This window comes from Canis lupus, chromosome 21, assembly GCF_011100685.1.
Source record: "Canis lupus familiaris isolate Mischka breed German Shepherd chromosome 21, alternate assembly UU_Cfam_GSD_1.0, whole genome shotgun sequence".
Classification (NCBI taxonomy): Eukaryota; Metazoa; Chordata; class Mammalia; order Carnivora; family Canidae; genus Canis; species Canis lupus.
Genome location: NC_049242.1, coordinates 7,762,527 through 8,915,959, shown reverse-complemented (window position 1 = coordinate 8,915,959; position 1,153,433 = coordinate 7,762,527). Strand labels below are relative to the sequence as shown.

The 1,153,433-nt window shown below is 39.5% G+C and overlaps 3 protein-coding genes, 4 long non-coding RNA genes and 2 pseudogenes across 11 annotated transcripts; 2 read left to right on the top strand and 7 right to left on the bottom strand.

The window, feature by feature from the left end:
- Positions 1-96,109: 96,109 nt before the first annotated feature.
- LOC100682679 (60S ribosomal protein L22-like) lies at positions 96,110-96,587 on the bottom strand. Its single transcript, XM_038568138.1, has one exon. It carries the CDS (start codon positions 96,548-96,550, stop codon positions 96,164-96,166), a length of 387 nt encoding a protein of 128 aa, XP_038424066.1. The 5' UTR covers positions 96,551-96,587; the 3' UTR covers positions 96,110-96,163.
- An 8,449-nt stretch (positions 96,588-105,036) lies between these two features.
- On the bottom strand, positions 105,037-142,081 carry LOC111091595. Its single transcript, XR_005375349.1, has 6 exons — positions 141,978-142,081; positions 127,754-127,818; positions 127,123-127,232; positions 108,061-108,119; positions 105,624-105,718; positions 105,037-105,248 (listed from the first exon to the last, which is right to left on the bottom strand). It is a non-coding gene; the product is annotated as an uncharacterized LOC111091595 (long non-coding RNA).
- A 5,019-nt stretch (positions 142,082-147,100) lies between these two features.
- On the bottom strand, positions 147,101-167,495 carry LOC119864871. The gene is made up of 3 exons (XR_005375348.1): positions 167,405-167,495; positions 154,175-154,234; positions 147,101-147,212 (listed from the first exon to the last, which is right to left on the bottom strand). It is a non-coding gene; the product is annotated as an uncharacterized LOC119864871 (long non-coding RNA).
- A 125,386-nt stretch (positions 167,496-292,881) lies between these two features.
- On the bottom strand, positions 292,882-426,009 carry LOC111091627 (annotated as a pseudogene).
- Positions 426,010-426,418: 409 nt separating this feature from the next.
- Positions 426,419-457,986, top strand: LOC119864870. Its single transcript, XR_005375347.1, has 2 exons — positions 426,419-426,594; positions 457,499-457,986. It is a non-coding gene; the product is annotated as an uncharacterized LOC119864870 (long non-coding RNA).
- A 28,678-nt stretch (positions 457,987-486,664) lies between these two features.
- FAT3 (FAT atypical cadherin 3) lies at positions 486,665-1,129,666 on the top strand. Of its 5 annotated transcripts, XM_038568332.1 has the most exons (28): positions 486,665-486,757; positions 628,718-632,026; positions 788,593-788,907; positions 950,112-950,173; positions 1,005,745-1,006,059; positions 1,008,451-1,008,661; positions 1,017,994-1,018,133; positions 1,031,291-1,031,566; positions 1,034,177-1,034,387; positions 1,039,120-1,043,193; positions 1,046,829-1,047,025; positions 1,048,042-1,048,195; positions 1,050,459-1,050,692; positions 1,070,752-1,071,141; positions 1,073,890-1,074,104; positions 1,075,356-1,075,493; positions 1,076,860-1,077,003; positions 1,080,052-1,080,249; positions 1,083,092-1,083,890; positions 1,094,629-1,094,763; positions 1,096,833-1,096,990; positions 1,103,760-1,104,228; positions 1,117,853-1,118,006; positions 1,119,859-1,120,514; positions 1,124,164-1,124,277; positions 1,125,899-1,125,958; positions 1,126,511-1,126,546; positions 1,127,191-1,129,666. In XM_038568332.1, exons 2-28 carry the CDS (start codon positions 628,735-628,737, stop codon positions 1,127,811-1,127,813), a joined length of 13,770 nt encoding a protein of 4,589 aa, XP_038424260.1. In that variant the 5' UTR covers positions 486,665-486,757; positions 628,718-628,734; the 3' UTR covers positions 1,127,814-1,129,666. The 5 variants fall into 5 exon arrangements, 4 of the variants coding, with proteins under 4 accessions (XP_038424260.1, XP_038424261.1, XP_038424262.1 ...); XM_038568333.1 differs by lacking the exons at positions 1,125,899-1,125,958; positions 1,126,511-1,126,546; XM_038568334.1 differs by lacking the exons at positions 1,017,994-1,018,133; positions 1,031,291-1,031,566; positions 1,034,177-1,034,387; ... (17 more) ...; positions 1,126,511-1,126,546; positions 1,127,191-1,129,666 and adding an exon at positions 1,012,653-1,012,874.
- LOC106560156 lies at positions 637,892-647,235 on the bottom strand (annotated as a pseudogene).
- On the bottom strand, positions 1,001,932-1,014,409 carry LOC119864950. The gene is made up of 3 exons (XR_005375496.1): positions 1,014,247-1,014,409; positions 1,004,329-1,004,450; positions 1,001,932-1,002,728 (listed from the first exon to the last, which is right to left on the bottom strand). It is a non-coding gene; the product is annotated as an uncharacterized LOC119864950 (long non-coding RNA).
- An 18,348-nt stretch (positions 1,129,667-1,148,014) lies between the features above and the next one.
- On the bottom strand, positions 1,148,015-1,149,377 carry LOC485131 (elongation factor 1-alpha 2-like). The gene is made up of 4 exons (XM_038569335.1): positions 1,149,182-1,149,377; positions 1,148,675-1,148,901; positions 1,148,265-1,148,491; positions 1,148,015-1,148,135 (listed from the first exon to the last, which is right to left on the bottom strand). The coding sequence occupies exons 1-4, from the start codon at positions 1,149,375-1,149,377 to the stop codon at positions 1,148,015-1,148,017; spliced, it is 771 nt and encodes a 256-aa protein (XP_038425263.1).
- Positions 1,149,378-1,153,433: the final 4,056 nt, after the last annotated feature.

Here is a 1,153,433-nt window from a genome sequence, read left to right as displayed (position 1 = left end):
TATGATTTCTCACATTTGTAGAATTTAAGAAACAAAACAAAACAGACAAAGAGACAAACTAAATACAGACTCTTAACTATGGAGAACAAACTGAGGGTTACCAGAGTGGAGGTGGGTAGAGGGAATGGGTGAAACAGGTGACAGGGATTAAGAGTATGCTGATCACAATGAGCACTGAGTCAATGTATGGAATTGTTGAGTCACTATATGTATACATGAAACTAATATAATACTATATGTTAAGTATACTGGAATTTAAAAAACAAAAACAAAAAGACTTGGGCTTCTAAATATATGAAACAGAATCTTTAATAGAATTGAAAGGAGAAATAGACAAGTTTATTTGTTCTGTGAAAGACACTGTTATAAGAATGAAAAGATAATGCACAGACTGGGAGAAAATAATTGCAAATTATATATTTGACAAAGTATTAGGATCCAGAATATATAAAGAATTCTCTAAACTCAATAATAAAAGACAAACAATCCAATGTAAAAAGCAGTCAAAAGATTTGAACATAAAACTTCACCAAAGAAGATATTTAGATAGTTTGGGAAGTTGTATAATGTTCCCTCAAAGATATCTACAGTCTCATCCTCAGAATCTATGAATATATTGCCATATGTATGGCAAAAGGGACTTGGAAAATGTGATTATATAAAAGATCTTTAAATGAAGAGATTATTTTGGATCATGATGGTTCCTATAAAAGGGAGGATCAAAGTCAGAGATGGATGATACAAGTATGAAAGTGGAGGCTATCAAGGGGAGACTTAAACTGCTGGCTTTAAAGACAGAATAAAGTGTCACAAGTCAAGGAATACAAGCAGGCTACAGAAACTGGAAAAGGCAAGGAAATAGATATTCCCATAGAATTCCAGAAGGAACAGAGATTTCCCAACACCTTGATTTTAGTCCAGTAAAATTGATTTCAAACTTTTAACCTCCAAAACTGAGATAATGAATACATGTTTATTTATTTTATTTTTTTTAAGATTTTATTTATTTGAGAGAGAGCATGAGCCGGGGGGGGGTGGGGGGAGGCAGTGCAGAGGGAGAAGCAGACCCCCCCCACCGAACAGGGAGCCTAACATGGGATTCCATTCTAGGGCCCTGGGATCATGATCTGAGCTAAGGGCAGACATTTAACCCACTGAGACACCCAGGTGCCCCATAATCTGTGTTGTTTTATAATCCACTAAAATTGTGGTACTTTGTTACAGTAACAATATACAGAAACTAATACAAATAGTATATACTTAAATGAAAAATCATCAATATCATTTCCATCTGGAATATGTAAATTCAAATCACAGTGAAATATCATCACACAGGTACTAGAATGAAAAAAATAAAACAACAGCTAACCCAAGTGCTGATGAAGAAACTGAGCAACTAGAATAATCCTACATTGCTAATAGGACTGTAATATAGTACAGCCACTTTGGAAAACAGTTTGGCAGTTTCTTCTAAAATAAAACTTATACCCACCATATGACCCAGCATTTCCGTGCTGAGGTATTTACCCAAGAGTATTAACAACTTATGTTCACACAAAAACTGAAAGCAAATGTTTATGGCATCTTTATTCATCATCTTTATAGCATCTTAAATTGCCAGAAACTGGAAGCAACCAAAATGTTTCTCAACTGGTTACTAGATTTAAAAAAATCATAATACATCCAGAAGTAGAACACTACTCAGCAATAAAAGGAGTGCATTATTATTTTTTAAAAGATTTTATTTATTTATTTCATGAGAGATGCAGAGACACAGGGAGAGGGAGGAGAAGCAGGCTCCTTGCAGAGAGCCTGATGTGGGACCGGATCCGAGGACTCCAGGATCACTCCTGAGCCAAAGGCAGACGCCCAACCACTGAGCCACCCAGGTGTCCCTCCCTCTTTGCTTTAAATCACTCTTAAAGCAAATCTCATTGTAGCTTCCACGGACTGTACTAAAAAATTCCATACCCCTAAAAGCAATGAGCTACTTAGATTTTATAGAAGAGAGCTCATAAGGGAGAAAAGGAGATATTTGCTGTATAGTGTCTTAAATATTCATTTTTTTGTGTCCTCTCTCAAATTTCCCTGGACTCAAACTTGAATCATTCCTTCTTTACCTATCCCTATTAGCCCCCTGAAACAGCCCTAAACCAGCTTCTGAGCTGTGGAATCTTCCTCTAGAGTTTCTTAATTACTCCCTGTGTTCTTAGCCAATGCAGTTTGAGATTTGCCTGTTAGAACACTTGTGTGTAAATGCATGTGAAATTCCAATAGACTGGCAAAACCAGCAATCAGATTAGAGTATTTTGAGTAATGGAAACAAAAGAAATTAAAGGCAAGAACTAAAAATGATTTTAGGAAACAGCATTGAATAAACAAAACTTTATTCATAAAACCACTATAGAATTTAATCTAGAGCCTACAAAAGTGGTAAATTGTAAATATTAGTTAAGTGATGAGTGATTCCAAAGAGGAAAAAATTGGGGTATTTGTTTCACTTTTTCTTTTTTAACCACTACATTAATCAATCTATTGATTGATTAAATGTCTACTGGATACTCAGCATAGTCTTGTATTATGAACAATCACTGCCACTCCCCACTCCAACTTACACACCCACACACATCAGTATATCAGTGTGTGAATCAGTCACCTAGTAATAGAACAGGAATGATTAAATCACTACTAGTTTGTGACAGAACTTTCTATCACTGGTTGGCCAAGAACCAATTTCCTTTTGGAGAAAAATGAAATTATTTGCTTCCAGATGGAACAGAGATATGCACCCAAAAGTTGGTCCTCTCTCTTTATATTGCCCACAGTCTTGAAAATAACTTATACAATTTATGCTACAGATTAGAAGGAACAACAGTTTCCATTCACTCCAAATAATGAATATCAGAATTTAATGCTTTCAGACTTAGATTTAGGAAATATTCATTATAATGAAAAAAAGGGGAGAAAACCTTGAAACCCAATAGTTAGCAAATGAGCCTGAAATAATAGTTATCTTGCATTGAAATTAATGTAATACAATAATTTAAGCCACTTATTCAGAGATTTTTGATTGAGTATCAATTATGTACGATGCACCATGTAGCAGGTAAGTTAATAGAGGATATAATTGGGCACCTAACATTACTGGAATAATGTAGGGATCAGCCAAACCACGGCCTGCTTTTTCAAACTTTATTGAAATGCAGCCACACCCATTTGTTTGTGAATTGTCTATGGCTGTTTTTGTTTCCCAGAGGCAGAACTGAGTCAATGTGACTGAGACCATAAGCTCATAAAGCCAAAATATGTCCTCTCTAGCCCTTGAAAGAGAATGCCACTGATCTCTGGAATAAAAAAATTCCAGTGTATGTTTTCTATGTGCTTGTTTAGAATATATTTTAGAAGTAGAGCAGAAAGGATTCGATGAAGAATTGGATGAAGAAAAGGAAGGAAGGACACCGCCACCTTCAGCCCAGGGCATGATCCTGGAGACCCGGGATTGAGTCCGCATCAGGCTCCCTGCATGGAGCCTGCTTCTCCCTCTGCCTGTGCCTCTGCCCTCCCTCTCTGTGTCTCTCATTAATAAATAAATAAAATCGAAAGAAAGAGAGAAAGAAAGAAAGAAAGAAAGAAAGAAAGAAAGAAAGAAAGAAAGAAAGAAAGAAAGAAGAGAAAGAAAGAAAGAAAGAAAGAAAGAAAGAAAGAAGAGAAAGAAAGAAAGAAAGAAAGAAAGAAAGAAAGAAAGAAAGAAAGAAAGAAAGAAAGAAAGAAGAAAGAAAAGGAAAGAAAAAATAAAACTGAGGATGGTTCAATTTTTTTTTTTTTTTTTTTTTTTAACCTAAGCGGGATCCCTGGGTGGTGCAGCGGTTTGGCGCCTGCCTTTGGCCCAGGGCGCGATCCTGGAGACACGGGATCGAGTCCCATGTCAGGTTCTCTGCATGAAGCCTGCTTCTCCCTCTGCCTGTGTCTCTGCCTCTCTCTCTCTCTCTCTCTCTCTCTCTCTCTGTGACTATCATAAATAAATAAAAATATATAAAAATAAAAATAAATAAACCTAAGCAATTGAACGAAACGTGGTACCACTTACTTGGGAAGGGAAATTTTTCAGGAAAGTCACGCTTGGGGGAAAGGGCCAGAGCAGGCCAATTGTTCACAGCAGTAATCCATTTATGGGCCCCTGAAATTTCTTTCTTTGTACCTTTGACATGTTTTTAATCCAAATAGTTAACTCTGTGGCCACACAAATGGTAAAGGTCCTCTGAGTCCCCATTCTGGAGCTAGACTTACCTAGGTTGTGATGTGGTTTTGGAATATAGGTGAGGTTTGGTGGGGTGATCTGGAGCTGATGACCAAGAAAGAATTTTTAAGAGGTGTTTGCTCCAAAATGGTGGTTTTATTAAAGCACTGGGATAGGACCTGTGGGCATAAAGAACTGCTGCTGCCCCAGGGTTGTAAGAGGTGGCTGATTATATACTTGGGGGTAGGGGGATGTAAGGAAAAGAGAGGTTTCAAAAGGATTTTCATGTGTTAAAGAAGATCACAGGATAAGGGAGTCCTTGCCTTTGTCAAGTTAAGGTTGTTTTTCCTTCTAGCAAGGCATTAGCATTAAGATAGTTGGAAGCTTCCTGGAAGAACATTATACTTATCTGTCAATGAGCTGCTGTATATAAGGACATTTAATTGTATCCACATTTCCTTTTGGAAGCTAGGTTATTGATAAAAATGCTTAGGGCAGCCAGGAGTGCCTAAGGAATGGCACACATTGAGGGGAGGTCCTTTGTGGGGTGTCAGCTTCTGCTTAATCCTCAGCTTACCTTCCCTTCCCTCATCAGTTGGAAATCCACCCTTAGCAGAAGCTACCAGATGTACAGCAAGTTTCTTGACTTCTTTTTGCCTCAGTTTCCTTATCAGTAAAAACTGAAGTGACAATAATATCTGACTCAAAGTGTTGCTGTGCGCTTGCAATGATTTAATATTTAAGAGTTTAATAGGTAAGTAAAAGTGAGAGTGTCTACCTTTAAAATAAAACAGCTAAGTTATTTTACTAGCAATATGAACTTATTTGGGAATAGTAGAATTGCCATTCTTGACAAGCAAACTTGGGCACATCACAGGCAAGCCTGAAGAGACAAAGGGAAGACCAGCTTTTATTAGGTTTTAGTAGCAAATTGGGAGGGTTGTTTGGAACAAAACCTTAAGGAGAAGAACAGGAGTGGCTGCAGGTGTTGGTCACTGCCTTGTTGCCCAGGCCGGGAGCAATCTTCCTTCTTTGTCATAAAGGCGCGAGACCAGGAGACAAAGTTCCTGTGTAGAAAGGGTCCTCCTTTGTCAAGAGTTATCTTTCTGCTGGTTTGGAGGATTACAAAGCTGTGGTTCCTGTGTGAGAGCTCCCCTGGCAAGGCTTCCTGACTGCATTTTATTTATTTATTTTCTTTAAAGTTTTTATTGAAATTCCAGTCAGTTAATATACAATGTAATATTAATTTCTGCTGTATAATTTAGTGATTCAACACTTCCGTACAACACCCTGTGCTCATCACAATAAGTGCCCTCCTTAATTCCCATCAACTATTTCATTCATCCTGCCACCTAGCTCCCTTCTGGTAACCATCAGTTTGTATTTTATATTTAGTTGTTTTTTAGATTCTCTCTCTCTCTCTTTCTTTCTCTCTCTCTCCCTCTCTCCTCCCTTAGTTCATTTGTTTTGTTTCTTAAATTCTACATATAAATTAATTCATGTAGTATTTGTCTTTCTCCGACTGACTTATTTTGCTTAGCATTATACACTCTAATTTCATCCAGGTCTTTGCAAATGTCAAGTCTTTCTCATGGCTGAATATTCCAGTGTGTGCATGAATATACATATATTCATATTGATATTCATATTGATTCATATCGATATATATATATATATCAATAGACAATTAGGCTGTTTCCGTAATTTGCTATGGCAGATAATACTGCTATAAACATCAGGGTACATGTATCGCTTTGAATTAGTATTTTTGCATTCTTTGGGTAAATATCCAGTAGTGCAATTGGTGGATCATAGGGTAGTTCCATTTTTAACTTTTAGAGGAACCTCCATACTGTTTTCCAGAGTGGTTGCACCAGTTTGCATTCCAATCAACAGTGCAAGAGGATTTCCCTTCCTTTATATCCTGGCCAATACCATTTTGTTGTTGTGTGGATTTTCGCCATTCTGAGAGGTGTGAGGTGAAATCTTATTATAGTTTTGATTTGTATTTCCTTGATGATGAGTGATATTGAGCAGCATTTTTTTCGTGTGTTTGTTAGCCATTTGTATATTTTCTTTGAAAAATGTCTATTCACATCTTCTGCCCATTTTTAATTGGATTATTCATTTTTGGGGTGTTGAGTTTTATACGTTAATATTTTAGATACTAACTCTTTAACAGGGTTTGTTGATTGCTGATCATTTCCTTCACTGTGCAGAGCTTTTTATTTTGATGAAGTCCCAATAGTTTATTTTTATGGTTTCAAGTCTGACATTTAGGTCTTTAATCCATCTTGTATTTATTTTTGTGTAGTGTTTAAGCATTTTTGGTGAAAACATCTCTGCTTCAGTGATACTAGGATCAAATGAAAATGATACGAAGAGCTTGGTTCTTGTCTCACAGGGTTGAAGAATGAAACTCACGGACACAGGAGAGTAAGTAAAGTGATAGAAGTTTATTAAGCAAAGATACAGAGAAAGCTCTCAGAAGTGAGAAGGGTCCCAACAGGGTTGCCACTGAGGACTTATAGTGGCAGTCTTTTGTTGAGAACTGACTGGGCCTTGAGATTCTTGTGCTGTATTGGAGTTAGGACTGGTGATAACATCTTATGGCTTACTTCTTCTTTGGGGTCTGGTTATTCTTTGTTGGTCACAGATAACTGTCATAAAAAAGACACCCTCCCTGCCCACACCTAGGGCAGGGTGGTCTGGCTTGTTCCTTTATCTTTGGTTTCCTTACACCTCAGCATTTGGGGGATTTTTGTAGCCTGGCCTCCTGTTTCCCTGGCCCCCTACCTAGCCCTGCCTAGCCCTGTTTGTCCCTAGCTCAAGAAGAGGCATGGAAGCTCTTCTGGGGAAAATTATCTCAATAAAGAATTACTAATTCATTTCCTTTTTAAAATACATAGACGTTTTCTTGTGCCAGACGCTGGTGAGGCTGCACAAAGATAATGAAAAAAATAGAGATGGTCTCTCCTTCATGGAGTTTATAGTCAGACCACTAAACAAATATATACATGAAAACAGTTAAAAAGAAGATAACATGATAGGAGATTATACAAGGCTTGATGTGAACCAGGAGGTCACTGGAAGGTTTCACTGAGGAAGTAATATTTAGGGAGGGTGAATTAGAATTAGAAAGGTCAAGAAGAATGGCTAGTTGAGTAGTAAGGTATTGGTGCTGGAGGTAGAGGAAAAGGAAATACTTGAGGGGATTATGCAGATTTAGTGATTAATGAATGAGGAAGGCAGAATGCAAGAGAAGTGTCAAAGGATATTTCAAAGTTTTATGCCTGGAGTTTTGGTATATTATTTTAATGTCAACAGAACTAGAGAAATTAGGAGTGGGTGAGGAGGAATTTGATTTTATTTGCATTTACACATTAAGTTTGGGATGACAACAAGCCATCCACATGGTTAATGAAGGCTAACCAGTTGAAATGCAGCATTGAGAAAATCAGAGTCAAGCCAAAACTACAAAATTTATAGTCAAAGACTGTTAAAGCCATGAGAATGGGGAGCATGAAGAGAGAAGGAAAAAGTTGAAAATCTCTACTGTGAGAGGTGGAAAGTCAAAGTTTAGTAAAGACCAAGAGATTTAGTACTACAGTAAGGAAGTAAGGAAAGAATCCCAAAGATAGGGGAGCTGATATTACTGATGATTCATTTATTCATTCAATGAATATATAGTGAATACTGTGTCCTTAGTTTGTGCTAGGCTCATGGGGCATCAAGGTAAACCAAGCAGACAAATGGCCGAAAACAGGACATTTTTTTTAAAGATTTTTTTTTTTATTTTTTTTTTTATTTGAGAGGGAGAGAGAGATTGAGCACACAAGCAGGGGGAGCTACAGAGGGAGAGGGAGAAGCCGAGTACCCACTGAGTGGGGAGCCCAACTCAGGGCTCAATCCTAGGGCCCTAGGATCATAACCTGAGCTGAGGGCAGAAGCTTAACAGACTGAGCCACCCAGGTGCCCCTAGAACAGGACATTTTTAATTGAGAAAAAAAAAAAAAAGGAATGTGGTAATTTTAGTGGAATCAATAGGCTGAAAGCTAAATCGTGGGTGGTTTAGGGGAGGGATGATGGGGGAAGAATAGAGGACACAGCTATGGCTTATTTGGAGAAATCTTCAGAGAAAGAGGGGAGAAAAATAGTATGTGACCTGGATGGGTTTGTGAGATCAATACTTCGCATCCTTCACCTTTATCATCATAGCCATTTTGATGGTTGCATACTAATATATACTTGTGGTATAATCTGTATGCCCCTGAGCTTCTGGAAGCTGTGGTAGGTACAGAAAGGAACTGTATAAGGAAGAGATGTAATTTTTAGACCTGAATCCATGAGGCAACACATATGGCAGAATGCTAACAGACAGACATAGGCTAAGACAGAGAGAAGAAATATTTGATGGGGCAAGGGCTGGAGGAGATGTGAGGAGAAGTATGAATGAGAGCCAAAGTCCCAGCCTGGAGCCAGAACACATCTTGCTCTAACATGGGAGGGACAAAGAGTAGATGCAGGGACAAAGGCAGGGCTAGGAGTGAGGAGACAGAGAGACAACGTACAGTTGTACAACTTTCTGATGTGTTTCCTGTTCAACCTTTAAGAAGGAGGAAGTTGTCTGCTGTGAGTCAGTGTGGAGGTAGGTGGTAGGGCTGGTGAAGTGAAACTCTACTGTGGGGAGCATGGGAAGCAGAGCAAAGTACCTTTTTATATCCAGCACATAGAACAACACCTAAATAATTTGGACACACCTAGAATAGGCCTTACCAAATAGACCTTATATCATTAAGATGTCTGTCTCTCCCACTGCACCATAAAGTCCCTTAAGGTGGGGACCATATCACTTTTCCTTTCATAATATTAGGGTCTACTATAATTTCTGCTGTCTAGTAGGTATCTAACAAATTTTTGTTAAAAATTTTTATAAGAAAGAAAAGTGTGTATTAAACCATTCTGTAATTACCCTTTAGAAATGTCAGGGCATTTCTCAAAAAGGGATAGGGAAATACCACAAGGCTTCATTGGCTTAGAGTACTAACAGACTTCCTGGGGTTGCAGAACAATCTAGGCAGCCAGAAGTGGGAGCTGAACTGAAACAAAAAAAGATCATTGTTCTTCAAGTTGCCATCCGAGGTTAAGCAAATAGTCATAGTCAAATGAGAAGAGGACATGATAGACAGTTGCAAGGATGAGCCCATGCATTTTTAGAAATGCTGCCTGCATACCCCCAGAATTATTTTGTGAAAGTAGCAGATGTGGTTTCAGCAGATTAATAAGAGAAGGCCCATGAAATGTCACTTCTCTTTTTTTAAGAAAATATTGTCCATCAAAATGGTGACATTGGTTGTTCCTGACTTCATTTCTCTCCTAAGACCAACAAGCAAGTTCTGAAGGTAAAACATGAATGTGAAAGTCCTAGAAGCAGGGATAAGGCTCAAGCACCCCTGGACAATGGAGAATAAAAAGCACTGCACTGGAAGGGTAAGAGGAACAGCTACAATCAGACCCCATCTCCCTCCCTCAGGCTGGCACAGTGACGGAGCAAGAGGGGTCCCTGGGCCTATGGTTTCTCTGGTGGGAAAAGAGAGCCTGAAGTGAGCATCCAGCTCCCCTAACCTTGGAGGACACTTCCTCAGAGGCCCACGCAGGTGTTGTCCTATAAGAATCACCGAGGGAATCTGTGGGTGTCAACCACTGGGGATCAGATAGGATGGAGAAAGAGTTTGAGGCTTCCAGGAGTCAGCAGTCAGACCTAGGTGGATCATGCTGCTGCTTGCAGCAGTATACAAGCAGCTCTCTCCATCTTCACAGCCGAGGGTGGCCCTGTATGCCTAGGGAGCTCACTTAGTTTTGCCTATGGAGCCTTTTCTATCACTCTGCTTAGGAAAAGAAGCAAATCCACTGCCCTCCCCAGCTACAAGTATAGCCTCTAGTCTCGCCTGACCAGAGAACCCATGCAGCTATGGAACTCATCCTATAGCCTTGCAAGGGCTGAGAGCCAAGCCAGCAGCCCTCCCCAGCTGATTACTATAGCTTCTGGCCCTGCATAACCACAGAGTCTGAATAGCCCTAGGCATCATCAGAGACCAGCCTACAGTACCCCTGAGTGGCACAGCCCAGCCTAAATGTGAACACAGCCAGAATCCAGCCTACAACCCTACTCAGCAATAAAGGTCAGTCTATAGTCCTTCCTCGTTGCTCAACAGGGCTCAACAGAGCATAACGTGCAACCACATCTAACAAGGGAATGGAACCCTGATAGCAATCCTTCCCTACCACACAGCACAAACTTTAGGCCCATCCAACTGCTGGAAATAGCTGGGGCATCTCCTGACCAGAGAAACCAGGCAGCAGCCTTGACAGACAGGAGAGAACAGCCAGTGTCTTGTATGATCACAAAGCCCAGTCTGTAGTCCTGCCCAACCACAGGGACAGCTTATGGCCCTGACTGATCACAGAGCACAGCCTGAGGCCTTGTTCACCCAAAAAACCCTCCCTGTAGACACACCTGAACATGAACATCCAGCCAGAAGTACCATCCAGTCCAGGAGTACAACCAAAGGCAATTTTTTTTCCATTTGATTCAAATATCCATGTAGATACATTATGTCATTGGAATTAATTTTCCTCATATGAAAAACCAACCTTATGGTATTTTGATCATTGTAACATGTTGGATATGAAAATATTCCCTCTTTTTTAATTACTACTAATGGCAAGGAGAAATTTATTTGAAAAGTAGCTGTAACCTCACTGTAATAATATCCCCAGAGTCTAGTCTCCAGCTGTGGTTTAAAGATGGCAATGACAGGTTAATAATGTTCTTTACAATTCCATTTGTATATTCATACATACTAAATCAACTCTATGCAAGGCACTGTGTAATACTCCATGGAAGATGCAGAAATGAAGTAGGACCAGTTTTCCTTTAAAAAATACTAATAACGGATGCCTGGGTGGTTCAGTTGGTTAAGCATCTGCCTTCAGATCATGTCCTGATCCCGGGGTCCTGGGACTGAGCCCCATGTTGTCTGGCTCTCTGCTCAGCGGGGAGTCTGATTCTCCCTCTCCCTGACTCTTCCCCTGCTTGTGCTCTCACTCTCAATCCCACTCTCTCTGTCAAATAAATAAATACATCTTTGAAAAAAAAATACTAATAAGAAAGAGAAGGAAGTTATGCAAATATATGCAACACAAGCTAAATGTGATGGGATATTTTTGTTCCAAGAACCCTGTATAGAGGAGCCAACTCATTCTAATGTGTTTCTGTGACCTCCTCATATATACTCACTTATTAAAGTATACCAGAAATCATTTTATTTTACCTTATTGCAAGATTTTCTTCATTAAGAAAAGGAACTTGTATCATGTGCTATAAACATTTATCTTCCAAAAAATGGGTTTTCATGGTAGACTAATTGTATTCCCCTGTTATGCCTCTTTTCCCACCTCATCTCAAGACCTTATAGTATTAGTTTACAGATATTTATGTACTTGCTCCAAATGTTTTATTTGTATGTAGGCATGGAGTAACATATATTCACAAATTGTGTCTTCCAGTTGTTTTAAAAAAGTTATATAGAGATCTCTTGCAAAAAATAATAAAGAACCTAATTTTTCAAGAAATCTGAATTGACAATACACTCTAATGGTTTAACGACTCTGTTCTGTCTGCCCACAACATATTGGAATTGCAGTTAACTTGAAAGCATCAATGCATAAACAATAACTAAGATATACAAGTAATTCCAGTGGAATTGCTAGGTTATTCTGTTTTACAAATGTCACGAGCAAATTTAACAGCAGGTGTTCAAAGAGTATCAACCTAATTATATATATATATATATATTTGTGTGTGTGTGTAATTCCTCTGAATTTAAAATATAAAGTTGAGAAAAGTAGGTTTCTATCACCAAGATTTTTCAGAATTACAAATTCTAATATTGAAAATAAATTATCCAAAGTTAAAAAATGACCAAAGAACTTAAATCTAATGATTTAATAATGTAATGGGACTGTAAACCCCCGATTCCCATTTCTCAATTTCTATTTCAAATGAGTATTAATGCAAAACAGTAATAAGAGTCCAGGTTGTATAGCAAGAAGTCTTGACCATGGGTCACATGATCTGGCAACTCCAACAGCTCGTAGAAGCAGAGCAAAAAGACTGGCTTGAGAGGTTACCAAGAGTCCAGTCTCTCTGCTTGACTTCAGTGAGGCTTTCCTGTTTATATTCAAAATCTGGAACACCCTGTGTGATAAAGATGCCTCTAGTGTGGGCATGGAGAACTGATTCAGTGCTAGTCCACATTAAAAAAATTACAAGAGCTTCATTAGGAAGCAGCATATTCCTCAGTGGTTTCATCTGTGTCATAAAATTAGTATTCTAAGGCTCAGGAAATCCTCTGTGTGCAAATAGAATATATAATCCTACATATACAATATTTCTAATATGCAACAGATAGAAAGTTCATAGGAATGGCAAGTCATGACAAAACCTAAAGAAATTCAGCTGAGGAGCTTCAGTTTTACTGACTACCAAGACACCAAAGCAAGGGTAATGATAAATCACAGCCCATGTCTGCCCTCACTCTCTGGTCAGAAACGAGATTTATTCAGCACATTAAGAATGGAGTCATTTTTCAGGAAGTGACTCATATCAGCCAGGTCTATATGTACTGATGTATAAAATCATAGCTAATGAGTAAGAATAGAATTACAATGTTCAAAGGCAATAGACATCCGAAGAGAACAGAAGAAAGAGATTGTGGTCAGTAAAGCCTCTCTGGGTAGGCAAGTTACATAGCAAGCCAAATTACTATCAAAATTCCAGTTTATTAATTGATACAGGATTTTAATTACCAAGTGGGCCAAACATAAAAATTCTGTAGCAGTATATTTTCTTCATATAAGGAAGCTCCACTGTAAAGTAATTGATAATCAGATGTTTGCTTATATACTGCGGTCTTCAAATAAAGTGCAATTTGCAGTGTTAATGTTTATTGATTCAGCACTGGAACCATGTAGATGGTATACTTGGAAGTGCACCCTCTCGGACTATGCTTGGAAAACAAGAGCCCCAGTTGCTGGTTGGACCTTCTTTCTTAAGGCCCTCTCCCTAATATTTATGGATGGTTTTTGGTTCATTCCCTTGGCTTTCAAGTTAAATGGGTACACCAGTTGCTTTCTTACACGTTATTGTTCAAAAACTGAAATTCCTTCTCAGTGTTATACTTCAAGACCCTGGGCATTTGAGGGTGATGAATGAGCGAAGTGTTACTTAATTTTATGCATTGTTTCTCATTTCCTTTTGCAAAACTATACCATTTAAAGTTGCATAGTATCTCAAATAATTTCCCCCTAATTCTGCTTTCTTATCCTTGGGTCCATTTTTATTCTTTAAAAACTGTGTAGATCTCTCATGATAACTTTTAGGAAACCTCACACCTTTTGCCCAGAATCCATTGCACACCTCCCTCCCTGGCAGTGTATTTCTACCTGGAACACACTAAGCAAGCTAGTCTAGTGATGATGTTAGACTCGTAGACCTACAAACAATACATTTTTTTATGTTTACTTTAAAGATCACTACACTAGTACAATCTCCAAAATGCCTTCTGATTCTTGCAAAGTACACTGTTGGATAGTATATCTGAGATGTCCTCCCAAAGAAAAGCATTCATTCTAGAAAGATAAATATTTGGCTAACTCTTCTGTTATTTGCAAAGCCACTCACCCACACTAGAGTTTGCTCTTATGATTGTCATGCAGAGCAGTCTTACTGCCTTTCTTCTACCTCCATCCAATCTTTCCCCCACCCTTATCTTTCAAATTATGCTTGCTGAAGCCTAATGTATAACAAAAAATTTAAAAATAAGCGTATGGCTGGGGCATATGCATATTAATGGATGCTCATTAGCTACACAAAAACTCAGCTGAGGTTTTAAAAATGAACACTCAAAAATTGTTAAAATGTTGTCTTGATATTATGTATATTTTACCACAGGGGGAGGAAGAAAGAAAAAGAAAGAAGGAAGAAAGAAGAAAGAAAAGAAAGAAAGAAGAAAGAAAGAAAGAAAGAAAGAAAGAAAGAAAGAAAGAAAGAAAGAAAGAAAGAAAGAAAGAAAGAAGAAAGAAAGAAAAGAAAAGAAAGAAAGAAAAGAAAGAACACATACCTGTAAAGTATTGATCAATTAGCATCTGTCTTCCCAGATTGAGGAAGGGGAGGGGGTTTCCTTAGCTTAATACCACCTCTTTAATTCTCCTTTTTGTGTTGTTTATCTCCATTGCAGAATAATTTCCATTATGATTGACACATTCTTTCTTTAGATATGTTAATGCCTTAACAATATCTTAATGCTTACAACTGCATAGTTTAGCTGGCCTGGAAATCATACTCTTTTAGAGAGGATACTGAGGACATAATTATTGCTAGTGTCTCAGAGTTATTTGGGGACACTTCACTGTTATTCTAGTGCATCACTTACTTTTGCATTAGAACATTTTTTATTATTTAATTTCTCATATATAACTTTCTTACTGTATTCATTACAAGCATGGATTCCAGAGCCGATTTCCTGGGTTTGAATTCAGCTAATCCACATATTAGCTGTGTGACACTGAATAAGTTACTTGATCTTTCTTTGTCTCAGTTTCCTTAGGTATAACATAAAGATAATAATAATATCCCCCTGGTGGGGGTTGTTGTCAAAGTAAATGAGTTACATGTATAGTATTTGAAACACTACATAGCACATTCTTATTGATTGAGCTTAACTACTGGCTGGCCACTAGGAATACAGTGGAGAGAAAGAGAGAGAAAATGCAGTTTCCCTTCACACTACTACTGCTGTGTTCACCACTCCTCCTGGCCACCAAATGTATAGGGGTATATTCCTATACTGACTGGGGGGGGGGTGCCCTACAATTCAATTCAGTTCTGACACTATATACCTGGAATTAGGTTCAGATCCCTCAAGTTAAGGGTTCAAGTCCCACAAAACTGTCCTCCCTGCACATGCCAGTCACAAGTCCCAGCTTGTCCCCCATACTTCTGACTGACAGCTATAAATCAGGGTTCCAAGCCCCTTCATGGGTTTTATAATTTGTTAGAACAGCCCATGGAACTCAGTGAAACACTTACTTACATTTTTATCTGTTTATTATATGGTAAAGATTGTGATAAAGGATACAGATGACCACCCAGATAATGAGATACATACAATAAGATCCAGAAGGGTCCTAAGCACAGGAGTGAAGATGGTGTACTCTGTACTGGTGAAGATGGACTGTGCCACCCTCCTGGCACATGGATGTATTCACCAACCCTCTCTAAACTCTGGGATTTGGAAGATTTTTATGGAGGCTTCATCATATAGGTATAATCTATTAGTAGATTATAGTAGTCCTCATTTCTAGTCCTGCTCCCCCCTCTCTGGAGAATGGAGGGTGGGGATGAAAATTCCAAGTTTCTAATCCTGGCTCAAACTTTCTGGTCACCAGCACTCTCCAGAGAACAACCCAAGAGTTGCCTTATTAGAATAAACGATGCTTCTTGCACCCAGAAAATTCCAAGCCAGTTAGGAGCTCTGCACCAGACACCCTCATCACTCAGGAAATTACAAGGGTTTTAGGAGCTCTTCGTCAGGAAACAGGTTCAAAGACCAAATGTTAGCTAGAACTAACAGAGACAAATATAGTCTTCTTATTATTTCACAACTCCTTTCTCTGGAGAATATACAAAGCTTATATTCTACTTAAAGAGGCAGACAACTCCAAATACACAGGCAAATAAACAAAATAACTGCTTGCTACAGTGGGGCTTCTGAAGGAAAAAGGAAAAGAGTTGTGATAATAGTGATAAAGGGAAATTGGTTTAAGATAGAGCAGTCAGGCAAATCTTCTCTGAGGTGATAACAGTCATGAAAATGAATGATTACCAATTCAGAGAATGAAGGACAGAACATTCCTGGCAGGGGGAATAGCAGTACAGACAAAGGATTTGAGGTAGTGAAGAGCTTGGTGTTTGAGTAGCTAAAAGATGATAGAGCATTAGGAAAGGTGGATGTGTCATTTGGTATTCTTTCATAAAGTCAATCATCTGCAAATATTAATGCAAACTTTCTTGCTACATTCATGAGCTGTGTGGCTCAGCGCCTGATACCCAGTAGTTTTTTATGTTGTTTTTTCATAATTCAAGGCTTCCATTATCAAGTTCTCATATGGAGGTAAAAGAGAGATGCCAAAGAATTACGGTGCCAAAGAAATTAATTTTGCAAATTTACTGTTTTAACATGTATTTTAAACTAATCTGACTGCCCAAGTTTCTAGCAATTTTACAAGTTTAGTCCCAATTCCTCTACTTGCACTTATAAAATAATCTAAATCTGGATGGATGCACCTGTGACACTACAAATGGCATATAAAACTTGCTGACAATGATGCCCTGTGAGAAGCAAAGGGAAAGAGATAGTCACAAAAGGACCCAAGAAGGGGAAATAAAAAAAAAAAGAAAGAAAGAAAGAAAGAAAGAAAGAAAGAAAGAAAGAAAGAAAGAAAAGAAAGAGAAAGAAAGAAAGAAAGAAAGAAAGAAAGAAAGAAAGAAAGAAAGAAAGGAAGAAAGGAAGGAAGGAAGGAAGGAAGGAAGGAAGGAAGGAAGGAAGGAAGGAAGGAAGAAGAAGAAAGAAGAAAGAAAGAAAGAAAGAAAGAAAGAAAGAGAGAAAGAAAAAAGAAAACCACAAATGGTTGGTGGCAGGGGGGAATGGACTGCATAAACTAGGCAAGTGTGAAAAGATCTAATGATTTGGGATGAGAGAGAAACTGCCAGAGTCCTGAAGGGCCAGAGGAGGTCATCCTCCCTGGATTGCTCTCATGACAATGCCACACAGCAGCACCAAATTATACTTTGATATTGAATACCTCAGTTGTAATTCTAGCATATTTTCATGTCAAAAATATGATCTTCAGGTTTTCAGAGAAGAAATTCTGGCAGATGGAGCAAATGCCTAGGCTTAGGGTTAACACCAGAAGCAAAATCTGGCTAAGACCCAGGAGCAGTTCGGCATCTGTAGAGGTGACATGATGATTTGATGAGGTTGCAAGGAAAACACAAAGGTACAGGAGGAAACACAATTGCAGTGGCAAGAGAGCATTCTGTAAGAGGGAGTGTCTAAGGGCACATCCAAATGTTCCTGACACAGTAGTCCTCATCTTTATCAGATGCAGATTACTGCCTTAAAGTCACAGGCAGAAGTGTCAGTCACCTCCTAAAATAAGAGTAACCAAAGTAACCAGATACCATTTGTACAAGAATCTCAACATGAAACAGAGAATATTGGTGGCCAGAGATTAATAGCAGTGTTTTGAGATGTCATGAGATGGGGTTAAGAGAATATTTTTAGCTAAAGAAATTTGAGCAATGGCAGGTGCAGGAAGAGCTCTCTAGCCTCTCCCACTTCTCCACTGAAGCAGGTTGTAAGACCTCCATGTGAGAACATCCTCCCTTTACACAGAGGAAAGCAGCATCTTTATCTCCAAAAACAGAGGCGAAACAGCAGGCCTCACTGAGTTCCCCCCGCTCGCTACCCAGACTTAGCTCATCCCCTTTTGGTTTTATCTGGCTTTTCCATAATTTTCCACTCTGCATCAAACCTAGTATAAAAATGGTTAAGCTTAACAGCTTTTTGGAGTCTTCATTTCCTCATGAGGAATCTCATGCCATGTAAAATTTATATTAAGTAAATGTATGTGTTTTTTTCCCTGTTATTCTATCTTTGTCAGTTTAATGTTTAGGCTCAGCCAGAAACCCTAAGAAGGTCAAGGAAAAGTTTTTCCTCCCTTATACATGGAAGAAGAAAACTAGCAAAGGAAGCATTCATCTTTTTAAAAATTCATCCATCCATTCATTTATTTATTCATTAATGTATAGTTGATAAACCACGTTCTATTAGTTTCAGACATACAACATATTGATTCATCAATTCTATACACTGCTAAGGGCTCACCCCAGTAAGTGTAGTCACCATCTGTCACCATAAATGTTATTACAATATTATTGATTATATTTTCCATGGTGTACTTTGCTTCTCCATGACATATTTATTTTATAACTAGAAGTTTGTAACTATTAGTCTCTTTTATCTATTTCACCCATCCTCCCACCCACCTTCTCTCTGGCAAACATTAGTTTGTTTTTAGTATTTAAGAGTTTAATTTTTTTGTTTATTTGTTTATTTTGTTTTCTAGATCCACATATAAATGAAATCATATGGTATTCGTCTTTCTCTGTGTGACCTATTTTAGTTAGCATAATGCCCTCTAGTCCCATGTATATTCTCCCAAATGCCAAGATCTCATTCTTTTATATGGCTAAGTAATACTCTCTTTAAAAAAAAAAAAAGATTTATTTATTTATTCATGAGAGACAGAGAGAGAGAGAGAGAGAGAAAGAGAGAGGCAGAGACACAGGCAGAGGGAGAAGCAAAGCAGGCTCCTCACAGGAGCCCAATGTGGGTCTGAATCCCGGATCCTGGGATCACGACCAGAGCCAAAGGCAGGCACAACCGCTGAGCCACCCAGGCACACCTGGCTAAGTAATATTCCATTATATGTGTATACCACACCTACTCCCTATGATTCTTTACTATTATTATTGAAGTATAATTAACATACAATATTGTATTAGTTGCAGGAGTATTTATTCTTCTTTAAATCTACTAATTCATCCATTCAACAGATATTTATCAGCTTGCCTCCTATATATAAGTCAGGGGCTAGGATACAGTAGGGATACTCTCCCTCATGGTCTTTAAATCATCATTTCAAGAAATATTTATCAAGTGATTCCTCTGTCTCAGATACCATGCTAGACTCTCAGGACATAGTTAAAAGCCACAATTGCTGCCCTCAAGGAACTCAGTATAGTTGGACAAATATATAAGTTGACAAGTAGAGCATGAACAAGGAATGCTATGATAAAGATGTACACAGGCACAAGAGAACCCTGCTCAGGAAAGCTGTGTTAAGGAAGTTTCTCAAGTTGAATCAGGACTGGATCGAGTCTTCAATGATGATGAAGAATATTCCAAGTTAAGACAAAAGGAGTTATATTCCTAAAAAGTTACTCTACATGAATAAAACCATAGAACTATAAAATATAATAATAGCTAATATGTATTGAATGCTAAAATGCATGTGTCAGGTATATAACCAATCCTTTACAAAGATTATCACCTTTATTCTTTGTAACAAGCAATAGAATAGAACTAATATTAGCCTCATTTTGAAAGTGAGCAAACTGAGGCTTAGGGAAATTAAGTCACTTAAAATTAACTTCAACATTTAGTAAAGTAGAGCCAGGAATTGGTTCTATCTGTGAAACTCCAGAGCAGAGCTTCTAATCGCTGTGCCTGAATGTCTGGCATGATTATGAGGTATGGGTTGAATTGGGAAACAGAGCAGAGAGTTAGGCAGAAGCCATATATTGCAAGAATTCATAGGTCATATTGAGGACTTGGATTTAAATCTAAAGAAAAAGAACAAGTAAAAGATTTGGAAGGGAAGAGAATCAAGATCAGATTCATACGTATAGTTTTTTACTATACAATTTATAGAATAAATTTCAGAGGATAAGACTCAGGAGAGGAAGGACCCTGTAGGGGCCACCATGATATTTTAGGAGGGAGATGGCAATGGTCTAAAACCAGGCCATGATGTGTGGGATAGGAGACAGATGTGAGTAAGGGGTAGTTTATGAAATTAGCAAGACTCAGCAGTTACTCTGCTCTGGGGAGAGGGAGAAATCAAGAATGATTCTAAAATGTTTGCACCAGATTGACTGAAAAACTGGGTTTTCCATTAGCCCAGATGGGAATACAGGAGGCAAAGCAAAGTTGAATGGGCTATAATGAATTCTGTTTTGCAAAATCTGAGGTTGAAGCCCCTGACTAGCACTCAAGGAGAGAGTTCTAGCAATTGGACACATGTATTGGAAGCTCAAACTAATCTTGAAGACAAAAGATTACCTGACCTTAACCATCAGACTAAGCATATAAAGGAAATGGTGGTAGTATAATGCAAAGTGACTGATTCAAAGCTGAGGTCTGCCATTTACTAGTCATATAAACTTGAAGAAATCATTTAGTCTCTCGTCTCCTTGGTTTACTTTTCTTTAGGATGAAGAAGACAGGAGCAAATAATCTCTTAAAATCCTTCCAACTCTGAATTTTCAACACATTGTCATGATATGGTTTTCATTTATTTTTAAAGATTTTATTTATTTATCTAAGAGACAGGGAGAGAATGGGCATGAGCAGAGGGAGAGGCAGAGGGAGAGGCAGAAGCAGACTCCTCACTGAGCAGGGAATCCAACACTGGGCTCGATTCCAGGATCCGAGGATCATGACAAGAATCATGACTCAGGTGCTTAACCAACTGAGCCACCCAGACACTCCATGATAGTGTTTTTAAATGTGTTTTCACTTGGTCTTGCCTCTTAATGAGTTCACAATTTATGAGAGACAGTAAAGTACTAGAGGGAGATGAGGGAGATGGACCAATGTTATAAAGGAAAGGGAAAAATATTTAAATTAGAATAAGTTAAACCTAAATACAAGTTCATCCTTCCATTCATTCTACAAATATGTATGAAGTTCCTACTATATGCCAAACACTATACTATGCTCTCTAAATAAACATTGTTCTTGCCCTTTTGAATCTATGTCCTTGGGCAAGTCACTTAAGTGTGTATTTTTTGTCAGGTATAAATTTAGGCTAATAATAATTCCACCACCACTGTGTTAATTAAGTGATACAACGTACGTGGGAACTCTTTGTAACCATGACACAACTCATACATTCACATTATTCTAATTCTTCTCTAAGAACTTCACCATGCCAGGCACAAAGCATGGTACTCTACATACCAGGAGCATTAGAATACTATATTTCATCAAATCTTTACTGAATCTTACTCATCATTATCACAGCATCACTAAGAAGAAAAGCTTCTGCCAATTAAACTACGACCCAATGCTAGGATGCCATCATTTGTAAGATTCATCTGATTTTAGCAATGTTAAAATATGAAAAAATAAATAAATTTTATAAAAATGTGAGCTAGTAGCCTTCTAGCTGAGTACACATTTAGCAGGGAGATAATAGGGCCTGAGCAAATGGAGCTGTGTGACAAACTAATTTCTTATTATAACAGGAAAACTCTGTAATTAAGTAGAAATAATACATACATTTTGTGGGATGTAATATGGCATTTGTCATTTCCCAAGTGGTGTTTTTACTAGCTAGCTCTGAAGATATGTTCTATCATGCTATGCTGATTTGGTTTGTTGATGTTGTCTTTATACAGCCATGCACTGAAAACATACCATATACAGACACTTCATGGACCCAAGATGTAAAGAGGGCTGACACTCACAACTTGTACTCAAAAACTTCAATACTGGGGTTAACTCCAAAGATTGGTTAGTGAGTGACTGGGGCTATCTTGAGGAAAGTTTTTAGAAGCATGAGTGGAGGTAGAGAGTAGAATCTGGGATCTGAGTTGCTTGAAAATTTTATCAGTGTCTTAAATGAAGGATGCCTTCATTATGTTTGCAAAAAGTGACAATTTTTTTTAAAGTAATTAAACCAGAAAAGAATGAAGCTAAATGCAAAGTGGACTTGATAAAGTAATTATCTATTCAAACATGCTAATAGTCAATGGCTGATAGTGTAAAATGATTCAGTCTGGAAATTAAAAACAACCATCTAAATATAGAATTGGAAACAATATGCAAAATAATTTAGATGGGTTGTGATGTTGAAAAAATAGAGAACATCAGTGCTGTACTTCAGTACCTGCTTTAAAAGGATGTGGAGAAAATCACAGGAGAAAAAAAGACTAAAGGGAAATCTTAAGGGGATGGAAGCCTTCTGGACAATTGCCTGGAGACAGCCTAAAGGGAGAAGTCTCCTCGTTTTCATGTGTAAGAAGGGTTATTTTCAGCACAAGTTAATCCCTTTCTGTAGGCTCACCAATACAAAATGCAGCCCACATCACAGAGAAAACGACCGCACCAATTAAAAAAAAGGTAGATATAAAATTATCATCAATTAAGGGTGCCACCTCATTCTGTGTGATAAGGTAATTAATTAAATACTCATCCTCATCTTTCTGCAATTCTTTGTCAATGATGGGTATATTAATGCTTCCCAAAGTACATCCAACAAAACAACAGTTTCACATAATGACAATATATTGTAGCTGGTGGGGGGGGGAGGGAAAATTGGGGTTAACATTGAGTTAAACAATAGGTTAAACATGAGCAAACAAGGGACGCCTAGGTGGCTCAGCGGTTTAGTGCCTCCCTGCGAGGAGCCTGCTTCTCCCTCTGCCTGTGTTGTGTCTCTGCCTCTCTCTCTGTGTCTCTCATGAATAAATAAATTAAATTTTAAAAAATGAGCAAACAAGATTCTTTATCATGAAGCTTCTCATAATTTTTATGAGATTGTACAGGAATCGAACATAATCTCTAAATTAAATTTGATGGTGCTACTACTTTCAATCTCATAAAGCATATTAAGGAGCAGCTAGAGTTCTAGAGAGGTCAATTTTGAAAATTCTGGTATAGGTCAATCTCTGCCATAAAACAGAGGTTGAGAAGATATCTTCTTCAAATCCTAAAATTTCTCTTTTTAAAAAATTATATGAAAACATTGTTTCACCAAACTGAAAGTTTGGAGATTCTTCTTAAAGAACCAAAGGAAGGCAGCCTAACTAAAAAGCTCTAAAAGAATAAGGCAAACAAAGCACTGAAGTGCAAGTTGTTTTTTACTTGATACACATATAAGAATTTAAAACAACAACAACAACAACACTTTGACATCGACATCAAGGCACAGTTCTAATTCCCTAGAAACCTAGTGGCTAAACTTGACCATGAAATCTTTTCCTGTGTTTTGTTTTAAGAAGCTACTTCACAAACATCACACTTGAGAGACTGAGTCACAGTCTCGCCGCTGAACTTTATAGATTTTATTTTCTTAAATGGAATAGTCCTAAAATGTATTTATTAGTGCATCATGCAGTATTAAGCTGAGTTGTGATAAACACTGGCTTTAAGGGTCACTTCAGCAAAACACTGTCACAAGTTGCTGTCTAGATCTATTTGTAAAGAGAGCAGAGACATTAAAATTTCTATATGTCTACATCTTGCAGAGTCATCTTTTGGTAAATCCCGCAGATTTACTAACTGTATCTGGTGAAACGATATGGTGTAAAAGCAACAGATCTCTGCTGAAGCCATGAGAACATCAAATTAATATAGCAATCTAAAAAAACCCATGTTTTTGTTCAACTCTAGCTTCAAAGAGCACCTTGGAAGACTGGCTATTTTGCTCTTCTTTGCCTATCTCTCTTACTTGCTTATAGAATATGGAATACATGCCCCTTAATATAGCCCAAGATCATATTCAAAGGGTCAAACTATTTATTTATATACTTATTTATTGATGCTTCCTATATTCTAGGTAGTTTCTTTTTTTTCCCCCCCATTTAATCAGAAAACCAAGCCTGTGAACTATTATTTTTATCTTAACGTAATTAAAGTGTAGTTTGGAAGGGGTTGAGTGAAGCACCCAAAGTCATAGACCTAATAAATGACAAAGCTGGATATAAAATTTATAACTTTCTGACTTTAAAGGCCATGATGTTAGGAACTGAGCAATGGATCTTCAGAAGATGAAGATCAGCACTCCACATACTCGAAGCTAGATGGTTGGAATGATCAAATTCATGTGCTAATGATCCCCAAATCACAGATTATTGTCAGGATGGTTACAGGTTTCACAATTGGCCTGTGAACAGGTAAAAAGTTTAGGCTCAGCTAAGGTTAGTTGAAACTACAGAAGAGAATAGCTCTGAAGTGGACAGTCCTTTCTGATCACAACTACACATGCCCTTAGGCATTTTGTCATGATTTTTGATGATTTACAACTAGAACCATAGGTCAACTAACCCAATATAAAATTGTAGAAGCTAGAGGTAGAGTCTCATATTCTAAATACACCCATCTTCATATTTTGTGCTTCTTCTCAAATAGCCCACTTTTCCCAATGCCAAGGCATCTTCTGTATCCTTACTTAATCTCATTTATACTTCTTAAATGTATGTCATATTTAAAAGTGATCATTTCTGCACAAGACAATCTGTTTTATAAATATAGCCTAGCCCAACCTATGTCTTCACCCTCATTCTCTGCCCCCCCAGCTTTAATGAGGTATAACTGACCACAAAATTGTAAGATATTTAAAGCATACAATGTGATGATTTGATATATGTATGTGTTGCAAAAGGATTCCCTCCATCAAGGTAATTAACACATCTGTCACTTCACATATTTGTTTGTTTCTTTAAATTTTCGTAAGAATATTTAAGCTCTGCTTACTAAATTTCAATAATACAACACAATGTAACAACTATAGTCACCATGTTACACATTAGATCCTCAGACATTTTACATCTCATAATTTAAAGTTCGTACCTTTTTACCAACCTTTCCCTATTTTCCCTGCCCCAAGACCCTGGAAACCACTTTCCTACTACCTGACTTTTTTGCAGGGGCTCCACATATAAGTGATGCCATGTGATATTTGTCTTTCTCTGTCTAGTTTATTTCACTTAGCATCATATCCTCCAGTTTCATACAAGTTGTCATAAAAGATAGGATTTTCTTCCTTTTTATGGTTAAATAATATCTTATTATATGTACATATTTTGTTTTTTAAAGACTTTATTTATTCATGAGAGACACAGAGAGAGAGAGAGAGACACACACACACAGGCAGAGGGAGAAGCAGGCTCCACGCAGGGAGCCCAACATGGGACTCTATCTGGGTCTCCAGGATCACACCCTGGGCTAAAGGCAGCACTAAACCACTGAGGCACCCAGGCTGTCCACGTATGTACATATCTATCTCTGCCTATCTACTATCTATCTATCCATCTATCTATCTGTCACATTTTATCTATTCATCAGTTAATGGACCCTTAGGGTGTTTCCATACATTGGTTATTGTGAATAATGCTGCAATGAATGTGAAAGTACACGTATTCCTCTAAGATGATTTTGTTTCCTTTGGATATACACCTATAAGTGGTACTGATAGATCAAATGACTATTCTATTTTTAATTTCTTGAGGAAAGTCCATGCTGTTTTCCAGAGTGGCTGTACCAGCTTGCCTACCCACCAACAGTGCATGAATGTTCCCTTTTCTCCATATCCTCACCAGTATTTGTTATCTCTTTCTCTCTCTCTAAGATTTTATTTATTCATTCATGAAAGACACAGGCAGAGATATAGGCAGAGGGAGAAACAGGCTCCCTCCGGGGAGCCTGATGCAAGACTCCATGCCAAGAGCCCGTGATCACGACCTGAGCCAAAGGCAGATGCTCAACCACTGAGTCATCCAGGTGCCTCAATATTTTTAATCTCTTCTCTTTTTGATAACACCTAACAGGTGTGGGGTGATACTGTGGTTCGGCTTTGCATTTCCCTGATGATTAGTGATGTTGAGTACCTCTTAGATATTTGTATGTTTTTGGAAAAATGTCTATTCAGGTTAGTGCTTATTTTTTAATGAGTTGTTTGGTTTTTTGCTATTGAGTTGTATGGATTGCTTATATATTTGGATATTAACCCCTTATCAGATATATGGTCTGCATATATATATCAGATATATGGTTTGTTGATTTTCATTTCATGTGAAGAAGTTTTTTAAATTTGACATGGTCCTGCTTCTTTATTTTTCCTTTCACTTCCTTTGCTTTTTGGTGTCAAATCCAAAAAATCATTGCCAAGACTGATGTCAAGGAGCTTACTTACGATATTTTCTTCTAGGTTTTACAATTTTAGGTCTTACATTTGAATCTTTAATGCATATCAAGTTAATTTTGTGTACGTTCACCCTCAGTGTTGACCTATACGCTTGTCATTCTTTCCCAAAAGAACCTAAAACATCTTATCTTTCCGCATTCCTTGCCCATGGTTATGCTTTTCTTTTCATTCCTGCTCTACTATTCCTATAATCCTTAGAAAGAGTCTATGAAAAGGGCACCTGGGTGGCTTAGTTGATTAAGCACCTGATTCTTGATTTCAGCTCAGGTCATGATCTCAGGTTAGATCGAGCCTTGCATTGAGCCCTGCATTTGGGGTGGCACCTTGTTTATGATTCTCTATCTCTCTCCCTCTGCCCCTCCTTCCCCTCTTTCTTAAAAAAAAAAAAAAAAAAGTCTATGAAAAAATATTCTCTGATCTATATCCAGGAAAGAATTGCAGTATTCATACTTTTTCTGATTACCCCAAGCCCTACTATTCCACTTCTCTCTATCACACCTAGCAGATTCTAAGACAAAGATTTTATAAAATTCTTAATTCTAATAAAAGACCCATTTGAGGCACTAAAACTTCTTTACTGAAGATATCTATTGAGACTAACAGGAAACTGAAATGATGTGTTAATTCAGCCATAATATGCTAATTAAAAAAGAAATTTTTAAACATTCAGAAAGCCTCCATACAATGTTCATTTCAACAAGAATCTGAATATAGAAGAAGCTCTGCTAAAATGTTTACCACAGTATTCTTTTCATCGAAGTGTCAGGTTACAAAATTAAAACACTCTGCCAAGTAATTCCATTAAGCAAAAGTCACTGTGTGTGGTTTTGAGATTATTATATAATTATCTCTATGCGTTTAACATTCATTATCATGGGAAGATGAATCTGTGCAATCAACATTTGTTTAGACACGATGTTTTGTCAGTACTTGGGTAGCAAATGTCACTAAGCTAAATAAAAGCATTTCTTACATATGCTTATGCAACAGGAAAGACACTTGGGAAGTTAATTCTGTCCTGTTGCTGATTTCGAATGTCAGCTCTGACAGCCACAATAACAATTGGTTCAGGTAGTGTTGACAGCTGGTAAGGATGGGCTAAAGCAAGCAATGCATTGTAGGTTTAGAATCTTACCACTGTAGTCCTTGAGTTGAGGGAGTCAAGTGACTGACATGTAACTCAGTAAGTGCTAAAATGAGTTATGGATCACTTTTGTTAAATTGATTCAGATTTTTGGATGACACCAAATAGTGAAAGATAATCCTCTCATGTCACCTGGACACTTTGTTAAGGCTCCTCAATGTAATATCTTAAACCACAAGTTAAGGGCAAAACAACTGATGAAATGTTTTCAAAGACTGTCATCACAAACCATTTACATGGAAAACTGACACCAAAGATCATGCTATATGCTGGACCCTGGGTCAGGATACGTTTTCTATAAAGGGCAAGATAGTAAATACTAAGGGTCATGCAATCTCTATTACAACTACTCAGTTATACAGTCACAGCATGAAAATGGCCATATACAATACATAAACAAATATTGGATAGTTTCAATAAAACTTTATTTATAAAAATGGGCAGTGGGACAAAATTGACCCATAGGTCATAGTTGGTTGACGCCTATACTAGATTATGACCTTCCAAAAATGCTGATGGTTGGTATTAGAACTGTGGTATTTTCACTAGCTCAGGTGTGTGTGCATGAGAGTTCCTTCTAGTCATCTTTGAAGGGCTCTCAGTTTTTGGGTATGTTTAGACTGAAATCATACAAGTTTATTATCAGTCTTGATGAAGGCAAAGAAGCAGAGGAGAAACTATATCTCACGTGTAATTCATGTTTATCATAGACCTCCTTCCAATTAATAAGAGGAAATCAAATCAGCTAATATTTAGATTTAAACATTCTATCCATGGCAGTATTCTGTTTAAAGGTTTATATTTTTGTGAAGTGCAAAAACCACTAAAGACATAATTAAGAGTCCTAATGCTATGCCCAGTTTCTGATAAATAATTATACAGTCCTGGGTACTTCATTGTACATTTTCAGACTATAGTTTCTTCTGTGCAATAATGGCATTTATTTGATCATTTCAAATGTTTCTTCTAGGTTGAACATTCTATGATATTTGCAAGTTGATTTCATTATTAGTAGTTATATTCTATGAAATTGCTACGAACAATGAATTAGCAAATGCTGAACCATTGCTCCAAGGGGAAAAACAGGGTTAGGTTCCTGAAAGCCTCTGGCCACATTTTTGTCAACCTGTCAATATGTAACCTGGTTTTATGTGTGTTTCTGTTTAAGGACACCATATTTAATAGATAGTATTGATTCATTAGCACTGGATTCATGGCCCAACGCACTAAAATTCATGTTTGAATAAAGCGTATCTGATACACATTTTCTCACTAAGGCACTCCACAGCCTTCTTGCACTTAGGAGCATTAAACCACACGTCAGCATTATGCTTGGGAGCCATTTTAAATGGTGCAATCAACAACAAAAAGCACAAAATGTGAGAAATGTGGCACCAAATGGATTGCGAAAAAGATACCTGTTTGCAGTATAAAAGCTAAAAGAAGGTCGAACATCACCTTATTCCATTTCAGCTGGTACCATGCATGCTGGGCAACTCAAATTTTTTGCCACTCAATGCATATTTGTAAATGACCCAAAGTGCTGCAAGTCCAATAATGCTATTTTATTTTCTTATGCTTTTCATAATATGTCACATACTATCCCACCTAAGAACTCATCCATATCTAACCACTCTGAGTCCCAAACCAAATGCCCTCGACATTTACGCCGAGACAACTACAGTAATATTCTGTTTTGTGTCTCTTCTGTAGGTAGTCCTCCTTCCACACTGATTCCAGAATTGCCTTGCTAAGAACAAATTTGAGCTTTAACTTAACTGCTTAGCTATCCATGTTAATTCCTCATTAGCGGGAGAATAAAATCCTAAAATTCCAACTTCTTAGCTCACTATATAACACCCTTCATAATTTAATATAAATCTAACTCCTCTCTTGCCACTGTTTTCCTTATATTTTATATATTAACCACTCTCTCATTCTTACTCACTCATCCTTGTTTTTGTATGAGCCTGTGCTTTGCAGTTGCTATTGTCTTTGTTTGCTATGCTCAAAGTCTACCAATTCTAGAATTTTGTCCTTTATTAAGTTAGATGTTGCTTATAGCATTCAGATTACCTGTTTACATCAAATTTGATGCACTAAACTGCTATTTCCTTAAGTACAAGGAAAATCTCTTATGGCTATTTAATGTTCTAACACACCTCAGAATGAGGTCAGAGGATAATAAGTGCTCAATAAAGCTGTATAGTATGTACAGAAGCAGTATGCACTTATTACTCATTGAAAATATTCACTACTTAGTGTTTACATTTGTTGGTGTTGAGGAGACAAGTCAAACAAGGCAAAACAGACACTGCTTGAGGGTCAGGGGCAAGTTCTCTCTTTAAGTCTCAGTTTTCTTCATCTAGTAAATGAGAGTAGAAAGATCCTTTCATCAGAGGGTTATTCTAAAGAGTAAATGAGATTAAAAAAAAAAAAAAAGGTCAATGCCACACTCTGCACAGTACCGAAAAGCAGAAAATGCTCTGCACAGTACTGAAAAGCAGAAAATGCTCAAAAATGTTAATTTTACAGGATTTAATATTGAACAAATTATTAGTTATTTCTAGTGGTGGATGCCAGAACTTTTATAGCAGTTCTTAAATTTGCTAGAGATTCAGAACTCTTTGAAATATGACAAAAGTTATAAAATCTCTCCTAGGGAGGGCAGAGAGGTTATATGCTCACATACTCAATATGATTTACATGTGTCTCGGAGTCAGCCTACTAATTTCTGACTTGGAGTTATTTTAGATATTTCTCCCTATTCTGTGATCACATTCTCAACTTCCTTTGTGAAAGTTTGTCTCAATTTTTATTCAGCTGAGAAGTCCCTCTATCTTTTAGAAAAGAGTATAATCTCCTGTGGACATTTACAATAAGCCCAGTCTATTATCCCGCTGCAAGCTACAAAAACAAAACAAAACAAAACAACCCCAAAACCAAAAAAGCAACTGACTACATTGGCTTGAAAAATACGGGTTTGTTTTTCTCATAAAATGAAAGTCTGGAAGTAAGTGGCTCCTGGCATCGGCTCAATACTTCAATGTTAGAGTAAATGTGTCTGATTCTCTTGACCTTTCCATCACGATCTGTAAGTGGCTTCTGCAGATGAGGCTGCCAAGTCTGCATTCAAGGTGGGAAGAAGGGAAGGAAGAGGAGACAGCATCTGAGCCTTGAAGATCAATCTTTCTCAGAAAGTCCTGTGTAATCCCATTTACATCTCACTGGAGTTGATCATATCTCATATCTATCCTGCAAGCTGTTTGCCACAAAGACTAGGACAGCAAGGAATTTTAGTTCGATCCCCTCATTACCATCTTAAAACAGTTTCTATTTTTCTATTGGTAAAATAGGGGAGGAAGGAATAGATATTGCAAGCACTCACACAGTTAGCCACACCAAGGAAACAGCCTAGGGCAGGTTTCATAAACCCAAAACGAGTTAGAGAATAATCAAAAACTATGGTCCTCTCTCAACATATTTTTAATAAATGCACTTTTATTTCTCTGACTCTAAAGTCCTCATTAAAAACATGAAATATAAGATATCTTCTTGTATTTGTATCCATAAAAATAAAAATGTACCTAATTCTGGTTCTCCTAGAGATTGTTTTAACTTCTGTGCCTCTAGGACATGAATTCTCAAGCCTTGTTTTAAAATTTAAGTTTCCCTGAAAAACATAAATTATCTCACAAATAACCATCACTTGAAACGAGAACAGGTGTGAAAGATGAACGAGTAAAACATGGGGGATGTATCCTAGAGGTGCTAAAGGAAACAAGATGAACCACTTGCATGGCCAGCTCCCCATGTAGGTGCTAAAAGCAACAGCTGTTTTGGTTGAGATACAGAGAGGCGCAGACTAACAGGTTGACCACTTTTGTCAGTACAGGTAGGATGGCATCATCTGCCTGAAGCATGGTATTGAGGAGTGGGAGGCTGAGTCTAGGCTCAGAGGGAAAGACCCAGGTCATTTTTTAAGCAATAGTATCACAGCTTGGTGCAGGTGGGGTGGAGCCAGAGTATTTTCTGTGGTGTTTGCAGTAGAAGTTGATGTTTAAACATTTTCTACTAAGATGTCCCTTTGGCTAGAAGAGCGGGCCTTTGATGGGGCTGTTTGTGTCTATACTCCCTCCGTGTTTCTGGAGATACTGGATTCGTCAACTCTAAACCCAAAATAAAGGAGATTATTATTATTATTATTTTACATTTCTTTAACTTAAATTCAATTTGCTAACATATAGTATAACACCCAGTGCTCATCAGATCAAGTGGCCTCCTCAGTGCCTGTCACAAAATACAGGAGGTTAAAAAAGAGAGAGAGAGGGACGTCTGGGTGGCTCAGTGGTTGTATGTCTGCCTTTGGCTCAGGTCATGATCCCAGGGTCCTGGGATCGAGTCCCACATCAGGCTCCCTGGAGGGAGCCTGCTTCTCCCTCTGCCTATGTCTCTGCTTCTTTCTCTGTGTCTCTCATGAATAAATAAAATCTTAAAAAAAAAAAAAAAAAGAGAGAGAGAGAGAGAACTCATCACCATATTGTTCCTTTGGTTCCCATATTCCTAGCAGTCTGTCTTCTTTTCACTACCTTTTAGAGTCTCCTCATATTTGTTTTATACATAATATCCAGGGATTTTAGTTCTACTTAGTGAGAGGAATAGAGAAAAGGTCATCTACTTTATCTTCCTAGAAGGTGAAGTTTCCTGCGTTGAATTATCAAACAAACTCATAAAGATAGCTCCTATGGCCAAAGCTGCATCTCTCTCCTAGGCTTCATTCAGTCTGGATATCTGTTCCTTATGAAAGCAACTTCTTATCCCATGACATGGGTTACAAATTGGAGTTCTTAAAGCACCTTCCTTCCACTGATTTCATGAGTTGTAAGAAATAGTTCAATTTTCTCATGGATGTGTTTATTTATTAAGTAAATCACAGTGCTTATACACACTACAGTGAAATTCTCACTTGTAGGTAGTCAATAAATCTTTAATAATTATTTACATGAATTAATACATTAATGAACCAGAACTACTATATATAAACCAGCAAATAGATCACAAGACTTCTTTTGAAAATTATTTAAGCCACTCTTTTTTCCCAAGCCATGAGGAAGAGAATGCTGCTTACTGGAGAATAATTCCCCCACTACTACTGAAATGAATGATGTCAAGAATTAAGGACAAGGGGACTTTCCTTCCCAAAGCATGCTTGGGGATTCATGCCTTAATAAAATAACAATAGAAAATATTAGTGAGAAATCCCAGTGGAAAAATCACAAACTGGGAAAAACTTGGACTGCAGCAGGAAAGGCAATGTACATTAATGATAAATTCAGGTGGAGGCAGTCAGTAAGGCAAAGCAGAACCAAGCATTCTAGAACCTTCACCATGTCTCTTCAGCACTGTGCTTTTTAAATGTCAAATACAAGGTTACAACGACAGTTGTCAGCAGAGAGGAATTACAGAGCTGCAAAACCACTCACTCAATCTCAATGATTTAGCCCTCTTCCCTCAGGGAACAGTCTAAGTAAACAACACACAGATAACATTTACCTGACATTTTCTCTTTCTTCACCTTGATTGGTAATTCGCCAGTAATTCGTGTTCCCTTGGGCACACCTTTTGGTATCAACATAATTCTCAGAAATCTTGAGAAAAAGAGAGAAAATGGACAACTTCCCTCTGCCCCTGGTCTTTTTTCAGACTGATCACTAAATGACCTCCCTCTCACCTTGAAAGACTAAACACCACTGGCAGACGCCACATCTCAGAGTCCATGAGATCCAGCTGCAAACTAACATGATTGCCTTCACTCACTGTTGCCAATTCTGTCTGCTGGGAACAAGTGGCCTGTATCTTACCTGGATAGGAAATCACTACATTGCCACTTTTTTTAGAGCTCTGAACATGTGAGTCTCTCTCAACACCCACCTTGATAATTCCCATCAGAATAGCAACTTGGTTGCTGAACAAAGTATTCCAGAGACACTCTGACAGCAAACACTTGACTCATGAAAACGCTGTAGAAAAAAAAGAAGAAGAAGAAGAAAGAAAAGGAAAGGAAACAGTGTAGAATGTGATTTTGCCAGGCTCAGCCCAAGGTCTTCCAAGATGTATCCTCTCACAAAACTCAGTGCAGCTGAGTCCCATTCTCCAACTGTGGATCTTCATTTCTGACAATGCTCTGACTCAGTTTCATTTCATTTCCTACCCTACCTGACCCACAAAGCTCATGATTGCTTTGTCTCCCATTTCTGACACCTTATCATTCACTGATTAATAGCTGACATTGACTTCCTTGCTTTTGACCCCTTTTCCCTCTAAGGAACTCAAAACTGTTTTAAGTCCTTTGTGCAACTGATATTTTTGGAATAATACCCACCAGCTGAGGTTCTCAAATTCTTGAAAGCGTCAGTGCTTCAGCTAGACTCTCTGGCCCCACTAGGATGAGTCAAAATATAGTTAATAAAAATAATTATCTGCAAAAAGAAGTATCTCCACTATTATTTATATATTTCTATAATACTCTTCTGATCTTTGTCATTGTTCAAATTCTTAAAACTACTGGAAAAACAGGGGCACCTGGATGACTCAGTCAGTTAAGCATCAGACTCCTGGTTTCAGCTCAGGTCATGATCTTGGGGTCATAGGATCGAGCCCCATGTCAGGCTCCATACTGGACATGGAGCCTGCTTAAGATTCTCTCTTCCTTCCTCTCCTTATGCCCCTCCCCCATAGTGTGAACACTCCCTCTCTAAAAATAATAAATAAAAAATAAAATAAACTGAATATCAAAATTATTAGACATTCCCAAATTTTAAAATTTTGACATTTTATTATTTTTTTAAATTTTAGTTTAATCCATTAATTAACATATAGCATTAGTTTCAGAGGTAGAGTTCAGTGATTCATCAGTTGCATATAACACTTATTGCTCATTACAACATGTTCCCTCCTTAAAGCCCATCACCCTGTTACCTTATCTTCCCACCCACCTCCCTCCAGCAAGCCCCAGTTTGTTTCCTATAGTTGAGAATCTCTTATGGTTTGTCTCTTTCTCTGATTTCATCTACATTTTATTATTTTTAATTCCAACTGAAACAATGGAAGAATATGATAAGAATTTTAAATTCTATTTCTCTATTCATTTCCATTCTACTCCCTACCTCTCCAAACACAACTGCTTTTATTAATTTGGTATGAAGTCTTTTACATGTGCATCTGCATATCCATAAATAATGTGGCATTATCTTTCATGTTTTTATTTTTTTAATATTTATTTTATTTTATTTATTTATTCATGAGAAACACAGAGAGAGAGGTAAAGACACAGGCAGGGAGGAAGAATCAGGCTCCATGCAGGGAGCCCGACATGGGACTCGATCCTGGGTCCCAGGATCACGCCCTGGGCTGACGGCAGGCACTAAACCACTGAGTCACCCAGGCTGCCCACTTATAGGTTTGTATTTATTTATTTATTTATTTATTTATTTATTTATTTATTTATTTATCTTTCATGTTTTTAATAAGGTAAATACTACTGTATGTTTTATTTTAAAATGTGATTTTTTTCATTCAGCATTGTCTTTGACATCTAGCCATCAATCTACTTATCTACCTATATATTGGCTTTTAATGTATTTATCATTCAGTCATTTTAAAGCAATAAACAATATTCTAGCATATGAACAAATATTATGTTACACATTTAATTCCATGTTGAGGGACATTTGAGATATTTTCAAAATTTGCTCTTACAAACAACGCTTCAGTAGACATTACAGCACTCTTCTATAATCATGGTCCATATGTACTGGTTTTTCTAGGGCATTGTTTGTGTTAAACCCATTAGAGTGTTATCAAGTCAATGTCCTCTATCAAGAACATCATTCTAAACAATGCCAAAATAGATTAAGACAATGAAATAGAATAGAATAGAATAGAACAGAATAGAATAGAATAGAATAGAATAGAATAGAATAGAATAGAATAGAATATCAGGATTCATAACACATAATGTTGTAGATGGTCCATTCAGATGATCATCAACATTTCCTCCTGGCCCAGTATATTCATGCCTCCTCCCTGTGTAGAGACAGTATCTATTCCTTTTACCCTTAAATATGGCCAGGCTTTCTGTTGCTTTAGCCAATAAAATGGGATGAGGTGTGTTTTCCAAGTTCTGAAGGCTGGCTTTGAAGAGGTCTGGCATATTCCTCTTTTATTCTCCGAGACCTAAGCTACAATGTGAAGAAATCCATTTATGCTACATGAAGAGCTGGAGTTTCCTATATTCCCAGATAGTTCAGCGATTTTGATTGATGCACATGGAAGAAATCCAACTTTGATCAGATATCCCATCTAACCTCCAGGTGACACTTCTTTATGAATGACCTGGGAGACTAAAATATGACCTTCCCAGTAGGGTCCAGGTTAGAGTATAGAATCGAGTAAATAAATGTGGTGGTTTTTAAAAAAAATATATGATAAATTTTAGGTCAGTTGTATTAGTTCTTGTACATAATAAAAGAAAGAATATTGTTAATATTCAGTATGGGCTATGTAATACTGCAAGTTCAAAACCTTCAAAATCTTAGTGGTTTGTAAAATCAAATCCTTATTTATTAGTCAGTCTATATGTCCATTTTGAGTTGGTTGAGGGCTCTATTCTATGTGTTCTTACTCAAGGACACAGGCTGAGTAAGCAAGCAACATCTCAAAAGTTTCTAGTTGCTGTGGCAGAAAGAAAAAAAATATATAGAAAATCTTGCAGACAATTAAATGCTTTAGCACAGAAGTGATACACATTACTTCTGTTCACAATTCACTGGCCAAAACTCATCATATGATTCATCTAGGCTTAATGGGACCAAGAATTGTGAGCAGAGAGGCCTTATATAAAGATCCTGTATCAAAAAGGCAGGGAGCTAGTAATATCTGGTGAACTACATCACATCTCTGTGTTTATATTTACATTGACGCAACATGGATTTTTTTTTTTTTTTTACTGTATGTTGTGATTTCAAGAAAAAGTTTGAAAATAAAAATAGATCTAAGGTATAATTCTCGGGATGAGATTACTAGGTCATAGAGCAGGTACATTTTCCACTTTCCTAGGTTTTATTAAAATGTCTTTCGGTCTCCTGGGTGACTCAGTGGTTGAGGGTCTGCCTTTGGCTCAGGGTGTGATCCTGGGGTCTTGGGATCAAGTTCTGCATCAGGCTCCCCATAGGGAGCCTGCTTCTCCCTCTGTCTATGTCTCTGCCTCTGTATGTCTCTCATGAATAAATAAATAAATAAATCTTTTAAAAAATTGTTAAAATGTCTTTCAAAGTGGTTGTATCAATTTATACTTTGAGTTTTGCAAAGCAGTCATACCTAACAATATTCTCTGAGAATTCTCATTCCCTCATATTCTTATCAAAATTTAGTATTGTAAATCTAATAATTTAGTTAAATTTTTAATTCAGGTAATTCGATCACCTTAAAATATTCTGCTTTCCTTTGTATTTACATATCTTTAATTATTAGTGAGTCCTTAATTGTAATTGGTGAGGTTGTGTATCGCTTCTTATGTTTTTGGCTATTCTGGTTCATTTTCTGTGACTTGCCTATTTATATCCTCTGCTTATTTTATACTAGATTGCTTGTCTTTTTCGTACTGGAATTTCTAATACATTCTGGATACTAATCTTTTGTCAGTAACATCTTTCTTTTTCCCCTCTGTTCTCAGCAGAGTTAACGATGTCAGTCTTTTCCGTAATGATGTGTGATTTTGTCTAAAAAAATCATTTCTGACTCTGAATTTATAAAAATGTTTTCTAATACTTATTTGATATTTTCTACGTGAAAATATTATCCCTTAACCATTTATAGACTAATCCACATTCTTTTTCCACCAACATATAATGCTGTGATTTTATACTAAGCTTCCATACAGATGTGTACCATGTTTCTGGTCCACCAGGAGGGAGGCAAGGGTACAGACTTCCATTGGAGAAAGCAAAAGAAAAAACTTTTAAATCAATAATAAAACTGGATCTAACTTCTTCTTTTTTTTTTTTATCATGCATAAACAATTTTAAACAAAGTCAGTCACAAAATACTCCGGACTGCCAGGGTAGGCTGTGCCTCTGCTCTCCTCCTCTATCTTGCTATATATGCACACAGCTCTATTTTCTCCTATTGATAAATTTGTGCACCAAATCTAAAATTTGAAATTTGTACAAGTTTGTGCATATGAACACATATGCCACATTGTTTATTTATTTTTTATTTGTATTTTTTTTTTTTGCCACATTGTTTAAATCCTAAAATGTGTCAAAGGCATTGATATCTGATAGGACAGATTTCCCTTCTTTGCTTTTTTTTAAAAGATTTTATTTATTTAGTCATGATAGACACAGAGAGAGAGAGAGAGGCAGAGACATAGAGGGAGAAGCAGGCTCCCAGCAAGGAGCCCGATGCAAGACTCCATCCCAACCCCAGAATCATGCCCTGAGCCAAAGGCAGACACCCAACCACTAAGCTACCCATGAGTCTCTCTTTGCTTTTTTTGAATAAGCCCTGTTCTTGACCTTTTCCTCATCCATTGATTTTGGTATCACTTTGTCTAATTCCACCAAACCAAAACCAGTTGATGGGTTAATTGCATTGGATTGAATTTATAGATCAAGTTTAGGAGAATTGTCATCTTCTGACATTTTTGAGTATTCTTATCCATGTGTATTATTAATCATTTTCATTTTCTTCTGTCTTAATACTCCCAATACTATTTTGCAACTTTCTCCAAAATAAGTCCATGAATCCTAGTTCATTCCTTCACACCATGGAATTTTAGTAGTTATTACAAATGGAATTTTTTCCTGCTATAAATTGGTTATTTCTGGTGTGTTGGACTGTCAGTGATTTTTGTATAATGAGCTTATATACCAGGAACAATGCTGAACTCTGTATTTCTAAAGTTTGTCTATAAATTCCACTACATATCTTCCTCTAAGTTCTGTACTTTTACTTCGTCTAACTGCAAACCTAGGAGAAGCAAATAACAATAGGCCGCATTCTGATTTTAAAGAGCATGCTTCTTAAATTTCATCATTGAATATGATCCTTGCTATAAGGATATATTTATCCATTATAGAGATAAATATTTTTCCTTCTTACCCTACTTAAGAGTTTTTAATCATTAGTAGATGTTGAATTGATATTTTTACATGTAGTAAGATGATAAGATGTTAAAATAGAAAATTGAAGTAACAGATTGTCTAATATTAAACAATTCTGGCATTCCTTGTGTAAGCCCAATAGTGGTGTATTTTGATATATTTTGATATATATATATATATTTGATATATTTTGATATATTTTTACTGATTCTTTTTCAGGACTTTCCATCTATATTTGTTAAGTGAGACTGATCAGTATTTTTCCTACTTTCACTCTAATTGTTTGGTTTTGCTCTGAAGGTTTTATGACCCTGATAAAATATGACCAATGTTCTCACTTTTTCTAGTCTCTGGAATTATTTGTATTACATTGAGATTGATTGGAGCTTGAAAATTGGGTACAAAACTTCGTGACTTATGTGTAATTTTGAAGTATGTTTTTAAAATCTTCCAATGTATACTTTTATGTCATCTTTTTTATTATTGACTTATAACTTAAATGCTTTAAAGTCAGAAAATGAAAGTTTAAAGAGCAATCTTTAATACCTGTTGAGCCTTGCTTTATGGCATAGAATATGGAAGGTATGATTATACACTTGAGAAAAATGTGTAAAATATTCTTGGGTGAACTGTGCTATGAATATTTTTTTGAATTTTTATATTTTCCTTACTCTTATTAATGATTTTATCTATAAGATCTGTCAATTTTTGAGAGAAGTATATTGAAATCTCCCATAATGGTGGTAAGTTTGTCCTTTTCTCTGTGTGTATCTGTCAAGTTTTTGCTTTATATATTTTAATATTATGTCATTTCATGTATATAATTTAAAAATGCTTTGGCTTCATAGTGATAAATACCTAGGAATTAATTTTGCCTTAAAGGCTACTGTCTGTATATTAAGTAAGCTACACCATCTTTCTTTTGGTTAGTATGATTTAAACTATTATGGTGCTGCATCCTATTTAGGTTCATCAGTATGGCAAGTTAACCCCATAAAACATGTAAATATGATTCTAGAAAGATAATAAAATTTTATGAACCTCAAAAAAAAATAAAAAAAATAAAAAAAATTATGAACCTCAATTTCCTCACTTACATAAAGAGTGTTTAAATAATTATGATGATCTTGAATATCCTTTACCACTCAGACATTCTATGATCTTCCACCTTTTCTTCCTAGATTTGTACTGTGCCAAAGTCCTCCATTTATTCCACTTACATTTGGCTAGCTGTGGAATAATGTAAATGTCCAGATATTCCAGGTAATTCTATCTTGCCAAGTGGAAAGAGAGGTCACAAGTCCATGCTATTCTGAAATTACAAAACAAACAAACAGGGATCCCTGGGTGGCGCAGCAGTTTGGCGCCTGCCTTTGGCCCAGGGCGTGATCCTGGAGACGCGGGATCGAATCCCATATCAGGCTCCCGGTGCATGGAGCCTGCTTCTCCCTCTGCCTGTGTCTCTACCTCTCTCTCTCTCTGTGACTATCATAAGTAAATAAATAAAAATTAAACAAACAAACAAACAAATCCAGTTACTTTTACAACTGTGGCTTTCATCATAGTCATGCAAACAAAATATCCAAGTTGAGATCTGTCTTGGATTTTGGTCTGTTCTATAAAATCTTTGGATCATTAATGACTAAATAGAAACAGAGAGAAGAAAGTTCAATGTGAGAGAAACAAGGGCAGAGATGATGCCTTTATCTCAGCAGGAGAAGGCAATTTACAATAATTTGTACACCATTGCCTGTATTCTTGCCAAATACATTTCATTCAAAGGCTGCCGGCCAGCAGGCTTATCATCAAATATGACATAATCCAATAAATAAATATTAATGCTTTATGTCTAACACAAAGAGTAGTAAGAACTTAAAGCCAGAAAAGATACTAGGAGTCATCAAGTCCAGACTTTTCATTTTAGAAACAGAAAATCTGGGATGCCTACATGGCTCAGCGGTTGAGTGTCTGCCTTTGGCTCAGGGCGTGATCCTGGGGTTCAGGATCAGGTCCTGCATTAGGCTCCTTATGAGGAACCTGCTTCTCCCTCTGCCTCTCTCTCTCTTAAATAAATAAATAAATAAACAAATAAATAAATACTTAAAATAAAGAAACAGAAAATTAGAACCCAAAGAGTGATTTACCATATTGTTTGTTTTTAACATAGTATACTTCTGATTTTCATGTATTGATCATCAATTTCTTTTATCTAGAACCTGCCAGAGAAGTCCTCCCTTAGGCCTATGTAGATGTATAACTCCCTTTTACTACTTCAGTATATTTTGCATTATAAGAACTTATTTTTGTTTACACAATTTTTGCTACTATATCCTTACATACATTTTAAGAAAGATTCAAAAACCATATTGAGACATTACAAATACTTTGACTCAAAGATTTTGAAAATCATTTGTGATATCAACTTGAAAATATTTCTTCTTAATTTAACACTTTTCCTCTTCCTGGGGCTGACGGATGCCGGATTTTTGTTCCTTATCATTGACATAAGTGAATATGACTTAGGACTTTTCATATTATAAATTTATGTTGACCCTACTCTAGTTGGATTGTCTCCAAAGTACCTCTTCAAGACCTTGTGGGCTTTAAGTTTTGAGGGGTACATATACCTGGCATTGAATTATATGACTTTATGTACTCATTCTTAATAGTTTAAAATATGATTGGAATTATAAAACAACTAGCATTTTTAAAAATTGATAATAAAACCACCACATCAGAGAAAACATTTAACTAAAAGACTGGCTTTTGGAAACTTTATGATAGCACTATTTCTTGTAGTGCATAGCACTTCAGAGAAAAAATATTCCTAAAGATTGTCTGGGTCAATGGTTCACAGAGTGTGCTCCAAGACCAGATTCTGTATCAGAAGCTCTGTGGGGAAAGTAAGGGGATCCATCAAACTATGTTCTAACATTCTCCCAGGTAATAGACACACAACCAGGTCTAAGAACCATTAATCTAGGCCATCCTCTACCTATCTTTTTGTAAACAAGGGCAAGCAAAGTACAGAGAGATACTACAGTCCCTTGTGCCTTGAATATTCTGATTCCTTGACTTTCTTCAGGTTGCACAAACACCACTAATAGACCAAAGATGAGAACATGTATCTCCTTACTCATGTATAACTGAGGTGTAGAATGATAGAATGCTAGAGGTAAAAAATATCTAAGATCAATGTATTCAATGTGTTTTATGTTCCCCTACACTTCTATTTACTAGCTATTATACTCATAACCGTTAACGTCCATCTGTCCTACTAAATTCAAATATCGATAAAGCGATAGACCATAATTATTTTGATCATCATGGATTCTCCAGTGCCTTCACAGTAATCTGTAATGTGATATCTGCTTAATAATATCTACTGATCAAATAATGATTGACTATATAAACATAATTTCAGAGAATAATGCCAGGATTCCCATAATCATACTGAGTTTCAATCACATCTTTTTTCTAAACTGGTAAACTTTAATAAAACCATTTATATTCTGCTAATCCTTATACAAACATAAATTGAGAGATTTGGAAGAAGTCACTGGCAGGTGGGGAAGAATGATTTATATTAATTAGAAGTATACTCTAAAGTGTCCTGAAATAGAAAATCCATGGCACATTTGACTTACCTCTGACTCACAGAGACCCTGGAACAAAGGAAAACTACTATGCTTGTATAATAAGAACAAATCAGAAGAGAGAATAAACAATTTTTAATATGTGTGAACCTCTATTACTTAACCTTTTCATTTACAAAAAATGCATCTTCTCTTTAACAGATAAATCAACTATAATTCATCTTGACACTAATATGAATGCATATATATGTATATTCATCATATGTCAATTTCTCCCTCTTTGGGTTAATTGAAACCTGTAATTCTAAAAGAAAATCTGAGATTTTATGGGAGTATGTGGAATAATCCTTTGGTTTTTTGTTTTGTTTTGTCTTGTTTTTTTTTTTTGAAGAGATAAAGATCAGGCTTCTAACAAAGAGGAAAGCATGAGAGTTTAGACAGGAATAAAAACCAAAAATGTATCACATCATAGTTCACCAGGTAGGCTCTGCATCCAGACATCTGTATTCAAATTTCACCTCTAATATGTACCAGTTGTGCAATCTTGGGCTCATGCCTCCTTTTTCTTTCTTTAAAATGTTGGGTAGTAATAGTATCTTCCTTGTAAGGATAAGAGGATCAATGCATTAATACATACATAAAGTACTTAGATATAAATATTAGCTATTATTATAGAGAACAGAGTGCTAATTTAGGACCTAAACTAGGTTCTCACTATTAAAAATGAATTGGCAACCAAGAAATTCTTTCAAGTAACTAGATTTATGTTGCAAGTATGGATAGCCCCCTATTGTCTCCTCTGATCATCCCACCTGAATTCACAAAATCCAGGTCAAAAAAGTGACATTTTGTATGAAAGTACTTTGAAAATGGCAAAATACAACAGAAATGAAAGTTAAAAACAAAGTAACAAATATTCAAATTCCTTTTTTTAATTTAAACTCAATTAGCCAACATATAGTACATCATTAGTTTCAGATGTAGTTTTCAATAATTTTTCAGTTGAGTATAACACCCAGTGCTCTTTACATCATGTGTCCTCCTTAATGCAAGTTCTTTACATAGCTTTCCATGCCTCTCTGGCCTCTTTCCTTGCCACTCTCCCCATCCCTTGCAAGACATCAGGCCTCTTAGAGGTCTGTGAACATGTTTCTCTTCCCTCTTCTTGGAAAGCTGCCTCCCAACAAATGTCCTAATCACCAATGCCTTATCCTTTAGGCTCTGCTTAAACATCATTACCTCAAAGAAGCCTTCTTTGGGTAGAAAGGGTAGGGAAGTAGGTCCCCTTTTATATCTTTTCATATTTACTGGACTTATGCTATATTTATGATAAATTATATGTGTAATGTCTATCTACTATGAAGACCTCAAGCACCCCAAAAGTGAGATCTGTGTCCATCCTGTCTTTCACATAGTAGGAACTCAAAACAACAATAACAACTGTTGACTGAATGGGTGAGTAAAACATTTGTATAATCTAATAATAAATAAAGTAAAAGAAGAGGTTAAGGAGAAAAATCAGAATCCCCATGGTTCTCCAACACAATCCTTTTATTTTATGGACCTTAAAAAAATCTTCACTGGGTTTTGTGGGAAAAGAAAATGGTTCTGAAGTTAATCCACCATAAATAGCTGACAAAGAAGACTGGTGCTAGATTTTTCCATAAACATACTGAAAAATTAAGCTGCTTCTGTACACATATTTCTAACTTTGTATAAATACACAATGAAGACATGTTTTCCTTTTTTGTATCTTAGTATGACTATAAATATTGTTTTTGAAATCAGTAATCATTTGATTACTAAATTAATTTTAGATTCTAAAAATAGCTCCCTGGTTCCCATTCTCATTGAAACTCCAGTGGAGTCTTTGCAACTATGCCAGACCCACCACACTTAGCAGATGCACCACACTTAGCAACTGCCAAAGGATAAAGCAAGGATTCAGGTACCTTCTCTTGGGTTCTTTATAGTTCATTGACAAAACTGTAAATTTGGAGGTTGCCCAAATTTAGAAGAAATAGCAAGATTGTTTATTTGAAATACCGTCTTGGGCCCAAATAGTGTCTTATAAGAGAAACAAAATCATTTATCTAAGAAAGGCAGAAGGTACATTTTATCCTCAGCAAGTGTTATAGTAACAAGATTCAACTTGCAGAATGATGAGAGTTGATGTACCTGGGGGGAGGTAATCTAAAACAGAGCTAGTCAATTGCTATAAAGAAACTTGCAAACAATATCAGGGAATAAAACCTGGAGTTAGTAATGGGGAACAAATTGATAAGAATTAACATCAAGACGGTACAGACTCTGCAGAAAGTCAGTTAGGAGTAACTGCAGAGCTTCAGGAAAATGAGGGACCCGAGTGGTTCTGCAGCCACTCCTCCTCTACAAAATGTCCCTGGATCAACCAGTATGTCTTTTTCTTGTTCTTCTCTTTGTATATCTGTTTCACAAAGCACCTTGCACCTTTTTGGTATCTAGCTTCCCCCCACCAACAGATGGGGAACAGTGTAGAACATCAAAAAGATGCAAGAGAAGACAGTGTAGAAGCATGGAGGCAGGAGGAGAGAAGAAACACATTCACTGATTTTCTATATCATTTATTTACAATTTATTTAAAGATTTATTTATTTATTTTATAGAGAGAGAGCATGAGCAGAGGGGCAGAGGGAGCAAGAAACTCAAGCAATGTCGGTAGGGCCTTTTATAGGTGCCATTCAAGGGAACCAATATGATTTTTGGATTTTTCTGGAGTTTTCTTTACTGATATAATAGTACATCAGGTTATCTCAGCCTCCTACCATTAAATATTCAAATCTTGTAATTAATTCCTCTTGTTGATTTCCTGCTTGACCAGTAAACTTCCAATAATTTGGTTTCCATAGTGGCTTGTTCATGGGGATTGAAAGTAGAACTCAGTTTAGTGCTGGCGCGCCTGGGTGGCTCCGTCAGTTAAGCATCTGCCTTCAACTCAGGTCATGACCCCAGGGTCTTGGGATCGAGCCCTGCATCAGGCTCCTGCTCATCTCTCTCTCTCTCTCAAATACATAAATAAAATCTTAAAAAAATACCTCAGTCTTGTCCTATTATTTATTATCTTAAGCAATTACAGTTTTCACTATAATTTAAGAGTCTGGCCTTATTCTCCTGAAGCTTTGTTGTCACAAGCCACTGTTCCACAGGTGCACCCATCTCTGGAACACTGACATGAACAGGTTTTTGAACATGAAAGCCTAAGTTCTAAACCTTGTACAGCAGTGTGTTTCCTCAAGATGAACATGGAACACTATGAACGTAAGTATTCCACTACTGGGAGTTACCTGAGAGAGAACAGGAAACAGAAGTTTAGTCCATTTTCCCTGCCACCCTCCCCTATGCAATTATTCTGGTAGGAGAGAGAAATGCATGGCAGAATCTAATCAATGAGTGAGTAGAGAAGGATGGTCCAGTCACGATGAAGACCATAATTGGCTATTAGAGAAGCAATGTGCAGAGATTATCTATGTCTTTGTTTATGGCTTCATAGACATTGTGGAGTGGTATTAGGTATTATAATTGAAACAAGATTATATTTTTTATTTATTACTATCATAATTACCAAAGTAAAACATGATTCTTGAAAAAAATAAAGAAAATATTTATGAAGAACTTCAAGATAAATGTAGTAAACTAAAAACGAGACCTTATATACGTATTCCTTCTAAATCCCACAAATATTATATTAAAGAAATTGCCATGTTATAACTCGACAATGCTAAAGAGAGCAGACAGAGTGGAATAGCAAAGCAGAATTTTCAACAAAATTCTGAAAGAAAGAAAGAAAGAAAGAAAGAAAGAAAGAAAGAAAGAAAGAAAGAAAGAAAGAGGAACTAGTGCACAGTTAGTCTTTAACTTTCTTAGATTTGTTGTGTGCAGGCAGATGAGGAAGGCAGAAAGAAACTCATTTTTTTTCTCCTAAATACAAAATTGAACCTCAGGAACAAGAGGCTCCAGTTATTTATCAATGCAAGAAGATATGGAGAGATCATAAATAGGAGAATAGGCTAAAAATTTGTATAAGAAGTTATTAGAAACCAGATCCCCTCTGCCACCTGAAAGAAAGATGGAATTTATTTCCTCCAAGATCTCTGGTGACTCCTTACACCTAGATAAGAAAATGGAAGATTTGTATTGAGAAAAAGCACCCACTGATACGCTCAGAAGTGATTCAACAAAAAGTCAGTTCTCCACCCATCTATTCACAGTGAAGCCTATGAATTAAGAAGCTCTGTACCATCATAAAGATCTTACAATAACCTTTTGTTTTTTAGCAATTCCAACTTAATTATAAAGACATTTCCTATCTCAAGAAAGCCTCTAACCTAAAAGACAGAAGCAAAAGGGAAGAGAAATAAGAAACAAATAAAAAATATGGAAAGCAAGCAATAACTTCAAAAATTAATCTGCCTATTTTCAGAAAGATATATACAAAGTTGAAAGAATATGCTAATTTCTTTAAAAAAGTAACAGCATAAGAAGGAAGCTCTTGAATTAAGAACTATGACTAAAACAGTCAATAGAGGATTGGAGGATAAACTTGGAGAACTCTTCCAGAAACCAGAAAAAATAAAATAAAAAGAGATAGAAACCAGATGAGAAAATCAAAAGCTCAATTCAAGAAGTCCACCATCTAACTCAAATAAGAAAGAGAGAAAGTACAAATAATGAAGTTTTCCATAACTGGGACATAATATTTTTCAGAATAAAGAGATCACTAAATATCCAACACAGTAAATGAAAAAAAAATGTTCAAGAAAGCTCACTATTGTGAAATTTCAGGATACAAAAGTCAAAAAGAATATTCTAAAGATACCTAGATGAAAAAAATGTATTATGTGCAACATTAGTAATTATAATGCCACTGGATATTTCAACCCCAAAAGTGGAAGCTGAACATGTAAGTATGTCTTCAAACTTCTGAGGGAAAATTATTTCAACACTCTAAGATTCAATATCGAACCAAATTATAAATCAAGTATTTGAGCAGAATGACTGTTTTTTCAGATATGAATAATTTCAAATAATTTATCTCCTATGTGTCCTTTGACATGGAACCACTAAAGATTGCGCTTTACTAACACAAAGCAGCAAGCTAAGAAATGGAGAGGAAAAAACAAACAAAACTATTTCAAGTAGGAGAGAATAAAGAAAGTTTCCAGAATAGGAATAAATAAAAGTTCTACAACAGCCGTGAATAATCCCCATCAGTTCATAACAATTATATAGAAAGATAGAAGATTCCAGAAATGAAGTCTCAAAAAAAAAAAAAAGAAAAACCCAACAAAACAACAAAACTGGTATGTTATTATATCTGTGCATAGAAAGAGGAGTTCTATATTTCTATCAGAGAAGTTACAAAGATTAGGCTCATGAAAAATTAACAAGACAATTACTAGCTTCAAGAAAAAAAAGTATGAATAAGAAAGACTATGTAATCATAGTAAACTATGCAGTTTAACAATAAACATTATTTTTTACTATAATAAATTCAACACAGAATACTGAGCATTCAAAGTTTATGATATAATATATTGATATGGTTGATGGAAGGGGAAGTGTTTGTGATTGTTGAGTGAAACAAAAGGAAGATAAATCCTAATGTGATTTTATAAGAAGTCAATAGAATACATCTGGAATCAACAACAGAGTCAAGAAATAGCAAGTAACTTACATGGAGGTAATCACAAGGAAAAATAGCTTTAAAAAGTTGAGTTGTTGCTTCAGGGAAGTTGAATAAGGAGGTGGGGGAAAAGCAAAATTTTATTTATTTTTAATCCACTTAGTGTTATTTGAAATTTCAAATTATGCATGTGTATTGAATGGATAGAAAAAAGTACTTAATTAAAAGGAAAGAAAAAAACAGTTGAGAAATGAAAAGACAAAATTATTTGCCATTTCCCATTCATTAACAATCATTCTAAAGCATCCTTGTATGAACCCTTTTAGTCAGTTTTGTTTTGTGTATAAGTGCTAATATACATCTTGACAAAGTGACAAGAGAATGAAATTTCTTTTCAATTACAGAATAGTGAACATATTCTATACCACACATATTTCTTTCACATACAGTGAGTGCATATCATTCTACTTTAGGAATATGTCACAATTTATTTAATCATCCTCTATTTTTGGAAATTTAGATATCTTCCAATTACTTATTATTATAAATAGCATTACTATGAAGATTAGCCCTATATTTGCACATCTTCTAGGCATTCTCATTAAAATTAAATTTTTATAATTTTCTAAAAGTTAATATATTTTTTCAGCTATTGACTTCAGGTGTAAGTCAATGCTTCTGAACATTTTTTTCATTATTACTCACCAAAGGGTTTTTTAAGATTTTTTTTCCTAATCATTTCCTCATGTAATTTTAATATTCCTGATCACCCCCTCATGTAATTTTAATATATATATAAATATACACATATACACACACACACTTCATACATTAAAAGAATTAAAATAATTAGATTCCCCCCACCACAAATTTGTCTCCTAGTTGGAGGTGATATCACTGTTGAAAATTATGACATAAACATTCATTGGTTTTCATCACATATTACCAAATTCTCTTCAAAGAGATTATCAGTTTCAAGTTTTATCAGCAACATGTGGAAATATGTTTTTCCACTTTCCCAGCAAATAGGGTTTGTAAAATAAATACATGATATTTTTAAAAATGGAAGTTTCTAAATGCAAAGTTTAAAATTACATAATTTGCTTATAAATACTCTTTAGCACTAAATGCTAAAAATTAAAATGTTTACTTGCTTCCCATAATAATGGGACAAAGGCTCATTTCAAACTTTCAGGCAATTTACATTTAGAAAGTATGCTTCTAAGTGCCATCATGGTTCTCCCTATAATTTAGACTGTTTTTAAGTCAATTTGCTATCGATTCAACCAGAATGGTCAATTATATCCTGTAGATCTTCTTTAGTTCTCAAATTACTGACCTGGTCAAATCAATTTGTAATTAGACAACTTTTTAAAAAGTGCTTTCTCTCCGTAACTATAACGGCAGCTATCAAACTGTTGTGAGTTCTCTCAGACTTCATGATTATCTGGGTCTAATACTGTTTTTATCTACAGCAATTATTTTTTAATGAAGTATACCTTCTGTCTGTAAAAGAAGTTAAAAAATTTACTGAGAACACTCCAATCCTGGACCGGGTTGGGTAGTTCAGTATTAGGTAAAAATCCTATGAAACTGTCATTTTTGAAGTCAAAATGATTAAATACCAGCAATTCCATATGATTCAACCTAATAGTTTACTCTCCTTTTACATGCCCTAGAAAGGAAATGAGTGTGTATGAAGTATTAGAACTGCCCATGCCCTGACATAGATTTTAAATATTATGTTGAGATTTATACTCTTTATAAGGACACAACAGCCAAAATAGCCAAACTAACCTAACAGTAGAGGATTAGAGATGCTATTTACTTCCAGATTGATACAGCTACTGCACAGTCTCTGTCTTCAGAGTCAGGAAAGTAGTTGCAACTCCATCAACCTTGTGTAGGGAAGTGAGCATTGCAACAAAAAAGTTCAGGAACCTGAAACTGAAATGCATTCCAGGCTTTTCCATTTCTGCCTGTGGGAGTATGGGCCAGGCCCCACTGCTTAGTCATACTTCAGGTCTTAGTAACAGGATGGGTATTGGCTCCCCAGAGAGGCCTTCCCTGGGTCTCATTTAGGCTGAGCACTCCATAGTACCCTTTGCTTTCCCTTTTGTGAAAGGGAAACATACTAAACATCATTTATGTCCTGCCAGTGCTCCTCACTAAGTAAGCAGCATGAGGGTCAGGAGATGTTTGTCTTGTTTATTCTTTTATCCCTGGTCTCTAATACAATGGTTGTCACACAATGAATGACCAGTGTGCATCTGTTCATTGAATAAGTGAATGAAAAGAATCTAATGGTTCAAAGCTTCAGTTTCATCATCTGTAAAGGACATAATAGTTCCAACCCTACCACTCACAGAGTTTCTATGGTGTTGAGATAAGATGATTGGGTAGAATGGAGTGAACAGAGGATATATATTTCACTATGACCTCTACCCAAATTGAAGAGAGTTAATGTTTGTGGAATTGTTTTGAAAACTGAACAGCTCTATAATGGGTAAGATTTACTACTGTGTTTCCTATAAGTAAAGACTTTATTATATCCATCATATGAGGATTTCCTTAGAGTGTCATTCCACTGGACTAGGCCTCATGACTACATGCACATTTGCTTTTCCCCAATTTGTTATGTGCACCAGTTCACACCAATCCCCTAAGCTCTACACACTTTGGTGTTTTGTTTTCTTTCCCTGGGAACACATCCCAATTACAAAGACCCTTTATCAATTGGTGCTCAGGCAGCAAAACAGAAGCCATTATGGATGGCCCAAGAAGGAAGGGCTTAATACAGAATTACAGGTTTATTCAACCATCAGAAGGGCTGAGAACAAAGGTCAGAGGAGTAGCTACCAATGAGCCTAGCTACTTACAGCACTGAAGTGGGCTTCCCAGAAGGCACTGCAAATGTCAAGAATCTCCAGGAAGCAACCACCAATGGTCCCAATGGTGTATAACACCATTGATACATCATATACAGGATCGTGTCCAAGAAGCTGCTAAAAAAACTCATGCAGCTTCTCCTATATCTGCTGATAATTTCTCTAGGGAATAATGGTTTCTAAAAAAACTTTAAATACCATGAAAACAGAAATGAAACTGTTTCAAAGATATTGACTAGAGGTAAGCATAGCCACTCCCATTTCTACCTCTTGCTTCCTAGATCCTCATATTTTGGCAATGGGAGAAATTATTTCATATGTAGGTCACCAAGTATAAACAACATATTGATAATACCATTGAGTGGCAAGGTGCCATCACATGACCTGAGGTATAACTGTATCTTTAAGAGTTGCTTTGGCGCAAGAGGCTACCTCTAAGGCCTGTGAAGTCTCTAGGCATGAGCCCAATACTTCTCTACATCTGTTACGTCAATGTTTTTGGAATGCTATGACACAGTGAATAAAATTTGGAGGGTTTCCTATCCTTCCTCAGAAACATATGGGCTTCCTCCTCCAGGGGTAAGGGGTAAGAGGATGTATCATTCTCTTACACTACCACCCCACAAGGGTCTTAAGGCTGTTTCTTAAGAAGAAAGAGTCAGAGAAACAGATATTATGGTCTGCCTGTCTCCCACATCTGCCCATCAAAGGCAGGCTCTTTCTGATATCCAAGGCAGTGATTTTTATGTTTTATTCAGTCTATTTCTATACCTAAATACTGCATGGCTAGTACATAGTAATACTTGATTTTGAGGATTAGATGAGTACATATTAAATAAGGAAGATGGCCATAATTCAAATGATATAATTTAAATTCAGAAAAAAATCCTTAAGTTTGAAAATGTTTAGATAATCTGGCAATTTTTTCTCTATTAAAAGGATGTCCTCATACCTTTCCTGACAATATGAATATCTTACTAACTTGTATATAAAATGTATTATTTTTTTTCAAACCTAAGTTGAAAACATTCACTAATGGCCCATACCATTTACTGTCATTGATATTTTAGTAAGAAGCCCAGAATTTTACACTTACTCACTTGCAAAACTTGCATGGCAGAGCTTGCACAATTGGCCATGTGCAGACTGGGATTTAAATCTCAGATCTTGGGGTGTCTGGGTAGCTCAGTTGGTTAAGTGTCTGCCTTCAGCTCAGGTCATGATCCTGGACCCTGCTAATCAGTGAGTCTGCTTCTTCTTCTCCCTCTCCCTCTGCACCCCTCACTTATGTGCTCTCTCTCTCTCTAAGAAATAAAGAAAATCTTTAAAAATAAGAAAAGATAAGATAAGATAAGATAAGATAACATAACATAACATAACATAACATAAAATAAAATAAAATAAAATAAAATAAAATAAAATAAAATAAAGCTCTGATCTTTCTTGGGGTACCTGGGTGGCTTATGAAATTGAGTACCTATCTCATCAGGCTCCATAGCGGGTGTGGAGCCTGCCTAAGATATTTTTCTCTCCCTCTGCCTCTCCCCCACCTCTTTTGTTCTTTCTCCCTCTCTTAAAAAAAAAAAAATCTGAGATCTTCCATATTCTAGTTGGATTACTATGAATAAATCACCTAACCTCTTTAACCCTGTTTTCCCTTCTGTGTAATTTAGGTAATTACAATATTTACTAGGGTTACTGTGATTTTTATTTTAAGAATTGTGAACATATATACATACATATATGCACACATTTAAAAACCCATTACAATATTTATTAGTAGTGAACAATAAACAAAACGTTTATTTATCTTGGCTTTATTTTTCATGGTTCTCTGTAAATATATCTTATCTCTATAACAAAACTGTAAATTCTCTAGGATCAAAGGGCTGATTTTGAGATTGTGTAAAATCCCCTCAACAGGAAAATCATGTGTTCTAGGTCCATGATTTTTCACAAATGAATCTTATTGAATATAGAAATGTTAACATGGAGGGCAAAAGTGTTTTCTATTTTTCTCCATTTCTATTCCATATAGCCCTCCTTCCATTTTTTATTATATCACTTTTTTATTGTATCATTTTTTTATTATATCATCCATTTATTGTTCTGATAATTTTCATTATCTGAATTAGAATCCAGTTGAGAAACATTTGTTTTATCTTAGCAGAAACAGAACTAGCACTATCCTCCAGGGAGTCAAATTCCTTTCATTCCACACCCACTTACCTGGTTTTCTCTATGCAAAAGAAACAACCATGAAACAGACACATTTCCTATACCTAAGATCCCTGGGCATTGGGAGTCATTAGGAGCTTGGGCCTGCAACATCCTGACCTTTCCTGCAAGGACAGGAAATCTGTACTCTAACTGCAAACCCCCATGAAACATTTCATCATGGTTTGTTCGCGTTTTTTTCTTTTCTTTTTTTTTTTTTTAAACTTTATATATTCATGAAAGACACAAAGAGAGAGGGAGAGACACAGTCAGAGGGAGATGCAGGCTCCCTGTGAAGAGCCTGATGTGGGGCTCAATCCCAGGACTCCGGGATCACACTGTGAGCTAAAGGCTAAAGGCAAACACTCAATTGCTGAGCCACCCAGGTGTCCCTGTTCTTGCTTTTTCAAAATAATGACACTATCTTATATTGACATGGTGATTCCAGTAACTGAAGGCACATGTTCTACCTCAGTTCATCTTCACCTCACCATATTGTGTGGAACAAATGCTTTTTTTTTTTTTAATGGAGAAATAGAGGCTCAGAAGGGTTACATTTCTTTAAATGAATCACACAGGTTATTATTGCATGACCTGGCGCCATGTTTAAAGTCTTCTGACTTCTTAGCGTATGTTCTTTTCCCAGCAATGTGATAATTAGAAATTACTTCAAACTCTGTAATATTGAAGGGAGGAAAGGTAGGGTGCAAAACAGTAGCATAACTGAGGGTTCAGAGGCATTGTAGTGCCAGTGATCATGATCTTCCTGGGGCAGGATCTGGTGTAGTAAAGTGAGTACAAGAATTAGTGTCAGGAGACTACATATTAGTGTTACCATTTCAAGTAAGAAAATAAAGTGCCCTGGGGGATCCCTGGGTGGCGCAGTGGTTTAGCGCCTGCCTTTGGCCCAGGGCGCGATCCTGGAGACCCGGGATCGAATCCCACGTCAGGCTCCCGGTGCATGGAGCCTGCTTCTCCCTCTGCCTGTGTCTCTGCCTTTCTCTCTCTCTCTCTGTGACTATCATAAATAAAAAAATAAAAAAAAAAGAAAATAAAGTGCCCTGACATTAGAATGGCCAAAATCTAGGACATGAACAATATCAAATGCTATTGAGGATGTAGAATGATAGGGTCTCTCTACATTGTTGGTGGAAATGTAAAACAGTACAATAACATTGAAAGTTTCTTGAAAAACTAAACATACTCTTAGCATATAATATGGCAATCACATTTCTTGCTATTTACCCAAATGAACTGGAAACTTATGTCCACACAAAAACCTGTACATGTATGTTTATACCAAATGTTTATACCAACTTTATTCGTAATTGCCAAAACTGAGGTGTCTTTCAGTAGGTGAATGGATGAACTGTAGTACATCCAGAAAATTGAATATTATTCAGCACTAAAAGAAAAGTTTTCAAGACATGAAAAATATGGAGGTACCTTAAATGCATATTATTAACTGACAGAAGCCAATGTGAAATGGTTATATACCATATGATTCTACTTATATGACATTCTGTAAAAGGTAAAACTCTGGAGATGGTAGAAAGATCATAGATACAGAGAAGAGATTGGTTGTTGTTGTTGTTTTCATACTTGCACCCATCTCAGGATTGCCCTTAGCTAATGGGAGCTACCTACCCCAGAGATGCCTAAGAGGCTCCATTCTGCTTATTCCAGGGAGTCACTAAATTCTCCAAGGAGCCTTGATTCATTGTAATGGAGACCAATGGAAACCAAGGTCTGGGTACAGGGAGCACTCATTTCTTCTGAAGAATGAGTTTTATTGCTAATACCAATTCTGATTCATTATCACAGGGTTCATTCTGACTTTACTCCTGTCCTTTTTAGTAATTTCTTTCTCAGATGGTGAGAAATATGGCTTCTAATATCTATAATATATTTATTTATTTGTTCAACCCTAGTATATATATAAAGTAATTTTGGAATTACTAAAACATACCCCTCTGAGAAGTGATTTTTACCAATTAGAGTACACGATTGGTGGAGAATTTTTTGTTTAATTGTTTGTCTTTAGCTTTTAGTTTCTAATCAAAATACTGCTTTTCAAAATTATGTGGGATGGTTCCTTTTTTTCTTATTCCCTTCAGTCTGGTTATGAGTCATTTGTAACATAGTTAGATTCCTTGGTAATAGTCTGCTTTTCATTTTAGGTAGCTCTCATGACCTGGAAAATAGTTTGCAATTTTCATACAGTAAAATTCCCTCATTGTGACACACAGCTCTATAGGTTTTAATAAATGCAAGGAGTTGTATACCATCACCACAGTTCCATAAGGAACATTTCTGTTACTCCTCAAATTCCCTCACAATGCTCTTTTATAGTAAACTAATCCCAGGCCCAACTTCAGTCAACCACTGATCTGTGTTCCATCTCTACAGTTTTTCTTTTTCCTGGAATGTCATATAAATTAAGCCATGCAGTGTATAGATTTGAGCCCTGTTTCTTTCACTTAGCCTAATAATTCTTGAAATTTATTCACATGGTTTTACATTATCAATAGTTATTTTTTATTGTGGAGTAGTAGTCCATGGTATAGATATTATATAATTTATTTAAACATTTATATATTGGTGGACATTTGGGCTGTTTCTCATTTTTACTATTATGACTAAGGTTGCTATTTAGATTCATATACAGGTCTTTATGTGGACATATGTTGTCGTTGATCTTGAGTAAATAATTAGGAGTGGGATTGCTGGATCATAAGGAACCTCCATGCTATTTTCCAAAGTGCCAATTTACATTCCCACCAACAGTGCACAAGGGTTCGCTTTCTCCACATCCCAGCCAACACTTGTTATTTCTTGCCTTTTTTGCCAATAGCCATTCTGACTGATGTGAAGTGATATCTCACTGTGGTTTTGATTTGCAATTCCCTGATGATTAATGATATAGAGCATCTTTCACATACCTGTTGACCATCTATATATCTTCTTTGGAAAAATGTCTATTCAGATCTACTACTCATTTTTTTTAATTGAATATTTTTTGTGCTGTTGAGTTGTTTGAGTTCTTTATATATCTTAGATATTAGCTTGTCGGATGTATGATTTGCAAATATTTTCTCCCATTCACTAAGTTGCTTATTCATTTAACTGGTGGTTTCCTTTGCTATTCAAAGGAAAACATACATAGATATATATAATGGATATCTATTTATCAATCAATCTATCTATCTATACAGCTATTGAAAGGTTTTTAATGAAACTCTCTGAATTACATATCACTTTCTTCAAGCCACAGGGATCAAGTGAAATACAAAGATGGAAGCCGTGTTTGTTAACAAACTTTATTCTATTGTATTGTCAGATGAGAAGTAGGATCCAAAAGGTCAATAATCCTTTGAATGCTATTAGCAAATGTGGCAACAGAGTGTCATGTTCTACATAGACAGAAGGTCTGAGCGACTCTGTGTGTGTGCACGCATGCATGAGCTTACACACATGCATGAGAGAAAGAGAAAGAGGTCTGGAAAGTGACTAGCATGGAAATCCTTCTTTCATAGTAAACTCCTGAAGGACAATTCAACCTCCTGATATAGACTGTACTGTACTCTCAATTCTTCTAGACTCCTACTCCACTAATTGACGTATTCCCTTCTGTATATTCATACTACTCCCCTGTTGCATATAAATGAATAACTTCTTTTATTTTAAAGAAAAGTAAAGGCCTGCTATTGACTTCATGACACATAGCTCCTTTCTTTTCAGAGGTACTTTTCTGTAAAGAGTATTTTCTGCTTACATGTGGAAAAAAAAAGCACTAGTTGTCAGGGGTTGGGGAAGTGAGGGATGAATAGCCAGAACACAGAGGATTTTTAGAGTAGTTAAAATATTCCATATGATATTTTTGTGATGGATATATGTCACCGTATATTTGTCTAAACCCACAGAATGTACAATACCAGGAGTGAATTCTAATGTAAATTATGGATTTGGGTCATTATGATTATGATGTGTCAGTGCTGTGGATCTTGGTTTTGGCATCTGAGAAATACATGCCTCACTCCTCACAGGCTTGTTATAATGATCAAATAGCATCATATATGTTAAAGTATAAATGTAAGCAAATAGATATGATATCCCTAAACAGGTTAGCCATTGTTACTATGACTTGGCATAGCTTGTGCCTGATATCATAAATTCTATGAAAGCACAAGCAAGGCTCACACACTGCCTCGTGCTGCCAGTGTAATTACTGTTCCAAAGTCGGGACATAAAAATAGTGGGAGAAAAAAAACAATCCAGAACAACATGACAACAAAAAAAAACTACATTGTGTCAGACTGACTTGGACTAGAGTTCTGGTTCAGAGATACCTGAGATGGGTGGTCTGGAGAAAGTTCTTAAATTTCTTTTAATGTTTTCTGATTTTTAATATGAAGATGGAATATACTTAAAAATATATATTTTTTTATTTATTTGAGAGGGAGAGAGAGCACAGAGGGAGAGTGAGAGGGAGAAGCAAACTCCCCACTGAGCAGAGAGCCTGATGTGGGGCTCACTCCCAGGACCCCGAGAGCATGACCTGAGCTGAATGTAGATGCCCAACCAACTGAGCCACCCAGGGCCCCCGAGATATACTTTTTTAGTATTCTTGGGAGGACTAAAAAGAAATGTAAATAAGACCTTCACTATCATGCCACAGATAGATGTTCTAAACATATTAGCTTTATCATTTTTGTTTTTATTTGTTTATATGTTTGTTGAGTCATATTTGAACACCTGCTTTGTGCTGGACACTGGCCTTTTGTCTCTTCTGCCTCTCACTTTAGAAATGACGCTTCCAAAGGCTAAGAGCCCTTATCAATATCCTGCTTCCACAGATTACGATTCAACAACTCAAACCCTCTCTTTCAAAAAGCGTCATTGATCAGCAAGTCCAATGACAAAATGTATTGTGATTTGGCAGAAGAAACACCATGATTAAAAGAGAAGAAGAGAAGCAGGTATACTCAGCAGAGCATGGGAAGAAGGTCAGAGATGGGAGAAGGAATAACCAGGTAGCAGGCAGATCGAATACGCCACACCCAGGAGGAAGTGAGAATCTGAAGAGATCTCAGTACAGAGGAAAGAATATTTTTCTCTTTGTTCATCCTTTCACTGAGTATCTATGTATTGAGTCCTATTTTTTGCCAGCCTTCCTCAAGGTGCTGAAGCTAAGACACCCTTATTGCGACCAGGTGGTGATGTCTGAGAGGAACTTAAGATTTATTACAAGCCATGGCTTCAAGGTAAAAATTTTCAGATGCCATTGCCAATCCCTGAAGTCATTTAGTCATCAGTATGGGCTATAATGGATTATTGATCTTATGGACTATAAAAGCTCTCGAAGATCTATCATAGGCTATTGGGTTAATCTGGCAACTGAACCTGCATACTTATTTGTCCATTGTCTGTCCTCATTCTCATGTGTAATTCTCCATTCTGGAGTTAATGGGAGTCATGTGCCTGTTTCCAAGGGGAAAGAAACACTTTTTTTAGGTTTCATGCTTCAAATCCCAATGAAATAATAGCTCAGAGAATAAAGCCTCTGAACGTTTAAATTTAAGTCCTTCAAATGTTGCATTCATTTATGTGTCCATCATCATTAAAACAATGGAGAAATAGGGGTCTGGCAAATTTAATTTTAATTCAGATTCTTTGTGAAGCTATAGCATACACATGTACTAGATGTTGTATCTGTAGTGGTTTCACGTCTTTGTTTTTAATTTGTTTGTGGGGTGTGTGTGTGTGTGTGTAAGAGAGACAGGGAAAGTGAGAGAGTACTGTGAGGCTTTCTGCCAACATTCTAAAATTAAATATCCTTAACCAAGAGCCCGTGTCATGATTTGCCAAAAGTGGACCTTGACTGAAAAGGTCTAAGCTCTTAAAAAATGAGCTACATAATGGAATACCTGTGCAGTTGTCACCATAAAGCAGCAAATATGCATCACCAATAGTCTTGCTCTACATGAGAGAGACATCTCAATAAAGAGCACAACAATGTCACAGTGAACACATCTTTTCTGTATAGAAAGTCAATCAAGTGGCAAATTCATCCAAGCCAAGCCATTGAATTAAACAGGAGTGATTATGTATTGGGAATATCTATCTGTATTTCAGAAATTCCTTGTGCAATATCCCAGAAACTCAGGAAAATCATGACATGAGGTACAGGGGTTGTTTCCTCTCAGTATCACTCCAGGCCGAGGCAGGACAAAGGAGGCTCATAGATGCTCTAACATCGAATCAAAAACATAGAATCATGATCTAATCTTTCATTTTGTTGATGTACTGCAGACCCAGAGAGGTCATGGGATTTTCTATTTCCAGAAATGGGGCAGATTTTAGTAAGAATTACTTCTCTATTTCTTAGACCATTCTTCTGTTCCCTCTCTTATATCTCCTCTCAAGAAGGATAGTCTGAAGAAAAAAAATACACATATTTATATAAATGCATTTTATATATATATATACATATATGCATATATGTATATATGTGTGATATATTTTACATATATACATACAGACATATTATATATGCATATATATTATATATACATATTATATATGTATATCATTTATGTATAATATACATATTATTTATGTATAATATACATTAATATGTATATTATTTATATGCATATTATATGTATATATGTATAATATATACATATATAATTCATATATTTTATATATATATAGATATACCCATATCTTTAAAAAATTTTATTTAAATTCAATTTGCCAACATATAACATCCAGTGTTCATTTCACCGTGTGGTGTCTTTAATGCCAGTTACCCAGTTACCCTATCCCACATCCACCTGCTGTTCTGCAACCCTTTGTTTCATAGAGTTAGGAGTCTCTCATGGTTTGTGTTTCTCTCTAAAGTTTCCCCATTCAGTTTCCCCCCCTTCCCTTATGGTCTCTTTCACTATTTCTTATATTCCACGTGTGAGTGAAACCATATAACTATGGTTCTCTGATTGACTTATTTCATTCAGCATGATATCCTCCAGTGCCATCCATATCGATGTAAGTAGTGGGTATTCATCCTTTTTAATTGCTGAGTAATATTCCAAAGAAGTACCACATCTTCTTTATCCATTCATCTGTCAAAGGACATCATAGCTCCTTCTTCAGTTTGGCTATTGTGGACATTGCTGCTATGAACATTGGGGTGCAGGTGTCTGATCATTTCACTACACTTGTATCTTTGAGGTAAATACCCAGCAGAGATATCCATCTATCTATCTGTCTATCTATCTGAAACCAGTAGTTTCAGAGAGTCTAGATACAAAAAAAAAATATATTGGTTCATCTGTTTCTATTCTTCATTTTCAAAACTGTAGTATTATTATGATATGCTATTTGAAACCAAGAATACTACTATACAGTAGTATAAGATACAATGTCTATTTATTTCTAATAATCGTACATAAATGTAGCCTTTCACTAATTTTTAAATCTATACTAGAGCATCTAGAATATTCTGAAGAAATCTGGTACAGTTTTTATTTCCAGTACAAATCAGTAAAAATATCCTAAAGACACCTAGTCGAGGTCCAGCTTTAGCTTCATCTTCTCCATGAAGCCTCTCCTCATTTCTTCCCGCTCTAATCTGCCATCTATACCCTATAGTCATACCTACAGCTTATGAAAACAGTGTGCATTTCACTGTTTTCTGGTGTTTCATGGAGAGTCCCTTTGCCTTTCAGACTAGTGTGATTAGAAGGGAGAAAACATTCTCTAGAACTCAGGACCTGTTCATCTTCACCAGCTCTATGGCATCACAAGGTTTTCTTTAAAAAATATGTAAATTGGGCTTTCAGTACACCATAGGGATGAATATAAGAGACATTGTCACTGACTCTTTTTATGGATCCAAGTACTCTACTTGTTTTGACCAAAGACATTTTCTGGCTGTAGACTAATGGGCCATGACTAATGAGCTTGTTCATCCAAGCATGGGTTTAGTTACTTGAGTATGCAGAAGAGGAGAAATTAGCTTGGAAAAGCAAATACTAGTAGTAGTAGTAGTAGTAGTAGTAGTAGTAGTAGTAGCAGCAGCCGCAGTAGTAAATATGCCTCACACTTCACATTAGTATTTATTTTGGAGTTTAACAATCACTTATATTTTCCACATTTACATATCACAATTAATCCTTCCAATAGCTGTTGAATAGGTGGTATAAAATAATGAATCAGATTGTGAGTTCTGTAGTCAGACAGATCCTGGTTTTAATCTAACATTCCCTATGATTTTAGTTTCTTCAATGGGGGGTAATCATTCCCTTATAATAAAGTGAGGATAATAAGGTCCTTAGTTTATGGTAAAGGTTAATAGACATAATGTATATAAAGCAAATAATTCATAGCAGAGAAAAAATGATCAGTAAATCTTAAATATTATTAGCGTTTTCCTTGCAATTATTGATCTGCTGGTATCACAGAAGAATTACTTTCATGCCATTCTTCTTATTTATAAAGTTCTTGGCACCTGACTTAGAGTCTACACTAACCAATTTCTGCAGATATCTTGTGTGATTGTAATATCTACCCACACTTCACAGTTTGTTGACCTTCTCAGGCCTGAAGATTTCTCTTCCACTCACCTCAGCATCCATAGTCATAATTGTGTCTCTTCATTATCCAAATTCTCTGCTCCCGAATCACTAATTTAAGCATCCTTTTTTCTGACAATCATCTCCTGTTCTATCTTGCTTACTCAAAGTCATGTGGAATCATCAGCACCTCCACTTCATTTATACTTCTGCCTAAAAATTTTATTCTCCTCCTGCCTTTAATTACTTTTAATCCAAGTTTAGAACTCATACTCTTCATTTTAAAACTCCTCTGCCAAATCTAATCTTTCCTTCCTGCTCTATTTTTTTAAGTCAAACCCATCTAGAAAATCCTACACCATTTCAAACCTCTTTTCTCCATTCTTATGCCTAAGAAGTCAAACATTGGTATGAAAAATTTACACAGATTTAAACTGGTTTAAATTTGTGATGAATAACCTCAATAGGTCTAAACACCTAAACAATTCTGTGGTATTTCTTAGATAATTCTTAATCTATTTTCTGCAGGACCTTTCTCAGACCTCCTCAATTCTCCTCAAATCTCTGAATATATCAGTTCTTTCTTACTTTAATAGATACCCGTATTGCGATTTACACAATCACACACACACACACACACACACACACACATGCACACCCTCCTCCTGAAATGTTGATGTTCTTTAGGCTTTGGACATATGTTCCTTTGCCTACACTCTCTTCCTTCTGACTATTGTGCAATGCTTTTTTTTCCCCTCAGGATACTCTCAACATCTATGCCCAAAGCATTACTTACTATTCATATATTATCAGCTTCTTATATATCTCCAGCTAAGATCTTTTGAGTTCCAAACCTAAATTCCAACTTGGTTCCTTAGTATCCCCACTTGAATGCCTCAGTGGCATCTCAAATTTAGCATGCTGAGAACTAAATTTATCTTCCTCTTCAAACCTAATTCTCATTTATACTTTTCCATCTCAACAAATGGCAGAGCCATCTATCCATTCCAATACCTAAGTCAGAAATCAAAGGTGTTTCTTTAATCCCCTTTCTCCTTCGTCAAGTCTCACTGAGGATACCTCAAATTTTTAAAATCTGTCCATTTCTCTTCATCTTCAAAAACACCACTACTACCTGTGCCAGACTTCAGTCTACACTGTCATTGTCTCTCACTGCAACCATTTTTTGATCATATGCCTCCTCATTCATTGGTCATTATCTAGCCAGACTCCACATTTACATAAAACATATCTGATCAAATCATTCTTTTTTTTAAAGATTTTATTTTATTTATTTATTCATGAGAGACACACAGAGAGAGGCAGAGACACAGGCAGAGGGAGAAGTAAGCTCCGTATGCAGGGAGCCTGATGTGGGACTCGATTCTAAGATCAGGATCATGCCATGAGCCAAAGACAGACCCTCAACCACTGAGCCACCCAGGCATCCCTGATCAAATCATTCTTATACTTAAAATCTTTCCAAGGTTTCTTAACCATTTTAGAATAAAAACAATGTTCTTAACATATCTTGAAGGTACCATAGGATCAGGGCCCTATCTATCTTTCTGACACATCTTAGCTTATATACTCCTCATTCTCTATGCTTTCTAGTCTGCAGTGTCTGTGAGGGAAATGCCAGGCTATTTTGTTCCCATCTTATTCTTAGTGTGTTCCAAAATCCCTAGAACCTGGGTGGTGCCAAATATATAAAAATTGATAAATTAGTAGCTAAGTGACTTATTCAAGACTCTTAGTACAACAGTAGGAAAGACCAAATCAAAGACCCTAAAAATTTTCTAGCAGAGTCCAGACTAATCTCATCATTAACATATTAGAGATGAATTGAGCTAAATATGGACCAGGAAAAAGAAAGGCAATAGTATCTTTCTTGCCAGATGCATCCACAATTCCTAATCATTAATATCATTAACCCAGATTGAATTGGCATTTCTAAAATATCACCAGAAAAGGAGGAAGAGGAGGAAGAGAAGAAAAAGGAGACGAGGAAGAGGAAAAAGGAGGGGAGGTAAATAAAAGGCGGGGGGAAGAAGACTGCTGAGGCTTTCAGAATGCACATCTGAACTCTAATTACAAACTATTCATTAGGAAAAAAAAAAAAAAGTAAGATGACCAAACAGAAGAGAGCTTAAGAAAAGCAAAACCAAAACCATTTTGTTTTTATTTTCCCCCTTGCTTCTCTTTCATTTTACCTTCTTTGTAATAAGTCTTGAAAATCATCGTTTTTAGCACAGCAAACTAAACAAGCTCTTGGCATTTCTGATACAAAAGAGGTGCCATAATTTCATGCCTTTACAAACACACACTGTGAGCAATCAAGGGAAAAAGGAAATTAAAAACTAATTCTGGTGTTTATTCTACTCATTTATTTTATCAGTCATCTCAGTCTCACACTGAATAACAATCAACAGTGTTTGACAGACACACCTAGGGGAGGCGAGACATCTTCTCTCAAAATCTCCAGAAAGCTTGGAAAGGAAAGCCAAATAGCAATGCTTCAGGGGGCCGTCTCTAATTATGCGATCAAAAAGCATCAGCACTAACATTTCCAGTAAGTGTAGAACTACTAAAATCAGAAGTTGCAATGAGATATCAACAATTTTAAAAACTGGAGTTCCTTTATCACAAACTCAAAATATTTGACATCCCAAAACCATGACAAGGAAGACTGTCTCTAGAAAAATAGACACTTAAAGGAATGGTAACCAATCACTAAAGTTTATCTGTGGCCACACCTAAATATAATTATGTAGTTTGAAGTTCATCTTGAGGCCCGTGGTGATCCCTTTAGTGCAGATTCCATTTATGCCTCACCAGCATTATGGAAGTGATTCATAATGCATAAAACCAAATTACCCATCAGAGGAGAGCTAGTCATTTGCTGCTTTTGAAACTCTACTCAAGAGCTTGAGGTGGGAGCTAGACAGGATGGGAGCCATTTACTTTAATTATCCTTAAACATCAACATTACAAGTAATAAGGAGGCCTAACTTTACTCAAAACAGTACAAAGATATGCGCAGAACACACAACACAAAAAGAATGCTACTGAGGCATATGGATTTCTGTCTTAATAATCTACCTCTAATATTTGTAGCAGTCAGTAATAAGTACAATGTATGCTTTATTCCAGTCTTTATTCCTAAATAAATCTTAGCAACCAATGAATCAGTAAGTATTTATTGAGAAGTGGTTGCAGGTTGGTTTCCCTGGAAGCAAACTCTGTGATGGATAGTTGCAGGCAGGAATCTATTGAAGATCAAAACTTGTGAGGGAGTGAAGGTAACAGCACTGGATGGAAAGAGAAGCTGAACAGTTAAGTCACAACTTAGGCCTTTGATGATCCTAGATTCCATGTAGAGCCCTGCACTGGAAGAACTTCACCTCCAGAGAGAAACCTTCAGATGGAGGCAGGAAAACTGGGCCTTTTGTATCTCTCTCACCCTCAACAACAAGTTTTTGAATACAAGCTCTCCTCAGTAAAGAAAGCTCCAAAAGAATGACTCCTTGGAATGGTATTGAAGGTCTGGGTGACACGGCATAAAACTTACTAAAAACTTATTATGTATCTGCTCTGTGAAACCCCTGATATTAGTAAAATTATAGGGAACACAAATTGACATCCAGCAAATTCGTACTTACCCTTTGTGTCCCAGCCCAAATATTTACGAGGCCTGTGGAGATTTTCTAGACAAAAAACATTTGCTTCCCACTCTGTTTTCTCATCACCACTGTTTGTGGTAATCCTTATCAAACCCAATCACTCGTCATTGATTCCTGGTCTGTGTCCCACACTGGCCTATGTGTTCTTTGAGGGTAGGTTGCAATTTAGATGTCACTTTCCTAATGAAAATCTTTCAAAACACCCTAAGTAGCCATACTTCATTTGTGATTCTCAAGAACATCAAGCTTATGTTTCTACCTAGCTTTATCCTGACTCATAATTTTTAGGTTTATTTGCCTATTGTGAGACTACTGATGAAACCATCTAAATAAAACTAATCATTTAAATGTTGATGGTTTTATATTTGTATTGGATCTAATTAGTGACCTACAACAAATCAAATTTTGGTTATGTATTTAAACACTGCTGGAATTTAACAAAACTTCCATTTTTTATACCAAGAAGCCAGTTTCTGTATATATATATATATATATATATATATATATATATATATATATCTTGTTTATTTCCAAATCTCAATTTGAGGTATTTATTTCATGGCTGCTCCTTCTTTAAGACTATTTTTTTTTAGAAGAGTTTGTAAGTTCAAAGCAAAATTGAGGAGCATAGAAATTTTCCAGTTACCTCCTGCCCCCACACATGCTTGATCTCTCCCATGATCACCCCCACCCCCAGAGGTGTACATTTCTAATAACTGATGAACCTACAGGGACACATCAAAATCAATCAAAGTCCATAGTTTACACCAGGGCTTACTCTTGGTATTGTACATTCTATGAATTTGGACAAACGTATGATGACATATATCTATCATAGCATATCATACAGAGTATTTTTCATTGCCCTAAAAATCCTCTGTGTCCTATTCATCTCTACTCCTCTCTATACCTCGCAACCCCTGGAAACCACTGATTTTTCACTGTCTCCATAAATTTGCCCTTTACAGTACACTATATAGTTGGTATCTTATTGTATGTGCCCTTTCAATATTGGCTTCTTTCACTTAGTAATATGTATTTAAAGTACTTCCATGACTTTTCATGGCTTGATAGCTCATTTCCATTTAGCACTGAATAAATATTACATTTTCTGATTGCATCACAGTTTTCTCACCTACTGAAGGGCATTGTGGTTGCTTCCAAGTTTGGCAGTTATAAATAAAGCCATCATAAACATCTGTGTTTGTGTGGACAGAAGTGACCAATTCCTTTGAGAGTGTGATTATTGAATCATATGGTTAGATTATGTTTATCTTTGTACAAAACTGCTAAACTGTCTTCCAAAGTGGCTGCATCATTTTGCATTTCCGCCAACAATGAATGAGGGTTCCTGCTGCTCCACATCCTTGCTAGCATTTGATGTTGTCAGTGTTCTAGAGCTTGGCCATACTAATAGGCGCATGGTGCTATCTCACTGTGGTTTTAATCTGCATTTCTATGATGACATATGATGTGGACCATCTTTTCATATTTGCCATCTGTATACCTATATTGGTTAAGGTTCACTAAGGTGTTTGGTCTACTTTTTAATCAGCTTGTTTATTTTTTTATTGTTGAGATTTAAAGTTCTTTGTATATTTTGGATAATAGTTCATCAAATGTGTCTTTGTAATTATTTACTGCCAGTCTGTAGCTTGCCTTATTTTCTTGATATTACTTTTGCAGAGTGAAAGTATTTTAGTTTTAATAAAGTTCAGCTTATCAATTATTTCTTTCATGGATCCTGTTTTTGGTGTTTCATCTTAATGCATTACCACATCCAATGTCATCTAGGCTTATTCTATTAATATTTTAGTTACTGATGCATTTACTTAAGTCACTTGCTTCAACCCCCAATTAATACATAATTAAGCTGTGAGTATTAGAAAGCATAATTGCCAAAGTGTTTGGATTTCTACAATTCAATGTTTCTCCTCTACAATCAGGATTTATAAAACTACTAAAACAGTAACTTTTTTAAAAAAGACAATCAGGGTAACTCATAGATATGTAAGAGTTTGTCTACTAGATCTTGTAGGTGATATTGCCTTTGGTCATTCAGAGGGAGTTAAATATCATAAATTGAATATATTCAACAGGTGTTTGAAATTTAGAAAGGGGAAATTGGAATCTTTTTTTTTTTCAGTACAGTCCCTTATTTCTTCATCTTTCTCTGCTACAGTAGTATATTTTGGCTGCAAAGCCCTCTGTCCACAGAGATAAATTTTCCTCCAGGTAAATTAGGCTGTTTTATTATTAAACACTCCCTCAGGGATCCCTGGGTGGCGTAGTGGTTTGGCGCCTGCCTTTGGCCCAGGGTGCGATCCTGGAGACCCGGGATCGAATCCCATGTCGGGCTCCCTACATGGAGCCTGCTTCTCCCTCTGCCTCTCTCTCTCTCTCTGTGTGTGTGTGTGTGACTATCATAAATAAATAAAAAAATTAAAAAAAACTCCCTCTACTATTGCTAAAAAGCCTCTAAGAGCATAAGTAGATTTAATGATATCAACAATTACTATATCTGAAATTTAGGTCATTGAAGCTGAGCTCAAGGTCAAAACCAGGCCAGTTTCTGATTTATAAACATTCACTTTGCAAAAAAAGTTTAAAAGGTCGTTGCCCACCTGGTGTGAGATTTCCTATCACCCATCACTCAAGCTTTGTGAAAAGCAATTCTTTGAATTCAGAAATGGAAACTGAATGATATGAAAATAGGAACACAAAAAGGAACTTGATCCTGAAGTCTAGGTTTGGGCTGGACGCATGACATGGTAGTCCACTTACCCCAAAATATCTTCCACAAACTGCTTGATATGCCTAAAATGACAATAATTTATTCAGTCTAACACAGGATAACACAATGGTTAAATGTTTTGACTCTAGAATCAAACAACCTGGATTCAAATCTCAGTTCTACTCTCACAAGGTATTTGTTATAAACACACTTTTATATTCTTCTGTGTTCATTTGCTCACCTGTAAAAAGTGATAATAAGAGGACTTGCCTCATTGGATATCTGTGGAACTAATGAATTCTTCTACAGAAATTGCTCAGAACCATGCCTAATATGTATGAAGTGGTATTAAAGATAGTATGTGAATTACTGTTATTGAACCATGCTTCTATCATCTCTATTTTTTAAAATTTATTTATTTGAGAGAGAGTGAGAATGAGAGAGCACAAGCAGGGGGAGCAGCAGAGGGAACAGCAGAGGGAGAAGGAGAAGCAGGGCCCCATGTGGCTGATCCCAGGATCCTAGGTTCGTGACCTAAGCCAAAGAAAGGCAGACTGAGCCACACAGGTGCCCCTGTCATCTCTTTAGTAACAAATTAACTGAGGCAATAGAAATTCTAATAGAAGGAAAGAAGGGAAGAAGGAAAAACTAGAGTGATATAGAATGAAGAAATATTTATTCAGAAGTGAAGGAAGGTACAAAGTGAAAGAAGGAAAGGCACCAGAAGAAAAGTACAGAGTGGGATGTGGCATGGTGTCAAGAAACATTTAACCTGATCATTAAAATCTTGGCCATGACTGAAATTATATCGGAAGGAAACAGCCACTTCCTTACCCTTCTATATCTTCCTTTCTTTTGCACAAAATGAACCAGTGAGTCTTAAGGTGCAGAACTCAATCTAGGGCTAAGGCCTTCAAAGATCTCTCAGATAATATGAGCCAAATGTTTTTAACATTGTTTCTATTGCAAATCTAAGTTTAAATTATAACTAGGATTTCACAATTCAAAGTTTGGATATAGTCTTTTGCCAAACCTTATGTAACTCCAAGCAGAAATCTGTGGAAAAACCTCCATATGAAGCCCAAGGAATAGAAATACAATGAAAAGGACAAGAGTCCTGATGACAACAGCTGATACACAGAACCCAAAATGGAAATATAAAAACCATCTGTTAAAAATTCACGTTTGATGAGTTGCAAGCCACTGGGACTTTTTAGGGCTTTACTATCTAAGCATGGCTGGAACTGCACTGGTTGCTGGATGCTCAGAGAAGAAGCCGACTCCAGTTTACCTGGAGCTTGGGCACTAGTAGTTAAGCGGAAGCAAGAATAAAGGGAAGATGACCATTAAGTAGCCCTTCTCAGAGAGCAACACAGGAGAAAGAGGAAGGAGGCTGAACAGATCTATTTCCCTAAGAGTGCAGATTCTGATACCTTAGGCCAAAGGGAGAGCCATTTCAAACAAGGTCATGTTAAAGCAAGAAGAGAGAAACTCTTTTTCCAAAAATTATGTAACTCAAGCTTTCTAAGAATCTCTAAGCTTCTTATATTGAGCACTTAGTCTGTGCCAGAATGAAGGCAGATCACTTACATGTAATATCTTACTTAATCATTATTAAAAAATTTTTTGATTGACTGATTTTTTTAGTCCATTTTATAGATAAGGGAACTGAGAACCACAGTGAATAAGATAGTAAGTGGTTTTAATAAGGTCACAAAACTGTTTTGTGGTGAAACTTCAAATTCCTCATTAGAACCTGAAAAGCAATATAGTTTATACTAATAATAGGATATTCCATAAAATTTTTTGTTCTCTATTTCCCAAGCAAAGAAAGAAAAAGTAATAATAACAATTTAGAATTTCACCAGGAAACTCAGACTTGTTTCAAACATAATAAACTTCTGCAATTTCAGATACACTGATGATTCTTAGAGGCAAATAATCACCTCTTGCATATATAATTCAGTAAATTATCTCTCCCAAGTAGATAGCATTACAAAGCTTTGTAACAGATCATGTGAGTTAGTAGATTCAGAAAAAAGTTTATTTTTTCTTTAAAAAAATAAAACTACTTAAAAAAGTGATATAGTCTTGTTTCCTTTCCCAATACATATGATTTCACAGATGCTTATGTACACACACACACACACACACACCCTCTTACATCTACTCATCTCCTCAAGAGAGACAAGAGTCCATTATAAACACATTAGATTAATTTAGCCCTGTCTTTTCTGTATCGTTAACTTGTTTTATTCTGGCTGTCTATATGTCAGTGTACATTAACTTCTAAGAGAAAAATTAGAATATCCATCCCAAAGCTTAGCTAAACTTCATCATCATTCTTCCTTGACAACTCGGTTCTTTGACCCCTTTTTAATCTATGTCCCAAGTTTACAGTTAGAGAAAGAAGCAAGAGGGTGAAGTTGATGTTAAGTAAGAAAGCATTTTTGTCTTTCCAGTGTATAAAATCATTAACTTCAGGAACCAGAATAGGGTATAAAATGCCATCTTTTAATATTATTTTCAAAGATTTTTTTCAAGCAAGCCAGCATAAAAATAGAAATGGTGCAAGCAGACTGATGGAGACATATCAGACATGTAATTAAAGCTATAGGTGTGCAGAGTACTGTCAGCCCAGACATGTATTGTCACTGATAAAGAAAAAAGAAAAGAGCTACAGACTTTTAAAAAATCTTTTACCAGTTAAATATATCAAAAATATTTCCAAGACTTTGGAAATGTTGTACAATATGTGTCAAAGAGAAGTCTCATTCTCTCTACAGCTCTGCTTAATGTTTTATGTTCCCATCACTTCTGTTCCCTCCTCTTTTGGTGATATACATGTTGTGTCTGTGGACCTAAAGGGAAAAATCATGTAAACACAATGTCTGCATTGATATTTTTATAGTTTGTCCAGAGTGAAGACAGCATCTATTGAGTGTGATGCTATTCCATGGCAGTGTATCAGTGAGAGACTTTGTAAAAAAGAAAGGCTAGATGCTAAGTTCCTATTCTGCCTACTAGGTAAATTATGTATATTGCCTATTTTTTAAAAATTCTAATGCCCCAGTTAGATAAAAAATTAGTAATTAAAAGATTTTATGTCATTTTTTAAAATGCCATGACTGGATGTGAAATGGGATAGCCATTCATTGACCTTGTGTGAAATTCCCATTTGGAAAATACTGGAAGTTAATTAATGCAATATTATTCTATTTTATTTTATCAATTTTTAATTTAAATTCATTTTAGTTAACATATAATGTATTATTAGTTTCAGGGGTAGAATTTAGTGATTGACCAGTTGCATATAACATCTAGTGCTCATTACATCAAGTACCGTCTTTAATGCCCATCACCCAACTGCCCTGTCCCCCCACCCACCTCCTGTCCAGCAACCTTCAGTTTGTTCCCTAGAGTTGAGTTTCTTATAGTTTAGGCCTCTAGAATATGCCATTAATTGAGATTTTACAAATCTAGCATTTACATGGAAGGCAACGAAGATAGCAAATATTTGACTAAACTAAATGATCCTTTGGTCAGAAGTGACAAAAATCCAACAAGGCTAGTTTAAACAATACTGAGGAAAGCAATGAAAAAGAATGATTATTGAGAACTTTCTGTATTCTAGGCATCTAGCTAAGTATTTCTCATATATTAGCTCTCAGAGAATATCCCATGGAGCAATGACTATTGTTATCTGTTTCTTGACAGATGAGGAAATGAGGCTTAGAGAGCTCAAGGTACTTGTCCACACCCACAGCTAGATAGTGATGGTTTGAGTTTAGAAATGAGATAGTTTGATACTGATGCCACTGGGAAAGAAAGGAAATGTAGTAGAAGAAAACTAGAGATGTTCACAAATCAAAGGAAGAACATAACAATGCCTCACAAAGGCAGGAAAGAGGACAGGAAATAAAATCAAGAATTCTTTTTCACCAAAATCTTCTTGTATCCTCTCCTCTTATACATTAGCAATGACCACATGTCAAGGAGAGCAGGCTCCCAATTACCTACTTTCACTACTAAACTGGAAAGGACACAGCCTCACTATGACCAGTACCCAGCATTAGAACATTCTAGGGAAAGGTCTATGAATACCTGCCCTTGGCCATGACACTATGCTGGTGAAATGCTACAAATGGTCCATTTGCAGGTTTGAAGGAGGTGGGAAGTGTTTGGAGCCATCATGGAATCTCATGTAGGGAATTGGGAAGGAGAGGTTCCCCCAAAAAAAGAAAAGTAAAAGTGCTGTTAACAGAGAAAATAAAGATGATTGTATTAGAATGGAAATAACAGTGGGTGTCCATTATGCTTGGGCTCAGGTTCTAGATTCCAGCTTTGGCTTAAGTTTGATGTGTCAGGGGTCTTGGGGAATACAAATGTCTTTGCAAATGTCTTGGCATTCCCCATGTCTTTTAAATTGTCTATAAAAGAATAGTCATTCCTATCCAACTTATTTCACAATCCTTTCCAATAAGAGAATGTTTTTAAAAAAATAAAAACCATTCATGTGATTTATGATCATTTCAACAAGGCAATACTTTGTACTATTTATGGAGATAAAAATGTTTATGAACTTAGTAAATTGTGTACAAGATTTTGGCTTGCTGAAGAGACAATTTCTTTCAAGGGCTTTAATAATACCGCATAAAATACCAAACTCCAAGTGTGAAATGTATACTAAATATAATTTTAATTTTTTTTATGAAAGTAGATATAGAAAGCCTTTAGCTGACAGTAAATCCTATTAACACTTTTCATACTTCTATATTAAAATAATCATAACAAAATCTTCTATACACTTTTCACTAAATATTTTTGTAATTTACTCTTTAATTCATCTATGCATGTACTTACTTGTTCATCCAAGGTGTATTAAACTCCTACCACAATGAGCTCAAATTAATAAGTCTGACTCTGTTAATAAAGACACAGCCACTAGGCTCTGTTGATTTCACTCTAACAAATCTTACTAGTAAAAATGACCTCAAATTTGTCTGCTTTACTGATTCTAATAGTCTTGCTCTGCCATCAAATATAATTTTCCCCCCGAGGCAATGAGAATTTCATAATAAAAGTTTAATTTTCTAGAATCACAGGTAGCCTGTGATTTTGTTTTACATGTTACCTTAGCATTCTACCCAAAACTTGGTAGGTCAAACACCATACTACTAGATGGCTCAGCCCATATCAGTCCACTGGAAGAGTTAAAACATGTTTTAACAGAGAAGAGACAAACTCTCCCCCTGGGTTTGAGAGTTTCAAGAGATAATCGGACATTTATAATAACAATTTAAAAATTCCTTGAACCATTTCATTCTTCTAACCCCTCCTAAAATTTACCTAATCATGAGGGTAAATGTCTACTCAAAGAATTAAAATGAGGAAAAAGCATTCCTTGCTATCTCAATTAGTAATATCCAACCTAGGAACAGAAATAACAGCAAAACATAAACATCCTTTCTATTTGTTTCATGCACTATCATTAAACACCCAAGATTATGTTTGCCCATTTCCATAATACTAAGTCTTTTCTTATACATAAATGACCCACATAAATATTATTTTTCTTTACTCAGTGGTTCAAGAAAAACTTCATTTCCACTGCCAATTCTTGCATACATGTCACCATATAAATAAACAGTTCCTATGGATAACTTTACATGTCACATAAGCAGACCTGCATATCTTGAAAGAATAGGTATAAATATTGAGGCCCACTGGGTCCACATTAACAGGGAATCAAAATAGGATTAGAAAGAAACTTCTACAACTCAGAAAGTTCAGCATTGGTTTCTCCCATAGTGACAGGGGTCAGAATAGCCAGTGCATCGTCCTGTCTTTTAAACTTATTTTACTCAGTGGCTGGGAAGAAATTACAAATACACCTTGAAAGTAAAAATAATTCTGAAATCAAAAAGAACCACCCAAATGAAATTTGATGTGAAAGCTCCTGACCCCATTTGGCAGAATAGAAACCTCTGCTCAGATTTGGTTATCTCTAAGGCAAATCCCCTAGAGTAGTCCAATCTATGTTCCCAGAACATTTAAATTTAGAATGTAATTTACACAGGAGCCCTCCAAATCTGACACATTCAGAAGCTCTCACTGAGTGGAGTCATATTTGTATTCAGCACTGGAAGATGCTAACTGCTACTTGCTAAAGTGGTGCAATTTGCTGAAATTTCTATTTTAAATCCAGCATCCTTTATTAAAGAAGTTAGTATGTGGCATTGTGTTCTTAGTTACCTGCCAAAAGGCAACCCCCATTTTCTGGAAGTAGCTGACAGATGCTTCCTTCATGATAGAACCTGACTGCCCATCAATGTGTTTTAAGATGTCCTGTTGAAAGTTGGGCTTTCCCATCAGTTTTATGCATCTCTCCTGACAAAGGAGAAACTGTAATGATAAAAAGAAGCTACCAGAGAAGGGAAAGAGCATATTGTCTTCTACTTGAAACTGAAGACTGCTATGTTTGTTTCTACATCCCCAAAAAGCAGCTGAAATCTAAAAAGAAAATGGGAACAGATTTTTCTTAAAAGTATTTCAAAAGAGTGATAAGCAGAGAGGAGAGCTTATCATTCAGAATAGAATTTCCAAATGTCTGAGTATCATGTCCATTTCTTTTTTTATAATTTTTTTAAATTTTTATTTATTTATGATAGTCACACACAGAGAGAGAGAGAGAGAGAGGCAGAGACACAGGCAGAGGGAGAAGCAGGCTCCATGAACCGGGAGCCCGACGTGGGATTCGATTCCGGGTCTCCAGGATCGCGCCCTGGGCCAAAGGCAGGTGCTAAACCACTGCGCCACCCAGGGATCCCTTATGTCCATTTCTAAGAGTGTTCTCTGACATGCTCTGTCCCTGCCTACTCACTCAGTATCCACACTGTCAAAACTCCTACCTCTCCTGACATCCAGGCTTGCAAGACACAAGGCAAACCCTTCCTCCAGCAAAACCGACAAGGAGTGAAAGTGTCCCTAGGACTTCAAGTCTCCACAGAAGTGGCTCCTCCTCAGAGAAGGCCTTCCCTCACATGCAGACTTGATTAGCTCTCCCATTATAGGTTTTATTGGAATCCTGCACTTTTCCTTCATACTACTTATTCTGATTGCACAAATGCCATTAAATGATTATTTATGATATTATTTGCTTACTGCAGATAGTTTGAAGGAAATGAATAAGCAAATGTCACTAAAGCGTGGGGAAATACCTGGGTTAAAACTATGAGAAATTTAATTATTTAGTATGCTTTTCTACAAAACACCTAATAAAACAGAAGAAAAAGGAAGAAGGAAACAGCAGAGTGAGAGAGAGAAGAAGGGAGTGAGGGAGAGAAAAACAGATTCACCTGAGGGAATAGCCCATGGTAAATACAGTTTAAGATGATGGTGCATCTGGAGTTAAAACAATGTGACCACATCTGGATTCCCTCTCTCTTTTCTGAGCTCTGTTTCTACAGGTTGGCTCCTTTTGGTGGCCTTGCTTCATGCTTTCATGCTTACTGGTTAGTGCAAATAAAAGAGTCTAGTGCAAAAATAAAGAGTCTGCTTCTTTAACAGCAGCTGAAGTCATAGAATTGAGTCCTTTTGGCCATGAGTTGACTTGGCACATGTGCCCATCCTTGAGCCAGTCACTGTGGCAGGGATTTGTGGACATGCTAATTAGCTTAAGCCAATCAAAACTCATTCTCAGAGCCAAGCATAGGCTATTCCTTTCCAAATCTCATGCTTGGAAAATTCAGGGAACTATTCAAAAGATCAAAAGTAAAAATGGATGCTCTGAGCACAGGAAACAAATGTTTGCATCAATGACCTATTACATTTTGCACTGGAAGCCACAACAAGGTTTTCCATGGAGAAATAGCTAATCCAGATTCAGGTTTTTAACTGGCATCAATGTGAAATAGGTATCAAGGGAAGAGCATATTCAAAAAAGCACTGAATTCCAGTTCATTGAAACAAAATGCCTAACTCCATTTCCCCGTATTTTAGAGAAGGTGTCAAAAACTAGGCTACCTTTGAGCAGCCTTTGAGCTGCAGCCTTTTACTAATGTAAAAGCTGCAACTCAAATAGATGCATCCACCTAATTTACTACGGACTGAATATTTATGTCCTCCTCCAAAAATTCATGTGTTGAAACCTGGTCCACAGTATGATGGTACTTGGAAGTAGCCTTCTGTATGTGATTAGGTCATGGGGGTGGAGCCTCATAAATGTGATTGGTGCCATTATAAAAGGGACCGCAGAGAGCTTCCTTGCCCCTTCTGCCATGTGAGGGCACAGTGAGAAGATGGCTGTGATCCAGGATGTGGGCCCTCACCAGACACCAAATCTTGTACTTCCTGGCTTCTAGAACTGTGAGAAATAAATGTTTAGTCGTCAGTCTATGGTATTTTTGCTATAGCAGCCCTAACAAACTAAGACATAATTCCAGTACTATTTGTGCTACACACAGGAAGAAGGGGAAACTTTCCTATCTCAGCTGATGTCACACCAACTAAAAAAGTTTATCAGTTAGCTTTGCTGCATAAAAATTCACACCAAAAGTTAACGGTTTAAATAGCAACCAAATATTCAGCACACAATCTTATAGAATGCAATTTGAGCTAGGCTTAGCTAATTTGGGCCTACAGAGTTAACCTTAGCCAGGAGTCACTAAAGCCAGCTATCAGGTCATATGGGGTCCCTTATTTCTCCTTAATGTTATCTATCAATGTTCAGTAGGTTATCCCAAGTTTACAAACAGAGCAGCAGTCTTCCAGGGGAGGAAGAAACCAAGAACCAATGTGCAAGTGCTTTTCAAATTTCTAGTTACATCACATTTGCAAATATCCATTGGCTACATCAAGCCACATGGTCAATGCCCAAGTTAGTGTGAGAAACCAGTACTCAGAGGCATGGAGAGAGGAATATGTGAACAAACTGGGGATATCTTGACAAACAATCTACCACAGTGACCAATAATTTGACCCAAAGTATTAACCACAGGATCGCTTCTTACTTTTAAACTTGAAAAAACATTATTTCTAAGTACGACTTCATAAATTCTTAGTGCTGTCAGGATTTAGAATAGTATTTCTTATTCAGACAATTACCCTAAGACTCCAGTTCTGGAACATTGGAGGGATAAGTTTTCGCTTTACTATCTCACTTAACATCACTGCATTAGCCCTCTCTGACACAAATATTCACAACTACACTGCTAGTAAAATTCATAAGGCTTTTTTTTCCTTAGCTAAAAAATATAACATAGAAATTATAATTAGTGCTAATTTAATTTAATTCTGATCTTAATATTATCAGTGTTGTTTTCATTATTAATCTGCACTCACCAGTTTCAATCAATTCTCAACAGTGAATCTCAATCTAAAAGCTCATGATAACCTGTTCAACTTGCAAATCAGGTACGATTAAGTTCCTGACAATAACAAAGTCTACTAAAAACTCCATGAATCGGGTAAATTAATATCTATCTTAATGAAGCTGAGAAAGTATTAAATCAAGAAATCTAAAAACCCAACTTTCCTTTTTAGCCATGAGGGAATGACAAGGACCAGATTTACTTTCTCACTTGAAATAACTAAAAACCATAGAAAATGTATGAAAGAATAATTTTCAGATTTCAGACAACAGGTAGTGCAGGACAGTGATCCTTTAGAGAAAGGAAACATACAAACTAAATCTACTATTTCCCACTTAGTGACTGAAGAGAGTTTCCGGGTTGCAATACAAGGGAAGAGAACCCAAACAGAGCCTAGAGTCTTCCTGATTTAGAGAGAGAATTGAGAATTCAGAAAGGCCATGGTGACTAGAATTTATAGGGCAGAGTATCAGAGAGGACAGGTATACAGATGGGTGAAAACTAGAAAGAGAACGGGATGGTGGGAGTTTCAAAGATTGCAAAGTTCCTCTCATGTCTTCAGCAGAGCACCTAAGGCCAAGTAAAGAACTACCAAAAAGGAGCAGATGAAATAATCTGTAGGGTTCACAGAAAGCTTGGAGGGGTTTGTGTTCTCATCAGCTAGAGTGGAAAAACCTTGTGATACATGAGTAGGGTACTGGGGCGGGGAATAGCCCTAGGTTAAAGATTTCTCTGGTTATGCCTAAAAAGGCTTAAGAGCAAGCTGTAAAAGAATCAAACTGTTTCTAAGCAATTGAATTACATTCCAGAATATGATCAAGAATATTTATAAAAATGCAAAAATATCCAAGGTTAAATTCAATTCTTCATTCCAAAAAATTATTAAATTTAAAAAAAATTATTAGGCATGGAAAGAAGCAGCAAAATCCACAATAAAGGGGTAAAACATTAATAGAATCAGGAATGTAAATGGCACATGATAAATTGGTAAACAAAGACCATAAAACAGTTGTTGTAATTCTAATCCATATAACTAATGTCCATACATTAAAGAGGATAAAGGAAATCATGAGCTCACCGAAGTTTTTCATAGAAATTGATTTTAAAATTTATATAGAAAATCAAAAGACCTACTGTACCCAAAATTATTTTAAATAATTGTTAGAAAATTATTCTAGCTGATTTTAAGATTTACTATCAAGCTACATAATAAGACAGTGTGCTAGTGATATAAAGATAGACAAACAGACCAGGGGAATAGAACTAAATTATACCCACATGTACATTGTTATGATCGTTGACAAAGATGCCAATGCAGTTAAGTGGGGAAAGGATAATATTTTCAACAAATGGTGATAAAAATATATATACCATAACCCTTACATCATTTATAAAAATTATCTAGAAATAGACCAGAGACTTAAATGTAAGAGATAAAATTATTTGAGGAAAGGAAAAGGGACATTGGTTTTGCAGAAGTTTCTTAAATGTGGCACAAAAAGCCTAAACTATAATAGAAAAAATGTTTAGGGGCACATGGCTCAGGTGGTTAAACTTCTGCCTTCAGCTCAGGTCATGATCCTAGGGTCCCTGGATCACCCTTCATCAAACCTGCTTCTCCTTCTCCTCCCCACTTGTGCTATCTCAGTTGCTATCTCTGTCTCTCTCTCTGAAATAAATAAATAAAGTCTTTAAAAAGAGAGAAAAATCAATAAATTAGACTTCATCAAAATTTTTAAACTTTGGTTTTCAAAAGACACTGTCATAACAATAAAAAAGCAACTCAATGTTTATGGGGAATATTTTTGAAACACATATCAACAAAAGACTTGTATCTAGAATATAGAATAAACTCCTGCCACTCAATAACAGGAAAATTTGAAGAGATGCTTCACCAAAGAAGATATACTGATGGCAAATAAACAGATACAAGTCATTTTGAGAAATGTAAACTAAGACTACAATAAGACAGTAGGACAGATCCACAAGAAAGGCAAAAATTAAAAAGATTGATCATATCAATTGTTGGCAAGGATGTGGAGCAACTGAAACTCTCAAACACTGATCATGGGGATATAAAATAGTTAAGTCACTTTGGGAAACAGTCTGGTAGGTTTCTTTCTTTCTTTCTTTCTTTCTTTCTTTCTTTCTTTCTTTCTTTCTTTCTTTCTTTCTTTCTTTTTCTTTTTCCCCTAATAATCTTAGTCCTAATTTATGTCATTGAACCAACTTTGATTTAAAAAAAATCCAAAACAAAAACAGGAAATGTAGGAAGAAGTAGAGGAGTAGAAGTGTTTTTCCCTATTTCTACCACTGGGTGCAACTGAAATTCCCAGACATATATACAACAAACATGAGAAGACCAAAATGTAGAGAGAAAAGATAGATGAGCTAGAGGCTATAGGACTCAAGCAAGGAATGACTCAGTGATAAGTCTCCTGGTTTTCTTTTCCTTTTTTAAATTAATGAATTAATTGTTTTATTGAAGTATAGTTTTTGTTTTTGTTTGGGTTTTTTTGTGGGTTTTGGGGGAGTAAGCGGCCTGGCTAACAATAGTTTGGCAGTTTCTTTAAAAAATACATCTACCAAATGATCAAGCCATTACATACCTAGGTGTTTATCCCAAATAAATAACAGGATATGTCAAAATAAAGACTTGTATATGAATTTTTCCTGGTAATAGACAAAATGTGGAAACAATCCAAATGCTCATCAACAAATACATGGATCAACCAGGTATCATAGGTCTATCCATTCAATGAAATATTACTCATCAATGAAGGAATCGACTATTGAAAAATACATCAACATGGATGAATCTCATATAATTAAACTAAAAAAATACATAATGTACAATCCCACCTATATAAAATTCTAGAACAAATTGATCCATAATGATAGCAGGCAAAACAAAGCTAGTAATGTGTTCTTTTTATTTGCTGAATATATTCTATTGTACAAATATAGCATGATTTGTTTATCTACTCATTTTTTGATGAAGGGTTATTTCCAGTTTGGGATTATTAAGAATAAGAATATTATGAATTTTCTTATACAAGTGATTCTGTGGACAAATGTTTTCATTTATCTCAGTAAAAAACCCAAGTGGAATTTCTGGGCTGTGTAATAAGTATTTGTTCAATCTCACAAGATATTGCTAAAGAGTTTCTGAAGTGGATGCACCATTTCCATTCCCTGAATGAAACTGAATATATGAAATATATGAGTTTCAGTTCTCCACATCCTCATCAACAGTTAGTGTTGTCAGTCTTTTTCATTTTCACCATCCTAGTGAGTGTGAAAGGGTGTTTCATCATGATTTCAATTCAAATTCCTCTGATGACTTATGATGTTAATAAATTTTCATATGCTCTTAATTCATTCATATGTTATCTGATGTGGAGTACCCAAGTCTTGCCCATCTTAATTGGGTTAGTTATACTTTGATATTTATAGAAGTTCTTTATATATTCTCAGTCTCAGTCCTTTGTCAGATGTATATGCTATAAATATTTTCTCCAGGCTAGTTTACCTATTTATTTCCTCAATGGTGTGTTTTGATAAGTACGTATAATTTTGATACTAAAAATTATAATTTTTTTTACAGTTAGTACTTTTATGTGAAACCTAAAAACATTGCAAGATGTACCATATTCATAAATTGGAAGGTTAAATATTGTTAAGATGTCAGTTGACTATATTGCTCTCTGGGTTCAACATAATCCTACTGCAAAATACAGCAGTTTTTTGAAGAAACTCACAAGTAAATTCTAAAATTTTAAAGAAAATGCCAGCTATATACCTCTAAGCATCAGATTAGTATTGAAAAAAGAGAACTAGTTTAAATCACCAATACCATTTTATTTTTTTAACTTTTTAAAAAGATTTTATTTATTTATTTCAGAGAGACAGAGAACATTAGCACAGAGAGAGGCAGAAGAAGAGGGAAAAGTAGACTCCCCACTGAGTGTGGAGCCCAATGCAGGGCTTGATCCTAGGACCTCAGAATCATCAATGGAGCTGAAAGCAGATGCTTAACCAACAGAACCACCCAGGTGCCCCCCAATACCACTTTATCTTAATAATTGCTATAAAATCACAGTAATCAAGCCAGTATGATATTTTAATGAGGACAGAAAATAGATCATGGGACATTATAAAGAGTTCATATTTTGACACACATAAATATGGTCAATTGATTTCATCAAGACTCCTAGTCAGTTAAATGGGGAAAGAAAAAGGATCTTGAACAGTGTTAGAAATCTTAGGTGTACATAAGGAGAAAAACAAAACAAAACAAAACAAAAACCTTGATCACACTGTATTCCCAAGAAGTGATTTAGAATGGATAGCGAAGGTAAACTTAAAACATAGAACAATAAAGCTACTACAAGAAAACAGGAGAAAATCTTCATGTTCTTGAAATAGGCAAAGATTTCTTGGACAGAAATCTTAATTATACTTTTTCAAATTCTTCCCAGGCTATGGAATGAAACAGATTGGATTCATTCATCTGAGCTCATTTGTACATGATGTATAAAAGGTGTAAAACATGGCCTCTCAGAAAACAGCAAGAGAATATTTGGATAAACTAATCTTAAGAGGAATTTAGTACATAAGATTAAGAAGAAATTATATTGAAGCAGAAGAAACCTCCCCAGGTGCCTTTGTAATAAAAAGACTGCTTTCTTACTTTTGGGGCACCTGGGTGGCTCAGTCAGTTAAGCACCTGCCTTCAACTCAGGTCATGATTTCAGGGTTCTGGTATCAAGCCCCACATCAGCTTCCTGCTTCTGCTTTTGCTTCTTCCTTTGCCTTCCCCCCTACTTTTATCTCTCAAATAGATAAATAAAATCTTTAAACAGGAGACTGCCTTCTTACTTTTAAGTTGTATCTTGCTGCATGAATAGTTATGCTGCAGTGACTAATGTACTGTGGAGACCTTCCAGGACTGATCTGCATTATTAGGGTTAATGAGTGAGATTTCCTGGAAAGAGAGGTCATTTCCCAATGTCAATCATCTGATAAGAGGTGGGTCATCAGGTAGGAAACAGGAACCAGGAGGCATGGTGAATTTTCTACTTTTCTTGGTTTAGATAGAGACCAAGAATTTATCAAGCAATGGCAAGTACCTAGTACATGGTGTCTCATTTAAATCTTTGCAGTCTTGGGCGGTGGCCTAGCAGTTTAGCACTGCCTTCAGCCCGGGGTGTGATCCAAGACCTGGGATAGAGTCCCGCATCGGGCTCCCTGCATGGAGCCTGCTTCTCCCTCTAAATGTGTCTCTGCCTCTCTCTCTCTCTCTGTCATGAATAAATAAATAAAATCTTTAAAATAAATAAATAAATAAATAAATAAATAAATAAATAAATAAATAAATAATAATTCTTTGCAGTCTTTAGAAGACACAACTAATCTAACATGTATCTGTCCAACTGAGTTCAGAAATGGGTTCAAAAATCTTATTGCATATAATGGCTTAAATGATAACCACATATTAGACTTGGCATGTAATATTATATGTTGGCAAACTGAATTTAAATAAAATATTTTTAAAAACTCAGGGACATTCCTGGTCTAAATGATTAGAAGAGGTCTCCTAAGTGGTATGTTTTAAGATAGTATCTATTAGGTGAAGTCCAGCTGTCTCTCTTTCCTAGGGAGAAACATAGAGAAGATTTTTCACATGGATGGTACAGACATTAGAGGCTCAAGAAAACAAATTATAACATTCCAGACTTCTGACACTCTGTATTGATTGGTTTTGGTTATTTCCTAGATTTTAAAAAATTTTACATTTTAGCTCGGTCTATGCAATGCAATATTCATTTCCCATCTTCTTTCTGCCTTCCTAGCAAAACCCTGTTCTGTTGTATAACCTAACCTATTTCACATTGCCTTGTGCTTCAGACAGTCTATTGAGTCCTGATTGGTCGAAAATAATTATGGACAGTCTCAATTTTGTTATCAGTGATTGGTGTTTGGATAGGTATGTGATACAGGCTGGCCGATGAGACACAAAAAATCTGAGGGCATCTAAGAAAGACTCCCTTACTCTTTAAAAGGAACACATGAAAAGCTAGTTCTCTACTTCCCCTGAATATCCTCATGCCTAGAAATGACTTCTGAAATTGTTGCAATTATCTTGTGACTCTAAGTGACACCAAACTTAAGAAGATGAAACTTGATGATATCACTGAATCTCTGATCATATGGTGCTGTAGATCTGCCTTCCTCTGGATTTCTTGATATAGTCCCATAAATTAAAGTAACTTTGAGTACAAAGTTACCATTTCTTGCTACTAAAGCCACTCTAAATAATATCCTTTTTTATTAAAAAATTCTCATCCCTATCCCCATTTTAACAATTAGGCCATGGGGATATATGAAACGGGCTTTGGTTCATAAGTGATCTGAGTTAAAAGTGGAGTAGAACAGTTTCATGCCTTTCTGTCCCTGTCCTCACTTTGCCCAAAGACAGTGCCAACTTTGGAGAGTTTCAGTTTTAATTAAGGAAGACACTATTTCTGCTCAGACCTCCAAATCACACTAACGAGATCATTCTCTGGCAGTTCAGCCTTTCTGCACGTGGCCATTCTGCTCCGTAGCAGTAAGTAGGAGGGAGAAAAGAAAGCTACATAGATGTCTGCTGGCTGAGCAGGTACTTATCCAGGGAAGGAAAGTCAGCTTCATTAAACAATGATTATCAGATTCCAAAAAGTCACTCCTATATTTGCTTTTGTGTTTTAGAAGTTAGAACATTTAGGAGGCAAGATGGTTTTTATTTTAAACTTTCTTTTTTTTTTTTTTAAACTTTCTTTTTTGATGCTAATCACTAAATAACATTTTTTCCTTCTGGCCTGAGGTTTTCCACATTTGGTCTCTGTCTTCTTTTTGGCTTAATTAATTGGAGCCAGAATACCTTTCCCATCTGCCCTGTGTTACCCACTGATTTTCAGAGCAATCTTACAGAGGTGAAACAAGAACAAGAATGTGGTTCTTGGCTGAATGTGGTTCTTGGCTGATGTAGCAGCCGAGGAACTAGAAATCTGGTGGCTGGAGATATTGCTGGCTAGAGACCACATTATGAACATTCATAGGGAACCAATGGACTCCCCACACTGCTCTTACCCTACAAAACTCTGGTGTGTCCCAGCAAGTGAAGAGGCCACATCTGAACATGTTTACACATCCTAAGGTTAATCCTTTCACATACTGATGATAGTTATCATTCATATTGGCCCTAAGTGCTTTCAATTCAGCATTCCACTTATAGTAATGGTCCATCTTTGAACACTGAGTATGTGCCAGGCACTATGCTACCTGTTTTGCAGGTGATTAATCTTATTCAGTCCTCACAGCTGTCTTGCATAGCAGAGATTATATTTCTTTTATACCTGAGAAACTAAGTAAAGGAGAGTAATCTGCCCAGAGTCCCATACAATCTAAGTAGCATAGCCTATATTTCACTTTAGTCCTATCTGACTCCTAAGCCAATTCTCTTAAGCACTAAACTTCTTTCTTTTTGTTTGGCATACCTCTCCCAAATATATGTCCCTGAGGGTATATACTCAACAATTAGCTCAAACTAAGTAGGCACACAAATGCTCAATACCCAGTTGCTGTTATTAGTATGGGATAATGTGAATAATATAGGAAAAAAAGCAATTTTATTGATCCAGAAACAAATCTGGCTGAGTAACTCCTGTCTATGATGAAATTATCTTAAGTATGGCACTTATCTTGGTTATTTAAAATACAATTTTCATTAATCTAGGTCTAGGAGTTGGTGGCTATAATAGCTGCTTAGCCAAACTGTTCTTGGTAACAGGCTGAATCTAATTTGTGCCTTTGTCTATTGAAAAGAACATTAATTGATTAGTAGGTCACCCTATTACAGTGTTAATAAATGGGAAAACCTTGAGAGTCTACTGTTGGCAATTCAGTTCACATTGTTTTTTCATTAGTGTATATCAACAACTAGAATCTAAGGTTCTTGTGAGACTAAGATTGTCCTAAACGATGAGCCCTTTGGTGGCAAGAACTATGTCCAATTTATCTCATTTCCCCCAAGAAATAACACACTGCCTGGCACATAGAAAATACTCAATAAATATTTGTTAAGTTGAATAAAATGTTTTACTTAGGTGGAATGAAAGTACATTTTATTTCTATAATGAAAATAATTTTTAATATAAGTATAAAGGGACTTTTAGCTGAATTTCTATTTTAAATGTATTTTGTGAGTCTGATATTAAAAGAGAATAGAGGTTGGCAAGTCAGGAACATGTGCTCAGGTCTTACTTCTTTACTAAGAATTTTTTGATTCTGAATAAAATGACTAACTTCCTAATCCTGTTTTCATAGAAATAATATAGAAAATAATACCTCGTGGAGTTATGATTAGAAAGATAGACATAACAGTTCATTCAGATTATATAATCTATATGTGTAATATATGTATAATTACATATGTATACATACATATGTATACATATACATATGTATATCATATGTATATCACATGATGACACAATATATAACACCATAGCACGGTGTGTTTGGTCTTTTTTTCTTTTTTTGTAGTAATCAATTCTAAAATCTCAATGATCTACAGTAATGAATATTTACTTCTTGCTCACTTTACAGGGGGGCTTTGAGATGTAGGCTATAGTTCTGCTCTAGGTTGGATATAGACCTATACCATGTGTCACCCAGAACCCAGGCTGAAGGACCTACCTGAAGGCTCATGGAAGAGAGAAGAAACACAAAGGACTAGTAGAAAGTTGCCATGTTTCTAAAAGCTTTTCCCATTTAGTTGTTCACATGGCCAAGCCAAAATCAGCGCGTCAGGAAGCATCCTCATCTACAGGGAGAGAGGAAATTAATAATTTGACTAATTATGTCTACTATGATGTATTTTAACCTACTATATGTATATATGATGTACTATAAAGATGAATTTTAAAATTTAGTTTCCTTTTTCATTAACAATCAAACCAACCACGCACCTCTTGAGTGTTAGCTATGTTCCAGACATTGTGCTGGTGGCTAGGAGCCACCGGATTTAATTCTGTTCTCAAGGAGCACAAAAATGTTTCCTAATTTTTACAATCTTAGTCTGGTACTATTGTGTTCCAAGCTATGCAAAGTGTTGAACAAGAAAATAATATTTTTCTAGTTAGTGTCTATTAGAAAGTATATTTTTGCTAACTTCTCTCACTTTAAAATTTTCATCTAAGTGACCTGAAAGAAACAATGTTGCTGAAAAACCATTTGACATTAAAGATTAGCAGGCAGCATCCAAGTTAGGAACTAAGTAGTTACATAAGTTAGCTCAATTTCTCTATATTCCATATTTTCAGCTACTTACTATCTTGTTAAAAGCTTTTGAATACTACCTGTTAAAGATGATTGTATTCAAATTGACATGAAAGACACTATATTTCCTTATTTTCCATTTATAACTTTTAAACATTGTTCAGAAAATAGTTTTCCTATTTCATTTCCTAATGAAAATGTATTGTTTCAAAAGGCCAGAAAGCTGACAGAACTGCTAAATTGGAAATGTGGTCTGGGTTTTGTGAAGTTACTCTCTAAAAGCAGTGCTGAGCTTGGAAGTGCACATGTGTATTTATAAACACATGCAAAAACTTTCAGCAAAAAAGTTTTAGGCAGGTCTTGCATCAAATTACCGCATTTCGTGAGTTGCTGTGGAAACAGATTAGCCCTCTGGAAGTGCAAAACCGTGTTTAAGTCTAATGCAAAGAACAATCCATAGCATGAAAGAGAAGAACAGCTGGGAGCTGAGGTAGCATAAGCTGACATGTCAGACAGTAGCCAGACAAAGTGAGCCAGGCACTGTCTGGAAAAAAAGGGCAGTGGGGGTTGGGAAGAGCAACAGAACACTGTCAACAGAGTCAACAAAATGGACCAGCTGTTCACTCTCATCATAACAAGAAAATATAGAGAATTCCAGGGATGAGGGTTAAATGTGCTGAGAGAATAAAAATTTTAAAAATCAAATGAATAAACAAGATTACCCAAAGCAACCTCTACTGAGAAGCTTCTGACAGGAAAATGCAATGCAAGACTCTAGGTTCTGGACCCTGTGCACTCACTGTTGACTTGTTTGGGATATAAACACTGATACTAGTTTCTCTCTCTTCTTAGGATATTACCCTCTTGCTTCATGGCTCTTTGGGAAATTGCCTACTTCAGAAAAGTCATGCTGCAGCACCTCTCTTCTCGCACCATCTCGAAGAGGAGAGGAAATGTCTATACTGAAATTGACTCAAGGAGGCATCTTGGGAGCATAGTATTGATAGAGTATTTTGGCAGAATTTTCTGGGAGGCAGGACATCTAGAGCTAAGTTAACTTGCTTTTCTGAGTTGCATTTTCCTTGCTGGGCAAAGGTAGGACAGCATATGTCAAGTGTGCTGGTGTCAGAGAAAAAGATTTGGGGATCAAATGGGTTGAAAAACATTATCTTCTTGAATTCTAAAGATTCACAATATCCTCTTATACACTAAATGTGCTAAGAAATCTCAAAGAGGGGAAAGGGCTGTTCAACTATGTTTAATCCAATGTGTCTCTCATTATTTGGCCAGAGAAGCTTTTTATTATTTAATATCTATTAAGATCCCCCAGTGACATTGTACCCTAGAGTTTGTGTTGGGAAATAATGGAGTAACTTTTCTCAAGGACATTTGCAGCTCTGAAATCTGCATTCTAGTCTATATTTTTCAACAAAAGTTGACGTGTGTCAATGCTTAAAAGCCCAACCTTGGCTAGCACATGAGAGAAAAGATTCAGTATCTTTGAAATGATCATTAAAACACAGAAGATGGCGTTGGTTTCACATATAAAGCATGGTCAGGTGATAAGTACAAATAGATTATTTTAAGGAGTAGGTGCTCTTCCAGCCTCCAGAGTATAATTGAAATGCAAGTCAAGCTCTTATCCACAGGCAGCATCAGGATAATATAGTTTAAAAATAGCATAAAGAGCAAACACTCTACAATCCCACAGTTTAAAACTTAGCTCTATCATTAATTAAGTGTAACGATAGGCAAGTTACTTAACCTCCCTACATCTCAATCTCTTTTTCTAGAAAATACAAATAACCATAGTGTTCACCAACACAATACCTGACACATAATAGTTGTTTGGTAAAGGTTAAAAAACACAATTCAATTAATAAGAAATTAGGATGAACCTTAAAAAAATAAAAAAAGAAATCCTTAAGTCAGACCTTTTGATGACTTTCTTTCCAGTTTGAGTTAAGGAGGATATCTAGAGTTAACAACCAACACTGAAGCCACAAAACTGGTTTTTTCTTTTACTTTTACATGTTCCCCCTCCAAATTTATTCTCTCAGTGATACTCTTTCTAAAATCCAAATAAATATAATTGTGTCATCTGCCTACTTAAAGTCTTTCAATATCTCTTTATTGTCTGAAAGGTGAAAGTTAACTCATGTCACAAAGGACCTCACTTTCCTGGTGACTGTCCTCCCCTGCACGTCACGTCCCTGCGTGCTGAAGTTCTCACCTAACCCCCTGGGATATTCTGAATGCACTGCCTGTGTCCTAGGTGGATGTCTTTCACACTTGCTGCTCCATTTGCCTGAAATAACCTCACACCCTCACTTGCCTGCAATTTTCTGAATTCCAGACTCAGCTTCCATCACCTCCTCTATCACCCTTCTCAGAGCTTCCTCCCACTCCAGTCCTCCCAGAGTCAAGTCTGCCCTCTGGGTGTCCTTACTAAACTCTCATATCCCATTGCATCATCCTTGGGCTGCACTGAGCCCATCTTAATATGCCAAACTTTCTGCTCTAGTGTTCCTCCTTCTAGCGATGCCATCCATCTACCTCTAGACTATTGAAAAAAAAATCTGCTAACTGAAGACAGAAAGTAATAGGGAAAAATTTCTCGAAACCCTTATCCTCGATAAATGTCTTTATGGCATGGAAAGATGTTTCCCTGAAATAAATGTTTGTATGTAATAAGTGTTCATAGAAGAACTGGAAGCTCAGGCGGTGCCTAGGTTTAAATCCAGGTTCCTCTTCTTCCCAGCTCAAAAAAAAAAAAAAAAAAAAAAACCTTGAGCATATTCATTTTCCTCTGGGCCTGTTTCCATTTCTGTAAATTATCATACCCACTCCAGTCTTTGTACAAGGTCAAGTCTAAAGTAACTGCTTTTTAGTTGTTAGTTGTGCTGTTTTTACTATTAGTTGTAGAATTTCAAGTTTTTCTTTACTATAAGTTCAAAAGATTCAATATATCATCCCCATGTGAAAGTGTCTACAAACTTTAAAGAGCTATTGAACTGTTAGCTATTGAACTCAACTATTGAGTTGTTAGTATTGCTTATTTTATTAAACTCAACAGAATACTCAGTCAGTTGTGAACTGGCCTCTAGGTGTGGTAGTTTGGTTTGGGGCTGTAAGTATCATAAATAGTGTAGGCTACTTAGAAATTAAGATTGGGAAAGAATTTCTGAAATATCTCACCAGCCTGAATATTCAGTGTTGGGAGCCCTCACTGGTTCTGTGGCCTTAAGACTATTGTTCCCAGATGGCATCCCAGATTTGCTCTAAGCATTGCAAATTCCATCTTCTCTAAAATGATGGGTAATTGAGTAAAGAATGAAACTGACACCGCAACTGTCTGGCTCATCCATGTTTCCTCATTCTCAGTAATTCAGTAATTTAACAGAGAGCAGATGAAGGTTGAAGAACCAAATCCTGAAACTTCATTCATTCAGCAAACAGCTGTGACCTTGGGAGAAAAGTAAATGGGAACCCACATATAATAATTCTTTTTTCAGTTTGTTTGTTTTTATTTTCCCTTTTAGTAATGACGTGGCTCTGGAGAGATTCTCTTGGGGGAGAATCTGACTAAATGGTGAGCTGGGTGATTAAGTAACAAAGTGTTGTGTTTCCATTGTCTCACAGATGAGCACAACTCTCCTGTCCTCTAATCTGCTAATTCCTACATCAATAGGGTATCTTATAAGTCATGAATAAACATAAAATTTACAGAGCCCAATTAAGGGATTTATTTTATTACTTACACTGAATTATAAGCACAATTATTTCCTCCCTTCAACTATAACCACAAAGGACATTTTAAATTAGGATGCCTAGACTGAACAGCCCAGAAGACCGACTAGCAGGAAACAGGGACAAACCTAAGGCTGGATTTCTAGGCTGGCTTCCAAGTTTATACTCCTTCCAGAGATCAGAAATGAGACCTGGGCAGCATTTAGACTTTGAGGCCTCAGACAATAGATTTTTCCCGCTGACCTTTGAATTTAGGTGGCCAATTGGACGGCTATCAGTTATAATTAGGAATGCCAAGTGGAATACAGAACATCTGCTCAAAAATAAATTTCATATAAACAACACTTTTAGTATGACTAGAGACATACAGTAAAAATTTGGAATATACTAAAGAAATTGTTTTTCTGAAATTCAAATTTAATTGGGTCCTATGCATTTTTATTTGCTAAATTGACAATCCTGGTTATAATCAAACTAATGGCCTTATCCAGCTCCCTACATAAATTTTCCAATAAAGAAAAAAATAGAAGTTAAGTTCTTCCAGATCGTGGAGTGCTAGTCCCTGGCCACCGCCTCCCTTATATTCTACTTTCAAATCCAGAAAGAAATAGTTCCTTCGATGGTAATAAGGTACCAGTTACTTCCTTTGCCTAACGGACCTCTTCCCCAGTCTTCCCCTTAATTCTTATTCAGGTAGGAGTAGAGAATGGGAAGGTGATGGAGTATTTCAGCCAACGTGAAAATGTGCAAATTGCAAAGCAAACACTTGTAACAGAGAGAAACTGTTTCTAGATTTCTGTACTTTCCTTCTGAATAATTTATCTAGGCAAATAATGTAAGAAGATACTTTCTTCTTTTGGGAGATATTTCAATATGGAAGAAAGAACATGAGTTTGGGAATCAGGGAATATCGTTTCAAATCCAGCTCCCGTGATTTACAAGCTGGATGAGCTCTGTTTCTCAATATTTTTGATCTATAGGGATGCCTGGGTGGCTCAGTGGTTGAGCTGCTGCCTTCAGCTCAGGACATGATCCCGGGGGGTCTGGGATCAAGTCCCACATTGGGCCCCCTACATGGAGCCTGCTTCTCCCTCTGCTCATGTCTCTGCCTCTCTCTCTGTCTCTCTCTCTCATAAATGAAATCTTTAAAAAAATATTTTGACCTATTATATGTAACAATAATACAATATCAGTCTTATAGGGTTATTGTGAGGGTTTACATGGTATGATGTAGGAGAAGACTCAAAATGTTGGTTTTAGGTTCTCCTCCTCCTTTCCCATGAGATAGTAGAAAAAAATATGTATTTGTTTCTGCTCTGGCTTCTGACATAGAGCTCTTAAACCCCTTGTAATTTCTTGGGTGATAGGACTGTGTATTGTGTTTTAATGAGGTAACTCTGGATGGGCTTTTGGAGGACTCCTGGATGGGGGCTGATCAGTTGGAAGGCCAAGCTGTGATTGGAAGCTTCAAATGTAGGGACACCTGGTAGCTCAGCAGTTAAGTGTCTGCCTTCAGCTCAGGCATGATTCTGGGGTCCTGGGTTCGAGTACCACATCAGGGTCCCTGCATGGAACCTGCTTCTTTCTCTGCCTATGTCTCTGCTTCTCTCTTTGTGTGTCTCTCATGAATAAATAAATAAAATCTTAAAAAAAAAAAGGAGCTTCAAATGTTTAGCCCCATACCCTATTTGCTTGAAGAGGGTGGAGATGTGACAATGGAGTTAATGACTGATCATGCCTACATGATGAAGCATCCATAAAAATCCCCAAAGTATGAGGTTTTGGGAGCTTTTCACATCTATATACTGAGAAAGTGACCCATCCTAATTCTGCAGGAACAGAAGCTGCAGCACTCAGACCCTCATAAACCTTGCCCCATGTACCTTCTCCTCTGGTTGTCCATCTATATCTTTTATCAAATCTTTTAATGAACTAGTAATTGTTAAATGTTTCTTGAGTTCTGTGAACTGCTCTACAGTTTTAATTGGCATCTAAAGTAGTATGAGGACGAGGGGGTCAGGCTTATGTGACTGAGTCCTTACCCTGTGGGATCTGACATTATCTCCTGGTAGACGGCATCAGAACTGATTTAAATTTATAGGATACCTAACTGGTATCACAAAGAATTGGTTGGATGGGGGCACATCGTTTGTGACCAGACGTGTCAAAAGTGAAGTGCTGTCTATGAAGGTAAAAGAAGATACACAGTCATTCTGACAGGTGTAAGGTATATGCCATCTATGTTTATTGCAGCATTATTTACATTAGCCAAGATATGGAAGCAGCCCACTTGTCCATCAATAAATGAATGAATAAAGAAAATGTATAAACACACACACACGCACACACACTATTACTCAGCCATAAGAAAATAATAAAATCTTGCTATTTTTAACAATATAGATGGATCTAGAGAGTATAAATAAGTCAGTCAGAGAAAGACAAATACCATATGAATTTAAGAACACAAAAAAATGAACAAAGAAAAAAGAGACAATCCAAAAAACAGACTCCTAAATGCAGAGAACTGGTGGTTGCCAGAGGAGAGGTGGATGAGGGGAATGTATGAAATAGCTAAAGGGAGTTATGAGTACTATCATGATGAGCACTAAGTAATGTATAGAATTGTTGAATAATTATGTTACACATCTCAAATTAATATGTTTGTATGTTAATTATACAGACTTCAATTTTTAAAATTATACTTCAATTTTTAAGAACAGGAAAACAGAGGAGACACACAGTGAAGAAAGACATAGATAGGGAAGAACTGAATTTTTCCCCATGCAGAAAGGTGGAAAAGAGTTTTCCTTCACATTCTCCTTCTGGATTCTTAATTCTTTAGAGGTTTATTCATTCATGAAAGAATGAAAAGATGAAACTTTTCATCTTTTAAACATAAACATAGCACTGCTTCCCTATTAATCATAATTTCTCCTATTAATCATAATTTCTCACTATATTTTCCTAACTTAGAAATAAGTCCATCCAATCAGGAAAATGTGAAACTATCCATTCCCTTTGCTTGTCTATCAGCATATTTTCATACAGAAGATTTTGATCTTTGTTATCACGGCTGCCTCCATTCTAATATCCATTCTGCCATAGCTAAATACCACTTACACATGCATAACAATCTCATGTGAGCACTCAGAGAGGAGTGCTGCCTTAGAGATAATCTCTTCTACACCCTGCCTAAAGCACAAATGCTTTTAGATGTTCGTCCAACTTGGGCCTGAAGAAGATTAGTGCCAGGGAATTGCTATTTGGCAAAGCCGTTTGGAATACAGGAAATGGTTAGAATATGTTTGCAAAATTAGGCTGAAACCTGCCTAACTGCCACTTGTTCAGAGGTAAGCTTTCTGGACTCATAAAATTCTTATCTCTTCTACTTTAGGACTGCCTTTCAAATGTTTTTAGACATATCAGGAATTGCTAAATGATTTTCTTCCCTTCTTTTGGCTAATACTGTAAAAAATATTAAGCCTCCTCCTCAACTCTCATCTTCATGTAACTTTTGATTTCCTACCTTGTTTTTGGTATCTTGAAGTAATATGAATATATTAGAGTGACACCAGCTGCTATAACAAGCAGATCCAAAAAATATACGGTGTCTCAAATACATCAGAAGTTTATTTTTTGCTAGTGCAACAGTCCAAGACAGCTGTTCATGGCTGGCAGGTAGCTTTTCCCAACTTGATGTTATAGACACGCAGGATCTTCACATCACTTGACTCTCCGATGCCCTAGACCTTCATTAGCATTGTCTGCATCCAACAAATGAAAGGAAAAAGAAAAGTGTGGAGAACATACACATTTTTCTTAAAAACCCTTTCCTAGATGAGATAATCATCACTTATGCTTATATTTTAAGTGGGAAAAAAATCATATGTTCTCATCTAAATGCAAGGAGGGGATGAAGATGACCTTGGGAGGTATGGCCTCCACCTGGGTTGTCTCTTTCCTGCAACAACCTTATATCGTTGCAAAACAATTTTTTTGCCACAATAACTATTTCTGCTATAGTGTGGGCGTAAATCAGATTTGGCGATGGAGTCGCAAAGTGCTATGAGCGTCAGATGACAAGAACCACTCCTCTATCGGCCTTCTTTCTTGGCTGTGGCTGTGCTACCATCACTTTTACCTTCACACTCCTTCAGTATCTTCTACTCTGTTCCACCAAAAGACTGACCCATTTAGCCCCGGTGGCGTAGCTGCTTAGTGCTGCCTGAGCCCGGGGTGTGATCCTGGAGACCTGGGATCGAGTCCCACACTGGGCTCCCTGCATGGAGCCTGCTTCTCCCTCTGCCTGTGTCTCTGTCTGTCTGTCTCTCTCTCTCCCTCTGAATGGATAAATAAATATTTTTTTTTTTAAAAAAAGACTGACCCATTACTTTATGTGCCCAAAAGACAAGAAAAATGCTGTTAATTATTCTGACACAGTAGTTTCATAGTATGACTATATATCTCAATTTCTAAGATTTTAAAATTTGAAAAAAGAAGAATCTTAAAATCATCACATATGTTATCTGCTGTTTTACACACACACACACACACACACACACACACACACACATACACACACACACACAGCAATGCATACCTTACTTTGTTGGGTCTTTTTTCCCCCCTTTACTTCAGAACTTCCATGTATTATTCCTCTTATCCAATATACCTACAGCACATAGGGGATTGTTTTAGCAATTTAAGAATCTCCTAATCACAGGATATTCATTGATCCATTCTGCCAAAACTGTGTTATAAGAAGTGTGATTTGAGATTGGGATTTAGAGTGTTTATGTTTTCTAACCTTATCACTGCAGTTAGTCACATTGAGCTAAGCAATGACCAATGTAAGTGGCCTGAGAGTTTGAAACTCTGTGAACTCTCATCTCACGTTTAGTTCATTAAGATCAAACCACACAAGCAGTCGTGTCATTCACTTTTAATTTTAACTGAAGATAAAAGTTATAGTGAATTCCACAAAATGGGACAACCCTTCTGCATAAAAAGAATTGAGAACTTTCCTTCTGCTAAGTTTTGCAAATGATGAAAAAGCCTCTTTGGGCCTCACAGATACTCTTTCAGTGGACTCTCATGGGCCATAAAGATTTCACTATAAATCACTACATGGGACTGAGGCATGGAAGGATCCAATAAAGTGGAGATATGTTATTTGTGAGGAGTAAGTTCCTATGAAACTTTTTTTTTTTTTTTACCAGCCAAGTCAATAAATATTTATTGAGAAAGGTCTATGTAAAAAGACACTCTTTCAAGTGTTGTTTTGAATAGTAAGAGAAGGGAGTTTCAGGGACAAGCAAGTTGCAGGGATCTGGCAGGGGTGAAATAGGGCTCTCTGGGCAGTCAAGGGGGAACATTGTTTCTTTGTTTTTTAAAGATTTTATTTATTTATTCATAAGAGATACACACAGAGAGGGGCAGAGACACAGGCAGAGGGAGAAGCAGGCTGCCCACAGAGAGCCCAATGTGGGACTCCATCCCAGTCCCCAGTATCATGCCCGGAGCCTAAGACAGATGCTCAACCATTGGAGCCACCCAGGAGCCCCTGTTTGTTTTTTAAGTAGGTTCCATGCCCGGAGTGAACCCAGATGCGAGGCTTGAACTCATGACCCTGAAATCCAACACTTGAATTGAGACCGAGTCTGATGCCTAACTGACTGAGGCACCCAGTTGCCCTGGCAGTCAAGGAGAAATGGTAGCCCCTCCACGTCCAGACAGGCAGTGTGGAGTTCACTCCAGTATGAATTGCACTATTATTATAAGGCTCAAAACTCAAACAGCAAGTTTGAAGATTTTCTTTTAATTAGGCTAAATGATCGTAAATATTATTATTTTTTTGGGGGGGTTCCAAGTTTTATTCAAGAACTCATACAAAATATTTGAGGTAAATGAGTTTTAATCCTCATCTTCCTCCTCTTCCTCGTCCTGGTTAATCTGGAAGTAACGCAACTCGTAACTCTCTTTGCTGTTAGCAACTACGCGCAACCAGTCATGGAGGTTATTCTTCTTCAAATATTTTTTGGTGAGATATTTCAAATACCTTTTGGAAAAAGGCACCTCAGAAGTTACAGTAATTTTGCTCTTGCTTCTTTCGATGGTTACATCCCCTCCACCGAGATTCCCAGCTTTTCCATTCACTGTGATTCTCCCTTGAAGAAACTGCTCAAAATTGGCAGCCTCCATGATTCCATCTTCTACCGGGTGGGTGCAATCAAGGGTAAACTTCAGAACTTGCTTCTTTTTTTTACCCCCCTTCGCCACAAGCTTTTTCACGGGTGCCATGGCGGCAGCAAAGGCAGAAAGGGAGCATGATCTGTAAATATTAAAGCATCTTGGAATTCCTTAGCCAAACTTATGGCCCAAGGTTGGTCCTGTGTTCAAGCAGAGGTGGATTGCTAAAGGACAACACAGACAACGTGGAACTGCATTTGAGCCAGCAAGGAGACCTGAAGAGAGCAGACAATACAGGTCTCTAAGATGCCAACCATGCCCAGTATACACTCTTGGAAACAAAAACAAAAGACAAACAAAAATAACTGTTTCCTTTAAATTATTCATTCTCCCAATGCTATGGATATGAGCTAAACCTTAAAACTGGAAAATCCAGTTTTAAAAAAAAATCCTCTTCTTCTCTTTTTTAGAGATGAGACAGATGAATACTGTTAAACTCTCTCATTTTCCCCCTTGCCCAGTCACTATTTATTCATTCAGCCACCTACATTTTTGCAAAGCTTACTTTTTGCAGTAAAGGCCAAAGGCTTCCTAATGGACTCTGAAAATGGCTGCATAGCCATGATGAGTGATCAGAACTCCTTGTCTCTGTCAGGAAAACAACCCGGGAGCTGCCTGCCATTTCCATTGGGGAGTTTTGGAAAGTTTCACTTCCAATAGCCCTATGAATGCATTGTTTTGGGGGCAGAGGAGAGCTCAAGAGGCTTGTGGAACATGAGCCCTGGCTTTTGAAGTTACTTTTTCCTGTACATTGATTTTTCAGAGTTTGATTTTACTTTTAAGACAGGAAATATAGAGCTAGGTTCCATTCACACTGTAAGTCATTTACCAGAAGAAAATCAAATCAGAAAGCAACAGAGTTGCCCCAAAGGCCCTAGGGCAGGCTTGGGGGAGAGGGACATGGGAGCAGTGGAGGAGAGAGGGAAGAAGGAGGAAAAGAAAAGGAGACTGGAACTCCAGACTGCAAGGAAAGCCTATAAGCCTTTAATCTCTTAAGCACTGCAAAATGATTAAACTCACCTACCCAACACCTGCCTTAAAAAGAATGCAGATATGTGGAAGAAAAGAAAATTCAGAAATTTACAAAAGTGCACTTTGGACATCATGAAATATTCATTTGGGATTCAGAGGGCTGATCCCACTTAGCATGTTAAACACATATAGGTTCTGCTTGCAGAATTGGAGAAGAGTCTGAGCATTTATAAAACAGAACCCTGTCTCACATTTTTCCAGAGGGAGTGGACTAAGAACAATCCAAAGTAGTAGGTGGTTTCTGGAAGGACAGGTCTGCAAATGGAGCATAAAAGGGCATTCCTTAGGTTGCTGAGGATTTTCTTGGATTGTACTCTGCTAATATGTGCTCAAGGCAGATATAACAGATGTGTGGGGAGACTCTAGAGGCATTTCTTACAAATTTTGTCTGGTTTTAGGGAGGATTTTTCCTCCCATTACAGTGTCATTATCACGGGTTGGATTAAGAAGGTTAACATAAGGGCTGTGTGTGTCCTTTACAGGACCATGTTCACTGTACCAAGAGAGATGAGTTCACTGCATTTGCTTCATTTTTTGTGATGGTTTCATTTTGTCCTCTAACAAGTTCAATATGCATTTCCAAAAATTAAAAATGCCATTCAACATAATCTTATCACTCTTACTTTTAAAACTTTTCCATTATTTTTCAAGTGATAGAATGGTTAATATAATTGTTTCAGTAGATAATTAGGCGCAGAATACAATAAGCAGCTGGAAACTCAATACACCAGTGACAAAAGAATATGATGAGGGAAAACTAAACAAGTGCCTGGCCAATAGAAATATATGCAGTAAAATTAGAATTATTAAATGGTCTTCTGCAAAAATAACAATCTGAAGACTTTGCATTTCTATACCATCATTATCATCATTATTAAGATTTTTATTATTGGGTCTGATCCTATGAAGAGCCAAAGAAAATAAACTACTATCTGGGAGTAATTTGTTCCCCCATATGATGTGAATTAACTTTGCTTGGAAAATAGGGTCCCATTCTGAGCACTGGGAAGAGATCACCTCTAGGGAGTCCATCCAATGTGAGTGCAGCAGCAGAGGCAGCAGCCAGGAAAACAGGAAATTATGAGGCCAGCCCTTGACCAGAGGGAGTCCCAGTCTGCTACAGCTCACAGAAGCTGTGTCTGACAGTATATTCCCATGGTACCGCAATCTCTCCAGGACTCCCAATGGGCTACATTACTTCAATATTTATTGCAGGGATTGCAGATCGTAGAAAGTTCGGTTTTTTCAGGAGTGGCACAGAAGAAAAAGCAAGGACTTGATATCCTATGTAAGCCCTCATCTATTATCTGAGCACACAGTAGGGAAGGGGAAAGTAAAGAACAATTTTTTTTCTTATTTCAGGCAGCCTCTCCCTTCTATTTCTTTCCCTAGAGAGGTCTCAGACCCTTTCTACCCAATATATGCCTTATGCATGCTTGCCAAGTCAGTGCAATCATATCACAACTCAATCACTGGCACAAAAACTATTGACTCATGATTGAGATAGTCTAGTGGTCAAAAGCCCAGGATTTATCATGAAAACAACTTTACCACTTATGAGCTGTAGGCAAATGGTGTAATAATCACAAAACTGCCATTTTCTCATGTGTAAATTGGGTGATATTGAATTTAAGTTAAATAGATGAGGCACAGCATATGACCCAGTGTAAATACCCAATAAATGGCAGCCTTTAATATTATTTGATGCAGTCTTAAGAAATGACATAGAAGCCCTTTAGGCCTAGTATGTTGCTTCATTTGACAAAATTTTCTCTGTCCATCAAATGCTTTATGTTGGGTATATGAAAGGGATCATTGTTTCACCAAGGATCTTTTGTTTGCGTTAACTTAAACGAACTTGGTCTAGCTACAGCAAAAGAAAAAGGAGAGGAATGGAGAGGTGGAATATATAAGTGGTAGTACTTCTTAAAATCAAAGTAGCTACATCACCACAGAATCCTATTTCCTCAAAGCACCAAAAGTGACCATGTTGATAAAGAGACTGCTTTCAGCTATTTCAACTAGAAGATGCTAGTGTCCTGGATTATACGATTTAATTGAAGGAAATTCTGATGCAAACAAGATACATTTTGAGATGGATGGCTTACTCAGTGAAAGAATGAGTTTGTCTCTACTTGCTGGTGAGGTTTCAGATGATATTAATACTAGAATATATTAATAGTATACATGTAATATATATAATATATAGTAAGGTTATATTAATAACAGAAAAAAGAAATTTCAGGTGTTGTAGAAGGAATGAAACTAAATTCTTCAGTTATAGCAAAGAATGTTTTGATGAGGAGCCCTGAAAAAAAAATATACAATCACAAAATAACATCTCACAGGAAAAAGAAACTAAGATTGCTCAGAGAGTACCATCTGAAACTAAAAGTCTCACTACTGAATGCCAACTTCTTGATTCAACAGGCCTGAACTGCAGTAATACATTCACTCTGGTGGAGAGGAGACATTACCAGGCCAGACATTTCCTATGGTGATAACCTATTTACCTTTGTACTTCTAGGCCCTCAGTGAAGAACAACCAGAAGAATTTTGAACTTAAAAATAAATCCCAATATTTTTCTTCATATTATCCATGCAGTGATATATTCTTAGCATATGTAAAAATTGAAGAGTATTTGTGTTCAATTCTGTTCAATGAATTTGTATGTCATCATATAATGTTCTAATATTCAGTGTTCATCCAAGTATATTTTAGATATGATACTGTTTCTTGAGGGAAGTAGGGATATTCTGCACATTTACCATGCAGAATTTAAAATGTATTTTAAAATTTCTAGTAGGCACATTTTTTAAAGTAAAAAAGTCAGTGAAATTAATTTTAACCTATTTTAATATATTAATTAATATAATAATTAAATATTAATTATTTAATATATTAATTTTAATATATCCAAAGTATTATCATTTCACATGGAATAAGTCTGAAATATTGATGATATATTTTGTATTTTTTGTACCAAGTTTTTGAAATTTGGTGTACATTTTACACACACGCTATAACTCAATCTGGACTAGTCACATTTCAAGGGCCTAATAGCTACAGGTGGTGGGTGGATACTGTATTGGAGGGTAGCTCCAGTGTCTTCCCGAAATCAATCACTAGAAATCTCTCAGTAACCATGTACTAGTCTCTCTGTCTGATTCTCTTTTGCTCTTTGCTCATTTTCTTCTCCCTTTGGGATCATCTTTCTCTGATTTCTCTGTGCATGCTTAAAATGACTGACCCACAGCAAGAATATTTAACTCTACTTAAAATCTAACCACACTCAGATGCTAACTATAATCCAAATCCCTAATCCATCAGGAAAAAAGAACCTAATTACTTAACTTGCCATGTGTCCACCCCAGTTCCTATCAACTAAGAAGGACAGGAAGAGGTATAATCACTATGGTTATCCGGTTTGAAATAGATCGCTTAAACCTACAATAAAGCGCTAATTGACTGTTTTCTGGGATTCCTGCCAAGACTAACATTTTCTGCAGACAATAGCACCTACCCTGAATAAAAATTGTTAAACTATGTTGGTGTTTGATCTTTTTTTTAAAAATTGAAGACATTATTTTTTGTTTGTTTGTTTAAGGCCAGATAAATATTGTAGGCTCCGTGGGTCAGGAAACAAAATTAAGGACATTATATATATACTGTGTAACCATTTAAAAATAGTAAAGAACATTTAAATTGGGAGATACCGTGTTCTGGTTAAGAATGAAAAAGTCACAGGGAGGAAAGGCACCGCACAGAGAATATAGTCACTGATAGTGTAATAGTGTTGCATGGTGACAGGCAGTAGATAGATACACTTGTGGTGAGCACAGTATAAGGTATAGAGTCCTTGAATCACTATGTTGTACACCTGAAACTAATGTAACACTGTACGTCTATGTACTCCAATATAAATGCATACATAAGTGCATACATATCATTCTTGGTTCAAAGGCTGTGCCAAAACAGGCCAGGTTTGCAGGACAGGCCATAGTGTGCAGACCTTTTCCCTCCTATCTCTGTAACGTACTATTACTAAATGATGGCCTAGGTTAAGCCTGATTCTTTCATCATCCTGTGAAACCTGCAACAGCCTCTAATGCTAACAGTATGATGAATTTTAGCTCTGCTGTTCAGAAATTTAAAAGAAAGAGACTGTGCTCTGTTGCAGCCAAGTGATCCCCATGATTAAGTGGGCCATGCTTCCTCCCATTGCTTTTAGGTTCTCTACAGTCAGCTTTCGAAGGGGCATTTCTCTCTCTCACACACACAGAAGGTAGAGCTACTGAGGAAACCCACCTTCTAACAAGCCACGCCTGGTCACACAGATCCTGGCTCACCCCCAGGTAAGCTACTGCTACAAGTTTCACACTGGCAATTATCCTCACTAGCAATGAAATCAAGCTACTTTCCAGGACAGGCAGAAGTACCAGAGCATCTTCTGTATTTAGTTCCTTGTCTTGGACACGTGGCTGAACCTGAGGTCATGTTCCATTATATGAAAATTAGAGTTGGGATGCCTACCTCACAGGGTGGCTCTAAGGACAATATGACTAATGCAAATAAATCCCTCAGTACCATGATTGACTGACATATGTGAAACCTCTGAATATATGCAGCCATGATGACAGTGGTGGTAATATGACAATGTATGATGACAGTACTAGCGATTAAAATTAGATAATCAAACCAAAGAGTTTCTCCTAGGAACACATGAAATCACCTTCACATAATCTTAAGTTCCAAGGCCTGTTGCCCCATGAGCAAGCATGCTAATATCTGAGACTTACTTATATGATTCAGATCTGGAATTCCCACATCAGTGTCCATTCCACACATTTCCAGTCATTCCCACTTCAAATATTCTAGTGAGGGGCAGCATTTGCCAGCAATGTGTCCCATGAAAATTTAATTCTGTAAGTCAGACATTTTATACCACACATGTGCATGCATGCACCATATATATACAACTTCTCTGGAACAAATGAGTTTGGGAAATATTGAGCTAAATTAAGTTAAACATGTTTCCTGAAACAGACTTTTAAAACACTTATACTATGATAGTATACACTGTGACTCTGTATGAGGGTACTAAAGAAAAGTATCATTTTCCAAATTTATTTGACAGAGATAGCCTCACTGAGCTGCTGGTAGTGCCAGCTTTCTTTAAAATACCATAATAGACATTTATTGATCAATTAATATATGCCATGCTTTCTACTAGAACTATTATTTTACTCTTAAAATAATCCTATGAGGAAGGTACTATTCTATACTATCAATTCTGAGGGGAATCTGAGGAAAACTCTCAGATAATTTATATTCTCCAAGCTCAGATAATAGAACACAGATCTGAACCAGGTAATCTAATTCCAGAGCCTGTGCCCTTGATCCTCACTAAATCATTGAGAAGACCAGTATGTGATATCCTATAGTCCAGATTAGGAGCTAGATAAAGGCAAATCAACAGGTAAAAGTGGATGCTTTAGACTCATAACAATAACTTCCAGAGCAGCCCCGGTGGCGCAGCAGTTTAGCACCGCCTGCAGCCCAGGGCGTGATCCTGGAGACCCTGGATCGGGTCCCACGTCAGGCTCTCTGTATGATGCCTGCTTCTCCCTCTGCCTGTGTCTCTGCCTCTCTCTCTCTCTCTGTCTCTATGAATAAATAAATAAAATCTTAAAAAAAAAATAACTTCCAAACTCTTTCCCTTTTCTTTAAAATGGTGACTTTCTCAAAGTCCATTTTTTTTTTGACAGTATGAAGCTCAACCCACTTTTGCCCTGAGCCATTATATCGAATAATATTGAATTCGGATTCTCAGATTAAATGGCTTCTATTTGGATTGTGGGCTGTCTGCTGGAGTGCTCATGGTATAAGATCATATTCTTAGAGATATACAACCCTGCTTTCAGGTACTGGTTCAACCACTCAAAAGCTATGAGACCTTGAGCATATTATAAAACTTCTCAGAGGCTGGTTTCCCCATCTATAAATTGAAAATAATAATAGTTTTGAGCATCTTTCTAGATAGATCTCTGGAGGCAAGGAAAACAAAAGCAAAAATATACTATTGGGACTACATTAAAAAATGCTTCTGTATAACAAAGGAAACAACTAACAAAACTAAAAGACAACTTACTGAATGGGAGAAGATATTTGCAAATGACATATCTGATAAAGGGTTAGTATCCAAAATATATAAACTTATACAACTCAACACTCAAAAAACAAATAACCAATTAAAAATGGGCAAAAGATGTGAACAGACATTTCTCTAAAGAAGACATCCAAATGGCCAGCAGACACATGAAAAGATGCTCAACATCATTCATCATCAGGGAAATGCAAATCAAAACCACAATGATATATCACCTCACACCTGTCAGAATGGCTAAAATCAAAAACACAAGAAACAAGTGTTGTTGAGAATGTGGAGAAAAAGGAATGTTCCTGTATTGTTGGTGGGAATGCAAACTGGGGCAGCCACTGTGGAAAACAGTATGGAGGTTCCTCAAAAAATTAAAAAACAAAACAAAACAAAAAAACTAACCTGTGATCCAGTAATTTCACTACTAAGTATTTACGCAAAGAATACAAAAACACTAATTTGAAGGGATACATGTGCCCCTATGTTTATAGCAGAATTATTTATAATAGCCAAATTATGGAAAGAGCCCAAGTGTTTATTGACTTAAGAATAGATAAAAAAGATGTAATACATACACACACATGTGCACAGACACACATGCAATGAAATATTAGCCACAAAAAAGAATGAAATCTTGCCACTTGCAACAACATGGTTGAATCTAGAGAGTATGATGCTAAGTGAAATAAGCTAGTCAGGGAAAGATAAATACCATAAGATTTCACTCATATGTTTAATTTAAGAAACAAAACAAATGAACAAAGGGGGGGGGGAGGAGAGAGAAACCAAAAATCAGATCTTAACTATAGAGAACAAACAGATGGTTACCAAAGGGGAGTTGGGAGGATGAGTGACATAGGTGAAGGAGATTAAGACTACACTTATATTGATGAGCACTAGGTAATATATGAAATTGTTGAATTATTATATAGTACACCTGGAATGAATATAACACTATGTTAACTATACTAGAATTAAAATTAAAAAAAAGAAAAGCCTGTAAATTGGGAACAAGAGTGACACAGGAGGGATAAACTTAAAACTTCTCTAATTTCAGGATCCCTGGGTGGCTTAGCGGTTTGGCGCCTGCCTTTGGCCCAGGGTATGATCCTGGAGTCCTGGGATCGAGTCCTACATCGAGCTCCCTGCGTGGAGCCTGCTTTTCCCTCTGCCTGTGTCTCTGCCTCTCTCTCCCTTTCTCTGTGTATCTCATGAATAAATAAATAAAATCTTTTTAAAAAATGCTCTGATTTCTTTGAAATGCACATCAATTTCTATAATTATTAGCAACAGATTACTAGCGATACAACTTTTATTTGAGACCATGAAACAATGTGTCCTGATTCAGAGGGTGTAAACCTCTGCTTACAAAACTTGCCAGAAGAGTTAGGTGGTGATGGGAGGAGCCATTAAACTTGGAACATATTTCCCTGACTACTCATGTTGCTAACCTTAATTTTACTTGACAAAGTGATAGGTATGATTTTTCATTATTCCAGTAATGATGTTTGTACACACAGCAAGTCAAATTGCAGCATTCAATAAATCCTATGTTCCTGTTCAAAACAGAAAACAAATAAATACATAAATTACATATGTATTTATTTACATAGATAATTTCATATAAAATAATTTTTTTTGTAAAAAATAACAGTTTTGAGAAGTGAATGAGTATATGCATGTAAATATTCATTGGATTTAATAAGTTAATATTGGTATATAGTTCAGTAGAGTATCTGGTCTATAAACAAGCTTTATGTAAGCATTAGTTAAATAAAATAAACAAATAAATACAGAAAGTCTTTTTTAAAGTACACAGTGACCATTTGCTAATATTAGATATTACTATTATTGTGTTAGGAGAATTCATAAAATCTTACCAACTATAGATAATTAGGAAGTTGATAATTACTTTCATTAATAGAGAGTACCTGTATCCTTAAGTCTTTTGTAACTTAGTTCCTTATATACCAGCAAATTATTCTTTTTGTCTGGACACATCAATCATTATTAGATCCTTTGGGAACTGGAAAATAAAAGAAACTCCTTAAATCCTGAAATAACTGCTTAAATCCTTTGTACAAAATTTTAGTATTTTGTGGAACAAGAGAATATTCTTTCCATTTACACACAAGCCTACATGTCTCAATCACCTGAATTCTCACAGTTGCGCAGATTAGGAATCATGCATTAGAAGGCAGATTGCTACATGAGGCAAGCAGCCAGACCCTACAAATAACAGGACAGCTACAAATGAGAAAGAGAACAAAACTTATCCAATTAGAACTTGATGCAATTACTGATTGCTGTAATGCTCATTTTGAGTCAGTGAAAAAATGTCACATTATGATCTATACTTTTAAGAAAACATGAAGTTAAACAGTATAGAAAAATGTCTTCCAGGGACGCCTGGGTGGCTCAGGGGTGTAGCATCTGCCTTCGGCCCAGGGCATGATCCTGGAGTCCAGGGATCGAGTCCCACATTGGGCTCCCTGCATGGATTCTGCTTCTTCCCCTGCCTGTGTCTCTGCCTCTCTCCCTCTCTCTCTCTCTCTCTCTCTCTCTCTCTCTGTCTCTCATGAATAAATAAATAAAACCTTAAAAAAAAGAAAAATGTCTTCCAAAAATGGTTGAAAACATTTGGTCAAATGGTAAAATTTCAGTTACATCAGAACTTTTATTATCCCAAATTGCTCTGCAGTGACATGTCACTGTATTTGATTTGGTTAATGAGGACATGGGTTTACAGTATAAATTGTAACTTTTGTAACTTTGCCTACTAAATAAAAGAGAGATTGGTTGTTTCACCTGTGTAAAATTCTATTTGGGCATTATCTGGAAAATAATAAGATTTCTCTAAGCATAAGCCAAATACTTGGAAAATGGTGTGCTCATGAAATAAGTTTCATAAAAGTGATGAGTAAAAATATACCCCTGGCAATTATGTGTGGAGGCCTATTCACTAAAAATTGAAATTTTAGCAGGGTTTCTGGAGTGGTTTATTAGGTTAAGCAACAGACTCTTGGTTTCAGCTCAGGTCATATCTCAGGGTCATGAAATCAAGCCCCATGACAGGCTCTGCACTTAGCACAGAATCTACCTGGGGACTCTCTCTCCCTCACTCTGCCCCTCCCCCCTGCTCGCTGTCTCTCTCTCTCTCTCTCTCTCTCACTCTCAAATAAATAATATTTAAAAAATTGAAATTTTACCTTTTTTGCAGGTTTTTAAAGGCTCAAATTACAATGGATTAAATTATTGAACAATATCAAGTTGCTACCCAGTAATTATAATGCATAAAGAACTTTACAGGATGCTGTTTAGCTATTGTTTCATTTGATTTTCAGATAATAATCACAATAATAATGATGTTAGCAACAACAACAGTTATGTGTGGAACACTATCCTAATATTTTATATGGATTATCTCACTTACTACTTCAAAATAATCCTAAAGCTAAGTATCATTTTACCTAAGAAGAAACAGGTTTAGGATATTAGGTAACTAGTCACCCAGCTAATTATTTGCAGAGATTACATTTCCAACATAAGCAATACATTCTACATCACAATATACTATTAATTCCCAAAACTCTTTTTAGTATGATCATTTTTGAGAAAAATTAATTGTAAAGAAATTAAATAATTTCCAAGATAATTATCAGCAAGTAAACCCAAGCTTAAACTGAGACCTTTTTGACTAGTGATCCCATGCTTTTGTTATGTCCTTTTCACTTTCCCAGTTCAAGGAAGCACCTTATGTTTTCAAATTCTTAACTCAATAAAACCTCACACAAATAAACCCCCGCAGCACAGCTACAAAATGCCAAGCGAAGTGATCTCTAGGGTTTATAGGTAAGAACTCCTTTAAAAAAACAGAAATGCAGAAGTGACTTGGTCAATGACAGCTAGTGCATCAGGGGCTCTCTAGTTAAAATACCAGTCTCACTTACTCTGAGGCTTTAGCTCTAACTCCAGAAGCACACTCCTTTCTACATCTGATCTCAAATCATTTCTCATGAGCAGACAATTAGCATCAAAGTATCATTTACATAAGACAGGAAGGGAATGTGCTTATTATTTCGAGCCTGTTCCTCCTGCTGCAAATTTGTTAAAAGGAATGCCACTCTTGGAAAGGAAATTTATAGTCTGAGGACCAGTTTAGAAGTAATAGGAAAAAAAATGTAACATAATATAAAACATAATCCTCTACTTTCTGTTTGTCTCTGAACTCACTGGACGACTTCCCAGGTGAATGGGACGGACAGAGCCAGTGGTGGTCATTATGGCTGCTCAGGCTTTGGAATGATTCACAGCCTATACTCCACTTACCCACAGATCCTTATTAGACAGCCAAAGTAAGAGACTCACAAAAATCAAGGTGGCTGGGAGGTATGTTTCCATTTCTGAAGAGATATTCGCCCACCATCCTATGTAATTAAGACAAAAAAGTAGGTTGTTCATTGATAAGTCCACTGTGATATACTTCAGTGTTTAATTATGACATTCATCACCATTTGCCTTTGACTAAGAGAAATCCTGCCATATTTCCAGAGGCAACTAAATCCCAAGGTTGTATTAAACAATGCTTCTGGCCTAGGTAAAAACAGCATGGACTCTGGCTATGTCTGGTTCGTTAAAGAGCTCTTCCTGCGGCTCAACAGCAGGAGCCATGCACTGTGCCATTAGCAGCAGCAGTGGTACGCGGCCATCGCGGTGCGCAGCTGTGTGTATGCATTATGAAGCAGAGAATCCCTTTTCTGTTAAAGCCAGAAGGGAAACAAAAGAAGCTTCCAAATGTAGAATGCTTTCTCGTTTTCTTCCTATATTCAGCTCTTCACAGGGGCAAGTGGGAAAGAGGGAGACACAAAATAAAATTTCTAAAGCATAACAATTGTCCTGCAAATTAACAAGTCTTTGGTGACTCACTGGAAGAGAAAGAATTCTTCCATTTAAAGTGAATCCAATATTTGTAATATCATTTTTATCATACTAGAGCTACCTATTATGAATTCAAAAGTTGCCTTATGTTAACTTGTGTTATTTCATTACTGTATCACTTGTTTCGATTTTCATGAAGAATTTTCACAGGAAAGTTAACCCTTTACATTATATTTCCCTCTTGAATTTTGAAGTTTCAAACCAATAATATTGTTTTTGTTTTGCTGTTTTGTTTTGTTTTGTTTTGTTTTTAGTTTCCCCAAAGCACTTGTGGAGACCCTCTGTTCAGGTACCTTGGATTTGGAAGCTTTGGGGTATGCTCTGGTCATTGTTACACTAAGTGTACAATTTTCTAAGTACTTTAGGGAGTTCCTTTAGTTCATATAATAATGTTTCCAAAAAGTGTTATGTTAGGTACAGACAGTAGTTTTAAGCAAACGGAACTCCTTTGCAGCATTTCAAACTTAGATTATAAACTGAGTAGTGGTTAGGATCACAGTTTACTTAGTTATTTTTATGTAACATTTAGCCAAATACAAGTGTACCAAATACAAATATATATATAATATGTACAAGTCACATGTTTATTGTGTATTTTTCAATAGTAGGATGGTTTGTTAGTTTGTTAGTCTGTCTCCTCCTAAAACTGAAAAATACATATATACCTCTGAATCAGATATTCGTTTTATTAACCAAAAGGTAAATAATATTAAATTTAAGTAATATCTGGCCAAAAGAATGTTATCAAAAGAAGTTTACCACCCATGATCAACATTGCTTAAGACCAGAATTTAGGATGGACATATAAAACATTGAATGTGAGCCCTGTGATGGCAGAGAACATTGTCTATTTTGCTTACTGATGTATCACAAACCTCTAGAACCATCTTTGAAATAAAGTTGGCACTCAATTAAATATAAGTTGAATTTTTGAATGATTTTATTCATTTATTTATTTGAGAGAGTGTGTGAGTGGGGCCAGGGGAGGAGCAGAGGGAGAGGGACAAGCAGACTCAGGACACTGAGCACAGAGCTGGGCACAGGGCTCAATCTCACGACACTGACATCATGACCTGAGCCAAAATCAAGAGTTGCATGCTTAATTGACTGAGCAACTCAGGTGCCCCTAAATATAAGTTTAATTGTATTGATTTTTTACCATTTTTTTCAATCCACTTACAAATGCACAGGTTTTTATGATCCTGTGTGTGTGTGTGTGTGTGGCTTCTTCATCTAGAGGGACTCTTAGAACGGCTCTGGACCTTGCCCTTCCTGATAGCTATCTTTTTTTTTTTTTATTGCCTTTGCTTTATTTGTCAACCATCATCACATACTTCTAATGACACCTTCATGGCTTAAACTAGCCAGAATTCACATTTGCAACTTGCATCAAGGATCCCTAATAGAAATATTAGTTTTGTCACAAACTATCAGTCTCAAAACTCTATCCAATAGATGTAGTAATCCAGGACATTGTTGAAGGGAGGGGAGTGTGTGTGCATGTGCTAGGGAAAGTGGTTACTTTTTGTTTTGATGTTTAACTCTTTAACGTGGACCAAATGGGATTATATTGCTTACAACCACCTGGATGTGAAGTGAGCAGCCTTACTGAATAATATTTAATTATTGCTTAGACTTAGAGATGTGCCATATGGCTGCTCATTAATTGCTCATAATGATGCTTTAACTACAAATAATTGAAGTAACCAGGCCTTGGAGCTCTCTTAATTTATTTCCCAACCACTTCAGCCATTCTCTCGGATTCCTCTCCATACGGCCACCTCACTCCCTCAACCAGCCCATTCTTCCAGGCCAGAATTTCAGCCAGCCATGGGAGGAAGCAAGCCCAAACAACTCCTGTTTTCCTACTTTTCCCTTTGTAAGGTAGCTAGCCATTTACCATCTGAGAGGTCAGTCTCCCAGAAGGTCTCTGAAGCCAGAATACTTAAAAGGCCAGTATTCTTTTATGAGCAAAAAGCACATGCAGAATAGCCACATGGGCTAAATCCTATGCTTTTGGATCACTATGTTCTGCTCAGAAATCATCAAAGCCTTTTTATACCAGAAAAGTAACTACAAAACCTGCTGTGTGCACACAGGCTGGGTTTTCCTTGAGAAATTGGATATTATTATCAGTATCAGGACTTTAAACAATGGGTCATGACCCATTAGTGGGACTTAAAAATCAATTTAGTGGATTGAAGCCAGCATTTTGTTAAATGTTACTTAAAGTTTTGGAATTAGATTCTGTTGCTCTAAAAAAAAGAATCCTCATTTCACTTAAGCTTCACAAAATAGGTAAAGCTGAAACAAGCTATATAGATGTTCTGCGTAGGCAACACTCACAAAACGTGCCAAGAAGTCAATTTTGTGACCATGTTATGGTTCAAAGACATGTAAGCAATGCTGTGTGCCCTCCAGTGGTGCCTCATTCTTGGAAGGATGCTGGCTGATAGGCTCATTTGTCCTTCTATGCTGCTGAAAGAATGAGCATGCTGTGAACATGTAAAAATATACTCAAGTGATAATCTTTGTATATAACTATTTATATTTTTGAGCCATGGATAAGTACCAGATTGCCTTTCTAGGTATGGAGCTTAAGATGAGTATTAGGATTATCCTTTTTTTTTTTTTTTCAAATGAGGAAACTGAGGACCAAGGGGCTAGATAACTTGGCTAATAAGCAGCAGAGCTTAGAGACCTTTGGTCACCACAGCTCTACACTGCTTTTTTACAAAACTGTTCAGGGGTCAAGCCTATGACCTCAAAGCACAGCACCGAGTTTATTCAACTGTGTAAAAGTGCTCCATCAGTGCATCCTGAGCAAATGGTCACAGCTCAAGAACAAAACAGGGGAAGGAGTGTGGATCTCAGACGTTTCTTTGCCCAAATTCTCTTTTTCCTGAGCTGCTCTTTCTCTCTCTCTCTCTCTCTCTTTTTTTTTTTTTTCCAGCTTCACCAAAAAGAACTGCCTTGTGTGGGGTAACTATAATTTAATTTAAAAAGTTTGCTGAAACTCTCTCACCTTTCTTTTTTCCTTTGTGTAGTCTTCAAGATTTCTAGCTCTCATGAATTTCCTGATATCTTTTGTCTCCTCCATCTAATACAAAACTGGTTCGCTCCTACTCTGAATCACACTGTTTTCACTTATTAAATCTTCCATTTTTAATTTGCCTACTGAAGGCATTTGTCTATTACAGCTTAAAAATGCCATGACTTAATGACACCTAATAGACTGAGAAAAAAATTAAATCTAAACTATTGAAAACAGTCAGCTTTTTAAAAATATATATCATAAAACCACTCTCCAAGAATGCCCTGGAGAGCAAATTAGATAGATGGCTGCAGTTCAATAAAAACAACTTTGAAATGTATTGGGACTGGGTTATTACATGCTTCTGCTGCTTACAGCCGGCATATTTCCTCTTTACTGTAACTCGTAAGTTCAAGCTACAAATACTTCCTATTGACCTGAACTTAGCTGCACTTCAGGGTCCTTCTATCTTGACTGCCAGCTGCCTGCAGTATCTGCTAGAGGGATTTGGTAAGCTTTTACGATGACTCAGATTTTTGTCCATATAAGCCATGTTTTACGTTGGACAAGTGGATTTTATTTTATTACGTTATTAAGATCCTACAGAGTGGTAAGAAAACAGATGACACAAGAAGGTGGATGACATGGCACAGGGATAATCGTTTGCATCAGAAAGGCAAGGAGAATCAGATTCAAATTTTTGTTTCTCGCTATAACCATGCTACTTCCCACCTGGCCACTCCTTCCTCCACCTCAATGACTCTTGCCCCCTATTTCCCTTTGCCTTCACCATTGTCATCTGCATACTTTCCTTTCTTCCCCTATTTCAATGTTGAGGTTGAAAGGGAGCTGAATAGTCCAATTGGGGCTAGGATTGAAAAATGAGAGGGAAGTATTGCATAGTTCATGTGGGTACCCATTTCAAGGTACACATTCATTTGTTATGTAGACCCTCTAATCCTGCCAGCCACACTATGCTATGGTTTAAAGTATAGGACCATCTGTATGAGAGGCAAGATAGCATTGGATAGAAACGCTCTAACTCTGGAATCAGATGGACTGGGTTCAAATTATATTTCCATTAATTACTAACATGACCTCAGACAGGTTACTTTGCTTCCCAAAATCTCATTTATAAAATAAACAATAATAGGTACTTCATAGAGTGTCTGAAAATTAAATGAGGTAAGAGATATAAAATGTTTAATAAATGGCATATTGTGAGGACTCAATATATGCTATTTGAATTTTGTACTACCACTTGCCCCACCATCACTACTGTACCACACACTAGTGGAGTGATAGGAAGAAAACAAAGTTAGGTAGAGCTGTGACCACAACAGAAAGTCCACTACTGGGAGGAAAGGCAGAGAGGTAGATAAAATCATGGAAAAGGCAGAGAAAGATGGAGCTCAGAGGGTACATGTATGTGGGCTACAGTTCAGATGAGGTGGGCAAGATGAGAGAGCACTTGCCTCAGAGGGGCTTAGCAAAAAGAGCCCTGGACTCTGGTCACAGATCACACACTAACTGGTGAGAGCGCCAGGGCAGTCTCAGGTGCTTTGCCTCTTGTTCAACTTAGAGAACATAAAATGAAGGGCTAAACAGACCTCTGATGCCCCTTTCAGCAGGTGGATATTGTGGCACACACCATGAGTGGGTTATAGTCAGTGAAGGTGTGGAGAATCTAGAGGCAGGGGAAGAAGGAACACTGCAAGGCAGAGACAGAAGGGAGAAGGTATTAAATACATTGGATAATGGGAAATATGGGAGGTATAGAGACATCCAGAAGAAAAGTAATGAACACTGAATGCAATTTTTCCCATTTTCTTTAATGCCAGTGCATTTGTAGGAGGAATCATCCCACATGGGTACATCAAGGGTAGTTCCTCAAATATCTGAAAGTATATAAGGAGCTTTCCTCACATGAGTAACTGCCCTCATGAAACATAAAACAGTTCTGTGGTTGTTAGATATGGTATCACCCAGTGGCCTTAGGTTAAGCTACACACACACACACACACACACACACACATTTCTGGAAAATACATTATCCCTAACCCCAATCAACCACCCTTATCTAAAACTAAACTTAATTACTTAAATTGAAGTTGTTAAAACTTCTAGTTAATTAAAATTTCTATATAAATACAAATAGGATTTCACACATATCAGCTGGCTGGTTCAAAATAAGAGGCTCCCGAACAGCATTTTAAAATATTCTCCCACAAAAATAACCCTGAATAATTATTTAGTCCCATAACATTCTGTTGAAAACTATCTTCCTGGAGCGCTCAATGAGCAATATTAAAACAGTAATATGCTCAATCATTTGTCTTTTTCCCCTTTGACTTGTTCCTCTCACATACACAAATAAAATGGCATTAGGAACACCTTAAAGTTTTCTTTCTTTAGCTTGCATTGTATTTTCTTATAATTATATATGTATATATAAACACATTGTGCGTATGCATGTGTGTATATTTTTTAAGCCATCCAACACTCATGCACTCTTCATCTGGTATCAGATATCTGCAGATATACCCTTCTTGACTTTATAGACAATATGGGATCCAAACCAAATCAAAGCAGAACACATGAATCAGGCGTACAAAAATCAGCACAGTATGTGACTTCCAGGCAATTCTGGTTCATTAATGGGCATATATTGCATCAGATCCTTTGAGATACAATGAGGATTTTGCTTGGACATTTGAACTTGAGCAGAATACTGGGACTACTTGTAGTATCTTGCCTCCATTATAGAAATCTTGCTAGGGAAGTAAGCATACACAGAGGAAACAGGCCTGAGAGATGGAGCAAGAGACTAATTGATTCCTGTTCCTACCATTTGAGCCCTTACCTAAAGCTTGAATGAGGTCAGCCTTACCCTCAAATTTTTCAACATACTCACTTTTTGCTTATAAGAAAAGACTGTTGAAAAATAAAAATAAATAAAAATTTTAAAAAAGAAAAGACTTATTTTAAAGAGATGAATATATAAATATATCTAATACAAATGAGATAAAAAAACACATTAAGCTTTATTAAATAAAATAATTATTTTCTAGTTGGAAGATACACTGAAATCTGACATTAAATCTGTGCATGCTCTTCCACACATGCACACACCCATCCATGCACACATACAACGTGGGCTGACTTTGAAGTTGAAAAAGGCCTGTGATATTTTTTATTTCAAGCATCAGTGACATTTTATTCTTTCTCACTAAAGCCTTGATGTGGTCTATTCTTTTTTTCAAACTAGCTTTTCATAGATATTCCTATTTCTTGGCTTACCAATGACAATTACACCATTCTGAGATATTCAAAGCATGGCCCTTCCAGCACGTAAAGACCTTAGGTTTTAGAAACCTAAATTTTCAGTTTGCCTTTTTATTCAACAGTCACTTAATTTTGCCAGTGATATTTCCTTTGAAAGAAACAGTTCACACTTTCTTCCTATCCAGTTTTTTAAGCCAGATATTTTTCAGGTAGATCACAGAGATAGCTAGCCTCAGATGAGAAAATTGTTCATTTTGAGGATTATCACAGGAACAATTTTCATTTACAGATGATTTTCTCTCCAAAATTTAGTCCCTCTCTGAATGACCTCTCTCTGGTAAATAACCCCAGCTAGTATGTCCAAGTATATCTGTAAGAAAACACACACATTTATTCAGATTTGTGGGGTGTCCCCAAGCACCCATCCTTGGCCTTCTTTCCCTTACTACATGTTCCTTTCTGGATAATTTCATCTATTCTCATGGCTTCAACTACCACCGAAATGCTGATGATGTGCAAATATATTTATCTGGCTCATTGTCATTTTCCAAATTCAGTTCTGAAATTTCTGAGTTGTCCCAGAGAATGCAAACCTTTAGCCAGACTCAGCAAGAAAAAAGAGAGAAAGGACCTCCAAAAAATAAAATCAGAAACAAGAGATGAAAAGCCAAAACTGGGCAGCCCAGGTGGCTCATCGGTTTAGTGCCGCCTTCAGCCCAGGGCCGGATCCTGGAGACCCGGGATCAAGTCCCACATGGGGCTCCCTGCATGGAACGTGCTTCTCCCTCTGCCTGTGTCTCTGCCTCTCTCTCTCTCTCTCTCTCTCTGTGTGTCTGTCATGAATAAATAAATAAAATCTTAAAAAAAAAAAAAGAAAAGAAAAGCCAAAACTGACACCACAGAAATACAAAGGGTTATAAGAGAATACTATGAAAAATTATGTGGCAACAAATTGGACAACTAAAATAAATGGAAATATTCCTAGAAATACACGATCTTCCAAAACTGAATCAGGAAGAAATAGGAAATCTGAACAGATCTATTACTAGTTATGAAATTAAATCAATAATTTTAAAAAACTACCAAAAAATCAAAGTCCAGAACCAAATGGTTTCACAGGTAAATTTTTCCAAACATTTAAAAAAGAGTTAATAGCTATTCTTTCCATTAGGTTTCTAATAAAACTTCTCCCTATAAGTCAGGCAATATAATAGTTTTCTAGAGCTTCCATAACAAAGTACCACAATCTGTGTGGCTTAAACAACAGAAATTGATTTCCTCACAGTTTGGGAGGCTAGAAGTCCAAAATCAAGGTGTTGAAAAGTTTGATTTCCTTGGAGGTCTCTCTCCCTGGCTCATAAATGGCCATCTTTCTCTGGTGACTTCATACCATCTTCCCTCTATGGGTGTCTGTTCTAATGAACTCTTCATATGAGGATACAAGTTATATTGGATTTGGGACCATCCCAATGCCCTCCTTTTAACTTAATAACCTCTTTAAAGACCCTATGTAGTCATATTCTCAGATACATAGGGTTAGAACTTCAATATGAAATTTGACCATAACAGGCAACATAACAGGATTTTTTTTTTCTGAGTCAAATACCTGAGAACAGGGTGGATCAAGGGCAGTGTGATATAGTGAGAACTATCCGTCTCAGGTATAGTCAATTATGGGGTGCATTATATGGAGAGAATTTAAGCAAAATAGTACACTGGACTAAACATTGATTTTTTTTTAATCCCCATGTTGTGGCAAGTCTAAATAATGCCAGTGATAAAATTCTCCTCCTTCAAAAAAATTTTCTAAGTTCTAAATAATTGTCATGCTTATTCTTGAGTTTTAATAATATATGCACAAGTTTCAAATTAGCCTATTTTATGACATACTATAATAAATATTTTATTCTTCATGGAAATTAACCTGAGAATCTAGTTACATAGTTAACTCTCAACATACGCAGATACCTACACCTGTTTCTTTTTTTAAAGATTTTATTTATTTATTCTTGAGAGATACACAGAGAGAGAGGCAGAGACACAGGCAGAAGGAGAAGCAGGCTCCATGCAGGGAGCCTGACGTGGCACTCAATCCCGGGACTCCAGGATCACGACCTGAGCCAAAGGCAAGGCGGACACTCAACTGCTGAGCCACCCAGGCATCCCTACACCTGTTTCTTTAAAAAGTAACTTTGAATGAAATCATATGGCATGTCCTTCTCTGAGCTATTTCACTTAGCATAATACTTTCTAACTCCAACCATGTCATTGTAGATGGCAAGATTTTATTTTTCGATGGCTGAGTAATATTCCATTATATATATATATATATATATGAAGATGTGATATATATCATCATCATATATTTGTATAAATGAATATATATATAATATATATATATATATCACATCTTCCTTGTATTCATCAGTCAATGGACATTTGGGCTCTTTCCATAGGCCATTGTTGAAATGGTTCAGAAGCATTCAAGATTATTTTAGGTATAGTGTATATCCCCATTTTCCAATGATAACACATATTCTTGCATTAAAACAATAGATAAAAGTAGCACATTGATTGAAAAAATAAAGCAAGAGAACTTGAGGCTTCAGGTCTTTCATTAGAATGAAATGACCACTTGGAGTTGTCATTTGTGTTAAAAATTTAAAATATTGAAATAAATACGAACTGGGTGATACAATATTTTTGTTTGGAAAGCACAAACAATAAATATTTAGCAAATATATATAAAATATCTTGATGAATTTGAATAATGACTTTAAAATTTAAATGCATTCTTCTTTTGTGTATTGTTTTCAAAGTACAAATCAAGAAAGTAATGATGTATCAATTATTACATGATCATTATTGAAAATGATTTTATCATACAAAGAAAGGAAAGTTTAAAAATTATCTGCTCTGTGTGGCAAGAATTCTAGATAGGTAACTGAGAGACATTCATGATCCATCTCTTATTCTCCTTCCCTACCATTTAATATTAAATCCATACAGTCCTTTGGATTTTTGTTTTCAAAGCCTGTCTGATCTCTCCCTTCCTCTGTGTCCTTACTCCACCGGCCTTGTTTCAAGCTCCTACCACTTTTTGTTCAGGCTAATGCAATGTTCTTCTGTTTAGTCTTCTGATCTCGTTTCATCATATGTAATCATTGAAGAGAAGTGGCACAAAGATGTTTTGCATTTCGAGGTTAGGTTAGCAATTGTTTGGAGGGCTGTGAGAGTAAATATGAGTGACTATTTAAGGGACAATAGTAATAGTTCAAGAAGGAGATGATACTGCTTTTAGCTAGGGTGGTAGCAGGAGAGTTGGAGATATATGGACAATAGAAGTTCATAGAAGATCATATTCATTGTCTAAGGCTTTCATGACACCGTACCATAGACTGAGTATCTTAAATTATTTTTTCAGGTGTCTGGAGGCCAGAAGTCTGAAATCAAGGTATCAGCATGGTTAGTTTCCACTCAGGGCCTCTAGATGGAGATTTTCTCCCTCTGTCTTTTTATGGTCTTTCCTCTCTACATGTCCTAATTTCCTCTTCTTATAAGGATACCAGTCATACTGGATTAGTCATTTTAATGATATAATTATAATTTGATTACCTCTTTAAGATTTCTATCTCCAAATACAGTCACATTCTAAGGAACTGGCAGTTAGCATTCCAACATAAAAATTTGGGGGAAGAGGATGCCTGGGTGGTTCAGTTGTTTGAGCATCCAACTTTTGGTTTCAGCTCAGGCCATGATCTCTGGGTTATGAGACTGAGACCCATGTCAGGCTCTGCACTCAGTGCTGAGACTGCTTGAGATTCTTTTGACCTCTCTCTCCCTCCCCTTCTGCTCCTCCCTCTGTTTGCAGGTGCTCCCTGTTTCTAAAATAAATAAATAAAATATTTTTAAAAATTAAAAAAAATTAATTTAGGGGGAAGAACAATTCAATGACAGAAATATACTTCAGAAGCCTACTAGACAATAAAGACTACAAGAAGCTGTTGCATGAAATGCACTTACATCATGTCCAGTGTGCAGTGAGTTGCTCAGTAGACACCATAATAATGCCATGTGTCTCAGACATAACAAACTTCATGCAAATTTCAGATCACATCATGCTTTCTCATATGACTAGCCTGAATATGTCTATATTTCTGCCTAGATTGTCCTCTGATTCCCTCACCCTCCCACCATTCACCTTCAACTTTTATTTTCCCACTGAGTTCATTATTTGTCATTTAAGACTCAGTTCGAACATCACTTCCTCTTTGAAAATCTTTCCCTCTTCTCTTCTTACAATAAAAATGTATCACTCCTTCCTTTACAAATCTTTTGTAGCTGGTATGCTATATAGTGACTAATTTTATCTGGTGGTATTGTGATAATTATTATAAATGCCTAAATCTTATAAATCTCCAGCTTCTCAAGGCAGAGCTTTTGTCTTTCTTACTTTACTGGTCAAAATCTAGCAATGTGCCCTGTACACAGTAGTCACTCAGTAAATGTTTGTTAGATGAAATAACATATACTAAGTGCACAAATAAAGCTATAATCTATATAACAGCTTGCATCTTCACAAAGTACTTTTACGTATAAAATCCTTGAATGGCCCAATAAAGATGGTACAGAAGCAGAGCAGCATAGTGCAAGGGACAGCTAATTGTGATCTGTGAGGCCAAGTTTATCCCACCATCTGTTTCTATATGGCCTGTGAGTGGTGTATATATATATATATATATATATATATATATATATATATATATATATATACTTGCAGGTGGGGATGAGGGAGCTTACATTTTTAAACACATTTAATAAACTTTTTTCCTTAGAATAATTTTAGATTTACAGAAGAGTTGCAAGCATGTCACAAATGCTCCCATATTCCCCACACCTAGTTTCCCTTGTTATTAACATCTTACATTACTATGGTATGGTTGTCACAACTAATATTGAAACATTATTATTAACTAATGTCAATATTATATTATAATTTCTTTAGATTTCTTTAGTTTTTGCCTAATGTTTCTGTTCCAGAATCCCATCCAGGATACCATAGTACATTCACTCAACATATTTCTTTAGCTCCTCTTGGGTGTAACAATTTCCCAGACTTTTCTTGTTTTTGATGACTTTGACTATTTTAATAAATACTGATCTTGTATTTGATAGAATATATTCTGATTCAAATCTAGTGTTTTTCTCATAGCTATATAGGGTTTACAGGTGGTCTGGAGGAAAGACATAAAAGTAGTCCCATTTTCATCATATATCAAGTATACTGACATGCTGGTTGCATAATTTTCCACTGATGATCTTAACTTTGATCACCTGGATGAGGTTAAAGAATGATTTTTACATCATTAAAGGTTGGAAAAATTTAAGTGACTGTAAATAAATTTTATTGGAACCCAGCCATGTTCACTTATTTACATGTTGCCTATGGCTTCTTTGACATTACAAAGACAGCAGTGAGAGTTGCAAAACAGACCCATGGCCCACAAAGCCAAAAATATCAGCAATCTGGCCCCGTATAGTGGAAGAATAACTGGATTGAATCACACATAGTTGGGTTCAAATTTTAGCTCTGGCATTACCATCTATCTATGTGATATGTGGTCAATTGCTTAATATCTCTGAAATGTGGTTTCCTTATCTGTAAAACAGGAATATTAATGCCTATTTTAAGATTGTAATGAGGATTATGGATAGCATTTATAAATATGTCAATAATTAGCATCCATTACTCATCAAATAGAAGTTATTATCCCCCATTAAACAGAGAAAAAAGATTCAGAGAGGTAGAGTGGTTTGCATACCCCCTGAAAAATGGCAAACTGGAGTTCCAGTTTTGATTTTTTTTAATAGGTGCTTCAGCAGAAGGAATACCACAAGCTTTAAACCCAGCCTCTGCAATATGACTCTAGACTCTGGGTCTTACTAACTGTGTGTCTTTGGGAACGTTAGTCTTCCTCCCTGAGACCAAGTTTATCTACAAAATGGGGCTAAACACATAATATTTATTACAGAAGACTGATGTGAAGATTAGCTGAGCTAATATATATAAATTCACTGTCACATGGGATAGAGTCAAGAAACATGAATTCAATTTTTCACAACATCAAGCTGCATTTATGGCAATAGAAAGCTATTTGAATAGCACTTCAAGGAAAATATTAAAAAGAGGACAAAAACACCAAAGGCAAAAAAACAAAACAAAACAAAACAAAACCCACAATAATCCCCTGATTATCTCTTGTTTGGATTATTTGTTTTGTACATTTTTCTATGAGCCCAGACATCGGGGTGACTACTAGGTATGAAGCATGGTGGACAGAGAAATAAATGTGATGCAGCCCCTGGCTGCGGCAGTTCTGAATTTTAGTTGATTGCAGTATAAGACTGGAAATGCATACTTCCTGTGAATTAAGAAATCCACAACTGAGGGGCAGCCTGGGTGGCCCAGCGGTTTAGCGCCGCCTTCAGGCCGGGGCGTGATCCTGGAGACCCGGGATCGGGTCCCACATCGGGCTCCCTGCATGGAGCCTGCTTCTCCCTCTGCCTGTGTCTCTGGCTCTTTCTCTCCTCTCTGTGTATTCTCATGAATAAATGAATAAAATCTTAAAAAAAAAAAAAAAAGAAATCCACAACTGAGATATAATGATAAATACATTTCTTCACGTGAGATACTCCACTTCTTTGAAGCACTTCGCAATTCCTATTGTCCTTACCTTCTCTGAATTCACCTCCAAACTATCCATGTATCATGATGTCATTCACACATATGCATGTTTTTGCAAACTCTTCTTTCTTACTCCATAAATGCTTTAGAGAAAGCCCCATCCTGGTTAAGAAGTTAGCTTTTAGAGTGCATCCTAGAGAAGCGTTTTATTTTCTTTCTGGATCCTCCCTTGGCCAGAGTGTTGCCATCAAGACATTGCGGGGGCTTCTCTTGGATGGTACAGGCATTTCTATTTTTTATTTTTTTGGGGGGCGCATTTCTATTTTTTAGATGCTCATCAAATATTAGAAACACTCTGAAAAGAGTAATATCTTACAATATTATAAGTAGTCCATGAAAAAATGCTTACTTTGATCAGCAAAATAGGAATTCAATGAATTTTTAGCTTGATCTCACTTGGTGTGTAGAGTGTATACTTCTTTAGGACAAGGATATGATCAGTTTTCATCTCTCTTTTATCCCCATGCCCAGAACAGCACTTGCACATAGTAGACTCAGCAGATACTTGCTAAAGGATCACTTATACAACAATCAGAAGGAAAAGATTTTCAGTGCCCAATGATTACTACATAACTTAATCATCATACTGTCATTTTCTTTCCCTTTTTTTTCCCTTCTCTGAATATTTAGAATACATATTCTGTACCATTCTAGATGCTAAGTGCTGGAATACAGTGATTAAGAAAATAGATACAGGGCAGCCCCGGTGGCGCAGCGGTTTAGCGCTGCCTGCAGCCCAGGGTGTGATCCTGGAGACCCTGGATCGAGTCCCACGTCAAGCTCCTGTAAGGAGCCTGTGTCTCTGCCTCTCTCTGTGTGTGTCTCTGTGAATAAATAAATAAAATCTTAAAAAAAAAGAAAATAGATACAGGCCTAACCCATATAGATATTACAGCACAAGGGAGGACAGAAACAAAGGTGCATTTACAATATAACTTGGTAAACGCTGTGATAGGAAGCATAAGTCACAGGAGATGCATCTAATGCAGACTCAGAGGTAAAGAAAAGCTTTCTGAAGGATGTGACTTATCTGAAACATGAAGAATGAGAAGAAGTACAATCTGAATGCAAGTTGGAACCTGCCACGGCCCGGTTTCTTCATAGAATCACAATCAGAAATTGTACATAGCACAGCCCATCAACAAAAAGTAATTAAAAATGAATTCTAATCTTTACTTACATCTCACAAAGAACATTAACATAGTCTGGTTCATTATGCACAGCACACATCTCAAAATACACTATGCTCTCCTTCCCAATTCTGCAAACTTGCACTATCTACAAAGCTATATAAATGTAAAAAATAAAATAAAATCTCCCTTCAACATCAGGCTCTCCACTGCTTCTGTGTACATGTGTCTCAGTCTACATTCCATTCTCCAACATAACTGGAAGATTCTCAGCAATTTCTACTTCTACCACCAGCAATGATGGGTCATTTCAGTAGATCCATGACTAGTCCAGCTTGGACAAAAGTTTGTGTTAAACTCTGTGAAGTATGGTTCCTCTCTTGCTAAATGAGATTAATTACTTAATTACTAATAAAAATAATTTTTAATTAATAAAATTCCCATAATCATTATTGGAATCAGTCTTGCAAATGAAAGGTGGTAGATACTGGAGGAATAATCTGAGCAGAGGAATCATTTTGGGGTGCCTGAAGTATGTTAGGACAATAAGAACATAGCATGCACAGTACAGAGGTACACAAGAGAAGACAGGGGACACAAGTAGAGCCCCTATCATGTAGGCCATATTACTTGCTTTAATAAATTTAAGTAGAGGAAATTAAGACTATCCTATTACTTTCAATTGATAGACACTAGCTCCCTTCAGTGAATGTTGTCCCTTATCATCTAGCTTAATCTCATCTGTGAAAAAATTTAAATCCAAGTATTAGAAAGTTAAAAATAAATATGTTAATTAATTAATTTCTTTATTAGTCACTGGGAACATTAATATCTCAGCTGGCTGTGACCAGCTTTGGCTCCCTCTGGCTTCCTCTTTCTGTTGCCTACAGTCTTCTCAAACACATTCCTTCCACACCAGCTTCTCTATGGCAGAGAACTACACTTTCCATGTCTAACCCAAAGTGCCTTCAAGGAAATGTCATGACAATTGACAAAATGAGCAAATGTTTTAGAAATAAACTAAGTAAAATTAACCCAAATGTAGGCTACATCATTAACTAACTCAAAGATATTTATAAACATGAAAGAGCTCTTTAACAGCTTACAAAGTATGCTCAGAGTTCAATGATATCAGCACATGGTATCCCTCTTACACATTCCATACATCATGTCTCCTACTTATGCTTCCACTTTGTGTATGTATCCCATGTGTACCGGTTCTATCAAATAGCCCTAGTCAAGTCTCCTAAATGTAATTTCCTCACTTATAAAGTACAGATAACAACACTTATCTTGGTGGTAAAAGCAGTGTGAAATGATTGCTGTGTAATAACTGTAGTATGTGAAATACCTGGCACAGGAATTTAACTAATGAATACTTAGGATATGCTAATTTCCTTCCCTTTCCTTTTTTGACATGTGGAAGAAACAAATTCAACTTTTGTTCTCTGCTTCATTCTTGGGAAAAAGAATAAAAATCTGACATTGATCTTTACCGTAGGGTATGCCATAGGTCTGAATGGATACAGTGCTATGGAAATGCTAACTCTTCCATGGGTCAAACTTTCACCTGTCTGGACACACACTTTAAAGGAATATATTATCCCAAAATGCTACCTTTCATCTCCATTGTCAATTCTGAGTATTTGTTGTGCTCAGAATGAGAACACATCTGTGAAGGCATTCTCATCTATCCATCCATCTTATCAGTAAAGGATTTATGAGAGGCAACTGGCTGGAGTTTAGCAAAGGCAAAGCTTCACTTCAGCTCCTTTTAGGCCAGGCAAAAAGTCCAGAAGTCCAGGAGAACAATGAGTTCTTCAGTTCTCTCATCTGCTCTGCACCAGGCTATGATTCATGTCATCCAATTCACCCAATGTTCTATATTAGCTACAAACGCAAGACAAAACACTTCATAGGAATTGAACTGTATTGTAAAATGTGGGTGGGACTTTGAGAAGAGATGGCAGAAAAGGACATTCTAAGTAGAGTAGATGCCATGAACAAAGGCCTAGGGGGAGAAGAAAACACAACATTATCTTGAAACAAGGATTAGCCTAATATAGAACATGCAGTGTAGAGTAGCTGCAAGTTTATATGAAGGAGAAAAAATAGAATATCTATTCTGAAAAAGAAAAACAAAATTAGAGAAATCAAACTACATGATTTTAAGACTTACTATAAAGCTACAATAATTAAATCAAGATCAGACAGTAAAGCTTTGCTAATACCAGAGAGATAGACACATAGATCAACAGGAGAAAATTGAGTCCAGAAACATACCCATAAAAATGTGGCCATTTGAACTTGGACAAATGTGCAAATATAATTCAATTGAGAGAGGATAACCTTTTCAATAAATTGGAACAAATGATTGTCCATATATAAAAAAAGAACTTTGACCTAAGCCTCATACATTTTATAAAGTTTAACTCAAATCATAATTCTAAATGTAAAACATATAGTTACAGGATATTTAGGGAAAAAATAGGATAAAATCTCTAATACATGGAATTAGGTAAAGAGTTCTTAAAAATGACACAGAAAAAAAAAAAAAAAAAACTGATAAACTGAGCTTCACCCAAATCTGAAGCTTTTGGTTTGCCAAAGACACTTAACAAAAGAATGGCAAGATACAGACTGGGTGAAAATATTTGTGAATTACATATCCAACAATGGGCTTTATCTAGAATATATAAAGAATTTAAAAAACTCAATAATAAGAAAACAAACCTAATCAAAAAAGGTCCTGAACTTTACAAATAGAATATAAGAATGGCAAATAAGAACTCAAAAAGTTCAACATCATTAGCCATCAGGACAATGCAAATTAAAAACCAGTTTTTTTTTTTGTTGTTGGTGGTGTTTGTTTGTTTGTTTAAGTAGGTTCCACACACAGCATGGAGCCCAACACGCGGCCAGAACTACAACTCCAAGATCAAGACCTGAGCTGAGATCAAAAGTTGACTGAGCTACCTGGGTATGCCTAAAAACCACTGTTTTAATAGCTATATTAACACTATTTGAGCAGCAAAAATAAAAATATTAAATACCAAGTGCTGACAAAGATGCTAAACAACTGGAACTTTCCTACATTATTGATGAGAATGCAAAGTGATACTGTAAAATCACGAGTGGCTGACTGCTGGTAATTTTTGTGTCAACACAGATGGGTCATGGGTGCCCAGGTATTTGATCAAACATTAACCTGGATGTTTCATTGAGGGTGTTATTAGATAAGATTAATGTTTAAATTGATAGGCTTTGAATAAAACAGATTGCTCTTCATAATGTGAGAGGTCCTCATCCAGTTGAAGGTCTTAGTAGAACAAAGACTGACCTTCTCAGAGCAAGAAGAAATACTTCTAGCAGACTGCTTTTGGATTCAAACTGCAATTGTTCCCTGAGTCTCTAGTCTGCTAGCCTAGAGATTTTGGATTCACTAAGCCTCCACAATCATGTGAGGTGTAGTCAATTCTTTAAAATTGACAGATAGAGGGAAGACTGGGTGGCTCTGTGGTTGAGTGTCTGCCTTCGGCTCAGGCCATGATCCCAGCGTCCTGGCATCAAGTTCCGAATTGGCCTCCCAGGGACAAGCCTGCTTCTCCCTCTACCTATGTCTCTGTCTCTCTCTCTCTCTGTGTCTCTCATGAATAAATAAATAAAATCTTTTTTTAAAAAAGATAGAAATACACGTGTGTACGCATGCATGTTAATATTCATATATGTGTACATATGTATGTGGAATACACACACATGCATATGCATGCACACACATGTTAAATGTAAAAAAATAAGTGATAAATTTCTGAAAGTTTCCTTAAAGGAGCTAAGTGGTTTAGTCACTCATTTACCCATACCAGAGATACTTTTGAGATGACATGTGGTACATACTCTTGCCAGTCAGGGGAAAGGAAATTGTCACAGACATCAGCCTACCTTTCTGAAACTCAGAATTTAAGGCCTTAAGCTATGGGAATAAAATATCTAAAAATTATTGACATTTTCACATAACCTCATACTTGTACTTTTGCTAAGACTTTGATCTTCTACTCTTGTTCCTAAGCACCAAGAGTTATTAGGCGTCCTGCATGGCCATTAGTGAATGGGCTTACTTGTATGAATAATGCAGCAGGAGAGACATTGCTATCTTCATCTCACTCTTTCACTAAGCTCACTGCTGGCTTTAGCTGTCATTTCCAAGGACCACAAGATCAGCAAGGATTATGTACTTAGGACTTCCTGAAAAATAGCACTGAGAATCAATAAAAAATGATTGGTCATTTAGCATAACATACCTTGGAATAATAGGAAGTTTCCCATTTGGTAACAGCTCGACGATGAAGCCCTGGTTTTTCGTGCAGCTTGTTGAGATGTATCTCAGGAGTCATCTCTTGGATGACTGGATCTGTCATGGGTCAGAGAGACAAGGATTTACTTTAATACCACAGACACTTGATGATGCTATGGCACCGTGATAATGAACAGCTGTTTGCAGCAGCTCTGCTTGCAGGCTGAATGGGCAGGCCCTTCCTTGGATTTTGGAGTTGCTTGTTAGGTGGATGAATATAAATTTTGAAGAAGACTTTCATCTGCCTTTAAAACTTTTCAAAAACTCATTTATTTCTTATCCTCACCTAGATAGTGGGCTCACAAAAGTGGTTTGTTTGTTTTTTTAAAACAAGGACGATAGAGATGGATAGTCTTATTTCCCCAACATTCTGTTACTAGGAGAGACTCGCTATTCTGAGTCCACTCAGGCAGATTTTCCCATTCTCTACTCCATTCCCAGCCTGCATGTATGGGGAAGCTCTTAGGGAGACAATGTGTTGAAATCCAAAGAGCAAAGGCTCTGGAATAAAAAACAGCTCTGACTGAATTCTGGCTCTGAGGCTTACAGACACTGGAATCCTTGGGAGACTTGCTTACCCCTGAGCTCAGCTGCCTCATATAAAGGCATAATGGTGATACTGCCTTATAAGGTAGTTCTGGGCCTAAAAAAGAAAGGAAAAATGTATATTAAAAGAGATGTCACATCAAACACACTTAACAAGTAGAGATTAGTATTGTTCTATTGAGGGGCATAATTGGATGATCCCAGGTTTGCAAGGCACTTCAAACCAGGTAGTGGTCCCAGGAAACAGCAGAGCATTCCTTTGTATGGGGCATCTCCTCTTTCCCTTAGGCAACTAGGTGAAGTATAATTGACTCCAGAAGTGTCATTCCATTTTCTCTAGGTAACCAGTTTACTGATACGAAATGAGAAAGTGCTATTCTTATCCAAGAATTGTTGGTTGTTTTTTCTTTTTAATAGAACAAGTGTTCTGTTAGTTTCATTAATGAGGCTCCACTAAACTTAAGTCAACAATTATCAATTGAGTGCTATCTTGTCTCAGACCATTCTGTTAATTTGTGAACAAGCCCGATATGGTCCTCGCCTTAAGAATCCCCAGTTTCGTGGGGTTTAGATAAAAATTAGCACACAATTTAAAAATTGAAATATGCTACAATAGAGAATATGTAGAATGCTATACAAACAAAATATCGGATTTAGGTAGAGGGTAGGGCAATATAGAAGATATTTAAGAGTTATTTATCTGTGGAAGTAGGAGAGCATTACATTATTCCAGACAGAAGGAACAGCAAAGGTGGGTGGAGTGGCAACAAAATAAGGAGCATTTTCTCTGGAGAGTGGAGCTATGAGAAGATAAGGCAGGGTCTTCTGGCTCAGTAGGTTGGACTTCATCCTAAGAACAGAGATAAGCCATCAGAGTGCTTTAAGCAAGGGCAGGCACAATCTTATCTGTGCTCTAGAAACTAGATTACTGTGAATGTAGGATGAAGAATGCATTCAAGGCAGCAAGGCTGAAGGCAGCACAATAGCTAGGAGGCTGAAACAAGCCAAGTGAGAGATGGTGTTTCACTAGAGAAGTGGCAATGGGATCTTGGAATGAAAAGGGCTTCATGGAAAATACTAATTCTACATTGTACACAAATCTTAGCAAATTTTACCAAAAAGTTAAGTTAAATATTTTAATTAGTTGTAAACACACTTTGTAGTTTCATTTTAACTGGTAAAGCATCCTCACACAAATAGGCTCTAGCTAGGGAATCATTTATTTAAAAAAAATCTGTTAGAACTTTTTATCCTGATGAAGTCCCAATAGTTCGTTTTTGCTTTTATTTCCCTGCCTTTGGAGATGTGTCTAGCAAGAAGTTGCTGCAGCTGAGGTCTAAAAGGTTGCTGCCTGTGTTCTCCTCTAGGATTTTGGTGGATTCTTGTCTCACATTTAGGACTTTCATCCATTTTGAGGTGTGTGTGTATGTGTGTGTGTGCATATGGTATAAGAAAGTGGTCCAGTTTATTCTTCTGTATGTGGCTGTTCATTTTCCCAACATCATTTATTGAAGAGACTTTCTTTTTTTGCATTGGATCTTCTTTCCTATTTTGTTGAAGATTGGTTGACCATAGAGTTTAGGGTCCATTTCTGGGTTCTCTATTCTGTTCCATTGATCTATGTGTCTGTTTTTGTACTAGCATCATACTGTCTTGATGATTATAGCTTTGTAATATGGCTTGAAGTCTAGAACTGTGATGCCTCCAGCTCTGGTTTTCTTTTTCAACATTACTTTGGCTATTCAAAGGAAATAGTTAACATAACTAAAAGGCAACCTACAGAATGGGAGAAGATTTTTATAAATGACTCATCAGATAAAGGGCTAGTATCCAAAATCTATAAAGAACTTCTCAAACTCAACACCCCAAAAAACAAACAAACAAACAAAATCCAGTCAAGGAATGGGTAGAAGTCATGAACAAACATTTCTCCAAAGAAGACATACAAATGGCCAGCAGACCATGAAAAAATGTTCAACATCACTTAGCTTCAGGAAAATACAAATCAAAACTACAAGAGATAGTATGTTACACCAGTCAGAATGGCTAAAATTAACAATAGATGTTGGTGAGGATGCAGAGAAAGGGGAACCATCTTATACTATTAGTGGGAATGCAAACTGGTATAGCTACTCTGGAAAACAGTATGGAAGTTCCTCAAAAAGTGAAAAATAGGGTGCCTGGGTGGCTCAGCAGTTAAGCCTCTGCCTTTAACTCAGGGCGTGATCCCAGAATCTGGGATCGAGTCCCACATTGGGCTCCCTGTGAGGACCCTGCTTCTCCCTCTGCCTGTGTCTCTGCCTCTCTCTCTTTCTCTGTGTCTCTCATGAATAAATAAATAAATATTTTCTTTAAAAAGTTAAAAATAGAACTGCTCTATGACCCAGAAATTGCACTACTAGGTATTCATTTGAAGGATACAAGCAGTGATTCAAAGGGGCACATGCGCCCCCACTGTTTATAGCAGCAATGTCCAAAATAGTCAAAATATGGGAAAAGCTCAGAGGTCCATCAACAGATGAATGAATAAAGATGTGAGATATATATTGAAATATTAGTCATCCATCATAAAGAATGAAATCTTGCCATTTGCAATGACATAGATGGAACTAGAGGGTATTATGCTAAGCAAAATAAGTCAATCAGAGAAAGACAAATACCATATGATTTTACTCATATGTGTAATTTAAGAAACAAAACAGATGAACAGAGGACAAGAGAAAGAAAAATAAAATAAGATAAAAACAGAGAGGGAGGGAAACATAAGAGACTCTAAACCAAAGGAAACAAACTGAGGGTTGCTGGAGGGGAGGTTGACAGGCTGATGGGATAACTGGATGATGGGCATTAAGGAGGGCATTTGATGTAATGTGAGCAGTGGGTGTTACATGCAATTGATGAATTACTGAATTCTACTCCTGAACTAATAATACTGAATATGTTAGCTGAATTGAATTTAAATTAAAGATTTTAAAAATAAATCCATGAGAATTGGCATACACAAAGCACTCTAGACTTACAAAGCTGAAGCTGCCACTGTCACATAGGACAACTGTGCCAAATAGAAAAATAACAGGAACAGAAAATAAATGTTTTTTGTGTTTTATGAAAAAGTTTTCATCAAATCTTGGTCAAATAAATGAACAAACAAATAAATAAGTGATGCTGGCTTGTATTTATAGAGTGGAGATGGCAGGGAAGTTCTGAGAAGAAGAAATAAGAATGAACATCCACGTGGAGGAGATGGTGGATGAAGATTCCAAGGTAGGAAAACACAAATGCTGAGGAGCTCTGAGCAGTGTGGTGCATGTTGTATGCATGGGCAGGGGCTGGTGTGGTAAAGAATGGCACACACAATACATGTAAGAGTTGGCAGGCAGAAAGTTTGGAGGATGGAGAGTTTAAAATTCTTTTATAAAAGTGGAAACACTTGAGGTTTCTGGGTGTGAAAATAGGTAAACAGTGCCAGACCCACCATCTTAATTTCTTCTTTTCTTCTCTTTTAATTTTTTATTAATTTTTAAAAACCCATCACCTGTTTCCCTTTTCACTCTTTATCTCTCTTTTGCCCCCTCATGTCCTGCTGTGTCAGTGTATGTGTGTGCACGTGCACATGTGCATGCATGTGTGTGCATGTGTGTGCACACATGTTGTAGAGGGTTATCAGGCTTATAATACAAATATCTCTTTCAAGGAATTGATCCCTCCATGCAAATCCTCATGATGTTTCCTTACACCTTGCACTTTCTTATCTTTGCTATTTTTTTTTTTAAACAAATGCTTCACTTCAAACTCTTCCATTCTTTTTCTCATGCTGTGGGGCTTCCAACTCTCTTTTTGATCTGGTTGCTTTTGTGGTTCACATGACATCCTTGATGAGGCACAGGTTGTCATACACTCTCCAGGGCAGACTCCCCACTGCTCATGCTTCTGACCACAGTCCTCTCCATGGACCAGCACTCCCAGTACAGACCTCAATCTCTGACATCTAGAGGAAAAGCTGCATTTCATAGTAGAAGTGATGTCTATAGTTCTGTCCTAACTAGAAGTGGTAAGAACTAGTAATCAATTCCTTGGGAAACCCTGGCTTTGAAGCAAGAGCCTGGTTTCTTTAAAAAAAAAAATCCCATTAGGGGATCACTTTTCTAAGAGGCAAGACAACTAACTATGCCATACATGGTGCTTTTTGATTTCCTCCAAATGTCTCTAAAGCATCTTTAAGCAAGACTGAAATGGAGTTTTCTTTGATGGAGATCTACATAGCAGCAGAAGGAAATTAGACTCTTTGCCAATAGTGCTCACTGGATACTCAAGACCTAGTCTAGAGTAACTCTTTCATATGGATACTACTCAACTGCACCTACCCCAAGCCCCCACATATCAAATATTTCCTTTAAAGAATGGAAAATCCTTTTGCAATATAGAAATGGAGTACAAGAGGGCCTTAATATCTCTTGACCCCTTTCAAATTAAGACACACAGAACAAAGCTTTCTGAGCTATGTACTACATCCTAGAATAGAGCTTTACAGTTGCCATCAGTTCAGCAAATACTTATAATTCACTGTGTGCAAGGCCTGGAGAATCACCAGCAATGAGGTCTCTCCTCTCAAAGACCTTATAGTCTAATAGGAGAAACAGGTAAATGAAGCCACATCATAAGGCACTGTAATAAGTGTTCTGATTGCCAAGTAAAACGTTCGTTAATAATTAGTACAGACGGCACAGAGGCTTAGGCACCAGGAGAAAGAGGAGATCAGAATTTCAGCTTAAATACTTCTTACCTTTGTGACGTTGGGCATATTTCACTCTGATTCCCTCCACTCTGGTGCCCTTTTACTCTGATGGCATGTATTAAAATCCTACTTATCTGTATTGGTTTTCTATAACTTCTATAACAAGTTGCTATAACAAATTACCACAAAAAAGGTTGCTTAAAACAACAGAAATTATTCTGTCATAGTTCTGAAGGCAAGAAGTTTAAAATCAAGGGGTCAGCGGGGCTTTACTCCTTCTGGAACTGGCCAGGGACCCTCCTCAGCTTCTATGGCTGTCCACATTTTTTTTTTTAGGTCCACATCGCTCCAATATCTGCTTCCATGGTCAGATTGCCTCTTTCTCTTCTGTCTGTCAAATTTTCCTCTGTCTCATTCTTATAAGGATACTTGTAATTGGATTGAACAGGTCCCACCTTGATAATCCAGGGGAAGTTGGGTAAGGTCCTTCTCTCAAAATATTTCAACTCACATAACATCTTTTGCCATATAAATTAATGCTTATTCTTGTAACATATAAAGTAATATACAAAGGTTCTAGGGATCTACACATAGACACATCTTTTGTGACCACCAGTCAGCTCACCTCTTAAGACCCAAATAAATACCACTTCCTGCATGAAGCCTTCCATGGTAGCCTCCAGCTCAAAATAGTCTTTACACAACCTGAGAATCCATAGCAATTCAATTTTATGACTCCTAGCACTTTATTATTCCTTAGCCTTTAAAAGTAATAATTTCTCTGCAAATCAAATTTGCCCTACCAGACTTCTTGATAGTTAGACCACATAAATTTAAACTTCCTTTCAACCTAAAGAGTTTATATTTCCTTTCTTGGGGCTCTTTGACTTTAGGGACCATGATGTTTCAACTCTATATGCCTAGGATGGCTATCAAACTCTTCCCCATATAGTAGTAGATGGAAGTAAATCTTTGTTGCATGAATGGATCACTGGATAGATGGATGTATGTATGATTGATGTTTTCAGCTTTTGAAAGTACTGTTGTTTCAGAAGCATTCAGAAGCAAATATTAACCACAATATTTGAAAGAGTGGTTCTGTGAAGATGTAATAAAAAAGAACAGCTTACTGACATTAGGCTGCATTTTTTGGATTCTGAATAATTTCTCCACCTATCATCCAGAACAAGAGATTATTCACCAATACAGCATTTTTTCTTCATGTCATTTAAAATGGAAAATGCATGTTCTTCTTCTCAGTGGCTAGAGATTCCCTTACTTCTTGGGCAATACCAATTAATACTCTAGGCATTGGCTTGAAGTTAAGGAAGTCCACTTTGCAGTTGGCAGGACACATAACTGAATCACAGGATATGCCTACTGCCCAGCTAGCTTCTAATTATCTGTGATCATGTTGAAGCCTGGAGGGCGAATTGTAGTTATAAAGTATGTATGGTAATACAGGTGTCCTCGGTTGGACCATCGTTTTGTAAAGTGTAAGCAGTGATTGATCTGACAGGCTAAACCACAGGCCATCTGCAGCCTGTCTAAAGGAAATGTCCAGCTCAAAAATCAGACTCAGACTACTCTCCAACTTGACCTTTTGCCTGAGCAGCTGGAAGGAACACGGGCTCATGGTACTGTGAACCAAGTGCACATTCACTCACAAGCTCCTTGGGTGAACACTAAATATGCTGATCTATATTTATTGCTGCTTACCAAGGTCTCAGTACTTGAAAGACTGTCTAATAGCTGCTCATTGTGTTAAACATTTCAAGAGAGAATGTAGACATTGCAGCAAGGGAGAACTCACCAGAATTATAAGGGGGAGTTCCATATAGATCTCTGAGGCTCCAAATCCAGAACCTTCTGTGGGCACACATGGGCATGCACCTGACTGCCAGGAAGCACAGAACCAAACACAGAGCTCAATCCTCTGTCTCTGGCTTCAATTCATAGCTTTGGATCTAACTCCCTATCCCCTCTCACTTTATTATTTTTTCATATCTTTTAAGTGACAAACAATAGTATATTGGATGGCTTTTCATGAAACAGTTTTTTGGAAGTAGAAGACATTTACAAATATAAATAAATAGAAATAATACAAACCTCTTTTCAAAGATTAAAATATGGAGAGGGTATTTTTAAAGGAAGAAAACCTTCTAGAAAAAGAAATGCCCTTGGTTTAAAAGAGGTAGGTAGATCATGGTTCAGCTCTGCCACAAAATCTGGGTCCTTAAAGAAGCCAGTCATTTTTCCCATGACTTGTGTCTTCTTTTGTCATTGAATAAACATATTCAAGCATCTTCTATGTGCCAAGAAATGTGCTAGAAAACATTATTATAGCTAACGTTTTCTGAGGATCTCCCTATGTACCAGAAACGTCTCCTACAAGCATCATCTCATTTGATATTACACCTACTCAGTGAGATCAGTGCTATCATCACCCCATCTTACAGATGGGGAAGTTAACATTAAAGAGTTTGTGGGGTGGTAAGCTGTGGAGCTATAATTCAAATCAGGCTTTAGAGCTCCAGAACCCTGAGCCAACACAACAGACCACCTTCAAGAAGTCCAGGACAGACAACTACCATGCTGTCTGGGACAATGTTTAGGAAAAAAAAATTGAGGAAAGGAAACTTGAAAATGTGTTTTGGTAACCTAGAAGAAGAGAGATTAGTGAAAAGATACAACAGAAAGGAAGAGGAAATAAACTTGTGATGATTGTGCTGTTTGAAGAGTTATTTATAAATCCCGCTGTAGGATACTAAATGTCTCCCTCATATGTGTAATGACTGCCCATTTATTACTTAGATCTACGCACAAACTCCTGCAGTACCAGCAGGGAATCTCTGTAAACATTCTTGAATGCGCCATAGCCCTGAGTGAGTAACATGGTCCCATAAAGACAACTCTAAAAATGTACTCTGCCCTTCAGAAGAGATGTTTGACAGCTTTACTGGAACTGTGTTACAGTCCTTTATTCAAGGTTTGCATGAGAATACTTATACTTTTCATTGGCAACAGATGGACCATCAGACGGTCCATCAGTTTAACCATGAAAATGAACCCAGGCATAGCAGCCAACGGTATTGTCGAAATAAGGCAGGTCCCAGGGAAGTATAGGAGGTGATGGGCACTACTATAGCTAAAAGAAGCTGCACACACAGAACACATTTTTCTGCCCACCTGTTATTTGCTGAGAATTAAAGTTATTTTAATACACAAAGCAGATGAGTACTTTCTTTACAAACTATTCCTTTTTTCTCCCAAAGATTTATTTATTTTGAGAGAGAAAGTGAGTAGGAGGGAGAGACAGAGGGAGAAGAAGAGGGAGAGGGAGAGAGAATCTCAAGCAGACTCCCTGCCATGCATGGAGCCCAATTGGGGCTCCATATCATGATACAGAGACCGCAATCGGAGCCAAAGACAAGAGCCAATTGCTTAACTGACTGAGCTTCCCAGGTGCCCCTATTCCTCATTTTTTAAATTGACCTATCACTGACACACAATGTTACTTAGTCTCAGATATAAACTATACCTCATTTAAGGCACAATTTGAACATCACCTCCACACAATTTGAACCGTTGCTGCCTTCTCTGGTTAAAGAGTTAATTAGCCCCACCAGAGCTGTGTAACTTCTATTAAAGCACTTATATCATTTATTATATTTAATTATACATTTACAGTCCCTGAATGGGTTATGAACCTCTGATACATGTATGCTCTAATAAGAAGAATATGGGTGTTAAAGTCAGAAAGAATCATCCAAGGTCAGAACTTGATATCGATAGAGTTAATTTAGTTAACCTTTTGAGCCTTCTTTCCTCCACCTGTCAATTGAGAGATGGTGATATCTACTTCTTAGAGTTCATGCAAGGAGGAATTAGGAGAATAGGTGGGAAGTGTTAGCACATTTCTAGTTACTCAACAAAAGATAGCTGTATTTTTATTATTCTTGTGTTGCTGATACCAAGTGCCACAGAATATATGTGCCCCCAAAATGTCCATTATTAACTGAATGAATATCACTTTCCTGTGGCTAATAATTAATTGATATGATAGAACATTAAAAATAAATTGAGGATTTATGAAATCTGTTCTAAGTGGTTTTTCCATGTCTTGGTGGCCCTATTTCAAGGGTAGTGGAGTGAAATAGGAGTTCAGACCCCCCTCTCCCTTGGCATCCAATGCATTCATAATATTCTTCTCCTATCCTCAATGAAATGTAAGCACTAAATGAAAGTAAGCACTAGAGAGTGCCTCCAGTTCTACACAGCCCTCAAGTAGCACTGTGGCCTTAAGCAAATTACTCAGTTTCTGAATCTTTAAAGGGGCAATCATAAATCTTGAATTATAAGAATCTCATAAGGTTTAAATTTGAAAATGTGACTAAAACAACTGCATAAAATATACTATCAAGGTAAACTTTTTCTCCCTATTTCCCACCTTCTCCACCTTTCTGATAAGCTGATGTGATTAAAACAAAACAAAACAAAACAAAACAAAAAAAAACGACGAGAATGATTGATTCAGCCAAACCAAGGTCAATGACTAAGGACTAGTTATTCAAAGTTTTTCTTTTTCTGGTCCCTACCTCTTTGGTTTGCTTCTCCCCACAGCTGAGACCACTTAATTCCCACATGCACATTGCTTCAGCTCCAGGAGGATTTAAACACCTCTCTCCTGATGTGGGGCCAAAGGATAGAAGGAAAATAAATCATTCATAAATCCACCCATCCATATACTCATGCCATCATTCAGTAAACACTTAAGGAATAGATATCACAGGCCAGGCTCTGAGCTAAGTATTGGAGACATGAAGATATAAAAACAATACTAGTAATAATAATAATAATTAATAATAAGAACACAGGGCCCATGCTCTCAAGTTGCTCACCATTTAGTGAAGGAGACAGAAATATAAGCAGACCACTGCAATGCAGCATGATGACTATAATGCAAGAGGCCAGTTTCCACGGGCAGATGCTTGAGCTGTGTCTGTGTCGTACACAAAAACTGCAGCACGTCAGTCCCCATCCCAAGTGCTAACTCCTGTTTCTGAACTTGGTCTCACTCACATTCTTGGCACCCCAGTGCTCCAAGGACAAGTGTCCTACTTTGTTCTAGTCAACCTGTAATCCAGGAACTCAAGTTTCTCCCTCATGTCCAATCCCATGATTAGGACCCACATCATGTTAATAGGCTGCCCTGATGTTTCTGCCCCTCCTGGATTCTGACACTGTCACCCTGGAGGCCCTGTCATAAGTCTGCTGAACACATTTGGCCTCTGCTGCTTTGTTAGCATTACCTTAAAATGGCCTGCACACTCCTGCAGACTAGGATTTCTCTCAGCACTTTGTCTCCTCCATCCTCACCACCACCTCCAAATACATCCTGACATATTTTCCACATGATCCTTCTATACTATAAACTCTGAAAACCACCTACAAGGAAGGTCAGTGGCATACTTTACTAGGGCTGGGAAACAAAGACTCTTTTGGGATTCTTTCCCATGACTCTTCTCTCCCTATCAAGTGATAGAAAGCATTCAAGATCAGTAACTTCTGAGTATTTGCTATATACCTGGCACTGTGGTAGACACTGGGGAGATATTGGGAAGTGAGCCGCATAGATGTGGACCCCCTCCAGTCACATCTATGACCCAAACCCCCGAAACAGCTCTTGCTACGGTATGAACAGCAGTGGACACGGAGGGGGTCGTTGGCTCCAGTGTCCCAAGGGGGGGGGGAGCTATTTTTGCAGAGGTCCTAGTATCTGAAGGTATAATTAAATCTTTCTCATCTTTGCTCTCTGTTTCTTTCCCATCTTAACTCTCTGATTCTCACATCCTCTTACGAGAGACATATATTAAATGTAATTATACTTTACAAAACTTTCAAACTTTCAAGAACAGCTGTGTTAAGTGCTAAAAATAAAGTGTCTCCTATATGCCTGGCATCGTGCTATATACAAAGCCCAAAGAAAGGTACATTAGAAGCAATTTCTGCCCTAAGTAGCTCACAGTATAGGGGGAAAAATGCAATATAAAAATTACCATAAAATATAAATTATAAAACGCACTATGTTCAAGTGATTGATTCTGCTTAAGAGTGGCATGTGGAAGAAGATTACATATGCCTAGAATCCAAACTGAAAAATGAGTCCTGCATTTCAGATACCATTGATGTGGAATCATAGACACCTAGTCATCTCATCTACATATCAGATTAGCAACATTCTGGACATATCTCAGTGTCAAAGTATTTCTCAAGAAAAATGTATTTTCAAGATCTTCACATATCTGTTGGAAAAGAGGGAAGTACGCAGCTACATAAAAAGTGCTACCATTTGCTGGTGCTAACATTCTGCTGAGCTTCATGCTAAGACATAGGACTGTAAATAATTCTCACAGCTGGCCTACAGTGTTGACATTAGTATTTTCCCCAGTCTTCTGATGAAGAAACTGAGTTTTGGAGATAATCCTTCGCTTGCTAGATCAAGTGCCAGGCAGTGACAGAGCTGGGGGTTAAACCCAGGTCTCCCTCCCTCAGAGTCTCAGCTACTTCCTGCTATGCTTTGCCACCTAGAAAGATTTTCTTCATCCCCTCCCAGCTCTGTCTTTTGTTTATTGTAGTATTTCTTTGGTAGAATTTTTCTGGGTGCTTTACATTTACATCATTTCATATTTACTCCTGCCAAGTGCTCAGCTGGAGACACAGACAAAAGCAAAACCTCCATTCCTGGAGGAAGTCATTTAAACCAATCCCAACACCATGTGATTAGAAAACATGACCCTACTGGTTATCAGGTGCTCCAGAGCTTGTCTTTCATTTGATAACTGAAACCCATCAGGAGCACCTACTTATTCCAGCTACTGGAGGCACACAAACTTAAAGAGATGGCCTCTCACCTCAAGGGGCAGAGAAGGCTTCTTGGAAAAGGAGGCACTTGCATGGAATCCAGAAAGGTGAGGAGAAACTGGGTAAAGTTGGGAGTGTGTTGTGAGGACATTTGAGGCAGAAAGATAGCAATGTGTGAAGGCCCTGAAGAAAAAGTCTCTGCCAAAAACAGGAGAACCATGCCTAGATTAATATTAATTTTCCTAACTCGTTATATAAGTGCTGAGCATAGGGTTAAGAAAACTGGCTTTAGCATTAGGCAGATCTGGTTTCAAACTTGGCTCTCTGTACCTTGATCCTTCACCTATAAAATGGGGATAATACCTATTGTGAGGAATGAATGAAACCACAGAGTTTAACAATGGTAAGCATTTTTTGTGTTGTTATTGGCACTTCTATAGCACTGGGTGACAGAAGAGACCATTACCATCCAATTAGGGACTTATATTATACGTTGTTTCAAGCCATAAAATACTATTGCAGAATCCCCCTCATAGTCTCCAAGGGAGGATATGGATCAGCACTGTTTATGGTATGAGAGCCATAATTCTCCTGTGATCAGGCCAGACACATCTATGAACAACGCATACAGGAGCAAGCAGTAACTGACATCCAGTTTTGCTGTGTTTTCTAAGAATTATAATGGCCTCAGCTTCCTTCCTTCCTCTCAGTGAGCTTGAGCAGAACAAAAACAGAATTTATTTCATTGTACTGCCAACACTTCATTTCATTTCCCTGGAATAATTCTCTGGGCACATCCTTGGCTGTTTCTTATTTGTCAGTCCTCTCCCAGTGCAGCTTAGGAGATCTTAGAGGAGAGAAGCCAAATCAATATTTGAGCTTTATGTGGGCCCTGAAAAAGCCCTGAATACACAGCTGAGGCCCAAAGCTTCCTTGAACACAGCCCTGTCCCACTGAGTAGGCTCCTGACCTGGAAGTGAGGCAGGGTGGCAAAGGCTACTCCACTGTGGTTTGCGCAGGACCCCAGAAGACACCAGATGCCTGGCACTCAGAGGTTATACAATGGCTGTCTCGTATTGACCACTACTGCCATACCCTCTTGACATCTGCAACTGCCCTGTCACTCTGAAGTGGGAGTCAGTGGGCCTGAGTTCTAGTCTTAGCTCTGCTGTGTGACTTTAAGAAAATCGTTGACTTCTCTGATCTGTTTTCTTGCCTGAAAATGGGCCAATTGGCCTGGTGAGTCTCATTCTGTGCTATTTAGAAAAATAAGAATGTTCTTTTTCATTATTTTAATAGCAATGTACTCATTCAATAAGTTATCCATGCATTCCATGAACATTAATTGCATACTTACACATACCAGGCCCTCTGCTGGGGATACTACTGAAAACAATGTATTTCATGGACTTTGCCACTCTTGCTGTCTTGCTTAAGAGTATGGACACAACACAATTACCTAATTGCAAATGTTATGAGTTAATATAAGGCAAGAAGGAAGTAATAGTAACTCTTTCCTACCCTTCTTAAAGCAGAACAGGCTTGGAGGCTTGCGCAGAGCATTGAGCAGTGTGCACAGGCTCATGAAGATGAAGTGGGTATGTTTAGATAGGCACAACATAAGGAGAGTCACTGAGATCCTAAAGAGACTTGAAACTCTCCACATGAAGGACTATAGAAGTATAATCAGAGAAGACCTGGTAGAGGGGATAGAAATTTTTTAAAAGTCTTCAAATAATTAAAGGATTATTACATGGAAGAAAGATTAAACTTGTTCTATGTGGTCTCACAGAGTAAAATTGTTACTGGTGACTGGAAGCTGGAGGGGAATGGATTTGGCTCAAAAATAAGAAATCTCACAAACTAAATACATAACAGAATAGTCTGTTTCAGGAGGTGGTGAGTTCCCTGTCACTGAAAGTATTGAAGCCAATGCTAGACAGATGACCGTAAAGGCAAAGCACACTTCACTGTAGTGAGTATCTAGACAGAGTCAGTGGTCCATCCACAGTGAGTGAACGAAGGAGTAAAGTAATCAATGTACCAAGGCCCAGAACACATACTGGTGCTTTGCCAGTGGGGCTGAAAAAAATTACCTGTAAAATTCTTCCCATTCTGAGAATCTAGAATTCTATAGATCTATGGTTCTAGTAGAAGTTTGCTGGGTGAAGAGGGATTGAGGAAAATAAAGGAAGTTCCCATCATACCAGATCTTTCACATCTGCTTGAAATTGCAAAGGCTCTCAATTTCTGACTGTGAAATGGGAGCAATAATACTTGTATCATAAGGTGTGTTTTTTAAAGACAGAAGAGAAGTCCTTAATATAGTGGGCTTAAATGAATGTATCCATGCAAAGCATTTAGAATAGTGCCCGGTAGATATTCATTTTAGCTTTGGGTAATGAGATTTTGTTCCTTTTACACTCAGAGACTTCTTTAGGGGAACAGCATGTTAACATGGTCGTTATATGAACCCTGAAAGAACTGGTTGGGGAAGGAGAAGGAGTGAAAGCTTGAATTCTCAAACTGATTGAACTTGAAATAGCTGAAAAGTCCCAGACAAAAGAAGTGTCCCTAAATCGGAACAGATAGGGAAACTACAGGAGCTTGGGCAGAGATGAGGAGAAATAGGAAAGAGAAAAATAAATGCAAGTTACCAAAGCAATCTCCTGAGTGTGACTAAGTGGACTAAGCTAATGGACTGTGCCTCAAAGATGTCTCTCCAATCTTTTTCTCCTCTTGAATTGCAGGGCTGCTGTCCTGAGGACAGAAAAAACACAGGTTAAACCAATGAAGCAGGAGCCAGAGCAAGCAGGCAGGGTCAACACTAAAGGTAGGAACCTAGAATGATTTCCTGAGGGATTAGAGAGCATATAGCTGCAGACCCATGTTGCTTGGTGAAAAAGGGAGAAAAAAAAAAAGTGTTAAGCTGATTCAAACTACAGAAAAGTCTTCCACTTGGTGCCACTTGCCTGCTTCCGCCCATCCTCCACATTGGTTAGTAGAATGGATTTGCAGGAAAACAAAGCTGATTATGTCTGCTTAAAAACTCTAATGAGCTCCCCATGACTGTAAGATACATTAGATGCCTTAGCTCCGGCCAGCCCAGGACCACTTCCTGGGCTTCATCTTCTCCCTTTTCACCACATATCACAGCATGCTCCCATCATGTGAGGCATTCCATCATCAGACCCTTTTTGGTCTTCCTGCCTTGAAGACATGTTCCATTCTCTCCACCTGGCTTCTGCCCACACAAACCCATCTTCTTCTTTCTTCTTTCCTTAAGACCTCATTTGGGAAGCCTTTGTCCAACACCTCCAGCACCTGAGCCCAACTTGAAGCCTCACTAGAGTTCGTTTTTCCCAGTGTTCTTCAAATTGTTACAGAGTTTTTAGAGTGAAGCCAGAGTCCCACTCCCCTAATTTGGTAATGATATCTTCAAAGACAAGGGAGTATATCATTATATCCCAAGTGTCCAGTGCGTGCCTGGCACTTAGTAGGTATACTATAGATATTTGTCAAACATTCAAACTGAACTTCTTGGAAGCAAGACTCTTTATAAACAAAATAAGATTGCTTGCATATCTGCTATAATTTGTCATCTCTTTTATTTATCTTTTCTCTCTCTCTACCTTTTTCTGTTCTTTGTACATCTGTACACTTATTTCAGCTTCACCAGACACTTATTCATCTCTTTTGATTTAATTTATCCCTCAAAAGATCTACTGTGCATGGGCATCTCGGCTACAGAGCCTCTCCTTCATAAATATCTGCTAGATAGTTTTACGGTTTGGATGCCTTCAACATTTTAACAGAAAATGCTTAAGAAGACTGCTCAATAAGCTGCATCATTTGCTCACACTCAAAAGGGACTGAGATGTGTCCATCAATAACAACTCACATTGCATTAAAATATAGATTAAAACACATAAAAGTAAAATAAACTTCATTTAGACTTAATAAAATTTAATGCATTTTTCAAGAGGGCCAAATATTTTCAAAGGTGGACACTTTCAGAAAAAGCTATCCTGACAAGGAAATGTCCCTCTGGAGGTTTGTTATTGGGATTCAGGATTGGTTAATGGCTTTGTTCTCATCATTTCATGATTTAATGTGCTAAAACTGACAGCTTTATCTCTGGATTTTTCAGATGGGCAGCAGCACTTCCTTAAAGGGAGGAAAAGGCACAGACACATCCTAGCGCCGAAGGAGGACCTGTGTCTTGAGGCACTGTGCCTTAATTGCAAACTTATGTTAATGAGAGAAGCAGGACAGATGGGTGTGGGGTGGAAGAAAGGAGAGCTTGTACACCATTCAGACCAAATTCATTCTCACCTAATTGAAAAGCAGAGCTGTTTCTGGCTTCCCTTAGCACTCAGCCCGGATGATCCAACATGTGGATTCTCTATTAACTGTTTCTGCCTGTGATTTTTGTGAATTAAGAGAGGAGCTGACTATGTTTTTCACCACATTAATAGCAGGGAAACATATGATGAAGTGCCATGCTCTTTTCTAGGACCAGCTGCACTTCCAGCCAGACTCTGGATGGAGAGGCCCACATGACCTCAGATTACTCAACTGTCTCTCCCCCACTGACAGTGAGTGTCACTGTGACCAGCAGCTCCCTGCTGGCCTGGGGCCCAATCATGGTCATGACCACACTGGTGACTGGGCAGAGAGATAAGTGTAGGCTTCACAAGCCACTGGGTAGATTTTCCAGGAAGAGAGAACTACTTGAATTCCTAGCCTCACTGACGTTTTTCTTAATGTTAAGCTGCACAGGAAGCTTCTTCAAATCATTCCTAAGGCTTTAAAAGAATAGCACTGCAATTCTAAGAAGCATCTCTGGCCTGTTATAGCATCTGTACAGGCGTAACAGTATTAGGTCAGTGAAAAAAGAAAGAGAAAGACACATAGGAGTCTGATGGCACATATCTCAGTAGTTTTCTCATGCTTCCTCTTATTTCTGGTAGATCATAATGCCTCATGACTCCAGGATGTTGCAGCAAGGTTTTATTTTTCCTTAACAATGTGGACATCTATGTGCACTCAACTGTGTGTATGAATGTATATGCAAATGTATATACATGCACTCATATGCCCATGAGTATCTTTACAATGACATCCAAGTCAAGGATCATTCCAAAAGTTGTATAATCCCCCCCACCCCCACCCCCAAATATTTCTATGGATTGGAATTACATTGTGACATCATCTACTTCAGGGACCGCAGCTGGGTTTAACCACAAGGACCACTCAGATATTTGACACTTGCTCCCCACAGACAACTCTACCACCCTGTCATACTTGTCACTGTAAAACCTGAATAAGGAGGTGGAGTCTGAGCACTCCTCTTCATCTTTCTTGCAATTCTGGTCTCACATAATGTGGAAGATGAGGCTGAAGTTTCTAGAGACAGGCAAGTATACAAATTTGCTAGGGCTACCATGACAAAATACTATAGACTGGGTAGCATAAACAATAGAAACTTATTTTCTCATAGTTCTGGAGGCTGGAAGTCCAAAATCAAGATATTAATAGGTTTGTTTCCTCCTGACGCCTCTCTCCCCACCTTGTAGAAGGCCACCTTTCCCTGTGTGAAAACACAGCCTTTTCTCTCTGTGTGCAGCCTTGATGCCTCTACTTCTTCTTATAAGGACACTGGTCATATGGGGATATAGGTCCACTCTAAAGGCCTCATTTTAACTTTATCACTTCTTTATTTTTAAGATTTTATTATTTATTTATTTATTTGTTTGTTTGTTTGTTTATTTATGAGAGAGAGCGCATGTGGAGGAAGGGGCAGAGGAGGGAGAGAAAGACAGAATCTCTCAAGCAACTCTGTGCTGAGCACAGAGCCTCATGTGGGTTTCGATCCCACAACCCTGAGATCATGACCTGAGCTGAACCAAGAGTCGGATGCTCAACCGATTGAGCCACCCAAGTGCCGTCTTAACCACCTCTTTAAAGACCTCATCTCCAAATATGGTTACATTCTGGGATACTGAGGGTTGGGAATTATACATATAAAATTTGAGAGGACATACTTCAGTCAAGAACACCAGGTTTCTTCAGTGATATCACTACAAATATCATCATCAAAGTTTTATTCAACTTGAGACTGCTGGCTTCTGGAAACTCCACATTTTGACAATGATATGCTTATATAAATCATTCTATAGATACCTAGTTTAGGGCAATAGTCACCTGTCTCTTGTTCATGGACAAAACAGAAGAGAAGATTTTAAGTTTAATCCACTTTATGTTTTGTAAGGGGAATATGTCAAGTGGTATCTTTTTTAATGAGACCATTTGAAAAGCATTTATTGTGACTAAAATAATAATTTGAAAAGAAATGCAGGCCATCCCTCATATAAAACTGGAGAAGCTCTCAGAGCTATATTTTTCTGACTCATTGAAATTTCTTCATCTGTTATCCTGCCTGCTCCTTTATTCCCAATTCACTTGTGATACTGGAGAAAATAAACTTTTAAAAAATCTTCAGCCAGACAATGTAGCTCAATCAAAATTAGAAATATGCAATATTCTTAAATAAGTTATAAAAGACTTCTTGGAATACTTCATCATAGTAAGATATTTTCTTCCTTTGTGCTGTCTCAATCATACTAATATTAAATACATTATTATTATTATTGCAAAACAAAAGCAACACTGTTATATTGTTGAGTTAAAGACACTTTGCTGAGAGCTTTATATTTCTTATTCCGGTTAATTTTCACAACAGCCCTATGAAATATGTATTATCAGTATTCCCATTAAGAAGATGAGAAAACCTAGGCTCTATTCATGGTCAAATTCTTAACTACTTGTTTTCTCCTTGGTCCCAAATCTGTGTCCAACTCCTGATGGTCCAACAAATCAGTCTTCTATCCTACTTGATTAAATAATTCTGTTGCTGAGCCTTAAAACAGCCTCGCTCACTTTTGCTGAAAATCTGACTCACTAATCCAATCAAGCCCAAAGTTCAAGCTGGTCCACTGGATTGGTGTCTTCTTAACCTTCCCCATCTTCATATGCAGGAATGTTTGAAAGCTTGAGACAAGGGTAATTTTTTGACTCTTATACTAGTTGAGCTCAAGAAGAATTTTGATAAATCAGGATATTTTTCACTATACAGGTTTGGAAAAATCTTGTTATTAACAATATAACAAACAAGAGATGATCAGCTGATGAAATTTAATATATTTCTCTCTTTTCAAAAGCATCCAATTGGACCTACCCAAATTGAGCAGATTCTCAGATTAATGTCCCAATAAAAAATAGAACAGAATCTCTTACAGAAGCAGAATGTCATCAATAAAATAAAGACATTATCTATAATATTAAGAGGCCACCAAGTTCTTTTTCTTCTTAGGCCTTCCCAAAAGGAATTGTAGTCAAGTGTCCAAACCTTCAGCAACTCTGATACTATCTTTCTTTCTTTTCTTTTTTTAAAATTTTATTTATTTATTCATGAGAGACACAGAGAAAGAGAGAGACAGAGAGAGAGAGAGAGAGGCAGAGGCACAGGTAGAGGGAGACGCAGGCTCCATGCAGGGAGCCCGACATGGGACTCGATCCCGGGTCTCCAGGATGATGCCCTGGGTCAAAGGCAGACACTCAACAGCTGAGCCAGCCAGGCGTCCCTGATACTGTCTTTCTTTGAAGACACCACTCTGTTGCTCTCTTACGGGGCCAACACAGACCTTACTGAGCATGAAGACCACTCAGAACAACCTAGTTGACATTGAACTTCTATTTATTCGTTTGCTTTTTTTGTGTCTTTATTCATTTTTCCCTTGAATCAGGAATGAAAAGTGAGGCTATCTTAATTACATGAAGGTATTCTGAGGGACTCATCTCTCCATCAAGATTCCATGCTTCTTCACAGTCTGGTAAAAAAAAAAAAACTAGCTGAAAACTATGTGGGAATTATTAAGATCATCGAGTAAATATCAAAGCTGGAAGACTGCTAATTGACTTTATTTAGTATGTTCACCTCAATGTTGACTAAAAGTTTGGGAGTAAGAATTGTTAATAAATACATATTTATTTAAAAAGTGGGAGGAGGGAAACAGCATTTCTAGCAGGTAGGAACACTGCTCAAGGGTTACAGACAGCAGTGTGTAAATTCACACAAACTCATAAAAATGGCCTAACTGTATGTAATAGAACACGAGGTTTAGGCAAGCTCAGGCAACACCAGGTGCGTGGCACATGAGAGAATATTCCATATTGCAAATAAATTCAAGTGCATGCCCCCAGTGGAGAAAGTAAAAATGCAGACCCCATTATTATTAATAGAATTACTTTATGCCTCCCATCAAAATATATTTTTCTGCACTATCCCAGAGCTGATAGTAACAACATGCACGTTTTGTATCATTTCAGAAGATTCTCTTGTCATCTCCCACAGCTATGAAATGTCCACTCACTCAGAGTTCAATTATTAAAATGTATTTGTCAGTACTCCAGTAGCTATAAATCAATGCCAGGCACCTCAAATGGATATATTTTTGGTTCATGGTATGCTGCATGAGTCTTTCTCTGCACATACAGCGGGGAGAGGTAAAGAATAGAAGGAAGTAGGCTCTACTTCCAACTGATTAGAGATATTCCCACACTAGAACACCAGCACACTTACTATGTCCTAGACATTTTTCTAGGTGCTTATGTTGATTTATTTAGTCCTTGCACCAAAACAACAGGAGTAGAGTTATTATTATACTATGTTGCAGATAAAGAAACCAGGGCACACAAAGGATTAGTAATTTGCCAAGGTCACTTCTAATGGTAGGTGGAGCTGGGACTGAGCCAGGGTGATCTGACTTCAGAGCTTGTGTGTTTAGCACTCCATCCTATAGAAATGGCCATGGTGCACCCAGTACTCATCTACTTGGAGCTCCTTGCTAAGCAAAACATGACAGAACTATTCTCACATCAGAACACTTGAGCCATGTTCCCAAATCTATCATCAACTCAATGCAGGACCTTGGAAAATGCCTTTTAAACTACTTGACAATTAGTGTTGTCATGAGAACACATAGCAAGTGTGAAACATATTTGCACAGCTTTAAACAGTATATAGATACAAAAGGCCCAAATTTTGTTTATTAAAAACATAGAGTTAAGGGGAATATTTCATTCTACCTTTGCTCAAACTTCATTTATTTATATAGTGTTGTCTTATTTATGTTATACATATGTAATATTTTTCTGTAACTTAGTTTCTAATAATTAAATACCTTTTAAAGATCCATCATGAGGAAAAATGTCATCTAATAATTTGCATTAATTTACATAATAAGTAAAATAAAAAGCAGTTATCAACATACTACCTAAAATCATTTCACATACCACTGGGGTTCAGGGTTGAGGGGCACGGAATAGATCTTCCAGAGATCTATTATGGAAAATACACATATATGGAAATTTTCTTATTTTATTTTTTTATTTTTCTTTTCTTCTACCTTCATTTCTTTCTTTTCTTTTTTTTTATTCTTTCCTTTTTTCCTTTCTTTCACAAATACTTAATGAGTACATATAATGTGCCAAGCAAGGTTCTGGAAAACTAGAGAGAATTCAGAATTAAATATTTCATCAAGTTCCCTTCCTACCATAAAAATAATAAACTAACCACAGCTAGCATTAAGTATGATGCTGGAGGCTCTAAAGCAAGTATAATGAGGCAAAGAGAGAGCGAAGTAGGCATGGGGAGATCTTCTCCATCCTCTCCAGATCCCCTCTGAACACATTTCCACATACTTCTTTCCGTTTGGGGTCGGCCAGTGGGAAAGGCTCTGACAGGAGATGGCAAAGTAGAGTAAGGGGGTCTTTCTTCCCACTCTTTCCCTGCAAGGCCATTGGGTGGGGAAGTGGGCTTTGGTGTTCCCCAGTCAGCTCTCTGCATGCTGGTCACAAGGACCTGACTGTAAGGGGAAGGGGATGCTGTTTCAGACAGGGGGCCACAGAAGACCCCTTGAGATGCTGACATTTCTTCTTTGAAGCAAAGAACGTTGAAGGACAGAAAACAAGATAAATACAGATTTTCACTAAGCCATAATTCAAATCAGGTTTTTTCCTTCCAGGTCCCTTGGATACAAAATTCAGAGAAGAGTCATCAGAGAACCAAGGAGAGTGAGCTCAGGCATGTAGATTAAAAGCAAGAAAAGGGACATAGGAGATGAATAGACAGAGAGAAAAGCAGCTCAAGAAAGAGAGAGTGTGGAAGGGGACAGAACTTCTGCTTAGGGCCAACCATGCCATGGCCCAGTCTAAATCCTCCACTCCCAAGTTTATGAAGACCAAAGATTCCCAGTATCTGATGACCTGGTTTATCCACACATACAGCTACCATTTGTTACCTGCACATTAAGCCATAATTTTATTTTTAGTTTTCCAAGAAATGCTACTTGAAACTAAAAAAATAGTTTAGGTATTTTTGAGCTAAAAGTATTCTCCTTTTAATTCCCTTTGCTTTAGTTTCTCTTTTTCCTTAATTCTTTATGGCTGGAAGAATATAATTAATTCAACATGGTTGCTTAGGGACATTTTCCAGGTCCTGCTAGGCAAACTGTAGACATTTATTCAAAATTGGGCCTAGGGAATAGAATCTCAAGTAAATAATTTATTGTATTTGATATTAATTCCTCTAGATCATCTTACTTTTGTGAAAAACACATGCTAGTTTTCTTAGACAATGGGAAATATTTGTAGCATCACCTATTTCTGGAATATCTTTATCACCCCACAACTTGTGCTTAGACAAGCACAAATTGGAGTTCAGCATCTCAGGGCATTATTCTGAAAATGTGCTCATTTGACAAGGTTTTTTGAGCCTTATGGACTTTATCCAGAGCACAGTAAATTAAACTTTCTAGGATGAGAGAGAAATACATTTTTTATATTATAGTTATCAGGAACCTGCCTTTTGGGGAGCCCTTCACTCTAAAATTGGTGGCCACTCATTTGACCCATCTTCTGTGGTTAATCTGAAATTTTAAAATGTATGTTTTGCTGAATTTTGATATGGCAACGGTTCTTTATTTTTCTAAATAACCATTTTGAAAGAATGAGCTTGCAATTTAAAAACTAGTACTTATTATTTCAGAGCTTTCTAACATATGACTCAGGCTGAGGGCTTGCCACTCACTTACTTTTGGCCTGTGTGAACATTACCTCCCGAAAATCTACAGAAATGTTTATACATGCTATGTTAACTGTGGGCTCTTCTGAGGATTGACTGGAAATTAAATACTCTATGCCTTTTTTTTTTAGTTTGGATTACTATAAATTAAAGCAAAAATAGAAACTGTATTTTTAGAGTAAATTAGAGTTTACTTTGAAAAATGTACAGGAGCAAAAAAAAAATCTTTGCCACATTTCACAATAAATAAAATATTGTTAACAAATGTGCCAGTGTTTCTGTGGGCAGCTTATATTTTATTTGGGAGTTTTCATATAAGTAAGTAATCATAGAAAATGTGGCTTTGCTTAGCTCAGACTTTGGTTCTGTAATGGGCCTTAAAAACTATTTACATAAACTCTTCATTTTACTGACAAGAATATCCAGAGCTTGAAGAAAGGAGTGAATTGGCCAAGAATGGCTTAATCTCTTCTGAATTTATAGAGAGGCACCCCAGAGCCTCTCTCTCTGCCCTCCTCAAAGCTTTGATGAGGACAACTGAAGTGGGTCAGACCAGGGAGAATGACTGGCAGGAACAGCAGAGACCCTCAAGGACCAATGAAGGGGAAGATATCCATGGTGACACTCTAAGAAGACAGGACCCAGTAATTAAAGCTGTACATTGTCCCACCTAACCATAACAGGATCCCAGAACTGTAGTCTCCTCTTACAATGAATCTCATTCTCTGCCTGGCACTTCAATATAGAAGCTAGTGAGTGGTTTATCCTCTCTAAGGCTTTCTGTACAGCTGTGTTGAATGGTCACGGCACAGAGTGTTCACCCACAGGGGCATAAGGACTGAAGCTTAACATTCCCATCCCCCACTCACTAAGGCATGCTTTGTGGCATAGAAACATATTGAACCACCACAGAAATACTAAATTATGATCTTTCCAAATGGGGTACCTTAATTCACCTACAGAAGTCATATGAACTGGTGGAGTCCTAGATAGATTCCATATTTGGAATGTCTTTTGGAAAAATCTACCTTTCAAGTGGGTAACGGCTAAATGACCTTCATTAACAAAAACGTTGACTTTTTTTTTTTTTTTTTTTTTTTTTAGTTGTAGGAGTGAGAAGGAGGGTATCTATTCCTCCTTCTTTATGCCAATTCTTCATAAAATTTCTAAAGGAATATTTGGCCAGTTGACAGAATGTACAGGGCCCTGCCATTATAAATAGTCATTCGTGAATTTATAACCAGGGGCCATTTTTCATATTCCAGTAATGATTATTTCTATGAGATACTGTGGCATTTTCTTAAAGAAGGCACTTCTACAAATCCATGCCCTTGGACATGTTTTAATGCTTCAGTTGTGTTTTGACATTTTCATGTCTTCATTAGTGAACTCCTGCAAATCTCTTTTCCTTGAAACCATTGCCTGCCTCTACCACCTCTCTCAAGAGTCATTTGCTCACTGAAGAATTAGGGCAATTTTTATTACTCCCAACAATAAAATAATGTGATGTCTTTCTTTGTATGAACTATGAGGGCATCGGTTATTCTTATTTATCCCCCCATCACACTGAGAATTCAAGTCAGTTTAATTTAATTCAATCCATTGAATCACAGAATGTTAACCCTGGAGCAGTATTTATAAAGTGGCAACCACATAGGCAGGACATTGTGCACTGTGCCCTCCTCTGTGGCCACCATGTACTTTTCCAATTTTCCCTTCATCTCCCGTCCACTGAAGATACCCGGCAGATACTACTAGGATATGTGTTGAATAACAGAATGAATGTATAAAATAATTACTTTTCTTTTCATCAATGGCACTTTCAAGAGCCCCAGCGTGAAATTGCTCTATGAGCATATGGCCCAATAAAACACAGCAAGGCAACAAGAAAAATCCAGAAAACTTGCTGGAGCTACATTCAAGCTGATCTTAAGCTTCTAAACCCCACATCTGCCTGTATATTGTTTCTGCAACTGGACTAGAGGCCGCTAGAGTGGCTGTTGTGAGTGCTGCCTACTAATCCTAAGTAGCCCAAACTCTCCCTTCCATCTGCAACTCTCCTCCTTCCCCATAATCAAACAAATCTCATGGGTGGTCATTAATACCTGATCTCAATCTTGCTTTCTTCCATTTTCACCTCTACCAAGATCTCCAAAATCTTTATATTCTAGGTTATTTATTACAATATAGTAGGAAAAAAAATACATTCATAAACTAAAGCACTGATCTCAACTAGGTGAGAAAGATGATGGAAACAATGAGGTGGGGGTGAAGAAAATAATAAGATCAAATTAATTCCAGATTGCTATTTAGGATCCTTTGCATGAAATGAACATGAGATCCTCTAACACTAGAGCTCTGTTTCACTTCTTTACCATAGACACTAAGGTCGTCTCTGAAGTAATAAGTGCTCTGTTGGCCTGAGGAAGTTAGTACAATTGGCACACCTTACACCAGAACCTGTGCAGGCTTTGTGAGTGATTAATCACCTCAACTAATTTTATTCTGATTATGATGACTACCTATAGTTAATTCCCCACATACATATATAAGACTTTCAAGGGCAGCTGTGGAAAGACATTCTTTGGTAATCTCTTCCTCTGGTCATGTAACCAATGGAGTCAGGAGCTTCTCCACATGCCTGAGATAAACTTGCCTGCTGAAGGCATAGCCCTTTTCCAGAGTTTCTATGCTGGATAGAAACAAAGATAACATGGACCTCTGTATTCCTCCACTTTCCATCTTCTGCAGCAACTTAATAATCTGATTTACTACATTTTCATTTTCATGGGTGTGTTAAGATCTCTGAACAGAGCAGGATAATCAATGATTCTCTACCTTAACCTAAGATCTGAACGAATTAAGAAATGAGTGAAAGACAGTGGTCAAAATATCCCTTTATGACTAGTAATGGCTAAGGGAGAGATTTAACCCAGTATTAGAGTAAAACAGGCTTCTTAATACTATACCTACAAGTCAGGCTCCTTCCTCTCTATACCCTCCTCTGAGTCCCAGACCACGCAGGTAGGATTTGAGGAATGGAAGGGCAATGAAGAACCGCAACTCCCTGTGGGCACTTGTTCCCAAGAGGAGTTGATGAGCTGAGCTTTATTTTTCACATATTTCCTAGTCAGATTAGGCATTGGCCCTCCCCAGAGTGCTGAGTGAATAAAGGAGTGGAGAGGAGCCAGAAGTATTTAAGGAAAATCCCTTCTAATGTAAACCACAGGTTGCGAAGAGGCAAATTGACCAGTGGCCAACCCTACAGACAGAAACTGAATCTGTTTCTAACTTTACATTCTCATCTAGAGTGACTTGTCTATCATTTTTTGGGGTCTATTTGGCCATTCCAGGAGCAGTCTCTGCCATTTCTGAGATAGAGGCAGCCATGGGTAAGGGTTTTATTTCCCCTTCAATAATATTTACTTCTGAACATTCCTGGCTAATTATACCACTTGGTCAACCAAATCAGGCTGGCCAAACCTCCCACAGGAGCCACTGTAGAAACTGCCCAGAGACTACTCACTTCAATAGCCTGAAAGCTGATCTGGAGTCACTGATCAGTCTAGACCCTCTGGCTCAGCACATGGAACCCTATGTAGGCTGGGCAGTTAACTTGTTCAGAGCCTTTTCATTTTCCAAATTGCTACCGTGGCACTAATTCCACTCTTCAGTTGAGATGGCCAATGGATGATTTGGCACACTTACCACCTCTGCTGTCTTCTGAAAAGCTCACTGGGTAGATGTTAGGGTAATAGTGTTAAGTTCCTGGGAATAAGGTAGAATGAGGATAAGTTAGACTGACATCCACAGGATCAGTCTGTATCAGATAAACACACAGTGACACCTATAGATGTGTTGCTAGTTATCATAGGTATTTTTGTATTATACTATATTATACATTCCCTTAGGACAGGGATGGATGTCATTTTACTTCACAGTTTCTTCTCAGTGTCTTGAAAGCTTCTTATAAGAGGAAGGACCTAGTGTGTCCTGGAGGGAACATGGGCTTCAGAGCTTAGGGGTGGGGTTCAGCTCTCTTAATGGTTTGGGGGCACATCCCTCCACCTTCCTGATCTTCAGCTTTTTCATATGCAAAATAAATACAAAACTACCTCCATGTTCTTATGGTGAGAATTGAATGAGATTACTTAAATTGTTTAGTACACTACCTGAATCACAGCAGCAAAAAGTTGATTGTACCAGATAAATTCTTATTATGATAATCGACCACATAATCAAAGAGATGGCCTTCAGGTTCACACTTTGGGTATCTTCTAAAGCAAAAATTTTGACCAAGGAGCTTAGCCTTCAAAGAATAGGCTTTACTCTAATTAGCTGAGTTATCATTCATTCTTTGTGCTTGTTCTCTGGTCTTGACCCTGTTTTAATGGTACCAGCCTAGAGTAGTGCCATCTTACAATGGAAGCAGAAATAGGAGCCATGTCAGTGTGAGATTTCCAGGGGGAAATAAAAGGAATAGGACTGCATAGTTTAAGAACCTACATGGGACAGCTGCTCACAATTCATTCAGTTAAAAAGTAGCAAACCAGCAATTTGAACCCATATCTGTCTGCTTCCAAAGCATTTACTCTTCCCACTAAACCATTTGCCAGGCTAGTTAGTAGGTATCATTCAGATAAACAAACATGGCTTCCATGGGTACATTAGCAAACAGAACTCTTAAATTAATGGTAAGTCTAAATATACTGAATAGTAATCTCTTACGTCCGTAATATTTTCTAGGCAGTCATGGAGCCATGGGGGGAGGGGAGGGATATCAGATAAATGGACTGACTATAAATAAATTTTACTTCTTTTATTTGTGCCTTCTCAATCTTTATTCCAACATTCTCCTAAACTGACCTCCCTGCCTCCACAACAGTGTCTTTCCAATTCATCCAAATTTTAAATACTATTGTGCTTTGATATATAGTAAATGCTGGGTAAGTACATGCAGGATAAAAATATGAACTTATAGCCAGCATATTCTAAGTTAAAATCTTGCCTTTATGCTTTCCTTACAACATACTGATACCTCTTCATTGCCTTTAGGTTGTTGGAACTCAAGATACTCATCTGTAATCATACTATATGTCCAAGTCATACTGAAATTTTTACATAGCCCCAAACATATTTTTCCTCAATATCTTTATACATGCCTATTCCTGGGATACTCTTCTCACATTCTCTTTGTTTCCTATTCATTGATTTTCCTATCCATTTAATATAGAAGGAGGCCTTCTCCAAACTCTTATAAGACGAAGATAGGTAACTACTTTTTGCTTTTTCGTTAACCTATCTAGTGATATTTATCAACCTCTATCCTCTCCATATCTACCTATCTCCATTAAAATACAAGTATTTTGGTTTTTTATTTTTTTAAATTTTATTTATTCATTCTTGAGAGACACACAGAAAGAGAGAGAGAGAGAGGCAGAGACACAAGCAGAGGGAGAAGCAGGCTCGATGCAGGAAGCCTGACGTGGGACTCAATCCCAGGATTCCAGGATCACGCCTGGGCTGAAGGTGGTGCTAAAACACTGAGCCACCCGGGGTTCCCAAAATACAAGTATTTTGAGAGCAGCTATTCTTTCTGGGATAGCACTATGTCTAAGCTCAGTAAGGGTTTGTTGAATGAACAAATAAGTCAGTCACTGAGCAAGGTCACAGACATGAATATGAAAGTGTTTGGAAGAAATTGGCAGGATAGTACATGTGCACTGAGTCCAAAATCCTGGGAGGGTTCAACCTGATAGTTCCCCTACAGTCTTTGCCATTTTACACATGCATCTCCTAGGGAGTTTTTAGGCCATCTTTATCAACAAGAATCAAATCAACAAGTAAGGAAATTAAATGTATTTGTTGAATTAAATTTGAATTGAACAAGCAGGAACTTTTTAAAGACATAATCTTTATATTCAAACGTTATAGATCATTTTAGATCTCAACAATAAACTGGTAGAAGTTATCTAAGAAGACATTCATCCAAAAAATATTGAGTGCCTGCTCTGTGTTAGCAGAGTGCTAGAAAATGAGGTTATCAAGGTGAATAATACTCACTCTACATCTGTAGGTTTCATTTTTCTCACCTTAAAATAAGGATTTTAGAAAGTACCTATCTCATTGAATTACTGTGAGGCTGAAATGAGTTTATTCATATAGTTGTTTAGAATAATGCTGTCTCAGAGTAAGCATTCAATAAATGTCAGCTATGGTGAGGTGGTGATGAAGATAAGATAAGTATGATGACGACGATGGTGCTACCACATGCAGCTTACAATCTCATAGGAATGACACACTTAACTGAATTACTGTTCTATACTGTGAAAGGACCATAGAAGAGGAATTAAAAATGGTAACAGCATAACAAAGAGAGTAATCAGTTCTGCCTGGTGCTGGCAAAAAAGATAAAACTGATCAAAAAATCTTCATTGAAGAAGAGACAAATCTGACCCTTAAAGAATTAATAGGGAGCAACCTAAGTGTCCATCAACAGATACATGGATAGAGAAAAAATGGGTACATGTACATATATGCACACTGGAATACTACTCAGCCATAAAAAGGAATGAGATTTTGCCATTTATAAAAACAGGGATGGATCTAGAGAATATTACACTAAATGAAAGGAGTCAGAAACAGAAAGACACATACCATATGATTTCACTTACACATGGAATCTAAAAAACAAAACAAATGAATAAACAAAACAAAATGGAAACAGACTCATAAATGGTGATTGCCAAAAGGGAAAGGGTAGAGGGATGGATGGAAAAATAGAAGGGGATTAAGAGGTATAAACTTCCAGTTATAAAATAAATAAGTCAGTAATTTAAAGTACCGCATAGGGAATACAGACAATAATATTGTAACTTTGCATGGTAACAAATTGTAACTATACTTATTATGGTGAGCATTTCATAATGTATACAAAGTTGAATCACTGTGTTGTATACCTGAAACTAATATAATACTGTATGTCAATTATACTTCAATTTAAAATAAAAAGATTTAGTAGGAGTTTGCAGGCAGTTGAAAAACTTGTCTTCAGGTTCTCAAGGATTTCAATCCTGTTTTTAATCCCTCTATAATAAGAAGAATCTTTTCCATATATGAAGGTCTTAACAGCTGGGCTGCTCATCAGGAGAAAGACAAATGTAGAGGTACAGGAAATAAGTTTCCTCCCCACTAAGTTTTATTTGTCTATTCCAATTTTTCATAAAATATTTTTTATTTGAAATTCTTTTTTTAAAGGATTTTATTTATTTATTAATGAGAGATACAGAGAGAGCGGCAGAGCCACAGGCAGAGGGAGAAGCAGGCTCCATGCAGGGAGCCGGAGGTGGGACTCGATCCTCGGTCTCCAGGATCAGGCCCTGGGCTGAAGGCGGTGCTAAACCGCTAAGCCACCCAGGCTGCCCTTCCTAAAATAATTTTAAAGTATTTCAATAAAATGTGTTAATTAGGTTGAAGTCTGGATATATTTTTAAATTTAATTTTTTAATGGCTCACCTATCAAAAAGAGATTATCTACCTAATTATTTTCATGGCACCTATCACAGGTATCTTCTTGCTTTGACAAATGCATTCTAGTTTTAGGCAAAACATATGTGCCAAGAAAATTACAGTGTCTGTCAAGCGTGGAGGAATCTGGAGTACACACTTTGCTATGGAATCATTCAACATAGAGTTTAAGAATATGGACACTGTCCTAAGATGAAATTGTAGGTCCTTGTGAAGATTTTTCAACCCCTTTAACTTTGTATTTACTGATATTTAAAAAAAAATCAAATAGATATCAAGTCAAAGAGGTCCCCTCACTCCATGTTATTCAACTGTTTTAATTCTAATGTGAGGATTGCTGTAACAGTATTCATATCCCAGGAATGAGCCTTTCTCCTGCTACAGCAATAATACTTCATCTTTAACAAGTATGGAAAGTATGATGGTCCAAACAGGTCCCCCTTTTCAGGAGGACAACTGCCTCAGAGCCAAGCTTGTAAAGCTATAATAGGCCTTAATTAGCCTCTAGTATTTTCACCCTTTCATTTGAATGTCCTCACTATCTAAAGTTTGTTCTATTGCTTTCTTTCTTTTTTTATTTTTATGTTGTAAAGTCATTATAAATCCACAGCAAATAAACTAGCCAGAGATTAATACCACTGGCAACAATATAACAACAGTAGATATAAAAAATACAGCTGGAATCCACCATAAACGGGTGAAACTGAGCTCCAAAGAGTGCTTCACTGTTCAGTTCATAAAAGGCTAAATGCTGTCAGCCCAGCCACAGGAGGACAATGAAACTGGCTTTCCCGGACAGGCACAGCAACTCATTGATCAACTCTGTCACTTCAGACAGAGTTAGCAAAGGGAAATAGATCTCTCTCCTTCCACTCTGGCAGTAGGAAGCCAGGGAAGGCATGGAAAGAGAGAAGAGGGCATGATGTGTAAATGTTAAGGCAAGCAGCCAGGCTTGTGGAGAACCATCGGGAAATCTCAGATGAACCTGCTTTGGGATACTCAGTATAATCCATCACTCACTACATGGAACCCTGCTGCACCCTCAAAGCCTGTTTCATAGGTGGCTAAGTGATACAGTTTAGAGACCAGGAAAGTGAGGACCAGACTTTTAAGTTGGTAGTCAAATATAAAAATATATATTTATAGGAAAATTAGAAAATGTACTGCAATAGGATTGTTTCAGAAAGTCTAGATACCATGGTTGGCAAATCCATGAGATACTAAATTTTCCAAACAGATTAAAGTATGTAAAAAAATTGCTGATGGCAGATGTCTATTTATTTCATTCATGGATTTATTATATGTAACTATATAACTAACCACACACACACACACACACACACACACACAATGTGCTTAGCCTTTTCCTAGATACTAAGATTTAGGCTTCACACAAAGCATAATGAAAGTGTGGCAAAACAGAGATAACTAACATGTTTTGAGATTAGCTCAGGCAGGAAGCTTGAGGGACTCTTGGAAGACAGAGCATTTAAGTTGGATAAGTTGGATCTTAAAGCCTAAGTAAGATTTCAATAGGCTAAGTGGAAGGCAACAGGATGTTTCAGAAGAAACAGCACAAGGGATGCCACAAGGCTGTGAATGTGCATTCAGATAGGAGCAGACCGATAAAGTTAGAGCATGGGTAGGTAGAAGGGGGCAGTGGAAGGTAAAAACAGAAAAGTGAGAACACGCACCACACTAGAACTTTGAAATTTGCCCTCTAGACAGTGGAAGCAGTTGAAAGTTTGTGCAAGAGGACATGATATGTTTTAGGATAGGTATACATCAGTAGAAAGGATCAATTACAGGAGCAAGACTGAGAGCAGTAAGATCACTTAGGAGGTTACTGTGATATCACTGAAAGAGGGATTAAAAGACAAAATAGATTGAACTAGTTATTCATTAGATCTGGAGTTTGATGAATGGATAAAGAAGATGTGGTCAATATATACAATGGAATATTATTCAACCATTAAAATGACAAATACCCACCATTTGCTTCAACGTGGATAGAACTGGAGGATATTATGCTGAGTGAAGTAAGTCAATCGGAGAAGGACAAACATTATATGGTCTCAGTCATTCGGAGAATATAAAAAATTGTGAAAGGGATTAAAGGGGAAAAGAGAGAAAATGAATGGGATATAACAGAGAGGGTGAAAAACCATGAGAGACTCCTAACTCTGGGAAACAAACAAGGGGTAGTGAAAGGGGAGGTAGGCGGGGGATTAGGTGGCTGGGTGATGGGCACACGGGGGCACTTGACGGGATGAGCCCTGGGTGTTATGCTATATTTTGGCAAATTGAACTCCAATAAAGAAATACACACACACAAAAATGATCTGGAGTTTGAAGGAGAAGAGAGTTTTAGATCTACGGCTCTCAAACTTTGATATGTTTGTGAATCATTGGTCTTGTTAAAATGCAGATTCTCATTCAGTAGGTCTGGGTGGAGACAAAGACTGTATTTCTAACAAACTGCTTGTTCATTAGTCCCATACTTTGAGTAGCAAGGTTTGGGACCACCCCAGGGATACTATCCTTGAGAGGCTGGCTCCATGATGTTTCACTGAATGAGATATGTTTGGATCGTATGATGCTACTGACTTCATTACTGGACACTCAGTGTGAGGCACCCCAGCCAAGAGTTAGAAATTGGATTGTTTAGAAGGTAAAACTAAAGCTTGACTTTAAGAGTTGGAAATCATGGGAGGGGAAGAAAAAGGCCAAACCTGAGTGGACAAGATTGTCCAGGGAGAGAGAATGGTGAAACAAGGATTAAAAACAGTGCATTAGGGGAAATCTAGAACAAAAGGAGCACTTAAATAATTACTCATTGATGGAATGAATGAATGTGTCTATATTTAAAAAGCAAATGGGAAGGAAATAAAGAACCAGAAAAGAGAGAAGAAGCAGTTAAGAGGAGCTAGACAGGGATGTGTAGGTGGCTCAACAGTTGAGCATCTGCCTTTGACTCAGGATGTGATCCCGGATTCCCAGAATCAGGTCTCACATCGTGCTTCCCACATGGAGCCTGCTTCTCTCTTTGCCTGTGTCTCTGCCTCTCTCTCTCTGTCTCTCATGAATAAATAAATAAAGTCTTTAAAGAGAGAGAGAGATTGAAGCTCGACAGCTGAGTCACAGAAGGCAAAGGAGGGAAGGTGCCTGCTGAACAAGAAAAGCTCAGGAATCCTAACTGTCAGAGAGGGCTGGCATGGTCTTACACACAGCTGTACTGGTCGTGCGCCACCCAGACTTCTCCAGGATTGGAGCTCCCATGCTCCCAGATGCTGATAGAATTGGCCATGATGACTCAGCCGAATCTTTTTCTGCAAATTACCTTCCCCAGAAAACAGGAGCCCCACTCGTTTATCCCCCTTTCCTTATCCCTGGTAGGATAGAAAGGCTGAGACCCTTGCCTCAAAGTGCTACTCTTCCAAAGGGGCACCCAGCTCTCGAGAAGCTCATGGGAATCAGTTGAAGCCTTGCTGAACCTGCAGGACAGTCTGGCTCCTCCTGCCCAGGCCTGCTGCCTTCACTCCCTCACAGGTGGTGTTTCTAAGAGCACTCCCCAGTAAAATTTCATCACATAGTCTGTTTCCCAGAAACCTGACCTGAGGCAGATGTGGAGTTTATTCCTAGAGATTAAATTGCAGAAATCATTCATATTTGGAACTGCATCTCCTTTGGCCTTTTCCTGAACTGCGATCTCACTCCTTCACCTCAATCGCCCTTTGTGTTTCTGCTTTTGAAACTGTCCCAGTTAGGTGCTACCACACCATATGTGCAGAACAGCCTGGCAAACTTGGAGGGGGGGCATTTACTACAATAAGGTCACATTCCCAGCTGTTGTGTCATGTCTTCCACATCTTCTTTCATCCTCCTCCGCCTCCTTATTTTACAGAGAACTGTTTACGTACAAACTCCCTCCTTCCTTGTTTCTATTATCCACCTGCTGTTGCAGAAAACTGCCTTTATCTTATGTACACTTTAAAATGGAAGGACATGCAGCCCACTAATTAAATTTGCAGATCAAGCTAAAATGAAAGGCATAGAAAAACCACTAAGGACCAGCAAGTAACATAAAGGAGCTGCACAGCTTAGAAATATGGGCAGGAAATTACCAAATGAGCCTCAGCATGGAGACCTGAAAGCTAATCCAGCTGGAGGAAAAGAACCTGAAACACGGCTATTTAAATTTCCAGGGAGAAACCTGGAAAGCACAAGACCAGCAGGAAGGGGAGAAAAAAAAAAAAAAAGAAGAGGAAGGTGATATTTAGACACTTCAACATAAGCTTATGGTACAGTGAGCAGAATAAAAAACAGAGTGCATTTCTTGGCTGTATTTTAAGTCACATTACCACACATGGCTGCAAGGTGATCCCTACACGGAGCTGCCATGTGGTAGCACGAGGGTGGCTTTCAAGGGCTTGGGTAATTGACTGAAGTAGACAAACAAGGGGCACTGGAAAACAGGAACTGAAACAATCGAGGGATGGGAGTGACTGAACTGCAAGAAAAGGAGATGTGTTTGACATAGGTAATTCATCTGGTGCCAAGGGGGAATAAAGATGAAGATGAGCATGGGAACAACATGGGCCCTAATGAGGAGAAGCCTCTGCTGGAGTGTTGCATGTCAAAATGGGACTAAGGCTGGGAGAAGAAAAGGCAGTTTTGAAAAGCTGACAAGTACTTTCAAATGGGTGGCAACCATGGCATAGTCATCCAAAGGGAGCTGTAAGAGAAGCCCCTTCGATGATGCACCCAAGACTGTGAAAACAGCCTTTGGAGGCCAAGTCTGAATGAATCTAAGACCAGCTTCTGACATTCTGACAAGGTTCCATCATCATCAGTCCAGGTACAGAGTCAGTCAGATAACATCTGGTCTATTTTCATATTTTTAATAGATTCAAGAAAAATGGTTTAACAAGTAGAACATGTGTCTAGAAGTACAGTTGATGTTTCATTAGCCCAGAAGCTTATATAGGGCTGGCACCTTCTCTCACTCATCTCTGTATCCCAAGTGTTTAGTGCAATAAATAGACTTATTCAATGTGTTCTGAATTAATGAATGATGGAAAACTGGGTTCAAAAAATATATATTCTTGCAGGGAATTTCCAGCCCACATTTCTGGCAGTCTACAGGCTCAGCACTTCTGGGCTCTTTGGGAATTTTCCCCAAAGCGGCTGTATTCCAGAAAGAGATTTGTGCTTCTTTTGCTGTCCTGGGCTCATAGTATCCTTTTTCAGGGGTAGAAAACCCCTCAGCATGAGGTTGGGCAGGCTCCCACATTTAAAAATTAGATAGCTTCTTCCTTTCTAAAGTCCAAGTGAGAAACGGAAGAAGTTGATGGGAAGTGTTCATTAATTTATTGAACAAATGTTAGGATGCTGTACAGTTAAGCAGTTTAAGAGCATGGGACTAAGAGCCAGATGGCGAGATTTCAAATTCTGTCTCCGCTACTTCCTAATTGGTTATGTCCTTTGGCAAGTTATCCAACCTCACTGTGTTTCAGTTTCTTCATTTGTAAAATAAGAATAATAATAGCTCTTGATGAATGAGGTCGTTGTGAGGATTAAATGAAATAATCCATGTAAAGAATTTAGAATTCTGATCAGTAAATCTTTCCTGTGTGTGTGTGTGTGTGTGTGTGTGTGTGTGTGTGTGTTGAGCACTTACCATGGGCTAAGGCACTCCTATACACTCCCACACACTGAGGAGACAAGGTATTAGTCAGACTCTAAGCAAGGAAGTAAGTAAAGACTATAATTTCAAATGGAGATGAGTTCCATGAAAAAAATAAAATGACATAAGGTTCTGGAGACTGACTCAGGTGCCATATTTGAATAGCCAGAGAAATAATCTGAAAAAGTCTGACTTGAGATCTGAATGACCAGAAGGAGCCAACCATGGTCTGGGGCAGAGGAACACCATGTGGAGATTCTGACTTAAGGGGGAAATAGGCTTGTCATATTCAAGGAAGACAGAGCCACAAGGCCTTATGACGAGAGAGTATAGGTAGATGAACTCCAGGAGGTAAGCAAGGGCCAGACTATAGGCAGAGTCTCATCACCCAAGATAATGACTTTGGATTTTCGTTTTAATGCAATGGAAAGCCACTGGAGACATTTGAACAGAGAGTAGCATGATCTGATTCAAATGTTTAAAGGATCACTCTAACTTCTGTCTACAGAGTAGACTACATGGCCCAAGGGAAGAAGCAGAGGAACGAGGTGGAAGTGACTGGCTATTGCAGAATCCAGATTAAATACCATTTGAGATAGGGTATAGCAGTAGAGATAGAAGAATATGATACGTTTAAATATATTTTAGAATAGAACTAATTGGACATTCTCTCAGATAAAATGTGGTAGGAAGTTGAAAATAAAGAACCTATTAATATCTTCAGTGTCCAGAACTTGATTAAACCCAGAATATTTAATTTTTTAAAAACGTTCAAAACAATGATTATATATAGTGCCTAACTTTAAGTAGCTTTAAAACTACATTCCTCAGGATCCTGGCAGGAAACAGCATCCCACTCAGACTTTAATAAAGAAATAATCTACAGAGGCATGAGCAAAATGAAAAGAACCAGCAAGGTGGGTAGAGAACATGGAAACTATCAAAAGTGAAAAGAATTGGCCACCACCACTTCTACATCTGAAAAGGTAAAGGGAGGAAATAATATTAACAAGGTCCAGTGAAACCTGGAGCCATGGAACTGAGCCACCTGGCAGGAGATATAGTCCTGGAGGGACATGTCACTGCCACAAGCTGTGGCCCAGAGCACAAAGGATGTGAAAGTAGGGAGTAAATGTTTTGACCTCTCTCCTCTCACACTTTAATCTCCAGTTACTGCCTTCCATACCCAAACCCAACTGGAATGCAGACAGCAAAGAGCCTGCATGATAATATGTATTGTCAGCCTCCCCAAAGTACAGAACAGGATAAAAGAAAGCATAGGATAGATATGGGCTCATTGAGAGCACAGAGCAAAAGTTAAATTAAAGCATACAAACATACAAAATTGTTAAAGAAGAAAGAAAATACAATCTGGAACCAAGTATAACCTACCTTCAGGGTTTTTACACAGGCTCAGCCTAGATCCAGCCAGTGTCCAATGCAAATTCTTCCATGCAAAGGACTCAAGGATACAAGATTTCCCTTCTTCTCAAGGTAGCCACTACCTGTTCCCCTTCAAGGGTGTGGTGGGGTGGGGCAGAACCATGGCTACAGAGGGTCTTTTAATATCCTTGTTATCTCTGAGGCAAAATGCAGAGTTATTATTGCCAGTGGCTATGGGGAAATATATAGGGGATAATACAAAATAACTAGGACAAGGAAGTTATAAAACTCACAGTTCTGGGGCACCTAGGAGGCTCAGTAGGTTAAGTGTCTGCCTTTGGCTCAGGTCATGATCCTGGGGTCCCAGGATAAGGTCCCGTGTTGGGCTCCCTGCTCAGCAGGGATCCTGCTTCTTCCTCTTCCTCTGCCCCTCTCCCCTCCTCATGGGCACCCTCTCTCCTTCTCTCTCATAAATAAATAAATAAATAAATACATACATACATGCATACATACATACATACATACTCTTAAAAACAAAAACAAAAACCTCACAGTTTTAACTGCTATGGCCATGAATCTATGGTGCCTGAATCCCTGTGAGACTATAAATGAAAGACCCAGGGATCTGTCTTTTGCTTTTTTTTGTCTCTATCTCTCTGAAGCAACATAAAATCAGCTCAGTAGCCCCCTCCCTCCTAGCCTAGATAATACATAACTCCATGTTTTAATAGAACACCTTGACCAAAAAATACCCATCTCATCTCTCCAAAGAGCTGGAAATACCACTATGTCAGGATTCCATACAACTGTTGGTGAAAAAAAGTTTTCAGGACTCTCTGGGCTCTTATTCCTCTCATCTGTATCACCATCCTTATCCAAATCTACATTTCACCCAACTGCCTAACACTAAGCAGCTGTGCATGTTCAGGTCATAGTCTCTGAGGAGCTCCTTGTTTTCCCATGGAATGTGACTTGCCTCATCATCTTACAGCCTGCCTCCACTTTGTCTTCTTATCATATCAGAGGCTAGGGATGCCTGTATGCACAATAAATCAATGGCATTTTAAACTTTCCCTGTGGCCTCAATTACTATGCATCTTGGTGCAGCTTGCTGTGCTGATCATCTTTATGATTTAACCTAAATTTTTAATGCTCCATCTCAGTGCAAAGAAATAGGATTTTTTTTATGAAAATGTAACTTTTAGTTTAGCCCACCAGACAATTGCTGAATAGGTCATGAAATCCTGTTAGAATTTACCATCTAGACTATAAACTCAACGAAGACATAGATCATGTCTGCCTTAAACATTACTATATTCCCTAGAGCTTATCAACATACCTAGTATACAGTTAGTGCTTAATAAATACTGATGAATACTGAATAGCAAATTAGTTTGCAAATGACATTTTCTAGCATCATTCCTGCCTCTGCCACCTTAAGTTGGTACAAACATGCATGCACACACATGTACACTCATTCTTTCTTCTTACTCATACACATAAAATGCCTTCGGTGCTACTTAAAGCCATGTTTAGCTAAAGGTATACAGAGACTTATCAATGGAAGAAAGCAGAGAATATTCCTTTAAAAAGAATGAGACAACAAAGCTTTCCCTTGGCAATGGTCCCAGGAATAGTACAACCCCCATCACTCTCAAGCTCTGTCTCTGCCAGTTCAGAGAATCTGTGCTCTGAGAGCCTTTGCCTATTTGCTTCCTCTCCACAATCAGTGGGAGGAATTCAGTTCAATCTCTTCATTCACTACTACCTTTGCTTCATCAAGTTTTTAATAGAGTAGGGCTTTTCCTCTCAAGGAATTCCACAACTTTTATTGGACATTCCAGAGCAAGCATCTGTATATCCTTGTTCCAATCTTCCTCTCCCCAAAAGCCTTTCCTGTATCTCCTCCCTCACCCTACGAAGGCCCATTTTGTATTTCTCCCACCTATCCCCACCCCTAGCCCCATCCTTACTCTGCATGTGGTATATTTGGTCCTTATGTAGTGATTATCTTTGCCTTGCTTAACTGCATATCTATTTCATAACTAGACTATAAACTCCTTGAGGAAATGCCCTGTCTTTTCATCTTTATATTCCCCACACATATGCCGCCTCCAATCAGAAATATGGTCTTCTCTTTGGTCCCAGAGCTGCCGTTTCTTTCCAGCTTTGATCTGTCAAAAGAAATATTATTTGGAAGAGGGATCTAAAAATAGAAAAAACAAAACAGTCAGGTTGAACCCATGAAAGTAAAATGCTCCCTGAGAAGTGCACTTGCAGAGCTCTAGGTTAAATGCTATTTGAATCCTGGAGATGGATTTCCTCTGGGAGTTCCTGCTTACCTTCCTCAGGCATTAACCGGTGTTGGCCCAACACCAGAAGCAGTGTGGTCCCTGTCTCCAAGCAGCATAGCACAGCAGGCTAGGGGCTGGACAGAGACAGCAATGATATATCAACAGCATCCTCATGTTGTAGTCTGTGATTACACCTTGCACATACTGGGTGGTGAAGAAAGAGTCTAATAATACTTAGAAGAAATAAAAAAATAGAAAAGAGAGACCTTGCATTTATATATATGGCTTAATATTGAAGAGTATTTCCATTGTTATAGCTGATATTCACAACAGCTTTGTGAAGCAGGCTGGTTAGTTATTATCTCCCATTTTATAGATGAGGACACTGAGGATTAATATTTTAATTACTTGCCTAAGGCTACATAGCTATAAATGGTAGAGTCAAGTTTCAAAACTAGGCCTCTTGACTCCTAGACTTGAAACTACCACACAAGTTTCAAATCTTTTGGGAAGATTTGAGAGAGGAAATGAGATTTCTCTAAAAAATTCTACTTCACTTCCTAAGTAATGTAAGTAGGCAAGGAGAGTGGATATCATAGAAATGGCCCTCCAGGGGACAGAAGACTAAGAAACTTCTTATTATGAATTCCAAGGTCGGGCCTCTGAGATCCACATTTGAGTTCGCGGTGCCACTTAAAACCAGAAGCATTTCCACCTTATTGCTTCAAATTTTACCAGAACTGGGACTATTCCATGAACAAAAGCTGCTCTAGAACAATAGAAGGCTTCTCACAGCATAAACCAAAATGCAGATGCCTACATAAGAGAAGCTCTATTCTAGCCCAGACCTCAGCAGTAAAGGCCAACCAACCACTCTTTTATCCTTTATGCACTAGTGCCATAGCTCATCTGCTTCTACAAAGCAATGGATAATTTATGCAATTTCCTTATGTAAGATCTTAAAGAATATCCAATGTAAACCTGCACATTTTCAGGTTCTGCTACTTAGAAATGCAAATTATTTACATGCTTGCCTTTGATATGTTGTTATTATATCTCATTACCAACAATTGGGATTTCCTGTAAGAGAAAATTGTACATCTTTCCTATGAAGATACATTTTAATAAAGCATAAAAATTTTCAACACTCAATTATTCATAGTTGTATAGGGAATACTTAAGATTCTATTTACCAGAAAAAAAAATCTATGCAGAGATGTATGCCTGTATTTTGTTGCCCAGGGGAATAGCATGTGCAGAATTCAGATTTGCATAGCCAGAGATGTTGCTAGATCTGAGACTTTTTCCCTCCTCTTCCAACCGTCTAAAACTTCTGGCTTTTAAAAATAGTTGTTATGTGTATGGATCTGAGATGAGGATGACAAAATCCTTCATGGTGTCAGAAGAATGCCATTTGCTAATCTGAAGTAATGGAGGCTACTTGGACAGAATTCACATTCATTTAAGCTGTACAAAAGGAAAGGAAGAAGAGACTTTGAATTCAAAACATTAAAGAGAAATTGGTAGAGGTTTGGAAGCTTGACTAGAACACCTTAAATTAATATTTAAACTGAATACTGAATACTAGCAGGGCCATGAGAGAATCTACCAGAATTCAAAAGTCTAAGAATATAGAGCAACCTAGGATTTGAGCTAGACCACCTGGCAATTCTTCTGCCTTCACTCATTGAATGACAAGCATTAGGTGGATTCTATGGAAAAGAAATAGAATAAACAAATACTTGGGCTCAGAACCAGCATGCCAAAAGGTAAACTGTTATTATATTTGGCTGAAAAGTTCAGTACCTAGAACAAGGGGTGAGAGTCAAGGCTAGAAAGACAGGTGGGGAATGTCTCAGGAATCCCCAAGCCACTTTCAGTTTCAGTAGTTTGCTTAGAAGAACTCAGAAAAGTTGGTTTAACTCATGATTTCTGTTTATTTCAACAAAAGGATACAGACTAAAATCAGCAAATCTTAGCAAGTACATGGGGCAGAGTCCAGGAGAGACAAGGTACAAACTTCCCATTGTCCTCTCCCAATGGAGTCCTAGGGACAGCACTTAATTCTGCCAGTAGCAATGTGTGACAACAGGTATGGAGTATGACCAACCAGGGAAGCTCACTCATGCTCTGATATCCATGTTTTTTTTTTAATATAAAGATTTTATTTATTTATTCATGAGCGACAGAGACAGAGAGAGAGGCAGAGACACAGGCAGAGGGAGAAGCAGGCTCCATGCAGGGAGCCTGACTTGGGACTTGATCCCGGGACTCCAGGATCACACCCTGGGCCAAAGGTAGGCGCCAAACCGCTGAGCCACCCAGGGATCTCTGATATCCATCGTTTTTATTGAGGGTCAGTCACATAGGCCTACGGCACCTTTCTGATGACCTTAATACCCAGTTTTCAGCCTCTCCAGAGATAGAGAGCATGGCCTAAAGCACCCACCATAAATCACACTCTTAGCACACACTATCTGTGCAAGATCCGCAGATACATAAAAACACTCTTGTCAGGCAGGATAATCTAAGGACTTAGGGGTTATCTTCAAGACACTGTCAAGTGCCAGTCCTTTCTTTAGTATGTACAGATTTGAGAAACTCAGAGCTCCTTAGTTAATTCTTTACTGCACAGGGACTAAAACATGGAGGGCTTCACGGGAATCCTTGAATGCCAGAGGGAGAATAGATAGCTTACTCTAATAACAGAATTTATAATGGTTAAAGGAGAAAAGGTAAAAAACTAGAGAACCAATTTTAAATGTTTGTACTTATCCAACTAAGATATTCTGAAAAAGTATAAGTTCCAAGGAGCATTTTAAAACAGGAATTACATGATGACATTTATGTAATGTTTAATCGGGCAGCAATGTGCAAGACTGCACTAAATTATCAAGAATAGGAAAGCTTCAATCCCAACATATTAAAACTTCAGTCAAGAAAGCACAGTAAACTCTCACCACAGACCATTGCTTGTACGTAGAGATGATCCCAGCATTTGGCAAGAGGCTATAATAATTGGTCTCTTGAAATGATTTCTAACTCCATGTGTTTAAAATGATATTCTACTAAAAATAAATGCTGCAGTAATATAATAATTTTTAAAATAACTATTTTTCCTGATTTCTATTTCTTTTTTTTTTTTCCATTTGGCCTGTTTCACCATTCCAGCTGTCAAGCTGTTTTCAAGGACTTAGGAAATGACTGTGACAGTCCCAAGAACAGAGAAGGGGAGAAGGAGAGAGAGGAGGGAGCCTCTTCTTTGATTTTTATGCATTAAAAGCTTAGGCACTTGAAAAGGTACATATAAAAATATATATACATTTATAAATAATATATAAATAATTTTATATATGTATATATAAATAGTATGTAAAGATATAAAATATTTTTATATATATAAACAAATCAGCTTGACCTAGCCTTTAGTCTCAAGGACTACTGAAAGGAAAAAATGTCAGAAATGAAAAGGGAGTCATGGTTTTGTGTGTCCCAGGGGGAGGAGCTCAAGACCAGCTCCGGAGGTGGCATGTGCTGTAAAGAACTGAATAGATGGAAAGTAGGATAACTCCATGATGCCTAGAAAAGTTCTTATAGATAGGACTTAGAGAACCTCAGAGACTTGCCTAGACCTCAAACACAGTCTAGAAGAATGACATGCATACCTCTAAGAGTAGCTGGAATGTGGCAACGCTAGTGGCCAGACTGAAAGTTGCCAGGTAGATGTAAACAGATGTCTCTAGGGACTCTTCTTTGTACCTCACACCAAGCCCTGGATGGAACAATAGGGGTCCCAGAGGAGGCCTGTATAACTACATGACAAAGAGGACCCAGTGGGCCTTGTGTCATAATGTTTTGCTATGAAATCAACTCTCTGGGATGTAACAAAATTCAGGGAAAATTTTAGAGTTTGACTCCCAGATTGAAATGATTTTTCTGACACTCTCCAACAGAGTGGCACATTAAAGAAACTGTCTGGTTACAGGAACAAATTAAGCTATACCTCTCACACATGTTAAGCTATACTCCCACATATGTGGGGCCAGATCCTATACTGGCTCTATGACTTCCTTACAATTTGTAAGGAAGTAAAGTGAGTTCCCCCATCACCCTGTGCCTACTGGCCTCCAGCGCATCATATATAAAAATTGTTTAGGTATCTGTCTCACTGAGATGAACTTTCGGAGGGAAGGAATTAGGTCTTACATACCTATCTTCAACGATCAGAATGCCTGGATGCCTTAGTAAATTTGATGAATGAATAAATGTTATTTCAGAAAAATAACAAGTATGGGAAACTGAAGTGGGTGAAAGCAAACCACAGTGCTGCCCATTAAACAAAGTTATCCAATCAGGTTTCTGCCAAATTACCAGTCAGAATTTCTTAATACAGTTTGACAGGGTTCTTCAGAAAATATATTTATCAATGGGTTGTTCTAGATTTGAGTGGACACAGTCTGACAGCCAGTGATAAAGTAAGCCTGACAAAGGAGGAATTTTTATTTTAAGATGTGGGAAATATACACTAGGATGAAAAGGCCCTATTTCCACTAGAGTTTATGGAAAACAATCTCTAGGCTGCCAATATCTCACTTCTGTGGTGAGATATTTCCAGGTTTCTCCCCTATTTATGTTTCTTGTAGGTTCTAGTATGAAAGACTTCAAACATGTGCGCGCACATGTACACACACACATACTTTTCATCACAGCCAGGTTTCAGATAGGAGTCATGTAGAATTCATAACAATCAAAGAAGAAACACAGCAGAGGCCAAAAAAAGAAAACAAATTACCCAAGTTTATAAAAACCAAGCAGTGTCCAACCTACTGCTGAGGAGCAACACTCTCTGGAATAGCAAATGAGGCAATGTTCCTTTACCATTTTGCAGACTGCTGAAAGGCAAATGTATCCTTCCAAAGTTAAATATCACTCCTTTTTTTTTTCTTTGAATTTAAATTTAACTTTAATTTCTGATCAAACTGTCTGTGGAATGAAAGAAATTCATTATCATGGAGAAAAGCATTTCTCTTGGTGGCATGTATCTAGGCAAGGAAGAAAAAAAGAACAGTTACATGAAAACCATAAGGTTCAGGCTCATGGCGAGTTCTCTGTGCACATCACAGAGGGCTGTGATTTATTAATATATCCAAATTGGTCCCTAATTTGTCCCATGGATATTTAGCTGAAAAAAATTAAATATGGCCACAGAATGCCATTTAAGGAATGATCAAACCAGTTCTAAGACCTGAGGTGTGCCCTTGGCAGAGTTTTAAACAAAGCTTAAACCAGGCGTTTTCAATCTCCTCATGAGATAATTTAAACCCACCCGAAAACTGCCCTTCCATGCCTGCACACAGAGATCCCTGTGAGGAGACATGACTTCTCTCATCGTTTCCAACACTCAGAACTCCAAACCTGATTCTGGTAATAATTTCTCCAGACCAAGAGCACAAGGTATAGTTGGAAAGCCCATCATGACATTGTGGTTTTTGGAAGTGAAGTGAAAGGTAAGTTATTCCAACCTCCTATATGATACTGAAATCCCTTCTACATTATTGCCAAGTAATTAGGTAGTTTCTATACAACTGAACAAGTAGTATAATCCACCTTTTAAGAGGAACCACTTGTTTCTAACACTTAAATTTATAACAGAAACCTCCATTTCACAGATTGTTATATTTTGGGAAATTGACTTCTGATGATGTTGCAATGGCAGCATCAGTATTAGTTGGTGTTTTCAATGTGCCAGGCTCAATGCTTTTTACAAATTTAGAATTAAGTACAACGTAGATATTTATTTTACATTATTAAATATGAGTTCGAATGCAGAAAGAAATCACAATAAGTTAAAAACTTTGAAAAAAATTCTAAGTGCCAAAGATATGAAAAAATCCAGAAAGCATAATATTTTTCTTAAATACCTTCATTACACATCTCGATAGTATATTTATGCTTTATCTAAACTTTATTTTTTGGCTACATGCTCTTTGATCACATAATTACATGACAATAATTTTGTAATAACTTTGATGGTGGTGATAGAGTAATAATTTTGCCATTTCTCTAGCATGGTTGATTAAAATGTATTTTTATTATTTATAAATTAGAAAATCTTTTTGAGTAGTTCCACTACCTATTAATGGTAATGTCAGCAAAATTTGTAGAATTGCTATCATCTCTGAGAAAATCTGGATCAAGTTTTTTTCATGCCTGAACTGCAAGATCCCAGCCTGACTTTTGGGATGTCAAACATTCTTTCTCCTCTACCACACATGAAACACAAAAACTTGTAACTATTTTATGAATCTGAGAATTAATATTTCTGTCATCCATACTGGAAAATTCTGAGTCAAAATCTCTCCTCATTCTCTCTAGTCTCTCCTTCTAGGACTCCTATTGGCTTTGCATTAGACAGAAACATTCTACTTCTCTTTCTCTAATATTCACATCAAACTTGTAAGAAATTTTGGCTCTACTCAAAAATATGCCCAAGATCTGGTTATTTGTCTTTATTTCTGCTGTTACATCCTGGTCCAAAATATCATCATATGTTTCTTAAGTTTTTGCAAGTTTCCTCACTGATTTATTTCTCCATTTTCTCCCCATCGTTTATTCTCAAAACAGCACCAAGAAGAGTCCTGGTAAAAATATTTTTCAGATGATTTAACACGTAGTCGAAAGCCTCCAACGGCTTCCCATTTCACTCCAGATACAAGCAGAAGTCCTTACAGTCCCAAAAGGCCCAAAAACATCCCCATTTCCCAGCCCTGTTTACCTCTGTAGCTTCTTGTCCCTCTGCTCTGCCCCCCAGTCCACTACCAACCGGACTTCCTTCTTGCTCCTCTATCATGCCAAGGGTGTTCCCAACCCTTTCCCTTAGCCTAGAAACCTCTTTCCCAAGGTGTGTGCATCACTGATTTCTCATCCCAGATGTCTGCTCCAGTAAGAGTTCTCAGTGAAGATCTTGACTACTCTACTAAATTTGCACAACCATACCATACTGGCTCTTCATCTACACTTGCTATCATATATCTGCCCTATCCCAGGACAGTTACCAATATCTGAAATGCTGTGGATTTTAGTTACCAAAGTTCTTTACCATCTCTCTCATTTTCCCTATAAAATATATATTCCATTGAGGACAAGTATCCCTCTCCTCCTTCAGTTACATTTCCCAGCATTTAGAGAAATGTTAGAGATGTAGCTGGTGCCCAATTACTAGTGCTTGCAAAATGATCCGATGCATTCTCTATGTCTTTTAAACTCTCTTTTATATTTTTTTCTTTTCTCTTTGTGACCCATATTGGTTACTTTCTTCATATAAATCTCACATTGTATTGAATCTCTTCAGTTATGCCTAACATGCTCTTCAGACATAATGATTTAACATTCAGCATTGTTTTCCAATTTTATCAAAGTCTTTTAATAATAGCTCTACTGAGATATAATTTACATACCATAAAATTCATCCGTATATATTTATTTAATCAAGTTTTGTCATTTTTTCCACTCCATTTGGAATTTTTCATAGTAACCTATTATTTTCATTATGATTTGTATTCTTTCACATCTTTTAAAAATTATTTTAAACATAAGTTTATAGCCCTTTATGTTTTCCCATTATCTGAAATTCTTGGGTGGCTAATCCTCTAGGTCATTGTACATTGTATAGCATGTGGTTAGTGATTTTTGCTGTGAGCTTATCTTTCCTATAGAGTCTTTCATTGTGTATAGTCCATTTGTTCTGTGTCCTGGGAGCATCCCTACAATAGGTTTTTGTGTGTGCATCTGCCAAGAGTTCTAAGGCTTTCTCTGGTTCAGTACCAGACTTATATTAATCTCACAAAACCAGTACTGCAAGAATTGGAATCTGCATCCACATATGAAGAAGCCCTGAATTTAGAAATGCTCATGGGTAAATACTGCTTTTTTCCCCATTCAGAGCCAAAAAGTCACACTTCCAACAGCTTTATATTGGCTGGTAGAAGGTGTTTTTCTTGTCATCTTTTGGTATAAGGGCAGCCTTCCCAGGACCTCAACTCTGCCTATATTAGGCTCCCCCAGGGTCTTTACACTTCCAACTTGAGCATTTGCCTGGTTTTAAATTCCCTCTTTGTTTCTAGCATGTGAGAATTTCCAGCTTTTTCTTTTGAGTTTAGATACTTTTTTTTTGGGGGGGGGCCATGTTACATGCACCATTTCTATATGTTTGTAGTAAGGGAGTCTCTGTTAGCTCAATCCACCATACTGGAATTAAAAGATACCAGTTAAAGGGTTTTTTTTTTTAATTATTCACTTAAAAATTAGTAGAAATAAACTCTAAAAGAACTCAAAAACTCAACCTTAGTATCTTGAATTAAGAATCAATTAAGGGATCCCTGGGTGGCGCAGCGGTTTAGCGCCTGCCTTTGGCCCAGGGCGCGATCCTGGAGACCCGGGATCGAATCCCACGACGGGCTCCCGGTGCATGGGGCCTGCTTCTCCCTCTGCCTATGTCTCTGCCTCTCTCTCTCTCACTGTGTGCCTATCATAAATAAAATAAAATAAAAAATTAAAAAAGAAAAGAATCAATTAAAAATATAGGTTCTGGAGCTAGACTACCTGACACTGAATGTCAGCTCTGCTTCTACTTGTCTACTCAACTTGAGTAAATTACTTGACTATCTGTGTCTCCATTTCATCAAATTTAAAATATGGATAATATAGGACCTACATTTTAGGGTTTTCTGAACATTATGTGATTTTGATACACTTAAAGAACATAGAATAGCACCAGAAACACACAGTGAATGCTTGATGAGACTTAGTTGATAATATCATCCTCTTCATCATTGTTGTATTAAATTATGCACATGGAGCCCATCCCGTATATTTTTGTGGCCAATTACAGTCAGATGTCATATTCTTTTTGCCTACAAAAATGTCTGGCAAATAATTGGTATTCCTAAAATATTTGTTGAGCAAGAGTTGTTTTTAAAAAGCATTTTAATCTATTCAAAATAATGACACATTTTTGAAATGAGTGCTAGTAAAAACCAAGACAGTATGGACTGTTTATCAGTTCCTCAAGTCATACTATTTTAGATTCCAGCTTTAATCATATTAAAATAATACCTTCTAGATAAATTACTCAGAGAGGTTTTATAGCAAAACTAAAGACAAATATAACTTAAAAATTTAATAACAGAGACATTAGGGGAAAAACTGGTGGTAAGAATTTAAATCAGTTAAATATAACAAGAATAAACATTTGATATAAATATGGCTATAAATAGAATATAGATGAAAAAATGAAAGATGTACAAATAATGTATTAGTAATAATCACTGTATCTAAAAATCCCATGTTATACACAAAAAATAAACACAAAATGGATTAAAGACCTAAATGTAAAAAAAAAAAACATAAAAATCCTAGAAGAAAACAAAGGCAATAATCTCCTTGACATCAGCCTTAGCAACATTTTTCTAGACATATCTCCTCACACAATAGAAACAAAGGCAAAAATAAACTATTGGACTATACTAATAAAAAAGCTTTTGCAGAATGAAAGTAACCATCAACAAAATGAAAAGGTGATCTACAAAGTCAGAAAAGATATTTGCAAATGATTTATCAGATAAGGGGTTATTATCCAAAATATATAAAGAACTTATACAACTCAACATCACAAGAACCACACAAATAATCTGGTTAAAAATGGGCAGAGGACCTGAATAGACATTTTTCCAAAGAAAACATACAAATGGCCAACAGACACATGAAAAGATGTTCAACATCCCTAATTATCAGGGAAATGCAAATCAAAACCACAATGAGATATCACTTTGTACCTGTAAGAATGACTAGAATCAAAAAGACAAGAAATAACAAGCTTTGGTGAGGACATGGAGAAAAAAAGACACTTGTGCACTGTTGGTATGAATGTAAATTAGTACAGCCACTGTGAAAAACAGTATGGAGTTTCCTCAAAAAAATATTTATATATATAAATACCATATGATGCAGTAATTCCACTACTAGATATTTACCCAAAGAAAACAAAAACACTAATTTGAAAAGATACATACAACCTTATATTGATTGCAGCTTTGTTTACAATAGCCAAGATATGGAAGCAGTCTAGGTGTCCATCCATTGATGAATGGATAAAGAAGACATGGGATACACACACACACACACACACACACACACACACACACACAATAGAATATTACTCAGCCATAAAAAAGAATGAGATCTTGCCATGTGCAACGACATGAATGGACCTGGAGGATGTTATGCTAAGTTAAATGAGTCAGACAGAGAAAGACAAATACTATCTGATTTCACTTATATGCAGAATCTAAAACACAAACAAACAAATGAACAAAAAACTAGAAACAGACCCATAAATACAAAGAACAAGTTGGTAGTTGCCATGATGTGGGGAGGGGAAACGATGGGTAAAATGGGTGAAGAGGAGTGGGAGGTACTGCCTTTCAAGTATGGAATGAGCAAGTCAAGGGAATGAGAGGTACAGCACAGGGAAAACAGTCTCTCTCTATATAGTCTCTCTCTCTCTCTCTCTCTCTCTCTCTATATATATATATATATATATATATATATATGAAAAAATGAAAGATGTACAAATAAACATATATATATGAATAGATTTATTTATTGAATAGCAAAATTAAAATAAATAAATAGATTTATTTATTCAATTTATATATATATATAAAATCAATGTTATTCGTAATAAAAATTAGGAAGTGGGTAGGGGAAAGGTGACAAGACTAAGGCATGCTACTTTTTTTATAGAGAAAAGCTAAATAGACTAAACCAATATTTTTCAAATTGTTCTCTGACTCTAATCCACAGTATCACATGCATTTTTCATTACTCTCCAGCACAAACGTATGTCCAACATCTTGATGTACATATACATTTGAGTGTAAAATAAAATGAGTTCTTAAGGTAGGCCATAGCTAAAAAGATTGAAACACATTGCACTAAATTGGTTTTATGTCCCACTATTATGCTGTGATGCACATTTTAAAGAACATTTAAAGAACATTTTAAATTTGACCTTGTGTTTTCTTAATTTTGATAATTAAAGATATGTTGGTTCTAGTGTTACTTTACAAACACATCTTTGAAGTACAATTTTTTATAAAGATGTGTAGGATATATTTCAGTAAAAGAAATGAATCAACAAAGAAGCATAAATGGAAAGCATAAATCAAAATGTAAACCTCAAATAAAACACATTTGTTCAAAATAGATTAGAACAGGTTAAATGCCCAAACGATAAGAGAAATAATCTGAAACCAGGTTCAAATGATCTAATCATGCGCTGCTAACTGCAATAACAAAAATCAACAAAAGTTTGTGATTTTAAGGTCCAGTAAAGATGTATTAGGGGAAAAAAGAAAAAAAAATGTAGTCTAATATATAAAAAATCAGCCCTGGTAGGATTCCAGAGAAAAACTCACTTTAAAAGACAAGGGACATGTCATATAACAAAGAGTGCAATTCAGGGGTGCGTGATCCCAGGATCCTGGGATAGATCCCAGGTCTGGCTCCCATCTCAGCAGGGAGTCTGGTCCTCCCTCTCCTTCTGCCTGCTGCTCCACCTGCTTGTGCTCTCTCTCCCAGTCAATAAATAAATAAAATCTTTTATAAAAAGTTCAATTCGAATTAGAAAAAAATTTTATACCATATAAGTGTATAATAAATAAATATAATAAATTTTGATGCCATTAATAAGGTTTTATTATTTTTATATATCATTTATATAAGAAGCTTTTATAAATCCTATTGTATTAGTTATCTGTTGCTAATTATTCCAAACTGAACTGCTTAAACAATAAGTCTTTATAATGTCACAGTTTCTTTTTTATTTTTTTAGGGTTTTATTTTATTTTATTTTTTTATTTGAGAGAGAGAGAGAGAGCAGGAAAGACAGCATGTGGGAGCAGGGAGGGCGGGAGGAGTGGAGGGACAGGGAGAAGCCGGCTCCATGCCAAGCAGGGAGACCGATGAGGGGCTCGATCATAGGACCCTGGGATCATGACCTGAGCTGAAGGCAGACACTTAACCAAATAAGCCACCCAGGCGCCCCAATGTCACTGTTTCTGTGGGTCAGGAATTAGCCAGATGATTTTGCCCCAAGTTCTCTCCTGAGGTTGCAGTCAAAATGTTGGTAGAAGCTGTTATCATTTGGAGCCTTCCCTGGGACTGAGGATTGATTTCCAAGATGGCTCATTCACATGACTTTTTTTTTTTTTTTTTAAGATTTTATTTATTTATTTGACAGAGGGAGAGAGAGAGTGCACACAAGCAGAGGCAGCAGCTGGCAGAGGGAGAGGGAAAAATCAGGCCCCCCATGGAGCAGGGAGCCCGATGGGGGCTTGATGCCAGGACCCTGGAATCATGACCTGAACCGAAGGCAGATGCTTAACCAACTAAGCCACCCAGAAGCCCCCATTCACATGACTATTGACTGAAGGCCTCAGTGCCTTACCCTGTGAGACTTTCTGCAGGACTGCTTAAGTGTTCTTAGAACATGACAGCTGGCTTCCCCTAAAGAGAGTGATCTTAAAAAGAAGGAAAGGCATAAAACTGTGCTTTATGACCTAGCCTTGGAGATCATATACAATCACTTTTGCTACATTCTATCAATCACACAGAGAAAATCCTGTAACAATGTCAAAGGAGACCATGTAAAGGCATGAAATTTAGAAGCAGAGCTCATCTTAGAGGCTGGATACCCTTCACACCCCCCCCCCAAAAAAAAAAAACCCAAATGCACAAAGGCTGTAAAGTTTCAAATCATAAAGTAAAACACACAATTAAACATGAAAAAAATCACAAATAATTTTTTTTTAAGAGATAGAGGTAAGGGGGAGCGGCAGGGAGAGAGCGAGAATCTTAAGCAGGCTCCATGCCCAGTGCAATGCCATGGCTCATACTGACCATCCTGAGACTATGAACTGAGCCAAAACCAAGAGCCAGGCACTTAACCAACTGAGTCACCCAGGTGCCCCAAACTCACTAATAACTTTTAAAAGCAAATATTTTAAATAATATCTCTCAGACTGTCAAAAAAATTATAAGTCTAAAAAACCAAGTGTTGGTGAGGTTTAGGAGTAACAACTCTTAAATTGCTTGTAAAAAATATAAGTGATTTCAGCCACATGAGAATTCAGAATTATCTACGAAAGATAAATTTCTTTCTTTTTTTTTAAAAAAGATTTTATTTATTTATTCATGGGAGACACAGAGGCAGAGACACAGGCAGAGGGAGAAGCAGGCTCCATGCAGGGAGCCCGATGTGGAACTTGATCCCAGGACTCCAGGATCATGCCCTGAGCCAAAGGCAGGAGCCAAACTGTTGAGCCACCCAGGGATCCCCCGAAAGTTAAATTTCTGAGTATCCTCAGATCTATCAAAACACCAGAATTCATTCAATTCTTCTCTTTGTTCCATAGAACTTCTTGCTCTACCCTAGAGAACTTCTTGCACCTGAGGATGTTTCCAAGAATATTTTTTGCTACATAATTTGTAATAGCAGGAAAAAAAAACCCCTAGAAATAAGATAAGTGATATTTATCTTTGTGTACTGAATTGTGATTGACTTCTAAATTTTCTTTTTATAGCTCCTTATTTCCCAAATTTACTATAATGGAGTCGTATTAGAAACAAAAATGCAATGGCTAATACAATCACGGTCTAGAAATAATGTAAGTAAAAGGAAGACAGAGTTAAAAATGTGGGTTTGATATAAATACTTTCTGGTACAATACAGAATATATAATCCCTTAGCTTTCTGATCACATGTCGAAATGTAAGAAAAAAGATCCAAGTTTAAATCCAACTTAATAGTGCTTGGGTGGCTACAGTGACCTTGCTTAAGTGTCAGCTCTGCAGATTAAAAGGGCAAAACTGAAATGCAGTTTTGCGATGACCCTGGACCTAATAATGAGGTTGACACTAAATAATGAAACCTTTCCCAGAAGATATAACATTTCCAAACCCTGCATTTCTCAGGAGCTACTTTGACTCAGACTTCCTGGAATCTCGAATACATACAGCTATTAGGCCAAAAATAATTTTCAAACACCTCAATGGCTTATAAAGTGTGGTACCTTAAGGCATCATACATCTGTTGCTGCAGTTATGAACTGGCTGGATGGGATACAGAGAGGTGGATAAAGTGTTTTCAGTATTCTACTTCCCTTCTCAGTACCTTCATTTCCTGAGCTTTCAGCCGGAACTCTCTGCCCAGTCCCACTTTTCCGTGTCAGGACTTACCCAGTACAGTCTTCCTGCTCTGACCGGCTCTGGCCTGGACACCCCTGATGCTTCTGGCATAGACTCAGTGATGCAAAGGCTCACATTAGGCCTTGAGTGTTGCTTAGAGTTAACGCATGTCCAGCTCCATCCTTCTTTGGTTGCTGCAGGCCACTTTCAGGATAGGAAATGCTTCTCCTTTTTGAGGGATGATGAACCCTCTACTACTTCATGAGTTTCCACTTTCCTGCAATTTCCCTATGGATGTAAACCCTTGTTTTTGATACATGCTTCAAAATACATCAGCTTAGAGTCTAACAGTGGATATAATCAAGCCCGCAATTACTGTACATTGGGATGATCATTCAGCAAAACAGCTAACACTTCCAGAACACATGTTCCAGGCACTGTAATAAGAGCTTAATATATATATTATATATATATATATATAATATATATATATAAAGTAATAACATATATATGTTTTATATATATATAAAGTCATAACATATATATGTTTTATATATATATATATATATATATATATATATATATATATATATATATATAGTGACTCTATGGTGACTATCCCAACCATCCCATTTGGGATGTTATGACATATATACATATATATATATATATATATATATATATATATATATATTCAGTTAAGCTATATAAAAATTCAGCATTTTGTAGATGGGAAAATTGAGGCATAGAAATATCTTGAGTCTTTGCTCTTACATAGTACTTGATATTGCTATGAGCTCTGTGGAAGCACAGAGGATGTACATTAATTCATTTTTGGATTTCCTTCAGAAGCTCTAAGAAGACAATACAAGCAACAGAATTTGAACAGCATCTCTTACTCCATGAAACACCAGGGTTCATTCAGCTTTTCTGACTCGTTGGACAGAGATCCCTCCCGTCTCACTCACAGCTACCACACCCAGAGATGCACTCTCAAAGAAAATAATCTTCCCTTAGACAAAAAGGCTGTCCTTATAGCACAAAGGTGGATGACCTGCTGGCCCTCCAAATTAGTCCTCATTGTCCATTTATAGAAAAATGGGGGAGGCAGACTTTGAATAGAAAGATATCCTGGGGATGCCTGGGTGGCTCCGTGGTTGAGCGTCTGCCTTTGGCTCAGGGTGTGATCCCGGGATCCAGGATCGAGTCCCACATCGGGTTCCCTGCATGGAGCCTGCTTCTCCCTCTGCCTGTGTCTCTGCCTTTCTCTCTCTGTGTGTCTCTCATGAATAAATAAATAAAATCTTAAAAAAAAAAGATATCCTACATGATGACAGTTCAAATACCTCACTCTCAACCAATGCTTTCAGTGTGGGACATAGCTCTCTCTCCATCTTGAACATTTGAGAGTAACAGCAATAACACAGCATCAACAATAACATCAATAATTATATTCCTCAGTTACTGAGCACTTTCTGTGTGCCACGTACTAAGCACTTTACACCAATGATATCTATAAATCCTCAGAGTAATACAATAAAGAGGCCTTGGTTATTATAACTTTCCAGATGGATACTTTTAAAGAAGAGAAGAACTATTTTGTTTAAAATGACACAGATAGCAAGTGATAGACTTGATCCATAATGAGGCCCATCTCCAAAGCCTGTGCTCAAAACTGTTTCATATACTCCCTCCCTTCTATCCTTCTACTGACTCTGGCACTCCTTTTAGAGAACACTATAAGTGATTGGGGGCCATCAGCTTCCCACTCCAAATAAGCCTATCATTCTTGCACACATGAGTCCTTTGAGCTCTCTGGCACCAATTCTGATAAACTAAATCCCAAAGAAAGACACATATTTACTTTCTGTAAATTGGCTCCCAAGTACTACCCTAATAGATGGTCATACTGGTTTCACAGGGTTTTTTTTGTGGCTTTTCTCAAAGAGTTTTCCCAATTTTCCAGAACTAACAAATTGCTCAAACAACTAAATAAATGACTTTGAGAAAAGGAGCTAATATATCATCAAACATTGCTAAGAAACATGAATAGTGCTGGACTTCTATCAACGAATGTCCAGAGCTCTCAGCATCCATTCACTTACTCTGATGCCACTCTTGGTCTTCAGGGCCATGTTCCAGGAATACTAACACATCCCCACTCACTTCAGATAGTGGGCTGTTTCTCTCTGCCATAAGATTTTCATACTATCCCCTCTATTAGAAGTGCCCTTCTCCCTTTATAGACATTTTCTGTCTGAATCAACCCATTTTTAAGGCCCAGTTTAAATTCATCCTTCTCTATGGTGATTATCCCAACCATCCTATTTGGGATACAACTGCTTTCTATTTCACACAACCATTGCATTTTCTGCTTCTTTATTACCCCTGTCACACTGTGGTATGTAGACTGGTTTAGAGTTATTTATTCATATGCTTATCTCTTTTACTGGATATTAATCTCCTTATATAAATTTCCAGGTATGTGTGTGTGTGTGTGTGTGTGTGTGATTTTATCCCAGAACTTTCCTGTTCACAATTTCTAGACCATAGCAGAGACTTAAAATAGATGTGCTAAGCAAGCAGAGAGTGAATGAATGAATGAAATTTTCTCTCTAGTGACCCTTATTAAGATTAAGAGTGTAAATCTTACCTAAGGAATTGGCTAAAAGGCCAAAATTTCATCTCAACTACATATTTAAAAAAATACAGAGAGAGAGAGAGAGGTATGAATATAAATGCATACATATGCTTTCTAGTCAGATAATAATAATAATAATAATAATAATTAATACATAATGAATAGCATATGCCAGACACTGTTCTAAATGCTTTACCTATGTTAACCTATTTAAACCTTACAAAGCCCTAACAGATAAATACTATTATGACGTACACTGTAAAGATAAGAAAAAAATTAGGTGCAAAGAGGTTAGTAATTTGTTCAAGATCTCAAAGCTGGAAAATGGTGAGTTGAAGCCTGCATTCTGTACTCCTCCAAGCTTACTGCCATTGTCCATCCATAGAAGACTGAATGTATGAGCATTTAGTTATTGGGCTGATGAATTGGAGAGAAACACCATTTATGTTACATTTGATTTCTCATACTTGTCACAGTAGAACTGCTTGAGGCCATTGGCTCTCTTACTAATTTTTGTCATCCACCATGATTCAAAATAAAATACTATAAAAACTCATTATAAAAATTGAAGAGAGAAAAATCCCATCAGAGTTGATAAGGAAGATACCTTAGTATACCTCTAGGTAAAAGACTTGTGGACAAGCTGTAGACCCTCTCATGTACGATTCAGCATCAACAGAGCATGGGTGAACTGACTCAACTGATAAGGATATTTGTTTAAAAGTAGCAATTCTTTTTTTCCAGGTTGAAAGGAATTTTTTAAAAATTATCGCTTTTTGGATCTTTTAGGAACTATTGCTTTTCAGGCCAGGAAAACCTTATTATTTAGGTCATGACCTCAGCTACCCAAAGAGAATTAGAAACTTTTACCTAAGTGTTAAATTTAGAATCAAAGAATTATGAAAGTCTACCTCCATCAGTACTTATGAAAAGTGTTTTTCCCCCTGAATTTTTCTTTGAGCCTCTCTTTATATTATCACACACATTAGCCCTCAGACTCCCATTTAGCATTTTGAGTTAAGGGACATTCTGCTTCAAAAACATTCTGAATACACTACACAAGATAGGTTCTCACTTTTCCTAAATGTGTTAGCCCATCTCAAAGATGACCTCCAATGAGCTCTGCCTCATAGCATTCTCACTCTTATGTAACCCTCTTCCTCCACTTTGAGTGGGGATGACTGGATATCATGGAAATGGTGGAGTGTGACTTTCAAAACCAGGTCATAAAAGACATTGTGGGCTAACATCTCATTCTCTTCTGGATCACTTGCTTTGGAAGAAGCCAGTTGCCATGTTGTAAGGATACTCGAGCTGCCCTATGGGGAGGTCTATGTGGCAAAGAATTAAGGCCTTCTGCCTATACACAGCAAAGAACTAAGGCCTCATGCCAACAGCCAACAAAGAACTAAGGCTTCATGCCAACAGCCAGCAAAGAACTAAGGCCTCATGCCAATAGCCATGTGAGTGAGCCACCTTGGAATTGGATTTTCTAGCCCAGTCAAGTCTTCAGACTTCTGCAACCCTGTCCAACATCATAACTTCAACCTCATTAGTGACCCAAGCCAGAACCACCCAGGCAAGCTATTCCTGAATTTTTGCTCTAAATGTTTATTGTTTTAAGCCATTAAATTTTGAGATAATTTGTTATACAGCAATAGGTAACCAAAATACAATTTTAGAATTGATGACTGATCTTGCCAGTGCCTTTTTTATGCATTATTACATTTTATCCTCTCAAGAAGTCTTAGAAGTATTATTATAGCAAATTAAGGCTAAAAGTAATTGCATAGCTATGAAGTGCCTGAATTGGCCTTGAACCCAGGTCTGTCTGCTTCCAAAGTCCAGTTTCTTAACCATTATAGTGAATCATCCAATGCCCTCTTTTTGTTAAATGACCAAAGTAACTGCCAAAACAGATGCCATCAGTCCAGCTATTGGTCTACAAGGGTCTCTCATACCAGGAAATCTAAACTTTTAGGCAGAGTGTTCAGTGCTTCAAAAGATTGCCTATGGTTTTTACTAGCTTATTAACTACTGTGAAAAAAATAAGTACTTAATACAGCCAACATAAAATTCATATGTTCTGTATTAGGTGCTGGGTTACTCAATAACCTTCTCTCTCCATAGTCACTATGGGACTGTTATCCGAGGAAGTCATTATTCCAATACCACACATTAAATTAGAGTAGACTTATGAGTTTAGATTTGGATGCCAATAGGAGGGTTCTTTTTATCACCACAGTTTTTTCTTGTTTAAGCCAAAAGCAACACCAACTGGTAATCATCATAAGCAATATAAGATCATCTAAGTGAGAGAGAATTATCTAGCAAGTTAGTGAGACTTCCAGAAAGAATAATTTCTAGGTTTTGCATTCTTAGCTCAGTACCATTTTTCTACAGACTTGAGAAGTCCAGAAAGAGCTGACTAACAGAGGAGCAACTTGTCAATAACATGTGAGAGGAAATAAATATGGCTTTAAAATACTAATGATGACGGGGCACTGGGTAGCTCAGTTGGTGAAGCTTCTGCCTTCAGCTCAAGTCATGATCTTGGGGTCCTGGTATCAAGACCCAGGTGGGGCTCCCTGCTGAGCAGGGAGCCTACTTCCCTCTTTCCTGTCCTTCTTTCTCATACTCTCTCTCAAAAAAATAAAGAAAATAAATAAATAAAATACTAATGATGATGAATAACCTTATCTATCCCTTTAAAGTTTATAAAATCTCTTTACATATATTTGCTTTCAGGACATTTACTATTATATAAGGGATTATGACAATGTCAGAGATGATATAAATGTCAACTATTACTACAACTCTGTTTTACAGAGGAAACTGAGGCTCAAGAAAATCAAGTAAGTCACTTTCAGTGATGAAGCTAGTCATAGAATCAGGAACTCAAATCTGAGGCTTGATTTCATACCCAATGCTCTTGCAGAGCCTACGTATGTGTCAACCATCTTGGTACATGTCACTCAGGTAGCACGCTGCCTTGTCAACAGTAGACTCTCAACATATTTTAGTGCTACTTAAAATGGGATGCAGCTCATATTGCAAGTGGAGGAGGAAGGAGAAATGGGTTTTCACGGAGCAGTCCTACTGCATGCTTTATTTCCCTTCTTCCTTCTATGAATTTTGAACAAGCAAACAAAAGATTAAAACATAAACTGTCATGAAACTAGATTCCAGAATGATGCCCCAAATACAGACACATTTTCTCACCTGCTTTGTTTCATTTTCCTAGTTATAGAAGGTGTGACTGCTTCGTGGAGAATATTATGCATAATTAATGGATCATGTATTATAGGCATAAGGATCATCTTGATACTCCTTCCTGCACATTTCATTTGAATAGTCAGAGTGAAAGGTGGACTATGGCAGCATTGGTATTCCTGGCTGGGCCATTCCTTTCTGACCACTCTCATTTCAGTGCAGCACAGTTTAGGTAATAAACAGCCCACAAAATCAGTTGCTTTCACTCAATTCAGCTATATCTGAGTCCATTAATTAAAGCCAGATTCCGAGATAATCTCCTGATACTTATGTCAGGACTAGGTCCAATTCTATTTTAAGATGTAGACTGGAATTTAAATGAAGGTGTGGGTCCCTTCTTTTTCTCTCCTCCTTCCTCTTCTCCATTCACCCCCTCACCTCTCTTCCCCTCCCTCCCCTTCTACCAGAAGTAACACAGACATTGTTTAATGCATCATTGCTAATAGTAAAACCATATCATTCAGGGTGCTTGTTCTGGGCTTTTCCTGTCAATTTGTTTACATGAGTAAAGGCTTTTTAAAGAGCTAATAAATGCTTTACCTGCATTTTCTCATAGAAAAGTAACATCTGAACCTAAATAGAGACAGTCTCATGAGGGCGTGTGTGTGTGTGTGTGTGTGTGTGTGTGTGTGTTCCTTTGCGACTGCACCAAAGTGTGCATCCATTTTGTCAATAAGGTTACTTACAGAGTGTGCTGCTGTTTGTCTTTTCGTTCTTTGTTACTTTAGAAGGTAATATTTTAATACATACCTTTTCTTAAAAAGAGGGAAAACACACTGTGAGAGAGACCTTGGATTAACATTACTTTGTGTGGATGGAAACACATGCTGATTTAAAAAAAAAAAAGCACATTTCCATGAAAATATGTCTAAAAGCTGGTCTGAATTGTTCAGCATCAGTATTATTTCTTACTGATTGACATACTTTTCTTTTCTTTACTTCCTTCCTTCCTTTTCTTTCTTTCTGTGTTTCATGAAGTTACCTTATTCTCACTGAAACCAAATTGTGATTTTTCTCCAAGGGTATTAGGTTTTTAGAACTATGTGTTCAAACTATTAATATCCAAAGAACTCATGGTGAACTCCACAACAGGCGGTTCTGATATAAATTGTACTCTCCATGTAAAAATATAGTCTTCAGCTATTAAGTACAACGGATGTGGTTTCCTAGTGCATGTTTAAAATGATTTAAATGCTTCATAATATATGACTAAATGTAAATGAATACACTTAATATACTGCAAGCACATTCATTAATTAGAGTAACCTTTAAACTTCTATTGTTAACTAGAATCCCATTTTGAAATTTGGACTGAATTTTCCATGGCTTATTATAGTCATTGTAGCCTATCACTGAGATGTGATATGCTGGAATTCCATAAGCACATACAAATTGTACAGCCCTAATTTTCTCAAAGAAGGCCAGCCTCCCTTAGTATTTTCATATATTATTATGCAGCCATTGTGAAAGTGTAGAATTATGCTGAATTTGACAAATGGTTACTTTTTAACTATAGAACTAAAACAAGACTCTAACAAATGTGTTCAAACAAAATGTGTTTGTAGACACTAGCCTACATGATAGGCTACCCTGATGGTAAAGAAAGTCAGATTCTTACCATCAAAGTTAATGGCATTTGTACCTGCAGTCAAATGATGTTATGCCAATGGAATATTCCCCCATATTATTTTTCTGTGTGTCAACAAATGGGCATTTGAAGAGATTCTTACAGAATTAGAATTGATAATGAACAATAAGTAGAGAATGGGACCAGAACTCATCACAACAAGTTCACTCCTCAATTCCCATTACCTATTTTATCCACCTCCCCACTCACCTCCCTTCTGGTAATCATCAATTTATTCTCTATAGAGAGTCTGTTTCTTGGTTTCTCTCTCTCTCTCTCTCTCTTTTCCTTTGCTCATTGTTTTTGTTGTTTCTTAAATTCCATATATCAGTGAAATCATATGGTATTTGTCTTTCTCTTACTGACTTATTTCACTTAGCATTATATTCTTTACCTCCATCAATGTCATTGCAAATGACAAGATTTGATTCCTTTTTATGGCTGAACACACCATTGTATATACTACATCTTGTTTATAACACTGTATGTTAACTATACTGGAATTAAAATTAAAAATTGAATATACAGAAACTTTAAAAAATAAAATGTAAATCATGATACTTCCCTGAGTGAAATATTGTGAGAAATAAATCAAAACTGTGAGAATTTGGGATGCCTGGGTAGCTCAGCAGTTGAGCATCTGCCTTCGACTCAGGATGTGATCCTGGGATCTGGGATCAAGTCCCACATCAGGCTCCTGCAGAGAGTCTGCTTCTCCTTCTGCCTGAGTCTCTGCCTCTTTCTCTCTCTGTCTCTCATGAATAAATAAATAAAATCTTTTGCAAAAAGATTTTTTAAAAAACTGTGAGAATGTAATGAAATCAAATGATCTATGTTAAGCACTGTACCAGTTATTTAGGACTTTGAAAGAATATTGCAAAAGATTAAGGATCATTCATTTGTAATACTTTACTTGATTGACTTGAAATCAATACAATAATTTTATAAAAACTTTCTTTTTAAATCTTTGCATCATGTTTTTAGAAAGAGTAAAACAGCTTTATAACTTTAATAAACGGAGTATCACTTAAACTCAGTTTAAGTGTGGAGATTTTACTTCATTAGTTACTAGGCGTCTGGGATTTAGAGTTAGCCAGATCTGGTTCACACTTGAACTCTACACACAAGGTAGAATACCTGGAGCAGGCTGCTGATTCTTCCTAACCCTTCAGGTCTTCATTAGGTAGATGGGGATACAACAAACTTCAGAGGGCTATTATGAGGCTTAACTGAAGTGTGGTATGCAAAGGCTTTACACAGAGTTCTTGGCACATAGTAAAGTACAAAATAATAAAAATTATTATAATGGCAGTGAGTCTACTTACCAATATACAAGTGGTTCAGTCATCAACAAATATTTAAATATGCCCATTTTAATTTCATAAATAACATCACTTCAAGTATCACACGATCTGCCACAGAACTCTGAAAAGGTCATATTTAACTCATGAAGAAGTTATCCAAAATATAAAACTAAGAGATGTCTTTCTTAGTGTAGTATATCACACACAAATGTGTGCATACACACACACACACACACACACTCTTGCAAATAGTAATTCCCAATTTCCTGTAAATGCACAGCTATCCCCAAAAGAAAATCTTAAGAGACTACAATCAGGTCTTCATGAAGGGGCTAAAAAATGTAGATTCTACTAGGCTAATTCATGTTTTTTACCTGCTAAAAATACAACTCAGCTGACATGGCCCAACCGGGAGTGATTTCTCCTCCACCCTAAAGCTCCCTCAGAAATTACGGTAGTTTTAGGTTATTTTCTATTGTCCTTAAACATAATAGTGTTCAGAGTCAGCTCTGACTTTTAATTTTAGTCACTAGCTTGATGTGTGACTTGGGCTAGTTATTTAAACCATCAGAGCCTTTGTTTTCTTATTCAGAAAATGGTCATAATAGTTCAAGGATTTTGTGAGAGTTAAAAAGAAATTCATTTAAAAATATTTCACTGTTCTACACACAGTGAATTATAGTCTCTTTTCTTTAATTAATAGCAATTGCTTTGAGGTGTGTTGAGTTGACCAAGCTAACCTATGTTCCCCAAATCCCCCCTTCTAGTATGTTTCTAGATAGAGTGAGCTACAAGAGAAATTTTTTCAGAAGAGTCAAAGAATGGAAAGTAGCATACATACATCTTCTTCCGATTATTTAATCAGAACTCTAGAACTCTAGGTCTGCTGTGAAAATGTTTTACTGATGTAATTAAAGTCTCTAATCATTTGACTTTAAAGTAGATTATCTTGGTGGGCCTCAATCAGTTGGAAGCCCTTTAAAAGACTGCTTCGCTTTCTGAGAGAGAGCAATAGACACTCCTGTGGATAACAAACTCCAGCTTGTGTTCATGAACCTCAAGTCTATTCATAATCTTCCCTTCCTGACTGCCCTATGGATTTCAAATTTCTCCCAAATTAGTTGCATAATATGAATTAGATGACAGATAAATAGATAGATGATAGATAGATAGATAGATAGATAGATAGATAGATAGATAGATTTACTATATATCTATATACAAAGAGTGATAAGTTGTGTGTGTATGTTTGTGTACAATACTGGTTTTGAACTCTGACCGATACAATACCCAACTTGATGACTATCTTTTTCATTTTATTTGGGTATCATTATTGTTCTGGTACACAGGTGCAATGATGAATAGAAGAAAGGAAAATAGATTTAGATTCAAAATAGAAGAATGTCCCAAGCCAATGCCTTAGCAGTATGCAAATGTCCCAATGTCTTCACAGTATGTAAACATAGGCAGTAATTTAATCTCACATGTGCAAATGTGAGTGAAATTGTCACCACATTGTCTACTGCATAATAAAGGCTCAACAAATGTTATCCCTTTCCTTTTCTCCCTTCAGCTCATAAGATTTAAGAGGAATAAAACAAACTATGGCATACATTTTATTTTATTAATTTGAGGAATACCTATTTAGAGCTTACTATGTGCCAAGCACTGATAAGTAATTTACAAACATTAACTCCTTTAATCTAGCTATCAATCCTGTGGCGTAGGTATTGTAATCATTTTTTAGATGAAGAAACCTTACCAGGGAGGTTAGGTAACTTGCTTGAGGTTAAGCAGGTGGTAGATTAAAATCCAGGAGGTCTGGCTTCAAAGACGATATGTTTGGCATAATATGCTATACTATGTATGTGAAAACAATGTGAAAATTTTAGAAGTATAAATACAATATAAACATAAAATATTACTGTATTAGTTTGCTTGGGATGCTATAATAAAATACCACAGACTAGGTGGCCTAAACAACAGAAATTTATTTTATCATGGTTTTGGAAGCTAGAAACCCAGATTCAAGGTATCTGAAAGTATAATTTTTCCTGAGGCCTCTCTCCTTAGCTTGTAGACGGCCAGCTTCTCACTGTGTCCTCACATGGTCTTTCCTCTTTGCCTGTATACCCCTGGTGTCTCTCTTCATTTCCAAAGTTTCCCTTCTTATAAGGACCCCAGTTAGGTTGGATTACGGCCCATACTAACAACCTCATTTTAAGTTAATTATCTCTTTAGAGGCTTCATCTCCAAATACAGTCACATTCTGAAGCACTGGCAGTTAAGGCTTCCACATATGAATTTGGGGGGGAACATAATTCAGCCCATAACAATAGCTGTTGCTGGTATATTATTACTGCTCTAATAATAACCTGCCTATATTAGGTATTCACTAGCTGTACAGTGAGAGATTGAGCAAATGAATAAATAAATGTGGAATAGCTCTTCCTGAGCAGTGCAAGGGCCTCTGATCATTCCTCTATGATTTGAATTCTGGAAAATTGTAGATCATTTTGTTATTTCCTACCTAATAAATATCATATCTTTTTTAGGGAGAATTTAAGAAACTGAAGAACTGGTTATTTATTTATTTGACTTTAAATTCTGCTGCCATTTCCAGCCAAAGTGCTTTTTAACCCAATGAAAATGTGGTCTACAGAAACCTAAAAGTTTTAAAGTTGCCATAAGAGAAATCAGTGTCTTGAGGACCTTGAGAAATGTCCTCATAAGAAAGAGAGAAGTAAAACCTCTCTCTGTGTACACCAGTTAGGGTATTCAGTGTGCCACTAGAAGTGTCGAAGGCTTTAAAGAATGAATCTCTGGCAGCAAGTTCTTGCTTTCCATGGGCTGCTGGGTGGGCCAGAGGTACATGCCTTTCTAGGGTGTGTAATCAGTTTTCAATTTCAAAGTTTGTTCTTGGGGCGCCTGAGTGGCTCAGTCGGCTGAGTGTCCAACTCTTGATTTGGGCTCAGGTCACATTCTCAGGTTGTGGGATGATGACTCCTGTGTCAGCTCTGAGCTCAGAGTAGAGTCAGCTTGGGATTCTCCCTCTCCCTTTCCCTCACACTGCTCACATGCACGTGCATGCATGTGCACTCTCTTTAAATAAATACAACCCTTTAAAAAAAGAGAGAGAAGTAAGGCAAAGGACAAAAGAAGATAATACCCAGAAGGTTTTTCAAAATGTGTCTGAAGCTGGAACAGTGATAGGGGATAGGCAAGGTAGTTTGTAATATCAATAACTAGAAGACTGTATTATTAGTAACTATTCTAAAGAAAGGAGACTGTCCTTTACCTTGGCAATTCCAAGCTTCATAGCAAAGGTTGGAACTGGCTAAGTCAGCAAATGTTCCTCTGTTTTGTAGATATAAGGTGTTTTCTCCAATATTCTAAGAATTGTTTTGCTCAACATAGCAAGAGAAACTCTGAAATGTTATATAAGGGCCTACATGGCGAAGGAAAATGAGAGAAGCTTCCATTTATTGAGCACCTGCTATGTGGTCATTGAAATAGCTAATATTTACTGCACGTTTATATTATCCAGTTACTCTGTTTTTCACAGATTTGCTCATTTATCATCACAAGAAGCTTATAAGGTAGATGCTACTATAATTCTCATATTATGGATGAGGAAAGGAATTTAGAGAAGTAAAATATCTTGACCAGAATATAAAGAGGATTTGGATCCATGGAACGTAATTCTAGAATGCCTGTGCTTAAAGATCTTAAGACAAATGTCACCATTATCTTGCTTGATTATCCCACAATACTCTAAACAACAGACACTGCCATCATACCAATGAAGAAACCAAACTCAAGGAAGGCTGGATAATAATTTGCCTTAGGTCACACAGGAAATAAATAACAGAGCTGGAATTCTAGGTATCCATAACCCCAAACTCCATTTCCAAGCATACCTTTCTCTGTGGTTCTCTCAGGATGATAGAGAAAAATAACAGCAACATTAAAGCATCATTTCATTCTCTGGCTAAGAAAGCACTGAATCCTAAATAAACGGATATTTCTGACTAGAATATTTATAAAGGTTAATGAGAAACAAAATGAGCTGAAAACGAGTAGGGAAATAGTCCCAGCTGCAAATACCAAACTTATACATATCTAACTATATAAGAAAATATTCCAAGCTGAAAGTCAAATTTTTTCATCAAATGCAGATGAATCTGCTAAGCAACACTTTTACCATTTTATATCTATATTTTGAGGTTAACTGAATGTTAGCAACATAACTCTACCTAATCAAATGTTGTTAGGTTATGATGTAGGTGCTCAAAAGGGGAACTGAAGACTCAACTCCTACACTGAGGAAGTTCTCACAAAATCAGGGAAGATAATCTGTAGTTTCTTCATCTTCCCCCTTTAAAATTATAAGGGTGTTTTATTTTTTTATCAGAAGGGAGGGAAAAAAGGGAAAAAAAAGGAATGGAGTCACTTGTACCTTTTTTTAAATGGAAGTAGGCTTTTGGAAAGTTGACAGCATGCATCTGATAGAGGTCTCCTCTTCACTATGTCTACTGTGTACTCATGATTCACAAGCAAAGGCCCTGGTGGCACCTGTGAGCATCAGGTTGGGTAGCCTTGATGATCACAGTGTTTACAAATCTCCAAGTTTGGGGAGGGACCATAGTGACATAACAGCATTCATCCAAAGTGAATAGAGAATCCAGGGCAAATTCCCTTGGCCCATGAGAAATCTCTCAACAGGTTCCAGATCACTCCCTATCTGCCATGGTTGCTGGGTTGCATCCTGCTTTCTTTTATGAAGCCAGTTCTCTCTTATACTGGCAAGGAAAATGAAGATCAGAGGCAGTCGTATAATAACCTGCCCTAAGTCACAGAGCTGGCAACTAATAGGATTCCTTGTCTATCGGGCTAATGGCATCCTCTTTTTTAGCCACATCTGTCCTAATTTATAATAGTTCCCTACTTACCAGACTGGAGAGATTTCAGTGTCCAAACACCTAAAAACACCAACATCCAATGTTACTATCTTTCTCCCCTTACCTCTCTATGGCACTCATCATCCTGACTTCCCTATTCCTGTTAATGTCACTAACTTTTTTTCATGTCATGCAGGCTCAAAATCAGAGGCAGATGCAATTCCCCTCCTTGTCAAGTCCTACTAATTCTGCTTCCACAATATCTTCAAAAATTGCATGGGAGAGCTGGGTGAGTCAGTGGTTGACAGTCTGCCTTTGGCTCAGGGAGTGATCCCGGGACCTGCAATGGAGTCCTGTATCGGGCTTCCTGTGGGGAGCCTGCTTCTCCCTCTGCCTTGTCTCTACCTCTCTCTGTGTGTCTCTCATGAATAAATAAATAAACAAACAAACAAATAAATAAATCTTAAAAAAAAAAGTTGCTCCATTCTAAACATTCCAGTTGCCCACATTAAGTTTAGGACACCATCATCTACTTGCATTTAAACTATAAAAAGGGCTTCATAATCTCTCCCCTCTCTTCTAGAAATGTTGCATTCTAATTCATCTTTCCTTAAATCTATCATTATACTACATCCAAATTAACACACCATCCTAAACATGTCCTCCCTAACATAACATGCCTTCCTAACGTGTCATCATATCACTCTCTTGATCAAAAACCGTTTATACAAACTTAGTCCAAGTGATTTCTACTTGTGTCTCCCACCCATTTTAGAAGTCATAAATCAAATCTTCCATGAATCTATTCCATGTGATATAAATTGGGTGTGATCCTTTTAAACTCATTAGTTTAGCTTATAACTTTTAAGTGGCACATCTTATTTCTCTTCTTATTTCTCTTAATTTTCTTCTCTCCCACCCTACTATTTGTTATTTGATAGGAAACCACATCACATTTTCTCAGCTTTTATGATACTTAATAGTTTCTTTACCCAATAAGTAATCCATAAATATTTATTTCCACTGGATCCCACTTAATCAAATAGACCAAAATTAAAGTGTCAAGGCCTGCCTAGAGCTAAATCCTTAAATTTAACATATAACACATTATGATGCATCTGCTAACTGCTAGGCCCTGAGTGAGATCCTTAGGAAGAAGAGGAAGTAGGACACATGTATGGGTCCTCCTGTTAGCTGCATCCACTCTTGGGGGAAACAAGTGAGGATAAAACTATTAGACCAGGTAGAAACAATAAGTCACATTCAAGGAAAGAAAACCAAGATGGATCAGAAAAGAAAGACAAACCAATGTCTTGGGAAGTGCAAACTGACATTCTTTAAGCCAACTCCCTGGTGACTGCCTGACTTATGTTTTAGAGAGCGAGAAATATAGAATACCAGACTTCTATCTAATATTTACTTTCGAGGAAGTACACACAGCTTGTATCTTCCCCTACATGTTTCCCTCATGTGCACGGTGTAAAAATGGCTTTCTCACTATCATGTTGGGCAACATGCCTTCATCATGTGGGCTCTAGCTAGGAGAAATCACAGGGGGCAAACCAGTTTTCTAATGCAGGGAATCTCATACTTAACAGGTTAATACAGTAAGAGCTCACGTGAGAGGGATAAGAAAGGAAGCACATTACAAAGGCTACACAGTATTGCAAGTAATTCAAATAGTTGTGTTAAAATGGAAATCACATAAATATTAGATGTGTGCTTTTCCGGGTAAAGGCTCTGCAGACCAAATTGCCAACAGGAATGAATTTTAATGACTAGTTTATAACCTCTGAGATGCTTGAAAATCTAACACAGTTGTAGTTAAAATGTAATACTATTATAGCATCAGTGCAATTAACAATTCTGCAGGGAACACTCCCTGCTGAAATTTTAAGTTTGCCTCACTTTGGGAAACTAAGCTCTTTCTGGTCATTTAAGATAGAATGTGTCTAATTTATTGATCTATAAATGTTACCAAAATATTTGACCCCAAATATTGAATCATATTACTAAACAATTCAGTCTCTCCATGGGATAAATGTAAATATCAACATAAAAACTGACATTTATGCTGGTTTACAGTTTCCTGTTTTTATGAACACAGTCAATTCTTTTTAAATCACTTGGGTCTTGAATGCACAGTTAGGAAAACATTACAGACCCAAAATGCAGGTGCCAATAGAAACGTTAGGTCACGGAATGGCTGCTTTGCAGCCTAAATACAGCTTCATTTTCCATGTTCTAATGTGAAGTCCCTCGGTAGCACCTCCATTAAAAAGTATGGCTTTGGTAATGGTTTGCTTATTAACAGGAGAGCAACTCCTGATATTATATAGACTTGTAAAGAGTTAGTCATGACCACTCTTAGCTTTCACTAAGATCAAAAACCATATCTCATAAACTTGTGGACAATAGGGAGTAAAAAGAAAATGGCATTTAAATCCATACTTCAAAATATTCTTTTTCCTGTTCAGAGAACACAAAATCAATGCTTCATATAAGATCAAAACTAAATTTATCCCTCAGACCCATGGCTGACCATGTACAAAGGAAGCATACAGAATTGTATATATATTCTTGAAATCCCAAATTCCTACCATTCAGGTTATTCTTTAGGTTAAAGTAGCTTGTCTTCAAAAGGTCTCTCTTAAAATAAGGTTTTATTTTCCTTGGTGAGTCACCCATCTATACCTTCCTATTAGCATATTTTAATGCCAATTTTATTCCTCAGGCATATAAAACAGAAGGACTCTAAGAGATTAGCTGCAGAATAAGTGGTCTTATTTCAGAGTAAAAAGGCAGAAAGCAATGGGCTAGAACATAGCATAGGGGCAAATCAAGAAAGCAGTTAAAGATCAGGCTAGAACCATTAAACAGTGTAAGTCCTGAATGTGGGGGATTGCTTAAGGAAAAGTGATTTCCATAGGAATATGGGGTACACAAACAAAATGGACCCATCTGTAATACTGCCCCGAGGCAACCATGCTAAATTCTCCATGAAGCCTTACAAAGCCAAAAGGAATAAAATGTACATGGAATATTAGCTATATAGTATTCTACCAGTAAAAAATGCCCCAATTAAGGTGTTTGGCATTGGTCCTAGAACCTAATATTGGGAAAGGCAATCTGCCATAAGCTGGGTGTACTAAGAAGGCAAAATCTAAACGCTCTTTACTCAAGCATTTCTCAGAGTTGTTTTGCAGTGAGCAACTGTGAAAAATGAAAAAAAAAAATGTCTCCTTCTGGGATTAAGAGCACACTGTTCACTTTTAGCTACAAAATGGTGAGTTCCCCAAATTTGGTGGTCCTTGGCTGTAATGAAATCTGAATCTATTCACAGCCCATGTGGGCCCTTATCACATTGTCCTGGTGGGACTCAAAGGACAGGGGGAGGGCAGGGAGAACTGCCCACATGCTGATGCTTATGATGCTTGTTGCACCATGGGTAAGAAAAAGTTCTTTGTCTCTTATCCAGCAGCCTTGTGTCTTCTAAGCATCCATGAAAACAAACTAACGAGTAGAGTTAAATCTCAGAGCACACACCTAGGAACTGCTCAACAGAAGTAGTCATTACTACTTCTTGAAGTACACATTTCAGCAACTCCACCAGGAGAAGATCTTCGATATCCCTAGAACTAGGGATATATTCCAAGAGTTGAAACTAAGGATAAAGGTCTTAAATACAATACAATCTTTACACTACAGTACAATTCAATTAAGCCACTGAATTTAAGGATTTTATGACTATTCTGCTATCAGTTTAAAAGAACAAAATCAAGTCTACCTTTACAGTTAGCTTCATGGATAGCCTTATACAATTTGGGACTCTTTATTACTCTAAAATTTTGCTTCCTTTATTAGCATAGATAAGATTTCTTACCATTCTTAGAAATAATAAAAACAGGTACTAATATGCCTCCCATTGTTCTAAGTACTGTATAATTATTAACAATTCAATCCCTACAGCAGCTCTATGAGGTAAGTACTATTACTATTACCCTTATTTTTACAGACAAATAAAATGAGGCACAAAGAGGCTAAATAACTTGCTCTAAGCAGCCAGCTGATAAATAGCAGAGCAAGGATTTGAACTCAGAAAGTCTGTCTCCAAAGACTGCATTTTTTTTTTTAGATTTATTTATTTATTCATTTTAGAGAGAGAGAGACTACAAGAGTGAGAGGAGGAAGGGACTGAGGGAGAGAATCTTCAAGCAGACTACCCTCTGAGCACAAAGCCCAACATGGGACTTGATCTCAGGACCATGAGATTATGATTTGAACCAAAGCCCAGAATCAGATGCTCAACCTACTGAGCCATGCAAGCACCCCCATTATAAGTCTTTCTAGAAAAAAAAATATGGTTAATTATGGGCTGAAAAAAAAGAAAACTAACAGTTTTGAACACCTCTTCTTGCCAGAATTTTTAATTATCTCATATAAACATCTCCTTGCAGGGAAAATATTATCAACATTTTTACAGATAAAGAAACAGTGCCTCAAAGAAGACACACAATTCTGCCAAGATCATAGAAATAGGAAGTTGGAGAAACCAGAATTTGAATTCAGGTTTCACATATTCCAAACTCTGTGTTCTTTCTATTACACAATGGTGCCTTCAAGACACTTAAAGAAAAGGCTATGGATATAAGACACATTTTTCCAAATGAATAATATAATAAGTCCTTTTTGACTTAAACAGAAATGGAAACAGATTGAAACTGCTCAAGTGACAAGATAATCTTGTCACTAAATGCTTCCCATATTAATTGAAGGTTTTTGTTTTTTTTTTAATATGTTAGACTTTGTACAGAGGAATTCCATTCCCTGAGTATTGGCCAATCACATTATTGTTCTTTCATTTTAATGGGCACTTTGTTTTTAACCCCATACTTTAGTATCACATAATTAGCAACGCACTGGATCCTATGACTAACTCTCTGCTAACTATATAAATTATTCTGGTATTTTAGCCTGTCTGGGGCTCACTTAAAATGACAGAATAGTGAGCTTAAGGAGATTCCAAAAGCAATTTAATCTCATCTTTGAGGAAATAAAGGCCCAGAGAGGCAGCTGACTGCCCTAGATTACACAGAGAGGTTAAGGTAATGCTGAGTCCAGACCACTAACAGCTCATCACTGAGATCTCACAAGGCCTCCATTTCTGTACTTCTGAGAATCTGTGAAATTCTTTATCTCCAAAAGTTTACATCCATCACAAAAACCTCAAAATAATATCTTTTGTCCTTAGCATTTTTTTAAGTTTTCCAAATTAAATCAAAATATTTTTTGTAAGTACAGTACAATGAATACTCACATATCCAGTATCTAGAGCCACTAATTGCTAATGTTACATTTGTGCTCACTTGCTTTGGCTTTATGTATTTGCATATGAGTGTGTTTGTGTACGTGTGTGTGTATGTATATGCATACAAACATATTTTTGTCCATGTACAGTCAATTTATGATACATGATGTAAATGTGTTCTATAATGTCACTGCAAACACTAAATTAATGAATACTGAGCCATCATTCTAAGGGGAAATACAGGATTAGGTTCCTGCGAGCCTCTGGTCAAATTTTTATCAACAAATCAATATAGAACTTTGTTTCATTTGTATTTCTGTTTAAAGTCACCTTACTTGATAGTGTTGTAAATTCAGTGACAGTGAACTCAGAGCTAGAAGCACTATAACTCATGCTGAAACAAAGTTCATCTAACATAGGTATTTTCTCCATAAGGAACATCACAGGCTTCTTGCACTCAGGCACACTAGACAGCACTTCAATACTATGCATGGGGGCCATTTTTTTGTATATTTTTTTATTGGAGTTCGATTTGCCAACATATAGTATAACACCCAGTGCTCATCCCATCAAGTGCATGGAGGCCATTTTAAAGTGGACCAACATTAAGCACAAAAAATATTTTTAAAATGTGGCACTAAACGAATGGCAAAAATGACAATTATTTACAAAATAAGAGCTGACATAAGAAGGTGGAGAGACGCCTTGTTGATCTCAGCTGAGCACATGTATTTCAGGAGATACAAATTTTTCATCACTTGGCACATGTCTGCAAATGACCATGAAATCACCATGAATATTGGTCTTAGGGTTACAAATAACTTAACCAGTAGGCAAAATTTCAAGTACGGAGGCTCAGCTATATATATTTAAATTGAACCATTTAAATTAAGTAGCAAACTTCATGACATTTTACCCCAAATTCGTCAAAGCTGGTTAATTTTGAGTAGTGTACCTCTAAAGCAAAAGTGAAAATCAATGCACAAAAATATTTTGGAAATGGAATATCTTGGAAATTTATAAACTGTGGGTTCCCAGACCTCACATTTTGAGGAATCATAACTATCATTTTTGGCCTCTTTGACCCATCTAAGCCATAACATACTGTTCTCAAGTTTGTGACCTGCCTAATAGGTAGGGCCAATTATAGGACACTACCTCAGATATTCCTGGAATGATCAGCAAAACAGTTAAGTATCTCAATTATCTCTATAGTCCTGTAGCAGAGTTATATGCCTCTCTGCCAGTGTCTTTTTTATGTTAATTTTGGATTTCATCCTCTGATATACATGATTTCCCTGAGCCCATCTCCAGTGTCCATGGACCTGACATTCTTCATAATTGCTCTAAAGCTTGCCCCAGTCCACTACTGTGGACTGCAGTGAAGCAGGATGAAACTTTACTCTATACCTCGTCTTGAGCACTGTTTCTATTTATGCTGTATTGCTTATGTGACCACATGTCTCAGAAGCTAGAGCCAAATGCAGGTATGAAACATCAGCATTAGTCTCTAATCAAGGCTATCCTTTTGTTTAGCAAGGACTATTGATCATCCCAGGCTTCTGTATCCTCTCCCAGGCATCATCATTGAGGAGCAAGGTTGCTGAGGACTGCATGGGAATAGAATGGGGAGATGAAGCATTGATCCTGATCTAGTAAAACATGTATTGCTGAGACAGAAAGGACTTCAGGATTCTATGTTATCTGCATTCATTGTTGATGATAAAAGACTCACGGTTCTTATGTGCCTTGTGCTTGGTTTAGTTGATCTGGAGGAAGCTTCTGAGGGCCACTTACACCATAACTTGAAAATTGTATGTGGCCAAAGACTTTAACAAGGAAAACTTCAAACAAACCAACTAGCTGCTGCCTCCTCTAGCGCCCTTTCTGGAAATTTCTGCATTACACTCTGAGCCCTTACACAGTCTATAGAGTCCTCCAAACAACTGAACTCTCTCCCCTCCAGTATTTCATGCCCCTGTGTTCCCCTCTGTTGGCAGCATCCTTCAGCCTGTGTTGTAATTTTTTGTCCACAAGTTTGTCTCTCGTGCTAGACTGTGAGCCTTTTGTAGCCTAGTAAAGTCTGTACCTTGTTCATCATTTAATCCTCTATGGCTAGCACAGTTCTTAGTACATAAGAGAGCTCAAGGAATATTTGATGCATGAAAGACTGAGTGAATTTGAACTTTCTCTTGCTCTAATTAAAAGCACCATTTGTCCCATTAGAAGCTGTAACCTCTTATTTTATAAATTTGGAATTTTTATAATTAATTCATAAATTTGGTTTTCCTCACATGATTGCATATTTCCCCTAACTTCTTGGTTTTCCTCGGTTCCCCCATTCAGGAAGGAAGCTAGATATTAACTTAAGCCAGCTTATTTTTAATTATCTGCAAAGTGCAACTTTTCCACACTGCCATAATCCCCCTGTAGGGCAGAGAAGCTCCTAATAAGCACAGTCTCTGGGGTGCACAGAAAGATGAAGCAAGGAAATGGCTGCTAATCAACTCACATAACTTCGTTGTTCCTCAGCTGACTTGGAGGAGTGCTGACTTCTCTTGGGAGGTCACATATGTCCTCTCGATCTGCTGAGCATCTGAGTATATGTGTGCCTCTTGGGGGAAGTTGACACAGGTCCTAATGAATCAGTTTGAGTGGGCAAGGTCTGGGACCCATCATTTGACTTCAGCCACACTTCATCTTTCATGAATCACAAGTGAGCTGCAACACACTTATTTTTTTTTCCAGAGGAATGAAATGCCTTTAACAACATTCTGAACAAATCGGTCTCACCAGGCTCCAAAGTGCTCAAACATTCAGCTCATTTCTCATAATCCATAATTAAGCCCAAGACCTACTTGGAATGATAAAGAATGGTATTTGTACATGCTCAGCAACATTAGCATGGGAAGAGTAAACAGGGAAATTGGATACAACAAACTCAGCTTCTCAAGGTGAATAAACATATGGAATGATTTTTCTGGCCAAGTATTTGGAGCCAAGGGCAGTTAAAAAAAAAAAAAAAAAAACTCTAGTGACATTTGCCTGGTTTCCAGAAACTTTCAGGTGAGAATTAGATGAACTAAATAAAAATCATGTTAAAAAATAAGTTAATTAGACCCAGCAAATAGCTTCTCTGCCATAGATTTCTCCATATATATTTTCACAGGATGAGATTCAATAAATAACTGATGATAGTCATCATCCACTTGAACTAATATTTATTTGGTGACCTCCAAGTGCCAGGTGCTATACAAGGAAACTGTATAAATGCCATCTTATGTGATTCATACAACTCTACAAAGTGTTATTATTAATTCTCATTTTACAAATGAAGGAACAAGCTCAGAAAGGTAACTGACTTGCCTCTGATCAAAACCATCTGTATCACTCTGTCATAACCTGCATGTACTTTAACAACTTTGGCTATAAATCAATCATCTTACAATTTCCAAGGATGGGGAAAGATTATTTCAGGATGGGCAGACACGAAAACAGAGAGAATCCCTGGGAGATGTCAACATCTGAATGCATTAATACATAGTGAGCTCAACCATCCTCAAGCATCCATCAACACCCATAAACTGACCTTTATATGCTACTAGCTACATCTCCAGCTAAGTTCTAAGTGCTCATAAAATACCTCTACTTGCATGTTTGCCCATTGCCTAGAGTTTGACATCCTCAACCAGGTGACCTTCTTAGCCACCTCACTCTAGAGAAATAGGTAATCTGTATATATAAGGATTAATCCATGAGCCAGCGTTAGGTGAAGAAAAACAGTGGACAGAGAAATAAGTATTTACAATGTAGAGCCTGGGATGCCTGGGTCACTCAATGGTTAAGCATCTGCCTTCAGCTCAGGGTATGAACCTGGAGTCCTGGGATTGAGTCCCACATCAGGTTCTCTGCATGGAGCCTGCTTCTCCCTCTACCTAAGTCTCTGCCTCTCTCTCTCTCTCTCTCTGTGTGTGTGTGTGTGTGTGTCTCATGAATAAATAAATAAAATCTTTAAAAAAATAAAAATAAAAATAAAAAAATAAAGTAAAAGGTAGGGCCTACTTGCCTGGCTGGAGAATGCCTTCTTAAACCTGACCTCCTTCTGCCATGTGTCTTGAAAAAATGTCAAGTTGCCTATATTTCCATAGTCTGATCTCCAGTGCTTCTGACCTCAGAGCTGACTCTGCTCTTTTGTGTATTCTAACCTTATTTCAATAGGTTGTGTCTATTCCTACCCTAACATGATACAGGTCCTATTGTTCCCTTCTCAGATAGTTTGTTTTAAAGTTCTTGACTTGGAATGCCTAGGTGGCTCAGTCAGTTAAGCATCTATCTTCAACTCGGGTCACAATCATGAGGTCCTGTGATCAAGCCCTGGGTCAAGCTCCCTCCTCTGTGGCAAATCTGCTTCTCCTTTCCCCCTGCCATCCTTCCCAACCCCCTCTCATGCTCTCTCTCTCTCTCTGAAATGAATAAATAAAAAATAAATAAAATTCTTGACTTGGACTACACCCATCTCCAACTAAAACAATCAAGTATTAATAACCTATTGCTATTTAGGGCTTCTTCTCTGCCAGTCAAACTAAAACCTTTATATATATTATAATATTTACATTCTATAGATAATGAAATCAAGATATAAATATGTTGAGTAATTTGCCTAGTATCACATATGTATGAATCCAGAATTGGAACCTGCCCACTCATCCTGCTACTAGAGCTCATGCTCTTAATCATTGCACCTCAACACCTCTCATTAAGTAGAAAAACCCCAAACCTAACCCCTGAAAACTGTTGGCTATAACAATTACTTTTCCAGTGTCCCTGGCCAGAATTCTTTGAGATACTTTTGGATTGCATCTCTCCTCCATCTCCTATAGCCATTTGTCACCCAGTACTATAATTCTTCCATCCAAGACTTCACTTTATTCTTCATTTTCTTTCTAGTTCTCTCTAACCATAATTATTACAATACCATTCCAACTAGTATCCCCAATTTTGATTTTCCCCCTCCTACTCCAACTCAACCTACATGTTTGCCAATCTAATCTTAAAACATCATATTTATCAGATTGAAGTCTGAAGATACGTAGCCCTTAAGGAGATAATTTAAAGGGGATATAATGGTTATTTTTAATCACTTGAAGGACTATCAAGTGAAAAAAGGATTAGTTTATTTTGTGTTCCAGAGAACAAAATCATGATGATCTACATGGGATGGGAAGGTGAACTTTAAAAAAATAGATTAATCTTCATATGACAAAGTAATTTTTAGCAGTTAAAGCCATTCAACAGTGGAATAGTTTGCATATTCCATTGTGATTCCCCACTAATGTGTTCACTAAAGCATAAAGTAAATGACCACTTGCCATAAGTATTGGCATGCTAGGAGTTTGGATCAAAATCAGCCCAAATATTATACAACTTTGGTTTTGTTTTTTTAATTCTGTAAGTAGTCCCTGTTCAAAGGCCACCAGTGGCTCTCAAATTCATCACTACCCATTAACCTTGCACTTCAATACTTCCCAACATGAACCTCCAACTCAGGACAGATAATTAGGACACACACACACCAAGCTTATCCCCCAGCTCTAAGCAGGTTGACCCAGCCAGAATCCCTGTCTTCATACCCTCTACCCCATTAGATCATCTTTTGTTAACAATGTAATACTCCTCTTAGAATTTCACCAAGAATACATATTATCTCATTTTGTGCTTTCTTTTGCTCCCTACATTCAAGTCCTAATTTGCTCACACAGCCTACCTTGAAGAAAGTATTCCATACTACACATGTTTTATCTAGTTACCTACTGTATAAGCACCTAACTTTGGTGTCACCAAAAAATTTAAAAGTTTCCCTGAAATTATATTCAAATTTTTATGTGTAAATTCTCATGTGCTATTTTATAGTAGATATAATTAACCTTATATTTTATTAGAGACTCAGGGAGATCTTTGTACCAAAAAGGTTAAGAAAACTTTTGTTTGGATTTCTAGTCACCCTTCAAATTACACCATTTAGTTGTTTCCTCTCTTACGAATTTTCCACATGCATTCTGCCCTACATTGTGCGATAGTGACCTGGAGAATAGTGACCATTTCCTTTGTTTGTTAATCAGAGGCTATGAAGGGGATCCCTGAGTGGCTCAGTGGTTTAGCGCCGCCTTCGGCCCAGCGGGTGATCCTGGAGTTCCAGGATTGAGTCCCACATTGTGCTCCCTGCAAGGAGCCTGCTTCTCCCTCTGCCTGTGTCTCTGCCTCTCTCTCTCTGTGTCTCTCATAAATAAATAAATAAAATCCTTAAAAAAAATTAAAGGCTATGAATTCTTTTATAAAGGGAGAGCATCATTTCTGCAGCCCAAGTACTTGGTACCTAGCAGATATTTTAGAAATGCTTATGAATGAAGGCCTGAAAGAAGGAATGTCATATCCTTTACTAGAGAAAATTTCATTTACATCTGGTAGCCCTCAGAATATTCTAGATTTGACCTGAGGTCTTCAAAATAATCACTAAGAAGTAGGCTTCTTAATTCCTAATATACACATGAGATATATAAATATATCATTGTGTTTTATCAAATTCATCCATCAAATTATCTGCTTGGGATATTGTAGTGCTAGAACTAACTACATTCACTTGATTTCCTGTTTTTTTTTTAATTTATGCTTTTAAAGATTTTATTTTATTTGAGAGAATGAGTGGTGGGAGGGGCAGAGAGAAAAAAGAGAGATAGAGAAGCAGACTCCCTGCTGAGCAGAAAGCCCAATGTTGGGGCTCCATTCCAGGACTTGGAGATCATGACCTGAGCAGAAGGTAGATGCTTAATTGATTGAGCCACCCAGGTGCCCCTGATTTCCTGTTTAAGTGAAGCATCTTTGATACACTTCTGATCATTACATGTCTGTCCCTCTCTTATTCTTCAGTGAAAGGCCCTAGATATGGTAATATATAAAGAAACTCAGGGGTGCCTAGGTGGCTCAGTCAGTTAAGTGTCTGCCTTTGGCTCAGGTCTTGATCCTGGGGTCCTGGGATTGAGCACCCCAGGTCAGGCTCTCTGCTCAGCAGGGAGTTTGGTTCTCCCTCCTCCTCTGTATGCGCTCTCTCTCTCTCTCTCTCTCAAATAAATAAATAAAATCTTAAAAAAAAAAAAAAAAAAAAGAAGCTCAAAGGTATCTATGGTGATCACCTATCAGGATCACAGAAAGAACATCCTGGAAGCACAGCCTAGGAAAAAAGTCATCTACCACAAAATGGCTGATAGGTCACCCTGGATCCATTCCACTCTTATTTAATGGGTTAAAAAAATAATAATCAAATGCAATTTTGTTTTCTATTCTTACATTTGTGCTCAATGGAAGATCAGTTATTAGGCTTGCCCTTATAACTCCTAGGAGAGTTCTGAGCACCTATTAGTTTCATTTTTAATATGGATGATGAACTGAGCGGAAATTCACTCCTTAACATTGTCAGTGAAGCTCTGTGCTGAGTACACCATCCAACATTTTAAAGTGTGTTCTCTCTTCACAGAGAACATTCAACGCAGTGAACTCATTTTTGTAGCAATTCTTTAATAATGGTGTCTGTATGTTAACAAGAAGAGAGAATGCCTGACTTTTGTTAAAATTTTTCTCTTTATAATAGAAGCCACTCTATTTTAAGTATCTAATATTAACATTCATTGAGCTCCAACAGTGAGCTAGAAACTGTATTGCATATAGACACATTTTCCTTCTCACTTGCTGTACTATATTGGTCAACAATAGAACAATTAAGTAAGTGGCAGACTTGCAAATTGAATTATATAAAAAGGCACAAACCTGGTTAAGCCTAGAAAATAGTCTAAAGAAAAAGCAAACTGTCTAGCATCAAAACACACATGTTTGAGCACTGAATCTATGCCTGGAAACCTCCTAAAACTGTTTTCTTTTCTTTCATCTGATTTCCAGCATCTGGTACTGAGTTTGTAGGTAGGAACCAAATGCTTCAAAGTAATATATGCTTATTGGTGACAAACTCAAGTCTTGTCTGTTATTTCAGAATGGTGACAAGAACAACCAATACTAGTAGTAATAAATTTTGCATTATGCTCTCCAATGTATTTTGTTACTTAAACCTCCCAAATCTGATTTGAGCTAGGGTTTGTTACAGAAGAGGAGTCTGAGGTCCATTAAGAAGTAACTTGCTTAAAAAAAAAAAAAAAAAAGAAAGAAATAACTTGCTGGGAAAATTCAGTTTAGGTCTTATAATTCCACATCCTATCCATTTCCCATAATTTTAAGGATCCTCAGGAAACACATATTTGTGTTCAGCCCTTGTATAAGCAAGTCAGTGATCTTGTTTTTGGGAATGGAAAAGCAAAAATTTGGATAATAAATAATGGCTCCTATAAAGAACCTTACAATTTAGTAGGAGTAGTAAGAGAAATAAGACATGACCATAAATATCCATGACACAAGGCAGTGTGATATAAATGACACATGAGCTATTCAAACCGGCAGTTATGTGCAATCAGAAGAAAAAGGCAGCATGAGGCAAAAGCTTCCTGGAGAAGGTGGTGGATAAACTGAACAAAATTCAGTAAATGCATAGACAAACAAGATGGAAATATAAAACAAATAAAGTAGAAATCTCAAAAGAATGGAAAAATTTTGCCTGCAACTATGGAGAGATGTAAGAGACACATAAGATATAATCCCTGTGCTCAAGAACCTTACAATTAAATTAAGTAGCAAAGAACTACAAGTTCAAAATCACTGAATAACAATCTAGAGCATCACACATAGTAACTGACTGGTGAACTGTGGCACAGGCAACAGAATGCAGATGGTGCTCAGAGAACAGGCTTTACAGGTCTTAAGTCAAGTTTGTCAACAAAGAGAAAAAGGAATGAAGCAAATATTGCCAAAGACAAAGAGAAGAGAGCATGAAGGATAAGGACAAAAATGCTTTGGAGATTATTTTTCTTAATATTTGTCAGTTTCAGTGTACTTAATGCACATAGGGCTAGGTATTCACTCAGAAGTCACAAGGAAAGTCACAAAAATGTGACTGAAGAAAAAAATAGCCAAGAAACTATGGTGACTGCTAAGCCTAGGAAAAGGAGCCTACACATTTGAGTTGAAAAGGAAGGCCTGAAGAAGCAATAGAGCTCTGTCACTAGTTGAATGGTCTTGAATAACTCTTAATCTCCGGTTCTCAGGTTTATCATCTATCAAATGGAGCTAAAAGTACCTTTCTTGCCTCAATATCAAGTTTGCAGTGAGAATATCATAAAACTTATTGATTTCAATAACCAAGCATTGAAGAAACTTTAAGCACCACCAACACAATGCCAGATGCTAGGTGGAAATGCAGAAATACTAAAATACTGCAACCTATGTCCACACAGTCTATCCAGGCATTCTAATGCATCCTGCTACTAATTTGACCAACGTATTTTGAGAATCTACTAGATTCCAGACATCATGCTTTTCATCAGGGATTCTAAATCAAAAGAGACAAGTTAGAAGACTACATAGTCTACAAGTTAGAAGACTACATAAATCTTTATGACTTTGGATTGTCAATGGTTTCTTAGATATAATACCTAAACTACTAGCATAACATATTACATAAAAACATAGAATAAATAAAGTTGATTTCATTGGAGTTAAAAACTTGTTTTTCAAAGAACTCTACTGTAAAAATAACAGGCAACCAAAAAGAATGGGAGGAAGTATTTGGGAATCATATATCTGATAAGACCTAATATTCAAATATATAATGAACTATTATGATTCACTAATAAAATGAAAGATAACTTAATTAAAAATGAACAAAGGATTTGAATAGACATTTCTCCATAGAAGATGTACAAATAGTCAATAGCATGTGAAGATATTCTCGACATTATTAATCATCACAGAAATGAAAGTCAAAAAAAATTTTTTTAAAGATTTTATTTATTTATTCATGAGAGAAACAGAGAGAGGGAGAGAGAGGCAGAGACACAGGCAGAGGGAGAAGCAGGTTCCATGCAGGGAGCCTGACGTGGGACTCGATCCCGGGTCTCCAGGATAACGCCCTGGGCTGAAGGTAGAGCTAAACTGCTGAGCCACCCAGGCTGCCCTGAAAGTCAAAATCTTAATGAGATTCATACCACTTCATACCCACTAGGATAACTATAATCAAAAAGGTGGACAATAAAAAGTATTGGCAAGAATGTGGAGAGATTGGAAACTTCATTGATCAATGGTTGGAACGTACAATGATCTAGCCATTTTGGAAAAGTTCAGCAGTTTCTCAAAATAGTTAAACATAGAGTTATCATATGACCCAGAAATGCCACTCCTGGGTATATGCTCAAAAGAAATGAAAACATATTTACATAAAAACATATACCCAAACATTCTTATTAGCATTATTCCTATTAGCCAAAAAGTGAGGGGAGAAAGGTTCACCAACTGATGAATAGATAAACAAAATGTGGAATATTATTTAGCCATTAAAAGGAATGAAGTACTAAAAAAGAAGAAATGAAATACTTATATATGTCACAGTATGGAGGAACTTTGAAAATATTATGCTAAGAGCAAGAAGTCTGTCAAAAAGGGCCACATTAAAAAAGGGGGGGCCACATTTTATATCATTCTGTTTACATGAAATATCCAGAATAGTCAAATCCATAGACCTAGAACGTAGATTAGCGCTAGAAGGAGGAAAAATGCAAAAGGATTATTAATGGGTGTGGGTTTCTTTTGTGTGTTGTGGGGGGGATGTTATGGAATTACATAGCAGTGGGAGTTGCATAAGTTTGTGAATATATCAAAAGCCACAGAAGTGTATATTTGCAAGAAATGAATTTAATGGTATGTGAATTTTATTGCAATTTTTAAAAAGACAAAACTCCTTCTAATTGCTGAGTTTATAATACAGTGGGAAAGAGAAAGAAACTACTTACAGTGCAAAATAAACATATTTGTTGTTCAATATAACAAGCTTCAGTGAGCTGTGTCATATATATAGAGAGATACACAACAATAGTTAAAATTTATTGAGCACTTGTTATATGCCAGATACTATTCTAAGCATTTCACATGTTACCAACTCATTTAATTCTCACAGCAGGGATCCCTGGGTGGCGCAGCGGTTTAGCGCCTGCCTTTGGCCCAGGGTGCGATCCTGGAGACCCGGGATCGAATCCTACATCGGGCTCCCGGTGCATGGAGCCTGCTTCTCCCTCTGCCTGTGTCTCTGCCTCTCTCTCTCTCTGTGTGTGACTATCATAAATAAAAATTAAAATAATAATAATAAAAAAAATTCTCACGGCAAACCTTGAATTAGTATTTCTTCATTTTCCTGATAAGGAAACAAAGGTACAGAGTTGTTAAGAAACTTGCCCCAGATTCTACTACAAATAAATATTAGAGGTAGGCTTTGATCCCAGGAAGTCAGGCTATAGCATCCATATTCCTTACCATCAGGCAATACCACTTTTTAAAGAAAATATAAGGCACTATATGCAAAAAAAAAAAAAATACTGTTAACAAGTTTCAGTTCATGACATCATTGAATCTTGAAGTTAAAGTTTACCTAGTGCCTCCTCCAAGTTCATGCCTGAAATCCCTATACAACTCTCTGCCCAAATGATCTTTATATCCAGTCTATATTGTATACTTCTTGAAAGAGGGAACTCAATTTTGACCCAAACAATTTATTCCATCTTTGAATAGCACTGGCTATTTTCAAAGTTCTTCCTTACATTAATATTGCATGCTTCTTGGAGGAAGAAACTCTCCCTCGGTCAGGTTGCCTAGAAGCAGAGGCTGAGATGGGCATTTAGGTGGATGTGATTTATTGACAGAGTGCTCTTAAGGATGGACCTGCGAAGGAGGGAAGAGAGTGGTATATGAAGTGGAAAGTGGTCACAGAGCAATATGTTCTTGGCTGTATTCATAGAGCTAAGGCTTTCTAGAGCAAAAACTGTAGCACAGGGTTGCCTGCCTTGAAGTACCAATCTGTCATGAGCCACAAGGCTGGGGAGGGATGAGTAATGCTGGGCAAGGCAGCAGGACAAGGGGATGGGACAGTTGCAAGCCATTAGCAGGTAACACAGCTGCTAGGGGTAGGGTGCGTATGCAGTCCAGTGGAAGGGGATCTGAGAAGGCACCACTGTATTTCCTACACTTCCACAGGCCTAGCAAAGCAGTTGAACACAGTGGATGGGACACAGGATAGAGCCAGTTCTAAAATGTAAGTTTACTCTTAAGCCCCTTACGCCAAATCACTTGTCATCTCCAAGCCTGGTTCATTATCTGGAAAATGGGCACAATAACACCAACCTCATAGGAGTATAATGAGAATCAAAAGACATGAGAAATGAAATGTCCATATGCTTAGCACATAGTTAAAGCCCAAGTAGCTATTACCTTAGCAAGTATATATTACACACTTGTCGATAGGAAATTTTGCCCATTTCCTTCCAAAGTGAAGTGAAAGAAATCGAATTACTTGTTTAGTCCATCAGCAATTTCAAACTTTACAATTTACAGCCCCTATAATATAACACTTTAGTATTTTCTCACCATAGTTTGAATCACACAGTGAAAATTTGAATTTTGTTCTGTAATCTTCTTGCTATTCACTGAAGCCATCACCTCTGGAGGAATAGTCTTTCTCTTGGCTTTGCCTTTTTGTCCTGAATTAAGTTTTATTCTGGACTATCAGAAATCCATCACTGTCTGAATTTTTCCACTGTGGTGTGAATACCAAAGTCTGACTGTGAATCTGTAGCCTGCTATAATGATTTCAAATGTATTCTAGGTCCAAGGGTTATCCCTGTTAAAGGCATTTTTATAAGAATCTGGTATTTTGCCAGGAAAAGTCCTGTGGTCCAGCTGCCAAAACACATGACAGCAAGCATCTGACAGAAAGCCAGTGATGGATCTGCTGTCTGCTAGATTGGCAGCTCTATCAATGACAGTGGAACCAGACAGATTGGAGTTTGACCCGGGCTGGGTGAAAAACTGGTGCTATATCACAACCAATACAGAGCACTGTGGAGAAAGCCTTCTCAATCGCTAAGGGCTGAAAGGCCCATGCCAACAAGGAATCAGCTACACTGTGCACAGCACTGGGAGTGTATGTCTCAGCCATAAAGCTGCACTCAATAACTCTATGGAGATGAGGTCCAGAAATAAAGTCTTTCTGCAAAAACATGTCCTGGCACTTCAGGGCATGTAAGTTGACTTGTCATTTTACTATCCTCCCATCCCCAGCATCTTTCCAGTGTTACATATATTCTCCCCCAGCTTTTCCTATACGGAGGCTAGTCATGTTATTTTGTTCATTTTGTTCATAGCTCATTCATTTATTCATTCAATGAATATTCACTGAGTGCTTGGCAGGTACTAAGGATACCAGGTTGAAGATGGATATAGGATAAAGGTGACCAAAGGTAGGTAATTGAGTTCAACCCCTTATACTACAAACTCTGCCCCAACCCTTTTAAATAGTCATAATATGTCTCAATATATGACTATTTAATAATATGCCATAATATATGACTATTTAAAAGAGAAATTCTAGAGTAAGCCTCCTGACTTCAAATACTAAATCAATAATGGTTAAAATGCATAAGGAGAAAATATGGGGCCTCCCTGGTCCTTCTCAAATCATGCTATGTAAGCAGCTGGGTATTCAACCTAGAGAAAAGTTAGGCCTGTCTCTGCTTGCGCAACATAGAGAGCAGCTTGAAATCCCACTGCCTTGAATAAAACTTTAGCAATGCCCATCTACATCAAAGTCATCCTGTGGAGTCAGCATCCTGTGACCCCATTTCCCACTTTGTGCAACGGGGATGCTGTCATATGCAAGACTGCCAGGCACCTGGGCAACAGGAAATACTGCTATTTGCATATCTAATAGATTCATTTCAAACTGTGTTTTTCTTGTATGTTTCGAATACCCAGCCAATAATAATGAGATGGGATGTGACAAGTAAAACTCTCCAATTTAGCAAGATTCATTTTGCAAAATCATCACAGAGCATCTGAATCACTGCCTAGCAGAGTAGAACAACATCTGGCAAACAAGCGGTGATGTATTATAATGTTTTTAGCACCATATGGCAATATGTCTTCAAAGTCACCTACAGGTTGAAATGAAAACCTATTTTATAACTACCTCAGGAAAATGAGGGGGCGAGGAATCAAGGGGTGCATTGGAATAATGCTACATATGCCCCCAAAGCCTGTGCTGCTAAATATTAAAGTAAACGGTGAAAGAGCAACATGTTATTAAGAAGCTAAAATAACAAGTTGTCTAAAGCTTTTAACTGCTGTACAATGCAACAAACCAAACACTCATCTACTGCACCACCAGATAACATTATCCAGCCCCAATTAAAAATGATTAATAGTTTGTGGTCAATCTTAATTAGTATTCTTGCCCTTTGATATGAGAAATGAAATTGAGAAGTCAGTGTCTAATATGAGCATAAGGGTTCGGTGAGTTAATTTTTTTCTCATTTCTGTTAGAGAAATAGACATAGCAACTCTAACATTTTCGTTCCTTCTGGTAAAGGACAGTCTTGCCTACCCTCTGGGGTGGAGAGAAGAGCGTGAAGTATTGAGAGAATCAGAGAACTCCAGCCTCTCTCTTAACCCATTCCACTGCCTGCTCCTGTCTTTCTAAGCATAGTTGTGTTCCTCCTCATCTCAGTACAACCAGCATTACATCACGCCAGTTTGGGGGCATGGGAGAAGAGGTGCAAGGAGAAAAGAAGCACAAAACAATAACTAAATAATACTTAATTGGCCTCCTCCTCTAGCTTCCTCAAATTCCTCTTTAGAGTTGTCAGTGTTACCAAAGAGGTGCTTTCACATCACCCCTCAAGTTCTACCCTCAGCAATACACTGCCTTCCACCACTTTCCTCCCTTCTCTTCTGGACCCTTGAAGTGATGCTGCTGTAGGAGCCACCTGCAGCCATGACATTTTCCTTGTTCCAAATGTGGCGTGTGTGATCAGTGGCTCTGACCATCAGGTGACATGATCTATGGGCTCCAATGGACTTCATCTTCAAGTGTCTCAACAATCTGTTATGTGGGCTATGACCCTGTATTCCCTTGTGCTCCCCACACCTCACGAATTCACTATTTCAATTTTTACCCATTGTACTATTATCACATCTTTCCCTAGGTCTCAGGCATGACTCTGTGGAGCTGTGATACCAGAAAACACAACTGACCAATAGCTCTGTACCCTGATGCTGGCCCACTTACTTTAAATCAGGCATAGAAATAATTATAATAATAATAATATTCATAACTTGTTAAACTTGTGGTAGTTTCCAGGCACTCTATCAAGCACTTTACATTCATTACATCAATCATTATCTCAATCACTTAGAGAAGTTGTATATCTTATCGGGGCTAAGGAGTCAAGGTTCAATTCCAGGTCTGACTTCGGAGTTTATACTCTTAACCACTAACCCATAGTGCCTTTCATTCTTCAAATCTCTCTTCCTTTAGAACGTGTTCTTTTACAGATAAATCTTTAGGCATTCATGGAAATATATTTCTGGAATAAAAATATGGCAATAAAGGCATGGATGAATTCTGAGTGAGGAACGAATTCTGGATGAGGAACACAGCTTAGTTTCTCAAGCTGGGACCTCACTACAATGGGAATGATGATTTTTTTACAGGTGTGTTTCTTCATACTTTACAAAGTCTTACCTCGTTGGCTCCTCACACCAACTCTCAGTTCTGTGAAAAGCAAAACAGTTATTTTAGTGCATCCTGAGGGGCAAATATTGGGTCAAAATGTTGAAGTAGAACCTGAGTCCAGGACTTCTGAGTCCCAGTACTTTGCTCTTTTCAAGTTCTACATTGCCTCCCTTATGCCCATTGGCAGGTAAGTTCATCCAAACCTAGGTACTCAAGTTTTATTCTGACCAGTTTTCTACATGTATCCTATGCTATAGCCAGAGTAGACCATACTATTCCTTTCACTCCATACCTTCTACCTCAAGCCTATATGCTCCTGTTTATTCCTTGTTCCTAGAATGTTTCCTGCTTCACTACAGATCCCTAACACCACACCACTTGGGATGAATAGTCTCTCATCAACTCTATTGTATGAAGTTTTCCTCTTCTACTTTTTAAGTTGTTGTATGTATCCCTCAGATGTTAATTCTAATTTTAGGGTTACTGTGATTATTTCAATACTCATTTTATCATTTCTACCATTCTAAATTGTAAATTCCCATAAGGAAAGCACTCAGCCTTATATTCTATACGTCCTTGCAGTTCTTAGGAAAGGGCTCCATTCCTAGAAAGAACACTTAATAGTCATTTGATGGATTAAAATAACTTTAATTTGTGCTCCTTATTAACAGATTATATTTATGATCAACTACTATATATTCCATTTCCAATTGAGAGTCTCTATATTTTCCCCCCAAACAAGGGCACTGTCAAGTTTTTCTGAGCTTTTAATTTAATCTTCCTTTAATGGGGTTTGCCTCACATTTAGTTCAATATCTTCTCTAGAAATCTGTTCCTTTATATATTTATAGCCTTGAAAAGCTTTCTTTTTCCTACCTTAAAAAAATCTCCTGGATTATTTATTGGGGCTGATTCATATCTAGTACATTTATATTGTTTTCTTATCAAAAGAGACTATCCTATTACCATTCAGCCAAAATATCTTCATTTTCTTCAAGCTCCAAGTGATTAATGATGTGTAACGTATATGTGAGAAAATTAAAGTTTTCCTATAAACCTACCAAATATATTTGCATTGACTATTTCATAAGTCTTGCATATCAGAAATTTTCCCACCTAGTTTTGGCCTTCTGCACTGTGTTCAGTAGCAGCAGACTATGGTTCACAGCCAGGGTGACTAAATTAGACAAATGGTATACACTTGCCTCTGTAACAATATTTCACCACCAATAGATCCACTGATTATTCTGTTGAGAGTTTTTGGTTTGCCAATACATAAAAAGAATTTGGAGAAAGACTGTGGGGGAAAAAAGTACACCCTTTCATAATCATATAGCAGAGTTTTTGTTTTTCCTTTTAATACTTGTTGCTTTTATTTATAAGTTAATGTATGAACATGGTTAAGTTATTTATACCAAAGGCATGCAAAGAAAAGTGTGCTTCCTCCCACCTACCTCCCAGTCCCACATTCCAAAGATAACCATTGGGGTTTTGAAGAAAAAGCAAAGGAATTACAATCAGATTCAACAACAGTCAATTAATAGTTATATGTTGAGCACCCATTAGGCTCCAGGCATAATGCTAGTGCTGCTAATGGGCTCCACCCTGTTTCACAAGGTTTATAGCTTTGGGCAGTATAATAAGCAAGTGTAATCAGTGCTATAATGGTAGAAGTCCCAGGTGCTAGGGGAAATCACAGGCTTCCCAGAGGTGGTAAAAACCTTTATGAGGGCTCCAGTAGGGAGAATTTTGTTTGGCATAGAGAAAGGAAATAGTGATCTCCAAGAATAACCTTTGTGAATCTAGGAGCATGAGAATGCATGGCAAGCTTGACAAACAGAAAAATGGTCAATTTGGTTACAACTTATGTTTGAAGTAGTGACCACTGTCTTTGCTATTGTATTGTAGAAAGTATACCATACATAAAATAATAAGAAAATCTAATTTTAAATACTGGCTAATTATCTGAACACCACAGTTGCCTCATGTATAAAGGAAGAGAAATAAAAGCCATTTCATAGGTTGATTGAGAGAGTTAAAGTCAATTACATAATTCATGCAAGGGTGCCTAACATGGTGCCAGGCAAATAAATACTAATAAAACCCAACAAATGTTAAAAAGAAAAAGAAAAAGAACACAAAATAACTATTCTAGGTCAATGAAATTTCTTCTGGTACATCTTCATCTGACCAAGCCTCAAATGTAGAGTTCTGAACTGTCAGGGGACTCATCAAGAAGGAGAATGGCCCTCTGCATCCCACACTGTGGGAAATCCCAAAGACCATATTCCCCTACCAGCAGCCTGATTTCATCTTGAAGACTGGGCCACTCTGAAGAATTTTTAAAGTGTATTATAAAATGCCACATTGCTTGTCTCTCAAGGCCTGATATTACTTGGGATATTACTAATTGAACTTATGAATACACTTATGCTCATAGGGTGGGGAAAAGTATCATTTGGGAGGCATATTAAGATATTATGTATTTATATAAATCTGTTTTTCATACTAGAGTTGTAAAACTGTCAATGGAGTTACTTTTTAAGATGGCCTAAATTCTTGCTTATTTTTGTATCAATGGATAAACAGGAGTCCTAGAAGAAAGCTCATTTTAAAATGGATTACCCTCAGAGTGACAGAGCACTTACCTTCTTTAAATGGTGGTACTCAGTCTGGCATCTTCACTGAGAATCTCTATGCAGCAAATGATATGGTATGGAAAACTGAAGCATAATGTAGTAGTGTATTTTTACTCCCTATTTACTAAATTTGCACTTCAGTGCTTGCAGAATGAGTGTGAAATATGAAAGTTGAGTAACAATTAGAGGGTAAGAGACACGCTTGTGTGATTCTGATACCCAGCACAGAATTTTGATAGTAAGGGCAAATTAGCTGTGACAGTTTGGGCATCTGACTCACTTTGGGCCTATAGAGAGAGCACTTGAAATGCCAGGAGCTATAGTTTCAAAAGACTTGGAGAGATCAGACCTGACGCTGAAACGTAAGAACCTATCAAGTCCACAGGTTTCCACTAGTAGAATCCTACATAACACCTTTAAAGAATTTTGTAGGCATTATCTAGGCATACCAAAGTAAATGCAGACTTCTATCTAATGTGGTATATAATCTCTAGCATGCTAAAAGTCACTTAGTAATCAATCTTGGCCATGCTACAGATGATGATCTATCCAATCTTTCATTCATTCAATTCATAAACATTTCCTGGAAATCTACTAAAATTCAGGCAAAATAGTAGCCCTAGAGATTCAAAGATAAGTAAGACATGTACTTGACTTCAAGGAACTCATGGTGTAGTGTACTAGGTACTACAGAAAATAATAATCATTACAGAATAATTGTGTTATATAGAGCAGAGGAGGGTTAAAAATTGATCTGCTTTAAGTAAATCAAATGCTCCAAATACTCTTGGTAGAGATATAAAAATAATTATGAATGCAAATCTATGATAAATGTGTGGTTAGTATAATTTTGACTCCTTTAATCAGAAAATCAAGGTCATTTCCCACCCACATTGGCCAACAGAAAAGAAACAGCTGATTGAGGTGAATTAAGTATTTAGTGGCTGTTACAGTTTCAACAGTCAGTCTAAATTAGTCAAGGAAAGACTTGATTTATTCTTTGCAAAACAGGGTTTGGTGCTGAGGATCTACTATTCAGCTATACAGAATTGCTTCAACTGGAACTCTTTTGACCTCTACAACCCATGGTTGAGTCCTCTATACACATGGTCACTACTGAGGGAGGGTGCTGCTGATTTTCAAAACCTGAGATGAAAGAAGATGAAGAATACTTATCTTGGACAAACAGAGTTGTTTAAAAAAAAAAAAAAAGCCAGTATGATATAATGAATGTCACTGCATATTACCCAGACTACTAACCTTTTGCCTTTCTTTGAAATAATAAAAATGTCTCTGACCATCAGCCAAAAATTCATAGTCTGGTGAAATCTTAAATTATACTCTGAAAAGCAGCAGATTTTCCTTTAGATTAGCAAGAAAAAAATCATATATTTTCTGATTTATTTTTGCTAAATTTTCTTGGCATAATTTAGATTCCAAAAATTCCTTTGAAGGTCTTTAAGAGTCTCCTAAAGCTCTTTTTTCCACTTTGAATCAGAATACATCTTTTCCCAAGATGGGAGGAAATTCCTACTTCAAAAAGAAGGTTTGAAGATTCAAATTTGGCCTTCCTTCTCAAGGAAAGTACTGGTAAAGGGATGTATACATGAGATACATTAACAACATACAACTCCTGAGTAATCTAGAGATTTGAAATTGCAAAAAATGATTTTATTAACTCTGTTATATCATGCTTTCACAATCTCTCAGGGTGATGCTTAGAGTTACTAATTGCTCATTTGATGTATCTATAGATGTGTAGTTAGTGATCCATAGACAAAAAAGGGACTGCAACACAAAATATCCCTTGCATGCAGGAACTACAGTGTAATTGGAAAGCTGAAGTATATAAATATGATATGTAAAAAATTAAAGACATTAGTGGCATATAGCCTCTTAACAGGAAGCTATCTTACAGATTATATAGACCCCTCATTTTAAAAATAAGAAAACATAAACCAAGGGAGGGAAAAGTCAATATTTTGCCTAGGGCTACACATTTAGCTCAGAGCAGAGCTAAAACTAGAATAAGGTCTTCTGACTCCTTATTCTACATTTGAACTTAGTTCTACCTTACACAGCATCTTCTACTTAAAATAGTTTAGGATGATATATTTCAAAATAACCTCTAAATTAATATGCAATGCTAAAACCAAGCACTAGCAATAAAGAAATTCAAAGAGAAGATCATTAAATGATGGGGATAATGAAGCAAGATTATATAAAGAGATTGTCTTTGTGGTTACTCTTAAGGGACCTATAAGGTGCACGCTAGTTAAAGAGAGGGAGGAGAGTATATTAGATAGAAACAATTCAATGCCATTCAACAGATATTTTACTGAGTGCTTCTTATTTTTTTTTTTTGAGTGCTTCTTATATGGCAGGTAATATGCTGTTAGCTGGAAATACATTAATTAAGACAAGATCTTTACCTAGCAAGTAAAATAATCTAGCAAGTAAAAATGCAACAGATCAAAATTCTGTTGAGGACAAGTGGGATGCAAGACTACTCAGGCTACTCTGGAACCACAAAGCAGGAATAAATAAACCAAATAGAGAAGATGTCCTAGAAATAGAAATATTTGAACTAAGTTGAGGGACAAGTGATCTTCAGCTGAACAAAGATGGTAAGAAGGGAATTCCTGGCAGAGGGGATACAAAATATGAAGGTACAGAGGCATGAAAAAGCCACATATCATTGGGAACCTCTGTGCCTGGAGCCAAGTGTCTATGTGGGGAGACAGCAAGGAGTGAGGTTGGAGACTTTGAATGTGGTGATTCATAAGGGTGGCAAGGTTGAGCTCCAGGAACAAATGGTTAATTGTTTGCAAATCTTTACCTATAAAATTTTATTTTCCCTCATATTCTTAGATGATTTCAAGACCTAAAAAGACTTATACCCAGTGGGGAGAAGGTTAGGTAGGAGCAAGAACATGAGATGTGTGTACTACCATGCTACATTTGAACTTAGTTCTGAAAAGTATGAGTCATTGAAGTATCTGAAGCAGGGAAATGGCATAATCAGATTTGTGTTTTAGAAACTTCTTTGGCAGAAGAGTAGAAGATATATTGTCAGGGTAACAGACTGGAATCAGTGGCTCTAATCAGTAAACTGTGACAATAATCCAACTTATCAGAGATTGGGATCCAAAGTAAGGCAGCAGCAATGCTACAGAGATTCAGGAGACAGATGGTACAGGACCAGAGGGATAAGTAAATGTGGAATATGAGGGAAAGGATGCAGAAGAAGGGAAAGAATGCATCTTGTCTAACTTCCAGTTAGAGAATGGTGTTGTCATCAACTAAAATGAGAAGAATTTATCAGCAGACAGATGGTGTTAATGCCCCGGAAGTATATGGGATCTTCCAAGGATTATTTCGAGTGAGAAGAGATCTGAGTGGGGTGTCTTTCTGGAACTTGCTTTAAGAGACAGAATGACGCTGTGAGGGGAGGTGAAAAAAAGAGTTGGGATGAAACCAGAAACAAAATACATGAAAACATATAGATAGGGAGGAGCAAACTGTGTTGTGGAAAGAAATATTGTGAGACTAGCTTAGTTGGAACAAAGTCCAGGCAAGAGATTTGTAACAGTGCCTCATAAAGTGAAGTCTAGTTCAGAAAAGGACTTGGAAGCCTGGGGGAGGAGTTTATGTTTGATACAGAAAGCATTGTGATGCTAGTGAGTCCATCAATTTTATTAGCAGCCATGATAATAATGTCTTTCTCTTGTGCTTTATACTATTTTGAAGTTCTTTCACATTCATTAATGTTCTCATTTGGTACTCATCATCTCTTTGAGAGAGATAGGGCAGGACTAATTATTCCTTCTTTACAGATAAGGAAACCAACTCCCAGAAAAGGCTGAGTGATTAGACCTCCCTTACATAGCAATTAAAGGCAGAGCTGAGACTAGAATCCTGATTTCTTATTCCCACATCAAGAACTCTCCAATTTATAATCCTGCCCAACCTCAGGCCTCCTGCTACTCTGCTCACTCTTCCATGGTGGTAGGAACTATGTGAAGCCATAACCCCACTTGGCGTCTTGAGAAAAATCTAACAGAACCTCCACCCTTAGTCTATGCTCCCTTCCAGCTGCTCTGGATCCCCTCCAGAAGGGTTGACTTAGCAGTCACTGCTGCTGGTTTTCACATCCTGCCTTATAAATGGCAAACAGCCGCTAACTAAACGTGTGGTGAGCAGATCTGTTTTAGAGATCACTTCAGGCCAACTCACAATTCTGCTTAGTCCAATTAACAAGGTGAAAACAAAGCTTAATTCTTCAACATAATCCTGCATGGGCCAGTTAGCACAGCTCTGCCCCATGGCCACACTCTCAAGCCAACCCCTATTTGCTCAACTGCACACCCTTGGTCAGAAAGGTTGATAGGTGAGGGACTGAGGGAAGGTTATTACACGCATGGAAATCCATTCCCACTACTATAAAAGAAAAGTGCATAACTTTTTTAAAGTGTCAGAATTTTTGGAAGGAATCCAAAACTCTCTGTCAAGTATTTGAATCTGGAGCTAAAAGCTCTGAACTGTGCCTTTTCTATGTTGAAACCACAATGAAGTAACTTAAAATCTGGACAAGGACTCTTCAATGTTCCGGTTTCTGCTGTGGTGATTCAGGGGCTAATAAATCTAGAGAACCAAATGGATTACATTCCTGAATCTTCAATTAAACCTTTTAATGGCTTAAAGCTATATGCACCAAGTCAAACTCAATTTCAAAAAATAACCAATAAAATACAACCAAAGTTTTATATGTAAAGTAAATGAAAAATACATAAAAATACTAGCTGGGAATGCAAGCAATCTTAATCTATATCTTGTCAAACTAGAATTGGCCAAATGGGGAAAAGGTAGAATCTGGAGAGTAGGCCCACTGCACAGGATGAATGTAGATCTGTTCTGACACCAAGGAAAAAACAAGGGGATGAAATTCAGAGTAACAGATAAGGCCTACAAGAATGTCCAGGGGAGGATCTTATAGGAAAGAGAGGCTCGTTCATGCAGGTACCTTAGAAGTCCATTGGAACAGGTTAGCTGATTTCATCTGTCTCAAAAGTGAGAGCGTCTGCTACCTGTAACCTTGGTCCCACTAGGTTCCTGAACCAAATTTAACTGGAAAAAAAACAGTATTTTAGCAGTATCAACACTCCAGCCAGGGGTGTCTGAAATTAATCTCGTAGTTATAGATTCACTGCTGTAAATCAGTTTGCCTGAAGGTAAATCCTGAGCACAAAATTGCTAACTAATGCTCATAGTATTCGCCAGTTACTGCTGGATTGGCCTAGTCTATATAACTGCCCTTTCTATTCAATTTCCTGTTTTTGATTCAGCTTTTGCACAGTAGGGTCATCTGAATCCTGTTTTTTTTTTTTTTTTCCTGAATCCTGTTCTTTATTTATTTTTTTTTTATTTTATTTTATTTTATTTTATTTTATTTTATTTTATTTTATTTTATTTTATTTTATTTTATTTTTATTTATGATAGTCACACACAAAGAGAGAGAGAGAGAGAGAGAGAGGCAGAGACACAGGCAGAGGGAGAAGCAGGCTCCATGCACCGGGAGCCCGACGTGGGATTCGTCCCGGGTCTCCAGGATCGCGCCCTGGGCCAAAGGCAGGCGCCAAACCGCTGAGCCACCCAAGGATCCCTGAATCCTGTTCTTAACCTACTTTTATAAATAAGGTTTTATAGGAACCCAGGCACATCCATTTGTTTAGGGGTTGTCTATGCTGCTTTTATCTCTGAGGAGAGTTAAGTAATTATGATAAAGACCACATAACCTGCAAAATCGAAAATATTTACTATCTGGCACTTGGCAATTTGCTAGCTCCTGCCATAGTGACTAAAACTGTCCTAAATTTGAGAACATAGACCAAATGCCTCAACATACCAGGGATTGTCTTATACATACTTGCCACCAGGAGCTGGCTCTATTTCCTATCCCTCCAGTCTCTCACTAGGTGACAGCACCGAATGGATAGATTTCTGGAGTCAGGTCCTAAATTTAATCCTTTTAGAAAGCAAGTCCAGCCCAAATCAAGCTGTAATATACCACAAGGCACAAACTGAACACTTCCGTATCCACATTCCACCCAAGAAAATTCCCCTGTGCTCCAGAAGGCTGACTTGTAAGGGCCACATCACTGAACTCCTCTTCCTTCATGTTAAGTTTAGCACACAAGGAACACCTATAGGAGGAGATCAAAGCTAGGGATGAAGATGAGATAGGATATATATTTTCCTGTCCTTAGTAGTCCTGGCAGTCAGCTATGTCCCTGAACCAAAGGTCCCAGACAGTTAAGCTCAACAGTCCTCTCTCCACAGAGCTCTCTGTCTCCTGGCTCTGCCAATCATTCCCTCCCTGCACCCCTTCAGCCTTGGAGATAGTAATGGCCTTCACTATTACTAGCTCTGTGAACTGCTTTACCCCTTGTCATTTCCCCACACTGCCCATATCTTTATTAGTAGTCTCTTTATCAAATTCTTCTCAAATTAAATTTTAGGTAATTTATCTTAAGATATTATTTTAGGGGCAGCCTCGGTGGCGCAGCGGTTTAGCACCGCCTTCAGCCCAGGGCGTGATCCTGGAGACCCGGGATCGAGTCCCACGTCAGGCTCTCTGCCTGGAGCCTGCTCTCCCTCTGCCTCTCCCTCTGTCTGTGTCTCTGCCTCTCTCTCTCTCTCTGCATCTCTATGAATAAATAAATAAAATCTTAAAAAAGGTATTATTTTAGGGTGCTAATTTAGGGTGCCATTTATTTCCTCTTAGGATCCTCACTGGTATAGTCATTGAGATCAGGATCCGATGAAATAGATCAAAAATATGGTATTTGGGTATTGGGTTACTTCTATAACTGTGGAGAACATCTACCACCTTCAGTTGGGGCAACTGGATTTGAAGGATACACAATACTGGGGCAAGAAAATTACTCATATTATCTTCATTGGTGGTGTGGGATGAAATGCAAATAGAGGGCAAGGTTTTGGGCTATCAACAGGCCTCTAACCTAGTTGCTATGCTAATCACAGAAATTAGAGTCACCTTACTTCTGCTTATGGCCCTAGACAGCTAAAGGATTAATTTGAGAAAAATTGAAAGCTATACAACTAAAATACAGTGAGGAAGATCATAAAGCTTATGGTATCACAGAAGGATTTCTTCTCCTGCTATATGTGGACACAGGGCAGCTATGACTGATAATCCAGGGCCTAATTGTAAGAGGTGCAAAATAGCATTCCAACTGAGAGCTGACTTCCACGAGACCTCTTATATACTGATTAGAGAAAAGTAGGACTCTAAGATGCTGAGAGGCTGAGAGCTCTGAAATATGTTTGAATCATTTATTTGCACAAGGGATCCCCCTGAGCATACACCATGAAGGAACCTTACCTCCCTGAAAAAAAACGGTTCAATCATGAAAGCTGGGACAGTGGCTCACCAACCAAAGCCAATTTTTCTGAAGGAACCTCCCCACAGCATCCATTATCACCTCCAGGTCTATATTTAAGAACTGAATCCCAATAGAGTCCACACTTAGAAATACATGCCCTTCTATGGGATAAGATAGCCCCTAATCAGAAAGACTTCTAGAACCACGCTACTCTGTGTCACAAACAACACCTGGAGTTTGTATTATGGTAGTAGATTCTAAGTTCATTAAATGACAGACAAACTAAAGTCATGAGTAGCCCCAATACCCTGAGAGATATCCATTCCCCAAACATTGGCTCAAAGGTATAGGATTAGTATTGATCAATTGCTAGGTGGTCTATAGTTAATGAGATCAAAATGCCAGTACTGTCCAGGGGCACCTGGGTAGCATTCCAACTGAGAGTTGACTTCCACCAGACCTCTTATATACTGATTAGGGAAAAGTAGGACTCTGAAAGGCTGAGAGCTCTGAAATATGTTTGAATCATTTTTATATGCACAAAGGATCCCCCCCAACACACACCATGAAGGCAATGAAGGCTCTGTATCATGCTTCTCCTTTACTCTTTCTGTCTCCTGTCTCATGGGTCCCTACATAGCATGATATGTCTCTTCCTCTTCGTAACTGTGAGTAATAAATCATCCTTCAAGGCAGTTTTCTCATGCCTGTCATCTCACGTGTGATTAAAACAAAATCCCAGGCCCATTTCAGAACAAAGACTGAAGCTTCAAGGAAAGGGGAGCAATGGGATGAATCAGTTCTGTGCCATCCATTCTGCAAACTATATCTCACTGGATGATCCAGAAGTCCTTTTTCTTATTATGAAAGATATTGTTTGTGTGTGGGGGTGGGAGGAGTGCTAGTTTTCTGGAAGAGCTCTATGTAGTTGCCTTCCATAGACGAGAAAATGGTGGAGCCTGTCACACTGGACAGTCCCTCACTTCAAAGGAAGTACTGGGATGCTAGAGCAGCAAACCAGACAGTGGCACTTAATTCTCAGAATGAAGATGAGTGCAATTATCACAAGATGAAAGAAAGCGGTGATCAGATGTTCTGACCCCAAGGGATCTGCAGCAATGGTTAATTGATCACAGGTTTCCTAGAAACAAAATAGATAAGCAGTCCACTGAGATATAGCTTGACACGTAGAGGTCTGGTGGATTAGAAACCTAATTTCACTCTTAGTAGTGAGGACTCAGAGCCTATGTAACAGTTTCCAGATCTAAGCCAGTTCATACACCTACGTACATCCAACTAAGGGAAGGCTGGAGGCTTTCCTCAAGAGATGATGCCAATTATAGGTGTGTTTTTGGATGTGAAATTTTCAATGAATAAATCAACACAGCCTTTTATATCTGATATGTAACTTTCAACTTCATGAATGCATTTTTCCGCATCCCCATCAGTTTTTAAAAACTATCGGAAACAATTTTCCTTCACATGCAAGAGTAACAGTATATGTTAACTACTGGCCTTAGGGCTATATCAACTTTCTTATTTCCTATCATTTAGGTTAAAGGGAACTATATTATCTTAATAAATAACACAATACCAAGCTGGTCAATCACATCAATAGCATTATGCTAACTGGACCTGTGAAAATGAATACATACTTTGTATAGTGCAACCTGACAATATATACCAAAAGCTAAAATACTATAGGTTTCTTGTGATCCAATAATCCTAAGGTTTTATATTCAAATTTACACAAATGCATTAACTGAGTACATGTAAGTAGATATACAACCATGAATGTTTATTGTATCATTGCTCTGTAAGTGTGAAAAATAGAAATAACCTAAATATGCTAAAATAGAAAATAATTTAAGTAAATGATGGCATATTCATATTCTGGAAAGCTACATAGGCATAATAAAAGAATAGTGTAAAAATAAACTTATGGACATGGAGACGATTTCTCAATATATCAAATGGAAAAGTATGTTATAAAATAGTTTCTGTATTATGATAGTACTTGATCATAAAATGCTTATTTTTTTTAAAGTCTACAAAGATATATACCAAAATGTTAACAGAGGTAATCTCCAAGTAGATTATGGGTGACTTTACTTCTTTCCTTCACATTTTGTGTTTTATCTGAATTTTTTATGATAACTATATTTTACATTAATAATAAAAAAAGTAAAATAAACTCCAATTTGGATAAACAAAAGAGCTACTACTATCCATAAATTGAGTGTTATGTGAGAAAGCCTTGCATCAAAGCTGAGCATGCTGATCCCCCAGAGAATTTTACCAAACTTTATATAATCTCCCTAGTAAATGATTTAGGTCAACATCTAGAGATGGACTGAAATGCAAGTAATGATTCAATGGATCCATCTAGGATGACTGGGATGACTATTGGCATACTTAGGCCAATGCACCAACAAAGTGAACAGAATCATGAATAAAAATAAGGAAGAAAATAGATGTGTCCCTCTGATTTAATGATTCCTGGTTCCCAAAGTAATGAAATGTAAAGTTATTTTAACATTTGTACATACCTTGCTAAGATTAATTTGATGTTACTCTGTGACAAAGCGCTGGACTAGACACCAGATATAAAAAGTTAGGACAGAACTAGTCTTTGCCTCCATATTGTAACCAAGTCTAGGACAGTCTGACAAAAGGAAATTTACATGTAGGAAAAGTGAGATAAATCTAAGAGGCATAAACAAACAACTATGTTGGGATGACTAGCTGGAGAACAATTCCAGAGAGTGGTAACATTTAGTGTGACATCTGAAAAGTAAGTAGGAGTAGCTAGCTGAAAGAAGAAGGGTGTAGAAGGTGATGTTGGGGAGGAAGTGGAGGTGAGTTTTCTAAGCAGAGGAAATTTGCAGTTATCAAGTCAAGGTCTTACTCTGCATTATGGATCTTTCTGTAAGTATTTATGCTAGAATATTTTTAGCCATGGGGAATTGCCTCTTCTCAAAGTAGTCAGTTCCATTTTGGACAGCTCTAGTTGTGTAAAAGTACTTCGTTAAATAGAGTCCCCACATTGCCTTTCTATAAACTCCATCTATTGGTCTATTTATGCATAGAATGAGTCAAATCACTCTTCCACATGATATTCTTCCAATGTTTGAAGACCATTATCAAAGCCTTTGCTGGCTATTCCTCTAACAGTTCTTTCCTCCTACTTTTTCATCATTTAATTTCAAATTCCTCAACATCTTAGTCATTCTCCTTTAGACATGCTCTAAGATGCCAAGGTCTTTTGTATATATTAAAAAATAATAATATCCCAATAAATATTTATTGATCATGTACTAAATGACAGGCAATTTCCTAGGCTCAAGTAAAAGCACAGGCAATTAAACAGACAGAGCCCCTTGACTTTGTGGAGCTTATATTCTAGTGAGGAAGAAAGAGAACAGAGAAACATTGGAATATGAAAACACATACATAATATTATATTGGAATATGAATAGATGTAGTATTAAATTAGAATATAAATAGATATACTGGAATATGAAAAATATACATATACATATATGCATATTAGAGTATATTCTTAAAAGTAAAATTCTTGGGTTAAAGCCTTTAGAACACTTTGCCAAATTGCCTTCCAGAATTTTTTCCCAGTTTCATTTCTCACCAGCAATATACAGGAGTTTTAATTTCCCACTACTTCAGACTTCTACTTAATCACTTTAAAGTATTTCCAATGTGGTTGATGAATAATCATATCTCATTTTAATTTGCAACTTTTATTACTCATGAACCTAAGCATCTTTTTTTCCATTTTTTGTGAGCTGCTTATGTATATCTTGCCCATCATTCTAAAAAGTGTTTTTCTTGGGACACCTGTAAAGTGTTAAGCTCAGTGGTTGAGCATTTGCCTTCAGTTCAGGGCATGATCCCAGAGTCCTGGGATCAAGTCCCATATTGGGCTCCCTGAATGGAGTCTGCTTCTCCCTCTGCTGTGTCTCTGCCTCTGTGTGTGTGTGTGTCTCTCATGAATAAATAAATGAAATCTTATAAAAAAATAAAAAATAAATAAAAGTGTTTTTCTTTAGGTCGAATACTTGTAAATACATATAATTAAGATATATTAACCTTTTTTTCTCCTGTTACTATCTGTTAAAAATAGTTTACCATAATTCCATAAATTTCTTAATGGTATATTTTTGTCTGAGATGGTGCTTCTAAGCAAGGGTTGTTTAGTAGTCAAATATCCATCATTTTCTTCATGCTTTCTGGTTCTCTGCTGACAGAGTTCTCAGGAAATTTTTTCCCACAGTGTCAGATAAATCTTCAATTATAATAATTCCTAGTCCTCTCATGAATTTTAAACCCTAATAATTAATTAATTGTAATTTAATTAATAATGATATTCTGGTATCTATAATTTTTTGGTGAATGGAATAAACTAGGAATCTTCAGTTTTCTCTTAGAAAAATCTAGTATTTTAATAACATATCCTCATTTTATTTTTATATGCCATTGATCCTTCTACCTACCATTCCATCTGAACAGATCACATGTAAATCGAGAGAACTATCCATCCTGGCTCTCATTCCTCTCTAGATGTTCTGAGTAGCAGCTGCTTGTATTAGAGGAAGCATAGCTCTCTAATTTGCTTCCTTGCTATACATTTACACTCACCATTCCGGTTCCACATAGGCATATAAGTTTAGACTTCTCTCCTAGGACATTCTCCTAATTATCAAATCTTGTAACTCTATTAAATATCCATTTAGCATCTTTCCCCCAAATACCTGCATTTCCTAAATCTCTTACTGGTATAAGTAAAAATGCTGAAACCTCTGACAGTAGCAGCAGCAGCAAGCATCTGTAAACTGGGGAAGAGCACCTCAGGAGTCAGGTCATGCCATTTGGTCTCATAGAGAAGTGGATGTCCAAGAGGCTTCTGAACCAAAAAGAAGACTGCAGCCAAAATATCACGCAGGTGTCTAATTTGGTTCTACAGAATAAAGTGGAGGATAACACTAGATAACAATTGCAAGTTGGTATTTTTCTCCTCCTATTTGTTTATATATTTTCTCTATGTATGTACCTAGAGGCTGCTGCTGTGATGTATTCTTTATCAGCCCAGTCACAAAAGTGGCACGTTTGATGCAGGCAAACATTTCCAAGCTCTAGGGATACCAGAGAGACATTAAAGAAAGATAGATTGTGGCCTACACTATGATAGCAATCAGTTACGGGGATTAAGGAAATAAACAAGGAAGTAAATAGAAAACTACCCTCTGTCTTCAGGATCAGCAGCCTATGCATCTCACATGTTTGCTGAACTAAGATTCATGTGAACTTGGCAATGGTCTATACAAACCCTCTTTTGAGAATAAAATAAACGGAGGTTCCTGGATGGCTCAGTCAGTTAAGCATCAGACTCTTGGTTTCAGCTCAGGTCATAATCTCAGGATTTTGAGATTGAGTCCCATGTCGAACCCCATGTCCAGCAGGCTCTGTGCTTATTGGGGAGTCTTCTTGAGATTCTCTCCCTCTGCCCCTCTCCCTGCTTGTGCTCCATATCTCTAAAATAAACAAAATCTTTTTTTAAAAAAAAAGAATAAAATAAATGACACCCTTAGATTACAGATGCTTTAGAAATATCCTTCAAACAACTAATTCTCATAAAATAGAAGCAAAGGCAGTTAAGTTATACAGTAGATGAGTGGGAAGGGGGTTGTAGAATACTCCTTACTCAAAAATCCCTCTATAAACTTGCCAATTGGTCAGCAATTATAGTATTAAAATGCATTATCCAGAAATATCTGGTAAAGAATATAATGGTACTATTATTAGTCAACTTGGAGGATATTTTTGGATGAGATTAACATCTGAATCAGTAAACTTTGAGCAAACAGACTGCTATCCGTAATGTGGGTGGTCCCCAACCAATCAGTTAAAGGCCTGAATAGAACAAAAAGACCTGTCTCTGAACAAGAGGGAATTCACAAGCAGGCTGTCTTCAGATTTCATCTGCACCATTGGTTGTCCTGGGTCTTTACCTACAATCCTTCAGACTAGAACTGCACCACTGTCTCTGCTGGATTTCTAGGCTGCCAGCCAATACTGCGGATTTGGACTTTCCAGGCTCCATAATTTCATGAGCCAATTCCTTAGAACATATCTCTTTATAGAGATTTATAAATATATTTTATTTAATTATATATATATATATATATATAATTATATATAAAGACAAACACACACATATACACTCATCCCTTTTGTTCTATTTGTCTGGAGAACCATGAGTAATATGGGCAATTTTTATTAAGAAAAGAAAAAATTCATCAAATTTCATTACCAAATTAGCTATTCAGATCTCTAGGTTCTGAGAAAATGGCACACAAGATAAATGAGTTTAATGGAGAAAACAAAACAAAACAAAAACCACAAACAAAAAAATAAATAAAACTGATTTGCATTGAGTGCAGATATCTAAGCATCTGAAAGGCATCAGGGAAATGATGGGCATGGTCAAAGAAAAGGAAGAGATGGACAGAAACAAGGACACCAAAGGTAAGCTATTTTATGTTATTTTTCTAGGAGTAAAGCCTAAACGTAGTAAATAAGCTGAAATGCCTCAGAGGCAAGCACTACTAGACTGTGCAAGGTCCAATGATAAGAGTTATATGAGTCACAGACCAGAAAATTCATAAATGTTTGATCTGTGTTAGAGTGAGACCACTGGACAAGAACACGATTGCTAAAGGAACAGGGGAGAGTGCTCAATCTTTAAGAAATCTTATTTTTAAAAAAATACAGAAGAAAAAGGTAGAAAAAAATCAATGTTAGGCTCTTTGGTGGTCTGAAATGCACTGAAATTATAGTAAAAGATGGTTCTGTCATTTACCAACTGTGTGACCATGAGCAAAGTGCTTCTCTCATCTATATATGATAACAGGAAAATAATTCCTATTAAGGTAAGTAAATACTATAAATTAATTTATCTAATGTTACAGACTTTCAATAAACATCAGATTCCTTCCTTTTGATCCTAGTATTAAAATAGATAGCCTGGTATTTTCTCTCTGAAAATTATTTGGACTAATTTTGAATGAATTCTCTCCCAGCCTAAGAATAAATTCATTTTGAGCCTTTCAGTAATCAAATGACTGGCATATTATGCCCTTCCTAGAGAAAGTAGTTGGTACACTCCCACAAATTCAAAGGTACCAACACAACTAGCTGGTAGAGATTAGTTTATAAATATAAATCACTATTATCCTTCGAGTCCCCTAGGTTTAAAAGCCCAAGGAGAGTTGGTAACTGCCCCTGCCTGTCACCCATATTTTGTTAGTTACTAAATCCTTACAGGTGTTATTTCCATGATGTTGCCCATATCTGTCCCTCTCCCCTTCACCTCATTCCCAAACTAGTTCAAGCCTTTATTAGCTTTTGTGCTGAATACACCTTGACACTTGGGCTCTCAAATATAGCATAGGTCAAGTAATGTCACTGTACTTCTCAGTCTCCTTCTCTGCAAAATGGAGATAATATTAGTACTATATTGTGGGGCTTTTGTGAGGATTAATTAAGCTTATATATATAAGCTCATATATGTTATATATATGTTCTTTTTTTTAAAAAAGATTTTATTTATTTATTCATGAGAGACGGTGAGAGAGAGAGGCAGAGACACAGGCAGAGGGAGAAGCAGGCTCCATGTAGGGAGTCCGACACCGGACTTGACCCCTGGTATCCAGGATCAGGCCCTGGGCCATAGGCGGCGCTAAACCGCTGAGCCACCCGGGCTGCCCTTAAAGAGTTCTTAAGATAGTGCCTCGCTAGAACTCATTTGGCTGTCATTTTTGTTGGTAGTATTACCATCATCATCATCATTATCATCATTATTGCTATTACAGAATAAACAGTACTCTGTAATAGTACTCCTAGTACTCAGTAGTAAAAATGACATAGCCTCTTTTTAAAAAACTTCCAGGATCCAGTCTCAGCCTATCTTCTCACTCTGGAAACCCAACCACCCAATATAGGAACAGCATTTGATAAAGGTGTACAGAAGAGTTCCAGGTACCCTGGAGACTCACACAGAACAATGTCAGGTGTCAGGTAGATTGGGAAGGACACTATTAAGTGTCAAAGTTTCTACACTCAGGCAGAATCTGAATCCCACTTATCAGTCCAGTGAAATGGGGGTGATGGTACTATTCTGATCATGGATGGCTCTATTATTAGACAGAAGGGGCAGTGGGGGAGACTTCGGAGTATCTGAACTCTTCAACACCAGGACACTCTTACTTTTTTGTACAGGAAGATAATAAAGACAGGTACACATAAGTAGCTCTAGAGCCAAACTGCCTGGATGTGAATCTGATTTCTGTAGCTCATTATCAGTGTTGGCCTTGGACAAATATTTAACCTATGATTCAATTTTCTCATTTTTACAGAGTGGGTAACAATATAAATTAGCTTATAGAGTTTTGTGAGAAACAAATGGTACCTAAGAGTATAAAGTAGTACCTGGTCTATGGTCAGAGCTCAAAAATATTATGATTATCAGGAAGATGACAAATATCTAGAAGGGATACAGCTGGATCCAACAGTACATACATTGCTGCTAAATTGATCACTGTCTCATTCCCTTGTCAGTACTAAATAATATCAATCTTTTAATTGTTATAAATGTGATAGGAAAAATATTGTTTTAATCAAGTAAGTTGGGGCATTTTTGTATATTTATAGATGCTTCTTTTTATGTATGTGAATTTACTGTTCACGTTACTTATTTTTCATTTACAAAATCTCTCGCTGTCAGTTGTGCCCGTTTTCACTCCACAGAAGTGAATCAATGCCCATGCCCCTCTCCAGCACTTTCCCATAACTATAGCCTGAAGAAAATTAAAGGACACACAAACCTTCAAACTATTTTCATGCTGGTGGAACAAGAGAATTCCTCTGGCCCAGCCCAGCTAAGGCTTAGAGCCTGAACTCTAGCTCACAATGGAGTATGTGTTTACCAGATCTGTGTGTAAGAACCGAGCAAGGCAGCAAGGCAGTGGTTGGAACCAGCCAAGAATTCCAGGTCCTTGTCACATTTATCAGATATGCCAGTAACACCTACAAGTGCAAATAAGTACTGAAGAAAATAGATTGAGTTCATATATTTATTCAGCCAGTTATCTATTAATTTATTTACTAAGCAAGCTTTTACCAACTATATATTGCAATAACAGCCCAGTGCTGGGAATCATTCAGGAAATGAGGAAAGTATACAAATAAACCGCATGCTTTCAAAGGAAATTGTAATACCAACACAAACTGAAACAACCAAATACAGGTCTCAGTATGACTTCCCATGATGGTGACCAATATGAATCCCAACACTTGCATTTAACTAAACTTCAGGTCATGTGTGACAAACCTACTTTCATAGTATACTGCCAAGGCCCCTTCAAAGGATGTGAACTCTATGGAAGGAGTTATTTTGAGAAAAATAAAATAAAAACTAGCACAGACTTTTGGCACATGAGCAGGTGACCGTGAAGAGCCAGACTTGTAAAAGTTCTGTGACGCTTTCCTTTTCTCTCAATTCCCCACTAGATTATTACCTATCATTTGGCATTTCCTCCTTGGTATCTCAAATACATATTGAACTAACATGTCCAAAATTGGATCATTACCAGATCTGATGGCTGCCAGCTACTGTTTCTTACTACCTGGCTTGGCACCATCATCCTGCCAGTCATGATACAAACAAAACAGGAGTCATCTTTGATCCCACTCTTCCTAGGCCTCATATCATATAATTCACTTTTGGAATAATGTTTCTCCATTCCCACCACCATGTTTCAAGGCAACCTCCTCTTCTATCCCTGTTTCCTTTATTTTTTTTTTTTATAACATTCTAATTTGTATATCTGCATCCATTGAGTCCTCCACAAGAGTCTGAATGATCTCTTCAAAAGGCAAATCTTTCATATCTATGCCTCCAAGTGTCCAAACCTTTCCACTGGAAGGATTAAGGTAAAATTTAGAATGGACTTCCAGACCCTGCACACCCGTTGCCCATGCCACCCCTTGAACCATACCCTGCATAACAGCCACCTAATCTGCTACACCAACCACAGAGGCCTTTTCTCAGCCCATCATGCTCCCTGGGCCACTCCTTCCACAGGCCCTCTGCACCCATCCTAATTCTCTCTGATGGGCCTTGTGGCTCTCTTGTTTATATTATCACAGTTGCCATTTTTTATTTGTATGTTTAATTGTAGTGTTGTCCATATCCCCAAGTAGACTGGAAGTTACATTAAGGCAGGGGTCTACTTTCCCCTCTGCACAGCTTTATTGACATGGTATTGACATGTAAAACTGTGTAACTTTAAGGTGTACAACTTGTTGATTTGATACACCTGTATGTTGCAAAACAATTATCACCATAGCATTAGTTAGCACCTTCATCATGTCACATAATTATTATTTCTTTTTTTAATATAATTATTATTTCTTTTTTGCAGTGACAAACTTTAAGATGTACTCTCTTAGCAACTTGCAAGTATATAACACAATAGTATGAACTGTAATCACTACACTGTAAATTACATCCCCAGAAAGGAACATATTTTTTTGTTCACTGTTGTATATTCAGTTCCTGACCCCTAGTAGGTAGTGAGAAAATAATACTAGAAAAACAGATAAATGAATAAATGAGCAACTTGTAAAAAGGAAATAATTCTAAAATGTGTTATACTCTTTCCTATTCTTTTAAGAATATGTTCATATAAATTGCAATGTATCTCTTTAATGCTTTCCTTAGAAAGTATATAGAATTTCTTGAACAATATTTGTCATTTTTAAACATTTATTCCATGCCAGTGCATAAGTAATATGTGGTTTTGTTAAAAAGGAAAAAATAAAGATGAGTATAAGAAATGTAAAAGCCAGTGGGTGGAGCAAGATGGTGGAAGAGTAGGGTCCCCAAGTCACCTGTCCCCACCAACTTACTTGGGGACAGTAACTTTCAAATCATCCTGAAAACCTACGAATTCGGCCTGAGATTTAAAGAGAGAACAGCTGGAACGCTACAGAGAGAAGAGTTCGGGCTTCTATCAAGGTAGGAAGATGGAAAAAAAATAAAGAAATAAAAAAGCACCCAATGGGGAGGGGCCCCGCGAGGAACCGGGCTAAGGCCGGGGCGAGTGTCCCCAGGACAGGAGAGCCCCGTCCTGGAGAAGCAGGAGCTTCACCAATCTTTCCGGGCAGAAAGGGGCTCGCAAGGGAGTTAGAGCAGGACCCAAGGAGGGCGGGGATGCCCTCAGGCTCCCTGGGACACTAACAGACACCTGCGCCCTGGGGAGAGCGCGAGGAGCTCCCGGAAGGGCTGCAGCGCACACGGCGGGACCCGGAGCAGCTCGGAGGGGCTCGGGCGGGGGCTCCGCGGAGGGGGCTGTGCGGCTGGGAGCAGGATTCCAGCGGTGCAGGCCCGGGAGCACAGGGCGCTGGGAACACGGCCCAGGATCTGGCCTCCCCCCGGGACAGGCAGAAGCCAGGGGTGCCCAGGACAGCAAGGACGCTCCTGCCCCCCGGTGGCCCCAAGCTGAGCAATCAGCGGCCCGCCCCGGAGCCTCCAGGCCCTGCAGACGGAGAGCTCTTTAGTTACTGCAGGAGCTGACTCCAGGGCTCCAGAGCTGGCTGCCGCCACTGGGGTTGTTCCTCCCCGTGTCACACTGTGCCTGGGATGGAGCAGGGCCACCAGGGAACAGGGGCCTCACAGGATAAACAGCTCCCACTGAGCCGTGCACCCGGCAGGGGGCGGTGCAGCTCCCCCAGGTGCACACATCTGAGAATCACCACAGCAGGCCCCTCCCCCAGAAGACAGCTGGAAGGAAAGGGGAAGAGCAGGTTCTGGACCAAGCAGCACTGGAAAGCTCCAGGGGAAGTCGAGAGATTCACAGTATATAGAACCAAAGGATACCTCTCCTTGTCTTTTGTTTTGGTTTGGTTTGGTTTTTGGTTTTGGGGGTTTTTTTCTTTGTTTTTTTTCCTTTTTCTTTCTTTTTTCTTCCTTTTTCCAGTACAATTTGTTTTTAGCCACTCTGCACTGAGCAAAATGACTAGAAAGAAAAACTCACCACAAAAGAAAGAATCAGAAACAGTACTCTCTCCCACAGAGTTACAGAATTTGGATTACAATTCGATGTCAGAAAGCCAATTCATTAGCACAATTATAAAGCTACTGGTGGCTCTGGAAAAAAAAAAAGCATAAGGGATTCAAGAGACTTCATGACTGCAGAATTTAGATCTAATCAGGCTGAAATTAAAAATCAATTAAATAAGATGTAATCCAAACTGGAGGTCCTAACAATGAGGGTTGATGAGGTAGAAGAAAGAGTGAGTAATATAGAAGACAAGTTGATGGAAAGGAAGGAAGCTGAGGAAAAAAGAGAAAAACAATTAAAAGACCATGAAGAAAGGTTAAGGCTGTCAAATAAATGACAGCCTCAGAAGGAAAAAATCTATGCTTAATGGGGGTTCTAGAGGGTGCCGAAAGGGACAGAGGACCAGGAAGTGTATTTGAACAAATCATAGCCGAGAACTTCCCTAACTTGAGGAGGGAAACAGGCATTCAGATCCAGGAGATAGAGAGATTCCCCCCTAAAATCAATAAAAACCGTTCAACACCTGGACATTTAATAGTGACACTTGCAAATTCCAAAGATAAAGAGAAAATCCATAAAGCAGCAAGAGACAAGAGATCCTTAACTTATATGGGGAGAAATATTAGATTAACAGCAGACCTCTCCAAAGAGACCTGGCAGGCCAGAAAGGACTGGCAGGATATATTCAGGGTCCTAAATGAGAAGAACATGCAGCCAAGAATACTCTATCCAGCAAGGCTCTCATTCAGAATAGAAGGAGAGATAAAGAGCTTCCAAGATAGGCAGACACTGAAAGAATATGTGACCACCAAACCAGCTCTGCAAGAAATATTAAGGGGGACTCTGTAAAAGAAAGAGGAAATCCAAAGAAATAATCCACAAAGACAGGGACTGGGCACGTATTATGATGACACTAAATTCATATCTTACAAAAGTAACTCTGAATGTGAATGGGCTTAATAATCCCATCAAAAGGCACAGGGTTACAGACTGGATAAAAAAGCAAGACCCATCTATTTGCTGTCTACAAGAGACTCATTTTTTGACCTAAGGACACCTACAGCCTGAAAATAAAAGGTTGGAGAACAATTTACCATTCAAATGGTCCTCAAAAAAAAGCAGGGTAGCCATCCTCAGATCAGATAAATTAAAGTTTATCCCAAAGACTATAGTAAGTGATGAAGAGGGACGCTATATCATACTTAAAGGATCTATCCAACAAGAGGGCCTAACATTCATGAATATTTATGCCCCTAATGTGGGAACTGCCAAGTATATCAATTAATAACCACAGTTAAGACATACTTAGATAACAATACACTTATACTAGGAGACTTCAACATGGCACTTTCTGCAAAAGACAGATCTTCTAAGCACAACATCTCCAAAGAAACAAGAGCTTTAAATGATACACTGGACCAGATGGATTTCACAGATATTTACAGAACTTTACATCCAAATGCAAATGAATACACATTCTTCTCAAGTGCACATGGAACTTTCTCCAGAATAGACCACATACTGAATCACAAATCAGGTCTTAACCCATAGCAGAAGATTGGGATTGTCCCCTGCATGGTTTCAGACCATAATGCTTTGAACCTAGAACTCAATCACAAGAATAAATTTGGAAGAAATTCAAACACATGGAGGTTAAAGACCATCCTGCTAAAAAATGAAAGGATCAACCAGGAAATTAAAGACGAATTATAAAGATTCATGGAAACTAATGAGAATGAAGATGCAACCATTCAAAATCTTTGGGATACATCAAAAGCAGTCCTGAGAGGGAAATACATTGCAATACAAGCATCCTTTAAAAAACTGGAAAAAAACTCAAATACCCAAGCTAACCTTGCACCTAAAGGAACTGGAGAAAAAACAGCAAATAAAACCTACACCCAGCAGAAGAAGAGAGTCAATAAAGATTTGAGCAGAACTCAATGAAATAGAGACCAGAAGAACTATAGAACAGATCAACAAAACCAGGAGTTGGTTCTTTGAAAGAATTCATAAGATAGATAAACAATTGGCCAGCCATATTAAAAACAAAAGAGAAAAGACTCTAATTAATAAAATCATGAATGAAAAAGGAGATCACCACCAATACCAAGGAAATACAAATGATTTTAAAAACATATTATGAGCAACTATATGCCAATAAATTAGGCAATCTAGAAGAAATGGACACTTTTTCTGGAAAGCCACAAACTACCAAAACTGGAACAGGAATAAATAGAAAACCTGAACAGGATGATAACCAGGGAGGAAATTGAAGAAGTCATCAAAAACCTCCCAAGATACAAATATCCAGGGCCAGATGGCTTCCCAGGGGAATTCTATCAAACGTTTAAAGAAGAAACAGTACCTATTCTATGAAAGCTATTCCAAAAGTTAGAAAGGAATGGTATACTTCCAAACTCGTTCTATGAGGTCAGCATTACCTTAATTCCAAAACCAGACAAAGACCCCACCAAAAGAGAATTATAGACCAATATCCCTGATGAACACATATGCAAAAATTCTCAACAAGATACTAACCAGTAGGAATCAACAGTACATTAAGAAGATTATTCACCATGACCAAGTGAGATTTATCCCTGGGATGCAAGGCTGGTTCAACATTCGTAAAACAATCAATGTGATAGATCATATCAACAAGTGAAAAAACAAGAACCATATGATCTTCTCAATAGATCCAGAGAAAGCATTTGACAAAATACAGCATCCATTCTTGATCAAAATTCTTTAGAGTGTAGGGATAGAGGAAACATTCCTCAGCATCTTAAAAGCCATCTACAAAAAGCCCACAACAAACATCATTCTCAATGGGGAAACACTGGGAGCCTTTCCCCTAAGAACAGGAACACGACGGGGATGTCCACTCTCACCACTGCTATTCAACATAGTACTAGAAGTCCTAGCCTCAGCAATCAGGCAACAAAAAGAAATAAAAGGCATTCAAATTGGCAAAGAAGAAGTCAAACTCTCCCTCTTTGCAGATGACATGATACTCTACATAGTAAACCCAAAAGACTCCACCCCAAGATTGCTAGAACTCATATAGCAATTCGGCAGTGTGGCAGGATACACAATCAATGCCCAGAAATCAGTGGCATTTCTATACACTAACAATGAGACTGAAGAAAGAGAAATTAAGGAATCAATCCTATTTACAATTGCACCCAAAAGCATAGGTGCACCTAGGAATAAACCTAACCAAAGAGGTAAAGGATCTATACCCTAAAAATGACAGAACCCTTCCTACAGAAATTGAGGAAGACACAAAGAGATGGAAAAACATTCCATGCTCATGGATTGGAAGAATTAATATTGTGAAAATGTCAATGCTACCCAGGGCAATCTACACGTTCAGTGCAAACCCTATCAAAATGCCATGGAGTTTCTTCAGAGAGCTGGAACAAATCATCTTAAGATTTGTGTGGAATCAGAAAAGACCCCGAATAGCCAGGGGAATATTGAAAAAGAAAACCAGATCTGGGGACATCACAATGCCAGATTTCAGGTTGTACTACAAAGATGTGATCATCAAGGCAGTGTGGTACTGGCACAAAAACAGACACATAGATCAATGGATAGAATAGAGAACCCAGAAATTGGCCCTCAACTCTATGATCAACTAATATTCGACAAAGCAGGAAAGACTCTCCACTGGAAAAAGGGCAGTTTCTTCAATAAATGGTGCTGGAAAATTGGACAGCCAGATGCAGAAGAATGAAACTAGGCCATTCTCTTACACCAGACACAAAGATAAATTCAAAATGGATAAAATATCTAAATGTGAGACAAAAATCCATCCAAATCCTAGAGGAGAACACAGGCAACACCCTTTTTGAACTTGGCCACAGCAACTTCTTGCAAGATACATCTATGAAGACAAGGGAAACAAAAGCAAAAATGAATTATTGGGACTTCATCAAGATTAAAAGTTTCTGCACAGCAAAAGAGACAGTCAACAAAACTAAAAGATAATCTACAGAATAGGAGAAGATATTTGCAAATGACCTATCAGATAAAGGGCTAGTATCCAAGATCGATAAATAACTTATTAAGCTCAACAGCAAAGAAACAAACAATCCAATCATGAAATGGGCAAAAGACATGAACAGAAATCTCACAGAGGAAGACATAGACATGGCCAACAAGCACATGAGAAAATGCTCCGCATCACTTGCCATCAGGGAAATACAAATCAAAACCACGCTGAGATACCACCTTCCACCAGTGAGAATGGGGAAAATTAACAAGACGGGAAACAACAAATGTTGGAGAGGATGCGGAGAAAGGGGAACCCTCTTGCACTGTTGGTGGGAATGTGAACTCTTGCAGCCACTCTGGAAAACTGTGTGGAGGTTCCTCAAAGGGTTAAAAATAACTATTCTATGACCCAGTAATTGCACTGCTGGGGATTTACCCCAAAGATACAGATGCAGTGAAATGCTGGGACACCTGCACCCCAATGTTTATAGCAGCAATGTCCATAATAGCCAAACTGTGGGAGGAGTCTCGGTGTCCATCGAAAGATGAATGGATAAAGAAGCTGTGGTCTATGTATACAATGGAATATTCCTCAGCCATCAGAAACGACAAATACCCACCATTTGCTTCAGTGTGGATGGAACTGGAGGGTATTCTGCTGAGTGAAGTCAGTCAATCGGAGAAGGACAAACATTATATGGTCTCATTCATTTAGGGAATATAAAAAATAGTGAAAGGGAATAAAGGGGAAGGAGAGAAAATGAGTGGGAAATATCAGTGAGGGTGATAGAACATGAGAGACTCTTAACTCTGGGAAATGAACAAGGGGCAGTGGAAGGAGAGGTGGGTTGGGGATTGGGGTGACTAGGTGATGGGTACTGAGGGGGGCACTTGACCGGATGAGCACTGGGTTATATGCTATATGTTGGCAAATTGAACTCAAGTAAATAAAAAAAATTATTAAAAAAAAAGAAATGTAAAAGCCAACCACAATCTAGTATTGAAAGATTATTAGCCATGTTTTGACATACATTTTTCTTTTTCTGTGTGTTTTTAAACAAAAAAAATGAAGATATGCTAGTAATTTTTTAACCTGCTTGGTTTTTTTCACTTAATTTTTCAAAAATATCTTTCATATCAACAAATAGTTTCTACATCATATTTAGTGACTACGTTGTATTATTTTTCTTGGCTAGGTCATAATTTGCTTTTAGAATATCACAGCTTTTTTTCTTTTGCAACTAAAATTTCTCTACTAACAATATTTGAACTTAAAATCTATGTTATTACTTTGTTAGATTAACAATTGTTAAGTGGAGTACATGGTCCTGGGGGGTGAGACTGCTTCAACAAAAGACCATACAGACATTGAAACAGAGAAGATTATCATTCATAGATACTGAAAGAAGCACATGGCATGCCTCAGTGGCCATATTAAATGACTGAGGAAGGGTACAGGCAGAGAGAGAGGCAGGATCTGGGGTGCCTGACTTTATTAGAGTCCATGCTTGAATTAAGTGTCCAGGTTCCCAGGCTAAGGTCTGAATTGGTAAACACAAATCCAAAAGAGCAGGGTTTTGTTAAGCTCCAAGGGAGCTTACCTAAGTGTTACTCAAGGAGAGGCCCTGGGAGGTGGGAGAGGCTGATGATCAAAAGGGCTCTTGGGGCAGTCATATCAGGAGCTTACATTTGCCCATGACTCTGTGGGCTAGGGTATAAGCTAGTAATGTCAGTTTAAGCTCCCCCCAAAGCCACTTGACCAAACAAAATGGATGCTGAAACAGCAATAACATGTATCTTAGCTAAACTCTTTATGAACACACATAAAACATTAATGTTTTCCTTGGGATAAATTCTTATACTTAGAAATGCTGGGCCAAAAGAGGTACAAATTTTTAAAGCTTTTTATATGCACTGTCAAAGTATCCATTAAAAAGTTGTACCAATTTATGTCTCCACCCAAGACAGCTTACTTTCTTATCCCTTTGGCAACACCAGACATCACCTGGTTTTTAAATCTTTGCCAATTTGACAGATAAATAATATTGCTTTCACGTTTCATTTGCATTTCTCAATTACCTGTGGTTAAACATTTTTTCACTTGTTCATTGTCCATTTACAGTTCTATTGTGAATTAAATTGGTTCTATTCTTGATGATACAGGTTGGTAGTTAACAATAAAGATACTTTAGGGTGAAGTCTTTGCAAGTGAAGGGGATATGGAAGTTTCTATCTCTATATTCTCAGTTGTTTTACATTGACTTTTAGACTTGCTGTGTCTGGTCATTTTAATCTCTTTTAACCTTGTGTCAGCCGTCACTTCCTGCTACTAACTACATATCTCTGGCAGTTGCACTGTATTTACTTTCTTTATATCTTACTTTTAATCTTTCATGGACTAAAATAAGCAAATAAATAAACAAATTGGGAAAAAATAGAAAGATAATCAAACTTGTTAGAATTTTGCCAAACAACCTGACAAAAATTAACTCTGGGCACCTATCGGGTATTCAAAGAACTTCAGGTTCTGCTTCTGGGTGTTGACTGTTCTGCAAATAATGGATATTCCCAGGAAAATCCACTGGAATGACCAAGAAATTGGTGCACCTTTTTCTTTCTTGCCAATGGGAATGATCTGAGCTCTTCAGCACCACAAAACTCTGGGAAGTTTGAGTCAACAATTGTTGGGAAACAGGCCCAATTAGAGCCAAGAAGTCCTGGGAATCCCCTGACAGCTTGTCCACGAGAACCATCTGGCCAAACCAGGGAAAATCAAAATAACTCTCTCTGTCTTCATCACGAGTCTAGATTAGCAAAGAAGAAAAAATTTCCTTCTCAGGAGGACTTTCCACTAAATTTAGTCACTGCTTTTCAGACACCTTCACTGCATAAATAGGCTAAGACAGATTGTTCTGAGAGCTTCCAAAAAAGTCAGATAAACTGTAACAAATTTGAAAATGAGCCAAAATAATTAATAGAAACTGTTTCATTGCTGTCTTTTTTCTCTTCCTAATTAATATTTATGTGCATACATTCCAGAGCCATTGCTGTTTGTTTAAGAATACATTATTGCAATATTGTTGGCTACAGCTGTTTTTGCAGTAAGAAGTAGTTGAGCAGCCTAAAATTGACAGATTAATACCCTGGTAATTAAATTTCCTAAATGGGAGGAGCTATTTCTCTCTTTCTAAAAAATAAACAAAACAAGTACAGCAACAACAGTAGGTGAAGAAATACCAAAGATCCTAAAATGGCAAAAGGAGTTTAGGGAATCAGAAAGTATGATAAGGTTTACTCTTCAAAGAGCTGTCACAGGGTGAAGAATTACCAGACTATGAGGTCTTGTTTCTAGGGGAAGGTGGGGCAGGTATCCATAGGAAAACAAAGCCATTTGAAGGAGGTAGCGTTTCTGTTGGGGGTAAATGCTGGATGTCTTTACAATGACTTTGTTATGACAGCTCCACACTGATGAATCACATTTAGTGCAGCCTCTAATCAGGAAGTTTCATTCATACCAATGGGTCATGTGAGCTTGTCCCTGCAGTAGGCCAGTTTTAATGCAGTGGCAAAGAATCCAGAAGAGTCAGGAGTGCTCCATGGAGTGCAATACCCCTAATACAGCACAGTTAAACAGCACTTGATCCCCTACCACCACCCAACACCACCCCCAGCCACATATGTGGGCATTCCAGTTGTGGTTTACAGAGAAGGTCCTGGAGTGACCCCAAATCCTCTGAACAAATAACCTCTCTAGTTTTCTGCTGGCAGTCTAGATTTGGCTGCAATCTTGAGCCAAATCCTAGCATTTTCGTTATTTAGCATTTATATAAAACTTACTACTTACTACCTTCCAAGGGCTTTGCAATCATTGATTAGTTATTAGCCAGCTTGTGATAGATGAGTATGCAGGTCCTAAATTATACTCTGTACCAAATAAAGCAATACGTATCTCTCCTTCCCTCCCTTCTCCCTTCCTGCCTTTCTCTCTATATCACCTTTTCCCTCTCCTCCAACTCCCAAACCTCCACCACCAGTCCATCCTAATCATTTAGGTCAGGGTCTTGCTCCTGTGAGAAGTTTTCCTCCTGCTAAAGTGGGAGCTCTGTGACCACTTCCCTTCAGCTGCTCCCTGATGCTACACAGAAAAGTCCTCTTTCATCACCAGGTCTGTCAGTCACACTAAATCGGTAAATCATTTCTCTTGTCAGAGGTTTCAGCTTGGCCTCCCCTGCCCTCCCAGACTGATAGTTGGGAACAAATAGTGCTCTAACTGCCTGTTTATTAATAAAACATTTGCCTCCTCTAACACAAGCGGTAAGTAATTTGAAGTGACATTGCTGTTATGTTCCCTGTTATTTTTCAGTGCCACCGAGAAATGCATATGTTTGTCTCTGTTTTGGGAAGCTCAAATTTACACCTTTGGTTTTTTGTTAAAGGCACTCGTCTTCCCTTTGTAGTTTGCCTGCCTTTCTCAGCTGCCTGTTTTGGTTTGTGTAATGTCTATAGGTACCTGTCACCCGGGAGACTTGAGGCAAGCCAAAGAGAAACATTGGACATTTTGAAATCCTGCCAAAGGCACTGTGCCACCTTTCACTCTCTGTTCAAACAGGATTTCTTAGTCACATAAAGGTGCCAAATCCTAGTCAAGGTATTATTTTGTTATGTACCCTGAATGATCTTTGATCTAATCTTACTCTTTGTCTAAAATTTGGTTTAGTACCGATTACAGTTGCTCACAGCAATTCCGACAGAGCCCACTGGCTCCAACCCCAACTTCTGGGCTCAGCATGACTGGTCTTAGTACTGTGTAAGGTAACCCATATTTGCTCATCGATGTCCTCCTCCAGGCTTCCTCCCCTGACCTCCACCCAGCTGGGCCTAATACCACAATTCATTACATTTAACCAAATTGTCAGGCTTTAATTTTTTCCCCCTTTTGCTAGATAATGCCAAGACTTTAATTCAGGGAAGCATTCCTGCAGTATTCTCACTGACTCCAATTAACGTGCATCCATAAGGGTCTTACTTTCTGGCATCCTGACTAATTGCTTATACCCAGTTTCCACTTGAACCAGGCCAAAGAAACAAAACAAAGAATAAAAAGCAACAACAAAAAATCCTATCATAAGGAAAGCTTCATCAATGCTTTCTGTTTGAGATTTTTAGCATATTGAAGCTTCTGAATGCTCTTTTCCCAGGATTCCAGACAAAAGGAATCACCCTTAAAGCAGAGATCAGTTGCATCCACAATACTTCCAATAATAAATGCATTAGCAGTGCTGCCCACTAATTAGCCAGGACTATACAGCAAGAGCACATCTTGCTGCTTCAACTGCACACCAAGGAAGCATCTCTGCTCCCCTGAGAAAACTGATTAACCTTTATCTCCCAATTTAAGAATCCAGAATGATGCTACAAACAATTACCTCTTGAATCAATCATTATTAATCCATTTGTGTGCAGTGCAACACCTCCAAATTCTGGTATTTTAGTATATTTATTAATCTGGTAAAAGTTTTTATTGAGTGTTCACATTTTTAGGAATAGATTAGATGCTAGATCTAATACAAAAATTTATGCAGCTAAACTATTATGTGGCCTAACAGTAAGTTTATGGAAATAGAATAAAAAAGAGGGAGTGGTATGCAGAATAATGCCCAGCAAATGTTTATATCCTTATCCTAGGAACTTGCAAATATATTATCTTACATGGCAAAAGGGACTTTGCAGATCAGATTATGAACTTTGAGTTTGTCGTGGGCCCAATCTAACTTACATGGGTTATTAAAAACAGAACTTTTCTGAGATGCAGACAGAAAGTGATGTGCCCAGAAAGGATAAGAGAGATGCTGGGTTGCTAGCTTTGAAGATGGAAAAAGGGGGCCACAAGTCAAGGAATGCAGGTAGTCTCTAGAAACTGGAAAAGGCAAGGAAACCAATTCTCCCATAAACCCTCTAGAAAGTTAAGCTCTGTAGATAACTTAATTTTTAGTTCAACAGAGCCTGAATGTTTGGATTCCTGACCTAAGGTAGATAATTAATGGTGTTTTAAGCCACTAGGTTTGTGTAATTTGTTATGACAGGACTGGAAAGTAATATAGGAGTTTGTGTTAAAAGTATAGCTAGGCCACTTATTAGCTGTGTGATTAGAGCACATTACTTAATGTTCTTAGTGCCTCAGTTTCTTTTTAACCAGAAAACATTTAAGCTGGCAGTGATCTTAGAAGTTTGGAGGTTTAACCTCCATGAAAAAGGGGAGAGGTTCATAGTTGTTCAGAAGAAACTGCTGAGTCTCTGAAAGGTACAAAATGTTGGTAAATTTGGTGAGAGCTTTCTCTGTGGGTAATTTGAAGGTTAATAGCTTAAACTTCAAAAAGTCCATAACCTTTAGTGCCTATGAAAGTCATATTTTACTAAAGCTGTTCCAGATGGAATATATTACTTATTAGTAATAAGAAGTAGAACATTTAACAAGAGAAACATTAGCGATAATGCAGAAAACATTTCTGGTTAAGAGGATCAGACAAGATGACATCTAAGATAACTTCCAGAGCTAAAATTTTACATATATCTTCAGTCATTCGAGTTTCTACACCCAGAAGAGAGCCAATATAAATAAAAGGCTTAACCTAGTGAGGTATTTTCTTAAGGAACAATATGCAACTTTAAGTTGCCTTTGGAATTCTCTGCTGGTTTAATGTTAAACCCTAGAAGTAAAAGGTGGATAACATCCTGAGGTCTTAGCACATACAAAAGTTCTAACAAAAATATTCATTTCAAGCCCTTTTGGAAAGAGAGGAAAATAATCAATATTGGCCAAATGAAGCAGTACATATTTGCTGGAGAAATACTATCACATGGGCTGGAACATAAACTGTTTAAGGGAGAATGAACAAATTTTGCTTTTTATAAGTGATATTAATTATGCAGTTCAAAAGCTTCAAGCATGTACTTTCTCTTTAGATCAAACACCTTTGCAAACTGTCTTCTATGACCTTCACAAAAGAACTACTCTGGAATTTCCTTTCCCTATAGTTCCCATGATCCCTGTATAGAAATAAAAGTCTTATAATTCCATTTCTTCCATCTCTTCTTCCCACTCCAACTTTTTATGCAATTTCCTAATCTGGAAAATCATTTCTTTTTCCTAATGGCAAGGTATTACAAATCTCTTTATAACCTTACTTAAAATACATCACTTCCAAGATTAATATAAAAATGTCTGTAACTGAATTATTTGAGTTCTTAATTCTTTCTATAAATGTTAAAATGTTCATTCAAAATAGTCTATGAATTAATTATATTTTGTCAATGTATGATTTAAGTTCCAAAACTAAGAGCTTTCGCTGCTTTCCTTGCTTGTAATTAGACCCTTGAATATGTGTACAAGTTTGTCAAAGGGTTTTCCAGGACACCGTCTTTAGAAAAATTTCCCTGTGTTCTTTGACCCAGATCTTTTCCCCTTCTTGCTGGACACCACTGATTACCTTTATTGCCAACAACCACTGAGGTGTCACTGCTGCATGTACACAGTTGTCCTTGTTGTTTACCATACCTGTCACTACAGCTCAGGAGAGGTGACAAAGCTATTCCTTTATTATGTTATTCCAGCTATAGAACATGCCCTTCCCCTTACTCTCACAAAATACGCAAGATCATCCTGTAACTCTTATTGAAGATTAATGGATGGTCCAGGAATAAAGGAAGAGTAGCAAGTAAGGCACAGAATTATTTACAATGAGCTGCATGATTCCAGACAACCCCACTGTTCCTTAAAGGGCCACCTCCCTGCCCCACCATGGGTGCCTCCCTGTAGCAAAGTGCAGTTTCCCATCCCCATTGCCAGAAAGGCTCAGGTCATTCCTCTGACTCAGTATCAAGACCAAACTATCTCTCAGCCTCAGGGAAAGAAAAAAAAACACCTTTTTTCTCTTATTGCATCACAAAAGCTGGCTCCTAAATCCTCATTTCCCATGCAAAAATTCACTTCCTTTTAGAATGTTTAACAACAGATATAGTTTGGTCCTTTGGAATTCCAAAAAAGGCACACAATAATCTCAAATCTGTACATTTACCAAGATATTTATTATCATCCTTTAAGTTTATTATTTAAATTATTAACCTAATGAGAAGTATGTTGCCCTAATATCCATCCAGTTCTTTTCAGTCTCTCTGTGTTATTGATTCAAAAACATTGAATTTCTAATGTCATTCATATCACAAAGTGTCATCTTGATACATGAGTAAAGATCTAGGTATGACATGGATTATCCCAGGTTTGTGACCAAACTGGGTGTAGAAACCATGTTGGGCTTCACAATTTTGTCAATGAAAGCATTAGTATTCCTTTTAATAACACTAAAAAAAATGCCAAATGGTTTAAAATTATTCTATCCATACAATTTTGATCACATGTATGTTTTCATGCTAATATTCTTTGATGTAAAATTGAGATTCAGAAAATCTGTAGATTGTTAGGCCAAAACAAGTGGCCAATGTACAAGATAACTATTTTTGGTCATAAGACTGTTTATCTTCTAAAATTCAGTAGATTTTTGAAGTCGTTATTCAGCAGCTTATATCAGCAGCATATTCCATTTCCAAATGGAAAAATGTAAAAGGAGTAAATAATTTGATGACAACCAAACTTACATCTTTACATAGGCTATCACATTTAATCGTGACAGACTACTTGAAAGGTAAGCATTGTTATTCTCATATAATGAGTAAGAAAGATGAAACTCATAAAGCATATGTTGACCTGAGCAATGTCATGAGTAGTAACTAGAAAATTCAGAAGTTTTACTCAGTTCTTTTTGGCTGCAGAGCCCATGCTCTAACTTTAAAAATTGATTAACAAAAGCCTAGTAAGACATGAACTTTAAATGAGATCTATGGCAGAGGATAATGAAATTAAACTTTTTGCAAAGCTTTTTTCCTTTGAGAAACATCTATTATCAGGTTAGGCATAAATAACATATGCTCCCACGTGACTTGATTAATATGGGATAGTCTACTGGCTCCAGATGCCTAAAGGGTGGTGTGGGCTCTCTTCTCGAGATGAATTACAAAAAAAATCTTAATTGTTTTATAAATCAAATCTGGTGAATAAAGAATCCATTATTTCCAGATTTCCTAACAGTTAAGTGACTAGGATTTATAGCAAATTACAAATACTACACACTTACTAAGAGTTCCTACTTTGGCTCATAAATCCTGCAAGGTACCTACCTACAAGGTATATATGAATGATAAAGTATGACTTGAATGTTACAAGTGAGGAATGTGTCTTTCAGAGACTATTCAGCTTGCAAGTAATGAAGCCAAGAATCAAATCAGGTTTATCTGAATCCATGTTCAGTGCACTTTCCACTGTACCTTACAGAATCAGAAGGTTCAAGCACCATTTAAAATTTGATATGACTGAAAATAGGAAGTGTTTAAATGTATGTATGAGAGAAAAATTTAGTCATGAAGCTGAATGATCGGTGTGCAGTGCTGAGTCAGTGTAACATGAATAGATTTTTTTCCAAGAACATTTCAGGACAGAAAGTTTTGCTGGCTTGTTAGTTGGTGGACTGTTGAATCATTTATCTTTTAGAAACAGAGAAGGGGGGGACACCAGATTAAACAGTATGCTATGAAATCAGAGGCAAGAGTTCTATTAGTTTTTTTAAAAAAATGAATATTAGTAATTCATAACTTATGGTTTTCAATGCTTTCTTGCCAAGAGGTTTATGGGCAAAGATACAAAGTACTTTAATATGAAATAATAAATACTATGTTCAAAAAGAACAAAACTCTTTGTATATTTTCAAAAGAAACAAGCCAATAAAATGACAAATCGTTATCCTATGTATGACTTAAAAGTCCACTGCATAGACTTATTTGATTTAACATTAAAAATAAACAGATATTTTTCTTTTTTTTTCAGGCACTGCTCTTCTAGATCTGTTTTAGAGGCTTAACTAGATGTATCCATCAAATAACTTGTCAGAAGGAAATATATTTTACAGTTGATTTGAAAACTGATTTAGAAGCGTTAAAATTTCTTTAGTAATATGCTTGATCTAGTGGTTGGTGAAGATAGACTAGAGTATATAAAGCAAGGAGATATAAAGCAAATTCTATACCAGTGTGTTTCCAGTGATTTATATTAAAGGTAGATCAAAAGAAAAATAAACACATGTGACGAAAAATATAATTAAAGGGAAAGGGCAAGAGGGGGTGAGGAAAGGATTAGTTAGTTCATATAGGTTGGCAGTTAAGTTTTCCTGTGATAGGTGACAAAACATCTTGACCATTTCCTGGCTTGATCTCAAATGTACATGCAAAAATCTGTCACAGAATGAAGAAAACTGTGTAATGTGGATATAAAAGAGAAAAGATCTGAATTTGGAAATATAATTTATTTCAACTATGAACAACTTCATTTAGTTGGTTACAAATATTTCTGAGCGCTATGTGCCATAGACCCAGATCCTTGAACTTATAATTTTTTTCACTCAAGGCTAACATACAACAAAGTAGCACATGAAGTGAGTTAGTGTTTATGTGAATTCCTATCATCAACAGTAGTGCTTACTTGAAGGATTCCCCCTGCCAGCTATATTGGCTTAACTAGTATCAGACTTACCTCCCTGCTATGAACAAACAAAAACTGGACAAAATACAAAAGGCTGCTATTTTTAGGCACTGGATAATGAACAACACAGTACTTCAATTCTTGAGGGAAGGGAAACAAGAGGTAAGCCTCGTGATCTACACTGTTTTCCGTCTGGATAGATAAAATTTCCCAACCATAGCACAAAGAAGTAGAGCCCAAGCACAGCCCAGTTGGTTGCTCAGAACTGAGTAGGTAAAGTTCAAGAGCGCAGGGCCCCTGAATAACCTGGAAGCCACAGTACAAAGCACAGAGGAAGAAGCTGTGCAGTAAGAGGCAACAGAATTTAGAATGGTTGGGTAGAGGTAGAGGGCAGAGCATTGCTATAGATCCCTGGACAATGACATATTCAGGCTGCACATGTTCAACATAAGACTCTGTAAGCTTATCAAAGAGTGGCTGCTATAAGGTCAATAGTGCTATGGATATATTTCAGGAAAGTTTCAGTCAGAGCTGAAATACCAGAATGGCCACACCTCAGGAATAAGAACCACATTTTAGTGTAAAGCTACTCTAGACCTGCCCAAAAAAACACTAAAGAGAGCTTCAATAGGAAAAAGGAAACCTTCTAGTAATCAGTTTCCTGTCAGAACAAAACTCAATGTTTTTTTAAGGAAGACAGTAGGGGTGGGTTAACCCACCTGGCTGGCATGGTGGGTTAAACGCCTACCTTTGGCTTGGGTCATGATCCCAGAGTCCTGGGATCAAGTACCATGCTGGGCTCCCTGCTGCTCAGTGGGGAGTCTGCTTCTCCCTCTCCTTCTGCTGCTACCCCTGCTTGTGCTTTCTCTTCCTCTGTCAAATAAATAAAATTTTTAAAAAATAAATGAAAAATAAGGAAGGCAAAATATCCAAACTCTGCACAATTTATTATCCATGATGTCCAGCATACAATTTAAAAAAAAAAAAAATCCATTCTTGCAAAGATGAAGGAAAATGTGATCTATAATCAAGGAAAATATCAACCAAAAGAAAGACTAAGAAATATCCCAGATGTTATAATTAATAGACAATGACTTTAAAGTAGCAATTAAATATGTTAAAGGATTAAAACAAAAAGATGGTCTTTATAAGAGACTGGATAGGGAAATCTCAGCCAAGAAATAGAAATTATTTTTTGAAAGCTGAATAGACATACTAATGCTAAAAATCATGATTTCTAAAATGTTTAAATTTTCACTGCTTGACATTAATAAATTATTGGAAGTAGCAGTAGGAAGAGTCAATAAACTTAACAACATATTCATAGAAATTAATCACTCTGACTGAAAAAGAGACAATATAGAAAAAAGAGCCTTACTGATCTGTAGGACATCAAGGAGTTGACATATATGTAATTAGAATTCCATAGTACAAAGAAAGAGAAAGGAGGCAGAAAAAAAATATTTAAAGGAGTTGTGGTCTAATTTTCCCCAAATTTGGTAAAAAAATATCAATGTAAAGATTCAACAAGTTTATCTAATTTCCAGTGATATTCACATCACAGTTATACCACTGAAAATCAAAGATAAAGAGAAAACTCTTAAAAGCCCTCCAGAGACAAATGGCACACTATATACAAGAGGGAAAAAAATAGTGATGATGGACTAGAAATAATGCATGTCAGAAGACAAAGGAGTGACACCTTTAAAGAACAAATTTGCAGAAGGGGAGAAGGAACAGAGGGAGGGATAGTCCACTCAGAATTATATGTCCAGTGAACATATCCCATGAAAGTAAGGATAAAACAAAGACATTTTCAGATGAATGAAAGTTGAAAGAATGTATTGCCAACATATCTGTACCATAAAAACTGCCAAAGGAATTTTTGGGGGGCTGAAAGAAAATGACAGAGGTTGGAAACTGATCTACATAAAGGAAAGAAGAACTTAGACAAGAGTAATTTGTGCTGAAATGAAAGATTAGCATTTTTCTTATTTTAATTTATTTAAAAGGCAAATGACTGAAACAAAAATAACATTGTACTACATGTCTTTTAATGTATGAAGAATTAAAGTATATGGAAACAATAGAATAAAGGATAGGGTAAGTGGAATTAAACTTTTATAAGATTTATACACTTATGAAATAAGATTTTTGAAGAGTGAAGTGTTCCTTTTTTTTTAAAGGATTTTATTTATTCATTCATGAGAGACACAGAGAGAGAGAGACAGAGACATAGGCAGAGGGAGAAGCAGACTCCCTGTGGGGAGCCTGATACAGGACTCGATCCCAAGATCCCGGGATCATACCCTGAGCCAAAGGCAGATGCTCAACCACTGAGCCATCCAGGTGCCCCAAAGAGTGGAGTGTTTCAATGTAAATTTCTAAGGGCACTGCAATAATTTAAGATTTTTATATTGTAATGTTTAAACTAATTAAAAAGAAAGTAATTAAAAAGCTAGAAACAATCCAAATATCCTTTGATAGGTGAATGCATAAACAAACTATGATATATTCAAATAACTGAATGTTACAAATTTTTAAAAAATAAATTTCTGGTAAACAAAACATCCTGAGTAAACTTTATAAACATTATTCACCCAAAGAAGCCAAACACAAATTCTATAAAGTTTATAGTGCTAAAAATCAGACCTGTATTTTCTTGGGGCAGAGGAGAACTTATAAAAGAACACAGGTGAATATCTAGGCTATTGATAGGAGTGATGTTTTCACAGGTACATAAGTTTGTCAGAACTGTGACGCCTGTGTGGCTCCATAGTTGAGCATCTGCCTTTGGCTCAGGGCATGATCCTGGGGTCCTGAGATTGAGTCTTGTATTGGGCTCCCCACAGGGAGACTGCTTCTGCTTCTGCCTGTCTCTGCCTCTCTCATGAATAAAATCTTAAAAAAAAAAAAGTTTGTCAAAACTGATTATAAACTGTGTACCTAAAATCTCTGCACTTCATTATGTAAGTTGTATATCCATAAAGTTGATTTTAAAAACCATTTTGTAAATATGGAGGAAACTAAGAGAATCAAAAGGAAAAGGAAAAATTACTCATAATTCCATCACCCACAGGTAATAATTTAAGTTTTGATGTATAACATTTTTGTGCTCTTTTTTTACACAAATTTTTCACATTATAAATAGCATTCTGTGGCCTTCTTTTCATTTTAAACTTTAACAATGTAAAGTGTTTTGTATCAGTAAGTGTTCTGTTCCAGTAATTTATAAATGATTACATAGTATAAATGTAGCTGGATTAAAGGTTTGCACAAATGTACAAAAATCTTAAATATAGCCATGCGTATCAGAAGACTTCTAATCCAGCACTGCCACTTAAAAAAAAAAAAAAAAGAGAGAGAGAGAGAGAGAGAGAGAGAGAGACTTCTTTTAGTTTCCATTATCCCTTTGCATTGTTGAGCTCTCATTCCCACTGAAGATTACACATTAAATGTGTGAAGTGTAAGTACTGCTATCTTCCTACCTAAAACATTCACTTCCAGGTAATTCCTTTGTCTCTCAGCGTTTCTCCCACCTTTCTTGGGTTTCTCCTTCCCAGGAAGGTGTCTCAATGCAATGATGACATTCTGGTAGCATTACATGAAAGGCATCTGGGCTTTTTGATGTCTTTCAGATGCCTGCAGTATTCATTCCCTAGAGCACAGCTTAGGCTGACTAGTCACTAGCTGCCCTTCACTGGTATCTGTCTGAGTATGGCTTATACCATCTCACCTTTTGGGAGTTGTATTATGACTCACTGCTAGTGACTGCAGAGCTTGCCCTTAGCTCTGCTCTTAATCACATCATTGTACCTTTCCAGTCCTAAATCCCAAATTCTTAAATACCATTGGTCTTACCGTAACTACACTCTACTTAAAAAGCTTGAGAATTCTCAGCTGTTTATTCTACTTCACGATAGAGTATTCATGACACTGTGAGAGTCTCTCAGCCCCACATGCCTCGGCACCTCCCATACTCATTTTATCATTCTGATGGCATGTTGGAAAAGGACTGTGATGAGCTGGAAATGCCTCTGAGAAATTTTCATCCTTCCCAGATTATGCCAAAGGCTTTAGGATACCAGCCCTGATATTCTTTGAATTCCCCCAATTTAAGGATGTTTCCCCCTCCACCATAAGGATTCAACTACAAAGGAAAAAGAAAAAAAAAAAAAAAGCCATAACATTTGCTTCTCTATTTTTGACCTAATCTTCTCTCTTTGGCTTTATTCTAGTCACCCACAATTCTCTTTAATAGGTGGCAAATTTCCCTTTAATAGGTGACAGAAATCTCCTTTATATCACATTATCCCCTCAGTTTTTCTTTGATTTCTGGATAGTCAACCTTATAGGCATTGGTTCTTCATATATAAAATTCTGCCTGAGTTGAAAATCTAGCTACTAATTTTAAAATAGAATTGTTTGAATCTTAAAGCAATGACTTCTTATGTCTCTGTTTTCTTCAAAGGGGCCATAAGCTCAACCTGAAGGCACAGTAGTCATGGAGGAAGGGCAGGGGCAGATAAGAGCCAAGAGAAAATGCCTTAGGTCATATGTCAAACAGCATCTAGCTTTAAGTATTCCATTTTCATGTATCAAAATGTGTTTAACCAATCTCCTATTGTTGAACATGTTAGTTTCTACCTATTTTTTAAATTACTATTGTGTTTAAGTTCAAAAAGGAAATTTTAAGAGGACTAGAAACCAGGGCTTATATAGAGAAGATATAAAGATTAGGAAGGAGAAAAAAACTGGTGCCACTGCTCATCTCCCTTTCTTTTCCAGATGACTCATTGTCCTTACTACTGGAGCTTTGATTTGCAGCACAATAAAGAATTCAGGGTAGCAGTGTGTTCATTCCAAATTCCATCAGAACCTCCTCTAATGAGCTCATCATGAGTGTTCCTGATGTATGCCCACTTTCTCATACAAGGCCTGAAATATCTTGGCAGCTTAAGTCAGCAGTTTCCTATCTAGGAAATAAATAAATAAATATGCTATCCATGATGACTTACTATTTTTAATAAACTAAATGTCAGGATGGAACCAATAGACATTTTTGAAAGCATTTCAATAATCTATAATTCTTTTATTGAAAATCTAATTTCTATTGACTCTTCCCCTAATCACCACACCTAATCCATCACCCAGTCCTACGAGCTCTGCTTTCAAACTCCTCAAATCTTGTCCAGTGCTCTTCATATGTATTTCTTCCCTGAACTTTGGCAAAGTCTGATGACGACTGTTATTCTTACCCACTATAGCCTTTCACATAGCAGCCAATCATCTTTTCAAACAAAGTAGATGACTCTCCTCTTCTGCTTAAACATGTCGTACTCTGAATAGAATCCAAACACTGTATAGTCTGTAAGACACTAACTAGGTGGTCTGGCTCCTGCCTATCTCACTTTATCTCCCTTTGTACATTCTATCCTTCCTTTGTAAATTCTATCCTGAAGCCAAATAGGATTTCTTAGTGCTTCTTGAAAAACCCAGGCTCCGCCCTGCCTCTGAGACTTTATACTTGCTTTCCCCTCTATGAACCTCTTTTCCACACTCTCAAACACAGTAGACAGACTCCTTCCTATCCACAGGTCTTAAATATCCCCTACTCAAGACAAGCCTTTCCTCACCAAAATCTAATTAAGGACTCCTCAAAAAGCTCTCTATCACTCTCACATTGAAGTATTCTTATTGGTTTTATTATTAATTTATTACTTTACATCTACTTCCAACAGAGATTTTTAAGGTCTCTGAAGAAAGAAACTTTGACTTAATCACTCCTGTATCTCTAATGCCAATCCACAACTCAAAGATATTTAATAAATATGTGTATAATGAATATATGAATCACTTTGTCATGAATCTCAAATCATCATGATTCTCACAGCCTGGGTACATATTAGAAACGTAATTCCTGTACCCCACTCACTTAGATCTACCAAATCTGAAATCCTAATGTGGCCCAGCCATTTGTATTGTAACATGCCCTCCAGTCACAATTTTTTTTTTAATTTTTTACAGATAAAGAAACTAAAAAAGTTGAGTAATTTGCCCAAGTTAATAAGCAAAAGATCTAGATGCTAACTCTGAAGTCTTAAACCTTAACCATTAACCCATTCTTCCCTAAGTTTCAGAAATTTAAATAACGTGAGAATGAAATTTTTGCCTTCAGGGTCAGTACAATGAGTCACAAATTGTAGAATTGTGTTAAAATGGCTCTTATTTATGTACAAGTTCTAAAAGAACACAGAGGCAAGACACTAGAACTCCACCTGGAGTGGTAGGCAGAGCTTCTATTCCAAATTCCATTTCAGGTGTGCCTTTCATAATAAGTGAAAATTAGCTGAATAGTAAAGGAAGGGCGTGGGTGAATCTGGCTACCAAGGAGTGTGGTTTGGGGTGAATGGGCAAAAGAAAGAGGATAAGTTTGAAAAACTACAGAGATGGGTGGCTTAGTTGGTTAAGCATCCAACTCTTGATTTTGGCTCAGGTCATGATCTCAGGGTCATGAGATGGAGCCTGCATTGGCCTCTGCACTCCTTGGGGTGAGGAGTCTACTTACCTCTTTCCCTGTGCCCTTTACCCCATGATCCCTCTCTCTCCCTCCCCTCTTTAAAAAAGAAAGAAAGAAAGAAAGAAAGAAAGAAAGAAAGAAAGAAAGAAAGAAAGAAAGAGAAAGAAGAGAAAAAGAAAAGAAAACCTACAGAGATAGCCAGATCCTGTACAGTACAAACTTGTTTGAGCCAGCTCAGGCTGCCATACACATACATAATACATATACACATACATAATACCATAGACTTTGGTGACTTAAACAACACATTTTCATTTCTTCTCAGAAATGGAAGATAGAAACCTGAGATCAAAGTGTTGGCATTGTAGGTTTTATTTTGAAGGAGCTATGGTGTTTCTTCTTACAAGGCCCCATCCTTGTGCCTGTATTTAATTTTATTTATTTAATCTTAAAGATTTAACTATCTTAAAAATCTTATCTTCAAATACCTTCACATTGTGAGTTAGGGGGGGACAAAATTTGGTCCATAGTACCTAGATACAGAGTTTGTCTTTTACCCTAAAGGAAATAGGGGATTGTTGAAAGATTGTAATATAAGAGCAATGACCAACAGTCCTCTTCTTTCTCTTTCTTTCTTTCTTTCTTTCTTTCTTTCTTTCTTTCTTTCTTTCTTTCACGATTTTTACTTATTTATTCATGAGAGACACACACAGAGAGAGAGAGAGGCAGAGACACAGGCAGAGGGAGAAGCAGGCTCTATGCAGGGAGCCTAATGTGGAACTTGATCCCAGGTCCCTAGGATCAGGCTCTGGGCCAAAGGCAGCGCTAACCCGCTGAGCCACCCAGGCTGCCCTCTTATTTCTTTCCACCCAGGATATATAATTTACATATTTTGAAGAGGAGTTCAGTATAATTTCAAAGAAAAGGTAAGTCAGCAGTGCAGTCAAGGATAGTCTTACCCAACAGGAGGATGAAGCAAAATTCTCTACCTGTCAGCAGCATCTTCAGTCACTTGAATTCTGCTTTGACTCCTCTATAAATTTTTTATTGTATCCTGCTTCTAATTGGGATCTGTGTGTTATTTTGGCATTAAGCTTGAATTAAATATCATTTCACACACACACACACACACATACAAACCCTGACAATTGATGATAAAGGGAAAGTTACAATTATAGATTATTTGGCACATGCATGGTAAAGAAGACTACATAGTAGTTGAGTTTTCCAAATGGATTGAGTTCAAGATTTAGAGTTTTTGCTTTGCAGCCATGGAATGATATTTTGAAATGTACGTGCATAAAGAATTACATGTCCTTTGCAAAATGATTTGACGTATACTTAAGCTTGTATGTATAGCAAAACCTGGAAGTGCTTATCCCTAGTTCTTAATATTCAGTCTACACAAGAGGTATCTCATCAGCATATGTTGTATGCTCCCTAAATTAAAGATATACCATATTATCCATAAAATGGCTTGAAAAGAATCTGGAAAAACATTATACACACAAAAGTCTTTAGTATCAGGCATTTCTATAGATCACAGATCTCTTTGATGCCCTGTGATTATGGGTTTATGTAAATTGAGAAGAGGAATCCTATCATTGGATAGTATGAACATCTAATTTGTGGAGATTTGATTCAGTTGTAAAGCAAAAGCAATGAAAGACATTAATGAGCTCTGAAACTCAGGACTACATTGAAAACTAGAATACAACCATGGAACTACATAAAATTAAAACCAGTTTAACCTCCAGACACTGAAAAATGCATGGCTCATCAAGGGCCATTCTCTTCCAAAAGAAGTTCTTCAGGTTCATGCTGAGTTTCAATGAAGCATGCTCCTAAACTGAGTAGCATGAAGTTAAAATCAATTTGCAGGTGGACATTCTTGGGAATTTACTATGAAAAATTGCTAGTCTCTTTCACCGTTTTTCATGTCATCTACACAGCTTGGTACATTGAGCAAATAGACACTTGCTGAAAAAGATTGTGAGTCAAAATTATTCAAATAATTTTCACATAATTAAGTGGGGATATACTAACTGAAGAAAATTGCCTTTCCCCCCTAAAATTAAAATTAAAGTATCATTGGTTTAAAAGAAGATAATAATAATAATAATAATAATAATAATAATAATAAGCCTGCTGAGACAGGCTTGAAAAACTGACTATACCCAGGGTAGGAAATAAAGACAATGAAGTTCAAGAATAAGTAGGCCACCTTTACCTTCCTGTCAGGGTTCTTTTGCATCAGTCTTACAGCTTCATTTTTCTTTCTATCACCTTACCTTAACCTTTTTTGTCACCCTAACTTTCTAAGAATAAGAGCTAAAATATTGCTAACATGAAACTGAATGAGAACTTGCTATGTACCAACTCTATGTTAAGTTCATTTAGTCCTTAAAACAACCCAAGGAAGTTGGTGCTAATATTTGGTATTTAACTGAACATAAAATGCCGTAAATTAATGCATGTGTCTTTTTCTTGGACCCAGTTGTATTCTTCATCAGATATGCTCAGTCTCACCTGCCTCCCAAGCCTAGGCTGCTTGTCCTGCTTCCAGGTCCAGCGACATCTCCAGCAGTTGCCTGGTTATACAGATGTGACCACCTAAGCCTAGTGGGGCACACAGCCTAGAAAGTGAATCAGTTTTCCAATATGCAAACATCCAGCTTCAGCATGGCCTCTATCATGTTCACTATGGTGTGACCTCCATAGCTCCAGCACTCAGGTCCAATCCACCCAGACCCCTGTAAGCTCTCTTTTCCCCAGGGGAGACATCAGATAACAAACCTCAGGAATGGGGGGAATTAAACCAAACTTTGACCAGTGAAAAAACAAGAGAGAGGAAGGAAATTGTTCACCATTCCCCCATACATACCAAAATGTGAGATGCAGTGGTTCCATAAGGTTTTTCCAGTCACATCCTTTCTGACCTAGAACTGTCTGGGTGTTTCGTGAAATTATAGCCAGCATGGTAATGGATCCCCTATTTTTGCTTTTTACTTCTCTCCTTTCCTGACTCACTTTCTTTTCTCTCTCACTCTTTGGGACTGCAATCTACACCTCTCACCGCTTCCCTACCCAAAAGAAAATATATAATTTTGATTTCAGGCTCTGTTTTCTAAGATACTCCAGCTAATTGAACTGAACATGTTATTGATTGTAAGGTGCATTCTGAGTTCAGAGATGTTAACATAAACTAATGCTTATACAGTGACCGTCAGGCTGTGTTCTGAGCACTTTCTACGTAATCAATTGTTTTACTTCTCCCACTGAGGTAGGTACCATTATCCCACTTAACAGGTGAGGTAACTGATGCTTAGAGTTTATGTAACTTTCCTGAGATCACAAAGAAAATAATAGATGGAGCCAGGTAAGAACCCAGTTCTTTCTAAGGCCAAAGCATAGGCCTTTAGTCACTATACTACACTCTCCACATTTGCCCTTTTTTGTTACAAAGCTGCATTGGTTTATCTACGGGAGAAAGTGTCAATGTCTACTTACTGGGGGACTCTCTTGTTTTAAAGATCTATTCCAAAAAATGTATAATATTGAGTTTGTCTTTCTCTTAAAGTATCTTTAGCAAAAGCATTTCTATTTCATTACCTTCAAATCTTTCCCTTCTGAGGACTTTTAACAATCACCATGTGCTATCCATAGTATTATTTAAAAGAGAGAAGAGAATTTAAATTTATGGAGCGCTTACTAGGTATGAGGCACTGTATGAGCATATAGACACATCATAAAATTAATTGCAGGAAAAATCTTTTTTTTTGCAGACACTGCTATTCCATTTATAGATGAAGAAACTGAATATAACTTGAATATAACTGTAAATAACTTGCTACAATCAAAGTGTTTAATAAACACTAGCAATTTACACTGGTCAGCACATCACTTTACCATTCTTTTTTCTTCCAGAGTAAAAAAAAACAAAAAAACAAAAAAACAAAACAACAAAACAAAACAAAACAACAGGTTTTATACTTTTCTATATTCACTATAGTGTCTAGTACATCACCATCATAAACACTCAACAAATAGAGCGATAAATGAATGCAATGCAAGTATGCCATAAAATACAGCAATGAAGGATGGGGATCCCTGGATCCTCAGACAAATAAGCGGTTTAGCACCAGCCCTTGGCCCAGGCATAATCCTGGAGTCCCAAAATCGAGTCCCACATTGGGCTCCCTGCATGGAACCTGCTTCTCTCTCTGCCTCTCTCTTTCTTTGTGTCTCTCATGAACAAATAAATAAAATCTTAAAAAAAATACAGCAATGAAGGAGAAGAAAAGTTATTTTACTACAATAGTGATTTTCCTACCAACAGATTTTTGGGGGCTCTATTGCATTTAAATTATCTAAAACTAGATCTCTGTGGTCACTTTTCTTGAATAAATAGAAATCCTTAAAGACATATTCAGTATGTAATTGCTTCATTATCTTTCACCCTCCTATAGAAACTTTGTTCAGAATTCTACACTTAAATATAGCAATATTTTAGACTTTGGAGAACAATTTCTATATTTATTATTGTACATATATAAACTACAAAGGGCCAAATAAATAATTGTTTCTATGCAGTCCATTATCATAAACAATCTGTGGATGTCAGTGTACAGCTGACAAAGGAATTACCTGGATCTTTTTAGTCAAATCAAATTTGTGCTCTCAACTTTCTAAATCCAGTCACTAATTCTTTAAGACAAGCAAGAGCTCTAGGTCAACCATTTACACACCCTTTGGTATTGGCCACAAACACAAAATCCTAAATCTCCTCTATTGCCAACTGGCACTCAGACTTATGTGAAATGCTGGTGGGCTCATGTTGACTCTTCTACAGAAGTTGGTCTTTTCTTACCCAGAATAAGGTTATTTCTTCACATCTAATTAGTAGGGAAATGAAATTACTTACTTCAGAAAAGATGGATCTGCTTTCTTTTATTTCATTTTTGTTAACTGTGAAGTCATTTTTACCTCATTAAATGCTATATGTAAAAGCTGTGGAATGAGATGCCCCAGAAATAAAATCCCACACTCTGTCAGCCTTTCCCCCCCAAAAAACTAGCAATATTTCTAACACTACAGAAAAATCCAGGGTAGGTGGTCTCCATAAATTAAGGAAAAGGGAATAGTAGGATAAGAATAATTGTTTTTTAAAAAAAGATATGAGAGTTATATCTCAAATACTGTGGTTCTTGACTTACTCCCCATTGCCAACAACAGCATGAGCTTATTTTGCTTGCCCCTTACAAATCCATATCTAATTTATCATCCACTAGCAAGACTCCAAGGTCTTTTTTTGTTTTTTTTTTTAACATCAGTACTTTCCAGGTTTTCCTAATCCAATCCCATTCTATCAATTCCTACTCCTGTTACTGACTTCCTTCAGGTTCCTTCATAAGACTTTTCCATATAAAGCCCCCACTGCACTTCAGCACAAAGGCCCTGTCATTTTTGATGCACTGCAATGTATTTGATGAACAGTGACCATGTATATATAATAGGAAATATAATAGTCATTCAGCCTCCATACACTCACTAAAGTAATCCAGGTCCCTGGCCACACATCATACATACAGAAATCCATGCCAGGCTATTTCCTTCTGAAGATATGCATGGGTATGTACTCTGGAATGAATTCCCTGCCAAACCATAAGGATTATCAGAAATTGCAGCTCTAAGTAACAATCACTGACCTTGCAGACACATTTAGCTGTAAAAACAAAATGACTTTATTGTAAGTTCCCAAATCCTAAAATTAAATATTCTATAAGCCTTCCAGTTCAAGTTTCAATTATCACTCAATGTCCAAAGCTTGGGAACAAATAAGCATTGACTTAAATATTTCCTTCCCAACTCACACCACATATTAACCATATAACCCCCACATAAACCAAATGATACAGTGACTAGTAATCTGTAAATGTAATAGAATTATTTAGGTGACCTGACAGGCTGGTACTCTACAAAAGACTTCAACACAGTAATTGATGCTGAATCTTCCAATTATAGAAATGTATAGATATCCACTGTGAGTTGAGTTAATTTTCTAGTTGCTAATAATTAAGTACAGGATATATTTCATGACTAGCAGTTACCTCAACAGATTGAGAATAAAGACCATCATTTACATGAAAAAGAACAGTATCAGGATTCAGAAAACCTGGGATATCTTTCCACCCCTGGCATGGACTTCCTACCTTGCTAAGAAAGTTAGCACTTCTCTGGGCTGCACGTTCATTGTAACTACAAAAAGGGATTAGATCATTAAAAAGCAGACAACAGTGTGGAATTCTACAATGTACTTTTTATCTACTAATTTCCACAATAGCTTAGTAATACTGGATAATTAATTTCTCATGCACATAACCAGTGCGAAACAAAAGTAACTTCAGAAATGTAGGTTTATGTCTTTTATTGAAAACTTCTTGGCTTCTTTATAAACCAAAGTTATAAAGGAAATAATATCAATATTATAGCCACAGGGTAATGAGCCCTTGTTATATAGAAATAAACCTTGAATTTGAAATGTTTCTCCTGGTGAAACTTCATGTAAAATTCTTATGATACTTGTTCTTATGGGGACATGGTAAACAAGAATACAGATACTGTGTATATGTATCTGGCTCATTTTAGTTAATGACAACAAAAATACTCTAACTATATTGTCTGTGAATTGAATAAAATGAAATCAATTAATCTATAAGATTCATATTATATTATATTTATTTAAAGACTTTATTTATTTATTTATTTGACAGAGAGAAAGGGAGGGATAGAGAGAAAGCACAAGCAGGAGAATGACAGAGGGAGAGGGAGAAGCAGACTCCCACTGAGCAGGGAGCCCCCTGAGGAGCTGGATCCCAAGACCTTGGGATCATGACATCTTAACGACTGAGCCACCGAGGTGCCCCTCATATTATATTCTAAAACTCTAGTTTATTATACTAACAATTACAACCTATCAGATTTCAAACTGAATCACTGTATAGTCCCTTAACAGAATGATACTAAAAGAGACAAAAGAATACTTGGGAGAGAGAGACAGAAACATCCCACTGTTATTCTGGATCTTCAAAGTAAATTCAGGGGAAGCAGGTCAACTTGGATGTGATCCACTTGTGTTTCCAGGTTGTGTGGACAGACAGCCAAATCTAGTAGTTGATGTTCTGACATTCCGTATTGACATTTGAGGGTAGTGCTGCACAGGGGACAACCCTTGTAGAGCAGAATCTTAGGGAGCTTTGTCCTTACTTTCATCTTGTGCAGACTCTGGTTAAAAATGAATAATGGAATGAAGTTAAATGCTGTTTAAGTTCAGTCACATGCCAGGTGCCTTTCATAATATTCCCATTTTATGGGTGAGCAAACTGAGGGGTTTCAAGGGTTTAGAGTAGTATATGACAGAGCTGGAATTCTGATGCAGGAACTCCAAATTTCCATAAATACAGTTTCCTCTACACTTAGGCCCCATACTTTCTAAGCAGGTCTGGCGGTCTGGTGCTTGAATTTAGTTCAGTATCTGCTTTTCTTGTTAAGTTCTGGAATAAGCCCTGCAAGAAGAAACCAGGTAAGCGATATGAAGTATTTCCCATAGAAGAGTTTAAGGGATATTTTGCTTGCAAATACTTGATGTTGATTTTGCTTGAGTCTTCTGAGGGCTGAGGCTTACCTGTAATGTCAGTCACCAGCCAAACTTGTTGTAAACATTCAGATTTCTCTCCTTTCCATGTTTATTATAAGAATTTTTTTAAGACAAAGTAAAGAAGCTCAGCTTTTAAGCTCTTTATTCATGCTAGAACTGAGACTTGGTTCTCAGTCTAACTTCTAGTACAGTTGATTTAATGTCTCAGAATTATTTTTCAATGTAGCGAAATCTATCAAAAATTTGCTGTTTTTCCTTTAGAAGGGCAGACTCCAGTGGCCAATTCTTCGTCCTTCCTTGTAAAGTAATAAAAACTTTTAAGCATAAAACCATCACTGCAACTATAAAAGCTACCATCTTTCACAGCATTCTTTGCAAATCTGGGCCTGGACTAAGGTACCTGGGCAGTGCCATTATCACCCAGCACAGGGGGTCCACGATCAGTAATTCAGCCCTCAGTGGATCTTCTGTGGCTCCTAAGGTTACTGCTAAGCCACCTCAGTGTACCAAGATCCTGTGGCTAGAACTGACAACAGAGTGCTGTGGTAAATATTCTCCCTGGAGCCTCCATAATGCCTAACTACCAGAACAGACTTCAGTGGAGGTGAGTGAGAAGACAAGACAGACAAAACCAGTGATTATCATGTCTTCTTCTTATCCTACCCCACAAAGAGTGTGATAGTATCCCATGACTCAGGGATATGGACTAGGCTCTGCAGGCCAGAGAGGACAGTCTATGGCTCTGGCTATCCTAGGCCCTTCATGGCTACCTCAAGAACAAAGTCAAGATCTTTCTATACTTGTCACTCTTCTAGGTCACTGGTTGGGAAGCTCCATAGTGGAGAATTTGCAGGTCCCCAACACTGGCTACTACTCTTCTTCCTCCCAATATACTTTTTATTCTGTGGCCTTGGACACCTAACCTAGCCCATGATGATGAGAAAAGACTCCTCCTTGGTTTATGTCTGGCTTGCCTTGAATTTTTTAGGGAAAGAATATAAGAGGTTAGAAGGAGTCCTGCATGAGATTTCAATACATTTCCCTAATTTTACCTTCAAAAATAAGGAAGAAATAATCAGAATTTTCAAGTCTGTTGCCTTTTTTCTTTAATAGACTTTATTCTTTAGAATAGTTTTGGGTTCACAGCAATATTAAACAGAAGACACAGAGATTTCCCATATATTTTCTGCTTCCACACACGCATTGCTTCCCTATTATCAACATCTTCCACCAGAGTGGTAAATCTGCTACAGTTGATGAACCTACACTGACACATCATAAGTATCCTCAAAATCCACAGTTTATATAAATTTTCACCTTTGTTTTTGTACATTCTATGGGTTTGAATAAATGTATAATAACATGTACCACTATAATACCATACAGAATAGTTTCACTGCCCTAAAACCCTCTGTGCTCTGCAGAATCATTCCTTCCCCTTCTCAACCCCTGGGGACAACTGATCTTTTTACATCTTTACAGTTTTGCTTTTCCCACATGTCACATCATTGGAATCATATAGTATGTAGTCTTTTCACATTAGTTATTTTGCTTGGTAATATGCATTTAAGTTTCCTCCATGTCTTTTCATGGATTGATAGTTCTTTTTTTCAGGGAAAAATGATATTCCATTGTCTGAATGTATCACAGTTTATTTATCCATTCACCTACTAAAGGATAGCTTAGTTGCTTCCAAGTTTTGGCAGTTATGAATAAAGCTACTAATAAACATCCATGTGCAAGTTTTTGTTTGGACATAGTCTATATTGCCTTTTGACAGATGAGGATGGAAGTCTTAGAGAAGATATGTGACTTTCCTAAAACCACCTGATTAACAGGCAATAAGAACAGAATCTCTATGCACATCTGGTTCCCAGGCCTCCTCTCAGTCAGGTAACTAAACTCTATCAGCTATAATCTCCTTTAGCTGTGTGATAATGGGGAAAGAGCAATTAAAACTTCATATCACTTACCTGGTTTCTTCTTGCAGGGCTTATTCCAGAACTTAACAAGAAAAGCAGATACTGAACTAAATTCAAGCACCAGACCACCAGACTAGCTTAGAAAGTATGGGGCCTAAGTGTAGAGGAAACTGTATTTATGGAAATTTGGAGTCCCTGCATCAGAATTCCAGCTCTGTCATATACTACTCTAAACCCTTGAAACCCCTCAGTTTGCTCACCCATAAAATGGGAATATTATGAAAGGCACCTGGCATGTGACTGAACTTAAACAGCATTTAACTTCATTCCATTATTCATTTTTAACCAGAGTCTGCACAAGATGAAATTTTATGGGCTAAAATATATTTTAACGGTAGTCCATAGTCATACACTAGAATCACCAAGGGGGACTTTAAAAATTGTTGATACCCAACACCAGAGATTCATATTTGATTGGCTTGGGGTATGGCATGGGCACTGGGATTTTTTAAAAACTCCTCAGATAATTCTAAGGTGCAGCCAATGTTGAGACTGTAGTTTGTTAAAAGCCACTATTAATGAGCACTTACAGATGCTAAATGTCACATTGTCAGGCACTGAATTCTCACAATGCTACATGGCAAGTGCTATAATTTTACTCAGAAGAAATTGAGACTCAAAGAGATAAATATTTTTTTCCAAAGTCACTTTTGGAAGTGACAAAATACTCAGGTTTTTCACTTAGCAGAGACCCAAACTGCCTAGATGTCCTTCTAATCTTCTCAGACTGCTTACTGATCACCTTTTCCTATCAGTTCATTCCTCTTTCAACCACACCACAATGGATTAATCAAAACTTATCATTTGAAATCACTTACTGTCACTCCAACTATATTTGGCAGGAGGAAGGGGAAAGTAATTGGTGGCAAATGAGACTGAATGACAGTCGCCATGTCAGAGAGACTCATAACCAGGAGGCAACTGATTAATGTCCAAGCCTGACAAGAAGCTGAAGGTAGAGACACACTGCCTGACAGTATGTAATAGACCCCCATTACTTCTAGCACCTGTCATTAAACTTCTGAGTCTCCCCTGCCCAGCTCAGTCTAGTTTCTGTTCATTGTTTAATGCAGATATGGTAAGAGAAAAAAAATTGTAAGGAGTTAGCTACATTCAGAAAACTGCTTTTTGAGCTTCATTCATCTCAGAAGTTTCTCTCTACATTTCTGTGTCTTTACTCCCAATCATAAAACAAAATTAAAACTTGCTAAGAGACAAGGGCTACATCATGCAGGAGAGTAAGCCACAGGTTACCTTGGCTTCTTACTCATTAACATTTATATCTATCAATAGGAGGGAGAAGGAAGACCCTGACCCATCAGAACTGAATCCACTGGAAGACTGACATTCTTTAGCAACTTTCATTGGGGAAAGGAGTGTTAATTTAATGAAATAATCTTTGTCATTAGAAAATGTTGGCATGCATTCTAGTTGACTATACATTAGTTCTGTGAGCTTAGACAAGTCACTTTCTGGGCCTTGGCTTCCTCATATAAATTAAGGATTAAATAAATTCCTAACAGAATTATTGGGAGGAACAAATAGACTAATGTATAAGAAGGTTCTTGTAAAGCACTTGCCATCATAAAGATTAGTTGGCTGTCTCCTGTTGCTAGAAGGACTCATTATCTTCTGTTAGAAGTCCCTATGGCTAGTCACCCTGGAGCAAGCAACACAGAGATGCCCAAACTGAGAAGCCACTCAACACAAATCAACGCTGACTATTGAAAGCATCTACCCTAGTGATTTTCACTTTGGGGGTCTGTTTGAAAGCACTATATGTTTTCTCATGCATATGCCATGTCTCTCAGGCATCCAAAATCCTATGGACTCTTCTGTGCTCCTCAGTTTCAACCACTCCAGTATAATGACTCTTTGAGTTTCTTCCTAGGACTCCTCCAAAAATAAATCTTGCATATGCTACATATCTTTTTATTTTTTTAAAGATTTTATTTATTTATTTATGAAAGACACAGAAAGAGAGATAGAGAGAGAGAGAGAGAGAGGCAGAAACACAGGCAGAGGGAGAAGGGACTCAACCCTGGGCCTCCAGGATCACGCCCTGGGCTGAAGGTGGCGCTAAACCACTGAGCCACCTGGGCTGCCTGCTGCATGTCTTTTTAAATTCACATCACAGAATTACATAGTGTCAAAAACTGGTAAAAATCCATCTAGCCGTTTCTCTTACATGCTGTGGCAATAGTCAAATATATAATAAAATTAACTTCAATTATGTAGACATTCAGTTAACTTTAATAAATTTTAATTGATTATCTATTCTGTGTCAGACATTGTGGTATGTGCTAGGAATACAGCAAGACAGGCTTTCCATCCTCAGGGGCTCCCAGTATAGTTGGGAACACTTACACAAAGAAGACGGTTTTATGCACTGTGATATATTCTGCACTGATACTTGTCCAAAATGCCATGGGAACATTTTGGTAGGTGGAAAACACTGGGACAGTCAAGAGCCAGCCTGAATTGATAAGTTTTGACTGACCTGTTTTTGAATTCTAGAGTGAATCTAAGCACATAATATAAATAGTTGGATATATCTAGATTCAGAAGAAGTCATCCCCTTAGAAAATTTCAGGGACTTTTTGCTATTCCATTCATTCATTTGACAAATAATACTAAAGATCCACTTGGAACCAAGAACTGTGCTAAGAATCAAAGATAAAGACAACACTTTCCTTGCCCTCAAGGAGCTTACTGTCAAAGGACAGAGTCAAACATGTATTTTAGTAACAAATACAGTGAAATAATACCGAAATGTATAAAGCGCACAAGTGGCCAAAAAAATGCTAAGATTTGGTCTACTTTAGGTAGTCATGAAAGGCATACCTCAGAAATGGACTTTTGACTTGATTTTTTGAGGCCTGGGTGAAGTAGGGGTGGAGGATGGGGCAGGAAACATAGAAACCAGCACAGTAGGACACAGAAAGCCACACAGTATTTCCGAAGATGAGAGCCCCCAGTCCAGGAAGGGAGTTGTTTGTTTGTTTGTTTTCTGTCACCTCATACTTGGGAGCATTTCCCACTTCTCTCAATGTGTAACAGTAGGTTCTTCTATACAGCCTCAAAAATCATCACAAGCACTAAAACATGTGAGGGGGCATCCTTATTTTGACCTGCTCAGTCAAGTGGCACACCTAAATCCTCTTCTCCTGCTAGGTCTTAGTTTCTAAAGTCTTCTAAAGTTTTAAGGCAAATATTTTTTGATAGATTAAAAAATGAAACTCAGAAATAACTAAGTGCACCCATAGCTAATGACATAAGCTATGACTAGAATCCAAGTCTTCTGACTCTTGAGCCGATAATCTTTTTGTCATCCTGAAGTGACCAACCTAGAGTACAGATATTTATGTTGGATACTCTCTGTTCACCCTTGTCCATCTTGTTATACTCTTCTCTCTCCAGGGGAGGCTGATTTCTAGGAATGGTATCAACCAGACTGCCCTGCCGCCAAGCTTCCACCTGGATTTAACAGGAATCACAGAAGTAAGATAAGAAGACAGAGGGAAGCAGAGGCCACGGTATTCACACTCCTGGCTCCCTTCCTGTTGAGAATATTCCTCTACTCACAGCACTTGTTTAGGGTCTCCCTGCTAGGGCTATAACCAGAGCTACAGCTACAGCTCTCTCCAGTTGCTGGTAGTCACTCCTTCCACTGACACTCCAGACCTAGTGGTGCTAATAGCTTCCCATGATTGCTAGCACAAAGGTGCTATGTTGCATTCTTGTAGGTGCCCCAATATTATCACAAAATTGGGCTTAAAACAACAGAAATGTATTTTCTCACAGTTTCAGAGGCTAGAGTCTGAAATCAAGATATCAGCAAGGTTACACTCCAGAGGCTATAAGGGAAAACAGATTCTTTGCCTTTTTGAGCATTAGATGGCTGTCTACATTCCTTGGCTTAAAACCTAGCACTCCAAGCCTTGCTTTCACCCTCACATTGCCTCTTCCTCTCATGTCTATGTTACCCTCCACTATCTCTTTCATATAAAGATACTTGTGAAGATACAGATAACATTCTCATCTCAACATCCTTAACCACATTTGTTACCTTACAAAGTAATATTCACTCTTCTGCTATTTAAGGCAGTTTTCAGTCCTGGGAATTGGAATGCAGTATTTTGGGGATACCATTCAACCCACTGTAGTGGGCTTGTTTTTCTTAACTCTGCCTGTCCTGGTTTAAAATAATGCCTTCAAAAAAATAAGAATGCCTTCATTGGACTTTCTCCTCAATTATTCTGCTTGTCTATGCCATCTCTTTGATCCAATCTAATACAAATGTGCTTTGGTAGCTTTGCAGCATATAAGGGAGTATGCACATAGGGAGCCAGGAAACAAAAATAATACATAAATTTTACTTAATAGAAAGTAGTTTTAAATATAACTTTTCCATTTTAAGCACAGACGTAGGGGCACCTGGCTGGCTCAGTGGTTGAGTGTCTGCCTTTGGCTCAGGTCATGATCCCGGGGTCCTGGGATTGAGTCCTACATCAGGCTCTCCACAGGGAAGCCCTCTGCCTATGTTCTCTGTCTCTCTCTGTGTCTCTCATGAATAAATAAATAAAATCTTTTTTAAAAAAAGCATAGAAATAATGTGGAGTAGAATGCAAAATTCAAATGAATTGTATAGACAAAACTTATGATTTAAAGGAAGTTTATAATCCACTGAAGGTCATTTTCCTGATTCTTATAGCCAGCCACTAGGACAAACTGATTCTTCGGTGCTGTAAGATCTAAGAGTTTTAAACACTAATTACTCTACAATAGCTCACCTTAATTTCTTAATTTGATTTCTGTTTTTAGTGATTAGCCTCTAGGCTTGAAGAAAAAGAAAATGTCCATGAAAAACAGAGGTTTTGTGTTGCTTTGACCCTATTCCCTTGGGGGCTAGAAAACCCATTTCACCTCTCTCTCCAGTTTACCATCTGTGCAGTGGTAAGATGATCAAGTAGTGAAATGACGTTATGTTGATCAGGTTAATGAGATTTGCAGTATTGGACCATGCACATACCTTCATTAAAGAAACTTGAAATAAGTATCCATTCTAATATTATAGCCATAGCTCTGGTCCCCATTGATGGCTCTGGGTGACATGTGAAAGGCAAAAGTGAAGAACCTTCAACTTAGCAGACTATTGACAAATAATCACATATCTTTGCAAAACCTGAGCAGTAAGGACTTTTCTGACTACTCTTTATAAAAGAGCAGCCCCTCATTCCCAGGGCTTTCTTCCTTATCTTACTTCTCCAAAGCACTCATCACCTAGCTGATGGTATCTACATTTTACCTATATATGTATTTTCTTATGATCTGCTTCTGCCAACTGGAATATAAGCACTCAATATGTATTTGTTGACTAAATGAATGGTAGTTCATTTTAATTTAAAATGCTAATTTAAAATATAAAATTTTTAATTTCTAGGGGTTGTTTTCGTTTTTTAAGTCATCTTTTTTTATAGCATCTTGGTTTTCTTTCACGAATGCAATATATTTTCATGACTTTTCAAATATTAGTGGCAATTTTCATTGGTTTTTAATATTTTATTCTTCCTAAATTTTCCAAATTACTCCAAACCTTCCTTTACTCATTCATTTATTTACTATCTTAATCTTCTTATTTCATGTTAGAGACTTCCTCAAATGCCTTGCCAGCCTATGTTTTTCTCAGCAGGACACAAAAATGCTAACTGGATATCCTGTGAGAGGATGTAAAGCAAAGCATGTCAAGTGGTGTATGTTGGTGTGCGGTGATCTGGTGGCCAGCTCCCTTCTCAATGAGGATAGCCAAGGGTTTGCTGGTCTTTTCTCTGTAGAAGTGCCAGTTTTCCCAGGGAAGTTTCCTCTCAACCTTCCTGAGAAATATCAGCCTGGCTACTAAGCTCTGAAACTGGGTGCTGCTCAAAAACAAGACTTGCATTAATCCAACTATTTGCTAACCCAGGTTCCAGCTCCCCATTTCTCCATGCCTGCCATTCTCTCCAGCCTCTCTGGTTCCATTCCACTATAATCACTAGCTTATTCTGGCTAGGGAGTGAACATCTTGGGACCTAATTACTCTTTAAAGAGGCTTTCAAGCAGATCTTATTTCCAACAATGTGTTCCTAGACACACATCCACAAACACCCACACACTTTCTCCTTAACTTGTGTTTGGTTGCTCTAATTCCAGGGCCTTACAGAAGTTTGTGGGGTAAATCAGAGGATTTCCCTCCCATTGGTGCCACAGTCTGTAGGCATTCACCCCTAATTTTCCTCTGTGCCACAGATAGAGTTCCACTAAAGATGATATTTGTGTTGTTTTTAGTTCTTATTTTGGGTGCAATTTATAGTAGAGGAAAAAAGTAGAAAGTTCTTTATTTCACCATTTTGAAATCATTTAGCTTCTGCAATGGTTTATAACAGCACAAAAGGGTTTTGTTTTGTTTTAATTTTATCTAATCAAATCTGTATTTCCCTTGATTTCTTCACTTGGTCTAATAGTTTCTGAGTGTGTCAAGCAATGATCAGATAACTGAGGTAACAGCAATAAGCCAGACAGATATAGGCTCTGCTGTTACATAAGCTATGGTGCACTGGGGTGACAGACACTAACTTGCAGTTATATGTGTGAGGATGTTATGAAAGGAAAATTGCAGAATGCCATACAATCCTACAGAAAAGGTGTTTAACATTATATAACGCATAAGAAATGAAGGTTAAACTGACTTACTAAGCAACGTTTAAGGTTGAGGGATGGAGATGACTGTGGAGAGGAGAAACAGAGCATCCAGATAAGGTAAAAACAAAGTCAAGTCAAGTAGGTAGGACAGAGCACAGCATATTCAGAGAACTGAAAGAACTCCCTTAGAGAAGAAACACAGAGTGTGGAGGGAGAGTGATTCTGAGTAACAATGGAGAATTAGGCAGAGACCAAAGAGTCTCTCAAGCTGAATTAAAAATTTAAGACTTTCATCTAAGGGCAATGGGAAGTCATCTCTCTAACCAAAGAGTAAGTATTAGGTTATATTTGTTATCTGTGCATGGATTTAATATTTAAATGTTAATCCATAGGGATTGCAATTTTCCATAGGCTTTGAAAAGGGAGTATATGTTAATTTTCTTTTCAAAACAGCTAATTTTCCAACACAACTTATTACATAGTCTGTTCCTTATTAATTTGTGATGCCTCCTTTATCATATATAAAGCTGCTCTATAAAATAAAGTTGCCTCTGAATTGTTTATTCTATTCATCGATCTATCTATTCTTTTACCAACATCTCAAGATTTAAATTATTTTGGCGTGGCTCTGCCTTCAACCCAGGGCATAATCCTGGAATCTTGAGATTGAGTCCCACATCGGGCTTCTTGCATGGAGCCTGCTTCTGTCTCTGCCTGTGTCTCTGCATATCTCTCTCTCTCTTTCTCTCTCTCTGTGTCTCTCATGAATAAATAAATAAAATCTTCAAAAAAATTATTTTGGCTTTATAATGCCTCTTTATATTGACAGAGTATAAGTTTCTGAATTTGCCTTCCATACAGCTTTGAAATGAATTAGAAAGTCCTGATTTTTTTTTAAAAATTGCATATTTTCATACTGTCACTAAAATACCTTGGATCTAAATTTTACTAAAGTAAAATTCTATCACAGTCTGTACAATTACCAAAAATATAGGTACATTATACACTTCAGGATCATCTCACTATTAGATAAGAGCAGCAATAGCAAATATTTATCCAACATAACCACTGTGCCAGGTGTTCTGTATGCATCAGCCTATAAATCTAGTCCTCTTAGTGCTTGGTGATCCTTCATATGGTCCCTGTCAACTCCATTCAGAGACAAATACTTTAATTGTCCCCATTTTGCAGTTGAAGAAATCAAAGCTTAGATGGGTTAATTCACCTACTTAGGGTTACTTGGCCAAGAAGAAATAGAGTCGTATGATTTTTCTGCTTTACCATTTATCTAATACATAACAAGTATTAATTGTCATTACTCTATTCTCCTATAACAATCTGTACAAACTTCTAACGCTGCCTTTATAGCAGTCTTAGGATTGTGTGTTTGCCCATCTTTCTGGTCTAACATGAGAAGGAGGGCCACTTGTTTATGTATATGCCCCAGTACCTGACACAGTGATACCAACTTCAGTGGAATAAGTAAACAGTTGTTCACTGAATTAACTATTTACCTTTGCTTAATCTGTACCAAAAAACTAAGAAGATGTGAATGAAAGTCAAGGACAGGCATAATGAACCACAAGAAAAAAACAAAAATTAAATCTACACAATCTTACCATACTTAAAACTGATGGCCTAATACCAGTGATTCTGACTTAACCTCACTTGCACCTTATCTGATATAAGGTAAGGAATGAACTTTAGCCTCAGAGAGAAGTTTCTTGTTGGGGCGAATGCAGATGTGCCTCTAAGGACCAAACCCTAGGAACAAAAAGAAACCTCATGTGACAGCTCTGTGCTGACCAATACTAAGAATGTTCTGTGATTGGCAGCTGCAGACTTGAAGTTTATTTAAGTTTAAGTCCTGGGTAACTAAATACGCTTCATGACTTAGTTGGTGCCCTGTACAGCTGTGACCCACAAAGAAAAAGGAACTTACTATCTTCAGTTAAGATGTGTTGGTTATATTAGTTTCAGTGTCTTTTTAAAAATTTCCATCACCTGGCAATCATAGACACTTTATCTTCTCCTCAGGGCCCATAATTGTCCTATTAAAACCAATTATGAGTTTTAATATCTCAGGAAATCTTCATCAGCTCAATAAAATGTTTAAGAGGAAACTCAAAGCTGACACCATATTTTTTATTTCTAAGAACAGTTCAGACCAGAAAAATAATCTAACAAGCTTTCTTCTGAGAGACATCTCAACCTCTTATGTAACAGAAAAGTAAATTTGTTCATTTTTTATACATTAAACATATAATTAGCACTTACCATGTCCAGTTCATTTGTGAGGCATAATGGGTGATACCTATATAAATAGACAATGCCCCAGCATGTGAGTCCTTATAATCTATAGGAAAATGAAAACATAAAAGTACTTAAATTCTAATGTGATAAGGAATTTTATAAAAAATGAATCAAGTTCTGCAAAAAGACAAAGGAAGAATAGATTCATATGGATTTGGCTGGGATTAGATGAAGGCTTCACAGAGAAGATCCATTATGGTATATGTACAAAGAATGGATAAAAGTTTGGCTAGCAGACATAAGAGGAAGAAGTCTATTGAGTATGTTCTCATGTCTAGACACTATCTTAATAACAGAAATAGCTAATTTTTATTGAAGAGATTCCAAGTGCCACACACTGTGCTAAGGGCTTTACATGCATTATTTCATTCAAGGCTCAAACAATCCCCTATGAAAAATATTTTGATTCATTTAACAAATAAATGCCTTTTGAATACCTACCATGTGCTAGGTATTGTTCTCATTATTAATATTACTCTCAAAAATGAAGAAGTTGAAGCTTAGAGATCAGTAGAGCTGGATTTGAAACCCACATCATCTGCAGTCTGGTAGTAGAGCACTTTATAACCTCTCATAGTACAGCGTTCTAAAGTCAGGCTATCCAATATGGTAGAAACTAACCACATGAGCCACATGTGGCTATTGAGCCCTTGAAATCTGGCTTGTCTAAATTGAAATATACCACAAGTATAAAATACATATGAGATATTGAATACTTCATATTTTAAAAAATGTAAAATATCTTTAATAATTTCTTATATCATTTACATATAAAAGTGATAATAATTTGGAGTATTAGCTTAAGTTAGTATGTTATTAAGACTAGTTTCATCTGGTTTTATTTTAATTAATGTGGCTTCTAGAAAACTATAAAACTATATATATATATATATATATATAACTATAAATTACAAATTTGGTTGGCATTATAGTTTTATTTTATTGCTCTGGAGATTACAAAGATGAGTAGAAGGATGCCCCCAAGGTGACTGTGTTGCAGTCTAGTGGGGGAGATGGGACTGTGTATACAAAGCAGTACAATGCAAGGCATGTGATAATTGCCAGAGGGGAGCACACAAATTCTATTTCTGAAGAGTTCACAGAAGACAAATGTTTCTTCTGACTAGGATTATTGGATATCTTTACTGGTTTGGTTACAATTGCATTTTCACAAAATACAAATCTGAGTATTTTCTCTAACACACAGCCTAAGGTAGAAATATGAAGAACTGCTGAAGCCCATAAGAAAACCTCTAAGTGTGACTTCTGATGGCTCAATCAACTACCTACATAGAGAGTGAGAATAAAATGGATCAACAAAATCCATGGCAACTCCAGAACTCAATTAGCTCAGAACTCCTTCATAAGTAGCAGATTTCCTTCATATACTAAACATTTCTTAAATGCCTAACTAACTAAGATATTAGATTCCACTCATAGTTAACTTATTGGATCCCTTTTGCTTCTCTACTCACATATTACAGCAGACATGGTTAGGCAGAAAGCTAACCAAAAGGTAGACAATTGGGTGTGAGTGGGGAAAGCAAGAATCCTACAAAATCCACAAATTAGTAAGTAGCCTCTGAATTAATTACATCAACATAGCTCCATTGGGAGTCCACTGGTTTTTCATCTTTGATTAATTTGAAAAATCTCCATCTAATTTATGAACCAGCAGGATGTTTTGAAAGATAAACAAAGCTGTCTGCAATTTTAATTTCTCCTGACTTTGTCTAGCTCCAATTTCACATTTACCTCATTCTCTCAATTGTTATGGACTACTTGCTCTTTGACAACTCAAAGAACCAGATGTGCTTCAAACCAAGAGGCCAAATTCTTCTCCTGAGAATTCTCCTCCACGAGAATTCCTATAAAAAGTGCTATAAAAAGTGAATCTTCCTGGCAGCATTTTGAAGGGGAGCTCTTTGCTCCACATGGCATCAAGTTACCTGGAGACTGTTCAGCATTTATGGTTCCGGAGCTGTAACTTTCAAATACAAATGTGATACAAGCAAGACTCCTTGAGACATGAGAACATATTGAGATGTCATTGTAATTACATAGGACGTAGACCTGGCCAGCGAGCCAGGACTATGTACGTGCAGAGATAGTTTGCTTCAAGCCAGTTCTTCTCTTTACTCAATTCCCAGGGGCCCAGCCAAAAATTGAGACAAACCACAATGGTGTGAGCACCTTCCTGGAATTGCAAACATTGACAACAAACTCTTCCAGTGTGGGAGCCAATGCTGAGTTCTCTACCGTATGGTAGGCATGCTATTGACTTCAATTCTTACAGTGGTGCTAAAGAGACATTATTCAATCCCATTTTAAAAATTAGGAAACTGAGGTGCAGAATATTTAGCAACCAGGATAACAACCAGAAGGGTAAAGTTGCCTGCCCAGACTAGAACAAAGTTTCAAACACAGGCTTATCTGAACCCACATGTTCATGCTCCCAACTGTGGGACATAGTTCTTACTATAATATTTTCTAATACATCCTGTCCATCACTCAATAAAGTATTGATATAATTGGGCAAATCAAGACATGACTGTTAGCTATGTTTTTTCATCTACAAAGTAGGTTAATGATAACAGTCCCATCATAATATCTTGTTGTTAAGTGGTCATGCGTGCTTCTTTCTACAAATGTTTTATTTTGTCTAACTAATCTTCATCTCATTAAACAGAGTTTTGGAAATGGCTTGACATGTTATCTAACTGCTCTAGGTCTCCATTTTCCATCTTCAAATATCACTAGCCTTGTGCTAGCACATGGGGTTGGTGGAATGAAATAATGGATCTGAAAACTATTTATTGCTAGGTGCTATACATATGACTTTGCAAGTAAGCACTGTAACTGAGGAAAAATTTAAGAATCAAGAGTTTTATTTCTTCTTTTCACTCATAAGATAACAAAGTGAAGACAAATAAGTCACTTTTTCCCCTTTGTTCTAACTTTTAGTTACCCCAAAACTTGAGATGTGCTTCTTCTAATTAATTCATCATGAGACGCCTGGCTGGCTCAGCAGTTGAGCACATCTGCCTTTGGCTCAGGGCGTGATCCTAGGGTACCAGGATTGAGTCCTGCATTAGGTTCCCTGCATGGAGCCTGCTTCTCCCTCTGCCTATGTCTCTGCCTCTCTCTTTCTGTGTCTCTCATGAATAAATAAAATCTTAAAAAAATAATTAATTCATCCTGTTCCCAGTGTTCACAGCTTCAAGAGTCAAAAAAAAAATTAAAAAAAAAAAAGATAGCAACAGATTTCATGTCAGAACCTGCTACCTGGAAAAATCTTTCTGGAAAGATGGGTGAACACTGAGTGGTCAGCTTTGGGGATACTTAATAACAATCCCCAAGGTATCATTTTCTGGACAGCTCCATTCTATGAATCAGGTCAGAGAATAAAGTGAAACCCTCACAGGTAAATATTGAACCAGGTGTTAAAACACCATCAGACACCATCCATAAATAGCAGCTGCTGGAAGGAATGTGGAGATCTCATCACCTGGCAACAGCCTGGATTAAGGCTCCCTCATGAGAGCTCGTGAGAGAAGGAGGGAGAGGGAAAATCAAACATCCATGGTGTGTGGCCAGGCCTCCAAATCTGCACACATCAAACCTTCCTCAAAAATGTAAAAGGGATTACTGAAGGACTGTTAGAAAATAAAAGGACCAGGGAAAGGGATTCTTCTGGAACAGGAAGTGGGAAATGGAGTCAGTCTAGACTCTTCTGCAATTATGGTCTTCCTATAAATGTTTAATAATACAGAAATGTCATATGAAGAACTTTGTACCAACATGGCTCAGCTTGTCATTCTATAAAGTTTGTGTAAGTCAGCCACTTAAGACAGAAGAGAAGGAAGCTAGCACTTGAGTACCAACTGTACTTAAGAACCATGTTCTTTTTTTTTAAAGATTTTATTTATTTATTCATGAGAGACACACAGAGAGAGGCAGAGACACAGGCAGAGTGAGAAGCAGGATCCATGCAGGGAGCCAGACGCGGGACTCGATCCCAGGACTCCAAGATCATGACCTGGGCCAAAGGCAGGCACTAAACCACTGAGCCACCCAGGGATCCCCAAAAACCATGTTCTGTGTCATATGCTAGGTGATTAGTTTCCATTATCTCACTTTATCCAAAAGTATCACAATTACTCCCAAGTTACAGAGGAGGAAACTGAGGCTCAGAATGATGTTCAAGCTATGTAACTAGTAATTTATCAAGTCATGATTCAACTCAGGGATCTGTTATTCCAAACCTCATACTTTTTCTGCTTTACCAGGCCAACAGTGTCCCAGCTATAGTTATTTTTAATGAAACTTGCTCCATTCCTGCTCACCCACCATGAAGCACATGGTACTCCAACTAAACCTGGCTAGTTTGAACCCAATTAAGTCATGAACCTGTGCCCTAAAGATTTTCACTGATAACACTCAATTCTCTATATTCTTTTTTTCCCCTTTGGTACCCAAAGAGAATATAAAATAGGACTTCTTAAGCTTTGTGTGGATACAGAGATTAGTGCTTAAAAGAGTTACTAAAAGCAAATGGTCCAAATACTTTAATTTTACAGATTAGGAAACTGAGTCACTTAAGGGTCAACAGTATTTGTTTAAAGTCACACAGTAGTGAGGATCTTAACAGAGTCCAGGCCTATATCTGTTTTAGGATATCGTGAGATTCTGAGTCCTATAATGTAAGAGTTTTAGAAACAAATAGAATATATGTATATTTCAATCAGACAATGTTATGTTTATTGTTTCCATCTAAAGGGGTGACAAGATAAAGCAAACATGTATAATCACAAGGAAGGCCAAATATTTGGATTTAAATCTTATCTTCACTTGCTTTGTGATCCTGAAAAAAATTATTGAATCCCTTGAAACTTTGGTTTCCTTATCTGCAAAATGGAAATATTAATCCCTACCTTAAGGATTTTGAGGATTTAATGAAAAAACATAGGCAAAATACCTAGCACAGCCCGGCACATAGTAGCCATGCGATAAGAATTCAATTTTTCTCATTTCTTTCAAATTTAATTAAAAAACAAAAAGCAATAACAACACTTTTGCATGACTTATTCACTTACTTTTTTTCATCACACTTAAATCCTAGAATTGTGAGTCATACTTGAAAGAAACAAAAGACTCAAAACAATGTTACACGTCTAAACAAAATATACAATCTGGTCACTACTCTAGCATAAAAATTTATATAAAAACATCCACAGCTACCACATTATTTACTCATGTTGTCATCTGCCCAATAGCACCATGTCTCATATAACTGTTTACTGCCTATGTTCATCACACACTCACAGCACTGAGTTCTCCTGTGATTCAGTCAACACCACTCTTCCTTTGGCATAGGTTGGCCTCATACTCATCTTTTTTCTTGCAAAAATTTCCACTTAATCCCATACTATACTGCCCTACTCTGTAAAACAGTATATATAGTCAGGTATAGCTAAAATTAATGTACATTAATTCAAATATGGCTGTATACCTATGAAACCAACCTGGTACATGGCTAGGACCAGCCTGTTAGTGGGCTCAGTCTGCTACTGGGCTCCAGATAGATTAAAAATCTAAGCCTGAGAGCAGCCTGGGTGGCTCAGTGGTTTAAGCGCCTGCCTTTGGCCCAGGGCGTGATCCTGGAGTCCTGGGATCGAGTCCCACGTCAGACTCCCTGCATGGAGCCTGCTTCTCCCTCTGCCTGTGTCTCAGTCTCTCTCTATCATGAATAAATAAATAAAAATCTTAAAAAAAAAAAAAGTCTAAGCCTGGAGTTCTCTGCTCTTCCATTATCAAATCCTGCTGTCCTAGGTACCTAGGCTTGAAGCCAAGAAATGTACCTCTTTCCACTTCCTACTTTTCTTTAAAATGAATAAGAACATGTCATATAATAATAATAATAATAATAATAATAATAATAATAATAAATAGGTACTTCAAGACTAAAGTCTTCTCAGGACACATGTTAGGAATTAAGATTTGTTTTTTTATTATATGGATTATGTCTCCAATTTAACAGTGTCTTCTTCAATCAGTATCACTGCATCTGACTCATAAAAAAGTGTCAGGCCACTCTTTCCTTTCTAGGATATTAGTTCAAATCTCTGTGCTGATAATGACAGGCAATTGTCTCCAACTGTGTGTGTTCTGTCTGTTGGTTTTAATTGAGTGTATATTGAACAAATATTCATTGTCCCTAAATTAATTCTGCTCTATATTTTTGACATTTTCAGGAGGGAGAATGAAAACAAAAAAAAAAAAAAGAGGAGCAGGAGGAGGAAAGACAGAGGGCAGGAAGAAAGAGAAAGAGGAAGGAAGGAAGGAAGGAAGGAAGGAAGGAAGGAAGGAAGGAAGGAAGGAAGGAAGGAAGGAAGGAAGGAAGGAAGGAAAGACTTCACATAGATCCACAAAATGCTGGATGTCATAGGAAAGACAGTAAAAACAAAATGGAAAGTATGGCCCCACACTTTATATGGGTGACCACAGGTCACTTTATAGGGACATGGTTTCTTCTTTAGCTCTGCATCATCTGTGCCTACCCTTTTGAGGCCATGGGAGTTAGTCCTCAGAAACTCTAGGCCAGGGAACTCAGCAATAAGCCATGTCACTGTGAACCCTCTAAACCTATATCATAGTTCTAATTTGGGGGCTTCTTTCTTCTTCCCATGATGAACATCCACTTTTGCCTTCTAACTCTAGAATTTAGATTCACATCACTTCCATGGTTAAATCCTTATCCTTTCTTGATTACCACCCAATGAACCATTTCCTTATAGAACAAAGTTTTTATTATGAACCAAACATCATGAAAATTAACACTTTCATATTTTATTTTAATGCCTACAAAATCCATTCAATACACATGTAATTATAAGAAGGAAACTAAAGAGAGGGATAACTCATCTAGGGTCATGCAGTAGTAAGGAGAGAATGGAATTTGACATTTTTCACTCCAGAACCTACTCCTTTAAACTAATGTCTCCCTTATTACTGCCTTAAAGACACTCATAATCTACCTAGCAGTGTATGGAGACAAGAAAATAAGTAACACTGGTACATAACAACACATACACATAAACTGTGTTACATTAACTGAGGAAGAAACAATCCATTCTTCCTGGGGTTGGGGGGGGGGCTTGTTTTTATGATAAGTGCAAGATTTTATTTTTATGATGAGTCTAGGGAAAAAAAGAGGAGGAAGAAACCTGAGGATGAGCTTTCAAGAAAAAAGAAATGCACAAATGGCCAGTAGTAGTTGATGGCTAGAATTAAGGTGTTTGGTAGGAATGAGACAACAGAAGAAGCTAAGAGGTTACTGGAGAACTTAATAGAGAAGAATGTGAAATCACACTAAGTTAGGACACTGTCCTAGAATGATGTTTTCAGTAAAAATTACCTTTTCCCATAGTTTGGAGAATGAATCAGAACTGAGAGAAACCAGAAGCAGAAAGGCCATAATTACAGTCCAGACTGAGCTGATGGAGCTTGATCCAGGTCTGTATGGTTGGTGGAAGAGAGACAATCTGGAGGTAGGATTGAAAGTTCTATACCTAATGGTCAGTCAGGGGTTATGAGACTTAAGAGTAAAGGATGAGTTGAAAATTCTAGTTTAGGTAATAATTCCAGAAAGCTCATTATCCTCAAACTAAGTGATACATCTTGAAGCATTAAAAAGTACAATTAGACCAATAAGAGAAAGTAATAAACCATACAGTACGTTTATACAATGTGTAAGATCATTTACAAGTAGTCTAAAATAGTGCTTCTCAAATTTTAATGTGCATACAAATCACAGGAATTTCATTAAAATAGGGATTCTGGTTGAGTGGGCCTGGTTGAGGCCCAAGAACCTGCATTTCTAACTAGCTTCCAGTGATGCTGATGCTGATGTTGGCCCACAGACCACACTCTGAATAGCAAGAGTATAAAATTCAAAAAGGAGATCTTTGAGATGCTTTTAGACAGATGGCTATTATTACAGATGACTAATGTAATAAATCAATAAAGAAAACTGGAAGATTTGAGGGTATGTGGGGGGGGGGGGCGTGCAGGATGCATCTTATTTTTTGCAAGTACTGTATGAAGGCGAGCCACGCCTTCAACAAAGTGTCCTGAGTGCTCCTTGCAGAGGCCACAGGAACTCCAGATATCTTGGCAGCTCTCCTGGGAGGTCTTTTCAATGTGTGAGATGGAAAGAATGAGGCCCCTGTAACTGCCGAGTTACTTCCATCACAGCCAAGAACATTCACCTTCTATAGAATAAAGGTTTCCCTGGCTTCTTCCTTTGCCAAGACTCAAAGACTCAAACTGGAGATGGAGATGAAAACATTTTGCAGTCAGCTCCTTAAAGAGTGCTGAAAATACACACAAGGGGTCTTTGTCCAAAAGTAAATAATTATTGTTTGTCAAGTATTTACAATAGTGGATGGGACAATACATAAATCCTGTTCTCTCTTTACCAACAGCTGCCTGCCAGCTTTTAACTTGCAGGTGTGTTGTTTCTTGTTTCTGTTTTAATCTAGTTTCATAATGAAGGTATTCAACAAAATTACTTTTTAAGAAATGCATTCTAGCTTCCACTCAGTTAATTTACTGCTGTTTCTATAAAATTAAACTCCAAATATTAAAAGGAACTTTTAAAAGTCAGCTGAGACTCCAGTGGTTCTACGCTGATATCCAAGTAAGTGATTAACTATCGTCTACTTGAATACTTTCAATGCTAGACACCTCACCACCATTCAGAGATCTCAGTACACCTGACAGCTCTATTGGAAAATTCTAACTCTCGTTTATTAGTCCTAGTTCTTCTTTGTAGAGTCACAAGGAAAAATGTAACCCCTCTTTCAAACAATATTTCTTCAAATGTTGAAGACAACTATCATAGGCCAACAGATCCACAGCTGTCCAGTCAAAAATCCTCAGTTCTTCTGACTGTTCCTCATGTAAAATGAATTCAAATCTCTTCTCCATATGAATAACTGTACTCTAAAAGTACTTCAGTTTTCCTCTTAAACTTTGGTGTTTCTCAAAGGGAAAACCCCAAATGAACTCAGAATAGCATAAATTAAAATGTGTCTTTAACATTCTTTATGTTAGTTATTTCTTTCCACCTTAGTGCATCCTAAGATACAAACAATGCAGAAACGGAAAGAGACAATGGATATTGTGAAAGATGGATGTGAGATCTATGATCTGGTTTCAACTCTTACTAGCTATTTGAGCAAGTTGCTTAACCTCTCTAAGCTTAAAATTTAAATTTACAAAATGGCAAAAATTACACTTACAAATTAAAGATAGACATGAGATTTACAAATAAATGCATGCATAGTTTCTAACAATCTATGCCTGGCACATAGTAGACATTCAATAAACTATAATTATTATTATTAATTTTTATGTTTTGGTGAGGCATGTCATGATTAATCATTTTATTATTTTATTTTATTTTATTTTATTTTATTTTATTTTATTTTATTTTATTCATGAGAGACACACAGAGAGAGGCAGAGACATGGGCAGAGGGAGAAGCAGACTCTCTGTGGGGAGCCTGATGTAGGACTCGATCCCAGGACCCTGAATCATGACCCGAGACAAAGGCAGATGTTCAACCACTGAGCCACCAAGATGCTCCTCAATGGTTAATATATATTCCATTTACAATCACCTTAAGATTCTTAAATCCTTTTACATATCACATTTTACTAGAACAACTATTAAAAAAAAAACAACTATTTTATTGTGAAACCAGTGACATAAATTTACATTTATCTATTTATCTTTATTTCTTCCAAACATTTATCTATTATTTCAGTTGCTTGAATTCTTTATAGATGGCAATTCTAAAATCAAATATTTTAACTAATATTTTTCTCAATTTTGAACTACATAAAATTATGATCATTAATTGAATGGCATGTCATTGTTTAAAATATTTTTAAAATAAATAAATATTTTTAAAGAATGCAAGAACTCATTTAAAAAACAACATGGCATTGTTTAAAATGTAAAAAACAAACAAAAACTATACACACACATATATACACACACAAAAGGTTGAAGGAAGAGTCCTATCCTCTAGAAATATCCTTCAGATAAACACTGACCCTTTGCATCTAGAGTCTAGGAAACTCTGACATAATGAAATCCAAACATGTATCATATATACACCCACCCACCAAAGAAGGAAATGATTCTACCATGGGTGATTTATTCTTGGTGAACCCACAAAGTCTAATCATAATCATCACTTCCTTTTCTAAATGCTTATAACATCTCTCCTTTCTATTTAAAGATCCTACTTGTTTAGAGCAGCTTTAGGTTCACAACAAAATTAAGAGGAAAGTACAGAGTTTTCTCACATACCTCCTGCTCTAATAGCCTCCCTCATTATCGATATCCCCAACCAGGGTGGTACATTTGTTGCAACTATTGTTTGTAACAACTTATAGTTGACATCCTAATAACTCGAAGTCTTTAGTTTTCCTCAAGATTCACTCTTAGTGTTGTACATTCTATGGATTTGGACAAATGTATATCGAAGTGTCATAGAGTATTTTACAGCGCTAAAATTATTCCATGCTCCACCTATGCATCCCTTCCCTCTCCTCAGTCCCTGGCAACCACCAATCTTTTTACTGTTTCCACAGTTTCGACATTTGGAATGTCGAATGTCATATGTCCTATGGTTGGCATATGGCATATGTCATGGTGAAAAGCATATAGCCTTTTCATATTGGTTTTTCACTTAGTGATATAAATTTTAGTTTCCTCCAAGTCTTTAATGATTCAATAGTTCATTACTTTTTAACACAGAATAATTTTCCATTGTCCGGATGTACCACAGTACTTTTATCCATAAACTACAACATCTCTTCCCAATAATCCCTTCTCAATTCTTGCCCATTATTGGAAAAAAAAAAAAGTCTTTGTCATTAACATGAAACTGGGGAATGATAAGAAAAAAATTACTTCACATAACACTTTCACAGAATGGGTAATTAATATAGGGAAGTATTTTTCAAATATACATTGCAGAGAAAATTATTCTAGGAAGATGCTCCATTTAACAGTTGGGGAATGGCTAAAAACATGACAGTGTCTTGGAGATTTTAAATTAAAAAGGTCTACTAAAGACTCTAAGAACTCTTATAGAAAAAAATTCCCATTTGTTAAAATTGAAAGTTCCTCAATATATTTAGTCACAAAATTATTCTCCTTAGGTCACAAATGGAAACCTCCCTTAAAACTTTTTTTCAAGTCTCTTTTTCAAATCAAAGGTATTGAGGAATAAACATCCCTTATACAATAAAAAATAGCTATTTAAAGTATAAAGTTTGATTAGTTCTGACAAATATATGCATTCATGTGTAAGCACCACTATAATAAAGACAGAATATTTATATCACCTAAAAAATTTGTCTTGTGTTTCTCTACTCTCAGTCTCTGAAAGAATGACAACTTCAGGCAACTACTGATTAGATTTCCCTTTTCTAGAATTCCTTGTAAAGGAAACCAAGATTCAGTCATGATTTTATATGTACTGGTGGATAATTCCTACTTTGCTGCTGAATAGTATTTAGTATTTCATCATACGAATATACCAGAATTCGTTTATCCATTCACCTCTAAATAGACATTTACACTGTTTGCATTTTAGATTATTATTAATAAAGCCTCTGCATAATTGTGTATAAGATTTTGTGTAGAGGGGCACCTGGGTAGCTTAGTCCATTGAGTATCTGACTTAGATTCAGATACTGATCTCAGAGTCCTGGAAACAAGCCCCACCTCAGGCTTCACACCCAGCAAGGAGTCTGCTTCTTCTTCCTCTGTACCTACCTGCTGAACTGTGCACTCTCCCTCTCACATAAATAAATAAAACCTTATTAAAAATTTGTATAGACATATGCTTTCACTTTCTTGAGTAAATAACAGGGAGTAGAATTACTGAGTCATATACTAGGTATGTTTCACTTCAAAGAAATTGTCAATTTTTTTTCCAAACTGGGTTGAACCATTTCACACACCTTTACATTTTACATACATGAGTGTTCTAGTTGCTTCATATTTTTACCAAAAATTGGCGTAGACAGTATTTTTCAGTTTTAGAGTTGTATGTTGTTTAATTGCTAATTATTCAGTTTTATCATGTATTGTTACTGATTTCTCATTTAATTCATTTTGGTGAGAAAGCAGACTCTAAGATTCAAATGTTTTAAATTTAATTGAGACCTGTTTTAGAGACCAGCATATAGTCTATCTCTATCTTACGGACTAGCATATAGTATATTGGTGACCATTTTTCACACAATCACCCAGATTACATATTCCATTCTCACTAGATAGAGTATTCTATAACTACCAAGTTATGTCGGATAATAGTTACAGTCAATATTCACCCTTAGTGTACCTCTACTTTCAATTTATCAGTTTCTGAGAGAGGATTTTGAAATCTTTAAATACAATGTTAGCTTGGGCAGCCCGGGTGGCTCAGCGGTTTAGTGCCACCTTCAGCCCAGGGCCTGATCCTGGGGAGGTGGGATCAAGTCCCACTATGGGCTCCCTACATGGAGCCTGCTTCTCCCTCTGCCTGTGTCTCTGCCTCTCTGCCTCTCTCTCTCTCGGACTTACGGACTTAAATAAATAAATGAATAAATAAATAAATAAATAAATAAATAAATAAATAAATAAATAAATAAATAAAATAGATGTTAGCTTTAACTTATTTCTACTTTCAGCTCTGTCCATTTTTGCATCACATATTTTGAAGCTCTAATATTGGGTGTATTGAAATTTGTTAGGTCTGCATAATGATTTAACCTCTAAATCATTATGAAAATTCCTACATTATCATGGGTAATATTCTCTATTTTGGAGAATACTTTGTCTAATACTAATATGGCTATTCCTACTTTCCTTCGATCACTTTTATTTACTTTTAAGCCATGTATGAATTCATATTTAAGTTCTTACATGTAGATGAGCTTTTTATGCAGTCTGATAATCTCTGCTTTCAAATGTTATATTTACATGACATATCGTTAATATAATTATCAATATGATTGATTTCAATCTATTATTTTCTATTTATCTCTTCTATTTTTTTTCTTTTTTTCCTTTCTTTTCCTGTTCTGTCTTCTTTTGGATTAAATGAACACTTTTGTGATTCCATCTTATCTCTGCTGTTCATTTATTAGCTATATATGTCTTTTTTTAGTGGGCGTCCCAGAGTTTATTTACATCCTTAGCTTATCAAATTTATGCCACTTCACATATAATGTTAAAATGTTCACCTCCTCATCTTGCTGTTCTTTGTGTTATATGTTGTCATATATTTTATTTTTGTTCATGTTACAAACCGTATGATATACTGGTGTTTTTGGTAGTAAACAGTGAATTATCTTTTTAAGAAAAAGAAGAATCCCTAATATTTAATATTTCTGTTGCCTTTTTTTCTATACATCTATGTTTCCATCTGGTATTATTTTTCCATCTGTCTGAAGAACTTCCTTTAGTTTTTTTTTTTTTTTTTTTTTTTTTAATAGTGCAGTTCTGCCAACAGTGGATTCTCTAAGTCTCGGTGTCTCGGTGTCTGAAATTTTTTTTTATTTTGTCCTCATTTTTGAAATATAGTTTCATCAGATATAGATTTCTAGGTTGAAGTTGTTTTTCTTTAATAGCTTTAAAAATATCTTTCTATGGTTTTTTGTCTTCCTTTGTTTTGGAAGGGTAGTGTAAAGACATTCTTACCTTTTCTTTTCCTCTACATAAGTTGTCTTTGGGTTTCTGGTGTATATCCTGCTGGTAGTCCATCAAAACTTTTGGATTTGTGTGTTTATAACTTTCAACAAATATGGAAATATCTTCAACTGTTTTTCTCTAATCTTCTTTTCTACACTTTTCTCCCTGAATTTCAATTACATATTGGCAAAGTTAAATGCCTTGGTATTGTCTACCAGATTACTGAGTCTCTTTTAAATTTTTTAATTTTTTCTCTCTATGCTATCTTTCAGATTTGTTGTTGTTGTTGTTGTTACTGACTTCCAGGTTCAGCAATATTTTCTTCTCTAAAGTCTAATCTTTTATTAAGTCCATCCAGTAAAGTTTTCATTTCACAGCTCCACAAGACACCATGCATGCTGTGCCTGACTTCTCCCTCCCGAAGCCATGTCTTCTAAAGTGTCCCCAGGCAGAAAGCCAAACCAATCACCTCTCTTTTAGGAGTCACAGCATGCAAAACCACTTTCTTGTCCAATGGCTGAACACAATTATTTCATGGATTTCACCCAATGTTTCTAATTGTTTACAGTGGAATGTCAAGTCCCATATCAGTTTCTCCTTCATGGCCAGCAACAAAAATCTCATCCTGTGCAATTTTGGGAAATGCTAACCTAGAAAATTTATGTGAATACTTTAGGCCTGTTTTTATATTTCTGAGTCATTACTTTCCAATAATTTATTAAGAGAATGATAATTAATTCATAAGAATTTAAAAATGAGAAGTCTCTAACTAAAATTGGTATTTAATAGCCAGAAGACAAATTGCATGTATATCATTTTAGGAGGAAAAAGCTTAAATTAGGTCAGAATATTTTAAGTACAGTTGATACAGGACACACAATGAGTAATATCATATTGTGTTTAATTTATTAGAAATTCTTACTTCTATATTAAAGAAATGGCTCTTTCCTAGTTCCCCAATTAAAATACTAAAACATGTATCAAAAGATCATCTAATACTAGAACTAGAAGGAAATTATGCACCACCCTTTCCAAACTTCATATTTTACAGCTTTGGAATGTAGAGTCAGAGAAGGTAAATCACTTTTTCACTCACCCAAACCAACATAGCTTGTAGTTGGAATTGCTGATAATACCTGATCCCTAGTCTCATATGCCACACAGGCTTTATTCCCTCCTCCCTCAAAATGTAGTCTTTTATAGACATCTTTTATACACAACTATTGTTTTTACAAAAATCAAGCAACTAAATTACGGTACAAAGGAAGTGATAACGAGATATATATTTTATAAACCATTTGTTTCCCCTGTCTACTGTTTAGCACTATACACTATTACATTGAGTTAAAGTCTTAGAAAATAGTTATTATTTGAGCCCGTGAGGAATTTACAAAGAATTACAATTTTTTATCAAGAATCTTAAGTCCTTATAAAATATCTGATCTCTTCAAGAGGTCCCTTAAGGTTTTATTTTTACAATCTTACTTAGCAAGCATTTAAGCAAATAATTCATCTGACTGAGTTGTCTACATAGTTGAATTAATCTTCAGCAAGCTTGTGTTAGATTAAATAATGACCTGAGTGATGTTCAAACAATTCAGAATTAACTAGCATAAAATAAGCTTATAATTCCTTTCACTTATTACTAATACTGTATTACCTCATCTGCTTGAAAAAATGGGCATTGAGTTCAAAAGGAGAAGATGCCATAGTAAATGTAAGCTAAAAAGTGACTCATAGCTTTTGATCTCCAAAATACTTTCCACTGATTTTACCAATGCTCCATTTCAGTCATTCCTTCTGGTCCAGCATTAACCAAAAAACCATTGTTAAAATGCATGTTTGTGAAAAAATGCAATAGCTCAAGTTTATTATCAGATGGAAAAAGCAGAGTATCAAGTTCAGAGGAAATGAGTTTGCAAATATGCATTTATACATTTTAGTTGCAGATAATTATTGAGTACCTACTATATGCCACACATTGTACTAGGAAATACATAATGTACAAGCCAGAGTGATGATTAGTAATCTAACTTATTTTGTTCGTTTGTTCAGTTGTTGCCTGTTTCCTCCATTTACCACCATCAGCAAACACTGAATAGAAATTCAATCAACATTCTGTAAATCTTGCTCATCCTTGTATCCCACTAGATTTGTTCCTGCCATGTAACAGTCACCTCGTCAATATTTGTTGATTGATTAAATGAATGGCACTACCCTGCCCTCATGAGAGTCTGATGTTAGGGAGGTGGTTGAGGAAGCTGATAACACAAGACATGGTTCAGTAAGGAAGTAGCTAGAATGTTTTACTTTGATATATCAGTATTTTATGGCTCTGAATTTTCTGGGTTTCATGTAAGTACTAAAGGAGAATAATTTATTTTCATATATTTATCAATTTATATTTTAGTGATTTTTCCAGATCTCTATTTTGTTCTATTCTCACAGTAATAAATACACCAGAACAAACATTAGAATCTCAGAACTAAAGATTAGAAGGGGAAGGAGAAGGAATTAGAGCAATCTGGATTCGACCAGGCCCCAGACAATCTCTTCCCTTACTTTGGGTCCACCTCAAGGGCAGATTCACCAGTGTGTTCCTTCTTTTTTTTGCCCCCGGGGGGCGGGGGGACTGGCAGCAGCTTTATTTGGGAAAAGACATTTGAATTGGCTTTCGGTTGGGGGCATGACCAAGAAGGGGTACCCACGGCAGTAGACTCCCCCTAAGGGTAGGTTGGGGACCAGGGCTGAGCCTTAGGTGGGTCTATTGCACGCAAGGCTCCCCTGCACAGCTCCTTCCCCCAAAGGCTTCATGGGGCTACAAGAGCAAGGAGGCTGAGAGGGCCCGCGGTGGCTGTTCACTTGGGCAGGACGTCAGACGACTCAGACACCAGCTTCCCATCTTGAGTCTCGATCTTCTTCAGAACCACAGCCTTGGAGGAGCTGCTGCGGCTGAAGGAACCGCCAGGGCCAAAGCTGGACTGGAAGGAGCTCTGGCCTAGTTGGGGCCGGGGCTTGTGAGGCCCCCGTAGGCCAAGTTCAGGCCACCGGAGCAGCCGCTGGTGGTCTTCGTATGGATGCTCATGTTCTGCATCCCAGACTCCAGCCGGCTCTTCTTGCCCTCCAGCAGCTTGCAGTCGGTGGCGATCTCGATGTCCAGGGCCAGCCTGACGCTCAGGAGCTCCCGGTACTCGCGCAGCTGCCGGGCCATGACCTGCTTGTCCCGCTGCAGGGAGGCCTCCGGCTCGGCCACCTTGGCATTGGCGTCCTTGACGGCCAGCTCCCCGCACTGCTGGGCGTCGGCGATGGCGGCCTCCAGGGCAGCCCTCTGGTTTTTGAGGGTCTCGATCTCAGCCTGGAGGCGGCTGATGCTCCGGTTCATCTCGGAAATCTCAGTCTTCGTGCGGCGGAGGTCATCCCCGTGCTTCCCAGCCAAGGTCTGCAGCTCCTCGTACTTGATCTGGTGCATGGTCTCGGCCTCTGCCCGGCTGCGGTTGGCGGTTGGCGATGTCCTCGTACTGGGCCTTGACCTCAGCGATGACGCCGTCCAAGGTCCAGGGAGCGGCTGTTGCCGGTGGACAGCACCGCGGACGGGTCGAGATCTGGGACTGCAGCTCATGGGTCTCCTCTTCATACAGCTGCCCTGAGGACTTGATCTCGACGGTCAGCCCTTCCAGGCGGGACTCCAGTTCTATCTTGTTCATGTAAGCTTCATCCACATCCTTCTTGATGAGGACAAATTCATTCTCCATGTCTCCACGCAATTTGATCTCATCCTCGTATTTATTTTTGAAGTCCTCCACGAGCCCCCCTGTAGGTTGCCAAGCTCCACTTCCAGCTTCAGCTTCTCCTGCCCCGGGGTGTCCAGCTGCCTCCGGAGGTTGTTGATGTAGCTCTCAAACATGTTGTCTATGTTGCTTCCAGCAATTTTCTGCTCCTGCAGGAGGCCCCACTTGGTCTCCAGGATTTTGTTCTGCTGCTCCAGGTGTCTGACCTTGTCGATGAAGGAGGCAAACTTGTTGTTTGAGGCCCTTGATCTGCTCCTTCTCCTGGGTGCGCACTGCCTGGATGTTGGGGTCCACCTCCAGCTTCAGGGGGCTCAGCAGGCTCTGGTTCACTGAGACGGCCCCGGGCTGCCGTAGCTCCCGACCACACTCATGCTGCTGTTCAGGCCACCCCGGAAGCTGCTGCCGCTGCCGCCCACCCGGGAGAAGGCGGAGGAGCTGATGTGCGAGCTGGCCCGCTTGTGTAGGAGCGGCTGCTGAAGGCCCAGGGGCTGGAGGTGGACACCTTGTAGGACTTCTGGGTCACCCTGATGGACATGGTGGAGGCTAGAGTGGAGGCGAGGAGGCGGAACCTGACAGAGGTTCCAGAAGGAGCGCGAGGAGCCGCTTCTAGGTGGGCCAGTGTGTTCCTTCTAAAGAAAAAAGAAACTCCAAATTCAAAAGAATTAGTGAATAATATAGATTTTATGGACTATTTCTTGGGAAATAAAAAGTAAAAGTTACACCACACCAAAATATTATTACCATCACTAATTAATACCTCTTTCTTCTCCCGAAATACTTCCTCATCTAAGATATTTATCTCCTGAGAATCAGAGAGATGAGTATCTTTCTGCCCCTGTTCAATCTCTAAAATATATCCTCTCTCTTGCTTCAAATCATTAATTTCTCATGCTCAATTTGCATGTCACACTAAACACGGCAGAGGTCACCAACAAACACCTATGTTCCTTGGTCACACCCTTCAAGGACATCCAAGTCATCTGGCCCACATGAGCACACTTTGAGTTCAGGGACAGGTTCAGTCTGTGTTTATACTTCTTCCTGTAAAGAACCTTTCAAAATAATAGTATGTTTACTTTACAGCTAAGGAAACTGAAGCTTGAGAGTATAGATAACTTGGCTAAAATGAGATAGGGAGCAAATAACAGTAGAAATTAAAAACCACATGTACCTGTCTCCAAATTTCTGTGCTACTTACTAGTTTCTATATGTTTCATAATAATGGCTACTACTAATTGAACATCTGCCTTTGGGAAGCACTTGTGCTATACATTTCATACACATTATGTAATTTAGTCTTCATTTTAACCTGACTATAAGTAATGTCACTAGCCCCATTTTACAAGTGAGAAATCTAAGGGTGAGCAAAGATAAGGCACTTGCCCAAGGTCACAGAGCAAGAAAGTAGTAGAGGGAAGATACAATCAGATCTATTTGACTCATTTATTTTGTTACATTCCCCCATACCACACTGTTGAAAGAGAACATAGTGATGCCTCAGTTCAACATTCTACATCAATATAGTAAGTCCCTTTGCATGCATTAATGAAATATAATTTTCTACGTAGATCTTTACAGTGAAAAGGTGTTCACTACTCCATAAGGACCATTTCTAAGGTAGATATAATTTGCAATAAGAAATGTATTTGTTTTGAAATAAAGGTTGCCCTTATTTAACTATGGATTCTATTGTTCTGTCAGATAAATAAATAAATAAATAAATAATTTTCTCTAGCTCTCTTCCACAGCATAGCCCTTCCAGTGCTCCATTCATTTTCAACCATTTAGAGTATACTTACCATATGCTATACAGTGTGCTCAACACTGAATATAATGATGAGAACACAGACAGTCTCTTATAGCTTACTGATTTAAGCAGACACTATACACAAATTGATGTATAATTGCAAAATCATGGTGAAAATGCAGGGACTTATAAAAGCGTATTCTGAGGGGCCTTAGTGCAGTTGGGTCGAAATGGGTGTTCTGGAAGAACTCCCAGAAAAGGGGATATTTAAAGAGTAAGTAGGAATTAACAAAGCAAAGATAGTTAAGGAGCAAAGCAAGGCAATAAGATTTAGTATACAGAACAGTGTACACATCACTGTGGCTGGAGAAAGCATAGGGACTTCCAATAATGACAAGAAGGGCAGTGAAGCTGAACCAAGGGAGTAACTGAGAGGATCAGTGAAGTTAAGGTAGTAAAATAATACAGGATCCAGTTAATACATGAAAGTCCATACACACACCAGTCGTAATTTTGATCTTCAGTAACAAGTACTGACACACAGATCTTGGTTTCTAATACCATTCCTCAATAAAGGGAACCACGGCTCCTTGGAGAAAGGATTGGGGTAGGAAATATACTAGGTGAACCAGTAGCAAAATGTGGTGTGAGAAAGAAAGGAAGTGCTCAAAACAAACAACAAACAAACATATGGAAAATGATGGATGTAGGTCAAAGGGACACAGGAGGCAAGTGAAAGAACTTTTAATGGCCCAACCTGAAACAATTTGAGCGAAACAATAAACAAAGTAGCACTGGATTATAACTCAAAGTAAAAATAAATATCCATGAGTCCATGTAAATTAATAAATACATAAGTGGGAAAAATAGACACATCTCCCTGTATAGAAGAATTCCAAATAATTTATGTAGATACTTGCCTTTGTAGAAGTAGATCATAACTCCTATTCCGTAAGAGTGAGCTGAACATAGTTACTTCCTTCCAAAGAGTTCAGTATGGAAAGGCGGGGAAGAAGAAATTTACAGAGTAGAAACCCAAAAAGCACTAGCTCAGCATGGTGGTCAGGATCAACACTGACAGATGTAGAGCATACTGATAGCATATATCCTTGATATGATGTGTTGAGAATGGCACTTAATGTCTGTGGTCTTCCTTGCAAAGCCCATATCCCCACTCTAATCATGAAAAAAAAAAAAAACAACAACATCAGAGAAACCCCAATAGTGGAATAGTGTACAAAATATCTGACCAGTAGCCTCCATAAATGTCAGGGTTATTAAAAACAAGGAAAGTCAAAGAAACTGTCACAGCCAAGAGGAACCTAAAGAAACAGAATTAAATACAATGTGGTATCCTGTATAGAACCCTCAAATGGAAAAAAAAAAAGACACAGGATGCAAACTAAGAAAATATGAAAAAGTATGAATTTTAATTAATAATGAGGTATCATAATCAGTAGAGAATTGTGACAAATGTAACATACTAATGTAAGATGTTAACAATAGAGGGAATTTGATGTGAGTATATGAAAACTCAGTATCATCTTTTCAATTTCTCTGAAATTTTAAACCTATTAAAAAATAAAATATTTTTTAAAAACAGAAAGAAAGAAAAGAAAAGAAGAGAAAAGGGGAAAAAAGGAAAGCAAAGCAAGCAAGGGGAAAAAAGACCTTTAATCTGAAGTCACAGCCTGGCCTATGGTACAATCAGGACTCTGGCTTAAGAGTATTTGCATAAGATCACTCTGTAGTAGAAGAGAGATGTCCATTTATCTATCTTACCAGTGACCTGGGCAACTTCAATGTCTCTGTAAATTATCCTTTTGAAAGTACCCTAGTCTCACAATTGATGAACCTGCTAAACTTCAGAGATCTCCTGTACTTCATGCCCCTATGAAACAGGAAATGATCTGCTATAAATACCCCAAACATCCTATTATTCTACTTCTACTTTCTGAACCCAATCTCCACATCATAATGAATTCCTATTTCTTGTCACTTCCCTGTATCCCATTCTATCAACTCTCTTCCCACACTGTGCCTCTCCAGAACTTGCCTGGGCCCCCAGAACACCCATTTACTGCAAATATTTCCCATCACCTCAGATTCTTTTATGCTTTTAGCATTCAGCAACTGCTCCTTCCCCAGACCCCAGCCAGTTGATCTTCCAGTCTTGCTCCCAGAATGCTCAGAGCTATCAACAATACCAAAGTACTCAGTGGATTGACTCCAGAATAATAATATCCCACTTCTGTTGGACTCCTAATGGGTTCCACTGATCCCTTTTCTCTGAATGCTCTTGTACCAAGTGCTCTCAATTGGCTTCCTAAGGCCTTGTCCACTTGTTTTGAGCCCCTAGCTTACACATTTCTTCCTTCATTTTCTCACACAGAATTGCCTCCAGCCTGAGGAGATGGTGGTCATCAGACTCTAATCTCCTCAGCTTCCCTCTCCGTACTTTAGAAGGTACACCTTCCCTAACTCACATCCTTACCACTTTGTCATCCTTACTCTGACAACGTGCTTCCCTCTTTCCACCTTCTTCTCATTTTTCCCAAAAGACCACCTACCAGAGATCTTCACTGTACCACCTCTAACTATGGTATAGAATCCCTCTCATTTCCTGAGAGGCCTTATCTCCTTAATTACCCCTTCTCTCTCTCCCTCTCATGACTTCATGTCTACTTCTCCCTGGATATCAAACATTCCCCCGTCCTACAAACAAGTTTTGCTTAACCTGTAATATTTGATTGCCAAAGAACAATACTGCATTCATTTATCACTTGTAACTTTTCCTGATGGGCAAGTTTTTTTTTTTTTTTTTTTTCAAAATGTGAGCTGAGGCAAAGAAAAAAATACAATAAAGCACATCATTGGCAGTGAAAATACAGGCACTACTAGTCAAGATGCTCTCTAGATGTCAAGATGGTTTTAATTTTCTATGGTTCTCTAATTCCTCTGTCATTTTCTGTCTTTCTAGAGCCTCTGGGTAAAGATTCTAACAGAGTTAACTTCATCTTGTCTTCTATTGTACCAGATTATTGGCTTGCCTAAAATTTTCTTTTTTTTTTTTTTTAATTTTTATTTATTTATGATAGTTACAGAGAGAGAGAGAGAGAGAGGCAGAGACACAGGCAGAGGGAGAAGCAGGCTCCATGCACCGGGAGCCCGATGTGGGATTCGATCCCGGGTCTCCAGGATCACGCCCTGGGCCAAAGGCAGGCGCCAAACCGCTGCGCCACCAGGGATCCCCCCCTTTTTTTTTTTTAATTTTTATGCCTAAAATTTTCTTGAGGGAAGATTTCATGTTTAATGTATCTCAAACAATGTTTTGTGAATAATATGTATTAATTAATTGTTAATACTCTATTCCTAAAAGAATTTGAGGCATCTCTTTTCCTTGTTAATAAGTATAAAGAAATAAAAATAAAGAACATAGCCTTAGGACCTAGATGATATGGAAAATGATACCAGCAATTTATTTGATATAGGTTCTAAGTGCTACCAAGGTAGGTCCTTGAGAGCAAGGTCCCATTTTGATGTATGTTTTGTATAGTGCCTATGTCAATGGGAATTGATGATGAATAAATTGAGTGTGAAAGCAATATGACTTATGGATACAGTGAAGAACCAGACTCCTATCATCTATTATCAGCTCTAGAATTACATAGATAGCCTTTAGATATCTAAATAGTTGTATTTGTACTCCTCCATAATTAAGAGTTTCTGGGATTTCATAGTTGCTTAATTAAATTAAAGGAATAGACATTCCGTGACACCTTTAGGAAAATGATTCCAATTATAGGGCCAATCTGTCAGTAAAAGTCAAGAGGCCAAACATCTTAATAGCAAAGTTTCAGGGAACAAAGGATGAATATAATAAGAAGGAGGCATACTTAGTAATTAGTATTGCTATCAGCTAAGTTTCATAGAAATTGCTTATAATCTTTGACTTAAGAACTTTGGATGCAAGGCAGGGTATGTAATTCAGCACTCTCAGCTCAGATGGCTTGGGTAGCCATTTGGCCTCTGTTAGAGACAGCACCATATTGAAGACTTAGCTTTGCCTTTGCTGTGACAAATCAGACATCAAGCACCAGTAGCAGTCAGGTCAGCTGTGGGGTGGGTGAGCCCATACTGTTGACCTCATGCATATTCTCCATCTGTGCCACCCTGACTACTCTGTCACTGACCCACTATGAATTGCAGGTGGTTGAGGACAGAAACTGGCTGGCATTATCAAGAAAAGTCATACTATCCACCTGTTTTTTCAATGCTTCCTATGTGATATATATTTCTATCTTGGTAATTGATTGCTACATAATAAATTATCCCAAAACTTAGCAATTTGAAATGATACACATTTGTTATTTCCACTTCTGTAAGTTAGGTATCTGGACACTGCTTATATGGGTCCTCTGTGTCACATAGGGGTCCTCTGCAACAAAGTGTCTACCAGGGCAAGAATCTTATCTGAAGCCACAAATAGGGAAGGATCTGCTTTCAAGTTCTAGTGGTTGTTGATAGGACTCAATACCTTGCAGTTGTCACACTGAAGGTCTTGATTCCTTGTTGGCTGGCTGTTCGTTAGAGACTGCATTCAGTTCCTGGTGCATGGGCCTTCCCACTATGGTGGTTAGTTTCATTGAAACTGCAAGATAGAAACTGCTAGCAATTTGGAAGTATTTTTCTTACATGACAATCTGGAAGTGACACTGCATCATCTTTGACACAATATATTGGCTAGCTGCAGTAGCCAGGCCAACCCACAGTAAAGAGAAGAGGACTACACAGGACACGGATAACAGGAAACATATATCACTAGAACCACCTTAGAATCTGCCTGCCACAATCTCCACTGGGTATTTTCATAAAACACAAAGATTCACATATTCTGTGTCCATTCCTATAGGTCCACCCACTCACCTTTTCCCTAGACCTGCTTGACTCTGATCTTCCTATATTGCTCTTCTCAGAGGGCTGACCAACTAGCTCAGTCATTTTATATTTCCCAGGAATAGGTATAGTATTATCCTTACCTTCTGTCAACAGAAAGTTGATGGCCAGATAACTTCAAAGCTCTGCCCACTAAGAGAATTTCCCTTCGCCATTGTCTTTCACCTCTGAGTTGGGGGCAAAGCACTCTATTTTTAGCTTATACCAAACATATTAAGCTAAATTATTTATTAATCAGGTCCAAGTTTTGTTTTGGACTTTTTTAATTTTAAAATTGGGATCCCTGGGTGGCGCAGCAGTTTGGTGCCTGCCTTTGGCCCAGGGCATGATCCTGGAGACCCGGGATCGAATCCCACGTCGGGCTCCCGGCATGGAGCCTGCTTCTCTCTCTGCCTGTGTCTCTGCCTCTCTCTCTCTGTGTGACTATCATAAATAAATAAAAATTTAAAAAAAAATTACACTTACTGCTTTATTCCTGATTGCAAATAATATGTCAATAGTAAAAATAAGGAAAATAGGGCTAAAACAATGGAAATTATTACTCGTGAGACTATAGTTTAGAGGTAATCATGTCTGTGTATATACATATGCAAATGTATAAATATTCATTACACATATTTGCAAATATGTAGATAAAGATACACATATTACATATATATATGTTATTGGATCTGGTATTCGATTTGCCTGCTACTGCTGCTGTTTCATGGACATAGGCAGAAGACCTAACTCCTGGAACAAAGACAACTTTATTGCACAGAGCAAGGAATAATGAATGTGTAAGCCCAGATTTTTTACTTTTCCTTCAGGCCATAGAGAGCCTACCAGGCTATAGGTGTAAACTGAGGGAGAAATGTCAGTGCAACAGATGTAGGTAATTTGGGATTTTGTGTTCCTATTCACATAAATTACCACACCTTCCAGACCTGCTTAGGCCAAAGCAGTAATTATCATTTCTTCCATATAATGGATTGCCACTTTACTTACCCAAACTCATGACTTGTTCTGACAATACTTTTAACAGACAACTCCAGTTATATGGCCGCTTAACATCTGGGGATCAAGCACTTAGTCTCTATTAAGACCTAATAGCATAGCACGAGTCACATTTTGATCAGTGACCAGTTTTTGTCATAGATAACATGACCTTGCTCAAAAACTCAGCAGTACATGCTATGACTTTCCACTCCGGCCTTGCCAGAGATTCCACTCAGCTTTATTACCTAAGGCTGACACCTTTAGCACCATTGGATATACCCGGTCTTACGGTCCAAAAGGCAGAACTGCTCTTACCTTGATAGAAAGCTATTTGTTGCTCTGGGTCTGACTCAAAACTGACAGCCTTCTGAGTCACTTCATAAATGGGTTAGATCAGTTTTTTCAAGTATGGCACATGCAGTTTCTAAAATCCAAAAATGCTATAAGCTTGAGACTTCTGGGGAAGATGGTGGCATAGAAGGACCCTAAGCTCACATTGCCCCATGGATACACTTAGGTAACAGCCACATCAATGTAAAAAAATAACAACAACAACAACAACAAAAAAAAAAAAAAAAAAAAAAAACAGAAAATGACCCAAAGACTGGCAGAACAAACTCTCCAAAACTAAACGTAGAGAAGAGGCCACATGGAGGCTAAATGGACCACCAGGATTGTCCCTGGGAGTAAGAAATGCTGCAGGAATGGAGAGGAGAGAAACACACTCTCACACCAGGGAACCTTCATGAGGACAATGAATCCCCATAACATTTGGTTTTGAAAACCAGCAGGGCTGAATTTCCTGAGTTCTTACAACCCAAAGGGCTTACAACCTGGAACTTTAAAAATCAGCAGACTCTTAGGAAAGTGGGAAGTGCTATAGGAAACTGAGTCAATGCCCTTAAAGAAATAGCACAAAACCAGCCTCACAGAGATACAGCATAGAAACAGCTTTTTAAAAAATATATGGGGAATACAGCAGGGAGATTTGTTTATTAATCTCAGAGCTCTCATGCTAGAGGGGCAGAAGTCGTCCTAGAGACTTCTCTAGGAATAAAGGAGCTGTCAGGTGCCATTTCCTTCCTCTTCCCCACGAGCCTAAACACATGGACACCTATGGGAACCAACACAGTGCCAACATCCCCTACCCCTTCGACCCCCATGTTCTCCTGTAGACATGCCCTCCTACCCCAGCCAGGCCTCAGCTTCAGGTCCCATCCCACACAAAGCTTCCTAATACCAAGCATACCCCTGCATGCTTCTGTGGATCCACCCCTCCAACCAGCTGCTGCTTGGTCTCCTCCCTCTACCTCAGACATTATTGAAGCAGCATGCCCCACCCACACATTTCTGCAGTACTGTCCTGCAGATACTTGGTCTGATTCAAGCCCAAGGAGGCCCCAGACTGACCCACTGACAACACAGAGACCAAATATTGCCCACAGCAGACAAAGATTGCCATTGCAGATGACTAGACTTAAGGTAGAAGTGGCTCAGTCACAACAGCAGTGCACATGTAACACACATAGAAGATTCCCCTAAAGTGTCAGGTTTTGGTGAAGAGAGGACATTGCACTGTTGGGCACTACAGGACCTCCTCTTCATAAGGCCACTAGTTTCAAGAGCAAGAGACGTAAGTGACTTTTCTAACAAATAGAAACAAATACAGAGAGTGAGACAGAATGAGTAAACAGAAAACAAAGTCCCAAATGAAAAAACAGGACCATATTAGAGCAAGAGAGCTAAATAAAATGGAAATAAGTAACATGCCCAGTAGAGATTTAAAGTAATGGTCATAAAAAATAAATTAGTAAGTAGGTAAGTAAGTAAATAAATAAATAAGTAAATAGATAAAGTAAGTAAGTAAGTAAGTAAGTAATGGTCGTAAAGATAGTTACTGGACTTGAAAAAAGAGTAGAGGAACTCATTGAGATTCTTAACAAAGAGATAGAACACATAAAAAGAACTAATCAGGGATTAAGAACTCAATAAATCAAATTTAAAATACACTAGATAGAATAAGTGTTAGACTAGAGGAAGCAAAAGAATAGATCAGTGACCTGGAGACAGAGTAATGGAAAACAGTCGGTCTGAAGAGAAGAGAGAAAAAATTAATAATAAATGAAAGCAGACTTGGGGAACTCAGCAACACCATTAAGCATAACAACATTCACATCATAGGACAAGAGAAGAGAGACGACGGAGGACAGAAAATTTATTTGAAGAAATAATAGCTGAAAATTTCTTGAATCTGGGAAAGGAACAGAAATCTAGATCCAGGAGACACAGAGATCCTCTAACAAAATCAATCTAAGGAGGTCCACACTAAGACACATAGTAATTAAAATCGCAAATCTAGTGATAAAGAGAATTTTAAAGCAACAAGAGAAAGAAAACAGTTACATACAGGGGAAACTCCGCCTATAAGACAATTTTTCAGAAGAAACTTTGCAGGACAGAAGAGAGTGACATGATACATTCAAAGTGGTAAAAGGAAAAAAAACTTGCAGCTAAGAATAGTCTATCCAGAAAGGTTATCAGTCAGAACAAATGAAGAGATAAATAATTTTCCAGAAATAAAAAAGTTATGGGACTCGGAGTGAAAATTAAGTGGATCATAAGTAGGAGTAAGAAAAGTAGGAAACACAAAAGCAGTGTATCTATAAAAATCAGTCAAAAGACTCACAAAAGGATGTAAAGTTCGATACTGTAACCTAAAATTTTAGGGGAAGAAGAATAAAGAATAGGTTCAAACATAAGCAACCATCAACTTAATATAGACTGCTAAATGCAGAAGCTGTTATATACAAACCTAATGGTATCCACAAATCAAAAACCAAGAGCAGATATGCAAACAATAAAGAGAAAGGAATCTAAGTATGCCACTAAAGAAAGCCCAACACACTATAAGAGGAGAGCAGAACAGAAAAGAACTACAAAACTATCATAAAACAAGTAACAAACTGTCAATAAGGACATAAGTATCAATAACTGCTTTCATAAATGTACAAATGCTCCAATCAAAAGATAAGGTGACAGAATGGGTAAAAATTTACATGCTGCCTATAAGAGACCCATTACAGACCAAAAGACAAGAGCAAATTGAAAGTGAAGGGATGAAAAAGTAATTATTATGCAAATAGATGTGAAATGAAAGCCAGAGTAGCAATACTTATACAAACTAGACTTTGAAACAGACTGTAACAAGAGACCAAGAAGGACATTTTATCAATCAAAAAGGGAATAATCCAACACGAAGATATACTAACGGTAAATATTTACCCAACCAACACGGGAGTACCCAAATGTATAAAGCATCTAATAATAAACATTAAGGTACCAATTGATAGTAATATAATAATAATAGGGGACTTTAATATCCCACTTAGATCAATGGATAGATCATGCAAACAGAAAATCAACAAGGAAACTGGGGCTTTGAATGACACACTGGACCAGATGGATTTAACAGATATATTTAAAATATTCCATCCTAAAACATCACAACACAGATTTTTCTGAAGAGCACATGGAACATTCTCCAGACAAGATTACATATTAGGCCACAAAATAAGTCTCAATATGTTAAAAAGATAAAAATCACACCATGCATCTTTTCTGATCACAAAGCTATGAACTAAAAATTAGCCACAAACACAAAAATCAGGAAATGTACAAATACACAGAGGTTAAATAATATGCTACTGAATAATGAATGGGTCAACCAAGAAATCAAAGATACATGAAAACACATGAAAATGTAAATACAATGGTTCAAAAGCTTTGGGATGCAGCAAAAGTAGTTCTAACAGAGTTTATATTGATATAGGCCTACCTCAAGAAACAAGAAAATACTCAAATATACATCTAATTTTATGCCTTCTTGAGAAAAAGAATAAACAAAACCCTAAACCAGGAGTGGATAGAAAATAATAAAGATTAGAGCAGAAATAAACAGACTAGAAACTAAAAACAAAATTAAAAAAAAAAAAAACCCACAATAGAACAGATCATTGAAACCAGGAACTGGTTTTTTGAAAAGATCAACAAAACTGATAAGCTTTTAGTTAGAATCATAAAAAGAGGGGGAGGAATAAAATAAAATCAGAAATGAAAAAAGAGAAATAACAACTGACACCACAGAAATATAAAGGATTATAAGAAAATATTATGAAAAATTATATGACAACAAATTGGACAACCTAGAAGAAATGGATAAATTCCTAGAAACATTTAACATCACACAACTAAATTATGAAAAACAGAAAATTTGAACAGATGGATTACCAGTAATAAAATAAATCAGTAACCAAAAAACTTCCAACAAACAAAAGCTCAGGACCAGACAGCTTCACAAGTGAATTCTGCCAAACACTTAAGGAAGAGTTAATACCTATTCTTCTCAAACTATTCCAGAAAATAGAAGAGAGAGCAAAGCATCAGAATTCATTCTATAAGGCCAGTATTACTGTGATACTGAAACCAGATAAGGACACTCCAAAAACAGGGGGAAATTACAGGCCAATATCCCTGATGAACACAGTTGTAAAAATTGTCAACAAAATATTAGCAAACCAAATCCAACAATATATTTAAAAAATCATTCACCACAGTGAAGTGGGATTTATTTCTGGGATGCAAGCATGGTTCAATATTCACAAATGAATCAACATGATATATTACATCAACAAGAAAAAGGATACAAACCATGTGGTCATTTCAGTAGATACAAATAAAGCATTTGACCAAGTACCAAATCCATTCATGATAAAAGCTGTCAACAAAGTAAGTTTAGAAAGAACATGCCTGAGCATAATAAAGGCCATATATGAAAAAGCTAATACCATATTCAATGGTGAAAAACTGAGAGTCTTTCCCCTAAGGTCAAGAATAAGACAAAATTGTCCACTCTCACCAGTTTTACTCCACCTAGTACTGGAAGTCTTAGCTACAGGATCAGACAACAAAAAGAAATATAAGGCATCCAAATTGGTAAGGAAAAAGTAAAACATTCATTATTTGTAGATGACATGATACTATATATAGAAAACCCTAAAGAGTCCACCAAAAAACTAGAACTGATAAATGAATTTGGTAAGGTCACAGGGTACAAAATCAACATATAGAAATCTGTTGCATTTCTATACACCAATAATCAATTAGCAGAAAAATAAATTAAGAAAACAATCCCATTTACAATTGTAACAAAAATAATAAAATATTTACTAATAAACTTAACCAAGGAGATGAAAGACCTATAGTCTGTAAACTATAAAACAGTGATGAAAGAAATTAAAAGCAACACCAACAAATGGAAAGTCTTTCCATGGTCATGGAATGGATAAAAAATAATAATATGAAAATGTCCCTAGTGCCCAAAGCAATCTACAGATTAAAATGCAATCGCTATCAAAATTGCAACAACATTTTTCACAGAACTAGAACAAACAATCCCAAAATTTGTATGGAACCAAAAAAGACCCCAAAATAGCCAAACCAATCCTGAAAAAGAACAAGACCCAAATGTGAGATCTAAAATCATAAAAATCCTAGGAGACAGCATACACAGTAGTTTCTGTGACATCAACTATAGCAATATTTTTCTAGATATGTCCTCTGAGGGAAGGGAAACAAAAGCAAGAATAAAGTATTGGGACTACATCAAAATAAAAGGGAAAGATTTATCAAATCTAAAAGACAACTTCCTGAATGAGAGAAAATATTTGCAAGTGACATAGCTAATAGAAGTTTATAGTATCCAAAATATCTAAAGAACTTATACAACTCAACACCCAAAAACAAATAATCCAATTAAAAATGGGCAGAGGACATCAACAGACATTTCTCTGAAGAAGACATACTGCTGATCAACAGACAAGTGAAAAGAAGTTCACAATCATTCATCACCAGGGAAATACAAATCAAAACCACAAAGAGATGTCACCTCACAACTGTCAAAATGGCTAAAATAAAAAACATAAGAAACAAGTGTTGGTGAGGATGCAGAGAAAAAAGAACACTGGTATACTGTTGGTGGGAATGGGAATGGTGCAGCCACTGTGGAAAATAGTATAGAGGTTCCTCAAAATGTTAAAGAAGAAGTACCATATGAGCTAGTAATTCGACTATTGATTATTCAACCAAGGAATATGAAAAGACTAATTCAAAAAGACAAAGTCACCCCTGTGTTTATTGCACTATTATTTACAATAGCCAAACTATGGAAGCATCACAAGTATCCACCATTAGATGCATAAAGACATGGTAAATACACACACATACACACACACACACACAATGGAATTTGACTCAGCCATAATAAAAAATGAAATCTTGCCATTTGCAACATGGATGGAGCTAGAAAGTATAATGCTAAGCAAAATAAGTCAAAGAAAGACAAATACTACGTGATTTCACTCATATGTGGAATTTAAGAACAAAACAAATGAACAAAAGAAAAAGAGATAAACCAAAAAACAGATTTTTACCTACAGAGAACAAACTCATGGGTATCAGAGGGGAGATACGGGGAGGATGGGCAAAATAGATGAAGGGAATTAAGAGTACATTTATCAGGATGAGCACTTGTATAATGTATAGAACTGCTGTATTGTATACCTGAAACTAATATAACACTGTAAATTAACTATACTGGAGTTTCTGTATTGTATACCTGAAACTAATATAATACTGTAAATTAACTATATAGAGCTTCTATAACTCATTCCTAATGGTTGAAAGTGAGGGACCAATAACTTTATCTTTAAAAAGATGTCTTGATTTGCCCCCGACTACTTCATCATTGTGCAGATCTCTGAAAGATTATATGAAGTTTACTTTCTACTCTCTGGCTCCTTACAAGGGAATTTATACTGCTTGCCACTTTCTACTTAGCAAGTCAGATTAACTTGATGTCATCAATATAGTAGACAGGCATAATGTTAGGTTGGGATGAACAGGAATGGTGAATACCAAAGGAATACCAAAAGACTGTAAAGACAGTCTCTAGCCCTAAGCCAATTTAGAGAGAAGAGAAATATAAAAATCAAGTAACCATAGAAGATTTTATATTGTATTTATCAACTTTACTGTAGGAGCAAAAGAAATGGTGTAAGAGTTTAGAGAAAGCCAAGAGCATTATATGTCAGATGGTTACTATAAGCCAATTCATAGACCCAGAATTATACACAGACTAAAATACAAATAGATATGTTTATTATTCATGTATGCTATGTCTACAGTCCAAAGAGTTTTCATATCAGTTGAAAGACTTGGTACCACAGGGCCATTTAGGAATCCGGACAAATAGAGGCCTTATCATCTTCAATACATGCTTTCCTAGGTCTCCTCAGACTTTGATATGCCATTAGAGGAAATTAATGTTTCATGTGCAGAAGTTTTATGAACCTGGAAATGGCACACATCTCCTTTTTAAATTCTATTTGCAGAGGCGGGGCAAGATGGCAGAAGAGTAGTCACCTGTCCCCACCAACTTACCTAGATAACTTTCAAATCATCTTGAAAACCTACGAATTTGGCCTGAGATTTAAAGAGAGAACAGCAGGAACACTACGGAGACAAGATTTCTCGCATCTATCAAGTACAACCTGTTTTTTTTTTTTTTGTTTTTTTTTTTGTTTGTTTTTTTTAAGTACAACCTGTTTTTAGCCACTCTGCACTGAGCAAAATGACTAGAAGGAAGAATTCACCACAAAAGAAAGAATCAGAAAAAAAGAAAAAAGAAAGAATCAGAAACAGTACTCTCGCCCACAGAGTTACAGAATTTGGATTACAATTCGATGTCAGAAAGCCAATTCATTAGCACAATTATAAAGCTACTGGTGGCTCTGGAAAAAAGCTTAAAGGAATCAAGAGACTTCATGACTGCAGAATTTAGATCTAATCAGCAAAATTTAGTTTTTTTTTTTAATTTTTATTTATTTATGATAGTCACACACACAGAGAAAAAGAGAGGCAGAGACACAGGCAGAGGGAGAAGCAGGCTCCAGGCACTGGGAGCCCGATGTGTGATTCGATCCCGTGTCTTCAGGATCACGCCCTGGGCCAAAAGCAGGCGCCAAACTGCTGCGCCACCCAGGGATCCCGAGGGCAAAATTAAAAATGAATCAAATGAGATGCAATCCTAACTGGAGGTCCTAACGACGAGGGTTAATGAGGTAGATGAATGAGTGAGTGACATACAAGACAGTTGATGGCAAGGAAGGAAGCTGAGGAAAAAAGAGAAAAACAATAAATAGACCATGAGGAAAGGTTAAGGGAAATAAATGACAGCCTCAGAAGGAAAAAATCTACATTTAATTGGGGTTCCAGAGGGCGCCGAAAGGGACAGAGGACCAGAAAGTGTATATGAATAAATCATAGCGGAGAACTTCCCTAAATTGGGGAGGGAAACAGGCATTCAGATCCAAGAGATAGAAAGATCCCCCCCTAAAATCAATAAAAACCATTCAACACCCTGACATTTAATAGTGAAACTTGCAAATTCTAAAGATAAAGAGAAGATCCTTAAAGCAGCAAGAGACAAGAAATCCCTAACCTTTATGGGGAGAAGTATTAGGTTAACAGCAGACCTCTCCACAGACACCTGGCAGGCCAGAAAGGGCTGGAAGGATATACTGAGGGTCCTAAATGAGAAGAACATGCAGCCAAGAATACTCTATCCAGCAAGGCTTTCATTCAGAATAGAAGGAGAGATAAAGAGCTTCCAACATAGGCAGACACTGAAAGAATATGTGACCACCAAACCAGCTCTGCAAGAAATATTAAGGGGGACTCTGTAAAAGAAAGAGGAAGTCTAAGGAAACAATCCAAAAAACAGGGACTGAATAAGTATTATGATGACACTAAATTCATATCTTTGAATAGTAACTCTGAACATGAATGGCTTAATGATCCCATCAAAAGGTGCATGGTTTCAGACTGGATAAAAAAAGCAAGACCCATCTATTTGCTGTCTACAAGAGATTCATTTTAGACCTAAGGACACCTACAGCCTGAAAAATAAAAGGTTGCAGAACCATTTGCCATTCAAATGGCCCCCAAAAGAAAGCAGGGGTAGCCATCCTCATATCAGATAAATTAAAGTCTATCCCAAAGACTGTAGTAAGAAATGAAGAGGGACACTGTATCATTCTTAAAGGATCTAGCCAACAAGAGGACCTAACATTCATGAATATTTATGCCCCTAATGTGGGAACTGCCAAGTATATCAATCAATTAAACCAAATTAAGACATACTTAGATAATAATACACTTATACTGGGAGACTTGAACATGGCACCTTCTGTAATTGGCAAATCTTCTAAGCACAACATCTCCAAAGAAACAAGAACTTTAAATGATACTCTGGACCAGATGGATTTCACAGATATTTACAGAACTTTACATCCAAAGGTAACTGAATACACATTCTTCTCAAGTGCACATAGAACTTTCTCCAGAATAGACCACATACTGGGTCACAAATCAGGTCTTAACTGATAGCAGAAGATTGGGATTGTCCCCTACATGTTTTCAGACCATAATGCTTTGAACCTAGAACTCAATCACAAGAATAAATTTGGAAGAAATTCAAACACATGGAGGTTAAAGACCATCCTGCTAAAAGACGAAAGGGTCAACCAGGAAATTAGAGAAGAATTTAAAAGATTCGTGGAAACTAATGAGAATGAAGATACAACCATTCAAAATCTTTGGAGTATGGCAAAAGCAGTCCTGAGGGGGAAATACATCACAATACAAGCATCCATCAAAAAACTGGAAAGAACTCAAATACAAAAGCTAACATTGCACCTAAAAGAACTGAAGAAAGAACAGAAAATAAAACCTACACCCAGCAGAAGAAGAGAGTAAATAAAGATTTGAGCAGAACTCAATGAAATAGAGACCAGGGGCCCTGTGGAACAGGTCAGCAAAACCAGGAGTTGGTTCTTTGAAAGCATTTTCATAAGATAGATAAACCATTAGCCAGCCTCATTAAAAACAAAAGAGAAAAGACTCAAATTAATAAATTGTGAATGAAAAAGGAGAGATCACCACCAACACCAAGGAAATACAAACGATTTTAAAAACATATTATGAGCAGCTATATGCCAATAAATTAGGCAATCTCAAAGAAATGTACACATTTCTGGAAAACCACAAACTACCAAAACTGGAACAGGAAGAAATAGAAAACCTGAATGGCTGATAACCAGGGAGGAAATTGAAGCAGTCATCAAAAACCTCCCAAGACACAAAAGTCCAGGGCCAGATGGCTTCCTAGGGGAATTCTATCAAACGTTTATAGAAGAAACAATACCTATTCTACAAAAGCTGTTCCAAAGATAGAAATAGATGGAATACTTCCAAACTTGTTCTATGAAGCCAGCATCACCTTTATTCCAAAACCAGACAAAGACTCCACCAAAAAGGAGAATTATAGACTAATATCCCTGATGAACACAGATGCAAAAATTCTCAACAAGATACTAGCCAATAGGATCCAACAGTACATTAAGAAGATTATTCACCATGACCAAGTGGGATTTATCCCCGGGATGCAAGGATGGTTCAACACTCATAAAGCAATCAATGTGATAGATCATATCAACAAGAGAAAAACAAGAACCATATGATCCTCTGAATAGATCCAGAGAAAGCATTTGACAAAATACAGCATCCATTCCTGATCAAAACTCTTCAGAGTGTAGGGATAGAGGGCACATTCCTCAGCATCTTAAAATCCATCTACAAAAAGCCCACAGCAAATATCATCCTCAATGGGGAACACTGGGAGCCTTTCCCATAAGATCAGGAACATGACAGGGATGTCCACTCTCACCAGTGCTATTCAACATAGTACTAAAAGTCCTAGACTCAGCAATCAGGCAATAAAAGGAAATCAAAGGCATTCAAATTGGCAAAGAAGAAGTCAAACTCTCCCTCTTTGCAGATGACATGATACTGTACGTAGAAAACCCAAAAGACTCCACCCCAAGACTGCTAGAACTCATATAGCAATTCGGCAGTGTGGCAGGATACACAATCAATGCCCAGAAATCAGTGGCATTTCTATACACTAACAATGAGACTGAAGAAAGAGAAATTAAGGAATCAATCCTATTTACAATTGCACCCAAAAGCATAGGTGCACCTAGGAATAAACCTAACCAAAGAGGTAAAGGATCTATACCCTAAAAACTACAGAACCCTTCCTACAGAAATTGAGGAAGACACAAAGAGATGGAAAAACATTCCATGCTCATGGATTGGAAGAGTTAATAATGTGAAAATGTCAGTGTTACCCAGGGCAGTTTACACATTTAACGCAATCCCTATCAAAATACCATGGACTTTCTTCAGAGAGTTGGAACAAATCATCTTAAGATTTGTGTGGAATCAGAAAAGACCCCGAATAGCCAGGGGAATATTAAAAAAGAAAACCAGAGCTGGGGGCATCACTATGCCAGATTTCAGGTTGTACTACAAAGCTGTGGTCATCAAGACAGTGTGGTACTGGCACAAAAACAGACACAGAGATCAATGGAACAGAATAGAGGATCCAGAAGTGGACCCTCAACTCTATTGTCAACTAATATTTGACAAAGCAGGAAAGACTCTCCACTGGAAAAAAACAGAGTCTCTTCAATAAATGGTGCCGGGAAAATTGGACAGCCACATGCAGAGGAATGAAACTAGACCATTCTCTTACACCAGACACAAAGATAAACTCAAAATGGATGAAAGATCTAAATGTGAGACAAGAATCCATCCAAATCCTAGAGGAGAACACAAGCAACACCCTTTTTGAACTATGGCCACAGCAACTTCTTGCAAGATATATCCGTGAAGGCAAGGGAAACCAAAGCAAAAATGAATTATTGGGACTTCATCAAGAAAAAAAGCTTCTGCATAGCAAAAGAAACAGTCAACAAAACTAAAAGATAACCTACATAATGGGAGAAGATATTTGCAAATGACCTATGAGATAAAGGGCTAGTATCCAAGATCGATAAATACCTTATTAAACTCAACAGCAAAGAAACAAACAATCCAATCATGAAATGGGCAAAAGACATGAACAGAAATTTCACAGAGGAAGACATAGACATGGCCAACGAGCACATGAGAAAATGCTCCACATCACTGGCCATCAGGGAAATACAAATCAAAACCGCACTGAGATACCACCTCACACCAGTGAGAATGGGGAAAATTATCAAGGCAGGAAACAACAAATGTTGGAGAGGATGTGGAGAAAGGGGAACCCTCTTGCACTGTTGGTGGGAATGTGAACTGGTGCAGCCACTCTGGAAAACTGTGTGGAGGTTTCTCAAAGAGTTAAAAATAGATCTGCCCTACAACCCAGCAGTTGCACTGCTAGGGATTTACCCCAAAGATACAGATGCAGTGAAACGCCGGGACCCCTGCACCCCAATGTTTACAGCACCAATGTCCACAATAGCCAAACTGTGGAAGGAGCCTCGGTGTCCATCGAAAGACGAATGGATAAAGATGATGTGGTCTATGTATACGATGGAATATTACTCAGCCATTAGAACTGACAAACCCACCATTTGCTTCAACATGGATGGAGCTGGAGGGTATTATGTGAGTGAAATAAGTCAATTGGAGAAGGACAAACATTATATGGTCTCATTCATTTGGGGAATATAAAAATTAATGAAGGGGAATAAAGGGGAAAGGAGAGAAAATGAGTGAAAGTATCAGTGAGGGAGACAGAACATGAGAGACTCCTAACTCTGGGAAATGAACAAGGGGTATTGGAAAGGGAGGTGAACAGGGGGATGGAGTGACTGGGTGACGGGCACTGAGGGGGGCACTTGGTGGGATGAGCACTGGTTGATATGCTATATGTTGGCAAATCGAACTCCAAAAAAATAAATAATATAATAAATAAAAATAAATTTTAAAAAAATAAAAAAATTCTACTCACTGGGATTCAGACACATAGATATACCTAACTCCAATCAAGACTGAAAAATATATTCTAACCACAGGACTGATTACATAATTAACAGGACTCTTCAAAATGAAAATAAGGGAATTCTTGTTCAAAAAGCAGGGAAAAAAGTTCTATTAAAGATACTAAAATATAAACCTTTACCTTTTTCTATGGTCTCTGTCTCAATTTGCCATGGTGGTTTTTTTAATTTGATATTGAATGTCATTCTAAGAATTAAGTTTTTATTTTATTATCTTGAATTTTGCCAATCATCTTTGTATTGCGCATCTTTTGATGTTAATATGAGTATTTAATTCAGATGCAGAAGTATAAAATCTCATAAATGTTTTTTATAGCTTAGGTAAGTATGCATATTACAATGGAAACACTGTGCAAAACAAACTCAACTACTTTTATTTCACTTCTTGATACATTCTGTCAACACGCTATCTTCAGTTTATTGGTGAGTAAGGAAGAACCAAAAGGAAAAGTCACTCTGGGTCACCCTATCTTTCCTTTCCTTTCATATCATCATTTTCAGTGTAAGTGGCTGGCCAATATAAGGAAGTAATATGAGTAAGAAAGGATATGATAGCATTTCTTTGTCATTTATGTTTCTTAGGACATTATTGCCTTCTACTTTCAAAGCAAGTTCAGGTTCAAAGGGTGTCCCAAGGTGGCCTTTCAAGGTTGTCAGTGACCCTGCTTCCTTAGTCACAGATATAACACATTTGTCTTGTATTTGCTATGAGACTCACTCAGCTCCCACAGATGGTGGGTGCACCAGAATTCTGTGCTTTATAAGACATTACAAACACTATATCAATTGGGTCAGCAAGGGACCATGGATGTGCATTATTGTGTATAGTTCCTCTGCACATCTACATGCTCTATTGTCCCATTGGACTTCACCTACAATTACAAGGTCAAGAATAAAATTACTAAGAAACTTTAGGATGGTGATAGAAGAGCCTTAAACCAAGCACAGGGCCCCATGAGCATGGTGTCCAGTGAAACTGCACAGATTGCACATTCAGGAAGCCATCTCTGTCTGCTTATCCAGAAAAAAGTTAAGAAGAATTTGGTTTTATGAAAGGAAAGCTTTGTGAAAGAGTTAATGCTTCAGAAAATCTAGGTGCATAAACAATATGGCTTCTGTGGTTTATTTATTTGTTGTTTGCAATCATGGTAGTCATATACCAATATATATGCCTAATATATTCAGGTATCAGAACTTTACAGTTTGTCCTTTTTTCTAATCTGTACCAGGCAAAGAGAACCTCAGTAAAGCTTATGGAAGTGCCCTTTAGTCTAATCAAACTTAACTCTAGACATAAAACATTATTCCCTTCTATAACATCACTACATGGTTATCTATCCATAGTTTGACTACTACAAGCACTAGAGAATTCTTTTATTCTGGAGCTGTCATTCCATTTGCAGAAAGTCCTCAACAAAGTAAATCTGCATCAAATCAAGTGCTATAAAAATGTTAGACTGCATATTTTCATGGCATAAAACACTGTTCCATTATAAAATTAGACTAAGGAAATATTACATTTAAGAAACATCTAGGCAATAATATTGTTTGGGAGCACAGAAATATTGTCTTCCATTCATGATTGCTGATACACAGCTGAATAACTTCCCAATAAGGAAATATCCTGACCAGCAGACAGCTGGGGACAGGTGAGTGCGCCCACAAAGCCTGCGGTTTCTGGTATGTCATGTCTTTCATTTTGATGACAGGTCATCATTTTGGTGAGAGGTCATATAAGCAATAGATAATGAACAGTGTAGAGTTTAACAACATCTAAATTCAAATCTCAGTTACATGATTTGTTCCAGGTCTCACTATGTGAAGGTAAAGTAGAAACTTAAGCTCTCCAAGTCTCTGTTTTCTCATCTGGGAAAAAAGAATAATAGCTACTTCACAGGAATGTTAAGAAACCCAGACAAATCAGGTGAGCTGATATAGAGCAATGTCATTTATAAAAAAACAAAACAAAACAAAACAAAAAAAAAACAAGGGGCTATACAAATATAGATATCGTTATACCTTCCAGTCCTTAAAAAACATGAGTGAATGTAAATATCAGCTGGAGTTGAGAGAGCAATTAACTAAAAGCAAAGCAAGATATATGAAAAATGAAGAAAACAGTGAATGAAACAAACACTGTTAAAGAAGAAAATATTTTGCTTTTTACATTGAAAAGTACCATCTTTATACCCAATTTAATGCTACATGTTATCAGAAATTGTTAAAAAATAATAATAAAGCAGTAGAAAAACTGATCCTAACCTTTCCAAGTGCTTCCTATTACAACTTGGAGTCAGAAGACCTGGTGGCCTTACAGTTTACTTGACTTATCCTGTTTTTGCTTTTGTTTTTGTTTTTTTGGTTGAGGATATGGCCAATTTGAGGCTCATTTTCCCCATCTGTAAAATGGGAATGATAAATCTATATCTTCCCACACTGTTGATGAAAATTAATCAAGAAAGCATCTGTGAAAATATACTATGAATATGTGAGCTGTTAGTGTGATTCTGTTCACAGATGGGCTGGTTACAAATATTGATAGGATAACAATCCACAGGCTCCACCGGGGATTGCAAAACTATGCTACCACTTATTGATATTTGAAGCATGAACGAGGAGAACAGCAGAGCAATAAACAGGATAAAGAGTCTTTGAAAAACCATATTTATTTTCCTGTAGAAATTACAATTAAGACTTTAGCTCAAGGAGAGACAGCGAGATCTGATGCCATCAGACTACATTCCAGAGTTTCAGATTCCCCATCATTTATATTTGACAAATACAGCTATAAACCTGAAACAAGACAGTCAAACATAATTAAGTTAAATGACCATTATTTAATGAGAAACTAGCTCTTTCTTAACTCCAATAGACTTGAGTGTTGCAGAATGGCTCAAGGAGTTTAGCATGGAAATACAAAGCAGGTGGAGAAATGGTGACTTCAGCAGAAGTTCCTTTTAAACCAAATTCTTAAACCTCAGTCTCCCCTCATGAATGGGATGGTGAAAACAATAAAGTCACAATACATGGACTCTTGGATTGATTGTTTATTTGTTTGTTTGTTTGCATGTTTATTGTGTTTGCTGCATAGCATGCTTCCTTTCCCTGGAACGAGCAGACCTATTTTATTTGGTAGAATTGGCTTTTTGACTCTATGCAGTCTTGGTGAATCTTAAATAAAGTTATTATTTCTTTCTTGAAGAGAAGGTTCATGATTCAAGCTTGGCCAATAAGACACTGAATGTGAAGAAAAAGGACTTGAAAAGGTGGCTGGACCTGACTCATCCTACAGTGTTATCTGATGAGACTGTGATTAGCTCCTGCTACCTGATTTCCCAAGAGCTTTCTTGTTTACAAACCTTTTCCACTGTGGCTCCTCAAATGTCCCTTTGGTTCTGTGAGACAACTCATAAATTTTCATTCTGTCTCAATTAGCTAGAATGAGTTTCTGTTGCCAGAAACCAAAACCAAAACAAACATCTCAAAACAAGCAAAAACAAAAAAGGCCATGATACTCCAACCATGTGGTGCTTAGAGGAAATTATTTCATTGAACTCTAAGACTTCGTGAGAACAAGTGTTCCTGATTTATTTTCCGTTGTGCCTTTAACAAAAGAGACAATTTGAAAGTAAACCTACCCACCTTAACTAGGCAGAAACTCCAGCTATTCTTCAGCCTCACATAGGAAAGAACATTCCTTGGTGGAATTTAGACCTACTACAAAAAGAAATTTTGGTGTGGTCCACTTTATCTATTTCTGTTCTTGTTTCACTGTCTGTGCTTTTAAGGTCATATCCAAGAAATCCTTGTTAAACTCACTGTCGTGAAGCTTTTTCCTATTTTTCTCTAAGATTTTTATAGTTTTAAGTCTTATATTTAGGTCTTTAATTCTTTTCAAGTTAGTTTCTGCACAGTTTGTAAAGTCAGAAATAGAAATTTAAACATTATTATCCAAGAAATCTTGACATCACTTACTGGAAGTTCTAACCAAGGTAGTTTACTAAGTCAGAATTCCTGAATAGGAGGGAATATTGGCAATTCAGGCACATTGTATGGAGAACTATGGGTTTGGTAAAGTTTAGTTTTGGTACCATCCCACTTTCTTTATAGCAACCCTCTTTGCTCTTCTATCACTCAAGGCCATCAGGCCACATTCCAGAGTTTCAGATTCCTCATATATGCTTGGAGCTCATCATTTATATTTGACAAACACAGATATAAACCTGAAACAAGACAGTCAAACATAATTAATCCTGCCCTCTTCAAACTTCAAACCACCACAACCAAGGTATGTGTTGGGAAAAAGAGCTGGCCTTTATGCAGTACCTGCTGTGTACCAGAAACTATGGTATTATCTCATTTCACAGCATATGAAAAAAAGTTAGCTCATATCTGCTCAAGATATGGGTCCATTCAGGGGCTCCTGGGTGGCTCAGTTGGTTAAGTGACTGACATTTGGCTCAGATCATGATCTCGGGGTCCTGGGATCAAGCCCCATGTTGGGATTTGCACTCAGGAGAGAGTCTGCTTCTCCCTCTCCCTCTGCTCCTCCCCCTGCTCATGAGCTCACACCCTCTTTCTCAAATAAATAAAAAAATCTTTTAAAAGCAAAAAGATATGGCTCCATCTGCACTCAAATGAGGAATTCAAAGACTAAAAACCTTTCAAATCTGTGTATTCCTTTACTCATTTGTTCATTTACTCTTGTTTTCTAATAGCTACTAAGCACCAACTATGCACCAGGCATCATTCTAACAACTACAAATATAGCTATTAACAAACCCACAAAGTATTCAATACCTAATGTGGAAGGCTGAGATAATGCACATGATTCATTAAATAACTTCAAAGAGATCATGAAGACTGGTAGGATCCCATTTAATATTTGGAAGTAAGCAACTCCTTAGCCAAAAAGTCTTGGATCTATATATTATAGGATCCTATTCATGAGGCCATTTCACATTCTCCTTAGGTCATTTATAATACATATAACTTGATTTGAAACCATATTGTTTGGAATTTTGATCAGATGAGATGCCAGCTGGTGTAAGTACAGGCAGAAAAAAATGACACCACATTGTCCCCTGTGGAATCTAGTGACAATTAAATAATGTCTCATTCTCACCCTCTCTTGCTCATCAAAAGATGATTGCCCATTAAAATCCAATAAAAACAAATATAGAAGTCCATTTCTTTGCTAACTTCAAATGGAGCCACAGATGTTACTTGCACGAATGTCTGATAAATTGTTGATTTCCCACAATTTTGCTACCCTCACTGTCCATACATTTTCCAGTTGTAGTCTCGGGCATTGTAAGAACATACCCTGATCTCTGTATTTTTTTTGATCCCTGTATTTTAAAGCACACGTACATTTATGATGTAGACTGCATTTACAATTTCATGAAAATTTTTGCCTGAGGTAGGCAATAAATTGTCGTTTATTGAGGTTTTAATTTTTTTAATTGGGATTTGTTTTTGTTCTTGTTCCTCTGTTTCTGTTGCAGTACATTTTTGATTGGGATTTTAGTCTTGGTTCACTGCGAGTTTTTCTCAGAAATTTCAGTCCACCTCCAGGAGGTGGTGTCTTTAGCATTTCCCATATGCCAATCTTCTGTCAACTTAGAAAGGACAAAAAATAAAACTGAACTAGATGACTCATTTTTATCAGAAAGTGAGCTAACTTTAAGCCTAACTGCTGTCAACTCCACTGGGAAGGGAAGGGTCTCTAAAGAAAGTTTTTTAGAGACAGTGAAAGATATCTAAAGTGGATCAACAGGACAAGTGCACCCATACCTTGTGTTTTCTGACACGAACAGACACTTTAGCAGCACAATAGCTTATATTCACAAAATGTCAGGCTATTGAAAGATTTCTTCAGACTTTTGAAATATCTCTCTAATGAGAAATTAAAGCTGAAAGAGTGATAGTATCAGAGAGTGCCCCCCCCCCCCACTTTCTTTAGCTTGAGAAACAAAATCCCTGAATACTCTTTTGTGGTTGGACTTATTGGCCATTTCTGGAGGCTTGGGGGAATTTCTTTACTATTTAGAAAACTCAATTCAGGTGGGGAAGGTTGGGACCTGTCAGCTAACCCATCCTCCCTCAGGGGGAGTTCAAAAGGAAGAAGAGAGTGAACACTGATATGCAGCACTTAGGAAGTGCTATTCACTTGGGTTCAGAGGTTGCTTTACCTTGATAATACCTATTTTCATTTATTGAGCAACTGCACTCCATAAGGCACCTGATCAAGCATTGACTCACCTGAGATTTCAGCTCCTACATCATAAAAAGGAGGCAGGAAGCAAAGGTAGAGAACGATGAGAACATGTAAATTCAATCTACCTCATCATCAAAGATACTAGGTAAACCATAGAGAGCCCACCTTTTGTCTGTTTCCCTAGGATGCAAGACATATAAATGACCCAGTATGGAAATACAGCAATTCAAAATTCAACTTACTTTTCTTCCAAATAGATAAGAAAGCTACCATGCAGCAGCCTCGTTTGTGGAAATCTAACACATTACAACTCAAATTCATGTATGCTCTCAGAATACATTTAAGATTCTGAGGTTTCTTGTCTATGACCTAGTGTCTGGGGCCTACTTTGTGACCTGCAGAGATCCTGATTGTCTCATTCATCATTGTGTCCCCATACCTGGCACTGTGCCTAAAACCAGTAGAGTCTTTATACGTATGTGATGAATGACGGAAAGAAAAAGGAAAAATAAAATAAATTAAAGCCAAAATTATTATCAAAATATGTTGTATGTCACTTCTATTTAATTAGGATTCTGGTTGTTTTTTTTCTGTTTTGGCTTTCTATTTTGTCTGATTTGATAAACTGAATGTTTGAGGCTTTTCTCTATTTTGGTTTTTAGATTAGGGTTGAGGGCAGATCATAAATGTAATATTTTTCTCTCCTGCTGTTAGCCTCTAGCAGGACTTTCAGGATTCTCTCTGTTCCTCTATGTTCTCCCTCCTCTCTGCCCCAACAATGTAAACAGGCTCATGGTTCCAGAAGGAAAAACCTTATATAAAAGCACAGCCATCAGGCCCTATTAGGCAAACACCTCCAAGGGCCAAAGCAGTAACAGTGCACAAATGTATTCTGGCCACCTCTCTTCTTGCCCTGCTTCTGCACTCTCGGGACTCACTTGCTCCCTAGCGAAGGCAGTACCTGCTTCCCTTTTCCTCATTCCAAGTCCCATCCTTTCTCCTTCCTCCTCCCCTGCTTCATGCTCTTTACTTTCTTTTTTTTTTTTATTGGAGTTCAATTTGCCAACATATAGCATAACACCCCATGCTCATCGTGCCAAGTGCCCCCCTCAGTGCCCGTCACCCAGTCACCCCAACCCCCTGCCCACTTCCCCTTCCACTACCCCTTGTTCATTTCCCAGAGTTAGGAGTCTCTCATGTTCTGTCTCCCTCACTGATACTTTCACTCATTTTCTCTCCTTTCCCCTTTATTCCCCTTCATTAATTTTTATATTCCCCAAATGAATGAGACCATATAATGTTTGTCCTTCTCCGATTGACTTATTTCACTCACATAATACCCTCCAGTTCCATCCATGTTGAAGCAAATGGTGTGTATTTGTCAGTTCTAATGGCTGAGTAACATTCCATCGTATACATAGACCACATCATCTTTATCCATTCGTCTTTCGATGGACACCGAGGCTCCTTCCACAGTTTGGCTATTGTGGACATTGGTGCTGTAAACATTGGGGTGCAGGTGTCCCGGCGTTTCACTGCATCTGTATCTTTGGGGTAAATCCCTAGCAGTGCAACTGCTGGGTTGTAGGGCAGATCTATTTTTAACTCTTTGAGAAACCTCCACACAGTTTTCCAGAGTGGCTGCACCAGTTCACATTCCCACCAACAGTGCAAGAGGGTTCCCCTTTCTCCACATCCTCTCCAACATTTGTTGTTTCCTGCCTTGATAATTTTCCCCATTCTCACTGGTGTGAGGTGGTATCTCAGTGCGGTTTTGATTTGTATTTCCCTGATGGCCAGTGATGTGGAGCATTTTCTCATGTGCTCGTTGGCCATGTCTATGTCTTCCTCTGTGAAATTTCTGTTCATGTCTTTTGCCCATTTCATGATTGGATTGTTTGTTTCTTTGCTGTTGAGTTTAATAAGGTATTTATCGATCTTGGATACTAGCCCTTTATCTCATAGGTCATTTGCAAATATCTTCTCCCATTATGTAGGTTATCTTTTAGTTTTGTTGACTGTTTCTTTTGCTGTGCAGAAGCTTTTTTTCTTGATGAAGTCCCAATAATTCATTTTTGCTTTGGTTTCCCTTGCCTTCACGGATATATCTTGCAAGAAGTTGCTGTGGCCAAGTTCAAAAAGGGTGTTGCTTGTGTTCTCCTCTAGGATTTGGATGGATTCTTGTCTCACATTTAGATCTTTCATCCATTTTGAGTTTATCTTTGTGTCTGGTGTAAGAGAATGGTCTAGTTTCATTCCTCTGCATGTGGCTGTCCAATTTTCCCGGCACCATTTATTGAAGAGACTCTGTTATTTTCCAGTGGAGAGTCTTTCCTGCTTTGTCAAATATTAGTTGACAATAGAGTTGAGGGTCCACTTCTGGATCCTCTATTCTGTTCCATTGATCTCTGTGTCTGTTTTTGTGCCAGTACCACACTGTCTTGATGACCACAGCTTTGTAGTACAACCTGAAATCTGGCATAGTGATGCCCCCAGCTCTGGTTTTCTTTTTTAATATTCCCCTGGCTATTCGGGGTCTTTTCTGATTCCACACAAATCTTAAGATGATTTGTTCCAACTCTCTGAAGAAAGTCCATGGTATTTTGATAGGGATTGCGTTAAATGTGTAAACTGCCCTGGGTAACACTGACATTTTCACATTATTAACTCTTCCAATCCATGAGCATGGAATGTTTTTCCATCTCTTTGTGTCTTCCTCAATTTCTGTAGGAAGGGTTCTGTAGTTTTTAGGGTATAGATCCTTTACCTCTTTGGTTAGGTTTATTCCTAGGTGCACCTATGCTTTTGGGTGCAATTGTAAATAGGATTGATTCCTTAATTTCTCTTTCTTCAGTCTCATTGTTAGTGTATAGAAATGCCACTGATTTCTGGGCATTGATTGTGTATCCTGCCACACTGCCGAATTGCTATATGAGTTCTAGCAGTCTTGGGGTGGAGTCTTTTGGGTTTTCTACGTACAGTATCATGTCATCTGCAAAGAGGGAGAGTTTGACTTCTTCTTTGCCAATTTGAATGCCTTTGATTTCCTTTTATTGCCTGATTGCTGAGTCTAGGACTTTTAGTACTATGTTGAATAGCACTGGTGAGAGTGGACATCCCTGTCATGTTCCTGATCTTATGGGAAAGGCTCCCAGTGTTCCCCATTGAGGATGATATTTGCTGTGGGCTTTTTGTAGATGGATTTTAAGATGCTGAGGAATGTGCCCTCTATCCCTACACTCTGAAGAGTTTTGATCAGGAATGGATGCTGTATTTTGTCAAATGCTTTCTCTGGATCTATTCAGAGGATCATATGGTTCTTGTTTTTCTCTTGTTGATATGATCTATCACATTGATTGCTTTATGAGTGTTGAACCATCCTTGCATCCCGGGGATAAATCCCACTTGGTCATGGTGAATAATCTTCTTAATGTACTGTTGGATCCTACTGGCTAGTATCTTGTTGAGAATTTTTGCATCTGTGTTCATCAGGGATATTGGTCTTTACTTTCTTTTTCTTTCTTCCTCCTGGCCAGAACAATTGTATTTGTTTCCCTGTTCTCAGACATTCCTCCTCCCAGAGGCTAGGTAGCACAGGCTGGTACAATTGTCTCTCCAGATCTCTGTTGTTCACCTCCAAGTTGTTTACCCCATTCAGATCAAAGCATGGGCAAATTAGGTGGCTATCCTCAGGATGAAATTTGGATTTGCTTAAATCTCTCCTTTACAAAAATCTTTTCTCATCAAGCTGTCATGACAGCATGTTCTCTTCCTAACTAGTTCAATAATCTATCATTCCTTCCCTGAAGCAACAGTGTAAAAGACCATTATAAAAAGATCAATGTGATTTGTGATGGAAGGACAGACTATTTAATAGATTGGTTCATTGTCAACCAATATTGTATAATGATAAACAGAATGGACTATAGAGTCAGACTGCCTGAGTTTGAACCCCAGATCTTTATTTATTAGCATTAAGACTTTGAACATGATACTTCTGTTTCTCAGGTTCATCATTTGTAAAACGGAGATATTTTTAATACCTATCCTATAGGGTTGTGATTCTTAAGAAAGCACCGATAGATGATTGGTAGAAAAATAATAAAAAGAAATTCTCCTTCACATTTGGAAGCTGGCCTGGTACTCATAGTTAAGCTATGCTATTCTGTTGGACATAAAAAATCTCACAAAATACTATCTTCAAACAAAGTTGCTCTGAGATCATGATAAAGTAAGACAAAGCAAACTCACTAAGAACAGACAAAATCAAGGTCACTGTGCTGCCTATAAAATGCTAAAAGTCCCCCTTACCACCACTTCCTTTGGCTAAAATGAGTAACTGCTACTTTTTTTTTTTTTTTTAACCAATGACAGCTTTATCCTGGCTCTAATCTCCACTCCCCAAAGATAAGATTTAATGAGATACTTGATCATAAAATTGCCCCTTCTTTTTGACAGCATTCAATTTAACAGAAATTCCTGCTTCCTTGGTCCTTTCCCCAAATCTCTCAATTGGATCCTAAATCCTTTAAGTTTTTTCTAACACCCTGGTATTGAGACACCCTACAGTTCCCTTCACATGTTCTCATGTGTTCTCCCTTTTTGGAACTAGAAATAAACTCAACTTGTTCAACTTCTGGTGTTCCTGTGGTCTTTGGCTGAAGGGCACTGGTGATAGATGGATGAGAGACAGAGAGAAGGATAGTGAAGGATAGTGCCTGCCTTCGGCCTGTTGGGCATATCACAAAAAAAGCATTTTAAAGTCTTTCCTGGCATTATTATTATAAATACCTTGAGAATATTAAGTACAGGACAGGGAAATCATGTGCAACATAAGAACCAAGGAGATTCAGAAGGTCAGGCCTATCAATCAAATAATAAGAATAAAGCATGTATCTATGACGGAAAGTTAGTCCTAAGACAATGAGACAACTGAGTAAATGACAAAGAGCTCACAGGTATCTCTGGTCAGTAAACAAGGTGTACTAGGAGTGTTAAACACAGTGCCCGGCAAATAGAAAGTATGCAAAATACATCTTTTTCATCATCTTCATCAAATATTTGCCCAGGGCAACCAACTGGAAATAAGATGATGTTTGCTCTCTGTTTATATGGTGTGAGTTCACAAAGGACAAGAACACTCTATACCCTGAAATATCACATGACTAAGTACCTGGAGTTTCTACTCTTAGAAAGCTCTTGGCATTCCTGTCTGCAGCTGGAAAGCACAAATATGTTTTTGCACAGCAATCATATCACCATCATTTGGCATTCTGTGGTATGGCCCATGACAGCCATTTGCAGTGTAAATTCGAGTCACATCCCAGCAATTTTGCTATCACTCTCACTGTAAAGTCACCTTGCAGGCTTTCTCTATGAGGCTGTGCTTATTTTTCAACTTTATTGCTAAGCTGATTTGTTTTCCATTTGCTTATTGATGAATTTTGCTGCTAACCAGAAATATTTGTTCAGTGGCTAGTAGCTAGCCCAGGGAATCTTTACAGGACAAACCTTAGCAGCTGGCAGGAATAACAGGCAAAACTAATGTGGACCCAGCTCACATTGTTCATTTCCCAGCCTGTGTTCCAGGCACTTATCAATTTGTTCCACTGATAAGAATGGCAAGCTCACAACAAAGTCATAGGGAGTGGAAAACAATATATCTGTGTCCATTATTTATTCATGCCCAAGTCACATGGATGAAAAATACTAACCATTAACACAAGAACAGCAATCTTTTATGATAATTGTGCCATTGCTTTCTTTACCATTCATTCTGTAGTGTGCTGCATGCAGAAAACAAATGGTAGTTTGGTGATTAGTTCTTAGTGACTTCTCCCTCAGAGCATAGGCATGGAGATCAGAGCAAAGTTTCTGACTTCTAATGTAGATGTTGCAGGAACCAAATATATACACAGTGTTAAGTCACTTCACACCAGTTGCCAGGGTTAACAGTAAAAAAAACTATTATTTCACATCCCTCCAAAAAATACTCACTGTTAATTTTTGAATGTAATGTAAATATTTTTGAATGTCCACGGTTTGTTTCACACACGCACACTTATATAAACGTGTGGATAGGTATGTATACCTGTAGACTTTACATATATAATTTTAAGAAAATAAATTTCCCCATCTAGCATATTCTGGCCACATCTTCCAAGTGCTTGACTGGAAGCTCCAGAATACCCCTTGTGCTACCCACATTTTTTTTTTATTTTGCTCTTTCTTCACATGTTTATTCCTCTTATTGTATATATTTTTTTAATAGAATAGGACTTTGTGGGCAGCCCAAGTGGCTCAGCAGTTTAGTGCCACCTTCAGTCCAGGGCGTGATCCTGGAGACCTGGGATGGAGTCCCACGTCGGGCTCCCTGCATAGAGCCTGCTTCTCCCTCTGCCTGTGTCTCTGCCTTTCTCTCTCTCTCTCCCTCCTTCTCTCTCTCTCTCTCTCTCTCTGATGAATAAATAAAATCTCTAAAAAAAAAGAATAAGACTTTGCTATACCTTTTTCATAATATGTTATATCCCCCAAACACATGTACCTTTATTTTTTTTAAGTAGATTTCATCCTCACATAAGCGATAGATCCTCTTTCTCAAAACACATTACTTAACAACATTGGGGAGAAAAATCATTCACATAATTGCCTACACAGCAGTAGCAACTTCAATACGAAATCTTGCACTTCTGTGTGTGCCATTGTTTAAAGGAGGAGAGCACTGGCTAAATCTCCACATGGGTAGGCAAGACCTGCAGAGATCCTGTGAAGGACACATGGAGAATCACATCAGTAAGGTAGAGATCACAGTGGGAAATAATGTGCAAAGAACTGGAGGAGGGGGCGTGTAAGGAAAAAGGCAGAACTGGAGAATAATTTCTCAAAAAGAAATCCAACAACCCAAAGGAACACTGTAGCTTGTTACACAGGTTCCCATAACTGGAAAGGATTAGAAAAGTTCTGTATAATGAGGGGGCAATTAGAGTGCGTTTAAGGCAGCCTTGTTATTTATGATTGAGCAAGGTCAACGTGATTAAGTCTCTTCCATTATTTATAAGTTTGTGTGTAATTACTATAAATTCTAGGTGTTTTGTATATTATAATAGAACTCATGGTAATGTTATTTTAGATCCTCTTGATGTGTGCATCTGTCCCCCCCAAAATTTCAGTCATTAAACCAAAAATATACCCAGTATGCTTTGACACTAATCAGGAGAAAGAGCAAAATAATTTTTGGCATATTGAAATTTTTTGAAAAGTGTATAGGATAGTGAAAAGCATAGTCAGTTTCATTCTCTATCTTTGCTAATGGAAAACAATTTTTAAAAGTAGTTTACCCTACACTCTTGGCTTTCATTTTTTCTGAAATATCTCTTTTGGTGGCCACTTATAATTAAATACAACTCCTACGATTATTGTCAATGTTTGTGGCTAAATGAGTTAATTGTTAAATCTGCTATATCTGGAAGTGTAGGCATGAACAATGAAGGAACTCTCTCTTCTAAATTTGCATGACTAACATTTCCACTTTGATGGAAGAGTTAGCTTATAGCATCTGTTTCAAACACATGAAAATTCAATTAAACTATCAGCTATCAGAATTACCGTGGAGCAAATATCAACATAGGAAACCATGACCTAATTATATTATGAATTTTAAACCAGAGATAAAAGCTACATTCCAAGTTAGTCACATTGCCTGACTCATTTCCCAGAAAGCTAAAAAATATTTTTAAAATAAAATATTCTCTGGAAATACAGGCAAAGGAGAACCTTCTCTCATGTATTACTAGTTTTTATCAGACTCTTTTAAAACATAATTTATTAATAACAAAAATAAAGTTTTAGTAAAAGAAGATCAGACATTGGAACAAGAGAAAAAATTGGAAAATACAGTAGAAGTTTGTACAGTTTTGCCCTAGGTCATACGAAGGACATTGAATCAAGATTTTCACAGCCTTGGAACTCTATTCACACTTGCTCTCTGACTACAAAGGAGAGGAGATATGCTATGTGAGTGTGAAGGACACAGCCAGCTCAGAGAAATGGTAGATCCTAGTATGAGGGAAACTACCCAGGCAGAGTTAAAGCTAGATAGTCTGTGGGCAGACATGATACCATATTGGGAGTTACTTCCATTGGAACTGAGCTAAGGAGTTAAGAAGAGGTTACCTGTCACTCTTCCTATTTAAATTATACATGTAGTTTGGTCAAAAAGGCATGCAGGCAACACTGGGATGTGGAAGCCTGATAGCAAGAGAGAGCACCAGAGGCTGACTGTCATGCTCATTGAATATACCAAGTACGGTCTTGCCTTCTCATCCTCCCTGACCTATAGTAATTAGGAATTCTATCTTCCTTACCTATTGATGCTCCAAATTGTTTAGTCTCTTACTAAACAAATGACTAAAATAGTTAACTGAGGATAAAAGATTTTATGAAGTGACAACACAAGTCTCAACCAGATATGGCTCTCATGTTACTACTGTACACAGTCATTTTATGCACCCAGCGTTCCAGCCACACTGGACATTTTACATTGCTCAAGCACAAGCACATATGCTTGTCTCCAACTCAAAGTCTTTGCTCATGTTGGCTGCTGATTCTTTGCCAGATGTGTCCCTGTGCCTCTTGTCCACCTGATCAATTACCAATCTTGCTTTAATATCTTTATTTTTATTACTTATTTAAAATTTAGTTAGTTAATATACAGTGCAATATTGGTTTCTGGAGTAGAATTCAGTGATTCACCACTTACATACAACACTCAGTGTTCATCATAATAAGTGCTCTCCTTAATACCCATCACCTATCTAGCCCTCCCCCCATCTATCTAGCTCTTCCCCCACTCACTTTCCACTTCCAAACTAAGATCAACCCTTAGTTTGTTCTCTACTGTTGAGTCATGTATAGCTTGTTTCTCTCTCTCCTTTTTTTTTCTTTTCCCCTTCCCATATGTTCATCTGTTTTCTTACTTAAATTGTAAATAAGTAAGATCTTATGGCATTTCTATTTCTCTGACTTATTTCATTTATCATAATACACCCTAGCTCCATCCATGTTATTTAAAATGGCAAAATTTCATTCTTTTTGATGGCTGAATAATATTCCATTCTGTACATATACCACAACTTCTTTATCCATTCATCAGTCAATGGACATTTGGGTTCTCTCCATAGTTTGGTTATTGTTTTTTTTTAAGATTTTATTTATTTATTCAAGAGAGACATACAGAGAGAGAGAGGCAGAGACATAGGCAGAGGGAGAAGTAGGGAGCCCAATGTGGGACTCAATCCCGGAACTCCAGGATCACACCCTGAGCCAAAGGCAGGCACTCAACCACTGAGCCACTCAGGTGTCCCAAGTTCAGCTATTGATAATGCTGCTGTAAATGCCAAACTGCATGTATCCCTTCAAATCTGTATTTGTATAACCTTTGGGTAAATACCTAGTAGTGCAATTGGCTGGGTTGTAGGGTAGTTCTATTTTTAACATTTTGAGGAACCTCCAAACTATTCTCCAGAGTGGCTGTACCAGTTTGCATTCCCACTAGTGGTGCACCAGTCTTGCTTTAATATCTAATTCAAGTGTCTAACAGCACATTGTTATCTATTCTATGCTCCCAGAGAATTTTCACAGTCTAACTCTATCACAGCCCCTAGTATATTCTATTCTTACATAAATATGTACCTAGGCTTTGTTGATTATGAACTCAATGATAAAAGAGACCTAAGAAAGATGAATTATTGATTATGAACTCAATGATAAAAGAGACCTAAGAAAGATGAATTAATTCATTTAATAAAGTCTTCAACAGAACTATCTTTAGCTGTTCTGGCATTTGAATAGGGTGGGAATACCTGCGGGAAGAAAAGGGACTTATTCTATTTCCTTGCATAGACCCTTTTCTTGAGAATGAGGAGACCAAGTTTCTTTACTGGAATAGGAGCAAATAACAGGATAGTCCATTATACAAACTGGACATATGTAGGGGAGAAACCATAGTTAATACTCACAGAGGTACTCATATGTTCAGTTTATTTCCAAGAACATCATACAGTGGAAATGAGGGGCTGCAGACTAATTCCAGATTTTTCACTCTGGGCAAGATTTTTCACTATTAGAGTTATAATAGTGTCTATTATAGGGAATGATACCTATCGAAATAATCTAAGAATGAAGGCCCAGCCCTGAGTCAAAGACAATCGTTAAACTTTGTCATTGTGGCACACGGAACTGATTAATACAGTCATGTGCCTATTTAAGAACTGTTACAAGAACTAATGAAAACTTACAGCATTTTTCCATTCCTGTAACAGTCCATATTGTCTTCTCTAGGATGGCTAAGTCATTAAAAGAGTTGAACTGACAGAACAGTTATCAGATTTCAGTGGAACTAGACTGGGGAAATGAGAGACCTACAGTCTTCATGGAGACACTGATATTTTCTTCTGTCTATATGTTCATGGACGATCCTATCTTAAATAAGATCTCTATAGCCAGCAAGCTTGTAGGTGGGTCGTGGGAATCTTAACAATCATTAAAGTCCATATGCTTCCTCACTATCGCTCATGTATATTATATTTTTGTTACTAGGAAAATTTTCTTTTCATTGAAGGTAAAGTGACTCTAGTTCCAAGGAATTTTTAATATCTAAAAACCCAGAAAAAAGATCCTTAAGAATTGGGTCAGAAACTCCTTTAAACATATGATATTCTATATTTATCATATATATCTCTGATTACAGAGAGTTGCCTACACTTTCAGTCTACAATCCCTTTCCTCCCAATCTCTCTTAAACCCAGTCAAGATCTTGCTCTGTCATCTTCCATTATTCTCAAAGTAACCAATGACCTCCATGTTTCCATCTCAGGTGGTCAATTCTCAGTCCTCATCTTACAGATTTACCAACAGTATTAGACACAATTGATCACTTTCTTCTCTGTGATACACTTCCCTCACCTTACTTCCTGGACACCACTCTCTCCTGGTGTTCCTTCTTCCTCACTGGTGTCTCCTTCTCAATCTCCTTTCTCACCAGCCTTTATCATTGGAGTGCTCCAGGTGTAGATCAGTCTTTACTCCTCTCCCCCTCTCTATTTGCTCTCATTCCTCTAGTAACTGACCTAATCTCAGAGCTCTATGCACTATCTGCATGCCAGTGAATCTCAAGCATCCACAAACACTATAATCATGGCACAAGCTTCTTTCCTAAAGTCCAGACTCACCTATCCCCTGCCTATTCAACATCTCCCTTGCATATATCAATAAAAATGTCAAACTTAACATAACTGCGGCTGAATCTCTGATCTTCTCCCCAAAATCTATTTTATCTTCAGCCTTCTCTCTCCCTGTTGTTAGCAATGCCATCTGTCCATTTGCTCAGGCCAGAACTTAGAGGCATCTTTGACTGATTTCTTTCTCTGGCTCCCACATTCAATTAATAAGCCAATCTTTTTGGCTCTACCTTCAAAATATTATTCCAGAGAACCAAATATCCCAGAAATATCTATGGAGAAGAAAACATAGTTCATAGTAGTGAAATATAAGCATCCCTCCGTACCCATGGTCACATGGATTTCTATACCATGTAATGAACCTAGTAAAATACAGATGTTACCTGAAACTATTGTTTTTGAGTTTCTTCTCTGAACATACTACACAAAAAAAGATTAAGTTTTGGTTTAATTTCTGCTTTATTTCTTTTCTAAATATTTTTCTCCACAGATGCTAATATCCCACAGCTAGTTCATTAGTAGAAATTGACTATTTTTTTTTTTGCCCAGGAGAGCATAATACTATTCATGTGGCACTCCAGACAGCCTATTAATACAATTTAAGGTATGTGAAGATAATCAAGGGCAAACCATTTTTAGCTTAGTGTGTCTGCATGGTAATTAGTAAGAAAAGAAATCATTCGTTTCCATCTCTTACTATTTACATGTTTCTCCTTTCTCTCTTTCTTATTTCTTGTTTTCTTTGTATGTATAAACACATTTCTCATCAGATAGGGGTACAAAATTGAAAACAATGTATAGTAAATTCACCTCCATGTTCTAATCCATTCAACTAACATATACAATGTCCCTGGCACTTTGCCAGGCACTGGTGATTTGACAGTGGTCAAAGCAGATGTAGCTTCTGTCTCTTAGAACAAACTTAGTCTAGGGACAACTATAGACAAGAGAATAGCCTGTTTACTGCAATTTAAGATCTGCTGATATAGATGAGGAACAGAGTGTCACAGGAATGCTGAATTGAGGATGCCAGCAAAGGCCTCTTAGAGAAAGCAAATCGCAAGGCATGCTCTGAAGGATGAGCAGGAAGAGTCAGTGTGTCAGGGAGGAGAGACTACTGTTCTCAGGACAAGGAATGTCAAATGCAAAGACCTAGAAGTGGAAAAACTTCTAAAACACTGTGGAAGATCAGAGCGTTCAAGACAGTAGTAAGGAAAAGAATCAAACTGGGGCCAATTCTAAGAGGGGGCAAAAGGCCTACACCTGATTGTAGGAACAACAGAGAAACCACCTTAGTCTGTTCGAGGTGTTGTAACAAAACTACCAGAGACTGGGGGACTTAAACAACAAGCATTTATTTCTCATAGTTTTATAAGCCAAGAACTCCAAGATGAAGACACCCACAGATTTGGTGTGCAGTGAGGCCTCACTTCCTGTTTCAGAGATGAGCATCTTCCCCCTGTGCCCTCACATGGAAGAAGGGGCAAGGAAATTCTCTGGAATCACTTTTATAAGAATGCTAATTCTATTCATGCAGGCTCCATCCTCATGACCTAATCACCTCCCAGAGGCTCTAGCTCCAAATATCATCACCTTGGGGTTAGGATTTCAACATATGAATTTGTGGGGAACATAAACATTCAGTCATAAAACATCCAAATATTCAAACATAAACTTCCAGGGGGAAGAAACCTGAAGTGTGAAAGTGTGTTTCAGAAAGATCACCCTCATAACATTGTGAAGATGATACTACTAGAAGGGCAAGATCCCAAACAGGAAAACAGGTAACAGCTAACATAATCTTGGAGAGAAATAATGGTGGTCTGAAGAAAAAGAATGAGAACAGGAATAGACGTAACAGACAAGAAAGAACCTACAAGTTTAGATCATTGCCAAATAGAAGTTTGGTTGTATTGGTGGTTTTAAACTCTTGGCACATTCACTCAGCAGTACTTGTTGAGTGTCTCTTATCAAAGTATGCAAACCATTATCTGGAAACTAAGACCCAAGGAAATTAATTAAATTAATTAAGGTCACACAGATAATTACTAGTATAATAGAGTCTAATATAGGTCTTCCAGCCCAGTGATTACAGCTCAACGTTATATATGTAAGAATCCTCCAGTTATCTCAATTAAATGAATTCATATCTATCCATCTAAAATGCTGCAAAAGCAAGGTTATGAACTACAATGTTTAAAGGGAGCTTAATTCTGATCCTTACAATTCACATTTTAGAAATGTAACTTGGTTAAATTTAAGTCCTTTGAATTAGGCTGTATATACAATTGTATCTCTAACCAAGAAGAGCCTAATATTGTTTGCCAGAGGCTGCCTCCAGCCATGCCACTCAATTTGGTACAGCCATTAGCAGACAAATTTATCATATACATTAACCTGCTGCCTTGAATGGAAGGTTACTGAAATAATGACTAGGAGTATCAAAATCATGAATAAAATATGGGAATTGGGATTGCAAGTTATAAAGTTCTCTTATCAAGTCTGCAGACTAAATGTGCTCTCAGAGGTGGTGCTCCCACCTTGGGTGACATAGATGAATAATGACACTGATTTTAAAAAGGAGAGAAGAGCAGATTAGCACCTTAGGTTGAATTTTGTTGGCGTTGTTATCAGCTGGATCCAAATAAAATGTGTTAATTTTTCTGTGTTTTCTCGGAGTTCAGTTGTGAAAACGGAGGTGTCTAATAGAGCAGAAGACAAGAAAAAAGTGAAGATAAAATACGTTTTTTTTTTTCAAGAGACAGAAGTGTGGCAAGTGAAAAGAGAGGAAATCTTTGTTAAGATCAAATTCTTCTTGGTTTTACTTAGAGAAAGTGAGGCATGGAAAATACAATATTATTTATTGGGATTACATGTGGTCGGTGGAGAAAAGAGTGGAGTATTGCCCTATAGAAAGGGAGGGGATGTTAAGACTAACATATAGAATATATGTTTAGACTCCTGGGTTTAATTATCTAGATAAGCCTTGATGAAGCTGTATTTTTGAACAATTGTGTCACATCTCTCCAAATTCAGTCATAATTTAAACACTACAGAGAAGCTAGCAATTTCAAAAGGCACTGAGTCTTACTGAAGGGGTTCAAAGTAAGCCAACTCTGACTGACCCTTACCAAGGACCTCACTGAGGTTCCATAATAAGGTTTGCTTGAGATCAACCTGACTTCCTGATCAGTTCTGTAATGCTTCACTTGGGAATCTCATCTTTTGTTTGCCAAGTAAGTGCTGAGTAAATTACTATTTACAGAGGAAGCAAAAATTCACCAACTCTTTACTTGTTTTGAGTGTGTGACTATTCATCTTTCAATTGGGATCTTTGTGCTTAGTAAAGAAAACAGGCAGGTAAAATAATCATGTGCCTAAAATAAAGAGAAAGAATTTTTATATTTCTCTAAGGAACTAAATGCCAGCAAGCACTTTAAATCACCTATTTGTACATTAACATAAGAATGTAAGAGTTTGGGGGTGCCTGGATGGCTCAGTTGGTTAAGCACCAAACTCTTGTTTTCAGCTCAGGGTTCAGACTGGGATTTCAGGTTTGTGAGATAGAGCCCCCTGCAGGACTCTGCTCAACAGGGAGCCCTGCTTCTCTCCCTCTCTCTCTGCACCTCCCCCCCCCCTTACTCTCTCTCTTTCCCAAATAAATAAATCTAAAAAATAAAAGAATGTCAGAGTGGTCATAGTCAACTCAAAGAGGAATGTCCAGTCTTACTTCTCATTAGACAGTAAAAAAAACACTTGCTCCTGATATCTATCTCAAAAGTTTATGGTTTAAAGAAAAAAAAAAAATTCCAGATCTTTTTTCTAACTGAATAAAAATTTCTTTCATCTGTTTAAGAGTCCTATTATATTTTTATCTATTAACTCATCATTTAACTATTTCATTTAATCCTGATAGCAATCCTAAAAAAAAAAAAACAAAACAAAACAAAAAAAACAGATCAAGTGTCATGAGGCTAGAAAACCAGATAGCTTCATCTGGGAATTTATTCACTCAACAACTACTTATTTGTCTGGTTTGTTGGAGGTCATAAAATGAATAGTTGAAACTATTGCCAGATCTGGTTTTGAAAGTTTAAGAGTCAGACAGACTTGTGTAAGAATATCCCTGGTTTACTAACGTGGTTAATTTAGTAAATTTCCTAAATCCTTTGAAACTCAGTTTACAGATCTGTAAAGTGGGTTTAATAATAGTAACCACTATATAACTGGTGAGAAAATGTATGTAAATGGTTCTAGAAGTGGCCTTCAGGGGGGATTCTAGGACTTCCATTAATTGCATCCCAAAAGGAAAGAGACTCACTGTTGTTACATAAGGTTTTATGACATTTTTTTTGGCACCAAGTCATTGAGTGGAGTCACTTAGAATTAATGATCCTTGTTCTTATTTGACCTCATTGTCTTCTTCATTTCTTCCATTATATCTGAGTGGGAAGGATATCCAGGGTTTACTTGTTCTTACTGTTATTCTCTCTCTCCTCCTCTCCCTTCCCCCATGTCTCTTTATCCCTCACCCCCTCTCCCTCCATCTTTCCCACTCTTTCCCCTCACCCTCACTTCCTCCCCCCCACTCTTTGTCTTTCTCTCTCTCCCCATTCTTCCTTCCCTCTCATCATCATCTCATCCTCCTGAATGCTGCAAGAGTGAGGGAATGAGCCCAGACCAGTTCAGCTCTGGATGCTGGGGATGCTAACCCTCTTGGTTTGTCTCTAGCACCACTTCCTGTGCCTGCCTAATTATTTTGGATGTTCTATCCTCCCACTAATGAGAAAGATAGAAAGCTCTGGTTAGGGCTTTGGGGAAAGTAACAAGAACAAGTCTTGCATTGTTTTCTTTCTGGGCTACTTAATCTTAAATAGCTTAGGAAAGAAACAGCCATCCTTATGGTCCAGCCGAACATATTGGACCAAAGTCCTGAGTAATAATAGTGTGCCCTGCTTTAATTTATTTGTACATGGACTTCCTTCAGAGACTTTATATCAAGGAAGAAAGGATAGACCAAAGCTGAAGTCATGTAATCCTTAGTGTCTGGCCATAATAACCTTCACAATTATTTCAATATCTGTTACAATTATTAATCCATTATTTGTCTCCTATTCTTAAGTTCTTTGATATGGGGCAAAACTCAGGAATTTACCTTATCTACATATATTATGATTTTAATGACTGCTCTCGTAGGAACAGTGCTGTATAAAAAACAAATTAATTTTAAATCCCTTTTATTATCAAATAATTTACAATGCAGAACATATGTATGTCATTGGAAATAATAATGCCATATTTTCATACTAGATATTCAGATTTTTCACTTATTTACCCGGGCCTTTTCCCTAGTCCATCCTAAATAATGTTATATTGATTCATGGTCTTTTCTTTGACTTATACTCATTTAATCACAGCCTCAGTTTTCTTATCCCTAAAATAGGAATAATAGAATGGTGCTTATTTCCTGGCACTTGGAATTCATTAAATAAGAAAAAAAAATAATGTGTTTGAATAAGATGCTTTACAGTAAGTTTAATGTGACTGAATGAGGCATGAAGAAACAATCATACACTCAGACCTTGAATAAACAAAATAAAACAGGCATTTCTGTTAAAATCACCTTCTCATTAAAGATACTCTGCTGACATAAGCTCTGTTCCAATTGTGGCAAACTTGATTTTATAATCAAGTATTAGTCTTATGGGTTTTCCCAGCAAGCTGCAAGATTTCATAGTATCACTTTTAGCTTATAATCAAATGGCTATAACCCAAGACAGTCAGGAAGTTTTAAAAGGCATTCTTAAAACAAAGTCTTTCTAAATTATTATTTTTAAAAAATAACAGCTCTGAAAATGAAAGGGACTCAAGAGATAAGATCTAATCTGATGGTGAAGAGATTCAAATGTCTTCATAAAAATAAAGTCATTGAAGTACTTGGCATATAGCAATGGTATTCTGAGATTGAGATACCCTTTAATTTAACAAACATTTATTAAGTGGCTCAACATGGCAGGCCAGAACTGAACTAGGCTCGAGAGATACAAGAACCAACTGTCCATGACTTCAGCCCTCAAGAATTCCTAGTCTGGTAGACAGGGTTGGATGTGTACAATACACTGTTTATACCTGAGGATGGAGAGTAAACTGGGCCTGGTTCAGGATTTTTATACCAAGAGTCACATATTTCTAAATATGCTTTCCTAGGTAGTAAAAGAAGTGATATAAAACTAAGTAATTCCTTGAGGTTGAGGAACAAATATTTATATAATTTATCTCATTTCATTCTCCCAGAAAACCTCAGGGGCAGAATTGTTATCACCTCCTATAGAGGAGGTAATAGAGACTCTGTGGCTAAAAAATTGTCCCTCATCACCTGCTAATATGTGGCAGGACCAGGATGCTTACCAAATACATCTGATTCGAAAGCTTGGGTACTTCTGTTATACCACATGGCTTCTCTTTAAGGTTATGAATATCAAGCTGTATCTGAACAGTGTCTGAGCTTCCAGGAAAGAGAACTCTGACTCTGCTTCAGAGGACAGACATAGTAAGTTGATCGAATTGGCTACAGCAGGAAAGACAGTCAAGTAGCCTGAGTGACTGCACTGTGAGGTGTAGGAAAGAAGCTGGCTGCTAACACAAGGACCACATGCACCAATTTGCCATTCTTCCTTGCCCAGACTGTGGTAACACACTGAAGTAACTCTAATTACACAAAAGGGTGGAGCAATGGCAATCAGATTTATGCATAAGATTGTCCATCACATGAGTCACAGAGATGAAAAGGTAGTGAATCACTGCATCTCAACTGTGAGCTCTGTATACAAGTCCAGGATTTGTGCCTGGTTCACTGGTATAAGCTCAGCACCTGACACAGTGTCTTCATACAGTACAGTTTCAATACTTGTTGAAGGAATGAATGATAGCAGCATACAAAAATCCATATATCTCAATGCAAATTATAAGCCAGGTCTTTCTTTCTCAGTCTGATTATCTGAGGCCAGAGGGTGGGCCTCAGAATAAGCCCTGGACTCTGATGGAGAAGCTCCTATTTACCTCCTGGGAACACCACAGTCTTCCAAGTGAACTCAGTGTCTTCATATAATTTCCCCAGGGCTCAGATGCAGCTCCTGTTCAAAGGGAAGCCTTGATGCCTGCCTCAGAATTTAAATGCCCAGTGGCCCGGAGTATGCTCTGCAAGCTCATCTGGGTTTTATTAGAAGGAGTCACTGCTTTCTGTCTATGCATACCTAGTCTACAGATCAGCACAGATGAATAAATGATGTAGTGCATGAGTGCAGTGATTCAGAACCTCCACCAGCATGTGGTGTCTCTCTGCTCCATCAATTCCTAAGCATCACTCTAACTGTCATGGCGAAAAAGCAGAAGACCTGCCCGATGTGAAAGAGAATGGGAGCGGGAGGGGCGGTAAAGGAAAGCTGGCAGGCAGGGTGTGTACGTGGGGGGAGAGGTGTGTGTGTACATTGGGGAGTGTTAGTCTCAATGTGTTTAAGAGAGGTAAAAAGGAAAAAATAAACATGTCAGAAAGGTAGTGAGATACAGGAGAAGCATGGACTTTGGTGACCAACAGGCTTAAGTTTAAATCTTAACATGTACTCCAATATTTACTTTGTCATATGACCTTGGACAGGTTACTTCACTTCTCTGGGTTTAAGTGAACTTATCTGTGAAACACATCAGTTGTATGTACCTTCATTGGTTATTGTAAGATTTAATTGAGAGAATTATGCAAAATCTAATGACAAAGTGCTTAGTACTTCACAAACACTAGTGCCTTATTTTCCTTTTTCTCCTTTTTGAAAGGGGAAACATCCCTTGCTAGTATGCTCCTTAATTTGGGAGTCTTCTCTTCTCCATTCATCTAGAGTCATTATCTAGTCATTAAGAACTACATGACAAACCCAAACAACCAGGGTGAATTTTCTGGTTAGTTATTAGAGACATTGCCCATCCTGTCTTGACTATATGAGACATACTGAAAAAGCCCCCACCATAAAGCAATGCCGTTATAATTTTGATTGTCAAAATACTTTTATGTGAAGTTGGTCATGATAGGGGTGGCTTGCGTGTGTGGAGTACAGATGAGGGAGGAAGAACTGCACAGGAATTGGGAATGTGGAATTTGAAGTCAGAACCCCTGAGAACCCTACCTTCTAACTATATGATTCTGGAAAATTGATTTTACTTCTTTAAGCGTTGGTTATAATATCTATAATATGGGAATAATGATAGTATCTATTTTGTAGAGTTTGTGAAGATTAAATGAGATGCTTATATAAAATAGCAGTTACAGTTAAAAGCCGGCCTGTGGTAAGCACTCAACGTTTGTTCAATTTTATTGTTTTATAGCTGATGCTATATAGAGACTTCTCTAATGCAATCCTTTCATCCCAGGGCAGTTGAGGCAACTGAAATTCAGAGAAATTAAGGAAATGTCCCAGGTTCTCACACTATCTTAATTTCTTTATTGATTGTGCTTCCCTCCATATGGCAATTTTGTCAAACCTGCCTAGAGCAGGGAAGCCTCTGCGGCGTGGGCAGAGAACTGGATGAGGATCCGTGAGAGACAGTTTAAGCAGTGGTAACTCCACTTATCAGCTACACAAAGCGGCAATTCACTTCACCACTCTGTAAATGAGAAGGGTTGACAAGGTGTTTGCTAAGGTCACTCCTGGCTCTGACACAGATTCCACGTGACAGGCTGGACACAGAGAAGCACATGCATCTCATGGGACCTCAGCGGGCCTAACCAATAGTGATGACATTACTGGGATCATCACCCTGCTTCCTTCACTTTTCCATTCACAAGGATGGCCCTGTCATCCCTCTTCCCACAGGGAACTGAATGAGGTTCTCATTATAATTCAACTTCCTCATCTGGAAAAGTATACTCCCAAACACCAATCATGTTTCCATATGTACAAAGAATAATTCATTTCCTCTTTTTGCTTCCTTTGATTTGTCATCTTCAGTCTGGGTTGTCACAAGGTAGACTTCCTTGAATATTTTCAGGCCATATCTACTAAAAATGATGACAAGAGTCAGAGGCTGTAAATATTGAAATCATAAATAACATTTTGAATCCTAATTCTAAGGGCAGACTTGAATTGCATTGTTTCTGTGTAAGGGTTCCCATATTTATACTGAAATGATATGTGTAAATATAGTATTTTAGAAATTTTATTTAAATTAAAATGCTGATAATCTCATTGCACTGGCACAAATATATTTATTACCTTGCAGTATTTAATGTGTATTGCCCCCCTGTTGTGTCGGGCAATGTACTAAGAACTTCCTAGGACCTATCTCATTTAATACTTAGAGAATCCTGAGGATACCTGAACTATAATTAACTCCACTTTATACATAGGAAAAGTGAGGCTTAGACTGGTAAGGGAAGAAAATCCCCAGCTCACACAAAGATAACTTGGTTCAAGTTTTAAACCCAGGCCTATCAGACTCTAAAGGCCAAGTTCTAAACGGTTGAGCTATTCTGCTTCCATTTGTAGTCATTCATATTTTTATATAGTTCCAACAACAGTAAGCACAAGATTCTGGTTTTTTGCTTAATATTTTCATAAACATTTTCTGGAACCACTTGGATTTGTATTTAAAAACAATAACAATCAACATCAACATTGCCAGACACTGTGATAACTGCTTTACCATCACTCTCTTATTTGACCTTCAAAATAATCCTGTAAGGTAAGGAATCATGAATGTCTCCATTTTATAGGTAAAGGAACAAGCTCCAGGAGGTTAAACAACTTGCCACAGTCATAGCACTTAAGACACAACAGAGCCACACATTAAACTCAGATCTGCCTGATTGTAGTAGAGCCCAAGCTATCAACTAAAGCAATATGCTGAGTAACATTCTGATAACACTAAAACATTCTCAGTTTTCTAAAAGGTGCAGAGACAGCAAGAAAGAGCAGGACTCTCTCCAGAAGTGTTATTTCTTTCCATTTAAACCTGCCTTTATTCAGGGACTCTGAGCTTCCAATAAAGACCTAGGACCTCTGCAAACCACAGAAAAGATTATAAGAAGCTCTGGTTAGAAAGGGACTTGTGATGGTAACCACCCACAGCACTGCTTCAAACAAAATAAGGCCACCAATATCTGTCCACGCGGAAGTCTCCTAGAACTCAAGAGGAAGGCAAGGAAAGTGATTCCTTCAGTTTGGCTCCTCAGCTCCTCCTACTAGCAAGCCAGATGTGGCCCCTCACAGATTTCCATGTTGGTCTGTCCATACATACCAGTTCTCTCCACTGGCAGAGATGGCCTTCTAATCATTTTTTTCCAGCAGTTTAACAGAAGAAAAATGTCAACAAATGCCTACCGATGGAGTCTTGAGTTCTAGAGACACTGTTTGTGAAAGAAACTGTAAGGAAAGTTCATGAAGTTAAAGAAGTGGGTTTCAATCTCTGTCATACCAAGTGACTTCCTATGCATGTCACTTCACCTTTTGGATATCAGGTTTGTCATCTATAAATCTGGCCAATAATGCCACTCTCAAGACTTTGCAGGGATTGAAATAATCTACACAAGACAGCTAGAAAACTCTTTGCTCACCATACACAAAGAACACAAATTCTGGGCCCTCATGCAATAGCCACCCTTCCACATGAACATGCATCCCTAAAATCAGAACACATCTTAGTCTGAAGGACCACAAAAGCTGACTCACAGCCTTGAAACCTGCTGAGCTATCCAGTGGTACTATACACTGTATACAATTTTATGGCAAAAGGTACACTCATATTCTTTGTAAAATCATCAGTTTAGAGCCTCTTGTCCAGCTCCTATTAATTTTCTTGTCCAGACAATAAAACGGAAGAGAGCTCAATAGTGCCAAGTCTTCAGACAGCAAAAGCTGAAAGGCAAACTCCCTCTCAGCTGAATTCACTTACACACAGATTATGCTTAAACACTGGTCATTATGCAGGCCTAGATAAGATTTCCAGATGTGCACATTTGGGAGACCAATCGTGTGTTTTGGAAGACTAAAGTGAACTGTGTTTTTAGTGATGATGAATGATCTCTTCACCCATGGAATAACTCACATGGAAGATAGGGACGAGCATGTCTGGTCACCACAGGGCTAATCCCCAGTTTTCAGGCACATGTGAGGCTCCTTTCTTGGCTGAGGCAAGACCCTCATCCATCAATGGAGGGAAATCTGTGTTCTTTAATACTTGAAGTTACTTCTGAAGCTTGGAATGCAGGATGGTGGGATGGCTAGGATTCTGCATCAGGCCCTAGTATTCCCTCTCCTTATGCAGACTCTGAATCATTCAAGGAACAAAACATTACCCTTTATCTTCTCTGCTACTTTTTATCCCACTAATAAAACTGGAATTGTAATAGTGATACCTGTGTCTAATTATAGCAAGGGCTAGGATTATGTAGCACGGTTCAGCCAGGATGGTAAAAGCATTTTTCAAAATAGAGTTCAGCCATTCTCTCAAGCTTCTTCCACTATCATAAGCCAAATCCTGAATGCTAAAATTATTTGAATAGGCACAGAGTATGGTGCATTAATAAATGATCAAAGGGTGTGCATTTTCTAATGTCCCTTTGGCCTCAATAAAGAAATTGGCAAATATTCCATTAACCACAACCCATGAAGTCATTTTTTGAACTTGAAATATATTTCCCTCATCTCATGCTGGAGGTGGGTCACCAGGATTGCTTAGTTTACGCACTTGAAAAGTGGATTCTTAAAGAAAAAGGTTGAGATGGATTATTTATGAACATGTGTAAATTATGTAGTGATTTCATTGAGATTTCTGGGATTTGTATGAAGTGGAATGTCCCCTGCGGTGGCCACATCTCATTTAAGTTATCCGTTTCATCTTTCGTCCACTTCAGAGACTTCCCATATTTTAAGTTTTACTTTGAAACATTAGCTCATTTTGAAATGCAATTTAGAAATATATTTATTATTATGTGTTTCTGTATAGCACAAAATGTTGCCGTGTGTGTGTGTGTGTGTGTGTGTGTGTGTGTGTGTGTGTATGTGGGTTGGTGATGCTGGAGGGGAGCATAATAATACCAAACAAAATCACAATAAAGAAGAACAATGAGAAAAACTCAGAAAATAATAGCCATGAAAACTATATGTGGCATCAATCTTCTCAGTGCTTTAGGATACTTTCTTATCTTCCACAAGGGCAGAAGCAACTATTATTACCTCCATTTTATGGATAAAACTTTAAGAGCCATAAAGTCAGAAGTCTTACCAATCCTACCTAAATGAATCACTTGCAAATGAGCACTAAAAATCTGCAAAAAAAAAAAAAAAAAAAAAAAAAAGTATTATTTTCATCTCAGCTACAGAACTGGAAAACATGAAATCATTGTGTCCCTTTTTTTGGTCAGTATTCCAAGCAACACATCCACATAAACAAGAGAACATTCTAAAATGTTTTTGTATGGTTAAACTCCAAACAAATGTATATGTATATAAGTATGTGTGTGTGTGTGTATATGTATGTATGTATATGTATATAAGCATGCTATCACACAAATAATATCCATACAGATAATATAATAAAAATTTTTATGTTTTAAAATTTTTCATTACAATTTTTGGAAATGACTTTAATATTTAATAGTAAAGGATAATATCCATATAATAAAATACCAAGTAGAAAACTAAAAATAGCATTAAAGCCAAATGCAAAAATGTTTTTCTTACATTGCTAAGAGAAAAACAAAATAAGCTTCAAATAGTGCTTAAATCATAATATTTTTATAAAGAAAAACTCTGGGAAATCCTGAGAGATCAAACACCAAACATGAACAGTAGTTATCTTTGGTGGTAGAATTATGGCTGATTTTGTTTTCTTTGTAAATCTCCACATTTTCTAGTATTATCATATTGAGCTTTACTATAATTGTGATTAGGGAAAAATTGCAAAATACTTTTTGTAAAGAGGCCACAGCCAGTAGTATTTACTACTAAATGAATATATGCATTCTAGGTACTTTCTTCTAGAACCTGCCAAACTTTACACCAGGTTAAACACACACTTTGATGCTTCGATCATCAAGTTCAAAATGGGAATATCACATCTGAAAAGGTCTTTTCCTTATTGTCAAAATACACGTGGACTCTAACATGAACATGTAATGAGGATTTTTGTTTTGTTTTGTTTTGTTTTTTTAATTTCTTATTTATTTATGATAGTCACAGAGAGAGAGAGAGAGAGAGAGAGAGAGGCGGAGACACAGGCAGAGGGAGAAGCAGGCTCCATGCACCAGGAGCCCGATGTGGGATTCGATTCCGGGTCTCCAGGATCGCGCCCTGGGCCAAAGCCAGGCGCTAAACCGCTGCGCCACCCAGGGATCCCTGTAATGAGGATTTTTCTACAGTTCTATAACTCAAAAGAGTTGGAACCCAAAACACATGAGGAGATACAGCATAAGGTTTAGAGGTTATCACTCAATGTCTAAGTTGAATCAATAGTTTAGTTTAATTAAACGAATATTTACTGAATACACAATATATGCCAGGTACTCTGCTGAGTGAAAGGAAAACAAACATGAATGAGACATAGTTGTTGAAATTCACAGTCCAGGGTGGAAGGCTGTGTGTGCTACAGGAAAGCAGAAGACCCTATGTTAAACCAGAGAACAGGCATCCAAATCATACAAAAGATTGAGAGGCAATGAAGATTCCCTGAGGGAAATGATGCTGAACTGAAAAATCAATAGAAAATGAAGCAGTAAAGAGAAAAAGGAAGATCATTCCAGGCATAGGGGACTACACAAGAAAAAAGGAGAGAGGGAATTTTTAAGGCAACAAATATCTGAGTCCTGCTAGAACATAACTCATTATGCAAGTAGTGATGGGGATGCATCCTGGATAAGCAAAGACAAGATCTTGAAGTTAGTTGGTTATGGAGGAGAAGGAGGGGCTTGGGGCAGATGGTAAGATTTGGAGATGACTTTTAATATCTTGGCTTGGGTACATGGTTCAGTGATACCTCTCACTGAGATAAGAATAAAAATAGTAATAATAGCATACATTTGTTTAGATTTAAATATTTGCCAGGACCTGTGCTAAACACATTCACATACTGACTCACTGAAGCCCTCACAACTAGCTTATGAGCCAGAATGATGCTGAGATGTTAGGAGATAGATAGTAACTAGAGGCAGGTGAACAGGCTGCATGGGAGAAGCAGAAATTGAAATCGGTTTACACATGTTGAGTTCATAGTAAATACAGAGCCTCCAGATGGAAAAGTCCATCATGAGGAGGAAGCTGGAGTCTTATACTGAGAGGAGAAATTAGGGGCAAAGGTGTAGACTTGAGAACAATTTGTATATAATGATTCCTTAAAAACCATATTCAAGTTGTCGCTATTGTGGGTGAAATATGTAGTATGAAAGAAGGTGGGTTATAGACAGAGCCTTGGGTGATGGGACATTGGAGGGACACCGAAAAGAATTTTTAAGGATCCTGCAAAGGAAGAACCAATGAGTTGGGGGGGAGAAAAAGTAGCAAAATACCAAGGCAAAGGCAGTTCTAAGAAGATTAGTACAAAGCGCCAATTCTGACAAAAGATCAGGTAAGATAAGAAACAAAATATGCCCACTAAATCTAACATGAAGTCATTGTTGACTTCACTGTCAGGATAGGAAGAATGGAAGCCACACTGTTGATGACTGAGGATTCAAAGGGATAGGAGGAAGTGAAGCCAAGGAACTCAGAGACTCACACTTCTAAGATGTTTGCATAATGAACAGGAGAGTAAGATAAACCAGTAAGGTAGGAAAGTAGTAGCAGGGGGTTTTCTGGTTTGTCTCACTGGGCTGGCAGAAAACAGTAAAGGTTCCTGTTGGAGAGGAAAAGCTAATCTAAAGGCAGAGGGTAGAAGCTGAAGGGAGGAAATGATTTTTTAACAGACTTCGTTTTTTGGAGCTGTTTTAGCTTCAGGGCAATAATGAGCAGAAAATACAGAGATTTCCCACATACTCCCTGCCCCCCACATATAAAAAGTTTTCCCCTCTATCAAAATCAAGAACAAGAGAGTTATATTTGTTACAGGTGATGAATCTATCACCCAAAGTCCATAGTTTACATTTGGGTTTACTCTTTGCATTGTATATTATATAGGTTTTGACAAATATATAATGAGATGTATCCAGTATTATAGTATCATACACAGTAGTTTCACTGTCCTAAAAATTCTCTGACCTCCACCTATTCATCACACGCTCCTCCATGGCCCCTGGAAATCACTGATTCTTCTACTCTGTCCATAATTTTATCTTTTCCAGAATGTTATATGGTTGGATTCATGAAGTACACAAGCTTTTCAGATTGCTTCTTTCACTTAGTAGTACACACTGAAAGTTCTTCCATGTGTTTTCATGACTGGATAACTCATTTCTTTTCAGTGATACATCATATTCCATTGGCTGGATGTACAACAGTTTGTTAATCCATTTGCCTTTTGTAGAATATTTTGGTTGCTTTTGGGTTTGGGCAATTATTAATAAATCCACAATTAACATTTGTGTGGACATAAGTTTTCAACTCTTCATTTGAGTCAAGGAATACAACTGTTGGATCATATGGTAAGAAAGAAACTTTTGTAAGAAACTGCTAAACTGTGTTCCAAAGTAGTTATACCATCTTGCATTCCCACTAGCAATGAATGAGAATTTCTAGGAAACAGTGAAATTAAGAGGTATTAATGCAACCACATTTTTGTTCAACAATCACCAACAATTATCTACTTCCTAAATTATGTCATCACCATGAACAGAAATATTGTACCCATTAAGCAAAAACTTCCCATTTCCCCTAAGTCTGTAGTAAATTTGGATCTACTTTCTATCTCTATGAATTTGCTTATTCTAGATATTTTATATCTAGAAATATACATACATTTGTCCTTCTGTGACTAGTTCATTTCACTTAGTACAATGTTTTTAAGGTTCATCCATGCTGCAGCATGTACTCAAATTCATTCCTTTTTATGGCTGAATAATGTTCCATTGTATGGATATGCCAGTTTAGTTGTTTATTCATCTGTTGAATGGACACTTGGGTTGCTTCCACCCTTCTGTTACTATGAATAATGCTACAATGAGCATTCCTTCCTGTAAAGGTACCTGTTTAAGTCCCAATTTTCAATTCTTATGGATATATATGTAGGAGTGGAATTGCTGGGTCATGTGGTAATTTCACATTTAACTATTTGAGGACCCATCAACCTGTTTTATATTGAGGGTACAGAATTTCACATTTCCACAAAGCAAATGAAGTTTGAAATACAGGCAGGTATTACACAGGTGAAAAATGAATCAGAGGACATTCCTTATAGAAGTAGATAGAAGTAGATTTCAGTGTAAAGCCACAAAGATGAAAGAAAGTATGGAAATTCTTGGAAACAGATGGACTTCAATATAGATGAGCACCATCATGCATCAGTTAAGGAATGGCTATAGAAAAAGGCAAAGACTATTCATGAACAATGTTATGCTCTTTCTAAGGAACTTAAATTGTTTCCACAAAGTAAGTGATATATTTTGAAGGATGTGTACTTTAGAAATGCTATTTTGTTAAATTTGTAGAGAATAGACTGAAGGAAAACTTAGAATGTAACAGGTAGACCTTTGTGAATATCAGGCCCTCCCTGTGGGCTTAAAGACTACTTAAAAAGGAAAAAAGAAGAGACCTTAGCATTATAATTTTCTAAAGCCCATAATGTGTATAAATAAATTTGTTAAATTATTTCCTAACCACAGCATGTTATTCTAATTGCTAATAGTCTAAGGAAAGAATCAAGAAGTCTACAAGTCAACATATCAAATCTCTCATGAACCATGCTGATCTTTAAAAAACAGACATTTTCTGAGGCCAAAACAATAACAAAATTCATAAAAAGATAATGCTACATCAAGTTAATAATCCAGGGTTGGTTAATGAGGCTGGACCTAAAGTGGTGAAGACGGCCTAAAGTAGAGATAAAGATGGAAAGGAATAGAAACATTACTATCATATAAAATTAGCAAAAAGGAGGGAAATATGGAATAGACAACATAGTTCCTAAACATCTGATACCCTTTATTAAGAGAAGGGAAACAGAATTTAAAAAAAGAGCTAAAGGTGGAGCCGGACCAAGAACCAAGTATTGGTTCATATATGATTAGTTTACATGCCTGTGGGTCAGCCTCCTGGAAATTTCCAATGACAGCTACGCATGACTAGATTTCAAGAGAACATTGTGGACAAAAGATGCTGGGAGTTATTACAGTAAAGTTTGATAAATCTACTACTAGCCCTGGAGAGGGTAGAACCAAAATACAAAGACAGATGGATTTGACTCCAAATGTTACATTCTTCCTTCCAAACATTTGCACTCCCAGTCATGCTATCACAGCAAGAGTAAATTTTAGCCTGATTAAATCATTTATGAAATATACATAAATGGGAAAAGAGAAGAAGCCATAAATGAGAATCCTGGGGAACACCGTAATTTAGGCTGAGTGGAAGAAAGGAAATACAGGAAAGAAGAGAAACCAGGAAGATGTGGTTTCATAAACACAAAGAGCTTTAAGGTTTCAACAAGAATTGTTGCCACAGAAAGCAGTAACATAAAGACTGAGAAGGCTCCCTTGGATGGAGACCACTCTGCCCTGGGGGAATGTGGGGGGGGGGGACTTTTCCATGGAGAACAGAAATGACAGGCAGATTGTTGCAGGTTAAGGAATAAATGAAGAAGGGAAAGACAACTTAGAAGTGAAGGAAAAGAGACAGGACAAAAGAGAATTAGCAAAATAAGGTAAAAGAAGGATTTTCTTATGATTTTTGTTTTATACTCATGGAGGGACAGGAGTTTTTTACTAAGAGAATAGGAGAGGCAGAAGTTGCAAAAACAAGTCAGGGAATAATGGATTAATTGAGTCTCTGGGAGGAAACAGGTGCCAGGGCACAAATGGTAGGATTAGCCTTCACTTCTTGGAGCCCCTTCTCATCTACCAAGATGAGAATGAGATAAAGAGAGACGGGGAGGCAGATAAGACTCTTCCCCCATATACAAATTAACTGCTTCTAATGCTACATGGATTGTACTACACTTACCAGATTCTGTGGGTTTAAAGATTACTTAAAAAAGAAAAAAGAAGGGACCTTAGCATTATAATTTTCTAAAGCCCATAATGTGTATAAATAAATTTGTTAAATTATTTCCTAATTACAGTATGTTATTCTAATTGTTAATAGTCTAAGGAAAGAATCAAGAAGTCAACAAGTCAACATATCAACTCTCTCATGAACCCTGCTGATCTTTAAAAAAACAGACATTTTCTGAGGCCAAAACAATAATTAAAATCATAAATATGTATTGCTGTATCAAGTCAAACAATTGGAAAATGCAAACTCATTAAGAATATTTTAATCATCCCATTACTTCTGTGTCGTCGTTGTATACAAATAATTTTAATTGTTCTACAGTTTATGTGAAACATTTCAAAAGACAGGTTGTGTTTTTTTGTGTGTCTTTTTTTCCCCAAAGCAAAGCAGAACCTGACTGAAACTGAGATACTTCCTATGGGATAAACCTTTCACAAGGAAATAGGATATGGAAAAGCATATGGATGTAGTGACATTTTGGTTTAATTATTGAGACCACTGTACAAACAACTGTTGTGAATAACAAAACAAATCTAATGCCAGGTTGCTATAAACAGAGAAATGAAAATCTCATCCACAGATGATACCTCTAATACATAGTGCTGAAAGTGGCCTTGGAGAGTCACTTCTAGTTACCTTCACCTTCCAGTCACTGGTCTCTGGGAAAGAGGTGGGAAACAGACCCATTCATCCGAATTGCATCAGCAATCAAGGCGATGGATGGCGGCATACATACATCCCCTATCTCTCCATCACACCTCTTCCTCCTCACTGCCCCACTCTAGGCTAGACTTCGGTCATTGTTTCCAATCTCTGACACACACAAAAAGGAGTAGCTTTCCAAAATGACAAATAAATATTCACACTGAGTTTCAGTCTTTAGTTTTACAATGTACTGCATTATGTTGCACCACTGGCCTCCAGCCCAGTGCAACAAGATGTATTTTCAGAGCTGGTGGGCAGCAGGGATAATGGGAACGAGGCCTTGCTTCATATTCACCAGAGAAACAAGCTAGACACCTCTCTTTTAGTGAACCCAAAAGTGTCACTGCCACAAATCAGCAGCAACTCTCAGCCCATGCAGAGCAAGGCAAGGATTCATAGGAGAACAAGTGGTCAAAATTTCACTGTGCCCACTGCAAGCCCAGATAAAGATTTCCTGCTTTCATTTATTTTTTCTATTTTTATTATTTTTTATTTTTTAAAATACTTTATTTATTTATTTATTCGTGAGAGACACATACACACACACACACACACACACATACACACAGAGGCAGAGGCACAGGCAGAGGGAGAAGCAGGTTCCATTCAGGGAGCCCGATATGGGACTTGATCCCAGGACTCCAGGATCATGCCCCAGGCGAAGGCAGGCGCTAAACTGCTGAGTCACCCAGGGACCCCCTCATTTATTTTTTTAAATTCCAATCTTCTCCACAGCCCAAGGGCTGTATAACAAATATGCATATTTTAAATTTGCTTTTATAGACTTAGAGAACAAATTCTATGTACATTAAAAACATATTTGGCCATAGCTTCCCACCCCATCCCACCAATCACGCCTTTACTAAGAAGGCAACACAAAGACTAACCTAACCTGTGACCAGCCCAGGGAAAGTTGTTTTCGCATAAAAAAAAATATTCTCCAGGGAGGCCTGGGTGGCTCAGTGATTGAGCATCTGCCTTCAGCTCAGGGTGTGATTCCAGGATCCTGGGATTAAGTCCTGCATCGGGCTCCCCACAGAGAGCCTGCTTCTCCCTCTGCCTATGTCTCTGCCTCTCTCTGTGTGTCTCTCGTGAATAAATAAATAAAATCTTTTTAAAAATATGCTCAAGAATTAAAAATCACCACATCCTACAGCAAAAAAAACCAGAAGGTGATAAAGGATTTTAGCTGCAAATGGGAAAACAAAAAGTGCATGTGTCAGATGGGGAGCAAAGGAATAATTTTTATTCCATAGCCAAAGTTGTTGAAGCACTTGATGGTGGAGACAGCAAATTCTGTTCAAAGATGCTTGCAGGCCTAACTTTAGCAGAAGGCTAGGCCTTCCTGTCTACCCTCTCACTGCCATCTCACCCTCTCTCCTATGATCAGAAGAGGCTCACTCATCAACCTGAGGCAACCTGCTGAGCCAATGCTCATCATTCCTGAGAGGGCAGAGTCATCATTAGTCTAGCATTTTTCTGAACACCTAAAGAACAGCCAGAAGAAACCTGAACCATGCCCAAAATGTGTTCATTCGTTCAGTCAGCAGACACTTCATCTGAAAATATGTACTACTCATGATGTGCTTGGCACAGTGCTGAAGCATGGTGAGAAAAATAGATACAACTGCTACCTTGACAGGGCTTACAATTTAGTGGTATCAACAGGTACTAATCTAATAAAATAATTCAGGGGCTTTGAGTGCCTAAGGCTCTGGGCTCTCCTTTCAGCTGTGATGGAGTACATGTGGGGATTGTCAGCAAACATAGCTCTGAAAAAGCTAAATTTGAACTGAGATCTCAACAAGGAATAGGAGTGATGTAGCATGAGTGCCCTGGGAAGAGTAAAGCCAGGAGGGAAAAGCCTTGAGATATGAAAGAGCATGGGACAGTCAAGAACTGATCCAAGGGACTGGAGAGCAGAAAGGCAGAAAAGAAATAACAGTAGACACTCAGTAAATGTTTCCAGTGAACAGATAATGGATGAGTGAACACATGAATGAATAGTTGTCCAGGTACATAAGTATCCAGCATTCCAGCCATTCCTTCACACAAGGATATTGAAGCAAATTCCACTTGTTTATTCCTTTTGACTTCTCCTCCTCTAACTTTGTAAAGTTCAAGTTTAAAGGAAGTGGAAAATTAGAGGAGAAAAAAAAAACAGAGCCATCCTCTCCAATATCTTCAAAATGAGTTTCTTGTATTATCACCATCACACTAGAGGATAGCAGTGTGCCAGGCTCCTTACTAGGGGGTTTTATATACATTATATTATTTAATCCATACAACAACCCTAAAAGGTAGCTATTATTCCTCCTTTTTTTTAAAGATAAGGAACAGAAATATTTGATTAACCTTGCCAAAGTTCTGAAATCTAAGTCTATACTCTCACCTTTAGACCAGTGATTCTCACCCAGGTCCAGTTTTGTCTTCAAGAGAGTATTTGTCTGGAGATACTTAGGATATTACAACACGAAGGGAGGGTACTATTGACATCTAGTAAGTAGAGGCCCAAATGCTGATAAACATCCTATAATGCATAGGACAGGCGCTCACAACAGAGAATTATCAGACCCAAAGTGCCAATATTGCTGAAATTTAAAAACTCTGCTTTACACCATTATGCCTTTGAAAAAAAGGCATCTCAATTGATGCATTTATCAGCACATATGAGCAATTATGAAACCATTAAATGGTGGTTTTATCCAAATTGTTACTCTCCAGGAGTAAATACAGTACATAGCACAAAGTAGATGGTCAGTTGTCATATGTGTTTATTGCTATTGAAGTTAGGTAGTACTTCATTATGTGAAATATGATAAATATGATAAAGGGAATCAGTGATGTCCAGTGGAGAAAGAGTATGGGAAATAATTTCAAGGTCAAGTGGCATGCAGTTCCCTAAGGCCTTCTCTCATGCTTTGGCATGGACATTTTCTCTTTATAATCAAAATTCCTAAAAATTTTCATGAGGGGGACCTTGGCAAGACAGAAGGAAGAAAGCCAGGATGGTAAGATCTAATATCCTCAAAATGTGATGGATTTTTCAAAAATATACCTACAGTGACAACATGGTCTCCAGGACAGAATAAACTTCTTCTTCTACACTGGAGATTAAAAAGATGTTATGTAAAATGGCACAGCCACTTTGGAAAATGGTTTGTCAGTTCCTCAAGAGGTTAAACAGAGTCATGTGACCCAGTAATTCCACTCCTAGGTATATACCCAAGAGAATTAAAAACATATGTTCACACAAAAGCCTGTACATAAATGTTCATAGCAGCACTATTCAAACAGCCAAAAATTGGTGGACCCAAATATTTGCAACTGATGATTTTTTAATGTGGTTATATCCATACAACAGAATATTTTCCATATAAAATGAAAATGTACCATACATGCAACAACATTGATGAATTTTGAAATCTTTACGCTAATTTTTCAATTAGCATATAAAGCCAGACCTGAAAGACATATATTATATGACATCATTTATGAGAGATATCCAGAATAAGTCCACAGAGAAAGTAGATTCATTGGTGCTAAGGGCTAGGGAAATGAGGAGTGACTGCAAATAGGTATGTGCTTCTTGAGGTGGGGGGAAATGAAAATATCCTAAAATTAGATAGTGCTGATGGTTGTACAACTTTGCAAATATACCAAGAAACACTGAATCATACACGTTAAAGGGATTTCATGGTATGCAAATTATATCTCAGTAAAGCTATTACTAAAAAGAGACATTTAAAGTATTTTACTTCCGGGATCCCTGGGTGGCGCAGTGGTTTGGCGCCTGCCTTTGGCCCAGGGCGCGATCCTGGAGACCCGGGATAGAGTCCCACATCGGGCTCCCGGTGCATGTAGTCTGCTTCTCCCTCTGCCTCTCTCTCTCTCTCTCTCTCTATCATAAATAAATAAAAATTTAAAAAAAATAAAGTATTTTACTTCCTTCACTGATGGGATACACTATCATTTATATCATTCTTGGTACTGTATCTTGTAAATATTGTTTATCTTTAGATAGGTAATGGAGTGATTGCAAATTCACTTAGAGATTATATGATTAGAAGGGACGACTTCTGAGGGCAACTTTGCCTGCCCCCTTGGGACTGCAAGTTCTGCAAGATGTCCCTCTCTGCTGTTTAAGAGTTAGGTATTTGTTTGCTTTCCTCAAGAGTCCACACCTTCAGCAATATCACCCATTATGAACTGGCATGGGTATATCACAGGATCAGATTAGTCAGAACTGAAACTTTTTAGTTTTCTTTTTAGAAAGGACCTTATGTTATTTGATCAAATATCTCTAACGTTTTCCTTGCAATTTTTAAAGCTCTGCCTACAGTGAGAGTACCTGTTTTCTTTCTACATCAATGCTCAAATCCTTTCAGGATTACCAGGAAAACTGTGTTTTGAAAAAAACACATCTATTGTCAATTCCAAAATAACTCTAATCTCCCTATGTTCCCATCCTAGTTTTCATTAACTACTTCAATGCAGACAGCTTTAAAGATTAAAATTCGGAGGACACTAGGATCTTTACAATCTTCACTCTTTCTCAGGAACCAGAGCCTTCTCTGCATCCTCCACCTCATACCCTCATCAACCAAAACCTGCCAGGGAGGTAAAAAAGAAGAAACAGACTGTTTGGTTTCCTTAAGGTCCTTTTCTGAGCCCAGAATGTTTAGTTCTTTTACCCAATTCAGCAGAAAAAGGAAAGACTAGCACAGATAGGTAAGTGGATTCTAAGATTCTAATTGATTTCCATAGCCAAGATAATGACTACAGGAACATACTAGGGGCAATAGATTTTGCAGACCCTTGGACAGCTCAATGATATCACCTGGAACTCTAAAGTGCTTATCACACTTGTGGTCTTAGTGATGTCTGGAGATACAGAGCCTCATAGGACATGAGATCTTTTCATGAAAATACAGAATCTCATAGCTGTGAGAAAACTCAATATGAAGTTTTGTATTTCTCCTCCAAAAGTAATTATCTGGCCCTTATTTGCATAGCACCATTAATGAGGAGCTCACTACATGGAAAATGATCTGAATTTCATTCCCTGTTTTAGGATTAGTGCTACCAAAACAAAGAGCATGTTCTAGTCTAGGCTATAATTGTAGCTTTATCTCTTATTGTGTCATTAATATTACTATATTTTTCCATGACTCCCTTTCTGTCATTATTCCCATCCTCCCTCTCAACAAAGTATTATGGAGCAGATAGAAAGGATAGAAATGCTGTTAGACCATCTTCCCACCTCAAGCCCTGAATTCAAATGCCCAAACAACAGAGCAGGGCAGCTGGTTAGCAAACACTAAAGACTACCACACATCCTTAAGGAGGAAGTTTGCTACAATCTAAAATTTATCCAAGAGGGCCCCTGTGTGGCTCAGCCAGTTAAGTATCTGACTCTCAGTTTCAGCTCAGGTCATGATCTCAGAGTCATGATACTGAGCCCCAGGTCATGCTCAATATTCAGTAGGGAGTCTGCTTGAGATTCTTTACATCTGCCCTTCCTCCCATGTCTGAAATAAATAAATAAATAAATAAATAAATAAAATCTTTAGAATTTATCCAAGAAACCAAAGGCACCAAGCTATGACTGCCTGATGGTTTGAGTGACACTACTCAGAAGCCTAAGTGCAAGCCAGTCTTTGTCCTTGAGAAGATGCCTTCAGGAGATATGGGATAGAGCATGCATAAGCTCCCAGAGATGACTCTGACCTATGGCATCAGTGCATATCACTGTGTTTCAGGATTTCATTTAGATTTTGGGAGAGGGAGGTTATTTCTTTAATGATATCTTATATTAAATGGTCCTAAACTTGTTGAGTTGAAGGAAAGAAAAATCAATCTCATTTTTACTGAGAAACTACAAAGTGCCAGGCCTGATGCCAGATATACCACCATTCATTCCTCACAAAAGCAATGACTAAGTCTAGAGGTAGAACTGAAGTCTGGCACTGAGCCAAACCCAAGAATCTGCTTAGTTATTAAAGTGCTTTCCAGTGCTCATTGTCCTCAGAAGAACCAGTCAGATAAACTGGTGTCAGCCACCCCATGGCTCCCTGGAGGTCTCTTGGTTTAAAGCCATTGCAAGCAAAACAACTTATGTAAGTATCCTAACAAGAGCCCTAATTCTGAGACGAAAAAAATCCCAAGAGGAATTCCTTCTACATGCTTGTAACACCAAAATGAAGCATAGAACTCCAAATGAGCCATTCCATGAAACCAGCAAACTAAGCACCAAATCAAGAATCACTATTCTGTCCCTAGGACAGTCTATGCTCTTTATACCATTCATTTAATATTTATTAAGCCCTACCATGTGTTCAGGCATTGTGATACAAATGGGGCATTTAATGATTGGTAAAGATTAGTTTGTGTCCTAAGGAATTCATACTCTTTTAAGGAAGTATGAACATATGGCAAACTCTATGAGCTGAGATGTTGCTGAAGATTGTAATAGAATGAAAATGGGGTGGTAAAGCAACCTACAGGATGGACAGATTAATCTCCAGACTAGCTTCCAGATATGGAACATCCAGACTAGCTTCCAGATATGGGCATTAAGGCCAAAGACTGTAAGGCAGTGCAGGACATTCCATGTAGACAACATAGCATAAGAAAGGCACAAAAGGGGACTCCTGGTTGGCTCAGTAGTGAGCATCTGCCTTCGGCTCAGGGTGTGGTCCTGGTCTGGGAATTGAGTCCCACATTGGGTTCCCTGCAAGAAGCCTACTTCTCCCTCTGTCTATGGCTCGCCTCTTTCTTTGTGTCTCTCATGAACAAATAAATAAATAATCTTTTTTTTAAGGCACAAAAATATATAATACGTGTGAAAAATCATGTAGATGACTTAATTAGTAAGGGCATGTCATGCTAAAATGTTTAGCCTTGGTTTATGAGGGAATGAAAAGCCAGCAAAATTCTTAAGTAGTGTCTTGACATGATCAACACTATATTCAAAGGTCATGAGCCAGGAGAATCAGGGAGGGCTTAACAGAGGAGGTGACTTTTCAGTTGGGTCTTGAATACTATTTCAGAAAATAGGAACACTAATCAAAAGAAAAGCAAAGCTCCTTCCCTCAGTGATGAGTAAAGACACAAAGGCAACAGAGTCCAGGGCACATTCTAACAATATCCTGGGATCTAGTTTATTCAAGTTTTAGACATTACCCAGGGCAAGAGGTTTAGAAACAGAGCATGAAACACCTCGAATACAAAAGCAAAGTGTTTATTTAGAATTTCTCAAGAGATGCTGAAAAGCTACCAGTGTTTTTGCTTGGATTTTATTAATTAAACTTTTGCTTAATGAGACTGAAACTGACAGCCAGAGATAGGAAAGTTTAGAGAAAAACAATGGGAAAGAGGAGGTCAATGGAATGTTGTAACAATAGCTAACTTTTATTGAACACATAATTATCATTATGTGCATTGTTTTATTCAACATTCACTGATGAGGTCAAAGCTTACTTGATCTGAGTTAAGGAACTAAACATTTGAAATACTAAGTTTTACTATGGCTCACAACTAGAAAACAGCAGAGCTGGAATACAATCCCATTCCATCTGAAACTGTATCTCCAGTACTTAGGATAGCTCCTGACATATGGTAAGGATCTACTAAAAACTGGGTGATGGACTTTTGCTGAATTATCTCAACTTTGAGGCCTAGATTCAATACCAACATTTCAAAAAGTCTTTTCAGGTTGAAACGGATATATTTTTTGGCATCTCAATTCTGTGGATTATATTCATTTTGGAGTATGTCTTGCCCCAAGTTTGGGGTAGGGAGGCAGGAAATGCATCTCATTTATCCTTGTATTTCTCACAAGATGTCCAACACACTGTCTACTCAGACAAGAGGGCTGATGTATAGAATGAATGAATGGATGGATGAAGGAATAAGTAGCATTTGCTAAGTAGTCTATTCTCCATTTTGGCACAAGTAAATTTCAATGACTTATGAAACACTCAAAGCATTTAACTGACTCGGGGTTCTCAATCAGATAATTCCTCCCATTTTCTTTTCTGATGAGAATCTTTATTGGTTGTGATTTAATTTAATCATTGCACTCATATTCTCTTCATAGAAGCCCAGGGGCTCTGAGGTGGTGGGTTCTTTTTAATTAAATTTAATCAAATAATAATGATCTTTAATTTCCTAAAATTGGGATCATTGAGCATATAAGAGGCCTTATTTAATGCAATTTTAGGATGATGTTCTTATTTCTGTGTTAAAAGAGACATGGATGGACTCGGTATCCTCACTGCAAGATTTAATAGAACTGGGAAGTCTCTATTTAAAAATAACTCTCACACCAGCCTGCTCAACTCACTAAAATTCCAGCATCGATATCTTATTTCTTTGGGTCAGCAAGGGCTCCCTTTTAAAATGCAAATGACTCATGCCTGGGAAAGCAAAACCTTAAGTGATCCCTTCCATCTCTTTTATCTTTTCTGTGCAGGGAAAAAGCAAACTAATATTTGTAGACCAACATCTACACATGAGGCACTGTACTAGGTACTTTACACACATTATTTCATTTAATATTCACAAGTCTGAAAAAAATAAAAAAAAATATTCACAAGTCTGTGAAATACTTATATACAGATGAGAAACCCAAAATTCAAAGGAGATAAGAAATTGGACAAAATCAAACAGGAAATAACAGAGCTGGGATTCAGGATTTGGTATTTCTCATTCAATAGCTCTTTCTACTTTTTTATGCTGCCACATCTTTGAGAGAACGGAGTTGTAAGAGGAAAGGGGGTACATGACATTGTGATACAGGAATGACATAGCACACCTAAGTGTGTGGCAGGGTCATGACTGGAGGAATGGAGGGGATTCTAAAAGAAAGGGGAGTGGTTACCAAACTTAGCGGCCACAAAATGCTCTAGGCCCACTGACTATAGGATGGCTTATGAGCAGTTAATTTGGAAGATGATGCTTGCTGACAAATGCCACTTCTTATATATACAATAAATCATATATTAGAAAAATGCATATACTAAAGTACTATGTCTCCATTTAACTTTTGTTTTTAAACCCATACATTGAGAGATTTTTCCCAAAATGTTAACGTTTGCACATTATCCATTATGAAATAAGTGTTTATGGAAAAAAAAAAAAACTTTAGAAATCTACATGTCAATTATGAAGGCAGAATTCAAAAGTCTCCAGCCATATAAAAAATTCACCAGCCTTTTGATATGATATGATATGATATGATTTGATATGATATGAATCACAGACCTCTTAACCTGTTTCTGAATGATATGTGACATTTGGTCTGAGTCTTACAGATCAAACATGCCCCAGAAAAGACTGGTCGGGGTAAAACACACATGATATTATATATATATGTTCAACATTAATTCCTTAAATAGAGATGCATTACATCAGTCTGCATTTTTGCCAACTGCAATTTCTTGGTGGCTTTTCATCTTCAATTTTAGAAAAAGTCATTTTGAGAAAAACTGTGATTTTATATTTTTTTTTGGTGCAAATTAATTCTTCACTCTTTAATTTTTCTGCTCACCCGTAATTGTTGTAGGATGGGGGCGGGGTAGAGAGATTGTCAAGAAACCAGTGAGATCCACAAATTTGAAGGGAAAGGAAAACCTAGATAAAAATATATACATAATTTCATTCCGACTCATATTTTACATTTGAATGGATTGTCTCAAGTCCCCCTGCAATGCACGACAATGAGTGGGAGATGGCTCTATTGAAACACATACATCTTTTTGTGGCAAATGCACTGTGAGTTGTTGCTTATAGAGACACCACAGGATCAATAATGCAGGGCACCCCAGTGTACTATATTATTGTTAACATCCTGCTGGCTAGAATTCAGGTTTCCATTTAATTGTGTTCTTATTTAAAATGTCTACTGCACCTACAGCTGATTTGATCAGTATTAGCTATTTGCCTGGTGTCATGTACATTTAAGAACAATGAAAACTTTAGAAAAATTGCCAGCAAAGATAAACAGATCATAAATCACAAGATGATAACATCTCATATGAAAAGAAAGTCTCTGAGAAAACAGCCCCAGTGATGTAAATATTGAATTTACCAGCCATGCCACATCCCTATGGAGGCTGGACAATAGGCTGTTTCTTAAATGGCAAAAGGGATGAGCCCTCTTCTTTATCTGTATTCACTTTTCCTTTTATTTCATCCCTGGGAAAGAGAAATGCCAGAGGAGAAGCTTAAAACAGATTAGACTGTGAGTACTGTATATAGGCTATTACATCATAACTGTCTTTGAAAACTCTCAAACAGCTGACCTGTTTATATTACAAGACAGGGTCAATTTCCATTCTAGCGACTCTTTTGAAGTTGGTGAATGCTAATGCTCTCCCCAGAATGCTGGCTTTAGAATAACAGCAATTGAATCATTCAGCCTTCTCTGATGCAATCTTTCTGCAGCTAGATAGGATTCTATACATAGATTTCATTGAGCCACACAGCTTGGCATGATCAAAAGCTTTGCTGGAGCCATCAGTAAATGATGTTTCAAATAATAAAGTCACAATGATGCCTAGAGTTTCCACTCTCGTCACTGAGGCTGTATGTATGGGTGGGATGTGTGTGTGTGTATGTAACAACAAAGCCACACTTTTGCTTCTGGTGGAATGCAGAATGATTAAACATCAAAGTGAAACAACAAAGACATTTTCATAGTAAATGTCTGTGAAAGCAAGAGAGTGCTCTACAGCCACATAGAATACTAAGGAAACTGTTATTGCTTTGGTGTGAGCAGGACATGGATTTGACTTCCATTGCCACATCTTTCCAACAATGGGAACTCAAGCAATTTATTTGACCTAGGTCTCTGATGCCTTATTTCTAAAATGTGGATGTCATCATCAACCTCACAAGGTCATAAGGTAGAATGAATTTACATACAGTAACAACAAAAACAATAATAGTGATTAATAGTCATTGGGAAATTATTACATGCTAGGCACTCCAGACTTTATGTGCATCTTCTGAAACCAACCTTCATAATAGCCTCACGAAGTAGGCATCATATTTATCCCATTCCATATATAAAGAATCTGAGACTTAGAAATAAAATTTGTTGGGTGCCTCAGTTGGGGTGACTCAGTTAAGAGGCCAACTCTTGATTGTGGCTCAGGTCATGATCTCAGGGTTGGGAGATCCAGCCCTGAGTTGGGCTCCAGGCTGAGCATGGAGCCTGCTTAAGATTTTCTCTCTCTCTCCCTCTCCCTCTGTCCCTCCCCACCCCATTCTTGGTCTCTTTCTCTCTAAAATGAATGAATGAATGAAGATTTGTAGAGATGAATAAAAGACCTTCAATATGTACCAATTCTTAAGACAAATCAAATGAGTAAGGTATGATTTTTTATCTGAACAGATGCAAGTCAGCGCTTATTTTTAATGGAAAGAGTATTCTTATTAACATTTTATCCTTGAGTATTAGTAATAGAAGAAACTCTAAATTTTGTGCAGTCCAACACCCCATACACTAAAGTAAGAATTTAGACATCAGCATTACTGGTCACCATCCTGGTCACCCCCTTTAGCACCATGAAGACCAGACCCACAAACCAATCTGGTTCCAGGTTTGGACAGTGCTCCTTGTTACCAAGGATTTTTATCTACTCCCATTTATACTTTACCCATCAGTCTTCTGGAGCTAAACACTGACCCTTCAAATAATGAAAAGTAGTTTCTTGTTTTCTGTATCTCTTCATCAGGCTAAGTATCCCCAGCTCATCAACTGTTTCTCCTTAACAGTCTCTTCACAATCCTAAACTGCTCTGGTTTGTCAATATTCCCCCTCAAAATATGACAACCAAATTCTAGTCTCAATATAAACTGCAGTCCCTGGGTACTTTAATTTTAAATTAGTTTGTAAGGGTGGTTTACAGATTTATAAAGGAAAGATATCAATTCCTCTTGTTTGCCACAATCTATATAGGAAATCAGATTCCAGACATTCTTCCCTTCATAACTCACTCAGCCTTCTATTGAAGATGTTACCACTACTTCCACTTGCACAAGACAGGCCTTACTATTCGGAGGGAGGCAAATTATGAATTATTTAAAATTTATTTAAATACTTCCCAAGTTTAATCTTCTTCAGCCAGCTGGGCACCAAATGCTTGATAGATTCAGTTTTGTACTGGCAGGTGAATCAGACATAGAGTCTTCCAATGGAAATACTGACTCTAAAAGCTTAATCACTAAAATTATAATTTGCTCCCTTTAGGGCAGGAAGGGGACCTGAATTAAAGACATTTCTTCCTGCAAAGTAAGAGATTCATTTTTTATGGCAATGGTCTCAGGGTTCAAATTGATTAAATTTTTATAGCATTTTTTTTCCTTTCACTTTGATATAGTGAAAGAATGTTCCAGCTCTTTTGTTATCTGGCCACATTACTTTGGGCAACTCTACATGTCAATTCCTCATCTGTGAAGTGGGTATAATACTTATCTAACCAAATGTGCTCTGATGATTAAATAAAATACAGTTTATGGGAGTACAAGTGTTTTAGTATAATTACCACTGAAAAGGATATGGAGTATGAGGTGAGAGAAACAGGTGGCAAGAGGAAGAGGAAGAAACTAATACCTCAGGAAAAAGAAAGCCTGACCCATTCTTTGGGAAAAGTTATGAAGCTAACTTTTACTTAACAATGAATTATATCTGCGTGATTGTTTTGCTTTCACCTATGCCTTTCCATCGAACCTTAAAACAATCCTATGATGTATATAGGTCAAGATCCATTGTTACCACAGTTGACATACAAGGAAAAAGACTGAGGGAAGATGGATACCAAATCCTAATATCATGCAACTCAATGAAACGAGTTTAACTAGAAAGATTTCCTAACTCCAAAAAAGAGCTGCAGAGTAGAAAGAGCACGGTCTGTCTACAGACCTGGTTTGCCACGTATGAGCTGTGTGTCCTGAAATCAGTTACTTGCTAACCTTGTTTAGTTTCCATAAAATAATGATAATTACTACCTTTCCCAGTCAGGGTACTCCAGAGAAACACAACCAATAGGATAAGAAGATGAAGGAAGTGGGGAGGGCATGGATGTGGGTGTGTGTTGAGAGAATGAGAGAGAGAGATTTATTTTAATGATTAGGCTCACACAACTGTGGGAGCCCACAAGTCCTAAATCTGCAGGCAAAGGCAGTGGCTGGAAAACCAGGTAGAATTTCTAGTTACTCTCTTGGGGCAGAATTCCTTCACCTCCAGGAAACCCTATTTTTGCTCTTAAAACATTCAATTGATTGAATGAGTTTCACGTACATTATTGAGGATAATCTCCTTTACTTAAAATTAACTGATAGTAGATGAAAAGCCTATCTACAAAATACCTTCACAGTAACATCTAGATTAGTATCTGCCCAAACGATTGGGCACCAAAGCCTAGCCAAGCTAACACATATAACTGATTATCATGCTACTTCACAGAGTTTTTGTTAGCTTTAGAAGAAAAACTATGCATCTTGTTCAAGGTGGTAAGCTCTCAAGATTAGCACAGGGCAATCTGGAAATCAAGGGGGTGCTTAATTAAGACATGGGGTATTAGGACAGAATTCCCAAAAGAAGGCAAGCTTTAACAGGCCCATTCTCCTCTTCCCAACATCTAGACAGGAATGAATTGAGGTGTATGAGGCCTGAAGCTTCCACCATTTGGACGCCCTCCTTTAATAGCTACAAAAGTGACAATTTACAATGAGAAAAATAATCACCATCATTACAAATTTAAAGTAAGTGAGAAATTATACACAATTTGGTCAACATGGAAGCATATTTTCTTTGTTTTTTATATTCACCTATTAAGGATGGAGAAAATCAAATTAAAAGTTAATGAAATATAAAAGGAAAGCAAACAAGATAAGCACTGAAATCAATAGAAACTGTTTTGACACAGAGAAGAAACCTGAAAATTTATTTTTTTCAGATCATACCCAAGGCAATAATTTATTAAGAGAAAGAGATGAATTTTGAATAGCAGCAATAAATAGACTTCTGGGCTGGTTGATAATCCAATTAATGAAGAGAAGTGAATCATATGAAAACACTGGCAAAAGATTTTAATTTCCTGATGATTTGATACTTAAATAACAAAACTATCATGCTATTTTTTTCTGGATTTTGTAATGCTTGAGCTATTCGTCAGCTTTTAGTTATTTATGTTTAAAATTGTATATACTGCATTATTAAGAACCTTTCCAGTAGGAGAGGCCTTCTCTTGACCAGGTGTAAGTGAAAACAGGATCCCTAATTTATAATTTCAAATGGCTCATGTTTAGAAGAATTTTCCACAGAGTAGCCCCTGGTTCCATGCATATTAATCCTTGCTTCTTTTCCACTTCCCATGTACTTCCAGAGGTGGATACTGGGTATATGGGATGTGCTCTTACCACGAGATGGCCTATAGTTCTGAGCTTTGGTTTCATGACACCAGTTGAATCAGCATGTGACAGCAGGAGTATTCCTGAGAACTGTTCCCACACCAGTGTGACTAACAATAACTTAGCTTTACAGAGAATTAACTGAATATGTTGAATTGAATGAACCACATATATAAGACCCACTAAATTCAAACCAAAAATACCCTCAACTTAACCTCCTCTGAACCAGATACCAAAAATGTCATGGCCTCTCCAACATCACTGGACAAGAGGGGAAGAAAGATGGTGTGGAAGTTGGAACAGAAACAATTTTGGTAAAGCATCTAAAAGGATATAAGCAATTTTAGTTAAAATATCCTACTTTTCAAAATTCTCCTATATTTAGTATAAAAACTAGAACACCTGTAGAGCTCCAGCTTTGATTAGAAGGCTGTCAAGACAGTTGTTTTAAGTGTTGCCTTGTCTTTCATTTTGTTTAAAACTTTTAACCCTAATCATTTTGTTAATAAGTAAAATATTTATTGAGTGCCTACTCATTGCTCAAAACTGATCTGGTTGCGAGAGGTACAGAGTGAGCAGTAATAGTCTCTGGCTTCAAGGTGTATTGCAACCAGGTGATTGCAACCAGGCCTTTGAAAGTGAAGAGCGCTGAATCTTAAGCTTCATTAATTTAAAGTAAATCAGCCAATGATAGTTCAAAAACGTTTTGCTTTTCTCCAAATGGAGAATACTTTTAAAAAACTGTATGGCATCTCTGCATCACACATTAGCTGGCATCTTAGTCCCAGGCCTTGTTCTTCTTTGTATGCAGATAGCCTTCCTCCCAACTGAGCTCTAAACCTCATGAAGGCAGGGACTGTTACTGCTCACTCTGTATGTCTTGCAACTAGATCATTTGGGCAGTGAGTAGACACTCAATAAATATTTTATTAACAAAATGATTAGGGTTAAAAGTTTTAAATAAAATGAAAGACAAGGCAACACTTAAAAGAACGATCATGACAGCCTTTTAAGGAGAGGGCTCCACAGGTGTTCCAGTTTCTTAGCTGAGAACAAATCACTCCAAAACTTAGCAGCTTAAAACAATAATCATTTCTTTTCACTCAAGGTTTCTATGCGGTGGGAATCTGGTGCAGTCAGATGGTTGTTGGGGCTGGGGTCCTCTCAAAAACTTCATTCACATTTCTGGTACCTGGGCTGGAGGAACCCCACAGCTGAGGCTGAAACAGCTACAGAAACTTGGGCGTCTCTCTTCCTCTCCATCCCTCCCTCCCTTCTTCATTTCCTTTCCCTCTCTCTCCTTGTCTCTGTCTCTAGCACTCCCATTCCCTCTCTGGTTTCTCTGCATAAGCTTTCCAGCAGGTAGCTACTAGGAAACTGGACTTTTTAATGTTAGCTTATGCTCTCAAGGTGCATGTCCCAAAGAGAGCTATGGGGATGATATTTTTGCCTTTTATGACCCAGTCTTGGAAAACAGGCATCATCACTTCTGTTGCATTCTATTGGCTGAGACAGTTACAAAGATCCCCCCAGTTTTAAGAGGGTGGGAACATAGACTCAACATCCTTACAGAAGCATATTAATGTCAGGCATATTAGTTATAAGTAGATCATCTGGGATAAGATATATGTTGGTGTGGCTATCATAGGAAATATAATCTGTACTATAGGAGATAGAAGCTTCTAAATTTATAAGCATTTAAAAAAATACTAGAAAAATTTTATGCTAATACTAGCTACCAGCTACTGTTCTTTTTATGCCAGACCACTAGGTGCCCCTGCTAAGGAAATAAAGTATGCACACATAAACACTGGAATGGCCTTGTTTCTGGATGCACATTGGTAGATGATGATGTGTCTCAGAATAGATGATACATGTGATGATACAAGTGCCTTCTAGAGTTCCATACAGCATCTCTCTCTGTTGCTACCACTATTCAAGACATGGAGGCCACATGTAATAACTAATATTAATATAGCACAGCTATATACTGTATGTGTCTCCGCCAAAGTCATATGTTAGAATCCAATCTCCAATTCATATGTTGGAGATACAATAGGAGGTGGGACTGTTGGATGAAAGTATGTCACAAGATTGAGGCTTCATGAATGAAATTCATGCCTATTTAGAGACCCCAGAAAGCTCCCTTGACTCTCCTGCCATGTGAGCACACAGCAAGAAGATATACATCTATGAACTAGGATGCAGACCCTCACTAAATAACAAATCTATCAGACACTTGATCTTGGACTTCTCAGCCTCCAAAATGGTGAAAAATAGGCTTGCTTAGTTTATGAACCACCCAGTCTATTGCTATTCTGTTGTGGCAACTCAAACTAAGATAAGCTCTATGTTCTGTTTTAACCTCTGAGGATATAATAGGCACATCTTATGGATCTCCTCAGATCCCTGGTCTCCAGGTTCCTTTGTTGTCACCTGGTACTGCTAGAACAAGCATGCAGATCTGGGAGGTTCTGCTTCCACAAGGTGATGAGCCTCATTCCTGTAGTTGCTAACTATTCCCATCACTTCTACTTCCAAACTCCAATAAATTGCCATGCAACAGCATATGACATCTGACTTTCTGAGTGGCTGCCAAAGTTAATTCCCTGTAGGAGAAATTGTGACCAATTGCAGACAGGATACAGAAGGGAACCAGCAGATATATTCCCTCTCCCTTCTTCCCACTGATGGTCAGTCTGGAAGCACACTGTTATTTGTCTGGAGAAATTCTGCAAGGCCAAACTAGTGCACCTGCCAAGGGACTGGCTGCATCTCTGCAGATCATGCTGTTGTGCCTGACAGAGTACTGTGTCCTGTTACATAAATTCTTTTTCTTACCTGCTACTCTTCCTTTTTCACTCTTAATGCCCTGAGATGACAGCTCCCAAATAAAACACAGCAACTAATCCTTTACCCAGACTCTGTATTTTAAAGAACCTAGGCTAAGACTGAAGCCTTTCATATTATCATCACTGTCTTCATTTTAAATACAAGGAAACTAAGATTTATAGAATTTTCCAATCGCTCACTGCTGAGTGAAAAACAGTGCTTGAAATAAGGATTTTTTTAAAGATTGATTTATTTATTTTGAGAGAGCAAAAGAGTGGTATGAGAGGGACAGAGGAAAAGGGACAGAGAGAATCCTAAGTAGACTCCCACCAAGCCTGGAGCCCAACTCAGGGCTCAATCACACAACCTCAAGATCATGACCTGAGCCAAAACCAAGATTTGGACACTTAACTGACTAAGCCATCCAGGTGCCCCTGGAATAAGGACTTTTCCTCAACTACAAAGTTCACATTTTTTCTTTTCCACCATGATACTTTTTTAAGAAGTATAGGATGTAGGAAAGCTGGAAAACAGGGCTATAATCCCAACTGCACTGGTGGATTATAAACACTGGAAGTTTGGTTATATAATAATAATTATTATTAAATAATAATTGATAACATTTGTTGAGTCCTTACCATGTGCCAGACCCTGTTCAAACTAATTTATATGTAATTTCTTTAATAACAGAAGTTCCTTTATGATTTAAGTAGTATCATCATTACTACTTTATGGATGAGGAACCTAAGGTACAGAGATTTATTACCAAAGGATCCAAAGGTACTAAGTGGTGGAGTCTTTGCCTCAGTCTACCTATCTGTCAAATGTAGACATAACTCCTCTCATGCCTCACAGTGTTTTCATAAAGATTAATAATGAAATAAAAATGCATGGAAAAATACAAATATGAAGCATCTTTGATACTATATCTGTTCTTTTGATAAATGGAGTAAAAGACCAATGTACATGCAGCATCAGAAAGCAGCTTCTAAAGTGTGATCATTAGCCAACAATAGGCACTACCAAGTGTGCCTTACTGGCTCAGTCAGTAAAACATGTAAGTCTTGATCTCCAGTTTGAAAATTCGAGCTCCACATTGGGGGTAGAGATTAGTTAGAAATAAAATCTTTAAAAGAAAAAAAAATAGGTCTACCAATTAGAGCCACATCCCCCATTAGGCATCACCCAGGAGTCCACGCTCCTGTGAGGAAAGGGTCTCTGCTCTCCCTCTTGTCTTCATATCTCAACTATTTACATGGAGCCTTCTATTCCTCCTCTGAGTTCAGCATACCCACTTCCTGCTGATTTCTACTTATTCCAAAAATCACATTATATTAATAGAGGTCACTTAGAAGGAATCAAAAATCACCCTCAACCCCATCACCCTAGGAGATCAGTTATTTTTGTAGGTCTGATTTCCATTTGTCCTTATACATGAATATTTTTTACACAGTTGTAACTACAGTACAGGAAAAAAATAGTTTTATTTTACTAATATATAGGATAATATTTAACATATCACTAAAGAATCACTGTTACCAAGATTGAGCAGTTACTAGAAAAGAATTCCATCATTAAATATAGTTTATTTTCACTATGAATTTAGCAAGAGACAAAATCAAGGCAGTAGGCAATCCCTAACCAATCCCTTTCCTAATGCCCCTGAATCTGACCTAACCAATTATCCTACTTCCCAACCCTGAAAGTACATCACTGCCTAATCAACCTCACCCTAATTTCTATGAGAGGAGGGACCATATCTGTCTTGTTCATCTATGTTTTAATAAATCACCTGAAAGGGTTTGCCACTCAGAATTTCCCTTCCCTATACCTCAGAAATTGTTCAAAATCCCATTACACAGCATTTTACTTGGAATTTCCCTAGCAGCTGCATCACCCAAAAGCACACAGCAGAATGCTCCATACGCATTAGAAGTAAATACTGTGGGCTGATTATATTTGAAAAGATATTAACTTGGAAATCACTGCTTAATTATATTCTGTAACCTCATGATCTGTCTTTGGAGGCAGTTATTATATTTCCTTCTAAGTATGGAAAACGTATGGGATGCCTGGGTGGCTCAGTCAGTTAAGTGCTTGCCTTTGGCTCAGGTCATGATCCCAGAGTCCTGGAATGGAGCCCTGAGTCAGGCTCCCTGCTCAGTGGGGAGTCTGTTTCTCCCTCTCCCAGAGCCATACCCCCAGCCCTGCTCATGCTCTCTCAAATAAATAAAATCTGTTAAAAAATTAAACTTAAAATTGAAATGTAACATTCAAATAACATGTAAATTGTTAAGCTCTCTGAGGGCAGAGATTGTTTCTTTTCTCTAAAGTCTATCCAATATTACTATTGATCCCGCTTTTCGTTTCTTAATCAATGTTTGCATGGTGTAACTTTTCCATCTTTCTCTTTTAACTTACCTGTTATTATATTTGAAGTGAATTTCCTGCGGGCAGTGTATTATTGGGTCATGTTTCTTTATCCACTCTGGCAATTTTTGTCTATTAATTGAATTAAGTTTAAACTATTCACGTTCATTACTAATATGGCAGAGTTTTAGTCTACCATTTTTTACTTTGTTATGTTTGTTTTTTCCATTCCTCATTCCTGTTTCCATTTTCTATGTCCTATGGGTTATTCAAACTTTTTTTTTAGGATTCTATCTTGATTCATTTTTAGTACTTTGGGTTTTGTTTTGTTTTTTCATTTTTAGTGTTTTTGAGTATATCACCTGGTTGAGTTTTCCTATTGGCTATTTTAGGTATTACAATTCACATACGTAATTTCTCTTGGTCTACTGGTATTCACATTTTACCACTTCAAGTGACACATAGAAATCTATTTTCATAGAAGTCTCTTAGCATTTCCTCCTTGTTAAATATAATTGTTTTAAGTATTTCCTCTGCATACATTGAGAACCAGAACAGATGTTTATAATTTTTGTTTCAATAATCAAATAGTATTTAAGAAAATCTCATGGAGATAGTCTATTATATATATTTTTGTCTATCTGTACCCATTCTGATGTGTTTCTTTTTTTTTCTTTCTGAAGCTTCTACCTTTCTTCTGCTATCATTTTCTTTCTGTTAAGAGACTTCCCGTAACCATTCTTCAAAGACAGGTTTTCTAGCAACAAATTGTTTTCCTTCATTCCAAAATGTCTATCTTTCCCCTTCCTTTCTGGAGGATATTTTCACTGAATACAGAACTCACACTTGACAGTTCTTTCCTTTTAGTACTTGGAAACTGTTGCACTTCTTTGTTCTTGGCATTTATGGCTCCAGAGGAGTAATCTACTGTCATTCTAATTGGTGTTCCCTTTTAAATAATGAATGCAGAATTTCTTTCTGCTGATTTCAATTTTTGTCTTTATTTTTAGAAGTTAAATTATAATGTGTCTTTGCATAGCTTTCTTTGGGTTTATCCTATTTGAGGGTTGCTAACCTTGAACTTACAAGTTTTTGTCTTTTGTCAAGCTTGGAGAATTTTCATCCATTATTTCTTTAACTACTTCTTTAATACCACTCTTTCTTCAGCTGGAACTCCATGACATGGCTGTTAGCAGTTTTGTCATTACACCACAGTTTCCCTGAGACTACTAATTTTCACTCAGTCTACTTTCTGTCTTCAGATTAGGTAAATTCTATTCATCTATCTTTAAGTTCACTAATTCTGTTCTGTCATCTCCATTCGACTTTCTGAGCCCATCCAGTGATTTTTTTTTTAATTTGTTATAAAAAATAAGAAGAAGAAAATAAAATAAAAAATAAAATAAAATTTCAGTTGTTGCATTTTCAGCTTTTTAATTTCTATTTGGCTCTTTTACAAGATCTATTTCTTATATATTTGCTGAGATCTATTTTCTTAATATACTTCAAGATAATTGTTGAGACTTTCTTAATTGAAGTATGGTTGGCACATAATGATACATTCATTTCAGGTATACAACATAATGGTTCGACAACTCTATATGTTATATTGTGCTCACCACAAGTGTAGCTACTGTCTGCCACCACACACTACTATAGGACCAATTACTATATTCCTTGTGCTATACTTTCGTTTCCATGACTTATTCATTCCATAACTAGAAGCCTGTAACTCCCACTCCCCTCTCCCTTTCTGCCCATCTTCCTATCTCCCTTCCCTCTGGCAACCACCAATTTGTTCTCTGTTTGTGCTGTTTGTTTATTCATTTGTTGAAGCATTTTTTATTGCTACTTTAAAATACTTGTCAGGTAGGGTACCTGGGTGGCTCAGTCAGTTAAGCATCTGACTCCTGATTTCAGCTCAGGTCATGATACAAGGGTCCTGAGACTGGGCCTCACATCAATCAGGCCCCATCTTGAGCATGGAGCCTGCTTAAGATTCTTTCTCCCTCTCCCTCTGCCACCCCCACTCACATGTGCATTCTCTCTCTCTAAAAAAATAAATAAATAAAATAAAATACTTCTCAGGTAATTCTGACATCTGATTCATCTTGGTATTGGTATCTGTTGAGTGTCTTTTCTCATTCATGCTGTGATTTTCCTGGTTCTTGGTATGACACATGATTTTCTATTTTATTCTGACATATTGAATATTATAGGACTCTGGTTCCTATTTGATCTTTTTTTTCCTTTGGTACTCAGTCCCTCTATTAAAGTGTGGCATGAGGACCAAATGGGTCCCACCAACACTATCCAGCAAAAGAGGGGCACTGACTCACAATGCCTCATAACAGTCTGGTAGAGTGGACTTTCAGCTCCCCCCTTAGTCTCTGCTGACTTCTTTCCTTTAAAAATGATACACTAATAGTCAAATTACTTATTGTCTCCAAGTGGGAGTTAAAATTTGGGCCCTATTGTCATCAAGTAGGGGTAAGCAGAGAATCAACTCATACTTTATTGCTGCAGAGTGAAGGTAGAGGCTCAGGTCCCCAGTGGGTCCCACTGACATGGGGTGGGGAATACGGGAGAATGAAGTCCTTACTATCCTCAACTTGCACCATCCTATTCAGTGTCACTGATGCCATATAAGGCATGAGGGTTCAGCTTAGCAAAAGATCCAATGACACCAATCTGGTGAGAGAACCAGAGTCCTGCCTGGTTCTGTTGGGTGGGGGATGGAAGTCCAGCTGCTCCCTCAGTCCATCTGACTACTGCCACCTGCTTCTGCCAAGTAGGAAATGGGAGAAGGTCTCTGCTCCACCCAGTTGATATCAGCCAGTGGGAAACTGGTGCACAATATCTGCTTCCACAGGGAAGGGGCTGAGAGATAAAATGAAAGATCAGCTCCTCTCTAGCAGCCTGACACTGTGGGGAAGGAATAGAATGGTTTCTCTGTTGGTGTTTGATGGGAATAAGGTGGTTATTGCCAAAAGGATTTCCTACTATTAGCCTACCCTTTTTCTGGTCCTTTGGCTAAGGGGAAGAGGCCTTGCTTGGAGATTTTTGGCTGTGCTTCTTGGTAGTTCTGAGATGGAAACTTCTGCAGCACTCTGTTGAGAATATGCTGGAGGCTCAAAGGAAACCCAGGGAACTTACCATAATGCCGTTCCTCAAGTCCTAATGTCCCTAGGTAGTCTACCTTCTTTCCACTTTGAGAGTCTTCCTGACCTTGTTTGTTATGTTATAGCCATGGTTTTTAGCCGTAAGAAGGACCTGGGAGGAATGAGTCTACTCCACCTTGACAAAACGCCAGAGACTGTTCCTTGTTCTGCGAGTATTTTGTATGTTATAAAAGTGCCTGGCACAGAGCAGACATTTTGACGAGTATTCGGCCTATGATTGAAGGAGTTGCTAATGCAAAGATGGATATAGTACAGTCCTTCCCTACAGTAGTTCAGACCTGGATTCTCAGTCTTAAGTTCACATTCTACACCTGCCATTTTCCAGCTTAGGCAAGTTCTCAAACTCTTCAAGATTTATTATCTCTGAAATGGATAATCCAATCACTCCTGTTGGAAGTAAATGGTTTTCCCCAATTCTGATATTACTTTCTGTGTCAAAGTAGCTTCATTAACATGTTAGTCCTGGCTTCTCTCCCCAGTTTCTTTCACACCAGGCAAGTAAGGTGACTCACCTGATTGGTGAGTTTGGAAGGAGAGACTGAACATGTGTACTGAACTTCTAAATTATTCTAACTTATCTATGCAGAGGCTAGCAGCATTGGATGGGGGCATGTCTCACAGGAAGGATGAGAGATAGTTGTATGTCTCCACTGCGCATCTCACATCCAATGAGAGAGAAGTTTCATTAGTTTATAAACATGTATCTCCTAATTCATTGTAATATTATTGAAACTAGCAAGGAATATTCAAAATACCTCTTAAGCACTGACCTTACGGGCCAGTGTTGTGTCACTGAACAAAGACGAATGATTTAAGGGGCCTGCCTTCGAGTAGCACAGTTGACTACTTGGAAAATTGGAAATATAAATAGTAACAAACACATAACCTCTAAAGTGCTATAACAGAAGTATGAAAATATGGTGAACTGAAACAAAACTGTGGAACACATGTAAACTTTCACAAAGTTTGGTCTAATTAATGTAATATCAGGAGAAAAAATCTGGGGCATTAATCATAGTAATAACCACGGTAGCATACACTAGCACTTACTGGGAACCTACCATGATAAAGTGCTGAGTGTTTTACATGTATTATCTCCTTAATTATCAGAGTGACCCTTTAAAGAACATGCTTCCCCACCTTCATTTTATGGCAGAAAAAACTAAAGCATAAAGGGATGAACAAGCTTTCTCGGGATCACACAGGTAGTTAATGATGAGTCCACCAACCTCAAAGCCTTAATCCTAACCGATAGAAAATACTGCCCACTCTGCAAATGAAGAAATTAAGGCTTAATTTTATTTAGTGTTACATCTCTAACACTTTACATCATGCATGGCAAACACCAAGCACTCAATAACTACTAGGGGATAAAAATAAGATAGGAAGGGAGAAAATAAGGGAGGCTCTTTGACTTAGGAAAAAATCACCCATCAGAAAAGAAAAATGATATATCACTGTGGCTCACAGTAGTGGTAGGACTGTTGTCGCCAGGAAGCAGTCATTGAAGGGCAATATACTTGTAAATACATGGAATTCTGATTTATCTTAAAGAGGGCAGCCTGAATACATAGCTGTATTCACTCCTATATATTTGTTTGGTCTATAAATAATAGCAATGTGGTGACGGTCCAGAGACTACCCAAAGAAAGCACTCCTGGGTGACTTATCTCATCCCAGACATCCCAGGCTTCTGAGACCAGGTCTGTGTCATAAAGCAAGGGCTTTTCATTCCAGCTGACCTTAGCCAGACAGTCAGGGCAACAAAGACAACACAGGTCAGAAGAATGAACAAAGAGTTGGAAAACAGAAACGATTATTAGTATTTGATTATCATTTTATTTTTTAAAAAGCATTTTAGTTCCAGAGTCATATTTTTGTATTTCTTCAAGATCATTGTGATTTTAAATTGTTAATACCAATTAGAATTGGTTTACTTCTCAAAGAAAATGTAATAATACCTTCATTATTCCTCACAGCCTTCCTGTACCATACACTATATAATTGTAATCTGCAATGTGCCTGACATTCTAAATATACACACTTTATGGGCAAAAGCATGTTGCTTTTTAAATCTTATTTCTTCATCCTTAGTTTCTTGCATAATAAAGATATAAAATGGCACATGAAAACTCTGAGCAAATGACTGAGAAATTGATGTTATCTTTAAGTATTCCATTTTTCCTCATGCTACCAAAACTAGAGTATTTAGAGATGGAGTATTCTAGTCAGAAGGGAAAATAAGATTTAACCTGTTGCCAGCTTCTTCCCTGCTCCTCCCACCCCAATCCATCTAATCTTCTCCACCCACTTCCTGTTCATCTTCTTAAAAGCAGATTGGGCTGCTTATTGTTTAAAGTGTGCTTTCCAGTACAGAAGCCTCTAGCCACAAATATCTGTTTACATTTAAACCAGTTAGCATCTAATTAAAGATTCAATATTTCCTTCCCACTTGCTACATTTCAGTGGCCAATAGTCTCACAGTAGCCACTATATGGACAGCACAGATACAGAACATTTCCATCCTCACAGAAAGTTCTCTTGGACAGTGCTGCTTGAAAGACCTCTTTCTGCCCCCACCTTTTAAGGTAACACCTTTATCAAGAGTCTGACTCAAGCTTCCCCTAGCAATACCTCTATGTTTTAAAATGCACACACATGTCTGCTGTGATTTCTCAGAATAATCTGGAGGCAGGCACAGAGCTGGTAGGAAATGTCTAGGGGACTATTGGTAAAGGAGTAGACTGATGAAAGTGTCTAGAATGTGACTATGCCCCACATAAGAATCAGCTCCCTAGGACCTGTGCTGTTTGAGCAATTACATGTCCAGGGTTAGATGATTTGCATTCTGATGGGGTTGAAAGGGTCAGGTCAGAAAACAGTACATCTCTCTATTCTTCTCCTAGGATGTGAGGGATTGTGTGTGAATCATTTATATGCTCTCCATAAATATTTATAGAAGATAATATATATGTATACATGTATATATATATATTTACTCTATGCATATGGTTAAAATTCATCTACATTAGACTTGAAAGACCTAATGTTTGCCATACTAGAACAACTGTTATGCAACTAGAAATCATTCTGAAGAAATGAGAGCAGGGAGGATGCCTTTGCTGAGGCAGAGCAGCCAAGGGTATGCAGCTAATGAACAATATGCCTCCTCTCTAGCCATTTACTTTCATCCAGCCACTGCTAATGCAGAGATTCATTGCTGTGACACTGTTGAGTCCTGCTGTCTACTTCATTGGGGGATCTCTCTGATTGTCAGGCTGCTCTCTCCTACCTGTTCTCATTGTAGGAACGAACCACACCACTTTTTTAATCAACCAATTTAAATACCAGTGTAATGATAAAAAAAAAAATCTTTACCAAAATAGGTTGATTTTCAAAGTGCATTTATCTGCCTCAAATGGAAATTTTGCTTCATTATTATTAATTTATTGAACGCTTACTGTATACAAGGCTCACTCTTTCCTTTAGCTTATTTGATCATGACAATGTTGTATAAGAGCAGTACCTGTAATATACCCATTTTAGAGATGAGGATATTAAAGCTGAGATAAGTTAAGCTCTTTGCAAAGATCACATAGCAGTAAGTTTTAAGACTGGTTCAATATGGAGAACATCATTCCAAAGAAGCTGGGAAAGAGTGCATTAGGATGAAGGGAAGAAAATCTGATGTTGTATATCTTAATGATTTATGTTTGCTGCAGATCTGCCACTGTCTAGGGACACTTATCTATGTGGAAAGGCCATTTGTGCTCTAAACTTGACACTCAGTAGCACACATTCCTGCTCTGTTATTTCCCTGTGGACATGTTCATTTTCCAACTAGTCCTCTTTTTCAGCTCTAAAACTGGGATTGTGCATAGTAGCAGGGCAGGACACTAGGTTTTTAGATTGGTGAATTCCCTGTGCACTTCCCTTAATTTCCTCAGCTTTCATTTTCACACCCCTGGAAAGAGGTACTCACAAATATCCAGACAGAGCAACCAAGCACTGAGCCATCTCTCATTTTTAGATAAGAAGATTCAAAAAGACAAAAGCCTGGAACATTTAACGAATGCAAGTGTAAGCAGTGAAAGCAGCCAGTTCAGTCTACCAGGGGCAGGGAAAATATATTGCAGTGTCAACTTAATCAATGGTTCATCGCTGTACTTTTTCAGTGCTTGAACCTTATTAGGATTGAGGCTGCATTGCTCGGGTGAAAATCAATCTGGAATTTCTCAAACAGCTGAAAACTGTAGAAATACAATTGCAAATAATTTGATGACTTTTCCAAGCACCTTGGGAAAATCCATGCAGAACTAAGCGGGGCTGGTACATGGATGTGCTTCTGGCTGAGGCAAAGTGATGAGGAAGCCAGAAGAATGCTGGGGTTCCAAATCCAGGACAAACTGACTGAACTCGTGTCTGACGTCACTTTGAAGATTCAGTGACTGAACACAGCAGTATGAATGTCAGACTCTCTCAATACAGAAACTGACTTCAGGCTAACATTGGTATAACAGAGCATATACAAGAATCATAAGAGTTTCTCTTTGGGACCACACCTAGCATTTAGAAATGGCTTTAGGGATGACATGGACTACCAGGACAAAGGGAAAGAAGAAAAGGGAAATTGACAGATGAGTCAACTAAAGAAGGGGTGAAACAGTCTTAGCAAACCTAACCAGGCCACAATATATATAGACCTATGTGTCTGGCCCCGGTTACCTTGCAGCTGAATATATGATAGAACAATGCTTAATGCAGACATTAGGCAAAGAGTTTCTGAAGTTTTAAGATACAGGGAATCCCAGAATAGCTAATAGGCTCCTAAGTATAAAAAAAAAGAAATACTTGCATTGTGGTTAAGCACATGAACTTTCCTATAAGTGAAATCTGAGTTAAATCCCACTCCACCATTTAGTATAAGACCTGGTATGAACCTCCCTGAGTCTCAGTTTCACAGCTGTTTACAATGCTAACACTTTCTACCTCTCAATCCTATTGAGAAGATAAAATGAAATCATTAAATGTCTTGTACCATGACTGACATGTAATGCATGGTCCCAAATGGTAGAAGTTGATGCTATTATTGCAAGGAAGAGAAAAAAATACAATTTTAGAACAGGTCATTGTTATAGGTTGAATTGTGAACCCCCCAAAATATGTGTTGAACTCCTAACCCCTGATATCTGTGAAAGTGATCTTCTTTGTAAATAGAGTCTTTGCAGATACAATCAAGTTAACCTGAGATCATTAAGGGGGGGGGGCCCTAATCCAGTATAACTGGAATCCTTATGACAAGAGAAGAGACAGAGACAGACATGCACAGAGGAAAGAGACACACAGAGAGAAGACCACTATGTGAAGCTGGAGACAGAGATTGGAATTATGTCCCTGAAGACGCTAGAAGCTAGAAGAGGCAAAGAAGGTTCATCCCACAGAAGCAACAGAGGGAGCATAGTCCAATTAACACCTTGATTTCAGACGTCTGGCCTCTAGAATTGTGAGAGATCAGGTTTCTGTTAGCTTAAGTAACCTGTTTTGTGGTACTTTGTTATGGCAGCTATAAGAAACTAATACAGTCATGATTCATACCCAAGGAGAAGAGTCTACTTAGTGGACATTTTATTAACTGTCAATCTTAACTAACTAGAGATGCTTTGCTCCAGTAGGAAAGTTCACAACAAATCCAGAAAGACTACAAAGTTTTTTTTTTTTAATTTTTAAAAAATTTTTATTTATTTATGATAGTCACAGAGAGAAAGAGAGAGGCAGAGACATAGGCAGAGGGAGAAGCAGGCTCCATGCACCGGGAGCCCGAAGTGGGATTCGATCCCGGGTCTCCAGGATCACGCCCTGGGCCAAAGGCAGGCACCAAACCGCTGCGCCACCCAGGGATCCCAGACTACAAAGTTTTGAATGCTGTAATTTTGTGAAAGAGTTTGTGATTTTCAATACAGGTATAAGTTTAAAAATATTTTGTTAGTTCAGGCTAGCAAAACAAAATAGCAAAGGTAGGGTGGCTTATTTATCTTAAACTGTGAGAAAATAAATTTCACAGTTGTAGAAGCTGGAAGTCTGAGATCAGGGTGCCGATATGGTCAGGTTCTGGTACAGACATTCTTTGTGACTTCTAGAAGGTCACCTTACTGTCCTCACATGGCCTTTCCTTGGTGCTATATGAGAGAAAGAGCAAGCTCTCTGGTGTCTCTCCTTAGAAGACCACTAATCCTATCAGATCAGGTCTCATCCTCATCAGCTCATCTAACCCTAACTCCCAGTGGCCCCCTCTCCAAATAAATACCATGGCATTGGGGGTTAGATCTTCAACATATGAATTTGGGAAGGGACATAAATATTTATTTCATAACATATATGTTAGACCAGAAAGCTATATATTATTCACTTTCTCCTTCAAATATATCATGAGACCAGGTTAATGCATCTTGGGTGAGAAGGGACAGAATATGTCCAGTGATTAGTAAGACATGGCCTCTGCCCTCAAGCATCTTACAGACTAATGGGAGAGACAGACTGTCAATAGGACATCCTAATTTAATATGGGAGGTACAGTGATGAAGGTGAGCCTGCAATACAGCAGAAAAGGTGCAGGGAAATCTTCTTGCAGGAGACCCGTGAGTTCAGGAAAGGGGCCATATCTCATTCCATTCCCTGCATGGAGAGCATAGCACATTGCAATAAATAAATTAGTGTTTAATAAATACTTGTTGAAGAAGTAAATGAAAGAATAAATGAAGCATATTACTATTAACTAGAACACCAAAATCCTTCCCATCAAGGATGGGATATTAGAATTTCATTATAAAATTCTAAAATATAAGCTGAGGTACTGTTTAGGAAAAAACATTGGATTAGAAATCTAAAGAATAAGTTTTACTCCTCACTGCCTTACACTAGCTCTGCAACTTTGGATAAGAGCCTAAGAAAGAATACAACTGAGAGCAAAGGGTTTCATCCAGTCCCTGTTAGCTCTAAAATTCTGATTCTGGGATTCCCTTTCTAGATTTCATCTCAGGAACGTTAATAATAACATCAGGAGTGCTAAAAGTAACTCATTACTCTCTGTAAAGTTAAAAAAAGGACCCAATGATCCAAATAATAGCCACAGAATATTTATTGAATTAAAATAGTAAGTAGTGGGATGTCTGGGTGGCTCAGTAATTAAGCGTCTGCCTTTGGCTCAGGGCGTGATCCTGGAGCCCCAGAATCGAGTCCTGCATCGGGTTCCCTGCATGGAGCCTGCTTCTCCTCCCTCTGCCTATGTCTCTGCCTCTCTCTGTGTGTTTCTTGTGAATGAATAAATAAAGTCTTTTTAAAAGTTAATGAATTAATTTAATTAAATAAAATAGTAAGTAGTATATTGCCGAAGTGCCAATGGGTTTTATTTATTCATTTGAAGGTATTTATTCAACTACTACTAAGTATCAGCCTAGATACTGGGTAATGATATATTGAAATATAAAATATATATGTAAATTTAATATTATATATATAATTTTTAAAAAAATATTTAAATCTACTTCTCCTGAGCAACCTTCTAATAAGCTTTTTAAACTCTTCAACCTAACTGCTCTGTTGCCCCAATCTCATGTTAGCAGTGCTCTGTAGAAAAGAATTTTCTCTAATGCTTTTAGTAGTGCTTGGCTCTTATATCTGAAACCTGGGGTTATTTTAGTTGACAAAAGCCAAAAATAGCTTCATAAAATGCAGCCTCTTTATTCCCCTTAGAAATCTGGAGAGTTTTAATAAAGTTTCATTCACTTCCACTTTTGGGGGAAGTAAGAGTATTTTTTAATTCTTCCTGAAGTCAAGTCCATCCCAGTATCAATCCAGGATCCCTTCCCAGACTTTCCTACACCCTAAACAGATAATGTCCTAGCCTCAAGTTCCAAAGAATTGTAGAATGTTAGTGACAAAGTGTCCATAGAGCTGACTTAATCCAACTCCTTCATTTTGCAGATAATGAAGACCTAGAGGAACGAAATGATTACTCAAGGTCATTCAGCTAAGGACTTTGTGAGGTTGAGACTATCACCCAATTCTCCTGACTTAAAGTTACAATTGCTCCACTAAACTCTGGAGCCCAATTGCCCTGTTTCTTTTTTGTCCTTCACACGCCTTAGCCCATAGATGTGGGCATTCTGAGAACTCTGTCATGCATTCAACTGGTTTCTATCTGTTTAGATCAAGGGCCAGAAAACTTTTTCTGTAAAGGGTCAGATAGTAAATACTTTAGGCTTCGATGGCTATATGGTCTTTGTAGCAACTACTGAACTCTCACTGTAGTGCAAAAACTGCCTTAGACAATATGGAAACAAATAAAAGTAGCAGTGTTCCAATAAAACTTTATTTACAAAAACAGGCAGTGAGCTGGATTTGGTCAGTGGGCAATGGTTTACCAAACTCTGGTCTAGATAAATGTGTCTTCCCTACTCCTGATCCTAGAAGCCTACTTCCCCTGATTATCAGGGTAGAATGAAAGATATCGCTTTCTTCTCTTGTAAAAACAAGATCTTGTTAATTTTATACATTAATCCTACAGAAATATATTGAATATTTACTTGAATATATTGAATTGAATATATTACTTTATGGAAAAAGAACAAGGGATAAAATAAGCTGTTAATAATAAGGTATGATATCTATTGAGAATTTATTATGTCCCAGTTACCAAAGTACTTTTATGTATAGGCTTCCCATTATCCTTACAAAATCCCATGTGACTGCTAAGGAAAATAAGGCCCAGCAGGAGTATGAAATTCATCCAGGGACACATAGTTAGAAAGTTGTAGAAGTAGGATTTGCATCCAGACATGCATGACCCTTATCACTGCCACCTTCTGACTTCCTGAGATCTTGGGGGATCTGGCCTCTTTGTTACAAAGGAAGTATGCTCTGACTGGGGTCCATGTTGTCTTCACTTAGTAGCAGGGATCCCCCCCTCCATCTACTCCTCTACCTCTGCTCTCTTGTTTGGCAGTGATTTGTATTCTCAGAGATAGCTGTGAATGACACGAGTTGCTGAATCAAAAGAACAACAAGAAATTACAGTGATATATTAGTTTAGGTTTCAAAATAAGATTAAAAGCCAAATTACACACCTTTCAAAAACAATTAGTCTTTCAATTTTTCAGTATGTGTGATTTGCCCCTCACCCTCACTGAGCTAGGCACTGCTGCTCATGCAAGCAAGATTTTGGAGACCTGAGGTTAAGGCCTTACTCTTCAGCTAAGTAGCTGAGATAATCTTGGCTAACTATGGTCCTTACATTCCCTTTCAGTAAAATAAGGAAGTTTTATTCAACACTCACCAAGGCTCATGGTCTAGCTAAAGAGTCTACAAGGAAGGTAAAATGCCACATAAGCAGCCCTCAGGGTTTGAGTATTCTTTAAAAAAAAAAAAAAAAAACTACTTCTGCTCTGTAAGGTTCATGTGAAGGATGTTTCTGGGAACCAAGATTTAAGTACGAGCACTGACTTGACACAAAGATATGCAACTGCATTTGTGTGAGTACACATATGTGCATGTTTGTCCAACACTATAATGCAATGCTGAGGACTCAGGCATAGGTGTCAAATAACCCTGGTACCCTATTTTGATTTTATCATTTGTAATTGCATGGGACCCTGCAAAGGGAGGATTAATGTGGACTGAAAAACAGGTTTTCTTTAGCTAAGATATAAGAAGGGGGAGAAATAGAGGTGAGGGCATTGGAAACTCCATGGAGTAATAAATTGAAACACTGGTGACTATAGGGGAGATGTTAGATTCAAATAAATTTAAAAAGGAAATAAAATGAGTAGGAAGGCAATGAGCTCTCTGTCCATGGAGGGACTCAAATAGCTCCTGGACATTCACATTTTTTTTTTGAAACTTACAAAAAAAGGAATTTAGTTACCAGATAAGAGCTCAGCCAGATAGCCTCCAAGATTCCTTTTGACTCTGAAATTCTGTGACCCTACAAATATGTGAAAAGGATTTGTTTGCTTATCCTCTGTTAAATGTAGAAATAGTCCAAGGATCCTCTAGGTTTAGCTTCCACTCTTTTTGGAGTATCATGAAGAGCACTTAGTCTAGCCTTTCAGTATTCCCAAAGGACATTTTCTTCCTTAGAGCCTAGACAGTCGCTCAAGCTATTTATTTGTTTGGAATGTACGCAGTTACCTAGAATTCATTATTTTTTCAAGCAAGATAGACTGAGAGCCGTCCAAGTGGCTCCTTGGAGTTCCCAATTCAATGTTCCCTAACTGCATAGTCACAATCCACAAAAGCTTACATCACTACTTAGAGTATCCCTGTGACTAATTAGAACCCTCAGTGGAATGAGCTGCCTCTACAAGGTGTGGGTAGTTGGATTAAATAGTCTTTCATTTGTTTAACAGACCATACTGTTGCACTTTCTAAATGACAGGCTTAGTGCAAACCACTGGAAATATGGGAGCCACTTGCCATTAGCCCTGCCTATACCTAGTACCCAGCATTATTGTTGTGATTGATAATACCTTGTATCTGGATCTCTGTGAAGGCGATGCCAGTGCTGAATGCAACAGAGAGAAGCAATACTACTGGAGCCAAGTGTGATGAGATGAAATGGGATGCAGCATCAGCAATAGAAGTACACAAGATGATGTCCTCCTTAGCAGGTGCATCTCTGTCTCTGACTTTTGTTTTTAGCTGCTTTGAGAGACTTAGCAATAAAGTGTCCATGAATGCCTATGTCCCAGATTTTGGCATGTCCTTATCAAAGTCAATCATTTGAACTCTGTTTTGGAGCTTGCACATTCCTCCCTACAGATTATCCAGCTAAGCGTCCAACTCAGCATTCTTGAGAAAGGCTGTGGTGTCCACTTCCATTTATCATATCCTGTGACCTCCCTCTCAGTAGATTTCCTTTACTTGTACAAGATTTATAAAACATAAGAAATGAAGTCATTGTATTCAGCTATGTGCAGGCATAGGGGCATGGACAGTACAGCATATTTCCAAATGCTTTCTGGCAAACACCTGATAATCACCCACTTCCACGATGCTGGCAGCTGAGACCAAAGGTAGTGGCTTCCCTTTTACTCCTCAACATCAGTGTGTTCTGAAATCCAACCCCAGCCCTCCTAATCTTTCCCCAGTCCTTCCAAGTCATATAAACCTCCCTCTGGGCCAAAACTATAAATCGTAGTAGAGTTTAACTATGAAGAGGCAAAGTCTTTTAAGAACTTCACTACCAGGAAGGACAGCAAAGCAGGAACTCAAGTATGGGCAATGAGACTGGGATAACAGTAACCATTCTAAGTGGTCAGAGCAGAACAATGCCTAATAGAAAGAAACCTTCAAAATATGAAATGTGATGACATACTCTAGCAGTTTCTTAGCTATCCCTCTTTAAACCATCCTGGAATTAATCCAGGATTGTCCTCAGAGACTAGTGAGAAAATTAACTTTGAAGTGGGTGTCAAGAGGCCTAAGTTTTGGAGTATGTAAAACTGAAAAGACAGAACTTAGTTTGTCATTACCATAACATGCTTTATTCTTTTCCCTTATCTTTCAGCCATTGTGTTGTACAAAGAACCATGGACACAAAAGAAATAAGGAATGAAAGCTATTGGGTGTGTTAGAGTTCCCTAAATTTTCAAGTGATTCATTCAGGAAGTGTTCTCAGGAGAAGAGGTGAGTGAAGGGAGAAAAGCCAAATGGTCTCATCTAGAGACTAGCTTCATTGTCACAGGGAAGTTCTGGAGAAAAAATTGCACTACAAACTTAGCCCCACCTTGTAGCAAGTAGGATGGCCTTTGTATGACTATGCCAGTCAGACCTTTGCCCCAAAAGAGAAAAGGAGGGATAGCCTCCAAGGTGAAGTGTTCCATGTTAGTCTAAAGCAATTCTCCAAAGAAGGGGATAGCTGTGATCTATTTCCAGCTAACACTCCCAGTGGATGGGTTATGGGCACCCTTGTTGATTCAAAACATCTGGGCAAGGCCCCAACAGCATCCACTTCAGTTTACTGCTTATAGCACTTAGATCCATTTGTTTCCTACATAACTTCACTCCTTCTGAGTATGGCTTCTAGAATTCTCACATGTCTCAATTTCTTGGAGAACTTATAGGAAGATAGTGAATTAGGATGAACTATATCCCCTGCTACTGCCACCGCTGCTGAGGCATAACTGATACTCATCATCCCTAACTTCTAATGTATGTGTTAGATTTCCTTCTCCTTGGGCCATATTTCTAGTCTAAGTGGCTTGTGTGATGGATTACCACAAATTCTCATCCCTAGAGGTCTATGCTCTTATTAGACAATGGTTGCTCTATGTGTCAATTTGAAATTACAAGTGGGCATGAAAGTACAAGAGATGCTTAAGTGGATTATCTCTATGTTAGAAGTATGAGGAATATGTTAGAAGTTCATACAAGTGGGCATGAAAGTGCAAGAGATGCTTAAGTGGATTATCTCTATGTTAGAAGTATGAGGAAGGCAAGGAGAAATATGTTCCTTGCCTTCGTTATGTATGAGCAATCCTACCACTTCATGATAATCAGGGTTAAATACCTCTGCCACTATAGTGACTCCTTTCTTTGGCTGATGGTCAACTAGCTTGAGGATCCCAAGATGACCACATGGCAGCCATAATTTTAGGTTAGTAGTATTCTTACTATGTCTCCTGGTAGCAACAATACCCTCTGCAACCTACGACCTCTATACCCACAGAGCCTAATTTTACAGAAAAGGTTTGCAAAAATTCCATAAGTGGCTTACGAGGAATCAAAATGAATGGTACCTATTTCTACTTCTACTCTTTGATTCTCAGGCCCATATATGCTACCAACTGGGAACATAATATCTTATAATGCTTTATGGTTTAAGGTATATACTGGTAGCACTCCATCTTTGCATGGTGTCTTCTCAAAGCTGGTACTTGAGCTGTGACAGCAGGAACTTATTTTCATTACTCCTCTAAGCTGTAATCTTCTGGATAGTATAGCATGAGGGAAAAGCTGTGGATGCCATAGTCATGTACTGTTTATTTCCAAGATTTTGCAAGCCATCCCAGCACTCCGGGTCCTTGCCAAGGTACTAAATCCTATGTCACAAGAGATTGCCCCCAATACAGATACTCCCTCTTATCTAGTTTTATATTCTACTCCCCATGATCTAGTATCAGTTCACTCACAGATACTCTCCAGTTCCTGCCAGTACATGTATACCAGTTCTGCAGCTATTATTGGACACATTCCTGTTCTGTCTCAGTAGGATGGTTAAGTTCCACTGCAATTTGACCTTAAGTATGCATCTGGGACCAGAGGAGATAGGACAGATCCCAAGTTGTCTTGTAAAGCTCCTGCCTCCTTTGAAACCTCTCAGTCTTCAAGCAAGGGGGCAAGGTTGGTAGCACTCTGTCTCTAGAAGCTACTTCTGCCAGCTCAGAGAGTTCCAGGGAATCTGGCAATTCTGGGTTCTTAAGCGCATCTTACCAGCGATCCCCATCCTACGTCTCACAGCGTCACTCATTCCTTATGAGGGCTATGATTTTGGCATAGAAGACTTGCCTCAGCTGAGATTTCAGGCCTCTAAGAAGTTCTTCCCTCTTCTGAGTAAGTTTTATTCCTGACCTTCAGCTGTGCTTCTCCTCTAGCTATTGGAGATAAGGTTCTGTTCTTTTTTAAAACTTCCAACAAAATTCCCTGCTTCTCACTTAGCTTTAAACTATTGATAGCTACATCTGAGACTATCATTTTCTGAGTAAACTGATGATGGTAAGAACAGCTACCTAATTCCAAAGTCTTTGGATTAATTTTTCCCTGCACATCTTAAATGCCCAATACAATGCACCAGGTAAAACAACTTTTCCACATCTATCCCAACCCCAGTTCAACTTAGGTGAATGTCTTAGCAAGTGCACTGCTACTGATGGCAGAGACTATCAAGACCTCACTTATCACTAGTGACAGGGGTCCTCATTGCCATCCAACCAGTGAGGGAATCAACTCCAGAATCCCATCCCAGGACCATTTGCAATACAAACTACCTCAGGTCCAGAAGCAGAGCCCAAGAGCAAAAATAGGAGTGCTCTTAAGAAAAGAGCAAGGGAACAGCAGGGACAGGAATAGGACAATTGCTAAGCAAGAATGTAATCACAGCTTATGGATCTGATTCCATAAGCACATTCTGAAACACAAACTGCACCACAGAAGCAATCCTACCCTGAGGCAAGTGGCCCAGCCTCTCAAACATCTTTGCCAGTCTATCTGTCTACAGTTTGCAGTAGGTGTGCAGGGGAGCACACAGCCAATTGCAGCTTACATTTAGCCAATGGTACTTCTCTAGGGAGAGAACAGCTACAAATGGTAACCAGCCAACCCTCACAGCAGCTAGGGAAAATGAGTGTGGGGAGTGAGGTAAAAGGGATCTAGACTGGGCCCAACAGCATCCACTACACAGGCAAGTGGAATTCTGCTCAAGAAAATGTGAACGCTTCTAATTGAATTATGTAGTTATTAATTCATTTTTAAAATTTAATGAGTAGTCACCAGTATGGGGTAAATTCCTTATCACTGGAGAGGTATGATCTGAGCTGGTTGGTCATTTGAAACTAGTGAGGAGCCAATCCATTGACTTTGAAGTCCCTTCCACATCTGAGATGCTATTACTGCACTCAGTGGTGAGAAAAAGAGTCAAGAAAATGAATGAGGGAAAAAGAGGCTGAAAGAAAGAACCAAAAAAGAAATCGATGCCCTAGAGAAGAGGGTAACTAGCTGGAACAATTGACCATGGACAAGTTTGAGGTGCTTGTGAACTCCTGAATCTCTATGTGAAATTCTGTGTGTATGGGAATGTGCTTTTTGCTAGGAAAATGGTGTGTAGCTTTCACTATATTCTCCAAAGGGTCTGTTCTATAAACAGAATTAAGTGAGAGAGAATGGGTCCTTCGTAGAGAAGCAGAAATCCCTCACTGGGAATTCCCTACATATTCCATGGCTGAGTTTTCCTTGTACTGTTTTGAAAATGCATTAATTGAATTTCTACGAGAGGAGACTGAAATCAAAACACCAGAGAATAAAGACTGTACCTGATATTCAGCTTAGAAGTTTTCAACTGGCATTCTGCAGGGCTAGTCCTCCAATGGAAAAAAGGAAACCAAAGTAACTGAGGAAACTTCATTTGTTCTAAGCTAAAATGAGGCCATTCCTGGTGACTATCACAACCTTATCATAACCCATGCCTTTGCCACATATATTTTGATTCTGACTCGAGAGAGAGAAAGTTCAAGTTTGGGAAGAAAATTACCAGAAGAATGAGGAATCACCTCAGAGGACAGAAAAGTCCTACTGTAGAGGTAACATATTTCTCCGGAATCCAATAAACCTCAGCTCCATGTCAACAGCTCACAAAAACAGGAAAAGGCACACAGTCCTTATTACTAACCGAGCAGTCCCACATCATGATTCAGTGGTGAGGATGGATCTGACCTGCAGGACATGCCCTTATGTGATTTTTATTATGACAACATTGATTCACTCTATTGCATAGACTATGGAAGGGATTTTATGGTTTATCTAAACAACTTCCTCATTTTATCAATTAACAAGCTGAGGCCCAGAGCAGAGAAGTGTCATGCTTGAGAGTGGCAAAGGTGAATCTAGCTCCAAATAATACCGCACAGAAAAGAGAACTGAGATTCTGAAACTAGGTTGCCTCAGGCCAAATCCTGACTGCTGCTTACTTGCTGACCTGAACCAGGCCAGGTAACCTCACAGTTTACTCACCTGTAAAAGGAGCATTATGTTATTGCAGATGTAACAAGTTGGTTCCTAAAATTGCTTAGCACTGACCTGGTATATGATAAAGGCATAGTTAACATTATTAGCCCTACTGATTTTTTTTTTAAGATTTTATTTATTTATTCATGAGAGACACAGAGAGAGAGAGGCAGAGACACAGGCAGAGGGAGAAGCAGGCTCCATGCAGGGAGGCCGACGTGGGACTCAATCTTGGGACTCTGGGATCACGCCCTAAGCAAAAGGCAGATGCTCAACCGCTGAGCCATCCAGGCGTCCCTTTATTTTATTTTATTTATTTATTTTTAAAGATTGTATTTATTTATTCATGAGACACACAGAAAGAGAGGCAGAGACCTAGGCAGGGAGAGAAGCAGGTTCCCTACAGGGAGCCCTACACAGAACTTGATCCCAGGACCCCTGAGATCAAACTGGGATCATGACCTAGCCAAAGGCAGATGCTCAAACACTGAGCCATCCAGGTGCCCCTGCCCTACTTATTTAAACAAAAGTCACTTGGCTCCAAATCCAGTATTTTATTCAATAAAGAACACGGGATTCAAATTCTGAATATTTTACCTACTAAATGGAGCATTTTAGACATGTGACTTAACCTCTCTGTGGACTCATTTTCTTATTTGGAAAGTGACAATAATAGCATATCTATCACACAGAACTATATGAGGACAAAACAAAACAATGAGTATAAAGCACCTCACGTTTAAGAAACACCCCACCTCCCATGACCCTTTGCCTGAAAGCCTCTGATTTAGAACTTCATATTGTGAGAGAAGAGGGTAAATGGTTAAGAACTCACAGAAAAAGTAATGATTATATTATTTTATATAGTATATTCACTTTTATGTATATCATCTTCATTATCCTCAATCCAAAACTGCATCTAATATTAACCTAATTAACTAATTTTACAGATGAAGAAAACAGTGTCAGGAAGCTTGAAGAACTTACTCAAGTCTGCAATGTCAATATGTGCTAAAGTCAGGAGTCCCACCAAGGTGCCAGGTTGCAGAGCTTTGGCCATTCCACTCCCTCACACTGGGGTAATGGGAAGTTAGCATCACATCCTCAAGCCCCTCCCATTTGTACTGCTCTGTGCTAGGCTGTGAGGGGAATACAGACAAAGGGAGACGAGTGAGAACTGTCATTATTGGGTGCTCCCATATCCAGGGTTTACCAATGATATTCCACTTAGGAAGACATGATATCCTATGAGTCTGGAAACCTGCTTCAAGAAGACAGTACAGTGTCTCATTGTCTTGTCTTTCAATTTAGCATTGATTTTTTTTTTAATACTAAGGTAAGCAACACTGGTGAAGAGGCTCCTAGGTCTGTCCACACAGATGTTGACTCAGTCACCATTCCTCAAACAATTATATTAAGTAAACTTCGAGGTGAAGAATGAACAGCCAAAATCAATTGGAGTTGCAGAGTCCAAACAGGCTATCTGCACAAATATTAAAAAGCCTTCCATGAATTTAGATTTAACTTCTAATCCAAAGGTTATTGTCTGGAATTCACTGGCCACCCCAGTTCAGAAACTATAAGCTGGAAGAACCAGCACCAACACAGATTTGGCTGTAGATAATTCAGGTTTAGAAAATCAGCTTATCTGAGCTGTGAAAAATTGCTAGTTTAGTCCATTTCTTGAAGAAACCATAGTTCTTATAATTATGATGATTAGGCTGACGTGCTCCTACTGAGCTCCTTTCCCTTATCTGTGTCTACATATTGCCACACAACATTTTAGAAACTAAAAAATAATTATACCCAGATCATTGGTGGTTATTTCAGCTACACATATCCACATAAATGACTTTTTACCATATTATAATAATTAATACATGAATATTACTTTTCCAAAGGACACTCAAATATTTTATTTTATCCTCACAACTCTAGGAAGTGGGCTTAAATTATTCCCAATTTCAGACAAGAATATAGAGATATTCAGTGATTTTATCCAAGATTACACAGCTGAAAATTCAAGCATATGTAAGGTAGTCTGAGTGTCTTTACCTAAAAGCTAGCTTTTATGCTAAGAGACCAGATGTTAATGTTCAAACATCAGTTTTCTCATCTGTAAAACAGGAAATTAATAGTACCTAAATCATTACATTGTGAGAATCAAATGAGCTTATTCATGTAAAATCACTTAGAACAGTGCCTGAAATATTATAAGGACTCACTAAATTCTAAATGTATTTTAATATTTCATAGATGTAGCAATGGGCTCAAAAAGCACTCAGGTTCAAATACTGACCCAATGCTTTCTAACTGGATGACTCTGGGAAGCCTAAATATAATATGTTAAATAGGGTTAGGTTATTTTTACCCTAGTATCTTCACAGGATGCATGACATAATGTAAGTGGAAATACTTTGAAATTTGCAAAGTGCTATGAAAACATGAGAAGTTATTGTGTCAGTGCAATAAAAACTCTTCAGGCAACAGAAATGATACTAGTTAACAAATACTGACTCCTCGCATATGTGCCAGACACTGTGCTCAATGCTTTATAAGCTGAGTCTCTTGTCATTCTCACAAAGACCTCAAAGGGCAAGTATTAACATCCCAATCCTATGGATGAATATGCCAAGGCTCAAAGCAATGAAGTAATTTTCCCAGAGTCACTCAACAGTAAGTGATGGATGGCATAGGACCCAAAATGAAATCTAGATCTAAAGCTTAAGCTTTTAAGCACTATACTATGAAGATGAGCTAGTGAACTTTATAAAGTGAAGAAAGGTCCAACAATAAAAGAATAGCATATTTTTATAAATGCAAGTCTCATTTATAAAGTATCAATTAAACTGAGTAGATGGGCTTTGCCTGGCCCTGAATGCATTATCAGAAAATAATAAATTACTTTAGCTAATAGTTTTGTCATCTTCACATACGGACGTTCTCCCCATTTGGGGATTCTACTGGGGAATCCCAAAGTGATTTCTAAATAATCTACATAAGTATTTATACCTCTTTCAACTAGAACCCACCACTCAAAAGAAAATGAAAACAAGAAATATCTAAAGACAGTGACTCTCTCTCCCTCCAACCAGGGTATTCCAGGGAAGGAAATTAAAATGCCACTTCAATGGGGAAAAAAATTGAATATTTAATCTTGGGTATTTCAATCTGTTCTTTTGGAACTTGGCAGTATTACAAATTTATTGGCATTTTTTTTTAAGGAAAATACTGTGGGAGGTCCGATTGGATTTATTTTTACATAGTCATACCCCTCCCAACCCTATTTAGAAGAGGCCAATCTTGAGGGATGTTTATTTTTTAAAACTCAAAAACAAATCAGAATATTTTTTCCTCCTTTAAAAAAAGTTTTCAATGCATTTTAATAAGGCTCAAACTGTCTCCCTATGAGTTTCCCTCAAGTTATCCATTTTTAATTGTCCTCAGATCTTGGCATCTTGATGCCATGGATAGGAATTGTGGCTCTGTTCTGCCAGTCTCTCCCACCCCCTTCCTTGTATGCTCACTGAAATAAGCTTTGCAGCCATCTGCATCTCCGTGTGGAGGCAGGCTGAATGTCAGCTCTCCCGCAGGCTCCACACAGAAGAGAACTCCAGAAGACCTGCTGATCTCGCACCCAAACTGCCATGCCCTTGACTTGCTGTCTTTTCCTATTAATATTTCAGCACTTGGGTTGCATGGGCTTGGGAAGCTCTTTTGTCTCAATAGGGAGCAGAAAGCAAGCTCCATAGAGGGTCTTTTTTCTGCAGACAGTTTGAGAACAAGTATTTAGTGTGACTAAAGAGAACCCTTCATTAATGACTTTTTGGTAGGCTAGAGAGACTAGATATTCATGCTAAACTTTAAGAAAGACAGAAGAGAAAAGTACAGGTTGGGCTGAATGTTGAATAGAAGGGAAGGATAGAAAAGGGAGAGAAGACATAATAAAGAAAGAGGCTAAGAGAGAAAAAGTTGAGAAAGAAGAGAGAATTTGAGGGAGGAATAAAGAAAGACAAAAAGAATATAGGGACTGTGCTTAGTGTTGGGCTTGCCATCATAGGTAAATCTATAGTAGGAAGGGGGGATTGATAAGAGAGACGGACGAAGGAAGAGAAAAAATAAAGAAACCTGTAATGCCTCCTGTGTATCAAGCATGCATTTGCTTTGGGCTTTCATATTCACTCTCTTAATTGCTCTTTACTAAAGTCCTATCTGGTAGGCATAAAGAAAACTAGGCTCAGAGTGATTTTGAAAGTTGCCTAAATTTCAAAGCTAATAGTAAGGTACAATCCTCACTGACCATTACATCATTAAGCAAACATTTGTTGAGTATCTTATGAAGAGATGCCAAAAGGTATGCCAGTTGTCCAAGTAAGTGACGTATAGTTCCTGCTCTCCAGAACCTCACAAGAAATTATAACAGATTTAGGGGTACCTGAGTGGTACAATTAGTTGAGGATCCATTTTGGCACAGGTTGTGATCTAAGGGTTGTGAGATCGAGCCTCAGGTCAGGCTCTGTGCTCAGCAAAGAATCTGCTAGAGACTCTTTCTCCCTCTGCCCCTCCCTCACACTCTTTCTCTCTCTCTCTCTTAAATCAATCAATCAATTAATCTTTAAAAAATGATTAACAAAAAAAATGATTAACAGATCCATTTGACAATAGAATGGAGTCTAGTCTCAAGCTGACTTGAAGAGATCACAGTTTAGAGAACTCCATATAATAGAAACCAATCTCTGAGTTTCAGAATGAAATCAGAAGTTCATTCTAAGTTGACTAGAATGTCTCTCAACTCTTTAGACTGTTGATGGAAGTTGCTTGGATGTAGTGCTCATGTGTCCCTCAGCTGTCTCTCAATCTAGAGATATTTTACTGAGGTCAATGTTTCCCACACCTATTTGGGTCAGGTCTGAGAAGATCTAGTTCTGAAAAAACATCAGCAAGATGATGGGCTAGGAGGCCCCAATTCTTGTCTCCCCTACAAAAACAAAACAAAACAAAACAAAACAAAACAAAACACAACAATAAATAAACCACAAACTGACAAAAGTAGCTTTGAGAAAGCTCTGGACTACAATGAAGCAGCAACAGAAATCCTGCAAAGCTCAAAAACTAAAGATGGCTGCACAGACAAGCATAGAAAACATTTTATCTGCATCACCCCAGCCCTGAGTCCAGAGCAGCCCAGTGCCCAGAAGGATTTCCTCTGGAAGACTTAACCCCAAAAGGAAAAGGAGAACAGGAGAAACACAACAAGCCACATCACCACTGTGAACACTTGTAACTTGTAGCCTTTGCTACTGAGGAGCCCCACAGTTTTCACCAATGCAGATCTAGCTGATGGAGCCACCGGGGGTCCTCCTCTCAGGGATGGAGTTATAGCTACAGTGAAACCTACTCTCAGAGACTCTGGTTGCTATAGTGAACCACTTACCAAATCAGAACACCATAATACCTCACTATCTACAGGACCAGAACTGCCACTGCTCAGCAGCCTACTTTTTGAATTCTAGGTCAAGGCTTTAACCTGCCAAAACTAGGTCCAAGCTGCCACTGCTCTGCCCCGTCCTCTGAGTCCTGACATAAGGCTTCAATGGGCCAATGTTGGGGCCATTCTGCTACTATTCTATGACTACCTCCTGGGTCCTAAGTCACGGCTTTGACACAGCATCACCAGGCTGCACTGCTGCAGTTCAGTGCCCTACCATGCTTTCTGAATTACAGCTTTGACACATCATCACCAGGTAAAGCTGCCATTGCCTTGTACCCCACCCCATGGCTGCTGCTTTGAACCTCTGTCATAAGGACTATGCTGCTTTGCTGGTGCTCTGTGCCCAATTCACTGGGTCTTAAGTTGTGGCATTAACCCACTCTCACTGAGGTGTGCTATTCCAGTTTTGTGTTCACTTTCCTGGGACCTGAGTTGATGCTTGGCCCAGCATCAATGTCCTGTGCTGCTGCTGCTCTGGGCCTCACCATTTGAGTCCTGAGTTAAGGCTCTGGCCAATATCACTAGGGCCAAGTTGCTGCTGCTCTGCACACTGCTATAGGCCTAAGCCACCACTACACTGCATTCTAGGGTCCACACTAGTACTGCAGCTTTCCCCCAGAGCCTGAGTCACTGCAGAAAGCCCCAAAGACAGAGACCCCAGTTCCCAGGTGGGAAGCTCAGTGAGATTCAAGAGAATACAGATAGACAATTCAATGAACTCAGGAAAACAATGTATGAACAAAGCCAAAATTTCAAAATAAAGAAAAACTATTTAAAAGAACTAAACAGAAATTCTGGACATGAGGAATTTAATAAATGAAACTAAAAATGCAATAGAGAGCTTCAACAGTAGACTCAATCAAACAGAAGAAAATCTCTGCAAACTTGAAGAAAGATATCTTGAAATTGCCCAGTCAGAGGAGGAAAAGGAAATAAGAAAGAAAAAGAGTGAAGAAAGCCTTTATGGATTATGGGACACTATCAAAACAAATTATATTTGCATAATGGAAGTCCCAGATGGAGAAGAGGGAGAAAAGGACAGAAAACTTACTTTAAATAAACTGGGGAGAGATACAGCCTTCTAGATACAGGAAGTTCAGCAATTCCCCAAAACTATTCAACCCAAAGAGATCTTCGCTGAGATACATCATAATTAAACTAAAAAATCAAAGACTAAGACAATTTTGAAAGCAGTAAGAGGAAAAACAACTTCTTGTGTACAAAGGAACCCCAGTAAGGCTATCTGCAGATTACTTAGTGGAAATCTTACAGGCTGAGAGAGTAGGAAAATATACTCAAAATGCTCAAAGAAAAACCTGCCAACCTACAATACTCTACCCAGCAAGGTTGTTCTTTAAAAACAAAAGAGGAAAAATGACTTTCCAAGACAAAGTTGAGGAAATTAATTGCTACTGGACCTGCTTGACAAGAAATACTAAAATTTCTTTAAGCTGAAATGAAAGGATGGTAATTATTAAGATAAAACATATGAAAGTACAAAATTCGCTGGTAAAGGTAAATAGTGAAATTCAAAATACTCTAGAGTACTGCAATGATGATGTGTAAAAAAACACTTGGAACTCTAGCATATAAGTTAAATGACACTGGCTAAAAAAACTAAAACTGCTATATTTTGTTTATGGACATACAATATTAAAAGACTTAAATTGTGACACCAGCAACATAAATGTGGGGAGTGGGGAAAATAAATGCATAGAACTTTTGAATGTACTTGAAGTTAAGCTGTTATCAGCTTAAAATAGCTCATGACTATAAAATATACTACTAAAGGAATCCCTGGGTGGCTCAGCGGTTTGGCGCCTGCCGTTGGCCCAGGGCGTGATCCTGGAGACTCGGGATCCAGTCCCACGTTGGGCTCCCTGCATGAATCCTGCTTCTCCCTCTGCCTGTGTCTTTGCCCCTCTGTGTGTGTGTGTGTGTGTGTGTGTGTGTGTCTATCATGAACAAATGAATAAAATATTTAAAATGTATATATATACTACTAAAGCCTTATGATACCTATGAAGTCTATATTAGATACACAAACAAAAAAAGAAAAAAGAATAAAAGCAGACCACTAATGAAAACAAAATCATCAATATATAAAGATAGCTAAAGAGGGGATCCCTGGGTGGCTCAGTGGTTAAGCACCTGCCTTCGGCTCAGGGTGTGATTCTGGAGTCCCAGGATCGAATCCCATGCCAGACTCCCTGCATGGAGCCTGCTTCTCTCTCTCTCTGCCAGTGTCTCTGTCTCTGTCTCTCTCTCTCTCTCTCTCTGTGTCTCTCATGAATAAATAAATAAAATCTTTAAAAAAAAAAGATAGCTAAAGAGGAAGAAAAGATCAAAGGAACTACAAACAATCAGAAAACAATTAATAAAATGGTGATAGTAAGTACTTACTACCAGTAACTACCTTAAATATAAATTATTTAAAATCTCCAATTAAAAGACATAGAATAGTTTAATGGTTAAAATAAAAAATAAAAATAAAAGACCTAACTATATGCTGCCTACAAAAGACTTGCTTAAGCTTTAAGGATATTTATAGGCTGAAAGTGAAGAGATGGAAAAATATATTTTGTTCAAATAGAAACCAAAAGAGAGCATGCATAGTTACAGTTATATCAGACAAAACAGGCTTTAATTCAAAAGCTATAACAGGAGACAAATTTTACTATATAATGACAATGTGGTCAATCCATCGAGTGTATATTACAAATATAAGTATATACACATCCAATATCATAGCACCTTAAGATATTAAACAGATCTGAAGGCAGAAATAGCAATGCAGTAATAGTAGGGGACTTCAACACCACATTTTCAACAATAGGTAGTGTCCAGACAGAAAAATCAACAAGGGAAGAGAAGACTTGAATAATACATAAACCAAGTGGACCTAACAGACATAGAGAACATCCCAACCAATAGTAGCAAAATACACACTCTTCTCAAGCACACCCAAAACATTCTCCAGGTCACAAAACAAGTCTTAATTTTATGAAGACCGAATTCACATCAAGCATTCTTTGTGACCGCACTGTAGCATTAGAAATTAGAAATCAATAACAGCATTAGAAATCAATAACAGAAAGAAAGCTAGAAAGATTGCAAATAATGTGGAAATCAAACAGCATGCTTCCGAACAACAATGGGCCTAAAAAGAAATCATAAGGGACATCAAAAATAACTTGAGACAGACAAAAATGGAAGCCCCATACTAAAATTTATGGAGTGAAGCAAAAGTAGTTCTAAAATGAAAATTTACAGTAATAAATGCTTACATTAAGAAAAAAGAATCTCAGATAATCTAATTTTACACCTCAAAGAGCTAGAAAAAACAAACTAAGACCAAAGTTAACAAAAGGGGAAAAATTTAAGATTAGAGGAGAAACAAATTAAATAAAGACTAGAAATACAATAGAAAAGATCAAGGAAAATAAGTTTGCTTGTTTTTTAAAAGATGTATTTATTTGAGAGAGAGAGAGGTAGGGCAGGGTGAGGGAGAGAAATCCCAGGCTTGATCTCACAACCCAGATATCATGACCTGAGCTGAAACCAAGAACTGGATCCTTAACCAACTGAGCCACCCAGGTTTTTATTAAAGATAAACAAATATGATACACTTTTAGGTAGACTAAGAAATAAATAAAGATGAATCAAATTAATAAAATTATAAGCAAAAGAGGAGACATTACAACTGATACCACAGAAACACAAAGGGTTATAAGATACCACTGTAAAAAATTAATGCCAAAAAATTACCTAATTTAAAGAAGTGGATAATTTCCTAGGGACATACAATCTAACAAGATTGAATCATGAAGTAATAGAAAATCTGAACAGATCAATAACTAGCAAGAAGATTGAACCAGTAATCAAAACTCTCCCAACAAATAAAAATCCAGGGCCAGATGCCTTCACTGATGAATTCTACCAAACATTTAAAGGAGAATTAACACTAATCCTCTCTCAAAAAATTAAAGAGGAAGGAATACTTCCATGCTCTTTTTATGAGATCAGCATTACCTTTATAACAAAATCAGACAAGAATACTAGAAGAAAAGAAAATCACAAGCCAATATCCCTAATAAACATATTTGTAAAAATCCTCAACAAAATGCTAAGAAACCAAATGCAAGAGCTTCAAGAGCATATTAGAAGGATAATACATCATGATCAAGTGGGATTCAAGGGTGGTTCAACATATGCAAATCAATAAATGTGATTTGCCACATTAACAAAATCAAGGATAAAAATCATATGATCATGATTTAGATGCATTTGACCAAAAAAAAAAAAAGCATTTGACTACATTGAACATTTTTTCATGATAAAAGCTATCAACAAATTAGTTATAGAAGGAACATTCCTCACCATAATGGAAACCATATACGACAGTCCCATAGTTAACATCATACTCTCTGGTGAGAAGTTAAAAATCTTTCCTCTAAGATCAGAAATAGACAAGGATGCCCACTCTTGCCACTTCTCTTCAACAGAGTACTGGAAGTTCTAAACACAGAAATTGCACAAAGAAAAGAAATAAAAGGCATCCAAATTGGAAGGAAAAAAATAAAATTATCTATTTTCAGATGATATGATCCCATACAGGAAGCCCTAAAGACTCCACCCCCAAATAAAACCCATTAGAACTAATAATTCAATAAAGTTGCAGGATGTGAAATTAACATACAAAAATCAATTATGTTTCTATAGACTAACAATGAACTATCTGAAAGAGAAATTCAGAAAAGTAGTCACATTTACAATACCATCAAAAATAATAAAATACTTATGAATAATTTAACCATAGAGGTAAAAGACTCATACCCTAAGAACTGTAAGACACTGAGGAAAGAAACTGAAGACACAAGTAAATAGAAGTTTATCTTGTATTCTTGGATTGGAAGAGTTAATATAGATAAAATGTCAATACTACCAAATCAAAAATACTACCATCAAAGAGGTGATATATATATAATGGAATATTATTCATCCATAAAAGAATGAAATTTCGCCATTTGCAATGATATGGATAGAGCTAGAGAGTATAATACTAAGCAAAATAAGTCAATCAAAGAAAGACAAGTATATATGATTACATTCATATGTGGAATTTAAAAAAACAAAAGAAAAGAACATAGAAGAAAAAAAGAGAGACAAACAAGAAATAGACTCTTAACTAGAGAGAACAAACTGATGGTTACTGGGGGTGGGATGAGCTAAACAAATCATGGGGATTAGGAGAATTAAAAATGCTTGTTGTGATGAGCACCGAGTGTGTTATATAGAAGTGTTCAATCAGTGAATTCTATACCTGAAACTAATATTATACTGTATGCTTGTTAACTAAGTGGTATTTAAATAAAAACTTAATTAAAAAAAAGAACTCAGAGATACCTGAGTGGCTTAGTTGTGAAGCATCTGACTCTTCATTTCATCTCAGGTTGTGATGAAACCCCAAGTCTAGCCCCCCATCAGGCATGGGGCCTGCTTAAGATTCTTTCTCCCCCTGTTTGTCTCTCCCTTCCTCTTAAAAAAAGAACTCATACAACTCAATAGGAAAAAAGCAAATAATCCATTTTATTTTTTAATATATATTTTTGTATTTATTTGAGAGAGAGCGAGCACAAGTGGGGCAAGGAGAAGAGAGAGGGAGACAGAGAAGCAGACATCTCGCTCAGCATGGGGTTCCATTCCAGGGCCCCAAGATCAAGACCTGAGCTGAAGACACTCAACTGACTGAACCACCCAAGCACCCTGCACATAATCCATTTTAAGTGGGCAAAGAACCCAAACAGACATTTTCTCAAAGAAGACATATAGATAGCCAATAGGTATATGAAGAGGTGTTCAACATCACTAATTATCAGGGAAATCCAAATCAAAACCACATAAGATATTAATTCACACCTATCATTATAGCTATCATAAAAAAGACAAGCAATAGCCAATGTTGACAAGGATGTAGGGAATGAGGTACCCTTACACACTGCTGCTGGGAATGTAAATTGTTACAGTCATTACGGAAAAACAATATGATGATTCTTTTTTTTTTTTTTTTTTTTAATTTTTATTTATTTATTTATGATAGTCACAGAGAGAGAGAGAGAGAGGCAGAGACATAGGCAGAGGGAGAAGCAGGCTCCATGCACCGGGAGCCGGATGTGGGATTCGATCCTGGGTCTCCAGGATCGCGCCCTGGGCCAAAGGCAGGCGCCAAACCGCTGCGCCACCCAGGGATCCCTATGATGATTCTTTAAAAAATTAAAAATAGAACAACCATATAATCTAGCAATCCCACTCCTGGGTATATATCTGAAGGAAATGAAATCAGTATCCCAAGGAGATTATCCGCACTTCCATGTTTATTGCAGCATTAGTCATAATAGCCAAAATATGGAAACAACCTTAGTGCCCTTTGACAGATGAGTGGATAAAGAAAAAAATGGATAAAAGAATGGGTAAAATGGAATATTATTTAGCCACAGGAAAAAAGGAAATTCTAACACTTGCAACAACATGGGTAAAAGTGGAGGGCATTATGCTAAGTGAGATAAGCCAGACAAAGAAAGATAAATACTACACGGTATCGCATATATGTGGAATCTACCAAAGGAAAAAAAAAAAGCCAGTTTCATAGAGACAGTAAATAGACAGGTAGTTGTGAGGGGCTCAGGAGATCGAGAAATTGGAAACGCAGGTTAAAAGCTACAAACTGGGTCGCCTGGGTGGCTTGGCGGTTGAGTGTCTGCCTTTGGCTCGGGGTGTGATCCCGGAGTCCTGGGATTGGGTTCCACATCGGGCTGCCTGCATGGAGCCTGCTTCTCTCTCTGCCTGTGTCTCTGCCTCTCTCTCTGTGTCTCTCATGAATAAATAAGTAAATTCTTTTTTAAAAAAGAAAATAAATAAAAGTTACAAACTTCCAGTTATAAGAATAAATTCTGAGGCCCTAATGTACAACATGCTGACTACAGTAAATAAATACTGTGTTGTATATTTGAAAACTGCTGAAAGGAATAGATCTTAAGTGTTCTTACCATAAACAACAAAAACAAACAAACATAACAACAGCAAAAGAGTAACCATGTGAGATAATGAATGTATTGTCTTGATCTTGATAATCACCACAGTGAATATGCATATAAAGTCATCATATTGTACACCTTAAATACAAAAAATTATGTTTGTCAATTTTGCCTCAATAAAGTTGGAAAAATAGAAATTTTAAAAAAGAATAGGAATTGAGTTGAGCTACAAAAAAAAAAAAATCTATCTCATGCAAAAATGAAGACCTAGGACCAAAGTACTGTAGGCAGAAGGAAAACCACAAGCACAAAACTCTAAGGCCTGTTATGTGCTAGGAAAGACAGAAGTCTAAAATGGACAAATTTAAGAAAAGGGAAGAATAGGAACTGTAAGCATGGATTGTAAATTGTAACAAGGATTTTAGATTTCATCCTCAGTGCAAAAAGAAGCCATGAAGAGTTATAAGCAAGTAAATGGTGTGATCTCATGTGTTTGAAGAATGGTTTAGGCTGGTGGGGAGAAGAGTAGACAGAAAGTAAGGGACCAGATAGTTGATCAATTCAGTAGTCCAGATGATAAAAGAGGATAGTTAGGACTGGTAGTGGCAACAGAGATGATGAGAAGTTCAGATAAAGAACATCGTGTAGGGGCATAGTCAGTGAGACTGTCTCATCAATTAGATGTGCTACAGAGGGCAGAGCAGAGAAATGGAGGACAACTGCTCTGTCTCTAGTTTAAGCAGTACAGTGGAAAGTGATATATTTACCAAGACTGGGAGGAGTAGGTAAGAAACACGAGTTTTCATTAAGTTGTTGGCATACAGAAACGATAGTTATCTCTTGGATGTTATAGTTTGAGATGCATTAATTAAATATATACTAGTGGTGATGTCTAATAGACAGTTGGGCATAGAAGTTAAAATTCAATGGAGAAATTGGGGCGAGAGGCACAAATTTTTAGCACATACAGGGAGAAGCATAAATAGATAAAAGAAGTGGTCTAAGATCTAAGCCATGAGGTATTTCAACATATAATAGGCCAAACAGAGAAGAGGGAATAAGTTCAAAGGTTAGGAAGGAATGACCTATGAGGTACAAAGAAAATTAGGACTGTGATATCAGGAAAGCCAAGAAAAGAGAGTGTCTCTATAAGAAGGGTCAGAAGAGTTATATACTGCTGAGAATTCCTATAAAATGAGAACAGGAGGTAGCTATTGAATTTGGCCAGATAGAGGTCACTGGTGATACTGAAAAGAACAGTTTCTATGGAGTGTTTGGTAAAGAAGCCTAATTAAAATAGTCTGAGGAAAGAAATGGAGAAGAAGGAGAGGCACTACATGATTCCTTTGAGAAGTTCTGCTTTGAAAGGGAGCAGAGAAATGGAGCAGGTTTTAGAGATGGACCTCAATCAAGAGAGTAGGCTTTTCTCCCCTCATAATGTGAAAAGCCTAAGTTAGGTTTCCCTGAGATGAGAATTCATGTATGAATAATTTATTTTTTAAGGATGGATGGATGGATTGATTGACTGATTGACTTATAAGATTATGCATGAGCAGGGGAGACAAGCAGAGATAGAGGAAGAAGCAGATGCCTCGCTGAACAGGGAGCCCGATGAGGACTCAATCCCAAGACCCCGAGATCATGACCTGAGCCAAAGGCAGACACTCAACCAACTGAGCCACCCAGGCGCACCTTGTTTGAGTAATTTATTATGAAGACAGTGTCCCCTGAATACTAGCAAGGTAATGGGAGTAACAAAATGGGGAGAGAAAGAGGGCCAGCAAAGGTGGGATCTCTGACAAGGTCCCACTGGAAGCAGCTTCTGCCTAATACATCAGGGGAACTGTGTGGTGTGAGGTACCTTCAGACTCTTCACACCTGAAGCAGGGGATACTGGGCTCTCACAATCACCCCTACCATCTGCCCCCTCCTTCCATTGCAAATAAATTCCAAGAATTTCTGGATTTCTAAGAAGAAATTAGAAGTAAAAGAGCAGGGAAGTGAGTGGGGAGCTCACCAAAAAAGAGACAGAGCAGAGGAAGGAAGGAAGGAAGGAAGGAAGGAAGGAAGGAAGGAAGGAAGGAAGGAAGGAAGGAAGGGAGGGAGGGACGCAGGCAGGCAGGCAGGCAGGCAAGCTGAGAAGTGCACCATCTAAGAGATGGCTGTCCTCTCCTGAAAGAAGTTTCATTGGAGACTTTCATAGACTCTGTAGGAACCTGTTTCTGTTTTGCAGCATGGAATTTCATGCCAAAGATATTTACTGAGCACCTACTACATGCTTATCATGATTCTTCAGTATTGATTTTCAGGCAAGGATGGAGCCTGGGGCCTTTCTGCAATAAGCTGTGTGGTTTCCATAATGGACGTAAACTTATCATATACAATCCAAACACAAAGACTTGTAAGGACTGAAGGGCTTTACTTATGCTTTCAATATCCATTCAACAATCATTTTTTCAACCTCAAGCCCTGAGTACTTACCTGGAGTTCAGTAGAAAGCAGATTGTTTTCTTCCTGCCTCTGACCAGAAATAGAGATTTTGCAATGCAAACTCTGATGACAGTTTGGTTGTTGGCATGAGTGAGATCATGGATTTCTCTGCTCCTACTGTTCTACTGATGGAAGAAGAATATGGCTAACACTCACAACTTGCAGGAAGAAGACAGGGGATTACACAGGCCAATTTCATAGACTCCGCAGCTCTAAACACGTATTCAGTTCCCAGAATTGTTCATCCTGCTTGGTGCTGAGACTACAGAAATGAGTAAGAAAGAGTCCCAGCCTCTGATAGGCTGGACAATATCCAAAGGTAATACAGAAACACATAGAGTACCAGCAAACATCAATCTAAAATTATGTGAATCTCATGCCCATTTCTCTTTAATCCTGACGGAACTGCTCAGCTCAGTAAATTAGCATTTACTCTGAGCCATATTGTGATATAAAAATTCATTGTCACTTTTTGATACCTCCTTCCTTCTCCATAGCCAGGACTGTTGTTATATTTTAAAATCTCATTTCCTTAAACAGGCTCATCAAGCTGACAATGCAAGAGCGGTAATAAGCCCCAGAACGGTTTGAGCCCACCTTGAGACCCAACTCCATAAATATACCTGGTTGCTAGGGCACCTCAGATTCAGAGTGTTTTCTAAGCACGTGCAGGTCCCTTTGTCAGTTTCTAGATACAGTTAGCCTTATAGGACTGGGCATTTCATTGTATTGAGGTGTGAGGATATAATTGGATGGAAAGACCAGTCCATTATCTAGTTAGTAGAATTCTTTCAGGGAGAAACATGACCCTACATTGGTCAAAGCTAAAACATGAAGGCTCCTTCACCCCACAAACATCATGGAGTTCTGTTAGTAACACTGTGCTATGCCATAACCACCACCACCACCACCACCACCCCCAACCCCCCTTCAGAACTCAGGCACACACCGTCCTGCTGTTAGAGCATTGGCAACTCATTTATTTGTCTCCCAGGACTGCTGTAACAAAGCACACAAACTGGGCAGCTTATAAGTAATAGAAATGTATGATCTCAAAGTTCTGAAGCCTGGAAATTCAAAACCAAGGTGTGTACAGACAAGTTCCTCCTGAGGGCTGTAACGGAAAAATCTGGCCCTAGCTTCTCACCTAGCTTCTGGTAGCCCCAGGCATTTATTGGTTTGCAGATGGCAATCTCACTGGGCCTTCACATTGCCTTCTCTTTACACATGTCTATGTCTGTGTCAAAATATCCCCCTTTTTATAAGGACACAGTCTTATTGGATTAGGATCCACCCTAATAATCACATCTTAACTTGATCATTTTGATACTCTGTGAAGACCCTATTTCATAATAAGGTCACATCCACAGTATCAGGGGTTAGGACATCAACAATTTCTGGAGGGACACAATTTTATCCATAACAGCAACTGAGAGCTTGCAGCTAAAACTCCACCTGAGATTTCCCTCAGCTGAAGAAAGGGACCTCTCCCAAGTCATGCACCCTTCCCCATTTCAACTCTCATGTATGATTGATCAAGGCAGGGAGTAAAAAAGCCCAAACACCTTGCCCCAATTTAAGACAACTGCAGGGTGGGGATCCCTGGGTAGCGCAGCGGTTTGGCGCCTGCCTTTGGCCCAGGGCACGATCCTGGAGACCCGGGATCGAATCCCACATCGGGCTCCCGGTGCATGGAGCCTGCTTCTCCCTCTGACTATGTCTCTGCCTCTCTCTCTCTCTCTCTCTCTGTGACTATCATAAATAAATAAAAATTAAAAAAAAAAAAAAAAAAAAGACAACTGCAGGGTATCTCAGCTCCAAAACTCCCATAGTGGTGGCAGAGATCTCTGCCTGGCCCTTCTTTCTTCACTCCCCCTGCAGCCATTAAGCTGACAAATGCACCCCAATAAACTTCCTGCATGCAAATAGTCAAATCAGAGTCCACTTCCCAGGTCATACCACTTGTAGCAGAGCCTCTCTGAGCCTGCCCTGTGCCAGATGCTGGGGAATCAAAGACAGCAAGATAAATCACTGCCCTCCAAGAACTTCCTCAATATAAGAAAATGTTATAAAGAACAGAAAGGCTTACCTCAAACATGTCCTGCCTTTAGGACCACCATTCTCTATTTTTTTTTTTTAAGATTTTATTTATTTATTCATGAGACACACATAGAGAGAGGCAGTGACACAGGCAGCGGGAGAAGCAGCCTCCATGCAGGGGTCCGGTCTCCAGGATCCCGCCCTGGGCTGAAGGCGGCGCTAAAATGCTGAGACACCGGGGCTGCCCCCATTCTCTATTTTGTCATTTGTCTCCCTTATCTGCTTCTCTCCCACATCTCAAACAATGGTCACACTCTTCCTCTCCTGGTGAATTGTGCTCTAGAAGAAATAATGAGGAAAAATGATTGTTTATTAAGTAGGATTGTGAGCTAGACATTTTGTATATTCTATCACATTGAATCCTTTCAACAACCCTGCTCTTTTACGTTACAAATCGGGAAGTTGAGATTCTAGGAGCACCAATAATGGCCCAGTTCATCTGGCTTCTAGTAAACTTAGCAAGGAAGGAAATTCAGGGGCTTCTAATTTCAAAGCCTATGCTTTTTCTATCACACCAGTGGTTCCAGGCTTACACTGCACAGGTCAGTAAATTAAAAACAAATAAAAAATTGGCAAACAGAAATAGAGCTAGCAACCTCAGATATTGCCAAAAACATTAAATGTAGAAACTTCAGTCACTATTACCACCATTTCATAATAAAAGGGACATGGCAACACAAAAAAATTGTGATGCTTGAATCTCAAAATAGAAGATCAGCACTTAGAATTAAATGGATTTAGCTTCATGGAAAATATACTACATTGTCCTTCATTTTTTTTCATTTTGCTAAATATTTGTGAAAATTGTCAAGAACTGGAACAAATCTTGAATAAGAGAAAAAGCTTAGTAATTACTTCTAAGTGATCTGGATTGTGTTCATACTGAAGTGAAAATGAACTCTCTAGGTTACTTAGCAAAATATTTTGAGTGCTTCAGAAGCTATATCTAACCTAGCTTTGTTGTGATCAAACATAGCTACAGACTACATGGGAATGTTACATTTGAAGAAACAAAGTGAAAGCAAAAGGAAATCATATTTTATAACTTGGCTATTTCTCCTCAGGTCTCAGATCTCCCTCAGAACTCAAGAGCTGGCAAGGGTCCAGTTTCCAATCAGAAACATTTCCTTTGGCCCTATCCATTCACATTTGAATGCTGAAGTTATATTCCACAATTTTCATTCTGCCATCAGTTACTTCTGACAGGGACAATAGTTAAAATTCACATGTTAGTAACTGAAAGCTTGTAACGTGCCAGCTCAGGGGTTGAAATACATACATTCTATAATGCGCACATTTTCTCTAATTATTTGGAAGAAGTGTAATGAACTAAAATACTCAGTAGTAGCAACAAATATGTCATGTGAAGAAACACTAGCTTGCATTTACAAGCATCCTTCATCTAGAGTGTTCTCATAGCACCTCATAGATGGCATAAGAATCAGCCGCCCACCAGCAGATGCCTCGAGGGTGAAAACCCTTGTGTCTGAGGTTTTAGCAGTGCAGAGAGCACACTGTAGCATTACATGGGATGAGACCCTAATTCCCCAAGTATTACAGATTTAGAACTGACATGAGGTATTTCGTTTGAAGAACAGAAGTATTTTAAGAAGGCTGAGTGCAATTTTGAAGTGGCAATCATTCCTTACAGGCAGCTTGTCATAGTGGAAAGAATGAAGTCTCAGGAGTTTATCAGAAATAAAAAAAAAAAAAAAGAAATAAGCATGAATCCCAGTTCCACTACTTATTCAGCTGAGTGACCCCAAATACAACCCAGTTCCTCTTTGTAAAAGTGGGAATTGATAATGGTACTTCCCTGCAAGCTTGCTATAAAAATCAAATAAAAGATTGCACCTAATATATGATAGTCATTATATTTTATCTGTAACATGGAGGTATCATCAACCTCTAAGTATTGTGAAAATAAAAATAATAATAAAGAACAGGTAATGAGGAGGTACTATGTGCTGGGGAATGTGCACAGTGCTTTCCACATATGATCTCATTGTATCCTGATAATAAACATATCATTTTACCAGGTGAAGAAACTGGAATTCCTGAGAGAGAAAGTGAGATGTCCAAGGCTACTGGGCAGTTAATAAGTAACAGATAGTACATAGTACCCAAATTTGTAGTGTTTAAGTGGATAATTGGACCAAACAAATGGTATTTAGTTGATCACCTCTTCTTGGAAGAGGAAGGTATTACATCTCTTACACAGTCATTTTTTTTAGATCATTTTCAGCTATGTCAGCAGGCCCTGAGAATGTCAGCACACAGGACCCACAGAGAAAAGGAGCAGCAGGACAGGAAGGAAACAGGAAGCCATACAGAGGTGAGAGGCACAGTGGGTAACCTTCAACTACTTCACCAAGGTGCAAGACTATCAACATGGAGCATCTGACACACTGCTTTCTTGGCAGGGGAACAACACCCTCCCCAAAAGTAATAGGCTGAAGTATCAGAAGTCATAGTATGTGTTAGATATGTGATAGGACATTTCCAAACAGCATCTAAGGTTTCCATTCTAGAGTCAGTTTACAGGAGCTTAACTGAAGTCTTCTGATTTCTGCACAGTGGGCAAGGAACTGGGGCAATGCATTGTTTGGGGGCTTCTCAGCTCTCTTTAGCATCTTATTGCATAAAGGCTATTCTCTAGGAAATTCACTTCAATTTCAGAAGATCACCAACATATCCAGAGGAAGGAAGATAGTTTTTTATTTAAAAAAAAAATCTACCCGAAGCTATAATAATGTCATAGAAAATATGAGTTTGGAAGTCAAACAGGCATGGGAATCCATTTCCTACAGCTAAACCTTACAGATTCCTAGCTGTCTGACATCTAACGAATTTATGTGTCCAAGCTTCAATTTCTCACCTGTAAAGTGGGAAATATATTATCTACCTAAAAAAGTTGATATAAAATAACATGCAACACTAGAATATAAGTCACATGAGGGAGAGATTCTTTCTTTTTTTCTTCAGTGTTGCATCTCAGTGTCTAGAACATTGCCCAGCATTTACTAAATGTTTCATTTAGTGAATCAATAATATCCACTCAAAACCTACTTGTGCTAGATATTGTTCTAGTAACTGAATTCCTATAATCAATGACATGATATTTACAAAGCTTTAAGTATGCTACATAAATGTTGTTTCTCTTTATGCTATCTCAAACAAGAGCAGTGGATAAAGGAAGAGAGAATCTACCCAAGCATCAGTGCCTGGCCCTACACTCTCACTGATGTTCTGAATTGATATGGAGGAGATTCGAACCCTGATGCCTACAATTTGGTTTCACCAGCTGCTGTCCCTTTATCAACAGCTGAAAATCCTTAGATCTTCCTTATTCAAACCCTACCACACTTGCAAATCAAAGCCTTACTTAAAGCAAACTCTAAACATCTTTTCCATAAAAGGCTCACCCTGAGATAGAACTGATTTCTTGCCAATGCCTATTTTGAACAGACATATATTTTAAGCTCCTCAGGTATGTTTTTAAGTCTTCAGTGTTCAGAAAGGCATTTAGTCTTCACACAGTGAACTGCTCAGTGAGTGGAGTGTTTCTTAAAAGAGAGAGGGAGAAGATGGAAGGGGAGTAAAACATACAGAATAACGGGAGCTGGGGAAAAAGTGAGGACATGAAGGAGAAGGAAAGGCAGGAAGGAAGGATCTTCCCTTGCTCCCAAGCCTATCTGTCCATTTAAACACTCCTCAGGTCAGTGGTTCTTGAACCTCAGTCCACAGAGGAATCACTCAGGTAACCTGCTGAAAATGCAGGTTCTTGTCCCCAGCCCCCAATATTCTAATTCAATAGGGCCCAAAGAATATGCATTTTAACAAATCTCCCCAGTCATTTCTTTTTTTTTCCTTTTAGGATTTATTTACTTGAGAGAGAGAGAAAGAAAGAGAGAGAGAGAGAGAGAGAGAGAATGAACAGGAGATTATGACCAGAGCCAAACCAAGAGTGCTTAGAGTGTATACCTTATCTGCTTAACTGGCAGAGCCATTGAGGAATCCCTCCCGTCATTTATTTTTTTTTTAAGATTTTATTTATTTATTTATAAGAAACACAGAGAGAGAGGCAGAAACACAGGCAGAGAGAGAGGCAGGTTCCATGCAGGGAGCCCGATGCAGGACTCGACCCTGGGACTCCAGGATCATGCCCAGGTTGAAGGCAGGCACTCAACTGCTGAGCCACCCAGGCATACCCTCATCCAAGTCATTCCTAATGCAGGTAGCCTTTGGTTGCTCTTTTGAGAAACACTGTCCTAGGAAAGGCATGATACAGAATGCTGTAAAGAAAGGAAGCAGTTCAGAAACAGACCACCCATATGCTGAATTCAAAAGCCTCAGGAGTAAGGAAGGGAGTGACTATTTTCTTTGAAATCTCACCACTATAAAGAACAGAGTTAAAACATTGCTATTATTACCATGCTATACTCTTGCTAAACATTACAAAGTGTTCTTCACTGCCAGTAAGATAATTTTAGCAAAGCACTCCATAATCTGGTTCCCACTTACTTTGCTAACTGATCCTTTTCCTCATGCATTTATCGTTCATTGCAAGCAGAAAAATTTATGCATTATCCCAAGTATACCATAAACATCACCTCTACATCTATGATAGAATATTAAAAATCTGTCAAATAATCCACAACTTGGAATGACCTAACACTTAAAATTTCTTCCAGACCCAGGATCTATGGCACCACAGATCTTTTGGACAGCTCCTCATGCCTGTCTCCTAAGGCCTTCAAGCCAGACTCTCAAGACTTCTGGCAAGTCTATGAGTTCCTAAAAGTCTTCAAATAAATTCTCATTTGTTCAAGTTGTTGAGAGCAGTATTGTTGATCTGAATCAAAGAACCCTAACTCATACATATTCTTCCCTTTAACCTTTACTTTCTGTAACTTTCACTGGGCACTTTACATATACTGCCTTATCCCATTAATTTTTCATACATCTCTGAATTTTTCTGCAAATAAATGCAAGCTCTTTTGGAACAGAGATTGTATGTTATAATTTTTTATGTGCCCCTCTAAAGGCCTAGGGTAGTGTCTTGAATAAAACATCTGTGGTTTGGTTGAGTAATTGACTACCCTCAGAGGTACAAAGTCACCTTTCTGGCCTTAGCATAAAGTGTTCCTAACATTCTGACATCAAACTTAGTTCTGGAATTTTCCAAATCATTAATAATCCTTTGCCAAGTCACTCTAAACTGTGATAGACAGGAAGCATTCCTGTCTGTAACATTTCCCTGGTGCTGTTACTTAATAAAGATTGCAGCCCTGTAAACATCTGCTTAAAAACAAAAACAAAATTCCTCTAGGGTAACTTGATTTCTGATCTTCATCAAGATGTCTTGGACTCCAGCACTCATGGGAGCATTAGCAAGGCCCACACTTTAATTACAAAATGCAAACCAACCCTTTTCCCTCTGTTTTGGAGGTAAAGGGTGGGCTTTGAGTCACACATCCTCTCAGTGGCTCTCCAGGCTCTGTTCTCTCGCCCTATTCTTTCTAATTATCTGAAATATGAACTCTTCTGTACCAAGAGTACAGAATGTATACCAAGGCTGCTATTCATGAGTGAAAGAATACTGTTAAGTCAAATGAATTTACTGTGAATGTTGCCTTTCTAATTTCCACATGGAAAGCACACAAAAACACACTATATAAATAAAATATTGTTAATTTGCCCTTTGCAATATGGACAGCCTCCAAGTCAATATGGTTTGACTTCAAAATTTTTAGACTTTACAATGATGCAAAGTGATACACATTCAGTAGAAACCATAGCCCTAATTTTGACTTTTGATATTTTCCCAGTCCAGCGCTATGTGGGACAATCCTCTCTCAATGCTGGGCAGTGGCAGCAAGCTGCAGCTCCCAATCACTCCTGTGACCAAAAGGGTAAACAACTAATATACTATACTTATAACTGTTCTGTACCCATTCAGTCATTCTGTTTTCCACTATCAATATGCTATTCAATACATTACGTGAGATGGTCAACACTTTATGATAAAGCAGACTTTGTGTTAGATGATTTTGCCCAAAAGCAAAATAATATGAGTACTCTGAGCACATTTAAGTTAAGCTATGTGAAGCTGTGCTGTTCGATAGGTTAAGTGTATTAAATGTATGTTTAACTTATGATATTTTCAGCTTATGATGGGCTTATTGGGATATAACCCCACCATAACTCAAGGAAGCTCTATATTTTCATATATTACTTAAAAAGTTACTTCTTATGTAACCTCACATATAATTTAAAAGTACCCATTCCTTAAAATAAATGGATATTTGGAGAGGAAATGATGAAAGGATTGAATATAAGCAACTGTTTTGGGATCCTGTCCACATAGCCAAAAGCTTATGATCTTTCTTTGCAGAGACTCAGGGATATGTCAAGCAGAAACACAGAGATCTTTACTATATTTGGTCTTGGAATATATTCTCAACCTTTTTTATCATAAGAATAATCTCCTTTCCTCCCACTTTTAGTCACTAGTCCTTTAGTCCCTGCGAACCCAAAAGAATGGAGTATATATGCAAATACCAGTAACCTTCAAGACTGGACTTAATTTTTTGACAAGAAAAATGTGCTCAAGCCTAAAGCAATCTCAGGGATATTTTCCACTTTCAGGTGACATTTCTTCTATGATAACCTAAGAGAATTCAGCCTGAGGTTACATTAAGAATAAACAAATTATCTTCTAAAGATCTTAATGCTAAAACTCAGACAGTGAGTGACACAATTTAGACTTCATATGAAGTCTGTCTCTATCAAGAATTCCTCAGACAACAAAGTACTACATTTAGAGCTCCTATTCTCTCCAACACAATTGAAAATGTCACATGCACAAGAAAGCCAAAGTTTTTAAAATCCTGAGAAAACAATGTGACAATGTCTTGCCTTCAACTTCTTCAGTGGAATACCTCACTGCTTATTATTGATAATAAGCATTTCTGTGCCACTACAATATTCACAGTGCTCCTTATAGTCATTCTATGTATAAGCTGCTACTCAACCCCTACATGAGATGAATCAATTATATCCTGATTTTAACAATAAAACAAAGATTTCGAGTAAATAAGTAACCTACTCCTTCTGAAATTCTTACTTAGCAGAAATCAAAACTCATATTTTTATCACGCATAAATATCCTAAAAACACTATGTAGATAAAAGCACAAAAAATTTCTACCTACACTAGTATAATGATTTTTCTGCAAATATCCTAAAAGGTAGTGTCAGAAGTCTAGAGCTTTAATTTCTTTGCAGTTTTATCAAAGGAAACAAATATTAACCTTGTATTTATGCTTAATTTAACCTTCTTCAAGCAATTGCCAAAAACTTCTTTGGAAATGCTGGGTTTTATTCTAGAAATTAGGATATCTGAAGTCATGTGTGACAGAAACTTTATTTTACTAAGAACAAGGGAACATTCTTGCTGTGAAACCAACTGTCTTGCCAATGTATCACCAAAATACATCCACTAGCCACAGATGGTAGGTTAGTATTATATGGGAGACAATTTTCAAACTAGCAAATTTATCAATTGTATATTTCTAATGAAGCCCCCAACATTGAGAGCAGAACTACGAGGTTATTTTCCCCACTTTTAGTTCATAGTTCATTGAAACACAAAACTTCGGAGAGGATCTTGGGAAGGTGGTGGAATAGGAGGACATTAAGCTCACCAGAAACCCGTATTTACAACTAGATTATCACTCATATCCGTGTAAATAAATTGGAGAGCAATCCAAAGACTGGCAGAACAAACTCCACAATTACGTCTAGAGAAGAAGCCACATCTGAGAGATTAGGAAAGATAGAAACAGAGGTCAGGAGCTGCCCACAGAAGGAGAGACCTGCAAGCACAGAGAAAGGAAGAAAATGGTCCCTTGTACCAAGGAGATTGCCCAGTGAAGATGAATCCCCATAGCACCTGGCTTTGAAAACAGAGCGGCTGAATTCCATGAGTTTGTCTAACAAGGGGAACAAGGAGCCTGGACTTTTAAAAGTCAGCTGACTTAGCATGTGGTGAGCCAAGATGGTAAATGATAGCTGGGTCCCCACCCTTAAAGAGATAGCAGCCCATGGAGAGACAACATAAAAGGGACAGTTTGCATACCTGGAACAAATGGGAGGGAGATCTGTTTATGATGATTTTGGAGCATGTTGGAGGACTTCTCCCAGAACAAAGGAACTAATTAGAGAGCACCATTCTCCTCCCCCAGCACTCTGTACTGAGCCACCTGCAGGAGGCAGCACTACACTTGCTACCTGACCTGCTGGCAGTGCACCCCACCCATGCATTCTCCCGAGAACCCTCCCACCTCAAGCCTGATGGCCTTGGCCCTGGGATGAGCACAGATTTTGCTACTGCCATGTTCCCAAACATCCTGCCCAACCACTGTACACATGACTGGAGCTGCCAAATTCTGTGACCCAAGCCATAGCATCTCTCAGAAACCCAACCTAGGAGTAGTGGCTCAGTGCAAATTTTGCTAACATCACTGCCCTGCCTCCAAGCCCTCCTGTGGGTCAGAACCCCTCAGAGCTGGCCTACCTGGGCTTCACTAACACCACAGAGCAAGCCCAGCCCACAACAGGCAGAGAGTCAGTGAAGACATCTGGACTGAAAGAAAAAATGACTCAAATACAACAGCAGGACACAAGCAACACACCTAGGAGACTCTAATGAAGTGCCAGGTTTTAGTGAATAGGGAACACTGTACTGCAAGGCACTGCAGGGCCTCTTCTTCATAAAGCCACTACTCTCAAATACAGAAGATGTAGCTGACTTTCTTTTCTTTCTTTCTTTCTTTTTTTTTTTTTTTTTTTGGTAGCTGACTTTCTTAACAAAGAAATAGACATAGACAAAATGAGGAGAAGAGAAACATTTCACAAATGAAAGAAATGGACAAAATCACAGGAGGAGATCTAAGCAAAACAGACGTAAGTAATATGCCCAACCATGAATTTAATTTCCTGGACTTCAGAAAAGGGTGAAGAACATCAGTGAGATCCTTATAAAGATAGATAGATAGATAGATAGATAGATAGATAGATAGATAGAGATAAAGATATAGATATCTAACTATATATATCTTTTTCTCAATATAGATATCTATATCTTTATCTCAATATAATGAAATAAAGATATCTATATCTATAGATATATATCTATCTCTCTCTCTATATATATATCTCTATTTCAATAAAATGAAATAAAAAATACAATACATGGAATAAATGTAGACTACAGGAAACAGAGGAACATATCAGGAACCTGGAGGAGAAAGTTAATGGAAACCAATCAAGTTGAAGAGGTAAGAGAAAAAAAAGTGCTCTAAGTGTTTCTTGGAGAACCCACAACACCATCAAGCATAGTAACATTTTCATTATATGGGTCCCAGGAGGAGAAGAGAAAAAGAAATGGAAAATATATTTGAAGAAATAATAGCTGAAAACTTCCCAAATCTAGGACAGGAAACAGAGACCCAGATTTAAGAGTCACAGACAACCCCCAACAAATTCAATGCAGGGAGGTTCATACCAAGCACAGAGTAATTAAAATGGCACTACTTCAAGGCAGTCTCTTGTTTGCTGTCCCTCCTGACACTCCCTTATGGTATATTCAATTTAAATAAATAAATAAATAAATGACAAAAAAATATGATAAAGCAAGAATTTGAAAGGCAGCAAGAGAAAAGGAGGCAGTCACATACAAAGGAAACTCCATAAGCCTATTGGCTGATTTTTCAGCAGAAACCTTGCAAGCTAGAAGGGAGTAGCATGGCATCCTTAAAGTCCTGAAAAGAAAAATCTGCAGACAAGAACACTCTATCAAGCAAGGCTATCATTTGGAATAGAAGGAGATTTAAAGAGCTTTATAGGAAAAAAAAGAGTTAAAGACTTCATGACCACTAAATCAGCCCTACAACAAATATTAAGGGGGACTCTGTGAGTGGAAAACAAAACCACAATCAAGTGAAAAAAAATAGGAAGCACAAAAGAAAAAAGTAAGTATATCTGTAAAAATTATTCAAGAAAAGCACAAAGTCAAAGGATGTAAAAGATGATAGCAAATATCTGAATGGTGGAGGGGACAGGAATAAAGAATAAGTTCAAAACTAAGTAACCATGAACTTTATGTAGACTGCTATATGCAGATGCTACAAATAAACTGACTGGTAACAACAAATCAAAAATCATTAAGATATGCAAGAAGTAGAGTAAGGAATCCAAGTATTTCACTAAAGAAAGTAAATTAATCATGAGAAAAAGAAGAAGGGAAGAAGAGAACAGAGAAGAAATACAAAACAACCATAAAACAAGTAACGAAATGGCAATAAGGACTTATATATACTAAATGCTACAATAAAAAGACATAGGGTGACAGAATGGATTAAAAAAAAAAAAAGACCTATCTATATGCTGCCTACAAGAGACTTATTTCAGACCTAAACACACATGCAGACTGAAAGTGAAGAGAAAGACATTTATCATGCAAATGGAAGTGAAAAGAAAGCCAGAGTAGCAATTCTTATATCAGACGAAATAGGCCTTATTACAAAGACTACAACAAGGGACAAAGAAGGACATTATGTAATCATAAATGGTACAATTCAACAAGAAGACAACAATTTGGGAGCACCCAAAAAAATAAAGCAGCTAATAACAAATATAAAGGAATTAATTGATAGTCATACAATAATAGTAGGGATTTTAACACCCCATTTACATCAATGAATAAATCATGCAGACAATCAATAAGGAAACAGTGGCTTTGAATGACACATTGGACTAGATGGATTTAACAGATGTATTTAAACATTCCATCTTAAACCAGCAGAATATGCATCCTTTTCAAGTGCACAAGGAATATTCACCAAAACAGACTACATATTAGGCCACAAAACAAGTCTCAACAAATTAAAAAAGACTGAAGCCATACTGTGCATCTTTTCAGACCACAAAGCTATGAAACTAGAAGTCAACCACAAGAAAACAAACTGGAAGGCACACAAATACATGGAGATTAAATTACATGTTACTAAACACTGAATAGGCCAATCATGAAATAAAAGACAAAATCAAAAAAATGCATGGAGACCAGTGAAAATGAAAACACAATGGTCCAAAATCTTTGGGTTACAGCAAAAGCTGTTCTAAGAGCAAAGTTTATAACAATATAGGCCTATCTCAAGAAGCAAGAAAAATCTCAAACAACCTAATCTTACATCTAAAGGAAATAGATAAAGATGGGATGCCTGGGTGGCTCAGCAATTGACCTCTGCCTTCAGCTTAGGGCGTGATCCCGGGTCCTGGGATCAAGTCCCACATCAAGCTCCCTGTGGAGAGCCTGCTTCTCCCTCTGCCTATATCTCTGCCTCTCTGTGTCTCTCATGAATAAATAAATAAAATCTTAAAAAAAAAAGGAGATAGAAAAAGAACAACAAAAGCAGTGGGAGGAAGGAAAAAATAAATATTAGAGGAGAAATAAAAGAGAAACTAATAAAACAATAGAACAGATCAATAAAATCAGGTGCTGGTTCTTTGAAAAGAGCAACAAAATCAATAAACCTTTAGCTAGACTCCTCAGGAAAAAAAAATGAAAGAAAGAGAAAGGGGGTGGGGGGAGGTAGACTTATACGAACAAAATCAGGAATGAAAAAGGAGAACAACCAGTACCACAGAAATACTAAGGATTATAAGAGAATATTATGAAAAATGATATGCCAACAAATTGGGCAACCTAGAGGAAATGGATAGATTCCTAGAGACATATAACCTCTCAAAATGAATCAGGAAGAAAAAAAAATCAAACAGATTATCAGCAATGAAATTGAATCAGTAATCAAAAAACTCTTCAACAAAAGTCCAGGACCAGATGGCTTCCCAGGTGAATGTTACCAAACATTTAAAGAACAGTTAATACCTATTCTTCTCAAACTATTCCAAAAAATAGAAAATGAAGGAAATCTTCCAAATTCATTCTATGAAGCCAGCATTACCCTGATATCTAAACCAGATAAAGACATTACAAGAAAAGAGAACTATAGGCCAGTATCTCTGATGAACATAGATGTAAAAATCCTCAACACAATATTAGTAAACTAAATCCAACTCTACATTTAAAAAATCATTTACCGTGATCAAGTGGGATTTATCCTGGGATACGAGTATGGTTCAATATCTGGAAGTCAATTAATGTGATATATCATTAACAAAAGGGGTGCCTAGGTGGCTCAGTCAGTTAAGCATCTGACTCTTAATTTCAGCTCAGGTCATGATCTCAGGGTCATGGGATTGACTCCTACTTTGGGCTCCATACTCAGTAGGAAGTCTGCTTGAGATTCTCTCTTTCTCTTTCTCTGTCCCTCCCCACTGCTCACATGCAATAAATAAATAAATAACTTTTTTTTTTTTAAAGGAAGGGATAAAAGCCACATCAGTAGATACAGAAGATGTATCTGGCCTACAACATCCATTCATGATAAAAGCCCTAAACAAAGTAGGCCTCAACATTTTAAAGGCCATAAATGAAAATCCAACAACTAACATCATACTCAGTACTGAAAAACTGAGAGACGTTAAGGTCAGGAACAACACAGGGATGTCCATTCTCAACACTGTTATTTAATATAGAAATAAAGGTGGGATCCCTGGGTGGCGCAGCGGTTTAGCGCCTGCCTTTGGCCCAGGGCGCGATCCTGGAGACCTGGGATCGAATCCCACGTCGGGCTCCTGGTGCATGGAGCCTGCTTTTCCCTCTGCCTGTGTCTCTGCCTCTCTCTCTCTCTGTGTGACTGTCATAAATAAATAAAAAATATTAAAAAAAAAGTTTAAAAAAAAAAAAAAAAAAGAAATAAAGGTCCTAACCACAACAATCAGACAAAAGGAAGGAATAAAAGGTATCCAAATTAGTAAGAAAGAAGTAAAACTTTCAGGGCATCTAGATGGCTCAGTTGGCTAAGAGTCCAACTTTTTATTTCAGCTCAGGTCATGATCTCAGGGCTGTGAAATCAAGCCCCATGTTCAGCACCATGCTCAGTGGGGAGTGTGCTTCTCTCTCTCATCTTCTCCCTCTGCCTTTCCCTCTGCTCTGTCTCTATCTCAAATAAATACATAAATCTTAAAAAAAAAAAAAGCAAAAATTTCACTATTTGTAGATGACATGATACTATAGAGAAAAAACTCAAAAGAGCCCAACAAAAAACTACTAGAACCGATAAATGCATTCAATAAGGTTTCAGGATATAGAATTGATATATAAAAATGCCACACATTTTTATAATAATAGTGAAGCAACAAGAAGAGAAATTAAGTGAACAATTCCATCTATAATTGCACCAAAGATAATAAAATACTTAAGAACAAACTTAGTATTGTTTGTTGATCAAAGAAGTGAAAGACATGTACTCTGAAAACTAAAACACTAATGAAAGATATTGAAAAAAGAATGATACTGGAGACAACACAAACAAGTGGAAAGATATTCATGGTCATGGACTGGAAGAACAAATATTGTTAAAATGTCCATACTACCCAAAGCAACATACAGATTTAATGCAAAAATATTTTTCAAAATAGCAACATTTTTCACAGAACTAGAACAATCAATCTTAAAATTTGCATGGAACCAAAGAAGACCTAACACTACATCTTTGTTTTTTCCCTAAGACAGGAAAAGCCAGACAGCACAGCTGAACCCCAGTCCAGAAGGAGTTATCAAAACTACATTGGCTTTAAGCAGTATCTACCTCATGCTGAACAGTTTATAGGGTTACCATATGATGAGTCTCCAGGAAGAACCATTCCTGTTGGTGACCATTGGAGAGTTCCCTGGAGTTGGGCAGTGAGCAGTGTGGCCATACGGTAGCCCTGATCTTCAATGCTAGTAACTGGATTAGAAACACGGGGACCCATGGAGCTGATACAACTTTCCTCATTGTTCACAATGAAACAGGTCAGCTAGAGACAACAGAAAGGATTGTAAATAACTCAATTTGGGACAGTAGACTTTCTGTGATCCTATTCATCTTTATTTTAATTATCTATCAATTATTTAGCACTGTCTGTAAGCCATACACTGTGCAAATGCTTAATACATTACCTTTTGCTAGAGAAAAGTGCTCATCACTGCAAGACATAGCCAAAACAAAGCTTATCTTTTTTTTTCTCTTGTGTTTATTTTTTTTTACTTTTATTGTTTATTTTAATCCCAATATAGTTAACATAGTGTTATATTAATTCCACACGTACAATATAGTGATTCAACAATTCCATATATTACTCAGCACTAAGGTGCACTCTTATTCTCCTTCATCTACTATGTTCATCCCCCCACTCACTTCCATGAGATAACCATCAGTTTGCTCTTTATAGTCAAGAATCTAGTTTTTGGTTCTTGTCTCCCTCAATCTCTCTCTCCCCCTTTTCCCCCCTTGTTTGTTTTGTTTCTTAAATTCCACATGTGAGGGAAATCATATGGTATTTGTCTTTCTCTGGCTGACTTACTTTACTTAGCATTATTCTCTAGCTCCATTTATATCCATGTAACGGCAAGATTGTTTTTTAATGGCTACATAATATTCCATTGTATATTATATCACATCTTCTTTATCCATTCATTTGTTGATGGACAATTGGACTGCTTCCATATGTTGGCTATTGTAAATGATGCTGCAATAGGCATAGGGGTGCATGTATCCTTTTGAAGTAGTGTTTTTGTATTTTTTGAGTAAACACTCAGTAGTGTGATTACTGCATCACAGGGTAGTTCATTTTTAACTTTTTGAGGAAGCTCCATACGGTTTTTCATAGTGGCTGAACCAATTCTATCAACAGTGCATGAGGGTTCCTTTTTCTCCACATTCTCTCTAACACTTGTTTCTTGTGTTTTTGATTTTAGTCATTCTGACAGGTGTGAATTGATTTGCTGTAGTTTTGATTTGCATTTCCTTGATGGTGAGTGATGTTGAGCATCTTTTCATTCTGCCTGTTCTTTCTCGGTGGCATCACAGTCCCATACCAGAGGAAAAACAAAGTCTGGATTGAGACAAACATGAGCCTAAAAGTCATGAGCAATTGATCATCCATCTACACATTTAATCCTGGAAATTCAAGTTACTAAAGTAAAAACTGGGGACCTCCTTTGGGTTTCATTATGGAGTTCCAACAGTCTCAGATCCCAGATCCCAGATATTTCAGACTCAGAGATCCATTACAGCTTAAGATATTGCTCAGTAAATTATATAGCTTCATGTATTGGAAATTCCCCAAGGCCTTCCAATGGGACTCCAGGAGTTAAAATTTGTTGAGGTCCAACTCTCCTGTTAAAATTACCAAGGACGGCCTATTTCTCTGGCCAAATATGCTATACTCCAACAGCACTTATCTTTTCAATATACCACGCCCTCTTGTAATTCGGGACACATTTGGGTTTTATCAAACCCTGTTCCAACACCACCACTATTAATCCAAAATACACACACATGCATTTCTTCCTATGGAAAATTCTTAATCACCTTTAAGAGTTCAAACCAAATACTGGCTCCTCTGTGTCAACAGAGGTCTATGGGCAGAGGTCCCATATCATGCTGTTCACAATTCCATTTTGAAATTTAACACATTATATTGTAAGATAAATATTTACATCGTTTCCCCAACTAATCAATGAATTCCTCAAGGATAGAGGCTGAAACCTATCTTCTTGCCACAAAGCCTTACAAGGTGATAAGAACACAGTCAGATTAATAAATACTGAGTAAATAAAAACATGGTTGAATGGAACAAACCGTACCCCATCCTAGACTATTTCATAGCCACACCACCTCAAGGGTCACCTATCAAGATAATCATCCTCAAGTGGAACCAGTTTACTTTGGATCTGAAGTTAATCTTTAAAAGGAAACTCTGGGGACATTTAATCCTCCATTGGTTTAGGGATGTTAGGAGAAGCCCTAAGTTTTTTTGAATTACAATGATAGATTAGATAAATAGATAGATATTCCAAGAAGCTCTGGGGTTTTGGTGAAATATCTGTGGTTTTAAGGCAAAAGAAATATTCCATCTCTGGCACAACCTCAAGTACCAGGAGCTGACTTCTCTTAATGAAGTGTTAACGAAGTGTTAGCACAGACCAGAACATTGCTGATTTGTATACTGCTTGGCTAATAGTGTTAAAATAGGATGTTAAATTCTCTTTTATGTCAAAGAACTAAAATGCCCGTTGAGATTATTGATTCTTTTTTTTTTTTTTTGAGACTGTTCCTACAAAATAATCTGGTAAATTAAAAGGGATTCATTCGATCACTCAGGGATGGTTACAATTCTAATTTTCAAACACAATGCATTTCTTCACTGTACCCAGAAACTAAAAGGTTGGATAGCTTTGAGTTTCACAGACAACTTTCTGGTCCTGAAAAGTTGAGATTTTGTATACTAGAGAAAGAGTTAATAAGCATTAGGTCCAAAGTCACTAAACCCAATCATTCACTCTTGACCATACTGGGAGTAAGGCATGAGTGCTAATGGTCATGTCGCATCACTGTTTTTTTAAAATACAGTGCAGGGATCCCTGGGTGGCGCAGCGGTTTGGCGCCTGCCTTTGGCCCAGGGCGCGATCCTGGAGACCCGGGATCGAATCCCACGTCGGGCTCCCGGTGCATGGAGCCTGCTTCTCCCTCTGCCTGTGTCTCTGCCCCTCTCTCTCTCTCTGTGTGTGACTATCATAAATAAATAAAAATTTAAAAAAAATAATAAATAAAATACAGTGCAACTACCTTCTAAACTATGCTCGATCAGCAAAGTAGCTTAAATATAAATTTATAGCTATATTAATACATAAATACCTACACATTACATAAAGTCATTTTATAGCATATTTATTTAATATGGATATCTATACATTTAAACACTTAAATGTGCATATTAAACAATCTAAAATGAGGTTCTTCTCATGATTTCAAAGTATACACTGATGATAAATACAAATTCACATCTGCATTTTATCTTCCTACTAGTATTACACGCACGTATCCGCCGGGAACGTCAAACTCAGCAACTCAACAACCACAAACCCGTACTTTCCATCTTCTTTCAGGCCGATAGCTAGCTGCCCGGTGAACCGGCTAAAGGCACCCCGTTTCTCCATTTCCCACCGCTCGCCACGTTGGAATGAATCACCAATTCCAACTGGACCTCCCGAATGTTTCCCAGAAGACGCCCCGTATTCCGTGCCTAGGACCTCCTCCCCGGTGTAACCCCCCCCCCCCCCCCCCCGGCCCCCCTCTGGATCGCTCACCGACTGCTGAGCGCGCTCTTCTCTGGCGGCTGCCCTCCACCCGCTTCCGCCCGCGGGTCCTGGAGGCTCCCAGCGCCGCCTGGCTTCGGTCCGGGGTCGGCGGCGCACGCGGTGGCGGCCCGGCTCGCTCGCGCCTCATCCCCGCGGCGGTCTCGCCCTCTGCGTTCCCCGGCACCGAAGCCCTCGGGCGCCGTTCCGCACAGCACGACGGCTGTTACCTGCCGTGTGAGGGGGGCTGCGCTGTGTCTACGCTTCCAGGCCTCTCCCCGGAACTCTCCGGCCGTCGTGGCCCTCGAGAACTCCCGTCTGAACTCGGACCTCCTCTGCAAAGCCTTCCGTGCCTCGGCTTCCGTCCACGTGACTACCTTGAAGCGAGGCGCAGCGTTACTCGCGCTCCTTTGCCGTGTCCGGTTGGGGCGCCGGGAGCGGGGGTTCCGGCGAGGCCCGGCGGCGGCCGGCCCGGAAACAGGAGCCGGCGTCGAGGTTCCGCGCGCTGCCGCCCTTGGCCGCCTGCCCCGGCTTCGCAGGGCTGTTCCGCTCGCAGGTCCCCCAGCCGGAGCCGCTTTCCGGGGCACAGCCCCGCGCTGGTCCTGTGCGGCCGAGACCGCGGGCGGCCGCGTGCCTCAACCCGGATGCGGCCTCCTAGAAAACCCTGACTCGGGGCCGGTGCAGCGGGCCCTCGTCTTGCCGCTTCCCTCCCGCAGCCTGGTAAGTCCGTCCCTTACTTAGTAACCTGCCACGTACGGATGTGGGCTGGCGGGCTCTTCTGTGGCCCAGGCCACGTGTGGGACTGGGCAGGCCCCAGCCGGCCGCCGACCTCTGACCTCCGACCTCTGACCTCCGTGCGGGGAGGCTGGACGCCGCGCGACGCCCCGGGGAGGCGGGCGGGTTACCACGGAGGCCGAGGGTGGCCGCGCGGAGGGGAAGCGCCGCGGCCACGGCCCCGGCCACGCGGGCGGCCTCTCCCGGGGGGGTTCGCGGGCGCTCGGGGCAGGAGGCTGCGCGAGCCAGGGCGAGGACGGCCGGGTGCCCGCCGGCGGGGTGCAGGACATACCTAAAAACCAGGCCCTGGTGGCCTGAGACCAGACAGTTGGCTCCGTGAAGGCAGGGGCTGTGTGTGTTTGTTGTTTATATCTCCTAAGCCTGATTCGTGTCCTGGCAGAGAGTGGTTGAATGAATGAATGAATGAACTTTCTTGTTCGCTTCTAGTTTCTCTTCAGAAATTCTTTCAGTTCATAGGCAGGAGTGACTAAGCTAACGTCGTCCAACCTGTTCTTGCTTTCTTCTTTTCCACACTGTTCATTTACTTCACTAATTCTCATGTGATACCTTCCCCTGCCCCTCTTTGCATGGTTCTTAAAACTAATTCCAGAAATTGACGACTTCAGGATGGTCTCTATTACCTGTTCTATTAATTCTGTGCCTGGCTGTACTTCAGGTTCTACTGGATGGGTCTGTGTAATGCAGGAACATAGGGCTCACCTCTCTAATACATACATGGTGAAACTACTTGCTTTAATTTTCTCTCTCCACTCAGTTGTGGAGGGAAAGGACCAAAAACACATTCTGGGCTTCCTGTTCTTCCTGATATAACATCCAACTTGAATACCTGAGAAACCTTCCCCACAGAGCAGAAATAATTATTTCTGCCTTATTTCTTGTACTCTGTTAGTGTACGAGGAGCTGTAACACAACAGTGAACCGCATATAATCCTGCCTTCAAGGGCTGTGGAGATGTGTGAAGAAATAAGACAAGAAACCAGACTACAGCTCAGTTGTGGAAAATGTTGTAATTCCCTCAAGAGCATTACTCTCAGACCGGGGGTCTCAAGGGCAGGACACCTGCCCAACTCCAGAAGAAGTGGAACTCAAGCATTCCAGGGCTGTCTCTGCCCTGCGCCTGATGCAGGGGTGCCTGCCAGTGCCCTGGAGGCAATTAGCAGGTGTGTTTGTAGCCGGCACTGCCTTGATGGGATTGCCTGTTAGGAGGGCATTTAGTTCTTGGGATAGAATTTTAGGCTACTCAAACAGGAGACACACACACGCACACCCCAAACTCCTAACTGTACTTGTTAAGAAGAATGTCAGAGTTATCAGGCCCTGGTTCAACACAGTGCATAGCTCAAAAAAAAAAAAAAAAATAGCTCCCCTCTCTAAGAATCATGCAAGTGGTGACAACTGAGCCATGCCTCAGAAAAGAGCAGGCTAGCTTTCTTAAGTATGTTAACCAACTAGTGTGGCAGTTAATAAGACTTTGAAGCTGGAGCTTAGAAGCCTTTAAGGGGATGGAGAACTTAGTAAACATTTATCCATGCCTTGATGTATTCATTCATTCATTCATTCATTCATTCAATAAACACTAATGGGGAAACTACTGTGTGTGAGGAAATATACTAGTACATAGAGAGACAATTATGAATAAGGCCAACCCCTACCATCAAAGGGCTTACCATTTAGAAATTCAAGGAACCTTCACTTATGATAGAATGTTCCATGTGCACTGAATACCAACGAAATGGAGCAGAAGCAGTTAACCCAGGTTTGAGGGATCATGGAAAGCTCCTTGGTCAAGTCAGCTTCTGCACTCAATCTTGAAGGATTTAGAAGAAGGCTTGCATTTGCATTGGTTAACTCAGACTTTCGTGCACACCCCTCTGCATTAACTCTGTACTGCAGGGGTTCTGGTGGTCCTCCCCTGAGAAAAATGGAGATGTGTTGTAGAAGCACAGAACAGGGCTAGATGGCATTGGCTCACTTGTGTGATGGTGTTATTAAGTGAACATCAGTCCCAACGGCAGTGTTTACAGAGTAAATAAAAATATGCAGATGTTTCATTCATGCAAACTTATTGCTGAAGGTATTCTTCATTGGGACCACAGACCTCTCCTCTAAGCTTTTGAGGCATAAAAGTCTCTGTTTCACACCTGGAAGTCTGTATCTACTTGTGCCTGATTGAGTGATCCTGGAACAACAGAGAATAAGATTACTTCTCAATCTCCTTACTGGTTGGTTCTGAAATAGAGAGTTGTTGGAATAGACATACTTCATGTTCTTCTAAAGGAGGGTTTTAATGTCATTTTTATTTTATTTATTTTATTGACTTTTAGTCACAGCTTAAAAATCAGACCTGCACATTTAAAAATACTTTTCTCAATAGCTGCCATTGTTCCCAGCACAAAATCTTTGTGTAACCTTTTGAGCCAATATATTTATGAACATATTCTGTTTGTGATGGACGTTTAAATTGTTGGGACTAAGCACACAAAGTGTTTCCTTGGGTTACCCCCAAGGGAATAGTGTTGAGATGAGGACGAGCTCCATTTTTCACTTTGAACATTTCAGAAGTTAGGGTTTCTTTTTTTGTAATATAAAATACAATAAAGATGGAGGCTATCACTGCCAAATTGTGATACTATGATGAGACCCAGGAGAATATGATATATTTCCATGTCTGGGAAATTTTCTCTTACAAAAGACAAATAATGATAAAGAAATACTGCATAACTAAGAGTCCAGGTGCAACAGTGGATTGAAAATTAAGCTCATGTGTTATTGCCATAATCCCCCTTTGCTGTGGGTGTCAAAGGCATAGCACAGAGAAGCTGCAACATTGTTAGTAATCTTAAGAATCAGTGAGCAAATATTGTACCAACATCAGTTTAATCTCCCAAGCAAACACCACCTGCACAGACATCACTCCATTGATGAGTCAAACATGTGAAACTCTAAGGCACATTCTGTTCTCCAAATCTTAGAATTATGGTCTCTTAAAGAAGAACCATAAAAATACATGGAAATATTTGTAAGAACAACATAAATAATGTTAAATAATTTTTTCTCCACAATCCAGTCCACTCCACATGACTGGGCCAAAGTCCTTGAAAGCATCTATTGATATCAGAGAAACCAGCTGAGTCTTTGGAAACACACATCCAAAATAGGATTTTGTAACATGAAACAAGATTATTGACAATTTAATCTGTAATGGATTAAACCAGAAGAAATGGCAGAAGCAACATGCTGAAGTAGAATCATGATTAGGTTGTTTCATAGGTTATGTAGTGTATACTACTGTAAACAACTCTGATCCAGGGAATCAAAGAATGGAAGTTCTAGGAATGCCTATGTTGCTAACTGCAGGCAGGAAAGTCACCTCACCTCAGACAAGATGATACTTGCCCTTATGCATTATAAGGCACAGGACTTGAAGAATGCAACCACAGGATTTCCTGCAAACACTTGAGAAATGTCAGAGCTCTTTTGTAAGGAAAATACCATCCCCACCTAAAAATACTCCTACTTCTGAAGCCTCTATGGGTTGTCCCTCTGACTTAGCAAAAATATAAGTAAAGTTCTAATGTTTTATAACGTAATGACAGCTCTGCCTCCCTCATGTCTAGTGTCTAAAGCATGAGTTTCATATTAGCCAATATCATGGAATAGCTGTACTGTGACTGGTTGTTAAGTAGTTCGATCATGAATTGTCTGTGAGCCAGCACCTGCCAACAGCTGGCCTCAGACATCTGATATTTGAAAAAGACAGTCTAATGGGCATGCTACATACTCCTTCTCCTATAGGTTCCAAGCTTGCTGCATTTTCAGCTAAACCACCAAGAAGAAATGTACTCAGACCAAATGATCTCAGTTCTCTGTAGAAATGCCTTTACTGATTGTTGATACAAGGTTTTACCCTGAGCCTTTACAAAGGGTCAATATGAAAACTTTCTCATCAGTATTTCTGCTGTTTTTGTACAGCTGTAGCCAGTGTCCACTGTGCTTGCAAATATCACTTTTAAAAGGCACGACAGAAAGCCATCCCATTTAACTTAATTCTAAGAAAAGGTTTCTTTCTGTCTGTAAATGTATATGCTTTCATTTGTCTGTAGTGAACATGAAGTAACTCATGAGGTTTCCTTTTAGAGCTAAATTTAGACATACCTTAGAAATGAACTCACCCTGGGTTTATGACACTATTTTGGAGGAAGGGCTGGGTTCAGATAGCGTTTCTTCTGTTCTAGTCATCAACTATCCATTGTACATGATGTTTAACCTGGAAGTTGCTTTCTATTATTTTTCAAATTTTGGAGGCATAAAGCTGAGGGTAAGTAGAAAAAGAACCACAATACACTGAACATTTACTCTCTGCCGGGTACTTACATATATAACCTTAGGTGATATTCAATACCATCGTAATCTATATTAAAGATGAAATTCAGATATGTCAAATAACATAATCAGTGTTACAGAGCTAGTAAGAGTGGAGCTGATATTTGAACCCAGATCTTTTCTGCGTTTGTCCAAAGTACATGCTCCTATTTAGGACTCTGCTGTATATTTATTAAACATTAATTTTTAAATGAAGCTTTTTTTAAGCATGACTATTAAGTTAATAATTAAGTACCTATTCTTCTTTGCAATACCATTGTGAGGGTAAAATAAAATTAAAGCATGAAAGTACTTTGAAAGAATTTTAAAACCGTACACAAATGTGAAATGTTTTATTATCTATTACTCCATTATACTCATCATTGTAAGATTTAAATTTCTATATTAAAATCTAAGGGTTGTATATAAGTATGCAACTCTAAGTCTTGAGTGCTTCACTGTTTATTACAACTGGCCTTTGAACAACATGGCTTTGCATTGTGCAAGTCCACTTATGCATGGATTTTTTCCCCCCGGTAAATGAGGTACTGTAAATGCGTTTTTTTCTTATGATTTTCTTTATGATATTTTCTTTTCTCTAGTTTACTTTATTATAAGAATACTGTATATAAGACATATACAAAATATATGTTAATTGTTTATATTACTGGTAAGGCTTTTAGTCAATGGTAGCTATTAGTAGCTAAGTTTTGGGAGTCAAAAGTTATACATGGATTTTCAACTGCAAGGGGGGTTGGCACTTCTAACCCATACATTGTTCAAGAGTCAAATATAGTATTCAACAATGATTTTTAATCAATGGAAAGCTGAAAAGAACTTTGGTAAAAGTGCCTTGGATGTTAAGTAGTTTACTGAAATTCATTAATAAATGACATTCTAAATTAAACTTCATCTCATAAAATTCCTATTCTGATAAAGAAATCATTCTTATCCCATACATATAGCACCTTCCTATGAACCACATGAAAACATTCATTTGAAAATCCTACAGTGGTCCTCTGACCTGAAAATAGCTGTTTCAAAGAAAAGATGTAGAGAAACTATTTTTTCCTATGTCCTAAGATACACCTTTCAGACTTTATGAAATGATCAACTATCTCTACACACAGACAAGAACAGCCCATTCATTCTTTACCCCAAATCCTCAGGCAATAAAGTACAACCTCATCATGCCTGATCTTATTTCATTAATACCTCTTTCTTCTCATTTCAGCACTTTATCCTTCCAGAAAATGACTTCTGCTGCTATTTCAGCTCTGGATACTAATTATATTTTTCATTTTGTCTGTTAGTCCTACTTCCTTTGGCTTATCTGTAAGAAAATATTTTAAAACATACTGCATTATAAAACATGAATATTTTCTAAGCATCAGCTGCAAGTATAGCACAATGAAGACATCACTATATTAGAAAGATTCTGGTGCTATTCCATTATTAAGAAGGTAAACAACTCAGAAAGAAGATTGCAGGACTGGATAATATTTACATAAAGCTTAATTCCTTCAGTAGGACGTTTAGCAAACTACAGACAAAATATTTTCTCTATCTTATTTTTAGCTTCATGAATTACAAGAATGTCCTCACCTAACTCTTGCCCACACTTTATCATTACTGGTGGTCAGAGTACATATTTTTGTCTTACTTCACTTGTATTTTTAGAGGTCCTTGGCATCTGCAAAATCAGATATTATGGGGTGAGATGTGTCACAGAAGCTTTTGGTGCTCTATAAATGATAAATATAAATAAATAATAACATATCACCCTTAAATCAGGGTAACAAAGACAATTCTAGGCAGCTGCTGACACTGTTAGAGAAGTGGTAGGAAAAAAGTTGGGTTTGCAGAGACAAGACATGCCATCCTTTTCTGAGTTCTATGTCTGATCCAAAAGACCATTTAGGAGGGACTGCCTGTTGAACAATGTTGACACATCAGTCTGGAAAATATCACTACTCCCTTAAAACCAATACAAATGGAGAAAAATAGTAAAAAAAAAATAAGGAAGCATCTGAATATACTTGACAGTTCCCCTTATCAAAAAGCAGAGCCTGAGACAGAGATTTGGATGCAATCTAGAAGGCACAGAAGGAAGCAGAATGGGAGAGAGAGAACCAAGGACATGGTATCAAGTGAAGCCTAGCGTTGGCCTGGTATATTACTGTTAGGTGAGACTATAGAACAAAACTTGGCAGGATTTTCTGTAAAGGGCAAGATAGCCTCTCATAACTACTCAGCTTTGCCATTATAGCACAAGAGCAGCCACAGACAATAAAATAGATGAGTCTGGCTTTGTACCAATAAAACTCTATTTACAGAAGCATTCAGTGGGCCAGATTTGGCCCCCAAAGCCATGGTTTGATGATTCATTCTCTAGAATACAAATCATAACCACAGAATTGCCTACCCCTTCTTCCCACCCCAGAGGCAAGGAGTTTGGCCTTTTGTCTCTATATCAGTCATTCATCAGCCGTGGAGCTGTCGAGGTCCTGCCTAACCCCCCAAGACAAGATGGTCCCCATCAACTTGGACAGTAGTAGTTCCCAAACTTCACTCAGAATCAGAATCACATAGAGTTCTATGGAACACTTATTTCTGGGCCCCACACATAGGGTATCTAATTCAGTCTAATTCAGTAGTTCTGGACTAGAGTCTGAGAATTTGCATTTGTAGCAAGTGTCCCAGTGAGGTTAATGCTACTTTTTTGTGGAATCACTCTTTGAGATCATGAAGTTCAGACAGTTCTCCAAAAGAGGGGAAGTTGTGAGCCTTTTGCAAACAACACTCAACAGCTAGAAGCCTGATGCATTGACTTAGTGGAAGGTGTCTTAGTAGGGCATCAGTAGCATCTAATACAATACTTTGACAAGTGTGCATCAGGAAAGATACAGACTTGTAAAAACATACTTCTGAATAAGGAAATGTTTATTCATGACCATTCTCCTTTTGATGAGGCTATCATTCTTGAACTGTCTTTTCCTAGCCTATTCTGATCCAGCCATTTCTTGATACTAAGTTATATTCATCTGGGTATTTTACTTATTTATATGTGTTTTCTACCATGTGTTTATTGATGCATTCATTGGTATTGGTTGGGCTACTAATCTTTGTTAAATTCTAATCTCCTAGAGAGCACAGACCATGTTTTCTCCTAATTGTATAGCTATCAAGGGAAAAGAATTCTATGCACTTCATGGCTGCTTTGAATCAATATTTCCCTAGGGAAAATGAAACTCAGAGCATAGAGAAAATAAGGGTTTCTTTATTTAATTCTTCTCATAACTTCTTATTCTTAACCTGTATTTCTGTTATCATAAAATATATTCCCAGACAATTGATATTAAGAGTGTAAACACTGAATCTCTCACTAAATTTGTTCTTATGCATATTATGGCCCAAGTATTAATGCCTTCCTGTGCATACTCTAATTCTGGCTCATAAAGTCATTGTCAGGAGACCAAAGCAGAAAGAAAAATCTTAATCTGTACCTTATGAAGTTCTCTGAAGCACATTTAGTTTGAGGGCAAAGAGTAGATCACTGTGTTGTGATCTACTTATCTTTCTTACTATCCTTGAAGATAGTAAGGAAGAGAAATGAGGAAATAGAAGATAGAAAGGAGAGAAATGAGGCTTGCTGTTGTGACTGGTTAACTACTTAACCACTTTCTAGAGTGAAGTTAAGTCTACATAAAGGATAATTATTGATGGAGTTATTTCAAATGCAAGTGTTTAAATAAAAACAAACACAGTAGGCTGGGGAGTGAATACTGAGTTAGATGCTGGCTCATTTTAGGCAAAGCTAGAGATGGGGATTTGAGCTGCTGAATAAAATGTGGGATATTATATTGTATTAGTCAAAGCAATACAAACTGCAGAAGTAAGTCTAGCCAAAATATTTTAAGAAACAACAAGGGTCAAAAGTCAAGCAAAGGGAACTAATAATACCAAGAGAAAAAGAGCTGGATAAATAAAAACTTGATATCAGAGATAATTCTTTGAACAAACATACCAGTAGACTGCGTATGAACTTCGGGATAGGTCAATTAAAATTAACCAAACTTAAAGACAAAGATGAAAGAGAGAGAATCAGAACAGAGCATCAAAGAGCTACGGTACAAAATCAAATGGTCTAACATATATGTAATTGGAGTTATAGAATGAGAAGGGCAGACTTCTCATCAGAAATACTGTGACCTAGAAGGAGATAGTACATTGCAATAAAAGTGCCAAAAGCAAGAATCTGTCAGTTCAGAATTCAATTCAACTCAGCAAAGTTATCCTTCAAAAAGGATAGGCAAAACAAATACTTTTTCAGAAAAACAAAACAAAATATTGCCAACAGATTTGGATGGCAGTAATTTTAAATGAAGATGGTATGGAGAAATCTAAAGCATGAGAAATGATAAAAATGAGAATAAATATAAATATATATAAAATAATGAATATATGTACTGTCTAAGGCATAAGAAGTAACAATATATATTGAATGGTTTGTAGCATATGAGAACCAAGATGTATGTACAATATATATTGAATGGTTTGTAGCATATGAGAACCAACAATAGCACAGAGTGAGAGGAAAGAAATTGCTTTAAGGTTCATATACTCCATATGAATTAATATAATATTATGTGCAGGTACACTATTATGAGTTAAAGATATATTGTATATATTGTAAACCTAGAGTAATCCCCAAAAACTTTATAAAGGTGAGTTAACTGAAAAACCAAGTGGAAGTGAAAAATAATCCAAAAAATGTTCAATTAATCCAAAAGAAGTCAGGAAAAGCAGGAAAAAAGGAACAAAGAACAGATTGGACAAATAGAAAGATGGTATATTCAAATCAAATCATCCTAAAAATTACATAAAATATAAACTGAATGCTCTAATTAATTAACGAATGATAATGTAAAAAATATAACTACAACATGATAGCATTTTTGTAAGCCTCAAAAATGAGCAAAACTAAACAAAACCCTTTCTAAGGATGTTTTTAGGAGCACTTGGATGGCTCAGTTGGCTCAGATTGTGATCCCGGGGTCCTGGGATCAAGTCTTGCACTGGGCTCCGCACAGGGAGCCTGCTTCTCCCTCTGCCTAGTTCTCTGCCTCTCTCTTTGTGCCTTTCATGGATAAATAAATAAAATCTTTAAAAAGAAAAAGGATATATTTACATGTATACATATTTAAAATGTAAATAATAAAATTCACAATAGAGATTACATACAGAAAAGAGATCAAGAACACAGAATTTGAAGGAAAAACAGCAACTTCAGTGATATAGTAAAATTCTGGTTCTTAAGTTGGTGTTGAGTATACACTGCATTACTATGCTCTAATATTTACATATGCATTCCTATATTTTGTCATGTGTGTTAAATAAAATAGTTTCAAATACAAGATTGTATGAACAACTAAATATAGAAAGGGCCCTCAAAGTAAGGTAGACTGATTTTCAAAACACAAAGAAAGAAAGGGTTTCTAGAACTATACTGAAGTGAGAGATCCCATAAAAATTTAGTTAAACAAAAATTTTTGAACATATATTGTATCTGCAAGATGCTGAGCTATGCTGTGTTCACAAAATTATGAATAAGACACCGTTCCCAACTTTCAACAACTTACAGTATAGTGGAGGAGTTCTCAAATCTCTGTCTAAAAATAGTATGTTATTTGGATATAACTGGAAATAACCCAGGGGTAGGTCACAAAAAGGGAGTTAGTGAAGATACAAATGAGGTAAGATTGGCCATGAGTTGAAAACTTTTGAAGCTCTGTGATAGATACAGTGTGTTCATCGACCTGTTTTTCAACATCTATATATGTTCAGAATTTCTCCTAATAAGTAGTTTTGTTCTGTGTGTTTTACAAAACCTATCTGGTTCCATACTTTAAAATTAAAAACTAAGATGAGGAATTGGTGAACTTTTTGATCAACAGTGAAAAAACAAAGTGACAATTTCTTGATTCTAAAGTTCTTGACAAGCTAGAACCATAGGCTAAATAAAAGAGGAAAATATAATAGAGATTCAAGAAAAAGAAATAAAAGGCATATGTGTTGGAAAGGAAGACATAAAATTATCTCTTCTTGCAAATGACATGATTGTCTATGTAGAAAATCTCAAATAATTTTTTTAAAAAGCTATTAATTAGTGAGCAAGGTTGAAGAAAACAATGTCAATAAAAAATTTAATCATTTCTATATTCTAGCAGTGAATAATCAAATTTAAATTTTTTAAAGCACCATTTTTTTAAAGATTTTATTGATTTATTCATGAGAGACAGAGAGGCAGAGACATAGGCAGAAGGAGGCAGCTCCTGTGGGGAGCCCAATGCAGGACTCATTCCCAGGACCCCGAGATCATGACCTGAACTGAAGGAAGATGCTCAACCCCTGAGCCCCAGGTGCCCCTGAAGCATCATTTTCAACAGCTTCCAAAAAATGAAATATTGACGTACAAGTCTTATAAAGTAAGTGGAAGATCTCTATGCTGAAGATTACAAAACATTGACGAAAGAGATCAAAGGGGATCCCTGGTGGCTCAGCGGTTTGGCGCCTGCCTTCGGCCCAAGGCATGATCCTGGAGACCTGGGATCGAGTCCAACATCAGGCTCCCTGTGAGGAGCCTGCTTCTCCCTCTGCCTGTGTCTCTGCCTCTCTTTCTCTCTGTGTCTCTCATAAATAAATAAGTAAAATCGTTTAAAAAAAAAAAGAAAGAAAGAAATCAAAGAAGATCTAAGTAAATGGAGAAATAAACCAGTTTGCAGAATGGAAGGTTTGAAATTGTTATGTCACTTCTCTCCAAACTGATCTATAGATTCAAACATAATCCTAGGTGAAATCTCAGAAAGTTTTTTTTTTTTTTTCAGAAATTGGCAAACTCATTCTAAAATTTATATAGATAGGTAAAGCAACTAGAATAGTCAAAGCAATTTTGACAATTTTTCCAACTCTGTTGGAAGTTTTACATTACCTGATTTCCAAACATCATATCAAACTCTGTCTTTAGGTTCCAGTACCAATTCCAGTGTGGATGTCAGGAGCCCCACACATGTAACAAGCAGTGTGCTGACAGAAGCTGAGCATCCTACATTGAACTCAGTTCTGACACTGTCTACCCAGAGATAGCATCAGACCTCACAAGTGGAGGGGTCTTTCCTTCAAGACTGCCTGACAAATGCACTTCATATACCAGTCCCAAGTCTGGGTTGTTCCCTATACTTCTGGCCAACTGCCTATAAATAAGAGATTCCCAAGACTCCCTCCTCAAGTTTGCTTCACTTAATAGAGGGGTTCACACAACTCAAAAAAAAAAAATTTACTTACTAGAAGTATCAGAGGAACACTTATGTTTTACTTTCACTAGTTGATTACAGAGGGCTGTAACTCAAGAACAGTTAGGTGGAAGAGATGCTTAGGGCAAGATGTGGGGCAAGGGGCTCCCTTGCCCTCTCCCGGTGTGATTCTCTCCAGTACCTCCCTAGTTCACCAACCCAGGAGATCTCCAAACCCAGGCCTTTGGGGCTTTTATGAAACTTTCATTGCACAGGCACAATAGATTAAATACTTGGCCATTGGCAATTGATTGAACCACCAGGCCCTCTGCCCTTAAGGTCTGTGGAGTGGGACTGGAAATTCTAACTCTTGAAATCTTATAGTTGGTTCCTCTGGTGACTAGCCCCCATCCTCAGGTGATCTAGGGGCATTCCAAAAGCCACCTCATTAACATAGCAAAAGAAACCTTTATCTTTCTCAACACCAAGGATCTGGGGAGCTGTGAGCCAAGAACTCTGGAGGAAAATCAAATACATACGAGAAATATATTTTAGTCATCTAGATAACCAAATATATACTCTTATAATTTACAATATCATACTATAGAAGTTAAGACAGTCTGAAGAGTCCAGAAATAGAAGCACACACATAGTATTAGTTTTTTATGAAGATGCAAAGGCAATTCAGTGGAGAAAGGAAAGTCGTTTCAACAAATGGTGCTGAGACAACTGTATAACAATGGGGAAAAGTTGGATAAAAAATGGGTTATTTTTTAAATGAACCTCAATCCATACTTCTCACTCTACAGAAATTAATTCAAAACAGATCATAGCCTAAATGTCAAACCTAAAATCACAAAATTTCTAAAAATACAAAGGAAAATCTTTGCATTCTTAAGTTAAACGTTAATTTCTTACATATAACACTCTAAGCACAACCCATAACAGAAAACATTTGATAAACTGGACTTCATCAAAATTAAGAACATTTATTCTTCAAAAGACAATATCGGGAGAATGAAAAGACAAACCACAGAAAAAGGAGAAAATGTTTGCAAATCACATTTCAAACAAAGAACATATCCAAATTATATAAAGAACTCTCAAAATTCAATAATAAATGGGGGAGATATTTGAATAGACATTCCATCAAAGAAGATATAAAGACTTCAAATAAATATATGTAAAGATGCATAATATCAGTAGTCACTAGAGAAAAGCAAAGTAAAACCACAGTAAGATACAACTATATATCTATTAAAAATCAAATCTAATTAAAAAGAATTCTGACAGTGCCAAGTGCTGACAGGATGGAGAGCAACTGGGGACGTCTGGGTACCTCAGAGTTTGAGCCTCTGTCTTTGGCTCAGGCATGATCCAGGGGTCCTGGGATGAGACCTGAATCAGGCTCCCTGCAGGGCACCTGCTTCTCCCTCTGTCTATGTCTCTGCCTCTATATGTCTCTCATGAATAAATAAATACAATCTTAAAAGCACCTGGAACTCTCATACATTGCAGGAAGTAAGGCAAAATAGTACAGCTAGTTTTTGGAAACACTTCGGTAATTCCTTATAAAATCAATATACACTTACCAAGTAATTTAGAAATCCCAGATATTTCTCCAAGTAGTTAAAAGCTTAGGTTAAAAAAAAAAAAAAAAGATAGTCAAAAACATTTTTAGCAGTTTTATCTGTAATTGCCAAACTCTAGAAACAGCACAAGTGTCTCTCAACTGAGGAATAGATAAACCTGATGGTAATATATCTGTATGATGGAATAGTAGCAATGACAAGGAACAAACACCTGATACATGCAACATACTATAACTGAATCCCCAATGCATTCTGCTGAAAGGAAGAAGCCATAGTCAAAAACCTGAATGATTTCATTGAAATGACATCCTTGCAAAACCATAGAGACAGAAAACCAGAGCAGTGGTTGCCAGGAGTGGGAGACTGGTTGTTTACAAAACTGTTCTGGGGAATATTTTGGAGCAATAAAACTTTTCTTTATCATGATTGTAGTAGTGGTCACATAAATTTGTCAAAACTTGCAGAACTGTACCATAAAAATAGCAAACTTTATTATGTGCAAATCATGCCTAAATTTTTTAGTGGAAAAGATCCTCCTCCCAAAATAGAATAGGAATACTATAAAATATTTTGATTCACAAAATTCTTAAGCACAAAATGAGGAAGATATGGTTTAAAATACACCCAGGTAGAAAAAGACAAGAAATAATTATAAATTCAATAGGAGTAAACACTTTGGCATGGTTGACCCAAAGACATTTAACCTTTTTTTTTTTTTTTTTAGAATTTTATTTATTTATTTGAGAGAGAGAGAGAACCAACATGAACGGGGGGGGGGGGGGGGGGGGGAGCAGAGGGAGAGAGAGAAGCAGACTCCCTGCTGAGCAAGGAGCACAATGCAGGGCTTGATTCCAGGACCCTGAGATCATGACCTGAGCCAAAGGCAAGTGCTTAACCAACTGAGCCACCCAAGCCCCAAAAGTCATTTAACTCTTAACAGATGCATAGAATTCAAAATATGCCAGGGTTTAGTGCCCTATTATTTTGTACTACTGAGATTCTTCTGGGGCAAAAAAATCAAATCTGGGCCCAAGTGGTAGGAGGGATATGAACCAAGTACCACTATCTATAGTTGAATGGCCTTTTTCCAATATCACTTTGCTCAGAGAACACTGAGATCACTTTTGAAGTGACTTAGTCAGAACTTTAGGAATTGCTTCCTCCCTCCCCCCAGAAAAGTATCAGTAAAGCACCTACTCTGAGCCATGTACTGTATAGACATGGGAATATGACAGTAAACAGATAGATGTGTTTCCAGCTTCACAAAGACCTAGTTAAAGTTATGAAACTCAGTACTCTTTTCTCCAAACTGCAAAACCTATAGCTAGGAAAGTAGAAATGCAAAGAACAATACTGCTTGTCTTGTCTTATGTCCAGGAAACCCTCAGGTAGCCATGATCATGAGAAGGCAGCAAAAAATCTAATTGACTGCCTATTCCTAGAATTCAGTTCTGTTTGGTTCTGTTTTGTTTTATTTTTGTGTCTCGGATACTAAATCTGGACTTCTCAGCATGGTCGCTTTACCTTAAACCTCTCTCAATTAGTATTTGAAATGATGTGAGTACAAAGACCAGAGACAAGTAGTTCATCATACTTCTGTATTTACTAAGCCTCATGGAACACAAACCTAATAATGACTTTGTCCTATAGTTTTGACACTCCGAGACATATTTGCATCTTATGACAGATTTGTCATATGTATATTGATATATTTTGCATGTCAAGCCATGACTTTCTTTTCCATATCTCCTTAAGCAATCATGTGCATGCTCTCAAATAATTTATTAATTGGGCACCTGGGTGGCTTGGTTGGTTAAGCGTCTCCCTTCAGCTCAGGTCATGATTCCCAGGGTCCTGAGATTGGGCCCCTGCTGAGCAGGGAGCCTACTTTTCCCTCTCCCACCCATCCCCATTCGTGCCCTCTTTCACTATTTCTCTCTCTCTCAAATAAATAAGATTATTTTTTAAAAAATTAATAATTTCTTAATCATTCACAATTCATTGACTCCCTTAACTAATTACCTTACCTCCATTTACCAAGCATCTACCGTGTGTCATTCAGCACATAGTGTTAGGTGTTACAGTTACAAAAATGGTCATTTATAGTTTTTTTTTTAATTTTGTTTATTTATTCATAGAGACAGGCAGAGGGGCAGAGACAGCCAGAGGGAGAAGCAGGCTCCATGCAGGGAGCCCGACGTGGGACTCATCCCAGGTCTCCAGGATCACGCCCTGGGCTGAAGGCAACGCTAAACCGCTCAGCCACCCAGGCTGCCGTCTATTTTTTTTTTTTTTTAAGACTTTATTTATTTGAGAAAGCAGAGAGCACAAAAAGTGGCAGGGAGAGGGGCAGAGGGAGAGAGAGAATCGTAAGCAGGCTCCACATGCAGCATTGAACCCCATATGTGTCTTGATCTCATGACTATGAGATCATGACCTGAGCTGAAATCAAGAGTCACCTAACTGAGCCACCCAGGCACCCCAACTCTGGGAAGTTTTGTTCTGTTTCTTTTATAACTTCCTCCTCTCCTTTTTTTGTCCCCTTTTCTTTCTGAACATTTTATTTTCTCTTTCTGCAACACTTCATTTTTTGTTATCTTTACCAAACTATAAACTTCTTGAGGGCAGAATTCACAAATTACTTACCTTTCTGTCTCCTGGCACCCAGCACAGTAGCTGGAACATGAATGGCACTGGGAAAATGAGTTCTTTATTGAATTAAGTCTAAACAATTTTCTATTTCAGTGTGGGTTTCCTTTACAGTGTTTAATCATGAAAATTTAGAAGAGAAAATCTTGCAGCAGCATTTCCTTTTCTTTCACTCTGCTGTTTCGCTTTGATATCCACACTGATAAAGAAAAAAGCCCCAGGGGATTTTGTTAGATTTTTTAATTAGGGTGAGGAATGAATGTATATTCTATTTATTGACTTAAAATGTTCAAAACATTAAAACATATAGCTCTTTAATAAAGAGGTAGTAAACAAACAATATGACCAACAACTTAATTGAATTTACATTTAATTGTCAATACACTGGAATTTTTAAAAAGATGCTACTGGGCTTCTATGTTACAGTTTTAGGTAGCATGGTACAATTCATGGGTAGAACCCTTCATTATCATTTTCTTTTTGTTGTTTAAAATTTTGGGTTTTTCAATGCCAAGAGTTGTTTAGACGTCAATTTGTTTCTGTCAGAGGACAATGGACCATATAAATTCTCAAACTCCTTGGAGTTAGAGAGACTAACTCCAACCCAAGGTTTACAATCTAACTTCACCACCGACCAGCTGATTGGAAATGGGCACATTATTACCTATGAACTTCACATTCCTTACTTACAAAATAATGCCTTAGATTATGATGACAATTAATTTAGATAATTCTGAAAATACCTTATTGTCAGTCACCATACCAGGAAGACCTATCCTCACACATAGTCTATTGGAGAAGACAGACAATTAAATAAAGAATCATTCAAAAATTTTTAAAAAGTGCTAGATTGGGGAATTCCAGGGATATATGGGAGCAAAAAATAAAGGAATCTTACTTTGATGAGAATAGAATGTGTAATAAAGAATACGACAAGTAGAATAGGTCAGGAAAAGTGTATTGGAAGCAGATGGAACCTAATGTGTCTGGTATATGGTAGTTGCTCAAAAAAAAAAATGGTAGCAAATATTATTCAAACACTTGGCATAGTACCAGGTGCAAATGTAACCAGTAGGATTGACTGAACTCAGAGGCAATGAAGGAGCCCCTGCTCGGCCTTCAATAACCCATTCTGTGGGGTTGGTTCTTCTCCTGCCATTAGATGGCAGTCTCCATACTTGTTCACTCCTCCTTAAATGATATGTACATACATACATACATACATGCATACATATTACATACACTGGGTACTAGCAGTTAAAAAAATAGTCTTGTTTCACTAATTAACATGTCTATTTCAGTATAATAATGTCATCCAAAGTGAAAACTTCTCCTCATTCAGGAGGATAGGTGTTGTTTCACAACCTAGGGAGTTCTGGATTGAAACTGAAAACCAAGCAGTCTCTGTACATATAGGGCAAGAAGACACCAAAAAAAGAGGCAGGCCACTCCAGACTGATAGGTTACAGGTTTCATAATCAAGAGAACTTACTTAGGAGCCTTGTCCTGGGCAACTGCAAGATGAGTTGGTCTCAACACCTGCCAGCCAGAATCTTAAAAGTTTACATAAAGACCTTAATGAGGTTCAGCCAGGTACCACATCCAGGCAGCTCAACAGTGCATGACTGTCTCAAGTCCTTCAGAATGGCTCCAATTGTGGAATGATGGATGGAGCATACATTCCAGGAACAAGGGAGGGAGGAGGAGCCTCCAGCTGCCTGGGCCAACCCAAGGCAACTGGTGGATATATCCTCTTAATAACCTCTTCCAACAATGAAGTGAGCTACTTCTTACTTTCCCACCTCTTTTCTACCAGCCCTAGGCTACACATGCTCTTCCAAGTCAAAAGCCAAGGGAGAGAAAAAAGGTAAGGAGCAGGAAAGGTGTTACTTTCTGACATTACCAATATATTTTGGTTTCCTCTGGACTTGTTGCAAATCTAAAACTTAGTCTCTTTGGGCTTGGCAGAAGTTTAGGAATTTTTCCTGGATTCTTTGCATTGTCATTGCTGGGATCTTTTACTTCAATTACCACAACTGAAATAATGTGTCATCTACCTGTTTCTTTAAAAATCCTCCCATCTTAGTGATCTATGCTGTACAGACTCTCCCTTTTGAGGACACATCACTCTTCTTAAAGTCATTTCAAACAGCTCTGTGGATTTTGTCTCTTACTGGCCCACATCTGCTCATCAAGCAATCCTCACTCATCCTTTTGCTCAAACTGAGCAAACTAACACAGCTTCCTCTCCTCACTCTGCTGTGAACACAAGTGACCAATGATAGCATCATAGCTGTAGGCCTTTCTAGGTTTCCTTGAAGCAACTTTCACTCAACTTGGGGTGAGTGTGGGTATAGTGGGGATGAGTATGGATAGATATAAGAGAAAATGGCTCAGTGCTGAACAACTTTTCCATGTACATTCTCTAACTGCTCCCTTTTCTTTCCTCTAAAGGTTGGTGTTAATTCCAAGCTACATAACTAGAGTTTGACAACTCTTTTGTGAATCCCGAACAGGTGACCTGGTACTTCCCTCCATTATAGGAATATAATGGATCTGCTTGCACCTGCTGATTTGCAGCCTCAGCCAAAACTGAGGCAGGAACGGTCCTTTGTAACACCCTGCAACCTGTAGTAGAGATTCAGTTAAATGATTACCTGGCAGCAATTTGTGTGAGAGAAATTCTGAATACAAGATAAGCACACTATGAAATAAAGCAACAAGAAGATAAAAATGTAGTAAAGCACAAAAAATAGGTATTTTAACAAACCTTCTTGGGGAAGACTCGAGATAACAGAATGACAACACTGACTTTAGTAAATAAAGTATGTAATAGTTACTAGTTATTAAAGGTTTAGTCTATGCCAAGCACAGTGAGAAACACTGTATAAACAGGATCTCTTTTAAACCTCAAGCAACCCTATATATTAAATATTGTTTTCTCTACAATTCACATAAGGAAACCAAGGCTGGGAGAGGCCACGTAACTTTTCCAAAGATATTCCTCCCTGCTATTATGTGTAGTTTGTTGACATCTGTCTACTTAAGCATACATATTGGATGCCCTCCTGAAGTTCCTCATAAGGAACATTTCAAGATCTTAGTAAAGGGAAGACTGCATTTGTAGGACCTAAATGACCATCACAGTCAGGATTCTGGAGCCCAGAGTATACAGATCAGATTAGAAGCACCAGTAACCACACAGTAACTAAATCAAGTTTATCCATATTTGAGGTGTCACATTGCAAAAAGGACTTTTATTTTTAGAAAGGAAACAAAGTATCTTCATAACTTATTCAGAGGCCTCATAACTCAGATCATCTAAGATCTAACTTCAATATAAGCTAAATCACTTGTAACCAGGTTTTTCCACATTTGTGACACTGTTTAACCCCTAGCCTGTTTCATGGTTTAAGCAAAAGCCATTTTTAATAAGTAGAGGGGAAAATCACATACATGAAACTTATAAGCTTCTAATCATTTTATGCCAATAACTAGGTAGTCCTTGAAGAATTTCGTAACGTATTTCCAAAGGTTCTTTGTGACTTGACAGTAACTGAATTTTTCTTCTTTCTTCCTTCTAGTAGTTTCCAAGACTCTTTCGTTTCTCATGTATTTTGTGGCCTATCAGATTGATTCTTTAATTTGCTTTCTTTAAATTTACTTTTTATGTTAGTCATCAGAAAATATGCAGAGATTAATCTCACTTTACCACACTTTGAAGTACTGAATATATTTAAATAAATTAAAAAAAAAAAAAAAAACTCTGAAGCCTTGATCCTCCAAGGCCAGGTACCTGCCAGTCCCTGCAGTGAGCACCTCAACTCCTCTCCTTTTTGAACTAGGAATGGTTTCATCCACCTAATGTCTCAGACCACTCTATCAAATCACCTCCACACCAAAGGACATCTCAGATGTCTCCACATACCTCTGTCATCACAGAAAACACCCTGGTTCAAAGCACCAGTGTCTTCCCAACCTTCAAAGTGATCCTTTCACTTTTGTCCTTGCCCCATCCAGTCCATTCTCCAAATAACAGCCATACAGAGCTATTAAAAATAAAAACTGAATTCCATACACCCTGACTTAGAACCTTCAAAAGCTTCCTATTACACTCAGAATAAAATCTAATCTTCTTAAAATTGCCTACAAGACCCTATATGGGGGAGGGGCAAGATGGCGGAAGAGTAGGGTCTCCAAATCACCTGTCTCCACCAAACTACCTAGAAAACCTTCAAATTATCCTTAAAATCTATGAATTCGGCCTGAGATTTAAAGAGAGACCAGCTGGAATGCTACAGTGAGAAGAGTTCGCGCATCTATCAAGGTAGGAAGACGGGGAAAAAGAAATAAAGGAACAAAGGCCTCCAAGGGGGAGGGGCCCCGCGAGGAGCCGGGCTGAGGCCGGGGCGAGTGTCCCCAGGACAGGAGAGCCCCGTCCCGGAGGAGCAGGAGCTGCACCGACCTTCCCGGGCGGAAAGGGGCTCGCGGGGAGGTGGAGCAGGACCCAGGAGGGCGGGGATGCCCTCGGGCTCCCTGGGACAGTAACAGCAACTGCGCGCCCAGGAGAGTGCGCCGAGCTCCCTAAGGGCTGCAGCGCTCACGGCGGGACCCGGCGGGACCCGGAGCAGCTGGAGGGGCTCGGGCGGCGGCTCCGCGGAGGGGGCTGCGCGGCCCCGGGAGCAGCTCGGAGGGGCTCGGGCAGAGGAAGAGGCTCCGTGCGGAGGGGCCTGCGCGGTTCCAGGAGCAGCTCGGAGGGGCTCGGGCAGAGGAAGAGGCTCCGTGCAGAGGGCGCTGCGCGGTTCCAGGAGCAGCTCGGAGGGGCTCGGGCGGCGGCTCCGCGGAGGGGGCTGCGGCCCGGGAGCGCGAATCCAACAGCGCAGGCTCCGGAGCACAGGGCGCCGGGATACAGCCCAGGATCCCGCCTCCCCCGGGACAGGCAGAGGCCGGGAGGGCCCAGGACAGCGAGGACGCTCCTGCCCCAGCTGAGCAGATCAGCGGCCCCGCCCCGGAGCCTCCAGGCCCTGCAGACGGAGAGCTCCGGAGCTACTGCGGGAGCTGAATCCAGGTTTCCAGAGCGGCCCCGCCACTGAGGCTGTTCCTCCTGCGGCCTCACAGGGTAAACAACCCCCACTGAGCCCTGCACCAGGCAGGGGCACAGCAGCTCCCCCAACTGCTAACACCTGAAAATCAGCACAACAGGCCCCTCCCCCAGAACACCAGCTAGACTGACAACTTCCAGGAGAAGCCAAGGGACTTAAAGTACACAGAATCAGAAGATACTCCCCCGTGGTTCTTTTTTTTTTTGTTTTGTTTTGTTTTGTTTTGCTTTTTGATTTGTTTCCTTCCCCCACCCCCCCTTTTTTTTCTCCTTTCTTTTTCTTTCTCTTTTTCTTTTTTTTTTTTTCTTTCGTTTTTTTTTCTCTTCCCTTTTTTTTCTCTTTCTCTTTTCTTTCCTTCTTTCTCTCCTCTCTTTTTCTCTTTTTCCCAATACAACTTGCTTTTGGCCACTCTGCACTGAGCAAAATGACTAGAAGGAAAACCTCACCTCAAAAGAAAGAATCAGAAACAGTCCTCTCTCCCACAGAGTTACAAAATCTGGATTACAATTCAATGTCAGAAAGCCAATTCAGAAGCACTATTATACAGCTACTGGTGGCTCTAGAAAAAAGTATAAAGGACTCAAGAGACTTCATGACTGCAGAATTTAGAGCTAATCAGGCAGAAATTAAAAATCAATTGAATGAGATGCAATCCAAACTAGAAGTCCTAACGACGAGGGTTAACGAGGTGGAAGAACGAGTGAGTGACCTAGAAGACAAGTTGATAGCAAAGAGGGAAACTGAGGAAAAAAGAGACAAACAATTAAAAGACCATGAAGATAGATTAAGGGAAATAAACGACAGCCTGAGGAAGAAAAACCTACGTTTAATTGGGGTTCCCGAGGGCGCCGAAAGGGACAGAGGGCCAGAATATGTATTTGAACAAATTCTAGCTGAAAACTTTCCTAATCTGGGAAGGGAAACAGGCATTCAGATCCAGGAAATAGAGAGATCCCCCCCTAAAATCAATAAAAACCGTTCAACACCTCGACATTTAATTGTGAAGCTTGCAAATTCCAAAGATAAAGAGAAGATCCTTAAAGCAGCAAGAGACAAGAAATCCCTGACTTTTATGGGGAGGAGTATTAGGGTAACAGCAGACCTCTCCACAGAGACCTGGCAGGCCAGAAAGGGCTGGCAGGATATATTCAAGGTCCTAAATGAGAAGAACATGCAACCAAGAATACTTTATCCAGCAAGGCTCTCATTCAAAATGGAAGGAGAGATAAAGAGCTTCCAAGACAGGCAGCAACTAAAAGAATATGTGACCTCCAAACCAGCTCTGCAAGAAATTTTAAGGGGGCCTCTTAAAATTCCCCTTTAAGAAGAAGTTCAGTGGAACAGTCCACAAAAACAAAGACTGAATAGATACCATGATGACACTAAACTCATATCTCTCAATAGTAACTCTGAATGTGAACGGGCTTAATGACCCCATCAAAAGGCGCAGGGTTTCAGACTGGATAAAAAAGCAGGACCCATCTATTTGCTGTCTACAAGAGACTCATTTTAGACAGAAGGACACCTACAGCCTGAAAATAAAAGGTTGGAGAACCATTTACCATTCGAATGGTCCTCAAAAGAAAGCAGGGGTAGCCATCCTTATATCAGATAAACTAAAATTTACCCCAAAGACTGTAGTGAGAGATGAAGAGGGACACTATATCATACTTAAAGGATCTATTCAACAAGAGGACTTAACAATCCTCAATATATATGCTCCGAATGTGGGAGCTGCCAAATATATAAATCAATTATTAACCAAAGTGAAGAAATACTTAGATAATAATACACTTATACTTGGTGACTTCAATCTAGCTCTTTCTATACTCGATAGGTCTTCTAAGCAAAACATCTCCAAAGAAACGAGAGCTTTAAATGATACACTGGACCAGATAGATTTCACAGATATCTACAGAACTTTACATCCAAACTCAACTGAATACACATTCTTCTCAAGCGCACATGGAACTTTCTCCAGAATAGACCACATATTGGGTCACAAATCAGGTCTGAACCGATACCAAAAGATTGGGATTGTCCCCTGCATATTCTCGGACCATAATGCCTTGAAATTAGAACTAAATCACAACAAGAAGTTTGGAAGGACCTCAAACACATGGAGGTTAAGGACCATCCTGCTAAAAGATAAAAGGGTCAACCAGGAAATTAAGGAAGAATTAAAAAGATTCATGGAAACTAATGAGAATGAAGATACAACCGTTCAAAATCTTTGGGATGCAGCAAAAGCAGTCCTAAGGGGGAAATACATCGCAATACAAGCATCCATTCAAAAACTGGAAAGAACTCAAATACAAAAGCTAACCTTACACATAAAGGAGCTAGAGAAAAAACAGCAAATAGATCCTACACCCAAGAGAAGAAGGGAGTTAATAAAGATTCGAGCAGAACTCAACGAAATCGAGACCAGAAGAACTGTGGAACAGATCAACAGAACCAGGAGTTGGTTCTTTGAAAGAATTAATAAGATAGATAAACCATTAGCCAGCCTTATTAAAAAGAAGAGAGAGAAGACTCAAATTAATAAAATCATGAATGAGAAAGGAGAGATCACTACCAACACCAAGGAAATACAAACGATTTTAAAAACATATTATGAACAGCTATACGCCAATAAATTAGGCAATCTAGAAGAAATGGACGCATTCCTGGAAAGCCACAAACTACCAAAACTGGAACAGGAAGAAATAGAAAACCTGAACAGGCCAATAACCAGGGAGGAAATTGAAGCAGTCATCAAAAACCTCCCAAGACACAAGAGTCCAGGGCCAGATGGCTTCCCAGGAGAATTTTATCAAACGTTTAAAGAAGAAATCATACCTATTCTCCTAAAGCTGTTTGGAAAGATAGAAAGAGATGGAGTACTTCCAAATTCGTTCTATGAAGCCAGCATCACCTTAATTCCAAAGCCAGACAAAGACCCCGCCAAAAAGGAGAATTACAGACCAATATCCCTGATGAACATGGATGCAAAAATTCTCAACAAGATACTGGCCAATAGGATCCAACAGTTCATTAAGAAAATTATTCACCATGACCAAGTAGGATTTATCCCTGGGACACAAGGCTGGTTCAACACCCGTAAAACAATCAATGTGATTCATCATATCAGCAAGAGAAAAACCAAGAACCATATGATCCTCTCATTGGATGCAGAGAAAGCATTTGACAAAATACAGCATCCATTCCTGATCAAAACTCTTCAGAGTGTAGGGATAGAGGGAACATTCCTCGACATCTTAAAAGCTATCTATGAAAAGCCCACAGCAAATATCATTCTCAATGGGGAAGCACTGGGAGCCTTTCCCCTAAGATCAGGAACAAGACAGGGATGTCCACTCTCACCACTGCTATTCAACATAGTACTGGAAGTCCTAGCCTCAGCAATCAGACAACAAAAAGACATTAAAGGCATTCAAATTGGCAAAGAAGAAGTCAAACTCTCCCTCTTCGCCGATGACATGATACTCTACATAGAAAACCCAAAAGTCTCCACCCCAAGATTGCTAGAACTCATACAGCAATTCGGTAGCGTGGCAGGATACAAAATCAATGCCCAGAAGTCAGTGGCATTTCTATACACTAACAATGAGACTGAAGAAAGAGAAATTAAGGAGTCAATCCCATTTACAATTGCACCCAAAAGCATAAGATACCTAGGAATAAACCTCACCAAAGATGTAAAGGATCTATACCCTCAAAACTATAGAACACTTCTGAAAGAAATTGAGGAAGACACAAAGAGATGGAAAAATATTCCATGCTCATGGATTGGCAGAATTAATATTGTAAAAATGTCAATGTTACCCAGGGCAATATACACGTTTAATGCAATCCCTATCAAAATACCATGGACTTTCTTCAGAGAGTTAGAACAAATTATTTTAAGATTTGTGTGGAATCAGAAAAGACCCCGAATAGCCAGGGGAATTTTAAAAAAGAAAACCATATCTGGGGGCATCACAATGCCAGATTTCAGGTTGTACTACAAAGCTGTGGTCATCAAGACAGTGTGGTACTGGCACAAAAACAGACACATAGATCAGTGGAACAGAATAGAGAATCCAGAAGTGGACCCTGAACTTTATGGGCAACTAATATTCGATAAAGGAGGAAAGACTATCCATTGGAAGAAAGACAGTCTCTTCAATAAATGGTGCTGGGAAAATTGGACATCCACATGCAGAAGAATGAAACTAGACCACTCTCTTTCACCATACACAAAGATAAACTCAAAATGGATGAAAGATCTAAATGTGAGACAAGATTCCATCAAAATCCTAGAGAAGAACACAGGCAACACCCTTTTTGAACTCGGCCATAGTAACTTCTTGCAAGATACATCCACGAAGGCAAAAGAAACAAAAGCAAAAATGAACTATTGGGACTTCATCAAGATAAGAAGCTTTTGCACAGCAAAGGATACAGTCAACAAAACTCAAAGACAACCTACAGAATGGGAGAAGATATTTGCAAATGACATATCAGATAAAGGGCTAGTTTCCAAGATCTATAAAGAACTTATTAAACTCAACACCAAAGAAACAAACAATCCAATCATGAAATGGGCAAAAGACATGAACAGAAATCTCACAGAGGAAGACATAGACATGGCCAACATGCATATGAGAAAATGCTCTGCATCACTTGCCATCAGGGAAATACAAATCAAAACTACAATGAGATACCACCTCACACCAGTGAGAATGGGGAAAATTAACAAGGCAGGAAACCACAAATGTTGGAGAGGATGCGGAGAAAAGGGAACCCTCTTACACTGTTGGTGGGAATGTGAACTGGTGCAGCCACTCTGGAAAACTGTGTGGAGGTTCCTCAAACAGTTAAAAATAGACCTGCCCTACGACCCAGCAATTGCACTGTTGGGGATTTACCCCAAAGATACAAATGCAATGAAACGCCGGGACACCTGCACCCCGATGTTTCTAGCAGCAATGGCCACGATAGCCAAACTGTGGAAGGAGCCTCGGTGTCCAACGAAAGATGAATGGATAAAGAAGATGTGGTTTATGTATACAATGGAATATTACTCAGCTATTAGAAATGACAAATACCCACCATTTGCTTCAACGTGGATGGAACTGGAGGGTATTATGCTGAGTGAAGTAAGTCAGTCGGAGAAGGACAAACATTATATGTTCTCATTCATTTGGGGAATATAAATAATAGTGAAAGGGAATATAAGGGAAGGGAGAAGAAATGTGTGGGAAATATCAGAAAGGGAGACAGAACGTAAAGACTGCTAACTCTGGGAAACGAACTAGGGGTGGTAGAAGGGGAGGAGGGCGGGGGGTGGGAGTGAATGGGTGACGGGCACTGGGTGTTATTCTGTATGTTAGTAAATTGAACACCAATAAAATATAAAAAAAAAAAAAAAAAAAAAAAAAGACCCTATATGGTCCTGCCTCTGTTAATCCTTCCGATCATATGCTGACCTTTTCACTCAGCTTTTATCCCAATTTGTGTGTTTGGTGCAATGTTTCTCTCCCCAACTAGACTGTGTGTTGCATAAAGGGGGAACATCATGCATCACTGATCATTTTCCAGTACCAAAACACCTCATATAGGTTCTCCATAATTTTTTGTTAAACGAGTAAATAAACTTAAAAAATACTGTAATCAATAGGAAATATTCTATTATATGCAGCCAGTAAAATGGAAACTACAAACACAATAGGAAAATGTTTACAATATATTATGTTGGAAAAGCACAAAAGCAAACATTATGTAAAATACAGTTGTATATAACATTTATAGTAAGATTAACATATTTACAACATGTATATGTTGTAGATATTGTAGGTATTTATGTTGTAGATATTTATAATATGACTGAGCCCATTAGAACATAGAGTAGACTTGCATATTTTTAAAAATAATCCTGGTTTTAAGAGAGAAAGATCTATTTAGAAAATTACAAGAAGGGTCTACCTTCAGAGATAGAACCTAGAGTTTGTTTTTGGAGAAGATGATTTCTTTGTTTGGAAGGAAATTTTTTGGTGGCCCTTTTGGTAACATTGAGTGGAGTAAAAATCCTTCTCTGAAATAGGAAAATATGTGGAACTTAACTGCTCTGCATAATAATGAGTTTGCCTTTATGTAGAGGTGCATCTCTATGGATTGCCTTTCCTTTTTGAAAAATCTCCTGAGCCTACCCTCCCCCCTTCCCCTATGAGTAGCAGTGAAGGGGAGGGTCTTTCTAAGATGCTGGAACCTGAACAAAAATGTGGCCTAGGAAATAGTGTGCTGAAGGCAGCTCATGACAGCTTCTAAGACCCAGTTGTTAAATTTTCATGGATTTTGTGAGATCATTGTTAAGTGCAGACATTATTAAAAATCCATTATGTAATCTTACAATTAAATACATTTTACTAAAAATGAAGGTAAGAAATATACAAAACCACTTTTATTATATTGTACTATCACTTTTGCTCTTCAAGTTACTTATCTCTCTTTTTCTTTAAGGTTTGTTTATTTTTAGAGAGCGTGAGGGTCAGGGACAGAGAGAGAGAGAAAATCTCAAGCAGACTCTGCTGAGCATGGAGCCCCATGTGGGGCTTGATCCCAGGATACTGGGATCATGACCTGAGCAGAAACCAAGTGTCAGATGCTTAACCGAATGTCCCACCCAGATGCCCCTACTTACATCTCTGGTATCAGGAGGGTAGAGATATTGTACAAAAGAATGCTACTGCATAAGTCTTCTGAACTCTATGTTTGATGATGTCATGTTGATAGCTTTTACAAGCCATGGAAATGGGCAAGTGCTACAAAACAGGGCTTGATTTATTATTTTGTTGACTTTCTAGATGTAAGAAAGTGATACAGAAAATGTTAAAAATCCAGATATACTTAAAATTGGGTCATGTCTGTAGCTATTACATTGTGAATAGCACAAAATGCTCCTGAGGACCGAATGAATAAAGCTCTGACATGTTTTCATTGTTTCATTTTTGCTGTATTTCTTTTTTTTTTTTAATTTTTATTTATTTATGATAGTCACACAGAGAGAGAGAGAGAGAGAGAGGCAGAGACACAGGCAGAGGGAGAAGCAGGCTCCATGCACCGGGAGCCCGACATGGGATTCGATCCAGGGTCTCCAGGATTGCGCCCTGGGCCAAAGGCAGGCGCTAAACCACTGCGCCACCCAGGGATCCCTGTATTTCTTTATGTAAACCAAAATATCAACCAGCATTTGTCAGAGCCACACTTTTTTATAGGTTGCAACCATGCTTTCTATGGGCACAAAAGTTCTGCAAATATCAGTGAAATCATTCTGTAAGAATCAATTGCTACATGGAAGTACTGTGAAAACTAATGTATATTTTATTATAATGGTAAATTGTGTTACACATCTTTTATATCAGTAAAGTTAATGATAAATTTATATTTATTTATATACTATTTTTTTTTCTTGGAGAGCCAGTTGTGAAGCCAGCACATCACTGGGTCTAGGCCACTTCTGTAGCAGAATGGGATTTTTAAAACACTAAGCATTCTTTGGGATACATGGAAACTTTTGAGGAGACCTTAACAACACACAGCCCTTCCTACAACAGATGAAAACTCCAACTATTGGAATCTGAGTATTAAAAGTAAAAGTAATTCCTGAAGCCTGAGACTATCTGGTACACTTGTGTTACCTTTATGTAAAATATATATGCATATAGACAGTGACTAGGGAGTGATTAGAATCAGGAAATAAAATACAGAATAATGGGTTTATGGGTGATTCTTTTCTCCTTCATTTTAAAGGTTTTTAAAAATTATCTTGAAAATATATGAAACAAAACAAATACATGATTTTAAAGATGATCAGTTGGCTCAAAGAATTAAAAAATACCAAATTCAGAAGATTTGAAGTCTACCTTTTAACCTGTAACTAATATGTGTTAAATGCTTTGGCCTCACTGATTCTGTTTCTCAAATCCAAGGAGTAAAATAGCTACCTGGCTCAACAGGTTGCTATGAGGAATGAACAATGCAGTAGCTTATCACCATAGTTTCCTAAAAGAATGATACATGAAGCAAAGAACACTGTACATTATAGAAATAACTAGAGGTAAAGCTAAACAGTACTTAAACCTATCATGTTTCCTTGATGCTCAGTTGACATTCTTTATCACATCTGATGCTTTGATCATGTCTATGATCTGTCTCTGGACAATCCTTTATTAATTCTCCTAAGTGTTATCTCTGCCATTAACTTCAAAAGTAAGAAATGCATTCTAATGAGAGTGTTAATTATAGAAAGTGCTTTATTTCCTAACGTGGCAACCTTATAAATCAAATGCATTATACTCTATAGCAACAAAGATACAAATTTGTTCATTTTACAAGGCCAAAAGTAACAAGCAAAATCTCTAGAAGTGACACCAGGGGTTGTGAGTCCTATTAATGCTCTGAGAAATCCAGAAGATCTCTCCTAGTGTAATAGCACTATATTTCTCACATACAATTTTTACATAAAATAAATTGGTGACAGTGTTTTAAAATAATTGCAGTACTAGATGAAGATAGTGTCAAACTGACATTTCTATAAGTAAAGGAAGGTTGCAACTCACCAGGGAAACTGTTATTTATTTTAATAAGTGGCCTTTCACACTCTCATTATTTTTGTTACCTCTAATTGGTGTCAAACTGAGATCAATATCACATCCTTACCTCACAGGACTCTTAAAAGGGTTAAATGATATATAGAATGCTTAGAACAATACACAATACACACTATAGAGATGTTGCTATCTTATTATTGTTACACATGTTGGCTATGAAAATTTGATGTCAGCTCTGTACCACCTGGTGTCTTCCCACATTACATTTTTACTGTATATCTTATAACTTTATGACAGTCCATATTCCCTAGCTGTTTTCTCTTCTCTGACTTCTTTCTTGTTGTTTCATCCAGACTTCTCCAGGAGTCTCCATATCATAGAAATTAGAAATTGATATTTAGCCCACTAGTGGTATCCAGGTAGCAGATTTTCCAGGATTTTATGCAGTTAGATTTCTCAAAGCCCAGTAGATATGTCGAGTGTTTCTCAGGTTCTCGTCTAATGGTCATCTAGAGAATGTTATTACCAATAATTTACTTTTCCTTATTATGTTTCTTCATTCATTTTTCTTAATACTAAACATTGATGTTATATAATTGCTAAATATATAATGTTTATATAAATGTTATATAAATGTTAAATATATAATGCTATTTCTACTTGATGTATATTTAGAACAAATGGCCAGTTGTTTTATAATTGTGGAACTAAAGGAATGGGAAGAACCTGACAGATTGAGAAGTCAAGACTCTCATTAAAAATTGTGTGTGGCATTGCAGAACTTCCACTGTGAATCTCTCACCTCTCTACCACTTTATGGCATTTATACTGGAGTAATAGGCACCACTGCATTATTGCTATTTTTATCTCTCTACCTGCCCACTTAGGAGAGGTCAAGTGACATAGGATGTCAAAGTATCCCATCACTCGGGACATTGTCATGGTCCAGGGGTGTACATGTGGCCAAAACAGAGCTGATCCGTGTTCTCTGGAAATTGTTATTGATACTGAGGGAGGAGATTACCCTCTTGTCTATGGGATCACTAGCAGAGAGGACAGTTCAGATCTAGAGTCCTCTTCTTACCACGTGGAGAAAGCCTTGATGGGGAATTCAGTAACTTTTCATTAAATAAAGAAATTATCATTTGTTGCATTGGTAGTTATATGCAAGGCACCAAATTATTTTATTCAATCTTTGTAACCATCTTTTGAAATTAATATTATCTCTTCATTTGTAGATGAGATATTTCAGATTCAGAGAAGTTACTTGCCCCAAACCAAATTACCAGTAATTGGAAGATCAAGAATGAAAAGGACTCTTTCCATCACACCACATGATGATCTGTACTCTCCACAAAAGTGAAAATTGTCCAGTAGCTGGAGCAGATTTCTTCCCCCAACAAAGAAGATGGGTGTTCCTGTGGTGAGAGCAGAGTTGGGGAGAAGCCAAGTCTAATCATCTCACTACCTAGAAGAGATGAAGTACTGCCTTGAAATGTGCCCACTCCACAGCTGTGACAAGAGCTGCCACAGTCTAATTGCTAGTCTAATTGCTGTGTCACCAGATACACATATAGAAGAAAGAGAGCCTGAAGGTTGCATGTAAGGATTCAAAGTGAATCCAGGCTGGTACATGTTTCCTATGTCTTTTAGCCTGTGCCCTCTAGAGCTGCCAATGCTATGGTCAAAACAGCCATGTGGATTAAAAAACAGTGACACAAGGAGACTGTGACAGTTGGTGTGACTGAGTTACAACACGCCATGGAGTATCCCATAAAGTTGAGAACTCTGCCTCCTATTCTTATTTTAATGTCATTCTCTTGGATTAGGTTTTCCTGAGATAAAATGAGTGAATTCTCTTTTAATGAATTATTCAAAACATAAAAATAAAATATCATCTTCTGTACACCTACATATGCATGCATGCACACACAGAGCTCTACTTCTCCTGCTTTTTGTTCCCTTTTCTTCACTTGCTCATAGAAATTCTTTCAGGCATTGCTTCATTGAAGATCCTACTTGTGCTTCCCTACCTTCCTCAGAGCATTGCTGAAGACATGCAGTTGGAGCAAACCAGTGGCAAACCTTGCCTATCCCTGTCCCCAGCCCCATGCAAGCTCTGACTATGGAGTGTGGCAGCAGTTTATACTAGATGTTTCTTCCAAAGGGAAGGGTGATTCCTTTTCTCCTGCTCAGAATGCTCCTTTCATAAGTACTTTCCACAGGGAGTTTCTCTGAGCCTCTCTCACCTCTTCATTTGGTTCCATTCCAGCACAACTCATATTAAAGGTCTCCTCCTTGTCCCTCCATTTGCTCAGTCGGCTTCACAGTATGGAAGCCTTCCTTCTATTGCCATTCGAGGTTCAGTGAAAAATGTGCAAGCAAAACCTGCCCTCTCTGGCCGTGCAGTTTGCAGGCTGCCTGTGGTAGCTCCAGACCGATGCTGCCCCTATATTACTCTTGCCTAGAAAATCCTTACCTTAAAGCAGTAACTGAGCTGGCCTATTCGTCATAGGCCAGCTACTGCTTTAAGTAGAACATGCCATCTCAGATGAACCTCCAAGTGATCCTAACTGATAGCTATTATTATCATTTGCAGACTAGGGATCCATGATTATAAAAGAGAAACATCTTAGTCAAGATCACAAAGCAAGTGACATTGTTTGGATTCAAACCTCAGTCTGGCCCTTTCACGAAGATGGCACCGAAGGCGAAGAAGGAAGCCCCTGCCCCTCCCAAAGGCGAGCCAAAGCAAAGGCTTTGAAAGCTAAGAAAGCAGTGCCGAAAGGCGTGCACAGTCACAAAAAAAAAGAAGATCCGCACGTCACCTACATTCCGAGGACCCAAGACCCTGCGTCTCCGAAGGCAGCCCAAATGTCCTTGAAAGAGTGCCCCCAGGACAAACAAGCTTGATCACTATGCCATCATCAGGTTCCCCTTAACTACTGAGTCAGCCATGAAGAAAATAGAAGACAACAACACACTTGTGTTCATTGTGGATGTCAAGGCCAATAAGCACCAGATCAAACAGGCTGTGAAGAAGCTCTATGACATTGATGTGGCCAAGGTCAACACCTTGATCAGGCCTGATGGTGAGAAGAAAGCATATGTTCGACTGGCTCCTGACTATGATGCTTTGGATGTTGCCAACAAAATTGGGATCATTTAAACTGAGTCCAGCCGACTCTAAATCTAATTTTTTTTCACCATAAAAAAAAAAAAAAAAAACCCTCAGTCTATCTGATTCCAAAGCCTGTGTTTTGTTTTTTTTCTTTGTTTAGCCTGTGCATCTTACTGCTTCCCAAGGGAAATACTGGAAATTTGATACCAGAAGGCCTGATTCAAAATCCCTGTTCAACTATGTATTTGCACTGTGGATCTGGATCTCATTCACCCTCTCAGATTCACCATTAACCTCCTGTTTCACCTACAGTTCTCTAAGTCTGCCACGTCCTTGCTGTCTTTGCTCCTTCTGTCTGGAATGCCCTGCCACCCACTCCGTGCTTAACTAAAAACTACCTGCCCTTCAGCCTTCAGCCTTCAGCCTTCAGCCCTGATTTCCTCTAGGCTGGATTATCTCCACCTCAAAGAAGCTCTCTATGTCTCTATGCTCTCCTGTCAGGTGCCCCATCAGAATGCACTGTAAGCATCTCCTCCCCTGCGTGATGTACATATTTATTTGATACTAGTGTCCCTATCAGTAAGACATGTTTTGATGTAGATAGAATGTGTTCTATGTATGAATATAAATATATGTAGATATATATATATCATATATAAGATTTATATATGTATAATATGTATATACAATATATAATACATATATAAACACATGTATTTATAAAACATATACAATCATATATATATATTTATATATATATGTATGTATTTATAAACTATTTGCAGGAGTGCCAGGGTGGCTCAGTTGGTAAAAATTGACTCTTGATTTCAGCTCAGGTCATGATCTTGGGGTCTTGAGATTGAGCCCTAGGTCAGGCTCCATGCTCAGTGGGGACTTTGCTTGAAATTCTCTCTCCCTCTCCCTTTGTCCCTCTCCCCTATGTGCTCGATCTCATTCTCTGAAATAAAATCTTTAGAAAATCAGTTGCAGTAGTATTTTTCTGATGTATAATGTATATTATAAAATCACACAGAAAATATAAAACTCTAAGAAATTTTAATGATGTGCTCAATATCTTGATAATTGTAATGTCTTCAGATTACCAATTTGCTAATAGTTTAGGACACAATGTGAATTTGGGGCAAAGTTCATCATTAAGAGAGTGGAAATAAATATTTCAAATTGTCATCTTGATATATTTTTATGTGGCTTCTCAACAGATCAGATTAGTTTGGCATTGTTTTTACCTCCTAATGTGGCTGGACAAGAGAAATGTCTGCCTTGCCATTTCTTGCTATACACTTATGTTTCTGCTATTAGTATTATCTTCATTCTTTCTTTGAATGGATCTTTTTAAGCCATTTCTCCACTTTGTGAGGGTTAGACAGTTATAAATCCACTCAGTGGACACCCACTATGTCAGTGGACACAGTAATAGAGGGGACAGTAAATAAGAAGGAAAGAACCCCTCCTTACAGGTTGTAGAACTACCACTCTTCCCACAGCACACTCTCAACTGAGCCCAGGGAGAGTCCACACAGCAACTATGACAGCCTGATGCATGTCCTTCTTTAGATAAAAAATATTAATAAACATCTGTTCCCACCGTCAGAGGACTACTGCTCTGGACAGGTTCCTGGAGGGTAAGGACCATGTTTTCTTCCCTTCAATCAGACTTATTACTATTTTAATAATAAACAGCCAAATACTGTCACCTTTATTAATCCACACAAGAAAACTACAAGTTGGATATTATTATTACTCCCAATTTATACATGAAGGACCTGAGTGATTGAAAAGGTAATTAACTTGGCTAAACTCACACCCTTAGCAAGTTATAGATTTGGGATTTGAACCCAGGTATTAGGGTTTCCAATCTCATCTTAAAAACTTTATTCCGCCTCATCTATGCATGTGTTTGTATATTACATAATGTCATATAACATAATGTATATAATGTATATATGTGTATATATCCATCCATATGACCTTCCATACATTTGTCCATCCATCTACTCATTTAGTCACTCATTCAACAAATAATTACTCAGCACCCAGCAGGAACAAGGTATCATTCTAGGCGCCAAAGATACACCAGTGAATAAAGCAGACAAATCTTCCTGCCTTAAGTGGGAGGAGACAGCACATTATAATTAATTCTATTATTTTTAAAGATGGCAAATGCTATAGGAAGAAAATCAGGAAAATAGGGATTTTGGAGTACTATGGAGATATAATTTTAAATAGGGTCATTAGGGAAGGCCTTGAGGACAAGGAGCAATTGAACAAAGACTAAAGGAGTTGAGTGAGTGAGCCCCAGGATATTTCACAGGAAAGCATCCTGCGTGGAGGGAACAGCCAGAAGTGATGAGGTAGGATCATGGCCAGAGCACCTGAGGAACAGTAAAAAGTCCACATGGTGGGAGCATGGTGAGTGTAGGAGGCAGAATCATGGACTCCTAATCCATATTCTAGTCCCAGGAACCTGTAAGTATGTCACCTTACATAGCAAAAGTGATTTTGCAGATGTGATTAAGTTACTTTGAGATTGGGAGATTATTCTGGATTAGCTGGCTAGGCCCAGTATAAAAATAAGCATCCTTAAAAGGGAGAAAGAGAGACAGGAGAGTTAAGGAGATGTGGAAGGACATGATTCAAGATATATGGGCAGCCTTAGAAGCTGGAAAAGGCAAAGGATGGACTCTAGACCCTCTAGAGGAAGGTGGCCCTGCCTATGCTGTAATTTTAGCCAAGGAAGACCTTAGACCTCTAGAACTATAAAATAATGTGTATTGTTGAAGCCACGAAATTTGTGATAATTTGTTAGAGCAGCAATAGGAAACTAATAGGAAGGTGGAAAGCATTAAGTGAGGCAGAGGAAATCACTAGAGTCAGACCATGTAGGGTCATTTAGGCCATTCTAGGAATCTTAGCATTTACTCAAAGTGAGGAAATGACCATTGAAGGCTTTCAGCTCAGAAAGTACATGATCTGAATTACATTTTAAAGGATCCCCATGCCTGATTTTGCAAGAAAGACTAAGAGAGAAAGAGCCTGAAGCTCAGTGTGAGAGGAAGAATGGCCAAATTGGAAACAAGAGGCCAATTAGGAGACTATTGAAATAATCCAGGCAACAAATGATGGTAGCTTGTCCCAGGGTGGTAACAGTGAAAGAATGAAAAGTAATCACATATTTGAAATGTTTTTAAGGTAGAGTCCAAAGGATTGCTGGATATGGGATATGGGATACAAGAAGGAATCAAAGACGATTTCAAGGTTTGGACTGAGCCACTGGAGGGATGGAGTTGCCATCAATAAGCTGAAGAATACTTTAGGTCTAGGTTTGAGGTGGGAGTAGGAGTGGTGCAATGAAGATCAGGAATTTATTTTTTGATACATTAAATTTCTCATTTGCAGTAGACAGTTGGAACTTTATACATTTATATTTACCATGATTCTTGATATAATTGAAATTATTCTTATATCTTCCAGTTTTTATAATTTTCATTCACCCTGTTTTTCCTTTGTTGTTCTTATTGTTTAACTATTCTGCCTTTTGTTTGAAGTGATACATTTTCTACCTCCTTCTATTATTTTTTAAAGATTTTATTTATTTGTTTATTTAGAGAGAGAGAAAGTGTGTGTGTGCGAGCAGGGAATGGGGCAGAGGGAGAGAGACAATTTCAAGCAGACTCTGCACCCAGCCGTGAGCCCAATGTGGAGCTGGATCCCATGACTCCAAGATCATCACTGAGTCAAAATCGAGAGTCAGAAGCTCTACTAATTGAGCCACCCATTGCTCCTCTACATCCTTTTAAAAGTTCCTCTGTTGGTGTGGATGGTGTGGAAGCTATACCTTAGCCTTTTATTCTTTATTGTCTACCCTCAAAATTTTAACATCTATTTCTAAATACTTCTAAAAATGTCTTAGTATTTCTGTCTCCCAAAGAACTTGAGGACCTAAGTAATTTTTATGTTGTAACTATTTACTGAAGATCTCTCATCTCGCCACTGCTCACTTTTCTTATTGTAGTTACCTAGAGTCTTCATTTTGATATAAAAAATAACAAAATCAGTAATATTAAAACTTATTAATTTCCCAACATTTTACCAAAGTCTGTATTGACCAGTGTTTCTGCCTTTTCGTTTCTTCCCTCTAGTTTCATTTTTCTTCTTTCTGGGGTGTCCTTTCAATGAGAGTCTGGTAGTAATAAACCCATAGTCTAGTCTTCTCATATTTGGACATATCTCTTTTTTGCTTGTATTCTTAAATGGTAGTTCATCTGGGTATATATCACTTAAAGTATACTTCAAATCTGAGGGCTCCTGTCATGTTTCTGTTACAGAAAATTTCTCCCCATCATGTCTCCAAATACTCCCTGTAAGGCACAGCTCCAGGTGCTCCTTTCCTCTCTGGCTCCATTCCATTACACCACAGGAATTGATAACTTGGGGTCACAGAACACAGGCAGTTTCCTTCCATTCTCTCCAGTCCCTTTTTCTGAAATTTCTATTAGACATATATATATATATTTTTTAGGATTTTATTTTTAGGCAATTGCTACACCCTCACAAAACTCGAACTCATGACTCTGAGATCAAGGGTCACATGCTGTATCAACTGACCCAGCCAGGTGCCCCTCTATTAGAATATTTTGGAGCTTTGTGATCTATCCTCTATCTTCCTTCGTCTTTTCTTTTATTCACTTATTATTAGGAATGTCATACATACAAAAGAATATTACAAGGTGTACATTGTATACAGGTATAATTTATTGGTACTCATGTATTAAATAATCTGGTTGGAAAAAAAAATAAGACAGGCACCTGGGTGGTACAGTCGGTTAAGCATCTGATTCTTGGTTCATGATCTCAGGATCATGGGATTGAGCCCTGCATTGGGCTCAGCACTCAGTGTGGAGTCATCTTGAGATTTTCTCTCCCTCTCCCTCTACCCCTCCCACTTGTGCTCTCTCTCTCTTAAATAAATCTTTATTTTTATTGTTATTTTTAAAAAGATTTCATTTATTTATTCATAAGAGACACAGAGAGAGTGGCAGAGACATAGGCAGAGGGAGAAGCAGGCTCCCTGAGGGGAGCCCGATGCAGAACTTGATCCCAGGACCCTGGGATCACGCCCTGAGCCAAAGGCAGATGCTCAACCACTGAGCCACCCAGGTGTCCCAATCTTTTTAAAACATAAGCCTTTTAAACCTTCTGTTATAGCCTTTCCCATTGTTATTCCCATCTCTCACAAGAAATAAACTAGTATTCTGAATTTTGTGTATGTAAGTTCTTGATTTTTCTTTATAGTTTTACTATAGATGTATATATACCTAAAATATTTTTACACATTTCAAAAGTGCATACAGATGGTATACCCTTACTGGCTACTCACTCCATAGTGGCATCTTTTTTTTCTATCCCATATTTTTAAAAGAATGCCCTACTGTTTTATTAGAAGGTACGATATTTGCTGTAAATTATTTTCACATCCACTTATTTTTGTTTTATTTCTATTGTGTTTTAAAAATATCTTCCTGGGGACACCTGGGTGGGTTAGTGGTTTAGCGCCTGCCTTCCTTCAGCCCAGGGCGTGATCCTGGGGTCCTGGGATTGAGTCCCATGTCGGGCTCCCTGCATGGAACCTGCTTCTCCATCTGCCTGTATCTCTGCCTCTCTCTGTCTCTCTGTCTCTCTCAAGTATGAATAATTTTTTTTAAATTTTTTTTAAAAAATAAAAATATCTTCCTGGTCTTTTCTTCATATTGGGGATATTTTTTTCATTTGCTCCTTTAAAAACAACGAACATATTTATTATATAACCTTTATTCAAATTCTTCTATTACTCCTGTTTATTCTGTGGTAAATCCTTCCTCCATTTGTGGACTTTGTAGATATCCTTGTTATTTGTTCTGTTTATTTTAAATGTATTTTAGAACTGGAGTTGCAGATTAATCTCAGGAGAGATGTTTCTGTAATTCTTTCCCTCTCTTTCTCCCTCTCCTTCTATTCCCTTTCTTGTTCCTTCTCCCTTCTCTTCTCTCTTCTGCTTCCCACCTCTCCTTGTCAAAACCTTGATTTTGCTTTTGCTCAATCTCTTGCAGGACTAGTGGCCAGCTTGACTCCATTCTTAGTCTTGAGGCTGGGACAATGTCTTTCAGCTTTCATAGCTCTGTAGCTGCATATAAATTCCAGCCTAGCAGACAGGTGACAAATCTTTTCCATTTTATTTCATCAGTGGGAGATGCACCCCTGCCACTGATTTCAAGCAGTGAGGCTGGCTCAGGTCTTCACCACTTTGAGAAACATTTTCACTCCAGCTGTCCTGCAAAAACTGGACTCCTGGCTGACCCTGCCTATTTCTGACCTGGAGGCTGGGAGGCCAACAGGGCATCCTCTTAGCTTTGTTCTCCTTAGCTTTCCTTTTCACATGTCATTTCTCATCTCTGGAGAGACTTACCTTGTTTTATTTATTATTTTAAAATATCGTATTTATTTATTTTAGAGAGAGAGAGACTAAGCAGGAAGGAGGAGCACAGGAGGAGAGAGAGAGAGTGGGAAAGAATCCTAAGCAAACTAGCAGACCACACTGACTGTAGAACCTGACATTGGGCTCGATCTCATGACCCTGAGATCATGACCTGAGTCAAAACCAAGAGTTGGAGCTTAACTGACTGAGCCATCCAGATGCCCTGCCACTTATCTTGTTTTAAAGCACAAATCTGTCTTAAAATTTCTCATTACGTGTTTTTCTTTCTATCTGGGGGAGAAAGAAGGTAGTGTTTGCACAATTTACAACATTACCCTGATATAAGTTCTTTTATCTTTGTATTCCCAATAATGAGCACAGCTCCTGCAGAAGTGATTGATGCATCAATGCAGACATGCATGACTCCATTCAAGGAGAAAATAATGCCTACCTTACAGGATTGTCTTGAGGCTTAAAAGTAGTTGGCTCTGACTCTCGTGTTTGGTGTTTGCATTTTTCAACTAGCTTTATTCCATCTGAGTTAGTACCTTGAAGGAATGTCTGATTGTTAGACAGGAGTTTGTGGGAGGAAAAAGATTGCACAAAACCTCCCTAATCTGAGCTGGTTTCTGCCTGAGGGCAGATTTTGGGAGAAGAGTCAAGTGACTTCATAATTGGAAGGGAGGCGTATACACCAGACTTATAAAGGAAGCCTCCTGGCTCTGGGATGGGAGAAGGCAGTGTGGGAAGGCTAAAGCCAGATCATCTGGGCTAGCATAAAGTGAGATGTACTGTGTAAAAGAATTCAGAAAAGTATAATCCTAAACCTATGATTCAGGGTTAGTAATCGGGAGACTTCCCTAACCTCTCTGTGGTCTGGTCTACCCATTCACAAATCAGGAGAGAGAAAGTGTGTGCTGCCTGAAACCCATAGCACATGTTAAAGGTTGGCTGAGAACACCCGTGAAGCATTTTCAGCTTCCTAGAGGGAAAAAGGGCAGCACAGGGTATATTAATTTTTAAGTGTTTTTCTATTAATATTATTAGTAAAAGCTTCAAAATATTATTTTTATGAGCCTTTCTGATTTAGAGGTGTTTATTATATGTGCTCTACAATTTGGTTATTTATATTGCTTTTCTTTAATTTTATTTTTCTCATATGTAATTTAAAGAATTTAATAGGAGAACTTGGTTAGGAACGGCACTAAACCTCACATTCTCTTTTTTACACACAGTAAAACTTAATCCTCTAGGGGTAAATATATTCTAAATATATTTGTATTCACTGTAAGGCAAAGCTCTGTTTGTCTCTACTCCCTCTTTGAGCCTGAGAAGAGTTGCCATCTAGGTGGTGTTTTTGGAGTAGCTGTTCTGAGTAGAGGCTAACCCAACAGCTGTGTCTAGCCCCTGGCATACCTGCCAACCTGTTGCCAAATCTGTTTGGCTGCCAGAATATCTCCTCAAATAAATAAAAATAAATGCATACATGGAGGAACCAGGCACTATGGAAATAATCTTGCTCAGTTTGGAGAGGGTTTTCAGGAACTGCAATTTTTAAGAACAAGAATTTGCCTCTGAACATGTTTTAATAATGGAAATTGAAATAGTTCTAAAGACGAAAGGAAGGTTATTGTGTTTAAATACGTATAGAAAGATGTATTTCCTAATGTGAGGTGACAGGTATGAAATGAGACCACAAAATTGTTGGCATTTATAAATATATTATTTATATTCTTTCCTGAATCCAGGTACCATACTATGATTTTTATCCAACAGTTAAAAAGCTGTGAGCCCTGATAAATATAACCAAGAGTTATACATCCATCATTACAAAAAGAGACCCCCTTTCATTGCTTGGGTTAAGGGTCTGTCCACTGTCATTTTCACCCTGATTTCTATAAGGTTTTCATCTATAAAATTATATAAAGGGTTGAACTTGACTTTAATTCCTCAGAGTTGTAGGGTTTGCACCATTTTCTTCTGTCTTTAATCACTTTCATATATTTTACTGTGATTATCACAGAATAAGCCAGTGTGCTCTGAAGATCAGAATGTTCTAATCACTTGCCTGTGTTGCAACAGAGGCAATATTCCCATTCTGGGTCGAATTACGAATTGAGTAGGCCTAAAGCAGGAAAGCTGGCATTTAAGAATGCCTACCATGCACCAGGCTTTTTCAGGTTGTGTGTAACATATGTTCTGCACAACTGCCTTATGAAGTAGGAAGCACCTTCTCATCTCCATCTTTATTATTTATAAACACAGGCTTTAAAAGAAATAAACACAAGCTTAGAGAAGTCACACAATTGGTATGAAGGAAATTCCAACCCAGGTCTTCTTGACTTCAATGACCCCACAAGATCTTCGCTCTCCAATCTGAGGGCTCTGAGTGGGGTGGTGAGAAGGAGGCTTTCAGCTGTCTTTGTTCTTTTCCTTTCCATTAGGAACTTCTAGTGTGTAGATAGAACCAGAAGTGCACTTTAACTCACACTTTTGCTGTGGGGAGAGTTGGACTCTCCTTGAGAAGGAGCTTAAGTAGCCACTCTCTATCCTCCTGAGCAGTCCACTTTGCCAGCCCTGTGGACGGCTCTCTCCCCACAACAACAGTGTCCCTCTGGCCACCTCTCAGGTTTTTAATTCTCAAAGGAAATCCTCATCCTTTAAACCTCTATGGTCTGTCAACAGATATCTACCAAAGGCCTATACTACCCAGGAGCCATAATAGAAAAGGAAAATGTAAGGAGAGAGAAATAATACATAGTTCCTGTCTCCCAGGAGTTTATAGTTTTGGTGTGTGTATATGTGTGTGTGTGTGTGTGTGTGTGTGTGTGTGTGAAGAGGGGAGGCATCCAAACAGGTCATTAACTACAATGTGACACATACCTTAGGAGAGCTGTGAAGCAAGGAAAAACGAGAACAGAGTAGAGCCAGAAATGCACTCTCTGTGGTATTTGGACCAGGCTTTTCAGAGGAGACGAGCTTTCTATTGAGTTCTGAAAGTTGAATAAGAAGTTAAGTAGTTGAAGAAGAGAAAGGAGAGAATTCCCCAACAGAGGAATTGTATGGATAAGGGCAGAGAGGAGTAAACTGGCAGGGAGTGGCATAGCATGGTGTGGCTGAAGTAGAGAGTGGGCAGCAGAGCAGTGAAGCATATTGGTTTCTTGTGACTGTCGTGATAAAGTACCAAAAACCAGGTGGCCCACAACAACAGAAATGCCTCCTCTCACAGTGCTGAAGGCTACAAGTCTGGAATCAAGGAGTTACCAGGGCAACATTCTGTAGTCTCTAAGGGTGGCTGTCTCATGCATCAGCCTAACTTCCAGTGGCTGCAGATAACCCCGGTGTTCCGTACTGTGTAGTTCCTGCATCCCAGTCACATGGACATTTTCTTCCTTGTATCTTTACATCATCTCCCTCTTTGTATGCCTGTCTCTGTATCCAAATTCCACCTTTTATTAAGGACATCAGTCATATTGGGTTACAATCTATCCTAATGATTTTTTTTTTAACTTGATCACTATTGTAAAGACCCTGTATCTAAATAAGTTTACATTCTGAAGTACTAGGGGGTTAGGATTTCAACATCTCTTTTTTAGGGGGAGATCCAATTTAACCCATAACATAGAGTCAAGGCTGAAAAGGGAGGTTGAGACATATTGCAAAGAATCATTCATTCAATAAACATTGCCAGTCATATACTCTGTGCTGGACATTTTGCTGGAGAAAGGATAGTTCCTGTCCACAGATGTTCAAAGTTATTTGAGCTATCCTACAATGAACTTAGAGTGTAGAAACTCAAATAGCTTTATATCAGCTATTGCTCTGTGATTGGTCACCCCAGAATTGGTGGTTTAAAATAGGAATCACTCACTCTTGATTATGCATCTGCAGGTCACATGGGGGTCAGCTAATCTAGTCTGCATTCACCTGGGGAGGCTCTGTTTCAAGTATCTCTCATCCTCGTTGGATCAATGGGCTTGTTGGGATCTGCTCTCCTTATGACAGTGGCATGGAACAAATGGAAATAACCAAGGGTTTACTTCTCTTTATGTACCTTTGGTCCAAGCAAGACTTATGGCTTGGAGCTCCAAGCTTAGAGGGAACAACTATAAAGTCACATGGCAAGGGGGAAAAATATGTAAAAGGTGATGAACTGGGGGCAATTTACCATATGACTTTTGCAGTCAAATAGAACTGAAGTTATGCTTGATGGATGGATGGAGATTAGATAGGTAGCTAGGTAGGTAAGCAGGTAGGTAGGTAGGTAGATGGATAGATATTAGCTATCCACACTACTTCCTTTATAGTAGTAGGCAATAACTTGCTTCTCTAAAGTGTCTGATGCCAAACTTTCTCCTTTCTTTACTCCTTGTTCTTTCAATCTGCTGTTAATTTGTTGTCAAAGAAGTAAAAATCCAACATTTAATATAAGATGATAAGGACAAATAATGGTATAATATTTTCTCAGGAATACACTGAGGGACTTTACCTAACCTGGTGGTGGATATTACTTAATCCATCACACTGAGGAATTTCAGGCATCTGCAATAGACTTCTCACTCCCTACATAGACAGTCTCACAGGCATAATCTTCTCACTGCCCTACATAGACAGTCACCTACTTTCCCTGTATGTAAAACAATTATGATGCTAAGGATACAAAACTGTCTCTGTACTTATTTCTCTTTAGCAATCATCACCAATTGAGGATGATGTTAAGGGCTGCCAGGATGCCTTGTAGAAATGGAGATTAAATCTAGGCTTTGGGGTCAGGTCCACTTCTGAGCTCTGACAACATCTTTATGCTGTCAGGACTTACTTGGTACTCTGCCCCCATCATTATTGTCACTAATATCATCCTCCCACTAGTAAATGTGTACTCAGCCTCACTGCCATGGCAGCTTCCACAAACCTGAAGTGTGAAGCCCTTTCTGGACTTCCGTTGGCAATTGAATTATAGCTTAAACCATACCAACTCTTGATCTGTGAAAAAGACAAGGACCTGGATGCCACCGTGCTTTAACAGGCAGAAACACACATTTGCTTTTATGGAGAAAAAATTTTTAAAGAAGGAATAAATGACTCTTTATGTTCACTTTTTTTTGTTCACTTCTAATAACTGTAATTTTTTCCTCTAATTTTAAAAGTAAAGCATGATCATAGACAATTGGGAAAATTCCAGAAAGACATAAAAAAAGAATAAAGACCATCCATAATACCACCACCTGGGGATAATCATAGTTAACATGTTGGCAGGGTTTTTTCATGCCATTCTTACATATACATAAATACATATTTTATGTAAAATTAGATCACAGAGAATAGATGCATTACTTTTATTCATCTTTAATATTGTGGGCATTAACCCAGGTCATTTTTATTAAATATTCCTGAGGAACATGATTTTTATGTCTGTAAGCTGGTCCAACAAATGAATTGATACTTTTTTCACTTTTATATTTCTGGTTATCACATTTGTTATCCATGAGTCAAAAAATAAAGGCCTCGTTTTAAGGATATCGACTGCTAAGATGTTAACCTTCCATTCTCAGTGTTTGCCATAACCTATGTCCCCCAGAAAGGAAAGCCTGTGGCAGGGGGTGTGTGTGCTATTAATTTATTGGAAACACAACTCAAGAAAGCAAGAGTCAGGGGATGAGGAGGAGGACAGGGAGAGAGATGCAGGGAAGAAAGGAGAGACCACACAAAATGTATTATCAAGCTGGTCCCGTCATCACTGGACAAAGATTCACAACACAGAGTGTTAATTCTCCTGCACTTCAGTGTTGCACACACACGGACATCGGGTGGAGTGTCTGGTCACTTGTGTGAGGCAAGACCTGGTCAGATTTGGTGTGCATGAAATCGTGGGAGCTGGGGCAGAGTGTCAGCAGAAAAAGAAACAGGCAGATCTCAAGTGGTACACAAGAGGTGTCTGCTATAAGGCCTGGTCTACTCTATGTTTGCTACTTTATGACTACTTAAACCACAAGACAAGATATAGAGGAAACCCCAATAAATGTTTAAAAGAAATATTTTATTGTTAGTTTTGCAATGTTAGGAGACTGAGGGCAGGGGAGTAGAAAACCAGAGGCGAGGTTTTGATGTATCATATCCTAGTAGGGCATTCACAGCCACCTGCCATTTCTTTCCTTCGAAATCCTCCTAAAAATAACCACTCTGGGATGCCTTTCTTTATTTTCCCTGAATGAGCACTGTTTGCCTGGTTCTCCCTTGGCATTTTTGCACTGTCTTCATACTGCGGTCATGACAATATGTAGGATGGATTCTTAGCTTAAAAGGGTAGAAATTCCCAGGTATGACTGTTTATATATATATATATATATATATATATATATATATATATATATATATAATATGAATGTACTCAAAATTGTGAAGTAATCTAAAACAGAATTTTAGAGCTAGGGGCACTTCATTTCAATGCATAAATAGTATCAAATCCCCATTCTGTAAATAGCAACATTTGGGGCAGTTCTGTGGACATGGAGATAAATTTGGTATGGCAGCAGGGCTAGGAATAAGGTAGCAAGCCCAAGTATACAAGTGTTTTCTCCAGCAAATACTGTTTGATCACCTACTCATTCATGCTAAGCATGAGTGATACCTGAATCAGATACAACCCTTTATTTCACCTTTATTTCACCTTTATTTCAAAGGTTTTACAGTGGGGGAAAAAAAAGAGCACCCTCTACATTTGTTATGAACTCCAACGTTCTTTAACAGATATTAACTAATTAGCTGTTTACAATAAATAACTTGGGAAATGGAGGGTAAGCCTTCGAGCTCTGGATTAAGAAAGATGTAGCTTCCACTTTGGTTTTTCTACCAGTGGTTGTGGGGTGGAGGGCATTCCAAGCCTCGCTCCACTCACATAAAAAGGAAAATAGTGATATGTGAACTTCGTTGAGAGAATAAAATAATATATGTAAAGCACCTAGTACATTGCCAAATGTATAGTAATTCAATGAATATTAACTGTTTTTACATTGTTCTGATTTCACATTGAATTTAAATGTGTTGTTCAGTATCATGTGTCAGAGCCAAGACTAGAACTCTTGTTTTCTGCTTCCCAGTCTAGCGATATTTCCTCTGAGATATAACATTGAAGAGTATGGAGCCTAGCTCCAGACTTGCAACCCTAACATCTAGCACAACGTTCTTCCTATAATGGATAGTCAGTAAATACTGTTGAATAATGAACTGGCAGCAGACTCCACGTCAAATTATAGAGTTGCTAATGTATAATAAAAATAACATGTATTTCAGTGCTTTGCTTGGCATTGCTTTAGAGAATATTAAAGACACCAAACATAGTTTGTTCTCTTGGTCAACCATCTGGTGACAAAAACTGTAGGTGCTCAGATCATGAGCAAATCCTTCAAGGACACATTTTGCTTGAGTAGAGTGGGCCTGAGCAAAGAGATGTTGAGCAGATAGTTCCAGTTCTCATCATTAGGTGGAAAGCAGGAGGTGATGGGAGTGGCTGAAGGAAGAAAAAGCTTTTTGCTTTGGGCTAAGGAAAAGAGCTATGGCTGACTCCAGAGCCCAGGCAACAGGGAAGGGGGAGCCGTTCCTGGATCACCAGGGTCTGACTGAGTGAATCTATAATAAGCAGGGTATGTCCATGCAGGTGGGAAACGTACAAGTTATTGAAGTCTAGCCCAACTGGAACCAAAGGACAGGTGCTTCCCTGAGAAGAAGCCAGTGGGAATGGAACCCATAGCCTTAAATGTTTACTGGTGCTTATTCTCTGGCAAATAATTGTTCTGGAAGAGCACATTGTTGGAATTTTTCTATCTCATAACCAATTATTGCTACAGTGGACTTTCTAGTCACCATTTTTTGAGTACCTATGATATGCCATGGATTGTATATACATTACCTCATTTAATCCTTTGGATTCTTTTACTTCCATGGCGCACTGGAGCTGAATTTGTTATGTTCATGCTTATATCCCCAGTGCCTAAAACAGTACCTGGAAGAGTAGGTCTCAATAGTTTTTGCTGGATGTATGAAGAAAATAGATAATATTATCCAACCTTAGAGCTCAGAGAGGTTAAGTGACTTGCACATGCTAGGAAATGGGGGGATGGGGTGGGCAGAGACTGGAACCCAGATCTATCAGATCCCAAGTCCTGCCCTCTCAGCCACTCTTACTGATTTCCCTGTCTTCCTGTTTCAAAGCAGATCATATATCACCACCAAAAGTACCCTAAACACTATCTTCATCTGTCACTTCTCAACTAAAAAAAGTCCTTGGTATTTCTCAGCTGCTTTAAGATAATGTTCAGACTCCCTTGCCTACTGTCCCAGGTCTGTTAAAATCTGATCTTCATGTTATCTACCACAGAAAAACTCTAGCCCAATATTTTCACTATCCCTGGAACAGGGCTTATGCATTTCTGTCCTCGATCTTACTGCCTTTATATATGTCATTGGAAATTACCAATTCATCCTGCCCACCTCTCTGGGTCCCCTCCAGCCCTTTAGGATTCAGCAAAAGTTGTACCTCTTCAATGAAGCATTCTGACTATCTCAGCATGCAATAATTTCTCATTTCCCAGAAATTACAAATTTCTCATTATGTGCCCTACTCTTTAGGCAGTTAAATAATGTTCCTTATCATTCCCAGTCTTTATTATATTCCTATTTCTCTACGACTCAACTCTCTTTCTACTGAGAGCAAGGAACATGGCCAGAAGCAAGCAAAACAAACAGTATATCTGGCATATAAGATTATCAGTTGAATGGTTAATGCAACTAAGTATTTTAGGTTACACTGGCTAGATGACATATATTTCATATACATATACATATATATACACATACATATATATGAGGCTATTGATTTAGAACAAAAAAGGGCTAACTCTCATACTCAGTACTGTAAAATATCCTATCCCTTTTCTCTTTCTTTGCCTCCTCATCCTTTCCTTTCAAGAGGGTCCTTTTGTGTCCCTCTTGCAGTGCAGAGAGTGACACTGTTGGAAGATAGCATGCAGGGTCAGAGACAAAAGTGAGACAAATGCAAAGTCACATCAGCCTTGAGGCTGGACTAGAGTTCAAGGATCCTGGCCAAGATTTCAAGCTGACTCCTTTCAAGAACTATGGCAGATTTTGCTGCAAGATTACTGCTGATGATACAGTTTCTCAATGACTTCAACAGAGACATGATGGAATGCCAGGCCAAGTAAGGGACTGGCACCATGAAAAGCAATGTTTAGAAAAGATGGTTATTTATCAACTTTTGTTAATGCAAAACCAGTGATACTCTTCTTATACTCAAGAAGGGAGGATCATTCAGACTAAATACTACTGTTTCTTCCAAGTCAATCAATTGTTAGGGAAATGCTAATGAATCTGGCTAAATCTGCGCTGCCTTAGAGGGGCGATAGGGAAGAGATGTCTCCTTCCTGCATTGGCATATGTCACCACAACAAATTAAAAGCGCCCAAGTCCATTCTCAGGAGGGCCATTTCTAACCCTTTGGGGGCAAGAGAATGATTTGTGCTGAGCAGTCGCTCAGCAGCAGCTGTTTCTATTCCCAGAGGAATCCCGTTGCTCCAAGGGAAAAAAGAAATACCACCGAGAACAATCTCCTGAAGATTGTTCAGGAAGGAGTCTGAGGCCTCCACCATGTGAAACAGAGACACACACCTGAGATCCTAATAGCTGCTCTGGAAATGCTTTTCAGTTAGTTGTTCAGTTAAAAACAAAACAAAACAAAAACGATTCCCTTTTCTTTGAACAATAAAAGCAAATTAGGGACCTCGAGATACTCTGACAGGGAAAGCCCCCTGGAAAGAAAGCAAGTGTTAAGTATTACACTGCATTTGATTACTGCTGACTTGTGTTCTTGGGCACAGTGAAGGGGACTAGATACAACTGGAGCAGAATGCAAGCTCTTTGTGGCAGGAACTATGTCCTGTTAACCTTTATGCCCTCTGCTTCTGGAACATAATAGACACTCAGAAGGGTTTATGGAATGCATTTCTGTTTGCACAAGTCAATAAATGGGCTAAGAAATGAAAAAATGTAGTTGTCTTTTTCTATCTTGGTTCTTCTTGAATATTATTTTAGAATATTGTTACAGACCCCCTCCTATAACACTCACATTTACAGTAATTAACACTTAATGTTTCCTGAATTCTCTATGGCTTCCAAATACCTGGACCATAATGGACTAAAGCATGCATGTTTACTCAGAGGTTTTTTTTTTTTTTAAGATTTTATTTTATTCATTTATGAGAGACACACAGAAAGAGGCAGAGATATAGGCAGAGGGAGAAGCAGGTTCCCTGTGGAAAGCCTGATGAGGGACTCAATCCCATGACCCCGGGATCATGACCCTGAGCCAAAGGCAGACACTCAACTACTGAGCCACCCAGGTACCCCTTACTCAGAATTTTAAAATAAAACACTCTGCCCTCTGCTAAAAACAAAAAACGAAAACTGAAAAACTACACAATTATGATGTGACCTCTAAATGTTAGTTGTCAATATCCAGACTGGGCGGGCTTCCTTGACTATGACCACTAATAAAAAACACTCTGTGCTACTACCTTCAGGAGCTGGAGGATGCTCGCCAGATTTGCAGGAGATTTTCACACTGCTCTGGCCTCTCTCCTAGCTTCTGGGAGCAGCGCTCCAATACCTTGTAATGCCATTACTGTCACTCCCAAACAAGCTCAGAAATATGTACTAAGAAATGAAATTTTCTGCAGACATTCCTTCATCTAAGCCTTCCAACTCACAAGGATAGAAGGTTCTATCAAGCAAGTCAATTTTGTCTTAAAGGCAAATAAAAAGTTATTGGCACAAGGTTTCAAATATCTCAGGGAAAGTAATACCTGTAGCACAGCTTAAAACCCCCCCCCCCCCCAAAAAAAAAGGTGACTGGTTTTAGGTACAACTTGAAGAAAATGAAAATACTTTCCATGTAACTCCTTAAGCATTCTTTCATTCTTGGAGGTGCCCTAATCTGATTACTTCTTTTTTTTTTTAAAGATTTTATTTATTTATTCATGAAAGACACAGAGAGAGGCAGAGACACAGGTAGAGGGAGAAGCAGGCTCCATGCAGGGAGCCTGACACGGGACTCGACATGGGACTTGATCCCGCGACTCCAGGATCACGCCCTGGGCCAAAGGCAAGTGCCAAACCGCTGAGCCACCCAAGCATCCCTGATCTGATTACTTCTTAAAACCAAAAGAATTACTTGTAATCACTTGCCTCAAAATTCATGTCTAAGGTTTTGAGAAATTGTGTGCCTCTGTGACTGTAATGGCAAGAGTATACGCACGGTGAACAGACTTAAGTTCCAGTTCACATCCTTGCACTACTGTCCTTAATGTTGACAGGAGAATCAAAGCTGCTGAGGCAACAGGCAGGAGAAGCTGCCCACTTTTCCTATGTGTGTGATTCTAACGATGGGCAAATGCACCCACAGTGTATTCTTATTGCACAGGAAAGCACTTCCTTCTATTACATGCCCAGATGTCGGTGGCATGAGATCCTATGAACCAGGGTTTAGAAAAGAAACCTGTGAGAAGGCAAAGTAGATATAGAGACCCATTCTCTTCCTTCCCCATGTGGTTAATTTCCCCTCCCTGGCAGGTCTCTGGTTGGCTTCAACCAAAGGGGAATAAGCTAGAACACTTTTAGGATACTGTGGATGGTTTTACCACCAGCTGTGCTTACCTAAGCAAAATGAATTGGTTAATTGAAGCAATTACCTGGCAATTCAAGCCCAAATACCTCCCTGTGAGAAGCAAAGGAGGATAATTTGGAGTTTTTGCCAAATTGAGCTAACTGAATACATCCTGAACACCGATTTAAAGGTTGAGTTAGGACCCGGGGTGGGGTGGGGGTGTGGACAAAACCAGCCTTCTTCAAGGGCTTACTCTGAACTGTGAGGACATGTGTATATGTTAAGAGTAAGGAAAATCTATACTCCTGAATTAAAATATTATCTTTTTTAAAAGTACACCTTCAGGTATACTTTTATACTAATATAACACTGTGTGTTAACTATATTAGAACTAACATTTTGAAGATTAAAAACGAGTGAGGAAGATCTAGTTTAGTGGTTCTCAAATATTAGCAAGCATCAGACTCCCCAATAGAGTTTGTTAAAATTCAAATTGCTGGGCTCCACCTCCAGAATTTCTCGTTCACTAGGTCTAGTATAGAGCCTGGGAATGTGGATTTTTAAAGATTGTATTTATTTGATAGAGAGAAGGAGCCAGGGGCGGGGGGGGGGGGTGGGCGGTAGGGGCAGAGGGACAAATAAATTCTGCTGAGCGCGGAACCAGATACAGGATGCAGGGCTTGATCCTAGGACCATAAGATCATGACCTGAGCTGAAGTCAGACGCTTAACCAACTAAGCCACCTAGGCATCCTGGAATGTGCATTTTTAACAAGTTCCCATTTGATGTAAATGCTGCTGGTCCAAGGGACCACATTTTGGGAACAACTGAATTAGTCATCTCTTTCTCTCTCTCTCTCTCACACACTCTCTCTCTCTCTCAGGAGGATGAAAGCAATGTGAGGCTTCCTATGGCAATTACATTTTCTCCCATCTCTCGAAAATCCAAACCACTACTAATATTAGTAGTATATATATTTGTTCATTTAACAAGCAAGTGTTTTGTTGAGCATCCACTGTGTGATGCTTATCTTGGTGATACAGAGATAAAGACCAGTCTTTATCCTTAAAGGGGCTCCCAGTCTGCTGAAGAGACAGTCACAACCAGATGAAGATGAGGATGAGGCAGCATGAGAAGTGATACCACAGAAGTAAAGACTGGGTGCCATTGGGAACACAGAAACTCCAGGGAGACCAGAGGTCATCTACCCCTCTGCGCACAGTAGGTTTTCAGCGTAGGAACGCATTGCTGTCGATTCAGCAATTATATAGATACTATATAGTGACTCAATCTGCTCAGTGGAAAATGTACTGAAGAAGTAGCTTGTTTCAAATTGACTCCTGAATCGGAGCCAAAGGAAAAGAACTTTTAATCATCACAAATCTGGTCTGAATTTAGGCTGGCAGATTTTGAAATGAAAAAAAAAAAAAAACTGAATCCTATTATCAACTCCTTGAACCTGCTACTTCCTCATAATCAGTAGCTTTTTCACGTTACTGAAAAGCAACTGTATTTGAGGAGTAGTTATTTTCGGGTGAACAAAGTTATCAGGTATTAAAATAGATGAAGTTCTTCCAACTCCTTTGACAACAGCTCTGGGCAGCAAGGTGCTGGTTCACAGTAGCATTTTTGTTATGCAGATAGTCCCATGCAGCTCATTTTTGAAAGACTACACTCACATTCACGGCTACCATGTGGCCTGGTGAAATGGAATAGGTACTAGCTTGTTTAGCGAAAGTATTAAAAAAATAAGAGTAAATAGACCTTTTCATGAATTCAAAACGCAAAGGAGGGGTTCTGTGTTCCTTAATTTAGGGCAATATGCCAACATTTATTTTTAATAATACTTTGCTAGTTCAATTAAGATAGGTTAAAAAAAATCATTTGCTAAAATTTGTTCACCAATCTTTCAGAAAGGCTTTTTCCTTTGGTTTTGGGACTCCTTAGTTTAAACAGATTTATTTCTAACTTTTCTTTCTGCATTAGTCAATGAATAAAATAGAAGACCATGTATTTCTTCCTTTTAGCAAGTACACAAAATTCTCCATTCTGTGCCAAGACGAGTTTTTGAAGGTATACTAGGGGAATAATGCTGAAGTTATAAACAGCTGTGACATGTAGGTAAATTAAAAGACAGTGAGGGGTGGCTCAGCAGTTGGGCGCCTGCCTTTGGCTCAGGTCATGATCCCAGGATCTAGGATCAAGTACCACATCAGGCTCCCTGCGAGAAGCTGCTTCTCCCTCTGCCTGTGTCTCTGTGTCTCTCTCAGTCTGTGTCTCTCATGAATAAATAAATAAATCTTAAAAAAAAAAGCGAGGCAGATTAAGTTCTACTTTTCTAAGATTGGATGGAACTTACAATAAACGATTACCTCACTTTTATATTATATAGCAACTTTCCCTTTGATTGGTAAAACAATGTCCTAATTTACAAATAAGTAATGTTATAAAAATCTGTAAGCCAGTTGTGTCAAACAGAATGCTTTTCCCACAGAAATATGTTATAAATTGTGTTCTATCCAGATAAGCCCACATAAGCATTTTTCATTCATAACTTACATATTGTACTGAAATATAGGGGAAGATATTAAGTACCCTAGATTTATAAATAATTTTAAAAGCAATGCTTTTGAATAAAAACTCTAAAGTTTCATCTCAGGATACTTGAGGGAAAGAAGGTTTCATGAGAAGTCAAAATGGTAGATAAAAACGTTTGGTGAAGATGTTGACGTGAGATCCTGGAACTATGAATACCTTAGTATTTGATGGCATTTGTCATTTATAAGATTATGTCAAAATATGTGTCTGATATAGCATTAAATATCCTGTTTACATATCGGCCATGGTTACTGTTGAACTTTAGCTTAGTATAGTTTATAAATACACTGTATATAGAGAGAATGAAAAGTCCTCCTTTCTGAGGTGGTGGTGATCATCAAACAAGCGAAGCATTCACTTGTAGGCCTTCTTTCTGTTATGTTTCTTTATATGATCATCTGATAAATAGTAACTTCTCCACTGGTCGACAGATCCAAGAAGGCAGATATCTTATAAGATTTTGCTAAGCATTGTATCCCCAGCACTTAGCAGAAAGCCAGCTATATAGCTATTTGAAGGTATTTTTTGAATGAGTATATGAATAAATGAAGAAGGAAAAAAGGATTAGCCTAAAGAATATAGAATTGTGTTAGGGGTCCCTGGGTGGCTGAGTGAGTTCAGTGTCTGCCTATGGTTCTAGTGTTCCCAGGGTCCTAGGATAGAGCCCTGTGTTGTGCTCCCTGATCAGTGGGGAGTTGGCTTCTCTCTCTCCCTCTGCCTCTCCCCACTGCTGGTATTCTCTCTCTTGTGCTCTCTCTCTTACTCTCAAATAAATGAATAAAATATTTTTAAAAAAAAAAAAAGGAATATAGAATTGTGTTAAAAATATAGATGTAGGGGCACCTGGGTGGCTCAGTGGTTGAGCATCTGCCTTCAGCTCAGGTCGTGATCCCAGGGTTCTGGGATCAAGTCCCACATAGGGCTCCCTGCAAGGAGCCTGCTTCTCCCTCTGCCTATGTCTCTGCCTCTCTCTGTGTCTCTCATGAGTAAATAAGTAAAATCTTTAAAATATATAGATATATATATTGAAAATGAGTGTCTGAAATTACATTTATTATTAATCTTTGTGTAGCCAAAGATAGGAGAGTCATATTTTTATACCCCAAAGATTGGGGTATAAAAATAAATTTTCCCAAGGATGAGTACAGTTGGCAAGATAGTTTTATTTGGTGAAAATCAAGTAGTTAGGTCTGTCCAAGCATATTTGGTTGTTGTTTCAAAATAAGAGGGATTGGGATTGATCAGCCTTGGGAGTTAAGGGGCAAAGAAGGCCCCTGCAGGTATAATCAGTGGTGTGCATTCCAATGGTAGAGCAGTAGAAGAAGTCTGAATGGTGTACAGGTAATTGGTTGGCTGGAAGCATTACCTGTAGAGAATTAAAAAAAAGAAAATTTAAAAAGAAAAATCAGTCTGCTTTTTTATATACTTTTTCTATTATACACCTGCAATTCTAAAAAACATCAGTAATAAAATATTCCGTTGTAATAGATCATTTTTATCTAAGTAATAAAAAAATCTGCAGTTATTGTTGTTTTAATTTAGTTACTGTTGTTTTTAATTACTTATCTTTTAATAAGTTTTGTAGTCTAAGTGGAAGTTAATTTCAGAGAACTTCAGGTTGTATACATTGGGTCCCCAACAAAGATGGCCTTGCCTACAAATACTTGCTTTAAGAGTGAATTTTTAAGAGCAAATTTGGAATTATCTGATTCATTTCAGGTATAATTTATACCCCTCACCCCTGAGGTTCTATATATTTCTTCCTTTAAATAGCAGATTTTGAAAAAGCAATGTTAACACAGGAAGTAAAAACTTGAAGAAACAGAACCTGAGTTCTGAGTTCTGGGCTAAATATTTTCATGCACAAAGTTTTCCTTAATCTGGATTCTATGGAGAGGACCTCACAGGGACTTGGAACCTACTGACACAAATGCAAAAACATACGTGTGTGTGTGTATGTGTATTTTTAATAAGAGGTTCCATAAGTGTCATCAGAGAGGTTTATGACCACACAAATATTAAGAGCCACTGGGATAAAGTGTATCCAGGGTATCTTTTGCATTCTCCCATGTTTTATAATGAGGAAGAATGAGCAAGTCAAATGAGGAAACATTTTCCTATGAAAACATTTAAGTTACAAGTATAGTCATATATGAAGTATATGGTATATGCATCTTAATTATACAATGTCACTTTGCAAAAGGTGAATTGGAAATCTAAGGAGGTTTATTAATAAAGAGCAAAAAAAAAGGATAAATAAATGTTCCTACCCACTATATATAATACATATAATGGATTGCATGATACTGAATATCATCATTTTGCTGTATTTAAACAAAAGTCTGCCCTGCAACTTTGTGGATAAGAAGATGTCATATCAGACCTGGGGTTAGAATCATAAAATTTTAGCATGGAAGTGATAGTGGCAGAGTCTGAACTTTGTTCTGACTTCTAGCACTGACCTTAAGCTGAGAAGATATAAAAAAAAAGTTGCTTTATGATTTGTCTCTAAAAGAATGATAATAATTGAAAGGTGTTGGGTGTTTACTATCTTTTGGACACATGGTTTTATGAATGATCTCATTTATTATGATAATCTTACCAGATAGATAACATTATAGGCCCTATATTACATATAAGGAACCAAGACTTAGGGAAAGTAACTTATCCCAGATAATACTGGGTAAGGGTGGAAAATGAGAATTCTAACTCAGCCTCCCTCTGTCCAGAGCCGGCTCATTTAATGACCGCTTAAACCTGTTATGATATAACTTGACTTTATGTTTTCAAAAAATTGTATTACCAGAGCTTCGTGACAGAACTAGTCCTATCCCAAGTTAATAAGCACCTATCCTTTGCTTAAATACTTCCAGGTAAGGAAATTCTACCACTATCACCAATAGCCCACTATGGTAACAAACTCTTCCCTAAAGGAAACCATTATTGAATGTTTGTGGAATTTTAACAATAAAGTAGGCACTGCCTCAAATATCACTCTAGACAATTACTTCCCAGATCATTGATTTCATGAACACAAAAACAAAATGACTGGGATTAATAAGAACAAATCTGGGCAGGATATAAGTGATCACAAAGAGGAGCCTGTGTGTGTGTGTGTGTGTGTGCTGCGTGTGTGTGTGCTGCGTGTGTGTATGTGTGCTGCTAGAGGGCATTTTGAAAAATCATTTCACTATTCCTTGATATAAATATTTTGGATTGGCAGCAAGCAGATGTTTAGCCTGGGATTTCCAGAAAGTAGAGACTGCCTGATACAAGGACTTACTGAACATATTTTACTGGGGAGTGTGATCCCAGGGATTGAGCAAGCAAAGGATGAAGAACCAGTATGAGGATGTATTATCAAGCTGGACACTGTTTTAGGTGATGAGCTGGCTGCTTATTTCAGCAAACCACCTAAGGAGCTCTGGCTTACACATTTCAGGGTCCTTTGTCAGAGGATAAAAAGGGGAGAATTTATTCATGGGCCCCTATCTCCCATTGGGCAAAGATTTACCATGGGGTGTTTAATCTCTCATTCTTTCTGGGTTTTCGTGTACACAGAAATTTCAACCAAGAAGTCTCTGGGTGGGAGGAGAGATGTAAGAGGCCCAGAGCAAGGCACTGTCAGAATGGATCTGTGCGAAGCTGGCTGGATCCAGCTTAGAACTGATTGCTCTTGCAGTGTCTAAAATATACAGGTAGGCTCAGAGGATTTGAAATGGTACATGGGAGATGTGATATAGAAAGTAGCATTATTTTTTCACAGATTCCTTTGCTGAACTCCTTTGTTTTTCTTTGCTGAGCTCCTTTCCTATAAGGACTTCAATGTCCTATCTATCATATTCAGTGGGCCTAGCAGAAGAGTCTTAAGCTTTCATTATCTGTTCATTCTTGTAATATTTAGGTTTTACTAATATTCATTGAGTGTCTCAGGCCTTGTGAAGGGAACTGGGGATAGAAATATAAATATGATAAAGAGATTCTCCTCTGTCATGAAGCACTGTATTATCAAGTCTGTGCCCACCTCAGGACTAGCACACAGTAGGTATTTTTTAAGGAAGGAAAATGGTCTTCTAATACAATCAGTATTAAGTGAGTAGTAAGTACTATGGAGGTCTTAAAAGACCAGAGGGATGTCCCACTAGATAAACCACTCTGTCATCCTTGCAGGAAATCTCTTACCCACTGGCTATAAGGGCTTATGTCTGCCCTGGGAGTAAAGACTGTTTACTTTATTATAAATGTACTGCCTTGGGATAAGGAGGATGAAATTTAGACAGATTTCTATACTTTTCTGTAAGGTGCCTCCTAGGCATAAGAGAACATTCTGAGGAGCTGGAATCCAGGAGCATCACCAGCAGCGGGCCACACCTACACACAACCTGGCAGTCTTCCCAGGCAGGAGATGGAAGATGCCCTGTCTTATTGCCAGTGCTCTTTTCTTGAGCATCCCACTGGCCAAACAACCACCAGCTGACTCTACCCAAAATGCCCGGTTTCAGGAGCCAACTTGTCTCAGTACTTCCACAGAAGCACTCAGGGGGGAAATACATTGATTCATTAAAATCTCTGATACACAGCTGCATTCCGTTGTAGAAAGGAAAATGCCATGCCAGAGACATATTTACATGATACTAAAGTTTTCAATGCCTTAGGAAGATGCTGATTTAAAAATAAAATCAGAATAAAATTATTCAAATGTTAACATTTTAGAGGGCAGGTTAGGTCTTGCCAGCCCTGACGTGGTTTCCCTCACTGGAGACCCATCTTCTGGCTTTCTGTGACAATGAAGCCGGAGGTTACATCATGCCCATTACCTCGGAATTAGCTGATGTATGGGGAGCTGTCAGCGTTCCTTAGTATTCACATTAAACTCTCTGGGCAGAGTGACCAGAGCATGCCGGTGCTTTATGGAACAGCCTAGGCAGCGAGGCTGCTGGAGGCTTTCAAGGGGAACTCTCTACCTGTGTGTGTGTGTGTGGGGGGGGGGGGGGGGGGGGGGCTGGTGTGGTGGCATCAGGGCAGAGGCCCCAGGCTGGGAGCTGGAAGGACAAACAGACTCAATTGGCTCTTCAAAGGGCTTGCTCTAATGACTGAGCACAAAGCCCTCCAGTAACAACTTCCCCTTTGCTCCCCAGAAAGAATTTCATGGTTCAAAAATAGTAAGGATTTCTTCTGGAGAATAGATCTGCAGGCCCAGCGCGCCTCGCGCCAGGTGCCAATGAAAGAGTGGGGGCGAAACCGCCTGGGAGAGAGCATCTGAGGCCACACGGCTGCTTGTGTGCTGCTTTAAGGGACAGATGTGCGTTGCTGTGCGTGTGGGAGTAGGTGGGGAGCGGGAGGCGGGTGCTAAGGCTGCCTCTCAGCTTTCTGGGGAAGAAAGGCAGAAGTGCGAGGATACACAGAGCGCAGGGGCCAGGGTAGGCTCCGCTGCCTCAGTGTGTGGACGTGTGGGTGTGGTCTGCGAGTACTAGGAGGGGGTGCGGGCTCAGAAGTTACTGGAACGGGCTTCTGACAGGTTGGAGTTGCAACTCAAGCCCCAGAAGAATAATTCGTTCTCTTCAGAGTACCTCACCTCCCCTTTGACAAAAACGTTAAAACCATTTGGGATCAGAGAAGGAGGGAAGAGAATGCACCCCGTTGCCTTTTTAGTTACTACCCCCTTCTCCACTGGGAATCAGATGACCCCAGGATTCAAAACTGTTCAAAGCAGCACGTAGGAGCCCTGTCTGGGAAGCACATTTGGAATCCAGGCACAACGGTTGATGATTTAGTCTTCACGCTACAAACCAACCTTGGGACCTTGGAGAAGCCATCTTAACCTCGACGTGCCTCAGTTTCCCCACCTGTCCTCGGGGAGGTACGCCAGCCGGGTCCCTGCGCCGGGCGGCGGTGCCCCGCCGACTGCAAGCGCTGTGCGCACGCCCGCTGGAGCCGGCACCGCGCTCCAGGCGAGGCAGGGAGCGCGCGGTGTTATCCTCGAGCCCCGGGAGGCTGCGGGGGGAAGACTCGAGCTCTAAAATTAGTCCAGCTTCCCCGCCCGGCGCCGGGAGCGCCCTCCAGCTCGCCGCGCCTCCCCCCCCGCCCGCCCCCTCTCCCCCCGCGCGGCGCTCCGAGATCGCGAGTCGGCCGGGACGCCGAGGCTCCTCTCCCCCTCGCCCTTTTCACTCGCGGGTTGGGAGGAGGAGACAGCGAGAGGAGAGCGAGAGGGGGCCGCGGGAGAGGGGCTCGGCCGCGCGTCGGCGTCAGCTGTGATGGGGAGCTGCGAGCAGCGAGGCGGCGAGCAGTAGCGGCGGCGGCGGCGGCGGCGGCACCGAGCAGGCACGAGAGCCGGCGCTGCTCCCGGCAGGCTGCGCTGTGCTCTGGGCTGCGGCTTGGGATCTCGCGCCCCGTCCGCCTCCTCCCGCTGCCGCTCTCCTCCTCCCGGCTCCCCTCCTTCGCCTGCGAGCCTCCGGACGCCGAGCGCCTCTGCCCGCGGCTCCAGTCCCGGAGAGCGCGCCGCGGGCACTGCGGCGGCGGCGGCCGGGTGGCCGGGTGGCCGGGCGGCCGGCTCGTCCTGGGCTGGAGCGCTGGGAGAGGAAGACCACGGAGGCAGCGCCCGGTGGAGCCGTGGATCGCCGGCGAAGGCAAGGGTGCGTGGGGATTTTAGCGTGATTATTTGGCTGCCCGGTGCACCGGCTGAAGCGCGCCTCAGGAGCGCAGCTGCAGCTGCTGGGTGCAGATGGGGGGCGACGTGGGCTCCGGGAGGCGAGAGCCGGCGGAGCGCGTGGGGAAACTTTTCACCTTGTAAAGTTCCCGCCTCGGCACGGCTCCGAGCCGCCGCCGCCAGGAGGGAAGAGAGGCTCGGTCCTGCGGCAGGAGCCGGCAGGTTGGCATGGAGAGTTGGCCAACTTTGAGGCGGAGGATTCGGGGAGGGCCGCGAGGGGGCCGGCGGATCCGTGCACCTCTCCCTGGGCCCCCAAGCCCTGGCCGCCGGTGGCAGGTGGATGAGGGGATCCAGGCGGCTAGTGTGTCCGGTGGCCGGAGCCTGTCGGGCGCAACGGGGATGTGCAGATGCCGATGGATGCACTTGGGTGACCTGGAGGCGCAAGTTGGGTGGTTGCTTGGCGAGGCGCAGCGCAGGGCGGAGCAGGGCACCCAGACTCCGCTTTCGCCGGGGAGGGAAAGGGCTTTCGGGACTGTCCGCAGGTCAGCTCCACGCGTGAGTCCGGCTTGCGGGGGTCATGGGCGGGCTGAAATGTTCTGAGAGGCAGCGGCTCTCGGACCGGGGCGACGGCTTTGAACAGAGCGGCGGGGAGGGAGGATTTTCCCTGCTGCCTTCCCAGGGAGAGGCTAGCAGCGCCTGGGGAGGGTGCAGGATTTTTGGCGCGCGGGCTGGCACGCGTGAAGGTTGCTCGTCTTGGGAAAGAAAGCAGCGCGGGTCTGGCCGCTCCGGGGGTGCGCTGCCTCCTTCTCGGGGTCGGGAGGCGGGAACGCGAGGGCGCGCCAGCGTCGCGCCGGGGGCCCTTCCCGGGCGGGTGCGGGTGCCCCCCCTCCCCCAGCCAGGACGAGTGTGGGTGCAGGGCCGGGGCCAGGAGGCAGCGGAGCCGGCGGGGACCGTGGCCGCGCCGCGCGCCCTGCGCGCCGGGTCCCGCCAGTGGGGGTCGCTGAGCTAAAGTGCATCCGGCCCTCGGGCGTGCGCGACGCGCCGAGCCCGGGGATTTTTAGCGGTGCCGTGGTCCAGTCCTCCCTCCCCCGGCCCGCTGACTTTCGCCGCGCGCGCTCTCCGAGGTGGTTAAACATTGACCTGGCTCAGGCCTCGCGGGGAGCAACTTTTATTGTGCACTTTGCCCGGCTCCGCGGTGGTGGGCGGCGGCGCGCTGGGGGCTGGGGCGGCGGCGGCGGGAGTCGGGCGGCGAGCGGAGGGAGCCCCGGGTAGCCTGCGACGGGGCCGGGGGCGCCCCGGGTGTGCGTGCTGCGGGCGGCGGCGTCCTGCGGCGGCAGCTCCGCGGGATCACGGGGCCACGTAGGCAGCGGCGGGGTCCCTGGAAGGCTGGGAGGACAGCGCGAGCCCGCGGCGGCCGGGCGAGGGGGCCTCGGGGGCTGCGACGCGCTCCGGGCCGGGAGAGGCGCCTGCGGCCCGCAGCGTGGGCGGCCGGCGGCGGCGGCGGTGCGGCCTCGGCCCGCCTCGGCCCGCCCCGACCCCCCGCCGCCCCGCGCCCCCCCGACTCGGCTTCGGGTTCGGGGAACCTGCAGCAGCCCGGGCGGGGCGGGGCGGGGGGACGGGGGAGCGCGGACCGCGCGAATGATGGAAGAGTCTTTTCTCCCGCTCTGCCCTCCTCCCGCTCCTCCCCGCCCCCAGGCTCCGGCGCGTTTGTTTTCCAAGTTGGATCCCACTTGCATTTACAAGTGTCAGACAGGCCCGCGCGAGCCTCCCCCCACTCGCCGGGGCCGCGGCCAGACGGGGGCGGGGGCGGGGCGGGCCGGGGCGGGGCGGGGGCGAGCTGTCTGCGCGGGCCGTGGGACGCCCCCTCCCCGGCTCCGCCGCCCGGTTCTCCGCCGCGGGGCCTCGTCTAAAAAGATACCCCCGGAACAGACAGCGAGACCCAGACCACTCCTGGCCACTTGGTATTCCGTCGCTTTTCTCCGCTGGCTTCGGACGTATTAATTTTCTGGCCCCAACGCTTGTCTTTTCAAAGGCGAGTCGCGGGCGGTGGGAGGGAAGGGGCGGGGGAGCGGGCAGACCAGTTCCTCGCGGTGGGTTTGTGCGTCTGGCTTTGTTGCTTGGATCAGATTCTCCGACTGCGCCCCCCCGGGTGAAAATAGACGCGGAGACGGAGAACCGGCCAGAAAGACCGCAGACGACTTTGCCTGGGCTGCAGGCGGCAAGTCCAGGTGGTGGCCCTGGGAAGCCCGCCATCCAGGAATCGAGGGCTGCGGGTGCCCCCTTGTCCTGCCGACCGGGAGAGCCCGGATTTTGCCTCTGCCTTCAGGCCCTGAACTTGTCTTAGCGTTTATTGAACGCTTGGATGCTGTTCTGGGTTGTGACGTGAAGATTTGAATCTGAGAAAGCGAGGAAGGGAGTGGATGGAGGAGAAAGGAGGAGGGAGAGAGATGGAGATTCCGCATCCTGGCAATTGCACAGAGCCAACTGCTCCTGCTTTGCTTCCTTTCTTTTTTTTTCTTTCTTTCCTTCTTCTTCTTCTTCTTCTTCTTCTTCTTCTTCTTCTTCTTCTTCTTCTTCTTCTTCTTCTTCTTCTTCTTCTTTCTTCTTCTTCTTCTTCTTCCTCTTCCTCCTCCTCCTCCTCCTCCTCCTCCTCCTCTTCTTTTTAGTTCTCATTCCTAAATTGGAGCAGTTGAGCAGTGAGAGAATAAAGAACAGCCAAGAAAACCAGGGCGCCAAGAGACAAAGACAAAAAAAATGCATAATAACTTTAGCGCTTTGATGTGCTTTTTTTTTTTTCCCCCTAAGAGGGTTGGAGTGGGAGGAGGGTTTTTAACACTTTACAAGGAGAAAAGTTTTCTCTAAGAATTAGGCCGAATGCTGATATTTAATCATGAATCCGTTTGGTTGCCTTTTTGCCTTTTTGGAACTTGGGCAATGAATGGCGCTGGGGCCAGTATCCATGCACAGTGCACTGGGATGCGAAAGTTCCCAGAACTATCCAGCTATAATGTCTTCATATCTTAACCACACAGAAAACTCCACATGAAAGGCTGCTGGCTCAGAGATCAGAAATCAGTCGCTGCTGGGCTGGCTCCACCTCTTGTAGCTGCAGGATTTTCACAGCCAGTGTTTGATGACCATTGACTGGCTATCAGCTCCTCACCCTGTTTTTCTTTTCTTTTTTTCTTATTTTTATTTGGGTTCCTGGCAGAGTCATTTTGGGAGTTTTTTTTTTGTTTTTCTTTTTTAAATAGTCAGACCCAGTCTATCTGTTAACTAGCAATTACACTTGTGCTGAGCTACTCAAAAATGAAATGAGTAGCAATAAGCAGAGTGGATGCCCACTGACCTGTATGCTATATGGTTATTTTGCCAGCTCACAGCTTTTTGTAAAGCAGCTCTTCAGGCTGCTCGCAGAAGAACATTTTGATGTGTCAGGTTATGTTATCCTTGCTTTCTTCATATGTTGCAGAATGACCTGCTGTAATCTGGCTGATGAATTATGTCAAATAGAAAGAAGTAGGCGATTACCAGAGAGGAGAGGATATTTAGTCATTACCAGCTGGACCAAGGAGTGCTCCCAGTGGCTGTTGTGTGGTTATGCTGTATTTATAGCTCATAATGCAAATAGGAGCATGGCGGTTTTATCTTACCTTTTGTGGAGTTGGGTGTGGCATTCAATGATACCCCACATCTGTCCAGTTAACTAGTGGGTGGGCTTTTTCCTCTGGAGCGAGAAGGAACAATATTGGGGGGTGTTTGGTTTCCATTCTCAGGCTTTTTCCTTGGGCAGGAGGAGCATGGAGTGGGGATCATCTGATGGGATCAGGTGGGCCGGGCCATTCCGATTGATTGCCTTTGATTGCTGGGGAAGGACTATTGATGAACCCTTGTCTTTGCTGATTGTGACGAACACCAGGGAGGAATGGAAATTTCAAAGAAAGGGACCTGACAGACCTAGAGGAGGGCCATGCCTTCTGCCTAATTCCTTCCTGCAGAGAAGAGAGCCCCTGATTTCCATAGATGTTAAAGGCAGAAATGCAACCCCTGTGTGTATATTGCCTTGTTTACAGATAGAATTTTCTGAAATAGTTTTCAGTCTGTAGTTGTTGAATATGTCATTTTGAGAATCCTTCTACCCAGTTGTGGGGGTTGGGTCTGTGGTTTTTTTTTTTTTTTTTTTTTAAGATTTTATTTATTTATTCATGAGAGACACACAGAGGCAGAGACACAGGCAGAGGGAGAAGCAGGCTCCAGGATCACCCCCTGGACTGAAGGCGGCGCTAAACCGCTGAGCCACCCGGGCTGCCCAGGGTCTGTGTTTTATAAATTTGTCCTGTTGAGGTTGACCACTGTGCCTGCAGCCTAATAGGCACAAAATAGATAACTTGAGGCTTAGGTGACTTCCTGGGACTCACCTTGAGAGCAGATATCTTTTCTGTATTTTGGCCAACTGGATTCTACAGGCTTCTCAAATGCACTGATTTTCTGTCAGTTGAGGAGTATCTACTCCTCTAATAAGCTCTTCTCTTTCTTTGTTTACATTGCCTCCTTTCCCCCCCCAATTTCTTTCTAAGACTAATTTTAGGACAGCTGACCTTTCCTTAAAGAAACAAAAATGAAAAGATTCAGCTTAATGCCACAGATTGAATTTATTGAGAACATATTTGACACTTGTCTAGTGGCTTCCAGCCAGTTTCTGGTCAACCAAAATAGTCTGTCAGTTACACGTAACAGTGACAAATGACCATTCTCCTAGCTCTGGATTGGAATGGCACTCCCAGGTGAGTCTTAATTTTAGCCTCCTCTAGGATTGAGACATATTCATATTAAGCAGAAGCGATGAAAATTTGAGAATGGGAAGGGTTGTCCTCCTTTAGATGATGTTTTATGAGAGTGTGGCCTTGTCTGGGGCAGAAAAGTTGTGCAAGGGACCTTGAGAGGCTTGACTTGAACTTTCCGGCTTTCAAGACGACGATTTTAGCCTCTGTTTAATAAAGGAAATTTGTTTAATTAACTCTTGCCCTTGTATGTATTAAATTTTACCCCTTTGTTTATTCTATAAAGTCACATGGAATTAAAAGTCATTTCCTTTATTTTTATTTAAGAAAAGCTTCACTTTTCTTTTTTCTTTTTCCTATTTGATTCTTCTTTGTTTTTTTTATCTCTTTAAAAAATTCTTTTTTTGGGAAACCTGGGTGGCTCCGTGGTTGAGGTTGAGCGTCTGCCTTCGGCTCAGGTCCTGATCCCCGGGTCCTGGGATCAAGTCCTGCATCGGGCTCCCCATAGGGAGCCTGCTTCTCCCTCTGCCTGTGTCTCTGCCTCTCTCTGTGTCTTTCATGAATAAATAAATAAAATCTTTTTTAAAAAAATTAGTTTCTTTTAAATTTCTTTTCAGTGCTATTTACTCAGCCCACCTCCCTTTGCAAGGCAGTGGGCAGGATTCAGATAGAGCCTTTGTAAAAGTTAACGTATATCCTTTGCTTCTGTGTGCTTACTATTCTGTTGGGAAGATGGGAGCTACACGTGTGCAGACTGGAAATCAGCACATGGCCATTTTTGTTAATTGGCAAAAGAGTGTCACCGAACAGGATCCTCGAGGACGAGGGAGAGATTAATAGGAACAGAGGTAAACTTTTAGGAGGAATATAAAGTAAATATAATCCTGTTTAGTAATTCTTAGTGAAACTTTATATGAGCAAGATACAATGGAATTAATTCTTTCATTTCTTTAGGACAGGGCTCTTTTTCTGGAAGAACATATTCACAGAACAGGCCAAATAGGCCCTTGAAATGTTATTCAGTATTTTGGGAAGATACCAGAATTTATTCAGGCCCTTTTCTTCATTCTTCTTTTGTGGTTCCTCCACCTCCAACTTTAAAGAGGACTCTTAGGTGCTTTAATGGTGTCTGGGAGTCTATCTGCAGGTGCCTTCCAATGCTCCCACTTCCTCCCCGACATATACACACCCTAGCTTTCTAGTGGTTATATCAGTGATTCTGGGATTTCTTAATTGGCCATTGACAGTATCTAAAAACTACCGATGTAATTAAATTACTCTTTAGTAGACCCTTTAAAGAATCCTTCATTTTTGCTGTTTTCATAAAATTTAATGGATTGTTTATGGCACTATATGTTATTATTCACTGTTAACTCCTTGAGGCTTCTCACACCACCCAAGGCTCCCAGAAGTGATCTGAAAGCAGTTCTCAGCCTTGACCGCACTTTAGAATCACCCAGAAGCTTTTAAAACAACTGATGCACAAGTTGTATCCAGACCATTTAAAGGAGATTCTCTAGGGAAGGATCCAGGCACCAGGATCTTTTAAAGCCTCCCAGCAGATTTCGTTAGATAGCCAGGTCAGAGAAGCACCACTCACTACAAAGGTTGTGCATCAGGTATGGAGTTTTGAGTCTTGGCCAAAGCTCCCAGACCTCAGTGAATTTGCCTGAAAATCTGGTGGAGTTGTACTCTGTATTCTTCTGCTGTGAAGGTAGCCCCTGGGCATCTGTAGGGAGTTGAGCCAGCCTGGCCCTGAAGGAGGTGACCCTGAGGCTCAGGGCTCTCATCCTCCTGCATTTTTTGGTTCTCAGTTTGCCAGTGGTTAACATACCTTCTGTCACCTAATGTCAGTTTATCTTCCCTTTTACTAGACTTTGCCTCAGTTCCTTCTCCAGATAGTAATCATAGGTGGTCCAGGAGTCTGTTTTTATGTACTTCTGAATTCAGGAAATGAATTCAATATAACCCATCAATATTTGCTCAATTCTCTTTCTATGTATAGGGGTTACAAGAGATGTGTTGCATAGAAAAATGAATCATGTTCTCAAGGAGCTTATAGTCCAGTTGAGGCTAAAGATGTGTACATCTAAGGAGAAAAAAAAATCACAGCACCAGGACGCCTGGCTGGCTCAGCGGTTGAGCGTCTGCCTTCTGGCCCAGGCCGTGATCCTGGAGACCCAGGATCGAGTCCCACATCGGGCTCTCTGCATGGAGCCTGCTTCTCCCTCTGCCTCTGTCTCTGCCTCTCTCTCTCTGTGTCTCTCATAATAAATAAATAAAAAATTAAAAAAAAATCACAGCACCTTTTAATGTTGGAGGTTGGAGGAACCTACCGAGTTTGGCAAACATCATTCTGCCACATGCTAAGAAGAAACTTTATTCCTACAGGCTGATGTACTTGGCATATTCTTATTTCCCTGTGTTCCTCTGTGGCTTAGTTATGAATTAGCTTTGGCACAGGGAACTCGGAGGTGTTCTGTCCTTTGGGAATTTAGCATTCGTGTCTGTTGCTTGCTTTATTATAACATTAAAAAAAAGTCAAGTAGATACTATACATGGTAATGCTGGCTTCCAGAACGTGCGTGGAAAGGCTCAAACTTCCACCTTGGATGTTCACCATGACTTGCTGATATTTATACTTTGCAGAGCAGGTGCAAAAAATATTTCATTTATTCTTTATTTCTTTTCATTTTTGTGATGTCAGAGATAAGCCCAGCTGTTGAATGAGGCACAGATATGAAACTGGAAGTTTAATTGTAACTTCAGGACTTCAATTAAATTAAATTTCAAACAATCTGATAAAAATTATAGCCTTTCAGTACTGTGAAAGGTTAAAAAGTGAGCAGGTTGGAGCAGCGAGTACGTTTCACATTTTGAAATAAACCCCAAATTATTAATGCTTCTAAATATCATTGAATATTACTTAACACTTGTAAACATCTGAAAGCATGCCAGTAATGCAGATTAAACCTAGTGACAAATATGCTTAATGATAGTATAAGTGTCATTTGTTTCTATCAGAGAAACACTGCATGCATGCGTGTGCATGCGCACATGTTCTTCTAAAGCAGAATGAGACTTAATCTTGGAACGAGTGGTAGAAGGGTAGGTTGGTCTTTTTTGAAACCTAGACCATCTATTACAAATGACATTTTGTTGATTTTTTAAGTCTATGGTTAATATATTGATCATCAGAAAAAATATTTTGAACATCTAAAGTCTGTTTCTAAGGGTGTAGTTTGAAATTCTGTGTTTGGCTCTAAGTGGTGGCTAAATGATGGCAGTCGGTGCTGTGATTGGTTGAGCAGTATGTTGTGTGACTTTTCTGGTCATGGTTCCATGCTAGGCAGCGGTTCATAGCTATGCTTTCATGAGATTGGCCTGGCTGCAGAGAGCCCCACTGGCAAGAAATGTACACAGCAAAGTGGACCAGATGCAGATAGATGACCTTAACATTGCTAGAGTGATGGACGAAGTGGGGTATGGATCTTTTCCACATTTCAAAGAAAAGTTTCAGAATAACAATTTCAATCAGATAAATCAGAATTCAGAAGTGTGTAGTCATCCCCTTTGAGAATTTGGTACCTATCTGATAGGACTGTAAAGGCATTTCAGAATGTCAATTAAATGGAAAAATATGCCTGGAATTGAATATAATTACGAAATGTTGAAGTCTGGTGTCTACATATTCAGACACTGTATTAGATGGTTTAATTAGTGAACCAGGATCTGGATTTATTGACAGAAGGTCTCTTTCTCATGGCATGTTTCACTCATTAAAAGCTCATAATGTCTTGGATCTTTTTAGCTGTTGGAACTTGATCATTTGCCATTTTGTGCTTCTTGACTTCAGTGATGTGTGCTTTTTTTTTTTTTTTTAACTTTGCAACTGCTTAGGATGATTTTGCTCTTATTGATGGCCATGGAGTGAGCCCATGATATTTTCTAACATTATGAAGTGTCATCAAAACATTAGGCAGGGCTTTGTACCTCTGAAAAACAAGGATGGGGATGTGAAACTAATAATAGTGGAATTTTTGCTCTAGGAGTTTAAAACTAATTTGTGAGGTTAATTTCTTCTTCGTAACTATTAGGCCTATATTGTATTGATCTGAAACCTGAATTTCTCAGTTTCCTTTTTTTTTTTTTTTTTTAATTTTTTTTTTTTTTTTTTTTTTTTTTTATTTATGATAGGCACACAGTGAGAGAGAGAGGCAGAGACACAGGCAGAGGGAGAAGCAGGCTCCATGCACCGGGAGCCCGATGTGGGATTCGATCCCGGGTCTCCAGGATCGCGCCCTGGGCCAAAGGCAGGCGCCAAACCGCTGCGCCACCCAGGGATCCCAATTTCTCAGTTTCCTTTTCAGTTTTATGGTCCATAGGTTAGTGCTATAAATCCTTTTTACCTCAGGTTGTTGGCATGGAAAAGTTTCCAATCATATAAGAGATTGAGAGAATCTTTTCTTTTTAAATATACTGGTTGTGGGATAGATTTCTTTTTGAACTGCATTTTATGATTATAAATGCTCAAAAGTGCCACAGTTAGTAAAGAAATAAATAGGGAATGTTGACAAGTGAAGATGCGAGAAACATCACTCACCAAATCCTTGAGGATTTGTCACTACCTGTTTACAATTTAAATTTTAGCTGTCTCTTGTAAAGGTATTAATGCAAACAGCTAGTTTTATAAGATTTCTTAATTCCTCATCTTCATAAGTATGTTTCCTTACCTGGGAGCCGTCTAAAATAATCTACCTTTCCATCATTCGTGTAGACGTATCGGATCATTCAGAGTCTGGGTGAACTAAGATATCACACTGCTAATCTTTCTGAGGGCCTGAGTTAGTTTTTCAGATCCATGCCCTTGTTGGCAAAACTGTACTGAGTTCTCTAATGACCTTGGACTGATTCTGCATGAAAGCATATTAAACAAATGTGATGACTGACCCTTAAGAAGAAGTTAGCTTTTTCAACCGGATGATGTTTACCCAGGTAGGCTCAGAAAAGGACAGAAGGCATGTGTGCCCTAAGTCAGAGAGATGACACAAGCAATCTTTTATTCAGTTGAAGTGACCTCATCTGCTTGCAAGTGCCTGGATTAACGATGAGACCTTCATACCTCATTTACATTCAGAAGACAACTACTGCAATGAGGGAGTTATGCAATGCAGGCAATTGATTGGGAAATGTGAGATGAAAACATATTATATTGCCAGATCAATTTCCTAGATCTCCCTGAATTATCCAATAATTAAATAATCTTCTTTGACTTTAGAAGTGTTGAGTTTGTATGTGTCATTATTGACATTTGTCACTTTATTCCCAAGTTTTATTCAGCAGTGCACACAGTCTGTTCGATTTATACCCTCTATATTTCTGTTAAATAGGTAGGATTAATAACATATTATACTTCCTCTTCAAAGAGAGGGAGAGAGATACAGGTATTTTATGAGATTGCCATTTTCATACGGCTCATCACTGGTTATTATAATAATCAAAGCGAATAAGCCTAGATTGCTCTTATACAATAGATACATTTTTAAACATGAAGGTAAATCACATTTTTCAAAGCAAATCACACTTTAAGTGCATTCAATTAGGGAAAAATCACTATTTAAGCAGATCCTGGGGGCTCATTCTCTTCTAAAGAATATTTTGTTTTCCCTTAATTTGTCGCTTTTTAACTTTGAATTTTTGTATATCAGATTTCTTAGAGAGAGGCAAGAGTGTACACACATGGGAAATATATTTTATTTCAAATAGGTGACGTGACGGTCTGAAAGTTGGAGTGTGACCTCTTCCTTCAGCATTTCTTTGAGGGGAAGCGTCAGAAGGGAAGCCGGTGAGCAAGACGGGAGTGGAACTAGAATTAGGATACAAGAGTCCACCTCATTTATGGAGGGGTTACGGAAATGGGAAAACTGAAGAGTTTCTGGGCATTGGACTCAGCCAGTCCCACCCAGAATGACAGCTCTGACAATGTCAGCTCTTTTGTAAGGATACTAAATAAGGATCGCTCCTATTCCCAGTCTTGGGAATGTCCAGAGAAGTGTCCTTGTCACTTGGAGCTTCTTACGTCCTGCAGTGCCCCCTCCTACTTTTTGTCTCCTTGGTTCTTGTTGACATATGTGTCCACCCTGCTCAACCCCTGTAATCACCTGAAGCCCTACGCCATCCTGCAGGTTTGCTTACACCTTACCTCCTGTAGATAGACCTTACCTCCTGCATTGCTTTTCCACATTTCTGCATTCAGATCCCCACCACAGTTTGTATTACTTTTGTGGCGCTTAATACCATCTGCCTTGTAATGAAATCACCTTTGCTAGTCTGTCTTTCCTCCTTTAGACCATTAATCTTTAATCCTCCACTCTTATTATTGTTGGATCTTACTAGTGTTTAATATTTAAAACTGAATGACCATATTTGTTTATGTTCAACTTGAATAGTGTATCATTGACCTTCACAGTGGAACATCTGTGACCAAATACTGAAAAATATCCCTGAGGTATGGGGGCTGTATTATGATTCCGGTGTGGGTAGGATAGAGTATATTTGAGGTCCACATTTTCTAGTCTGAGGAAAGATCTCCAGGCATAGACACCCAGGTTCTTGATTCGCTGATCTGTCAAAGCTGTGGCTCTTTCCATAAGTTTTCAAGGAGTGTGGCAAGTTCACCAAAAAGGCATCATAGACACATCCAAATACCTGGGTACCTTTCAGTAGCACTGCTTTGTTTTCAAGGAAGTTCTGATAAAGGAATTTGTACCTGATGGTACATATGTGTGAAGATTAAGGTTCACTTAAGATTAAGTCAAAGGTAAAATAGTGGGAGGTGGGAGCACACTTCAGTGCGGAGTCATTTCTGACTCCAAAAAGCAAGGAATAAATACCTTTGTACATAAGGATGCTGTTATTACAAGGATCTTTGGAGTCTTTCTAATTTACATTTAAAAACCAAATCATTTGTAAACATGTGTGCTAGAACTATTGTTATACTAACCTACAATTAACACACCTTTCCAGTGGCCACTGAGACATGGAGGGAATCCTACAGGTACTGCTTACTCAGTTCTGACCTTTGTGGGCAAGAGAATCTTGCTGTAAAGCATTGGATTTACAGTGTCAGACACATAGTGTGTATAGACAAATGTATGAAATTACCTGGCTGATAGTAATAGAATAGATTAAAATGTAAGTCTTGTAAAATTCCAAATACTTAGTTTTATTTTGTTATTTTTTTTTAATTACACTGCAATAAAGCATTATTTGAGGGGCGGGCTGGTAAGATCAGTGTGTGAACAGGTGTGTATATTGGGAATGACTTACTACAAAAAGTGCTCAATAACTATTTCTTGAATGAATGGAAATTGGAAAAGGCAGTGTCTGTCTTTTAGACACTTTGTCATTCTGTGAGCTTAACAAACAAAATCTCATTAACACCAAATCCATGGGAGCATGAGAAGTGTGTAATGCTCTTAATTTCTTATTAAGTGATTTGTGTTTATTGAAAATTGGCTTGAAGGTACACTGAACATAATTCATAATATTGGCTTTAGGTGGGTCTAGATATCTGAATCTTTTCTGTACTTAGAATGTGATCTCACAGGTCAGTATTGGAATAGAAAGTGTGAAGAGTGATACCTTATTTCTGGAAGGATTTACTGAAATGAGATGACAAGTTAGACTTTGGAGATTTTTTTTCTTATGTCCCTGTGTCTTTTAGGTTTGTGTGATTATTCCAGGCCCTTATTTCTCTAGGCACACTTTGTACGTGTCTACAAGCAGATGAGAGAGAGAGAGAGGGCACTTAAGGGCTGGTAAAGGCAAATGTGAATCCCGTTTTTTCCCTATTAACTCATGAGGCCTGCTGGGTAGCAGCAGGCATTACCAGACATTTAATTGTGTGCTAGGTAAGGCTGGCATAACTCCAGCATCATGGTGGAGCAAGAATTATACTAATCAGCTGGGATATACTGCATATATTGATTAGAGTTGGATTTTGTTATGCAAAAAAAAAATCCTTATAAATAGTGGGAAAGTAATTGAGAGTAATTAAAAAGGCAGAGAGTTAATTCACAGTTCTTTAGATGAAAAGGCATTTTGATCCTTGGCTTCCATGCAGATTTCCGGGCAGGCTGGAGCAGTCTGAGTGCTGAGTCTAAATGGTGTGAGCGCTATTACCACTGAACTGGAAAGAGAGTAAATGGTCAGGCTGCAGAGATGAATCGCTGGTGACCAAGTTCCCGCAGTTTCTTCTTGGTGGCACTTTGCTGCTGGAATCCTTCTTTGTTTGGGTCTGGGGGCCTTTCATTTCTTTTCCTTTGCCTCACGAATAGCTTTTGGTTATTATTAATATCCCTGATGGGAACTGAATTGGGACCCTGGTGTCCTAGTGAACGCTGGTGAGAACATTAAACTATGCTGGAATTACCTGGGATACCAGCATGTTTTGTCATTGCTTCTCCTTCCCCCAACTGAGAAGGCTTCTTCAGCCATTTGCTGTCATGGGAAACACTTCATCTGTGAAGTGATGACTGGGAATGGTGTATTCTCACACCCTTTCTTGCCTCCTGAGCCCTTTACCTCATAGACCCTGCCTGTCAAAAAAATAGATGCTTAATGAATATTTGCCGAATGGATAAAGAATGAGATGTTAGATTCACTTAGCATCTTTTATTTTTAATTATTTTTAATTTTTTTAGTTTTTGTTTTGTGTGTGTGTGTGTGGTTTTTTTTTTTTTTTTAGATTTGAGAATGAGAGCTTGAGTGGGAGGGGCAGAGAGAAAGGGAGGGAGAGACTCAAGTAGACTTCACACTGAGTACTAAGCCTGTCCTGGGGCTCCATCTCACAACCCTGAGATCATGACCTGAGCTGAAACCAAGAGTCGGATGCTGAATTGATTGTTCCACTCAGGCACCCCTGATTTAGCATCTTTAAGAGAAGTTACAGGTGATGGCTGTTGGAGTTCCAAGCATTATTATGTTCTGAGATCCTAAATAACCAGTAGTAGGAAAGGGGGAATGGCAGAAGGAGAAGAAAATGGCTAAGATTTATTGAGCATCTACTGCATCAGGCTCTTAGTATATATACTTTTGTCTCAGCATCCCCTGTGTTCCAGCAGGTGGGTGTTAGCATTATTAATTCCTCGGTAACAAAGATACGGTTAGGAATTGAACCAAGGTCATGGACCTTAATTGACAGGACTAGGATTTTGTTTTGTTTTGTTTTGAAAGGAGGAAAGAGAAGCTGTTTAATGGTGGCGGTACTCTCCTGGCGCTGTGGGGGATCCTCAAGAGCCCCTGGGCCCACCCGCACCCACTGCAGAACACCCGGTCCACCTGCCAGCAGGGCCTGAGCCGGGTGCCACAGGCTGCCTCCGAGTCCTCCCCACAGAAGCAGTGCTGCTCAGAGGACACATGCCTAGCAGGCAGCCCCTCAATCCATGGGCCGTGCCGGCTACCAGCAGAGGGTGACACTGTGACGTGGTGTGGGGACGAGCTGGCAGTTCCTGCTCCGTGTAGGAAGGCTGGGTCACCTCTGAAGGATGATGTAGGAATTCATCCGCTAATGGACAGGGTGTGGAGGTTGCTGGAAACATTTTTTGCATCAACGTTTGTGACAAAGTCAACCTCTTGATTGCATATAAACTACTTTTCTTTCAAGAGAGCCCTTGTGCTCTGGTTTGATTTTGTACACACTGTATACAAAATCTATGGCTATGGAGTTGGAGTTAACAACTCTCTCATCTACAACCAGGGCTGCTCAAGTGTAGCCACACAAATCCCTGTACCAAAAGAGGATGATGGTCTCATGCTCTCAGAACTTGGTGGTGGGCCACAAAGACAGGCCATGGGTCTCAGTCAGATTTCTTTGAGGGCTATTTTTTGTAAAGCTTTATGTAACACAGTCTATTGGTAATGTGTTTATTTAAACGTGAAGTAATATTTTAAATTACTTAGTTATCAGTGTACTTAAATTTTTTTCCCCAAAAATCTTTAATTAAAATTGACACAACTAAAAGTTGCTCCAAGTACATCCTCTGGGACATCTTTTTTTTTTTTTTTTTTTTAAAGATTTTATTTATTCATGAGAGACACACAGAGAAAGAGAGAGAGAGGCAGAGACACAGGCAGAGGGAGAAGCAGGCTCCAATGTGGGACTTGATCCCGGGACTCCAGGATCACGCCCTGGACCGAAGGCAGGTGCTAAACTGCAGAGCCACCCTGGGATGCCCTCCTCTGGGACATCTTTAGAATTTCCAAGTAGAGAAAATCAGAGGTGGCAATTGGGTTGGAAGAAAGACTGGACACCTATTTTGAAGTTTTGTTTCTATAGCAAGTGTAGTTTTTTTTTTTTTTTTTTTTTTTTTTTTTAGATTGCATACTCGTTTGCCATGGTCAGGGCCATTAGAGATGGGGATGGTGCTAAAACTCCCCATGATTTCATCCTGTTTATTCAGGCACCTTGAGGACTATTGATGAACTGCTGTTAATCCAAATTTGAGAAGCAGGCACAGAGCCATACTGGCCTGCATCGTTTAGATAATAATGAGGACAACATGACAAATACTATGCATAAGGTTAACTACAACGGACTGTTTTATTTCCCAGTTTTACTATATAGATAATCAAGTTTATGGGAGAAACTTGAAAAAAGGAAAATGTGAATAAAGAATCCTGAAAAACAGAACACTCTCAAACTTCCTGCTGGTCAGTAGGCATTAAATTGATAGACTATTAAAAGGAAACTGTTGATAATGTTAGTAACAGTAAATTGGGTTTGTTTATTACAATTTCTTTATGCATTTTTGTTTTTGTTAATAACAACTAACGTTGATGAGAGGCTTACAGGGTGCCTAGATGGCTTAGTGGTTGAATGTCTGCCTTCGGCTCTGGGGTCGTGATCTTGGGGTTTTGGGATCCAGTACACATCCTTGCAGGGGGCCTGCTTCTCCCTCTGCCTATGTTTCTGCCTCACTGTGTCTCTCATGAATAAGTAAATAAAATCTTTTAAAAAAGAGATTTACATATATTATCTCATTTGTACACCCAAAATTCTGAGGCAAGTATTATTATCTCTACTCTACAGGTGAAGAAATTGAGGCACAGAATTGGTAAACGACTTGCCCAAGGTGACATGGTTTAGGAGGTATCAGAGTCTGGATTCTAACTTGGCTTTGTCTAACTTTGCAGCCTGTGTTCTTCTTCACACCTCTGCTGGCCCAATACCTCTTTCTCTCCTTAGTGGAGTTCTGAGTTCCTGGCCTGTCTCTAGCCTTACTCATAATTACAGTGACCCCATAATGATCCTGCTGGAAGCTTCTCTAGACCATATTGCCCCCTGAAGACCCCTGCCAGTACAGGGCAAATATGGTTTCATTTCCTAAAACTTGAATGTGCACCCAGGTCAGCAGGAAGCAAATTGAGTGGGTCCAGAGAGTCAGGGCAACAGGTATGGATGCTCCCTCTTGGAAATGACTTTTCCCTTCCAGGCTAGTCTGGTAACAAAAGGAAATGGAAATGTTTACGGGTGCCCAGTCAGTGTGGATTATTGCACCCTGCCTGAGTCGTTTACCATCTGCTGGAACTAACTTCAGGATAGCCGGGATGTTCTGAGTTCTGTCCTGTTACTTCTGGGAGTGGGGTGTCATATTCCCAGTGACTGTCTCGCAGCATTCCAGGACTGTGCTTGCACAGGACAGGTTGGATCAAGAAGCCGGAAATCTGCTATTTTCTGATTTTGGCTTCTCAGCTGAATGTAAATAAAAAGATGGAAGATAAAATGTAGAAAATTGCATTAGCATGATTAGGGGACTTATTTGCATAAAAGAGTCTTTGAATCACAATTACCCTCTGGCTTCGGACCCTCCTTTTCTTGCCTTTCCTATTATCTGGTCCAAGGTCATTACTAAAAGGCTTCCTGTTTCATGGAAGAAGACTTACTGAAATATTAATTTCATTGTCCTAAGTAGATTCATATGATCTGTTGAATAACTTGAGATTCTGTCAAAAATCACAAAATGAGAGAGTTATTTTTTATGCCTTCGGAAAGGTGGTTTAGAGATTTGAGTAACGGGCAGCCTGAACTTCATTTTGCCTATCCTTTGACAGAAATAGTAAAAATCTCTATGTTCCTTGGTAATTACTGCAGGGAAACAACCGTAACTGGGTAAGTTGCATGTTCAAGGCGTCATAGAGGAGTTTTTTTTGTTTTGTTTTGTTTTATTTTATTTTGTTTTCAATTAATTGCACTGTGACTGGGTTTGGATTTGATGTGTAAGACTCTGGGAGAGAAATGAACTTAGGGTATTTGAAGCTTAGAAGTAGTATCCTTTTAAAAAATATATAGGTAGAGCTTGAGTATTCATGATTCTGTTGAATGCCTTTTCATTTTGTAGCTGCTTTAACACAAAAGCTTGATTTCAATGCCATTTTCTTGCTATTCTCATTGCAGCCTTAGCTGTATGTGTAATTTAATCCCGTATATTAAAAAGAAGTTGCATTCCTCAACATTCCTTTTAAGGAAAAAAAAATCCCTTAGTCTCCGCTAATGGTAATAATACTTGCAAGCTCAATTTTTGAAAACAAAATAAGACAAAACAAAAACAAATGCCAAATTGTAACTGAAGGCTTTCGCATCATTATAGGCAACAGCCTGAGGGTGTAACAGATACACTTTGGGAGAGTTTGCCTCATTTTATTGATGTTTTGTCTGTTGTGAGCAGACAACATTATTATTGGCCCAAGTAACACATATTAGTTGACAAAAGCCAGCAACTTACTTACCTGCCGCTACTTTGGAAATATCCTTGAAAGTTATTATTCTACTGCTTTTTTTTCCCCCAGCTGATTTTGCTCCTAGAATGACTTAGTAGCTCTTTGCATAGCTACTTTCCAGTCTATTTTATAATCTATACTTGTTCCCCCTTCCCTGCGCCCTCCCCCATGCCTGAATTGCTGGAATCATTTCTGTTTTACTTTAAAAAGCAGTTTGCTTAATGTCACAACAAAATAAAGCATGGATTAGAAACAGCATTGCAGTTTCAGACTTAATGCCTTTGTGACATCTCATTGCTATGCAAATAAGATTCAAGGAGGTCATCCCTTTAGCAGTTGCTCTAGCCCTGGTTCTACTTGATATTCGTTGGCCAAACTTACTAAGCATTCATTACAGAGCTAGCCTAGGTGTTTAACTCTTTCTTGGCTTTGAACCTGCTATTCTGAGGCTGCCGAGCTGAACAGCTCCGCCTCAGTAGATGTCTTCATTTTAGGGACCTCCTTGCTTCTCCCTTCTGCTTCTCAGCACTGGCATTATTGGGACCTCAGGAGACTTGGTACTCCTGTTTGCAAGATACACTTGTTTGTATGCCAAGACGTGTTGAAAAAGCTCATTTGTGATGTGTTTCCCTTGCTGTCTCAAATATTTTTATCATTGCTAAATACTGTATTTTTAGATAGATGTTTTATTCACTTGCATCTGTGACAAATTCTTGCAGCTATTTCATGGAAGATGTAGGGTCTATGCTGCTAAGTGTTCAGGTAGTACTTATTTTAAAATTAATTGTCTGCAATTCAAATTTGATTTCATCTGATTTCACAGCTGTGTTAAAAGTAAGTAGTTACTGAAGGTGGAGGAAACTGATTTCAATTTGGTAAGAACCAACTACTTTTAATGAGTACAGATTATTGCTGGTGTTTTATTTGCTTGGTTAAGGGATTTTTTTTTTAACTCACTAGTCAGCTAGGTATTTTTTAATGTGGTTATAAATATAATCATTTATTTTATAATTGCAGTTACGAATGAGCTTTTTGCAGTTTGAGCAACTGGCCATATTTAAACAGTTAACTCACTGAGTAATTATTCCTTTAGTGACTATTTCAGTACAGTGGATTTTCTTTACACATCTGCAGATACAATGCTGTTTAGATACTGAGTTTGTTCTGTGATTTTGGCTAAAATAAGTACTAGCTAAAAGAAAACACACCTTACACTTGGCATAAAGTCTTATGAACTGTGGAGAAGAACATTCATTCCACACATTAAGAATTGAAATGATGGCATTGATAGAAGGGGGAATTTGAGCAACTTTGTGTTTTAATACTGAGAATTCTAGAATGAGATTAGACTCCTTTCAAGGATTAAGAAAATGTCTCTGGATTAAGGTATTGAATCAAATAAAAATCTTTTTAAAAGATGCTACTTTGGCTTTTTATAAACCAGCACCTGAGTAGGAGTGCCTTATCTGACTGCCTACTGGCGTGAAGGACTGCTCAGACATCTGATAATGACAGGTTATCTTGATTTGTGCTGAGAGAGGCATTAGTCCTTATGATTTTGATCAGTGGAGCAATATTTTTTGAAGGGCCAGTAAAGTAAAGTGGAACTTTGAAGTGAAGGCTTAGAACCACCTTTCCTGTGTGGTTCCCCACCTCTCAACCTGTTCTTTACGGGCTCATAAATATTCACGAAGACCCTGTTATCCTGTGAGTCTAGGAGATAAATAAACACAGTTCTTGACCTCAGGGAATTTAAGGTATGGGAATGAGGTGAGGCCCACTGGTAACCACTACAGAGTAGAAAGTGGTATTCCTGCAGTGGGTGTGTTCTGCTGGTTTGCACATGGCAATGCCCTCTCTGAACTCACCTGAGTCTTCCGGTCACTTCTGTGAAAGCAGGAGTTTCCGAGGTCGATGCTGTGCCATCCTGGCACAGGAGCTCGGGGTGGCTTGTTACTCAGTAATTTACTACTTGAAGAGTCAAGGTCCTCAGCTTGATGCTTCTGACCTATCATGGAAATTCTTATTTATTCAAGGAACAGGTAGAAGGTAATGCTATTTTATTTAGTAGACATGTTTTGAAAAGCAGGATGTGTCCTTTTCAGTGGTGTGTTTTTTAAAAACAAAATTGCGAAAAAAATCAAAAAAAAAAAAATTGCGATGAGATCTTCTCACTTCAAGAAGCCTTACAAGTTGGGGCAGCCACGGTGGCTCAGCGGTTTAGCGCTGCCTTCAGCCCAGGGCATGATCCTGGAGACCGGGGATTGAGTCCCATATGGGGCTCCCTGCATGGAGCCTGCTCCTCCCTCTGCCTGTGTCTCTGCCTCTCTTTCTCTCTGTGTCTCTCATGAATAAATAAATAAAATCTTGAAAAAAAAAAAGAAGCCCTACAAGTTATACTTGAGTAAAGAAACAAATGTAATTTACGAGTTGCAAATTTGGATTTACTAAAACAACCTTGGGAATTTAAAATCGGGATAGTTGTATGTTTAGTTTTGCAGATTATCTTGGTGCCTGGCAGCTACCTCTTCTCTGTTATCTTCCTTTTTCCACCTAAGCCAGATGTGGAGTGTAGGACTTGTTGAATTGAAATCAACCAGTATTGATCAAGATGAGAAGAGGAGACAAAGTGGAAGAGTATGTATTAGCTAAAAATGAGAGGGAGTCTGAATGTCATTGTCTCTGCTGTCATTGTTTTTATTACCACAGCTGATTCCATGGTCTGTGTCAAGCACGTGTGAACTAGAGTAGCAGTAAGTTTTCTTTTGGAACTTTTGGAGAAAGTTTTAAAAACGAGTTTGCTCAGAGTGAGATGGAAATGTTCTTTGCTGGCAGTTTGGATTTTTTTTTTTTTTAAAGCCTTGTTCTATGTTTTAAGAAATTGTCTTTTTTTCCCTAATTAGAACACTGTCAGAATTCTTTTTTTAATTGGTAGGTCAGACATTTTGCATCCTCCCCAGTTCATTGTTTTAAAAATCTACTTTCTTGTTACAAAGGACGCTGGTTAATAGAATGCTTTCCTCTCACTGTTGTCATCAGAGTTCACAAACCCAATGTGGAAGAGTTCTTCCTGGATCCTTGGCTTGTTAATGGGGTAAAATGCTACCAGATGAGCCTCTGTGCTTTGGTTTGTGGTCTCGACCCATAAGCCAAGGACTTTAATTTTAGATCCAGATTCCAAACCATGAACTTTTCACGGGGTATCATTTTTTAAAAAATGGACCCAATTTTTATTAGCCTACCTTAAAATAGTAAACTTCAACTATATTACTTATTGCTCATTATATATAATAGTAGATAAAGATCAAAGTTTAGAGAAATGAGCATCTAAGTATATTTAATGTCTTTCTTATCATTCCATTGTGACTCATTTTGCAATCTGTTTCTCATATACACACTTGATTAGAATGTTCCTCTCTGCCTTACAACTTTTCCCTCCACTCCAGGGTCAGAATCCCCATTTCTGGGTATTTAGAAGAGGCTTTTGAAATAGTGTAGCCCCAAAAGACCTTGCAGCTGTTAACTGACATGGGAAGAGGAGAGAGAGATTTTTGAAATGTGAGATTTTGAGGTTATCATATTGTTTTGCACTGTGTTTATATCATTGGCTCTCTGAATGAATTCTGTGCTACTTTTGGGTAAAAACTCTTTCATGTTCACTTTATGGCCTGCATAGTGTTGCTAGGTTGAGTAAATAAAAATACAGATCTCCAGTGAAATCTGATTTTCAGATAAACAATAAACAATTCTTTAGTATAAGTTATGTTCCAAATATTGCATAAGACACATTTTTATCTGGAACCTTGACTCCTGCATAGATTGTAGCTTATCCTATAGAGGGTGTTGAGAAGGCATTTATTGAATGAGGAGGATGGAGCCTCTGGTTGGAAATAATCCAGTAGTTGAAAATACTAATTTAGAGCACAATAGAGCTTAATTCAAGAGTCACCATCACATGCATGGGTGCTACTTGAAGCCCTGGAGATTGTCCAGTGTCATCATGTGGCCCAGTGGTTCTTTTTTCTTTTTTTAAAGGTTTATTTATTTTTTTGAGAAGGAGAGAGAGAGCATGCATGCAAGTAGGTTGAAGGGCAGAGGGAGAGAATCTTCAAGCAGACAGCCTGCTGAGTACAGAGCCCAATGCGGGCCTTGAGCTGAAGACCCATGAGATCATGACCTGAACCAAAACCAACTTACCTGACTGAGCCACTCAGGCACCCCTGGACCAGTGGTTCTTAAACCGCATTTGAGCATCAATCATTTGGAAGGTTTGTAAAACCTAGATTCCTATGCTTCCCTCTTTTTTCTCATTTGTTAGGCTTCAGGTGGAGCTCAAGGACTACATTTCTAACACATTCCCAAGTAATGTCAATGCTGCTGGTCTGGGACCACACTTTGGGTGTCACTGTGTAGACTGTCTAGAGAGGAACTGGCATATGTTTTATGGAAAGGACCAGATGGCAAGTATTTGAGGCTGTGTAGGGCATACCATCTCTGTTATAATTACTCACTCAACTCTGCCTTGATAGCTTGGAAATAGCCATAGGAGATATGTAAATGAATGGGGTTCAGGTATGTTTCAACAAAATTTTATTTATTAAAACATGCAACTGGCCCCATTTGGCCCATAGGCCAGCTATGGTTTGCAACCCCTGCTCTAGGGTGATAATCATGCAGCTTTAAGAATTGAGAAGAGAAGGAACCAGAGAAAGAGCCATCTGAGCAGTCGTGGAACACCCAAAGGAGGAGAGTGTCCCCAAAGCCCAAGAATTAGATTTTCAAGAATGGAGGCATGAGTCACTCTCGCCCACTGTTGGCGGAGCAATTTTGGATGCAGGAGTAGACGGCTGCTGTAAAAGGCCATTGGATTTGGCCATGAGGATGTGATGCTGACTGTCGAACAGAGCAGTGGAGGGGAATCCTGCCAGATGGCAGTGGGCTTACGCGAGGGAAGAGGTGGTGGCAACAAATTTTGAATACTCTTGCAAAGAGTTTGGCAATGAGGGAAAGGAAGGGGTTGGGGCTGACATGATGCCTAAGGAGAAGTTTGGGTAGTTGGGTTTGGGGAGGTTTGTTTTGTTTTATTTTAATGAGGATAAGAGGAAAATAAATATCTTTTTAGGCAGAGAGGAAAGGGCCAGTAGAAACAGAAACCTGGCCTGCAGACACATAGTCCCCTAAGAAAAAAAGGGGAAGTCTTTCCAAGACAGGAGTGTGTGAGGATGGCTCCATTCAGAGGAAGGCAAGTAAGGGAGATCCCGGAGGCTGGCCTCTATTCCCTTGGGGAAGTTGGAAGCTGGGCTAGAGTGAAAAGATGGTGGACAAAGTAGGATCTTTAGGAAGTCAGTGAAGGCTTAGGGTAGGCAATGAGGCGGGACGTGCCAAAGATAAATAGCAAGTTTGCCAGGCAGCACTGAGGGCCCTGCTGCGGTCGAAGCCCATCTCTCAGTGGATGTATTTCATCCTGTGCATGTATGTAGAACTCTCCTATGGTCCACAGAAGCCCGGGAACCGCAGGAAGCCAGCAGACGGAGGGGTGATTCAGAATTGCAGATTGGCCAGAGATATGGGTCCTGGGGGTCGGAAAGGACAGAGAGTGATAGAATTTAAGATGCCCCATGAATGGGACTGTTAAGAAAAACCAGGTGTATGAGAGAATGAAACCGAGAGTGATCTAGGTATCACATGAAGTCTCAGTGACGATGAAGGACAGGTTTAGAGAGAGACACTAGGGTGTTGGAGAAGATGGGAAATTATTGGAGATGTTGGCATTTCTTAGTGATTTCAGAGATGGGACAATTCCATGGAATGACAGAGACCTAGGCTGTAGCTGTAGAATTAGACTCTGAAGTAGAGTTGAAGGCAGTGCTGTCTGGAATTGAGGTGAGTCTGTGGGATAGGTTAGCAGAGTTTGGACCTTGAAGTCACACGAGATAATGGCAGGAGAGGAGAAAGCTCTTGCCACAACAGAAAAGACCTAATCCTCCACCTGCCTTAACCTGTGCTACCTAGCTGAGCCTTGAAACCTTGTCTTCTCTTTTTGATTTTTTCAGGGCCACTAATGCTTGCTCATTTTTGTTTGCTCTGCCCTTGCCAGGTGTGACATACATCTTTCTGTGACTGCAATTCACACGTTTTTCACTCTCTCTTTCCTCATTTTTTTCTACCTGGCAGAAGCAAGATTGCAGACATATAGGGTTCCTCTCTGTTGGTAACTTGAACTTCTGTGACTGTCCATTCCAAATCAGAAGGGTGTCGTTTCCCGGTTTCTCCTATGCAAGAGAGAGTCAGTCTTCCTCTCTACCAATTGCTAGTTGTGAGGTGTTGCTGGTAACTTACAGTTTTTATTGTGGCTGACGTCTTTGAGGAAGCTTGTCTGTCATAAAATATTTGGACTCTCCTGTCTTTTTTTATTCATGCTTCTGATTTCAGATTCTTCCAAAAACAAACTGGATCCCTTTCCGTTAAAAAATTCAAGCTCATATAGATGATGAACTTTAATAGATGAAATAAGAATAACATTTTTTAAGATTTTATTTATTTATTCATGAGAGACACACAGAGAGAGACAGAGACAGAGGCAGAGGGAGAAGCAGGAAGGCTGATGTGGGACTCAATCTCAGGACCCCAGGATCACGACCTGAGCTGAAGACAATGCTCAACCACTGGGCCACCCAGGCACCGCCCCAAATGAAAATTTAAGAAAAGTTTAGAACAAGTGGTTAAAATGGCTTCACCATAGATGATTCGTGCTTCAAAAGGATTATCTTGCCATTGCTCCAATCCCTCCTTCCTTTCCTCTCTCCTTCATATGCAATCATATTCTTTTACCTACAGAAAAGAAGACAAAGTTTTAAATTGGTCTTTGTCTTTGAAGTTTTCCTTTTTTTTTTTTTTTTCAGGAACGGCTTGATCTATATCTTATACGCTCATGTATCAGTTGAAAAATCAGAGAAAATAAATTGGAAGAGTATATCATTTTTTGTATTTGAATCAACACATCTCACGCTAGATTTCATATCTCACGCAGATAGCATTGCCCTCTGCATATTTTCCCTCCAGTTTGAAATTGTCAAAGGAAAGATGTAAATGTGAAAGGTAATGGATGTTGGAGAAAGATTATTAGGATAGCTGTCAGATGTTCTGGATACCCTATCTGTTTTGCTGGAATATATACAAATTTACCTTTCGACTAAGTGTGCAGAAAAGTGTGTGACATCCATCAGTATTTTGAGAACTGAAACATTAAAAACAAGTTTAAACTATTTTTTAAAAACCCTGGTCCAACTTTGTTTGTTTATATTGTCATTGTGGGAAATAATAGATATTGGTAAAAGAGAAACAACTGCTTGGCCGTCAGATGTAAGGTCTCAAACCTTACTGCATGACAGTGACGTTGCCACATACATTTTGGTGAGGCATATGGTTTGGTATTTAAATAACCTATAGTAGATAAACAGTTTCTAAGGGGCAGAATCAATTTCAGTAATGTAACTACATTAATGATCCTGAAAAGATCCACGACTCACCAGGTGTTAGGGCTGGAGGAAACTTCAGAGTAAATCTGATTTAATCTCTTTTTTACAGATGAACTGAGGTTCAGAGAGCGGGAGAATGAATTGTCCAGGATCAACATAGCTAATCAGGGACCGAGTGAGGGGCAGAGTCCAGTTTTTTAAATCCGAATACTATGCTCCATCACCAGTTGGCCCTCTAGATTTAAACACTTCAGCATTTTCAGCATCTAAGGCTGTATTTTAAAGTTGTAGTGGGCATTCTGAAAGACTTCTTTGTGGCTTAAAAGTAAGTAAAAGTACCTGCATTTTGCTTGTGAAATATGGAAACATTTTGACGGCTGTGTCACTTTGGAAACAAACATTATCACCTTGGATGAACTGGTAGGGAGTAATTTAGATAAAAATGATGAGCTGAAGGGGGAATGGGAGATTGTAAGGAGGCAGCCAGTGTTTGTAAGTACAGACCCACCACCTGTGACTTGGAAGTGAACGCGCAGAGAGGGTGCATGCAATCTGAAATGTGTCTCTCACTCATCAATCAGTGTTTATCAGAATTGGAGGTCTTAGTAAGTGAACTGAATGCTTTCAATCCAGGCATGTCAGTAATTGCCATCGACCAAGCGTTCCGTCACACCTGCCTGCTTTTCTTTCTTTTTCTCTTTACTTCATTACATATTGATTGACTTCTTGGGTTTACAAGTTCATAAATCACCTTCTTTTAAGAGGTTTTTTGGCTTTTGTCTGTGTAGACTGAGAGTACTGGAAAAGATGGATACTCGAATCAACAGTAACAAAGAACTTCATCTTCCCTCCTTCAGCTTCATATGCGAGAAGAGTGAAGCATCAAAAGACAGTGTCATTATGATGAAACAGATTTAAAAGCAGTGCAAACACCTTATAAAAACCTAGGGCATTAGCAGCCAGCTCTCCTCGATTTGATGGAAGCTCTTGCCTTGCAGGGGAGTCATTGGAGAGGGCTGGAGAGACTTTACAACCAGGAAGAGCTTTTAATATTCATTACATAATGACTTGCCACCCTTGCAAATTGCAACAGATTATTACCCAGTTGCAAATCTATAATCCTGATACAGAATAGAATAGATTCTCATCTGTCTTGCAGGGTTACATTTTATATTGCCTGCAGAATGATAGATGAGTTGGGAGTTGGTATCTGTGATCTCTTCTGCTCCTAAAATTTTCTGAACACGGAAATCTTAGGAAATGAAGTTTTGTTATCATTATTTTCATGAAAAAGTTCATTGTTTTCTCTGCTATAGACATTCTAAATTCCTGGTTCCTGATACGTTCATTTCTTACCTTTTTGGGATACAGACTGATACATAAACTCTATTTTTAGTATCTGAGTGTTTTTGGTTTTAATATAAACCAGTCGTATAACATTTTAAATTCTTGTTTTATAGATGAATACTAAAACATTTGTTTTTTTTTCCTGTTTACAGAGAAGGCTTTGTATATGAACACTGAAGGGATGGTTTTCTATTTTTAACATCTAAGCATTTTTTATTATAATATAAACCAGTTATATGATCCTTTTTCTGGCAAGGCCTATGCATTTATACAATATTAATGCCCATTGTCCTCTTAAATAACATGGAAGTCAACTTTGTAGGCTGGTAAATCTAGTATTAGCAACAAAAATCATATTCTAGGCAGTTTTTAACAGTTGATTTAATTTGGAGATATTCAGTCATTTCTTTCTGAATTAATTTAATTTCTGACAGCCAGTTTAATACATCAAAAGGGAAAAAGAAAGAAAAACTGCATTTGAGGATGTCTGTAATTAATAGAGCTGACTTCTGAAGAACTCCAGACTGCTAAACTCTTACATGTGAGAAGTGGCTGATTCTGAAGGGACAGTGCTTTGAAAGAACAAAACAATTGAAGCTTGAGGAGAGAGTCTCTGAACCAATTTCCACTCTGGTGATTCAGAGCCATTGCTTACATGTTTCTCTGTGAGGATGAGGCAGGAGGAGGACAGGAACAGCTCTGGGAGTAACTGTCATTTCTCAACAGAGTTTGCAAACAGAATTTACAGGCATAAGTGTGTCTTTTGCACGAGTTTAGCAAAGTGACATTAACTTTCACAATGTTGCTACAGAAAGTCAAATCAAACAAAGTGATGTGATAAAGATAGCCATGTTTATGTGAATCACTCAATTTCTACAGTACATGTGGTGTTTTCTTGAGACAGTTTTAGTAAACACACACATCTAGAAAAATTCCCTTTAAACTACAATCTAAAAAACCCAAATGAAATATATTTCAAGTTCTTTATAGCAGTAAGCATCAGTGTTCATTGGGAGCCAGTACTTTGCTAAGTACTGCATGGATATAGTCTCATGTAAGCTTCCTCATCTCCGGCTTCTAACGCAGGTGCAGGTGAGCATCCTGAACTTGAGTGAGGCTCAAAACTTGCTGACAGCTGCACCCACAATAAGGAACGGAACCCCCAAGTATGTTGGAGATTACAGTTTTCCTTTAACAGCTGTGGTGTGTGTCATGTTTCACTAATTGAATTCATCCAGTGATTTGTCTTAATTTCTTTAGGAACATTTAGAATGTTACATTTAGACGGAAAAGCAGATGCTTAGTTCTTAAAAACAATGAAAATTAGTTGATGAAATTGTTGAACTAAAATTACCTCCTGATGATCTGATTGTAGATTTTCCACAACCAGCTATTTTTCCTAACCTCTATTTTCCTTATCTCTTACTTCTCCAGTAATGTGCTTGAGGAATTCATATTTATTTTAGTATTAATTGAAGGAGAAATCTAACTTTAAAAAGATAAATCTGCTGGGTTAAGGCCCACAAATTATATATAGTAATTGTAAATTACTTCTTTTTTCATTTATTTATTGAATAAATAAGAAATGAGTGCCTACTGTTTGCCTGCCCTTTTGAAACAGTGAGAGACGAAGACACGCACAGTTCTGCCCTCATGAAACTTATGTTTTTTGGGAAGGATAGCTAATAGACAAGATCTGATTAGCTTTTATCCACTTTCGAATTATCTGTGACCTAGAAAGACCTTATGAACAAACTGATGTGTTGAAATACTATTGGTTTACTTTGAAAACTGTATGTGTCTCCTATTTTCCTCTAACAAAATTTATAATTCCACACAATAACTCACCGGTTACTTTTAAAAATGCGATTCATTTATCTGGGGTTATATATTATTCCAATTTCAACAGTTATGCTTTATGAAATATCAAGGCGCTAAGGCCCCACGGCCTGATCAAATGTGTAAATGGATTAGAAGCCACTTGGCTGGGTGGAGCTTCTGGAGAGGCCCCAGGGAGACAAGAACCAAGTTTGCCGGTGGGAGTGTATGTGTGTGTGGGGGGAGATAAAGAAAATAAATGTAACAGCTTTGCCACAGACCATTTTTTTTTGTACAACCCTTGGCACCAAGAGCTCTCCCTACTAATTGTGTATCTGTGTCAGTGTTGGGTAAGTGAAATGGAATCAAACAGACTGAAATTGTGTAGGTTCAGCTGCTGTGGTGACCATCTCAATCATACTAGCCAACTGTCAAATCACATAACCAAATGGCAGCATGGCATAGACTGGCATGCTATGACTATTTTTCAAGACTCCTGTGCTTATGGGTGGCTCTTCTTTGAAGTGACCTCAAGGATAGAACAGTCTTCCTCTAAAGCATGCCACCTGAACACCTCAACGAATTTACTTGGCCACAAGCGCTGCATCGGGACTGTGTATCATTTCCTTTTCTTCCTGCTGATGTTTCTCGACTCTCCCCACTTTAGTCTCTAACAGTCATGGGCTAAGGTGAAAGCTATTTCCTAAGCTGTGGTTCCCAAACCTGGCTGTGCCTTAGGATCAGGGGAACTGTAATATACAGATTCCTAGGTCCTCTTGACTTAGGCCACTTACTTGGCAAAGAAGAAGCAAGTAAATGCTGGCAAACCTTCCTCCAGGAGCAATCTATAGTAATTCTCTCTGAAATCTACACCATGAATCCGCTGGCAAGACATCTCTTCCCCAGCCCCCTTCTGCCCTCCTGTCCTATAGAACTTCAGGTAGGGAGGCGTAAACAATAATGCATGTTGCTTTTTCCAGGGACTTGACAGTCACTCTGAGATAGCCGTCAAGCCTAAGTACCTCCAGCTCCTTCTGTAATTATTGCCTTTTCTTCCACTGGTGCCTGTTTGCCTGAATCAAGCAGTGTTTTGCAGGAACCTGGGAGCAGCCTTGCAGTGTTTCTTTTCTTCTCTGTAGGCAGTGTGAGGAGGCTCTGGGCAGGACCATCACAAGTTTGGCCAAGTTTCGTGTTGCAGTGTTGAAGCTAGTTCTCCCTGTACCCTGTTGCCGAGTGGATCTGGGTGATACATGCACTCCCAGGGAGCAAAAATGGTCCATCACAGGAGAATAGGGCTGTATTCCTATGTATCCCCTGGACAGCATCTGTTTCCCTGACTCCTACTAAAGCAATTTAGATTTGGCCCTTACTCTTTTTTCAGGTGGTCTTGTTAGCTGATCTGTCTTTTCCTTGGTATATTTAAATATGTCAGGCAAAATACTAACTTCACAGCTGACAGCATTTTCCTTTATTCTTATTGGTACTTCCTGCTTATTTCCTTGCTTTCTGCTCTGAGTTTTTCCTCCTTGGAATGGGACTCATTTGCCAAGGGCACCTAGGACATATTTATTGGCTCTTTTGAAAGGAAACCAACTGGAAAGCTTAAGGATAATTATTCAGTACTTGGGATTTATAGAGACTATTACTTCACAGTAACTGAGGTTTCTTTTAATGCAAAGTAATTCTGTTCTTAGACCAAATTGTGACCATGATTTACCCATATTTTTCCTCCCAGTTCTTTTTTAAGAGGCAAGTCTTAAGAAAGTCAGCCTTTGTGAAGAATTTGTTTACTGTGGAGATGTCCAAGGTAGTGGTCCAGGCTGACAGGAGATTCATTGAATTATAGAATCTCAAGTTGGAAGAGATTTAGAAAAGATTCCCAGTCTTCTTCTACTAGTTTTTTTTTTTTTAAGATTTTATTTATTTATTTATTTATTTATTTATTTATTTATTTATTTATTTATTTATTTATTTATGAGAGAGAGAGAGAGAGTGCACAAGCAGGGGCAGTAGCAGAGAGAGAAGGAGAAGCAAGCTTCTTGCTCAGCAGGAGCCCAATAAGGGGCTCAATCCCAAGACACCAAGATCATGACCTGAGCCAAAGGCAGACACTTAACCTACAGAGCCACCCAGGTGCCCCAGATTCCCTGTCTTCTGCTATTGATGAAATTTGGACTGAAAAGATCACATTGCAAATTCCTAGGTCACTCTCAGATTTAATTCATTTGGGTTGGATACTTGAACTAATTCAAATCAGGTATTAGTAATTCTTTAACCTTTAAAGCAATGACATCCTATCTTGACATTAAAATCCTCCATGGAAGCTGCAGATTTGAAAAAGATAAAAACGAAGCTTCTCCAGTTGCGGGGGAGGGGGGGGGGGGCGGGGGGGGAAGGGCTCTGTACTGTTGTAGGCTTTGGGTTAATAAGAGTTCTTACATTATCACCTTGTCCTTTCTATCTGGTATATCACGCTTCTTCTTCCTCTTTTGTTTTTCTTTTGTTTTGTTTTCTTTTCTTTTCTTTTTTTTGAATATTTTATTTATTTGAGAGAGAGAGAGAGAGCATGAGCTGGAGAGGGGCAGAGGGAGAGGGATGAGCAAACTCCCTGCCGAATGGGGAGCTCTATGTGGGGCTCAATCCCAGGATTCGAGATCATGACCTGAGCTGACGTCAAATTCTTAACCAACTGAGCCACCCAACAGCCCCTGGTATACCAAGCTTCTTAGCAAGAGATGGAAAGTACAGGCAAAATACAAATCCAGTGACTCTGCCTTCTCTGTCATCTCTTAAAGCTATACTGCACTGTCCACACCAAGGGACCTAGTCTTCACATCCAATTGTGGGCAATGAGGCAAGATTAAAGAAATGTTGATATCCTGAGAAATCTCACAGAAGGATCCAAGAGTCTGAGTTTTATTTTATTTGCCAGATTGCTACTAAGATAAAACATTATATCAATGCATTTTAGAAAGATATTTAAGGACAAAATGCAGAAAGAGAAATTTCAAACAATTAAGTTCCTGATGGCTGGAAATATTAACCCTTGCCACTGAGCATTTGAGAAAAATAAGGCATTCCTATATTTAAAAATTCATATGTAAAAAAATTTAAGTTCTTATGCAAAGAGGAGCCTTAGGCAAACTCGAAACCAGTATTAGATGCCAGGCTAGAAGGCAGAGAACTGCTTGAGATTCTGGGGCTAAGGGAAGCATTTTATGACATGTTACTGTATTGAAATTTTGTAGGAACTTACCCAGTTTCTTGGCATATGCAGAGAACCAGGGAGAGGTGGAAGGAAGGTTGGCATTTGAAAACTTTATTGGCAACTATCTTGTATTATTAGAAAAATAAGCAGTTGGCTGCACAATATCACTGGGCAAGACTCAAGAATCCACATGTTATAGAAACAAAGCTATGGCCCCTTTTGCATTTATAGGTGCTATGGCTATAGTTAACCCTGGCCAAAGCCCCATCAACAACATTGGAGATCTCTTGTTTTCTCGTCCTCCAGACCAGGATGGGTCCCTCGCTGTCTCCTTTCACAGGGTCCTCCAAGGGATTGTAGCCATGATCCTGACTCTACTTAACTAAATCCTTACATCATTTTTAATTTTAGGGTGTTCTTTGGTAAATTTTATTTAATTATTTGGATAATTTTTAATTTTAGGATTTTTTAAAATAAAAATTTCTCATTAGCTTTATAAACACCTTGTGGGCAGATACAATGTTTGTCTTTTTCATTAGTGGATTCCTACTGTCTAGCACAGTTCCTTCCATAAAGTAGGGGCTTAATTAAAACACATTTTGAAGGAAGGAGAAGAAAGGAAGAAAGGAAGAAAAGGAAGGCAGGCTGGCCGAAACAATCAGGTTTTTACATGTTTATCAGTCAAGAGGAGCTATTGTGGGCACGTTGGATATTAAGGAGGACATTTAGTGCAGTAATTAAATACATGCTGCCCTGGGTTGAGTCTGGCCTTGTAATACGCCAACTCCTGGGAGATTGGGAATTTGCTTAACATCTCTGTGCCTTAATGCCCTTCTCTGTAAACAGATGATAATAATAGCACTTACCTTTTAGAATTTTATGACTATGAGTTAGGCATCTGAGACACAATGGATGTTCAACATGTGAAAAGAGGGGAAAGTATGAGTGAACTTCCTCTAAGACTATGTAAAGGTGAAATTTTGCTGCCGTATATATTTCACACTGTCACCAATTAGAAGCAAGGCCTCTACCATGACAGAGATACCAGGAGTGGATAAAACCAGAGAAACATGCATTGTCCAAGTAATTAAAATGTAGAGATGACATCTACCCCATTACAGCAGAGAAAATCAAGTAAAAATAGAAAGTATTTGAGCTCTGATGCAAATACTGTTGTCAAACACTGATCTAAAAAATACAGTAATCTATCATTCTCTTCTGAATATTGATGCGTGATAATGGATACATTTTGTTGTTGAGCCTAAAAGACACAGCTAAATGTTGATAGTTTTGTTTCACCTTTTCCCATTCTACTTTGAAAAGCTTTGGCATCCATTTGCTGTCACAGCAGATCTTTTATGGAGCAGAGCACTTGCTAGGGAGAGTGTACATTTAATTCACAAATACCGTTAAAATTCTTATGGTATCCCTTAGCTCAGAGGGAATCCTTTAAATTTTTGGAATTTATAGTCAAGGCATTTACAAATGAGCAAGATATTAAATCACTCTTTGGAAGCTTTATATAAAGCATTTGGGGTCATAAGATAAAAGATGTCTACATTTAAGGTTGTTAATATTATAAACAAATGAGGAGATAAAGAAAAAGGAATGAAGAATAAGAAAACTCAGTGCAAAATCAAAAAAAAAAAAACACACACAAGCAAAAAAACAACAACCTGGGCATAATTTGACATGAGTAAATTAGGTCTTTTCTAAATGCAAGGTACTGTGGTTCTATTCAGGCTAATAGTAATTTAAGTGCATATATTACCATTAACATTTACTGTGGATTTCTTGTGGACCCCAGGATGCTCTGTGCAAAGCACTTTTACATGTATTGTGCCACGATCATCAGAATTCTCTGAACTAGGTATTATTTTGCCTGTTTTATGGTGGAGAAACAGATTTAGAGACATCACTTAATTTGTCTGGTATTATAAAGTCAATAAATTGTGAAGCAGGATTGGAACCCAGATCTGCCATGATCCCAGTGCTATACTCTTGACTGTAATTAAGCTGTAAATCATATAGTCAGCCTTCGGACAATTTGGATTCCTTGCAACACTAGCTACAGGTCCTAAGTTGGTAAGTTTGCTAGTCTACTTTACTGATTGAGAATTCTAGAAGTTGGTAGCTTGCTTTTGCCATTTTGATGATGGAGAGAGATTCATGAAAATCTTGTGCCCAAGCTGAAAAGTTGTAACTTCTGAGACTGACAATACTAACTATTCCACAGGTTGAGGCTTGCTGGGGAGAACAACTAAGGTGAAGCTAACTCGGAAATGCATAGAAACCTGACGTGCGTAGGACTGTTTTGCCCCCTTGCAAAAAGCAGAGATACTGGTTTTCATAGTGCTTGCGATTGCAGCTCAGGTCTTGTTATAAAGTGTACATTTAAAGCTTTGCAGTGGTACCAGGCATTTTCAGGCTGCATTTGAAAATAGCTATAGGAGGGGCAACTTTAACATTTCCCCAGGGAAGTGGACTGGAAAATTTCTGGAGAGTGAACTGTAGGGAACAGTCTTGAATTGGTCTCTTGAGTTGGTCCTAATTACCTAATGGGTTTTCCATCTCTTTTTAAATTTTAGGAAGGAAAAAAATTCCCTTTAAAAAATAACAACAAGAAAATGAAACCTACAACCTCTTCTAAGGACTGTAACTCTCCTTAGGACTGTAACCTTCTACCCTCCTGTCTAGGCTTTGAAGGATGGGTGTGTGCAGGGATAGAGACAACTGAGGAGAGACACATGGAAGTGAAATCAGATTGATGTGTGATTGAAAACTCACAAATTATAGAGCCCCATTTCCCCCCTCTAAATCATTGCTGAATGCTGAGATTCAGCTCCTTTCAGGCTTGCTTTGGGTGCAGCTGGAACTATATTTTAATGAACAATATAACCTAATTATGATTGAGCATTTTATTTTTCCATGGGCTAAAGGTATCTGTTGAGTGGCTTCGCTGTTTGTATATCATGGTTTCCTGGTCAAAGGGGCCCATTATATAATCAGTTTTCACCCAGAACACCTCCTATGATCTACCTCCATCTTGCTTGGAAATTGTGGAACCAGGAACATTAAAGCCAGCCCTCTCCATGCCCCTCCCCCCCAAGATATAGCCCAATACCTTTTCTATTTTATTTTATTTTTAATATTTTATTTATTTATTCATGAGAGACACAGAGGGAGAGAGAGGCAGAGACACAGGCAGAGGGAGAAGTAGGCTCCCTGCAGGAGCCTGATGTGGGACTCGATCCTGGGTCTCCAGGATCACACCCTGGGCTGAAGGCAGGCGCTCAACTCCTGAGCCACCCAGGGATCCCCAACCTTTTCTATTTTAATGTATTTTTTTTATTATTTGGATTACCCTAGGATGACAAAGTGTTTTCTTGCTCTTCTGCCTCTATTCCTGGCTGATGTGTGTTACGTCTGTGCTTGACTGCAGGAATATATATGCTCTAACAGGGGAAGGCAGCCTCTGGGATCCCAAATGCATTCACTGGAGCAATCTATGTGAGTGCTTGCTGTGTGCCCGATGTTGTGTTAAGTCTGAGATGGACCCACAGTGATACAATCACTGACTCACTGCTTTCTTGATTGGGAGAGGAAGTAAGTCATGTATTGAAGAAATGAAAACACCAGGTATACTATGGCAAGAACTGTAAGGGATCAAAATACTATGAAATTCGGACAAGGGAGATTTCACCCTGGCTTGAAGGATCACAGGAGTGATCATTTGAATTAGCTCCAGTCTTGGCTGTGCCAGGAAGGGCTGTTCCAGCTGGGCACAGCAGCATGAGGAGAGGCCCAGGACTGGGGAACACAGAGGTGACTGGCAGGGGACTGTGCATGATTTCATTAGTATTGGTTGTGTGAAGGATGGCAGTAGGGGAAAAAATGGAGCCAGATTTTGAAGAGTCCTGGATGTCAGAGAGGGAGCTTGGATTTCATTCATTAGGCAGTGGAGCTTCATTGAAAAAATGCAAGCATTTTGGCATCATGAGAACTGTGATTACTGTAGAGTTATCTGGAGGTAGTACAGTGTGAACTGTGGATTAAAAAGACATGGGGGCAGAAGGAAACATACAGAAGAGGCAGGTGGGTAAGGATGGGGGTCATGGACCTAGAGCAGGTGGGATGGAGATGGGACCAGAGACCAAGCAGATTTGGAGAAAAAACCAACAGTTGAAGCACTGATGAGGTGTAGGGGAGGAGGATTAGGGTTTGGGTGACAGGAAAATAAGGGTATTAGGAGAATTAGGTGAGAAAGGAGGAATGTAGTTGGGATGTGTGTGTGTGTGTGTGTGAGTGTGTGTGTGTGTGTGAGTGTGTGTGTGTGTGTTTTATGAGGTGGTGGTGGTTGAGTGATGTTGGGCAGGAAAGAACTGTGGCCACCTTTCAAAACCGGACCTGACTCCCCCTTGGCTGTGTAATCTTGGGCAAGCAACTTCAGCCCTCTGAGCATGCTTCTGCAACTGTAAAATGAATCTTTTAATTTTTATGACTCACGATTCCAAATATTATTTGTTTAAGAGAAGTAGAGAACAGAATTGTTCAAGTAGTTTTCAGAAAGTAAGAAAAGAGAAGGACAGGAAATACAATATGGAAATCTTCTGAACTTTCTGCTGCTGCATAAGATTTAGACTCTTGACATTTAAAGCGGAAAAATGCAATTTAAATGAACAACAGAAGGGTATGTTAATTAATGAAGAGGAAATTCTCCCCTTTGACACTTAAAGATGGCAATAATATGGGTGGTGCCTACACTGGCCACATTTATAATCAAAGCTAGTTGTTCAATGGGTAATAAATAGAAAATGGGTTGAAATTTCTAAAGAGACCACAACTAATGGCAATATAATGAATATTACAAGCTATAAAAAGAGGACTGTAGGCCATATTCCTAGTCTTACCTTTATATACAGTAGATGACACAAAAAGACGTTTACCTTGGAGTGGTAGTATAGGTGTATTTGGTGTTCAAAACTCAGCACTTCAGAAAGAACTGAAATCTTTCTCTACATATGATAACTTGTACATAATCTTATAGTATCTAAATTACTTGAAATTTTGTTGAATTGAAATAAATTGCAAAGGAACAGACCTATCATTGAAAACTAATGGACTGAGCTCTCCTAAATGCTGGAGGAGACCTAAATGGCCTGCCCAGTCTTTAAAGAAGAAGGTTTTCAGCATGCTTTCATCTCCTCTTCCTTGGGCTATTTTTCATGTAAGAAATGGAGAGCAGAAGATGTGGTCAGGATGTTTTTAAGGTGGGAATGCAGTTTGCCCTCAAGTCTTTCAAGGATAAGACAGTTTTACTTATCGGGGATGGGATCTATTATACCCTGAGCCTCTGCTATTTTTGAGGCAGGAAAGTGAAGCTGAAGAGCTTTGTACAGCTGTCATGCAGAATTCTAAGCACCCATTTTATAAAACCTGTCAGTGTGACCCGGTTTCTTAGGCAGATGCAGCCTTTGGCTATAGCCTTTTTCCTTGCTACCCCTCTTTCATCAGTTTCGTTTCCTGTTAAGAATGTTCCAGATTTAGCAGCTTTGGTGTGTGTGTGTGTGTGTGTGTGTGTGTGTTTAGAATATTCATTTATGTGCTTGAACTCAGACTCCTGTTCATCTTCCAGGAGTCATATACAAAAAAAAAAAAAAAAAAAAAAAGACTCAGGGCTTTGGAAATTTTGCCCTACAGGGAAAAAGAAGAGCAGGAATCCTTATCAGCTTTCTCATTTGGTTTTAGAAGTGGTAGGGCATGAAATTGGAACAGATGGCATAAAAATAGCTAGACTTACCTCCTTTAGTTGAATTTTGCTGATAATTAAAGAAAAAATCTTTGTAAACTCCCACTTTCAATAGTTCTTTTAGGGTCTTCAAGGCCCTGTGGGTATATGTATCAGTGTAGCAAGCTCTTATCCAGGTGTGTTATCCAGGAAATAGGCTGTAAACTCATTCAGGAACCAACATCTAGACCAAGAAGGCTATTTGATGTATCTGTAATAAGTAGCTAAAGCTAATATATCACCTGGTCCCTTACCTGTACTGAAGTTGAGACAGCGTAGTTTCCATCTTAGGTGGTACCCAAGGGGGTAGATGCAATAGATGGTCTGTTCTTTGATAAGTTAAAGTAGACATTAGAATATCCTCTAACAGAAGAGTAGAGAAGATTTGAGAATTGCAAGCGGAGTATGCCAACATGTAGGACATCAAATAGACAGCAAAATAACTTAAGTAGTAGGTATCCTATTCGGTTTTTGTCTGCCCATATTAAGTAGTATGAATAGCTGGGAAAAATTGTTATATCATTATCTGTGGGAAGTGTGGTGATAGTTTATTATAGGGCAGAGTTACTGAAAGAGAAAGAGCTGTATCATTACTCATATTAAAAAATGCTATGACAATGTACTACTTCAGATGAGTGTTGTTTCCATAAATCATCTCAAATCCCTGTACTCAGGGGATTTTTGAAAAGATAGTATTTTCAGAGGCAAAATTATTTGAGTTTCTTCATGGGAGGAATTTCAGAATGTAAGGAGGAATTCATCCAAGCAAGAAAGCCATTTAATGGGTTCATATCATTAAATAGGAAAGGTAAGGAGGAGTATGCCCAGTTTAAAGATACCTTAAAGCAACTCTCCCCAACGTGGGGTCTCAGACTTCTGGGTATTTGGAGTGTGTGACAGACCTGTATGTTTGTAGCCTCAATGAAGAAAAACCTGGATTCCTCTCTATATTTTGGGTATAAAAATGACCTCATTCCTACAAGGGTTTAGAATTGTTCTCTAAGCTGTTGTTTGCTCTCACTTTTTGTCTTTTATTTTGGCTATTTTCTTATTTGTTGGAATGTATCTTAGAATCTTACTACATGACACTTTAGCCCAGCTCAGAATAGCACATCCAAGTTATAGCCACCAATTGGACTTAGTTCAGTGCAACATATAACCTAAGAGCCTTGTAGCTTCCAAACGTTTGTGTTATTCCAACCCCTTGGTGGCTATGTAACTTGAATATTAATACCTGATTCCTCAAGATATTTCTTTCTAAAAGCAGAAAAATGCCACAACAGAAATTAAGTGCAATTGTACATAGAATCTCCAAACCATTAGTTCTTTGACCTACTCCTGCTGGCTAGATGCTGAGACATTTTAGCCATTCCTTTTATTAAAGATTCTTCAATTAGTGCCTTCTAATTAATATCCAATTACATCTAATATCCATCTAATTAATATCCAGATTCCTTTTCCCCCTGAATCCCAGGTTTTCTTATTACTATATTGCTTCTTTTGCATATATATTGACTTTTTTCTTTACTTTTTTTTTAATTAAAAAAAAAAAAAAGGTTTAATGCCTCAGTCTCCAGAAGTGTGAATGACTCAAGTATTAATTTGCTTCCATGTGACCTAAAGAATCTTGGACGAAAGCCACTGTATTAGATTAGCTTTTGCTTACCAGAGGCATCTGAAATGATGGAATAGTGATAAGAACCTTTCTGAGAAGGAACGTTTAATTGGAAATTCTACTATTGAACAGATCATAAAATAGAAGACCTCTTTAGCTGCCTTCACTTGGTAATAACTGCTCATGGGTGGTTTTAATAGCCTTCAGAATTCCTTGTCTTTCCTTTTCTTATATTTTCCTGAAAATAGGTATCAAGAAATAGTTTCAATGAATCTTTTTAGTACTGGAAAGGAAGAACATGTATACACCCACTTTTACTTGGGTTCAAAGGAGTTGCCTGACATATCAAGTTCTTTCCATCAGCTGATGAAGCCTTAGCTCAGAATTTGGAGAATCCAGTCCTTGAATGGTTATGAGATACCTGAAAGGCATTCTTGGCATGGCCCTTGTCAGAGCTTAGGGAAGGTCATTGGACCCTTTAATGATCCATCCAGGGTCTCAAGAAATCAGAAAAATCTTTTAACGCATCCAGTGGAATTTTTGCAGGTCCTTTGAAGGGCAGAGCATGATATATTCTAGATAATTTAGTGCAAGAATTGAAACAAGTTTTATTTTTTATAATTATTCGGGAATTTAGTACATACCCTTCTTGAGAAAATGAGATGATTTCACATGGGACTGTGATAGGACCAGAATGAGAAAACGCCCCCAGAAAAAGCATTGGGGTGGCAAAAGCTATGTCTCTGAAGCTGTAGCACCTGGCCAAAATGCAGGTGATTGTAAATGCTTCTGAAGGATGAATGCCAGTTCTGCTCCACAAAGAACAGAATAATAGAAGTAGAGAGAAATGGAGACAGTTGCTGTGGTCAGAGTAGCTACTGAAATGCAAGTATTCGTCTTCTGGTCCTTGTACCCCTGGAGAGATATCTTTTATCTTACTCTTCCTTCTTAATTCTCCCTCCTTTGTAGTTGATTACTATGGCCCACATTGTTTGTTGTAATAAATAGAATATTGATCACATGCACTTGGGAATCCTTGATGGCCTTGTACCCAGTGTTACCAGTGCAGTGCTGAGGGGCCTGACCATTCATGTGGTGGAGCATCCCGGTGTTAACTCAACCAGGTTCCCTGTGCCCCATGCTTCTCCAGGTTCTGCCCATCGTTTTCTTTTTCAATTCATTGAACTTGGTCTTCCTCAGGGTTTTTGGGTCATGTAAGAGTCTGGAATGTTTCATATATATATAAAATTGATTTCTTGAAAAATATTTCATATCATCAGTATTGTGGTGGCAAAAACTGTTTCACTGCATATAAAGATTTTAAGGGTTTGCAAAAAACTGTTTAGTTGTCCTTGAAAATTTCCTTCCTCATGTCTGCACAAGTTGTGAAGATTGGATCTGCTAAATAAACTTCCACACATTCTAAAATGTTGTGTGATAAATGTGGTATTTGAATATAAGTATATATATATATATATATATATATGCTTTTTATAATTTTCATTTTAATTCTAAATGCTTGAAAGTGAACAAATCATGCAGCATTTCCCCAGTGTGTCATCTGTTGGCATTCATCATATCCTGTTGCTTTTAATCTTCTTTCTTTTTTTTTCATCTTTTTTTATAATAAATTTATTTTTTATTGGTGTTCAATTTACCAACATACAGAATAACACCCAGTGCTCATCCTGTCAAGTGCCCCCCTCAGTACTCGTCACCCATTCACCCCACCCCCCATTTTGTTTTGTTTTTGTTTTTGTTTTTTCATCTTGACTTTTATAGTGACATTTCTGAGGCCCCTAAGAGCAGGGTTTGCATTTGATACTAGCTTTTAGGATGAAAAAAAGCAGACATATACTGAACAACCACTGTGGACATTGTGTGTAGCACTGGACATTGTGCTAGGAGGAAGTGTGACAGGGCAGGTATCAGAACCTCCATTTCACAGATGGAGAAACCGAACAGCAGAGTGTTAAGTGCTAGAGGCACAGAGTTGGATGTGAGCTACTGACCAATCACTGCCAAGCCTATAGCCTCATTTAAATTTCACCATTATGCCTCTCTACCTTATGTATTCTAGGTCTCATTTTGTTGACTTTGGCTAATTTAATTATAGAAATGATAAATAATAGAAACCAGGCTACCTTGATATTTTGCCTGTCTCATGACAAGCCAAGGGATATTATAATAATGTTGATATTTACTCTTATTTGAATATAGAACAACTTGAGACTTATATTTTGAGCCTTGTTTTTTTAACTGAAATATAATTGACCTACAGTATTACATTAGTTTCCAGTGTGCAACACAGTGATGTGATATTTATATATATTGTGAAATGATCACCATAATTTTAGTTACCATCTGTCACCATACTAAGTTAGTGTAATATTATTGTCTATATTCCCTGTGCTATGCATTGCATCTCCATGGCTTACTTATTTTGTAGCTAGAAGTTTATACTCTTGATCCCCTTCACCCACATTGCCCACTCCCCAATAATCCCTTTCTCTGTCAATCACCAGGCTGTTCTCTGTATCTATAAGTCTGGTTTTGTTTTGTCTCTTTCTTTGTTTTTTTTTTTTTTTTAAAGAAATAATATGGTATCTGTATTTCCCTGTCTAACTTATTTTATTTATCCTCAAGGTCCATCTATTTTGTTTTTTTTTCATGGCTGAGTAATACTCCATTGCATATATATATACATATATATATACACATATCTTCTTTATCCAGTCATCTCCGTCTCTTTTTTTAAGAATTACTTATTTGAGAAAGAGAGAGAGGTTGAGTCTGAGTGGGAGGGGCAGAGAGAGAGGGAGGAAGAGAATCTCTATCAGACTCCATGGTGAGTGGGAAGCCCAATGTGGGGCTCCATCTTACAACCCTGAGATCATGACCTGAGCTGAAACCAAGAGTTGGACACTTACCTGACTGTGCCACCCAGGTGCCCCTATCCAGTTAGTTATCTCTTGAAAGACACTTAAATCACTTCCTATCTTGGCTATTATAAATTACGCTGCAGTGAACACAGGGATGCATATATCTTTTGGAGTTACTGTTTTATTTTCTTTGTATAAATATCCAGAAGTAGAAATGCCGATCATATGGTGGTTATTTCTAAGCCTTGTTTTCTTGTTGTACATGTTTCAGGATAGTGGGGCTTAATGCATTAATATGAATAAAGAGGAAATATGAATATGAATAAAAGAGGAAAATGGTTAACTGTAGCATAAGTGAAATGTGTATTGAAATGGTTAAACTGTAGAAACTAATCTTGTGTTGTTTTAAGGGCATTAAAGTCCTCTCTGCCCCTTGCCCTTTAGAACAAACTGTGCATTTAGAAGGAGCTTAACTAGTAATTCAGCATGACCACTATCACATACCATACACTTACTGTGGGTGAATCCAGGTTGCTATGACAATGGAAATATTTTTTCATTTTCTCCTTTTTTGATATAAACACATGAAGCTTGAATATTGCTTATGTTTGCATTTTATACTTATCTTTTCTGACTTCGTGTTAGAAAGGCAAAGACTTAAGGAAGACAGTAGCCATGCTTCTTCAGAGTTATGCAATTCTCTCCCTTTCATTCCCGACTCCTGGTGGTGGTCCTGGCACTCAGTGTGGCTGTCACTAGGCTACGTGCTGGCATCTTAAGGGCAGTTATGGAGAGAGATCAGACATCTTTCCATACTGTTATTATTCAGAGATTAATGTGTTTATTTCAGCTTGCGTTTGAAACCTGTGTCTCCTTGAGTAAAGGGGATTCAGAGTCAGTGGTACTCAGTGCCCACCATTTATTTATTTATTTATTTATTTATTTATTTATTTATTTATTATTTATTTATTTATTTATTTATTTCAGTGCCCACCTTTTAGATTGTCAGGACTTAATTCTGTGAATATTTTATAGGGACCTTTTTTGGCATTCAGTAAAGAAAAAAAAGTGGGAGACCCGGGAAACAAAACAAAACAATTGCCAAGCCAAGAGTCTAGAAATTACCACCGCTCCCTGGAGGTTTTTGTCTTGGGGTCCCTACTTGGGGACCCACAGTGTGTGAGTAAAGACAACCACTCAAGAGTCAGAGATGGTTCAGCAAGTTGTGGGTTGTCCTGGAGCTGAAACCCTGTATTTACTTAAAAGATAGAAAACTTACTGCTTTCTGCTCCACCAGGCTAACACCCAAAACTGTTAGAGATGAAAAAGAAACAATTCTGGGGCTCCTGGGTGGCTCAATGGTTGAGCGTCTGCCTTCGGCTCAGGTCATGACCCCAGGTCCTGGGATCGAGTTCTGCATCGGGCTCCCCACAGGGAGCCTGCTTCTCCCTCTGCCTGTGTCTCTGCCTCTCTCTGTGTGTCTCTCATGAATAAATAAAATCTTTTAAAAAAAAGAAGCAACTCTGCCTTGTGCTCTCATGTCCTCTCCCATGTAAACTGAGAGCCAGGCACTGTATTGGGCATTGCACATAAAATGCTGAATGGGGTGGGCCTTTTACTCTGCCTTCATAGGGCCCAACTGTCATGGGGAAGACAGAAGAGTAAACATTACAATCTGGTACTGAGACTTATCAGAGAAGGCCAGGGGAGCACTACCTTTGGGGAACACTTCCCTGGGAGTGGCTAAGGTTGGGGGCAGGGCAGGAGGTTCCCTCCCTCCCTCCTTCCTTCCCCTTCCTCTCCATCAATTCTTCTGGTTTTCTGGGATTCACTTTAGCAGTTGTCCCAGCTGAAATTATGGTTTCAATAACTAGTTTTTATTATTAAACATAAGATACAGTTTGTAATATTCTCCTCCAAATCTTTAACTTGGAAGGAGATTTATCTCAGATTCTAAATGTCTCTTTTAAAGAAATAACCGACTAGTTTTTCATTAAGAGAAAGGGGTAATAAATAAGCTACATTTCTTTTCAAAACTCATCAAAGTAGCTCCCTGAACAATTCATGCTGTTTATTTCATTCTCCAGTTTGGGAACCTGGCCTCACAATGAAGAATTATGTCCAAATATCCTTGAAACTGTATTTTCTCTTTAGTATGGGCAGGAGCTAAAGAAGTGTCTTCAGAACCAAAATGCTATTTATTCCCTGTTTGACACGTACAAATCCTCCTTGTTAAAATGTCATTAGGGAGGCATATTGAGCTGTGTGGCCTTGGTTGATAGGTACTTTTCAGCTTTTATCACTGTCTGTGTCAGAAAATTAAGTACAATCTAGGGTGCTTTCATTTCTTTATTAACTGTAGTGGGTATATTTTATATTAGGGAATATAGTACAACTTTTTGCCTTGGAGAAATAAATGCATGTCCCTTTCCACTCCAACAACTTCAGCTCTGTCTGGTGGTTGTGGCTGAAAAAGACATTTTTGCCCACCTTCTGGGATAGCAGGAATTGTTCTCAAAGACTCACTTCATTTGTACTTCATAGAATGTATCCTCTATTTGTTGAGTGGTTCTTTGCCAGTTTATGGAAACACCATTTGAAAATTTGAGTACACTTCTTGAATATCTCTTCTTGATTTTACCTGATGATTTTCATAGGGACTGTGATTCATGCTCATAATTCTCTGTTAATGCTGGCACATCACCTACAGAGTTGCATTTAGCATGTGTCTGCGTGCTGCCCTGTGCTGATATAAATCTACTGGGAGAACTTTAGACTTTACCACTGCCCTACTCCAATGTGGAAGAGCATCAAAAGGCTGCCTCCCTGATACTGCCATGCATGGCACCCACCACTGCTCTCTACATTCCCGCCATGCCAACTCTTTATACCAACTCATTTATCAAAAACATTTACTGGAAAAGTAATCCACTTGGCATCTGTGAGTTTATCATATTACATTTTATTTAGGAAGGAAGAAATGGGACAGAAAACAAATTCTTTTTTTTTTATGCACCTATACTTCTCAAGAGGAAAAAGAAATTACTGTAGGGACATTCCTTCATGTTTGTGAAGAATTTCTACATAAATGCTGAAATCTCCTACCAGAACTCTGATGGGTTAATTAGTTCTGATGAGTTAACCTAAAGTATCAAAACAAATGGTGGACTCATTACGACTGAGAACAGGAGAATAAGAACACAGAGCTGGAGGGGACCTCAGAAGGTGCATAGAGTTTGGAGAGTGTCCTTGGGCTGAGAGTGGCATCTTGGTAACCTTTGCTTTTAGGAATGAACAACCAAAGTGTTTGAACGTCTGGGAAAAAAAGCAGTGATGGTGATACGAAATAATCCTAAAGAAATAGATCTACCAGTTAGACCTCTGACCTGCTGTCTGTTTTTTATATCTTCTCATTGAGTGGCTAAAACATAGTTTTACCTAAAGTATATTAAAAGAAAGTAAAAAAAAAAAAAAGTCATGTTTAATTCTGATACTTCTCAACAGAAACCATTGCTTAACATTACTTATTTGGAGATATTCCCTTTTTATTCCTGGAATTCTTGAGTAATCTGAGTCTATAATAATCCCATATGGAACTGCATGAGTATATGCCCTTTGCAGAATGACATATATAAGCATTAATTTATTAGGATCTGGGAAGCTGGGTCTTCCGATTTGATGAGGTAGCACTTTATGCAGTTGCTTAGATGACTAGAAATTTTGAGCTTCTTCCTTCAGTGTACATTACTACCATTAGAGGCTTTTACAGTGTAAAGGGAATTTTATTTTCTGCCCTAAATACCTCATTAAAAAAAAAAAAAAAACAACACACACACACACACACACACACACACACACACACACACAGTAATCAGTTCAGAGAAAGAAAGGGAAGAGAAAGAAATCCTGGTACAAGCTCCGTGCTAATCACTTTCAGATCATTAACTTATTTAATCCTAGCCCTGAGTGATAGCTATTATCCCCATTTCATGTGTGAGGAAACTGATATTCAGAGAGGTTGAAGAGCTTGGTCAGGGAAACATAGCACTAGGCATAGATGAGTTTTAAATTTAGAGCTGTCTGGTGCCAATGCTTGTGCTCTCTTTCCACTATGCAAGTTAAGGCCATTTGTCTAGTTAGTCATAAAGAGAATGGACTAGAACCTAAGTATCTTACTCCTCCCTAAATATTGATCTTTTCAATGTATCATACCACTTAACTTGAAATAATTTGAACAGATATGCTAATTTTAAAAAAGATTCGTGTAGAATTCCTTTCCTTGATTTTTTAAAAAGTAAAAATGATTTTCCTTGAGACTATGATTTCACAATCCTCTCTCCCCTTTTTAAAACTTTGGTTCTTTGCATAGCAGCTAATTGAACTTTCAGATCCATCACTAACTCAATTTTAATCTCTGGTCACTCTTCTGTGTGTATTTCTTTTCCATTCAGATGGTAAGTATGCAATTGCGGTTACCCTGATTAATGTTTTACATATTTCCCCAGGCATTCATAGAGAATTGACTAAAATATAAGTTACCCTTGGCTTCAGAAACTTCTGGCATTTAGAAACATGCACAAACTATACCCCTTGGTGAATAGTGTTCCAACTTACAATTTTCTTCCTTTTAAGGAAGGGGGGGAGTGGAGGAGAAAGAGAAGATATTTTTAAGGGAGATTTTGGTTACAGTAAAGAGAGACTGTGGTTTGAAACCATTATTTTTTTCCACTTCAGCCTTCAACTCTGCATGGGAAAAATTAAAAATGATTGTTGTATTCAGGTGTTTTTAACATGATGAGCTGGAACGGGAAGCAGAATCAGCTCTTTTTTCCTCTTCATCTCACAGCAAAAATACCACCATATCTTAAATTGCCTTGGGTCAGAACAGTGTTTGTTGAATTATTCAACAGTTTGAACTGGTAGAATTAGAGGATTCATTAGACTGAAGGTCATAAGTTAAGTTAAAAACATTTCCTTATCGTTACGATATGACTCGCAATGTTGACAGATTCCAGAAGGGCTGCAGGAGCAGAGAGTTGTGTGGTCTTAATGAATGAGAAACATTCTTTTGCCTAGCCATTTAACCCCCTTCCATGCCAAGGTGCCCTGAATTCAAATCATTTTGGTCTATGTTCGGATCTGTAGGCAGGTGTATACTGGATAAGACTCCTACTAGTTCTTTTCACAGAATATTCAGATGAGAGTGGAAATTATCCTGTTGATGTATTTTCGTTTTCTTGATTTTATCCACATCCCATGAAAACATGAATTGGGGTCATGTCATTTAAACAAACAGAACTTGTTGCTCTTCCATTAATTTTTGGTTATATGTTGTAAGAGCCTGTGGCTTGAAGTCATATGATGGAAACTAGATTGAGTGGAATTTTTGTTAGAAGTGATGGCAAAAGGAAGGATAGCAGTACTGTGCCTGTTGAGAGCACCCAGCACTCTTGGGTAATGAAAGATTTACCCACCTTCTTCCTAATTCATGTGTAGATAAAGGGTACTTAGTGTTGAGTATCGTCATATCAGTGATGGAGAAGATGATTTTCAGAAAAAGAAACCCCACGAATTCTGTTCTCTTGACTCCAGTGTACTTCCTGGCCCTGACTTCCCCCTCCCATTGGCAGCCTTGCAGGGAACTGAGACCTTAGGAACTGTTCTATCCTACATCCTCTAGCACCACCAGAGACTTCAGTTTTCTTGCTATCTGTCAAAGTCCACTTCTTTGTACATACTTTAAGTTATTGGTTTGGATACTTTAGAAATAATTGATGGTGGAGCCATCTGAGGATTAAGGTGTTCATTTACTACTTTGGCTGTGACCACCTTTTCCTCCATGAAGGCTCTTTCTCTCTAGGTGATTGATGACATCTTGTTGATTCTAAGCTGCCAGAGGTGAGATTTCTCAGCAGCATTTGGAATAGGTGACCACTTCCTTCATCTTGAAACACTTTGATTTCTGGTCTTAAGTTACTTTTCCTCCCACCTTACTGGCCATTCGGAGAAGGCCATATTCTGTTCTTTATTGACACTCCTACCCGCCTGTAAATATTGAGGATATCTCAGGGCTTGAACTTGGATTCTCTCTCTTTGTCTACATTCTCTTTCCTTACCCCTACTGATGTTGTTTAGTCCATTGATTTTCATACCATTTATAGGTTAATTACTCTTAAGTTTATATGCCCAATTGGCCTCCAATTGGATATCTCAGGGGTATCATATACACACATGTGTAAGGAGAACTAATGTTCTCTCTGTCACCATCCTGAAACCTACTTTCACTTGTCTTTCCAATCTCCGTGAATGGCACCACCATCCACCAGTCTGTCAGGCTAAAATGCTAGGAGTCATCCTTAATTTATCTCTTCTCTTCATTTCCCATATCTTACTCATTAGCAAGTCCCGTCTGTTTTACTTCCAAAATTTATCCCAAACCTAACCACTTCTCACTATCTCTGTTGTGACAACCCTTGTTCAGCCTATCTGTATCTCTCTCCTGGACTGAGCCAGAGTACCTATCAGGTCACATCACTATCTTACTTAAAGCCTTCCAGGGACTTCCTATTGATGCCAGTCTAAACTTTAAACTCCTTTCCATTGCCTCAAGGTTTCCTGTGACCTGGTCCCTGTCTCTTTCTCTGATTTCATCTCCCTCCACTTTCCCTTTGCTTATTGTGACACACTGGTCCTCTCTCTGTACCTTAAACCTTCCAAATGTCCTACCCCATGACCTTTGTCTCTACTGATGCCTCCTCTTCTTATCCTTAGGATGGTCCTATTTATTTTCTTTATATACATTTCAATACTTTAAATGATCATGTGTATATTCTGCTCTCTTTCATCACAACAACTTCCTGTTCTTGGGGGCAAGGAGACCATCTGTTGTATTCACTGCTGTACGCTCAGTGCACAGAACAGTGCTAGGCACATAGTAGCTGCTCAATAAACACGAGCTGACAGTATTTGCCTCTTTTTTTTGTAGCTCTTTTGATTTTTCATTTAAAGAGAGACGTAACAATTCCCTTTGATGTGCTGGACTGAATGATTTGCTTTGCCCCATTCATCTGAATAAACTATTTTGCCAGGTCCCATTAATCTTTCTAAAGTAACTTGGCTTTCTTTGTCTTCCTCTAGGCACCCATTTTGGAAGTAGATTTTCTTTATGTTACAAAGCTTTTGTTCCATTTTTTAGCCCATGAATGACAACTTCTGGAAGAAGTGTATACTGATTCCTTCCACTTCTCTTGGGTTGGGAGTAATTTACCATGAGACTGCATCTTTTTCATTATATGGCCATATGAGAATTTGGATCAGCTCTCCCAAGTAATCACTGTCCTCCACCTTACTTCTCTGGGGTTGCAGAAGGAAAAATCTGTGGCTTCTTCATCAGAGGGCTCTTTTATTGATGTTCTGAATTCCTGCATGTGTCAGATGTGCAGGTGATGATGCAAAGGAGCAGTGAAGCCATCAAAAAGGAATCAGAGGGAAAATTGGCAGGGAGGTTGCTATTGTTCATTGTGCCCTGGTTCTATGGGAGTCCCACCTGGTTGCAGATCACCAAGTGACATAGCAATCTACAGGTCAGTCTGTGCCAGTTTTCTGGTTAAGGATTCACTTCCAGCATAGACTTTGCATTCCCATGGCATGAATAAACTGCTTTCTGAGTTCCTAATCTGTGTGTGACATTTTATGAGTTACTGAGTAGTGGTGGTGATAGTGATTGGAAAGGTGATTGAGACATGGATCATGTGTTCAAGGAGCTCTTAATTAATAAATATGAAAATAGCCAGCATAAGAGGCAGAATCTAATTGGGGCCAAAAGAAAGGAAGAAGCCCAATACAGTGGGTGTTTAAAGGGTGTGTGCCTGAGATCACATGTAGGGTAGAGGGAGGGGATGGGAGGGAATGAAGAGGGGGAGCTGCATGGAAGACAAGTTATTTGAGGAGCACATGTCCTGTGGGGTTGGATAACCCAGGGAAAATGTGCTCCAAATGACTGAAATGTGAAAGGGTAATCCCCAGACCTCTTTTACTTTTGTTGTCATCTGTGACCTTGGACAACCTTATTAAGTAAGGAAAGGATTGCCAAGGAAGCCTACTAGATAAACCTTTTGTAAAAGTAAAATCTGGTGAGCCAAATAAACTATTCATCTGCAAACCTGTTGTATGGCTGGCAGACAGAGATCTGATCCACACCTTGAATGGTGTTGTGTTTGTCACAGGGAAACCAGGGGGAAGCCCACCCCTACGGGTTCATCAGATTTTCACACCTCACCTTCTATTAACATGCTATTGCTTGGTACCCCTGCACCACCCCTTATCATATAATATATATATATATTTTTTTTTAATTGATCTTCTGTTTTACTTCAATAAATCCCATCCCCAACAATAGTATATGTGAAATCATGAATCTGATGTCCAGTGGTACGTTTTCCTAAATTATATATGACCTACATCTACCTCATGTATTTTATGTTGTTATTTTATATTACTGTATTTTGTGTGTTTATAGAGAGCTTGTTTCTTCTGCCTTTAAAATCATATCAGCTTTTGGGGAAAAATAAAATTTCTTCGACATCTTTGTAGCAGTCCTATTAAGATCTTCATTTCCCTCCCAGTTCATCCCCGCCCCACCTTCCAGATTCTGTAGCATTCTGAGCCTGTAGGGATTGTAGAAGACATAATAAAAAAAGATCTTGAGTATTTTAGGATTTGAAGTGCAATGAAAGGAAATTACCAACACACTGAATCGCCATTTAATAGGAGATGGTGATATCGATCGGCTAATGTTTCTTGCAGTCCTCGTTGTAATAACTGTATAATATCATACACTTTATCAAAATAATTTAAAAGCCAGCAAATGAAGTTATTATGGAGCCTCTGTGTAAAATGAAAAGAAAGTCAGAGGGTCTAGAAGATGGTGGAGGAGGAAGAACAGAAAGGCCTGTAGGACAAAATTAGGGGAAGACTATAAAGGTCTGTAACCAGAATAGATTTCTGAGGATTAAGTAAATTCTTGCATGGAGCTTTGAGTCATTCGGACCCTGTTATTTTAAAGAGGGCAAAAAACAATGCCTTCATTCCCTCGTTTGCATTATTATTCTTCTGAGCTGACGGAAGTTAGCACACAAAGTTGCTTGATTTGTAGAATATGATTATGTTTATTAGAACATTTCTGGTATAATAAACTGACTTTATGAGGGGTCTGCTATCAGCGGGTTGCAAGTTAGTGCACAGCTCGACACATTGGTTTTTATAGCCCATAATGAAATGTCTACTGTTATCAAAAATTTAATGAAAATTATGATGGTATTTCTCAGCTTCCTTATTAAAAAATCAAGTCTCAGTATTTCTAAAACTTTCATTATTACTTTAATCAGTTGTACTCCTATTATCTTTCTTGGGCACTAAAATTCTTGAAATTCCACGTTTCTTTTAATATCCTTTCTTCACATGCATAATCTAGATCATGATTATAGAGAGAGAAATGGTTGAGCATAATTAAAATTTGTCTTTCTTTTTTGGAAAATAAGCACAAGTTGGAAAAAAAAAACATTCTCCGTGTTTTCCTTTACTCTCACATGGCTACCTCCCTTCACTTCTGACACCTGATGTTTGGGTTTTCCACACATCAAGTAATTCTCCGACACCAGCTGGGTGTCCTACAGTTCAATTCATATAGGTCAAAGGACTCAGTCCCACAAGACAGTCAACTCTTTAGATGCCAGTTAGAAGTCTCAGGGTGTCACCTGAACTTCTGACCTATTGGCTATAAATCAGGGTTCCAATGACCCCCTTCTTGTGTTCAGTAATTTGTTAGGATGACTCAGAGATCTCAGGGAACTATGTACTTATGTTTACTGGTTAATTATGTAATAAAGGACATAAAGGATACAGATGAACATCCAGATGAAGGGATGCCTAGGCAGAGTTGTGAGAAGGGATGTGGAGCTTCCGTGCCCTCTCTGGGTACACCATCTTCCCAGCACTTCTGTGTGTTCATCAAGCTGGAAGTTCTCCAAACCCAATGCGTTGGGGATTTTTATGGAGGCTTCATCACATAGGCATGATGAATTATTATCTGAGTCTCTGATTCTTCTCCCCTTCCTGGAGGATGGGGGCATGGGGTGGTAAATTTCAAGCTTCTTATCGTGGCTTGGTTTCTCTGGTGACCAGCCAGAAGCCATCCAGAAACCTACCATGATTTGCCTCATTAGAACAAATGGCACCCTATCACCCAGGAAATTATGAGGGATTTAGGAGTTCTGCATTAGGAACCAGGGCCAAAGAATCAAAGATATTCTTAGTGTTCTGATCACTTAGGAAATTAGAAGGGTTATAGGAGCTCTGTGCCAGGGACCAGTATCAGAGACCAATGTATGTATTTTCTGTTATTTCACAAAGCAGCTCTTTTTATGACTATAATAATAATGCAAAACCTTGGATTTGGTCTTCAATTAAAATTTTGTAATAACTTGGAGGGTCACTGATGTTTGATTTTGAATTATTGATACAAAGAGTTTTCTAAGAAATTAAATAGTATTGCAAGTAATTGCAATTAAATAGATTATAGATATTAGGTGTAAAGTTAGAAACCCAGATTTTTGAGCACTTTAGAAACATGAATTTACTTGACCGCTTCAGGTTTATTTTCAAATCTCATCTTCTGTGACTATGATATGTCTGTTATAGAGCACTCTTAAATAATTAAACTATACAGGACTTGTTCTTCTAGAAAATATTTTGGCTAAGAGTGGGCATATAATTTTTAAAAATATTTTACACTTAGTGAAAAGGTTTTTGTTATTTCATTAGATTTCTGTGCTTTCTTTACCACTTTAGGGACAAAACTATATAGTATATTGATTTTAATATCATTGTAACAGCCTAGTTTTACTCATTTCTTTAAACCCGGAGGAAAACAGAACACTGAATTCTTGACCTTTCCTATGACCCTGTGAGTACCCACATTTGTCTGGCCTTTCTTATGTGTTTATCTTTCTGTGCTATTTGCTTTTATGAGTGTTTAATATAAGGAGCTTTTCACAGCTGTTGGAAGCCCTTCGATCCCTATGAAAGAACAGCGACTTTGTAAATGGGGATTGTTAAGCGACATCTTTAAAACGTGGCCCATTTACATGCACATGTGATAGTTACTTGCATATCTTAGTGTATATGTCAGGTATTTAATGCAAGACACATAAACACAACAAAAAGACGAGGGAAATTGTGCTGCAGGATGGGCCATGATTCCTAAGTCCTTGCTGTTCCAGTCTTCTGGGTGCCACCCTGCAAGCAGGAGCCTTTTGATGTCTCCATCTGTCCATGAAGGGTGCTATAATCCTAGACCAGACCCTCCTCTCCTTGTCTCATATTGCATTAGAGCCATCGCCATCCCCAAGACTTGCCTTCTTCCTTTCTTTTTTAGCAGTCCATCCATGAAACTTCTTACTTTTCAGCCACTTTCAACATTTAACTTTTTGTTTAACGATCTATTTATCTATTTTAGAAAGAGCAAGCAAGCATGAGTGGGGGGAGGGGCAGAGGGAGAGAGAGAATCTTAAGCAGACTCTCTGCCAAGTGCAGAGCCTGATGCAAGGATTGATCCCAGGACCCTCAGATTATGACCTGAGTGGAAACCAAGAGCCAGACACTCACTCAGGCACCCCTCAACATTTAACTTTCTCACCGTATCAAATCAAACTCCTGTGTCTGGATTTCAAATGCTGATGTAATTGACTCCAGTCTTTGTATTCAGTCTTTTTTTTTTTTTTTTTTTTTTTTGTAAATGCCTACAGGTCTCCCTGTTCATCTCTGGTTCAGTTGATTGACAAACATACCATGCTGTTTCTTTCCATGATATTTAGTTATGACTCCCTTTCACCAGCTTTTCCAGAATGTATTTCCTTATTCTTCTTCACTTGATCAAAACCTGTTTTTCCTCCAAAGTCCAACTTGAGTTCTGCCTTCATCTTGTATCCCAAATCACTGCTTTTTCCTCACTTTGGAAGACAACATGTCTGTGCTACCAATTTAATATTTATCTAGTAATTGATTACTTTACTTTTCAGGAGCACACATGCTGTATAAAGTAAGAAATATCTCTAAATGTTCATTTTGATGATAATGACTTTTAAAATTGAGATTTATGTACATTTATGCTTATTAATCACAGTATTTTAAGAATTTCTTAATGTAACCTTCCTAATTTGTAAAATGAAGGAGTTGGATTGGGTTTCTCATCTTTAGAATATTTTCATGATTAAAATTTGAACTAAATTTAAGAGTGCATAGTTTTTCATATATTTATTATGTTATATATGTGATACATACAAAGTAGCAGTGTTTTCAAAAAGAACCCCATATCTTAGTAAATCAGTTTATGAGTGTGAAAAGGAAACTACTTTGCAGTCATATGATGGAATATTTTTTCTGCTAAATTGTAGTTCTGTGTGTTCAAATCTGCATGAGCAACTAGTCCTGAACAAAAATGTTTTTCTTTAAACTCAGACTGTTTAACAAAACAATATCTGAAGCATAATTCATTTTTATTTCTATCAACATCATCAATTAATCTAGCAGTACATTTTTATCAGAGTAGTCACAAACTTGTAACATCATAGAAAGAGCTGAAAGTGACTTTGAAAATCAGTTTTAACAGAATTTTAACATATTCAGGGCCATAAGTCAGCATTTCATTTTGGTCTGTGTGATAGACCAGATTATTGCTGAAAATATTCACTTGTTTCCCTCATCTCCACGGAAGTGTATTTTCTCACTCTGGGATCTCAGACTTGGCCGTATGACTTGTTTTGACCTCAGGGTTGATGGTGTCTGCTACCTGTCCTTGAAGACTGGCATGGTCATGTGACTTCCTTTGGCCAGTAGGATATTAGTGTTCATGATGTATCAAGAAGGGGCTTATGTGGTGTCTTATACTTTGCCATTGCCTTGAGCAGAACTTCCCCTTGAATAGCTACTTCCTCTTGGTGCCTCAGTGCATGAAAAGGTATGTGTAGAGCAGACCCACCCAGCCAAGTCTGCATTGAGGAATCAAGCTTAGTTGACCCACAGCTTGAACCAGGGGTGCTCACTCACCTGTCTTGATCAAAGCTGACTTGGGTAATCATGAGATGAGAATAAAATGCTTATTATTGTATGTTATTGGATTTGGTTGCTTTATTATATAACGTTGTAGCCATAACTACTAACTAATTGGTCTCTGAGGACAGCCCTATTTGTTATTAAATAATTTCTATTTGTGGTCAAAACTTTCTTAACTATAACCCAGCTAAGTTCCTTTCTGGGTTCACAGACAGTCCATTCCCACTATGGAACAGACTGATGCTCATGACCCATTGAATATCTGCAGCTAGCTTACTGTTTGGTGTGTCCACATAGTTCTGCTCCCACTGGCTGTTAGGTGCTTATAAGAATAAATTTTAGTTGTCCTCAAACTTCCTGATACCAGTTGGACTTAAATGTTTTAATTAGGGATCCCTGGGTGGCGCAGCGGTTTAGCGCCTGCCTTTGGCCCAGGGCATGATCCTGGAGACCCAGGATCGAATCCCACATCGGGCTCCCGGTGCATGGAGCCTGCTTCTCCCTCTGCCTATGTCTCTGCCTCTCTTTCTCTCTCTCTCTGTGTGACTACCATAAATAAATAAAAAAACTTTAAAAAAATGTTTTAATTAAATATTATGTAAATTAGTATTATATGTCTGTGTAAAGATAGCTGTTTCTGGGAAACTAAGTGAAATGCTGGGAAAAATATAGTTTCCAAAATATTTCTGTGAAATTAGGCAGGTGAGATAACTGTATGAGAAGGGAAAAAATTATAAATCGAGAAGTTGCTGTGTAAGTTTAATTTACATTAAAGAATGCCTGGAATGCCTGTGTGGCTTAGCGGTTGAGCGCCTGCCTTTGGCTCAGGGTGTGATCCTGGAGTTCCGGAATCGAGTTCTGCATTGAGCTTCCTGCGAGGAGCCTGCTTCTCCCTCTGCTTATGTCTCTGCCTTCTCTCTGTGTCTCTCATGAATAAATAAATAAAATCTTTTTAAAAAATAAAAAAAATAAAGAATGCCTAACTGGGATCATAGGGAATGACCTATGTGTACCAGATATAAGAGTTGAAATAGGCATTGACACTTGCCAGATGATTGGTGAATATATATTGTTTATGTATTTTATGTTAAAATTAAATGCTTAAAGCATTATTTTTTACTTTAATTCACCTTTTTTGATTAATTGACCAACTACTGAATTAAAGAGCAACTTTGTTTGGGATATTCCACTGGAATTTGCTCCCTATAAAAAAATGTTGGGACAGTCATTAAATGTTTTGACTATATTCTTCATGTTTGTGTTTTACTATAACCCTGATAGGTTGCATATTAAGGTCAGCATATATTTAAATGATCTACACATTTAGAATTTGTTAGGTCTCTTTAGATTTCCCATATTCAATTTTAAGGGTCATGTTTTTTTGATTGCTAAATCTAGAAATACATCATCTGATTCATGGAAGCTGGAAGCTGTAGTGGGTGGATAATATTATATATATATATATATATATATATATATTCTCTGTATGTTCTTCATGAAGTACATGGATGTGTGTATATATACATATACGCTCATATGTATATACTCCATAACATTTATCTACCTATCTTTAAATACATATTTTCCCTATGTAAGCAGATTATAAGCAACTGTGAAAATAGATGGAAGAATAAAAACAAAGTGTGACTCAGCTCTTAGTTTTAAATCCTATTTGTACAAAGTTAATTTGCAACATGCAGTGATTCAGGTTGGGTCTCCCCAGCCACAAGTGCAAATTAGAAAAGATAGGAGATAGAGCGAGGGGCATTTTCTGCAGACCAGCCCATCTCAAGAGACAGTCTATTTCGAGTATGATAAATATAGTGTTTGTTGATTAAGTGTGCTCTGTTTATTCCTGTGTTTTTCCATCATGGTTGGCTTTCTGTCCTCTGTGGTGGGTACTGTTGGATTCTAAGAACCCCAAGAAAAAAAAAATAAGAACCCCAAGAATGCCAGGAGAAGAAGAAAGGAAAACGATAGGTCTGAACTGGGAAATGCATGTACCAGATAGATGAAATCCTAGCATGAGTAGCACAGAGGTGAGTCCAAAGAAAAGTAATGCCATTTAAAATCATACTACTGCATCTTTTACAGAAGACATTATAAGCCCTTTATACCATGCATAAGATGACCTTAGGGCATACAGGTTTGCCTCAGGACCCATGAGGGCCCACCCACCTCCTGTGCTTGGTGTGACTTGTCCCTGTGTGTGGCTCAACCTCTCCACTAGCCCGCTGCTGAGGCCATCATGCCCATCATAGGTACACAAAGGGCAAATGTAGGTGCATTTAGAGACAAAACTTTATGGTACTAAGGACATATCATCTGTCAGAAGTAAGTGCGAATACTGTAAGTGTTGACCTTTTTGAGGAAGAACCTGAAGAGCATATTGGATATGAAGGATGTATAGATTCCCTGTGGAACTTACATCAGTCCAATTCAAATGGGAAGGATGGACTATAGTTCTCCCTGACAGGGGTACTTCCCTGTCCTTGAAATCAGTCACCATATTTTGTACATTTAAGCAATTTAATATCCCTTGTTCATATCTCTTTTTGTACATGACTGTCACAAACCATTCTTCCTTCACTCCTGGATTATTAGAGTAGCTCTCAAGGGCATCTTTTCTGCTTCGATGTATGCCCAACTGTCACTGCTATAAGGGCGGCCTCTCTAAATCACAAATATGATCATGTTCCTCTTTTCCTTAAAATATTTCAGAGTTTCTCATCACTAGCTCCACGATGGAGTCAAATCCCTGCAACTCAGCTCCCGAGACTATTTATGTTTATGATTTGGTTCTTGTCCATCTCTTGAGCTTCATCTCAGTTCAGCCACGCCTTCAACCCAACATACAGCCCCCTTGGATGTAGCCTCACCAAATTGCTTGAAGTTCCTGGAAGCATGCTGTCCCATGTACATGAATCTTCATTCATGCTATTCCTTGTGCCAGCAGTACCCTCTCTTTTCCTATTACTTTACTTCTATTTGTTCTTCAAAACTCAAGCCTCTTTAAAATATGCATGTTCTCTTTGACCTAATGATTCCACTTCTAAGGGTTTCTTTTAACAAAACAAACAAATATTTATGTATGGATATGCTCATTGCAACTATTTGTCATAGCACAAATACTGTATTTGAGGTAACTTAAGTATCCAATAGTAGAGAAATGGCTTAGTAAATACTATGCAATATTGCATAGACATTAGGTTTATATTTTCATATATTTTTGATAACAGAAGATCTGTAATATTAAATAAAAAGCATATGAAGCACAAACACATGTAGATATGTTTTCTGTTTTCATTCATACATTTTAGTGTTTATTATATTTCATAAGGAAGAGAAGAGAGAGATTGTAAAATATCACTGGCAGGAGGGCTGCCTGACTAGCTCAGTTGTGACCCTTTAACTTGAGATTGTGAGTTCAAGCCACACCTTGGGAGTAGAGATTCCTTATAAAAAAAAGAAAAAAGTACTGGAAGGAAATAATCTTAAAATTGTAGAAGCTCTTTGGGTGGTAGGATTATTTTATATTTTCTTCATATTATAGTTTTTTATGTTTTCCAAGTTTCCACAAGGCTATGTGTATTTTACAATCAAGAAAACATTTCTAGTTAAACAACATATGCAAATGGATTCAAGGATCCCCCCACCTGGGAATCTTCCATGAACTACTGGTTGGGATGCCTATCTTCCAAAGGCATAACTCCTAAGTGACTTTTTCTCAGTGCCCAGCACAGTAACTGCTCTGTGGCAAGTGCTCAATCAAAGGTAAATGAATCAAGAAATGAGAAATGAAGCCTCTTCTGGAGTTAGGCAGACAGACACTCTAAATTCTCACTGGGCCACTGTGTGAGAACAGGAGACTCACATAGTGGAGAGTCCTGAGACCTGAGAGAAGATGTTGCATGTCTGGATTATTTCTTTTCCTAGAATTTAAACTAGCGTCTTTATATTCAAGGATCCTACTGTACAAATCCTCCTCCCCACCCTCTGACCTGTAGAAACTGTGCCCCTTCTTTCAGGTATGTTTCAAATGTCATCAGCTCCTTGAAGCCCTTCTGATGTCTCTCGTCTGATGGGAGATTTTAAGTCTCTTTGGCAGGACTTTTTGTCTCCTGCCGTGTATTAGTCATTGTTGCTCCTACCTTCTCTATTCTGAGACTTGAAGAATCTTCAAAGATAGGAAGCATATCTTGTTTAGATTTCAGTATTTAACAGTGCCTAATGATATTTTTGTACATGGCTGGTACTCTGCAAATGATTGTTACCTTGTATCACCAGTTCTGTCTTAGCAGTTTTTCTCACTAGGGCTCTAAAATTGAAACCTTGTCTTTGCCCTGGAACTACACATGTCTCCGATCTGGTTTCTATTTTATTTTCTTTGGCTATAAAGTGATCTTCATCACCATCAGATATACTAAATAGTTTACTTACTTTATTTCTTTATTGTAATCTCCAATAGATAGTAGAGATGATGAATGTTAGTTTCGTTAGTGTTGTGTCTCCAGAGCCTGACTGTCCCTGGCTCATACAAGGTATCCAGTAAATATTTGTGGGATAAATAGTTGAAGGACAAGTAAGTTCAGTTCTGTAGCTTCAACAAACAGTTACTAAATGCTTAGTGTTTGTAAAGCACAACAAAAAGAACTTCAGATAAATCCGAGATGACAAAGCATGGCTTCTCGTCCACAGAATTATTTTTCAGTCTCATGTAAGAGAAAATGTCACAGACAGGATGCAGCGTGAACTTTGGTAAGTGCAAAGACAAAACTTTTGACAGTGTCTAGGGGGAGTGTGAGGAATAGAAGACTTGATTTCCCAGGAGCTGTATGTATAGTGGCTTTTTGAAGGCTGTAAAAACACGAATAGAGTCTTGAAACATGGGTAAGATCTAGAGAATAATAGATAAAATTGTCAACGTATGGATGGCGGGAATGGGAAAAACAGGAACTGATGAAAGGAATATTGAAAACAGTAAAGATGTCATTTATCTTACTTGTAAAGAATGGGATGGCAAAGAAAACTTTGGAATTTGACTTAAACTCATGTGCATCCCTGTGGATATTGAGCAAGGCAATGTTGTAGTCTTGGGAAAGTTAATTGGTATGAGGAAGACCAGAGTCAGGGGGAGGTTTGGAGAGCAGAGCAGAGAACTCTTGGGAATCTCCTGAAATTCTCCTACTGTGGATTGATTAGGGGCTGGACTTGGTGGCGATGGGTATTATATCTGTGAGGCTTGAGAATTTACCATGTAAAGTGCTGCAAAGAGGCATTTTGAAGATAGAACCAGTAGAACTCAGCTTCTTACTCTGTTTCTTCATTTGTAGAACAGGAATAGTAATTCTGTTTGGCCTACTCGAATGAGGCAGTTTATAAAATATAAACTAATCCTTGTTCAACATCAACTTTTGCTATGAATGTAGGTAATCTCAGCATCAGATGGGATTTCAGTAACCAGCTCTGGCTTTTACCCATTGTGTTTACTTGAAATTTACGATCTGACTTAACTTCTACAAAATAAGCCTTTCAGGTCAACATGCCTATTTGTGTTTTATAGATGAGAAAACTAAGGTATAGAGTTTGAATGATTTCACCATACTCATAAAAATTAAGATACAAGGCTGGTACTGGAACACGGTCTTCAGAATCCTACTTGTGTGCAAATCCCAGTTCAGTGCTCTGTCTGCAACCTACACCAGGTCTCTGGGAAACCATCATGGTGTTATTGCCGCAGGAAAGATCGTACCACCTACCATTTTATTCCTGTTAAAGCAGAATCAAATCTGAGACTTACTTATTGGTGGCAAGCTTTGCTCCTGAGTTGAGAGGCAGTCAGGTTTTCTACTTGACATGTAGTTTGGAGTATTATAAAGTTCATCAGTCAAAATTTTTGACATGAAACTGCCACCTCAAGTATTAAACCTTAAATCATTTTCTAAAGCATCCTTGGTACTGTGACAGGTAAGCCTGGTTCTATCAGGACACTGGCTCTGTAACACCTCCTAGATTCTCTACTCATTAGTTTTCATGGTTTGGGTTTCACAGACTTTTTAGCTAGCAGTTCAGTGAATGCCCAAAAGAGTTGAATCCCGTTTCTTTTGCAGCTTCTATAGTTAATGATGGCCTATTCGCTTGAATAAGCTTCTGGTCTAACCTTCCATTCAGGAACAGCTAAGTGATGTACTTCTACCCCATCTCATGGAGATTGGAATCCTGGTGCTTTCTGGAAGTATTTCTTAAAATGGCCTGCCTAAAGTGAGAGCCACGGATGAATTTGATTATGTCATTCATTCATCTATACCTTTATTCCTTTATCTCAGCCTGTTTATTGGGCACCTGGAGGAGCAAGGACTAGATACAGACCTTGCCTTAAAGTAATTTAAAGACTAGAAGGGGTGATAAGACCTCTTCATAGAAGCCTTTACTGACCCATCCAAGCAGCTGATATTCTTTCTTTTGTGTCTTGGGACACAAAAGGTTTTTTGGGACTTTATGAGATCTCTCACCCTATTGTAATGCATCTCTATACTTGCATGTCTCTGGGAGTGCCCTCAGGGCTTGGAGCAAATTCTATTCATTCTAACTCCCTAGTACAAACCACAGCACAGCACGGGATAGGTTTTTAATAGAATGTGGTGGATAGATAAATATGTAAGTAGGAAAGTTAGGTACAGGATAACTCCTGGAGGATGGTAGAGGATGTGGCATTTGAGCTGGCTTTGAAGGATAGAAAAGGCGAGGAGGCATCACAGCAGTGGATGCAGTATATCAGTGATATGTAAATGGAAGACATAAAGCCTCTGTGATTCCAGAAGTGATTCCTTTTGGATGGACCGTGGGGTGCACAATAGTAAAAACTGGAAATAATGTTGGAAAAGGAGGTTGGGGTCCGACACCAGTTGTGCAGAGGAGGCAATGAATGAATAGGCAGTGATGTTGCTGCTCATGGGCCTTTGCACCACCTCTTAAGATTCTGTCTCTTGGACTTTCAGGTAACAAAGGTAAGGGGAAGGATGCGAATATCATGTTATGAGAGTTTGAGCCTGAAAAAATCCTTCCTGTAGCTCAGGACTGGGTATGGCTAAGATGGGAAGGTAGCCAGGCTTTTGGAATGGGCCTATCTTACCCTAGGATTCTGCGTAGTGTTTCCAGTTGTTAGTCCTGGGCCATGCTGTGTTTGAACAAACCTGGCTTGGACTTTTTTAGATGAGTTTTACAGAGGCTGAGAGGTAGGAGGACTTCATTACTCTACCCCTTAGCTCTTTGCATATGCTTTCAGCATGGCACCTCAGCTATTTTCCTAAGAATGCATGCAGGTCAGTCTTCTCCACAGATGGCTGCAACTGGCTAATGCTCCTTTGCTTCCCCAGATGGAGTGCAGTGCTGGCACATGGAAAAGCCTCTATAAATATCATCTGAGTGGAATTGAACTGCTGAAATATAGCCAAAGATAGTATTACTCACATCGGGGACATCAGAAAACAGGAGATTTCGTCTAGATTAGAGTTAGATGCTCATAGCCCATGGTTGATAGAATTTTATATTAGGAGAATAGCATTAGAGGTATTATCTTCCTAGTTTCTTTATGCAGTGGGAATGGGAGGGAGCAGAAGCAGGAAGGCAGTAGACTCTCATCAAATTAGTGGGTATCTCTGGGACAAGAATTAGGGAGTGTTCAGGAGAGTTGAGGTTGCCTGGTGAAGTCAGAGGCTGATGTCTTCCAATTTTAATAGGGTGGGAATGGAAGAGTATAGAGTGTTTAAGACAGCTCTGTGGGCTCTGCTTGAGTTGTATGTGCACAGCTAAGATTACAACTTTTGAAAACTCATGAGTCTTTTTTTCTGATTACGCACACACTTATATGCATGTGCAGCCTTTTACTAAGGGTAGGCTGTTATCTGTTAACATCACCATGTTATAATAATAATAACATATTATTATTATTATTATTATTATTATTATTATTATTATTATTATTTTGCCAAATGGTTAGGCATTCTAGAATGGAAATTAATTGACAATGCTGCCCAAGTTTTTATGTGTGGTAGGATGTGAAGGAGTTAGGATATTGAGTAGAAGTAACACACATTGCAGATTGAGAAGTGCTGACCATGTTCTGTCCAGAGGATCACCGCCTTCTTGCAGCTCCCATGTAGCTCATTTGAGGTACCTACTCAAGTGGCTGATCATCTGTGTGACATCTGGGGACGGGCAGTTAGGTCTCCTCTGTTTTAACGAAATTATCTAGCTTAGCCAAATTTGAAATGATTTCTTTTATGCTTGGGGAAAAGCAGTCATCTTGGCAGTAGGATCATATCTGGTTCTGTTGTGCATGTCAGTGTTTTGTCTCCTAGAGGAGTCATTTGCATATTTATAATTCAGTGCCAAAATTAAGAAAAAAAATCTTTTTAATCTCTTGCGTATTTTTCTATTTGTGTTTAATTGAGGCAGTAGAGGAGGGAAATGGCAGCGTAACTTATTTGGGGGATTGTATATTTTGTTTTGGAATGTTCCACCCTGTTTCCCTGTCCCACCTCAGAGGATCATAGGTATGGTGGGCAGGATGGCAGGCAGTGGGTAAACAGGTTGGCAGCACTCTTGAGTGCCACTCCTAATGCTCTTCCCCAAGATGAGAGTGTTGGCAAAAATTGCTGCTTAACAACAGCGTGACTCCCCTTCTCTCCCCAGAGATTGACTGCTTCCCTTTGCTGTTGGCTCAGGGCTTTAGATCAGAGACGGTTCCTAATGGGAAACTCTCCTCAGTTTTGGCAGTGGAGATACACATTGCTGGTGATGCTTTGTCATTCCAGCAGCTGATTTATTACAGAGATTCAGTATGCGGTGTCTGTGGATTGGAAAATTCAGGGTTCAAGTCTGTTTTATTGACTTCTAGGCAGGCAATCACTGCCAGTGACAGGATCAGCTCAGGGTTTTTGATTATTCTAAATCTCATGTCGCAGAAGCCTGGATAATCTAGCGGTGAGTAATGAATGTGAGTGCCCAGATCCTGGAAATAGGTTTGAGAAACCTTCCCTTAGACACACAGAGGGAACTTATTACTCCATTTGCTCATGGCGTCCTTTGTGTAATCAGCAAATAGTTACTGGAGTGGAATGGGTCATGTTATTCAAATATAGAAATTGTTTTGGGGTAGCTGTTTTCCTGAATGACCACACTTGAATTAGCAACAGTCTATGAAAGCTAGTTCATTTAGAAAAGCTTTCCTATTCCCTTGTCCTCATAATATATAAAACACTTAGGATCTGGTTATGAGCATTTTACTATAGTAATAGCACAGGAGAAAAAATAAGCCATTTTTTGGTTATGCACTTAGAGCTCATTTGCCTTTTGCTATTTAGGCTTGTGGCATCTGTTCTAGAGAAGCCTCTCCTGGTGGTTTGGACTGCATTAGGGGGTGTAGCCTGAAGTATTCAATGAATCAGGCTGTGACTTCAAGTTGGCTTGTTACTCCCTCTTGAGCAAAAGACAATATGTGAAGAATTCTGATTACAGCTCAGATCTTCGGCTTTACAAAGTTGCCCTTTGAGCTTGCTCTGTAAATACTGATTAGTTGCAAACCTTCAATTTTGGTCCTTCACCACCCAGAATGGTGCCTGGGTGGTGAAGAAAAGTGCTTTTCCTACTGCAGAAGCACTTTAAACAGTTAGATTCTTTTGCGGGGAGACGAAAATAGGTTTCCTATTGTTCAAATGGGTGTTTTAAGTGCTTTGCAGGTGTATCTTAGAGAATGGAGGTATTTATTTTTAATGAGAAGAACTGAAGAATAAAAACAATCACAGCCTTGGAGAATTGCAGATCAAAGCTTTTTTCATTATAAAACAAATGAAGGCCTCCATCCTAGGAGCTAGTAAATTCATTAATTTTTAATAGAGAAATAGGCTATAAATGGTAATTTAATTCTTTGGGGAGAAGATCACTTAAGTGGTATTTAAAAATCTACATACTTAGGTGGTTTAGAGTGAAAACCTGCTGGGATATCTAAGGTAGTAAATGTATAGTGTGGTTGAGAAACTTGTTCAGAAACACTGAGGGTCCTTTATAACTGTACTTTTTCTACTCAGTGTATAGTATAATATGGTGTAGTGTAGGCATAGTTAGTTCTTATTTTGGACCTGGGTTTCCTCTCGCTGTTTGAATCAGAAATGCCTCTGTCAAGAAGCAGAATTGTGTGCAGAAATACTAGGCAAATCCCAAACCTGCCAGATCTCCTATTTCACATTTAAAAAAAAAAATTGGCCAAAATATCTCCTTGCCCTAGCAAATACTTGTGCTCCTTGCTAAGCAACCCTCATGCCATCTTTCTTTTAATCTTCCTACTGGCAGCCATGATATTTATTTAAGAAGCAAGCCGGGCTCTCCATGAGTTGCCTGGTTAAATTGAGTTTTTTAAGCTGCTGGTTTTTGTGACCATTGACTGTCACCACTCTCAGCTTCTTGAGCATTTTGGTGCTGGCTTGGAAAGAGTCCGTTGGCTCCGAAGTTCCACCTGCGCCGGGGGGGCAGTGGAATTGGGGGCATTTGTTAAAGTGGCCTGATTGTGAAGCCAATTTGGCAGGCGGAGAGATGCTGCAGAGCCAATGAGTGGTCTATGATAGAGACATGTGCATGGAAGCGTGTTTCTTTGTTTTTGTTGTTTTTTTAAGATTTTTATTTATTTATTTATGAGACACACAGAGAGAGGCAGAGACATAGGTAGAGGGAGAAGCAGGCTCCCTGTGGGGAGCCTGATGCAGGACTCGAATGCAGGACTCGGGATCACGCCCTGAGCCAAAGGCAGATGATCAACCAATGAGCCACCCAGGTATCCCTGGAGGCACACATTTATAAAACAGAAGTCACCATTAGGCTGAGAAATGCCTTTTGGGAAATAAAGTGAATCACAAAGTCAAAGAAGTATTGAGGTAGAGGCCCTGAGATCCTCTGGTTCTGTCTCCTCTTTCAGAGATGAGGACACAGGGGCTCAGAGTAATTGGGGCATCCCACGCGAGCCTAGAGCTGATCAGTTTCCAGGTCTGCTTCTTGCATCTCCTGTCCTTTAGCTCTATGGGCTGCCTTATATATGCATTTCCTCATCTTAAGTCTTTCTTGGAACAAGGCAGCGCATAAAGAAGTGAGTGAATTCATGCATTCTGTGTTTTCATGCATTCATTTTTATCACTCTGCTTGTTTACCATATTATAAATCGGCATGTTTGCCTATCTTGCTTGCCTTCCCTTCTCTACCTGTCAAATTTGAAGTCTCTTGAAGACCAGAACCTTGTTTAAACTGAAACAAATCTATAGTGTCTATCATGTGCCTATGAATTCTTGAAAAAAATGTTCCTAGGGAATGAGTATCATAAACTGAATATTTGCATTTTTCATTTTCCAGGTTTGTTGGACCACACCAGGTTAGCACTTTGGCTAAGTGTAGTTAGTGTACTATGTTCCTACCTCCTTTTCTGTGCCTTGTGAATGTGCTGACACCCCCACCTCAGAACTGCTGGAGCCTGAACAATAATATGCTGTTAGCCTCAGGCCTGCTGGCAGGGCTCAGAGGCCAGAGGGTTAGGGCAGGCCCCAGCAGAGGTGCAGGGCTGTGCAATCATCTGTAACCCTTCTGGGGTCCACCCAGGAACCTGTATTCTCTAAATGATCTCTTTGGTGCTTTTAGTGACACATGTTGGCTGGTGGTCTGGAAACTTCCAGTGTCTGAAGGGCTAATCCTGCAGGTCCGACTCCTATGCTTATCTCCATGGGTAAAGTCCATTTTCCTTGCCTCTTACTGTGTCTGTTCCAGGTTCAGGTATGGGGCCCCATTTCTGGCTCTCTCGATTCTGAGCGGAAACTCCTGTTGCACTGTCTCTTTCTTGCATCATTCATTGCTTTCTATTACTTCCTAATGGCATGCATGTGTGTTTTAATCCCTCTCATCGTTAAGAAACATCCTTTATTTGATTTCACATCTCCCAGCAGACACTGCTTCGTTTGATGCAGTGTTTGATGCTCCTCTTTTCAGTAAAACTCCTTGAAAGAGTTGCTTATCCTCATTTCCCTCACTTTCTTTCCATCCAGATTCTCCTAGCTCTGAGCCAGTCAGAGTTTTGTCCTCATCACTCCACTGGAACTATTCTTGGCTGTGTCGTCAATGACCCTTGTTGCCACAGTCATTGGTCAGAGCTCAGCCCTCTTTGTTCGAGCTGTCAGCAGCATTTGACACCACTGATCATTCCTTCCCTCTTCCGTAAGACACATTTTTCATTAAAGGACATGCCAGTTTTCCTTTCCAGTACTCTCTCCATGGTCCTTCTCAGCCTTCTTGGCTGGTGTCTCCTGGCCCCCTTCTCACTGAGCATAGGAGTGCCCTAAGATCAGTTCTCTAACCTCTTCTAAAACAAGACTCACTCACATAGTAATCCCTTCTAGTCACATGGCCTTTTTTTTTTTTTTTAAGATTTTATCTATTTATTTGACAGAGAGAGAGTGAGCATAAGCAGAGGGATCAACAGGGAGAGGGTGAGGAAGCCCGATGCGGGGCTGTATACCAGGACCCTGGGATCCGTGACCTGAGCCAGAGGCAGATGCCCAACCAACTGAGCCACCCAGGCGCCCCTATCACACGGCTTTTAATGCCATCTCTGCATCCTAAATGTAGAGCTCCGGCCTGACTCCCCCTCATGCTCCAGACTCACCTACTCAGTGGTTTATTCAGCATTTAAATGGAATCTCTATAGGATATCTAAATCTTCAGGTGCCTGGGATAAGTCTCCCATTCTTTACCCCACACACTTGCTTCTCCTACCGTCTTCCTTGTCTCATCTCGATGGTCGCACCACTATTCTTCTAGCTCAGAATCTCCATGACATAGACATACTACAATATGTTGCAAATTCCTAATTATATTATAGTTAATTATATATAATTACAACATATTACAAATATAATTAACTGGTTTCCTTGCTTTAACATTTCTGTGTTGTGGTCTCTTTTTAACACCCCATTCACTAATATTGCTAAACATTAGTCCGATTGTACACCAAGGGCTCCCTACCTAACTTCACAAAAACTCTACAGAATCTGGTCCCTTGTTTTTCTCCCACTCTATTGTTCTCCAGCTCGTTGACTCTCACCACACTGCCCTTATCCTTGTTTCTTGAGCGAACCATCCTGTTCCCACTGGAGTGCTGTTTGCAACACCAGACTGGTTGCTCTTCTTCACATTCTCACTCCCTTACCTCCTTCATATATTTATTTAAGTGTGGCTTTCTCAGTGATGACTTAGCTGAATGGTCTATTGAAAATTGTCACCTGCCGCAGTGCTGCCAGTCACCTTTTACTGCCTTCTTTTCATACTCCTTATTATCCTATATTTTTCGTTATTATCTCCATTTCTTTTCATTTTACCCCTACTAGAATGGAAACCCCTTGGGGGCAAAGATTATCATCTGTTGTTTGTCTGATCCTGTATCACTAGCTCCTTAATGGTGCTTGACTTATAAGAAGCCATCAGTACATGAACAAATGAATGAATGCTTTCCAGCAAAATCTGCCTTTTTGTGGCCCAAAAGTTCAGTTTCCTGTGATGTTAGTATTTAATGAGAGATATTCCAAGCTTACCAGCAGAAGGGATGGATGTAGCCATAGTTTATATGGCTTTCTTCAGCCGCACACCAGCCACCTCGGAACAACAGTGTGATGTCTCTTGTGTAACTAATCAGAGAATTTTCACATAATTACTGTAGTGACATTATAAGCACTCATTTGAAAGATTTGGCTTGCAAAGATATATGAGAAGCTGCATGCCTCTTAGCTGTCTTTTTAAGGGACCAGAGCAAAAATATCTAACATTTACTGAGCATTTATTTACTCTGGGTTATGCTTGGCGAAATGCTTTTTATTATCTTTCTGTCTCTGTCTGTCTTTTTCTCTTGCGTGCACACACACACACACACACACACACACACACAAGGGAGATAGGTATTTTCCCCATTTTGCACATGAAGACCCTAAAGTTTAAAGGCTTATGTAATACATCAAGTTCAAAGGTTAGTAGGTGGAAAAGTCAGGAGGGATTGACTCTTCAGACTTTCACTCTGCTCTGTTGGAGGGATTGACTCTTCAGATGTTCACTGAGGGTATCTTTCCTTTCTTACCAGGTAGGTACACCTGTGTTTTTATGGAGGCCTCATGCTTGCACTGGAGAAATCAGTTCCAGCCAGGAGGATGGAGAGGGGGCAGGGTGAGGGTAGTATGTACCCCCTCCTCAAGGGTTAGGACAGTATCCAATCTGTACCCTCAGCTTTGGCACCCAACCCTGTGCTTCAGGCTGGGGAGGGGAGGAACATTAGCTAGTTAGAAACTCAGATGGAAAAAGGAACCTAGAGTTTCTGTCTTTCCTGGACAGGAATGTAGGGGGTGCTATATTTTGTCTGGACAAGGAAATTTGGTTTAAATGGATGCATATTCTGCTTTGAGGGTCAAAACTTACTTCTGCTTCCCTAGATCTGAGCCACAAAGAAAACCCCAGTGTATTATGATCACCATTATCAGAGGATTTCAGAGCTGAAATGGATTTTAGAGAATGTGCAGCACTTCTCTTACCATGTGTGCTGCAGCCATGAAGAAGGCAAGAGAGTTCTCCACCATGTTGTTCTCTTCTTCACTCTGGACCTTTGCATGGCCTGCCCACTCTCCTGTCAAATTTTCCTTCAGTGCTTCATGGTAAACTCTATTTGCACTTTAAGATTCAGCCTAGGGGGACACCTGGGTGGCCCAGTGGTTGAGCATCTTCCTTTGGCTCAGAGAGTGATCCCGGGGTCCTTGGATCGAGTCCCGTGTCAGGTTCCCTACAGGTGGACATAGGCCTCTCTCTGCCTCTGTCCCTGCCTCTCTCATGAATGAATAAATAAAATCATAAAAAAAAAAAAGATTCAGCCTAGGAGAGAGAATACAATGGGAAATTTGCAATTATTTTTTTCTAGAGTATGTAAGGACAGTTAGAAGGATCATGGTTTGCTTTTATTTGCAGTTTATTCCCTGAAACAAATTGATCAATTTCTATAAGTAATACTCTGTGTGGATGCTGTCATGGGACAGTTTGGTCCAATTTTTAATCCCTCTTATTTACTACAAGGCAGAATTTAACCATGGATGTGAAATCCAAGCAAGTGTATTTATTAATGCATAACAATGGCCTGTAATCAAGGCACAGCTTGTTGGTTAAACATATTCCTAGATTAGTAATAAACAGAAGAATAATTTAAAAAATATGCCAAATGTGTATCTTTAGCATAAGTGTGTGACTATATTATATGGGTTTATCAATATTATCCTTAGGGAGAGACAGATTATTTTTAATTAATCCAGATGTCCAGAACTGTATTTTCCCTGAAATTTAAACATACCTCCAGTGGTAGTTTTAAAGCTAGGGCTGTTAAACATGACCGTGGGGATGGTAAGTGAGGTGAGACAGCTGCTTTTGTCTGTGAGGATACTTAATTTGTGTGACACTTGCCTTCTGTCCTCTAGAAAATTAGCGTGCATAGTTTTAAAACACAGAATGGTAATGCCACAGTGTTTATCAAGTAAGTCCAGTTTATGTCTGTGCATATCTGTGTGGATGTGTGTATAGTGTTTTATACTACATATGGCAAATATCTATGTACCTGAGATGACACTTTTATTTAAAAGGGACATGTAAGTAGCAGGAAGTGGGCAGTAGGATGGAAGAGAACTGACATCTATTGAGACCCTTCTATATGCCTGGCAGTGGGTTAGATGCATGCTTTGTGCACAGTATGTGTGTGTGTGTGTGTGGGGGGGGTGCATTTCCTTCTGAAATCTGAAATCAAGGTATTTTAAGAAGGCCAGAGCAATAGAGTTGGGACATCCTGAACACTTCTGGGTAAAATCAGCTTCCAGTGACCTGAACTGATGGAATAAGAGCAATTTGGGAACTGTGACAGATAATTTCATAGGACCTTTTTGGTTTTCTGGAGAGAATGAGCATGGAAAGCATAGAGGAAGGTAGGGCTGGCTGTGGAGGAGGGGTGAGGGCTTCCTCTTGCACCATGGCCCACTCTCTTCTCTATTCTGACAGGAGGGAGGGAGCAACTGGGAAGTTATTGGGCATGACATCAGTCTCTTCTCTGGGAAAGTTAACAACCTTTACCCTATGTTCTTTTTCCTTTCTCTCAATTCAAAAGTAATTCAATTATTTGTTGAAAATTCAAAGAATATAGAGCAGATCGTAATTATCCCCATCACCACTTGACCCTGGTAATATGGTAACCACTGTTATCATTTTGAAGTGGAGACAAAAATGTTGCATAAATGATTCTTTCCTTATCAAATTTGAATATACAGTATAAACCCTTTTACTTAATATATTAGCTATCAGTTTTCTTAATTGAGCACTTAAAAAATAATGGCCAGAGAGTGATATCACCAGAATGATGAAATACATTGTTCCTGACTTTATTCTCCATCTCAAGAACAACGAATAACTATTCAGGAACATGATACCACTGAGAGAATCCTAGAGCATGGGAGTGAAGCTAAAGGAGCCCCTGTACCACAACCACCCAGACAGACTGCATTAGGAGGTAAGAGAAGCAGCTTCACATTGACCACATTGCCCCTCCACCAGGCCAGTGCAGCACCATGCCAAGAAATGTCCCCTGAACCTCTGGCTCCTCCTGTGGTAAAAGAAAACCCTAGGGGACAACCATCCCCTGCCCTCTAGCACTAGGTTTGCTTTGTGGGAGCCACTACTCTGATCTTGTACCATGGCGATTGCAGGGGAATCTTTAGGAAGAACTACTGGGAATCTGATTGTGACAAGGAAAGGATGGGATGAGGGCGGGGCAAGCAGTGGGGGAATGCTTACAACAATCAGCACATGGATCTTGGCCAGTGGGGTTTATACCTGAAATACCCAAATAGTAATCCCAACCAGTGGTTTTGCTCACTTGCAGAACCAAGCTGGAGGCTCACTCTGACCAAGAAACTTGGTGGAGTGCAGATCTTCCTGATCCTGATCCTTGAATAAGTTTGGCAGCTCTACATCCTGATTTGTCTGCCCCCAGACAAGGAGCTGAATCAGTTCTACCCCCTCTGGAGAGTTTCTTCCAGCCCCTTCTTCCAGCCTCCTCTTCCACCAGAAAGGCTGGTGACAACTGGAGGCTGTGTGGCCTGGTGATGATCCAGCAAAGAGGTGGGTGGACAGAACTGATAACCCCCAGAGCCAAGCTCATACCAGGCATGGTGTGTGTCCCTGTGCTGTGCCCAAGCAAGGGGATTCATTCCTGTTATTCTAGCCATAACTGTGGATAGATCCCATCCTCTTCCCACTAGAGAAGCAGTTTGGGAAATTGAGAATAGCCTGAAGTGGCCCCTCCATTCCCCTCTCAGGCAGAGAGGCTGAGACGTAGCCCTATCCTCTGTGGAGAGTGTCTTCCAGCTCCATCTGACCAGGAGAGCTGATGACAACTCTCGGAAGTTGTGCAGCCTGGCAGTGCTTAAGCCCAGAGAAGGGCAGGCAGAGTCAATAGTTTGCAAAGCAAAGCCAGTGATCCTGTTCAGATAAGGAATTTGGGGTCTGGATTGGCTTTAATTAGGACAACAATAACCTTGACTGGCTTTAGAGCAGCTTCTCCCACTGCATCCAGGCAGGGAATCTAATTGGTAGCCTGACTCATTGCCGAAGATAGCATTAAGCCTGTCTGAGCAGAGAACCTAACCAGAGCCCATGGGAAGCTGCCCATTCATAACTCTGCATACAGTGGCACTTGAACCTAGAGCAAAACTCATGGCTTTCCTTACCTACAAAGCAAAATCAGTGGCCTCACCTGATTCTGGAAGTTAACAGCACACTCTGGCCTGATGGGGCTTCCAAACAGTGAGCTATGTGGCTCTGGGTTCCATCATGTTGCCTACCAGGGCAGGGAAGCTAATTCACAGACCCAACTATTACTGAATATAGTACCCATTTCTGACCATCTAGTAAGCCTGACCAGAGAATGCATCCTACTGCAGAGCCCATCCTACAGCCTCACTTAGTTAGGGACCAATCCAGAAGGCCCATTCAACCAGCTGTTCTCAGCCAAATGTGCACTCCTCCAACTCCATCCTTAGAGTTTAAACAGTTGCTTCACCCTAAATAGACCCTAGTAACATTTTCCACCTGTCTAGGGACGTTACCAACAGACACTGAGAAACCCAAACTAAGTTGACTGGTGAAAAAAGCAAACCTGTAAAATCTCAAAGAGGAGTCCGATTACTCATATGCACAGATATAAACATGAGGAATCAATGATCACAAAAATTAGGTAAATATGACTCCACCAAAGGAAACTAATAAAGCTCTAATAGCTGACCATAAAGAAATGGAGATAAGACAAATAATTCAAAATAATCCGCTAAAGGAAGTTTAATGAACTACAAGAAAACACAGATAACCAAATGAAATGAGGAAAACAATGCATGAACAAAACAAAAAAGTTTGACAAGGAAACAGCAACCATCAGGTAAAGAAACACTAAAACAGAAATCCTAGTGCTGAAAAATATAGTAAACGAACTGAAGAATGCAATAGTTTCAAAGGTAGACTCAACTATGTAGAAAAAGAATTGGTGACCTGCAGGATAAGGCATTAGAATAATCCTTAGAGGAACTCATTACACTCAGCAGAACAAAAAGGAAAAAAAATGCAAAAAAGCAAAAAAAAAAAAAAAGCCTCTAGAATTATGGTACACAATGAAAAGAAACAATGTTTGCATTATGGGAAATGCCAAAAAAGAGGAAGAAGAGGGACAGAAATTTCATGTAAAGCAATAAATGGTTGAAAACCTTCTGAGTTTGGGGAGAGAAATGGGCATCCATTTCTATGCAGCCCAAAGGATGCCAAATAGATTGAGCCCAAATAGGGCTGCACCAAGACACATTATAATTCAGTCATCAAAAGTCAAAGACAAAGATTTTTAAGAACAGCAAGAACAAAGAGAGAAGTCATATACAAGGGAACCTCCATAAAACTACTTTTAGATTTCTCAGCAGAAACTTTTCAGGCCAGGAGAGAATGGGATGACACATTGAAAATAAAGAAAGTAACTGTCAAATAAGAATTCAATACATAGTGAAGCTGTCCTTCAGAAATGAAGGAGGAATAAAGACTCCCAAGCAAACAGAAGCTGAGGAAGTTCATTACCACTAGATCTGCCTTAGAAGACACACTAAAGGGAATTCTTTTAGTGGAAGTAAAAGAGCACTAGCTAACATCATAAAAATATTTTAAAAGTAGTGCAAATTTCAATGGTAATGTTAAATGTATAGTCAGAGTTAGATTCTGCAATATGGCAATAGTGGTGTATAATTTATGTACAACTCTAGTTCAAAAATTAAAAAAACAATGTAGCAAAAATAATCATAACTACAATAATCTGTTATTAGATACACAAAGTGAAAACATGTAAATTTTAACAGCAGCAACCCAAAATGTGAGGAAGAGGAGAAGTAAAAGTGTAAAGTTTATGAATTTTCTTGAAGTTACCAGTTTATTTTTTTATTTTTTTATTTTTTATTTTTTGAAGTTACCAGTTTAAAATAAGTTCAAGATGTTTTATGTAAGTCCCATAGCTTTCACAGAAGGGAAAATTTTGTAGTAATTACACAAAAGAGCATATAAAGAACTCAAAGCATAATGATACCAAAGACATCAAAACACACAAAAATATAGCAGGATAAGAAAGAATAATGAATCCATAGAACAACCAGAAAAAAATTAACACAATGGCAACAGTAAATTCTTACCTGTCAATAATCACTTTAAACATAAACATATTATATTCCAACAATATCCTGCTTGCAAGAGACTCACTTTAGCCTTAAAGACACACATAAACTGAGAGTTAAGGGATGGAAAAAGACATTTCAAACAAATGGTAACCAAAGAAAAGCAGGGGTAGCTATACTTATATCAGACAAAATAGACTTTAAACTAAACATGGTAAAAAGAGACAAAGGTTATTATATACTGATAATAGGGGTCAATATATCAAGAAGATATAGCATTTGTAATGCTTATGCACCCAGTATCAGAACACCTAAATATTAAAAGCAAAAACTTTAAAAAGAGAAATAAACAGTAATAATAATTTAGAACTTTAATACCCCACTCTCAGCAATGGATAGATAATCCAGACAACAAATCAGTAAGGAAACAGTGGATTTTAACAACACTATAGACCAAATGAACCTAACATACATATACATAACATTCTATCTAGCAGCAGAATACACATTCTTCTCAAGTGCACATAGAATATTTTCTAGGATGTCATATGTTAGACCACAAAACAAGTTTTAGCAAATTTAAAAGATTGAAATCATATCAAGTGTCTTCCCTGACTGCAATGGAATAAAACTAAAAATCAATAACAAGAAGAAAACTAGAAAATTCACCAACACATGGAAGTTAAACAATATTCTTCTGAACAACCCATGGATCAAAGAAGTGAATAAAAGTGTTTCTTGAGACAAACAAAAATGTAAATATAACATACAAAAACCTATGGGATGCAGCAAAGGTAGTTTTCAGGGGAAAGCTCATGGTAGTAAGTGCCTACGTTAAGAAGCAATGAAAAATTCCAAATAAATGACCTAACTATATGCCTTAGGAACTGGAAAAGGAAGAATAAACTGAGCCCAAAGTTAGCAGAAGAAAGAAAATAGTGTAGATTAGAGCAGAAACAAATAACATACAGAAAAGAAAGATAGTTTAAAAGATTAATCAAACTAAGAGTTGGTTCTTTGAAAGAATAAACAAATTTGACAAACTGTTAGCTAGGCTAACCAAAATAAAAGGAAAAGGGGCTCAAATCAGCAAAATTATAAATGAAAATGAGACATTACAACTGATACTACAGAAATTCAAAAGATTGTAAGAGGCTACTGTGAACAACTATATGACAACAAACTAGACAACCTAGAAGAAATGGAAAAATTCTTAAAAACATACAACTATCAAGATTAAATCAGAAAGAACTAAAAAATATGATTAGATAAATTACTAGTATTTACTAGTAAGGAGAATGAGTCAGTAATTAAAATATCCCATTGAATCAAAGCCCAGGACCAGAAGGGTTCATTGATAAATGTTACCAAACATTTGAAGAATTAACATTACTCCTTCTCAAACTCTTCAAAAAGAATCAGAGAGAAGGAAGCACTCCCAAACTCATTTTCCAAAGCTAGCAGTATCCTGATAAAATCAAAAAGGGCACTTGATGGGATGAGTGCTGAGTGTTATACTATATGTTGGCAAATTGAATTTAAATTTTAAAAATGTAAAAAAAATAAAATAAGAAAGAACCTATCTCAGAAAAATCAGAAAAAGATATTAGTATAAAAGAAAATTCAGGCTAAAATTCCTGATGAGTAGAGATACAAATTTCTCAATAAAATACTGGCAGACTAAATTCAGCACATTAAAAGGATCATTCACTGTGGGTAAATGAGATTTATTCTGGAATGCAAAGTTGGCTCAACATACATAAATCAATCAATATGATACATTACATTAATAGAATGAATCATATGATTATCCCAATAGATACTGAAAAAAAAACATTTGATAAAAGTCAACATCCATTTATGATTAAACTCAACAAATTATGTATAGAAAGGATATATCTCAACATAATAAAAGGCACATATGACAAACCTACAGCTAACATCATACTCACTGTTGAAAGGTTGAAAGCTTTCCTCTAAGATCAGGAGCAAGACAGGGTACTCATTCTCACTATTCCTATTCAGCATAGTACTGGAAGTCCTAGCTAGAGCAATTAGATAAGAAAAAGCAATAAAAGGTATCAGAACTGGAAAGGAAGAAGTAAAATTGTCTTTATTTGTAGATGGCATGACTTTACATAGAGAAAATCTTAAAAGACTCAACCAAAAAAACCTGTTAAATCTATTCAATGAATTGAATAGGGTACAAAATTAACATAACAAAAATCAGTAGTTTTTCTATACATCAACAATGAATTTTCTGAAACAGAAATAAAGAACTTAGAGGCACCTGGGTGGCTCAGTGGTTGAGCATCAACCACCATCCTTTGGCTCAGGTCCTGATTCCAGGGTCCTGGGATCGAGTCCTGCATCAGGATCCCTGCAGGTTGTTTATTTCTCCCTCTGTCTATGTCTCTGTCTCTCTCTCTGTGTCTCTCATGAGTAAATAAATAAAATCTTATAAAAAAAGACAGACCTTCATACTATTTACAGGAGCATCAAAAAAAAAATCAGGAATAAATTAAACTAAAGAAGTGAAAGATATTTACTCTGGAATATATAAGACAATGATGAAAAAATCCAAGAAAACTCATATAAATGTAGGATATCCTTTGTATATGGATTTGAAGAAGTGATATTGTTATAGTGTCAGTACTACCAAAAGCTATCTGTAGATTCAGTACAATCCCTATTAAGATTCCAATGGCAGTTTTTACAGAAGAAGGAAGAACACTCCTAAAATTTACATGGAACCACAAAAGGCCCTGAACAGCCAAAGAAATCATGAGAAAGAAAAACAAAGTAGGGGGCATTACCCTTCCTGTTCCAGGCTATATTATAAAGCATTAGTCATCAAAAAAGTATGATAGTGGCATAAAAAAGGACAGATAGACCAATGGAACAGAATGGAGAGCCCAGAAGGTCAACTAATTTTGACAAGAAAGGCAAGAAAAATCAAAGAAAACATGGAGAAAAGACAGTCTCTTTAATAAATATTGCTATGATATTGGATATTCACATGAAAAAGAATGAAACTGGAACAGTATATTACACCACTCACAGAAATTAACTCAAAATGGATTAATGATTTAAATATAATACCTGAAACCATGAAACTTTTAGAAGAATGTCAAGGAATAAGCTTGACATAGGTCTTGATAATTTTTTTTTTTTTTGGATATGACACCTAAAGCACAAGCAACAAAATAAGAAGTATGCACATGGGACTACATCAAACTAATAAACTTCTGCACAACAAAGGAAACCATCAACAGAGTGAAACACATGCATGCTCGCACACACACACACACACACACACACACACAGAGGAACACTATTCAGCCATAAAAAAGGAAATCTACCCTTTGTGGCAATATAGATAGACCCCAAAGGCATTATGCTAAGTGAAATAAGTCATACAAAGACAATACTGTATGATCTTACTTATATGTAGAATCTAAAAAAGAAAAAGACCAAACTCATTAGAAAAAAAGATCAGACTGGCTACTAACCAGGGGTGGGGAGTGGGAGGAAGGAGATTTGGAGGGAGGTGGTTGAAAGGTACAAAATTCTACTTATATAATAAATAAATGCAAGAGATGTAATGAACAACATGATGACTATAGTTAACACGGCTGTAAGCTATATATAGGGAAGTTGTTAAGAGAGTAAATCCTGTGAGTTCTTATCACAGGAAAACATGTCATTTTTTTTTTCTTCTTACTTTTATTTTTATTTCTTGTATGTATTTCTTTATTATATTTCTTTTTATTTAATTTTTTATAGGTGAGAGGATGGATGTTACTTGAACCTCTTGTTATAGTTTCACAATAAATGTAAATCAAATCTTCATGGTATGTGTCTTACATTTATAAAGTGATATGTCAAATATTTCTCAATAAAATGTGGAAAAATGAGGAACCTTGTTAAAACCACTTATATTTCTTCTTGGAAAAAAAATGTCTGTGAGGGTAGAGATAGAGGCCTCAAGAAGAGGATTGGGAGCCATTCAGGTGGTCATGGCCCCTGGAGACCACACATGGGAAAGGATTCTAGCAGTGTTTATAGCAATAATGCCACACAGCCCTGCATTCTTAGCTGTTTAATCCTTCAGAGGGTCTCTGATTCTTGTAGTGTCACTAGAGTAAAGGATGTTCTCTCTTGTCCATGTTAAGGAGGAGGAAATGAGGTACTGGGCTATAATACACTTACCTCCAGGTACATAGTTGGATGGAGATCCAGATTTCCAATGAAGTGGTTTTCTACCACATTATTAACTTCATCAATTTCTTGCTGTCTTAAGCTTTGCCGTCACAACAGAATACGATAGACAACAGAAATTAATTTTCTCACAGGTCTGGTGGCTAGAAGTCAAGATGAAGGTTTGAGGTAAATCAGTTTCTGGTGAGAGCCATTTCCTTCCTTGCAGATGGCTACCTCTCCTTTTGTTCTCACATAGCCTTTCCTTGATGAGTATACATGGAGGGGATAGAGGGCTGAGCAGAAAGAGAGTTGTGAGTTCTCTAGTGTCCCTTCTTATAAGAGAGCACTAATTCTACTGGATCAGTAGATCTCATTTAATGTTAATGACTTCCTTACAGGCTCCATCTCTAAATATGGCCACACCCAGGGTATGAATTTGAGGAAATACAACATTCAGTCCATGACACTTGTTGAACAAATATTAGGTACTTACTGCTGTTGTGCTAAGGGGTTGTAAGGAGAAAATTTGATGATATGGTATCCATAAGCGATTTCCATATCCACTATCGTGGAATTAATTGTGAACCTCCATAAGAATATACATTAGGTGGAGCATTCATTGGGAAGTAGCATGAGAATTACACTTTGAGATATGACTAGATCTCAGGCAGAAGAAGTTATAGCAATCAAGGGCTGATTCTATGTTGCTGTCTTCTTCTAGCACAAAGAAGTAGAACTTAGTTTAATTTTGCCTCTTCTTTCTTATTTTGTCCTATTTCATATCATCTTGCTGGATTATATGAAGTTTTTTAAGTCATACAAATCCTCTACCTTATCCCCTACCCCTCAGTTTTGGGAAAATGGAATATAAACAAATAAAATGCAGAGCCTGGAGTCAGGTGGTGATCATGATGATAATTCCAGACATGTACTCCTCTCTGTTTCTTTCTTCTAAGTTTAAATATTTAGTAGAGCTTGCATAATCTCTATCAATCCCTATTGATCTCTCATAGTGTATTTTGCTTGCTTTTTTCAGTGGCCATAGGCCTGATTTCTTCTCTCAAGGTCTTTCTGATCACCTTGTTAGAAGCAAACCTGAAATCTCAGTTTGCAGAGAAAAGAACATTCAGAGAACTGGAGATTTTCTGTAAAATGCATTTCCCATGTTGCTGTTTCATTTATTCATTCAACTCACGTTTACTGAGCATTTACTACTTGGCATAAACTCTACTAGGTGGAACTAGTGGGTATGAGGCAGGGTTATAAAATTCTTTACCTGGAGATGTGTGTAGGCTTGCACAGGGATGGAAAATACTGTTCAATTCATACACAAACTTGGTTCCACGGCTGTGAGGAGCACCTATGTTAGGAGTTTCTAAGGCTGCATTCAGGCTTGGCCAGGAGGTTGTGCTGGATTAGTGGGGCCACTGTGGGCTGGGGCAGAGAGTTCAGCAGTGGGCAGTAGTGTTGCATGTTTGCTGTCCTGTGCTGAGGAATATCTAAAAACAGTTCTTTCACTGAATTCAAGATGTGAAGTCAAGAAAATACCTCCTCTCTGTTGGAAAAAGAAGCCTCCCATTATGATCAGTTATTTTATGTTGAAGTTTTGGTTAGAAATACATTTCAGTTTTCTGAAAAGTTTTACCTCTATTCTTTTTCCCCCCTTACTCTTTAAAGTTTCGATTACAGATGGAAAGTTGTTCTCTTAAGAGACCAATCCATTGTCAGCAGGGATATATATTAATGAGTTCCACAAAAGCATCAGAGGAAGCCAGGTGTTATGCTGACTGTAATGAAGGGGCCTCAAACCCTTGACTTTTTTTCTTTTAACCCAGTAATTACTATCTTGGATACACATTAGAATCACTTTAGATAATTTAAAGAACCCAAATAGTGGGGATAGGAAAGAAGGAGTGGAAGGGAAGGAGGAGGCCACGTTAGTACTTTCTCCTGGTTCAGTCGTCAGGGACAAACTTATAGTGCAGAAGTATAGTTGAGATATTTTTGTCTGGTTCTACACCCACAATTTGAAAGTGTCCTTTGAATCAAAAAGTCATAATACCATCTCTAATTCCCATGTAGTCTTTGGGAAATAGTAGAGAGTTGTGGCTAAGAGCATGTGGTTAAGACCATAGGCTTTGGATTTGGAATGAAGTTGATTAAAATCCTGACTTTTATACTTATCAAGTGTGTGGCCTTAGCAACTTACTTAATGTTATTCTGGCTTGGTTTCTACCCCTAAAAATGGTGGAATAATACATGTGTTTAAGGATTATATAATGGTTAAATTAGACTGTACCCATAGCATTTTGTACCCATAGGGAGGGTCCACTAAACATTGATTATCATGGTAGTTAAATATCTAGCATGAAGGTCAACCATAGCTCTTGGACCATGAGTATCACCACAGCACTAGGAATGCTGGGGACTATAATCTATCTTACGACCTAGGAGTGGAAAGCAAGTTCAAGAACCTGCTAGTGGCTGAGTGCATGTCTGGTCCAAATGTCATAGCCCATGTGTTTCATAGACCTTCAACAATCAGTGAAGTAAATGGATGAAATATTTAATGGATATTTCAAAACTCAGAATGAAATGGAGGTGATCTCAGAAGTTTTCCATCTTGTCACTGACCTCCCTGTTTGTTAGGATGGTGCATGAAGGAATGGCTCCATTGCACATGTTGCCCTGACTAGTGGCAGTCCCAATGTCATAGCATTTTCCAGGCTCAGAACCTGAAAAGAAAGACTGACTTCTTTTCTGAATTTGAATGCGTTTCCTGTGCTAAGTATTTAGTTCACTCTTTGACCCAGAGCTGTGAGTATTGTTACCCCTAGTTTTTTTGTTTGTTTGTTTGTTTAGTAATTAAAGACTCTATATGCATCACAATTACCTAGACTTCAAAGTGACAACAAAATTGGAGATTGATTCTAGTTTTCTTGCTTCTACCCTATTCTCTAGAAACAAGAGAAGCAAAGTATAAGGAGCAACCAAATGCTAGATGGTCCACAGCATTGGCATAGTAGTTGACTGGATGTAGTTCATCAGTGATAAATCCTCCTCCAAGAAGCTCTCCTTGAATTCCTGTCCTTCATTCAGATGCAAGATTTTGCCTCCTCTGAATTCTCATAATGTTTTGCTGACATTTTGATGATAGTTTTTTCTTTTATTGAATGTCTTTATGTACATATTTCTATAAACTTTGTACAGGAGAGGTTTTGTATTATTTTTTACCCCCCTTAACATCTAATATAGAACCTTTTACATAGTAAGTACTCCGTGTTTGTCAACTAAAGAGGTATATGCTTTGGACACAATCACAAGAAATGAATGTGTACCTTCAAGACTCATCACTACAATCCTGACCAATGAATAACAATCGTCATTTATTCTTTAGATATTTAATGTCAATACTGACTATGAGACCTCTTAGATTCTTTTTAGGAGTCTTTGATATGTTACTTTTTAAATGTCCGTTCTCTGGGGAGAAAAAAAAACATAGCCAAGAGCAGTAGAGAGTGTCTACCATTATTTTTTTCCTTCCAATATCACAACTGGTATATAAGCATGCATTTGCAAACATACTGTTTTCTGTGTTCTCCTGGTGTTTGAGTGTAGTTATCATTTAGAATTCTTCCACCTGCTTCCAGATGTCAAAGGAGGGAGGTGGATTGCTCTTGAGAGCTCATCAATTCTGCTTCAGTGGACTCTGGAAAGATGCATGATGTAAATTTTCTTTTGAAATCTTAAATTGTTCACAATCTGTGGCAACACTTGCTTTATTTGAATATGTTGGGACGATGGGATGGCAGTAATTTGAGTTAGAAATTCTGTCCAGCAAAAGCTGGACATAAAAAAATGAGCATATGCCTGCCTGGTGGTAAGCTCTTTTTGGAAGAATAAGCTTGTTTTTGTGTGCACAACAAGGAAATGGGGGTGGTGAAGACATCCAGGATAAGACAAGTGGTGATTGACAGCCCAGCTGGTGGAGATGGGTAATTGGAAATTCATGGCACATAAATCTCCCAACACTTATCTTGAAGCACAGGAAAAGAGGAGATCTGAGCATGGAAACGTTTAACTCTTTCAAAAGGATCTAATAATGTAGCGAATCTTTAAATTCTTCATTTTAACTCTAATTAAATTATGGTTTTCTGTCTTGGAGAGATAAATGCATTCTGCTTAAGTAAATGACTGTGCGTAGTAAATGGAAAGCTATAGAACTGCTGAAGAAGTTCTTCATTTGTTAGTTTACTTAGAATATATAGTTCTTTCCCGTGGGTCCCCTTCCTTTAGAGAGCAATTATTTCCTTCTCTCTTGATGGGTTTCTGGTTTCTCTGTGTATAGTGATGTCTCTTTTATGTGACTTAACTTTTTGATTTTCAAACTAGTATTTTATAAAATGAGGTGATATTAGATCATTAGCAAGTAATGTGGATTAAAAATAGCATAGTGTAGGGGACATTTGCCATATTTGTTGAAGTCTCATGCTTTTTCTGATGATTTCATTTTTGGTTCAACAACTTTGAGCTGGACAACTACTTTTTGTTATCTTCCTCATGATAACCCATTAGACTATTAAAGAGAGTGTTTAAGTTACCTCTTCTAACTTTCTTTTTCTAGGTCAGACAACCTCATATTGCATGACAACCCCAAATCCATATATGATTAAAATTTTTCAATTCCAACAAAATGGAGTGCTTTGGGTTTCTCAGGGTGAGTGAGATTGGCAACTTAGAGTGTCCACTTTGGATCTGAATTTATTCTTTTCTGTAGGTGGGATGGATCTTTTAAAAGAATGAATCTATTTCATCAGTTGGGCTTCCACTGTCTCTGCTCCATTTTTGTTAATATTAAGACGCTTATCTAATCTTACTGTCTTGTGTGCTTGAAGATGTGTGGCCACATCTGTGTTATTTCTGTGGCAATGCCAAAGTTCCTGCTAGTGAACAGAGCTACACTGTAGGGGGCCAGCCCTCTAGGTGGCTTTCAAGCTTCCATGAACATATTGCCCTGACATATGACTGAAGCCTAAAAAGGGAGTAAAGATTGGAGAGGTACTTGGGTACACAGATAGAAATGAGAGTGGGGTATAGAATGGGTTAATTAATCTGAGAGAATCCATTGAGTCTTGGAAGTGTTTGAATACTTGTGTTAGGCATCCTTGGAAATGTCCAAGAAGGACAAACTGTGGTCCCCTGATGACCTGAAGTCAGGAAACCAGAGTTACTATCTGAGTTCATTTAGAAGCCAGCCTAGGTACCTGGATTGAGCTAGATTTTTAAGATGAATTGGGAAAGAGTTGGACTAGATAATAAAGTATAGTAGGGACACAATGCCATAAACTTTTTTGCCCTTTTCAAAGGCTACTTTATGATCCTGATGTATAAAGAATATGTGATCTCACATGATGCTCCTTGCTGTGCACAGAGGAAGAAGACAATAGATACATATGTATTGACTGATTCAGTGTGGAAACGAGGTAATGGCAGGGTGTGGGTAACAAGGAATGGGTGAAGACTTATATTTGACAATCACAGCAGGAAACCTTTAAGCAGAAGTGATTATCAAGCTTTTAAAACCATGTTTCATGTCTTAAAAAGCACTATAATTAATATATGTCTCTTCAGTGAAGGAAACAAAAAGCCACATCTTCATTGAAACAACATCAGCAGCAGCTGTCAGCTCTACCAGTATAGGCTTTATATGGGAAGGCTTCTGGGTTCAGTGGCAGGTTAAGTTCATTTTTGCCATCCTTAAGGTTTCTTGTGAATTGTAAAGCCTTTAATGGACCCCATACCTACAGAAAGATGTCCAACTCTGTAGCCTGGGCCATTCCAACCTTCACAGACTGTCATTAACCTGTCTTTCTACTCATCCCATTCATTCAACGATATTAACTGACTCCTTGTGCTAGGCCTTGTGCAAGAAGCTCAAGATTCAAATTCAAAGAGACTAAGTTTCCTGTGGCCAATGAATGAACGTTCTAACAGTGGAGGAAAACATGAAACAAATCCATACAATTAAGTGCTGAAATGTTATGGGTGATTTCTACACAGTACAAATGTGGTTCAGACACTTGTCATACATTTTCATATTCCCTGCACATTTTATGTCCTATGCCCAGAATGTTGTTTCTCTTGCAGCAAATCCAACTTTTCAATCAAGTCCACACCCAAGTCCAAAGATATTTTTTTAGAAATTGTCATGGACTCTTCCCATTGGTGTTTGTGTGGGAGTTTAGGTGTGCACTTGCTGTGTTACTGGGTCAGTAGTGCTCCCCACTATATGTGGGAACTTTGAAGGCAGAGGATTTGTCTTGTTCACTTTTGTAAAGAGTAGGAGCTTGATGAGAGTTTACAGGAGTGCAGGCCAGCTGTAATGGTGGACAATTGCTGTGGACAATTGTGGACAAATGGTGAACAATTGCTGTGCCCTCTGTCTAGACTACTTCTTCCAAACTCTTTGAATTTAATTACTCTGACTCTCTTACCTAAAATAGAGCCTTCTCAAGGCACCTGGGTGGCTCAGTGAGTTAAGCTCTTGATATTAGCTTAGGTCATGATCTCAAGGTCATGGGATTGAGCTCCTCATCAGGCTGCTTGTTCAGTGTGGAGTCTCCTTGAGATTCTCTCTCTTGCTCTCATCCTCCCCTTGCTTTTTCTCTCTCTCTTTTCTGCTCTGTCAAATAAATAAATAAATCTTTAAAAATAAAATAAAATATAAAATAAAATAAAATAAAATAAAATAAAATAAAATAAAATAGAGCCTTCTCTTTATCCAAACTTCTCTTTATCACCTTGTCAACTATGTTGTTTCATAGCATGCATAGCTATATGAAACTATCTCTTATTTGCTTTTTTCTTTTGCTACTAAATGTCTGCTCTCTAAGAGCAGGGATCTTGTTTGTGTTCCACTACTGGGTTACTTGCACCCAGAACAGTGACTGACCCATAGAAAGGCTTAGTATGTATTCGTGTAATACATGAAAGACATTCCATTTCTTTTTTACCTGATTTGTGTTTCTGGACAAGCACATGTTTTTATTATTAAAAAATGAGCTCTTCACAGTTTTTTATAGCGTTTTCTTCTCTCTCTGGGCTTCAGTTCTTCTGCTTCCTTGAAGATAATGGTGGCCAGATGATGTTTCTCTTTGGCCACATTCGGCTTTGTGCCCGTGACCTTTCGTGGAGTTTTTCTCAGTAGGAGCCACACAGAAAATGAGTTCTTCCTGAATCATGGAGGCCTTAACCCTCCCCTCCTGTGCTTTTGGTCGCTGGTAGCCTGAAGTCAAGGTTGGGCTTCTTGAATGCCTTTGTCTTTCTCAGCTGTTTATCTCCATCAAGTTAGCTGGCCAGCTCAGATATATGAACTACATTTGAGAGAGAAGAGAGTTTCTTATTTCCTCAAGGACTGCTGACTGCTCCTTAGGGAAGAAGAACAGCTTGTTAAGGAAAGAGTATGGGTAGATGGCACAGGGAGAAAGAATACTGTAGTTGGTAAGCATGTGACTGGGAAATCCTGGGGTTCTAACCACTTGAGTGTAGTGAGTGCAGAGGGCCCTGCTCACATGACTGGAGGTGGCTGGGTGAAGAACTCTCTCCCTCCCCCTGTAGAATCTGCTTCCTCACCCATAAGAAGGGAGCAGAATTGGGCACAGAATGCCAACCAATCATCCTTTTTTTTTTTAATATTTTATTTATTTATTTATTTATTCATGAGAGAGAGAGTCAGAGATGCAGGCAGAGGGAGAAGCAGGCTCCATGGCAGGGAGCCCAACGCGGGACTCGATCCTGGGTCTCCAGGATCAGGCCCTGGGCCGAAGGCAGGGGCTAAACCGCTGAGCCACCTGGGCTGCCCCAATCATCCTTACTTTAACCACCCTCTTCTTTGTAGACTAGAGATGGGCAATGGGGTAAGGGGTGCAGAACTAGCTTTGCTGGATGCTGAGTCCAGCGCCAGTCTTCAGTGTTTCCTCAGCCTTGGGACTCACAACAGATAGTTAAGCTACTATTATTGTATATGTATGCTAGAGTGAGCTTATAATGTGTTACAGTTATAGGGGACCAGGGTATCACAATGATTAAAATGTCAGATGTCATAAATGTGTGCCTCATAGTATGTTGCATGTGCAACATGTATTTTAGGTTAGGCTGTAAGTACAAGAATCCACAAAATGCCTTACCTCTTTCCATAGAGCACAAAGAAGTACTGAAGCATTCAGTGTACAGCCCACTCTGTGGAACCTCTTAGAATTCCATTGGCACATCCTAATAAAATGTGTGAGTGAACTTCTCTAGTCTCTGCTTTGGGGATGGACATGCACACGCACATACACAGACACATATATACTTACATACAATAGGCCTCTCACTATAAGAAAATATGGTTGCCTTGTTTTTCACTGGTGATCATTATTAGCATAAGTGGTACAAACTGCCTAGCAAAAGATGAAAGTATTTTTCTGTGAAGTTTTAAAATATTGCTGGATAATATTTAAATCTCCTGGTGGTTTTATGTCACAGAAACTGAAATTCTAAGAAAGAAATGGCCTTTGTCTGTAAGCATAGCCACATAATGAACTAGAGTAGCATTTAGTCAGCTGAAAAACTCTAGCAGTTTATTGTGTAGATGTAAATTATAATTATCTACCTAGCCTTTTCTCATGTTAAGCTTGTTATTGAAAAGGTTATTTTATTTCCTAAGTTTTTTTTTTCCTTTCAGTCTTGGCACCATTTATGTGTATATTAAGTTTAATTTAGGGAAAAGAAGAAAAAATTGCTAAAACCAATTGGTAGAAATCACCCCTTTGTGGAATATTATCTAACCTCTCTAGTAGCATAGAAGGCACTGGATTTACAAACAGTCTCTACATTTATAAACATTTTTTTTTTTAGGCTGGCAGGAAAATCCAAACAGAATTCATAGACCTACTTTGAATGAGAAATAGTCTCAAGTTGGATTTATTATTATAATCACTGTTTTTATTAATCATTTAACAATTGTTAGTGTTGATTAATTTTCCGGCAGTGTTATGTTAATAAGATTTCAGGGAAGGGAAAGAAGTCATTTCATGTATGTGGGTTTAGTTTAATTTTATTCACCAAAATGGTATTTACTTAATAATAACTATGGGAATAAGCACAGATTCGGGCTTTGTCATCTTCTATTTTAGTGCCTAATGAACAGAGTACGTGCTCATGGAAAAATAGGTTGGTAGAGCTATATAGGGTGTGAGTCACAGAGGTGCATTCTAGCCTCATTAGAGTGTTTGAGGTTTGGATCAAAGAAGTTTAGGGATCCCTGGGTGGCTCAGCGGTTTAGTGCCTGCCTTTGTCCCAGGGCATGATCCTGGAGTCCTGGGATCGAGTCCCACATCATGCTCCCTTCATGGAGCCTGCTTCTGCCTCTGCCTGTGTCTCTGCTTCTCTCTCTTTCTCTGTATCTCTCATGAATAAATAAATAAAAATCTTTAAGAAAAAAAAAAAAAGAAGTTTAGCTTCTACCATAGTGTGATGTGTCCATGGATGCTTGGTCAAAGTGAACTAATGAGGAGGATTGAGAGCACCTGTATAATTTTAAATTTATGCTGATTCTTAATGCACAGATGAGGAAACCCCTTTAAGTGGAAGTCAGTTTACTGAGGAATTTATAAATTTGGAGGTAAAAATAGATTTTTAAATTAGAATTGATCTGTTAGTTTTTTAATTTTTAGCTTTTAGTTTTTATTTTTTTTTACCTGTTTGTCAGAATGAAGATCTAAAGCTCTTGTATCAGCCCTTGTGGTTATGTCTTGTGAGTAACTAAAAATAAGTACCATCTGGAGATGCCTGGGAGGCTCAGTCGGTTAAGTGTCTGACTCTTGGTTTTGGGTCAGGTCATGATCTCATGGGTCCTGAGATCTGAGATGGAGCCCTACATCAGGCTCTGCTCTCAGCAAGGAGTGTTCTTTAGGATTCTTTCCTTCTGCCCCTCCCCCAATTCTCTTTCCCTCTCTCTCAAATCAATCAATCAATCAATCAATCTTTTTAAAAAATAAGGGCTATCTGGATATTTAAACTTTAAGGGACTAATATAGTCCTGATCACTTTAGAATTTGAAGAATTGAGTCCTATACATTGAACCAAGTGGTAGGCATTGCCTTGGTATTTTGCTCTTGCAGAAAGAGCCTAGATGGTCTTTGAAAATCTGTCCATCAAAATAAATTTAAAAATAATAAATTTATTGTTTAACTCAAAATTCTGGTAATAAAGCTTAGGTACTATACTACCTTTCTATTTTTTTTTCCTTTATGAAATATTTATATTTGGGTCGGATAGGCAGAGGAACAATAGTATATTAACAAGAGTGGGTTGGATTCACACAATCATTTCATTTTGGCTGAAAATTTCAAACCTGGTGTGCAAACCTTGAGTAAATGTTGATGGCCTGTTGAAGTGTAATTTAGAAGGTATCAGATTCCAATAATAAATAATAAATATAGTCTTTTTAGCATTTGTATGGTTAAGTAAAGATTTCAATCAAAAGCCCATGGGATATGATGGTATACTCTGTTTGGTGTTCTAGTGATTTTAAAGGGTGTTTGTAGAGCATTCACCTGGGAAGTAAGGGAGCTGTGTGATGTGGTTTTCCAGCCACTCTAATCTTTTTCTCTAAGATTAAAAAGTCTTTAAGACTTTTTCCCTTCATTATAATCCTCTCCTGGTAGTTTTCTGGTCTTCTGCTCAAGGAGTGTGCCTCAGTACACTCAGTGCTCAGAAGGGGTCCAGGTAGCTTCTTTGTTGGGCTCCAGCTTTCTTCCTGCATAATAAATCAGGATTCCTCCTGGGTTGGGATGTCACTTATGATGACTTCTCTGGAAAGTGATGGAACCCATGTTTTTCTTCTTAGTCCCCTTCTTACCCTTTCCAGCAGAGTGTGATAGAGGCCCAAACCTCAAGGCTTTTCCTTCTGCTTTACAGATGCAGGGAGAAAGGATTGACGAGGACTTGTGCACCTGGTGAAAATGTGCCCTGATCTTGGTGACGGTGTTGTCATCTCTTTCTAGAGTGAATATTTACTCTTTGCTCTCAGATTTTCCTCTTGGTAGAATTTATTTAAAAAAAATTTTTTTTAAGATTTTACTTATTTATTCATGAGAGACACAGACAGAGAGGCAGGCAGAGACATAGACAGAGGGAGAAGCAGACTCCATGCAGGGAGCCCGATGTGGGACTCGATCCTGAGACCGTGGGATCATACCCTGAGCCGAAGGCAGATGCTCAACCGCTGAGCCACCCAGGCGTCCCTGGTTTGTTTATTTTTACTTGTGTACTTTGCATGACTGAAATTTCAGTCTCTAGGTAGTATGTTAGATCAGTTGCCCCTGCTGTTTGTAGACATGAAGGGGCAAAGATGGCTAGGATCTGGGCCCTGCCTGTGATCAGGACACACTATAGGGGGCAAGATGAAGTCTATCCTGTTCTAACTGGGAGGATATTATTTGAAGAGTGAAAGTGAAGAGGATGTCCTCGGTCTGAGACTTCCATTGACCTGAGAGTGTGGTGAGGCAGGGCCCAGATGAAGCAAGGACATGGAGGTCACAAGTGCAGGGAGAGCTGATTAGCAGATAGGCAGTGTCAGGAATGGCCATCCTATCGGTTCTTTTGTCAGGGCAGGTGTATCATACTGATCCTTTCAATGGGTCAGATCAACCTAGGCATGACAACTAAATGCAGTGCGGGTTGCTGAATTTAATCCTGGACCAGAAAAAAAGACATAAATGGTACATATTGGCTAAGTTTGCATAATAGACATTTGTAAGAAAAGCTATCCGTTTGTTTCAAAGTTCTCTCATTATAAGCCATAGTTGGAAAGAGGAACTGATGGTTTTTCTCTGACCTGCCATTCATTGTGCTCTCTTCTTTACTGCAGTGGAGTTCCTGAAGAATCTTGAAATGCCACCAGAATGTTGAAAGAGAAGGGTTCAGAATTTTTGCATCATCAAAAAATCTGTTAACCCAGAGAGGTGCTATTTTATACTTAAAGCAACTGTGTTGATTTAAGAGCAATTCAATTTTTAGAATTTTTTTCTTTTGAAAGTCCCTATTCTAGAAGGGACAATTCCTTCTTACAGTACCATGCAAATGAGTAAGTGTAGAAAGAATAATGGAAATAGAAAAATCAGCATTTAGCAAACAGCACAGCAGTAATTGTCAGAGGCAAGAATCATCAAGGTACTAAAATTAGTGGGTGAAAGTATGATAAGAAACCGTATATTTGGGACACCTGGGTGGCTCAGCAGTTGAGTGTCAGCCTTTGGCTCAGGGTGTGATCCCGTTGTCCTGGGATCGAGTACCATATCGGGTTCTTTGTGTGGAACCTGCTTCTCCCTCTGCCTTTCTCTCTGTCTGTCATGAATAAATAAATAAATAATCTTAAAAAAAGAGGAAGTATATTTGCATGGTCCCAAAATTTATTAATAATAGTCCCCACAAGGAATGTATAGGTTAAAAAGCGAAAATAGTAATTGTATATTGGAGAAACCTAGCATCTATCGCTTTAACCAAATGATCAAAGTTAGTATCAGCAGTAATGGGACACATCAATATCATATACTTCTTGAATACGATGCAGGAGAAAAGAGAACATCACTTCTATGATATCCGTCCCGAAAATGCACATCCTGAATTAATCATGAGAAGACATCAATACACCCAAATTGAGAGCCATTCTACAAAATAACTAGTTAGTACTCTCCAATAACAAGGTCATGAAAGACAAAGGAAAATTGAGGAAATGTCACAAACTACAGGAGACTAAGGAGGCGTGACAACTAAATGCAGTATGGGTTCTTGAACTAGATTCTGGTCTAGCAAAAGGACATACCTGTGATAATTGGCACAAACTGCATAGTCTGTTTATTAGTTAATAGTATAGCATCAATGTTAATTTCCTGGAGTTGGTATATGGTTGCATAAGATGTCAACATCTGGAAAAGCTGGGTGAAAAGTATATGCAAACTCTTTGAACTAGTTTTTTTTTTTTTTTTAAGATTTTATTTATTTGTTCATGAGAGACACACAGAGAGAGTTAGAGACAGGCAGAGAGAGAAGCAGGCTCCTCTCAGGGAGCCTATGCAGGACTTGATCCCCAGACCTGGGATCCTGCTCTGAGCCAAAGGCATATGCTTAACCCCTGAGTTACCCAGGTGTCCCTGAACTAGTTTTTCACCTGTTTTTTGCAAACTTGAAATTATTTTTAGAAAAACCCCAAGCTCTCCTTTCTTTTAGAGACCTTATGCTTCTCTAAATTAATGGATTCATTAATTCCCTCATATCTTGTCTCTGCACATGCATAGTCACCTTGCTAAGACAATAAAACCTTGAGGAGACTTCCCTTTGATGTTATTATTTTGAATATTCAGACTACATTTTTAGCTCCCAAAGCACTCTCTTCTCTTATCGAAACCAATAAGAAAAGGTACAGCTCCACTACGTAGGCAGAAGGAAGTGCCAGCTTTCCCCAAGACCTGGCTCTTCCCACCCTTGAGGTGCTATTAAGGAGGGCATTGATAGCAGGTATATTCACTGTGAAGTTATTGAAGCTTGTTTCAGACCCTTTCATTCTCAAGAGTCTTCTTCCAAGCTCTCTATTTAGTTTTCAATTCATAATTTTATGCTCTTTTTTTTTTTTTTTTAAAAAAAAGAGCTTTCCAAATGGTATAACCTTCATACCCCACAATACCTGGAATGTCCTACTTAATGGGAATATTTTGCCTGAGGCAGCCCCTTATGAGACAACACAACCCATTTACCTGCTGGCTCCCATTTCAAAACAGCAGAGTAGAAAACAACATCAAGCGGAAGCTGGAATAGAGTATTTCAAAAGTTTCCCCTTGTTTGATTTGGCTCAGTACCTGGTGAGGCAAAATTACAATAAAATAAAGCCAAAGTAAATGCAAATGGAAAGCATCCTTGTAAGCAGTCTGAGATTGAATTTTGCTACATCTAAAAAGATCATTGTGCAGAGGATCACCCTTTGGGACAATTGGAAGCAACACTACTTAGACTGTCATGCAAGTTGCAGCTGTAAACAAGGGTCATACTTGCAAACTGCCCACCCCCAGCAAGGCCACCAGCTCACGGCCCTGTATTATATCTCTCAGATACCCTAACAGCCCAAGGTTCTTTAGTCTTAGATTTTAAAGTACTAGACCTCACAAGAAGAGTCCAATTATTCATATGCAGAAATCTGTGTTAAATAAAATACAGGATCAAGCCAAGGAGCATGAAATCTGGAGTTGGTGTTGACAGCCCCTCATTCCTATCACTTATTAATTTTATTTCCCTCCTCAGCCTGTGTCATTGCCTATAAATTATTTAAACACAGGTTTTCATATTCTGTGATTTAACTCTTTAAGCCCTTTTGTAACACATGGGAATTAACGATCTCTTTTTCTATGAACAGTTCAAATTGAGCTTATTCTTATGGAAATGTGATCTTTAGTAGTTTTATTAGAGGAATTCTCTTTCTTTCTTCTTTTCTCTGTTTGTTTGTTTGTTTGTTTGTTTTACTAGCTGTAAATGTGGCTATTTCAGCCGTGAATTTATCATGGACCTTTTATTTTTCTGGTCATGCATTTCTGAAATCAGAAGTTTGGAGTTACGACACAAGAAACAAGGCACTCATTTTGAAGTTGCCCTCTTGTCTCCTGACTTTCACAGTTTGTTCAGTGTGTGTATTTTTGGAAAGTTTTACTACTATCTCTTTCTTTCACAAGTTGGTTGAATTTGTTTCCAGAGTAAGCAAAGGACAGAATGTCGAAATGGTTTGAAATAAAAAATTAAATTAGTTGGACTAGAAAGAAGATATTGTTAAATACAGAGCTGCTGGGGGTTGAAACCGCACTTAATAATGATTCTCTTCTTTTTTTAAATGAAATAATTAAATCTAGTAATGTCATTTTTAATATTGTTTTATTTCTGGACTTTGGGGGGAAAACCCAGTTGTTTGATAATAAAATGAAATCTGAACTACAGAGACCATTTTTAAGAAAGACTTGCTATGAAAATTATTGGGGGAAACCAAGTCGGGTTTACCAGACAAGATTCTCTAAAATATGTATGAGTGAACTAAATTCCAGAACATTAAAATTATGAAGAACCCAGCAATCATTAGAGTCTCTTGTTTCACAGGAGAAACAGCCTGCTGGCCATCAGAGACCTGAGGATACAGGAGAGATGATTTCATCGACTTCAAAACTCTATTATATACTTAAGGTTTTAAAATATGTTCAACAGAGTCATCATGCTTTCTCGGTGCTCACTTCGTGTCTGATCCACGTGTGGCTCCTGTCACCCCTAGCCTCCCCAGTTTGGCTGTCACTCTACAGAGGAAATAAAAAAGCAGCAGACCCAGTTTCCTGGCTGTTTTATTTTATGGAGATGCTAAAAGGAAGCTTATTTCATATTGATCATACCAGGGAGCTAGCCAAGTATGGTGTTAATTGGGTCCTCTGGAATTCTAAACCCCTGGGACAAGAGGCTTTCTAGGAAGGAGGGGGAAAAACCCACAAGCTGCATAAAAATTAAATCCAGGAGCCCACAATGTCCCAGTTGCTGGTGATTTGGACAGCTCGTTTTGTATCCAGTTGCTTATTTCAATTAGCTTGTTTTGTGTTATGTTTCCCCACACCCCCTTTCCTGCAAAGCTGTGAAGCCTTGTTTTGAAAACTGCTGCCCCAGAGTGCACTGGTTTGGCTGTCCTGTCCTCATTGTTCTAATGCTCATTCCATATGTGGGTCACATACTAGCGCTCTCCCCCACACCCCTCCACCTCCCTCTTATCCCTCCAGCCACCTCCCCTCCTTTTCCCTTCCCTTCTCTTCCTTTCCCTGTTGGTGCATTGACTCTCTGGCTCTCCTTCTCCTGTTCCACTTCCCCCCACAATCTATCTCTGTCTGTCTCTCTCTCTGTCTCTCTCTGTCTCTCTCTCTTTCACACACATACACACACACACACTTTTCTTCTCTCAAGAGGCAGAAGTAGGGGCCAGATTCTTTCAGGATCTTTGCACACAGAGCCATTCAAACTTTAAAAGCTGGTTACTGTGCATTTATTTTATGGAAAACACCACTTCACCTTCCTGAAAGTAATTATTCTGTTCCTCTCCCCTCTACTTCCCTCTTTCCACTCCTTGCTCTTTTCCCCTCTTTTTCTAGGACAAAGGTTTTTTAAGAAACTAGGATTGCTGCTTCCTTCTGCCCTCTCTTGTTACCGTGGTAGCGAGCATCTCAGACAGTGAAGGATGGAGAAGGCAGGCTGGGGTTTTATGCACAGTTCTTTGGGGGCTGCAGAGGAGTCCCCTGAGAAATGTGCATTGCAGGCATGCCTGCTGAGTTTACTATGCTGGTTATCTGTCACTTATTCTGACTAAAAGGTAAGGGCTTCTGCAATCTGCGGCTGCAAAGAATTGGCACATTGTTTTATTTCTAAGGTCTTCAACTAATTGGCTCTTGAGAGAAGATTGGAATGAGAGTTTTTGCTGGACTTCTGTAGCTTATCCTATTAGATCTCTCTGATTTTTTGAATGAGGGAAAATAATTTTGGCAATCTTTGGTTATTGATGGGATGTCTATTTACATGTGTTGAGGGGGAAAAAAACACCCAACTTTTAATTCCATGTTGCTTTCTTCTTTTCATTTAAAACTTTTCATTTACCAATGAAAAGATGTGTTATATATGTGGTCCATATTTTCATTGGTTTCTGTAAACTTTGAAAGAGTTTTGAAATCATCCCAAGCAAGATAAGATTTTAACTCAGCAGATTGCATTTTTACCAATTAAAAATTATTGTGCATTTGAGTAATCAGAGTAAGGAAAGTTTGAGACTATTTAGATGAATAGTAACATTTACATTTATTAGTCTGTTACTCTAGAATGGATAAATACATATTGGTAAATATAAATAACCATTTATGCCTCTTGTTTTATGTGTGGTTAGAGGAAATTTTCTGCATTTGTTCAGAATTCTGACTGAAATACAGGCAAAGGAATCTTAGTAATAAGGACTACATAAAAGTATATAGAATTTTTAAAAAGATTATTTTATTTTAGAGAGGGAGGGAGGGGCAGAGGGAGAGGGAGAAAGAAAATCTCAAACAGATTCCCTGTTGATGGCAGAGCCTATTGCAGGACTTGATCCAAGGATCCTGAGATCATGATCTAAGCTGAAATCAGCAGTTGAACACTCAACCGACTGAGCCACTCAGGCGCCCCCAGAAAGTATGTAGACCTTAAGTTTATGTTTTTAAATTTACCTACTTGAAGTAATTGAAACTACAATATCAATTGCCTGTTATCTCTGGGAAAAAAACTTATCTTTGATTAAGAAGCATAATTTCAAAAACAGATTGTACATCACTATGGAGCTTATACAGTTGGAAACCAGCTGAACTTTATTGAAAAAAAAATGATTATACCTTATTTTCTTAAGTGGTGGTAATTTATGAAGACTCTTTGGTAGGAGTGTAGGAGGTATTTTATTGGAGATGGAAGGTCCTTTTAATGGTATTTTTCCTTTATGGCTGCTGTTTAGGGCATGTGGTGTGTTGCTATCCGGTTCTGTTTATCAATCCGTCTCATGAGCCATAAATGAAAGAAAGGTGTATGTTTGGATATCCAATTTAAGTCAGCTAATTTTATTTATGACTTTATAAAATTTGGGTCAAAGAGCTGTGGGAAAGGTTTCTTGCAAAAGGACATATGGATGCATCTGCTTATACAACCTAGTGCTATTAACAAAACAAGCTGGGGATTTTTTTCAGTGATTAGACATTGAGTGGATCTTGAGGAAAGATGGTATCTATGAAGGGAAGAAGCTTTATTTCTTTGACTCTGACTCAAAGGTTCTTACTGAGGTAGAGTAGGGCCTAGATTTTAGGGTCTGTTTTTCTTCCACAGTTATCCCTCACCCCTATCCCCTTCTATCCAGTGTCTGTCATTAAGTCCCTCTTGTTTCTTTATGCAGTAGGATAGCTTTACATTCCTTTCAAAATCACTAGGTGATAATTCAGATGAGCATATACTCAGGGAGAATTAAAAAATTTTCCCTCCCATTTTTATCCTACACATCTCCTTCTTAGTACAAAGAAAAACACACCAGATACTTCTTCATCTGCAGTTTTTCTTCTCTTCCAACTTTAAAAACTTTCTAAAATGTCAATTTTAGAATCCCTTCATAAAATAGGATACCTTTTCATGTGTTAAATCAGTGACTGTCAACCAGGGGGTGTTCAAAGTACTCGCCTGTGAAGTATTTAAATAATGCAAGTTGTAGGTGCCACCCCCAGGGAGTTTGTTCTGAACTCTGTATCCATACCCGGTACTTGGTAGGTGTTCAGTAGTAGTAGTCACTGAATGTTAATTACTGAAATGTTTTCCAAGTAGAACTAACAGGCCACACTGAGTAAGACTACAAAATCTTTTCCTCTTCCTCTTTAGTTGAAATTGGAAAGAGGCACTTCTGACTTCTCTGCTTCCTACTTGTATATTGAGAAAAACAGGGCTTCTTTTGAAAGGAAGGGCTTCTTTTGCAGATGTTTTCAAAACTCTGAAAGTAAATTAATCATCCTTAAAAAGGCTAGTAGGATCCTCTACTCATTTTCCACTACCCAGACGAATAGTCCTGTAGCAGTGCTACTAATCACAACATTCTTAGAAATTACTTTGCACCCCAGTCCCATGACTCTCTTATGAATCTCAAAATGATATTATGGAAAGAACTCAAGGAATTGAAAACATTGTCTTCTCACATGTATGTTTTTGAGTTGGGTTTATTTTCCCACTTGAACCAGTAGGAATGTGCTTCTTGGATATCAATTATTATGTGCCTCCTAAACAACTCTTAAGACACCCAGGCTGATATTACATATCAGATGAGGGACTGTATTCATGGATCTGGAATTGGTCTGTGATCCTAAGAGTTTGTTTTTCCTATGAAAGCTTCTCTCCTGCTACCTTGGATGGAGTCTTGAAAAATTATTGGTCCCTAAGCTATAGGAGCAAGATTTTTTTTTCTTTTTAAAATTTTTAGTTTTTTTAAAGATTCTATTTATTTATTTGAAAGAAAGAGCTAGAGAGCACCAGTAGGTGGAACAGCAGAGGGAGAGGGAGAAGCAGGCTCCTCACTGAACAGAGGAGCCTGATGTGGGGCTCGATCCCAGGATCCGGAATCATGACCTGAGCCAAAGGCAGCCACTTAACCAACTAAGCCACCCAGGTGCCTCAGGAACAAGACCTTTAAAAAAGAGAGTTCAGCACCCCTGTATTTTTTGCAGCATTATTTACAATAACCAAGACACAGAATCAACCCAAATGTCTGTTGATAGATGAATGGATAAAGATAATATAATATTGTATACAATGGAATATTATGCAGCCATAAAAAGAGATGAGATCTTGCCATTTGTGACAACGTGAATAGACCTAGAAAATATTATAGTAAATTAAGTAAGTCAGATAGTTAAAGACAAATACCATATGATATTACTTATATGTGGAGTCCTTTTTTTGGTTTTATTTATTTATTTTAGAAGGATTGAGAGGGAGAGAGACAATCTCAAGCAGATTCCACACTGAACGCAGAGCCTGATGTGGGGCTTGATCCCACCAACCCAAGATCATGACCTGCACCAAAATCAAGAGTTGGACACTTAACCAATTGAGCCACCCAGGTGCCCCTTTTATGTGGAATCTAAAAAACAATACAAAACAAAAACAAAAACAAAAAAACAAAAAACAAAAAATAAATAAAAAATAAAAAACAAAACAAAATAAACATGCACAAAAAAACCCAGAAACAGACTCATAAATGCAGAGAACAAACAGGTGGTTGCCAGAAGGAGGGAGGATTGAGGGATGGATGAAATAGGTGAAGGGGGCTAAGAGATCCAAACTTCCATTTATAAAATAAGCAAGTCACAGGGATGAAAAATACAGCATAGGGAACATAACAATAATATTATATTATTGTATGGTGACAGAAAGTAACTATACTTCTCATGGTGAGTAATGTGTAATGTATAAATTGTCTAATCACTGTATTATTCACATGAAACTAATACACTGTCAACTATACTTCATTAATAAAAAGAGTATATTTTTTAAAAAGAACATTAAAACAAGATACTAATATCTTAATATTATCTGCAGTATAAAGACTTGAATTAGAGTAGATGATCCTTAAATCATTCCTAGATTTCTGACCTCTGAATTTTAGTCTTTATTTCTTTTACACATTTAATCAACTCTCAGAGTCAGTTCTGCTGTAATACTTGTTTTGAAAATGAGAATTTTTATTATATGTTAATGTATGTAATATACATATTAGAAACCAAACATAAAGCAAATGGTGCATTTGCTTATGTGCCATTTCTTTCTAGAGAAGCATTAGATGAATGCAGAAAAGTGCAGCCAGCTGAAAGGCACTTAAGACTACCTAAAATGCACATGTGTATGCATCCCAGTCACCTGTAGACTTAATTTATCTGTGTATTATGAGCTACACCTATGCACATTTGGTGTTATAGCTTTGTGTTTAATATCAGATTACCCTCATACCATACAAGATGCATCCCTTTCTGCACCCAATTCTAGTCAAACTCTAGGTTTTTAATGAGATAAAAGTGCCATACTGATAGTAGTTTTGATTGTATATTTTAACTATTTAACCTGTATAAAACTGCTACCATTTTTATTAAGATCCTGCTTTTTAAAAAAACATCATTGGTATCCTTTTGGGGTGCCTTACCCCTAACCACATGTTTTGCATAAATAAAAACCCTATGGTTTTTATTGCATGATTTGCATAGCATAGAGGTTTTTAGGAACAAGTATGTTTTGTTACAGCAGAACTGGCTGTAATGGATTTTGGCATCATAAAATTCTTGGTGGCAAGGTGCAGAGAACAGTTAGTGTATCCTAGGATTGTTTTCTGTGAATGTTGTCAACTTAGCATGCTTTGTCCTACTTTGCATTTTTTTTCTAGTGCCTCTATAGGAATGCCTTGGAATAATCATTTCTCAAACCTCAAAACCTTAGGGAAAGTTTTATGACATTCTCAAAACTGAAGACTACTGTGAATGATTAGATACTTGGTTGAACTCTAGAAATAAGAATTTTGTTGTCTTGGCTAATTAATAATTAAAGTTATTGGATATATAATTTTTAACAGATTCTAAGGTTCAGATTAAAATATGGCTATGGTGGGGTACCTGCCTAGCTAGTCAGGAGGCCATGTGACTCTTGATCTTTAGGTTGTGACTTCAATCCCCAGGTATGATGTGAAGTTCACTTAAAAAATTTGTTTTAAATAAAAAAAAAAAAAAAAAACCCATGGAGATGGTGTCATACTTTTTTGGTATAAAACATTATCAAATGAATCCAAATGTGATCATTTTTACATTTGCCAAAAAACTCACTGACTCCTCATTGTATGAAACAAGGAAGAATGTTGGTCTGGTTTGGTAGAAGGGAAAGGAGATTTTAGTCTTCAGAAGTGATAGAGAGGTGGTGTATACAGTCAAGTTTGTTTGTTCTTAGAGTCTGCTTATGGTGGGCCTGGGAATTGGAGTTTGAGTTTTTGTTTTTGATTCTCTTCAGGGTTCTGACTTTTGGCCAAAGCAGTTACCACCTGATGCTGTTCTGGGTATCCTCGTGCCACTCCCTGCTGGGATAATGTTTGTTTCACCCCTCACTTTGCCCTTTAGAACACTGCATAAGTCCTCCAGAGAATTGAACATGATTGAGCAGGAGTTTGGAGTTGAATTTGGGCGGAGCCGTCCTAGGGTCCCCTGCTGGCTTCTAGCTGTGTTATCTGTCAAGCCACATGGCCAGAGCTTTTGTTCCAAGTTGTAAAATGAATTTCCTTTCTAGCTCCTTCACTAGAACTTTTTCCTTTAAAATGCAGCCATTTGAAAGCTTCCTGGGCACATTGAGGTAGTTAGAGAAGGTCGTATGATCATGCTTCGAACTTATTCACTTGGCTGTTGCCTTGAGCATTATTATACTTAACCCATGTTTATTCTTTTTTTTTTTCAATAGATGGAAGCGGGGGAAGGGCTGAGTTAGAGGGAGAGAGAGAATCTCAAGCAGACTCCATGCCCAGCACAGAACCCCTCTCAGGGCTCAATCTCACCACCATGAGATCATGGCCTGAGCCAAAATCAAGAGTCAGATGCTTCCCTGACTGAGCTACCAAGCACCCCAAACCCATGTTTATTCTTAAACATGTAGTTAGGGACTGTGTACTCCCAAATTCATATGTTGAGGTTCTAACCCTCAATGTGACTATTTGTGGAGATAGGGCCTGCGAAAAGATTGGTGGAAGTTAAATGAACTCATAAAGATGGAGCTCTATCAAAGACAGGGCTGGTGTCCTTGTGAAAAGAGGAAGAGACTCCAAAGCTCTCTTTCCCCTGATGTGAGGACACATTGAAAAGCTGGTAGCGGTCTGCAGGCCCAGAAAAGAGTTCTCACTATGAGGGGAAACAACCAGCACTTTGATCTTGAACTTCCCATCCTCTAGAACCCTGAGAAATAAATTTCTGTTGTTCAAGCCATCCAGCCTATGGGATTTTGTTAGTGCAGCCCATGTATACTCATTCACATACATAGTTTCATTTATACCCTTAGTGGACTTCTGGTTGAAGAGAAGAAATAATACAAATATGTTGACAAGAAGCATGAAAATGAAAGTCCTGCTAATAACCTTAAGATTGTCTTGGGCAGATAGATCCTAAAGCTAAATTGATCAGGGTTCTTATATCACATATCAGTTGCTAAAAATATGAAACACAGTATTTATTCCATCTACTGGGTCTTCATTTACTGAGAATAAAAATTGTACTCTGTATAGTTTATTTGTCAAGATGTGTGCACAAATAGAAACCTGAAACCAAAAAAAAAGAGAAAGAAATTGAAACCATGAAAATTACCCTCCCAAAAATCTTTTAAGCATATGATGCAAATATTTCACCTATCAGATCACAAAATTAGTTTGCTTATTTTTTACACAATATTGTGTAGCTAAACCTCAAGTTATATGTTCATATGATTAATCACTTAATTAATTGAGTAATCAGCTAAACCTCAAGGTATATGTTTGTATGTGCTTGATCCTAAAATCTAATATAATGTTATTTTATTTTTTATGATTAATCACTTTCTCTCAGATTACACACAATAATAACAATACTACTACCACCAAAATATTTACTAAGAATAATTAATTTTTTAAAATTTTGCTTATGATGTTCCCAAACTATTTTATACTTGTCCTTTGTCTGCATTGTTTGAATATATAGTAGTTGCATACTGTATATCTTATTCTGTCTCTTTTAAACCTCATTTAATTTTAGCTGTATAAGTAACAATGTTTTATGCTCACACAAGCCCTTAATGTTGTCTCTATTTATCTTGGTTGTCTGAAACTCATTCTATAATAGATTTGGAGTAAGATCTCATTGTAAGGGTGCCTGGGTGGCTCAATAGGTTAAAGAGTCTGACTCTTGGTTTTCGCTCAGGTCATGGTTGTGAGATCCAGCCCAGAGATGGGCTCCACTGAGCACCAGTCGGGAGTCTGCTTGTCCCTCTCACCCTGCTCCTCTCCTGCTGACTCTCATGTGCACACACTCTCTGTCAAATACATACATACATACATACATACATACATACATACATACATAAAATCTTTAAAAAGAAAAAAAAAGATTTCATTGTAACAGTATTTCCTGAGTTAACATAGGACTTTATCTGTGAACTTTATACTTGAAAGTAATTTCTGTGAGTTATTAACTCCTTGGTCAACATTTTTTTTCATTGACTGTCTTAAACACAATACTCCATTTTGATCTGTAATGAAGCATTGCTGTCAAAGAGCCTAATGATAGCCTAATTTTCTTTTGTTTATAATTCATTTCTGTTCCTGCCTAACTATCTCCTTCCTGAAATTTTTTTCTTGTTCTGTAAAGACCCGTAATTTTGTCAAAATAGGTATTGAAATAGGCTTTTCTAGATCAATATTCTCATATGAAGCATGTGGTATGCTCTTTTATTATGTAGTTTCATTTTTTTGTTTATTTCAGGAATATTTCTTACAACTATATTTTTAGTACTAGTTGTATTTCTTTTTATATTATTTTTTTACATTGCTATATTAGTTTTGGGTATAAATATGGTGATTCAACAATTCCACATATCACCCAGTGCTCATCACAACAAATGCACTCCTAATCCCCAGCACGTGTTTCACCCATTCTCCCTCCCACTGGTAACCATCAATTTGCTATCAATTTACTGTTTCTTGGTTTGTCTCTCTCTCTTTTTTCCCCTTGTCATTTATTTTCTTTCTTAAATTCCACATATGAATAACGTCGTATGGTTATTTGTCTTTCTCTGATTGACTTATTTAGCTTAACATTGTGTTCTTAGCTCCATCCATGTCATTGCAAATGGCAAGATTTTTCTTTTTTGGCTGAATTATATATATATAATATTTATTATTATTATTATTATTAATTATAAATATATAATATATAATATTAATAGACATCTTCTTTGTCCATTCATCTGTCAATAGACACCTGGGCTGCTTCCATATCTTGGGTATTGTATATAATGGTACAATAAACACAAGGGTGCATTTATCCTTTTTAATTAGTATTTTTGTGTTCTTTGAATAAACACCCAGTAGTGCAATTCCTAGATTGTAGGGTAGCTCTATTTTTAACTTCCTGATGAACCTCCATAGTGTTTTCCAGAGAGGCTGCACCAGTTTGCATTCCCAAGAAGAATGCCCTAGGGTTCGTTTTTCTCCACATCCTCACCAACACCTGTTGTTTTTAAGTGTTGTTGATTTTAGCCATTTTGACAGATGAGGTGATATCTTATTGTGGTTTTGATTTGCATTCCCCTGATGATGAGTGATGTTGAACATCTTTTATGTATCTGCTGGCCATCTGTATTTCTTCTTCTGAGGGATGTCTGTTCATGTCTTCTGACAATTTTAAGAGGATTAATTGTTTTTCGGGGGGTATTGAGATGTATAAGTTCTTTATGTTTTGGATACTAACCCTTCATTTGATATGTCATTTGCAAATATTTCTTCTCATTTAGTAGATTGCCTTTTAGTTTTGTCGGTTGTTTCTTTCACTGTACAGAAGCTTTTTGTTTTGATGGAGTCCCAGTAGTTTATTTTTACTTTTGTTTCTCTTACCTCAGGAGACATTCCTAGAAAAAATTTGCTAAGGTTGATTTCAAAGCAATTACTGCCTGTGTTCTCTTCTAGGATTTTAATGGTTTCCTGTCTCACATTTAGGTCTTTAATCCATTTTGAATTTCTTTGTGTGTATGGTACCATTTGTTGAAGACACTTTTTCCCACTGGATATTTTTTCTTACTTTGTTGAAGAGTAATTGGTCATATAGTTGTTAATTAATTTCTGGGTTTTCTATTCTGTTCTATTGGTCTTTGTGTCTCTATCTGACCAGTGCCACACTGTTTGGATTACTACACCTTTGTAGTATGTATAATGTTACTTTGAAATTTAAATTATAGGCAGATCTTTTTTCTTATAAATCTAAAGTAAATTAGATAGCATATATTACTTATTAAATGGAAAAGGCTGAAATTTGTCTTCACACATAATGAAAATTATTAAAATTGTATTAAATGAACTTTATGATAATATCTTTCATAATATATTGATCTCAAATGAATGCTTTATTTTAAATCCCTTATCATATACCATGCAAAGAGGATGAAATGATTAAAAGATTTCCTAAGGGGTTTCCAGTTTATACATGATGGTGGAAAAAGGGTTTCTGAGTAAAAAGTGAATACACAATGCTGGGCTGAAAGATTGCCTTTCTTTTGAACAGAGCAGATTTAGGAATATAGAAGTGGATAGAAGGAAGAGATTACTTAGAAAGTGTAAACACTCCACTTGGAGCTCAGTAAGTACAGAGGCCTCATTTAGCTGAAAAAGAGTGAGGTTTCAGTTCTCAGACAGTCTGCATCATAAGATAACATGCTTGTTGGCAGCAACAGAACTGTTGGTTTTTGAAGAAACATATACAAAATACATATTTATTAGTTGCTTTGATTAAAAACAAAACTCTTCTAAATGTCTGTTTTTCTCTTCACAATGGCCTTCTTAATGTCATGCCAAAAATATGCCCCAGCTATCCATGCTTAGCAAGTTGAATTGGAGATGGTTTACATCTTGAGTACTTCACAATTAACTGCTTTGGTTAGTGTTGGCAAATTACATAACCAAATTGTTGATCTGTTTTCTAATGTCTCTACAAAATTATGCAGAAAAAAAAAAAGTGCGTACAAAGTAAATTGCATCTAGAATTGCGTGGTACCCTTGTTCTCTTTGTGTTGAGGGGGGAAGTGATTACATCACTCTTTGGAATCATTCTATTTCAGTCAACTTTTTGATCATTGATCTGGTTAGGGGTTAGTAAATGGGACCGATATGCTGCTGTGTGCTGAGTGGAGTAGACTATTTAATAGCCTTATTGGAGCTCTCAGGCGATGATTTCTCAATTTCAGTCTTTTTTCACTTTGGAGCCACTCTGAGAAAAGGGAGACCCAGGGTTTAATTTGAATAAAGAAGGAATTAACCAGTCATCATTCCATGTAATCCTAGGACACAAAGAAGATAGAGCTGTGTTACCAAGAAGGTAGCAGTTGAGGAACTCAGACATCAGGATTGATGATCCTGAAGGTAGGCAGGTGGGTAGGAAGAAAAGAAGGAAAGAAGAAAGGGTGGATGGAAGGAAGGATAGATGGATTAAGAAAACTAAGAGCTTACAAATTCAAAATGTTTCCCTCTTCTTCCTCCATATGGGGGACACAGATTCAGGTAAACTCTTCCTTTCCTTTGGTTGTATTCTTTTGTTTTAAGGAATATCATGGTTATTTATTTAATTTTTTAAATGTAGGCTCTTTCATTTAGCCTGCTACAGCTCAGTGACCTTAGGCTATTAAGCTTAAAAACCAAAGGATTTGGTTGTTGGAAAGGTATTAGCATCAGAAAGGAAGGTTGCCTGGTGTGCTGGCTAAAATAACCCCACAGAAAGAGGTTGGGCTGGTGATGAGGGTATTTTGATACTAGAGAGTCTTTGTTTAATTGTTGAGCAATAAATAAAGTTATGCTCTCTGGTATTGCTGAATATCAAGCTCTCTTCTCTGAGTTGGAGTGAAGTCTATTATGAGTGTCGGTGGCTTCTTTGTGGTTGTCAGTAAATGTATGCTCGAGTCCAACTAGTGATGTCTTATACTTTTTTAGTAATCACAACTTTTTCAAATCTTTTCCTGTCTTCATACTTCTAGAATTATATGCTGTGTATGGGATGTGCTGGAAGAAAGAGTTCTGGCCAGAGTCAGGAGACTGACCTTTAGGTGCAATCACTATTCTTAATGGACTTCTTTTGAGTGGTTCCTTTTCCCTAAGTGACCTCAGCCTCTTTGAGCTTTAAAATATGGTGCCTTGATTCTAAGAGTCCTTACTTTTCTGTTTGCATTTATTTAGTACAAAATCTCCAGCCTGTGATGAAAGTTGGCCTGAAGTGACTGGAGGGAAAGAGTTATTCCAAGTTATGCGCCATCATTAGAATGTTTTGTTTTCTTTGTTTGTTTTTAAATAACAATTGTTTGCCTTTACCTTGAAAATACTTTGCAAAGCCCAACTCTTATAACATCCTGTAGTATAGAGGGGTCACCATTTCAGGCATTGATTTCTAGAAATGGGCAAACCGAAATCTAGAGGGGTAGCATGGCAGCCTTCATGTCTCATCCTGTAGTGACTTGCTGGTAAGAGAGGAAGCAGTCTTCTTTCTGAGGTTGCAGAAGAAAAGTTAGCATTTCCTTGGGAATTCTGACATGGCCTTTTGTGCCTCCATTCTTCCTTTCCCTACTCCCCTCTTTCTCTTCCTTTCACTTGGTCATTTACAAGCATTCTCTCACTTTTGCAGCTCTAAAATTATGAGTGTTGTCTTGAACAATGATAGTGTATTTGTAAAATAAGGGATATATGAACAGATGAAGACATGGAAAGAGTTTTAATCCTGTGAGATTTGTATTTTAGAATGTATATAATTCTAAGAGAAGAGTCCTCTTTTTTTTTCAAGTTGTTTATTTTAGCCATAATTACCTATTTCCCCTTTGCTCCTCAGACTCCTGATAGACAAGCTTCTTGAGAAAAAGGTTCAGCTTATGGAGAGAAATTCCTTTGCTCAGAGAACGAAGACATTGTACTTTCTTGAAGTTGAGAGATCCATAGAGTAGAACTATTATTTTTCATAGAGGTATTCAACACCAGTGACCAAATGCACAGGTCTTTCCTGAATGAATACAAGCTCTTGTAAGTCTCAATGAAGGCTCAATGTCTGGGGACAATGTTGGGGGGATCTGGTGGTTTCAAATCTTGATTAGACAGGAAAAGAGGACTATGGTGAAAACAGTCCAAGGAAGTAAATGCAACCTCATTCCCAGCAAGTGCATGGGATCATGCCATTCCTTAATTCACTCATCTACTGCAAATGATCCCTGTGATTTGTAGAGCTCTATGCCAGTACTCTCTTACAACTGGAGCTGCTGCATTATCAGTCAACAAAATGAACCTCTTCCTCTCTTGGGACCTTTGTTCTAGTGGGAGAACTTTGGTCAATTGCTTATAAATACACATACACATTGTCTAAAACAGGATGTACTCTGAATGATTACTGGACACCTCTAGGAAAAGTATAGAACAAGGAAAACAGGATCTTGCCCCCATGTAATCGGCGTATTTCACAAATAAGGGATAGACTATCAAAAAAACCTTCCCTGGGGTATATGTTAGTTTTCCTTCCACCTTCCTTGATAGGGTATAATTGGGTAATAATTTGGAATGGGTCAAACGTGGCAAGTGGTGAACAATGCATGTTCAACAGATGACATGAAATGATGGGAAAAGTACAAAGTTGTGGACCTTAAACATTTTTTTTTTTTTTTGCTGACTGAAATTTTAAGCAATGATGAATCATTTGTGCTTTAACTCATGCTGTTTAAAAAAGTCTTTGTAAACTGCTTTAATCCCTTCTTGTGTTCAGTAAGTGTAATAGTGTGAATCTTCATTTTAACAGCTGCAGCAACAAACATTGATTCATTTCATACCCTGTGCAAAGTGTTGCTGATACAAAAATAAATAAGAAATGATCCCTACCCTTAAGGGCTTATAAAATGAGAATTTGGATGTATTGTGGAAATTTTCTTCTGAAAGTCTTTTTTTTTTTTTTTTTTTTTTGGCATAGTACTGCAGGTATATGAGATAGGGGATAAGGAAACTGAGGTCTGAATATGAACCACCCAGTATATATCCAGAAAGTCCTTTTGCAGTAAATTTCTACTCTAAATGTGTTTGCTAGTGTCACCATTTCTAGTTAAATATATATATATAAAATACATATATATATATTTATATATGAGATTTTGAGGATACAGGGTCATGAAAACACTGGATTTACTTATATTAGTGTTTTCTGAACTTTCTTCCATGGGAGAATGTTGACAGTTATGGGGAAGGTGAACAAAGTGGCAGGAGAGGAGGAGTTTCCATGTCAAGTGAGTTTGGCAAACATCCGGGCCAAAGGAAGGAAGCAGGATTTTTAATGTGTGACTTTCCATAATCTTTAATTTTCTTTTTTTTTTTTTTAAAGATTTATTTATTTATGATAGACATAGAGAGAGAGAGGGGCAGAGACACAGGAGGAGGGAGAAGCAGGCTCCATGCTGGGAGCCTGATGTGGGACTCGATCCTGGGACTCCAGGATCGCGCCCTGGGCCAAAGGCAGGCGCTAAACCTCTGAGCCACCCAGGGATCCCCCATAATCTTTCATTCTCTGATCTGCCTTGTGAATCTCCAACATGGGTTTTAGCAGTGGTTTCCAAATCCGGCATCATAATCACAGTATCCGGACCTCCACTCATTCATTGAATCACAATTGAGGGAGGTGGGAATTGGGGATTTTTATTTAAAACACATTTGGGAGACTATGTCAAGGCAGGCGGGAATTAGTCTTTCCCAGCAGAGGTCTGAGGCACTTTTGAAGTATGGGATGCATCCCTCCCCAGTTTATTTAATGCCAGAACTCCTCTTATCCAAGAAATACATGTTGACATTTATGGAACTAACAGTTTAGAAAATGCTGGCCCACACATTCTCCTACTAAAGGCTGAAAGAAAAAATGAGCCTTTTCAGGTTTATCAGTTTGGGACTGGACTTTGAGTTATATATTTGGGTTGTGGGATAGCACTAAAGGTTAAGCCTGTTTTCTGAACCCACATTGATGTGTTATTTATTATTATTATTATTATTTTAAAGATTTTATTTATTTATTCATGAGAGACACACAGAGAGAGGCAGAGACATATACAGAGGCAGAAGCAGGCTCCTCCTGGGGAGATGAATGTGGAAATCGACCCCAGGACCCCGGGACCACGACCTGAGCTGAAGACTCTCAATCACTAAGCTACCTAGGTGCCCCTGTTTATTATTTTTTAAAGTGGTACTTATTTCATTGTATTATCCTTAGACCTTTTTTCTTTCTTTTTTATAATAGACATTGCCAGAGAGGTTGAATGCAGCATGTAGTACATTTTGATTTGTTCTCTCACTTTGCTAGGCAATAATACTTAAAGGTTTCATGTATGAAACCCAAATCACCAGAGATAGGAAATTTTTTTATTAAGGAGTATTTGCTAGTATTGTCTTTAAATAGATGTGTCTTCAAAGAGAGAAGAGAATGGAATTATCTTATTTAAAAAAATTTTTTTTATTGTTTTTGGGACTGGCTTCTAGATCATAAATGTATTATGCTGCAGAGGTTACAGTGGCATAATTAAAGTGATACAAGTAGACAGATATCATATGAAAAATACTAGTCCTGGAAAGCAGATAATTTTCCTGAAAAAAAAAAAAAAAAAAAAAAAGGTGAGCAAGCCCTCCACAGAGGTTTAACTTCGTCTTCTTAAACACCTGAAACACCTGATGCCACATTTGAGAAGGTGGCTGTGGGGCGGTGTGTGTTCTCTGCAGACTTCAGGGTTCTGTGTGGACAGCCACCACGGCATGGGGCTGTGGCTGTATGTGGAATTGTGATAATAAGCTCCAGGGGTGACCCTGGTCACAGGCATTAGCATCAGACTAAATCTAAATACAACCTTCTTTTCATTTTGAGTGTTCTGTGTGGGAAACTTTTTAGTAAACCCACAGTTGAGTTTCTGCTCCCTTTCATCCAAGATACCGAAAACCAGATTACCATTTTTGTTCAAGCGACTGGACCTCTGAGATTATAGGGCTGTGAAAAGGCTGTGAAAATTTTTGTACAGTCATTAGAAATCTTAATTGCTGAAGTGCCAACTCAGGCTAAATGTAGGCCTTGTCGTCAGGCCCAAGGAAACCACGTGAATGTCACATAACAAAGTGCCATAACAGTACATGAACGGTGGCCTCTAACCCATGGCGTGATGATTATAATGGATCTAAAGATCCTCTGAAGGAAAGACCAATTATCTCCGACAGTCCTGCAGGCTGGATCTCCAGTAGGTTAGATGGAGGCTGTACCTGAAGACTGCCACCAGGAATTTGAAGATGATTCTCGCAGAGATATTTTAGGAACCAAGACCTTTAATCTGATAACATTTAAAGCCCATTTCAAGCATGTTAGATAAATTATGTCAAGGCTCTAGGGAGGTATCTCTGGAATCTGAACATTCTCTGGGGATTGTTGTTTGACATTTGGGGCAGGTGAGAGTCCTACACCTTGTGAAGTCATTAAGGTGCAGTTATGACAGGCTTGACTTGATCCTTTTTGATTTGTCTGCCAGCCTTGACAGCTCCAAACAGTTGTAGGGACCTGAAGACACTTCTCTGGCTTCTAGTAGCACAAACAGTGAAAATATTCTGCTCCCTGTGGCTAAAGCTGCATGAAAGAAATTTTTGCTGAGAAAAGGTGGAAGGCTCTCAGGTTGATGGCTGCTATTAAGTTAGAAGCCTGGGCCCTATTATCAATGACTCCCTAGGTGTACTGAATGGATAGGATTCCTTTTCTTCTTCTTCCTTTTTTCTTTCTCTTTTTTACTTGTGCTTTAATTGAAGGAAGACATTTTTCTCATTCTGCCAGGTAACTCCTTATCTTAGCTCTCATTTGACATGTGCGGCTAAAATGGTGCTTTTGGAAGGCAGGACTATGGCATGTCTGCAGCAACTTGAGGGACAAAGATTAAGGGTCCTTCTTCATTTTGGGCTTGTGTATGTTTCTCTTGTGCATGCCTAAGCTGTTGTAACTTAAGGTCTGGCTCCTAAGCTATATCCATTGTTAGCAAAATAGTTTATTTATTTATTTAAACATTTTTAAAGGTTTATTTTTATTTCAGAAGGAGAGAGAGAGGGAGAGAGAGCATGAGAGTGAGTGGGGGGAAGGGTAGAAAGAGAGGGCGAGAGAGAATGCTCCAGCAGACACCCCCCCCAACTGAGCGCAGAGCCAGACTTGGGGCTCTATCCTAGGACCCTGAGATCATGACCTAAGCCAAAATCAAGAGCCAGCTGCTTAACCTGACTGAGCCATCCAGGTCCCCTGGCAAAATAGTTTAAAACAGAACAGAACTTACTGAATAGGCAACATAATATTATGTGATCACTGAGCACAGGGGTCACACAGGGTCCATCATAATTAACTATGTGATGTAGGACAAGTAATTTAGCTTCTATGCCTCAGTTTCCCCATCTGCCCATCTGAGAAAACTGACTAGTTAAACCTACCCCATAAGGCTAGCTTGAGTGGAATGAGGCATGATTTAAAACACCCTTGTCAGGTACATAGTAAGTACTTTATAAATGATACTATAATTATTTCTTGGAGTTAACTGCATTAACATAAAATGTATGTATTTTTTATCTTCCTGGAAAACAGAGGTCTTTTATTGATAGCCTTTGTGATAAATGATTTGGATATGAACATGAACTAAATTTCTTTTTTTTTAAGATTTTTTTTTTTTTTTATTTATTCATGAGAGACACTGAGAGAGATGCAGAGGGAGAAACAGGCTCCCTGTAGGGAGCCCGATGCAGGACTTGATCCCAAGACCCTGGGTCATGACCTGAGCCAAAGGCAGACACTCAACCACTGAGCCACTCAGGAGTCCCTAAACTTCTTAATTAATGCCTCTGCTCTCAAGAAATTATCTTACTTTGCTGGCTATGATTGAAAACAGAAGAAAGGGATCCCTGGGTGGCGCAGCGGTTTGGCGCCTGCCTTTGGCCCAGGGCGCGATCCTGGAGACCTAGGATCAAATCCCACGTCAGGCTCCCGGTGCATGGAGCCTGCTTCTCCCTCTGCCTGTGTCTCTGCCTCTCTCTCTCTCTCTCTGTGACTATCCTAAATAAATAAATAAAATATTTAAAAAAAAAAAAGAAAACAGAAGAAAGAGATTGGCACTTGTCACATAAACAAGGTTTAAATTATTGGAACGCTCACATTCTTAAATCTCTGGTATTCCTTGACTTCTCTTTTTCACTTTGGCTATTAGAGTTCTTTTCCTCTTTATTTATATGTAAATATATTTTATCTAATGCCTCATTTTGTAAGAAAATAGAAAATGTTTGTATTGTTTAGAAATGCATTAGGCAGCAAGTAACAGAAAACCCAGCTACAACATCTGCTTATCATTCTAATTTAACAATAGTCCAGAGAGATGAAAGGTTGCTGGCTTTTGTTCAGGACCTCAGTAGTAATATTAAGGCTAATGTTTCTGGGATTGTTGTAGATTTTCCTCAACTTTCCCCCAATGTGGTTGCAAAGTGGCTGCTGTATTCCAGATATCACATCCTCCTTCAAGGCAGGAAAAAGCAAAGCAGAGGGAAGACCCATGCTTTCTGCTGCTTAATATCTGAAAAACAGAAAATGTCATACCCTTTCCTCCTTCATCCATATGTCTGCTAGTTTCATTGGCCTAAACCAAATCACATCCTTGCTGCAAAGGAGGACAACAATTATCATTCCCTGGGGTTGGGCATAGTCTATCAATTATTTAAGCAGGATAATGATTACTGTGTAGGCAAAAATAACCACAATATTGTAGACGCCAGGTTAGGTTTTATGCAAACTGCCTTCCAAATTAGAGGAAGTAAATGCCAGGGGAAATGGCTGATCCCAATCCTTCCAGTCCTCCTTCATGTGAATTGAACATGCTTAATGTCTGTATTATTTATTTGGTATGATGGGCAAAGTAGTAAATGTTGGAACCAGCGAGTTGTTCTGCCCCAGTCTCCATCCTTGGCCTCAGAATGGTTTCTCTTCCCTTCATCACATCTATCAGGATGGTTATAGTTGGTGGCGGATATAATAGATGTGATGTTGGACCATGTTTGATGATGGCTGGGTGCTCACCAAAGGCATCTAAACAAATAAGCATGAAGCCTGTTTTTCTTGACCCAAACTTTCAAGACCAGGCACAGGCCCTGGTATGTTCTCCTTGCATAGTCTGTAGTCATCAAGGTGAGAGCCCACCCATCCCCATCCCTACTCTCTCCCCTTTTCCATACTCAATTTCTGCCCTATCCAGCCCCACCTTCTACCCCTACCCTTACTTCATCAGAAACTGGGACTTTATTTCCTATTGGCTTATTTACTCCCAAAACTCACTTAGAAATAGCCACCTATATTGACTCAATTAATACCTGGATTCATGAGTCAAAGTTGAATAATTCTGTAATATTTTTGTGGACCAAAGCTTTCATAGAATCAGCATGGAATAGCCCAGTACAAAGTAGCTGCTTTCTTATCCTGATACTGCATTTGAAAAGCAAACCTGAAGTTCACTTTCCTTTGCTCAGTCATTGTTCAAGGTGAAATAGGCATAACCAAAATTTTAGATATCCCTTGTGCAGTGCAGATAGCTTTCCAATAATATTTATGAAAAGATACGGAGTTGCTTTTGCTTATCATGCAGCTTGCTACTGACTTTTTATTTTCTGCATAAAAAGGAAAAAAAATAAGACTTCTGTAGGCTTCCTATTAAAAGACACCTAGACTGAATGGAAGATTTCCTTTTGTTAGTATTTTTTCTACTTGCAGAGCCAGGAGTCAAAACCATAGAATAAGAGCATTCAAGTTTCTTTATAGTTCAAGCAGAGGGAAGCAGGGAATGGACAGAAGTAGGTCACATTGTGTTTGCAAGACCAGGGCAATGTGAAATTTCTTGGAGTAGTCAGACCCTGATGGATTCTTCTTTTGGGGAAGAATGTTTCAGAAAAGTCAGAAACCAAGCAATATAGTGTATGGCAGCCTGCAAAATATTTTTTTTTTCCTAGTAAAAGGAAATTATTCGGCAATTTAAGAAAATTCTTTGTCAGAAAATGACAAGTGGCTTTTCCCAAGATAATCAGAAGGTGGGTTAGACACGTCTCTGCCGTTGCACAGCACACAGCCCTTGAGTGATTCTCAGCTGTCACAAACTCCCACGTGCTCAGGATAGGGAGACAACAGTGGTGCTCTTAGCCCAGAGCAGTGCGTCCTAGTCACCAGCTTTGCCAGCTACTTTACTAGCTATTTAGCAGTGACTTCGAGGAAGTCTTAGTCCTTAAAACCTAATCTGAATGTTTTCACCAAAAAAACCCCACAGTGGGTCTGTTTGGTCTCTTTGACTCCTAAAATCGGGGTGTTGCTTTCAGTGTGGGTCGTGCAGTTTCAGGATAATCTGGGAATTCTTGGGTTATTGTGCTGGCCCCTAACAGATAGTAAAAATGGGGAGAGAAGAGGTGGGAGCTTCTATGGGTCCCCGTCTCTACCTTTCTTTTCTTCTTTCCCACAGGAGGACAGGGCGGTACCAGGAAGGCTGTGATTTTCAATCTTTTCATGATTTCAGTGTCCCATGACCTCTAGTTGTTCTTTCTGTCTCTCCATCTCGGATTTAGGTGCATTGTTCCCTCTCCCTTTCTTCTCAGTTCTGCCCAGAGATTAAGTGCTTTGAACTCCTCTAACCCACTCAGGCATGCCCTCCTGCTGCAAAATGCCACTCCCCCCTCCCAGCAGCTTCTCCACTCTGGACACAAAACCCAACTCAGCTAGTTGATTAAAGTGATGGACATTAGGTTGTCAGTTGGTGCTGAACTTCAGCAGGGGTATTTGCCTTTTTAAAGAGCATCATGTCTCTCTGAAAAGGATCTCCAGTTGGGATATGTGGAAGAGATAAGAGTAACATCCTATAGTATTATGCTAAGTGATACAAATCAGCCAAAGAAAGACAAATACCAACTGATTTCACTAAGATGTGGAATTTAAGAAACAAAACAAAGAAAAAAGAGACACCCCCCCCCCCAAAAAAAAAAAAAAAAAAAACAAGACTCAATTACAGAGAACAAATTGGTGGTTACCAGAAGAGAGGTGGGTGGGGGATGGTGAAATAGGTGAAATAGGTGATGGGAATTAAGAGTACATTTATCCTGATAAGCACTGAGTAAATAGAAATGTTGAATCACTATATAGTACACCTGAGGCTAATATTACTGTATGTTAATTATCCTTGAATTACACACAAAAAAAGAGTAATGCTTTGTCTACTGCAAAGGCATTCACATTCTTCATCACATTTATCATAATCCTTATACCCCTTTGGGATTTTATGTATTTCATTTTAACTGTTGAGACTCAGAGAAGTTGAGCAGAAATTATTCAGTCATCTGGCTACTAAGTGAAAAATCAAGAACTTGCACCGAGTCTTCCCATCTAGGGCTGTAGCTTCTGTAAGAGCCACCTGTTCACAAACTCACTTCCTACTCCTCATCTTCTTTTTCCCTGTTGAGTCAAGTGTACTGGCCACAGGACCACCATGTATTTCACAGACATGCTGAATTTAGAACAGGACTACTGACTTAGTAACTTAGCTCAACTATGTGTAGGCCCAGCTTTGCAGCTGTAAAACATCTGTAACCATCTGCTTTTTTGGCTTTACCCATCTTTTAAAAGTGGATTCAGTGAAGACAAGTGTTGAACTGTATGGCAGAGAGAAGTGAGGACATCGTACACCATGACCTGGGCAGTTGTCCACCTGGTGACAGCACTTAACATGACAAAGGACAGTTCAGTAGGGTGGTACAGAACCAGCACCTGTTTTCATGCTTTAGAAGATTGTTTAAATCACCAGGTAATAAATGACAATTCTTTATTCTTCAAATAGTTTTTCAAAGAATTCTTTATTCTTCAAAGAACAGAAAATAGAAAATAAAATGTAAAATCTCTCTCTTACCTCATTCAAACCCCTCTTTTGGCTTACTTTTGAGTACATAATTTTCCAGATCTTTTTTTTTCTACCATGAAGATGTATGTATGTACATATTTTTTAAAAATTTTATTTACGTATTCATGAGAGACACAGAGAGAGAGAGAGAGAGGCAGAAACTGTAGGCAGAGGGAGAAGCAGGCTCCCTGTGGGGAGCCCAATGCAGGACTTGATCCCAGGACCCGGGGATCAGGACCTGAGCCAAAGGCAGATGCTCAACCACTGAGCCACTGAGGTGCCCCTGTGTGTATGTATTTTAAATAACAAATCCTAGTTGCTTTAAAAAAATCTTTCCCTGGGACACCTTGGTGACTCAGCAGTTAAAGGTCTGCCTTTGGCTCAGGGCGTGATCCCGGTTCGGAGATCAAGTCCTGCATCGGGCTCCCTGCAGGGAGCCTGCTTCTCCTTCTGCCTATGTCTCTGCCTTTCTCTGTGTCTCTCATGAATAAATAAATAAAATCTTAAAAAAAAAATCTTTCCTTTTTGGTAAAAGGAAAGTTTTTTTATTCTTCTTAATGGGTACCTGATATTCACTGGATGGACTCACTGAAAGTCAGCTACCTCTTCTTTACTGAAAAACTTTTAGACTGTCTTCACTTGGTCACTATTATGAATAATGTAAAAAGTATAATGAGGGGCACCTGAGTGGCTCAGTAGGTTGTGTCAAACTCTTGTTTTTGACTCAGGTCATGATCTCAGGGTTGTAAGATCAAGCCCTGTGTTGGGTTCCATGCTCAGCACACACTTGAGATTCTCTCTCCCTCCATCTGCCCCTCCTGCTCATCTTCTCTCTTCTCTCTCTCTCTCTAAAAATAAGTAAATAAATAAATCTTAAAAAAATGGAAATATTTTGAAAGTATTTCTGGGAGAGTCAAAGAAATGAAATTTCAGGGTCAAAAACTATGTCCCATTTAAAATTTTAATAAGGGCTGTGCAATTATCCTCCAAAACTATCATCTCAAATTATTCTTCTACCAGCAGTGTTTGAGTGTGCCCAGTTTCCCTCACCTTCATCAGCACTGAGGAATATGAGCCTGTTTCATTTTTGCCAATTTTATAAACAAAAATAGATTCTTAGTTAAATTTATGTTTTCCTGGTACATCTTTTTTTTAGGGTTGGGTGTTTTTTTTTGTTTTTTGTTTTTTTTTTCTGAAGTAGTTGTTTTCCTTTTAGTGGTAAGTAAGAGTTCTTCCTGGTCTGTTGTTAGTCTTAATTTTGTTTATAGCATCTTCTGTTGCTCAGAAATTTTTAATTTTATGTGGTCAAATATGTTAGCTTTTTTTCTTTATGGCTTCTAAGTATTGTGTCATCTTTAAGGAGGACTCCTCCCTGCCAAGATGATAGAAATGCCCTAAAGTATTTTTTCCTAGCATTTTTAGAGTCTTTGTTTTTTAAACTTTTGTTTGTTTTTTAGATCCCTGATTTATGTATGACTCCAGGGAGACTTCTAATTTAACTCTGAAGTCCTAAAACTGGGCTATTTGGGGGAAGAAAATAAGATACAAAAGTCACCTGGAAACCAAAGTGAACTCCTAGTGGCCCAAGATCTGGAGAACAATTCAGAGTGGAGTTGGGATCCAAATCACCCACCAAGTGCTGGAATCCCCTGAAGCCATTGCCCCATGGAGATCTCATGAAGCTGTACACTATCTCCTGTCCCTATTTTAAATCCATCAAGGCATATTTTTGTACATGGGTTTAGTGATTAGCAAGAGATAACAAGTCAGTCATATGAATCAGTTCCTTTTCAAACAGTGCAAAAGAATAGCCCTGATGACAGAAGATGCTTGATAGAGGAAGCACTTTAAGACAAAGGAGAAAGTTGAGTGGAGCACAGCAGAGACCTGAAGTTAGGCTGGATCGCAGAATTTATATTTCCTTTCATGTGGAAGTGAATTCCACCATAAGTAGATGCATTGTTGAGGATGCAAAATGGGAAGCCAGCAGAATTCATGGAAAATATGTACAAATAGTGTGAGTGCCCATGTGGCTTAGGGAACATACATAGATGAATGGCTTAGAGGATTGCTTGTAGAAGTCATGGTGTCAGGGAGAAATCCATGCAGCAGGAAATTAGCTTCAGCAAGTTTTTCTTAAAAAAACAGAAACCAGATCTTTGGATGGTGAACTTCAAAAGGTAGTTGATCACTTGTGATATTTTTATATATTTTGAGTCCCTTTTGCCTTGAGATGATACCTTTAGATCCATGAAAGGGAACAGAAAAGGATATGAGGATGTGATAGACATAGTCATCCTAGAGGTCACTGGTGAGCTGGAGAAAACCGTAAGTGTCACCTTGCCTTTGTCAGAATGGAACAGATTCTGCACATACAGGTGTGCGGTACATCACAAATTTTCTTAAGAGAAATTTCCCAAGATTAAATTTCCACTAAACCAATTATGACATAAACTAAAGTCTGTTGGAGAGAACATAACCTTCTTCATGAATTAACGCTTGTCTTTTCTGTCTTGAAACATAGTGGAGATTATTTATTTTATTTTATGTTTTTGGTGTCTATAATAAGTGTGGCCATTGTGAGGCAAAAACCTGGGATGCTAAACCTTGCTCAGAGCCCTATGGGCTCATTGATTTGCCCCCAACTCATTTAATGTCTCCTGAGCCTCAGTTTCCCCACCTTAAAATGAGAAATAATGCCAGCTTCGGAGAGTTGCTATGGAGAAGAAGCTGGAAATCCCTGTGCAGAGGGAGAAGTTATGAAACATACAAGTGCGTTGTGAAGCTTTTTTGGACATCTTTTTGATACAGGTCAAGTTTCTTCTCATGTCAGTAAAATATTTCTCTTGACTCATTGACCCCTGAAGCGTTTGACATGATAAATCCATTTTCAGGAAACAACGTTAGAAGGGAAATTTGAATTGTGTTTTCTGTGCTATAAAGGAGGGTGTGGTGAATTAAGGTTTCTAGGGCAAAGCTCCCATTGTATACTTTTGTTTACCCCTCACTGACCAGCTAGCATCCTGCTGGGTGCATAGAAGACACTGAAGAGGGGTTTGGCGGTGGTCACAGATCATCCCTGAACTCTGCTTCAAATCTACCTGTGACAGTCGAGTTGAGGTATCAGTATCCCTGTTGGAACTCAGAGTGCTTCTGTACTGCTTTGGCACCAGCTCAAATTAAAATGCTAGAATTCCAGATGGATTGTCAAAAGTCTCCCTCCATCTCCCATTTGGGGAGATGAAGGGTTATTTAGGGACAGGCACTAGAGCATTCATCCAGACTGATGCATTCTCAGCTATCTACCACAAAGGCCTGTGACTATCTCATTTGCTCCAGAGCTTGCATTTCTGAAAACTAGACCTTGGAGAACTATGGGAAATGGATCTTTGCAGGCAATTTCTGAATGGGTACTAGTCTTTTCACTTTCTGCTTTCAGATGTTCTTAAGAATTATTTGTACCTAACACCATCTCGACAGTTAAAACTTCAAGCCCTCTGAGCCCTGAGGATCCAGGGAGTTGCTGAGGGTGGAAAACTGCTTGTTTGCTAACATGTTTTAACTCCAGCCTCTGAAAGTTGGGGGCCGACTGAATTCTTCCAGCTGCGCTTCTGTTGCTGGGCACCACCTATCTTTCTTTGTTTCTGTCTGAGACAGTAAACAGAGGGTAATGGTTGCACAAGCATCCTGCTCTTTTGTAACAGCCTGGGAGCTTCATGCAAGGAGTTCTGAACAGGTTGCAAAAGGGAGACTACTGTTGAATGTCAAAAAAAATGAAAACACAAAAAAACCCAAAAAACAAATAAACAGCAACAACAACAAAAACCATAAAAAACAAAAACCTTTCCTGTTCTAGTTGTTAGTTTTTTTTTTTTTTCAAGCCTTTGTGATCCTTACCTATCAGCAAGTAAGAACCTTGACAGCTTCTGCAGTAGTCAACTGCTGGGTAAGATAGAAACTTGGTGATTTTATAGGCAGTTCTCACCTGTATTTAATAAACTTTAGCTTCCTTTGAACATATTTTTCACAGTTGCTAGTATCAGGCATGTTTTGAAAGTCACACATTAAAATAGATTTGTACTTTTAATGTTTTGGAGCAAAGGTTGAAATTTTCAGCATGAGAAGAGAACTAACAGACAAACCCCAAAGCAGTTACAGTGTAGAGGAAAGAGAACTGAAGGAAAAAGAAGACCTGAATTATTTTCCTAACGAACATTTGAGACCTTCAAGTTGCCCTAAGCATGGAAAGATCATGGTATACTTCCTGTCTGTAAAGTGCAATTAGATGCTATTTTTCACAAATCTCATGACTCCATGTATTTTGAAGTTAAAATAAGTATTTCTAGATTGTATGATTGCAGAATTTAGTGTGAATTCATAGGAGCTGCACTCTCCTTCTGTGCTTTATTGATGCCCTGACAATTGTGAGTGTGCCTGTAGGGGAATCAGCCCAGCTATCTTGGCTCTGTTGCCCTCTGGCTTTTGACTCTGGGCAAGACATTTCTCTTGTCCTTGGCTTCCTTATCGGTACAATGTGGGACAGTTTATGCATTGAATTTTAGGGTGTTTTCAGATACATGATTTTATAATAGCTCCATGAGGTAGGTGAAGAGGAACAAGATCAAAGAGTAGAAAAAACTTTTTTTAAATTGAGGTATGATTGCCATGTAACATTGTATTCGTTTCATGTGTACAGCATAATGATTTGAAATTTGTATATACTGTGAAATGATCACAAATCTAGTTCCATCAGACACCATACGATTACAATTCTTTTTTTTTTTTTCTTGTGATGAGAACTTTTAGGATTTCCTCTCTTGGCAACTTTAATGTATGCACTAGAGTATTTTTTACTGTAGTCATCATGCTATATATTATATTCCCGTGACTGATTTTATGATTGAAAGTTTCTATCTCTTAATCCTCCTTCAGTGTTTTGCCCAATCCCCATCCTTCCTCTGCTCTAGCAACTGCCATTCTGTTCTTTGTACCTATGAGTTTCATTTCAGTTTATCTGTTCATTTGTTTTATTCTTTACATTCCACATATGTGGTATCTGACTTTCCCTGTCTGACGCATTTCACTTAGTATAATTCCCTCAGAGTCCATGCATGTTGTCACAAATGGCAAGATGTCATTCTTTTTTATGGCTGAGTGGTATTCCATAGTGTGTGCATGTATCACATCTTCTTTATCTATTCATTCATCAGTGGACACTTAGATTGTTTCCATATATTGGCCATCATGATAATGAAATAGTGAACATATCTTTTTGAATTAGTGTTTCATTTTCAGAATTGCCAGATTAGATAGTATTTCTATTTTTAATTTTTTGAAGAACCACCTTACTGTTTTCCATCCAATTTTTGTTACCACCAGCAGTGCACAAGGATCCTTTTTCCTTCACATCCTTGCCAACACTTGTTATGTCTTGTCTTTTTGAGGATAGCCCTTCTAACAGGTATTTCATTGTGATTTTGAGTTGCATTTTCCTGTTGATTAGTGATGTTGAACATCTTTTTATGTGCTTGTTGGGCAGCTGTATGTCTTCTTTGGAAAAATGTTTATTAGGTTAGATGTTTTCTCATCTGATTATTTTTCTATTGAGTTTTAGGAATTCTTATATATTTCGGTTATTAACCCCTTATCATGTATATGATTTGCAAATATTTTCTTTCATTCTGTAGGTTGCCTTTTAATTTTGTTGATGGTTTTCTTTGCTGTGCAGAAGCTTTATAGTTTGATGTAGAAAACATAGGCAATAAGCTTGACATTGGTCTTGGTGATTGGTTTTGGGCCAGGCTCTAAAAACAAAGACAATAAAAGCAAAAATAAACAAATGAGAGTTGAAACATATTGTCCAGGGTTGCAAGGCAAGCAGGGGTACAACTCACAGTTATTTTCCAAACCCAGTTTCTTTAGCACCACTGCTTTCTGGGGTTTATGGCAAAGTGTAAGGACATGACATTGGATAATAGACAAAAATATGCAAATAAATGGAATATTTTATTGCTTCATTGTTATTTATTTGAGTAATATTCATTTGAATGTTGCTGTTATGCCTCCAAATGTGTAATTGTTTTATTATTAAAAACGTTAGCACTTTTGGAAGGAAGACTTTAAATATCTGATAAACATAGCAAATATTGAATAATGTGAAGTATTTTAATGAGTTTCCATTGACTTTAGTTTGCAAATTATGGTAATGTAGTAAAGGAAGGGATTTCTTGTTAGTGGGACTGCTAGGAATACAGTGTGTGTGTGTGTGTGTGTGTGTGTGTGTGTGTGTAAAACATCTACAACTACATTTACAGCTTCTCACATGTTGTTACTGAACTCTATACACAGTTGTGTAAATAGATATTAAGAAAATAAAACCTATAATAAAATACTTTATCATGTCAAATAAAATGTATACTTAGGAGTGCTATTTGAGATAAATTTTCAGCCTATCTCTAGATATTGCAGATCATGAGTAATTTAACATTATTTAGCACTCCTGTTGCACAGTTAAGCATTATCTATGGTTGAATGAATAATGAAATGCAGTGCACATGAGGTATGTTTTCTCTCTTCCCTTTTTTTCTAAATGAGAGTTCCACTGAATCCTCTCTAAGATATTAAAAGTCCTTCTCTGATCTGAATAAATATTTTCTTTTCAGGCAGGTCATATATCATAGTTTGTTTAACTAAATAAAAGCTTGTGGCAGAGGCCTATGAAATACAGAAAATGGTAAAAAAAAAAAAAAAAAAAAAAAAAGCAGTGGACATTGCTCCCCCTCCCAGGGCAGGTGCAGAGTGTTATTTTAGCAGTAAACCCCTCCTTATTAAAGTCTCTGTCATAGGGCTTTAGAAGCAGCTGATGGCCTTTTAAGCCAAAGTGGCCTTAGAAACTACATCCTCATTTCTTTGCCTTGACCATGGGCTGAGATATCCAGTAGTGAGAGACGAACTTTCTTTTTTTGGGGCTTTGTAAAATTCATAGTACAATGAAAACCAAGTGAATGAAAAACTGAATTTTAACTGTACTTTTTTAAAAAATGGAGTTTTCTGTCCTTTAGATAGAAGATTGAGTTTTTCAGACTCAATCTTTTTAAAAATTTGCTGAATAAAGATAGTATTGAAATATAAGAAGGGGGAATTGATAAATGGAAAAATAATACATTAAATAATAATGTATATAGAAAATACTAAAGGGGGGAAGGAATTAACTAAAGGCCATTATGTTTTCTTTAGATGGTTTTTCCTAGTTTGCTGTGCCTTATCAGACCTCCTTCCTTCTTATCTATCCATTCCTTCAATTATATCCCATAAACGTTAGCTACAAAGCTGTAATTTTTCTGGAGTGGCTCATCCATCATAAGGTTTCCATGGTCAACAAAACATAGCAGGGAGTAGGTTCCAGAACTACCTCAGAGTTAAAGTTCATGGTCTTCAGGCTGGTATTTAAGGTCCAGAGACCTACCTTTGAAGCTTTCTGTGCTTCTTTCCTCGTTGTATCCTTGCTTTCCTCCCAAGTCTGGCTAACCTGGGTCACTGAGGCAGTGGCTCATACTTTCCCACATCTCTGTTTTTTCTTTCTTTCTTCCCTCTGGAATTGGGACCGAAAAAGATTCCAATCAGTCATTAGAATTTTTTCTGCCTACTGTGACCCACTCAAATGAGTATATAATATCGTGATGGGTGAGAGCCTGGGCAGTGAAGTCAGGCAAAGATTACAGCTGTCGTAAGTGAGTGAGAACATGAGCAAGAACCCCGAACTCTTGAAGCCTCAGTTTCCTCATCTGCAAAATGGACAGAGTGATGCTTCATGAATTTATTGTAAGAATTAAATAAAATAATATATGTAAGGCATTTATGATCACAATGCCTGGTATTTACCAGGCACCCGGTAAGATATTATTAAACACTTTCTCTTCCATGATGTTTCTCTGGTTTCCTATACCCACATGGCAATTAGCACCCCATTCCACTAACGTATTCTATCCTCACTCTGTAGCATGTGCCATGTTCTGTTCCTTTTTTTCCTTGAAGTTTGTCCCTGCTAGGTGTTTTACAAATGTTGTTGAAGTGACTTGAGTTGCTGCACTGTTGTGCAACTGCACTGCACTGCACTGCACTTAGTAACAGTGAGGCTTAAAACTATTTCATTGTTAAAAAATGGGAATTTTGTTGGTTTTTTAATTAATGGTTCCTAGGTCATGCCCCAAACTCAAGAATAATATTTTTATGGTATGATAACTGGAAACCAAGCTGAAAATAAACAGAATTGAAGGCCAGATACTTAAATTATAAATAGCTGGGAGGTCTGTAGAGGTCAGATAGCTGATAGAAAATCATTCAACATGGAAACATGTCAGGGGTTTTTGGACTTTGGCACCAGTGATTTGAGCTGCATTCTTTTTCAAGTCACAAGTACTTACTGTAATAGTGATTTCTCTGTGTTTTAGATTCTCATTAAATCACATAAGCAGTGTTAACTTTCTATTAACCGTAACAGTCGACTTACCTGAATCATTGAAATACTATTTAAAGAGTTAAGCCATCAAGTAATGCATCAGCTGGCACTTTGGCCTGTGACCAGGAGAAGGTGTAGTGAGTGCTCAGTGTTAGACTGTCACTCTGCACCTCTCCTCCTCCCCTTTATATGGCTGTGTTTTCTCTCTAAATCCTCTTCTCTGGTGGGGAGTTTAAAGTCACAAGTCCTAGAACATAATCCGAATCCTCCAGATTCTCACCGTAAAGTATCAAAGATGAAAGCCATGAAAGTTTCTTTACAACTTTAATTGTGTTCAGATTATCACCGTCCCCACTTCTACCTCATAAATATATGTCTGAATGTAATGGTATTTTTTTCTCCATTGAGGCAGCAAGACATTTTTGAAGACAGGACAGGATGTCGGAGTGCTCCCTAGGTGTATTTCTTACATTTGAGCTACAAAGCATTAATGCTTTTCCCAAAGGCCTTTTCCCTCAAAAACAGTGAAAAGGGAGAAAAACTTTTTAATTTTCATCTCAGTTAAGTAGATGACAATTGGTAAGAGATCATAAGGTTGAAAGTTGAGTTCTAAGCAAAGTAGTGGACCAGTATTCCAGGATTTATGTATTGCTTTTTCTTCTAGTCTAGGGTGACATCCTGCTGACAGGAGAATCACAACTTAAAGGAAGTAACGCCATTATATTTGGTAGATTGTGAGAACTGTCTCACTGATGCCATATTGACTTTGTCAGCCCACTTTTAGCAGGATTCATTTTACACCCCCACATAAGAGACCCTGATTTGCCAATGACTCTGTTGCCAATGATTTTCTTTCTTTCTTCATTTTTTTTTTTTTTTAATTTCAGTCATCCATAGAGGGATTCCAGAAAGTGCTGTTTGACAAAGGCATGATTCTTTCTGTGAGTTAGGAGGGCACAGCCTATGTTCAAATAATGCCATTCATCTCCAGCTTATAATTCTTTCCCTGGTAGAATATGAAAACACCACCTTGAGGAGAAAAGATAGCAGCTTCCATTATGGAAAGACTTTGAAACCGCCCCAGGCGAGCATTTGTGAAACCTGTTCAGAGCAACGGCTCTTCTGTCAGTGAAGAGCTGACTCAGATAAGAATTGGTCACAATTAAATTAGGCTTATGTGAGGGGATGTCAGGCTGGAGGGACTGCCCTGTATGTTCACCATTGATTAGACCTGTGGAAATTCTTATCCTGAAGGGACTGTGTGCCAGGATCTTGATGAACTCTGCATATATTAGAAAGGAGAAGCACTTACTACAGTAAAATTCTGATGATGCCACAGCGGGAGCATTAGACACAAAGCCATCTCTGTCATTGGCTTACTTTGAATATCTCTGAGAGTTGTCCTTAGCCCATTTCCTCCCACCCTATGTACTGGATCCATCTTCTGGTGATCTTACATCCTAGTTTTGTTTAAAAAAAAAAAAAAAAAGGGCAAAAAGTCCCCGAATGTCTTCCTTCCCCCTCACACACTGAATATATGCAAAATTCCCAAATGACTTGAAATGGAAGGTTTCACTCCTTGAAGTTTTTATTTAGGTTTAAGTAGATGATTATGGTTTGCTTGACAGGCAGGGGAGTTTTGAAATCAATTGGTGATGGACAGAAGTGATGTATTAGAGTTACTGTATTTCCTGGGGCCCGAGTAAGGTAATTGTTCACAATTATGAAGTCTGGGATAACCACCCCTCTCCCTTTCCAAAAAAAATTGTACTTTCGCTGAAAATCTCAAATATTCTGCATTGTATGCCAGCATATAAATCTGGAGTGAAAAAAAACACAAAATTTCTGACTTTGAAGAAGGCTAATTTTAAAAAAATGTGATAACATGTAAAGCAGAATTTACCATTTTATCCAGTTTTAAGTGTACAGTTCAGTAGTATATTAAGTATATTCACATCGTTTTCCAACTGTAGGCTAATAGATTTCAGGTGATCCTAGTGCAGAATCCAGTGGACACGCTGTGCCACATAAATTGTGACTATGTGGTAGAGAAAAAATTATTTAGAACTGAAATTAAGTTGAATCAATGAAGAAGGAAAAAGTAGCTAGAGCAAGAAGGTCATTCCAAAATCTCCAAAACGAGATAGACATAAGTTTCAAAAGAGGACTGATATGTGTTGAATTATTTATATTCTATAAAATCTGTACCTGAACTGTGAAGGGCAGAACTATGTAAATAATTTATTCATTTGCCTGACTTTACTTAGTGGAGGGATTATGATGATCTAGACCAGAGCTGATTTCTTTTGGCCATTTTTTATAAATTCAAATAACCAGGGGTGCCTGGGTGGCTCAGTTGGTTGGGCATCTGACCCTTGGTTTTAGCTCAGATCATGATCTCAGGGTCCTGGAATCAAGCCCTGCATCTGGCTCTGCACTCAGTGGGGAATCTGCTTGTGATTCTCTCTGTTCCTCTCCCACTGCCCCTCCCCTGCTCACATTTTTTTCCCCTTTCTCTCAAATAAATAAATCTTTAATAAAATAAAATAAAATAAAATAAAATAAAATAACTGGTAACTATTTGGTTGAAAAGCCAAATAATCTTAAACTACTAAATAACATTTTCTGACTGCTTCCTAAGCATTCTCTGTATACTTCCAGAAACTTATTTTAAAATACAATAGTATTTCAACTGTTGCTTTTGATATGGAGCTTGTGTTCTCATCCTGGCCCTACTAAAAGCCCGTGGGATGCATACTGAGTTCTGAGCACCATAGTTCCACCCTTCATGGCAAGGCTGCTGAACTACTTCTGAAATTCCTTGGTCTTATTATCCCTAACTCTGGAAACACTAACCTTCAAGTAAGCTGAGATAATAGCAATGCACAAGATCCAGCAATGGGGTGAGCACTCATTCTGCATTGCCTATTATTTCTATTTCCCAATTCAACAAGTATTTATTGAAAGACTGTATTTGACCTTGCAAATTACATAGGAGGCAAAGGGTAGGTCAATGCCTAAAATTCTGGTTAGGGATATTTAATCTAACATATCATCTGTTCTTTCACCTAAAAACACAGAAGAAATGGAAGGATGGTATTGCTACTCTAATCAGGCCAAGAACTAGCATCTTTCTTATTTATTTATTTATTTATTTATTTATTTATTTATTTATTTAAGCAAGCAAGCAAGCAAGCAAGCAAGCAAGCAAGCAAAAGCAAAGGGGAGAGAGACACCATGAACAAGGGGAAGGGCAGAGGGAGAGGGAGAAGCAGACTCCCTCCTGAACAGAAACCCTGACTTGTGAACTTGGGGCTGGATCCCAGGACCCTGGAATCATGATCTGACCTGAAGGCAGGTGCTTACCCGAGTGAGCCACCCATATGCCCACCAGAGTTTTCTTTTTGATGTGGAAGATAGAACTTCTTGAAAACAGTAGTGTAGCCTAGTGGATTCTTCAAGCTCAGAACTCAAAGTGCTTGGTATACAGACTTTTCTGTTGCTAAATTCTTTGTGAATAATGTTTATTTTTGTCTGTTAGCATTTACTAATAGCACGTGGACACCGAAAAGCAGACTTCTGTGCTGACATTGGAAATGATGAAATGACATTTGCTCATAATGGTCAAACCACTAGGGCCTCTTTCTTTAGTTAAAAAAAAAAGGATGTGGGAGAAGCATGTTAAACACAGCAATAGAAATCTGTTCTTGAAGGAAAATGCAGATCTGAACCCCTTAGGTGGAATGGTTTGGTAAAGGTTAAACAAACCTTCTTTCACCCTTGTGGGACTTTAAAATAAATTTCATCTACATTCTTGTCAGCTTCCCTGTACAGCTGTCCCTAAACATCTGCTGTGGATGCTCAGAATGGCTGCTTCCCCCTTTCACAGTTTACATATGCTGTGTAAACTATTTATTTGTAATACATAATTAGTGGCAAAGTATACTTGGTTCTTAACTACATATACTCAGGGGTGGACTAGAGAAAACTGTTTACGTGGAATGAGAGGATTTGGTTTAAGGCTTGTTGGAGTAAAAATCACATTTACTTTCCAGCAGCTGTTGATATTAAGAGGCGTTTAAATATCTGTTTAGGTTCTTGTAGCTTGCAAAACTGTGGGAGTTGTGCTTGGTCTCTCGATCCACGGTAGGGTATGATAGGCCTGTCTTGTACACCATGTTACAGATGATTCCCCCAGAGCCATGCATGGAAAGGTGAGGCTGTTTGAATACTTGGGAGGCTGTGGTCTTAGTAGCCAAGCAGAGAAAATTATGTAAACCTCTAGAGAGGTGGCCCTCTATTGACCTGTAAAGATCAATCTTGCAGGGTCTTGATTTTGTTGGCAGAATAAATGCTTCCGTAAAGAGTGAGATCCAAGTCAGGGTGGTGGAAAAGTGAAGAACATTAGTCCTTGGGAGCAAGCAGGGATTCTGGCTGTCAGGGTGACTGATTGCCTTGCCACACGTGAATACTTCTTGGAGAAATCAGGTCACATGGCTCTACCACTGAAAGGTGAAGGTTTCTTCATTCTGTATTGTGGATCAGGAGCTCAGAATGCAGCCAGATTCATATTGTGGGGACAGGAGCCCTCCCAGCCCTAGCAGAGGGGAGCCCAATTCTTAGCACCAGATACCCACAGCTGATCTCCCTGGGGCTTATCTGGGGACCATCTCAGTGGCAGCAGAGGAATTCTGTGTCGTGTCTCTGCTGTGAACCATGCTCCTTGGGAGTCATTTCTTTTTATATACTTGGCCTACCCTTCTCAAAGTAATTGCTCTAATTCCTGTAATCTAGGTGCCACCTCATCACTATCAATCTTTTAGACTAGAAAAGTCTTTGCTTGGGAGGCTGTCTTGTGCCTTGTATGATGTTTGCCAGCATCCTACCAGCTTGTACCCTCTGGATGCCGGTAGCCACCCTCTCCTTATTGTGATAACACAGAATTATCTGCAGACCTTGCCATATGTCCTCTATTGAGGACAGTTGGGAATCACTGCTTTAATTCTACATTTTCTTGGGGTTTCATAAGACATTTATAGTGCATCCAGCAGCAAATTCTTCTTGAGCACTTACTATGTGCCAAGCAGGTGTGGAATGATGGTGACCATCGGAGATAATTCCTTCCTTCAGATAGTTTACAGTCAAATTGGGATAGCAGATAGTAATGAAATAGTTTTGCTAAAATATAATTTAGTGGTAAAAGGGTACGAAGGAAAGGTCCTGGGTGCTGTAAGGACATCTAACAAGAGGCCACAGCTCACCTTGAGCACCAGAGAAATGTTCCCTTAGGATAGGGGTATAAGGATATAGAAATTGGGGTTACTGACCATGTGCATGTTGTTTCCATGATGGGAAACCAAGAATGGGAAGAGAGCAGAACTCAGGTGTAACAACATGAAAAAACCACCTGAGGCTGAGGCGGGAGGTGGTCTATCAGGAACCGAACAAAGGCCAGTGTGACTGGAAAGCTGAGTGGTTAGAGATGATAGGGAAGAAGTCAGGGCCAAATTCGTCAGACCTTTCTCAAGCATGTTGACAGTTTTGGTCTTTGCAATCCTGAAAGCCAGGGAAGATGTTGCAGTGAGCCAGGAGGGGTAGGAGATGCTCAGGCTTTAAGTATGTGACTGGGTGGTTGTAGGAGAATGCTATGGAGGTGCAAGAGTGATGTGTAAGGCTGGCCAAGAGGTTGATGCTATAGGGTTACTGTCATGTCTTCACAGGCAACCAGTGCCTAGACCTTGGAGACACCTTCCTTTTCCCCATTGGCCATGAACTTTGATCTACTCCACCCCCATTTTTGGATCAGCCCTGGAGCTGATCTCACTGGGTTCTTATATATTCATTTTCTTTTTGAACCTAGTACATTTGACTGCCTTTCTCATGTCTGGCTTTCAGTTTCAAAAACAGTATCAGGATTCCAGGAAGGGGGGTGAGGGAGTATCTCAGGAAGCCACCTCATTAGGCACACCCACCACACTGGCTCCTAATTCTTTCAAAATTGCAGTGTGTAGTAGTATTCACAGAGACGCAGAAAGTACTTCAGTATCTCTTAGGCAGAGCTCACGTGATCAGCCTTGTCTGTGTGTGCTTAGCAGGTATTCTCCACAGATAGGCTTTGCCCTCGGCCTTTGCCTTTTCTGTGTGGCAGCACCTCTAGAAGGCACAGCTCTTGTCAGGCCAGCTATGATGCACTGAGTGATCTCTCACTTAATCCATTTATGGCTGCTTTGGGAGAATCAGCCTGTCCTGGATCCAGTAGTAGGGCTCAGATTGGTTATGCTGAGAATTGCTAACCAGGTTCTCAGAGGTTCTTTGATCACTCCTTCATTCTGTATCCTCAGAAATGTCTCCAGATGTCTTGCCCCTCTGAAGAGATATGTTTTCTTAAGTGAACATCGGGACTCCACCGATGCCTGATTCTGTAGTTTTGACTTTGTAGTCGAGATGGAGAGTAGTTGATGCTCACCTATTCTTGTTGACCTGTTCTCAGGCGTAGACCTGTGTGTAGCCCCCTGTGGGATTGAACCTGTGACCCTGGTCTCATTAGCACGGGGTACTAATACAGGCCACGTCGGCATAAACCCATCAGTCAATAATAAATAGGCTTAATGGGGAGTGTGGGAGAGCTGAAGGAGCCAGATTTGCATTTTTGCCTTGTTTGCTAAGACACAGTTGTCAGCAATGGCAATGTGAGGAGACGTGACTGACAAGATTTCTGGACTGTCAGCAAACTTCCAGACAGCATTTCCTGACCCACATGTGAGCTCTTTAAAATCCTGGCAACGCTTATTGTTGCCTAGTCCCAAATAATCTTCTTTGCTTCTTCCTTTTTTTTTTTTTTAAGACTTTATTTATTCATGAGAGACACACAGAGAGAGGCAGAGACTAGGCAGAAGGAGAAGCAGGCTCCATGCAGGGAGCCTGGTGTGGGTCTCGATCCCAGGAACCCAGGATCATGCCCTGAGTGGAAGGCAGACGCTCAACCACTGTGCCACCCAGGCATTCCTGACTTGCCTCTTCCTATAATGTAATTTCTACCTCTCTCCCTAGCGTGTTCCTCTTTCATATGTCAAGCTGTTTTGTTATCTCTTCTCCTTTTTGAGTTTATCAGGATTGCTGTCTTGAGATACTTTTTTTTCAATTCTCACCAATTTCCTGATATATTGTTTCCTTATTTCTTGCACACATATTCCTTGTATTCTTTGTCCCCCAGTCTTATCTGCCATTCCCCAGCCTCCGTGAGGTGACATATTAGCATTAGCCTGTTGTACCGTGTTGAGCGTGTATCTCTTTTCTCATTAGATTCATTTTGTGGTTCTATACTGTGAACAGTATACAGGGCTTGGTGCTGCTGCTTTCCCTTCTGGGGAAACATTTAGCCAAACACACCTACGTTTCTGGAACTGCCGTCTGGAGCTTGTGGGCTACTTGGTCCAGAGTAAGACCTGATCCCGTGTGTACCCTTGGAGACATTTGGAATTGAATTATATTCTCCCAAAAGTCATCTGCAGTCTTGAGGATGTTCTGTCATTTATCACATCTTCCTTTGGCAGTTCAGATCTTTTGGAAAAGGGAAACCTGATACTTCCTTTCCCCTATTAGATTGGGGCTCTGGGTCCGTCGCCTCCCGCCACAGCCCTTTCACAGATGTGTTGACTTCCGTCTTGCCCTGACATTACCACCACTCACCAGGGCAGGAAAAGGATGTGCTGAGGGAAGCTCCGCCTCATTCTGCTTTCCTGATTCCTGATTTTACTATATACTTTTCCTTGAAGGAAAATCACTTTTAAAGGACAATGGCCATTGGGATGGTGAAAAGGATGTCAACTTTTGGAAAGTGGACGGACCGCAGGGACTTAGCATGGTAGTGAATGTGGATTGTATCAGAATATAGCAAGCAGAGGGCAGCTTGTTCCCTCACCTGCATTCTGTCTCCCTAACCCTTGGAATGAACACTGTTTAAAGACATTGTTCCATTTGAAACTGGATTCTTTTCTCTCTCAGGCGGTTATTCCATAGTAAATGCTGTTATTTGGAAAATATTGGGTTTTTTTTTTCCCCTTGCTATTCTTCTTTTTTAAAGAAATCTTGAGTATAAGTGAATACTAATGTATTTACCCTTTGGTTTCTGTCAGCAAGACCCACCAGAGAAAAATTGAAATCATGCATTTTTCTGGAACATTTTCTTAGACAGCCAAGCATAGGAGCAAATTATATCCTCTTCATACATTTTTTTTTCTTTTACCCTGTGACGAATTTCTTTCTCCAGAGGGAGAAATGATTTTTTAAAAGGCTTGAACAACATGATAATCTTTCCTCCTGATAGCCTCTGGTTGAATTACCCCTGAATTTGAAGCATTTACTGATGAAATGATACTTGACATTAACCAGTGTTGTATGGAAATATTTCTAGCACCTGGGGAGAAAATAAAGGAGGGTATTCATAACACTGCCGCTGTGTGGCTGAATCTTCCATTTTTCTCAGAGCCACCTTGAATTACACTTGCTTCATGCTGATTGACTTTTCTCCTGAGAGACACTTTTAGACAATAGAAAGATTTGCACCACTGGAAAAAAAATGAGAATTAACCGTATATTATAGTAAATAAAAAGATTGGGTTTGGGTAATGGTCTGCTTGGCTGGTTGGCAGAACCAACTGGAGGCTTTGGTTTGGGATTTTTGTCCTTGTGTAGACTGGCAGAGGGTGATAATCATATTCTGGTCAATGAAATACTCTTTTTGCTTATAAAGCTCTGCTTAGACGTGGGGCTCAAGCAGAGAAGTAGGATTTTCCAGGGAGGAGTGTATATGAATTTGGTTTTAGGTTTTGCATCTCAAGGATACTTTGGATTTGGCAAACTGCTTTATACCACTCACTTTAGTGAAAATAGATAACAAAAACTATGAGACTATGTGGATGATTACTTAGCATTAATAAAGTTCTTCCCCTCGTGCCAGTCTTTGCCATTTATAGTCTTTGAAAATTCTGTTCTTTTTTAAAGATTTTATTTACTTATTTTTTAAAGATTTTATTTCTTTACTCATGAGAGACACACACACAGAGAGAGGCAGAGACACAGGCAGAAGAAGAAGCAGGCTGCATGCAGGGAGCCCAACGTGGGACTCGATCCTGGGTCTCCAGGATCAGACCCTGGGCCGAAGGTGGCACCAAACCGCTGAGCCACCCAGGCTGCCCAAGATTTTATTTTTAAGTTATATGTACACCCAACTAGAACTCACGACCCCAAGATCAAGAGTTGTGCACTTCACTGACTAAGCCAGGCGCCCCTGTTTGTTTTTCTTTTTAATGAGAAAAGAGAAGAGCGTAGCCAACTATGGAACAGTTGTCTCATTCTTTTTTTTTTTTTTTTTTAAGAACCAAACTATTTTTTTTTAAGATTTTACTTATTTGACAGAGAGACGGAGAGAACACAAGCAGGCAGAGTGGCAGAGGGAGAGGGAGAAGCAGACACTCTGCTGAGCAAAGAGCCCAATGTGGAGCTTGATCCCAGGACCCTGGGATCATGACCTGAGTTGAAGACAGATGCTTAACCAACTGAGCCACCCAGGCACCCAGTTATCTCATTCTTAAGTTGGAACATGGAGATGTGTTTATATAACAAGTATTGAAGCCATTTCTTCAAGGATAACTCCCAGCTTAGTTGAAATGGGAAGCCATACCCAGTGATATGGTGTAGGAAGAATAATGAACTCATTTGAAGAATCCTGGGATTACATCCCACCTCTGAAGCTTTCCAGGCAGCTGTTGGACCTGTCTGGGCCACAGTGTCTAGCTTGGATTCAGTCAATGTCTCCCCAATTGTATTCTAGAAAATACCCTTTCTTCTCCTGTAGGTGCCTGTTGTGGGGGCATGGGGGATGGGGAGTAAATTAATAATAAAATAGATTTTAGGAACTGTGCTTAGAATCACAGTTTGTGTAGTATATTTGTGTGTGCAACAGGTATTCACTGAATTCTGACCGTGTGTCAGGGAACTTTATTTTTGCCACTGTAGATAAACAACAGATACTGTGCTTTCACAAGGAGACAGCAAAGTGGGATAAATTATTAGAGATGACTAAGGATGAGAGAGGGGGAACGTTTATTTTGGTGCATACAGAAGACTCCACGAAGTTCTAAATTAACAAATCTGTTCACCTTTGTTCAACCTGCATTTCCTAAAATAGATGCACACCTATTCATAGGTCATAACGTGATGTGTCATAGGACACAGTTTGGGAAATGCTGGACTAGCTATTTACCCAGGGTCTGTAAGTTTTATAATCGTCATTCCTGATTAGTCTAATGATTCATTTAGATCTTCTCCCTGGAGCATGTTGTAGAGTTACAGTGTATGCTGACCAGACCAATTTTATTCCATAAACATTCACCAAATATTTGCCGTTTCCAAGCACTTTGTTAGATAAAAACTATAAGAAGAAGAAAGAAGGGAGATTATTGTCCAGTGTGTAATTTAAAAACACACATAAGTAACTTTAATACAAGGAAGAATGTGCTATCTGAGAGGTACATACAGATAAAATATAGACAAGTTCAGAGCACTAGTTTTCAGAGTATGGTTGTGCCAGGCCCTGCATCTCCTGGGGACTTGCTAGAATTATAAATTCTCCACCTAGTGATCTAGAAACTCTGAGGTGGAGCTTAGCCCTACCATGATTCTGGTATTCAATAAAGCTTAAACATCACAGCTTTAGAACTGGAGCTCACTTTGGGGGTGCCTGGGTACCTCATTTGGTTGAGCCACTGACTCGATTTTGGCTCAGTTCATGATCTCAGAGTCTTGAGATAGAGCCCCGCATGGGCCTCTGCAGTCAGTGCAGAGTCTGCTTGAGATTCTCTCCTCCCTCGGCTCCTCCCTGGCTCACATTCTCTCTGTCTCTCTCAAAGAAATAAAAATCCTAAAAATCGAAAGAAAGAAAAAAAGAAGAAAGAAAGAAAGAAAGACAAGAACTGGAGCTCACCTTTGAATGAGAATCGAGAATCTCTGGGATGGAATCACAGAGTAGGTACTGGTTTAGTTAAATCTAAGAAGGTGAGTGCAATTTCTACAGATGAACAAGTAGAGACCTGTATTCTTAAAGGAGGCAGTAGCAGTGAGTCACATTCACAGGAGAGACCTTAGCTCCAATTTTAGCTTTTTTACCGGCAAGCTGTGTGACCCTGTCCAAATCACTTAACCTTTCCCGATGTGCTCCCTCCACTTTAAAACTAGGGTGTTGGACTAGACAATTTTATGATCCTTTCCACTGTAAAACTCAGTGAGTTTACATGGTCCAGGTTCAGTATATCATGATATAATCTGAATAATGGCATGGCATGAATTATTTGTGACCTGAATGCCTAGTATATTATCCTCTGCACTCTCTAGCTACAATGGTTTGTATTAAGAAAACTACAGAGTAAACATTTTTTCTTCTCTTCAGGCAGCCATTAGCGACAGCCAGAGAGTAAAACTTTATTCCCAAATGTGTCATACAGACAGTCTATAACTGATTTCAGGAGCAAGAACCCAGAACATAAAGTAGTGCCATGAGGATGGTAATTTGAGCAGTATCAGAATTGGCTGCTCTGGAAGATGGGGCTTAGCAGTATCTGGCTGTTCTGGGACTCATCACAGCAAGGAGAAATCCTGCTAGAACTCCTCAGGAATTAAATGCCAGGTCTGAGGAGTAGCTCCCTAATGAAGCTATAGTTTCCTGAGTTGTAAAGTATACATGCAGACATTGAACTAGGCTACAGAGCTGTGACAACAGCCCTCGACCCATGCCATTAAGCACATACCTTCTCTCACACTGATCCCAATCCAAGGTGGGCGTCTGGGGTCTGTGAAAGGATGGCTTCTGTATTAGGGCTAGAATACCCAGGGATGGTCTACCTCTTAACCTTTTATCCTTAGCCCGGTTTTCTTTTGTTTTCCATCTTGTATCCCTTCTTCTGAATGCCTTAATAACTGTAATGTCAGTTAATATTTATGGAATGTTTACTGTGTCCCAGACACACTCATAAGCCTGTTACATGACAGTGGGAGCTCTTCTAATCCCTAAGCTGAGACTTAAAAAGGTTTAAGTATTATCCCAATGTCACCCAGCCAATAAGCGACAAAGCCTGGGTTCAAGTCTGGTTTCTCTGACCTTTGGGTCTACTGTAATAAACATTTGCTTCCAGTAAAGATAAGACATCTTTTCCTTTACCTTTGATGTGCCTTTTTCTATTAGAAAAAGAAGTATCAGAGGAGGTCGTAAAACACATCCCTATCTTGTGACTTGCTGATTTTGTCTTCACTAAAAACTGCCTTTTTAAATGATATTAGTAGCTAACAATCATATACTTAGCATGTGACGTGCTACTGTTTTAAATGCTTAATATTTATTACATCAAATCTTCCTTGGTTGGCACTATCATTCCCATTTGAGAGGAGAGAACACGGAGGCAGAGAGAGGTTAAATAACTTTTCCAGTATAACACAGCTAAGGAATTGTGGAGCTGGGATTCAAACCCAGGCAGTCAGGTGCAGAGCACGTGTCCTGGAATCACTGCGCATACATCTGGTGTGTGTGTTTCTGACTCAGTTGCCTTGCACAGCTTCTAACACAAGTCATCTTCATTAAGGATGCCAGAGAAGGGGAGGCCTTTCAGAGAATGACTTTGTTCTTCGTTTCACAGCCTATTATAGCACATTTCCCAAGCACCGTCTCTGTCTGCCAGTAAGACCCTTTCAAAATATACAAGATAAGAAGAGATGGAGTGAAAATAGAATGTTCTTGTGAGATGCCTTTTCTAGTGTTCAGAAATCCCAGTGATTTAAGAAGGCCAGTTTAGTGATGGCAGAAAACAGCTTCCCCAGGTTACCCAAGCAAACAGAGGCACTCTTTTGAGTCCAGGCACTCCCAGAGAGGTGGCCTTTGCAAGAGCTGTGAGCTGCCCCTGAGGTCACCTATATTTATTCATCCCTGGAAAGAAAAATCTGCATGCTCTTCTGAGTCTCAAGCTAAGATCCACTCTCTCAGAGCTCACAGGGCAGGATGGGGGAGGCACATCCAACTGCTCTGAAAAATAAATGTCTCCAAGAATGATGGCTTGATGATTTCTTTGGAGATTATATCAAAAAATATTGATTATGTTACTAAGTCGTAGAAAATAGGCTCTAAGGTTGGGAACTAAGTGGTTTGTTTAAAATAATCCAGAAGCAATAGAATAAATCAATGTACAGAGCATCTAAAATACTATAACTATCATATTGGCTTCACAAATAGTTTGGCTTCAGTGTGGAAAAGCGTACTTTTTTTTAAAAACAGCTTAACAGTTGTCTTAGCGTGCTAAAGAAAGAAGCCAAAATCTTATTCTAGTGTTTACTTTGCAGAATTTTACAGAATTCCTCACTTTTAGCACTCATTTATTTTCTACATCAATGGAGAAAGCTACAGGTTTTTCAATTAATTGGCGCCAGATAGGACTTTTCTCTTCTTTCCAAAATAAAGATGCTGAAACCTGATGACATATTTTGGTCTCAATAACTGAAGCTGACAAGCTTAGTCCTGCTCAGATTTTTGGTGTTAAGTCCAGATTTCTGTACACAATAATACTATTTCCATTTTGGTGTAGTTTGTGGTGCTTTCTACTTGCATGTAGGACCACTTATCCTATTTTATAAGAAAAAATTCTGTTTTATGAGAATAAGATTATGGTTTATAAGAATAAAAAAGTTTGTTTTTTTTTGTTTTTTGTTTTTTTTACAAAAATTGCAGCAGTGTATCTTGCTGAAAGAAAAACTTGGTCTGGAAAAGTACTGACTTTCAAATAGTTCAATTGAATGCTGTTTTTGTTTTTGTTTTTTTCATAAAATGACAGCATTCTGTGCTTTGAAGGATTCACTGGAAGGGTTTGTAGAAGTAACTATCCCCCAGGGCACTTAAATGTTTGTTTACAGTTAACTACTTAGAGGAGGTAGTAGCACTTGGGGATTAACAAGGTGTCAGAAGACAAAGATCCCTGCAAAGTGATGATAAACCACAGCCCTAAAATTGTTACATAACTCAGAGAAAAACTAATTCAGCTGACACACGTTTCCATTTGGTATCAGCTCTGACTCTGGGAGTCCTGAGACCTGGTATTAGTGAGTCTCTTTATCTTTATGGGTCTCAATGTCCTCATCTATAAACTCAGGAAATCAAACCAGATGATCTTTAAGGCTTCTTTGAGTTCATATAATGTCTTGGTTCTGTTTCCTGGAGTGAGATGTGTGTATTTTCTGGGGTTTGGAAACCGAGCATTTAAAGGCCACTGGACTTCCGGTTAGGTTACATTAGTATCTTGATATACTGTGTGCCTCCTGCATGGTATGTGTGGTACTGGGTGCTATTAATGGATTGATGCACAGATGCAGCTCCTCTCTGCAGTCAGGCTTTAAAATGGGGATGGGAGATGGACTAAGAAAAGTTCATCTGAACTGAATTTACCATCAGGGATGTTTCCTTCCCCAAAGACCACGGAGTCCAGACTCCGTGGGCAGTGTATCAGCAAAACCATGCTTATAGGCTTTTTGCCTTTGGCATAGAAGAGCCAGTGGGAAATGAGGTAGAACCTGTATTTCCCTGGAGATGCCGGGAGTAACCCCAGTTTTCTACTTTGAGAGACTATACATGGCCTTTGGTCATTCCCTATAAGAGCATTCCATTATGTTCATAGTGAACCGAAAAATACCTCTACTTTGCAGCATTCTCCAATGATGACATAAAAGAGTCTATTGAGTTATATGAGGTATTAATGAAGCTTCTCCTGGTTTATATCTGTGCTCCCTCAAGAGGTTGTCTTACTCCTGCGTGTTAGCCAAGTGTGCTCCTCGAAGAGGCAGCTCTAACTGCCCTGGTCCCATGGGGCTCTTTCTTGTCCTGGGCAGGAGATTTGAGCCTACCACATCCAAGTTATTGCTTCGCACACTTAGCGTGCGAGCCACTTCCTAAGGACAGACAGCCAAAGCAATAGCATGTGAAATTAACTTCTTTCCTTTTATAAAAAGTTATCTCCTCTTTCTTCTTTTCATTTGTACTGTCTATTCTGCTTAAGAAATCCCTATATTAAACTGTACTCTTTCTACTTGTTACACGGTTCCCTAAGTTGCTTCAACAGATGACAGCAGAAAGGCATATTTCATTCTCAGTTGGAACCAAGCGAATGCAGGCCCAGAAATTGGCTTTAGAGTCTTCTGTAAGGCAGAGTTGGAAAAAAAAAAAGGCATGAGAAAGCCTTGTGGGGTGTGGAGAGGCTTGGGTTCTAATTCATACTCTGCTACTAGGAAAATGAAGTTGGATATTCTCATCTACTGACATGTGCCTTGCCAACCGTGGGTATGAGAGTGTTTTATAAATGGCAAAAACAATTGATAATATTTAAGATGCTAAACTTTTGAAGGAGGTTTTTCAGCTGATAGCCAGTAATTGGAACTAGTTTAAAACCTGAAAGAAGATAACCACATGGAGATGCTAGGTGGGTTTTATGCTTTTCCATCAATGATAAATGGTGACAAGTTCAACAGAATTAAATTGTGTCATATGTGCTTCTCGGGGGCCTGAATTCTTGGTTATAGATAATTTAGAGACAGTGATGGTTTGATGGGGGAAAGCATGCCAGGGTTTGGGATCCTGCTCTGTTACTTACGAGCTGGAAATCATTGGTTGGGTCACTGCTGCCACCACCTAGGTTAACTTCTCTAACTTCCAGTTTTCTGACATATAGTTGGGTAAAACTGAACCTGTTGCCTGGGGTTGTAATTCGGATTACATATAACAACGGGGAAATGCCTGACACAGTGCCTAAGTCAGAGAGTGCAAAAGGATTCATTTCCCATCCCCTCTTATCCTCACATTCTGGGGAATGTGAATGTCCTGCAGCAGCTGTCTTGGTAAAAGAATTACTAAATTGGGGGATTTTAAAAATCTGAGCTCTCACAGTGTGTAAATAAACTTAGCCATTCCTTGTTAAGGAGCGCTTTGTCCACCGTCTATTTTAAATATCTAACAGACTTTATTAGTTAAAATAGGAAGTGTTTTTATCTCTTCATCTATGTAGTCATAGAGTTTTAGTGACTATGAAAATTTAATAGTGACTGATGAACCTAATTGGAAGCAATTTTTAAAATTAGTTTTAAGAAATAAATCTCTTATAATTCTTTAAATTTTCCTAGCACAAAATCTTTCTTACCTCCCTTGTTCTGGGTAGCACGGTCCATCATGGATCTTCCTTAGATTGTGCAGCTCCTTAGGGACTGTATGGTCTGTTTTGTTCCGTGATGCTTTCTTTATTCTCTCTCTTGGTATTGAATTCTGTATAAATCATGATCAGTTTTAAAGTCAGCACAACAAAAGATAATGCCTTATAAGCATTTCTTTAAAAGTTCATAGTTCTAAAGATAATTCTATAACCATTGATGAACAATGTTAAATGGGAAAATATTAGAAAATGCAAATAATCCCCCAGATCCCACAACACAGTTAATCCATTTAAAATGTAAAATTGCAGTTGTGTTTTTAGATGTTCAAGTAATAATACAATCATAACCACACATACTGTTTTATGATCTTTTTTCCATTCAGCATTACTTCTTACCACATGTACATTATAAAAATAATTATGTTTAATGGTTGCATAGTATTTCACTTTACCAATGCACCACAAATTATTTGGTTCTCTATTGATAAGCAGCTGGTGTCTTTTCAATTCTTTTGTCTTTTAAACTGTACCTTATGTGTACACTTGTCTAATTGCTTCCACTGGATAATTGCCTAGAAGGTAGTTCTAAGTGAAAGGTAGAAGCATTTTTTTTAAAGCTTCTAGTACATATTTCTAAATTGACTTTCAGAATGCAAGAAATCTTGTAACAATGAACTATTCTACCAGCAGTATACAAGTGTGATTTTATTTTATTTTATTCTTTTAAGAATATTTATTTATCTGTTCATGAGAGACACAGAGAGAGGCAGGGACACAGGCAGAGGGAGAAGCAGGCTCCCTGCTGGGAGCCCAATGTGGGACTCGATCCCAGGACCCCGGGATCGGGACCTGAGCCAAAGGCAGACACTCAACCGCTGAGCCACTCAGGTGTCCCTGAAAGTGTCATTTAAAAGACCCAAACGAGGTTAAATCCTAATGATTTTGAACTCCTTGCTATCTAGTTTGGTGAGGTCTGTAATTTTTCTTTCTTGTATTGATATTTTGGTAAGAAGATTTTATAATGAAGTTTTTAAAAAGCACTGTTTCATCACCGTGAGTTCCTACACCTTCTCCCGCTTTCCTGTGGGTTAATTTATCTTTTCTCTCTCTTTCTCCCTCCCTTCCAGGATGGAGGTATGATACGATGGATATAACTATGGGATACTGTGTGGGTACACGGCCTCCCCCTTCTTGCCTCATCCTCCTGCTTCTCAAGCTTTTGGCCACAGTGTCCCAGGGGCTGCCGGGGACCAGGCCCCTGGGCTTCCACTTTACGCACCCCGTGTACAATGCTACCGTGTGTGAGAACTCAGCAGCAAGGACCTACGTCCACAGCCAGGGTAGAATGGGCATCACCTTGATAGATCTGTCCTGGGATGTCAAATACAGAATTGTATCTGGAGATGAGGAAGGCTTCTTCAAAGCGGAGGAAGTCATCATTGCAGATTTCTGCTTCCTCAGAATAAGAACTAAAGGTGGCAATTCAGCCATATTAAATCGGGAGATTCAGGACAATTATTTATTGATAGTAAAAGGTTCGGTCAGAGGAGAGGATCTGGAAGCATGGACCAAAGTGAACATACAGGTTTTAGATATGAATGATCTGCGACCTTTGTTTTCACCCACAACCTACTCTGTGACAATAGCAGAAAGCACACCTTTAAGGACTAGTGTTGCCCAGGTGACAGCAACAGATGCCGATATCGGCTCCAATGGAGAATTCTACTATTACTTTAAAAACAAAGTTGACCTCTTTTCAGTTCACCCGACAAGTGGTGTCATCTCTTTAAGTGGGCGGTTAAATTATGATGAAAAGAACAGGTACGATCTGGAAATTTTGGCTGTGGACCGGGGGATGAAACTCTATGGAAACAACGGAGTGAGCAGTACTGCGAAGCTTTATGTTCACATTGAACGTGTAAATGAGCATGCCCCAACTATCCATGTGGTCACTCACGTTCCTTTCTCGCTGGACAAAGAGCCGACATATGCAGTGGTGACAGTCGATGACCTAGATGAGGGTGCCAATGGAGAGATTGAGTCTATTTCCATTGTGGCTGGAGATCCTTTAGATCAGTTCTTCCTGGCTAAGGAAGGCAAGTGGATGAATGAGTACAAGATTAAAGAGAGAAAGAGGGTCGACTGGGAGAGCTTTCCTTACGGCTACAATCTCACCCTTCAAGCAAAAGACAAGGGGTCACCTCAGAAATTTTCAGCAGCAAAAATAGTCCACATTGCCAACCCCCAAAGAGATACTGTCCCAGTTAGATTTGAAAAAGAAATGTATGATGTGAGCATTAGTGAATTTTCCCCTCCTGGTGTCGTAGTTGCTATAGTAAAATTAAGTCCTGAACCGCTAGATGTGGAATACAAATTATCTCCTGGTGAGGATGCACAGTACTTCAAAATTAATCCTAGGTCAGGTCTGATTGTCACAGCACAGCCACTGAATACAATTAAGAAGGAAGTTTATAAACTGGGAGTGACAAACAAGGAAGGAGATTTAAAAGCACAAGTCACCGTTGGCATAGAAGATGCGAATGACCACACCCCAGAATTTCAGCAGCCACTCTATGATGTTTTTGTGAATGAAAGTGTCCCGGTGGGCACAAATGTTCTCATGGTTTCAGCTTCTGATAAGGATAAAGGAGAAAATGGGTACATCACCTACAGTATTGCCAGTCTGAATTTGTTGCCATTTGCCATTAACCAGTTTACAGGTGTTATTAGCACAACTGAAGAATTGGATTTTGAATCCTCCCCAGAAATTTACAGGTTCATTGTAAGAGCCTCCGACTGGGGTTCACCATACCGCCATGAAAGTGAAGTGAATGTGACTATTCGAATAGGAAATGTCAATGACAACAGCCCTCTCTTTGAGAAAGTGGCTTGCCAGGGAGTTATTTCATATGACTTTCCAGTTGGGGGTCACATCACAGCTGTCTCAGCAATTGATATTGATGAACTTGAACTTGTAAAGTACAAAATCATCTCTGGAAACGAACTTGGTTTCTTTTATTTAAACCCAGACTCTGGTGTTTTACAGCTTAAAAAGTCACTGATGAATTCCGGCATCAAAAATGGTAATTTTGCCCTCAGGATTACAGCAACGGATGGAGAGAATTTTGCGGACCCCATGTCTGTTAACATTTCAGTCCTACATGGGAAGGTGTCTTCAAAGAGCTTCAGTTGCAGAGAAACTCGTGTGGCTCAAAAGCTGGCAGAGAAACTACTCATTAAGGCAAAAGCAAATGGGAAACTGAGCCTGGAAGATGGATTTCTCGACTTTTATTCAGTTAACAGGCAAGGGCCACATTTTGACAAGTCTTTTCCTTCTGATGTGGCTGTGAAGGAGAATCTGCCTGTTGGTGCTAACATCCTGAAGATTAAAGCTTATGATGCTGACACTGGCTTCAATGGTAAGGTGCTGTTTACAATATCTGATGGGAATACGGATAGTTGCTTTAATATAGATATGGAGACGGGGCAGCTTAAAGTCCTTCTGCCTATGGACCGAGAGCACACGGACCTCTATCTCCTTAATATCACCATCTATGACTTAGGTGATCCACAAAAATCTTCATGGAGGTTGCTGACCATCAATGTGGAGGATGCTAATGACAACAGCCCAGTTTTTCTCCAAGACAGTTATTCAGTTAACATTCTCGAAAGTTCAAGTATTGGTACTGAGATTATTCAAGTGGAAGCCAGAGACAAAGACTTGGGTTCTAATGGTGAAGTGACTTACTCAGTCTTGACGGATACACAGCAGTTTGCTATCAACAGCTCAACTGGAATTGTTTATGTAGCTGACCAATTGGACCGGGAATCTAAAGCAAACTACTCTTTAAAAATAGAAGCCAGAGACAAGGCAGAAAGTGGCCAGCAGCTGTTTTCAGTTGTTACCCTTAAGGTTTTTTTGGATGATGTCAATGATTGTTCCCCAGCTTTCATTCCCAGTAGCTATAGTGTGAAGGTTCTTGAAGATCTCCCTGTTGGCACGGTCATTGCTTGGCTGGAGACGCATGATCCAGATCTTGGGCTAGGCGGTCAAGTGCGCTATTCTTTGGTCAATGACTATAATGGGAGATTTGAAATTGATAAAGCAAGTGGTGCCATTCGCTTGAGCAAAGAGCTGGACTATGAAAAGCAGCAGTTCTATAACCTCACGGTTCGGGCCAAAGACAAAGGGCGACCAGTCTCTCTGTCATCTGTTTCCTTTGTGGAGGTGGAGGTGGTAGATGTCAACGAAAACCTCCATACTCCCTATTTCCCAGACTTTGCTGTTGTTGGATCCGTAAAAGAAAACTCACGCATCGGAACAAGTGTACTGCAGGTGACTGCCCAAGATGAGGACTCTGGCAGGGATGGAGAGATCCAGTACTCCATCAGGGATGGCAGTGGTCTCGGAAGGTTCAACATAGATGACGAGAGTGGTAAGTTCACTAGTTTGTGCCGGAGGTGTTGTTCAAGTGTCATGAATTGTAACATTGGAGAAGAAAAGGAACCTTCTCGCACTGAAATAGAAGGACGAGTGAGTTTGCATTTGGTGCATAGATGACTCAAGTGAAAGCTTGATCTCAGATTGCATTGGTTTGTAAGAAGACGTGTTTATACAGTGGTTCTAACTCCGGTTTTCCATGGGAGCCCTGTTCTCTCTTTTTCTTGTTCAGCACTATTACCAGGTTATCTTTTGATAAGCATAATTGTCACCTCTGTTGATTGCACTTCTGACCTTCACTAAATTAAGGGCCCTGATAAAGTAAATTACATTTGAATTGGCTTTAAATTAGAAGTGTGAAATGGATTTTCAAATGGGTCTTATACACCAATCTTTCCCTTTCTAGTAAAGCTTTGCTGAAGTGGCTTTATAGCAATTGCTTGGCCTTTCATGTTTCACAGGCACATCTGGCCTTTGAACGACAGGGATTTGCACTGTAGATACTCAATGAATATATGGCAGTATGCTTCTACAAATGTTTTCATGAGAGGCTGGAGGGAGCATGTTGTGGATTTTACTCATAAAAACCTGATTTTATGATTTTATTTATAAGAATTGATTGTTTCGTAGAAAGATTTTAAAATATGGGGCAAAATTGCGCCAATATTTTCACTGTCCCCCACCTTCTTATTTAGTTTTCATCATAGATCCAGGTACACACACATATTTTTCTTTCCTGTTATTGTTGTTATTTATCTTTAAATGGGCATGTGCATGTGTGTGCGTGTGTGTGTTTCTTGATTAGCACTGTGTGTTTTCTATAAATTGTAGTCATCTCAAGACTGAGGCTATGTCTTCTCTATTCTCAAGTAAATGGTAATATTAGGTCTTCACAGTTTTCAGGGTACCTTTATATACATTAACTCATTTCCTGCAACACTCACAGGGTGCTTTGTTCCCAGTAATGATAATGATAATCAAAACAGGTGGTAGGAGAGTGGTAATATAGTGGTAGAAAAAGTCCTTGAGAAATTGTATTGAATACTGGATAGAAGTTACAAAGCTGTATGTACCATCAAATTTAAATTGTAATATTTATTTATATGCAGAGACTCTAATTATGGCCAGTGTAAATTGTACAATTGGTCTCCGTAGCCATAATAAAGGAAAAGATAAATGTCAGGAAAATGAGACTCTGATTTAGCCACATATTCTATTTTATTATATATCATTTTTCATTCAACTGGAATATCTTTTCATCTTTGAAATACAAAATGAGAAGGGAATTATCTTACTGAGTTTCTACTCTGTGCTAACACTTTGCTATACTGCTAATGACCTCATGGAGTACTTAACGTGGACACCACTACTTCCAATTGCTCCATGAAGTACAACTAATAATCATCAACTCATGAACTGATAAGGAGAGCAGATAGATAACTTGGAGCCTCATTTCAAACTCAGCTCTAAGTAACTGCAGTGTACTATTTTGTCTCCCATCTAAACACACTTTTGGGCTTCCTCATGTTCCTAGATACGCTTGAATCTGGTGTTAATCTAAAATCTGTTAGGCAGTAAGTGTTAAACAGTTTTCAAAGTCCTTACAGCCCTAGGTTCATTAACTGATGGCACTGGCCATTTGTCACCTTTTCTTTTTCCTCCTAATCTCTTGTTTGTGGCTCTCCAGTGACAGGAGTTTATCCTTGGGACCCAGGCAGATGTGGGTAAGGTGGGTCAAACAGAAGGGTGTCTGGTGGAATCATTAACCACTGCTATCTAGATGACTGCATCATCATCCACGTTGAGTTACTGTTATTTGGAAGTTTCATGTTGGTGTAGCTTGGTGCAGGGAAGAGCAGGAGCAATTTGGTGAGAGTGGCCTACATTTTCCTTATTTGTACCGTATTATTTTGTTCTCATCTTGGGTGTGATTTCAGAAAAAATGTGTGTATAGTTTCATCTGATGATACAGCTTCCTTTATAATTCTAGACTTCTGTTTAAAAAAAAAAAAAAAAAGACAAAACCACTCACTGCTCTGACTTTGCTGTGTTAGATTCTGGACCATACAAAATAAATTTTGCCATGGATGATAATAACACTACTTACATTTTGACATTGCTTTGTGACTTAAAATGCTCTTTCTGATAAACATTAACTCCTTTACGTTAGCGTAGCTAAGTGAGTTCTGTGAGGTTACACACCCACTGGAGAACATAGATGTATCTAGAACCAGCACCATGCCCCACCCCCCACCCCCGCCCATTTCCTCGGTCCTAACTTGGTTACCCTTTCTTTGCATTCACCACGCATTCTGATTTACTTCCCTAGAGGCTTTTTAAAACTATGGTAGTAACTTTTTACCCCCTTTAATGCCGTTTTTACCTTCTCTTAGAAAGCAAAACTATGTTTTTCTATATTATAGGAATAGATACGTTATAGGATTGGATGTTGAAATTTTTTATGAAGTTTAGAATTTCCACATAGTAATATCCTTAACCATTGTAGTTCCTTCCATCGCACCTTCTATGTATTTTAATTTTCAAGCCCAGGAAACTGATGAGGAATGATTGCCAGGACTTCTGCCAGGAGGTTGCTGGGGTTGAGGAGAATTTTGGCAAATGTATGTCCAACAGGAGAAGCCATCACCATGGTGCTGTTGGGTTTGTGTTACTGTGGAAGCATCCGTCAGCTCTTTGCCTCCAAGTGCTAAAAATCATGGCTTGACCTGCTGGCAGAATGAATGGCTATTTAGCCCTGCAGCTGTTACTGAATCTCAAGGCCAGACTCTGTTGTCTTCATTTGGTCTTTTGGCATAGAATGGGCTAAACTTGTGTGGGTTTTTGTCTTTTAAGAACATTTAAGTCAGCTGCCAAAGGTTATTTAATGACTTGCATTGTCTAGTGGTTCTCAAACTTAGGAGAGCACATGAATCAGCTGGAGAGTTTGTTAACAAATGCAGCAGCCTGGGCCCTTTCCCTAAAGACTCTGAGTCACTAGGTGTGGGGTAGGGACCCCTGGGGGATCTTCATTTAAGCTCTCCAAGCATTCCTTCTATATGTGGCTTGGAAACACCAGCCTGAATTTCCTTGGGTTCTTTAGAGAATGTCTACCACATTATATCTTTTCTGTAAAGTTCCTTTCCTTATTCTTTTGAAAGGCAGGAAATTGAGCTCATATTTTAGATAAATTTCTTTTTTAGTCAAGTTTTACAATCCAAATAAATCTTCTATTATTCATTAGTGGTGATAGTTTTCTGAATGCCTTCCCAATGGATCAAAAATCTATTTCTGTGCTTCAGTAATTGTGGTGCTCCTGTTTTGTGAAACTGCATATGCTGGGAGTAGTTGATCCATTTAGTAGTTTTATGTTCTTGATTTTTTTTTTTTTTTGAGGGGTACTCAGTGAACAAAACCATACCTTTGAATTTTTTTTTTACCATGCAAAAGCATTTAATAAATGTTTAATAATGTTCACAGTAAATGGATTAACTGGGAGGCCCCCAGCTACAGTGGATTTGATCACAATTTAAATTGCTAGTCTGGAAGATGCAATTTAATCATTTTTCCTTCACAAAGAATGCATTCTTATTCTTTGACACAACAGGAATTCATATTCTTGACTACTCAGAAGTTTCAGAAGGTTTAGAAAGAGCACATTGTATTTTTTTAAACTGTGATTTTCTATTAGATTCTTTTGTAAGCTGCAAACTGGAGCAATGATTTCATTATTTTATTTACCTGAAGCTAAAGAAATCTTTTAATCGGGATAAACAGTTTCTAGTTCAGCACATTCATCATTGATCATTGAGAATATATTTTTGCTGTCAATTACTGTTAATTATAAAATCTCTTTCGTTTACCAAGTATGTATTATGTGCCAGGCATTGTGCTAGGTGCTTTGTGGGTGCTGTTTCTAATTGTCACAGGAATCCAGCAAGGTAGGGTTTCACGAGGCTTGTTCATTCAGGGTCACGCATCTGGGAGTTGTCAGGCTGGGACTGGAACTGAGTGCGGTGGACTCCAAATCTCCTGGGACCCCGTCTTTGCCACCCTAGCATGCCATAGTAACTTTGTTAAGCATGTGTATTATTTCTGCATAACAAACAACCACAAAATCTCAGTGGCTTATGGGAAAGGACAGTTTTTCTTCCTGCTCCCAGGTCTGGGTAACAGTTGAAGCAGCATCTGTGGATTGAATTATAGCCTGCCCCACTGGCCTTCCCATTCTAGGACCCAGGCTGAAGGAGGGCCCACTGTCTGGGGCATGATGTTGTTCTCAGGGTAGAGGTCAGGAGCTCAGGAGGGCTGATGGAAGTTTGTGGTGCCTCTTAAAACCTCTGCTCAGAACATTCCATTAGCCAAAGCAGGCCATAGGGACAAAGCTCAACATTGGAATGGGGCAGAGAGTATTTCTCTTATAGAGGAATGGAGAGGAGTGAATAATCACTGCATCTTAATATAGCCTGGCATAGGATCCATTTATATTTATCTTTCTTTAAGCTGAAGCTGCAGCCAGCATTTCTCTAACATACACGAGCATAGAATGCTTTCTCTATTCCAAATGTTTTGATGGAATCAGTAGAGGCTTAGGAGACTGAAAGTACACGTGGGTTCACAGAGACACCCCAAAGAGGCATCTCACACTTACCAAACACTGTAAAGGTAATTATTATTTTTAGTGTATATACTATTCCAAAAATAAATAAATTTAACTTTATAATTGTGTTCAGTATCTGAACTAGCTCTCTCCCATTTACCTCTCCAGATCCATTTTCTACCTTTCTCTCTGCTTTGTGTCCAGGTCCTGAGTTCTTGGCCTGTCAGCTCCTTTGCTCCCTGACACCTGTTGGTTCTGCCACTGGGAATGTAGAGAAGAGGAGAATTAGGTCAGGGTATTTATCCCTTTGATTCTTTCCATACTGGTTACTGTGGTCTGGCCGTATTCTCTTAGGGGTAGAAACAGCTCCCTGCTGTTGCCAACCCTGGAATACTGCATCATTTTCTCTAATTCTTGTCCACACCTTTGTAAATAATCTGTTTATTAAGTGCTTCTCAATTACCCAGTTGGGAGTATGCCATCTGTTCTCTGTTAGGACCCTGACTGATAAAATATTTTTTATGTAAATATTTCTAAAACAGATTTTAAGTTTAAAAATCTTTCTGAGGGTGATGTTTTCCTGCAAATCCTACTAACTCCAATATCTGCAGGACTGCCCTGTGTGTCGGCACATTTCACTGGAGGCCCGGAGAAAGAGTAGACAGATAGTAATTATCCACTACTCTCATTTTGCAAGAAAAGAAAGTGAAACAAAAAGATTCTGTGTCCCCACTTAGTTTATACTTCCCTTGTCCTGTCTACAATGAGAAGACAATTTTTGCTTTGCTGAAGACCGTCTCCCACCAGACATGGGAAGAAGAGGGATTTGGCTGGATGGTCTGGTACTAGGATCTCTCAAGCTCTCAAATGTTGTGATGCTGTACCTTGGTCTTCTACAGGGAGAAGGACACATTTCAGCTGGTGGCCAAGGAAAGAATAAAGTTCTACAACTGAGTAGTTTTTATTGAGTTAGTTCAACTAAAGAGTTATTTACTAGTGCCAGTGCTGAGTCTAATACTCTTACCTGTAGTCTCTAATCCTCAGATAGTCAAGAGGGGGTGAATGAAAACTAGGAATAGGAAAATTGGTATTGTGAGAAAAATGAGCTTTCTGTCATTGCAGAAATTGTTAGTCCTTGCACAGGTATTTAAAGGGGTGGGTAATTCCTGTAGTAGCATATTTCTTTATATAACATAATAATACATAAGCTTACTTTTCTTCGAGATTTCAGAAATCCTATTTTGTTTTATGGCTGGCTGTCAGTCATTCCAGCCTCTTTTCCCCAAACTTGCATGTTAACTCCTCTTTGACAAGCTGAGAAGTAAGACGGATGTTATTTGGTGGCTTTGGTGCAATTCCTGACAATTCCAGACTAAAAGGCGTTCTCCATCCTCGTTCTTTTTTCAAGGTGATATTTTTACCTCCACCTATCTAAGTCAAAAGAGGCGTATTGAATTTTGGCCCAAGCTTGCCCTTAAAATTTCCACTTGGGACCAGAGGAATGAAGTTATGATCAAGTGACAGCAGAAACTTTTCTTGGCTATGGATTTTTAACCTTAGCTCTAGACTTTTGATCATAATTTTTAAGGGAAAAATAATGTTTCCCAGAGGAGCCCTGAACACTGCACAACATTCAGATGAACTTAGCAGTTATCATGTAAGCCAGGTGGGAGAGAGGATTAGAAGCTTCTGGAAAATAATGAACAGCATTTTTTTTATGATTCTTTTCAGCAGGTGCCTTCTTCTTGACCCTTTCTTAACTATTGGCTGAAGGCAATTTAGGTTTTGATAGAGGATTGTTGGTCTCAATCTGTAATTATGTCGGGGCTGTGTCTCAAGTTTGAGCTGCTTTTATCCTCTGTATGACTAGTAAATTATAAAAATAATGACCACCATGAAGAGGAAGACAAATAGTGTAGCAAGCCAACCATCTGAAAACTTGTGTGGTTCTTTCCTTTGAAATCAGTCTTCCTTTTTTATCAATGAGGAAAATTTTCAGGGGTTTGCCTGGCTCTTCATTTCAGGGATCCCAGTGTGACGTGATGCTGAATTGTTTTTATTTCTTAGGTTAACAGAGAGTAACACCTCAGAAGCCTCATAAGCAGAGGTTACAAAGACTATCAAATGATTACTTCATCTGTTACTGGTTCTGATTTCTGGTAGCTTGCATCTCATTTCAGTGTTCTAAAAAATGTTTTTTTGCAGGTGTTTTGTGTGTACTTTGAAGGATACTTTCATTTACCATTACATTTGGAAGAATTATAGAGTTTGATAAATATTTATGTGATGCCACAACATTCACAATGTATCATTGAAAAGAAAATGAAATGAAAATGAAAATGGGCTGTAGTCTGTATTTTTAGCTTGCTGGTTTTTATGAAAGCCTGTCTTTTTTTTATGAAAGCATGTCTTATCGACAGACAGAATCTACAAAGAGTTGTGTGTAGGATTCAGTTCAATTTATATTAAATTCTGGGCACTAGTATACGAATTATTGAATATAATAGGAGTCTCCAATTTTCTCTTTGGATGTTGGAGGATTTAGTGGCTCCTCTTGGGCCACTCTGTGATTAAATTCACATTTTCATTTGCATAACATAGTTAATATTCTAGTTGCTTTTAAAAAGCAGTATGTTGGTGAGAGTAATACTGAGCTAAAATAACATTGAATATGAAATGTCTTGAGTCAAAAAGTGAATAAAAGTTGAAGGAATTAAGCTAAAAAATTGAGGTCTTTCTCTCTCTCTTTCACACACACACACACACACACACACACACTAAAAGATATTATGGTGAAAACATAAAGCCTTTGTGATTTATCCCCAAGATTTATAAAATACAGATTAAACAATTTTCATGTTTTTTCCACTTGCTTCCTTAAAAGTCTGAGTCTTCTCCCTCCTTTTCCCTTCTTCCTTTTTTCTTGCCACCTCTTTTCCCCCTCATACCCACATTTGCAGTTCATTGATTCCCTTTAGGCAGAGTACTTTGCACTAAAAAGGATGCACAGATGATTAAGTCAAGGGCTAGTAGTAGAGACAGAAAAGCATGTAATTGCAAACTGTGTGATGCATAAGTGACACAAAGTAAGTGAGTGCCTTGTGCTTGTCATTCATCATGTTTATTGTGGCCTCAGCATCACCCTTTGGCATTGTGGGATGATTTTTACAAATTCCAATTGGAGACAAGACAGTATGAGAGATAACCAGAGCATTAAAGTGAGTTGATGATGATATATAAGCCAGGCTTAATTGTCACGAAATGTCTAAGCCCAGAAACAGATCCAGGTTTTGTGAGGCTTGAAGTACATACTTTGTATCATTTTGGGTGTCTGCTTTGAAGAAAAGTGTAAAAATTTATGACTACAAAATTACTGTATTTATTTGAACCGAGGATAGAAATCACAGCAACTCTCCAGTTTAAACGTCAGCAAACACCACAAATATCACAAAATTTAGAAAAATAATATATTTTGTTGATTAAATTCCTGACATACCTCTCTAATACTTTGTTTCCCCTACATCTTTCTGTTGCATTTTTGGTTTGATTGCCTCTTCAGGGGATAACAATTTTGTAATTGTTTATTTTTTTTTAAGATTTTATTTATTCATGAGACACAGAGAGAGAGGGAGAGAGGCAGAGACACAGGCAGAGGGAGAAGCAGGCTCCATTCAGGGAGCCCAACGTGGGACTCCATCCCCGATCTCCAGGATCTGGCCCCGGGCCGAAGGCGGCGCTAAACCGCTGGGCCACCCGGGCTGCCCGTGTAATTGTTTCTATAGAAAGTATAGAAAGATTATTTCATTTTCCTTCACTGCTGGTGGATTGACTTTTATTTTATTTTATTTTAGTTTAGTTTTAAAGATGTTATTTATTTATTCATGAGAGACACAGAGAGAGGCAGAGACACAGAGGGAGAAGCAGGCTCCCTGTGGGGAGCCCGATGCAGGACTCGATTCCAGGACCCTAGGATCATGCCCTGAGCCAAAGGCAGATGCTCAGCCACTGAGCCACCCAGGCATCCCAGAATGTGTTTTTTATTATTGGGAGTTTAGGCACGTCACTCCATGGTTGTGACTTGTTATTGTTAATGCTGTGTAAATTTTCTACATTGGTGTCAAATTTGAAAAAAAAAAAAAAAAAACTCTTGAATTTTTTTTTTCATATGAGCTATAACAGATATATTTTCTGCTAATACTGCTACTTGTCTGTACTCTTTAGACAAAGAGTCCAGTAATTTCCATTTTGAGGAATCTAATCAACAAAAGGAAAAAAGTCATGGTATGTTTATAATTAGTATGCTACATTTCAGGAGAGAACATTCATTTTGACTCTGGAGGCAAAAACCAAGTCTTCCAGTTACAAGTGTACATATCTAATAATTGGGAAGTTTTCCATAAAGTAGCTTCTGGCTCTGTACATTTGAGCTCTGTTTCTCCTCCCCCTGGCCATAATTGTCATCATTATTGTGACCATTCATGGAATATGTTCATATACTAACATAAGTTCTAGGCTTTCGTGTCCATGCCACAATGTTGGGTCTCTCGGTCCAGTAGGCAGTAGGAGTGTTTTTGGAAGCCATCTCTGCTCTGGGACAGCTAACAACAATTTGTCTATAACTGGAATTGATGGGGAACCACATAAATATATGCTACTGAATGCAAACTAAACATGTCCTTAACTCAATTCTGCCTTATGCCTGCAGCCATCCTATCTGATGATGCAAAATGTAATAGAGGAGAAGTTGGAGGGGAAAGAGAAAGAAGTTTTAAATTATTGTGGTTGAAATATATTACTTTTGCAAAAAATGTATAAAAATGTATAACCACGTGAACATTGCTAGGGTCCTCCCTGGGGCTTGGAAGCTTTGAGTATGATAGCTTCATGTTAAATTAGCATCTGCCTACCAATGCTAGTAAATGAACATTTTTTTTTTTTTTCTGAGAGAAGGGCTTCAAGGTCAATGTAGGGAATGACTGAGCTGGACCAGACCACAAAGGCTAGTCCTGATTTGAGGTTGGTGCCAGTGACACTTGCACCAGGTTTAAGATCTTTATCCCACTCTGGTATTTTTGAACCATAGGATAGAAGATCAAGGCTGCATGTGAGTGGGTTCAGCTCCCTAGTGTGTCCAAGTATCTCAAGGAGGTGCTTTGGAAGTTCTGTATCCAAAGCAGCACTTGATGACTAGGAAATCTGCAAGGTCAAGATGTTTAGTGTCTTGAGCTCACTGCCTTTTTGGAGCAATTGCCTGGTGAGAGAATTGCACTGTTCCTTGGACCCACTCTCTTTTATAGCACCCATTTGAGAATTCAATGATAAGATACACCAGGATCCGGAAACAAATTAAAAGGGCCTTCGAGAGCTGTGCTAGTAACTGTCAGAGTTCTTTTATTTAGACTCCTTATCTGTACCCTAAAATCATGACTTGGGGATTTCCCCTAAATCTTGAGGGTTTTCGTTGAACCATCATGTCCACATTAATATTAAAATTTATATAGAAAAAAATAATAAAATTTATATAGATAATCTAATTTATTGCTATTCTAATGTATATATCAGTAGCACACCTCACAGCAATTTACCTCCCCATGGGCTGCTGGCATTGATAGGATGTTTCTGATTTCATTGACTGGAACCTGATAAAGTCCTGAAATTATTAAAACTCCACATTGACTTGAGGTTAGTTTTGACAGGGAATTCTATACTTGGGATATCATATCAGCCAGGATAAGGCCCTGAGATCCTGATTGAGGTCATGGAGATGAAACATAATGTTAAAGTCTTCTCCGGAAAGTCCATGCCCACCTTCATGCAGATCACACATCTCTCCCCAGACCTGGGTAGAGTTGATATATTTCTCTCTCACCCCTTGAGGATACTTCTAGAGGAATGTTCACCACATGGTTAAACCGAACGAGCTTGGAAATGAAAACACAGTGATTTAGTTTTGGATAACAATTTCAGAAAAACATTGTTATAGTTGCAAAACATGCAGGTGTAGTCCTATCTATACTGTTCCCCCAAAGGGCGAATAATCACGATTGGAGTGGGTGAGAATTCCATTTATGGTCACTAAATTCTTGTGTTTCTTAAGTAGGATAGTGTACATACTTCAGGGTGTTAATGCTAAGTTAGGATTCTATATTCCACAGTGATACAGCACAGCTGCATAATGTATAGTAGTAATACCTTGCTAATTGGGAACTTCCTAATTTGGTAGGGTACATTCAAGAATTAGGATGTAAGCAAAAAATTGCTGTTGGAAGCCTTGTAAATAGCCTTTAAAAAGAATTTGCGCTAACATCTCTGAACTCTTGTTTTTTGCCCAGACCTTACTTACTTTTACTTTGCACATAATTCTAATAAGCTATACTTCCTGATCCCTGTCATACAGTATTTTAGAAATTGCAAAGCAGAGATATTGCTGTAGAGAAAAGGCTTAATAACGACAGTGAGAAGTAACCCTGTTACCCTGTCTGTAATCGGACAGCGAGAGAAATAGGTAGCTAACCCACATTGTGTGTTTGTTAAATGCCAGACATTAAATAAGTATTAACTCATTTGCTTTTCACAAGGATTCCATGAGGTGGTACTCTTCCTATCCACATCTTCTGGATGAGGAAACAAAAGCTAGATTTTAAATGACTGACCAAGATCTCATAGCCCTGCTAGAGCTAGGATTTAAATGAGGCAGGCCAGCACTGGGTCTAAGCTCTTAATCACTACACTTCAGACACTCTCTGGATAAACAGCCCTAAGTGTCTCCTTAAGGGCTATAACCCAGAGGGAGCCCATCGCTTCATTACCACGCGGTATAATAACTGATCATTACAGAAGAGCCCCAATCATTGGAGAGGCCCAGCTCCCTAGAAAACAGACCCTGGGGCGAAAGTTACAGTGCAGGCTAATGTTTTATTAAGGGTGTGATCCCAGGGGAGCTCGGGTGAGGGTGGAGGGAAAAGGAAGCCAAGCCTGAAGGAAGGGAGACCAAATATAAATTGATACATTATTAAATTGGTTACAGCTTCACGACAAAACCCAGTGTGTTTCTCAGGCTCCCTGTGTCTCCAGGGAGGCCACTAGAAATGCTACATCTTAGACTACTCGACCTGGAAGGGAGGATAAGCAGTTCCCCTGTTGGCCCTTTCCCATTCTTGACCTCTTACTGAGCAGCTTTGCCCACCCGGGCATTAAGTCCTCAACTCTTCTGTGTTGCGCTTGTTGTGACTGGACAACTGGAAGAAACCAGTGCTTTGTTGGCATGTTCTCTTTTACCTGGCAGTGCTCAGGGTTTGGGGGGGAAGCCCACATTTTTCTGTTGTAGTAGCAGGCATTCCTGTTGGGAAGGTAGGGGACAGGTTGAGGCCTGGTGAAATGGGCAGGGCTGAGCAAATCTTGGCACCGCACAAACTGGATTTGGGCACGGAAGGTGAGTATCTGGGAAAGATTTTTCACCCAAACCACAAAAGCTAAAGAAGCAAAACTCAACCTATGCAATTGTAATGCCTACCTGGGCAGATGCTCAAACACTTAGAGAACTCAGCTACGCAAAATGACACATTTCCCAAAGGCTCTGATTTGTCAAGGCATTGTGATTCCTGTTTCCCTGGCCCTTAGAACTACAAGGGAAGAGTGCCAGCACTTTGTATTCTTCGATTGATGTGGGCAAAATGTCTTTTTAGTCTCTCTCCTTTCTTGTGAGCATGTGACATCTGAGTGCTGTTTTATCAAATGCGTGTTCATGAACTCATGGGCTGGAAATGCAAAGGGAGGTAGAGGAGCTGGAAGGGGGGAGGGTCTTCTGAGAGTTTTGTCTGCTGAACTGACTTCCCCATCTTGATTCCTTGTCACAGAGTAATAATCACCTTCGTTATCCTCCTCCTCAGCAGCATCCCCACTCTCAGCACTCAAGGAGGGTCTGCTCTCTGCTAGATGCTCTGCAGGGTGTTTCTCGTACTTGAGCTCACTCAATCTTCGCATTAAACTTATGAGGCAGGTAGTGTTATTATCCCAGATTTATGACTGCTGGAACTGAAGTTTAGAGAGGTTAAATAACTTGCCCAATTGCACAGAGCTAGTAAGTAACAGAGCCAAGGCTTCGACTCATATTGTCTTATTCTGCAGCCTGGCTCTTGTCCTGACCCTACGTTGCTCTTGGGGTCTGCACATCTGGGATCTCCCAGAAAAATGCCACTCCACCCCACTCTCTGCAGCCCATTTCCTCATGTGCCTCTGTTGTTAGGAGCTGAAAGGGAATATCTGGAATATACAATCATTATAATAGGCATTGTACATTATATTATGTAACATATAATGTAGACTACGTAAATGTATTCAATATAACAAACGCACCATATATAATACAATTTATAATATAAAATAACTACAGTAGTATATGTGTTATACATAATTTATATGATATGTTATATGTTATATCATATTTATTATATTAGTTGAGCACCAACTCTGTGCCAAGCATTGTTCTAGGCACTGAATTAGACCAGTGAACCAAATGGACAGAAGTCCTTTTCTTTGTAATATTCGAACGGGGAAGTAGATAATAGTCAAGATAAGTATAATGAAAAAAAAAAAAAGAAAAAAAAAAAGAAAAAAAAAGATAAGTATAATGTGTGTCAGGTGGAGTTAAGTGCTAAGCAGAAAAGTAATGCAAGTAAGGGAGAAAGAAAGTGTAACAGATGATAGTGGATTCCAAAGAAGGCATCCTAAGAGGACAACCTTTTGATAATGTCCTGAAGGACTTTTAGATTTGTAAGCTGGTTATTTCAATGTGAGAAGGCAATAAAAATGGGGAGCAAACTTGGTTGATTGCCACAGACATACTCAGGTAATTAACAAAACCACTATGAACTAACTGTAGGGAGAATATAATATGAGAGACAATTATTATAAGTGCAGATTTGTTAAATGCTGAAGTATCCTGTTTAAAAGTATTTTCCAGTTAATCAAAAGGCTTACTGTAGATGTACCCCATCTAGATGTCCTTTAACTCCAGCACACCTACCTCATAAGAGGAACAACTTTTTTACTGCCCCTTCTCTTATTAATTATACTTATTTCCCATCTTCCTTATGGAGTCCTGTTTTTCTGAGTATGGTTTTGTAGCAATTGTATTTTTATTATCATTGATTTTATTGTCTTTAAATCTATTGGATTGAGTGTCTGCTGTGTCCTAGCTGCTGACATGGAGGTTGGTCCCTTACTCAGAGGACTTCCATTCTGATGGGGATGATAAAGCATTCAGGTATTTTCAAGGAGTTACAATAAATTAATATACTTTCTGCTAAAATTATAATTGAACTGGATTTTCTTTTAGAAGTCTCATTACCTTGGAGTTATTTAAACTAAGAGAAAGAGGCTATAATGTTTGCATGCAGTACATATTTGCTTCTTTACCAATTATGACAAATTGCAAGGAATTATGTAGTGCTGCACTCGTGATCCATGCTAAACCCTGGCATTTTCAGTTGTATGTAATTTAAAGAAAGGTCTCAATACTTTGAGTAGTAGCCAATATGTAGTAGTAGCCAATACATAGAGGCATGCCCTAGGTGGACATAGGAATGTAGTTTAGAAAAGAAAGAGAAATATCACACTGGAAAGACTCAATTTCTTCAAAATCATTGAGCAAGAAAAGCAATGTTGAACTTCCATACTGATTTTACACACCTTCTATACAGTACCTTGCGTTATATCCAAGAGCAAAAGTTAAGATTCTCCTCTTCTTTTTTTTTTTTTTCTCCTCTTCTTATTTTTTGTAAACAACTATAGACTGTACTTGGATGACTTTCCCCCTGGATTTTACCTGGGACTAGCCACTTAAGTTTTTCTTTAAAAGAGGCTAGGTTTGGCACTTTTATACTGATGTCACCTAAGGTTCATATTTCTTGAGTTCTCAGGAAGATTCATATTCTTTATAGCTGATACAGCACAAGCTGGAGCTCCCACTAAGCCAACCTGAGGATACAAAATAGGCCAGTGTCAACTTTTTGCTCAGATTTCTCCAGTTTATTTTGTGCATCAATTTGTGTAACAATCTCATTCATGTTGGTCTCCAGTACCATTCATACCATCACCATTTCTGCAGAATACTGTGAACCTTGTCTACATGGAAAATTAAATTCACTTTCCAGATATTTTCAAAAACTTTGTGTGGTGTTTTCAAAAAACACCTTGAGTTCCAGAAACAATATGAAAGATTTTTAGGAAGCAGGGAGGGGTGGGTTTGGGAGTCAGATCTGGTTATACATAGTTAAGCAATCCATGATTCTTGGGCTGCTTATGTGATTGAATGAGGTCTAAAATGCCAGGTTTACTTTCTGAAGAATCCATACAGAAGACAAGATATAATGCTGCATGGGTCTATAAATCAGTTTGTTGTCAGATCTTTCAATTAACAATCCTCCTGCCAGGAAATCACATTATCATCTCTCTTAGATACCAAATGGAATGCCTCCCTGATGATTTGCTGTCATGTGTCTTCACTGATAGAACTTGGAGAGCCATGGCTTCCCTTAGGTGTTGAAGATGAAGATCACCTTGAGGAGGATCCTTCCCCACCTGATCCCTCCCACAGGTGGACACATGTGCACACGCACTTCTGAGTGGCTGCGTGAGGCCTTGAACTGGATTTTTAAAAACTCTTTGGGGCAGGCACCTGGGTGGTCCAGTCAGTTAAGCATCTGACTCTTGGTTTCCTCTCAGGATAATGAGATCAGTCCTGAGTTGGGGTTTCATGCTCAGTGTGAAGTCTGCTTGAGATTCTCTTTCCCTCTCTGTCTGCCCCTTCTGCTCTCTTAAGTAAATACATTTTTTAAAAAATAAAAACTCTTTAATGATTCTTTGGAGCACAGTTAGCCCACTGCTCTGAGTTGACAAATGAGGAAGATGAGACTTCCTGAGAAGAGTGACTTTTCCATGGCCCTACAGCTCATCAGGGAGCCTTGGATTCAGGACTTGTAAGCATGAGTACTGTTTTGCTCAGAGCTGTCTTCACAATTCAGGAGATGTTTTTGATGTTTTGGGTTGTCATCGTTAACCATATTTATTGCCAAGAGGTATGGTTACTGGCTTGGCTGTAAGAAACATCATCACCTTTTACTAGAATGGCTGATGTTATAGTTGACTCTGTGTGCATTTCATACATGGGAAGTTTTTAGATGATCATCCTTTATGGAGTTTTACAACTTAATCTTTTACATTCTGTTTTCTACTGACCTAAAAACATCATACCTAACATTTGAAGCAAAGATGAAAACACTTTTTTTTTAATCCCTCATCCTCAGTTTTTAGTCACAGAACTCTTTAAATTAAATCATTAGTATATACAAACACTCCTTTTCCCAAAGTGGTTTTTCTACTCTGCAATTATTGTGTTGTTTTGGGGAAGATAAATAAAACCAACATTAAAACATTAGACACTAAAATGAGAAACAGTAGCATTGCCATTATAAAATATTAGGGAGCTATTAAAAACATGAACAAATACAAACCATCTCCCTGTGGCTCCTGGGCCGGGGTGTGTTGAATGAAGTGATGCCCTCTGGTACGCTGGCTTCCACATGTGAACTCTGGGATATTGGAAATTCTTTGCTGGGATTGACTGGCCAGACCACTTAGATAGGGGTGGGTGTGAAAGAGAGGCTTCTGCATTCTTTTGTTCATTCAAAACAATGCAGTTTCTCCAGCTGTGAGGTCAAATTTCCAGCCTTTTGTAAAATTAAATTGTCTGCTTTGTATAATACTGTTTCAAGCAGTTTTGTTTTCAGGCAGACAGCTACAAGTGGGAAAGCAGCCCATATGAAAAACAGGAATATGGTGTTGGTTCTTGGGCAAAGAGTTCATCATTCGGGGGACCTCGAATGCTAACTTTACATGCAGAGCTTGGTAACCAGGTTTGGGTAGATGGCCTGTTGCTTTCAAGATTTCTCTCTGTTGCAGGGAAATATTCCCAGTTGGCACATGGGATTCTTAATAAAGAGGTTGGAATCACTAGCCTTTCTGTGTTTTGGCTTCTCACCAGAAGGTAAATAAAGATGAGAAGTTTTCTCTCTCTCTCAGATGGATCCTAGAATCTCCCATTTTGGATAGTCAAGTGTGGTTTTGTTCACTTGGGTGTTTGCTGTTACTGTTTTCTTTTAGTGTTTCTGAGTTACTCTGACTTGGTGAATCCTGAATAGACATATGAACCCCAAATAATTGTACTGAGAAATGCAGAAATTATTGAGCAAGGGCTATTGGATTTCCGTAAGTAAGCAAATATATCCTAAGAGCTCATGGGTGAAAATTGCTTTTTATTTAATGAGTCATTTTTATTGGAAGGTAATGATTATGTCCAGGCCATAAATACAGTGTAAATTCCTTTCAGTGAACATTAAAAATGACTTTCAATTGGAAGCAGCTCTAAAGGCTTCAGAACATTGAGGCTTCAAAATTTCAAACCTGTGCATTCTCTACTGTCTGAATATGAGAAAATGGATGAAACCCAGCAAGAGCTCACATGCAGGAAGAGATGCTTATGACCGTGCAACAGCAACCTGAAGAGAACATATAATGGTTAAAAATTTTAAGATGTTGCATGCATCATCTTATTTTACTGTCACAGGCACCCTGTGAGTGATCTATCCTCTTCACACTTTGTAAGTAAGAAAACTGGGGCACCCGGGGTTTAGGGACTTGACCAAATACCTCATCTTTCCTACATATCATACTACCTCTTGTGTTTATGAATGTGTGATTTCTTAGGACTAGCAATTTGAGCAATTTGTCTTCCAAGTCTGAATAATTTTTCTTTCAGGAATATTTATCCGGGAACAAGAGTTATTCCTGGTGGTTAAACTTCCTTGCTTATTTATACAGGATGATTTTTAAAAATTCAGCTGTGCTCCACATATACCTGGGAAATAAAAACTGTTGCCCAGTTATTTTAAATCATATTCAGACTATGCTGTCTGTATTGATATTTTGTTCAGCTGCTCAAAGAGCAAATGATAGAACTTTTCCAGTTGACATTTATGCTACCAAACTCTCCAACTGGTGCTTCTAACTCTCTGTATGAGAGCAGCTGGTTTTGTTAGAATTGCTGTGTGTGCCTGAGATATGGGTGTATAGGCCTTGCTAGTCACACCCTGGCAATACTCTATTTTTGTTCAGTGTTAGCAGCATATTTGTCTTATTCCTTCTGCTTGATTGTAAGCTCCTTGAAGGCAGGATGTATTTCTCTAAATAAATATGCACCATTGTGTCCTGTGCCTTTCCTGGTCAGAGCTTGGCATATGATCACTGCTGAGTAGGTACTTTTGAAAAGAGAAAGAGAAGGAGAAGCTGGGCTGTGTATATTCAAATGCTACTCTCTGTTTCTGTTTCATTCCTTTCTGGAGGTCAGGTTAGATGGAGATATGTTTCCTGGCCATCAGCTTCACCTCTGAGCATGTGGAGATTTGTTCCATTACCTTCTTTTTTCTTCTGTGGTTCAAAGCTTTGAATAATGTATATGTAGACAAAGGAAATTAAGATACAGATGATCTATGAGGAGCTTTAGTCAAATACTGGAGTTTGGGGTTTATTTTTTTCCCCAGCCATTTAAGGAAATGGCAAAAATAATGATAATAGCTTACATTTTAAAATATATTTGGTTTTCAATCATTTTCTATTCATCTCATTGACTCCATAGTAAGTAGCTTATGGCTTCTTTCTTCCTAACAGAGTCAACAAAATGTTCGTGGAGCTGCCTATCACTTTCTTATACATGCAGTCATTTCAGATTTCCAGTGCTTTCTTTAAAAAGAGAGATTTACTTTTTATTTTATTTTATTTTATTTTATTTTATTTTATTTTATTTTATTGTTTTAAAAGATTTTATTTATTTATTCATGAGAGAGAGAAAGAGAGAGAGAGAGAGAGAGAGAGGCAGAGACACAGGCAGAGGGAGAAGCAGGCTCCATGCAGGGATCCCGATGTGGGACTTGATCCCGGGTCTCCAGGATCAGGTCCTGGGCTGAAGGCGGCACTAAACCGTTAAGCCACCAGGGCTGCCCTACTTATTTATTTTAGAGAGAGGGAGAGGGGGAGAGCACATGCACGCTTGGGAGAGGGACAGAGGGAGAGAATCCCCAAGCAGACTCCCTGCTGAGCTCAGAGTCTGATGCCAGAGCTCGATCTCACAACCCATGAGATAATAACCTGAGCCAAAACCAAGAGTCAGATTAACCTACTGAGCCACCCAGGCGCCCCTCCAGTGCTTTCTTGTCACCTGGCTCGTTCTTTTACAGTGTGTTTAAAGCTCTCTGGGCCAATTCTTAGGCTGCTTTTCTGATGGACTTAGTCCTCAACATAATTTTTTTTTTATTAACTTTCTTCACTTCTATCTTTCAATAAAGTCCGATAAGCCTATTACTGATAAGTTCAGCTCACCAGGCAGCTTCAGCAGGTGCTGCTTCCCAGATCCCATTTGGAACTTTGGGTTCATTTCCAGCAACAGTTTTCTATATAAGGTGTTCATGTTATTTTCAATGTGCCAAGAACCTCGAATTTCTTCTTTAAGAACTCCTCTCTTAGAGATGTTGTTAATATATTAATCTTCAGGTCCTTCAACTTCTATTTTATATGCACTGCCCTTTTTGATTTATCTTTGCAAAAGTACTTTAGTGTTTTTCCAAGTTAGGTCTTTGGTCTTGTGACCTTTCTATTGCCCTCCCATCCATATGCTTTCTGTAGACAAGAATTTTCTGACTTCTTTAGAAATTGTCTCATTTCGGGGTGCCTGGGTAGCTCAGTCAGCATCTGATTCTTGATTTTGGCTCAGCTCATGATCTCAGGGTCATGATCTCAGGGTTGTGAGCCTTGCATTGGGTTCCACACTCAACTGGGATTCTCTCTCTCCTTTTCCTCTCCCTCTGTCCCTCCCCCTGCTTGCACTCTCTCTCAAATAAATTGCAAAAAATAATATTTGATCTTCTCTTTCATTCAGTCTTCTTGTTCATGAAGAAATACTCTTTCTCCTTGAGAAACCATAGTTTTAAAGCTTGATCCACAACCAATTAATTCATACTAAATGAGTTATTTTATATATAGCATAGAGCACAGTGTTTCTATTCCTTATATATTTATTTCAGCTTCCTCACTCCAAAAGGAATTTAATGGGCATTACTGATGATCAGTAGCACCTGCCCTTTACCGTCAGACTTTCATAAGTGTAAACACAAATGCATTCATTTATCTAACATTTCTGTATTTGCTGAGCCATGGCTTCATTTTTCTTCTGACAGGTAACACACACAACTTTTGATGGAGTTACCCTGTTGGATGGGGCCAAGAAAATTGTCCCCACCAGCAGGAAATCATCTCTTCTGTATATATCAGGCAATTCTAAGACTCTTCGGTGGTAATCCAGACCAAGGGGGATTATTCTATCTTTGCCTTGTCAAAATCACTTTGCTTGACTGTAGATGAGAAAAACGCCTGAAACTTTGGACTGGGACTGTTTATTTTCTGATAGCTGGGAGACTCTTATGAATAAATAATAGAAAGATTTGCAGGTAAGCTCTTGGCTTTGGTGTCCACATCTGTTCATATTCAGGGCCAGAATCTTCACAAATATGATCAAAAATATCCTAAGTACTAAAGAAAAAAAATCAAGATTTTTTTCATTTAGGTTCAAACTTTCTATTTGTTACTATTTCAGAAATGCTAAAATTACTAGAAAAGAGTCTTTGGAGTGTAAGAATGTGAGCTTCTTAGTTCTATCCATATAAGGAAGAAACTCAAGGAGACTCAAACCAGGTTCTGGAAGATTAATGTCCTAGAGTGGGGCTGTGAGGTTAGATGAAGTTGAAGGCCAGCTCAAAGGGATTGATTAGGTCATTAACTGCAAGATTATTTAGAGGAAGTAACTGTGAGAGACAACAAGATGGATAGTGCCATCACTTGATGATATTGTTGGGTTGGAATTCCATCGTTTAATCAGACTCTTGAGTGTATGTGTGCGCATGCATATGTGTGTTTAAGGAGGCTAGTTACAGGTGAGGTCTTGTTCTCAAAATAAGTGGTGTTAACTTTTATAACAGGGATCATATATAGGAAATGTTAAATTTTAAAACAAAAGTGCATATGCACCTGTCACATAGAGGATCTCATCTTCAAAATCCCAATTTGTGGTTAACCTTTCTTACTTATGGTGTATCTTGCTAATGCCTAGAGTGAACAGTTTGGAGCTGGTATGTGAACATTCCACTTCTCTGTGGCCCTCAGTGTTTTGTGGTCCTCAATCGGTTCTGTATGTCCCTGTCATCTTCCTCCAGTCAGACTTGGCTGTCTGCTTGATCCTCCAGCTGTGGTTTATACAGTTGTTTCCTTTCTTCTTTCTTGAACACCCCAAAGGACATCATGTTGTGTATGCTCCATCATGTGAGGGACTGCCCATGTGATCTTCACAGCCACCCTGTGAGGAATAATTGTCCCCACTTCAGAGACAAGGATACACAGCATATTTAGCTCCCTTCATAATGCCGAGGCCAAACCCAGATCCTTTCACCCCTAGGCCAACTCTCTTTTGAAGGGAGAACCTCTTGGCAGTGCTTCAGTCTTTGGTTTAGCAGCTAGGATTTGCCTATGAGTTGGGAAAGACACAGGGTCACATTTTCACGAGTGGGTGCCATAACAGAGTCCTACCACATGCCCTCATGCCCTTAGCTGACTTTTCGCTGTCAATGAGCTGCTGATGGGATGTTGTACTTAGGGAAACCTTGGAATATGCCTATTTTTGTTTTTTGTTTTGTGGAAGTGAAATTCACATAACACAAAATTAATCATTTTAAGGTGCCAAGTTCAGTGGCATTTAGTACCTTTAGAGTTGTACATTCACAATGTTGTACATTCAAAACTGTGAATGTAGTACCACACAACTACTTCCTCCCTTGAGTACCCAGCTCCCTATTCCCCATTCTCCCCAGCACCTGGCAACCACCGGTCTATTTCGTGTCTTCTGTATTTGCTTTTTGTAAGCGTAGATTATAGCCGTAGTAAAGAACGGAATGCAACATGATTCAATTACCCCAATGTTAAAAGAGAAGGTAGGATCTTAGGGACTGGGATTTCTTTTATGTTATCATAAATCCAGGAGGTGAGTTTCAAGAATAAAACTGCATTTTGATTTATCTTCCCTTTTGTAATAAAAGAAAGATGTTAATTTTCTAAAGCACCTTTGATCTGACTTTTAAGATGTAAACTCATATATTTTTGCTCAAGCAGATAGGCAGCTAGCTGAGGGATAATTAATTGATGAACTATATATTTTTTTTCATTTTAAAATTTCTTTTGGTGAATCCTAGTGACAGTCTGGGAAATTTATGGATTAATCTCCTATTTTAAGTATCCCATTCCATTTTTTTTTCATTAAGGGAAATACTTTTGAAACATCGAATGTTCATTATGGGAAAATGAGAGTACCAAGCATTAAAAACGGAAGGAAACATGAGATGCTATCTTTTTCTCAAACATTGGAGTTTGTGTCCCTTCAGCAGACTTTATGCTTTATGAGTTTTTGTTGCTTCTTCATTGTAGTATTAGTTACCTTCAGAGGGCCAGATAAATGCGAGGATATCAAGGAGAAAATTGACCTCTTTGGCTTAAATCAAATTGCAAATTATGTTAGGAGACTGGAGACTTCACCAAAACGCCTTGTATTAAGGGGCAAGAGCTGGGTTTTCCTTTGATTCCAGATTTTAATATCAAGTTCCAGTTATTTAATAGTAAAAAAACATGGTTTCACATGTATTTTTAATGTCTTCAAGTTTAAAAGTTGCATGAGGCTTAAACTGGCCCTTACAAGTGGATTTCAGAACTGGTATTGAAAATATAAAAATCACTGCAACTCAGTGGAGGGTTAGCTAGAGTATCATTTTCAGGAATAAGCAATATTTACATTGTATTTTTTTCTGTATTTTCTTCAATTTTCACTTGGTAAATCTGGTTGGTATTAAAGTGACAAAGCTCCTGTAGTTACCTGCTCAGGTGCTTTCTCCTAGAAGGGCACCTTTTGTTTAGAAGGAGGCCCATTATGAGCTGCCTCACGATGGAAACCCAGAAAGGAACTGCCACGTCCCTCCAGAGTGTCACTTGGCTTTCGTCCTTCTGCCACCACTCAGATGCCTGTCAAACTCCAGCTTAAATTTATTTCAAGAGCTACTCCTTGGTCTTTCCCTTTCTAAAACAACAGCCACAACAGCAACAAAGTACTTTCTGGAGGTTTTTTTCCTTCTTCAGGTTTTGCTATTCTCCAGATAGCCATAGTTTGATGGCCTTTTTTGTGTACGTTTCCAGAAGGATGTTCAATGGACACACCAAATTACAGGCCCAGATCTACTGTTTTCAGTGACTGTTCTGGTTCAGTGTTTCTTAGAGTGGTCTGCCATGAGTCAGCAGGTGTGTGTTGGTGGGGTGGGGTGGGGGGGGGGCAGGCATTTGCATTTTAAACCAGAAGATTCACTTTAAATCAGATGATTCAGATACGGATGATGTACACAACAACCACACTATGAGAATTACCATCTTAGCCTATTGAAGTCATCTTGCGCCTAACTTTGTCATCCAGCATGTTTGTTGTCCCTCCTGGTTTTGAGTCATGTAAAAATTTGGTGAGATGTCCATGACCTAATCCCAGTCATTAGGAAAAATGTTGACAGATACAAGACTGAATTCAGAGCCCTGAGGCAAGCCACTGGAGACTTCTCTCCAGGTTGACACTGCCTTGTGTGTACTGAAATTCAATCAGTTTTAAGCCCCCTTTCCCTGGCTTGTCATTCAGCCCACATTTTCCTTGTCTTGTCCTCTGGGATCTCATGAGAGATTTTGTCAAATGCCTTGCTGACAGCCAGCTCTACTAGATCTACAGAATTCCCCCAATCTGCCAGTTTAGCAAACACATCTTTAAAGAGGAAAGAAAAAAAGAGAAGGGAAAATAAAATTTTTAAAAAGAAGAAAAGTAAGATTAATTTGGGCAAGCTCTCACTTTTCCTGTTGATCCAAAGATACAGATTTGAATCAGAAATTTGTTTTGGGTAGTTCATCTGGAACACTCAGATTGTAAGAGACTGTCCAGGAGTCATGACAGCCTGACAAAGAAATGCACATGCATTTTACAGAGAGGTTTCCCCTCTCCATAGGAAAATGTACAGATACAAGTGTGAGGAGTCATTAATGCCAGCCTCTCTCTTTATGTGATGGGAAGTGGGAGATGGACACCTTTGCACCACTTATTTTTGGGAAGGGTATAGAGATGGGTATTCCTTGTAAAAATCTTGAAAAGCCTCTAACTGGCCATCCCTCACTTCTTAACTGAATGCTCCCTCCTCCTGTTATTGCTAAATGGATGGCCCCGATACTTTACCTGTATCTCTCATGCATCAGGGAGGAAACAAGTAGAGGGTTGCTACCAAAAAGAGGAGGAATTACTATAGCACATTTAAGTGACAAAATCCTATTTCTCAGGGAGTTCATTCCTAGAAAAAGGAAAGAGGGTAGTAGGAATATAGGTGTCTCAGAATTCTGACCATGAAACTGCAGCAAAGAATTTCAACTCACAACTGGTTTAAACTATTCCTCCTGGCGCCGCCACCCCTTGATGTGGTGATTCCTTGTAAAAATCTGAAGAGAGCCAAATTTAAGCACATGCAGAAGCTGGAGTGCCAGGCATCTGGGACATTGCCCACTGCCCGTCATCCCTCGAAAATTGAGGCTTCAAAAGCAATGCCCTTCTGATGTATAGATTTTTTTTTAAGTGAGGAAAGCAAATTAATGATATTCAAAAGGAATTTAAAGTGGGCTAATCAGCACAGTGGAAGAGACCGGGAGCTGTTTACAGATGTGCTGATGTAGAAAAACCAGCGTTGGCTTTGTCTGGAAGAAAGAATGGGGGGAGGTGGTCCTCTTCTCTAGCTAATTAAAACGGACTTATCTGTAAATTTAGTTATTCATAAAGCTTGCTTCCACGGAGCTGCTGTTTCTCTAATAGGATGGGAAGGCTGGGTTTCTGTAAATGTGGGTCAGCCATGTGATTGAGTGACCCAGATTTCTCAGACACCCAGAAGACAGAGCAGAGAGAGAGGAACTCCCAGTTCCAGGCTGCACAGCACAGCGTGGGGTACACCTAGCGCCTGGTCCTAGTGCTGCCTTAGAGCTCGAACCTGAATGTTTTCACTTGGAAATCACGCTGTAGATTCCTCCCAAGAAAACAGCCCCAACAGCCAGGGCTTCCTATTTATTCTTGGTCACATCTCCTTCTAAATTCATGAAGAGATCTTGTAAGCATTTAAATCATGATAGCATCAGTGGTGGCTGTGGCTGTAGCTGGGATAGCTGGCAGCACGGGGATGGGTTCATGTCCCTGAGTGTCCCATCAGTGGAGAGTCCGGAAGCGAGCTCATGCTGAGTTCACACAGCTCCTCGCATTAGCATTTTATTATCTCTCTGCACATTTTCTCTATAACATAGCAACTGTTTTCACTGCACGGTCAGCCAAATTTTTCGTTGTTATAAATTATGTTCAAGATCGTATGCCTCGATGTGGAAAAACTAGAAAACATGAATAAATAAAAAAAAGGAAAATTTGAAAGTGAGAAAAGAAAACTCATTCTTACTGCTACCGCTCAGAGATAAATATGCTCATTATTTTGAGGCAATGAGCAAGAAGATGGTTTTGTTTAGTGCTTAACAAAAGGAGCTCTGCACTGGGTGTTGTATGGAAGTGTTGAATCACTCTATTGTGCAGCTGAAACTAGTATCACACTCTATGGTAACTAACTGGAATTTAAATAAAAACTTTAAAAAGGGGGGAGGGGGCTGTGGGGTCAGCTACCTGGATCAAAATCTTGGCTCTGCCACTTCTCTGCTGTGGGATTTGGGAAAGTTAATTGATGTCTCTGTATCTCAGTTTCTCCTTTGATAAAATAGGGATTTATTTCTCAGGAAAATGCCATGATACACCTAAAAGACTTTGAGCAAAGAGAACACTGAACAAGTGTTGGAGACGATAGTGAATGAATGCTTAGGTGGAATATTTCCCATGTGGTGTGAGGTTGTTTGTGTCTCTGGTCTATAGCTGATTACCTACCTCAACACCAAAAACATCCTGGAGCTTGCGTCAACCCAGTGCGTGCACGGTAAGTACTGGAAAAGTGTCAGTTATAATTATTGACTGGCACATTACTAGTATTCATGAGATATTTGTTGAATGAGTGAATAGCAGTCACTGCTCTGAGGTAGTTTGAACTTGAGAGAGAAAAAGGAGGAGATTCGTGAAACAGTAAATAAATTGTGAGCCACTTGGTAACCAATTTGAAGGGAGAGCTGTCTCATGTTTGGGAGGTTTCCTTGTGTTCGGTGGATTAAACTGTTTCCATTACAGCCTTGGTGTTAGATCAGGAACCTACTCTGGAACCAGTGCATTCCATCACAGAATGGAAAATTCATTCATTCATTCATTCATTCATTCATTCATTCATTTTCTTTTTCAACAAGCATTTCCTGAGTGCTCACTGAGTGGCAGAAACCATGTCAGATTCAGCAGATCCAAAGACAGTGGGAGAGGATACAGTCTTGTTATGGAAACCTGTGACTCAAAGTGGAATTATAATGTAGTGTGATGTATGCTGTCAGCCAACAATGCCTGGGGTGTGGGAGCTGGTGTGTGTATGTGTATGCACACATGCAAACTGTGTGTGGTGGGGGGAGGGAGGAGGGAAGGGAGGGGTGTCAGAGCATCATTTCTCCAAGAAGGTTCTGTTGAAGCCAAGTCCCAACCAGGAACTAAGTTTTAGCTTCACATGGTAGGTGAGGCTCATTACCAACCAATGAGCATTTGCAAGGATTAAGGAGACTGAGCAAGCTGGGAAGATGAGTATTCAGCAGAACTAGAGCTTTAAAGTGAGGAAGGGTAGGAGTCTTCGATTTTAATGCTGAATGGTGTTGGTAGCCATTGAATGATTTTTAAGCAGAGAGTGACATGATCAGAGCTGCCTTTTAGAAAATAAGCCCAAAGCCATATATGCATGGACTGCAGTCAGGAAGACTAGTTGTGGGAAATCCAGACAGAAGGGGCTGGAGCAAGGGTGAAGGAATTGATTTCCAAGGTATAAGGAAGGAGAATTCACAGGCACAACCAATTGGTGTGTCTATGTTGGGGTAGCGGGGGGTGGTGGAAAGGTGATTAGGAAGGAACTAATAATGTTTCTTCACATTTGCTTGTCCTGCTATGCATGGACCTTTTATTTAGATTAAAAATACAGGAGGAAGGCCAAGGTGAAGATGGGAAGATAATGTACAAATGGCTTGTGATGAGCCTCTGACACACCAGATGGAACTTCTTAAAAAAAAAAAAAAAAGATTTTATTTATTTATTTGAGAGAGAGAGAGAGAGAAAACAGAGCATGAGCAGACGGGAGGAGGTAGAGGGAGAGGGACAAGCTGAGGAGGGAGCCTGACATGGAGCTCGATCCCAGGACCCTGAGATCATGACCTGAGCTGAAGGGAGACATTTATCCGACTGAGCCGCCTGGGTGCCCCTCAGATGAAGCTTCTGAAAAGGAGTAGCATAAAGGAGGAACTACAGTGGATGCGATGCTAGAGAGAACACAGATTTCTTCATGCAGATTATCTTAGTTTCATTGGATCAATATATTATCTCTTGATTTTTCCTCATTAAGGAGCTTCGGGAGCTACCAGCTTACATTAAGTTCTGTCTTCTTAGAGTAATTGTCCTGTCAATAAAGAACCATGGTATGCTGTCCTTGTTTTAAATACAGTACAAAGATCTTTTCTGGTGAAGGGAATTAATCTGAACAACTAATTTTCATTTTTGGGCTTTTTGCCAGGCTATTTGAGGCAGCTTTTAGAAGCAGAGAGAAATAGATTAGCACTGGCTACAGTTTTTGATGCTTTGGATCCAAGCTGATAAAGTAATGAAATTTTTATGATTTCAGCATGGTTTTGTGGATGTGTCACAATTATTTATCTGTTTTTTTTTTTTTGAAAGTAAAGGAAATACCAGTTCTTAGAGGGAACTGTGCTCTCACCTTGTAGCTGCTGGATCATGTACTGCGCCTACCCCCCCAACACTTGGTCAGGTCATATTAATACACGCTTCAGGGAAGTTGCCTCCTGGTCTCCTGACCGTCACCGAGGGGAGTGGAAGGTAATACTTACTGTCCATTTGCTTTATAGTGCTCTGTGCCTCTGTTAAAGATATTTCCTGGAAGAGAAAATGATGGGGAAGCAGTATTCAGAAAAATGAATATGGGACTAGCTTTTATTTCTTAATTGTTATGAAGTCATATATTTCAGATATGGCAAGATATAGAATTAGGTTCATGTTTCAGCAGCATTTATTTAGGGCTAATTATTGGGTACCAGCTATTGTGATAAGTTTCCTGGTGGGAGGATCTGTAAAATATATATATATATATATATATGTAAAATAATAGGACCTAGTGGTCCTGACCTGAAGAAGCTTATTAATTTCCTTTGGAACATGGTTTTCCAAACAAATGAATGCAAAGCAATGAAGAAAGTCCTGTAATAGAAATATATCCAGAATAGTTTGGGGGTTCAGAGCATAGCTGCCCAGAAAGTGCTAAGAAATTCTTTATAACAGGAACGCTATTTGGGCAGTCTACATGTTTGTTTACCTTGTTTGAACCAATGGCAAACTTGTTGAAGGTTATGTCCTTTTCCCTGAACTGGACTTTCTTTGTATTTTATATTTTATCTGTGCCTTTTTTAAATGCATTTTCTGCTTTGGCTTTGTATTGTATTTTTTCTTTTTTTATTTATGAATCTTTTATCCTACACTATCCTGGAGCCTCTTAAGGGCAAGATTCTTATCTGTTCAACTTTCTATTCCCTGCAATGCTCAGCAAATGCATAGTAACACACTGAAAGTTTTCATTTTATTCTCAGATTAGCACTGTGGCACAGATGTTCTCATTAGTCCCATTTTTATAGATAAGAAAATTAAGATTCAGAGGGTTGAAAACTTGTCTCAAGGTGCCTTAGTTTGGGTTCTCATAACAAAATACTGTGGGCTCAGTGGCTTACACAAGATAAATTTATTTTCTCACCATTCGGAAAGTTGGAAATCTGAGATCAAGGTGCCAGTATGATCAGGTTCTGGTGAGAGCCCTCTTTCTGGTTTGTCTTCTCAGTGTGTTCTCGTGTGGCAGGGTGGAGGAAGATGAGAGAGAGGAAGCAAGCTTTCTCCTGTGTTTCATACTACTACCACCAATTCCCATCATGGGTGCTCCACCCTCATGACCTAATTATCTCCCAAAGTCCATCTCCAGATGCCATCCCATTGGGGATTAGGGTGTCAGTGTATGAATTTTGGGAGGATACAGTCAATCCATAGCACAAAGATCATGCAACTAGTTAAGTAAAAGCCAAGACCAAATCTAGATCTTCTGTCATTAACTCTTAGGCTCTTTGCACTAAACTGCCCCCCTCAGTAGCATCACTATACTCAGAGAGAGGTGTGGGACTATCCTGTGGAAGCTCTGTGAACAGTGGGCCAATACACATAGGAGTCCCTACTGTCTTAGCATGGGGTTCCCAGAATTTGAAGTCAGGGAGGTTATTTGAGGGAAGCAAAGAGTGCTGGTGGGGAGAGAGAAGAAATGCAAGAAAGGGAGGCAGCCAGCAAAGGACATTATTAGCCATTGACCACAGTGAATAACTAGGGCTGATTCTGAAGAGAAGTCTGGGAGATGATATAAAACATATTTCAGAATTATTGTGTTCAAAGGGCGAGGGAGTTGAGGTATTGAGGTGCCATGTTCATTCAGTCATTTGTTAGGGGCTGCAGCTAACAGTTAGTTAATTGCCTGGCACACTGAGTCTGCTATGGTGTGAGCACGATGACCTCAATTAGTTCCAGAAAAGACCCTCAGACCCAGAGATGTAGCAGGAAGTCATCCAAAGCATTCTGAGATGGCCAAATCACCAGGTGGAGGTCCTGACAGTATCTCTTAGGCCTGCCACTTACTTTGCATGGATCCACGCTCATAGATGTGTTTCTTAAGCACTTGGGTTTTGCTCTAAGGGATAGAGCAGTAATGGCTACTGTCCCCTGCCCTGAGATGGACTGAACACTCATGACCAGCCCCAGTAATGCTTACAGCTTCACAAAGCACGTTATTCCTATTCTTGTTTTACAAATGAGAAAATAGTGGATGAACTTAATGTCTAGCTTAGAAGAACAGGCTTACATGCAACGAAGTGAAATAAAAATATATTTAAATAATAAAGATTCATGATATTAGATATACCTCAAGGCAGAACATGTTCAATTGTTAAATGCATGGTATGTAATAAAAACTACTATTTATTGGGTGTTATGGATGTGACAGGCTTGGTGAAGCATTTTGTAATAATTTACTCCTCACAGTAGCAGTTAGAAGTGACTATTACTTTTCCCTTTTCCTCATGATGAAATCAGCACAGAGAATTTAAATGCCAATGATCACATATTAGTAAGTGCCAGAGTAAATGTCAGGTCTGTTTGTTTCCAGTGCTTATTCTCTTAAATACAATGGGATTACAGCAGTGTAACACCCTGAGATATTAAACTTTTGAGTTTTTCTTTTTTACTCTGTCTAACATATGGTCTTTCTGACCAGCTGGTGGTCTTCACATTGCCTTGTGGAAAATTAGGGGCATTCTAGGCAGGGAACAGAGGAAGCAGGAGGTATGTCCATAGAAAAGCAAAGAAAGCAAAGGAAAAAAACGCAATTTTTTTTTTAACTTCCAAAATAGGCTTTTGGAAGTGCACATCAAAAATGACAGTTTTAAAAGCAAAGTTTTTGATCTTAAGAGCTAAGTTTTGTTGGGAGAAGAAAAGGCTCCTGAGAATAAAAAATGAAGGTCTCTGAAAAGCTGGCCCTAGAGTTTATGCCATGAAAATAGTTTGAAAGGAGGCTGGATGAAGATCTAGGAGCTTTCCTTCCCCCTCAGTCCTCCTAAGACTAGCCGAGGCTCTTTGAGCTTGTAGAGAAAGAGAGTTAGGGCTTGAGCAGGGAAGAGCGAGAAAGGGTCTGGGGCCTGCAGTGATGGCGCTGGATCTAGACTAGCCCTCAAAGTAAGAAGCAGAGTCAGCAGAGAGTGTACCAAGCGTCAGCCGAGGCCCTCTCTGGGAGCCAAGTTCAAACCTTCTCTTTTTCACCTTTGGAATGGGCACCATTTGTCAGGTGCATCAGGAAGCCCCGGGGACGGCTCACCACTGCTTCTCAGGCCTTCTTCACTAATGGCTTGAATGCTTCTGCTTATGGGTCATCCACTAGAATCAGTATTTCCTCCCTGTGTCCTGAGATTTCCTGAGCCTTGATTTGAACCACCCATTTGGCACAGTCCCCTTTTTTAAGACCCAGGAGAGTCAAAACCTTGCAAAGGAGACCTCGTTCTTACCTGGGGAGGACTTATTGTACTTCAAAAGGAGAAGTGAAGGATATTCTAAGTTGGCTTCTGCCAGCAGGTGAGAACAAAGCAGTATGTTAAAGAATGGGTAGAAAAAAAAAAAAAAAAAAAGAATGGGTAGGAGCCAGGAAGACTAACTGGATGAAGGAAGCTTGTGAGGGGGTAGAACAGAGCTAGGCTGTTGAAGGCATGGCCATCAAAAAGCATAGTTAGTGCTGTGGAAGTACTTAAATCCTGTAGCTTCTAGGTTCGGGCCAGAATCTGGCATAGAAAGTCTTGAATGTGAGGTTAGAGTTTAGACTTCAGCTTGTATGCACTAGGGAGCTGTTGAAGCTAACTTTTGGTTGTTTTTTGATCTTTGTAATGGCCTGATGAAACCCTTTACTAAGCATTTTACACAGACATATGATTCACTTAATATTCAGAAAGAACTCCAGGGTCTAAGTAATTGGCCTAAGACTGCATTTCTAGAAAGAGATGGAACCCAACAGATTTGAAGTCTGGGTTTGTCTACGTGAGACAAAAATCTTATGCCTTTCCAACTCTACCAAGCAGTTCTCAACCCCTCCACCTCCCTTGGTAATGGTTGACTCACACATAGTCAGACTCCAGACTCTACTCCAAGGGGATAGACTGTGGAAAGTCCCATGTGTTCCTGTAGCCTTGCAAATGAATGTAAGTTCCCAACACTTCTGTCCCCCAGAAGTTATTATACTCTAGTTATTCCCAGGTTGTGTGGCCTCTCATTCTCCTCATTTCTATTTTTTTTTCCCCTGATTTCTATTTTGACTGAAAAGTGAAATCAGTGTCCATCACCCATAAGCTATGGCCCCAAGGCCTATAGCTCTTGTTCTGAACATCTTGGTTTCTGGATCTGGGCTCTGTGAAAGATCTGAGGGTATTATTTTCTCTTCTTGATTCTTCAGAGAAACTTAGTTTCAGTGGAGGACAATGTGAATGCTTACCTGGAAGTTCTTATTATTTATATGTAGTTCAGATCTGTGTTCTATCAGCTCATTAATTTGTCTACTTCTCATTCAGTTAATGACAAATGTAGATTATGGAAATGTTTGACATTCAAAACAGACAGCTCGGCAGTTTTGTGCTTTTAGCTCCTTTACTCACTCCAACTTGGAGATTTATCTAAATTAGCATGACAGGGTTGCCTTTTCTTATACTTGTACCTGTCGTTTCTGGAGTTGTTTTCCTTGGCACCTCAGGGTTAGCAATGGGATCCCTTAACATCAACAGTCTTTGAGATTGGCAGGACAGGTGTGCTAGTACACTCTGCCTAGACGAGGAATACACAACACACGGAAGTCACATGGCTGTCCAGTGGAGTGGGGATGGTTCCTTGGAATGCCCAGCAGTGTTCATTCCATTGGCTTTCAATGTCATACTCAAGTTGGAAGCAACTCAGACCTCTACCACCAGATAATCCCACTCTTCTCTCCCCTACCCCTTTCTCCAGCTCTTCCTTTCCTTCTCTCTGTCTCTCTCTCACACACGCACACACACACATTATAGTCCAGCCAAATTGATCCATGTTAATTTTCCAGAATGTTCCATATTTTTTTTTTACTTCTAAGCATCTGCAGATGTTGCTATTATTGTTGTTATCAATAATAATAACAGTAGTAATGGCAATGGTGACTATCCGTATTAAGTCCTAAGTTCTTTACTCACATTTTCTCATGGAGTATTCTTATTTTCCCATTTAAGAAACAGAAAACTAAGGCTTAGAGCATTTGAGGAACCAGAACAGATTTCTGTCTGACTCTAACACTCTTTTCTCTGCCTTGGCTCTGTTTCTGTCTAGTCAGCTGGGTAACTACCGTTTATCTTTGGGAGTCTGTGTGCTCCCTCTCTACCCCCTGCCATGCATACACTAGCCTATGCCTCACTGTACCATGATGCCCGCTGCACAGTGTTGGCCAGCTTCTCTGGCTAACTCCTTTACTAGAGTCAGGGCCACATCTGTCTTGCTCAGTATTACATTTCCAGGCTCAGTATTGGGCCAGATTGTCCAAGGATGGAATGAAGATGAAAGGGATTTGTTAGATATGGAAGGAGTGTGCTCTGGAGCACTTCAAAGCTGCTTTGAGGTTCTGACTCCTGAAGCCTTCTCCTCTTCTAACCCATAGAGGGTGACCAATAAATATCTGCTGACCAATAGAATGAGTCTGATTGATGAGGATGAATCTGGAGCAATTTGTGAAAAGAGCTTTTGGGACCTAGGAGTGCCAAAGGCTACCAGGGAGACCAGGGGGCCCTGATCCCATCTCTCAGTTGCTAACAGGCCATCTTTTCTTTGACTGTGAGTTTGGTGGAAGGATGGTGGTGACTTCCTGTTTTCTAGGCGGGACCTACATATCAGAGCTGTATAAGTAAAGAACAAAATAGTGCTGCAGTTGCTACTCCCTTTCCAGCAGTGTTACACCATTAGAGACTGATGAGATTTCTAGAAGGCAGAGCTTACCTGATTTGATGTGTACCTAATTGCACATGCAGGCATGCTGTGTGTGTGTGTGTGTGTGTGTTTATGTGTATTCATGCTCATGTGTATTGGTCTGTGCGAATCGGGGAGGGGTTCTGTTTTGCCACCGGCCTCTCAGGGAAAAGGCATTGCTGTCATCACAGTGAAACATGTGGCATCAAAGCAGCAGCAGCAATTATGCCACCATTTGGATGTCTGTGCTATGGCAGCATCTGCTGATGCTTTGAGACTCTTCTGCCAGGATTTCGCCTGCCAAACCACCCAAACCATATGTTCTCATCACCAGTAATACCCGCATCCCCAAGCCTTTTAGGGGTGAGGCATCATAGATCAATGACCGACATCTTGGTCGGGATAAGCACAGCTTGTGCTTGGCTTTGATCACTGAGGGGAGGAGATTGGATGACTTGCCATTTTGATTTCAGAAATAATAAGTGTTAAAAATAATGTTGAATTTACTTCTGATCCACAATAATTGACAGTGTAATTAATGGGTTAATTAATTACAAAGAGTGCAGTATTTTTCCAAGGCCTAATCTACTGGCCTGTTGTAGTCAGAAGCATCATTAAACAGAATAGCATCGAAGAACTCTGCTTGGAAGCAGTTGTTTTCCTAAGTGGCAGAAGAGCGTTTCTTCACTTCTAGTTGGGGGGATTCCACTTTCCATCAGCACTAACACATGAATTTTATATGCTACTGACTTGTTATCCAGTATTTCAAGAATTCAGATGTGTATGTTTTATTTTCCATCTCATCTTCCACCTTAAAAAAGTGATAATCTTGTTAAGGGTGTGAGCTATGTATTTTCCTCCCTTCCATTCCTAGAAACCCCCATAGTATTGGACTGAGGAGATACCCAATAAGTCACTCGATGAAAGAATAGCATTGACAGGTAAGATTCATTTGGGAGGCATGACAATATGGTTAAATCACCAACAGATTGTAGAAACTTAAACTTTTACTGAATGATCTGCATGTTAAAGGAATTATAGCAGAAAACTTTTTTGTCCAGATTCGATTGACAGTCCTTTTGTTCTTGGACAATCTGTAATTAATAGGAAAAAAAAAAAGTTTTGTTCTTTAATATATATGCCATGTAGTATTTGTGCCTACCTATTCAGATGTAGGCTATAGGACTCTTTATTTATTTGGCTATTGGAAACTTTGAAAGGCATACAAATTTTTTTGGTAGTTTTCTACTTTTCCTCAGTTTTTAAAATTAAAACACAATAAATATATTTCTAGAATTCAATTCCTATTAGGGCACAGATGTTTGTGTTTTGTTTTTCTGGCACACTCATTGGCTAGGAGGGTGCTGCCTGGCACATGGTAGATATTGAATATTTGCTGGATGAATGACTGAAGCCCAAATTTTTTTCTAAAACCAGTGGACAGTGGTATAAATAACAATTTTTTTTAGTTTAATGCTATTAATAAAAATATTGTCCATTGTACTAAATACTTTTTTGCTATAATTTCTTTAGATACATCCCCTTTTTATCCTTTACCAACTTCTTTTTTGTCTTTTTTTTTTTTTAAATAATACTTAGAGTTCAAAGATACTCTTGAACCATTGGTAGCATTGACATTAGCAAGCAAGTCCCGCCTATCACACTGTGGGTCTCAGTGAATTTTTTGGAACATTGCAGCCTGTCTGACTGTCAGTTCTCTTGTATATATGGACAGTTTTGTGTTCATTTAGTGTTGAGAAAGCAATACCATATGCAAGTAGACCCAGGCCTTACCATTGTTTGCTAACAGTCCTGGATTTCTGCTTCAACACATTTCTTGCTGTCCTACAAAATGCTCCTTTATTCATGCTTTCTTTTTCCTCTTTACTTGCATCCTTATGACCTAGATTCAGTGTCACTTGCTCTGGTCCTAGGCATCCTTTTTTTTTTTTCCCTAGGCATCCTTTACTTCTTTTTTCTCCTTCAGTTGTAATATTTAACCAACTGTACTGTAGTATATAATTCCCTGGGTGTCAGTCCCTTTAGGTGTCATGCCTGGGCAGCCCAGAGAAGCTAGCTTTTTCACCTTTGTATCATTCCCTGTCTCCCTTCCCCAACAGCCATCCTACCCTGACACGTAGTCAGTCCCCAGCACATTGGAGACACAGTCAATGTTTATAGAAGAAAGGGATGCTGGATTCCCTCACATACAGCGATAAGTTTAAATTGGAGTTGCATGTAATACATCCGAGGGGAACAGAGCACATCCATGAGCCAGGCATTATACGTTACCATCTCATTTAATTCTCAAAAACTCTGTGACATGAGTATGATCACAAATCTACTTTATTTCTGAGGAACTGGAGACATTGGAGCTACTGAGTAAAGTGTTGGAGTGGTTTGTTCACTTATCTAAACCCTTGTCACCCTACTTGCTCTGCTGATTTGCTATCTCAAATACAGGTATTTTATACAGGCCAAAGGGCAGAATTTAATAATCCAAACGCTTATTTTCATTCAACCTGTCAAGAGGAGAGCCAATTCACATGTAGGGATAGAAGATGGAGTGGTTTATTGTCAGTGTGTACTGGGAATCGAGGTGTGGTATGAATTGGCCCCCTCTCCTAGCCCAGAATGAACAACTAGGGGACTCTGGGAGTCCTGTGCTTAGATGACAAGCAGCAGCATGAGTAAATCATGCTGACATTCCTCATCTCAATATTCTGTTCTTAGTAACAGAAGAAGTCATTAGGTTTCCTTCTGTTGTCCCTTCCACACCTTTATTGGCTATACATGTTTACAAATAAATGATACTTGATAATAATGCAGTTTGTCTTAATGATATGGTATGATCCTATGTGACAAGGATTTTGTGCCACTAAACTTGTGTCATGATACGCATTACAAGAACAAGACTAAAACTGCTAACAAAGTGCTTTTTGGTTTGGCTTCTGTTAAAGGAAAAAATTAACTGGGATTTTTGGGATTTGGGCAGATGTTAAAAGTTAATTTTTCAAGGGATGGGGAGATCTTGTTTATGGTATGTGAAGGAAGCTTAAAGGGAATTAGTTTAATTGTGTAAGAATATTAAGCAATCTTCTTCAGTCTGCTGTCAACAGCACAGGGCTTCCTCAAGGTCTTCTTTTTCATTACCCTGATTTTCTCCCTGTCTGGATGGAGTTCCCAATATCAATAACATGCCTCACATAGTTTCTTTTGAAGCTTGGGCTGGGTTAAATCATCTTACTTATATGCAAGTGGATTGGCTAAAACCTTTTCCCCCAAATACCTGCCCCAAAAGGGCTATTTTTGTTTTCTCTTGCCAGAGACACCAGTCAGTCTCACACTGTGCATTGCCCGATCACCAGGATCACCAGCTACTCTAATTGTGCCGCTCTCTCCACCCATCTTCCCAGAAAAAGCTCATTTTGTTCAGGAACCACCTTCCATCCCCCACCGTGCAAACACTCCACCTCTTTTCTCTTTTCCAACAGTATTTTGTTTTGCTTGCCTCCTGTCTTAAGGAGATCGTGAGAATAGATTTAAATGGCAGTAGATTTGCCTGTGCTATGGAACATGTTTCTCAGACTGCTCTTGACAGCCATCCGCAGTAGGAATTAAGTTTACATTGTGACTCAAGAATACACACCTACACCCACTCCACAGAGGCTTTCACAAAACAATACTGTATTCATTTCCTGGGGCTGCTGTAACAGTCTACCAAAAACTGGGTGGCTTAAAATAACAGAAATTTATTGTCTCATGGTTCTGGAGGTCAGAAGTTTGAAATCAAGGTTGGCCTGGGCCATGTTCTCTCTGTTGACTCCAGGAGAGATTCTTTCCTTGCCTCCACCTAGCTTCTGGTGATTTATGACTTATAGATGCATCATTCCAATTCATGGCAGTCTTCTCCCTCATGTCTTCTCATCATCTTCCCTCTATGCTTATCTGCCCCTGTGTCAGATTTCCCTTGTTTATAAGGATAACAGTTATATTAGATTAAGGCTCACCTTAATAACTTAAATTTAACCTGACTACCTCTGTAATGACATTAAATCCAAATAAAGTCACATTCTGAGGTGCTCAGTGGGGGATACCCTCAACTAGCTCCCATACCATTTTCAGGGATCACAATTCAATTCATAACAAAAACTAACCTTTAAATAATGCTTCAATGTCTATTCCATTCTCTCATTAAGAAATGTTGATTACTTAAGTGATTACTTTAATTGATTATATATATCAGTTTGAAAGTACCGTTTAATATAATAGTTCTGATTTTGAACCATGTCTTCTCTGGTTTTCAGTTTTCTTTTAAAATTGGAGGTTATAATCCCTGCGTTCCAGGCTTGTAGTGAGTATTAAGAAGAAAATATTAAAAGGTACTTGGTAAGTTAAATATAGTAAAAGCAAATAGGTAATTGAAGCCATGCCTTTTAATTTGTTCAGTGAAACTATAGAATTTTTAAAACTTATTTTTAGGGAGGGGAAGGGAAGAGGGAGATAGAATTTTTTTTTTAAGATTTTTTATTTATTTATTCATGAGAGGCACAGAGAGACAGAGAGGCAGAGACACAGACAGAGGGAGAAGCAGGATCTGTGTTGCGAGCCCAATGCGGGACTTGATCCTGGGACTCCAGGATCACGCCCTGGGCCAAAGGCAGGCGCTAAACCGCTGAGCCACCCAGGGATTCCCAAGAGAGAGAATCTTAAGCAGGCTCCATGCATGGAGTCCAACATGGGGTTCCATCTCACAACCCTGAGATCATGACCTAAGCTGAAATCAAGAGTTGGACACTTAACCGATTCAGCCATGCAGGTGCCCCTCCATAGAATTCCTTATATCTAAATGAAATGGGCAAAATTCTTGAAAATATATAGATTACTAAAATTGACCCAAGAAGAAATAGAAAACCTGATAGAGCTCTAGGCTAGCTCTAGACATGTAAAGAGGTTCAAAGTTGTTACTCCCAACACTACAACAACAAAAAACCCTGGAGAAACAGGATAAACTTATATTCTTGAGATCTGGTTACCTGGCACAAAAAGTACCCGATGCCATCACTGGGTAGAAATTTTTAATGGTGATTTTGACAAATTGCTGGAGGCTGAATGCAGACAAGTGGGAGATTGAAAAGCTCTTGAGGGTCATGGTCTGAATGAGTCACTACACTTTCACAAGTGTTGTGCCTGGAATCCCACCAGGTGTTCAGGGAGAGGATCCAAGAAAACTCTCATGTCCTTAGTCATGGAACCTTCTCAGGTTTTTCTTCCCAATAAATACCTCATCTCCAGGGTGAAGAAAGAAGTGAAGTTCTTCACTTCTCCAGAGGGCAATTCTGAAACCTTAGCCCAGCTGTGGGAATAGAATTCAGCCCCCAGCCTCCCTCTCTTATCTAAGGGGAAAGCCAATAAATAGAAGCTATGGTCAACAGGGGAGAGACTTTCAAGGAAATACATTGGGAATATCATAGCCAGAAAGTGTTACTGGTGGGGGAGCAGGATAGAAATAAAGTTCTGCTCCTAGAGAGGAACAAAAACATTTCTGAAAGTCATACCCTGAGACATAGGCCACTAAGACTAGGACTTAATTAGAGGATTTGAGGGGATCCCTGGGTGGCTCAGTGGTTTAGCACCTGCCTGTGGCCCAGGGCATGATCCTGGAGTCACGGGATCAAGTCCCATGTCGGGCTCCCAGCATGGAGCCTGCTTCTTCCTCTGCCTGTGTCTCTGCTTCTCTCTCTCTCTCTCTCTCTCTCTCTATCTATCATGAATAAATAAAAAATAAAATAAATCTTAAAAAAATAGAGGATTTGAGAACACCCATCCCCCACACTGTTCCATCACATTAACAAGCCTCCAATGATAATAATATTGGAGTGCAGCTGAAAAACTGCACAACACAGACTGTCTCTGAGAAACAGAAGAAAAGGAAGCCCCAAAGCCAAAAGAGGAGGAACAAAGAAGCCCACTATAGGAATTTGAAGCCTTAGGAACCAGTCGTCACACCAAACATTAAATGCAGCTCATCTCCCAGCCAAGTTAATATAAATTCTCATACTAAAGGTGCCTATTTACTTCAGTACCTCTGATCCTATACAATGTGTCTGGCTTTCAGTAAGAAATTACAAGGCAGGGCAGCCTGGGTGGCTCAGCAGTTTAGCGCTGCCTTTAGCCCGTGATCCTGGAGACCCGGAATCAAGTCCCACGTCAGGCTCCCTGCATGGAGCCTGCTTCTCCCTCTGCCTGTCTCTCTGCCCCCCTGTCTGTCTGTCTCTCTCTTTCTGTGTCTTTCATAAATAAATAAACAAAATCTTAAAAAAAAAAGAAATTACAAGGCATATGAAAAGGCAAGAAAATAAAATCGCACACACACCACACACACGCGCGCGCACAGAGTTTGAAGAGACAGAGCAGTCATCAGAACCAGACTCAGATTCTCCAATGATCAGAGAATTTAAAATAGTTATGGTCAATATGTTAAAGGTTCTAATGAAAAAATAGGCAACATGCAAGCTCATATGTATAATATAAGCAGAGAGGTAGAAACTCTAAGGAAGAATCAAAAGGAAATGATTATAAAAAGGGCAGTAACAGGGCAGCCTGGGTGGTTCAGCGGTTTGGCATGATCCTGGAGTTCTGGGATTGAGTCCCATGTCGGGCTCCCTGCATGGAGCCTGCTTCTCCCTCTGCCTGTGTCTCTGCCTCTCTCTCTCTCTCTCATGAATAAATAAGTAAAATCTTAAAAAAAAGGCAGTAACAGAAATAAAGAATACCTTTGATAGACTCGGGTAGATGCAACATAGACAAGAAAGAGGAATCACTGAACTAAAAATAAATCAATACAACTTCTAAAACTGGAATGTAAAGAGAAAAAGAAACTGGAAAAGAAAAAGACAATTCCAAAAACTGTGAGACAGTATAAAAGATATATCTTTTAACAGAAGGAGAAAAAAAAAAAAAAAGGACAGAAGTATTTGAAGTAATAATGGTTGAGAGATTTCTAAAATTAATGACAGACACAAAACCACAGATCTGGGAAACTCAGAGGATAACAAGCAGGTTAAATACCAAATTAGAACCAAACCAACCAATCAACTAAACAAAGAAACAAAATACCAAAAACCTACACCTACACATGTCGTATTCAAATTACAGGAAGCCAAAGACAGTGAGAGAAAATCTTGAAGCAAGTTAGGGTGGGAGGAACATAAGGAAGTAGAATCGAAGTCAAAACTTTTCCACTCTCTTCCCATGTCCAAACTTGCCTCTTTCATTAACAAGTTACCAGATCCATGTTTTACATGCAAGTTTACCTGACTTTCAAGATGTACATGAATCATATTTTATGCAGTTTTCCAGGAAATGAACAGAGAGGGGAAGGGAAGTAAAGCAAAGTATACAATTTGCTTTTTTTGGAGAGAGAAAGAGTGAAAGTGTGCATGCTGCAAGGAGGGGAGGGGCAAAGGAGGAGAGAGAAAATCTCAAGTAGACTCCCTGCTGAGACCAGAGTCTGATGCAGGGCTTGATCTCAGGACCCTGAGAGCATGACCTGAGCTGATGTCAGCTGATGCTGGGATGTCTGGGTGGCTCAGTGGTTGAGCATGATCCAGGGGTCCTGGGATCTAGTTCCACATCAGACTCCCCATGGGGAGCCTGCTTCTCCCTCTGCCTACGTCTCTGCTTCTCTCTCTGTGTTTCTCATGAATAAATAAATAAAATCTTTTTAAAAGAGTTGGATGCTTAACTGACTGAGCTGCCCAGGTGTGCCCCACAATGTGTTTTATAAGGTTATCCTTTTTCACTGAAACTAAACAAGCACAGGATAAGAAAACTACGGCAATTCCCACTTGTTAATATAAATGTGAAAATCCTAAACAAAATATTAATGATTAAATCCAACAGCATAATCAGAAAAAAAAAAAAAAGCCCAGTATGTTCAAGCAGGATTTCTCCTAGCAGATATTTCAACATTAAGGAATTTGTCAATTAAAAAAAAATGATTAGCAGATTGAAGAAAAGAGCATTATGCCTTCTCCTGGTACTCTCATTAGTTAGGCAACTAGCTCAGTCATATAGCTATTAATTGGTAATAGTGTGGTTTCAGCTGGCCTGCTCCAGACCCTGAGCTCTTCCCACTATTCTGTCTCTGAAGAAAGACAAGAAATGGTGATGATTGGGAACAAAGAAAGCAGTACTGGCAAAAATAGGAAAAGACTGTGGTAGCTGAGCAAGATGGCTCATTACATTGATGTTTTATTTGAGGTTTTGTTTCTTCTTTTTGTTTTACCCAATCTCTAAATTTCTACCCTGAGTGTCTTTTCAAATTGATGCATTCCTAGGTTTCTCCCTGATGTACTGTGTTTCCCAGAACCAGTCTTACTCTCTCTTTCATAAAAAGGAGGGTCACCCTTTGGAATGAACGTAGAGAAGACTTCTAGAAAAAGCAAGCTGAATACAAAGCATCACAACATGTGATTGTCATGTGGATATTACAGACCATAAGTACAGTAGGAGTTTAGAGATGAAAGTAGGGGGTATAGTCTAGGAAGATAGAGTATAAGGAATGAGATTTGAACTAGACTTTGAAATTCAGTGTTTCCATTTGCAGGGGGAAAACCTCATTCATAAGGGTGCTCTAGATCAGGGCCACAGGGTTGTTTGAAGCCTAGAGGTAGGAATTTGCAGGTTCTGATCAGTCTGCTCCAGATGGAGGGAAAAGTTTGTATTGAGGAGCTGTGGAAAATAGGTGTGTTAAGGATTTTATATTATAAAGAAAAATGAGCAAAGGTATTAAAACTTGCATCTGTGAATTTATTCATTCCCTTCTTCAGTCAACAAATAATGATCATCTTTTCTGTTCTATGCCAGTCCCTGTGCTACCATCCAGAGTACATGTATTAAAAGGACATGGTTCCTGCTTTTTAAGGAGCTTTGAAACTCAAAAGACAGATGTGTCTATAATAAAATACCCTGTGACAGGTGCTACACTGGTGGAATGTATGACTGGGTATGGGAGGCCCAGAAGAAGGAGTGATTAATTCTGTCAGGCAAGAGGAAGAATAACAGAGCCGAGAGAATGTAATCCCACGTAAACTACCCTGGATAACTCAGAGTAGATGATCCATCTTTGTTAAACCCTCAGCACTGTTTCTCACCGAGTGCTCGGTGGATGTTGGAAGTCTTCCGTCTGTGTTTATTCAAAGCCTGACCCCATTGTGTGTGGGTCATGCCATCAGAACCCAATATGGCAGATACATGAAGCTAGCTGACTTGCAGTTGCTCCAAGACATCTCTTTTTTTACTGCTCCTTTGTGTTTTTCTTTGTGGCCATATCTCTCTAAGCAGAGCCTTCCTGTTTGACGGACAGGCATAGGGGTTGCATCTGTTTTCCTTGTGTGTGTATATCTATCTTCCTTATGGTGGGTGCTTTCCTGATGCCTTCCCAAGATGCTCAAGAGAAGCAAAGGGTGCACCTGGCACATTGTTGGCACAGTACCTGTTATAACATGAAATACATTGTGGCCAGCCTCTCTCAAGACCTTATCCAACCAAAGAGGTTTATTATTTGGCAAGAACTTGCTATACAACATGAGCTCACCAAATATTCCTTTGAGTGGTATCTAAGGATGGCACCAGAATGAGGCTCCCATTTATACGTTAAGATCCACTCATCAATTGGAGAACTTTTAGAAAAGTATATGTTTGAGGGGTGGAGAGAGTAAGGAATGGGAGTGGCTAGAAATGTTTTATCCTTTGGTGATTTGCAGAGATTTTAAATTCTCTCTGGTCAGTGACAGTTTGGTCTTTTTTTGTTTGATACTTTTCCCAGTTTCCAAGTTAAACATACAAACATTTCGAAACTTTGAATATTTCAAGAAATATTCTTGAAATTTGAAATATGTCTTGTTATTGTAAAAGCTAAAAAAAAGTAAGGTTCGTTCCCTTGGTTCAGAGTACATGTTGCTTGATTTACGTAGAGCTGCTTTTATGTCCTTCCTAGTCCCTGCTACAATCTCCATTTTTGGTTTGTAATCTGGATCTGGCAGCAGTAGAATTTTAAAGGGATTCTCTTACCATTTGAGCCATACATTCTATAACTATAGAATGACCTTGTCTTAATATTTCTATGGAGACTCTCTTGCTCCTTGAGAAATAAACCATTTTAGGAGTTAGTAGTCTAGAAAACTGGAACTATTTTATCCCTGGTTCCTTGTGTTATCCCAGTCCCTGACAGAAGTATATTTTAGTAGCAGTTTATATACTTCCTTTCTAATTGTATTTTTAGCACCTAAGGGATTCTTAAAAATTCCTTTGTAACTAATTGTACCCTTTCTCAAATAAGTACCCTCCTACCTCTGACAATAGAGTAAGTGTGGGCATAGCATTTCATTTCCCCAAACATAATCTGATTTCCTTGCTTCATGAACCTGATTAATTTGCTGGCTGGAAAGCTATACAGACTGCCTCGGACTTCCAGAATTGTTTCCAAAGAGAAAGATAACTTATGTGGAGTCCTTCCAAGTATGTGCTGTGTGTGAGCCTGGCCTGGAAGACCAGTTTGATGTCAGTCCCTTTCCAGGAACCAGAAATAGCACAGCAGAGTAGTTCCCCAATGTGGGGGTTCCAGGGGCCTCCAGAATGTAAATGGCTGAGCTAGCCAAATGTGTATTACATGGATGCATCCATATAGGCATCAGCAGATTTCTGCAGCCTTATGTCTTTTACCTGAGCACCTTGCATGGCTGGAAGAGACCTCTGGGTCTTCATCATATGGTCATATGATTTAAAGTTTCTATTAATAGGGGTGCCTGGGTGGCTCAATGGGTTAAACATCTGCCTTTCCCTTGGGTTATGATCCAAGAAACATGGATCGAGCCCCCATGTCAGGCTCCTTGCTCAATGAAGAGTCTGACTGTCCCTCTGCTCCTCCTCCTGCTTATGCACTCTCACTCACTCTCTCTCAAGTAAATAAATATAATCTTAAAATTAAGTATCTTTTCATATCTTAGAAGGCTTGACTCATGGAGACAAGCAGAGAAAGAGGTTATGGAAGGCTAAATTTTTGGAAATTGAAAATTATTCTGGCTGCCAGTAACCAGTCTCATGGGTACTGTCTCTGCTCAGACTTAAAACGTGATTTTATTTTATAGAAAAATTATTTAGGAGACATTGCGAGAGAGGAAGAGAGATAGGTGATATGTTTGAGAAAGAAAAGGAGATGGAGATTGATTAGTAACACATCACACATTCTTACTTAGTATGTCTCCACAGCATCTAGAGCCCTGCCTAGCACGTAGTAGGTACTCAATAAATATTTATTGAGTTAAACCATAAATAAATATTAAGAATAGATTTCTCTGAGATGATCAGCAGTGTGTTATCTTTAAAGTTTTTCAGGGCTCGTACCTTAGCTTTCATTCCTGTGTTTGGTGTAGTTTGCCTGCATAATCCTTGGTTGATTTGAGAGGAAATGCCCTTGATTAGAGACCTATAACAAGTCAGGACTGATCAGATTGAAATCTAATGTAGGCACCTAATTTAATGAGGAGAAAAAAATTACCCAAACAAGAGCATGTGTAATTATGCTAAATTTCATGACTTCGAGGTCATAAATGGATTTTTCTTGATGTTCATCTGACACGAATTAATTCCAGTTGTTGCTGACTGTTAAGCAGAGGCTTGTAGGGTCCTTTATAATAAGAGGACATTAATTCCTGTTACATTATGATGAGCCTCCTGCAGAATCATACATTTTATTCCTATGGATGCAGCTAATAAGGAGACAATGAAAGACCAGGAGGATCAGAAGGAGGCTGTTGCTGCAGAAATCAAGGAGGAATGAACCTTTTTAACCCATGAGGCAGGGTAGTGGCGAAGAGCTTTAAAACGGTTGTCTTAGTGAGCATGGGCCACCATAAGGAAGTGTCACTGATTATTGGGCTTAAACAACAGACATTCCCTCATAGTTCTGAAGGCTGGAAAGTCAAGATTAAGGTTTCAGCAGGATTGAGTTTTTGGTGAGAGTTCTCTTCCTGGCTTGTAGATTGTTGCTTAGTCCTCACATTACCTTTCTTCTGAGCAGAGAGGGGGTTGCGGGGGGGAGAGATTGAGCTCTCACATCTCATTTTGACACCAGCACTATTAGAACAGAGCCCCACCCTAATCATCTCATTTAATCGTAATTACCTCCTTAGAGGCTCCACCTCCAAATACAGTCCCACTGGCGATTAGGACTTCAACAGAAGAATTTTGCAGACGCAGTTCAGTCCCAAGTAGTGGGACAGCTTCAGGCTTGAACTCCGCTTCTTTTCTGTGTAGTTATTTTGACTCTGGCCAGTTGAATAGGCTCTCTGAGTCTTAGTCCTCTAACTACAAATATGGGAGTAATAATCACAGCCTGAGTTGGGAGATGACAGTGAATTGAACAAGTGCATGGAAGACCTTTGCCCAGGGCAGGACTCATAGGAGCTGCTCACCAAGGGCCAGCCCTCCACCTTCTCCCTACCCTGTTATACCCACTCAGATTTTGTCTTTTGTCTACCAAGACTGGGTTCCAGGTTTGCAGGTGGCATGATGTCTCTCTCAGTGATTAGTGGATCCTAGTCTAGGAGAGCAGGAAAAGTGTTTAGAAGCATGGATCAAATACGGAATGTGTGACTGTCTAAGTGGAGATGTTGAGAAAATGAGAGGATTAGCAAGCACATTAACTCCAGTGGAAATTATGGAATTGTGCTGCTTCGGAAGGCATTAATGATTCAAGTAAATGAGAGAGTGGCCTTAATTCCATTCTTTCAAATTATGGGATTAGGCGAAGGGCTCTCTTTGATGAGAAAATAAAATGGAATGATTTTCAGCTGAATTCCGTTTTAAAATTATGCTCATCTTTAAATATTTTTCTTTAATAATCCTGTCAACTGTTAATGAATTAAACATTATGTGTAGAAGTGTTGTTTTTATTTCCTGCACTGCAAATAAGTCTCATGAGAAAAGATTCTGCATCTTCTCTGGGCTTTCTTCTTGTGGTATTTCAAATTAAATTCATCTAACCAAATGTTATATATAATTCTTATTCATGATTTTTTGCATGGATGTTAGTAAATGTCACCACAGTATATTCGCTTTCTTTATTAACCTGAATTAACGAGGTTTTCAGATATATACATATGTATATAAATTACATACATCACTACAGTCTGAACACTGACACTTAAAGAGATAAGCATATTTTTTCTCCTTTGTGTCGAAGAAAAGCATTTCATCCTGTGTTATCCCAGCTGCCTTCTACTACCTTTGTAGTTTTTTTTGTTGTTAAATATGCTGTTTATGCCCTGCGTATTAAGCCCTCTAATGAGCTAATATCAATCCTCCACTACAGTTTATCTGTGGCTTTTCCTCAGCTCAACAAATGCATTTTCTTTCACTCATTCAGCCCATGAAGTAGTTGTCAGTTGTTGCTACTTAGTATGTCAGGAGGGAGGAAAGTAAGCTGTGCTTTAAAGTGCTGTCAAATTATTATCTTTTTTTTTGGTTCCAGTCCTTGTATTTGGTATTCAAAAGAAACCCTTTATTTTAGGGCATTGAGTACAAAATTAGATCAGTTCCGTAAGATAATGACCATATTTCACAGTTATGAGCCAGTGTGATTGCTGGGTAGTGCTTACAGCTTAGAGGCGCTCCTTGTTGTAGTTTCTAGATGAAGTGTACTTGTATTTTGTATTTTCTTTTGTGTTTTGCCAGCCTCAGACAGGATTTTATTTTTATTTATTTATTTATTTATTTATTTATTTATTTATTTATTGAGATGCAGAGAGAGAGAGAGAGAGAGAGAGAGAGAGAAAGAGACACAAGCGGAGGGAGAAGCAGGCACTATGCAGAGAGCCTGACGTGGGACTCCAGGATCACACCCTGGGCTGCAGGCGGCGCTAAGCCGCTGCACCACTGGGGCTGCCCTCAGACAGCATTTTAAACTGGTGGTTGGGATAACAGATCTTTAATTTTTCTGAATGGGGTGTAGTGGAATGGGCATAATCTTTCTGACTGCTAAATTTTACTGGAGCGTTGGTTTATCTACTCAGTTGTAAGAAGAGGTAACAAAGAGCATGCATTGTTTGATTCTAGGAAAAGAAAAAAAATCACATGGAATACACAAGGGTGAAGAAGTGAGGAATGATCATTTCTGAAAGGTCCCACTTTTTAGATTTCTTTTTCTTGAGGATCTCTCTCGGGCTAGGATCGTACATGCTCTGTGGAAAGTAGTCAGTGATTTCTTTTTTCAATCGTCACATGTACTGATGTGGATTCCAGAAATCCTCTGTACTGTTGACTGACTGACCTGGCTTCGTCACCTGCATGCAAATCGAATTATCTAGCCGTTTATAAGTTTGCTGTACTTGATTTTTTTTTAATGGTGTGTGTGTGTGTGTGTGTGTGTGTGTGTGTCCCTCGGGGACTAGTCTGGAGGGAGAGTGGAGCTCTTACCATGCTTTTAGGCATCTGAGGGATGATGATGTCCCAGAGCCAGGCATACAATCTGATATTTAACTTTGTTGAGTCGCCTTGAATTAACCTGGAGCCCAAGAAATACCCCCCCCCATTTTCTTTTTCATTAGGGGGTCTTTGTTTCTGCTATTGTGTGTATTATTCTGTTTTTTCTTGCTTTTAGTCCTTAGCCAATAAGTAAGCATGGTAGCTGATGGGAACGAGGGGTGAGTTTTACTGAATAATTTTCCAGATCCGTTTCTGGCCCAGACTTCAGCTTCACCCAGTGTGATTTCAGACATGCCAGGTCCTTATTTGCTCATTGACCTCTCTGGCCTCCCTGCCAGAATCAGGCAAAATAAACAATAAATAAAAAATATGGCTCTTTTCCTGCCATTTTCTTGGAATATAGTCTTGGGGACATAAGCCAAAACTCTACTCTAATGAGGAAAAATCAACCTTATGGGAAGGAAATTTTCATACATTGCACTCATTTTTTTTTTTTTTGCCTTAGTTTCGAATGTTAGGTACAGTTGGTATATGTGACAATTTCACATGATACATCAGCACATCAGCAGGTCTTAAAGCTGTGGAGTCGCCTAGGCAAGGAAACAGGATAAAGAAATACACGGAGAAATGATAAAGGCAATGAAAACGTGCAGGCAAGTTGTAATGACCCACTTTTGAAGGAACATGTACAATATGGTCTTTCTTAAGCTCTGTGTGTTACTGGCATTGTGCTAGGCACTGTAGAGACATCAAAGTTGAATCAGACCAAACAAAGTCTAGTAGGAAAGTACATAAAATTCTATGGATAGGAACAGTGACAAACGCCCTGAGAAGTACAGATGCATTTTTACGAAGTAAGAGTAAGTAGGGAGTGATTGTGTGTAGGCCATTGCTTCTGAAGATGTGTCTGCAAAACACACCGCTTACTGGAAATGCAATTTCCCGGGCCCCACGGGAACCTCTTCTGGGCTGGGACCCAGGAATCTGTATTTTGATAGTTCTTCAGGTGACACTGAGGCTCACTAAAATTTGAGAAATATTGGTTCTATCCAGTGTCGAAAGAATGAAGGGGTTCTTGGCGAAGGTGGCATTTGATTGGGCAAGAGGAGCCAAAAGAATATGAGTGGGCCCTGCTGGAAAGAGAAGTCTCCACAACCCGTAAGCTGCCTCCAAGTTTTAATGCCTCCAATTCTTAGAATGAAAGATTTATCTTATATTGAATCTGGATTCGTCATGCCTTTCCATAATGCTGTTTCCTCTCTTTTTGTTCTCAGTGGAATAGTGAATCATGGTGATCATATTCTATGTGATAGCTTTTGCTGTATATCAAGAAGAATATTAAGTTCCCCACTGCCTTTTCTTCCTCAAGCTAATTAATCCTTATTCTTCAGCCTTTTCTCTTACCTTCCCATGCTTTCATCATTTTCATAGCTCTTGTCTGGCCTTTCCCCAAATTTCCCGTGTTTTCCAGAGTTATAAAGACCCAAGCTATGCTGGTGCTGTGTGGAGTTTTTGCCCCTCTCTGCAGGCAGAGTGAATGGATGTCTTAGCCTCTACATGTTCGTTTCTCATATGAGAATTTACCTAGAGAAGTAGCAGAGGGTAGGGTAGTGTATTGAACGTATTGTCCTTGGACTCATAGAGGACTGGAGATTGTTGACATGGGATTCTTAGATCCATATAAGTACCAGCCATTGTCTGGGGACTCAGTAACTGAGTAAGGATTCCCACATAAATGCATTTCTCTTTGTTTCTTATTATACTTGGCTATAATAGGGACTAGTAAAATTCAAAATCTGTTTCATCTTCCTGTGTTTTCTTAACAGAGTAAGAGTCCAACTGTCCCAGTGGGAATGTATGCAATTTGTAATGTCAACAAAGGAGCCCTTTTGTGTTTGAAAACACATTTGTTGGGGCAGCAGGCCAGTCAGTGAGCATGATGGCCTGTCCTCATCTGTACAAGAAGGGAGAGAAATATCTTTCTTTCATGTATGGACTGTAATGGTAAAATGGTTACCGTTTGTATAAGAACATAGTAGGTGTTTAGCAAAAAGAAAAATAGTATGGGGTGGGTTTGCTGAACATCACAAAGTTGAAAGTTTAAGACAATTTTCTATATGATCATTGGACTTGTTGCCAAGAATATCGTTTCCCTTTATGTTGACAGCCAATGGAGGACAGTTTCTGACCTGAGAGTCTTAAATGTGTTGAAGACTAAATAAATGTTCTTAGTAGATGGAGGCGAAGGTGTGGCTGGACTCACTAGGGCCTCTTATGAAGGAGATGCCTTTTTCTTGGTCCAGTCTCCCTGTCACCGTGGGATCTGTGTGTCTGTGCTGGTGATGTTGGCATCCATTTTCCTTTCACCTGTCATTATAGAAACAGATTACACCACACCTGCCTTCTCTTCCTGCCTTGCATTTTGTGGGAGAAGATCTGAGAATGTCCTTGTGTGTATGCTTCTTTGATGAGTGACTGCTCAGTTAGTGATGCTCACTTGTTAAGATTCCTTCCTGTTCTGTGTGCTGGAATACCATTGCCTATCTTCATCATTTCTCTTTGTCTTATCCTTAGGCTTTGTGTTGAGTTATTTTGCTTACCACAAAATTCAGGAAAGAACAAGCTGGGAGAGATCATCATTCCCCATGCCCTCAATTCATGAGCAGGGAACTTAGACCTCTCAGGAAACCAAGACTGCCTCAGAAACTAGTGAACGAGTGAGAGTTTGATGTTTAAGGGGAGACTCCTTGGGCTTGGGGATTTGGCCAATACAGGATACCTGAAGTTGATTAGAAAGTTGGACCTTCTAGGGGCACCTGGGTGGCTCAGTAAGTTAAATGTGTAACTCTTGATTTTGGCTCAGGTCATGATCTCAGGATCGTGGGTTCCCTGAGTCGGGCTTCAGGCTCTGTACTCAGCGAGGAGTCTTTCCCTTTCCCCTGCTCCTTTCCTACATGCAGACACTTTTCTCAAACAAATATAATAAGTACAGTCTTAAAAAAAAAGAAGAAGAATAAGAAAGTTAGACCTTCTAGATGATTTCCCTTTTGTCAAGCCCTGGTACTGGTGGCTTTCCATTGCAAAATTAAATGCAGTTACTTTCATAGAATCTTATTTTAACTTTAGGTTGTCTTTTCTAATTTTGCTTTTTAAAAGCATTACATCAGTTTCATATTTCTCTGCTACCTCTTGGCCTATGAGAAATACAACACATGGGCTTAGATGATTTTCTTTCTTGGAAACATGCTTGACAAAGCTGCTTATAATAAAAGCACAATTTTCTCAGCAGGAGAACTAAACACACTATCCTCTCGCAACTGAGCTTTAAAAATATCCAAAGAATACACTTACTTAGATAAATTTGGCTTGTATTTTAATATTTTTTCAGTGACATCTTTGCTTCAGAACATTCCCAGTTGAAAAATACAAAACTTTTTTTTTTTTTTCCTGATGTGCTGGGGGAAAAAAAATAGATTCTTCTGCCAATTTCAGCATGAATAACTGTGGTGCCTGTTTAACTTGTTCTCTTTGTGAGTTTTAAGCCTAGAATAATTCTGCCGTTGCACAATTTAGAATGCGTTCTCATTTGATCTAATTTATTCAGCAATCAGTGCCGATGGCATTCCACAGATTGATCAGCCTCTTGGTTTGTTATATGCCTTGGATACTATATTCCTGGGCGGTTGTGTGTTCTTGGCATGTCCAAAGCAGAATGGGTATAGAGTCAGAATTCTTGGAGTGGGAACACATGCCCCAAGACATTAGTTAATCTGTCCCCTTGCACCACCAAATGAGCAGAATTATATTTTATTTATCTCATGTTGGCCACAGTTTCAGGAGAATGAAATCTCACTAGACATATTCTACCTCCATGCTTCAAATATCAATGGCCATGATTTAGGAAGATGCTGTCATAGTTGAAAACAAGAACACATCCATTGTCACAAATGAACAAAATTATCACCAGGCATAAGTCCATGTGCCAGAAGATGGTTCAAAGCATCTGATGTCCGGTAGTAACTTTGGGGGCTTCCCTGGTACCATTGGCTTTTGCAAGGTCCAAACTGGCCTCTGAAATACGTTCTTTTATAGCCTCTGCCACTCTGGTAGAGGGTATATGGGTAAATGTACTCATCTTCTAGTATTGAGTTTTTGCTTCACTTTCAATGCTGTTCTTTAAAATTTAGAGCAGACCATCTCTACACAAACAGGATTCCTTGAAGCCATATTTTTTAGGCTTTCCATGTTAGCATTAATGATAATTAATTTATATGACATTCAAATTAGTGTTTCTTATACATTTTTCTCTAATTGGGAAAGTGGATATGCTGTCTTTTCTTAAGGATATGTAAAAAGATCAAAGCCACCTGGATCAGATTATTTCTGAACTTTGTTAGAGCTTTTTCTTTTTAAAGATTTTATTTATTTATTTATTTATTTATTTATTTATTTATTTATTTGAGAGCACAAATAAAGTGAGGGAGAAGCAGACTCCCCACTGACCAGGGAGCTCAGTGTGGGTTCCATCCGAGGACCCTGAGATCATGATCTGAGCTGAAGGCAGGTGCTTAACTGACTGAGCCACCCAGAGGGCCCCATAAACTTTGATAGTACTTTATCTACTACACAGCGCTGCCTTGGCTTGAGACATAAACAGTTCACATAAAGAGTTTTTCCGGTCCCTAGAAAGAAGTTCATATTTTAGCAACTCCCCCAGAAATTTTCCCAATGGATGAGATTTTAGTGAGGTGTGGATTCACCTGGGAAATACCTTGCTATTAGGTCCCAGTTCAGAGGGCAAACACCCAGAAAATAAGAAGATTCTCTCTTGGCGGCTCCCCCAACATCCTTCACAGGTGCAGATCTGTCCACATCCTGCTGAGAAAGATTGATGTGTCTGACCTTCAGTTGGAGCAGAAGATGATACCAGGACAGATGCTGGAGGTTAGGCAGTGTTCTGAGGAACTTGGCCAAGGCAGCTTGGATGTGTGCCCTGGAAAATACCAGCCATGCAGAACAGTCTTGGGGCTGCCACAAAGGAATGGGGAGGGTAAAAAGAAGATCGAGGCAATTGTTCGATTCCATAGGTTTAGAAATGACCTTCTAGTCATTATTGCTTTTGTATGACCTGCTGTTTTGGTAATTCTTAAGAATCCATCGTAATTTTGTTGTCATTCAATTTCTCCTTTAAAAATGTTAACACGTTATGAAAATTTTTTTCTAAATCACAGCTGTGGGGAAGAGTTCACTGTCAGTTGATAACAAGATTGTGTTTCTCACTAGATAATTAAACTCATTTTAGGAATTCAATTTTGAATTGCACATTCTCAAATTCATCCTAAAAATACTTATATAATGTATACCTTTTCGATACTATGCTGATTCTGGGGATACTAAAATGTGAAGAAATGGACTCTGTGCTCCTAGAATGCTCCATGAAGTAGGAAGACAGATAAACCAACAGCGGCACTCCTACAATAAAGTAATCAGTGCAATGAAATACAAAAGTTTGGTGAGTGAGGGTAGCCTCAGAAATGCATAAGGTAAACAATTAACATATAAGAGGTCATGGTTAACTTTCCTGAGGGAATGTGTTAACCAGGGACATCTTTAGAGAGGAAGTGATATCTGAAGTGATTTGACAGGTGTATAGGAATTCACCAGAAGGGGAAGAGGTACATAGGGAGAACGTGCTTGTCAGACCAATAGCTTGAGTGAAGTTGTATAGATGGGGTTATCACGTAACTGAGACTTAAATCACTCTTTTTTAAAAGTTGTATTTACTTTTTTTTTTTTGAGAGAGAGAGAGAGAGAGAGAGAGAGAGAACAGGCAAGCAGGGCAGAGGGAGAAAGAAAATCCTTAGCAGATTTCCCTGCTGAGTGTGGAGATCCCAGGACTCTGAGATTATGACCTGAGCTGAAATCCAGTCAGCAGCTTAACCGACTGAGCCACTCCGGTGCCCGTTAAATTACTCCTGAATGAGAAGAATCGACTAACAGAATATTTAAAAACAAAATTAATTTAAAAAACAAGTAAATTAATAGAATGATTTTAGTGATAATGGCGTATAACTCCATTTATGTTCTCAGTGGATTTTTAGGAAATAGCTGTCCTTAAACCTAAGTAAGAACTTTTTTTTTTTTTTTTTAATTTAAGAGAGGAAACAATAGCAGGTTTGGCAGGTAGGTGCATGGTGAATACTGATTGCATGGGGATTCTGAAGTGGGAAGTGTGGCCTCGTTTCACACAGTCCCTGACTGGGGTCCTAGCTTAAGCACATCACCTGCCTCGTGATCAAAATGAGCTGTTTGTATGTATAGTATCTCAATTCTCTTCAAATCTGATTTCAGCACCAATCAGAACACTTCTAAATAAACTTTGACATATAAAAGAGAATAATTCATGTGTCCAGAAAATTCCCTCCTACTGGATAACCGAGGTATTTTTCCGTATCACTTCATATATCCATCACTTAGCAAATGTATTATATGCAATGGTCATCTCATAGCCCAAAGGAGCCAGCTTTTACTAGGCTAGAGGAGAAATTGATTTGAAAAATAATACTTAGGAAGAATTACAAAGACAGCAATGAACTGACAACCTTCCCTTCCCTCAAAAAGAGAAAACAGACCTTTTAGTCTTAATATCACCAGGAGTCCCTTAGCCTCTGTGCCTTGCTGCAGTCCTCACCATGGCTCTCCACATGTGAGCCCAGGTGCCAAGTCATCAGAACGCTTTGAGCACCTTTGGCAAAAACACAACTTCAAGCAAGTCACAGCCGTGATCACTGTGCGGGAAGGTTTCTAGGACCCATGTGAAGTGCTCATTGACCCTACTGCCCCGGGGAGCTCTCCAACCAAGAGTGCTCATCCCTGTCTGCCAGGACAGATGCATGATGCAGTTTGCTTAGGGAATTTGGTTGGATTCTTTTTCTGAATGAAAGTTCTGGTTTCAAAAAAGCTGTTTTTTAATAAATATATTAATTATTTTTTGTAGTTTTTAGAACATTCCTGGGCCTGGAGAGAAAAATGTTTTTATAAGATCTGGACCTGTGGGCCAAACATTAATCCACTTTTTAAAAATTACCAACAAAGCAAAGGGGTTTTCAGAAGAGACTCTGGCCTTTCTCGCCAGACTCCTGGCAGATTCACTGAATGAAGGAAAGCCCTCGAGTGTAGGCTTCTTGTTCCCCTAACTCCAATTTATATTCTATCTTAAATTATTAGTGCTCTCTATGGAAATTCCTTTGGAAGCCAGAACCCTTTTTGTGACCTCTGGGTTTTATTTTCCTTATGTCAGCATTCTAATTATAAAACAGCTTTCCTGAAAATTTCACGTTTTCAATGCTGTTAAATTTTCTTACATTTCTCGGTGGTGTGCTCAGGTGTTATTTTCATCCTTGCATAGCATTCTTAAAAGTTTAAGGGTCTTTCGCATTTCTAAATAGACCTGACTTCCAGGCCAACCTTGTAATAGGTTGCAGGTGATGGACATTTATATTGACCTACAAAGATCCAGGAAATTTATGAGGCCCCAGTTTTTGTTAATCCCATTATAAGAATGCCTGAAGCAGAGGGTCTGGTACTGGGAAACACTGTAGATCTCCATGAAGATTATAAGATAGAAAGCAGAGATAGGAGGAGTTATATTTTATTTCTTTTAGACCTTGAATTTCTTTAATTCTTCAGTGGGTTGGGATAGTATATATCTTCATGTTTGGATTATCAAACAAATGGAGGCATTGTGAATTTTCATTTTTTGCCTTTTCAATAACTGTATTTGTGATTGGTGTTACTGTTGTATACTTGTTTGTCTCCAACTGTGTACCCGTCCCTAAAGCCAGGACCCCTGATCAGTTTTAAATGAGGTAAGTGACAATCTGGAGCTAGTGAGTCCATTTTAGTTGTACTCTTTTTAATTTATTTGAAAGACCTCATGCCATCCCTCTGGCTAAATGACCAAACAAAATCCCATGTTAGCTCAAGGGATACTGGCCTCTTAGAGTCTTTAAGGAAGAGGGAAACTTGGTTTACATGAAAGATCATTCCCTTAAGGGTGTCCGAGGCAGGAGAAACATGGAAGGTTCATTTAGCTATTAAGCCCACTCTGGTTTCTGCAGTTGGTTGTAAGTGCAGGCGTGGGTAAAATCCAATCTGCAGGCTGGCCGCCTGATGATGTAAAGTTTTAATGCAACACAGCTTTTGCCATAGAAGGGCAGAGGGGAGTAGTTTCCACAGAAACAATGTGAATCACAAAACCTAAAATACTTATTATTTGGCCTTTGACAAAGAGTTTGCCAAATCCTGCCTTTGAATATTGCTAGTGCTCAATATTTATTAGGATAATTTGGCTGATAAATATTCATTGAAAAAAGAAGGTGTCTTATCGATAAGTCCATACCTTATATTTGCTGCTCTCTCAAAAATGTTTGAACTTTTTGTGACCACTCAAAAAGGATGCAATGTTAGCAAAGGCTGACAAGATTGCATGTGGGTAGCTATGCCCAGCGTCAGGTCAGGGACATATCACGGAGCCCCTGTTCCTATCTCTCGCCCAGTTTCCTATCGAGTAGGATTTTGCATCCAAGTTCTGGTTCCTGGAGGATTCAGCAGTTCCAGAAGACATGGCTAGAATAGGCTCTGATCAGTCTTTCTGATCTTTGATGGGGCATGGGGGTAGAGAAAACTATCATAACTAAATCCTTACTAATAATTTAAATTCTACAAATTCCAGGACTTTGGCAGCTTGACTCAGTAAATCTTTCCTGTCTTTCCTTTTTTTAAACAAGGGAAAAATACACAAACATTAAAGTGCACTTACAAACCCAGCTGGCTTGTTTCTGTGTTCCCAAAGGACCACTTGATTTCCAATTACACTATTTTTTCTTTTTATCAAATTGCTGAGAAACAGTAACTCAATTGATTTAAATGATTTCTATCACACATAGCCTTTAAGACAAGTAATCGGTTTTATTATGCTCAGTCATAACGATGGTATTTTACTTCTATGAATTGTATTTTAGCAGTGCTCATAAAATACCCAGTTTGACTTCGTTTATTAACTTTCTCATTTTCCATTAACTGATGTTTTCCTGTCTCAGATCATTTTCCTGCCTGTTGATATTGCATAATTCAATAGAAATGTGTCTTTCAAAAGAACAAACAAAATATTCTTTGCGGTTTGGATAAGCTGATTTTATCTGAATATATCTTGAAGAATAATTCTTCGGTTTATGTTTGTCAAAGTTCACTTCCTGTGTGGTAATTTGAATATCATTTTGAATGTAATCGTATTAATTTTCATGGCTTGCTATTTAATAGTTTCATTGCTGAGAGCCCAGCCATTTAAAAAAACGCATTTTATTTTCTATATTTTAGATAGGAAGATATGACTCAGTTTGCAATCACTCGGCTCTACAAAATCAATTAGAAAAAATATCTGGTCCTATATTAATAAGTTTCAATTTGTTGGGTAATTCTCTAGTGAGCCCCTTCCAGTCTGTCGCTGGAGCAGTCTAAGCCTGTGTAAGGCATCTGCATTATTTTTTTAGCTTCCTCCTGTTTTGTTGGCAAGTGACCATGTGTATGGTAATTGAGCAATTGTGTGCTTACATGAGTTTATGGAATTTGCATCAGCAACTTTTGGAGATCTGAGATTTTTGTCTCTAAACAGACTTGAAGAGGAAGCTTTCTGAAACACTGTCTTTTGGTTAAAAATATATTTTGCATTTTATTGAGTGACAGTCTACCTCAAAACACTGAAGATGTATTTCCTTTTTCTCTTGGCCATCTCTTATGTTTTTGTTCTTTTGGAGCTGAGGCTTCCATTTGTAAGGGGAGGGGGAGTGAAACAGATGAGAAGGAACATGTTCACTGAGCCCCCAGGCAGAGGGCCCACAGTGAGCCAAGCCCCCACAAGCATCATGGCAGGCAGCTTCCTGCTTCCCTTTTTTGATGGCTGCTGTTTCGTCGTCTCTGTTTAACATATGAAGATACTGAGTACAGAGGGTGAATTGACCTTCATCTCAGTCCCCTAGCAAGTGTGACAGGTCAAAGTTTTGAAAGCAGATCTACCAGACACGGAGGGCCTTGAGCTGTCTGTGCTCCTTGCCCACCTGTCACAAACCTTTATGTCATGTTTTCCTTGGGCTCTCCGGTCAGATTTGATTGTGCCATCAGGAGAGCCACCTAGTTTTCTTTCGTAGCCTCTTTTCACAGTGATAGTTCCTCCTTGTTTGAGTACCAGCCCATTCATTCCCAAACTCGACAGTGCAATCTTCTTCCCCCTCTTCGCCACTGCCAGTCCTATTCCTGCCCACTGTTTCTTGCTTGTGCTACCCTGGCCTTCCATCACTTGCTCAGTAAGAACAACTTTGTTTGTTTGTTTGTTTTGTTTGTTTGTTTTTGGAGAGAGAGAGAGAGAGCAGAAGGAGAGGGAGAGAGAGAATCCTAAGCAGGTTTCATGCCTAGTGTGGAGCCGGTTGCAGGGCTTGACCCTACAGCCCTAAGATCATGACCTGAGCTGAAATCAAGAGTTGGAGACTCAACCACCTGAGCCACCCAGGCATCTCCCAGGAAGAACAACTTTTGATGGAAAAGTGCTTGTTATCAAACTTGGGCCCCTTTGGCTTGCACCAAATCCCAACCTGAAGCTCTGGGATCCCTCCAGTGCCTGACAGCATCTGGAAGACCCTGGGAAGGGAATGGGATTTGAGTGTGGCTTTGACGCGGAGGACCTCAGCAGGACATGTGGGGGTGGAAGGGGAGAGTGCTGGCCAGAGGCACTAGGCAGGCAGTTAGGGAGTGAGGGCACAGGCGCGTGGATGAGCATTGGGCATGCTAGGGTGATGAGTGAGAGAGAGGAGAAGGCTGCAAAGGAGGCTGATGCTGGGCCAGATGGAGCCTGTCGCTGGGCTATATGGAGCCTGCAATACTAATGCGGGATTTGGAGTTTATTCTCTTCACAGCTGAGCACTGCAGGGACTCAGTAGCAGGGGAAGCTGTGCCTTGCCTGTGCCTGGTGCAGGTGGTCAGCAGATGTTTACTGGGTGGCCAGTGATCAGATCTGGATTTTATGGGTCCTCCTGCCAGGGAAATAAGTGACTGGCAGAGAGTGAAACTAGAGGCAACGCAACCCAGTGGGATGCTAGTATTGCTCATTCTCCCTCTTCTCTCTGTGAAGGAGTCCTAGGAAATGGGTGATGCGCTGCAGAATACACTCTAGAACCATACTCCTGTACGATGTCTTTAGGTTTGCTATTGGCTCATTGACATTTAAGAGAAATCATATTGCATGGAGTACAGAGTGAACTCTCTGATCCACATGCCTTTCCCTTCCCCCACCCTGTCCCCACGGTGTCCTGTCCTGAGACAGGAATGGACACTGCAGGCCAGTAAGCTCTGGACTCCCCTAAGTCAGTGCTTTTCAAACTCAATTATTCATGGATCATGCTATGAAATTAGTGGGTTGCAGAGAGCATTTGAAATGACACATTAAAAAATATAAAACAGCCTGTGGCATTGCACATATTAAGATCAGTTTTGTTTGTAACATGAAATATATTTCTTATTGTGTGTCTCCCCAGAAGTTTGAAAAACAGCATTGTAAGTGAAAGGAGCTCATTACCTTGGAATACCATAAATCTGTCTTTAATTCTGCATGTAAAGTGATCATGTAATTAATCATCCCAACCAGGACACATTTCAGAGGGAAAGAGGTGGCTCTTAATTACATGAAACAACAGGTGTAAAGCAGGACCGCATCGAGCTACTAAGAAATATGGTCACTCTTCCTATATTAGACAGGATTCTCTAGAGAAATCTAGAGAAACAGAACTAATGGGATATATATATATATATATATATATATATATATATATATCCCATTCCCACTGAGCAAGAGATAAAGAAATACTCATTTTTTAATATCTATTTATTTTTAGAGGCAAGGAGGGAGGGGAAGAAGGAGAGAGTCTCAAGCAGACTTCCCACAGAGCACATCTGATGCAGGATGCAGTCTTACAACCCTGAGATCATGATCTAAGTTGAAACCAAGAATCAGATGGATGCTAACCGATGGAGCCACCCAGGTGCCTCAAAGAGATATCTGCCTTAAGGAATTGGCTCACATGAATGCAGGGCTGGCAAGTCTGAAATTCATAAAGCATGCCCGCAGCAGGCTAGAGATTCAGGTTAAGAGTTGATGTTGCTGTCTTGAATCCAAATTCTACCGCGGGGCAGCAGGCTAGAAACTCAGACAGGGTTTCTATGTCTCGGGCTTGAAGAAAACACCTCCGTGGGGAAACCTCAGATTTTGCGTATAAGGCCTTCAACCATTGAATGAGGTCCCCACACATATGTTTATCACATATAAAAAAATACCTTCACAGCAACATTTAGACTGGTGTTTGACTAGACAGCTGACCCACTGTAGCTTAGCCAAATTGTCATACAAAGTTAACCATCACACACCTAAGGAGGACAGGTGGTGGGTGAATACAGGTACAGAGCTTTTTTTTTTTTTTTTTTTTTTTTTTTTTTTTTTTTTTTTTTTTTTTTTTTTTTTTTTTTTTTTTATAGTATCCAGAGACTGTGCTGGGGCTGGACACTTTGTCAGGACTTCTGTTGTGCTGATTACCTACATTCCTAGTTATTAGCAGTGAGCTTGTTCAATGTTGACATTGTAGCCTGTGGCTTCTTAAAACAATTTTTAAAAAGTTTAACATATCACTTTGTTAATTTAAATAGCTTTTTAAACTAGATGTGAGTTACATATAAATGTATTTAAAGCTTTTGAGTATTTCATGAAGTATTCTGTGAAATGTTTGGAGAAAAATGTTCCTGAATAGCTTGTTTGCTGGGGATACAGTTTATACTACAGAAATTGCCACAAGCATACCTTATTTTTTAAGGATTTCATTTATTTATTTGAGGGAGAGAGAGGGAGCTAGAGAAAGCATGAGCAGGGGGAGGGGCTGAGGGGGAAGGAGAGGAAGAGAGGGGGAAGCAGATTCCTCGCTGAGCAGAGAGACCAAAGTAAGGCTCGATCCCACGACTTTGGGATCATGACTTAAGTTGAAGGCGACTGCTTAACTACTAAGCCACCCAGGCAGCCTGCCACAAGAATATTTTGTAAGTACCCTTGCCATTTCTCTTACTCCAGGTTAAACTATGAATGATCTGCAAAGTGTCTAGGGAGTTTGTGAAGGCTTTGATTCTGACGCAGAGGCAGAAACTAACCACTAGGCATCTTTTCCCTATCTTACACTGCCACAGAGTAAGCTGGTAAATGCTCAGCAGAACCTTGGCCTTGGTAGGATCTTCAAAGAGGAATAAGGATTTCTCACATTTCTGTACCAAAAAATGTCTAAATAAAACTCCTGTCCTTTCATTGTTGCTGACCTAGTGCTGAATTCCCTAAGTTATGCATTGTTTTTCTAGCTTTGGAAGGACTGCTTGCCAATTATAGAAAACTGGGAAGCTCTTAAAGAAGTGCGAAGATAGAGAAGAAGTTGAAAATGATAGCTCATCATGCGGCATAGGCATTCACTTTTGAGTATTCTCTTTCTGTCTTTTCTCTGTGAGTGTCTTTAAGATCGCACTGATGGTTCACTTCCATGCCTTGTGTTTTTGTTGGGTGACCTAATAAAGTAACACTTTCCAGTGACAATAAGTGCTTTATAACTATGTTTACAGTCTGCATAATACTGTGTCACATGGGCATGTCACCCTTAAGTTGTATGTTGGAACTTCAAGGTCCCTGGTGGACTTTCATGTTGTTTTCTAAGTATTTCCTGTTGTTGGAAATAATGGTCCATCAAACAGCTTTGTGAATGAAGCTTTTCTGTTTTGTTTTTTCTTTTTAATTATTTTTTAAAGCTCTCTTTCTGGTTGCTTTCGAACATGAGGAATATAATGTTACTACTGGGCCCTGCTTGTTTGGGGTCAGGAGGTTGGCCAGAGAAGGCCCAACCCTCAGCATCCTTGGAGACCTTCAGGAAGGCTAAGCTACTTTCAAGCGGCAGTGAAAAGCTACCTTTTTTTTTTTTTTTTAAGATTTTATTTATTTATTCATGAGACAGAGAGAGGCAGAGACATAAGCAGAGGGAGGAGCAGGTTCCCCATGGGAAGCTCGATGCAGGACTTGATCCCAGGACCCCAGGATCATGACCTGAGCCAAAGGCAGACACTCTACCACTGAGCCACCCAGGCACCCCCGAAAAGCTACTTCTTAAGGGGAGCCATTATCTTGGGTTGAGAAGGCTGAACTTCAGAGGAGAGGCATTGTTGGTCTTAGAGTATCTCATCATGATGGATTAATGGAAGCTGGTGAGTCCAGCACTTAGAGATCTTATAGTCCAGAAGAGTAAGGTACAGGGCAGTGGAATTACCTTGCTGGGGGAGCTTGTGGTCCTCACTGGCAGTGCATCACAAATGTGATGTTTAGCATTGAAGACCACAGAGGACCATAGCTCTCTTAGAATTTTATGTACATGTCTGTGGGGTTTTGTTTTGTTTTTATTTTTTTAGAGAGTTTATTTATTTATTTGACAGAGAGAGAGAGAGAGAGCGCACAAGCGGGGAAAGCAGCAAAGGCAGAAGGAGAAGCAGGCTCCCCACAGAGCAGGGAATCTACCAGAGGGCTCGATTCCAGGACCCCGGAATCATAACCTGAGCTGAAGGCAGATGCTTAACCGGCTGAGCCACCCAGGTGCCCCCTGTACATGTCTGTTTACATCATTTCTGCTGACAGCCAAAATATAATAAGGGCTCACATCTTTGGCAGTTCTTTCTACTCTTTGCAGTGAACAAGTCGTGAATGTAATCTTCATCAGCAGCTAGTCTGAAGAACCCTCAGTTTGCCCTATTTCTATAGCAGCTTGTATGACCCCTCCAGATACCCGTGATCATGATGCAATGTGGAAAAACCTTGAATAAGATTCAAGGACTTGGAATCCCATCCACCTCCTCCTCCAGCTCCTGCTTCTTTTTCTTGAGGTATAACTGACATATAACATTATATTAGTATTAGGTGTACAACATAATGATTCTATATTTATACATTGCAAACTGATTACTGTAGTAGGTTTAGTTATTGTGAATCTTTCCTGATTCTGCCATTCTAGGGACTTTGTCCCATTCTGGAGACGTTGATGCTAGTTCATAGCACTGGTTCTAGAACCAGGTAGATTTCTACTTAAAATCAGCCTTCATTACGCACTAGCTGTGTAATACAAGCTGCTTGATGCCCTGGGACTCTGTTTGCTTCTGTATCCCATGGATATGTAACATCTACTTTTCAGAGTTGTTTTGGGGATTGTATAAACATAATGTGCTTCTGGCAGTTTATACATTACTTTGCATATTGCTGAGTATTATTCATTAAATGAAGCTGTTGTTGTTTTTATTAATGGGTGGCCCAAATGATTTCTAAATCAGTGCCACAGTGGTGGCTCTTCCCCATTGTCTGTATTGTGACTGATACTAAGTGATACTAGAATCATAAGAAACAGGAGCGCCTGGGGGGCTCCGTTGGTTAAGCATCCAACCCTTGATTTTGACTCATGTCACGATCTCACGGTTGTGAGTCGGGCTCCATGCTCAGGGGGAGTCTGCTTGAGATTCTTTCTCTCCTTCTGCCCCCTCCCTCTAAAATAAATATATGAATCTTTAAGAATTACAAGAAACAACCAAAGGTGAAAACTCAGCTCTTAAGGATTTTATTCTTTAGGACTTTCTCTCCCTTCATATTTTTTTTTAAAGATTTTATTCATTTATTCAACAGAGAGAGAGAGAGAGAGAGAGAAAGAGAGCATAAGCAGGGGGAATGGCAGGTACAGGGAGAGGGAAAAGCAGATTCCCTGCTGTGGGGCCCAATCAAGAGAACCTGGGATCATGATTGGAGCTGAAGGCAGATGCTTAACCTACTGAGCCACTCTCCCTTTGTATTTAATTTGTATTTTCATAATCTACTCTGAGTCTAGTACTATGGTACATGCTGGGGATTTGAAGTTAAATAAAACATCATTTTTGACCTCACGGTCCAGTATTCCCAGATTTGCAGTCCAGTCGTTCCCCGAATACTAACATATAAATGCATAAATTAAAGCAACCTGATGATGTTTCACTCACCTGTGACATACCCTAACTAGTCACGGTTCTGAGGGGCTCTTTATCCTCTCTTTAATATTCAAGTTATCTCAGCTTTGACAAGCATCCCTCCTGAAGGAGAGAGTTCCCACCTTTTGGAGTTCAGACATGGCCTGTCAGCTTAGTCTAACTTCAAGGACCTGGCTCTCCATAGCCTGGGTCCTAGTCACTTGAGTGACTGGGCTGGCATCAGGCACCACTCTTCTTATGGGCAAAGATGAACATTTGCTTCTCACATCCTGGAGCAAGGTCCCATCAAGAGAAGCTTCTGGCTTGTTGCCCTGAGCCAGCTTTGAGGCCCATCTGTTCCATTTTGGCCTCTGAGTTCCCAATTTCTGACAGATCCACTTTGATATTCAGGTTCCTGTTCTGTGTTGCTTTGCTTCCTGAACACAGCAACCTTCAAATGAAAAAAAAAAAAAGTCAAGAGCCGGCATATTTCTGCTCTGGCTATGGAAGCCTTTGGAAACTCCATTTTTGCATGAAAAGTAGTTTCATGACACTAATTTCCCAATGCTATTTTCAAAGTCCTATCTTGGCATTTTTTGTTAATATTTATGCTGCCATTTTTGTCACTGGACTGATCCCTGAGAAGTCATAATAGCAATGGCATTTATTCAGTATGTTGTGATTTTTCATTCTGTCTCCAGTGAACTTAGAGGACCAAATCTTATTTGTTTAAGTAATGTTCTAAGTGGGCAGCAAATAAACTCTCATCCTTATTTTGAAGGACGCAAAGGACTTGAACTCAGATGCATGAAATATTGAAGAAACTCTTAAAATCTCATAGTATATTAGAGTTAAAAATACATTCAGGGTTATTTGACCTACTTTTACTCATTTTTTTAAAGAATTTTATTTCTTTGAGAGAGAGAATATGAGGGGGTAGGGTGGGCAGAGGGCAAGGGAGAAGCTGACTCCCTGCTGAGCAGGGAGCCCTGAGGGGATCACACCAGAGCCAAAGGTAGAAGCTGAACCCTCTGAGCCAACCAGGCATGCCTACCTTCACTCATTTGAGCAGTGAGAAAACTTAAAGCCAGGTTGAAGTCTTGCCTAGTTGTGAAGTGCTTAGTGATTAACTGGAGGCAGAAGGACTGAATTTAAATCCAGCTCCCCCTCTTATTGACTGTGTGACCTTGGGCAAGTTGTGTTACCTCTCCAGGCTTCATATTCCTCATCTAGATGGAAGAGGGATTATCTCAGTGAGATTCGCTCACCGCTGGACAGTGCACTTTGGTGAAGGTTAGCTGTTACGGTGATAGAGCATGGAAAAAGGCAGGAACAAATCCACTTTGAGCTCAGCTGTGAAAAAGGAACACATTTTCGACAGGTGTCAGTGGTGGGTGAGAGTATTCCAGGAAGGAAGGGCACAAACAGAAGCAGGGAATTTCGGGTCTTAATGGGAACATTGGGAGTGATCCAGCTTAGCCCTGCTGTGTGCCGCCTGAATGCAAGAAAGGAGAGGTAAACTGGCAAAGTAGTTGAAACCTGATCATGGATGGTCCTGAATGCCAGGATGTGGAATTTAAGCCTCAGGACTTGACTGGGGGAAGGATGGGGGTTTCAGGCTGGCTTTAATTGGTGTGAGTATAAGAGAGAATGTGACAGACACACAGACAGGCTTTTAGACCAGGGCTAAGGGAGAGTAATCAGGTGATGATGTACAGGAGGGGGGAGGTTTTCTTTTTTATTTATTTATTTTTAAGATTTTATTTATTTATTCATGAGAGACACAGAGAGAGAGACAGGCAGAGACACAGGCAGAGGGAGAAGCAGGCTCCATGCAGGGAGCCTGACGTTGGACTCGATTCTGGGTCTCCAGGATCACACCCTGGGCTGAAGGTGGCGCTAAACCGCTGAGCCACCTGGGGCTGCCCGAGGTTTTCTTTTTTAAAAGGGGAATTATGATTGTAATCTGGCAATCTATGTTGAAAACGTAAAAATATGCCTGCCTTTGGCCTGGCAATTCTAATTTTAGAAAATTATGCAGAAACAGTGGTTTAAAACTAACAACCTAAATATCTGATAACAAGGGCTTGGTTAAAAAATGATACATCTATATAATTTAATAGTATCTATCCATTTAAAATAGTGTTATTTATCAACATAGGTCATCAAGAGAGTGCTGAAATGATTTGGAAAATATAAAATATAATGTTAGTGTGATCTCATGTTAAAAATATATGTCTACATGGAGAGGCCTGTGCCTTCATTCAGTCATCCAGAAAGGATCTAAACCCAAATGAAAACAGTGGGTATCTTTGGGTGGTTGTGTCCTAGGTGATTTTTTTTATTATAGTAAAATATACATAACATTAAATTTATCATTTCACTATTTTTAAGTGTACAGCTCTGTGGCAGTAAGTATATTCATGTTTTTGCAAGCATGGCCATTCTCTATCTCTCAAATATAGGCGATTGTGTTGCATTCTTCATACTTTTACGTGTTGTTTGAATTTTTAAATTTTATAGCTGAAAGACAGTTTTAGTTTAAAAGTACAAAGTGAGGACTTGAGACTAGCTGGGATGTTATTGCTGTGATGCAAAAATCATATCCTGACTCAGGATCACACAGTTGGAGTAGAAAGAAGTGCAGAAACTGACAGGGGCAAGTTGTCCTAATGTTTTCATTTAGGGCATTTTATCACTCTGGATTAGGTGGTGCTTTTCCCTGAGATAAATTTGGACTGCCAAGTTTGTGGTAACAGGACTGAGGAACTATTGAGGACCTGCATGCACGTTTCTGGTATAAGCCAGTAGATTGTAGTACCGAGGAAACTGGCTAAAATGCCAGATCCATAACCAAGCTGGTGGGTGCACAGTCATACCAACTTCAGGAAATCAAGAGACCCAAATCAGCTAAGGTTGTGTATATGAGGAAAGCACAGATAGAGGCAGAAGTCCTTGTGTTGGCATGTGGCTGACTGTGGGAAGCCTTTTTTGGTTTTAGCATCAAGAATCTCCATATCAGGGGCACCTGAGTGGCTCAGTCAGTTAAGCAGCCAACTCTTGATTTCAGCTCAGGTTGTGATCTCGGGGTCTGGGGATCCAGCACCCGCACTGGGCTCCATGGTCAGCTGTTTGAAGATTCTTTCTCGCCTTCTCCCCCTGCTCCTCCTCCCACTTGGCCTCTCTCTTTCCAAAATAAATAAAAAATTTTTTAAAAGAATCTCAACATCAATTTCATGCTGTGTAATTAGATTCTCTGATTTCTAGATTCCTTCACCTACGCCTTTGTTGCACTAACATTAACAAAAAGTCTCAAAGTAACAAAACATAAAACTCTTTTGGTTTAGGCTGCATTTCTCCCCAGAAATACTACTCCTTTGTATCTAAATGGAGTCTGCATGATATGAATGTAGGAGGAGATATGATCTCTATCCAGATGCCCTGGGAATAAATCCCCCTGCATGCTTTTCTTCTCCCCTTTTCTTCTTGCACATCTCTGGAAAATTATCTCAGACAAATGATAGTTGGGAATTGGGTGGACCATTGGCAAGTTGGAAAAATCACGTTATGGAGGGACATAGACAAAGGTCTCAAGTGAGTCTCAGTTGGCAACTCAGGATGTAGCTAATACTCATGAGATTCCTATAACATGCCAGATTCTGCATACATGATGTAATTATTTTTTAAAAAAGAATAAGTCAATTTATTTCAACTTAAAAAACAAAACCAGAAAGAGTTCATTTATTTCTCCCACTCCCTACCTCCTGCCTCTGGTAACCACCACTCTACTCTCTATATCTATTATCTTCATTATTTAGTTATTTAGTTATTTTTAGGTTCCATATATGAAATATCATATAATATTTGTCTTCCTCTGTCTGACTTACATCATTTATCATAATGCCCTCCAGGCCCAACCATGTTGTCACTAATGGCAAGAGTTCATTTTTTATGACTGAGTAATATTCCATTATACAGATATGTCACAATTTATTAACCCATTCATCCATTAATGGACACTTAGATTGTTTCTCTATCATAGCTATTGGAAATAAGGCTGCGATGAACATGAGGGTGCATATATCTTTTTGAGTTAGTGTTTTCATTTTTTTCAGATAAATACCCACCAGTCGAATTGCTGGATCATGTAGTAGTTCTATTTTTAAAATTTGGAGGACCCTCTATACTGTTTCCCTGTATAGCTGCTCTTACATTACCACCAATATTGCACTAGGGTTCCCTTTTCTCCACATCTTCACCAGTGTGGAGAAATGTCACCATGCTGACCGGTGTGAAGTGATCTTTCAATATCGTTTTTATTTGCATTTCCCTAATGATTAATAATGTGGAGCATCTTTTCATGTACTTGTTCATCCATCTCTATGTATTCTTTGGGAAAAAACTGTCTATTCAGATCTGCTCATCCTTATTTTTATTATTTATTTATTTATTTATTTATTTATTTATTTATTTATTCATGAGCGACACAGAAAGAGAGAGGGAGAGACATAGGCAGAGGAAGAAGCAGGCTCCTCAGAGGGAGCCCGATGTGGGACTTGATCCCAGATCCCGGGATCATGCCCTGAGCTGAAGGCAGACACTAAATCACTGAGCTACCCAGGCATCCCAACTGTTTTTTTTTTTTTTTAAGATTTTTTATTTATTTATTCATGAAAGATACAGAGAGAGAAGGGCAGAGGCACAGGCAGAGGGAGAAGCAGGCTCCTTGCAGGGAGCCCGACATGGTCTGTCCATTTTTAAATGGGATTGTCTTCTTTTGCTATTGAGTTATATGAGTTATTTATATATTTTGGATATTACCTCCTTATCAGACAATATTTTCTCCCATTCATTAAGCTGCCTTTTAATTTTGTTGATGGTTTCTTCCACTGTGCAGAGGCTTTTTAGTTTGATGTGGTCTCACTTGCTTAGTTTAGCTTTTGTTGATTTTGGTTTTGGTGTCATATTAAAAAAAATCCATCACCAAAACCTATGTCAAGGTACTTATAGGTCTTATATTCAAGTGTTTTTTTTTTTTTTTAAGATTTTATTTATTCATGAGAGACACAGGAAGAGAGAGAGAGGCAGAGACACAGGCAGAGGGAGAAGCAGGCTCCATGTAGGGAGCCTGACGTGGGACTCGATCCCCGGTCTCCAGGATCGCGCCCAGGGCTGAAGGTGGTGCTAAACCACTGAGCCACCTGGGCTGCCCACATTCAAGTTTTTAATCCAGTTTGAGTTCATTTTCATGTGTGGTATAAAATAATCGGCCAGTTTCATTCTTTTGCATGTGGCTGCTAAATTTTCCTAACACGGTTTACTGAAGAGCCTCTCCTTTCACTGTGGTATATTATTGGCTCATTTGTCATAAGTTTATTAACCATATATGTGTGGTTTTAGATCTGGGCTCTTTGTTCTGTTTCATTGATCTATATGCCTATTCTTAGGCCAGTACCATGCTGTTTTAATTACAACAGCTTTGTGATACAGTTTGAAATCAGGAGGTATGATGCTTTCAGCTTTATTCTTCTTTCTCAAGATTACTTTGGCTATTCTGGGTCTTTTGTGATTCCATACAAATTTTAAGATTATTTGTTTTATGTATGTGGAAAAAAAAAGGAATTTAGATAAGGATCTCATTGAATCTTTCATTACTTTGGGCAGTATGGACATTTTAATGATATTAATTCTTATACTCTGTGAATATAGAATTTATTTGTGTCTTCAATTAATTTCTCTACTATCTTATAGTTTTCAACATACAGATTTTCTACCTCCTTGGTTACATTTCCTAGATATGTTATTCTTTTTGATGAAATTATAAGCGAGATTGTTTTGTGATTTTCTCTTTCTGTTAGTTCTATTAGTTGGTGTACAGCAGTGCAACAGAATTTTGTGTATGTTGATTTTGTATCATACAGTGTTACTGAATTTGTCTATTAGTTCCAACAGGTTTTGGAATTTAGGGTTTACATATATAGTATCATGTCATCTGCAAATAATGTCAGCTTTACTGCTTCCTTTTCAATTTGGGTGCTTTTTATTTCTTTTTCTTGCCTAATTGCTCTGGCTAGGACTTCTAGTACTAAGTTTAATAAAAGTGGCAACAGTGGGTATCCATCTCTTGTTCCTGATCTTGGGGGAACAGCTTTCGACATTTTACCATTGAATATGTTGTTAGCTATAAGCTTCTCATATATGGCCTTTATTATGTTGGGATACATTCCCTGTACACCTGCTTTGTTGAGAGTTTTTATTATAAATTGTGTTGATTTTTGACAAATGCTTTTTATGCATCTATTGAGATGATAATATGATTTATATCCTTCAATTTTTTTGATATCATGTATTGCATTTAATGATTTTCAGATATAAATCATATTTGCATTGTTGGAATGAGTCTCAGTTGATCTTGATGAATGATCCTTTTAATGTATTGTTGAATGGAATTTGCATTCATTTGAGGATTTTGTAAAATCTATGTTCATCAGGGATACTGGCCTGTAATTTTCTTTTCTTGTAGCATCCTTGTTTGAATTTGTTATCAGAGTAATGCTGCTGTTGTAAAATGAGTTTGGAAGACTTCCCAATCTTCTCTTTTTTTGGAAGAGTTTGAGAAGGGTTGGTATTAATAATTATTTAAATGTTTGGTAGAATTTACCAGTGAAGCTGTCTGTTCCTGGACTTTCGTTTATTGGGAGGTTTTGGATTACTGATTCAATCCCATTACCAGTAACTGGTCTGTTCAGATTTTCTGTTTCATCATGATTCAGTCTTGATAGGTTATATGTCTCTAGGAATTTATTAATATCTTCTAGATTATCCAATTTGTTGGCATATAATTTTTCATAGTAGTCTCCTACAATCCTTTTTTGTATTTCTGTGGTACCAATTATAACATCTCCTCTTTCAGTTTTAATTTTATTTACTTGAGTCCTCTCTTTTTTTCTTGGTGAGTCTAGCTAGAGTTTTGTCCATCTTATCTTTCCAAAGAACCAGCTCTTAGTTTCATTAATCTTTTTTGTTTTGTTTTGTTTTTGTCTGTATTTCATTTATTTCTGCTGTAATCTTTGTTATTTTCTTCCTTGTATTAACTTTGGGCTTTATTTTTTCTTCCTTTCCTAGCCCCTTGGAGTATGAGGTTAGGCTGTTTATTTAAGACTTCCCTTGTTTCTAGGCATGGATCTCTATGTACCTCCCTCTTAGAACTGCTTTTGCTGCATCTCATAAATTTCAATTTTTATTTTCCTCAAGGTATTTTTTAAAATTTATCTTTTGATTTATTCTTTGAACCAATGGTTGTTCAGTAGCATATTGTTTAACCCCTACCTATCTGTGAATTTTCCAATTTTCTTGGTGTAATTTGTTTCTAGTTTCATACCATTTTGGTCAGAGGAGATGCTTGATATGATTTCAGTACTCTTAAATGTAAGACTTGTTTTGTTGCCTAATATATGATCCATCCTGGAAATTTTCCAAGTGAGCTTGAGAAGAATCTGTATTCTGTGGCTTTCGGATAGAATATTCTGTAAATATTTTTAAGTCCATTTCATCTAACATGTTCTTTAAGGCCAGTGCTTCCTTATTGATTTTCTGTCTAAATGATTTGTCCAGTGATATAAGTGTGATTTTTAAAGAATTCTTTGTAACAAGCAGGCTCCAGTGCCTCCAATCCAAAACTAAGAGAACTGAGAGCATTTTAGCATTTTTTTCTCATCTATTCTACCTTATTATGCGTATTCATTCCAAAAATGTTAAAACCAGAGCTCCTTGTAAGATAAGAAAATAACCTCCATAAGGAAGAATCTTTCAATAATAAACACATGGTTTTATTTAGGGACATTTCTAAAGTTCACCTTTGTTCAGCAGACAATTAATGAATGCTTACCACATGGAAGCACATTTGCTCTGTTGGAGGTGAGAACAGAGATGACAGGGTGTCTGCCCTCCGGGAGCTCATAATTTAGTCACTGGATTGTAGTCAAAGTAAATATACATGTAAACATTTTCATATGAGACATGCTGTAGTGTACTGTTGAAAGTTACACGTTTCTAGGTTTGGTGGAGTTCTTCCTGGGTGAATGTCTTAGGAGTATTGGTAGCATTGAGCCTGACCTTGAGCCTTGAAGGGTGTGTAACACTGATAAGAGTGGATATGCTGAAGGATAAGTTCTGGATGGAGAGAATGGCCCCAGTCAAAGTGCAGAATTGGAGATGTGCAGCATGGTACTTAGATAATGTCATGTCATGGGTTCCCCTAGAGGCAAAATTGGAGGCAAGGATTTGAATGCAAATCATTTATTAGAGGGTGATCCTGGGAAACATTAAGAAGGGGTAAGGACATGAGGTCAGGAAGAGAAGTAAGTCAATAGAGATTGTGTTATGAAGCCAGTAACACCCCTGTGGGCCATGGAGGGAGCTTTGGAAATTAGTTTGCTGCGACCTCAGATTTATCTCACCTGAGAGCCAAGGAACCTGGAACCCATGTCCACAACTCTCAGACCATCATTGATTGAGAACAGCTTTCAGGGGCCCTGGTGCTGGCCCATCCAGCTTGCCTTGCACAGGTGGAGTATGCTTCTGTGACTACAATAAAAAACACTCAGGCAGTGTGTGGTATTCATAATAACAGCCTTCAGCATGTAGAGAAGAAAGAGACCAGAATGTTGGAGTGCTTCTATTACATTAGTAGTCAGTGGTGGAGGTGTGCGCTGATGAAGCTAGGGACAGAGAGACACAGGAGAATGCCATCAGTGTCTTGGGAGTCAGTAGGAGGGAGACTTTTAATAAGGAGAGAAAATCAGAAGGAAAGCAATATTTTACCACAGTATAGTAATAGTTGGGCTTTCAAACCCCAAACTATCCAACAATGTGTTAACCTGAGTGGTATAGGCTTGGAAATAGGCTTGCTCTGTAAGTTGGTCCTAGTTCTGGCTCTGCCACTATTTAGCTGTGTGATACAACCCTTTCTGCACCTCAGAAAGTCCCTTCACCTTTCTGGGTCTCAGGCTCTGGTTGTGTCAGGTGAGGTATTTATTTCCAATCTCTCACAGTGCGAAGATGCAATTTGTATGGATTCAAAGATGTGGCGTGACTCCTACTTCACTACTTGTCTTTTATTAAGTTCCTAAATGTATCGCATGTTAAACAGAGAAGTAATCTAATTTCACAGTTAAATAAAGAGCTAATTTAAATTACTTTTGAAATTAAAATGTTCGTAGAATAAATTTGATGGGTCTAATAAATGAACTGGCAACCATTCCTCCCTACCCCCATGCACCCTGCCACCATCTACTTTGTGTCTTTTCTCTCACTCTCTGCTCCTGTTTTTCCACTACATTTTGGACTCTAGAACTATTTTTATTTAGTGTTGGTTTACTTTTATGTATGGCTGTTTTGGCAGCAGGAATTATATCCATTTTCCTGAGAGAGGGTTTTACATGGAGCATGTGTTTGAAAGATTAATATAAGCAGTTGCTTCTGAAACAATTTAATCTTGCTTTCCATAGTAATGAAAAATGAATAATCAAAAGCTGTAAATTGTGTCTGAAAGATGATAAACACTTCTTAAAGCATTTTAGCATTGACTGAATTGTTGCTGACCCCCACATCAGGAGGGGTGAATATGACCAATTGGGGCTCCACGGTGGGTGTCGGCCTTTAATATCAGTCTTCCACTGCTTGATTCATTTCATTCCTCCCAATGAGAAGCTGGAGAATCTACTGTCTGTCCTACCAATTTAAAACTAAAAGTGGCATCTCATGCCAATTAGGGATGTCTGTGTCTAAACTGCCATGAAACAGTGTTTATCTCTCTCTGTCCCTTGACCATCACATAGACTCAAGTGGACCTGGGTCAGGATTCGAAGTATAAATAGTAATGACCAAATAATTCTAGAGCCAGACAGTAGAGACAGGGAAACTCCTTGGGAAATAGCTTTTCTATGACCTCATCAATTTCCAGGATATGGATACAAAACTTGACCAAGCTGTAGAAAGAGCCCTCAGAAATTTACTTGACCTCCAACTTCCCACCTTCTACAGGCACATTCATAACCCAGGGGTTACTTTACAAGTGAGATGTTTTGAAAGTCCATAAATGTACCTCTTTAATCAGACATTCTGTAAGGTATTGATATACTGAAATGAGTGATTAGCTTTTTTTTTTTTTTAGATGCAAAACCTAGGAAACATATTTTCACATATCTGATATTCAGATTGCTATATGAAATGCCAGCCAAAATAGTAAATAAATTAGACCAATACAGCTATACTCTCGATGTCTTGAAGAAACTTAAAATTTACTTGGCAAATAGAGATAATGTACTTTACCAAGCAGCAGTCGGGCAGAGATGCATGGAGTTTCCTTCAAAGCTGATGGCAAAGAGAAACAGATCTTTCTGTGGTCAGGCATCTTCACTCTGTACATCTGCCTGCATGTGATGTGCCTGAATATGTTTTTATCTGCCTGCTGCTCTGGTACTGGAGGAGGCCATATTTTCACAACATGGAACTAAAGAGCAGGCTGCATCCCTCTTCTCTGATGAAGCTTGTCAGGCAACTGTCCGTGTCTTGTATAGTAAAAAGATACCGAAGCTGCATCTTTAAAAGTCCTGAGGTTCAGTTTCTCCTGAATGCTACCTATTAGCTGAGATACTTGAACTGAGGCTCTTAACCTCACTGAGCCTTGGCATCTTTTAAAAGATGGAGAAAAAAAAACACTTCCTTTTCTATTTTTAAAAAATATTTCTAATCACAAATGAAATTGTGAAATGAAATGAAAATGCCTTTTGAAAACTCTATAGCGACGTGCAAAGATAAATAAGGGGCTGGCTATTGATTGACCTGCCAGGATTTGATTCCTCTTTTGTGTCCGTTTTGGTTTTCTTGTAATTTTCTTGTAATTTAAACATTACTGTTTAAAAGGTTTAGTTAAGAAATGTTTTCATGTCTTGTATGTTTGCACAGATTTGTGTTTTCAAACCTAGAGGTATAATTCTGAAATCTCCTTCATAAGTGAGAGGCAGACCAAGTGAGCAAACCAGTCTTTTGACAGAGGAGAGGTTCTTTCTAGTTTATTGTTTCTAAAAATAAGCTTTCCTAATTTGGCACAGCTGTTGGGAAGCAGGGATGGGATGTCAGTAGCCGAAAGTCCCCAAGTGCATGCTACGTGCACTGTATGGTCAAGTGTTTGTAGAGCTACTGAGAAAATTCCTGGCATATGTGTTTTGTTCTAACAACTTAACACAGCATGCTTTTTTTTATTTTGTTTTTATAGAAATGTTCAGGTTCTCCTGGAGTCTTTTGAACTGTTGCCAGTTTATGATTTAAGCCCTTGACTTGGGCCTGAGAACAGAAGTTGAAAACCAAAGATGAATAGCCATGCAGTCTCTTACACAGGAGACTAGTCCAGTTAATATTTCAAGCCACCAAGGCCAGTCTAGCAGGAAGCATGTATTTTATTTTCATTCTAAAATATCACATTTTGAGATATTTCCAGAAGGGCTTTTGTAAAAATCAATCCATTGTATGTGGGCAGATGGCTATCTCCCAGTGAGCTCCTGACTTTTAATCCCTTGTCCCAGAGTGTCATACTGATGTTGGTGGTGTAAGAAGAATGAGCAGAAGGAGAAAAGGAAGTAGTTGGGAATTGTCTATTCTATTTTACAAAATGACCATGTGTTAGTATCTAATTTCCATGTTTCCTCATAACACTTAACATACCTCAGTAAAGTCATTGATTTCATACATGAGGAAATGTAGCTTTAAAAAAATACTTTACCTTTTATTTACTTTATTAGAGAGAGAAGAGTGTGTGTGTGTGTGTGTGTGTGTGTGTGTGCAAGGGGGAAAGGCAGAGAGAGAGAGAGGGAGAAAATCTCAAGCAGACTACCTGCTGAGATCCTGACCTAAGCAGAAACCAAGAACCTGAAACTGAACCACCCAAGATCCCCACATTGCTTTTTCTTAAAGACACAATTTCCTATGTATCATGTAACTTAAAAGTGACAGAGGTAGGACTTGAACTTCTGATTCAAAGTCTGACAGGTTTTTTTTTTTAATTTTTTTTACCAAACAGTTAGTTGATTCCTTACCTGCATTCATAGCTCTATGTGTAAAATATGGAGCTTACAATGGAGTTCATCTCTTTGCAAAAATTATTGAACCAGTGTCCTGTACAGTATGAGTACTATATTGAAATTTGAGAAATAAACGAAGTAAAAGGTTTGTCATGAGAAGAAAGAATGAAACATAGTGATCGTTAGAGTCCATCTCAGATATAGGGGGGAAATGTCTTCCAAGGTCCAAGAAGAAAAATACTTCAATGATATTAATGAATATTATTGGAAAAATGATGCAAAATATGTTTTTTGTTATTTCTTAGAATCTCACCGATTTTTAAGAATGGATGACATAGTTTTACAGGGGTCAGAGAAGAATGCTCTGTATATCTGACTGTGGCAGCTGTCATTGAACAAACCCTTTCCTTTTTCTCAAAGATATATTGACTGGAAATGAGCAGAAACTAATAATTGAAATGTAATGACTGCACACTTTCAGTGGATTCTCTCTTAGAAGGAAAAGGTTCTGTCACATTGATGGCACAGTATATAATTTCAAAAGTCACAGACTGTTATGGGCTGAGTTCTGCTTACCCCCACCACACACAACCCCATTCATATGTTGAAGTCCTAACCTCTAGTATCTCAGAATGTAACTAATTGGGAGATAAGGTCTTTGCAGTTAGTTAGATTAAAAGGGGCCTTTGAGATGGTCCCTAGAACAAACTGAACTGACTAGTGTCTTTATAAAAAGAGGAAATCTAGACTCAGACATACATAAAGAGAAGACATTGTGAAGATGGGGGAAGATGGCCATCTACAAATAAAGGAGAAAGACTTCAAAACAAAACAGCTGTAAAAGAAAAGAGAAAAGAAAGAAAGAAAAGAAAAGAAAAAAAAGAAAAGAGAAGAAAAAAAGAAAAGAAAAAAGAAAAAAAGAAAAGAAAAGAGAAGAAAAAAAAGAAAAGAGAAAAGAAAGAAGAGAAGAGAAGAGAAGAGAAGAGAAGAGAAGAGAAGAGAAGAGAAGAGAAGAGAAGAGAAGAGAAGAGAAACCAACTGTGCTGACACCTTGATCTTGGACTTCCCAGGTTCCAGAACTGGGAGAAAATAAAATGTATTGTGGAAGCCAATCTGTGATACTTTGTTTTAGCAGCTCTAGTAAACTAATACACTATATTATGTCAGTATCTCTCAAACGTGGCTGCATTTTAGAATTACTTTCTTCTGGGATGCCAGGGTGGCTCAGTGGTTGAGCATCTGCCTTTGGCTCAGGGCATGATCCTGGGGTCCTGGGATTGAGTCCTGCACCAGGCTCCCTGCAGGGAGCCTGCTTCTCCCTCTGCCTATGTCTCTGCCTCTCTCTGTGTGTCTCTCATGAATAAATAAATAAAATCTGAAAAAAAAAGAACTACTTTTGTCTTTTCAACAGTATCGATGCTCAGGACACCATCCCAGAGCATTGGGGTCAGAATTACTGGGGATGGGGCCTGGATGGCTGTGTTTTTCAGAACTTTGCAGGAGATGCTAGTAAAATTCAAGTTGAGAGCCACTGATGTACATTATCCTCCCAGAAGAGTTCCCAACTGGTTCCTTTTAGGGAGGGAAAACAAATCTTTTATCCACTGTCTGGGTGGCTGAAGCTCCTTATTCACTGAGTAAAGGAAGACCTCCCACATGGATCAGTAATGATCCAACCTGGCTGATCCTTAGTTGGAATCCTCTGAATATCTACTTAAAATTTCACAGAAATTCTGAGTCCTATGTAGTCTTTGGACCTCTGGGACAGGGCACAGGAGTATGTTTAAATCTATCCATAAGTGATTATGATGATATTTCAGATTGAGAATGGCCTCATGTTTTTTTCTATGCATCCATGTGTGGGAGATGTGTGTGTGTAGGCACGTATTATCTTCAACAAGGAAAATTGCCTATAGTGTCACCAAAAGGTGTTTATTCATACTTCTGGAGAAAAAAAAAACAAACTTCCTTTTCTATTTTTAAAAAAAATAGAAAAAAAAACTTGTTTTTTTTTCCTTGGGTCTTTTGTGATTGTTTGTTGGGTCTTTTTCTGTCATTAGACTTTTCAAGACGAGAGTGTTAAGGATACTGGGAATGATTTTCACAACTGGAGGTGGAATTTCATGGTTTGGTGTTTTGTAGTAATGACCTCAGGTTAATCAGTATTTTCTCCTTTCGAAACCTACTGTTAGAGCAAAAGGTCTGATGCTAACAAATTATGTGGTTCACAATTGAAGTGTAAATTGAACTTCTAATTCATTTGTTTGCTAATCATTCCTCCTTATGAATACCCTAATCATCCTCTTTGGGGAATTCACCTGAGCAGTCATATGTACATGCAACATTTTGTTGACCTGAAAACACTGATCCCCAGCCCAACAAGTTAAGATCAGGTTAGAAGAAAAAAAATACAGAAAGTCAAAGTCAGTGTTAAAATAATAACTGACGTGTCAGGAATAATACCGAGTGCTTGTATTCATAATCTCAAAACTTCCCCCTGTGATGTGCTACTATACCTACTTTGCAGATGAGAAAATTGAAGCCGGGTCAGAGATGTTGGGTAACTGCCCCAGCATCCCTGGGTCAGGAAGTGGCAGAAGCATTTGTGGACTCCAGAGCCCATGCTCAGGGTCTTCTCTACTGAGCTTGCCCAACAACTCCTCCCTGAGCCCTTCTCTAAATTTCTTTTATACTCTTTCAGCCCTAATTCTAGCAAGTTTGATATTTAGGTTTCCATAACAAATATCAGGTTAGAACAAGCTTCCTGATCAAAATACCAAAGCCAGAAATTACAAAATAGGTATTTTTGGGCTAACTAGCTCCTTTACACAATTCTTTTGTTTTCATTTACAAAAAAATAATAGACTGATTTCCTTGAATATAGCAGGCTTTTGTAATAATCTTTTTTTTAAGATTTTATTTATTTATTCATGATAGTCACAGAGAGAGAGAGAGAGAGGCAGAGACACAGGCAGAGGGAGAAGCAGGCTCCATGCCGGGAGCCCGATGCAGGACTCGATCCCGGGACTCCAGGATCGCGCCCTGGGCCAAAGGCAGGCACTAGACCGCTGCGCCACCCAGGGATCCCCTTTTGTAATAATCTTATGTATAAAACTATAAAAGTAGCCATATGTCCATCGGCTGTATTCATAATCTCATCCTGACACAAAAGCTATTTTTCTTTGCCTCCTATCTTCTGGTGTTCAGCCTCCTGGTGTTTTTGTATCATTGTAGATTAGCATATATATTTTTCTTTTTTAAAGATTTTATTTATTTATTTGAGAGAGAGAGCACAAGCAAGCACGGGGTTGGGAAGAGGGAGAGGGAGAAGCAGACTCCCTGTGGAGCAGGGAGCCCCACATAGGACTCTATCCCAGGACCCTGGGATCACAACCTGAACCAAAGGCAAACATTTAACTGACTGAGCCACCCACGTGCCCTGCATATATATTTTTCGTATGCAGTTTTTTTACATAGTTCCAAGTAGTTCTACGTAGTCATCAAAGTAAATATCTGCGCATGGTCCCTTAAACTGATCTATCTGGGTTTACAATCTTATGTCTTAGGACTGTCAATGTTTTCTATCTCTTAAAATCACCTGGATAGCAAGCTTTCTGAAGTTGACTACCCTGTCTAAAATTCTCTCAATCTGCAGAGCTTGGCATACTGCAAAATAAATTTGGTAGCCAGGAAACATTGAATGTGACCTAATAATTGTTACCAAAATATACTCTAACTGGCACACACACATACACACACATCCCACATTCTTGATAGATACACAGATAGATAGATACATATATATACATACATATATGTGTAGGTAGTGGTTTCAAGCACACGTTTCAGAATTATGCTGCTTTGGACTAATATTCTTGCTCCTCCACTATTCACACCCTGAGTTATCATAGGGGAAGCTATTTAACCTCTTTTTGTGCAAATTTTCTTTTCTCTAAAGTGAAGACAAGAATATCTACTTGGAAGTAGAGATTAGATGACAAAATAAAGGTGGTGCCAGTCTGGCTCACTAAATGCCAGAAACAGCTCAATGGTGTTGTAATGCAAACTTGATTCACCGCATTCTAAAATACAGTAATTGTACGAAGCAAGGTAACACATGTATATATGAGAGTCACGAAGAGAGTCTGACACAGGAAGAAGTTTCCCTCGTCCTGTTTGGAAAGTGGCAGAAGTGCACTTGTTTTGGTGAATCTGGGTGAGACTTCCCTCTGAATGTTGCCAGAACAAGTGTCTTCATGTAAGTACGTCCATCTCCTGCCATGAGCCAGGACCACTAGTCGGGATGTAGAGATGTTTCTGGAGCAAAAGCAGAAAGAAAAGAACCAGAATGGCTTCTTTTGTCCAAGGCTAATCCCATGAGCAGTAGGAGGGGAGGATATTCAGGCCTCTCTAGAGTAGTTTTACCTTTGCCAAATAGTGGATACTTGCTAAAATCTTGTACACCCAGGGACTGGAAGGCAGGATTCAGGAATAGATTCACATCAACTTGAAGCTGTAAAGGTACATTCTTTTATTTTAAAGAGTTTATTTATTTTTTTTTTTTTGACACACAGAGAGAGCACAAGCAGAGGGAATGGCAGGCAGATGAGAGGGAGAAGCAGTTTCCCCTGTAGAGCTGGGAGCCCGACAGTGGGAAGCCCGATGTGGGGCTCGACGTGGGGCTCGACCTGGGGCTCAACCCAAGGCCCCTGGGATCATGACCTGAGCTGAAGGCAGACGGTTAACTGACTGAGCCATCCAGGTGCCCCTGTAAAGGTACATTCTAGAGCTGGGAGAGGGCTTGTGGGAGGGAGCCAGATGAAGTCATTCGGGGATCACATGGCCCAGGGTCGACTCCTGGTTTAGCCACTGTGTTGACCTTGGACAAATCTTTTTTGCTTTTCTGTGGCCAATTCCTTTAATTGTAAACTGTGAATAAAAGTAGCACTTACCTTCTAGGGTTGCTGTGAGGATTAAGTAAATTAATCTATGAAACTGGTTAGGACAATATATGGCAAAGAAAAAAACATTTAGTAAATGTTAGCTGTCATAACCTACCTACGTTTAGAGGGCCAGATGGTCAGTCTTGTTCTTGCCAAGGTTCTTTTCCTTCCCTCTCTTTTATTTTCATGATGACACCTGGATTTATGTGTATTTTTATTTAAGAAGTTTTCGATTTTCTGTGGGCAGATAAATATATGACATTATGCATAAGTCCTGAGCCTGTTCTGTTATTAAATTAGAATTGTGGGCACAGCTACTTTATATATTAAGAATTGATTGTCATCCTTATTATTTTTTAAGATACAAAATCTGCAGTTGGCTAGGCCTGGACAGCAAAGAACACATTTGCAGGCAGAGTACAATTCTCAACAGTCCCCATACTTCTAAGAGTAGGGCATGAATCAGTTTTTAGCAAAGGTATTTGCTCAGGATTCCAATTCCAACAAGAAATGTTCTTTGTGATAAATTCATCTAACCACAGCTGGAGTTTTGGTTAGGTCTGGACTCCCTCCACCTTCATTAATTCATTGTCCTTGTTGCCTGCTGAAAGTGTGCTGGCAGAACAGGACTGTGCTTTCACACTTCTTTTCTCTCTGCTCTTTTGCATTCGGAGTCTCGGGGGTTTGACTTGTCACTAAGCCCAGTTTAGAGCCACTGATCTCTGAATTCTGCTAAGTTTTTTATGGTGTTACTCCAAAATGTACTACAAGGCTCACAGATGTTCCTACCCGGGTAGTTTCCAGGGGCAGCATGGAGCTGCTCAGGTGCCAGCCTCTGTCTTGAACCTGGATATGTGTGTGGCTGGCTGGCACATTGGTGCTGGACCCACTCAGGTCACCAGTTCAATGGCAAGGGAGTACAAGATTCCATTCAGGCAACATTTAGTGACGTTTTACATTGGATAGGGACCTAGTGCTAGGCGCTTCATGTGCCTCCTCATTTATCATTGCAACATCCTGGTCCCTATTTTGAATATTTTTTAAAATATTTTATTTATTTGAGAGAAAGAGAGAGAGAGAGAGAGCACAAGCAGGGGACGCAGAGGCAGAGAGAGAAACAGGCCCCCCGCTGAGCAGGGAGCCTGGTTCAGGACTCGATTCCAGGACCCTGGGATCATGACCTAGCTGAAAGCAGCCACTTAACCAACTGAACCACCTAGGCGCCCCCTATTTTGCAGATTGTTGAAGGTGCCTGAGGGAGATCCACAAAGAGCATCATTCCCCTCAGCATGAGTTCTGAACAATTTGAGAAATAAAGCAAAAGAGCAAACATGGAAGCCAAAACATCATCTTCATTGTAGAGATGCTAAGTTGGCAGGTGTCAGAGCCAAATGAGCTTGTAAAGGTTGAATCCTAGAATCAGACAGATGTACACACCAATTACATCAGTAGGAGCCTCCTCACCTCTCCCTAGACCCCAGCCACATCTGAGCTCTGGGTCAGGCAGTCAAAATAGGCTTCACTATGGGTAGCTCAGTCCCAAAAGGAAGAAATGTAGAGCTGAATAGAGCATGCCGAGTTACTCTCCCCAAATGTAGTAAGCCAATGAATTACCCCTCCGGGAGCTGAATGGAATGAGTCAGGTGTTGGAGAGAGGCCAGGAGTTTGTTTATGGAAAAATATGTCTTTATGAAAACCAGTGTGGAGGAAAGTTCAGATGAGGAAACTAGAGCATAGAGAAACCCAGTAACTTACGGAAATCTTCAACAGCTCCATAGCAATGGAGCTGAAATTTAAATACAGTTTTTACAGTCTTCCACCATAGGCTGAATGAGAGCTTTTCTCCAAATTGGAAAATTAGAGTTTTGACAGAGGAAAGAGCTGTGAAAGGTCATTTATCCTCTAGAATCCCAAACAAGATTTTACATAAACGATCCAAGAATGATAGGTAGGTTTTTTTCCTCCCTTAGGTTTGCTAAAACCTCTGTACTTTTGTTAACTCTGTTGAAAGTTCTAGTGGTCTTGTCTTTCATAGTATGGGTTGCTTTCTTCTTGTGAAGATATCCTGGGCACTGGCCTTCTTCCTCCCAAATCTGGCTCTGACCTGGTGGTACACCAAAGTCTGTGTCCTGAAAACTTGCTTTCGGACCACTATTTGGAGACCAGCTTCCTTCCCCATGCTTTGTCTTACCCACTTGTAACTACCTCCATAGCCAGAGGCAAATGCTGCCCCAACACTAAGGGACTGAGACAAACTGTCTGCACACTGCCTGCCTGACCTGATGTACTCAGCATTAGCAGGCTCGCTGAAGGTCTGCTAAGCATCTTGAGGACTTGGGGTTTTTGTTTGTTTGTCTGTGGGTTTGTTTTTTTTTTTGCTTTTTTTGAGCGGAGTGGGGTGGGGTGGGGTGCTCATGTGTATGGGGGGCAGTGGGAAAGGGAGAGAGAGAATCTTAAACAGGCTTTGTGCCCAGCATGGAGCCCGACTCAGGGCCTAATCTCACTACCTTGAGATCATGACCTGAGCCTATTAATAGTTGGATGCTTAACTGACTGAGTCACCCAGGTGTCCCTTGAAGCCTTGTTTTTAAAACATACTCCTTCAAAATGTTATTAGGATGTTTACTATTTAAACATTCTAATTGCATCTTTAAACTTTTGAAATTGGAAAGCTGAATGACATTTTCTTTAAGGACAGCTTGCATAGCTTCTTGAAGGCTTGAGACCCATGTCTCAAATTGTATTCCTATTCAGAGATTGGCTTCCTTGTGGCTGTGTGTGTGTTTGGGAGGGTGTGTATGTGGAGGGATTTATGGATGCAGTTCTACTAGGAGACTTCCTGGAAGATCATTATGAATGAGCTACATAGAGATCCTGAAGGAGACATAGTATCACAGCCACTGGTTCCCATATATGCCTTAGGAATTGTACACGGCTGGAAATAATTAGCAGCTGCAAGATTTAAAAACTAAGGAGGAAAGAGGTAAGTCTTGTGCCCAGAGTCAGACACGGGAATTTGGAATTATGTCTTCTTCCTGTGAATCAGAAGTCATATTCCAGAAGCCATGAAATCCCAAACTCTACTTCTTACCTCTTAGGTAATGATTTTAGGAACTTAAAATATCCTTTGCCTTTGTGGTTATGATAAACTGATAATATACCTTTTTTAGGTTCTGTTCTCGAAATATTATTAATGAGGTAGGTTTTCATTGTTTAGAAACTTGTCCTTTAGTATGGCCCATTTTACTTGCAATATCGAAAATCCTGTATGATCCCTGCTGGTCAGTCTCCTGAAATTTACCCTGCAAATAGTTTTTGCAGCAATTGTAGAACAGCTATTATTTAAAATTCTACAAAGCACTTTCTTTCTTACTTTTTCTCCTTCCTGTTCTCATGAGTGAAACCTCAGTGGATAAGCAGGGAGGTTTAAGTAGTTTTGAAAGAGCCTTTGTCAGCACTTGCATATCAGGAAGAAGCTGCAGCTTTGAGGAACATTGAGAAAGAGAGTTGCCCTCCCCGAATGTGAGGAAAGAGTGTTTCCTGTTTATGGCCAGGTTCATTGTCCAGTCACTCCAGGGGAGCTTGTCCTAGGCAATTTAATTCAGGTTGGGAAGGTAGTGAATGCTCAGCACAGCTTCGTGGATGAGGTTGTAACCAGCCTTCCATAACACGTCCTGTCTCTAATTCCCTTGAGCTAGCGTTATTCTTTGGACTGTCAAACTAGCACCTTTGGATATGTCTGTGACCTTGAAAATTAGAATAATTAAGTTTCCTCTGGCACAGCGGGACTTGATATGCGTAATTAACAGCAGCCAGCAGTCCCTGGAGACCAAATTTATGAACGACATTAAAAGACGAAGAAGCAAACCTTTTTGAATGAGGGGAAGTGAACATTAGTTATGTTAGCACGGCAGTACTTGGATGTTGCTACATGCACGTAGATGTTTCTCTGAAATTTAGTAACGCATTTTCCCTTTATTTTTCTTGGTAGCATACATCATCTGAAAGAGAGGGAAAGTGAATAGTTGGCCACCGAATTAATGAATAGAGGCAGGAACTGAAAAACTATAGGGAAGAAAAAATTTAGTTGTGGGCTACATTAACTTTTTTTGCAACAAAACCAGTTTTTAGACCATGATCGCTGTGTATTTGCATTTTCTGTCCCTAATCTGGGACCATGCCTAGCCACAAATACATGCCTAAAAAATGTGCAATGGATGTTTTTGAGTGGATCTCTTTTTAAACACTTTTTCAAATAACTCTGGTTCTTTATAGCACTGCTTTCTCTAAAATTTTCTTTACGTATACAAGGATAGGTAAACTGACATCCACAGGGGAAGGGAGACAGAGGAAGAGAGGCGTAGAGGGAGATGTAAGGACAGGAGAGAGAGGAGTAGGACAACCCATTAAGAAGATGTAGTTCTTCTAGCATATTGGCTGCTCTGAGTATGGGAGTTTGCTTTTACTAATGGGAGTTTAAAAATCAGACAGTAGCTACACTCGCAGCTAATGAAACATTCCATCTAGAAATGCTGTCTGCTGAGGAGTTCTTGTAATGATGTGGTCTTCTTCTGGATTCATTCTAGTCTTTATTTCATGTTGGAACTAATGCCAAAATGTATGCAAGTGATAGTGTGTGACTGTTCACAGAGATAAAGAGTATCAGTCTGACTGGAAAAACATGGATTTGCAGTGACCTCAGACACCTATAAGGAAAGATCCTGGCATCCAGGACCAATAAGTGGTTAGAGATGACTAGAAGTCCTTTGCCATTATGAAGAGCATCTCAAATACCTTTGCCATTTAGGAGGGGTTGATCTGTACCTTAGGAGTGGTAGTTGGTAAAGAATATGGCAGAGGAGAGATTTTCTGAAAAGCACAGAAGGATTGCAGAAGTCTGTGATGGGAACACATATGCATAGGGACAGTGCTCTCATGACCTTGGATACTGTGATTCAGTTAGAGCTAAATGGAACAAGCACATATTAATTCTTTGACAGAAATGACTAAAAGAAGGACAAGACGATTAACTGTCTGTAAAAATAATCATGGCAACTCTAAACCGATAATCACTATTTTTGTTATTGATCTCTGCCTACCCACTACCACTCACCTCATAGCCAATTAGCTCCTCTTCTTCTCTCCCAGAATGAATCTGCATTGAGAGGATTTGAATATTAAAAAATTATCCAAAAGATATTCTGAGGCCTGGATTCAGTGAATAGGTTATGGTAAGAAACATTATTGCTCAAATGCTGCTTTTTATATGTTCATTAGTAAAACCTAATGTTGTAAGTTAAATATTGATCATGTACCATTATGTATTATGTACAGTGTAGATTAGGCCAGGCCAATGGTCGCCCTATTCTTTAGGTCTTTTTGTTGTGTTAGTCATATTCCAAGTTCTCTGGTCCTGAATGGAAGACTCCTTTTTTTGTACCTCTCCAGATTCCAAATTAAGAGCCATTCTCAAAATTTCTGGAGAAAATAAATAGTTCTACGAGTGGCTCAATTAACTAACCAAATAACTAACTAAATGAAAATAATGTGACAAATGAGTCTGAGAAACAATGACTGCTAATCTTTGAGAATCAGATTCCACAGAAACATAGAGTAGTAGCTCTGAGAAGTCCTGAACTAAAGAAGCTTACTTTCTTTATACTTAAGTTTTTACTAACCATATTCAATATGATCAAAACTATATGTATAAATAGCTAATATTTATTGAGGGACTCTCTTGGCCAAGACATTATTTTATTGCCTATCCCTGCATTTTTTGTAACCCCCTATTAACTGTCTAAGTAACATGTGAAACCACCAAATACCCATTGAAGGATATGGTATGACTGTATCTCATTTAAACCTCATAGTCAAAATTGGCACTATCCAATATATATATAATGTAAACCACATATGTAATTTTAAATCTTCTAGTAAAAAGGGCAAAAAAAAACCCAGGTGAAAATAATTTTGGTAATATATTTTATTAACCCATTATATCTGAAGTATAAAAGTTATTAGTAAGATACATGACATATTTTTTCAAAGTCCAGGGCATATTTTGAACTTAAAACATTCCTCAATTCATAGTAGGTCCATTTCAAGAACTCAGTAGCCATACGTGACTAGTGGCTACTACTCTGAACTATGCAGGTCCATGCAAAGACGATTCACAGGAAAATGTCTGCCCGTCCTTCCAGGAGTATAATGTAATCAGTTCTCATTTAATCCCAACAGCATCATCTGGAATTAGGCCAGCCTCTGTGAATTACTTGGTAAGACATTTAGGCACACAACATTTAGATTTCTTTGACATTTCTGTTTTATTCAGCTCCAGTGTCAAGTTTGCTTAATGCGGAGGGAACACAACTGATGAAAGTCTCCATGATTTAATGAAAGTCAACAGGAAGGCACCCAGAAACCAAATTTAACCTTATCAGGATAAAATTTAATTTTATATAGGGTAGATCCTTGGGTTGACTTTCTGTGTTTTGGAACCTTGAAGGTATGTGGATATGGGTTGTTTTTTTTTTTCAAGATTGAGACTTATTAGATGAACATTGGACTGATCTTTGAGAGCCAGATAAATTTAAAATAGAGTGTATTTAAAATATATAATTGTGCATGTCTTTAGTAGGAAACAGATAATAATAGTAATCTCAACATCTCCATATGCTAAGGCCTACTTAATATATGTCACATTTTAATCCTTCCCGTTCCATGAATTGCCTCATATATGATTGAGAAAATAAGACTTTGGAAGTTTAGGAAAATCTGACTAAGTTTCCACAGTTGTCAGCTTTGTTTAATGCCAGAGCCCATGCTCTTACAGAGCACCAATTCCTATGTGCCTCTGCATCCAAGAATCCACAGCCTTTGGGGTCAGCAGACATTGGGCATAGACAGGGTGGGATGGCTGTAGACTAACCATTAAAGGAGAATGAGCCCTTTGGGGGAATATCTCTGAATATCCTTGACACTAGGATGGTGTTCAAATGTTTTCTTCATTTTTGTGAATGTGAAGATTATAGCATTTGTGTTTTAAAATTGGAGGATATTTTGAAACTAGTCCTGGAGAATCAAAATTATTCCGAGTATAGCTTCAGTTTATCCAAGCCTTGCAATTTCAGCATGATGACTTTCTCTGTTCCCAGAAATTGTGGCTCTGACAAGCTCCTGCTGCAGTCACTTCATTAATCTGGTTCTAGCAGGACACCTGTTCACTACTGTGCTGTGTCGGCTGATATCATGCGGTAGTTATGCTGTTAATTCATGGGCTGATGTCTTCCAGACTCAAGCAGGCTTCCTGTAGGTAGTGATCTGGGAAATCAAATCAAGGAGGCAAGGAAAACATTGAAAATTGTCTGCTTCTGCTAGCTTGATTGTATGACATGTTTTTGGGAGGAAAGAATACCATTTGGTGAATATGGTCCTTGTCACTGGGCCACTACTCAGCAGGAATTCTGTTGCTTGAATGGCAGTAGAAAACATGAACTCTTGAGTGAGATTTAACATGACCTAAATCTCATCTACTCTTTATTCTGGGGTCTTGAAGTTACTTAACCTCTCAGAGTCCTTACGTGCATGATAGAATAAATAATAGAGCAGCATTATAAGATATAAACTCTTACCCAGATAACTACTCAACAAACTTATTTATTAACTTCTATTACCATTATTTAGTATTAGTAAATAGGTGTCAATGCCTGTTTTTCACTTACAAATATGGAAAAGCTTCTTGAAGAATATTGTGCTCTGATTCAGTTTTGTGTGACAGAAATAAATAGAAATAATATAGAAGGTATTTCAGATGGGAGAGAAAGCTCCATGAGTAGTCTGGTGTAGCTTGGACCCTTGAGTCCTGAGAATCTGCAGATGAGATTTTTGCTTTTCAGTTCTATGTGATATTGTGATTTCTGAAGGACTTAGACTAGAAACTTGGCTCTACTACTTAACTGAGAAACTTTTTAAAAATATTTTATTTATTTATTCATGACAGACAACAGAGAGAGAGAGAGAGAGAGAGAGAGAGAGAGGCAGAGACACAGGCAGAAGGAGAAGCAGGCTCCATGCAGGGAGCCCGACATGGGACTCGATCCCCAGTCTCCAAGATCACACCCTAGGCTGAAGGCAGTGCTAAACCGCTGGGTGACTGGGGCTCCCCTTAACTGAGAAACTTTGAGCAAGTTACCTGACCACTTGGTGTCTACACCTATAAAAGTGCAAATAACAGTATCAATTTCATAGGGTCATGGTGAGGAATAAGTAAATCTAGCATATCAAACACCTGAATAGTACCTGGCTCATGGTAAATATTCAGAACTAATTAGCTACTGTTTATAATAATCATATTACTTTTAGAATTTATAGGTTCACTGGGGAAGCAGACCTATTAGCACATGAAATAATAACTAACCTATGACCTACTGCCACATGTATGATATAACTGGTCAAAACCAGTAATTTCCAACTTTTTCACCCTCAAACACCTTATCATTTCTTCCCCTAATAACAGTTAAAAAGACAAAGAAAACAAAAACACCAAAAAACTTTCAATTTTTTCTTAGTATAAAAGCAATGAAAGAACAATGTAGATAAATTATAAAATATAGATAAGCAAAGTGGGAATAAAATGAAGTCCCTAGTGACACCATTCAGAGCTAACTGTGGTTAATATCTTGATGTACATAGCTTTTCATGTCTGTCTTTGTGTATGCATATATAAATTTTCTAAAGATGGAATTATACTATCCTTATTGTTTGTAACTATTATTGTACTTAAATTTGTGAATGTTTGAGGCACCCGAGTGGCTTAGTCAGTTAAGCGTCTGCCTTTGGCTCAGGTCGTAATCCTGGGACCCTGGGACCGAGCCTTGCATCAGGCTCCCTGCTTGGAGGGGAGCCTGCTTCTTCTTCTTCCTCTACCTACTGCTTCCTTTGCTTGTGCTTTCTCTCTCTCTGTCAAATAAATGACAAAATCTTTTTTTAAAAAATTGTGAATGCTTTGTCTACTAATAAATGCCTCTAAACAATTTTTTGAATGACTAAATACTACTCTGTTGTATGGATGCACAATAATTCATTTGCCAGTCTCCACTGCTGGACATATATGTAGGTGCTTTTATCTGTGTGTGTATGTGTGTGTGTTTGTGTGTGTGTGTGTGTGTGTGTGATGGCAAACAGCAGTATGACACTATCTTATACCTAAATGGATGCAGCTTGTTACAGTGTTTTGTTTGACATATACTTCTGAGTAAAGAGGATGGTTCTGAGTGTTTTGCTGGGAGGTAGGGCCACAACAGAACTGCCATCTGCTTCCTGAGCAGAGAAGGATTCAGGAACAAGGCAATCCCAAGCAGCACATCTAGCAATGGGAGGCAGATGGAATATAAAACATGTTATAGAAGACAACAGAGCCTGCAGGTCCTATAATTGAAGACCAGAAAGAACCTCCATTAGCAGAGAGGCCTCCTTCCCTGAGCTCCTTTCCCCTTTGGATCTATGAACAATCTCTGTAACTGGTCAGGGAAGGACCAGCTCTGAGAGCTGGGAGAGGTAGGAAGCAGGTATTATGATGATACATACAAACAGGTCAAGAGGAAATATCACTGTTTCAGATGAGAGGGTAGCGTGTGTGATCTGGTGTGGCTTAGACACACGAGATCTGAGAAGTTCATAGTCCATCTTCACAGTTGTGAGCACTCTGGAGAGCTTTCTGGTAGCTGCCTGTGAGCTGCTTTGTAAAGAGGACCCTGGCCCACCAAGGTTGCCCAGAGAAATGGGTAGAAAAGCTTATTAGTGAATATCAGTGGATCTCTTGACTTAAAAAAAGTTCATCTAAAATTGCCTTATCCAAATCAGTCTAATCTCCCAGAATAAGACTATTTAATGTAATGATACATTAAAATGAACAACTGAAATGTCTTAGACCACTGGGTCAGAAGTAAACCAACAGTCCACCTGTCTCTCACCTGGCTAGTAGCTGAGATAAAAAGCACCATCTTCCTCTTCAGAGCCTCCTACTGAGGGCCAGAAGAAAAGCTCTAAGTTTTTTCCAACACAGCACCTATTATTAGGTGGTTTCCATTTTTTTTCTTCTGTAGTAAGTAAGCAGCACTATGATGAGACCGTCATATTCTAGCTCAGTTGTTTTTAAATATTTTAACTAATGGAATTTTATTGTATTTTTTCCCCTGGGGACTTGAAGCAGTAGGTAGAACCATGTAGGGCCAACTGATAAATAATAAATGCTCTAATGCCCATTAATCTATATTTAGAAGCAGCGTTCCCCTCACTCCTAGGTTCTGACATTTACTTGTACTCTTCACCCCTGTATACCTAGGTTTATATAGCTCCATTTTCCATGGAAACACGTTCTTTACATTTCCAGACCCATAAACATATATTTTTCTCTGCCATTTACCCAGCAGGGAAGAATGTTTGTTTAAGAATGAGGGTCCCACTTGTTTCCTGTAGTTTGTCATGAAATTTTGAGAAACCCAGTGCTGTTACATGCACTCCTTGTTTCTGCCATCCTCCTCCCCAGCCATAGTGGAGTGACCTTTTTTCTTCATATATAGTCCCTCACCTGCTAGGTTTCCAAAGTGCTGTGGGCCATCGTGACTGTCATTTTAAGGATGGATGGCTTTGCACTGGCTTCTATAAAGATGTTTTACATGGTAGGCTTTTAGAGTGTGTGATAGACTGCTGAGAGAAATGACAAGAGGCAGCACCATTTTGCATGGTCTTGAGCCTGAGCAGGCTGTGAGACAGAGCTGTGCCCAGTGCCGTCAGGAGCAGGAGATTCCTTGCTTTGATTCCAGGGTTTAGCTTGGAGCCTTCGTTCAACAAGATTCACCAGCCAGCACTGTACCTGCCTTCCGGGGCTCAAACACACGGCACTTGATTATGGTTTGCAAAATGTAAATTTAGACAAAATTTGCATCTGCCTCTTATAATGTGTCAAGATGGTCTATTCTGTTTTCCCATATCCAAAAGGCATCTGCTGACAACTTTGAAATGCAGATAGTCCTGTGTTATAATCCTTTGACCCTCCCTGCAGCCTGGACTGCTGATGTGTGTGTGGTCCTTCAGCAGTATGAGAATTGTGCGAAAGCACAGCCCAGGAAGGCTGGGTGCTTATGAGCCTGTAGGATAGATATTCAAACTTTGGAGAGCCTGCTGGAGCCATTTCAGACACCTGGAGGGCTATGTGCATCCCCTTGCCCTGGGGCCTTCCAATGGGCCTGACAGCTGCTCCTGTATTGCTCACGGGGCAGAAAAGCATGGAATGATGGAAAGGGAGGAGCAGCTTTCCATGCCTGACTCAGCCTCATGCTAGCTTTGCAGCTTGGTTAAATCTGAATGTGTCTCTGAGCCTAAGACTATTCTGGTCATCCCTATTATGGTAGTAATCCTCTGTGCTTGCCTATGTTCTGGGCTATTGTCAGGTTCCATTAAGTAAGCTCCTCACGTTCTTTGAAACTTTCTCTCACTTCACAGTCTATGCCTGAAGCAGAGGCGGTGTTCAGAAGTATCTGATGATTGAATGAATATAAACTACTATATGGATGATTTTGGTCAAACCTGTTCAAATTTGAGCAGATGTAGCTTCGTTCACTTACTGCTCCTTGGAGGGAAGAGCTGTTGCCTTACTGACTTCATCGTGGGAACAGCCAACAGTGGTTTGATGTCACCATGCCTCTATCTGGCCAAACATCAAACCCATGCTTCCCTCGGGATCAAGAATGGGAATCTAGCTATTGCAGGGCATGACGTGTTTTTGCCGTTGCTTCAAATGCTGGTTGATCTTTAACTTTGCATGCCTTGTCTGCATGCCTGGAGCCCCTTCAAAGTGTAATATTGAGCAAGAGGAGCTATGGGTTGGTGCAAGGCAAAGAAAAAATATGTTTTTCTTTGTTTTGTCTTTAGCCCAGGGTTTATTGCTGCCAGAGTCCTATTTATTAGCCAGTTTTAAAAAGCAGCTGTTCTCTGTCTTCTTTTCTTCCTCCAGTGATGCCTGCTTTGGATATTTGGGCACAGCTTAATTTTAGCAATGCTCTGTAAAAATGAGTCCTGGGAAATAGATTCTGTATCTCTATCAGAGGTTGGAGAAACGGAAGCATAAATATTGAATCCACATATTAAAGAGAGGGCAGATAATTAAGCTCTCGCCTGGTCCCTGGCAGCTTGTTGATGTGTTTTTATTTTCTAGTGAATGAGTGATGTTTTTCAAAGGGAGATGCCATTTGGGAAATCAGATCTCTGCTGAAGCATAGCAGTGATCCCTGCATTGTCATGTTCCACACAGGTCCGGCTCTAACCCACCGGCAGGCAGAGGGTTGGACTAATTACACAGCTGTCAGAATCCCACAAATGAATGGACCGGGAGTGCCGCTCCCTTATCTGTGACAGCGTGCATTGCATTGGATTTCACTCTTTCAGTGGTAGTATTTTTGCAAGCAAGAGCGCGTTCATATGCAATTGAAAACTTTTCTGAAAACAGCATTAGAAAGTATATTTGTACATGCATGTGGCCCAGCGATACAGAGCTTGCTACCAGCCTAAAGCCACCATGGCTGGTAAGACAAATAGATGGAATTTAGGATCATGCTGAAAGGCAGTGACCTTTCTACCCTGCAGAAACGTTCTTGTTCCTACACACACAATGCATGCACCCAGTACCTCTACGCACATTAGATGAATGTTACAAGTGTCATCTAGCTAAAGTATTGTTATGTTGCAGACATATAATAGGGAGCCTTATGAGGGAGCCTTATGATATAAGATGTTTCTCTGTAAGTAGGGAAGGGTACTCCTCTCCTAATAAACCATCACCACGGCCCTGCAGATTCGCTGTGAAGTCATCCAGAAACCAAATAGGAGATCCTTTTTGTTCTGAGCTGTATGAACCGGGGAAATGTTTGAAGGGCCGTAGTGTGTTAGCCATATAAGAGCCTGTGGCTAAAGGAGAAACCAGCAAGACTGACCCTATTTTTAGTTAAAATTTGATCTTTTGTTTATCATGGATTGCAAAAAAATGTTTAAATATTGCAATATGATATTTCTGTCTAGATTATGGTTTTTGTTTTGTTGTTGATTTTTTTTGTTTTTTGGCTCCTCTTCAGTTTTGCACCTGGGGCAGATCCTTACTTGCCTCACCCTTCCTGGCTCCTTGGAAGGTTTTCTTTGCATTTGCCTATGAGACGAGAGGACAGAGAGAGGAGCTTCATCCACGTGTCCCTGCTGCCTAGCACACTTTCTTCTGCTCCCCACAAAGCCTGGTTATGTGATAAAACTGAATCACATATACTCCTCATAGTCACCGAGTTAATGGTCTAGAAGTAATGATAGGCAAAATCAGATTAAACATATTTATAAAATCAGAGTAAACACATTTATAAGAAATAGTGTAAACACATTTATAATTTTTTTGACAAAATGCAGAACACCATTAAAAAACAAAAACATTATGGGGCACCTGGGTAGCTTGATCAGTTGAGCATCCCATTCTTGGTTTTGGCTCAGGTCATGATCTCAGCATTGTGGGATTGAGCCCCGTGTTGGTCCCTGCACTCACAAGGAGTCTTCTAGAGTTCCTGTCTCTCTCCCTCCTCCTCTGCTCTTCCCCATATTCATGCTCTATCTCTCGCACGTGTTCTCTCTCTCTCTCTCTCTCTCTCTCTTCCTCAAGTAAATAAAATCTTTAAAAAGAAAAACAAGCACATTATGATGAAGTGAAAAGCATGGCGGGCATGGTGATGGAGAACTTTCCTCAGAGTGGTTAGAAACCGGCTCATGAATGAGCTGGCATCACCTTGACACCTGATGGAAAAAAGCCATCCATAAGATGAGATGGAAGATAGAACTCCAAGCAAAGGACACGTGTGGTGTGAGGGTGAAGAGCCAAAGTTGGAAAGAAAAAAAAAGAAAGAAAAGGTTGGCTGTTTTAGTGCAAAATGAGTGGCTGGTGGGCAGGGGTGCAGTGAAAGAGGTGGGCTGAGTCAGGGCCCAGGGCCAGGTTATGGAAGCCTTTGAAGTTTGAACTCTGAAGTCTGGCAAGGGCAGTGATGAGTGTGGAAGGCGTCTTCTCTGAGTGGCTTCCCCTCTCCCTCTCTCACAGTACTGATCATTTATGGTGCAGTGAATGCTTGTTTATATATTTAAATCCCCTTCTAGTTTGAAAAGTCCACAAGGACAAGGAATGGATCTTGACTCTTCACTTGTTTCCTGTGCCTGGCATGGGGCTCAATAAATATTGTGACATAAACTAATCCTTAGTGACATGGTGGTAGACACAAATCAACCTGGCCGGCAAAAAGAGAAGGGGAAGCCTTGATGATACCTTTACCCTTTGGGACTGAGGCACTGTGCCCTCAAAGGGATTTGGGGCTCAGGAAAGTTCCTTGCTGTATCACTGGGAATCTTAGGACCAGAATCTCATACTCTGTATAGTGAGTATTTTTATACTGTATATGTTTTCTTAGTTAATCTTTTTCCCTTGGCTTATAAACAAAATGCCAGCTCATCGCAGCTTTAGGGAGATTTTATCTGGAGTGTTAAGGCAGACTCATCCTTCTGTGTTTAGAAACGGCAGGGAAGGTGAAAGCAAAGTGAATACAATAACAAAGGGAAGACAACCCACTTATAGAACCCCCACAAAGCAGAGCTTCCTTCCTTTTCCTTCATTGAGAAAACCCAAGATATTTAGTGAACATTGTGCCAGTCCTGCCTTTGCTCATGCTGGAGAGTTCACAATCTGAATTATTCATTAGTTTTCAAGTGTTAACATGCTAATGCACTGACCGATTCTCCTTTATTAACGCGTTTCATTAGGAATTGTGTTTTATAGCCAAGACATGGAAACCACCTCAGTGTCTGTTGATTGGAAAGAGCCGACAGATAGAGAAAATGTATATATACAGAAAATACATATACACAATGGAATATTATTTATCCATAAAAAGGAAGGAAATCACTGCCAATGGCAATAATGCGGATAGACCTTAAGGGCATTTTGCTCAGTGAAATCAAACATAGGAAAACAAATACTGTACAATCTCATCTATATATGGAATCTAAGAAAAACCAAACTCAGAGAGACAGAGAGGAGGTTGGTGGTTGCCAAGCTGGTGGGGTAAATGGGGAGATGTTGGCCAAAGAGTACAAACTTCTGGTTTTAAAAATCAAGAAGTTTTGAGGATCTAAGGGACTGCACAGTGACTATAGTTAGCAATACTATATTGTGTACTTGAAAAGGTGCTAAGAGAGTAGATCTGAAAACCTGTCACCCCCCCCCCCACACACACACACAGGTAAATATATAAAGTAGGCACATGTTAACTAACCTTATCATGGTGATCATTTCATAATATATAACATCTATCAAATCATCAGGTTGTATTCCTTAAACTTCCACAATGCTACATTGCAGTTATAGCTCAGTAAAGCTGAAAGAAGAAAGAATTGTGCTTTAGGAATTGATACTGTGACAAATTATGAGAGGTTAAAAGAGTATTTGTCTTTTTCCTTGGCCAAGAGAACTTCCAGCACTTCTTGTTCTCTTTGTCTCAGAAAGAAATAGTACTATCCGGCAGCCGGATCTTTTGTCCATTTGGCACCTTTTATGCCCATTATTTTTTCCCTCTATAAGCACATGTTGGTGTCTGCTGTGGACTGAGAACTGTGCTGAGCACCAAGCTCCACGAATTCTATGGCCTACATGGACAGGCCCCATCCTTGCTGGTTTGTGGGGTGAGAGAGTGTGTTTCAGTGTGCTTTTCAGGAACATGGTAGGGTAAGAAGTTTATTTTTCATGAGTATTTTGGGAAGCTTCACAACTGTGCCAGCACTTAAAAGATCCTTAACAATTGTGTAAGACTGACTAAATTTATGTCCTATTTGCTCAATATAGTCTCTTAAATAGGTAATGTAGCACAGTGGTTAAGAGTTCTGGTTCTAGGGGTGCCTGGGTGGCTCAGTCTGTTGAGTGTCTAATTCTTGGTATCAGCTCAGGTCATCATCTCAGGTCAGGCTCCACACTCAGCAGGAAGTCTGCTCAATATTTTTCTCTTCTCCTCTCCCTCTGACCCTCCCTCTTATCACTTGCTCTCTTTCTAAAATAAGTAAATCTTAAAAAAAAAAAAAATAAAGAGAGAGTCTTGGTTTTGGAACAAAATGGCCTGTGCACAATTTCCAGCTCTGCTAGCTGACAGCATTATGTAACCTTGCAGAAGACTCCGAACCCCTCCAAACTTAGGTTCCTTATCTTTAAAATGGGGATAATACTAGAAGCTACTCATAGAGTTCCTATAAAGATAAATGAAACGTCTCATGTAAAGTACTTAGGGTAGGGGATCCCTGGGTGGCTCAGCGGTTTAGCACCTGCCTTTGGCCCAGGGCACGATCCTGGAGTCCCGGGATCGAGTCCCACGTCAGGCTCCCGGCATGGGCGTGGAGCCTGCTTCTCCCTCCTCCTGTGTCTCTGCCTCTCTCTCTCTCTCTATCATAAATAAATAAATAAATCTTTAAAAAAATAAATAATATTTAAAAATAATAATAAAGTACTTAGGGTAGTAACTGGCAATTAATGTGTTAAAAAATAGTAGTTATTTTTATTAGTGTCAGAATTGACTCAGATTTTGTTAAAATATGTGTGGGTCCCACAGAGACTCACTCCATCAACTTTTCTAGGTAATGTCTAGAATCTGTGTTTCCTGCAAGCACCCCAGGGTTACTCTTACATAGGCAATTTGTAGTTATATCTGTACTGGGGTTTGCTCCAGGACTTTCCAGGACTCCAGGACTTTCCAGTTAGAAAAACAGGGGCTGAAATTGTAGTTCTCAGCCCCTTCCTGTCTGTGTGACTTTGGACTGTGGCCCTTGTTCATAACTTGTAAAAAAAGAGATAATATGTACCAGGGTTTTGCTGAAACTACGTGAGTGTTGTGACACAGTGAATGTCACATACTTAGCACATAGGGAGTGCTCACTAAAGCAGGGCCACTAGTTTCACAAGCATGTTACCCACTGTGTTAGATACTGGGTATGTGGAGACAACAGTCACCTTCCAGTTTCCAGTTAGAAGTATAAAGTGGGTGCCTGGGTGGCTCAGTTGGTTAAGTGTCTGCCTTAGGCTTGGGTCATGATCTCAGGGTCCTGAGATCAAGCCTTGCGTCAGGCTCCATGCTTGGCAAGGAGTGTGCTTGTCCTTCTCCCTCTGCCTGCTCATGCTCGCTCTCTGAAATAAATAATAAATAAAATCTTCCAAAAAAAGTGTAAAGGATGACTAGTGCTTTAATGAAAAATAACACCCAATAGTTAAAAGGGTGTAATTGGAAGGGCAGTTAAAAATTACCTAGTCCCATGAGGTGGAGGAATTAATCCTTGAACACTCCCTGCAAGTGGTGGTTATCTAAATGGCACACAGCTCTGTCACAAGTGCTTTCTCTAAAAGTAAGCCAAAGCCTGCCTCATTGTGTATTATAATTATTGATCCTTGCATAGAGGTTCTTCTGGGTCCCTGAAGAGTGAGTCTTATCCTTGGTTGAAGTTACCACCCTGAAATATCTGAGGAAGATGTCCTGTTCCCACCGATTTTAATTTCCCAGGTCAGTATCTTCAACTACCCCAGTTTTTTCTCATATAGGATGATTTGGGACTGCCCCCAAGCCTACATTCTGCTCCCATTAACAGGAATACTTTCACCCAGGGGGGAAGCTCAGAGAACAGCTATCATGGATGGCAGGGATGCCCCAGGAGAAGTACATGTAGAACCTCTTAAAAGGCCCATGTGGGGACTATTTCTCATAGAAAGAATACCACTGCATCTGATGATCATGGCTTGACCAATAATGCTAAAGTGGATGAATCAGATTGTTGTGGAAAAAACATTGAAAAGACTAATAGAAAAAAATGAATGCTTCTGAACAGCTCTTAGAATACCCTAAGCCGGGATCCCTGAGTGGCGCAGCGGTTTAGCGCCTGCCTTTGGCCCAGGGCACGATCCTGGAGACCCGGGATCGAATCCCACGTCGGGCTCCCGGTGCATGGAGCCTGCTTCTCCCTCTGCCTTTGTCTCTGCCTCTCTCTCTCTCTCTCTCTCTCTGTGTGACTATCATAAATAAATAAAAATTGAAAAAAAAAAAAAAAAGAATACCCTAAGCCTTAATCTCAGGCTCCAATTTCTGTTTAAAGTTATTTCTTTGGGATGTTGAAATATCTCTAGCATAGAAAGCTCGTCTGACTTTGTTCTACTCATAACAAATAAAAATGCTCTGGGACCTGTTTGAGAGGACAATGCCATTTAAACCCTGAGAGCTAATGAGAAGGCCAAAGCATACATTTGATAAGCTTTGTCATCTTTTTGTCTGCAGATCATAGACCTTGCATTTTAATTTTCTATACATAATGCTTTCTTAATGAGTTCCAGTGGATGGCCATTGAGACATACTGGAGCAGCTGCCGATGTGATTAAGGGGGGTAGAGTATCGGGGGGAGGCATTTATTTGATTTACGTGATACGCAGTTAGGGTAACTAATATTTGCAGCCAGAGTACAATAACAGCAAGGGAAAAAAATCTTCAGTATTACTGTGGACAGGAGAAAGGTGCTAAATCAATTTATTTTTCCGATACGTGTGAAAACTACTAATTGCAAGTTAATGGAATTGCATTTTAAATGTGGAGTGTCTTGCTAGAATACAGTTTACTTTATGCCAGGAAGTTCATAGTAAGCCAATGCAATTATCAGAATTATTTTTAAAGTGAAAATTGAATTGAGGCATCCTAGTACTGATTCTGGCCATGTTATAAAGCACTGTTTTCAGAAATAGATTGTGGCTTGGTGGGAGAGGAAAGTATTGGAGATAATTCCTAAGAGTAAACCATGTGATCGCTGATCGCCATGGTCACAAGTGCTAGTTATAGGGCTTTACCGTCAGCAAGTGTTGGGAGGCACTTTCATGTGTATCACCTCATTTAATTCTCTTAGCAAATCTGTACAGCAGTTATTATTGTTTTCATCTTCCAGATGACAAAACTGAGGCTTTACTAGCGTAATTAACTTATCTAAGGGAGGAATCATCAAACCATGATTTGAACTAAGTTTTTGGCTCTAAATTTCTTTTTTTATGGATAATAATATGTCAATGTTCTGTTCTTAGAACATTGTTGTCTCAAAAAAAAAAAGTCATGTTGGGCAGCCCGGGTGGCTCAGCGGTTTAGCGCTGCCTTCAGCCCAGGGCCTGATCCTGGAGACCTGGGATTGAGTCCCACGTCGGGTTCCCTGCATGGAGCCTGCTTCTCCCTCTGCCTGTGTCTCTGCCTCTCTCTATGTCTCTCATGAATAAATAAAATCTTAAAAAAAAAGTCATGTTATGAAAGTATTTGTTAAATTGTAGATACTATCTATATGCATGTACAGGATGATTATTACTGTTATCAATTATACAGGTAAGCTAGAGGGTGAGAAAAGAAAATGGAAAACAATCAATCAAAAAGCTGAAACTGAGGGGTATATATAAATGCGAAGAAAATGTTACTGGATCTGTTTTTAGAGTCTTATCTCTTAGTTCTGAAGCCATGATTCAAATCGATCACTTCTCCACCCAGCATCTCTCACAGTATCCCTGTGTGCCTGTCCACTTGGCCTGGCCAAAGTGCCATGTCTTTAATTTCTTCCTTAATGTCTTTTGACATGTATAGGCTAACTCATAGTATGATGCTTCTCTTTACATACACAGACACACCCATGCACACTGGAGACTTTAATGATTATCTCGTTTTTTCCATTAATCCTCCCCTTCCTTGGCTTATTCAGAAGAGTCATGATCCTAACTTCAGTCCCTACTCTACATAAAGATGCAAACTCATGACAACCCACTCACCCATCCTTAATGCCCTTATTCCCTTGGCTGGTACGTAATTTATTTCATCATAAGTGTGTCATGTGCCCCAAATGAGCCATTCACTTAATGAGTTGGTAAAACCAACCTTTCCACCTAGCCCTCTAATCTGGAGGCAACGACATCAGCATTTTTGAACATTTGCCTGAAATCCCACTTTCTCCAACCCTAGGACTAAAAGATTAAGTTCGTTCTCTTTCCCTAGAAAAGAATATACAGATGTTAACACAGGCTCATTGTCTTGTATCAAAACCCTTGGGGTCAGGATTCAGAGTACTTCACAATTTTTAAAATGCAATAGGGAGGAAGCATATACTGTAACATATGCATGATGTCCTCAGCAGGGTCTAGGGCAGTAGCTTGTAATCAAATACTTTAATATTTCAGTGGCAAAACATATGGAGAGGCACTCTGGTGGGCTGAGTATAATAGCTTCACATTGGGCTAGGTTGAGTTTAATCATTAAATGGTTTCTAGTTGGACCAGGTTTTGCAGTTAAATGAGTTTTCAGAGCTTTGGGGATTTTAGAACTGCAGATATATCAGGGATTGTAGCCCTGTTAATAACAGACAAGTCACTATGTAAAGTAACTCTCCATGCCATTGTGCCTTGTTAAAGAAATTTGATTTTTCTAAGTAGAAAACAGTACATATCTTCTTAAATGCACCAAGTTTGAATACGGTTGGTCCAATTTGGTGCTTTATAAACTTGATAGAAATCTTAGAAAGTTCTGTCCATGTACCCTTTCTTACAGTATCTGTAATGCACTGGCTCTCAGTATATTCAATAGAGGTATAGCATAATCATCCTCTCCTTTCCTTCTGAAAGGTCAGCACAAAGACAAAAACGTTTTGGAGGTTGTGAGGGGTATTAGAGGCTTTGTGCCAATCTTTACATATCATTTTTTTCTCCCCGATCATTTCTTTTTCCTGGATGTAAGGCCACAGCCAAACTACCAAGGTGTCTTGTCATTCCAAAGTCATTTTCAAATATATTCTGGGTTTTAACGCTGAATAGTAATTTCTCAGCATGGTTTCATTGTCTATTAGGGTCAGAGCTTAACGGACCAGAGGGCTGATCAAGGTCATTGTATATGTTAGTGATGATTAAAAGAGAAAAGGGAGACATGTGGGATCTTGATTGTTTCATTGAAAAACCCAAAATTGTTCAGGAACTCATAAATTAGCCCTGTTTAATGTTTATAAAGATAATTAGGGAAAGATTGCTTCAAAGTAATAACTGTTATAAAAATGAGCCCTTTTTAAAACCCTGATTTATAAAGCACTTATTTGCCTTCAAGAATTTTGGGGGCTGATTTATAAGCTGATGCACCATCTGTCTCTTCTTGGCAGAACAGGAGAAATGGTTGGATACTATTTTAGGAGCTAGATTAAAATATTAATTGTATATTTTACATGAACGAGAAACAGGAGGAGGTAGTAGTTTTGCCTTTGACTATGGGTGACTCCTTTTTATAAAGTATCTTTTAAATTCCTCTCCTTTGTGATTAGTTAAGATGAAAAATACACTATAAATAGAAAAAGTAAAGCTTGAAAACAAATGGTGCTGTTAGCAAGCTTTCTTTTAAAGATTTATTTATTTTTATTTGGGGTGAGGGGCAGAAGGGGAAGAAGGGAGAGAGACAGAGACACAGAGACAGAGAGAGAGAATCCTCATACAGAGGAGCCCAATGCAGAGCCTGACCTGGGGCCTGATCCCAGAACCCTGAGATCATGACCTGAGCTGAAATCAAGAGCCAGAAGCTCTGACTGAGCCACTCAGGCGCCCCTGTTAGTGAGCTTTTAACCAAAGCTTTTAGAGTTTCATTCATTTTACACACTGCAACAATTAAATATGTGGGGCATATTACCTAAGGATGCTCCAGTTCTGGATGCAGAATAAACTGTATTTCCGGGATTAATATTTCCCATTTATTGAGGGCCTCCCACATGCCACACATTGTGGTTATTTTTACTATCTCTAAAGGTCCGGCAGCCTTGCAGGGTTCAGGTTGTGTCGTCTTGCCACGTTGATAAGCAGGAAATTGAGGGTGAGGGGACTGAGGATTGTGCCCACACTTCCCTAAGCTCTGTCTGACTCTGAAGGATATTCTCTCTCTTCTGTTCCACACTTGACCTTTATCCTTTGAAAAATATGGATAATGATAAGCAAATACTTTATAAACTAAAAGCAACTATACCAGTGATCTAGACCATCAGACTTTGGGATGAGGGTATTTTAAAATCAGTTGTCTTGTTCTCAGTTGGTGTCTTCTACCATCAGCGACATAAAATATGTTCATTTTCTAGCCATCAGAGTTCAGTGCTGGCTATATTTTCCACCTAAATCTGTCTTGACTCTCCTTAAACTGTCCTAAAATGTCAGCATAGACCTACAAACCATATGCCTACTCCATGACTGGGGTACAAATTGCTTTTCCCATTCCTTGTCTGTTTGTCTTAATTGTCTCATCTGTCTTGCTTAGATTGTAAACCCTTTGGGAAACACCCAGCCCTGCTGTGTATGGAACCCACAGAACTTCTCAGGTTATTATTTTCCATTAGGTGAGACAGCAGTGATCCAAGAGTGATCATTTTCTGTGGGTTTGGCTGAAATATCTGGCCTTGGGAACACGGGTCCTGCATACACACGCACACCAGTCTTGTAGCTCTCAATGCCCCTTGCAATCTGATGCTTTCCAAAATTCTACCTCTTAGATTAACTTTCCTCCTGATAGCCTAATTCTGAAGGAATCTCCATTGTGTTTCTATGCATAGCTTTTTAAAAAGTATTTTATATACTTTATAGAAATTCTAGAAAAAAACATAGTAATAAAAAGAAGAAAATATAATCCTATAAACTAGCATAACTTCACTTACTGTCATATTTTTCCTTAAGAATATTTTGCAGCCTGCTTTTTTTTTCACTTAATATATTTTTAACATTTTTCTATACATTAAACGTCTTCTATACATGCTGGTTTTAATGTCTGTAGAGGAGTCTACTTGACGGGTATGGCAGTCCCTTTTTTCTGTTGGAGGATTTCATATTTTTTTCCTTTTTAGAGCTATTATTTAAGTATACGGCGTGTCATATTTGTTATTATAAACAATGCTTTGATGAACATCTTTGATGAACATCTTTGATGCCTAAGTCTTTTAGCTTATGTTTATTCCTTTCTTAGCTTTAATCCATTAGGTGTGTTTTATTTGGTCAAGGTGGTATGAGCAGTTTAAAAGCCTTAGTAGGGGATCCCTGGGTAGCTCAGCAGTTTGGCGCCTGCCTTCAGTCCAGAGCGTGATCCTGGGGTCCCGGGATCGAGTCCCACATCGGGCTTCTCGATGTGAGAAGCATGGAGCCTGCTTCTCCCTCTGCCTCTCTCTCTCTCTATCTCTCATGAATAAATAAATAAAATCTTTAAAAAAAAGCCTTAGTACATAGCAGTAATTTGTTTTCTATTTTTTTTTTTAGCAAAGGATCAGTATCAACTTGTAAAAAGAAATTCTACAAAAAAAAAAAAACCCAGTCCAATAGAAAAATTGGCAAACGTCTTGACGAGCAATTTTATAGAACAGTAAACCAAAATGTATAGTAAATGTGAGAAGATGCTCACCTTTAGTAGTAATTGGGGAAACAATTAAAGCTATAAGAACTATTTCACACCTTTATGGTTGGCAGAAATTAAATTTGGCTCCCTTCAAGTGTTTGGAGGCTGTAAAGAAACTCATGCACTGTTGCGGAGACTGTCTGTTATTTCAGCATTGGAGAACAATGGACCAAGATCTCCTAAAGGAGAGAAGAGAATGCACTTAGGCTAATCAATCCTGGAGAGAACTCTTCTGGGAAGTGTATGCAAGTTTTTTAGTGTTGCTTCTCATGGCAAAGGAGCTGGAAACATCTTACAAGTCCATCTCTGCAAGAATGGATAAGCATAGTATAGTATATTCATGTAGTTGGATACTCTATATTTGTGAAATGAATAAACCAAAGCTACATTTATCAGTACAAATCTCAAAAAAACGTGTTAAGAGAAAAAGGCTTCAAAAGAGCCCGCTTTTTGTATTTTATGTATTTCACTTGAATAATATTTAAAACATACAGAAATTATATTATGTTATTTTTGTAGATATTCAAATGTAGTAAATATATCAGTAAGCATGCATTGAGATGAGAAATCCATGGTAGTGATGTATGGAGGGAAATGGGGTGGAACGTCTGCATATGACTTTCAGTTATATCCGAAGTTGGAGCTCTTAAGCTAAATGAGCAGTACATAGGGCATGTTATCTTATTTCTTTCCATTTCTTTATTGCTCTGAAATGTAAATGAACCATTTTCCTTCCACCAGGGCTAAAAAGTGATTATCCACTCCTCCTACCCTTCCCTGCACTGACCACCCCTTTGCTGATGGCAGTTTGGTAACTTGATCTCCCTAGCTTCATTTGGAATATTTTCTACCAGTCATGATGGGTTTGATCTCATTGGTGGATTCACAGGACCTAGTTTGTTCTACCTGATGATAACCACCAGGCAATTTGAAGATACTGGCAAGAGTCGGGGTATTTCCGAAGGCAATAGAACATATTGAAAAAAAAGAAAAAAAATAGAACATATTTTTTTCACTGTAAAAACTATCTGGCCCCGGTAGACTCCCAGATTGTTTCTGGCCAAGCTAATAATTCAAGATATGTTTCTGAATATCTACAGTATATTTTTCTGTATATCTACACGTTTCTGAATATCTACAGTATATTTTTCTGATGAGGCTAGATGATGGTCAGCAACTTCATTTGGCTTTGGAGGTCTGCCATTCTCTAAGCTCCCCCCCGACGCACCCACCCACCGCACGCCTACCCAGCTCCCTGACTCTACAGGCCATATTTTGTGGTTTTGAGAAGGCCACTCCCTCTTTCACTTTTCAGTGACTTCAGTTTGGTCTTTAGCATGTTTGGAATTTTCTTCTGTCTTTTTTAAAAATAATTTTTATGTATTTATCCATGAGAGATACAGAAAGAGAGGCAGAGACACAGGCAGAGGGAGAAGCAGGCTCCCTGCGGGGAGCCTGATGCGGGACTTGATCCCAGCATCCCAGGATCATGCCCAGAGCTGAAAGTAGACCCTAAACCACTGAGCCACCCAGGTGCCCCTTTCTTCTGTCTTCTCACTATTTGACAGACCCCACTTATCCTATAAGAGCTTCACTGTAAATTCCTGGGGACAGTCGTCCCTGATCCTCAGTGTCGCCTTTGTTTTCCCGAGTCCCCATGCACATCAACATCTGCACACTTTGTCCCTCACTTGTGACTCTTAGTGTGTGTATCTATCTCCCTAATTAGGCTTCTAAGCTTCTTAGAGTCAGAGACTATGTTCTTCATGTTTGTATACTTAATTGGCACAGTACTTACCATAGAGCAGGTACTCAGTAAATGTTTGTTAACTTAATTGGAATTAGCACTAATCTCAGTGGTGTGTGTATGAGAGGGAGGGTGTGGAGAGGAGGAGGGTCGGTATGGGAAAGATAGAGAACAGAAAAAGAGACAGGGAACAGCCAGCCACCATCTTATTCTGTGTATCTTTTGCAGTCTACTTTTTTTCCCACTGGAGTCCTTTCTTAGTAGATTACAGTAACTCTGAACTTTTTTCCATTTGTTTGTACTATTGGAACACCACCTAATTGAACATCACCCGAACATTTAATAAGCACATCTTTGATTCCTTCATCTCAGGCATTGATACAAGCGGAACAGCTCATATTTTACATGTTATTACTGCATCTCCAAGTGCCTCTCATTGGTTTTGTCTGAGGTTGAGGACGAACTCCTGAAGCCAGACTCCCAGTAAACATGTATTTTATGCCTCATACAGGAGATTAAGAGGGATTTGGTCAGCAAGCCCCCTCCCAGAGGCAATATTAGATGAACATAGGGTCTGGCAAGAAATTCGGAATGTTTTGTCCACGTAGATAAAGAATATATGCCATTTCTGCTATCCTAATCTAAAGTGATGTGGGCCCTTCATGGGCCTTTTGTATAGAAAGACTATTAAAGAAGAGGCCTTGGAGGATCCCTGGGTGGCTCAGCGGTTTAGTGCCTGCCTTTGGCCCAGGGCGTTGCGTGATCCTGAAGTCCTGGGATCGAGTCCTACATCAGGCTTGCTGCATGGAGCCTGCTTCTCCCTCTGCCTCTCTCTTGTGTCTCTCATGAATAAATAAATAAAATCTTAAAAAAAAAATAAAGAAGAAGCCTCCTTAGACATCTCTAGGATTTTGTGTCACCTGCTAACACTTAAGGGCACTTCTGCCAGCATGCTTGTGAGGCTGAGGATCCCCAACATTGCACAGATACCTTATTGTTAGGTGATGGTAAGTCAAACTGGAGAATGTTGGATTGTCAGAAGATAAAGGAACAGCCTTTTCCTGTGGGCTGAAAGAGGTACTCCTGGACTGCTCCAATGGTCTCTTGTGAACCCTGCCCTGAGGGGCACCGGTGTGGCTCAATTGGTTAAATATCTGCTTTTGGCTCAGATCATGATCTCAGGGTTCTGGGGTTGAGCCCTTTGTCCAGCTCCTTGCTCAGCAGAGGGTCTGCTTCTTCCTCTCCCTTTGCCACTCCTCCCATTTGTGCACAATCTCAAATAAATAAATAAAATCTTAAAAAAAAAAAAAAACCCCTCAGCCCTGAGGTCAGTCTTCATTGTTTCCACACAACTGCAGTATCATCTTGCATCAGGAGGGCTCTTAGGCCAGTTAATAGGCTACTATAATCTCTCAGCTAATGAAGTTGTGCCAGTGGACATGTTTCTTTATCAGAAGTTTGTTAGTGGGGGAGATACTGATAGAGGAGATATACAAACATGTTCCCTAAAAAGAGTATATGTAAAGTAACAAGAATAATGAAGGATAGATTGTTCCCATGAAAGCCATGAGCCACTATAGCCCAACTGATTCTGGGTTTGAAAGTAGTAGAATGGCTTAGATTCTACCTTAATTGGTTGGAACTTATGAGCGAAAATGCTCTGTGTGCTGGAAGCACGGAGGTGATTAGGGTATAGGTGTCAGCCCTGCCCTGCAGATGCTTGGAGTGGTGTGGCTGGGGCCAGAGGCCTTGGACATGGGGTCAGGATGTGTGATGAGTGTCTCTGTGGGAAGAGGAGACACTGGATGACTGCTGTAAACCAGGGACCCTAGGAAGGCTTTCTGAGGCAAAAATCAAAATTAAAGCCAAAACCTGGGCAGCCCGGGTGGCTCAGCGGTTTAGTGCCGCCTTCAGCCCAGGTCGTGATCCTGGAGACCCGGAATCGAGTCCCACGTCGGGCTCCCTGCATGGAGCCTGCTTCTCCCTCTGCCTCTCTCTCTCAATCCTCTCTGTGTGTTCTCATGAATAAATAAATAAAATATTTTTAAAAAAGCCAAAACCTGAGTTCTAAGCAGAGAGTTATCAACTGAAGATGTAAAGAGAAGAGTGTTTCTTTCAATTTAGGTAGTGCCAAAAGATATCAGAATGCTCATAGGCTGGTGACAAAAGATTTAGTTAAGAAGCTGGAAGATGGGAAAAATGCTGGGCTTGCCTAAAAAGGTGCTTTGTTGTCTTTATCGTGTATTGTTCCTCAGTGATTCTATTCTGTTGGTTCTCCTTAGAAAAGTACAAGCAGTCATGGCATTCATATGACCTACACTAGGAACATTGCCCTTCCTGGATGTTTGCTGATCTTAAATCATTTTCCACTTCCCATCCCCCACTAGAAATAGATGGCTGTTTTGAGTCTGAGCGTTGTGTGTCTTGATTAAAGGCTATTTTTGTATGGGTATATGTCACCATCTTCATGGCAAGGTCCTTGAATGTGGGGATTGTGTCTCTCCTCCAGTTTCTGGGATACTCCTGTCTCTATGGAGATTCGAAGATTCTCTGTATCTTTTTTATCCTCGTGATGTTTTTAGTGACCTCTCCCAAGCCATTTTGTTCATCTCCTGCCAGAGAACTCCATATACCAGTAGCACTCTGATGGCTATTTTGTGTGGGCTGTCTATTTTTTTGCCTTTGGGTCACTGATGAACAATAGACATAGACATACCCTAGGATGCCCCTCTGGACTCTTTTCTTTGTGAGGAGCCCAGAGTCAGGGGGGTGGTGAAAGAGCTCAGAGAGAACCTGCATTTATACGTGTGAAAAGCTGGCTATATGCCCACACAGAGACAAAGCCTTACAGTTTTTCGTTTCTAACTTTTCAAAATAACTGACATTCTTTGTTAGTTTTTCCGCAGTCACTTGTTGACCAGAGGAAGGCAAAACAAGGAAACAAAGTACTTAGCATAACACAAAGTACATGGGAATACTCCAAATTCTTAAAAGTTTTAATTATCATTAGTTTACTTAATGCCAGTGTATTTGAAACATGTGGTTTAAAATCTAAAGTTAGGAGCTAGAATCATCATAGTCAAATATAAAGTGAAATTTCTTTTTAGGGAGTCATGTCCATACAAATCTTTATAAAGAGCTTCTATTGAGAGAGCAGGTCATAAAATCAAGTGAAAAGGAAGAAATTAAAGACCAAAGGTTAATGTGGAGTAAAGGAGGAAGGTTAAGTGATTTATGAGACAATTCAAGTGAGAGAAATCTACTGCCTTTCAAGGTTCACATGTCGAATGGAGGCACCAGGCCGCCAACAGCAAGTTAGTGAGTATGTGTATACACAGGCATGCAAGTGTGGGGGAGGAGAGAGGGTTCTTGGACTGGACAACTGGGCAGTAAAAAGGTGTCTACAAAGTACTGAGAGTATCCTGGGAAGACAGGTAGCAAGGGGGTGCCTTTAGCCTCTTTTATGTTGGCTAGATCACCATCTTTTTGTTGAAGTCACCTGACCAGTTCAGCTGCAAGCAATTGATCATATGGCAATGTCTGTCAGATTGATGATATCTCTCATTTGTGTAAACCCCATTTCAGAACCATTCATCGAAGCCGTCTGAGTACAGTCGGGTCATAAGAAAAATTACATAAAAGTCAAGTCTGCCTGAGTGCTCCAGAGACTATCTCTTACTATACAGGCAGAATAAGGGTTTGAAATTTTATGAAACTTATCAGCAGAGCAGCGCATATACCACACACTCCATACCTATATGCATGCAGAAGGCACAAAACAAGGCAGTAACATAAATATTGCAGAAAGTGAAGAGTAGATGATTCCCTTTGAGTGGCACAGAAGACATTTAAATACACAGACTCGGGGATCCCTGGGTGGCTCAGCGGTTTAGCACCGCCTTCAGTCCAAGGCATGATCCTGGAGTCTCGGGATCAAGTCCCACATCGGGCTCCCTGCATGGAGCTTGCTTCTCCCTCTGCCTGTGTCTCTGCCTCTCTCTCTCTCTCTCTCTCTCTCTCTCTCTCTCTCTGTGTGTGTGTGTGTCTCATGAATAAATAAAATCTTAAAAATAAATAAATAAATAAATAAATAAATAAATAAATAAATAAACAAACAAACAGACTCTCAAAGCACATTGAGTGGGCTGTGTGGTCGGGGCTGAGCTCTGTGAGAATGAAAACCTAACCCCTGCCTTCATGAAGCCCGTAAGCTTTATAAACTAGGACACCAAAGAGCTCGGGGTGAGGCACCTGGGTGGCATGGTTGGTTAAGCATCGGAATCTTGATCAGGTCATGATGTCAGAGTTATGAGATTGAGCCCCACATCGGGCTCCACACTTAGCGCTGAGTCTGTCTGAGATTCTCTCTCCCTCTCCCTCTGCCCCTCCTGCTCAGATGCTCGCTCTTGCTCTCTCTCTACCCCCCGCCTCAAATACATAAATCTTAAGGGGAAAAAAAAAGAGCTTGGTGTATAGAGAAGTAAAACTCACATTGCTAAAATGTGCCATTATTCTGAGTTCTAAGTATTTCACATTGGAGGATTGAGTTTAAGAGTGGTACGGAGGGGCTAAAAAGTAATTAAATTCATTCTGGATGGTTGTAGGAAATTAGCCATTTCAAGTGTATTTGTTGTGACCTTCTCCTTACTTGTTTATTCCTTCTGCCACCTTGATCACCACTTGAGGCCTTTTGTGTAACTGGTTGTTTAGTTTTGTTCAGATTGCCAGCAGCCAAAGGTGGTAGTGTACAATGTAAATGGTGTACTTTAATTGCACTGAAAATTCCTCCATATGCTACCTTTTTGTTTCTGAATACCTGATGGGAAGTTCATTGATGAACTTTATTACTGAATCCAATGGGACCATAATTGGTCTTTCGTTTATTATTTTTAATTGAGACTGACAGCTTTATTTAAAATACTTTCCCACAGAAGAGAGTAGGGATTTCTATGGTAACTTGAAACTATTTGTTCCGTATAGCAGATGACATTGTAGATTTCACTATTTGGAGGTTTCTGTTGTGAAGTGTATTTTTGTCCTTGCTTTATGTAGTGGCAAATGCAACATTCTAAAAATATAAACTGTCAGACTTTTAGTTCAGGGCATTGAATAAAAAGGCATAAATGAGATCTGCAACCTAAGCCCCAGAGCAGAGTGTGCCTCTCCTTTCTTTTCTGAGTAATTCTTGTACCCATCCTTTTGTAAGCACTTGCTCTTCTAGATACGTCTTTAGATAGATAGATAAAGATAGAACTTTAAATGTTCTACTTCAGTTTAAATGTTCTTTCCCTGAGCTTATTTATTATCTCACTGGAATCAACTGTTTTCTCACTCCTTAAATCTACATCTCCTCTAGTACTTAATGTGTGTTAGGGTACCTCTTTCTTTTATTATCTGTTTGGGCTTGGATGAGGGCTTCCTAAAGGCAGAAAATGTATTATTTAGCTTTGGAGCTCTTCAACTTACCACAGCTGGCGCCAGACCCCAGAGCAGATGCCCAGAAAATGTGGAAGTTGAATCCATTCAAGGTTCACTGAGTTTTTCTATGTCTGTATTAGAACATGAGGTCAGTTAGACAGCTCAGGGTATGGGAGTCGCAATCGGCCCTGACCTTGGGTAACTTACAAGAGCGTGCTCTGGGAGGTCTGTCAGAATGGCAGCGTGGCATGGGCCCGTGAAACCATGTGGCTCGTTAGAAGTCAGTAATACTAGCCGGTAATAGCCATTAGTACAGAAGCCAGAAGGGCTCATACACCTATGAATAAGATAGCAAGGCACATTACTTTCCTGATGCGTCCTTGGGGAAAAATTGTAGTGTAGAAAAGTTATTTAAGGCAACTAGCTATAGGTTAAACACTGGCTATGTGAGGCCAGGCTAACATTTTAAAAATTCTTTCTTAGTCCTGGAAAATACTATTCAAGATATTTATGTATTCAAGATGCTTATTCAAAGAGAGCATTTTGAGCTGGTAACCATCACCTGGGCTCTCTCTAGAACCAACTTTACTCTTGACTCTAAAGTTTCTACAGATGACAACATCTTTTTCCCAGTTACCCAGACTCGACATACTGGAGTCCTTTATTCTCTTTAAAAAAAAAAAAATCTTACTACAATTTCTTATTTAAGCAGGTGCCAGCCAAATTCTGTAGGTTCAAGTTCAGCATGCGGCTTGGTATTCATCTCCTTCTTCTAGTTCTACGACTGTTGTCTTTTGGCTCAGCTGGTCCTGCTGACTACCTATTATTGCCTACACCATTAAACCTAACCTCTTTGCCTAGGAGGTAGCCTGTAAATCTGGTGCATTACCATATACTAGCTGAGGATTCATGGGGATGTCTGTGAACTTCCCCCTCTGCAAGGCTGAAGCCCCCACAGCTGTAAGGCTGAGAGAGGGGAGACAGGGTGGAGAAAGGGTATAGTGGGTTTTCCCCACAGTTGGAGGCAAAAGTCATGTTTTTCCAATTGTGTGTAGTGCTTTTAACTTCTGAGTGTGCTTTTGCAAATGTTATCACATTCTTTTCACATATTCCACCCCCCAGACATTTGTTGAACACATACTGTGTGCCAGGCATTTAAGAGACAGACATCAAAGAAACAATTTCAGCTTGAATTGTAGGCAAAATTGGGGATGCTTTGGAAGTATATGAAGAGTGTATCTTACTTACTTATGTTGCTCACGCATGGAGGCTGCGAAGCCAGCTATTGAAAGAAGGCCAGTGTGTCTGACATATGAGGGAGATGGGTATAAAGGATGACAGGTAGTCAGTGGAGGGCCTTTCCGGTCTTTTGACGAAATTAGGATGTTACTCAGATATGTTAATGATTTTATTCCCTCAAACTCCTGAGATAAATGGAAAAGATACTACAATTCCCATTTTATAGGTTTTATAAATTTTTGCAGTATAGCTAGGATATTCAGTGTCTTGGCGAAGGTCATAGTATACTCCAACATTTCAGAATGGTCCCACTTTCAATGCATTCATTCATTCATTCATTCACTCTCCTTTAGCATATTTATGTGTTTAGGCTTCAGGTGTAAGGCCTACAACTGAGGCTCAGTATTTTGTGCTGCACTCATAACATTTGGTAAAACCAGGAACACCTTGAATGGCCTAACTTTAGTTCCCATCCCACTCTGTTCATGCAGTTAAGGTCCCCTGGTCAAACATTCTCCCCTTATCAAAGGGACCAGGCACAGTTCCTGCTTATCCCTGTCAGCCCCCAGAATTGTTCAAATAAGCCAATCTCATTGTGCCGTGAGAAATGGGGCACTCTACTCTCTTGTTACTACAAGGCCTGCCATCCACAGCTGTTCCTTGTGTCCCCAAGTGCGAGCCCCACTTGGCTCTACGTGACATGCACTATCCTCCTCTCTTGGGAGGATGAGTTTATGTGACTAATGAAATATTATTTATCTCATCCATCCAGTATTGAGTGTTGTGTACCAATCATGCTCATGATCCTAAGGTAGGAATTCTTCCCTTACCAATATGGTGAATAGGAAAAACCATGCCAGAAACATGAATTTTAAAGGAAGTTTAAAGAGTTGATATATTTTGGCAGCAAATGCCTTTGCATACCTTGAAGTATGAAACAAACCAATACTAGAATGTTTGCTTTGGAATTAAGAAAAGCATTTGCATTAAAGGACTCCAACTACCAAAACTGCACTGGCGAGTTGTTTTTGTTGTTGTTGTTTGAAGGCAACCTACAAGGTGAAGGGCAAGAGGAACTACTGAATTTCTAGTCTGTGCCCCTGCTTAGTTCACCTGAAACAGATTTTCTACTTTCTACAAAGGTTACCAGCAAAAGGCACCTAATCCAACATGCATTCCCTTTGAGTAGCATTCTGTGATGTAGGCAGATTTTCGTGGGAGATCACAAAGGCTCCAGGGTCATGTAAAGTGAAGCAATGCACATTTTATTGTGACTATAAGTGAATGTAAGTGCTTAGTTATAAACACAAGGGGAGTCAGCCTGTTGTTGATTTTGACTTTAATAAAATAGTTCCATTGAACGCTGCATAACCAAAACATACAAATAAATAAACCATATGGAGTGAAATTATGACTTTCTGGATGAGGCGCTAAGAGAAGATATTTAAGCAGTTCCTGAACACATTTGTTGTTGAGTGAAGCTTAGGGAAGCTGCTAAACTGCTCTTATATCCAGTCCCTTTTGTTCACTCAGATTGGTGACCAGACACTGTTGCACACATAGGAGTTTATAAGAGTACCTTATGTATATGAAGCTGAACTAATGATCAGTAAGGCAGACCTGGATTGTCAATGTAATCTTTGCTTCATTTTAGCATTTGTTAAATTGATGTCCCATCTGTGAATGCATTGCAAAGAAAGTACTAAATAATTCCAATCAGTTAAACTGGAGTCATGCTGTTTCCACTCCTTGCTCATCTAAATAAAATATCTGGGCACTGATGATATTTAAATTACATATAGTTTGAAAAATTATGTTTGTGTAGACTACTTACCTGTTTGTATTATAATATTGGGATCCTAGTGATGCTTTTAGCTTTGCATTAATTGCTTTAGAAATCAAATCCCATAGGCACCTGAGTGGCTCAGTGGTTGAGCATCTGCCTTTGGCTCAGGTTGTAATCCCAGGGTTCTGGGATTGAGTCCCCCATTGGGCTCCCCGCAGGGAGCCTGCTTCTCCCTCTGCCTGTGTCTTTGCCTTTCTCTGTGTGTCTCTCAAGAATAAATCAACAAAATCTTTTTAAAAAATAGAATCAAATCCCAAAGCTATAAAAAAACAAAAATAAAAACAAAAAGCACCAATCAGAGTATAACCTGCGAGGTTATAGGAAGCTTATACATTCAAGGGAATAGTATTTACCTATTTTAAGGCATTTGTTCATAAATCCAGTTTATATTATTTAGAAAATTTTTTGAAGAGCATTTCTAACTGAAGGTAGATTTTGGCTTGTTCACTTGGTATTATTCTAGACAACTACAGAGTAATGTCATCTTAATTCTGATAATTTCTCAGGATCTTAAGGATCAAATTGACTAATGAAGTGAATTGAGTAAACATCTAAAATATAAGTGTCTCATGCTTGCAGCTGTTGCTCTCTCTATTACTGCACCTTCTTGATTTCTCTCCTTTGTGAGATTTCAGAGCACATGAGGCCTTAAATTGCATATTAGGAAGCAAAAACAAAAACAAAAACACCAGACATTGGATTCTAGTGCCCCATGGAACACCATGTAGGAATTGGACTGTTGGGGAGTAAACTGTGAAGAAAAAGTGCAGCCGTCTCAAAATCTGCCTTGTGAAAATAATTGTGAAAATTATTATTACAAATAATTTGTTAACAAACACAGAGCATAATCTTTACTGTCTTTTGTTCCACAGAGATAGCAACTTTTAATTACTTGAGGCTTATATTTTTCAGATTTTTAAAAATGAATTTTACTTAGGAATGGGATGATACGAGTATTGTTCAACTTGGTCATTTTTTAAATTTAAAAGCAATTAATTAACGTACAGTTGGTATCAGAGGTAAAGTTCAGTGGTTCATCAGTTAGTTGCATATAATACCTGGTGTTCATTACATCATGTGTCCTCCTTAATGCACAGCATCCAGTTACCCCATGCCCCTCCCCTCCAGCAACCCTCAGTTTGTTTCCTATGGTAGAGTCTCTTTATGGTTTATCTCTCTCTCTGATTTCATCATGTTTTGTTTTTCTCTCCCTTCCCCTAGGCTCCTGTGTTTTGTTTCTTAAATTTGCCTATGAGTGAAAGCATAGGATAAACTTTCTCTGATTGACTAATTTTGCTTAGCATAACTGCCTCTAGTTTCATCCACATTGTTGAAAATGACAAGATTTCATTTTTTTGATGGTGGAGTAATATATGTATATATATATATACATATCACATCTTCTTTATCCATTCATCTGTCGATGACTATCTAGGCTCTTTCCATAGTTTGACTATTGTGGGCATTGCTGCTATGAACATTGGGGTGCAGGTGCCCCTTCGGATCACGTCATTTGTATATTTGGGGCAAATACCCAGTAGTGCAATTGCTGAGTCATAGGGTAGCTCTATTTTCAACTATTTTGAGGAACCTCCATACTGTTTTCCAGAGTGACTGTACCAGCTTGCATTCCTACCAACAGTGTGAGAGGGTTCCCCTTTCTCCTTATCCTTGCCAACATCTGTCATGAACTTGGTCTTTTTATTTAATTATACATTTGGACATCTGCCACAGCCATGCATATAGATAGATCTCATTCATTTTAAAACAGTAACAGTACCATAAACCCTAATTTTGTTAGTGAACATTTGGATTGTTTTCCATTTTTCATAATTTCCAACATATTACAGAGGGCAAATCTTTTCCACCTATGAGTGTATTTCTGTGCATTAAAATTCTTATAGTGGATATTACACATTTAATTATAATAGCAGAGCTGTTGGCAACTTTTGGGTCCTTACCCTATGACAAGTAATCTGCTGAAAACATACTACTGTAATCCCTTCTAATCCTTAGGACAACACAATTAAGCAGGTTCTTCTGTGTTTCCCCATTTTATAGCTGACGAAACCTAGCCTTACAGAGATTAAGTAGCTCCCCAAAGTTATGTAGCAAATAAGAACAGAATCTAGACTTAAACCCAGGTCTTGGGGCATCTGGGGGGCTCAGTGGTTGAGTGTCTGCTTTTGGCTCAGGGCACGATCCTGGGTCCTGGGATCAACTTCTGCATCAGGGCTTCCTGTAGGGAATCTATTTATCCCCCTGCCTATGTCTCTGCCTCTATGTGTGTCTTTCATGAATAAATAAATAAAATCTTAAAAAAAAAAACAACAGGTCTTTCTGATTTTACAGCCCATCACTGTCCTTCTGGTCTCCATTACAAAGTCTGTATCAAGTATTTAACTTGCTCCAACCAAATGCATTCTCTTTTCTCAGCTGGAGCTTCTGTTCCAGATTCCTTCCTGCTCTGCGGTTCTGGCAGCCAGGTATGGAAATCTCTAAGACCTCTCCTTTTGCCCTCCTGAGACAGGCCACAGCAGCCAGTTCTTCTTTTGCTGGCTCCTTCCTGAACTTCTTATCAGGCTCCGTTGCTGAGACTGCATTCCTGGTAGAAGGCACAGCCTTCCTAGGTCTGAGAGAGAGAGAAGGAGAGTTTCCTCTAGGTTTCTTGGATTTATAATTCCTTTGCTGTGAGCCAACAGAATCCAGCTGACCAATAGTCTCTGAAGCAGTCACAAAGAGCAGTTGTCATCATAAAATGGTGGGGGAGAAGGAAAAGAAGAATTACTGCATGTACAATACGAAAGGAGTCACAGATAGTCTCTGGTGCTTTGAATTACACTGGTATAACCAGGTCATGGGGATGGCCAAGTAAGTGAACTGGGAGATGCTAGCATGGCATTTGGTAAAACTCATATCTCAGAAATAACCGCCACTCAGTGCTGATGCTTAGACAAGCTACATGAACTACAGTGTACAGAAAATATGGTATTTTAATGACTTCTGGGCATCATGTGGGAGGAGTACCTTTGTCTAGACATTTTCTGTATGTGCATCAGAACCCAGCTCCTTCTTAATCTTTCCCCACTTCCTGCCACAAATGCTTCTATCCTTTATTTTCCTTTATTACTTGTAAACAAAGTTGTGTTCTGACATTTATTTTTTGGGCTCACTGTCTGTTAGCCTGTGAGGTCTGTTTGGGTATGAATCCTATCTCATTTATCTTTAATGCTTACTTATATTTTCTTCCACAATATTTGTTTCCTTTCTTCCATTCAAGCCCATTACACACCTTTTCTGTGTCAAACACATCATGCCTGTAGAGGTGCAGTGATATGTGTGGAAGATACAGCTTCTTTTCTCACCAACTCATAATCTGATAGGAAGTTTTCTTCTAGGAGAACCTAGACCCTTGCATGGTATCTGACACAGGGAAGGAACTCAATAAATGCTTATTTATTTGTTAAATGGATAAGGAATAAGGAATCTGACTCTCATGGTTATTAACTGATTTGTCTGCTCAATCATAGAACTTGGGTTTCCACTGTCTGTCGCTATGATGCTGTTCCCAACGGATCTGCCCAGTTAAGACCACGATTAATGCTATGCACTAAGAGGAGGGTGGTATGCCACATGTCATAATCAGTGCTAATGATCCTAATAATTACCTTGTAAGACAGATAAGTGGTCAGGGGCCACATAGAGTTCCTTCACTTCTTTGAATGTGAATAACTGCATGAATTTTCTAAAAGATTATCTTTTGTCCCAAGGTATGCCTTCTTGACATAGAGCCCCCAAACTGGCCTTAGGCCTAGGCTACGTAAATTATAAAATGAATTCTTGTTACTTCACAACTTCCATTGTGATATTTTTCCCCTTACAGGTTTTATTCTTTCCTTTGTTTTAGTTTATTTTTTCTTTTCTTTCTTTTCTTTCTTTTCTTTTTTTACTTATGCTAGAACTGTTATCACAAAGTAATTGCTCAGATTGGGCAGCATTTGCCAATGTCTGGAAGTTTCACTAGTATGTGACCTGTATAAGGAAAAGAGAAACCTCTGGAATATATTGCTCAAAGGATGTTGATAAGGGTGCCTGTTCACACTGGGTGCATAAATACAAGGATTGCATGCAACTCACACAGAAATAGACCTGGAAGCAAAGGAAAATTGCTTGAGAACAATGGGGTATAGCCTTCCTTAGGCAACCTTAGAGAAGGAAAAACAATGATTTAAAATGTTGGAGATAGAAGCTGATAATAAAAATGCATCCATTTTATCTTATGTAAATTATTGAACTACAGAAAAAAAATCAAATCATTTAATCTAAACCCTACAGCATATTGGATGTAAGTTCTATTAGAAGACTGAGTCATTCATGCTATCTCTTTGCAGAGCAATAACTGTAAATTTCATCCTATATGTTCACTTCTACATTGCTTCTCCAGCTAATAACCACCATTAATAATATTCTGAAATCAGACACCCGGGTTGCTAGACTGTAACTGTAGCTTGTCTATAGGTGAACAGAATTTATTTGTTCATAAAGAAGTTAATTGGACAAGTAATTTTTGAGAAATGTCTTTGGCAATGGATGTGCATAGAAAGGGAATGAGTGACTGTTCACATATATATTTATACGTCCTAATGGTTTATTTCATGTGCAATTTTTGAAAAACCAGATATACAAGTTAAAGAATATAGAAGTAAGTGTATATGTGCACCCCTCTATGGAAAAAAACAGATCATTTTTAATCTCAATTGACTTCAAATAAAACAATTTTTCAAATTAAAAATAAACTTACAGGTGTCATGGGAAGTCAATAGTGTAATGAAAACAGGGCATTTTAACTCCTTGGAATCCTGTGTTGGCTTGTATGTGTGCTCATTACTTACTCTCTAAAAACTATAGCATGTAGTAGTTATTAAATAAATTTGGAGACTGACAAAATTGACTTGCCTTACCTCTACCCCATCTGCTCATTGGGTGATTTCATTTTGGAAGACATACGGGAGACTGGAGCATCCCAAGTGTCCTGAGAAAAGTCCAGAAAAATAGATCTCCAAAGTAATGCTGCCCTAGAGACAGAAAAGGACCAAACTAAAGCTGTAGTTAGACATTTGAACTAATTGGACCACATATTGATAGACTGGCTTATTTTAATCATCTTAATGAGGACACCAAATCCAACAAATTGCGCAGAAATGAAAAAGCCTAAACACCAAATTAGCATCTGAACAGCTAATTCTATGGTCATGCATGTATTATGTGAATGAAAATATTTGTCCCCATCCTGCCATCCCCCCACACACACATAAGCACACAAATTCATATGTGCTAAACAACCACGGGCCCTGTGGGACTTCTTGTCAGCTGCTGGAGCAAACCAGAAAGGCACAGAAATAGTTCTCAATTATGACGAATAAAATACCATTTTTATGTACCCTAAGAATTGTACTGTTTTAAAATAATCATTAATGAATTGATGAAAGGCCTTCTGATTGCTTAACTGGCTAATTGCAACCTTATCAAAACCCTGGATCTGTTCTTAGATTCATACTGCTCATGAATAGTTAAGTTTGAACATATTCTGCATGCAGGGACTAGAAAAGGTAAAGCTTTTAGCCCCAATTTCATACACTGTAGCTGTACTTGAACAAAGGGGTTTTTAGGTTGGTACTGTACAATGTAGGTAGGAGATATGGGAATGATATGGATAATTTCCATGAATTTCTCTAAGGACTCATATGTGAAATAGAGGAGAGTCTGCTGTTTTTTTGGAAGACTCATCTTTGTTTTGCTTTAATTTGCTCTCAGAATAAAACACTCCAGAATTGTCCTTTGGGGGGCTGTTACTACGGATTGGTTAGTTACTTTATTGACTGTGTATTAACATTCTCTGAACTACGTGTTCTGCCTGTTTCTTTACTAAATTATACTTTCCAACCTAGGCAGATGGCAGTGCCTGTTTCCAAGGGACATTTTGCTGTGCTTTTTTTTTTACACATGAGTCTGCCAGTTTGGGGAGCCATGTCCTTCTCCTATCTTAGTAGTCAGTAATGGGAGATCACATTACAAAGTACAGGGGAAATAATAAAGAATTTTATTTCATTCATTCATTTATTCTATAAGCATTTCTTATGCACTTTCTTTGCGCCCAGTTCTGTAATCAAGTGCAACAACAACAACAAAAATCCCACATACTTTGCTTTCCTCTTTGCCCTACCCAAATAACATGACCTGGACTCTACAACCAGTAACTGTAAGCTTGGTATCCTCCAGAAGTTTCATCATGTCTTCCTCTGTTGTATCTTCATCCCTATTCTCTATATCTTTGTTTTGCCTTTGATTTTCCTAGATAAACTTTCTTGACACAAAGATGAACCCTGACCTTTGCCTTGAAGATCATAGAGAACCAGAGGAGGGTTTGATATTAGTTTAGCTGTATATTCTACCAAGATCTTGCCCCAGTGTCCAGCTCCCTTCTGATTTCTCCTGGCAGGTGTTCTGTTAAGTGCAGAGCTCTTCCCAAATGTTGGAGAGTATAACCTTGTTTGGAGAAGAGGAAGGGGACAAGAGAGAACAGAGGAGAGAGAAGAGTGGGGAATAAAAGAGGTATAGCCTCTTTCCAGAGGAAGCTTCTCCTTCCCTTACCCAGGACAGTAAGATAGGGTCCATGCCTCCGAGGAGTTTTTATTCTAGTGAGGAAGAGAGAAAAGTAAGTCCACAATTACCATATTGTGTGAGAAGTGCCAAAAACATAAGTTTCCATATATTGGGATCCCCACTTAATAATTGTTTAGAAACTACCCTTAGGGTATTTCTAATGATTCAGTTTAATCTGTTTCATATTTTGTATTTCAAAGGAGGCAAGTATAGTTACTGAGGCCCTGGAGGGTATTCCAACCATTCAGAAAGTTCCATATGGAGGATATTTTTCTAGCAAATGAAAGGAGGCTGGTGGTGGCTCACTTCCAGTACTACAGGACACTAAAAACATAACAACTAAACAACAAAAAAAGCAACTCATAATCTCAGTGTTGCCATTACTTTTCTAGGTATCAGAGAAAAAATACACCCTTCTCAAAAGCAAGATTTTTTTTAACTATAATATTTGAATTCTTGAATCAAGAGTCATTCATATTAGACCATCTAATCCCATTTTGCATAATAAACTGAATCCCACAGATGTTTATAACAGTAGCCTACTGTTATAGCACATCCAGACATGTTAACATTGAAGTAGTTTCCATGGGAGCGCCATATACACATAAAGAAGCTGAAGCTGTGTGAGGTTCAATAATTACCCAAGGTCACACAATCTAGAAAGTGGCAGAGACTTGAACCTGGATCTTAGTGGCTCCAAAGCCCATGTTCATAACCATACTGACAATCTGCATAATGTAATATAGCCATTATAGCTCCGTGTTCTATTGATCTTGTCTTCTAAATGTCTCTCAAATCCATAGTCTGGACTGGTGGTTCTTAATCTTGGGTATACAATTGTCTGGAAGACTTAGACTTAAAACATAGACTACAAGGTCTGTGTGGATTGACTCGAAGGTGGTTCCCCACAATCCTTGCTTCCTTGTGTTCATACCTTGATATAATCCTCTCCCTTTGTGCAAGGGATCTGTGATTTACTTGCTTCTAACCAGTAGAATATGGCAAAGGTCATGGAGTGTCACTCCCACAATTATGATACATTATATAACAGGTAATCTGTCCTGCTAACGGATTTGCTCCAGAGACTCTGCTGGCCTGATGAAGAAAGCAGCCATGTTGAGCAAACTCATGTGCCAAAGATCTATGGGTAGTTTGTAGGAGCTGCAGATGGCATGAAGGACCTAAGAGCAGCCCCCAGATAATAGCTAATTAGAAGCTGGGGCCCTCAGTTCTACAGTCATAAGTAAATAATTCTAACAAATTCAGTGAGCTTGGAGGCAGATTTTCCCCCACTTGAGCCTCCAGATGAGAACACACCCTGTCCAGCACCTTGTCTACAACCTTATAAGACCCTGAGCAGGGGACCCCCCCCCCAGCAGTGCCAAGACTCCTGAGGCATAGGAACTACAAAACAATGAATATAGTTTTGTTAACTGTATTAAGCTGCTAAGTTTCTGGTATTTTTTTATAGATAACTAATACATCCCCGAAGTTTCTGATTCATTAAGTTTGCAGTAAATCCCAAGAATTTGAATTTATAAGAACCTCTCTGGGCTCAGTCATGCTGCTGGTTCAGAGACCACACTCTGAGAATCACTGGCCTAGATCCTAGACAATTGCATTATATCTAGCTTGTTTTCATATGCCCTCTGAACCTCTCTGGTTCCACACCACAGCCTGAGAAGTTCTTACGTCACAAATCATATTAGTGCTACCTACAAGCCTTTCATTGCTGTAAAATAAAGACCCAAATGTTCTGCTCCTGCAGCTACCCCAGCCCTGTATCCCTGCATCCCCTCACTCTACCCCCGAGCTCAGGGACCTCCTTTCCTTTGATCACTTTCCCTCCTCCACCTTGAACCACTCTGTTCCCGCAAATTAACACTGTGCTCTTCTCTCTTTTGATGGACTCATACTCAATCTTTGCTCCCTCCTCAGAAAAGCCTTCTATGACTCAGCCTGGATTTGGAGTTTTTGTAATATGTTGACTTGGAGATTAAAAGTATAGGCTCTGACCTCCATCTTTCTGAGTTTGGACCTTAGCTCCACCATTTATCACCTCTGGACCCTTGGACAAATTAACCTCTGTCTGTACTTCCTCAGCACTAAAGTGTGACACTAAGAGTATAGTTGTTTCATCAAATGAGGAAAATTAATACCTTCTCCATTAAAATAAGGTGCGGTAGTATGTTCCTTCATTAAGTTGGAAGAATCAAATGATTTAAATGCATAGAACCATGTCAGGCACTTAGTATGCTCTCTGTAAATGGTGATGGTAGCTGCTTTTTGCTTCTACTGTCATGATTTCTTATAGACCCATATTCCTTTACTTCACTACTTGAAATTTTGTATTTGATAATGTGAATGGCCATTGCCCCTTCTAGATTATAAGCTCCATGAGAGTAGGAACCACTCTTGCTTCTCATTTTAGTCCCCAGGTTTCATGCAGTACTTGGCACGGCTTGGATAGTCAGAAGATATAGTGTATATTTGATGAATGAATGAATGAATGAATGGTAACAGGGTCAGGACCCCACTCCAAGAGGCCTATTCCCAGATCACTATGTATTCTTTCCACTTGGGTGGAATGTGGTTTATAATGTATTTCAGTCTCTAATTGTACCAATCTTTGAGCCCCACCCTTCACCCACTGGGTTGTGATGAGATCATATGGACAGTTAGGCTTGTCCTTGATCTTGGATTCCAGTGAACTTGGTACCATCAGGTATAATTTTCTTTTGTCATGGAGCTTAGAGAAGAGTTAGTCTTGAATAATTATGCTTAGGTTAAACACATGAGCATCTTCACTTCTTGAGATTTTCCTTCTTTCTTCAATGCCTTCTAAAGTTGTAACATGCACCAGGTGCTAAGAGGACACCATCACTCTAAACCAAACTATATTAAAAAAAAAAAAACTATATTAGTGTCTGCCTGAGGTTGAGTACTCTGTGTCCAGAGCTTGGCTCCTCTTCCTCAGGGCTGGTCAGAGTGCTGGAGCATACATTATACACCACAGCTCTCTTTGCAGTGTGCTGGAGGGTATTCCATTCTTGATTCCAAAAAGAGAAATGTATTTTGTAGATTTTTTATATTATCCTGAGAGCAACAAAAGAGCTGGCCCAGAAAACTAAAGTCTGCAAGGTTCTCTGGAGACGTTCTCCCTCCCTACCCCATTTCATTAACCTTTCTTCTGAAACTACTTTTGCATGTCTGGGTTTAATTAAGAGTTTTTGCATGCAAAACTGGAAAAAGCCCATCTCTCCCCTTGGTTTATTCCTTCATCTGATTTGGGTTGAACATATACATTTTTTGAGAATTAATTATAATTGCTTTTGACAAAAGAAATAGCTCTTTTTCATGTCTTCAAATCCTTAATGCTGGCTTATATGCAACTAATGATGATAGCCGTCGACATAATCAGTTCTAATGGTCTCCGCTGTCTACCTAGTTTTGCATATAGGAATGTAATTCAAATTTCAGAAAGCCTGGGCTGAATGGCTCTTTGTTCTGTGTTTAAAACATTACTTCAGTGTTCATTGGAAAGAGGTCTGTTATTGCAAACTGGATTTGAGTTCTACTTTCCAGCTCTGGGAACATGGGGAGATTCTTCTGTCCCATAGGCTGACTCTTTGCCTTTCAGATAACACTGCCCTGAGCAGTGGGGAGCACCGAAAAGTATCACCTGTGTGAAAGGCCTTTATAAACTGTGAAGTGTTCTTTATACTGTGATTATTATTTCTAATTCAAATCATCCTCACAGGGATTTTTTTTTTAATTTGCTTGAATTCAGAAAAGAAAGCTCAATTTTTATTACTGATTTTTAAAAATCCAAGAGTAACACTTTACAGCTGTTGAGCACTTATAATTTAACCAAGCATTTTCTCACACATTAACCCATTCCTAACCTGCTGGTGGAAGGAGAAAGGGATTCTTGGTAGGCAGCGCGATGTGTATATTTCACTTAATCCAGAAACCTTGTGAGAAAGCCAAAAGTAGCTCCACATTTTAGATAAGAAAACTTAAGATCAGGGTTATACAGCTTGAACAGAGGTCTTTATAATTAATTGTTCTCTTGTCCTTAGGCATTGTTCCTTTCTGTGAAGAAGGTTGTAAATAATATGGTACAGGGCCTTCAGTTTGCCAGAGTGGACCACTCACTGTACAAATTCTGCTTTTTAGATTTTAACCTTCACTTATATTAGCAGAGAAAGATGGAACTAAGAAAGTTCCTTCAAGAATTTATTTTTCAAGGGGCACCTGGCTGGCTCAGTTGGTAGAGCATTTGTGACTTTTGATCTTGGGATTGTAAACTTGAGCCCCATGTTGGGTATAGAGATTACTTAAAAAATATTTTTAAAGAGTTTTAAAAAAAGAATTTATTGCTCTACTTAGATCTAAGGCTGGGCCAGTGTAACCAAGATACAGAAGTAGCCCAACAATAGACTAGCTCAGTGGTTCTCAACTGGTTATGGTTGTCCCTGCCTCAACATTTGGCTATATCTGGAGACATCTTTTATTCTTGCCAACTGGCCAGGTGCTATTGGCAGCCCAGTGGCTATAGAGCACTGATGCCAGCAACACTACAATGTGTAGAACTGTCTTACCTTTCACCACAAAGAATTATGTGGCCCAGGATGTCAATAGTGCCGAGGTTGAAAAACCATACTCAAGCTGGAGTCGAGGAAGGCTTCCTGGAAGAGGTGACACCAGAACTGGGATTTAAATGATAATTAAAAATTCTCCAGGCAGACAAGGGAAGGAAAAGGCATTCCAAACAAAGAGGGTGGCATTCGTACAAGTAGAGAGGCCTGAAGTTGTGCCTCATGTGTAGGAATTTTTTTGCTCGTTGGCATTTTTGTCTCATTTCTGGGAGAAGTAGCAGGGTAACACTAGAGAAGTGTGCTAAGTTCTTTTTTTCCAAGAGTAATTCACATTGAGAGTTGTATTGCAAACTTATCTCGTTCCCCAGAATAATTCTTTTCTGCCAGACAGCCTGTGAATATCATCACCAGTTCTTAAGAGGATCATGTAGAGATTACTCTCCAGTAATGATACAAACAGATAATCAAGCCCAATTTCAGGTCTTCACAGGCCTGTGCTTGTTGCCCCTTGGTGAGTATCTATACAAATTGAATCACACATAGGTGAACACTTGAACACCTGAGCAGAACAATTCTTTCCTTGTTTTTGTATCCATGGCGCCTGTATAGTGCCTCCCACGTGGTCTAAGTGCCAGAGAAATTTGATGGGGCAGCGCGTGCGAGTGGTACTCAGAGTGTTCTTATGTAGTAATAGGGGGCTGTGGGTCTCTAGCCCCTGCAATTTGCTGGCTTTATGTGCTTTTGAACACACTTATGCACACCACAGATTTTCCTCCTTTGTAGCATATCACAGCTTCAATTTGGTTAAAATCAATTCTTTTCAATGTATTCATTAACTGTGTGTGCACATGCCCACCTGGGCATGTGCTGGCAGACTTTGGTTTGAATCCCGACTTAGGTTTTTGTTGTGGTGTGACTTCTGGGCCATGCCTTCACCTCTCTAAGCTCCAACTTCCACACCTCTAAAATGGACACCATAGCACTTAGCCAAGTTGTAATCAGGTTTAGAGATAGGATGTAAAGAATCTAAAACAGTGATAGTAGATATGCTTAATAAATGCTAGCTTTATTATTACTGCTGTTATGACAGTGGTAATGACAATGTCAGAGCTTGGAATCTGTGGTGTGGAGGACATGAAGGTTGACAAGATGCATTCCTGTCCCTTGGAGTTCATGGTGAAGACCAACCCACCCTGCAATAATTATGCATTATGCAATAATTATGTATTATTACTACATAGTCCCACCCTCTAGGTCCTGTAATAACCCTGCAGCCACAGTGGTTAAGACTGAGCTTTGTGACCTTGGGTAAGTTATTTAACTTCTCTGAGTGTCACTGAGTGATTTGCAAGAACTAAATGAAATAAAACATTTAAAATTCTTGGCACACAGTAGACACAGAACAAATGCTGGTTCCCTCCTCCCTGAGGCAGTCATCATCAAGATGTTCTGTGGATTTTACTGCTGGCAAAAACAAATGAGACTAAATAAAAGTCAGGGGTGAAAATAAGGGGAATTACAGAGTTTTTGTTTTGTTTGGCTTTGTTTTCTTTAAGTTTTGCAAAATATTCAGAGATTCTTCCGTCCCTTAACCTTCAGTAGATTTCAGATGACTTGTCATTCTCCAAGGTGAAATTTATTTTTCTGCTTTGATCTCTAGACATCTCTAGACATTTCTCATAGATGGCTTTGACCTTGGTTGGAGATGTCTTAACACTGTATGCACCAATTCTGGTTATGGCCCCTCCAATCCCCGCTTGAATGCCTAGAATTTCTTCTCTGGCTCGGTCACTTCTGCCCTGGCTTGTGGGAGTCTGCTTGCACTAGGTCCCCAGGAGAATTTTCCTGTTTGTGCCCAGAGCTCCCGCCCTTTGGCTATTGCCCTTATTCTACGCTATAGATACGGTCCTGGCACTTTACTGAGGGTGTGTAGTTTCCTGCCTCAAGCCCTGAGAGATCCCCTGGCCCAGAGGGAACTCCATCTAGAGTTAAGGTCTCTTAGGTGAGCTTCTTCCCAATCTTTTATTTCTTCACACACCCAAGCTCCTTACTGTTCCTTGAATTCTCAAATGGTAGCTTCCATTCTGATTGCATTGTCCTTCCACCCACAAGCATGTCACTTCCAAGCCACAACCCGAGAGAACTTGGCTCCCTCCTCTATCATAGTGTTTGCGATCATCTTTATTATAATACTTAAAACGCATTGTTAGTTTTATGTGTGTCCCCAGCAAGATTTTTATTTCTTAGGGTACAGGGGCCATGGAAAATGCATCTTCATCGAACCTGGGGCAACTAATACAATGTAAGCATAGAGTGGATGCGTCCCAATGCATATACTTAAGGAAACAGGAAGAGAAGCAAAAAGACCCCGCAAACATGCTGAAGAAAAATGGCAGGAATGGGACTAGGGGTAGATCCTTCAGACTTCCTAGTCTTGGTGCTGCTGGGAACTTACCACATGGGAAGTAAAGATACCAGGAAGTCTGGGGTTTTCAGAGGCTGAGCCTGAATCAGCAGTAGACTGGGGCACTGGCCTAGTGAAAGGAATAAGAGCCACACAGACCTGGGGACCAGTCTTCATTCCAGCACTCAGTGGCTCTGTGATCAGCTACAATTTGTTTCAATTCTCTGATGCTAAATTTGTTTTAGTAGCAACTTGGTTAGTATCTTCTACTGAGAGATAATGCATTTGGCTCACAGTAGACACTCCATGAATTGTCCTTATAAACATATCACATATATTAACAATGTCTGAGTGACTTCAGTGTCCCCCACAGCATCTGTTGCACTGTCTTGAGTATACTGCCCCTACTACCCTGTTCTTACTATTAGTGTGCCAAGCACCATGGTGGCTGCTTTCCATAGATTTTCTCATTTAATTTTTTCCTCAATAATCTTGTAAGATGAGAGGTTTTCATGTCATACATGTTATACAGATGAAGAAATTGGGGATTAAAGAAAGTAAGTGACTTGCCCAGTGTTTCCCATAATTAGTAATTGGGATTTAAAGCCACCCACTCCTACTGCAGAGCCTGTGTTCTTTGCCTCTATCCTCTATTTTCTATTCTAGCATTATTGGGAAACACTTAATGTATTTATGTGAAGCTGTCCTGACTCCGGAAGTCTTAAAAGAACATGTGAAAATACAATTTCTGTATTTAAAAACTCTGTATTTCAGATTCCCAAATCTACTCCGCAATGGACCACAGGGCCGGGTAATTCTAATACAGTAATAACCCTAATACATAAATTATTATGCTTAAATAATGAGACCACTGAGCATCATTTCAGGGAAACATGGAAGCTGGCTCAGGAGATGGATTTTTGATGTCTAAAGTTCTCAGGTTAAAAAGAAATCTGTGCTGTGTTTCAATGAAAAAAAAAATCCGTCATCTAGTATTTTTTCTACTGATCCATAACCTCCTCAAGGACAGGTAGCATCTTCCGTTTAATAATAAATTATTGTATTTGTCTGGCAAATTATACTTTCCAAAGTGCTTTTGTAAACCTATCTCATTTGATTTTCCTAGCAACCCAGCAAGGTAGGCAGGCCAGAGGACATTCTTCTTCATGAAAGGATGCGGTGGCTGAGGCTCTTTTTGAGGGGAGTTATCTTGGGTCACACACGTAATTGGTAACAGAGCTGGGGCTAGTATCCCCGTGTCTTGGCTCAGTGTGCATCTTCTCCCAAATGCCTGTTTCAGTGAGATCAGACAGCTGCGACAATTTGTACACAATGAGATCTTCAACAAACTATTGGCTGATTCGGCTCAAAACAATTGAAGATATTTCTCACTATGATTTCCATTGATTCTCTAAAGTAGCTGAGAAATGTATTATCTGTAGTTTACCTGTGTGCAGGAGACAAGCATAAAGCAAACCATTGATCAGTCTTGAAAGTTGTTTCCTCAGACATCTGAAAAGTTTTCAGAGCAGGGAAGTTTGCTGTTTCTGCCTGTGGCACTTTCTTGATGCCACTGTATCACGGACTCACAGACTTGCCTCTCTTAGTCATCATGAAAATAATCTCCCTGTAACTGGTATAGTGGATTTCAGCCTCATATTGGAGAGGATGCCCATCCAACCCCAAGAACTTCTGAGATATAACACCCACTAGAAGGTTCTGAGAGAGTAATGAAACTCGGCACACAGTATACAGTTTTCCATTTTTTGATGGAATAATTTAACAGAGTTCTTTGTAGTGTAAGCCACATGAGCCAGAGGTGATTTGGTCATGAGAGTTTAGCTATTTGAACCCAAATTAGCTGGTTTCAATCAGAGTTCAAGAGACATTTACAAGTTTTTTGGTGTTTATTTTGGTAATCCATAAATCTTCATTAGATATCCATTTTATTTGGTGTCCATCCATCCAAAATATAAGCACTGACAATTTTCTTTGAAAAATTTGGAGATCATAGATTGATTAAATCTATTGTGCAGAGTATTGGTGAAGGTTTGGATTAGGGTCACTCTGCCAACATATAACCATTCTGTCAGCTGCCCTGTCTACCAAGTGGATAGTTAACAAAAGCCAGCGGATCATACAGCATACGTAGCCTTCTGCTTAAAGAATATTTGGGCTGAATCGAGATTTTGCTAATGAATCTATCCTCAGTGTCTGGCATACGATAGTTAGTAAATTTTGTTGCATGGATGCAGTGTAGCCTTGTAGACCTTTGCATTCTGCTTCCTGCCTCTCCATTTCACCTGTGCCGCTGCCTGCCCACTTTGTAACATGGGTTCTCTCCATTACAAATATGCCATCCTTTCTACTGCTTCTTGCAAAACCTCTTCTCCTGCTGCCCCCTCTCCTACTTGGTGATCTTATTCATTTCATGAACCCAGATCACGTGTTTTTCCTCTGGGAGAGCTTCTGTGACACCTACACAAGTCAGAGTTCACAGTGTGCCTCACTTTGTGCATCCCTTTCTCGAGGAACACACTTCCATGGTCATGATGACACACATCATTGCCATATACCTGTAATGGTGTTGCTGGGCAGACTGGGGAGACTTTGGGCTGTGAGGCCTCCACCCAGCCCAGTCCAAAGATGTCGCCAGAGGCTCTTGGTTTCCTCAGGAGAAAGAATTCAAGGACAGATACCACATGGTGGGTGAGTAGCACAAGTAGGCAAGTATTAGAAGGAAAATACACTCTTGAGCTGTGAAAGCAGATGAATGCAAGGGAGAGATGCACCCCCTAGGGTTTGAGTTTCTATCTTTTATTGACTGGTGTTAACAAGGAAGTGGGATATTCATCACTTCAGGCAGGCATTTCTTGGAAGTAAGGTTAACGACTGTTGTTTCTGTATTTGGTCAAGGGTTTCCTGTCATGGCACCCTTAAGGAGGAGATTTTAGTATGCTAATGTAGTATGGTGAAGGAATAATGTGAACTTTGGCCACTTTGTCAGCCATCTTGGGCCTCTCTGCTTCCATCTGGTTTCTTGTGTTTTGGTTGTGGTGCACTGCCAGGACAGGCCTCTAACTTCTTCACAGTTGGCCAGGGCTTCCCACTGCCGGGCCTCCAGGCATCCTGTTAGAACCTAGCTAACTGCCTCCTCTAACAGAAGCTCTGAGTTCTCTTCGGCTGTCACCCCCGAGGGCAGGGCCTCTGTTTTACTCACACTGGAGTGCTGCTTCAGACAGTGGTGGGTACACGGTAGACACTTGCTAATTCCTGGCTGGAAGGAAGGAAGAAAGGAAGGAACACTGTGTGTGGACCAAAGGTATGAGACTTGCAGACAACTTTATGGGATTCAGTCTCTTAAATTCTGAGAGTTGAATTTGAAGAGACCCTCCTGGGCTGTTGGAGAGAGTCTTCAGAGAGCACTGAAGGCAACAATGCTCCAGAGCTGGGAAGCGCTCAAGATTCTGCCAGACATTCATGGTGATAATCATTAAAATGATTCACATTGACTCCATATTCCATACCCTTCACAGCAACTATTGAAACACTTAGCACACCACAGGCCCCCCGGTGCTCAGCCGCCTCACTTGGTTTGTCCATGTTCTGCGCTGAACCTCACTGTGGTGGCAGGATTCAGTAGCATTTGCCTAGACTTCATCTAGAATTCTATAGCCTAATTTGGGTCTTTCTTGTACTTGTTCCCATAGATCCCTAGGCTTCTTTCATAATGAACTGTATTTCTTTGCATTTTGCCACAGCGGTGAGCTTAGTTTCTGCACAGAACCCCTCCACCCGTCAGCCTTTCCTCTGCATCAGAAAAGGGACCGCAACAGGCTCTCTGCTGCCTGGCACTGACGTCTGAGAGCATTTTTGTTACATAAATGAATCTGTATCGGGAGGGTTATTTTTACAGAGAGGGTTCAAGTTCATGTTATGTTCATGCATTTTAAATACCACTAGGAGAGTGCCTAGTGCGGAGTTTGGGTTGGAAAAAAGTTTTTATCATAGCATGGAAAATTTTACACAAATAAAAATTAAAGCGGCTATAGCTTTTGCACATACATTTTTCTCTGAACTCCCGTGTGATGTGGGTGCCATTCTCCTTTCAATTTTATGAAGACGAAAATTGAGGAAGCCGGAAATTGAGGAGGCTCCTGAGAAATTTAGTCGTCGGCTGGAGGTCACACAGCTGGTTAATGACAGCGTCAGACCTTGACCTAAGTCTGTCTCCAGATTTTATGATATGACATCATCTGGTAATTATTGAGGTGATACAGCTTAAATTGGTCAGAAACCATCGATCAATAGGACAAGGATACTATATAAAGGAATCTAGTTTGTGGTCATTTTTGAAAGGTCTTACTTAAAAGCAAAAGGTGAAATAAAGGTTTTTGTTGTTGTTTAAGTTTCCTTCTCTCCTTCCTGCTCTGCAGTTTGATGCAGCTTTGAATGACTTGTAATTTTGAATACAAGCGGTATGCCTATAAAGAAGACTATTCTATAGGTAAAACACACATTTGGACAAGAGAATCTGATTTTAAGATCCCTTTTAATAATTGTAAGTGCATTCCACAGCCTTTGTCGGGTGGGGAGCAGTCTGCCAAGCCCTGGGAGCACAGCTATGCAATAGGAAAGGACGGACCTGCTTCTGCCCTCAAAGATCTTGCTCTCTAGCCTTTTAAAAATAACATTAAATTTCCCATGTTTATAGAGTAGCAGTCACCTATGCTATTCTTTTTGTGCTATTTTGGTATCATTCAGTTAGCAAATATTTGTTGAAGACTCATTGTCTTCTTGACACACAGAAGTGATTGCTATCTAAACTGTGACCTTGAATAGATATGTTCACAGGGAAAATTGCTGTGGAGTCTGTGAGCACTGTATTAGTGATGCAGAATTTAGTTTGGAGGTCTCATGGATAGAGTTACAAATTCTGCTGTGGAGAGGCCTGAAAGGAATTGGGAAGGTCCCCAAATGGTGTGAGGAGACTCAATCATTTAAGTTCATTTTTGGAGTGGTAGCTCAGGACCATATATTTTATCATGTTATATAAAGTGCAACTGTATTTACTATTCAGGTGTTAATTTTACATTATAACTGAATGAAATCTTGCTAAATGATATCCAGCAGAGTATATATACTTTTAGTTTTCATGGATTTAATATCAGCAGTTTTGATTATTCAAGAACTATTTTGAGGGTTCCTGATTGAGCAGTTTCTAATTTTGCTGAGAATCTGCTTTTAATCACCTGGCTTTGTTTGAAATGCTTCATGGAAGCAAAGGATTTATAAAATTAGTGAGTCTAGCGGACTGCCCAGCCGTTGCACCTGAACCTGGCTTTGTTGTTCTCCATATAATCTTTTTTTAAGACGTATTTATTTATTTGAGAGAGAGAGAGTGGGGGAGAGAGAGAGGGAGAGAGAATCTCAAGCTGACTCCCTGCTGAGCATAGAGCCTGACTTGACTTGGGGCTCCATCTTGTGACCCTGAGATCAGGAACTGAGCTGAAACCAAGAGTTGGTCACTTAACCGACTAAGCCACCTTCGCACCCCCTTCATGTCATCTCGAGTCATCTTGTACACTACTAGCAAAGCCTTGATTGCTTTGTTGGAAATGACCATCCTTTGAAATATTAAATCTTGAGAAATTTAGAAAGGTAGCTAACTTGTGTTAGAAGAGGATACATAGGAAATATCTTCTCTCAGAAAAGTGATAGCATGGAACTAGAAGAGCCTATAAAACCATCTGAGACTTGGAGTATTAATGCAGAGTATCCATTCCCTTCACATTAGAGTGTCAGGTGGCCAAAAGATATAGAAATGTTTGATGTTAGATTGGGACTGTACTAACTAATATGCCATAATAGGGTAAATAGTGTTGTAAAATTCAAAGTGCTTTTAAGCCTCTTTGGGCTTTTCATATTCCAGACTGAGAAAGTACCCATAATGTAATAAATGCTCAATACATATTTGTTGTCTGGAATTTAAAAGTCTTATGGACATTAAAATGCTAATTAACACTCATCCAACACATTACATCTTTATTTTTTCCTTGAAGGATCAATTCCCAAAGATTTTGACTTTAGATCAAGCTCTTATATAATTTAATTTGAGGTATCGTATTATCTATAAGGTATTTGTGTTCTCCTAGGAACATATTTGTGTTGGAGATTTTAAAAATGCCTGTATCTGTTAGGACAGCATTGATTCTCTAAAATGCTGGCCAACATGATTAGGCTGATGGTAAAAAAAAAATTTGGAGGAAAAATATAATGAAATGTTTCAAAATAGTGACATCTGTTAGCTCACATTCAGTGCCTACTGTACATTTTTCCTTTATGTTTCTCTGTCTCTGTCTCTCTCTCTCCCTGAAAATATCCTACCTCCAAGTTTTCCCCTTAACAGAACAAAGTAGTAAGAGGTAATTTTTTCAAGCCAAATGTGACAGAACACACATCAGCATTCAGGAATGAGGTTTTTGCAATGGGTAATAGTGTAATCGGTTTTGCCAGCAGCAGAATGTACAATCCTATTAGAGATGGGGAAAAGGAAAAGTATCACCTTAATTTACCTCTAGGCAATAGAGCAATAACTTGGGGTGCCTAGGGCTGCCTGTGTAAAGATACTTTAATCATATAGTAAAAACATTTTTAGTCTGCTGTCTGCTTTAGATGAGGGAAGACTCTCCCAAGTTAATAAATGAAATTCATTCAGCATTCGGTCTGGCAGTGATGATATGCTATTCTTAATCTTTGTCAACATTAAATCTGTTAAAGAAATTTAGCAGACTAAGATGAAATCAGTTTCACCCCCCCTCCCCCCCAATATTCCCTTTACAAATTGGACTGTGGCCTTTGGATGGGGCTGATACTGCACAAAAAGGGAGTGCTTCAAAAGGAGGGGGAGCCAGGGCTTCATTCCACAACCTTGAGACAGAAGCTGCTTTCTATTGTCTTGTACCTTTGGGACTGAACTCATTATAGTAACCATCAAAGTAGAAAGTCTTCAGCTGGGGGTATTTCTCATGTTTGCTTTCTGGCTGTATGGGGAATGTGATCTTTAATTAGTTCAGGATATAAAATATTGCAGAGAATTTCCCAGGCACACTCTGCTTTGTCGTCTAGGTCAGCAAATGCAATTCTGTATTAATTGTGGCTGAGCTATTGTCTTAGACTGGTATTCCTAGAGTGCCTTTTACCAATTAATGGTAATATACTACTGGGAAATCATGTTGCCTTGTGGAAGCCCGTAAATAGCAATGTGCTAATAGGCTGTCTATTAATAGTAATACAAAGTCAAGGATATAATGCCATTAAATGGTAGGATTCATGTGTGAAAGCCTTCTGGTAAATACTGGAAAGAATGTCACCAGTCAGTTGTATGTGTGAGAGCATGCATGTGTTCTTGTATGCATGTGCACATATGTATTTTCTTCTGGTCTCTTTTTCTGTTCTTTGTGTTTCTTTTGGGCTCTTTTCTACTGTGAATTTCTATTTTCTGTCAACTCCGTGATTGATTGGGTTCAGGGATGCAACATGTACCAGCCGTTGCCTTTGAACCTGTACTTCAGATGTGTGGTGTTTTATTTCCTCTCCTGCCTCTTGGCTTATCATCAGTTCTAGCAGTGAATTTTGACATGTGCAAATTAATAATCATTCAGTCAAAATGAATATGGTGACCTCTGTGCCCACACAGTGTACTAAAAGGAGAAGGATGTGGTGTTCATGAACTCGAGGAGTTACAATTTAATGCGAGAAGCAAAAATGTATGCATTTGTATGTATATATATTTTTCCATTTGTCTCTCATAGTCTATCAACTTATTATAGTCTAATGTAACCACATACTTTTTACATTTTCATGGGATAGACTCCTGAGAATAATAGCTAATTTTATGGAAGGCAGAATTAAGAATTGAAGTGACCTCTCTAGGCTGGGAAGCTGAACCAAAGGCAAGGCAAGAAGTATTACAGGGATAACATTAAAACTTTAATTGAGGTACAATCATGTGATTATAGAAATGCAGGATGGAAAGATAGCCCAGCAGTGCACTGGAGAAAATACCTTGATGTTTTAGTGAACAAAACCTAGAGATGAAGCAGAGTGTGAAGTAGTTTGTTTCCAAGAAGCCTGATGCACTCTGAGGACAGTGATAGACAAGTATGGATTTTAAATGAACTGGTTTCCCAATACCCTGTCTGAGCAGGCCACATGCATCAGGGATAATCCATTAAGGGACATTTTCAGACTGAGTACCATCTAGGAGAATGTGAACAATATGGAAAGCATTGGGTAAGAGCCATCTCATGAAAGTGAGGTCCAAAGACAACTCAGAATATTGACTACAGGATGAGCACTGGGTGTTATTCTATATGTTGACAAATTGAACACCAATAAAAAATAAATTTATAAAAAAAAAGAATATTGACTACAAAAAGGAAAAGGTAGGAAAGAGATAAATCCATTCATTATGTTAGGACATGTGGACTAGAAGAAGCTCAATACGTAATCTGTGCTGTTTCAGGGAGTCAGTGTGCAGGCTGGCAAATATACAGGCTGGCTCTGAAAAAGAACTTAGTAGTCTCCACTGCCTACTGGTAGAGCAGAAAGGCTTGGGAGGTAGGGAGCTCATGGGGGATTGAGCCTTCAACCCAGACCAAAGGAATACTCAAAGTTGAGGCCTGCCACAGATGGTTGCTTACATTTAATGATCATGATATACTTACTCTGTTAAGGTTCTCAAGACATGCCAAGTGGACAGAAAAGCAAAGCCTGATTCTATTGCTGACTAATAATGTGATCATGAAAAAGTCACACAAACTTCAAACCTGTTTCTTCATCTTTAAAATAGATTTAATACAGTGCCTTAAGTACAGTGTAATAAGCACTCAATAAAAAGTAGCTATTATTGTTCTCACCTTATACACCAACTCTTCCTTTTTTTGCTTTAGCCTGAGAAGTGAGCTTAAGATCAGCTGGTGAGGGGTGCTTGGTGCTTAGGCCACTAGGAGGCTGCTTTCCAGCTTGGGTCATAACTCCAGGGTCCCGAATCCAGCCCAGCATCTGGCTCCCCACTCAGTGGGAAGCCTGTTTCTGCCTCTCCCTCTGCCCTTCCCCAGCTCATGTTCCCTCTCTTGATCACGCGCACTCTCTCTCTCTCTCTCAAATAAGTAAGTAAGTAAGTAAGTAAATAAATAAAATCTTAAAAAAGAAAAAGATCATCTGGTGAAATCCTGATTAAATTCTCAGCTGAATATCAGGAAGTTTGAATCAGAATGTGTGGCAACCACAAACAAGTTCCAATCTCCTTTGCTTAGTTATGCCTGTATGTCTTAGTTAGGACTTGGAAAATAGTATTTGGTTCTTATATTTAGGAAGATTCCTGATTATAATATTCATATTGCCTTATAAAACAATAGTAACAATTTTAAAACAATAACATTAACAGCAATAATTGCTAACATTTAGTGAGCTCTTGTTATGTACCTGGCACTGTGCTAAAGCATTTCAACAGTAAACAATTAGTATTCCCTATATTATCATTATAATAGGTGAATTAAACACATGATATTCTTTAAACCTCAAGTAAATTTATGAGATGCCATCCCTATTTCATAGGTAAGGAAAACAGATGGAGAAGTTGTTACTTGCGCAAGGGCACAACACTAATAAATGTCAGAGATGAAATTAAGATTTTTCACCTGAATTCACTGTGCTTCCTCAGTTCATCAGCTCTTTCACACCTTTTTTGGCCATGATCCTCAGTGAGAAATACATTTTGTATCATATCACACTGTTCTCTCTCTCTCTCATTTTCTCACACACTGGTCTTACAAAGCACCTTTTATCCTTATGGCATACAACCCATTCCGATTTTCCTATTCTGTTGCATTTCATTTAAAAAAATACACAGGTCAGACCTATTAAATTGATTTTACATCTTACTCGGTGATCTCTACTAACTATAATTTAAAAAATAATGCACACTTGTTCTTTCTCTTCCTGTAGGAATAAAAATTCTGTGCACTGGATAAATTATAGTACTCATATATGTAAAAGGATTTACTTCTTACTCTTTTGAGATGGCCCCATGAAACGGTGTCATTTCCTAATAGCAGAGGTTATGGTGAAGGAGAAGCACATTATATGAATCATGTTGTCCAAATGAATTACTGCTGTCATCTGAATTAAAACAGATACGTTGTTCCAAATCAGAGTCCTAAGTGACTTGAACATTTCCATCGGAGATTGTGAATTATTATGTAATGGAAGCTAAATAGTTGTAGTTTTTCATTTTGAAACAGCCATAGCTGTCAGGTCCAGATCATACACAAAAGCCAACTTATGCCATGAAAAATACCGTGTGAGGGCCAGAGAGCCACACAGATTCCATGAACGAGCCAGACTTCTTGGGAGGTCAGTGCTCAGACCCAGGCATGGAGTGAAGAGTGCTCACTTATTTTTGTGATTTTTTTCCCCCATCCATCTCTTTTGGATGCTTCCCAGTGACTATGCCTATTTGTTTAAGGGGCATTTGAAACCTTTCTGTTCTCTGCTCGAGGCTCGACTCTGATAATAGAAACAGAAGTAAGGTATTCCAGAGGTCTATTGGTTGTGAACAACTGTTACTTAGGAGCCTAATATTGGTTCTCTGCAGGAAATCATACAAATGGCTGATTAGCTCTATCCAATAAAAGAAAGCATTTTTATGGCTGATTTTAAAGTCATATGTTGGCTATGTCTTTAAAGTATTACTTTAACTGGCTAGGAATAAATATACTATATTTTTGCCTTTTCTTCCTTGCTTTAATTTCTTTAGTGCAAGGATAGCTACCCTGCTGGGCTCTGCCATCTTTCTGACAAGATTTACCTGGGGGCACCCGGATGGCTTAGCGTCCAACTCTTGATTTGGGCTCAGATTGTGATCTTTAGGGTTGTGGGATCGAGCCCCACATAGGGCTCTGGGCTGAGCATGGATCCTGCTTGGGATTCTCTTACTCCTTCTCCCTTCACCTTCCCCTCTCTCTCACTTAAAAGGATTTACCTGTTCCTGGCAGGACATTTCTGTGAAGGTCTGCAGGTCAGGAATGTTTCTCTTTCATCCAATACACATTTACTGAGTGATTATGTGTATATTATGTGTGTCAGTGACAGAAAGCACAGAAGATGCATAAGACATTGACCCCCTTTAAGACACAGAGGAGAACCTAGCTGGCTCAGTTGGTAGAGCATGCAACTCTTGATCTTGGGGTTGTGAGTTCAAGCCCCATGTTGGGTATAGAGTTTACTTTTTAAAAAAAAAATTGTAAAAGACACAGAGGTGTCAAAACATTTATTTTTTTTTTAAGATTTTATTTATTTATTCATGAGACACAGAAAGAGAGAGAGAGGCAGAGACACAGGCAGAGAGAGAAGCAGGCTCCATGCAGGGAGCCCGACGTGGGACTTGATCCCGGGTCTCTGGGATCATACCCGCAGGCCGAAGGCGGCGCTAAACCGCTGGGCCACTGGGGCTGCCCAGGTGTCAAACATTTAAAGAAAACTGCAAAATAGTATGTTAAGTGCCATAATAATGGTAGATATAAATAGAATGTGAAATGGTGGCCACATCTGTTTGAGAGGTTGATGGTTTCATAAAGCAGGAAGTGCTCATATTGTGTCTTAGAGGTGGGGAAGCATGGTTATTCCAGGCAGAGGGAACAACATAGAGCAATTTTGGGGTGTCTGGAGTATTCAGGTAGTGAGTGAGACAGGAAATGGAAGGAGATGAGGGTGGAGAGAGGAGTGGACACATCATGGAGATGGCCACGGGTGTGAAGTGGAGATGTCCAGGTTCACCTGCTACCTCGTTTGAACCGACTCTGGGTGCTGGAGCACCCATTTGATTGTTTCAGGCCAGGTTTTTCTGCAGAGACTGACTCTGTCTGGTGCTCCTTCTGCAATTGTTCTTGGACTTGCTGAGACTTTCTGCTGGAGACTGAGCAGACATTACACTGATTCATGACTTTGGGTATCTGTTTATATCTCTGGTCCCAGCTCCTGTTTGTGCAGCAGATGCATTTTTGAGGAGCCAAAGCTGAAAGTGCCAGTGTGCTGCTGGCGTATATCACTACCTTCCCTGGGCTGTTCCTGCAGTGGGGTGAGGTTACAGATCTACATCTACTGCAGCTTATGGGTTATGTGAATATTGTACCAGTTGGTGAGAAGCTTAGATTTTCTCAGCTGGGCCTCCTGCTATTTTAATTAAACTCTGCTTTTAGCAGCTTTTCCTGTTTCCACTCTCCCGGGGCTAACTAGGTACTTTTTTTTTTTTTTTTTTTTTTTTTTTTTTTTTTTTTTTGGTTTTTTAACTCCTTGCCACATGTTGGACACTGTTAATGGATATAACAAATTATAATAATTCTCAGCTGGGCTCTTCCTGCACAGTCATCAAAACTCCATTGGAGGTAGAAACACCATGCACTCATTGAACAAATATTTATTGTTCATGTACTATGTGTACAAGCTGTCATGTGTTCTGTAGGTGCTGGGGTCTGTTGAGTAAGGCAGGCAGGATCCTCTCTGCGTTGGGGGATATTACAGTCTAGTCGGGGAAATAAGCTTTAACCACCCCCCCCCCCCCCATCATCAAGATCACTAATGATGAAACCCATTCCTCAGAAATACTTCTGTGGCTGTAGAGCATGCCTAAGATTTTGAGCAGGCAGCTGGTCAGAACTGATTCTTCAATCAAGAATTCCCCATGCAACCTACAGTCTGGCATGATCCCTTGAAACTCTAGGCTATGCCTCCATTTTCTTTAATTTTTTTTTAAAGATTTCATTTATTTATTCATGAGACACACACAGAGAGAGAGGCACAGGTAGAGGGAGAAGCAGGCTCCCCACAGGGAGCCCGACGTGGGACTCAGTCCCAGGTCCCCAGGATCACACCCTGGGCTGAAGGCGGTGCCAAACCGCTGGGCCACCTGGGCTGCCCTTTCCATTTTCTTTTAATACTGCCCCTCCTTTGTTGTTCCTTTCTCTTGCAACCTTCCATAGGTGCCTGGAATTTCATCTCTGTTGGACTCTGAAGTGTAGATGCATAAAAGGAAGAAGGGTGGATATAGCCATATCCCATGAGAACCCAGGAGCTGTCCTTTCTGGACACATTCCCTCTTTTCTCTTTGATCCTAGTTTATCATAGTATCCAAGAAGCTATCCTAAGTTTAAGCTAGAACTCTTTGTGTTGAGTAATACCTTCTGGACACGAGTCTCATACATTTTTGGTAGCAAAACAACTTTCCTTTAGATACTGGATACTGATCAAGATCAATAGTGTATGTATACTGTCTATACCTACCAACAGAATTCTTCATTCAGCCATTCACACACATTTTTAAAACAGTATGCTGATATATTATAATTTTCACATTATCTTAAATTTCAACAGTAATACAGATACCATGTTATGAGTGCCTTTTTTTTTTTTTAGAGTTCCTAAAATAATCATTTCTGATTCTAATGTCTATTACTTGCTTCACATTATGGGCCATGTCTCAGGGTTCTCACCAAAATCATGCCAATTTTTCATCTCCGTCTTGAGGAAACCACATCGCAATTTATTCGCAAATCTCAATCATTTGTTCTAAAACTAACATTTACCTGTATTTCCATTTGCACAGCTTAGAATTCCTAAGCCCGTTTAAACAGAGACATTCTAAAAAAGCTCTCTCCTATCTGCAGCATGAAAGTGCAACAAAACAGTCTCACGATGGTTTTTCCCTTCCTCTTTTACTGTCTCGGTGCTAGTCAACAGCTCCGAATTTACCAAAAATGCCAGCCTTGTGCCTACGCGCACTGAATTTCAGGGCTGTAACTAGATGAGGATTTGTCTTTTGTTTTCTTGTCAAAGCTTGGGCTGAGAGAGTGAGTTAGTATTTGTCTGTGTCTTGTCAGTGCCTCTGGTTCTGTCCACAGAGCGAGTGGGCACATTTCATCTCAATTACGAATAGAAGATGAATACAGGGTAGTGTGTGTGTGTGTCAGAGGTTAGAACCATTTAATAGGATGAACTGCGAATGAAAATTGGAAGACAATCCAAGATATCTATAGAAGATGAGAAAGGGAGAAACTCAATTAGAGAAAACCATACACTTTCCTCCTTCTGGGCCCCGGTTTCTTTACCCTATTGTAGTCGCTTATTTGGTTTTAAATGGGAAAGCAAAGAGTTTATTGTTTCCATTGTGGAGAAAGGTAAGGTGGTTTCAAGGATTTCATTCATGTGCTCTAATGCTTATGTATAGTCTCTATAACCTAATCAACCTAACTTAATTACCTAAGTATGGCATTGTCTGTGTGATTTTGACAACACTAGTCAAAGGAAAAAGCAATTTTGTGAGATTTAACCTGAAAGGGTGAAAGAGAACAGAAGTTCTGTAGGGTGCTTTTCCCATGATAAGCTTTTATAAACTTGTCATAATAAATGCAAGTATGGGTTTGTAGCTCCCAAAGAGGAAAAACAACAATAATACTAAACTTAGACCCAGATCCATCTTCCTTTGTGTGTGTTTCTCTTTTATCACCTAGAATGTGTTTTTGCCAAGGGAATAAATTCAGCTATTTTGGGATCAGATGTGCAGTTATCTGTGCAACCTCAGTAAAAATATTTTCTTGGTAAACATCAAATCAGCTGTGAAAGTCAAGAGTGCATTCACTTGAGAAAAGAATAAGTGAGCTTTATGCTTTCATTATTTTATTAGGAGGTTCTGAAGGCTGGTGCTCCTTCTGGGGTAGTAGATATGCGATTTCTGTCTGAGTGGATGCCTCTTTACTCAGTTTTTATATTCTGATGTGGGAGAAATCAAAAGAAAAAGAAAGTGTTCTCTTCGATGTGGAAAAGAAGTTCTCCCCAAAGGAAAATGTTCACAAAGTTTTAGCATAAAAGCAGACATTCCAGTGGATCAGTCCCATTTTAAAAAGTGGACTTTGTACCATCCTACATTACTTACAGAGTAAACGTATGAACTTTTGTGGGTCCCTGGGGGTGCACACACACTCCAAAGCTCTTATTCCAGTTATGTTGATGTAGGGAGTCTTTCTTGAAGTCCTGTTTTTTGAAGGTAAAAAGCTTTTTCCAAACAAAACTCAAATTTCCAATCTAAATGAAGACTCACAGGGGTGCCTGGGTGGTTCAGTCAGTTAAGGGTCTGCTTTCGGCTCAGGTCATGATCTCTGGGTCCTGGGATGGAGCCCCCTTTTGGGGTCCCTGCTCAGCGGGGAGTTTGTTTCTCCCTCTGCTTCCTCCCCCCTGCTTATACTTTGTCTCTATCTCTCTCTGAAATAAATAAATAAAATCTTTTTTTTTTTTTTTTTTTAAAAAGACTCATGATAGCTAGTCTTCTCAAAGATCCCAAATACTCTGTGCTGGGTTACAGTCAGTAGTAAATAAGCCTAAATATTAGATTAAAGTATGACCAATATCTGACAGCACATTCACCTGAAAATGTTCTTACTTGAAGAGCTAAGGGTTATGGTCTGACATTTCATTGAAAAATCCCACAGCACTGTTCAAGACAGAAGAGTTTGATTTTGTGGACAAATTTTAATTTAATTAAAGTTATGCCTTCTATACAGTCTGTCTTTTCAACAAAATTTTCAGCACTACTTCTCTGTCAGCAATGTTTTGTCTTACCACAAAAACATGGCATTTTGTCGTGAGTCAAATGATTAAACAACAATGGGGAATTGTTTAAAGAGTTTTATATATGAGGTCTACTGTTATTTCCATAGATGGAAAATTGTAGTGTTGTGTTTTTTTTATTTTTTTATTCTTCTCAACAATAATACAAGATTAAATCTTTACAAGATGTGTATCAGAAACTGCTGGTAGGCATATAATTGGTAGAAACTTTCTGGAAGATAGTTGATTCAAATGCTTTAAAATGATATATATGCTTTGTCCCATCAACTCTACTTTTAGGAGTTTATCCTAAAAAGTGTTGAAAAAAGATGTAGTTACAAGGTTACTCATCAATGCATGAATTATAATGGTGAAAAACAAAATATGACCCAATTAATGACCTAACCAGTGGGGTCTCATTGAGTAAAGGATTAACTTCATAAGGGCATTTCAATAAATATTTTTTGAGCGTCTAGTGTATACTAGGGTATGCAACAATGATGGAACCGAGGAAATTCTTGCACATAGGGAATGTAGATTTTCTTGTGTTTGTGGCCTAGTGGCAAGTGGGCATTACTGCTACATGGTCATTAAAAAGCAATCACATAGAACTTCAGCTATTGATGTGGAAACAAGTTCAGTAAGCAGTGGTCAGTGAGGATTTTCAATGACAGGAAAATATACTGCTTTAAGGTGACAAGAATATAGAACAAAGGCAATGCACCAAGGATATTAACAGTTATTATCTCTAGGCCATGAGCAAATGAGGGGAAATTTTTAAAAATTCATTTATATTACCTAATTTCTTCTATAATGAAGTCTTAAGCATTTTTTAAAACAAAGCTTTACCTAGTTACCAAATGTGAATGCTCCCAAACTTCCTGCTAGGCCAAAGATCCTTCCTTCCTTCCTCTCTTCCTGCTTCTTCCTTCTTCCTCCCTTCTTTCCTGCTTCACTTCCTGCCTCCCCCGCTCCTCTGGATCCATCTATCCATCTACCTACCTACCTATCATACATCACTGAAACATAGGAACAAAAAATAATTTCACTTCCCCTCAGATACCAATTCCTTTGTTTGCCTACCATTGTTATCAGAAAATAGTTCTAGGTATCTAATCAAAATCCTTTGTACTGAAGTTTGTGCTTCCTTCTTCTTCTAAAGAAATAGAACCTGGCTAATTGCCACCCTTCACATAAATGTAATAACCTCCATGTGTTCAGACACTTACCAAAATTTCTTTTTCACTTTCCTGGGTTGTCTGAGAGCATTTTGCCACTGCTTTAGATTTCAAACTTCTGTTCTAGTCAGCCGTGAGGCTCTAGATCATTGCCCTGTGCATGTTGGTTATGCCAATTAGCACAGACCGCAGAAAGGGTTTGAGGCTGGGAATAATCTGGATTATAGGAAAGGAAAAAACAAAACAAAATAAAACCGAATGCCAGATGATGTGTTACTCACAGCTTGGTCCTCTTTCTGCTTCCTATTTTCAGTCTGCTAGTGCCTGGTGCCTGCTACCCAGACTAGAATTACTGTAAAGAGAGAACAGGTATACATTTTTTAATCTATTAAAAACTGGTCCCAAAGTGTTTGCCTAAAAAAAAAAAAAATCAAGGACCACATGTATGTTTACTGAGCCTCCAGAACTTCATAGCCAGGGAGGCTTTCAAGCTTGCAGCTAAGTTTTAGAATTCTTGAATTCCAAACAGACCAGGAGAGCTGTCAGCTTGAATTAAGCCCTTTGCCTTAATCTTAGCTCTCCAGCTTCCAAGTCTTGGGAAAGAATGAGGAGTGAAGGCAGCTTGTATTTCAGGACATAATTGTTCCCAACAACTGTGTTGTGAGTTTTTCTTCTCCTCTTGCAAAGATGAAAGATCTCTAATCAATAGGAGTCGGCATGAAGAGGAGGGAACAAAGTAGAACAAAAGTGTCCAGGCTGCATGTGAATCCAAGGACTAGAGCCCACAGAGAGGGAGCGCCTTGCTTGGGTTTTATCTGGGAGCCTGAGGCTTTGAATCTGACTGCCCACAGTGTATACCTGGGAGCAGTGCCGCATTTAAGTGCATGATAACATCAACTGATGTCTTCATCAAGCTTTGTTTTTGCTTCAACTCTTGAGGATATTAACATGACACCATGTGCATGCTAGGTAGCAAAGGGACAACCCCAAACCAGATGTAAGTTCTAAGAAAATTTGTCTTTTAAATAGGATAATTTGCAGATGAGGCTTTGAATTTCAGAGCCAGTTGACTATCAATTCTGCATATATATTAGAGAAGTCTAAAATCAATGACAAATTCATTTTATTTTGCCCACTGATTACAGGGTAGTGAAAATCTAGTTGACTTAGGTTTTGTTTGTTGTTGTTTCTGTAATGTGGGTATTTTTCAGAGTTCTTGTCTATGAAGAGCCAGATATCCCCAACTTGCCTGCATCTGCCAGACATCTGCTATCCTTCATTTACTTACTCAGCATTTATAATGTTCCCTAAGATAAAGGGACAAAAAAAAAAAAAAAAAAAAAAAGGTGCTAAGGAAGAGGCAGAAGGGGTGAGTCCCAGCCCTAGCCCTCTGAATGAGAGGGTTTTCTCTGAATCTGAAACCTCCTTGAAAAGGTGAAGAACAGAGAGGTCTATATGTGGAGGCAGAGGACAAAGAAGCATCATGCATGTGCAGATGTACACAAAGGCAGAGGAATGATGGACTTTCAAGGAATGCTCGGTCCTCCAATTCGCCTGGTCTCAAACCAGTCCAACATCGGAGAATCTTCTGAGAAGACATAAAAATGGATTCTGAATAATACATTGCAGTAACTTTTAGAAATTGAGGAAAGGAATGGAACTATTGAATTTCCTATTACCAAAGAGCTGATACCAACCCACTGCAAGGAGCACAGGGGCATGGAATTGCCTTCTTTTTCATGATAATGGACACATGTGGATAGATCAGCAGGCAACTTCTGTAATGAAAAGAGTGTGTGACTCCTATTCAGTGCTCTAGATTCCAGGCCTGACTTTGCCACTTGATTAGCTGGGCGATTCACTTAAAATCACCAATTTAAAAAGTACATTAAAGTGTGTGTTTAAATATATTATATATCAAGTATGTGATATAGAGGGTACATAAAATATATGTATATGTAATATGTTCACACTAAAATTCTAAGCATTTTAAGCATCTAAGTTAAGATTCTCTCCGCTCACAATTTCTCTGTTCATCTTGCCTCATCCCATTTCAGCTCATCGGGGTTGTATGTATATTTTAGACTGGTAGCAATTATAGATATAACCACAGTAGTGCATTGAGTGACCCTGGCTGGGCCTATGAGGATAAAATCCCCATTCTTCCTTAATTATTACCACCCTCTGCTCAGAACAATGATCCCTGTTAAGGCATTAAGAGCCTTATACAAGTCCAGGGATGAATAGGAACAGAAAGAAAAATAGTATCTCTGTGATCCTGCTGCCAGCAAGCAGGGGTTGGATAAAAGTGGTTATGGATCCCATGAAGGAATTCCATGTGTTCTCAGAAATAACTCCAGTAAGAGTTTGATTCTTGAAGGAATAAGCAATTTAAAAATGCCCTTAGATGCTAACAACAGGGGAGGTTAGCTGAAGGGTGCCTGAGAACTCCCTGTACATTTTTTTTTAACCTTCCTGTGAATCAATCATTACTGCAAAATAAAAACTTAACAAAAGTGTCCAATGCACTGAGAATTGGCAGTTAATATTTTGACTAATTAAAAGTCATAATTAAACATATATGCACAAATAGACCTCATTGAGGGCATCTACAATGAATATGCTATCAAGGTTTTTTTTTTTTTTTTTTTTTTTTAATTTTTATTTATTTATGATAGTCACAGAGAGAGAGAGAGAGAGAGGCAGAGACATAGGCAGAGGGAAAAGCAGGCTCCATGCACCGGGAGCCTGATGTGGGACTCGATCCCGGGTCTCCAGGATCGCGCCCTGGGCCAAAGGCAGGCGCTAAACCGCTGCGCCACCCAGGGTTCCCAAGGTTGTGTTTTTCTTTTAAGATTTATTTATTTATTTTAGAGAGAGAGAAAGAGCACAAGTTGGGGGAGGGGCAAAGGGAGAGGGAGAAAGAATCCTCAAGCAGACTACCCCCTGAGAGCAGAACTGGATGTGGGGCTCATCCCAGGGCTTGATCCCAGGACCTCAAGATCATGACCTGAGCTGAAACCAACAGTCACTCCCTTAACTGACTAAGCCACTCAGAGGTGTTTTTTTTTTAAGTTGTTTTGTCTGTTTGTGTGTGTGTGTGTGTGTGTGTGTGTGTGTGTGTGTGGTGTTTTGTTGTTGTTGTTGTTGTTATTTATTTATTTTTTTGACCTGCCTCAGAATCTGTATTATTTACTTTGGTGAGGGAATTTTCATCATGTGATAAGCTCACTGCCCCAAAGCATTCCCTGAACCAGTTGACGGCTGTTTGTAGAGCTACTGGAGGTGTTGGGGTGTCATTCTTTTGGGGTTAGATGTCATTTGAGACCTAGGATGTGGCATATGGAGATGCGGCTGATGAGCAACTCAGCATATAATGGTCACCTGATTATGAACAACTACACACAGTTTTTCCTTTCATATCAAGTATTGAGAACTTATTCAATGAGAACAATATACACATATTTTTTTCTAATATTTGTGTCTAAAAAGGAACAATTACAGCTAAATGCACTTCATGCGGGTCTAATTCTAGTTTAAGCTGTACGTGGTTCTGTAGCAATTAATTACTGTTTGCGCATCTGCCCATACAACTAAATATTAAGATGCCCAAAGAATTCCAGTCCTCTGCTACCTTTATTATACAGCAAATAATGATGAAAGAGGAGAAGAAAAAAAATTATAAACATATCTCAAAAACAAAAAATCATTTAAAAATCCCAGCTGTATTTGTTTAAAGATTTTATGTTTTTATTTATTTAAAAGAGGGAAGTGTGTGCATGGGGGGAGAGAAGCAGAAGGAGAGGGAAAAGTCAAGCAGACTCCCTGCTGAGTACAGAGCCTGGCACCAGGTTCGATCTCAGGACCCTGAGATCATGACCTGAGCCAAAATCAAGAGTCAAATGCTTAACTGACTGAGCCACCCAGGTGCCCTCAACTGCATTTTAAAGACTTTATTAAATGACATTTTCATAAATATCAGCATAAAATTTGAGCATCTCAGTTGCGTATACTTGAAGCGTTTCCATGGTAGATGAAAATGTGAGGGATAAGATGTGTCCCCATCTGGGATATTTTACCTGAGTCCTTTCCACTGAGCTGTACTACCTGGAACATGCTAAAAGCTCACTGTGGATAGTTTATCTTTTGAATAAGATTTATTATTAATCACCCATTTCTACCCCCACTCAGTGCACATTTGTGAATGGACAGAGCTTCGTGTCTTCTTGATTCAGAGGCAGAGATGGGGAGGAAGAAAGGACTAGAAGCCTATGTGATATTGTGAGGACAGAATTCTTAGACTGGAGAGGAAACACCCTGGAATGAGGGTGTCATCTTCTGATATCTTATGAAGACCTACCACAGGTGGTTTGCAGACTTGATCTGTATTATTCTGGGATATGAGCAGGGGTGCAGATAGGAAGAGCATTCAAAACTAGAAAGAGATGGGACTTTTGCCTCAGTGGGAAGAACTTCGTATTACCTGAAACTCCCTAGTAAATAGTGAGAGCCCTGTCACCAGATTTCAAGCAGAGGCTGGGTGTTCAGGTCAGAGATGTTGTGGGAAGGCTGTTTTCATTAGTGGTCGGTAATACTTAGTGGTCTTTGAGGTCCCTTTTGGGTCTGATCAAGTAAGGCTGACCTATCTCATCAGTAGGTAAACTAATTTACTGCTGATTCGATGTTAGGAACTAAATGCTTTTATGAACACATATTTCTTGTGTGCCTAGTATATGCCAGACACTGTTGTAGGCAGTGAGACTGTATAGCAATTAAGCAACCAGACAGAGACTCTACTTCTAGGCCTATTTTCTATAATGGGCAGATGGAAGGAGGCTCCTTTCTGGAGATCAATGCTCCAGAACTATGTTAGCTAATGGACTAAAAATATGCATATCCTTATACACAAAACAGACTCTCTTTGCAGAGAATCAATACTGTTATTTTTTAATAAAGTAATATTTTTTAAATATTCTATAAGGATAGACTAAGAAGAACCTTTTTAATGATTTTTTTACAACCAATATGGAGAAGTCAACTAGAAAAGTCTAATATTACCTTAATATTGTTTGCTCAGTTAATAACTCTATCAGAAGGGGAAAAATCTTTGGACATGAAATACTATGTGGATTTGATATCTATATGGATTAAGAAGACAATATAATATTTTGATTAACAACTGGTCTCAAGTTTGACAGACCAAGTTTTTAGAACTGGATTTTCTATTTATTGGCTGAGTGACCACTGGCAAGTTACTTAACCTAAACCTGCTTCCTTATCTCTAATAAGGAGATAAAAATAGCAACTTCATGAGTCTTGGTACTAATAAATACTTGCTGAATGAATGAAAGGGTTTAGAGATGTTAATGAAGAATGCATTTATTATACCTGTCATAGTACCAGGCACACCATGATTAAATAGTGATAAATATGGAGGTGTTGGTTGTGATGACAAGGGTTGTGAAACTGTTCCTATTTGGAGATGATATGGTCATATATGTAGAAAACTCTATGGAATTTATAAAAAACCCATTACAACTAATAAGTGAGTTTAACAAGGCTGCAGTATATAAAATCAACATTTAAAAAATCAATCATATTTTATATATGAACAACAAACAATTGAAATTAAAATTAAAATAATAACATCATTACAATAGCAATAAAAAACATGAAATGTCTAGGGATAAATTTGATGAAACATGTGCAAGACCTGTATACTAGAACTATAAATAACGTTATTTAGAGAAATAAAAGAAGACACAAATAAATGGAGAGATACACCATTGTCGTGGATCAATGGACCTAAAGTTGTTAAGATGTCAGTTCTTTCCAAAATGATCTATAGAGTTAACATAATCCCTGTTAAAATGCTAATAGATTTTCCTAAATTTTATATGAACTCTAAGATGATTTCCATTTCATATGGAAGCACAAAGGATCTGGAATAGGATCACAAATAGACTGGAATAGTCTGAAAAACAAGAGCAAAATTGAAAGTTATGCTTCCTAATTTCAAGACTTACTATGAAGCTACATTAAATAAGACAATGTGATATTGATGCAAACATAGCAAAATAGATCGATGGAACAAAATAAAGAATCCAGAATTAGACTCATACATACATGATCAATTGATTTTTGACAAAGATGAAAAAGCAGTTCAGTGGACAAAAGATCATCTTTTCAACAAGTGGGAACCATGAATACCTACCTACAAAAAAAGAAAAAACCTCGACCCATATTGCACCATGTATAAGCATTAATTCTAAATTGATCATAGATATAAATAGAAGACCTAAGACTTTTAAATTGTAGAAGAAAATGTAGGAGAAAACCTTTGTGACCTTGGATTTGGCAATGATTTCTTAGATGCACAAAAAGCATGATCTGTAAAAGAAAAATTTAAAAATTATTTATCATTAAAATTAAAAATTTCTGTTCTTCCAAAGGCTATAATTAAGAGAATGAAAAGACTAGGTGCAGCCTGGACAAAAAAAACTTACAAATCATATATCTGATAAAGGACTTTTAGCCATATATAAAGAACTCTTAAATTTTAGTAATAAGAAAACAAACCTCAGTCAGAAGAATGAATAAACAGTCTGAACATTTATCCAAACAAGAAGTGCAGATTGAAAGTAAGCACTTTTAAAGATGTTCAACATCATCAGGAGGATGCAAATTAAAACTACAGGCTACCACTACATAGCATTAGAATGTCTAAGGCAACTGATCATGCGAGGTATGACACAACTGAGGATATACAGCAACTGGAATGTCCTATATTGACTGCTAGTGGGAATGTAAAATGGTAAACTCATATATTTGCCATGTAATATAGCCGTTCTACTCCTAGGTGATTACTCAAGACTAATGAAAGTACTTATGCATAAAACTTGCATCTGAAGGTTCTTAGCAGTTTTATTTGTAATATCTAAAAACTGAAAGCAACTGAAATGCCTATCAAGTCAATGGTTGAAACAAATATACAATGGAATACTACTCAAAAATTAAACGAAGTGATGCATTGATATATATAGATATAGATACAGATATATATCTCAACATAGATGAATCTTAAAATAATATATTCTGTGTGAAAGAAGCCATTCAAAAAGAGTACATACTGCATGATTCCATTTCTGTAAAATTCTAGAAAATGGAAATTGATCTGTTGTGACAGCTAATCTGGGTTGCCTTGGAGTAGGGAGCATTTTTAATTGGGATTAAAAATGGGAAGGAGAATACTTTTGGGGATTATGATTATGTTTGCTATCCTGATTGTGGTAGTGGTTTCATGGGTAACAAAACCGACTGCATTGTTTATTTTATATATGTGTAGTTTACCATTTGTCAGATACACCTTCAGTTTTAAAAAGTAATGTGTGACAGTTGTCACAAAACTAAGGGCTCACGACGTGGTTTTGGAAATCTTTGGTCAACCTCAAAAGTGAGTTTTTGTTTAATAGAAAAGGTCATGTGTGTTTACATTTTTAGTTATGACCATATAGGTCATAATTAGCTATGAGAGCATAGTAGGATGTGAGGAAATGCTGTCCTTGGGCATTGGTTGTATTAATCTGATTAATATGGATCCTTGGATGAATCTTAAAAGTAATTTTTAACACATTCTTTCATTTTGTCCTCACAGTTTTGGACCATGAGACTGATATCTGAACACTATGTTCCAAGATACTCATTTGCACTTCTAGATAGTGAGTAAATATAGCCATAGACATTTTATTTTAATGAGAAAGAATTCTAATTTCTAGGGACATGTCTGATCCTTTATTTAAAAATAAAGTAGAATATTCCACTCATATATTTTAATTGGCATTAGTGGATGCCTTTCATCCAAGGACTTCTCAGAATCATTTAATGTCCAAAGCCTGTAATATACCATCTTCCAGTTTGACAGGTGCAAGAAAAAGGAATTAAGTGATTTCCAGGGATCACAAAGCAATTCTTCAAATCCGTATGTGTATGTATGTATGTGAATATGCACATGTGCACATGTGCTTATGAGTGCATGTGAGTGCAACAAGTGCGTGCGTGGTAGGTGTTCAGGCAAAGCATAAGCAAAGCTGACCCAGCTTCTTTGATTTTGTTGCTTGTTGTGTTATGTCCTCTTTTTAGTGGACTTATTTTACTGTTTCCTGAATAGCCCAGATATTTTCACATAAAGGTATGTCATGAGCAAGTCACAAAGGCTATATATGCAAGAGTGCCACACAACCAGAGAAAAGAAAAAAATCCAACACATGAGTCCATATAAAACTTCTCTCCTCTTCAAATTGTCCCTTGCTTTAGAGTGTGATTACTCTTGACAAGGCTTTTTGGTGTTGCCTTAGATTCACACCAGTATAACATACTCAGCATCTACTACATTGCAAGTATTTTGCTAAGCTCTTAACATACATTTAATTACATGATCACCACAACACTGAGATATGGGTAGTAAAACTAGGCTAGCTTGGTTTAAACACCTTGTCCAAGTAATACTGTCTAGGTTTGAAATTGGAGCATTGAGGCAGGCTGACTTCAGTTCTACAATTAGCCATGCGACTTTTGGAAAGTTACCTACTCACATTTGAGACTTAATGGCTCATCCATAGAAGAGAATTATAAAGCTCATATTATAGAGGAGTTAGGTTGCAACCTCACAGCACATTATAAATGCTCAGTAAATACTATTCTACTTGCCTCCCACCCTCTTCTGCTAGGTTTTTTTGCCCTTCCTAGTATATCAGTCCAACCCAGATGAAACCTGGCTGTTGGCTATGCAGTTTTCCCCTCAGAGCAGATCTTCTCATGAGAGATCTGTCTTCTCAGCAAGACTATGAGTCCCTTGAAGATAGAGATCTTCTCTGTTACTACTATTCCTCCAATGTCTAGCACAGGGGCCAGTGGATGCTTGTGAGTTGAATTGATAGGTCTCATGCAAGATGTGCTTCTCAGCATCTCTAGAGCATTTTTTGTAACCCATACACTGCATCCCAGATCCTACCAGCCTACTTTTTGTCTCCATTCCAGAAACTGCTTTGTTTCATGGCACTTGACTGTCCTCTAACTTGAAGAGCTCTAATTCCCCCGGGTTCAGTGTCACTTGTATCTGCATGGCGGCTTAGGGCTTTTACTGCTGTGAGTATTCCAGGAAACTTGCCATGGTGTCTGTGGTAGACCTGAGTCCTTTGCTCACATTTGGCCAGGTCTCTGGCCCTCCAATGTCTCCAGACCTTAGTGCCATGTTGACATTCTGCTCTATCTCAGTCCAGTTTATAAGGATGTGTGTTACTCATTTAGTCAATGGACACATAGCAGTATGTTTATAATCACTGTATTTTGCTCTTCCTGTTTTCTTCCTACCCTGTTATTTGCTGTCTATTCTTCTGATGCCATATTGGCATCTCTATTTTGACTTCTAGGTAACACCCATGAATCTACAAGAAATCCAATATGTTTTACATATTCCATTGAGAATATTTAAGATTATCTTTTGTCAGGGTGCCTAGGTGGTTCAATCGGTAAAGCATGTGACTCCTGATCTTAGGATGTAAGTTCGAGTCCCATGTTGGGTGTGGAGATTATTTAAAAATAAAGTCTTAAAAAAAAGTTATCTTTTGTTCCATTGCATAACCCTATGCAGGGTTCTTTGCTGGTTAACTTTGGAGTTAGAACTTCACCATCACTTAGGTTCCTTCCCTTAGAAGATTAGCCATTCTGAGTTTTAGGCAACTTTGAGTATTCTGACCTATTTCTGGACAGATACCCTCCTCTGTTCCAATTGCTATACTTGGCATTTTGCTTATATAGGGTCTGTAGGCCAAACTATATGCCTAATACAGTCTAAAGTCTGATGGGAATTCAGAGGCTAGAGGATTCAGTCCAGAATTGGAAAACTATTTCTTGATTTTTTCCATGGCTGTCTTTTCCGGTATAAAAATTTACACAGGGACATCTGGGTGGCTCAACAGTTGAGCATCTGCCTTTGGCCCAGAGCATGATCCTGGAGTCCTGGGATTGAGTCCTGCATCAGGTTCCCTGCATCAGGTTCCCTGCATAGAGCCTGCTTCTCCCTCTCCCTATGTCTCTGCCTCTCTCTCTCTGTGCCTCTCATGAATAAATAAATAACATCTTTAAAAAAAATAAAAGTAAAAATAAAGATTTACACAAATTGCATGCTTTCCACAAGTATCCTGACTACTATAAGAGATTTTATAAGCTAAGCCCAAGTTTTCCCACCCCAGTGAAAGTGCTTAAGAGCTCCTGTAGCAAGTTTCTGTAACCCAGTGTTTTGGGTGAGTGCTGTGAAGATAGAGCACTGTGTTTTCTCTCTGGCTTTTCTGACAGACACCTGATTTCCTGGTTGGCACTTGTTTCTACCCTGAAACGGGAAAGTTGAAGGGAGGAGATTGGACATTTTTCTGCTCCTAATTTAAAATAATTGTCCATGAGTATCTCTCAGATACTCAGAATTTATTTAGAGCCCTCTATAGGGTTCGTTACATGGTAAAGATCATTCAGAAAGTGTATCGGTCTGGCTGCTTCTCTCATTCTTTTGGAATAACTGTGACATTGGATTTTCAGGGAAACGATGTGAAGGAAGCTTATTACATCTTTGCATACAAAATATTTTCCATCCTAACTGGCAAAAGAACATTTGAAAGGTCTTTTTCATTTTTGTGAATGAACAAATAAAATAATTTACCCTGGGAGAGCTTTCGGTTGCATAAGCAATGAACTCAATATCAAGGTCAAATGGAGATACTGACCTGATAGTGCCCTGACTTCCCATGCATCTCTGGAAGTATTTTGACCTCTGGCCTACTCTCTTACCATTGCTCCCTATTGTCTTCTCTCTGTTTGTGTGTGTGTGTCTATGTGTGTGTGTGTGTGTGTACGTGCATATGTATTGAGATATCCCTTCCTCCAAATTCAAATAGTCTTTGTGAATGTTATTATATTTCTCAAATGGTAGGACAGCTACTTAGTATGGTTTTGCAGAAAATAATTTTCTTACATAAAAAGAAACATCTTATTTGAGTCCTACATTAAGGATTTTTTTATATGCCAAGATTATTTAGCGAGGCCCCCCTGAATTGGGGACAATTTACTTAATGTTTTGCTGTAGCGGTCTCTCTGCTTTTCTTTTAGGAGTCATCTCTACTGCAGACATTCTTGATCGAGAGACAACGGGTTCATACTGGCTGACCGTGTATGCCACAGATCGGGGCGTTGTTCCGCTTTATTCTACTATTGAGGTCTACATTGAAATTGAAGATGTGAATGACAATGCCCCCCTGACCTCAGAACCTATTTATTATCCTGTTGTCATGGAAAACTCTCCAAAGGATGTATCTGTCATTCAGATCCAAGCTGAGGATCCTGACTCCAGTTCCAATGAGAAACTGACATACAGGATTACAAGTGGGAATCCCCAGAATTTTTTTGCCATCAATACCAAAACAGGTAAGGGAATGCTCATATGACTTTTTTCCATTGGTTGCCCAGCTTTTAAACCCATCAGCCTGACACTTGTTTATTTAGATCATTTTATCTTTCCCCTGATTTACTTTATGATGTAGAGAACAACATTCTTCTTTTTTCTGTGGGTAGTTTCTGAAAAGGTGACCATTCTACTTGGTATATTCTGGTTGGTGTGTTTTAACTTCAGCTGAACCAAGGTGAAGTGATCTAATAGAAATTAGAGGCTTTCACAAAAAGCTTCAGATTTGCTTTCCTCATAATAATAAAAGTGGTTCCCAAGCCACTCAGAAGGCCAACTGTCCCCTTTGTCTTTCTTGGGAGGGAAAAAACTGGCCTAGGCTGGGTTCTGCGGATAAGCTGGCTTTGTGACTCCTTTACTTCTAGGAGTTTCTCCTTCGCTTGACTTTCATCTAGCTTGTTGTAAATGATCTCCTGTAAGCCTTAAATTTAAGCCCCAGATTTTTTATGATTCTTGTAGTACCCGTGAGTGTAGTGTCAATATTTCGAAGAACTTCCAGTGTCTCAATTTTTACATAAAATGTACCACCTTTAAGTTTTTGGGTCTTTTGCTTAAAAAAATTTCTAGAAATTGGCCCTACAATTTGTTGGCTAAGGCTCAGGCAGGGCAGGTATCAAATTTGGAGGAATGCATTCTGAGACAATTACATATACTTGGGAAGGTCTCAGAGTTTTCTTGCTTTCTTGTGATTTGCCTTGTTTAATCTGAAAAAGAGAGTCAAACCCTCAGTGAGAATTGTGGCAGATAGAGTTTGTTTGAATTAATTGGAATTTAGAAGAATGCAAAAAAGATGGCATTGCTGTTTCACCCTGGGCAAGTGAATTGACAGTGTCAAAAGCTAGACTAGTTGATGTTTGCTGGTGTGGACATACTCAGGTTTCCTAATAGAGTTGATAGTTATTTCTTTTGTCGATGTTTGTTAAAGAGGAAACATACAGCTGACCCCATGTATTTTATAAATGTCAGATTCCCATGAACATAATTTGGAAAGGATGCCAAGTTTTAGGAAATAATTGATTTTCTCCAATTATAAGTATGTTAGTCCTCTTGTTAGGGGGACTCTCACATTTTAAGAGTGTTGAATCAGGAATTGACTTGCATTCCATTATTATACAAAGAGTGGCCATCCACTATCAAGGTCATATTGAAGCCTGCTGGAACTTGAAAGAGAAAACTTGGGGATTTGGAGACTAGCTCAACCTTTCAGAGCTGTGTTAAGTTGGATAAACTGCTCAAGGACCTGAGCTGGGTCGAAAGCCCCTCCTGATTCACTTTCTCACTATAGCCAAGGGCTCTGTGGAATATGGTGGCAGAGGAATGAACTCTGATACTTCAGAAAGTTGAAGGAGAGAGAGGATAAAGACAAGAAAAATGTCACAATAAAAACGTAGAGGGCACAGATGTCTTCACGTTTCACAGCCCTTGTGGAATGTGAACCCCACCCATCACCTTCTGCCTTCCTTCTAATTCCATTGCTACTTGAGTCATTCATAGTGAGCCCACCACCCTCTTTTTGAGAAGTTAAAAGACACTGCAGAAAGGCAGTTTCAAATTCTTCTCTTCCTCTTCTGACCATTGAAAAGATTTTCAGAATAAAGTCACATGGAAGAATTTGGGTTGGATGTGAAGAATGTAGGCTGTACGTTACATGCAAAGAAGAACATAGAGACTCATGTAACTGAAGCTGTATTTTATGCAGATTTTAGAAGTTGGCATGAATTTTCAGAGACTCTTGTATTATCACAATTTAGCCTATCATGCATAATAATAGCCTTAATTAGATTTATAATTTCTCTGTCCTTGCCATAGATTTTAAAAAAAACATTTGTGCCAGGAATGACATTTTAGACTAACTTTTCTAATTGTCTAAAAGAAATACATAGCATTACTTTGTAATTCTCAAGCACATGATAAGAAAACACTAGATTTTGTTTGTTCACTTATTCACTCACTGAACATTTATTATTGTGCCTACTAGTTTCCAAACAAAATCTAGTAACAGTTACAAACGTACGATATGGGTCCCAAGCCTTCCTGGGACCCAAAGGTACATGAAATTAACAAAGTGACTAATATCTATTACAGAGCAAGGATTGTTGCAAGAAAAATAGGAGTCCTATGTGAAATGCTTAGCATAGTGCCTGAAATATTGAAAATGCAATAAAAGGTGGTACCCCATCTTGACTTCCTTACCTCTGCTTATGGACACATCATTCATTCTCCTTAGACCTCAGGTTCTTATCTGTAAAATGAAAATGATACTGCTTACTACATAGGAGGTTTATTTATGAAGACAGAAAGTTGTAATGTGTTTGAAAGTTGTTGGTAAACTACAAAGCTCTGGAAGAATCATGTTACCACTATACTTATTTCTGTTAAGATTCACAGAACCGCAAGCCTGGTGTAATTCTTGTGAAGCACGTTGCTCTGAGTATAACGCTGCCAATGAACAGTCTGTAGTCAGCTCTCAAAACTCTCTACAGAGACACTTCACGCTTTAGCATTTCTTCCTGTCTTTCTAAAACCATTTGTCTGAAATAGTTATGTTAATGTAACATTCTTTATTAATGAAGTGGGAGATGCATCCAACCAATATACTTATTAAAGATCTTTGCTTTAGATTTTTTCAACTGGATGTAGACTCTAGTAAACTGACCTTTCATTCCTTCCTTTGTGGTCGAGTTGAAATTTATAGTTTTGTTTTGCCTTGGCAATGTGATACATGATAAATAAGATTTAATGATTTTTAATGCATAGTCAAATAATGTCAATACTTATGTTCCACAGCTTGCGGAAGATAACGGATGTCCCAGACCCAAGAAAGGGGAGAGATTTCTCTACTGAATAGCATTCTCTACCCAAAATGCTATTTTTTCCCTACCAGACCTAAAACCACAGTAATTTCTACTAAAAACTCAGTAATTTCTGTGGCTTAAGAGTAAAAACAAAAGCTGTACCACTCTGAGGTCCTTTCTGACCTGCACAGAAAACCCATGCTAAGCAGTTGAATTCAATCCAGTGCAGTTTCTTTGTGTATGTATGCCTCAGCTCATAAGTAACCAGAGCCCTACCAAAGTGTTCTGAGCTGGAGACACCCAACAGGCTGGTGTCCACTTGCCTCTTTGGGTGAACAGGAATGCAAATGCTTGCTTCTAGCCCTTGTAACAAAATCCAAGGTGGCCATTAACTAGTTATCCAGTCTCAATTGGGGAACAGGTGTGAGTAGTTCCTCTAGGGTTTTAGAATGTTTATTTTAGTTCTATCTATAGTATGGAAACCACTTAGCCCAGTACAAGCATTCACTCACTAGATTTTAGCTGTTGTTGTTACTATTATTAATCATCCTATATTCCCCACTAGAATAAAGTTTATGTAAGTGGCACATACGGTACTTCACAATTCCACTGTCTTTTGAGGAAGGCATACTTGAAAGGCAGAAAGGCAGCAATGTTTTTCCTCATTACATATTGTATAGCACTGGAACCTTCCATTCAGGCTTAGAAAGTGTGTTGTGCACTATTGTCTACTGCTGTCTTAGACCTCAGGTATTGCAAGATGGCAGATATAACAGAGGCATGAGATGGTTTCTGCATTCAGGGAATTTATTCTCATGGGAAAAATGGGACCATCACACATACAATGTACTTTAGCAAAGAATGTAAGGCAGTTTATAAGAAATAAATGGTCAAACTCTGTGGAAAGGGTAACATGTCAGAGGGGGCCTGGGGCAAGGACTTCTCAGATCTGAAGTGGGCCCGGAAGAATGGGTCCATCTGCAGAGAGAGAGCGAGAGAGCGAGCCAGAAAACTACCTTGGGAATATAAACAAGTTAAACTAACCTTGAAAGCCCATCTGCTGCTACTTAAGCTAGTTTGAGAGGCATTATACCATTAGAAAGAGAATTTTAAAAGACTCATAAATGTCTGGAGTGTTGTAAGACATTAGAAGTAACAAATATGTATATATCTCTCTCTTTGGTGATATTTGGATTTTTATTTTTATTTATTCATTTTTTTAAATATTTTTTTAAGATTTTATTTATTTATTCATGAGAGATACAGAGAAAGGCAGAGACACAGGCAGAGGAAGAATCAGGCTCCATGCAGGGAGCCTGATGTGGGACTCGATCCTGGCACTCCAGGATCACACCCTGGGCCAAAGGCAGGCGCTCAATCGCTGATCCACCCAGGCGTCCCAATATTTGGATTTTTAAAAGCCTTGGGTTATATATCTTTCTTTTGGGAGGCCAACTTAATACTTTTGGAGGGAAAAAAAACATAAATAAAAAGATCCCTTTCTGTTTTCCTTTGCCTCTGCTCAGCATACAACCAGGATTAGCATACGCTGCACTGAGAGCCCCTGTCTATGAAGGTGATCCTTGCTTTTTCCAGATCTTCTGCTGATCGATTATCTAGGGCATAAGGCTTTCTGAATTCCTCCCTGCAGTGTGACATATGTCTCCTTTTGGTCCATGCTTTGGTCACTGGCATCTCCATCTGTGTTTGAGTGGTGAGAAAGCTGAACTCCCTTTGACTTTCTGTGAACATCTTGGGATAAACCTGACCGCAATATGCTTTATGTGTGGGTAGACTAGCTACCCTGCCCACCACGTGGGTAGAGAGGAAGAGTTCCTCTTCATAAGTGTGTCTGCTGCAGAGGTACCTCAAATTCTACCCTCAGCCATTGGTATCTTTGGATTTAGACATTTTTTCCCTATTTAAATGGGAGGGATAGCTTATTAAAATACTGAACATCCTCTGTTTTTTAATCAACTCCAAATACTATCAGCATGTCTTTTGGTGTATGGTATAAGACATAGTGGGTAAAAAACCAGGAAAGGTAACAGAAGGAAAAGTCTAAACCACACTTCAACATGATAATAATCACTTGGCTATCTTGTTAGGCTACAGATTCCTGAGGTGGAGCATTTCCGACAAGTTCTCAAGGGAAGCTGATGTTGCTTTCCTGGAGAACTTAGAAGGCTCTAGACTTCAGTACCCAAACGAAACAAAAGAGGGAGGTAACACTGTGCTGAGAGATTTACCTGAGGACAAGGTAGCCCACCTTATAATTTATCCATTCACTCTTGCCTCACATTGCTGGAATTTTGAGGTGTGACTATGCATTCCAAGTAGTCTCTTTACCCACCCCCCAAATCAGCTCTCATAACCTGGCTTATACTTTGTATTTTATGAAGTGGAGAGAAATGAAAATCCACTCTCTTTAATCATCCATGAAGAAAATATCACTGATTCGTAAGACTTGTGGTTAATAAAAATCTGCGTTATATAATGTTTGAATGCAATTGTATTGTTTCCAATTATATGGAATGAAGCAGAACTTCTTCCTAAGTGGAGGTCAGACCTACTTTAATGAATAAACAAACACTGGATATTAGTATGTCATTATAAAAAAGGGTTAGTTCATAAGATAGTGGTACTCAAAAATAATTTAGTATCTTAAGTAACCTAATCCTTATCTTTATGCATGGCCCTGTTTGTTGGTAATCTGCTTAGGAAACTACCTTTTCCTGGAAACCAGAAGGAAACCTTGTTTTGTGTATAAAACCAGAGATTAAAAAGAAAAAAACACAAGGTGAGGGGCAAGGGTACAAATATTGGTGCTTTTTCTTCAGCTTGAATGCTGTGCCAATCTCTTGTTACCGTCTCTTATTCCTTATTCCTTCCTAATGGAAAGCTAAATTCTCCTGAATGGGTAGAAATGGCCGCTAGATGATGAGTTGATATTCATAAGTACAGGCACAAAGCAGATAATGTAGCGAATGAGTATGTATGAAACTGTAAATCACCCTCGCTCCTTCTTTCAGCCATGAAAGGAGGCCTTGTCCTATAGAACATTAAATTGTGTTCATTTAATCCAACAAGTCCAGTAGAACAAATCGGGCTCATGCAGATTTATCACAGGGGGGTTATTTAAATTCAGCAGTGACCTTTGCATCTCTGTGAATGTGCTCCAAATGAACAAGGACAAAGGGAACTTTCCTACACTGTCATTATGTTCCCTGGGAGGCTGCGGGTTTCCCCATTTGATCAAGTCACAACTATGGGCTGGAAGGATGGGGGTTGGGGATTATGAGGGTGCAGAGGGCTTGGTCAGGGCTGTCCATCACAAGGGAGAACATGCTCTTTCCTGTGGTGGACTCTGGCTCTTCTTCCTGTGGCTTGATTTTGTCTGTGTGCTGGTTAAGATCGTAAGTGCTAATTTCAGAGTTTCTCAACCTCAGTGCTGTCAACATTTTGGATTGGACAAGTCTCAAGGTGGGGGCTGTCCTATGCATTATTGAGTAGGACAATAGTTGTGACAGTCAAAATACCTCCTGGCATTGTTGAATGTCTCCTGGGGGTTGAGAACTGATGAATGAGTATGGAATATTTTGTAGGATTCTTTTCCATATGGCCCTTACCAAAGCATCCTGTACAAAATGAATGACTGGGTTTGAAGGTGTGATGGATTTGTTAACCTTAAAAAAAAGTGTGTACATCTATACCTATATCTACATATATATATATATATATATATATATGCATGCATATGTATCATTAATAATACAACGAAATAAAAATGGAAAGAAATCTAGAGCTGCCCTCTGACTCTGAGTTCTTTGTTTTTTAAAGGCTCTCTGAATGCTTGAAATCAAATCCATTAGGAAAAGAACAAAATAATAACAAATCTTCAAACATAATAAATGTGGATACAGTTATCTTTTTCTCTGCTCATTATTTGGAGAGGATTTGGCTGTAACAGAATTTTCGTTAGAGTCAGTTTTGAACAGCGTTTTTCAGAAGATAGCATGAAGAAATTATTTGAGGTTCCCAGGGTTTATTCCCTTAAAATACTTTTACAGCTCCAAATCCTATTTCTGCTTAATGTCAGCCTTCTGATGGATAAATATGGGGATTGTTCTTTCCTTGAAATAAAGGTAGATGAAAAGGAAAAAAAATCCTTTTGACTTCCACTGAGGATTCTGTAGTCCTGTACCTAGATGAAGGCTCTCTGAGGTCTTTGGCATCTGTTGTAAGTATGCAGTGTTCATTCACAAGCCCCACCCGACTGGTAGATTTGTGAGGACTTCGACTAGTGTCCCAGATCTCCATCTTTAGATACAACATAGGATTGGAAAGACTTAGTGAAGTGAAAACTGGTGCCCCATTAATAATATGAAGGAAATCATTGACCTGCCCCTGCCCCTGCCAAATTAAGTCAAGTTTCAATGGACAGGATTACTAGTTGGTATCTGTTTCACCCATTTATGAGATTCAGATCTTTGAGTTAATACAACTGTTACATGGAAAAAGGATTTTATAAAACTGAATGACAATCAGGAATGGGGAAGTTTGGTAAAAGGGACAGAGGACTGAGCAGGCAGTCCTGGAGGGAAGAGAATGATGCTGCTGCCTGGCTCGGGACCCACCAGTTGTGTAAGAGGCTCAGAAGTGCCTCCCAAGGGATGAGGTGTTGGTCATTCAGTGGGGCTGGTGGTCAGTCTTCCATGTCGCTCCCTGTCCTGCTAACCCACCAGGAAGGGGCATGGAGGAGGGGTGGCGCTCCTAGATACACAGCCAGCAGCTGCTGGCAAAGCTGCTGCTGAAAATTACTGAGAATTATTTGGGAGGGTGTAAATAAAGCAGATGATGGAGTTGTATATATGTATATATTTTTTAAGAGATTGATTAAGGTCATAAATTTCTCTTTTATTTCGTCTATCTGGACATTAATTCCACAGCACTAATTTACTGCATTGGTTTATTACTTTCTTCTGTTCTGAAAGAAACAGTGAATTTTAATTGAAACCGCTGCTTGCTTCTCTACATTCTTCGCCACCATCGTTAGGGAGACTCCTGGATACGGCCTGGGTGTGTGCCTTTCTCTCCCAGATATGTGACAGGAAGGTGAGAAGAGGAACCTTCCCCAAAAGCACAGGTCTGCTCTGTGCCCCCAGCCATGCTGGTATCATCTCCCTTAGCTTAAGAAACTGGAGCCCTGGACTCATGGGCAACTTGCCAGGGTCACCCAGCTGGTCGGTGCAAAACTAGGGTTTGTCTGATTAATGATCCATAGGGCTAAAGACAAAGGCTATCTAATTTGAAAAATGGGAGCAAATTCAATAAACACTTTAATGAGCCTAGAACTTTGGATCTGGGAAATCTTTCAGATGATTAGGTGCACACTTCAAAACAGGTGTCTTACAGGTTGAATTGTGTCCTCCCCACCCTAAAAAGATGTTGAAATCCTAATTCCCCTGTGCTCATGAATGTGATCTTATTTGGAAAGAGGGTCTTTGCAGATACAATCAAGTTAAAATTCGGTAATACTGGATTAGGGTGGACTCTAATTCAGTAACTAGCATCCATATTAGGAGAGGAAAATCTAGACACAGAGACACAAACACAGAAGACAGCCATGTGAAGTTGGAGACATAGGAGTAATGACATCACAAACCAAGTAATGACAAGGACTGCCAGCAACCACTGGAAACTAGGAAAAGATAAGGAAGGATCCTAGAAGGCCTAGAGTCCTCAGAGGGAGCATGACCCTGCCTACACCCTAATTTTGGACTTCTGGCTTCCAGAGCTATGGGTGAATAAACTTCTGTTGTTTAAAGCCATCCAGTTTGTGGTACTTTGTTACAGCAGCCCTAGGAAACTACTATAAGGTGTAGTCTCAGGGTACAGATGAGAAGATTGAGCTCTCATAAAGGGGTGAGGGAAGTGCGGAGAGGTAAGGGTCACAGATTCCTAGTTCAGTGCTCTGATGACTAGACCAAATATTAAAACTTCTAGCAATTTTTATGCTAGTCAAACCTGGCATTAGTTAAATAGTTTGTTTTTAGTTTATTTTGCAGTACTTATGTTCTACTTAAGTTTATTTATTTGGTAGTTCTGAAAGGGCTAGGGGTTTTGATGAGAAACTGGTGTGACATTACATCACTCTGAGTATTTCAGAACTTCTGGAAGATCATCCTCTGATGGTGCTCTCATACTCCTTGGGGCCTGTGGGGCCACATGGAAGTTACTCTTGACTGGCACTCAGTGTCCCTCATAAATCCGGATCTCATGAGTCTTGTTAATTTTGTCATTTCTTAGTCTTTTAAAGCTGATTCTCTGGAAGCACAGTTCCTTCAAAGTACTGAAAGTTTCTACATGAGAAGTTACTACCAGGTGAAATGTAGTCTCATCATTAACCTTGAGAGCCAAAGTCCAGTTTTGTTACCACTTTATATTCTGGTCTTGTGATTTTCTGTCATCTTTGTATGACTCTGTTCCTAGCTTCTTGACATTCTTACAAAAAGATATATGTGTTTCAGAAATCTATAAGTTTTATTCAGCCAGAGGTAGATTATTCTAGGAAAGCACATGGAACTCTAACAAAATTCCAAAACCAACATGTAGTAAGTTATTGATGGCAGTCATGTCATGTTTTTTTTTTTTAAGATTTTATTTATTTATTCATGAGAGACACAGAGAAGGAGGCAGAGACATAGGCAGAGGGAGAAGCAGGCTCCCTCCGGGAAGCCTGCTGTGGGATTCGATGCTAGGACCCTGGGATCACGACCTGAGCCAAAAGCAGACACTCAACCACTGAGCCACCCAGGCATCTCGGCAGTCATGTCATGTTGTAACAAACTGACAAATGTTTTTTAAGCACTTTGCTACGTGTAGTCATAGTTAGGCTTCACAATAACACTGGAAAGGAGAGAAACCAAGTGGAGTAATGCTCAAGAGCTTGGACATTAGAATCAGATGTCTTTGCATATGAATCCCAACTTGACCACTCCTTAGCTACATGATACTGGGCCCTTTACATAACCTCTCTGAGCTTCAGTTTCTTGTTCTGTGAAAATGGGAGTAATGATAGTAACTAATGAATTGGCTTGCCACCAAGATTAAATGAGTTAATATGTGTAAAGTAGCTTAAAAAGTACTCAGCATGTAGTAAACTCTCAATAAATGTTAAATGACGATGTTTTTATGGGTAGAATGCTTTAGCTAAATCAGCATCCACACTGTATGGTTAAGGCCTTAGGCAGTTGGTGATATCAAACTACAAATAAATATAACACTTTACCTATCAATTAAGTTTTCATCTTGTGAGACTGTGTCCCTCTGCCCTGCTGACTTCCATATATGTGACTAGGTTGTGGCTGAAAAGTGGACTGTGTTGGGGCTCTCTTAGGCTCCTAGAAGCCCCTCTCTCTATTTTAGATATGTCTACTTCCCAAGAATAAAATAGCAAGATGCCTTGGAAAGAGCACTAGTAGTAGTAGTTGTGTTATCCAGATTTTTGCCCGACCACTGCCACTAACTTCTCTTAGAGCAAGTTTACCTTATTCCTGTAGGCCTCAGAATCCTCATCTGTCAACAAAGAATCAGAACCTGAGTCAAAAGCATCAACATCTGACTCACGTGCTGACACTGTTTTTCCCCATCACAGACATCACTAATTGATTATAACAGCCTTCCGTACTATGCCCACACTTTGCATCCATTTCAACCTAGCACTGATGGGGAGTTGGTATGAGAAAGGATATTTATTTGCTGTGGAAGGTCCTGAGACCATCTCTACCTCTGACTAAGTCCTGGAGTCTATCAAGGACCATGGCACTATAGAAAAGGAATAGGATTACTAATGGGAAAGACTATGTAGAAATAATTACCCAGGATTTGGTGACCCTGAGAATGTGAGAAGTGAAGAGTCCTCTCAGGGAAGATACTTTGTTGTAAATAACTTTAGAAATATCTGACCAACCTAAAAGATTATCGCATTTTTTTTCTGAGTGTTAACCCTCAACCCTTCTTTCCTTGATACTAGGATCGATATTCTCTCTTCCAAGAATTTGTTGCTGGGATTCAGAAGTAATCTCTGGCTGTGGCGAACTTGAGGAGCTATAAAACTGAGGACTCTAGGGGAATGCTGATCTCTCTCCAAAATTCATATGTTAAAATCAAATCACCAAGGCAATGCTATTTGAAGGTGAGGCTTTGGGAAATAATTACATCATAAGGGTGGAGCCACCCCTCAGCAATAGACTGAACACCCTTGTAAAAGAGACTCCAGGGAGACTGTTCCCCTTTTCTGCCATTTAAGGACACAGATAGAAGGTGCAGTCTTCAACCAAGGAAGTGGGCCTTCACTAGACATCAAATCTACTGGCATCTTAACCTTGGGTTTCCAGACTCCAGAGCTATGAGAAATAAATTTCTGTTGTTTATGAGCCACCCAGCCTCATAAACATGGTATTTTGTTATGACAGCCTGAATGGACTAAGACAGTGACTGTGTGCATGAAACAGCTGACAGACAGACAGACAGACAAGCTCTGATAGGCTTGATCCTAAGGACTTTCTGATGGCTGGCTCTGGTATTAGTGAAACTTAGCTGTGCTCTTTGCCTTTAAGTGCTCGAACATACCTTGTAGTAATAACACATAACTGCCGTCAGAGCTTGAAACGGGTTTCTCTTTATGCAAGGAAGGAGCCATAAGAGACTATTGCTGTAGAAAGCCAAGCAGGGGAGAAGCACAGAAAGAATAAATGTTCTCTAATACTGGTTGATGCACAAAGGTTGAAAACTGGAAGAGGTCTGTAGGTTTGGTAATTAGGGGAGAGATCAGTGAAAGGTTATTTGTCATTATAAATCATGTTATTTCTGGGATTTTTCATCTACATTAGCTTGAACGTTGACCACTACCTTTTCTCTTTCATTTATGAAATTCTGTGGGTCATGACCAAAAATATTTGTGGTCTCCAGCATGTGCTTGGATTAAGCCGTGTCTTTCTTTATTAATAGTTCTTAGGTAGATATTTACTGTTTTATATTTTATCTATAGGATTCCACAGGAAAATTGGCCAACAATTCTGTGAAAAGTGAATTATAGTCTTTTAGACAACTCTGCTTATCCTTAGCCTATTGAACAAGATGTGCATGATAGCCACCTGTCCTCCAGGAATTCACTCTGTGAGATTCACACAGTATACCCATAAGAAGCATGGATTTCTTCTTGGAGGGGAGCCCCATCTTATTCACATACCAACCATATGGCAATGGACACGTTTTTAACTTCTTGTGGTTCAGGTTCCCCTTTAGTAAAATGGAGATAATGAGTTGTGAGAATTAAATGGGTTAATGTATTTTATAAAGTATTTAGCTTAGTCTTGTCTATACAAAGTGTTCAATAAATATTAACTATTATAGTTAATATTAAATGCACTCAAAATTCTTGCCTTTCAACAGAATTTGTTTTCTTGAAAACTGATGAAGAGTATGTCTGATTAAATGTGTTGGAGGTCTCAGATATATATTACATATTTATGTTTTATGAGTGCCTATAGTATACCAGGCACTCTGCTAAGCAGAGGGAGTCCGGGACTGATAACACAAGGACCCTACCCTTTAAGATCTCATAGTCTAGAATCATTTCACCATCATCTGTTATTTATTGCTATTGTCACACAGCTTTAAAATGAAGAGATTAAGTAAATAATATTAAGGTTCTTTATGGGACTTTTTTCTGGCAATAATAAATGGTTATAATATTTATTGGTTGTTTTAGGAAGGAAAACATCCGAGAACATGAGCGAGGAGATGTAAAATAAATCCATCACATTAGAAACAGACAATTACAGGCCGACAGTGCTGAGCCTTTGCCAATGCACCATTTTTAAATATGGTGCCATTGCAGTTAAGCAAGACAAATCCAATTTTACCTCCTACCACTTAAGTTAATTTCTCTTCTCTGTAAAATCTCCCATTTTATAAAGACATACTTCATCTTTGCTATGTACATACTAAATTGTTCATTTTTTACTTAGTTAAATTGTTTTCTGTCATAGTGAGAAATGCTTTCCTCTTGAAGAAATGATGTTCATGCACGGGAAATAGGGATATTTATTAAAATGGTTTATTATGAAACTAGATTTGGACATATTTCTGTAATTTTAGTATTTAAGTAGTTTTAGTGCCCAATGAAATGACTTTCAGTGTAAAGTGGGCTTTGATAGTCAGAGTCTCCAAAGTCTCACCATCAGACCTTAATCAAATATAGTCAGTGGATTTATATTTACATGCATATGTTTAGAAATAGTGGACATGTTTTCAGTGGATATCCATTAATGCATTGTTGGGTTATAATGACTAGTGAATGACTTTGTGCTTTCATCTCTCTCTGATTTAATAAGCCTTTATGGATTTTGGATTCTTTGCATAGGCATGGGAGGAACATGAGGAAATAGGAAACTGCTCAGACCCAAAAGAACAAACAGGCTGTTTATCAGACAAAAACACTTCAACAAAGGAAAAACTGGGGTTGAGGGGGAACCCTGAGCTGGTCGTTGAAGGCGCATGTTGGAATTGTAATGATAGCTGGTAGCTCCTGAGATGGAGGAATTATACACAAGTGGTTTTCCCAGATAACTGAAATTCAACATTCTAAGGGCCAAAACAACAATTTTAAAAAAGAACTATATTTCTGTGCTGCTTTTCATAGCCTGTTATCTGTGTCTTTCACTTTCTCAGGCTCTCATGCTGAACATGATGATACAAGCTGGTCTGGCTTCACAGCCATGCTACCTATGCAATCATATAGGACCTGTGCTCAGAAGGGCCACATGCTTGGTTTAATGCTCTGCTGTCATGTCTGGAAATTCTTAATACTTTTTTGAATGAGGGGCTTGGCATTTTCATTTTGCACTGGGCTCTGCAAATTATGTCACCTGTCATGGATTTAGGGTTTCCATTTGGACTGTTAATTACTCTCTGGGGCCATCAAATGTAGTACTGTTTGGGTCTCCTTACTTGCACTCAGCTTGCCAGCACTCACTTCTGTTATCAGTATGCCTCTCTCTTCCAGGGCTCTGCTTTCTAATTTGCTGCTTCTCATCTGCTGAGACATCATATAAATAAGGTATTAGAATAGTAAGTAGGTTGAGAACCAGTAGGCTCTAAAGGGTGACCTTGAGGGCTCCTCCCACAGGGGGAAAGTGCCATAGCGTCCTTCCCCAGGCTTTGTGGCATTTCTGGGGTCACATGCTGGTTTTCTCTTCTCCTGTACTGCTTGCATTGGTGAAGAGGCTGTTTCTGTATAAACACTGTGTGTGTGTGTGTGTGTGTGTGTGTGTGTGTGCGCCCGCGGGGGGGGGGGGGGGGCGATCATACAGCTCTGACCCATTTCTCTTAAGGGAAAATTGCTATAAACAAACTATTTTATTTTTTTTTAATTTTTTTTTTATTTATTTATGATAGTCACAGAGAGAGAGAGAGGCAGAGACACAGGCAGAGGGAGAAGCAGGCTCCATGCACCGGGAGCCCGACGTGGGATTCGATCCCGGGTCTCCAGGATCATGCCCTGGGCCAAAGGCAGGCGCCAAACCGCTGCGCCACCCAGGGATCCCTAAACAAACTATTTTAAAAAGCCCACTTCTTTGAAATTAATCATAGACGATAAGAAAGTAAGTGAACTTTCTTTTGATAAGATTCCTGTTACATAATTCGTATAAGCTATGAAGGTTTTATCATTGACCATTAGAAAACCTTTTGGGTTCTAGTCATTTGTGTCCCTTCAGATTGTTGGTGTATCTTCAAAGCAGTGTTCTCACTGGGCATCCCCTTGTCCTAAAACAAACCTTTTAGACACAGGTCACAGTTGCTAGGGTTTTCTCTACAATTGCACAATTTCATTTTTTGTGTCTACTTAGACTTAACCAAATAAAGTGATGGTGGCTCTGCAGTGACTTTTATTTATTTATTTTTTGCTGGGGTACTTTTGTGCCTTCCAGGCTACCTCCAGCAAAAGGAAGCAAAACTAAATAAATGTTTTGTTAATTTTTAAGGCCATTCATAGTATAGTATAGTATAGTATAGTATAGTATAGTATAGCATAGCATAGTATAGTGCTGGTATTTGTATTAAAAGAAAATACGATCCTTCAAAGTAGGAAAACGGTTGTTACCAACTCCTCATCTATTTACTCATTTATGTATTCAGCATTTAGTGTGGTTTATTGAGCACTTACTGTGTGCCAGGTACCAAGTTAGACACCAGAGTACAGTGGGGAATGAGACAATTATTATTCATTCCGAAAAGAGTGCTTTCCACATGGGAATGCCCTAAGGAGAGAGAGAGAGAGAGAGAGAGAGAGAGAGAAAGAAAGAAAGAAAGAAAGAAAAGAAAGGAAGGAAGGAAGGAAGGAAGGAAGGAAGGAAGGAAGGAAGGAAGGAAGGAAGGAAGAAAGAGAAAGAAAGAAAGAAAGAAAGAAAGAAAGAAAGAAAGAAAGAAAGAAAGAAAGAAAGAAAGAAAGAAAGAAAGAAAGAACAAGCCTTGGATAATGTATGTCACTTATTGATACTGCACAGGGATTTCTGAATTCCTTTTGTAACAAAAAAGCGCTTACAGCTTTCTGAAATCCAAATATGCCTGAAATTTTCTCAACTAGTTGCTTTTGTTTAAACTCCCATTTGACATTTGAACTGTTTTCAAAATGTCATCTCTGGATTTACTTGTCTCTGAGGAATTAATATAGATCTTATATTGACATAGTCTACAAGTTGTCAGAATGCACACTGTACTAGAAATTTCCTAAGTGTTCATAAAGGCAAATTAAGGGGTCATTAGTCACTTTTTAAATCAGTTTATCCTAGGTTATGAAAGCACTTTAGATATTACAGCATCAATTCTGGGCCAAGTCTTACTTTACATGAACAGAAATGGTTAAAGATGTGGCCATGGTTAAAACAATGTCACAGTGACCTTGTCACTGTCCTCCTATTATATTTAATGTTAATGTGATTTGATATGTGGGGGAGAAAGCAGGCAATTATTGGGAAAACGCCTTCTACTTTCATAAACAGGAAAAATATGGGAGTTGGTCTTTGCTAATAGATGTCAGAATAATAATTGCAGTCATAATTGTAATTTATGTGATACTTCACAATATTAAAACTCTCACATACTTTATCTGTGATAGGCTTAGAATAACTTCTTTCACAAGATGAGAGTCCACCTAGGGAACTTGTTAGAAAAATTCTCTGGAACTAGAATCTTCTACCTCAGAATAAAAAGCAATGGACAAATCTAGGTTATGAAACTATCCTCCTTAGATCCTTTATTTTTAAGGAAGGCCAACCATAGTATTGATAGTTAAAATAAAGGAAAAGGTGGTAGTAAAAGTAGAGTCAGATGTCTGTAAACCTTATATTGAGAACAAAATTTTTTTAAGTAATGTGTTGTGTGCTTATGAATTCAGTCTGTATCATGAACTAATCATCAATAAATTCAACATTCTCTGGCCTTTAATGAGCCGATGACATTGTGCCTTGTGTTATGTATTAATTACAAACTAATTAATTCAACAAACACATATGGAAAATTCTATATCAGGTACTGCGCTCAGTCCTGGAAATACAAGAGCAGTAACAACACATCATATCTCAAGGTAAGCAGGGTCTGTCCATCACAACTCACTAAATGTGGACTTTCAGTATAGTTTCTGAGGTATTCCATCTCACTTTTGTTGATTCATACTGAACAAATGGCTCCTTACCCTTTATGGCTTTAATTTCTCCAACATCCTAGGTTCTTTGTCAGGACAAGAATAGTTATAAGCCAACCCTGTGATGCACTCGGGGAGGTACTCTTTGTGAAGCTAATTGTTACCTTTTTGTGGGGAGAAGAATCTCAGATGATTCTGTTTCAGGGTATACAGTGCCCAGTTAAACATTAAAATGTACACATTTCTCAGAGGATGTTGGTGGGGAGACACTAGGTTTCTTTTCAAAAATAAATATAGAGGGACGCCTGGGTGGCTCAGTGGTTGAGCATCTGCTTTTGGCTCAGGGTGTGATCCTGGAGTCCCGGGATCGAGTCCCACATCGGGCTCCCTGCATGGAGCCTGCTTCTCCCTCTGCCTGTGTCTCTGCCTCTCACTCTGTGTCTCTCATGAATAAATAAATAAAATCTTAAATAAATAAGTAAATAAATAAATAAATAAATAAATAAATAAATAAATAAATAACCATCCATCTGTTATAAGTTCCAATCAAATATGACAAGGACAGACTGTGCCTATCACCATCTGACCTGCCTCCCCCAACTTAGGAAGTAAGTCACATTGTGAGAGCTAGACTTTTAACAGGGACAGGTCCAATCTTCTCCCTCTTTGCCCCCTTCACATCTCATTCTTCATCACCCCCCTTATGTCATGTGAGCATTGGGGCACATTCTGGGCCATGGCTGCTGCTGGCTTTGCTGCCTGGAACACTCTTCCCCTTGATCCCCACGTGACTGGATCGCTAGCTCCCTTCAGGGCCTTCCTCATGTATCACCAGCTAACATAGCCTTTCCTGGTTGCCCCCATATGCTATTGTAATTCCTAGTTCTTGGGTGCTTTCTTTCACTCTTTTGCACTTATCACTAGCTAACAAAGTATATATGTAATCTGTTTATTTTTCTCGTTTTTTATTTCCCCCACTAGAATAGAATCTCCATGAAGGCAGAGCTTTTGTCTTTTGTTGACCATTGTATATTCTGCCTTGAACAGGGACAGCTAGTAGTAGGAATTCAGCCAGTATTCATTGAATGAATACATGAATGGATGGGTGAACTAGTGAAAGAATCAATTTGCCAGAGTTTTCAGAGATAACGATGATGTCCAAATTTGACTCACTCTGTCTACAAGCTGTATATTAACCTTCTAAACCAAGAGGCCAAGGAGTAGGTAAAGTTATGAACTGGAACTCAATCTCAAAAATTGTGTAGATGTTGGCAAGTTGGTCAGAGAGAGAAAATACAAGGTATACACAAAGGTACACAAAATACACAGGCACATGCTTTTCTGTGCTGTCTTGGGTTGCTCTGGGAATTTGCTTGCCAAGCCTCTCTATAAAGATAGCCTGTTCCCTGCTCAGGCATGGGAGTTCCATAGCCATATAGCAAAGTCATTTCAGAGCAAGCTCAGGACATGTTGTTGGTTAGAAAATAACCTTTCCATCTTGAGATTGGAAATGATAGTTGGATGTGACCAGACATTTCCAAAATTAAGCTTTTAATCCTGGAAACATTCACAACTCTACTTAGAGAAATTGTTATTTTTTCCCCACTCCTCTTTCCACGTGCCTGTTAGATTTTTCCATACGTTGTTTATAATAACTTTTCCCTGTGGTTGAAGATAACAGATTTTTGCTTTTAATTCAAGAAATGTCATCTGCTATAATGTTGTGCAACAAGATACTTTCCAAGTTTCAAAGCGAAGAATGTGTTGTTGGATTGTGTTTTTGCATGTGAAACCGTAGCTGTGGTGAAAGTACCCCCGGAGCTATGGTGTGCAGAATGTCTGCCCTTCCATCTTTGTCACTGTGCATAAGTGAATGTAAAGGTTTTTTTGTGTGTGTCATTTTAATTTAAATTCAGAAGGAGTCTATTTGTATGGTAATCATAAGCTAAGGAAAACAGTGTTTCATTCCTCTCTGGGATTTGTTCTCTGACATCTTCACATTCTCTAGTACTTTAACCTGGCAACAGCATATTAACAGCAATTCATTTGCTGTATTTTAACATGTACAACAGTACCCAGAAGATTAATACATGATGAAGAGAAGGAGCTAAGAAGGGATGTTGAGGCCATAATTAATTTTGCTTTCATATACCATATGCTAGTACTTTTTGATCTTAACTGAAATTAGAGTCACTATAGAGTTTTCAATATTAAGGTTAAAAAATGATTGTACACAGTGAAGCACAAATAGCATTGCCCTTCTTTTAAAGATTAAGGTTTTGACATGAGAGTACTAATGATATTCTCATTGTTTGGATTCATTATTTTTCTTTCTTTTTTTTTAAGATTTTATTTGAGAGAGAGAGAGAGGAAGAGAGCACAAGGGGAGGAGGGGCAGAGGGAGAGAGGGAGAAGCAGACTCCTTGGGGAGCCCGTGAGGGACTTGATCCCAGGATCCCATGATCATGACCTCAGCCCAAGGCAGGCTCTTAACTAACTGAGCCACCCATGTGCCGCTGGATTCATTATTTTTCAACAAGGACTTTTAAGGGGGTAATTTTCTTCTTGTGAGCACAATCAGGAAGGACTCCCTTCACTAACTGCTTGTCTGGCATGCCTTGAACTGAAAAGATAGACAGTTAAAGAGATTTCTCTTCCAATTCCAGTGATTACTGCATGTTCTTGTCTTAAGTGTGAGAATCGTGAGGACGTGGGTTAGATCTTCAGTCACGCCAAATGACACTGACTTGTTCAGAATACCAGTTCGATTAGATTAATTTCCCCAGATGATCCTGTTAGATGAGGTGATTCAGCTGATACCTAAAGGTTTCTTCACATCAGGGGTCCAGTGCTCAGAAGTCTACACGGGCAGATGGGCAGATAGCTAATGTAAGGGAATGAAATGGGCCCGGGTGTGGAAAACAGGACATTGGCTATACAGTTCCAGGGAAGTTTTACCTTCAACCACTGAATGTGGCCAAGTGGACATTCCCTCCCTGTGTAAAAGGCTGCAGCTATTTAATCCCAAAGGATGACTGAGTCCAGAATACTGCACTGGAATGTCCAGATCTCTTCCTTCAAGAGATGCTGCCAATTACTGTTTTCATGCAAAATCCTGTGATTGTTATAGGGTGTTAGTGCAAATCTAAAAGCAGCAATCCTTTGCACCAGCCCAGTGAAATATGCCTATGACATTGGCATTTGCAGGTCTGAGATCAAGAACAAATAGGAGCCACGTACAAGTATACATATTTAAAAGTAATAAGTCAAGTTAAAAAAATTTGTTAATAAAATGTGTTCCATCCTCCAATTTGATCAATATTCAAATCTGAAAGGCCAGATTTGAAACTAGAGTTCTCTGAGTCCTGTGAGTACCACATGAGGTGGAGCTGGGAGAGCAGGCCCAGCCTACCCGCCTACTCATGCCCAGCTTCTCTTCTCACCCCCGGCTCACTCCCATGTGCACGTGTCCCTCACACCCTAGGCCATGTGTCCAAGCTCTGGTCTCCTACTCCCCCATGCTCCACCCCTCTGTGAACAGCTCCTCGTAACCAATCCTCAGTCTTGAGCACTGGACAGGCATGATCTGTCCTAAAGGAATGGATCCAGCAAAGACACTCACTCAGGCCTTAGCAACAGGCCAGGTAGTCATTTGGGCAGAGAATTCCAGAATGTCTAGAACTAGTGTTTGGTCTGTCTCGAATCTCAGCCTTAGAATGTGTATGGATGGGCATGTGCAGACACCAACTGGGCATATCTCCTTGGCTTCTCAGGCTCCAGGTTTTGTGAGGAGAGGCATAGCAGAAGGAGGGCCAGGGGTATCTTCTGCCTTGTGGGAGCAGAGGCCCTGGTGGCTGAGATCTAAGGGCAGTGTTCAGGTCCTTGACTTATGGAATATTTGCTCTTGATCAGATCTTAGAAAATACTTTATTAGTCTCATGCTATGAGAGGCAATACATATTCCGCTCGAATCACAGGCTTTTTATTTAGACATATTGGATATATCTGAATCTAATCCCATGTCCAACACTTGTGGATCAGTGACATGTGACTTAGCCTTGATTTGCTGCTCAGGAAAGTGGAGATGAAATCTGTTTTATTCTGTCACATCAGGGGCTTTTCTGATCAATGCTGGTTGCGGTATTTGGGTACAGATTCATCCCCACAGAACATCCACCCTGGGGAATATAGATTTTATGGAACTCTCTCTGTTACAGTTGTTTTCTAATGCTCTTCTGGTTAAATACAAGGACAATCTTAGCCTGCCTTGCTAGTTCTTGAATTATCTTTCACTTTTCCCTGAGGAAAAGAACAGAGAAAGGAAATTACCAAGACAATATTGTTTAAACTTGAAAAAGTTCATGTCTTCTCTCTGAATCTGATGGTGATAACTTTAGCTTTTAGGGTCTTTATTTTCAAAGCTACATATAATTCCTAAAATTAATTTGTTCGCAAGACATGGCGTGTAGATTCTTTCCTAAATTTCCCTGGAAACTTAGGTAACTTTTTTGAATTACCTTAGTAAGAGATGTTTTCAAAGACAGCTTTTTGTTTTTGTCTTAGGAAGGAAGGAGAGAAGAGAAGGAAAAAAGATTTCTTTACTAAAAGGAAAATATTTTAAGCATGATTTAAACCAAAGCTTTTCTTAAAGTGTAAGACTGGCTACATGTGTATGGAATTTAGAATTTATTACTGAAGTGAGGGAAGTTGGCATTGGCAGCAATGACCAGTGAGTGTTGGCATCAAGCTTATATTCTCTTCATGTAGTATATTAAGTCAATTGCTTAAAAAGGAAAGTCTGGCTAATTAGCCTGCCAAGATCATAAAGCTAACTGTCTGGTTCTCATGCTGTATACTCCTGAAAACCCCATTAGAGAATACTTCTTTTATGTGCAGAATAGTTGTAAATGCCTAAAAATGTCATCATTGCCTTTTCATCTTGGAAAGGTAGTAGATATTATTGGATACCCACTTCCTCATAGACTCATTCACATTTTTCTTATCCTTAAGCATTGTTCCCCTATCAGGACATTTTTGATTTAGGACATGCAATCAACCATATTTTGGTACACGCAGAGATCTAGTTGTATATAAGAATATTTCAAACCAAGAAACCCATTCAAAATGTTTTTTTGCTGCTTTAATTTTAGAGAAATCACTTGATTTTATTATATTAGAGGTTAAGATTTTATTTTTACTCACCATCAGCCTGTCATTGAAGTACCTTCTCTCTTCATCAGTTACGTGGCTCCAGCAGGTTGAAAGATTGTGTTGTGGATCTCAGGTAATGGTAGAAGAAGATAATATGAGAATGTTATGATTTGGGCACTTAGTGAAAATACAGATTGATGATGGTGACGATAATGGTATGGCAATTTATATTCTGGTTAATCTTTGCCAAGCATAGTTAACAGCAGTTATTTCAGACTCACAATAGCACACTAAAGTTTGTGATATTAGTATTATTGTTTCCAATTTATCACTAAAGAAAATGATGCTCAGGAATCTACCTTGCCAGAATCACTGAGTTAGTAAACATCAGGATCAGGACTCAAGGTCAGATTTCAGTGCCTCCAGAGCCTGTGTTTCTGTCCAATACACCATGGACAGAGAGATAAATGACAGCCAACATTTTTTAGTAATAGGAACGCTTTACACATATGCTTTCATTTCGTTTAATGCCAACAAGCTAGAGAAGGGTATTATGATTAGCTGCATTTTATAGATGAGGACACTGAAGCTTAGAGAGTTTTATAAATGTGCCCAAATCATACAGCTTGTAAATTCAAGAGTTCAGATATACTCCAGAGATTTGAGATTGTTTTGCCTTTTGACCAGAAAGTGGAAAAACCTTCAAGAATTAAAAGCCAATTTTTGTTTTCATTTTCTATGGTATTTAGTGGATAACACTAGGGAATTAAGCCATAAAAGAGATGCCAAAGTGTTTATATTTGAGCTCACCGAACCAAAATTTCCCAATGGATCCTTTTATCTAGTTGTGTGAGCTATTGTGCAGTGTATTACCACCCTGCTTAAATGAATAGACTGCCCGCCAAGCAAGAGAAGCCAGCAGACTGCAAGCTGTGATTTTGTAAATGTTCAGTGATGAGAGTGAATAATTACTAATATTATTTTTTTATTTATTTTTCAGAAGATCTATCTTTCTACACACATACATGCTAGCTAAAGAGTCAGGAAGTTTTTCAGGGAAATTTTCATAGGTGTCTCAAGTTGTTCTCTTGTGACTTCTCTGCATTAAGCAGTGATGACCACTGGGAGTATTGGCCAATTCTGCTTCCCCGCTGACCTGAGTAGCCTCTCCGCAGAGTCCCTGCTAAGACAGAAATTCACAAACAATAGGTGGCCATTGCCAGCAATTTTGAACACAGCAGTCCTGGTCCTTGGCAGTAGTAACCAGCAATTGGCAAGCGATTACCCAAATCCCCTGCCAAGAGAAAGCTAGGATTTTTGAAATTACCTTGTTCCTTTCACCTGGTTGCCACATTTCTCTTTTTTAAAAAAGTAGGTTTTGTGTGTGTGAGTATGTTACTTTATATCTTTCATGCTGAAACTATCCTTGGCATAAGCAGATTTGGGTCTTTATAGATGCTTAGAAAAATGAGTGCCCTTCCATATTGAAATGCAGTTCTTTCCTTGGGTATGGGATTTAATTTGGGAGTCCTTGCTTTTTGATATTTTATTGGTGCCTTAATTGCAAATGATAAGAAGATAGATTGTGCATGTAGGTCTGTGCTGTATATCAACATGTTGAGTAGTAAAACATACTTGATTTTTCCTTTTAGTTCAGGCATAGAATCAAAGATATTCAGAGCTTATGTAACATAGCCTTCCCATGTTACAGAGAAGGGAACTGAGATACACAAAGTTTAACTGATCCACCAAAAATCATGAACCTAATTTAATGCATTGAGGGTTCATTGACCTGCTGCTATGTGTGGAAGGGGTAGCATTGAGGCAATAAAAAATTAAAAATATTTGTATGTGGTATACTTATATACATTCAGGGCATAAACAATACCATGAATCTGGGTATAATTAAGAAATAAAATATTATCATGGAAAATAGTTAATTGAAAAAAGGAGAACTCAACATGATCTGAGAGATCATGGAAGATCTAGAGCCTGAACTCATTCAATCATTTATAATTCAGCGAAGATGTACTAGATACTTAGTATGTGCCAGCCACTTCCCAAATTTGGTGCTTAGCCCAGCAAAAAGGTACATGTGGTTGCTGACATTATGGAGCTCAAGGTCCAGAATATCACATAGTTAGATGGGGAGAAACAGTACGGTGTGATGAGTACTCTGACAAGACAGCGTTCTGGGAACTGCAGGGTTGGGGAGCCATGAACCCAGATTCCAGCGGGCTGGGGAATAGTTGTGTATAAACCAATGGAGATGTGATAGAAGATGTTCTGGGAGGGACCCAGCATAAAGAGGAAGAGAGCATGAAATGTCTGGGGAAGAGCCGTGTGTTGGGCACTGTGCTAAACACTTTGCATAGAGTATCTGTTCTAATTCTCACAACAATGTTAAGTGGTATGTGTATTGTGAGCTGAAGTCAACTGACTTGCCCAAGGTTGCATAGCCAAGCAGATGGAGAAGCAAGATTCTGTCTTAGGTCTCTATGATGTAGAGTTGTACCCTTAAGAAGCCACTATGGAAAAGGATTTTAGCAAACATTTGAAATGAGGTGTTGGTTTTTTTTTTTTTTTTTAAGATTTTATTTATTCATGAGAGACACAGAGAAAGAGACAGAGACACAGGCAGAGGGAGAAGCAGGCTTCTTGAAGGGAGCCCGATGCAGGACTTGATCCCAGGGTCCTAAGCCAAAGGCAGACACTCAGCCGCTGAGCCACAGAAGTATCCCTGAAATGAGGTTTTAAACATGGCTTGATATGATGGTGAGTCTAAGACAGTGAGCCACTGGGGTATCCAGGACCCTACATGATCCAGGAGACAGTTGTTTTGGCCCGAGCTGGAGAGTGCCTTTTGGTGCTGGTAACCTCTGCTTGCCCCTCTGACCTCCCTCACTGACATTCAGGCTAAGCTGCTTCTGTAGTGCTGAGGTCCTTACCCATCCTCCTTTATTACTGGTCACCTGCTCCATGAACCAGCAGTTGTTTTCTGCTCTTTTCCCCCTAACTGAGCTACCACTTTGATCTGACCTCTGCCCCTTCCCTCACTGGGAAGTGCACTAGCCTCAAATCTTTGAACACGGCCTGGCCTCCAGATTCTTAAATTCCGTGGCTCAGATAGGGCCAAACCTCAGACAAAGCAGGTTTTCCTGTCCATTTGTTATCGTCTGTCTGGGCCTCTAATCTGATTTGTTGGGGGCAGGGCCCCAGTGGTTTCTATAGACCAATTGGAGGCCAGTTTCAGGAAATGTATGGGTTCAGTCTGGGAGTCACCCTCTGAAAGACCCTGTAGTCGAAATACAAGGTTCAAATTTGTGTTCATTGAGACTTTCTGAATCACTCTACTGTAGGAAAACTGTGCTGTCAGCCAACCCTTTAAAACATGGGCTCTCATTACCCCCCTGCCATCCATATTTGAAACAGGGAGACCTTTTCCTTTGGTTTTCTCCCACCTGACCTTTTGATTACTGCAACTTGTCTAGGTATGTTTTGTCCTTTCTGGTGTGTGTGTGTGTGTGTGTGTGTTCTCAGTACAAACTTTTCTTCATCCCTCTGCTGTAATTTAGATAAACAATTTTCAAAGACCCTGCAGTCCAGCCTCCCATATTTTACCATATTTATAATGACTGCCTGATATTGCAGAAACAAGGCAGGCCAGCCATTTTCCCTTTATGATTTTATATTATGTTGGAACACTCAAGGAGACCATTTCTTAGTGAAACTGCTACATTTGGCCATGTTATTGTAGGAAACACATTATGGGCTTGTTGTTTTGACAGTGAGGCATTTTTGGACTACAATTTTAAATTACTCATGCAGCTAAAGTTTGTTGCTGTTTAGTAATACTTCTCAGGTATTGTTTCAAATTTTAGAATTTTTTCTTAAACTCAAGTAAGAATAGAATGTGACAAATTTAGTGACATATAAGATAAACCTGTTTTTGTTTCTCAGAGCAAATCATTTTGTCGAAGTGCAGCCTTCCTGCCTTTGGTATGCTCAGAGAAATTAATTTGACTGTTTATGATGTTATTTAATTTTCAATAATTATTCAAGCATATATAACTACAGACATCTATGTAGTAGGCAGATGGATCAGCAATTGTGCATGTAATTAGAAATAACCCTTGAAATACAAAAGTAGATTTTAATATTCAGCATCTAAAGAATTGCTAACATTACAAATTGCCTGTACCCTGAGGTTGCAGCTAGTGATGTAAAAATTTAAATATAAAAATTTAAATGAAAATTTCAGCCTCCTCAGCACTAAGCAATTATTGAATTACATTAGAAAATCACGGCAAAACCACTTAAAGGAACACTCTTTCTTTAACATAAAAAATGTGATGTATTTGTACTAATTAAAAGAAGTAATTTTAAATAATTTTTTTAACCAGGCACATACTCAAAAGGAAGAAATCAAGTTTATGGATCATATTAGTAAATACTAGTTCACTTTAAGATTCTTATGGAGACAAACCAAAATATTTTCATTTTCTGCTTTTTAAAAAGATTTTAAGTAATCTCTATACCCAACGTGGGGCTTGAATTTACAACCCTCAGATTAAGAGTCACATACTGTACTGACTGAGCCAGCCAGGCCCCCCTCTATTTTCTGTTTTGAGAATGAAGGATAGCACCCTTATTTACTATTGCCAGTTAATATAAGGAATGTGCTTCATTTCATGTTGAGAGAGAGGGAGAGACAGAATCAGATGGTGAAATAAGCTCAGGTTTTAGATTAATGGGTTCTGGATTCAAGTCCATGGTTTGCTGTTTTATAAGATTAATAACTTAATGTAAAACCTTTAATCTTGAAGTCTCAGGATTTGTCGATATTTTGCTGCACTGGCTACTGTTTTCTTTTAATAATATCTAACATGGTTCTTAACACACTCTTAATGTCTTTTAAGATTTTATTTATTTATTTATTTATTTATTTATTTATTTATTTATTTATGAGAGTGAGTAGGGAGGGGCAGAGTAAGAGGGAGAAGAGGAGGGAGCAGGAAGCCCAATGTGGGGCTGGATCCCAGGACCCCAAAATCATGATCTGAGCCAAAGGCAGACACTTGACTGAGTCACCCAGGTGCCCACCCCTCCCCCCCCCACCAATGTCTTAATAAGTCTTTACTGAGGAAGAAAAGAAATTGGAAACATGGAGGGGCATAAAAGAAGATGGAGACAGAACGAGGAAGAAATGAAGAAAACAGTCTTCAAGGGATACTATTACCACTTTATGGCCTTTAATAGTATTATAGCTAAAAATTAACATTCCTATTGTACTTTTGCAACTATAAGCATCATGTCTATATACTTAAGTCAAAGGTTAATATAAGCAAAAGTCTTGTTCATATGCCAGATGTTTTCCACCTTTTCTTCTTGAAGTAATAATTATGTTTGTGGACTTCCTACTTTGTGCCAAGAGCTTTGTGAATTAGGAAGATGAATGAGACACAGGTACTAACTTCAAAGAACTTCAAAGATTTGAAGAGATTGATTCGTCCAGAAAGAAGAAATTCACAACAGGAATACTCTGATGTGGCTCTGATGTGGGCATTTCCATGCATCTGTTTAGCTTTAGAATGTGGGAAGGCTTATATTACACTTGAAAACCAGAAGTTTATGTGCAAAACAATGAATAAAGCTGGGTTCATTGCCACCTGAGGAGCAGATCTAAGCCCTCGAGGGACACTGATGGAGACATTGAGGACATAAAGTCTAGAATCCACGATTTCTTTATCATAGTGAGAGGCAAGGTGTGATAGGATTTGGTTCAGGAAAGAAAGGAAATGGAGGACCTGACAGCATTATCTATCTCCAACTCGTAGTTAGAAGAGGCAGTACAGTGCAAGCAGAAAGAAGTGACCCCTGACTTAGTGAATGATATCAGTGCTTGTAACAGCTACCCCCTAACCCTAGTTCCACCTTCGCTAAGTGTAATCTCTAAGTCCGGGAGGATGTCCTCCTAAGCCCTGTTTTTGTGCCAGACCTTATATTTCCTATGGCCCTTGTGTGCTGGTTACAAGGCAAAGAAGTCCCCTTTCCTTAAGAGGAACCATGTGCTCTATGTGTTATGGTGTGTTGTTGCCAGTCTCTTTGCTTGCTGTGTGTACTTCCACAGCTGTCACTGGAGAAAGAGTGAAACATCTCTAAACTTCCTGATTTGGCATGTTTGTCGCATAGAGATTCATAATTTTGGAGAATGATGCCACTGGGGGTTATAGAGCTGAGAGCATCTTTTTATTCATTCACCTGACTGTGCTAACTCACTAGTATCTTAGAAAGAGAATACCTAATATTCTTTTTTTTTTTTTTGGCATGTTTTCTTTTTTTTCTTTTTAAAGATTTTTTTAAAGGTTTTATTTATTTATTTATTCATAGACACAGAGAGAGAGAGGCAGAGACACAGGCAGAGGGAGAAGCAGGCTCCATGCAGGGAGACCGATGTGGGACTCTATCCTGGGTCTCCAGGATCACACCCCAGGCTGCAGGTGGCACCAAACCACTGCGCCACCAGGGCTGCCCTGAAGATTTTATTTATTAATAGAGAGAGCATAAGTGGTAGGGAGAGGCAGAGGGAGAAGCAGACTCCCCCTGAGCAGGGAGCTGGACACAGAGTTTGATCCCAAGGCCCAGAGTTCATGACCCAAGCCCAAGGCAGAGGCTTAACCGACTGAGCCACCAGGCGCCCCTAGAGGAATGTTTTCAATCCTGTGCTCATAACAAAACTCTGAGATTAAAAATAATAATCATTTTATTTTTTCCCATGATTTCTAGAACTAGTTGTTTCTTTAGATTGAAAATTTGCAGTGATACCACCAACCCAGACACATTTTCTCTACCTGGGAAACAATGACTTGATGAGATGATTTTGAGATTCTGCAATTGTTACTATCATAGTGAAATAGGGATTGTACTGCAGCATTAAAAATTTAAGTAGCTATGTGAAATGAAAAAAAAAATAGGTTTCCTTTGGTTATAGTTAAGGAATAATATTCTTGTGCAACTTTACATTGGAAATAACTTGACCTGCATGCCATAAAATTAGCTTGAAATGGAAATGGGAAGATGTGGTTGTTTGAAGATGTTTTCCTTTTTTATTAAGCCAAGTGCTGTCTGGGATAACAATTTGTGTACCTTTAACTCCTGGGACAAATTTGTTTTTTTCTTTAACACTTATATTGCTTTGTTTACTCAGGCATGTCTAGGCCACCTGCTGGTCAGTTCATTCTCAGCTAACACCCAGAGCCCAGTGGAGCAGGGAGACTGCTCCCTTATCGCTGCCCCTTTGTGCCTTGTGTTCTGAGCAAAAAGGGAGAGCAGTGGCCTGTGTTGACTAATCCTGGCAGCCTCTCATCCTCCTCAAGACTGGTCCAGAGCGAAACTCAGCTCAGCCATTGGCAGAGTCAGCAATATTCACAGATTCATTTGAGAAGTTTATGACATTTTATGTTTTTAATCAAAAGCACACAAACACACATAAATTGCTACACTCACCCCTAAAACCCTACATTTTATCATCCTTTTCTAGAACCTGTTGGTTAAGAGTTTGCACTTTGTGTGGACAACTTGGTTCTGCTACTACTGGCTTGTGACCAGGCAAGTTAAACACAAACCCTGAAAGCCTCAGTCTGCTTGTTTAAAAATGAGACTAATAATAATATTGTCCATCCTGGGTTACAGTAATGATTAAATGGGGTAATGCATCCATAGTGATTAATTCAACACCAATTCAATACTAAACAAATGTTAGCTATAATTATTTTCGTTTTTGTGAGTTTAGCTATAGGCAGCTCAGCTCACTGTAGAGGGCTTCACTTCTCTTCTCACATAGAGATTATTCTCCTATACTGCATAACGTGGAGGAGGAGGATTGAAGGTAACTTGTACTCAAGTCTTTTGCCCTAAATTTCCTGCTTTTTATTTTTTAGCTGTTATCTCTCAGTCTCACAGATGTTTTCTTACCAATTGTATACTCTGTCTCTAGTTTATAGTCATCTTCTCTATCCTTGCCCCCACCATTACTCTCAGGGCTTACAGCATCTTCGTGAGTAGTTATCAAAAGTTCATCATTTCAAACGAAACCATTTCTCTACTCTTTATAGTTCACTTACCTGGCAAAGCTAGTGTGTTCTCATCAGTCCTACCCCTGAAACTGAATGCTCATAATCCTTGGGTCCACTCTCTCTTTTTACATGCCTTCTTACTCTGTGAAGAGCTTTGGTGATTTACTGCGTAATTCATGTTCTCACCGTCTAATTCCAAAAGCAAAACAAAAGTATAGAGGTCAGACACAGAGCCTGGTGCTCTCCAAGGTGCTGAAACACAAGGAATAGTACCATCATTTCATGAGCACACTGTTTCTATGTTCAATTTATCAATTTATAACTCTGATTCACTGAAGCTGACAGTTTTGTCTGCTACTTTTAGACTTCTAAGCCCCATTAAGAGAATCAAAAAGTCACATAGTTGCTAATAAGCTCCATTACAGATCATTATTCACAAATGCCCGGTGCTTGGCACCATCAGAGCACTCACCTTTCATTAAATTGTGACTTTCTATGTACTTTGGCTTTATATTTTATCACTTATGTGAGTTCCCTTAACTTCCCCCTTATTTTGCCCCTACCTTTACTGCACCCCACTACCACCCATTATGAGAAGCAATGGGAGGTATGGTGGGGTCCCTCTTCCTCCTAGGACTCCCCTCTACCTCTATGCTGCCTGGTGTGCCCAGGTCATTTACCTGCAAAATAGCACAGATTCAAAGACAGTTTCTTGCACTAGGTTTATATGCAACTGATGAATCACTAAAATCTGTCTCTGAAACTAATAATACACTCTATGGTAATTAATTGAATTTAAATATTAAAAAAGGAAATTTGTTACATTTAACTGTTTAACTTCCTTCCCAAGTTGCTGTCCAGAGTACTGACCTTAAAGCAACTGAAGTTGGCATCATGGATTCACACTTTGACTGTCTGCATCTTCACTACCTGGCTTGGGCCTTATGGGCTGTAACCAACCCTTAAGCCAGAAGTCAGTCTGGATTTTTCTCCATTTAACCCCAGCTCTCTTACTTCTGCAGCCCTATACTTGCCACAATAGGATTGGTTCATTCTTGATCAACTCCAGTGTTGGTGTCGGACCTACCCTGAATCCACCACGGTGTGGTGAAAGTCTGCAACTCTCTGCCTCAGTCAGACTGCAGGAAGCCTCTGTAAATTCCTGAGCAGTGGAGGAGCTGATAAAACTTGTGCTTTGATAAGGCTGTCCTGTTTTGTAAGGGAAGAAAATAGAATCATATGATGCCTTAAGAGGTCTTGAAATCTTGGCCTCTGATGTGTTAAGAACCTAGAAATGTTCTAAATTTAAGGCAGGAAATTTAAAAAAAAAAAAAAAGCTTATCCTCTCTCCCTGAGGGTTGACTTATTTTGGGATGAAGATTCACCAGGATTGCCTTTGACAAAATGTGGAAGTTTCATAGGCCTGAAGGCTTTTACCACATATTTTATGGGCCTTATTTGGAATGGCTTCTTTTATTTGGCCAGGGTACATGTCTCATGCTATCATATCAAGCATTTTCTGCCAGCCTCTGGCTTGTGAGAAATTCTTTAAGATATGAAGCATCCCATAAAGTGCTATCATTCTCTAAGACAGGCCTGGGCTTGCAGGGTAGGCATAAGACTTGGATCTCTGGAAGAGAAGGGTGTATTTTCAGAGGCACTTGGTTGTCAGGGTGTTTTTCAGGAAGCATAATTACTAATTACTAACCACTGATAGGAATTCATTTTTAATAACTCCAGAAAGTGTTTGTTTAGGTAAGAGGGAATTTTTTTTCCTGGAGATAAGCTCTTGACCAACCAGCATTAAATTACATTTCAAATGGTCTCTCAGAAGCCAAAGTGTGAATGCAGTATGATGGATTTGTATGTGCATGCGTGCGCGCTTGTGTGTGTGTGTGTGTGTGTGTGTGTGTGTGTGTGTGTGTCTAAGCTGCTGAGTGCTTAGACTTGCTTTTGTATTTTGAGGGTTATTTCTAGTAGGAGATGAGCCTGTCCAATTTATCTCTGGCACTGAGCAAGCCCTATTTGTCTCTGGCATGAAACAGGCTTAGCTCATCTGGTGCCGTCTCTGGTTATCATGCTACTCAGCAGGGGTAATTTGTTTTGTTTTATTTCTGTCCCAAAAGGTAATTAATAATACAGGGACAAAATTGTCTGTATGGTGTTTTTATATTTTTGATTACCCAAAGAAGAATTTTTTAGGAGGCTTTCCAAATAGCTGCTTTGCACCTGGTTGGAAAACTACTCTCCTCGATGACAAAGAGCTAACTTTTGGAAACCTTCCAGTGTCTATTCCTTCACCTTCACACACCTCCAAGCCCCATTTAATGTGGGTCAAAGAGGATTTCAGAGAGTATTAAAACACATATCAGTGTGTAGTCTTTGGTGCATAGTAACACTGAACCAGCATCATTTTCCAGCACAATTTTATGGCTTCTACCAATGATTTAAAGAAATCTCTGAGAATACTATTACACGCTAGGTGTTATGCTCAGTTCTTTCCATACATCTTACTTAATCTTCCTAACAAAACCAAGAAGTTCTGTTGTTGTGTACAGAGTTTTTGGTGTATTCACAGAGTCATGCAACTATCACCGCAATCAGTTTTAGAACATTTACATCACTTCAAGAAGAAACCTGTACGTTGTAGCTATTGCCCCCCTGTCCCTTTGTGCCCCCACCTCTCAGCAACAACTGACCTACTTTCTCTGTGTATTTGTGTATTGTGGACATTTCATATAAGTTAGATCATATCATATATGGTCTTTTGTGATGGACTTCTTTCACTGAGCATAATGTTTTCAAGGTTCATTAATGTAATGTGTACCAGCATTTCATTTCTTTTTTGGCTGGATATTATAGGCATATACCATATTTTGTGTAGCCATTCATCAGTGAATGAATATTTGTATTGTTCTGGCCATTATGAACAATGCTACTATCAAACAATGCTACTATATATGTTTTTGCATGAATATATATTTTCACTCTCTTAAGAATATACCTAGCAGTAGAATTGCTCAGGTCCTATGGTTACTCTATATTGAACTCTTTGAAGAATGTCCTATTCTTTTCCATAATGGCTGCATCATTTCACATTCCCACCAGCAGTGTGTGTTAATGCCAATTTCTCCACATCCTTTGTCAATACTTATTATTATCTGACTTTTTGTTTTTAGCCATCCAGCTGGGTATTAAGTGGCATCTCATTGTAGTTTTGATTTACATTTGCTTAATGGCTAATGGTATTGAGCATCTTCTCTTGTGCTTCTTGCCTATTTGTTAATCTTGTTTAGAGATGTTTACCCAAGCCCTTTGCCCACTTTATTGGTGTCATATCTGAGGACCCATTGCCAAATCCAAGGTTGCAAAAATTTACTCCTTTGTTTTCTTACTTACTTTAATTGCTCTAACCTATATTTTTTGATGGGTATATTCCCTGGTTCTGGAATACTGGAATTTGTTTTAAAATACAGCTCAGCTATGCATGATCACAAAAATTTCTGTTACCCAGTTTTGGCATTGAGCTTTCTAAAAGTCGCTTTACTACCAGTCAGACATCACTTTTGTTCTTTATATGTGCCAGGTGTCCTCTGGTTGAGGCTTTGCTGCTGTTTATTGGTCCATTTGTGAATGAATTATATATTTTATCTTCTTTGTTTTATACAGTTTGTGTGTTTGTTATTCTGTTGCTCTCACAGATTGGTCTTACAAAACCTTTTGTAGAAATATAAGAATATTCACTGTAAAAAGTTTTCATGCTTTAAAAATTCTGAAAGAAGCTTTCAGAAAAGGAAGAATACCTATCAATGCACTACCTTCTTATATTGTCAACTTTTTTGACAGAATACTTAAAGGTGATTTAAGACTAGTTAGGCAGCACATATCAGTAGGAAAGAAAATTTCTCTTTCAGTTACTTAATAGCCTATCTGAGGCACTTGTAAGGAAAATTCTCTAGGTTCCACAGAGGTTTTTGTCACTACAGTACCTTTGTGTATACAGTGTGGCTGACACTTTTAAAACTATACTCCTTCAGTATTGACAGTTTTTCAGATCCTTCTACTTCATGTTTGTTTCCATCCTGATACTTTTATCTGCCTTATTTTTATTAAGAATGTTATCTGCCTTATGTATTAATAATGTTCTAAGAACTCTTTGAAAGAAAGTATGGCATTTACAGAAGGAAAATTCAGTTATTTATTTGTTTAATAGTCATAAAACTTCCACCAAAATCCATGCAGTTTAAAGTATCTTAGAGTGGGATATATTTCTGCCCACATAGGACTTTGTCCAACCCCATAAAAGATCTTGTCTTTCAGAGTTCCCACAACTTTGTCCTTTTGTTTTCTCAGAGGGAGTATTACACTTGTTGCCAATTAGCATTAAGCATTTGATAATTTTAAATGTCTCTTGCCTGTGAAGAGTATTTGGGGATGCTGATTTCATAGTGTCTATATTCATTCACTAGGTTGGGTCATTAAATCCCCTATCCAGGGTCGTTGTCACCTTCTACCCTTCTGCCTTGTTATCTGCATTCTTTCACCCCACCCCCCCAGCAGTATCAACTGGTCCCTACCTGGCTCTGTTTAATTCTGATTATCACTCTTCAGCCTTTTACCAACTAACAGTAAGTTTTTACATATGTGAGTTAGTTCCTGGGTATTTATATTCATATGTAATGTGTTTATATGACTGAGGAGATATTTATAGGAGATAAATATATATTTCTTATTTTACTTCCTGTTCTCTCAGTCACTCCAGTGCTATACTGTATATAGAATATGAGAATTGAGAATATGAGAAAATTCCTATGAACAGCTTTGATGCCTGAACTATATATGGAAAGAGGTGGAGAATGGGGCTTCCGCCTCTTGTTTCTTCTAGGTTCTGCCTCTCTGTCTTCCACCCATATCCTTCTCTCCCAAGTCCAATGTCATCTGCAGAGTAATTGCTCAGAAAATATTTTCTGATGGGTTTCTGGGAGTTTACTTTATTCTCTGAATTGAAGAATAATCCTCTGTACATAATACTAGCTATACAGAAGCAACAGAAAATCTGTGAGACAGAAGGAAGGACTGGAAGTAATCATTTTGATTTACTAACATAGTGGTCTCCTAAGTTTTGCTCATGCACTCCTCCTCTCAGTAAATGTTTTTGAGCAGGCACCCCAGTATTTTATGATGGGTTGAAAACAAATGTCAGCCAACTTCAAAAACTAAAGAATTAACCAAATACATTGTTTCTGTTATTAACAGTAATAGAAGTCTCAGTATTTTTTAAGTTTCAGCCAAGAGATATGAACAAGGATAGGCATCATGATAAATTACTCATTTTAACCGAGAAATTGAAGAAATTCTTGAGCCTGACTTTCCCTCAATCTAACCTACTTTGAAACACAGCTTAAAATTCAGCCAAGTCAGTCAATACAAAATATTATTAAATGTCTACTTGGCCATTTATCACTATTATTGGCACTGGGAATATGGCAAGGAACAAATAAATACAGTATCTGTCCTTAGGCGAATCAACCAGTTAGTACTGAAGCAGCAGAGTGGGGCAAGCAACACACATTTTGTAATTTCCAAATTCATTTAGTTTCACGCCGCCCACAAGATTAGAGGAATTTATTTTATTTCATTTTAAAGATTATTTATTTATTTTAGAGATAGGGAGGGGACAAGGGAGAGGGAGGGAGAGAGAGAGAGAACTTCAAGCAGACTACACTGAGTATGGAGCCTGACATGGGGTTCCATCCCAGGACCCTGAGATATGACATGAGCTGAAATCAAGAGTTGGAGGCTGAACCAACTGAGGCATCCAGGTGCCCCAGATAAGAAGAATTGAAACATTACTGATACATAATATGCAAATTAACATTACCACCACTCCCGATCTATGAATTAGATGGTGACCTGCCAGAAGGAGTAGTCATAGTGAAGAGCATCATCAAATTCTGAGGAAGTGGACTATGCAGCAATTTTTATATTGTGCATATGCTTTAGAGTGAGCCAAAGATGTATGTGACGATGCTTAGTTGGGATTAATGCCAGCCATGTGAAGCACAGAAAATGTGTCCCTAGTAGGCCCACATACACAAAGCTGTCACAAAATCTTAGGATGGTTATATCGTTGTGGCCAGACTGATTATAACATAGTTCTTAAAGATCTGAGTAGCTTGCGTTGCCAGCAAGATATCATTTGTGCTTCTTGGGTGTCTGGGGACCTTTGCTCTCTGGCCTCTGCCTGCTTTCTAGTTTTGTTAGCTATTTTTTTACACTTGCACCTGGCTTGAATGTCATTTTCACCCTGTTGACCTGCTGGTTTCCAAGTTGTCCTTCAAAACTCTGTCAAAAGATTGTCTCCTCTATGAAGTTATCCCGGACACTTCCAAACAATTACACTGTGCTCTGACATTCAGGGGCATCTCCACCTAGATGCCAGTCAACCCTCAGGTCACTGTGTTCTGATGTTCTTTCCTCTTCCTCTTGCTAAACTGTGAACTAGTGGTGCCACCCTCTTCACGTGAAAACTAAAGTAGTTTTGCTTTGGGCGGCATCCTGGATATAGCCTGATTTTCAAGAGTTAAAAGGTCTCCCCCCGCACCAGGGTGTCTACCCCACCAGTTGTCACATGGCTGAAGCTCACTGAGCAGAGATGCAAACCCTCTGCAAATAAAGTAGAAGCTTCTAATGGATGCAGTACAGTCAGGGGCAACGGGAGGCAGTGGGGGCAGGGGATGTCATCAGTGGGGATAATCTTAGCTCTGCTTCATACTACTCCATGATTTTGTGTTATTTAACTTATTTTATGTTACTTAACTATGTGCCTCAGTTTCCTTTTCTGTAAAATGAACATAAAAGGCACACCTATTTTATAGCACTTTTATATGTTAAGAGGAATGTAATATCAAAGGCAAAGCTCTTAGAACATTCAATAAATGTAACTACTACTGTTAAAATGCAAAGTCAATGCAAGTACACTTACCCTTTAGTCAAAGTATACCTAACATAGCATTGACGTCATTATATGCTCACTTGTTTTGACTAAAGAGGGAGGGAATGTCAAGCACAGGAAGAAGAGTAAAGAAATAGGAGTTTGAGACCCCAAAACACTATTACCTCCATTTTCCTGCTATACTGGTGGGGAGTCTGGCTAACACACTGCTGTTCATGTAACTTTTGTTGTCACAGTTCTTGTTGTGTTAACCTAAGAGAAATGGTTAACTTTGTTGTTGTCTTCCTGAGAAATTTGTGAACACATCCCTGCTCAATTAAAATCTCCCCTTTCATTTGATCACTTTGTATATTTAATAAGGCTAGAATGCTCGCTGATTCATCAGGAGCCTGGTGTATGCTGTGGGAATCACAAGCCTTTACCAGCTCAGTGGTTCATTGCAATAATTGGTTGGAAAAGTGATTTCCAGCAGCTCCTGTTTTCTGGCGCCATGACTGAGCATTTCATCTCACCATGGGCCTCCCCAGCAGCCTGTGATATTCTCTCACTCTCTTTTGTCTGATTGTAAATGTTCCTTTAATGTTGCTGACAGCCAGGCATCTGAAATCTGTCATTTCCATTGGTGATAGGTGCTGTGGTTGGTCCTTATCAGGTATTTTGCCATCATATAGTAAAACTGGGTTTGGCTGCTGAGTAAAGGACAGAGTGAATTTGCAATAGTTGGCTAGAGTTAAAACAATATTCAATTTAAGTTGAATTCACTCATTAGCTCTGTATTCCCTGGCAGCACTTTTCAGCTTCTGCCATGTAATCGTAATCATGGATGCATGCATTGTATCTCTTCTCTAGATTGTAAGCTCCCTCTAGGCAGGCTTCATCCTTGCTCATCCTTGGGCCAGAACGTAGAACAGTTTCAGCATATATTACCCCTCTATAAATGTCTGATGTTGGACTACCTGAGTGAGAACCTAAGCGTGGTGTTAGATAGCAATTAGTGATGTTATCTTGGGACATTTTCATAAAGTTTTGATTATGAAACTTGGCAAACATATACAAAAGGAAAGAGAATGGTATATTGAACTCCTGTTTACCCATCATCCAGATTCAAGTCATCAACCCTTGGCTAAATCTTATTTTATCTATACCACTAGCATTCCTTTCTCCCATTAGACTATTTTGCAGAAAATGTATAAGAAAGATTTTGACACTTATATGCAGGTAATTTAGTATATTAAATAGATACACAACTTATTTTTGCATCCTTAGCTTTCAAGGAGTATTTGCTAAGAGCAAGATCTGCATAGCATTTTAATGTCACTGATTCATAGAGGCACAGTCCCTATCTATTTGGTCCCTGTTTGACCACACAGAACCATATTTTTCAGGGTTTCTCAAGATTCTCATTGTTGAATAGCTAATGAAACTAAATGACCAGCAAGTTATAATTTCAGTGTTGAAGCCTGGAAGCTCGTTAATTTGTTCATTCGTTCATTCTCTGAGTGTTCAACAAAGGTTGTTGATTTATAATTATTCTATGCCAAGGGCTGTACTAGGTGCTGAGATTAAAAAAGCAAACTTCTTAGCCCTTTCTGAAACTCTGTAGGTAGAAAATTAGGATATTTCAGATTCTATCAAAAGAGCATAGAAGGGAAGACTGAAAGGAGGGCAAAGAGATAATGACCTAGAGCATATAAAAGGGAACTGGATGAACCAAGCTAGATGTAGTTGGAGGGAGCTCCCAAAGGATTCCCTCTGCTGTTCCTTAAGGATAAGGCATCATCCTCCAAGCCTGTGCTGCTCAGTTCTGGAACACAGGCAATCAGGGTGAAGAGGCACAGCTAGCCGGCACAGCTAGCCAGTGGCTTTCACAGTCAGTGACAAGGGGCAGCCACTGCCCATAGGATCTTTACCCAAAACCTAACTAACCATCAGCAGCTGCCTTGCTGTTATAATGGAGCTCAGCTCAGCCTGCGGAGCCTGAACATAAAAGTTGCCCTTTCATAGAATGAATATCACCACCGTTCAGTAGCATCTTGTTTCTCTTTCCAATTTTCACCAAGACTTAAGATAAATTCTGTGAAATGTCACGTTTGAAATTCAAATGCTTGATACTGTTGCAAACTCACTGTTGTGTCTTTTATACCAGGGGTGTCAGATGAGTACACCGTCACTGTCATTCATCTCGCTTCCATTTCTGTCTTCTTCTCCTTTAGTACTTAGCTCTTCTTTTCTTGTTCTTGGTTTTCTTTCTCTAAATCTCACTTTTCTTTTGTTGCTCCTTCCACATGGGAACTTGCTTCCGCATTTATCTTCTTTCTTTTTTCTAACCAACTCTCTTCCCTTTTTCTCCTGGCTTTTTCCTTGGGTGACTGTGTGAAAATATTCAGAGATGGAACATTTTTGCATGTTCTGAAAATGTCTGAGAACTTCAGCGCATTGCCCATCATATACTTGGGGTGGAAAGAGCCTGAAATCTCAGCCTTAAATTGATGCTTGTTTCTTACAGCCCTAACAGGCATACCTGACCATAAGTTCCCTTGTTCATCCAGTGCTGGCTGAGTGTCTTTTGTGTCCCTGGCACTGGATTTTCATATGGATGGGTGTGAAGGTTACACAGCCCCTAGCCTTATGGGGCTTACTATACCCAGTGTGCTTATGGTGAAACAGCACACCCCCAAAGACACCATTCAGTGTAAAATTTCAATTGAATGATCATACTGGAGGTCTACAATTTTAAGGATATTATTTACTTAAGTTACTGTATCGTTCTATCAACAAGTTTCATGGGTAATTTTTATGGGCCAAAAGCTGATAGATTCTGAAATGAGATTCAGCCTGAAGTCAGTCAGGATGAAATGATAACCCTGAGCATCTGACGATGAAAATAAAATGAAATAAGCACTACAGATAGTTCAGCATTTTCTCATCCACGCACTAAATGTCAAGGGATATCTTCAAGAGTATGGCTCTCTGTGCTACTGGAGCAGAATATTAATATCTGGCCGTGGTTTTTAAAAATCTGTCAATATTGCAACCTTAATAATATAGTTAAATGAATGATAGCACGTGGCAATGCATCATTAGAACTGCTGACATGTCAAGAGAGATCTAAAAACTGAAGATCTCACAGAAATGAAAGAATTAAAATGACCATATACATTGAGGTACTTTTAACTAGCTAACTAGTAATTGAAATAGCTAATTGCTGAATGAGTGAGTTGTCTGTGTTCAGCCTATTCTGTTACCATGACAACAGAACCCTTCGTCTTCCCTAATATTCATTGAATTCTCAGTACTTATAAGTTAAGCATTTGATTTTCTCATGAGTTAACCAATAGGAATGCAGTGTCTTGCTATCCTAATTAAGAAACTGATGCCATGTAAAAGTGCCTAGAATGTAGTGAAAAAAAAGGCAGATTGTTGGAAATGAATTAATGTCAAAAATGAGAAATGCCAAAACTTGGGTTGTGGCAAAAATGAATCATTCAAGTTGAAGTTGTTTCATCTTCTGTCTTCTCTTCCAATTCCTTTAACTTTCCCCCATCTTCCTCGTAGCTTAACTGTGTTAATTACTGTGTTCCAGGACATATGCAGGTAGTAAAGTTACAAAGACGAAAAAGAATGGCTCTGTTTCTCATAACCAGCAGACCAGGGGGAAGCAGCTGCTCTATTACTATCTGGGGTCATTGATGTTTAAACACATGTACTGTGAGGGATCCCTGAAGGAGTGGCCAACTTTGCTTTTCCTCCCTGGCCCCCGAGGGGTGACTATACTTGTGGTGAATAGAAGTTTCCCGGAGAGCTTACACCTTATCCTGGCAGGGAGACTAATTCTTCAGGATTCCTAGAAACATCCCTCTTCTTTCTGTTTGTTGGAAGTGTACACCAACACCCACAATCATCACTGGCGGCAATGGGTTGCATCATAGCCCCCAAAAAGATTTGTCCAAGTCATAATCCTAGTACCTATGAATGTGACTTTATTTGGAAATAGAGTCTTTGCAGATATAATTAAATTAAGGACTTTGAGATGAGATCATCCTGGATTTAGGGTGGGCTTTAAGTCCCATGGAATATTCTTAAGAGAGACAGAAAAGGAGAAAACATAGAAACATCCAGAGAGAAAAAGGCCATGTGAAGACAGAGGCAGAGATTGAAATTAATGCCGTGCCAAACCAGTGAATGCCAAGGGCTGCCAGCAACCCCTGGAAGTGAAGAGAGAGGCTCAGAACAAGCTCTTCCTCAGAGCCTCCAAAGGACACCAACCCTACCAACACCTTGGTATTGGAATTCAGATCCCTGAGAGAATACACTTCTGTTGTCTTAAGCCTCCAAGTTTGTGGTAATATGTCACAGCAGCCCTAGGAAACTAACACACCGGTCAATTAAAAAAACTAATAAAGAAAATTGAAATCATCTACAATGGAAGTTCTCCGGTCAGCCACGACATATAACTGCCACATTCCTCTCAAGGCAATTTTAATAAAAGAGCAAACGTTTGTTTACAAGGCCGATGTGCCTGGAAATATCCCAAGGGCCTTTGGAGGAAAGAGAAATTTGATTTATGTCTCCATGTGGGTTGACAACGGCACGCCAGTGGTGAGGCCTGCTGTCACAGAGCAGCTCGACGCACCTGCTTCCAAGTGTTATGATCTCAGATGACCGAAGTTGCACAGAAATATCAGAGATGACACTGTATTCACAGCAGAACAGGAAATAAAAATCCCACCCCAGACTCTGCATTCCTACCTCAAACTTCAAAGAGAATTTGAAATGCATTCATGGGCATGCCAGAGATGACGGAAGTTTCTGCTCCCATGATGGCATGGCCCTGAGTCTCTCACTGGACTGTGTCTTATACTGGCAGTGGGCTCAAAGGGTCCTTTGCAGGCTCAGCCCCTAATGTGTGCCTCTGAACCCAGAGTTTAACTTTGCAGGGCTTTGTTGCTTTGTCAGTAAAAAGGAGATTCGCATGCCCACCGCAGGAAATGTTCCTAACCCGTCTACTTAACAGGAGCGGGGAGCAGCTATATTTCTCCTCAACGGTTGACTTGTTTTTTTTCTAATACAACCTGTAAATCTTGAAACAGATCTTTTTTTCCCTCTTACTTTAATGGGTCTGAGACTGAGCCAAATCACAGTGAGCTCATAGAAAATGCGCTGGGTCTTTGGCACATACCTCTTTGTGTCCTGCGCATTGTGTACTATTTTTGGCATCGATGGCTAGTGTTTGTGGAGCGCTGCTTCATTTTAGGCACTGTGCTGAGTATTCAATATATATTCTTGGTTTTATAACTTATAGCAGCCCGCTGTGGGGAAGTGATGCTCTCTTTGTCATCTTCACTTCGAAGAGAAGGCAGCAGGCTTTGAACGTTTCTGTCATTAACTCCAGATCCCGTCCCCGTGGAGGAAATGGAGTGGCTGGCCTGCCCTGGGGTTCCGACCTGGTGGCTTCAGAGCTGGCTCAGCAGTTGAGCATCTGCCTTCAGCTTGGGGCATGATCCTGGGGTCCCGGGATCGAGTCCCACATCGGGCTCCCGTCAGGGAGCCTGCTTCTCCCTCTGCCTGTGTTTCTGCCTCTCTCTCTCTCTCTGTGTCTCATGAATAAATAAAATCTAAAAAAAAAAAAAAAACAAAACTGGTCTATCATTGCTATCTTTGTACCTTGATTTTTCTCATCTATTAATTATTCTCCTGTTGTTTTCCATATGAATATCTTTCAGCTAGTTCATGAATTTGGAGGGATAACATGTAAGACTAATACAGGTGATAGAAGGATTACTCGAGATAATATAGGGAAGTTCTAACCAGTTTCTGGCAAACCAGAACCTTCAGTTTCTTCTTCACTTCCCAAGCAACATGATAAATTTATTTGATTGCAGAAGATGTGGCAGAAACAATAATAATAATGATACATTGTGTGTGAGTCTGTAATTAGATGTCCTAAAATGAATCAAATTTACATTTAACACTATTTTTGTGTCTCATCTCTCATACAACTTAATTATCTCAATATAAAATACAAAAGGCCCTTCTAAAGACCTTGCAAAAGATTTTTTTTTTTGAGTGTGGGTGGAGGGGTTTTCTCTTTAGCAGTATTAACAGTTCTCTTCCATTGTCAGTTCTCAGTTTACAATCTGTAAAATGGGGTTGATAATTTTTACTCCACAGAGTTGTTATTGCAACCTAGTGCTAAGAGCATATGCTAATGCCTTGCTTGTTGCTTGTAAATAGTAGTTTTATTTATTTATTTTTAAAGATTCTATTTATTCATGTGAGACACACAGAGAGAGAAGCAGACATAGGCAGAGGGAGAAGCAGACTCCCTGCAAAAAGCCTGATGTGGGACTCGAACCCAGGACCCCAGGATCACGACCTGAACCCGAAGGCAGATGTTCAACCACTGAGCCACCCCGGTGCCCCAGTAGTATAGTTTTATAACCAACATGGATAAACATTACTTGCCTCTCTCCTTCCCTGAGAGTATCTCCTACCCAGCTCCTCCTCCTCCTCAGCAATTAAACAAGGCAATTAAAAGACAATTAAAGAATTAATTGTTTTTTTCATTCAAATGTGTTAATAAGCAGAAGGAAGAAGGCTTTTCTTCAGGACCATTAGCAGGTTTTTGAGACTAGAAAAGAAAAGTTACAGTTTGGAATAAAAGAAAGATACTTAAAAGAAACAGAGATCTTGCCTTTTAGGTTGTGCTAAAATGTGTCATACTTAGTTTGAGGTTTACATACTAATTACTTGAGTCTAATAATTAGCTGTCATAAAATGAATTATTAATTGGGATTTTAAAAGTGTGTGCTGATCCTAAGTACCATCTCTGCCAATGTAGGTAATTGCTTAGACCTGACATTAGATCCCGCAGCACATGCAAATTATCAGGAGTCATTTCTAAAGGAAGGTCTCGAGGTCCTTTGGTGGTGACTAAGGAGGCAGTGCTTTCCTCAGGGGTGGCAGCTTCCTCACAGAGCTGCAGCCACTTCTCTGTAACTGGGAACTCCTTACAGTTGCTTGTTTGGGATTCAGTTACTCGTTGGTCTCAACCGAATCATGACCTTGCCTGTGTCGATAAATAGCCTCTTGTGGTGAATTCTTCGGGACATTTTTACAAACAGGTGGTTTGTATCACAAGCAAATTTATAAATCTTCAGCCGGAGAGGAGAGGTCATATTTCTGTGTTATAGATCATGTGTTCGTTCTCAAGAAGGATGTATTCACTGTTTTTATTTCAGTTAAGTAGTTTGTGAAACATTTTTATGCCAGTGGGATAATCCATCCAAATTCTAGCCTCTGCGATCAAATGCTAACAATTGCAGATTTGAGCAAAGCACGCTAAGTTTACATACTTTGAGGACTACCTCCTCTGAAAGTTGGCAGTAACTTCAAGGCAAAAGTTCCAGTCAGTTGAGTCTTTGTCACATGGAAGAGGGAGAAAAACAGAAGAATACCTTTCTGCACATGGTAAAGAAAACAGCCTAAAAAAATGTAAAAGCTTTTGTTCTCTAACTTAGATTTTGCTTTTGATAACCACCACAAAGAGAAAAAAGCAGTAGACTCATTACAATAAAATTTTTGACTTCCTCAAGAAAGAGAAGGCGCTTTAGAAAATAATTAGGATCGTGGCACAAAAATTAATATTCCCGTAGGCAGGCTGCCTCAAGCTCAACAAAGAAATTCAGAGGGCATCCGAATATTGGGAGATAACTAGCCATTTACAGAGAGCACAGACCTATTTGTGATATATAGTTTTTTTCTCTGTGTGATATGATTTTTGGATTGTTTTATTTCCTTCAATTGTATCTCGTGGGAAAGCTGACCTAGAAGACACATGCTGAAAATTAAACTCACAAGTAATATATGTATTAGAAATAAGTCAACAGATGCTGATGGTACACTTGTAGTAGGCATGGTGTGACGGGACAAATAGCTAGTTTGTAAACTCTAAGATTTGCATTCAAAAATTATGTGCAGGCTAAGAAACTGTTGACTCAAATAGATACCAAAATAGTTGCCAGCAAATAACTATTTGCATATTAAATGTCAAGGATAAGAAAAAAGAAGAAAATGGTAATTTGACCAACACCGACTAGTAGCAGTTGTTCACAGGATTATGTCACCAACATGACGAATAGCATTCATAGAATTACCTGGTTCTCTTTATTAACAGATTTTGTGTGTGCTAAGTAACTTTAAATAATTATACAGTGCATTAAAAATTCAAGGGTTTGAGGGTGGTTTGCCCATTCGTAGTGATAACTTCTGTACCCAGTTGGGAAGTGTTGATATGTACTCTCTGATGGACCCTGTGGGTCACAGATTGTGATCAAGACTATTTTGCAAATCAAAAACCCAGAAAATGTAAGTGATGGAAGTCACAGATCTAAGAAATGGTGACCCCTTGTCTTTAGATGACACACCACGTGGGCTTTCCACCAGGCGATGTTGCCTGCAACCATTACATGGCATTTCCTATTTTGATAATGGACTGCAAATTTGAGAGAGTTATTACACAGTGCCATTCGCCAGCTGCATTAGGCAACAGAGAGCCTGGGACACACTCCCCAGTTCTTGCCCCTGTTTTAGCAGTCTGTCAAACCTTAATCACGTCATCTTCTTAGGCCCCACTTTACCTGTTTATAAAATAAGGAGTGATAAAACCTTCCATCTCTCAGATGAGTGTTATAAGGATGCATTAGATCACTTATGAGAGAAGCTTTATGTTCTTTAGAAGAGAAGTACATGGCAAAGTAACATTTTTCACCATAATCGTCTAATATGTCATAAAAACCAATGCTGGAAAGGTAATTAAGTATGTGGCTTTGACAGAGGAGTTGAAAGGCATGAAAAACTGATGAAAATAAAAATAGTTATCTTGGTGACTGAAGCAGTTCTTACCTTATAAGGACATTTCTGAGCCCTGGCTTCCCTAAGACAATTCTTTATTAAAAACCCGATGAGTATCTGTAGCTCCATTTAATTGTGTTGCAAGCTAAAATCCAGACTAATCTGGGAGTCAAATGTGTAACATAAAGATCAGTGCTCTGTTCTTATTAAATTGCTGTGTCAGGACCCTACAGCAAATGAAATATTTGGAAAAGGTCAGGAACAGATCAGTGAAAATGACTCCAGAATGAGGAAGCAGAAGATTCTTAGGAAAAGGTGGGAAGGAGAGAATAAAACAGAAGACAAGGCTGAAGGATGAGAGAAATATGAGAGGTGGATGGTGACAGGAGGACAGAATCAAAAGAAATGGGTTTAAATTATGACCAGAGGATTATAGCTAGTGCCCAGGGTAGAGCCTGATGCATCTGAAGGCTGTAAGCTACTGCAATGTACTATTGATTGAATTCATGGAATCTCTTTTTTTTCTGGAGATGTATTTAATAACAAGCCACCTTTCCATCTCAGCAAATTGCTAGAGGCTGTGGATAAGAGGGTACATTCTATCATGGAGTGTGATTATGCCCTAAGATAATTAAATTTGGGGACAGAGTGCTTCAGTATGTGGAATCTGTCACTGGAAGAGCTGCAGTATTTCAGGACCAAAATCAAATACTGCTTGGCATTAATTAAGTAAAGATCTATGTTCCATTTTCAAGAAAAAAATAATACAGTTACTCTTTGTCATAGCTACAGAATTCTGACTATTTTAGCAATGGCTCCAGAAAAGTCCCCCATACAGGGGTGCCTGGGTGGCTCAGTTGGTTAAACATCTGCCTTCTGCTCAGGTCATGGTCCCAGGGTCCTGGGATTGGAGCCCAACAGAGGCTCCCTGCTTGATATGGGCGGCCTGCTTCTCCCTCTCCACTGCTTGTGCATATGCATGCATGTGCTCTCTCTCTCAAATAAAAAAATAAAATCCTAAAAAAAAAAAAAAAGCAAATTCCTCCTGTAATCCCCCTACAATAAGCACCTGTTATGGAAACATATTGGGGACTGGTTATATGGTATCATCTTATGTAACAACTCTGTACCTCAAATGGCAAAGAGTTTTGGATGCCTTCTTTGAAAATCATCGTAAGTTTATAAAAAGCAGTAATTATATGATCTCTGAATATTTCAATATAATTAATAAGCTTTAAATGCAACGGTAGTTAGGGTAAACAAATAATTCGGCATAAACTAGACTATTACATAAGCATAGTTATTCAGGATGCATTATATGCCCAATAACTGCTTGAATTGCTTAAGGCATTCAAAGCAGCCTGGGTTGTAATCTTGTTTTTGTTATTTTTGTTAACATGGAAAAATATATATAAGCTTCTTGCTTGTGGTAAGAAAAAGATTAGGTCAGGCTGAATAGTGACTCATCTCTCTTACTAAGGTTTCTGCTTCTCTCTTTACCTCTAGTTTTGTTTTTTCAGCCAATTCCAGAACATCCTTACTCAGATGCCTCAGTATATCCTGGGCACAAGGTGCCATTTCAGCCCCTGATACCACCGTGACTTTTTGATGTCACCTTTGTTTGAAATGCTCTTTTCCCAGCACCAGCTGCACCTATTAAAATCCTTTAAAGATTTTACTCCATCTATAAGATCCAATTCAGAAAACCTTTCTCCAGTTTCCTCCTCACCTTCAACTTGGTTAAGATAGTTTCCCACCTTGGGTGCATCCGTGGCTCATGCCCTCTCCTGGCCCTATCAGAATTTGGCTGTTTATTGTTTTCTATCTTGTGTTCATTCTTCCTCCTTTTTATCGGGAGCATTTTGAAGGCATTGATGTCTTACTTTGCCTTCTTTGCAAAGCCGGAAGCATTATCTTGCACATATTGGGTACTCACTAGTTATCTGTTGACTCTACTTCTCGTCCATCTGCAGAGTACTGTTCTTTACGGCTTTGAACTGATGTCTTCTGGCCATTCTCATTTTTACTGTTGGAAGCTGGGCTTCTCTTGGTGATTCATAGCTGAATTCCTGCCCCAGCTACCTCATCTGAGCACGTTTGGATTCCTTGGCAGTCTTGCCCCTCTGCTAAACTTTGGGAGCCCATCAAAACCTCACAGCTACAATTTAGTAGCTCAGGGAACTTTTCCAGCCATTACCTTCTTCTCTCCATTCCATCTTCCCGTGTTTGCTTAGAGGTTCCTAGTTTCTGACTTGTTTCCACATGCTTAGTCTTGGCCTCACAGCTGATTGCATCATATTATTGTTGCTGGACAGCTCTTGGCTTTGTTCTCCATTTCAGTTCTGCTCAGCAACTGTTCTTGGCTCTTCTTTCTCTGCATTTGTTTCAGCCCAAATGCAAGTCATTATCTAGTATTCCCCAGATCCCAGGAGGGGCACTTCCTCATTATAGGAAGGGGAATTATGGCCCTATAGACCTACCAAGTCAGCTTCCTACATTGGCATCCAAAACCCTGTATAATCTGCCCTCACCCATTCTGGGGAAGCTCCATGTCCTGTTAAAGAGCCCCCTTCTCTCAACTGGTCTGCTCTTGTGACCCTTGAGGATGGCAGGCTCATTACCCCCTGGGGCAGTTGCTTACACTGAGATAGTCTCTCCTCTAGAACACTCTCCTTACTCTCACTGCTTCTTAACAATTCCTTTAGGAGTCCATTCAAGATCTCTCTATGATTTTTTTTGTCTGGCAATTCAGGCCATCTGATTTTTTCCTTATTCTCACTCACACATTGTATTTATGATTTGGGCTTGGAATTAACTTCCATCCTATGTTTGTTTCAGGAATGGCTCTCTCATGTCACCAGCTAGTCTATAAAGTCTCCCAACGGGGAGATGATGCACTGAACTTCTCATTTGCCATTGTACCTTCTTCATGAGAATTATTTAACTTAAGCTATACAACTAGGGTTGCCAGATAAAATATAGGATACAAATATTAAAATCTGTAATATTATCCCACATATTATCTGTTACTTATCTGATATTCAAGTTTAACTCAGTATCCTATATTCTAGTTTGCTAAATCTAGCAACTCTTTATACATATGCCTAAAAGATCAGTATTTACCACTTCCATTATTTATTAAATGAAGAAATTGAGGCTCAATGACATTTAGTAATTTGCCCACAGCTCGATTTCAGGTGAAATCTGTTGGCTACAAAGACATATGTTCTCTAAGTGTTATTCTTAGCTTAGTAAATAGAAAATAATACGATGGTACATAGAATGACATGACATCCTTCAGGATAACCTAAATTCCACATTGTTTAAAAGGAATGAATTATATAAGCTCTGAATCACCTTCATGTCTTCTGTTGCAAAGATTACAGGCCTATTCAGTAGTTGGAAAATTTATTTCTCTAAATATTGTTTTAACATTGAAATGGACCTCTTGACCATTGAGCATGAAAGCAAAACCAAGATCCAAAACATAGCCACAGTAGGTACTGTAGAAAGCAGTGGAGATAAAATATATTGTATATGACAAGGCACCTTTTAAATACTCTTTAACTTTAACAATTTTGTGTCTCACTTAATATATTTCCTGTAAATATTGGTTTCCTTATTAGACTGTTATTACAGTGAAATCACATTAGCACTTTGCAGAATATTTTTTTAAAAACCACCCATCTCCTACAATTACATTAAATTAAATTTAATTCTGGCTCCCTTGTCTAAAAGAAAATATCTTTGCATTTAGTGGATCTAATTAGCATTACATAGAATTTTCCCATTAATGGAGGGGGCTTGGAATATTCCCCTTGAATAGAGATACTCTTTTCTTTCAATGAAGAAGAACAGGGGGAAAGTCCAGGGAGCTTTACAAGAGAGCCTTCTCCTCTCTTTGTGTTTCCCTCTTTTCTGTTGACTGAAGGCAGAAATTTGGTGCAAAGCTGTGCTCTAGACTAGTGTGAGGAAATCAGATTTCATAGAGGAAAACAGAGATCTATCTGGAGCTTCTCAAACTAAGATACTAATACATTAGCTCAGATGTGACCAGCCTAAGACAACAGTCATCTGACAAATTGCCTGCCTTTAAGATCTTTGGCAAAAATGCATAGTGTAAATGATACATCTTTTGGGCCGTCTTCGTCGTCTTCTGAGTCTTTCTCCCTTCCTTACCCCTTTTTGCCAGAAGCTCTAGTGATGATATTTGGTTTGGAAAGTTACCCAGTTTACCCAGTCCTATTCTCTAAAGCTCCAGAAGGACCTCATGTACTGTTCAAACTCTGACCACACCCCCACTGTCACTGTCACCAGCCATATCTGAAGCCCATACTCTGCCTCATTTGTTGGAAATCTTAATCCCAGGCAGTTCAGCATCTGAAGAGTCCCTTCTCCCTCCCTCCTTCTTCCCTTCATTGGAAGGAACTTTGGAACTGGGTTTACCTGATACTACTTGCCTACAGAATATGGTTTCAAACAACATATTGAAAACCAGAGAGTCAGTAGATGAAATATTTTAATGGAGACATTGAGGTTAGACAAAGTCCTTACCGGTACCAGGCCAAAAAAAAAAAAAATGCAATTCTTATTAGGATCACCCTTAGATTAAAAAAAAAAGGGTTTGAATTCCAGCTCTGTCTTGTGCTATCTGGGCAGCCTCAGGCAATTTTTATAAAGTCTTTGATTCTCCCTTTCCTTGTCTAAAAAATTGTGATGCAATCCAGCTGCCTTTCTGTAGTTCTGAGAATATTAAAGGAAATTATATGGCTTGGTTAGTTTTGTGTCTCCATAAATAATAGCTATCACTATTATATTTATCATGTGTGATGCAATTCACCTTAGCAGCCTTTTAGCCACAGCTTCATCCTCTCCCTCTCAGGACACAGCTACATTATTTTCATGACATTGATGATCATAGTGGTGATCTTTGGATTCTGCAAAGATCCAATCTTTGTATTTTTCGATCATTTTTAAAAATTGGTTCAACTGTGATTTGTGGGATTTATTGATGTGGTTTTTATGATACGGAAAGCCTCTTTTGCACTTGATGTGTAGCTAAGTCTGCTTCTGAAGGCTAAGCCATACATTTAGGGGCTTCTTTGCCTCATCATTTTATCACCTGAATGCACTTGTCTTAGTCTGCTCAGGCTGCTGTAATGGAATATCATGAACTGGGTGACTTATAAATAACAGATATTTATTTCTCACCGTTTGCAGGAAAAAATATATAGGAGTTCCAAGATCATGGTGCTGGTGGATTCAGTGTCTGATGAGAGTCCATTTCCTCTTAGACAGCCATCTTCTTGCTGTGACCTCACGTGGCAGAAAGGGCAAGGTGTCTCCAGTATCTCTTCCTGTTCAGTCACCAATCCCTTTCATGAGACTGCCCACATGAACTAATCACCAACCAAACTAAACACCAACACACTGAGGGAGTAGCTTTCAACATGTGAATTTTGGGGGGCACACAAACATTCACTCAGTAGCAGCCCCTGAGCCCCTTTGTAGAGCAAAAGGTAAGAGCATATGCTGAGTTAGTATTCCATCCTGGGGCCATGCTGGAGCCGTTGCTTTATGAAACAGCTTTGTCCAGGAATATGAAACAGAAGCTGAACCAGATTTTCAACAGGCTGCCAGCTTGGTGATGATGATGGTAAAAAATTTTAAAAAGGGAAATGTTACCAAGGAGTGGGAACACAGGTATTTTGATTCTTTGACAGAGCATGAGCCTCACAAAGGTTTGTGTGGTAACTGTTTATAAATTAGAATATTTTTTAGGGACCACTTCAGTTTTTAAACATGCTGAGAAATAGTTTCAGTAGATTGGAGGACAAAAAAAAGACTGATTGGAAAATTAAGTCATTATCTCAGCTGGAAGACAGTATTTTGCCTTGAGCTGTGTTGTGAACAGTCTGTGGAATTTACTTAGATTTTTTGAGCTAGAGATTTATAATTTAAAATGATACTCCTTCATATTTATGTAGAGCTTTTCCATCTTAGCAATGCTAACTGCTGAAAGAATACCTTATCTAACATCCCATAGGAAAGAAAATGATGGAAACGGTAATAGCAGTCATTGACAGGGAGTTATTGGGAGAGTAATTAATATTTGCAAATCTTTGATAACCAAGATAACCCAGACTCTATTCTTAAGGCGTGGACATTCTAGAGATGAGAGGCTGGAGAACAAGGAGTTAGGGATGGATAGGATAATGAGTTTCATTTCCAGTGTTTCAAATTCTGGTGACTGAAAATTTACTTTTGTACTCTCTCTCTGTGGTTCCCATCAGCAGCACTCTTGCCAGGACATCTTAGGGTAGGAAGCTTGGTTGAACTGATTTGTGTCTAAAAATGGTTGTCTCACAGTGTGACATCTTTTCTTAGTACTACCTTAAGGAGAGAAATTATGAACTTCTATAGATAAGTAATAAAATATTTAGTGTTCAATCGTTCTTACAAAAGTGCCAGATGCTGTTCTAAATGCTTTACATATATAACACATTATTCTTGTAAAATAGGTACATGATTTGTGTTTTAAGGATAAGGGAAAACAGAGGCTCAAAGAGGCAAAGGCAATTGCCCACATTTTTATAGCTCAAAAGTAGCAGATTCAAGAGTCAAGCCCAGGAAGGTTGATTCCAGAGCTCAAGCTCTTAGTCATTATTCTCTGCTGCCTCTTTTCTCTTCAACTTCTTTTTTCTTTTCCTTCCCCCATTAAATGCAGCATTCCTGCTGCTACAGTTTTTCTTTCCTTCCTTCCTTCCTTTCTTCCTTCCTTCCTTCCTTCCTTCCTTCCTTCCTTCCTTCCTTCCTTCCTTCCTTCCTTCTCTCCCTCCTACTTTCCTTCTTCACTCACTCACTTCCTCCCTTCCTTCTTCCCTCTCTCCCTCCTCCTTCCTTTCCTCTTTTCCTCCTTTCTATTTACGTTGAAAACAAGTAGGCCCATGTGAAGTGAGCTGACCGGATGGGGCTGAGCTCACTCAAGGAAGCTTCCTGAGCAAGATGACCCTTGGGGATCAGAGATAGAAAGAGAAAGGTGCTGAGAAAATTGGTGGCTGGTTAAGTTGGTAGATGAAATTGGTGACGTATTAGGTTATTGAACAAATAAGTAAGTGCATAATGGAAGACTGTTTTGTTGTTTCTTTTGTTTCCTTTTGTTTTTGTTTTTGCTTTTTTACTGTCAGAGGAGAAGATGTTGCAAATAAGAAAAGAAGAGGCGTATAGACTGATGATGATGTGGGGTTGCAATGACAGGTATCAGTACATTTCCAGGGTATATAGTTAGTTATGGAAATAAATACAGATGCTAGGATGTGTGTATGTATATCTCTCCAGACATTTCTTAGTTCTGTCCAGTAAAAAAAACTTGAGAGGAGGAACATATCTGTAGCAATAAGCCCAGCGTGCATCATCAAAATCATCATCATCAAAAATGATAAGGTTATAAAGGTCAAGAGGACCGAGGAATGTCTTCCTGATGGAAGAAGATGAAGGAATCTTGACCACAAAGTACCACATGTGATCCTGGATTGGATCCTTTTACTGTAAAGGAAATAATTAGGACAGCTAGTCCAATTTGAATGGGGTTTCTAAATGAAGGATACATGAGAGTTATTCATATTCTTCTTGTAGTTTTTCTATAAATTAGAAATGATTTTTTTTAAATGAAAAAAAGAAAGAAAGAATAATGGCCAGCATAATAGTTACTACTTTCTAGTTCTTTTTGTCAGTAAATTTAAAATTTTGGAACTTAACCAAGTCCCCAAATCAGAGATTATTAAACTCCACTAATTGTACATTAAGATGAGTTTCTGTTAATTAAAAATAATGGGTCTGAAAATAGCAACATTTTTATATGCTTTCTTTTGGAAACATACTTTGAATCATTGAAATACCATGCTTTTAAAAAATGGGCTGCATTTCAGCAACTTCTCTCCCTGAATCACTTTTATACAAATGTGTTTCTGAATGATAGTAACTAGAGAATTTTTTTGAACAGAGGCTCCAGGTAATTAAGGGAAAGGTGTTTTCCTTGTCTTAGAATAATTTCAAATATAAGAGGTACAGCAGAAGTAAACTGCACTAAGCGACAACTGATTTTCTATTATTATATGTTTTCCTGGATTAGTAGCTGTGAGAATCTTACATTTGGTTTTCTTTTCTTTACTTCGCTGTTTTCCAGAGATGGGATACTAATAGGATATTTTCGAAGTATCATTTTATTCGATGTTAAATTAGGCTCACTTTTACAATCCTCTTAAATTCAAGTGAATTCATTAAATTGTATTTAGGATTCTCAAGACCTTGATCCACAGAGAGTGAAATATTTAATTATACTAAATTAGTTATACATATAATTTTATTATAGTAGATCCCAAGTACTACTTTTTCTGTTGTATACAAGAACCAGGGTGGTTCTTTTTGTTTTTGTTTTTGTTTGGTTTTAAGTTTTTTACTATTTTTTAAATTTATTTTTATTATTATTAATTTTTTTATTTATTTATTTTTTAGAGAGGGGAAGACAGTGAGAGCAAGGGAAGACAGAGGAAAAGAGAGGAAGAAAATTAGCAGGCTCCATGCCCAGTGCATGAAACCCAACACGGAGCTCAATCTCATAACCCTGAGATTATGACCTGAGCTGAAATAAAGAGTCAGACACTTAACTGACTGAGCCACCCAGGAACCCCTAATTTCTTGCTATTATTAAAAAGATGCTGTGATCATCGTCTTTGTAAATTAATCTGTATTTTCTCTTTAGAATAAATTTCCAGAAATAGACTTGCAGGTCAGAAAAATGCACATTTTTGAGGCTTTTGATAAATGTTGCAAAATTATTTGTAGTCACACAAGCTAAATAAAACACCTCCCATTCAGGTTAGCTATTTATCTTATTTTCAATATTAAAAATGCTAAAGTAAGGCAGCCCCGGTGGCTTAGAGGTTTAGCACTGCGTTTAGCCCAGGGCATGATCCTGGAGACCCGAGATTGAGTCCCGCATTGGACTCCCTGCATGGAGCCTGCTTCTCCCTCTGCCTGTCTCTCTCTCTCTCTCTCTCTCTCTCTCTGTCTCTGTGTCTCTAATAAATAAATAAATAATCTTAAAAAAATAAAAATGCTAAAGTGTAACATATTTAACTTACCAAATTAAACCTGATTTTGACTACTCCATTATGTTTTTAGAATGGTGAGTCTGTTGACCCAGATCACATCATGGTACTGGAGAACGGAACTCCTCATTTCTGAGGAGGCTTCAGAGAAGTTGGGAGTGCAAGCTCTGACCCCCGAAGAGGGCATAGGAGGGATAATTCTCCTTCCTTTAAGAAACTCTTGGCACTTCTTGCCACTTCTTTGCCTTTTTGCTCTTTTATAGGCCTAAACTAGAGGCCAAATATCCCCTTTCCATTTTAAGCTTTTACCTAGCTCTATCTAAAGCCACATCTCAATAAGGGACAATTTTTTTTTCCCCAACAGTGGAATTGGAGTAAGGTTGGCCAGCAGCAGTGACTAACAACCCTCCACTTACTCAAAGTCTGTTGTAAAGTCCCTTACTACTTCTCTGAGTCACCTAAAGACTTCTAGAACTTTTGCTTCATCCTCAAAAGGATGACGATCTAGGTCCACGGATCTCTGTGTTCCTATCTTTTCCAGTAGATTTCTACTTGAGGCTTAGAGAACATGCATATTTTCCACAGTAGTTTCCTTTGTTCACTATTTACCCTGAGTCCATTTTTAGAATAGAATGTTTCTAAGGATGGCCTCTGTTGCTATTTATTTATGTCATTTTAGAAGAAGTGTCTTAACTGTTATTAAGATTCACAGATTTTTCATTTGCTTCTTGCAACAAGATGCTGTTCCAGGACAGAGAGGAAATGTTTTCTTTTTCCAGTAACTTGCTAGTGTGGTACATCCATTAAGTCCAGTTACACATGTACTATTGTTATTGGCAGTGACCTCACTGATTAATTACAGGCTGACCCTCCTGACAACTTCCTACTGATTTTACTTCCTGAGTGATTAGTTCCAGTGTTCCTTATGCAGTTGGAGTAAAGGAGGCTTACAGTAATAGTCCTGTTTTGGAACACTTTCTGCTCTACCAACATTAATTAACAAAGCACTTCATTGAGGAAAATGGGTATATATTCCATCACAGATGAAAAGGTTTAAGAGACTTATTTCAGACCATTCAGCAAGTCATTGGTACCCATCAGATGGATGGGGAAAAAATCAGTTATTCTTTTTTTAGACATCAGCTGGATGAGTTTGGGTGAAGGTAGACAAAGATCTACAGAAGAGCAAATAGTATGTGGTGCATTTCCCATAAAATATGATCATAACTGGGTTCCCATTCTAAATCTAGATGGAGAGGCTAAATGCAACCACCCTCCAATAGTTCTCGGGCACTTTATAATAGGGAGTTAATGAGGAATTATATTAGTTAGGATAGAAATTAAGCTGTCATAACAAAGAAACTCCCTAGTGAGGTGGCATAAGGAAGACAGAGGATTTGTCTCTCTTTAATGTAACAGGTATGAGGTGACAGTCCAGGTAGATGGGATGGTTCTATTCCATATAATAAATCATGAACTAGGAACTCTAATCTTATGACCCACCATATCCTTGGGTATATTCTTTATCTTCATGGTTGAAGTAAAGTCTTATGCATGTCCATTTTCTAGCTCACAGAAAAAGGAAAGACAGGAACTCCAGGATATATGGCTTGACTTTTTTTTTTTTTTCGTTAGAGATGACCTGAAATTTTCATTCCACCTGCCTGAACTAGCCATACCCAGCTGTGAAGGAGATTAAGAAATATATGTGGTTTCTGGCTAAGTGGCCATGATTTTCTGTTACTGTTAGTCATGGAGAGTGGCAGTCCCCACCACAGATTCATTTCCTAGAGCACTCCTCCTTGACTATTGAATGTTTTGTCAAACATCAGATAGCTGGTGCTTATAGGCACTCAATATATTTTCACCAAATGAGTTGGTTCAGGTATGAAGAATTATGGCACGTTCCACTCTACAGATACCAAGTCCCGACCCTCTCCTCATGTGCAAACATGTACCATCTGGGCACAATTTTCTCCTAATTTATTTGTATTGCTTACTTAAACCTAAACCTGCTCACTTGCAGCAAAGTGGATAGATCATATTTGCTTTACTCAAGTAAGCTTGCCTTTTCAGATGACTTTTGGTGCTCTCTCGCTCTCTCTTTCTTTGGTCACATAAACCGTGTGTGTTCCTTCCCCTCAGATCTCAGTAACAAAGATGTGACACGTATAACTGAGGCCTAATTGAGGCTATTCATATTGTGAGGCTGCTGTCTACTTCTATATCAGGCACCGTTTGTCATAAAAAGGATGTTTAAATACAGGAAATCAATCTTGTACCTTCAGCAAACACACGGAATACTAGCCTGCTACATCAGACCAATATAAATGGATGCCTTGACACTCCTGTTTATTCCAAATTAAATTCCAGGAGATTTTTAAGTTGGAGCAAACTTTTCTCCCTATGGAACTCACTTTTTCCTTCATTGTAGTGTTTTGGTGCCAGTTAATATCATTTCCATATATATTCTTAAAGCGGCTCCTATAATTTAGGTGCTATGTGTGATTCCAGTGCTTCAGACATGAAGGACGCCACATAGAGAATTTGCTTTTAGTCCAAGGAACTCACCCATTAGTGATATAATCAGGATATAAACAATATACTTTAAGAGTATGGAGGAGGGACAGACTAATTCAAAGTGAGAAAGAGGCAGAAGCTTCTTAGGAGGAAGGTTTAAACTTGACCTGTGAACCTTAGAGGAGCACATATAGTAGATTGGCTCTGACTGGCCTGGCCAAAGAGCTGAGCTACAGAGATGCAAATGTGCAGAGGGACAGTGCACTAGTGTATTCAGTGGCAGTTGAGGGTCAGTGAGAAAAACTGTGTAAGTAGGTAGAGGCCAGATTGTAAATGGCTAAGTATCTGACAAGTTGTATGAAAGAAAGTGGTCAGGCTCCTAAAAGTACAATTTCTCATCTTAAAATCCAATTCAGATTTTAACTGGCCATCGCTATTTCTCTGATACACTACACACAGCTGACTATGTAAAGTGGTTAGAGAAAAGAGTGCTTGAAAACAAATGTTTATTTATCCATAGAATAGTCCTCTGGATTGTACCTTCATTTTCTAGCTTGGTCAGGTACAAATGTTTCAAAAGCACTTGCCTATTGAGCATTCAATGCAAGCTTACTCGCATTCAGTATATGCTGGGCATGATATTCTGAGGTTGAGATTTAAAAAAAAAAGAGAGATTTTAATATTTTTTCTTTTTCCCTTTGTTCTTTTCCTAAATCTTTTTTTTTTATTTTTTTAGATTTTATTATTTATTTATTTATTTATTTATTTATTTATTTGGAGAGAATGAGCAGTGGAAGGGGCAGAGGGAAAGGGAGAAAGAGACTCTCCACTGAGCAGAAAGCCCAATGTGGGACTGGATCTCAGGACATTGAGATCATTATCTGAACCAAAGGCAGATGCTTCACTGACTGAGCCACCCAGGCGCCCCTTTTACTTAATCTTTTTAATGACAGTCCTTCTCTCCATCTCCATTTCTATGGTCAGAGGAGATAGAATTTTGACCCAGATCCTAAGTGTGGTAAGTTGGTTGCAAGGGAGAATGAGCTAGAAATTGGGAATAAATCAACAGAACCTGTTTTAGGGAAACAGGCCTGAGCGATGGAAGGTGGAGAAGGTCCACAGCGAACCCCTGGCTGAACACAGGCCCATCAGGCAACCCACCTCAAAATATCCAGAGGCCCTAACTGACCAATGGGCTACTTAATACCAGGCACAGGTACCAAAAAGGGGGAAATTCCATACATGGCCATACCTCCTCATCTTCCTCCTAAAAACAGCCTCCTTGCTGACAGTCTCTGCTTTGCTGTCCCTCATCCTGTCCCCTTATAGTGTATTCAATAAATTTCTATCTCCTTTGTTCTGCCTCAGGTGAAATTTTTGATCACCTGCACTGCTTCCACCTGATTGATGCCCCACATTTGGGGGCCCCCATCCCATCCAAGTGACACCACACCATTTCCACTACTAGACAAATAATTCAACCACAAGCCTACCTGAGCTGACCTTTGTCTGTGTTCTAAATCAAGTACAAAAGAGGAGAAGCTAAAATGCTGTTTTATGGTGGCATCTCCAAAATGCTAATTCAAATTCAGGACCCTTTGAAAGAATTCTATTACCAAGCCAAATGTAAATTTACCTGCCAGTAGGAACAAAACAATAAAACTCACTTAAGTACTTGAGATGGCCTGCTGGCTTTGAAAATGTTGTTGAGGTGACCTCAGATCCTCTTAGGCTGAAGTTCAATATCCCTCATGTCTGAAATGAGTGCCAGAATAATTTATGGTTAGTCACAGGCCCTTGTGCTTGCACAAATGGGCTTCTGCTTTGGGTTGGTTTCTGCAGTACAGGCCTTCCATAAATGGAGCACTATCAGAGAGGAACATTCCAGGAGAGGTGGTTTTAGAAATATTCAAGAACACCGTGGAACATATTCATATGTTTCTATCCATCCAAAGAATCCATTAGCTTAACATAAACAACTGCATCACACGACAGAAGCAGAGAGGCTAGGACAGTAAGCAAGCTAATGACATCACTCTTAATCTCCTTATTTCACCTATAATGTTATCTTCTCAGAAAGTTTCTGTAAATGCCTAATGCAGCTTCGCTATTGCAGAGACTGGAAGGAACACCAAGTCAATTTTTGCCACACTATAAGCATACCAGCTATTTTACAAAGTTCGTGACAGGGGCTTAAAATATTTTTACTCCTAAAAAGGCATAGAATTTTATCATTTTAGCCGCAGGCAGAATAGCAGGCCTCTAGCTTCTGACTTGTGAATTGTTGCAAAGGAAAATGAACATTTTCTCTGTTTCTTTGGACTTGTCTTGTTTCAACAGTAGTTAAACCGAAGAAGAGTGCACCATCTGGTCATTTATCCAGCATTGTTTCTTAGGCTTTGGGGACACGGAGTAAATAAGACACAGCCTCTGCCTTCAAATCCTTCATGGACTTGCGGTCAGGGAACGTGTATCATTTTAAAACTTATCTAGCTACTGATTCTTTCTGGACAACAATATCGCCTGCAACAGATCAGGAAACTTATCGTTCTCATTTTTAATAGTGGCAATATTTAAAACGTGTGTTGCATTTATGGGACAATTGAACATTTGGCTACCGATGGATATTTGATGTTAAGGAATTATATGTCTGTAGGGGTTATTGGTATCTTTTTTGTTTCTATGGACTTCCTTTTTTTTAGTTGTGGAAAAATACAGGAATGTAAATGTCACCATCTTAAACATTTTTAAGTGTATAGCTCAGTAGTGTTAAGTGTATTCACATCATTTGGCACCAGTGAACTCTGTTCATCTTGAAAAACTGAGCCTTTATACCCACGAAGCAGGTCTTGATTGCCTTCTCCCACAGTCCTCAGCAACTACTATTTTACATTCTGTCTATATATTTGACTATTCTAGGTACCTCATTTAAATGGAATCACACAGCATTCATCTTTTTATGACAGGCTTATTTAACATAACATCGAGTACTCAAAATTTATCCATGTTGTAGCGTCAGAACGTAGTCAGAATTTCCTTCCTTTTTAAGGCTGAATAATATTCCATTGTATGTGCATACCACATTTTGTTTATCTATTCATGTGTGTATTGACACTTGGGCTGCTTTCATCCTTCAGTTCTCGGGAATAATGCTGCTATGAACATGGATATACAAATATCTCTTCAAAACTCTGCTTTCAGGGATCCCTGGGTGGCGCAGCGGTTTGGTGCCTGCCTTTGGCCCAGGGTGCGATCCTGGAGACCCGGGATCGAATCCCACGTCAGGCTCCCAGTGCATGGAGCCTGCTTCTCCCTCTGCCTGTGTCTCTGCCTCTCTCTCTCTCTGTGTGACTATCATAAATAAATAAAATTAAAAAAAAAAAAAAAACTCTGCTTTCAGTGATTTTAGGTATATACCCAGGAATGGGACTGGTGGATCATATGGTAATTCTATTTTCTTTTCTTTTCTTTTTTTTTTTTTTTTTGAGAACTACCATACTGTTTTCTATAACAGCTGTACCATTTTCTATTCCCACCAACAGTACACAAGGGGTCCTATTTCTTTACATCCTTGTCAAAGGTTATTATTTTCTGGGTTTTTGTTTGTTTGTTTGTTTGTTTATAGTGGCCATCCTCATGGGTGTGAGGTGGTCTAATTTTATTAATTTGCTATTTAGCAAATGTTTATGGAGCACCTACTGGGTAAAGACCCTGGGTCTAGGTTGTCTGGAGCTCTGAGAGTGCTTCACAGTCAGTTCACTGATTCTCAGTTCCCTAGTGGCAGCTGCCACCAGTCAGGGACCTTGTGTACCTGCCACATCTTAGAAGGGTAACTAACATAAGGTTTAGGACTCCATGGCAAGAACTAACACCCGGTCTCAAGACTTCATTGAAAGGAGTCCTAAGGGGCACCTGGGTGGCTTATTGGTTGAGCGTTGCCTTCTGCTCAGATTGTGATCTCAGGGTCCTGGGATTGAGTCCCACATTGGGATCCCCATGAGGAGTCTACTTCTCTCTCTGCCTATGTATGTCTCTACCTCTCTCTGTGTGTGTCTCTCATGAATAAATAAATAATATCTTTAAAAAAAATAAAGGAGTCCTAAGATTATGAGCAGATTATATTTAGAATGTATTTACTAATCTCCTCCTTGAACACATAGCATATGATTTGATTACCTGGATTGGCCAGAAAAGCCTACTGGAGCAGAAAATGATAGCCAGGTTTTCTTATAAAGCATAGTTTTAGTCATGTGTGTTCCCACTTGCAGGTTATGGTGTCAGAAACACATGGTCCCTACTCTATGTCTCACCCACACCCTTAACAAAAACAAGAGGAGGGGAAGTCCCTTTCCCTGCCTCTGCTTTCACCTACTTTTAAGCGGTGCTATATGTCCTAGTGAAAGAGTGTAGAGGCAGGAGTCAAGGAGCTGAGGGTGGGTGTGCGCTGTGGAAACTTCTAGAAACCAATCATTTCACTTGTACATCTGCATAAGAGAATGCTTTAGTAGTTTTTCTTATTCCCTAGGCATTCAAAACATGAAACCAGGGCCATTTTTCACCCTGTGTACTAATTCCCCTCACACCTTAGTCATCCTTCACTCAGTCAATGTGCCAGGCTTGTGTTGAACACATCTTTTCAATACTTAGTGTGGGTCAGGCACCGTGCTGGGCACCGACAATATGGTTGTGAAAAAGATAACAGTATCTGAACTCATGATGGCTCTTAGGGTGTACTGGTGTTTATGGATTATTCATAAGGAAAAGCCTCTGAGTTGAAAGACTGCCTATGCATTTTGCAGTAGTACCCAGATTGCTTTACTGTAAAACCCAGCCCCCCTTCCCCCACCCTTGATATTTGCTGCCAAAATCCACAGTATGCTTCAGAATGCTTTCTATTTTGGTAGTGCTTCTAAACGGGTGTGAAGGGAATTGCTTAGAGGAAGAAAAAAAAAATGTGTGTGTGTGTGTGTGTGTGTAGAGAGAGAGAGAGAAAGAGAGAGAGAGAGAGTATGGCCTTAGAAAAAGCATCCATATTAAAGTACCATTCATATATTTATTTTCTTTGGAGCTAGAAATAAGGATCATCTTAATGTCCACATGTACTTAGCATAAACCATGTGGGCTCTTTAATTTTACTCCCCCATTCCCTTATAAGATGAACGCTTCTCTTTGGCAGGAAGGATGGTACTTGACAGGGACATGAACTTCTTGGTTGAATCTGATTTTAACAGCACATGAGCTCAGAAGAGAGTGGTGGAGGCAGAGTCTCTGGTGAAGCAAGTAATGAACCAGTATCCCCAGTGGGGCTCCTCTGAGAAGTTTCCACTCCCCAGCCTGTGTGTCCTCTTTGGCTTCACCTTAGATTGCATTTCTGAGAAGGCTGGAATCTGTTGAATTAAGTACAGGGATGTGGGCAACTGAACAAAAAGTGTTTTATTTATTTCCTGACAGACTTTTAACAGGCTGTGGTTATAATGGGAGAGAAATGCATTCTGTCCACAACACAAATTGCTTTTCTTCCCGAACATTATAGTAGTACTTCCTGGCCCAGGATTTCCATGGTTGTTGAATTTGGTCTCTCTTTTGTTGGTTTGTGAACTAAGAAAGAAAAGAACAAGACCTTTGTAACTGAAATAACGAAGTTATAATTAAGTCCTTTATAAAGGCAAGCTTATTCCCACATCTGATTCCAAGGTACAGGACATACTTTCCCATTAGGGGACATTTTAAGAACTTAGTGGTAGTGCAGCAGGCATTAGAAAGAATAAATAAATATGACCTCATTCATAGGAAGCTTCACCCCAGAGACGAACACCTTATGTACATACAGGCATATTTTCAAATGCTGCTAATATTATATAGTAACAGCGCTGGTCCGACTCCCTAGACTCTCACACCACTATCATGAGATCCACATTCCTGGGGCCTGGAGGGGGAATTGACACTCACATTTTATTGATTAGCCTAGAAAAAGAGAGAGCATTGAGCAGTGTTTGTGTTTGCAGCCCAGGAAAAACTGGGGGGTCAGGGTGGTGGGGAACTTGTTGGTGTGAGAAGGCTTATGAGAGTGGCGTTTCTCAGGTCATCCTTCTCAATAAAAGCTCCCACAGAGCAACCGCTTTTTTGATAAGAAATATACTATATTTTCAAGTATGTTCTTCTTTCAAACTTCATGGGGCAAGCTTGGCCATGTTGGGTCAGTGCACAGTTTGTGAGGCCTTCCCCCTCAAGTGACCTAAAGAACCTAACTCCATCTCTAACCCCACCCCCACCTCCACCGCCAAATCTCACTTTCTAAGGAACCCTAGCAGCAGCTCTAGAATTTTGACAGAGGATGCATTTGTGGGTCCAGTTAGATCAGTAGGGACTCCAGGGACTTGCACTAGTGTTGAAGGGACAGTACCACGATTTAAATTCTGAGACATAGTTTTAGAAACCAACACAGTATTCTGTTCAGATTGTAGTATCTTGGAGGTGTCTCATGGGGCTGATGGAGGTTGTGGGCACCATGCTTTGGTGAAGTGCTCTCTGACCAAGCACTCTTCTGACCAGTGTGCAGATACCGTGCTTCAGCATACCAGGCCACCACCCATTTCCTCTCTGATGAGAGACACAACCATTGTGCTGTTGACCTTCTCATGAACAGTACAAGAGAATGAGCTCTTGGTACAGTGAGAATGAATGTACCTTCTTTCCTCTATTCTGTGGAGTCAGAGACCATGCTCTTTGGTATCCAATTATAAGAACAACAAACTTTCTTTCCTCCCAATTTCTTAGTGGTCATGATTATCAAACAGGTTTGACAAAACAACCCACAATGGGCTTCAGGACTCATCGAGCCTGTCACAATACCATGAACTGCTGGTGCCCAGTTTCCCCCAAGTCAGACCAGCTGAGTTATCGTCAGCCTGATCACAGTTACCATGTGGTTCCCTCCTCAGGCACCCACCCTGTATTATTAAGATGTTTTGAGGTTTTTTTCCCCACCACTCCTCCCCTTTGTCACTTGAATGACCAACCTTGACATTTGTGTGGATTTTGTTCCCTTCACTTTTTATTCCTTCCTTCTCTCTGTCCCTCTTATCACCTACAACCTCCTCAACATTTTTTCTCCTCAAACCTGTCTCATTGCATCCTCTTGGATATACTGACAGTTTCCAGAGGGTTTTCATAAATTAGCTCTATTTTTGAAGACTAGTCTGATGTCACATATAACTGGGTCACTTATGGGTAGTGTTCTGATAGACTCTGGGGGGTGGGTTGTATACCTAATTTGAGCTGTAACTTAACCCATAGCCTTTTACATGATGATCCATCAGATCTTTTTGAAGTGAATAAATACCCCCTTTTTTCTTGTTAACATTTTATTGAGCACTTACAAGTAACAGGAAACTTACAGGATATCATTATTTCCATTTTACAGCTGAAGAAACCGAGACTCAGAGTTTAAATCTTTATCCTAGACTTGCACTAGTGTTGAAGGGACGGTACCACGATTTAAATTCTGGTCCTTATGGCTTTAGCCAAGCCCTACCATTTGTGTTTTGGAGGCCCCTTCATGGATGGATTATTTGTTCTTAGAAGCTCATGGACTATTTCTCAAGCAATCTTCCTTTTATGCTTAGATGCGTGGAAAAGAAGAGTACAGAGTTTGGCATATTCCTTGCCTCCCGGGAGATTGCTGAAAATGTTTACTCAAAGAAATGTAGCTTTTCATCTGATGTAGATCCTATTATATATTATTGATAACAGGATCCAAAACTAAATGACCCAGGGTTGCATGACTAGTCTTGAGTTTTTAACTTGGTCCAACATGCCAGACCGATAGGAATCAAATGGAGGAAGGCCTTTGGGAAAATGTTTGAAATAGTAGAGCAAAAGGGGGGGGGGGGGAGGCATCAGTAACCCATGAGAATAAAAATGGGCTCATTCATTTAAAAATTTTGTATTTTGGGCAACCCAGGTGGCTCAGCAGTTTAGCGCTTCAACCTAGGCCTGATCCTGAAGATCCCACGTCAGGCTCCCTGCATGGAGCCTGCTTCTCCCTCTGTCTCTGCCCCTCTCTCTCTCCCTCTCTGTGTCTCTCATGAATAAATAAATCAAGTCTTTTTTAAAAAATAAATAAATAAATAAATAAATAAATAAAAATTTTGTATTTTATTTGGAGTTTCATAAAAGAACAATCTCTGAAGGAAAACTTTTTCTTAGAAGCTTATATTGGAGAAAACTTTGAAAACCCATATTGAAGAATCGGGGGGAAATAAGCATGTGAACTTGTGGTATAAAAGCTAGATAGCATTTTCTTTTTCAAAATGTGTTTTCTTTCATTTCAGAAAAACATGTTTTTTTCCGTGCTGTGTAGGTGTTCACACAGAAATCATCTGCATAATGGGACATCTGGGTAGCACAGTTGGTTAAGCATCTGACTCTTGGTTTCGGCCCAGGTCACAGTCTCAGGGTTGTGAGATCCAGCCCCCTCTCTCTCTGCCCAACACACCACCACCCTCACCCCCAGCCCGCTTGCACCCTCCCTAAAATAAATAAATAAGTCTTTTTAAAAACTCATCTGCAGGGGATCCCTGGGTGGCTCAGCTGTTTGGCGCCTGCCTTTGGCCCAGGGCACGATCCTGGAGTCCTGGGATCGAGTCCCACGTCGGGCTCCCAGCGTGGAGCCTGCTTATCCCTCTGCCTGTGTCTCTGCCTCTCTCTTTCTCTGTGTGTCTATCATGAATAAATAAATAAAATCTTTTAAAAAATTATCTGCATAATGATATCTATAGAGCTTACTTTTGTGCACCATGTGTAAGTTTCCACAGGGATTTAAGGCATCATTTGAGCTTCATACATCTCTGTGAAGGAGAGACTATGGATCTACTTATTTCCACGTTCCAGCTAAGAACACTGAGGCCCAGGAAGTTTATGTGATTCATAAGACATCCAGCTAGAAAGAGGCAGGACCAATAGAAGCCAGACCTTATGAGGTATTGTGGTGTACTGGGACTTTGGAATTAGGCGGTCAGAGTAGAGCTTGGCTCCTATATTTACCATTGGGTAACCTTAGTCAAGACTAGGCTCTATCCTCATTTTTCCTCTATGTGTGGTAATGATGATGATGGTGATACACAAGACCTAACAACTATTTTTAGGTGAGGTAAGGATCAAAAAGTCCTCAGCACAGTCCCTAGCACAAAGTATACAACAAATGTCATTCCTCTTGCACTGGTTTGAACTCCTAACTCTGCTCTTTCCTCCATACCATCCTGCATGTGCTGGCCATAAAAGATGCTTTCAAGGGGCACCTGGCTCCGTGGTTGAGTGTCTGCCCTTGGCTCAGGTCGTGAGCCCAGGGTCCTGGGATCGAGTCCTGCATCAGGCTTCCCTCAAGGAGCCTGCTTCTCCCTCTCTGTCTCTCATAAATCAATCAATCAATCAATCAATCAATCAATCTTAATTTAAAAAAAAAAAAAAAACCCTTCTAAGAATAAGATGTCCCCTCTGGACTGCTTCATATCTAGAGATAGGAATAGATCCTGGGCTCTTTCTCACCTCCCTGCTTGATGTTACTATCCAGGGAGTTAATTTCTTGCCCAAGGGAATGATCTCAGCATCCCAGGAAGAAACAGTATAAAGTTCAGAAGTTCCAATCACCAAGCATCACCCCCTCACTATGGTAGTAAATACTAGACCAAACTGTTGTCCCTTAGCAACATGAACTATTAATTGCAGAAATTAAGTAACATTCTACGCTGGTTTCCCAAATAAATAGTTCTCTCAGTAAACATTATGTATCCAGCTCTGTGCTAAGTATACAACATAAGAATGCCTTATTTATTTGGCCTCACCAGGAAAGAGGTGCCCCACACAAAGGGAGGATATCTGGACAACTGAAATCTATACCTTTAATTGCTTATTCCTCAAAGAGCTTTCTTTGATTATAAACTTTTCCAGGATATATGATATTTTCCTGGGCCTTTTAAAACTAATCCTGATGAACAAGCACATCAAGGATCACACTTTGCTATAATGAAGTAGCTTTCGTGACACCTTAGGCTAATAGGGTAGGGTGTTGGCACTCACCATGAAATGCTGTTCCCCTACACATGACTGTGCCTTTGACTTCTTTTTTTTTTTTTTTTTTAGATTTCACTAATTTATTCATGAGAGACAGAGAGAAGCAGAGACAGGCAGAGGGAGAAGCAGGCTCCCCATAGGGAGCCTGATGTGGCACTCGATCCCAGGACCCTGGGATCATGCCCTGAGTCAAAGGCAGATGCGCAACCACCCAGGTGTCCCTGTACCTTTAAGTTCTTATGCCTACTCTTCTTTTTTTTTTTCTTTTTTGTTTTATTTTCTTTTCTCAAGTAGGCTCCACACCCAGTGTGGAGTCCAAAGCAAGGCTTGAACTTATTTATGACCCTGAGATCAAGACATAAGCCAAGATCTAAGAGTTAGATGCTTAACCAACTGAGCCACTCAGGTGCCCCACTTTTCTTTTTATTGCTGTCTTCCTTACCTCTTATTCTTAGCTATCTCTTCTTGTCAGAATCTGCCGAGTTACTGGAATCATTCCTAAAATAAGAGAATGTAGGCGCTTAGTGAGGCCCAGGCAGCCTCTCTTCCAACTTAAGTGCATAAACTTCTGATTCCTCCTGACTTACACTGCATTTGGGGTGGTCAAGGTTACCTCTCTCAAGGGAGTAAAAGCCAGCTGGAGGGAGAAGACCTATTTCTACAGCTGAAATTGGACAAATATGTTTATATTTTTATAGGGAGTGTAGTAGGAGTTCAGATTAAGTGAACCCATTGGAGAAGGCTTTGTAGAATAAGGGCAATCTAAGGCAGACCCCAAAGAACCACTTAGAGAGGTCTATTAACTCTTGTGCTCACTCATTCATTCATGCCTTCAATAATCACGGAGCAAGCAGGTCTTGTAGGTGCAGAAGACATAATAGGGAAGCCAAGCAAGGTTTCTGTCCTCATGGAACATATATGTAAGAATAGAAAGACAATAGACAAATACACAGAAAAAAAAATGAGAGCATATCAGAGGGGCGTAGGTGCTGGAAACAAATAGGATAGACAGCAAGGAAAGAGAATGATAGACTGGGTAAGGACATCATGGGCTACCTTAGGAAAGGCGGCTGAGAAAGGCCACAGCAGAAGTGAGGTTTTAGCTGAAATGTGAATGGTCAGAAGGAACAGGTCATGGCAAGAACAGAAACACAGAACTGCAGTAGAGGGAACAGAAATTCAAAGCCCCCGAGGGTGGAGCAGACCTAGCAACGTTAAGGACCAGAATGAAAGCTGCTGAAACAGGAGGCGAGGAGGGAAGGAGAAGGAAGGCCAGAGCACATTGGGGTTTGGGTTTTATTATAAGTGCAGCAAGAAGCCAGAAGGTTTTATGTGGGGAGAGACGCAAACCAACTGTTTTTTTCTAAAGGATTCCAGCCAGGTGTTTAGAACACACTTGATTTTGCAACTCCCTCAGTAAGAGTAATAGCTTACATTTACTGAGTTCATGCTGTGTATGAGGCACAGTCCTTCGTGCATATGTGTATTATTGTATTTAATGCTCACCTCCCCTCTTATCCTGGTTTTGCAGATGAGATGAGATAGGCACTGTCAGCTAGTTAACTTGTTCAAGGTGACAAGAGGTGAAAAGGAGAGGTGTGTCAGGATTTGAGCCCAACCAACTTGACTTCTGAGTCTGTGCTATTCACCATTCTACCTCCGTCAGGCCTCATGGGCTGATGGCATGTTTCTGTGATAATATTTAGGAATACAAATGTAGATAAAGCATGTGGGAAATCAAAGAGATGCAGATGAGCTGCCACTCAGTGCTCTGGAAAAGGGCTTGCTATTGAGCTCAACCACCATCTGTTTGTCTCTTGTTTTTTTAAGATTTACTTATTTATTTAAGAAAGAGAGAGCATGAACAGAGGGGCAGAGGGAGAGGAAGAGAGTGTTGTGCCCAAGATTGGAAATCTGAGAAACCACCAAGGAGCCGACCCGGATGCAAACACACGAGGGTTTATTTATAAGCTCGAGCTTGGGTCCAAGTGTACCGGACACAGCGGAGCAGGGACTTGGACCCCGAGGCTAAGAGGCGTAGCAGCTTTATAGGGGCCAGTGGCTAATGGGATTGTAACATACACAGAAAGTTGCACAGTCATGTGGGTCCACACGCAGGTGGCCAATTGAATCACAATTTACCCTATAGTGACCATTTGAACTAGCCTATCACTCTGGTCGGAATTCACGCAGTTTTGGTGGGCACAAGGCGGGGTTACATTGTTATGAGCGGGTTTCCCATAAGGGTGTGCTCAGGGGCTGGACTAGGGTGGGGAGCGCCTTAAGCAATAAGCAGGTCATGTGGGGGTCATACGGGAGCCGAACAAAATGGAGTTAGTCCTGCTCTGCTTGTCCAGGGGTAGGGGATTTTTGTTAAATTTCCTGGGTCCCACAAGAGGATCTCAATCAGACTTTGCACTGAGCACGACCCCAATGCAGGGCTTGATTCATGACCCTGAGATCATAACCTGGGCCGAAATGAAGAGTAGTTAGAGGCTTAACCCATTGTGCCACCCGGCCACACTAGTTTTTTGTTTTTGTTTTTGTTTTATCTTTTTTTTTTTTTTTAAGATTTATTTATTTTAGAGAGGGAGAGACGGCGCACAAGCAGTTTTTCTCGTTGATAAACAGCTACTGTAATCCATTCCAGCCCCAAAGCGGCTTCTTAGTAGAAAAATATGGTGGCTGTTTATTGTTGGGTTTATTTTTTAAAAAGGAAGAATATAGAGCCAGCTTTCTGAACCCTTGAACAAAAGATGCAGTAGACCCACGTGTCGGGGAATTTTAATTTCATTTATTTTGTTGGCACTGCCAGGTATCAGCCAAAAAATAAAAGTAATCAGCCTGGCAGGTTCTACATGCTTTTCAACAAAGATTTAATAGCCTTGTGCTCTAAGGAAAGTTCATATTGCAAAGACTTCATTACTTTCAGTGTGCATACTGTGAGATGGGGTGATAAATCATTAACCCAAACATTGCTAATCAGACTAAATGTACACAAGTCATGTTGCAGTGGCTTGTGTTGTCTCGGTAATTCCCGAGGTTAAGGTAAGCTTCACTGTGCTTCCGAGGCATTAGTGAGAATTTCTGGCTCTCTCCAGCGTTCTGCTGCTGCCGCCAGTCTGCCCCTGCCATAGCGATATGCTTGTCACATGCTGCCCTGGGAAAACGTTTGCAGGACTGGACACTTCCATAGTAACTCTGCCTCCTTCCAAATGACTAGATTGTATATGAATGAATTAGGCCAAGAGCCCTCAACTCTTCAAACTCTAAATGACAGGAGAATAATGAACTGTGTTCATCTGCTGTTCTCAAGGTTAATTCTTTGGTCATTTCAGTAAAAGGCTTTTGCTTTTTATTAGAGCCCCTTGAGATAAACCTGTGCCTCAATTTCAACAAGGAGTCAGAATTTCAGAAGTTGCATGTTTCTTATTGGAGGTATAGACTGAACTTAAATCATTAGACATTTGGTTTGAAAGCTCTTTATTTTTCCCCTCAGAGCCCTCACTGGGGTATGCTACTGTCTCACTGATCTCTCCAAGCACCCAGGTCTTGCTTTATCTTTGGATTGTCACAACTAACACCAAGCTTTGGACACAGTACGTGTTTGTGAAATTGAACGCCTTTGAGCAGTTCATCAGATTGCACTTGCATGACTGGCATTGGACATATCATACCAAAAAGAGGCATAGTTCATACTTTCAACATACATTTTTTCTTCTGGACTTTTTGCTATTCCAAGGTCTCTGTTTTCACATGGACTAGATTCTCATATTCTGCCTCCTAAAAACAAACTAAAATGCATACTTCATTTCTTCCTTAATGCTCAATCTAAAGTACTCTCCCAACTATTAAACTTAAAACGCCGTGATATGCATCAGAATTTTCCTATGTGGCGGAGGTCAGTGCAATTGTCATTGATAATAAAATGGATTTCATATACATATTTCCTTGAGGACCCTCAGTATTTGTATATGCTCAGAGGTTCTGTTTTGTCTTGCGAGTCGGCCCTTTATCAGCTGTAATGTTGGGTTTTCAATATTCCCACCAGAGTGTATCTCCTAGAGTAACACTGCTGAATAGACAGTAAAATGTTCAAAAAAAATACAGTGTAAAAAAGCTGTGTTGGGGCGCCTGGGTGGCTCAGTGGTTAAGCATCTGCCTTTGGCTCAGGTCGTGATCCCAGGGTCTTGAGATCGAGTGCCACATCAGGCTCCCTGTGGGAAGACTTCTCCCTCTGCCTGTGTCTCTGTATCTCTCATGAATAAATAAATAAAATCTTTTTTTAAAAAAAAAGTAGTGTTAATATATATGGACCAATTTGCTGGTTAAGGATTATTTTCTTCATTTTTATTATGACTTTGTGCCTGAGGAGTACAGAAAAACCTTTTAAACTTAATTATATTTAATTATACTTCAATATCTTCTATATCTATTGCACTGGGGTGGGAATCATGAAGAAATCAATGAAACAAGAATTGTCCTTCTCACAAGTGGTTAGTTTATAATCTTCTCTAGGTGGCCTGCAGCCCCACAGTCTTTCCCCCAACCCAGACCAGGCTGTACTTCATAACCACATCACTGTGCCAAGAGGGACATTTTGGCATTCGCTGCTCTGTGGTAATCGGCCCCTATGTATATACCCATCTTACATCATCTCACTCTGCATTCCTACACCCCTCACTGGTAAGGCACCCCCATTCTCCAGACATGCTGAGGAAAGGCTGAGGTGCAAGGTATGGTTGGAGCAGAGGATTCAGAGCTAGGCAGGTCTGGGTTCACATCTGGACTGTTATTACTAACTGAGTGCCCATGAACAAGTTATTTAAACATTTCAATGAACTTGATTATCCTCGTCTGTAAATGTAGTGCCTCCCAAGAGATGTTTATGAAGAGGGAAATGAGTTTAAGTATATATGTATGGAAAGCACCAAAAAAATGCTTGGCGTGTAAAGCTCTAACTTGTGAAGCCTTCCCCCGTGCCTCCAGCATCGTTAGTATGTTCTCCCTCCAACTGCCTCCCACACTCAGAATCTGAGTCATGGACTTTATAATAGGCAGAAGCCTGAATTTTGTCTTCTTTTGAATTCCCACATGTCACCTCGTCTGATAGCCAAGAGGGACTTGACAAATACTTACTGACTCTTATCTGAGTGACAAAAGCAATCCTAGCTCTTCCTGCCAGGGTTATAAATCAGCAGCATGTGCGACAAAGGAGGCCATTCTGGAGGACCCATTACCGTGCTTCTGTCACCGCTGGGGTAGGCTATGTGGTGACTGGGGTCCTTGGGTGTCATCCCACGGTATTTGCCAATCACTGACTCTTACCAGTTGTGGGCATGGCCCTGCAAAGAGGCAAGAAACAGAACAGGCACAGACAGGTAATCATTTGGGAAAAACGTGCTTCAGTACACACATTAGTGTATATATTGAGGGAAAGAAGGTGCCATGACAAAGAATAAGGGGAGAGGTGATGAGTATGATTTGGAAATTCAAATTCAAATGTGAATTCAATTCACATCCCCTCTGAATGGTACAAATGGTGCACTGATAGTTGAAATGACTTAGAGGTTACTTTGTGTACTCTGTGCACATCACAAAAATTAAACCTTACAGTAATGCAACCAAATAACTACTGTTGTCCTCCTTTGGCAAATGAGAAAAACAAAAATTTAGGAAGAATAATTCTTACCAAAGTCAACCTCTGTGAAGTGACAGGGCCTGGACTGCGGCCAAGGCTGTCCCCAGTCCTGGCCCTTAGTTCAGTGATCAGTGTGTAATGCTCCTTGCCAGGGCCCCTTCGCTAGCTTGCCTGCAAGTGTCAGCTTTTGGAATGGGTGACCAGCCAACGAAGCCTGCTGGAGCGGGGCAGGCTGGAAATTCAGTGAGCCCTGAGTGTCATCCTTTAACCAAGAACTCCCGTTCTCTCCCCATTTACAAGCCAAATGAGTTTAGTCACCTGATGAGCCTTCTGCTTCCTCCCCTCTTTTGGCTGTCAACAACTGGTGACTGATTCCCAGACCTCCCCTCTGTCCTGTTTACTGACTTCTGTAAAGACCAGAAAGCATCATGGTGTTTTCACCGTCAAACTAGTTGTACAATTTCTGTTACTGTGCTGTGGGTGCCTCCTACTTCCATCCCAGGAGTTGCCTAATGAGGTTTTATTTTTTTAAAAAATTACCAAGCAGAAAACTCTGTTCTCATCTGGGATGGAGCCATATCATGCTTTCCAAGCTCATGGAGTGTGCGATCATCCCTCCTCCTTCCAGGGACCAGGGGGCGACCCACGTGTCCTTGCGGGAGAATGAAAACTTCTTGAGGTCAGAGACCCGGCCTCCAGGAGCTGAGCATTGCTTGGAGTTCTGGCAGGCAGGGGAGGTGGTCTGCTTTGGGCTGCTTCTGCCCTCTGACCTCTTCTTTCCAGCTCACCGATGAGCAAACATTTGCTGAAGATGATAATAGCAGAGATGAGAGCACCCATCCATACCTCACTGTGATTTCTTATCATTTGGATCACTGTGGGCACCCCTTCTCGGCTAGACAGTGAAGCAGGGAGAGTGGAAGCATGACCCCACCATGTTGATACAACAGAGCGGCTCTAGCAGCTTCCTGTGTCTTCATCCTTTCTGTTCCAAGCCACTCCACCATTAGCAGTGAAGAGGTGACTCCTAACCATCACATCCCAGTGATGTCCTTAATTTTCACCTGTAGAGTCTGTCATAATGTTCTATTTATCTCTTGGTGGAAAGATTTCCAGTCGAGAACCCCATTCATATTTTTGGTAGAAGTGAGTTTTCTGTGATGTTGGGATTGTTCACTGGTAATCAGTGAAAGTACTCGCTGGAATTTGCCTCGAGATCTTTTCCCACAGAAACCCATTCTTCCCCTTGCACTCTCTCACCTCTTCGTGCTCCGCCCTGGTGAGCAGGGCAGGGTGGCTGCTGCCAGGGGAGACTCGGGAAGACAGGGACAATGATTTGCCCCAGCTCATGCAACTGACTTACTTGTTATCCATTTGGTCAAAGAAACATGGCAGCAATTAACATCAATTTTAAAGATTAACTTCTAGAGAAAATTTAATATGACATTTGGTTAGTAACAGAATATTTTGTCTCCTTCAGGACCTTTATCTGTTTCCCCCCGACTATTTTCAAACCGGCTTTGAAACAAATGTTTAGGAATTTCTTGTATATATGAAGGGATAATTATTGCTTTGCTGTTCAGTCTGAAAACAAATTAACAAGGCAGAACTATATTTTAAACATGTATTTAGCTGTAAGATCAACAATTCAGATGTTGAGAATCCTTTTGAATACCACGTGATTAAAATTGTCCTCGTAGTTTATGTACTGCACATCATCATAATCTTGTCTTTGCATGTGAGTTACTTTATTTAGTAAAAAAAGTTATTACCAGTTTCTCATTTACCTTGAAAGTGGAAAAGGCAACAGTTTACTCTGTTGCTGATTCATTTTTGAGGCAAATTTTCTCTATACCTATGCCTAAACATGAGTATGTGTTCGGTCACCCTTCATACTTTGACTTCATACATTCACTTTCTGTAGCTCTGTCCAATTTCCGAATAAGACTTTGGACCAACATCTCTCATATCCACCCAGATTTCCTTAGATATGTTGGTCAACCGGGATCGAACCCCACGTCGGGCTCCTGGTGCATGGAGCCTGCTTCTCCCTCTGCCTGTGTCTCTGCCTCTCTCTCTCTGTGTGTGTGTGTGACTATCATAAATAAATAAAAATTAAAAAAAAAAGATATGTTGGTCAAGTCAACAGAGTGTGGTCTATTTTTGAACACTTGTTTTTTTCACCCTAAAATGAAATACCATGACATCTAATGTCGAGGTTGAGGTTTTAAGATGAGCTCAGGAAATTAAAAGCTGGGATCCCTGCAGGAACCACAAGATAATGATGCATGGGTGATAAGTGTAACACATTTCTACATCTATCTGAAAGAGCTGAGTCATCTTGACTGGCTTTTTGCTGTGAACAAATACCAATTCCCTGACCTTAAAATCTTCAAACATTGAGTTAATGCATTTTATTTCCATTTCCAGTGAGTTGTGTGAGGCAGTATTACACACATGGGTTCTGATGGGTTTTATATTACCAGGATATTGATACTTGCCAACGCTCAGTTAATTTACTTTTCATTTTCTACTCCTTACGGAATGATATGCTGTTAGTTGTTACTTTTCAATCTTGTGTTCACGCTTTCATATTGCAATTACTCAGCTTTTAATAGAAAACTAAATGGAAAAATTCCACTTGGGTGTGAAATATGCGAATTTGCAGGTTACATATTTTCTGCCTGTTTCTTCTCCTTTTATCATACCTCAGAACTTCTCCAGCCTATCCCCTCTCTTCCAACAGCATAATGAAACAGGATATAGCTTTTAGAATGGGCTCGCTGATTGCATGCTAGTATTCCTAGGTAATTATGTCTGTAACAATCAGAGAATTAAAAAGAACCTGGTAGTGAGATAATGTTCTCTGCGAAAATACAGTCCTGAGTTCAGCAATTAAAAAAGCCTCATATCCAGCCCGGCAGTGTTTTAGTGCAGCAGTCAATGCCTAGGGAACAGCATCTCTGCCAGGGAGGGTGGAAGTAACTTTGGAGAGCCAGCCAGGCAGGCAACACTGCGAACCTCCCCTTCTCAGGAGCCTGGTGGGAAGATGGGAAGCCAACTGTTGCCACGGCCCGGCTTCACGGCACAGAGCAGGAAAGGGAGACTATTAAGATAAATGGGAACCTTTCCCGGAGATACTTCCCGATTTTTTTTTATTTTTGTGTCTACGGGTTTATGAATGCCACCGTTTATGAACACAGCTGTTTTGTTTTGCATACATTTTGAATGATGTATCCTTGAACACCAACTGAGCAAAGAGGTCCTTTCTTTCTCGCTGATATCTATTCATGATTGCTGAATAATTAACTGTGGGTCATTCACACTCAGAACTCCAATGCACTGCGTACACCTCTTGCTCTCTGGTGTCTCTCTGCCTCTTCCAGAGCAGAAATAAACTTTTAAATAATTCCTTGATAATAGGAAAGCACTTCCAGAGGCACAAAATGGGAGTGGGAGAGTGTCTAGTTAATAATTAGTGTAAATGGGGGTTAAAACCTGTTTGGAACTTGCAGGTAGCTGTATGTATGTGCTTTATGTGAGTGAGGGTGTGTGTATGTTTGATGTGATGCATATGTGTTTGTAAACTGTGTTTTAAATGTGCACTTCACAAATCCCTGGTTGAATCTAAATTTGGGTTTGCTTTATGAATTCATGAAAAACAAGTGTACCAAAAGCTCATTATAGCTCAGGTACTGTCAAAGCTGAATGAGGTGGTGGGCAAAACAATATATCAAAGCTTGCTTGGGGATTAAAAAAAAAAAGAAAAAAACTAGACGTCAGATGCACAAGTGAAAACCAACAATTATCAGGGCTGCAAATAAAATATTATTCATCTTGTGAATAAAAGACACACCAGAAAGATAGAGTGTGAGTGTGTGTCTATAATATAAGCACATCGTCTCGTAGTGAGACTGTTTTCAGTTGTGCTATACAAAGAGACCTGGAAGCTGTTTCCTTTATCAGTTTATAGGTTAAGACGTTGGATAATTGACATTGAACTACTTAAAATTGGCAGACTAAAGTTGTCTCTTCGTGTTAGTAAGTGAAACAAAGAAATATTTATTAAGTTTGAAACTGTCAATAATTCTAGAAATAAATTCCAGGCTGATTTTTCCATATTAATAGTGCACAAAGAATTTTAAAGCAGATTCCTTTTGAATTTCTTTTCTTCATGTAATATAAACTCTAGTAAGTCAATGTTAAGTGAAAATTTGAGGTGATTTAATTGTGATTGAACAGTCATTTATGAACACACTGGCATGAAAGTTTGCTGACTAAATTATTACACTAAGATAGTAGTAAAAACCATATAAGAAGGGGTGTTTCAGGCACCCTTTCAGGAAGTATTTATTGAGCAGCTAGACTGTGTACAGCCTTTTGTCAGACACAGATTTTTCCAGAGGATGTTACCTTTTAAATTTTGTTTTAGATACTAATGGGATTCTGTAAAGTAATTATAATGAGTTCTCTCTAGTCCTTAAAACAAGTTTGTGCTATCTCTGAAAATACTCTCGTAACATTTATGCTGTAATATATGTTTGAAAAGTACTAAGCTGTGCTCCTTTAAAAATATTCTAAAGTCCAATCATTTCTGTATTGCAGACCAGGATTTAGGTCCAACTTCTCTTTTTTAAGTCTATTTAGTGTCTTTAAAATTTTTTTTCCTTTTAAAGTACAGCCTTTAGATATTCGTCTTTTTTATCCATGAAATCTCAGTAGAAGTATCTTGCCCTTGGAAGTGTTCTTTGGCATCTCAGGTGAAAAGGATTTCCCTCTTCATCATCTCAAAGCATCCTAGATTTCTTTAGAGCACTTACCATAATGGAAATTACAAAATTAAAGGTATTTCTTTAGTGTTTTCTCCATCCTAAACTCTGCATGGGACAGACTATGTTTATTTTGCTCACTGCCAATGCCTGCCATACAGTAGGCCCCTAATGGATATTTAAGGGGGAATAAGCAAATAAAATGTTATTTTATTTTTATTATTTCTATAACATATGATAAAATTATTATAATTCTATAAGTATAATATATCATATTATTTTTTTATTATATGCAAAGATAGTTGCGGGCTTCAGTTCTCTGCCTTCTTCACATGAGATCTTCTTGTCTGAATACATTGAGACAGGAGAGTATTTCAGAATCCAGAATTAAGAATGGATTACACCACATTTACTTCCTTTCTTTGACTTTGAATCTCCAATATATCCTATTCTACTGGCCTTTTTTTTTTCTTTTTTCTTTCCTTTTTTTTTTCTTGCTTCTGATCTTTAATAGGTTTTTTTTCTTAATTCAAGGAAAAAGTAGTAACCATCCAAACAAGATGATTGAGGGACTGCCTTCTTTCTGCTTTTTAATATATTCCCCTGGAGCAGGAATAATTTGGAGGGGGAGAGGACTACATTCCAAAGGTCTCAACAGAAGTTACTCAGAAAATATTGTGAAGGGGCCCCAAAAGTCAAATATCTGTCACCTCATAACAGAGAAGGGTTGAGGAATTAGCTAAGACTGTAAAAAAGTTTGATGAGCACATTTGCTCTCATTGCATGAACTTCAGCATATTTCTTAACTTTCTTGTGGCTCAGTTTCCTTATCTCCAAAATGGGGGAAAACAATAAGGCCTACTTAATAGCGTTGTTAAAAGATTTAAAAAGATAATATATCAAAAGTACTTAACACAGTACTAGGCCCATTGGGGACACTCAAAAAATATTAGCTGTGTTATTGTTTTTGTCGATTTAGAGTTCACCCAGAGTGAGAGCATCTCCACATCTTTCTTTCCTTGTTTAGCTTATTACATTTTCTGTTCAAAACCATTTCAATCTTATAATAAACATTAATTTTCTTTGTCCCAGAATAACCATAAAAATGACAACTGGTTACTTATCTCCCTGCTCCAGCCGCACAAAAGCCCCCATTTTTCAAATTGACTCTGGGTCCACACCTAAAAAAAAAATGACAATGGCAAGAAGTGATTTTATAGTCTTACCAATGGAATTTTTGCTCAATTAGAGGAATGGGAAAAAGTTGGAGACTACCAGGGCTTTGAGTGCTGCTGGGTAATATGGAATAATGGAATATGGACACAGCAGGATAAGAAAAACAGGAAGAAATGAGATCAGGGCCTTCTCTCATCTGAATAAAGTCAGCATTTAGATGCAATTCTGTCAGAAGACCTGCCTTAATGTGAGGAGCTGAATTGATAAAGATTCATTGAAGAGAAATGACACAGATCATGCGGGAGAAGTTGATGGCCTTCTTTCCCATTTCACAAATATCTGAGAGTCTGCTCCGAACCAAACTGCTCGCTAACTTCCTGGCTAGTGAAGGGACAGTTTAAGTACATACTTTCTGTAATGCAAAATTAAATAAGAGGTGTGCAAAGAAAGTGCTGAGTGAAGTTCCCAGGGTGGAGTGATGGCAGTCCTTAGAGAAATCAGGAAATGCTTCCTGATAGGTAATGGCTTTGAAAATGGACCTGGGCTGATGGATGCGGTTTTGACAGGTAAAGATGAAGTCAAGGGGGTTCTACAGAGAGAGTGATAGTATGAGCATGGGCACCAAGTTGAGAAGATGTGTGAGGGATAGCGATATTCCCATTAAGCATGGATGTCTATCTACTATACTGATGTCGGGAGGAAGAGACTAGGTAATAAAGCTTAAGAGGTAGGATGGGGTCATCGAGGACTCCTTACTCACCACATTGAATACGTCTCCTAAATCTGGAGTCATTAAAGTCATTTTTTTAAATGAAAGTCATAGTCTATCACCTTCTTCAATCCTAAAACCATTTCCTGCAGCTCATTTTGGGAGTATATAACTGAGTCTGTGCGTGCATCCTTTCTACTCCATCCATCTTAAATGGTTTTTGTTGTGTAGGGTTGTTTGTTTTTTTGTTTGTTTTTAAGTAATGTTTCCTGGCTTTCTTTGGGCAAAAAAGACTTTGGACTCACGAGACGAGGTCATTGTCACGTGGTACTTCTGACCTATTCAGTTATCCCAATTTGTGGAATTCAGGAATCCTTCCAGCTATCAGGTTCAGGGCTTAAGAAAACCTAAGAGTTCATTTCAAAATTCTTTTGTTGAGGATGAAAACATTGAGTCCAAAAGAAATGAACTGTAAAAAATTGAACTGAGTTTACAAATATTGCAGTTAACTTCTAAACCAACTTTGGATTGATTTTAAAAGCAATGAGGAAAAAATGCTTGCAACTTTTCTTTTAATCACTGTTTTTCAGCATTCATTTTTTAAAACCCAATGAGCGTGCATGTGCATACACACACACACACACACACACATTTAATTATGCACCAATTATCTCTCTCTTTAGTCTTTGGGATTACTCTTCAAACCCAGCTTTCAGCCTCTAGTTGGGAAGTGGCCAAGAAAAATGAGGCAGCTGATTGCCTGAGAACTTTCTTCATTGAAGAGTCAGACACCTTTACTGAGAAGTTGATAATTGCTACTTTGGGCATAAAATGAGTGATGGAGTATGTGCCTTGTTTGTTTTTTAAATTGTACAATTTGATCACTTTTAGTGTACTCACAGAGTTGTGCGTCTGTCACCACAACCAGTTTTAAAATATTTTCATCACCCCCAAAATAAACCTTCCCCATCTCCTTCAAATTCCCTTAGTCTTCAGCAACCACACATCTGCTTTCTAAATCTTTCTCCTTTGACCTGCTCTGAACACTTCATATCAATGGAACCATGCAATATATGATTTCTATGATTGGCTTTTCTCAGTTAGCAAAATGTTTTTAAGGGCCCTTAATTTCTTTTTATTGCAGAATAATACTTCATTGTATGGAATACTGTATTTATCCATTCATCAGTAGATGGACATTTGGGTTGTTTCTTCATTTTTTTTATAATGAGTAGTCCATGTACAACTTTTTGTGTGAACATGTATTCTCACATCTCTTAGGAATATTCCTAGGAGTAGATGAGGTCATCTGGTTACTCTGTGTTCACACGTTTTGAGTAATTGCTACCCTGTGTTCCAAAGGTGGTATGCCATTTTACATTCCTGTAATAAGGGTATGAGAAGAGTTCCAGTTTCCCCCTAATCGTCACCAACACTGGTCATTATCAGTTTATTTTGATTCTAGCCATACTGAATTTGAAGTGGTATGTCATTATGATTTTCATCTGCCTTTCCCTAATGGCTAATGATGTGAAGGATCTTTGGTGTGCTCATTGACCATAAGTATTTCTTTCTGAGAAATATGTCAATTTATATTCTTTGCCATTTTAAGTTGCATTGTTTGTTATTTTATCATTGAATTATAAGAGCTCTTTGAATATTCTGGATACAGTCAGAGAAAGATAATTATCATATGGTTTCACTCATATGTGGAATATAAGAAGTAGTGAAAAGGAGTATAAGGGAAAGGAGGGGAACTAAGTAGGGAAAAATTAGAGAGGAAGACAAACCATAAGAGACTCCTAACTCTGGGGAACAAAGGGTTGCAGAAGTGGGGAAGGGTGAGAGGATTGGGTAACTGGGTGTCAGGCACTAAGGAAGGCATTTGATGGGATGAATATTGGGTGTTATACTATATGTTGGCAAATTGAATTTAAATAAAATATTTTTAAAAGGAGAGAGAATATAAAACATACACACATACAAGCTTTTTTTTTTTTTTTATCAGATACATGATTTGCAGATGTTTTCTCCTAACCACTAGGTTATATTTTCACTTCCTTGATTGTGTTCTTTGAAGAACAAAAGTTGTGATCTCCAATTCAACTTTTTTGTTTTGTCACATGTGCTTTTGGTATCATAGGTAAGGAGGCTTCACCTCATCCAAGGTCACAAAGGTTTAATCCTGTATTTTATTCTAAAATTCCACTTGAGTCTTTCTGGGTTTTTTTTAGATAGTGTGCGTAGAGATCCAACTTTACTCATTTGCATGTGGAGATCCAATTGCCCCAGAACCATTTGTTAAAGAGACTGTTACGTTCCCACTAAATTGTCTTGACACTTTTTCCCCCCTGATATGGAGGTTAATTGTATTTCCTTATTTGTTTTTCATTTTAAACCCATTGTCATTAACATACAATGTTATAGGAGTCTCAGGGGTACAATATAGTGAATCAGGAATTCCATACATTACTCAGTGCTCATCAAGTGTACTCTTAATTCCCTTCACCAACTTCATTCATTGCCACACCCACCTCCTCTCTGGTAACCATGAGTTTGTTCCCTGTAGTTAAAAGTCTCTAAATTGTAGAGAGTTCCGTTTGTCTCTGTTTTTGGTTCTTTTTTTGTTTTGTTTTCTAAATACCACATATGAGTGAAATTATATGGTATTTGTCTTTCTCTGATTATTTCACATAATATTTTCAAGATCCATTCATGTTGTTGCAAATGGCAAGATTTCATTTATTTTAATGGCTGAATAATATTCCATTGTAAAAATATATATACCACTTCTTTATCTATTCATGTAATTGATGGACACCTGGGCTGCTTCCATTTGTTCGGTATTGTAAATAATGCTACAATAAACATAGGGGTTTTTGAATTAGCGTTTCATGTTCTTTGGCTAAAGATGCAGTTGTGGAATTACTAAATCATATTGTAGTTGTGTTTTTAATTTTTTGAGGAACCTCCATACTGTTTCCCACAGTGGCTATACCAGTTTGCATTGTCACAATCAGTGCACAAAGGTTCTGTTTTCTCTGTATCCTCACCAACACTTGTTTCTTGTGTTGTTGATTTTAGCCATTGAAATAGATGTGAGGTTATATCTCATTGTAGTTTTATTATACATTTCCCTGATGACAAGTGATGTTGATAACCTTTTTATGTGTCTGCTGCCTATCTTTATTTCTTCTTTAGGGAAATGGTCTGTTTTTGTATTGTACCCATTTTTAATTGGATTATTTATTTTCTGGGTGTTGAGTTACATAATTTTTTATGTATTTTGGAGACTAAGCTTATTGGATATGTCATTTGCAGATATCTTCTCTTACACACTAAGTTGTCTTTTAGTTTTGTTAGCTGTTTCTTTTGCTGTGCAGCAGCCTTTTATTTTAATATAGTGCCAGTAGTTCATTCCTGCCTTTGTTTTCTTTGCCTCAGGAGACATATAAAGAAAGATGTTGTTATGGCTAATGTCAGAGATAATACTGCCTGTGCTGTCTTTAGGATTTTTATGGTTTCCAGTCCCACATTTAGTACCTTAGTCCATTTTGTGTTTGTCTTTGTGTATGGTGTAAGAAAGTGGTCAAGTTTCTTTTTTTTTTGCATATACCCATTCAATTTTTCCAACACCATTCATTGAATAAACTATTGCATATTCTTGCCTCCTTTGTCAAAGATTAATTGACCATATAATTGTGGGTTTATGTCTAGGCTCTCTAATCTGTCCCATTAATCTATGTGTGTATTTTTGTGTTAGCACCAACCTGTTTTGATTACTATAGCTTTGTAATATAACTTGAAATCGGGGATTGTGATACCTCCAGTTCTGTTTTTCTTTTTCAAGATTTGCTTTGGCTATTCAAAGTATTTCGTGGTACCATACAAATTTTAGGATTGTTTGTTCTAGTTTTGTAAAATATGTTGTTGGCATTTTGATAGAGATTGCATTAAATCTTTAGATTGCTTTAGGTAGTATGCTCATTTTAACAGTATTTGTTCTTCCAGTGCATGAGCATGGAGTATCCTTCCATTTGTTTCTGTCATCTTCAGTTTCTTTCCTCAGTGTTTTCTCATTCTCAGAGTACAAGTCTTTCACCACATTGATTAAGTTTATTTCTAGGTATTCTTTTTAGTGCAATGTAAATGGAGTTGTTTTCTTAATTTCTCTTTCAGCTACTTCATTATTAATATACAGAGATGCAATGGATTTCTGTATGTTAATTTTTGTATCCTGCATCCTTATGGAATTCACTTATCAGTTCTAATCGTTTTTTGGTGAAGTCATTAGGGTTTTCTGTATATAGTATCATGTCAACTGCAAATAGTGAATGTTTTGCTTTTTCCTTACCAATATGAGTGCCTTTTATTTCTTTTTGTTGTCTGATTGCTGTGGCTAGGATTTCCAGTGCTATGTTGAATAAAACTGGTGGAAGTGGACATCCTTGTCTTGTTCCTGGTCTTAAAGGAAAAACGCTTAGATTTTCCCCATTGAGTATGATAGTAGATGTGAGTTTTTCATGTATGGGTTTATTATGTTGAGATATGTTCTCTCTAAATCTACTTTGTTAAGGGTTTTTGTCATGAATGGATGTTGTACTTTGTTGAATACTTTTTCTACATCTATTAAAATGATCGTGTGGTTTTTATTCTTTCTCACATTGATGTGATGTATGGTGTTGCTTGATTTGCAAATTTTGAACCATCCTTGCATCTCAGGAATGAATTCCCCTGGATAGTGGCGAATGATTTTTTTTAATGTATAGTTAGATCTAGTTTGCTAATATTTTGTTGAGGATTTTTGGATCTATGTTCACCAGAGATATTTGTCTGTAATTCTCCTTTATAGTGGGGTCTTTGGTTTTGGTATCAGGGTAATGCTGGCCTCATAGAATGAATTTGAAAGCTTTTTTTCCTCTTCTAATTTTTTGAAATAGTTTCAGAAGAATAAGTATTATGTTTGATAGAATTCTCCTGTGAAGGCAACTAGACTTTTGTTGAGAGACTTTTTAATTACTGATTCAATTTCATTGCTGGTAATCAGTCTATTCAAGTTTTCTGTTTCTTCCTGATTCAATTTTAGAAGTTTATATGTGTCTAGGTATTTATCTATTTCTTCTAGATTGCACAATTTGTTGGCATATAATTTTTAAAGGTTTTATTTATTCATGAGAGACACAGAGAGAGAGAGGCAGAGACATAGGGAGAGGAAGAAGTAGGCTTCCCATAGGAAGCCCAATGCAGGACTCCCTACCCACACCAGGGATCATGCCCTGAGCCAAAGGCAGACTCTCAACCACTGAACCACCCAGGGGTTCTGGCATATAATTTTTTTTCTAATATGCTCTTATAATCCTTTGTATTTCTGATACCAGTTGTTATTTCTCCTCTTTTATTTCTGATTTTATATGAATCTTCTGTCTTTGTCTCTCTCTTTGTCTATTATGAATCTGGGTAAAGGTTTTTCAATTTTGTTGATCTTTTTGAAGAACCATTTCCTGTTTTATTGGTTTTATTGGGGGGGAGGGTTGTTTGTTTTTTGTTTTTTTGTTTTGTTTTGTTTTGTTTTTGTATCATTTATTTTTGCTCTAATCTTTATTATGTTCTTCCTTCTACTTCTTTTGTGTTTTGTTTATTGTTCTTATCCTAGCTCCTCTGGGTTTAAGATTAGGTTGTTTATTTAAGATTTTTCTTCCTTCTTGAGGTATATCTGTACTACTATAAACTTCCCTCTTAGAACTTTTGCTGCATTCCAAAGATTTTGAACTGTTGTGTTTTCATTTTAATTTGTCTCCATGTATTTTGTGATTTCCTCTTTGATTTCATGATTGATCCATTCAATATTTGGTAGCATGTTATTTAACCTCTGTGCATTTGTGGAGTTTTCCCCAGATTTTTTTCCTGTGGCTTATTTCTAGTGTCATAGTGCTGTGGCCAGAAATTATTATCATATGACTTTGACCTCTTTGAATTTGCTGAAACGATTTGTGGCCTAGTGTGTAATCTCTTCTGGAGAATGTTCCATGTGCATTTGAATGTGTTTGTATTCTGCTGTTTTAGGATGGAATATTCTGAATGTATCTGTTAAATCCATCTGGTCCAGTGTATCATTCAAAGCCACTGTTTCCGGGATCCCTGGGTGGCGCAGCGGTTTAGCGCCTGCCTTTGGCTCAGGGCGCGATCCTGGAGACCCGGGATCGAATCCCACGTCAGGCTCCCGGTGTATGGAGCCTGCTTCTCCCTCTGCCTGTGTCTCTGCCTCTCTCACTCTCTCTGTGTGTGACTATCATAAATAAATAAAAATCTTTAAAAAAAAAAAAAAAAAAAAAAACAAAGCCACTGTTTCCTTATTGATTGTCTGTTTGGATTATCTATCCATTGATGTAAGTGGAGTGTTAAAGTCCCCTACTATTATTATATTACTATCAATTACTTCCTTTGTGATGTTATTATTTTATGTATCTGGGTGCTCCCAGGTTGTTTGCATAAATACTTCAATTGATATATCTTTTTGTTGGATCTTTCCTTTTATGATAATATAGTGTCTGTCTTTGTCATGTTATGGGTTTTGTCTTAAAGTCTATTTTATCTGATAGAAGTATTGCTACTTTAGCTTTCTTTTCATGTTCATTTACATGATAAATATTTTTCCATTCCTTCACTTTCAATCTGCATGTGTCTTTAGGTCTGAAATGAGTGTCTTGTAGGCAGCATGTAGATGGGTTTTGTTTTTTATCTATCCTTTCACCCTGTGTCTTTTGATTGCAGTATTTAATCTCTTTATATTTGAAATAATTGTTGATAGGTATGTATTTATTGCCATATGTTACTTGTTTTATGGTTGTTTTTGTAATTCATCTCTGACCTTTCTTCTCTTGTTCTTTTCTCTCAAGATTAGTTAGTTTTGTTTAGTGATATACTTGGATTGCTTTCTTGCAATTTTTTGCATATCAATTATTTTTTTCCAGAGATTTTGTTTATTTGAGAAAGAGAGAGTGGGAGAGCACAAGCATGGGGAGCAGCAGAAGAAGAGGGAGAAGCAGCCTCCCCACTGAGCAGGGAGACCAATGTGGAGCTTGATCCCAGGACCCTGGGATCATGACCTGAGCTGAAGGCAGACACTTAACCATCTGAGCCACCCAGGTGCCTCAATTACTGATTTTTGATTTGTGCTTATCATTCGGTTTATGTATTACATCTTCAGCATATAGCAGTCTATATTACATGACTGTCACTTCAGTTTGAACCCATTTTTTACTCCTTTCCTCCTCACATCTCAGATGTATGGTGTCATACTTTACGTCCTTTTATTTTGTGAAGCTTTTAATTGATATTTATAGATATGCCTTTTTTTTTTCTTTTTTTACTGCCTTTGTGTTTCCTACTTTTCTTATTCCTACTTATGGTCTTTCCTTTCTACTTAGAGTCCCTTTTAATATTTTTTGTAGGCCTGGTTTATCATCATGAACTCCTTTAACTTTTGATTATCAGAGAAACTTTTTTTTCTCTCCTTCTATTCTGAATGATAGTCTTGCTGGATAGAATATTCTTGGTTGCAGTTTTAACATTTCAGCACTTTGAATATATCATGCCACTTTCTTCTGGCCTGCAAAGTTTCTGCTAAAAAATAAGATGATGGTCATATGAAGTTTTTTTCTTGTATGTGACTGCTTTCTCTTGATGCTTTTAAAATTTCTCTCTTGGAACTTTGGCATGGCTCAGTGGTTGAGTGTCTGCCTTTGGCTCAGGGAATGATCCTGGGGTCCTGGGTTTGAGTCCCACATGGGGCTCCTTGCTGGGAGCCTGCTTCTCCCTCTGCCTATGTCTCTGCCTCTCTGTCTCTGTGTATCTGTCATGAATAAATAAATAAAATCTAAAAAAAAAAATACTTCTCTCTTTATCACTACTTTTTCCCATTTTAGTTACTATTTGTCTTGGTGTGGATCTTAGATTGATTTTATTGGGGATTCTTTATACCTCCTGCATCTGGCTTTGTTTCCTTCCTCAGATTCAGGTTGTTTTCAGCTATTATTTCTTTAAATAAAATTTCTGCTCCCTTTTCTCTCTCTTCTCTTTCTGGGATCCCTATAATGTAAATGTAATATAAAACGTAAATGTAAAATCAGTGATGGAGTCACTGAGTTCTCTAAGTCTATTTTCATTCTTCGATTTTTTTTTCTCTCATGTTATCTTGATTGCTTTCCATTACTCTCTTCTCCAGATCACTGATCCATTTTGCTTCTTCCTGTCTACCATTAATCCCATCTACGACATTTTTAATTTCATTTATTGCGTTTTCATCTCTGATTGGTTCTTTTTTTATCTGTGTTTTATCTCTGTTAACGATCTCACTCATACCTTACTCTTTTCTCAAGTCCAGTGAGTATCTTTATGACCACTATATTAAGTTCTCTATCAGGCATCTACTTATCTGTATTTCATTGAGCTCTCTTGCTGTGATTTTGTCCCATTCTTTCATTTGGGATTTATCCCTCTCTCTCCACATTTGGGTTAACTCCCTGTGTTTCTGTGTGTTAGGAAAGTCTGCTACGTTTCCTGTACTTGAAAGTAGTATCCTTACGAAGAAGAGGTTCGTTGGTGTCCTGCAGTGCAGTATCCCCTGTTCACCAGAACCTGGCACTTCAGAGATATCGCCTATGTGTGTTGCATGCACCCTGTTTTTGTGGCTGAGTTCTTTTGCCTTCAATCTAGTCATCTGTAGTGACTCTTCTTCCCTGTTGTGGGCAGGGTTTTGTCCCTGTGCTCTTACTTTGCCAGTCTCAGACTACCTTAGGCTTGAGTGGAGTCAGACTAGGTATTTGCCAGTGACAGTAATTCTGAATGCAGGGGGCTTTCCCTATTTTATCCCCTGAGAAGCTTTCATGGGTGTGTGGGACCTGCAATCAGACAGCTTTCTGGCCCTAGCCTGCTGCTGGGGCCAAAGTCTGACTTGTATGCATGGTTATCTTTCCCTTTCTGTGAGGTGAGAATCACTTTGGAGTGGTGCTGGCCACTGTCAGGGTTGCTTGCACACTGCCAGGGTTGTGGTACCACTTTGGATGGGCTCTGGACAAAAGTGTCATGGAGGAGGTGGATCTGCAGAAGCACACAGAATAGGGAGGTCTCAGGGTATTAGCAGTATTGAGCTGATTTGCTGTGGGAGGAGACCTGGAATTGAGGCTTGGTTGGAGGAGGTGTGTGCACAGGAGAATACAAGGGCAGGGCTGTGATTCAGCAAGGTAAGTAAGGAGTATCAGCACAGGCCATGTACCAAAGCTGGAGGAGTGGGGAGAGAAAAAGTGCTGCCAGCAACTTTGTTCTTGGACAAGTCTCATAGAAGTCCCTGCCCCTCCAGCACAGGCTGTGTTAGTAAATAAATCTCCCTCCTGTATGCCCCAGGCATTTTTCAAAGTGCAGCTTCTTTTTTTTTTTCTTTTTTTTTTTTTTTCTTAATTTATGATAGTCACAGAGAGAGAGAGAGAGAGAGAGAGAGGCAGAGACACAGGCAGAGGGAGAAGCAGGCTCCATGCACCGGGAGCCCGACGTGGGATTCGATCCCGGGTCTCCAGGATCGCGCCCTGGGCCAAAGGCAGGTGCCAAACCGCTGCGCCACCCAGGGATCCCTAAATCAAGGCTTTATCTTGAAAACTACTTCCGGATTTGGTTCCAAAATTTAACTCTGCCTTTTATCCCTATCCGAACACCTCCTTCCCAGTCAACCAGAGAATGCATTTACATATGCTATAGGTTCATCGGGGAAGCATTGGATCCAAACAAAAAGAAATGGAAAGAGCAGAAAAACTCTTTGTCTTATGCAAGATATCACAAGAAAAGAAAAATTAGTGTTAAGATCTTTGAAAAACAAGTGTTTCCCAGTGGATTAAGTCACCAGAACTTCTTGCTTATCCTTGAGGCTTGTATTTCATTCCCAAATCCTCCTCCTTGAGATGTTGAAGCTCATTCAACCAGATAAATTATTTTGGGGAAATGGAGAAAATTAAGTGTCCCACGAAGACTTCTGGCAAAAGCTTCACTGTGTGATCTGCTCAATCCTCCAGATGCCACTACAACATCATCAGTTTCCACAGCACATTTAGCTCGGGATCATTTTCTTTCTTTTACCATTAATGATTAGGATTGTTCCTCTACTTGGTTTTGTTTTGTTTTGTTTACTGTAAAGGTGTATCCTTCTAATCTATGCTGTTCTGTGAATCTTGTGACTCTGAAAGTCTGTTCTTTGACTTGCTGAGTTCATATGATAAGAATGTCATTAAATTTGTATGAGCATAAAATAAGAGTCAACCTGAATGAATATTCAGTGTTGTTTCTCACAGCTTGATCTGAAAAGACCCTGTATCAGAAGCCCCTGGGATGCTTGTTTAAAAATCAGATTTGGGCTCAGTAGTTCTGGGTTGTGTGTAGCCCAGGAATCTGCATTTTAACAACCCACATAATTCTAATGTATTGAGATATTAGAATCGTGGCTTTAAGGGGCTTGTTGAGTAGGTATTCCATTGTAAGTAATAATTATGTCCTTAATTAGCCCCTGGTTAGTTTCTCCCAGCACCTCAAAAAATTTGGTACAACATAAGTATACAGAGTTCCTGAGATATTGGTGTCTCATATTTTTTTTAAAAGATTTGATTTATTTATTCATGAGAGACAGAGAGAAAGGGAGGCAGAGACAGAGGCAGAGGGAGAAGCAGGCTCCATGCAGGTAGCCCGACGTGGGACCCGATCCTGGGACTCCAGGATCATGCCCCAGGCAGAAGGCAGGTGCTAAACCCGCTGAGCCACTCAGGGATCTCTGGTGTCTCGTGTTAATACAGTTATCTTTTGAACTAAATATTGTTTATTGGTCATAGACAGTATTCCCAAAACTTCCTTTCTGAGCAGTTCTTTGGAGGTGGTAAAGTGTATACACCAAGTGTTTACACAAGCAGAGAGACAGAGGTGAGATCATTGTTGAGTGAGATTTTATTGTGAATCCATCTTGCTACTTCCTCAGTCTTGACTCCTAGAAACATCTGAGTTTTTTCTTTGTGATAAGAAACATGCATGCTGTGTGTATTTATATTTCAACCTTCAAGTGGAAGCATCACACATCAGAAGTTATGCATGACCTGTTTTCATGAGATTTAGGAAGAAGCAGTGAACAATCAGCTAAAAGACGAGGGAGGGCTTCCCAAGTGCGGGTTCACATAGAGTTCTCATCTGAGCCCCACTAGTTTCAGAGTGAAGCCACAGAGGTTAATAAAAAGGAGTTTAAATATCTGCCTGAAATTAGGCTGTTCTTTCCCAATACTCCCTGTAAGAAACTTGGCTGCAAAAACATGTCTGTCTCTGCTGTATGAACAAGCTTCCTCCAAAAGAATTATGGCCATGTTCCTGGATGGTTCTGTGATCTGTGGGATACTGACCGAGCACCCCCCAATAGTGGCCTCCCAGCAAGTTTGGATTCAAGGCACCTCCCATAACAAGGCTATCTCAGGAAGTCTGAGTATCTTTCACTACTCACTGTTGAAAGCCTCAGTGTTCATCTCTAACATCATCTTAAAAACTTAGAAAAGAACCCAAACACAATTCATTTCTGGCATGCTGGCCCTCCATAGTTCCATGTACCAGCCTAATTAAAAATTGCAGAGAAGGAAGTACACCTTCCCCGTGATCTGTGTGCTTACTAAAGATGAGGATCTTATCTTGTTCATTTTAGTATTTTTAATCTTCCCCATACCACCTGCCTACCTCACTCCCACTCCCCTCCAATGTCTCAGTGTTACAACATACAGCAGGACTCACAGTACATATGTGCTGGTTAGATTTGCATTGAGTTGACTTAAATCAGATTGGTCTTAATTAGTCTTAAGTCAGATGAATTAGCAGAAAACATGTGAACTCAGGTTTTTTGTTATATATACTGTAAGAGAATGGGGCTATGCCATATCAATATTGTATGAGGGAAAAATAATAAATCACCTTTTTACTGCTTTATAAAGCATATGAAATTGTGGTGGGGGAAGATACTGTGATTATTTTTGAATTGTAACGTTTAGAGTGTTACAGAATTCATATCAGCTGCTTTTAAGTATTGAAACTTTCTACCATATGGAACAGATATGTATGAAGCTTTTACTATGTGCCCAGCACTTTACTACATAAACAGAGATACAGAGGTGAACAGACATGCCCCCTACTCCTAAATCATTCATAAGCATGACCCTATTACCGTGCAATGTGGTAAGTCTTTTGACAGAGCCATGCACAGGTGCTAGGCAACAGTTTCAGGTAGGAAGTAAGCCCAACTGAGGTCAGAGAAAGCTTTCAAAGAAGTCCTTAGAAGTGATGACACCTGGGTGGAGTTGGGCAGGATTTTATTAGGTAAAGAACAAGGGGAAGGGTGTTCCCTGTAGAGAGGGACATAAACAAATGCAAGAAGATGGATGAGCCTGGCAGGTTTAGGAAATCAGTAAGGCTGGAGCCATGGATTTGAGGGAGAGAAAATTAACCAGATGAACATCTAGGAGAGGTAGTCTGAGTCAGATCCTGAAAGATGTGGCATGCAGAGTATAGACTAAGCACACTTTCTCAATCCTGATGCCAGGAGGCATGCATTGAGGGTTTAGAATCAGATTTGGTTGTAGAAAGACCACCTTGGCCACAGGGAGAATTGGAAAATGTTGAGATTTGAGGCCAGCCAAGCAGCTGGCCTGTGGTGGTGATCCTCATGAAAGATGATGTGGGGGGCTCCTGGGGGACTCAGTTTGTTAAGCATAGGATTTGGCTTGGGTCATAATCTCAGAGTCCTGGGATCAAGCACCACATTGGGCTCCCTGCTTGGCCAGGAGTCTGCTTCTCCATCTGCCTCTCTCCTGGCTTGTGTTCTTTTGCTCACTGTCTCTCAAATAAATAAATAAAATCTTAAAAAAAAAAAAAAAAAGAGATGATGTGGTCTGAACTGAAGTCTGATAAATGACGTAGAGAGAAGTGAATGCAGTCTGAAAAATCTTTCTCTCTCTCTCTCTCTCTCTCTCTACTCTCTCTCTCTCTCAGGTACTCTGTTGTAAGTAACAATTTTCTCCTTATATCATTAGCCCCTTGTTAGCATGTGCATGCAAGAGAGAGAGCGCTTGAGAGAGGAAATGTCAATGTCTGGCTTGGTGGGTGTTTTAGTTTGCTAAGACTGCTATAAAAAGTACCACAAACTGGATGCTTTAAACAGAAATTTATTGTCTGGTAGTTCTGGAGGCTAGAAATCTAAAACTAAGGAGTCAGCAAGGCTGAGAGGGAAGGCCCTGTTCAAAGCCTCACTCCTTGGTGTATAGTTGGCCATCTTCCCTTTTTGTTGCTTTACATGGTCTTTCCTCCATGTATATCTGTCTCTGTATCCAAATTTCTCTCTTTTTGAAGAGCATCAGTCTTATTGGATTCCCTGATGACCTCATTTTAACCAGATAACCCCTGCAAAGAGCCTACCTCTAAATAAGATCATATTTTAAAGTACTAGGTGTTGGAATTCCAACTTTTTTGTGTGTGTCTGGACAGAATTTAACCCATAACAGTGGATGTGGGGCCATGCCCTGAGAATGCAGGAGGAGATTTGGTGGGTGCCACCAGGATAAGAGGATGAAATTGATTTCATGCTAGCTGCCCATACCTCATTTTGCTTAGATATACTGTAATATCATAGTCACAGAAGCTGCTTGCTTTTGTGACTTTTACTTTATGCCTATGCAGCATCTTCATTTCTGGGTTTATCTAGCTTTATTGGCTTAGTCTTCTGACAATGCCTTAGGGAGTGGCGCTGTGGAGAAACCACAGGCTGTCCAGCTTACACATGGGCTGTCAGATTCCATAGCATTGGAGACATTCTTCTTGGATGACATTAATCCACGTTTTCAACTCCCCCCCTCCTCAGGATAGTGGCTGTCATTGCTGAGAATGACACCTGAGGCCAGCAAAACCAGCCTCTGGAAGCTCTCCACAATCATATTGTCAGCTGGAGCCCCCAACAAAATGCAAACCGATAGTCCAGAGAGCAAAGATATTGCTGTCAAATTTAGCAGCTAAATATACTCAGACAACATACTGATTCTTTATTTTCCCCAGTGTTGTCATTGGCTATGGTCATTTGATGCTCTATGGGACAAGGTAGAGTGGGTAAATTGTCAGCCCCTAAGCCAGTAAACCAAGTTATGTCCTTCAATTATTTTTGGTGTTTTGTTTTGTTTTAAAGCAGGATACTCAGTATTGTCCAAATCCAGAAGCATACTTAGCTAACCACAAGCCTGTGATTCCTCTCCTCTGTCACTTTGAAACATTGGGTCCTGCTGACGGCCGAGATGAATTGTGACCCAAAGAGGAGAATCACATCGGGCAGAAGGACTGCCTGGGTTTAATTAAAGCACGGAAATTGATGAGCATTGTAAGTGACTTGCCAAATTACCTGACAAAATTATTTCCACAGATAACTCCTTGTTTTCAGAAAAATGCAAAAAAGTAGTCAGCTTTGAAGTAAACCAAACAAATGACATCCTAATGGAGGATTAGCTGGAAGATGCCTGAGGTTTGGAAAACAGTCAAGTATTACTCTGGAAAACTCCTTTTATGATAGCCCCTGGAGCAGCCTCAAAGACTGAATTGAACTCATCTAAGGTCGTTCTCCACAACTGAAAAAAAGGCACTGGAATTATATGTGCCTAAGTTATTATTATTGAGAATTCATTTTTATTTATTTTTATTTTATTTTATTTTATTTTATTTTATTTTATTTTATTTTATTTTATTTTTAGAATTCATTTTAAAGAAAGACAATTGAGATAGTAGTTGCAAAAGTTGGGATTTAATCTGGTAGCCTGACTTAATTCCCTGAGTTTATTAGGGAATTTAGAAAAATAACATGCTGGGAATTTTTATGTTGGAGAGGTCCCCAAAAAAGAATGTATGTGTGTCATTTTTTTGACTAAGCAAAAAGTTTTTAGATCAAGGAAAAGGGAATTTGACATTGTCATGGCATATCCCAATTTTTTGATTCTTCAAAAAAAGGAACCTTAGGCTTTTCTTAATGAGTTTATTTGCCAAATGACTTCTGTTTTTCATACTTGCTTCGGTCCTTTATTGGGCTGATTATTTCATCCCAGAAGACACTGAAATTTCACATACATGGCAGCTTTGCAAATGGGGAACAGTTCTGGAATTTTCTCTTGATGGAGAAATGAAGTGAGTTTTCACAAGGACCTGGGATGATTGTGAAGAGGTTTCGGTTTTCTCCCCAGCCCTCCAAAGCGTTAGGGAGAGTGTGGAGGAAATGGGATAGCTGTCACAAGGCTGTCAAGGCAGATCTACTCTGCTCCATTGGCTCTGCCACCTATTAAGGTTGCTTATTTTACTTCTCATGAACTATGCATGGTACTTGTTCTGGTATGGAGGGCATCCCATCACTAATACTCTCCATCCTAGTAAGAGGATGTGATACAACTACACTTTTTAATTCAGCCAGTAACATATACTCAAGAAGAAAATGAGTAAATTTTACTAATGAAGCTGCAACATTGTTGAAATAGTCATAGACTTAAGCACCCTGTAAATTTTAATCAGCTTACAAATCCCTATTTTTTTTAAGATTTATTTACTTATTTATTCAGAGAGAGAGAGAGAAGCAGAGACACAGGCAGAGGGAGAAGCAGGCTCCATGCAGGAAGCCTGACGTGGGACTCGATCCCAGGTCTCCAGGATCACACCCCAAGCTGCAGGCGGCGCTAAACCACTGCGCCACCAGGGCTGCCCACAAATCCCCATTTATTAGTGATAGATAATCCACTGATGTCTTACTTTGTAAAGGCCTTCAGAAAAAATTTAATGTTGTTGAATCATTGGGGTCTTCTTTGATATGCGTGGAACTCATGTTCACATTAATCAGTGCTCCTCACAAATTAATGAGAGAAACCTCTTTATATATAAAGATTGGTAAGGAAGGGCACCCGGGTCGCTCAGTAGGTTAAGCATCCAACTTGTGATATTGGCTCAGGTCATGATCTCAGGGTTGTGGGATCGAGCCCCCTGTTAGCTCTGGGCTCAGTATAGAATCTGCTTCTCCCTCTGCTCCTCCCCACATCCCCCGCATCACATGATCATGCTTTCTCTCTTTCTCCCTCCCTCTCCCTCTCTCTCTCTCTATCTCACAAATAAATAAGGAAATAAAATCTTTGTAAAAAATAAAATAAAGATTAGTAAGGAAGACACACAGTGATTTCAGTGACCCTCAATGAGCAAATACAAAGTGACTGGCTTCTCGGATTCTGTTGCAGAGAAGAAAAATACGAAAATACGACCTGAGAAGTACAACTCTGAGATCAGCAAGGAATGGGAAGGGGGGATGAGGGGGTGATAAGAGGCAGCTGCCTCCTCTGAAGCTCTCCTGGATAGCAGTTAACAGGGTGGAAGGGAGTCCTTTGTGAAACCGTTCCCTGGGATTTAAACTTTTATCATAGAAAATGGCTCTTAAATATCTAGGAACTTACAGTTGAAAGGGGCGAAGAGTGAGGAAGGCAGAAGGAATAGAAATGCCACTTAGCAAAATAATTTATCTACAATAAATAACAAGGATTAGGTCACAGAGGGTACAGGCTGGGGAGAAGCTGTGGTTTGAGAGCCAGACCAGCCTGCGACTCAAGTCTCATTTCTGTGCACAGAATTTATCCTCTTTGGCCTTTGGTGTCCTCAGCGGTAAAATGAGTTATCTGGACAGGTTCTCCTGCAGTCTCCCCTTCCTGCATCAGTCAGTGATTATAATGTTGAGAGCCAAATGTGCATGGCATTGATAAATATGGTGATGGCAATATAAGGATGAGTTGACATTAATTGTGAAAGGAATATAGGAAGAGGTGCACTATGGATAGCTTTGTAAGTGCAGGAGGGTGACAGAGCCCAGTGAAGAGAGTGAGTGAGGGGCTATGGTGTCAGGAAATGGGTCTGAATCATAGCCTACACCTACTGTGTCCTGGGGAATGTTCTTTTTGCAGCCCCCATTTCTTCATTTGACCCCCAGGACCATATGCTCTTCCTCATCTGGTCGTTGACTGAGATAGTTCAGATGTTGGATGGCCAGGGCACAGCATAGCGTCTGCACGTAGTGGGCCATCAGCAGTGGGGCCTTTGACTTCTCTGAGTGATGCGTATGTGACCTGGGTCATTGGCATGGTTAGCAAACAGTCCCTAAAATTGTGGTTTAAGTAACTCTGAGATTGTAAATTTTACCATATGCTCACTAGGGAGCTTACTATTTCAAAGGAATCAAGCTCAGTTCTCTTCAGAAAGGGATTTTTATAATGCTCATTACCTATTCGTAATTTATCTGGCTTATTAAGTTTGGCTTCTGTTCTTCGGCAGTTTCTTAAAGTGAAGCAAACCCAAAAGCTTCCTAATATCTTGCTTCATTCACATTTGCCCTCTTTTGTGAGCAGCCATGATGATATGTGATGACTGACTTCAAGAAAAATGCCTCTGCCCTCCTCTCTTGAAACATTAAACCAGGGGAAGCTTTTCTTCCAGCAATGATTCTCACAGGTTGAATGTTCTTTAAATTGCAATTGACAGAGTGCTTAGTGAAATGCTATATTTAGGAACTATTGTGTACCTACGTCTATTGTCTGTGTTTCCATCTCTTTTCCACAAGGCGGTGTTTCCATGGAAAAAGAGCATTTGTTGCTTAGGAGATGTCCACTCTTGTGTTCTTGCTTATCTTTTCCATTTGATCCCAGACAGGTTTGTAATATCATGCACGGTTGCTGTGGAGACTATTATGATGTCATATATGTGGAGCTATTATTTAAAGTGGTGACTTAGCAGCCAGATCTTCTGAAATAAGAAGGGTGAATACAGGGGATCCCTGGGTGGCTCAGCGGTTTGGCGCCTGCCTTTGGCCTGGGGCGGGATCCTGGAGTCCTGGGATCGAGTCCCACGTCAGGCTCCCGGCATGGAGCCTGCTTCTCCCTCCTCCTGTGTCTCTGCCTCTCTCTGTCTATCATAAATGAGTGAGCCTTTAAAAAAAAAATTTTTTAAAGGAAGGGCGAATGCACGCACGTGCGTGTACACACACACTACACTGCAGAGGTCTTTTGAAATGATCCTGTCAGGGGCTTTTTGAAAAGAAAAGTGTATTAGGTTTCCTTTTCATAATTTAGTCAAACTTAGACTCTGCTCTCAGCTTGGCTTCTCAATCATTCAGGACTTAACTAGTGACAAGAGAAAGGATGTACAACTTTCCTTACATAAGATACAACTAAAACTGCAGCACTCTACAGCAAACCCAATTAATCTGTAGCATGCACACAGACCTTTCCCTATAAGCTGGTCATTCTTTATTAATCAGTGTAACTGGAAAGGAATCCAGATGTGGTCGCAGTGAGAGAATTCAGTTACTCATAACTGTGCTGGAAATTTCATTCTCCTAAAGGGAAAATGAAAGGAGAAAGGACTAGCATTTTATTGAGTTCTTACTATGTGATAAGCAGTTAACATGCCCAGGATCATCTGTCTCTTCCCTCCTGGCTGCATGACCTCTCCTTCCTCTAACCCAACACCAGCCTATAAATAAGCTCCTGTGTTTCAAGTGCTGATCTCTGCTTCTCACTCCTGTCCTATATCAGACTCAGACTCCCTCTCGCTCATTCTGTTTAGTGTCTTGAAAGCATAGTCTATTCCCAACCAACCTTCGCATCAGAATCACCAGAGGAGCCTGATAAAATATGGATTCCTAGGTTCCCCTTCGGAGGTTTCGATTCAGAAGATTCCAAGTGTGGCTCAGATATCTGGTTTATTTTTTTTTTCTGGTTTATTTTTTAACAAGCTCCCTGAGTAATTCTGTTGTGCTCTCGGGTATTGGAACACTAATCTTTTCTCATTGCCTCTTATCCCTTCTCTTCCTATTCACTCATCAGCCCTCCTCTGTTCAGCTTTCATCCCTCTCATATTATGGCCAGGGTCACCATGGTCCTTCCCACCTGCTGAGTGCAGTGGCATGGTGGCCCACCCTGGAGCACTGGGCATGGTGGGCCACTCCCACTTTGGAACTCTCTCCCCATTTGGTGCCCAATCATCCCTCCCACCTCTTTGGAAGCTCCTTCTTGGTATCCTTCATGGGTTCTAATTCCTCATCCTAGTCTTAAATGTCATTGCTGTTGTTTTTCCCAGGATATTATGCTCAGCCTTCTAATCTTATTTCCCTACGGATGCTGAGCAGTTGCATCCATTCTTATGGCTTAAGTATCAGATGTGTTGATGACACCCACATGTACTTCCAAACCAACTGTCTCTTAACTAAGCTTTCAGAACCACAGATCCCTCTGTGTCCTGGACACGTATGTCCCAAGGTCCTGTAAGCTCCTTACATTCAGTTTGTCCACACCTGAAACCGTTATCTTCCTCACTAAACCTTACACAGCATGTTTTCTCCCAGGAAAGATCCCTTTGTCAATCAAGCCAAAAACTTGAACTCACTTTATGTAATTTTTCTTACCCTCAACATTAAACATTACCAAATTCTTGCGATTTTTCTCCGTGTGTGTGTGTGTGTGTGTGTGTGCATGTGTGTGTTTCCTCCAGACTTCAGCCCCTTATTACGCCTTGGATAGTCTTCTAACAGGTTCTCCCAGATTGCTAGCAGGAATTTATGTTCTTGCTCTCCCTGTTGGATGGTTAGCTCCATGAAGTTAGAAAATACGGCTTCTTCATGCTCTATTCTCAGCATCTAGCTGAATGCCTGGCAGGTGATCAATAGAGTTAGATAAATGAAAGCATGAGCCTTCCAGCACATAGCTTCTTTGGTAATTCTTACTTACAGATCACATATATAAAGCAATGAGCTTGAGGGCTAGAGTGTTTAAACACCAAATTGCCGGCAACCTGGTTGGTATTGGTATTAAGTGGAGAATTTTGAAATTTATTTCCCTCCTTCAGGTCTTCAGCACCAAACTAGGTCAGCTGGAGTCTTTCCCTCACACTGAAGGAGCCAGCTATTTCCTCTAAAAGTGACAAAGTTCACTTTACAGAAAGTACGGATTCATTGTCACCACTCTCAACCGTACAGTGAGTCACTCAGTTTTGTATATTCTCTCCTGATCTATTCAGATTAGCTGTGAATTACAGGCATGGCCAGTGTGGCTTGGGTCTTCTCTGTCACAGAGTCACTATGGTAGTCTCCTCAGTGGATCTCTGAATCCCCCATTGGATCTTTCACAAAATAGGAATACTTGCTGTAATAAAACATCATTGAAAAATTAAAACCTGCCATTGTATTTTCCTGCAGTACATCACACACAGGCAGAAAGCAGAGCTCGGGGCAGTAGGCGCTTATCCAATCAGCTGATGACTTGGGAGCACCAGGAGCTTCCATCTTCTTTTTTGACATTACGGAAGCCATTCAGATTTCCTGTGACTCTGTGTCACCATCAGTAAAATCTGCTGATTTTCTGGCCCTTCACTGGGCCAGAATAGCTGCATTATGTATAAAAGCATTTGTAGTTTCTTGGGAGGAAATATGTCAATCAGAATAAGTGGTGATTAGCATAGCTATGGGTGATAGGTGACATTTGAAAGTCTATATTTACTGCTACTGTTTTTAGGATTCTATTTGGACTATTTTTCTTTGCTTCAGCCACTCCCTATGAAAGATCATCAACATGGAACATCTGTGAAAACTTGTAGGATAGTTTGCTGCATTACCTACCATGTAGTAAATATAACCATTCTAGGAAGACCTTGACTATCCATGCTAATGAGGACTAGGTATGGTATGGATAATTTAAACCTACAGATAATATAAAAATCTTGAGTCACTCCATATTATCTACCTTTTCCTGCTGTCAAATCGGCAGTCATTTGAATTTCACATTCTATTCCTTCCCAGTACACTTTCATGAAAGGCGCTAATGAGAGGCAAAATGGCCAAGAGGCAGGCCAGTTACTGGAGAAGGAGCTGTAGCTGGGGGATGAGCTGAGGCAACAACTAGATAATCAGCTTCTGAAAATCAGCTTCAAAAAGCATTATTAAACTCGTCTTGACTGCTCCTGAAAGCGAGGCAGTCACTTCTGTTCTGCAAGGCATTAACTGAGGCCTCCTTGGAGCCAGGTTCCACACAGGGGCACACAGGAGAGGAGAAGTTGAGAAGGTAAACAAGACATACACAAAACTGTACACAAATTGCTATAATAGAACACAACCCCTGATCAGTATCATGAGGGAAGCTCCGTGTGCTACAAGTTCAGAGGCAGGAGGCAAAGAAGCATTGACAGGATTTCACCTTCTGGCCTGTGAATTTATTCTTTCAAATTTCACTGTGGATGTGGAATCAGAGGTTAATTCCTATTCAGGGCCTAAGGTCAGAAAGCAAATGCCTCTCTTATCCCCCAGATTTTCTTTGGAGAAACACGTGTCTTAGAGCACATAGCAGCACTGGCCTGGTAAGTAGGTACAGTTACTTTCACTGCCCCTGAACAAGTGTCTCATGTTTTATGATACATTTACTGGCTCATCTTCTCCGCGTTTTTATTTTGCACCTGCTGCCTTCACTCACTGATAGTGATGAACTGAAACCTTTGTTTTACAATTTACTGGGTATACTTAATAAATGAGTTGTTTATGTTCCTGCTCATTTTCTTTCTTTCTCTGATACTTTATGGCACATTCATGGGTTTACTCAGTGTCTCCAGCTCTATATGTAAGTAGCTTCACAAACAAAAGGAACTTTTTACTCACAAGACAACTTCGATTGAGGGCTTTTTAATCCCTTGTGGGTCAATAGTTTTTAATGTGAAAGAGAGTTTTCCCATGTTGGATATGAGAGAATCATGGCTCCATGTGGTCTTGGTCTCAGACAGCCATTTTCTGTCTTATGAGTATTTCTAAATAATAATCAGTGTGATGGTTATATTTTCCAAGCCAAGATAAGCCAAATATGTTTTCAGAGAGTGACTTTAAAATGCATTCTTCATTTTCCAGCATCCTGAAAATTGGAATAATGCCTCTGTGAATTCTATAAGTGTCAATGATTGAGTGGAGGGCCAACGTAGTCTATAGAACACTGAAAGATTCCACAGGGTGTCATTCACTCTCTGTGTGCTCAAATTCGGGAGACTGACATAGGGAGAGGAGAACAAAAGGTTTCATTTAGGCACGAGGATGAAAGGCAATGAACAGCGTCCCGTTTTAAAGAAAACATTTGTCAGCAAACCATGTTCTATCAGGCTTTTTGCTCATCCTGCTGTTTATTAATTAGCTTTGGGGGTAAAAGAGAAAATATAGCACTAAATAAATATGAGTTTGATCTGCTGATCTCCTTTCCAATGGTGTTTTTCCAAAGAGACCTTCAAAGCACAAGGTTAAAAATGGAGTAAAATGGAACATGTCAGGGTTCAGTGGGGTTCATCCTCTGCCTGTAGGGGTCACTATTTTTACTCCCAGACATTAAGATAGATTTATCTTTGTCTGTATATATGGAGTCCTGTGCTGAGTGCTGTAAATATAGGCATTAAACAGACTTCCTTCTCTCAAAGAGCTCGGACTGAAACGAGGATGGGTACAAGAGCATGTAATGATCAGGATATACCCATAACATTTTATTCCTTCTACCAAGGAATTGAGGCCCCTCTGTCCCCTGCTTGCTAGAATACAGTGTTATAAACAGCCATCTTCTTGACCATGGAAGCCCTGCCCAGCCTGGGACAGATGAAATGCAGAGATCTTAAAAGTAAAGTCTTAAATGGGTAGCATTTCAAAACAACAGAGTCCTAGATAAGAGCTGACATAACAGGCTCTGTCTTGCTCCTGACCTACCAATATTTCTTCTTGTCATTTTGGACTCCTGTCTATTTCTTTTTTTTTAAGATTTTATTTATTTATTCATGAGAGACCCTGAGAGAGAGGCAGAGGGACAAGCAGGCTCCCTGCAGGGAGGCTGATGTGGGACTCCATCCCAGGACCCCAGGATCACGACCTGAGCCAAAGGCAACTCAACCACTGAGCCACTCAGATATCTCCCATGTCTATTTCTTTTACCTCCTGAGAACCCAAGTGCCCCTTTATGATCTATTTTCCTACTTTGTAATCCTCACAGATAGGCAACAAACTTATACTGTCAAGGAGTCTAACCAATATATCTCATTTAAATCTCTACCAGTCTTGTAGCTTACTCCTGTTTTCCTCTGGCTGGTCCCCCATAGCCATAGAGAATTTCTGGTCAGAATTTTGTGCAAGGTGTCTCTTCCTGTAATGAAAATTAGTAGTCATCTCCATCTTCTGTCAGCTACACAATTCATGTTCCTTTGATCTTTCCTCATACGTTTCTTTTTCTAATCCTTGAATTGTGTCCTACTCATCTCCAGGGAGTAGAGTGCAGGGCTTTCCAGGACCTCAGAAAGCCAGGTGAGATCTTTCCCAGGCCCTCATCAGCCAGGGCCAGTTATGCACACTCTGAGGACCTGGCACCCCACACAGAACAGGGATGAGATGAGCAGCATTATGGACTAGATGTTTGTGCCCTTCCAAAAATCATGTTGATGCCCTCCTCTTCAACATGACAGAATGTGGAGGTGGGGCCTCTAAGAAGGTAATTCAGTTAAGTGAGGTCATAAGGTAGAGCCTTGATGTACTAGGATTAATACCCTTATAAGAGGAGGCCCCTGAGAGCTTGCACTAAAGAAAGGCCCTATGAGGACACAGCAAGAAGATGGCCATCTGCAAGTCAAGATGAGAGTCCTCACCAGAAAATGACCATGGAAGCACTTTGACCTCCAGCCTCCAGAACTGTGAGAAAATAAGTTTCTGTTGTTTAAGCCATCCAGTCTGTGGTCCTTTTATGGCAGCGTGAGCAAGCAAATGTAAGCACTTCTTGGGCAGTCCTTGTACCACAGCTCTGTGCCTCGACCCTCACAAAGTTTGCTCATGAGTGAGCCTACCGTGATGCTTAGACTTCTCCCTGTCATTCAGACTCACTTCTCCAGGAGACTGTTTAGCACAAAACCTTCAGCAGGACATTTTCATGTCATTGCTATTGAGGAACCTATCATATGGAAGAGTTCATTGGACTAGGCTTTTACTGGATGTTGCCATTATTTCTCTACTGGAATTGGTTTAGTCTGTAGGAGCTTTACATGTATTTCATAGTAAGCCATATGATGAGGGCATTCTACTTTATTATTAAAATATCAGGAATCACTGTCTGATGAGTCTTCAGCATTATGTTTTAATTATATATAGAGAAAAAAAGTCAGGGTGTAATTTTAAAAATTTATTTAAATTGACTTTGAAGCACCTTCCAGCCATTTGTTCAACAGTTAAATTCCCCAGAATGCCTGCTGTTTTCACTCTAGTTTTTGACATTATTATCTTTCTGGAAACAGAGCTGCTATTTAACTCAGCTAGTACTGAACAGAAACTGATTATTCTCTTTTGATGTAACTGGAGTGACTTAAATACTTACAGTCTTTTGTGTTAAAGGAAGATTAAAGCATTGGAGAAAAGTGTTCCGTCTTACAGCTCAAAATAAATATTTCAGTATGAAGTGGCTATAATTTCGTTAGGAAAAGTGTATTGGGTCATTGGGTGTTCAGTAACAAAGCCTAAGAGACAGATGTTAAGCGGTTCTTACAGGGCTCTTTGTTCTTAAAAGATGCAAAGGCGTCCTTTGACTTTGGTCATAATACATGATTGAGCAGAAGAAGGTGAAGCTAAGTTATAACCAGAGACTCTTCTTTTTATAAATCAGAGGCTTGTCATTACTTTATCCATAATCCATATTCCTGTCAGAGTTCTTCAGAAATTACCATTCCTTTCAGTCATCACATCTTCTTAAAGCACTTATTGCATCACAGACAACTAGGGCTTGAGAGGTTCAGGTAGAATTTAGACAATTAGATCATCCTAAGTATTGGGCAGTGAGTCTTAGCAGCTCTCAGAAACATCCTTGGGCATTTACTAGTTTCTGAGAAACAAAGATCCAAAATAAAGGTGAAATCAATGACTTATTAAAAAATAATAAAGTCAGCAAGATTCACACAGCTCTTGGGCTTTCTATTGATAGCACAATTTGGAATTCACTAAGACTCTGCTTGAACCCGATGGACTTCAGGCTTCGAAACTCTTCCTTTTGTTTAGGTGAAGGGTGCAAACTGGGTTGCTCATAAGCCTATTGCTATCAGAAAGAACCACGATGACAATCCAGCTGTATCCTTTTCATTCTTCAAAGGACCTAATAAGCATTCCTGAGTAAAATTAAGTTATCTGGCTATAAATATCAGTATCATCTGGGACTTCAGTGCCAGTCCCATCTAGGCTCTCTACTTGGACATCTGGCTGTCTCAGCAAACTCAACATGTGCCAAGCCATTCACATTTTCTTCTCAGAGCAATTTTTCCAGCCTGGCCATTTTCGTCAAGATTCAAAGGATCTCTCGTTCAACTACAGCAGACCCTTACTCAGTGCCAGGTGTTATGTCGGAAGAGTTAGGACCAAAGTGAGAAAGAGATAGGGCACCAAGATACATGAAAAGGAAAAGAAAGGCTCTGCTCCGGTGGAACTGACAGCCTGTTGAGTAGGTGGTGTGAGGCATTGAATGAATGATTGAACAACCAATGTTCCACTGAATACCGGTTTAAGACAAAATGCCAAATTTCTTGAGTATCCTTTCTTCTTAAAGCCCCATCCAAATCTATTGTCTTGTCATCTGAGAAGAGAGTAAAGACATTCATTTTACTAACAACAAAATAAAGGCCATTTACCCTGCCTCATATCTTGCTAGAAAGATTGTTACTTTCTCTCACTTTTGCAATGAATCATTGCAAAGAATAAGAACTAGATGATATGTCTGTCATTATTGGCACTGGAGCCACCAATGCTTTCCTCTCAGCAGGGCTTGACAAATAACAACACAATTTTCATTTTCACTGGGCAGCCAAGTAACTTACAGTCTGGTATCAGCATATGTTGTTAAGTGCTATAAGAGCTATAGGCATTTTGTCACCTCCATGTGGTTATGAAAATCTCCCAAGAAAACAAGAGCAAGGTAACTGTGAATAATGGAGTTTATCTTACCTTGCTGAGCTTCCAAATATTTTCTGTACTGTGGAAATAATTCAGACTCTATTATGTGTGTGGATAATGATATCTCCTTATTGTACAAGGAGCTTTTGTTTTTAATGTAAATGAACTAGCATGTCAGGTATATGAAGCAACTAGAAATAAATGTTACTCTGAGCAAAAGCTACATGTTGGAAAGAAAAAGCTGCATTGTTGTTGGATTATTTACTTTTTTTACTTTAATATATTGCACATTCCTCCTTCAGGTGGCAGGTAGGATTGAGATTTGGGAAACCCATGTAGTCCATGTTATGTTTAGCACATCTGGTGGCACAGATCACAGTCATGTGAAAATATGAATGTCATCATATTTCAATGACTGCAGTTGGCAACAGATATCACTAAAATGCTTTTCTGAAAGGTTGAGAGGTACTCATGTGATTGGGTGATAGGGTGACTATTTGCATATTATTTAAGCTACATTAAATACTACGAACAATAAATATGCATGAATATTGCAAGTATATACATAACCCTGAACTCCTGTGTCTTTTCATGATCTATTGAACATGACCTTGACCTAAATGCGATAAAATAATCAGAATCCTAACTTAGAACTTTTGTTCTTGATCATTCTTTACTCTTGTTTCCATGTCAGTTTGCCTGTGCTAAGATCTCAAGTATGCCCCATTGTGACTGTGAGCCTTGATAACATCTCTGTGATTCTCTCTTTACCTCTAATTGAACTGAATAAACTTACTTTGCTTTGTCCTAAGTTTGGACTTCATGGAGTTCATATTTTATGAATAGGGAAGGCAATATTCTGCACTGTGGTATGTAAATCTTAGTGAATGTGAATTCTGAAGTTTGGCTTTTCCACCTCTTTGTACACACCTGGACCCACTATTGACTTTGCAGGTGAATTGGAAACCTGTGAGCATGCATCACAGCAAATGTCAGTGTCAGTAACAGTTTTCAGAAGTTATGAAGACATTCTGCTGTGAATTTTGCCTTCTGGATTATATTCATGAAAGAATAAGTGAAACTTAACGAATTATGTACAGCATACCTGGTTTCCAATACTCCTTAATCCTTCATCCAGAAGTTCAACCTGATATAATAAAGCAACTCCATGATGATTGATCTGGTAGTGACATTACTATGTTTCAAACTATGATACTTGCTCATTGATTCATTTTTTTTTAAGATTTTATTTATTTATTCATGAGAGACACAGAGAGAGAGAGAGGCAGAGACACAGGCATAGAGAGAAGCAGGCTCCATGCAGGGAGCCCGACGTGGGACTCGATCCTGGGTCTCCAGGATCACAGCCTGAGCTAAAGGCAGATGCTCAACCACTGAGCCACCCAGGCGTCCCTCATTGATTTATTATTAATCTCTTAGAGCCATATCTAGCTGAGAGGGTGCAGATCTTGTACTCCCAAGCACAATATTTTGTTCCCAATGTGCCTACATTTCTTCAGATTATCTCATTAATTAGTTTTTATAATATGATAAGTATATATTTATGCTAATTGCTTGAGGCACAGAGTGCCTTCCTGATCAAGTCCCCTTTTCTTTTGGAATCAACCCTCTCGCCCTTTCCTAATATATGAATCAGCATATGCATGTAAGGGGGAGAGATAACAGCAATGCCATCACAGCTTCAGATTTAGTATCTGCTACTCTAGAGTGAAATTCTCTGACATTGTCTTTAATGTTTCCCCCATTGTCCTTGTGTTCGGGAACAAATGAACCTAATTGCTCTGATCTAATAAATTCTACTCTAAGGATCATGAATACAAAGAATGATGGATGCCTCTTCCTGCAGTACAGAGAGCACCACAGCATCCTGTACTTATCAGCAAATAGCTCTGCAGTGTGGTTGTGAAAAAAACAGTATCACTTCTTGGTTTAATTAAAAATGAATTAAAAACCTAAATGTGAAACTTGAAACCATAGAGAACTTAGGCAGTAACCTTTTTGACATTGGCCATGGCAGCTTTTCTCTAGTTATATCTCCTGAGGCAAGGAAAATAAAAGCAAAAATAAACTCTTGGGACTACATCAAAATAAAAAGCTTCTGTAGATCGAAGCAAATGATCAACAAAACTAAAAGGCAGCCTATGAAATGGGAGAAGATATTTGCGGATGACATATCTAATAGAGGGTTAGTATCCAAAATATATAAACCAGTTATAAAATTCAACATCCAAAAAGCAAATAATCCAATTAAAAATGGGTAGAAGACCTGAACAGATATTTCTCCAAAGAAGACATACAGAAGGCCAAAAGACACATGAAAAGATGCTCAACTTCACCTGTCATCAGGGAGATACAAATCAAAACTACAATGAGATATCACCTTACACCTGTCAGAATAGCTAAAATCTTTAAAATACAACAAACACCAAGAGTTGGTGAGGATGTGGAGAAAAAGGAACACTCGTGCACTGTTTGTGGGGATGAAAACTTGTACAGACACTGTGGAAAACAATATGGAGGTTCCTCAAAAAGGTAAAAATAGAGCTACCTGGGCAGCCTGGATGGCTCAGCGGTTTAGTGCCACCTTCAGCCCAGGGCGTGATCCTGGTGACCCAGGATCAAGTCCCAAGTCAGGCTCCCTGCATGGAGCCTGCTTCTCCCTCTGCCTGTGTCTCTGCCTCTCTCTGTGTGTCTCTCATGAATAAAGAAAATCTTAAAAAAAAAAAGAGAGAGCTACCCTATGAACCAGCAATCATGCTACCCTTTACCCATAGAGGACATAAACAGTATTCCAAGGAATATATGCAACCCTATGTTTATAGCTGCATTATTTACAATTGCCAAGATATGGAAGCAGCCCAAGTGTTTATCAACTGATGAATGGACAAATATATATATATATATATATTTGGTGTATATACACACACACACTCAAAAATACACACACATATGTATATATACATACACATATGCACACACATACAACAGAATATTATTCAGCCATAAAATAGAATTAAAGCTTGCCATTTGCAATGACACAGATGGCATTAGAGAGTATAATGCTAAGCAAAATAAGTCAGAGGAAGACAAATACTATATGATTTCAGTCATATGTAGAATATAAGAAACAAAACAAACAAGAAAAGGGACAAAAGAGAGAGAGAGAGGCAAGCCAAGAAGCAGACTCTTAACTATAGAGAACAAACTGATGGTGACCAGAGGGGAGGTGGGTGGAGAATGGGACAGATAGGGGATAGGGACTAAGGAGCACACTTGCTTGATGAGCACCAAGTGATGTACGGGAAAGTTTAACACTATATTGTTGAGACAAATATAAAACTCTATGTTAATTAAGTGGAATTTAAAACAATTTTAAATCAATATCACTTCTCTCTTTTTCCCCCTCCTGCTCCCCTTTTTTCTCCCTCTCCCTCCCTAATCCACCTGGTCTCCCCACTCTGCTGGAAGCCATTTGATGTCAACAAATGGTACCTGATGATATACCTGAGTATAGAAGCAACTCTGCAACAGAAACGTCTGAGTTGTGTGAATCTACTCTACCAGAAAGGAGCATGAGTTTGAGGGCCTTAGAGGTGGAGGGTTGGGGGGGGGGGGACTTCTGTGTCCGAATATATTATACTCTTCAGTTCTTTGCCAGCCAGTAGTGGTGCTTATTTACAGGTAGATTCTGTTGCTGTTGAGAAATACCACTTTGTCTTATGAGCTATGTGGGTTTTACTCACACTTAACCACTTTACAAGTGTGTTTTCTAGAGTGGACTGGTAAACAAGATATATACATAAATGGTTTCTCCTGAAACCAGAATCATAGTAAATGCTCAGTGATTATTAATTATAACCATATGACTGTTTTATTTTTATTTATAGAATAGATTAGAAATATATAAGAAAGTTTTACTCTAAATTCATTCTGATATAAAATAAGGACATGGAATTGCAAAATAGATTATATGAACCATTACTCTATGTTTCATGCCACATCTCTTTTTAAATATTGAGCATACTGAACCTTTGCATTTGAATGTATATTTTATTAATATAGCTAGTTCAAATTCTTTTAGGTAGCCTCAGCTAGTTTAGTATTTAAGGATTCTTTCCAAATGAAAGATAGCCATATATTATTTTCTTTCTACTAAGTTCCTATTTTAAGGGCCCAATGTAATTAGTTCTTTCTCCCATGTAAGCCACAGCTGTAGAATGTGGTTGGCCAGAGGGGCACAACCTCTCATTTTCTACTCCTCATGCAAGCCAGAGTGATATCCTATATGATATCCTATATGATAAACCAACACATTCATCACGTAATACATGCATATACTAGACAGACAGATAGATGAAAATAGAGACATAAATGTAGATTAAACATGTACAGGTTATAAACATACTATATTAGTTTTCAAGGACTGCTATAACAAATTATCACACATCTGATGGCTTAAAGCACCAGAAATTTACTCACTTCTAAAGGCCAGAGGTCTAAAATCAAGGTGCAGTAAGACCATGTTCTCTCTGAAGGCTCTAGCAGAGAATTCTCCCCTGCTTCCTTCAACTTCTGGTGGTTGCCAGATTTCCTTGACTTGTGGCTGTGTCACTCTGATCTCTGCCTCCATTCTCAGATGACCTTTCCTTCTGTGGTTCACATCTCCCTCTACTTTTTCCTTATAAGGACACTGGTCATTGGATTTAGGGTCCAGATAAGCCAGGATGATCACATCTCAAGATCCTCAACTTGATTATAGTTGCAAAGATTCTTTTCCCAAATAAGGTCCCCTGGACAGGTTCTGAGAGGTAGAATTTGTACATAACTTTTGGGGAGCCAGCCTTCACATTCTAACCATTCTGTATACCAGTTAGAACTATTTGGTTACTCTATCATTTATATTAATTTTGGCAGTGAAGTGTATTAATACAACTTTAAAGCACAAACAAGATGGTAGCTGTTAAATTGGCTGAAAAAGTGTTCCAACACACTGATTACTACTAAGATACTGAGATCTAAAGTACATTGGATTGAACAAGATCACAAAACACACTCTGAGTCCTTGGAGGAAGACTGAATTCTTATGAAAGGCACTGGTCTAGCTGGGACCACATGTCTGTCTTCCCAAATTGGAACAGCTATAGAAAGTCAGGAGATGCATAGATAGGACACAGGGGCCTGTGAGTCTTCCTTTGTGATCCGCCCTTGTGAAACCTCAGAAACTGATCTGAGGCAGCCATAGATGCTGGTAGAGAAAATGTTCCTGCCAGATCTGCCCAGGCCATAGACCTCATCCTCTTTCCCATCTTCACCATGCACCATGATTTCCTTTGGGTTCCTGAGGACCCCGACTCAAAGATGCCCTCATGCAGGAGCAAGGCCAGCCTGCTCCTTTAGTTGTTATCAGCAAAGCCCAGCATGTTGACAGGGTACATCACATCAGGACACAGAGCTGATAGAATTTGATACTTAAACCTCCGGTGCAAAACCGACTGTCATCTCAATTATTGTCTGGGCCCCACACAACCACCTGGCAGGCAGGAAGCCCAGTCTCCTAAGCAGATGTTAGAAGGTTATTTGGATTTCATTCTAACCAGAGAACTGAGACTATATTTAAATCAGCAAGAAATACTGATCATATTGCAGAGATAGTTGCTAGTATTTTCCCCTTTGATCCACATCTTTAAACAAGGGGCACACAATGAAGCAGTACTGCCTCTTTGAGAATTGGCTGACCATGTCTGGATAGCACCAGGCCATGGCTTCTCTCACCTCATTCCTGGGGAGGCAGCAGACTATGTCATGCCTGGCACTTCCTTCTGGATTTTTCCCTGCCAGTGAGCCACAGCAAGGCTTTCTCTGGATGCCTAGAGTTTCAGGGAAATTTTCATGGTGGGAACACTCTCCTCTTCCTTTACAGAGGAGAACAAAACCCACCAGAGAGTCTGATAGAGTGAGGAACAAAACTAACCCTTACTTTGTGCCAGGCTTTGCACCTGTGTATTATCGATTCCAATGTCATGGTGGCCCAGTGAGGTGGTGTAGGAATCAGTGAGTGCAGTAGAATACATGATGTCAGTGGCAGGTTGCTTATGATTTACTACCAATTGCTACATAGCCTCAGGTATGATTACCTGTGAGGAAGCCAAGTCTCAGAGAAGTTAAGAGGTACTTGGTGAAGCTTTTCTGGGCCAGGCTGAGACTGGAACCTATGTTTGCCAGCTGAAATTCTTTGTTCTTTCTGCTGTATCAGGTTGCAGGTTAATTAATGCAGATAGGTTGGGCCGGCCTTGACTCAGATTCCTGGGCTCTGGACCTTCAACCTTGAGAGCAGGAGGGATATTTGAGATGTCAAGCAGCCTAAGTCAGCCAAAAAACCCTGCAGCAAGCTGCCTTGGCACCCAAACTTCTGTTCTTGGTACCCTTCTGTTCAGAGGCGTCAGCAAAAGCCCCCATGAGACAGTGCAGTGTCTGGAAAGTCTGGTTTAGACTGCAAAGACCTGTGTGTGCGTCCTGCTTAGGCTTCTTACTTGCTGTACGGCTTTGGGCAAGTTCCTCAATGCCTCTGATTGGTCTTGTGCATCTGTAAAATTAGAATGACAATACCTGCCATGCTTCCAACAGGAGAGATGATGGTGGTGTAGATACAATGTAAACATTGCTGTACAAATGTGAAGGTGCTATTATAAGCAGTTGCTTGAACTCACAGTCTTGTGCATTACAAATATCCCAGCCAGGATCACAGTTGTGAGCATGCCAGGCTGGCACAGGAGCCCCAGAGGCCAAGACCACACCACTGCTGTGCACACACCTTCCAGGCCATCAGCACCGCTCTGTACACTCTGACTCTGGCATAGTGCTGGACCAGATCTCTAATGCCTTTTACAGTGGGAACCAGATGATGCTGTTTGTAAGGCCAGTGTTTTATTGACACTCAAGCTTGCATAAATCACCGTACACAGTGCATAGCACTGAGTCAATACCTAGGAAATATTTGTTGAATGAGTAGAAGAATAAATGCAAGCCTCTGAGATTCTTTACAGTGAGCTGTGAGGTTATGGTGATCCTATCAGGGAGGATAAAATGCTGACCTTGCAGCCATCCTCGTCAGTGCCTGGGCGCCTGAGCTGCTGCCTGCCAGGTGAGCCCAGGGCAGTCTCTGGGCTGGAGGGTGGAGGTGGCAGCCTCAGAGCCACCCTTCTGTCAGGCAGCCCAGGGGGGCCACCTCTGAAGCCTGCGTTGACATTTATCCCTCTATAGTAAAGTGCCTTCCCAGTGCCAAGCACCCCACCTCACCCTCAGTTTATCATCTGGATTCTTCCCTCTGCCAACTATTTTTGGATTTTGCCCTCTGGACCAGTAATCATGATGCTACGTTTTGAGATATCAGCCAGACATTCTGAGTGCTCTTGACCCTCCTCACTGGGAGCTGTTGCAGAAGAGGTGATTCCTGACACCTGTCACTGTCCATGTTTGGTCCTGTCAAGGAAGACACACGTATCCCTCGATCACCTCTAATCCTTGGCCTTGCACCTGAAATAAAAACAACTGCTTCCTAACACCCCTTCTCGCGGCCCTCTCACTGGAGATAGATTTTGATGAATTCTCTATTATGAGTTCACTGGCACACGATTACATCTCCTCACCTTCCAGTACAGAGATGTTGTCACCGTGTGACTTGACTGTCCCGAGGCCAAAAATCCAATAAAGGTGACATTCCAGCCTTGTTATGTGCACTGCTACTTTTCTGTAGCTCGTCGCCAGCCCAGATAGTGCACTTTGGGGGCAGAGTCGGAAATTAATTGAAATGACTGCCACATTGCATCTTGCAGAGAATCCTCTCTCTAATGTGTGTGACTGGCTATGCCTCCATGTAGAAGTTCTTCTCTTTTGCTGCGCAAAGCATAAGTGCAAATATAAAGTCTCGGGAACAAGGACTTTCTCCTTGATTGGAGTGAAAATGTGACAGAAACAGGACTCTCCCTGAGAAAGCGCGTCAGTGGGTGTCAGCACTTTTCCTCAAACAGAGCGATCCATTTTTTTTTAATGTTTTTTTATAACCCTCCTGCACTTTATTTACTTCAGTCCATGTGAAGAAGTTTTCTGAGGAGATGGCAAAGAACAATTCTTAAAATGTGTGAATACCAAATGTAAGATAAAAAACATAATTGCAGTTTAGACTTCAGATTTATTTGAAAAGGGGATAATGATAGTAATTACCCAGTTTGAGTTTTGTAGAAGGCTAATTAGATCCCCAAAGCATTTGTATGCACAAGGAAAACCATAAATACAAAAGACCATCTGGTCCTTATCAGCTTACAACACTAACACTGTCTGTAATTATTTTTTCTATATTGTTTTGATGTTGACATTTTATGGAGCAATACGTTCTACCCTGGTTAGAGAATAACCTACATTTCTGAAAACCTGGGGCTTTGCCCCCTTTTTCCTAATAAAAGTTTTAGAACTCCACAGGAAAGAAACACTGCTATTGAGAAACAGGTAAACATCCTTTCATTATACCCATTGTTCCAGAAATGTGTTGTTTATAAACTTCTCTGGCTTATCTGACTTGTCTTGTTAGTAACTTAGTCTTCCACATACATGGATTCAGTTAAGTTTTTTGTTGTTGTTTTGTTTTAGGTAAAATTGAGAATGACACAGTTTGCTGTGTTGTATGAGCACAGAAGTGCAACATTGATTAGTCACTTTCTGTAGTTAGCACTCTTCCTGGTAATTTGGGTTTTACAAAAGTAATGTTATCTGCTTTCATATTCAGCAATTTTCTTCCTCACTAGAATGGAATGTTAGCTTCAAAAGGGCAGAGATTCTTCTCTTATTCATTTTATTGTACCTCCAGCTCCTGCAACAGTGCCTGGTACATGGTAGAGACTCCAAGGTGATTTATTGAAGTAAATGAAGTAGAATACATGATTTCAGCCTCAGGATGATTATGATTTGCTATCAATTGTTACATAATAAACCACCCCTGAAATGAAGTGGCTTAAAACAACTAACACTTCATTAAATATCAGAATTTTGTTGGTGAGGAATCTGGGCAGGACTTACCTGGGAATGAGTGTTGATGGAGCTCACTTAGGTGTTCAGTTGATAGATAAACTGATCTAGAGAGGCCAGGACATGTTCACCATATGCCTAGTCCTTGACTGAGATGGGTAGAAGCCTGGGGTCAACTGAGACTATTGACTTGACCTTTCCTGTGGCTTAGGCTGCCCATGGAATGGCAATCTGAGTTCCAAGAGGGCGAGACAGAAGTTGCCAGTTGTCCAAGAGATCAGGCCTGGAACAGGCATAATGTCATTTTCACCATATGTTTTCATGTAAGTGCATCACTAAAGCCAGCTCAGACTCCGTGAGAGGACAATATAGCTCCTCCTCCCAATGGGGAATGTAGCAAAAATAATCACAGCCATCTTTAATATACCATACTAAAGATGGTATACTTAATATACCATCTAATTGAAGAGAAAAGTACACGGAACAACCGAAAAGCAATATTTAGACAAGAATGGCAAGTCTCTTATATGTAACCATCACATGGATGCAGGGTATGAAAATCTGCATGCTGAGGGAAGGTTTTGTGGAAGTCATGCATGAGTTTTGAACTGAGCGTGGAAGAAAGGATAAGTTTCAAGACCTGAAGATAGTGGAAGGGGATAATCTCAGAAAAGGATTTTTTACTTAAATATGGGTGTAGAACCAGGATTGTCAACACTGATGACATTTGTTGATCTGCCAGCTGTTGGTTTGCAGTAAATTAGAGATAAAAGAACATGACCATCACCATTTTTTGAAAGGCACTGTTGGAAGCAGTGTATACAATTTCCAATTGTAGTTCCTGTGAAATCCTGATTGCATTTCTCCTTATAGAATCCCTTGTTGAAAGTTATCTTTCAGAATTATGCTAAGAATAGGCTTTGTTAGATCTGTTGTGCTTTCTTCCTTCTGATAAGAACTAGGACAATTTCTATTTTCTTTTTCCTATTGGCTTCTGGGAGGCTTAGATGCAGAATCAAAACTCAAGCAATTATGTCGAACCATCCATTTAGCATTTTTGCAGCATCTCCTTATCTTTGATCCTAATGTTTTAATTCTCCTTCTGGTTTGCTAGTTCATTGTCTGAAGTTTTTGCTTTAATCTACCTCAAAAACTGTCCACAGAATAAATTCAGCAAACATTTACTGAGCGCTTATGCTAATTGTTAGAGTTAGAAAAAAAATATATGTAAATAATTATGAACAAATAACAGATCTTATTTAAAAAGAATCACGTAGTTATGTAATTTAACTCAGGACCCAGGAGAATGTTAAGAGCAATAGCAGATTTGAGGAATGGACTTCCAAAGAGGTCATTTCTTAAAATAAGATGAACAGGGTGAATTGTGGTCATCTGAGTTCTTGCATGCTAGACTAAAGAGCCTGTCTTACTTGGGAAATTGAAAAAGCCTTGACATCAGTATGACAAAGTATTTCAAACTCATACAACATATGCTTTTCTAAGGAGTTGAATTTTTCATGGATATTTTCTTCTAAATTGTTTCCTCATTCAGAGAGGAGGTCAAAATTCTTATAACATTTTTCAGTTCATCAACATTGAGGGTCCAGCATGAAGAGCAACTTCTGCTTAGGGAGTCTGGAGACATCAGGAGCAGCAAAATACATTTTGTACTTCTGGCAAGCTTATCGTAGAGTTGGGGAGACAACCCTTTGGTTTATTAGCATCCAGCAGCCAATTGAGCTATATTTCCCCGATCCTATTTCTGGATCTAATTCTTCTGGCTTTCTAAACAAGGAACACTGGAAATAGACATTTGTCTTAGGTTTGGAGGGGGAAATAGACCACTCCAGCATGAACAGGGTTTCTTATTGTTAAATGTACAGAACAGGAAATTACTAAATGAAATGATAATGTACTTATTTCCCATGCTATACATTCTCCCTGGGACAGAGTATGCCCACTCTTTACTTCACCAGTACACCTGAATTTCAGGAGATTACTTTCACCTCCCAGGTGTGGAATGGCCTGATCTGAGATTACAGTAGAATTCACCTGGCCATGTCCCAGGAAGAGGAAAGTGGTCAAGAGACCAGGGGGGATATTAGAGGCAGAGAAGGCATTTCTATCTTCATTCTGATGGTTTGTTCTGCCATATTAGATTCTGGTAAGTGGAGTAATAAAGCGGTAGGAGAATTCTTTCTGAGTCACAAACAGCAGATAAATCAAGTAGACATATATTAGTTTGGAGAAATGTGACTTTCTGCAAAGAAGACACATGAAGATGGCTACTTGAAGGGTAACTAGCCAGTGACACCACTGAAAACCAGAAAAGGCACATGGGTGACATCTTTGATCCCTCTTAACTACAGCCTCTGGCCGATGCTGTGGTGCGCTGTGCCTCCCCTTCAGGGTTGAGACAGCATTCCTCCTGCTTCTGGGAATGCTGGCAGCTGATGACTCTAAATTGATTCCAGCCCTGGGAATAGTTTTAGCTGAAGAGAGCCACCTCATCGTCCCCAGGGATGGTCCCCATCCAAAGGTATATAAAGGCTTACTCCTCTCAAGAACAAACAACTCTGCAGGGTCATCTTAGCTCCAGAGCATTCACTGGATCAGCAGAGGCTCCTGTCACATTTCTGTTCCTCCATCTGCCTAATCCCACTCCTGTCACAGCCCCATGACTATTGATCCCACCATGGTCCCCAGGGAACCTCCTACACACCGCTCTTTATCTTGATCTGCTTCCTGGGGGAGCTGTCTGGTTGTCCCACAACCAGGACCCATCAAATAATGGTAAATCCTATGCTTTCTGCCAGGGATTCATGGCAGGTATGGAGATACACATTTAAATGAGACCTATGGCAACTCCACTGTCTGAAGCTGTCGGGAAGCAACAGGAATCTGCCAGGAATGCTGTGAGCATCACTGGATGACTTCCTCTGGAAATGAATGATGGCTCTCCTCCCTTTTGTCTCCCATCCTTTTACTTGGCAGTCCTGAGTCTCTCCATCTCTATTTGTCTTTATAATTCAGCTTCATGTACCTGCCCAGTGAGGCATAAATGGTGATATTTGTCTTTCATATCCAATATGTGGAAAAGTGCCTGGACACATGATGAAACAGGTCTCACTCTGGATTGTGATGAAGACCAGCATTTCTCACTAATTAGAAAGAGTATAGGATCGCTTGATCTATTGATTTTCATTAACTTGTGTGAAGTTGTGAATCTTAAAATGGAAGTCCACAGTTATAGATACCTTAGGATAGTGTTTTATAGCAAGCAAGACTCTAGAGAGTGCCATAAAAATCAGCTTTTGATGCTCATCTGAGGGTTTATGGTTTAAAGAATTGCTTGTGCTTTCTCTGCAAATGTTCCCCGGTCATACTTTGCAGTACTGGCCTGATTGAGGCAGAAACTACTACTAAGTTTAATGCAGAGTTCTAGAACTCTTCTTAAATTGGCTATTTTCTTCCTTTACTTCCCTTTTCTTTTACCTGTTGTTGAAGAATTATCTCCTTGCCATGTTGCCAGGAGCTTCCCAGTTTGGACACCCATTACCCGTCTTTTGGAAAGATCCTCTCCAAAGCCACAAGGTAGGCATTGGCATTTTGGCTGAGTGCTTTGCTAGACGCTCATCTCAGAGGGCTACCCAGATTGCTGTATAATGCAAGGGATATCCAAAAATGGAGAATGGGCCTTGGAATGTCCCAATAAAGCCAGGTTGGTCTGTCTTAGATACATCTTGATGTCAGAGATCTAGATATTAGATGATTAGAGATCAAATTAAAATCACGGGTTCTTTATTATCTTACTGCATTTATTCAGCAAGCATTTGTTGAACGCCCACTTGGTATCATTGTATATATGTTCCTCCTTTCCTTTGCTTTCCCTCTTCTTTCTTTCTTCTTCCTTCATTTCCGCAGCACATAAATGAGGAGGAAGTCAGGCCCTTCCAAGGAGACTGCTAGATTATTATCTTTGTTTTTGGAGAAGAGCAGTTTTATTAGTTCATTGAAGAGAGATCAGGTGCACAAGGAGCTGATAAAAGTCATTTTCTGTCATTACAATCAAGTATATACCTTTCTAATGAGCAGGAAGCTGGTGTCCTTCCTCCCAGGTATCAGAAGGCTGCTAGGAAACAGAGAAGGGGCACTGAATGATTTTGAAAGGTATTTGTTCTAGCCTCTGGTGAAAACTAATGAACTATTCCTTCTGCTCTGCGAACAGCCCAGAGGAGAGCCTAGTTTCTTTTGGCTTGGGTCTTCTAGATAACCTGTTTGTGTGCTGTGTGCCCAAAACTTCCTGACAAGAGTTAATAATCAGTGCTCTTTCTTCTGGGCTCCCCACATACCTCTGTCCTTCTGTTTGTACTCATTACACAATTGTCCTTGTTTCAGTGGAGAGCTATTGCTAAGGCCTTGTACTATTACTTAATCGATTTGTGGAATAGTGGTTCACTAGCACAGAGACTTAAAAATCAGATAGCCCTAGGTAGTATGTGCACTGGTAAGAACTGGCTCTCTCTCTCTCCCTCCTCTCTCTCTCTCTCTCTCTTTCTCTCTCTCTCTCTCTCTCTCTCTCTCTCACACACACACACACACACACACACACACACACACTCAAAACCCTGATTTGTAGTGCTTGCTGATTTCCATGGTGTAAATACTCCCACCATGGCCACATTCAGGCTACCAAAGGGAAATCACTGAACATGGAGCTGGGAAAAGATGAGAGCAGTTGTTTCTCATGAGCTGGTAGCAGACATCATCAGCTCATCAGCCCTAGGACTGAGCCCAGGAAACATTACTTGTCCTCTCAAACTCTGAGCTTCCTCATATATGACATGGAAGTGGTATGAAAATAATTACCCTAAAGTGCTATTGTGAGACTTGATAATAATTCATATATAGAACTTAACTTAGTAGGGGAAAATACTAACCATCCAGTGAGGGATACGTAGTCAGTTAGGTATACCAGGTACCTTAACCTCATCAGTAATCCAACTCTGTCTCTGGAATAGGCATTCCTTTTGTGGAACTTTCCAGTATAAACCAACCCAGTTCATGATGTTGGTTTCAGCTTAGGAAAGGGACTGACCTGGACTGACCTCCCTTGGCTTAGGGGAGATGCTTAGCAAGTTGGGCTGGCAGCCCTACTTATCTCCTATAGCTCCATCATCTTGTTTAATAACCAATAGTTGATTATTATCAATCTTATGATTGATCTTCATAAGAAAGTACATCGTGCTAGATAATGTGAGGAGAAATAACCTGAGCAGGTCTAGACCTTGCTGAAATAGTTTATAGCCTCGTGGAGGGGGGCACACATGTACAAGTAACACAGAATTGGGAAACCAGCTGTGCTGAAGTAAATCAGGACAGTGTTCTTGGTGCTGCAGGATGATTCCTCCCAAGAGAACTACCGGGCATGGTGAATACACCCATCTTCAGAGACAGGCAAAATGTGGAATATGCTTTGCTGGTGTGTGAGCCCCACCTCAGTGTGGAGTGAAAAAGGCCCACTGCTCTTCTAATCCAGGGATGTGTATTGCTTTAGACTAGAAACTCAGTGGTGTCTTTTATTTTTATTTTACTATTTTATTTTATTTTATTTTATTTTATTTTATTTTATTTATTTGTGAGAGAGAGAATGAGAATGAGAGAAAACACAAGTGAGGAGAGATAGAAGCAGACTCCCTGCTGAGCAGACCCTGGGATCATGACCAATGCTGAAGGCAGATGTTTAGCCAGCTGAGCTACCCAGGAACCCCTGAATGGTGTCTTTTAATGTGAGTGGAGACAGTTGTTTTCATTCAGAATCAAACCACGTGCCCCCGACTCCACAGAGTTCCACCCCAGCCATTGAAGTCAAAAGATGCACACTAAATACTCTGAAATGATGTCCACAATGAGAGCAGATGCCTCTGCAGAGAGAATAGGTGGCTCCCTGCACACCTCCCACTCTCCCAGGCTCTCTTCTGGTCTGTTCACCTCATCTGTTTTGTGTGGGAAAAGAACATCTAGCAGGTCAGCATTTGTCTCCCTTGGGCCATGCCCAACCTGTTCTTGTCAGCTTTTTCCTATCGAAGTCTTACATTTCTGAGAGAACAGATGTCATATGAGACATTCCGGGGATGCTTTGGTTTAAAGAAATGGAAAGTGATAATTTGCATAATCTATTCATTTTAGTGGTCTCTCTTCTTATCTGGACTGTAAACACTGTGAAAGTAAGGGAGCTCACTCTTATCTGGCCAGCCCCCATTGTTGAACATGTGGACTCCCTGTGTCCACTGTAACAGTCCTGTGGCATTGTGACCCCTCTCACATACCAACTAAACATAGGCTCTCTATCCTCCCTGATGCTCCACATTTCCAAAGTTCCTGTAGGGCAAAGCCAGTGTGGCCTGATGGCAAAGCCCTGCTCCCAAGGCCACTCTGTCTCTGGGCAGCAGGCACCACCTCTGGATGCTCAGGTCCAGGCCAAAAGGAGCTTGGTTCTCATCAAAGCTGTAATCCGTACACAGACACTTACCTATCTACTTAAGAGGGTCAGATATTCAAATTAACTTAATTTTTAAATAGTTAATTCCACTCTGCTTGTAAGGGTATCAAGCTGATTTTGCTTTCAAGAATTTACTAAGGCACTTTGAAGAAAAAAACTTATGTGAAACTCTGGCCCACCTTTTCCAATAAAACCCATTATATTCCCTCGGAGCTATGAACAAGGCTTTGATTAAAACTCAGAAACGAGTAGCTTACCTGGAATAAAGAACCTCCAAATACCATGCTTCTCCTGTTCTCTCTTGGTTCCCCAAAAGCCTGTCTTCTTCATATGAAAGTTTCCCTTTCATTGCTCCTCAGAAACAGAAAAGAAAAAATGCAGGTGGGGATCTGAAGGCACTTTGCTGGGAAGTGATAGCTCTTCTCTCATGTATATGTGTATTAGTATAAGGGCTTTGAATCTCCCATTTAAATATAAGAGTTGGGAAATTCTCCCTTAAGTGCTACGACCTCTTCTGGCCCTGGCTCCTACATGGTTTCCTGTGCTATATTCTACATTTGGGCTCAAAGACCACTTAAAATCTCCTTCTCTATTTGTAATAAGGTGTAGGTGTGTGAGTATGTCTCTCAGGATCCTATTAAGTTGTTCCTCCTTCATGAAACTTATTCTCATCCCCAAGCCAGAATTTATTGAACCTGCTTCTGTGTCCCAATGGCCCCGTCTGCCATTCCAGTGGCCTTCATCTGCTGCCTTGTGGTATTGCAGGTGGGGGTGTAGCTGACTTCCTAAATACCACTCTAAGCTGATGGGTAAGCTCCTATGAGGCAGGAGTCCCAAGCCACGTATGCAGTCACCTTCCCACCCATTGATGCTTTGTATATATCAGTGCTCAGTAAAGCTATCAGATCAGATCTCTGCTTTGCAAAAATGCACTAAAGTATAAATGTGTTGGAGAACACCCAGAACTCCTCTCCTAAAGCCATTGGCAGCCTCTGGCAATATTAAGAAGCGATGGGGTCTGGTTCAAAATAGATCTTAAATCATTACATTGGTCACTGTTTCTATATATAGTGGTTGGAAAGTCCACTTCCTTGTTATTCCTTCTTGCTGTGAACAAACCTAACGAATTACATATCCTCTTCTTGGCTGCCAAAGTATGGGCCTAATTAGCATTAAGTCTTCAGTGAATTTTAAATATATCCACTTTCCTTTTTTATTTTTCACTGAAATAGACTATTTGTGCTGTCTCTAAAGCAGGCCTTTCGTGGCTGTAGAAAAATAACTCCCACACATATTGCCCACCAACTACTCAAAGCTTTCCATAAATCTCATGGAGATAATGCAATATTTCTAAGCCTTTTGAGATTTTGTGTTTAAAATTGCTTATAAATTACTAAATTATTCCATTTTAAGCCATTGTTTCTTTCTTTTCCTGTGGCATATTTTCAAATTAGTTTGGATATCTTTTTTACCAATGATGGCAGAAATCCACTTACATAGGGAACTCCAGGTGTTACACCCTCTGTAGAATTCAGGAGATATACTGATAAAGAATGAACTCATCATATATTTCCTTCAGAATTCCAGTCCAGAGGAAGGGCAGCAAGAGTATTGGTTTCATTAAGCTATTTATATCCACCACCTAGAACAACTTCTAGTACTTTGTAGACACTCAGTAACAATGAAGGAAGGGATCAATGAAGGAGTATTAGTTCTATCATCTGGTGTCCATGCATATATTGCTTAATTCTGCTGCATTTGTTTCTTTATCTATAAATGGGGTTGTTGTCAGGATAAAGTATAATAGTTGTACAAACCTCTTAGCAAAATAAGCAATGATAAATGTTGTTATTTCTGTTGTTGTTTCTCTAAGCATTTTTTTTCCCTCATCATTCAACCTGTCCACTCTAGCTCATTCAGGCTCACCTGACATGTTAAGTGGGAAATGCCTTCTCTGGACTCTGACTTCCCAGAGTGTTTACCTTGAACATGGCATTTACCTCTCTCTGCCTTACATTCAGCTATTCAGCATTCTTTTAATGCCCACAAGATATTGAACATTGTCCTGGGTGCAAAAGTATTTATGTTTGTATGTCTTTTTTTTTTTTTTACTTCCTTTCTGAAGCTTGACTGGACACTTCCTGAAAGTAGATCAGATTCAGCACGGTAGCCTCACTTTGCCCAGCATTACACCTCGCACTTAGTTATCATTTCATATATACTGAATCAATAGATGGATGAGTGAATCATCTTAACAGAATCTTAAGAAACTAGATGAACTAAGTCTATTCTGTCCTGCCCATCAATGAATTTCTTGGGGGCTCAGGAGGGACTGGGATGTGCTTGATATCTTTGCCCACAAAGGCCCACAAACCTCTGAATTTTGATTTTATGAGCCCCTGGAATTCAGTTGCTTGATCTCACATTTGATTCAAGCCATTTACTCTGCTTCCTTTGACAAACGTTTCTACTGGGAGCTATGATTGCTAGATCATCTTCGGTATAGAAACAAAATTATAGTATTCAGTGGTATGAAGATGGAGCTTGGGTGTCAAATTTCCCTTTGTCTCAACTGTAATATACAGAAAACCAACTGCTGATGATTTTCCTTTGTTCCATTAAAATCCAGTCTATTGCTGATCTAGTGACTTGATGGCTCAGAAGTATTCCTTGCCCTGAGCTAGGTCCATCAGCCTCCAACATACAGATGACTTCTTTTTTACTTTATTCTTTGCACCTTGCATGCATGCATTTTTTCCTACATATTTGTCTTTATAACCCAAGCCATGTGCTCATTGCATATAGCCCATCTTTTTGATGTAATGACACAACCAAACCACCGGATACTGACATAAAATTCCCACTATGATGGCTTAGACCACCATTAGTTCTGCTTTTTTTGCCATCCTGATAATGGATTCTCACGTTTAAATTTACTTCTTTAATTCAGAGCAATCATAGTTTTGCTAATTACTTTAAATGGTTTCTGTGTAAGAAATACTTAGCATTAATGGCATTCTTTGGATTTTTAAGAGTGAGTTATAGTCATTAATTAGCCAATTAATAACAGCATCCCTGGGTGGAAGACTTTATCAGCCTGGATTCCATTTTATAGATGGAGGAACTAAAACAGATTGACTCAGACTCGCCCCTTGGAGTTCCATCATTTACCATTTATTTCTCTGCCCCCTCCTTCACTGCTTATTTTACCACATGTTCCCTCCTCCTAAACACCTGGCTTACAGATTGCAGTGTATGTGTGTGTCTGTGTGTAGTGGGACAGGGATAAAGGTACAGAATAACTATGGCACAAAAGGAAGCTTGATGACTACCACCAAGAATAAAGTTAGAGAAGACCATGCCATAGGAAAGAAGATGGGTTGAAACAAGAGCTTATATTTCTGTAGGGAAGTCACATTGTTAAGCCTTTTTCAGATCTCTTTGTATGAGGCATGTCTGTTTTCCAGTGGCATCCCTAGAAGACCCACTACCACCCCCAGGATTGAATTGGGCTGATCCTTCTTGGCCATCCCCCCCCAGATAGGTCTTCTGTAGTGCCTCCAGTTATATGCCTGATAAATTTTGCAGAATAAAGATAATCATGACAGGGTAAATTTATTCATTTAATGTTTTTGAGTAATAATCTTGATGGTAAAAGTTCAGTAGGCAGCATTGATATTATATGCACTGTGGGCACATAGAAAGGCTCTGGACTTTGAGGTTTATATTGAGGGCTGTGAAATCAACATCCATAGTACAGAAAGGCCCTTTTAATGTGACTGTGAGAAGAGACGTCTTCACTGTTAAAAATGATAGCGGGAAGTTGGAATGTGCTGTGGAATTCGCATGTCTTCTTTGAAGCCTTCCCAGATAAATTTCATAGCATTTTGTTATTGAATCAAATAGTAGAGGAGCTATTTATCAAAGTTTCAGATGGTATAAAGATAAAAGGGAAAGCAAATACTTTTAAATATTACGTCAGGGCTCAGGGAGACCTCAGACAGCAAAAATAGGCTGATGATATCTAAATTAGTAGAAGGCAGATTCAAATTCAGCTCTTAGCTCCAAAGCTTGTATGCTGTTAGACCTGAGAAATCCATCATAAACAATATGATATTCCCAGCACATTTTTAGCAGCCAGACAACATTTGAAATTTTATATCCATTTCTGGAGTGTATAGACGAGTGCTATCAAATAGAAATATAATATGAGCTGTATATATAATTTATTTTTTTTAATTTTTATTTATTTATGATAGTTACAGAGAGAGAGAGAGGCAGAGACACAGGAAGAGGGAGAAGCAGGCTCCATGCACCGGGAGCCCGATGTGGGATTCGATCCCGGGTCTCCGGGATTGCGCCCTGGGCCAAAGGCAGGCGCCAAACCGCTGCGCCACCCAGGGATCCCTGTATATATAATTTAAAATTTTGTAGTAATTACATTAAAAACGTAGAAGTAAATAGACAAAATTAATTTAATAATAAAGTAATAATTATTTTTTAAACTTAATATGTATTAAAACATAATTTTGATATGTAACGTATAAATACTAGTAACGTATAAAGACTAGTGAGTTGTTTTATGTTATTTTTCATGCTAAATCTTCAAAATTCAATGTGCATTTTACACTAACGGCACATCTCAATTTCAGTGCTATTTTCATCAGAAGTACTTGCTCTCTACTTAGATTTCATAAAATTTATAGTCAAGAAAAACTGATTCATGTATCCAAGTTGTTCCAAAGGTACTTAAAAGTTTTACCCAAAATAGAATTAAGTGGAAGTTTTTAAATTTAAGTTGAAACTATTTAAAATTGAGTGGAATTTAAAAGTCCACCCCTAGGGGCTTCTGGGTGCCTCACTCTGTTATGTGGCTCAGCCTTTGATGCAGGTCATGGTCTCGGAGTCCTGGGATGGAGCCCCACGTTGGGCTCCCTGCTCAGTGGGGAGTTGGCTTCTCCCTCTCTCTCTGCCCCTGCTTGTGTTCTCTCTTACTCACTTTCTCTCAAATAAATAAAATCTTTAGGGTAGCCCGGGTGGCTCAGTGGTTTAGTGCCTGCCTTCGGCCCAGGGCGTGATCCTGGAGACCCCAGATCGAGTCCCGTGTCAGGCTCCCTGCATGGAGCCTGCTTCTCCCTCTACCTGTGTCTCTGCCTCTCTGTGTGTGTGTCTCTTTCATGAATAAATGAATAAAATCTTTATAAATAAATAAATAAATACTTTAAATAAATAAGTAAAATCTTTTAAAATAAATAAATAAATAATCCACTCCTCAACTGTACTGTCCACATTTTGCATGCTCAGTAGCCACGTGAGGATAGTGGCCAGCATATTGGACAGCGAAGGCTAGATTTATAATCATTTCCAGCATGGACATCAGGATGAGACAAGGTTGTAATCAGGAACAAAAGGCAGAGCAGAAGATGTTGTTTGGCATCCATCAGAGAGACACAGTGGAAGGAAACTGAATTGAATGACCACTGCCTTGCCCCACATTTATCCAGTTCAGTAGCTCCCCCATCTTGTGGTCTTGACTTGCTGCCTTCCCAGAGGCATTGCCTTGGTACTAAGTAAAACAGGGCCTGAGAATTTCACAGTGCCACATGTTTTCTCAAGTTCTTCTCTAAAAGTAGACATGATTGTTACTCCTCAAGGACCCATTGTATTTTCTGAATTAGATAAACCCTCTTTTGGAGAGACAGCTGGCTAGACCTGTTCCTTCAGCTGAGTCTATAGCTTGTTATGTTAAATGAGCTGTGAGCACCTTGTAGGTAAAGGGGCTAAAAGTAGCTGTTGTCTTCATTGTCTTGGCTACTGTCATCATCCTTCTCTTCTTTCTGTTCATCATCAATGCTGCCATCTTCCCTTTCTCCCTGTCAAGCCTTCACTATACAACTGGAACTCCTGTTCTGGGGTAGAGGAAATGAGATTCTCATACCACCTATCCAACGATGGAGTTGATGGAAAGAAGAAACTAAAATGAACTAGGCATTCTTACATAACCCTCATGGAGGGAAGGCTGGTTAGCTTTCCCCTCCCTTGTTTAGAACAGTTGAGAAAACTGAAATTCACAAAGGTGAACTAGCTCACCCAAGATCACATGATAGGGGCTCAGGTTAACTCCAAGTGGGGCCTGACTCCCAAATCCGTCCATTTCTGCTATCCACCCCTATTGGAAAATAGCTCTCAGGGAAGGTAATAATACATCCAGTTGTCATTGTCACACAATTGTGTTGTACGTTGAGTTTCTACTGCCAAATGAGGGTGTGGTCATTGGACAACATAGCTGATGGCAAAACCTTCCCAACTCTTTGTTATAAAGTCATACCCTTGAGCTTCAAATAAGGATTCTGCTTTTGCTTTCTCTTCCTAAGAATGCTCACAAATATTATCTCATGGTTATCCTCATTGTTTCCTCATAATTACCCCAATTTGCTGATGAAAAATTCAGGAAGTTTCTGAGAGGACAAATAGTCAAGTGTTAGAGTGGGGACATTGGATTCTGAAGAAATACTACCTCAGGAGGGCTGCTTGATGCCTCTGTTCAGACTCCCTATTGTAAAGTCAGGAGCAAAACAGAAAAAAAGTGTGAAGCTAATGGTAGAAGATGGCCTTGTTCCCTAAATATGAGTGACGACTGCTGATTGACAGTGATGAAGACACACTGCAGGGAGTAGCCAAGCAGGAGAGATGATGGAGTACCTGTCAAGAAATCTCACACTGGACCTCCTGGGGGTGTGGACACCAGCCCTGTACATATGCTGCTCTTACATAGTAACTGAGGAACTGGAACGTACTAGTGGGAAAAACATCAGAGGTAGCTGCCAAGATATAAAGCCCTTTTTGGGGGGATTTCACTCAGCCACACGTTGAGTATATGGTTATACTTTCCAGGCGGCATACAGAAAAAATATAAGAGAAAATAAGGCAAAGATTTTGTAGCAGTGATGTGCACCACTTAAGATGTTTTTGGTTTGTTTGTTTCTTGGGATTTTGTTGTTGTTGTTGTTGTTCTGTCTGAGAAACTGTAGGGAGCTCCACATAGGAATAGCATACTGTAATAAGAAACCCAAATAACTCATTGGATTTCTACTGCTATTTATTTATTTTATTTATTTTTACAATGTGTTTTAGCATCCAACCTAAGAGTAAATTGCTAATTTGTAATAGATGAATATTGGTGCTGGGGTGGGGGTGGGAGGCAGGGTTTATAAAGGTGTTTTTAAATCCATGAAAGAGATGATCCCCTAAATTAACATTAGAACCCTGAATGAATAAAGATACCCAGAGCATTTCATTTTCTTCGACATCTTACAGGTGGTAGGAGCCGGAGCAGCAGTGTAAGTAGCCAGTAGGAATGGGTGATGAGATTATCAAAACTTATCCTTTTGAGGTTCAGAGCAGAGGTCTGTCCACTAAGATGTCCAAAAGTGGTAGCTGGTCCTACAGCCAAGAATAGTCATGCTTGCACCAGACTGCATCCCACTTGCTAATGAACCCTTGTTTTAAGTGTGACAGAGAAGTGTCCCATGGACATTTTTTGAGAGTCATGGTAATTACTGTGAGCTACTGTTATGCAAGAGAAGAATAGGGGATGCGAAGTTTGGGTCTCTCATGCTGTGATTTAAACTGTAATCTTAAACTGTGGTCTTAGCCCTTTCTTGCTCTGTGTTCCACAGCATTGAGACAAAGGTAAATAAAGTCAGCTATCACTGACCTCCTGGGGGGAAAAGCTTGCATCATACAGCTTTCACCTAAAATTTGCCCCAAAATCATAAGCACATAAAATACATCTTGTTCTAGATTATGTCTTAAACAGCAACAGCTGTCTTCACAATGGGGCTTCTTTCACATTTAGGTCCAGTGGCAATAAGAGTAGCAAGAACAGACCTGGTAAAAGCTAATCTTTTCAAAAATGTTATTCTAATTCTCTATCTCCACATATGTTTTTTAATCTGGACCTTTCATTATGTGTGTAGTTGATAATGAAGCAGAAATAGTCATGGGATTGAGCCAAAAAAAAAAAAAGAAGAAGAAGCGTGTTGAGTGAGTGGTGTTGGAAGTGCCTGAGAACCCAAGAGGAGCCGGTTGTAGTTAGGACAAGAGGCAGAGGTGAATAAGGGGAAGGAGGGTAGCTCTCCAGGGAAGGCCTACATGGTAAGCTTTTCAGACACAGCTTGTCCAAGTTCACATTCAGTACACAATTACATCTGAGTCAAGGGTACGAAGCAATATCCATGGAATAAATCTGATGAAATGTTACATTAGGGGTACAGATGGGTGTGAGGTCCTTTGAACCTTAGTCCTGGTCCATAATGTGACCAGAACTGCCCCACAGCTCTGAGGGGAAATGCTGCTACCATATGTGGTGAAGCTTTGAAATGAATGCAATTCCAACATCCACATCCTGCCTCTAAGGACCCCCTTGAGTCATGAAGACAGTTTCACACATGGATTCCAATGCATAATGGATGGGCATTAAAGTGTATGGTTGGCAATGCTCCTGTGATGCACTGGTGTCTTTTTTTTTTTCTTTTTTCTTTTTGCTTTTAGAGCATGTTGACACATATCCACTCAAATAAATATTCCCATCTCCACTAATCTGTTTGGAAGCATCAAGAAATTCAGGTGTGGGGGGGAGCTCATTTGTCTTTAGAAATTGTAAAAGCGAATGTCTTAGAAAGAACTGGAGAGAGGGGGGAGAGGCGTTTTTATAAATGATCAATAAATCAGCATCTAATTTTTTACTAAAATAAGGCCTGGCTATTCATATAATCCAGTGGGAGATTGTGAGAAAGGAATTATAAGATGGATATATACAAAGAATCTTTGTATTTTGTTTGACAGCAGAAAGATCTTCAAGCAGATGTAAGTTGCATGCTTCACACATCTGTGAATGTGGGTGATTATTATACAAAAAAGTGGCTCCCTTGGTAGCCAGGCGGATGATCTGTGTTTCTCTTACCCCTGTATTGATGTTATTAGTGATGATACTGTAATTTTTTAGAATGACATTAACATGCCTGGCCAGTATAAATATAGAAGGAGCTATGTTTTATGAGCATAATCTAAGGACCTATCTATTCACGTTGACGTTTTGAATCCAAGTTGCTAGAGTCTTGTCAACTAACGTGGAGTGAGAAGGGCATCTTACGCCAGAAGCCATTATCAGGAGCAGGGACAAGTGTGGTATCAGCTTTGCAAACAGCAGAAACTACAGGCAAGCGGTCGGGGGATAGAGTGCATCTCCCTACTTGTTTCTGCATCCCTAACTCCCAGGTGGTGAGAGAAGTCACAAAAAAGAAGCTACTTTTACTTTGACATCCACTCCTGTTTAACCTGATTCCTTTCTAGAGTAATTCCTTGATAATTAGAGGTCGAGCTGTGTTGTTCTGGAAAGATCATCAACTGTTGACAGCTGGGGTTGCAGCCTGAATTTAGCCATAGTCATGGTGGCAGATGCTTGTGTTTTCATGCAAGTAGCAATAATCTTTTTAAAGTGTAATGAATACAGAAACACAAAAATATGGCAATTAAGTTGCCAAAGAAAACACATGTCCTCTCTTCATGTGCTCTGCCCTCAGAAAGTCTTGATCCTTGGGCTTGGCAGGAGGGGTCATGACTAGTAGAAAAGCCGGATGACACAGAAAAGAAGGAAAGTCTAATCTGTGCAATTTTGTCAGTTCACTAAGTCATTTGTCATGTTTCATCACATCACCCTGAGTTCTCTGTTCTGCACCAGGCCCAAATGTTCAGCCCTGAAGCTTTTAGCTTCCGAGGTGATGACAAGACTGTGTACCCAGGATGGGAGCAAGGATATTAGATGCTCTAAGCCCAAGGAGATAGCCATTTCCACTCAGCCTGCCTTTACTGAGCATGTCCTATAGGATGGTCCTGCTCCAGATAAACTCCCAGTGCAGCACAGGACAGTAACTTATGAAGATGGTGAATGGGACATGCTGGAAGTGGCAAGACATTGGAGGTGTAAGCTCCATGTCCCAGGAACCCAGAGGAGGAGGTTGTTTATCATTGAGGGGTGCTTTTGGAGGAACACTTAAGGCCAAGATGGAATTTGGGATGAAACCTTTAATGGGTCAGACTTCAACCAGTGGAGGGAATGCTAAGCTGAGGAAGTGGCAGTCAATACCTAAGGATGTGTTCAGGAAGTGATGAGAGGTTTACTTGCCTTGAGGATTCAGGTTGAGGGGTGTTAGACTGGAAAAAGAGGTTGAGACTAGACCACAGTGGCCTTTGAAGGCCTGGATAAGGAATCTGCACCAGATTCTATGGGCAGTGGATGAGATGAAAGGAGTTAGTGCAGACAAGTGACAGACCTGCAGCTTGCAAAGAGAGTAGTCTGACGGACTCCCAGATATACCACCATCACCCCTGCCTTCTCTCCTGAGCTTGAGACCAAAATATCTAACTGCCTCTGGATTTTTCATGTAAAATCTTACATCCATCATATCCAAAAGTTTTTACCAATATAAACTCAATGGTCTTTTTTGAGAAACAGCACGTCTACCCACTCAGTTGGTCAAACTAAAAGAAAAAAATCTCCTCCTTCTCAAGTGTCCTGTCTTCCACTTCCCACATCAAACCAGTCATTACATCTGTTAGATGCTCACTCCCACTTCATGCATCTGTTTATTTTCCCTTACTCATTGCCATCTCACTGCCTTAAAGCAGGCCCACATCGGCCAATTCAGTTATACTTTTTTTTTCAACTCTTCAGTCCAGGCTTTGTGTGGCTGCTAATTATTGTTTGAAAACAGAGATAAGCTCATATGTCTTACAGATTCTAAAATCACCTTTGTCTCTCCATTACCAAAGGGCAAAATCACACTTCTTAGGGTATCAACAAAAAAAAAAAAAAAAAAAGCCATCCCAATGTGCCCTCCTCTACCTTTTCTCCTTTCAAGCCTGATACCTCTAATCAACCCACCCCTCATCAGCGCACACACACACACACACACACACACACACACACGTGTCTGGCCTTGTGTTTTCCATATGCACATGCTTGTTTTCTCATCTTTAGGCTTTTATATAAAATGCATGCTCAGCAGGGCATATCCTTTCCTGCTTGGCAAACTCTTTACCATCCTTCAAAACCCACTGGACTCCTCCCTTTGTTTCCTCTTGAGACACTACTGAGTGTATGTGAAATGGATGAAGGACACGGACAACCATAATCAGAATCTTCGTATGTGATTGGTTATTGACATCCTGTTTCTTAACTAGGCTCTCCAGTCTCTTTTAAATTTATTTTTAAAATTTTTCTGTAAAATGAATTAGAATAAAACATCTTGCACATCATTTGGGCATATGACTCTTGATTTTGGCTCAGGTCGTGGTCTCAGGTGGTGGGATCAAGCCCCCAATCAGGTTCCTCACTCAGCCTGAAGTCTGCTGGAGATTTTCTCTTCCTCTCTCTGTGCCCCTCCCACTCATGCACTCTCTCTCTCTCTCTCAAATAAAAAATAAAATCTTAAAAAAAAAAATCTCATACATTCCCTGCACTTGATGAATGTGTTATTCCCACCAACATGTACATGCATGCATGTGTTTTTCAGAGATAATTTCTATTTCTCTAAAGAATGACAATTGATCGAGGTAGCTTATGAAAGAGAACATAACTATGTAATCAATTTGATATATATTTCCATCCCAGAATTTTAAACATGAGATGGACTTTTGAGCCTTTAGGAAAATATCTTTCTTACATAAAATATTCAAATATTTGAATGTTTACTCAATTGCTTGCCATTTGAAGTGGGCATTTTTATTAATTCCTGTTCCTTTAGTTTGTGTTCTTTCCCCAATCTTTCCTCCTACCACCTTCACCCCCAACAGGGGTGGATTGGTTATTTGTTCTGAATCTTGTTTGCAGTATTAGATTTAATGCAGAAGAAACAGTTTGCATTTGGTCGTCTTTTTTATCTGAAATTTCTACCCTAAAATCCCCAGCAAGGAATCGCATTTGTCTCATTTGTCATCCATGACAGTTGCCATGCTGATTTGTGCTCAAACTCCTCCAAGAGCTTGTTAGGTCGTTTTTATCCAATTATGTTCTACAGTCAAAATCATTTTAATACTGTGACACAGAAGAGCTTTAAAGAGTCTCTGTTTGCCTCAGAAATAAATTAAGATTCCCTCTGAACCTCCCACGAATGCATGTTGGCATTTGGTTTGAATGCCATGGCCCCACCATACCTGACCTCACATCATCGCCGTTGTGCTATTGCCAGAGAGGAATGGTTGACCAGATGCATCTCACAACGTGATGCTGTCAAGTACAGAAGAATGACTCCGGTAAAAATAACAGATTTTTGAAAATTTAACAAGTACCAGCTGTAGTTATGTTCATCGGGTTCTACTGACAGCAAGGTTTCTCTTTTTAATTAATAAAAAGAGGAAAGAAAATACCCCAAATAGGGAAGGCTAGGGTTTGCATTAGATGTGTTTCTTAAAGAACCTCTGAGAGAACTCAAGGGTTTCTGTAACTAGCCTGAACAGAATTGTAGCAAGAGTGGTGTCATCTCAGTTGTTGGTCCCTAAAACCCTAAAAATGGAAAAAAGACTAAGGATCACTCAAGCATGAGCTCTGTTATCCCCATGTCCTGGTGTGAGCTCCACACTTCTGGGGGGATGGTCTGTGTGCACATATTCTCCTTTCTGACTCATTATGGCCCTCCCTCCTGTTCTTCTCCACCACACTGCCCTGAGAACTCCCATTAGTGCTCTTGTATAGCCCCGATCTCATGAGGATGCCTGCATTTTGTGTGGTGGGAGGATGCAGGTTGCCCTAATTGGGTCTTCCTTTCCTTCCACTTCAAAATCACTCGCACTCCAAGCTTATCTTTGACCTTTTAGCACTATATTCTAAAACATCTTCTGGGCAGCCCTGGTAGCTCAGCGGTTTAGCACCACCTTCAGCTGAGGGTGTGATCCTGGAGACCCGGGATCAAGTCCCACGTCGGGCTCCCTGCATGCAGCCTGCTTCTCCCTCTGCCTGTGTCTCTGCTTCTCGTTCTCTCTGTGTCTCTCATGAATAAATAAATAATATCTTTAAAAAAAAAAAAAACCTTCTCTGCCTCATTTGGTGCAAGTTTTAGAACATTGCCTGTTGGCAACTAGCTGCTGAAAAGAGGCTCCAAAAAAAGGTGAGTTATGAAAATAGTGAAAAGAGTGAACCAGAACATCAAGATTGAGAGGGGTCTGCCTAAAACATCTGTGAGTGATGATGTAATGGATAAACATGTTAATTTGGCAAGAAATAGAAAAGGCTTGGTGGATTAATTTATCTGTATATTACTTCTAATCCAGAGTTAAAGATGAATCTGAAGGCCATTCAAAATACATCCTTAAGGGGCAGGTTGCTGGTATAAACCATTCTGCTAAAGTGAGAGATTGCAGCATGACATAGCACTGAGGTGGGGAGGGGAGGGGGGTGGAGAGCTGAGCAGTAGTCCAGCCTTATCATTGACTGTAGTAAGTTTGCAGAAGGGGAAGGAGCCTGAAGCCAGGGCACAGAGGTTACCAGGGTCAGCCTGAAAGTGGCACACATCCCATGTGCACATATTCCATGACCATACTCAGCTACAAGGGAAGCTGAGATGGCTAGCCCAGCTCCGTACCCAGGAAGAAGAGGAGACCAGCTATGGTGAACAGCGAGCTATTGTCAACATGGGACCAGGACCGAGACACATCTCTGGGCTTCAGCTCACTCACCTATAAGATGAGGGGGTGATGTCTAAGATTCTGTTTATAACCCTAACATCTATGATTCCACTCAGTGGCAAATCTGAATCTGCTATGCTATTTGCAGTTAATTCTTAGAGGAATTTTCCAACATCTAAATTTAAAAAAAATAAGAAGAAGTAGTGGAGAGAAGCAGGCTGCAGCACTTGTGTTAATAGGAAGTGTTCCATCTGACCTCTTTCCTATTCCCAACACGTGGGATGAGGTGGGCCTTTCTTGCTCTTCCCTCCAACCCCTTCTGCCCTTTCCCCCCCTCTACTTAACTCCAGTAGCCTTGTAAACAAACACAAGGGAAACAGAAAACCAAGAGGACATTAGCACATCACCCTCACCCCTCCCCTCCAAGGTAAATTTGAATGTGGGCCAACTCCCTTTAGGATGGAGGCCAGGCATTTTGGCAGATCCCTTTGGAATTTTGAAGCGGGAGTGCTGACAGTTGAGACCTTAGTGAATGGGCCCTGCAGAGGAGCCAGTGCTGATTAACGACATACACACAAGCTGCCCAGAGAATGTTGGCTCTTGCTAGGGCGGTGATGTCATCCCTAGCAACAGGTGGCAGCCCTCTTTCTCTGAGCGCTCCTTGAGAAGGTCCTACTGTTCCCAGTCATGAATAAGGAACAATAAGGCGACCACAGGGTTAACTGCCACTTTCACTTGCTCTTTTGTGGAGCTGGGGCCTTTCCCATAGAAATGTCATTGGCTTGAACTGATTTCTTTTTTTCTACTGCCCAAATGTCAGACACTCATATAAAAGTGGATCATGAGCAACTTTCGCCACCAAGGCCTTTTCAATAGTGGCGTAGTTATGTGTGTGCTTTCCTTGTGCAAATAGAAGTGAACCCGCCTCTGGGAAGGGTAGTGGGACGTGAGCCTGCCTCGGGCTCCCCATTAGGAAAGATCATCAGGGCAGCATGAGACCTGCATTGATTGCTAGGTTGGTATTTTGCCTTTTTGTCTCTTCTGGTTTGGGAACACAGCTTGTCTTCATGACTGGGTGGCAGGACAACAGAGTTAAAAGAACTCCCTTGGAGTTCTTATAGAAAGTTGCCAATTGGGACTTCCTCATTGTAACCTGTATTAAGATTGGGGTTAGCTGAACATGACCTAAATGAATTGCTCTCAAGCCCGTTACACCAAAGCCTTTTACAAATGCACATCCTTAGTACCTTCCACATACTCAGGAAGACAGAAGGAAGAAAAAGACATGGTCCTTGCCCATAGAAGATTGAGTATGTCAGGGATTTTGTGTGCAGGCCTGGGAATCTCTATATTTATAGTGACCCAGGTGGTTCTTATTCACACTGGCCTCGGGAAGTGGTCTGGGCCTCCTGGGTCGAAACAGAGATTGCAGTCAGGATGGAAAATACCAGGGGCTTTGGACTCACACAATGAGGGTCTGAATCTGGACTCTGCTGCCTGCAAAAGCTGTGTGACAATATCAAGTCATCTGACTTTCCTGAACATGGCTTTCCAACAAGGAAAATAAGTCCTTTCCTCAAGGATCATTGGGAGGTTTACAATATATTTGTGTTGAGCTCCTAGCCCTGTACCTGATGTGGTGTAAATTGCTTATTAGTAAGTAGGTTTCTTTACACGAGACCTATTTTTTAAATCTTTTATCTATAGAATGTGAGGGTTGGACCACATGACTTCAAAGCACCTTCTAAACTTTACATTCCATAGTACTACTCTGGCACTAGTGTCAACTTTCAGAGGAGGTTGTGTCCAAGGAGCCTGAAATGTTCCCCAGCTTGGGAAGGAGTCCCCTTGGCTAGAGTGAAATGTGGAAGATGGAAACCAGATAGGGCAATGAGACATCTGCACCAAAGGCTATCTACATGCCAACATAATTGTCTTCACTGACTTCGATTTATAAGATTATGTAAAACATAATCTGTAAAACATCCTGTAAAACATCCTTTGCTTTCCAAGACACCTTTTACAGTACCAACAACCATGATTAATCTAGATCCTTTTTCAGCTTTTTTATGGTTTCATTCTATTCTGTGCCCTGGGATAAAGAGTCTAAGTTGACTCTTGCCATCTCAAGTAATACTTTCTTTGCCTTATTGTCGAACGCCTTCTTTCATCTTTCAGAGCTTGAGTTCGATTTCAGACAGACAGATCCCAGCTTGAAAGCATTCTGGCTTTGTGATCTTGTATAGTCGCTGAGCCTCTAGAATGGGTGACCACAAAGTCTACATGGTACAGTTGTGTAAATTAAATGAAACATTTGTGTCCTGTCGTCTGCAAGCACATTGTGTCAGGGAGCTCAACACACAGTAGTCCCCTTCTTAACTATATAGACCAGCTCAGTGTTTATCGTGAATAGACAAGTTTTGACCACATCCCTTCTTGTGCCTGTTGTTCCCAGACCTAGTCTGTCTTACACAGAATTTACACTTTAGATCCATTGATCACCAGTCCCTAAGTACTTAACCTGTCTTTGTTATGTCCCCCATGAGTACATAACCCATTTGCCCATTCTGGGTGAGGATAAGATGGTTAGCCCTCTTATAGAGAGGCTGGGTGGCAATATGACAATGTTAAGAGGATGTCCTTTGGAGACAAGCAAGATCTGTCACTTACTGGCTACTGGCCTTGGGGCAAACCATTTAACTCTGTTCCTGGACCATAAAATGGGAATAATCATGCCAGCCTTGCATGTGATTTCGGAGATTATATAAGAACATGTAAATGAATTGCAAGGCAGCTGGTATCACTGTCGTTCAAAAAGGCAGCCTGGGCTAGAGATGGAAAATGGATCAGAAGTCAGACTTGGTTTTACCACCATCTGGCCACGTGACTATAGAGGAGCCATTTAACCCTCCTGTATCTGTTCTCTCAGCTGGCAAAAGGCGTAATTCTTTTCATATGGGCACCATAGTGGTGTTTTCTGGTTACAAGGAAATAACATAGAAGTCATGTCAGTCTTCTTATTAATGCTCTAATTATTATTTTTGGCACTGCCTAGAGGTGGCTTTTGTTCTTAATGACCTGGCATCTGCTATTTGATCAATATGCTTTTGAGGCATGGGCAGTCTCCAGTTTATCTTCAGTGAAAATGTTTGTGATAGGGATGTTTCAGTCATTTTTGGTTAAGATAACTGATTCCATCCTGCAACCATTCCTTAAAAGCAGACTTCCCATTCACAAATTTCTTTTGATTCGGCGCTGATCACCACCAAAACTAGCGCCTCTCCCTGTGCTATTAGACAAAAACTCGGTGCAATCTTTTCTAGATATGGATCTGCAAACGCCTTACATGTTTCTTTATTAATGAAACATGGCAAATCACATCCTTTTAGAGGATACTCGAATTACCTCTGGGAGGAAGTGCTTTGTTAATGAGCCGAACTGCCTTGCTCAGGAGGATGAGTTGTGTTGACATATCAGATATCCTTTTGAGCCAGCGTGCCCAAGTGCCTGAATTGGGGCCAGTCAGTGTTTCATGACACAAGTTTCCTGAATTCCATCGCCTGGAAGTTTCTGTAGCAAAGTGGGAACTAGATTATTTACACCATGATAACATCTGCAGAAGAAATGGCTTGAATTTCAAAAGAGAAAAAGCATTTTATAAATGGGTCACACCTGTGGCAGGAAAGCGAGACAGGTGAGGGTGGACAAAGTGTCTGGACACAGAAACACTCTGTGTCTAGTCGGAGCTTACTCATAAGACGACAGGAAGGATCAGGAAACCTCCAGATCCCATGCTGATAATCAATCACGCCACTCTCTTTCTCAAAAACTGTTAAGTAGCTTTCCATTGCTATAAAAGTAAAGTATTAAAAAAATCCTAACCTCAGCATTCAAAGCCCCTGCCTACCCGTCCAGCTTCATCCCAACCCATTAGTCATTGGCTCACTCTTCTGAAGCCACAGTGGCCTTTAATTTCCACTGATTCAGCAAACTCTCCCCACCCCCACCTCACCCCAGCTTGTTACCACATGCTGGTTACTGGCTCTGATGTTTCCTCCCTACTCAGGTTAACTCAACTGTGCCCATATTCCAGACTTCACCTCTAAGGGCTCTTACTCAAACTGGCCTTCCTTCCCTGTACACTCCAACTGGAATTTGGTCTTCTTTTATCCATCTTAATGCATTCACTGGTTTTCCTTCAAAGCACTGACTAGTTTCCAATCCTGTATTTGTGTGCTAATGTGGTTAATATGTGTCTTTCCTACTAGATTTCATTTCCTGTGAGGGTAGGCATTGTATCGGTTTTGCTCCTCATTATATTCCTTTGTATCTGAGTAGAGTGCTTATAGCAATAGTGGCTTATTAGTAACTCTTGGAATGAATTAGTTAATGAATGAGGTGTTTGGCAAGGTTAACTGTAAAGCAAACAGGACAAAATATATAGGGGTGCCCTCCTATGCCCAGACTTATCATTCATCTAATCATGGTTGTTGACCTGACCTGGTGTCATTATTATATTTGAGAGACCCTTTTAGGCTCCCCATCCACGTGGTCTACATACAACCTGCCCAGTGTTGGATGGAAAAATCTAACAAAAGCATCTTTGTAGCAGAAATGGATCATGCAATGTTTCCAAACATTGGAGTCCTTGAAGCAAGTAAATACTGCTAAGATTGCCCTTTGTTTTAAATAGCTGTGATTTTTGATGGATGGAAAGTCTCTGGCAACCATATTGTTGTTTAGCCCCCAGTGACTGACATACCTAGAAGAATGAGGGCAGGTCTCAATACTAATTAAAATTCCTAAAAGACAAACAGGAAATGCCATCCAGCACAGTTTTCCTGTATTTTTGCCTTTTTGTGATCTACCAGGTAAACAGACTGGGGAGCTTGTTAAGAATAGGATGACCATGGAACATGGTCTGAAAGGCTTGAATCAAAGTGAGGAACTGGAACAAGGATTATTCTTGAAAGACAAAGGAGAGGTCCAGTGTTTGTCATTAAGTATTCAAAGAGATGTATGTAGAACAGGAGAAAATTTTCTTGTGTTTTGCTGGAGGGCCCAATGAAGAAAACATTATAAGGATATGCAGTTCAATCACTACAAAGAGGAAGGCATGGTCCCTTTGTAGATTCAGAAGTGAAGATGACTTGTCATGAAGCTGTGGGAATAATTCAGGTAGAGATTGGTTGACTGTCTGGTAGAGATATAGGAAAAAGTATTCATATTGATTCTGAGATGAGCTCTAGAGGTCTTTCTATCTCTAGGAGTTAGTAATTTTTATTTTGCCTGGGGTTATTATTAAAAACTATTCGTTACTTTGATTTAGCTTTGGTTTTAGATTAATTTAGGCCTTAGGATCAGAAGGTCAGGCTAATTTTCTAAACTAATTTAAAAGAGGACTTGAACTGAAATTAGATTATTTCTTTAGTTTTATGTAAACAGCTTTAGATTATTTCTTTAGTTTTATGTAAATAGCAAACAAGTCATAACGTGAAAAGCTTTTCCCAAGTGTCATTTTTATCTGTATCTTTACTGTTGAGTATTCAATTATGTTCAGTTAAGCAAACACTAATGAATACCTACTATTTGTATTCATTCTACAAACTTTTACTGCATATTGACTATGGGCCGGACTGTATTAGACAGTGAGAACATAGACCTTGTCATTAGGAACTCATGGTCAAGTTCATACAAGTATGTCAGCAGTAACAATCCCTGTGGTAAGTGCTATGATAGACATTTGCCTATGGCACTTTGTGCATGAAAAGAACAGTATAGAAACCACTCTGTGTGAGAATATGGCGTTAGGGAAGTTCGTGAACTGCTAAGTATCCAGATGAAAAGAAGGATGAGACATGTTTTTTCCTCTCTACAAGGTTTCAGTTAAATTGGTATTTTGTCCAGAAGATGCCTAAATGTTCACAAGGTGTAATGTTAGTCCTTTGTGTTGGGACTGTCACCTTACTTTCTTAGCTATGATGTGATCACTATATATTATCTTTCAACCTAATCTGGACTCCAGTCTTGTGATAAAAAAAATTCTTAAGAATCTGGGATGGGTGTAGCCCCAAATCTGAAGATTGCTGTGAAACCAGGGGGCTGAAGGGTACCCCTTGACTTCTCCTGGACTCTTCTACATTTACCGATAGAAACACTTCTTGTTGTCCAGACAAGATATGGCCTATGATGGGAGAATTGGAGAGGAACTTGGAGATGTAAAGGAGAGAGCACTTGACACCAGTGCTCCTAAGAACTGTGAGCTTCTGAGATTTAGAACGAGGAAAGAAAGGAAGAGATTTACTGGTGTGTGCTGTGGTGCACAGGGAAGTGTGTATCTTAGGCAAAAACATTATGAGCCTAGAGTCAATATGTGACTACTCTCTAATTTCTCCCCTACGCACCTCAACCCTGCCTCTTGGTTCTGAATTGTGTTACTTTACCTTGCTTCTTGAATGCACAAAAGGATCTGAAAAAATATATATAATTAAGGGTTTAGGAAGGAAAAGATAAATAAGTTATGTTCATTGAGACGTCTTTATAATTAGCACTTCCCGCTGGGAATGAGATCTGGTGGGTTTTATTCCTTTTTCCTCCTCTGAAACTAGTCTTCTTCTGACTCAAGTTTTCTTATCATTTTAATAGTATAAGAATGCTTGTTACCCTCACAATGTAAAGAGGTGACCTGAGAATTTATTTCCTACAGCTTGAGTAGTCAAGAAGTATAATTCTCAAGCAGGAAGCATGAATGTTACTCTCTTTGTGATCCTTGAGAAACACTTATCATCCATTTGCTGTACCAAGAAGCCAAGTAAGCAGTGAGAAAAACTCATCTTCTTAGGTTCAGAGAGAATCTCATCTGTTCAGTTAGAGAAAGGAAGCACAGTGAGGTCATTCGAGAATGTGGTCTTTGCGTTTGTATAGTGGTGAACTTCTCAGTACAGAATAAGGACCTGGAGTCCAACTCAACAGCACTTAAACTTGGAACTCAATGGGTAGCAATTAGGAGAAATTTAAAGCATACCTGGGAGGCTCCAAAAGTAAATATTTCTCTGGGCAGATGTGTTATAGCTGAATTAACTGGGTGTTTGTGCAACTGCAATGAATCGGAGAGATAACAGTCTTTATTGCCTGTAGATGTAGCCTGTGATTTCAAAATACAAGTGGTGTTAAATGTTCCCAGTAGAGGTTCAGGCAGTTTGCTGAACAAACCATTGCTGCTGCCAGGTTATAATCATACTGCCTTGGGTTATTTGTCCAATTCTAAGTAATGAGGTTCCCATCACCCTCCATTTGAGGTGTGTTTATGTTACGAGAACTTGGGTCAAATTGAACTTAAATTTCATTTGATTGTTCTCTGCTAAGAACCATTCCTAGAGGAGTAAAGCAAGATTCATTTCTCTCATATTATTCCTTATTTAAAGTTTTTGCAGGAGGAAAACAGATGATCTCTCCCTTTAGGTTGATTGGGTATTTTAGGAGGATGCCTTCAGCCTCTCACTTTCACTGGTGAGAAAGCTGTAGAGGATGCTCTGTCTGGATGTTCTGATCTTGTCTGTTTTCATCCTGAGACCACTTGACAGGAAGAAAGTTTTGTGAGTTTCCTTACAGGGTATAATAAAGAGGGAGAGGGGGCAATGAGGGTTGAGATTGAGGCCACAGGGGCCAGAAAGAAAGAAATACGGAATGCCAGTATAGCAGTGAGCAGCAAATACATGTACTGGCTTACAATAACTGTTATCTTTGCTGTAATACAATACATTTCACCAAGATAAAGACTCTACTACAACTAGGATTGGTTTTGGTTTTGGTCCAGCCAAGGCCAGGATAAGGGAGGTATTCACAAGGGCTCATCCTCTATGATGCTTCAACCCTCATGCTACATGCTTTTGTATGCATGATCATAATTTATATTACTAATGATTATGCAAGGTTGGTATTCTTCCCCACCTAAGAGATAAGAAAAGAGAATCTGTCTAATGTCACATGGAAAGCAAACAGCACGGACGCCTAGGTGCTCAGCCATTAAGCATCTGCCTTTGGCTCAGGGCGTGATCCCGGTATCCAGGATTGAGTCCCACATCGGGCTCCCTGCATGGAGCCTGCTACTCCCTCTGCCTGTGTCTCTGCCTCTCTCTGTGTGTCTCTCATGAATAAATAAATAAAATCTTTAAAAAAAAAAAAAAGAAAGAAAGCAAATAGCAAAGCTTGGGCTGGAATCCAGTCTATTTTATTCTGGTCATCTTAATGTAGAGCTGGCTGAGGTCAACATGATTGCCATGATGACATTTCACGCTCAGGCACATAAAACAGCGGGCATTACACCCAAAGGGTTGCACATGAAAAATTCCTGAAGGTAATGATCCCTGGTGCACAGCCTGAAAGCATTCAATACTTTTTTGTCAAGTGAATCAATAAACGGGATGAAATTTAAACCGGGTTTTGAAATGGGTAAGGTTGAGAAGCAGATGCCAGTCAAATCATGACTAATTGTGGAATAGTTGGAGAGTTTATCATTACACATCCTTTTTATTCACATCTCTGTACAGAGACCTGAAATATGAGAGACTCTAATCATTATCCTATATTTGTTAAAATACTACTTTTTATTGGAAATAGCTCTTTTAAAATTGTCTTACTTGGATGCCCTCATTTTCATTCATTCTCTCAGCTGGTATCTGTGAAAGCAGTATGTCCAGGCACAGGGCACAGTAGAGGTAAGGCTAGAAAAAGTCTGAGGCCTGACACAGAAGTCCCTGAACATCAGGTTAAACTGGGGTTTTACTCAATAGGCTACTAAGATATGGTGGTAGAGCAGCCATGGACGATGATAAATGGATGGGTGATGTGGTTGGATAGGTATTACCATCCCTAGTGCAGAGGCAGACATTAAGTCACAGAGTAGTCGTGTGGCTTGCATAAGACCACAGAGTATCTCAGGGGACAGACTGACAGAGCCTCATTCTCTGGACTCTGGAGCTTTCTCCACTACATTCAAATGTCATCTTTCTTAGCAAATGGCACAAATGCCTTATCACAAAACAGGGACAGGGTAAAAGAAAAGAGATAGCTGGAAGCTTCTGCCAGTTGACTTGCCAAGAAAGAGCCTCATTTGTCCACGTGTGGAAGAATACAACTGAGCAGAAAAGATACAGAGGCAAGAGATGCTTGCCCTGAGGAGCCAAGAGCTGTTCTGATTATCCCATTTGCAAGAGATTGAAATCTACTCTGAGATTTGAATTCAGTGAAATAAGATTAGATCTCTTAACCTTCATGCTAACCTCTTTGGTCCAATGGTAGAAGTGACATCCATCTCCCTGGAATTTCCTGCCAGCAGGGTGCTGACCTCTGTTCATTACCATGCAAGCAAACTCCTGACCTCCCCTGTCCTTAAAGGCTCCAGGGTTTTAGAAAAAGCATAGAGAATTATAAGACTTTCCTGAACTTCCATGTATTCCAAGGTTTCTGTTTTCTTTTTAATTTGTTTTTAATTTTTATTTATTTATGATAGTCACAGAGAGAGAGAGAGAGAGAGAAAGAGAGAGAGAGGCAGAGACATAGGCAGTGGGAGAAGCAGGCTCCATGCACCAGGAGGGCGATGTGGGATTCGATCCCGGGTCTCCAGGATCGCGCCCTGGGCCAAAGGCAGGCGCCAAACCGCTGCGCCACCCAGGGATCCCCCAAGGTTTCTGTTTTCAAATTAACAAATTAATTTTTAATAGTTACAGGTAATTAGGTGAAATTATAAAAGTGAAATATACTTCAAAATGACATGAGAGGATACTTGTTGCATGGCAGGTACCTTTGTGTGTATATCATTTTATATGCACAGTGGTCCTATGAGACAGATAGGAGTATTCCTAATTTATGGGCAAGGAAGTTTGAGTCACCTTTTCAAGATCATTTAGATGGGAAGCAGGAAAGCTTAGAAACAAACCTGAATCTTCCTTGACTTCTGTCCACTGTCCTCTAGACTGGTTCCCAGATGGAGGGACTTTTAGTCGCCAAGTCAAAAGCAATACTGAAAACATTCATTGTGAAAAATATAAAAGAACCGAAAGCAAGCTAAATATTTAAATGCAAGGACAGGAGGACTTTGACAATGTTTATAAGTATTTTGCATAAAGTCATTCTTTCCATTCCATAGTAGGCACATGACCTACTGTGTCCTGGGCACGCTCCTAGGTACTGCGGGTAGGGCAGTACATATGACACTCCTATATTTGTAAGGCTTACATTCTACAGAAAGAGATAGATGATAGATAAGAGAACAGGTATGCAAACAGGACAATTTCAGACAGAGGGTCAGAAGAAAAACCAGGAAGGAGAGACTTTCAGTAGGGTGACCAGAGAGGGGAATATCTGAACCGAGGTCTATGTGATAAAGAATGGTAGAAGTGATATCTATCTTCCTGGAATTTCCTGCCAACAGGGTGGATTCCTCCTCAAGAAGGGATATTTGAACCAAGGTTTATATGATAAAGAAGGGAGCGGGCATACAGATATGGAAGTGGAGTGCATGGAGAAGGATGCTGCCAAAAGAAGGCTGAGAACAGAGGTCTAAAGCAGAAGTAATCTTTACATGCTCAGGGAACAGAAAAAATTGTGGAGTAGCTGGAACCTGGTGATAAATATCAATACTTTGGTGAATTAAATTGAATTTGTTAAGTACGAAGATTTTCAAAAGAAAGATTAGCAAGAGGGCAGCTGGAGGAGGATATAACCAAAAACAGAAGAGCTCAGAGAAGTACTAGTAAATCCAAATGGTGAAGGTCTTGGCAGACCTTTTAAGAGAAGCATGGCACTTGGATTCCTTTAGGATCTCTTTCAGTCGATGGTGGGTCATTGACATTTAATTGGATTGATCCCACAATAGCTCAAGGGCTTAAGACAAAAACACTGTCCACACAATGAATTTGCATTTTTCTGAAGCAGTTCTCCAGTGGGAAGATTTGATGCAGCCCCAGACCCACTGGGAACTGAAAGCAAGTGAAGACTCTTATCTGAAGACACTTTTCTGGTGAATGAAAGAATCAATGAGAAATAGAATAAAATGTGGAGAATGAGAAAACCATTCCTGTGCTTTTTCAAATATTTTGGTTAAATGATGGAGTAATTTTAAATGAAATAGAAGATCAAATTGAATAGGAAGAGGAGTCTAGTATCCTTGTGATTAAGAATAAGGATTCTGGAATCAGCTTGATGGAGTTTCAAATCTTTCTCACTAACTGTATAACCTTTAGCAGATTCTCCTGGTCTTGCTAAGACTCAATCTTTTCCATCCGAAAAAAATGGGAGTGACAATAGTATTTAGCAAGCTAGTAACAGAAATTTATAATTTGGAGGAGGATTAAATGAAGTGTTGCCTGTCAAGGGCTCAGCATACCCTTGGCCACATAGAGAATAATCAGAAAATGGTATCAGTTGTTAGCTACATCAGGAAGAAGCAGAGGGGAATGTTTAGAAATGTGTGATTACATGAGGAAGACAAAAAGAAATCATAAAGCAGTTCTAAGTGTTTTTGAGCAGGGGCATTACCTAGTCAGAGCTAAGCACTGTGGAATCTTACAAGGCGCTGCCCCTCTCTGTGCCTTGGTTTACCCATCTGCCAGTGGAAGTGGATGCCAGGGCAAGATAGCAAATGTTCTCACTTGCATCCACCCTTGAAGATGTGTTTGATAAGTTAGTCCCAGAGACGTGGCATTCAGCTGCGGTCTAAAACAAGGGTGACCAAGTTTCCTGTTTTTCCCAACACTGAGGATTTCTGTTACATGTAGAACTAGGATTTCAGTGCTACAACGGGACAAACTCTGGCAAACTGGGATGGTACTCACCATACAAAAGTGTTGTTCCCAAGAGGAAGTGAAGGGAGTGGTGAGGAAAGGCTCTAGTTCAGAGGTACCTGACTGGCATTCTCCTTGCATCCCCTTCTCTTTGTTAGGCTCAGGTCCTTGCTTATAATGCAGTGCTGGTGTCTGTATCGTGAGCCTTGCAGGAATGGAAGGAGACTCTTGCCATTGGCATCTGCAGTGCCGTCATATGACGCGTAGAAATGAAAACCACTGCCATGTTAATGAGAGAGCACCTTGCAGTGCTGTGTCCCTAGGGGTAAGATGTAAGTAATACAAAATTCAGAGTTGCCCCTAAGGCCTCTTGAAGTAACTTTGGGACAGCACTGTAGTCCTTCTTGCCTATTTGTGTACCCTGTCCCACCAGAATACAGTGGAAGGCCCTACTCCTCCTTGTCTACCTGACAGACTTCTCTTTCCAGCCCAGGAGACCCCATCTTTGGGAGGCTCTCCTTGTACTCCCAGGAGGAGTCCAAGCAGATCTCTCTGGGTTCTATGTTACCCTGTTGCATGGTTCTACCTGAGTCTTTAATGGCTTGGCTATAGCTACAGACTCACTACCTGCTCCCCGTTACTCCCAGCTTCCTCTGATGGCACTTACCTCGGTGCCAAGTCAACAGTGGGAATAGACTGTATGTGCTTCACGTCATATTAAAAACCCAGAGCCCAGAATGGCTGTTGAGACTGTGGAATGCATCTTGTACTCTCTCCTGTCCACTGCTCTGGCTCATTAATGCAAAGCCTTTCAACAATTTTTTTTCCACGGGAAAAATGAAACCCATTAATGTAATTTCAAACCTAGTCTCTCTACCTTGAGCCCCAGGTTTTCTAGTGTCAGAGCACCAATGTGATGCAAAAGAATTAAAATTGCAGCAAAATTAAATAACGTTGTGGAATGGATGCTAAACCAGGCACCAGTTCCATGACATGTAGCATCAAAATGTACAAGTACTAATTATCCACTAATTACAACCACAGTAGAACTGAGCTCATTTTCACTGAGAAAGAACTGACACAGTGCTGTGAATGGTTTAAAAATCTGCTCTCAGACTCTGTATGCCCAGCCATTTGTTCAGAAGATCCTGAATTTCTCAGAATGCCAACAAAGAAGATGACATTTTCTTTTGATCCGAGTGGCATGTTTATTTGACCAATGGGTTTTTAAGTGGGTCCCTCTTGTGTATCGGCCCATTACAAGCTGTTAGCCCCAAAGAGGCAATGCTACACTGCTAAAAATGTAGAAGAAACATTTGCAAATGTGCTTCTGGCCCCTCTGCTGACTTCGTGGAAGGGCTTGGAGGTCAACTTTGGGATGACAAGAAAAGGAGGAGGGAAAGACAGAGGAACCTGAATATAAGTGCCCAGCATACCCACCAGCAGCTGCAGTTCCTAATTTTCAGTTAGTCAGGGTCAGCCGTGTCTTTCTCATCCCTGAAATAGGAAGAAAACTTCAACAAGCTTCTGCCACCGCTGCTAAGGGAACCAGTAAAGGAAAACCTAGCCAATACTTACAATATGCTAGTTAAGGGCACAAATTTAGGAGTCCCACAGAGCTGGCCAGTTGGTAATGCAGCTGTCAATAAATGATACGTATTTATGTTGACTTCCCTGGATACGTATGGAATAAACAGGATCTAGAGATAGATTCTGTGGTGGTCTTTTTTTTTTTTCATGAAGATTTTATTTATTTATTCATTAGAGACACAGAGAGGCAGAGACAGAGGCAGAGGGAGAAGCAGGCTCCCTGCAGGGAGCCTGATGTGGGACCCCATCCCAGGACCTGGGATCACGACCTGAGCCAAGGCAGACGCTCAACCACTGAGCCACCCAGACTTCCCTGTGATGGTCTTCAAGGCTGTCCCTGTTCCCCCCCAGCTACACCAACCCCCATCCCACAGAGCCAGTATTTTCTGTTCTGTGATTTTTCCCCCCAACCTTTGTCTTTACATGATTCTTTCTGAAAAAAGAAGCTAAAATTGTCACCTAAGTCACCCTTTTGATAAGACACGGCTGATGTACCCTCTTAGCACACTCCTTGCTAGATTACTGGTTGCATTTTGGAAGAATGAATTCATTAGATTCTTTTTTTTTAAGATTTTATATATTCATTCATGAGAGACACAGAGACAGAGACACAGGCAGAGGGAGGAGAAGAAGGCTCCAAGTAGGAGCCCAGTGTGGGACTCGATCCCCGATCCCAGGATCACATCCTGAGCCAAAGGCAGACGCTCAACCGCTGAGCCACTCAGGCATCCCAATTCATCAGATTGTAGCTGGAAGTGTGTGTGCTCACTTTAGCAGCACATATTCTAGCCAGAAGTGTGATCCTACAAGGCCCTTTGACTTGTCCTGCATTTTGATATTGACTGCGGAGTGCCTTGTGGACCTAGAGAAGTCAGAGGATGGCTGTTCTGTGTACCTCCTGCTTTCTGTTTTTCACCCCTACATACACAATTTTAATGTTCTTTGGGGAGTGAAACATGGGCTGAGCCCTCTCTGACGGGCAGTTAGCAACCCTACTTATACATGACAAGTTCTTGGATAAATAACATAATTTAGTTAAACAAAAAAGTAAAGGCAAAAGAGAAATAAAATACATATTAGAAGGAGTCAAGAAAAACTCATTAGCATTGGCAAACTGCCATTTCCCCCCATTAACCTCAATTAACCACACAGACTGCAGACTCTGACATATGATACAAAAAAATATGGCTTTATGAACTTGTAACATTTTGTGTTAAAAACCCAAAATAATAATTATCACAGCACATAATTCCAATTTGAATTTATTTGGAAGCTTTTTCCAAAAGACATGGGAGCTTTTATAAGCTATAATATAAATGCTGAGTGATCGTTGCCATACATATGGACCATCACCTGCTTTGGGTGGCAGTATGTGTGTATGCACTCACATACGCTTTCATACACATTTTCAATAGTATAGTTTGTTCACCCAATAGACTAATATTGACCACCATCCATATGCCGGGCACTTTGCTAGGCATGGAAGATACAAAGATTAGCCTAGATTCCTATATTCTTTTAAATGAACATTAAATGAATAAAAATGTAGTTGCCGTGGGGAGTCACAGTCAATGGAAAGAGACAAACATGCAAACAACATACAAAGCAATAAAGCTATAATGCAATTTTTTATAAAGTCCTCTATTAAAGACCGTAATGAATATACAACTCTTCACTGATTTGATACAGCAGTTTTTTCCCAAGGAGTTCTAAAAGATTCTAACCCCTCCTTTATTTCCACTTACATTTATAAAGGGGGGGAAATATTGTGTTACTCCCAGTGAGGAAAGGGTGATTGCTCCCCCCATTACATCATTGCTGTGTTTCAGAGGAAGAAAGGGAGACACGCATTTTTAGAGACTTGCACAAAGTTGCTGCATTCATAAATGATTAAGCACAAATTTCAGCATTCTTGCAAGAGGTGGTACTTCTTCCCAAAGAAAGACCATGAAATTCCATTAATTCAGACGTTTGTGGAGGAGGATTTTACAGCAGTTGAAAATGCAGATTCTAGAATATTTCAGGAAACACACGTTTACTGCTTTCAAGTAAACACATAAGGTTAATGCAACTATTAAAGTGTTGCCAGACAAAAGACCTGGTTGGACGGACTCTAATGAATAGTTACATAGGCTATTTGCAATTAGAACATCAAAATGGAGGTTGTTAAAATTAAAGTGCTTTGCAAATGGTTTGTCTCAAGTACATTAAATATTCCCCTGGGACCTTTCCACCCTATTAATTTACCTAGGTAGTACAAAGGTAAACTTCAACCAGCCCCAGAACTATTACAAATTCTCAGATAGGTGGAATGAAAAATAATGAGGTTTTACAGTGTATATATAAATGTAGGACAAAAGGGAGGGATTGAATTATGTGGAAATTAACTGGAAAACGTGTGATATAAAAAGGGGGGAGGTTTGTCAGTCTTCTGATAACATTCAAAGCTCTCCATAACAAGCGATATTTTTCCCCAGATTTTTAAAAATTGAGTTTCAAAACATTGCTCCTACTCAAGACCTTGTATAGATCACACAGCAAAGATGATCTTAGAGAATGGCATGCCTACAAAGCACAAATGTGTTTTCGAGACTTTGCACATCCTCTGAGTAATTTGCACTTTCTCCAACCTTCTGATTTTATCTGTCACATGAAAACAGATGTAGAAACAAATTATTTGCAGTGAAATCGTTTCTAAGGGGAATGCAGTGGTGGTTTTCACACCTCTAGAGTGTGTAGGAATTAAAGAACTTCATGTTCATTTGAATAAGTAAAAGGAAACTTCCACTTTCACGGACTTGGTTATTAAATTTTCAGACATTGTCGAAGGTGACCCATCTGAAAACAATAAGGTGTCCCTCTTGAATGTAATTATAAATAGCATCCCCGTGCTGTTAGGACTTTTAATAAAAATAAAAGATAATGCTTTTTATAGATGGTACATCTATTTTTTAAAGAGCCCTGCTACTAAGTGCAAGGCACATGCCAAGCACTTCATCTGTACTGTTTGCTACCCAGAGCCTGTGATGGAGTTAGATCTATCCCCATTCCAGAGACCACAAAACTTAGATCAGAGAAGTTGTATAACTTGTACTTGGTCACACAGCTAAGAAATAAGGGAGCCAGGATTTAAAACCAGGTTTATCTTTCTCATTAATCTGTCTCATGCCAGCTACAGATTTGCTACTTTAACTTTTTCCATCTTCTCTGTTTGTTGGAATCTTATTCACCATCTAGGGCCCAGTACAAATTCAACATCCAATTTATTCCCTTAAATTTTCCAGTTGCACGAGTCAGCATTAATCTTTCCTTCGTTGGGGCACCTGGACTTGTCTAGGGTATATATTAGATCATACCATGTATCATTACTATGTGCATATGTATCTGTCTCCCTCACTGGATGCGGTGGGGACCAACATGAAGGCTTATTGTTGTATCTTCTTGTCTCTTACCAATGTGCCCTGTGTCCAGATATGCTTTTGTGGTGAAGAGATAGCATCACCACAGAGTGGGTGTTAACTCTGCTACCTGAGTGCCAGTGGAGCCAAGAGAGGCATAATGCAGTACAAGAAAGTTGCCAGAACTAAGAAGTCAGACTGTAGCTGAGATAAACCATTATATTAGGGGTAGATACAAGGCATATGTCCAATCTAAAAATCAGAATAAACCTGGCAACCATGGGGTGTAGTCCTTTGCTGGGTGGATTCAGAATAGAACTTTGTAGAACTCAGGGGCTCCTGGGTGGCTCAGTCAGTTAAGCATCTGTCTTCAGCTCAGGTCATGATCTCTGGGTCCTGGAATCAAGTCCTGCATGTGGCTCCCTGCTCAGCGGGGAATCTGCTTCTCCTTCTCCCTCCACCCTCCCCCACTCATGTGCACCTTCTGTCTCTCTCTCTGTCTCTCAAATAAATAAGTAAAATATTTTGTAAAAAGAACTTTGTAGAATTTAATGGAGAACACACAGGTGACTGTGTACCAGGGGCCCCATTTCATTGGCCTTTAAATTCTTTTGTATTTTAAAATGGAGTATTTTTCACTGTGGGAAAACTAGAACAATTTGAATAAGCCAAAAAAATCAATTACCTTAGCCCCATCACCCAGCAATAACATCTGTCTATATAGTGATTCCCACCCTTGGCTAAAGATTGGAATCACCTGGAGCTTTTTAGAAATCACTGTGTTCTGACCTCTGCCCATCCCAAGTAATTCAGAACTGGATGTGAGACCCTGGCAACAGCAGACGTTAATGCTTCTCTCGTGATTCCAAAGCACAGCCAATATGAAAACCAGCCATGGTCTAGAGCCAGGCTTCTCAAAACTCAGTGTCCATACAGATACCTGGGTCTGTGAGGAGCTTGCAGTTTTGTGCTTCCAAGTAGCTCTTAGGTAATCCCGATGCTGCCACTCCATGCCACACTTTGAACAGCAAATATATATAGTATCTTCTCAATAAAATGTAACAATGAGAGGATGAAGGATTTCTGATAAGTCTTTGCACAAGTTACTTAAACTGTCGGCATCAGTTTCCTTGTCTGTCAGGTGACAGGGAGAGTAGTAGACATTTTACAATTTTTGTGGCCTAAATGTTTAGACACACTTGAGGAGAAATATTAAGATGGGAAGGAAACACAATTAGACTTTTGAGCACATACGATACAACAGGCATGATTTTTGGAGCTCATTACTTGAGCTCCAAAATGGAATAACATTATTTGAGCATGTAATATTGAGCCAGGAATCAAACTAAGCATTTTAAATCAATTGTTTGATTTAATAAGCCTCATTTTACCAATAAGGAAGCTGATGTTTAGCGACGCTGAATGCCATGCAATTGCCTGGGGGCAGGGCTGAAAGCCAAAGCCAGACAGTCTAATGCCAAAGCCAGAGTGCTGGTTAGTGCACTGCTAATGAGTACACCATGATGCTTCCCAGACTAGGTCATCACTAAGACCCATCTATATAATGTAATTTAGATTTCCAGCCACTACTTCTTCCTTACTTTGATCATCTAATACTCAGAATTATGCAAAGAAAAATCTTGGCAGAAAGAGAAAGGGGGAGATGTGCACCATATTGCACATCTGAGCGCACACATCAGTGGTATGTTAATGGCACCTAAAGATGGCATCATTTCATACAACATCCTTAATATTGGTTCACCATCTGTAGCTTAATTTCTCTGAAGAAATCCAATATGGCATTCAAGGTTTAGCTAACTCCCCTAGAGACTTCTTCAGGTGCATAAATCCTTCTTCATCTAGGCCAAACCGGAAGGCAGAGGGCTATGTGAGATTAGGAGGGAGATCCATGAGAGTTGGTGATGAGGAAACTCAGGGAAGAACAGATGGGACTCGTAAGTATCCAGGTATTCTGGCAAAAGTAGACTCTTACACAGCATCTCTAGTTCTAAGCGTGTGTGTGTGTACATGTGTGCATGTGTGTATGTATGTGCATGCATATGTGGGTGTGTAGGTACAAACACATGGTATAGGAGGGAATTGTTCAGAGAAGAGTCCTTTGGAATATTCTCCACCATACATCTTCTTCATTATTCTTCCCTTGTTGACCACTATCTTATTCTTCACCTTGATGACAAGTTGCCTTGACCTAGATGCCCTAATCGATCTTGTCTGTAATGAGTGATACAGCAAGGGGGCAGGGCTTGCCTGAGCCTCAGAACTCTCCCTTTGGGCTGTGGGCAACTCCATCTGCCAACAGGGCCTGAAGTGAAGGTACAAGGGTGTGTGTCAGCATCGATACTTCCTGCACTAGCTGGCTTTCCCCCCTGTGCTACCTGTAGCAGCTACAGCATCCTGTATCCAAGGGGGAAGTGTTTCTGGGAGAAGAATCCTGCCTGTGATTTCCCCTATGCTCAGGCAGAATTGAGAAATGCCATCCACTGGCTTGCAAAGAAAGAAAATGAAACTTATCTGTTACAGAAAACCAACAGCTATGAACCATGTTTAACCCACAGGGTCTTCATACTTGGTTCAGGACTCATCCTTACTTACATAGTTTTAAAGCTTCTATTGGCATCTTAGAAGTTACTGTTTATAAAGAAAAGTTCGAGTTGCAAATGAAAGCTCCATCAGTGATTTCCCTGTCAGATTTTCTTAAGAAAATTTAACAGTAGCACTGTATACTCAATGAAGCAACTCCAAATCTTTACACCTCATCAAGCAGCTCTTACTTAAAAAGCTTGTCAGTGGAAGCCTATTTCCAGACCCTTTTTTTATTAACCTTTTTATGACTGATGCTTTAGCTCTTGTGTATTTTTTATTTTTGGTGGTTCTTTTCTTTTTAAGGAAATGTTGTTTAGGGAAGCCTGGGTGGCTCAGCCATTTAAGTGCCCAACTCTTGATTTCAGCTCAAATCATGATCTCAGGGTCATGAAACTGAGCCTCACATTGGACTCCGGGCTCAGCTGGAGTCTGCTTGAGAGCTCTCTTTTGCTCTCCCTCTACCTCTCCCCACCAATCTCTCTCTCTCTCTCTCTCTCAAATAAATAAACTTTTTTTAAAAAAAGAAACATCGTTTAGTCTAAGAACACATCTGGTTGTTTCTTTAAAACAAACTTAATAGATGTTTTCACTCCAACTTTAATTTTTCCTACAAAAATCTTTGCATTTGAATTTGCATTTTCACTGAAATTTGTACTTATTGTGTGTCCCTTTCATTCTCCAAATTCAGCGCACAGCTTATGTCCACATGTAAATACATAGGCAACATTGCAAGGCTTCCTGCTGGGCTTGAATTGAAAGGTGGAAACAGAAGTTCTAGAAGTTGGAATCTTAGGGAAGAGACAATAAACATGAGAATAACTGAGGGGTTTTTTTCACCTAAAAACACATGCTCATAGTTAACTGGTGTTTTTATGTTTTTATTTTTCCTCCTTTTGCGAGATACGTTTATGCTGAAGTGTTGATTTTGAGCAGCGAAGGAAAAACGTCAACAAAACAAAAAAGCAATCTACTAAATGAGAGAAGATATTTGCAAATTATATATACAATAAGGGGATGATATTCAAAATACATACAGGGGCAGCCCTGGTGGCTCAGCAGTTTAGTGCCGCCTTCAGTCCAGGGTGTGATCCCGGAGACCTGGGATCAAGTCCCACATTGGGTCCCTGCATGGAGCCTGCTTCTCCCTCTGCCTGTGTCTCTGCCTCTCTCTCTCTCTCTCTCTCTCTCTCTGTGTGTGTGTCTATGAATAAATAAATAAATAAATCTTAAAAAACAAAAACAAAAGAACAAAATACATACAGATTTTGCGGGTAAATATAAACCTCTTGTTCCTGCCTGGGTGACTCACTCACATCCGGATCAGCTGGGTTCAGGTCCATCAAGAAGAAAGTGGATTCAGAAAGAGATCAGAGAATGATCTCCTTTTAATGTTTTTGTATTACTATAGATGCCTTATACTGAAAAGAGACTTAGGACATTCCCAGGTAAGGAACCAGGAGCCTAGAGAAAATATGTGATTGCCTAGAATCTCATACCCAATAACTAAGAGGGCTGAGACTGGCACCTAGGCCTCCTGGCTCCCAGGCAGGTGGCTTTGTCACCACTGCACATACTCATCTGCTAGGGAGACAGTGAAGAGGCTTCCAAGTTAGTGTCCCTGAGAAGAATGGTGATTCAGTCGTTGGTGACCTTGGACAAGTTATTAAACTAAATTTGCTCCTATAAATGGAGTCAGAATAGTTCTTTTTTCTCATAACTGTGAGATTAAATGAGAGCATGTATGTGAACTATTTAGTACAGTGGCTAGCACATAGGACTGAACCAATGTGGGATACTATAATATGATCATTTGCTTACCTTTCTCTACAAATGAGATAGAAACCAGGATGTGGAAGACCATGGAAATAGACACGAAGCCCCTGTGTGTAGCATTAAAGATTTACAATTTTTAATCAGCAGCTAAAAAAATAAAAAGTAAAATAAAAGGCTATCGCTATTTGTCCTAAACACTTCCAACTTTAGCAGGAAAGAGAATTCCAAAAATTGGGAAACCTTGAAATTATTCAAAGAATGAAAGAGAGCATTCAGGTAACTTCAACTCCCATGGTTTGGGACCATAATGGCCACTCTGTATAAAACAGCATGGAGAGTTCTAGAAGGTTCATTCAAACAAGTTTTGCTTATAATGTGCTAGCTTCTACATTGAGTGTCAAGAACAGGAGGTGAATAAGATCTGCTTTTTACCCTTTTACTTGTGTCATATTAGGAACAATTCACTAGCAATCAGAGACATTTATTGGGTGCAGTGATGGTAGTATGTATGTTTAACAACTATGACAGGTACTATTCTAGATTCCTGAGGTCAACTAACGAACTATCCCAAATCTCTGCCTTCTTGAAACTATGGTCTAGAGGGGGATCCCAGCCTCAGATGGATTATACCAAACATGCTGGAAAAGTCAGAGAAGGCTTCACCGAGCAGCAATGTGTGAACTTATGGAAGGACAGTGAGAGGTCTAGCAGATAGCTGGGGGTAGGCGTGGAGAACTGAAGAGCAGAGGAAATGAAGATGAGAAAGACAGCCTAAGTACTAATTGTAGCTCACGGGGCTGATAATTCTAGTTGCATTTTTAATACTAAACTCAGCTTCCAACAGTCCTGGAAAATTACATGGAAGCGGCTAAGACCTGCATTGCTTCAAGTAGCACTTAAAGAAAATGTGAATGTCATGGCAGTTAGATTACACAGCTGCGACCCAGGACACCCACAGGGAGAAAGAGCTGGGGAACGATGTCATCTCACAAGTATGGCTTCTCTGACCATAACTACTTAGAACACTCTGAGTTCTCTTTGGAACAGGCAGTGACATTTTTGTGCTTGGGCTGTTTCTCAGAGAGATTGTGAGAGTCCTCTGTCTCCACAACAAAAAGTCAAAACTAGTTGTTTTTAAAATAATTGCATGGTTCCAGCCACATGGTCTCCCCCTCACTTTAGTGAGTATCATTCACTTAGGACTGGCATAGTTCTCCTCCTAAATTGGAGGTTTGCATATGTAATTATATCAAATGATGTGTTTGTTTATATCTCCAAACCACATTCAAAAGCTTGCCTAGGATTTATCTTTGAAATTCAATTTCATCATGTCAGTCCCCAATTTACTGTGCCCAGTGGGTCTACAGTTACATGTGTGATGTACATGCCTCTCTCCTGCAGAGATTACACAATGGGGTTGCCTTCCATGGTGATGAATCAGAAGAGCTGAGGAGAGAGAGAGAGTGCTCTGTTTTATCTTCTTCCCTCTTCTAAGGCCCAGGCACATTCAGCTACAACAGAGATGTTAAAAACGAAGATGCAGCATTGACCGCTTTGATGAATTCCTCTGGACTGTGAGGATAACTGAAAAACAGCGCTGCTAAGTACCAGAGCTCATCCAAGTGCATCTCTTTAGGAGAAGAGAGCTTTCGCCCCTTTCTTGGTCTTGTCCTTGATAACAAGGATTATTTCTTAGTACAAATAACTACCAGTTGTGGCTTTAACCCGCAAACATTCCGTTCATTATTTTTATGTCCCTGACTCCCCATGGACAAACCTGATTATGCTATTCATCCCAACCCCTCTTCATGCCTGATTCCTATGCTAACTTATCCATCCATTCATTCATTTATTTTTAAATGTCTGTCTTCTCCAAACATGAGGGCCTTGTTACACTCTAAAAGGCAGAGTTTGTGATCTCTCCCTGATTTTTAAACAGCTTTACTGACATGTAATTTATATGCAATGACATTCACCCATTTAAAGTATACAATTCAGTGGTTTTCAGAATACGTATGGAAATGTGCAACCATCACTACAATCTGTAATTCTAGAGCATTTTCATCACCCCAGAAGAAACCTTGTACCCACTAACAGCATTCCCTGTCCTCCACCTTACCTCATCTGATTTCCTGCCAATTTTCACTTTTGACTTAGATTTTTTTTTAATCTAAAATAAAGATAATGGAAACATAGAGAACTAAAACCTACAGAGGTTTTCCTGCCTTTCTTCCAGGAACAGAAACTGTTTGGCTTTCTCGCAGCTCTAGATTTGCTGTTGTGTATGCTTTAGGCTTTTCACGAAGGCTGTCTCTTTCTCTGTTGGCTGATAAATATGTGAAAAACACATCCTGGTGATGGTATGCAGATGATGCAGATGTCAGGGTAGCCACACTGCTCTCTCAGTTCCATGTAAGCATTGTGCAAATAAGTAACTTTCCTTAAAACAAAACAAAACAAAATCACCCTAAGAATGATCAGCAGAGGAAGCTGACTTCTTCTCTTTGCACAGCACATCACAATGGGCCACGGATGCATGACCCAGTGAGGAGGACCCGAAATGACACAAGTGTCCTCAGGGAAACAGAAGGCAGGGACTCCTGATCTTTTGTGCCTTGAAGAGCAGCAGGCAACCCGCAGAGTGAAGGCTGACAGTACTTTCATCCATTTATAGCCTCCATATAACAAGTGTTTCTCATTCCTATCGTGTCCTCTAACAGAGGATGCCCCCCTGAAGAGGTGGTGAGGTTCATGAAAGCCCCCTTTCCCTTTCTGAGAAGACAGTTATTTCTCATTGGGAAAGTGCCTTCGTGACATGTGACCTTGTCGGATAGAATGGCTGAAAATGAAGCATCGGATTTGTGTGTTAGACGCCCACTGGTGAGACCACAACAACCCTTACTCAATACAAATCAGAGAGCTGTGCCCCCTTTATTCCTCCTTTATCACCTCAGCCACCAGTGCACTCACACCATCTCTATCTCCCCCTCATTCACCCCCTACCCTCTGTATACACTGATCCAGATGCTAAAGCAGCTGGAAGTGTTTCCTTCTTGGCTATGGCTGGACAGAAAAGTTAATGTCAATAAAAATTCATAGTGAGAGTCAATTAAGGGTAGTGAAATTGTGTAGAGCCTTCCTTAGAATTTTAGGGAGAACTGATTCAGGCATCATCCCAAGAGACTTGGATGCAGTAAATGAGGGATGAGTGGGGCACAGAATCTGAGTTTTTGAGATCCTGGGGAGTTCTGATGGGCAGCTAGAGAAGAGAAGTTACTGATTCTCCCACTTGAAACTCTTGATTATAATTTTTTTCTCCATAATCTCTGACAGTGGCTCATCTTTGTATCCCAAGAGTGCTTAGCTATGTGTCGTTCACATGGAAGAACTCAGTGAGTGGTTTCCAGGTAATACTAAAAGCATGCACCCCTGGTCCACCTAAAAATACTCTCCTGGCACACAAACAATACGTGCCTGAACAAACATATTCAAAGTCTGCTGTAAAAATGATGATTAGAATATATAATCTCTTCTACAGCAACGTTTGTCAATCGAGCATTAGTGAAGTTCCTATTCTTTGTTTTAGGCCAATGGCCAGGTGGGCAACAGGGCTTCAGAATGAAAAGGCAGATCCCTTCCAATGAAGGAACTCTGTCAACTTGTCTAGCAGTCTAGCAGGAAAATACAAACTTGTGAACAATGAATTATAGCATAGAGCAAAGAACAATACTGGTTGTGTTGGGACATACCAAATGAGCACCTAACCCTGGAAGACAGGTCACCTCTCTAACATCAGATCTAAATTTGAACCATCTACATGTGAAGCAGTGGGGTGTGGGGCATGTCCCAGCAAGAATCCATGGAGAGGAATATCATTTGTGCAGTGGGAACAAAGATTTCCCTCCCAGGGGAATGTGGACAGATGAGAGTGAATGGGAGTGGGGCCATTTAGTAAAGAGCCATATTACCCCCAGTAGGATTTTATTTTGAAGGCCATTTAACCTCCTATGGCCTCTTCTGGCTTTCTCCAAAATCCACTTCTTCCCACCCACCACATATATTAAAAACAAAACCTGGAGCTCATGAGTTCCTCAGCAGGTCTTGGTAAAATGCCTTTTCCATACTTCACATAAGCTCACTAGTATCGAGAGTGAGCTATTTGTGTGATTTTCTCTGCCCTTTTCTATCCAACAGCCCAGGTCTCAAAACCAGCCCAATCCATAGTCTCTTGTCTTCAGGGACAGTGTAGCATCAAGAAATGGAATATAAATTTGACCTCCTAATTGCCACTTGACAGCAACAATAATAATAAAACCTACAAAAGACAAACTGGTGCAAAAGCTGGGCAGCTGGGGATCCCTGGGCGGCTCAGCAGTTTAGCACCTGCCTTCAGCCCAGGGCATGATCCTGGAGTCTCGGGATCAAGTCCCACATTGGGCTCCCTGTGTGGAGCCTGCTTCTTTCTCTCTCTCTATCTCTATCTCTATCTCTATCTCTCTATCTCTCTCTCTCAAATAAATAAATAAAATCTTAAAAAAATAATAAGCTGAGCAGCCTTGAAGGTTGTGTCTTCTCATTGTCTTTGTCTTTATACTCAAAGGGGTGATTCATTTATGGAAAACACCATTCGAAGGACAGATACAGAGATATTTCCCATGTGGAACTTATTTTGTGTAAAGATGTAAACCCATAAAACAAAATGATAAAGTCACAATGTGAAGTCTTCGGTATATAAGTTACTAAGTTTGAAATAATTATGCAGACGAGTAGCTATTACAGAAGTAACCTTCTTTGTCAAGGCTAACAAAAAATTATAGCAGCATTAAAAAGTTAAATAAGAAAGTGCTGTTTCATAGCCTGATTCTGATCGGCACCAACAACCTGAAATCCTCAATGGAGTTCTCACTGTAGCATTTCAGTCACATGCAAATGAATCATTGAAAGTCCTTATTACCAGGAAAACAATGGTCCTTTAGTGAATTTTCACATCCCCAAAGTGATCATAGCACCTCACAGAGGTAAGCAGAACTGGAACAAATTTTTCAGGTTTTCTTTGTGAATTTGGTCTTAAGAATGATTCAAGACCATCTTGATTGTCACTGGGAATCGGAGAGTTACTGTTACTGTTCCCTATCATTTCTGCTCTTCCTTTAACTGGATTTGCTTCCGTGCTCAGTAAGCTACTTGCCCAGATATTCAAAAGTCAACTATTCTCATTTCTACGCAGGTTTGATCACAACAACTTCAAGGAAATTGGATCGAGAACAGCAGGCAGAACATTTTCTAGAGGTAAGTGCGCAGAGGGAACTGGCACTCATTAAAGCTGATTTCACTGAACTCCTTTCACCTTCAGCATAAAATGGGACTTATATGTCTTCGAACAGTGGATTCCAAAATGAAGATATCTCTCTGGGGCTGATTGGTTCTGAATGTAGAGACTTCTGGCGCATTCCTCCCAACACACTCCAGTGTGCCGACCAGAGGTAGCAGAGCCGCCTTTGCCTCCCTCTGAAAACAAGCAAGGTGCTTCAATATCCCTGCCTGGACTTCAGGCCCCTTTGTCAATCATCAGAAAAGAAAGTTCAGGAGCAGAGCCCTGTGAACCTCCAGGGCCTCCGATGTGAAGAGAGAAAAAGCAAAAGTGCTGTGATCAGAGCAAAGTACATCATTTGTGAAGACGTGTGTTGCCTTGCTTCTCATTTCTTTTCTGAGGAGAGGGTTGAGGAAGAGAAGCCTGCTAGTTGATTCACTGCCTGAGAGGACTGTTTCTGAAACCATAAAATGTACTCCTATAATTCATTAAGACAGAAACAGCAGCAACATAAACTGTAAGAGTGTTATTTCTGGAGGAAAAAAAAACACCATAAGGCAAGAGATGAAAAAATAGATATGAAAGAGCTTCATGGAACATTCTTTCTATACATAACCAGTATCTTTATTGGGAAGCTTGAAGTCTGGGTAGTATGTATGGCACTGTGATTTAAGTGTGACAGTCTGATACAGAACAGATGACAATGGAAGTTAGGGCTTTGTTAAGGTTTTATCACACATCCACTCTTCTAAAATGGCCTGTTAGTCCCTAAGAATCACTTACTGGAATCCACAGGTCCTCCACACACACACTCACACTTCGAATCTCTCCTGGTATTTCCCTTTGAATCAGTTCACAACGATTTATTTAACAAGTACAGGACTAGGAAATGGTGCCTATAGATCCTGGAGTCACCCTGCCATGATTGGCTTGAATGGATAAAAGCTGTTTAATTTCTCTGGGCCTCAGTTTCCCCTACTGTGAAATGTGGCAAATAATTACTACTCCATATACCTCAAAGGATTGCTATTAAGATCGATCCTTGTATTTTATATCAAAGTACTTTTAAAACTCTTAAAGCATTATATGTAATAAAAGATTATTATTATTATCATGCAGCACTGTGATAACCCTTTTAAAACATTGCTATCATCTCATAAAGATGAAAGACTCCAGGCTGCCAAAAAATAATTATTATAATTCTTTTTTCAAAATCATACTATTGGGCTGCAGTTTGTATCTGGTCCAGAATTAGAGTACATTTGCCAGAATAATAACACCTTATATTATATTTATGTGCTCCTTTTCTTTGCAACAGAGTCCAGGACTCCCAGGGAGGTGGTGTTCTCAGATGGTTGAACCTGCTACCTGCCAGCAGGGAAAAAGGAGGGTGTCTCATTAGCTGGGGAATCTGCCTGAAATCATTTACTGCCATGTCTCTGGAAAGGGTGGTGTTTTCAAGGGGGAGGTGGCGGGGGTTCGATGCAGAATATGACTATAGGGAAGCATGTTTTCCAGGCATTTGAATTTGCTTCCCAGAAGAATCCTTAACAGTTTTGCATCCCTTACAGACTTGTATAAATACTGACCGAATACTTTTATCCTTTAGAGTAACACAGATGGATCTGGAACAGCATTTCTCAGTACCTGGTATTAATCTGCCTAGGGAAGTAGTAGAGCACAGCTGCTAGCAAACTCTTAGAGTTGTGGGGAGAAATATGTGTATGACATCCAGTCTGGTACTTGGCACTAAGCAAGTGCTCAGTAAAGTGTAGCTGCTGTGGTTTTAATTATAATTGTATAGTGTCATAATACCTAAGCCTCCTAAACATTCGACTTGATCTCCACACTCCAGAGAGAGAAGCTCCAAACTGACGTGCAGAAAGGAGCCCCAGACAGCAGCCACTGGACTGGGCCTGAATCCCAGGTTCTGCCCTGTGTGCTCAAGATACAGTATAAACAGGAAGTGACAGGGGTCACATAGTAAATGAATAAAGGATATAAGTTCAGATACCAGCTCTCTGAGGCTACTCTAATAAGTTTCCCTTTTAAGTGCCCAAAAATGGGGGTGGTAGGCAACATCCTATAGACTGGTCAGGAAGGCATCTTTGAGTAGGTGACATTTGGTGACATGAAGTCAAGATTCTGCTCAAGGCTAGTGTGATTACTCAGGCCAGGGTGATGAAGGGTTGAAAGGTGGAAGTGGGTAAAGGTGATAGGAAATGAAGTTGCAGAAGGCAAACAGGGCCATAATGACAGTGACACATTTTTTCATGAGTGCTGTGGAAAGCCATTAAGCCAGGGTGACATGACATGCTTCCCAGTGTAGGCCACTCAGCTGAGCAGAAGTGGCTGAGGCAGGGCACAGGAAGTGGGGAGACTCCAGGGGGCTTTTAGAGGCATCCACGTGAGACATGATGATGGGTTTGGACAAAGGTTGTTAAAAAATAAATAAATAACTAGAGAAGACACTTAAGGTTATAGAAACAAACTTCATGAAGCTGACTGTCTCCACTCAGTAGCTGCAAAATGGGGTGGAAGGCAGGAAGTTTTCACAGGGTGGAGAGTAAAGAGCAAAGAGGAGAAGAATTTAAAATTATCTTGCCTGGCTGGGGCTGCGTAGCCAGCCTTGTGAGAAATGACAGAGAAGTAAGTAAAGAGCCCAGAGTCGGCTTTGGCATTTGGGGATTGACTGACCAGATAGCCTTCAGTTCTGGTCACATAGAGCATTTACAGAAACACAAAAGCGATCCAAGTTTTGGTTTTCTGACTTAGCACCTCGGACAGCAGTGATCTCATCTTGGGCCTGAAACTTCTTTCAACCAGGGTGAAAGCAGTGGGTCAAAGAGAATGGTCTCATACAAGCCCCATATGATTCTGGCTGACAGGCAGCATGCTGACTTTTCTGAGGTTCCAGAGTGGAGATTTTAAATACCAAGGGTCAGCAGAACTGTACCGACTCACCCTCAAGTGCCCAGCCTTGCTCTGCCCATCTCCCAGGATCCCCATGATTTGGACTCTCTTTTAGTCGCCCTTTGGCTGAGTTTTCAGGCACCAGCTTATCTCAATCTCCCTTTCTCTCCATCTCCCTTTTTCTCTCTGGCTCTCACTTTCTACATTGTACAGTCCTTCGTCACACTATTCTTTTCTACAAAATTTCTCTGTGACAGTTTTAATGACATTCATTTCTTTTCTTCTTAATGGCTCATGGGAAGGATAGTGCTTTAACTCAGTCCTCCAAAAACTGAGTAAAATAATATCACTCAGAGTACAGAAGAGAGAGCTCTGCTGTACACAGATTTTTGTAACTGCTGATACATTGTGTGAGTTTTAAGTGGGGGTGTTGGTAATTAACCTCCTGGAGAGCCTTTAATTGCCAAGATAACCCTATGCTCCTCTTAAACTCATATTAACCTTCTGACTCTATTTCATATCTCTCCTTCCCAATAAACAAAATTGACTCTTCTTGAAAGGACCCATTTAGAGGCTGACCTGGCAGGTACACTTCCGAATTGGAAACCAGGAAGGAGGCCATTAATGATGTGTTTCTAGTTTGCTCTCCTCATGATAGAAGGCACTGTAATTGTATACTGCTGGTACTCTGTACAGTGAAAGATACTTAGCTGGACCATGTAAGGGATATAAGGGTTTTCAGTCTGTAAGCGTTCACCTTCCATCTCTGACTGTAAGAGAACAGTTGTCATTATCAGAATCTAAGGGATTTGCTGAAGAAAGAAGAGCAGCAAAAAACTGTGGAAAGAGTCACAAGGACAATGTATTCTTCTTTGGTCAATTCTAAGTGCTAACTCTGGCCTAATTTGAAGTTTGTTATGTGTAAACATTGGAGTGGTCCTCTTTTCGGTTACCATAAAATGCAAAAACATGGGCTTTTTAGCTACTTCCTCAAAGTTATATACATTCCTTGATAGCTTTTTACGATCGTAGCAGAGGTAAAAGCCTAATTCCGGCAAACAGACGCAGGACGTTGATAACAGACACATAAACTAAATAGCAAATTAATGCTTTAGCTTAGCGGTTATGACTTTAGCCTTGATGACCTCACTATCAGAGTAAGACTCCTGTGAAAAGAGAATAAATGCACTAATTCTTTCTAACGTTATAATCACTTGTATCGATTGTTTTCTCACCTGCTAGATCTAAATGTCTCGTGGGCCTGAAGCTTGATTTACCCAGACAGTGACTAGAAGCCGCATAGGAAAGCTGGGATGTTACATTCAGGCAGGCCTGAGATTGTATTTCGGGGTTGCCCACAAGGCTTAGATCTGTTTCCCACGTGTGCAAGGTGAGGAATAACAATCCCTGACACAGGCTTGGTGTGAAGAGTTATGAGATGACAGGTGAATAGTGCTCGGGACACTGTCAGACAGCAAGTGTTCCGTGAATGCTGGCAGCCTTCGTCGGTTCTCTGTGTCACACTTCTCTCTGTATTCAGTGTCTACTCTAGTACCTGGTAAACAGGGGGCACTCAATAAGTGTCCCATGAATGAATGACTACTCTAAGAGGCCTTTTTCCCCCCAAGATGAAATGATGGATGGCGGTTGAGCACACCATGAAATGCTTGGGCATGGAGACCAAAACAGTGGGACACACTGCCTCTTTCCATCTGCCTTGCCAAGTTAACAGTGATCCCCCTTTTCCTTATCCATAAAACAGGGGTCATTGATCCCTGCCTCATTGATGAACTGTGCAGAAGGCCAGGCACACATAGACACCCCTCAACCCTTGTCTATCCCTCCCTCTTTTCCATCCCCTCCGTTCCCCACTTGTCTGCAACAAACACTTTGTCAGTTCCCTCTTTCTGAGTCCTGGCCCTTGTATTTTGAATAGCTTATAGCAGTTCAGTTATTCTCAAAAGATATATCCACTTAAATAATCCTGTAGTTCCAGCTTAATTATGTGTGAATCTTTATATTGTGTGCTGAAAGAGTATTATTTGCCTCCCTTTTGATTTTGAAATGCTTCTCTGTTCGGGGCTGGATGGTTCTGATAAAAGTCTTCCAAAGAGAACAGAGAGCGTTATTTTATTTGCAAATCAAAAAAAAAAAAAAAAAGATAAGGCCCAGTAACCAGCATAAAGACAGAGGATAGGAAAATATGTGTGTGTGTGTGTGTGTGTGTGTGTGTAATTTGAAGTATCCTAGAGAACGTGGCGAGAATTTAGAGCGCAGTTGGTATAAATAACAAAATACATTACAGAGGGATACACTGGATCTACAGGAATTTAAATTACTTACTCCCTGTCCCTTTAGCATATCATCCATTGTCCTCCATAAGGTATACCTCATGTGACAATTTTTTCTTCCTGTTTGAAATTCTCATCCCTTTTTATAGTCTTATTTTCTAAGAAAAAAAAATACTGTTCTTCGGTAAGTTTTTGTAACATTTCCTCTTGCCTTAGGATGCAAATTGATTTCTTCAGTTGAGTGCACATCTTTAGTAGTTTCTTCCTTTGGTAAGCCTCTGCTCTTGAAATGATGGTAATTTCTGGTGGTGAAGAATTGCAGGCCTATTTCAACCTATTAAGCAGTCTGTAGTTTGATGATTTAACTACAAGAGAAGTGGAAGTTTTTCTCATTAGGTTCTTCTCTCTGACACCTTTAAGAAACTTTGCAGAAAGTACCAAAAGGCCTTCAAAAAAGATGGTAGATCCATGCCCCAAAACAGCACTTGCAGCAGACACTGGCCTTAGATGAAGAGTGGGTCCTCACTTCTGTTTCTTCCTGTGTTGTACCAACTTTGACAAAGTTAATAGAAATTCACTATTATTTTTCTTCCCGTCTTAAACACTTTATAGCATGCTGATTCTGGGCCTGGCATTGGGCGAGGCACCAAGCTTCTGTTACCGGAGCTAGTGTGTTTTGTCCACTGAACATTTTTTTTCTCCACCCTTCAGAATGAGGTCATTGGAGTCTAACCTGCTGTTTATTTGTGAGCTATTATAGTTAGCTGCTGTCTTGTTATCAAGGGGCTGTTTTTCATTCATATCATCCAGACGCTTCTCCTGCATTATACAGATGTAGAAACTGAGACTTAGAAGAGATAAGAGAGATCCAAGGTCACACAATCACTTCACAGTCATGTCCAGTATCCGTCTTCCTCTCCTCATAGGATGGGATGGTCCTACACATCCAGTAGCACATTGAAATATGGCCAATGTAATCATCTTTTCCCACTCTTGTTTCACAGCAGATGTACCCCGGTGTCAGATCAGCCCACCCTCAAGCATCAGCATATTTGTGTATGAAGAGAGGAAGTTTTCTTTTAGAATCCATCATTGGTTATCCATTTACTACTCCCTCAGCTTCTCTTCAGTGCCCACTCCTCTGGACAGGGGCTTGCCCCGCTCGGCACTGACTGCCCCATGCTCCAGGACAGAGTCCATCTGAGAGGATGCTGTGTCCTCATTGGGTGCACCAGCTTGAACACCAGCAGGAAAAAAGACCAGGTGTTACAGGCTGCATCGCATGTGTTGAAAGTCATATGTTAAAGTCCTAAACCCCAGGACTGCAGGATGTGACTGTAGTTGGAATCTTTAAAAAGGTAATTAATTTAGGGATGCCTGGGTGGCTCAGTGGTTGAGCATCTGCCTTCGGCCCAGGTTGTGATTCCTGGGTCCTGGGATTGAGTCCCACATTGGGCTCCCTACAGGGAGCCTGCTTCTCCTTCTGTCTATGTCTCTGCCTCTCTTTCTGTGTCTCTCATAAATAAATAAATAAATAAATAAATAAATAAATAAATAAATAAATAAATAAATAGCAACTTAAAAAAAAAAAAGAGGTAATTAATTTAAAGTGAGGCCATTAGGGTGGGCCCTAAGCCAGTGGGACTAGTGTCCTTGTAAGAGAAGGAAATTTGGATGCAGACCCATTCAGAGGGAAAATCATGTGAAGACACAGAAAGAAGACAAGCTAAGGAGAGAGGCCTCATAAGAAACCAACCCTGTCAACACCTTGACCTCAGATTTCTAATTTCCAGAATTGTGAGAAAATAAATTTCCGTTGTGTAAGCCATCCAGCCTGTTGTCGTTTGTTATGGCCTCCTAAGCATATTGCTGCAGTAGGCAGACTTCATTCACTGGCCCACCCCTGCCCCTTTCTCCTCATACCGCCACCTCACAAGGCTGTATAAACATATCCAACTTTATTTACTGAGAGATGGGGCACTACAAATACAGTAGAGCAGGAAAAAAAGCCTCCACCTAAATATGGTTATTTCCATGTTCCACACTCCATAACTACAAGTAAGAAGTCTCCCCAAGTTAAAAGTCTTCACAGAAGGCTCTCTCATGGTGGACACTGATTTTTAACTGCTTCCCACGCCCCCCTCAAGTGCCTACTTTCCCGAGGGCCTGCTGCCTCCACTCTCTACAGTGAGGATTTTCCAACCCATCTTTCCCAGAAATCCTGTCCCTTGGCTCAGGAACAAGCCTTTCCCTTTAGATTTTTCTAAATCAGTGTCATTCTCATGTTTCAGATAATGCCCCAAGAGGGCATAAGCAGGTCAGTCAGGGGTGGCTTTTGGCACTCCAACTTCAGTTTATTAAGGAGTATTGGTGGTGCTGGTGATCGAGGTGATCATGATGGTAGTGGTGGTAATTGTAATGGTGGCGGTAGTGGTGTGTATGCATGAGTACTTGTGTGTGGGAACATGTGCATATGAGGTAGGAGCAAGAATCCCATTCTAGGTCCTGCAGGACAGTCCAGGTTGGTGTGAGCTCTTTTTTTTTTTTTTTTCAATTTTTTTTTCTTCATGAGAAACACAGAGAGAGAGACAGAGACATAGGCAGAGGGAGAAGCAGATTCCCTGCAGGGAGCCGACTCAGGACTTGATCCCAGGACCCTGGGATCACGACCTGAGCCAAAGACAGATGTTCAACCATTGAGCCACCAGGGGGCCCTGATGTGAGCTCTTGAGAATGATCTTTTGTGAGCTCTTTCCAGCAGTGTGAATTGCATATATACCACTTTTATCCTCCCAATTGACCAATCAGTAAATATTGAATCAGACACGCACAAATTTTTCAAAGCAAATATTAATTCTCAGGGATAGGTTGCTCAAAACAGAAATTGCAAGATAGCCTCAGGGCTGGTAACTCAGAGGAACAGCGTGGATATTCGGTGTGGAAAGGGGAAATATGGCAGGTCTCACTCTCACCTGTCCCTTCCAAAGAGGCTCAGCCAGTAGCAAATGTGGCAGTAGGTGGACCCAGTTTCATCAGAAAGTCTTTATTTTTTTCAAAAAAAAAACCCAAAATCAGATTTATATGTCAAATCTCCCTATACTAAAGTTGACACCTCCACTTTTAAAAATAAATTGATAAGCCAATGAGCTCCTGTTTTACAACGTTTGATATGAGGGAAGATTTTGTTTCTTACTGCCTCATAATTTGTAATCCTCTCACATATATTGTAAAATGCATTTTGTTTCTCATCATCTTTGTCCCACATTTTTTTTTTCACATTGTGCCCTTTTGAACCTGTAGAAATACAAGAAATGAGCCCAGGGCTGTGTCTGGAAGAGACTCCATTGAGGTTGGAAATGACAGCATGTGAGGACTTGGTTGGGCTCTCAGCTGAGAGCCACCTTCCCGCCACCCTGTCTCCATCCAAACCAAAGAAGGGAAGTGTTGCTTTGGCTCCTTGGATTACATAGAGTCTCGAGGGCGTCATGCCTGCTTTGTTTGCCCCTGGCAGTTTTTTACTTCCTAGCTTGGCTTGTCCCTGGTTAGCCTCCCAGTTAATAATCTGCAGTCACTTAAATACGCTGGGAGAGTTGTCTGGAATGAATTCTTGGTTCTATAAATAGCCACCTCTAATTTATTTGTTTGTGAAAGATTGTGTTTGTTTTCTTCCTCCTTAAATCTGAACACTAATTAGTAGAGCAACAGTAAATGAAACCTGTTCCCTTGGACCTGGAAAGGTCCTTCCATCCAGTGACCCTGCCTGGAAATGGAAATGAGCAGGCTTTTGCTGTCTGTTTGCTGGTGGTGCTGGCGGGCAGATCACTGCTCCAGGCAGGTCACAGCTTGTTGAGCTGGGCACACAGGCTGCAGGGAGCTGAGGCTCTGCTTTTGTTTTCACTTGTGAATGGTTCCTTGCACATGGTGCTATGCTGCTGCTTCCTTCCTGAGCAAGCGCTGATTGGGTCTTGGGGGAGGAGGGGCAAGGGGTTGAGGAGAAGGTCTCACCCCACAGATCTGGTGTCACATCCATGGCTTATCCCTTCTCAAAGAAGAGGTCCAGATTCCTTGCCAGGCTCTGAAAATCATGAGGACTCCCCACTGTGAGTCACACATCCCAGGAGCCTAGGCTGACTCCCCCCATCCCCCGCCTAGTGCAGTGATGATAAATTGACCCTCTGCCTTGGGCTTCTGAAGCTGCTTTTCTCTCTTTTCCCCTTGTGTTGCTTTCCTAGTTTATATTGTGTAGTACGCTCTCTGAGCCACAGAATGATCTGTCCAGTCTGATTTCATTGGGGTGCTTCAGAAATCATCCAGACTCATGCCTAATGCCAGATGTGTATGAGCCAGTTCAGCACGTTAAGTCTGTCTGTGGGAAAATAAAAATATAATAACAGTAGGTTCAGAACATGAGATTCCAACTCAAGTGCCTCTATTAATAAAAAGGAAAAACTACTTTGGCTTGCTTCCTGCTTGCTGCAGATAGCTTTGTTCAAGTGAGCTGTTGTTTCAAGACCTTCTAAGTGACTTGCTTGTGTGGCAGATCAGAGGCTACCAACCTCATCTATTTTGTGGCAAGACTGTTTCAGTGAAATGCTGAGAGCGGCAGCAGGATGCAGGTCACTGTAGGGAAGGTAAGTCAGGGCAGTCCTGGATGTCAGAACCAAGGAAAATAGGTTGGTATGTTAGGGCAAATAACATCAATTCCTTTGAAATTGAGAAAACCTGCCATAAATTTGGTTATTTCATGTTTGGGGCTATAGTGCTGTATGTATTCTTACAGTTACTCAATCCAACTTAGAAATAAAACATCTCTTATAAAACAATGTCCTTTGTACCACAAATAGAGATAGAGATAGTTAAAGCATAGGATCTGGAGACAGACCCCTCTACTCACCAGCTGTGTCACCGTTCTTTATCCAGGCTCATATATGCGGGTTGCATATGTATTACATATGTTAAGTGTTCAATGTATGTTAGCTATTGTGATTAGAAGCTTATCATTTTTCCTTGTGATTCCTGAAGCGGTCTTCTTATGGCAGAATTCAGAACCCTAGTGCATTATATAATGCATTGTATTTTGAATTTGTCTCATAGTTGTTGAATATACTTATGGTTCTGTAAAGAGATGGCATCTGTAAATGTACCAGCATAGCTTTCAAAAGAGCATTAATTCCTTCCTTCCAGAGCACGTGGGTGGCTCAGTGGTTGAGTGTCTGCCTTTGGCTCAGGGTGTGATCCTGGGGTCCTGGGTTCAGGGTCCTGCTTCTCCTACTGCCTATGTCTCTGACTCTCTCTGTGTCTCTCATGAATAAATAAATAAGATCTTAAAAAAAATAAATAAATGTATTGTGACCAAGTAAGTTGGACTGGCTCAATTCTCCTAAGATAGGTTGAATGAGCCGTCAGCCATGGGTCTGGCCCATCTGTGAAGAGGTCATTGAGTCTCTCCTGAAGGATCTGCAGTCGCCCTTGGCTTTCTGAGTCAGAATCAGAGAGGACACTGAGGCATCCAAGCTCATCTGGGAGAGCTGTATCATTCCCAAGGACCCGAGGACTTGATAAAGTAATTATCCTTGAGATGAGCATGGGACAGGTAGCTGATTTTTTCCAGTTAGGTATCTCTAGGCCCACGCAGTGTTGTCACTAACTCCCAAATTTTCCCCAGAATTATAACCATTTTCAGATTTTAAATAGTCTTTAGCTGTTAACAGAGTGAGTTTAATATTTAAACACAAATTGGGATTTTTTCTTTTTCTGTTTTATTCAGATGTCAACACCTTCAGTGTAGGAAATAGTATACTGGTATGAGTAGTCCAGAAAACACACAGTGACAGATACCATAAGCAAAATGCATTGCCCTTAGATATTTCGAGCCCTGCCCCTCCTTCAGGCCATCCTCAACTCTTAGCAAACTGAGGATGAGCTCTCCAGAAATTCCACACCTCCCTGCCTGGCCCTACCTCAGGTAAAGGTCCATCATAGGCTGGAGGGCCGCAGCTGAGGAGTACTGCTCTTTGTACAATGAGTACCTAGAACAATACCTGGACATCATAGCCTCTCTGGGAATGGGTTGAACTTCCAAATGAAGACTATGGGTAACCCACAAATTAGATCATCCATGCTTGCCAGGTAACAGTGATCTGTACCGCCCAGAAATTCACAGAAAGCCCAAGCCTAGGCAAGCGGTTGGCAGGCCTCCCGGGGTGCCATCTGGAATGCAGGAAGGGGAAGGGCTTCACCCCACTGCATTCCAGTCCCTACAGAGACCCCTCCCCCACCAACCCCCGTGTGCTTGGAGCCTAAAAGAAGTTCCTAAATCACATTTACCTACCTGAAATCGATCATCCTCTGTAAGTCATAAATACATAATTCAGAAGGAAGATCATAGATTTTTCATTAGTTACCCTGTTATAATTCCTGGCATGCACTTTTAAAGATGCTGATAAATCTTAAAATTGGGCGTGGGGCTAAGCTCTGTGCTAATGTATACTTTGCTGTTATGTTATTGAGATAAACCCTATTTCTAGGATATTGCTTTCAAATAAAATTTTAAAAGTTCAATATTTTTAAAAATGTATGACCACTCATTAATATCCCTTTTAGGCTTTATGAAGACATTCTAAAATAGGCAACTAGTTCACACAGAGCAAGGGGCTTCTGACCTATCAAGCCCTGTGTGCTAGAAAAGCAGAAAGTCTTCTAACTTTCTCCATATACAGAGGGGCTTCCTTTGTTCTTGTCTTATTTTTAAACTGAATGCTGTGAAAGCAACTTCTGATATCCCTTGGCTTACCAAATAAATGGCTGAATTTTTCTCTTCTTGGTGTGGGGATGGCCTCTCTGCCACTTGAGGGTAAGTTTGGCAAAGTCTCGCCTTTACATTCCCCATCCTTACCATTCGAGGGCCATAGATCTCTTCTCATTAGGTGGAAGTGAAGTCAGAAAGTCTGCAGTTAAATTTAAGGCAACATTGTAATCTTTCCAGCAGAGGGACAGGACCACGGCAGATACTCTTGTGGAATGCAGGAATTAGAGATGTGCTCAATTGGTTTCAGCTAGAGAATAGGATGGGATTTTTATTTAGTGTTTTTACAGCAGGAGATGTTGTTCCATCTCTATCAGCAGTGCCAGGATGTGCTTGCCCCACTTTGGAGTGAAGAATTACAAATCTCTGTGCAAGGCCATGACAGACCCATGATGTGTGCTTTGATACATACACAAAACCATTTACCCATCTATAGAAATGATGCTTCCAGGAGCAACTCATTTAAAAGTTCCTGTCATTTCATAAGGACATCAGTATGTAAGGAAGAATGAACTCAATGTCTAATGGTTTAAAGCATGTGTATATACATCTCAGTGAAAGGAAGAAAATTGGGTCTATTTAAAACTCTTCTTTTAGAAATTAAATAGAGCCTATAGTAGAATTTTTTAAATATAATTATTTCTCATGATAAAATAATTACAAATATGTAACTATGATGTACCAGAAACATGTAATGTATAATACATATTCACTGTAAAACTAAGAAAGAGGAAGAGAGAGAGAGATAGGGAGACCTAAAGATATGCAAAATAAGAATTCCACACTCATAATTTACTCATGCCATGATGGTCCCTTTTTACATTTTGGAATACAAACTTCCAGAGCACTTTTTGGACTTATGTATATGATCCTGGATATCATATGATCATGTATAAAATCTGTCAGAAAGATTGGTATAGCACTGTATTATTTTGTAGTCTCCTTTTTGCACTTTTCAATTTATTGTGGGCATTTTTCTGTATTCCATGTGTTATTATCAATTTCCATTTTTGCTCACATGAGATCACATTAAACAGCAGTCTGTGGTTGTTTTTTAATGACCTTAAGTAATGAACGACAGTCCATCACTTTTTCTGGAAGACTGTGTAGCTACAGCCCAGCCCCCTAGCTTCCCTATTCATATTTCTATAAGTTGATTTGGTGTCCATTTTCAGGAAAGCATTCACTTACCTTCCTCTGCCTGTAGATCAACTGAAGAAGAAAACACTGTAATGTCACTTAGCAGATTATTTCATGCACTTGACCAGACTACAGAGAAATATGAGCAGAAATCCTTCCTTTGGCTGGAGTTGTGCTGTTCTACCTCAGAGCATTCACTTATTGAAGGAAAAATTATACAAAGTAAAAAAATCTTCACATAAATATCTCTGAAATGCTTGAAAAAAGACTACTGTGTATTAATTCGTGTCATTTAGAAAATTAGAAGCTTCATCATGAAACCTAAATATTATAGAATAGTAGACATGTGAACACTTTACCCACACATATGAACCACTTCCTTCTCTTCCACTACAGATTAACATCCTACCTTTACAACATTTTCCTATTGAAAGCAGGATGATAACATTGTAAGCATCTTTTCACCAAAGTCCAAGTAAATCCCCCAGAATCATGACATTTCAGCATTAAATAGTACGTTGGAAATCATCTACTGGATGATGGACTGTTTAGATCCCAAATTAAAGATCTGGGCAAACATTCGCCAAATGTGGGCGCACAAGCAAAATTCACAATTGGCATAGCTGTCTGCATTCTCCACTGGTGACAAAGTGCGGTATAAAAAGAGGGCAAGTATCCAAAACAAACTAGCTAAGGCTTGACAGGTCTTTGAGAGGGCACATATGCCATCCCATGTTGAAAAGCCGACTTCCATCAGATATGTCTGCAGACCTGGTGGAAAGAAGGGCAGCCCCTTAGGCATACCACATCAGTTCCAAACTTGGAGCCGTTCAATAAAAGGGACTCTGGAAAGACTTATGTGCACGCCAATGGTAAGGCATCTCTGGACTCAGGGAGACTCCACTTTCAGACGACTTTGAAATGTAGTACTTGGTAAGAGGGGGCAGGAAAAACTAATGTGCTTCACCAAAATATCCCATTTTGAGGGTAAAAATGCAAATAAATATATAATTAATGAATATGCCTCTGTTGTGAGACCATAGATTACATGGTCCTTAGTGACTGTTCTTGGTTCCCTCCTGACACTGAGGTGATACTTATTAGACTCTCAGTTAATCCAGGCTAATATTCCTGCCCCCCTCCTTTGTTGTGGTTAGACAGAGGAGGCAGGAAGTGAATCTTAACTCAGTTGCAGTGAGTTCTTATCCAGGTGGAGCTTTAGTTATAATACAAGGTTCATGTCTAGCTATTTCCAGCTACATAACATGTAACATTAGACATCTGACAAATGGCAAGGCGAGTCCAGAAACTGTACAGGGAGGTACTGTATATGAGACTGCCAGTTGGGAAGACAAATATATCTTGCTCATTTGTCTATATAGTTCAGCTTCATTATGTTGTCCATGATAGGGTCACTTGTCCCCAGAAGGACAGAATGAGTTAGACTCTGGTTGCTTAATAAATGACATTATCTGGAGATGCCTACATTTCCAAAGGCCAGACACAGCATACGAGGTTGCCATCAGCACTCTGACCATTTTACATGACATTGTGGGCTGCTTACTTCACACAGGTGTTCAGGCATAAGGTCCAACAGCAGATGAAGAAGGCAAGTCAGTGAAAAGTGCAGCTGCCAGAAGCAATAAGTAGGACGAGAGATGGACTCCTAGGATCAGGATTGAAAGGTGAATCTTTGAGAAGGGAGCTGCCCTTGATTGCCCCAATTGAGGTTCGAAGCAAGAGTTCAAAACCACAAAGAATTAGAAGCGAAGGGAAAGCATTGTTCCACTGCTTTTCTGTTCTGTCCTTGATTGTCATACATTTCAATGACATCCAGATGTTCCATTATTTTAGCTACCAACTTGGGAAATTACGTTATAGTTACTTTCAAAGTTGTCAGAACACTAAAACTCAACAATGACAGTTTATAACCCATTTTCTCTAAAGTGCTTAATTTTTTTCTTATAACCCCGATCAGCTGGCATCTAAATGAAGTAAGTCAGGATTCTGAAATTCAAATAGTTTTTGTGTATGCCACGTTGTTCCTTGTGCTCACCCACATGCACACTTGTTCTTGCACATACATTCTGAATATATTGTACTTCACCTCTTCCTCTATTTGGGTCTAGAGTCATTAAAAATGGGAAATTTGCTTCATGCCTCAACTTTGAGTAGTTGCACTCTTTAATTTTAGACTAAATCATTTAAATATTCTTTTGGCATTCAAAAGTGTGCATTTTTCCCCCAGAAAAATAGAAGGCTAGTTAAAAAGAGTAGTATTATTAATTTTGAAATTGCATATTCCCCCGATGAATAAAAAACATAATGGTATGTATATCATATTTTGCAACCAATTTACTTAAGATTTCTCAGAAAACTCCACTTGTAATTTCCAGTTGCAAGGGGATGAAGTTCTTCAGTGTATAATGCCTGCAGCATTCTTATGGTAATTTTGAAATTGGGAGACTTGGCCACATTCATAAATGGTAACTGTAGAAAATCGGCCACTTTCAAATCAAACAAAAGCATAGAGAACCTTGAGGATACTTTTGAAAAGAGGAGACTATTTCTAACAAGTCTAGTAACACTGTCTGTTCCTCAAGCAGATGAATGGGAGAGTTCTTATAAGAGTATTGCTGTTGCTTTTTTGTATCAGCCACTTGTATTATCTGTCCCTACAGTACTTAGCACCCTGTTGAACTCAATAAATATGCGGTGGTGATAATATTATTGCTCAGAATTCATTTAGCGCTTTCACATCTTTTAAGTGTCACAATGTTCTGCCTACTAGGTGCAGGGAATTTTAATTTAATGCTCATTCTGAGGCTTAAAGCTTGGAAGTGTAATGACCCATGTGAGATAATCCTCCATTCCAGCAGGACAGTTTTGGAGCAAAGCCATTGGGTTGTCCAAGAATTCATTAAAAAGCAGAGAAATCTTACTTCCCACACTAAAATTCAGGGGCTCAATGTACTGGCCTTTCCAATCTCTACCTTCCAAGCCATCCACATTGTAATTTCCTGACAGACCAAAAAAAAAAAAAAAAAAAAAAAGAGAGAGAGAGAGAGAGAGAGAAATAGAGAAAATATATCTATGACAATTAGTTAAATAGCTCTGACCAACTTCAATCAAGTTGTGCCCATGGTAGAGGTTGAAATCAAAGTCAAATGGAGCTAGAATGAGTTTATATTTTATCAGGACAACCATGTCTGTCCCTCAGCCTAATCTGGCTATTACCAGGCTTTGGAATATCTGAGAGTTTCTACATATTTTTTTCCTATGACACTGCATTTCCTTTAGGCTTAATAGAAACTGTCCACAGATAGTTTTGATACCAGTAATATCCTTGATACGTGACAAAGTACTTGGTATCTCATAGGCATTCTGGAACTCTTTAGTTGAATGAATGAGTGAATGAATGAATGATTCATCCATAAAGGGAAATTCCCAATTGTTCTAGAAACCTTGGCCTAGGTTATTTTATTGCTTCTTTAAAAGTAGAAAACTTCTGGAATTTCCTGACAAAACCCTTAACTTTTTCTTGTATCTCATTTGAGGTTTAGTGCCTACTTTTTAGAAATCTACTTTATCAATAAATGCAATAAAATGCTCTGAGAATATCTAAATTGATTATAAATCTATGTAAATCATCATTTGTGAGAATGTGCAAATATTTAGTGTGAGATTTGTTTAACAACCCATGGTTAATACAATAAATAAATAACTATAGATACATGCATACATACACACACACACACACACACACACACACAGGTGAGTGCTTACAACTTATAAAACATGGTATAAAACATGGTAATGACACTCAAGGTTACTCTAAAGCATTTGGGGCACACCAGAACAATACATGAAGCAGTCATTAACTGTAGGGTAGTACATAAGTTACATGTCTAATTGTGAGGAACAATATGTGTGTCCTATAAGAGTTAAGGGCTGGATTTCTCAGGGAGGACTTCATAGAAGACAGGAAACTTGGCCTAGGCTTTGGATAAGAGGAGGAGCAATGTAAAAGAAGAGAACATGCATGATCCATTTGCAGACATAGAGAGGGATGGATATGCTACCCTTGGCCAACTATCACAAAAGCAGCCTACCTACCAAGGGATGTAGGATTTGGAGCATTGGAGGGGGAGACTGAGGTGTAGTAGTTTTGACGAGACACATGAGGAAGTACAGAGCAATGAATGGTTTCTGAGCAGAGTGATGACATGATACAAGTTGTATACAAAGATAATTGATCTGGTAGAAGGGGTCTTTGGAATAAGAAAGAGACGGATTGGGCCAGCCTGTTGGGAGGCAGATCAGGCATAAGGGAATTGCTACCCAATCAGAGGTGGGAGTTCAGTTAAGATAAAAGAGACATGGGAACATGGTCAGAACTTGGGAAGACTTGTTCCTTGGGAAGGAACAAGGGTAGTTATTTCCCACAGTTGTCAAAAGTTGGTATTCAGTAGCAGACCTAGAGAGATACCATAAGTGTGGTTGATTTCATCATGTTTCTTCCCTTTAGATGGAGTGAAGGGCCATCATGCCAGCTGCTACTCGCTTGTTTAGTTAGCCCCTTCTCGTTCACCATCAGATATGACCTCAGGGTTGATCTACTCTTGCCTTGTGCAAAAACAAGACTTTCATAAATATTTTCTAAAAAGAAATATAGGAGATGATTTCCTTCTTTTTTATTGTAAATTTACATGTATTTTAGCTTTACGCATTTCCATAAAGTTCTTGACTGTGCATGTTGTGACCACTCTGGCAACTGCAGTGTTTTGAGCACAGATGAGTTTGACTTAGGGTGCAGGTGGTTTAATTTTCTTCTTCACTGCATGTGTACTTGGGATTTGATCCTGAGATGTAGACAGTTCACTCACCACAGCCACTTTTTCTGAAGAACTCATCATCCCAACTGAGTCGCAGTCATGTAGAGATGGAATCTGGAGAAAGGTTCATTGAAGGAAGAGAGGGAAGTTTCCCTTTTGTAACTGTAGCAGTGGTCTAATGTTTTAACAGAGAAGAGAAACTGATGGTACATTTGCTTAACTGGAAGAAGCCCATTGCTATAGCTGGAAAGAGCCTGGATATAAGTTCAAGCTGACTAGGGTCTGAGTCAAGATTCTGCTGTATATTTGCTGAATGATCTAGAGCAAATTCATATTCTATGATAGTTTCTGTATCCTCAGCTGTAAAGTGGAGGATTATAACAGCCACCTCATTGGCTTGTTGTAAGTGCTGTGTAGAAAGCATGTGTAGAGAGAATAGAAAAATGCCTCGCATATAGCAATATATCAACTATTATTAGTTTCCTTCTTCTTTAAGGCAAAAATCCTGGGGCGCCCGGGTGGCTCAGTGGGTGGAGCATCTACCTTCAACTTAGGCATGATCCTGGCATCCTGGGATCGAGCCCTGCATCGCATCGCGCTCCTTGCTCAGTAGGGGGGGGGGGGGTCCTGCTCCTCTACCCTTCCCCCCACTCATGCTTGAACTCTCTCTCTGTCTCTCTCTCTCTGTCTCTCTCTCTCTCTCAAGTACATAAAATCTTTTTTTTTTAAAAAGTCGAAAATCCCTGCATATTTCATTTCATAACGAAGCACAGTCCTAGGATAGTCAATAAGTGTTTTTGCTCAAAGTTTGCAAAAGCAGAAGGGCGTTTTGAGGACTAGGAAGAGCAGCAGTATCCATAGTCAAATGTACCTATTTGCCTTCCAACAGGGAAACCTAGTTCAGCACTTCAGATAATGCACATCCATACAATTGTGGGTGTATGCACTGCACTTCTAAAGGTGAGCCGTCTGATCTCATCTCACAGGTCTGTCAGGAGCTCTTGATGACTCACCCTCCTACAGATCAGGGGGCTGATTATGTTATTAGAATGTCAGAATTATCTGGAATGGCTCTGTCACCCACCTACCAAGAGAACGAAGTTTGAGGCCGCTGTGTTCAAAATGCCTGGAAAATGTGAATGATGCATGAGATGATGTATGAACATATATGGAAGATTTGTTTTCGAGCTGTTTTATGACAGACCTTTTTCTTCTACTCCTGTGCTTTAGCTATTACATTGTTCTTAACTTAAAATTGGTTTTAGTTCACTTCTACAGTAATTTCTTCAGTGCTGAGGATAGACAGGTTCTGTGCCCTGTGTGATAGGGACAGAAGGTGAGCAAGACTTGGCCCACTGGGACCCCCAGCTCTCACCTCTTGCAGGCGGGGAGAGACCTCCATCAGGACAAAATTTCCAGTCATGACATTCACCAAAATATTTTTACTCATATTATAATGAAAGGGGTAAACTAGGAAGTGCCAAAATGGATTCAGCTAGAGAGCCCTGGTGGATTGTCAAACTGACCACAGAGTTTTGCATTTCCTCTTTATCAAGATGTGGAGGCTTGGCTTGGTGACTTTCTGTGACCACAAGCATCCAGCCCAGCCCCAAGAGACCTTGCTTCTGTTCTTACTGTGTTTTGTTTTGTTTTTAAGATTGATTGATGGATTTGAGAGAGAGAGAGAATCTTGCTGTTTGTATATCCTGAAACTGTGCCCTGTTTTAGCAATGTGATCACTCCTCAGAGGCAAGTTGGACCTTCCATCTAAACTTCGGTTTGAGTGTCGACTCTTGACGCCACACACACACCAAGAGGGTATATTACCAAGGGTTTGTTACTCCAGTAATGCACTTTCTGGGGAGAGCAGGATAAGCTTATATGCTGGTTCAAAAGTGTCTGGAGAAAGTAGAAAAGTAGACTGGTTTGGAGTTATAGGGTGGTTGGAGCTGCAGTGACCTCTTCTGCCCCACAGCCGGGCAAACAAGATTTGAACTTCTTGCCAGCACCAAAGGCAGAAGTATTGAGCTTTCTTATCATCCTGCCTGGATGTGGAACAGAAGGGAGAAGAAAGTATGGTAGGGCCTGAAAGCTGTCAGCAATCACTCTTAAAATGCAATCACATTCTTTATTCCTCTTTAGTGGAAGTGTCTTCATAACACTTCACACCTGAAATTATCTTTTCTTTTTAATTTACTTGTATTATTCCTATATCTATCCTCAACAGATTATAAATTGAATAATGGCTGAAACCAAGTCTGTATTTGTTCTCTACTGAATCTTACAGCCTCTGGATTACTGTTTGATATATAGTAGATGCTCAATAAATATTTGTGTCTGAATGAACTTCTCTAAGTGAACATTAGTTTCTCTGTATCCAATCCTGATGCTTAGAGTCTTGTCAGAGAACAGTTGTACTGCAGGTAATTCTAATCATCTTAAATTTGAATATCCTGCTCTGTGTCTCTGGTAAGTTGATACTCCCAAAGGAATGGTTAAGAAATGCTAGCCTTTGGTTCTTCTCTGTGCTTTGAGCTATATCCTTGGATCGAGTCAGATTGCCAGAACACCATATACCTGGATCAGGTTACTCCAGCTTCCCATGGAAATATTTTTACAGCATTACATTCTTGGTTTTTATTGAAGTTGTCCTATTACACAGCCATATCCACCTGTCACTGAATATTTTGTAAAAGTGCTTCTCAGAACACTGCCCTCCAAGTTATTTACTATTTCCTAGGAAAGACTCTTGGAGCAGGATATCAGAGTTTACATTGCAACTACCTCTATTACATGAGGAGTTTAGCCATCTGTTCTAAAACTCACTGCTGTGCTAAGTGTCAGTAGCTTCCCTTAACCTAGATTTCCTCATAGTATTATCCCTAGCACGCTCATACCCCCAGCTCTTGTCTCTGTACCTTTCTATCATTATGTGTATAGTATATATAATATATGTATCTCCAGATGCTTCAGACAGAGTGGAAAAAAAAATCCAAGGAAGACTTTACTTTCCATTGCCCTCCCTCTGTTTCAGGGAAAGCTGTTTAGGGAAAAGCTGAGTGCGATGCTGTCAGGTCATTCCATCGTGATGGAAGTGGGATTCACCCTTAGGTCTCCCGTAGCACATTTTAAGTGGCCAATAACTGCTTGCTGCACTACTCTCCCTTGAGTTTTTAATCCCATGGGGCTTAATGTCATTTGTGGCCTGAACTTATATAGAAGTAGGCATCTAGAATGTAAAGTACATCCATGTTCCAGAGATCTTTCAGAGGCTATCTCTTGAGTAGAATAGAGGTTGATTTTCATCTGTATCCTCTTACTATTGACCATAGTGCCTGACTCTTAGGCCCTAAAAGCTGTGGTGGAGTCATTTTTATCGACCTAGGAGCACTTCAATACCTTTGAAACCTTAGGATTGGTTCTCTTCTTTTGCTCACAGCTTGATACGCTGAATATGAAACAAGAATTTACTGCTAATGTAGTTGTTGTTGTTTATAAAGATTTTATTTATTTATTTGAGAGAGAGGGGGCACGCAGGTACACACAAGCAAGGGTGGCAAGAGAAGAGAGAGAAAGGGAGAAGCAGATGCCCCTCTGAGCAGGGAGCATGATGTGGGGCTCAATCTTAGAACCCTGGATCATGACCTGAGCCAAAGGCAGGTGCTTAACTGACTGAGCCACCCAGGTGCCCCTAATGTAGTTGTTTTAACCTACAATTTAAAATGCGTGAAAAATGTATTCCAATTAACCTTTTCTCTAGGAAATAGTGGGTACACAGGGAACTATATAGAGATAGTGTCCATAAAATGAATATATTTGCCTGTTATTTCTTACCATATAGTTGGGAGATATATTTTCATTAAAAACATGTCTTAAGGTGCTGGACTGTGAAACATTTGGTGAAGAAGGACATGTGGTTTGGCAGGGTTGCAGCCTGCAGTGGGGGGAGCAGAAGTGTCCCAGACACTCTTACAATCTGCAGCACTTTCCCCATTCTACTCCTGTACTCCTTTTTCTTCATTCCCATTTCTAGATTCCACACCCCAGCTTCTGGAGCTGAACTCTTCTTCACTTTAACAGCAATTTAAAGGATCTCTTGATAGACATCTAAATCTTCTTAAATTTTTTGGGGTCGAATAAAAATGAATTATTATTAAACTCTACCAGGGTTTCAAGCTCAAAATCTGCTAAATAAGTTCTTCAGGGAAAATATTTAAACTCTGCATTTGTTGTCCTCTTAGGATTTCTGTGTGAAAGTCCAAGATTCTAAATGCCATGGCATTACTTGTAACGAGACCTTGTATGTGTTGCAGTATGGGCTTATTTTGCTAATACAAGAAATACATCATCACATATGAAGTGGGATATTAAAGTATCTTATCAGCTGTTAATTACAGGAAAATATGAAGTAAAAAGCTAAGTCCCTTTTGGGGGATGAAAATTTTCAAAATTAAATTCTGATGATTACACAACTCTGTAAATATACTAAAAACCATTCCATTGCATCCTTGAAATAGGTGACCTCAATAGCATATAAATTATATCTCAGTAAATCTGATTTTTTAAAAAACTGTCCCAGTAAAGGAATGAAATAATGCTTTTTAAAAAAGATTTATTTGTTTTTTTGGGAAGGAAGGGATATATATATATATATATAGAGAGAGAGAGAGAGAGAGAATCCTGAAGCATGGAGCTTGATCCGAGGACCCCTGAGATCATAATCTGAGCCTGAAATCAAGAGTCAGCTACTTAAGACAAGTGACCACCCCGGTGACCCTGAAATAATACTTTAACTTACATATACTTATAAAGTCATCAGTGAACCCAATAAACTTTCAGTTGAAACAACTATTAATTGCAACATTAAAGGTATAAACCTCAACTGCCCAAAGAATTTCCCTAAAGTTCTGTTTTGTTTTTGGCCTCAGCTGTGTCTTATGACATACAAATGGATACTCATGGCAATGGCAAGTGTTTATTAAGAGTCACTGTGATAGGAGCTCCTCCTGGAGAACCAAAGGTTTAAAATGTAAAACAGAATTGCATCCATTACCTATTTCCCTATAACAAAACTTAGTGACTTAGAACAATAACCAACTTAGCTTGGCTAAGTTAACTTGGCTTCTGATGTTTTGCATTCCTGGGTTGTTCTACTTGTCTGGGCTGTTTCATTTGATCTCCACTGAGTTTTTTCCACAGATAGTGGCCAGCTGATGAGAAGGCTGGTTGAGCTAGGATGGATTCACTGGCATGTCTAGCACTTGACAGGCTTCTGAGGGCTTGATGCTCAGTGCTCAGTTCTCTTCCACATAGCCTTTCATCCTTGAGCTTGGTCACATACTAAGCTCAGGATTTAAATGTAGCAAGGACAGAAAACACAAAGCATCTTGAGGCTCAGGATCATAACTTACAGTGTCACTGCCACTGCATTATATTGGTTAAATCAAGTCACCAAATGTCTTAGTTTGAACTGCTATAACAAAGTGTCATAGACTGGTTATAAAGTTCAAGATCAGGGTGCCAGCATGGTTGGGGTCTGCTGAGAGCCATCTTCCAGGTTTCAGACAGCCAACTTCTCGTTGTACCTTCACAATAGAGCCAACTAGTTCTCTGGGCTCTTATAAGGGCCCTAATCCCATTTATGAGCTCTCCGCCCTAAAGACCCCCCAAAGGCCCCACCTCCTAATACCATCATGGGGGTTAGATTTCAACATAAGAATTTGGGAGGACACAAACGTTCAGTGTAGAACACCAAGCCAGCCCAAGTGCAAAAGGTTGGGAAATAGGATTCACCTCTTGATACAAAGAGCTACAAAGTTTTGGGGCCATTTTTACAATCCACTATGACAAGCAATCTAGCTGAATCTAGTTTGGTGCTATCCAGTTTATATGATCCATTTTAATTAAAGTGGTCTCAAGATAAAGATCAGTTGGCCCTGAGTATTGTTAAAATACAGTCATAATATTACATATGTATTAAGTTTTTGATTAATCACCCCACTGGAAGTGGCAGAAATAACAGCAGCTGTTGCTAACATTGTTTACATTTTGCCTTTGAGTTTTGCCACCGATTTATCTAGCAAGGTTTTTTGTGTTCCTAAATTGCACATCATTAAATAGGAGCCTAAAGCCAGAGGAGCAAGGGGAATTCAAGATGTGATTAAAATTATGCTGTGGTTAGTACACTTTGGGTTACTGAGGATTGACTGCATTATGATTTATGTTCCAATTCTGATCATTTGCCAGCTAGAACTTTTCTCCCAGCAATGGAAAAAGTTAAAGAGTAGTTCCAAAGCATTCACATGAATACAAGAAGAAACACAAGAGTGGGAAATAACACCCTAAGCACTATTGACTAATATCAGAAAAGAAATTAATAAAATCCCATCATAAGGCAAATCTGCAGCGGGTAATAGGAAATTGTCAAATACAATCTCACAACCTTGTTAAAGATATGAGATCATCATCCCACTGCCTGTTGTCCCTGAGAGAGGACAATCTATTGGTGGAGAGCAGAGTGCCTAGGTCTAGCCAGAAAAACCACTCAACTCCACAGACATTTGACATTAGCTTACATCTGAACCAAACACCTGTGTCCATAGCCATTAACATGTTCTACATTCGGGCAGCCTGGGTGGCTCAGCGGTTTAGCCTGATCTTAGAGACCTTGGATCGAGTCCCACGTCAGGCTCCCTGCCTGCATGGAGCCTGCTTCTCCCTCTGCCTGTCTCTCTCTCTCTCTCTCTCTCTCTCTCTCTCTCTCTCTCTGTGTGTGTGTGTGTGTGTCTGTGTCTCATGAATAATTAAGTAAAAGCTTTAAAAAAAATGTTCTACAGTCAAACTGAAAATATTCTTCATTGAAATTTGAGTCTCAGAAAAATCCATCCTCCAATTACTTAAAGTCTAGTTTTCAATTTTTTAAAGATTTATTTATTTATTTTAGAGAAAAAGAGAGAGCACATGCACTGGAGTGGGTGGAGGGGCAGAAAGAGAGGGAAACAAGCAGACTCCCCACTGAGCTCAGAGCCCTATGCAGGGCTCAATCCCAGGACCCCAAGATCATGACCTGAGCTGAAATCTCGATCAGATACTTAACTGACTGAGCCACTCAGGTTTCCCATTAAAGTATAGTGTTCAATTTGATTTCCTATCACTAGGCATCCATTTTTTATAAACATAGCTCCCAGTGTGATGGTGTCAAATTAAATGCCTACTTTGAAGCTATCTGATAAAGGGAGGAAAAAAAAGAATTTTTTAACTGATTCTACAACTATAGAAGTCTAGTGTTGTAAAAGGTATCTTAAAGGCCATTTTCTTTATACAATCTGTTACCTCAGATATGGTTATTATTTTTCTAATAAAAGTAGTAGGGAGGTTTCTAAGTAGCATGTTAATATAGGATTATAAAAAGCTTTTCTTTTTTTCTTCAAAACAGTGATTCCTTTTCTGTGCTCTAATCTTTAGGGTAATAGATTTATATAGACTCCTTTTCAACATATTTGTCTCTTGAGTCAAGACTGCAATAGCGACAAACATCTTGCCATGCTGGAGAAATTTGCCATCTCTTCATTATCCCTCTACAAGTAGACAGTTTGTTTTTTTGTTTTTTTTAATTTTTAAAAATTTCTCTTTTTAAAATTTTTTAAATTAATAATTACCAAAATAATTCTGCTATCTAGAGCTTTAAATCACTTCACCAAACTTACTATAAAGCTTCTAGAACTTGACATTGGAAAGAATTGTCATAAAGGCTCTGACAAATTGTAGGAAGTTCTAGTTCAGAGTTCTTTTTTCTATATCCAGGATTTTAAGGGTATCTAACTTCTAAAAATTAGGGGTTACAGGTGGTTTAATTTTCTTATAAGTATGTTTATTCCTTAGAAACATATTTTATAGTCAGCAACCACAATTTGAAGACGATACTAGTTTCCCAATATAATCATCATAAATATGAATTTGCTGAGGAAAGATCCAGAGCAATTATATCAATAGGAAATGGTGACATTTGGGTTACTTATTGTTAGAAAGACAAATCTTCAGCTGATTTACCCTTTGAATAATTAGTAAAGAATGACAGAATGCCTAACATTTGAAATATTTTTAATGACAGTGGAAAGAATATACTCAGATGCCCAGAATAACCTCTTGACACATGATATGATAAAATTTAACAAGTGAGTTGCCAGAAGCACCAAATTAGAGCTGATAAGTCATTCTGGTTGAAAATAGAAGAATCGTTAAACTCTGAAATAATAGAAAATGACATTCAAAAACAGCTAAAGAAATCTAGAATGTCTAAAGCCATTTCCTCTCAAATGATGAGCTCATTTGTTATTATGTAGCAACTGGGATATATAATAAATGGAATATGTCAACTTGGTAGCAGTGGGCAGACAGATTCAACATGAAAAGTAAAAACTGTCCAATATAGTAGAAAAGAAATAAGGATGGGATTAAAATATCAGGACACTATCAAATTTATCTTAATAGTAAATCTGTTCAGTGGAAGTCTAAATCACTCTGGTTCTAAACTCTCAATAATACTAACACTCACTAGGGGCTCCTGGGTGGCTCAGTGGTTAAATGTCTGACCTTAGCTCAGGTCATGATCTCAGGGTCCTGGGATTGAGCCCTATATCAGGCTCCTTACTCAGTGTAGAACCTGCCTCTGCCCCTCCCCCTACTCATGTTCTCTATGTCTCATAAATAAATAAATAAATAAATAAATAAATAAATAAATAAATAAACAAAACATTCACTAAAATTCTGCTCAACTCAAAATGTTAATCATAGTCATCAGATAAATGTTACACAAATAATTATTTAGCTAGAGTTGTAATAAGTGTTGTTGTTGTTGTTTTTTAAAGGCCTGGTGTGGATTATAGAGGAAGCCCTGGTAGCTAGAACTCTTCATTTTTAATTGGTTTGCAACTGGAAATTCTGAAAATGGGAAATGCGGTCTCTGCCTGGTGAAACAGACCAGAGGCCTAGAATTAAGTGTCATCACCATGTCCGGTGTTACAGGTGGTGGGTTGGGCAGGAGGCCAGCACAGCCCCAAGGGCCAAGAGGGCACTGACAGAGGAGCAGGGACTGACTTTAAAATATCTAGTGTAGGGCAGCCCAGGTGGCTCAGCGGTTTGGCACCACCTTCAGCCCAGGGTGTGATCCTGGGGTCCTGGGATCGAGTCCCACGTCGGGCTTCCTGCATGGAGCCTGCTTCTCCCTCTGCTTGTGTCTCTGCCTCTTTCTCTCTCATGAATGAATAAATAAAATCTTTTAAAAAATAAAAATAAAAAATAAAATCTCTAGTGTACACCTTGTGTAAGGGCTCTTTCTGGTCTTCTCACAACCCAAGAGATGATCTTTGTCTTTAAAGTGACATCCTAGACTTCCTATATGTTTCTGTCTTTGGCCTCACTTGTAGCTTCTAGCTTCTCTCTGCCTCCTGTTGCTATTCTGTGGCCACTCGCCATCACCCTTACTTAGGCTGCTCCCACTGCCCTTTTCCTTGTCCTTCCTGTGTTTATTCTTGCACTGTCTGTCTGTTATCTATTGTGTCTCTCAGAGTTCTCAGCCTTTGAGACAACATGCTGCCTAGTCACAGCATTGCCATGCCACTATACAGGAACATCGAAATTCATTAGAAGTAGCCTTTGTGGGGTGCCTGGGTGGCTCAGCTGGTAAAGCATTTGCCTTTGGCTTGGGCCATGATTCTGGGTACTAGGATCAAGCCCCGCGTGGGGCTCCCTGCTCAGCCAGGAGCCTGCTTCTCCCTCTACCCCCGGCTTGTGCTGTCTCCCACTGTCTCTCTCTCTCTCTCTCTCTCTCTCTCTCTCTCAAATCAATAAATAAATAGAATCTTTAAAAAGAAGAAGAAGAAGTAGCCTTTTGGTCTCCGATACTTTCCAGGGAGTGTGTTCATGTTACTACACTGTTCTAGAGTTTTTATTCCCAGGTAATCTTTTTTAGGGATTGTCAGAGTCTAGATTTGAGGACACCAAAGTTTGACCATAACTAATACTAGAAGAGAAGTTATCCATATTATCAAGAGATGTCTTGGGGTTCCTGGGTGGCTCACTTGGTTGGGCGACCAACTCTTGATTTCAGCTCAGTCATGATCTTGGGGTCCTGGGATTAAGCCTGCATAGGGCTCTGCACTCAGCACAAAGCCTGCTGGAGACTCTGCCCCCTCCCACTCTACTCTTCCCCCACTTGCACTCTCCCTCTCTAAAAATAAATAAATAAAATCTTTAAAAAAGAGAAGTTTTGAATATTGAGGATTTATTGGGAGAAAAGATAAATGAAAGACCAGAGATAAAATCATATATACAATGTGATTAAGACTTATCTATCTAAAAAGAAAAAGACATATCTATCTATAAATAGCCAGGTTAAAAAAATAAAACTACTAGTCAAAGTCATTGGGAGGAAAAATATTTTTATTGAATATGGAAGTGTGTATGAGAAAACTAATTGATGGTTTACAGTTTGCTTTCCAGTTGTTCTCAAGCCTAGAAATATTTTCAAAGCATGGCATAGATCACTGGTTCTCAACCAGAGTCAGTGTTGCCCCCCTGATGTTTGATAATGTCAGGAGACATTTTTTGGCTGTCACCATACTGAAGGGTGGGGGAAACCTGGAGGGGATGGATATCTAGAAGTTAGATGCTAGGAGTGCTGCTAAACATCCCCAAATGCAAGAACAGCCCCCCTCCCATAATGAAGAGTTAATGGAGCTCAGATGTCAATACTGCCCACATTAATAAATTCAAGCATAGGTCAGCAGTACCCATCTTTCACATCAATCTTGCAGATGTTCCAAGCTCTTTTGTCAGTAAAGAGCACAAAGATGCTGGCTTTACAATATGTGCATTTAGACCAGGAGGTCCCGCATTATTCCAGTGATCCAAATTCACTCGTACTTCTTGGCAACCTTCACATAGCAAATGGCTTTCATATCATCTCCAATCTAGTATAACAAAAGTGGCTTGCTCTCTCTCAGGTGGCTCAAGGATTTCTGTGAGCCCTTAGTTTCAGTCTTCTGAGGGGAACAAAGCTTTAAAGACAGTATGAAGACCTCCAAGAGTCCAGTTGGTTGCTCCTTTGTCTATATCTTCTTTTTATATCTATAGTTGAATAGGGGTTTACTTTTTTATATATATAATTTAAGGGTGGCATTTTTGTCTCCTCAGTAAATTAAATTAGGGCATGATGCCAGTACCTATCATAATGACAGCACATAAAAATCACGTAATTAATGGTTGTTGAATGGTTGACTTTAATTGTATTGTTCAGAGTTTTGTATACAAGTTATAGATCATAAATTCTAGTTGCCTATACTTTCCTGTCGCCTTCCACAGAATTATTCTGTCTTCTGAATTCAATTTTACTTTTTCCATTGGTTTTATTTTTGTCATCCAGGGATCTATTTTTCACCCAGTTAGTCCATTCATCAATTTACTAATTATTTCTTGTGATAGGTGCTGGCAGCATTGCCAGAAAGGTGCAAGAGACCTGTCTTTCAGGAATGTGGAAACAAGATTCGAGTAAAGACAATATATAATTCAATTACACGGAGAATGTCTGGATGCTATAGGAATCTATTTATTGAAAGACTGAAATAGAATTTGAATCACAGAGAAGGAGTTTGTAGAAGTGAAATGACTCAATCTACACTCCTGAAAGGAGGGTGGGATTGGAACAGGTATCTTTTTGTCCATCATTCACTCACTCACTCATTCGGTAAGCAGATTTTGAGTGTCGACCACGTGTCTAGAAATACAAAGAGGAATAAAGCAGCTCATGATTTAGTTAGGGAAAAAGGGACAGTAAATAAACCTTCCAGGATAGTTTGATAGGTTCCATCCAAGGGATTAAAGAGAGCAGATTTGCTTGACTGGTGGAAGGTGATGAAGGACAGCTTCCCAGAGGAGAAAACCACTGAATTTATTATTTAAAATGGTTGAAAGTCAGTCCCAGGGAGAAACTGAGCAGTGTTCCAGATATAAAAAACAGAAGATTTGTGGAGGGGTAGGTAGTGGACTGGAGCCTAGAGGAAGGAGAGACAAAAGGTGCAGAAAAGGACAGGGACAGTGGGAACGTAAGAGTAGCGAAGAATGGAACAAAGCTGTATGTCAACAGGCTTTGTGTGCAAATGACAGAGCTAGAATATGACCTGGAGTCCCTGGAAGAAGTGGACTGCTTGATAGTAGTAGATGGATAAATGATTGTATTCTGGAAAGTTCAGGAAGAAGACTCAAGGAAACTTGGCATATTCTGGGGTTATTGGCCCCAGGCTCATGTTTGAAAGTTCAGGAAATCAATTTGAATAAGGAGCAGAGATAAAACTATAATGTAATGTGGTAGTTGTGATGGCTTCTTAGCTGCAAAATGATAGAGCTTTTTAGCAGCATGTGTGTGACATCCTAGGTGAAGACCAGATGTGAAGCTTGAACACCAAATAGGTGATTGTTATTTACTTATCAAACCATAGATCAGGTGTAGGGGAGAGCCACAGAAACAAATGAAGGGCTGGATAGCAGTCTTCCCTGGAAGGGAGAACTGACAGAATGAGAGGGAGAATGGAGAATCTACCAACTGCTATCAGCTTAGGCGAACGAGAGCATGGTGGCTCCTGGGTGAACTAAGCACACATGTTTTGGTTTGAGACACAAGCCAGTGAGTTGAGTTTGATGCATTACGTTTTAGAGGCAAGGGAACCAAAAAAGTGAAACTTCCCATTTGGTCCTTGAATGTATGTAGGGGAAATATGTGCAAGAAATTGAAGCTAGGGGCACCTGGGTGGCTCAGTCAGTTGGGCCTATGCCTTTGGCTCGGGTCATGATCTCAGGGTCCCGAAGTCGAGCCCCACATCAGGCTCTCTGACCAGCAGGGAGTCTGCTTCTCCCTCTCTCTGCTCATACTCCCTCATCTCTGTCTCTCTCAAATAAATACATTTTTTAAAATCTTAAAAAAAAAAAAAGAAAGAAATTGAAGCAGGAGGTACAAATTAGGATTCATCAAACCATAGATGGTTAAGAGTAAATAAGCTTCTCCATGTTCTTTATGTCAGTTTTTGAAAGTTTTTCCAGCATCCAATAGCTGCTTTAGGCTGGCATTTGATTAACAGAGTAACACTTGTAAGTGTCCTTTTCTTTTCTGTTTCATAAGCACTACTACTTTATAAGCCAGCATATTCTGTAACCCCCTCCTGATAAATTGACACCTTCGGAAGCTGCGTGAAATTTTCAAGCCTCCAAACCCTCCATGAGTATTTGATGTTTTCATGCATGGGGAAACGTCACTAGTTTAATTGTGGTGAGAGCTCATAGTAACTGGACCCTGTGCAGGGGAGTCGACATGCCTCTTCTGGAAAAAGGACAATCTCTGGTGGGGAGAGAGAAACACTCTGAGGTTCCCTTTGGTGTCGCCGTATCAGTGGAACCTTCACATATTTGACAGCCTCATATGTATTAGACACTGGATTAAACCCTGGGGATGCAGCAAGTTCCTATGGGGCCAAGTCAAGCAAGAAATCACAGTGGGCATGTGAGGGCTCAAAGAGAGGTCTGCACCAAATGCTATAAAAGCACCAGAGGAAGCAGAGGCTGACCTTGTCTGGGGAAGTAAGGTAGAAAAATCAATCATTTGAACTGAGCCCTGAAGGCTAAGTAATGTGCTTTAACAGTTAAATGAGATGCTGTCAGCTGGCACAGAATATATATGCTTGTGCATCTAGTCTATGCCAGGGACTCTTTGGGCACTGAGGGTGTAGCAGAGATGAGAGACTCATAGTGCCTGTCTTCATGTTGCTTGGGTTGAAGAAGGATAAGATGAACAGGAGTAGAACGTTAAGAAGTAGAACGATGGAGGAGCCCCTGAGTAGCTCAGTCAGTTAAGCACTTGGCTTTGGCTCAGGTCATGATCTCAGGGTTCTGGGATAGAGTCCTATGTTGGGCTTCCCACTCAGTGGGAAGTCTGCTTGTCCCTCTGCCTCTCCTCCTGCACATGCTCTCTCTCTCTCTCTCTCTCTCTCTCTCTCTCTCTCTCTGTCTCAAATAAGTAAATAAAATTTAAAAAAAAAGAAGAAGAAGAACAATAACAACAACAATGTAGTGGAGTGACCAGGGGAGTTGTTTTAGCAAATGGCCCCTCTATGGAGGTCCTGAGTTAAGACCTAAATGAGAAGAAGGCAGATAGGGGATATTTACAAGCTGCAGCAATGATAAGTACAAAAGCCCAACCAAGACTGAACTTGGTATGTTTCAGGGGACAGAGAAGGAAGACAGCCACTGTGAGTGGCCAGAACCAAGTAAATGGGTACGATATCAGCAAATGTGGAGTTGAGGAAATGGTAGAGGACTGGCAGCTTATGTAGGGGCCTTATAAGACATGGTTTATAAAAACTCTGTATTTTACTACAAATGTAATGGGAAGGCATTAAAGGATTTTACACTGGGAATTGGCACTCTGTAGAAGGATCCCAGGCTGGAAATCTAAAGCTGGGAGTCATTACTCCATGGATAAGTTTTGAAGCCATGAGACAAAGTATATAGATAGAATAGAGGAAAAAGCTAAAAACTTTGGGCGGTCCAACATTTTTTTTTTAAGATTTTATTTATTCATTTGAGAGAGAGACACAGAGAAAGAGAGAGCATGAGCAGGGGGAGGGACAAGCAGACTCCCTGCTGAGCAAGGAGCCCAATGCAAGGGCTCAGTCTCAGGACCTTGAGTTCATGACCAGAGCTGAAGTCAGACTGGGCCACCCAGGCACCCCTGGGCAGTCCAACAACTCAATAAGACTGCAGAGGTGGAAGTAGTGAAAGCAGAAGGAGAACACCCAAGCAGTGGTGCCTTAGAAGCCTAGAGAAGACAATGTTTCAAAATAGCTGTGGTTGGAGGTATCTGAAGTGGTGAGAAGTCAAGAAAGATAAAGACAGAATGGACCTCTGACTGTGGCTAGTGTAGGGCATTGGTGACATTGATAAAATCTCTTAACATGGAACTGTGGAGGCAAAAGCCCAGGTAAATTGCAGGAGGAGGGGCAAGGGACTTAGGAAGTAGAGGTAGCAAGTAGACTGACTCTTTCAGGGGTTTTGCTTTGAAGGAGAATGAGCAAATGAGGCAATGACAGCAAAATAGCAAAAAAATTTGAGTTAAGGAGGGTTTCTGTTTGTTTTTGGGTTTTTTAAGGTGCCTACCATGAAGGCATATTTTTGTTTCCAAGTAAATGATCCAGTATGGAAGGACTTAACGGTACTTCAGGGGAAAGAGGAAATTACAGGAGCAAAGCCCTTGAATGGGTTGGAGGGGAATCCAAGCTGAGTAAGGAAGGGCAGGTAGGGAGCATTTGCAGAGGACCAGTGGTTGTAGGCTCATAAGTAACAGGGCTGTTTGAGCCAGAGTATGCAGGAGGTCATCTAAGGAGGAGGTGATAATCACACAGGAGTTGACAATTATGTTTGAAACTGAGATTCAGAGGTGTTGTAGTTATTCGTGATGTCCACTCTGGATTTACCTATCAAAAATAACATCTAGGCTGTATCTAAGTTTATTATTTTCTAACTTGGTTGACAGTGTTATGATTAACAAAATATTCATTCAGCCCAGAAATGGTCGTTGCATTGCATACAAAGTTCTGAAAACCATAGTAGTCTTAGAGGTTATGGTTCAGGAACATCCACACTTGATATAGGAGAGTTCTGAGGGCATCACAAAGGTAGAACACTGAAGCTAGGGGAAAGAGGAGGGTAAACAACAATGGGATACACCCTACATACCTATCAGAATGACCAAAATCCAGAACATTGACACCAGTGTTTGTTGGTGAGGATGTGGAGAAACAGGAACTCTCATTCGTTGCTGGTGGGAATGCAATATAGTATAGCCACTTGGGAAGACAGATTGGAAGTTTCTTACAAAATTAAACATAGGATCCTACTTCTTAGTATTTACCCAAATGAATTGAAAATTTATGGCCACACAAAAACCTGCACACGGATGTGTACAGCAGCTTTATTCATAATCACCCCAACTTTGAAGCAATCAATATGTCCTTCAATAGGTGAATGGATAAACAAACTGTAGTACATCCAGACAATGGAATATTATAAAAAGAAATGAGCTATCAATTCACAAAAACAGATGGAGGAAACTTGAAAGTACATTGCTAAGTGAAAGGAGCCAATCTGAAGAGGCTATACACTGTATGATTCCAACTATATGACATTCTAGAAAAGGCAAAACTTTGCAGACAGTAGAACCCTTTTCTCCCTCACAGGGAGGAAGAGAGGGATGGGTAGGTAAAGCATAGGAAATTTTTAGGTCAGTGAGACTAATCTATATAATACTGTAACAGTGGACACGTCATTATTCATTTGTCAAACCATAAAATATACAACACAAAATGTGAACTCTAATGGAAATTACGGACTTAGTTAATAGTAATATACCAATATTGTTGCATCATATTTAACAAATGCCGTACATTAATAAAAGATACAAATAATTGGAGAAACTGGGAGGGGGAAATATGTGAAAATTGTACATTTCTCAACTTTTCTGTAAACTTAACATTACTATAGGAAAAAAAAATGAAGGCTACTATTTTTTTTAAAGCAACACACTTGTTTCCTTGAAATATTATAAGTACTCAAAAGTGAGATAAAAAATGTTTGCCAGGTAGGCAAGGAGAAAAAAAAGAATAAGGTTCAGAAAGAAGGAATAAGCTATGTGTACAAAAACACAGAGGAAGAGTGGGCATAGTGTGCAGGTTTGCTGGGCAATCATGCTGAAAATGTTGGCAAGCGAACGATCACATTTGCTTTACAAAATGCTCCCTGAGCCTGCAGTGGGGACTATATGGATTACAGCCGGAGCAAGACCAAATTAAAAGAGACAAGTCAGGAGGCTATTCCCCTGGTCTAGAAGTGAGTGAATGGGATCTGAACTAAGGGAAGAATAGAGAAGTGGAGGTACCTTTGAGATAGATTTTGATGGTGGAATTAAAAGACCTTGGTGATTGATGGAATGTGTGAATAAACAGGCAAAGATTCTAGAATGCTATAATTTAGGGAATCCCCATGGAGTCTGAGCAAGTCATGTCTGACTCGAGGCATGCATGTCTGACCCCACCTACTGCTGAAAGACCTGCCTGATTTTTCCAGCACAGTGCTCTAGATTGTTTTCTTGACACTTTGCGAAGTAGTATTAACACTTTCAGGTCACTAGGGGGCTAATCATAGCCATTTTTATGATTGTAAAATTGAATTGCAGTTCTGAGAACAATCACTGCAGTTCACACAAGGTTCTTTCTTGGAAGAGGATTTCACTATCTCATAAGGACAAAGCCATTTGCATTAAGACCATTCCATGAGGCCAGTATCATCAAAAACATTATATATACAGCTTTTGCTCTCAAATTCTTAGCCACCCACCTCAGAGGTCCACTGAATACTAAATCCCCTGTTCATTCCAGAGGTTATGTGTTAAGCTGGTGGACACATGAATGAATGATTAGAAGGATATATGGATGGAGGCAGGTAGATGATAGATAGATGATAGATAGATAGATAGAGAAATTAACAATAGTAGTTAATGCTCTGTTTCCATAGACATGTTAACAATTTTAAAGTGAAATTATAAAAATAATTAATAAAAGTTTAAAACAATTTTAGAATGTTTTTAAAGGAAAATTAGTAAAAAGTAAACTTACATTAAGTTTCAAAAAGATTTCATTTATTTACTTGAGAGAGAGAGTGAGCAAGAGCAAGGGGATGGGCAGAAGGAGGAGAAATGGACTCCCCATCTAGTGGGGAGCCCCAGGCCAGGCTTGATCCCAGGACCTTGAGATCATGACCTGAGGCATAGTCAGATGCTTAACTGACAGAGCCACCTGGGTGCCCCTATATTTATTATTTATAAATAGGTGAACTTACATTTATATTAAACATCAGTTACATGCAAGATACTGTTTTAGACACTTAAATAAACTACTAGACTCACAGTTCTTGGCTGCATCAATTTGCATTCCCACCAGCAATGTATAAGCATTCCTTTGTCTCCATACCCTTGCCAACACTTGTTATCTCTTGTCTTTTTGAGGGTAGCCATTCCAACAGGTGTGGGATGATAACTCATTCTGGTTCTGATTTGCATTATCTTGATTATGAACACCTTTCCATGCACCTGTTGGCCATTTGGGTGTCTTCTTTGGAAACAGTGTATTATATACTTGAAAGTTGCTGAGAGACTAAATCTTAAATGTTCTCACCACCAAAAGGAAATGGTAATTATGTGATATGGTGAGGAGGGGTGGGATTAAGCTGTGGTAGTAGTCATTTAGCAAGGGGCAGGGAGGCTCCTGGGAGCAGAGATGGAGGCTTTTGTTCCTTTGGGTCTCCAGTACCTACCAGGAAGGTAGTTGGTACTCTAAAAACTGCTTGCTGAATAATGAACATAATATTTCATTAATCCTAGTAAACTGTCTGGGAGGCGATATTGCTATTCCCATTTAACAACTATGAATATTGAGGCTTAATTGAAATAATTTGCTGAAGGTTGGTGCAGCTTGGACATAGTGGGAAAATTCGCAATGGAGCACAAGCCTACATGACCCAGAAGCATTGTCCTCCTTTCTCTACCCTGTCATGGACATGGCTTTTTGAAGGTACTGAGTGATTCCCACTTAAGCTTCTGCACAGTTCTCTAGCTAGGGACCGAGTTACTCTTTCAGGTCAGGGAGAAGCCTCATCATTTTTGGCCGCTGACTTGTCTGTAGTGGCTCCCATGTTTCATGTCTCCATCTGGAGCCACTGTTTGAGAAGCATCAGCAGAGAGCCTGAGCTAAGGTGGTCCCAGCCCTCCAGCTTCAGAAAATGAACAAGATAGGGACGTTCATGACCCCAGCCTGGCAAGGTGCTCACCATGCCCACACATGCATTCACCACAGAGCACACCATAATTCCTCACCCAGGGGCCACCAGACCACGGTGAGATAGCCATGAAAGTGACTCCCATTGATTCAGTAGAACCCCTTTACACTGTGGAAGAGTGAAGGGGAGGAGAAGAATGGAGTTTCGAGGCAGAATTGTTAAGTCATAGAATATAAATAATGCCAATTGACCCTTTAGGTGTTTGGCCAGACTCACATAAGACTGCTAAAAGAACAGTCCATTTTCAGAGACTCTCACCTTTGTCTCCAAATCGCTGCCAGAGGTTATTAGCATTGTCCTGCCAAAACACAAAGTGGCCTCTCCAGAAAGTGCCCAGGCCTCATATCTACTGATATTGTAGAAAATTTTGTCTTTCTGAAGAAAGTCATAAATATGGCAACACCGTACCCTTTTGAAAAGGAAAGATTCCTAGTATTTGAGCTATAGAGCCCCATCTATTTAAAAGATCTGTCACTCAGATGAAATTTCAGTCACTTCTAGGGTGGTCTTTTAGTTTTTCCTCCTTTCCTACGTGTAAAATGGAGATATGATCCTCCCACCCCTGCCCATCTCATTGATGTCTTTAGAAAGCTGGAACCAGGCACTGATTACAGACCTTTGTTGCCATAAAGAGACAACAAAATGTGGTTAAGGAAGAAGAAAGAACCTTAACTATGAATTCTTTTCCTCTGATGGCTAATTTTTTTCCTCTTATACCTTTCCAAAAAGATGGCAAAGTGACATCCACTCACAGGGTATTTAATTGCAACTTTCAGAAGAATGAAACAGTAATACCTCACCGGATTCTCAGTCACGATTCAAAATGTTTGGAAAAGCAGAAGATGAAGTGTACTGTCAGCAGAGGGGGAAGAAATTGGAATTTCAAGTAATCCTCGAGGTCTACTGATTGCATTCTGTAACAAAGACGATATACCAGCCTGTGATTTTAGTCTCTGATTTCCATTCAGCTGGGGTCCTTTCATACCAAACAGGGTTTCTCTCTGGGTAGCCACAGTACTGGTGGTCTAAAGAATAGCAAAGAGCATTTTGTTCTTTTATAACATGGTGATGTCAGAGGCAAGGAATTTGATCCTGATTTCTACCTACAGCAATCCAAAGGCAGGTTAAAGACCTCATCCGAAGCCTCTTCCTAAACCCCCAAGAAAGGATATGTACACATCTACATCACTATGTGTGTATGAAGGTTTATTCATAAAGGGACGCAGAGATAGTCATGTGAATAACAGAAGTTGATGACCTAGCCATTAGGTAAGAATTTACCTGGCGAGTTTAATTTTTACACAGAATTACTAAACATAAGCAGTCAGAATTCCCAGTATATTTCAGTCAGCTTTTTAAAATTTTGTGGAATTAGTTACTGAAGTTTGGTAGAATAAACTCAAAGTCAGAATATGCATTGCTCACATAAGTCACATAACTGAAGTCCAGGAGCCAGGCAGGGTTAGGAATTGCTCAGCTGTGGAACAATGCTGAGGACCCTCGTTCTTCTGTCCAGCTGTCATCTGAGTCAGGTCGCCCAGAAGCAGGCATCCACCTTGGTTCTAAGGAAGGCTGAGAAAAACAACTAGAACTACGCATTCCCTTGTTCACATCGACCCAGGGATGTAGGAGGAGGCAGGGGTGCTAAGAATAAGTGGCAAATAAACCTGGTGTCCTATAAACCCATTAAAAAAAAAAAAAGATGTGTTCTTTTCTTCTATGGTATTTTGTGAGAAATACGGGTCTTAAGGATAAGCAAAACCTTTAGAAATCCTTTGGGCAGCCCTCCAAAACAACATAAGTACATCACTCCAGATAGATTTTAAAACATTTCATTTTCTGAGGATGAATTTCATAATCACCTTTTAAAAAGAGAAATCAATGATACAAATTCCTTTACCAGGACTTTGATTTTCCAAAAGGAAAGGACGTTCCTTTAAAACACCGGGTCCCCCAGGACCCTTGGGTAGCATTTAACAAGGCACCATTGCATCAATGATACCATTAGGAATTTTTAGACTGAGAACTTTTGTACACAGCCTACATACAGAGCTTTTCCCACTTCCATTATCCCTTCCTTATTTGTAAACATGCCTGTTACCTCTTCTAGGTGGCAAGCTCATGCAGGGGCAGAGACCATGTTTTTGCTCATGTTCATCTCTCTCTCCCCCACAGTGCTTTCACGTTGCAGGTCTCCAAAAATTAATTATTGAACATAAAATATGTATTTCAGATTGAGACTAGTGAATTCAAAGTACTCTGATATAAGCAATATAATACTTTCTATATGAAGACATGATACTCCCTCACTGTTAGCTGATTTTTCCAAGGAGTGTCTGTGAATTTGAACTCATGCCCTCTGAGTCTCTGAGGGCATGGTAGCATTAGCCTGGATTTTACAAAGTGCTACATCTTTTGTGGTCTCAAAAGTCACCCACGAGCTGAGTGACTTTAAGAAAAGCTTTTGACCTTGCTGGACCTTACATAAGCTATTAAATGGGATTAATTCTGCTTGACCAACTTCCCTCATCAATTTGTTGGGAGAATCAAATGAGATCTCAGATATGAAAGTGCTCTGAAGGCGTGGCATGAATGAGATGGCCTCAATATTATTATTGAAATGGGTTAGGGGCCCAGAATATGAGAGGTCCCTGTCACCCTATAGTTTTCAATAATAAATCACCCTGATGGCAGACCCACAATCTCAAAAGCACTGAAAAAGAGCACTTAGACTTGAGCTGGCCTGAAGATCCAAAGTGTGCCAGGGCTAGCTATAAGAGGGCATGGGTCATCCACACTCAGGCTGACCTGAGTGCAGTGGTGTGTCCTGGGCCTCTGGCCATTGGATTTCAGAACCAAAGGATCAGAATCTGTTCCCTCTTAACAGCCATACGTCATTGCCAGGTAGCCTTTAGCTGCTGCCAACGATGCCTCATGTGATCTTTTGTTTATATCATTTCTAGAGATTTCTGGGGAGGACTGGGAGCCTATATGTTTTGGTAATGGGCCTATTCATTGGAGCATGGAAACCAATAACTCTTTATGATCAATAGAAATCCTCACCTCCTTTAAGTCTATTCAAAAGTCATTTTTATCATAAGCTTTCTGCAGAGTTTTTCATTCTGGTAAAAATCTACTCTGGAAGCTTAAGCTGATCCCTTTTACTGTCAGAGAAGGCTTCTTAGGATATTCTCCATATATTTTAGTGAATTATTGTTTCTTACATTGGTTGACTATTGTAATATTTGACAAAGCCAGAAGGAAAAGAAAGATTCTCATTCACAAAGTTACATGTTAAAGTCTGGAATGAAATTTTTCAGGATGATTGGAGCAAATAACTCAACCTTCAGTGAGTGCGCGTTATGGTGATAAATCTTGCCAAGAGCTTGGCAATCTCTGCTGCTTCTCACACATTCTGAAACATGGTTTGGGAATATTTCTATCCAAGAGCTTTTGCCATAAAGTCAAAATAGTTCAGCTGCCCACTAAGTAGAGTCTTAACAAAAAGATATTCATTATTCATTACTCACTTTTTTCCAGTGCTGCCCTCCAGGAATCTCTTTCACACATAGGTACTTGTGGGCCTGATCTTCTAAGAAGAAAGTTTTGGAAGAAAAGAGAGAGAGAGAAGGGAGGGATGGAGACAGGAGAGAAGAATTGTCCTGGCAGTGTTAGGCCGTGATCCATAAAATGAACAGAGAGGGCATATCTGTTAAATACAGACATGACTCTGGCCTATGTGAATGTAACACATAGTAGGGAGTCCTGTTTGGTCATCATAATAACACTCTGAGAATAAAAATTCAAGATTCTAGAGTGTCATCTGTAAAAACGGCTGCATTATATTTTCACCCAGCAGAGAAACTGAGTACTTATGGAAGGTCTTTAATTTCAAACGACTTTTCAATATTTTTGCCTGGGCAAAATGACTATTTCTAGAGTTTACAGATGCACAACTTGAGTTATACATTTTTAATTGACTCCTGGGGCAGTGTGACTCTCATTTATCTTCCATGATTTAACACATTTAATCTATTTTGCTTTTGACGTGGGCAGAAAGTTCACCAGCCACTGTTTTTACATTAGTTAGGCTTGGTGGTGAGGGCTGCCTCTGGGGCATGATGATGAGAATGTTCTTGCCAAGCCCTCTGCCTCCAATGTTGAAAAAGTAAAAAGTGAAGAATCATTTTAAATGGAATTTAAATAGATGAGTGTTGACTGGGAGCAGAGTGCAAGTTTCAGGCTTTTATTTTTTCTGATTATTCTTTCAGGTGATTATTCATTGTCTTAAGTTATTGGATTTCTGAGTCTATTTGATTTCAGGGTCAAAAGATAATTTGGCATTTTTTTCTCCCCTTATCTCTAGGAGAAGGGTTTTAAGAAAAAAAATAAAACACAAAACATGTAAATGCTTAAAAAGGAAACTCAGCTTTTTTATTTTGTACCAGTCATCCAAATATTCAAGAATTTATAAACAAAAGGGGTACCAGAGCATCCATGTCCTTGTTTTTTTAAATTCCTTGCTAAATTGTTAACAGTTCCAGGTTTTTCATCTAATGGGCAGGATCTATATTTTATATTTGTGATAATACATTTCCTTTTCTGGATACAGTATGGAATTATTCCATTGCTAATGTTTGTCATATCTGAGTTTTCGTGTCTTTGGCAGTTTACTTTTCCCTACAATTGCTTTCATTCATCCTGTTGTAGGTCCTGAGAATGGAAAGAAAGTTCCTGCCCTCAGAGAACTCACTAATAGTTCTCAGGGGGTTTGATAGGAATGAGCATAAATTCTGAGGAGGAATCTAGGTTAGATCTGAGACTGAGTGGATGTGTTTACATTCTCCTGGAAGGCAAGAACTGGATGAATATAAATACATATCTGATAAATGTGCTGAATATGGATGCATCATAAATGCTTCCTAAATATTTCATATTGACCATTATGTTCATCCTCAAGTTTGCCTTTCTGAATCCATGTAAGTCTATTGAATTGATCTTTATTTAAAACTTACATATACTCCCTTTTGTCTTGTGAAAGTAATTAAGATACTTTAAGTATCCAAGATGACCCATCTTTCTCTTTTAGTAGCTGTATCCTAAGACATGTTTCCCCAGGGATTTTAATTTTATTATGTGCAAAGAACAAACCTTACCTGTTGTGTGATTAATACAAGAGTACACAGGATTTTTAATAGCTCTGTTAATGGGATAATGAATAATGTTTGTTTCTAACCAACAGGATATCTACCTAATTTACCCTAATTTATTAGCAATCTAAGATCCTTACTATGACTCAAAATTAAAATAACATGCTGTTAGAAGCACGAAAACAAAGCAGGATAAATAATCCCTTCACCAATTCAGAGCTGGATTCCTGATGCCTCTTGTGAAAACCTCAGGAAACTGATGTTAGGTTAGCATTTGTTGCGTATCAGGACATCGTGCCTGGTGCTGCCTATATAGTGATTGATGTGGCATTGTCTTCACCCCCAGGGAGCTTAAAGCTAGTTCAAGGCAAGGGTGTTAAAGAGGACAGACATAATAATTAGGTATGTAATCAGTGAGATGTTAGTATATGAATAAAGACAAGTGAAGCATAAAAAGGAAGGATTCTGAACGTGGTGGTGTCTGAGAAGCTGTCATAAAGTAACAGACATTTGCATCTGGCATTAGAGGATTTTATAAGAACTATAAGAATAAGGGAGTAAAGAAGATTCTATGCAGTAAGAAACCCCATCAAAGGTGAAAGGGCATTGAAGTACATGTCCCATGTTGGAAGAATAAGTGAGCTTTCCTAGAGAAGGTAGCCCAACTTGCCTGCCACCGCATACCCAATGTCTAAAACCCTGCACACTATACAGCACTGGTATATGTGTGTTGAATTAAGTGACCTGATTGTGATTAGGACTTCGGGTATAGACTGGATAGAAACTAGAGGCTGAGAGAAGCCCAGTGAACAGGCTTATCAATACTAAAAAATCTTGCAGGTTAATACTGAAGGGTGTGGGCTTTGTCTTGTAATTTAGCACTTCTGGGATCCTGAACCCTCTCTTTTAAGGCAGACATGTTGCAGGGTTGATGTTCTCCATGACACAATTCACAAGATTTACTTTAGGCAACCACTGAAGTCCTCTCAGCAGGGGATTGCCATCATCTGAATTTCATATTAGAAGATTCTCTGGTCTTGTGAAGAATAGACTGAGATAAGACAAGACCAGAGGCAGGGATCCAGGTTGAAGATCCGTACAACAGTGGGGGCAGGAGATAATGAGAGCTTGACCCCAAGAAGAGAGAAGAAAGAACTGAGAGCTACAACTGACACTTCAGAGGTAGACTTTTCGGGGCTGCCATTAGAATTATACAGGTTGTGCCCTGCTCAGGGACACCTGGCTGGGGAGGTCACAGAGCAGTGGATCGGGCTCACAATCTTTGTAACCAAGCTGCACATCCTGGCACAGAGCTGCCTCCATCCTGAGGAAGGCCACCTATTTCTGATTCACAACTAACAGTGTCGTTAATGACTGATGAGATGTGGGAGGAAAACCAGAGAATTGTTCAAGAAAATTCGTTTGTTGTTTTGATGATTGTAGGGCTAAAGATACCTTAATTTTTTTGAAACTTATTTTGATTCTTATAAAATCATAGTACCCGGAGTAGGAATGATATATGTGCAACTCTGCTTGCCCTGAACAGTCTCTGCCAAAAGCCACAGTTTTATCTCTGATTATTACAGAGAGATTTTTACCAAGACCTTGAACCAAGGGTTACAAGCTCAAAAGACTGCAGAGCACACTCTGGCATCATAAATGACTGAGCTATAGCAGGCAAAGTGTTTACATATGAAGCTTACAGGAATGTACATCACTTACAAAAAGAAATATATTCTCTTCCATTTGTCTTTGAAAATGCAAACTTCTCCAGCTATCTTTTATAACCATTTTTGATAAGAATATGGATGGCAAGAAGTATTTCTCCATTCCAAGAAAAACTTTTGCACAATATTGTTGATGAATGACAACTGACATGGCTGAGGCATCATGAACACAATAGACAGGGGTGGGCCAGTCCTTCTTATTCTTCAGGAGAAGTTGGGAATTTGAATTTTTATATGAAACCCTTCTAGTTATAAATGTTGGCAGAAATTTTTATACTACACTGCATGGGCATAGGAAAAGCCTATCTCTGGGCCACCAATTTTTTCATGAAGTCTACCTTAGTCTGTCTGTGCTATCATCCATACCCCTGGGCCTAATTTTTTTCAGTTGAAAGATTTCAAATTCATATTTTTAGGTAGATAAGGTGCTATATGACCTGCTGAGTTGCCATACAAACCCATGTTGAATTACCAATGGAGCTAAAGGCACGAGAGTCTGCCGGGATAAAAGTGACAGAAAGTGTGAGGTCCAGTGCTGGGAAATGAGGGGAGGCTACCAATATCCACCTCATGTTGTAATTCATACCTGGTGGATTCTATTTCACAGAGAGGGGAATATGGAATAGTATATGGACTGAGGCCTTGATGTCAGGGGAATTATGAAATAGTACAGAGGGATTTAGTCCTAGGGCTCATATGATGTCATATCTTAGTTCGTAGCAGAACTTTCTTAATGGCCCACATGTGAGCACATAGATTGGACCCATCTGTTTGAAAGGGGGAGCTAGCACATGTGTGGTAATCACCATCATTCTAAAGAAACTTTGAGGAGGTGTTTAGTTCCTGCTGATCGGGAAGATTAGAATCAAGCCAGTTTTATGAATAGAAAATGATGAGCAGATGAGCCTGGAAGGAAATGGAAATGTGATGAGATTAGTAGCTGATGTGTACCTCTCTGCAGGGAAAAAAGCTCTAAGAGATGTCAGGCTGGGAAATACTTTATTTCCTGAAGTGCAAAGAAGAGATTTGGACAAAGCTATAATCTTAGCAGCCACTGCCAAAGTGGTCAAGGATCCTTCTTCAAAAGCTGCCACTTAGAAACTGCTAAGTAGAAACATGGAATGAAAAAGTACCTTCATTGTCCTGAGATGCAAGCTTCTCACATGCCTCCAACCAGCAGATATTTATTGAGGACCAACTATGTGCTAATGTGGGCTAGCACCTACAGTGGCTCACAGGCTTGAGGGAATCCACACCCTGCAGAAGACAGACCGTGAGTGCTCACAAGGGGTCCCTGGGTGGATCGTGAGCATATTTTTATCTTAGGGCTCCCCAGTAATGTACCATCTTTGGGCAAAGATCCCAAAAACAAAAGGCATGATTCAGTGGCCCAAAGACATAGGCTCCTTGGTTCCATGGATCACAGCACCCCTCTGGTTTGTGCTTTTAATGTTTCAGGACAAATGAATTTTCTGGAAGATAGTTTAAATCTTTTTTTTTTTAATTTATTTATTTATGATAGTCACAGAGAGAGAGAGAGGCAGAGACACAGGCAGAGGGAGAAGCAGGCTCCATGCACCGGGAGCCCGACGTGGGACTCGATCCCGGGTCTCCAGGATCGCGCCCTGGGCCAAAGGCAGGCGACAAACCGCTGCGCCACCCAGGGATCCCTCTGGAAGATAGTTTAAAGGGAACTCTCATTAGATTAATATCATATGTTCCCCAAAGATTGCTAATTCTGACACTTAGTGAATAGATTTTCTTGTTTCCATGCCTTTGTGAATGGCCTTCCTTATATGGAAGGGAGTACTTCCCATTCTCTTCAGAAGGCTGCCCCATGCCTCCTAGATTCACCTCTTCCCAAAACGTTACCTATGTGCATGTCTTTCCTATGTCCTTCCTTTCTTTTCTTACCTACCTCACTCTGTACTTCCTTTTATCTCCTTTCCTGTTTCCTTCTCTCTTCCTTCTTCCCTTGTTTCCTTTCATTCCCCATTACCTCCTTTTTCTTATTTCAAATGAAGACTTTTCCCATCTAAAACAAACCATATCACGAAGGTATTCAACCCAGTAAGTATATACTTCCTAAAACATTGAACTACCTTACTGAAAGCTGGGAAGAGCAGGGACATGAATCTTCCACAGTCCAGAGAATATGTCCCTAGACTGTACCTAAGAGACAGTAGGACTGGATGGGCAAGGCATGATGGAAAGTGACTGGAACACCTACCCATCCCCAAGTTATTTCTTAATGCCAACTGATAGGTCAAATCAGAGAAATCACGTGTAGTAAAACCAAGAGCAGGTGGTTTAAAGCTTGCTTTTTATTTCTTTCCTCCATGGGGGCAATATGGGTGATAGTACAGGTTAATTTTAGCTCAGTGCTTTTACGTTTCAGAAGGTTTTATCTTGTTCCTCTTTTGAGACCTACCCTTTAATTTAGTGTTTGTACATAGTTTTCTCTCCAGAAATGGCAGGAAGCACTTGTCTTCCCAATGGTACAGTCCAAGCCCACAAGCAGACAGATCTGAATTCCAGCCCCCATGTTAATATCAGCCCCTGAGTATACTTTGAGAAGGTCATTTCTCCATTTCTCCACTTGTGAAGAGGAAATAAAATTGTTTTCAACTTCTTTGCTATCTTGAGAGGATTCGGTTTTTAATGTTTCTGAAACATTTGAGGATAAAAAGTAAACATAACATCTACTCTAAACACATTTATTCATTTTTAAAAGTGTTTAGCATTCTGAAAAATACTGAAATTAAAACCTCCGCAGTATTGAAATCACACAGCTGAGAAGTCATGAACACTAGGCATCATTTGAAGCTCAAAAGGCAGCTTGGAGCTTTGGAGCCAATGTCTTGGAAAGATTAAGATTATTGCCAGTAATATGATGTTGGTCTGAGAAGCTCATCTGTCTAGACCTGTTTCATCATCTGTAAAGCAGATGGAATGAACATGAATGATGTCTAAATTCCCACTTACTTGTGAGTTAGCTCAATACCTAGTGACTCTGTGCTTTCCTGAGTATAAGGGTAAAGAAATGGAGTTTTTCTTTACTTTGAAGTTCTTCAGGGCATATGAGAATGTCATAGGGATAAGAAAATACTCAAGAGTGGGTCCCCTTCATCTGTTTGCCTACCTGTGTGGTGACCAAGAATAAAGACATAAATGATAAGAGCATCGCTATCCACAACTGGGCTCATGAGGAAAGAGTGAGAATAGATAGACATCTTCACTGGAATGAATTGTCAACAGCCACAGCATCTAAAATCCGACAAGTAGAGAGTGTATCCTTTGGATCCAGTGACCTTCTGAGGCATATTGCTTTAGAATGTAATCAGAGCCAAGAGAAGGGTAACATTATTAGTAATTTATTACAGGGCTTCACAACCTTTGCCCCATTATGGTACACACAGAAGATGATAATATTTATACAGTACTTTTAGTTAAAGAGAAAAGCTAACCCCAACCAGAGATGACCAGCCCTGGGGGTCCAGCTATATGAGGTCACACTCATCTACACAAGAGTTCAGAGGTTCAGTATCACAGGATATCTGAAACTTACTTGTCACTTGTGGTTGGAAGTTCTGCCTTAGTTTAAATGGCTTTATCTTTAAATTTCTTCCTTGCACAAATCTATTAGCTGGTTCCTGAGACTTTTTGATTATGAGATGGAGGAGAGAAAAAAGATATCTCTTTTGAGTGTCTTCTGCCTTAGAAGAGTATCAGGTGCAAAAAATAGCTCCTAGAAATCGGGAGACTCAGAGTAAGGACACAGAGTTCTTGGGAAGAAGAAGGGGCATTGCCAGGATAGGGAGAAAATATGTGGCAGCCATGTGTGAATGCAAAGATACGTGGTATTTAGAGTGCGATCAGCCTCGACAGTGGCATATGGATTGGTAGTAAAAGCTCTCCATCTCAGAAGTGCTGAGGCCATGTCCCACCTGCAGTGTAAAGAGTAAACTGTTGATGCCTTGCTGGGATGTGCAGAGGCCAGTGGAAGGATACGTTCAAATGATGTTCAGAGGAAGGAGAATGTGGTCACACCCACTAGTTGGGGCAAGCGCTTAGGTGACAGGCAGCAGAGGGTGGTGGTTGGGGGCACAGACTCTGGACCAGGTCGAACCCACTTTACTTCACCTTTCCTTGCCTGTTTCTAACCTGTAGTATGGGGATAATCACCCTGTCTTCCCTCCCCCAGGACTGATGTGAGGACAAATGGGTTAGTATCTGTTAAGTACTTGGAAGAGTGCCTGCACGGAGTAATCACTGAGCACCTGATAAACAAGAGATAACAAGGAAGCTGAAGCTCCTGCCTCCTGCCTCTCAGCTCCCTTATCAGAGAGAAGTGGGGAGCAGATTTTGAGCGGGAACTGATGATATAGAAGTGTAAGGAAATAGCAGGAGAAGATATAGCTGCGCTAAAGAAGTTTGGGTCTCAAGATAGAGAGCTGAAAGAAGTCACAGCTGCCACCCAAGACCTGGTGGCAGTTTTTAAGCAACTGAGAACAGGAAAGGTGCAAAAGAGTAGAGATCATCAAAGATGGTCCCAATTTTCAAAGGACGGGAAAAGCTTGATTCTAGAAACACCGCTCCAAGCTTGATGATGATCCAGAGCCACGTTTGGGGAGGGAGTTTTGAACAGATGGTTAACAGATGCTTCTACATAGGCTGTGCAGGGTGGGGAAAAGAGCATGAGCTGTGACGCCAAATTGACTTGGGTGCGAACCTGTGTTTTGTCACTTACTGGCTGAGTGGCCTTGCAAAAATTTCTTGCTTAACTTAAGAGCCCCACTGCCTCTCTCTAGCTGTAGAATAGAAGTGACAATGTCTACCAGGTTCCTGTGAAAAATAGTGACAACGTAAATCACCACGCAAAGGACCGAGCAAAGCAGTTGTGCTGTAAGTGATAACATTGTAACAAACGAGGAACCAGAACATAGGTTTACAGCACAGGTCAGCAAATTTTTTATGCAGAGAACCAAGTAGTAAGTATTTTAGGCTTTGTGACCCATACAGTCTCTGCCTCTACCATTGGACTGTGTCTTTAGAGCAGGAAAGCAGCTCTAGGTAATATATTAATGTGTGGGCATGGCTGCATCCCAATAAAACTTTACAAAAGCCAGTGGCCAGGTTTGTCTCATGGGTTAGTTTGCCCATCCCTGGTTTAGAACCAACCTGACAGGATTACAACAAGCTCTTCCATTTATGAGCACTGTGACCTAGGACAAGTTCTTAAATGTAATTTCTTTATCAAAGTGGTGTCATAATAGTACCTATCTCATGCGATTGTTTGAACAATTAAAGGAAATAAAGGAAAGAATTGAAGCAGCAAGAGGTGTGCCTCTCACAGTGAGTCATTGATGTGGGGTAAGCTGGTGATACCTGTTACCTGGCATTGTTATGATTAATCCACTAGCTTAGAATAGGTAGCCAATAAGATAAAATGTAATGGGAACAAGTATAAAATCCTGCTCTTCAGTCCCCAAAAAGAAACCACACACTTTATTGTTTTTCATAGGAAAAAGGCTGAAATGATTTAGTTCATTCATTCACAGAGCTGTGTGGCAGGGCTACCACCCCAACTGCGCATGAGCACAGACTGAATAGAGTGAGATTGTCTTGAACAGTGGATGGAGGTAGTTTGCACAGGGGCCTAAGTAAGTCTGATACGCTGTTGTTTTATTGTTTTGTCCTAGCCATTGTATTTTAAGAAGGAAGCTGATATATAAAAGAAAACATCAGGGATCCCTGGGTGGCGCAGTGGTTTGGCGCCTGCCTTTGGCCCAGGGCGCGATCCTGGAGACCCGGGATCGAGTCCCACGTCGGGCTCTCGGTGCATGGAGCCTGCTTCTCCCTCTGCCTATGTCTCTGCCTCTCTCTCTCTGTGACTATCATAAATAAATAAAAATTAAAAAAAAAAAAAAGAAAACATCATGAAAGAGGCAACCAGTATTATGAATGGCAATCTGTTATATGTAATTAATGAATGACCTGAGAGATGATTATATGAATTAGTTTTTCAATCTGGAATGAGGATTCTGAAATAGCCGGAGGATTTTATGAGTATAGCAGTTTTAAAATATGACCCACCAAATTACTTAACCCTCCTTTCAGCTAGCGGTGAGGTTCATGAGCCCTCTGCTTAAATCTGGGACTCTGGGACTGTGGGCCAACAGAATGTGGATCAAGTGATGCTGTGCCAATTTCTGGGCCCAGGCCTTAAGAAGCTGGCACTTCCCACTTTGTGTCCTTTAGTCTGCTTGCTCTTAGAACCTAGCCACCATGCTGCAAGGCTCAGTCCCAACTGTCAACCAATAGACATGTCCAGTGACTGCAGACCCAGCTACCTGGGACTGCAAATTGTATGAGAGATCCAAATAAGAACTTCTACCCTAAAACCAGGAGAGATAATAAAAGCATTATGGGTTATTTAAGCCACTTAGTTTTGGTCACACAGCAGTAGTTAACTGGCACAATGTGCAAGAGGAATTTGACTTTTTCTCTATAGTCACAAAAAGTAAAACCAGGCTATGGGAAGTGGACAGGCAGTCTGGGCTAATGACAGGCAGGAAGATTCAGGTTCAGTATTAAAAAGAGTTTTGAAAAAATCGAACCCCTCAAACAGAAAATGGGCTGTTTCCTAAGGCAGTGAGTGTGTCTTATTGAAAGTATCTAAACTGAGGCCAGATGACTGCAGGTCCAGAATATCACAGAAGATTTGGGGTGGCGGGGGTGGGGGAGAAGGGAGGGTGAATTTAGTATGAATCCAGTTTTTTTGTTGGTTAGTTGGTTGGTTTATCTCCCAATTTGCCTTGAAAAGACTTTTGTAACTACAAGGCACTGGATGAATATTTCATTTATTTAACAAACATTTGTTGAATGCTTACTGCATCTGCAGTGGTAGGTGCCAGGAATACATCTGTGAACAAAATAGATGAAAACCAATGCTTTATGGAGCTTATATTCTAATGGGAAGACACGCAATAAATAAGATTATGAGTTAAATATATGTCTGATAATGATACAAATGTCAAGGATAAATATAAAGTATAGGAAGGGGGATATGTAATCCCTGAAGAGAGGTTTACAACGCTAAGTGTAATGGCCTGGAAATTGCCATTTATGATGAGTTAATGGTTAAGGAGCATGCCAGATTGAACTCTCCATTTTAGAAATATTTAATATATTTTCAGATATTCTTAATAATCACTGTGTATAGGACACAAGGTCTCCACACTCAGGCAGCCTCCATGCTTATATTCTACTCCAGGGAGAGAGACCCCAAATGTAAATACATCAGGAAATTGCAGTGAGTGAGAAGCACGGCCTCTACCAGCTGCCATAACTCCAGAATTCTCAGTGTCCATCATTTTTTTCTTAAAAATGTTTTGCATCTTACAGGAATAGACTTACAAACATTTTCTTCTTTCTGTTTCCATCTTTATAATCCACTGGGTTATGTAGATTTCCTCTGGTTCTGTCTGATAGTCACAGACCCCAAAGGCACCACAGAAAAATGAAATGGGCTATACTGTACTCTCAGTGGCACTGCTCTAGTTGTGGTTCCTTTTGTTTGGTGCTGGCCTTAAGCACCTAAAGAAATTAATCTTTCGGGCCTTTGATTAATTGCCAAACCACTGATTATTGATCATTGATGAAAACAGAAAATCCAGGTTAGGATAGCTCGGTATTCGCTTGTCACACTGTGGCACAGCAAGAAGGAATAGTTTCTACACAACATCTAATTCATCGTTAATGAAAAATGATGCAGAGGAGGAGATAGTGGGGATTTATCTCAGTCAGTTTTGCTTCGATCTCCAGGGCTGCTTCTCCTTTTCCATAGAGACTAATTCCAGCTGATGGGTTGAGGCCTAAGGCAACATGAAGTATGAAGTCTAAAAATCTGATAGAATCATTAATGATTGATATTCCAGATACAAACATAGCTGGACACATGAGTGGGTCTAGAGAAATAAAAATGGAAATTGAGATTTGGAGGTCAGAAATGACGTAGTTCAGTTCAGCAAGCATTTATTGAGAGTACACTAGGTTCCAGCAAAGCAAAAAGTCAAGGTCCCCACTTCTTAGTAGCTCACAGTGTATTGAAAGGGCCAAATGCATGAATTGATCACTTCAGTAGATTGTAGCAGTTTTGAAAGTGGCTAGAAAATCAAAATGAGTAATCGTGGGATTGATAGTGTTCTCTGTGATGTAAGGTGGGTAAGAACCCCGTAGTGCAGGGTTAAAATTGTACTAGCTCTGCCAACCCCCATGAATAGATTCATAAAGGAAGAAGCACTTGGGGATTGTATGTTATCAGTCTCTTAATTTCTCACAGATGAAGAAACAGAGATTTTCAGGGTCTGAACATTCTCTCCATTTGTTATCATAGGGAACAGTTTTGGGTAAATTAATTCTTGATTTCATTTAACAACATTTATTTGACACTTAGGGCTGTACCAGGTACCAGAACACAATAATGAGTAAGAGACAATCCCTGCTCCAGGGTTGTCCTGGAAGGAGTGAGTGGAGACTAACAACCACACAGACACTTAAAAACACAGATAATTCATGTTCTGTAGTTATGCACACAGTGGAATGGGAACATGGTGAGGGTGCCTTCATCTATCAGCAGGAGGCAGGAATGACTTTGCAGAAGGAGTCTAGAGGGAGTCTGGAAGCTTCTATGAGTCAGGTGTATTCTCAAGAGAAGATCTTCCTTGGAGACAACAGCTGTATGGTGGAATGGAGGTATAAGAACGTGACATACTCAGAACCTCCCAGGCTCCCAGTGTAACGGGGCGGAAAGGCTGGAAAGGGGTGGATAACACACAGTGATAAAGAAGTCTGGCCAGATTCTTGTCCTCAAGGATCCCCAGAAGGGTGTTATACAAGGTCAGTGCCATGATCAGATTTTTAAGGAAGAAAGAACACTTTACAACACAGATGAAGGCCAGAAGCAGGGAGACCAGGGGCTGCTATAGCAACAAACAAGATGCAGAGGAGGCCTGTCCTGGGCCAGTGTGACAGAGAAGGTGCACGTGCTGGTCCCCAGATTTGGTCAGATGTGGATAGTTAGAGCAGAGACTCTAGGTGGATGCCAAGGGTTCTGGGACTGACCAGTGTGTGAGTAGGTGGGGATGTCTTTCATAGAGAATCAAAATAGGAGAAGGGGGAGTTTTGAAGGTAAGGATTTCAGTCTGTGTCATGAGAGGTCCAGAGAATAGATTTCTGGTAAATAGTTGAAGGTACTGGTTTGGTATAGAGAATGAGGCTTGGGCAGAAGAGTACACATTGGGAAATGAGCAGCTGTAGGTGGTGCTGGAAGCCACGGAAAAGACAGAGGAGTCACAGGCCATAAGGCAGGAAAAGCAGTGTGGGGCTCTTGTAAAAAAGGGCATCGAATGGTCAATGCAGGTTTTATAAGGTAAGGCTGCTTTGGTTAAGGAGGTTGCCTAAGTAAGAACTGAATTAGAGTCTAATTCATTAAATAAGCATTTGTGGAGCATATTCTATCTGCATGGCTTGACGCGGGAGAGAGAGCAGTGAACAAACCAGGCAAAGTCTGTTTTTGCCCTTCCAAGCTTATCAGCTTAGATGAAGAATCACATATTTAGTTAATCTCCACAAGAGTAAGTGCTGCAAAAGAAAAGTATAGGGTAATTTAAAGTATGTGCTTCAGGAGGGGTATGATGCAGAGGCTGGCACTCGGTCTGTGGGGTTAGAGCAGCATCCCCGAATAAATGACATTTCAGTTGGACTTAAAGGGTGAGTAGGCAAGACCCAAGTGAAGGGATCGGGAAGGCACTCCAGGGAGAGAGGGTGGGATGTGCAAAAGCTCTAGATGGCAGAGTTTTTGCTTGAGGACCTGAGGATGCCCGTGGGGCCTGAGAAAGAGAGACGGCTGGGTGCTTGGGGTAAGGTAAGGCCATGGGGGACCCAGCTCCCCATAGCACACCTGGAGGCTACGGCATGAGGCTGTGCAGCTGCCACCTCTCCCTGCCTGTAAGCAGAACACCTGGAGGAACTGGTGTGTAAATCCAGCTCTACTCCAAAAGAAAGCATTTTGACAGCAGCAGGATCCTCTAGTGAATGGTGAACCTCAGGCAAGAGAGTTTCTCCTTTCTTTGGCATCCACTTGGCCCAGAAGGAGCCCCAGAGCCCCATCTCAGAGCCCACCACAGGGCATTTATTGAGAAGTGATGAGGAGGTGATGTTCACAGTGAAGACAGTGAGAGTTGTCTGGATTCAGAAAGAGGCTGTTCAAGGAGAAAAGAGAGGCAGGGAAATGGAGCAGCCAAGAAATCAATGTGTTTTGGTCAACACAACTCACCTGGGAGTATAACATTTTACTTCGGCAGCAACAGCAGAACGTGCCTCTTTAGAGCTCAGCATGTCCGGGAAAATCTCAAGAGTCAAAATCCAGGCCTGGTACATACTGGTTCCGACGTGTTTCTTTTGTGAAATGTAACAAACCAATTGGGAGAATAACTTTAGAAGGAAACTTGATTGATTTCTCAAAGAAAGCAAGAACTCCTATGAAAATTTATCTTAAGTCTATTAAAGCCATTCTCCTAGGCAGCTTTTAAGAGAAACTAAGCTACATTGCAGTTCCATTTTGCAAAAAGCCTTTAATTTGTTGTCCTACATTTTTGGCCTTTGTTTCCATGATGCCTGTCTGGTTGCTTTATTAGGTGAAAAACTGGATGACCAGGTGCTGTAATTCACTGTTGTTTTTTTTCCCATTGATGCCGAGTAAGTCTTTATGTTCCTTCTAGCCTCCAAACACATATTTTGTAGTAATAAGCTGTCTTATTCCAGGTAATGATTTAAAGATGAAATATAGGTTCTTCCAGATTTGTGGTCACACAGAAAATTAAAATTGCCAAAAACTTAATAATACCTGGCTTTAGCACTTAGTAACAAGGGGACCTCTGAGCCTCTGTTTACTCAACTCTAAGATGGGAACAAATAAACCTCCAAATACTAAAGAGAGTGTTTTGGAAAATGAATGATACAATGGATGGAAGAGTTGTAAACTGTGTCACCATCTGTGTGTACAAGTATTACTATGATAGTAATTATTATCACTATGACCAAGAAGATTATGCACACTAAGCCTCAAAGACTTTGTGTCTGCCATGCAAATTCTTTAGAGACTTCTTCTTCATTTCTGTCCTCTCCCTCAGTTTTCCCAGACACTCATAAGAATAGCACCTCAGACACGCAGGAAGAAGTGTCCAGCCCCCCCGCCCCTGTACAGTGGCAGTGTAAAACTCACAAATTTTACACAAAAATGGAAAAGAAAATGAATACTGAAAGAATTTAGATGGTGACATCATTGTCCAAGAATTAGAAGATATACCCATTGGTTAACATTTAATAATGATTATATTGGGGATTTTTTTGGTGTGTCTGCTGAGGGGCACATTTAACATCCACTAAGTTTATATAATCTGGTACTTTTGTAAAGTCAGTCCTCTTTTCTCCCGTTCTCCACTCCACAGCACGACGAGAGCTCTGCCTCCTTCCTACCCTTTCAGCAATGGTTTCCATTACTGGGTGTAAGGCATTCCCTGCTCTTACAGATGAACTATGAAAAGTCATGCACTGACCAAGTACTACAGGATAAGAGAAGTTGAGATGCCCTAGGGCACAGAACAGGCCTTTGGTTGGGCAGGCAGAGGGAGGAGTGGCAAGGAAAGTTTTTCTACATTCTGATTGGAAAATCCTTTCTCTTTCCAACTAGGTGACTGTGACGGATGGCGGCTCCTCTCCCAAACAATCCACCATTTGGGTGGTGGTTCAGGTTTTGGATGAAAATGACAATAAGCCCCAGTTCCCTGAGAAGGTTTACCAGATCAAGCTGCCAGAACGTGACCGAAAAAAGAGAGGAGAACCCATTTATAGGGCTTTTGCGTTTGACAGAGATGAAGGCCCCAATGCAGAAATCTCCTACAGTATCGTGGATGGAAATGATGATGGAAAGTTTTTTATTGACCCTAAAACTGGCATGGTTTCTTCCAGAAAGCAGTTTACAGCAGGGAGTTATGACATCCTAACGGTAAGATTTTCCTGAACCTCAATAACATTCATGGTCGGGGGAGTTATATTCTTACTCATGTATATTTGTTTGAGTAATAAATCTTTAGACTAACAGGTGCAGCCACACAGCTGTGGAAGGCTACTTTCTGTTTCAGTGACATTTTTAAATAATAATACCATTTCCCTTGGTTGTGTCCTATCAGCAAACCTCCTTTGTTCCCAGGACACAGCCTGCTTCATCACATACTCAGCCACACTTCCTGCAGCCTTAAATCATTTCAAGGTGCTCAGCATAGGTGGAAACTGAGGGTAGGAGATTACCAGAGTGATATATTACACCCACCACTCAACATATCACTCACTGTGTCCCCAAGACTTCCCAAAGAAAACAACTCTTGTAACTGTTGACAGTAGGATAGGACATGAATTTAGCTGTGAAAATTGTGAGACACAAATCTCAGCTATGATTATTCTGCCTAAGCCGCAAAAGTGGGAAAACTTAAGTAAAAAATACATTTTTCATGGTTAGAAAAATTTTAAAAAACAAAAACAAAAACATGAGCACTATCTCAAACAGAGACTTAAATTCCCACATCTAAAGTGCCAGCCTGCTCCCACCACCCACCCCACCACCACTTTAGAAAAGTAGCACCTATGCAAGAAAGGGGATTGCTCATCCTTACAGGTAATGCGGCACTTTCCTAGGTCCCAACAACTGTCAAGAGTTAGCACCATCTGCTGTCCTTCTCTTAGTTTGCAGCCTTCTCTGCTGTATACAGGCAGTCCTGTATTATTTTCAAGGATAGTCTGAGTCCCTTGATTTGTCTTTTCATTCTTATGGTCTGGACTTGGATTTCTTCCCTACTCAATAACGTATCCAGAACAGTGGGCAAAAAAAAGAAGATAATAAAAAACTGGCCCTATTTCTACCATTAGCAGCTCTGATGTAATACATGCTACTATAGTTATGTGAGACTTGACAATGGGAGTCTTTGAGGACTGGATAGACTATGGTGGATACTGTTGGTGCCCCACCAAGATCCCCTTCACCAGGCTGGTGCAGCTACACCTCAACTGCTGTGAGTATTGGCTAAGGGCTCACAGCTGCCTCCTTCTGGGGAGAATCATCCTTGGCTGAACTTCTTGACTCAGGAGATTCCACACTCCCACCCCACCCAGCCCAACAGCCCATAGCCAATGACACAAAAGTCCAACCCCTTGCTGCCCCCCCCCCCCCCCCCCCGCCCCATGGCTCCAACCCAGGAGTGCCATTGAGGATTCAGAACTCCCCATGGGGTCAGGTGGAGGAGGTTAAACTTCAGCTGAGACTATACCCTTGTTTACCATCTTTCTCCATTCATCCTGCTTCATTCAGTCCATTTCTCCTGAGAACACTTCCCCCGACCCTCAAAATGTTTTGTACTGAAATTTCTGCCTCAGGCTGTGCACCTAAAAAACCTGACCTAAGGCATGTGTCTTCCATCTCAGAAATTTGCTGGGGCAAAGTGGTCCTCCATGAACACATAACATTTGGGCGATATGAGTTGTCACTGTTTTTAAAGGCTATAAGGATTAGCCATGCACCTATAAATGTTAATTTTTTAAGATGTGATATTTTGAAATCCTTTTTTTAATACTGATTTTTAAAATTTTTGTCAGTGGTTTTTGCTTGTTGGACTTGAACCATCATTGAAGTCCAGGACAACATAGCAGTCGGTCTGCACAGCTGAATGAGGAGATCCACTTTCTTCACTTCTTTTATAAGACCATAGAGAAGAGTCATTAGTACCCTGCTCCCCATCCCACTGTCTCCAGAAGCCCGTGCTTTCACCAAGAGAGTTCTTTACCCCTTCAGAGTTGGCATAACTGAGGGCTTCCAAGGAGTTAGAGCAAGATCTTTCCCACACCTATCCCATCACCCTCCTGGGATTCTGAGTGAATACAGGGCTTTCCCTGGAGTAAAGCAGAAGGAAGGAGGTCCACAACACGACCACACACATTCTCTCATCATTCTCACTTAAGGATTCACAGCATACTTTATTCCCTGTCAAGCATCACCATGAGATTTATAAGGAATCAAATTAGCTATTCCTACTTCTGTAACTATCAATCATGCCCATAAAACTCTAAAAATGCTAAATGCAACTTTTGGTTTTCACACTTTCCATACCTGTAAAGTTGTGGTGGTTCAGACCACCTTCCAGTGATTGTGATAGGGGACCTCCACGTGACTTAGTTGTCTCCCCCAGTTTCTGAGCACATTCTCCTCAGATTTCCACTCTCCCTTCCCTTTGCTGACACTGTGATGAGGATGGATTCTTGGGCCAACAACGAGTGAGTGACAGACCCAAATTTCCAAAGGGATCTGAGCTCTAAGACTTATTTCTATGTTCTCTCCATGTGTGAGTAGATAAAGGCAGTGGACAACGGGCGCCCACAGAAATCCTCCACGGCCCGCCTCCACATTGAATGGATTAAGAAACCACCCCCTTCACCTATACCGCTGACTTTTGACGAGCCGTTTTATAACTTCACAGTCATGGAAAGCGATAGAGTCACCGAGATTGTGGGGGTGGTATCTGTGCAGCCAGCTAACACCCCTCTGTGGTTTGACATAGTTGGTAAGTTCAAGTCCTCCAGAGCAGTATTGGGCAATGTAATCGCTGACTGGAGTAACTAGCTAAAAAACAAAAACAAAAACAAAAACAAAACAAACAAAAAAAAACAACCCACTAAACGATTAGTGCTAAGATTAAAAGATGTATAGTGCTGGAATGCAAAAGAGCCAGTAAAATGAATAATCGACCTGTGCTTTCGTTCCAACTCTGTAGCTAAAGCTGAACAGAAAGTGCTCTCTGGCTGGATTTTCCATAGTATGTTATTTACTGCAATCTTAATGTCTTTCTGTGTGTCATTTAAATTCTATTGTCACACTTGGCTAATCTCATTTCTAAATGTATTGATGGTACTAGACTTGCTGTCCTTCATTTCTCTCTTTTTCTTCACCTTTTTTCTGCATTCTGTTCTTTTTTTTTTTTTCTGCTCCCGACTGCCCTGCTTCAAGGTGGCAAGCATGCTCGAGAGATGTTCTATATTCTACAGACAGCTTGTGGGCAGAACTGTTCAACAGAAGGTACCCTTAGCGCAAACACATTTGCTAAAATACAGCTATCCAATCTGCCTTTTACGGGTTTTTTTTTTTTAAGCAAATTAAATTACATCTTTCATAACTGCCTGTGACAGGCTGAAGTGCAGCCCACAGATTTCATACATGCCTTTAACAACTATTGCATTACCCGTATCCACTGATTCTTTTGTTTGAGGTCTGATGGGGTTTGGATTTGGGGGAGGGGTTGCTCTGATTAATTTTTTTAAAAATTTGGGGGGGGGGCTTTTGAGGTATATGGGCTTTTGTTGTTTTGTTTTTACCATTTATAGGCTGGGTTATGTAACTGGGCCTTTTCCAATTGAAAAATAAATTAAAATTTATCCCCACACCTCTCTTTTGCAGCAGTAAGTGCCATTCATAGACCAAAAAGCTCCACCAAGAGGGTCCCTGGCTGCTGTCCACAAAAGTAAAGGCAGGAAATGGGACCTAGATATATAGCCAGTGAGAGCTTCCTACAAGAACAGAATAGAGAAAGCAGATGGAAGCATACCGGACAGACCTTGGGAGCCAACCTTTAAATTCCTTGAAAGAAAGCAAGCAAGCATGGCAGGCTGCAAAAGGAGAGGGCAAAACAGCGTTCCTGACCCCTCCCCCAATCCACACACAGGCTGGGAGAGGCGGTGCAGGGCAAATAAGCGCCGAGGACCAGGAAACAAAACAGACTTGTAGCTCCAAAGAGAGGGGGGAGAATGTGCCAGCCCGGGATCTGACACTGGGTTGAGCTGGAGCTGACTTCCCACGGTTCTTTGTGGGAGGCCAGGAATCCAGAGACCTGGTCTGCAGGAATCATTTCCTTCCATAAGTCACTGATGGGCAGGAACCTACCTCTCTTCCTGGGAATGGCTGGTTCTGGAGAAAGCATTTAGAACATTCCACATCTGTTGTAATGAGGCACAGGAGAAGAATGCCCTGTGGCCTCCAATCAAACCTCAGTAGAAGGCCCTCTGAGCTCCCCCAGAATGGGAGTGTTTTCTGCATATTTCATTTTATGGAATGCCGGTAGAATGTCTTTGTTTCACTTAGTGGGCGTTAATCAAACCATCCCTGTACATGACCATCCTCCATTCCGAGCTTTCAACTCCATCTTCGTCTCCACTTAAGCATTTGAAATGGAACCTCTTTGGATCCATGAAAGACATCTTCAAGTCTGTATCTTCTCAATTTTCAGCCCATTAAGTTTTTATCTGATGCAGCTTCTCCTTTCTTAGTGAAACAGAGGGTGGCACGTGTGCATCACCTAGTTGTTTGTCACCTCTAGTGGTTCCTTCACTGCTGCTCCCAGGCAGAGTCCTAGAAAATGTGTCTTAGTTTCCACGTGTGTCCTGGTTCCAGACCTTCAGGGACATGTGCAATAGTGATTTCTTTTAAAAAGCCCTGGGATGCCTGAATAACTCAGTCGGTTAAGCATCCAACTCTTGGTTTCAGCTCAGGTCGTGATCTCTAGCTCGTGGGATCAAGCTCCTCATCAGGCTCTGCACAGAGCACGAGTCTACTTAGGATTCTCTTCTCCCTCTGCCCCTACCCACTCCCTGTGATCTCTGGCACGTGCTCTCTCTCTCTCTCTCTTTCTACCTCTCTCTTTCTCTCTCTGTAATAAATAAATAAATAAGTAAATAAATCTTTTAAAAAATAAATTAGTAAGTAGCTCAGAGAAGAGTGCAGTCAAAACCCAACAGGCAGCAGGGCTCTTGATGTGCTCTCCTGAGCAGTGGGAGAACTTGCTGTCTCTCATCAGCCACCAATTCATCTCCACCCTCCCCTGGCACTCCACTTTGCAAGCTCCTCTACACCCAATAGCACTGCTTCTCTCCCCTGTGTGATCCAGGCATGCCACCTCCTGCCCTGCAGCACATCCCACTACCTTCCCCACCTGCCCCAGGAATCCCTCATTTGTACCCCACTTCAAAAATCCTATAAGCACATCTTTCTCTGACACTCAGTCTGACCAGCAATTTGACCCAGGTATCCAAGTCAGTTTGCAATTCCTCAGCATTTCAGCATATGTGTGTGTATGTGTGTGTGATTGTGTGTAAATAAGCATGCCTGGTAATGCTGCATGTAACCTTACATGCATGTTTTCACATTAGCATTATTAGTGGTATTGTGTATTTTCATTTGTGTTGATCCAATCTCCATTCTTAACCCTTAAGGTCAAGGTCTTAGTCTCATTCCTTCTTCCTGTCCTTGTTTCTGTTGATTGCTTCAGGGTGAGTGGAATAAACAGTGGTGACCAATGGAGATGCTCCAGGCAGCCAAGCATGAACCCTACTAATGCCTCTTGAGACCAACTCAAAGTCAGCATGACCTTCTACTGTATTCCCAGCCATAGCAACCATAACACCTTTGACAAAATGAGAATTAGTGCAAGAGGAGAGGGGAAGTTTACAGATGACAACCCTCCCTGGACGGAATCCCTTTAGGCTGTTCCAAATACACAGACAGGAATCATTATCAAAAACATAGCACCAGTGTTCATGTTTTTCCATCTTCGTGTTTCTAAACACTGCACTCTTCCTAATCCTCTCAGTATTAATGCACCAATGCACAGAGCGGTTCTCTTAATGAAGACCTACAGGGTTGTCCCTCTAGTCTAGATGCTTCCATCACAGAGATTTCACCATAGATCTGGTAACATCTAGCTGAGCTTCTCCTGCAAATTGAACTAACTGGGCCCGATGCCCAAATAGAACATGATTTTATTTCCATCCCCAAATCCAGCCAACAACATCTTGAAACACTGACTCTGTTTCACCGCAGAAGTTAAATCTTTTCCCCAGGTGCTGGGGTTGCTCTCAGGATCAAGATGATCCCCCTTCCATCCAATCCTCCTTTTGAGAATGCTTTCTAATTGAACAGTCATTTTTTTTTTCAGTTTGCTGACAGTCTTTCCCCTTCTCTAAAAACCTATTGTTTTCCTTATCATATTCAGATGTTTCCTTCTCACTTTCAGGATTTCTTGCTTATTTATCCTTGGCCATCCAGACTCTCCTCTCTCTTCCCTTTGGTAACTAAGCATCTTCCTTGGCCAAGCTAACTCAAAGGGAAAAGGCAGGGAACAGCACTTCCCAATGCTTAAGAAACTTGGCAGTATACTGTCGTTGAATGCTGGCATATACCATCGGTATGGTTCTGAAAACGAGATCTCAGGTTTAAGGTTCAGTCTTGCTTGGGTATATACTCTGTGACTCTTCCAAGGGAGTCAGGATTTGGTTCCTTTACAGACCTATGGCTTTTAGACACCCATCCAGACATTCCAGGTTACAGAGCATACAGCATCCTGGACTTAGCACTTACAGTTTACAGATGCCGTAACAAATGAATTCTCATTAAGTAAGCAGAAATAGTGTTTCTGCATGCTTTTTCCCCTGGGAGTATATTCTTCTCATTTCCATATTTCAGATCTACCTGATTCTTATTTAACTGCATTCCTTTTTCTCCTACAGTATAATTCACAAAATCTGTGGCAAACAAGATCTTGTTCCCGAATCTGGACCCCCGTTCCACGGATCTGCCAGTCACTTTCCTGTTCCTCCAAAGGGACCACTGTTAACAATACTATGTAGTGAGACCCTCTTCAGCTTCCAGAAACAGAAGCGCTCCTTGTAACCCAGTGAAGAAAGCTGTAATTAAAAGGAAACATAATAAAGTTCAGCTGTTCTGTGTTTAAACAGCCCAATGCACAGCATGTTCCTTCTCTGTGTTAAAAGGGAAAGAAAATGAAGACAACAAAAATAGCCCATAATCCTTTGTGGCTTTATCACATAACATCACACTTCTCAGGAGACTGTGATTCAACCCAGCAGCTCCTTGATTTACATTCTTTTTAATGTGTGCAATCTGGTTCACAGTTCATTCCCCATATCTTTATCCCAATGGCAAATATTTGTATTGTAAAGACCACCATTATTACACACTTCAAACAATCCCTCGTCACCCACAGTTTGATGGCGGATGCTGCCACCCACTTTTCTAGCTTTTTGCCTGTTACTTAGGGTAAGAAAATGGTTTTCCTGTATATAGTAAGCACTTAAAATATCTTTGTTTGTTTTCCTTGAAAACAATTCTCTGATGGCACAAGCTAGCCCACAGGTCCAGCTCTAGCCAAAATACCTCTCTGTGGTGCAGGTATATAAAGATCACCTTGGCTCATAGTTTGACATAGGTTCCTACAGACTTTGGCTTCAGGGCTGCTTCTGTCACATAAACTTAAACCTGTCCTTGAACCTTGTCCCCAAGTGGAGCCATCCCTTAGAGTTGGATCAAATGGGCAAGGGAAACTCTTTGATAGCAGTAGCAGAGGCCTGTTCTCTGACTACAGATTGAGTCTTTTCTAATCAAGTGGCCATGTTTCTTTGTCAAAAAACTCTTACCTACCCCTCCTGAGAGAAGCCATGTCTGCGTACCATTTCTGACACACCTGTTTATCCATTAGAGTGGCATTTGCTCAAAGACATTCCGTTGACCTCAAATTCTTCATTTCTCCTCTTTTGTACTCTGTTCCTAATTTGATCCCAAAAAATCCTCCCTTTTCTCCATAGCAACAATACAGGCCATAGGAACACATCTGAAGAGGTTTTAAGGAATAATTAAAGGCCTAAACAACACTTTGAATATCAATTGTTTTAAGAAAATGAATTTTAAACCAGATTCTAGAAGGGATTTTCCTTCCTATCACTGTTTCCTGACCTCTACCCAGCATCTCCTGCCTTCCATGTAAATAACCTTTTCAGCCCCATACTGTGCTTGCTTCATTCCAAGACAGAAAATTATTCATGATCAAACCATGATCAGTGTTTAGCATTTTTCCTTAAGTTTGATGTACATGCTGAACTTGAATGAACAGCTTGTGAACGACTCCCTTAATTCATTGAGATTCAACTGCTTTAGTGTTTTGGAAGCCTCTCACACAACACATCCCCCTTGGTGACTACTAGATTTTGATTGGTGTTTTCACAATTACACACAGAATGGAACAGAATCATATGCTAGGGGAGGGGCCTGCAAGCTTCTCTAAAGGGAAAGTGGTGTGCTACTCACCACTGGATCTCATTATGGAGAGATGGTGATCCTTTGTACCCTTCTTTAAAGAAAGAGTTGACCAGATCATGATCTAGTGCCCTGCTGCCCAGCTTATTCAAGCAGTAGCTGCTGGCTTCAAGTATTTTCACTCTTGTCCCATATTTGAAGCTTTCTAGGACGTTCTGACTTGTTATGTTTAACTTTAGAATCCACTAGAAATCCAGCGTTCCTCTTCTGCTCTTTGTTTACTCTATCACACCCGTCTTGACCAAAAATGGTCACAGAACAATGTCCCCGACATGAACTATCTGTTATGTGGGCTGTTCACAACCTCGCTTTTAACCATCTCTGCCGCACACCCCTGCAGCAACGCTCAGGCTGTGACTTTTCTAATTTCCCACTTTGTTGAAACTCAGACCGGCTCGGCAGTGTCCTCCCCTGTCCCCACCTTTTGTTTAGCCTAACGCTGCTGCACTAGCACACTCTGGCTTTGCATGTTGTGTTACTGGCTCTGAGGAAGCACATCTTATTTAAATGGAATGCTGCTAGTGAAAATGGACTCCTTCCATTTGATAGTCTCACCCCAGATGAATTGGACATGGTTTCCTATGAAATGAAATCACCTTTCAGGCTAAAAGGGAGCCTGAGAAATGAGCCCTGGGGGAGAGATATGGAGTCGTTTATGAAATGGGATGCCTAAGTGGTAGGTTATTAAATTGTGTGAGGGTTGATGGTGAACTGCTGGTCTAGATTCCATGTCCCTTGTCAGAAATTCATTTTAAAACTGAGGGAAGATTTTGAGAAACTTGTTTCACATGATCTTGGTTTAACTAGGAGCACATGCCCTGGAAGTGACTATCAGAGACTGCTCGCCATATTGATGGACTGAGAGACACTTCACAGGCTCTGTCTCTCAAGCTCCCCTTGATCTGCTTTCCATTTGCCTATCTCCCTACCCCTTTAGAGGTTTCTAGTCCAGAGTATTGGAAACAGTAATGGTGGATGAGGGAGATACACACACACATACACACACACACACACACACACAGAGGCAGGAAAAGAGAGAGCTATAAAATATTACAGCCATAAAAGTAGCCAAAAATGTTTTTTCATAGGAAAAGTGACTAATAAGGGCACCTCAGTGGCCCAGTTGGTTAAGCTTCTGCCTTTGGCTCAAGTCAAGATCCAGCTTCCTGCTCAGTGGGGAGCCTGCTTGTCTCTCTCCCTTGCCCCTCCCCCCACTTGTGCATTTTCTAAAATAAATAAATAAAATCTTTTAAAAAAGAAAAATGATTAATAAGAAAGCACAATCTATATGCCGTTTGTAAAACATGTAAATTTTATGCCATTGAGCCCATGAAATGATTATGTATTTCAGCACAGAGCCCTGAGGAAAAAGTCGGGCAGTGAGGGAGACCACATAGGATTTCCCCATTTAAACAGGAACTGAAACTGGAAATCTTGGCTTGCATGTTCTCTAAATTTCATTTTCATTCATCTTTAAATGGGAGCAAACCAAAGTTTCATAATTTGCATAATTTCCATTTTTCCTTGACCTACAAATCTCCACCTTCAGAAATAATTGACATTGAAAGATGACCTTTTGCTATATCCTAACCCTGCCCCCATCCTCCGAAAATAATGTGATTTCATATTTAATAAAGTAGCAATCTGGTTAGGAAAAGATTCTAAAAAATGATTTTAAGTGTGATTTAAAATATGAAGTAATACCCACCCAAGCAACACAGGTAATGGCATTTTACTCCTCCCTTGCACACAGGTCTGACATATTTTATGTCCTTCCTTTGAAACTTTCCATGGTGGGGCATCTGGGTAGCTCAGTGGTTGAGCATCTGCCTTTGGCTCAGGTCATGATCCTGAGATCCTGGGATCAAGCCCCACATAGGGCTCCCTGCAGGGACCCTGCTTCTCCCTCTGCCTGTGTCTCTGCCTCCCTCTCTGTGTCTCTCATGAATAAATAAATAATACCTTTTAAAAAAAAGAGACTTTCCATGGCAAAATTTCTTTTCAGAATGTACCAGTTGATAGCAAATGATTTTTCTTTGCTCATTAGGCTGGTGATTCAAGATGCTTGAATCAGCCTTATGTTTTATATCATGTGGTTATCAATAGGAAGCACTCTCTTTGAAAGAGATCTATGACATGGGGCTTGCTTCCCTGTTAAGCCTGATTTCTTCCCCTTTCTCCTTCTCCTGCTCCTCAAAAGAGTTTTTTGGACTTCACATTAACTGCTCCTTAGTAAATCAATTAAAGGTATTAATTGGAAGATGAGTCTCTTTTTAGATGAAATTTCTGAAAAATATATCATCTACAAGTAATTCTGTGGTCCCCCGTATCTCCATAACTTTAATTAAATGTCAAGGGCAATTATGTTCTCGCTAGCAATTAAATAATCTGAACTGTATATGACAGCTGCAAGCAATAAGTATTTGAAATATATATGACCAGGTTTTTGGTTTGTTTGTTTTTATGTAAACCATATGATTTATTTTTTGTCACTGTACATCAAATTCTACTAGTTCAGGTAAAATTCTCTTTTCCCTTAAGTCATTCACTTATTTGTAATTGTAATATTGTAGAAATTGTAAATAGTATTGCTCACTGATCAGCAAAATGAAATGCAAAGTAAGTTGAATGTAAGAGAAGCCAAGGTCTTTTCTAAAATATGAAATTAAATAAGTGCATTGCCCTATGTGCTGTAGCTAAATAAAATTACTATCCAAGAACAGAATTAATTGACATCATGGAATTTCAGACTAAAACAAATAGAGCTTGTGAACATGTACTGATACTTAATTAAAATCAGTCCAGCACTTGTACCATTATCTTTTCTCTCTCTTAAAAAAAAATTCATGTTAGGAAAGATCATAAACTACATTTTAGTTCACAGAGATGGAAACAGCTACAGTAATTTCAAAACGCCCCGTATTGGCTTAGTACATTATTCACAGATTGTAGGCTATACTTGGTCTGATGGAAGGGGGAGGAAAGTTTTCTAAACTTTCATACTGATTGCTTTATGAGTTGAAGTCACATAAACTGATGTATTCTTCTACCTTCTTCCTGATTTCATTTTGTAAATCTGCCATAAACTTGCTACCTTTTTGGGCAAAAAAATAATTCACACTGTCAAGATGGCAAAAAAAAAGTTTTTGTCTGTAAATATCCCAACTGCAGATACAGAATTTTTTATATGAAACTCAATTTTTTTTTTTGCTTTTTCTGATTTTCTAGTATTCATACTTTTATTTCTGACATCTATGGGAGGGAATCTGAACTTTACCAACCAAATGTTTACCATCAATCCTAGAATAGATTTAAGAGTGTCTACACATTTTTGTTATTAATCGGACTGTTTGTTTACTTAGAATTGAATCTATGTTAGAAAAGCAGAAAAGTCTACAAATTCTTAGCAGAAAAACCATAAGGGATTGGAGGACATATTTAGCTTTCTAAATATTTTAGTGGGTCAGTTTATACTTTACTTCTCTAACATTAGTACTGAGGATTTTCTTTGCAATACATTATTTTCTGTGACATTTGTAAGGCATTGTAGAGGCTGTGTTTGGAAATATAAATTAAGTTGGAAATAAAGAGGTCCCATTTAAGATGTACAAAATTGAGCCATAGGGATACCTGTCAAAAATATTTCTATATAAGAGCTCTCTTTAAAGCTATATGCTTCAATAGATGTAATAACTTCTCAGATATGCTAATTGAATGTTGTTTTTGTGAAACCATCAGGGGGGAATTTTGACAGCTCTTTTGACGCAGAGAAAGGTGTTGGGACCATTGTCATTGCAAAACCTTTGGATGCAGAACAGAGATCCATCTATAACATGAGTGTGGAAGTTACCGATGGGACAAATGTTGCTGTGACTCAGGTAAGAGGTCAAATTACTAAATGGTGAGAATGCCCAATATTCTGCTAATCAGTGGCTCAAGTGATCAAAGAATGTATTGGAACTAGTAAATGATGTTTATGGATTCCTCCTTTAAAAAAAAGAAAAAAAAAACATTTAAGAGAACAACCTAGAAAAAGAATTCTGTCAATGGTGTTGTATCACTTAGCTGTGACTATTCATGCATGGAAGACTGATACGTGTTTGCTTCTTGATCAGTTGCTGTAGATTTATCTTTTTGACAACAAAGTCAACTTTCCTTGAATTTACAAAGGAGAGGACGTGTATATTGTCTGGGTCAATGCACCAGTGTATTCTTTACCTTTCATTTGTCAGTCTGAGAGTTAGAGTTAGAGGCACCTAAGAGTCTAAATTCATTTAACAAAGTAAGATGAGTGATATGTCCAAGGTCACACAGGCTTCAGTAAGAACAAAGACTGATTTAGGTGCCCTGGCTGCCATCTCTAACACTAGCCTCTATGCCAATGGTCCTTCATCCTGGCTGCACAGTAGAATTCCCCTGATCATGGGCCCCAGGGTATCAAAACCACTGAACCCTCAGCCCCATCCACAGAGATCCTATATGATTCTAACAAGCAGCCAAGGGTGAGGGCCATTGCTTGGACTCTCTTGAGTGTTGATGAAAGGGCATTGAGAGCAAGGAGGGGGAAAAAATCTCTAGATGAGACTAACACAGTGTTAGATATCAATAGGGGGGCAGATTTACTCTAAATATAAGAAGAGTTTTTTAGTTTTCTATTTTAGCACCAGAGGCCATAGGCTAGTTACTGGAGAGGACTGGCACACACGCATGTCCCATCCCCCTTCCATTCTCCCTGCTTCTCTCTCCTGTTCTCATGACCCCAGAAGCCATCACTAATCAATCAAGGTTCTTTGTCCTGCTCAGCCCAAATGTGCCCTGAGATGACTTAACACAGTGTTTCGGAAGCAAAGACGAAATTGTTGCCAACCCTAAAGTTAGCAAATGTTGATTTGAGAGGTGATGTAAGCTCTTGTAACTATGTAGTTTTAAAAAGGAGGAAGATTGTTTCACGTGCTGCCTCTTAGTTTGAAACGGTTTCAAAAATACAGTAAGACTTTCTCCTTTGAGGCTGTTCATAATCATAAAATGGTGAAATTTTAAAGAAACATTAGCGTTTGTTTCTACTTTACTTCTTACCTTGACTTACTCTACCTTTTTCTTTTCATTCAAATACACTGAAACCCAGAACATGATGTGCATGAGACAAAGCAGCCAGATGTGATGAGTCCTGATCCTTCAACCCATGTCTTTTCCTAGGATAACTATACAGCCCTAATTACCCGACAGAGTCCCATTTACACCTGTTGCACTGGTGTAACTATTAATAGTTATCCCATTCACTCTTAACATTGCCCCAGTTGGAACAATAAGTTATATAGACTCCCTACTTAAGTCTGTACTGCTTCAGAGGATATTCAAGACTAAAATACAGACTCCTGGAAAGGACACCATGGTTGAGATCCAATGGGACTCACACAATCTAAAAGCAAGCCCCAAAGACATACAAAGCAACCCACTGAAAGATTGCTAAGTCTTTATTGCTCATTCTACTCTTAGAACTGGCCATTTCTTAGTATAGCCAACCTCAACATTTTAGCACCGTTTAAAAACACAAGACATATTTGAGTAAAATACAAATAAAGCATGGAACCATACTCATTTCCATACCTTTCTCCAGGATTTTATAACAGTTGGATTAAATGGTAATTCATTGTGCCCTGAATGTTTTAAGATACAAAATAAATGTGTTTAGGGTGAGTGAACAAATAGTAGTTTTTAGTCAGCAGGGCCTTCATGGCAGGTAGGCTGGATCTTCAAAGCACACAACTGATTCATATTAACTGAAAAAAAAAAAGTCCATGAAACTCTTCTTTTAGAGTTTCATTAGGACCAGATGAGAAGCCATTTCACAGCATGTATTCCACAAGTATTTCTTGGTTTCATACCATGTGATAAGAGCTATGCTAGATGCCTAGGGTCACAGTGAGTCAGTTTTAAAACCAGATGACTGATGTACACACATTTAAAAAAAAAGTTAACTTGGAAGCATATATTATAAGACAATGGACACATTGTTCAAGTCCTACTTTGGCTGATTTTAGTTCAGATGAATGCACCTTAGACTTTTCTCCAGAGCCTATGGGAAGAGTTAGAGAATTGGGGTGAAGTTAGAGTTTTCCTTTGGCAAGGCCAAAGCTAAGTAGATTAATGAAAGGTAGCAGGAGATTTTCTTGTCTAAAACTGCCAAGTCACTCTGTGTCTCCACAGGTGCTTCTCAAGAAGTAAGAATTAACTATTTCCAAAGTCTAAACTTGTGTGTCACCATTACTACCACCAGGAAAACTCCGTCCTTAAGTCTGTGTTTGGGCCTGAATACTACCCTGCCCCCAGCCTCTGTCAATCCAGACCTCTGCTCACATTTGCCACAGCTCCTCTGACAATAAAGACAGAAGCGGCTCTCTCAATTAGTCAAAGCATTCAGTATCAAGAACATTTTTACAAAAAGATGTTTTGGTAAAAAAAAAAAAAGAGAGAGAGAGAGAGAGAGAAAGCATTCTAGATTTCTCTTAGAAATCACTAAAGCATGCTCCACCCCATAACCCTAGGCAACTTAATGATTCCACCATCAAAGAGATACCCTTCGCCATATAACTAAATAAATGTTTTGTAGCCCAAAAACACCTGTTCAGTTTTCCTTTGGGAACTTTTCTCTACTTTGTTCCTTTGGAATCATAAAACATCTATGACAAGGGCTTCAAATCAGCCAGAAACAACATGTTGAATTTTACTTCACAAATGTCAAATAAATCAGAGCCTCAGGGATCTCTGTGTATACATGAAAACCCTTCCTTCATCTTCATTTTTATTCTGTTGTCCCAACTTGTAGGATTCTTGTGCCTCAGAGCTACAATATCTGGCGGCAAATAAATATCCTTTTCCTTACAGAGATTCCCTAGCATGCGTACAGAATATAAAAAGGTTCTGTGGATTTCAAGTTCTAAAGATTCCGATGTACTAAATGAACACTTAAGCAGATGACTTTCTCCAGCTAAAGTAGGAAGAGATGCACCAAAAGGGGATTTCAGAGATTTCAAATGTGAGATGATTTGAAACATCATTGCTAGGTCAGGTATGGAGGAGGTGATGTGGCAAGAAATGCAGGTAGCCTTTAGGTATTGAAAGGGCTTCCAGTTGTCAGCCTGCAAGGAAACAGAGACCTCAAGCCTCCAAACTCGAGGAACTAAATTTGGTTAACAACCTGAATGAGCCTGGAGCTGACTTCTAGAAAGGAACACATCCCCGCGGACCCCTTGACTTTGATTTCATGAGACTCTTAACTCAAGTAAGCCGCACTGTACCCAAACTTCTGACTTACAGGAGTTAACAGGAGATAACAACGGGTGTTGTTTTAAACCAAGTTTGTGGTAATTTGTTATGTTAGAAGTAGGAAACTGTTGTCATCTTCATTTTACAGAAAAGGAAATTGAGGCAAAACAAGATTACGTAGCTTGAGTAGATCAGGTTTCAGACGTAGGTATCTGGATTCCAGAGGCTGCTCTCTTAACCACTGCACTGTGCCACCTCTCAAAAGCAAGGACAAATCTTTGTTACCTATTCTAAGGCAGGAAGAGAAACTCACTTGGCTCTACTACTTATGAGCGGGGGACGCTTTTTAAGATTGCTTCCTGGGGGACACAGTGCCACCTATGGTTGTTAGAATGTCTCATAGCCAGCCATACATGCAGAGGAGAGAGCAAAATACCCCATCCCCTCATTGCCTCTGCTCAGCCTGATGAGTTTATGGGCCACAGGGACACACTTTACCAAGGATGAGAAATTAAAAGGTTTAACAACTTTCCCCATGTATCTATCAAACCTATATGAGCTATTGTGTCTTCGTAGCAAGTGTAAGTAAATTTAGAGCATGGCTCTTCCAAAGGATCAATGGATGGAAAGATATAATAATACATAATGCCTGATATTTGCATAGTGAGACTTAACCAAGCTTCTTTCTTAAGTTTCATTCATTCCCAGCAACTTACCGTGAATAGTTAAATCAAATATTATCATTATACTCATTTTTCTGGTGAGGAACCAGCACACAGATTGGTTGGGTGACCACCCTAGGTGTACACAAGTAAAGAGGTCCAAACCCACTTTTTTCTTCTCAAAATCAGCTATCTCTGAAAGTTTCCCTTACACATCTGTATATACAAAATATATGATTCATTAGGGGAAGCATTTGCTTTAAGGGAAGGAGCACTGACCTTGAATCAGGTGACCCAAGTTTAAGTCAGCACTTAACCAGTTGCAGGTGGCTCTGTCTCTGTGAGACTCAATTTCTTCTATGTAATGGGGATAATACCTTCCATACTTCTTGGGTTATAAGAATAAAATCAGGTCTTTTTTTTTTTTTTACTTTTTAAAACATTTTATTTATTTATTTGAGAGAGAGAGAGAGCACAAGCAATGGGAGGGGCAGAAGAAGTGGGAGAAGCAGACTCCTCACCAGGGAGTCCAAGGTGGGCTCCATCCCAGGACCCTGGGATCGTGACCCGAGCCAAAGGCAGACACTTAACCAAATGAGCCACCCGGGCACCCCTAAAATAAGATCTTTTGAGATATCTTGAGTTGTGTGATGTGCTGGACACATGCAGCTTTTATTATTAGTCTCATCCTCAACTTAAATTGGAATAATAAACCTGATAACTATAAAATATTGTGTGTGCATCTTTCATAGTTATTCATGAAAGACAGCAGAGATATTCATGCCCAAATAATAATCTAAAAATTACATTGGTTTGATTCAGGGACTTGTGACATGTACTTTGGTGATTTTAATATGCTTTTCTTATTCAAGTCTTGCTTTGATTTATAAATATAGGAAAATCAGCTTGTATTTGTATGCTCCACAGCCAAACCTTAGATTAAAAATCTTTCAGATAAACTCCAAATTTCTTCAGCCCCACAAAAGCAGTTAATTGAGTTAATTAGCCGCAGAGGTTTTCTGCCAAAGAGTGTGTTTTCAAGGGGGCTGAGAGGTCTGGGACCAGCATTCCTCAGGGTAGCCTTGCTCTTCACAGCCTTGAGGATTCCATTCTTCTTTTGTCTCTAAGCAATGCGTTGGGAGTTCCTTGCTGGTCTCCTTCCTCAAAATGCAGACTTTATCTTGAGGATTTAGACTTTTTCTTATCCTTTCTCTCCATCTTGCTCCTGCTTTAAATTGAATTACTTTTTAAATGAATTACTTTTGCCGAAGCTGCTCCATGATTCCCTGGATGCAGGAACTCCCAAGAGATACTTCCTTTGTCTTCTTTAGCATCATCTCCCTCTTAGTAGGTGAAAAAGGAAGTAGCCACAAGCTTCCTTGTACATTTACGTTGGGAAAAGGCTAGAAGTAGTACAATTCTATAGAGATCAAATAAGGCAGAAAGCCAACTCTAAGGTGAAACTTTCTAGTAAAAAAATAATGACAATAAAACTTCACTGAATGTCATTGATTTTTGTCTAACAACTTACAAGTAAATCAGCTTTTGAAAATGGATTCCAATTTTAAAGGCAGCAGGGAACTTTCTATTTAGAATGATCCTATGATTAAGGTTCCCAGAATGAGAATGGTCATATCAATTATCTCTTGTGTCAGTTAGGATTTCTGTATAGCAAGACATATAATATTTGCATGCATAACTGTTCATATACATGTTAGGTGCATTTATAATAAATGTGTATATAATTTAAGTACACATGGAAATGGTAGAATGGAATGAGTGTAGAGTTAGGCTCTATATGAACTAATTTAAACTGGCCTTGCCATTGGAACTTTGGGCACCGCCCCCCCCTTAACTTCTCATATTCTCATTTTTCCCATTGATACCCTGGAGACCATAAAGCTTAAGAAATGAATATGATGTGGATTTATAAATTGTTAAATAAACAAACCAACATGATTTTTCTACTTATATATTCAAAAACAAAATTTGTAAGCTTGGAGAGAATACAGGGGGCATTACTATTGAAATCATGTAGAATGTTTTAAGTATTGGTTTCGAAATGCCAACAGAGGCAGAACACAGTTTCAGTAATTTAGGATTTAATTGGTTCTAATAAAAGACAGAGGCCTTACTCTATAACTCGCCCCATGGACAGTTCATTCCATGAGCCTTTGTAAAGCCAAGCTTGGCATCTACCCATACTTAGCTTAGATGAGCCTGCAAAACCCAAAGTGTTTGTGGTGGGCAGCATTGAATACAGCTCTGAAGAGACTTCCTACATTCAGGTTTCCTCCTGCTTTGATTCCATTGTACTTCTTTGGGCCTTTCAATTACCATTTTGAGCACAACATCTTTGAGAGTTACTTTGCTTTGTTTGTTAGTTCAGGAGCTCACAAATGGCCCCAACTGTGGGAAATAAAAAAGCAAATGAGGAAAAGGAAGTCTTTTACAGAGAAACACTTGTTCTGACTGTAGATTAGGCTCAAGACAAAGCAAGCAGAAAGAGGCAAGCTTTTCAGGAGCACATCAACTTTGAAACTTCCCGAAGGTCAGGGCAGCCTTGCTGGCTGGAAAGGCTTTTTTTATCCCGTTAATATAGCTGCTTCTGTGAACACAAATATTTTAGCATCTTGACTAAGTTAACTTGAACTTTTTAAAGGAAAGAATTGGCAATCAAAGAATCTAGCACGACCTTCCAAATACAATGAAGATGAAAAACAATACCTAAAACTCACAGGCACACTTCTCAGCCCTCCCTTTTTTTTTTACCATAAACTCCAGCCAAATCTTATTTCCATGTGAGACTCACTCTTTGGGCAGGTCTTCCTAGCACAGAGGTCATAACACTGCCCTTTTCTCTTCCTCTGAAAAGCACCTGTGCAACCAAAGTGAGTGACAGTGCAGCTATTTATAAGAAGAGCCATGGTCTGACCACATTTATTTTTAAAAGTAAATAATTTTCTAGAATGCAGCCAAATGCCTGCATATTATGTAATGGAGAATTGGTAAAAGCTTTCTCATTAGTCAGTGATAAGACAAGGAGGTCACCATCTTCACTACTATTTAACATTGTGCTAGAAGTATTAGCCAATGCAAATAGATAAAGCAATTTGCATTATAAAATTTATAAAGAAAAAGGTAAAACAAATGTTAATTCCTCAACATGCACTCCCTGGAGTTTGCACATTTTGGATATGAGTTTGGGTGCCTTTCTTTTCTTTTCTTTTCTTTTTTAGTGCAAGAGAGTGCTTGCATGGCAGCAGAGGGGCAGAGAGAGACTCTCAAGCAGGTTCCATGCCCAGCTTGGAGCCAGACAGAGAGCTGAATCCCACGACCAGCCAAAATCAAGAGTCGGACACAACCGACTGAGCCACACAGGCACCCTCAGGTGCTTTTAATAATTAATATGGTCCCCAAATTCAAAAAAACTCACAAAAATAAAAACTTTTTTTAAGTACTATAAAAATATAAAGAAATACATAATCATTGATTTAGTTGCTGCTACTATTATTACTACTATGTTTAAGAGTTTTCTTGTTGTCATTTTTGTTATTGTTAAATTACACTATTAATATTATGATGGTCATCACCTTCTTTATAATCATCATTTTACCTGAATCATGGCTGAAGAGAATCAAATATGTGGTATTACCTCTGTCTAAACTTTGTCTATCAAAATACTAAATACTTAACTATGACATTTATTGAGTGCCTGCGAAGTGTCCAGCCCTGGGCTAGATGCTGGCTATACATTGATGATCTCTGAAATTTATCTGTAATCCCAAAATCAATCTTCTCAGACCCTTGTGGTCATTTCTGGACATGCACAGAGCAGCAAAATATTTTCCCTGCTGCTATTTAACAAGATGACACTCTGCCTTCTTGTCTTATGCTATATACAAGTGTCCTTTTTGCAATCCATTTAGTGCTAGGTTTTTTTGCATTTTTGTGTTCTTTGTTGGTAATCTCACTGTTTGAAAGACCCCAAAATGAAGTACTGACGTGCAATCTCATGTTCCCAAGTGCAAGAAGGACATGATGTGCCTTACAGAGAAAATATGTGTATTCGATGAGCTTCATTCAGGCATGACTTACAAGTACTGTTGGCTGGAGATTTTCTCCCTCTCCCTCTGCCCCTCCCATTGCTCTCTCTCTCTGTCAAGTAAATAAATAAATCTTTAAAAAAAAAAAAAAAAAAAAAAAAAACCTATTTGAGGAAAACTAAAAAATCCCTGAAAAATGAAACTGTAGATCTAAACAAATGAAAAAAGACAAACTATATCCTTGGATAGGAAGACTCCATCACAAAAGATCAGTTCTCCTATGGTTGACCTATACTTTTATCATAATGCAATTTAAATTGCTATCAATTTTTTGTCAGGTACTATAGCAGTTGATTATAAAGTTCATTTTGAAGAACAACAAGCAAACATAGCCTGGAAAACCCTTAAAAAGAACAAAGAAAAGGCCTGACTTTTCTAATTAAGACATGTTGTAATGCTTTTGTAATTAAAATATTTTTATGAAAAAAAATATTTTTATGTTGGCATATGAAAAGACGAACCAATGGAATACAATAGAAAAATCTAGAAATAAACAATTTGCATATGGAAACTTAGCATACAATAAAAGTAGCCCCTTGAATCAGTGGGGAATATATTGTCTTATAAAAAGTAGTATTAAAATAAATGGAAAGCCACGTGGAAAAAATAAAACTGGATCCATTCCTCACATAATATAGGAAACATTAAATGGAGTAGAGATATAAATGTAAGAAAAGGAAACATGTAAGTGCTATTTTTTAAAAAATTGAGTGAATGTATTCACCTATAACCTGGAAGTGTAGAAAATGTTCTAAACTCTGACTTAGGGTCCAGAAACAATACCAAAAAGATTGATGTATTCAATTCCATGAAAATAAAAATAAAAGCTTTTGCATGGCAAAAAAAAAAAAAAAAAACTCACCATAGCAAAATAGTTAAATGACAAAATTGAAAACATATTTGCAATTTTATCACCATGCTTCCAAAAATAAAGAAGGAAAAGGCCATCTAATCCATAAAAGAATGAGCTGATATAAATAATTTTCACAGAAAAAGAAATGCAAATGACTCTTAAACATATGAAAAGATGCTCATCCTTACTCATAATAAGAGAAAGGCAAATTACAAGTACACTGAAATTTTTTTATCTATCAGATTGGCAAAAAATACAAAAGTTTGAGTGCATACTCTGTTGGCAAAACTGTGAGAGACAGTCATTCTTATATATTGCTATAGGAATACAAATTAATAAAACTTTTGGGAAGAGGAATATGGAAATCACTAACAAAACTATATAAGCACTTATCCTTTGATCCAGAACTCACAATTCTAGGGACCTAAATATATGGTAGCAAAAATATAAAAAGATGAGCACGAGGTTCATCTTTGCACATTCTTTCTAAGAGTGAAAATTAGAAACATCTTACATGAACATCAAGAGAGGAATGGTTGAATTAACTGTAATCCATCTACCCGTTGGAAGAGTATCTCTATACTGTTGTGGATTGGTCTTCAGAATATGATAATGCAGAGTTTCTCAACAAGTGACACTATTGACATTTTGGGTCAGATAGTTCTTTGTACTGAGAGACAATCCTGTGCATTGTAGAATGTTTAACAGCATCCTTGCCCCCTACCCATTAGATTCCAAGAATACCCCAACTCACAGCTGTGACAATGAATAGTATCTCCAGATATTGCTAAATATCCCCTTAGGATATTTATCCCCTCATCCTCAACTGAGAATCATTGATACGCTGTTAAGTGACATGGCATATCAGGGGGCAGGGGAAAATGTATACAGTATGCTTATATTAACAAAAGAGGTGGGAGATGCCAGGGTGGCTCAGCAGCTAAGCATCTGCCTTCAGTTCAGGATGGGATCGAGTCCCACATCGGGCTGCCTGCATGGAGCCTGCTTCTCCCTCTGCCTGTGTCTCTGCCTTTCTCTCTCTGTGTCTCTAATGAATAAATCAATAAAATATTTTTTAAAAAGAGATGGATACAATATAACATTAATCTTTAAAAAATCGTTACCTGGTGGCACCTGGGTGGCACAGTTGGTTAAGCACTGAACTCCTGGTTTGGGCTGAGGTCATGATCTCAGGGTCATGAGATGGAGCCCAGTATTAGGCTCCACACTCAGTGCAGAGTCTGCTTGAGATTCTCTCTCCCTCTGCCCCTGCCCTCTCACCCTTCTCTCATACTTTTTTTGTAAACTTGAAAATGGTACTTTTATATATAATGTAAAACAAAATTAAATATTAAAACAAGTTTAAAATTTGTAAGTAGGGACACCTTTGTGCCTCAGCATTTGAGCATCTATCTTTGGCTCAGGGCGTGATCCCAGGGTCCCGGGGAGCCTGCTTCTCCCTCTGCCTATGTCTCTGCCTCTCTCTGTATCTCTCATGAATAAATAAATAAATAAAATCTTTTAAAAATAAAAATAAATAAATTAATTAAATAAAATTTGTAAGTAAAGAGAAGCAAATGAACTTACATATCTACATACAAAACTCTAATGTAACTTTACATATACTGGGGCAGCCCAGGTGGCTCAGTGGTTTAGCACCACCTTCAGCCCAGGGTGTGATCTGGAGACCTGCGATCGAGTCCCATGTTGAGCTCCCTGCATGGAGCCTGCTTCTCCCTCTGCCTGTGTCTCTGCCTCTCTCTCTCTCTCCTCTCTGTATATTCTCATGAATAAATAAATAAAATCTTTTAAAAAAACTTTAAATATACTTATGAGACTGAATATCCCTAGTGGGATAAATCTCGAGGACTGAAAGAACTAAAAATAATATTAAATTGCTTTTGGATGATCAGAGTTGTGATATAATTATAATACCAATATTATATTGTAATTCTGAGACTTGTGTGCATGTATTTCATATAGAACAGTGAATAATTGTGATGATGTTATTGAGCATGAGAAATTTCAGCGTGGGGTTTCAGCATGGGATATAGGTATAAAAAGATTGAGATTAAGTAAAGACCATGATGCCCTAATTTTGAATTGGAAGTGTCAGTGTGAACTCAGAAATGATTACTAAGAACAAAAAAACCTTTGCTGACTCTCTCCACTGAAAAAAAATTAAACACAATAGCAAATCCAATAGCAATGACCATTCCTAGCACCATTTCTAACATAAAAAGAAATCAATGCTTTTTGGACAGAGAAATAGATAATACAAGACTGGGTCAGAAAATGTACAAGGTGACCCTGGAAAAAAATCACCAGTAGTAATTATTAGAAAGCAAAGAAGCTATCAAAGACTACTAGGATTATGTCAAAAGATCTCAAAAGCCAACTTGAAGAGACTCCCACTGGCCAAGGAAGGGCCATTTGTGCATCAGTAGGTATAGTAACTACAATGGACAGAAACATATCAGCTGTGATGAAATTCATGATCTCATACTAATGCTTGGAAAAAAAAATACTCCATTGGTCACTTTAGGAGGAGCTGAAGAACCAACTCATTATTTTGAAATGGTAAACAAAAGGAAAGAATTAAGTATTTATTATGACTTTAGTAAAGTCATAAGAATAAATTGTCTTCCAGAGTAACCAAAAATTAGAGAGAAGTTTCTTTTTAGGACTTTTCTAGCTAACAAATGAGGAATAAATCAGAATTAAAATGTTACCATTTTTACATTTTTAATGAATAAATGTTATCTATGTAATGATCATCAGTGGTTGCTAATACTACATAACAAGAGTGAGAACTAGATATTATCTATATCCAGATGGAAATATACTGTCTCATCCATTAGAATTTTTTTTTTCTGGTTAAAAAAAAAAAAAGAGGAAGAAAGAAGGAAATTTAATGTGAATCTTATCAAGTCTCCTAGTTCAAACTACCAGTTTATAAAAAATACAGGGAACAGAACGACATAGAGAACAAAACCGAGGGGAAGCAACAAGCAAAATTCTGGCTGTGGCACCTAAAGAGAAAATGGTAACAGTTTGTTTACCACCACCAGCTACAAAATAAAAGTTGCAAGGAAATAAAAGGAGACAGAAGGAAAACCTGTGAATTAAAAGGATGTAACAACATCCTTTAATAATTAAAGGATATAACAACAAAATGTAATGTTTAGACCTTATTTGCATGTCGTGATTTTTTAAAATATGTTTCTTTTTATAATACATAGCATGCTAAAAAATTACAGAAATATGAACACCCTGAATATTTAATATTAAGGAATTATTGTTTTCTTTGTTTGGGTGCAATAATGGTAGCGTGTGTTTATTGTAAGAGTCCCTGTCTTTTAGAGATACATACTGAAATTATGGGATGTGCTTCAAAGTAAAATAGGTGTGGGCAGATGGGGGTGAATGACTACATATATAAAACAAGATTAGCTATAAATTGATCACCATCAAAGCTGAGTTCTGAATATGTGAGGGTTCATTAAACTATGACTGAGTTATTTGGTTACTATTATTTATTTATAATCTGCCCAAATTTTTGTATAAGAAAATGCCTTATAAAACAACTTGAGAACCTCATATTTTAGCTATCACCAGTACCATGTTCTTCACTAGACATCTCCCATCTGAGGGAGAGCCACTGTGTGGGGACCCTGCAGTTGAGCTCTGATTGCTCTGAAGATGTCACCTCTCTGTTCCTGCCTCCCCTTCCTCTGCCTCTTTGTTACTCTTCCCACCCCGTCACTGCTTCCATGTTGCATCCACTTTAAGGAGCTCATAAGGGAACTTAAGATAATAGAAACTTAACAAACTAAGGTCACCTTGTGATCTCTTACATTGCGCCTCAAATAGTCCTGTGGAATTATCACCCCCAGGGGGCTGTCTCAGCTGTTCAATTAATGGTGAGAATATTGATTAGCTCATAGTTTATGTTCCTGCTAATGTGAACTACTGGTTTATTGTCAGCTTCTAATTATAGTGTTTTCATTTGAGATCTTCCTACATATTGAGATAGCTCCTAGAAGCTGGGCTCCAAGGACGCGGAGGGAAGAGAGGGGGAGGGGGCCTCTTTATTAGCAATGAGTGAATTGGCATTAGTCATCACTCTTGTCTTCTTTTAACTATAGGTATTTATCAAAGTGCTGGATAATAATGATAATGGCCCAGAATTCTCTCAGCTGAATTACGATGTCACAATCTCTGAGGACGTGCTTCCAGATACAGAGATATTGCAGATAGAAGCCACAGATAGAGACGAGAAGCACAAGCTGACCTACACTGTCCACAGTAGCATTGACTCTGTCAGCATGAGGAAATTCCGGATCGACCCCAGCACCGGCGTGCTCTACACTGCAGAGAGGCTGGACCATGAGGCCCAGGACAAGCACATCCTCAACATCATGGTAGGACCAGACTGCTAATTTGCTCTCCTAACACAGTCAGTGACCATTCAAGACACATTTCTTGGTCTTCAGAAGTATAGGGCACTTAAATTTTGTAAGTAGTAGTAAATTTGGTCTTCTCACAGCAGGGTCGCCTTTGTTTCTGCCTTTTTTATTTCAACAAGGAAAATTGCTATTGTTCCTCAGTGACCCGATATTTTTGCCAAACTGAAATAGTAGGTGAATTCTGCAGACAGTGCCTGCTGACAGGCTGACTTGGGAGGGGAGGAACAGGTCGTGTTTTGGTAAATCTTCCAAGCGATGATATTGGTTCGCATCCAGAAGATTCTGTGGAAAAGTTGAAAAGAAGTTCCTTGAGAAGTTAATTGCAAGGGTGATCAATCTATGCAGTGCTCAACCCTTGGAAGCATTTAGAGAACTTATTTATTACTTACGGCACTGGCACTGGACCCAGTAGTAAATACTGCCATGCAAAACAGATCACCGAAGCCTGTAGAGAGTGCTAGTTCAGTCCAAACTTGGGTTTGTGGGACCTCCAAATTATGTGGAAGTTGCTTTAATTTTAAAGTGGAGTTTTCCTAGTTTACATAATTGGGAAGTAGGGATTAATAAGAAACACCCTTGATTAGTTTATGGCCTAAAACCCATCACTTTGACCACCCAAGAACCCTGTGAGCAATTGCACAGCCACTGCTCAACAACCCCCCGACTTCCTTAAGACACAGACTAAATCTTGTGTACTGATTGCCTTTAAAACACAGTAAGATGCTACCAGTTTCCTTGCAGCTGAAAGTGATGTTCCACTAAGTGCTATTTTTCCTTCTTCTCTAGTTCAAAAACCCTCCTGGGTAAAGAGCAAGGTTCAGGTCACCTGGGTGGCTCAATGATTGTCTGCCTTTGGCTCAGGGTGTGACCCTGGGGTCCTGGGATGAGTCCTGCATCAGGGTCCCTACAGGGAGCCTGCTTCTCTCCTGCCTATGTCTCTGCCTCTCTCTGTGTCTCTCATGGATAAATAAATAAAATCTTAAAAAAAAAAAAAAAAAGAGCAAGCTCCAGTGCCATGCTCCCATACCCTTGGCAGTTTCCAGCTGAGACCCCCTGGGTGGGAAGAGGAGGGGGATCCTTAGAAACCATCAGATCCACCCTCATTGATTTAAGATACTTCTTCAGCACCTACTGTGTACCAAGCACCATTCTGGGTGCTGAGTATACAAAAGAGACAAAGCACCCATACTGAAACAGACCTAGTCTCAATAATCCCAAAATACAGAGTTCTGCTTGGTCCCTGGGTGTGCAGGCCAGTCTACAGGCAGGAAAAGTAAGCACATTCACTGTGTTGCTTTTGCATGAGTTTTATTTAGGGGCAGAAACCTTATGCCAATGACTAACTCCATTCTCACTATTCAAGTCATTTCTGTTCATTCTTAAAAGACTCAAAATTCAGTTTGGTCACCTTGTATCATTTATCATTTCTGTAATTGATTATTTAGAGCAAACATGTCCTTTATGCTGCCTTTCACCAAGCTAAGCCATTTTAGTAATTTTGCTCATTCCTTCTAGGTTCTACTTCTGAAAAGCTCTTTCCCTTTGATGGCTTTCCTCAGTCTATTTTCTCATTTCTCCACATCTCTCTGAAGTTATGAAGTCCGAAATTGAACAAACTCAAAGCACACATTTGATTAGCGCTACATAAAATTATAGCAAAAATCATGTGGTGAGGGCTAAAGAATTGATTACAAGCTTCTGGCATGTGCAAACCGGGGGAAACTTGAAAGCAGTCAGGCAAGTTTGGTTGGTGAAGTCATAAGAAGGGGTCTGGCATTTTAGAAACTAAGATTTGGCATCTTCCCCTTAAAAAGGGCTCTCTCCCCCAGTCCTGGGCCTTTGCCTTTGGTGGCTCTCCTTGCCTGCAACATGCGGCCCACACCACCCTTTTACCAATTCTACTTACTTTTGTTAGCTCTTCCAAGAAGCTGAGTGCCAGGTTAGCTGCTTCTTACCACTCACTCCCGTTTTGGCACTCACCACCAGGCCTTCTCCTAATTTGCTTGTTTCTCTATCCCATACTCACCTGTTGGCATCTGGAGGGCAAGGACCAAATCTGAATCAGTACTTGCACCTCCAGAGTGAAGCATGGACTCAACAAATAATAGGATGGCTGTAAATGTTTACTGAATGAATGAATAGAAAGCAATGCCTGCTTTGCATTTATCAGTTCTTTCACTAAATGTTTTAGTTTCCCCTTCAGAAGAGCGTCCATCCACCACTGCATTAGCAGCTATGTACACAAATGAGGGGGTAGTGGCTGTGGGCAGTGGTGCAGAGCAAAGTGCTGTGTTCATGATGCTCAGGCAGGCAGCTCCACGAACACAAACCGAGCACATACCATACATAGGCTGGTCATAATCCTGAGCAATAAAATGGACATGGCCCTGACTCTCAATTTGTTCACAATTAGTGCCCTCACTCGATAGTAACCTCGTTTACTGAGTACCTACCACATGCCTGGGACTGCATCAAGCACTTTGTGTGAGTTACCTCATTTTCTATTTGCCACAAACATAGCCATGTGAGTTCCTTGCAACTTAAGATCTTGTATTTTGCCTAAAGGTCAGAGATCAGGAGTTTCCTTATCGAAGAAACTTGGCCCGAGTCATTGTGAATGTGGAAGATGCTAATGATCACAGTCCTTATTTTACCAACCCACTGTATGAAGCATCTGTGTTTGAATCGGCTGCTCTGGGATCAGCTGTTCTGCAAGTGACGGCTCTGGACAAAGACAAAGGGGAAAATGCAGAACTCATATATACCATAGAAGCAGGTGAGAGCTGTTGTGCAGATTGCAACCTAATGCATGGCATTTGACCCTCAGTAGTGTTTATCGCCATGTGAAATTCACATAGCTGCTACTGGAACATCTCCAAAAGAATTGTTTGGCCAAGCAACTGCCCTGTTTGTGTGATGACGTTATACAACATGCTTGGCATTCTGGTAATATGTTTTCCATCACTGACCACGAGGAAGGAGTTCCCTTTTATTGTGCTGTTCTTGGAATTTTCTGGAATGGAGGAGAGAGAAGAAATGTGTGGTAAACTCAGGGGCTTTTACCGATGGGTCAACAAGCCATGGCCTCCCAATAAAATAATTAAAGTCTCTCATCTCTTGAGGGCTCACAGGCTAGTCCATGAATTGAATCCTACATGTCTTTGTTTATTTGTTAGTGGGTGAGCTGTGGGCTTCAAAAATGTCTATATCCCACAGTTAGCACAAATTCTCTTCACTGGAGGTGATTCAGAGTAGCCGAGTGGGTGGTAGATATGGAACTGCCTACTTCACCAGACACATGAATATATACAGGCTCATATTTTGTTAAATGTGAAATTTTTTAAATCAATTTTGACATCTCTAAGGCAAGACCATACTTCACTGATGGTTGAAAGATGGACAGGAAGAAAACATTTTCAGCAGAAAAGATGAATGTCCAAGCAAGGGATAGGACTGTGAACCTCAAAATTACAAATAGCCCTTATCTGCTATATTTTCCCTTTACAAATTCTGTCTTTTTTTGAATATTCAAGCCACATATTTCCAAAATGTTCTGCAACATTATATCTGTCATGCATAATGCCAAATGCTGTCTCCTTTTATGCCAGCTCTGGAAAGGCTTCTTTCCCATGATTTAAATGTGGAGCATTTTTGTGAGTGGTTGAATTAAAATATGAATGCTAGAATGACAGTTTTGAACTAAAAAATATTAGTAAAAGAAAAGCCAGCAATCTTCTTTTTTTAAAAAGCCACTGCAATGAATGATCTAAAACTATTTCCTGTATTAAGCACCTACACTTTATAGGAGTCGAATCTAAGCTCTATACAAAAACATAGTAAGATAAAGAAGTGAAACACACTAGTTCATAGCAGCCAGGCACACCAAGCAACTTCACCTGTTTCTTTTCTAGATATTTATGGAATTTTCTTCTGATCTAAAGCCTGACCGGTACTTCTTTTAAAATTCTATTTTGCATCTGTTGTTTTACCGCAGGACATTTTAAGTATTTAATTATATAATCCTTGTTCTTCCAGTTCCACAAATAACGTAGAGAAACTTCTTTTTAAAAACACAGATATTTAAATAACGTCACAGAAAGTGTCACCTGATCCAACAACTCTTTAGACTCTTTCTACAGTTTTTTTTTTCCTAATCTGATATATATTTTTCTTTCCCAGTATTTATCCATGCACCTACATTGTTTCATATCACTGTGACTGTGATCATGTAGGTAGGGAGTTTTATTTCTGTTTTTTTTTATTTAACATTTTCTAAGCATTGTCTATGTTGTCTACTTGCTTTTTGCATTTGTCATTAAGGCTATTACTTACACTCTCCTAGAAAGGCAGATAACTTCTAAACCAATTTGGAGGTTCCAAGGGGTAACACGAGAGCCATTTCCCATCCTGCTGATAAGACCACTTTCCTTATCTTTCAACAGGCACACACTATAGCCCAGTGCTATGGGTAGACAAGGGATTTCATCATTCCTTTAACCACTGACTCAAAATAGAGAGAAAAGTTATTTTCTTAAAATATCTTTTATATAGAAAACTTGAATTTCCAGAAACCTATAGGAATGCTTGGTATCTCAAAAAAAAATCTTTTTTTTTAATTTATTTTTTATTGGTGTTCAATTTACTAACATACAGAATAACCCCCAGCTATTAGAAATGACAAAAAACAATCTTTGATTGTATGTATAAGAAGCTATTGAGGATTTTAGCGGGTGTGCAGTAAGTCACAAGTGGTCATGGGGCTCCTTCATGGACAGACAGACTTCTGCTAGACCAGGACTGCTCCTGGCCAAGCTAGTTCCTTTCCAGATCCTGGTAGGAGAGAAGGAAGACCCAGATGCTGCAACATTTTGAAGCAAATGACAGGTGGTTGTATAAAGTGTACATTTTATGCAGGTTCTCTTACAAACCGCAGATTTTCTCTGCTTACTAGTGGACTATAGAATTCCTATCCCCTGCCTGGCTTCTGAAGTAACTACTGAATTTTATTTGGGCCCAAAGAACTGAGACAGATTTTGAGTGCTTCAGGTCTTATATTTGGTTCAAGTTTCTGTTTGGTGCAACAGCACCTCATGAGTGGCTCTGAAACACAAGAGATGAGGACTAAGAATTGAGTTATGATGGGGGCATATTGGATCCCAAGATGCATATAGAGAACCAAAAGTCTTTTTTTAAATCTATCTCTCCTCTCAATCATTTAATACATACTGTTGAACACCTTCTTTGTGCCAGAACTGTGCTTTGTGCTAGATAAGTAATGATACATAAGATAAGCACAGCTTTTGCTCAGTTGCCAAAAGTCTACAAGAAGCTGAAGAAACAAGGAAACAAGCAGACATTAGTTTCCGAGGATTCAAGTTTAGCAGGAGAGAATAAGCAGGAAGTGGATTCTAAGAAAATGGGCAGGTGGTATGTTGAAGCAGGAAAGAAGCAGAGAGCCCACTTTGACCTCATATACAAGCACAGCACTCCAGAGTCGTGTGACAGCAGGTGAGTGGCTGTGGGACAGCAGGGTTATGAAGTTCTACTCAAGACCAGAAGCTGGCTCCCCTTCATCCTTGCCATGTATAATCTTGCTGGGCATGAAGGAATGTGCTGGGCTTACAGCAAGGGAGGACTTGGCCAGAGACTCCACAGCAGGACTCCACAGCAAGGAACACAGAGGAACATGATTGTGTTGCATTAAACATTTGGGGTTGCATTATGTCTACAATCTACATTTTCCTCCTCGGAGATACTGATGTAAAATGATTCCTGCCTCCTTGAAGGGTCTGTGACTCAAATGTAGGCCTCAAGCTCAATTCCATTATTTATTGAACATTTGCAAGCTTGCTCATGAGATCACTGAACTTCATGTAATCCTCACAAAGGGCTCATGTTCAGGTGGCAAGGGAAAAAAACCATGCCGACACCAAAGATGACATTGTTAAATACTCACATTTGGGGGCTGGAATCAAATTCTTTACTTCTTTATTATCTTAATTCTTGGGGCACCTGGGAGGCTCAGTTGATTAAGCAGCCAACTCTTGATTTCAGCTCAGATCATGATTTCAGGGTCCTGGGATCAAGCGCCACATTGAGTTCTACATTCAGCAAGAACTCTGCTTGAGGAGTCTCTCTCCCTCTCCCTCTGCCCCTCCCCCCTGATCACACTCTCACTCTCTAAAAAAAATTAATAAATATTTAAATAAGTTAAAAAAATAAGTTAATTGTTTAAAAATAAGCGGATTTTATAGGAACATATTCTCAGGCACAGAAAAGTTTATTGAATAAGTATGTAATAAGAAGTACGTATACAGCTGTATTTGCTGCATATTTCAGGAAACACATGTAAGTGCCTGTCAGTGCAGGAGCTTGTCTTAACAATGACATTTAAACCGTCTCTGTGTCTGACATACTGCAGTACTTCAAACAGAAAGAAAAATGCAGAGATAACTGAATGACCAAGATTTTTAATTTTGTTTTTGAAGAATCTAGACACACAAGCATGTGGAGTATCAAAAAACCTGATGAGAGAAGCAAAAAGCTAATTTAACTAGGTGAAGGACTCTGCTTCACACTGTCCACTACTTTTCAGCCAGATTCTTTACATTCCTCAAGTCTTGTGTTCCCCATTCTTTACTCCTCCCTTATGCTTATCCTCAGCAATCTCAGGTTTCACACCACTGCATGTTTCAGAGGCTTCAGAGGCGAGGCTCTCAACTCCTGGGTTTTTGCTGTTCGCAGCCCTTCCCATTCCAGATACATCAAAGTGGAGTGCCAGTTCCTTGATTTCAAAAGGGTGATATGTCAGGTTTTTGGTTTAAAGTCTGGTTCAGATAGTCAGCAATTCACTACTTCACCAGGAAACTCTGAATGGAATGGTTACAGATTGGAATTACTGCCTTATAATTTTTATTCTAGTTTTATGTCTAGTTTTGTATGTATGTGTCTCTTTTGGGGTGTGAGGGAGTGAACAACACAAAGTTGGTCAGAAAATGTCCTCACAATTTACGGTGCAAACAGTGACGTGGGAAGAATTCTTCAGGCCAGAACAAGACCCCCTCACCTAAGCAGTATTTGGAATGAAGTCTGTTTTGATAGGGTAAAATGTAACAAAGTCTATCTGGGATAATCTGAAATCAAAGGGCTGCAGTATAATAGCTCCTACAACCATCTTCCTTTCTTTTTTATAATCTAGAACACAGAATATGACACTGGTTTAGGTAAAAAGACCATTTTAACAGTGGCATTGTACACAATTCTGTGTTGTTGTGAATGCAGCTTAAGAGGATACTGACCTGAAATTCACAATTTTACTGAAAAACTTACTTCAGTTGCTTTTGAATATCCCTAAAAGAGAAGTCTTTCATTCTATTTCAGAGTGAGATGGAACAAATACAAATAATTGCCTTCTGCTTGCCATGCTGCAGTACAGTAGCCTTTCGATTAAGAATTAATCTTCAAAAGAGGACGTGTAACTCCTGTCCCCATCTATCTCTCTGTTGTAGGGAACACTGGGAACACATTTAAGATTGAACCGGTCCTGGGCATCATCACGGTTTCCAAAGAGCCAGACATGACAACAATGGGTCAGTTTGTTCTGTCAGTAAAAGTCACGGATCAGGGTTCCCCACCAATGTCTGCCACCGCAATTGTGCGCATTTCTGTTACCATGTCTGATAATTCTCACCCCAAGTTCACTCACAAAGACTACCAAGCAGAAGTAAATGAAAATGTTGATATTGGAACATCAGTCATTCTCATCTCTGCCATCAGTCAATCTACCCTCATTTATGAAGTCAAAGATGGAAACATTGATGGGATCTTTACTGTAAATCCATATTCTGGAGTCATCACCACCCGGAAGGCCTTGGATTACGAGCGTACTTCCTCTTATCAGCTAATCGTTCAGGCCACTAACATGGCAGGAATGGCTTCCAATGCCACAGTCAATATTCAGATTGTTGATGAAAATGATAATGCCCCAGTTTTTCTCTTTTCTCAATATTCGGGCAGCCTCAGTGAGGCTGCCCCAGTCAATAGCATTGTCAGGAGCTTGGATAATAGCCCACTGGTCATTCGAGCCACTGATGCTGACAGCAACCGGAATGCTCTGCTAGTCTATCAAATTGTGGAGTCCACAGCCAAGAAGTTCTTCACAGTGGACTCCAGTACAGGTGCAATCAGAACAATTGCCAACTTGGACCATGAAACTATTGCCCATTTCCATTTTCATGTGCATGTGAGAGACAGTGGCAGCCCCCAGCTCACTGCAGAGAGTCCTGTTGAAGTCAACATAGAGGTAACAGATGTGAATGATAACCCACCTGTTTTCACTCAGGCAGTGTTTGAGACTGTCTTACTTCTACCTACCTATGTTGGAGTGGAGGTTCTGAAAGTTAGTGCCACGGATCCTGACTCCGAGGTGCCCCCGGAACTAACATATAGCCTGATGGAAGGCAGCTTGGATCATTTTTTAATGGACTCAAATAGTGGAGTACTCACCATAAAAAACAACAACCTCTCCAAAGATCACTACATGTTGATAGCTAAGGTGTCTGATGGAAAGTTCTATAGTACGTCCATGGTCACCATCCTGGTTAAAGAAGCCATGGATAGTGGCCTCCATTTTACACAAAGCTTTTACTCGACCTCAATCTCAGAGAACAACACTAACATAACCAAAGTCGCTATTGTCAATGCCATTGGAAATCGCCTTAATGAGCCTTTAAAATACAGCATCTTAAACCCAGGAAATAAGTTCAAGATAAAATCTACCTCAGGGGTAATTCAGACCACTGGAGTCCCCTTTGACCGTGAAGAACAAGAGTTATATGAGCTGGTGGTGGAAGCTAGCCGTGAGCTAGACCATCTGCGTGTGGCTAGAGTGGTGGTCAGGGTTAACATTGAAGACATAAATGACAATTCTCCAGTCTTTGTGGGCCTCCCTTACTATGCTGCTGTGCAGGTTGATGCTGAGCCTGGCACTCTGATTTACCAGGTGACAGCCATTGACAAAGATAAAGGTGCAAATGGAGAAGTGACCTACGTCCTACAGGATGACTATGGCCACTTTGAGATTAATCCTAATTCAGGGAACGTTATTTTAAAAGAAGCATTCAACTCTGACTTGTCCAACATTGAGTATGGAGTCACCGTCCTAGCCAAAGATGGTGGAAAACCCTCTTTATCCACATCTGTAGAACTTCCCATCACAATTGTCAACAAAGCAATGCCCGTGTTTGATAAGCCCTTTTATACAGCATCCATCAATGAAGACATAAGAATGGACACCCCCATTCTAAGCATCAATGCCACCAGTCCAGAAGGCCAAGGCATCATATATATCATTATAGATGGGGATCTTTATAAACAGTTTAACATTGACTTTGACACTGGGGTCCTAAAAGTCGTTAGTCCTTTGGATTATGAAATTGCCTCTGTTTACAAGTTGACAGTAAGAGCCAGTGATGCCCTTACTGGTGCCAGGGCTGAAGTCACCGTTGACTTGCTGGTTAATGATGTAAATGACAATCCCCCTATTTTCGATCAACCCACATACAATACAACATTATCAGAAGCATCTCTCATTGGGACACCTGTTCTGCAAGTTGTCTCTACTGATGCAGACTCAGAAAATAATAAATTGGTACATTATCAGATTGTCCAGGATACTTATAACAGCACAGATTATTTTCACATAGACAGCGCAAGTGGCTTAATCCTGACAGCACGGATGCTGGACCACGAATCAGTGCAACACTGCATTTTGAAAATCAGAGCAACAGATAATGGCTTCCCATCACTGAGCAGTGAGGTCTTGGTTCATATCTATATCTCGGACATAAATGACAACCCTCCTATTTTTAATCAGCTCATTTATGAATCATATGTGAGCGAATTAGCCCCCCGGGGCCACTTTGTAACTTGCGTTCAAGCCTCTGATGCAGACAGCTCTGATTTTGACCGCTTGGAATATAGCATTTTATCTGGGAATGACCGAACAAGCTTTTTGATGGACAGCAAGAGTGGTATCATCACCCTGTCCAACCACCGGAAGCAACGGATGGAGCCTCTTTACAGTCTCAATGTATCAGTCTCTGATGGGTTGTTCACTAGCACTGCACAGGTGCATATCAGGGTACTTGGGGCTAACCTGTACAGTCCTGCCTTTTCCCAAAGCACCTATGTAGCTGAGGTGAGAGAGAATGCAGCTGCTGGGACAAAAGTAATTCATGTTCGAGCCACGGATGGGGACCCTGGGGCATATGGGCAGATAAGCTACGCCATCATCAATGACTTTGCCAAGGATCGATTCCTCATAGACAACAATGGACAAGTCATCACAACAGAAAGGCTCGACCGGGAAAACCCTCTGGAGGGAGACATTAGTATTTTTTTGAGGGCCCTCGATGGTGGTGGGAGAACGACTTTTTGCACTGTGAGAGTGATCGTTGTGGATGAGAATGACAATGCTCCACAGTTTATGACAGTGGAATACAGAGCCAGTGTCAGGGCAGACGTTGGAAGGGGCCACTTGGTCACTCAGGTTCAAGCCATGGATCCAGATGATGGAGTAAATTCAAGGATTACTTATTCTCTATATAGTGAGGCCTCAGTCTCAGTGGCTGACCTCCTTGAAATCGATCCTGACAATGGCTGGATGGTCACTAAGGGTAATTTTAACCAGCTGAAAAACACAGTGCTATCTTTCTTTGTCAAAGCCGTAGATGGGGGCATTCCAGTAAAGCACTCCCTCATTCCTGTCTATATTCATGTCTTGCCCCCTGAAACACTCTTGCCTTCATTCACCCAGTCTCAGTATTCTTTTACTGTTTCAGAAGATACAGCGATTGGGAGCACTCTGGACACCCTGAGAATTTTGCCCAGTCAAAATGTCAGGTTCAGCACAGTTAATGGGGAACGGCCAGAAAATAACAAAGGGAGTGTCTTCATTATAGAGCAGGAAACAGGTACAGTTAAGCTCGACAAACGCCTTGATCATGAAGTCAGCCCAGCATTCCACTTTAAAGTAGCAGCCACTATACCCCTGGACAAGGTAGACATTGTGTTTACTGTGGATGTGGATATCAAGGTACTGGACCTGAATGACAACAAGCCAGTCTTTGAAACTTCCAGCTATGAGACAATCATAATGGAAGGGATGCCTATTGGCACCAAACTCACACAGGTGAGAGCCATCGACATGGACTGGGGAGCCAATGGGCAAGTCACTTACTCCCTGCACTCGGATTCTCAGCCTGAAAAGGTAATGGAAGCCTTTAATATTGACAGCAACACAGGCTGGATCAGTACCTTAAAGGACCTGGATCACGAGACAGATCCCACCTTCACCTTCTCTGTGGTGGCCTCCGACCTCGGAGAGGCCTTTTCTCTTTCATCCACGGCTTTGGTATCTGTCAAAGTGACGGATATAAATGACAATGCACCAGTCTTTGCCCACGAGGTTTACCGAGGGAATGTGAAGGAGAGCGATCCTCCTGGCGAGGTGGTAGCCGTCCTCAGCACCTGGGACAGAGACACTTCTGACATTAATCGCCAAGTGAGCTACCATATTACGGGTAAGTCAGCCACCTTGGCTTTCACTCTGTGTGCTCTGCTTTCTCAAGAAAGGTGGGAAGTGCCCGGGGGTAAGAATCAGAGAGAAGAAGGGAAATGAGATGGGGGTTGAGAGTAATGAACTCTCTGGGCTGAGTAAAAGATCTCTCGGCACAGTTTTTCCGTTGTTGGTTGTTGCTAACTCAGCCTTAGTTTGGAGTTCATTCGTTTGCCTGTGGCAGGTTACCAAGATTGGTACCCAGTCCTTGAGCCACTTTACTATTTAAAAAGGAGGCCAGCCAACTATCTCAGTTAAAGAAATTAATATAACAGCTTTTTTGCAGGAAGGGGCATATATTTTTAACTACATTCCTATTTCTTATATTGGTAAGAAAAACAAATCACTGATCCCAGTAAGCTTCACTTACTAGTTTTGCCTGGTAGTGAGAAGTCCTCCTATGCATGCACATGTACACACCTATACAAATTAAAGGGCATGGGAGGGGGGTGCCTGGGTGGCTCAGTCAGTTAACCATCCGACTTGATTTTAGCTCAGATCATTTTCCCAGGGTGGTGAGATCGAGCCCCACATCAGCTTCCATGCTCAGTATGAGTCTGCTTGAGATTTTCTCTCTGCCCCACCCACGTGGTCTATAAATAAATAATTAATTAATTAATTAATTAAATAAAATCTTAAAAACAAATTAAAGGTCAGGGTTTGACCTTTTGCTAAAAATCTTAAGTTGTGATTCTGAACCAGTTTTCTTGGATCCCTTTTCATCTTTCCAAATAGTAAGTAGTGGTTCAGTGGAAAAAGCCAAAATAGACAACAAATGAGATCACCCAGAGTGGACAAAACGATATCATCATTGCTCTAAGGGGCAGAGGGTTTCATGTTGGTGTCACTGATCAGAGGTAGCTTCCTGGGGGTGACTGGCTTTAAACTACAAGTGGGAAGGTTGGTGGCTTAGGAGCAGGCTTCCTAAAAACTAAGGGTTTTAAAGCTAATATTTTGATGTTGTGACATTCAAAGGTGGAACATAAGCAAAGTGCCAAAAGATTTTAAAGAATCCATCAATACTTGTAGTCAGGTGGCTTCCCTTTAGAAAAACTACATTATTCAAAGTGAAAAATGAATTAATTAGAATGCCCTCAGGACACAGAATCTGCTTAAGTACGTTAGTGGGAAAGTTAATTAATCACCGCAGAATAAGATCCACAGGAGAGCATATGTGTCAGTGCTTAGGAGTGCCACTCTTCTACATCTCTCCTCTCTTTTTTCTTTACAGAACTGTTTTCTTGATGGTGTTTTCTGTTTAAACTCTGTATGCATTTGTGCTTTATCTGATGCCTTCTTTCTTTTTCATTAAAATGTATATTTCTGCAGAAAAGACGTGAGCAATAGTGGGAAGGGAAGAAAAGTGAGTAAAACATCACTTACATTTATTTGCATTCAGTTTCAGACAAAAAGCTTTTCATATATTCTGAGGGATACTTTTCCATTGTAAAGAGTTGCTGAATTTTCAGCTTTAATTATTTATACTTTGTCTCTGAATTGTCAATGGATGATTTAAAGGGACCATCCCATCAACTTTACCAAAGTAATGAGAACAGAGTAGCTTAAAGCTACTGTTACTATTAGCAGTGCCAACCACCAACTGATTTTAATTAGATTTAACTTTTGCTCTTGATGTAACACAACTTGGCTGTGCTGCCGCAGTTTAACAAAGGACCATTAATCATTTTATTTAACAAAAGAGGTGGGCCTGCACTGAGAACATTTAATGGAGAGGTTAAATTTGTGCATGCTAAAGTAATATTCAACTAAAGCATAATTGAATCCTAGCCAGTGGTGGAGGAAAACGATATCCCAGGGAGGACCCTGAGTCTCACCAGAGCAGGTTTCTCAACCTCCACACTGTTGACATCTGGGACTGGGTGAGTCTTTGTATTGTTGGCCATGTTGTGCATTGTAGGATGACTGGCAACATCTCTGGCCTCTACCCAAGAGACTCCAGGAGCACCACCACCACCACCACCCCCCCACCCCGTGATGTGACATTCAAAAATATCTCAAAATGTTGACAGAGGTCCCAGTGTGGGGGGTGATGCATGGCTACTCCCAGCTAAGACCACTGCCCTAGAGAAATGTGCAGCCCTCATCATTTCTTCACTGTCTGCCCACTAGGGTCCATTTATCCCATGACTGTCCCTGACTTTGAAGACCCCTGGACCGGCCCCACCCCCATGCCTTAGAATTGCAAGTGTAAACTGGCACTAAAATTTCTCTACTGGGGTGCCTGGGTGACTCAGTGGTTGAGTGTCTGCCTTTGGCTCAGGTCGTGATCCTGGAGTCCTGGGACCAGGTCCCACATTGGGCTCCCCTCATGGAACCTGCTTCTCCCTCTGCCTGTGTCTCTGCCTTTCTCTGTCATGAATAAATAAATAAAATCTTTTTAAAAATTAAAATAAATAAATAGAATAAAATAAAATTCCTCTACTTCCCCCTCAATCCCTCTGGTGGGACCAGAGTCTTTGCCTTATGCTCTTTTAAAGATTCCTTCTAGGAAGTTGAGGTGACTCCATCTTTTCAACAGTATGCAGTAGGCTTTCCTTATTCATTTGCTCATTGTTGGTCTTCCCCACTAGAATGTGAGCTCCACCATGGGGGAGTGGGGATTTTTGTCAATTTTGTCTGCTACTGCAGCCCTACTGCCTAGAATAGTGCCTTCCCCAGAGCAGGTGATAGATACTTATTGAATGCCCAATGGAACGATGAGGATCTAACCAGATTCTGGGCTTCTTGCCAGTTGTCTTGTCCAGTCTTCCTCCATGTCTGAGGTGATATCGTTTCCCTCTTCAGGATGAAGTCAATGCAGCTTTCTTCTGTGCTCCTCTTCCCACCTTGTCCTCATAGCTTTTGTCTCGGTGGAATGTACTGATATGGGCAAGTAATATTGCTGGGACCATTGTCGGTGGTTTCATATCATAAAAAGCTGTTCCACTTCATCTCTTCTTCTTTTCCTCTGCTATCACCGGCTTCTCTCTGATAAATTTCATCTAATTGCAGTGATTATCTTTGAACTGCTCCCTCTCATGACCCCTCGTTAGGGCTATTTAATACTAATGGGTCTTCTTCTGTCACGCAAACTTTTCTCCCCCAAACCCCAGTGCGTGTAAGACCAGCACAGCTGTATGAGAAAGCCATCATTAAAAGATTCCTTAATAGAACTCACTGCCTTCCCTTGATTGCATAATCAACAGCTAATGAAATTGTCTTGGTAACAAGAGCTATAGTGTACTACATCCTCTCTTGAGACAAAGTGGAAAGACAATTGTATCATCCCGGGAAGAGGATTGATTGTTCACAGTTTGAATTTGATTGTCCTTCAGGGGCACTAAACAAGAGATCATCTCCAGCTTCTCTAAGTGCATTTTATTCTCGGAAAGTTACTGTTTTACGTTCCTCAGAAGCCAAGCATATAAATATCATGCTTTGTTGCAAGAGAATCAGAAGAAAGTGACTGTCAATTTTTTTTTCAGTTTTGTAAATGATACAGTCAGAGGGGCAGCTGGGTGACCCCACATAGGCTTCTCCCCGGAGGTGTAGATCAAAGCCTTTCATTGCACATCTTCAAAAATGCTTTTTTCACTACAGGAGGGAACCCCCGAGGAAGGTTTGCCCTGGGCCTGGTGCAGAGTGAGTGGAAGGTCTATGTGAAGAGACCTTTAGATAGAGAAGAACAAGACATTTACTTCCTCAATATCACTGCCACCGATGGGCTTTTTGTCACACAGGCCATGGTGGAAGTGACTGTTAGTGATGTGAATGACAATAACCCAGTGTGCGATCAGGTGAGATTTGCGGATATATCTCGGATGTATTGCTGCTTTTTACTCTGCCTTTCTAAAATTAAATCAAAACCCATTTCATTTTTCGCCTAAGGGCCAGGCTACTTTCTTCTCTTAACTCCTTAAGTTAGTGAGCTCCAGTTGGATGCAAGAGGATAGGAAAAAGCATAGGTAGCAAGTTCAGGTACCTAATTTTGCCCACCCACCCCCCCAAAAAAAACAAAAACAAAACCATAAGTCTTAAAATTAAATAGTGTTTAAGGAATCATACAGGGCCTTAGGACTTACTCTGTCGAAATCACTGATTTCATGAAAGAAAAATGGACCACTTATAAGCATAAGTGTACACAGCTGCTTAGTGGCAATATTGGTAATGAACCCAGATCTCTGAGCTCCTCACAGAGTAGCTTGTCCATCACAATACAAAACATAATAGCCAGTAAAAGGTGCAAGTATCAAATTTTATTTTCACCCTTATTGAAATTAAATCACTGTTAATTTACCTTTTCCTTACCATGTGGACCAAAAGACAATATTTGTATTCTATAGCTTGAAAAAGTCTTGCAAATGAATTTAATCCATCATACTAATGCCAGATGTGAGTAGTGACTCTTTAAGAATGGAAATATTTCAAGTAGTCAGTCATGCTTAAGAGAAAAGAGGATCATGGTCAACATGTGATATGTGTCATGGTTCCACAGGGGTGGGACTTTTGTCTGTTTTCTTCACCATTATACTCCTGGCGTCAAAGTAGTACCTACCATGTAGAGGGACTCAATCAGTATTCGTTGAATGAATGAGATTGGCTGGGAGGTAAAGCAGGGCAAAAGACATACCATGTGTCATCATCTATCATAAGACTGTTCTGTGGTGAAGGGAAAAATAGCCAAAGCTAAAATACATGAATGCTATTTTTTTTTTTACATGGATGCTATTTTAAAGAAATCATTTGTAATGAGAAATGTGGCATCAGCCTCACAAATACTAAGGACTTAATTACCTTTCTTTACCTTTGCCAGGTTGCATATACAGCATTATTTCCCGAAGACATTCCATCAAATAAAATCATCCTGAAAGTCAGTGCCAAGGATGCTGACATTGGATCCAATGGAGATATTCGATACTCACTCTATGGATCTGGAAACGCTGAATTTTTTCTAGATCCAGAAAGTGGTAAGGTGGAATGTATTTTTTGGGCAAATGCCATTGTTAATCCGTGAGAGAAGTTAAACTCTCACATGGTCTCATCACCAGTGGGTAGGTAGTGTACAAGATCCTTGATATATGCCCTGCTCTTTAGGATTCAAAGAAATACTAGTTGTACATGATGTCTGAAGATGGGTTCTCTGGACCACACAAACTGTATTTGGTTTACAAAATTTCCCCTGACTTTACTTAAATTTATTAGCATCAAGTAATTAGAAGTGTCTATTTGGTTCTCCTGTTTTTCATATCTGTGAGTTAAAGCATCTGCTTTATAAAAGAATATAGAGTTACATCACAAATATAAGTTGCAAACCAGACAGCAATGCATAGTAAGGAGAGTTTTTCTCTTTTGAAATCTTTTTGTGTTCCTTCCCAGTGCTTATTAATACACTTGTCTGGTTTTTATTAAATATTCCTGCCTAGTTTCTCCACAATTATAAGCCCTCAGATTAGCTTATATATTCAGGCAAAATCTATAAGGTCAAGGGTTATGTATGCTAAAGGCAGATGTCCCTGTTGAAGGCCAGAGCTAATGGAAAAGACATTTTTTTATGGAGGTAAATTATTTCGGTGTTGTGTACTGAATTTTTAAATGAAATGTAAAGATCGAATAATTTGCATATTTCCAATGTTGTGTTTGGTCCTCATGAATAATAACTAACTATTGAGTCTCTGATGATGGCTCCTCCCTGCCCCTCCCCTGTGTCAGCTAGGTCCTACTGGGAAGCACTTAGCCACATAGAAATATCCTACTTGTCTATATAAGCCTAGCAATTATTTATTCAAAAACTAACATTCATTGAGTACCTAGTAGACATAAAAGTACTTTATGGGATTTTTGTGGTAGGCTGCATGATGAGTAAAACAAGCCATGCCCACAAGATATTGTCAGCCAGGGCAGGAGACAGAACAGTAAGCTAATGATGATAATAATAATAGTATAATAGTAAAAGGCAGAAATAAATGAGTGCCCAGGAAGGATATTAGGGGAGTTATATGTGGGCACAGAGGAAAAAGTAGCTAATATTCCAATAAAAGGGGAAGAGGAAATGGTTTCAAAGAAGAGCTGACATTTGAACTGAGGCAGGATTCTAGTAGCCAAAGCGGGGCACTGCAGGCTGTGGTGGCAGCATGAGCAGAGAGCACAGCTCAGCTGAGGAGTGCTGTGTACAGCATTGTCACTGGTGAGAAGAGCTATGGGATGATTTGTGAGAAATGTGGTGGGAGAAAGAACTGTAGGCTGATCATGGAGGATCTTAAACACCCCACTGAAAAACCACTGGAGGTTTCTGAGTAGGAGAATGAAATAGTCCAAGCCATGTTTGAGAACTGGCTGCAGCAAGGAAGCCGTAGAAGGAAATGTTTCAGAAGTATAGATGGCTTGGTCCGAGCAATGTCTACTAATTTTATTTAAGAATGATAATATTTAATGAGTCATGCTTTTCACCAAATTGCATTTATTCACATCTGTCACTGTGCCTATTGCCACTGAAACTGGAACAGCAACCACAAAATCTCCACAGGCGCTGACACCCAGCACCAGTATAACTGTTCTGGTGGTTAAAATACAGACATAACTTACCTCTTTACCTTGCTAAATTCCTGCTGATTCAAACTCCTCAAATGTTCCCCCACCAGAATTCTCCCCCAGCAACCATAGGCCCTTCCATAGCCCTGCAAGTCAGGCTTACCCCTACACAATAGGAATCCTTCCAGACCTTGTTCTGCTAAAGCCAGCCTTGTTTTAATTGCTTTCCTCTAAAAGATGGGATGAAAAGATGTTGAGCAGAAAGACTGCCCCTTCTGGGTTTGTGGAATATTGACATGACTGACCATTAGAGAATTAAGAATTCTTGTCCATTCTCCATGCTTTTTCTGAAGATATAGCAGAAATCCAGAGACACACATAGCTTGTCTCCAGAGCAGTTCTCAAGAGGTTTCAAGGGATATGAAGATTTCCAAGGTGATAAAAGAAGGAAATTCTGATACCAAAGGTATCATAGTGGGATTAATTAATTTGAAAGCTACACAGTCCATTTGTTATTGCATGCAGAATCCCATAAACTTTTCCCCGCTGAAATTAAAATTGAATTTGCTCTGGTTTTCAAAGTATGAGACACTTGAGCCAAATGTCATTGGCCCTTCCTGTGTTGGGGATTCTTTATATACTTGATTCTCTGCTCCTCTAAGAAAGATGGTTTTTGAAAAGCCAGACCATTTATTTTCACAGGTGAGTTAAAGACCTTGGCTCTTTTGGACCGAGAAAGGGTCCCTATGTACAGCCTGATTGCCAGGGCCACTGACGGAGGTGGCAGGTTCTGCCAATCTGACATCCATTTGATCCTGGAGGACGTGAATGATAATCCCCCTGTGTTTTCTTCCGACCACTACAATACCTGTGTCTATGAGAACACAGCCACCAAGGCTCTGTTGACCAGAGTTCAAGCCGTGGATCCTGACGTTGGTAAGTCAATTGCATGGGTGAGATGCCCCCATGTTTCTTGCACCTGACATATCTTCAGACACTACCTATCCTTTCGTTTCACCAGCCCACCTTGGTTCCTTAGCCATGAGAACACATACATTAAACCAACAACCATGTGTCAGCTCTTCCACTCTTCCATGTGTGAGAGAACTCCACAAGGTGTCCTCCTTCCTCTTTCTAGGGTTAAAGAAGCTATCCTATGAGTTTCTTTCCCTTTTAATAAAGAGTTTGGGGTTTGTTTGTTCTTTTTTAAACTTTAGAAATAAAAGCTTTTTTACTTGTCCATTCCTCCTGAGCATAGTTAAAATCCTGTGTCGTGTAGCAGGGAGAATTAATTTCCATTTCTATAAAGAATTGCAGCACATGCTCCAGCTGAAATACGACAATCTCGATTTATGGTAGTGCCCCATAGTGCAAAGAACAATTACTAAATGTGCTGCCAGTCCAATGTCAATTTTTTTTAACTGCCATTTTCCATAGTCTTGGCCACATACATACTGATGTTACTAGGCAGAGTGAGGGTGGTGGAAATAAGAAGGAATTTGAACTAAAAGTTGCTAATAAACTTTGTGTTCAAATCCACTTTGCATAATGAGATGGTGAGTTAGAAAAGACTGGAGTTAATTGCTAGGTAGTCCTTTTGAGAATGCATAAGTTATCGAGGTGACTGCATGATGGAATGTAAATACAAAAGGGCGTATAGACGGCCTCTTGGTTGTGCATTTTAAGAGCTGTAAATCAGAGGACTGGAGAATGATGGGGTGTGTCTGCTATGCTAAACAGACCTTTATATAATTCAGTATCTTATTGCTTAATTCTGAGTTGAAAGAAAAATTATTGGACTAATGGAAAAGTAAATACATGATAATTAGTTGAAAACACACGTAGAGCCCAAGGTCTCTGCATATTTCCCCTTCAAGAAATTAGTGGCTGCTTTAAATTATTGCTTTTCCCTCATTTGCATAATTTTCCAGACTGAGAACCAACCCTTTAGAAGTCTGCATATTATATAAAACTTGGTAAAAAATGGTGAGCAGGAAAAGACTCATTTATTGATTTATAGCTATGGAATTCCTACAGATACTTTTTTTTTCCTTCGTAACTATATTTCACGTTTCTTTTGAAACAAGGCCTTAGAAACCCCCAGGTTCATGTATGTCCCTGAGCTCTGTCCACCACTGTCTTGTACAAATACTCTTTTTTAAAGGAGCATTACAAAACATTCTCTGGATTCCTATTAGCAGACTTTAGGGTGGTGGGGGTGGGGGACAGAAATTATTTGAATAAATCTTTTAATAATTTACATTTGAGGATGTGTAATTGAGCCATAGATGAAAATTTAAGATTAATTTTTATTTAAATTAAATTAAATTAAAATCCTAATTCTTTAAAATATAAATTTTTCTACTCACTTTCTTCATGAAGGAATGGGGTCAGTTCTGTGTACCAGAGATTAAAAACAGAAGGGGCCTAATTAGTGCACATGTTGTGGACAATGGAGGGTGGGCAGGATGTTACTGGCCCACAGATGTGGCTTGTGGTGAAGAACATGCAGTTAGCTCATCCTCCTTTTCACTTCTGAGTCAGCTGTCCAGGTTGGGAGTTAGGGAAGAAGAAATGACTACTTGGCCTTTAGCTGGACAGGGATGATAAAGTCTTTAAAGGACCAAAACCAGAATAATGATCTCATCAGCACCTGCTTCTGTTCATTTTCACTAATTAGCCAAAGGTTTATGTTCAGAGCTTCAAGAAGACACAGAGGTTGTGAGTGCTGCTCAGATAAAGTACAGTCCCCAGGCCATTGTATCTGCCTCAGAAAAGCTATAGCATAAGATCAGATCCTGGTTTCTTTTCAGTTTTTATACAACTCACTTAGCTATAAAAAAGAAAACTAAACTAGCAAGGAAGAACAAATGAACACATAAAAATGCAAACTAGGAAATCCAGCCATGTACCGGGCACCATACTCAGGAAGTGAGCGTGATGGTCTTGGCCAGAGCTTGCAGGGGGATTCCAACAGCTGAGACATCAGTCTAAGCTGTCATCAAACCAACATCCTCCAGAATTCCTGGGTGTCAGAGACACCTAAATGGCCTACACCATTTTCATTAGTGGCCCGATCAGAACACTTATTTTCTCAGGAGTACCATTTCTTGGTCTTTCATAAGGGACCACAGAGGAACGTGAGCTGCATACTGAGTTTGCCAGGTTGTTAAGTTGGCAGTTCATCTCAGGGCCAAATTGAACCTCTGGCCTGAAGCTAAGTTTGCACATGCATCATTAAACTGAATCCAGCCCTCTTGTATCTTTAGTTTGGCTTTTATAGTGTTTGAAAAAGTTTGACTTAGCTGTCAATAAAGGTCAAATTTTTATTCAAAATTTCAATTTCTGACATTTTATAAAAACAGTAACAGCCCTCAGAAAACTCCGCAATTTCAGGTACACACTCCCACAGTGGCAGGAGCTGAAGAAGTAGCAGCTGCCTTTTTGATAACAGCTAGCACTCACCAACCCTATTTCCAGCCACCTCGCTTATTTATGTTACTGCCTGACACCTGGGCCCCTTTGGGACAAGATAAGAGCTTATTTAAAAAAAAAAAAAAAAAAAACTTTTATTTTGAAAGAATAATAGATACACAGGTAGTTGCAAAAAAAATTTTGCAGAAAGTCACATATACCTTTCACCTAGCACTTTTTCCCAATGCGGACATCTTGCGTCACTGAAATACAGTATCCAATTTGGTGTTTGTGCGCGCGTGTGTGTGTGGTTCTATACAATTTTATCACTTGTTCAACTTCATGTAACCACCATCACAGAGCTCCCTCCTGCCACCCCATCATAGCCACACCAACCTCCTCCTGGCACTTCCTTCCCAATCTCTACCCCCCAACATCCACTAATCTCCATATCTGTAATTTCATATACATTATTTAAAAGAAATTATATAGTTTGTATTTTTGAGATTGGCTTTTTTTACTAAAAAAAAAATCCATCTCAGTGTTCATTCCCTTGAGATTTACCTCAATTGGATTTTGATCCTAGTAAAGAACATGGACTCCATTTTTGTAAATGAGAGGGCTATTTGGTTCATGAAACTTCTTTTGTTAAGCATATTCCTTTACCTGAAGTTATAAATTATATTTCATCACTATTTGGCTACAGTATATACTAAGCCATTATAAATTACAGAGAAAAGACATGGGTATATTCCTGTGAAATCTGATTCCATAACTTCATGAAGTCAAAGCTTATATAAGGACTTGCTAATCTTTCATATCCTGATTTTCTAATTTGAGAAAATATTACTGGTTTTAGCCAAATACCTCTCTTTTATGCAAAATTCATTATTCATAATAAAACCACACTAATGTTGGAGTAACTGCCTAAGTTAGGAACCAAATCAAAACAAAGGAGAGCTGCCTGGGTGGCTCAGTGGTTGATCCTTTGGCTCAGGTCATGATCCTGGGGTCCTAGGATTGAATCCCACATTGGGCTCCCCACAGGGAGCCTGCTTCTCCCTCTGCCTGTGTCTCTGCCTCTCTGTCTGTGTTTCTCATGAATGAATAAGTAAAGTCTTTTAAAAAAACAGAGAAGAGCAAGATAATTTCAACACCCATTTTACAAGCTCTAAAAAATAGCATGGCAACTATCTAGATTTTAGCACTAAAGTCTTAGTCTTCCTGTAAAATGGAAACATCTTCAATCCCATAAGCTAATGACATGACTTTTTGACCTAACATGCTTAAAAATATAGTACTTTGAGGAAAGATTGGGGGTCCTTTGGTTGTACTACGTCTTTGGGGTTAATATCTTACTACTTAGTCTGCCTCTCATAGGTGGGATTTGTGTCCAGCTTCCTAATTTTGAGGGTTTTCTGAGCTAGCAAAGGAAATATGCAATGATGAAGATCAGAGCTAAGGTCTGTGACCATTTTAGGCAAAGTTATATGAAAATAAAATGTAAACGTGCTCTGCAAAATATGTTATAGCTCATGATTTATTGAGAGGGCAATTTCCAGATATTTGAGATGCAAGAGGACATATTTTTCCTCTTACGGACCAGGGACATAAAACAAGGAAATCTTCTAATAAGCCACTCACTTATTCCTTTCCTATGAAAATTTCCTGCAAGGTTTGGAACTTCTTTTAGGAATTTCAGAGAAACTTGAGGGGTTCATAACATGCGTTATAATTATGTTCCATTGAATTTAACAGAAATTTAGTGAGAAAAAAAAAAAGAAATTTAGTGAGTAGCTAGGTAGAAGACACTACAGAAGGAACTACAAGATTCTCAAAGATCAGGAATGTGCAGTGACAGACCTCAGGTCATTTGCAGGAATGAAAAACATGAGTCAGGAACACACATACCTTTAACAAAAGGCAGAGCTCCCAGAATGAACAGGATTTCAACAAGCAGAGGTAGGAAGACAGGAACCATGAGGATAAAGTTGTGAAGCTGGGAACATGTGGACCCGACTCAATAATTGGGAGAGTATCATGTCATCCAGCATATTGAGAAGTAAATGAGATGAGAAAAGTAGTCTGGGCCCGACTGTGGTGGCTCACACAGGCCAGGGATTATGTGCTTAAACCAATAAGTGGAAAAGAGCCACTGAGCACTTTTGAGAAAAGAACTCATCAATTCTGGGTTTAGGAAATGCTAATCTGATAAAAGGCTCTAAAATGAGGGTGAGGAAAGTTCCAGAAGGGTATTGAAAAAGACTATAAGGGCCAAAATTAGAGTGGTGGCTTTGGGATTTAAAAGGAAGGAGGATGTCCATGTCTAACACCCACTCAACATGACTCCAATGGGGTGGGAGGGAAGGGGACAGGTGGGAGGGGTCAGCCCTGACCACTAGCACAGTAGCAGAAGCCATGGCTGGACCTCTTAGCCAAGCCATATCAGTGCACCCACAGCTGTCACAGCCCAGCCATATAGTCCCACAAGGGGGACATCCCTAGAGTGCCTGGTCCTGGGCACCAGCAGGAACCCTCTACATAAGGCCACTCCTTCAAGCGTGGGAGACACAGCTGATCCACCTAACATAAAAACAAACACAGAGAGGAGCACCTGGATGCCTGAGTCAGTTAAGTGTCTGCCTTCTGCTCAAGTCATGGTCCTGGGGTCCTAGGATCACACCCTGCATTGGACTCCCTGATCAGCAGGGAGTCTGCATCTCTCTCTTTCTTGATCTCCCCCCCTCCCTCAGCTCATGTTGTTTCTCTCAAATACATAAATAAAATCTTTAAAAAAAAGAAAACAAAGAACAAGACAAAATGAGATGGCAGGGAATATGTTCCAAATGAAAAAATAAAACAAAGATTCAGAATTAAAAGAAACAGATAAGCAATCTACCTGATAAAGAGTTCAAAATAGTGGCCAAAAAATCCTCACTGGACTGAAGAGTCCAGAAAGGATGAAGACAGTGTGAACTTTAACAAAGAAATAGAAAATATAAAAAAGAACCAATCATAGTTGAAGGATACAATAACTGAAATGAAAAATACTCTAGAAGGAATCAACAGCAGATTGGATGATGAACGGATCAGTGAGCTACAAGACAGGGTAATGGAAAATACCCAAGCTGGACAGACAGAAAGAAAAAAAAGAATTTTAAAAGAATGAGCATAGTTTTAAGCAATCTCTGGGACAACATCAAGCATACTAACATTTGCATTACAGGAGACTCAAAAGGAGAAGAGAAAGAGAAAGGGGTAGAAAACTGATTTGAAGCAATAATAGCTGAAAATGTCTATAACTGAGGAAAAGAAACAGACATCCAGGTCCAGGAGGCACAGAAAACCCCCAACAAGATGAACCCAAAGAAATCCACACCATGACATATAATAATTAAAATGTGCAAGGAGTTTGCTCCAAGTGCCAGAAGAAACATGAGAGGAAGTCACCAAGAAATGAGGAGGATAAATGCCTCACCCACTGAGGGCTCTGCAGGCATTACATTACTGAGCGGGTACAATTGGTAGAGTGAATTAATAGAAAATACAGAAATTGTTTCTCAGCATCTTCCAGAATGATGCCTTTCACTCTAAAGTTAATAGTTAGGTCCTCATATTAACCTCATATTAGAGAACAGGAAATAGAGAAAAGTGATCTTGTGGGAAAACTTTCCAATTTTTACTCAAATGTTTGTATTTCCATAGCCCTCAGATTTCTTAATTTTGCACTGCCATTCACTGTGATAATGTAAACTTGCTGTCCATGTTGGGGGTTTATTTTCTGAATATTTAATGAGGGAGTTGGTATCATGACTTCTGTACTGTGCTGTGCTCTCATGGAGCAGATACTAGAATAAACTTGGGTTTTCGAAGTATCAGTCTTGGCAGAGGAAATAAATGGCTGGCCCAGTATCTTGAAGCATTATTTGCTCTGAGAGGATAGCTCCTTATGAAGGAGCAGATTATTTATCTGAGAGTAATGTTCATAAAAATAACCCATGAGAGCTATTAAACAGAGGTCTTTCAGACCAAACTACATTAAATGAATCTCTCCAGTTGTTTTTTTTTTTTTTTTATCTCTTCTGACTCATCCTAGCTTTGTGCATATGCCCCTTATTGAGAACCATGAAAAGGGACTTGGGAAGCAAAGTGAAGAGAGGAGATAAGTTCTCAGCAAAGTGTTATGGATTAGGTACTAGAACCATGACAGAAATGCATGCTGAGAACTCTGGGTTAGTGGTTTCCTGCATCTTTATGGGACAAACTCCAAGGGAGTGTCATTCACACCAATCTATAAGGATCTCACTGCATGCTCACATGGCATTTCCTTGGTATGTGCAGTAGAGAGAGAAACAATATTCTGTTTTCCTCTTCTTATAGACCATGAATCTTAGATTAGGACCCCATCCTTATGACCTCATTTAACTTAATATCTCCTAAAAGCCCCATCTCAGATCCCTGGGTGGGTAAGGGGTGTAGCTAGCGCCTGCCTTCAGCCCAGGGCATGATCCTGGAGTCCCGAGATTGAGTCCCACTTTGGGCTCCCTGCATGGAGCCTGCTTCTCCCTCTGCCTTGTCTCTGCCTCTCTTTCTGTCTGTGTGTCTCTCATGAATGAATGAATAAAATCTTTGAAAATAAAAAAAATTAAAAAATAAGCCCCATCTCCAAATACAGTCACATCAGGATTAGGTCTTCAGCATATGAGTTTTAGAGGGACACAATTCAGTGTACAGCACTCTGTCACTCTCCTGTGGATCACTCACCTTGGTGAAGAGAGCTATGATATTTGAGGCAGGCCTATGAGAGGCCCACATGACAAGGGACTGAGTCTCTATTAGCAACTAGATGAGTGAGCTTGAAAGTGGACCACCCACCCCCGTTTGAGCCTTCAGATAAAACTGCATTCCCACGCAACAGGGAAATGAGAAACCATGGGCCATAGCCAGCCAACTAAGCCACGCCTGGATTCCTGCCCCCACAGAAACTGTGACATACTAAGTATGTGCTGCTTCATGCTAAGTTCTGGGGTAATTTGGCATGGAGTAATAGAGAACTAGCATATTAATGCAAGTGTGTGGCCTTTGGAATTATGTCCACATATCCTTAAGAATCCCTTGCTATAGTCATTATCCTCCCACAGGCTCCACTCTGTGAGGAAAAAGCGCTCTGATGCAGGTCAGTGGCAATTAAAACAGGGCCCTCCCTCAAGAAGGAGTGGTTCAGACAATTTGGGAACAGGCTGCTTCGACATGGCAGGGTGAGTGGTGATGGCTAGCACATTGGCTGCTCCTTGTTGCTATTCTTGTGGTTTCCTGGATTCCTCCTGGGGCAGTAGGCCCACTTCTGTGCATCATACCCTAGAAGATCTTGGAATGTCACTCTGAAAAGGCCCTGAAACAAAATCCAATCCAAAACTTTTTTTTCCAGGTGAGGAAACTGAGGCCCCTAGATAGAGTCCTATCCAAGATGACTTTCTTAGTGGCAGAGCAGGATCTAAAAGGAGGGTATCCTGACATCTCAGTCCAAGGCTCTTTTCTATATTCTAGTAATTTTTGCCAGAAGATGTTCCAAGAGGGATTCAATTCTGATTCAACCTGTCTGCTCTTAAGGACCATCTATTCTATATCTTTCCTAATGCCTTAGAGCTTGTCACCTCTAAGCTGCATAGGTCAGTGATTTTAATGTGTTTTTTTTTTCTTCCCCAAAGCTCTGTTATTCTCTAAAGTATTAAATCTCTGAAGGTAGCTGAGGGACTATTAAAATGTTCATAAAAATTAAATAATCCCTCTAAAGACAGTGAGACATAAGCCATTTCTGGAGCATTTGTGGTTGAAACTCTTTGTTGTAGATATCAAAAATTTTAATGTCATGTTTGAAGCCTTTCTCCAGAGATCCCAAAACAGACACCTGTAATCTTCCTATGGCAGAAGAGCTGTTGATATTCTCAGCACAGATGGAGAAAACGAGCTTCAAAAAGATTAGGTTGCTCCTTTCAAGCTATCTGGTCAATGGAAGAGGTCCTGAGCAAAGGTCTCCATGGCCCCATTAAACCCTGAATTCTTGACCTCCCACCAGCATCAGGATACCTTCTGCAGTCACACCTGTGACTAGATGGTGGACTGTGGCACCCCATCCCATCCTTGTCACATTGGCCTGTCACTTTGGGAAACAACATCATACTGTGGCTTTGGGAGGAGACAGATTAAACATTCCAGTTCCAGCCTCTATTAACTATCTAACCTTAACTAAGTTCCTCCTCCCTTTTGAACCCCAATTCAGGGAGAAATTCTCCTCCCTGGAGAAATGGAGATATGAATTCCTTGTTTTCCCACCAGACAATGAGCTCTTGGAGGGCCTGGGACACCAGCTTCTGCACCAACCACCCAATACCTGCTCCCTACCTGTATGCTAAACTGCCAAGTTGTTGAGAAAACAACATTAGATATTCCATGTTAACTCCCTAATATTATGTCTGGTGTGTATGTAGGTTCCTTCTGCCAGAGGCTTTCACTCACAGAGTCTGGACTATGTCATGGAGGAAGCCTCAGACACTGAAAATTACTTTCTCCAGGCCCACTGGAGAGAATGTGAGTGCTTTATATCACATAGAGCTTAATTTGGGAATATGAGATGACCCTCTATACCTAAGATTTTAGGATCCCTTCAGTTGATTAGAGCCCTAGGACCTACCACCTCCCAAATTCCAGGATCCAACAATAGAGAAAAAATAACAGTCAGACAAACCAGTTCCCTGGCTGTCCATGAGAATCCCTTTGGGAGCTTTTAAAAATAAACAGGCAAAAATAAATAAATAAATAAATAAATAAATAAATACATAAATAAATAAATAAACAAACAAACAAACAAACAAACACAAATAAGCAAGTGCTCCACGTCCAAAATCTGATTTGGAAAGCCTGGAATAGGACTCGATATACATTTTTTTCCCCTCAAAATGACTGTGATACCTTTTCTGGTTTAGAAGACTTTGCATCTGACACATATGAATTGTTATCATTATTATGGTTTTTAAAATCCTATTTCTTCCAGCACCACTTGGGTGGCTCAGTCGGTTAAACATCCATCTCCTGATTTCAGCTCAGGGTCATGGGATCATGAGATCAAGCCCTGAGTCAAGAGCCTATGCATGGAGCCTACTTTAGATTCTCTCTCTCTCTCTCTCTCTCTCTCTCTCTCTCTCTCTCTCCTTCTCCTGCCACCCCACTCGCAGGCCCATTCTCTCTCAAAAATGAATGAATCAATCAGTCAATCCAGTTTCTTCCAAGTACAGGGTCAAAACAAATGAAATAGCTAATTCCTTCCAGAAAGAAATATCTTAGTGAAGGGTTTTGGCAATTGCCATCTATGGGCAGGGAATTCTGATTTCTAACTGTGAGTGGTGGTGTGATTCATTCCAATGAGGATGCTCACCCATTCCCATGCTGCTTCATTCCTGGATGCTACAGGGTTGGTTAACAGGCCGTTGAGCTCCTCTGTGGGTCAGTCCCCATCCAGCATGCAGCAATGAGGACAGGTTTACGGGAGTGCTGGTGTCCTGGGGAATTTCCACCTAGTCCTGGGCATTTTGTGCAGACACCACAGACCACCCCACTTTGACTTCCTATCTCTGCAGGGTATGTTGAGGCTCAGTGGAGTGTGCCTATCAGCTTTGCCACAGGTTACTCACTATCATTTCACCTTGTGACACCTCCTTGACAGATGCAATTATGTTGTCCATCATCTGTGGTGAGCTCTTTAAATAACTTCTCACATGTTATGAAATGCTTCTCACTGGGACAGCCTCTTCATCTCACTCCTCTGGTCTCCCTCCTTCTCTCTGCTAATTCACCCATTAACCTACACCCAGCTTTTCATTTACTCCAGCTCTAATTGTGTATAACAGCTTTGGTAATAGGCTAGCGGTTCTGAAAATAGACAGCTTTGGCTCCTGCCATTCTAAACTTCTCGTTTAGCAATTCTGAGCCATTTTGCCCTTCTCCAAGCACCCAATATCATCATTCTTTACTTCGCATGTGTTCACTTCACCCAAAATGCCCCTTCTTCTCATCACTTCTATACTTTGTACTCTCGACAACTCCTATCTTTCCTTCATGAATCAGTTGAGTTGTTTTCTTCCCTGAGAAATGTCCCTTGGCTGTTACTCTCCAATAATCAACTATATCCATGCTTGTCTCCTGAGAGATGGGAAACTCTGAGGGGCTATGATTCTTCTGTGCATCCTCAGTGCCTGAGGATTTATTGGGTGGAAGTGATTCATTGGATAGATGAATGATTGATCCAGTGGTCGTACATATTGACCCACTTAGGAAATATTTTTAGTGTTATCACTGGTCACCCAGTGTAGAAGTTCTATGCACCAATAAAGATGAAGTTTTGAGCACTTTGATGAATTACACTTGACTGTCCCAGGCTTAGCAAAGTGCCAAGTCATAGATGGTAGGGAGGTTTATGCCCAGATGGGTTGCAGCCTTTGAGGTATCAAGAAAATGGTGTCACTCACCAGCACAGCCAGCTATATGGGAGTACATACAGCCTTTGCAGGTATACAGACCCCTTGCTTAGAAGGGCTTCATGATGTTTTAATGCTCTGCTGTGGCTATGCTGAACTTCACAACCTTTTTTAAAACAAGGGGCCCCTCATTTTTCTCTTTCTAAGAACCTCACAATCATGTTGCCAGTGCAACCCAGCAGAGCTGGTGCCAGCCCAAATGGTGAGTCCCCAGGAAGTCAATGGAATTATCGGGATCTCCCTGATTCTATGACTGGGGCTACATTTTGTCCTTTTTGACTATTCAAAGATCTCCAAGATTCTTGACCCCAAAGTTGGTATTTTGCCTGGGGTAATGTGCCAGGGTTAGTCATCACTCAATGAAAACTTGTAAAAGACACTTAAAACAGAAATAATCAGAGAGTCTACTTAAAATGTAACTTGAAAAATAATTGCAATTCTATGGACCTCCTAATGGCAACTTTCTTTGATTTTATATCATCTGAAGGCCTCTTTTAAAGATAGAAAAAAAGCGGTCAGTTTGAGCTCTTTTGATGTAATGGGATTTTACTTGCCTCCCACAGACTATGAGAGGAGATTTGAAGCTAGCCATCTTCTTCTACAGCTTAATTTAAGAATACAAAATAGTTCAAAACAATGTATCACTTGAAATAACTTTGTGAGACCTAACAAAAAATTTTTTCCCTAAGTAAAGTCAATGTCTTTCAGGACACAAAAAAAAAAAATGAGCAGTGAAAATATCCAGAAAAAGAATGTTTATGCAACATATAAGTATCCTTTTCTGCAATTACTTCAAATGGCATATATGTTGAGAATTAAACTGGCCTGGAAAGTAACTCAGAAATTTGACTGCTCTCCAAAATTGGTAATAAATTTTCCATTACATGATTTTTATAATAGTTCTTTTACTTACTAGAAACATGATCTGTGTCCACTGTATAAAACCTAGAGGCGCCTGGGTGGCTCAGTGGTTGAGCGTCTGCCTTTTGGCTCAGGTCATGATCCCGGGTCCTGGGATTAAGTCCCATATTGGACTCCCTGCAGGGAGCGTGCTTCTCCCTCTGCCTATGTGTCTGCCTCTCTCTCTGTGCCTCTCATGAATAAATAAATAAAATCTTAAAACAAACAAACAAACAAAAAAACCCTAGAGAGATGGACCAAAAGAAAAGTCAATTCTAACCATTGTTGCTATTTTGATGAAGTCTCTTCCACCTTTTTTCTTTACAAAAATGGACTCATAGGCTAGATATTGTTTTGTAACCTGATTTTTCCACTAGCTCACAAACATATTTCTATGTTGCTATGTATGTGTTCTTTTACATGGTGATGGTGATGTATATAGTATTCTGTGATATGAATGTACCATAACTTATTCAACCAGTCCTCATTCTGGGAAAATTGAGTAGTTACCAATTTTATTCACAAATGCAATTATCCATTTAGCATTAGTTTTTTATATATTTGTATTTGTTTTATGTAAATTTTTAAAGATTTTATTTATTTATTTATTTATTTATTTATTTATTACTTATTTTAGAGAGAGAGTGCACACATGAGCACAAAGGAGGGACAGAGGGAAAGAGAGAGAGAGAATCTCAAGTAGACTCAACTCTCCACTGAGCATGAAGCCCAACTCAGGCCTTGATCTCATGACCCTGAGGTCATGTCCTGAACTGAAATCAAGAGTCAGACACTTAACCAACTGAGCCACCTAGGCTCCCCTTATGTACATTTTCAATATTAAATCTTTCCAACTTCTCCGAATCGCACCCTTTTGGGGTTCTTCAGTTCTTTAACACAGGCATGTGCAGTGTGCATGTCACCTACATGCACTGTGTTAGCTCATACTCTTGCTCTGGTCCGCTGATCGCTTCTCCTGCAATTCAATGTTCGTTGCTTTCTGACTCTGTGTGGGGTCCTGGACTCAGCACTGAGCTATAGAAATAACATTACACTGTCCCTCTGTCTAAAAGCCACATTAATCAAGTGGGAGAGAGTACATAACTAATGATAATGTACAAGTTTTGTTAAGGAAGCACAGAGAAAGGAGAAACTAGGGAAATTAAGGAAGCTGTCCAGAGGAGACCCTACAGAGAATATGTAGGATTTTGACAAGGGAAGGAGGGGAAGAGAACATTCTGAGTAAAAATCCAAGCATGAGCAGAGCCCTAGAGGAGTAAGTGCTCATGGAGTTTTCAGGAGTAGCCAGAGTAGACAGCATACGATGACAGTGGAGTAGGAGATAACGCTCAAAGGGTGGGCTGGGACCAGAGGTCACAGGATTGGAAAGGCATCCTCAGACATCTCTACTTCTGACTATAGGGAGTGAGCAATCAGTGACTATCTTCAGCAGCTGAGGCAAAGTAGACTCAGTTTTAGGAGCTGAACTCTGGTTAGGTTTGGCCAGCAGGGGATGACAAGTGAGGCAGTTTGCCATCAGGAATCTCTCAGCAACAGTCTAGGTGAGACCTGGCCACAAGACATCTAGTGATGTCTCCAAGGCAGAATCAAAAGAGCCCGCCATTCCAATTCAGATGGGAGACAGAAATTGAGGAAAGACACGCAGGAAACTCTAAATTGTCCTCCTCATCAAGTTGTTAAACTCCTAGGTTTAGAGATGGTCTCCTTTGGCTCCCCTTAGCCCACTGCCTCGAGTAGTAAAATAGGTGGCACTTGGCAAGTCCAGATGGAATGGAAGGGTCATGTCCAGTGTCTCCTGTGAGAAAGACAGAATCCTGCACTTCTCAAAAGTAACTACTGTCTTTTAAGGATAAGGCCGTCACAAAAGAATGCAATGACGTATTCAAGAACCAAAGCTTTGTTTATCATTTTTCTTCAAAGGATAATCCTTATAGCTTAAATACGAGCATGCTGTAGTCACCGAGTCTCGGTCATAAAGACTGTGAAAACTAAATATACTTGTGGGATTTCTGGCACTGATGAATAGGCATTAATGAAAGCAGGAAAAAGAGTTGGTTCAAAACCAAGTTATTAGATTGCCTGGGGCATGGGATCGGGGGACGGACCAAAATGGGACACGAAGGTACTGTAAGGGATGATTGAAATGTTCTAGATGCCAATGAGGGCCACAGTTCCACGGGGGTATACATGTGTCAGAATTTATGAGCTGGATACTTAAAATGTGTTCCTGTGACTATACATAAATTATGACATCTTAGTATAGCAATAAAGTTGATCAAAAAGAAAAATAAGTGATGAAAACCAAAATTCAGAGGGTGCCTAGAGTCTGATGGGTGAGATTGTTTCAGGTCATTTATTCTCCAGATATGTATTCCATATAAATTCAAATCTCTTTATAAAAGCCAGTTGATAGGTATTTAGTAGAGATTCCATCTTAACTGTGCCACCTAGAGGCCAGAACCGGTGCAACTGCTGAAGGGTGTTAAGGTTAATGTCATAGACAATGCCCTGGCCTGACAGTCATAGCAGCTGCCAACATCAAACCCCGGAGTACGCATAAAAGAGCTCTTGTGGTTTCCTGAAGCTTAGAGAGCTTGATGTTAGGAGGAGGGCAGAAAACATTTTTTCCAGTTTACAAAAATCTCAGCGTACTTGCCGCGTTGACTGTTCTCACCATTTGGTTTTGGTGCTGATTCTAACACCTCTAACAATCTCAAACATAGAGCTGAGTTCTTCTGACATTGGGTTAGATCCTTGGGAATGATCCTGCAGTGAGCATTATTTCTCACTGAGTTAATAAAGCCTTGCTATAAGCCGTATGCGTGAACTCTGAACACTTAACTGAATGGTATGAATTGCTGTGCTGTTTTCTTCCCATCCAGAAGATTCCAATAGCTCATCTTGATTAGGCTTAATTTGGACTTGGTTGGTGATGAAGCCCATGTCTGCCAAAGCCTGGCAACTTAATGAGCGCTTTGAGGGTGGGGGATGATCTTTTGGAAATACAAATGAAACTAGTTCTATCAGTTTAATTTGGAAATGGAGCACAGTCTGGAAGATCATCTTGGCCTCAACTGACCTGAACTGTCATTTTTAAAATGAAGAGACTTGAAGGGTGCTTGGGTGGCTCAGTGGCTGAGAGTGTGCCTTCAGCTTGGGTCGTGATCCTGGGATCCTAGGATGGAGTCCCGCATCAGGCTCCCTGCCAGGAGCCTGCTTCTCCCTCTGCCTTCTGCCTCTCTCTGTGTGTCTCTCATGAATAAATAAATAAAATATTTAAAAAACAAAAATGAAGAGACTTGTGACCCAGTGAAGAAGTTAAGTGACCTGTCCAAGTACACTTGTATAGTTTGGCCAAACCATGAGCCAGAGGCAAGGTCTCCTGTCTTCCAGAACTGGACCACATGTCTTCAAAGCACTCACTGTGCTTTCAAATGCCCCATGCCCCAAAAATCCATCTTTCCATTTGGATGAATTAGGAGAACCTAACGTCCATTCAGAAACCTTCCAAGGAAGAGAATATAGGTGCCTTTGGCCACCCCACCCCACAGTTTTACACCATTCCCATACTGGGAATTTTTATGTGCTCTTTCTTCCCTCCAACTCCATCCCACAAAAATGCCACTACCTCTTACTTCCCTTGAGCAAATCAGGATTTCAACCATTCTCTTTTTACTTGATTTTAATCCTCTGAAGACCTGCTTGCTCCATTTGCCACAGTTATAGAAACTTGACTTCCAGTGAAAGTCATACTTCTCTTGGTAGCCTGTCATTTCAGCGTTTTGAGAAGCTAAGTAGCTCCGTCCTCATTAAATTAGGCTCAAATTGGAGAAGAGAATTACATACTTAAAAACACAGACACAAAATGATGGATTACTGTTACACCTTAATATAACACATGGTGACATGGAGTAAGAGCATTAGACCAATTAGCAAGCAAGTTTTCTACTCGGGTTCATCTTTTCTGCTGGGTACGTAGCAACGGGATGGTGATTTGAGGGATGGCATTTATCATACGCCCTTGGATAGGAAGTTACCATTTTAGTGACACGACTTGCATTCATTTAACAAAGATAGCACCCATCACCTGGTAACACAGCAAAGATCCAAGTGCTACACCAGAAGTACTGGCTCTAAATTGGCATTTACCTGTCTGACTTTATTTCTAGAAGTTATTGAAATCCATTGCGAGTGGGTCTAAGTGGGGAATTTTAATACATTCCAAAAATACATTCTGCTCTTTTCTTGAGAGCTACCAAATCATAAGTGATGCCATTTGGCAGGTTTGTTGAGGTTTTTTTTTTTCCCTCCCCCTTTTCTGGTCTCACTTCCATATCAGTCTGATTGGTAACAGAAAGGAGAAGGAAACAATAAATCTCCCAGTTCCTCCTGGTGTGAATGCCCAAGATACTGTCAGAAGCAGAATGTATGGGAAGTGGGGGGAGTTGGGGTCAGCAACTTGGAGGGGGGAGGGGATGGTTTTCTGCTGTGGCAAAGCAGAAAAACCCTGTCACCGAATTTAAATTAACAGAATCTGCCCAGAGGGGAGCCATGGTCTTTGTGTGGCTGATTAATGTCAGCCTTGTAAACGCAGTGCTCCACAACAGGGCCAGCCCGCTGAGCAGGAAGCTCAGAGAACACAGCATCTCCTGCTTGGGGATGTGAGCAGAGTGGATGCCTCTGAATAGGGCTGGAAAAGAAAGCCGCAGATTGGGAACGTAGGTGATAGGTTTGATTGGATTTCAGCCGTCTGTCCCAGTGGAGGAAACACAGGCAGCCAGCAGAGGCACCTTCCCTTCAGGCCTTGCTGCCACAGAGAGCAGCAGTGTGCAGATCCAACCCCTACCTCTCCTCACTCAGCTCGTTCGGAGCACCACTGCTGCAGAACAGTGAGTCATAAATTCCCTTCTTCCTAAATGATCTCCAGATCTAAAGAAGAAGCATGTCCAGGGGCAGATCTCTGGAAATCCGTAAGGGGATTGGCCTAGGGAACACAGGATTTTGTCCCTCATGCTCACCTAATAATGCTAGTGGCAGCAGGCAAATCCCTCAGTCCTTGGTTTATGCATCAGTGAAGGGGGTCTTGTTGTCTGCAGATGCTCAGATGAAAGACCCTACATGAATTTCCTGCCCCATCTTATTGTTAGTAAGGGTGGTGTTCCATACGCTGGGGGTGGAAGTCAAACTCGCAGGCAGTGTGTGGGATTTGAAAACCTGTGTGGTATATTTATGTCAGTCGCTGATGTGTTTCCATAAATCTGTTTTTGTGACTCTGAGAGGTGTCCTGAGAGCCTCTAATCAGCCAAGGCAGCTTCTGGCACACACAACCAGCTCTGGCACCCAGGCAGGGTTATTGCAATCCTGTGCATATTCACCCCCCGGAATTGTGGAAGGATTTAATCTTGGAGCCATACTACAAAGAGCCAGAAAGCATCCCCAAAACCTCTGCTCTTATTTCCAGGGGCAGCAAGGGAATAGGAAAACCTTGTTTTTAATCCCAGTACCAATAAAATCAGAAGTTGATGTTTATATATCACAGGGCCGTTGTTTTGAAAGAGAAATAAAAGTAAATGATGAAACTTTGGAAAAAATGGACTCTCTGGCATGGAACCAAGAACAAGCTCTCAGTGTTGACCTTTTGGTTAAAGCCACATAATGCAATTTATGTCACTCCCTGCAGATAGATGATTTTATTGGTTTGCTGGGAATTTTGGCTGAAGAGAAATTACACATTGAGAGAGTAAAGTGTTTAACTCTTATTACTGCCAAATGTCTGACCCCATAGTGTGATGTTATAATAGAAAACAACACAGAGCGAGGCCCTCCCTTCTAAGAGCTTACATTCTAGGAAGGAGTCCATGATTCACAAAAGGCATTTTCAGATGGCAGTCCTAGCTAGAGACCCTTGATTAATGACTGTATTCATTGAGCGCATGTAGGATCAAAATAATGTTATATCAGCCTGTAGCGTTGTTACATTTTGCCTCTTAAAAATCTTAATACCTGCTGAATTTGGGGTGCATAAACCATTTTGAAGTGCTAAGATCCTCTGATGAGGCATTCAATCAGTCTTCAGAACCTGAAGTCAATCTGATCATCGTTCACTAATTTGTTGGTTGTTGGTAGATATTTTCCTGGCTGATAGGTTTTAGCTTTGTGTATATTAAGGTAAAATGCTACTTTGCTAAGTGAATGCGTTTCTTTAAATCACAGAGTGGGAGGTCGCCCTCGGAGTAGATCTTCTCCCTTCCTTGATGCAGTGCTCGAGGCTCATGGCCGTCAGATTGCTCTTTTCCTCTTTACATTCCCTTATGGCCTCACCCATCTCATGGCTCTGTGTGGCACCTGATGGCTGGCAGCCCTCACATCCCTAGCTCCAGCATGGACCTCTCTTTGGATCTCCAGCCTCCTGCCCAGCTCCCTACTTGAATCTCCACTTACACACAAAATGCCCATCTCGAATTTAATCTGTCCAAAATGGGGCTCCGGGTGTGTCCTCTAAATCCTCATCCTCCTGCAGCCCTCTCTATCCCAGCTGATGGCGGCTCCCACTTTTCAGCCACTCAGGCCAAAAGTTGCATCATCCTGGGATCTTCTCTTTCTCTCACACCTCGTCTCCTGCCAGCCCCACCATCAGAAAACAGTCTTTTCTCACCACCTCCGTGTTCAGAACAGGCCGGAACCGACCACTTCTCACCACCCAGGGCCCACCGCCTGTGCAAGTCACCACTGTCACATGCCTGCATTCCTGCGGGAGTCGACCAGCTGTCTCTGCTTCCTCGCTTGCTGTTCTTCTCACCCCTTACAATTAGTCTGGGTGATCCTGTTAAAAATCTGAGTCCCGGGCAGCCTGGGTGGCTCAGTGGTTTAGCGCTGCCTTCAGCCCAGGGTGTGATCCAGGAGACGTGGGATTGAGTCCCATGTCCGGCTCCCTGCATGGAGCCTGCCTCTCCCTCTGCCTGTCTCTGCCTCTCTCTCTCTCTCTCTCTCTCTCTGCCTCTCTTTCTATCTCTCATGAATAAATAAATAAAATCTTAAAAAAAAAATCTGAATTCCGTCTCATGACTGCCCGTCTCAGGGCCCTTGGCTGGCTTCTCACCTCAGCACTACAACCCCACACAGTCTGCTCCCCAACCTGCTGTCACCCGGAGCCATCTTCTACTCCCTTCTTCCCAACCATAGTCACAGCAGCCTTCTTGATGATGGATGATGCTCTCACATACACTCGAGGGACTTCCACCCCTGTCCTTGCCTGTCTCTCTTCCTGCAGTGTTCTCCCCCCAGACATCTGCACTATTCAGTCCCTCCCCTCATTTGGGTTTTTCTTCAAATGTCTGGGCCTTCCCTGACCACCTTAAAGTTACCATCCTTCCCTCTACCTCCCAAACTCTCTCTCCCCAGCACTCCCCATTCCCCCCTTTATGGCTTTAGTTTTCTTCCTTTTTACCCTCTAATGTGCCATTTATTTGACTGATTGTTTGTTGCTAATTTCTTATGTACTCCCACAGAGTGTAAGAAATTCCTCACGAAATGTTTGACCCTTGGGGTGCCTGGGTAGCTCAGTGGTTGAGCGTCTGCATTCGGCTTAGGTCGTGATCCTGGAGTGCCAGCATTGAGTCCCACATCGGGCTCCCTGCATGGAGCCAGCTTCTCCCTCTGCCTGTGTCTCTGCCTCTCTCTCTGGGTCTCTCATGAATAAATAAATACAATCTTTAAAAAACAAAACAAAAGAAATGTTTGACTCTTGTCTGTTGCTAAAATCTCTAGCACCTAGAATAGTGCCCGATAGATTGCAGATACTCATTTACTGAAGAAATGAATTAAATTGTATTTCTCTTTCTGTGGCACATCTTTACCCACATATGTATCAGCATCTTAGAGTTTTTCTTAAAGATGCGTGGGGTTCCTTAATATATGAAGAATACACAACTATTTATGATATTTGTTGCCGATATTTTACATTTCTTTACCACTTAATTCCACCATATATTTATTAAACTTTCGTAGGACCAAAGCTGTTGACTTCTGTCATTGTTGTCCTTTGTCTAAGTCAGCAGAGCTATAATATTCTAGTGAGTGCAGAGCATCAAGCTGCACTCTTTCTGCTAACGTTCCTGCATCTCCCATAGGCATCAACAGGAAGGTGGTGTACTCCCTGGCGGACTCTGCCAACGGGTTCTTCTCCATCGACAGCTCATCAGGCATCATTATCCTGGAGCAGCCACTGGACCGGGAGCAGCAGCCCTCCTACAACATCAGTGTCCAAGCCACCGACCAGAGCCCTGGTCAGGCTCTGTCCTCTCTTGCTACCGTCACCATCACTGTCTTGGACATTAATGACAACCCCCCTGTATTTGAGCGGAGGGACTACCTGGTGACAGTGCCTGAGGATACCTCCCCTGGCACCCAAGTGCTTGCTGTTTTTGCCACCAGCAAAGATATCGGCACAAATGCTGAGATTACGTATCTCATCCGATCTGGGAATGAACAAGGGAGATTTAGAATCAACCCAAAGACAGGTGGGTAAATGGCAGCCTATTTAGAATTCATATTTCTCTTAACCATCTAACCACCCTCTGAATGGGCTCTTTTTCCTCTCCTACCCCTCTCCCAGTGAAAGCACACCTTCTCATGGCAGGACCTGCATGCAGACCCAAGGGTCCCTTCTGGTACTCTGTTTCTGTGGATGCCCCCTGCCAAGTGTTAAGCCCCCAGCTGTGGGCTCATTGGGCAAATACTTGACCACCATGTGGGGTCCTGGATTTCTCAGAGGAAAGCTTGAAAGCAGTAACGTGGTTCATTGATGGGGACAGGAAGTAATATTTGCATACTGAGCATAATTTGTTTCTTTCCCTCTCTTTTCTGTTTTTGCTTTGTTTCATTTTGTGTTGTTTTATTTAGATCATGTGTTTATGGGTGTGGAAGTGCTCTTAGACATCAGTGTGCACTTGTCCCCATCCACACTCAGGCTGCCACTCTCTTGTCACCTACCAAAGCAGACAAGGATAAGTGGCATGCACGGTGACATGCAGGCCTTCTCAACTCAGTACCCCAGGCAGCCAGAACCAGCACTGTATTTGGGTCCTGCCCACTAACTGCCAGTCAGAACACTGTCAGGTCTTACCACACCCTTTGCAAACTCAGGGCCAGTGTGGCATCGCTTAGGGAAAACAGGTCAAAAAATGAATCAAGAGAACAGAAGGAAAAGCCTAGGACTTTCTTTTCATTAGGGAGTTAACTATTGGGGGCACTTTGAGTAATTCAAGAAGCAAGTTTGGACATTCTTTGAAGAGTGAACATATTCACCTTTTCATTTTTCATAGTGTTTGTATTAATATTTTTGAATCACTTTCATGAGTAGTCTCATTTGTTCACCCAATCCCCCATGAATAGTCATGTCAAAGCAGGCCTATTTTTCAGATAAGAAAGGTAAGTCTCTTCCACTTCCTGTCCATTGGACATAATTCCCTTATCACAAAAGGAAAATGCACTCATTGAGTAAGGTGGGAAAGGAGGTCCATTCTCCTTTGGATAGTTCAGTAAACATGAATAGGAAACTATCATAATCTGCAACATTTCTTTAACATGATGAATATGCCAGTTTCCTATTAAATCATTAGTTATGTTTCTCATTTTCCATATGAGAAAAACAGAGCTTTGAAGAGGTTAAGTAAGGTCTCCAATGTCCACTGAGAGTCACTGGGGGATCCAGGATTTGAGCCCAGATCTCCCTGATTTTGGAATACATGTTCTTCTCTCTATAGAGCACTGCTCTGCTGGGGTGGGGGATGGTGAAAATAGGAAGAGGATACAGTTCCTGCCCTTAGGTTTAGGAAGGGGGAAACATTGATGGAAGAATTGCATTAGCAAATTCTCCCAGCAGTAACTCTGTTTATTTATTTTTTTTAAGATTTTGTTTATTTATTCATGAAAGACAGAGAGAGAGAGGCAGAGACACAGGCAGAGGGAGAAGCAGGCTCCATGCAGGGAGCCCGACATGGGACTCCATCCCAGGACTCCAGGATCACACCCTGAGCTGCAGGCGGCGCTAAACCGCTGCGCCACCGGGGCTGCCCAATAACTCCATTTATTAAGGTCACTACTTCGAATTAAAATGTATGGGGTTTCCCTCATTTAAATACATGTTAGACTTAGTCTGTCTAGTTACGGCCATTGTATATGAATACCATGGGGAAACGGTTAAGTGCTGTTTAATTTTGGCACTGGATAAAGAGACTGGGATACAAAACAAAGTGCTAAGAGGGGTAATTGCTAAGAAAACTTAATTATGGAGAGAAAGAAGCTCTTGTTACAGGCATGACTTTGGTTTCTCACCTTAAGTAGAAGGGCAGCTTTAGCAGCTAGGGAAGATGCCTGTCTGCAGATGTGAATGGATGTGACATCCTGACCTTGGTCCCAAAGATTGTTTTCCAGTTGGGAGAGAGGTTAATTCCTTTGAGAACTGCTCTACAGGCAGTACGATGACCAGTTTCCAATTGCAGAGTGCAAGATTGGGTCAGTTCACCAGAAAGAGATAGAATGGGAAGGAAAAGCACTCACAGAGCCCTTCCTAGGGGTGGCACCCAGCCAGGGCCTGTCACTTGTTCTGCTTCCTTAAATTAAATCGCTTTGTGACATGGACACTACTTCTGCTCTATAGTTGTGGACACTAAACTCACACTTACTGTTTGGCCACTAATCCCAGGTATTTCCTTTCCATTAGGTCACGGTACCTTGAGATGTCTGAACTCTTTGCCCTCTTCGTGCTGTAATAGTTTGAGATAAGCACATTATAACTTGGTGAGGCATGTTAGTCGTTAATTGAATTCAGTGAAGTCTGCAGGTATTCACTTGCTGACTAGGGGCGGGGTCATGCAGTCACATCCACACATCTCAGCTTATTCTCTGTCTGCCCGGGTCCAATTAAGGGATCATAGGGAGACACTTACTAGGGATGCTTCTCCCTAGCGGCGTATGCATGAATGATGCCAGAGAGTTTCAGGCTGCTTGAGAGATGTTCAGAAACTATTGCAGAAATAGTCAAAGACTTTATTTCTTCAGTGTTGTGTCTGATGGATGGCTGTGTTTTTTAACTGACAGCATTAGTCAGACTCTAAGACGCTTTCCGTGGGGCATTAAATAAACAAAATCTTGAATATTTAAAATTCTTGGATAGAGATGATGTTATAAATATTACCATGATTATGGAACTGCTGACCAAAGTTTTTTTCCTAATCAAATCAAAAACTTCCCATTTTTCTTCAAAGGAGGTATTTCTGTCTCTGAGGGCCTGGACTATGAATTATGCAAAAAGTTTTACCTGGTGGTGGAAGCCAAAGATGGGGGCACGCCGGCTCTCAGTGCTGTGGCCACTGTCAGCATCAACCTCACGGATGTGAATGACAACCCTCCCAGGTTCAGCCAGGATGTCTACAGTGCTGTCATCAGTGAAGACGCCTTGGTCGGAGACTCTGTCATTTTGGTAGGTACCAGTGGGAGGTCCAGATGTCCGAGGCTCATAGTCATAAATAGAGTGAAAAAGTGAGCAAAATCTATCTTGAATTCTCATTACACTGTTTCTTCTCAGGGTCTTTTTGTCCCCAAGAACCCCAGTCAGTCACCAATATTTCAGCTGCTCCTTCTCCTTTTCTACATTGGAGTGCCTAATAAATTCATTTATATCAAAGTATAAGTGACCAATGATTACTTTCTTCCTGGGAGTGTCTGTTTTTGTTTTTTAAGAAAACAGAACAGACCATGAAATACATTTCTAATGGCAGCTCTCACTGGTTTCTGACCTTAGATAGTAAGTTATGGGGTGACTAAGATTAAATAAATCCATCCTCCCCCCACCCCACTCATGCACACACGCACGCATGCACACACACAGAGCCGGACAGCTATATATGGGAGCAAGATTAAGACTGGCCACTCTTAGAGAAGCTCTTTCTGGAAGGAAGTTTTTTTAATACCAGTAAGGACAAGCCGTGTGTTAGGAGAACATAAGTTCTCTCAAACTTACAAATTACATTTGGGAAATCATCAATCCCATTCTTAACCATCATCACCACCCCTACTGGACAGGTCCCTTCCATCTGTCCTCTCTGGCTTCTGCAGTCCCTGGTATGGGTGTTCATTCTTTACACTCCAGTGGTGAACTTCCCAGGCCCTCTCTCCTTCCTGGATGTGACTAGACTACTTGCACACATAGAAATCCCAATATCCCCAAAATGGAGCAGTAAACAGTGGGCCAGTGAGGTTGCCATGTGGGAAAAGGAATTTTCTTGGGCTTCCTTAACCTGGAACTGCATAGATTTAAAGAATGTCTGACTCAGTGGTGGAGACCATTATTTGCAGAATTGGGGAAAAAAAATAACCAAACTATCCATATCAGCTTTGGCTCTATCCTCACTGACTCAAGACATGAGGAAAATCATGTGTAATAAGTGTCATCAAGCTGTAGACAGACAAAAATGGAAAGAAAGTGGCAGCTCCAGTAATGGTGCCTCTTTCAGCCAAGCCATGAGCTCTTCCAACAGAGGCATGATCATGAGCATAGCACATGAGCATAGCACCTAAGACAATTGTCAGAGTTATGCCCATTTGTAAGACCTGGGGCCCTAAGAATAAATCTTTTCTCTATCTCTTATGTCATGTGTTTTTGTTTTGTGTTGTTGTTGTTGTGTTTTTTTTGTTTCTTTTTGTTTTTTTTTTTTTCTTGTGTCCCATGAAGCTAGTAGCGGAAGATGCAGATAGCCAGCCCAATGGACAGATTCGTTTTTCCATTGTGAACGGAGATCGGGACAACGAATTTGCTGTGGAGCCTGTCCTAGGACTTGTAAAGGTTAAGAAGAAATTAGACCGGGAACGGGTAAGCTAGTTTAGGCCAGCTCCCCTCCTATCCACACCATCCCTTCACTGGAATCCAGTATAGGCTCCCTGAGTAAAAGTAGGAAGATTCTCCATCCCAACTAATGAGAGTAAATAGGATGGGCCGAAATGCAGCATGACATATTGGGGCTAAACCTTAGAAAGAAGTTTCTGCCAATAGGTACTGGCAACTTCTTACTTATGGGTGTTTTAAAGAAAAGGCAAAAGATGTGTCTTTCTGGATGCTTTGAATTTTGGTCCTTCCTAGAGCAAGGAGGCAAGAAAGTACCTTCTGGGGACACCTGGGTGGCTCAGTCTGTGAAGCGTCTGCCTTTGGCTCAGTTTGTGATCCCAAGGTCCCGGGATCAAGCCTCACATCAGGCTCCCTGCTCAGCAGAGAATCTGTTCCTTCCACTCCCTTTGCCCTTCCCCTCCTGTTCATGCTCTTTTGGACTCAAATAAATAAATAAAATCAAGAAGAAAGAAAGAAAGAAAGAAAGAGAGAGAGAGAGAGAGAAAGGAAGGAAGGGAAGGACGGAAGAATACGGATAGGAAAGACTGAAGAAAAAAGAAAGTCCGACTCCCCCATCCCCTCCTCACCTCCACATCAAAGCCTCCATCCCCCTCCGCCCTCCCCCATCCCTCCATCCCTCCCTACCTCACGACCAAACACGACCAGACAGCCAACAGAAAACGAAAAAGAAGTACCTTCAGCATTGGGATCCTGTGGTCCTGGTCTTATCAGCAGTGTTAGCCCTAGGGGAGCAGATACAAAAGGATCATCTGAAGGTATTTAGGTCAGAAAGAATGATCCAGAAAAGTCTTCCTCTGCCAAGGTTGAGCATTGTGTTTTTTGACTAAAAATATATGTCTTCAAAGTGAAATTAAATATGGGAAAAGATGTCGTAGTAGTGGTGCTAAAAAGCAGAAAAGCCTCCCTGGGTGGTATATCCCCATTCCTCCTGAGGTATCAGAACTGATAAATAAGATCAGCGTGACAGCTGTTGTGTTTGAACGAAGGCCAAGAGCTGTAGGTCTGACCAGGGATGGTTTTGCCCCTCTAGGGGACTTGGCGACATTTGGGGACAGTTTGGGTTGTCCTGAATGAGCAGAAAGTGATATTGGCTTCGAGTGAGTAGAGACCAGATATGCATCTAAACATCCTACAAAAGCACAGGACAGCCCCCAGCAGGCAAGAATCACCTCGGGCCCCACATGTCAGGGGTGCCAAGGCTGAGAAACTCTGGTCTAGAGAACCAAGAGTGAAGGTGGCCGATCTCCCGCAAAGCCGAGCCGAGTGTGCAGGTCCTCAGAGTGTGAGCAGGGGAGAGGAAGTGCTTTACTGTCGGCCCTTTGTGCTTTGGCAGGTGTCCGGATACTCCCTGCTTGTCCAGGCAGTCGACAGTGGCATTCCTGTGATGTCGTCGACTGCCACCGTCAACATTGACATTTCAGACGTGAACGACAACAGCCCAGTCTTTACCCCTGCTAACTATACTGCTGTGATCCAGGTGAGCAAATCTTGCCTGCCGGGCACTAGTCCTTATGCACTCAGCCTTCCTCCTCTCTCTGGTTTCACTCATCATGTCGTCTCTTTTTTTTCCTTTATACCTGATAAAAGAGCCTGACTCTTCCCAGCAACTGACTGATAAGTATTGGTGAGCACTGTTGCCAACTGGGTTCTTTCTACTGTCGGGCACTTTGCGTGTACTGCTTGTCCCCATCACAGCCCAATGACATGGGAGAGGGAGGCAGCCCCGGCTCCACAGTGAGGGAGCTAAGGGCCTGAGGGGTTCAGTAGCTCATCCAAGGTGGCACACTCGGGATTTGAACTCGGGTCAGCCTTCTGCAGAAAGTGCCCTGTCTTCTCCCCAGCCACAGGCTGCCTTTCAGCCTCTCCATGCTGTCCCAGCAGCGGAGGGAGATTGTTGCAGACTGTCTCATCTCTCCAAGACAGATTGGGCATCAGGAAAGAGTTGCTGCTCATTAAAATCAATCTTCCATAAGCAATTTGTTTAGGACTTTAAATCCACCTGCTACTTAGAATTACGCTGCGGGATGGAGTAGCTTTACTACTGATATTGTGCTCTCAGGAGGGCATGACTCTTCTTCTCATCCATTTTTTCATTCAAAAGATGTTTCATCTTTTTGAGCTCGGTGCTAGGGGTGGAGCTGCCTCCACTTCCCAACTCTGGGAGGTTCAGGGAAGCCAGTCCGGGACCACTGTGGGCCTGGAGGAGCCAGAGGAAAGGGGGATGGATATATGTGTTGTGAGGGGGCCTCAGCTCGTCCAGAGACCCAGTTCTTGCCTGATCCAGTTTGGCCTCAGAATCGCCTCCCGCGGAGGCTGCAGGCTCTGTGGGCAGAAGGTAAGATGAGAGTGAGCCAGGTCTGGAGGGACGTCTTTGGAATAACATCAAGACTGCGTCTGGCCACGTCTGGCAGCAGGCTCCCCACCTCCAGAGGAGGACTGGGAGGAGAGCAGGGAGGAGGGGTGCGCTCACTCAGAAAGCAAGCAGCCCTCTGCTTCTTGCCTCCCACTTTGTCAGCGAAATCTGATTCCTTCACCAGTGGTAGTTTGGTCTTCCTCTCTTCTCTGATGCTCTTTCCAGCAGTCGTGCCTTCTCCTCCCCTCTCCGGCTTCCCCAAGCTGCCCCCAGGGCCTGCACCTTCTCGCATTTCCCTTTCTTGAAGATCCCTGCCCTCCTCCTGGGCTGCCTCCCAGGGTGGAGCTGCTCGCCTTGCCTCTGTGTGCTCACCCCAAAACAAAATGGGCTCTGCTTGCTGAACATTCAGTTTTATGACACCCATCAATCAGTCTGACAGACCATTTCCACATGCACCACAGGAGAAACAAGAATCGCAGCCATGAGCAGTGACCGTGGCTCCTGTCACCCTGGGGCCTGGCTCTGTCCTCTCTCCCCCTTCCTTCTCAGATAGTGAACCCTGGGGCTGGCTCTCTCTCTCTCTCTCTCTCTCTCTTTCTTTCTTTCTCTCTCTCTCTCTGTCTCCCTCTCTCTCCAGTGGAGGAAATGGCCTTTATAAAGTGAGCAAACAAATCAATAAATCTTCTATTTTGTGTGGTGCTGAGTATGCTGTCACCGCGAAATAGTAAATTCTGTGCAGGGCTGAGGCAGTGCTGTGGCTAATGCCAGAGGGAAACAGAGGCTAGTTCTTGATGACAAAAAGGCCACTTGAGGGGCTCCTGTGTGGCTCGGGAGTTGAGCATCTGCCTTTGGCTCAGTGTGTGATCCCAGGGTCCTGGGATCCAGTCCTGCATCAGGCTTCCCACAGGGAGCCTGCTTCTCCCTCTGCCTATGTCTCTGCCTCTCTCTCTCTCTCTCTCTCTCTCTCTCTCCCTGAATCATGAATAAATAAATAAAAATCTAAAAACAAAGAAAAGGCCACTTGAGAGAAGGCACAAAATGAGAGGTCCTAAAGGTCCTTTTCTCTTTCTCCTTCAGAGAACATTCCTTGCTTTTTCCAAACCAGGATAATCTCCTTATTCCAACACATGGTTTTCATAAGACTAACTCAGCCCTGAAAGCTTGAGTGTGCCTGTCCCGTACGTGACTCCTGTCCACACTGCAGCGTATCATGGTCTCCATCTCCATGACCCAAACTTATTTAATGCTGAATCGATGTCATCAGAAGGCCTGAACTAATGAAACTGACTTCAGGCCCAAGCTGTGGTGATACCGAAGTCTAAACAGAGCAGGGCAGGAAAACCAATGCCTGAGCTACAGAGGAATTTAATTTGGCGTTATCGGACTAAGGAGAACCCTCGCCCCAAGAAGGGGTGACAAAGAGCCTTTGTGTCTCTATTTTGGGGAAAAGGCAGAGAGGTTCTGTAACATGATGCTTGAATGATAACATCAGGGTTTCCAAAAATTCTGATGACTTGAAGGATTTTCTTTCTCTTCATTTTCAGTTTGAGGAATAGTTTACCCCCCTTGCTCTTTTCTCGAGAAACCCGGCAGAACCGTGTTCAGAGGGGTGAGGTGTCAAGGCCCATTTCCCACCCGGCATATGCCTTTGTGTACTTGCTGGGAAGTTGCCAGGACATGCCCCAATCCCCACCCCATCCCCGAGCAAGTCCAATCTTGTGACACCATGTCAGTGTTGGGCCTCAGCATGATCGTGTTGTGATGGGGGTGATGAAGTGCCTTCCCATCCCAAAAGGTTGATGCTTTCTTGGCCTTGAGGGGCCTTCCGACCTACTCACAAAAGGCTGGCGAGCACCCTGTTTCCCCAGAGCTGCTTAGGTGATCTCAGGGAAATGAAGGACAAGATGGAGCTGGTGCCACCCTGGGAGGTCCTGATGTTCCCACCTGCAGCTCAGCGTCTCAGGGGCAGTGGAGGGGAGGCAGCCAAGGATGCAGAGCATGATGCTTGCAGACACCCGCCTATTTTCAGAAGAGAAGATAATATCACAGGGAATCCCTTCTGCTCAAAGCCCTGTTTTCTCGCCAGTAATGATGGTTTGTTTGGTTTTTTTTTTTTTCAATGTGAAGAGAGGTGTAATTTTATCTTCCTTTTTAATATCCTCTTTTATGCAGGAAAATAAGCCAGTAGGCACCAGCATCTTGCAGCTGGTGGTGACAGACAGGGACTCATTCCACAATGGGCCTCCCTTCTCCTTCTCGATTTTGTCGGGAAACGAAGAAGAGGAGTTCGTGCTGGACCCACATGGGATCCTGCGATCAGCCGTGGTCTTCCAGCACACGGAGTCTCCAGAGTACGTGCTGTGTGTCCAGGTATGACCCGTCTGTCCAGGTACAGCCCGTCCTCTGTCTGCATCAGGCCACCTTTGGCCTGTGCCTGTTGGATGGGTTTTCTTTGTTGAGCAAGTCAACAGAATTCATTACTGTGCAGGAATGTTCCCCCTTTTACTCTCAAATTCAATTTCACACCAATAAAAGCGGCCTCTTTGTGTGAAATTGAACAGGAAGGAAGGGAAGCGTCATTGTTCAGAGGGACAATCCTGTAGGCTGTGCCAACCAGACAGTAGCTGGGCTGAAACCTGCATTCTAAAAACTCCCGGGGTTCTAACTGACCCTCCAAGACCACTAACTGGTCAAGGCTTGCTGCTTTATACTGAGTAGAAGTTGCCACATTACTCCACCCACCAAAGCTCCCAGTCTTTGTCCTAATGTGATTGAGGCATATCGTGGCCTCTGCTTCTGAAGCAGAATTTTGCTTGGTAAATTGTCCCAGAGAGGCAGGAGGGGACCAAGCACTCAGATGGCCATGGCCTCCCAGCATGTCAGCTTCCTCAAGATCAATGGCCTGTGTGAAATGAAATAGGACAAAGAGGCCAAAGTATGGAAAGGGTGTGGCTAAGAGCAGAAAATGAGTTCTCAGGAATTAATTTTGCCTGTACCAAGATTTGGGTCCCATCCGTGAAACTAAGTGACTTTTTGATTCGCAGATGCCACAGAGGGCAACCCTAAGTCATTACTAATGGTAGCAATAATTATTATTTATGTTTGGATAGCATTTCATTGTGTTCATTATTTCTTAGAATAAACTATGGCTTACTCTGCTCCATGAAACCTTCCGAATTAATGGCTTTCGGCTCTGAGCATGTCCCTAAAGTTAAACTACACCAAGTGCTAAGTTTCTGCCTTCACAAGGTCCCTGTGTGCATCAGTCACGTTTCCTTCCTTGCCTCACTTTACTCTGTACCTCCTCATATAGTCACTGTTGCAGGAGCCTCTTGGGTGACTCCTCATGCTTTCCTGATGTATCCCTATGTATCCCTGATGTATCCCTCCCAGATTACTCATTCCACTTTGGTTTTGTCAGTGCCCTAAACCAGGCTTCCACCAACTGTAGCCTCTGGACCATATCTTGCCCTCACCCTGTTTCTATACACAAAATTTTGTTGGAACGTAGCCTAATCCATTCATTTATGTATGCTCTGGCTACTCCCACACTGGAAACATAGTTGATTATTGATAGAGATCCTATAACCCCAAAGCCTAAAACTATTCCTTATCTAGCCCTCTACAGAAAAGGTGGGCCAACTTCTGCCCTGAACTAAAGCCTCTGTGGCTCCCTAGTGCCTGAAAACTTGGGATCTGTAGGCTGAACTCCAGCCCCACATGCTCTGATTTTGAATTTCAGGGTCCTTGAGCAAATGTGGTTCTCCAGTCCTGCTCAGTCCACAGGCCCACTGAACAGTGCCCTCCCATCCAGAGGCTTCATGCCCTTTTGTCACCCCTCTGCTCGCTGACATATGAGCGGGCATTGTCTGGCCTATGAAGTCCATGCTCATTGCTGTCCTTTGAGGCCTTCCACAGTTTGATTTCAAGTTCAGCCTGATTTGTTAAACTTATCTGTTCCTGCATGACTTTTCCCTTTCAGCAGCTCTGGTTCACATGATTAATCACATTAATTCAGATGCACTAAGTACTTCCGGGAGTCAGGCCTGTGCTAGGCACTTCGCAACCACTGTGTCTTTTCATCCGCACAACACCAGAACCCTGTGAAGTAGATTCTGCTATTATCCTCATGTTTAAAGGCACACAAATTGAAGTTCAGAAATGATAAGTAACGTCCTCAAGGGTAGACACACAGAGAATGGCAGTCAAGATTCAAACTCCATGTGATTGATGCCCAAGTCCCTGCTTTAACTCTCCCACCTACAAGGGCATATCTCCTTGGGAACACTTGACCTGCGAGGTCCATCCACCACATCCCTCCATCCTCTGACATCTGTGCAGACCCGGTCCATGGGAATCTACCCATCTCTGGAGCTCTACAGCACTAACTACCACCATGTTGCACGTGACAGGTGTTCAGTGAAGATCTGCTGTCGGAGGGGTGCTTCTATCAATTCCTGTATATAGAAGGAAGACAAAGTGTTTTTCAGGCTACCTATTTTTCCCTTCTGCATCCCATTTTTTTATCCTAAACCGTAATATTGTGTAATTCACACCCGATGTCATTTCTTGAATGTACAGAAAGGAGTTCTCTGGCCCAATCAAAGGTAAAGAATCCAAAAAGAACAAAGATTGGTCCTCCCGGTGAGAATACCACTGTATGCATGAGGTTCCCCCGTGGCTTCTGTTTCAAAATGAAAACCAGGCCAGTGTGTTGCAGGCATGTTGGATCTCAAAGCACCCTCTGTCCTTCCCTGTTCACCCCCAATGGCTACATTGTGTGGACACATTTTATTGTCCATAACAGAGTATACATGTGCACCCCTAAGGTGATAAATCATTCCTCTTACTGCAGTGCGCGCCTTCGGTATTTTCCTGGGCAGTGACGAGATGGAGAAAGAGCAAACATGAGTAAAGGAATAAATGTCCTCTCTCTGAGTTTTGTTTTTTGTTTTTTGTGTTTTTTTAAAGATTTTATTTATTTACTCATGAGAGAGAGAGAGAGAGGGAGAGTCAGAGACACAGGCAGAGGGAGAAGCAGGCTCCACGCAGGGAGTCCCACGTGGGACTCAATCACGGGTCTCCAGGATCAGGCCCTGGGCTGAAGGCGGCACTAAACCGCTGAGCCACCTGGGCCACCCGAGTTTTGTTGTTTTTAAAATTATTCTGGTTTTTCTTAGTTCCTTGCCTTTCTCCCTCTTGGCTGTTTCAGGCAAAAGACTCAGGCAAACCTCAGCAAGTTTCTCACTCCTACATCCATGTGCGGGTCATTGAAGAAAGTATTCACAAGCCCACGGCCATCCCCCTGGAAATTTACATTGTCACCATGGAGGACGATTTTCCTGGTGGGGTCATTGGGAAGATCCATGCCACAGATCAAGACATGTATGATGTGCTCACATTTTCCTTGAAATCAGAGCAGAAAAGCTTATTCAAAGTGAACAGTCACGATGGGAAGATCATCGCCCTGGGGGGTCTAGACAGCGGCAAGTATGTCCTGAATGTGTCAGTGAGTGACGGACGCTTCCAGGTGCCCATCGATGTGGTGGTGCATGTGGAACAGCTAGTGCATGAGATGCTGCAGAACACTGTCACCATCCGCTTTGAGAACGTGTCCCCCGAGGACTTCGTGGGGCTGCACATGCATGGCTTCCGGCGCACTCTGCGGAACGCCGTCCTCACCCAGAAGCAGGACAGCCTGCGCATCATTAGCATCCAGCCCGTAGCGGGGACCAACCAGCTGGACATGCTGTTTGCTGTGGAAATGCACAGCAGTGAGTTCTACAAGCCAGCCTACCTGATCCAGAAGCTGTCCAATGCCAGGAGACATCTGGAGAACATCATGCGCATCTCAGCCATCCTGGAGAAAAACTGCTCAGGGCTGGACTGCCAGGAGCAGCATTGTGAGCAAGGCTTGTCCCTGGATTCCCATGCACTCATGACCTACAGCACGGCACGCATAAGCTTCGTGTGCCCGCGTTTCTACAGGAATGTGCGCTGCACCTGTAACGGTGAGTGTGGTTTGGAGTTCCCTCACGTTTCCCACGATCTGAGTAGACTGGGCTGCCATTCTTGATAAACAGGCATTCATCCATTCACTCATTCAGGGAGATGTTTACTGGCCACCTACCATGCGCTAAGTCACCATGAGAGAAGCAGGACAGGCTGAGTCTCCACTCCCATGGAGCAGATAGCTTACTGAGCAGCACAGACCAGCAGGCCAGCAGGATCCCACGCGTTAAGTATTGCTAGGGGAAGTACGAAATCCTGCAGGAGGACTTGACAGGTTGGGATAAAGCATAGGTAGGAATCAGACATGTGAGAACAGGCAAAGGAAGAACATTCCAGGCCAGGGAGCAGCTTGTATGAGGAAGGTTCAGGGCAGGAAGGAAGCCCACACCAGGGGAGTGGGAGAGATGTTCTGTCCCTGGAAGGGTGGGCGTGATGACATGAGATCTGTGAGCAGGCCCAGGGTTCACACAAGGGCCTTCAGCCGGGAAGAAAATTGTAGAAATTGTCCGAAGGCAGGAGGAGCCGTGGGCTGATGTGAAGTGAAGAAGTGACGGGACCAGCTCTGGCTTTCACAAAGAGTGTGCCGGCTGCAGAGGGTAATGGAGTAGCCAGGGCTGGGCCAGAGGCAGGGCAACAAGTTAGGAAGCTGTTGCCAAGGGTAAAAGCATTCAGATTTGCTTCTGTGAAAAATGTGCCACGTACCTAGGAGCTCAGCCAAGGGATGGATTCAGCCCTCAGAGCAGAGGAGATGGAATGGCTCAAGTTTGTTGATATAACCAGAGTCCCCAAACCTTGACCTTTCCTGGTCAGAGGCCATAGCCGCCCAGAGTCACAGGCCCACAGCGGTCAGCGAGAAGTATTGCTCTCTGCCTCCTTTCCTCTCTGACATGTGCAGCCATAAATTCACTGCCCTCTTCTCAGAAAATTACACCCAGAGTTTTTCTAGCCAGCATGAACTTGGCACAAAGGGGCCATAGCCGGAAGAGAGGCCATTTGTAAAACATCCCTTTAGGTAACTGGGGACAGGCAAGCCTCTGGCCTCTTTCCCCCTATAGAAAGTTCTTGGTTGCAGTTTGGAAAAGAAGCTCCTCAGAGGAGAGCTCATAAGATCACAGATCCCTCCCAGAGACATTCTGGCAGCCTCCACACAGCCCAGAAAAGTGCCAGTCACTCACCCTGTGGTCCCCAGTGAATTCTAGGCTTCCATCAGATAGATACTGTCATAGCTGACCTGTTGAATATGTAAATAAGCTCCAAGGTAACTCAACGCATGCATGCTAGATGCGATGCATTTCTGGCAGATGCCACCAACATGCAGGATTTATGAATGCCAGCTGTCCGGGCTTTACCTAGATTTCCTTTGTAGGCAAACTGATTTATGCACCAAAGCTCTGCGAGGGCCTTCATGCAGTGATTCACAGCAGGGTTCAAAAGAGGTTCACTGCAGGACAGGGTAGACCCTGCAGGAGAAACTAAACCAGCTAATTAATCCTCATGCTCCGAGAACTCATGTCAGTCAGCAAAAATCTATGGTGGCAGCAGTGTGCTAGGCACTAAAGTTTCAAGGTGGAAAAGACACAGTCCTTGCCCTTAGGAGCTGGCTACTGTGAGGTTGGTGAGCTTGCAAGTACGTATTTGCAATAACAATGTTATAATAAATGCCAGAGAATAGGAAGGACAGGATCCCCGCTATGGCCAGAGGGAAGCTCTCTGTGACATTTCTACACCACAGACTGTCTACGTCCGGGGTCTTGAGGTGTGAGTACGAGCTCATCAAGAAGAGACAGAGGAAAAAAAAAAAAGAAGAGACAGAGGAGCCGAGACTAGGCAGAATTTCTAGAAAGAAGGAATTTATGGACACCTGGGTGGCTCAGTGGTTGAGCGCCTGCCTTCAGCTCAGGGCATGATCCCAGTCCTGGGATTGAGTCCCACATCAGGCTCACTGCATGGAGCCTGCTTCCCCCTCTGCCTGTGTCTCCGCCTCTCCCTCTGTGTCTCTTGAGAATAAATAAATAAAAATTAAAAAAAAAATAAGGAGGAATTTTAACGGGTGATTTTTAATGGAGAGAGGGAGGTTTTTCATGAGACATTAATGTTTTAAGTGCAGGGAGTTTTGAGGTGGTGTCCTTGCCCAGGACTTCCGTTCTCTGGTCCCCATAAACCTTTCTATGCCCAGTAAACCCAGAATGCTGGAAGCTTTTGTGATTCAACCCTCGGGCATCCCATGAAGAGGCCTTCTTGGTTTGAAAAGTGAACGTTTCCTCAAAGAACGCTGTACGTCAGTTCAGGCTCATCTCAGAGCCTCTTCTAACCTTCAAGTCACTCTTGTAATTAAGCTGTAGAATAAAATACTGGATTTCAGTAGTAAAAACACTTGGAAAGGTCATCTGGCCCAGTTCCATCTTCAGCAGGTGATGTACAATAATCTCCATTTGATAAATGTGGCAACTCGGTGCCCTGCCCAAGACGGTACAACTGGAGAGAATGGCATGCAGATTCAAAAAAAGGCTTTTCTTGGGCTCCTCTTTTATCTCCATCTGAAGAACAGGGGTCTTTCCTGTCTCCTGTGAATCATTAGCCCAGTGCTATATGCTTATAAGAATACTTGGATCACCTCATTTTCCCCAGCAGACTGATCAGTAGCCTCACAGCACCATCCCAGGACAGCAGAGGGGCTCTCAGACACCAGCATGCACACTTGGGGCTTACCAGAAATGCACATTGCTAGCCCCACACTCAAATCTAAAAAAAAAAAGGTTTCAAGTGGAGCCTAGGAGTCTATACAAGTAGCCCTGGGTGATGCTGGTGGTCAGGAAAGCAAACATGGAGAAATCTCACAGCAAGATAAGATAAGAAAGATTTCCTGCAGGTTCAGGGGGCAAGCTCTTCGTTAGAAATAGAAATAGCTCACACTTCCTCTAAAGTGTCCTCTAATGAAAATACAGTGAGAAACTGTTAAGGAAAGCATTAGGCATTTTAGGCATTTTCTCATTTATTGGATGGAGAGGTAAATGAATTCAATAAATGCCCCCCTTAAAACACGCACGCACATGCACAACCAGTATTGACTACTCCTCGGTTTACCCTGGGAGCTTGGCAGATAACAATAAATGGACTTTCCACCACTCTGTGGAATAATTACGTTGATAAATAGAAGTAGCTGCCTATTCTGGACTGTGTAGCAATATTTATACAGATCTGGCCTCAATATGCTCCTCCCAACTTCCAACTCATCTTTCTCTCACACACAGATTTTGGGCCCAATTAACAAAATTAGCATCTTGAACCAAAATGCTGAGTTGCTTTGACAAAATGAAAGCAGACTTGAATTTTAGTGCCAAATAGGCTCATTAAATTCCAGCCACCATGGAGCATCATGTTTGAACATAACTTTAAGAGATACAAAGTTCTGATGTCATGAGATGACTCCTGGTAAACTACACATTTAATGAACATCAGCACTTCAGTTAAAGCCTGACACCAATTTAAATGCGCAGAGAATGATGGATCCCTTGCATTCCTATAAGGAAAGCAAGAGGACAGAGCATCAGAAACAGCCCACAGGGCCGTGCTGATTGCTCATTTTTTAAAATTTCATTGACTTTTCAAAAGTCTGATAGAAATATCTATCAAAAGGGAGACAGGGCAGCCTGGGTGGATCAGTGGTTTAGCACCGCCTTCAGCCCAGGGCCTGATCCTAGAGACCTGGGATCAAGTCCCACATCAGGCTCCCTGCATGGAGCCTGCTTTACCTCTGCCTGTGTCTCTGCCCCACACACCCCCTCTCATGAATAAATAAATAAAATCTTAAAAAATATATATTTAAAAAAGGGAGATAGTTGTCCAGGAGAATGGACTGTTTAGGAGACCATCAGAGTCTTAAGACCAGAGTGCTGATGGTAGTGACAGCCAGAGCTCCAAATAAAGTGAAAGGAGCATCAGCCATGGGTGAAGCATGGTAGTAGCCAGGTAGAGTGTGAGCAACAGCAGTCCTGCCCCCACCCATGGGATACAGTGGTGTCACAAGATTATGTTGGGGAGGTGAAAGCAACACTGGAGCACATTATGAAGGGGATGCCCACTGAGCTAGATGTGAAAGGATGCCTAGAATCAGGGCAGTGCTCCAGACCAAGAAGCATGAGAGCCAAGGCATGGAGGGAAGAAGCAGGGACAACAAAGTAACATTTACTGAGCTATGATCAGTGACTGCTCTGTTCTTCAAACATAGCTAATTGCATTTGGCTCTCATAGTCACCATAAAGGAAGGGTATCATTAACTTTCCTCCAAAGTTGAGGAAACTAAAACTCAGGAAGATCAGTTGACTTGCTCAAAGTCACAGAGCTACGTAAATGGCTGTGCCATGCTTCTCAGCTGCCAGTCCCAAGCACGGTGCCCTACTGTTTCTGCACAAGTTTGAAAGGAACTTGACTGTTCCCAATCCAACTGCCCACCCATGATAGACATCCTATCCTATTCACTCCACCCCTGGCACAGAAATTCAGCCAACCTCACAAGATGGGCCCGGACAATCTTCTCCCTTTGTGTGCACCCAAATCCACCTCCTTGTGATGTCACACATCTCCATCCATGAGAACCCCCCAGAACCTGATCTAATTCCTCCTATACAAGCTGCCCTCCAGATATTCAAGTGCAGCTGTTATGACCCTTTGAATCCTCTTTTCTTAGGCAATCTGCAGGAGTTCCTTTGGTCCTTGGCTGCAAACAAATAGAAGCTATAAACAGTTGTAGGTGATACAGTTAGGGCACAGAAGAGCACCAAGGAGGGGTCTTCGGTCCTATTGGAGGAGTCCATGAAAGGCATTGGAAGCAGTGAAGCTTGTCCTATTGGGTCTCTGCCAGGCAGGGGATGCATCATAAGCAGAGAAAGCAGCAAAGAGAAAGGCCCAAGAATATGGGGTACCCTTTCCTTTGCCCATTCCCTCAGCAGTGATTGACTGCTGAAAAAATATCTCTGCTTGAGTCAGGATCTGGGTGGGATGCTGGACTGGAAGTATAGTAGTAAGTGAGGCTGCCATGGCCCTCATCCTCATGGAGCATGAGCCAGCATCATGTGCTCGACGAACGACAAGAATGGTAAGGAGTCAGGATAGTCCGGGGGAGGAATACCGTGGGACAGGTAAATGGAGTCTGTGATAGGCAGTCATGGTAATGCACTTCTAATAAGCACAATAAAATAAAATGGTGAAGGCTTCTGCGAGGCAGTAAGACAGTTAAAACTTAGCTTTGAAAGTTTTTTAAAAGCAGAGAAAAATCTGAGATTGGGTGTGCACTTGGCCTGGGGCTCGTTAAGGCTAACTCTCAAAGAAGAAAGCCAATAGTCCCCATTCCAGTGGCTTCAAATAACCTTCAGTGTAGTCTGAATCTTAACCAGTTTCCCCCTACAAACTGGGGAGTTTGCATTTTGCATTCATAACAGCTACATCCCTATAGATCCCTCATCTCCAGTACACACAAGTTCCAAAATGCCAGAAGTTTAGAGGGGTCTACCCTGGTGGTGACATCAGCTTCTCAGCATGTGGATCTTCCCTTATCTATTCCACCCACCCACAATTGCCCCAGAGAGGAGGTCTTCAATGAAACTGTGCTTAGCCTTCAGCGAAATCATTCAGAAAATACAGCTGAGCCACGCAAACACCATTCCAGATGAATCTGTGCTTGTAGGAGAACCAGAAGAGACCACTTCAGATACAAGAGACCTCTGGAGAATATGTTTTAAACCTTTACGTGGGCCAAGAATTAAGAGGAAAGCTTATTGACTTGTGTGGCATTTGCTAAGGCATGGCATCTTGGCAAAGTGTGTGAATTTAGGGTTAGGATATATACCATTAGTTACTGGATCTACAATATAATGAGGCATCAAGAGGCTGAATCAGCTCAAAGTGTTGGTGATAATAATCACAGGTAGATACTGATATATTAGCTCAAGGCATAGACTTAATCCCAGTAGCTACGGGAATTCTGGGGGAGACAGGCAAGAGCCATAAATATGGCAGTGAGACCCTCCAAAAACCCCAAGAGGATCACCTTTCTTTTCTGTGCAGGTTCCAAAGCTCTGAAGCTTCTGCTCCAGTGAATTGTATGTTGTCAGCTTTGTAGAAAGTGACCTATTTTTCCACCTGAGCAGCGCTTCAGAATGTGGAAACCTTCTCTAAGAGAATAGCCACATTGCATGCACCTTTCTCCTGGCAGCAAGGCAGTAGAGAAAAAAAAATATCTCTGCTTGAGACAAGGTAGCCGAGGGGCTGACCCTACAGTGGCCTGAGACGCTTATTAATAAAAAAGCTCTAGGCCTTATCTCATACCTCCTGTGCACACAGTGTTTCATATCATCTATCAATTTGCAAATCAAGAATTTGACCCAAAAAAGACAGCAAGAGAAAGGTTACACTTGAGTTCAGGTTTCTGCCATGTGGTTGAGTCAAACTTGTGTCTCCAGTTTTGAGATCCTGCAATAATTTGTTTTTACTTGAAGTTTCTCCCTTTAAAAATTGCTTTCACATACATTAGCCCATTTAATCCTCACAAGTTTCTGGACAATTATTATCCTTGCTTTTCAGAAAAGGATATCGAGACTCAGAGAGGTCAAGTGACCTGTTTGGAGCCACACAGTAAATAAGTGGCATAGCTGGTCAGAGCCAAGATTCAGGCCTGCTGCTTGGCAGTGCAGATCCTTTCCTGTCACACTGTGCTGGCTTCTTGAGGGCACCTGGGCATGGGGAACAGAGCTCTCTCTGCCCGCTTTGTCTTCTTTTTTTTGCTAAAAACATCCCATCCTTCTGTCCTGCCACAACAAATGGTGTCAGTTGGTTTGATAAAGTGGGACCCTTCTCCCTTCATGCTAATTCTGGCACCAAATTGATGGATGCCTGGAGATGCAGGACATGTAGGTCTAGAGCCTCCACCCCACCAAGCTGTCACTGATCACAGCACAAGTTAATTAAACCGGGATTATTTAATGATAGTTAATAAGATAAACTTCCTCCCAGAGGCCAGTGGGACCTGACACTCTTGTCTCGTAACCACTACCATGATAAGGCACTGAAGACTCCTACAATAATAGGTGTATATACTTACATGAAAGGGGGATGATATAAACATGATTTCTAAAAACAAGTTAACCCCACTGCATCCCTTTAAAGCATACTGGGTTTTATGTTGCTAGAGGATTTCGGGCTTTCCTGAAAAGAGGGTTATTATCCCCAGAAAAGTGTCCCTGGGACCCAAACATCTGGGTATATCTGAGGTCAAGGGACACACAACATTGTTCAGAGTTGGCGTCCAAAAGTCAAGTCCCTCTGACAATATATATGTCCGAAAGGACCTAATAGCTTATCCTAATTGATAAGGAGGGAAGAACTACAGTAACATACATGGGGAATATTTAATTTGGGGAAACCGTTTTTCGTAGCAGAGTCTATCCCTATTCTGAATAGACTGCATTTTACACACATGCTCACATCTGTCCCCAGCCAAGGAGGACATTACGTTTTACCCTGACCTCCAGACTCTCATCTGCCTTCCTGCTCTTTTGAGCCACAGGAGAGCGGACCAAACCATGAGCAGAGTGAGCTGACAGGAGCAGCTGGAGTCTGAATGTTTACCACTGTTGCGGTGCCGGGCTGGGACTTGGTGAGGGGGGGCCCCAGAGGATTTTTCATGCATCAAGAGATAGATCACTTGCCAAGAACTGTCCCCCTTGCCTTAAAAAGCCTATTAAAAATAAAAAGAAAGAAAAAGAACCTATCAAAGTCAATGGATGCTAGAATGAATAGAAATATACTTATTATATATCCAATAGGCATATTACTATTACTTTTAGAATGTACAAATTATAATACTTGCATTAATGTAATTTTTTATATATCCTCCATCTAGACTTTTCATAATGGGCACTGAATTTAACATAATCCATTAATTTAGTGGATGTAATTATATGGGTTCTATGGTTATAACATGATGAAAAGAGAAAAAGCTGTGAGTTTGAACCCCAGCTGCTGGTCTGAGTGGCTTTGGCTTTAAACCAAGATAAGAGGGATGGTGACAGAGTAAAAAACATGCCAGCTACTAGCGCAGGGCTGATGGTAAGAGAAAAGGTTAAGAATGTGGATAAAAGGGAGACGTACTCAAGTGCTGTTTTAACCGGAAATACTGTTTAGTTTTTATTATATATGCTTATAGCAATTTTTTTTTAATCTTGCCATAATTCCTGCAGGAGAAAATAGCTTTACTGTCACGGGTCTGAAATTATCTAGCCCTCTTTCCCAGCCCTTTGAAATAGTGGCCTTTAAACTGGACTTTTGACAATGCACAGTTTCTTAACAGTGTAGCCTTGCACTAGAGTAGAAAGGTGATGTGTGTCGCTGTGTCTCGGAAACAGAAATTTAGGGATCCCTGGGTGGCGCAGCGGTTTGGCGCCTGACTTTGGCCCAGGGCGCGATACTGGAGACCCGGGATCGAATCCCACGTCGGGCTCCTGGTGCATGGAGCCTGCTTCTCCCTCTGCCTATGTCTGTGCCTCTCTCTCTCTCTTTATGTGACTATCAAAAATAAAATAAATAAATAAATAAAATATAAAAAAAAAAAGAAACAGAAATTTAAAGAAAGATATCCTTTGGCTGGCTAAAGTAGGACATGGAAAAAGACATATCCATGGAATGGGAAGAAACAGATTTCTTAAATATATAAACTACTGCTTCTGTGTCTGATGAGAAGGTGATGCCCAGGTAATTCAGAGTTACATCCATTTGGTGGGATGTGTTTTGTGATTCATTTATGCACATGGCCACCTTCACATGGCCAAGGTTAGCGTTGGGCTGAATTTGCATTTTTGAGCATCTGCATTTAGGAGCAACCAGGAAGTGTGCAGGCCATCTGAAACTGAAATGAAGCCACACATGGAGACAGGAAAAAGTCAGCTGGCAACTTTTCATGAATGAGCATTAACACATGCAAGCAATAGAGCCACTCACTAGGACTGGCTCATTCCCATGAAACACAGTCCCTTGTTACTCAAGCCTGAATTTAAAATGCTCCCTTCTTTTGTGAGGACTTCTGACATTCTCCCGGGAAACACAATTGTCCCTTCTCTGGTTGCGCTCACGTACCTCTATCAAAGTGGTTACCTTATTGTACTGTCCTCATGTATTTGCTCATTGTCTCTTAGAGGGAAGGAGGAAGAGGTGGTATTGTTTGCTTTCATCTTTATATGTCCAGGTTTATCACCTCTTTGGCCCTGAAAAATTCTTTGTAGAATGCACACACCAAAACTTATTTAAAAACTGGTTATCAGAAGCCCTTTGAAGCAGATCATAAGGTGGCAACATGGCTGTTTTAAGTTGCATAAATGTTGATAAATACATGGTAGGAGTAAAGATTTCTTAGGACGAAAATAGGAAGATGTATTCTGGGGCACTTACGTCTTTTAGAACCATTTGTAGAGATCATTCCAAATTTTCAGTTGAAAATCCCTTCATCTTCTAAGATTTTGTAAGCTGGATTGTTGCCAAGAGTATCTTTTATGGCTGAGCTCTAAACTGGTGGAAAATAGGATTTACAAATTCTGAGTTTGCTGGTGCTACTTATATTGCTCTTCTCAAGGATTACAGTTTTTAAATGTTTATATGTAGTAGAATTAAATTTCTGCTTTCTTCTGGACAAAGAAATGACTGTGTAATGGGACAATATGCTTAATGATAAGGAAGGAGTTAGGATGGAAGGGAGCATGGTAATGGGTCAGATCATCCCAGGAAAAAACCTGCTGATGTCCGCATGTTCTTGGTTTGCAGAGTTGGTGCGCCTTTAGGCCACTACTAACTCAGTCATGGGCAATTTTTCAGTCGTGTCTCCTTTTCTAGAGTCCTTTTACTGCTCAGACTCTCACCACGTTGAAAGTGGCCTAATCACATTTGAACTACCCAAGATTTCTGAAACGGGCGCTTCTGCTGGTGGGCCCGCGTTTGCCATCACCACAGTTCTGAAATGACTCACTTAGGTCCTGAATTTTGCCTTCATCAGTTAATCTGTTTTCTAGGATTTTCTTTCTGAGGGATTAACCTTTCATCTCACTGTGCTGTGAACATCAAACAGGTAGCCAGAAAACCTATCTTTGCCCAGGGTAATTTGACTGTTTTTGATAGGCGGTAGGGCACATTTACAGCTAATCGATACAAGAGCAGGTAGCAGAAGGGACTAGGAAACAATGGAAAGTGTGCCTGCACAATTTAGAATTAGTCACATTTTTCCTTAGAAGCATCTTTTTTCTTTCCCCTCTGAAAACAACAGCTAATATCTTCTGAAGTCTACCCCCCCCAAAGATTTTCAGGGCAAGAAGAGGGTGTAGGACAAATGAAAACTCGAGCAGTGCCTTCAGGTGGGTACCAGGATGCAGAACCCCACTGCACCAGAGGCTGTGTAGGGTGATTTTTTTTTTTCAGTTAAAGTTGGCCCAGTTACAACCTTAGTATATTTTAGCCTATGAGGAAGAGCTCTATTTATTCTTCTCAGCCAACCTACTTGAGTCTGGTGGTGAGCTTTTGGCAGACTCAGAGACATCTGATGGGTGCACACACCAGGTGAAGACCATTCAGGTGTCCCTGCTTCTGGTTGGCCTCTTTGTCACAAGAGCCTACAGAGCCCAGCTCTTGAACCATTACAGTGCACCCTACAATGTAAGGGATTCCCTGTGTACTGATCATGTGTGTTCCCTTTTGTCACAGGAGGACTGTGCCCAGGGTCCAATGATCCTTGCATGGAGAAGCCATGTCCAGGGGACATGCAATGTGTTGGTTATGAAGCCAGCAGGAGACCGTATCTCTGCCAGTGTCCACCAGGAAAGCTCGGCGAGTGCTCAGGTACAGAGTGGGGTGGAACTATGAGGGTCTAAATTCATATTCCTGAAGCACTTGCCCTTGAGTAAATTGCATTGCCCTAGCTCTTCTCAGAGACATTTCTGTCTGCATGCAACATTTACCTTCAGAATGGACCACAGCTAACATCCATTCTCAAATGTTCTTGGGATTTATTACAGCTTCAGCCTTTGCTGAGGAAACATGCAATGGCCGTGGACTCCTTGTATGACAGGAAGACCACAACATGTGCTTTCAATCGTGTCCCATGGATGTTAAGAGTATAAACTGGAAAATAGAAGGCTGTTGGTTAGGCAGAGAAGTCAGAGTATCCATGGCATGGCCTTTGATGCTCAGAGGGCTGTACATCCCAGAGCCACAAAACAGAGCTCAACAGAAGGTACAGCTGGGCCAGTCCAGTTGACCATCCATAGAGTCAGGCCGGCCTAGAGCACCAAGTAAGCAGACTCTCCACTGGAGATGTTCCCAAAGGAGAGGGACCTCTGTGTCCTAAGGGGAAAAAAAGAAAAAGGAAGAAACGTATTTACATCATTTCGATCCAAATGATCCTGTTTCTGATCTTCTCTCATTTGCAGTACTTTGCTGGATTCACATATTCCCTATCACATCTAAACTCTAGAAGTATTCATTTTTGGTATCAGTAGAACTCACTTTTGGGTAGAGAATGTATTTAAAACACAGGTACTGGGATCCCTGGGTGGCGCAGCGGTTTGGCGCCTGCCTTTGGCCCGGGGCGCGATCCTGGAGACCCGGGATCGAATCCCACGTCGGGCTCCCTGCATGGAGCCTGCTTCTCCCTCTGCCTATGTCTCTGCCTCTCTGTCTCTCTCTGTGTGACTATCATGAATAAATAAATAAAATCTTAAAAAAAATAAATAAATAAATAAATAAAACACAGGTACACTGATATCCTTTTTGGAATCCAAGAAATATTTTTAAGTGGTGATTATAATAGCAGTTACAGGGGGAATACAAAATGATTATGCCTACTATATGCAAAACACTTTGTTAACCATTGGGTCTTAGCAATTCAGCCTCTGCCAAGAGAAGCACTGTCGTCAAACATGGAAGCCACAGCTCTTTCATAGATGATTTCAAGAACAGAGCTGCCCATGAAGTGAAGAGATCACTGGCATACGTGCCTTTGAAGTCACCTGGGACTTAGATTTGAAAGATACTTATGCTGCCCCTACCCCCCCACACACACCCTGTGTGTCCAGCAGGTGGGTGTGGAGGGTGACCACAAAGCCATCAAGTCTCCTAACTTGAGATGTCACTTTTCTGCCCATCTCCCTTCTCTTTTCTATGTAGAAAACTTTTGATTGTCCATGATTTTTCTCCATTTAATATATTTTCACACTTCCCACCCCTCCTCCAGTGAGACAGCTTTTCAGCATCATTTTGCTTGTTGGAACATAAAGTTGGGAGTCAGTACAAAAGAGGGTGAACTCAGAATTGGGCGATGTGGCTAGCACTGAGGATTCTGGAAAGGCAAGCCTTGAAATTCATGATCATAATGTAGAGTCATGACGGCATGGGAACAAGACATAAACGTCCTGCTTTCGGCATTAGTGCAGACGACATAAGTTGGCTATTTGGCATTAAGATACTTGGGGGGAGATGAGTACTCTTTAAAAATGGCTTTATCTTTCTTTTGTTTCATGGAGTGGAAAGTTTTTGAGTGTGTAAGTGACCGGTGGTGGACAGGAAGGGCGTATCTTTCAACAGAGCTAATTCTAAAGTGGGAATAGAGACTCTAAGAAACTTCAGATTATACAATGTACCAAGTACAATGTACCAAGTTCCCATTGGCAGGAGACCGTTGAGATTTTGTGGTATCTGATGCATTAATATTTCTTTTCACTTTGGAATGAAAAGTGTGGCCTGAAGTGGCAAGAACCCGTTTATCATCAAAAGCAGCTTTTCCTCAGTGCTTTCGTTAACTTCCCACAGTCTTTAATCAACTCGCTTGGTGGTTGTTGGGTGAATTCATGTGTCCCTGACTGTTTCTGGATGTTCATAGTATATATGTCTTCTCCTAATGGTCTTCTCAGGGCACACTTCTCTCAGCTTTGCTGGAAACAGTTACATCAAATACCGGCTTTCTGAAAATAGCAAAGAAGAAGACTTTCGGCTAGCTCTGCGTCTGCGGACCCTGCAAAGCAACGGGATTATAATGTACACCAGAGCAAATCCCTGCCTAATTCTGAAGGTAATTAAAATGGGTTATCTTTTCCTGCAGTCGGTTCTCATGTTAATATTTTGGCTCGTGGATTGGGGAGTGAAATCTTTTTTGTCTTTTGAGTTCAGAAGACCAGAAACTGGCTTGGGGGCAAAGAGGAACACCAGCAGTCCCGGGAAGTGTGCCAACACCCCATTTCCTTTTATACATTCGGCTTCAGAATTGGCTCTTTGGATATTGGGACATGTCTCTCTAGAGTGGGTTCAAGGGCTGCCCTCCTTTGAGCTGTAATCATGCAACGGTTCATTAGAATGCACTTCCTAATCAATTCCACGGCAAGGGTGGTCCTTGAAAAACATTGGCTGTGTCTTCTTCTCCCACGTGGGCTGATCCCCACTGACCTCTGTGGGTGACCTCTGTTCTTACTTGGGGAGGAAGTTGGAGATCTCAGTTATAGGAGGTTCCATGTGTCCTATCGTGGCCTTAGTAGCCCAATTATTAAATCCTTGCCAGCCTCAGGAACGCTCCAAAGCAGCCAGACTTCCTTGACAGCAAGTCTGGCATTTGTATGCAGCTCAGGGCTTTGGATGCCTTCATGAAACCAACAACAACACTAACCGCTTTATGCACCTCATTTATTTTTTAATTACAAAGTTACTATAATAAATGTATTATAAACGATCATCCCTATCTGATCAAGGAGAGAACAGAGATTCAGAGAGGTTAAGGTAGTTATGCAAGGTTGTCCAGCTAATGAGCGTCAAGGCCCAGACCTGCCTTCCAATCTCTCTCACTCCAGTCTCTCTCACTCCATGCTGCTACTCTGTGTGATCTCCCCCCAGCCCTCCATCTTGTTGCTACATTTCATCAAAAGCCACATTCTGGGCATCTGTCGACCCAAGGACGCCTTCCAGTCCAGGAGGAGAAGGGAGAAGGAGAGAGATTTAATCTGACGCTATTCTCAGGAGGTTACTGTCCCAGCCCATTGGAAGTGTGTTCAGAGGCAGATGCAGTCTGATCAGTAGGAAGTGCCCATACAAATGGAAATGGCTGGCAATTTTCTCCTTCCTAGGGTTCTATCACTGGGCTTAATTGGGATCATGGTGAGCCTTTATAACTTTTGTCCTTTGATTGTTTGATAGGTCACATCCAAGTTGATTAGGTGACACAGGCTTTAATCCTGGAGAGAGAAAATTGTGTAGGATATTAAATGCCTGTGGCTTCCCCTTTCATATAGACTTTTACTTACCTGCTTCTGGTACTGCCAGGTGCTCCATGGTGGCCAGAGGAAGTAAGCGGGGAGTTGGAGTTTAAACTTCTCATGGGGACTCTCCCACTACTTGCCCTCATTCAATTCTGAGAATAATTTCAGCTCTGGGAAGGAGAGCAGTGTTTTTAAAAGAAAACCAGAGAAGCAAGGGATGCACACTTTTAGCAAACAGTGAGTTCAAATCAGAGATGCATGGTGGAGGAAGAAAAATGCAAAGACCAAAGTCCTGTCTTTATAACCTCCTGGCCCCTGAGGCGACCAGCCCTGGGTTGGCAGATCCTTTCCTAAATCGCCCTGAGAGATGGGGTTTTGTGTAACTGCTGGGGAAGTGCTAGGCCCCTTCAGGATTAGTAGCTGCTAGGGACTTGGTGTAAATGTTACCCATTTTCCGCTCCTCCTTCAAGCTCCAACAGGACTGCTGGTTGCAGAACTTCCTTATGAGGCAACCACTTAGCAGATCTCTTCTATAGTATTACATTTGAGAGCGAACAAAACCACTGGACCTGAATGGCCAGGGCCTAAAATGGAGTTTGTCATCTGACACTTCGTTGGCAAAGGTCTAAAATGTGCAGGTCCCTGGGGATGGAAAAGAGGAATAATTAAAGCTTTTAGGCAGCTCTAGCTCCTAAGGTATATTGTATTTCACGAAACAAACGTGTTTCTGAAAGTTGTGTAAATTGAATCTCTGTAAATGGAGTTCTAATAAACGATGGTTGGTTGCTGTTTGAAGGAACCCTTCCATTAATCCCTTTGTGATGTGAATAATCACCCCCAATCTGTCTGTGGGCTGAGTTTGCTTTTCATATGTTGAGTTTGCCTAAAGCAGGACACAGCTGTACTGAACTACTGCAGATATTCTTCTACAGTCGCCAGGAATATCCACTTAGGGGATTTGAATCTGTTTGCTTAACATTTCCAGCCTCATGCAAGATTTAATTTCATTGGCTTTAGGTACAGTATGTGCCTTGTACTCAGGTTCAACGACTATCAACGACTACACTGAAATGCTTTGTTTAAATTGCACCTCTTGGTTGTTTATATTTTCCCAGTTAGAGTACATTCTCTAAAAAGTCCTTGAGATGATCTATAGGGGTAAAGGGCAGCCCTCAAAGACAGTTGCAGAATTGCATGGGACCTCAAGAAATGAAAATACTTGTGAACACGGAGCCCCATTGCTTCTTAGCAACAGTGAAGGTGCTCATTCCTCTATCGACCATTGGTACCCCATCTTCTTCCAGAAGAGATTCCAGGCTTACCATAAACACCGAAGTGCAATAAGATCAGAGCATCCCTAAGATGAAAATAAAAGGTTGAGACCCAACCAAGGCAGTGGGAAAAGCAAATATCATCCTTAAAAAATCTAGACCAAGGGTTGCTGTGTCAGTTGAACACAAACCATGACTCTGAATTTTTTGGAAGCCAACACAAGAATAAAAATGGTGGAATGGCTTCTGTGGCTCTTCTCAAACCTGTGAAAGAAACCCGTCATAGCACTGAGAGAGATTTATGACTTTTTCCCTGTATCGGTCTTTTGGGCCCAATATCCTAGCGAAAGCACAAAAAGTCCCAGCTTGTTAATCTAGAAATGTCATTATTTCATTTTGTGGGGAAGTTATAGATGACACATGGCTTCGTTTTGATGATTCTCAGACATGGCTAACTTAAAACCCCAGGAATAAAAAAGAAGATGGTCAGGGAAAGCTCATTTAGCTTTTAAAACAGCCCACTTGGAGTGGCCGGATCTTTCCAACATAGAAAAGTAACAAGGAAGCTCTCCTGAGATTCAAGGATCTGTGTAAGAGTATCCCTGAGAAGTGAGTTAACTTATAATATTTGCAATATGATGATAATAAAATACCTAAAAGTTTACAAAGTACTTTATAAAATACATGCATATATTTTTACTCTCACTCTCCTGTGCCTAGATATGAGTTCCCCCTTTTTTGCCTGTGAGGAAACAAGTTCAGAGAGAATCTGTGGGCTTGCCCCAACATAACTAGTCAGCAGTGGATCTGGCCCTCTGAAGGAAGCAAGCAGTCAGGAGTACTACAAGTGTTTATCAAAAGAAGAGGTTTGGAGAACTGGGATGATAATGTATTCATTTAAGGCATTTTTTTTAATGATTTCATTTATTTGAGAGAGCACAAGAGCAAGGGGTAGGGCAAAGGGAGGGGGAGAAGCCTACTCCTTGCTGAGCAGGGAGCCCAACACGGGGCTCCATCCCAAGACCGTGGGATCATGATCTAAGCTGAAGGCAGGTGCTTAACCAAATTAGCCACCCAGGCACCCCTAAGGTATATTTTTTGAGCCAGACAACTATTGATGGCAGCCTTGAAAACAGGTTTTCAAAAAGTTCCCTTTACAAAGAATATTTAATAACCCTCTTACAAGTTTTGGGGCTTTAGTGCGTTTGCTAGCACCACGCACCAAGGATCTGAAGCAGTAAGACTTTGGGCCATCATTTATACTTTTTCACTCAAAATCCTACTTTCCTACAAGGTGAATTCTTGTAGCTCTGATATCTTGTCTTCTGAGCCCCAAGCCACTCAAGATCCAGGTTAAAGTGCATCACTGATTTCAGACAAAACCTAAATATCTTGTAACATCGGAGCCATGCTCTGTGAATTATGCATTTCATTGAACAAATTGCCTACCTGCCTCCCCCAACCCAGAATACCATTTCAGGTCTTTGCTATGGACTTTTTTTTTTTTTAATTTTTTACAGTTTCATGCACAGTACAATTTCAATTAATATAGCTTGCCCTCTGACTTGAGAAAGCTTTGTCCCCTTAAAAGAGAAATCCTTTCAAACTGAGTCAACCCTATTCTGGAGACAGAGAAAAAATAAATATGATCAGAGCACGAGTTTCCATTGTGAACAGACTCAGACATCAAAGCCTTCTCTGGTCTCCCCAGCATCATATGCATGCAAGATAGGAAAAGATTAACTTTTGCAAAGTTGCCTTTTACATCAGCACTGTGGTGTGTCATCTAACCAAGACTTAGAATTCCAAACTCCTAGAATTTTGAGGATACAAATCACTTTTGTTTTCCAAAGGCTAAGGATGGTCTAGACACCAGGCTTCCTCTTCATTCAGCAGGTTGCTGCTGTTAACTTTTCTCAACAGAAAAGCAAACTTAACTGTACTCAGTGTCATTCCGGTATAAATTTATGTTTCTTAGTTACAGAACAGCGATGTCAGTGGGTACATTAGAGCTACATCAGTTCTCCCAGATGATTTTGTGACTTGGTTGTTATCCCCAGAGGTAGAGAGTGGGGTTGGAGAGGGGAATGGACCGAGTAATATATTAATTGAATACATCATTTTATAAAACCTCAGATGAATTGCACCCTTGCCACCAGATCTTCCTTGATAGTCTGGGGACACCACTCTGTAGCCACGGAGCATAACAGCAGATGGACTGTGCCAGAGGAAGGAACTCCCCAAAGTCACATTCGATCATTTTATTGCTTATATTGAAATAAAAATATGGATATTACCCAGGAGTTGTTCCTGCGCAAATATACTGGTATGATTTGCGATATCCATTCAGTCCATTTGGTTGAACCAAAAAAATGACCAAGGCAACAGCATAGATTCCATATGAAAGCTCTCAGAAAACAACATAAATATTTGCCTCCAGTCGTTTTACATTTATACACTTGGATTTCAGAGTGGAGTATGCATGTACTATGTACGAGGTAGCTAGCCATTCTGCAACGGACACAGGCTCCTTGTGAAATAAGCCACAGCAGTTATCTCTGCTCACCGCATCAGGGATCCCAAGCCCAGAGAGGCTAACCAGTTCTCTTCAGGTCACCTGGGTGTGGCATGACAAAGCCTGAGTTAGAGTCTTCATTTGTATGTCCCCAGGGCTCTGCCTTGTTCACGCAGCCCCCTGCCTTCCTTATACACGTGCTTTCATGGCATAAACTTTGTATGCAGGAAGAGAAGGTGCTAGAGAATCCACAGAGGCAGAAATGGGAGTCCCTAAGAATCAGTTGTCTGTGCAACATACGGAGGCAGAGGTAGAGAAATGCTCCCATTCATGAGAATGAGTGATATCGTGAAAATCCTTATCAGGCTGTCCGAAATCAAACACGTTTTGGAAAGAGTGAGTCTGTCTGTTTCTATGAATTTGTCTGACATACCTCGTTAGCTCTTAGAGATCTGGAACATCTGTGGTCCCTTCCCTCTCTCCACAAGTTTGTGTTCTCTGCCCAGATTCTGGCACAGGACTCCTGATGTCAGCAGATCTTAAAGGAAGGCCTGCTGCCCTTGCATGACTCAAATGTTGGCCTCCCCAAGATCCCTTTGCTGGGTCACACAAAGAGACCAGAAAAGTACCTTCCGTTTCACAGGCTCTGGCTGTTAATCGTGTCCTGCCCAAGATCCGTTTGTTGGCAAGACAAGGGTCCAGCATCATTCCCTGGATCCTCAAGCCACCTTGCATTTCTGAGAAATACAGATGAGGGTGGACCACAGGCCAGCACATCTCCTCAGCAACAGTAGAATCCAGGTCTCCATGGGGGACCAGTCCCTAGCCAGCAGTTCTTGGCCAGCCACCATCACTCAACAATACACACTTTCTGAGTTTAATGTCCCCGTGGGGTTAGGTAGCCTCCTGGAACAGACTTGGATGCCCTCCCTACGCCACTGCAATCAAAGCAGCAGGCAGGTCTCTGTTGTAGTGACCCTAGAAGAGGGGCTGGGAGCATCTATGAGGCGTGAACAGTTAACCAAAAAATCCTTCTGGGGGGTCAGATGTCATTGAAGATACATAGCTGCATTCTAAGCAAATGGCCAAGCCCTGAGGGCTTTGTGAGATCATCTTAATCTGAGTGATGAGCAGCAGTCCTAAAGAACCATTTTAAAAATATGCTAGTGTTTAATATAGAAGGGATTTAGAATCTTAAATATATATGAAGCTGGGAAGTAGGATATCTTTTATTTCTACCTGGCTTCTTTCTCTCCCCTATAGCACATTCACACGGACTTACTTGTGGGTATATTTGTATTTCTGTTTATTTTTTGATTTATGGCAATCTCCCCTGCTAAAACATAAGCCCCATGAGGTCAGAGATAATAACTCTTTTTGCTCACAGTGGTCTCCATAGCACCTAGAACACTGCTTAGCACATAGTAGATGTTCAATAAATATTTGGGAATAAATATCAAGTTCACAGAAATCATTCCTGTGGTAATAATAACTAAGAAGGGTGCAGAGAATCAAGAGATCCCTAAACAAGATAGGGCAGTGAACTTTCAAAGGGCAAAGATCCAGAGAATAGGAACATTCTTAAGTATAATTGTGGATTCAGGCAGCTGTGCATATGTTACCAATTACGAGATTTGTGAAATCTCAGGCATGCCTTTGCATGCCCTGCCATGGGGAGCGAGCAAACCACACCAGACTTGCAAATGGGTCCATCCTAGGGCCTCCCTGTGGACAGGGTGGGAAGAGGGTGACCAGGCATATGTTGCCAGATGCATACTGAAAAGGCTCCGGTGCTCCTTCTCCACACAGATCGTGGACGGCAAGCTGTGGTTCCAGCTGGACTGTGGCAACGGCCCGGGGATCTTGGGCATCTCGGGCCGCGCCGTCAACGACGGGAGCTGGCACTCTGTCTTCCTGGAGCTCAACCGCAATTTCACGAGCCTGTCCCTGGACGACAGCTACGTGGAGCGGCGCAGGGCGCCCCTCTACTTCCAGACCCTGAGCACCGAAAGTACTATCTACTTCGGGGCGCTGGTGCAGGCCGACAACATCCGCAGCCTGACCGACACGCGGGTCACGCAGGTGCTGAGCGGCTTCCAGGGCTGCCTGGACTCGGTGGTGCTGAACAACAACGAGCTGCCTCTGCAGAACAAGCGCAGCAGCTTCGCGGAGGTGGTGGGCCTGACCGAGCTGAAGCTGGGCTGCGTGCTCTACCCCGACGCCTGCGAGCGCAGCCCGTGCCAGCACGGGGGCAGCTGCTCCGGCCTGCCCTCCGGGGGTGAGTGGCCGCGGGCACCTGCCGGTCAGGGGCGGGGTGGGAGGCAGACGGGCTGGATCTTTTACAGGCCTCATCAGCCCAGGTGCTGCCCTGAGAGGAGTATTCATTCACCCCAGGTGCTGGCCGAGCTTCCTACTCCCTTTAGGGGGGCCCGGGAGCTTGACAATTACAATTTAAACTATCCTTTTTTTTTTTTTAAGATTTTTATTTATTTATTCATGAGAAACACAGAGAGAGAGGCAGAAATATAGGCAGAGGGAGAAGCAGGCTCCCTTTGAGGAGCCTGATGTGGGACTTGATCCCAGGACCCCAGGATCACACCCTGAGCCAAAGGCAGATACTCAACCGCTGAGGCACCCAGGTGTCCCTTAACCCATCCTTTTGCAGCAACCCACAGGCACAGGGCACTTCAGGAGTCCAGAGATGCAATCACGGCCGCCCCATCCCCTTTAACTCCACACCCTTCCAGGCCTTCGGGGGGAATAGGACCCTCTTTTAAGTATCCACTCTCTTGAGCCACCTGTGCCACTGCAGAATGATTGGTGGCAGTCTCAATCATGATATCCCCATGCAATCCTTTGTCACATAGACATGTAACTTCACTAGAAGCTAAAGGGAGGGGAGAGTTGAATCCACCACTCCAGGAATGGAAATATAATAGAGATGCTTTGAAGCATGCTCTTACAATGTATGTATTAAAAATAAATATAATGACAATTCTATAAATGGGTCAAAAGTCAGGAATAAAGGGAGGGCAATTTACATGAAATCTCAGGACAGATAAACAGTCAATGAGGGCATGATGATTTATGCCAGTAAACTCTTTCCCCAAACATATATCATGACGAAGAAAGAAAGAACAGGGGAAGCCAGAAAAAGCGGGGGAAGGGAATAGAAGGTTTCTATTGTTTGAGGGAAAAGCCAGGATTACCTAAGTCCTGGGAGTCTGAAAATAAAAAAGTCTCTGACTTCCCCCAGATGCCATGTCTGTGCTAATGTAAACTAGGTCAGGCACTCCGCTAGTTGAAGGCTCTGCTGCCTTCCGACAGCCCAACCACTGATCATACTTGAGCCCCTTTGCAGAGTCTCTCAGCAGTAGTGTGATTAGCAAATTTAAACCTTCCCCACAAATCACTTAGAGATTCTGCTGTGCGCATTACCATCTAATGTTCGTGAAGCCCAACTCCAAATTTAGAGTCCATTTTATTATTAGAATGTTATAAACTGTCCACAAAATGATGCACTGCCGAAATACAGACACCAAAGTTATTTAGACTTGCATATGTTACTGCCACAATGAGGGCCAAGTGCCCTGGGGGGAAATTTCTACCGTCTCGATTTAAGAAATCTATTTGCTGTTTTTACTGTCTCAGCAGTATATGTAAATAAAGGGTTGTTATGGTGCCATAATTCCCGAATGATGGGCAGTAACTATACTTCAGTGGTTCTATAAACCAGCCCATTATGACAAGTCATGGCCAGTTTTTCACCAGGCAAAACAATTCTGCTAGTGTGAGCCATCCACGATATATAAAAGGAGCATATAATTAAATTGGGTTGAAATAGAACACCACTCCATGTCAAATGCTGGGTACGGAGCCGCAAATTGTAACATACTTTTAACGATGGCAGGACATTGCTTTTGCTGGCAAAGCTATGGGCTTCCACGATGGGTTATCTTTAAAATAATAATCATCATTATCGTCACTGTATTAAGGAAAAAGACAGGGAATCTTGCTCTTCTATGTGCACTTGAATGTTTTTTAATTGCCTGAAATCTATGAGCTAAGTATTCAGTGCAGGTATGTTCATTAAGTGAGTGTGACTCCTATCGGCACAGCAATTTTCCTCTATTTTTTTTTTTTAATCTCATTTGGTTTAACCAAGTTTCAGCACTAAGGATCCACCTGCTGTATACTTGTCACACGGCCTCAAGACTGCTTTCTTCTCCCTAAAGGCCCAACCTAGCCTACAGCTTGCATACTCTCTGGTACTCTGCTTTGTCTCCTGCGCCCCTGGTACCCCTCTGATTGAGTTTGGAGACTAGGATGCACCACAGGTGTTCTTTCTTCCGAGGTGATAGAGCCTCCCAGCAGTTCAAGTGTCTCCTTTGTTCCTGGAGGCTCACATTTTCCTGAACAAAGAAAGTATCTTTTCTCACTTCCATCTATACATGTCTCTTCTCTCCAGCCTACTGTTTCTGTTGAGTTGAGAAGGCCCAGTGGTTCTTCCATCAGCAACTCGCAGGGCATGATCCAGATGGGGCACTCTGGGGGTCTCATGCACAACAGTACTGAACCCAGGGCTGCCAAACTCCTCAACCCACCCAGAAATCTAAGAAGAGGGTTTCTGTTGCTCCCCTAGGAAATCAGAAGCACAGAACTCCTCCTCTGATGTGTGAGGTGGTATCTATCTGCTCCTGGCTATCAGGATTCAGACCTCAGCTCCTAAAAAAAAAAAAAAAAGGTAGGAGAGGGATTCTAATTTCTTGCCACTATTATCTGTTAACATAAGAGGAATTTTTGCTAGGTCCCTGTATCCTCTCTGAGAATTCTCAAAATCGGTGCCAAAGAGTAAGGGTATCAGGATAAAAGCAAGAAAAGAAACAACCAATAATTTGGCCTTTAACTCCTATCTGTAAAATTATGCAGCTAATTGTAAGGTTATTTAAAAGAAAGGGAAAAAATCATCCAAGTTGTAAGTAATGGTTTAAAAAGAACATAAGGCTCAGTCATTAATGAAAGACTATTCATGCCTCTATTCAACGCCCTCTGGCTGCAGGGGTGTCTAATCACAGAGAGGGAGTCTTGCTTCCCCAGGTCAAAGGCAAAGATGCAGGCAGTATTCAAAGAGCCAAATAGGGCTAGAGAGAGTAGAGTGAGGTGCTTCCATGCGACCCGATGCACAGGAGAATGCTGGTGACAAGAGGTAATTGACCGAAGATATTGCTGCTGTTTGAGCACTGTGCTCTGTGTTGCTCTGAAATTCCAGAACACATCTTTTAGTGTCATCACCCCCTCGACCACTGAGGACTGCTGGAGTATTGGTCATTGGCGGTCCCAGAGACACTCTCAAACGGCTTTCCTAGCTCATTGTTCCAGAGCATTCAGAGTTTTTAAAGCAGGCAATCCACAGCAAGAGGTATTTTATTTCAAAGAGGCAGGATTCTGCTCTAACCACCTCCAAATTCAGTCAGACCCTTGGTATGAAGTGGCAAGGAGGCTGTGTCTGCTAGCTCGGAATGACACGGTCAGCAGGTTTGACCAGTGTTATAACTCTAGCTGTCCCGAGAGCAAGCCATGCGAACCCAAAGCGAGTTAGAGCCCAGAATGCTAACTTGTAATGAGAGTGTAAATATGGCTCTGTAAATCAACCACAGAGGGAAGGCTCTCTCTCGTTAAAGCCTTGAAATTATATATATTTTGTAAACATGATCTGAAAATAGCAACCACCGTGGAGAAGAAACAGCCGCGTCCCATTCTGACCCCTGATATCTAGCCCCCGTGGGTAGGGAGCAGCCCACTGAGCACCCACAATTTGGATCAGGGTCCTCAGTCCCCATGCCTTATCCTGCTCAGCTCAAGCCCATTACTGGAAAAACCTAGCTGAAGCAAAGCTATAATTTGACAAAGCAATGCAGTGAGCCAGGCAGTCACCATGCTAGAAATAGTCATTCTGTCAGCTTTGCATAAGACCAGAAGCCTAACTTTTAAAGTGAAAACTTGGTAAATGCTAAGAGTAAGGCTATGTGCTCAGGACTGTGATAAGTGCTTACCTTGTGATTGCTTATGCACTGTGACAATTCTCATAATATTCTGGGATCAGTACCAGTCTTCCCTTCCCCAACCCCCATTTTACAGATTAAAAACAGGCCAGAGAGGTTAAGTAACTAGCCCAGCATCACACAGCTAATGAAGTGAGGAAGCCAGGGTTTGATCTGGGTTTATGGAACCCCCTCCAACCTGAGCTCTTGAAACTCCTGTTACTTAAAGTGTACTCCAGGAAACAATAGCATCCGCATCACTGCAAATGTTAGAAATGTTGCAACTCAGATCCCACCCCAAACCCACTGAATCCAAGTCTGTATTTTAACAAGATCTCTAGGTGGTATACTGATGCCTTTCTCTGTCTCTAAACTGCCACAAAGCCTAAGGAAACTAGTGTTTTTTTTGTCTTCACATATCATAGATGGTGGTTTTCAATCTCTGGTATGCATCTGCATCACCTGAGGACCTTATTAAAATGAAACCTTGTTATGGAAGAGTCTCTTGAATGTTAAGGGAAAAGGAGAATCTCTATACTTGCCTCCACCACTCGCTGCCCATGTCAAAGGAACCTTCTGCTAGATCACCGAATCGTAATCACAAATTCCTAAACTTAATACCAAGAAAAATCTCTCAGTGAAAGTTTGGGGGGCTAGGGGGAATAAAATACCCAAACCTACAAATTGGAATCTCAGAATCTGCAAGCATGAAATTCAGACATCTTTGTTTTTAACAAGCCTCCAAGGTAGGTCTATGCACATCTCAGGACATTTGGGAAGCCCAGTAAACTCAGTATTTGCAGGGATGTGAGTCAGCGATTTTCAGGAGAGGTTAAGCAGACATTGGATGTTCAGGAAGTGAATGTCAGGTGCATGCCCTATATTTGTCATCACTGTTCCAGTGTAAAGATTGAACTTTGTTCCCAGTCAGGAGTTGAGGTCCCCCTGAGCTCTCCCCGCCTAAGAGAAAAATGATGGTGTCTACTTACTCCCTCTAATAAGTTGCATGTAACAAGTTCTTGGATGTTGCCAATGGTTGGGCATAGAAGTATTTTCAGCCACAAAGCTGCCCAAGATACTTTGGGTGATGTTTTACTGAGTGTTTTGCATCCCTAAATGGTAAAGGTCTAGATAAGCTCAGGCCTTCAAACTTTAAGTAAATTCTGTGGTCCCATTGCTGTCTCTGTGACCAGCGGATTACATTTGTGTGTCCCTCCTCCCCTCACAGCTGGCTTAAAAGAATTGAACAGGGTTCCTGTAGGAGCTCAGCCCACTGGCCCACTGAGCAAAGTGGGACAGAGAAGGGAGGGGCCAGACCCCAGTGAATATACTGTGGACATCATTTTTTAAAACTATTTTAAGTAATTTCGTCACCCAATGTAGGGCTCAAACTCACAAGCTTGAAATCAAGGGTCACATGCTCTACTGACTGAGCCAGCCAGCCACCCTTCTTTGAATATATAATTTGACTGAGCTTTGCAGCTTATGGGGAAAAAAATTATTTTTTCTGGGTGACTGTCTTCTAAATATGGAAGTACCTTATTTTTGGTACTTTGGAAAAAACCCTATGGTAACAGCATTAATAATATAGATATTGCTACAGAAAAAAAAAAACAACAACAATCTCAAAACCCTAAAGCAGTCAAGTTCTGTGCAAACACAAAAGAACATGCTGGATAGGAAAAAAAAAAAAAAAGAACATGCTGGATAGTGAGAATTTAAGGTGTGCCTAATGTTAACACATTGCATGTTTCCAGATCCTCAAAGAAAATGCTAGAGGCTCAGCCCAATATACAATATATGAAATGTGAGTAAGCTATCCTAGGGAAAGTTATAGGTCTCACCTTTAAAGGTCATTATGCACCCTGCATGGTGAAAGATGTGAAGTAATGACAGAGCCCATGACCTACAGCCAAGTACACCCTACTTGTGATTAGCATCACGTGTGATAATCCATCCACCAGTTTTCTCATACTTATTGAGATTCACACAGACTAGACCTTTCAGGATTTCCCAATATTCAGCCTAGAAATCAGAGTAAGAAACTCCCATGGCTCTCAGTTGTTTGGTTGATGGGCAACAGAAATGAAGCTGATTTCAGAACCCATAGTAATTATAATAATTACAACAATAAAGCACCTAATGTTTGTGTGCTACATTGTGGTTGATGAATCCAAAAGCCTTATTATCCTCTATGAAGTGGGTATTAGTGAGGTTCAATTACCAGATAAAAATAGGGAGGTTCCTGGAGGCCAGGCGGCTCGGCTGTGATCACATCCCGCTGGTGGGTAACAGCCAGAACTTAAAAGGACCCAAGACCTCACTGACACCTCACAGCTGCCTCCCCAGATCATGTGCGCTCTCGGGGTTTCTAAATGAAATCCATAATCCAGCAAGCATAGTGGTTGATGCTGACTTCAGATCCCAAATGCCAGCTCACATTTGTCATTACTTCCACCTTTGTGCACCAGGCAGATGTCTCCTTATCAAGGCAGCCAAACCTGATCAGAATCATGTCACCTACACTGGAGAGCAGGACCGAGGGTTGAGGCCATTACCTGGATGAAGGAGGTTGGAAAAAAGACTAATAAGTCAAAGGAGTAAGATAGAAATGATCTTGATTATTTGCCTACGCAGCCCAAATTCACTCTGTAATTGCCCAAGCCGTTTCTATTTTTGCATTTAATAGGTTTGCAGTATTCTTTGAACGAGGGAAGGAGGGGGCATTTTAAGTTCGTCCGGGTGCAGATTTCAAAGCCATCTGCATCTGCTAAAACTAGAAGGATTGTAAACAAGAGCACAGCTTTGAGGCCAGGCTTAAAAATACACTCCTCACTGTGCCATGATTCCAGGGGAGAAAGGCTGTAACATTATTATTTTTTTAACATGTATCTCAATGCTAAGAATATGATTGTCTTGTTTTAACCTGGGAACTGCTTTAAGTGGTGTCTGCCACTTACTGACTATGTAACTTTAGACAAACCATCCTACTTAAACCTCAGTTCCCTTATTTCTAAAATAATTATAATAATTGTACTTACAACATAGGGTCGTTGTCACAAATTAAATGAGAAAATGCACAGAACGTTCTTCGCATTTTTCCCAGTGCATAATAAGCTTTTGTTCTTTTTTTTTTAAGTTTTTGAAAGATTTATTTTAGAGAGAGAGAGAGAGAGCACAAGCATAAGGGGCAGAAAGAAAAGAATGTGAAGCAGATTCCAATCTGATGGGGTGCTCAATCTCACAACCCCGAAATCGTGACCTGAACCCAAACCGAGTGTCCACTGCTTAACCAACTAAGTCACGCAGGCACCCCTAAGCTGTTGTTCTTACTAATAATTTCCTTATTTAATCTTCTTCCCTCATCCTGAAAAAAACCTACAGTTTTTCATCACACTTGGAGATTTCCCACTACTTTTTGTTTTTATTTCACATTTACAAAGTGTTAAATTTTTATTTGTGGTCAGATGGTAATGCCTGGATATCTCTTGAAATTTTCTTTCCTTGATTTGTGTTCTATACCAACATATGGTAATGCTTGGGAATAGCAAAAACTTTATGATGCCAGTATCTTAGTATTTAATGATGATTTGGCTCCCAGAGGGGTATCTGATGTTGTCCATCTTCTCATCTCCTTAGCTCCCTGGAGTGGTGGAGTCGACATACAAGCTCCTCCTCATTCCTAGCAAGTGATAAGTTCCCTCACTGACAAGTTTCAATGTCAATACCATCTTGTAGAAATGTTTGAGGATCTGAAAGTCTGGATTCAAGCTCAGATGCAATCACTTACCGGTTATAAGTTCTTGATGGAGCCACTGACCTCTCCAACACCACCATGGAGTTGAGATGTTAATGGGGCTTTTCATTTTTCCTTCATAGGATTATTGTGGTCCTTCATAAAATGACTCAGAGTGATTTTAAACCACTACAGCATTAGATCCCTTAGTATCACCATGGCAGACTTATTGATATTCTAAAATTATCAGTAATGGGGCCCAGGCCAGGATAATGAGAACATAAATAAAACCTCACAATAACAGGTTACTCTTGATCCGCAATCCTCTTTCATAGAAGCTAAGAATAGGTATCTCTCTTCTTTCATTTAAAGAAAAATCTGACCACTTTATTTTTTTTAATTTTTTAAAGATTTTTATTTATTTATTCATGAGAGACACAGAGAGAGAGAGAGAGGGAGAGAGAGAGAGAGGCAGAGACACAGACAGAGGGAGAAGCAAGCTCCATGCAGGGAGCCTGATGGGGGACTAGATCCCGGGACTCCAAGATCATGCCCTGGGCTGAAGGCAGGCACTAAACCACTGAGCCACCCAAGGATCCCCAGATATGACCACTTTAAAATAAAATTTTCCTCTCATCATGTTAATATAACTACTCTAAATTTAAAGTTCTAAAAGAAATCATTTTTCTAAGTGTTCTCTGTCTCCTTTGTCCCATGGGTTTGAGACCAGAGCAGATACTAGACAGTTTCCTTCTGTTTTTGATAAGCAGAGGATCCAGAAAGAGTGTAATGAAGTATAGTTGTTAAAAATACAGTTCAGGATGATCTTGGACAGTTTAGGGACTCTGGAGCCAGACCCACAGTAGCTTCACAACCATGAATAAGTAATCAGCCTTTCTGAACCCTAGTTTCCTCATCTAGAAAATGGGACTAACAACAGTACCTCTGACACAGGCTTATTTTCAGAATGAGATGAGCTATAGTACGTGAGAAGTGCTTAGAACTGCTTTTGGCACAGAATAAATGTCATACAAAGTATAGCTGCTGTCATTGTCATTGTCATCATCTTCAAAATGGAGAGCCAGTTTTCTCAGATGTAGAACAGAGCTTTTCAGGCAGCCATGGTTTGCTCCAGCCTAGATCCAATGTCCCCACTGTATGTTCCCACCACACCCTGTGCCTACTATCATGGTGATTTTTTGTAGCCACCTGTGTGTTTATAGATGGTGTACTTCTGTCTCTGTATTCCCAGGGGTGTGCTGGGAACCAGCCCTCTAAAAATAAAAGCCCCTATTTGTAATGTTTGTTGATTTCTATGATGCAAATACTCCCACCGTGGCTGACATCAGGCTCCTGGTGGTTTAATAACTGGCCTGCCAAAAAAATAAAAAATAAAAAATAAATAAAATAAATGAAATTAAAAAAAAAATAACTGGCCTGCCAAATTCCCAAATGTTTAACAGTCCATTCTTACAACCCTATGAGCTGGCTCCAGCCTATGGCTTAGGCACTCAGTCAGTGAATAGGTTAATCAGTCAGGCTGGCAGCTGCATCCAGTAACACTAGAAATCCCACAAAAGATAATGAAAATGACAAAATGCAGAAGGAGATGTGTGGGAGTAAAATAGTGCATTAGAGACATTGCCTCATTTCAAATTCTGATTTTCCAAGGCACCGAGACATCAAATCAAAGAAATCAAACCCATGACCTTAGAATCCAGTTAGAATCCAGTTTCCATGATAGGAATTCAATGTCCCTTATTTCCAGACAGGCCTTCCATGGCTCCCCCTCCCCCCAACTACTTCTGCTATGACTCTATTTGGGAAATTGCGGAAGCTTGCCAAATAGGAGTTGGTGAGGGAGGAATTTTACCTGCTCTGACCCACCTTACCTTAGATTCCCCCTTTGGGGACTTTCCTCCTACCTCATCATTGATGTGTTTTCAAGTCCTGTCCTATGGTTGTTGCCACCCCTCCACCACCCCCACCACCACCCCCTACCCCCCCACCCCCCAGGTAGTCAAGAAAGGAATCTAATTCATCCTCACCAGTTACTCTACCTCTAAATGGCATGCTATTCTGGCCAAGGACTAGCTAGGTGACACAAAGAAGCATTATTCCCAGTTCTAACTGCTTTCATCAATCCCACTCAATTCCATTAAGGCAAGCAGCTTCCTAAATTGGAAAAAAAACAACGGCGAGTCAGCATAATTTAAAGCAAGCATACCTCAGACTCCTACAACCTGTCCACAGACATCAGGCTGGCCACCTTGGACACAGTTTACATCAACAATGGTCTTTCCTTAAGAGTTAGTTCCCTGGTGTTTCATTGATGTTGCATTCAAGAGCATTGGGTCTCTCTCAGAGCCTCAATCTCTGGCCCTTTGTGTTTCTTGTTGCCAGGGAGGCTGGGACTACATAGTCCCCTCATTTTGTGAATGTCTCTTGCCTCCTGTACCTGCTTCCTGAAGGTGAATTTCTTGCTCTGAACCTATAAACACCCACACAGACATAATGTCCCCCTAGACTTGAGAGATCTCTATCGTTTGGGTTGAGTAAACATAAATGAGCATATATGCTATTTTAATCTATAGATTTTTAACTATGTTATGCCTGTAGAAATAAATCTATAGGGAGCACCTAGCTGGCTCACTAGAAAGAGCATGCAACTCTTGATCTCTGAGGTCATGAGTTCAAGCCCCATGTTGGGTGCAGAGATTACTAAAATAAATAAATAAATAAATAAATAAACAAACAAACAAACTTAAAAAAAATCAATCTATGAAGTCCCAGCATCGGTCACTGGGGAGCAGAGACTAGCCCAAGAACCCTTCAAACAAGAGAATGGTTATTTACAGCATTTACAAAAGCTCTTAGAAATGAGGAAAGTCTCATTGGTCACTTCAGGGCAATGGTAGCAGCTTGCTGTCACAATCTCACTATTGCATGAGTAAAGGCATTTTAATAAGCCATAAGACATAAGAGTGAGGGGATTGAGAAGGAGACAACACTGACACAGGTTGGAGGTGGGAGGCAAATGGACAGCTGTTAAGGAACAGAGAAGTGGAGCTTTGAGAGGCTGAAACGTTGACCAGTAGAAACAAATCTGAAACTGAATACCTGAAAAGCTTAGGAGGCATCAGTCACTTCTAAAAGTGGAAAAGATGGGGAGAAGGGCTTAAAATAAGAATTAGTCAAAATGTCCTAGAGGCAATCCGAACCCTAGATTCCCACTTCTCTCTGCATGGCCAAGTAACCACTCCCCCTCTCAGACCCTGGCAGAGCCTGCAGGTGAGTTGCAGAAGTGAGAAGACAGGGAGCACCTGGCACTGCCCTGCATTTAGTCAGTGGGGAGGTGGGTAGAAGTAAATCTCATGTGTTCATTGGATGCTGAGACCCACAACCATTCTTCCTCTACCACCACTTGATCCCCTGAATGTTAGAAACCAGGCCATCACTCTCCCTCTGGGCAGGTGATAAGGGTCATTAGTGGGGAAATTTACCAACCCAGTGGTACTGAAATAGTATCACAGTTGACAAACCCCACTCATGTGCTCAGAGCTTCCTATTAGATTTCTAATTTCCTACCACTCCACTCTGCAATCTGAGCTGATAAGGAAGGATTGTCATAGAAGGTAGGAAATCCTCTAATTTGGAAGATAAGGAATATATTAAGCTTCTCCAGAGAAACAGAACCAATAGGATGGATGGATGGATGGATGGATGGATGGATGGATGGATGGATGATAGACAGACAGACAGGTTTTAAGGAGTTGACTCATACAATTGTGGGGATAGCAAGTCTGCTATATATGGGGCAGGCCAGCAGGCTCAAAATTCATGTAAGAGTTGATTTTATAGTCTTGAGTCTGAAATCACAGAGCAGACCATCAGGCTGGAAACTCAGGCAAAATTTCTACGTTGCTGCAGAATTCCTCACAGCATCATCTGGACTGTGTTTGTCCAACAATTGGGTATCACAGCCTAGTCAAAATGACACATAAAAATCACTATTACAGAGACCAAAATGAAGAAACAGAGAAAAAAACAACTTGGAGAAAACTTCATAAAAATATTAATATCCTCAGAGAGATAAGAGAAGATATTGTAGCCACAAAACATGAGCAGGCTGCTATCATTTAGACACTCATACATGTAACCTTAGTGAACAAAAAAGGAGCCCTTGGAAAATGACAACATAAATGAAAATCTCAAAGTTTCAGAAGATGAGAATGTCTCAGAAAGTACAGAAAAAAACCCTTGTAGATGTAATAGAAGAAGAGTAACTAGAGGAAGGTCTAGGAGATCTAAATCATAAAACTTCCATAAAGACAGAACAAGGAAAACAAATCCATAAAGACAGAACAAGGAAAACAAAGGAATAGAAATCATCAATGAAATAATTAAGTTTTCCGAAAATTAAAGGACAAGAATTTCCAGGGAGCCCAGTACTGGTTGAAATAAGACCATACTAAAGCGTATCCTGGTGAAATCTCAGAAAATTGGGAAGATCCTCCACATTGTTGGAGAAGAAAAAAAAAAACAGATCATGTACAAACTTTAGGAACCAAAAGACTTCAAATTTCTCAAGGGCCACCTCGAAAGAATTGCTGAGAATTCTATACACAGCCTACAGAATGGGGGTGAGGGTGAAGCAAAGACACCTCCAGCTATGCAGGATCTCACAACATTGAGCTGTAAACCTTTTCTCTGAAAGCTACTGTAGAGTGTATCCTAATGAAATAGAGGTTAAGGAAGACAGAGGATACCAAAGACACGGGATCCAGCCCAGGAGAGCAGAGAGGGCGATCCCAGGACAGCAGCTCCACAGCAGGACGAGAGGGCACTCAGGGTAATCAGAAAGCCTTAGAAGAAAGATTTCTGCAGGCTATGAAAATACAGAACACCAGGCAAAACAGCGATACACGGAGAAACCTAGTCAAGAGGAGTTTGGTGTTGAATTAACAATAAGGACAGTTGATCCTTGAAGTGGGAGTTGGGGCACCGACCCATGGCACAGTTGAAAATCTGTGTATACCTTTTGACTTTTTCTAAAACTTAACTCTTAATAGAGCCTACCTTTGACCAGAAGCCTTACCAATAAGATAAACCATCGACTGACACATATTGTATATGTTATATATATGATATACTGTATTCTTAAAGAAAGCTAGAGAAAATAAAATGTTATTAAGAAAACCATAGGGAAGAGAAAATATGTTTATAGTACCAAACTTTTAAAAATTCATGCATAAGTGACCCTGGGCAGTTCAAATCCATGTGGTTCAAAGATCAGCTTTGCTGTTCAAGGGGATGTAGAGCTGATGTTGTACAAAATAGGACTTAGAGAACTATCTGACTCTTTACTATGTGCTTTACACCTTTAATTTAAAAAGGAATTTAAAAATCTTTTAAAGTAGGGCAAAAGAAAATCCTTACTAATTATTCATCCCTTCCAGCTCTGAGAGATAAATAATGCCATTGTCCTTTTGGAATCTTACCCACTCCAATATTTAATATTCTCTGCAGTAGAGATACTCCTGCCTATTTCCTCATGCTGGGTTCATGGTAGAGCAAGTTGACAAAGATGTGAAAATTAGGATCCAAACACGGGATCTGGGTGAAGGCTGGGATTCTTCCATTTACCTGTGCATATGTCAAACTGAGGCTCATTTGAGTTTTACCTGTCCTCCCCTCACTTCCTCTCTAGGTGGGAAATGTGGTTCTCAGCTAAGCAGAAAAGGCACAGGATGGGGGAGGGTTCGGGAAAGGAACCAGCATGGCACCTGGGATACGCTGCTCTTCCCTGGAAACTTCCTGCCTTTTTGTAGCAGTGTGCTGAGGAAAGCATCTTCTCCCATCTTGACCACTGCTCTTGGGGTCTATTTCTTGAACGATTCTCACTCCCATTTAGGCAGGTGGTTAATTCAGTGAATTTTTGTGGACTAACAGGGGACCCAAACCATTACTTGGCATCTTTGTGGCAAATGGGTCCCAAGTTCAAAATAACCAACTTGATAATCCTCTTCGGAATCAGGAATCAGGAGGGCACATGATGGCTGAGTCCCTGCACTCGGAGCATTGCCAGTGGCACCTGTGGCTCATGAGGACCTCTGTCTCCCTAGGCTATCAGTGTACCTGTCTCTCACAGTTCACCGGGAGAAACTGTGAGTCGGAGATCACAGCTTGCTTCCCAAACCCCTGCCAGAATGGAGGCTCCTGCGACCCCATCGGGAACACTTTCATCTGTAATTGCAAAGCTGGGCTCACTGGAGTCACGTAAGTTGAGATTGTGCAACAGTCTTTCTATCTGCTGCTTCTTGTTGCTAAGAAAGCAAAACTGTAAACAACTAATAGGGACAGAAGATTTACTACTAGTAGGACAGGCAAATTAAATGTTAACAGGGATTATCTCTGGGTAATGGGGTTATTGGTAACTTACATTTTTTTCCTTTATACTTCTGTATATTTACAGATTTTTATGTAATTACTATGTGTTCTGTAGTTAAAAAAATAATTCTTTTAAATAAAATCCATCTAGGACCCATAATATTTCCAGCATAATTCTGAGGCAGACATACCACCCATTTCCCTAAAAGTCATTAACTGGACTCTACTGCCTAACGTTTTACGATCATTCCGAGAAACTCAAGCATACCCTTCCTTTGCAAACCCTTTTCCCCCCCAAGAAATGAGGGAAATTAAAGTGTTAGTCAAATGGAAAGGGACTGTTTTAAGCTCTAAGTGAAACGCCACTTCCAACCATCCTTGATCATTTGAGAAGTATATATATGTAATCTCAAGCAAGTGATATTCTAATTACAGATCAGTCTTATGTATTCATTAAGGCAAATCTCCCGAGGACTTTACCAGGAAATACTTAGCCGACTTTGAATCGTTGGATGTAATTTAAAGTAATAAAGCTGCATTTATTTTTAAATACTCTGTGATTCTAATTTCCGAATGACCTGGCCTCAATCTGTTCAAATTAGGGACGTTTGACTACATTTTAAAAGGTGGATTACCAAAGATATAAGTGATCGTGCCTTTAAATGAACACATCGGAGCAATTGCTGAAGTAGAGACAAGTGAAGGAGAAGGAAGGTCCATGTTCTCACATAATGTTAAACTAAGAAAGAATAAGACTTAAATGCCTGCCTTATAATTATACTCAACGTGAGCCATGGATTGCTTTGAGGAGAATAAAATTGATTTAATTATTTTTCATTAGAATGCTCTGATCATTCTTTCCTGATAATCTGCATTAGTATTAACTTTTATCGTAAGCACAGAATCTGTTGTAAGATATTTAGATCTCTAGCCCACCTACCCACTTACTCTGTTAACCACCCTGCAGTCATGCATTCATGCATGTGCACACAGACACACGCACACACACACAGTTCCCAGAGAGACCAAAAATGACAGTAACTGTTGGAGGCAAATGTCAGAACCAAAGATTTCTTACCTCGGGAAACCCTATTCAAGGTATATATAGGTTCACTGCTGTTTCCCTGCAATTCCATAATCCCCAAAGCTCAGAGAACTAAAAGGGTTAAGGGTAGGTTAGCGGCAAACCAATTTGGTGGCAAACCCAGCCAAAATGGCTCTGAGACTATTTCTAGTTTTTATTTCTCTCATTTAGTGTGAGTATCCATATGCTTTACTGTAGAAGCACTGGTGTATGTATGTGCTTATGGGGGCCTCGGCCCCGCCAGTTCCAGCAGTGGGGCGGGTGTGTTACGGAACATGAAAGACACATACTGGATGGTGTTTCTAAAATTGTAAAAATTTAAACTCTGAGATGCATCTGGCCCCGAAGACCTGGAGACCAGTTCCTCTCCGACAGCGCGTTTGCTCCCTTGCGGCTCCTTCTCTCGCCTCTGCGGGTCTTTGCCCTCCTCCCACCTGGATGGGGTCAGGCTACGCGAGAGCCATCGGGTTGGTTGGGAGGAGCCCCTCAGCCCCTCAGCCCCTGCGCCCCCCGCCCCCCGCCCCCCGCCCCCCGAGGCGCGCACCCGGCGCACCTGCGCACCTGCGCACCTGGCGCGCCCTCCCTGGGCTCCCTGCCCCAGACCCGGGCCGCCGCGGGACCCGCAGTCTGAGCCGGGCTCTGTGTTTTGTCGCGAAGGTGTGAGGAGGACGTGAACGAGTGCGAGCGGGAGGAGTGCGAGAACGGGGGCTCCTGCGTGAACGTGTTCGGCTCCTTCGTGTGCAACTGCACGCCGGGCTACGTGGGCCAGTACTGCGGGCTGCGCCCCGTGGTGGTGCCCAACATCCAGGCCGGCCACTCGTACGTGGGCAAGGAGGAGCTCATCGGCATCGCCGTGGTCCTCCTGGTCATCCTCGTCCTGGTGGTCCTCTTCGTGGTCTTCCGCAAGAAGGTCTTCCGCAAGAACTACTCGCGCAACAACATCACGCTGGTGCAGGACCCCGCCACGGCCGCCCTGCTGCACAAGAGCAACGGCGTCCCGTTCCGCAGCCTGCGCGCCGCCGGGGACGCGCGCAACGTCTACCAGGAGGTGGGGCCCCCGCAGGTGCCCGTGCGCCCCATGGCCTACACGCCCTGCTTCCAGGGCGACTCCCGCAGCAACCTGGACAAGCTCGTGGACGGGCTGGGCGGCGAGCCCCAGGAGATGACCACCTTCCACCCCGAGTCCCCGCGCATCCTCACGGCCAGGCGCGGCGTGGTCGTGTGCAGTGTGGCCCCCAACCTGCCCGCCGTGTCGCCCTGCCGCTCCGACTGCGACTCCATCCGGAAGAACGGCTGGGACTCGGGAACCGACAGTGAGTAGGGGGCCGCAGGGGGTCCCTTGTTCCTCTAGGGTCCCCGGGAGGCCGGGGGGGGGCGGGGGGGGCGCTGGCGCAGCAGGAGGGCATCGGGGAACGGAGCGAGAACCCGACCAGGCAGCGCACTTGTTGTGACGTGTTGTGGCATCGAATGTTCAGGAAAATTGCTCTGGTTCTTGTCCCCATTTACAGGTGGGGAAAATGAGGCTCAGAGAGTATGGATCAGGTGTCCAAGGTCCCAGAGCTAGTAACAGGCAGCAGAGAGGGTGGGAGATCCAGAGCTGCCAACTCTAAAAGCCCGCGGTGTCCTCACAGAAGCACACCACTCCCTGGTGGTAGTTGAAACACTGCAGCGACATAAGGGATATACGGAGAGCATATGCCAGAAGGTCAGAGGAAGAAGCTGTTTCTAGACTTAGGGTGAAGACTTGAGACACGCAAACGGACATTTGAGTTGGACCGTGGATTAAAGGTCTGTGGAAAGGTGGAGGAGCCTCTCAGAAGACACAAGCCATTCTATTCGGCTGGAATGCAGAGTCCAAGAAACAAGAGGGTGAACCTGAAGACAGGAAAAGTCCAGTCCAGATAGTGGTATTTCCCTCTCCTTTAGGCCTCATGCGGCAGTAGTCTAGCCAAAGGAAAGATCCACAGGTGCAAAGGTCCTGTGGTGAGAAAGGCCCTGACATCTTGGAGGTCAAGGTAGTTGGAGACTGGTGAACAACGAGTGAAAGTGAATGCAGTTCAATGGCAACATTAGTGCAGGTTTGTTTTAAAGATTTTATTTATTTATTCATGAGAGACACACAGAGAGAGGCAGAGACACAGGCAGAGGGAGAAGCAGGTTCGCTGCGGGGACCCCAGTGCAGACTCAATCCCAGGACCCCGGGATCACAACCTGAGCCAAAGTCAGACACTCAACCACTGAGCCACCCAGGCGCCCAATGCAGATTTTTAAGCAGAGGAGCCGCAGGATCGAATTTACATTTTTAAAGGATGGCTCTGATTGATCCCTGGAGAACAGATCAAAAAGGCCCAAAGAGCAAAGAGAGCAGAGACCAGTTAGCTAGCTTCCATGAACATCTAATTGAGCAGCAGTGATTGCTTCCCCTGCCTAAAACCAGTCAGGATGAAGCTAAGGCAAGCTCTGTTATAACCTGTGACTTCATCAGGCCATACTGCTTTATATTTCAGCAGCAGAGATCCCCCTAGTAGCAGGAGTTCCCAAAGGCTGGGGCTTTAGTACTATGATACATGTTGGGGTAGAGGGTCAGAGGAGGCTGCTTTCACATGGAGCTGGCAAGCATCTGAGCAGAGGAGGTAAAGGGCCTCTTTGTGGAGAAAGGAGAAATTCCTACTGTGTCTTCAAGCATAAGTAAGATTTTGGTAAGAAACTATTGACGAGGGCCTTCCCGAAGCAGGAAGCAGCTTGATGAGTGTAGAGGGCACATGAGGATTCCCTGACAGGTTCTGTTTTTCAGGAAACAGGTAAAGCTAGAGAGGAAAGTTTGAACATCATCTGCATGCACAATGGTTGACTCTCTGGGAGCGGGGGGTGAGCTCACTGAAGGAGGCAGAGCAAAGAAAGGATGGCCAAGCTGGACGTCCGAAAGAACTTGGAGATGCCTACATGTGGGAGGTGGGCAGAGGGAGAGAGACCAGAAAGGGAGACCAAGAGAGCAGGAAAAGAGGACAGGGCAGCTATGCAGAAGCCAAGACCATTAATAAGGTTAGCAGGGTTGTGCACTGTGAAAGTGTTGGGAAGGATACAGGCTTTAAAAAAAAAAAAATACCGTGCTTGACACCTACAAGCTTTTTGGTCATCTGAAGAGTGTTTCAGTGAGTCAGCACAGAATCCAGAATGCAAACGTTAAGGACAGAGAGATTTGGGGAGGAAGCAGAAGAATGTAAAAAAACTGCCCCTGCTGTATGTTGGATCTTCAGTCCTCATGGCTGTCCACGTGGGCACCCAAGTGGAGGAGCAGATGGGTGAAATAAGCGGCTCAAGACCACATAGCTAGCAAAAGGAGGGGTGAGGACTAGAACCTGGCCCATCAGGATCCACAGCCTGTGCTCTTACCAGTACTACTCTTGGGGACGTTAGCCAGAAGGAGGGACGGGGTTTGAATGGGAGAGGACACCTGATGACAGAGGAGGGCCTCTGTTCTTTTCTGGGGCCGCCCCCACCATGCTGTCCGTGGACTCTATCTTTCTAGTGCCACTTTAACATGGTGAGTCCTTGCACTTGGATTTTCACCATAAATACATCCCCTGTCAAATGACCAGTATGGCTCGATTTTATAAAAGCCTTGCCGATCCACCGGCTATCAGGCTTTTTTTTTTTTTTTTTTTAATTTAGTGATGGAGGGCACAATAAATGAAATGAAGAAAGGAGTTTGATGCAATGCATCCACCCGGAGTGGGTCACTTGTTGTTTCCTTCCCAGCGTTCAGGGCTAAGCCCGGCCTTCACCTTGTGCTTTGCTGAGACACATTTTCCTATTTGGGGCAGTATGGCCAGTGGGAGGTGAATTCCTCTCCAGCATCCAGCTTCACTTGTATCAGTGGTTTATCCAACTCACCGTTCCGCTGTGGCTTCAGCATCCGACAGCAGATGGGCAGCCACAGTGCCTGTTACTGACCTCACCCTCTGTGGCAGAAGCAGTGATTTCCAGTCACCAACAGCAGCAACCGTGCCCTTAATCACAAGTCACTGTCTCTTCTCCCCATAACGTCATGTGATGATTTGAAGCTTTTCCTGGTGATCATTTTCCTCCACTCACTTCATAATGTGACAGCTTGATTTCCCCCGAAGTATTGTTGTGCTTTTATTGAGTGGATTTCCTTCTTTGTTAAGCAAGGCAGAGTTAGCTGGCCAGACCATCTCTAAGTGACTGATTCATTTTTTCACTTGACAACATCAAGATATGGCTTGTTTTTATTGCTTCCTTTAGATCATCAAAGAAGAGAATATCCCTGTAGTGTGTGTGTGTGTCTGTGTATGCATTTGCTCATGCGCAAGTGCATGTTGCTCAGGCTGTCCTTGCATAGCCAAAAGGAAGAAGTGGGTAGATAAAGCTCGTCCACACCACTGACCGCCCTCCTGCCACACAGATTTGCAGAACATTGTCACTCCCAAAAATGATGTGACGCTGCCCTCTAGAAGGCAAAGCTGAGAACTCCACTCTCTCCCCAGAGATGGAAGTTGGGATGAATGTAATGGCATTCTCGCCTATAAAATATTTATACCCCTATTTTATAAGTAATCTCATTTAACCTGGTGTTGACACCACGTCGGTTCATGTAAATGATTTAAATTAACTCTGAATGGCAAAGAGCAACCCAGCCACTTCATCCTGCCTTCACTCTTCACTTAGTCGCCTCACTTTGAGGAGGGAACAGCTACTTTCGGCTGTCAGCTCTTTGGAAGCTCATTTACCACGGGTTAAGGGTTCCGAATCCATAATGTAAATCACTTGATTGACAGACCTTTGCCCCCAGTGACACAATCAATTTTCCGTTGTGGAGCTAAATTATTTTCTCGAAGCAAATGAAAGAGCTCTGAGAAGTGAACCCTGAGGGCGGGAGGGCTAGACATACGCACAAGGTAACCAGTGTCATTTCTGCTTTCTCTCCGGTTGTCCGCAAAGACAAAGGGGTTGATGATTCCGGAGAAGTGACCTGCTTTGCAGGCAGTAATAAAGGCAGCAACTCTGAGGTTCAGTCCCTGAGCTCCTTCCAGTCGGATTCTGGCGACGACAATGGTAAGCGCTCAGGACGTGTGTCCCCCTGCTTGGGTTCTGCCTCCTGTGCTGGCGGTCAGTGGGTGGGAGGAGGGTGATGTGATCGGTTCTGTTTCTTGACCTGATCGTGGACTTGGGAGTGTGTTCACCAGCATTTGGGCTGGCCCCATCGTTGGGTGCTGTGGCAGCACCTACTGAGCTGCAGCTGTGGGCAGGCCAGGGATCCGTGTCAGAGGTGGATCAAGTTCCCTGACCTCCAAAAATGCCTCCTCTTTGATTTTTCTCATAAGGGAACCACCTCATCCCAAATGATACTCTCTAGAAAATTCTGATTTCTTTCCTTTTTCTAATTTTACTGCTGTAATCTCTTCCCTGTATACCCAACCTCCCCATCATTAGAAATTCATTTAGAGGTAAGACTTCCTTCCCATAGAAACCCCTTCCCCTAGAAGCGGCATCGTCATTCTGTTGAAGTCCCCTTATAATCATCTGGGGTTTGGGGCTTCAGAGACTCTATGAATACTGTGACTATGGATCAGCAACTTAGAAAAACGCACATTTACCCAAAATGTTGCATGCAATTCCATATGGTTCATGGACCTCATTGACACCCCAAAGCTGCTACCACTACCTCTTGTGAACTTATCTTTATGGAGAGGATCTGAATGCTGGACTGGATTTTCGGAGCTAAGGAACCAGCTCTGGAGGATGGGTTGGTCAGGGGCATACCTCCACATCTGTCTGCCATGATGCTTACTCCTGCCCCCATCCCCAAACAGAACAAAGGCTGTCACTGCTTTGCATTTTATATGGATGCACGGGAGAATGGAAGTTTCCACTCCAGGCAGAGCTCTGGCAATGATACCTGGCTGACTGTTCGTACCGGCTCTGCTCTGTGTGTCCTTAGGCTCACACGTTTGGCCTTTCATGCTTAACCTTCTGGGTTCGTCCTGACCAAAGTGGTTGGTGTTAGGAATTTTCAACAAATTCATTTTATAACCTCTCCGCAATCTGCTGCTATCAGGTGCTAAATCAACCCATGGAGAGCACAGAATTCTCCTTCCCAGATTCTATTTCAGAGGCCAGCTGATGACTCCTGTCTGTGCTTTACTGGTGGAAGCTGGGCCTTGGGTGGTTCTAGGTGGTCAGTGGCATCATCATGTGAGTGTGAAGCCATCACTCCTGCAAAGGTGATCGTCCCATCTCTGGCATTTGGTTTGGAGCAGCACGGCTGACCAGCAAATAATTATCTGTGGGAATGTGAGGTCTTCCCCTGAGGGCCTTTGGGAGTTATTAATGAGAAATTAGCATGAGCTTGATGAGCCACTGCCTTCCCAGATTGATTTCACTGGGCCATGAGGTGTGAATTTATGATCTAGCAATCCCTGCTGATTGTGCCTTTCAGAGGACTGGCCCCAGATTGGCTGCTGTTGCCCTTCTGTTCCAAGTACCCCCAGGACCCCCCAGATAAGAGCGTTCATTGGAGCACTCCTTAATGGACAGACTGGGGAGGCTTTGGGTGTTTGCATGCAGAGCCTTTGGTGTTGCCGTTGTTGTGAAGAGAAGTTGGCTTATATCTGAAATACGTGACTAACCAGAAACTGTCCTTCCCTTCCCCCTGTCTTCTTTTCCTGGCCACAAGCGTCCATTGTGACTGTCATTCAGCTTGTCAACAATGTAGTTGACACTATAGAGAATGAAGGTATTTACTTTTTTCTTCCATAACATTTCTTTGGTGTAGGGGGTTATCCTTTTGAAACTATGGCTTCCTTGTTACTTTGATCTGGGGTTGCTTTTAATCAGCTGGACACCTAGAGGATGCCGGCTGTTTCTCTAGGGGTTGGGATGCATTTTAAAACTTTGGAGAAAAAAAAAAAAATTAGCTCATAAGTTTTTAAATCGATGGGGTACTCGTTTTTATAAAAGTCCCTCTAAGAGAAGAGTACCCAATCAGTTGGAATCCAGATTACTACTAAACTCACTCTTATGTCGACATGTACCTACTGAGCACCTGTTATAAGCTGGAAATGTGTAAGAAATCATTCAAAGCTATAATCTGATTTCCATCAGGTAACTCTTAGTGGTGACTTAATACAATTAGGGCCAGGTATAGATGGGATTTATCTGTTTTTTATTTTCCAAATAACAAGAAGAAATAGGAGCATGTCTTCTCAGGTCATCTAAAATGTTCTGTGTTACCCTCTTCACCTGGCTTAGATGATCAGCTTTACGTCTCACTTTGTATTTGTAACAGTGTCTATCATGGACCAAGGACAGAACTACAACCGAGGTGACTGCCACAACCCCAGCATCACATTTTACTTACATGTTTTGAATTGTTGAGCTCACCCTTACCCTGTCCCTCTCTCTCCATCCTTCTGGGTTTCTTTGATCTGAATTTTGCATGTTCCAGGTGTCTTGTATGCTTGGCATTGGAAGAGAAAGTCCCACCAGCATCCCTCCCCCAGCCTTCCCACTGTGCGTGTCCTTCATCCATTTGCAATGCATCGCCCTGCCTTCTGTGGACCACAGTATGGCCCACACCCCCGCCCCTTCTCTGGGAGCATGCTGCCAGCCTGGCTCTGCATCCAGCACACAGAAAGGAAGAGGAAATAGCGGGGAGGGGGTGCTGGGACTGTGTTTCCTCAGCATGCCCCGGCTGGGCTGGCCATCCCTCCCGGCAAGGCCGAGTGTGAGGCTCTGCAGCAGCCAGGCACCATCTATCTCTCAGAGTGGCCATCGCCTCATTCTCCAGGGGCCAGAGCATGGCTGGTCCCTGCTAGAGCCCTGTAAGGAGCATGCACATGCCCCTGGCACCTTAGGGCCTCTTGGATGTTAATTGCATGTCAGGTGCTGTGTCCCTGTCCACCCCTTTTCCGAGCGCACCCCAGCCCCAGTCTGGAGGAAATTAACATCGGGGCGCTTCTCCCACAGCCTACCACTGGGACACCTCGGACTGGATGCCCGGGGCCCGCCTGTCGGACATAGAGGAAGTGCCCAACTACGAGAACCAGGAGGGAGGCTCTGCGCCGCAGGGCAGCACGCGGGAGCTGGAGAGCGACTACTACCTGGGCGGCTATGACATCGACAGCGAGTACCCGCCGCCCCACGAGGAGGAGTTCCTGCCCCAGGACCAGCTGCCGCCTCCGCTGCCGGAGGACTTCCCGGACCAGTACGAGGCCCTGCCACCCTCCCAGCCCGTGTCGCTGGCTGGCACGCTGAGCCCCGACTGCAGGAGGCGGCCCCAGTTCCACCCCAGCCAGTACCTGCCCCCCCACCCGTTCCCCAACGACACGGATTTGGTGGGCCCGCCCGCCGCCTGTGAGTTTAGTACTTTTGCCGTGAGCCTGAACCAGGGCGCGGAGACGGCGGGCCCCGCCGACGGCGTGTCTCTGTCCTTGCACAATTCCAGAGGCACCTCGTCCTCGGATGTGTCGGCCAGCTGCGGCTTTGACGATTCCGAAGCAGCCATGAGTGACTACGAGAGCGTGGGAGAGCTCAGTCTCGCCAGCCTGCACATTCCCTTCATCGAGACTCAGCACCAGACCCAGGTGTAGACGGCGCACCTGCCGGGGTGCTTGGCACTGTCTGGCTGAACCGCGGGACGGAGGCTGGCCGCGCTGGCGACTGTCTCCGCCGTCGGTGGCCCGAAGGACACCAGACGTGCCGCCAGGAACTTCTTCACAAGTCCTGCCGTCGCGCATGGGCAAGCTCCACTCCAGCCGGGTGACAAGGAAAGGCTCCGATTGTTTCTTAGAAGTGACAGAGAGAGCCTTGCAGTAGGTACCTGCGTTTACGACCAGGACCGGGCACTGAGTGTCGACGAAGGAATACACTCCACCTGCTTGGTTACACAGCCCGTCTCGTGTGGCTTTGTGCAGTATTGGGACCCGGAAGGGTTACAGCGGCAGAGCCAGCAGTATTCATAACTGGCAACGAGCAAAGAGGCACTGTTGCATGTCATTTTGAGCCAATGGGGGGAGGGGGATGAAAATAGTAGTTATGATGGTTGGAAAAGTTAGTCTCTTAGGCAAAAGAAAAGAGAAATTTTTTTAAATCAACAAAAAAATGGGCTGAAGCCTTTAAAATCAATTCTATTTTTCTTTAATGAGCTGTCCAGTTTTCAGCTATAAAATTAGGTTTGGGTAACATGGTTCGTACGCTTAGTTATTTTTGTTTGTGTTAAGCCTCCAATATAATATAGCTGGGCTTTATGATCTTTGAGAAGGATATCAGTGGAGAGGAATGTGAGAATATTTGGGCTTGCTTTTGTGGGTTGGGGGAAGGTTAGCATTGTTCAGACATTAGAAAGAATGTGATTATCTGTTTTTTTTTTTTTTTTTTTTTTATGTGTGTTTTCCGGTAAATATTCCTGGCTATAGCTACAATTTTAATATGACTGTAGAAATTGGCCTTTGTTCTGAGAATCAGGAAGGAAAAGGAGTAAAAAAATCATACTTGGGCACACTGTTCATTTAGAGGTTTAAACAGAATTCAAATTCAGTGGGAAAAAGGGAAATGGACTTTCAAAGTTTTCAGCTGGATAATCACAATTCTTGATAATGCAGATAAAGTCTAAGTGTTATTTTAAATTGGTAGCATCATCACTATAAATGCAATTATGTTTGAGAAAGAAGAAAGTAGAGTAGTTCTCGTGTATAGATTATAATAGTCTGTGTGTTTGGGCCTATGTACAAATAAATGTGCTTGCACTCAATAAGGCTGCTCTTGAGGAAAGCTAACCTGAAGGTTTTAGGATGTGGACTGTGTTGAAAATACTGCCAGCAAGGCAGACCTTCCAATTTCTCTGATCTCTACAATGTTAGAGAAACACCAAATGCCATATTTTACTCCGGTTCAGTTAACTTTATTTAGGTACTGCCATTTATATTGACTTAAAACAAAACTGTGCTTTTTAAAAAAATAATAATATTTTGTTATAGTTTTTCCAGGACTAAACTCATCTTTGAAAGATGTGTAATGTTTAATTACACCCCGGGGTTCTCCTGTCTTCTGACATGTGGGCTCTGGCCCTGAATTTCCAAAATTGACAGGAGAATCATTCCGCCAGAGATACGATAACCCCAATACTCAAAGCTTAAAGTTACTAAGTTGAGTGACTTTCCTCTTCTGCTTCAATCAGATTATGGCTGCGTGCACAGTGGCCATGGTAAATAAATGCATATTTGCACTATCTGCTTCATGAGCAAATCTCTGTGTCCACGGTTTCTGGTGACATATGGCATTGGTGTGTTGATTGTACTGTCCTGAATCTGTGTATCATCCACTCAGACATATTTTTAGTTGCTTCAGTTGTGTTCAGGCACTTCTTTGTAGGAGTCAGTGTTCTGAAGTTCATTGTAAAAAAAAAAAAAAAAAAAAAAAAATTCCTTTTCATTCCCAAGCTTCCTGAGTCGAGGATACACTTCACAGATTTTTCAGCTTTTCTCCTCTCCCTGTCTCTTGGTTGGACCTACTCATGGAAGCATTACCCGCACTGTGGTCTTGAAATAAATGAAATTTCACTGAGGCTGCTTTTGAGAATAAAGTCTTTGGTATTTTTCTTAGGTAAGAAGCACATTTGCAAGCGTCACGGAGAAAATGATGAACTAATGGCCTAGAATAGAATCACTGCTACACTTTTAATAATGCAATGACATAAAAACCATCAAAGTAAAACCAACAATTCATTTGCCCCCAGGAAATATTAGAACGAGATTAATGCCGATGAGTCACTACTGCTTACACAGCATCTCCTCAAGGGAGAATGCCTGAGTGACACGGTAATGAAGGAATAAATAGATCCTAATGCTGTTGTGAAGTCACCCAAGAAAATTGTGCCCACTCTTTTTGCTCTGACCTAGATAAAATACCTCTTTCTTCAGCAGATCTTCTCCCTGATTTTCTGCAGAGTAGCTCTGCAGCTAAATGTATACCGGACAAGCATGTGTTATGTTTTCATTACCTTTGAACACATGGTATCTTTTCACTTTGGGGGGATAGCTAGTTTTCCCTGTAGGTTACAGGACGGCTTGTGGTCAGGCCAGCATAGAACTGGGTGGGGTGACCGCTGACCCAAAGAGCTGTCTGCTTGTCTAATCTCTGTTTTTTATAAAAGAGGAAACATGGCCAGAGAGGGGATGAGACTTGCCCAAGCTCATGCAGAAAGTGAAGTAGCTAAACTAGAACCCATCATTTAACCGGTATTCTTTCTCTATAACATTGTTCACCACCTAACTTCCTGGGACATGGTATCTGCCTGCTTCTGCTGGAACCTTCTGACCTCCCACATTCCTGCCTTGAAATATGCTAGAAGAGAGAATTCGAGGAGATTATTTCTCTGGAATCCTTAGGATCTCATGTTTCCTTGCAGCTCCTCCTACCCCACCCCACCCCCAGGAAAGATGCAGTTACAGAATTCACACATTTCTTTGGACATTTATCAAAATGCTGCTTTTACCAAATGAATGTTTTCTAAAATAAGGATGGAATGATAATTACAGAAGGGAACTCAGGCCAGGCATCAATTATAGCAAAACTTTGATTATAATGTTACCTACTGGATGCAGTTTTGTTTTTCTTTTTCTTTTTTTTTTTTTTTCCTCGAGCCTTCGGCGCACCCCCCCAACCCACCACTGCCAGTTCTGGTGTTTGTTCCTCCCCGCTCCGCCATGATGAACCACATGGAAAATATGTAAGCCAATAAGTGTCTTGCCCTTTTTTCTATCGTGCATGCTACCTCCTGGGAGCCATTTTCCATAGCCTGTTACAGGCACTTTACCTATGTTGCACACAGTCTTGTAAGGTTGAGAGTAGCTGGACTGGACCATTGGTGTTTGTCCTGTAGTAAGCAGAAGCTATGGGGTTGTAAAAGATGAATAAAGTACGTGTTCATTTGCTTCCTTCTGCAAGCGTTTTGCTGCTGAGTTCCATTCCATGCCAGCTTGCCATTTACTCATGTCCTGCCCATTTGTGAGATGCCGTTGTAGAAGACTTAGTAGGAAGAGCAGGTCAAGTCTATGCATTTGAGGTTTACCCTATCAGACAATCAGTTGGAAGGCCTGGAAAGGGCATTTATGATGCATTCCTAGAACTTATCTGGAACTGCCCCCGGGAATCACTAGCACAGCCTGGAAAAAGAAGTGAGTAAAATATATACACCACTGGCCAACTCCTACTTACTTCCCACCCCACTCACCCCTACACCCTGCCCACTGCCCCCACCAATGCTGTGTCTATGTAATCAAAGTCAGGGTAATTGAGAAAAGAGATTACCACAAAGAATCGTGTGAGACCCAGAAAACACATCCCTGGGAGCAAATCCAGGAAGATCTATTGTTCATTTTGCATGGGCTGCCCAGATAATTGTCTGGTTTCTTCACACTTGTGCCCTCCCAGTGCAACACACATTGCTTTTATGTTTTATGTTTTTAGTTTCAAACCGTAAGAAATGGAGATGTGAAGAGGTGCTGCTTCAGAGTTCTCATTTTGTGTGGTCTGTGAGAAGGCAGTTACGTGTTTATGCTTGGTTTTTGTCTTGTGACATTCAACTGCACATTATTCTGGTGGAAATCCACAAAGGCTTTAAGCTTCTGGTTGCATAATTCTAGAGTTTAAAGTCACCATTTGTGGGTTTGGCATCAGTTAATACATAGCCAGCTGGCTAAGAGGTAGGAAAAGAGTCAGATTTTCTCTCCTCATGTAATAATGAAAAGCAATAATTACAAGTATGTGATATTACACAAAGGCCATAATTAGTCTCTTCCAGTGTTGAAGATGCACTAGAGAATCGTACAGTCATTTGAAGTGTGTTTGGATCCATTGGTATGGACCGTAGCACCCTTCCGGCAAACAAATACCTGAATTGCTACTACTTAACAACTTTCCAAGCCCGTACTACTGCATTTCGGGAGGTGACAGATGTGTTCAGGAAATGGAAGCAGTTCTTTTTAAGCACTGTATCAGAGAGATTGTCTTGTAAATTTACCTGTTACAAACAGGCTGGTTTGTAAAAGATGTATGTTTTGGTGTTTAAAATGTTTATAAAATTGTATATAATGGTTTCAATTTTCCAGGCTTTTGTAGATACTGTATTTGATGCCTATCAGGATGCTTTAATTTGGGAGGGAGGGAGTCGAATATAATTCTAAGTCACTCATGCTGTTGGTCTGCAAACTTTCGAGGTAACTACACACACACACACACACACAGGATTTTTGATTTGAAAATGATGTTTTTTAATCATTTCAAAATGTACTGTAACCTTTCTTTGGTTCTACTGTTTTCATTTAACTTTCTCTGTTTCCAAGAAAATGTTTGTATCAACATTTTTTAAAACAAGTGTATTTTTCCCAGTTACCAAGTACCTGATTTTTATGCCATTTCAAATTCGGATGAAGTATGTCATTTCTTTACACACACACACACACACACACACACACACACGAACTCCCCTAAACTTGCACACATACCACACACCAAACCTTATGCAAAGGGGAAAGCTAACACTTGAAGTGAATCTTGTCCCTTACAGAAATGGATTGTTTCTGCATATATTGCTGTTGGCTGTATTCAGTCTTGTGTTCTTTTCTAAAAAAAAAAAAAAAAAAAAAAAAAAAAGAAAGAAAGAAAGAAAGAAAGAAAGAAAAAGAAAAAAGGAAAAGGAAAAAAAATGAAAGAAAAACCAACAAAAGACAGCCAAAAAAAACAAAACAAAACAAAAAAACCAACAGTGTACAGGTTTATAATTGCCAAAATTTGATGGTTAAAATAAGTTTTCAAGTAAAAAGAAAAGAAATGAAACTAGCAATTGTGTTGATCCTTTTTAAGTGTTTTTCTTTTATTCGCCTTCAGTTGATTGCTCCTGTGGTACTTAAGCAGTCATATTTTTGCGGGGGATGGTGGTTTCTTCAGAGATTTCTTACCTCCAGAAAGACTTCCATTGGTTCTGGTGCACATGTGTTGGAATCCTACATAGCTTCTTACTGGGCACATACTCTGTAGGGATTTGCCTGATGAGAATGAACACAGTCCTGGAGGCTTGGAAAAATAAGGGCCTTCACGCCCTACCTCTGGGGAAATGTCTCCTCCACACCTCCCCATGCCTTCTAGGCAGCTTCTCCAGTACTGGTCTCCCCAAACAAAAACAAAACAAACACTCAAACAAATAAAAAATCCTAAAGTTTGGAACACAGCTTTTTGGAGTTTCCCTCCAAAAAGCTCTAGAAAATTCTCCATACAGAGTGAAAGTCAAAATATACACAAAACTTGGGGTGGAGAACAAATTGATATTTTGAAGAGACAGTGGCATTACAAGAAGTTAGCCTGACACCAGGAAGGACTCCGAAAGGAGAGGGGCACCCTCTGCCTTGCTTGGTGAAGGAGGCCCAGGCCTGCTGGCAGAACAACCCTGGGTGAGCCCCAGCAGCAAAAAGCCCCCTCAGCTCCCCAGTCCTCTGGGCTACCCCTGGAGTGGACCCTTGCCTGTGCCTGCAGCAAAACTGCCTGCCTAGCCCTCATCAGGATTCTGGAGCCACTCTGCAGAGGAGGCCCTGGCTAGGCATTCAGTTTCTCCTTACTATGCTGGCAGAGCTAGGTGTACGGAGATCCTCTGGTCACTAGGTCATCCTGCAAGTAAATGCTAAGCAACCGGATAAAAGAAGGAGAGCACCAATTTAGTGCATTTGGCCACTTTCACGGTATAAATACTCCTATCGTGGCTGATTTCAACCTACTAAGATAACGTAAAGAGGCTCACAAAGTCTAACCAACAGTTACTCTTGCAAGCCAGTATGAGCCAACTCCAGCATCCCTCTGGCTCCCCGACCAGACCATGAGCTACTTGAAAGCAGAGTCATGTCTTCATTGTCTTTGGTTCCCTGTACAATACCAGCCCTCCACTGAATATTCTTGATTGAAAATGTCATCAATGATGTCTCCCGCTAAATCCCCTTGACCTCATAATCCTCCCTCATTTTGCTGAATTTGGTAACTGCGGTGAGAAGGATTTCCAGAGAGGAAAGAGGTGTTGAAAATGTTCCAAGTCTCCTGCCTTTCAACCCCACAACACAGTAATAGGGTCATGAGTTGAGCACCAGGAAAACATTCACGTCTGTGCCTTTCATGTGGCCGCCCTTAACAGAGAGAAAATTTCTTTACATCTCTATCCATGCCTCAAAAATGACAGAGTAATCCAGAGATGTCACTTAAGAAATAGCAGTGGTCTGTTGGGGAAACAAGAAAATAAAAGCCTTTTGCTGTCTATCTTTATTGTTTACTGGTTCTTTAAAGTAAAAGGGTCAGTTCCTAGCTTGGAAAGAGGTCTCTGTGAAAAGTCAGTTCTTTTTATGGGCCCGGCTCAGGGGTCCCCAACACCAATTCCCAGTTTTGATGACTCCCTAGGACTCTGGACTCAGCATATGGTTGTACTCATGGCCGTGAAACAACCAGGGGAGCTCATTAGGTACTCAACGTCCAAGGCTTTATTGGAGACTAGTGTCACCTAAAGCCTCTGCCTGGGATGTACCAAAATTCCAGACTCCCAGAAGAAATGCAGGGGTTCAGCATAAATGATGCCGATGTGGTGGGAACCCCTCCCAAAGTTCCAATTCCAGACAGGAGGAAGGGCCAACCTGGTAAGAAGGGCTTTCAGAGGATAGCATCAGACCTGCCAGTCCCTGCAGAATCCCTCTGGAATTTCTCCCAATGGCCCCTCCTCCGTTTCTTCAGACTCATAGCAATTAGTAATTTCCATTTTTCATGCAGTGTCAGGCTTAAACTCATGATCCTGAGATGAAGAGTCACATGCTCGGCTGACTAAGCCAACCAGGCACCCCTTATGTCCATTCCTTTACTTGTTAAAATCTAATTAATTTTTAGCCAATTATGCCTATTTCATACTGTTTTTAATAAGATTTGGAACAGCCTAAATATCTAACAATAAATAATACCTTGGAACAAACTGGCACAAATCCCAAGACAGCCTAACAAGCTGAGCAAGAACAAGAGTTTAAAAATAGAAAATTCTAGAACATTTTTTTCATGTTCCTTTAATTGTCTGTACTTTCCTTCCTTCCTCCCTTCCTTCCTTTGGCTGGTAGAACCACCAAAAACTCATTCTCTATGAGACACTAAATGTCCAGCTCTGAGGTCCTACATTTAAACAAGATTGTTCAGGAAAGTTAGGTGTTACCAAGAAAACCATAAGCAGATTCTATACAGATTAAATGCTGAGGGTCTTCTAACAACGGGTCATGTCTGAATGATCATTCTTCCACATATTTTAGCCTTGAAATTGTTTATCTCTGTGCTGTAGAAAAACTCAAAGTAATCCTTAAAACATGAATTTCTAATATGGACTTTCTTCAGCTGAAAACAAAGAAGAGCCATTGAAAGGAAACATAATGTGTAGTTAGGGTCTACCTCCTTGCTCCTCAAATTGTGGTCCACAGACCAGCAGCAGCGATCTCACCAGAGAGCGTGTAGGTATACAGAATCCCAGACCACTGAGTCAGAATCCTCATGTTAACAAGTTCTCCAGGCAATTCACATTAATGTCTGGAAGCACGGCTGGATTTTTGACTTGGACTCAGATACATACTAGCCGTGTGAACTTAACTGAGTTGCTTAATCGCTCTGTACTTCGGTTGCATAGTCTGTAAGATAGGTAGGTTGCAAGAAAACAGTGATGCGGTGCATGCAAACTGCTCAGTACACTGTCTGACAAATAATAAGCAGTCAAATGGCAGCCACATATTATTATTTTTCATACTTTTCATTTGGATTCCACTGTACAGAAAGGGAATTTTCAGGGATCCCATCTCGTCTGGCTACTAGAGAAACAGTTCAGATAGTAATGATTAAAACTATTAATAAAAATAGAAAAATCCTTTGAGTTCAAGCTCAGGTGTTCTCTGGAGTCACGCTTTCTGACAATGCTCTCTGGCACATTATTGAGCACCTTGTTAAAATAAACGTGTTTTGCACAGATAGGAGGGAGGGGCTTTGATGCAGCCACCTATGGCTACTGAGGTTCATCATCCCTCTCGTCCTGGCATCTCCTAATGAAGCCGAGTCCCTGATCAATGCCAGGTCCTACCTCTTGAGGCAGAGATTTTAAGGCTGAATCATTTCTGTGATCCAGAAAGAAATGGCATTTAACTGGGTCACAAAGGAATTCAGTGACAGATGATGAGATCTAGGTGTGTGGGAAGGCTAACGGTGGGCATACTTGTTCTAAATGGTAGGAAATTGACTCTGAGAAGAATGAGATTAAAATGACCAAAAGGGCAACAACTTCAAGAACAAAACTGAAAGGCCATGATAAGATTTACCGTGTAAATAATTCACCTAGCACAGGAAAAGGCTTGGGCTCTGAGCACAAAGGGACTTTTTCGCATCCCAGAATATAATTAATTAAGAATTCAGGACACAAGGTAATTAGAGAAACCGTAACCTGGAGGCATGCTGCTGAATTATTCTGATCATTTTTAACAATGAGAAAATTTAATTTTCCCATCATGTGGCATAGATTTTAAATTTGGGCAAAGTGAAGATCAGTGTTCGTATAGTCAGCAAATTAAACTATTTCTTGCAATTTTAATTTTTCAGCCAAAATCAGGATCCTGTGATTGAATCTAAATCATGGAAATGATTGTCAGAGCTGGAAGATACTTGAGAGAAAAATTTACAAATTACAGTTGAATCTTGCATCTGAACACTAAGCTGTCCATGTGGCTCCCTTTGTACTGTGTGTGTGTGCGTGACTGTGTGTGTGTGTGTGTGAATCTGTGACATTATTTGATGTTATGTTCTGGGGCACAGGGGATGAATAAATTATTCCTATATATAATGGAGATGATGTCAAACTACCAACAAATTACACTCACTTTCTTTGACAGGAAGAGGCTGTCAATACTTTTTAGTCTCCAATTAGTACTCATAGAGTTAAAAGTGAAAAGCCGAATTCATTTTTTGATGAACCCAGCATTCACAGGAGATATGCTGCAATCTACAGCACTTGAATTACCCATTTTTCACATTATTTCAGGCATTGCTTATTTAAATATTTCCAAGTGTACTTGTGATGCTTTTTATTAATGCATCAATTATACAGTGTGCATTTTCAGGCTATTGCAGTGATTTCCCAAATATCTATTGCCTCATTTTGTACCTATAAAATCCCTACTTTAATTGTGCTATCAAGATTTCCAAGGGCTTCACCCAAAGCATAGTTTTTGTTTCAGAGAGACTGGATTTGACTCCCTCTGTTGTGGGTCGAATCATGTTTCCTAAAAAGATATGTTAAAGTCCTAGCCTTGGATTGCCTGGGTCGCTCAGCCAGTTAAACATCTGACTCTTGATTTTGGCTCAGATCATAATCCTGGGTCCAGGGATCAAGCCCTGCATCAGGCTCTGCACTCAGCAGGGAGTCTACTTGAGATTCTCTCTCTCTCTCTCTCTCTCTCTCTTTTTTTAATTTATTTTTATTTTTATTTTATTTATGATAGTCACACACACAGAGAGCGAGAGAGAGAGGCAGAGACACAGGCAGAGGGAGAGCAGGCTCCACGCACCAGGAGCCCAACGTGGGACTCGATCCCGGGTCTCCAGGATCGCGTCCCGGGACAAAGGCAGGCACCAAACCGCTGCGCCACCCAGGGATCTCTCTCTCTCTCTCTCTCTCTCTCTCTCTCTCTCTTCCTCTGTCCTTCCCTGCCTGCTCACCCCACCCCCACCTCTCTCTGTCTCTAATAGATCAAATAAATCTTAAAAACAAAAACAAAAACAAAAGTTCCAGCCTTGGGAGCCTGTGAAAGTGACCTTATTTGGAAATAGGGTCATTGCAGATATAAGCAAGTTAAAATGAAGTAACACTGGATTAGGTTGGTTCCTAATCCAATATAACTTGTGTCTTTATAAAAAGAGGAAAAGAGACACAGACAACACGCACACAAGGGAGACAGACTGACGCGAAGTCCCTCAGGCCAAGGAAAGACAGGGCCTGTCATAACCACCAGAAACTAGGAGAGAGGGTTGGAATAGATCTTCCCTTGGAAACCCGAGGAGAGGGACGCCTGGGTGGCTCAGTGGTTGAGCATCTGCCTTTGACTCAGGTCATGATCCCAGGGTCCTGGGCTCGAATCCTGCATCAGGCTCCCCACAAGGAGTCTGCTTCTCCCTCTGCCTATGCCTCTGCCTCTCTCTCTGTGTCTCTCATGAATAAATAAATAAACTATTTTAAGAGAGAAAGAAAAAGAAAGAAGAAAGAAAGAAAGAAAGAAAGAAAGAAAGAAAGAAAGAAAGAAGAAAGAAAGAAAGAAAAGAAAGAAGAAATAAAGAAAGAAAAAGAAAGAAAGAAAGAAAGAAAGAAGAAAGAAAGAAAGAAAGAAAGAAAGAAAGAAAGAAAGAAAGAAAGAAAGAAGAAAGAAAGAGAAATTAATTCCAAGAAAAACTAACTTTGCTGACACTTGGATTTTGAAAACTGGTGTTAATCTGTAATACCCACCCTACAGAGCTGGGGTAGTGGTTACATGAGATGCCTCTAGGGGTGCAAATAGTGTCAGTGTTGCCACATGCTTCTAGTGTTAGTTCAAGGAGGCCTAGACATAAGAAGCCCAGTAGAGAGAAACAACCCTGTTCTCCTCAGAAAAAAAGGACTTGCCCATGTTTCCATTTTGACTGACTTTTTTTGATTGACAAGCAACAAAAGCAATACCAAATAACCTTTATTTTTTTTAAAGATTTTATTTATTTATTCATGAGACACACACACACTCAGAGAGAGAGAGAGAGAGAGAGGCAGAGACACAGGCAGAGTGAGAAGCAGGCTCCCTGCAGAGAGCCTGACGTTGGACTCGATCCCGGGTCTCCAGGATCACGTCCTGGGCTGAAGGCAGTGCTAAACCGCTGAGCCACCCGGGCTGCCCCCCAAATAAGCTTTAAATAAGAGGAGAATCACCATACTTCTAGCACCCTAGTGATTTCTGCTTTTATATTCCATTTATTTTATTTTCCATTATTACTTTACATGATACAGTTGCTCACTTGCAGAATTTTTCACAGCTGTAGTCACAGTATTGACATCATTTTTATATCCCAACCCTATTCTTTCACTCTGTGTATTTAGATATTTTGGAGGCTTTTACAAGTCATCATATTGAAGTTTGAATGCTTTTTTAATATTTGAGAGAAGTAGGTGAGTTCAAGGAAGATGGAGTTGTTTCCAAGCCTGGAGAGCTGATGGGGGAGACAATGAGAATCCTTTATCTACTGAGGTTGGCATCAAGGAAGACCGCTTCACCCCAGACATGTCTGGGTGGTAGGCCTGTTAACTAGGAGGGAAATCTTGTGTTAGAGAATGAGAGGCTTGGAAGACCTGGAAGCCAGGGCCAGTTCCCTGCTGGTCTCAAGGATTGGGTGCTTTCCAGAACTTCATACCTTGCTCTTCAGAGGGCAGTCTCTGTCCTATGAGGACTCTCTTGAAGCTGCTTTTGCTGAGAAAGCACAGCACCCTCTTAGTTTTTAGGTTTATTTAGGGTGGCTGAAGGAAGTTATGGAGCTCCAAAACACCCCGAGTCATCCCTTGTTGTGCCTACCAATCACCTGTGTGGCTTTAGGAGCTGCCTGGAAGAACCATCCCTTTGCTGAGAGTGTCAGTAGACCACTAACCCACTTGCTCCTTCTATTAGGGTTATCCAGAAAACAGAGCCAACAGGATATATATATATATATATATATATATATATATATATATATATAGAGAGAGAGAGAGAGAGAGAGAGAGAGAGAGAGAGAGAGAGAGATTTATTTTAAGGAACTAGCTCACAGGAGGTTTAGTGGATCCAAAGCCTTATGAGGTAGGGGTAGGATAGGCCAGGGGTCTGGAGTCTCAGGGATGAGTTTCTGTTCAAGTCCAAATGTAGTGTGCTGACACAATTCCTTCTTGCTCTGGGGAGATCTGTCTTTGTTAAGGCCTTCAACTTGTTAGATGAGACCCACCCATATTAGGGAGGACAATTTTACTCAAAGTCCACTTTGAGTTCAATGTTAATCTTATCCATTTAAATGTTAATCTCATCCAAAAACACCTTCAGAAAATAATATTTGGGGGATCCCTGAGTGGCTTAGAGGTTTGGCACCTGCCTTTGGCCCAGAGCATGATCCTAGAGTCCTGGGATTGAGTCCTGCATCGTGCTCCCTGCATGGAACCTGCTTCTCTCTCTGCCTGTGTCTCTGCCTCTCTCTCTCTCTCTCTCTCTGTGTCTATCATGAATAAATAAAATCTTTTAAAAATATAATATTTGGTTGGTAGAGCATGCAACTCTTGATTTTGGGGTTGTGAGTTTGAGCCCAACACTGGTGTAGAGATTACTTAAAAATAAAATCTTTTAAAAAAAAGAAAATACTATTTGACTAAAATAATGTTTGGCCAAATATATTTTTATCTGAATGATAAAAGCAATCTATATGTTTCAAATCAGAAGACAAAGCTAAAATCTTTCTTATCCCCTACATACTTCCCAGATATATAATAATATATAATAATAATCCCAAATATAATAATTTCATGTGTATCATTTCAGGCTTTTTTTCTATAATGAAATGTAAATGTGTGGAATTTATTATATAAATATGGGACCCAGCCAATACACTCTTCTAAAACTCGCCTTTTCCGTTTCCTGGGAGACCCTAGACATCTTCCTGTAAGCAGTACATTCTTTTAGCAGCTGCATAATATTTTGCTGTATGGAAGCACCCTAATTTACTTAGTAGTCCCCTTATTGATGGATATTTTGCAGTTTGGGACTGTCACAAACAACACTGCAGTGCATATTGTTGAACATATCTTAGTAATCTTTTGCCTGGATATTGTGCAATTAAGATATAATCGTGAAAAATTTATATCAAAAGATAGGCCCATTTTAGGTATTGCTGGATATTGCCAAATTAATAGATGCTTAGGAAATGTTCATTGAGTTGATTTGAAAAGACTCAGAATTCTAAAGCAAAGACCAGCAGAGAAGGAAAGGAGAGAAAAAAGGAAGGGAAAGGAAAGAAGAGAGATTAGGGAAGAGGAAAACAATGTTATGAAACCAATTGCATTTGGTTCAGCTGCCCCTGTAGACAATACACTGTATCCGTGAAGTAAGCTCCAAGAAGACAGGGCTGCTTTGTCCTTGATACAACCCAACCGAGTCTGATAAAAAGAAGATGCTTAACAGTACAAAGAAAACCAAGACCCACTGAGTTTAAGTGAAATAAGATATGAAAAGCATATTGCATGTCTTATGCACTCAGTACATAGTAACTCCTTTTATAATAGTAAATACTAAATTATGCTGTCACTAAGTATTGGAATAGGACGTAGACCACAGTTTGCTGCCTGCAGAACAAGTGACCTCCCATTGCCTTGTATGGGGTATCTTTGGCTGAGGACCATCATCTAGAAAAGGTGGGATTCAGCTTCCTCGCTTGGATTGAAATTCACACAAGGTTAAGGTCAAGTACCTGAGGGCAGCATATTTTGGAGTATGCTAGGCAGGGGATCCTAAAAAACTAGAATGTTGCCTCAGGCTCCTTCCCCCCCTCCCCCCACCCCCCCGAAATGGGCCCTGGTTGCTAGCTTTATGTGGCATAGAGGGAAGAACACAAATGTTTTCTTCTGTACAATTTCCTTACAGTGAACACACCAGTTTTCATCATGGTATTAAAAGAAAGTGGCACAAACGCTGTGCAGGTTCCGCCACACACCCTATAGCTGTGGCAATTACACCATTTTGGATAATTGTCTTGTAATTGCTGCTGTGATTTAAAATCTAATGCTATCCTCCAATTGTTCTGATGTCTTTTCATGAATAATGCAATCGTCCCGGGAGCCCTCTGCCAGTTTCTCATTTAGATTGGCTCTGTGTTTGAGTTATGCACCATTGTCTTACACACCATTGTCTCACAAAGCTAATGTGGCAGAGACAATACAGGGAATAATTAGGACTTGGCTAATTATGGGAAATGGGAATGTGAGTAAGGTATGAAGTTTTTCCTCTGAAAATATTTCCAACCCCCAATTGGCCTATAGGTAAACAGGAGGAAGGCAGATTTATCTTGGAGGGTCTTAGTCTACTGCTGTCTCTGAATGCTGGACATGCTTGTTTTGTCTGATATGGCAAGATCTCTCTTTTCAGAAGGAAAACAGATTTTCCCGCAGGGTGACTTCTCTCAGTTGCATTGTGTTGTCATCATCAAATGCAAACAGCTCTGTAAAAATGATCTGGTGCATCTTCCTACAAGGCAAAAATAGCAATTGTTTAAATGAATGGGCAATGACAGCATGGATTTCTGTTTCTGGAATCTAGGCCTTGGTTTAATAGAACCAGAAAAAATGGATTGCGTTCAGACAAATGACAATACAGCCATTTTAGAATTTCAGTTTAGCTTCTACCCACAGAAGAGACCATCTCAGGCTGGTAGAGTCTTGATCATTTATTTCCATGTCAATGACACGATGCCCTCACTACTAGGTCCTCTGAGCACTAATGAAAGTAGCAGAGTACCTTGACCACCTAGCAGCGAATGGCAGTATCAGGTCATGTCTAATCACTGTGGGGTTTTTTGTTTGTTTGTTTTTTGTTTTTTGTTTTGCATTAGGGCCCAATTTAAGTTTCTGAGTTAGCTCAAGGCCTGCTTTTCTCACTTAGAAGAAAGGCATCCAGATGGGCACTCTATGGCTCTTCACTGCCCTCATCACATCAAGGCCTGCCCATCTTGGCATTCCCAATCTGCATGCCTGCCATACTGCCTTTCTGGCTCCTGTCCTTTCTGGGCCTTTGTACATGTTTTTTGTTTTTTGTTTTGTTTTTTTTTGGAGGCTAGTATTTCCAAGGAGTGTTTTGGATTCTCCAAGCTCTGTTGTTACTTCCTTATGTTTTTCCATAGCCTCCTGAGGTTAGCCATATCATAGATTTCTCCTGCTTGACTACGAGATCTGGGCAGGCAGGACTAACTGTTCCATCCAGTTCAACCATGTTTGTTGTCAGTGAATATCTGGTAAAAGACAAGATGAACGAATAAATAAGTGACTCCCTATCCTCCCAGCCTTAGTAGGTGAGGTAAGCAGGATATCCACAGTGACTCTGCAGGATCCAGGGCTACCAGCTACAGCCCACGGTGCTGAGTGACTGGGCCCAGTAAGCTCCCTGTGTCAACCTTCATGTACTCACAGACCACTTATGGAATGGGTGGGCTGTGAGCCTAAATAAAATCTTTAAAAGAAAGAGAGAAAGAAAGAAAGGGAGAAAGAAAGAAAAAAGAAAGGTTGCTGCCAGCAATGCAAGTCAGGATTTCTACGGAAGTGAGTGGTGACACTGCATCATGCAGCAAGACCTCCCAGAAAAGTGGGCCCAAGGGCTTCACAATGTGTTCCGATGGATTTATGGTCTGTAGGATAGTTTTATTCTACATTCTAGAGGTGGTTACTTCATGTCTGAAAGAGAACTCTGAAGCCCCCACAGGGGTGGAGGTGGTGTGGGTAGGGAGTGGGACGGCTATTACCAGGAACCTCCAGCAAGCCTCAACCTTATTTATCTCCAGTGAGCACTAGAGAGTTTGTTGTTTGTCCTAAGGGATTTTAGTAAAGACTTTTTTAAGATTTTATTTATTCATGAGAGACACACAGAGAGAGGAAGAGACATAGGCAGGGGGAGAAGCAGGCTCCCTGTGGGAAGCCCTATGCCGGACTTGATCCCCGAACCCCAGGATGATGCCCTGAGCTGAAGGCAGACTCTCAACCACTGAGCCATTCGAGTGCCCCTAGTACAGATTTTTCAGTGAAATGAGTCGAGTTGATGTATATAATGCATGAACTATTACCTAGGCATGTTCCTGGTTGAACAGGTGAGCCGAGAAGCATTTACCCTTTGAAGGGTAGACATTCGTCCATTCACTATTCAACAAATATTTATTGAGTACCTACTAGGGACCCAGATACTGCAAGTTACAACTCCAGTTCCCTGGTCACTTTAAGCAAAGCTATGGTTGTGATTTATAGAATTCTGAGGACAAAAAGGAGTGACCATTTTGCAAGGTTGCAGGAGCAGGTGGGGGATGATAGGCAGGCGATCTGCATTCTATCTCCACCACAGCTTCTGAACATGCCTGCCTCCCCAAGTCAGGCAGGGTGGCCTTTGATGATACTGACAGGCTTGAGATGCTCCAAAGCTTGGTCCAGATCCCAAGTCAGGCTGATTTGTGCTGACAATAGCTGGAACTTGACAGCTTTCTCAGCCTTGCAGACAGGTGAGTTTCTTGATGCCTGATGTGGTGACAGCTCTGATATGCCATCCTGCTATTATTTCTAGGTTTGTGCTAGGTCTGGGGTTGCACTTGAGAGGAAGTCAGCTTGACAGGCATGGACCGGTAATGTTACTTATCAGTGAGAAGAAGCCATTGCACTCCTAGTCTAAATTTTTGACATCGAAGTATCAGGAAAGGTCAGGAAGTGATATTCCCAATGTGGCTTCAGAAAGGACTCCTCAGGAAGAGGTACAAAGTTTACTGTTTGCAGATGACATGATACTGTATATAGAAAACCCTCAAGACTCCACTAAAAAACTACTAGGACTGATCAATAAATTCAGTAAGGTCACAGGATATAAAAGCAGTACATAGAAACCCACTGCATTTCTATACACTAATAATGAAGCAGCAGAAAGAGAAATCAACAAGAATTCCATTTATAATTACAACAAAAATAATAAAATACCTTGGAATAAGCTTAACCAAGGAGGTGAAAGACCTGTACTCTGAAAACTATAAAACATTAAAGAAATTGAAAATGATACAAATGGAAAGGTATTCCATGCTCATGGATTAGAAGAATGAATACAGTTGAAATGTCCATACTACCCAGAGCAGTCTACAGATTTAATGCAACCCCTATCAAAATACCAACAACATTTTTCACAGAACTGGAACAAAGAATCCTAAAATTTATATGGAACAAAAGACTCTGAATAGCCAAAGCAACCTTGGAAAAGAACAACACAGGAGGTATCACAATCCCGATTTCAAGATACACTACAAAAAACAGTATGGTTCTGACACAAAAATAGACACATAGGTCAACAGAACAGAATAGAAAACTCAGAAATAAACCCATGCTTATATGCTCATTAATCTTCCACAACGGAAACAAGAATATGCAATAGGAAAAAGTCTCCTCAACAAATAGTGTTTGGAAAACTGGACAGCAACATGCAAAAGAATGAAACTGAATCACTTTCTTATACCACACATGAAAATGAACTCAAAATGGGTTAAAAACCTAAATGTGACACCTAAAACCATAGAAAGGACATAAGTAGTAACTTCTCTGACTTTGACCATAGCAAAATTTTTTTTTAGGTATGTCTCCTGCGACAAGGGAAACAAAAGCAAAAATAAACTATTGGGACTGTAGCAAAAGAAAAAAAGAAGCTTCTGCACAGCAAAGGAAACAATCAACAAAACTAAAAGACAACCTATGGAATGGGAGAAGATATCTGCAAATGACTTGTCTGATAAAGGGTTAGTATCCAAAATATACAAAGAGCTTATACAACTCAACACCAAAAAACAAATAATGCAATTAAAAAATGGGCAAAAACAAAAAAACAAAAATAAAAATAAATAAAAAAATAAAAATAAAAAATGGGAAAAACGCCTGAACAGATATTTCTTCAAAGACAACCAGATGGTCAACAGACACATGAAAAGATGCTCAACATCACTCATCCTCAGGAAAATGCAAATCAAAACCACAATGAGATATCACCTCACACCTATCAGAATGGCTAAAATCAAAAACACAAGAAACATCAAGTGTTTGTGAGGATGGGAGAAGCAGGAACCTTCATGCACTATTGATGGGAATGCAAACCGGTGCAATCACTGTGGAAAACAGTACGGACATTTCTCAAAAAATTAATAGAATTACCATATGATCCAGTAATTCCAGTACTAGTTTTCTACCCAAAGAATATGAAAACACTAATTCAAAAAGATACACGCACTCCTGTTTCTTGCAGCATTATTTACAACAGCCAAACTATGAAAGCAGCCCAAATGTCCATCAATTGGTGAAGAAATAAAGAAGATGTGATATATATACATACACACATATACACAGTGGGAGTTTTCAGCCATAAAAAAGAATGAAATCTTGCCATTAGCAATAACATGGTTGTATCTAGAGTTTAATGCTAAGTGAAGTAAGTCTAGTAGAAAAGGTAAACACCATATGATTTCACTCCATATATAGAATTTAAGAAACAAAACAAACCAAGAAGAAAGACAAACCAAGAAACAGACTCTATAGAGAACAAACCAATGGCTCCCAGAGGGAAGGTGGGGCAGGGGGATAGGTGAAGGAGATTGATGGCACATTTATCGTGGTGACCACTGAGTAATGTACGTAAGTGTTGAATCATAATATTGTACACCTGAAGTAGAACACTGTATGTTAACTATACTGGAATTAAAATTTTTAAAAAGACTCCATAGTCCTCCCAGGCCCAGACACATTCTATGACTAATAGTTTTTCTAATAGAGAATTGATTTCAGTCATGCAGTTGATTATTTCCCTTCAGCAGACAGGGTCCATACACTTGTCCTAGCAACTCCCAGTAGATGCTTATGGGCAAAGGATTCAGGTTCCCTGTTTCAAGGACTCCCCTGATTACTTAAGGGGAGTAAAACCCAGGCCTAAAACCCAGGTATCAGCTTTGACTTCTTGATATACCTCATATATGATCTTTAGAAATGCATCAGTTAAGATTCTTGGAACTTCAAAATATTCACAACTTCTGACCACTCAACTCCATGATTACATCCCTGTTCCAAGTTACCCCCTTGCCTGGATTGTGGGATAGCCTCTACTGCATTATATTTTTCATGGTCTTCTTCCTACCTCTACCATTCTCTTGGCTCACTTAATATTCATCACTTGATATTTGCCTCTACCTCTTGAGAAGGTTAAGTCCATAGGGTGAGAAGAGCATCTGGCACATGGCAAGTGCCAAGTACTTGATAAATGGACAAAACACACCACCAGCAAACCTTGGGGGACCTGCCTCCTAGTGTATGTAGAATGAGCATAGAATTTAGCTGAAGGTCCATAAGCTGTTATCCTGTTTCACATAAAAGTTGAGGAGCAAAGGCAATAGTTGTTTGTTCATTCCTCGTTCTCCAGGAGTATTATTAATCTGCCCTAGACTACCATGTTGGGCAACAGCTTGAGCCCAGGCTTGCAAGTAAGCTGCTGAATTCCCACTTCACTCTTGGCTGAGAGATCTTGATATTGACTGTTCTCTCTTAGAGTCTTGATGATAACGCACCTAGCACCCGGAACTACACATATAGTTGTGTTGGACTAACCCACTGGCCCTACTAGAATCCTGTCCTATGCCATTGTGAGTATATTTTTCACATCCCAGAACAATTCAGCATCTAACAGGGAGGACAGTCTGGAAGAGACCAACTTTGAGGGAAATGGGATAGAGCTCTGACTGAAAATGAGCTAGAGGACCCTGAATCATTCACAACCTGGGGCGTAAACCCTTGGAAGCCAAAGGGCTTTAAATTATGGTTCATTAGCGTACCTAGAGGTTCCCTGTTTACCTCTTTGGAAAAAATAAGTAACCGAGGCAGCTACATTCATTTTATTAATCTTGTAAGTACATAGAATTTTATTTTTATAGTGGAAGATTGAAGAAACTGCATTCTTCACTTCTTGTCTGCCTTTACTGCTGACTTGGTGACCTTGCCAGCCATAGACGACTTCTTCTCCACCACCTTAATAACTCTTATGGCCATTGTTTGTCTCATTGTTACCGTTTGCCTGCATGGCAAAGTGGCCTAGACAAGGGAAGAATAAAGTTTCTGGGAAGTGGTACAGAAGAAAATGCTCCTTAGCCTGTGCCTCACCCAGGAGATAGGGCTTTCTTCCCGCGAGTCAGTAGCAATCCTTGGCTCACCTAGAGGTAGGTACTCCGAGAAGGTCTCTAGACACATGACTTTGTTGGGGACCATCTGCACAATGGCTGCATCGCCAGACTTCAGGGCGTTGGAGTTGTGCTCTAGCTTCTTGCCTGAGTGCTGGTCAATCTTTTCCCTCAGTTCAGCAAATTTGCAGGGGATGTGAGCTGTATGGCAGTCCAGCACTGGAGTATAGCCAGCGTGGATCTGCCCAGGATGATTATCCTACCAGGATAATCACCTGGTAGGAGAGCAGGACAGAATTGTATAAAACATGGCCCATGTGATCTAGAATTACATCTTCATGAACTTGGGGCCTTAGAAGTCAGGGTTAATTCCTAAGAAGTATTCCCACCAAGGCAGTGCTCTTAAGGTTCCTGGCTTCCTGTGCACTTACCTGTGCTAGACAGCTGGGGGGCAGGGGTCATTCTTGCTGTCTCCAATGACACATCCATGGCGAATGTCCTTTACGGGCGCATTCTTCACATTGAAGCCCACGATGTCACTGCGCAGGGCCTCCTGATGAATCTCCACAGACTTGACCTCTGTAGTGAGGTTTGTGGGGGCAAAAGTGACCACAATCCTGGGCTTCAGGAAACCCGTCTCCACATGGCCAACAGGCACTGTGTCAATGCCTGTCAAAGGGAAGATGGTCCAGAGTTGTCCCACAGACCTCTCTACCTCCCCTTGGGAACTGACTTCTCAGGAGGTGCCTGGGCTCCACATCAAGGACAAAGAGCCAGCTGCAGAAAAGGTTAAAGCACTGAATGGATTAAATCTACCTATTGCATAAGCTGGAAATGCTGCCTAGCTCAGAAGCTGTGGATTCAAGTCAGGACTTGAACAAGATGTCATTCCTAACTTCCTAATTCCGGGGTGAATGGTCCCCCCTCCACCCCCAACCACCCCTGTCACCTCCAATCTTGTACACATCCTGCACAGGGAGCCTCAAGGGCTTGTTGGCTGGGCCAGTGGGCGGGAGGATGGCGTCCAGAGCTTCCAGCCGAGTCACCCTGGTGGTGGTTCCCTCCTTCCACTCCGCCTTCCAGCCCTTGAACCAGGGCATCTGCAAGGAGAAGTGGTGCGCAGGTGAGTCTGGGGCCTGGCTCATGGCAAGCCCCCTCCGGGACCCACAGCACCCGCCCCCTCTTCCCCCAGGACCCTTTCACCCTTCAGTGCCTAGCCCAGAGTCCAGGACATGGCAGGCCTAAACTGACAAGCACTGCCCTGCCTGGGTTCACACGCCGGGGCTAGTCCCAGGGCCCTGTGGGTACTTCCAGGCTCATCCTAGCTCACCCTTCCTCCTGCATGGGCCTTCCTCAGAATACCAGGGTCAGCCAATCTCCACTCTCTGGCTCCCCTCCCTCTGGCTCACTTCTATTACCAGAGACCCTGACCCTCTTGTTTGCAGCTAGTCTGTTATAAGGCCTCACCTAAAAGAAAGAGAAGCAAACTTGATCCAAGGACCCACAAGACCCACAGCAGCTATGAAGACAGCCAGCTTTTCTTTTTTGTTCTTGGCTTTTATAAAGCTGGCCCTGGACCCTCCTTCTGGTTCCCACCAAATCTAAAACCAGAGCCAACTGGTTACAAAATGCCATTCCCTAACCTCCAGTCCAATCTGGGAGACTTCTGTCTTGATTGTTTGGATGTTTGGATGAAGAGTGAGTGGGTGAGCCTCACTAATGCTTTTCTAAGTAGACTCACTGGGTGTGTGGAGTGGGAGGAGGAAAGGACTGAAAATGAGAAAAAAGAAGATAGAGAATATGTGTGCATAGTACCAGACTCTGTGCACGTGCTCCCTCAAGACTGAGGTGCAGAATGCTTATGGTCATTCATTCATTCACTCATTCATGTAGCATTTATTGAGGAGTACAGCATCCAACACTGCAGGAGGACGATGACCCCCCAAATTCGGAAGCAGTCATGGCCTCTCTTCTGAACAGCTCTCAGGCCCCTGGACAGTTGGCAGTCCCTTCTGGGTCTTCTCCAAGTCAGCAGTCCAGAATCGCTCAAAGAGAGTTGAGAGTGACTGATTGAGTTGAGACTGGCTGTGGCTGCCTGGAGCCTTCTCTGAGGCCAAGTATGTCTTCATCCTTCCCCTGGGAAGTCCTTGGCAGAGCTCAGTAACACGCAGGAGATGCTCATTCCTTTCCCCAACTCCTGCTTGGGCCCAGGAGGACAGGAGGCCTACAGGGAGTCTGGAGGCCACTGAGGCCCCCCTCCCTGAGTACCACCCACTTCTCATATTTTAAGTCACCATTTTCTAACTTTGCCCCGAAAGAACCAAGAAACTAGAATGTCAGAGAAGTGAGGTCCTTAGGAAACATCAAATTCTTCCCTTTACCCATTTTTGCAGAAGAATCTAAGGTCTAAGGTGACAAAAACCCTTCTCCAAAAATTCAACAACTTCTTGTTCTCCACTATCAGTATATTTTCCTCACCCACTCACATTCTAAAGCAAAGAGGCAGAGCTATAGGGTCCATTTATCCATTCCACTAACATCTAGGAGTCACCACTGCTTGGCTTTGCCCTGGGAGCTATAGATGCAAATATAAATGATACCTCCCGTCTTTGAGAGTTTGAGAGGTTCACACTCTGGTAAGGGACACAGACCACAAGAAGTTATTTCAATGTAAGGATACAGGTCAAGGAGCGCCATTAGTGGGGCTGGTTTAGGAGAGTCCCAGGCATGTGGTGAGGTGGGAATTGCTTCGTAGAAGAGAGACTTTATCGAGTTTTACACAGTGAGCAGGTCGGGCCCCATGGGGGTGGGGGGTCGTGGGGAGGATGACTTGCCAGGCAGAGGGATCAGCTGAGCACATCCTATACTCCATGTGCCCAGAGGGCAGGGAATGGATTGAAGGAAATGGTAGCTAGAGATGAAGGGGGAAGATCATTATGCATTAACTCCTCAGCATTTAATTTTCCTAAACTGTAAATCTAATTATGTAATCCCCCTGCTTAAATCTCTTGATTACTCTTTATTGCCCTCAGGGGGAAACTTACCCGTTCATTACATGGCGAGCAGCTCCAGAGACTGAGACTGGAGGCAGGGGGCCCCTTAGGAGGCTAATAGAGGAGTCCTAGAGGGAGGTGGTGGGGCCCCAGCCACCCTGAGCAATTGATGTGCATTTGATGCAAATGAAAAGCAGATCCTAAGAGAAGGAGGGAGATCAGAAGTGCTCGCGGAGCATTTGCCGTCAGGATGGAGAACACAGCTTGGTCAACATCTTCGCCCTCATCCCAAAGGCAAGTTCAAGCCCTTGAGGCAGCTCCTGAAGGACTGTGCCGTGAGATTTAGGGGGTTGGAATCTAGAGCCCTCCCCAGCCCTGCAGGCTGTCCACCAGGTGCAACTGAACTGATCACTCCGTGTGTTGGATGTGAAATTTCCCAGTTTTCACATGAAACCGTAATGACGTTTCATTTCAGCCTCTTCGAAGCAGCACAGAGGCAAATTCAAGATTTAAGGTAGTTTCACATCAGAGTCGGGCCTGTGTCTTCTAAATCCTGCTTCCCCTACTTGTACAAGCTATGTGAACTAGCCTTTCTGAGCCTCAGTTCCCTCATCTGTAAAGTAGGGAACATACTACCTCTTGCTTATCCTGAGGATTACATGAGATCATCCTGCACATTGCGTGGCCCATCACAAGTGATAAATAGCTGGTACCTACTAGTGTCCCGTCTTCCTCCTTGTCTCACGTGGCCAGACTTCTCTTACTAAGAGGTGAAGAATTCCTCTATAGACAAAATGATTTGCCCAAGGTCACTGAATATATTAATGAAGAAAGAGGGTGATACCTCTCAGTCTCTGGATTTCCAAGCTTCTGAGCCAGACTGTCTCCTCATTAAGAATTATTGTTACGCTTCTTCCATTTGAGCCATTTACGTAGGCTCTCTGTGGTCTTTGGCTGACTCAGAACTGGAGGAATAATCAGAATTAAGAGGTTTTCTGACATTGAAATAAGTTGAAGGGTAAGTGTTCCTGATAGAATGACTTTTCCTGCCTAGTGTAATTGGCCGTTGCTAGGGAAATATCCTCATTATTTACAAATTTGAAGGGACCTGGCAATTCATTATCAGTTTATTGGAAATAGTATTTACAATTCATAAACACAGAGTCATCAGAGTTTCTGGAATGGGACAGTTCCGAATTAGAAATGAATCTATAGTGACTATAATGCAGGCTTCAGACAAGATGAAATAAAATCATTTAGACTGACAAGCACAATGAATGCATCGAGGAACCACTGAGATAAATGAAGTTATACGGTCAGAATGTGCTTGCCAAGCAACTGCGTAAACACAAAGAGAGGGGACTTTGAGGAACCCCATGCTGGGCGGGTTAATTTTTTTTTAAGATTTTATTTATTTATTCATGAGAGACACAGAGAGATTCAGAGACACAGGCAGAGGAAGGAGCAGGTTCCCTACAGGAAGCCTGATGGGGAACTCGATCCCAGGACTCCAGGATCACGACCTGAGCTAAAGGCAGAAGCTCAAACCCAGGCATCCTCGGTGTTGTGCCCAAGATCGCGAATCCGAGAAACCACCAAGGAGCCGACCCCGATGCATACACACGAGGGTTTATTTACAAGCTCGAGCTTGGGTCCAAGTGTACCCGACACAGCGGAGCAGGGACTTGGACCCCGAGGCTAAGAGACATAGCAGTCTTATAGGGCCCGTGGCCAATGAGATTGTAACACACACAGAAAGTTGCACAGTCATGTGGGTCCACACGCAGGTGGCCAATTGAATTTACAATTTTTCCCTATAGTGACCATTTGAACTGGCCTGTCACTCTGGTCAGAATCGGCGCGCAGTTTTGGCGGGCACAAGGCGGGGTTACATTGTTATGAGCCGATTTCCCGATTTCCCATAAGGATGTGCTCAGCAGCTTGACTAGGGTGAGGAGCGCCTTAAGCAATAAGCAGGTCATGTGGGGGTCACACAGGAGGTGGCGGGTGCAGCACAAAACGGAGTTAGTCCTGCTCTGCTTGTCCAGGGGTAGGGGATTTTTGTTAAATTTTTCTGGGTGCCACACCCGGAAGGGTTAGGTTAGATTATGGAGGTCTTCCATGAGGGGTTAGGTTGAGGCAGAAATGTGGAAGACTCCTTTCTGATTCCTTCTACAGACCAAGCTCCTTGTAGCCTCATTACAAAAT

Excerpts from the sequence above, each read along its gene's own strand:
- LOC100682679 (XM_038568138.1), bottom strand. The coding sequence starts at position 96,550 with ATGGCACCCGTGAAAAAGCTTGTGGCGAAGGGGGGTAAAAAAAAGAAG.
- LOC485131 (XM_038569335.1), bottom strand. The coding sequence starts at position 1,149,377 with ATGAGCCAGGCCCCAGACTCACCTGCGCACCACTTCTCCTTGCAGATG. Across the intron at positions 1,148,902-1,149,181 it reads GGATGTGTACAAGATTGGAG|GCATTGACACAGTGCCTGTT; the intron begins GTGACAGGGGTG and ends TCCCTTTGACAG. Across the intron at positions 1,148,492-1,148,674 it reads ATGACCCCTGCCCCCCAGCT|GATAATCATCCTGGGCAGAT; the intron begins GTCTAGCACAGG and ends TTATCCTGGTAG.
- FAT3 (XM_038568332.1), top strand. The coding sequence starts at position 628,735 with ATGGATATAACTATGGGATACTGTGTGGGTACACGGCCTCCCCCTTCT. Across the intron at positions 632,027-788,592 it reads CAACATAGATGACGAGAGTG|GAGTCATCTCTACTGCAGAC; the intron begins GTAAGTTCACTA and ends CTTTTCTTTTAG. Across the intron at positions 1,083,891-1,094,628 it reads TGTGCGCTGCACCTGTAACG|GAGGACTGTGCCCAGGGTCC; the intron begins GTGAGTGTGGTT and ends CTTTTGTCACAG.